The following is a 1120295-nucleotide window of genomic DNA, read 5'->3' on the forward strand; positions in this document are numbered from 1 at the left end:
GATGCCATGTCCCTGAATGGACAAAAAAGAATACTAACATTAGAAAGTGTGGACTTTTGGACTTCACCCACTTCTTTCAGGCGAAAAGGATTTGCAATTAGTCCAATGTATCAGGCAACAAAGACAACCTGGGAATATTCTCTTTGAAGACACGTATTAGCACCCAGGTAACGTTGACTGAAATGGCTTTCAGTCACTCCTCTTGTGGTTTCTAGGTAGCACAGTAGAAATGCAGTCTGAAATGCACTCTACGTCAGCAAGCCACCAGGCAAACGCAAACACCAAAGTGGCTAAGTATTGGAGACTCTGCAAAGGTCGAGTAGCAGCGGGGGAACCAGTAGGGTTTCTGAAGCCAGACTTCTTGCTCTGCGACTGCCTGGGGCAGACACGGCTGTGCACCCAGCCAAGGCCCTCCACATGCTCTGTGCTTCTATTTTCCCATAGGCAAATGGGGATAAGAATAGCACCTATCCCGTGGGGGGTTGCTGTCGGCACTGAACGAGCTGACCAACGTAAAGCGCTGGGAATAGTGCCAGGCAAGTTGCAGGCCATCAGAAGGTGATTGACGGTGTGATGCCAGTGACAACAAAGGTGATGTGGGGGACAGGGTGCTCTTGTTATAGATTCTTACTATAGGACACAGCTGGTCCTACGGATGGAGGGGGTTGTGTGCATACGTCCTATCACATACTACAGATCAGGGGGTTCCACTGTACTTCCACTCGGGCATCCACGTGGGAAATGATTCTATAGCACAGATGTTCTGGGCCATCACCATGAAAGTGGGAGGCAGCAGAATATAGTGCTTATGAGTCAGATTGGCATGAGCTCAAATCCCAGCTATATCCGTTATTACCCATGCGGTGTGGACAAATTAGTCAACTTCACACTGTTTCCTCTCCTACAAAACAGAAATAAAAGCAGTACTGTGGGGCAGTGAAATAAAATACCCCGTGTCAGCATTTTCGTCTTTGGTGCAGAAAAAGTGTTCGGTAGAAGGTAGCCATCGTCGTGCGTCCTTCTGGCTAAGGCACTGACAGAAACATCAACCTGCTTCTGTGACTCTATCGTAGGACTTTGATTCAGAGAGTCATCAACTTTTCTGAGCTGGAAGAGGCCTCCAGAATCATTTACCCACGCTCCTTTTCCTACAGATGAGAAAATCCAAGGCGGAGGGAGAGCAAGTCCTTTCCCAAGCTTACTCATCTGGGAGAGGCAGAACTGGGGCTAGAAAGTAGTTCTCCGTATTTCCTGGTCAAGGGCTCTACTGGCAACACCCGAACTGATCCCCCGCGTGAACACAGCCCTCCTCATCCTCAGACACTGTTTTCCTCACTGCATCTCACCGTAGCAGATGCTCTCATTGTCCCCACTCTCCACCACCATTTATTGCTCAGAGATGGCTTCACTTCTGATGGGACATCTGTTGAGGTATCTCATAAACTGTGCCGCAGGGATTCCCCAAGGACGGAGCCCCAACAGCCCCTACAGGTATTCTATTCACCAATGTACCTCGTATCAACTTTCGTCTTTTCCCTGTCTCACTTCCTCATCACCTTCCCAGTGTTTCCTGGGGTTACTTTGCCAATAAACTACTTGCACCCCATGGCTCCCCTGGCGGTTGGCTTCTGGAGGAGCACAATCTAGAACATTCACAAATAGGATGACTGTTCTAAGAGGGGGAAAACGGAGAAATGAAATGATAGGAAAAAGGTAAAAAAAAAAAACGTTTGGAGAGTATACGAACACTATCCAAGTATCACAAAGACTAGAATCAGACAGGGCAAACTGGCCACTGGGAGCTACACAGACTAGAGAACCTTAAGTTCAAGTGTGCCGGCATGTCTCTGGGTCAGAGCATCAGTCAATGTCAAAGCACCGTACCCCTCACATGGACAGTCCTGCAGCACCTCACAGCACCTCTCTCCATCAGCAAGTGCCTCTACATCTGGCAACTCAAAATATCCTGTTTTCCTTCCTAAAGACTTCCCCTCCTCCCTCCGTGTATTCTTCAAATATAAATCCCTAATCTCAGGAAACTCAATCCCCTACTTATCTTCTCAACACACGAGTGGTGAGGGTTTTTCAGACCGTTTCTTTTTTTTTTTTTTTTTTGGTAATCTCTATAACCAACGTGGCGCTCAAACTTACAACCCAAGGGTCAAGAGTCAAATGAATGTTCTACCAACTGAGCCACCCAGGGGCCCCTAGACTGTTTCTTATTGGAAGTTTTAGGGCCAGGCGAGCTGGTTCAGCTCCAGGCTTCAGTGCCACTATAAAACAAGATAAGCTATTTCACCACTATGAGCTTAGGTTTTCTCACCTGTGAAATGGGGTGTTGACATTTGCCTCAAAAAAAAAAAGACGATGTCCATAAAACATGTTCTAGCATACAGATAATCCTCAACAAGCAGCAGCAATAACAAAGCTATCTCTGTGCTGTTGCTGTCATTGCTACTGTGGTGATTATCGATGGTGGAGGGCGGTGGTGTTCTTGGTGCTGGTGGGAGTGATGTTTGTGTTGCTGCTGTTGTTGCTATGTAATGACTTCACTCATCCTCAAGCCATGCCCTCTCAAGACTCTTACCTGAGTAGTTGACAGAAACAAGACTTCCTCCCCTTTCATCATGAAAGACTCATTTAGGGTCTTGTGGTTTGTTTTTGTTTTTTGTTTTTTGTGTTTTGTTTTTTTTTTTGAGCTACTGAGGGAGGAGGGAAATAGAGCCCTCTAAAAATAGAAACAGCATGCTAACAAACCTGCATGGAAGAGTCCTTGGAAACAGAACCAAGAGCCGTGGAAGACCCAAGAAAAAAGCTATTGCGACAAAGTTTAAAGCTTCCTGCAAAAATGCTGCATGGTCCTCTGCTTCTAAATTAAGTTTCGATGTAGCTTACTGAAGATCTTGAAGAAATGATGTCATTTCTCCTTAGTTGCCTTTGTGTCAGGACAAGTCAAACTCACACAGGAAATTCAACAGGGAGACGAACAGCATGATACCTGTTTCAAAATATAACGACCATGGAGTTGGAATTCCTCTATTGTGCAATGAGAGAAGGAAGTATTATTTGTAACCCTACAAAAGCCTGTCTAATAGAATGAGCATGTAATAGCAAAACAAACTAACAAATAAATAACTTCTTTCTGGGAGTAGGCTAATGCTGTAACTAACAGACCTAAAACGTATAGTAGCACAATACGACAGAGGTTTAATTCTTGCTGGTTTAACAATTCTGGGTAGGTAAATGGAGTCACAGGAGGTCCTTCCCATTCAGTCATTTGGGGATCCAGGCTTGTAGAGGCTCTAACTTCAGTACATGTTTTCCAAGGATGCCTGGGAGTTGTCTCCAGTTGATCCAGCTGGCAGGGAAAAGAGTCCCAAAGGATGTGTGCCTCCCGAGGGAGGCTCATGGGCCAGTGCTGGAGTGATGGCATGGCTTCTACCTACAAGCCCATTGACTAGAACTTGATTTCATGGTCTTACAGACCTTGAAAAGAAGAAGAAGATATGGATGTAGGTGCCTAGTCAACAGTTTTTTTCTATAGAATTCCAGATTTTGATTCAAGAGCTGTGACTTTAATACCTAGCAAGTAGCTGTGAAAAAGTAACTCAACGCCTCTGAGTCAAAATGAGACACTTGAACTGTTTTTACAACACGGATGGAGAGTCCATGAAAGTGTCCTGAATGCATTTTTCAAACCACATGGTGAGATTTCACTATGGCTTCTCGGCCCTCCCCCCCAAGTAAGATTTCAACATGGCTGCACAGGAGTGTGTCCCGGGTTGAGAATCACTGGATTTGGGCTCCCGGCACCGATGGCAGTGTGTGGCATCTTGGGCTGTGGAGGCGAAAATAATCTGGCAATAGCTGGTCCCTAAGGTTGCTTTCAGCTCGTCCGGCAATTAATACGCATGCAAACAAAAACAATGCGGCAGTTAATTTCTCCAAGACATCGGTTGCTGTAGAGGAGAGCAGAGGCTATAGTTTGTGCTTGTCCAGCTCCTTCTCTCTTCTGGTCACGGAACAGACCAGAATCTCTGGTCTGAAACCCACACTGAATACAAAGAGAACCGAGGTAGGGAGAGACATAGTTGAAATCCTGGATTCAAATGTTACCAAAGGCAGCAAATATCCAGATTACCCAGTATCGTGAGCTACTAAGTTTGTTTTTTGGGTTAACTTGTACTATCTTGAATTGGATTTCTGCATCAGCAACCAAGAATACCAATGAACACAAGTCCTTCGATTCTAAATAAACTAGGGCTTACAAAAGCATAGCTTGAACATAAAATAAATTTACTGGAAGTATCTTGGAGTAAAACACGGAAGCAAAGGAAGAACAAAACACCTGGAGAAGCTTAAAGACAGCATCACCAGGTGCTCATTCCCCTTCTTTCTGGGATCCCGTCAGAATGCTTGGGTCCAGCTGCCTTGCATCTGTAAGTACCACTATTTGAGTCTTCAAATGCCTGCAGAAAAATCTTCTGGGCCCTATTTGGGGAAGAAATCACCCCTGAACAAGCATTTCTCAACCTTGGCATTGTTGATATTCGGTATCGCTACTTCTTTGCTACAGGGGCCGGTCCTGTGCGTGGCAGCGTATTTAGGAGCATCCCAGACTCCACGCACTAAATGCCAGTAGCTCCTGCTCCAGACATAGCCCAACATCCCCTGTAGAGCAAAATCTCTCTGCCTGAGAATTACTGCCTTACAGTGACAAGCTAGGACCAGGAGCAGGTAACGAACGTGCCCTGGGAAATTCGGGGAGACCTGGGCAGCCATCCTAGTTTGTGTCTAAAAAGATTTCTCCCTTGAACTTCCAATTCTTACCCTCAGAGGCATCTGGCTGGCTCAGCGGGTAGAGCACGTAACTCTCAATCTCGGGTTTGTGACTTCAAGCCCCACGGTGGGCGCAGAGCTCACTTAAAAAACAACTTTCAAGTCTGCTTTTTCTCTTGATGAAGACTAAAACCATCTGCCCATTCTCCCCAAGCCAGAGCGTAAGTCTCACCTCAGCCTCTTCCTCTCGCCTACCTGACTTCCGTAATCCACAAACTCTACCCAGTGTCTCTCAAAATTCTCTTCTGCTTGCATACTAATTTACACAGTCTTACATCTGGCCCACATCATTTCTGGACTTTGATAACCACCTGCTCGCTGGGCTCTCCGCCATTGCTCCCCTTTGCTGTCTTCCAGTCAACAGAATGATCTCCCAAAATTGGCCCTTGTCCTGACACTTCCGTACTCAAGACACCGTGTGCTTCTGTGTCTTGAATTGGTCGGTCCAGCTTTCTAGATTGGTATATCATCTGCCATCCCTCAGATTCTTTTCCTCCATTTTATTTCCCTTCCTCTCGTTTCCTTATCCCTTGCGTTTCAGACACCCCCAAAGAATTGATATTTAAAAAGATGTGCTACACTTTTGCCGTGCCTTTATAACTACTATTGTTCTTCCTGGGGACATACTTCACTTCTCCTCCAAATAAACTTCTCTTCCTCTAATGTCTCTGGGACGCTGTCCCTGATACTCTGGGAAATTACTGGTTCCCTTATCTGCATTCTCGTAATGCGTTGTGATCCTTCTACTTTAATACCTCCTCTGCAGAGTTGGACTGAACCTGCTTATCCTTTTATTTTCCCCACAAATTCATAGCTTCTCCAAGCGGTGGTGGCATCCGCTCAACACATAATGGAGTAGCACGTAGCACATGCACAGAAAAGTTTTGCTGAATGGATTTGCCCACTGATAGTTGAGGCTGTCATTGAAAGGGCAGCATAAAACTGGCAACCATACAGCCTCCGGAATCAAAAGAGCCAGGTTCCAATATGGCCGTTCCACATGCCTGCTGTGTGATACCGGACAAGTCCCCCTGCCTGTCTCCGTCACTTTCCTCATTTTTGTACATGGGGACAGGCACACCAAGTTCTGCACAGGATTGTTATAAAGCCCATTAAATGAGAGTTTCAATCAGGTTACCTCTGTTAAGCGCTTACCCCGGTGCCTTTGCAAGCCCTGGATAAATATTAGCTGCTAGGATTCTCACCATTGTCACCGTTATTATCCATTCATACTCTGTCATTCATTCATTCGGGCCCTCTGTTGAAAAGCCGTTACTCACTGTAAGTTGGAAGAGAGCCAGAAAAAGCGACACAGATCTGAAGGGATGTGGCCTGGTGACACTACCCAATATAAGCCACGCGGGCAGTGCATTAATGAAGCTGAAAGTGAGCAGAATGTCAAACCATTCTGAGGCTCCGGACAACAGGGCACCCCTCTTGCCATGGTGGGGCAGCCCATGGAGATGGGAAATCTGGCTTTAATCCTTTACCCAGCCAACCTTGGGCAAACTGCTTCTAGGCCTCAGCGTCCTCACGTATAAGCTCAAAATGATCGCACACACCTCTCAAGGCTATGGGGAAGTATAAATGAGACCTTTTATTGTCCTATTACTTTGAGCTTTAAAGCTCCACCCAAAGGTGGGAACCAGTGTTTTCTCAAAGTTGGTTGTAACTGCTCTTCATCGGGTTTCCAGCAGAACTGGCTGGGCTGAGGCAACTCAACCACACGCAGGAGCAGACGACTCAAAGAGTCAGGCTAGAAACTTGGTCTACCACTCAAAGGCCTTAGCACACACAAGGTCACAGGCTGATGGGATCCATGTGAGTGCACACACTGAAAAGGCACCTGAGATTCCTTAAAGAGTGATATTTCAGAGCTCAGGGAGGGGACACTTAGGACTGATGGTCACAAGGTAGGTATTAGAAGAAACCCAATAGAACCCCATCATGAACCTTCTCTATATGGAAACATAGGTACTGAGGTTTTCACAGAAAACAAATATTCCGTAGTTAAGATTTTAAGTAAAGGGGCGCCTGGGTGGCTCAGTCAGTTGAGTGTCTGACTTCAGCTCAGGTCATGATCGCACAGCTTGTGAATTCAAGCCCCGCATCTGGCTCTGTGCTGACAGCTCAGAGCCTGGAGCCCGCTTCGGATTCTGTGCCTCCCTCTCTCTCTCTGCCCCTCCCCCGCTCATGCTCTGTCTCTCTCTCTCTCTCTCAAAAATAAACATTAGAAAAAAAGGATTTTATGTAAAAATACAAATAGCCCCTACTCGGTGTCAGTCACTTCATTAGGCATTCTACATACTTTATTCTTAATGCTTCCCCAAACTCGAAAGTGGTAGGTGTTATAAATGCCAATCTGTGGGTGAAATCGAAGCCCAGAGAGGTTCAGTGATTTAGCCTGAGTCACATAGCTCGTACACTAAGTAGAATAAAATTTAAACCAAGGTCTTCCTCTGAAGCTTGAACACCTTCCACTCTATGACATCCTCCCTCGTGTTCAATATATACTACCTCCTTGAAACATTAATTGCCTTAGTCGCTTTCTCCTGGGCTTGGCTAATTTAAATTTTGCAGCCAATACAACAGCTGCTTGAATGTGATTCAAAGAGCTTCAGGCCTTCTCTCAAGTTGAAGACCTCACAGGGATTATGGAGGAGGAACAAATGAAGCCTGTCTCCTAAGAAAGAGGTAATTCAGACTAAGCGAGGCTAGAATCAGGCTAGTCTGCAGGCTACTTACCCAGCCAGAGCCATGGGAGGTCAAGGTTGACAGGAAATCCCCAAAGAGAGGCCGAAGTGCTCAGCTGCACACAAAGAGGGTTGCCAAGAAATTAATTCATTAAAGAATAGGCTTCAGGGCCACGAAAAGCACATAGCGTTTGATAAGGGCAGAAAGGCAAGGGGCGCCTGGGTGGCGCAGTCGGTTAAGCGTCCGACTTCAGCCAGGTCACGATCTCGCGGTCCGTGAGTTCGAGCCCCGCGTCAGGCTCTGGGATGATGGCTCGGAGCCTGGAGCCTGTTTCAGATTCTGTGTCTCCATCTCTCTCTGCCCCTCCCCCGTTCATGCTCTGTCTCTCTCTGTCCCAAAAATAAATAAAAAACGTTGAAAAAAAAATTAAAAAAAAAAAAAAAAAAAAGAAAGGCAAGCCCACGGCCAGAAGCCTGGGATCCTCCTTCCAAAAAGGAAGTGGCATCCATGTCACTACCCCTGGTAGTGTCCAGCTGGGGGCTCGCTTTCACAAACAGCTGTCTCTGGTCGAGATCCGTTCCATGGTAACAACGGTTATTCACTCAGCATCACAAATGAGTAGACAGTGTGTGTGCCTCTGGGTGGGTGTGTGCGTGCGTGCGCATGTGCGTGGACAGAGGGGCACAGGTGGAATCAAGGAAAACCCAGAGAAATGGGCAAAGGCCAAAGTGAAAATGTCCAGTGTTAAAATACAGAAATGCCAAGACTTTGAAAAATAAAATTTCAAGGGATTACAAGGTCCCGAAAAGTCCAGAAGGGAAAATAAATGACTTTTTTTTTTTAAGCTCATTGCTTTTGCAGAAACAAAGGACACCATTTCATGTTCATAAAAAAGAGCCAGGAATTCATGCTGTCTTTAAATTAGGATAATCATTTCAAGTCTTCCTCTGCTTTTACCAATTTGGTGCCTAAGGAGACTGGTAATTTTGTCTGGGAGGGAAATGCTGCAGGGAACTGGAGGTTAAGCAAACAATTAATCCAATATTGACAATGGGGTTTGCTGTCAGACTGACAGGTCGTGTGTAATCTAGATTCCGACTGCCTAGCATTTCCACCTAACTTGGGTCAGCCATTTTCACACTAGGAGGAGAAGTCAGAAAGGTACAAGCAACCAGCATTTGTCAAGGGGTCAGAGGACCTGGGTTTTTAACTGACCTAGAATTCCTACATATAGGGGGATTACAACAGGGCTTGGGAAGAGTATGGAAATTGGAAGGGGAAAGCTGAGAAAATTGTCTTAGAGCTCTGTTTGCATAAAAAGCACAAAGCTGTCCTTGGACGGTATGCATGTGTGCAGTGACTTAAAGGGACTGATGGACACATGAGCACCTTTGCTCCTCACCAGCCACCCATGACAGTGGACAGGTTGGCTAACTTCTCCAAACCTTGGAAATCTATCCACATTTATTGAAGAACTACTATGTGCCAGGCATTGTCCTAGACACTGAAGACCCAGTGGCGAAACAGACAATGCTTACATTCAAGTGGGGATGAGACACACGCACACACACACACACACACTCAAAACAACAGGTAGTGTTCAGCTGGATAAAGAGTGATGGGGGAAGGAGAAGGAAAACACCGTTTTGGAAGGAGTGCATCCAAAAAGTTTTCTTCAAGGAGGAAACAATTGAGTATTGAATAGGACAGGGTTTCTCTTCCTTGGCACCGCTGACATTGGGGGCCAGGTAACCTCACGTCATGGGGCTGTCCTGTGCATGCAGGGTGTTTAGCAACGTCCCTGACTTCTACCCACTGGGTGCCAGTAGCCACCTCCTCCACTGTGACAACCAAATATGTCTCTGGACATTTGCTAAATGTCATCTGTGGGGCAAAATTGCCCCCAGGTGAGAATACCAGAGCAGAGTAAGGGGACAGCAATGAGGTTGTTCACGGGCAGAGTGTCTTCCAGGCCAAAGGAAAAGCAAGCTCAAAGGCACCAAAAACGTGGGCTGAGCCAGTGGTGTGGAAAGTAGAAAGTCCAGAGGGCTAGATGGCTGAAGGTTGAAGGTGAAGTGAGAGAAATGGTGAGGGGCTGCATCATGCAGGGTCTTAGAGATGGCGTTAACGGTTTGGCATGGGAGTAGCAAGAGAGACCATTGAAAGGATCTGCCTTGATTTAAATCTTGGAAAGATCAGTCTGGCTTCTGTGGAGAGGACTGATCCTAGAGGGTAGAATGGAAGCAATGGAACCACACAGAGATGCTCAGGCAACTAGGAGTGATGCTGATGCTGGAGACCAGGATGATGGCAATAGGGATAGGAAGAAGTTGTCAGATATGGGTTATATTTCAATTGAAGAGCTCCAGAATTTGATGTGTTGGATGGGAGACATAAGGGGGACAGAAACCAAAGAAGTGCTTAGTTTGGGGTGTAAACAACCGAGTGTGGCTACCGCCATTATACTGGGCTGGGGAGGACTGGGCAGAACAGGTTCGGGGGAAGGAATCAATAGGGCCAACTTCGACATGTTGACTTTGACATGCTTCTCCAGCATTCAAGTTGGGGGGTTGCACAATCCTTGGCATATGGAAAGAGTTCGATCCATGGGGCAAAAAGAAGAGGGGAAAAGAAGATGCACTTGGGCAATCACAGCATAGAATTATTTACAAAGGCGTAGGAACCGCTCCTTTAGATAATGTATTTCCCTCACACATCTCCATTAGGACAAGTTGGGGAAGAAAATTTTATCCATGTCATCTACCCACACCTTTTTGTTCCCGACATTTTCCTCCTAAAATGGGAGAGTTAAGAGGAGAGATTACTGGAGTATCTGGGATCCATCACTTGTGAGAAGCTGGGCTGATCTTCATAGCTCTCCCTGTATTTATTTATTAGACAGTAAATCAGTGGCAGGGTTCACTGGAATCAATCTCTTGACAATATTTTTCTCTATCATTTCTTATATTCAAAATAAAAAAAAAAATCTGCACTCCAGAGAGAAGGATCACAGATTCTGAGATGTTGACTACAGAGAGAAGTGGTTTTCAAGGAGTATAAGGAAGATGCTTATGTTTAGAACAAGCTGGGCTCCCTGTTGTTGAGAAGAGAGCTTGCTCTTGGTCATTAATTAAATAAACCCCTGCTGTTTCCCTCTGTGAAGCGTGTGTCCCTCTGCAAAGCACCTCCATCCAAGTGGGTGGCTGCTCTTTGGAGCATATACCGCTGCACCTTCAGGGTTTTGCCTCTTATTTGAAATTTTGTTCCCTGCCTTTGCGGTCTTAGTGCATACGGCCCAGTTCTTCCAGTTATGAGCACATGGAACCTTAGTATTAGATTCTCTGGAGCAGGGGCTGGCAAACTTTTTCCTTAAAGGGACTCATGGTATATATTTTGGACTTCGCGGGCCATACAGTCTCTGTTGAAATTATACAACCCCACCACCGTGGAACAAAAGCAACCCCAGATAACATGTAAACAAATGAGTATGACTGCGTCCCCCGCCCCCCTCAAATTTTATTGACAGAGACTGGCCATGCGTGGGATTTGGCCCCATAGGCTTCAGTCTGTCAAGCTCTGCTCTGCAGAATTCATCTTTCTCAGATGCCACCAAGTCGTCTGCAGAGTGACATTTATGTATAGACTATAGCCCATATTAAGGCAATCGTTTAGAAGAGAGCCTCCAAATCTGTTGAAAATTTATAGTAACACATAGACAGAACTGTAATATCTTTTCGTTTCAAGTTTTAGATCAGAGGCTTAAGCGTTTGTAATTCCAAACAAGAAACATTTAGGAGCATATCAGCCGTATCTATTACTACGATGAGACTGTAGAACAAATCTCCCCAAAACTTTGGTGGCATAGGGGCACCTGGAGGGCTCAGTCGGTTAAGTCTGACTCTTGGTTTCAGCTCAGGGCATGATCTCACGGTTCGTGGATTCGAGCCCTGCTTGGGATTGTCTCTCTCCCCTCTCTCCCTCTCTCTCTGTCTATCCCTCTCCTACTCACATGCTCTCTCTCTCTCAAAATAAATCAATAAGCTTGAAAAAAACTTTACTAGCTTAAAATAACAACCATGCATCATTTCTCCAAAGGCTATGGATCACCTGGATGGTGCTGCTCATTGGGCCTGGTTTGCTGATGTAGCCGGGGTTACCTAGGTGTCTGCGGTCAGCTGGCAGGTTGGCTGGGGCTGGCTGGTCTCCCATTGTCTTGATGAGGACGACATGGTTCTGCTCCATGCGGTGTCTCATCCTTCAGAACACCAGCCAGGGCGGGTTCTCTTGGCATGGCTGGCGTCCAAAAGTCAGAAAGACCAATTATGCAAGAAAACAAGCGATGCATGCAAAGCCTCTTGAACCTGAGGCTCTTAACTGTTGTGCCATCATGTCCACTGCATTCTTTTGGCTGAGGCAAGCCGCTGAGCTGGCCCAGAATCATACTGAAATGGAACTATAAGCTTTCAGACCAAAAGGGATGAATAGATGAATACAGTGAGCCTGTCCGCCACCGTGGCCACTCCAATACCATGTTACTACTGGCCCACTTTCTCAGGACTGGAACACCTCATGGTGTGAGGCAGGGGAAGAGTAGGAGAAACCGGTTGATTGATTCTGATTCTTTGAAAACCTGTGTTCCAATATATCAGCTTTTCATTTTTTGTTTTTGCCTAAAGATATTTTTTCCATTTTTTTTTTAAGTTATCTGTAAGCCCAACCGGGGACTCGAACTCACCACCCTGAGATCAAGACTCACATGCTCCACTGGCTGAGTCGGCCAGGCCTCCCTGATGTATCAAATTTTTGGAAGAGCCGAAGGATGGCATTGCTTCTTTCCTCTATTCAACCATGCTTATGAGAAGTAATTTCTAATTTCAAGGGTGATCGCCATAGGATGCACTTTTTTCCCAAAGTTAAGATTTAACCAGAGACAAGAAGTCTTAAGAAATAAAATGGCATCGGGGCCCCTGAGTGGCTCAGTGGGTTCAGCGGCCGACTTCAGCTCAGGTCATGATCTCGCGGCTCGTGAGTTCGAGCCCCGCGTCGGGCTCTGTGCTGACAGCTCGGAGCCTGGAGCCTGTTTCGGATTCTGTGTCTCACTCTGTGTCTGCCCCTAACCCACTCACATTCTGTCTCTGTCTCTCTCAAAAGTAAATAAACATTAAAAAAGAAATTAAGAAAAGAAAGAAAATGGCATCAAAATACACCATTTGGAGAGCCAAATAAAAGAGGAAAAGAAACCAAAAAAACAAAAAAGCTGTCAGGAAACAGAAACACAAAGCATCGTATTCCTCATGGTCATCCAGACAGTCCCTCTATGGATATAGGATGACTTTTACTTGGCCACCTGAGCGATCTAGACAAGAATCTTCCACCTAGGAAGTACATCAAAGGTGTTTCACATTTGTTAGCAAGCTCCATGGAAACTGTTTTCATTCTAACTCCTTGGTTGCAAGTAACGGAAACCAACTTGGGCTAAGGCAATGCAAACAGCAGCCCAGCATCACAGGTTTGCAGGGCGTCTCTTAGAACCCAGGGACAGCTGAGCTTCAGAAGGGGACTAGAAAACAGCCAGGAACCAAGAGAGTTTTCTCTGTCTTTCATCTCTGCCTACTTTGTTACTCTCTCTCCCCAGACTAGCATTTTCTGTTACTTAGCTCTCGTGGTAGGAAATATGGAGTGGAAAATGGCTGTCCCAATATTGCTGTGTTTTAGTTTTCTTAATTCAGACTGAACTAGAATGTGCAAGTCCTAAGCCCACATTCCTAAGAGAGTGGATTTCGTTGGTACAACATGAGTCAGAGGGTCACTGTGGTCCAGTCATCTGTGACCGGGGTTAGAGACTATATGGATCTCAGAGGCCTTAATTTGGTGGGTAAAGGGGGCACTTAAGAGGTTGCAGGGAGTTGCACAGGTGCACCCCAAAATACTTATGATGGAAATTCTTTCCAGGGGCACTTGGCTGACTCAGTCAGTAGAGCATCCAACTCTTGGTATCAGGGTCATGAGTTTGAGCCCCACGTTGGGCATAGGGATTGTTTAACAACAACAACAAAAAATTTTCCCAGCTTTCAATGAGTTTTTTGTTATCTCTGAGAGAGAGGACACAAGTGAGCGAGGGGCAAAGAGAGAGAGGGAGGGAGGGAGGAAAGGAAGGAGAGAGAGAGGGCAAGAGAGAGAGACAGAAAGAGAGAAGCGGGGCTCACCTCATATAGGGCTCAAGCTCACCTGGTGAGGGATTCGAACTCAGGAACTGTGAGATCATGCCCTGAGCTGAAGTTAGAAGCTTAACTGACATGAGCCACCGAAGTGCCCTCAATGAGTTTCAGTATGAAAGAGAAAACAGGTTCATCTTGTGATATCTTAAAAAGGCATTCATGCAAACTCTCTTGATTCTGTGCAGTCCTTCAATTTTTATGTTCTCTTACTCATCAGGCACTAATGGCTGTTAGCGATCTAACACACGGAGGAAAGATTATACTAAGAGTTCCCTACCATCTTAGTTGGGCAATCCCCAGCAGCAGACCCTGAGTCAAGGATTCCAAGACAAATAGCTTATTTGGGAGGTGATCTCAGGAAAAGCCAATACAGGAGTGAGAAGACAAGATGGAGACAGGAAAGAACCAATGAATAGTGACTTAACGAGCAAATTACCACTATAAGCCACTGACGCTTAATCCTACTGGGAACTCAAGAAACAGCGTAGGTCATTCGCCAAAGCTTGTGAAGCATTGGTGGAAGGTCCCCAGGGCTGGGAACCTTTAACTTCCTGGCATTGCCACTCTGTTGCTCATAGTCAGAACTGGCTCCACGGGCCAAAGAAAATCACAGGCACCAAAGGTCAGGCTCTGGTCATTGGCAGTCCAGCGGCCATGCCCTGAAGCAGGTGCCTGCCATAACCAGCAAGGGAAGTGGGTGCGAGAAAGTCTTTGGCAATGAGTAGCCCCCGGATGCTTTCACAGCGAAGAGTGACATGAGCAGATCTGTGTTTTATAAGGTCATTTTGGAAATCACGGAAATGAGATGATCAAAGAAAGAGTATAGAGGTAAAGGGGTCAGGTTACAAAGTGAACACAATCCTGAAGGCAGAGGAGGATGAGGGCAGACCTAAGTCAGAAGCATCAGTATAGAAGTGAGAAGGAAAGGTTTGAGAAGCATTTCAGGGTGGCAGAGCAGAGTCCCAAAAGCCGTGACCGGATGGGCGGCTGAATGAGAAAGAACCGGTCAAAGAAGGTTCTGGGGATGCAGCCAGAGAGGCAATTCAAAGAGAGATCACTTTCTCTTCCATACAACTGCCAGAAAGAATGCAAGAGCCCTGATTATGTTTGAATTTCAGATAAACAACGAATCATCTGGGGGATAAGTATGTCCCGTGTAATACTTGGAACCTGTTCCTACTAACACATTATTCATCGTTTATCTGAAATACACACGTAACAGAGACTTCTGTATTTCTACTTGCTAAATTTGATGACCCTGCTCTTTGCACCTGCCTCGTTGAAGGTGTCCACGGGACAGAGGGTGCAGGTGGAGACATACATCTCATCTTGAGGGAAGACATGGCAGCTAGAAGTGGACGCCTGAGAATCACCTAGAGAGGATGATTCACATCTCTACTTCTCACACTTGGCTGCATTTTGAAATCACCCAGAGGGCTTTAAAAAAAATTAAACAACCACTGATGATCAGAGATTCTGATCTAATTAGTCTATGGTGCAATCTGGGCTCTGGGATGTTTTAAAGCTCCCCAGGTGATTCCGATATGCAGCAAAGTTGAGGAACCACTGATCTAAGCCATGGAAATAGATGAAATCACCTCAGTAGAAAAGAATGTGGAAGATGGTGCCCTGGGGAGCCTTCAGTGTCTAACAGTTACACAGGGACAAGGAGACAACAAAGGGGGGTTGGAGAGCACCGTGGGGAGGGAAGAAGGAAACACCACCCAAGGCAAAGGTAGATAACAAAGGAGAGAGTGGTCAGCTGTGTTCAGGGCCCCAGAAAGGGCAGAGCTGAAAAGCAGGATAGGGACGCTAGACTTGTCTATTAGGACAGATGGCCTTTGTGGGCTCAGGGTCAATGTCAAAGCCAAATCGCAGAGGCTAACGAGTGTGTGAGAGGTCACCAAGGTGAATTCACCAAAAGACTTGGTATTTGTAGGCAAACCGTTATCTCTTGTCTCTTTAAAAAAATTTTTTTTTAGAGAAAATGTGTGAGAGTGGAGGGGAGGGACAGAGGGACAGAGAGAGAATCTTTTTTTTTTAAGTTTTATTTATTTTGAGAGAGAGAGAGAGAGAATATGCAGGAAAGGGGCAGAAAGAGAGGGAGAGAAAGAAACCCAAGCAGTCTCTGCTCTGTCAGCACAGACCCTGATGTGGAGCTTGAACTCATGAACTGTGAGATCGTGACCTGAGCTGAAATCAAGAGTCAGATGGTTAACCGACTGAGCCACCCAGGTGCTCTGAGAGAGAAAGAGAGAGAGAGAGAGAGAGACAGAGAGAGACAGAGAGAGAGGGAATGAGAATCTTAAGCCGATCCCACTCTCAGCATGGGGCCTGACGCAGGGCTCGGTCCCATGACCCTGGGATCATGACATGAGTGAAAACCAAGAGTCCAACGCTCAACCGACTGAACCACCCACGCATCCCTCTTTTCTGTTTATCCAGAGAACAGAGACCGATGCTGCCTTTCCTTCTAGTCTCCCAGGAGGACAAAAGCTGATGGAAAAAAAAATGCAGGGAAATTTCTTTCAACTTGAGGTTCTAGAAAGAATACAACGTTGACTTTGAAACAATCGGTCCTAGCATCATTGTTTCCCAGCTCTGTGTCCACAGTAGAGAGACCAGCCTCTGTGAGCCTCAGTTATGGCATCTGTAAATTGGGGATAATCACACCTGTATCTCAATAGGTGTTGTGACCATTAGCTGGGGTATGAAGGCTCCAGGAGAGTTCCTGGCCCATTTTGGCTTTGGTATTTTTCCACACTACAAAGGTCATGCAAATACAAGATGAAGGTGACAAGGACAGTTGTTACAAGGGGAAAAGGAAGCCAACTCCGAAGGGGTTAAAAGACAGAGTCTACACAGAACAAGCAGATTACCTAACATAGGTTGTGGTTTACCTGGGTGATGTTTAGTAGCGTCTGGTAAGCACACTCTCCTCCTGGCCCAGGGCGGGGGCTGGTGTAGGGAGGAGACGGGAACACACAGAATGGATGACTATGAATGAGGAAACAAACCATCTCTAATTTACTTATTGGTGTTTCAGAGTAATACCTCCAAGGCTTCCATCACTACCTAGGAATTTTAATTTCCCTTGGGGATGTTTCTCTCCTCCTCTTAACCACGAAAAGAGAATCTGAAAATAGCCATCACAAATGAGCTTTGCCTCCTCCCACTGTGGACCACCACCGCTTGTTCCAACATTCTTCCTCCTAGTGCACTAACCGCCGGGGCGAGTGAGAAGGCAGGCAGGATCAAAGCCACCAGTAATGGCTAAAAAGTGCCTAATTTGCCTACTTGTAAAAGTTAGAACTCAAAGCAGTTTTTTTTTTAAGGTCTAAAGCACCTTACAGAAGTTAACTAATTAGTTCTCATCATGCCTTTCGAAGCATGTATTATTATTTAACTCAAGGTGAAGCTTCGGTGGGGGGCTGACATTTAAATCAGGGCCACTTGATAATGAGAAGTAATCCAACTGAATCTGCAACGAACCTCAGGTTGGCTGTCGATGTCCTAAACCATCCTCCAAGAATCCTGAGTGTTACACATAAGGAATTTAACAGTCTGCTTCAATAGTCATCTGCAAACAATCAAAGGAAATTGTTTACCAATATAGCCACCATTTCAAAGAAACACTCAAATCAGCAATTTTGGAGGAGTGTAGGCTTACCTAAGAATTATATCTTCTGCAAAACAAAGATGTCAATCCTCTGAAATTATTTCCCCAGCTGCAAGACCCCAGAGAATTTTACCATTTGGCTTACAGCAGCTTTTCCCAAGCTTGGCGCTATTGATGCTTTGGGCTAGATATTTTTTCAATGTGTTTTTTTTTTAAATGAATGAAATTTTCAAAAAAATGTTTATTTATTTTTGAGAGAGAGAGAGAGAGAGAGAGAGAGAGAGAGAGAGAGAGAGAGAGATAGCGTGAACGGGGTAGGGATAGAGAGAGAGGGAGATACAGAATCGAAAGCAGGCTCCAGGCTCTGAGCTGTCAGCACAGAGCCCCCACACGGGGCTTGAACTCCCGAACTGCGAGATCATGACCTGAGCTGAGGTCGGCCGCCCAACCAAACGAGCCACCCAGGCGCCCCTAAATTAATTAACTTTTTAAAAGTAAACTCTACACCCAACATGGGGCTTGAATGCCCAACCCCAAGATCAAGAGTTAATTGCTCTACTGACTGAGCCAGCCAGGAAACCCTGGGGTGGGTGCTTCTTTGCTGTGGGCTCCGTCTTGTGCATTGTAGAATGTTCAGCAGCATCCCTGGCCTCCACCCACTAGATGCCAGCAGTACCCCACCCCTCCCCCTCCTCCAGCTGTGACAATCAAAATGTCTCCAGACATTGGTAACTGTGCCCTGGGGGGCGGGGGGTTCAAAATCGCCCCTGGGTGAGAACCAGTGGCTTAGAAAAGAGGTCAAAGTATTTCCATCCAGTGTGGCACACAACCAGAAGGCATTTGTAGGTTCACCCGGAAAAATACTTTGATCTAAATGGACAAAGAACTCCAGATTTTCCCCCAGTGTAAGGGGACTTGGGTGTACATGTGCACAGAGGGTTCCTACATGATGCACAAAATGGTTGTGTTTTGGTAACTGGATGCAAAGCCCCCTGGAGAACTCTGGGGGGTGACTGCAAACTGAGTTGGGGGTGTCTACCTGAGCCTGGAGCATTTTTGGTTCCCCAGGTTTCTCGCTGGCAAAGTCAAGTTTCAGGGAAGTCTCGCCGCCCACACAGGACATTTCTGGCCTTGCCTGCCTCCTCCAACTTTGCACCCTCAAATGCCAGATTCTCCCACTTTCTTAGCGGAGAAAGAAGAAGCTGAAAACTCCGTGGGTGAGTGAGAATGAGTAATTGGATATCAGCCGTGTAGAAACCAATCTCTCACTTCCCTACCCTTCCCCATCTCCATGCCCTCTCTCCTGCCTTCCCACACACCCCAGAGGCAAAGGAAATCTTGGTCTCTTTTAGACCAAGGGGACAAAATCATGCTGTAGTTACACGTAAAATATAAAGGAATTTATCCTATGGCAGGTAAAGAGATTAAATAAAGTGTAGTACATCCACATTAGACGTTATGGAACGAATTGTGTGCCCCACAGTTCATATGTTGAAGCCCTAACCCCATGGGACTGTTTTCAGAGTTAGGGCCATTAGGGAGGTAAGGTTGAGTGAGGTCATAAAAATGGAACCCTCGACCAGTAGGGCCGCTGTCCTTGTAAGAAGAGGAAGAGACACCATGAGGATGCACGTGCCAGGGGAAGACCACGTGAGGACACCGTGAGAAGGCGGTTGTCTGCAAGTCAGGAAGAGAGCTCTCCCCGGATGCCTATCCTGACACCTGGATCCTGGTCTTCCAGCCTCCACAACGATGGGAAAATAAATTGCTGGGGTTTAGGCCCAAGGTCTGTGGTATGCCTGTTATGGCGACCCGCGCAAACTAAGATACAATAGAATACTTTTCAGTAGTTAAAAAAAAGTCACAAGAATTCTCACTAATCTGTCAATAAGATCTATAAGATGTATTATGTATTAAGTGAGACAAAACAACGGTGTCAAACGATATGTACATTATCAGGCACTTGTGATTCTAGAACCCCACAGACAAAACCAATTTATATACATGTGCTTTCGGGCATTTGCACACATATGGTGATGCGTCGGGAAGAAGAAGCCCGTGACAGTGGCTAGCTCTGAGAGAAGACTAGGATTGGGAAGGGGTGTGGTCAGCAGGGACTTGCATCTTATACTGTTTGGATCTTTTTTTTTTTTTTTTTTTTTTTTTTCAACATTTATTTATTTTTGGGACAGAGAGAGACAGAGCATGAACGGGGGAGGGGCAGAGAGAGAGGGAGACACAGAATCGGAAACAGGCTCCAGGCTCTGAGCCATCAGCCCAGAGCCTGACGCGGGGCTCGAACTCACGGACTGCGAGATCGTGACCTGGCTGAAGTCGGACGCCCAACCGACTGCGCCACCCAGGCGCCCCTGTTTGGATCTTTTAAACAAAACTAATGTAGTATGTATTACTTGTATCACGAAACAAATTAAAAACTTAAGAGCTTTTGTCTCATCTGCTTTTCTAGTCTTTTCAAAGTCTGAGTCATATTCTCAGTGATGCCCAGTTCCAGGCCCTTCTGAAAGGAGCATAAAATGGTACAGAGTATGGAATTCTTCCTGGATTACCTTCTATAAATGTCCCAGACCATTTCCGAACATTTGAATGAATATAACCTTCCATGATGTCATGGGGGAGGGGCACCAAGGAACACCATCTTCCTCAAAATCCAAATTAAAGTTCACTCACAGGAAGGACAACAAAGACATTTTCATTCCCGAGGTATGCACCTTTGGGATTTCTCATTCAATTCATTTCGATGGAATGCACAAAGAGAGAGGAAACAAATGCTTAATAAAAATGAAGACTGAAACAGAAACAATCCAGACAAAATACACCAAAGAAATAAAAATAAACCCCCATGAAAGAGATTGCTAAAATAAAACTGAAATTGGTTGAGGGGAAAAGACAGTAGAAGCCAGACTGGTGATTTCACAGGGTTCATGACACTGCTCAATAATTTTGTCCATCTATCTACAGGAAATGTGTCCCTGTGTTACAAGTTTCCAATAACACCTGCCCATTAACTGAAAGTGACTGACAGCAGAAGTATTCCCAGCCTAAGTACGCTTTCTAAAACCCAAATGCTGGCTCTTGAAGGAAGAATAAATAGAGTATCTGCTCCTTTGTGAAAATGAGACCAATATGCGATCTCTCCCTTTTTGTATCTGTGGTTATTCTAGTGGGTTTAAGGACTGTAGAAATGTGGAATGTGGGCCATTTTCAATGCTTTTTATTGCGGGGAATAATTTAGCAATGGGGGAGATGTCCCTTGGTCCCCTGTAAATTGTGCCTTTGGTCTCCCTTTTCTCTCTCCTTGGGAATAGGCAGGGGTCTTGGTCTCTAAGGCTCACAGACACCATCCAGGTCTTGCTTCTAGCTCTTCCCCCCTTGCTTTCCTAGATCGTTAGTCCAGTTGGGTCTCAGTCCTGCTTCTGGAATAAGCTACCGTCCCTTCACCAAGAGGCCTTTGCCCAGTCCGGGAGAGCCTTTCACTCCCTGGCCTCCTGTGCACCATTCAGACCAGTCCCCTTCTTTACATACACTCATGGGCACCACCTCCACCTCCACAGCTTTTACGACAATTTAACGTAATTATTTGACGTCTCTCCTGCGATGTCTAAACTTCAGGAAGTTAGGGGCTTTGTTACACTTGCTTGATGCTGTGTGCCCAGCACCTTGTCTGGAAAACAGTCCTCGGTACACATGTGTTAACAGACTGCTTTGAACTAAATTACATTTTCAGGAGATAATGGAAGGAGTCCATCAAGTCAACTGAGTTATAACCTCCAAGCATAAGGTGAGAATCTGCCTCATAACATTCCTTCTAGAAGAAGTGGTTAAAGGGAGGACTATTTAATTGATGGGTTGGAGGGACAGATGACATTTTTACTGGCCTTGACACATTCCACAGCCAATGACAGAAGGATATTACCTAGTTCTAGATTTCAAGACTGTTTCAAATGTGTCGTTGAGTGTCCCTCTGGTTCCAAGTGAGGGCTAGTCATATCGATGGTGGGACCTGTACCACTGGCCTGGGTCACTGTTAGAGTCTCTTATGTTAATACCAGAGCTTCAAGGTAAGTTGCAATAATTCCTAATAGTATTTTCCCAAGAATGCTGTTCCCCTTAAATTTTAAGGTATGTATATTGTTTGGGTCATAGAAATGTCAGATTTCACTTATTTGGTAATGCCCCAATTACTTTTCAGTCCCAAAGTACTTGTGTGTGTGTGTGTGTGTGTGTGTGTGTGTATGTGTGTATTGGTGGGGGGGGCAGTGCATCATAAATACTTGGGAAGAATTTGTTAGAAAGCAATCGTTTATCCTCCTGAGGGCTGATCACTAGTTATCCAGTATTCTCTCTCTTTCTTGTTAGATTTTCACGTATCACATGTCCCATTTAATAAGAGCATGAAACTCATTCTGAGATGAATTTAAGTGAAAGGACCCTGCCTATATCTTAGTTTGCAGGATGATGCTCTGATCTCATTGAGAATGTAGAAGTATCTCAATTATCTTTATTAATGGACATGTTTAATGGTGATAGTAATATTAAATAGAATTCACAGTCAATACACATATGTCCATTGTCTAGATGTCTGGCTAATAACTGCCTGAAATTTGAAAAGCTTCTTAGTTTCCTTTGGGAAAATATTCTCTAGCCATCCTTCCTTCCAGCTGCTGTTATAAAAGGCAATTAAAAAAAGGCAACCAGTGGACATTACAAAGAAGACAGAAGCAAAGCAGACCCATTCAATCCCACACAGTCTGTGGGTCAAAGCAGATAAGGAATGTAATGGGTGACTGTTGGGAACACCTGAGAACTTCAAATAGCCAGGCCATACCTCAGACTGGGGGTGGGCCCAGGCATCAGCAGGTTTAAAGCTCCCCGATGACTTCTCTGCGCAGTCAAGGCTGTCCAAGCTGGCTTGGTGGCTACACTGTGCGGGGTGACTCTCATCTGGTGAGACGGAGGTCTGCAGCCTGCAAGCATTTTGCAAAAGCAGCTGTTCCCAATGAAAGCATGCGGAGTCTCGATAATACGATAATATGAGCGTCACCGGAAATAAAAAAGAACTAGGAGTCACAATGTATTCCTTCAAAAGCATTTAAACGGAACCACTCAAGGGTACCAAGTTTTTCATATAAGGTTGTTCACTGTGGCCAATTTTTTTTTTGTAATCCATAGAGACTAGGTAAACAGATGGCAGTCAACTTCAGAGCATGAAACTACCAAGGGAAAGCAGAATACTTCTATTTTCTGAGCACCTACTATGTGCACCTACTATAAATAGGGTCCTGTTCCAGGAAGTTGGAATTCATCAGAGTTCAGAACATATACCCTTGTCCTCATGAAGCTTACATTCAAGACAAGGCCAGCTATGTACATTTGTGAGACCCGGTCAAACTGAAGATGTGGCTCTCCTTGTTCAAAAATTACTACAAATTTAAGATGGGGACGACAGAGCATTAAACCAAACATGGAGCCTTCCTAAGTGCAGGGCCCTATAGGTGCCGTGATCACAAAGCCAGCCCAGACGCCAGAGGCAGGAAACGGGTGATAAACCAGAGACAGTAAGTAAGTACATAAATGATACAGGGTGTCAGAAGCGGAAGTGCTGTGGAGGAGAAAAGGGTAGAAGAGAAATTCAGTTGCCATTTTCAACAGGTGGTCAGCCATGAATATTTGGGGAAAGAGCTTTCCAGGCAGAGGCTTGTGAACCAGTTAGAGCAAAGGCCCTAAGAAGCTTGGGAGGTGTGCCTGGAGCATGGCTGGAAGGGAACTGGTGAGGAAGGGTCAGAGAGAAAGAAGCTGGAGCTCAGAGGCCTAGTAGCCTGTTGTCAGGACTTTGACCTTTTACTTGACGTTTTCGAAGAATCACTCTGGCTGCTGTGTGGAAAAGAGGCTGCAGGTTGGCAAGGGTAAAGGGAGGGGGGAAAGTCAGAAGTCTATCGGAATAATCCAGGAGGAAAGGGAAAGAGGATGGATAGAGAAATAGAATAAATGAGGTATTTGAGATGTTGTATGTAAATATATATGTATATACATATTCTACATGTTTAGACACACACATATAACATGGAGAACTGTCTACAATATAAAAGATAAAGGTACAGTGCCTAAAATTGTGTGTACCTTTTTTTTTTTTGGCATGGTCCATTTTTTATAAAAAATTTTTATAAAAATAAAACCCCAAACGGCATATACCTACATACATTTATATATGAATAGAAAAAGATCATAAATGTCATGAAACAAGCTGTTAGTAACGGTTTCTTCTCTGAACTGGGATTGACAGATGGTAAGGAATGACGTCGTCTTTTATTTTATACTCTCCTGACATGCTTGAATATTTAATAAAGTGTGAATTCATTTTGTAAATTAAAAAATAAAACTACCGCTTTTCAAAGTAGGCTATTATAGGAATGGTTCCGTTTTCCACACTCAAACACAGGGAATGTCTGACAAAGACTGGGTAATACTTGGTGGACTCCATAGCTTGAGAAAAATGTGGCTAATCTCAAAAAAAAAAAAAAAAGAAAGAAAGAAGGAAGGAAGGAAGGAAGGAAGGAAAAGAGGAAAGAAGGAAGGAAGGAAGGAAGGAAAGAAGGAAGGAAGGAAGGAAGGAAAGAAGGAAGGAAAGAAGGAAGGAAGGAAAGAAGGAAGGAAGGAAGGAAGGAAGGAAGGAAGGAAGGAAGGAAGGAAAAGAAAAAAATGAAAATAAGATTACAAGGTTTGAAACCAGGGTCTGAAGAAAAAAAAAATGGTGGTGAGGTGGGAATTTATAAATTCAGAACACCGGGTAGAATAGTAATGATTGGCTTTGACAGGAGAAATCAGGTACAGGGTGTTCTGCAGGTATTTACAAAGGTATAGACAAGAGGAGGTAGAAGGATTTAGGCTGGAAAGAAAATGTATTCTTGTAATAGGATGATAAACATGGGCCTGGGGACTTTTCAGTTCTGAGAAATCCTGCTTTATCTAGAATGGTTTTTCAGGCTCGGAGTCCCTTCCTGGACTGTGCTAGAGCTCCCACCCTCCTCAGGCCACTGTCCCTACTGCTCAAGGTCATCGTCCTAAAGCTCAAACCTGAGCTGGGTCACTCGCCTCCACCCTGCACACCCCCCCCCCCAACAGTACACACAGCGCCCCAGGGGCTCCGTTACTCTTCAACAGACCCTTGTTTCTCTTAAGTCTAAAATTCAGAACAAGGCCGCCTGGCCTTCATGGTGCAGCTCCTTCCATCTGGGACCACACTCCCTCCCTTGCCTCAGGCTGCCCTTCTCTCCTTCTTTCCCCAGTTACCTCCTTCTCTTCCTTCTGGAATTCTAGGCTTTCTCAATTTGTCTACATCCCCTATTAATGACTCTCATGTATCCTGGGCTTCTGCTTGATGTGTGGTTCATTTGGATGTGTTTGTTTGCTTTTCCCACCCGGCTATGAATTCCTGGGACCAGGAAGGAGGGATTTCCAGCCCTGCCATGCAATGGCACAGAGTTAACTATTATGTGTTCCAAGAATGAAAAGAGTAATAAGCCTTGCCTATTACACAGGTAAGAATTAGCAACCTTTCTGAGCTATTTTCTCTTCAAGGCTATGATCCATTGAGATCAGACTTTATTCCCTGAGATATAAATATACTTAAAAGGACAGTGCTTGTAGGTGGATAGAGTTCCAGGCTGTGCAGATCAAGTCCTTATTTCCTCAAGAGATGTGACAATGGAGACTTTCCAGTTAGGTAGAACAGTGATAGAGTAGACGGCAGTTGTCACATGTGACACTTGAGTATTTACTGTTCATAACACCTTGCTTCAATGCATGTGCTTTCAAAAGGATCTTGTGTTTTGGACCCAGCATTCCTCTAACACTCAGGTTAGAGAAGAAAAACCACCCTACTCCAGCTCCTAATGAAGAACACCACGCATCAATATATTGTTGAGTTGTACTCGTCAAAAAAATGTTCACAAAAGCCCTGTTCCTGAGAAAACACCCCAAATAATTGCATTGGAAAGGCCTGAGTTTTGTCACTTCCTTTCTTAGGAGCTTGTAATGATGCAGATTTCAAAAGCAGGAGAATCTTACCGTGCCGAACACCCACAATGCTGATGATGTTGCCTGATTATAAGACAAATCACCTTGAGGAACTTCCTTTGACGATTAATGCAGACCATCAAAGGTGGTCTTGGATTGGCCATCAGCAGGAAAAGTCCAGCTGTATTATCCAGCTCTAATTGAGTCCCAGCACATTCTTTTTAGTGTGACTATTTATGGCAGGCAAGGAACTTGTGGGATGTAAGGGCTTTACAAATAGCTTCAATGATCAGGTAAGCCAGGGCCCACTTATAGGTGCCATCTTTAACAAAAGAGATACGAGGGAAGTGAACAGTGTCCGTAATTACCATGCTGGTGACAAAATAAAGCAAAATACAGCAAAAGAGATGGACTGTAGGAAGGCCTATTATTAAACACAATACCTTTCTGAATGCCCAGGAACCTAGGTTCTATATGAAAGCCCTAACATCTAAGGCATACCAAAGGAACAATGTGTATGTGTGAAGGAAATTGGAAGGTCATTGGAAATGACACGATCAGTGAGGACACACGTCAAAGCTTTTCATCTGATAGGACTAGTTAGGCTCACGTCTAACTCCGCTTTATATCTCTAGCTCTAAAAGGTATGCTTTGAGATTATTTTCATCTTAATCTTCATAGCACAGCATTTCGGTTTTAGATTTTATGCTTCACAGTTATGCTTGTGAAGTAGCATGGGCCACACTCTTCATCACCTTTGGAATTAAAACAGAAGGACTTCTTCCTCATTTTAATAAAGTGAGAATAGATTTCTTCATTGGAAAATAAACCAGGACAATGGAAAGAGAACAGCCACTACCAGGCCGAAATCCTCCTCCTCCAAAAAAGAAAAAAAAAAGTTTTTTAAAATGTTTGTTTTTGAAAGAGAGAGACAGAGTGAGAGTGTGAGCAGGGAAGGGGCAGAGAGAGACAGAGAGACAGAGAGACAGAGAGAGAATCCGAAGCAGGCTCCAAACTCTGAGCTGTCAGCACAGAGCCGGACATGGGGCTCAAATCCACGAGCAGTGAGATCATGACCTGAGCCGAAGTCAGACCCTTAACTGTCTGAGTCACCCAGTGGCTCCCCCGCAAAGTTTCTTTAGGATCATCTACTGAAGATCGTTCTGATGGCCAGAGGTGTGCTAAACACTTTGCATTTCATTCTTACCAACTCTGAGATATGCCTGTTTGAAGAGGAAAGTGAGGCTTAAGAAGGGGTTAAGGAACTTGTTCAAGATCACCGTTAGGAAGTGAGAAGCACATGGCTTAGCAGGTCTTGCCTTTTACCGGGGTTTCGAGATATACTGTGCTGTTCAAGCTTCAGGTACATTCGAATTAGCTGGGGGTCTTGTTAAAGGCACAGCCCGACTCAGGAGGTCTAGGGTGGGCCTGAGATTCTGCATTTTTAATACACAGTCCAGTGATGATGAGGCAGGTGGTCCACGGACCACACTTTGAGTAGCAAGGCACTGGACTACTGCTGCAAAGGCATAATTCCTTCCCTTTCAAAAGAACGACATGCATTGGGTCATTGCACTGAGTTGGAGCCAGACACCCTCATTTGATTACTTGACCGTGATACACTTGAGACAACGCAGAGACAAGAAAGATTTCAATCCAGAAGCAATAGTGGTTATGGAATGCATACATTTCCATGTATTTTTACAGTAAAAATGCATTAAAAAATCTTTCACAAAAGAAACTTAAAAAATACAAGTAGGGTGTTGAGTTCTCCCCCACCCCCCCAACCAACATTCTTTCAGGCATCAACTGTGTAACGGGTGGGTGGGGGATTCTTCAATGGTTTGATTTAATCATACAAAATACTCATCCATCATCTCTCATCAAGACATTTACATGAAGTGGGGGATTAGGGAAAGTAGGCTCACAAGAATCCGTCTCCAATCTAAGGTTACAGTAGTTCAGAGAAAACTAGATCTTTCTGCTTAATGCATAGTCCCTGTACAGTACAGTATTCCCAAAGCAAATCTGATGTGTGGCAGTCAGAGGAAACTGTCACATCAAGTCTTCACGGACTGGTGAAGACTAAGCCCAGGTGGGTAGCACACAGATTTTAAAATGTCAAATATCACCTCTGACGACAAGAAAGACATTAAGTTGTTAATTTCATGACGTACTCCCCCAAATCCACCTTGATTTCATTTATTTAAAACTCTGGACCACAAGCGAGAGCATCGATCATTTAACATCACAGATTTTGCTAGAAACAGCGAGAAAATTCCTGGCAGTGGAGCCTTAGGAATAAAATCCCCATGTGGGCTCCTAGGAACCTGATGAAAAAGAATGCCATTATTCAGTCGTGTTCTCCCTCGGCCTCCCTACCACAGCTCAATGCTTGCTTCGCGTGGAAAACTGATAATAAAGATCGCGGTCACAGACCCTTTTCCTCCTTTGCAGCTACAGAATGTACACGGTCTCTGTTCCAGGAAAGGAACTAGTTTTGTACATGTCCACACAGCTATAGGGACTCATTCTATGTTATGTATAAACCCATAAGTCAAATAAAGCTATGAACAATGTGATATTTATATATGCATAGTGTTTTATAAAAAGATTGGCCCACATACTGCTTTTCATCAATACAGAAAGAGCATTAAGTCCATAGCACACGGCAAGAAATGAGTGAAGAACAGAACAGAGAATGCAAACAGAGCTTAATAATTCACAAGCAGGCTCCCCATGGAGGAAATGATGGTATCCAAACCGACTAAAGCTTTAGAGAATTACTTATATTGTCTCCCATTTTAAAACAGCTTTACATACCTGATTTAGATTACATTAAAATATATCCCAATGAATCAATTTGTTCCATATTCAGAAATATAAACACGTATCACATTCCTCACAGCTAAATTTTTTGTCATAAATTCTCTTTTATACAAGAAAAAAAGGCAACAGTTGTTTTTTTTTTTTTTTAAACAGGCTCTATTAATTACAATTTTTAACTCTGTACACACAAGGACTGACTGGTTTTCTCCATTTTTTTTTCCTTTTTCATTGTTTCCTTAAACAGTACCATGAGAACAACAGTGATTGACTTGCAAAGTTGTGTGTCTGTATGGGAAATGCGAAACAGTACTACAGAAATACACAATGCATCCTAAGCAGCGGTTTGCTGTAGTGGTCCAACAGGTACAAGCAAACGTTTTGGCTCAGCTAGGCAGTAATCCATTTCAACCACATCCTGGGGCTATGAGCCGACCCAACCGCACCTCCTGCGGGATTGCAAAAGAATGGGTCATTCTAAAAAGAAAAAAATTGTTATGCTTTGTTCTGCTGTCCAAAGACTCAAAGGACAGGGTCATGAGGGCAGAGGTTTGCCAACTCGATCTAGAGCCACTGGGACTGTGTCTTGCTTTCCCTTTCAGTCATCCTGGAGACTTTTATTAGGGTTTCAAAGGGAAATGGGCATTTCTAAGAAGAAGCACCCCGAACCCTCACTTTAAATATCAACAGAGAGGTAACTTCCACCAGCGCTCATTCCCTTGCCCCCAGTTGGGCTTACGCTACACAGGGGGGAACACACTTTCTGTATGGAGGATTCTCATGGTTCCCTCCCACTGGGCACATGGCTCCCCATTCGATCCACTATTTGGCCTCAAATCAGACAAGACAACACAGGTGTTCACTGTCGGTTCCTTCCGGTAGTTGAGCAAAGCTGTGGTGGTGCTGCCTTAATGAGATCTTATCGGATATTGGTGATACTAATGAACCTGATCATCTATCCGTGCTTGGGCTATGTCTGGGCAACGGCGGCCAACCTTCTCCTCTCTGTGCCTTTCTATGGCCAGGGAGAGTACAAACTGTTTTCTGAACCAACTATGACTCGAGAAGGCAACATTTCTTTGTGCTGTGTAGTTTAGCTATAAATATCCTTCATTTGCAGTAGTAGTCTCTTCATACAGTTTAATTTTAGGATCATTGACAATCCTAATCTGTCCCAAAGAGTCCTCAGCTTCTACAAATATAACTTTTGCCTTTTTGCTCTTTTTTTCAAGAAAAACTCCTAAACTACAGGATAGCACTACATCACTACCTAACAATCTACATCAAATTAATTAAACTTAATCAATTATTTCCCTTAGAGAAAATGATCAACAGTCCTATTTAACCAGGAGAGAAAAAGACTGCCCCCCATAAGGGAACGATTCTTGACAATTCTACAGGTCACGTAGAAACAAAATTTATATCCCTTCGGGGCAGCATTTGGCAAATAATTTCCAAAAAAAGTATGCATTTAAAAATACTTTCTTTAATATTATACATCAGGCACAACACTTTTCATATATATATATATTTTTTCTTTTTTCTTATAAGATTTCAAACGCATAAAATGTTTGTTGCTATTATAGGATCATCGGGGGTCAGACGCTTCCTCAAGGTAAGAAACTAAATTATTTCACGTTTGTGACCTTCCTCTTAGAACCTTTGACACGGTAAAGGTTGGAATGTGCCTCGGAGTCTCAGATACTGAGGTCGGTGCTACATTCTTTGTAAGGTCGCCTTCTCTGCTCGGGGGCGTGTCTGGAGCTTCTGCCCGCGTCCTGTTTCAGACTGGGCTCTTCCCTCTCTCGGTGGCCGACCCTGTCCTCCCTGCCCCTCTTCTCCAGGGAGCGCTCGCGCCTGCGCTCGGTGGACTTGGCCCTGCGCTCCGGCGAGCTCCCTCTCCTCCGCTCCGGGGACCGCGTGTGATCCAAGAGTCTTTCGAGGGAGCGCCTCCGACGGCTGGGCGAGCCGTCCCTCCTGCGGGTGGGCGAGCGCTCGCGCCTCCGCTCCGGAGACACGTCTCGTCTCTTCTCGTGCTTCTCCCTCCTCTCCAGAGTGGTGTCCGCGCTGCGGGTGCCTTCTCTGCGCTTCTCCGGGGACCTCCTCTTGGGGCCATTGGGCACCGGCCGCTCCGGGGGTGCCTCTCTGCGTCCCTCCGCTGCCCGGTCTTTGGGTCGGCAAGCCCCGCTGTCGGGTTTTCTAGAAGTTCCGTTCCATGTGTGATGCTCAGTGGGGTGTCTGATATACTCTCTGCTGCCTTTTGGGTCTCTCACGTGTGCCCGCTTTTCCCCATGCGGTGATGATTTGTGAAGATCGGGTGGGTAACTGGACTCCAATGACGGATGTGGTCGGCGGTCGGGGGGCGCGGCCCTCACTTCCGGAACACCTTGTGCCCCGGCGGCGGCGGGGCCGAGGCGGTCGCTGCTGGGGTCTGCCGGGAAAATACAGGACAGCCACAGTTTGGTACGGCAGGGCCTTCAGCCCCTGTCCCCACTCCCACGCCTGAGCTCTCATTAGTCACAACAAACAAATAGCTAGCTGTTAAAGCAGGCAGGGCCAAAGCCAACTGACTCTCGGTGAAGAATGACTGCAACCACGAGGGTTACGCACTTAGTTCTTGTGGCTTTCGGCCTCTGGCTACTGTTGGCTGTGCTCAGGGCAGAGATCGTTAAGGAGCTCACAGCCGTCAGTGGGGACTCCAGTCTTGCAAGGCACAACCCAAACAGGGTAATCCAAAAGTACCAGAACATCCCACCCTAACTATCTCTTGCTCTGCCTTCCCCACCCACTAACCCTTGCCCCCTGCCCACCCTTCTTGCCCCCCTCCCAGCCCCCACAAAACATTCTTTTCTATAAAGAATACTTATTTTATCTTGCTTAAAGATACTCTAGGTTATTGACCTGGAAGGGCATGAGGGAATTTTGGGGAGTCTATATTTTGATCAGGGTCATTAAATGGGTGTATAGAGAGGTTAAAAAAAAAAAAAAAAGCCTGTGCGGTACGCTCAAGCTCTATGCGTTGTACTGCATGCAAAGTATACTATTTTAAAACACTTCTCTTAAAAAAGAAAAAATCCAGGGTGTCGGGCAAAGGGGATTATAGAGGCAACGCAGCCGGATGTTGATGACTGGGACAGGTGACGGGTAATGTGAGGGTCCATTAAACATTCTACCTTTGTGAATTGTATTCAATACTTTTCTCTAATTTTGGGTTATGTTTAAGAAATTATTTTTAAAATGTGGGGTTTCCTGACAAATGAAAGGGAGTGGAATAGAGGTTGACATTAGAGGGGGTGCAGATGAAATCTTTTAGAGGTACTTTCCTTAGTATTAGACTACACAAGGCAGCCATAATTGCATCCGGGGGGCTGTGGAGTCACTGGACTGCTCCTTACAACATCAAGGCATCTATAGTTTAAAGCACAACAGCCCATGGGGGCTCCTATTTATTATTAAACAATTTGAAATGACACAGCAGATGTTTTAGGTTGCATCCGGAAATTATGAAAGCTCTTTTCAAAGCAGGGATGCTCTGTTGCAACTAACACGGTAACACACATCGTAGGATTCCAGGCAAGACCCTGGAAACACCAGAAACAACGTGCTGCCGTGTGGAGGGCAAGCCAGGGTGATGCAGGGATTGCGGGACCTCTTTTTAAGGATTTCGTGAGGCAACAAGGTCGACACGAAACAGTCTGTTTCATGAAAGATGTCCCAAAACCTAGGGTGGGTTTTGGTAGTAACAGGAATATAGCCTACAGCAGGGTTTGTAAATTTTCTGTAAAGGCTTTGCCGGCTGCATAGTTTGCCGTAACTACTTAAGTGCAACTCCGGTGTAAAAGCAGCGGTAGCCAACACATAAAAGAAATGGGCGTGGCTAGGAGCCCATAAAACTTTACTTAGAAAAACAGGCTCTGGACAGGATTTGGACTCTGGGCCGTAGTTTCCCAGGAGCTAACTGAGTGAGTAGAAAATGTCGTCCCTCTGTCTAACAAAGCCTTGCTGACCTAGGGGAGGGCCCTGTGATACGAGGCTTGTTCTTTCTGTTAGAATTAACACAAACAGGAGCTTATGGAAACATTTTAAGATTTGGGTATGGGTAGGTGCTCTATGCTCACTCTCATAAATCTAACCTTGGGCTTTCTTACACCTACTTTTAAGGTAAGGGAGAGCAAGACTTCAATAGGGGTCAGCGGTGTACTTACAATTCAAAGAACGCAGGGTGCTCAGAATGAATTGCCAAACATATCAAAATAGAGCTAAGCAGAAGCAATGAGGAAATTAGGCCACAGCACAGAAACACCTAGTATTGATTGAGCTACAAACCGTAGTTTGATTATGGCCCATAAGGTAGAAGCAAGCCTCCCCGAGCTTTTCATTTCTCATACATGCAGCGATATTAGGAGGTATCATCGCTGTAGAAGGGAGGGCCCAGCACCAAGAACAGTCAGACAGAAAGAGAAAGAGAGAAAGAGAAAAAGTTGAACATTTAGATTCCCTATAACACAGAGGAAAGAAAAAAAATCTGCATTTGTTAACATGGGGCAAAGAGAGTTTATTTGTCCAGTCAGACAGTCTAAGGCAACACTCAAATAAGGCTGCAGAGACCGCAATCGAACAGTGACATTTTTCAGACAGCCATATAAGGTGACTCAAGAACCCAGACAATGGATGCATCCTTTTTTCTTTTTCTTTTTTTTTTTTTTTCAAACAACTGGAACAATGACAAGCTGGCATAGAGGAGTGCATTAACAATAAACAACAGAAGACCAGAGGTCCCTCCCTCCCCCCACCCGAAGACCGCGGCAGTTAAATTAAGTACAAAAAACTCATTACAAAAATAGCCTCACAGAGAAGCAGGTTCCAATCAAGTCAGAAAAATATTGGAACTTAACATATTATAACCCATTTGTGACTCTAATCAATAGAGAGATTTAGTCCAAATGACGCATGAGACATTACAGCAGCACAACTCTGGCATGTTCAACCCTTCTTGGAAAAATGAGTATTTAAAGGATCTTTATTTTTAGCCCAAAGAACATTTGTTAGTGTTGGATTTTCATCCTCAGTGCAACAGACATAGGTTTTGAGAAGGTACACAGGTTATTGACGATGATTCTCAAATGAAATATCACATCCAACAGAAGCATAGGGAAGACAGAAAGGGAGACAATGTTACACAGTTTCAGTGGCATCGATACACCTATGGTCAGAGGTTTAGCACAGTGCACAGCTGTGACGTCTTCATGTTGTCAAAATACCTCCCCTGTGGTTGGCCTTGTCTAAAGGGGCCTCATCGGATTTCCTCCCTCCTCCCACCTTGGGCCCCTTGTAGTCTACACCTGTATGAGTGTCCAACACCTGGGAAGACTGTCCTTCAAAGGAGTTCTCCTTTTCTTTGAGCTGCCTCTGAATTAAGGATCTGATCAAGTCCAAAATGCAACTGGGAATTGTGCAGAATGACTTTCAGAAAAGAGGGTGATAACAGATCAATCCCTAATAAAGGGGACCAACGTATATGGGGACCATTCAATCACAGTTTCTATAGAAACTTTTGTAGACCTTTGGTTGGGAAGAGAAGCCCTACATCTAGGGCATAGATTTTTTTTTTTTTTTTATTTTAAACAAGACTCTCAAATAAATAGGACATAATTATTATAAAATACAGCATTTTGCCATCAGAACACTAAGCTAGGTAAAGATCATTGCTGTTTACTCAAATCATGTCTACACATATGACAAAGGAACTCTATGTATAACCTGGCTTTCCCCATAGGAAAGGTATAGTAACATGTTTCCCTCATGATGAGCACTGGGAATCTATTTCATCCTTTTTCATCTAAAAACATATGGCTAATATATCAACAGTTTCGTTTGTTTTAGAGTAGTGGGCTCAGGTGGTCTGATTGGGGGTAGGGACCAGCAAGGGGGGGGGGGATGCGGAAGTGTCGTATACAGAGCATAAAGGAGGTGAGCAAGGCCCCCAAATCATCTCAAAATTTCACACCTCTTCAGTAAAAACATCAAGAAACCAAAAAATAAAACAAACAAAAAAAAAGAGAGAGACAGAGAGAGAGAGAATTGTGCCTCAACATATCACTCAGGAAACCTGCTTTCCTGCTTCTGAAAAGGAGTATAGTCATTTTTGTGCTAACAATTGGATCTGAGAAACAGTTTGGCACAGTTCAAACAAACATTCCTTCACTCTTGGTGGGACTAGACAGAATGTTCTCTCTGATTATCAGAAAGGGGCTATAAAGATCTTGTCTTAGGCCACGTCCCAGTCCACGTAAGCAAGCAAGAGGATGAAATGTGTAGAGATTTCAGAACAAGCGAGGCAAATAATCACATGGTGCGAAAGGCTGGTAAGACACTGGTGAACAGGGGGAAACAAAAAGACTTTCCTGCTGTAGTTCTGGAGACAAATTCATGGAGTCATGCCAGGGAAGGAAGGGATGTTTTCATAGTTTGACCCACCATATTCTGGTACGGAGCCGTCTCCCCGCTTCAGAAACAGACGCACCCTGCGGCCACCATTCTTAATCAGTTCTATAGCCCGAGAATGCTTCATGTTTTTGGTGGTCTCGCCATTGATCTCTAAGATTTCGTCACCGATCTGCCAAAGAGAGGACAAAATGAGAAGATCGCAAAGGGCTTCACCGGCCGCTGAGGTGCTCTAAGATATAAAGTTCTTCCATTTACTGATTTACTAAGTATTTATGGAGTCTAGTCCAGAAAATCTTCTGTTGCATAGTCCAGCAGTGAAAGAAACAAAAGCCTTTGCCCTCATGGAGATGAAATTCTAATGGGAGAAAGACAATTAACAAGAAAATTAGAGAAAAATGTGTAGGTTAGAAAGTGCAAGTGTTAAGAGAAAAAAATAAAACAGTACGGAAAATGTTAATTAACATTTTTTTTTAACTTTTATTTTTGAGAGAGAGAGAGAGAGAGAGAGTGCGAGCAAGGGAGGGAGGGCAGAGAGAGAGAGAGGGAGACAAAGAATCTGAAGCAGGCTCCAGGCTCCAGGCTCCAAGCTGTCTGCACAGAGCCCGACACGGGGCTCGAACTCACAGTCTGTGAGATCATGACCTGAGCCGAAGTTGGATGCCCAACCAAGTGAGCCACACAGGCACCCCTCCTTCCTTTTGAATGTGGGCTGGAATTAGTCACTTGCTCCTAACAAAAAGAATATGGCAAATGTGATGTGATATCCGTTCAAAGATAAGGTTACAAAATACTTTTGGCTTCTGTCTTATGTGCCCCCCTTTTTTTTGTCCTCTCACTTGTTCACTCTGACGCATGTGCTGAGCTACCCTACAGAGTCTGTGATAAGGACATGAAGGAGAGGTAGGGCCAACAGCCCAAGGGACACTGAATCCTGCCAGCTGAGCTGTGAGTGAGCTTAGAAGTAACTGCTGCCCGCAGAGAACTTTCTGATGAGAACACAACCATGCCTATACAATGATGCTGCATTTACGATGTGTCAGCTACTATTCTAGGCACCGGAGATAAAGGAGAGAACAAGACAGGCAAGATCCCTGCTCTCAAGGAGCTTATCTTCCAGAAGGCAGAAGAGGAAAAGCACTGGCTTTGGAGATTAAGGTCTTGAATTTGAGTCCTATCACTTGTTAGCTACCAGATCTTGTTCAAATCCTTTAACTTCCTGGAACTCAATTTTTCATCTGTAGAAGGGGATGTTAACAACACATTCCTACCAAGCTGTGAGGACGAAGCTGGCCACTACTGTAAATGTGTCTTGAGAACTATACAGCATTACACAAAATGCCATGGTAAGATTTCACTCCATCAGAAACTTTTTTGACGTAGGCTAACACATGGAAAAGCATAACCAATGTGTGTGAAACTTAAAAGGAAAATAGAGTTTATAGATTTCTTTGTATATGTACAAATTGTACATGTATATGCATTAAAAAAGAATACACAAGAAACTGGTAATATAGTCTGACTTTGGAAACTGTATTTTTACTATGCACTATTTTTCACTAATTTTTTATACCCATATGCATGGTCTACTTTCTCAATTAAAAAAAAAAAAAACGCTCAAAGGGGCACCTCAGTGGCTCAGTCGGTTAAGCGTCTGATTCTTGATTTCAGCTCAGGTCATGATATCACAGTTGGGGGGTTTGAGCCCCGTGTTGGGCTCCACGATGACAGAGCAGAGCCTGCTTGAGATTCTCATTCTGTCTCTCAAGAATAAATAAATATTTAAAAAATGTTCATTAAAATTCAATCTGTAGAAATTTAACAAGCAAGAGACTATGCCTCATATACAAATATCAAGTTCCCTACCTTTGGTCACTTTTTTCCCTCTTTCTGCTCTGGACCAGCTTCGTGCACTTTTTTCCTTTCCTGACCTGACCGTCTTGATTCCTCTTCATTTGTAGCAAACTGCTCCCTATGCATACGCTTCAATCTACGTGACCTATCCATTTTTTTTAAGCCATCTAATCCCCGCCCCCCCAGAAAAGTGACACATGCATACACAGTAACAGATACCAGATTCCTAAAAAGAAGAGAGTGATCTTTTGGCATGTGTAGATTTAAAATTTGCAACTCTGACTACTGCAGAGAGACTGTGAATGTTCCCGCTTGGAGATGTGGGGCCTTTCCTGAGGCAGAGTCGACCTGCTCCTGAGGCTAAAGTAAGACCCGGTGACTAGCAGGACACTGAATGGAGCTCACCACCCAGAACCTACAAGACTAGAGGGACTTCCTGCTCTCTATGCATCCTGGTAAATCCTAGGATTTGCTGTGAAATGACGCGCTTACCATATGAGATTAAGTAGAAGAACTACGGACACAGGACTGATTTTTACTTCAGTAAGTTTGCATGTAATTCCAATTCTTCATTCATCCCTGAACAATCAGAAGGGCTCACCTAACTTTAGCAGTTACCATCAACTATGCTTTAGGGAGAAATACACCCTAGGCGGGAGTCATGCATTTTAGAGTGTTCTGAAAGCAGTATGAAATGTAGTTCTCAGGAACAAGAAGGTTCTAGCCACATCATGTCAAAAAGCCACTGGAGAGGACTTATTTTTCCAGACTCCTCTTCCTACTTACCCTCATCTTTCCACACCTTTCTGCTGGACCATCCTCTGCTAAGCGCAGAACATAGAGGTCCATGTTATATTCTCGGCCCCCTCGAAGACTAAAGCCAAATCCCTTGGCTCCTCTCTCTAGTTCCACAGTGTAAAAATCTTGCTCCTATTTAAAAAATGAAATGCAGTCATTCAGGGGAGAACGCATACCCACACATATTTCTTCTTCACATCGCTTCCCAAATATGCTCCGAAATGGTGATCTGACACAAAGGCACCGTCTCTATCCCTCTTTTGGTGATTCTCAGCTGTTTATTAACATTCATTCATCTGACATATTCGCAGATGCAGAATCTGAAGACATTTCATGAGTGTGCCTGCCGACCGCACACCAACAGACGTGTGTTAAAATTTAATCAGTGAGGCCACGCATCGTTATTTGTGGCGGGAAAACTCATTACGTGGTGCCATTCTGCACAGGCCTCCCTGCCACGTGCCTGGAAAACAGCAGCGGTGTCTATGACCAGGATGCCAAGAGCGACCGCCTCCCATCTGAGGAGTGGTTCCCACCCAGGATGAGGAGGAGCTCGAGTGAGTTAGTGAATCCATAAACGGATTACTCCCAAGTTTCCTTCACCTGCATATTAGCGCATTCTCTCCTACCACCCTGCCAGACAGGTAGCTAGCTCTCCGGGTCTCACCTGAAATTCCCACGTCTGGGAAACACCTTAACAAAAAAAGACATCTCTTGGCATAAATACAGGCATGAATACCCCGAGTAGCGATTAGCACTTTTGCTCTTTCTCTGATGGCCAGTCCTTGAGATAAGTGCGGTTCTTTCTTTCTTTCTTTATTTTTCCCACCTAGAAGAGGATATCTAGGAATGTTTTGCAAAGGTAGTAACAGAAAATGTCATTTCCTAGCCAGCTAAATGTGAGCTCATATTTGGTACATCCTCTCACAAAAGGTTATTTATTTTAATTGGGGGTACCTTATAAAAGATAGCTCGTAAAAAATAGCTTCAGAAAGTTGGAAGGAAATGTACTAAGCAAACAGAAAAAAAGAAGAATGGCCCTCACCTGTGTTGCCTGGGGTGCTTTGAACTCAAACTGAGATTCCGGCTTTGGTTTGGTGGTATTCCTGCCAAAGCGAGAGAGAGAAGCGTAAAAGCAAAGCAAACCATGAAACTGAAGGGAAGAAAACAAAGTCAAGGATGAGTATCATCAGATCAGGAGTTAGTTGTTTCCCCTTAAAACTAACAAAAGCAACCAAAGTTATGTCTGACCTGGTCTCCTGGGCCCCTTGCTGAGAAGGGGCGTGTGTGGTGGTGATGGTGGCAATCTTCTCTGCGTTGGTCAACAAAGTGGCATTTGAGGACTCTGCAGGGAGAGGGAGAGAGAGCGCAGCAGAATGAGGGCCCCAGAGGAGAGATCATCAAAGCAGGAGGTATGCAGAAGTCCCACATCTGAGTGACACGCCTGGTTTCCCTATCACTGTTTGAAACCGTCCTGACTGGAATTTCTAAGCAAGAGTTCACAGAACCATTCTAAGATATTCTACGATGTGAGAGCCACGTATGTCCCCATTACCCTCCACCCAACCGACATCCCCGCAAATGAACGGAGAAGTGTGCCCCCGAAATGCTTCCCTAAAATTGTAACCGAGGGAAGTGTCTCTCCCTCCCTGACACTTAAAAATGGCAGCCCCTTCAAAACACGGCACCACACTGGCATTACTGCCCCAGGATTGGACGGACTAATAACAAACGTCTCTATTACTGTTTCCTGCAATTTATCAGCAATATTGAGCAGAGTCCGCTTGATTTCCTCATGTGAATATTACAATCAGAAGTGTGCTAACATCTTGATAACTACACACACACACACACATCTACCTTCCTCCCCAGTGCTTTTAATGAAGCACAACTGAAAATGTAGACTTCTACACAGATCTCGTCTAGAATCACTGATGAAAAATTAATTTTAAAACCTGCATTACTTAGAGGCAGAGTTTGTAAATAGAAGTTGTATAAATCATGAAGCCACCCTAATGGAATGAATATAATTATATTCTTAGGTAAATTGACTTTCTTCTCCGCTAACCACATTCATAAGCAACTTCATTAATCTCTAGAAGTCTGGAGATCCAGAATTTGAAAACACTCAAGAGCATGCCCTACAGACTGCACACCAACATGCATGTATTAAAATTTAATCACTTATATAGTAATGGTTATATATTTTTTTACTAATTATTTCTCCATTACGATCAAAGCAGATAGCAAGCAGTTATGAGCAAGCTGCACTTTAGTACTTAATTTTAGGTTGACTATTTGGAACTTGGCATCAATCTTCTCATCAAGAAAATACTACATGTGGTGGTTAGGTTCTAAGATTAGGCTATGAATGCCTATTTAATTAATAGCGGGCAATATAGCCTACAAGTTTCTAGGAGTCCTACAGCTCATAGTAGGCATCTTAATGCTTTCAGAATACATATACCTGCCCATAATGTGTAACAAAGTTTCTATGGGAAAATGTGTTAAGTATTCCCACCTGGGACACCTGGACGATATCTCTCCACTGCAGTCCACTGCAGTGACAATACCTCCCAGAAATCCCAATGACATGTGGTCTGTCCTCCATTTTAATTTCCTAAGGATATTACGCACTTGGGTCTGGCTTCCTATTATTTTATTTCATTGCACACAGTTGTTAAAGTCACGGGCTTGAGATCCAGTCCCCCTTTCCCCACTCATTAGCCATATGTCTTATTTTACTCCTCTGAAAGAAGGGGATGATGACATAATTCCCTTCCCTTTGATAAAAATATTTGAAAAGCTTAGTATAGTACCTGACATATAGTAAGCACTCAATACATTAACTGGACTTATGGCCCTAGCTACCACTCCTAGTTTTTATTTTATGACCGTGGGAACTTAAGTTAAACTCTAAAACGAGGAAGTTGAATTATGATTTTAAGTTTGTATTTCAGCCACAGAGCCTGTGGTTCTCACAGTTGAGGCACAAGATTACTAAGAAAATATAACAGATCAAGTAAATTGTAATGTAATCCAATTCATGTTTTAGGCCAAGTTTCCCATAGTCTGTTTTCACCACTGTTTCTACAGATTCTGAGGGAAAGGAACCTGGGGTCAATTAAGGGTCAGAAATAGTGGCTGAAACAGAGGGAAAAAGTTTTGTGTGTCTGTGCTTTGATTTTCCTCTGAGCAGCCTCAGGTTCTTTACTATGCCAATACGCCTGGCAACCCCGAGCTGGGGAGGTGGTGTTTCTCAGGCTTAATGGGAGGCAGCTTAGCAGAATGGTTAGGAGGTCAGATTCCAGACTCTGACTATCTGGCCGTGTGTACCCCCAGCTCGGCAATTTACTGGCTGGTACTCACGCCAAGTCACTTCAACTTCCTTCGCCTCAGTTTTCTCTTCTGTACACGCATTATATCAGAAGTATCTCAGAAAATCCGTGCAAAGATTAAGGAGAAGACAGTGTTTGGGATAGGGCCTGGCACATGAAAACCATACAAAAGATGATCACCAGATTTTTTATCGGGAACATGGATTTCTGGGATCACAATATTAAAAGCATATTATTGGTACATTTTTATGACTGCAGTTAACGAGCACAACCAAGGTGATTAATCTATGTGATATGCCATCAAGTACACGCACTGTCAGAACAATGGACTAAGAGACTGCACTGCCTGTCAATACGATTCCCCAGAAGTTTCATCAACCCATGTATTGGTCCTTTAAAAAAATTCATATTGCTCACTGTAATTAATTTTATGGAGACTCTCTGGGAAATCACAAGATTGTTCGGGCCATGGGGAAATCATAATCAGGATACCAAAAAGAACGTTTCGTTGTAATTAAAGTGATTGTAATTACTGAATTGTGCAGGAGTTTCCCTTTTGAGTCCTTGTGTGTTTGTGGTACCCAGGGTTTTTCTAGGCAGGTGGGATCCCATTCTGAAACAGTGTTCTCTCTCTCTCTTTTTTTCCTGCTGCCTTCATGATTTGGATTGAAGATTAACTTTAAGCATTAAAAAAATTAACATTTATATGCAAATGCTTTTTTGAGCTAGCTGAATTTCCTCCAACTGCTGTCTTTCTTAAATCTATGAACCGCCACCATTTCTTCATCATTTATGATGCGCCAAAGACTGTGCTAAGTCCATTTCCACTTGTACTACCCCATTTAATTCTTACAACTCAATGAAATAGGTTCAGTTATTACCCCACTTTACAGATGGAGACACTGAGGCTTAGGCAAGGTAGGTAACACGTCCAAAGTCCTCTGGAGAGTCTCACTTTCACGTGTAACAGAATTATGTGTTGGTGTCAGGGAAATCATATTTAATTGGCAAGTGCCTTCATTTTATTGCATAAGCACCACCAACTGTCACAAAACTATACAATATACAAAATGCCCTGCTTTGATTCTACATTTTATGGGCCATCTTCTGAGCACTAAAATAATTTTTAACATGCTCTGGATTTACAGGATGCATTTTGAGTATCAAGAGTTATACTCGGGGGACGTCTGGGTGGCTCAGTCGGTCAAGCGTCCGTCTTCAGCCCAGGTCATGACCTCACTGTTTGTGAGTTCAAACCCCACATTGGGTCCTCTTCTGTCAGCAAAGAGCTCACTTAGGATCCTCTTATCTCCCTCTTTCTCTGCTCCTTCGCCGTTCACATTCTGTCCCTCTCTCAAAAATAATAAACTAAAAAAAATAGTTATACTCGTTTTATTAAACTTTTAACTCTTCACCTAGAATTAAACCAAGACTTTGCGTTGAAATTCTCTCTAGCTTTTTAAATTACAGAGTTGAGGCCCATTATCCCAAATCTATAGCTCCATCCCAAAGCAATACGTGCGCCATATAATGAGGGCCTGATAAAAGAGCATGTGCCAGCACAGTATTATGAAGGGGTGTCAATGTATTTGACTTCTAAAACTCAAAGACAGATGGACAGATTGGCTATTTTTATGACAAATTCCGGCAAGTATCCTACATCCTTTATCAAGCAGTGTCTACACCTACTTCAGCTCTCCCGGAGGAATGAAAATGGGTATTACTACACTTTCCATAGCAATCATGTCTCAAGCAAAGCATATCCTAGCTCTCAAGGCACTGTCACGGTGTTGTGCTCAATCAGGGCACTAACTTCTGACAGGATCTTCTATCTTGGGTTTCAGTATATCTCTATGGCGAGTGATTACAATTCCAGCCTAGTCCCCATGTTAATACCTTTAGCCTCCGTTACAGAATCCACATTACAAAGTCAAACAGATCAACAAAGGATAGAATCGTTCCCTTAAAATATTTCATAAATATTTTAATGCACAAAAACAGATGTAATAAATACCGAAAGGAAGGATTTGAAAATTTGAATCCCATAAATATTTGAAGTTCGGGGAGACCTAAAAAATGTGTATGGTTGAAACCTGTTCCTTTTGCCCTATTGTCTTGCTAGCTATCATATCCACAGAGCCCTCTATTAAGATATTTATACTATTCCATGCCTTTGCCAAGGAAATAGAAATGTCTGGGCTGCCACACTTTACTTCCAATATCAACAAATACTTTGAATCAGAGGGATCTGAAGTACAAACCTAAGACCTTAATATAAGTAATATATTTTTAAGCTTCTAAATATTCATTACCTTGAACTTGATTCAAACTGATGGCTCTGCGTTAGTCTGACTCAGCCAGGGTCTGCCCCGATTAAAGTCTCATTCCCCCCAGATTTCACAGAGTATTTCTATAGAAGGCAAGTGGTAGGAAGCATGTGTGGTTTGACTTGTCAAATTTAAGTTCAGATTCAGTATGTTCAGCTATTCTCTGGGCCTTTCTGCGCTGTCCTTACATATTTACTATCGCTTCCCGTATTTCATAGGAGAAGAAATTCTGCCCCCACTGCACCTCCCACGCTGGTCCCAAAGATAGTAAAAGCAGAGATGGTGAGGACCCCCCAATCTAGGCCTGTCCAAGATCTGTGAAGGCAGGCCTTCTAGGAACATGATAAACTAAATAAAGGAGAGTCATGTTTCTGAGCTTTTGTTGAAGGGAGCCGGTGGGGGAAGGGAGAGGACAGAGAAACATGAGAAGCAGAGTGAGGGAAAGTACAGACTGACATAAGTGAGTTGGAGAAAGTACTAGGTGAACGATGACAAGAGAAAACAATCAGGCAGCAGGAGGGAGGGAGAGAAGTGGATTCTGAGTGGGTTCCAAGCACTGTCTAAAAGACATCTTCCCATCTTCTTAAAGTGCCTCCTAGGGTTTCTGACAATAGCACTCTGGAGAAGACGGGTTTCTAAGAACTTCAGTCTCCTCCTGAGGACCATAGCACAAACTGTCTTTGGGCTATTTGATGAATTAAGCATTAGTGTGAAAGGTGTGAAGGAGAAGAAGTCCCTAACACACCAATCCCTTTTACCTTACAGTCTAGCACATCCAACACACCTTCCCAGACAGGAAGTGGATCTGCCATGTGTTTCTTTCCCATTATCAAGCCACAAGGTCACTGTGTCTCCCGGGTGTTGGCAAACTTCTCCTGGATTTGCATCTCCTGGATGTTGGATTGCTCTGACATCTCTCCAGAAACCCAACTCCCCTGCTTCAATTTTAATTTGTAAGATGGCCATTTTTGGCTCCATTAAAAAGATGAACATCACAAATCTATCCTCTGTTAGACCTGATTTCCTTTACCTGGTCTCTGAAATTTACAAAGTAATGGACGAAGGGTTTTATTATCATGGCACTGAATTCCTGCAATATTTTGGGATGAAATCACACCCTGGGCAGCACAAATCAGTCCTCAAGTACACTGTATGAGTTTTAATGTTTACTTTCTCCCTACCAAGAGAGTGTGGGATGTGTCTCTCTGAATTTTGTATTAAGTACTGAAGTTTAAAAAATGTCTTTTTATTGGCAATTGCTACTGGATAATTCATCTTGAACTATATTTTTTTGTGTTCAAGTTTTCCGAAACTATTCTCCACTGCATTAAGTCAACACCTAGTATGTGCACAGTAGGATAAAGTGCTTCTGCATATTTATATCTTTCCTGACTTCAAACTCTTTTTCTAGGCCCTTCCTTCAAGGAGTACTTTCCTTCCTTCCTTCCTTCCTTTTTTGGACATTATCATTCCCACACTAAGACTGACCAGTATAGACATAGCAAGTCAAGGCCTGTGTCCTGTTTTTTTAAATTAGTTTTCTGAAATCTCTGTAGGGCATGTACATCAATATATCTAAATTTATATACTACATTTGGCTCTCTCACTAAATTTTTCTGGCTTCCTTCATTCTTTCCATTAGAAACCTATGTTCTATTAACTTGTGATCACATTCCTAAACTGTAATTGCCTTCCAGAGTGGTGAACTGGCAGAATGGACTCCTGACCACACGGTAAATTACTAACCATGCATCTGAGGCCGGGTAAAGGAGATGAGCAATCAAGAAGCTATTTTTTCCTCCACATTTGAGTTGGGTATTTTTGGTTCAGAGGAAATTCTCTGCTCTTAGAACCAACAATTTTCAAATATTTATTGTTTGGTTTGGGATTTATTTTTTTCTCAAAGGCACAATTTACACCACTTGAATTTTAAACTAAAAAGGATCACCTTCTAACAATTACAAAATACTCCTTTGGGGGGCACGTGGCTGGCTCAGTTGGCAGAGCATGCAACTCTGAGTCCCACACTGGGTGCAGAGATTACTTAAAAATAAAATCTTAAAAAAGATTCATTTGGTGAATTACTTCCAATAAAATCTCTGATTTTCTTATTTTACAGATCAGTGACAGGGATTTTTATCACTCTATCTCCATAAACCACATTCTCCTCTTGAGAAACACTGACTTTAGAATATAGATTTTATTTTATAACACATGTATAGTAACAACACCACCACCACCAAAAGACATTGAAACACCGGAGACAAGTATCACTCTCCTCCCAAAAGCAAAGTCTGCTGAGAATGAAGTCAATATTCAGGACTAAATTCCCTGAAGAATCTATACATAGTGACATCAGTGTATCAACTTCATTTTTATTAAGAATAATGAATATTGATATTTCCTGCTATACAGCTTTATTTTGTAGGGGGCTGTCCTATATACTGTAGGATGTTTAGAAGCATTCCTGGTCTTTCCCCACTAAATGACCTTAGCACCCACTCCAGACAGTGTGCCCAATGTCCCCTGGGGGGCAGAATCACCAGTGGTGTAAAATAAACCAGATTTGAATTAATAACCAAACAAACTAACAAATAAGAACAGGCCTACTTTAATGCAGATATAACCTATCAAAAATAGAGGTTTTATTCCTTTTTCATCCACATGTAAAAATTAGAGACAAATCAAGTAGGCACAAACCCTAAGAATCTCTCATTTAAGAAAACACTTCTGGGGCACCTGGATGGCTTAGTCGGTTAAGGGTCCAACTCTTGATTTTGGCTCAGATTATGATCTCACAGCCATGGGATCAACCCCTGTGTTGGGCTTGGTGCTGAGTGTGGATCGTGCTTGGGATTCTCTCCCTCCCTCTCTCTCTGCCCCTCCTCCCTTGAGCACTCGCATGCACATGCTTTCTCTCTCAAAATAAAATAAACATTAAAAAATATTAAAAAAAAAACCTTTTATATGTTCGCTTATCCTGAGAGAAAAGAATAGTATTGGCTCTGAAGTGTCATTATGTAGGTTTTATGTCACTGTATCATAGTTAAATTTACATTTTTAAAAATTTTATTCACTTGTTAATTTAATTTTACATAGGCTTCATACCCAACGTGGGGCTTGAACTCACCACCCTGAGATCAAGAGTCACATGCTCTACCAACTGAGCCAGCCAGGCACCCCTCACACAGTTACATTTTAGTGATTTTTTAAAACTCTTTATTCATTTCCAGATAGAACATCAGGGGATCTTTACCACTGTATTCAAACTACTCTATCATTTTAAGGACAAGGGTACCAAAACCAAAATAAAATGGGGAAAGTTGAGATTTTCTGCAATGTTTATACTTGTAGCAAGGCAGGGCCCCAGCAAAAGAGGATTAAGTAAAGGGAGTGGGGGGGGGGGCGGGTAAGGTTTAGTAACAATGGCTCATGATGGGTATGTTCAGTTAGGGATGGATAAGGCTGCTTCGAAATCGACACTCTTCAATTACGTGAATACTAAGGAGAGAAAGAAAGAGACAGAGAGAAAAGAAGAGGTACAGAAAGAACTAGAGAGAGAAAGAGAGACACAATAGGTATACTTTACCATCCCCGGGAATGATGCGGAGGGTAACTGTGTTTCCTGCTTCCTTGATTAGGTTGACAATGTCTGAATGGGACTTGTTGGTGATGGAACATCCATTCACTGCCAGGATCCGGTCTCCCACTTTCAGCTTGCCACATCGGTCAGCGGGACTCCCCTCAATAATCCGACCTATTTTGTGAGGCATAGCCACACATGCATTGCCTGCTTTGATATCGAGTTTTTATTTTTTTTTTAAGTTATGTGGGAATATAGTGAAGGGAGGAGAAAAAGGGTTGAAAAGGGAAAGAGAAGGTTAAGTGTTAATTAATTAAAGCATTAAGCAAATGTTATTAAAGGAGAGCTCTGTGCCGATGGTCAAAACATTGGCAGTACTCAGTGCATCTGTGGAAGGAGCTGCCGCCCCGGAGTGATGGCTCCTAGCTCCTTGCCCCATTCCAAATGAGGGGGAACCCCCAGCTTCCCTCCTCCTTCAATCGGTTACAAAATTTGTGATAGTTAGCAACTTCAAAGACTCTCGAGCGCCCCAAAATAACTCGCCATTGGCTTATTTTGGGTCTGCAAATGTGAGACCCAGAGCTGGGATGGATGCTTTACACACTGTGTGTTCGTGTCACTTCACTTTTGCCAGCTATTAAGCTTCTGCCAATGTTTTGTTCTTCCTCCATTTAGAAAAAATAATCCCTAGGTGTCTGGGGAGGCCTAAGAGTCAGCTACCACCAGAAATTCCATCTGAAAACACCTAATGGACAAACACTTAGTCCTTCTGCCTTCTATCCGGAATGATGAAAGCTTTAGAAAAAAGGCATAATGACAAGAGATGAGCCAACAAAAACACCCAACCTTTTATGACCTTTGCTCAATCAGCCTGTCGCGTGCGCTTTCAGGGGAAGGGCCCGAAAGGCTCATTAGTGCTGAAATCCTCCACCTTCCTCACAAAAATCCCCTCAAAGGACAGTGAAACCCTGGTACCTACTCAGGCTAAGGACAGTGATCCGAAGCTGGATTCAGATCCTTCCTCAACCCTTTCCTTTGCTCATTTCCTTTCTCATTATTACTTATTGCACATCTACAACATGAAAACCAGGAAAAGTGCATTCGAAGAGGAAGGTTTCTAGTGCACTGTGAGGCACCCCAGGTCATAACCACGTGCACTGCTAACTTCTAGCGAGGGGTGGGAAACTGACTTTGAGGCCTGGCACAGGGTCTCCAGCTAAATGCATAGTTCCCTATTTCGAGAATTCGTCTTTCTGAGGACCGTGAAGCAAGCTATGCAGCTGCGTCACCTTTTGGAAAGGACGATAAAATGGGCACGGAAGACACTGAAATGGGCTAGGCTCTTCTGTCATAATTTGGACCTTGGGGATACCATGTGGGGGGAAACGCATCCCAATTTGTTTGAATTTCAGCATATCTGCCTGCGTCTGTATCACGGCACGTAAGGTCAAGGCCACAGAGCTTTTAATAGGGAAGCAAATGGTCTTTTGGAATCCAACAGGCAGGTATGGAGAGGCTCCGTACTCAAATTCAAGGTCCTCATTAAGTTTAGTGCATCTCCACAAACAACTCGCAGGAGAAAGGTATCAAACAACAGGTAGGAGGACAGCTCTGTAGAGTGGGAAACAGGAGTCTCATGCAAGGTATTAGGGAAAGTTGGACTTGTTTATTGTCAGAGCCAGAGGGAAACAATTAAAGACCAAATTGTGAGAAGACATTCAATATTCATTAAATAACACATAACCTCCCACCTGACACATCTATTTCGATGGAGAAAAGTAAAACCAAGAATTCTAAAATCCTGAGAAGATCAAGGGGTGCATGGGGAGGATCAAACAATGGGATTTCTTACCCCTCTCTGCCTTGTTCGAGTATTTTTTAAATTACACAGAAAAGCCCCCCAGATTAATTTCCAAACAAAGCCCCCAAAAACCTTGCCTTGGTGTCCGGTCACCCCTTCGTGACATGCTGCGATAACTTTATTAACGTAGCTCACAGAAGCACTGTTAGTAACGGGCGTTTGTTACTGCAGCCACACATGCATAGACCTGACTGACTCACGGACTCCTAATGAACAGACTTTAGGGAAATGGCTTTTGCAGGAAGCAACGTACAAAGGCTAAATGAAGATAAAGCGAGTGCTACTGGATCCGAAAGCTGAAGGGACAGAGCACCTGGCCTGATCTCGGCCAGCAGTGACCTGGGTCACTGGTCATCGGACTCTTGGGGACAATTCCTTTGCAGATAGAGCAGAGTCCATTTCAAAGCCCACACAGCCCTGCCCCATCTCTCATCCTATTCCTTATTAATGAACAAATGTGCCTGGGAGATAAACACATGACTCTTTATCTAATGAAGATGATGGATCATTTCTGGAGTACATTTTTATCATCCATTCTAATAGGAAATAGATTCATAGGTTACTAGGTTCCTGGACTTATGTGGGTCCTGTCTTTGCTAGTACACCCATCAGTTAACCTTCTCAGAGGGTGACAAGTGCATTTCTCCATACTCTGCTGAAACCCCCAATATCCGGATGAGACAGGTAAATCGGCCCTGCTAGAATTCAAGGGCAGTGAAGACAAATGGCTCTGAACTCAGATCTTAACCAGATCCTTAACCAGACAGGTTAAAAAATATTTAACATTTAAAAATTTCAGATGGGGAAAGAGTAGAGAAAGGACACAGGTAAGGTGGAACGGGCACTGCGTGTAATTATGTTTACTCCTTATACCTGTATTGCTCCCTAGGCATTTCTGTACAACCATAAGCTTAGGCTAAAAACCCTTACGTCTGCTGAGGCTTCTGCTGTTAATGATCTCCTACTCAGGACCTCACAAAAGGCTTTCTTTGACAAAGACTGCCCACTCTACACTGTCGAGGTAGCTCTCCAAGTTTCAGGCAAATATCATCTATGCTTCAAGTTGTTTGTGCGCATGTGGACACGCATTCTGCATGCCGCTGAAAGGTTAAAAAACAAAACAAAACAAAAAAACCCCAAAAGTCCCACCTTCAGGAGGGGAAAAGCTACAAAACACTCTCCACCCCCAATTAAGACTTCAATTACCTGAAGCGAAAAGCATGAAGGCGCTTCTGTTAATGAGACTTTGGCCATCTTTCACTTGCAACGCAACGCACTCGCCGGCATCCCGGGAAGGTCCGGGGTGGCGGACGGGGACACTCACCGAAAGTCGTGCCGGCCTCGGGCCTGCTCACCGAGGACACGATGACGAAGCCGAAGCCCTCGTTCTCGCCGCGCCGGATCTCCACGTCGTAGGGCTGCACGGCCGCGCTCACCACGCCGCTGCCGCCGCCGCCGCCGCTGCCGATGCCGCTGGTGCTGCCGCTGCCCGAGCTCACCGTGTTCAGGGAGTTCTGGCTGCCCTGCGGGGTGCGCTTCTCCTCCGTCAGGGACGCCGGCTGGTTGCTGCTGTGGTGGGAGGAGGCCGGCGAGGGCACCTCGTTCTCGGCTTTGGGGGCTGCGCGACAGAGAGGCCCGGCTCAGCCTCGGGCTGCTGCGCCTGCCCGCCGGCCGGCCCGCAGGGCAGCGCCGCGGCCCGGAAGGAGGCCGCGGCCCGGCAGGCTCCTGACGCCGGGCTGCTGCAGCGGTGTACACGGCTCTTGCACGGTATCCACCGCCACGTGAAAACACCCCAGGGGACGCCCAGCTCGTGTCACTGACAGCACCTTGCCTATCAGTACCCACTCTCAGGCTCAATTTGGCTGCAAGAGGGGCCCACTCGGAGCTACTGCCGGGGGCACCAATCACAGGAACACGAACACCGGTGCAGGGGTGGCCTGCACCAGGGACGACAGCCACCTTCGCTTCGGAGACCTTGGTGCACGTTCACCTTGTCACTGCCCTCAAAAGTCACATTTCTGCTCCGCCTTCCAAGCAGCTTTGCTTTTTATTTTTCCATCAGGCAGGACCCTGTACCTTGGCCTTGCCATTAAGGTTGCCATATTGTGGGATTCTTGACAACACCTGTCAGAGGTATACTTAGTCTCTCTCCCTGGTTTCCAACTGTCATTGTCTACTCTGATCACACTCCTGGGTACATTAGCCTCCGTTAGGATTCCAGTTTTACTGCTTTATCGGGTGACAGGGTAAAGCACACCTAAATAAGTCACAGTAATAGGTAGGAGCCACTTAGGTTTGATGCTCCCAACAAAATGTGTGTTGGAGTTTTGGGTAAGGCATTTATTTTCGAAGCTTCTCCCTTCATAGATTTCTTTTTATTGTGGGAAAATATCCGTAACGTAAAATTTATCATCTTAACCAGTTTTAAGTATAAAGCTCAGGGGCACGAAGCATTAAGTACAGTCACAATGTTGTGCAACCGTCACCACTATCCGGCTACAGAAACTTTTCATTTGCCACAATTAAAACTCTGTACCCATTAAACGCTAATTAGCCATTTTTCCCTCCACCAACCGCTGGCAATGACCCTGCGACTTTCTGTCTCTATGAATTTGACTACCCTGTGAATTTGAATATAAGTGAATTCATACGATGTTTGTGACTGGCTTATTGTACTTAGTCTCATGTCTCTTAAGAGATTTAACATGGCTTTGACCCAAAGCTAAAAAGCCCAAATATTTAATATTTAAAAACAAATCTGACACAAACAAAAATCACATTGCTTCTATTACTTTTATTTGGGTCAGTGAAGTCACAAAGTTTTCATCGCCATCTCCAAAGCCATTTTTAACGGACAGCCTCTGGCTGCATGGAATACCATTTTAAGAAATCCTCCGAGGCCACAGATGAGCTCTTGGAGCATAATCCGTGACTGATTAACACTGTTTTCCCTGGTTTCACCAAGGTAGGACTCTCACACTGGAATCTGATATCTTAATTCTATAATTAATGACATGCCATTTAAATGAGCTATACAAAAAATTTTTAACAAGGTGCCAGTTAATTTTATTTGGCAAGTATTTGTTTCATTCATATTAAAGCTATGAAGAAATGATAGGATTTCATGTCCTACGTCTTCAGTAATTCAAGTGATAGAAGGCCTAATCTGCTTTTTTCTGCATTCCGTCTTCACTATTTCAAGGGGGGGGCTGTAGACACACCCAGGGGAACTACCACCAAGTGTGCTGTCAAGAGGCTGGTGAGTGAATGGAAGGAGACAGACAATGAGCTGTCTCAAAATGGCAGATTCTGATACAGAGGTAAACCATGATTCACAAGAATGGCAAGGAAGGAATGCCAAAATCGGAAGGCAGTTGGAAGAAGGAGGGAATTACTGAGGGTTTCACAGAGAAGGTTTTATTTGAGCTGGGCCAGAAAGGGTTTGTATGTTTGGACAACTCACGTACAGTACCTGAAAGCCTGCAGGCAGGAGGAAGGGGTCAAAGATGGCCTAGCACTGGCCACCTCTACACCTTTCTGATGGAGAAAACAGATCTTGCCTGATTACATATGCAGGCAACAACAGAGTAAAGGATCATTCACTTTTTATGAGCTTATCTGGCAGCACAGAACTAATTTTTGTTCTTTCAATTTGAGGCTACAACTCTCCTGACTTTTAGAATGACCTCTTTTGTTGAGAATTAACATTAAATGAAGAAGGTGACTAACTTCTGGTCGGCAAGGGGGATGAGCAGAGGTAGTGTATATCTGACTAGTCTTCTTCTAGAAGCTTTTGCTGAACATGCACGAATGGCACATTAAAGTACTTTTGAGTGACAGAAGTTCTGCTGGGTTTGAGAGAAGCAGACCATCTGGAAATTCTGAGCTTAATCACATTTGCAAAGATTTGCTAAAATAGATGCTCGAGGAGGCAGACACAGGAAGGAAGCCTTTTCTGTGCATCAAGTGACAATGCGCTGTCTAAAGGGATGAATGAAAAACATACCTGTAAACACCACTTTGCGCCGCACAGTGAGATTGACGTGGCCTTGCTTGGCAGCTTGTTGCATAAGCTGGACCACAAGCTGGTGTGATTTTCCAATGACCGGTGTCCCATCCACACAGATTAATTCATCCCCAGACCTCAGGCGGCCGTCTGTATCAGCAGCACCCAGTGGTACGATGTGACCAATATAAATCTGTTGAATAAGTGGATGACGGGTGAAACATTAACCTTTTGATTTACTATTATACTGATGGCCTTCACATTGTTGAGAACAATTCAATGTGTTCATTCAGGGCTGCATCCTTGCCATAACCGTTTATTGAGCACCCAGTGGGTACCAGGCATTGTGAAGGTGCTATAACAATTCTTAAACAGTGGAAAAGTAACTTACTTCTTTTTAAAGTTTATTTATATACTTATTTTTAGTAATCTCCATACCCAACATGGGGGTCCAACTCACAAGAGTCAAGAGTCGCATGCTCTTCTGACTCAGCCATCCAGGTGTCCCAAGAGTAACTATTTCTTGTTTGGTTCCTTCCATTTACCTGTGGTCTGGTGATGACTCACTCTTTGTCCTCTTTGCAGAAATAAATCACTTTACCCTGTCATTTCCAAAATCTTTTCTCCTTTTCTGTTTACCTAAGAACCCTCCTTCTAGAAACTCTGGAAATTATAATAGTAATACTACTTTTCTTTAAAGGTCCAGCACTATGCCTAGCAATAGGGAATGCTCAGTAAATACTGTCCAATGAAGAAATGAATCCAGCAAAGCCTGGTTTGATGTCCCATCGCTGTACTTTTTTAGCACCCACATGCAGAGAAGCCTTTATATTTGGGGTCTGGTTGTATTTACCATTCATTAAACCTTAGCTAAAATATTTGTGTTTCCTTGCCTTCTGTAGACAATAATGCTTGTGACTACCTTTACCTAGTACTTAAAGTTTACAAAGAATTTTGACAAAAGACTGATTAAGAATATGGACCCTGAAGTCAGACCCATTCCAGTCCCTCCACTTACTAATGCTATGATCTTGGGCAACTGAATTAACCCTTCTTTGTCTTTATTTGATAATTTGAAAAATGGGGATAAATTCATGAGTTTGATGGAGAAATGAGAGAATGTATATTAAAAGCCATTAGCACAGGCCCTGGCACATAGTATGTACTCAATAAGTGACAGCTATTATTATTATTATTATTATTATTATTATTATTATTATTAATTATTATCATGAAGAAGTTAACAATATTTATCTTTAGTTCTCTTTTCTCCTTTCAAAATAGTCCTGTGATAGGATACTAAATTTATTTTAAAGACGAGGGACCTGAGGATCAAGAAGGTTAAATGTCTCCTGACCTTTGTTCAGGGTTATTTTTATTAGTTTTTATTAGTTGATGCCTATTATTTTGCTTTTTGTTTTCACTTTCCTTCATGGGGAGCTCCAGATGCTGCTGCTGCCACTTGTTATCATCACAAATACAAACTTTTAAGTAGGGAACTAGTCTCTTTGAATCCAGTGGATGAGCCATACTGTCAGAGATAAGGCAGATCTGTGCTGCACGCAGCTGGGCTCAAATCTTGGTGATCTGCCACGGCTGCCGGTTGGCTCTGGTATCTTAGAAGACAGCACTGGGGGGAAGAGGTAGACAAGAGACTCACAGGTTCTCCTGGTTCATTTCCACCCAGAATCCTAAATCCAAATCCAGTCTCTTTTCTCCAGAGAAAGATGTCCTGTTCCTGGTAATCTGGAACTGGAGAGAAGAAAGAAAGAAGAGGTAGGTTATTTCTATGATAAAAGGAATCCTGCTCTAAAGGTGAACATAGAGGACCAATCCTGATGGTGCTTGAGCAGATGACAGCTTTCCGACACAAGAGTAGGAAGCAAAATAATCCGGATGGATGAAATAATGGAGGACACTGGGCAGAAATCAGTAGGGGGACAGGTCACTGGGCCCTACGTTTTTTCAAAGGACTAATCACTGTTTGATAATTCCTAATCAAGCCCAAGCCATTATCCTGGACTAAGCCAGAAGTCAGTGTTGACCACTGCCCTTGGTATTGTTGTCAGAAAAATTAAGTAAATTAAAATCAGTATGTGTGGGACCACAAAGTGGGTGCCCGTGTCTGAGACGAGAGCTCATGCCAAGTCAGTGACCATTGAAACCGAAGCTCGCTCTGAGAATTTAGAAGTCCTAGTAAGTCATCTGATGTCATATCAAGTAGAGGATGAAAGAAAGCAGCTTGAGTCAAAGAGTTTTCACTTAAAAAAAAAAAATCACTTCTTTCTCCCTTTATCAAGATCTGCAATCCAATCATCTGATTTGTTAGGTCATTTTTGCCAAAAGTTACTCTTGAACGTCCTAATATGTCCAGTTTTGCAAAGTTTGCTATGATTTCAGTAGTACTACCCAAAAGTAGCTGGCCTTTGATATTCTCAACATGAATGATGACTACAAAAGTGTTCCGTATCAATTTTCATGTTTTCTCCACTAGAATGACTGCTTTACTCCAGAATTTGCCTATAATATTTTAAAATTATAAGTATTAACTTATTATCCAATAACTTGATATTTTACTCTTAAAACTCATTAATGGTCCAAGCTTTAAAATAGAAAATCTCATTTATTAAAAGAAAAATAACTTCTGTAAGACAATACCCACTGTATGTGAAAGTGTTCTATACACCACTGTGTTACTTAACGAACGTAATAAAAAATTATTTCTATTTAATTCTTTGTTAGTATTTTAATGTATACAAGTGTATTTTGTGATCTTTAAATGACATATCTTTTATTTAAAGAAAAAAAATGGTTTGGTGGCAGTGAATCCTAAAGGAAACTTTCAAATACTGTTCTACATACTTTCTGGCTTGTTTAAGAAGTAGGGTTTTGGGTTGAAGGAGTGCATAGGCCTGAGGGTTTAATTCTCATCTTCAGTTTTGTACAGTGGGGAGGGGAGAATTCAAGTTGGCAAGAGATGTCCCTTTTTAGTGACTCACCCAATCGCTTCGAACGTACAGTCAATGAATACGCCGAGAGAGAAGAAACTAAATGGACAGGTAAGTACCAGTCAGAGAAGTTTGAATCCGATATTTTTGCCTGAGCTCTCTTAATACGATGGGCTTTCGTTGGTGCTTTATGCCCAATGCTTTTTTATTGTAATTGTGGAGGCTAAGCTACAAGCCTCCATGGAATATGCAGTTAAGCTACATCATAGGACTCCCATAAACACAATTTGAGAATGATATTTTCTTGAGCACGCTAAGGTAACAGTATTTTCTTTCTGTTCGAGTAGCTGCCGAAAGGGTATTTGTTCTAATAGCCTCATTGAAACAACAAATTAAATCAGGTTGGGTCTCCGTCTTGGGTTCACTCAAGCAGGAGGATTATTTCCAAAATAGACCATGGGTGCTTTGCAGCCAGCACAGGGTTGCTGGCAGAGTCTGCCTTAAGTCGGCTGAGCCCTTTGTCAACAAGGGAAGGATCTCTGCAGAGACTTCAGCCTACGCCCATTTTTCTCAGCATCACTGAACACAAGAACACTTGCCCCTCCTCCACTAGCACCAAATGTAGCAAGTTTCTGCCTTCATTGACTCATTTAGGTTTGTTACTATGGTATGGGTGGTTGTGGCCAAAAGACTTAGGCTTATCATACAGTTTAGTCCATAGGAAAAAAAGCATTTGTGTCTCTCTGAGAATCAGTGGTAAAATGGCAAATTTGTTGCAAGAGCTTCCTGTTGAAAAGGAAGATGCCCAAAGACACCAAAGACATTGAAGATGCCAGTGATGAGCTAGGAAAACACAGACACCAACAGGATACATCAACACAGACATGTTACAGAGAAAGTCTTCTGGCACTTTGACTTTGGCATTTTGACCATTACACTCTCCCATCAACCACACTCCACGTAACCAAATAGCTGACTTTGGTGATAAATCAGTCATGAACTGTGTTACAGAATTACAGAATTTCTCTTTTGTGTTCTCGGCTGCCACTTCTGCCCAGGGGCATTGAGGTTTCTAATCCCTGCCCCAAAATGGTTTGCTCTCCTCTTTATTTCAGGCAGATTTTAGAAGAATTAAGTTTTTAGGAGGCAGCAGGGAGGAATTATCTTTCTGATATTGATATCACCCCTCCCTTTTTTTTTTTTTTTTTTTTGAGTAAGGCTGAATCAAAAAAGAACTAAGAAAACTTTGTCCGGTTTTTCTCCTTTTTAAGCCCTTGCACGGGGGACAATGTCAGCAGTTACCTCCTTTGGTGATGCCAGCGACAACTCAATAAAGCAGTCAAAAGACTTCCTTTGATAATTACAAAGAATGGAGTCACTAGGTTTGCAGAGAAACCTCCTGGTGTCTCCATTACTACAGACACACATTTCCAGACTTGGATAAAATGTGCCCATCACTTTTTATTTCATCTTGTCTTTGGTCTGTGCTTGGTCAACAAGAGTGCCATAACACTTCTATTCATGGCAGTTCTCTTTCTTCCCTCCCTTCTCTGAGTTTTCCCCCAGCCCCCGAGACCAATGGCAACATCAAACAGTATGAATAATAATGGAGAAATAAAAGTTTTCAGTGGATCCTTACTCTGACATTCTCCAAAACTCGTGGAACTGATCTCTCTTTCTCTTTCACCCTTGCTCAATCCCGATGCAGGCGAAGGTGACATAGCTGGAATATTAATTTCACAATTTTGCAAAGCTTAATGTATGTGCTTTCTCTTAGTTCATTTTAATTTAGTTGTGATTGATAAGGAACGTGCAGTTAAGCTTTCACAGTAAAGGTCATGGCTGCTATGGATTTTAAAAGACTAGAATTTGATTCTGTGGGTTTTTTCTTCTTTTTTTTTCATGGTGCTTTTCTTGTCAAAAGCTGGTATTTACAGTCGTTCCATGGAGAATTTCACAGAAATAGCATTACCATCCCCGACTGTTCACATTTAATTATACCTTAAAGTACACATTCTCGTATGACTTTGTTTTAATCGTGTCATGAACTTCAGGTTTGTCTAAACCCTGATTTCCTTTTGAAAAAAAAATTAATTTACTTTTGTTACTGCCATGCCACAGCATTTATTTTGAAAAGTATCAGATTCCCAATGGAATTCATTCTTGTAGTAATACCTGTTCAGATGAATTCTAGGCAGTTCAACCAGAGTAGCCTTTTATTTACAGTCAAAAATCATCAGATCTGGCCAAGATCGGAACAAAACACAAATAAGAGCTGTCATAACAGCTCTTAAAATCTGGAAGTACAACCAAGCTCCTTAAACTCACTACAGTAAAGGATCCCTGTGACCAATTCCAACCTGCGAGCATGTTTCTACTGAATAGGACAGGTTTACAACATTGGTACAACAGCTCTGACTTTTTTCTTTCCAAACTATTTTATGAACAGAGACTTGCAAGCTTTAGACTTCCTTTCCTACACACCAGATACTAGCTTGTCTTCCTGAACATTCGCTAGTAACATTGTATCAGTATCATTTTTTAAAACCATGTGAGCAATTGACATGTTACTAGAGAAAATACAAAGCAGGCCACGTGGCTTTTAAAGGACTTCCATACTTGACTTTGTTTTTAATTAAACATTTAAGCCCTTCAAAGGGATTTATTAACACATCCGCAACTCAGATTGATTCATTTTTGACACTGGTGTTTTGACAGATGGCCCTATCAGGAATACACTGCTTTGTACAGCATTTAGACCACGTGAAGGAATCTGATCAGAGACTGTGTAAATCTTCACCCTGTCCTTCAGAATAAAATGAAACAGAAGAAAAATTTATCTTCCAAATAAAAAGGATAACATGGGTCCAATGAAAGTGTTATTCCTGACTTCAAGTTCCCGGTTTTTCTTGGAGAATTTTGTTCATTTTAATATGTTTTGGGGGGAGGGGCAGGGAATCACATCTAACAAGGCTACATGCTGTATTTTTTTTTTTTCCTCTGAAAGACAAGATAAAAAACAATCTACGGTAATGGGAGAAATGGATCTGGGATAAAGCAAAACACTGATTAAAAGACAAGATTGATGTAGGTTCATTTGCAGGTACTGTGAAAAGAAGAAAATCTGTGACAGACACTGAATAATTATCATGGGGGGTGGGGAGTCTCATCATTACTCTCATCGAGTGGTGAGGAAGAAATCCATGTGTATCTTAACATCAATTAAGTTGTTACGATCACTCAATTATGGAGCCTCCAATCACCCAAAAAGAAATTGATTCTCATTTATACTGCTAGATCCTAGTCCTTAGATGTTATAGAAAGCAGAGACAAAACTGGCACCATTCCAAATATTTCGGTCTGACAGCCGCCTGAATAATTTCGATGCTTAAGTAAGCTAGCTGGCTGTGTGGTAAGAGTACATATTTTACTTTTTTTTTTTTTTCCTGGTAAAAACTTTCTGGGAAATTTGATGAGACACTAAATTCTTAAGAAATGTTGCTTCCCCCAAGGTGAACACGGAATTTGATCTGGTGTCTCCTATTAAATGGGTACATTAGTCGTCTGTCAATCTGCCATGCCCCAGCAGCACTGCAGAACACGACTTCTTTCATCACCAAAAGATTCGTCCATGAGAAATTCAGTCATAAATGTCTACTGTATGGAGGAAAGCAGGTGCGTGGTCAATAAAGCAATATCTCAACATCAGCCGAAGGTGGGCCATTGATTGGAGGAGCCACATGGTTAGAGGGAAGTGTGAAGAGAATGTGAAACTATTCCTCTTTGGAAAACATTTGTTCGATGAAATCACTACAACGAGTGAGAAGACAGAGCGAGGACAGACCCCGGGTTCATACGTACCAACTAATGCTTACAAGGGATGTTCCAAATGGAACTTCATTTCCTCTGGCCTGGCCTCAGGATCTGGATACTCTAGGGGGTCTTTCTAGACCAGGGACTAAATAAATTCCTTCTCAGATTATCTGGCTTTTGTCAGCATGCGGAACCCTTAGCCAAAACGGCTTATTTCGTATCCCACACTATTGTAAGAACGCAATGCTATTTCTCCCTTGACGAAGGAAAGACTAGAGTGACCCTGAAGGACTTCCAAAATTTGGTAATCGTCAAGACTCCAGACTTGCCTTGTGTCCCCTAACTGCTGAATTTCACCCAGGAGTGTGGCCAACTATCCTTCTCAGATGGGGATGCTGGCCTCCCCCGCCCTGTTTTGTTTGGGTCACAGAGGAATCACTCCAGCCAGCAGAGGAAAGGCTTCAGAGCCAAGTCTGAGTGGGTGGGCAAGAGGCTGGAGCCTTGGGGGCTTTGCCCGAGAAGCAACCACAGGTGTGGCTATCAACAAAACTTGTCTGGGGCTGGAGGGGGTTGGGGGGGAGGGGTGTCAGTCACAAAGAGGATGGACAGAATGAGTCTCTCCTCTCCTCCAATTTTAATCAGACCCTTCCCCAGACTATGCCTCCTCTCTCATTAAACATTCGCGCCCACCCCACAGCCCGATGGGAAAACGCTCCTGTTGACTCCTTCCGGGCTGCTGCATCCTGACCAGTCATCCTCACGAGAAAATGTCACTAAGAGCAACTTCCAAAACAGGGGGTCAGTCTGTATCCTCTAAGATTAGGGCGCCTTAGGGGCTTTCACTGATAATGGCAGGATCAATGATTATTATGTTTCGTGAACAGTGTTTGGAATCATTTCATAATGAAAAGAAATAAAACACAAAGGCACTATTAAGGGCATTAAGAGCCAAAAAGTGACGATGGATGCCGTCACCAGTTCACATTTATCGAAAAGGTGAAGCCAAAGGAACACGCTTGACCACAGTATAAATAATTAAAGCACAAACCACTCACTGTGGGTTTTTTTCCCCTTCCTTTTTTAAGGGGAATGTTTAAAAAGGCTGGTAATGATAAAAAAAAAAAAAAAATTACCAGTATTCTTAAAAACTAGGAGACCGCTAAGAGAGCATTTAATTTCTTCTCATTACTCCTGCAATCCAAACCAATCGTATTTACGTTCTATGGTACATCAGAGCTGTTTCTTAAGAACAAGGCCACGGTCTCTACACGGGCAAGAGTTAAGGAGGCAGCAGCTCTCACCTGCCACTTCTTCTAAGTGAAGGGAAAAATAAATCCATTTTTATCCAAGCCCTTTATTTGACCACCATCCATATCAAGCCCTCCCCAAACTACACACATAATGGATCCTCCATGAACACCCAGCAGATTCTATCACTACTCCGAGAAGCTTTCGCCTCTCACCTTGATTTACCTCTACTCTGTGTACACACTGAAAATCTATTTTCAAGAAGCCTCAGGAGACGATTGAAGCCTTGGGGAGGGGGCTCGGGAAGACAGGGGCCAGGGTGCTACTCACGTCGGTTTTCATACATGCTCCTGGACTGGGCCCAGATTTTAAAAGGATCTGGTTTTTTCTGCCCAGAGCTGTCGGTTTGATCTGGAGTTGGGGCCTCTGCAGGTGGGTACTCGGGGAGCACCTGTGTGCTGTGGCTTGGGGAGGCCGTGTGCAGGCTCCGGTGGCTGGAAACACTGTGCTGAGAACTATTCTGGCTGTCTTTTCTTTCCAGTGGTTGCTGAAAGCAAGCGAGTGAGAGAAGCAAGAAGAGAATTGTTATTGGCTCTCTGAGTGGGTGTTTCCATCAGCTTGTTTTTGTTCAGCACGTCTGCGCACACATATGTAAATACGTCAACAACATTTGGGTTTCCATCTTTCTCCAGCTAGTGCTGCATGCAGATAAATCCCCAGGTGATTGGCAGACAGAGAGAGGGGCGGGCCAGATGGGAAGACATAATCACAAACCATATTGCTCTCTGGGCTGGAGCAGAAAACAAATCCAATTTCCATCATAGGTTCCCAGCTAAGACCCTGGGTGCATGTTTTACAAGATGTATCAGTTTAGCGTCCTCATTTTTGTGGCTGCTGTTTTAGAAGGTCCCAGGGCAAGCCGTGAAGTGGGGAGACCTCAGGATATTGTGGTAACTATCTAGGTGAGGGAGGATGATGGCTTGGACCAGGGTAATGTGGCAGAGATGGGGACGAGTAGGTTGTATGAAAGGTGTGAGAGAAGGGAATCAAGGACGGCTTCAAAGTTGAGGGTCTGATCCAACTGCAAGACTCAAGTAGCCTCTTAATGATATGGCGGCGATAAGGGGGAAGATTATTTGGGTCTGTGCAGTTAGAAGTAAGAGTTCGGTTCTGGGCTTGTAAATTTGAGCTATGAGACGTCCATCTGGACGTGTCCTATAAGCAACTGGATCCATGACTCTGAAATTCAGGGGAGAGATACGAGATGTATCACTTCAACATCAGCAATTTTTGGACAAAACCTGTGACACAAAATACCATGAGGGATTTAAATGTAAGGCTATAACAGCCAGAGTAAATACAATCAGGGCTAAAAATGTTCCTGGGGACTTCCCATTTTGCATCTTTCAATAATAAAATGCCCCACTTTTACCTTTTGCCATTAGTTCTTCAACACTGTAAGGAAGAGATCAGACCTTTTAAAAAATCATGCCTTGCATTATATGTGCACTGGTACTTATAAGCATATAAGTAGTTATCATATGAAGAGCTTCCATAATTCTTAGCTACTCAATTTTGTAGGAGTCACCTTTCACCTCTTCACCTCCTGACACTGCTGTTGCTTAAAAAACCAAGATCAGACTTTCTACATGGGTTGACCTCAGGAGGTCAGCCTTGTTAGATCTGCAGCCTGTCCAAAGTCCAAGCAGCATTCAAAAGGAAAGAGTTTCATTAAATTTCAATACAATAAGCAGGTTTCTGTGCTTTAAAACCTGCTCAGCAAAAGACCCTTCCCATTTTATGAAATGCTCTTTGTTTGGATGGTGATTGAATAGAGAGCAAAACCTAGTGGGAAGAAAAATACCTGGCAGGAAATGAAATCACTTCAGTTCTTATTTCCTTGAATAAAAGATGGTGGTAAGCCCCGGTGTTCAGTTTCCCCCATTCAAAATACAAATTCTGGAATCCTGCCTCTCACTTAATAGGTGCTATGTCCCTATACTTATCTGCTTAAAAGCACCGTAAAGGGGCAGAGGACAGGAAGGGGTATCTCTGTCCTCTCTTATGGGACCTGTATAGCTTGTGCTAGTTAATTGGTTTCCTAAGATCTTTTGACCCAGAGCATTTCAGTTCCCTAAAGTCCCATGTAGCATCACCATCTTCCCCTTGGTCTTACAATCAACCCTATCAAAACCTTCCTCCCTCTCTCCTCAGGTATCTGTCACCTTTCATTCCCCATCTTCATGGAAATGTTCAAGTTCCCTTTCATCTCAGTCTCAGGTCCCTTTACGCCCTCCCCTTTGAGTCTTCGCTTCGATATCGGTATCTGAAGAAAGTCCCAGAAAGGCAGAAACTTCATCTACCCTTGACTATTACAGATTACAGGTCTCAATATGGATTTTGGCAAGGATTCAAAGGTGAGGAGATGGGCATGTATTTGATGAAGGCAAGACAGAGCACTTAAAATTATATCTGGTGTGCCTGCGGGAGAAATTTGAGGCCCACATTCTACACTAGCAAAGAGGTCTTGGTAAATAAAACCCTGAGAGGCTCAGTTCACTCAGACTCCGGGGGACAACGTACATACTCTGGTGAAGGCGACAGGAAAGCACATTGAGATCTGGGCAGGGACAACTATCGCCGTCCCCCCATATGGACACTGTTCCCTTGTGAGGATGAAGTGTTCGGCTCAGACCTACATGGATCCGCATTCCAGAGATGTGGAATAAAACCTGGTTTTCCGGCTTCTAACAGTCCTTCCCGACAGCACCTCCGGCTCCTGGGGCCAGCTATCTGATTTCTGCCCTCCAAGAACCTCAGTGGCTGCCTTCTTGCCTCCCTGGGGAGACGTGCTTGAAGACTTCAAGTCAGAAAATGTTAACGGCCAACACACCCTTTCACATTTATTTATTTTTGAGAGAGACAGAGAGCCAGAGCGCAAGCGGGGGAGGGGCAGAGGGAGAAGGAGACGGGAATCAGGCAGGCTCCAGGCTCTGAGCTGTCAGCACAGAGCCTGACGCGGGACTTGAACCCGCAGACCACAAGAATGTGACCCGAGCCGAAGTTGGATGCTTAACCGACTGAGCCACCCAGAGGCCCCATCTGCTTTTTATAAGGTATAGATAATGCTTGTTATAATCAAGACAAAATTTAAAGCTATTTTCATCTGGAAGTAAACCTTGATAAGGAGAATTAATGCAGCTGTGACTTTTTATATTTTGGTAGTGTTTTATTTTTGTTCTCAGGAAAGGAGGAAAAGAGTATTTTAAATATAAAAGGAAGTAATTCCACAGATTAAGGACCTCTGGAGTTCACCCTAAGAACCGCATCCCCTCGTTCAAATGCCCACCGTCTCTGGGTTCCTCAAATAGTAGCAAATGCCAGAATGTGGGACTGGTCTATTGACACTAAATTCATTTCACAGTTAACGTCAGTCTCTGATCCCCGAATCTTCAGGATCCTTTGGGTCAAGACGACGCTTCACAAAGCCTCACTGGGACCTAAAGTGAGCTGCCCTGCAGGGTTACCTGAGGGAAAGGTCACAGTCTTCTTTCCCAGGGTTACTTTGTAGTCCCTGGAACCCCAATGTAACCTCTGCCACTCACCCCCTCCTTCTGAACTGGAGAAAAATTTCTTTCTGGCAACCTTGCCCCACTGACAGAATCTGCTAACGGGCTGGCCTTTTCTCCGGCAGAGAACGCACATGTGTTTTTACACACATGCCCACAAGTGCATGTGCACAGGTTGTGTCTGCCGTCTTGTGGCTTCCTGAGACCCTCAGATGGATGTAACAAATCTCTGACACGGAGGACCTGGAAATCTCAGGTTTGACTGAAGAACGGCTTTGCCATTACCACGGTGTGCAAACAAAGTCTACCAGAAATGGCTTGGGCCATTTTTCAAATTTTAACACCCTTTCTCACCTCCCAACAAATGTCTGACTCTGGTCCAATTTAATACAAAATAACAGAATGTGGAATGAGTTTGTAAAACTGTCTCTGGGGGTGCCTGGGTGGCTCAGTCAGTTGGGCATCCTACTTCGGCTCAGGTCATGATCTCGTGGTCCATGGGTTCGAGCCCCGCGTCGGTCTCTGTGCTGACAGCTCAGAGCCTGGAGTCTGTTTCGGATTCTGTGTCTCCCTCTCTCTCTGACCCTCCCCCGTTCATGCTCTGTCTCTCTCCAACTCAAAAATAAATAAACGTTAAAAAAAATTTTTTTAATAATAAAATTATCTCTGAAACTGCATCTCTGCATCCCTTTTAAATGCCACCTAAACCCTGTCCCTAAATTTGGCAAACAAAAGTAAATAAAGCATCATCCTGAGAACACGCTCAAAAAAAACTATGTCACCACTTAAAGCTATCACTAGATGACATATTCTAACCCACGCTAATGGGCTAATGCACAACATTCTGGAAGCTGTTTAGATTTTCCTCTGATAAGATTTAACCTCGCCTTATGTTTCTTTTCAAGTTCAATTATGCAAACCACTTGATTTGAAGATATATTCTGTATTCAATATCTTGGTAGTCTAAGTTTTTTGAAGCTATATGCTCTGGGTGTATGTGCTAGAGTTCAAAATATGCCTTCTTCCCTTCTGTGGGCATGCTAATTAGCTTTCGTGCTGCCTTTTATCTGATCAGAGCCCAGAACCGTCCAGGAGAAAAGTCATGTTTATGTATCTCTCAAATTAAAGTCAACTTGTACCTCTACAGCCACCCGGAATTACCTCTCAGCAAAGACCTGGGGCATGAGAACAAATTCACTTCTGAACTAGCTATAGCACAGGATCAGATTTGCATCTGGTGGGACTGTCTTTCTCCTCATTTTTCTAGGTGAGAAACTGGCCCCAAGAGATCTATCTGTAGCTCAAGAGACATTTCAAGTCTGTTCTTCAATGCATACCAGCACCACGTGATGACCTAGCACACAAATGCCAGAACGTCCAGACCAAGCCCTTGTACGTAGCTGCCCACAATGCATATTGACATGCATTACAGTTCACTCATCCAATAAGTACACACAGGACACTTGCTGTGAGCCAGATTCTCAGGCATAAATGTGTAAAGGGAGATAGTACCTAAACTCTTAGCATTGATGCTCGTATCTAGGGGTGTGTGTGTGTGTGTGTGTGTGTGTGTGTGTGTGTGTGTTGATGGACATTAATCACGTAAACCTAACAGTTTGATACCAACATACTGCAATGTCCTGTGGGTAGGTGGTAGGGAGAGACTTCTGGAAAAACAGCCCATTAATGGGAACAGTATGTGCTAAGTCTTCAAAGCAAAAACGAGCTTGGGCTGTCTGAAGAAGAGAGAGAACGTAGTGGGACACAGCAAGGGAGTGGGATGGCCTCAGATATGCTTGGAGACCAGATACTGCAAGGACTCTGAGGGGTGCTTTAAAGAGTTTGGGTTTCATTCTTAGTTCAGAGGAGAAGAAATCTAATCAGGAATTTAAAGCAGGGATGTGCCAGGACCCAAATGACTTATAGAGAGTTTGGTCTGGCTACTGAGGGGGTGACTAGGTTGGTGTGGACAGGAGTAAAAGCAGAGAGGAGAGGCTATCGTGTATTCTATGTGAGAGATCCAAGGTGGTTTACACCACAGAATAGCAGTAATGAAGGGGAGGGGGAAAAAGTGAAGTCAAAGACATTTTGGTGCCAGATCCAATAGGCGTTGCTGAATGGAGGGCAGGGAAGAGGAAAAGGAGGGGAGGACATCTTGGAACCACGGATATTCACCTCCCAGGTCTCCAGCTTGAGCAACTAGTTGGAAAGATGTACCACATACTGGGATGGGTATTTCCAAAGCCAGCTCTTGTCACTGCTCTGATTATTTGGGAAGGAAGATTTTTATCTTTAAATCTCCTATCAGTTGACTAGGAAGAAAGAAATGGGCTCAATTTTCAAAGCTCCACAAAAGTCCTTGGCCACACCCTACCCACACACACTTGTGTCATAAGGCCTTTTAAAATAAAATTGTACCAACCTCCCTAGAACAGATGATTTCCTAACTATTGACAGGCCAGGGCAATCGGGAAGATGCAATGGTTTTTATAAATGGAAATAGGAAAAAAAAATCAACTCATCAGTATTTCACAAAATGATTTCAAAACGAAGGTGCTTATAAAGTGAGCTGAAAATATTTGCTCAGAAGAGTAAATGAATACAGACAGCACTTAGGAGCTTAAATGATGAAAAGAATTCATGTGGCTTAAAGATGACAAATCGATCCATTTTAAAGCAAAATTATTTACAGTTCACTTATCTGCCAAGACTGAAGGCCACTGCAGTGATTTACATGGACAACAGGAAAAACTCCAAGTGCTGATGAGATATTAGGCCAATGTCGTTAAAGGTTGTGCAAAAATCAGAGACTCAAATACAAGCCAAAGCAGAGAGAGGATGGTCTTTCTCTTTGTCTCTTTCTTTTATCATTTACGAGTCTAAGTCAAATAATCTCTTCCAAAAAGGCAGATGAGAGGAGTTAATGGAGAAGAAAAGGAAAGTATTGATCGGATATGAAAATGAATTTTGGTTCACATGGAATGTTTGAAAGATACAAAAGCAAAGTCTATCTTCTAGGCTCCGAGGGGTCGAGGGAGTGCATCGCTGAGAGAAGGTGAGGGACAAGGAGACTTACATGAGCAACCCTAATCCTTCTTCCTTCTACTACTCACTGCTTTGTGGCTCTGGGGAGTTAAGACAACCAGGAGAGTTTGAAAACCAGGCAGGATACATAAAACTGGGTGATTCTGGCTGGGGTCACTCACTGGGTATATTACCTGAGATCTCTCTCTCTCTCTCACATCTCTTAACAACTGGTCGTCAGCAATATCCCTAGGGTCTCTTCCAAGGGAAAGGAGCAGAGGACAATGGACCAGAAACCTGTCACTACTGCTTCCTTTCAGCTTGCTGCATTTGCTGCAGTTTGTTGAAGAGACTTCCTTGGTCTCTCTGACATTTTGTGTTCCCTGTATGAAAACTTGATGCGAAGTTTTTTAGTAACTGGGGAAGTTTTGTCTTCTTTATGAATATGGTATGCTTTCTTTGATCTGACAATAACAGCTACGTAAATAAGGCTTCCCGTATTGCTCAGGCTGCTGGGGAACTCAGAAAAATTCCACAGCTCAATCACAGCATCTCAGCCCTGGGTCCTTGCTGGGGCTTTGTAAGGACTATTTAACTTAGGAGGTTGTAATTAAGAGCTGAGTGATTTTCATTATGTGTGTACTTGGTTCTAGATTATCTTTCTGCTTTTTTTTTAACTTGGGAAGGTTTCTGCCTTTATGAACCATGAGGAGGATTCATGCAGATCTGCCTGTTTATGTGACTATTGTTTCTCTCTCCCTAGTTGCCTGAGGGCAGGAGTGTTTTCTGGTTTAGATCCTGTTGTATGCTGGCACTGGGTCTGGCATACAGAAGAACCTCAATAAACACAGGCTGAGGTAACAAATGCATACAATTTTTGGTGATTTGTGACAATGAATCTTTGATACTAATTGCTAAATAAATGGATAGATGGACGGATAGTTGGGGGATGAGCGCATAACAGATAAACGCATGGACAGATGCATGGATGGGTTACACGGACAGATGGACAGATGAAGGAAGGGAGAAAGGGAAGTCACAGCTGGGAAACGAACTAGTGAGAAAACAAAAGTGAATACTGACTTAAAATTCAGGGTTTGATGTGGTATTTAGAGTTTTAAATTAATTTTTTTAAGTTTACCTATTTATTTTTTTAGTAATCTGTACACCCAATGTGGGGCTCGAACTCACGATGCCGAGATCAAGAGTCATGAGCTCTACGTACCGACTGAGCCAGCGAGGCACCCCTAGAGTTTTAAATTCTTACAAAATCCTTGAGCATGATTCAGAACAAGAGTCTCAGTTAAGTAGGTTTCCAGTCAGGATGATTAAATTGGGTCTCAGAATCAGTTCTCCAGTGAGGTCTAAAACCTGACAGCAAATATGTCTTATTTTTTTCTCTGCCATGTGGCAAAAAAATTCCTGATGTTATGGTATTAACATCCAGGTATTAAATGAATAACAATTTATTAAGGCACTGCCATTGTTCCCAGTGTACAGAACCCATAAGCTTAACATTTAAACTAAATCTAGTAGGTGAAACTGCTTATTAAGAGTAAGCTAGAGACACTGCCCAGGAGGGAAAACAAGATCAAAAAGTCCTTTTGTTCTAATAAAAACCCAACTAATTAATTATTGAAAACTTTAAAAAAAAAAAAGGTATGAGGGCAAAAGGAAGCTGTCAGTCACATGAGCGAGCCAACAATGTCAGAACACTCTAGAACAGAGAAAAAACATGGTCCCGGGTTAAGACCGTATATTCACAGAGCTAATGGTACATCTCAGCATGTTATAACCTGGCACAATCCGCGTGCATTCATTACTTATCTTGCACAACTGACCCTGTCTGCTATTATGTGCCTGGCTTTCTGGAACCATGACATCCAGCTTCCCCATGGACTCCCTTCGACCCCACCAGAAAAATCCCATCATCATCTGTCTCTCTGGCAGGACATCATCAAAATTCTAACTGGGGAAGGGAAACAGCTCTCAACCCACCTGTACAGAGCTCCCACGGATCACAGATGTTAGCAATGCTCTACTGGCAATGGCAGACCTTGGCTGATTGTTCCCAAATTTTGTACAGCAGCTGCCAGAGTGTGCCAGCAATGCTGTGAAAACCATCATCCCTGTCCTGGCACAGAAATCAGGTAAGGACAAGCCCCAGGCCAGGGGCTTGTTCTTTTCTAACCCGGCAACACACCAGGCTCTTAGCTTGTGGTAATTAAGAGCCAGCAGACTGTGGGCAAAGCAGTTAAGAACGCTTTTTTCCTAGGAATGCAGTCGGAGTAATTGGCTTGCTGCTTGCTAATGACACGGCTTCTACAAAAATAAACTGTCATAGGGAATTCTCTTAACTGACTTGGTGAAAACAGGCTCTATACCTGTTTGATATCCTTTGAGTTCGGCAGTGAATTCCAAAACACTTTGGGGAAGAAACGATGCAAATGAAATCCACAACATCCTTTTGCAAAGTAAGTTTAAATGGGATGCAAAACCAAAAAGAACACCTTACTCCTTGATGTCATGCTCCCTGGGCAGACCTGCTATATCTCCCCCCAGTATGCTCCTCGTTAAGACTCCATTCCATGTGGGGTGTGCAAATTAATTCCGTGCATCACGGAAAACGCTTGCGGGTGGGGGAGAAAAAAGGATGGCTAACTCAAGCTCATGAGACACATCTTTCGGATTTACTTCTATTTTTCTGAAGGCTGAATAGGTTTCTGACTATGACCTGGGGATCAGGACACACATGTGCCATGTGCATGCACGTGCACACACACACACATGCGCACGCGCGCTCCTGAGCATTGGCATCTCTGTGGTTCCGATGTGCACACCTACCAGCGCTTTTCAGCTTCAACATTAACACAGACTGACAAGGGAGGCAGCCCGAAGTCACATGTTGTAGACACCACAGCACCGTGCCACTGGAAGCACATCAATTATTGCAGGCTTTTCTCTTCGGACAACTTAGGAGTGGAGCTTAAGAATGCAAGAAGCTTCTTTGCTCATCTCCTTAATAAACTTCTGCCTCTCGCCGCCAGGCTTGGAGACAGGTGGAAAGAATTCCACTGCAGCCCCGTACGCTGCAAAGTTTTAAAGGCTCTCCTTTCCCGGATGGCAGAAAGCCGTAAATCTTCCCTCCCCCGAATACTCTAAGCCACATGGAAGTACCCCTCTTTACCCAAATGTTAATGAATCGGGAAGCTTCCTTCTCCTGGATCAATTTCATAGGCATCCTAGGTCCAGATTTTGAGTTTTTAAGTAGCATTTTAATTTGTTGTCAGTGCCCTGGGAACAGAAGCTGACACCACCAAGCACAACACCATAGCCTCTAAGCTATTAGCTAACATGTCAACTAGGTAATGCATCTTCAGGGAAACCAGATTAGAAAGGACAGCAAAACATTGATTTTTTTTTTTTTTTAAAGAATCCTATACCTGCAGCATAATGCTGCTAAAGCTAGCAAAACAACAAAGGACATTTCGACAGCAAGGAAATGTCTTATTCTCAATGCTGGGGCAGCGAACAGGGTTGCATGTGAGCGTGGATATATATACAGGGCAAAGCAATTCTTCAAACCTGCAGGCTTTTTAATTTTGTAAATAATTCATCAGCCAATGCATAAGAAAGCTCAAGGAGAGAATCTGCCCATGTGAACGGATAGAAACACCAGTTAAGAGCAACCTTACCCAGAAAGCAGGTGGAGCTCTCCCCCACCCCCCTCCCAAAGGAAACAATAGCATTTGTATCAAGTTAAAACACCTACGAAAGTCATCCATTTGAATGCGAGTCGTGATGCATTTATAGAGAAGATTCCAAACATGCATTCTTTAACCTGGCTCCTGCAGCCTGCCCACAAATCACTAGACAGTTAAAGACAAACCCAAACACCTTCTATACCAAACAGACCCTCAGAACTTAATCAAATGAGCCGGAGCTACCGTCTCCCCCATCTACTCTAAAACACATTACGTGAAGTCAAACTAGACGGCGTCCCTTCCCACCACCAGCCCCCACCCCCCGGCAAACAAGAATCAAGTAACTGACAAGTCCTTACCGACTTTGGGCTCTTCTTGGGAACTGGCAACCCTGGAAAAAATGCAACAAGGAGGGAAGAGGGGAAAAAAATCATTAGCATATAAATGTTACCTTTTCCTTAAAGAACAATCCCCAGGTGTTTCATGGCAACCTAGCCATCTGCAGAGTTATGTCAGATTTCTCCCCAGCATCGGAGTTACCAGGCTGTTCATATCGAATCAAAGCAGAGGGAGGAGGAGAGCGAGAGGCAGGAGATCTATCTGCATTAGCTATGCTGGCTTGTACTGCAGCAGCCTGGAGGCTGGGAAAAGAAATTCACAGACCTCAGCGGCCTGGGAAATTGAACACTTGGACAGAATCTCAAATGCTCTTCTGGATTAAGAGAGACTTAACTTACAATTAAGTCCAGGATATTTCCTTTCCCCACGATCCACTTGTCAATTGAAGCGGACCAATCAGGACAGAGGAAGGGGTATATATTTAGTTGCAGAGGAGTACATGGTTAAAATTAAATTTTTCTTTCTTTTTTTTTTTTTTTTTTTTTGGGTCGTTTCTTTCCTTTTCTCCCTCCCTCCCCCGTCCCCCACCGCCTTTCAGGAGAGGAAATGCCTTCTTTATTTGGATGAGCTGAACACCAAAACAAAGACGGATGTTCTTTTGCCAGCAGAGAACACAAATTTAACTTGCTGTAGGACCCCCTCCAGACCATGGGCACACCTCTCCATGCATGTCAGTCAACCAAGCACACTCCTATTTAGCTTGTTGGAAAGGACACTAGCTGGGGCCAGACCCTCAAGAGGAAAGCAGATTGTTGGGGGAGTGAATGAGAAAATTTCATGGAGCTGAGAGAAGATGATAATGGATAAAGAAAAAAGGCAGAAGAGAAAAAGGTATTCACTGATCCTAGCTGGCTCTTCCAGAACCCCGTCTTTCATGGAAGGGTGAGAGCTGGAAGAGGCTGGTGATTGCTGCACACTTCTAGAAAAGTCAGCAGCGATTAGGGGCAGACATATGGGAAACCTGCCAACAGGAGAGTGAAGCAAAGGAGGGCTAGAATGAAAAATAAAAGCATAGAACGGTGTTTCAAAGGTAATCATTTCTGCAAGCTGTCCTCTCATTTTTTATCTATTTTTTATTTTTGGTTTGAGCAAGGGTTAGAATGCAAAATGCAGATTCCATCTGTACTGGGCACAAAAGACTTCTGATCTGATGATTTTGCACTGGAAACTTCAACCTTTTTTAGAAAATGATCCCCGTGTAGTGTGATGATTTCAATGCTTTGGGAAGTGACTTGTCAAACCATGAGCTGTGCTAAGTTCAGCACAAGTAACACGAGGCAACAGAAGTGGATGAGTAGGAGGAAGCCAGCAGAGGAGCACTGCTCATGTGCCCACTGCAAGTGAGGCATGGCTTCTCATGGATTACTTGTCCCCAAAGGCATTGGGGACACTTCTGGCAAGGCTCATCACGTCATCACCAAAACGAGGTCATCACGGCCCGGCCGAGTGGCTCTCAGACTTCCAAGTACATAAGGAGAACGTACAGACTTTTACAAATGCAGAACCCTGGGCCCCACCCCCAAGGGCCGGGGAATCTGCAGTGTAAACAAATCTTCCAGGAGATTCCGATGCAGGCGGTCTGAGGACCACATTTAAGGAGACTGGGAGATGGTGGAAAGAGGAGGACTCTTTCAGGTCCAGCGAGATCGCACAGGCAGACCTTCGTGAAGTTGGCTTTAGAGCTGTCCATGCTTCAGCGTCTCAGTTTACGAAATGGAGATAGTAAGGTTCACTTCACAGGATGATGATACTTACATAGACAAAACATTTTAAAGCCTCACACCTGGCGTAGAGGAGGCCTCTCAAATGTCAACCCCTTCACCGGCCTTTGAGAATTTACACTGTTCAGGAAGGACGTGCTTATGGTTATCTTTCTCCCCCTAGGAAAGGTCATCTGCCTAACCTGTTAAAGTCTAAAAAATATTGCAGGGGAACTAATTTACCTGTAGATGAGAATAACTGTGCTGGGTAATCTGGTTGGGTCACTATTCTTTAAAAAATTATGAAGTTCTTTTATTTGTTCATTAATGTGATTCCCTTAAGGAATTTTATTCAGTTATATTAGTGTTGGTCATTGCACACACTTCAAAAGTATATAATATTGCATCTTTGCACTCAGATTTTTTTCCCTAATTCCGACTGACCTTCTTCTTCGTTAACTGCAAGATGCAACATTTCACTGTAGTTAGCTTTCACCAGACTTGTCTTCACACAAGATCCCGGTGACTCTCTATAAAAATGTGTCAAGAATCTCCAACGAGGTAGGAGGAGTCAGGGAAAGTGGCTTTGATCCGTACTCTGCTAATCATTTATAAAACCGACCATCTTAAATTCCTGGTCTCTGAAGAGTTCGTGTATAAAATAAAGGGTACTTTTCCTTCCCTATCATACAGAAACACACGCTCAAAGTGCAGGTGTATACAAGGATGCTCACTGCAGCAGGGGTGGCATAAAAGAAACCTGGAAAGGACCGGAGGTTTTAAAGAAACTGTGGAACAGCACACCTATAAGGCAGTCTGCAGAGGTTAAAAGCAGTGAGCTTTTTCTCTGAGTAGCATGGATGGGCTCCAAAACACAATGCTGAATGCAAGCAGCATGCTGCAGAACGGCGGGTACAGGAGGAGGCCGGTGTCAAATATACCCAAACAAAGGCACGGTGTCCACATTCCACAACTGTCCACACAAGACTCATCACTGGGGTATTTCTGGCGGGCAAGGAGGGGCTGGGATCGGAGGGGCTAGGTGAGGCCAACCTAGCCTTCATCTAGAATTCTTCATCAAGAACCTTCATCAAGAATACCATATTCATAATTTTGCTGAGGCAATAAAATATTTATTTAAACATGAACATTAATTAATTAATGGCCCTTCCATTAAGTGTACAAAACCAACCAGTCTGAAGCAAACTGGGGTAATAGTTATAGTCCTGTTTCCTCTGAGGAAGCCCTCCGTGCAACATCCCAAAGTATCCCAGCTCAACTGACCCTACAAGTTGTATTTTACAACAAAGAAGAAAAACTATTAATTTAGAGAGGAATTTGTTCCTCTTTGCTACCTTGTTTTTCAAAAGCTACACCTTTCACAGGAGCCAAAGTTGGCCTTAAATTAGTATTCAGAAAGTCAAAAATCGAGAGACTCACTTGAGTGCTTTTTAAAAAAGAAATCATGGATTTGCTTTAAGTCCACATAGTCATTAAATCTTAAAATCTAATGAATATGAATGCGGGAACAAAGCTCCTGATTACAATTTATAATATATTTTAGCCAAAACTACTCAGATGGTTTGAAAACAGCTGGGAGACCTCATCAGAAAATACTCAAAAAAGGTCACCCTTTGGCAGAATTTTCCAAGACCTAGAAAGCACACGATGTGGTTCTTATCAAGTGAGAGCTGAGTGCAGGCCATCCCACACTGGATGGGCGACAGAAAGCAGCATGATCCCACGCTTCACAGCCACGGTGGTTTTCCCAGGAGAAATCGCACTTTGTGTTCCCAGGGGCAATCGTGTCACCTACTACATGTGAGGTATGGGAAGAAACAGCACCTGTCTTAATGGGCTCACTTGCTCCTTTCAGGGAAGAGAAGGGAGATTTTGAGAAGAGGCAGAAGGAAGAGTCTACCAATGGCACCATCTGCTCGTAGAGCCGGGAAGGTGGCAAATGCTATTTCAAAGGGGTCCCAGAAAACTTTTACGGGGAAGCGTACATTCAAAGTGTGAGTCTAAGTGTGATTTATACAAGTGAGAAAAGTGGGACCTGAATTTCCAAAGTTCCCTATGAAAAAGGAAATGTCCTTTTGGAGAAACCAAATGGCAAATTCTCTGTTAGTGACTGGAATCTGACCAAATAACATGAAGAGAACGCTTTCCTTTTAAATACCAAGACCATAAAGCCACGCTACTGAACACGTTCGCATACAACTAAATGGCAAATGTTATTCTTGGTGAAATTTTATAATGGTTGTATGCAAAAATTGATAGCAAAAAGTAAAAACATAACAGAATACATATGCATTTGGAAACAAAGACTAGAAGGTTACATGCCAAAACTGTGTGTTCTTTGGCTCACGGTTTTATTACCTATTTTAGGATCTTCTACAAGCAAAGCTTTACTTATTTATGAACACACACGTACACACAGATGAATACCACAATAAACAAAAGCCTATAGTGCCTTTTTAAGTAAGATGAATATACCAAATTTCAGAACATTTTACTGCACTCTTCAATCTCAAGAGCCATCATTCACCTCTAGAGCCTTCAAGAACTGCTTACTTTCCCCCAAATTAATATATACGTACACAGTTTCTTTAGGCACCCTGTTGAGATTAAGACTTGTGTTTATCCTGTGGACTAAATGGACGTAGGGAAGATGTCGATAGCTCAGCTACTCTTCCACGGGAAGCCAAACATTAGTCATTCACTGCCCTTTCGGCACCGAGATGATCAAGCCTGAATTGTGGCAAAGAAATCAGACTTTCTTGGACCTAACTTCCTCCAGGCTAAAGGAAGTGACAATGTGAACCAACCTCACCGACTGAAAGAACAAAGAAAAAATCACGCAAAAGGCTTTGAAAGTGTGAATTGGAAAGTCACTGTCATAAGCAAAGGGGATCTACAAGTGATAAAAATGTACTATACCATTAATTTACATTATTTTTATTGTGATAGTCAATCCAGTGTGTACTTGGTCTCTAGATGTGAGCGTTTTAATGGAAACATTTTGGTTTCCTCCTTTGCATTCTAGCACATACTAATGTGCTAGAACATGTCCTAGAACACAGGGGACTCTTTAAAGTTTTGCATCGCAAAATGGGTGACTGAAAACAGCACTGGTGTTGAATCAGGTAACGAATGCAATGTTCAAGGAGCAGGGGGACTGTTACATAAAGTGAAAAAGAGAGAGAGAAAGAGAGCGGGAGAGAGACTGATTGATTGATTGAGGCAATCAGGTGGTTAGTTCATGGAGACCACTGAAAGCCACGGAAAAGACGACTGTGAGAATTTGGTCTGGGTTACTCTTATATTCCAAAAACAGAATATACTACTCCTGAGCACATTTTCATCTCAGACCCCACTATCTTTTTTATTCTAAAACACATCAGTTGGGGTGCCTGGGTGGCTTAGTTGGTTAAGCATCCAACTTCAGGTTACGGTCTCACAGTTTGTGAGTTTGAGCCCCGCGTTGGGCTTTGTGCTGACAACCCAGAACCTGGAGCCTGCTTCGGATTTTTAGTCTCCCTCTCTCTCTGCCCGTCACCTGCTTACTCTCTCTCTCTCTCTCAAAAATAAAGAAAACATTAAAAAAAATTAAAAGACATCAACATGTATTCCTAAATGCCAAACTTGAAAATTATAGCGGACTTTACCCCCAATAAACTCATCATTAAGAGTGTGCATTAAGGAAATAATCAGAGAGGCTCACAAAGATTTACATGTATCTAAAAGGATGTTCAACACAGTATTATTTAAAGAAGATAAAAATTGGAAATGACTCCTAAGAACAGGGGACTGAGCAAACACATTGTTTTATCAACAAGATTATGAATCCATTAAAAATGGGTCCAGTGAAGAACATTTAGTGATGTGGAAAAGTAGTAATGATACAAGATGTTAAAAGCAGGATAAAACTGTACACAGAATATAAACTCATTGTAAAAATAGGTATATGCACGTATCACACACACATCACACATCCAAAGACTACAAGAACATGTATTAAAATACTGTTTCTGAATTCTAGAATTAGTAAGTTATTCATATTGCTTTGAGTCTTTCCCAAGTTTTCCAGATTTTACACACAACGACAAGTATAAACAGAGAAGCGTTTTTCAGTGAGTTTGGACAATGATATGTGTTTATTCACTTTAGTGCACCGCTAGGTTAAAAATTACCTGGAGTTTCTTCTAGCTCTCTATTGGCTCAAGGACTACCATTTCTACTCAAGTGGCTGTGTTACAAATTACTGGGCCATGGCCTTGACTGAAAATAGGATAAAAAAGCTGTTAGAGCCTCTCTGAAGCAAAGCTGCACAGAAGCAAATAATTTTGCTTATCATTTCCAGTAGTCTCTGAAATCTTGACCTTGATAAGCCAATCTATTGGCTTGATAAGCCAATTCTACTGTAACCTTGATAACCTTGATAAGCCAATTCTACTGGGTTCTTTGAACCCCAGGTTAAGTCACCTTGTCCAAGCACATGTCTATGGTGTTAGATGCAACTCCTGGAGTGAGGATGACTTCTGCTAAGTTTGTGCCTCTAATAAGGACAGTGTATATAAAATACTTTATCTGCAAATAGAAAGGATAATGAGAAGGAAGGATCAAGCAGAAAGAGAAAAGTTTCAGTGCATGTTTCTTCTTCTTTCTCGGGAAGAGCTAAAGGGCACATGGAAAAATTTTTTCAGGAGAGAAACTGCATTAAAGGACTTTGCAGAGCACTGATATTTATCAGCAAAATTGCTGCTACATGAAAGAACAAAGAACCTGGTAGGGTAATGCTTTTACTGGGGAGGGGGGAAGGCAGTATGAGGATGGATCAAAACACTCAGAGTTGCATGAAGTACCAAGATGGAGGCGTGCAGGAAGGAAAGAGTGAGAAAATCTGTGATTTCCTCAGCGAGGCAGAATTGATCATTACTTCACAGCAAATCACAGACTTTAAATAACTAACATTAATGGCTAGTAACCCATGTTTAGAGAGCCATCTGCATCATCTTGACCAACTAGTTTTTTTGTTTGGTTGGTTTGCTTAATACAAAACGCATAAACCAGGGGGCACCTGGGTGGCTCAGTCAGTTAAGCATCTGACTCTTGATTTCGGCTCAGGTCACGATCTCATGGTTTATGATATCAAGCCCCACATTGGGCTCTGCGCTGACAGCGTGGAGCCTGCTTGGGATTCTCTCTCTCCTTGTCTCTTCTCTCCTTCTGCCACCCATCCCCCTGCTTATGCTCTCTCTCAAAACAAATAGACATTAAAAAAAAAAAAAAAGGTATAAACCAGGATTACATTTAAACTGCACTCACCCTACAGATAAAATGCTGAGGGAAGAAAACTGCAAAAGGTAGGTACACTCAGCTTAACTTTTTCCACTGGAGGTAGGAAAGAAATTCACTCCCTCATTTAACCAAACTGTGCTAAGGGCCTGCTTTGGCCAAGAGCTGGCATGAATTAAAGCAACGAATAAGATCTTTTACAAGGTCCTGTTTTCATAGGGCTCACGTTACTTGGGGGAAGGGAGAATATACATAACCTAGCAAATAATTTCAGAGGGATAGTTTCGGTGATGAAAAAGAAGCAGGATGATGGAAGAGGCTGTGTCTGGGATGCAAAGCCAGTTTATCCCAGGTGGTCGAGCACGCCTTTCCTGTAGAGCCAATACCTGAGCTTGGAAGGAACCGTCCATGTGACTGTTCACTCATGCAAGATTTACTGAGCTCTGCCATATGCCTACCGAAGCATTACGGGAGAGATAGAGGTAAATCAGACATGGCTCTGACCTGGACGAGTTCATAGTCTGTCTTAAAAAAAAAAAAAAAAAAAAAAAAAAAGACACACACACACACACACACACACACACATAATAGACAAAATTGAGTGTGGTCAGTGCTAAGGGCCATGATGGAAAGAAGCACTATTGCTCTTGGGAGTACGAGAGAAGAAAGCTAATCTGATATGAAGAAGAAGGCGGAGGGGAGGAGCTGAACACTGAAGGAGGCTGGTATTTAATTGTGGGGTCAGGAGTTTGGAAGCAACATGTAATGACTGATGCTTGACTGAAAAATAACAAGCTTTTTAAAGGTTTGTGATTTTTATTTTATTATTATTAGTTCTTAATGTTTATTTATTTTTGAGAGAGAGAGACAGAGCATGAGTGGCGAAGGGGCAGAGAGAGAGGGAGACAGAGAATCCAAGGGAGGCTCCAGGCTCTGAGCTCTCAGCATAGAGCCCAACGTGGGGCTTGAACACGCAAACCACGAGATCATGACCTTAGCTGAAGTCGGACGCTTAACCGACAGCCACTCAGGTGCCCCTAAAAGGTTTTTTTTGTTTGTTTGTTTAAAGCAAAATCAGCGTGCCAATATAAACTCAAGGCCGAGTTTGAACTAGAGTACATTTTCACTGAAGGACCTTACAAGTGCTATATATCTCAAAATTGAATCCATAAAACAAAATTAAAAAAGGGTTGCAGTTTAGACACGTTTGCTTTTTCTCCCCCTTCCTCCAATCAAATCCTATGACCAACCCTGCGGTGTAATGTTTCAATGCAAATATGATACTGGCTGCCAAGAACGAGAGCGTCAGCCCCAGTGTCTCCAAAAAGAGGAAGACATTCTTTCCTTTGGGGACCTAATAATGGTCATTACAAAATATTACGGACATCATAATTTAAAGAGATGACTGGGTCTCAGATCTCTGGAATAAGGAGCTCCCAATGCGTGTCAGTTGGCATTTGGTAAGAAGAACATGGTTGCCCGGCTTTATAGTGACAGAGAAGTCGGCTTCAATTACACAGTACATACAGCCTAATAAATATGCCCCACAGAGAAATAAATGGCTTGCAAGTCTGGTGGCTGCTAATAGTTTACAGAGCCTTTCACCTCAAAGTCATAAGCCTTGAACTGGCGCAGGTGAGGAGAGGCCCAAAGTCATTAATACTTGGAGCCGCTCAAAAGGACTGTCACCGTGCAATTCCTGAGAGATGAATGGTCCCTTCAGAATGGTCAATGGACTAACTAGTGCTACTGTGGTTGACCCCCCAAAACACGTGGAATACACCATAAAGGGTCAACAACTTGGCCTCTCGTTTGTCCATTTTTGTAAAAAAAGAAGTCTTCTAACTTCAGAGCTGAGAGTAAAATTAACTAAAAGAGCTGAGAGCTTGCCTTTTGACATACACTTATTCTTCTCAACTGCTGAGTTCAGTACTAACATCATCCCTATTTTACAGATGAGAAAACCGGGACATTGATGATTAAGTAACACGGCCATGGTCACACACTCAGGTGAGCAGCTGAAGGCAGACTTGGTCTAATGCCAAGACTGCTTTTGAACACTGACCTATACGGTCTCATTCGAAGGTGCTTAATCCATTCTGGATCACAGCTCACTACGAAGGGGTGTTTACCCATAAAAAAATGCATTCATAAAAATTTTTGCCTACAGCTTCATGGACATCATCCTGTTGGTCAACAGGTCAAGGTATCTTGAACCCATAATCATGATGTGGATTGAGGAAGAGTTCCCTTTGTAGAGATAGCATGGGAGTCTAGGCATAGCCAATCAGGTTCTCTGATATTTTACCCCAAGTCACAGTACCTAAATCATGGGCCATTCAGGGCTACACATACTAAAAATATAACAAGACTGGTCTCTGAGTTGCGGGCAATGAAGCAACGCTTTAGAGCTAACAGCTTGGCTGACACCCAAGTCCTATAAAGTACAGTTTCCAAAGTGGGTAGGAGCTCTTCCTAGCTTGCAAATGTATCCTGACACCACCTAATAACGTAATTAAAAAAAAAAATAGGTGCAGGAAAAGGAGTGAGTTATGGCATATTCTTTCTAGAAGGGGAAAGAAAAACAACTGTCAACTGAAAAAGACCACTAATTGGTCATGATGTACCATGAGGCCCATCTTTCTTCTCCAGAGAATATTTCAATCAAGATCTACTCTTTAAGGGTGGAATTACACCACTTCCTCAAATGATTCCAAGAGAGCTCTCTAACGCTATGTTGGTTAGAAACATTTGTAATTCAGGTATTTAGGCATAGGGTCTTGTCTTAGTCTATAAATGCTTCTAACTCTGAGGAAGACTCCCTACCTGTCATGCTGAGAACTTGGCTTTCCTAACACCTGTTATTTCTTTGATATTTTTTTAAACTTTATTTTTTTGAGAGACAGTGTGTGAATGGGGAAGGGAAAGAGAGAGAGGGAGACCCAGAATCTGAAGCAGGCTCCAGGCTCTGAGCGGTGAGCACACAGCTCGAACTCACGAACCATGAGATCATGACCTGAGCCAAAATCAGACGCTTAACCGACTGAGCCACCCAGGTGCCCCCCGCTAACATCTGTATTTCAAGTGTGAACGGGCTTTTGTGGAAATTCTTAAGGGTTGGCCCTGTCCCCCAACCTCTTATTCCCCATGCCTGTCGAGGTCTCCCTGCAAGAAGAGACCCCTACTTATAGCCTGGAAGCTCCAAAGCAGTTCCCCTAACACTGAAAGTTTGACTTTTAGCTGCTTATAATGTGTAAGGGGGGGATGAAAGAAAGAATAGTTCAAAATAGCTCATTGAAAGAAAAAACCAATAAGGATTCCTTTTCTGGGTTGGAAAAACAGGATACTGTGTGGGCCCTTATTTTAAGGCCACTGGCCCTGAAAGGAAACCTATCACTGTAATTGGTGCTGAGAAGCTTCTGGGTTAAAAAAAATACATGCCAGGATCCTTTTCTTCAGGGTTACTGACTTTTAGGGTGACTTCTATCCTGGTTGCTTTATTTTTAGCAATGTAAAGTTAGGCACAGGACCAAGAAAGAGATCCAGGAGAGCATCCTGCATTGTTTTAACCTTACAGGACACTAAACCCCTGAAATTTAAGGCCCTTTTTGAGGTTCTTTGTCTTTCCTACAACACAGGTCTCCAAAATATATCCTGAACCCATCCGTCAGTCCATCTCCACAACCACCAGCTTTTCTAGCCTAGATGACTGTAAGAACCTAAGAATCAGTCTCTGCTTTATTCTTCATTCCTTTTAATCCATTATCCACACAGAGGCCAGAAACATCTTTCTACAGCATAAATCAGATTATATGGTCTGCAGACTACATGTTTCTATGGCTTCCCAACACAGTTTCAACGAGGTACAAGCTCTTTTCCGTGTCCCACAAAGCCTTCCTTCGTCTGACCCTGCCTGCCTCTGCGATTTCATCTCCTACTACCCTTACTCCTACCCATGCTCCAGCCAGAAAGGCACTCTCCACTTCCAGACTAATTCCTTTTACTCTGCTGGGCCTTTGCACTGGCTGTTCCCTCCACCTGGAACATTATGCCCGTAGACCTACATGTGTGGCTTCTCATCACTTGGGGCTCTCCTCAAATGTTGCTACTTTTGAGAAGCCACCCAGGGATCCTGGCCATCAGCAGATCCGAAGGTGACCCTTCTTAGGACACTTTTTCACGCAGTCCTGTTTCTTTTGTTTCCAGAGACCCTGTGATTCTCTAAGCTCATACTATTTGTTTACCTCTTTATTGTTTCCATTGTTGATTGTTATCATTTACTGGCTTATTCTCTCCCTTTCAGGGACCTGGTCTCTCTGATCCTAGCGCTACTCTCCAGCCCTAAAGCAGTATCTGGCCCCCAGTTCAGCAACTGCCTTTTGAATGCATGTGTGAATGTGTAGCACTTATGAAATGCATTTGTATCTTGAGGGCTGCAGGAAGGGCCGGGGAGGCAGAGGGGTGGGGCAGCGTGGTCTTTTGATCATCATCATCGCTGCTGTGACTGCTTAACAGCTCTTGATCCTTGGGCTGTTTCTTGATTTATTCGTGTGCTGCCGACTCAGCTCAGCTCAGCTCAGCTCCAGGCTGCCTCCCTCCGCGCGGAGAGCAAGGTTCTGTCTGCTGTGCCACCTTGTGTTCTAAATTCCCATCACAACGGATGGCTCGGGTCTCAGATTTAACGAAGACTCACAAAGAAACCCCAAACCCCGCAGCTCTCGGCTCCAGCAAATGGATGTGTTCTCAGGGACTCTTCCAGAGTCGAAGTAATTCTTAAGTGAAGGATACCCTTCACACCTTTCCTTAGAAAAGCAACTTTTATGCCGACACTGAGTTCAAAGATTCCCAATGACTTAGCCTTCGTCACAAAAGGCAAACAAACACTGATGAAAAAGAATATTTCAGGTCTTTTCCAGCTTAAATGTATGAATCTCTTGAGCGGTTTTAACAGTCTTACTGGTGTGACAATCGCTTTTCAGTCACGAGGTACTTTTGCAAAATTGGAGGCAAATTTTCCCATTTGCTCTGTAAGGGTGTCTTTTCATTTGGTCATTTCAATTAACTTTATCATCGAACTGCTTAATTGTGACTGAAGCCACCCGGCACCGTATCAAACTTTATTTCAATCTCTTAAATTTAGGAAACCATATTAGCTTTAGAAAACACAGGTCCTAGTTAACAACGGCAAGGTGATCCGACTTGGGAGTCCTGCAGCACTACATTATTCAAAGCGTCTGGAAGTCAGACCTAAAGAGCCATTTACTGAAGGGTCAGGTTCTTCCAAAGAGCAGAGGACATGTGAGGAGCAGCCCCATTCATCTCCCATGGAGATATTAGATGTCTTTAAAATCCTCTTGCTGAAACAATATCTGAATTGGACTCCGTGATTATGTGAACTACGAAGAAGAAAAGCTGTTTGCTTGACTTTGTCATTTTCTAAGGACTTGCTGCCCCATATAGCTAGTGGATGCGGCGGAAACTGAGGCGTTCTTCAACTCTTAGATTTCAGTGAGTCAAAAGTCATTTCGCCAACTGCATTGGCTTCAAGACAGAAGCATACCCCACACACCCCCACCGCCCAACACGCACACGGTCCCACTCAGGAGGAATCTCAGTTAGAAATAATTTTTATAGGTCAAGTACATTTAAGATGCAGGGAAAATTCAAGAATTGCAAGGCTATTTAATGAAATATTTTATCTGGGAACGAGAGTATCCCAGGGCACTTCCTTGAAGGAGTACTTTGCATTTATGGCAGGGAAGGGTAAGAGAAATTCATACTGGAAATGAAACACATGCTCACCCAGCAAGTATTTTCAGAGAGGAAGACGCTTAACAGATTTCTCACTGTGGAGGATCAAATACCAGGATTCTTTGCTTCCTCTCCTGTCTGATTTTGGCTGGTTCCTGCTGCTTTTTTCTCGGTAAACGAGGTTCTAATCAGGCTTAGAGTCAAGTCAGATGAACAACTTAATGCAAGCAAACACAATGGAAATGGAATTTTTAAAGCGGTCCTGGAGCTTCTGAGAGTGCTTTCTACATACAAGAAACCAGCCATGGATATTGTGGGGTGCCGTGTGCACGGCTCACCCAAGTTTTCTCTTGCTGTTGGAGTTAACATTCTCAGAACAAAAGAATTCATTAAAGAGTCTGACTGATAAAGGTCGTTTTGTGAGAGGTAACCTATAGGAGAGTGGTGAACCTATCGCTGGCCTTGAACCCAAAGTTAGCCTTTCCCTAAAGTAAGAGGCCGCAAAAGTCATGGTCAGAGAAGGGGAACGTTCCCACTGCCTTTCCTCTGGTTTGGATTCTGGAACCACCCCCCCCACCCCCCCGCCCACGCATTACTTCAGAGCCTCCTCCCTCCTTTCCTGTCTTCCCAAACTTCTGAAGGCCTCCTTCTCTGCATCAGTGATGCCTAGATTTGAGATTTCAAGAACCACCGAATTTTCATATAGCAGATTTGAACAAATGACCACAATGTGCCCATTCCTCATTTTGCAAACTAAGATCGTTAACAAGGGGGACAAGGAACGATAAACTACCATTTAGCAGGTAGTTTCAGCAGGTAGTTTAGCAAGTGTATTTCAGCAGGAAGAAACCCAGGAAGGATATGATCTCTAAAGGGGAGATCTTAGAAAAACTTCGTTGACTATTACTGTTCTGTCCTGATTCCACTGTTTCTGTCTCGTCTCACCGTTTACTGAGAACCATGTCATCACAGATCGGAAGGAACATAGCCCCGGCTACTTTTTCCTTTGAGGCTCCTCTGTTTTGCCTTCCTTTACCTTTTCTCAGTCCCAGAAAATTAGGCCACAAATGCTGAGAAGCAGGACCACCTGAGCATATCTCCTCTACCTCCTTTCTCGTAGGTCCTGTCTAATGTGAAGGACAAGCAAACCCTCCATCAGGACAGGGCCACACTGCAAATACCAGAAGCCCTCCTCTTCTTCCATCCTCACTACAGTACTGAGGAGGGTTCAGCTGCACCCATATTTTGGATGACAATGCAGAGGCCCAGGGACAGTGCCCATGGCTGGCCTGGGATACACTGCTAGCTGGTGGCAGAGAGGAGGACAGAAGGCCACTGTGACAACTGGCCAAGCTGCCACTTCCTTTGCTGAGTAGAAGCAATGATGGAGAGGAAATGGGGAATTCTCGTGTTGAAATTCTTTCCATCTAAGTTCAACCACAAGTAATCCATAAACTGACTTCACCTGCACTTGGGAAAAAAAAAAATAGAGCAGAGCATTTCCAATAGCAAAAGCAAGATGGGTGCCCAAAACAGTACTTTCCCCCCAAAAAGTTGATGCTGCTCCTCAAGGGACACGGACCAATTCTGAAGACACTGCTGGAAGTTACCATGGGGGAGGAGGAAAAGGTGCTTCTGGCATCCGAGTGGGTACAGACTCAGGATGCTGCCAAGATGCCTATGATGTACAGGAAAGAATGATCCACTCCATGATGTCAACAGTGCACAGCTGGAGAAATTCTGTGATTGTAAAACTATTTCTTCCTTCTTCAACAGCCAAGTCTAAGTGGAAGTTGCTCAGCAGGGGGGAAACCTACAAAGAATCCCATTAATCAATGGGCAGTTCTGTGATTTTTTAATGCAATCATTCCCCACTTGGGTACGTGGTGTCTATAGCAAAAGTAATCACAGAGAACATTTTTAAAATTAGAAACAACATTCATATCTATCTAAGGGAGCACTGACCTAATTCCAATTATCTCCAAATGATTAAAAAAAAAACCTGATTAGTGTTTATGCAATGATGCAAAAGCTTTTTAAAACATAGCTTTTTAGATGAAGGCGGCATGCCAGAGCCCTTGAACATAACCAACTGCCAAAAAAAAAAAAAACCAAAAAAAAAACACCTCAGGTTGCCGAATGAGGTGAGGTGGTAGCCGACACAAGGGACAGAGACGGATTCCCTCGATGAGGCAGTCTTACAACTGGTGGGTGATGGGGCTATTGTAACTGCTACTCTACGGCACAGTGCCAAAGGATCTTTCGAATACCGGTGCCTCAAGTGTTAAAATCGTAAAGACGGTATTTTAGAATTCTTCATGGCAAAGGTAATATAAGAAATGAGATTTCCAGAAAAAGAATTAACCGTGAGAAAATGGGGAGGTTGTGATGAACCACTTTTATTTTAAATGTGTACTTGCACGTCATTAATCTGTAATGAGACATTAGCACACTGCTGAAGTCCCCTGGACGAGCGAGAATGAGGAGCATATACTGCATATGGCGAGAAACAAAAAACGTTGAGAACATTAGAGACACAATAAGAACAGGAGTATACGGGGCGCCTGGGTGGCTCAGTCGGCTAAGCGTCCGACTTCAGTCAGGTCATGATCTCCCAGTTCATGGGTTCAAGCCCCGCACTGGGTTCTGTGCTCAGAGCCCGGAGCCTGCTTCGGATTCTGGGTCTCCCTCTCTCTCTCTGCACCCACCCCCCCAACCTTGCTCATGCTCTTTCTCAAAAATAAAAATTAAAAAAAAAAAAAAAAAGAACAGAAGTATGAAATAAACCCAGGTAACACCTTGGCACAAACAAAGGCATGTTCCAAGTTGCCAGTGGAAACACAATATTCCTAAGGACCCAATGCTATTTTCTTTTTTTTTTTTTTTTTTATTTTATTTATTTTATTTTTTTAAATTTTTTTTTTTCAACGTTTTTTATTTATTTTTGGGACAGAGAGAGACAGAGCATGAACGGGGGAGGGGCAGAGAGAGAGGGAGACACAGAATCGGAAACAGGCTCCAGGCTCCGAGCCATCAGCCCAGAGCCTGACGCGGGGCTCGAACTCACGGACCGCGAGATCGTGACCTGGCTGAAGTCGGACGCTCAACCGACTGCGCCACCCAGGCGCCCCCCCAATGCTATTTTCATAGACATTACATTAAGATTCTACTGAGATGTCTGAACCAAACAGGATTATGTTCACAAACAGGGGACGTGATTAATATCGGAGCAGGAATACAAACGGGGGAAATACCAGGCAAAGGATATGTTGGGGTATGTTTTCAAAACTGCAGGTGGCAATGCAAAGACAGATTCAATAAAAACCATGTCAACTACTTAACTCCAGATGGTGGTAAAGAATGTGTGATTTAATTTGAGGGAAATGAAGGAAGGTGAAGAAAATATTACACAGAGTAAACTCTCTGCCTCAGATAACAGTTTTGGAAATGTTCAGAACTGAAAAATGCTTAGCGCAGAGGCTAGGAAGACACCTCTTGCAATAAAGAGAAACTCGATGCAGTAAGGTCGCAAAGCTATTATCCGAGGAGGGAGAAGCTATAATAACATCTCTCACAGCTGAGACTTTTCATATGGGAGAGACTGTCCCAAGGAGATGGTAACTCATAAGTTAATTTTCACATGGAACCAAAGTCAGATAGTAGGAGAATTAACGCCAAAGGTAAAAATGTCTGAAGATACCTTATTTCTTTTGTTGGAACAAAAAGTATAAATAAAAAGGAAAGAAAGGTAACCGGTTCCTAGAATTTCGAGATGGTGATGAAAAAGGAAATTCCTAGGAAATTTCCTAGGAAATGTGTCCACAGCAAGTCTGTGCACCTCCAAGCGTGCCCTTCCACACGTTGTGTTTGGGTCTCAAACTCGGCTGCCTGTGGGGCAACGGGCAGGCTCGGGCAAGAGTGTGCCAGGCCAGATGGAAGGCGAGGGGAAACTGGGAGGACTCTGGCAAGCTGGAATTGGTGGTACCAACTAAATGCATTCAGAGTTTTAAAAATTTTAAGAGACTACTGAAAAATACATGAGTGGGTCAGGCCGAATACTGCCCGTGGACTCCCAGTCTGCAACTCCAAACGCTTTTCATACCTCCAAGCTCTAGTCTGATAGTTCTCATACAGGGCAAATTTGCCCCCAAGGGGTCATTTGCCAACATCTAGAGACATATCTTGTTGTCACAATTTGGGGGGTGGGGTGGGGTGTGGAGGCAGGTATGTGATTGGCACCTTACTGGGTGGAGACCAGAGATGTCACACATCCTGCAAGGCCCAGGATGGACCCTGGCAACGACAATTATCTGGCCCAAAATGTTAAAAATGCTGAGGTAGAGACAGTGCTCTAGACTCAGGTCATGCAAAAAGGCTCTGTTGTCACCCCTCCTCCTGCCTGGGTCACCTGTTACCCACATCTGTGACAGATTCAGACTACATATCACTGCTGGTAAAATTCAAGCGTGAGTCTTGTCTCCGTACTTATGTTGCGAGGTCCCTGTGTTCTCTCTCCTTATCTTAGAGCTGTACACAAAGGATGTGCTCAATTCTTGCTTAAGAGCAGGAATGATTCAGCTCGGAAGCAGCTTGTCACAATATGATTAGAACTATGAAATTCCATAGAAAAGAAAAGCAGCCGCACACAGCTCACACTCCGTGGCACACTCATGGATATGACAAATGGCTCATAAACGGATCTCTTCTGCCCTGACTCTGCCCCTACTGAACCGCAGATCCCAGAAAACTGCCTATGCTTCTGCTCACTTGGATGTCACATGGGTACTTCACGCTTAATATGACTGAGAAGGAGCCCTGGATTCCAGAGTTCAAGGCCTACCCACTCTTACTTCAGAAGCCAAATCCTAGCAAATGGCCCCTCCATCTATCCAAGTACTGAGGCCAAAACGCAGGGGACATTTTTTGGCTCCTCCCCTTTCCCCGCCTTCTTCAGGAGAGGTCGGGAGATGATAGCCTAGTGGACCAAATACTGTTTTCTTGGAACACACACAATCCATTTGCTTACATGTCATCTGCTACAAAAGGACAGAATAGAGTGGCAGGACCGTATGGGCCATGAAGCTACAATATTTACCATATGGCCCTTTACAGAAGAAGTCTGCGGAACTCTATGCCGCGGCTCCCCATCAAGTCCTGTTGTTGCTCCTGAACCCTCCTAAATCCTCTGCTCCCTCTGTCACCACTGGTGTCATACTCTGGTCCAAGCTGCCAATACCCTTATCAAACCAGTGCACTGGCCCTGAGAGGTCTCCCTCTCCCCACCTGTGCTTCTAGAATACTTTCTTTACACGTATGCAAAGGGACTGTCAAAAACCTTCCGTGAGATCTCGTCCCTTCCCTGCTTCATTGACACTGGTCCTCACACTGAAAATGAAATTTGAACTCCTCGTCCCGGTCTGCAGTCCAAAGGCCATCCCCACGCCCCTCGTTCACCTTCCATCAGCCACCCTGGCCTCCGTTCTACTTTTTTTTAAAAACTTTTTAACATTTATTCATTTTTGAGAGACAGAGACAAAGCACGAGCAGGGGAGAGGCAGAGAGAGGGAGACACAGAATCCGAAGCAGGCTCCAGGCTCTGAGCTATCAGCACAGAGCCCAACATGGGGCTTGAACTCATGAACTGTGAGATCACGACCCAAGCAAAAGTCGGATGCCTAACCAACTGAGCCACCCAGGCACCCTGGCCTCCGTTCTACTTTTATATTTTTCTCATCTCTTGCTATGTCACCTCGAATATGAATGTGACCTAATGTTCTATAAAGAAGTCTCAACTAAAATCCTTGATAACTTTAAACCATGGCAATAAACCAAAATAGCAACTTAAAACTGCTTTAGTAATAAAGACCAGAAGGCTCCTTGCTAGCAAATGCGAATGTCCTCCTGTTTTGCACTGTGGAAGCGCTAGGAAGTTTGCTAATTTTAACATGAACAACGTTTAACAGCTAGGAAGATATGAGGCAGCATGCTGGATCTGACAAGAGGACTCGGCTTCCAAAACTATGAGAAAAAACTAAGCAAGGTAGGTAAGGGGGGACCATCAATTACTTTGAGTTACCGAATCAACTACGCAAAGGAGATGTCAACGCCTTCCCTTTTATTTATTTGTTTATAGATTTTTTTAAGTTTACTTATTTATTTTGAGAGAGACAGAGACAGCTCAAGTGGGGAAGTGGCAGAGAGAGAGGGAAAGGGAGAACCCCAGGAGGCTCTGAACTATCAACGCTGAGGGGCTCCAACCCATGAACCCTGAGATCATGACCTGAGCCAAAACCAAGAGTTGGACACTTAGCTGACTGAGCCACCCAGGCGCCCCAACATCTTCCCTTTTTAAACAGTTCTGCAAACTCTTAAGTTGCTGATAGCTATGTGGCAGGTTATATATTTTTTTTTAACATAGAGTAAGAGTGTCAGGTGAATTTTCCTGTGTTTTACAGTTTCTTCCCCTTTTTGGATTAAGGATACTTTGCATAATAAAATAATTTAAATTAAACTCCTTCGACAATGTCAGGCCAGTATTCAAAGAGGAGACACTTGTTGGCTAGGTGGAGGCTCTGTAATTCCTATTAAATCTTGATGAGGCTGTCTCATTGGGACAGAGCAGACAGCCCCAGGTGCTAATACTTGTTCTCTGAATCCCAATTCCTGATGATTCCTTAACATCCAGCTAACGCATGCAAAGAGCTTAGACAGGTACCTACCCATGGGAAGGATTTAATAAATACGACCTGTTATTATCGGTACAAAAGATATCCATCCCCCATGAAGTTTCCTTCAATTCCATAGTTTTTCCTTCCATTCACAGGGTAACAATAAGACAAGGGGTAAAATAAAGCCTATCGAACATCCCCTTTGGAGGGCAAAATAATCAAAGCCTCTAGAGTGTCACCATTACACGTTTTGTGAGGATAAAAATGGGAAGATAAAAATGTTCGGTAACTACACATGTGGCTGAGCTCTTGAAATGTGGCCACCTGGACTGAAGAACTGAATGTGACACTGTATTTACTTTTAATTAAACAGCCACATGTGGCTAGTAACTACAGAACTGGATGCTGAAGAATACGCCTAACTGGACCCCTATGATTCAGTGACATGGTTTTCCAGTATCTTGGCCTAGGGACATGCCCATCAATGCATTTCCTTGTGATCTAGAGCAACCTGTGACAGAGAGCTTTGTAGGCAAACAGACCTTGGTTGGGCCTCAGGCCCGGTCGCCTTTTTGCTGTGTGGTTTTGAGCTGGTCAATTTCCCACTGCCTGTCGTCTTACCTGTAATAATACAGTGTTCAAGGCAACAAAAAGAAATAAAAGGCATCCAAATCAGTAATGAAGTAAAACTTTCACTATTTGCTGATAACATTATGCTATCTATACAAAATCCAAAAGACTCCATGTAAAAACAGCTAGAACTGACAAATGAATTCAGTAAAGTTATAGGATACAAAACCAATCAACAAAAATCTGTTGCATTTCTATGCACTAATAATGAGGCGGCAGAAAGAGAAATTAATAATGTCATTTACAATAGCACCAAAAATAGTAAGATTCCCAGGAATAAACCTAACAAAGAGGCGAAAGACTCGAACTCTGAAAACTTATAAAACAATGACGAAAGAAATCAAAGATGACACAAAGACATGGAAAGATATTCCATGTTCATGGATTAGGAGAACAAATAGTGTGAAAATATCTATACTATCCAGAGCAATTTACACGTTTATTGTAATCCCTATCAAAATACCGACAGCATTTTTCACAAAACTAGAACAATTCTAAAACTTGTATGGAACCACAGAAGACCCCAAATAGTCAAAGCAATACTGAAGAAGATAAGTAAGGCTGGAGGCATCACAATTCTGGAATTCAAGCCAAACTGCAAAGTTACAGTGATTAAGACAGTATGGCACTGGCACAAAAACAGACATATAAATCAAAGGAACAGAATAGAAAACCTAGAAATGAACCTACCACCATGTGGTCAAGTAATCTTTGACAAAGCAGGAAGGAATATCCAGTGGGGAAAAGACAGTCTCTTCAACAAATTGTGTTGGGAAGACTGGACAGCATCATGCAAAAGAATGAAACTAGACCACTTTCTCACACCATACACAAAAATAAATTGAAAGTAGATGAAAGACCTAAGTGTGAGACCTGCAACCATAAAAAAATCCTATATAAGAGCATAGGCAGTAACTTCTTTGACATCAGCCATAGCAAGTTTTTTTCTAGACATGTCTCCTGAGGCAACGGAATCAAAAACAAAAACTACTGGGACTACATCAAAATAAAAAGCTTCTGTACAGCAAAGGAAATAATCAAAAAACTAAAAGGCAAGCTAGAGAATGGAAAAGATATCTGCAAATGACGTATGTGATAAAGGGTTAGTATCCAAAATCCATAAAGAACTTATAAACTCGACACTCAAGAAACAAATAATCAAATTAAAAATGGGCAGAAGACATGAACAGGCATTTCACCAAAGAAGACGTACAGATGGCTAACATACACGTGAAAAGATCTTTAACATCATTCATCATCAAGGAAATGCAAATTAAAACTACAAAGAGATATCATCTCACACCTGTCAGAATGGCTAAAATCAACAACACAAAAAAAAACAACAAGTGTTGACAAAGATGTGGAAAAAAAGGAACCCTCTTACACCATTGGTAGGAAAGCAAACTGGCGCAGCCACCATCAAACACAGTATGGAGGTTCCTCAAAAAGGTAAAAATTGATCTACCTTTTAATACAACAATCACACTACTGAGTATTTACCCAAAGAATATAAAAACATTAATTCAAAGAAATATAGAGACCCATATGTTTATAGCAGCAATATTTACAATAGGCAAGATATGGAAGTACCCAAGGGTCCACTGATTGATGAATGGATAAAGAAGTGATACAAACACACACACACACACACACACACACACACGCACACGAATATTATTCAGTCAGAAAAAAGAATGAAATCTTGCCATTTGCAATGATGTGGATGGAACTAAAGAGTATAATGCTAAATGAGACAATAGAGTCAGAGAAAGACAAATACCATATGATTTCACTCACAGGTAGAATTTAAGATGAACAAAGGGAAAAAGAAAGAAAAGAAAGACAAATTAAGAAACAAACACTTAATTAGAGAGAACACACTGATGTTTGATGGGGGCACAGGTGAAATGGGTGATGGGAATTATTATACATCTAAAACTAATATAACAATATATATTAACTGGAATTAAAATAAAAAACTTTAAAGATTCTTATAAAATTATGCGGTGCCTGTGTGGCTTAGTCATTAAGTGTCTGACCTGAGCTCAGGTCATGATCTTGTGGTTTGTGAGTTCGAGCCTCCCATCGGGACCTGTGCTGACAGCTTAGAGCCTGGAGCCTGCTTCGGATTCTGTGTTTCCTTTTCTCTCTGCCCCTCCCCTGCTTGTACTCTGTCTCTCTCTCTCTCAAAAATAAATAAACATTAAAAGTTTTTTTAAAAATTCTTATAAAATTAAAAAAATACAGTGCTTACCTCAGAGAGTTCTCTTGAGGATTAGTGTTTACAAAACCAAAGGGCCTGATGCTAATTCACACTTTTCACTTAACATATATCACTTTCTGAACACCCACAATGTGCCAGGCATGATCTCAGCTGGCAGGGACGAAGTAGTGACCAAGTCCAAGTCCCTGCTCTCATGGAGGTCATAAGTAAGTGTGAGTTCCGTGAGCGAGCAGCACTGAGCAGAAAAGTGGTGCTGGAGGTGTGCTGTAATTTTCCATGGGGAGGTCAGAGTAGGCTTCTTGGAGGAAAGAACCTCAGAGCAGAAGCCTGAAGGACGTGAGGGAGAGAGCCCTGTGGCTCCCTTGGAGAAGAAACAGTCAGACAGAGGGATGGGTAAGGGCTACAGCTTTGGCACAGGACCTTGGAGCTGAACCTGGATGATGAGAAGTCATTTGGACAAGAGGAGTGACGTGATTCAGTTGACTTTACATTTCTCTAGTAGGAGCATAGGCCGTAGGAAGCCCTGGGATGGGCTGCAAGGCCACTGCAAGGCCAGGTGCCGTATGATGGATGGCAGAGGCCAGGGAAGAAGCAGGAGGTAGATGGAGCTGGGCATCCTGGGAGGGATGAGAATGACCGAATTTGCTGATGTGAACACACAGAACTCCAGCACTATTAGGATATCACTCTGCAACCAACCCAAATTCCTCTTTTGGAGGTCCTGCAGCTCAATGTGAGAGATTCTGGCAGTCAAACACTGAAGCGGTGCAATTTGCAATTCATACTCAGGCCCAGGACCAGAGGGCAAAGAGAAGAGAGACACCTGATCACCCGGGTTTAACTCTGGTGCACAGCTCACTGCGGTTCTAATTATGCTGGTTGTGCATCGCTTCAGAAGGAAAAAAAAAACACACACAATGTTGATGATGTGCTTAGATGATGAGATTAGATAATACTTTTCCTATATGGATCAATGATTTAATGAACTAAATATCATCTGTAAATTTTGATGAAAATTAAGTGGCATCAATTTGCCCATGGACTTCAGACCTTATTCATTACTTTATACATAAGATATTCCCCTCAATACTTATGGTATTGAAGTTACGCATCTATAAACCAAGATGCTGCTTAGCCTAGTGGTTAAGAGCCCAGTCTTTAGGACCAAAACTTCCAGGTTTAAATCCTGGCTTTGCCATTAACCAGCTGTGTGATTCTTGGTAAATCCCTGTCCTGAGCCTCAGCATCTTCTCTTAAATGGAGCCAAGATTTTACTTAACTCATGGAGCTCTTTTAAATTATGCTATATAAAATGTTTAGAGCCAACTATGCCTGGCACACGTTGGAAGTATTTACTGTTTTATTACAAGTCATTTAAGCAAGGAGGAGTCTTATACATACTTTTCCAACCAAACCAGAAATTTCCCCTTTGCTTTACAGGAAGCAAATTTAGCTGTGGAGTTTCAACACCGAAAACAAAAGTAATTTTTTCATTTTTTTTCCTAGTGTAGGCGCTAACAATCCCTGTCTTCATTTCCCAGAGAACCCTAACTCAGAATCACAATGCAAAGTGATGGCAGTTCCAGGGTAGTCACAGCAATGGGGTGCACGAGGTTTTATTCACGGGTGTATCTATGAACTGCCTGTACCATGGTAACAGGTCGGGTGCACGTAAGTGCTCAATCAGTGAGAGCAGGAACATGATCAGTACCATAACCACCACCATTTCCATAGCCAATTTCTGGCTGTTAGGGTCTCTTTATCATGCTTCTAAAGGTATGAGGTGCGATTATGAGGCTGTAGGAGACGGACCTTCGGGAAGACCAAACAATCTGTTGCTTATAGACTTTAGAAGAAGAATATCATTCAGAAATGAAAGTATCTGTGGGGCACCTGGGTGGCTCAGTCGGTGAAGTGTCTGATTCTTGGTTTCGGCTCAGGTCATGATCTCAGGGTTTGTGAGTTCAGCCCCATGTCGGGCTCCATGCTAACAGTATGGAGCCTGCTTGGGATATTCTCTTTCTCTCTGTCTGACCCTCTCCTGCTCATGATCTCTCTCTCTCAAAATAAATAAACTTTATTAAAACAACAAAAAAAGAAATGAAAGTAACTGTTTAGTGTTATAACCTGATTTTCCTCCAAGTTAAATGTCAGAGAATTAAAACTGGGTCCAGGGGCACCTGGGTGGCTCAGTCGGTTGAGCATCTGACTTCACCTCAGGTCGTGATATCATAGTTTCTGAGTTCAAGCCCCGCATCAAGCTCACTGCTTTCAGAACAGAGCTTCTGCTTCAGATCCTCTGTCCCATTCTCTCTGCCCCTCCCCTGCTTACACTCTCCCCCAAATAAATAAATATTAAAAAAAAAAAACCTGGAAAGGTCCATGGTTGCAGTTCTGGTTGTACATGAGAATTGCCTGTGGAACTTCTACAAAAATACAAGATGCCTAGAGGTCATGCACTGTGATTAATATACTGTATGTCTGGGTAGGGCCTTTTTTTTTTTTTTTAGTGTTTGTTTGCTTATTTATTTAAGAGAGAGAGAGAGAGAGAGAGAGTGCAGGTGAGGGGCAGAGGGAGAGGAGGACAGAGGATCCGAAGTGAGTTCTGCGTGGACAACAGACAACCCGATGTGGGGCTCGAACTCCTGAACCATGAGATCAGGACCTGAGCCAAAGTCAGATGCTTAAACCACTCAGCCACCCAGGTGCCCCCACACCCTGTTTAAAAAAAAAAACAAAAAAACAGCACTACCCAGTTGCTTCTGATACTAGGTAATATCAGTAAAGCACCACTGATTTACTGTGATTACTTGTGTGCCAGCAAGCAATGAGCACACATGGTATCTTATTTTATCTTTATCAAGCACATGCACATGCAAAATAAGTCTCATTATTCCCATTTTCTCAGGTGATTTGTGTAAGGTCACAAAGCATATAGAGGTGGGAGCTAGGCTTTAAACCTGCATCATCTGGCTGTAGAATCTTGGGATCTTTCCTCTATGTATGTAACAAACAGCTTGTGAAAAGCAAGAATATAGGAATTACCAGTTAGGCATTCATGATTCAAAATCAGCCTCCTTTGGAAGACCAGGCTCCCCCAGGTAGAAGTAAATGCCCTGAGGCTATGAGCAGGAACCTCTCGGTAACTCTTGAAGATAATTTCAGAACCTGCTGCTAAAGCAACAACTGCCTAGCAAAAATTCCCAGACTCTGGCCAAAGCTGTTCTTGGTAAGAGAACAGCCTCTGATTAGCTTTTAGCTGAGCAAGGAGGTGTCCGTGCTGTGGCCGACATCCCTTTCTGTGACTGGAGGAACACTTCTGGGTTAGCTGAAATTCAGCTACGGAAGATCACCGAACCAGCCAGCTGGCCTAAAAAAGGTGACTCCCTCACAATGGGGTCTTTCTTTGACTTACTTGATTCTGACTGCTATGGGTCTTGGGGACCATGATTGTGAAATACATTCCAGACATTGCTAATTATACTGTCTATAATAATCATAATGGTTTCCCTGGTGAATTATATTCTCTCAAAAGCTTTAAATGCACGTTTGCAGCTGCTCACCAGCAAGCCCATGATCCCCCAAGAACAGAAGGTCAGAAGACAAACAAAGAGAATGACCAACTTAAAAAATGTGAACCTGGGGGCACCTGGTGGCTCAGTTGGTTAAGCGTCCAACTCTTGATTTTGGCTCAGGTCATGATCTCACACTTCTGGAGATGGATCCCCGCGTTAAGCTCTGCAGGGACAGTGTGGAGCCTGGTTGGGATTCTCTCCCTCCCTCTCGCTGCCCCTTCCCTGCACCCACCTCTCAAAAAAAAAAAAAAAAACATTTTTTTAAAGTTGTGAATCTGGAGTTGTGAGCTGTGAATACCACACAGAGATTTAGCAAAAAGATGTCATGACCTGTGAGTACCATCACAGAAGATTAACAAAATCTGAGAACTCTAGAGCAGCAGCTAGGAGTGGTGGTAATTCCTTAAAACTTTAGTCGCGTCTCTCAGGCTGAGAGTCTGATCAAAAGTGGGGAATTGTTAAAAAATGACACAATAGGTCCCAAATTGAGTCACTTATGCTGAGCCCTGGATCACCAAACTGAGACTTAATATTTACTTACAGTTTCAGCCTCTCCCAGGAATAAAATCTTACACCATACCATTTGGAATTACCTGGTTAGCATTGGTGAGGTCACCGGCCTGGTAGAGGCTGGCCTTCCCCTAAGGGAAGGTGATCCTACCACAACCATCTGCTTTGTGCTAGTTTAACACCGCATCCTACTCTTTTCTGCATGTAAAAGCCTTCTATCCTGTAGAGCTTCCCAGAGCTCCTTTCTTTTGCTCGATGGGGTGCTCTCAGGAATCACTGCAAAAAGCCAGTTACAATCTTTAAAATTTACTCAGTTGAATTTTGGCTTTTAACACATCAAGGACATCATTTTGTGCATTAAGGTAGTAGGCCAAAAAGCATCACTCGGAAGAGGACTGGTTCAAAACATCCATTTTGTTGAACTGAGCGCTGAGTCTCAGGGCAGGAGTGGTAACATGGTCAGAGGTGTAGAGAAGTAAGAGGGCAGGTGGAAGCAGAGAGGGGCTCCTGGCGCCCAGGTCAGCTGTCCTTTCGATACACACTTTCTCTCAAAAGCAAGACACACATTCTCCACTTTCATAAAGTATTGCCAAATCTCGTGAAACAGAGTATTCCGACTCAAACCAATATTACATCTTAAAGAATGTCCCACTTGCTAACCGGTGTGAATTAGCCAAGTATACAAAATACGCAAAGGTGCACAGGTAGCCATGTTACATACAATACCCTTTTTTTAAAAAAGCAAAAAAAAAAAAAAAAAAGAAAAGAAAGAAAAGAAAAAAAAGAAAAGAAAAGAAAAAAGAAAAAAGAAAAGAAACCAAAAACCAACTTTTACAAGACAAATGATCTCTTGTAAATTAAAAAACCCACTAAGGGCACCTAGGTGGCTCAGATGGTTAAGCCTCCAACTCTTGGTTTCAGTTCAGGTCATGATCTCATGGTTCATGAGTTCGAGCCCCACCAGTGAGCTCTGTGCTGACAGCATGGAGCCTGCTTGGGATTCTCTCTCTTTCCCCTTCTCTCCTGTCCCCTGTGCACATGCACACACACACACACTCTCTAAATAAATAAATAAATAAATAAATAAATAAACTTAAAAAAAAAAAAAAAAACCCACTACTTTTTTTCAAAGTAGGCTCCACTCCCAACATGGGGCTGGAACTCAGGACCCTGAGATCGAGTCAGATCCTCTACCAACTGAGCCAACCAGGTGCCCCAAAACCCACGATATTCTTAAAAAAAAAAAACAAACCAGCAATCTCCTTCTAGCATAATTTTCCACACACCTAAAAAAAGTCTCTAGATTCACACTGGTGTCAGGCAACAGGCTATCTGAATGCAAATACTACATAAAGGTAAGATAAGTAAAGAGCATTCTCCTGACTGCACAGCAGAGGGCGAAGGAGGAAGGTAAGTGCCTCAGGAAGATGGGGAGCCAGGCCTAGGAAGAAGGCTGTGCCCATGAAGAGTGTGACTGATGGACCAGGAGACAAGGACCTATTTACAGAGAAGATACTTGTAAACAAATCGGTAAGGGTCCCAGCTGCCAGGGGATGTGGATGAACACCCCAGCAATTCCACGCCAGATCCAGGAAACTGTCCAGTCCCAGAAATCCACAAATGATATTCCAACCTCTGCTTGATTTCCAGCTTAGGGTGGAGGAGGGAAGACAAAAAAAATACCAAAATCAAAAGGTACCCGATCTTGACAAGAAGAGACCTCAAAAATGAGCTCAGGAGATTAAGAATGAAAACAAATACAAATGTAGCTACTTCTGTCCCAAAGTAGAAAAGGCCAGTTGTTTAAAGCACAGAAAGCCTCATCCTCAAGATTTCAATTCCTAAGACTCACAAGAATCATGAGTTTATCAATCTGCTTTACTAGGAGTTTGGCAGAAATGAGACTCATTAGAAAGAATCCGTGAAGTGGCCATTAACTTTCTCATTTAACCTAGAAGCTGCCTTTGTGGCTTCACCAAACCTTCTCGTTGACACCCTCACCATACAGGAGTGATGACTAAAATGTTGGCCTCTGTTCAAATAACTAACGTATGGCAAAAACAAATATATTTATATGCTTTCTAGAAAGATTAATAGTAGCTAGTGCTAGCCTGCCAAATGCAGATGTACAAACTTTCTATCCAAAACATAAATCAAACACAAGGCATATGGTGTATTTTAAAGACTGCTGATGTGAGACTGATTTTAAATTACTCAGATTCCGGAATAAACTATGGAGATGTTCACTAATGTGGCAATATATTCTGGATCTTTCCACATTAATTTAAGTTTATATGATGTAATGGCATTAACAAAAAGAAGGTCTTAGAAATGAAGAAGAGAAAATGCAAGCATATGTGAAATCCAGGGGTAGGTTTCTATCATCAGTTGTTTGCTAGTTTGGGCATATTCATTACAGTATGGTTCCGGTGAATGTAGTAAGTTAGAGGGTGTAATGAGGCACTATTTTTTGGTTTCCTTCAAGTGAATCTGATAAAAAAGAAAAACTGAACACACTGAAAAATGACATGAAGGAGCAAATAAATTAGGCAGCAGAGCAGGGTGGTTTGTGGCCATCAAATGAGCAGTGGCTAAGTCAAAAATGGCCCAGATGGACCAAGAACTATTTAAGTTTTCAAGCTGCTGGCCACAAAAATCAGCAATTATGGAAAAACCCATGTTATTCGGAGTTAAGCAGGGCAGAGTGTTGAAATGGAAACCCCAGATTTGAGGTGAACCCCTCAGTCATAGTAGAGCATGGCACCTGCCTACCTTTCAGGGACATGGTACAAGTGAGATGAGAGGCAGGGGCCAATATTAAAAGTGCTTTGTAAATTGCCAGCTTATCCACAAGTGTCAGGTATCATCATCAACACCATCACCACCACCACCAACAACAACCATCAACCATCACCACCATCACCACCAATATCAACACCACCACTATCATGATCATTCTTAATCTCAAGTCACTTTCTCCTACATCTCGGTCACTGTTAAAAAAACTGATCTGTGCAGTCAAGTGATCAAGGTACAAGAAGAGACTTCAAAAGGATGTTGCTGAAGATAACTGGTTAAAAGTTCAATCTGCACAATGGCTATTGTAGCTGTTTAAGACATGTTAGCTGAGCATTTCAGTTCACACAGACAATTGCTCTCAATTTTGGATTTCTGTCCAGTGACCCCAGTCATTCTGACCACAGAACGTACAACGTCATGAGATGAGAACACAGTCGCCGTGACACAAAGGAGTTCCTCTGCTTCAATGGAACCAAAAGGAAATAAATGTCTAGCTCTTGATCTCTTTTCAGACAATCAAAATATGCTGTCCATGAAACAGATCATGTTGGCAAAGACTGAAGGAACAACCATTCTCAGTCCCACTGTGTGAAGTGATCAATCCACACTAGTCACATACGCATACCCAGGGACAATACATTTCATTTCATCCATGTAAAAAATACTTCTCAGTGCGAGTTCCTGAGAGTTCTGGTGGGGCAGGATTAAGGGGTGCAGGCAGGGAAGAGGAAATCTAGGTCTCAAGATTTAGAGTACCCCACTTCTCTGAGATCCTACCACTTCATGAAGATGTGGGTATATTGAGGTATGTTTTTCATTATGATCCTGGAGCTATTGTTCCTGTCAAATGTAAGTAATCACATACCCATTCACTCATTCAATATTTTTTTCATTTATGAAAGCATACAACTGTCAACATGCAGACATGGGCCCTACTCTATGGGTCTTATATTCTAGTGAAAAAGAGAGCAACAAAGAAAAATTAAATACATACACAAAACAATGACTTGTGTCATAATAATAATGATGTAATAAAGGCTAGGAAGAAATGGGACGCTGCAGTGAAGATTACAAGGAACTGAGAAGCTACTTTAAAAAAGTAACCTGAGAAACATTCGTCTAGGAGGAGACTTGAGTGAGACTGAGTTAGCCAAGTGAATAGCTGGGGCAAGAGCTTTCCAAGCAGTGGGAACAGGAAGTGCAAAGGCCCTGAGACAGCAAAGGCTTGTACTACTAGAGCCTCTTCCGAAAAGAAGCCAGGTGGCTAGACTATAGTGACAAGGGGAGAGGAGTATGAAATGAGGTTGTAACAGTGAGCGAGAGCCACGTTTTGCATGCAGGCTGTGCAGGCCAGGTTCAGGACACTTGAAGGATAGAGATTCTAAAATATTAATGTTTTTTTAAAAGCACAATGCAAGTTACATTTAAAACTATCATTTTGGCTACACAGGTATAACATAATATATAAACACAACCTTTATTCTATAGAGGCTACCATTTGGAAAAAACAGAAGGCAATTTGAATATGTTTCCAAACGGGTAAATAAAAATGATCTTAAAGACTAGACATTTAAAAAGCCCCCAAAGCCACCTGGAGACTAGTAAGTGAAACAATGGATTCTGGGTTAAGAGAAAAAAAAAAAATCATAGAACAAAAGAAACCTACATACCTCCTCGTTGCACCAACAGTGTGACTTCACTTCCCTTTGGACATTCAATCAGCATATCCACAACTTGATTATGGGTCAGAGCCTGCACGTTCTTCTTATTAACTTCCACTATAAGATCCCCTTCTTTCAGGCCGCGGCACCTTGGACTGTCCACGATCTGTTTCACTCTTTGGCCACCGCCACCAGGACTGTCCGCGATAGTAAAACCAAAGCCCATTGGGCCTTTGACTATATGAACAGTTATGAGCTCTGGCTGAGTGGCTATGGAGGAAGCCAAAGAGACAGTGTCATTGGGGTAACCATGGGAACCGTTTGAAGCCACATCAGCAGGGCTGCTTGGCCTGGCATCCTTCATGCCATTGACTTTGCCTGTTTTACTGCTGTGACTAGCCGGCGAATCATAGGTCTCTTGCCCATTCACAATAATTGGTTCTTTATCCAAAATGGCTACCGAAGTCACTAAACTTGTATTGGGGTCATCTGGGTCAAAAGGCAACGGGTAACCTCGGCAGAGTTCAAGGTCCACGCTGGCACCAATGGGAATGGACTGGAAGATTTTCACAACTTGCGCATGTGTGTGTCCCAAAACACAGGTGTCATTCACGCTGACAATGACATCTCCTGCAAAAGGTAAGAGTTTGGGGGTTAAAAAGAAAGTAGCCAAAACAAGTTTTATCAACATTATACTATGAAATTCTACCAAAAAGGAAGCTGAACGGAAACTGGATTTGGGGGTGGTATCATAGGGCACAAAGGGAAATGCTTCTATTACTTATTGTAACTGCTAACAAGGCATTCTTTCAGCATCCCCTGTCTGCCCTGCTAATGAGAATATAATGATCATTGAAAGAACAGTGGGATTTCTTCTAAAAAAAATTCTCATTGCAGAAATCCAAGTTTAGACTTCTTCTATTCATACAGATCTAAATTTTTAGTAAATTACCACCTTACTGTATTTAATAGCACCCTAACAGTACCCCAAAGTTAAAATGGCTTCAAAGGTTTGCATCTATACCAGGGAATGCATTTATGTAGTGAGGAATCTTGCTTACTTACAGTGTTTTAAAAAAAACATTTACTGGGGCCACTTGGGTGGCTCAGTCAGTTAAGCATCTCTTGGTTTCAGTTCAGGTCATGATCTCATGGTCCATGGGATCAAGCCCTGTATCAGGCTCTGTGCTCACAGTGCCAGAGCTTGCTTGGGATTCCCTCTCCCTCTCCATGGCCCTCCCCAGCTCGTGGGCTCTCTCTCTCTCTCTCTCTCTCTCTCAAAATAAACAAATAAACTTAAAAAATACAAAAATAAAAAACATTTATAAAGTCACGAAATCATGATGTCGTTGGCCCCAGTTCAGGTGCCAGGTGGCAGTCACACCACACAGGGAATGCTAGGGCCCTGTGGTGCCTCTACCTGTTTCCATCTTGCCATCCAATGCCGCAGGACCATCCAGGACCAAGCTCTTGATCTGCAGAAACTCGTCAGGTTCATCACCTCCAACAACTGTGAAGCCAAAGCCACGACTGCTTTTCCGCAGCTTCGTGTGAATAAACTTGCCTTTCAACTCAGAAGGGTTTCGTGTAAAAAAGGGTTTGCCTGGATGAAAATAAGAAAAGTATAAGGAACGTCACTATGCATGAAAAGGTGAATTAAATAAGAAACGACACAACTTATGGATGGCTCTCCAAGCTCCTGTGCCTGAGGGGTCTTAGGAAATTCCTCTCTTGACTGCAGTAATAAGGTGGTGTTCCCAGGCCCCTCTGTTTAAGAAGGGGGATATGGTACCTACAGTATGTCAGCATGAAGTTCTCAAAGAAAATACAAGAGAAAAATGAGCATCATCTGAAACACTTCTTGGTTTCAGTTCATGTAGTTTCACGGCAATTGAGCTGCCATGAGGTCCTTCACAGAAGATAAAATGGGTCTGTGTTTTGTGTTCTCTGTGTTGTTACGGTTTCTAATTTGCAATACAACTTCCAACGTGTTGCCTCAGGCTTGGCTTCTACTTGTGAAACCAATTCAGCGAAAACTTTAGTTTCTAATCAAACAGAAAACACATTCTGAAAATATATAGAGGATGCCAGGAAACATACGGTCCCAAAGAATAATGATAAAAATGTAATTTGCTACTTTCAAAATTAGAAGCGTCATAACTTCACCTTGAATTGAGTTTCAAATGTGTCATTTTTCCTGTATGTTTTTGTCTTTTAACAATTTGTAAAATAGCCTGGACATGCCCCCTAATAAAATTTATTGTTTAAAAAAGTTTAGGACGTGTGGCTTAGAAGATTTTCTTAAAATACAAAACATCTAAACGAAATAGTTACTAACAAAAGCCAAACTGCTCCAAATTCAGTTGTCCTGTTTAACATCAATTAATAGGGGCACTTATTTCAGCTCAGGTCACAATCTCACATTTAACGGGATCAAGCCCCATGCTGGGCTCTGCACTGACAGTGTGGAGCCTGCTTGGGATTCTCTCTCTCCCTCTCTCTCTGCCTCTCCCCCATGACCTCTCTCAAAATAAATACATAAATTACAAAAAAACTGAAATAAAATAAATCAACAGCTATATAGCTAAAGAACTACCAAACATGCTCCCTATGGTTTTCTTGTTTTCTTGATAATATTCACAATAACAGTTTGTACACAAACCAAAAATTTTAAAGTCAGTATTGTTAGGAATTTCTCCACAATTGAGAAACTTCCCAGAATTTCTCTAGTTATCCCAAACAGTGGACAGCATTTCAGGTTTAGACTTTTTAAACTCTCCTGATTAAGGGCTCCTAATAGAGCTCAGTAGAGCGTGCGACTCTTGATGTCGGGGTTGTAAGTTCGTGCCCCACGTTAGGTGTAGAGATTACTTAAAAACAAAATCTTACAAACAAAAAAAACCCTCTCCTAATTATAATTCATATCCCCTTCTCTCCTGCTTGCCACAGCTTCCTCATCTTCTATCCAAAGTGTTATCAAACCAAAAACAAAACACCCAGGAGAAGTCTCCATAGACCCCTACACCCAAGTGTGGCACCCAGAAAGGAAGTTATTTTTGGTTAGCTATAGCTAAAAGGCCTTTTTCAAAAAGTCTCTGGGCACACGTACAATTTTTAATTGCATATTTCAAAAGTTCCCGGCTCTTAAAAAGGACTCTTTTAAATTACTAGAGTCATCGTCCTGCTCATGAAGCTCCCCCTTTGCAAAGCTGGTTGGAAGCTTCATCAACTACAGACTCGTCACGGCGGCTAACGAAAGGCAAGGCTGACGCATTCGCCATGCACAGTCGTCCGCCACGGCATCAGAAAGGTGGTTTCAAGTGCACTCGGGCTTGTGGGGAGACAGCTGCCACGGCAATTATCAGATGGAAAACCGAGGCCAGGGGTGTGTGCGAATAGCCTACATCCTTAAGGCAGAGGCAGCTAGGGAGTTGGGATGGCGTGAAGGGACACACATTTCGGTTATGCAGAGACAGCAGTGGCCGTCACCTTCTCAGTGAGGCTCTGTCTGGTCATCTTCTTAAAAACTGTAACACCTCCTCCACCATTGCCAATCCCCCTTTCCTGCTTGTTTTCTGTCCCTAGTATTTATCACCATCCAACAAAGTATGCGTCTTAGATATGTATAGGTTTGGTGATTTGTCTGATTCTCGCCCACCCCTTCACTTCATGTGCTCCAAAAGTTTGTGCTAAATAAACGAATCACTGAACAACAGCACAAAGAAATGAGATTCAACGTGTCTTTGAGAAGGTGGGAAGACGTGGTTGGGTGTTTAAGCTTCTCACCCTCATTATAGGCAAAGTTAGAAAATGTGAAAATGTGCCTGGCAGTTTAACTGAATGAATTTTTTAAAAAGCCATTAGCATATTTTGAACTTAGAATGTTTTCAACTTAATGGAGACAGGAACAGAGCTTTGAAATTACACCGATGACTTCCTTTTTTTAGCGCTTAACTAGGGAAGATCACAGGGCTTCACATTCATGGACATTTGATTATGTTTTATGAATGGTTGGGTCATGAGCTAACGTAGCTTTGGAAAAGAAGCACTTTCTACCCACAAGCAGTGGGACTGGAGCTCTCTGCTGCAGCCCTGTGGTAAATGTAATTTTCCAAGAGATCCTAGTCTGCTGACTTATACAGCTGCACGATCTTGTTATGTATGAGAATCACCTGGGTAGCTCTTTTTTTTTTTTTAAAGGTACTCATTTTAGAGTTGCCTGAGTGGCTCAGTTGGTTAAGCTCCCAACTCTTGATCTTGGCTCAGGTCGTGACCTCATAGTTTGTGAGTTCAAGCCCCATGTTGGGGTTTTCTGCGCTGACAGCATGGAGCCTGCTTGGGATTCTGTCTCTCCCTCTCTCTGTCCTTTCCCTGCTTATGTTCTCTCTCTCTCTCTCTCAAAATAAATACATAAATTAAAAATAAATAAATAAATAAATAAATAAATAAATAAATAAAGGTACTCCTGTCTAGGGCTTATGCTAGACCTATTTAATCAGGATCTTTGGAGTCTTGTCCCCAAATTCTGCTCTTCAATAGCCCTAAGGAGTTTGCTTTTCTGACAGGTTGGCACAATTTTTTAGCATGTGTCTGAACACCCTAGGCCAGTGATGTCCAATAGCAATTTCTATGACAAGACAATGCTTTATATCTGCACTGTCCAATATGGCAGTCACTAATCACACATAGCTCTTGAGCCCTTGATATGCAGCTAGGGGAACTGAGGGACTAAATTTTTATTTTATTTACTTAAAAAAATTTTTTTAACGTTTATTCACTTCTGAGAGACAGAGAGAGACAGAGCATTAGTGGGGGACGGGCAGAGAGAAAGGGAGACACAGAATGTGAAGCAGGCTAAAGGCTCTGAGCTGTCAGCACAGAGCCTGACACGGGGCTCAAACCCACGAATCATGAGTTCATCACCTGAGCCGAAGTCATGCACCCAAATGACTGAGCCACCTGGCACCTCTTTATTGTTTTTTAATTGTAATCAATTTAAATGTCAACACGTAGCCATTGGCATCTGTATTGGTTGGCCACATTTAGACTACACAGTGGTGTCCCTGCACATACAGACAAGAAACAAATGAACAAAAAGGTTTTAGCCAGAAATTTAACTGTTCCTAATGACACTTAGGATTCAAATCGGGTGCTCTAGTACTTTCTGGCTGTGTGGCGTGGGCCAAGTCACCAATGCTCTCTCTGCCTAAGTGTTACAGGTGCAAATGGAGGTAATGACAGTACCAACCTCCTTATTCATGATAGCCGTAAGGAAAAACCATAGCAGACAGAAGATATGTAGGGAGGTACCCGGTAAATAAAAACAGCCCACTAAAGGTGAGTTGTAATTTTGAAAGCGGTGGTGGTGGGGTGGGTGCAGTGGAGGGATGGCTGCAGAAATCTCTCTCGAAGCCTCAACTGGAATTGGAGAATTTTCCTAAGAGCAACTCTCTTCAACGTTATCATCTGCTGGAATTAGAAGTGTACCCTTGATCAGAGGAAAGTTTCGTTGGGCAGTGAACTTAGCAAAGCAACACCAATACCAGTCTAACCAAGGTAGCTACACATTCTTCCTGAGAGTCCTAGCAGGATGCTAGAACAGGACACTTAACCAGCAGGCAGGGAAATAAGGCCACATGAGGTTGCAGAAGGAATTTTCTATTTAAAAAATACAGAGGAAGCCACAATCGCATTGATATTAATGTTATTATCTGCTATGTTCTATCTTTATTAAAACCATTAGGACCATAAAAATGTACACCCACGCCAGGAGAAATTATTTTACATAAACTGGTATTATTACCAATCTCATGATGCTATCAGCTTTCCAGGGAAGCAACTTCTTTCTCATGAAAATTATAATGGAGGAACGAAAATCAGAGAAAAGAGTTTTTCTACTTGTCTTTTTAAATCTAACGCAACGATACCTCTTTAAAAATGTACAGAGAACGAAGACAAACCTTAGTCTTTTTAATGGGTCTGTACCACAAACATTCCCCAACTCTATCAAATATAGTGCCTGTTCTATTTTTCTTATTTAAAGAAATTTAAAAAACAAAAACAAACAAAAAACCCAATTCTTCTCTATCATTTAAGAGCAATCAGGCCTCAAAGGAGTAAGATTCTGGAGATACCAATTTTTAAAAATGAACGTCTCTAGGGGCTCCTACTATCTGTGAGCATAAATAAGTGAGACCCAACGAAACATTGTAAAATATGTGTAAATGCCAAACTACAGCAAGAATAGGAGATTCACATTTAGTATATAATAATATCAAATGGTTTCACATTTACAAGAAAATCTTAGTCAAAAGCAAATATGTTGACGAGGATCTTGGAATATCCTCAAGCTGACTCTTCAAGTTATCTTACTAAATACCAATAATAAATTTCTGTAGTCTCGAAATCAGTGATTTACAACCCTGGGATTTCTCCCCAGGGGCATCTGGCAATGACTGGGGCATTTTTAGTTGTCACAAGAGGGTAGAGACCATGGACGCCCCTAAACTTGGCCCAATGCACAGGACAGGCCCCACGCACAACAAAGAATTATTTGGCCCTAAGCGTCAAAGGTGCTGAGGCTGAGAAACCCTAATGGCAAGTGGTCATTATTTTCAGAGCACTGCAATTAGCTGAGCAAATTTACACACACACAAAGTTCTAGTTTTCTTGGCAAGTTTGATTAACAGTGTGTTTAGAATTTCTAACATCACCGTTTTCACCATCAAAGGAATGAATTGGCAATTGTGAGATTCTACTTTTTAAACTTCCTTTAAAAAATTAAATTTTTGATCTCAATGCTTCATCATCATAAAGACGCTTTACCCTGAAGTGGAGCTTCCCTGGCTGGCTCCGGATTGCTCGGGGGGTGATTTGGAGTAACAGGAGGCACAAGAGATGGGTGATGTTCCGTCCATTCTGTGAGGAAAAGAAAGAGTACATTGTGTTTCCTTCAAATGGGAGTCACATTAACATTCTCTTAAAAGAAGATTCACCTTCTTAAGCATCCAACTATCCAAACTAATGAAACTAGACACAGAGAGCTTAGATGGAAAACAAACTGGTATTGGACCCCACTCTTTGTTAAGGATAAGATTTTCTCTCTCTCTCTCTCTCTCTCTCTCTCTCTCTCTCTGTGTGTGTGTGTGTGTGTGTGTCCCTCTCCCATCAGAGTTTTGAGGAAAGCTCATATCATATTGTGATATGAACAATAAAAACTTCAGTTCTCTGTGACCGGAGGGTCCAAAGTGAGACCAAGCAAAAAATATCAGGAAAGATATACAATCAACTGACGCCACCAGCCCGATGAGGGAAAACCGTCTCTAACACACTTGAGACATGAGCTGAGCTGCTGAGGTCTGGTCGTCTTGGATGACAATAAAGGTGATTTCAGCAGTTTGCTGAAGTGCTATCCCCTCCCATCTCCCAAACCCGAACGGGACTCATCACCAACATGCCTGCGTCCTGACTGTAGTCCTCCTCACCTTGGAGGCCCAGAAACAACGCACTGTGAGTGACCCTTGAGATTTACACAGTCACCTTCCAGCTAATATATTCAACCATATACCCCAGCCTTCAAACAGCACTTTCTTGCACTACAAAGTTTCACCAGTTGAGAAAAATATTTAAAAACATTTTTTTTTTAACTAGAAAAGAGATGAAGGTAGAAAGGAGAACTTTTTGATAGGTGCATACACACGAACACACAGACACACACACACACACACATACACACACACACACACACTCTATCTAAAATACAGTGTAGTGGGGCCTGGATGGCTAGCTTGTAGAGCATGAGACTCTTGATCTCGGAATCACAAGTTATAGGCCCATGTTGGACGTAGAGCTTACTTAAAAAAACAAAAACAGAAACAAAAGACAGTAAAATACAATCTATGGCAGTGTTTGGCCACCTGTGGCTTATAAGCCAAAGGGACCCTACTGTCCATTTTGATACAACTTTCAAGCCAAGGATGGTTTTTCCATCTTTACATGTTGAAAAAATTAAAATGAGAAATACTTTGTAACACATGAAAATTACATCAAGTTCAAATATCCATCTTCATACATGACGTTTTATTGGAACACAGTCACATCTATTCATTTACACATTGTGTACGGGTCTTTTCATACTTCAAGGGCTGAGATGAACAGTTGTGATAGAGACCGGATGAATGGCAAAGGCTAAAATGTCCTCTGGCCATTCACAGAAAAATCTGCCAACTTTCCCCCTATGACCTATATTTACTATGTTCAATATTATAATAAAAGTGTCATATTTGATCTTCATATATTTGATATTTGCATATTACATTGAGAGGGTATTGAGCAGTCATTTCATTTTATTTTTTTAAGTTTATTTATTGCAAGAGAGCCAGAGAGGGCACAAATGGGGGAGAAGCAGAGAGAAAGGGAGAATCCCAAGCATACTCCTCACTGCCAGCACAGAGCCCGACGTGGGGCTCAAACTCACAAAAGTGTGAGGTCATGACCTGAGATGAAACCAAGAGTTGAACACTTAACCAACTGAGCCACCCAGGTGCCCCTGAGTATATCATTTTAAAAGGGTGCAATGAAAAACTAAAAAACCCTACAAATAACTAGATGGCTATTAATGAACAGATGTTATTAATAAAAAGTTGAACGAAGTAAATTCATAAAATTGAAAATTTTGCAGCCCTTAAAAATTACAGGGCAAATCTTTATTAACCAGCTTTGAAATATGTGCAAGAAATACATTTAAATGAGATCATCAGGTCCCAAAACTAATACATATACATATATATGCATCTATATAACTTATATATATATACATATAAGTTATACACACACACACACACACACACACACACACACACCTATAAGTTACAATCCGATTTTTATTAAAATATGCATCTATGTACAGGGGCACCTGGGTGGCTCAGTCAGTTAAGCATCCGACTCTTGGTTTCAGCTCAGGTCATGATCTCATGGCTTTGTGGGTACAAGCCCTACAATGGGCTCTGTGCTGGCATCACAGAGCCTGCTTGGGATTCTCTCTCTCTCTCTCTCTCTCTCTCTCTCTCTCTCTCTCTCCCTCTCCCTCTCCCTCTCCCTCTCCCTCTCCCTCTCCCTCTCTAGCTGTCATTCCCCGACTCGTGCTGTCTTAGGCTCTCTCAAAACAAACAAACTTAAAATTTCAGCACAGTGTCTATCATTGAGAATGAGACAGGAGCAAGCAGGGGAGAATTTAATATTCTCCATTCTTGAACTGTCCATATTTTTATAAAGTTCATGAATTAACTTATAGTTTTGGAAAAGCATTAAAAATTACCAGCTTTTTCTGATTCTTACATGTCATGTGCCTAAAATTAGATAGTAACTCCTCCTAAGGGCTCAAAGCAGTATGAATTTAGACACCAGCTGGTATGTAAACATGCTGGGGCAACAGCAAATTCTCCAGTACGATGACAGCTTCTTTCTAAATTAAAGTGGAGATCGGGGGGCCGTGGGCTAGGGCCCCCACTCGAGCTGTCTGGGTTCCGGGTGGAAGAGAAGCACTGTCATCTCCCCCCCGCCCCCGCAGGACACCAAGTCCACGGCACGGCAGAAGGACAGGAACATCAAGGCCAGTTCTGACCACACGGGGGTGTCAGCGCCCAGGCTTTGCCCCAAGCTCCTCTGCCCAACACATCAAGGGAAAGCCAACCTTCTGGCTGCGGCTGTGGCTGTGGCTGCGGCTGCGGCTGCTCCAGCTGCTTCTTCCGTTTGGCTTCTAGAACCGGGTTCTCATATTGTGTCTTCCTGTTGATGTGGCTGGAGCAGGAGGCAGACAATATTTGGTTAGAAAACAGTTCATCCCACAAGCAAAATGCCAGTCTGCCAAGTCCCTTGCTTAGCACTGAGCAAAGCAGGTGGTCTCAGATGCTGCCCAGCACATGTCAAAACGGGCAATGAGGAAGAGGAAAAAGAAACGAATGCTTTCCATACAGTGACTGCCTATAGAGGCTACCAGCTTTTCCCGCATTTTATTTTAAAATCTTCAATAAATGATAAGAGGCAGGTCCTACTGATATTCACATTGAATGGAGAGGGAAAGTAAATTTCTGAGCAATTACTAACTCACCTAACAGAACGTGGCTAGTAAACAGTAAAGAGGCAAGGAAGCTCAGGTCTGTCTGCTTTCAAATCGCAGGATTTGAACCACTGACTCTTCCAAATGTCCAAGGAAGCACCTGACTCGGGGAGGTGCTTCAATTCAAGGAAAAGTGGATTGTGGAATTATTAAAAATGAGATTAAAGTACAGACAGGACGCAGTCTATAACATGCAATGCCAGAACTGCTTGTGGCTTCCTATGACAGTTCAGAGAAGCCTCAGCACTCAAAGTTAAAAGAAGGGCTCTCCCAACATCTGCCAACTATTTTCATCAGTGGACATGGAGTCAGGATTAAAAGTATGAGCCTCAGGCAAAAAAAACTCCAAATGCAGCTAACCTAAGCAAATGTGATGCGTTCAAAGTGACAAAGACCTAGATACGCCAGACGGTTCCAAAACTAATAAGGCCATGGAACAAAAATACATACATACATGTACATGCATGGGTTTTTTTTGCCATGGCCTTAGTGTATATACACATATTTTACACAAACATACATACACACAAGCATACATACACTTAGTGTTTTGTTTTTGTTTTGTTTTGTTTTATCGAAAATCATACTTGATTAGAAGTTTGGGAACGGACCTATTATGTAATTACAGTATTCAGAACTCAAAATATTTCTTAAAGGCGGGCTGGTCAAACAGGGTGGATAGACTAACCACCCTTAGATGATCCGCAGGGCACACAGAGGAGCTTTATTTTGTGAGGGTCAGAGAAACAACAATGCCCTTCTAATGGCCCAAATCACCAAATCCTTTGTTACATAGAGTTGGCCATGTGAGGACTGGCCAATGACACTTGCTATATTGAACTCATACTTTTTTATGATAAGATGCGGAGCATTTTACAATCTGACAATTTGTATCATATACTCTTATCACCAGGCCATTATACAGATGAATTTTCATTGCCAGGAGCATGAGAGACAGAAAGCTTGCCAGCTGTCTTTAGGGCACCAGGCGGGATTACGACGATGGAATATTTCTATGTCATTTGTTTCTCTCGAAGCCTCTTTTATCAGTGATTTCTCCACTTTCTCAGGAAATGATACATAGCACATGTGCTACAATGTTTCATCTCTTGGGTTTCTTTTCTTTCAGGATTATCCTAACAAGACGGAGTATGTGCCCAATGCCAGAACAAGATATATACCACACAGGACATGAGGAGGGTTTGAGAGTCTTAAAGATGGAAAATAGGAGCTATGTCTATGGTCCTCAGGCAGAGGAGAGGCAAAGAAGCATACAAGGTCTTACAGCTTGGGCCAGTTCTCAATTATCTTCTCAATTCTGGTGACATTTCATACATTACTAAGACATGTCTAACCCTTCTGGAAAGTCTGCATGAATAAATAAGTAATTACTGAAAAGTTCAGGCCTGAGCAGGGCAAAAAGTAGGCAAACATGTTCTCCTCCAGAAGATAACCCCTACTCACCTGCTCCAGTGAGTCTTAGCTTTTCTCATTCATTCATTCATTCATTCACTCAACTAATACTTATCAAGAAGGGGGCATATGCCAGGCCTGTGTTGGGTCCCGGTAAAATACTGGTAAACAAAAGGAATTGATCCTGTCCTTTTAGCATTTACTGTCTTCAGATTCACTGAATATTTTCTCATTCATTAAAATATGCATACATATTTTCATTACAAATTATGTTGTTGTTGCTAACAGTTTGTACCTTATAATGATGGCCAACTCTGTTCAGCATAAACGTACATAATTATTATAGAGGAGTACAAACCAAAATACGGGTTAACAGCCACTTACTCTACATAGTAGATACCATAGACAGGGTCTTCAATCTTTTCCCAACCAGCAGGTAGTTCTGAAAAATAAAAGAAGATTTAGAGCAAGAAGACCATATTCTTGAAGAACGCAAGGATTCTTAACAACTAAGTGAGGGGGAAAAGAGAGAGACTCTTAAAAGTGCCTTAAATCCAGTTAAAACTGTGCATTCTAACAACAACAAAAAGCAAGCATTATATGTACCTATCAGTGTATTTTTCTACATGAGGAACAATTCTTTACCGATATTTTGCACAAGCTACTACAAGTTAATAAAATGTAGTCCCAGATGCTTTTGTTCTAAATCAACTATTAAATTAGATTTTAATGGAGATATGGTTAAAATTTGCCTTGAATGCCTAGTTTGTATCTTAAATATTTATAATTTTCCCATTTTATTTCCAGACTACCTTACCACACAAACAAAAATGGATGAAAATTAACGTTTCTTTTCATTTTCAATATAATAGAGCTGCTTTTGCTCTCCCTGGAATAAAATAAAATTTGCATCTTATTTCCTCCTTGTTCCTAATTAAAATGCTACTGAGTAAGTAAAAATGCCCACGTGGAGTTGGGCTTTCTAATTGCCTGCATCTATCATTCAACTGCTGCGTTCAGACAGGCCTACCTTTCGCCTACGAAAGCAGAAACACAGGTCCTGCCCTCTGAGAACACACTACTTGAGGGAGAAGATTTTATTCCTTTATTGTGGTGCTGTAAAATGGCCCTGGCAGATTTACGTGCCTTTCTGAAAACTCAACTGTGCTCTACTGGACTTCTCTCCGTAAGGTTTCATATCAAAAGCTGGAACTTTATTAGCTTCCTAGTAGTGAGTTCTGCCACAACAAGAATCTACTGTGAAAAAGCCCCATTGCACCAGATAATTAGACTTGGTGAAAGAAGTAACCAGGTTGTGTTTTGTGTCATTAAACAATTCTTTCAAGCAGAGCAGCAATTACTCAACTTCATTTCAAAGCCACTCTCACACACACACACACAGTTAAGGCAAGCTTGGGTAACACCACGCTCCAACGTGAATCATTATTCCTGGAAGTCAGCTATGAAGACCAACTTGAATGGAATATTACAAACGCTTGGAACGTCACCTATTTGGAAACACTAAATTCTTTTTCTTTTTTTAATTCGAGGAATCACGTGGTCACCACTCTTCTCAAAGAAGGATTCTTTCATCCAGGCATAGGGCTGACATGTGCCATCAACAGTCCTGCGCTGAAACAGTCACGCGCGTGCACCCGAACACACACGCTAATTACTCAAAGTTTATGTTTTGCTAAGATCTGGCTGCATATCAAGAGACATTAATTTCATGGGTTTTGCTCCACATGTTATCTATTTGCAAACAAAGAGACAGGTTTTCCCCCTTTTTCTTCTCAAAAATTTTTTTTAAACGCTTAGCAGGTTTTGAAGAAGTCGTTGAATTCCAGGAGACACAAGCTACTAAAATGCAAGACAGGTCCAATTTGCAGATGTTGATGCAACTTGGCATTTTTATACGCCCAGTCTTACGAACTGATGCAAATCAAATGCCTGGGAAATGGTTTCCCCTTACAAAGCTGGAAATTACCATTTAAATGAAAATGAACGAGGAAAATCTTTCCAAGGAGTTGAGAAATCGAAGATTTAAAAAAATGCAGATTGGGGCACAGCCTCATGTTTGCTCTGGAATGGGGGCAGAGGAGGGGGTAAGTGTGAAATTTGATGTTTCACTGAACCAAATCCTTTTCGGAATTTGCACCCTTGAATATTCGGCCTGATTATCTTCAGATAAAATGGGAAATACTAAGAATTTAACTCGTTGGTACACTTATCAGGATGAGCACTGCGTAATGTATAGAATTACTGAATCACTATAATGTACATTGGAACTAACAGTATGCTGTATGTTAACTCATTCAGTTATTAATTTGTCATACATGTGGAGAGTGTCCACTTCTGCTCGAGGGTGTGGTAGGCACCAGGGACACATATGTAATTATAAGTGCACAATTATGCAGATAATTCAAACACCATACTGTTCGTGCTCTGATAGAGGTCTAAAGAGGGTACGAAAAAAAAAAAGCCACCTCTGACCTTTGTCCTGTTGTCAACAACTTATACTCTAGAGGTGAGAAATGTGGCAGATCAAGTGATATTCCTGGACATTTGTAAATTTAAACACATCTCCTGGAACAGATTAGCAAATTCCAGAAATTTTCTAGTTTTCTAAGCTAAAAGCTCATTTTCAGTTGAAAAGATAGATTTCTCACTTCCAATGTGGTAATTAACTTAATAATAGGAATTAGTTTCCTAATGCTTAAAATAGAAATGGGTCATCGATTTAAAAAAGGAAGATGTTTGTCCTCAAATTTGTCTTTTGTTTCTAAAAAACTAAGAATGGCAGAAAATGCCAAAGCCCCCAAAATAATGACATTCCATTTTTTTTTTTTACTAAACACTCTGATGTTGCCTGAAGAGTCAGCCCCTATGTCTCAAAACTGTTGGACATCAAACCAGAATATACAACCTGTCACAGGTACTTTAAGCAGCTAAGACCCTTTGGGCTTGCCCAGGTGGGGGGCTGAACCTTATCTCTACCCCTTCATAGATCTGGCACTGGGCTAGTTACTTAATGTCTTAGAACCACATCTTTCACTGGGATTTACTTCAAGGTCAACTACGGATTAAACAAGGATGCCTAAAAACCATTTCACACAGCACCTGGCACGTAGGCTCAACAAATGGCAATGTTCTAGGAAAGCAGAAAAGGAACAGAACAGATTTATACAGCCTGCTTGTTTCCTAGCCCTGCCTTGAAAAATCTCATACAGTATTAATTGTCACCACAGAAGCAAATAGGAAGCAGCCAAACATTCTAAGTTCTTTTCAAGAGATTCGTCAACACACAGATTGAAAAGTCGTGCTCAGAGTCACAGACAGATTTCAAAACTGTGACCTAGCCTGGGTGGGGAAGGAACCTCATTTCTTTGTCTCTACCTCTCCTAGTTGGTTTCAGCACATAAATACCCTAAAATTCCAAAAGGAGGTTCTGCAAGTACTTTTCAATTCTGGGAAGTTGTCTGCAGAGGCTGTGATAAATTCTGCAGACCAGAAGTGCATAATGTAGCTACTGACCCAGCTCACCCAACAGAGATCAGAAATGACAACTCTATAATCACGTGATCTGTGTTCCACACCCAAGCCAACCGTCCCCTACCTCACAGAGGCAGATCACAGAGAGGGTTTCCTTGCCTTGAACATGTGGAATCCCAATGTTCACTGAAAACCTGATAGATGCTACTATTTGAAATTAGGACCCTCTTGTTAAGAAAATGGGCAGTGAGCTTGTCAACAGAATATGGAATGAATGCAAGAGAAAAGTGTGTGTGTGTGTGTGTGTGTGTGTGTGTACACGTACACCCACTAACACTACTCTTTACACAGTGGATATGTGCAGGCAAAAATCCAGAGTCCTATCTCCACCTAGAAAGACATATTTGGGTCATTTCTACAGTATATACATTCCTCCCCTGACCTGTACTAAAGGTAAAAAAAAAAAATGCCATAGGAGGATTAGAAAGTCCAACAGGTGACAATTAGTTAATAAATAATGAAACTAGTAAACCTAACAATATGTGCTGATCACAGGGACAGATATTAAGACCTTATCATTAGGTTTCCTACAAACACCATGGGAGCTCCTCCTTCAGCCTCTCTTTACAGAAAAGGAAAGCAAAGCTAAGAGAAGGTGAGTAGAGTAGCTTGCCCAAGGCCACACAGCCAGTAAACAGGGGAGCTTGGATAAGAAGCCAGGCAGTCTGATCTGCCCCCACAGACTGTCCCACCATGTTACCAAACCATCTCCCCAAATAATGCCTATGACCATGAGAGATGATACTATGCAGGCATTAACACTTATGTTTTCAATCTTCAACAGCATAGGCAAGTTCCCACAATATTATAGTTACAAGGGAAAAAGTATAGAAACTTCTTTCCTAAAAGTGTCAATATTCGAACTTCCATGGAAGCAGAAAAGATCGTGCCCCCGTGCGCAATTCTGTTATCTCCACCTGGCACCCATGAACAGCAGGGGTCACTCACACATATCAATCACCAGCAAGAGTGATTTAAAGTGGCTCAGCAAATGATTAAGGCACTCATTCTGTGTCTCCAAAACCTAGTTCGGTCTTCTTCAATTACTTTCATATTACCGATCAATTTTTTCTGATAAAGTAAGTTTTAAATTGTTCTATCACACAGGATGAGCCTCCAGCCCTTCCTACCACAGTCACAACAAGGACAACTTATTAAACGTCTTGAAAGATAAGTTCCATTCAGTAGTTATCGACCAATGCTGGCATGTCCATCAGTTACAACAGCAACGTTCCAAACAGGAAGAAAAACAGAGCTAAATTCCATTGGATTACAACTCCAGTCAACCACAATTGATTATTATATAACAAACACAAACAAAATCAAATGAAAACAATAATCTGCTGTTATTAAGTATTTACATTTTCAGTTCCTAAGGCAATCTCAAAAATCTCAGGCTGATGCAGCAATCTAAGGAGAGTTCTGTTCATACTGATGTTAATCATCTATCTAAAAAATATACGATGGCCAATGTTCAATAAACCAAGGCTTTTATGTGCACTTTAGCTGAAACGTGTGCTTTCCACCCTATCCTTCAGTAGATGCATCAGACAGAAGGCAAACTAACTTTAATATTGTTCAAAGCTGAACATAAAACAGCATGGGATATAATTCAATATATTCCAACAGCAAAGATAAAAAAGTTTGGCATTATCTGCTAATGTAAATTATTTCTAGACTGCAAGAGCTAGACAAGTCAAGACTTGGTTTATACACTGATATACACACTCTAAGCTTATATGTCACATATAAGCTCAGCATCTGGTTTTCCAGCCATTCACTCCAGTAACAAAGCCAACAAGTGGCTGGTGACTTACTAACACAAGACTAAGACTATTATTAACTATTTGGTTAATGATGAGAATTACTGTATTGCTATTACTCCTACAAAGTCCCTTCATTAGTTGGTGGGTTTTTATTTTAGTTTTGCTTTGCTTTTTTTGTGTGACCCCTGTAGATAACCGCCCACAGCAAACAATGAAGGAAACGAGGCTGCTGTAGGGTTATAGGAGAGTTCAAGGGACACGGCAAGCATCTATCCCTTAGTCTTTTCCTAATCCTCAAGTTGCAAGACTTCCTAGGACCAATGTGCTGACTCTCATTCCAGTCTCAATTCACTCAGACTTTCTCTTTGTAGACACAACTTATTACAACTCTGCGTGATGCCTGCGAGTCAGACTCGAGGGTTGTAAGATTGACCTTTCACGGGCAAGCTGGAATGAAAATCATAATTGAAGAAGGGCAGACTAAGGAAACGGAAGGATTAAGCAATTCACTGGAGACAAAACCATGCAGGGTAGGTCATGCAGCTGGGAGGGTTTACCTAGTTCACTGTCCAGCTCCTCGGTGTGGACCCCTTCTTCTCCAAAGGAGTAACAGGAATGAGACAGAAAAGAGAGAAAGAAAAATTCAGACACCAACACCAAGAAAGAAAACTTCCCTCAGAAAAACAGCAGCAAACATGTCACTTGGTTTTGTCCTTACCTGCATTGTGGCCTATTTCACTGGCTCAGCTAGTAAACCGGAGACTTCAGTGTAAATCACAAAATGGTAAGAGCTGATATTGGTAACATAATTATATGGCTCATTTCCTTGCATGTCGAAACAGGGTTTGATTGGTTGTAAAAGATGACAAATACCTTTGCGGTTTCAATGTTCTTAAGTGGGAAGTCACTTATTACACACCTCATTTCGGGCAAACAAAGCTGTTACCCCTTCCAATATTAGTCCTTCTAATCCTGCAGTAATGCTCTCATCACTGAGGCAATTATATTCACAGTTAAAGCACTACTGAGCTTAGAGGTAATAATGCTGCCTGAAAAGTGGAAGGTGGGGTCAATTTGAGAATGCAGGGAGTTAGAGATGAGTTATGTCAGGATGCTGCACATGACGAAAGTGGGCTTGAAGGCCGCCCTGAAATGAGGATGGGAAAGCACTGTTTACTTGGTATGACATTTCGAAGTCAAACAGCCCAGAAATACTGCACTGACAATGGTCACAGTAAGTCAGGAAGCAAAACCGGTCAGGATCTTCTCCATTCTTGACCCCCTCCTGCTACGAGTAAAACACTGCGCTGTAACCGAGAAGAGAGCAGGGGACAGCACACAACAAACCATTTTGTGCAGAAAGTCTCTCCAGCTACAGAACAGGTGGCTGTCCCCTCCACTGTATGCTCCACCAACACAGGGAGGAAGACTTATTTTCACCACTGTGAAATGCTCAGTGCCCAGTACAGTGTTTTGCTACATGGTAGGTACTAAATACTTCTAAATGGATGGACAGATGGACGGACGGATGGATGCATGGATGACTCAATTGCTGACTTTAGTTCCCAACATGGTACTATATACGTTGTGAACTCTTGATTTAAAAGTGATTCTGCTGTCAACATTAAGTTTTGATGCTAGCATCCAATTCATTTCTCCAGTGAGTATTTAATGAGAGACCTACCATGGGCCAGTCATTGGGCAAAGTGACAAATCATACATTCTTTTGGAGAAGGAGACAAATCCCAACCTTCCATAAGTAAAACTTCCATATCTAAAACCTGTGATAATGTGTCTAAAGTAACACACATCACAGAATGACCCAATCATATCTGGGGGCAAGGTCACAGACAGAGTCCCTGACCTGTAACCTGAAGGATATGCCCGATGGAACAAAAAGACTTAAAGTGAAGAATGACTGAAATTTAAGCTCTATGACAGCAGGGCATTTTGATGGTTGTGTCCATTGATACATCTGAAGTTCCTAGGACACAATGGACATATAGGAGGCATTCAGTATCTGTCTGTAAAATGTAAGAGTATTCTAAGAAAGTGCTAGTGGGCATGAAGGGCAGAGTGGACAGGAGCAAGGGTGAGAAAAGCCAGAGGCCAAAGCACTTAGAACTTAGAAACCAGCTGTGGGGAGGGCTGAATATTGCGCGGACAGACAGCCACTGAACAGGGCTCGAGAAGGTGGTCACGGATAACACAATCACACTGACGTTTTAAAAGAGTGCTCTGGGTCTAGTGTAAGGAGAGTAGGCAAGAGTATGTGTGACCTGGACCAGGATGCCACAGGCAACAAAGAAAATCGTGCATGGATTCCAGAGATACCTGAGAGGCAAAGCAAATTCAGAGGGTAGATGGGTTGAAATCAAGGTCAAGTAGTAGGTCAAGGGGGACTCACAGGTATACATGAATTTTACCCTCAACCGAGATAGGGAACACTTACAGAGGACCAGATTTTGGGGGGCAGAGATCCTTAGTTGGGTTTTATTCAGACTGCATTTGAAATCTCTTTCAGACAAAAAGCATTATCAACCAAGCATTTTTAAATATTGGCCTGGAGCTCAAAGGCAAGGTAGAAGGCTTCTAATTGAACTAGATATACAGAAACAACAAATGGAGTTATATACTAAAGATCAAAGTCCCAAGCCAGTTTCTTACTTTTTTGGAGTCAGAAAACAGAGTATATGAAAAATTTTACAATAACTATGAAGCGATATTATTACAGACCATGTGCATATGGCCTCCAGAGAACAGAAATTGAATACAGGAACAATACTGTGAGCAAAAACACTATTCTTCTTGGTGTCACGACATAAACAACAACACAAGGCAGATTTGTGTTAAGTGGCAACAGCAAATGAAGGTGTGGGGACTGATAAATGTCAGAGTGGTAACATCTGGTTATATATTCACACTGTGTATACAGACATACATATAATTTCTACTGGAAAAAGCATATATGAACCCTAAGTTGAAAGGATAAATGGATAACCTAATGGTATTTGGTATGAATACATACTTGTTCCAAAGGTAATAACATTAACACCAATGACAAGAATTCTAAGAATTAAAAATAACAGTTGACCATTCAATAGCACAGGGGTTGCGGGTACTGACTCTCCACAGTGAAAAAGTCTGTATATAACTTGTGAATTCCCCAAAACTTAACTACAAATAGTCTACTGTTGACTGAAAACTTTACCAATAATATAGTTGATAAGCATTTATTTTGTGTAAGTATTTTATACTGTATTCTTACAATAGTACTTAATCTTTTCTTAATGTTTTTGGTATTTCAAGGCTATACATCATCTGCAAGGTGTTCAAATTGTCCGAGATCTCTAAAAATTTTTCTAGTATATTGAAAAAATCTGCATAAAAGTGGACCACTGCAGTTCAATCCTGTGTTGTTCAAGACTGAACTGCAATAGATTTGGTAACAAAATCATTCAGTAATTCTACTCAACAGTTTTACTCCATTAAGTTTCTCCTGGTAAAAGCTATTGGAGTCTTCTATCATCTATAAAATTATAATAACAGGCATTTTTATATGTTCCCAGTATAATTATAATGGAGACCGCACTGAAGAGCCTATGGTAAAAGAAGTCCAAAATGCCTTCAAAATCATCCAGCATCAAATAAAGATTAAATTTTGTTCTCCGAAATTTTATGGTTGAATGTATTTTATGTTCTGATGTTTGAATATTGGTCACTTTCGTATTACACATTAAACATAATACTTGGATAATCAGGACAGTTCGTTATCCCTTAAGCATGTAAAATAATGAGGCTGACTACACGTGTTCCATTCCTTTCAGCCACCAAAATCAGGGAAGCATCTCACTCAGGTCTCCTTAGTCAGAAGGATTTGTATTTCCACTTGGAGTCACTCCCATAAATATGAACACACAATGTTATGCTCATTTCATGGTATCTGCAATCCATGTAGAACAGAAAGATCTAGAAGTACAAGGTTTTTGGCAGCATTATAGTTCACTGGCTTACATTTGCAGGCAAACCTCAAGTTTATGTAATTCTGCCCCATAGGACAAATTAATAAAGTTTCACTATCTTTCAGGAAAATATGTATTCCATAATTATACTACTAATTCAAATGCCAGAAATGAATAATGAGCAGCTAAACAAACCATTTCCCTTTTAATTCGTCCATGTCAAAAAGTAATTTTGGTACAACTTGGGACAGACTTCAGAGTACTGAAAAGGAAACATTTGTTCTAATTTTTTTCATTTTGGAAAAATAATTAGAAATCCCAAAGCCGTGAAATAAACGTTTTAAAATAGTAACTCTCTTAGCCAATTGATTCTTTTTCAAGATTAACAGGCAGAGTAGAGCTAAGGGTAACACCTCGGGCTCTTTCTTGGAAGAATCTACTTTTTAGATAATCAGGATATATTCTAAGTTACACAGAGATTCTCAAGAAGTCACGATCCGCTTTTCCTATGCCAAGTTATGCAATATGTAGAATTCAAGAAAATTTTTTGATTTTTTTTTCCTCTAAGACTTTCCTAATATAGGATTAGGACCCCATAGATGAGTAACCAGAGCACCTTTGGTTTCTATATTCCTAGAGATTTTCTAGAGTTTTCTCCAAGGTCCTGAAGCCAGAGGTTATATTTTCATTGAAATAGTTTGTGTTAAAGTTCTGTTTAAAATGGAGATACTAGTATACATCTGCCTTCATGTGTAAACAAACTGTTCTTTTAAAACAATTCTGATTGCCCTCCAATTCTGATTGCCCTACAGTTTATTTACTAGAAATGAGATGACTTTTTAAAAACTCATTTGTTAAATCCTGGTTGACCTTGCTGTAACTCCTTAAAATTTGCACAGCCTCAAGCACACGTGAACCAAGACCTTGCTAGCCCCTTACCATCATCTTCACACTCTTCCAGAGGCTTCTGCTGCTTGTTCAGGCACCGAGGGTCTAACCAAGATGTTGTTTTCGTGTTATGGCTGAAATCCAGAAACAAAAACAAGAAATGCATTTGAAAAGAGAGAGAGAGAAAAAGCAAAAAGCTCAATGACAACAGAATTACATGTTCTTGAACATTTTCCGTCAACCAGAGCAAAGCTACTTCCCAAAAACAAACTCATCCCAGAAGAGAGCCCGAGTTTGGAATTACAAAAAGCTTGGGAAATGTCCATTGATGGATGAATGGGTAAAGAAGATGTGGTATATACATACAATGCAGTATTACTCGGCAATCAAAAAGAATGAAATCTTGCCATTCACAACTGCCTGGATGGAATTAGAGGGTATTATGCTAAGCAAAATTACTCAGTGAGAGAAAGATATCATAGGACTTCACTCGTATGAGGACTTTAAGATACAAAACAGATGAACATAGGAGAAGAGAAGCAAAAATAATATAGAAACAGGGAGGGGGACAAAACATAAGAGACTCTTAAATACAGAGAACAAACTGAGGGTTGCTGGAGGGACTCCGGGTGGGAGCGGGGATGGGCTAAATGGGTCAGGGGCATTAAGGAATCTACTCCTGAAATCATTGTTGCGCTATATGCTAACTAAAATGGATGTAAATTAAAAAAAAGAAAAGGCTTGGGAAAAGCCTTCAGTAGGCTTTTTACTTATTTAAGGTATAATCATTCTGTTATGGAAAGCTTAAAATGTGATGTCAGTTTTATTTTTGAAAAATGGGTTCCAAATGATACCCCTTGTCTATGCTGTCTCCCCTTATCTAGACTGATTTTAGTCTTCACCTTTACAGAAGAGCAAACTCCAATTTGCTTTCAATTTGTCTGTGACTTAAACCTTGGATGCTGGAATTCACAAAGAAGGCTGCTATTTCACTCATTACATTACATAAGAACTCCCCCTGACAGCACGAAACTACCTCAATTCACACAATTGGCTCAAAGCTGCTAATACCTATCATTAATCGCAGCATCCTGAATTATGTTGCACACAATAGTGAAGACAACCCAAAATTACCTATCATAAACAAAATCTGGGCCAAAAAACCCCCCACAAAAGCTTGGAGAAGCTAAATGTGTCTGCCTCCCGGAGGGCATCGTCTGACTCCAGGGGAAGTGTTTCAAGAGACACTGAGTGAGGCCTTGAACGTCTGAAGGTGTGCGGGACCAGTGCAAGAGATAGATATTGGCCTTCAACCACGTTAAAAGTGGCACGAGAATGTCTGGAGGAAGTGCCCCGAAGCAGCTCAGGACCCTGGGATGAGGTTCTGCGTGAGCTCCCAGGCCAGTCTATGCAAGCTAAATGGGAGAGGCAAAGAACTACAAGGCCGGTAGTTCAAACTGCAAATCAGAAATGAAAAAAAAGAAATTTTTTTTTTTAAATTTAGGTAGTAACCTAAATTGTTTTTGGAAGTCTGAAGTTTGGGTTGTAAATGCTGAAAAACACTGCCATAGGCATTTTAAATGATTCAAATCTTATTAACTGCTGCAAAAACTTAAGGCTTAAGTGAAAAACAGAATGCGCAAATGTATATACAAATCATCTCAACTGTATTAAAAAGGAAAAAAAAAGAAAGTTAATATAATATAGTAACAACTACTGCCACTAATATGATTGATCTGCTTACAATGACCAGAATCTATTCTTTTTACCTATTCGTTACAATTTATTTCATCGTTATGATAACCTCATGAGGGAAGTATTGACGCATTTTACAGATGAGAAAACTGAGGACAGAAAAATGAGGACATTTGTACAAAGATACTCTGTGGGTACCGAGAAACACTGGCAATCAAACCCAGGGAGTCCAACACTACAACTCATGGTCTGTACTGTTCCTAAACCAGTAATATAGCAATAATGGTCACTGCGGCGATGGAAGATTATGTACAATTTTTTAAAAGCAATTCTGTATTATGAGATAATTATAGATTAACCTGTAGTTATCAGAAAGAACAAAGAGGGATCCTACATGCCCTTTACCCAGATTCCCCCAATGGTAACATCTTATAAAACTATAGTACAATGTCACTATGGAAAACCGACTGATATCCACAAGTCAAGACACAAAACAATTCCAACATCACAAGGATCTCTCATGTTACTCTTTTCTTTTAAAAATGTTTATTTACTTGAGAGAGAGAGACAGAGAGAGAGAGAGAGAGCAAGCATGAGCCGGGGAGGGGCAGAGAGAGAGGGAGACAGAGAATCCCAAGCAGGCTCTGAGCTGCCAGTGCTGAGCCCGACGTGAAGCTCGATCCCATGAACTGAACCATGAGATCATGACCTGAACTGAAATCACAAGTCAGATGCTTAATGGACTCAGCCACCCAGGCACCCCTCTCATGTTACTCTTTTATAGCCATATCTGGTTCCCTTCTAATCTCTGCCCCTAAAACCCTTTTTAAGTCCTTGGCAACTGCTAATCTCATGTTGTCCACATGTATAGTGCTGTCATTGCAAAAATGCTCTAAAAATGGAATCAGACAGTATGTAATCTTTGAGGATTGCTATTTTTCATTTATTCTCATCAAGGTTGTTGTATATATCAATAATAACTTATTTTTAATGCTGAGTAGTATTCCATGGCATGAATGTACCAGAGTTTAATCACTGAAGGACATCTAGGTTATTTCCAGTTGTTGGTTATTTAGGAGAAATCTACTATAAACATACATGTCCAGGTTTTTCTGTAAATATATGTGTTCACTTCTTTGGCCAAATGTGCAAGTGCTGAGTCATATGTATGTGTGTGTGTGTGTGTATATATATATATATAATGGAATATTACTCAGCCATCAAAGGGAATGAAATCTTGCCATATGCAACGCCGTGGATGGAACTAGAGGGTATTATGCTAAGCGAAATAAGTCAGTTAGAGAAAGTCAAATACCGTATGATTTCACTTCTATGTGGAATTTAAGAAACAAAACAGATAAGGGAAGGGGGGAAAAAAAAGAGAGGGCAGCCATAAAAGACTTCTAACTATAGAGAACAAACTGAGGGTTGCTGGAGGGGAGGTCGGCAGGTCATGTGCTAAATGGGTGATGAGCATTAAGGAGGGCACTTGTTGTGATGAGTACTGGGTGTTATACTAAGTGATGAATCATTAACTCTACTCCTAAAACCAGTATTACACTACATGGGAACTAACTAGAATTTAAATACTTATAAAAATAAAATAAAAACTTATTGACGATTTTAAAAAAAGAAACCACCCAACGGCTTTCTAGAACACCATACAATTTTACATGGCCACCAGCAATGATCTAGTTTCTCTGCATCTGTGCCATCATTTACCGTTCTTACTATTTTTTATTTTAGCCATCCTAACAGGTATGTAATGATATTTTTCTGCGTTTAATTTGCATCTCCCTCATGGCTAATGATGGTGAACATTTTTTCACGTGCTTCTTTGCCATCTGTATATCCTTTCAGTGAAACGTCTGCAGCTCCTTTTCTCACTGATCTTTTTTTTTTTTTAATGTTACTATTGAGTTTGGAGAGATCTTTATATACTCTAGATAACAGTCCATTTTCAGATATGGGGTTTGCAAACGTTTTCTCCCACTCTGTAGTTTGCTTTTTAAAACATCCTCTTATTCGGGTCTTTAGTGAAGCAAATGTTTTTTTTTATTTTGATGATGCTGTATTTATCAGTAATTCCTTTTAGGGTTCAATGTTTTTGATGTCAAGTCTTAAAAACTCCTTGTCTGGACCTAGAACTCAAAAAAATTTTTTTTTCCTGAAAACTTTTATTGCCTTGTGTTTTACACTTAAGTCTGTGATGAGCTACTGTGAATTAATTTCTTTGTATAAATTATGAGGCTGAGGTTGAGCCTAATTTATTTACCTCTGGCTAAACATTCGCTCCAATAGCACTTCTTTGAAAAGGCTATCTTCTTCCCTGCAGTGAATGGCTTTGGCATCTTTGTTGAAAATCACTTAGACATACTTGTGGGTCTGTTTCTGGGTTTCATTGATCCACGTGCCCATTTCGTCGCCAACACCACACAGCCTCCGTTCCTGCAGCTATATAATACGTCTTGATAATGGACAAACTGATTAAGTTTATTCTTCTCTTTTAAAACTATTCCAGCTATTTTGGCTCCTTTGCCTTTCTATATAAACTTTGTTTATTCATGTCTAGTGTTGTATTTTTATTTTTGAGAGGGGGGCAGGTGCAGAGAGAAAGGGGGACACAGAGGATCAGAAGGAGGCTCTGTGCTGACAGCAGAGAGCCCGATGTTGGGCTCCAACTCAGAACCGCGAGATCATGACCTGGGCCAAAGTCGGACACTTGACCAACTGAGCCACCCAGGTGCCTCCCTATATAAATTTTAAAAATAAACTTGTCTATACTAACAAAAGCCTTCAATGAGATTTTGACAGAATTTTTGCTAAACGTGCATAACCATTTTGGGAAAGCAGACATCTTTACTATATAATTGAGTCTTTCAATCTATGGAAGACATCTCTCCATTTAGACTTTCTTTGATTTCTTTCAACAACATGTTGTAGTCTGCAGTATATAACATCCTAGACATATCTTGTTAGATTTATGCTTAAGTGGAGTGGTGAGAGCTAATATCCTTGCTTGTTCCCAATCATGCAGGGGAAGTATTTTTTTTTTTTGTCTTTTACCACTAAGTGTCATGTTAGCTGTAGGTTTTCTGTAGATATTCTTTATCAAGCCAAGAAAATTCCCCTTGTTCTTGTTTTTCTGAGAACTTTTATCATGAATGAGTGCTGAATTTTGTCAAAGACTTTGCATTGATAAATATGATGTTGGGTTTTTTCTTTAGTATCTTAATATGGTAGATTGTATTTATGAATTTTCCAAATATTGAACCAGTCTTATATCCTTGGGATAATTCCCACTTGATCATGGTATAAAATTCTTTCTCTGTTATAGAGTATTATTTGCTGATATTTTGGTACAGATTTTTATGTCTATAATCATGAGCTCTTGCTCTGTAGTTTTCTTTTTTTCTTAGACTCTCCTTGTTTGTTTTTGGTAACAACGTAACAACAGTCTCATAAACATAATTGGTAAGTGTTCCTCTACTTCTGTTTTCACGAAGAGACTGTATAGAAATTTAATTCTTGGAGTGGTTCTCCAGTGAAACCATCTGGGCCTGGAGATTTCTTTTTCATGAGTTTTTAAACGACAAATTCATTTTCCTTAGTCATTATAGAGCTATTTAAATTATCTATTTCATACAGACGAGTTGTGGTAGTTCGTGCTTCTCATGAAATTGGTCCATTTTATCTAAGTTGTCAACTTTAGTGTGTAGGTTTGTTGGCAACATTCTCTGATTACCTTTTAATGTCTTCAGGGTCTGCGGTGATTCCCTGTTTGATTCCTAATGCTGGTAATTTGTGTCTTCTCTAATCTTTTTCTTTGTCACTTTTACTTGGCTATTGTTCACTGAACAGCAGACCTTCAACTTCAATTTGAATATAACAGATTTACTTATATTTTTATTTATTTTATAGCTTAATTGGCCACTTTGTGGTTGTTTTTTTTTTGTCTTAGGTTGTTTTGTTTTTTTTTTTTTAAGTGGGATATAAACCATGGTAAATCTTTTTTTTTTTTTTTTTTTAAAGATTTTTTTAACGTTTATTTATTTTTGAGACAGAGAGAGACAGAGCGTGAACAGTGGGGAGGGGCAGAGAGAGAGGGAGACACAGAATCTGAAACAGGCTCCAGGCTCTGAGCTGTCAGCACAGAGCCTGACGCGGGGCTCGAACTCACAGACTGTGAGATCATGACCTGAGCCGAAGTCGGACGCTTAACCGACTGAGCCACCCAGGCGCCCCTAAACCATGGTAAATCTTAACAGAGAATCTTAATAATAGAGCCAAAGTGTAGCATTTTAAAAACTGACTATTATTGTGGCACACAGATGGCTCATTTGGTTAAGTGTCTCACTCTTCATTTTGACTCAGGTCATGATCTCATGATTCATGACATCAAGCTCCGTGTCAGGCTCTGTGCTGATCGCGTTAAATAAACATTAAAAAACAAATTTAGTGGGGCACCTGAGCAGCTCAGTTAGTTAAGCGTCTGATTTTGGCTCAGGTCAGGACCTCACGGTTTGTGAGTTCGAGACCCACGTCAGACTCTGTGCTGACAGCTCAGAGCCTGGAGACTACTTTGTATTCTGTGTCTCACTCTTTCTTTGCCCCTCCTCCATTCACAGTCTGTCTCTCTCTCTCTCTCAAAAATAAAAACACATTAAAAAAATTTTTAAAACAAATTTTAAAAAGTTGACCATTATTGGAGAAAAAATGCTATTACCTGAGATTCTTAGAATAATTTCAATTGTTTGTATATTTTTCCATTTTTAGTAAACCACTTATTAAATGCTTAATTTTAAAAACATTTTTTTTAAAAGTTGATTTATTATTGAGAGACAAAGAGAGACAGAGTATGAGCAGGGGAGGAGCAGAGAGAGTAGGAGACACAGAATCCAAGCAGGCTCCAGGCTCTGAGCTGTCAGCACAGAGCCCAACACGGGGCTTGAACCCACAAAGTGCGAGATCATGACCTGAGCCAAAGTTGGACGCTTAACTGACTGAGCCACCCAGGCTCCCCTTAAATGTTTAACTTTTAGTAATATCTTATATATACATATACATATATATGTATATATGTATATGCATATGTATACACACATAGATATATATAAGTTTTATAATTTTGAAAGATTTTTCACATCTGTATAGTGTAATCCACCCTTTATTCACAGAAGCTAAGCTGTAAGCTCTCCAGTGGATGACTGAAACTGTAGATTTATAGTACCAAATCCTAAATATACTATGTCTTCTCCTATACATGCATACCTATGATGAGGTTTAATTTATTAAATTAGGCACAGTAAGAAATTAACAATAGCTAATTAAAAAGAACAATTATAACAATATCTTATAAGAAAATTTACGTGAATGTGGCCTCTCTCTCTCAAAGTACATTATTGTACTGTACTCACCCTTCTTCTTGTGGTGACGTGAGATGATAAAATGCCTATGTGATGAGATGAAATGAGGAGAGTGACATAAGCACTGTGACGTAGCATGAGGCCACTAGTGACCTTCTGACAATGTGTCAGGAGGATCATCTGTTTCCAGAACACAGTTGACCATGAGTGGCTAAAACTGTGCCACGTGAGACTGCAGGGTAGGGACTGGGGGAGGGAGACTACCATATTCTCAAATTTCAATCCATGTAATTGCACCGTGTTAAAAAAAAAAAAAAATCAACTTAGAATGGATCATACACCTAAATGGAAAATGTAAGCAATAAAACTTCTAAAACAAAGATGGCAGACAAGGACAGCTTTATAACTTTGATTTAGGCAAAAACTTCTCCGCCAGCACACTAAAAGCACAGCCCAGGAAAGAAAAACATTGATAAATCAGACTTCCTCAAAATTAAGAACTTGGGGCTCTTCAAAAGACACAGTCAAGACAATGAAAAGTCAGACTTGGAAAAAATGTTCACAAACCACAAAGATGTTAAAGGAATTGTATTCAGAATGTATGAAGAACTCTTAAAATGCAACTGAAAAAAAAAAAAAAACAAAACAAAACAACAAAAAACCCTAAAGCCCTTGCAACCCAATTAAAAAAAAGTAACCAAAGAATTTACTGAATGGCTCCATATGTTCTTTATATATTACGCCCTAATTTATATATACACCAGAATATGGTTGTTTCACTCTTGAGGGAAATTATTAACTTAAGCTTCTTCAAGATCCTCAGACTCAATGATTGGAAGGCTGTGCTGATTGCTTTTTGGCACAAAGCCTGTGAAACTATATGAAAAAATACCATCAGTGCAAAATCAGTCCTTTCAGATGTTAATTTACAACCGTAGCCACTAGGGGGCGAGAAGGAAGAGTGACGACATAAAGGGACAGCTTCAGAGAGGACGAAGGGTATACTTTACTCTATAAAATAGACTTCTCCATTTTCGGTGTACGCCATCTCCCAGTTCTCGGGTAGAGGACCTAAATTATCCTCTGCACAAAGAGGTAGGTATTGAGGGAACTTCTGAGAAGCGTCCGTGATGGGAGCAGCGACGATGCTACTATTCACAGGCGGTAACGCTGTTTCTTGGAGAGTGTGCTCTTCCTGGGCACCAGAATCGGCTGTCAAATTGCAGAGAGAGGAGGAGAGAGAGACAGAGAGAGAAAAATTGATCAATCATACCTCAAAACAAGGTGTTCACTACTGTCTGCATCTATATTCTTAAAAGCCCTCGCTCTTTCCCAACTGCTGGCCATCAACTCTATTGTTTTATTTCGACGGAAGTTCTCTTAATAGAAAACATCAAAATGACAGACCACATTTATCGCACTTAAAAAGAAAGAAGAGAAAGACAGGCTCAAATAACATGCTCAAAACCTTGGAAATGCCAAAGAAGAAACAAATTCAGAACTAAAACCCTAACGTCTCTTATACCAATAGGGGCATCAAAACACAGACTGAGCCACACTCTCACTCCTAGGTGTCATTTGGTTTCATGACTCAGAGGGCCTTGGACAGCAAGAAGAAAACACAGATAGGGTGGCATCATTCTCCATTTTTGTAACAATTATTTAGAACATTTTTGGTAGACAGTGGCAAAGATCAAAAACCGGCACATCAAGCTGGCAAGTATATAAAACTTTAGAGCATAGACACAGCTATCCCAGTGAGTCAGATTCTAGCTTCTTTTGGAAAAGTAAGCGAATGTTCTTGCAAAAAACAAGACAGTTACCCCCAGAACAGTATCATGTGGGTGGACTAATTTGACTTGGGTTTTAAAAGAAGACTCGAAGTACATGAATCTCCTTGCGTTCTTATTAACTGGAAACATCAAGAGATGATGTCATCAACGTATCTACAAATGGCGCTGCTGACATTCTGGCTGAATTTTTATGAGGATGTTAAACGTCAGTCTCCACGGGGCTTTAAAACATAAGAATCAGGAGTTGTGGTTATTTTCCACCTCCCACAGTAATTCTCCTGTAGACACTTACGATTTCTGAAAGCAGACTGAGGAATAATGAAAGGCCGTTTTCAAATCTTTCTCTCATGACTCGCTCCCAATGATGCACAAGAGAATGAAGCTAACTCAGAAGTTGGATGGAGGGCACATGGAGCCTATTAAACAACCACTTCCACCAAAAATCTGCCACCACTGAGGAGGATGCCTGTGGTCTTTCCCTGCAATTCTTTCTCTTGAACCAGCTCTCAGACTTCCCTTTGGAAATCCAACCCATCAAAGTTCTTGTGGTCCAGGTGGGGACTGACTTAAACCCACACCTAGCTCATGTGGTATGCCCAAGTCACAGGGCTATCACTCTTGCCTTTCTTATTGGGTCAGGTGCCTGATCCAAAGCAAATGAATGTCAGGCATACAAGCGTTTGCTGGAATTATCTTCTTGATGCTGAAATTATTAAGCTGACAGATTCTCATGCTGTAGGTGCTTGTGGCCATCTTGACACAGGTTGGCAAGACCTGACTTAGAATTAAGTCTACAAAGCGGACAGCAGAAATGAAAGAGAAAGCTGCCTAATGTTTCTGCCTGAGCCACTGATTCCATGTACTCCTGGCCTCTTCAGTTGCTTGATCCTCTAAATTCTTGCTTAAGCCAATTTGAGTTGGTTTCACAATTTGTATCCATGAGTGCAGGTTAATAAAAGAACTAGAATTTTTAAGGAGAAAAAAGGAAATGAAGCCAACAGGGAAGAAACAATTTGAAATTACAAATTGACAGAAAATAAATTCGAAACTTGGCAAGATTTAAAAGAGTCGCCCTTAAGTCTCTAGGAGCCAACGTATATTCATTTTTGGTATTTTATGTTTTTATTTTCGAGAGAGAGAGACAGAATGCGAGCAGGGGAGGAGTAGAGAGAGAGGGAGACGGAATCCGAAGCAACTCCAGGCTCCGAGCTGTCAGCACAGAGCCCAACGCGGGGCTCGAACTCACAGACCGCAAGATCATGACCTGAGCCGAAGTCGGACTCCCAACCGACTGAGCCACCCAGGCGCCCCTTTTCTGGTATTTTTAGAATGTACACTTCCTCCATGGATGTGTACATAGCAATCACCCGGAAAGATGGTGAAAATGCAGATTCTGACTCCTTACTATAGAGAATAGACTTGGGGGATCGTTCCAAAATGTGCATTTTTAAACCACCCAGTGATGGAGATTCAGATACAAGAATCATACTTGGAGGACAGAGATAAAGAGCTCTCAAAAGACTCACTAGAAATTTCACCTTCTGGGAGGGGTTCTGTCTTGCTGCTGATGGGCCAGAGTCCAAACTCCTATGTCTGCAGTGCCAGCTGAGGCACAAATAATGTCTAGATGGAGCATTGCGGAGGGTGCAGCCTTTCTGATGGGGGCAAGGAATTCTGTGTGCCATATCACCGTCCTGAGGAAGAGTGGACTCAGTATTTCCAGATTTGTTTTTAATGTTTATTTATTTTTGAGAGAGAGACAGAGACAGAGACAGATCATGAGTAGTGGAGGGGCAGAGAGAGAGGGAGACATAGAATCTGAAACAGGCTCCAGGCTCTGAGCTGTCAGCACAGAGCCCGACACGGGGCTTGAACTCACGAGATCCTGACCAGAGCAGAAGTCAGATGAGCTACCCAGGTGGCCCCTCCAGATCTGTTTTTTAAAGAGAAGGTGGGAATCTGTATTTTTATGCAAAACGTTCCCAATACTTCAATCACAATTCCTTTAAAAAAAAATAGTGAAGCAATATGGCACAAGCAAAAAAAAAAAAAAAAAACAAAAAACAAAACAAAACAAAAACAAAAACAGAAAGAGAAGAGAACAAATACTGATTACAAGCACTGACTTAGAAGCCAGACTGCCTAACTTTGAATCCTGGCCTCACCTTTTACTAATTTGGGCAACACACTTAACCTCTGAAAGCCCTGGTTTCCTCATCTATAAAATGGGGATAATGGTACCAACCTCACTGGGTTGTGGGGAGGAATGCATGAATTTAGTAAAGCAGCCGGTGCAGTGTGTAGGATACAGCTAACAGTATTTGTTAGCTGCTATCATCCTCAGTTTCTTCATCAAAGTTATTATGATTAACCTTTGTCTTCAGGTCAGCTTGGGCCCTCAGGATGGATGTGACATCAGACCACAGTCCAGATCACAGAGTTTGCCCGTTTCTAGCTGTGTGACTTCAGAACAGACGGACTGCCTTTCTGAGCAACTGATTCCTCAACTGTAAGGTGAAAACAAAACGCACATGCCAGAAGAACTGAAGGACTGAGGACACGTAAAATGCCTGCCAAAGGGCCTGGCACTCAGCGTGGGCCTGACGGGTCCTCTGGGACTGGGACCAGCTTCTAGAAAGGCAAATGTCCAAAGTCAGTGATCATCTTTTAACATGGTATTTAAGGGCTAGAGAAGTCCTAGGACAATGGATGACATTCAATAATTTTATGTAAGAATTTTAATCAACCCATTTTAATAGAAGCTGGATGTAACAAAAAAAAGGGGGCAGTGGCAACAGGCTGGACATAAACATTAAAGGATTCGGTTAAACTCTCAATGTAATTTATGTAAAAAGCAAAGTCCTGCCAGCGTTCCAAAACCTTGACTATGGGAAGGGAATGTTAGCTCACTGGCAAAATATCTAAGCAACTATAATTTCCTAAAGAAAAATTAAAATTCCTCTAGCAACTAGACCTTATTGTAAAGTATCCAAATATTTTTCATTTTGTATATTGTACACGTCTTCTTTAAACACATGCTTGATTGAGGTATGACTGACTTACAAAAAGCCATCGATATTTTTTATTAAAAATATTTCAGCTTCACCGAGGTACAGTGACAAAATTGTAAGATATTTAAAGTGCACATGATGATGACTTCATACTGTCAAAGGATTCCTCCCATCTAATTGATGAACAAAAACAAAGCTACAGATGTTTAATGTGAGCAACTTGACGTGTTTGGCTTTCTGTGTCTTCTTTCCAGTTCAACAGAACCTCAAACAATCTCATTCTTTTAAAGAAAATGCAAAGTCCAAAAATGAGAGGCTGGAAAAAAGTACAGACTTAAAAATTAATAGTCCTAATCATGGCTTTGACCTTGACATGTGCTCTGATTTCAGAACATCTTTCAATGGATTCACCGAACATTTAGGAGCATTGCTGTCACTCTCTTATGAAAGGTTGCCAATGGATCCCAACGGGATAGGTAGAAGGGACTGTTGGAACACAGACCGGATGGGCAACGAGGAAGCCCGGTTCTCCCACTGTCTAGAGTGAGGGAACATGCACTTTTCCTTGGTGATCTCATCTGCAAAATGGGGGAGGTAATACCTATGTTGCTTATCTCTAAAGATTTCCAGGTGGTTCATAGGATACATGTGAAAAGGACTCGTAAACCATAAATAACATCAATAACTTTTTCATTCGTAGTAAATAGGAAGCTTCCAAGCATTTAACATACACATACACATACTTGGGGGCTTTTGAGGGTAACTTTGAGAATATAAACTCATGTCAAAAATACACTTCCGGAGCCTATATTGCATTATGTACTTTGAGATTATGTGCATCCTTGACTGGGTACATAACTAATAAACCTGATTGAAAACACAAATAGCACACTGGATGAGCATGTAGGCTCTGGAGTCAGCTTGAAATGACAGCTCTGACACTCACTGGTTTTGTGAACTTGGACAAGCTATTAGACCTCTCTAGCATATGGGTAAAGAGCTTAGCAAAATGCCTGCCACATAGCAATGGAGAAACATTAGCTCTTAGAGTAATATTATCTCTTGACAGTCCAAAGCAATGCTTTATCATTGCCTACTAATGGAAAAGAAGCATCAGCAACCTCATGTTCAATAACAGGGGGGCTGGTGGGAGAAAAAAAAGGCTACAAAACACAATTAAATATCTTGATGTCTCTTACAGGAGGTTAATGGATAAACTAGCTACTTTTTAGTTGTGGTGGCTTGTTACATATTTTCCAAGCTGTACGAAACAAAGTACTTATACAAATGCGCTTTTTAAAATTTTTTATTTGTATAAATGTGTGTGCTTGGCTCATAACTCTACCTTCATGAAGCACACATAGCATTCATTTTCAAGGGCTCCTTCAGGTCCATAGTTTGGGCACAGTGTACTGTGGGGAGTATCTGGGGTGACTGTTCACTGCTCAGCTCCTGCCTCAGTCACAGACGGTGGCAGGGATTGTGGCCACCTCCCCAGGATGCTTCTGACCATGTATTTCCTGCCTTTGCCTGCAGACATTCCCAATATCACTTAGGCATGCTATTTAGACATCTTGTGCCTCTTTCCAAAGCCACAGAGCAGAAATCTGCTAAGATAATAACAACAGCATGTGAATTAAAAATATCCTGGTCAATATTTTTAATAGCTCCATAGTGTTTCCGTATTTGGATATGACACTCATTCCTTTATCACAACTCTCGCAACCCAGAGCCAAGACCTCATTATGTTACTGTCACTCTGTGCTCCAAGTGGCTGGTGGATTGCTACTTAAAGTGGTTCAGAGAGCAAAATGCTTTGACATAGCTAGTTTGATACACATATCATAGACACAGAGATACACACAGTGTCAATTATTTGAAAGAATTTATATGAGTTAGGGTATGACAGGCTGTCAGCTGTCATAGTTACAGCTCGGTAAGTGAGGAGGCATTTACTCAACACACTGAGGATACCCATCACATGTACATCTGAACATCACTTCTCTATGCATCCTACCAGCTTTCTGGGGGTTAGGACAGGAAGCTGCAGAAGACGTTCAAGTGTCACTTGGCTTTTGTGTGTGTGCGTGTGCGCGCACGGAATGAATGATCAGACTGAATACAGCAATGATGACCTGGGCCCAAAAGTTTTTCTTCGATGCCAGGATTTCAAGCGAAGATTGAATGGAGTCAGAATTTCTGAGGCATGTTTTCTAAGAGACAAAGGTTCCTAGTAGTTAGACATAGGAAGTGTATTAAAACCAACTGTCAACAATTCCTACTTTGTTCTTGCTTTATACCAAGAAATTACTTAATAAATAGAGGAGAGACAAGGACACTCATGTCTCCTGGGGACCGTCTTCCACCTGGCAGGAGTGTTTCACTGCATATCACTCCCCAGGTCTTCTTTCTGTGCCTGGAAATATGTTTTGGGTTACGTCATGATGTGCTATCCTTATTTGTTGAAAGATCAAGACATTATAATGTTAGCTACTTTTAAAAAGAAATATTTTAACTTTTTTTCAAAACTGGCTTTCATATCAGCAAGGACTACTAAATATGAATCAGATATTTCTACGTGAACGAAATGAACTGATTTAAATAAATGCCTATGTAATAAAAGATGGCAAATTTCTCCTAGCTGGAACAATAGTAGGTCAGCCCCTGGCCTAATCCATTCTAATTGGAAAATGAAAATTTTTGTGGACTCAAAATCTTAGAGCTAGAAGGGGGAACTTAGATATGATTTAACCTTAACCATTTTACAGATGAGGAAAGTTAGAAATTACGTTCATAGACAACTACTGAGAACCAAGAAACCAGGATAACAAATTAGGTCTCTTCTTTATCTAATGCTTCTTGCAGAAGGATTGGGTTACTGGTGTGACAATAAAGCCATCAAAAATTGTTTTAATTGTCATCTTGAAGAATTTCAGGCTTCTGAGCTTAATGAGAAAACGTCATGGGAATGCAAGCGGGTGCAGCCATTCTAGAAAACAGTATGGAGGTTCCTCAAAAAACTAAAAATAGAACTACCCTACGACCCAGCAATGGCACTACTAGGTATGTATCCAAGGGATACAGGTGTGCTGTTTCAAAGGGACACACGCACCCCCATGTTTACAGCAGCACTATCAACAATAGCCAAAGTATGGAAAGAGCCCAAATGTCCATCGATGGGTGAATGGATAAAGAAGATGTGGTGTATATATACAATGGAGTATTACTCGGCAATCAAAAAGAATGAAATCTTGCCATTTGCACCTACATGGATGGAACTGGAGGGTACTACGCTAAGTGAAATTAGTCAGAGAAAGACAAAATTCATATGACTTCACTCATATGAGGACTTTAAAAGACAAGACAGATGAACATAAGGGAAGGGAAACAAAAATAATATAAAAACAGGGAGGGGGACAAAGCAGAAGAGACTCACAAATATGGAGAACAAACAGAGGGTTACTGGAGGGGTTGTGGGTGGGGGATGGGCTAAATGGGTAAGGGGCACTAAGGAATCTATTCCTGGGAAATCACTGTTGCACTATATGCTAACTAATTTGGATGTAAATTAAAAAAAAATAAAAAATAAAACAAATCAATAAAAAAAAAGAAAACGTCAAAGAGGCCTATATAGGCTGTAGAAAGCATTGAACAAACACATTTTCTTAAATATTCTATTAGATTTGCTAACACGAGAAGGAAAATAGGGAGCTTAACTAATTTCCCCATTATTGGGAAGGAGTCTACTCAAGTAAGGACTGTAGTGTGATGATGTCAAGAAAGGTCACCAAGAGAGAGAAACACCTCATATGCTGCAGATAGATAACTGCTCCATAGCTATACTCTAAAATATCGAAGAAATTACTTTTTAAGTACAGAAAGAACAGAAGAAACAAGGTGTTCTTCAAAGTCACAATATTATAAACGGGAGTGACTCACGTCTTGTGCAGGTGCTCCATCCTGAATTACTGTATAAAGTCAAACCTCCATAAAGTGAAAAACATTTGTGATCCATTCTTGGTCACTACACTAACCCAAGAAATAAACACCATAGCCTCTGTGAATGGTGCTCCCAGGAAGTGGGTGCTACCCAACCAGTCTAGTCTTACCTAGAGGCCTTGTCCTTGAAGATCCCCTCATAAAATACAACGTATCTAAGCTTGGGGGTACGTAGCCTTGAATGTACATATAAATGTACAACGCAATGAGTAATATATGTTATATAATATAGAATGCATATGCAAGACAGAAATGAGTATTTATTAGCTTTCCATGTTTCTCCATTTGGGGGCGGACAGAAAAATTGGCATAAGCTAACTGAATACATTATAGAGTTCCACTGGAATCTGTACTTGCAAAGTATGAGAGAAAAGGTTGCTATTAGCCTTCTATCAGCATCAATGAATATTAAACCGGTAAACAAATTATCTTATTTGTCTTTATAAGCAATCAGTCGTAATTATGGAATAGTGTCATGGCCAAGAAATAAATGAACAAAATACAAATATTCTTAAGACCTATCGTTTTGAAGAGAAGGAAATAATGCTGAATATTCTAGATTCCCTTCTACAGACATTTCATTCTAGCCCCTTTAAGATATTTGGGTGATGTTAACATGGTCTTGCAAAGAAGCATGAAAAATAGACCAAGGAAAAGTCACCTCTTCTCCACACCTTGCATGATCAGAGACAGAATTTTGTCAGCCCTTCTGAATTCTTCCTGAGAACAGACACCTTCTCATCACTGTCTACAAACGCCTCCCACCGCCTCTTCCCCCGAGTCCATCGAGGGGGAAGGTCATCTGGTCTTTACCTGTAAAGCTACTGTTCATTTCAGGAACGTCATCCTCCTCCTCATTCTCCGTGTGGACTATGCCAGCATTTTGCATATCATTGTAGGACTTGGTTCGCTTTGGGGTCGACTGCTTGGAGCCAGACTGAAGGCTTTGCAAGGCATCCGTCGTGATCACTTTCCCACTGACTGGCTGGCTAGGAGGTTTGGGTGTCCCATAATAGTTTCCTAGGTGATGGAGAGACACATTTGCATGTTTTAGAAAGAATACTTTGTTTTTTTCAAGACTTCACATCCAAATCTCTCAGCACATTAAAAAAAACATTTTTTTTTTTTTTTAAATAGAAAGCCAGAACAAACTGTATTTCATTTCTGGAATAGGTTACGAAAGAAGTCGTTCCTCCCCAGCTAGACATGGTTGGTGATTTCAGAAGCCAGGAGGAAAGCTGCATTGTTTAGTTGCAAAGTAGCTACTACTAGGGCTAAAAACAAAGGCGGCTGTACTGAATAGCAGAACTTCATCCTCAGTGCATTTGAAATTCAGTTGGTCACCTTTTTACATACATGCACCAGCATTATGCTGAATCCAATTTAGACCTAGCCTCACAGAAAATAAAAAATTCATTATTGCCAGCACCCTTACAGGCCTACAAAGTCAAGGTCACTTTCCCTTAATAAGGAGACTCCTTAAGAGGGAACCAGGGCATTATTTAAAAAGGAGGACAGTGAATACCACGTGGCACCTCTTTAACTGAATGGCAGACTTGACTCTCAGGGTCATGTGGGGTGGGAGTGAACCCTTGCCAAGTTCTAAGAGAAAACTGTGTCAATGAAGGCACGATGGCCACTCTTAGTAACTGTCCATTTCACGTTTAGCCACTTTTCCCCAATGTTTGGCTCAGTGATTTTGAGCAGTATCTGGATGGATTTTTACATTTTTTAATTTTAATACGTGTGTATATTTTTAATGTGGACTAAAAAAAAAGTCTAGCTCCTAAGTTATAGTAGTAATATAAAGGTGACTTTTAAAATTAAGCGAAAAAGCAATACTTTTTAAAACTGACTTTAGGGGCGCCTGGGTGGCTCAGTCGGTTAAGTGGCCGACTTCAGCTCAGGTCATGATCTCTCGGTCTGTGAGTTCGAGCCCCGCGTCTGGCTCTGCTGACAGCTCAGAGCCTGGAGCCTGTTTCAGATTCTGTGTCTCCCTCTCTCCCTGACCCTCCACTGTTCATGCTCTGTCTCTCTCTGTCTCAAAAATAAATAAATGTTTAAAAAAAAAATAAATAAAACTGACTTTAATTTTAAAAAGGCAGCTAGCTATAGGGGTGCCTGGGTGGCTCAGCTGGTTAAGCATCTCACACTTAGTTTCAGCTCAGGTCATGATTTCACGGTTTGTGGGTTCAAGCCCCACATCAGGCTCTGCACTAACAATGTGGAGCCTGCTTTGGATTCTTTCTCTCTCCCTCTCTCAAAATACATAAACTCAAAAAAAAAAAAAAAAAAGATAGCTATATCTAATAAAAATTAATTAACCGAATAAATAATAGTAGTGGCAATGATTCCTTTTGAAAACTTAAATTAAAAATAAGTTATTTTAAAGAATATTTCAAACAAGTAATAGATATTATGTTCAGATGTAGACAAAATCATAAAGGTGATTCACGAATAGCCGAAGTTTGAAAAATGCAGCTTCTAATCAATAATACGCAGTGACTACATGATAAAAAAAAAAAAAAGGTTAGCATTAGAATGCCACTAATCCATTCACCGTCTCACGTCTTTTACAGGAAGGCCAGGAAGATAAATTATACTGAATCTTTCAATAAATCCTAGGCAATGTTTGTAATTCCATGCTTCATAAAGTAGAATTTATAAATAATAACAAACCCTGTATACACTGTTTCTTCCCAAGGATTCAGCCCGCTGCCTAACTTCCATACATAATTACATAAAATACACATTTTACTACAAATGCACAAAAGCAAAAGGAGACAGTAACATGCTCTTCTGCACGAGACACACAGATGGTCAAGAAGTGGCTTCCATTGAGCCTTATTTTATAATTAAAATTCCTTGTTTATTAATATTATTTCTTTAAAGTCCTTTTTGAACCACGACACTTACGAATATACACACCCACTTTCTTTGACAGTGGTGTAAGACTGGGTGTCAGCGGGGAACTCTCAACACACAAGTTAAAAGGTGCAGGAGACTAGTGGGCATCTCTCTGGTATCCTTCCAGAGAGAAACCTAAAAAGCACATTCTGGAGGCTTGTACTCAACTGAATCATTATAGTTCTTTCACAGAAGATGATAGTATCAATTTCTTCAAAAAAACTTGTCAGGTGTCCAAGTTAAAGGTACAGAAACTGAATATAACCGCTAACACGTGGGCAAGGGTGAAGCACACGTATGAACCAAGGCCTCTTCTGCATTTCTACAGAGGTTACATCTAAGGACCTCCCACCCTTTTGCTGAAGTTGAAAGGAGACCACAGTGCTGACTTTTTCACAATCTGAAGCCTATTAATGAGGCAGGTAAGTAAAACAGCTCACGATTTAAAAGATTGTCTTCACAGGGAACAAAAAATAGAGACAAAGGTCTGCTGAATTTAATTCTAATTCCTTCTGATCACTATTACACTAAGCATCATGTTCATGTTTGAGTTAGAAGTTAAAGACCAAAGTCTATATAAGACTCTTCCACTCAAAGATGTGACCAAGGGATGGGTCCCTTTATTCATAATTTTATAATTATAATTTTACAAACATGATCATTCATTTCCAGTGTCATGAAACCAAATCAACATTCAGGAAGCTGTTGTCATTAAAAAAAATCAATGAAAACTTAGACATTTTCAATTAATGACAAAAATAAATGTTGGGAAAAGAAAAGTTCTACCTAAATTTGACAAATAGGTGTGGATTTTCCCAAGTTTTCAAGTGCAGAGTCTTTCTTAAATTAAGTGAATAGCAGATTTCAAAGCAACGATAAACTCCCCAAATAATCCATTTATTCACAGTTGTTTCCTGTTTCTGAAAATTAATACTGGACACAAAAAAAGTACCTATTATTATGCTGAACCACATGCAGTTACCGTCATAGAAGACAAAGTGTCTCGGGTCAGTCATCTCATTCAGGTTAATCTGAGGTATAGGCGTGAAAAGTATGCGGCCCACCAAAGTGGTAAAGAGACAGTTTTGCCTTCAAATCCTTGCTTCACCACTGACTCTGTGATCCTAGGCGTTTAGCCATTAAAAAACAAAAACAAAAACAAAAAAAAACCCTCATCGTCCCCTTCTGTAAAATTAGGGTTCTAAAAATACCTCGTTTGTATCTAGAGCACCTGAGTTGAGGATAAAATAAGATGGTCCATTAAAAGTCTTTAACTCACATGAAAGTCTGCTACTACACTGACACTCAAACACTACTTAAGTGTTGATAGTTTGTTTCTAATCATTAAAATGAGCTCATTCCTGGGGAGCCTGGGTGGCTCAGTTGGTTGGGCATCCGACTTTGGCTCAGGTCATGATCTCATGGTTTGTGGGTTCGAACCCCGTGTGGGGCTCTGTGCTGACAGTTCGGAGCCTGGAGCCTGCTTTGGATTCTGTCTCCTTCTCTCTCTGCCCCCCCCCCCCCCCGCCCCCCGCCGTGTGCTCTGTTTCTCTGTCTCTCAAAAATAAATAAATGTAAAAACAAAATTTTTTGTTAAAAAATGAGCTCATTCCACCATGTTGGAAGGGTTAATGAGACAGTGTATCTGGAGTGCTTGGGACATAACTGGGTACTATTCCTTTACTCAGGCAAAATGTGCCAGAGACCAAACAACCTTGGCAAGTTTTTTACACTCAGTTTAATACTTCCTCTCTAAGACATAAATGACAGCCCCAGGCCTAGCGACCTCACAGGATGATCGTGAAGGTCAAATTATTTAACTTGCTGGAAGGTACCCTATAAACTATAAGGGGTCATAAATGGGAGATGGTGTAATTAGTCAGATCTCTCCAGCATTTATTTTCCTTGTTGACTACGAACTTTAGAAAAAAGCTTGTATTTAGTGGTTTTCTAATTACATAAGGTTCGACTTTCCTTCACAGATATGTTTTTTCCCATAGATTAAAAAAATAATTTGAATCAGTCACTAACATAAAAATGGAATCTTTCTTTTTCTTTTTTTTAAGATTTTGTCATTTTTAAGAAATTCCTACACCCAACGTGGGGCTTGAACTTACAACCCTGAGATTAAGAGTCACACACTTGACTGACTGAGCCAGCCAGGTGTTGCAAAAAATGGAATGTTTCTGATTCAAATCTGGATATACTGAGAAGTGCTGCTTGGCAAATATAAACTCTGGTTCCTTGGATTCCATCTCTTCCAGGTAATGTTGATGACAAGTACGTGACCAAAGCCAAGTCACCTGGAGTACACTTGTTGCATTAAGGATTTTTGGAGAGAAGTTGTTCTACCCTTGTGTGTCCCTGCTCTTGCTGGACAAATATCTTGGCCCCAGTCAAGGCTGATGCCATGCGAAGGTATGGTCGCACAAAGTAGCCTGGACTCAGGAGGGAAGGAAGAAAACCTAAAACTTCAAAACAGCCTTGGGGCACTTGGGTGGCTCAGTCGGTTAAGCATCTGACTCTGGGGTTCGCGATCTCACAGTTCATGGGTTCAAGGCCTGCATCAGGCTCTGCTGTGAAGTCTGCTTGGGATTCTGTCCCTCTCTCCCTCTCAAAAGAAATAAATAGAAATTAAAAAAAAAAAAAAAAAAAAAAACAGCCTCAATAACTCAGATGGGTGTTAGTGATCCCTGGATGAATGTGGTTTCAGTCCCTGGACTTCTGGTGGGTGGGGTTATGCCGTAATCCACGTGCCTTTACCACAGAAGGACAGGCAAGGCAGGTGGGGCACTTGCCATTGGCTAGTCACCACCGGCTCCACTGCCTCCACCCACCCTCTTCATTCTCCAAATCTAGCTGCCTAGTCCCTGGGCACTTCCCCTACAACTCTCCCCTTCTGGCAAACTCCCTGCCTTATCAAGTTGCCATGGCGGTCATCGTCAGGCCCAACCTAGCCATGTTAGAAGCACCAACTTACAGAGAGTATGCACAAGAGACTCGCTGTGAGGGATACATGGATCACTTAACGGTATTAAATAAAAATCATCTCGAGAATTATAAATGATTAAAAAATTAATTTGGGTTATTACTTGGCACACTTCACAGTTTCCAGGAGACAGGAGCCTGACTCTCCTGCAGTCTCCACGTTAGCCAACACCAACATGTGCTTCCTGAGGTGGCCAGGCTCCCTCCCGAGTGGGAACGCATGTGTCTCTGCTGCTATTTTCGGAACTGGCTTTACAATAAACTTAACAGAGACGGTGACTGGGGAGGGAGGAGAGGGCAAGGGAAGACAGGAGAGGAAGCCACTGCTGGCCTTAATTAACAGACACACTCTTTGGCCATGACCACGTCAAAGAAAAATATTTTCTGACATGCATTTAAAAATTCATGGGAACTGCAAATCAATTTTTAGAGCTGGATAAAATATTTAAAGAGGACCGTAACCCTGAGTTTTAAGCCAGAATGAATCAAGTCTATACAGCCTCTCGCTTTGTACGAATTTAGTATTCATTCATTCATTTCCTGACTGGGAACCTGTTGCTTTGTTTGTTTGTTTTTGGCCAGGCACTGTGGTAGACACTAGAAATAAGATGTAAAAACGGAACTAAAACATGATCTTCACAAATGTTCTGTATGGTACACATCAGTTTCCTTAAACACCGTGCAAACAACAAAACTCTATTGCGTGGAGATTCTTTCTGATTGAATGGATCAGGGTGGGGCCCGAGATTCTAAATTTCTAACAAGTACTCAGGGGACATCGAACCTCCCTTTGCATAGAGAGCAGAGGTAACCAGATCAGAGAATAGCATTCCTCTTCAGTAGATGAGGAGTGCAGAGGCCAAGAGTAGCAGAAATGCTTGCCTTAGAGTCACTGGCTGGTCCAGGGTAAATAGCATTTAAGTTCTTTGTCCCCCAGTTTAAAATTCCATATGGGGGTGGGGTGGGGGCAGGAAGACACTTGTCCGTCCTTTTCCTACAGGACATGCTTTTGAACATAAGCAGAACGGGATAGTAGTGACTACCAATGGCTGGGAATCTATAGTACACATTTTCAGGGGGCAATATCACACCCATGGGGACAAAACGGGCTTAATTCTTTGGGGTACAGCAGGGTAAAAAGCCTTACTCTTTTATGTATAAAGCAGAGATGTACAAATAGCACATAAGGCCACAGACATTCAGCGTATCTGTTTTTGTCTGGCCTCAAGGTCATGCCATTACCACCCACTTGTCCTCAGAGACTGTATCTCTGACCCCACCAACTAGGTCAAAGCTACCCTTAAGTGTCCTCAGGGAACCATGTACCTGTCCTTCCCAATCGCCTTGGTTGTAATTATCAGATGTTTTAATTAATCAATACCTGTGTTTTTTTTTTAATTTGTATTTATTTATGAGAGACAAAGAGTGAGCAAGGGAGGTGAAGAGAGAGAGGGGGACAGAGGATCTGAAGCAGGCTCTGCACTGTCAGCATGGAGCCCAATGCAGGGCTCGAACTCATGAACCCTGAGATCATGATCTGAGCAGAAATCAAGAGTTGGACGCCTAAGTGACTGTGGCACCATGGTGTCCCCGCTATAATCTTTTTTTATTATTATTTAAAACTATTTTTAACGTTTATTTGTTTTTGAGAGTGAGAGAGACAGAGCGTGAGTGGGACAGGAGGAATGAGAGAGAGGGAGACAGAGAATCCGAAGCAGGCTCCGGGCTCCGAGCTGTCAGCACAGAGCCCGATGCAGGGCTCGAACCCATGAGCAGCGAGATCATGACCCGAGCTGAAGTCGGATGCCCCACTGACTGAGCCCCCCACCCCGGGTGCCCCTCACTCTGTGTCCTTACCTCTACACCACAAGTGCCACGAGACAGGTACCACATCTATTTTCATGCACCAATGCATCGCCAGGCCGAATGCAGTACCAGGCACATACGGTCATCAGGAATTCTTTGAGAATGAGTAAATCAACAAGTAAAGACAGCACACTCGAATTCCAGCCCGGGACGGGCCTCCATCCGTCTGTTGTGGATCTGGTTTTTAATAGCATGACTCACGGCAGTTTCTTCCTGGCCCATCAGATACACCTCAGTGACCTCAGATCCCCACCGCTGCACCTTCCACTTGCTTGCTCAGCACGGGATGGTATCATTCATAAAACGCCCATCACTTTCTTTTTACTCTTCCCTTTCCTACCCGCTCCACCCTACAAAACTAGGATTTGCACGCACCGAACGATAAGCCAATGTCTTATAATTAGATGTTTGTTCTTGCCACTGTCATTTGGCTTTGACTGTTAAGACCAGAGAGGGTAATCTAATAGCTTTGTGACCCTGAGCAACGTAAGGGACCTCTCTCTTTCCAGCCTCAGTTCTCATGGTAGAAAGATAACAACAGTTCTAACAGGTTTTTTTTGTGAAGATCAAATTAGGTAATGTGTACCAAGTACTCACCATTGTGCCTGGAACAATGTTAGCATGTAATGAACCCTAGCAGTCTTAAATTGCACCCAATGTTGTGAGCTGATAGAAGCCCTAAAGTGTAGAAGAGGGTAGACTGTTACCAAAACGTATATTTAAAGAACACTAACCAAAATTTACCTTTATTGTGCACCTATCTTGTCACCACCCATACATTTACTTACTCTCATCTTTATTAATAATCCTATGGGAAAAAAAATGCCATCAATATTCCCATTTTCAGTTGAAGATGAGATTCACACAGTGTGTAACTGATGAGTGGCATTTACACACACATTTGTCTGTCCCCAGCGTCTATGCTCCCAACTCCAGGAATCTCTGGGGATCTCTAAGCAGGGAATTCAGCAAAACCACCCTGGCACGAGCCTCTTCATCTCCACATGCAGAGGAGCAGCCAATTGCAGCACAGATTCCCTTTGGTTACTTTCATTATCAACAGAGAACATTCCACGCTGGAGTCTGCCAACAGAGCTTATCCTAACAGACGGCTTCCAAGGCCTGCCAAAGAACAGGACTCCAGACGGTCTCGTTCTCCTCAATGACAAACAAGAACTCTGTTCACCCCTGCTTTATCTCTGTGTCCCCAAAAAGTAAACCCTTGGCAGCTGCTTTTTTGTAGACCTTCTAGGAAGCAAAACAATCACATGACTGAATGCTGACATCCCTCTTCCTAATTAACATGCAGAAATATGCAACCCACAACTCCAATTTGAAATGTCACTCTGGCACTGCACCTCCATGCTGAGGGAGAACCTTTGCAAGGCTCAAAGTGTATAATCAGCCTCTTCTACCCAGAGGCATTTGTAAAACAGGCATGTTTGGAACCACCCCACTGAATAGTTCATCCCTTGTAAACTCTCTCCTAGAGAAGTCCCAAGGGCTCGCCGAGGCAGCAACCTGTCTTGCTGAGTGAAAATGTCAACAAGAAAAAATAACAAGAAAGAAAAGCCAGGCAAAGGGAGATGGTACAGCTGATTTATTTCCAGCACCATATCACATACATTACTTCGGTGCTACAATTAGGAAGATGAGCCAGAGAGGAGAGACACATTTATTCCTGTGTTCTTTGTCTTGATGTCGCATCTATCTCATGACAGAATAAGGAGTTGGCTCAAATTGCAAAGCAGAGATCAATTCATGAGCTCCACTAAGAACTTCTGTGCTTTGTGAGGGACAATGGTTAGGTTCCTTATAGAGGCAGGAGAGGCCTCCACTCTGTTGGTGTAAACACTATTCTCAGCATCAGAGCTGGTGGGACATGGAAAGTTTCATCATGCGGCCCCTAGCCCCATCACCAAACCTGGCCTTTTCCAAAGTTTCTTATCTCGGCAGACGTACCAGCATCTATCCAGTCATACAAGGCAGCAACCAGGGGTCATGCCAGGAGGACTATTGTCACCTGCACCTTCTGCCTCCTTCTTATGATAACTGATGCACTACCAAGGCCAGCTTTTTAATCACATAAAACTCAAGATTCAGTCAACTCATCATTACCACCACTACCGACACCAACACAGTCCAAACCTAACTCCAACTAGGGTTGCCAGATGAAATGCAAGACTGGATGTTCTATATTTTCATTGGTTAAGTCTAGCAACCTAACTCCAGCTCAACCCTTAGAACTTACTTCAATTATTACTTCTACGGGCGCAACTTTTCCCAACTCCATAGAGATCAAATCTCCCCAACCTATAGCCTTCTTTATTGACCCTAGAACACTCACAACCGTAGATTTCTTCCCTTGATTATATAAATAATGTGCCTTGTGCACTCTGAGACCTATGAGGACAATGATCATATCTGGTTTTGTTCAGCATTTTATTTTTAACGAGTAAACAACTGAATAAACAAACTAGCAGTACAGTCTACAAAAGAGGGATCTATTTCCAGGGAGCCGACATAGGAAATACTGGCATCCCAGTCCTGCCTGTGACATGACTTGGGGGATAGGCTTTGTCCAGGCTTTGTCCCAATGCCCTGTAGTGTCTTAGACCGGTCTCTCTCTAGATCTCAGTTCTATCTTCTGAAGAAATGACTCTACTGCATTTCCAGCTTTAAAATCCTACAACCCTGCAACTCCAAGTCCCAAAGAAATACTGGACATCAAGGACTGTGCTGACAGTTACCAGGCCCTGAGGTCTTAGTGCTTCACTCTACTTGTCTGCCATTTCACACGTCACTGAATATATCCACAAAAGAAGATCACCACTGCTCTGTAGTAACATCCTCTTTGGGAGGATTCAAAATTATCCTTTTTTAAAGGGAGCTTAACTTTGAAACACGTGCTTAGCTCTCTGAAGTCAGCTGAATGAGGGGCGCCTGGGTGGCTCAGTAGGTGAGCATCTGACTTGGGCTCAAGTCATGATCTCATAGTTTGTGAATTCAAGCCCCACGTCGAGCTCTGGGCTGAGAGCTCAGAACCTGGAGCCTGCTTCGGATTCTGTATCTCCCTCTCTCTCTGCCCCTCCCCTGCTCAATCTTGGTCTCTCAAAAGTGAATAAATGTTAAAAAACAGATATAACAACAACAAAAAATAAATAAAATGAAATCAGCTGAATGAGAAGGGAAGGGTCTTCTGGAATAGGTCCTCGTCCTTCCCTGAAGAAGCTTTCGTTCTAGAGCTGTACTACACAGCATGGCAGACACCAGATACACGTGACCACTTACTTGAAACTAAACTCAATTTAAAATTCACTTTTTCAGTCACAATAACCACATGCAGTTAGTGGCGGCCATGTTGGACAGCTGAGAATACTGAACATTTCCATCACTGAAGGAATATTTGTTGGATTGCATTGGTTCTAAAGGAAGCAGGAGATGGTTCCTTGCCCCTCCTTCTCCAGGACCAACTTTCTGACATTCTCTCGGTTCATCCTACTTGCTCTCTCTGGATTCAGGCCTTGAAGCCGGGGCTAATTCCCAAACTGAAACAACGTCCCCGAGTCTCTCACTTGAACCCATGAGGTCCCCTGGCCAACTGCCACTTCCTCAAGGGGGTCTACTCTGATATGAAATTAGATGCAGTGCCCCTGCTGTATGTTTCTGGAGAAGCCTAGAGTTCCCTTCTCAGAACATGCACCACTTCTCTCGAAATTGTTTAATTTGCCTCTTAAGACTAAGGGGCAGAGTATGGACCCTGGAGCCAGGCCGCCTGGGTTTGGATCCCAGCTCTATTCCTGGCTGACCATGTGAACTTAGAAAAGATAACTGGCCTCTCTGGGTCTCATACTCCTCTTCTGGAAAATGGGGAATGAAAATGGGTGCCTACCTCTTATGATTGGTGGGTAATGAAGTGAGTTGGTGGCATATAACCCACTTACGAGTACTCAGCACACAGTACCTGCTGGACAAGTACTGGCAAAAACAAATCACTAAAAAGCATAAGCATCTTCCAAGGCACAGCTGCTGTGGTTTTCCATCCTGCATATCACACTTGATGCCATGGAACAACATCTGATGCAAAGCAAATGCTCAATAAATACTTGGTGAAGTGCACTGTGCATGCCTAGAAGGACTTGCTTCAAAATTGCGTGGCCAGAAACTTACTGTAGAGTTACGCTCAGAACAGTGTATTGAGATACTTGTTCAGGAGAGCTCATGGCAACCATGCTTCCAAACCATAATGGGGAGTGGGGGTAACATCCTAAATGTCCACCTGCAGGGGACTGGTCAGCATACACTGGGATACTGTGTAGCATTTTAAAAGAAGGAGGCAGAAGTCTATCGGGCAATGTAGAAAGATTCCCAAGAACTGTGGACTGGGAAGGGCAAGAAGAGAGAAATAAACAAGGGTACTACCTACAAGCTCTTTGTGTCTACCTTTTCTAAATCTCTACACTAAATTCTTTAACAGTGGATCTCCATGGGGAAGAAGAGAAGCAACTTGGACTGGAGTATGTTTATGTTCTTCACTATATGAAGTATTCCATCATGTATATGTATTACTTTTACTTAAAATGATCAAAGTGTGTTGCCCTGAAGAGTGTTCTATGGGGGCACCTGGCTGGGTCAGTTGTAGGAGCATGCAACTCTTTGTCTCAGGGTCCTGAGTCTGAGCCCCATATTGGGTGTAGAGATCACTTAAAAAAACAAATAAGCTTTCTTAAAAAAGGAGTATTTTGTGTTGTTATACTAGACTTTTCTCTCTGGAACCAGGACACGCCAAGAGGAAAACCATCTGAGAAGACAAAAAGACGGTGAATACCTGGGAAGTAAATAAAGATGTTTTACTGGCAAATGCGCTGGTTTACTGACTAGCAGAAGGGGGAGGGAATCCACCAGGGTGGCAATTTCGGACCAGTCGTGTGTGTAAATATAAGAGCTAACGCTGATTGAGAGCTTACATGTGTCAGACACTGTGCTCAGCCCTTTCCAATTATTGTCTCATTTAATCCTACCTATGAGGAAGCACTATTATTATCCTCATTTTACCGAAGGGAAAATGGAGACACGGAGCATTAAGCAACTTGCCGGAGGGCACACAGCTCCACAGCAGAGGGGCTGAGATTCAATCTCAGGCGGGGCTGCAGCCCAGCCCGAGCGCTTATTAGCGACCAATAGACAGCTGCCATCGGGCTGGTCCAAGGGAGGTAAAGACAGAGGAAGTTCTCCAAAGATCCGGCCAGCTCTATGCCTTTGACAGTATTTGGCATTTAATAAAAATTCCACTTTGCTTCTAGCTTATAAGAGTCAACATAATACACTTCAGTTGGTTCCAAAAAAGTATGAGCTGTCTCATATGGTAGGAAAATTATACAGCTAAAAGGTCAAAGGCTGACACACACCGAACAGTCAAAAGGCTGAAAAATGGAAAGGATTAATGCTGGGCATAAGAAATTTCAACTCCAAAACAACAGAGCAACCAACATTCACAGAAAGATGGTTTTATATGAGATGATCAGACGCTCTCTGAAAAATGCTTCCCTATTGCTACCCAGCATGAAGTTAGGTTAAGGTATGGATGAGTTATTTCTACGATTTTTTAGTTATAGCCAGGCTATTCTTTTCTTAGGGTTTTCAGGAAAGAGAGTGTGAGATCTGAAAGTCAAACTGAGCTGGGTTTGGTTCCGGGCTCCAGTATTCTAACATCAGCTCTGAACCTTGAAAATGTTCCTAACTGCTACTTGGTCTTAGCATTCCCATCTAAATATTCGGTGATAACAGCTACTCTGTCAAAGTGATAAAAATGAAATGAGAAAACCAACGGACTCCACCTGTATATCACCTGTAATATAAACAACTCAATAAAAAGAGGTTAGCTTCCTTGTTTCCCAGACAGGTGGTTGTCTATGCCACATGCTTTTCTTTTTCAACCCAACACATACTCTTTGGGATTGCATGATTCCCACCCTTAACCTTTCCAAAAATGCAAATGGGTATTTTTTAGATGAGGGGATTCAAGCTCCCCAGACGGGCATAATAACCGATTTCAAATAAGGACAATTCACTTTCTGCTAATGAAAGGGGATTCACACTTGTTCTGGTCTGGGCCACTGGAATTTTCAACTACATTCACATTTGCAAGACAACCTTGAAGAGGCTCCTGGTACATCCACTTAGTACCGCCCCCCTCTTCCCTCACCTCACTCCTAGGCCTTAGTGAATCACCCTTTCTCAGATTCCCTTCCAGTCTCCTAACCACCAATCATATCCCAACACTTCCAGGAAACTAAGACAATTGATAGTTACCAATACTCAAGGGAAATATTTCTGAATTCACAATCAGGAATTGATTAACATCTAAACACAGCCTAATGTATATTCACACTTTGGAAATGGGCAGTAGGTACAGAGATAATGCTCTGCCCTTCCCCCCTCCAAAGAATATCAAACCATAATCAGCATATATAAGATCCGTGACCCGTACTTAATTGTTACCCACTGACTGGAACAGGGGTTATTATTACATCAAAGCTACAATATCCCTAATAAAATAACAGTCTTTGTACCCTTTGTTTTTAAGTCTACTCTTGAAAACGCCCCTGTGATCACCTAACAAATCCAAATTTTAAAATGACTAAGACCTACCATAATAATTTGACCAAGTTAATATAATCTGACCTAGTTAATAGTATCATATTATGCTCTTCAGTCTCAAATAGTTACACTCAAAAGAACAATCAAGCTACAATAATGTTTCCAGAAAACATACATTGAATTTTTTCCCCACATTTGGCTTTGACCTTGCTACGCCATTTGTGGAATCTCATCCTATAGACATATTTGCACTTGTGTGAAATGATTTATATCCATGTTATTTAATGCAAGTAGTGTTTTGAAACATTAAAAGTATTTATCCATAGGGAACTAGTTAAATAAATCATGGCCATGCTGATACAATGAGATTATACAGCCATTTAAAATATATAACGAATGCTTTCTTACTGCATTGCAAAAACTGATCAGACATCCTATTAAATAAAAGACCAAGGTACCAAACAGCATGTATTGCACACTACCTTTTTGTGTAAAATAGGGGAGACATAAAAACACATGCACAAAACACATTTGTTTATATACACACATGCACATGTATCCTTGTATTTACATAAAGAAGTTTCAGAAGGGTGATCAAAAACTAATGGCATTGCATGTAATATTGAGAAAGAAGAATGTAAAATTAGGCAAATAAAGATAGGTTTAGGAGAGAGATTACTTATTTAATACTTTGAAATATTTTGTTTCATGAACCATATACATGTATTATCTATTCAAAAAATGCATTAAAAATCAATTAGCGGTAAAACATGACATTCCATTTTCAAGTTTAAAACAGTACCTATAAGGTCACATTTTGTGACTGACCATGACTCTTTGCCCTCTTCTTTTTAAAAAAAAAATGTTTTAAAAATATTTTTACTTATTTTTGAGAGACAGAGCGTGAGCAGGGGAGGGGCAGAGAGTGAGACACGGAATCCGAAGCAGGCTCCAGGCTCTGAGCTGTCAGCACAGAGCATGAAATGGGGCTTGAACCCACAAACTGTGAGATCACGACCTGAGCCAAAGTCAGATGCTTAACCGCCTGAGCCACCCAGGCACCCTTCTAATACCATGCATACTTATACTGAAAAACAAGGCGTGTGCATGCACGCACACAGATACACACATTTAAATTAATAAATTAATAAATTAATAAAGGAGAAAACTCTTGGAGAAGAAAAGTCCCCAAAACTATTTTTGAAGAGCTCCACAAAGCCTTATTCCATACACCTTATTTCATCAATCACATTAAGGTGAGCTGCAATCTCCTGTAGCTGATGAGACTCCTCTATTCACAAAACACTTATGCCTGAATGGCCCCGATCCTCCAAAGCGCCCAGGACAGAGGTATCCTCACCACTGTTGCGTAGACATGCTCACCTTCATAGGTGCCGACTTCCAGAAGGGTCCCACTCTGCTCGAGGTCCAAGAACTCCTTCACAGTCAGAAAGTTATAGTCCACGCCAGGCACTTCTCCTTCTCTCGGAGACCGGGTTGTGCCTGCATAAATGCAAGGGACACCATCAGTCAACGCAAACAGGAAGCTCCCCATTTAGGTGTAATTAACATAACCTGTTCCCTAGGCTGGAGGACCTGGTCAAGGACTTGGTCAAGGCACCTTCGTTCTAACAGCACAGCATCCCCACTTCCACCCTCTCGTGCTGGCGACCTTCAGGCGGGAGAAAGAGCAAACCAAGCACAGCTGGGTAGCCTGGGGTGAGTTTTATCATTTCTTAAAATGCGCTGAATGAAAAAGGCAGACTGGATTTTACACGGACAATATTCACAACCAGCAGCTTTTAGGACTCCAGTAAATACTAAAAAGTTATCCACCTTAAGCTCAGAGCCTAAGGGGTTTATGTGTTTACCACAGGCCTCACAATTCTTGTGTTCCGAGGTACATCCAGCAAGTTCCAATGTAATAAGCCGTTTGAAGAAAATGACACCCACTGCATCAACATATCACTAGAGAAACGCAATTACCCAAGATCGGTGGATGGAGATCTCCCAGGGTTTAAAATGCTGCTGCTCTCTGTGTAATTAATATGTTTGACGAAAAGAGGCCACCCCTAAGTTCTGACTGGAAAGAAGGGACACTGAATTTACCAGGAAATCTCCTTTTGAATTAATATGGTCATTCGCTCAGTGACTAATAAACATAGCAATTCTTCTAATGAGTCATACGGGGCCTCTGGAGTATTTAAGTCACCCAGCTCAGGTGCTAGGCTCCAGACCTATCATTTTAGCCTAATCTCAACAAAAAGTGTGGAAGGAATGAGGAAGGAATGTGGTTTACATACAAACCAAAGAAGAAAACCAACCAAGAAGCCATTACATAGTGTGTACTAGGAACTAATGTTAAATATTAGGAAAGACCAAAAGAGAGCCAAACACATGATTTCTGCTCTTACATTCAAGTTAGGTGAAGCATCTACATAACTTATTTAGCAAGGCACCATTAGCTGTGATGCTTTAAGGTCAATGTTTCCTACATAATGAGCAGGGATTCTTCTTGATTCCTAGGAACTTAGTAGGCAAGGATTTCCCCCAATCCTGGAAACTTTAAAACAATTAAATAACCAACTGTTTGTACCTTGTGGCTCTAATGTTCTATGATCACTTGCCTAGGTGAATGATCATGTCCATACACCTACGGTGGCTATCCAGAATCCTTTCAAGTCAAAAACGAAACAAAAAACAAAACAAAAAAACCCCCACACACCTCAACACTTGCTGCGTATTTAACTCGGGGTAAGTACATTTTAAATGAGCCTGATTTTTCCAATATCTGAAATCTGAATGTTTTAAAGAGTTGCACAGTGTCCACAGTATGGTTGTATTGCACACGTTTGCTCATCAGGTCCCACATACTAAAGCTTTCTGGTAAAGAAGCCTTCTTGTGTCCAGAAGTCTACTCTTGATTTTTTTTTACTGTTATTTTTTTGAAGGAGAGAGAGAGACAGAGTGTGAGTGGGGGGGCGGGGGGCGGCAGAGAGAGAGGGAGATACAGAATATGAAGCAGACTCCAGGCTCTGATCTGTCAGCACACAGCCTGACGTGGGACTCGAACTCTAGACTTTGAGATCATGACCTGAGCCGAAGTCGGACGCTTAACCAACTGAGCCATCCAGGGGCCCCCAGAAGTCTACACTTGTACCATCTCCTAATTTCCCATTTCTGGCTCACCTGGCAGGTGATACAAGTCCCTTTAGGTAGACTACAAGCTTTAAATTGCAATCTCCAATATCAGGCACAGAGCAGGTACTCCAGAACCATAAAGAATACCATATACTGTTGATGAGTTGGTGTCTGCGGTGGGAATGATAAGTTCAAGGCTTGCCACTCCTTCCAACAACCTGTGGTCCTGGGCATGTTCCTTAGCTTCTGTTATTACTTAGTTTCCTCATCTGTGAACTAGGGATAACAGTGGTACCTATGCTATAGGTTTGTTGTGTGCACTGAATGAAGTAAACCTTTCAGAAGGCTTAGCTCAATAATTGTCAGCACATATTATAGTTTATAGCATTGTCAGAATGAAATGAGTTGACAGAATGCTATAGTTCAAATATTTACAGAGGTCCCAATTAAAGCAAGCACCAGTTCAGGCACTGAGGAAACACTGGTGAATAAGACAAAGCCCCTGACCTAATGGAATTTACATTTTACTATGAAAGAAGAAAAAATGCATATGTGAATATAGCATATAATTACAGGTGGAAACAATTCGTCCATAGGAAACATAGATGAACGTGTCTCAGAGCAATGTAAGGTAAAGGATTTTTTTTTTTTGATAAAGGATTTACAAGTATCTTGGAAGAGGAGTACCTGGGTGGTTCAGATGGTTAAGTGGCTGACTTCGGCTCAGGTCATGATCTTGTGGTTCATGAGTTCAGGCCCCGCCTCAGGGCTCTGTGCTGACAGCTCAGAGCCTGGAGCCTGCTTCAGATTCTGTGTCTCCCTCTCTCTCTCCCCATCCCTCGCTCAAGCTATCTCTCTCTCTCTCTCCCCAAAAAGAATAAACATTAAGAAAAAAATTTTTTAAAGTATCTTGAAGAAGGAAGCAGGGTAGGGGGCGGGGAAGTTATTTTAGGTGGGGATTAGGAAAAAGCAGGCTAAGGAGCGGCCACCTAAAATGAGAGCCATGACAAAGTGATGGGAAAGTAGGGGACTGGTGGGGAGGCCAAGAACTTGGATGCAGGAATAGGCTCTGTATGTTGGGGGAAGGGCAGAGTAATTGTGACAGAATAATGGAAAGGAGGTTAGAAATAAAAGCAAGGGGACACCTTAGGGACGCCACAGCAGACACTTCATATTTTATCCTAAGGAAGATGGGAAGCCCCTGGAAGGTTTTCAGCAGGGTGGTGCTCTGATTCATTTTAAGAAGATCATGAAGCTTGACAGAGAACAGGCTTTGGGCAGAGGAGTAGGAGGAGGTGGGCAAGAACAGAAGCAATGAAACCAGTGAGGGGGCTATTACAGGGTCCACGTGAGAGAAAATCAGGGCATGGACAAGAATCGCAGGGTGGGGAGTAGTGCAAAGCAATCAGATTTCTATCATCCGTGGTGAATATTACAAATAGCTGTGATACAGTCCACAGGATAGACAGGTTAAACTCACCAAGCCACACTAGATCTGTATTTCGAAGACAGAACTTGTTGATGGAGTGGAGGGAGTGTGTAAGAAAAAGAGAAGGATAAAGACTGACATCCCATTCTTTGACCTGGGCAAAATAGGCAAATGGCCTGGTGCCCTTTACAGAGATTAAGAAGACAGGGGAGGCAGTGGTTCCTAGGGGAAAAAACATTAAGAGTTCACTTGTGGGCAGGTCAAGTTTGAGATGCTGATTACACACGTAGATGCGGAGGGCTGTGGACAGCTGACCAGGTAAGTCTGGAGATCAGAGTGGGGACGGGGACACAAAATCGGGAGTGATCAGCAAACCACTGGCATTTGAAGGTAAGAGACAGAGATCATCCAGGGAGAGTGTGTGGCGTGTGTAGAAAAGGAAGGCAAGAGGTTTGGGTTGAACACTAAAACCTTGGAATTTTTAGAAACTGAGAAAGACCCTCAAAGAAAACTAAGACGTAGCGGTCAGCAAGGCAGGAAGAAGCAAATGTTGTCTTGGAGCCAGGTGACAAAAGCTGTTTATCCGGCTGCTCAGAAGACACAGTCTCCACCATATTGGGAAACCCCAGTGTGGGGCAAGAACAGAAACTCTCTGAAACTTGCCATGAAGGGGTCTGTCCTAAATGTGTTCTGTATGGCAACTTTCTACTCAGGCACCGTACCATAAATCCATTAACCTAATCTATCCCCCAACCCCACCCCCCCCCCCAAAAAAAGATGAGGATAAATAAAACTAAATGAAAGATCTGTTGGGTTTTTGCGGTCTTCCAAAACCAGACAACGATGGGTTTTCCCCTCTCCTTCAGTAGCCGCCTTCTCTTTGCCATTGACCAGTTTGCCAGATTTCCTTTCAAAGCAACAGTCACCCCTGGGTCTTAATTTCCTGAAAGGATTCAAAATTACAGAAGAACTTCAAAAATGCTACATTTTAGAGGAATAATGAAACCAGTAGATACTCGTCTCCCGTGTAAATAAATATGTTTGGTGGCCTTTGAGCTGCAGGAGAAGGAGGTGGGGGGCGGGTTAGTCTCCACCCACGGAACCTTCAGGGTTTATTACCCAGACAAAACCTTTCTACTCGGCAGGCTAGCAGGAGGTTTACTCCCAGTTATCCTCCGAGTAACCCGCCCTGGGTCTGGGCCAACATGACCAGGCTCCATTCAGTGACGATAGGGAGAAAAGGGCAGGGGAGGGGACCCCGCCTCCCCTTTTCTTCTAGCAGAATGACAGGCTGCCGGCTGGACACACGCCTGGCAGATGGCATTTCAAAGGGTTTTCAGGAGCCATCTGGGGTGGGTACAATTATTACAAACCACACTTCTAACAAAGCCAGAAGGGTTACTTCCTGGCAGATGAGAAGTAAAACAAATTCTATCATGTTCCTCAGGGACAGCGTATTAAAAAAAAAAAAAAATAATCACCAGGCTGACAAAGTGGGGTTTTCCACATCCTACAACACTGCCTTCTGCTTGTCTAGCCAGAAATCGGGCCAGTGTCTTACAGTTATTAGATTTAAGCAAATAAGCACAGTGTTCACCTCCTTGCCTGCAAAAAAACAAACAAACAAAACAGGAGTGAGACAGAAGATCAAACCGTAGAGTAGGAAAGGATAGCATCCATTAACTGGATGCTTACTTAAGGTCACAGGCAATGTTAAGCACTCCGTCAATACTCCTGGATTTGTTACAAGAAAGGTAAAAGGAAAGAGTGTTATTATACTCATTTTATTGATGAGGAAGCTGAGACAGAAAGGAAAGTTAACTGCCCAAGGTCATGTAACAAGGAAGCCAGGAAGAGGTATGGTCTCTTAGGAAAACAAATCTCTTTAGATATTTGTGGCAGCAGGGTTTGTAGCAAAAACAAAACAAAAAGAACGAAGCAAAAGCAGTCCTCCAAAATGAAAACCCGAGTGCCCATAAATATGGGAATGATTGCATGGAATACGGTAGATTCACCCTCAGGAAAATGTTTTCACTATGTAAACAACAGTGAGATCTACGCACAGTCACCAGAAGGAAGGAATGTCTATGATGTTCAGCTGAGTGACACAAACAAGTTACAGAATACTATGTAAACTATCACTGACTTTTAGTGAAGCCCTATGGATGCTGCATGTTTTTTGAGTTAAGAAATCATTAAGTGGGCAGAATAATCCTAAATCCTTAGCAGAGGTAACCTCAGGAATGTGGGTTCAGAAACCAACAGAGACAACATGATTATTCCTTTAAATACCTCTCATACTCTGAATTGTACGAATGGGTATGTAGCTGTTCCGGCATTTTATAAATTGAATGATTATTTCAGGAATCTTGAAAAACAACTTGATTCTTGGGTACCCTACTCAACTATCTTCCATAGTCACTTAGTCCTTGCAAAACTGTGCAACAGAATACAGGCTCCAAGTGAATCAAACAAACAGTTATGTTCCAAGGTTTCCCGTGGCACAGAAAGCCGGCATCCATGTCAACAACACTTACCTTTAGTTAATGAATAAAAATACACTACATATAAAGTTGAGAAGATGGTGCTGCTCATTTTCTGCCTGATTTTATTTTATTTTTTATTTAAAAAATTTTTAATTAAAAAAATTTTTTTTCTCTTAAGGTTTATTTATTTTTGAGACAGAGAGAGAGAGACAGAGCATGAACTGGGGAGGGTCAGGCAGAGAGGGAGACACAGAATCTGAAACAGGCTCCAGGCTCTGAGCTGTCAGCACAGAGCCCGACGCGGGGCTCGAACTCACAAACGGCGAGATCATGACCTGAGCCGAAGCCGGACGCTCAACCGACCGAGCCACCCAGGTGCCCCTGCCTGATTTTATTTTTTAAACTCAATCCATTAGTCACTTAAAGAGAGCCTTTTTTAAGTGTTAAAATGCTTACAAAATTTCACTGGGTAGTCAATGCCATCAAACTTTCCCACCACCTGATCATAACTGAACAACTGAATTTGAGCTATGCCCTGCTGAATGTCTCAGTATGAATTAGCAATGCCCCCAAAAGTCCACCTTTTAAAGCCTGAGTGGCTGCTTGCTTCTTACACACATTTTATGGTTCATAAACTTTTGGTATACTTGGCTTGAGTGACCCTTCCTGAGGAAATCACAAAGTGACCTTCCTTATCAAACTCCACAAACCGTGGCTATAGAAAGGAAGATGGATCCAGTGCTCATTAGATCTCTCCTTTGAATCTGAACATTCTCGTGAAACATCCAATCGAGGAAGCAAACGAAATCTTAGGGATGGCACGCACCATGCTGTTTCCTCCTGCCTCATATTCCCAGCATCATCAGGGTTTCAGGTGAGCTGTCACTCAGTACCTGTCCAAAAGGTCTCAAGGCCAGAATGCTAATAGAAGAATCATTACCCTACTAAGACTGAATTGTTAATAGTCAGTGATTTCACCTGCTGTTAAATTAATCTGGGTCCTGCTTATCAAAATCCAACAATGAGACTTCAAAAAATTATAGTCCCTTCAACTACCTTCGACGTTAAGGCAAGATCATTTCGTACAATAAAGCAATTACTCGCATTGCTTGAAATTCGTTGGCTACCTAGGACAGCCTCATGCTGTTCATTTCTTTTCGCTAATGGAGATGAAGCACAGTTGAATGAACTGTTCCTACAAATTCATTCAGTCACCTACCACTCACACAATTTTTGCCATATTACAGGACAGGCAGTAAGATTTACTCAATATTTGCCCTTCAAATCAAACTACTTTTTGAAAAATGGAACTATACTCATGTAAAAAAGAAATGCTTAACTGTTACATACCTATTAGGTTTTTCTTTTTTTTAAGTTTATTTATTTATCTTTGAGAGAGAAAGAGCAGGGGAGGGGCAGAGAGAAAGGGAGAGGGAGGATCCCAAGAGAGCTCCATGCTGTCAGGCCAGAGCCCAACAGAGGGCTTGATCTCTCTCACAAGCTGTGAGATCATGACCCCAGCTGAAATCACGAGTCAGATGATAACCAACAGAGCCACCCAGGCGCCCCCTGACTAAAATAGTTTTAAAAACCTTACAATACCAAAAGCTGGCAAAAGTATGAAGCAACTGAAACTCTCATACATCGTTGGGAAGGCTGCAAAATGGCACAGCCAGTGGGAAAAGAGTTTTGTCATTTTGATAGGACACTAAACATAAATTCACCATGTGACCCAACAGTCACACTCCTAGGGATTTATCCTAGAGAAATGAAAACTTCTGTCCACACAAAAACTGATATGCAAAGGTTTACAGTGGCCTTATGCAGAATCATTCCAAACTAAATGAAAACAAACTTAATGCTCTTCAACTGGTGAAAGGACAGACTGTACTCAGTCCCTGCAGACTGTAGACAGGTAAAGCATGGATGAACCTCAAATACATCGTGCCAAGTGAAAGAAAAGCCAGATTCAAAAGGCTGCCTCCTGTGTGCTCCCATTTATTTGATTCTCTCTAAAAGGCAAGGCTGCAGGATGGATAAGGAGTCATCAGTGGCTGGCAAACGTGCAGATAGAGTTGACCACAAAGCAAGAGCACAGGGGGCGGGGGAGAGAACTGTTCTGTACCCCGACTGTACTTTCTCCGTGTTTCTCAGCACCTACAGAACTATATGTATATATACATATACATATATATACCATGAAGGGTGATTTGACTACTTATAATTTATTTTATAAAAAGAACACATTTAGCATTACCTCAAGTGAAGAATGGGTTTCATTCTGCCATAAACAATAAGTGACTAAAAATAAATACAGCAAAAACAAAGCCATTCCATTTTACTAGAGCCTCATGCTCTGAGCCTGAGGTCTGCGTCCTCTTATTACAAGGGGGAGATTGACAAACATCAGAAAGCTGTTAGAGACCCATTAGCACCAATTTGAGACTTTCTACTTCACAGAACTATGACGATTGTTCAAAAATTCAAAGAAAAGCGGCTGCTCAATGTTCGAGTAGCAGCAAGAAGCCGAAAACAAGTTTTAGGCACCAAATAGATGCCTAACTCATCTCCCATCATCTTACAATCATTGAGAACCACTGTGACCAGGCCTCCAACCCCTGAGGAAACACTGGGAGAGGTTAGAGGCTTGAGGGCCCAAGTCTGTGTCCACCACCTTACCCTCTAAAGAATTTAGATTGCTGAACTTTGCCGGCCTTCCTTTCCTCACATATAGGTAAGGATGGGAATGATAGAAATAAATACAAATTGTAAACAATAAAAATTTTTACATGGAAGTAAAACAAATGGCTGTACTCAGGGCTCTGGGTGACCCTCGGATGACACAATGCCTGTGTGGACCTATCTCATCACAGCGTCTAGCTGCAGGAAGCATCCGAAACAAAGCAAGGAGTTGACTTCCGCAGACGTTGATTTGGGTCCCAGGATGTGAATTTCAACAACAGGCTTGCAGATCTCATGGAGAACAATCTCTGTGCTTACGATTTAGATACAATAAAATCATTTTGTGTCAGTGCAAAATATCTTCAAATTCAAACCCACATCATTCTTTGGATGCCGACCCTCCGTTAATGCAGCCTGCTTTACTGTGTGTAGGAGCTTGTAGGCCTATTAGCTATTTCAGTCCTTGGTTTCAAATTAAAAATGGAGTGAACACAGGTTCTACAAACTAAGCAGTCTTTATGGTTTCACCCTGTACAGAAAGTTCCTGCCTCCCTGGCTCTGATTTATAAATGACCTTCTTCCTTTTCTCACCAGCCCAGAAATACAAATCTCATTGCATTTGCCATTGCAAACATTCTTCTATGAGGAGACGCCTTTTTCTTAGGGAGACAGGCCAATCACAAGAAGAATGTAATTTTTTTTTTTTTTTTGCTTTTTAAAAAATATTTATTTTTGAGAGAGAGAGAGACAGACAGACAGACAGAATCTGAAGCAGGCTCCAGGCTGTGAGCTGTTGGCATGAGCCCGAAGCAGAGCTCAAACTCACGAACCGCAAGATCATGACCTGAGCCACAGTTGGACACTCAACCGACGGAGTCACCCAGGTGCCCCGCAAGAAGTATGTAAATCTCTTCATGCCCCAGAAAGATTTAGAAACGACATAGCCACAAATGCAGACCAGAGCCATAAAGATTTGAAACACAAACAATTTTTCTCTGGTGCCTTAAAGGTGGCAACAGGCACCCAACTGTGGAGCCATCAGAATGTGTACTGTATGTTATCTTCCTGGATTTTTAAATAAAACCACTCTCTTTTACCAAAGCTTTTGTATCGCCAACACTGCTGCTTAACATGAAGTATCCAACAGAAGTCCAACAGATCTTTTCTCATAAGAGAACATACATATGTTTAAAACAAGTCCACCTGGTCTCATCCTTGCATCCTTTCAAATCTCTATCCTTTGGGAAAGGGGGAGAGGGAGCATGAAGCTAGGCCACATAGATACGACCACTGAAAGTCAAGAAAGACTCTTGATTAGGGAATAAAAAATAAAAACATTAACAGTTACTATTTATTGAGCACTTACTATGTGCCAGGGTTGCTAGGTATGTGCTCCACAGATGCCAGAACCCGGAGGCTCGTCAGGGAGCAGAGGGTGTTAGAACGGCCCCTCCAGCCAACACATGATGGCATCTCTATCATTCTCCTTACAACCATATCTAAAGTGTTGTGCACTCTGTCAGGTGATGGGAGTGAGCAAGACCCCGAGAAAGCTTAAAGCCTGTGAGGAAAGAATAATAGGCGAGAGGACGGAGAAACCAGAGAAGGCTCCGGGTTCTCTGATCACAGGGACCTCACAGAAAAACCAGAGGTGAGAGAAAAGTGTGCTAAAGAGCAGGAAAAAGTTGCAGTGTGACAAGAGGAGAGAGATGTACAAGGTAGTCATGGAGCCTTGGGAAGGGCTGCAAGTATTCTGTGGCTCTTATTTGGTGTGTGAGCGTGTGTGTGTGTGTATTGGATGGAGGGAGAGATGGGAAAACATACAGGGAAGGAGGGGGTAAAGACTCAAGATACTGGTGGTCTCAGACGTGAGAGCTCAGTGGACTCGGAACGGTCATAGGAATGAATGGGTCTCAAACTGCCAGTTAGCATCAGTGAGCAACACCACACACACACACACACACACACACACACATATGCTGTGCTATGTTTTCAGCGGAACTAAGTTGTTTTCAGAGAGCCTAGAATCTGATTGGGCCTGGGTCCAATCCAAATAGATGCCTCCTTATAAAAAACTAAAAGGGACTCGACTGATATCGTCCCTAGAGAACACCACAAAATGAGAACCAAAGAAGGGCAACCTACTCCTAGGAGGACAGGGATCAAAGTTTTTAAGCTGTTGACCTGTTATTTAATGTTCTACAAATCTCCACTCCCTCCTTCATTTCAAAGGAAGCCTTATTGAGGAAGGAAGGTCTCACGTGGTATGATGGTTGTTTCTCTGTGTCAACCTGACTAGGTTAGAAAATGCCTGGTTACTTCGTAAAACGTCATTTCTGGCTGTGTTTGTGGGAGTTATTTCCTGAAGAGCTTCGCAGGAAGACGACTACCCTGGCCAAGTGTAGGTGGGTATCAGCCAATCTACTGGGAGTCTGAATAGAACAAGAAGGCAGATGAAGGGCAAATTTACTCTCTGCTTGTGCCGAGACATCCTTCTTCTCCTGCCCTCAGACTATGCGGCAGTGGAGGTTCTCATTTTGGGGCCTTCAGAGTCAGACAAAGACTTATACTTTTGGCTACTCTGGTTCTCAGAACTTGGGACTCAGGCTCAATCACACCACAGATTTTCCTGGTTCTCAATATGCAAAGGCCAGAGTGTAGGATTTTTAAGTGTCTACAACTGCCTGCATGAGCCAATTTGTACCGTAAAGATCATTCTCCCCCTCCCACTCTCTCTCTACACATACTGTCTTCCTCCCCCCCACCCCCTAACCCATTCTCCTTCTCTGGAGAACCTTACTACACGGGTCACCACAAATGGATCCTGTGGGAAGCACCACTTTAACTAATTGGACATTCCCTCCGTCTAAACCTTCCAACCATCTTAACAAAGGTCACAAGTAACACCCTCATCTTTCAAATCCTGACCATGACAAAGAATACTCAGTAATCATGTCTCGAATGGAATATTGCCAAGCTGCTCAACAGCAAGTTTATCAAGACAAATGTTGTCAAGCCATCAACAACTCACATGATGGTTACCACAAGATCTTTTCGAGTTCCGTCTTGCATAGAGGAACAACACGTGATAGAGGCACAGGAATCTCATTAAAGAATCACACCTAAGACACTGGGAATAAATAAACGCTTGGCATTTGTCCCGCTGTGCTGATGATTTTAAAAGTGGCCTAGATACCAGAGATGGGGAGCATCTGATCTGGTTTTTGTGATCTTACTTCTAGCTCGACTCTCTACAACTGTGACTGGGGCTGAAGAGAAACAGGTTTTCAGTACCTCATCCGAGGGAGCCACCAAGAGGAAGACAGTTCAACAGGAACTGTTCCAATTGTGCATACATCCTTTTCCTGAAGGCCAGGTGCCCTTTGTTATTAGAAGTTTGAACATGTCCCCTTTCAAGGAGATGCACACAATTCCAAGGAGGAATGTGGACCTTGCAGACTGCTGAGGGCATCCATCACATTATGAATCAGAGAGAGGATATATATATATTTGCCTACGGAAGCCTTTGGCAAGCGACTAGCTCCTGACAATGAATAAAGGCAGCGATTTTTTCAAAAGGAAGGAACTCGTACAAGAAGAATCAGGTTCTAGTTCCAGCTTGGGCACTAAAATTAATTATGTCACTGACCTTAGAAAATCCCTTTTTATGCAGTCAATGTCCTTACCTGTAAAACAGGAAGGGTAACCATTGCCAGACTATATATCACAGAATCCTTGTAACAAATCAATTCCTATGCAAGGATACAAAATCCTTAGCAAATTTAAGGCATTTAAAAATTATGCTCAGGGAGGGGTGCCTGGGTGGCTCACTCAGTTAAGTGTTTAAGCGTCTGACTTTGGCTCAGGTCATGATTTCACGGTTCATGTGTTCAAGCACTGCGTCAGGCTCTCTGCCGTCAGGGCAGAACCTGCTTTGGGTCCTCTGTCTCCCTCTCTGCCCTTCCCCCATCACATGCGCACACACACTCTCTCTCTCTCAAAAATAAATAAACATTAGAAAAAAATTATGTTCAGGGCACCTGGGTGATTCAGTCAGTTAAACGTCCAACTCTTGATTTCGGCTCAGGTTCATGAATTCAGCATTCATGGGATCAAGCCCCGCCTTGGGCTTTATACTGACAGCACAGAGCCTATGTGGGATTCTCTCTCTCTCTCCCCTTCTCTCTGCCCTTGCCCCAGTTGTGCATGTACATGTCCTCTCTCTCTCAAAAATCACACAGCTGGCAGTGCTGCGGCAGAGGCAAGATTTGAACGCAGGACCTCACAGCCACAGAACAGCAACAGCTCCTGGATGTAAAGAAACACTGGGGTGGAGGAACGGACTGGTGGGGAGGGAGCAGGTGACCCTTCACAGCTCTCTGCCTGAGGGTGAGTAAATCATCACCTGTCCTCAATACAGAAAGGTCAGGGGGCTGATGAAGTGGAGCAGCAGGGGAGAATGCTTCCCCCTCACGACTTTTTTGATCCCACACCCAAGCTCTTAAGAACTATGTCTTACTACTCTTAGCCAGATTAATGAGGTAAATTGGGCCGGAGGTGGGGCCCTTGTGCGGCTGAGTCGGTTAAACTTCTGCCTTCAGCTCAGGTCAGGATCCCATGGCCAGTGAGTTCGAGCCCGCGAGTCAGGCTCTGTGCTGACAGCTTAGAGCCTGGAGCCTGCTTCACATTCTGTGTCCTCCCCCTCTCTCTCTGCCCCTCCCCTGCTCACACGCTGTCTCGTTCTGTCTCTCAAAAATAAATAAATGTGAGGGGCGCCTGGGTGGCGCAGTCGGTTAAGCGTCCGACTTCAGCCAGGTCACGATCTCACGGTCCGTGAGTTCGAGCCCCGCGTCAGGCTCTGGGCTGATGGCTCAGAGCCTGGAGCCTGTTTCCGATTCTGTGTCTCCCTCTCTCTGTCCCTCCCCCGTTCATGCTCTGTCTCTCTCTGTCCCAAAAATAAATAAACGTTGAAAAAAAAATTAAAAAAAAAAAATAATAAAAATAAATAAATAAATAAATGTGAAAAAAAAATTAGGCCACAAGCCAGTGAACAGGAAGGTCAGGTAGTAACTTGAAACTAAATATTAACCACTCTTCCTCTTTTACGTGAGGAAGGGAACGCTGGCACTCTAACCTCATGGAAACCCTGCATTCATTAAAAACAGTAAAGTGAGGGGCATCTGGGTGGCTCAGTTAAGTGCCTGACTTCGGCTCAGGTCACGATCTGGAGGTTCACGAGTGCGATCCCCGCGTCAGGCTCTGTGCTGGCAGCTCAGAGCCTGGAGCCTGCTTCAGATTCTGTGTCTCCCTCCCTCTCTCTCCCCTCCCCCACTTGTGCTCTGTCTCTCTCAAAAGTAATAAACATAAAAAAAAAGCAAAGTGAAAATTCTCAAGCTCTCATTGATTCATTTCAAACATTCAGCAATCGGGAAATAAAGGGTAAGAATCTCTACCCTAGATGCATGCTTATCAAAAATCAACTTTTGAGGGGCGCCTGGGTGGCTCAGTCGGTTAAGCGTCCGACTTAGGCTCAGGTCATGATCTCGCGGTCTGTGGGTTCGAGCCCCGCATCGGGCTCTGTGCTGACAGCTCAGAGCCTGGAGCCTGTTTCAGATTCTGTGTCTCCCTCTTTCTCTGACCCTCCCCTGTTCATGCTCTCTCTCTGTCTCAAAAATAAATAAATGTTAAAAAAAAAATCAACTTTTGAGGATTAACCTGAGGCATTTTTGTTCAAAATGGAATTCCAGAAGTCACTAAATCCATATCCTAGCACTAAAGGCTGTTTACGATAAAAGGGGACGATGTCAGATAGACCTTCTCCATTATGACAGGCAATACTTTTTACGTTCTCTGAATTAATGACAGCAATTGTCTGAGTAAGAAGAAATGAATGAATTCTAATGATCTCCACCAGATAATTTCAAAAGGAAATCTGAAAATGATTATTTTGGTGAAAAGCTACAATGAATTAAGAATATCAAGTTTCCAGAAATTAGGTGACTTTGTAAGTCTGATGCTGAATGTTTCGAATATGTGGAAGTTTCCTTTCTTTAGCTTAAAAAAGAAAAAAAATCAAGAGTGACTGCTAATGGGCAGTGGTTTCTTTTGGAGGTAATGACAATATTCTAAAATCAGACAGTGACAATGGTTGCAGTTTTAGGAATACGATAAAAATGCTGAATTGTGCATTTTAAAGGGGTAGATTTTATGGAAACTGCACTGTGTATCAATAAAGCTGCTAATATTACCCGAAAGAGATGCAGAGATAAATAAAAAGTAGTCTCTGTCTTCAAGGATATTACAATTTAGTACAGGAGTTGTTATTTTTCCAGGAACAAGATGTGCAAGGTATAATTCATTCTGTAACAATGTAACAGCTGCTTCCATGAGGCCTCCCAATATATGAACAAAGAGAAGGATGAGATCAGAAAATTACTTTATATCACTTTCCTAAAAACTGTGGGCCTCTAGACTCCCTGAATGACAAGAGAAAAACGTTGTTATAAAATCTGAAATCAGACTTGGAGAGTTCTAATTCCAGCTCTAATATTTACAAACTGTGCAACTATAGCCAAGTTAAATGTTTTAGGCCTTGTTTTCCTCATCTCTAGAATGGGAGTAATAACAACACCTGCCCCATAAGGTTGTGCAAGAATTGTATAAGATGACACACATAGAATGCTTAGCCTGGTCATAATAGGAATTCAACAAACAATGGCCATCACGAGAGAAGCATCATTACCGTCGATGCCATAACACACTCTAATTTTATTTTATTTTTTTAAAATTTGTTTTAACCTTTATTGATTTTTAAGACAGAGAGAGAGAGCATGAATGGGGGAGGTTCAGAGAGAGATGGAGACACAGAATCCGAAACAGGCTCCAGGCTCTGAGCTGTCAGCACAGAGCCCGACGTGGGGCTCGGACTCATGGACTGTGAGATCATGACCTGAGCTGAAGTCGGACGCCCAACCGACTGAGCCACCCAGGCGCCCCAACACACTCTAATTTTAAAGGGAAACAGCTGTGAAAGAAAGAAAAGAAACTAGCTATTGATCATTTATGACACTGCTAACATGGAACTTACGTTTTCTGTACCTATGAGTAATGCCTAATTCAGTTCCCCCCAGACAGGCATTTTCCCCCCTATCTTCACAAAACTTGCTGTCCTTAATCATCATCTTTCAAATCCTCTCCCATGAATGTACATAATACCTTCCAAACACAACTCACTGGATTATCTTGTGGTAAGAAATCACAAAATCAACACATTTGTAAATACCATCATGTAAGTTAATATTTGTCATTAAGCATCCGCATCTATCTATAAGAAAATGCCTGTTTACTGGAAGACGATGAAATTGGAGGACCTCAATCTCCCTAATTCCATGTTATCATGCTATTCTTTCTATGGTTAACTCCTTCTAATTGAAAGGATGTAATATTTGCTTATGAGACAAATACTATACGGCTGGATATAAAGAGAGAAATCAACTTATCCTGAATACCAAAATAGAGTGATTATAAGAACAATTCAAGATGGATACAGGGGAAAAAAGGAGTTTGTACTGATTTAATAACTACGTCGGTTCTCAGCTGACATAGGCATAAGAGCTCTTAAGCCTTCCCAAGTTGTCAGCTACAGAGTCATTGCCACGTACATTGTATTTTGGCTTCCATCAAGTATACATACTGGTACGTCCAAACAAAGGGAATATTGTGTCACGTAGACGAGGACATGCTAAAAGAATAAGTAGGAGTTAGGGGCGCCTGGGTGGCTCAGTCGGTTGAGCGTCCGACTTCAGCTCAGGTCACGATCTCGCGGTCCGTGAGTTCGAGCCCCACGTCGGGCTCTGGGCTGATGGCTCAGAGCCTGGAGCCTGCTTCCGATTCTGTGTCTCCCTCTCTCTCTGCCCCTCCCCCGTTCATGCTCTGTCTCTCTCTGTCTCAAAAATAAATAAAACGTTAAAAAAAAATTAAAAAAAAAAAAAAAAGAATAAGTAGGAGTTAGTTACCACATTAAGCCCACACCAAAGATATTCTACTGTCATAGTTATGTTTTTCCTTACCAAAACACACAAGTGTTTCCTTTACAGTGTAAAGGAAAACAGAGTGGGTACAGTACGATTTCTAAGATCATATTTCAGCATAGTATTAAAGGGTTATGGAGTGGAAAACATAAACATTGAATATTCCTATTTTTTTAAGTTTACGTATTTATTTTGAGAAAAAGAGAAAAAGAGAAAAAGAGAGAGAGAGAGAGAGAGAGAGAGAGAGAGAGAGAGAACACAAGCTGGTGAGGAGCGGAGAGAGGGAGAGAGAGAATCCCAATCCCAAGTAGGCTCCTGGCTATCAGCGCAGAGCCTGATGCAGGGCTTGAACTCACAAACTGTGAGACCATCATGACCTGAGCCGAAATCCACAGATGGATGCTTAACTGACCAAGCAACCTAGGCGCCACATTTTTTTTCAATTTAAAAAAGAAATTTTTTTTTAACATTTATTTATTATTGAGAGACAGAGAGAGACAGAGTATGAGGAGGGGAGGAGCTGAGAGACAGGGAGACACAGAATGTGAAGCAGGCTCCAGGCTCGGAGCTGTCAGCACAGAGCCTGACGCAGGGCTCGAACACACAAACTGTGAGACCATGACCTGAGCCGAAGTCAGACGCTCAACCGACTGAGCCACCTAGGTGCCCCTCTTTCTTGTTTCTAACATGTGCTCCCCCCACCCCCAGCCCTTTGTTTAATACAAACATTTACCTTGTAAAGGCTTTATTGGCATCCCCGCCCCACACCAGCTTGGGACCATCCATTACTTTAACGCTTGCCAATTATCTCCATAAATATAAGTCACAGTCCAAAAAAATATGGATGATCTCGACCCAGCTGATTAACTGTTATTGCCCTCATTTCGATTAGTTCACTTCTCAATGAGCAATTATATTCTCACATCATGGTGGACCTCTCTCACCACAAACCTGGCTCATTTTATGTTACAGACTACACCTTCTAGAGAGGTGAGTCATATAAATTATTCGTCACTCTCTTAAACCAAATTTGGTAGCTTTTAGAGGTGAAATTAAAGACAATTATTAACACTTCTAAACATTGTTTGGAAAATGCAGACAGTGATGAATAGATGTCTGTGCTGATGTGATCTACTGAAAATCTTGTCCTTTAGCCATACTGACCTTTAAGACAATTATTTCATTAGAATACTTTGTGGTATATCAGTGGTATCATTAGAAAATTAGTGGTCAGTTTTTAAAAAGTAAAATCAAATAGAAATCTTCGTTACTATAAGTTACTTGGAATAATTATCACATAAAGCAATAAATTGTTCTATGCTTTCTAATAGAAATTGGCTCTTTTCAAACATCCTTACTTCAGAGATGTCCAGTGCCTGAGTGGGCTGCCTTCTGAGATGGCTGTAGCATTTGAAGCCTACAGGACTCTCCTTAACCCAGAATGCAAATCATGCCCTTGTCAGCTATACAACAGAACCCACTGTGAATCGATAAAATCAAATCAAGGATCAAATCAGTGACTTGAGAGACCAAAATTTTTAAACCAATTCGTTAAAAGTTAGTAACATCTTGGCTGTGACACAGGAAAGATGTCTTCTTAGAAAAGCAAAACATGAAATTGTTTTACTCGTTTGTGTTTTATTTTACACATATTAATTAACTGTCATATCACACAATGCTTACTGGTCCTCACCCTCGGGTTTCATCTAATTCGTCATCCCTGTCAACAGCGCCTGCTGATCAAGGGCAAAGAGAGGGTAGAGGCAATCTTTATTTCCTTGATCTGGCAGCAGGGTATGACTGCCATTAGCTTCCTGTCAGCAGGGGAGACCTGGTGATGTGATGGATGATCCCAGAGATCTTACAAGGAGTTTTCAGCAGACGCCTGCCTTTTACCCTATTTACCCAGAAATTACTTTCTCATCTTGCGGGAGACTCACGTTTTTTCCCAGAGGGAACAACAAGTCTTTAATAAATCCAGAAGCTACCGCCACGGCCTTGGTTTCCCAAAACAAAACCAAAAAAAATTTTTTTTAATGGTATTAATTGAGCCAGCTGGGAAATACAGAAAGCTGCTTCCACCCTCAACGTGTAATCCATGTTATATCTGAAAAGAGTAATGAAAAGATTAAAGCTGTTCATTTCAAAAGAGACTTGACAGAATTTTGTACAAGAAAAGTTTTGTTTTCTGTAGGTAAAACAGGAAATGACACCCTTCAGAGGAACGGGTACTGTTCTAAACCTTGCAGTGAATACCAACTAAGGGCCATTGATGGTGTTTACACCAAAATAAATGGAAATGGAAGACAGAAGATTTAAGAAAATAGGGCCTGATCAAATTCTGAGAAGTGGCTAACTTTAAAATGAACAACCGTCAAGGCCTTATTTCTCTCTTCAGATATAATTGAGTACCTGCTGTAAAAACTTTAGAACCCAGAAAAGAGCACAAAGAAGACAAATATCCCCACCATCCAGATAGGAACACTATCAACAGTGAAGGACCCCAAGTCCCCAGTCACCACACCAGACCCAGGGATGCAGTCCTGGAATCTCGAGGGAAATTCATAGCCGTCACAGCTGTCCTTCACCACTTACAGGCTCCATTACAATCTCCACTCAACAGCCATGGGCCGGGACTTTACCAGGAAAAGGCACTGCTATTTTTCCACAACCATATTTGCGGACCTGACACTCACATGCTTCAGGTCATGCAAATCCTGAAAACGAGTGATGATACATCCCAAAGCTTATTGGAGAGAGTAGTACTGATGGATGCAAAATTCAAACATCTTTACACAGAGTCAAAGTATTGGAACTATAAAAATTCTAAAATTTATCAAAAGAGAAGGAAAAGAAGGAGAAGCAGCAGAACCAGTAATAGTATGTGTATTAATAATACAGGCCTAGGGGCACCCGGGTGGCTCAGTCGGTTGAGCATCTGACTTCAGCCAAGGTTATGATCTCGCGCTTCGTGAGTTCAAGCCCCACGTCAAGCTCTGCACTGACAGCTCAGAGCCTGCTTCAAATTCTGTGTCTCCCTCTCTCTCTGCCCCTCTCCCACTCACACTCTCTGTCTCAAAAATAAACACTAATAATAATGATAATAACAATAATAATAATAATACAGATCTACAACTATCACTACCACAACCAAATATTTATTCAGCACTTAATTATGTCAGGCACTGCCCAAATACTTTACATTCCTTGGCCCCTCAAATCTCATCATAATCATGAGCATAGTATTAATATTCCCAGTTCTCAAAAGAAGAAACAGGGTTGAAAAGGACATATTACTTGCCTAAGAGCATCACACAGTTAAAAAGTGGGCTTTAACTCTCTTAATTCTAGACTTAAACCCTTGGATTTCCTGACTCTGGAGCCTAATCTCTAAAGTTTGATGTCTTCACGTCTCACCACGCATCTCCTTGTTCTTAGAAAACTCCAGGCAAGATCTTGCCTCCGGGCCTTTGCATTTGCTACACATAACTCATCTCTAGGCGTACCACACTTTTGCCCTAGGTGGCCACTCTTTCACAAGATACCCTCATGGCTGCTCCCAAACCTCCTTCAAGCATTTGCTCAAATGACACTGCTCTAAAGAGGCATCTGGGTGGCTCAGTTGGTTAAGTGCCCGGCTTTGGCTCAGGTCATGATCTCGGGGTACGTGGGTTCGAGCTGTGCGTCGGGCTCTGTGCTGACAGCTCCGAGCCTGGAGCCTGCTTCAGATTCTGTGACTCCTTCTCTCTCTGACCCTCCCCAACTCGCACTCTGTGTGTGTGTGTGTGTGTGTGTGTGTGTGTGTGTGTGTGTGTGCCTCTCTCTCAAAATAGTAAACATTTAAGAAATTTTTAAAAATGACACTGCCTTGAACTATATATCACCCCCAAATCCATATGGTGAAACCCTAATCCCCACTGATGGTATTTTCAGGTGGGAACTCTAGGAAGTAATAAGGTTTAATGACTGTGGAGCCTTCATGATATTACTGCCTTTATAAGACACCAGCAAGAACGCTCACACAGCCCCCTCTCAAATTCTCCCTCCCACCCTCTCTCCCTTAGGTTTTCCCTGTCTCTCACATCCCCCTGCCCCAAATTTCAACGCAAAGCTCACTCTGTGACCAAAGCCTTCCCTGGCTCTAAAGGAGATTCTCTCTTGGGGTGCCTGGGTGGCTCAGTCAGTTGAGCGTTTGACTTTGGCTTGGGTCATGATCTCATAGTTCGGGACTTCGAGTCCCCCATCAGGTTCTGTGCTGTCAGCATAGAGACTGCTTCAGATCTTCTGACCACCCCCCCTCTCTCTGCCCCTCCCCAGCTTGTGTGTGGGCTCTCTCTCAGAAACAAATAAACATTAAAAAAAATAAGGTAGATTCTAATTCTCCTTCATAGACCACTGCCTATTTCCTTCATGGCACTTTCCACCATCTGCAATGACTTATATTATCTGTACACTGATTTGTTGTCTTTCTCTTTGACCACAGCATTAACGCCCTAAGGACTAGGGTTACATCTGTGCCACTATATCCTCAGTGCCTAGCACAGACTGGACATACAGTAGCAGTTATTTGTTGAAAGAAAGGTACAGTGGGGCTCAGGTAACACCACATGACAGGAAGTCCTTTGAATGTCTCTGAAAAAGGAAAGGGAGAGGAGCTGGGCATCAGTGATTGCAGTGAAATCCTGTACCCTGGAGGTCCTCAATGTGACTTGGGAGTCCCCAACAGTTGTCTGTTAAACCAGATTTAATCTCATAGCATTATGAAGTATTAAGTTATATTTATAAATTAAAATACTTCGTAAGCATGGATACAAAACTCATGAAAACTTAAACCTGGGTTGAAATCAGGTTCCTCTGTGTATTCAACAGATACTTACTAGACACCTACTAAGTGCCGAGTGGTGTTCAAGGTACTGGGATATGGCCAAAACACAAACCAGTCTCTGTCCCCTTGGAGTTTATACTCCAATGGGTGGAGATACACAATACATAAGCTGATAAATACGAAGTATGTCACTCAGTGTAAGGGCGAAAAAGTAAGAATGGCAGGAGATCCCGGCTGGTGGAGGTAAAGTCGGCATTTTTTATGATCAGGGAATATCTCGCTGAGAAGGGAAAATATGTGCAGAGGTCTAAAGGAAGGGAGGGCAGGGGCGATACAGAAAACCTGGAAGAGTATTCTAGACACCCAGCACAGAACACTAAATGCAAACGCCCTGAGGCAGGAATCCACTAGGTTCCTGAATTACAGTATGGAGCAGAGAGAGTCAAACATGAGATCGGAGAGATGATGAAGACGTGGTAACACAGGCAGATGTAGGTCACCCTCAGGACTTCAGCTCTTACTCCGAATAAGACGGGATACCATGGGAGGGTTTTCACCAGAGGAGTGCCATGAGATTTTACAGACTATGACTCTTTAAAAAATGTGTATTTATCTGAGACAGAGGGAGAGTGTGCATGCATGAGCGGGGAGAGGGGCAGAGAGAGGGGGAGACAGAGAATCTCCAGCAGCTTCTGTGATATCAGCGCAGAGCCCGAGGTGGGGCTTGATTCCACCTCATGAGATGATGACCTGAACTGATATCAAGGGTCGGATGCTTATCTGACAGCCACCCTGGGTGCCCCTTACAGACTTTGATTTTAAAGAGATCACTCTGTCTACTGAGTGAAGAATAAACTCCATGATGCACTGGAAGAGAAAGAGGAACAATGGTTAAGAGGCTATTATAGTAACTGAGGTAATAGATCGTCATGGGGTGAAAAAGCCACTAATCCCTCCCATTCAAACATGAAATCCAATTCTCCCCTTGAATGTGAATCTGCTTAGCCACTTGCTTGGCCAAGAGAATACAGAGGAAGTAATGCTATACTTTGCCCAAGGCTACTCAGAAGAATTCTTGCAGGTTCTGATTTGGTTTCTTAGAATATAGGGTCTTAGAATACTACAGCCATGCTAGCAGAAAGCCGCAGAGTCCCATGTGAAGAGGGACTGGAGTCCCCAGCCAAAATCCCAGCTGTTCAACATCACATTCTAGCATTCCAAGACTCTGACTACCCCTGAGAACAGTAACAAGGAGGATTCTACCAAGTCTCTGTGACCAGACCAAACATTCCCACAGGAGGCAATTCCTGACAGGCAACTGTGCTTGAATACAGACTTAACCACATGGTTACAATGGTTTCTTGGTCTACTCTAAAGTGGAACAGACACAGGCCACCCCACTGAAGCCGAGCCTAGCTGCCGATTCATGAACAAAATACATGCCTTTTTTGTTTTTAAGTCACTATGTTTTGGAGTGGTCTGTGACATAGCACATCGATACCCAAAACAGAATCCATGGGGGCTTGGGCCAGCCATAATGGAATAGGTAAGTTCCTAAGCATTTATTTGGGAGACATTATAATAATATGGTTAAGAACCTGAGCTTGGGAATCAGAAAGACTTGTATTTGAACTCAGCTATGCCACTTGCCAGGGGCCCCTGGGCAAATCACTTGATTTTTTCTGAACCTCAATCCTCTAATCTATAAATGAGATTAATAACAGGGTCTAATTCCTTGAAATATTGTTAGGTTACACTGAGATAATATATGTAAAATAACTGGCTAGTACTTGCCACATAACAAGTACTCTTTAAAAAGAAAAAAGTAAGCTAGCAAAAGGATTGATTTGTCACCTTTTTAAAAATGGCAGTATACCAGTGAACATTCTGAAAATGGAAACTTCTGTGGCATGACTCCCTGATTTCCATTACATTACGAGCACAGATGCAAAGAGAATTAGTCCCAGGAGAATAAACAACAACAGTTGAACACCCATCTTCTAAGAATGAACAGTGTTTATGAAGACGTCATAGGATTATCTGCCAAGTTGCCTTTCAGGGGCCCCTCGTGCCTGGTGAAGCATGGCAGTAACAGAAGGACCTTACTAAATAGGACAGGCTTTCGGCATAAGACCTTTCCCAAATTTTAAGACCATCACATCTATTTGGGCAAAAATTTCAGCCAACTCAATGTATAACAAACCATTATGACGCCAATTTATGAGAATCTGTAAATTCGTTAAAGAAAGAGTATGATTTTAACATTCCATCCAAAATCTTGCTGCTGATAATTAGTGCAAACTCTGGGATAAAACCTTAGACAGGAGATGTAAGGTCTACCACAGAGTGGAAGAGACTTTAAACATAGGGATCACTTTACCACTTTATTAATCTGGGCTTGATAACAGATCGCTATGTGAGATACTCACATCCCATTTCCATTTTATTATAGAGATTACACTGAATGGAGAGCTGATTTTAACGGTAAAAGTCTTTCTGTGGCATTGAGCCAGAAACAATAAAATTCTGACCTAACAACTATAGCACAACAGAGAAACCTACTGCCATATATCTCTATATTAAATAAGCAGCCTGCAAGATACATCACTGGATGGACACTGGAAAGGAATGTTGCTTAAAAAGTATCAATAGCCCACGCTTTAGGAGTAAGTACAACAGATGTTTAGAATTAGTTTAATAAATATTTAAATATGTATGCCGACATGCCATCAGTTTGTGAAATATAGGCTTCGGAAAATATTGACTTGAGGCCTGTATTACTTACTGAGTAAATACAAAGTACAATGAATATTCATGAACACTGAAAATTCACTGTTTTAATGTAAATATGCATACCTGAGTCCCTGAGTGATTAGCTTCCTATTTGGTGGTTGCTGAATTATGATAAATGTTATACCCCTTACCATATGTTAATGAGTAATTTAAGGCACAAGAGCTTTTATGAAGAGTCAAGTTCTCATTTCAAACTGCAAAATGTGGAAATGCATTAGAAAGTCATTACAGCCAAACAGTCATAAACATCATTTTTATCAAGCAGCCACCATTTATCTGCAGAAGCATAAACCAAAGGGTTTTTTTTTCTTTAAATGGTAATGGCTATTAATCTTATTGCTTATTTCAATCAGATTGAATGTCTCTGGGATGTGTTACTCTATCATTTCCATTGCTTTTTTTTTTATAGCGACATAAACTTATGGCAACAATGGGTACAGACAGGTAGCAATAAAGAGGCATTCTATCACAAAGGAAGAGAAGGTCCAGAGCCTGATGCCCCTTTCACTGTCAAATGGTCTTTATCAAGAACAATGCCTTCTCCCCCAGCATGGTCTCCAAATGCTAATACAACAGCAAAAAAGAAATCTAAGCCAAATAAGCTTGGAAGTCACTAGGTTTAACCCAATTAAAAACAGTTCTTTACCGCAAGACTCCTTTAAAGTCTTCAATATGCTCATATTCATTGTGAGTTCCCCAAAAATGATAAACTATGCTGTGTTTACCGAACTCTTTCCTCATTGGGCATTTCACAGGACTAGTGTTCCTCGACGAACCGTTTGAAAAACACTAACACAGACTGGTGAAGTTTGAGTACCACTTTCCTTAAGCCCACAGGCAGCTTACTCATGGTTTTAGGGGAACTCAGTATCAAGAAAAGATCCCTGATCTTTTTTCCTCCTCCACATAAAACCAAGTTTAGGATGAAATCTCCAAGTGACTTACGAGATAGGGTACAGCTTCTGGACCCCGGAAACAAGAACAGCATCTAGATACATCAATCACCTGTTTGAAGTCCTCCAATGGCTTCCCAAAGTCTACAAGACAATATCCAATTTTTGTAGAGCTCTTGGTGGTTTTTCCATGATCTACTCCTGCTTTTCTCCCTGGTCTTATCTGTCACCAATCAGGATCTCAGTTTTGGTATTCCTAGTTCCCCGAAACCTCCTCCCAATAAATGCTCTGAAGGCAGGGACCTCTTGGCTAATATAGAGGAATGTGGCACCTACCATGACTGTCTATACTTGGAGACCTTACACCTGTTATTCCTCTACCAGAAAACACACATGCCACCAATTCCTGCTAGACTCCCATATGTTCTCTTGGCTGTAGGCTCAGCTGAGACATCACTTCTGGGAAACCTTGCCTGATACACAGAGGCTGGGCTGGGTATCATTATTATGGGTTCTCAGAGCATCCACTCCTTCCCCGCAACACAGGACTTAGCAGTCTCCTGTGAAATGTCCTGTCGACTTGCTTCCTCAACCAGCACATTTGTTCCCTGAGGACTAACTACAGGGTCTGGGCACACTTATCATGTCTAGTAAAGAATCTTTTATACCACAATCAATCAATCAAGTATATGGAGTCACTGAGAATGTATGACAGTCCACAACTGTTACAAACAAATTGCTGATCAACAAATACACGTGCACCACTCTATTTCAAGAGTGAAAAGTTGTACTCCAGACGCTAGGGATGTTTAATGAGACAATGCTTTGGTTTACACCACTGTGGACAACCAAGAGAGTTTAAGGATAATCATGATAAACACCACTGAACAAGGGCAATTGCGGAGGGAAAAGAAAAGAACACAGGAAGACAAAGAGTGCTGCTGTTTCTCCATTTAGATGAACTTGGGGTCTGAGTGAGGAGTTGAGGAGCTGCTCTCCCACTGGCCTTTGCTCCACGTGTATCACAAAGTGAGCATCTTACCCCATGGAGTGTTAAGACACTGCACACATTTAAGAGGATTTCATGGGAAACCTTGATCTTAAGCAACTGTGTTTTGCTTTATGTGCTTGAAAATGGATGCGTGTGAAACTTAGGACTCAAGCGCATGAGGATGCTAAGAAAGAATTCTCTCAGAGCTGGCAAGACCTGGAAATAGTGGCTAACGCTAAAATGCAAACACAAATGAGCCACAGGGGCTAAAATATTCCTTCCGTAATCATATGTCATTCATGATAACAAGCCTAAGTATTTCCAGGGTGAATGTCTGAGGAGACCCCACCACCGAAGAACTGATGATATATATTCTCTTACTTCCAATACCAACAGAAGTTCGAACTTAAAGATCCTGTAAAAAACAGCCCTCAAGTTACTACAGTGGCTGTTAAAAAGCAAATACTCGGGACATCAAGGTGGCTCAGTCAGTTTAGCATCCGACTTGATTTTGGCTCAGGTCATGATCTCATGGTTCGTGGGATTGAGCCCTGTCAATCCTGCCTGTCAATTGAGCCCTGTCAGGCTCTGCACTGGCAGGGTGGGGCCTGCGTGGGATTCTCTCTCTCCCCCCCACCCCACCCCTTCTCAGCTTACACACACTCTTGCTCTTCCTCTCTCACAAAATAAATAAAATTTTTTTAAAAAGCAAATACTCAGTGGAACCCTGAGAAAGGAAGGAAACGAGAAAGGAAAGAAGGGAGAAGAAAGGAAAAAGGGAAGGGGGGAAAAAAAGAAAAGGAAAAGAGATTGAGAGAGAAAGAAGAAAGGAAAGTTGATTTCGGCCTTTGGGATAGTTCTGTTATTCCAGAGCAACCTGTGCAACTAAAATTGTAACCTATACTCTCGAACTGTAAAACTTGATATACAAATGGAAACCAATAACACTGCTGGATAGAAAATATCTGACAGATTCTATGTGGAAACACTGGAGTCTCTTACAGATTCCCTAAGAAGAAAACCAAGGTGCCACAGGTAAGGCAGATGGGCTCATTTTCTAATCGGCACTTCATAAAATTGTTCGGAAAATTCTAAGATGACAAACAGCAAGCTTCTTGGGCAAAGGGTGTGGCATTTCACAGGACTTAACGAACATTATCCTCTGGCTCCGTTATTTTGTTTCTGCTTATAGAAAAGTGATAGGCATGTAGCTGTATTTTGTCAAGTTTCCAGAGTAAACACTGAGGTGCTTCAGAGCATCGTTCATTCCACAGCTGGCCTGGCTAGAATGGAATGCTGTCAGGTCAAACAGGGTCATAGGAAAAGTGAGCAAATGCTGGGCGCTCCACAAATCCTGCTCTCCCAGCCTGGAGTCCCAGGAGGGTGAGAGCTAGAGAACAAAGTCAAAGTGGACAAGCCTTACTGTAGAACCTGGGTGAGCCCAACAGCAGCTCATGGGAAGTGGATGTTTGGGAAGTCAGGCCATGCAGAATTCCTTGCGGCCACCGTCATCCGAACCCTTGCAGCAACATGGGGCTCTCTCTGGAGAGGTCGGAGCTCATCCACAAGCTTTTGGCTGTGGTCTAGAAAAATGTAAGAGGAAAACTGGCAAAGCTCCCAGCCCAGCCCATCAATAATCTACAAACTGTGCCCTTCAGATCAAGCACTCAAGACCACAGGTCAGGAAGGTACAGCCTCACATATGTCTTCCAGAAACAATTACTTTAAAAAAGAGGCTCATTTGTGCTGTTTGCGAGAAACGGTTCTCCTCTCCCCCCGGCCTCACGTCTCTCAGCCGTAATTTTAAACACGTACTTGGAGCTGTATCTCTAGAATCAAATTTAAACATTCCCAGCTCCCTACAAGGAATCCATGGTCCCTTTCCAGCTCATGACCACCAATCAGCAAGTTCCCCTGATGCGGCCATCCCTCTGCCCTGACGTCAAAGCTGCCTCATTTGTGAACACCTTCCCGGGAAAATTCCAACATGTGCAGAATGGAACATCTTCCTCAAATCGGCAGCTCCAATCACTGTCCTCACAAACTCTATCTAAACTCTCAGTAGGGCTTTCCCCTACTGTTTCCTTAGAGTATTTAGGACCAACAATAGTCCCTGCCGTACTAAAGTAATCTGCAGAGAAACAACGGGCTATGTTGTAAAAATTTGTAGAACCAAGCGAAATTTATGAGACTCAAAGATTTCATTTCTACTAAAGGATCAGCAGTAATCTGATAAACATAAAAATACTAAGTTTAGAATACTGAGTCTTTGAGTCCATTAAAATAGCTAGTAAGGAGATGAATAAAACATCTTAACTTGCAACTTTCGTGACTGTTTAAAATAAGCCTATGTATGGGGTGCCTGAGTGGCTCAGCCTTAGGTTAAATGCGTGACTCTCAGGTCATGATCTCGTGGCTTCATGAGTCTGAGACCCACGTCCGCCTCGGCACAATGACTGCGCAGATAATGCTTGGGATTCTCCCTCTCTCTCTGCCCCTCCCCGACTTGAACTCTCTCTCTAAAAGTAAAGAAATAAACTTAAAAAAAAACAAAATAAGCCTATGTGTTCCACTGTATTACCTTTTGAGATTAGCATCATGGAGGATTCCAATCACAGGTACAAAGAACCTCTGATGTATAAAAAATGTATGCAACAGCTAAAGGAGATCAAAACAATCACCTTGTCACTAAAAGGGCAGAACGTGCCTACTTCTTCACACCCTCAGGTTCAATGCTCAGAATCCAGTTCCTCATTATACAAATATTCCCTGGGCACCTACTATGTTCAAACACCACGCCCAGGGTAAAGGATGAAAACACAGTCCTATCCTCTGCATGCTCACTCCCCTGGGCACCTAGGAGGGGGGCGGGGCAGGGGGGAGGAGAGGCCCATTTTTTAAAAACCTGTGTAGAATAAAGGCTTCCTAATCTTCGCAAAAACAACAAAGACTCTTTTATTGCATACAGTTTTCCAAAAAACTAAACTTCCCTTCTCTATTTTCTTCATAATTTATATTATCCTAATTAATTACACCTTCAAGTTAGTAATATCTACTGTGCTTTTCCACTCCAGTGACCGAATGGGAGATGTGACTGCTTCTTTTCTTTTTTTTTTTCCCTTGCCCTTCCTGATGTTCAGTTCCCCGTGAAGGTGTTGTTGACATCATTGCCGTATTTTGCCAAAATAGCTGCTCAAATTAAAGGAACTTGGGAAGTTATTGCCTGTAAAACAAATGGGGCATCACTGAAATGGCTACTACTTGCTTATATATCATCTGAAACTCAACAAAGCCAGGGAGATGGGTCCCAGGAGAATACCCCGAACAAAAGCTCCAGGTCTTCCTGGCAACGTACGTCATGCAGCAATTATGCTACCAAGCTGTCCAGAATTCTTTATCTGCATGCAAATGAGTTCGTCTGTGGTACAGCTGCTATGATGAGAGTATTAAAACAAGAATCTGATAATGGAACTATCCTCTTCATGGAAATGCAGTTCAATTACTCTAATAACACACTTCGTGTACCTGCAATCGCTCACCACCCGAAGAGCCTAATTGAGACCTAATCTGGGACCCTGCACCAACCCACCTCCACAGTGCTTTAAATAAATACGAGAGGAGCCGTGAGGGGACTACCTTGTATGGACCCAACACTTTCAGGGCTGAGAGAGGACCGCTCACTCAACTGACAATATGGGTAATTGGGTGATTAAATCTTCCCACAATGCTCTAAAGGTTAAAAAATTAAACGGCCATCAAAGCCACAGCTCTTGGCTCCTAGCTTTGCCATCGATCATGAACAGTAAGTCCTGGGACTTTCAAAGGCTACCAGCGGGCAGCAGTGCAAAAGGAAAAAAGAGTATGAAGCCCTTGATTCCAGGCCTAAAACACATGCCAGAAAGCCAAGAATGTAGGCTTGAAACCATTTAGGATGGTCATTATATTTCAGGAAGACTAGTATTCATGCACGTTCTCTTCTTCCTCTGGTGATTTTCTAGATTTCACAAAGAGCCATCCAAAATCACTGCTCTGACGCTGAAGCCACAGAGAAAAAGGAACCACTCCTTGGTCCCGCCATTAGCAACCTTTCAGGGAAGGCTAGTCCCAGCCAGCGGTCCCTCCCTGGCTTGCTGAGCTTGGGTTGTTGCCATAGAGACACTGAGCAGTGTAATGCAATGCGAGGTGTTTGCAATGTTGTTTTCAAAGTTAATTGTATTTCAAATAGATTCTAAGTATAAACGAAAATTTTATCAAAACTGGGGACGAGTGATCTTCACATAAGACAATTTTCGTAGGCTGCCTTTTTTGGTTGATGGAAAGGATGCATGGACTTTAGGGGGACCAGAAGTTATTTCAAAATTGCTCGTTACTGCCTCCTTGCTCCGCTTCTACCATTTACAACAAGGAAAAACCGAAACACCTTAAGAACGTGCGTTTTTCAAAACGCAGATGGCTAATTTCACCTCACTTTTACTCCGTGTCAGTGGACACAGATTCATCTAGCTGCACAAAATTCATTTAACTCTTCAAAATGCTTAATTCAAAGCGGTGCAATTGGCATCGCACCCTGGGTGGATTTTCCATAGCTGAAGCCCTGCCTCGACCAGACGCAGGACAAACACTGTGGTGGGGCAAGGGCCTGGGGGTCCACACGAGTGGACAAGGAGAATGGGTACCTGTCCCCATGGAGAGGAAAATCCAAGGAACCTAGCTCTCAGAGACAGTGCACTTCTCTGAGGCACTGGATGGGTCACACAACCAATTTCTGAATCTGCAACATGGAGAAAACGCCCCTCATGACAAAGGGCTGTTGCCATTACTGAAATCTGGTAATGAGTTCAGCACTTCACCCAGGGCCTAGAAGACAGCAAATGCTCAGGAAATGTCAACTCACAGTTCCTTTCCCACTTTCCAAGGTATAAATGTACCACTGTGCCAATACGTTACTCTGAGCTACTCAAAACATTGTCATTCCTTAATGTCTAATTAGAATGCATCGTTTTCTTTTAAAAAATCGTGGAATTTCTGCTCCCGTTTTACTACTCTGTTTTTAAATGTTTATTTTTGAGAGGGAGAGTGAGCAGGGGAGGGGCAGAGAGAGAGGTTGAGAGAGAGAGGAAGACAGAGGATACGAAATACGAAACAGGCTCTGTGCTGAGAGCAGAGGGCCCAATGCAGGGCTTGAACTCACGAACCATAAGATCATGACCGAAGTTGGACACTTAACAGAAAGAGTCACCCAGGCACCCCTGCTCCCATTTTAAAAGTAAAAGTTTTTAAATACGTGTATGTGTGTGTGCACATATTTCATAGAGCCATATTTTATAGTGGCAAAATAGAGATAACATAGAATTTTATAGAGCCATATTTTATAGTGGCAAAATAGAGATAACATAGAATTGACCATCTGAACCATTTTAAACTGTGCAATTCAGGGGTGTTTAGTATATTCACAATGTTACAACCATCACCCCCACCTAGTTTCAAAACATTTCCATCACCCTAAACAAACCCCATATCCATTAAGCATTCGCTCCCTTTCCCCCATCCCCCTAGCTATTGGCAACTGATGGGTCTGCCTTTTCTGGATATTTCATATAAAAAGAACCATACAAAATGCAGCCCTTCATGTCTGGCTTCTTTCACTTAGCACGGTGTTTTTAAGGTTCATTCATGTAGGTATCAGTACTTCATTCTTTCTCATATCAAACAATATTCCAATTATGAGGGTATACCATTTTGTCTATCCATTTGTCAGGTGATGGACACCTGGGCTGTTTCCACCTTGAGGCGGTTGTTAGTAGTATGCTGCCATAACATTCACGTACTAATTTTTTTGAGCATTGTTTTCAATTATTTTGAGTATATATATATCTATGTATATATATAGATATATATACATAGATATATATAGATATATATACACACATATCTCTGAGAGTGGAACGGGTTTTGAGTATTTGAACACAGGTACACATGTATACATTACAGATACATAAAACACATATACACATATAATATACATGTAATACACAGATATGTTCCATAGATAGCTACACTAAAGACACACAGCAGCTAATTTCTGTAGAAAGCCATTAGTATACCTGTTTGGTTGAGATCTTTCCTGTTCCTTTCTCCATCATTAGCCTATCTTAACCCCTCCTACCTTCACATTTGTAGTCTCTTAAACGACTTTACGTCCTCTCCATAGCCCACCCACTTATTATTACCCATATATCCATGAGAGTGCCTAGCTCCTATTAGGTGTTGGTTAAGTGTTTGCTGAATAAATGAGTGAATGAAGCCATACCTTGCATGTAGCGAAGATACAGTGAGTACCTGAGGAAACGTCTGTTCCACAATCCTATCCAAGGTTAAAACAAAGAAGGGCATACTTCGCGCTCAGAGTGAACCTTAAATGTTCAGGGTGCTACCTATTCAGAGTGAATATATGCCACCAGTGTCGTTCACGGTGTTGAATTAGGCAAGAGGTAGGAATGAACATGATTTTGTTCTTCATCTCTTCGTCACTAAACTCTTCCACAATGATATAGTACAGTAGTTAAAAATCTAAGTGTGGAGGGGCGCCTCGGTGGCTCAGTCGGCTCAGCTTCCAACTCTTGATTTTGGCTTAAGTCATGATCTCACGGCTTGTGAAACTGAGCCCCACGTTGGGCTCTGGGCTGACAGCGGGAAGCCTGCTTGGGATTCTCTCTCTGCCCTTCCCCTGCTCACACTCACTCTCTCTCAAAATAAACATTAAAAAAGTTTTTAAAAATGTACAGGTTTGGAGACAGACAGCCCAGTGTAGGAATCTCTGCCAGTGATGTCTCTATGAGCAGTTCTCACATGCTTCTATGTGTCTCTCTAAAAAACAAGCAATAATCCCTATGGCTTCAAGTTGCTAAGAGAACTGGATGACATAATCCTTGTACAGTACTTATGGTGCCTGGCACTTTAAAGGAATTGTCATTTAAGACAGTGCAATCAAGGGTCTCTCTTACCATTAATTAAGTGGGTTCCAAATAGGAACTAAATAATCTCTTCTTACACTAAACTCTCTGAGCATACCCAAGTTTCTGGGAAAACCAACCCCACGTGCTCCAATCCAGACCCACGGCTTTACATGTACATACTGATGAACCTCAAATTTATGGTTAGAATTGCAGTCTGAGCGACACACATGCCTACTGTCCAACTGCCTACGTGAAACCTCCAGTTAGATCTCTCAGAGACAGCTTGGAATTAATATTGCACCTGCTTAAGATATTATCAGTGGGAGAAGGGGATACAGGAGCTCTGTTTACGATGTTGGCAACTTTAGGTGAGCCTTAAACTATTTCGTAATTTGAAGTGACCAGTCATAGCTCTAAAGTCAACACGGCTCAAAATGAACTGCACATTCACACTCCAGCCCTAATTCACGTAACCATCTGTGCCAATGAACCGCAACGTACCCAGACGCTCAGGTGCAGGTGAAGCACTCTTGCATCCCCCTCCAGGGGTAGAGAGCAGCACCAGGAGCATATGCCCTTGGGCCAGAGTACCAACTTTAGATCATGGCTCCTCCAGTTTCCACTCCGCTGACCTTGGGCAAGTCACTTGACCTTCCCATATTTCAGCTTCCTTATCTGGCATAGGATTACGGTGAGGGTCAAACGGGTCAGTCAATGCACTGTGCATCAAGCGGTGCACTGAACATTACAAGCCTCCAGTAAATCATGAGCTGTCATTATTTTCCCTTTGCCTTACACCCACACCTGACATGTATCCTAAACCTGACCTCCTCTTGCTCCCTCCACTGCCAACAACTCTAATATAACTCGCCACCATCAATTCCCATAAATCTGCACATCTTCCTATAACTTGTCTGTTCACACTCTTGCCTTTGACAGTTCATTTTCCATCGTAGTCGGAGTGAATTCTCTAAAACCTAAATCAAGTAATTTTCTCTTCTCCTCCAATGGTTTCCATTCAGAGCTGCAATCGTTTCTCATTGAGAGCAAAGTTTAAAAGACAAAATCCTCACAATGACCTAAAATGTCCTATATGATCTCATTCCTGCTTTCTTCTCTGACCTCATCTGCCTCTAATCTCTCTCTATTAGCTGCCAGCCACAGTGGCTTTGAACATGTCAGAGCTTTTGCACTTGCTGTTTGTGGCAGGGACTGCTCTTGACCCCTAATATCAATTCTTCTTTAGTGATAGAACTCCCAATTTCCCAAGACTATGTGATGTCCTAACACAGAGACCACATTTCCAGCCCGCCTTGGGAGGGAGATGTAGCTGGGGGACTATGTTCTAGCTAACAGAATCTAAGCCGAAATATCACAGGCAAAATTCAGGAAAAGACCTGAAAATGAGAAAGCCTATCTCTCTTAAGCGGTTCCTTGGTCAGACTGGCGGCAAAGCAAATATGGCGGCTCAGGCTTAGAGAGCCATTTTGAAGCACGAGGTTGGAAAAGCAACAAAAAAGAAGGAGCCAAAAGCTGTTGAGGGCAAAGCAAAAACATAGAAGCAATCTGGGTCCAGGTTGATCATCAAGCTGCATTATCAGCTCTAGGTTACTAATTTCTATATGGCTAATGTGAGAGGAAAACAGATAATACACTCCTACCTTGTTTAAGCTACTTTAATGAATTCTCTTCCCATTTTTGGCAGACTGATTTTCCCCACAGATGACACGACTGTCTCTTTCTCATCAGTCCAGTGCCCCCTCAAATGGCACCAGCCTAGGAAGTCTTCCCTCACCACCCTGATTCAACAGGACCCTTCTCTCTCTCCCAGTGCCTTCCACCACACTGTTCTTTGCTTTCTTCTTTGTAGCGCCTGATAGCACAAGGATTTGTTTACTTCCTTAATGTCCATCTCCTTCCACCAATGGTAAGTTTTTGGCGGGGGAGGGGGGGTTCCCTCTTTACACCCCAGCATTTAGAACAGCTCCTGGCCCCAAAAGGAATGAAGTATCTTTTCAATGACTGACTTATGAGTGTGTGAATGACTTGGTTTTGCATTTCTTCCAAATACTGTGATTTTCTTTCTCATCTCAAATTAGCGAATTCAGTTGCACATTTATCAAGCACCTACTGGCTGGAGACACTATGGGAGACATTGGAGAAACGAAAATGAACGAGGCACTGTCACTGCCCCCAGGGGCTTCACATTGTGACAATAATTCCTTAGCATACCATTAAATATTCAAGAAATAAATAGGAAGTTGAGGGCAACTTCTGCTCTGTGTATATTTAGAAGCTTAGATTTTATCCATTATTTTCATTTTTTGGATACAGTTTTGAAACACACTGCAGTCATTACTTTAGTGTTTCGGCTGTCACAAAATATGCACATCTTGCAAAAGGGCTTCAAAATGTCACTAATAAACACCCGGTTATTGACAGTTCTGTCAATTGTACCATCCTCCCTTCAAAACCACTTTCTAGCATTCAGATACTTTGACGGAAGTCTGAAAACAATAACAGGTAGGATTCTACCAAGTTCTCGTAGCAAGACCAAATATTCCCAGAGGAGGCCACTCCTGACAGATCTCTTCCATCAAAACATTTTCTGTGCCCTTGAATACGACTTTCCCACGTGGTTAAGATGGTTTCTGGGTCTAATTCTATTTAAGGTGGAAGCCTTGAAGATTAAAACTGCAAAGTGCTGTGAGTCCACCCCAAATATTACATTTATCCAATCCAAAACTCTGCACTGCTATCCAAGATCTCATGCAAAAGCGTGTTGCCATTTATGGGAATTCCAGACTTGGAATGTTTTATAAAAAGCATGGTCACAAATAGGCCTGTTTGTCGATTATTACGTGGAATATAGTTTAAAAGCACAATTTACTATCAGGTGACGTTTTAGAGTTCACAGGCACTACTGTTAAGAGCATGGGATTTGGAAAGAGAAAAGTCCAGAGTACGAGACTGGCCCAGGCCACGTGACCTGGGCAGGTAAGCGACCATTCCGAGCCTAAGTTCCCTGAGAGCTGATGTGACAAGTAAATGACATCAGGAAGGAGATCACGATGCCGGGCATAAATGCCAGTGAAAACAAGGACAATGATGGCAAGAGTGAGCCGGGATTTGAACACACACCTTGGCTACCTCCCAAACTCAATCTCATTTCACGATTTCTTGCTCAGTTTTCTCATTCTTGGTCACCAACTTGAGCATCTACGGGACGCTTCAGCTGTGATTTTTAAGGCATACAAGCTGCAGAGTCTCTGGGGGGTGAGCTTGTTCAACCCCATCACCCTGGCAGGTAATTGGTGCAGCAGAAAGAACAGAGACTGAATGGAGGGGAAGTGCCAACTCCCTACGTGGGGGACAAGGCACCATATGGCCCTGCAATTAGGGAGGAAGAAGACTGCCAAGGGCAAAAATAACCCTGGCAAAATCCAACGTGGCTGGTAGGAGATGTCAGCCCAGGTCAGTTCCTTCTCGGTGTTATTCTTGTTCCCCAAGAGGTTTTACTGTCATTCCTTACCAGGAATTTGAAAAGGATTTCAAAGATGAAAAGGAAGTCTGATGATCGTGGATATTTCTAAGGCCAGGTCATTAAAACAATTTTGCCCTTTCCTAAAAGCCTGATGCATGAACACTGTTCAAAAGGAAGACCTGATTCCAGAGAAGATCATTGTTCACTTTGAGGAAGCTTAACAACTCCCTCTCCTCGCCTGAGAAGGAAGGCAGGTGAACTAGATGAGATGCAGTGTCTCTTGTGGCTCTGAAATAAGCTCCTGAGTGCAGTCTGTGTGCTGTAGGCAGCAACAGGGAGAGCAGGAAGGAAGCTATACGGAGTCATGCTACCACTACCTATCCTGAAGCTGATATCCAAAGGAAAAAGGCACACAACACTGCAACACCAGAAGGATGTATTAACACCTCAACTGTATTTCTATCATACGCAGGTATGCTTCACACCAGGAAAACAATGAACACGGCAATCTCTTCAATCCAGAAGGTAAGCCAAATGTTGGGTGTCTTTCTCTTTCAATGGAGTGAAACAATCAATGACGTTCAAATACCATCATTCATTCAGCCGAATGCGATTTCATACACTTGCCTGCAAGGGATGATTCAAAGAAAAACGGCTGAGGCCTGTATTTGGCAAAGTGCAAATTAATATTTCTTAAAATAGAGATCAGTTAGGTAGTCTCTATCTTCATTATGACACCTCGGTATTTTTTTCTTGACAGCTTGTAGTCAAAATCGCCCTTGATTGCTGCTTCTCTGGTTAAACAGCAGCTGAGGAAGCTGGCTTGGATTCAAGGACCATGTTGAATTTTTAAAAAATACATAACGAGCACTGGAATCACACCCACGTGGTGAGATGCTCACACCAAGAGGGGCACGTGGAAACTGGAAACCAATGAAGACAGCCGATTCAGGCCCCAGCTCCTCCTAAGTCCAAGATCTCACACAACTGTGATGGATGAACGGACTGTATTCTTTCCAGGTTTTTCCATATATATTGTTGATCTGGTGGTGATACATCCTCCTTTCTTTGTTAGATATCATTATTTTTGTTCTCCTCTTATCTCCCCTACCAAGTTCTAAGCCCCGTGAAGCCAGGATTCATCTTTGTATAGTAACTGTGGGCACATTGTAGGTTTTTAGTTTCTAGTGCTTTCTCCATAAGATGTTCTCAGGAACCTTGTATACTACAGAAGTGGGAAAGAGTCTTATGCTATTAAAATATTTTTTAAGGGGCGCCTGGGTGGTGCAATCGGTTAAGCATCTGACCCTTGATTTTGGTTCAGATCATGATCTCACAGGTCATGAGATGGAGCACCATGTTGGGATTCTCTCTTCCCTCTCTCTCTGCCCCTCCCCCATACTCGCTCTCTCTCAAAATAAATAAACTTAAAACAAACTAACAAACAAATAAAAGCCCTGAAAATACTACTACAACTTATCCTTCCTAGGAGTATTTACAAAACTGCTGATGAGCCTACTGGCCAGCCCCCTTAACCACAGTTATGAATGTAAAATGAAAGTGTTACTCCTTTTAATAGCGTAGGGTGGAATTTATTTTTTTTAAATTTTTTTTTAATGTTTATTTATTTTTGAGACAGAGAGAGACAGAGCATGAACAGGGGAGGGGCAGAGAGAGAGGGAGACACAGAATCGGAAACAGGCTCCAGGCTCTGAGCCATCAGCCCAGAGCCTGACACGGGGCTCGAACTCAGGGACCGTGAGATTGTGACCTGAGCTGAAGTCGGACGCTTAACCGACTGAGCCACCAAGGCGCCCCCGGGTGGAATTTATACTGGAAATATGCTGTTTTGGTTGGTCTAGTCTCCATTCCTCATTTTGTGGCAACATGGGTCAGCCTGTGACCCTGACCTAGCTCATTAGCATGGTCTGGTTACTCTCTAGCCAAAGTGTTCCGGGATGGTCATATGCCCTAGGTTCATCCAAACTGGACTCCATCTCAGGACTGTGGTTATTACCATTAAGGAAAAAAAGATCAGGAGCGCCTGGGTGGCTCGGTTGGTTAAGCGTCTGACTTTGGCTCAGGTCACGATCTCACGGTTCATGAGTCTGGGACCCACATCAGGCTCTGTGCTGACAGCTCAGAGCCTGGAGCCTGCTTCAGACTCTCTGTCTCCTTCTCTCTCTGTGCCCCTCCCCCCACTTGTACTCTGTCTCTCAAAAATAAACAAACATTAAAAAAATTTTTTTGAGAAAAGGAAGGAAAAAAAGATCACTTTTCATGGAGGTTGCTGACCTGCGATGATGGGGGTCTACAGCTGCTAGGAAGAATCCCATGCCCACCAGAGTTGAGCAAGCGGATAAAACCAACAGTGTAGAGGGCAGAGAAGAGATGCAGGGACAGATTCACAACAACCTTTGGGTACCTGGATCCAGCCATGCCGGGCGATCTTTGGACTTCTTCATGTGATAAACCAGTAAATTCTCTTTTCTGTTGGAGGCAGTTTTGAGTTCAGACTCTGACTATGGTAATGGAAAGAGCTCTAAGTCAAACACGGTGTTACTGCAAATCAGCACAAGTTTGCCACACTCAGACCCTTCACAGTATATGCCAACCTTTCTCTAACCTCATCTGCCATCATCTCCTATTCGTTCCATGATATCCGAGATGCACTCCACTATATACTGTCTACGAATAGACCATGTGCATTTATGTCACCATGCCTTTGCTCATATTACGTGTGCCTAGGAGATCCTGCCTCCTTTCTCTGCCTGGCAAACTCCTATCGATACTGCAAGGCCCATTTCCTTGCGGTAGCCATTCCAAACACTCACAGGCAGAAACAACCTCACCCTTCACAGTGTTCCCCCTGCACTTCCCCCATGATTTACGGTATTTCATGACACTTGCCACATTAGATTACTATTATTAGTTCATTTCTTTCCCCCTTGCTCCAAAGTCCTTACTCAAGAACTGTAACTTATCTGCCTTTCTAACTTTATCTGCCTCCTCCTCATAGCTTAACATTCAATTACGGGAAAGAGAAAGGAATAAAAGAGGTATAGAGAAGAGAGATGTTTTCTGAACCAAAGTTTCCAGGACCTGAATGTACCTTGTTAATAAAAGCAAAAATCAAGAGGACACTATCGGATTTAAGTATTTCCAAAATAACCTTCCAACATTTCACCTTGCATCGGAGCATCACTCTATTATTAAGTGAATGCAAAAGAAACAATCCCTGTTAAACTAACACTCAAATTAGGATTCCACGTGCTCCCCAAAACTCTTGAAAAGTAAACATTTCAAGAAAGAATGAAGTTACTTCTCTTTCAAATGCGATCACAACTCTTCTCTCCCTCTGCCATCTTCCCTTAACCTACAGGTTGGAACTGTAGTTCCAAGGATGAAATCAGAAGTCAGAATTATGGAAATCAAGAAAGCGACAGCCTCAAGACCTCCACATTCTCAGTATAGCCAACAGACTGCCTCAGCTAAGAATACTGCTTTAACTAGGACAGACTCAATGTGAAATTCCTTGGCCAGACTCAAAGTACCCGCCACACTTTCAGTGTAGCGGTAAAACACCCCTATCTTTTTGTCTCTCTCCACTAAAAATATTTGTCTAGTGTGTTATGTTTTCTGAAAGAAACACACACATCCAGCAATCCTCTGAAGGCATACTCAGTACACACAAGTTAGGCTGGGTTTAACTGTGATACCACCATAGCTCTTAGAAATCCGGAAAATAAAGTATTAGAGCTATCAAAAGAAGCACGTAATTGAGCTGAAAAATTAACAACAGCCTCCTGGTAATTCCTTTCAATTGGTAAGATCCGCTAGATGCTGCATGATCATCTAAGGCCCGTAAAGCAAGATTCATGGCGGAACCAGATGGATGTGAAGGGCAGTAGTCAGACCCAGAGCAGCCACTTTCTCTCCATTTGCTCCTCGATATTTTTCTTTTACGAAACAAGACACACATACTAACTACCGTCAGACAGAAAACTTTCTTCCCACAATATTGCCAGGGGGGGCAGCTGAAATGGATACCCCCATTCTCTAGGGAACAAGAACACCACCAACAAAAAGACGCCTGTGTCCTTTTAACCTGTATCCACATTTGTGATCCTGGGCCAAAGCATATGTGCTCAATAGCGGGGGTGTCAGGAAACATATGTTAAATAACTCACTACAGCACCACTCAGATCAAAAGCAGAGCAAACCTTTCCATGCTATTCCTAGACACAAAGGGAGCTGGCTTCCTTTGCACTTTGGCGACTGTGTGCAACTAGTTAGCATGTGAAGAGAGCACCCCCTCCCCACCCCATGCCTGCACCCACTTTCTGGAAACAAAAGCAGTCTGTCATCAATATAAATAGTTGACATACCAATGGTTTCTAATTAACCTTTCACCAGTAGTTTTGATCACAAGTGCCTTTACCTTCTTAACCTAAGGAACCTAAGGAAGGCCTAACTCTAGACTTCTTAGTCTTGGCCAGTGATGGGTGCCGAGGGGCTTTAGACAAAGTCTGGAGTTGGGGATCAGCTCTGCTACTGAGGATCTGTGTGAACTTAGTCCAGTAACTTAACCTCTCTCACCTCCCATACGCTTACTTCCACAGCAAAGGCGTAACAGCTCTCTCCCAGGAGCGGTGGGAATATTAGGGTAAGTAACACATGGAAAATGCCTGTCACCAAGACAGGCTCAAAGGAAGCATCTCAAACCACACATAGTGACAACAGGTAGTTAGATGTTCAGGAACATCGACGCTATGATGAATGTACTGGATCAACAATCACAACCAATAAACAGGAGAGAGACTTCTCCCTAATGTTATTTGCCTCCCTGAACCATTCTATCCAAAATAACCACAAACCCCTTTACTCTCTGTCTCCTCACCCTGCTTTAGTATTTCCCATCAAAGCAGGTATCATTCTCTGGCATCTTACTTATTTTTCCTCATACCCACAATCCATAATGTAAGGCTGGTGCAGGTCACTGCTACATGCCCAGTGCCCATAAGAGTCCCTGGCAAAAGGGATGCCCTCGAGAACTATTTGCAGGATGACAGGATGAAAATAAGTAAAAACAAAAACAAAAACTAATAAGGGTTGTACATTTTTTATATTTGTTTTGGGGAGAGAGCTGTATTTGATTTAAAGCAGGTTTTAAACGGGCAAGTTGCTTTAAGTCTGAAACAGGATTATCATCTACTTAGGCAATGCATATTTACAGGACGGCACATTTTACAAAGCTGCCTGTTAGGGGCTGAGGAAAAGGTCAAGACTCTGCCCATGCTGAGGAAGAGGCTTTAGAAGAATGGGGGGCATCAATGCACGGTAATTGCTGCTTCACTGGGGACTTCCCCTCTCCCTTCTCCCACATGGGGACAGCAAAAGTGGCCACGCTGGTGAAATGTAACCAGCAGGCCGCCATGAAAGGGAAGGAGGAAAGATGTTCAGGGCAAAGCAGCGTGGGGTGGACATCAGGGCTCCCTACCGGGCGGCAGGCATGCCCTGGTGCCCAACTGTTACCAAATCTCCGCATTAGTACCAACAGTGTTTCGGAGAAATAATTAGGCCAAACATATAAAGAACTTTTTTAAAGTATGTACTCTTCTAGGGAAAACTAAAGAAATAAGCAGAAGTCTGAACACACATTAAAACATGAATGAAGATGTTTATCAAAGCTCCCTAAAAAAGGAAAAACTGATACTTTTACACAGGATGATTCACAAGCAATTTTCTACTCTCATATAACAAGGTATTATGTAACAGTAAAAATATGTATTTGCGGAAAATCAGATTTATATATCGACATGTTCATGATGATATGGTAAATGAAAAAAAGCAGGATACAAAACTAAACAAGATTGCCCCAATTATCTTTGACGTGCGTGTGTCTGTATGAGAGAGAGAATGTATGTAGGCACACGGAAAGAAGGCTACAGAAGTGGATGTACATATAGATATATAAAGAAAATATAGAATGCTCACAGTGATGATTTCTGGACTACTGAATTAATAACAGCATCCAGTCCAGAAGGAAGCCCCGCTTTCTTGAACCCTCCCTCAAATCACCTGAGGTCACCTGACACGTGCCCAACTCCTGTAACAGCTCCTTGCAATACCCTCTTACTGAGCCACTCCAGAGTTCCCCATGGCATACCTTCTCCCGTTTTATTCTTTTATTCTTCATACCTTTTTGTACTTTTCAGATTCTCTATAATGAGTAATATCTATTTAGAAATTTTTGTGATGTTTATTTTGAGAGAGAGAGAGAGAGAGAGAGAGAGAGAGAGAGAGAGAGAGAGACAAGGAGAGATAGGGTATCAGCAGGGAAGGGACAGAGAGAGAGGGAGACACAGAATCCGAAGTAGGCTCCAGGCTCTGAGCTGTGAGCACAGAGCCCAATGCGAGACTCGAACCCATGAACTGTGAGATAATGACCTGAGCAGAAGTCAGACACTTAACCAACTGAGCCACCCAGGCACCCCAAGTAATGTTTTTTTTAAAGACAAAATGCTGCATATGCTTTAAAATATTACTCAAAGACTGCTGAAACATTCTTCTGTTTGTAAGCAACTAAATATAAAATGCTTCAGAAACCACCAGGAACATACTTGTAATTGAACGAGCTGGTGTATTAATCATCACAACGGGAGAAGGTACGCCATGGGGAACTCTGGAGTGGCTCAGTAAGAGGGTATTGTAAAGAGCTGTTACAGGAGTTGGGCATCTGTCAGGTGACTTAGGGTGATTTAAGGGAGGGTTCAAGACAGCAGGGCTTCCTTCTGGACTGGATGCTCCTAGGAAGTGGTTGTAGTTCTATGCTTGCATATCTTAATAATTCTTTTTAAGGACTTTTTTAACACTTATTATTTTTGAGAGAGAGAGAGGGAGGCAGAGTGTGAGCAGGAGAGGGGCAGAGAGAGACACACACAGAGACAGAACCTGAACCAGGTTCCAGGCTCTGCGCTGTCAGCACAGAGCACAGCGCAAGGCTTGAACCCACAAACTGTGAGATCATGACCTGAGCCGAAGTCGGACGCTTAACCCACTGAGCCACCCAGGCATCCCTGCAGATCCTAATAATTCTTAATTCGAACGCAGGAGGTACAAGGCAATGCTACAACTATAATGGAAGGAATAAAGCGACACCAGTCACTCATGTAAGGAGGGGAGGGTACTGGGTCATTACTGTGGTCTGGACAATGTTCATGCTTTTGTCTGCACTGAGACATGATTACAAGTGGTCTTGTCCTGATCCATCACCAAGGCCAAACTGATAGCAGCAGGCCGGCTCCAGAATGTCAAGCAATATATATGGTGTGAGAAATACCAAGGAAAAAAAGTGTGATTAGTGTTATCTCTGATAACAATCATAATGCAAACGTGATGAGGTTATTTTGGGAGTTATGTAGCACATGTAAGTGTGACTTCAAAGTTACAAACTGCCACACACATGTGAACATGTGGTGAACGTCTTCACTAGCTCTGTCTTCTATATCAATCTCTTCCAGGACCTAAGAGTCGGTGTGTCCTTTTGGAGGGCTGCAGCAGGAACTCGTGCATTAATTTCAATTCCCAAAGATGGTCAAGAATGATGGAAAATGAGACCCAGATCTTAGAAATGGACACACACTAAAAATTCTAGACACAAAATTTAAATCCATAGTTCTTACAAACTCTAACTCTATCACTCTTTAAAAATCCACTAAAAAAAAAAAAAGTGTAACACCTACCCCCAGAATATAGTTAACTTGCAAGAAACTTACAACTTAAAGGAAAACGTGGGCAAAGTTAAAGTGGCATAAAGTGGTTAACTAACTTTCAGCGGTTCGGCCAAAATAAACAAACACAAACAAACAAAAGACAAAGCAAATACCATGTACTATTAACATTTGGGGTATATATGATATTAAAAAGGTAACATGTTCAAAATGAAGCAACAGAGAATTCCTGGCAGCTTCTTCCTGTATTCTCATATACCGTCTTGCACTTTGGAGACCACCTCCCTAATGGACCTACCTACACAGGAGGTCAGAATTCTGGAAGGGCAGGTAAAATGCTTCTCAGAGATTAGGAAGTATGCATCTCAAAGCAAAAACTGCTTACTTTGAGATATGCCCTTATTGCTACAAAGTTATACATTCTTGGATGACTCATACTCTAGCCATCCATTCATTTCAAAATACCTATGGAGTTCCTGAGAGGGACCATACTCTGTAGGAGGCGTGGGAGGTCCGTGAAGCCTGCTCCAATGGACAAGAATAGGGTCTTCCTAAAGAGCAATCTCACAGGCAGGTCCATGCACCACTTATCACCCACCAATTGCACCTCTTGACATCTCCTCCCCTCCGAAACAAATCTATGCTCATCACCCTACCAAAGCGTTGCAGGCATTTTAATTTAACACGACAAATTCAACAGCCTGTAATAAAGGGTGATGGGGAGGCTAAATATCATAAAAATCCAATCCAATTTCAGGGGAATCAGGTTTTCTAAAACTTTTTGCTTTTATTTTATTTTATTATTTTTTTTAATGTTTATTTATTTTTGAGACAGAGAGAGACAGAGCATGAACCGGGGGAGGGTCAGAGAAAGAAGGAGACACAGAATCTGAAGCAGGCCCCAGGCTCTGAGCTGTCAGCACAGAGCCCGACGCGGGGCTTGAACTCACGGACCGTGAGATCATGACCTGAGCCAAAGTCGGACACTTAACTGACTGAGCCACCCAGGCGCCCCTAAACCTTTTTGCTTTTAATTAGTATATGCACATAATGGGTTATGGTACAAAAAAAATCAACCAACCAACCAACCAACCGCAAACCCCCTCCTACCCCCCACGCTACAATTCCTCTCCAAGATAGCTGCTGTCTTCTACACACATGCACATACACATACTCATTTAAAAACATGCATGGCAATGAATTATAGATACTGTTCAATACATTTGTCTTACTAAACAATATTCACTCGTTCGTGCAATTATTTGAGCAACTAATATGTAGCAAGGACTGTTCTAGGAAGTGCTAAAGAGATGATTAAAACAAAGCTCTGGGGCACCAGAGTGGCTAAGTTAAAGGTCCCACTCTTGATTCTGGCTTAGAGATCATGATCTCAGGGTTCGTGGGTTCGAGTCCCACAGTGGACTCTGCACTGAGAGCACAGACCCTGCTTGGAATTCTCTCTCCCTCTCTCTTTGCCCCTCCCTGGCTTGCGTTCTCTCTCTCTAAATAAATAAATTAATTTTTAAAAAGTTCTTGCCTTCTTGGAGTTGATATCTCCATGCATATCAGCATATAAACACCCTCTTATTATTTCAGGAACCGTACTTCCACCCTATTGTAAATATATGCTACAATTTCTTTAACTGGCCATTTAGGTAGTTTTCCAGTTAACACATTCTTTTTTTTACAAACATTGGTCTTACAGAATCCTTTTCATTTGTAAACCAGTATTTTGGCCCAACTCTAAACAGCTGTTTGAAACATGTTAATTCCACGTCAACACTGTATTTTGAAAAATGTTTCATCCAATGATTTCTTTCCACTTACCAACATCTATAAAACCACACTGGAGAAGATATTCATTTTGTACTTGTTTAACTAAGTTAAGACTCCAGCCGATTGTTCATAACAGTTTAGCAAAATATGCTACAGCTCTCGAGAGCCTATGAAGAAAGTAAATGTCACAGTCAATTCATTTTATTCCTGTTGCAACTGTTAGGGGTAGTGCTAATTCTTCCAGCTGGTTTTCAGACAGCTTTAAAATTAAATTTGAAGTTTCCCTAGCCCTTAAAAGTCAGAGTGATTGCTCTGCCAAGAGAAACAGAAATCTTACTGAACAAACAAGAATCCACTGAATTCTTATTTCAAATGTAGATGGTATGTGCTGTGTGTGTGTGTGTGTGTGCGTGGGGGGAGTCACATAAGCACCCACATACACACATGAACATGACTGCAGGTGTATAAGCAAATTCTTGAAGCTAATATTCGTCGACCTATGATGCACTGCAGTCCAAGGAATTATGCTGAACCATACTAATACAGATAATACAAAATAAAAAGGACCTAATACAGAAGCCTATATCGAATTACAAAGAACTAACCTCCAGAGCAACACTTGGTGAACACTAATGTGTGCCAGGCTGTGTGCTATTTTAAGTACATCTTCTCATTTGGTTGCAGAACCCAGTTAACAGATGTGAAAACTGAGGCTTGTAGAGGTTCAAGTATTTTGTCAACTTCATGCAACCCCGCAGGGCTAAAGTTGAACAAGAATGCAGGCAGCCTCCGTTTTAACATCTGTGACTGGCCGTGACACTGTGCTCTCACAACTCCAAAATACATCTACTAAGAGCTGTTTACAAATTATGCGCTAGGCATTTTATCTTCATTACTATGCAACATACCATATAGGATTTATACAGGCTAACTCACAGCTGTACATGCTGGATCCAAGATTCGACCTAAATCTGACTCCACAGTTAGTGGTGTTTTGTTTTGTTTTGTTCTGTTTTGTTTGTTTTAATCTACCGCATGGTGCTCCAGAATGATGTCATGGAGAAGTTTTACTGCCCACCTTCTGCCAAGAGGTGGTGTTAAGAGCGGCTCTAGAGGGAGACTGCTGAGAATCACACCCCAGCATAGCGTTGGGGTTGCTGTGGACACTGGACAAGTTCATCTCCCCATGCTTCAGTTTATTTGTTAAATGGGGACTCTTGGTGGCTGTACCTACTGAAGAACACACTCTATGGGAGCCGCGAATAGGCAATCTGGTCATGCTTAGGCACCCTTACAGCTCACTGCTATCCTCATTCTATAATAGGGCTGTCTTCACCTAACATTCTATTCCTTTGACAAGACCAACTCAGGGCAGAGCCTCAGGGTGAAACACACCACAAAGTGTAGAAAAAGCCAACTGTGGAGCTTCATTATCAGGAAAAAATTAAGGACAACGCTCAACGGAGGAGTAAGTGCAGTAACCGAGGAATTTCCAAACTCTTATTCAAGAGCTTCTCAGGCAAAGTCTCAAACAACCCCCCAACCCAGACTGCAACCCGCAGGGCCCAGTGATGTAGGTCCGCTGGGGCCTGTCGTAAGACACTGCTCATGGCAGAAAGGCATGACTGCCAAGAGTTGCACTTCCTGTGAGCGGGCAGGGAAGCCATGAAAACTAGAGCACCGGGTATTTGGGAGGCATCCCAGGTGAAATGGAGCCTTCCTGGCCTCCAAGCAACCTTTTGCTCAGAGATGAGGAACCCCAGTAGGGGAGGGGCGGCGAGGGCTGACAGACTGCGAGCCCAGGAGATGTGGGGTGCCCTACCATCCTGTTCTCTGGGTTGGGGACCTCCACAGGCTGGAGGGTGGTGGGAGAAAGACGGCTCTCCAATGGGCCTCTACACAAAAGGGCCTCCTCCTTTTCCGTCCTTCTCCACGTTCTCCAGCTGAGCCCAGTTTTACACAAACAACACTGTTCAAGCAGCTCAAAGCCCAGGCTACGGCAGGGCAGGGGGTGGCGGGGGGGAGCCAACAGTTCATTAAGTGGCAGCAGGCCAGTGGAGTGGGGACGGCGGGAATGGAGGCAGCGAGGGGGAAGGGACCCTGGCTCCGAAGCCCCTGGAGGCTAAGCGCGGCATCCTCCCGCGGACCCCCGCCCTCCAGCGGCGCGAGCCAGGTGGAGCCCGGCCGCCGGGTCGGCCGCCACCTGCCCCCGCGCGCCGGCCGACACGGTCCCCGCGCGCCGGCCTCGAAGCCCAGCCGTGCGGGCCGAGATGCTGGCCCGGAAAACATGGCTGGCTGGAGCATCCGCGGGCGCGCGGCGCGGGAGCCCTTCCGGGGGGCCGCGGCCGGCGCCCGCAGGGAGAGGTCGGAGGTGGGGAACTTGAACGCTAGGGCCGGCGGCAAGTGCAGCGCGTTCCAGCCGCTCCCCGGCGCGGCTCCTCCCTCCCTCTCCTTCCCTCTCCTCCTTTTTCTCCGTCGTCCCCGCTTCCCCCTTCCCCACCGCCGCCCTGCCTCCTTCCTTCCTCCCTGACCCCCGCCCCTCCCCTGCTGCCGCTGTCACTTCCAAGCCCAAGGACGAAACCCGCCCGCCTGCCGGCCGGCGCGCGGTTACCTGCGGGCCCCGAGCGGCCCCGAGGTCCGCCTCGGTCACTGGCGGCGCCCAGGCGCGCGCTCGGCCGCCGCCCGCCTCATCCCCGCGCGCGTCTGAGCCGCCCGGCGGCAGCTGCTCCTTTTATGGGGCCGGCAGCGGAGGCGCTGCTCAGCGTCCCCAGCCCGCTCCCTGGGGCGGCGGCGGCGTCAGCGCGCGCTATTCACTCTCGGGGGCCGCGGCTGGGTCCGCCGGGGCTTAGGCGGGGTGGGGGGGGGGGGGGGTGATAAACGCGGCTTTCAGGGCACCCAGCGCGGGGGAGGTGGGGGGGAGGGGTCACGTGGTCCAGGCCCAGGGTAGCCAGGGCAATAGGGACCCACCAGGAGTTGCTGCAACCTTGGCAAAGGATGGGGGGGACGCAGGTCCGAGAGGGGCGTCGGATTTACATTAAAATCTATAGCAGGAGTAAAGCGGCACCTTCCATCATCATGCCCATCACCATCAGAATTCTATTACTCACCGTAAGTTATTAAATAGCGCCTGCCACTCTACTAAGTGATTATTAGGCGCCAAAATATACTCTACAGGTGTACATCCTTTCAAAAGCGCTGTGCCGGTATTCAGTCCACGATCTCCACTTGCATTAAGACAAATCCAGTCACATCCGCACTCCTCTGGAAACCTATGTGAGCGCCAATCCATGGAATAAAAGCTAACCACCTTGGCTTAGCCTTCAAGGCGCCTTCAAAAATCTATCCTGACCCTACCCTCCAGCCCCAAAGCCGATGCATGGCACCCTCACGCAACCCTAGAAAAGGGTAACTCTGTGTCTTGCCTTTGAAAGATAAGAAAGACCCAGCTCAGACACGTTAAGCAACAGCGACAATCACTCAGCTAAGAAGTGCCTGGGGCAATGTCCCAAGTCAGTCCAAGGTCAAAGTCCTAGATCTTGGTCTCCCCATACTGCCTTTTGTAAACTTTTAAAGCCAAGAGGGCACGCTTTTTGAATTTTAGAAGTTATTTCACCTTTTATCTGGCAAGGATGAAACCTAAAAAAAATTGGGACTCCCTTGTCCAAAAAGAAAAAAAAAAAAAAATCCTGTAGCGCCTCCTTTGAATCTGTCACCTCAGGCCAGCACTTGCTTTTAGTTCATATAGAATTTTATTTCTAATTTCAGGTGGATCATGGCAATAATGAGTGAGTGGGGCATTCATGAAAAGTAATCAATTGTACTACATTGGGATTGGCCCCCAGCAGGCTCACATCACTGCCTGGGACAGCAAATCATCCTCCAGAGAAGAAGCCAAAAAGCAATTATATGATACACTTTACATAATATCAAAAGGATTTTTCTATATGAATCATAGAAGCAGGGGACAATAAAATCCACAACGTAGGTCTGAAGCAGACCTCAAGGGTGTGGAAATGCATTAACCAAATGAGCAAGTAACATCACATTTACATGAGTGTCTTTTTCCCCCCTCTTTTCAAAGCAGCCACGGGGCGGGGTGGGGAGTATTTGACATGAGCGCTTCCCCAAAGCTAAACTGGTACAATTTCCTTATGCGGAGCTCATCTGAGGACTAGATAAGCCTGATTCTGATAAGATGCTGAAAAGGAATGTCTAAATTAGTAACTCCAAAAAGGTGGGAGTGGCGGGGGTGGCTGAAATACTCCTGTTGAAGTGAAAGTGATTTTCAATTCTGAATAATTATATTAGGTCATTCAGTGTGTGGAATGGAATGTCTGTAGTACACAGTGTTTCTGCTGAGAGAGTTCTCAAAGGCTGAGTGTTAGAAGGCAGAAAGTCTGTCACGAAGAGCCATGAAGCACCCAGCTCTCCATGAAGAAGGCTGGAGTAGTGCTTGCACAGGTAATAGGGCTTGGAGTGTGTGTGTGTGTGTGTGTGTGTGTGTGTGTGTGTGTGTCCCTATTTCCCAACATTACCATTTAACTATGCCAAGTTTTATAAGCTTCAAAGGGGATGGGAAAAGAAGAATTAAAAGCAAAGGGAAACAAACAAAAAAAACCCCACTTTATACGACTCTAAAAAATGTGATTTACAGAAAGAAATATTTGAACCCACATCCAAAAGAAGCTTGCCTCTAACATGGGGGTGGAAAAGTGGCTTATCCTTTGAAGCAGCCAGCAAAATTCCTAACCATGCTCCGATTCTGAGCTACATACACAACTTCTCATTTCCTGTGCACCCGTGGTGGATTTTCTTAGAAGCCCTCTCAATGCTGCCAGTAAATGCCACTGGGAACAAGAAAATGAGGACATGGTTGGTGATGTCACCATTCTTTTGTCTATCTCCACTCGTATATATGAAAATGGGCTTCTTTCGGGCCAATCTAGCCTTTCTTGGGCCCTGATCCTCTGAATTGCTTACTTTGGGAAGGTCCTGTGAAAACCAAAGTTTGCATTTGCCTGTAGAGGTAGTTTGGCAAATCTTAACTAATTCTGTAGCCACTCTTAAACTTTCAACATATCTCAACCAGATGTACCTGTTAGGGATTGGTAAGGATTAGGAGATGAATTAAGAGATTTTGTGTAATATGCTGACCAATTCCTGTTCACACATGGCAAATGTGAAATTTCTTAGGGACAGGAAACTACATCTTTGTACAACTTGGGGTTTTTGCTTATCCACACGGTACAGTAATACATCTCAGGTAGGTTTAGCCCCCACCTCAGACATAAAACAGCAGTTCTTGTTCCTCTATTGGAAAAGAAAAGAAAAAAGAGGCACCTACATTATCTTTCACTCAATTGCATTATCACCATTACATCTCAAACAATAATACTAGCTGGTTTTTTTTCCCCCATGCCCCTCAAAATGCATGGAAAAAATAAGTCTGATTTAATCTATCAGCTATGCCTCCTATAACAATATTAAGTCATACGTTTGGGGTTTGAGTTGCTAGAGGCTATTCCTACATCAAACTCAACTGGCCACCCAGAACTCATTTTCTCTGTGGTAGGTATGAGCCTTGTCCTACGTTGTATGTGGTCGGTGTTTTTCTTTTCTTTTTTTTTTTTTTTTTAAGTGCAAACATCATGGCTCTAACATCAAACAGAATTAATTCATTTGGGCTTTGAAATCTTTTTCTTAAAATATAACATCCTTTTCTCTTTTATTCATTCAACACATACTTTTAGAGTGCTCCCTATGTGTTGTGTTCAGTATTCTGGGCCCTGGAGATGCAAAGGTAAACAGACAAAAGGCCCTGTGTTCATGTGATTATATACCCATACCTGACTAGGATCCTAACGTTCAGTATTACAAATGTGTTCAGAGCTGATCCACAATTATTAACCCTAATAATGGGATATCAAATCAAGACATTCCAATGAATGAATAAGCCTAGAAAAGTTCTCCTTGGTTTTAGGATAGGCTATGTATTTTTTTCTATTGACTTTCTAATTGATTTTTAATATAAGGCTACACAGTGACAGGGATGTTCACTGGATCTGGGACTTTGGAATTTACCCATCTTGGGTGCATATCCCTAGTCCTCGCTGTGACTTTGGGCAAGTTACTCAATCCCACTAATTTCGTGGTTAACTCATTTGTATTCTTTAATGGGGACAATAAGATAGGGGAAATAAATTAAATGAGATAATATAGGAAAATCATTTGGCCTAGATCAGTGTTTCTCAACTTTTTTTCATTGTTACTCCCACCAATGAGCTTTTTTTTTTTTAGATTTTTTCTCCCTCAATCAACTCCCTCTTCCATTAAAATTTAAATACCACTGGTATGCTGTATGTCTGTTTATGTATAAAGTAGGGGTATGCCTGCAATACCTATAAAGAGTTAAGATCCACCCTCCGCCAAGAAGCACTGTTTGCCCCTTTGGGATGATATCCCTTCCCATTGAACAAGCATGGTCTAGAGTCTGACATGTAGTTCTGGTTAAATATTAGCAAATAGAAAAGCTGAAGTAAGCAAATTAAAATAAATATAAGACCCTATGTCTCCAAACTAGAGAAGGACGTATAGTCCGATAAAAGGACGCCATGGGGCACATCAAGTCTGATACCCAGGAAGCTGAAGACCGAGCATATGGAGGCTGGGGTTGGACCCAAAACAAGAAGACCATCTTGCTAATGGGAAAAAGGCAAGACCCAAAGCAGCAGGGCAGCTGACAAGGAATGATGACAACTCTTAGCAGTCAGCTATGGCTATTCATCACTTGCACATGCAAAGAACCAGGACCACACCCAAGTGCTTCAGGACTGACGTGTTTGCACACAGGTCTCCTTGCGTGAAAACTCTTCACTTCTGCTCCTCCAGGGGTCACCACTCCACCAAGCCCACCAAAAGTTGCTTTTCTTTCACGACGTCTTTAGGAGCCGTCAGTCATCAGACAAACCTAAAGTGAAGGACCTTCTACAAAAAACTGACCACAGTTCTTCAAAAGTGTCAAGTTCATAAAAGATAGGGAAACTTAGGAACCATCCCAAACTGGAGATGACATGACATGACATGGCAACTGAGTACAACATGGGATCCTACATTGGATCCTGCAACACAGAAAGGCATCAGTGGCGAAAAGATGGTGAAATCCAAATAGCCCTGAGTTTACTTAGTAGTGTGCCAGTATTCATTTCTTGGTTGGATCATTGTACCATGATTACGTAAGATGGCATATCATTAGTGGAAACTGGATGGGTGATGTATGGAAACATTCCCCATCCTATTTTTTGCAACTCTTCTCCAAGTCTAAATTATTTCCAAACAAAAAGTTAAAAAAAATAAATAAGTGGTGATGTGCTCATTTATTTTTGCAACAAGTGTGTCCTGAGGGCCTGCCCCCTGGTTGGCTCTTCCAATGGCTTGGTTATTAGCAATGAACTAAACAAGATAAAAGCCCCCAGCACCACAGATAACATTATGCTCTAGGTATTTCTATCCTCCTCAGAATACCTATGGGCCTTATCTTGTCTACTATTGACGTGGCATTCATGTCTCCCTGGTGGGAGTGCAAACTGTTCAGGGGCAGGGTATAGCTCCTATCCTTTGCCTTTCACCCAAGGGACTAGATACAGAATGAGAGGTCTTACGTCTTTGCCTGGCTTATAAACCATGCCTACAGGGCTGGCTACGCAGTAGATCTTTGACAGGTGAGAGTAGGTGCCATTTTAAAAAATATGGCAGCCCTCGCACAGAACCTAGAACAAAGGAGGTGTTCAGTTAACATATTTATTGTCTGGAATATAAGAGTGATCAGCTGTTGGTCCCCTTAGACTCTCAACTGCTTTATGGAATGTAGTGCTTAATTCTTTGACAAGTAAGAGTATATGTGTGTTTGTATGTGTGTTAAAGAGATTGTGTGGGAGTCTGTTAATGAATTAGTTTCTGAGGTAGTGGGAAGGAGGAATAGAGATCTGAACCAATACATCCTCACGCTTCAAAAACTAATTAAGCTGGGATTTAAAAGATTTCAACAACTTGCTCTAGAAGACAAGAATGATAATCAAAAGAGGAACCCCAAGAATTTCCTGTCATGTTTTGCCAGACTTTAGCTATTCACACGTAAATTAAAACAAAAAACAAACCCTGTCGTATGGTTCTAAAAATGCAGCATGCTTTTGGGAGTCTGAGTGGAAATGTATTTTTCTTGGCAAAGACCTCCCTGCTCGTCCCGGTACCTGAACCACCTGACACACTTCCTGACTGCATGCAATGATATCTCTAGGTTCAAGGTCATTTCTGTCATGCATTCTATACACCTGGTCCTCTTCCAGGGATCACTCTATTAGTGAATGTCACCTCCCTCCATCCCATTCTAGAAGCCAGAACCTCAGCAATCATCTTGAATAGCTCCTTCAATACATCTCTAAATTCTGACAAATCTCCCTCCTAAATATATTTCATGTCCATCCACTATGAACTATACTGCCAATGTTCTCATTCACCACGATCTTTAGCCTGGACAACTATAATAGCTTCTGAACTGGCTTCCCTACCTATAATCCATTCTGCTCACAGCAGGCGGAGAGATCTTCAAAGGAGGAAAAAAAAAAAAAAGGAAATCTGATTATGTCTTTCACCAGCTTACGTCTCCAAAGAACAAAATCCTTACTTTGACCTAAAAGGACATGTACGATCTGGTCCCTGCCAACCTCTTCAGCACCATCTCTTAGCAAATGATTCCCAGCTCTTTCTGCTCTATCCAAGCTGGCCATCATTCACGGTTTCAAAACATACCATGCTCTGATTACCCAGGAAAGGCTCACTACCAGATCACCTGCACTCTACCTACTTATTCATCCTTGTATTTCAGCTTGAGCAGCACCTTCTCAGAAAAGCGTGCCAACAATTCCCAGACTCCGCAAACTGGGTAACCTCCGAGAGAACGCTTAATATCTATTTTCTGGTTTTGAGACTCTTAAGTATTTACCCGCAGTACACCCACACACTCTGTGTGCGGCCACCAGAATGTAGGAGACGTGATGGAATGTGTCACTTTCAAGGTTTGGTTATAAGACACTATCACTCCATCTTGGCTGTGTATATACTGTCTTCCTTTTCTACTCTTAGCTCCGGGGGAAGTCAGCTCTTATGTCGCAAACAGCCCAGAACTGAAGCCTCCTGCCCAGAGCCATGTAAGTGATCTTCAAAGAACATCCTTCAGCCCCAGTCAAGTTTTCAGATGACCGCAGCCCCACCCCATAGCTTGGCTGCATCCTCATGAGAATTCTTGAGCCACGACCACCCAGTCATACCATTCCTGGCTTCCTGACCCTCTGAAAGTGTGTGAGATTACACAACTTTGTTGTTTTAAATCGCTAAGTTTTGGGGGTGATTTTGAGGGTAATTTCTTACACAGTAGGTAATGAGACACTTGGCTAGATTCTGCTGTCATACCCTCTTACAGAGCCTTATCCCTCCCCTTCCTTGTGCATATTCCATTTGGTAATGATATATTTACTGAAGTAAATCGATTAATATCGGTCTTTTTCAGTATCGTCTCTCCATCTCACTACAGCATTTCTGGAACTTTACACCAGGCAAAAGCGGGCCATCAAAACATGAGGTAATTTTCTTGTCATCGTCCGACGTCTAGAAGGCTTTCCTTCAATAACATAATCACCTTGCTAAGTTACCTTTTGGTAGGGAGTCACCACACACAATGTGAGCCCTAAAATTAGCCAGTAACTAATGTGAGCTCTCCATGTAGACAAGTCCCCCAGCCATAACCTCATCCACCATTAACGTCATTCTACAGCATACCTTCAATGGGGCACACCTGGTGCCAAACTGCTGTTCACCCAAGAGACTATTAGTAACAATAAAACAGCATCTGATCCAGATCTGGCCAGACCGCAGTGTCTCTTCTGTCACTGTCTTGTGGATCCATGGAAGTCCAGGGCACTAAAACGCTTTCTCACCCTTGAAGGATAACTATCACCGTTCCCCATGTTGGGTACAATGTCTTCCTAAACACTAGACGTAGATGCTATCAAAGCCCTACCGGGGGACTAAGGGCCCCTGTACCTAAAAGTTTTTATTTTTATTTGGTTGATTTTCATTCCACTCAGATGACAACCATTTTGCTGGCCTCTCCTCTTTAACATTCAGACTACTGGTCACAAGTGGAATCATTCGGTAAGTAAAATACAGCCAGTCATAACGCAAAGATATAAGACAGACCGAATTAACACACACAGTTCACCCAAAGCTGGTGATTGATTGTATTTTCTCCTTCCACCATTCCCTCTCAGCCAGTTCCCCAAATTCAGGTCTTGTGGTTAGAGAAAGACCACATTTCACTTCAAGAAACACAAAGGTTTAGCCAGTGCTTCCACAGGGTTGACTGCAAAGGCAACGGTTGTTCAGTCTTGCTTCAATATACATTTTCAACGGGGGTGCTTGCTTTAGACAAAATCAAATTTAGCATCCCATCCTGCTAATATCCAGATAGGCTTTCCAGTGGAGGAGCCTAGGAATATGCATTTTAACCAGTAATTCCTGAAGAGGACTGTGTTACCGGGTTTGCATGTGACCTAAAATCCCTTCCACTGTAATGAGCTACGATCTCCCAAATGCACACATTTGCTCTAATACAAGGGACAGAAAACTGACAACAGTGAAATTTTGGAAGCAAAGAACAGTGGGAACTTCAGTCCCAAGTCCTACTTACGCTCCTCAAAGAACTGAAAGGAACAGACGATACACATACCACACACCAGATAGCTCAAATGCTTTTCATAATAGATGAGGGTTAAAAGAAAATTCATATAACAATAAAAATAACAGTACTCTTTTTGGAGTTTACTTTCCTTAGTGAACTCACAAATAAGGAACCAACTTTAATATCTCCTTGAGAATATCTCCTTCAGAAGGTGAGCATTTGAGGCAATTACCAGGAAGGGTTTTTTTTTTTTTAATGTTTATTTATTTTTGAAAGAGAGAGAGCATGAGTCGGGGAGGTGCAGAGAGAGACGGACAGAGGATCCAAAGTGGGCTCCACACCGACAGCAGAGAGCCCAATGTGGGGCTCAAACTCACAGACCATGAGATCATGACCTGAGCTGAAGTGGGACATTTAACCAACTGAGCCACCCAGGAGCCCCTCCAGGAATATTTTTTACGTCACTTATCATTATAAAAAATTGTATTCCTTGGGGCGTCTGGGTGGCTCAGTCAGTTGAGCGCCAAACTTTGGCTCAAGTCATGATCCAGCAGTCTGTGAGTTCAAGCCCCACCTCAGGCTCTGTGCTGACAGTTCAGAGACTGGAGCCTGCTTCGGATTCTGTGTCTCCCTCTCTCTCCACCCCTCCCCTGCTTGTGCTCTGTCTCTGTCTCTCTCAAAATAATAAATAAACATTTAAAAAAAACCCTCTACTATTCCAAAGTAGAGGATTGCATATTCTTTTTTTCAAATGTTTATTTACTTTGGGAGAGAGGGGGAGAGAAGGGGAGGCGGAGCAGAGCAGAGAGGGAGGGAGACAGAGAGAATCCTAAGCAGGCTCTGCCCTGTCAGCTCTGAGCCCCACACGGGGCTCAATCTCAGGGACAGTAAGATCATGACCTGAGCCAAAATAGTGGGGACACTTAACCAACTGAGCCCCCCAGGCGCCCCAGGAGTACATATTCTTTACACATTTCTTTGCCACTATTTCTTGTATCATCAAGGGTCATGATGAAGAAGTGTTTTTGATGCCAACTTCCAGCCTACTTTAAACAAACCTACCTGAAAATTCGAGGGACATTTCTATGTGACTGTCTGATTCTCTAGTACATTCACTTTTCAAAATACCAATTATCTACAGGAAAATATTCACCTACATGTCACTTCAATTTACTTTTAATTTTTTTCCCTTTTGTCTCTGTTGGAATATATTTATCTCTAATATTCCTATGGTTCTTGCTTAGTATATGTCTGGTGCTGTGATTTAATTCATTATTTCTTTTAACCTGCCCCAAAACCCCACGAAAGAGAGATATTGCTTTTCCCTTTTTATAGATCAGAAAATGGAGGCTCAGAGAGTTTACGACTCTTGTATAAGTTCACAGGGCTCATGGGTGATGAACCAAGATTTAAATCAAATCTGAATGTTCCAGCAATCCAATTCCTGGGTATATACCCAAAGGAAATGAAATCATTATCTCAAAAAGATATCTGCACTCCTATGTTCCCTGCAGTTTTATTCACAATAGCCAGGATATGGAAACAACTCAAGTGCCCAAGATAGATGAGTTGACAAAGAAAATGTGGCACGTGTGTATACAGTTATATAGCAGGATTTCCTTCTTTTTATGGCTGAATAATATTCCCTAATAGGATCCTCCACTTTCCATATGTGACAACACAGATGACCCTGGAGAACATGATGCTACATGAAATAAGCCAGATACAGAAAGACAAATGTTGTGTGATCTCCTCCATATGACAGAATCTAAAAGAGTCACCCACATAGAACCAGAGAGCAGGACAGGGCTGAGTGATGGGAGACGTTGATCAAAGGGTACAAACTTCCGTAATAAAATGAATAAGTTCTGGGGAATCTAATGTACAGCATGGCAACTATAATTAACAATACTGTATTGTATACTTGAAATTTGCTTAAAGAGCAGCTGTTTTAGAATATTCTCCCCACACAACAAAAGTCACTGTGTGAGGTCATGAATGTATTAATTAAATTGATTGGGGCAGTCATTTCTCAATGTATATTCAAGCGTCACCTTGTATACCTTAAATCTATACGATTTTTATTTGTCAGTTACACCTCAGCGAAGCTGAAGAAAAAAGAAGACAAATATGACTTCAAAGCCCATTTTTTTTGGACAAAATACACATACATATATAACATTAAAAATAGGGCTTTGTGATGAAAACATAAAGAATTCCCTGTAACACATAACAATATTGATGGTTTTTGAAAGAGAGCATGTGTGCACACGGGTGCAAGCATGGGAGGGGCAGAGGGAGAGACAGAGGGAGAGAATCGTAAGCAGGCTCCACGTCCAATGTGGACTCCGACATGGGGCTCGATCCAGCGGCCCTGAGATCATGACCTAAGCCAAAATCAAGAGTTGGATGCTTAACTGACTGAGCCACCCAGGCGCCCCTCAAGGTTGATTTTCAGTTATTTAAAAATGGTTGTTTATTTTTGAGATGGGGGAGGGGAGAGAGGGAGGGAGGGAGGGATTCCCACCACGTGCACAAGTGGGTGAGGGGCAGAAGGAGAGGGAGGGAAAGAATATCAAGTAGGCTCCAGGCTGTCATCAGCTCAGAGCCCAATGTGGGGCTTGATCCCATGACCCTGGGATCATGACGTGAGCCAAAATCAAGAGTTGGACACTCAACTGACTGAGCCACCTAAGGTGATTTTCTATTACTTCAGAGAGAGTGACACATCACTGCCACTAAATCAGTCTCTCTTTAATTACAAGTTCGTTCACAAGGATGGTGCAATAAAAAATATACTCCTATCACTTATTCCATCCTTTAATAAGGAGAGACTACAACTGCTAGACCAAGTTCTAAAGACCATTTTGGATTCTAAAGGAGCCAGCAACCTGCAATTAATTTAATGGGATTAAAGGAAATGTGAACTGTGTCCTACGCCTACGTTGCCAGACCCAGAAAGATGGACCCCTGTAACAAACACTACCACGAAGATAAAGTCAAAGCCACCAAATGAAACCTATCTCGTACAAAGCCACATGATGAGGGACAGTTTCCTATTATGGTGCCCCCTAAAGACCTGGAGAGGCATGTAGCAATCTCCAAGTGCTTGGGAAGTCTGGGATGAAGACTGCTTTGGTGCTTAATCCAGATAGAAACTGTTTAAGTCACTGATTTAAATGTCAAAGTGTGTGAGGTGACCCAGTGAGAGAAATTTTTTCCATCAGGACAAATGAAGCCCACGTTTTGGAAATGCTCAAGTCAGTACATCCTTCCTGTAGTAATTCTTACTGACACAGCACATCACGGACGGCAGATACGTAGAGAAAATATAAAAACAAGCTGTTGAGGGCACTTCAGTGTTAGACCTGTGCTTTCCCTATTTCTCTAATGGACTCTGGTATCTGAGGGTTTTATCAAGACTTTATACCTCCAGGTAGAAAAAGCTTTTATAAATCTTCAAATGCTATTAAGAAAACTTAGAAAGTATAACAATGATTTTCTTTTTCTATCAACAACTCACCCCTATTTGGCAGAGCTTTGAGTTACAGAGATCATTTCATTAAAGTACTTTGAGAGCTTTCTTCCCAACCTCCGTATCTGTATTCAACTCTCTTATCTTCAACACCAGGGCACTCAGATTAGCTATGGCTGGGGCAAATGAAAAGGGACCCCAGCCAGGCCAAAGTGGAGGACACTAGCAAAGGTTTGAGACTTAAGGGAGAATCTATAAACTCAAAAATTTAAAAAGTTCGACTTTATATATTTTTACAAAGAAAAAAAAAAAAAAACACCATGCAGAAAAATCCAGACTCAAAAAGCAACATTCAAGGGTGTGCTTAGCTTAGCTTGAGGCCAAAGGAAGGTCGAGTGTTTAGGACTGGTTCTGAAGGATTCATCAACCCCGTAAAATCAGAGGCAAACTGTGGGAATATTCCCTCCTGGGCACTGTTGGTTGGAGAGGGTTGATGGATTTCATCCTACTAGAAAAGACATCTGACATTCCCCAACGAAATAAGAATGAAGTTCTGGTTTCCTCTAGAAAAGACTCAGAACCTTAGGATGTTCAAGCTGACAGGGCCTTTATATGTAATTTATGTCAAGAGTCTCATTTTATACATGAGGAAACTGAGACACACAGATGTGATGTTTACTACCTTCATTTAAAGAAGCTAACCTGAGGGGCACCTGGGTGGCTCAGTGGGTTGAGCATCCAACTCTTAATTTTGTCTCGGGTCATGATCTCATTGATCATGAGATCGAGTCCCCTGTCAGGCTCTGTGCTGAGAGCACGGAACCTGCTTGGGATTCTCTCTGTCCCTCTCCCTCTGCCCCTCACCCACTCATGCACGCACATGCTGGCTCTCTCTCTCTCCTTCTTAATCTGTCTCTAAATAAACTTCAAACAAAAAGAAGCTAACATGAATTTTTCACTTTCTAAATCAAGCCACTGCTTTATGAAATTTTATTAATACATTTAGACAGATTCCCTTGGCCAAACCACAGCTGAACAGACATATCTACCTCAGCTCTAACAAGCAATCACATGCACTTAACGTATTTCTGTTATTCAACATTATTAACATTCAATTTTTTTTGCGTTTATGTTATTAACATATTTCTTAGAAAATCAAATCGTAAAACATACCATGTTAATAAAATGTGGAAAACTGAGCACTTTAGAATGATAAAAAAATGATACTGCCAAAAAGTAAGGCCTTGATTTATATAGCCCTTGAAAGAACAGAAATCAGTGAACTTCCTTTTGTAATAGTTACTAGGTAACAAAGAGCCTGTGGAACATCTCATACATTAAAAAACCCTCTTTCCAACGCATCTGAAACCAGCATATGATGAGTTAATCAAGAGTTGCCCAAAAGAAGAAATCATGCAAAATTATTCATACATCCTTGAAATATCTTAACACACACAGTGTTCATTTTTTCATCTATCTTTTAAAGTTGATTGAGAAGCTTTTTTTAAAACCTATGTTTCCGGTTTAGGATCCTATAGGATCCTTCTTGCTATAAACTATACTTATAATTTAGAATCTATGATTTTCAATTCAGGTTCATTTGAAATGGAGTGATAATGTAAAGATACTTGCAAAGCAATTTGAATGCTTGAGATTTTTTTATGACTTCTCTTTAAATTTTATGGTCCTTACCTACACCTAATTTCACAGCACTTTTTAAGCAGCCAAACTTGATCAAGTCTTTCTAAAGGATTCAGGTAAGTTCTCAAGGTAATAGCAACGCTCTTTTTCCACACTTACATTTCATTGGGTTAAGTAATGTTTAATTAAATTATATTGTCATAGTGATAACAGAATAGGCAGAAGCAGGTTTGGAAACAAACAACAGACTGTTGGAACGTATGCGTCTCATAGTGGTAAGTGAAACGCGCAAATACACAGCAGGTTTCAAGGCGGCACCCACTGATTCTTGCCTCCAGGTAAGCTCCTGGGTAGTTCCCTCCCACATGGAAGACAGCTGACGTGATAGCACAGCAATGATTTCTGAGGTTAGGTGAAAAAAGACACCCCAGCTTCCAACTTGTTCTCTCCTTGGTTTCTTAGTCATGGGAAGCCAGTGCCATGTCATGAGTTCACTCAAGCAACCCTATGGAAGGGTCCACGTGGCCTCGTGCCAACAACCAGCATGAAATAACCAGGCATATGAGTGAGCCACCTGGGAAGTGGCTCGTCCAGCCCCAGGCAAGCCTTTAGAAGCCTATAGAAGCCTACAGCAACCTAGGCTGACATCTCTCCTGCAATCTCAAGGGAAACCCTGGCCCAGAACCACCTAACTAAGGCCACTCCCAGATTCCTGATCTGCAGAAACTGTATGAGGTAACACATGCTTATGAGTTTGGGATAGGTTGTCCCACATTCAAATACAGCAGCCTACTAGCCAATGTGGGCAGTCAGCAGGCCGAGGGTACCCCTCAGAATGAACAAGTTGGTTAAGTGGAGGTTCCTTCATAGAGGTTATCTGGATTTCTGCACTACTGGAGGCTCCAAATATCCCTTTATATGTGAGGCTCCTGTCTCCATGCCTAATTCCCCAGTTAGGTACTAAACCAAAGATGAGTAACAAATTGAGAATGAGTTCATGGCACCGGCAAGCAATAGGGTTGGGTTGAAGATGAATAAGCTCCATATACAAATGGAAAGTGGGAAGAAAAAAGGACATGGGAAAAACCAAACATACCCTTGTACATGCGGCCTTCGTGAGGGCAAACCAGTGCCTAGAGCCAGACATCCCACCTCAACACCTGCTGTGGATTCCAGCCAAGAACCTCAGTCCCGGGGCGCCTGGGTGGCTCAGGTGGCTGGGCAGCCGATTTTTTATTTCAACTCAGGTCATGATCTCCTGGTTCGCGAGAATGAGCCCCATGTCAGGCTCTGTGCTGACGGCATGCGTGGGTGCACGCGTGTGCTCTCTCTCTCTCTCTCTCTCTCTCTCAAAATAAATGAATAAACTTAAAAAAAAAAAAGAACCCCAGTTCCATCTGCTTTCCTGTTTTCTTGTACTGTATCACACCTTCAAAGATCTACATCAAGGAGTGATCAGGCTTAGGAATTGTCAGGCTCAAAACAGTGGGTCTCAGAAGCCCACATCAAATCTGTTTCAGAATCGAACAAAACTGGGGGCAGAAGAGACATGGAAAAAATGATCTAGAAAGTACCTACCTTGCAAAATACTCAATCCAGTCCACCTTCAAATGTTAAAAAAAAAAAATCAATTAGCAGAAACCAGTGACATTCTATTTAAATCCCATGGTCAAGACTTAGCTAAATAAATCCATTTTGTGAAATATAACAAGTAGGCTAATGTATTTTGTGAGCATGTTATTAAGGTGAAGCAGGCTTTTAAGACCTCAAAACTCATACAAGGGCAAGGCTGAGTTCTGTCTGGCAATAACAAAAACATAAGCCATGGTTCTTATGTGTCCCGAACATACTTGATTTCTTACCTAAATAAGCAATTTCTTACCATATACAGGCAATATCCTCCTATGTAAAATACCTTATTTTACAAATAAGTAAACAGGTCACAAAGATTACACAAAATTGCATAGCCAGTCTGCCTTGGGGGCATCCTTTTTTTCCTACTATACACTAAGAAGGGGCAGCTGATGCATGGATGCTTCTCTCTGCCTTTTTTCTCTTTGGCATTGGTCAAAGCAGGGGATTTCAAGCTGTTCATTCTATGGGATGGTTAGGTTCCCTCTATCTGTCCACCAACTTCACTGGTTATGGGGAGGGTAGAGAGGCTGCAGGGAGAATGGACGAGGGAAATCAGAGCTAACCTCCAGCTCTAAAGTAGGAGCCGGATTTTGGTAAAAACACAGATTATATACCCTTCAGTCCCTCACCCTCCAAGACCGAGATCACTAGGACAACAAAGAAGGTAATATCAGGAATGCAAAACTCAAACCCACCTCCTACAAGCTGTGTGATCTTGGGTAAGTCAAATAAGACCAACATCACCAGACTGTCACAAATATTAAGTGAGAAGGTCTAGAAGGTAGTTGCAAACAACAAGCGCCCATTACCCAAAAGGTACTGATCACTAATACTTGGTGCTTACGTGCCTAAGTTTACAATCATTCCAACTTGGGTTTGAACACAGCCTCAGCCACTTACTAGCTGGGTGAAATCTTGGGTGTGCCACACTTTCCTAAGACTCAATGGTGCCAACTCACTGAGCTGTCACGAGGAGCTGTTATGGATTCAATGCAAATATTGCTAACTAAAGGTTGCTGAATGCTTACTTGTATCAGACCACTATGCCAAGCCTTGATATTCATATTATCATGGTGATAAGCCTTCCTAGTCCTTACCTTCTCACCTACTAAGGTAGGTACTAGTGCATGGCACTCGAGAAGTACTTAAATGCAGCTTCCAGGAACAGTACATATAAGCAAGCAGTCCTGCAACCAGAGGCAGGGCTCCTGGGGAACAAGACCCTGGCCCCAATGGCCAAGTGGACGACCCAACCTCCTGCATTTACCCTCTGCCATTCCTTCCCTCCTATCAAAGCTACCCTCCTGACTAGGCTATTGAAAACCAACTGAAATGGAATTCAGGGCTGGCAAGTGACCTCGTGAAGCCTGGGCCAGCTTCCTTGCCTGTAGACAAGACTACAAAAATAGATAACAAATCTTTTCAGGGGACAAAAAAAAAAAAAAAAAGGCAGAACAAATCTATTTTAAAGACTCTTTCCTTCCTCTTACAATCACAATGTGCTTTATAAGTGCCCTGATTTTGGTATTTCCACCGCCATCGTCTGCCCCTGCATCTGGCTGCCTTCCATATCTAATTCTGATTTTTCTTATTCGCTGAATAGATCTAGCCAAGGCGAAGAGACAATTAGATGGCATAAGAATGAAATGAGACTTTTAAAAAAAGATTCCTTATGAATAACTCCCTGCAAAAATCTTGAAATAACTGTGGACGAGAAGTGTCATCCTATTTACAAAACTAACAACGTGAAGACTGCCCCCAACTCAAAAAAAAAAAAAAAAAGAAAAGAAAAAAATTGTGGGTCATGTAATGGCTATCCTGGAATCCCCTGGGAAATTCAAAAATAGGCACAGTCTCAGTCTCATGTTCAATAACAACCTAAAGATTTATCTATTTAGCATTTGGATGACTTAACAGTATTCTAACCTGAAGCCGGGGTCTTGAGCAAAGGGACTACTTGCCAAAAATGCTCTTACATCACATCACTAATGTTTTCTGGGCATTCAATGCCTATGAAAGTAAGTTTGCCGATCCCTCACTGCCACCCCCCTCATCCACGGCAGAAGCACATGTGTCTCCAAAGGTTCCAGACCATGTGGGACAACAACTTAAAGACAGAGATGAGCCAGCAGGCTACATATGCAGAATACTGGTTCCCCAGAAAACATAAAAACAACGGAGTCATGGCCAGCTCAACTGCCAAGATACTATGGAGACTGTATTCTTCCCAAACCTGGATGTTTATCCACAGGCACCCACAACAACCCACATGCACACGTACACATATGCATGTACATACACACACTTGTGTGCACAAGTAATTCAGTAAAGACTTAAGCACAGCTCCAGTAACAAATGAGTAAGAAATAAATGTGCATAATTTAAGATACTTTTTCCCTTTCTTCTCATTACCACATGCTGTGGCCTATAACAGATGCACGTTAACTCTAACAGAAAATAAATATTTTTATCAAAAGCCTATCATATTCTTTGCTGTTAATCCATAATATGCGGCCAAATCTAGCATGCAGTGTCAATTAGAAACTATTTCACAAAGCTTTAAGAATAGCTTAAAAAAGAAAATCATGTAGTGGCCATTTGCATTGATGGTTGTTAGGTTAAAGTGTCTAGGTTGATTTAACATCTCAGATCTTCACCTTGTTCAGCTTGACAACGTGGTTCAGTTTGGACACCACCATTCTCATTAAGAAACATTTATGGAACAGACTATATGCCCGTAAGTGGGGCATCCAGAAGTTAAGTGAAAACCTATCATACAACAGATTCAGAGGGAGCCCTTAGCAATTATGTGGCTGTTACAGTAACTGGGAGAGAGAAATGTCACGACATTTTAAGTAGAATAAAAGGATAAAACGCAATTTTGGTGAATATAGGTATGCAAGTTACATATCTACAGATATCATCCATATACTCACAGAAAAAAAGACAGAAAGGACATCAACATCAGATCATTAACAGAGACTGAGTGGGGGTCTCAAGGTGATTTCCGCTCCTCCCCATGTAGCATATCTGTATTTTTCCCCACAATTAACACAAATGATCTCTGGGGTAGTTACATTAACTGCAAATGGGAGCAAAGGCAAAAAGTACACACTTCATATCCTGAGAAACTGGGGAAAACGGTTTCCAAAGTTACTTAAGGCTTTAGCTAATTTGGCATGTTAACTTGGAGGTCAGTTTTCCCAAGTCAATCACTGGGTAGATCTTTGCTTGCGGAGCATACGCTTGTGCTCAAGAGTTTAGGCATTTGGCAAAAAGTAACCCAGGGTACGATACAGACAGTTCTCATTAGCAGCGCTTCGCCAAAAGCATGTGAAATGGACAGGGTTTCTGAGATGTCAAAAGAAGTCCCGGATGCTTACAATTTTTGAGGCATCTAGGTATAAAACGTCCAGGAATAGTTACAAAAATCGCAGTTTATCTTCAGATATATTCATTAAAACTTTGTAAAGATACCTATGTGGTTCTATGTCACCCTTCATTTGTAGATAATACCAAAGGTCTAAATTTAAGGCCTTTTTTTTGCCCCACAACCACCCCAATGCTGTGGAAATGTGTCACAGATTGACCTGCCCCTCTCAACAAGAAAATCCCTCTACAGGACAGCTACTAAAATTTTAAAAAATTTTAAAAACCTTTAAAATGTCCTACTCCTAAAAGCATTAGGTGGAAAGCCCTGTAACTGTCCTGTACCATTTCAACAAATCTAGCTGACTAATTAAAGAAGAAAAGAAGGACGAGAAGGAGGCAAGAAGTAAGCACTCTTCATACACTGCTGTAATATATCCCACTGGCATGGTATATTTACATTTAATTTAGAACAGGACTCTAGCAAATCTCTTTAGCAACTGAATGTTTCCTTCAAAGGCACGCCAGCCAGGATATAAATCCAGGTATCAACAGCCACATCAACACCAACAGAGAGACGTTTAAAAGCGCCATCCTAAGGGAACCTATTTACCTGGGAAAGGGGACACTGGAGGGGCAATTAATGTGAAAGACTGTTGAAGGGTCACACATCCACCGGAAGGCTGACTGCAGAAATACTTTACACACCGGGGACAAGAACAGACAGTGTATCTGTGGCTAGTGAAGCAGGAACTGTTCCCCCATCTGTAGCCCATCCCTTCCCTGGTTCACATCCCAAGCTCTGTCGCAATAAAAATAATATAATTTTTGACTGGGAAAACATACATTTTCCCCCTTTTTTTCCCCTTTTTGGTTGTTCACAGGAGCTGAGGGAGGCCTTGTTACAGTCATTCAAGCAATCCATGTGATGCCCTGTTATGGTGTGCCAGGTAAACACTTTACTGTAATCAAATCAGGGCACGGAATGGAGCCTTCTTTGTGAACCACAGAGTCAGGGAGCCACTGCAGAGGAGCAGAGAGCTCTGACTTGATTACACCCGCGCTCCACTCAGGTTGGCTGGCTGGCCATTAGATTTCATTTCTACAGCAGCGTACTGGGTAAAAAGGAATGCACAACTCAGGTCTGAAACGTGTTCTTACATTCTACACCTGTTTGGTTCCCTCTCTGGACAAAGCTCTGTGCTATACGTTGGATCTCCGGAGAGGAGGATCGCTGCCAAGTTGGCTTTAAGAATTGAACCACATTAGTATGAAATACAAATGCAAGGTGTCTTGAAAAGTTTCTGATAATGCTCCATAGATTTCACTTATGTGAAATGACAGAATTAGCCAAGCCTTTAAGTAGAAAGAGGCCTGTCCCATTAGTGTGATTTCCAGGGTTACTTCATCCTCTGCACTTGAAGGTTTCTATGACTTAGAGCAACGAGTCAATAATAATGTCGGTGTGTAATTTTATTAACCATATAGTGGATAATCCATATATTATCCATATAGTCCAATGACACAAAATGGCAGCCCGTGTGCTAAATCCAGCCAGCGGAGAAATTTTTTGTCCAGCTCACACGCTGCTTTCAATTCTTTTCAAAAAAATTAGTTGCCAAGCAACCCAAGTATCCATCAATGGATGAATGGATAAACAAAATGTTAAATATACATACAACGGAACATTACTTAGCCTTAAAAAGGAGGCAGATTGTGACACGTGCTATATGTTTGAACCCTGACAACATTACAAAAAGATGAATATTGCATGATTCTATGTACCTGAGGCACTTAAAGTACTCCAAGTCATAGGGATACAAAGGAGAATTAGTGGTTGCCGGTGGCTGGGGCGGCAACGGGGGAATGGGAAGAGAGGTGATTGTTTAATGGGGTGGAGAGCTTTGGTTTTGCAAGGTGAAAAGAGTTCTGGAGATTGGCTGTACAACCATGTGGATGTACTTCACAATACTGTACAATTAGTGCCAACGTGATGTGATCCAACTGTATACTTAAAAATGATTGAGATGGTGGGGGGCAGCACCTGGGAGGCTTAGCCGGTTAAGTGCCTGACTCTTGATATATCGGCTCAGATTATGATCTCACAGTTCGTGAGTTTGAGCCCCACAGAGGGCTCTTGGCTCAAGACACAGAGCCTGCTTGGGATTCTGTCTCTCCTTCCTTCTCTCAGCCCTTCACCTGCTTGCATGAACTTTCTCTCTCTCTCTCTCTCTCTCTCTCTCTCTGTCCCTCTCAATCAATCAATCAATCAATCAATCAATGGCTTTAAAAAATGATTAAGATGGCAAATTCTGTGTTCCATGGGTTTTAGGACAATTGAAAATAAGTAACTACCGTGATGTAAAAATTGGGATAATTCACGGAAAACCAATCCAGAATTCCAGCTTATCATAAAAAATGGAGAAGAGCTGGTAACACGTGGCCTGCCCTGCTGCCTAGAGCATGGACGGCTAGAACAGAGCAGTGATAGTCCCGTTCTGGGCTCCAGCTCTCCCAAGGCTCTGCCATCCCTGTCGTCAATCTGGAAAGAACGTTTCGTTTATTTATGTCCAAAGTTCCCAATGGGGGTGGGTAGAGTATTCATGGTATGAATTATGACTTTTAGTCCCAGTCCTAGCCAGAGCACCTTATCAACAGCCAGGAGGGCTGGGTGTGCCCAGAGAAGGACACTGCGTCTTATCACAACCAGTATATTAGGGTTGCCTGATTTTTGAATATACGAAGCCTAAAACTAGATGGATGGAAGTAAGACAGCCACAATGTGCAATAGCTAAGCCCAGTATATTGGGACTCACTAGCGATGAAAAACCATCAGCTGTCACAGCTCAAAGACATTCGATCTCACTGCAGGGGTGAATGCAACCCTACACTCTCCCAACACTGGAACGGCCAATCTGTGAATAGACGTTCCGGACCTAGGGCTGTCCAGAGCCCTCATATCAGAGTGAACTCACAGAGAAGGCCTTGGTAGCCACAGGCAACATGAAGATACTTCTCCTTCTCCGTGGTGACTAATGGGCCATTGCAGACACACACCTAGAGATAATGTCCCCGAGCCTGCTATCCAACCCCCCCCCCCCAACATTATGCTTTAGTTTAGGTAGATTCATTTTACGTTGCAGCAACTTTTGTTGTGCTGAATAATTCTATAATAGTTGAGGTCACATGAAAAGATGACTTCTGGGCAGTTTCCGTATTATTTAAAGTCTAATCGTGGAGACTGAAGGTAAGGTGTCTTAGACACTTTACATTTGACATAAGGGTGATGCCTAACTTCCACCCCAGCCAGGAAGCCTGTAGAAAATGTGTGGATATGATTTTCAATGTCACATAATGAGGGCTGGATGCTACCAGAATTTAATGTGCAAAGGCAGAGATGTTAAATGATCTCTGATACTTGAGATGATGTCCCACAATGGACCCATCTGACTCAAATGGCCAATAAGGTCCTCAATTTAAAGAAAAAACACACTGACTTATGTGAGCTACCTGGCACCTGCAGGCCACTCAGCATGTGACCCAGGACACCGAACTTGTGCACTGATGTCCCGATACCAGAGCTGGAGTCCCAAGGCCTGGCTGCAAAGATTACCACCTTGTATTCACGTGCAAGCCTCTTTTCTGAATCTCCGTTTCCACATCTGTAAAATGAGGCCGGTAACCCCTGCCCACTTTTAAAATTTCTGGAGATTCATATAAAACATGGATACCAATGAGTTTTTTTTTTTTTTTAGCTATGAAGCAAAGGACACATTTAAAGCGTTACTTAAAAAAAACTGTGAAAATAACGCAAGTGAGATTTTGTATATGATGAGAATATTATTCAGCCTTTAAAAGTTAGGAAATGCTGACATATGCTGCAAAAAAATAAAACTTGAAAGCATCTTGCTAAGGGAAATAAGCCAAATTCAAGGGACAAATATAGAATTCCCCTTACGTGAGGTACCTTGCATAGTCAAAATCACAGAGACAGAAAGAAAATATGTGGTTACCTGCACCCGAAGTGAAGGAAACAGGGAATTGCCATCTACTAAATGTAACAGTACCCGTTTGGGAAGATGAGAAGGTTATGGCGATAGTGGTTGCACAACAGCGTGAGTGCACTTCATGCAACTAAATTGTACACTTAAAAATGGCGAAAAAGATAAATTTTGTTACGTATATTTTACCAACATAAAAAACAACCTTCCTCCCTTATAAAAATGAATATGTGACTGTGGAAATCAGAAAACACAGATAAGCAGGGTCGCCTGGGTGGTTCAGTCAGCTAAGCGTCCAACTTTCAGCTCAGGTCACGATCTCGCAGTTCACAAGTTCGAGCCCCGTGTCGGGCTCTGTGCTGACCGCTCAGAGCCTGGAGCCTGTTTCAGATTCTGTGTCTCCCTCTCTCTTTGCCCCTCCCCCACTCATGCTCTGTCACTCTCTCTCTCAAAAATAAATAAGCATTTTAAAAAATGTGAAAAAACACAAAATACAGATAAGTAAAAGAAAACATAAACCCTTCCATAATACAGAAATAACCGCACTCATTGTTGGTTTCTATCTTCCCAGGATATTTTCTTTTAAGATTAAAAATGTTCAAGGCAACATTATCCGGCGAATGTTGACTCACGCTATTTTTAGAAAACACTCAGATGGGATAAGGCAAGGAAGAACTGGCAGCAGCAGAAGGAAGGTGAAAAGTAGTAATCGGTTTTAGTCTCCCTCAACACCTAGGGGAGCACTTTTCATTTCTGTAATTCTTAAGGAATACAAGTTTTAGCAGATCAGATTAAAAATATAATGATGAAAGAAAAAATACAAACTGGTTAGAAATTTTAAATTGCATTAAAACGTAAAGAATACCAAACATCAGAAAAATATACTTTATCTGTAAGACCCATAAACGGATCAAACACCATAGAATGGTTACAAATAACATTATGTGAAGTCCGAGATGTACTTCAAAATAATCCCGTGGCAGGGAGTTGACTGGAATGGATGTACGGACGAGACATGATGGGCCAAGTGTTGATAGTGTTAAAACTGGCTGATGGGAGGGGCGCCTGGGTGGCTCAGTCGGTTAAGCGTCCGACTTCGGCTCAGGTCATGATCTCGAGGTTTGAGGGTTCGAGGCTCACGTCGGGCTCTGTGCTGACAGCTCAGAGCCTGGAGCCTGCTTCGGATTCTGTGTCTCCCTCTCTCTCTGACCCTCCCCCACTTGTGCTCTGTTTCTCTCTATCAAAAATAAATAACCGTAAAAATAAAAAAATTTAAAAAAAACTCAGCTGTTGGGTATATCAGAATTTATTACATCATTCTTTCTACTTCTGTAGGGGGAACAAACAGATCAACTTAAAAACAGAAAACAGCGGGGTGCCTGGCTGGCTCAGTCAGAAAAGCATGCAACTCTTGATCTCAGGGTTGTGAGTCTGAGCCCCACGTTGGGTGTAGAGTTTACTTAAAAATAAAATCTTTGGGGAGAAAGTAAAAAACACTATAAGCAAAGAAAAGAGACTAAGCACCTATTTTTCCCATTACCCAACTCCATTTCTAGCTGTCTAGTTGTTCTGGGTTTCTTTTAAGCTCTATGGTTCAAAAGAACTACTTAAAAACGCAAGCAAACCCAACTGTCAACTACTGAATAACAAGTTCAATTTTGCCAACGATGTCTGTAGAAAAGTGGATTTAAGTGTCCTTAAAACGCAGATGCGTTTATTAATTTTGTTACCTCAAAGAGAACAGACAGAAAGGTCATCTCTTTTTCCAGAGAACTATAAACCAGTTTGCCTTTTATTGTTTTGCATTAAAATTTTAAACATGAAATAAGTTCTGACAAATGAAAAAACCCGAATGCACCTGCCCACATCAGGGATTAATTGCTTGGAAAATTCCGTTTTAAAAATCACCATGGTTGTAACTAAGGAGCATTTCTTCCCCTTTATTCAACTGTACGCAAATTATTTAATATAATTTTCTACCAAGGCAATATAAGTATACAATAGGAACTTTCCCTCAAATTTGTATTTTGGAAAATGTAGGAGAAAATAAGAGTTCTTTAAATGGTTCTGAATATCATGAGTGAATATAATAAAGTCCTATCATTCCAAGAAAAGTATATAGTGCTACTTATAAAAGCATCCAGATGATCTTCACTTGAATCTCTAGCTAAAATTTCAAAAGACATGGGGCGCCAGGCTGGCTCAGTAGGTGGAACATGTGACTCTTGATCTTGGGGTTGTGAGTTCAAGCCCCATGTCGGGTATAGAGATTACTTAAAAATAAAATCTTCAGGAGCACCTGAGTGGTTCAGTCGGTGAAGCATCTGACTTTAGCTCAGGTCATGATCTTATGGTTTGTGAGTTCAAGCCCTGCATTGGGCTCTGCACTGACAGCATGGAGCCTGCTTCAGATTCTGTCTCCCTCCTTCTCTGCCCCTTCCATTTTTCACAAGACTTCATTAAACAGACTTTCTACTTAATACGCTCATTAGATGTTAAACTACCTACTGGTTACTAGGATATACCATGGATTTGTCAAGAAAAAACCAAAACCAACCAACTTCTTTACGTTATTCTTAGGGCTTTTTATTACAGATCATAGGTCAAAAAATATAGTAGGGACCCTGGGTGGTTCAGTCAGTTAAGCGTCTGACGTCGACTCAGGTCATGATCTCACAGTTCCTGAGTTCGAGCCCCACATCAGGCTCTCTGCTGTCAAAAATAAATAAACGTTAAAAAAAATTTTTTTTAAATAGCAAACGGCACCTGGATTTCAAAAAGTATTTGGTAGGATTTTCCCAAGATACCCTTGAAAAAAGAGGGCCCGTGGGTGACTGAATAACGATACCCAAAGGGTAATAACTGATGAATCGACTGTAAGAAATGTCATGTATCTCCATATTTGGCTCTGTTCCATTCAGTGATGTTTGCATTGCTTAAATGAAAACACAAATGGCGTGCTGATCAAAAACAGCTCTAAGACAGTGCTGATAATTTGATGCATAAAATGAAGATTTAGAATCATTTTGTTATTTGGACAGTTATGCCCAACCTCACAAGAAAAGATTAAAAAAATAAAAGACCTATTCTTTGGGTAGGTAAGAAGAAAAACACAAAAACAGCACATATGCACAAATGGGGGTAAAACATTTCAAAGAAAGAGACAGGAAGGAATGATCCTTTAACAGAGAATTAATGTGAAAAACATGGAACAAATTAATCTTATTTAGTTTTCATTACCAATAATGAGGCAGATCCAACTGGTTTATAACACCGAACACTTATTAGATGCCAGGCACCATTCTCAACATTTTACAAGTAATAACTTGTCAGTGCAGTTCTACAAAGAGGGCACCATCATTATCTCATTTTGGTGGATATGAAACTTAAGGCTCAAAGTGGTTCAAGGATGGTCCACGTGACACTTTAAGTGAGCACAGCGAGATTTGCATCCCAGGTTAAGAGAACAGGTAATACTGTGCTCGCTTCGGCAGCACATATACTAAGAGAACAGGTAATACAAACATAGCTCACGTGTTAGAGGGACCAAAAGAGAGCCAGTGTAGCTAGTGCGCTGGATGGCACAAAACAAAGAGTAGCTAGACAACCAGCTGGGGAGTTTTTGCTGACCACTCCGGAGGAAGAATGGAACACTACGAGGACTTGAACACCCATCCTTCAAAGTGCCTAAGCAGAGTCAAGAGATCACCTGCCAAAGATCAAGACAAGACTTAGGCATTGAGTGTCAAGTAAATCAGACACTTCAAGTTTCTTTGGTCCTAGAAATAGTATCAGTAGAAGGAGTGGTAGCAGATTACCATTTATTGAAAATGTTCTATATGCTAGTTTCTGTATGTTATCCTTTATCCTTATGACAATATGTCCAGTAGGTCTAATCATGTCCATTTTATTTTATTTTTTTATTATTATTTTTTTTAACGTTTATTTATCTTTGAGACAGAGAGAGACAGAGCATGAACAGGGGAGGGGCAGAGAGAGAGGGAGACACAGAATCTGAAACAGGCTCCAGGCTCTGAGCTGCCAGCACAGAGCCCGACGCGGGGCTCGAACTCACAGACTGTGAGATCATGACCCGAGCCGAAGTTGGACGCTCAACCGACCAAGCCACCCAGGCGCCCCTAATCATGTCCATTTTAAACACAGACAAGTTAAAAGCCCATAGTAAGTCAGTAACAGGACCAAGATTCAAAGTCAGATTTGTCTAATAACAAAAAACTATACCCACTCCACTACTTTCCTTCCCAATGGGGCAACCAGACCATAGGAACATTTGATTGGTTCAATAGGTTTTAGGAAGTCTCAAACTCTGGCCAAAAAAACAGATTGTTTCATTCCAACTTACACAGTTCCTAGAGGTATAGCCTACCCAAGAATTTCAGTGTAGGCTTACACATTTTTTACACAGTTAAAAAAAAAAAGCAAACATGTTGTACATATATGAAGGCAAAGTTAACCATTCTATCGCTATTTTCCAAGCCATGCCTAAAGTAACCAATGTAAAGACTCCAGTGTTTATATTCAATCCTTTCATACAAAACTAGATAAATGTATGATATGCACATATATAAAGGGTGTATTTCTTTTAATCAAAATACAATCATACTGTACCTATTATAGAATATCTCATATGAACATTGATATGAAAATCCTAAATAAAATATTAATAAATCAAATCAAACAACAAAAAGTATAATAAATCATGACTAAGTGGGGTTTATCCTTACAATTCAAGATTTGTCTAACATCAGAAAATAAAAATAACTTGCCATAGTTAATAAACTTAAAATCTATGCAATCAGCTCAACAGACACAGAGAAAGCATTTGAGAACCTCCAATATCGATTCCTTGGCTAACTGTGAATAAGAAGGAACTTCTTCAACCTGATAAAGGGAATCTCTGAGAAATCTACAACTAACATCATACTTAATGGTGAAGGAACATTCAAGACAAGAAAAGGTGCCCTCCTCATGTCCACTCAACATTTTAACTAGACACACTGGCCACGCTGGTCATGGAGCCTGCTTGGATACGCTCTCTCTCTCTTTCCCTCTGCCCCTCTACCCCACTTGTGCTCTCTGTCTAAAAATACAATAAAATAAAAATGACAATGATTATTTTAAAGAGATAAAAGATAATTGAGAATTTTGTTAGAGAGCTGGAAAGTGTAACAATTCAAATAAAAGCTCTACAAAGTTTTCATATGTGATTTTAATAGCATATCATATTTTAGTTATATAGTAGATAAGACACAGCTGAAAAAGGATAAAGGATCATGATGCAAATTCAATAAGCCTTATAAACTCCGTGCAGAATAACCAAGAAGAAAATCACCCTAAGAAAACTCACACCTCAGCCAGAGGAGGGGAACAAGAAACATTGCATTTAAAGGAATAACTCTTCAACTGGCAACTGAGTTCTCAATAGGAAAATAAATTGGAAGATAATAGAATAACATATTTAAAATGCAGAAAAATATCTGGCAACCCAAACATCTATACTCAGTGAAAATATCCTTCAGGAATAAAATGTATTCTCAGACAAAAACAGACATAATTCATCATCAGTAGAACAGCAGTATGGATATACTAAAGATTATTCTCCAAGTAGATGGAAAATTATTCTAGGTACATATGTATACAGGTATTCTAGGTGTTCTAAAAGGTATACAGACTGGAAAAGAATAATGTAAAACTAGTTTCTTTCTCAGATGGCATGATTATTTATATCAGGAAATGACTGCAACAGTTTTTGTCAATTAGGCTTTACTGGAACAGTTACACCCGTTCACTTATGTGTTGCCTACGGCTGTTTTTCCCTACCATAGGGAAAAGTTGAGAAGTTGCCAAAAAACGATATGACTCAGAAGCCTAAAATATGTATTATCTGGCATTTTAAGAAAAATCTTGTTGACTCCTGATCTATGTAGAAAGTCTAATAAACTCTACAATAAAACTATGAGAACTAACAGGCAAGTTTAGAGACATTGCAGAGTACAAGAATACGCAAAATCAACTATATTTCTATATACTGGCAATTTATAACCAAAGTTAAATTTTACAATACTATTTAAAAAATTTTTTTTAATTTTTATTGTTGAGAGAAAGAGAGCAAGGGAGAGGCAGACAGAGAAGGAGAAAGAGAATCCCAAGCAGGCCCCGCACTGTCAGCACAGAGCCCAACATGGGGCTCAAACCCATGAAGTATGAAATCATGACCTGAGCCAAAACCAAAAGTCGGACGCTCAAAGGACTGAGCCACCAGGTGCCCCTAAAATACCATTTAATAGCACCAAAAAATAGGAAATACTCAGGGACGCATCTAACTAGAAGATGTGAATGACCTGTATAAAAACTATAAACATTTGCTGTGAGGAATTTAGAAAGATTCGTGGTCAATACTTGTTCACAGTCAATACTTTATGGATATCAATTGTTTCCAAATTAATCTATATCTATGTATTCAATGCAGTCACACTTGCGATCTCACCAGACTTTTTTGTGCAAATGGACTAAGTCTCTCACCAAAAAAGCAACAATTACTAATGACCTATTAAACAATACTTTTTACGTATCCTAACACTCGTATCTGGAGATTGAACTCAGGGCACTAGGATAATCAACACGGCAACACCAAGATCATGATCTATCGAAATTCCATATAGACATTACTAATCCATTGCTGTATTCTTCCTCTCTGAGTGTGGATAAAGGCATCCCAGTTCTAGCAGCCTGGCTAGTAGGAAAAGTCAACACTCTTCGCCATTTTGGAGGTCTACTGGATGCTGCTGATTGAGGCAGGTAGATACTTTTCTATCTTCCTCTTTTTGCCTGGCTTGCTCTGTGCCATTTTACTGCTTTGCCAAAATCATGGAAAATGTGTTTTGTCTTGTTGCCCACCCTTAGTCTTGCCCTTAAATATGCCCTGGGATGTAAGCTCTGCACATACTGGGATGTCGTCTCATCTGTGCGTCGCTGTAACCCTGCACCTAGAAATCTGCCAAGCACACAGTAAGTGTTCAATAAACAGCTATTAAATGAAAATGTAAACAGCCTTTCACAGAACATGGAACACAAAAAGGAGTTCAATTCATGCACATAGTTAATATAAGAACTGAGCTTCTTTTTTTTACTTTAATGTTTATTTATTTTTGAGAGAGACAGAGACAGAATGCGAGTAGGTTGGGGCAGAGAGACAGGGAGGCACAGAATCTGAAGCAGGCTCCAGGCTCTGAGCGGTCAGTGCGGAGCCTGACGCGGGGCTCGAACTCACAAGCTGTGAGATCCTGACCTGAGCCGAAGTCGGATGCTCAACGGACTGAGCCGCCCAGGTGCCCCAAGAACTGAGCTTCTCGAAGGCAATCACCCTGAGTGCTCTTTGGTCTCCTGGAATCATATTTTACTTAGGGTTTCCGGAGTTAGAAATTAAAGGAAATATCAAAACCAGAGCCGAATTATGCATGAAACAAATAAGGCACAATCCTGGGGTGCCAATTTTAAGGAAGTGCCAAAAAACCTCAGTAATCAAGAGAAATAGTATTTTCACATAATATTTTTATAAGTCAAAAATAATGCCCCCCCAAAAAAAAATCCATGAAGAATAAAACACCAGTTTTAAATAAAAACAAGATCAGTTAACGGTGCCATACTAAGCCATATTAAAGCTTGAGGCAAAAAATAAAAAAAAAAAAATAGTAACACCAATCCTATCTTTATTTAAAATAATTTTGATTTTTGGGGTGCCTGGGAGGTGTAGTTAGTTAAGCACCTGACTCTTGATTTCACCTCAGGTCATGATCTCAAAGTTCCTGAGATCAAGCCCCATGCTGGGTTCTGCACTGACAGGGCAGAGCCTGCTTGGGATTCTCTCTCTCTCCCCCCCTGCCCTGCTTCTTTCTGCCCCTTCCTTCTCTCCCTCCGTCCCTCCCTCTCTCCCTCTCAAAATAAATTAAAAAAAAATTTTTTTTTTAAGTCTTCAATGGGGCACCTGGGTGGCTCAGTCAGTTAAGCGTCCAACTTCAGCTCAGGTCATGATCTCACAGTTTGCGGGTTTGAGCCCCACGTCGGGCTCTGCGCTAACAGCTCAGAGCCTGGAGCCTGCTTCGGATTCTGTGTCTCCCTCTCTCTCTGCCCCTTTCCCACTCATGTTCTGTCTCTCTCTCAAAAATAAAAAAACATTAAAAGAGTGGGAAAAAAAGTTCTTCAAAAGCTAAATAAATCTTTAAAAGATAAATAAAATAATTTGGTATTTAGAAGATATAATATTATTTCTCTTGATTACTGAATTTTTTAACATCTCCTTAAAATCTGTGCCCCAAGTGAGTACCTCACTTGCTTCACCTAATCCCAGCCCTGCATGACACTTAAACCTGCCCTTGAACAATCTCGTGGACTGTCTACAAAATATAACATTGTCCCCTCAATAACTTTAACTCCGTCTGTTTGTCGGAACAGCTCCCTGTTTCTCCAGGTGAACCATGGATGAAGAAGTCATGGGAGCCACACGGCATAATGAGTCTTCAAGCAGCCGTCACTCAGCTCAGGGAGGTGCTGAGGCTGTGGGAGGGCTCCCGGGAACTGAGAAGGGTGCAACTACATGTCCCATGTCACCCTGACTTCAGGCACAGCCTCCAAGTACAATGGACCTAACTGCATCTCAGCTAACCTTAGCTCTCGTTCGTGTTCTTCTCTCCCTCTCCCTGGCTCTCTCTCTTACACACACATCTGACTAGTGCAATTTGAACGCATGAATGTGACTCTTACGGAAACACCTGCCCCATGGCTGTCCCCAGCATGCCTGCCTGTTGCCTAACGGACTCTCCTCAGGAGCCTCTGCTCCCACAGATCAGGAGCGATTTCCTCTAGCCGCCAAGACAAAGGCGACTCTGGCAGCCAGGCTATGTATTCCTTTTGCTTTCCCTAAGTACCCATACCATGTTGCTTTCCACAAATTCACAGTTTTATCCTGAGATGAAATCGCACTGTTTCTGCCAGGAATCGCACGCAGAAACATGCTTCTGTTTTGTTTCTGGACATACTGTATTTGATAAAATTAGAAGGAAGTCACCATATCAACATTTTCACACAAGAAGAAAGGAGGGAAAAAAAAAAAAGAGGAAAGTAAAATTCAACCAGCTATGAGATCCAGTACAGATAAGAGACAAAAAGAAGTTTCTGGCAGGGTCCGAATCTTGAGGTGCAAAATACCCTCTCCTATTCTTCTTTGTTCCCACTTGTGGCGTCTAGCCAGTCACCAACTAATAGGAGAGCTGGATGCCAATTCCATTAAACACATTTAAGCCTAAAAGGAGAAACAGTCATGGGGGGAAATGAAATCTCCCTGGGCCAACTCTCTCAGTGAGAACAGATATTCCCTGCAAGCTCTCTGAAATCAGCTCTATTTTTTGGGTCACCGATACGAAATAAGGATTTGGCACCTGGCCTCTCATGGCAGAAGGGAGGATGGGTAATTATGTGCAGGAAAATATCCACGAGGTGAAGGTACGTGAAATTCAAATCAGGCAGCATTTAACCCCACCGAAGTCTGCGTCAATTCTGGAGTCAGAGGGGTTTACGTTCTACCAGTACATCCCAGGTACTTTCCAGATGAGGTAAAAGAGGCCTGGCAAAACCAGGTGACTTGTCGTAGGTCATAGTGACAGCAGGTGTGACCCTTCACCAAAGCTTCTGCCAAGGAACCATGATGTTTTCTGCTGCCCTCTGCTAGGACAATTTAAACCCAAGGCTGGCACATGTTTGGGCCTTATGCGATCCCTCCCCATGGTAGGATATACTACAAGAAATGGCACATTACACAAATGACTTCTGATATACAGCAAGGAATCCACGGTCACAGAGGCCCACTCCTCGGAGTCTGTAACAGGGAGAAATGTGGATGGAGAGGGATTCGTGAAAACCTCACTCAGGACTAGGGCCGAAAAGAGCCAATGAAACTAGACAAGTTCACTTGCATTCTTTCTTCATTAATTAATGTATCCTTTTTTCTAATTATAACTCGATAATGATCTCACAAGGCTATTAGCTCCTTGAAGCTATAAAGCCTTTTTCTGTCTTGTTCACTAGTCTATTCCCAGTTCGGGTCCAAACCTAACACTGAATAAACGTTTCCTGAATAAATGAAACAAACAAACAAAAAAAACAAAACAAAGAAGAAAAATATATCTGTTCATTTAGGAAATTCCCAAAACACGGTAAAATGATTTCAATGAAGCAGAACTCTCCCATCACTTCACAATACAGAGACAGTGGCTGTTACATTTTGGGATATTCCGTTCAGAATATATTCCATACGTATACATACAAGTTTTCAATCTAATTTGAGATTTGGACTATATATGGAATTCCGTATCCTAGTTTTTTGCCAACTAACATCATATCTTGTTAATTTTAGCCTCCTTCCCTTCCGTTCTCTCTTCTCCAACTCAAGTGCATTGGCAGCTAAAGACAGCAGAAGTGAGTAAAATAATACACAGTGACCCAAGTCAAACACCAAAAGTGCTTCCTGGAATTTAACAATTTTGGTGGAATAAAAAGAGTCCTTCTAAACCAGTTCATCCTTACTCTTAATATAGGTCATTTGTTTAAATTAACAAATGAAGCAAACAGCAGCGCCATTATAGGAATAATGAACTTTGTGGTATTCTCTGCACAGAGAGGCTATTTATCCTTCTACTAAAGAATGCATAAAGAAATGAACTGAACAACAATAAGAAAGATGCGGCAGACAACAATCTTGGGTATCAGATTACTCAAGTACCTCTGAATCCTAAAGGCTGACAAGAGGTTCCTGAAAGAATCATAGATTTGTTTCCAATTGCTTTCAAGATGTGCACGCTGGTTTCTAAACATTCACCCTCCCCCATCGGTATCTCTGCTTGGATAGCTAGTAATCAGTGAGCCCCAGAATGTCCAAATTTGAACTGTAATCCCTTTGAAACTTGCAACCTGCCTCATCTTGGTAAATGAGGACTCCAGCTTTCCTTGTGGCTCAGAGCAAAATTCATGATGTCATCCTTTTCTCTTCTCTTTCTCTCATGCCTCCTATGAAACCTCAGCCTTCAGAAGAGACCCAGAATCTGACCATTTCCTGCATACCCTGGGCAAGCTTCCGTCACTGCTCACCTTGATAGCTGCATGAGTCTTCCTGCCAACTAGTCTTCTGCATCCAAGCTTACCTCCCTGTACTCTAACATCCACAAAGCATCCAGAATTGTCCTTTGAAATGTTAAGTCAACAAAGGGGCAGTATGAGGGTGCTTGTGGGAATGACTGACTCTGTATCTTGACTGTGATCATGGTTAGGAGACTATGTGCCTTTGTTAAAGCTCAGAGAACTGTCTGCCAATAAGGGAGGTTTTTAAGGGAGATTGTTACTATGTGTTTAAAAAGTTCAACGAAAAATACAAGTCAGACCACAGAAGTTCTCTGCCCTAAACCCTGTATTATAAAACCCTGTATTATAAATCTGATTCCCTAATACCTCTTTGACTTAATCTTCTGATATTAGTGTTTCTTCCTCTTTATACACTTTAGTCCAGCCACACGGCCACCCCTCGCTGCTGCTGAAACAAGTTAGACATGCTCCGGCTTTTGTGACTTTGCACTGGCTGGTCCCTTAACCTGGAACGTATTCCCCTCAATCATCTCACCCCACATATTTGCAATATTTCTAGTATCTCTTACCTGGCTTTACTTGTCCTTCTCCTTTCTTAGTGCTTATCAATTTCAGACATACCGTATCACCAACTTGTATTTCACAGCCATTGTCTAACTCACCAAGACCACCCCCAGATGGAATCTAAGCTCCCTGAGAACAGCAATCTTTCCTCTGTTCACCAATATATCCCCAACACTTAGAAAAAGGGCCTAGAACACAGAAGGTATTTAAAAAACATCTCTTGAGTGAATGACACACAATCGATGCCTACCATGTGTGAGGCTTTGCACTAGCCCCTAGGTAACAGGACCATGTAACGGGACAGTTACTCTGTTAAATAAATAGATTGGGCTACAAAATCCCAAGTTTCCCTGTGGCTCGCAAATTCCTTCCAGATCAATGTTTTAAACTACATCATACAGGTTCTAAGAGGATGTAAACACCCCAAAGGCAGGGATTTTAGACTGTTTTCTTGCTTGTATCCTTGGCCATGGAACGGTGCGTGGCTCATAATAAGCACTCAATATCTGGGGAATGAAGAAGCTGTCTGTGGACAAGAAATGCAGGTTTTGTTTATTCTGAGTTTCTGATTGCACCCAGCACATAGAAGGAACACGAGGCACAGTGTTCAGCCTGCTCTCCTAATGGTCGGGTCAAAAAGAAAAAAATCATAGTTGACAGCATTACACATAGCCCTCCCCCCCTCAATATTCTTGGGAAGATTAGCAAAATGGATGATTTTAAACATACCACAGAAGCACACAAGTTCAGGTGGCAGGCTTTTAGAATTCCTATTAGGTGCATCGCATCAGAGAGAGACTCACCAATGTTGACATACATGAGGGTTCTGGGCATGAAAATGAGGTCAAATAGGACTCCTGTGGAAAGCAAGCTTCTCCAGAAAAATTGCTGGGCTTTGCCTTGCTTTGTGACCTTGTTCCCCCATTTCTCCACCGTGAACTTCCCACCAAGGCCACCGCGATCCCAATTATCCAGGGGAGACACTTTAGCCATCACTTACCCCAGGCCCTTCTGATCTTCCCCCAACTCTCCCAGGCTTTGTTGCAGGAATGAGAATTTTCCAAACACGGATACACCCCTTTAGCAAGTGACCCCTGCCGTGAGATAAGACTTTAGCTTCTACAACCTTTGGCAGCACCAATAAAGACATAATGTGAACCACATATGTAATTTTAAATCACGTAGGTTGACGTTGGAAAAAGCAAACAGAAATGAGAAATTAATTTTGTAAGGTATTGACTCTAACTGAACGTATCAGATTACTGTAATTTCAACATGCAATCAATAAAGTTATTTAATAAGATACCTTACCTTCTTTTTTTGGTACTAAGCCTTCAAAATATGGTGTCTATTTACATCAACAGCATATCTTCATTCAGACTGGCCACATTAGACATGCTCTCTAGTAGCCACTGGTGGCTGTAGCTACCATACGGGACAGGGAAAATCCCAAACTTAAGCCCCGTTTCTTTCAGGATGCTATCACTGCTCTCAGACCAATACCACTTAAAGATCTTGTAACTGATTTTAAAAGGCCTTCTAATCTATCATGGCATCACTTTCATTATTCTCGGTTTCCAAACATGATTCTTGCAAGGCAGTTCAATGAGGCAATGCCATAGTGCGAATGGGCTGCGAAGTATGATAGAGCTAGCCTGCCTCTGTTATATGGAAATAATACATGCATGACCTCTCACAAGAGCCCATTTTTGTTGAATTCTACTGACTTCCTTAAGTGTTACAGCGCTGTTCCTTATTGATGATAGGGCAAGCGTGTGTGCTGACTGCAATGTTTTTTTGAAACAGCTATGCCGACAACAACTACAAAAAAATTACAAACTGAACAGAAACAGAAAGGAGGCTGGAAGCAGGAGAAAGTTGAAGTGCATTTACCTTCTTATTATAAGTGCACCCCATAGACCAGCTCTTAGTGTTCTAATAGGTACAACCAAGATGATGCTTAAGAACAGGACTCTGTAAGGACTCAAAGGAATGTTCTAACGGAGTTTTTAATGAAGAGGAACTAAAAACACATTCAGGTGAGGTGGTAATTCACCAGGCGAGAGAGTTGCTTTGAAAATCCGTACCAAGAAGAGCTTTGTCATTTTCTCCTTGAAGGTGAAATTATTGCTTCTACTAGCCTCTCCAAGGTGAAATGGATTATCACAATATGAAAGGTGGTTCACTGTGGAGAACTTTCCATAGCGACAGTGGTGCAAAGTTCGTAGCTAGATGGAACATGAAATAATTAACACATCACAGAGCAGCTAGACTCTGACATCCTGAACACCTATTTCCATTTCTCCTGGCCTCAAAAAGCTACTTTTGCAAAAGAAAGCAAACTGGTTTCAAGTTAACTTTCTCCCTTTCCGTGGAAAGTTGGTTTTAAGTATTGCTCAGCCTACAGAAAGAGAGGTTCTGACCCAGTTCTAACGGCTGACTCAGCAGAGACCAGCTATTATGGTTTGGAAGAGTGGTTTCAGGAAACCATACCTGAAATTGATGAGGTTCTGAAAGCACCCTGCCGAAGTCAGCGATTTCTTCAAATTGGGGTCAGGCCATAGGAACCCAAAGGCTCCATCTCTAGGCCCTCTTTCTTGGAGAAGGGAAGACCAGCCTGTAACATATCCACTATCCTAAAAACAGCCAAGAAATAATTGGCAGCAACCTCCAGAAGAATGGAGTTTGTTTGGCAGAGCTGGGAAGCCAATGATTTACTTTGCAATTACTAGCAGATATCACACTCGAGTGGAAGAGAAACCTAAAAATGAATCATGATTCACAGCCCTTTTGGCCTTTGAAAAAGAACATAGAAAGGCAGAAAGAAGAAGCCAAGCACACGGCATCCCAAATCCTTCTGCCCTCAGGGCTCCCTAAACATAAATTTGAAGTGTGTAGATAAAAAGGTATCAATAACTATGGCACGAAAATAAATGGAAAATATAACTAAGGTACAGCTCAACAAATACTCCTAGATTCAGGGCAGTGCATCACAAACTGTATCTGCAATATTCTTGGCAGGTCAACCATAAACAGCACGCATGCTTTCTTCCATGCATTTATTCATGCAACCAGTTCATTCAAGCCTTTCATGCACTGGATACGATGCTAGACACTCATGCTAAAATGGTAAATTAATGTGAGAAGGACATGCCTACATAAATTCACCTGAGTCAGTAGTGCTGACAATATTTGCAATAAGAGTGATCATTCAGTGAATGCCTACTATGTATTGGGTTCTATGCAAGGCACTCATTTTTCCGAGCAACCATCAACAATTAGGTGTTAAGACCATGTTACAGACGACGTTAAGCCAGTCTCAAGAGGTCAAATGACTTGCCAAGATCGTCCAGTCAGTCAATGACAAGAGCCAAGATGTCCCAGCCATAAGCTAGATGTTTAAAATAAGATGTTTATAAATAATGTTTGAAAATATCATCTTGGGATATTTTTTTAAAATCAGGCAATCCAATGGTGAGCACCAACGAGTGACAGTTTGTACATTTCATTAAGATTTGTGATTAACAAAGAAAATCTCCTGTTTGAAAAACAGAGGGAGGACAGTTCACCAAAGACCACCTACAGATGACAAAATAGCACACGAAAAAGTGTTCAACATTTTAATCATTTGGAAAATAAACTAAAATCACATGAAATATTACTGCACTATTAGAAAGTCTAGAGTCTAAAAAATTCTTTTTTATTTTGACAATACCAAATACCAGTGAAAATGCGGAGCGGCTGTAACTCTTACACAATGTCAAGGGAGGACACAAAATGGTACAGCTTTTGGGAAAGAGTTTGATAGTTTCTTATAAAGTTAAACACAGTCTTCACATAACCCAGAGATCTCCCCTCTCAGGTATTTACTCAAGCAAAATGGAAATCTGTGTTTACCCAAAACCTCTCCAGTACATATCTAATTCTTTCCCTGGAGCTCTCTAAGCCTATTGTCTTCCTTTCCTTAGAAGCTGCTTTAGTAACTTTATTCATAATCCCCCCAAGTTGGAAACAATTCAACTGCCCTACAACTAATGACTGAGTAAATATACTGTGGTACATTCATACCATGGAATACTATGCAGCAATACAAAGGAACAAACTAATGATACAAGCAACGACCTAGGTGAATCTGAAATCCATTTCATTTAGTGAAAGAAGCTAAATCCAAAGGATTCATACTGCATGATTCCATTTAGACGACATTTGGAAAAAAGTCAGAATTATTAGGAAGAGAAAAGAGATGTGATTGCCTGAGGGTTTTGAAAGGGGCTGAAAACAAAGTGGCTATAGGAAAGAATTTGGCAGCGGGGACAGAACCAGGCTCGAACAAAGTGGTGGGTTACATGATTGTATGTATTTGTTAAAATTCAGAGGGATGTATAGCAAAAAGGGTGAATTTTATGGTAAGTTCAAAATGTGAATAATATTCACCTCAAAAAAGTTGTGATTCTAACACGTGAAATGAAATACCTCTCACAGATACATTAAAATACTTAGAATTCATCTAGATTAAAGCCATCTCAATCTACAAGAAGTTTTCTTAATGACAACATGTGGGAACATACATATTTTCAAACTGGCAAGTAACAGACTTTTTTTTTTTTTTTAACACCTTCTCTCGGGTTGGCAAGCAGAATATTTCACTCCAACACCTTCAGTCTGCATGCTGGAAAATTGTGCAGAGAAGCTACTGGGAGGGAGGATACAGGTTTCTCCTCAGCCTGTAATAAGTCACAAAGTCCACTGTAGCTAATGTGTGTCTTTACAGAGGACAAACTTTCGAGAAGCTGTAATTTTCCAAAGGCTTGCTGGTTTCCCATTAAGGAAGACATACCGTAAGAATAACCTGGTCAATTGCCCTGGGTGTTTCCATCCTAATCTACTGCTGGGTAAGTGCTTTACTCTCAAAAAATCATGGTTGTAAGTCCTCAGACATCCTTTGTCATTTCTCAAGAAGATATCCTGGAGCCCCAAACCTCGCTGTACCTTACTGCTTTTTTACTGTCAATGGAATGTTCATCAGGCTCTGATTTCACTTCTTTGCGTGCCATGTATAACACAAAGTAACCAAACAGAAGCACTCGATCAGTGAGCAATTTTACCAAGCGTCTAGCAAGCCAGAGAGAAGCTCACCTTGGCGGTGTAAGTCTGGATCCCAATTCTCCCGCACACAGTTGGTTTTACTCCTGGGGCTCATTCTCTTGTTTGCCTTAATGCTCCTTTTGTGAACAGCCCCCAGACTCTTCCTCATCTGCCTACCAAAGACTTGCTAAAAACCCCTATTACAAGCAATTCAAAGCATGAAATGAAAATTGATGCTTTCAACTCCTGTAACTATGAAAATGGAGAGCTGCCAAAGACTCTGTGTTCCTTCATTTTCCCTGTCAGTTTTCACGAATACAGATAGCAGTTATGAGAAAAAGAATGTGGACCGTGGCAAAGCATTCCTCCCTAAATCTGACCCCATTAAGGCAGAGCTTTTGCAGTAAAGGACAACTCTGGTAAGGTTACATTAATGATGAAAAGAAAAAAACTTCAGAACCGAGGCTCAAAGTGAAGATGACAAGCAGCTCCCTGCATTTAAAAGTGCATTAGGATCAGGGGCGCCTGGGTGGCTCAGTCGGTTGAGCGTCCGACTTCAGCTCAGGTCATGGTCTCACCATTGGTGAGTTCGAGCCCCATGTCGGGCTCGGTGCTGACCACCTGGCACCTGCTTGGGATTCTGTGTCTCCATCTCTCTCTGCCCCTCCCCCTGCCCTCTTTCAAAAATGAACGTATGTTAAAAAAAAATTTTTTAAGTGCACTAGAACAATGAATTACTATGCGCTTGAATGGGAATCACAACACATTTTTCAACCAGGACAACACAGATGAAAGCCTCTCCACTCTACTGGTGAGACGGGCAGTTCAAGTTCTATCTCCGTGCAGTTTAGACATCCGTAAAATAAGAGAATTGAGCAGGACTAAAATCCTAGAGTTGTCCTGCAATAGTATGCACCACTAATGCAGTACTTTCTAATAAATGCACCACTTTCTAATGCAGGAATTTGAAAGGCACAGAGGGCAGCTCCTTGTCTGTCTCGCTCTATCAAAATGTAAGTTCCATGAGGGCCATCACTGGTACCTAACAGAGTGCCTGGCATATACAACGTGCTCAGTAAATGTCTGGGGAGTGATGGAGTGAATGACATTAGAGGCAGGATGAGTTTGCTTTGCTCTATCATGTGACTATCAGGTTCTGTAACTAAGAAAACAGTATTTATACACCCAATTTGTGATTTCACTGTGGACTCGGCAGGCACACGAAAACGGCTGAGACACTGGACTTATCTGTGAACTTATGTTCTAAAGAAATAAATGTTGGGGCGCCTGGGTGGTTCAGTCGGTGGAACGTCTGACTCGGTTTCAGCTCAGGCCATGATCTCACAGTTCATGAGGGGGCACCCTGCTTCGGGCTCCGTGCTGACAGTGTGGAGCCTGCTTGGGAGTCTCTCTCTCTCTCTCTCTCTCTCTCTCTCTCTCTCTCTCTCCCTCTCCCTCTCCCTCTCCCTGCCCCTCCCCTGCTTGGTCTTACTCTCTCAATGTAAATAAATAAACTAAAAAAAAAAAAAGTTTAAAAAAACGTTTTTAAAACACAAACGTTTACTTGAGCAAAGAACCATGTGTGTAGTGAAGAGTTTCCACAGACACTATACAAGGAAGGGTTCAGAGCAGGGATAGGTCACGGTGCCCAGCTTGCAGTCTGCAGGGAGCGTTTCTTTGAAGTACGTGCACACGAAGCCAAACCTAGACTGGTCCAGAAAGATTAAAAATAGCGGAGATGGGCACCCATTTCCGGAACAGGATAGTAGATGGGGCAGAGGGTCAGGGGCTTCCGGGCTTGTACGGACTAACAAAGATAACTATGAAAACAGGTCCAAACTTGCCGCGTTGAACACACATTCAAGCCTCTCCAGGCTCATTTATCCTGCACTGTCCCGGACGTCTTCACTGACACATCCCTTATGACCTTCCAGTCTACCCGGTCACTCTTCGTAGGACCCCACACGCCACCGTGGACTCCAGCCTCTCCTTCCCATCTCTTGTTCCATCACTCATGAAGTAATCTGTCCTGAATACCCCTTGTGGTCCCTCCCGTCCTCCTTTGCCTTAACTTAGTCTTTTCCTTTCACCATAGCTTCCCTCTTGGCCCCCCTGCATTAATTTCAACCCCGAAATCAAGGGTTAACAAACTTCTTCGGTAAAGGGACAGACAGTAAATAGTTTAGGCTTTGGAAGCCATACAGCCTCCGTCTCAGCTACCCAACACTGCCATTGTTGCAGAAAAGCAGCTGTGATCAATACGTAAACAAATGAGTGTGCTGCAATAACACTTTTTTAACAAAAACAGCCAGAGTGGCCTGGGGACCAGGGTTTAATGACCGCTGCCTTAGATTGCTACCTGAGTGCTTTTCAAAAAATACAAAATGTTATTATCCTGCCTAAACTCTTCCAAAACCCGGTGCCCTCAAGACAAGGTCCAGGCCACGTGGCAGGACAGGCAGGGGCCTCTGTGTCTCTCCCCCTCGCTGTCCCTTACAACTCTTCCCTGACCTAAATTCTAGACAAAGTCAGACCCGTGTCTCTGTTCCCCACGCTTTACGTATTTTTTTAGTCCACGAGACATTGGGCTGTCACTGGCCATCTGTGTTTCCCATTGCTACCAACTACAATGGACCCTCTGTTGAGAGTAGAGGCTGTGTTGTGCATCCCCTGGACCTAGCAAAGCATGATATAGAGTATATAGCTGGCCCATAGCAACTATTTGATTATTAGTAAAAAAGAGAAAAGAAATTCCAATTCGGTGCTCATCTTTGTATAACTTTAAAGAAACTGGAATCCACTCCTCTAAGTACCTCGGTTATGCCAATGATTTTAATGCAACACCTGCTATTAAAAGGTGTCCAAATGTCAGAAGGAATTGTTCTTTCTCAGGATGATATAATTCAAAATTTCCCCTTTTAAAGGAGATGTACTTTAAAAGTGCTACTTAGCTGTCTCCCCATTAGTCTTTAATTAGCTGTGTGAACAATGCCAATATGTTATATCCTCCTGCAGAGAGCTACGTCCTCAAGCAATTAGTCTGTCTTACCAAATATGACCTGCATCACCACTGTAGCCACAATGGCCAAAACTTCACACAACAGACAAAATTCCTTATGTCTTCCAGAAGGTGGACATACTTCCAGAGGACATACGAGCTTCAAGTGAAGGTAGGAAAAGTCTATCATCTATCCAAGTGGAACAACTTTCAAAGACTATTTTCGGTTTTTGCAAGGATGAAAGGAAGGAGATACTCTTGTACACGTAGATGGGAATGTAAATTATGCGATTTTTTTCGGTAGGGTAATGCAAAGTATTTTTGAATCCTAAAATGCACATGCTTTTAAAACTCAGTGATGTCACCTTCAGAAGTTTAACTCATGGAAAGATTCACAACTGGACACCCAGTTGTGCAAGGATGCTCCTTCAACATTGTCCCTAGCATTCCCAAACTGGGAAAGAATGACCCAATTCATGCTACAGCCACGTTCTCTGTGAACTTCACAATCTATGCCCACTGCCCTCCTGACAGCCCATTTCCGTGTCTGAGAGACAACTCCGACCAAATCAAGAATGAAACTCCAGATCTTAAACCATAAGAGGTCACAGCCCCAGCTTCCCTCATCCAGCAAAAGGCAGCTCCGTCCTTCCACTTGTTCAGGTTTTAAAAAACCTTGGGAGTCATTCTCAACTCCTTTGTTTCTCACAACCCTCATCGAATCCATCAGGCAATTCTGCTGGGCAAACTTTCACAATATAACCAAGCACACCTGGTCCAGCCACCATCAATTTGCACCAAGATTTCTAATACCAGCCCCATAACTGTGCTCTCTGCGTCTACCCCTCCATTTGTCCTTAACACATTACCTAAAGTGAGACTTTTCAAATGTTGAGGCATGGTATCATCCCAATCAAAGCCCTGCAAAGACTCCCGTTTCGCTATGAATAAAATGGCTAAAATGGTCTAAAATGTTTGCTGCGATCTGTCTGCACCCCTTTAGGTTCTTACACTCTCCCTTACTCTCTTCCAGAGTTCTAGCCGTTGCTCTCTAGATTTCAGCCACTCTGGCATCCATGCTATTCCCCAGACCAACCAGGTACCACTTCTGCCACAGGGCCTTTGCAAAGGTCCTTTGTAATAACGCCATAGGGTAATTGTGCTTTACTCAGATACACACTCATTCAAGTTTCTGCTTAAATGCTACTTTCGCAGGGAGAGCTACTCAGATAAACCCATTTAACATTGCAACATACCCCCTATCTCCCCAGTCTTGACTGCATTTCTCTGCTTGGCTCCCCTCCACACTGTCCACCATCTTCTAATATACAAAATAATACGATTATTTAGAATACCTACCATTTACGGTCTCCCTGACTAGAACATAAACCCCATGAGGGATCTTTACCTGTTCGGGTCAATACTACCCCAAGCACCTGGAACAGTTCCTAGCATATAAAGTTTGCTAAATAAATATTTGCTCAATGAATAAATAGGTCCTGGGTTTTGTGAGAACAAAACGAGCAAGCCTTAGCAAACAGCCACCTAATCAATAGGTTCTAGTTATTATCACAAAAAAATGAAGTAGGTTTACACATACTGAAGTGGAAAACTGCCAACTGTCTTATAGGCAAGAACTAAGCTGGACTACTTACTATATAAAGACAGCCGGACTGTGTGCGTGTATATATTAACGTAGAAAGGTGTGGAGGAAACCAAATCAAATCTATACAGAATACTTCCAAGGGACTGAGGGGTGAGCAAGGGCTGGTGTGTAAACCTCCACTGTATCATCTGTGCAGGACTTTTATACAAGCCATCAAGCAAACTTCAATTTTGCCCACCACAGTAATTTTTATGAACAAATATCTCGCGGATGATAGGTTTCATTTAAAATTTTTTTAAGATTATTTATTTATCTTGAGAGAGAGAGCACGAGAAGGGGAGGGGCAGAGAGAGGAAGAGAGAGGGAGAATCCCAAGCAGGCTGCGCACTCTCAGCACAGAGTCCAACACAGGCCTCGATCTCAGAATCCGCGAGTTCGTGACCTGAGCCGAAATCGAGAGTTGGGCGCTTCACCGACTGAGCCACCCGGGCGCCCCTGAAAGGTTTCATTTTAACTCATCATTTCAACCTGATTCCTTAATTGCTGATCTTACTAGGACTCACTTAGCGTGGATGTGAATACAATCTCCATGGAGGGTAAGGTGTGTTTGCACTGTTCGCTGAGTAGCCCTAATGCACAAAAAGTTCCTGGCACATAGTAGGCACTCAAAATATTTAAGCTACACTAACTGGAGGTCACCTCCAGGTAAAAATATAAGTAGTGAATCAGATGGTCCAAAAAGCTACAAAAAGAAATAGCAAAGGCCTCCATAAACAGGAGTACTAAAGCTTTATTAAAAGGAGTACAACATTTTAGACGTGTTTACTTCCATTTAGGTCTCTATCTACAATCATTATGTATTTCTAAAGCAGCTCTCTTTGGCACTGCTCCACAATTAATTAGAAAATTATGGCACTTACTGTCTTATAGGCAAGTTATTTCATATAACTGCTGTCAAATTTGTAGATTCCCACTGATCTAATCTTCATTGCAGCAAAAAATACATACCCAGCGCAACACTTCAGACCCACGACCCTCTGGAGGGGGAAAGGTAGTGGAGAGAGGAGATTCTTTAATCAGGAGATCGGCGTCAACTTTTAAGATCAATTAAACTGCGAGTAAAAATCTAAATGCTTGTTTATGTCCCTTAGAACTACAGGATACACTATCTGGTTTCTGAAAAGAAACATGGGTTACTAAATACAAGGGAAAACTGTGTCCCTTCTTCTCATTTTTAAAGTAATTTTCCAGGGAGTCGTACTTGCTCTATTTTAATAATGGCCACTTCACTGTAGTGAAATAGCTCGATTTTTTTTTTTAAGAGTGATGGTCAAAGTTTATGAGGCATCCATGCATTTAAGTATGTACTGAACACATATTCTGTGCTAATAAGCACTGTCCTTGGAACCAGGATACAAAAAGAGAAACAGCAAAAACCCTCACAAACAAAAGAATGAAGCTTCACGACAAGCAGTTAAACGTGCTATGCTTTTTCTTTTTCGGCTGCCCTTTCAGGTCAGATAACCTCAAATGTCAAAACTTTAAAAATCTTTTCATCTAAGAATGTTTAGCCCAGTGACTCATTTTCAAGCCCAAGACCCCCGCTTTGCTCTAATGCTTAAGATCCTCTCAAACATCTTAGCAAAAGTTAGGTAATATTTTCCCCAATTCTGCTTCTTCACTTGCGTCCAACAACCTATTGAAACTTAAAGTGAGAGAAAACTCATTGGAAGAAGGAATAAAAATCAGCAAAGACAGTTCAAGGACGGTATCAGGAGAAAACAAAACACAAAGGTATCTGGATAGCATTCAGTCATCAACTCAGTAGACTCAGGGGAGTGAATGGATCCAGGGCCATTGTTTTGTTGTTGTTGTTGTTGTTGCTGTTTGTTTTGCTTTTTAAGTGAGATCTATGCCCAAAGTGAGATCAAGAGTCCAGGCTCCACAGACCGAACCAGCCAGGAGCCCCAGTTTTTGGTGCCACTGTCACCAACAGGGAAGTGTATGCCAAATAGATTTACCAATGCAAAATGGCACATCACTGGATTCAAAGGCACCATTTGGACATAATTTTCCTGGCCGTGGGCATCCTATATTAATCATGGAGATGTGCCAGAGGCCAACAATGGCAGAAACTTGTCAACAGCTGGTAAGCAAGGGAAAGCCAGCAAGATCTTTGTACTTACTGTCTGTAACACTTTAAAAGCCTAAAAGTCATCCAGAGCAGGCCTGCTCACAGACACGACCATCAGCAGAGTTACTGGATTAATGGTTGGCATTGCTGCCTTTTCTTCCCACTAGATTTCTCAAAATTGCTATGACAGTTTTTCTGGTGCCAGAGGGTGTCAGTATGACTGCAAGGGATGTGCTTACATTCAAATATTTGGGGTCTGATTATCAACATAAGACATCTAAAAAAAAAGAAAAGAAAAAACAAACATGCTCGGAAAATGGTGCTTACCAAACTCTCTGGATTATACCTGAGAATACAGTGGCAAAGAAAAAAAAATTTGGAGAGGGGAGCCTGGCTGGCTCAGTCGTAGGGTGTGTGACTCTTTGATCTTGGGGTGCTGAGTTCAAGCCCCATGTAGGTGGAGAGATTACTTAAAATTAAAAAATATATATATTTGTACTGTTTTGAAGTTGGGGGGAGTCTTTTGATTTAGCTTTTACTAATACCATCATTTCTGTTTTTATTTTTAACTCTACAAATCTTCTTCCCTTTAGTTATAGGTATCTCCCACATCCTTTGTCCTACAGCAACTTTAATGAGTCAACATTAGCAAAACACATAAGTCTATTTATTTATTGGGATCATGAAATAAGCGATCTCAGTTGGCATCACACCGTCTGCTTTATCTGCACGGAGTTGGGTCAAACAGAAATTACAATGCAAGTATCAATTAATGGCTATGGTTGGCTCCTTTGTGAATATGGAGATCTCATTCTCTCCTCTTTTTCCTCTCCTCTACCCACATCCATATGCCAAGAGTAAGTAGAAAACAGAGAAGAGAAAAGGAGTGTCTCATCAGAAGCCTCTAGTAGATGTGTCTTAATAATATCAGCTATAGTCATTGGTTTCACAGTGCCTTTAGCGCATGGTTATAGTTTCTGCTCTTACACGTAAGAACGTCAAAGACCTACAGCCGTCTCAAAACAGTCCTAGGTATCAGAAAAAATACAGTGGTTCAAAGAGGTTCTGTCTGTTAACGACACTGTTGCCTGCAAGTTTTTTGAGAACCTACGTTAGATGGGTTGGTAGCTCCCACAGACACACCATGGACCACATCACATATTGCCTCTTCTGGCCAGTTAACTTAAGAGGCAGTGAGGCTCTGGTCTCCCCTGGGGCAGGTCCTATAATAAACACAACTGCCCATGCTTTTGCTCATCAAGGACCGGCAGGTAAGCCTCAAGTCTAAACGTAATAATAGACCCATCCGAGAGCCATAATTAAGTGGCAAGAACAACAGATGGATCCCACATCTATTTATTATAAGCACAGCAAAATCCAAACACCAAAATTGGAACATTTTTTTCAAATGCTGCCACAGAAGTACAAATTGAAATATGCAGCCTTAAAAAGAAACTACATAGGAATGCAAATGAGTAACCTTCAGTATTTAACTAGGTGGGGTGGGGTAGGGTGGGTGTTGGGGATTAGAGAGGGGTGTCCTCAGCAGGAATCCTTTCTTCCTGGCCCAGCCCCTTTTCCTAAAACCAAAAGAGGAAAGGCTCGGGGAGTCAAGAGCCAAGTCAGTCGGCTTCTGTTTGCTCAGTTGAGAAATGGAAGAATCAAGTCCCTGTTGATGCCATTAATCTGCTAAAGCTTTCAACGGCACTAAAATTCATTGGCAAGTGATGAGCAGCGTCTTGTTGACGAGATACAGTGCAAGTTAAATCACAAAAAGAACCTAAGAGCATATCCAATCAATACTTGAGGGCTTCCAAAGTTACCATAAAACACCAATTTCAGAAGGAAATAGCCTTACAGATGACAAAAGACAAGCTCTTCTCAGCTAAGAAATGCATTTATTTCCCCAGAACCAGGAAGACAGTATGTTATTCTGTGGGTTACCAAGTACATATACATGGGTTTAGGTACACTGTATACAAACACACACTTCAATACTTGTAATACAAAGAAGTCATAATGACCTCATGCAAAAGCTTCCTGTTTTATCTGAGCCCCCAATGAACATGTCTGAACCTTTTGAAAGCACTGAATACTTGTTCAAGAGAAGTAGTAAAGCCAACAGAAAACAACAAAACCCAGCAAGGGTTATAGTAGTCTCCTGAATGATTCTCGACGGACAGAGCCCTGAGCGGGGTAAACTCCAGGAAAGAGAAAGGGGCACTACATACCTAAACCTCATAAATATGCTGCAAATACCCTGGGATAATTTGGCTTAGGCACAGGTCCACCCCCTTTGTGTGTGAGACAAAGTCTATGTGCCAACACCATGGACACACAGCTGCCCTGCATCCAGAAACCCAGGTCAGTCAGATTCAGGACTTGAGAAGGGAGGGACAGGCTTCCTGCCCCTTTAAAAATCCCCAGCCTTCCTGGCTTGGCCCATTCACTGACAAGAACCAGAGAGTGAGACTAGCCTTTCTGCTCCCAAGCACTCACAGCACGCCTGACTCTAGATTCCACCTTCTATTTTCTGGATGCCCACACACATGCATATCTTACCTAGATAAGACAGTGCTCTGATACACACATGTTAATTTCCAGGAAGCAAACTTAAAAAGCCTTCTGCAGGTACATTCTTTCTTTTAAAAATGGGGGAAAGGGGAGGGGGAGAATCGCAGCTCTTTCCTTCTTTATTTTCCCCGTGAGCTTGCCAAACCCTCCAAAGTGCAAAGGCATGTGCCCACCGCGCTGGGGAGAAGCAGCTCGCTGTCTCCCCCCGCCTTCCTCCGCCAGGGCGCCGGAACAATGCAGCAACATACATTTACCAACACCTGCTGGAGCCTATTAATATGCACGGGGACGTATTGATTTTTCCCCCTCCCTTCCCCTGCCCTGCACACTGAGCAGGCTTTCATCTCCTCCTTTACCATCCATCAGGAACTCATTTCGCCAGTCCCCTCCCCCTCTCTCCCCCAGTCCCCATTCAGCCGAGCCCCTCGCTCCGAAAGCCCAGGCTGACGAGCACACTTTGGAATGCACTTCATTAAAATTTAGCTGCCCGATTCCAACCTGCAATGCGGAGGAGGCAATACAAAGCGCGCGCCACACTTCCTCCAGCATCCCCTTCAAAAGCCCCATTGTTCGCCAGGCATCTGCTCCAGAGCCCGGCCTCTCCCTACCCACTGACCCCTGATTTTTTTTTTTTTTTTTCTCTCCCCTCCTCCTCCCACCCTGCCCGGCCAAACGGGCCTGCCCGGTGAATTAAAACGCCGCCGCAGCCATCTGGCCCTCCCAAGCTGGCCGGGTTTCTCCCCGCCCCTCCTCCCTGGTCCACACACCACACACGGCATCTTCACCTCCATGGATGTTCCCACAACCCAAGCGCAAACCTCGGGCGGCGGGGCGCCTCTGCCGCCGCCTGCCTGTCCCCAGGCTTCCTCCAGCAGCCGGGCGTTCGAATCCAGAGGTGGGCAGAGGGCGGCGGGGGGGCGGCGAGGGGGCGATCATGGACCACTTGTACTTGCCTGCAAACCCCCAGCCCAATCGCCAAGATTAATCCTTCCCTTTGTGAGCCAGAAAGAGGCTCCCGCCACGCTGGTCCTCGGCTCTGCAGCGGCTGGAAAGAGAGGCGGGGGTGGGGGGTGTGTGGGATCCAAACCCCTTCCTAGGCGAGCTGGGGGCGCCTCGGCCACCTGACCACAGAGCGATTTTGCGAGGGAAGAAGGAGCTGGCGGCAGGAGCAGCTGACGGTGCGAGCAGAGACGATGCCCAAGCTTGCGCCTTTTATATTACTGGCGACATTTCTAACACATGACAACAATTTCCATCTGTATTTAAGCCGGGAGTGTGAAAAAAGAGCATTACATCACAGAGCCCTGGTTCCTAGAGGCTGCCGGATAACTAGGCCAGGAGGATTAGGGCCGCACCTGCGGAGCGGGCGGGAGCAGAGGCGGGCACTGCCTGTCCTACCGGGCACGTCAGGTCCGTCAGGTCCCCACAGCCCGCGAGGTCCTGGGGGGAGCCCCCGGCCAAGGAAAGGCGGGAAATAGGGCTGATCTGCGCGCGAGTAGCAGGAGGCTTCGTGGATGGGTGGGTGAAGGCGGGGCGGGGGAAGGTGGTGACTCTCTTGGTTAGGGCTGCAACCCTGCCTTCCCAGGAGTAAAGGGCAGAAGACTTCCATGTGCCTTCTGCGGGGAGGGGGACCCGTTTCTGCCCTTCTGCCTCCTCCCTAAGGGTGGAGGAGATTTCAAAGACAATAATTCTCATGTTTAAAATCATCCTTTTCCTTGGAAGGACAGGCTGAGAATATTAACTTGAAGAATCCACTTTCAAGAACAGACGCTTCAAGAATTAAGGGTAGAGTCTGGTACCCAATCAAGCTATTTCCTTGCGGCTCATCTCTGTGTCATTCAAACGCACTCTTCAAAGGACTCTGTAAGAGCCCCATGGCATTATCTCCGCTGTTTCTGATAACGCATCCCTCCTCCCTGCTCTACCACCCTCCTTAGTGAGAAAACTTTTGAGAGACCTTTGGCTTTGGAGAGGTAAACTCTATTCTGGAATGGTCAGTTCTTGGCAACTGCTGAACCCACTCCTTGTCCTAAGGATTTCTGCGCACTGTCGAAGGAATGAGTGGGACCACTGCCTGCCTTTCCCTAGCCAACGTGTTACAGAATCCCGTGCTACCATCCTCTAAGAATTCATTATTGCTGTCTGGGCAGCAGGAGACAGAGGGGCTGCAGCATGCACGGAGGTGAAGAATGACAAGAAAATAGGAAAAGGGAGTTGAAGGAAGGAAGCAAGGGTCATTTCTCTTCCTGAGCAGGTATGGAGAAGGGTCATGCGGAACTTAGCTTGCAAATGGGTGGAGGACCAAATTTCAGGGGACGGCAAGGCAGTCTTAAGGAAAGAGGAGGAAACATGATAAAGCAGCAAAGTCATTCAAATAACAAGGCAAAATGGATCTTTCCCTCAAATCCTTATCAGCCAGATTTCACAGCAGATGAGAAAACAAAATTTGTTCCTTCACAAACACGACTCTGTCAACAGTCATTGTGTGCAAGGATGTCTGACTGTTCTTTGAACAATCCCGGCCGTAGAAGGACAGGATTTCCAGTGTTCCTTGTCCTTCTGGTCACTCACGATGGTCCAAAGACTCAACTGTGAAGTCAGACTCACGGAGTTTGAACACTACCTTCCCACTTCTCTGGTGTGTGACTATGGGTAAGTTACTTGTCGAATCTGTGCCGGATTCTCCATGTGTAAAAAGACGGAACGAAACGACCTACTTGTTGTGAGGTTAATACACACCAAGTGCCCAGCACAGTTCACCATACATAAAAGGTGCCCACTAAAGGTCACCTATTGCTACTACCGTTGTTATTATACTTGGTCTCCGTGTGAAGTGTCTCCATGAAATGAAAGCCCCCATCCTCTACTTCAGGGAGGACCTGCAAAATGGAACAGCACCCAGGGCTTTAATAAGCAGAATGCAGATTCAAGTACCTGGACATCACTTGACCGGGCAGGAAGGTGACTGAGATGCCTCGGAAGAAAAACGGATTTGTTGGCCTCATTCTTGTTTCACATCTACTTTTATGAAGGTAAAAAGGCCTGGAGAGCTAGCTGTGAAATATTAACTTACGTTTTTTGTTTGAGAGAAACAATAAACTTTAGAGAATAGTTTCTTTACCAACCATGAACATAATACATGTGAACATTCCATCATTTCCCCTCTCAGTCATCATCCAAAAAGAGCAGGGGAAAAGAAAAGCAGATCCTACAGAAAACTTTCAAAAGCCTGTAGCCACAACCTAATGTGAAAGATGGAATTTGTATTTTATTAGTTTTCCACAGGAAAATGATTTTACAGCACAAATTAAACCACTCTTTTACAAGGAAGCTGCACCCAGACTGCACCAAAGGGAACAGAAATACAAAAGGCATTCTCTTTATGAAAGAAAGAAGAGAACTTTTATTCAATAAGTATTCAAGGATGTAGCTTTCCAATCTTCAATAGGGGGAGAAAAATAGCCCTCATTTGGTTTGGAAATATCCCTTACAATAACAAATAATTTTCAATCAGAGCTCCAAAGAGCAGGTTTCTCTATGTATAAATGAGGTAAAAGAAGATTCCATGAAAATCTACTTGGTTTTTTTTTTTTATCTGACTACACACTTGATCTAAAAAAACGGAAGCCCTCTGAGCTTGTGTGGTCTCTAGCATAAGCCAGGAGAGATGTTTAACTGCATTTCTTCTGAATTCTCTTTTGTCACACACACACAAATGAAAACCGGTAGTTCCTGGCTAGCCTTCCGTCATGGGTGCCTGACTTCTCAACTTTCAGGGCAAGCTACTCACAGTGTCTGGAGGGCAGTTTCGAGTGGCAGTGAGGTACAGACACTTCTTTACTAGCACTTTTTAACAAGCAACTGTGAGAAAAGGGCCAAGAATTCCCTTCGCTGAACAAATGATTAGGAATCAGATCAATCAGTCATGAAAATGTGACCATTGAGGAGGCCGTGGAAGGTAGTGGTTAGGAGAATGGGATCTGGGGCCAGACTAGCAGGGTTCAAACCCCACCTCTGGCTTTCTGGTGATGGGAGTCATTGGGTAATGGATTCTCCTTTGCAATACCTCCACTTTCTCACTGTAAAATGGGAATAGAGAGTTCCTGCCTTAGGGGATTGTGATGAAGGCTATGTGAATAGATAGGAGGCAAAGCACAGAGGAAAGTGCTCAGTAAGTGCTGGATGTTGCTGTCACATCAACTACTTCTAACACTTAGGTGTGGATTTGCTCGAAAAGCCTGCTCTGCCTGTATCTTTGCACAAATATCTATTGAGCACATTCCAAGTATAGAGCCCTGTTGGATGTAATAAAGAGGCATAACAATACATCTACAGGGTTGGAAAAGAAAGGATTTTATAGTTACTTTTTAATAGAAATGTCCTTTGGATAAAATTATATTGAACGGGCATAATAGGCCACACTCATCGAGTAAAATGCAATAAAAATTGGAAATTAACAGGAAAAAGAATGCAAAAATTAGCAATAATAATAATAAAATAAAAACCTGTGGGATGTATCCAAATTCCTACACAGAAGAAAATTACAGCCTTCGATGCATTTATCAGGGAATAAGAGAGACAGAAAATAAGTGAATTATGCTTTCTACTCATGGAGCTGGAGGAAAAGAAATGAAGTAAGATCAAACCAAAAAAAAAAAAAAAAAAAAGGAAGAAAATTCAACAAACAGTGCTGGGACAATTATCCACATAAAAAACAAATTAGGTTGGACACCTATGTGATACCATGCACAAAAATTAACTCCAAATCGATCACAGACCAAAACTTAACATCTAAAACCATGACATTCTTTGAAGAAAACACAGAAGTGACCATGGGCTACACAGTAACATGAAAGCACAAGCAACAGAAGAACAGATAAATATAAAGAGAAACCCTACAACTCACAATTAAAAACACAAATAACCCGATTAAAAATGGGCAAAAGATTTGAACAGACATGTCTCCAAAGACAGGTGGACAATAAGCATTTGAGAAGAACTATACCACCATTACTCATTCATGAGATCCCAATCGAAACCAAAAAAACATAAATATTCACTAGGACAGCTATTGTTAAAAAGCCAAGTATTGGTGTGGACTCAGAGATTCTACTGCTAGGTCCACAGCCAAGAGAACTGAAAAGATACGTCTGCACAAAACCTTGTATGTGGATATGCCCTCAGGCACTACTCATAATAGGCAAAAGGTGGAAACAACCCAAATGTCCATTAACTAACAAATGAACCAACAAATGTGATGTAGTCACACAATGGAATACTATTTGGCAATAAAAAGGAAGGAAGCATTGATAGCTTCTACAATATAAACGTACCTTGAAAGCATGATGCTAAGTTAAAGAAGCCAGACACAAAATGCTACATACTGCAGTATTCTACTGACGTGAAATGACCAGGACGGGCAAATTTATAGACAGAAAGTAAACTACTGGCTGCCTAGAGCTATGGGAGTTGATGCAAAATGAGGCATGACTCTTCAAAAGCACAGAATTTTTTTTGGAGTGAGGATGACATTCTAAAATTAGGTTGTGGACGGGGCGCCTGGGTGGCTTGGTCGGTTAAGCGTCCGACTTCGGCTCAGGTCATGATCTCATGGTCCGTGAGTTCGAGCCCCGCGTCGGGCTCTGTGCTGACAGCTCGGAGCCTGGATCCTGTTTCAGATTCTGTGTCTCCCTCTCTCTGACCCTCCCCCGTTCATGCTCTGTCTCTCTCTGTCTCAAAAATAAATAAACGTTAAAAAAAAAATTAAAAAAAAAATAAATAAAATAAAATTAGGTTGTGGTGACAGTGGTACAACCTTGTGAATATACTAAAAAACTGTGAACTGTTAAAAATGGGGTAATAGCATGTGAATTATATTTCCATAAAGTTGTTTTAAAAATGTAGAAGGAGGGAATAATGAAATTAAGGTAGAACTATAGATAGGTACCTGTAGGCAATAAAGAAAAAAAAAATCAAGAGAAAAGACTCCTTCAATGTAAGGACTAATAAAATTGAAAAGCCTTTGGCAAATATGACCAGGTAGAGGGGAAATCACAGATAATCAACTTTAGAACAAAAAAATGAGGCATTACAAATATACAAGAGAATTATTTTCATGCATAAGAGAATAGCATGTACAGCTTTATACCAGTTAATTTAAAAATCCAGAAAGACTGGATCATTTTCTAGGGTCATAAATTAATGAAACGACCTGAAGAAGTAGTACAAATCCTGAATAGAGCATTGATTATAACTAAAATGAATTGAAGTTAAAGGATCATCTCCTCCCTCCTTTTCCAAGTTCCTATAAAGAACAAAAAACATGTCCCAGGCTGGGATATTTTATGGACAGATTTTACCAAGTCTTCAAGAAGAGTATGGCACCCTCTATGTTATTAATCTAAACATATATTCTCCCTCTACTACATATTATCGATTTTCTATGGGCTCATACCTATTTATGAAGGAGTAGAAAAAGATCTCAGAGGAATATTTTTAAATGATGCTCTATGGTTACCTTCTTCCCTAGAAGAAGAGCATGAGGGTGGGATGGTCAAAGAGGACACCGAAATTCATTGTGATGCTTTTATTTTAAGAAAGGATTTCTATGTGGGAATGCAAGCTGGTGCATCCACTCTGGAAAACAGTATGGAGGTTGCTCAAAAAACTAAAAATAGAACTACCCTATGACCCAGCAATTGCACTACTAGGCATTTATCCACGGGACACAGGTGTGCTGTTTCGAGGGGACACATGCACCCCCATGTTTACTGCAGCACTGTCAACAATAGCCAAAGTATGGAAAGAGCCCAAATGGCCATCGATGGATGAATGGATGAAGAAGATGTGGTATACATATACAATGGAGTATTACTCGGCAATCAAAAAGAACGAAATCTTGCCATTTGCAACTACGTGGATGGAACTGGAGGGTATTATGCTAAGTGAAATTAGTCAGAGAAAGACAAAAATTGTATGACTTCACTCATATGAGGACTTTATGAGACAAAACAGATGAACATAAGGGTAGGGGAACAAAAATAATATAAACACAGGAAGGGGGACAAAGCAGAAGAGACTCATAAATATGGAGAACAAACTGAGGGTTACTGGCGGGGTAGTGGGAGGGGGGATGGGCTAAATGGGTAAGGGGCACTAAGGAATCTCCTCCTGAAATCACTGCTTCACTATCTGCTAACTAATTTGGATATAAATTTTAAAAAATAAAAAATAAAATTAAAAAAAAAAAGGATTTATATGTACTGCTTACCTTAAGAGAAACATTAATTTGACAGTTACTTGGAATGAAAAACGTTGGGCTATGCACTGGAGACTTGTATTACGTTTTCTGTCTGGTTCACTGAAGCATGGAGGGTGGGTAAGGGGGAGACAGCACTACCAGCTCACAGCAGCTTATTCTAAGTCGTAGGCTAAACCCTTACGGAGCTCTAGTCTCCTGAATGCTGGATGTGCAAGCCTAAATGCAAAGTTAAAGCAGAAGTAACAAATAGAAATAGCTTTGTAGAAGACTTACAATAGCAAAACTTCTTAGTTCTAAGATATTATTAATTATAAGGTATGTCTTTGAATTAACAGCTTTTCTAGAAAAAAGAAAACTACCATGTTAAATACGTGCATCTATGTTCAACAACATCCAAATGCAGGTAAATATTTAGATTCGTATTTGTACCTAAGGATCAAGAAATAAAGGTATTGTATGACCAAGGGGGACGGTGACAAAAATGAAAAACACTCTTGGGGCGCCTGGGTGGCTCAGTCGGTTAAGTGTCCAACTTCAGCTCGGGTTATGATCTTGCCGTCTGTGAGGTTGAGCCCTGAATAGGGGTCTGTGCTGACCATGCAGAGCCTGCTTGGGATTCTCTCTTCTCCCTCTGCCCCTCTCCTGTTCATGTACTCTCTCTCTCAAAATAAATAAACATTTAAAAAAATCCAAAAAAAAAAAAAACAGGGGCTCCTGGGTGGCTCAGTTGGTTAAGCATCAGACTTCAGCTCAGGTCATGATCTTGCAGTTCATTGGTCTGAGACCCGTGTCGGGACTGTGCTGACAGTTCAGAGCCTGGAGCCTGCTTCCGATTCTGTGTCTCCCTCCCTCTCTGCTTCTCCCATCTCTCAAAAATGAATAAATGTTTAAAAAAAAAAATGAAAACCACTCTTCAAATGATAATATTTTAAGGTGCATTGTTTAGACCCTGCAGCAATGTTCTCCCTGAAGAATGATGTTTAGTAACACTGATGCTAGTTTATAAAGATTATTTAAGAAATAAAAAATATATTTTGATTATTAAAGAAAATATTTTTGGTTAGGAAGGAAAACAAAAGTGCCTCAATATATCTGATGCTTTTTAAATTAACCAAGGGGCCTGAATATAAGATCAACACGTAACAGAAGAGTGAAATTGAAGTTCCTACTGTTGATTTTTTTCGCGGCTTATGGAATATGATGACTTTGATGTGTCAAAGACAAATGGTAAATGACTTCTCTTTGTGTATGTGAATACCCATAGATAGGTATTTTCCTCATAATAACCTGTGACTTCCACCATGAAAACAAAAACAAAAAACCAAGAAACCAACCAGCCCGCGATGCTATTTTCCAGCTGGATTTTAATTTGAATTGCCATGACAATATGAGGAAGTCTCCCCTTTATGAAGAAACAACTCCACTCGCAGTTTTCTAGCTTTTGTAATCAGCTGGGGAGCCAAAAAGCAAATGGGGAATAAACAGAATTCTTCTGAGTATAAAATTTCAACAAGAAATGGAAATAGAGCACATATGGAACATTCTTACAGGGTCACTATGCTAGCATTACTTCTCTTCAAGGTGTGAAAGACCAACCATCTTCTTGGAGTGTACCCAAATGAGCTTTTTAACAGGTTTTCCAGGAGAATGAAAAAAAGAAGAAAAAAGGCAAGCTTCCACCAGTTAAGCCTGAAAATGGCTCATGCAATGCAAATACTCAATCTGAGATGGCTAATGAGAGAAGAATGGTCTGCAATGGTGCCATCAGAGATGAAAGTTCCAGGAACTTCAAACTTTTATTGCACAAGAGATGGCGTCAAAGTGGACTCTTCAAATCTGTATGAGTCGATCTCTCTACAAATAACCTGTTTTACAAGACCGCATCCCTCTCTTTAAAACCGTGCAACCTACATTGACCCTACAGTATTATCTTCTTGTCTTTGACTTTCACTGGCTTGAGGACACAAATTAGGACTCCCAACAGGATATTTACCGTGTGTGTGTTAGAACCCTTCACTCCACTCATAGATACCAGCAAAATAAGCTGCCAAGTAAATCTGTCACGACGAATAAATAAAAGGAGGCATGAAATACAGATTGGATCCTTGCCAGGGAATGTGATGTGAAAGGCAATGGTGCTTCTTGGGGGCCACGTACTACCATAAGGAGTGCTTCTCTTCTTGCAGGTGTATAAAGACTCGGTGATGGATAGCCCCAAAACTGGCAATAAAAAAAACAACAACAAAAAAACCTTGCATACCGACTCTACCTTTTCTAGGGTGCCTGTCCCATCTTCAGAGCATGCTGAAGGGCTTTCAGCAGATCACAGTTCATGAGGAGGAAAGCCCAAAGAAGTCTACACTTACCAGTTGAATGTGCCCATCAGCGAGCCTGATGTTTGTAAATTACAAACTGTCCAACACAGCCTGGATGGTGGGTTATCCAGCAGACATATCTGAACTGTAACTGCTCTAATAAATACCAAGCATTTTGGTGGCAGAATTGCAAAGACCAAACTGCAACAAAGTCCATTTTTACCTACAACACAGCGATAAGCTTTAGCAAGTCCTACGGCCTGGCAGGGTGGTTACACCGAACAGAACCCTTTCTCCTCCTCTGCATCAGGCTATTCTGCTCACTACATAGCTGTCAAGGAAAGAGACGCAGAGTGTGCATCTCTACTTATCAGACACACAGATGAGCACCTACTATGTGCGGGGCCTCCCTTGGCATTGCTTGTGTATTACATCACGTACTCTCACCACGGTTCCATGGGGATGGTATCACTATTCCGATTTTATAAATCAAGAAACCCCAGGGAAGTGACTTATCCGAGATCATAAAGCCACAGAATGCAAGGGGTAGGAGTCAAGCCCAGTTCCGCCCATACTCCAAGCCTGTGTTTATACGGTGGCCAAAACACTGTGCCTCTCAGTGCCCTGAAAGCTGAAGAAGGCTGCTTCTCCCAACAGTTCCCTTGAAACACAGGTTCTGGACAATGCCATTATAGGTGCTTAGGGAAAGTTTTAGTAACTGCCTATGCTGCTGTGATTTATTCTCCATTCCAATTTCCGTGTATTTCAGAGATCTATCCAATCACGGTAATGTAACATGGCTTGGGATGTCCAGCTCATCCTCAACATTCAGGAATCTAGTGTCCAAGTGGACATTCTACCCGGGCTCTCCCAGAGCAGAGGATTCGTCGCCCCTCTCCGACTTCCCCCTTCCTGCTACGGGTCACTCTACTCCCTGAAACTGCTCCTGCCTCTGTCCCTGAAGCAAGGTTGTCACTGGGGCTGGCGATGTGTCTCTGAACAGAAATGGTATATTTAGTGTCCTCGTCAGCACTGCCATCTGCCAACACTAGCACTACAACCACGATGCATTCCAGCATCCTCCATAGGTGAAGTGCTTACACAAGACCAAGACTGTGTTAGGCTTCACAACAACCTTTCAAGGGAAGTTCGAGATCTCTACTTTGCGAATGAGGAAAACAAGTCTCTGAGACGCTAAAGAACAAAAGAGGAAGAAGAAAGAAAACACATGTTCCCCACTGCCATGCAGGGCGGGTAGATTTCTTTCATTGGGTCCTATCTCTACACCGTATCTTATTCTCTCCTTGTCAGAAACTCCCTTCTGGTTCTCATTGGTCCTAGATGCAAAGACAAACTTCTTACGAGAAGAGGTATGACCTCTAGTGTTCCTCTGTAAGAGATCAGTCACTTTGGCCTGTTGTGTGTTATGCACAAGGCCACTGTCTTTCCTTTTGTACTACAAGTATAAAAAAGAGAGGAGGACAAAGGGAAAGAGAAGGAAGAAAAAATATTATATTATACCTTAATAGGCTCTTCATGTGATAATGAGAACTGATCCCCAAACACACACACCCAGTTCGGATATTAGTCACTCATGCCTTCTTTATGCTTGGAAACATGCTTAGTGATTAACACACTCTTGCTCTTGTCATGCTCAGCACAACCTATAAAGCAGGCATTACTTGTTCCATCCTATACACGAAGCTCAGAAAGGTTAGGCGACCTGTGCAAGCACAGCTAATAAGCAGCAGAGTCAGAATTTAAAACCCAGCTCTTTCTACAAAGCAGCAAGAAAGAGACAAACAACCCAATTAAAAAGAAAAATGGGGAAAGACTTGAGTAGGAACTTCATAAAAGAGGATATCCAAACAGGCAACAAGCATTTGAAAAGGTGCTCAATAGCATTTTCTATCAAGAAAATGCAAATCAGAATCAGGAGATACTGATGCACAGCCACCACGATGACGAAACGTCGGGGAGACTAACATTAGCAAACGTTGGCTTGGCGAGGACGAGGAACAATTGGAACTCTCGCACATGTGGTATGCAAACTGATACAAACACTTTGGAAACTATTTGGCAATATCTGTCTCAGCTCAACGTATGCCTCCAACTGCATCCAGCAATCCTACACCTAGGTGGGAACTGAGTACATATGTCCACTTGTATAAGAATGTTCCCAGCAGCAGCTGAAAACTGGAGACGATTCAAAACAACAGAAGAATGGATACACAGATCACAGAACATTCCCACAATGCAAAGCTACAGAGCAATAAAAAATAAATAAATAAATAAATAAATAAATAATAAAAATGCTGCAACATGCAGACAATATGGATGAATTACGGAAGTAATGTTAGCAAAAAGAGTAAGAACGAAAGAATACATAGTGTATGATTCCATTGACATGATATTTAAAAACAGGTGAAATGAATCTAAGGCAATCAGTCAGAATCACAGTCACCTCTGGGAGGAAGGACAAGTATTCAACGGGAGCCCTCAGGAAGCAGCCTGGTAGGATGGTCAGTGTGCTCTGTATATTGTTTGGGGTAACAATTAATTGGATGCATGTATGTATGTACATGTGCGTGCACATGTGTATTTCTGTAAATAAACATCAAGCCACGCACTTAAGGTTTATATAACATTATATGTATTTTATACCTTGTGTAAAAATTTTTTTAATGTTTATTTTTGAGAGAGACAGAGCACGAGTCAGGGAGGGGCACAGAGAGGGAGGCACAGAATCTGAGGCAGGCTCTAGGCTCCCAGCTGTCAGCACAGAGACCCATGTATGGCTTCAACCATGGACTGCAAGATCATCACCTGAGCCGAAGTGGGATGCTTAACCAAGAGCCATACAGGCGCCCCCCCCCCTTATTTTTAAATTTTTTTATAGAGAAGGTCTCTGTTAGAACCCAAATATGTCTGCCTCCAGTAACGGTCAAAACTGTGATGCTATGATACTGGGGTCTGGATGGATCTGTTTGTGGAGGAAGGAAAGAAAAGAGAGAAGGGAGGGCAATGGTTTTCACCTACTCAATGTTCCTTACAGACGCCATATTTTTTAGTTGTATCTAACAGTTTGTTTCTCAATTTGTAAATGATCCACATTCACAGTGACCTTGGAAGGTAAGAAATCCCTCCACAGGGCTTCAAACTGCAGTGGGTTTCCATGGGGGTGCCTAAATCTGCCACGATGAAGGAGGCTCACTACCTATCCACAGGTGGCCCATGGGGGACTAGACTGGGCAGCAAACATGAAATTCAATTGAACCTACATTAGCCACAAACTTCTATCCACTGGGAGGAAAACATGTAGATTCCCAGAATCAGCTATATTCACCCAGGCAAACACCATAATGTAGGCTGAATTTCACTCCACCTGGTCATTTTAGATGATGTCTCATTTTTAGGTCATGTTATACATTTAAAGAATATTGTATCTAAAACTCAGACAATTCTTTCTTCAAAATTCCACTGACGACAAAAATGTGGTTTGTTTTTTTTCCCAAATCACTAGTTAAGTGAAGTTGAGACTGTGAAAAACCATTTAGAGATGAAAACAAGAAATGTGCGTCCCTCAACACAATTGATGGTGCAAATTAAGAAGACAGAAATTGTAACTACAAACAATCCTGTAAGAACTATTTGTAAAGATCTTGTGAGATGGGAAATGAGAAAAATGTCAACTTCATTTAAGTATAACAACTACACAATTTCTAGCATAACCAAATTTTATCTCACTATTCTTTTTCCTTTAATTTTTTTTAAATGTTTATTTATTTTAAAGAGAGAGACAGAGCACGAGCAGGGGAGGGACAGACAGAGAGGGAGACACACAATCCCAATCAGGCTCCAGGCTCTGAGCTGTCAGCACAGAGCCCGATGCGGGACTTGAACCCACGAACCACGAGATCATGACCCGAGCCGAAGCTGGACACTTAACCGACTGAGCCACCCAGGCACCACTTATCTCAGTTTTCAAAGCAAAACACTTAAGACAACAGCATGGCTCCACTTCTAGGAGACAGCTCATGAGAGTAGAGAAGACTCAAATAGAAATATAGCAACCTCAGAAGAAATGGTCCAAAGAATAACCAGTTTTCCTTCAAATGACTGAAGTAGAGGAGAAATACGAGAAAGCCGTGCCCTGATAAAACTGGGGTCCCGGTAGGAACTTAGATAGTCCTTGAATAACTGTCATGTACTCTGCTTAGATTTCTTCTATTAACAAGCAATGGAAGCTGTATCTGAAATAGCCAAGCCTTCATCCAAAGGAGTTATCCCACAGCATTTCATACCTGTTAAACTTGCCAAGGAACTGAAGAGGCCAAATCCTCTGACCTAAGTCTCCACAAAGGGCCTCAAATCTAGACTTTTGTTCTCTTCAAATAAAGTTATATCTGTGGTCATAAAGCTATACTGAAAAGGATAAGAGATATTTAAACTTGGGATCTATTATCAAATTATACTGCCTTTAGTGTAACTCGAGTTAACGTTTTATACATCTTGCAATTTCATACATATTGAATAGTACAATTATACCACATACCTATGTGTATATTAAAAAGCATTAATTAAATGCACATATTAAAGCCATGTCCTGGGGTGCCTGGGTGGCTCAGTTGGTTAAGCGTCCAACTTCGGTTCATGTCGTGATCCCACAGTTAGTGAGTTTGAGCATCAGGTAGGGCTCTGCAATGACAGCTCAGAATCTAGAGTCTGCTTTGGATTCTGTGTCTCCCTCTCTCTGCCCCTCCCCTGCTTGTGCTCTCTTTCTCTCTTTCTTTCTCTCTCTCTCTCTCTCTCTCTCTCTCCCCCTCTCTCTCAAAAATAAATATTTTTTAAAAGCCATATCCTAACTCTTAAAAAAAAATTTATTTATTTATTTTTGAGAGAGAGAAAGCACGGGTGGAGGAGGCAGAGAGAAGAGGGAGAGAGAATCCAAAGCAGACTCTGCACTGTCAGAGCAGAGCCCAAAGTGGGCCTTGAACCCACCAACCACAAGAACATGACCTGAGTCAAAGTCAGATGCTCAACTGATGAGATACCCTGACGCCCTCCTACATCCTAACTTTTGCTGCAGGACTGGTTTTTTGTTGCTGTTGTTATCGTTGTTTTTAAATATTTTAGGAGACTCAAAAATATGAGTCGTCTCTAAATCCTTAAGAGGCCCTAAGGAGCAAGTAATGTCCACAAGACCACATTATTTGGGGACTACGCCTGGGAGATTAGAAAGGTTAATGTGTCCAGTACGTCTCTAAAAAACCGATTCCTTTTTAAATGAGGAGTAAATCCTGTGGATGTTAAGTACAATCACTTGCCCACAGTCACATGGGTGGATGTTTCCCAAATGTCCCCGGGAAAGTAGATGCTCTGCTTTTTCTTCTGCCTCTTCTTTGGGATTTGTTTCACTTTCTCGTCACACTGATTCATTGGTCTCAAGACTGCACTTGCGTCCATCCTTGTAAGTCCTATCATTCTGAGCTTACCCTATCGAGAAATTTACCTTAGGTGGGGCACCTGGGTGGCTCAGTCAGTTGGGCATCTGATTCTTGATTTGGGCTCAAGTCATGATCTCACGGTTTACTGAGTTCAAGCCCCATGTCTAGTGAGGTCTGTGCACACACCACGGACCTGCTTGGGATTATCTCTCTCTCTCCTTCTTCTCTGCCTCTCTCTCTCCCTCTCAAAAATAAATAAACACTAAAAAAAGGAAATCTACCTTGTTTGATTACAACTGCCTCTTGTTTGTCCTCCCCACTATGCTATAAACTCTCTAAGAGTAGGAAACATAACCAGTTTACCCCTAAATGCTGGCACCTAACAATGTGACCAGCTCATAATGGCATTCAATGACATGTTTGCTGAATAGACAGATAAATGGAATAAATGGAGGTCGCTGGATGAGTAGATGGATCAAGTGATTGATGAAAGGGAAAATGAAAGAAATAATAGTTACTACCTAACAAGATCCAATTCTAATATTGTCTCCACCCCTTTAATTAGCTGCATTCGGAACGAAGAGATGGTATAACTGGATTGGATTAGGCTTCTGGCATTAAACTCTCCAGGGGATGGGCACCTGTGTGACTCAGTCCATACAGCACGCAACTCTTGATCTTGGGGTTGCGAGTTTGAGCCCCATGTTAGGCACAGAGATTACTTACAAATAGAATCTTAAATAAACAAGCGAGCAAACAAATAAATAAGTAAAGTATCCCACGGATATTATCCAAACTGGACTAAGGTACCACTTCGCCCTATTTGGCAAGTATGGCTGAGACATGCACCTCCCAGATGAAAGGCAAATTTGATCTACCTTTCAGGCTTTAGGTCTAGCTGTACTCCTAGTACTCAGCCAGTGAAATCATGAAACCATGAAATCAGGGTGCTGCCTACCGCTAAGAACCCCATGAACACAGACCAGAAACTGAACAGTGACCCCCTAGAGTTGCATACCATGGCGCTTTGATGGGATCTAGAACTAGGAAGTAATAATCTTGCAAGGAATAACAAGGAAAGGAATATGTTTACTCTGGATTCTTTCTCCTCCTTTTTTTTTTTTAAATTTTTTTTTTTTTCAACGTTTTTTATTTATTTTTGGGACAGAGAGAGACAGAGCATGAACGGGGGAGGGGCAGAGAGAGAGGGAGACACAGAATCGGAAACAGGCTCCAGGCTCCGAGCCATCAGCCCAGAGCCTGACGCGGGGCTCGAACTCACGGACCGCGAGATCGTGACCCGGCTGAAGTCGGACGCTTAACCGACTGCGCCACCCAGGCGCCCCTCTCCTCCTTTTTAAAAAATGTTCTGTAGAGCTATAAATAATAGGCAATATGAGCCACTGGTTAGGAGTGAAACTTCTGGAAAAACACAGACAGCTCTACCGCTTATTAGTTGTGACACCTGAGCACGTTATTTAATTTTGAGGAAAGAATAACACCTAGCACAAGGCAAGTACTCAATCCATATTCATAATACAAATTTTATTATGCTTTTATACTGATCTAGAATCCCATCAGCAGATACTTAGAATCCAATGAAAATAATTTTCCTAGCTAGTTTTCTAAATATATTCAGTATGTGTAAATATACATGTACATCTACATGTACACACACATAGTCTGAGCAAAGAAAATGTAGTGGTTACTAGTGGGAGCTCTAGTATCCATTTGGATAGCCTGGGTTCCAGTCTCTTCACAAATGGAAGGCAAGACACTTAACCTTACTAAGCCTCAGCTTTCTCATCTATCCACGAGAATAATAGTAATACTTCCTTCCTAGGATTTCCACATGGATTAAATGAGGAACTATAATAAAAGCAAGTAGCATATACTTGGTATTTCACAAGAGTTAGATTTTTCTTTTTAAAAAAAATTTTTTTTAACGTTTATTTATTTTTGAGACAGAGAGAGACAGAGCATGAATGGGGAGGAGCAGAGAGAGAGGGAGACACAGAATCGGAAGCAGGCTCCAGGCTCTGGGCCATCAGCCCAGAGCCCGACACGGGGCTCGAACTCACAGACTGTGAGATCGTGACCTGAGCTGAAGTCGGACACTCAACCGACTGAGCCACCCAGGCGCCCCATAGATTTTTCTTTTAATATATGCACAATGTCTTCCAGGTTAGTCTCTCTACACTCTAATACACAAGATCTAACAATGTACTAACAAAATCTCAACTCTAGGGTAAAAATACTGACATTTATAAGGGGGAAAACCCAAACACATTAACACTCACATATAATAATCAGTACCCTTTTCCCAAAACTATATTGGTCACTTTTTTACTGTTGTTGTTGTTGTTGTTGTTGTTGTTGTTGTTGTTTTGGCATGGGTATAATAAAATACTTTATTTAGAAATTATCTCAAATGTAAAGAAAGTTGCAAGAGTGGTACAAACAACACTGTATACGCTTTATGAAGACTCAAGTATTATTAATATTTTAACCTACTGGCCTGTCATCTGTTCTTTATTTCCCCCTCTCCCCACACATAGTATATTTTTAACCATTTTCAATGTTTTGTAGCCATTCAAGATCAAGGGGCATTTGCCACGGCCTTTTACCCCTAAACACACCATAGTGTACTGCCTAAAAATATGAATGTGTAAATGATTAATTTTAAACCAAGAGGAGAATATGTCATCGAGCAGGTAATAAGTCTAGTTCATTCATACTGTGGTTGAAATAATATAAGTGACATTTCCTTGCTTAAGTTTAAGGTCATTGGGGTGCCTGGGTGGCTCAGTCAGTTAAGCATCCGACTTTTGATTTCGGCTCAGGTCATGATCTCAGGGCTCGTGGGATCGAGCCCTACGGCCGGGCTCTTCACTGACAGCCCAGAGCCTGCTTGGGATTCTCTATCTCTCTCAGTGCTCCTCCCCCACTTGTCCACCAACACCCCCCAAAACAAATAAATGAAAACATTTAATTTAAAAAAGTAAGTTTAAGGTCATTATCTGAGGTAGCTCATTTCATATGAACTTTAGGTAAGCCCATCAGAGCATCACCAGTTAAGTATCCTTACTTAGACCTTGGCATAAATGCACATAATCCATTACAGAAGCAAGAAAATATATTTGTAGATAGTTTTAGGGAACACATTTGATACAAGGAGGTTTCTTTAAAAATATGTTGTACTTCATTCTCTTGACTCAGGATTCTTGGGAAGCCAAAATTTGATAAAAACCTTCCCTTAAAATAATAGATGGTAAAGATAATGTGAAAACCTCCCTGTCCCTACATAAATTGCTGTGGAAATTGCTTTATAATTGCAACACATCTTGATGAAGAATCTCAGCCAGAATTATAAAGCAATTAAATAAATTAACATGTCTGCCAAATGGATATATGTTAGTATCCGACACCCAGCCAAGGACTAATCCATATGGTATTAAGAGAAGACTCATTTTCAAATTCAGTAGGTTAATTTAAAGCATGGTCTTTGAGGTGATGCACCCAAAGAAATAAACCAAGAGCTTGGACTCTTGGGAGCAAAGGATTCTGGGTTCCATCATTATTAAATAGTGCATAACACACCTGAGTCACTTAGCTAAGTTCTCCCCCTCTCAAGTGCCATACTCACAATACAGAGATGATAATACCATACTTCTAAGGGCTTGCAAAGGGTTAAAAGAGACAACACTTGTAAATCATTGAGCACAGTGCCTGGTACATAAAGTAAGCCCTTGATTAATGATGGAGGTTATTATGAAGCAATGAGGCTGATCTAACATGTTTTGATAAGAAGATTATCAATTATATCAACTCTAATTAAACTTAAATCTAAACTCCTATGACTTTCCTTTTTTTTTTTTTAACACCCCTGAGCACCTCACAATAAAGAACACAAGCCAAACCATGTTTATATGAGGCTATTAACAGACACTTATAAATCAAGTCCGGCGTGAGGAGCTTTTAAGTTTGTAGTTTTTCTTTCCTTTTTTCCTCCAAAATGACTCCATCCATTCAGCAAATATACAATGGCAATTAGGGTTAACAACATCTAATAAGAAATACAAAGAACAAGAACACTGGGGAATTAGCTGATGCTGGGAATATACAGAGAATGTGCTGTTTCAAGCACGCCTATTATTGGTTAAACCATCCAATTATTAATCTTCACTATGTTTTTGCCTAGCATCCAGTGCTGGGTTGTTTCTCGACAAATGTTAGAAAAGCTTTTGTCTTTTTTATAGATTTTATTTTTAAGTTACCTCTACACCCAACGTGGGTCCCGAACCTAGAACCCCCCTGGATCAAGAGTTGCCTGCTCTCCCAACTGAGCCAGCCAGGTGCACCTGGAAAATCATTTTTTAAAACCTACCTTGTCCTCCTTCTAGGGGGATCACATAAATTATCAAACTCATTTAAAAAGATAATCATAAAAATAAGGCTCAGAGCCTGAGAGGAACCTGCAAAGAGACAAGGGAGAATACTGGACTGGACAAGTCATGTTAGAAATGAGAAGGAGAGGGGTATGGAAGAAAGAAGACTGTCTGAAGTAGGGGACCTCTGGAAGACCCATGAAGTGCCATACTCACCAAGCACTGGGTACTTAGGTACTTCTCATAAACATCTGGAAAGGTAGTGAGAAAATGGCACTCCAGAAAGCCTGGGTAACCTGGCCAGGTGAACGCAAGGAAGTCCCGGAGTCTGCCAGGGTCTCCGGTGCTCCAGAGCCCCACACACCTGAACGTGAAGGCCCCGAGAAGAGCGGCTATCCGATGCACCCATGTCCTTCTCATGAACCCCCTGATGGGGTAACTCTCTTCTCCCGTGGCAAGAAGGGATGCCACACGAGTGGCTTCAGGGCTCCTGGAGGGGCACTCCAGAAAGAAGCAATGGGGTTGGGTTTTGCATGGTCACAAACATGCCGTATGGTATGCTCATGGCATTGATCAGGCGGGTGTGATCAGAGGAACAGAGAACCTCCCCACTTCCCTCACACACCTTCCACACCCCACCAGACCTTTGTGTCTATGAACATTTATTTATAGTTATCCGAGCCCAGACTCTAACTTCGAATTCCATCTAAACAAAAGTATTTTTTTCCGAATCCTGTTATTTTTTTAATTTGGCACAGTATTCCTTGCCTAGACTACAGCACTACTTTGTGAAACACAAATCCTATCTCAGCTTGCACTTGGTGGAATAGGGAACTGTATATGAGACGTGATACAGCAAGCAGAGGGGAAAATTCCCTTGATGCAATCTTGTGTTTAAAGTGTTTTCTGCACATAAAACAGTGTGTTAAGCACTATAAAAAGTACAAAAACATATCAAAAGCAGAAGAATGCATCCCTACCCATGAATCTGCTTTGCTGCCAGACATCCCATCATATAACCTATTTCGAGCAGCACCACATTTATTTATTTATTTTTTTAAGTAGGCTTTACGCCCAGCATGGAGCCCTATGCAGGGCTCGAACTCACAACCGTGATCAAGAGCTGAGCTGAGATCAAGACTCAGATGCTTAACTGACTAAGCCACCTAGGTACCCCTCTAGGAACACCACATTAAAGTCACCTGTTTAAGGATACATACTGTGGAGAATGGAGAACCGTATGGCACAATATAAACCATTCACTTCTTCCTTCTAATTCTTGGCTTCTTTGAGGACAACCCAATAGTTAATCAATGTAGAACAAATAAGGTTGGTTTTTTTTAAGTTTTATTAAACGCAGTTGATTTTTTTTTTTTGAAAGAGAGAGAGAGAAAGCATGAGCAGCGGAAGGCAGAGAGAGACTCTTAAGCAGGCTCCATGCCCAATGTGGGGCCCGACGTGGGGTTTCATCTCACCACTGTGAGTTCTTGACCTGAGCAGAAATCAAGAGTCAGATGCTCAACCGACTGAGCCACTCAGGAGCCCCAGTTTTTTAACGTAAGCTCTATACCCAACGTGGGGCTTGAACGCATGACCCTGAGACCAAGAGTCATACACTTCACCAACTGAGCCAGCCAGGAGTCCTGAACAAATGAGTTTTGATGAAGAAGGAAGGAAAGGTCAGGTGTAGGCAGTAAGGGGGTGGTCCTTGAGTAGGGGAAGTCCCCAGACTGCAGACCAGCTGGGGACACATGGGAAAAATATAGTACCAATGGGTAAACAGCAAGGGGAGGGAAAAAGTGGAAAACTCCTGGAGAAGATGTGAGGGCAGACACTAGTCTTACTACAGGCAACAAATCTTTGCAAATGAATAGAAAAGAGGGAGGCCTTATCAGATCCATAACATTCTGTGTGTCCTCAGTGAGGCCAGGGTGAGAGACCACACACACCCAAGCATCTTGGCAGGGAACCTTGCACACAGCAGGAATCCACAAACTGGAGCGCTTCTGTGAGCGACACTAGCCACTTTTCTGCAAGAGGCCAGGCTCTGTAAAGGCTGCAACAATCCTTTTCCATTTGAGACGGCACTTACTTTGGTTACAGGAGAAGGGCAATAACCACAGTGAGAAAGTTTCCAGGGACTCTTATCGGATCAGTCCTGGGGATGCTTCCAGAACTGTCTGGCTCATGAATTATGACTTGAAGCATTCCACTTGTGTCAAACACAACCTGAAAACAGAGGTGAACAGTCCAAGAGAGAAGCCACTGTCCAACACCCAGATCTCTGTCCTGGCCCCTTCCTGATAAATTGGTCTAGTTTGCGTCATCAGCGTAAAGCACAGAATGGGCTGAGTCCAGGCAAGCAGTACTGGAGATGGCTGTGTTTAAGAGAAACTCAGAGGTTCAAACAATACCAAAGGTGATTTGCGTCCATGATGTCACAGCCCAATTCGAGGTAACAACGACACCGTCTGTTAGCAGATGCTAAGGGGCCTATTTGAATATGGCACCTCTGCAAAGAAAAACCAGGGCCACCTATGTTTATCTCGTGAACGTTAAAATGTCTTGTAGATCAAACACTTTTAATCCCTTTGTAAACCCCTTTAAGTCACTGATCAATGCCTCTTACAGCAGATACAATGGTTTCAGTATCAGTGAGAGCTTGGATCAACAAAGCGTTGAGGTACAGAACAAAACGGACTTATCCTTTCCTCTTTGAGATGACCTTTGCTTGAAAAGAAAGATGAGTTCTTCAGCGTGGAGCTCAGAAAAGGGAGACAGAATGGGAGAGGTGGTGTTCAGCATTCCAGAGAACCCATCCGACCGGGTGAGTTGTATCTCGTTTTGACAGCAGTGGTATAGTAACTGACAAGCACTGTCAGGTAACACATTTATCTGCACAGGAAAGGCGGCCATTCCAAAGCACAAATCTCAGATGTTGTCACATCAGCGAGGACCAGAAGCCATAATGCAGAAGGCTATCGATGCAGGAGGCACACTGTTATCTAGACTGTAATTAGGGGGAGCAGAGGATGGGCACTCCAGTTCCAGGCACACAAGGGCCCTGACTTTTTCCTCTGGGTCTGGATTACTGGCCGAGTAATCATCAGAGTCCTTACCAGCCATCTAGGGGCTCCAGCCTCTGAGCTGCCTTTTACCTTCTGAAAGTGTGATGGCAAAGCTTTTCCGCTGTGTCTCCAAAACGTCTAGCAACCGAGACAAAAAAATAAGATGCGAGAAACAAAAAGCAAGTTCATCCATTTCTTCATTGGTTCGTTCACTCAACAAATATCCATTCTCTGGTCCAGGCACTGAGTTAGGTGTGGGCTGGTCGGTGAGGAAGACACAGTCCCTGACTTCCGAACAGTCAGATTCTCATAGGACAGACAGACACTCAGCGGGCAATGCACGCAGGCACGGGAGCTGGAAGGGGCGGGGGGGGGGGGGGGGGGGCCAGAGAGGGTAGCTCTGGCAGCAGGGAAGAGGGCAAAAGGCCCAAACTGTGGAGGTCTTTGTGGCATGTAGGTTAAAGTTTAAAAGAAGATGGTGTGCTGGTCAGATGGAAAGGTACGGAAAGAGGAAAAAAGAGTAGGCACCCAGTTACAGGAAGGCAGCAGTTGTATCCGGGGAATGGATGAAGTCTGTGTGACTGGGAGGGGGGACTGAGCACGTAAGAGAATTTGAAGGGCAGGGGACAAGAGTATCATTCAGGTGGTTCTAAGGAATGGAGAAGTAAGCAACCCAGATGATGTTTATAGGGATTTCAAATTCATTTCAAGGTGGTTTTTCACAGGTATACTAAAGAAGAGATTCAATGAAAAAGAAGATAGACCGAGGTATCCCAAGAGAATCGCGTAAGGATTTCTTAAAAGCTGAATCACCATTAAAGAATTATTAAAATTCTATCGCACATATCAGCAAGTTACTTGAAAATCAGAGATAAGATACTTATTTTTAAGGTACTGTGCCTTGCATAGCTCCTACTCCCATAGACCCCATGATTTTAAACAGCTAAATCTATAAAATTCAGCAATGAGGGGCACCTCGGTGGCTCAGTCTGTTGAGTGTTCCAACTCTAGCTCAGGTCAAGATCTTCCGCGGTTTTTGAGTTCGAGCCCTGCGTCAGCCTTTCTGTTGTCAGCACAGGGCCCACCTACTATCCTCTGTACCCCTTGCTCTGTGCCCCTCCCCCACTCATGCTCTCCCTCTCAAAAATGAATACACAGTTAAATAAAATAGGGCTACCTGGATGGCTCAGTCACTTAGGCGTCTGACTCTTGGTTTCAGCTCAGGTCATGAGTTCAAGCCCCGCGTTGGGGTCTCTGCTGTAAGCACAGGGCCTGCTTCAGATCCTCTGTCCCTCTCTCTCTCGGCCACTCCCTTATGCTTGCTCTCTCCCTCTCTCTCTTAAAAAATAAACATTAAAACAACTAATACAAAAATAAAATAAGTAAAACAATAAAGTTCAGCAATGAGAAGCTTCCTCTCTGCTTCTTTCACTTTCCATGGTCCCTGTTATACTGCCTTAATCACACTTCTATTAATGATGCCGGGCACAGAAATTAGACTGGTTTAACTCTGACTATGCTACCTGTGACCCGTGTGACCCTAAACAAGCTATTAATTTCTCTGAGCCTCTGTTTCCTCTAACAGACCCAACTCTTAGGGACACCGGGGGCATTACCAAATGATTGAACAATACCAAATGCTTGAACAATTGAATTTAGGCAGTGCTTGAAGGAAGTATTTCTCTTTCCATTTTACTAAAGAGTCAATGAGACGCAGAGAGGTTACATGACTTACACCAGGCCACACAGCTATAGAAAAGCCCTCAGACTTCACACCAGGGCTTCTGACTCACTCTGTAATCTAGTCCTCTTTGCTGACATAATTCTGGTTGTTGTGAAGGTTTTTTGGTGGCAATTGTCAATGGTAAACATAATTAGACTTCAACTCGGATGACTTTTTTTCATACTGTGGAAGTAATCAAAGTTTTTGAATAAAGACAAAATAAGAGGGGAGTGGAGTAAAATAAGGACTGTGGCAAAAAAAAATAGCATTGGAGGAACACTTGAAATGAGTGGACTGTATGGTGCGTGAATTATACCTCAATAAAGCTGTTAAAAATAAGAAACACTAAAACAGCACGGGATGGGGGCGCCTGGGTGGCTCAGTCGGTTAAGCGGCCGACTTCAGCTCAGGTCATGATCTCACAGTCCGTGAGTTCGAGCCCCGCGTCAGGCTCTGTGCTGACAGCTCGGAGCCTGGAGCCTGTTTCAGATTCTGTGTCTCCCTCTCTCTCTGACCCTCCCCCGTTCATGCTCTGTCTCAAAAATAAATAAACGTTTAAAAAAAAAAAAAACAGCACGGGATGAGCAATGAGTTATGTGGCATTTAGAAGTGGTACGATTTTGAGGAAGTTACACTGGTTGCTCTGTTTCCTTACCTGTAAAATAGGGATGCTATTACCTGCACTGTCTTTGCCAAGGAATTAGGAGAAAATGGAATCTTAAGTGGTAAAACCCATTGTGGTGACATGATGACACTAAAAAGAACCTGAGAATGAAGGGGCTTTATTTATTGATTTCTAGTGACACGTGGACCTCCTAACGTGTGTAAGACGAGACGTCTACCCCAACTCGCAAGCACCTGTTCATGAGGTCATCACTTCTCAAAATGGTGAAGTCACTAAAATAGCAGCAGCAGGAAGTTCTGGAAAATGCAGATTACGAGAGCTTGTCTCCTCATGGGACAGTTACAACATCATCAGGAGGTTGTGATCTCCAAAGGAAGGGCTTCCTACTCCGTTGGCACGACAGGTTTGGTAGAGAGTTCTGCTTTACCAGTCACATGGGCCAAGGAATCAAAATAAACAAAAACGTGGCTTGAGTTCTCCAAGCCTGTAACCGAATCCCTGGTGACCTGTGGTCTACTCATGTTCAAAGGTACACATGCTGTGCCAGACTCAGAAACAGACCTCTTCTGAACTTCCTTCCCATTTTATGAAGGAAATGTAAAATGAAACGCTATTTGTTTTCTCTTTCAGGAGAAAGACCATTTCTTCCTTCCCAGTTCCCGATTTGTGGGTTTCATAGAAATGAAACATTAGTACCAAGGGCTTTATGCGAGCAAGACAAAACAGGATTTTTCACTGTTTTTAAAAGGCTGAGGTCATTTTTGCCCCAATTCCTATGTAGTGGTGAGCTTAAAATCAAGCCATTTAGCTCACAGTCAGGTCCTATAAATCAGGGGAAAAAATAAATGGGAAAGCAAGCCAAAACGTAACCATAGTAACACCACAGATGCGTCAAGAAATGGTGTGTTCATTTGCTTCATTCCCCATTTCTTAAATTGGAATCTAAGTAAGGGAAAAATTACACAGAGAACAATCATGATTCTGCAATTACTGAATTCTGCAAAACGGCATTCAACCTGCTGTCCTAGAATTTCAGAGGCAGCTATGACACAGCTACAGAAATAGCCCCGGGTGGGGAGAGTCGAAAAGACCCCAATTGGACACTTAGCAGTGACTTGATCTCCCCACGCCTCTGTTTCCTCATCTGTAAGCTGAGAATTAAAAATCCCAACCTCCAGGGGCCCCTGGCTGGGTCAGTTGGTTAAGCACCGGACTTCGGCTCAGGTCATGATCTCGCGGTCCGTGAGTTCGAGCCCCGCGTCGGGCTCTGTGCTGACAGCTCAGGACCTGGAGCCTGCTTCAGATTCTGTGTCTCCCTCTCTCTGCCTCCCTCTCCCGCTCATGCTCTGTCTCTCTCTCTTAAAAAAAAATAAACATTACAAAATTAAAAAAAAAAATCCCAACCTCCAAGAGTTATTTGAGGGTTAATACTAGTTACCATATCAAAGTCAGGACTTTGGACTGGTGGACTCAAGAGACCAGAAGTTCTGATCACCTTTAGCCTTGTTTGTTTTTAATTTTTTTAATGTTTATTTATTTTTGAGAGAGAGAGAGACAGAGACAGAGACAGAGAGAGACAGAGTATGAGGAGGCAAGGGGCAGAGAGAGAGGGGGAGACTCAGAATCTGCAGCAGACTCCAGGCTCTGAGCTGTGAGCACAAAGCCAGACGTGGGGCTTGAACTCACGAACCATGAGACCATAACCTGAACCAAAGTCGGGCACTCAACCGATGGAGCCACCCAGGTCCCCCCGACCCCTGCCTTTAGCCTTGTTTTTATTGGCTTACCTTAGTGCCTTGGTTTCTTGAGCCATAAAACAATTTATGATCCCTTTATAACCCATACAATTAACATTAGAAATTATTATTAATCCAAGTGTAAAAAATTGTTGGTAGGATACAAGATTATAGCATTCCATTCCAACGCTGAAAGACTAAAAGAACGGAGGCCCAGATACTCACATTAACACATTATCACAACAGTTTCTCTGTCAAGGCAACTCTGCTACTCAGCAGAAAGAGACAACCTTGGGGCACTGACCCAAGTTCCTTGCACTCAACCTCTTTTCCCTGCGGAGCCTTGGTTTTATTAATAAGTAAAATGAGGAGCAGGGAGGGCTGTTCTAGAACCTGATCTTTAAAGGTCCCAGTGTAGACTTATAACCTATGTCCCTGCGGGTCTATGGTGCCTCACGTTAGTTCTGTTTACCATTTTGCAGTGGTATCGGGAAACATTAGCACTCTGGCACGACTTGCAAACTGCTATTTTTTTTTTCTTAAAGAAAACCATTATAGCAAACAAATCACAGCAGTAAGCTGGGTACCCTCAATTTCAAATTATTCCTCATTTTTTTGCTGGTTAAAACATAATATTTCCTTTCTATTTTTTAATGTTTATTTATTTTAGAGACAGAGAGACAGAGCACAAGCGGGGGAGGGACAGAGAGAACCGGAGACAGAAACTGAAGCAGGCTCCAGGCTCTGAGCTGCCAGCACAGAGCCTGACATGGGGCTCGAACTCACAAACCATGAGATCACGATCTGAGCCGAAGTTGGATGCTCAACTGACTGAGCCGCCTAAGTGCCCCTAAAAAATGGTATTTAAAAAAAAAAAAACAAAAAACAAAATTTCAAGCTTTGAAGGACTTGGCAATAACAGAAGGGAAAAACTCCAAGTACTAAAGCCAAAATCATTCTTTCTTCTCAATTTTAAATAAAATCATGCAATTCTAAGTGTCCCCAGGATTGCCACCTCATGATTAGCTATATAGGAATGCAGGTGGGTAGTACACGGTAATACTTCACTACAACTCAGGTGCCCAAGCATCTGCCCCATGGACTGACTTCCTCCCTCCCTCTCTCCTTCTTCTCCTGCCTTTTCTTCCTTCCTTCCCTCAAAACAAAACCTCGCTTTCATAGTCCCTATGCTCTCTGTCTTGCTTTCTCAGATTTGGTCTAATCTAATGGGTTGGGGGGACTGGAGTTTTTAATTGGTGGAAGCCATTCCTTCAAATGCAATTATGCGTGAAATCGAGATCAATGAATCTGGTCATGTTGGGGAAGCAGAGAGAGTCCACTGAGGCATTCTCTCTGCTGAGGGGCCACGAGGGCTCCCTGATCTCCACAGAGATCAATCTGAAGGCCTCTGGCCTGGTCCACCACAGTAATAACAATGATGATTAGCATTCATGGAGGCTTACGCCATGCCAGGACTTTGCAAAACCCTTCATCCCAGGTACTCCTCATTACAGTCTTATGGAATTCGTATGACTCAGATGTCGTTTCCACTGATGTGAAAACAGGCCCCTACAAAGGATAACTAATTTACTTGACATATAAGCAAGAAAGCAGGAGGGCAAGAACCTGAAGGCCAAGGAATTCACCTTGTGCTGTGCTGTATGTCGCAGGGTCACTTAGGATGCCCTGGACTTAGGGAGTCACTAAGTGAGCAAGCCACCCAGTGTTCCAGAACCAACTGGTGAACTCTTCTGTCTCCACTAGCTTTCCACACACACATACACCCAGCAGTCAGATGCCCCAAAAGGGCTACTTACAAGGCACAGCATGGCGGTAAAGGTTATCCCTTATGGTCTGCTGGAGCTCATGATCAGGAGAGCCTTTCTGGAAGCGCTGATTGAGAAAATGTCGCAGGTCCTTGTTCAGTTTTCCTCCTGTGAGAAATATATAAAATAGACAAAACACATCAACCATGGGGCTTCCCAGAGATGAAGCAGGTTGACAGCTGGGTGCAGAAATGCCACCAGAAGCCATTCTACCCAGCCACTCTCGGTCATTAGGAGGACCTACTTCAGGATTCCCTCTGCAGGAGAAAAGCAAGCAAGAATGCAATAAACATAAAACAGCATTGAAAGAGCATTAATTTGGGGGGATCATTTCACACAATACTAGAAGGCTCAAATAACAAAGAATTTAAACTAGGCTATTACATTTAAAATATGTGCCAGAGACCCTTGAAGACACTATTAAAGAGATGGCAAATGGCTGAGAACTTAAAGAGAACAATGGAGCAACAGCTGACAAATTATACAATGTTCTTTGACCACGGCTCCAACTGGTAGAAATTGACCCTATGAATATACTTGCAAAAGTCTGCAACATCTCCAGTATTGCTTATTGCAGTATTTTTATAATAGCAAAAAAAATGAAAGTAAAAGCAGAAGATCTGAAAAAAACCACCAGGGATCAACTAAGTAAAGCATAGTTGATTCATATGGTAACTACTCCAAGAAAGTTATATCTGCTTAGTGTTAGTGTCAAAGGAAAATATGTGGAGTGGTGCATACTGTCTGACCCCTTTTGTGTAAAAAGGAACAAAGAAAAGGAGGCACTCTATATTGACGTGAGCCATCATCACAAAGTTTTTAACAACAGTTTCCTTTAGGTAGAAGGACATGAGCTTGGGAAGTAAGGGAGAAGATGTCTTCATTGTATAGACAGATATACAGATGTCACTCGTTAGTCTATAGACAGAGATATACAGACCTTATTATCCTGCATTGATTGTACAAACACTAGACACAGAGTGCTTTTTCACTATTGTTGTATAAGCAATAGCTACGTGAGTGAGCCTGTGTATTTCTTTGTAATTCTCTACATTAACAAAATAAAACAATAGCTAAATTACGGCTATAAAAATATGTCATAGAAACAAAAAAGGTAACCAAATGTTCTTTTTAAATTATAGACACAAATTATACTCTACAGGACCAACAGAAGGCTTGTAGATCAAGTTAGCTAATATTTATGCTTAATGGAGAAAGACTAGTTCAGTGACAGCTAAAAATAACCAGGCTAAAATCGTCTTTCCATTTTTAGACAAGATAAAAATTAGGTAAGAACATTTCCAGCCTTAGAGAAACAAAATAGCAATGCAGTATCTATGTGAACTACAAAATTCATGTCTTCAGATGGTAACTTCCCCATGGTCAAAAATGTGTATCATGAGGATGACATAGATAGTTAAGATGATGTTACGTCCTACCTAGACAGGAAACGACTGATCTTTATTTTAGTATCATGGTCAACAGATCCCTTATTACAGATGATTGTTTTATAGACTAACAAAACCTAATTTGAACTATTTTATTTGAGATGTATTATACCTAAGGTTTCAAGTGGCCAAAATCAAAATAGATATATTCGAGTCAATCCTGGGTCATTTAATAAATATTCAATAACTCATCAAATATTTGCTGAATAAAAAGGACACACATCCACCTATCCACTCCCCATCCCGCCCCCCAAAATGGTCATAAGGTTTGAACAATTTACAGAGGAATATATATGACTAGCCATCTAACCACATGAAAAGATATTTAATATCATTATCAGGAAAAGGCAAATCAAAACCACAGTGAAATTCCACTACATACCTACGAGAATGGGAAAATTTATTTTTTTAATTTTTTAATTTTTTTTAATGTTTACTTTTGAGACAGACAGACAGAGATAGAGTAGGAGCAGGGGAGGGGCAGAGACAGAGGGAGACACAATATCTGAAGCAGCCTCCAGAATCTGAGCTGTCAGCACAGAGCCTGACATGGGGCTCGAACCAAGGAACCATGACCTGAGCCAAAGTCAGGTCTCAAGTGACTAAGCTACCCAGGCGCCCACAGAATGGCAAAAATTTAAAAGTCAGTATCAAGTGTTATCAAGACTGGAGAAGAGGAACTTGTGGTCACTGTCGGTGGGCACAGAAAATGGTTCATTCTCTTGGGAAAAGAATCTTATAAAGCTAAACCTTCACTAACCGACCGACCCAGCACTTTCACTCGCATTTATGCAAGAGAAATGAAAACAAGCACACTCCCCCACACATACGACTTCCGGATGAATCTCCACAACAACTTTCATCACTATGTAATAGTCCGAAACTGGAAACAACCAAAATATCCATCAACAGGGGAAAGGATAAGCAAGCTGCCCTCTATTCAAATAGGGTGCTATACAACAGTTAACGGGAAGAGACCACTAACACGTAGAGTACCATTCACACACCGAAAACACATAATGCTGAGCAAAGGCAGCTAGACACAAAAGGCAATATTGTATACGATTCCACTTACATATAAAGTCTTAGAATAATCTAAACTTTAGTGACAAAAAGCAGTTGAGTGGTTACCTGGGGCTGAGGGTAGGCAGAGGCTGACTGCAAAGGGGGACAAGGGAGTAAGATCTATGTAGTGTCCCATGTCAGTTTCTTGGCTTTGCAATTGTACTATACTTATGTAACCAGTTCTCCTTGGGGGGAACCTGGATGCAGGGTACAGGGGATCTCTGTAGTACTGTTTACAATTTCCTGAGAGTCTAGAATGACATTAAGACAAAAAGATTTTTAAAATTTTTTGTAAGTTTATTCATTTATTTTGAGAGATAGAGAGTGTGTGAATTGGGGAGGGAAGCCAGAGAGGGAGAGAGAATCCCAAGAAGCCTCAGCACTGTCAGCACAGAACCCAACATGGGGCTCGAACTCACAAACCATGAGATCATGACCTGAGCACAAATCAGGAGTCGGACACTTAACCGACAGAGCCACCCAGGTGCCCCAAGATGAAAAGTTTTTGAAGGGGGGAGCACAAGGAAGTGTTTGAAGTAGATGCCAGTACAGAAAATCTTGATCGTGGCAGTGATAATATGGGTTTATATATTTATCGAAACTTAAGGAACTCTGTGTGTGTGTGTGTGTGTGTGTGTGTGTGTGTGTGTGTGTGTGTGTATGCTGGATACAATTTATAGTATGTATGTGACACTATTACAAAATTGATTTCAAAAGTTTAAAAAATAAACATGATTACCCAATGACTATGTGATAGGCTATTCTAAATGCTTAATTCTCAATTTCGCAGCAGAGAGATGAAGTGAAAGGAAAACACATTAAATCTTGATAGTTAAGACAGAAAGGCTTGGGTTTAAATCCCGGCTCCACTGTTTACTAGCTGGTGAACCCAAGCACACTGTTTCACCTCTGAACTTTATCTGTGAAACAGAGCTCTGATAAAACAGAAGCCCTGTCATGAAATTGGTATAAGGATTAAATGAGATGCCAACACTGCTTGGCAAAGAGAAGGTGCCATGATAATGTAGAGTGGACAATCACTGAGGCAAGGGAGGGGGAAGAGCTGAGACCTGTTCAAAGATGGGCTGTTACTCTTTTTCAAAATGCCCATAAGCATAAAGCCCATTCCATTACTTAGAAATAGCTATGAACAAAATACAGGCACAGGGAAATTCAGACTAAAGGATATTTCTAGAGTTTCTGGAAGGGAATAAAACTCTACTGGTGCTAAAATTGTCCGGCCATATGTAAATGGGTTAGTATTTAGTGCATACTTAATACATTGTTGGTGCTGTCTGGAGTTTAAATGAAACCAACTGGTAAATCACTGATATTTAGGAGTCACATCGGCCAACTCTATCTCTAGGTAGAAGGTAGTCTGGAGTTCGACCAAAAGGATACCAATGTTTACCAGCCAAATCTGCGTTGTTTAAGAGTTTATATTTTATATTTATATTCTCTATAGGAGACCACAGTTGCAGGCGGTAGAAAGACACTGAGCCATGAGTAGAAAAGATATTATGGGATCCAAATTACTGCTTGAGTCAAAAGCAAAGTCCTAAAGAAGATTCGGGATACAGTATCTGTTTCTCCTATACAGAACCCAGGTACACACACCTTATGGATCATATGCAGGTTACCTATCAAGATAAAACATGGGCTTATAGATGGGAAGGCATTCATTCTTAAGCCACAGACACTCTTGGTCTACACTTGAGATTTACATTAAAACTAGCCAAGCTAGCTAAAGTTTGCGATCATCGAACTAAAACTCCGCTTTACTGCAGATGTGCAAAAGGGCAGGGTTAACTATGCTGCCGGTTAACATTTACTCTGTGTTCCGTGACATTTGTAAGCGAAAAGCCTCAACCTTCCCATTATATTAAGAATACTGTACTTTTTGGCATCTAATCTCAAATTAATTGCCAATTATTCAGGGGATATGTCTATAAATCTTCTCCTAATTGTCAAGGCAGTGAGCCAATGAAATAATAAATTGCTAGAGAGAGAGAGACAGAGAGAGTCAGAGCATCTTCACTTTCTTTGAAATTCAAGATTTGTTTTGCAAGTGGAAAAGAGAACAGAGGCCAGAAATACAGGCAACTTTTTCCAAGAAAAGGATTCAGAGCTGATTTTAAGACAATTGTATAATTTCAGTGACAAAAATGAAGCTTACTCTCTGTCCTGTATTTGCCATTACTTTATATTTCATACCAATGTATCTGAAATCGTGTATCTTTTAAATTTAAAACAATGTATCTCTGCTTTTTTTAAATTCACACTGGTTTAGAGAAATTTAACCATGTCAATTCACGTAACTTTTGCTAATTACTTTAAATGTTGTGTAATATTCCATTTAAAAAATATACAATGTATTTGTCCTTCATAAAAAATTAGGCTATTTCCAGTGTTGTTGCCAATGCAACAATGCAATAATAAATGTCACTGTAATATTTTTCTTTTCAAATATGTGTATGTGCAGGAAAAAACATAGTATATACAGGGTTCAGTACTACCAATAGTTCCAGGCATCACTAGGTGTCTTGGAACATCTCCCCCACAGATAAGGGGGTGACTACATTTCTGGTGACTTGTACATTCTATCATATATACATATATGTAGTGATATATATAAATTACATACATATATATGACACATACAATATATACATATATGTGTGTGTGTATATGTATATGATAGAATATATATCTCATATATATATTTTTTGTCTTTTATGCTTCCTCTTCGGTAACTTGCCTGTTCATATTCCTTGTGCATTTTCCTAATAGGCTGTCTTGTTATTTTTGATAAGATGTTCTTTATATACTCTGCATATGATTCCTTTATCAGTTACTTAAGTCACAAATTTTGCTTGTTACTATTTAAACATGAAATGATTCCTTAACATCATTGTGTAGTTCCTCCAAACGTTTCCTCTACATGCTACACAGTTTTCTGCCATCTCAACTAGAAGCATCATTTTCAAAGTGATGGATTATGAGGGGACTCTGCTTGGTCTGAACTCTATCTCCTAAAGTATAGATCCTAAGGGAGAACACTAGTCAATAGAAATAATCTTGACGGCCCAGAAACTAGGTTTCCAGAGATATTACTTTTGAGTCTTCTCAATTCATCCATTTCTAACCAAGGAGACAAAACATAACTCTCTCTGTGTCGTATAAGCTCCAGAACATAGAAGGTCAAAGAATAGTGTTTCCTTACAACTAGAATTTAGACTTTAATATACTTCAAATTTTCAATGCTAAGGAAAACGTGCATAAGGATACTAAACTAATCACACTTCCAAGTGATTTACCATTAGCACACAATTTCTTCACGGAATGATTGTAGTTGTAGGAAAGATGTATTTATTAAGGCAACACAAATGGTTTGGAGTGCAGGGAGCTATTACAGCGAAAAAAAATCTGTGTCAGTTCAGCAGTTTACATTTGTAAAGGATAGGGTTTTTTTTTTTAAGTGCAAAATTATAAATCGAAATACAAATTAGCTAGTTTTATCGTCGCTAAAACTTACAACCTGAAATACAATTAGCGAGTTTTGTCTTTAAAAGATTTTGCCATTTGTTTCCTACTAACACATTTTTCCTGACATTTTTCTGACTGTAAAAGTCCCAAAAAATAGTGGGGAGTTAGGATTTACTACTAATTGGATGGACCGACTGAACGGATGGCTGCACAACAGTGTGAAGGTACTCAACGCCACTGAACTGTACCCTGAAAATACTTAACATGATCTTCTGTGATACATATTTTACCACAATAAAAAGGTAACCTATATGAATTCCAAGATTTGAAAAATACACAAAAGTACAACAATGAAGGTTAAAGATCAACTGTAACCTCATGTGAATCACCATTAACGTGTTGGTACTGAATGCCCCGTGTACGCCTACCTACGCATACAGACAGATACCCTTACTGTACCCTCACACACATGGGGGATTCATTCACTCATTCAACCAGATATTTATTAAGTCCCGACAGCCAGGCAATCGGTGGGCCCTGGGGACACATCACGACAACACAGAACTCCTGAACAGGAACTAACACACAAGTTTTAGCAAACATGAACCGGGCTGGCCTCTGAGCAGAGGTCATTGTTAAGATGAGAAAGCAAACGAGACAAGAACCAAGTTAACTCTGCCAAGTGTGGGGAAGACAGCATTCTAGACAGAGAATGCCGCATGTGCAAATGAACGGAAATAGAAAGGAGGCTGGCGTGTTAGAGAAAAAGCGTGGAGCTCGGACAGGGGCAGCACATGCAGAGGTGGAACAGAGAAGCTGGGGCGGATCATGCTGTGCCTTGCAGGCCAAGGTAAGGAGTTTGCATTTTACTCTAAGCTCCATAGGAATGCAGTGAAGGGAGGGCAGTCAGGGACAAAAGGAAGGCCTCATCTCCGTGTTGAGATTCCTCCCGCAGCTGTGCGGTGGGTCAAGAGTAGAGGGAGGTGGGGGCGCCTGGGTGGCTCAGTCGGTTGAGCGCCAGACTTCGGCTCAGGTCATGATCTCACGGTTCATGAGTTTGAGCCCAGCGTCGGGCTCTGTGCAGACAGCTCAGAGCCCGGAGCCTGCTTCAGATTCTGTGTCTCCCTCTCTCTCTGCCCCTCCCCTGCTCATGCTCTCTCTCTGTCTCAAAAATAAATAAAACATTAAAAAAAATTTTTTTTTTTAAAAAGAGTAGAGGGAGGTGACAGCGTGCGGCCAGTGTGGCTGATCACACAAGACCGGAAGTGGCCTGGAATAAGGAAACGGATGAAAAGAAGAAGGGCAGGAGCGCAGAGAGAAGATGTAACTTAAAGCTAGAAGCAACAGGGTGTGCCCGCGTGATGGAGGAAGATGCCAAATGCAAGACAGGAGTCAAAAGTGATTCCCACGTCTGGGCTTAAGTGCTGATGCCCACAGGGGAGGAGAACACAGGAGTTCCATTAGATACCTATTAAATAGGGGATAGGGAGGATCATGCCCGGCATGAGGATTTACATCCACATGATCTAACAAATAATTCATACGCATTTCCAATACTCTAGCAGTGCTCGAAAATTTAGTTTTAATAGCACATATATGTCATGTCTCATTCCATCACAACCTATTTAACTATTACCCATCAGTAAGCATATGAATGAGTTCTACTGTGATTATCCTCCTTGGATAAAACCTAGCTGTATTTCTTTTTTTTTTTTTTTTTTAAGTTTATTTGTTTATTCTGAGAGAGAGAAATAGAAAAAGAAAGAGCAAGAAGAGGAGGGGCAGAGAGTGGGGTAGAGAATCCCAGGCAGGCTCCATGCTGTGAGTGCAGAGCCCCACTAGGAGCTTGATCCCATGAACCATGAAATCATGACCTGAGCCAACATCAAGAGTTGGATGCTTAAGTGACTGAGCCACACAGGTGCCTCAAACCTAACTGTATTTCTGATTATCTTCTCACAATCCTTGGAGTGGAAATAGTGGGACAAAAAGCATAAAATGATACAAATTCTCTCCCAAAAGACTGTATCAGCTTCCCTTTATTCACCTTGATTCTAAATGCCTCCAAAGTAGCTATGTGGATGCATCATCATATTATCAGTTTCATGTTATCAGACATTTAGATGTCTTTCCTCTGAAAAAAATGATCCAGGTCATAGGGGTACCTGGATGGCTCAGTGGGTTAAGCCTCCAATTCTTGGTTTCAGCTCAGGTCATGATCTCATGGTTTTGGGGGTTCGAGCCCTGTGCGAGGCTCTGTGCTGACATCACGGAGCCTGCTTGGGATTCTTTCTTTTTCTCTCTCTCTCTGTCTTTCTCTCTCTATCTGCCCCTCCCCCACTCATGCTGTGACTCTCTCAACATAAACAAAAAATTATTTTTAAATGATCATAAACAATGTTGCAATGAAAACTCTTGAGTATGTATGTTTGCTAAAATCCTCTAGAAGTGGAATTACTAGAACAATGAGCACAATTGTTAAAGATTCTTCATACATACTGACAAACTGCTTTCCAGAAAGGTTTCCACTCAACTCTAGAAGAAGTACAATATCACTAATCTAATTACAGTGCCAAAATGAGGATTGTTTTTCCCTTTTTAAGTATGCTTTTTTTTTTTTTTTTTAAAGTAATCTCTATGCCCTCCATGGGGCTGGAACTCATGACCCTGAGATCAAGAGCTGCATGCCCGGCCCGGCATCCCTAAGTACGCGTTTTTAAAAGTTTTCCATCAATAATTCAAACAGATGCCAACACTATATTATACAAGCAACGCGGACAGTTAAAATACATTTCTCTTCAATTTGAGAAACTGTTGGTTGCAACGAGAAAATTTTTGTGGAGAACGGCCTGTGGCGAAATAATGGGTGAATTCCATTATCATTATGTATTTAAGTAAAATGAAGAAACAAACAAAACCCTTTGCTTTTAAACACACAGAGATTGAGAACACTCAGTATGCCAGTTCTGACAGATTTGCTTCCAAGCCTGCCTCCCCCAGATGGCATGTAAGCATTGGTCACAATCAGGGGTCAGCAAAATTTTTCTACAGAGTGCCAAGGGTCAGGCAGTACACATTCTCCGCCTTTGGGAGCCCATCCGGACCCTGTCCAACTACTAAAGTTTGCCTTTATAGTACAAAAGCAGCCACAGATATGTAACCAAGGTTTTTTCCCAATAAAACTTTATTTACAAAAAAGGGCAGCAGACTTAGTCCACTGACCAGAGCCTGCTAAGTCGTCACTGTAGATGCTGGCTCCGAATCTCCAGGTGAGCAATTCTCCTTTGAGCGTTCTTAGGGTACAGGGTATTCAGCGTCTCCAAGGCTAGTCTTAGCAGCATTACCCAGAAACCTGCTGAGTTGCAAATTACCAGGCTTCACCCAAAACTTACTGCATTAGAAACTCTGCCGGTCCAGTTCAGCAGTCTATGTTTTAACAGACCGTCCAGGTGGTTCTAAGACACGCTGATATTTGTGACCAATGATCACTATGCCAAAGCAAAGTCCTCCTCACAAAATGTGGGGAGCTAGGCTCAGAAAACAAACCCATTTCCTTATCTGTCACCAGTGGTCCCCATCTCTCTGCACACCTCAAGAGGTGCCAGTCCTCCTGGGCTAATAATAACACCTTATAATAACAAGCACAGTGCAAATGACACCAGGCAGGTGGGGCATCATCAGACATGCAGAGATTGAATCCATTCCCCTAAGTGGCACAAAGACAGTTGTTCTTTCAGTCACGTTTCTGTAGAACTTAAAAAAAAAAGTGGGGTGCCTGGGTGGCTCAGTCGGTTGGGCGACCGACTTCGGCTCAGGTCATGATCTCGTGGTCCGTGAGTTCGAGCCCCGCATCGGGCTCTGTGCTGACAGCTCAGAGCCTGGAGCCTGTTTCAGATTCTGTGTCTCCCTCTCTCTCTGACCTTCCCCCATTCATGCTCTGTCTTTCTCTGTCTCTAAAATGAATAAACGTTAAAAAAAAAATTTAAAAAAAAAGAAAAGAAAAGAAAAGAAAAAAAGAGACTGCGGGAAAGATTTATGTCTGCTGATGAAGCTCTAGAAACTACTATTTACATGTAACTCCCCACATGGACGAGCACAAAACATTTTGCTAGCACTTCAGGACATCCACATTATTATTATTTCCTGCCTGTCTCCTCTCTTCTTTTTCTCCTGGTGAATCTTTTCATACCAAATTTCATCCCACAGCGAGAAGAAACCTGAATTAAGCATGGAAAGAAAGGCACGGTTTAAATTCCATCATCTCTATTTTTCCATTATTCCCAGCCTTTTGTGCTTCTTGTATTTATTTCAGTTAAACTGGTATAGTCAAATAACATCTGTTCAGAAAAAAAAAAAAAAAATGAAATATTTACAAAAGGGAAAGGCAAAAGACAATGTTGCTCTGTAGGCAAAGTAACGTATGTGATGTGAGTTTATGACCGGCAATAATCAACAACATGGCTGAAGTCAGAGGTCTCTACACTCAGGTCCTTGAGTGCAATCTGTAGACATGTGTGTGCCCTTCAAGAAGACACTAAATTCTTAAGAAGACACTGCACTGGGATCTAACGGACCTCTGCTCGGTGACCTGCTGGACTGGAGTGATGCCAGTGAGCATTTACTGAGCACTTTTAACAGGCAGGCACAGTGCTGAGTCCTAACTTTGCAATCCTCACCTCACATCAGTGAGGTTGGTTCTATTTCCAGTCCCATTTTACAGAACAAAAAAACTGAGGTTAACGGGCTGCCCCATCACCCAGGTAATTAGGCAAAAAGGAAATATATGTAAATCTAGACAGATGAAATCAGAATGCAAGATGTTAACAGCTGATCAGTTAGAGTCAATCATGGCATATACCACGCTGTGGATTCACTATGTTATGCGGTTTATGGGTTTGATATTTTCCAAAACAAGAAAGAGTAAAAGAAAAGAATGGTTTTTCTGAAGCAGTTACATTCACCATGCCACTAGAAAACATTTTATGTGAATCTCAACATAAAAACTGAAGACTGACTTCCCTCTAAACAGTCATAGTACAGTTGCCCCAATACCCTCTCGATGTTCAACATAGTCTACAAGAAAGTGACATGTCAACAGCGATGACTTCCAAAGAACATTCAGCCAAGGAGCCCAAGGGAAGTTCCTTCCCACAAACCAGCACCTGTCCCCTTGGCTTTCAGGACACTGTTGATAAGGAAGGTATTTTAAATGCTTCTATGCAAATGCAAACGGAGATCCCATAGGCATCTCACAGCCCAGAACTTCCATAGTAATTAACACAGCTGTTCTCCGACCCCTGCGAGCCTTACCCCAGTTCAGTTTCAGCCAGGAATGGATAAAATGGGTCACAAACTATATTCTAATATAGTCTGATATCATTCACACAGTAGGTTGGGGCCAGAGATCCAGGGGCTCTGACCTATATAGTGAGAAATCTCACTATACAGGGTTACAATTGAACATGCCACACCAGCTTCTGCTGGATCATAGAACAGAGGCCACGAGCAACATCCCATCATTTCATGGGCCTGAAAAAGCTGAGACCCTTGCCCACAAGCAAAGCATCTCCGTGAGTATTCTTTGCACAGTACCTCTCTTTAAAAGATTTTTCAAAGCTGGGGACCAAAGACAGAATCACAAGTATATGGTCCAAGCAGGTGAGAATGGAAAAGAAAACATCTCAGGCACGAGGAGGATTCTAGAGTAGATGTAGGCAAAATTTATCTGTAAGGTCCCATAGTACATACTTTATCCTTTACAGGATGAAAGGCCTAGGCTCCAACCACTCTGCTTTTTTTTTTTTTTTTTAAAGAAGAAAACCAACACTAGACAATAAGTAAATGAGTGCATAGCTGTGTTCTAAATAAAAACTTCATTACAAAAACAAGCAGCAGGCTAGATTGGGCCCATAAGCTGGAGCTGGCCACTCCCTGTTGAAGAGGGTTACGTCTCTCTCAGAAAACGTTTATGTTACACTTTCTGAAAACTGCCAGAGGTGTGGGGGTTCATGCATCGGGATGTGTGCAAGTAGCACCTGGTGTGTAAACCATTCCCTTAGAAAAGGAGTAGGAAGGTGAGGTGTGGGTCCACACTGATGGGCTTTGACAACAATATTCAACAGGTGAGAAATATCCATTCCCACATCCTCTATAAAGTAGAAAAATTTTACGTATTTAAAGACCTGGATATCTTTCAGAGAAATTTATCAAATGACTCCTGAAATAAACTGTTACTGGCATCAATCTCCAGTTTACACAAATATACAGAATAGAAAAATGCATACGTCATAAACACAGATTTCCCTTTGATGATTACAAATTTTGTGCTTTATCATAAATTACTTTTCTGAACATTATCTCATTCAGTCCTTGTAAAACCCAGTGAGAAAGGTGGTATCATTCCCACTTTAAACCACATGAAGAAAGACTCTCGGTGCAGGATTAGAACCACATGTTCTAGTTCCAAAGTCTTGGCTTTCCTGTCTCCACCGTTGGACTTCGAACAAGGTGTTCATCCACATCTAAAGAGTGAAACTTAGAACTACGGACTGACATTCTTCAAAACTGTCAAGCTCATGGAAAAACAAGGGAAGATTAAGAACCTGATACAGATTAGAGGAGTCTAAAACGTGGCAACTAAATGTAACGTATCCTGCATGGATTTAGGGACATGAAGGATGCTAGTGGGGGAAAAAAACCCTAGTGAAATCTGAGTTAAGACTGGGGTTAGTTAAGAGGGCCTCCTGGGTGGGACAGTCGGTTAAGCATCCAACTCGTGATCTCACCTCAGATCACGATCTCACTTTTGTGAGTTCGAGCCCCGCACTAGGCTTTGCACTCAAGGCACAGAGCCTGCTTGGGATTCTGTCTCTCCTTCTCTCTGCCTCTCCTCCATTTGTGCATGCTCTCTCTCTCTCCTCAAATAAACAAACTTTAAAAAAAAAATTTTTAAAAGACTGGAGTTAATAGTAATGTACTATCTTAACTTATTTTTGACAAATGAACAACCATTATACAAGATGTTAGTATTAGGGGAAATTCCATGAGATTCGGGAACTTCTGTACTGTCTGCACATTTTGCATCTAAAATATTTCAAAATAGAATTCATTTGTTAAAAATGGATACAGTGTACCTATTATGTGCATGTGGCTGTGTGCAGGGCTCTTGGCCATTTTATATGTTGCAAATCCACCAAGGTAAGAATTCTTACAGAGATTTCCCTCTCTGGGTTAACCACAGCTCTCACTTCCAGAATGTGGTATGTAGTGTAGCTGTTAAAAAATATTTGGGGGCACCTGGGTGGCTCAGTCGGTTAACTGTCCAACTCTTGGTTTTGGTTCAGGCCATGATCTCAGTTTCATGAGTTCGAGCCCTGTGTCAGGCTCTGTGCTGGCAGCACGGCCCCTTGCTTGAGATTCTCTGTCTCCCTCTCTCTGCCTCTCTCCCACTCATGCTGTCTCTGTCTTCCTCGGGATAAAGAGATAAACTTTACAAAATTTATTTTAATATTAGAATTGAGTTCTAGTTCATGGGCTGGTCATCAGACATTTTCAGTCTCCATAATTCCATAAACGATTATCACTTTCACACTTGACTATTTTCATTCCATCTCACTGTAGTCTTTAGGCTGTTATTGAAAAGTGATTATAAATAATGGGGCTATAAAAAGCCATTCAATAATTAGGACACTAACTGGCCACATGCCCACCTCAACAATGGAAGGTGATTTATGTTAGGCAACCCCATCACATCTGCCAGCCTCTGACGGGGCTCTCGGGTTGCACATTAAAACTGCTCTGAACAGCCATTTTTTCTTGATTAGGAAAGAGACCAATAAGCCAGTTTTAGAGCTTTTTCAATTTTATTTGCAAGGAAAGAAAAACAATAAACCATTTTTTGCCTTGCTATTTCACATATCCAGAGAACAGGGGGGGAAAGCACAGGACATAAACTAGATCAGGTCCAAGTCTTGGCCACTGTCATAGAATGGGAAAGACCTAAATGAAATCTAAAGACAAAAGACATAACCAACCACACCTCATCCACTCAACGCCTAAGACTTCAATATAGCACACAAGCTTAAAACTATTTAATATTCATCAAATGGTTCTCAACAGGACTACCACTGGCATCTTGGGCAAGACAAGGTGTTGTTGACGGTATATACCTCCCCGGACATCAGCCTCCCTGTTCTCGGCAGCTCCCAGATGACCACCTGAAGGTCTCCCCAGTCACTGAACCACCGGGGTAGGACAGTCCTACCACAGGGAGATAGCTAAATGAGTATCAGTCAGGGAAAAGTTGTTGCTTAACTGATGAATCTTTTTTCACTGAGATCCAAGAGCATATTAGAAAAGAATATTGCAAAAGCGCCCCTGGTGGGGAGGGTTCCAAACTGCTAAGATTCTATGCTCTACATGCACAGGCTTACAGGAACTTCCATGTCTTCTAGAATAGGGCTGCTGATCGAGAGGCGGCAGAGCTCAGTTCTGAAATCAAACGTTTGAGCTAATCATCACGCGGGGTCTGCAGAGGTCTTCTCTGACAAATGTCTCCGTAGGGGGTCCTCCATCAATGTCTCTCCCACTGCTTTATTGGGTCCATAGGCATTATCATTCTTTGAAATGATTTTTTTTTTCCTTTTTCTTTCTTAGCTGTCGCCTCCCTCAGCATGAGTCTCCTATGAGAGCTGAGCCCGTCTCAGCGTAGAGTAGGGGTTGTGATACAACTAGCACCTTTGGGGACGCAGTGATGAACTCAATTATGAGACGAGGGGTCACCCAGGGGCTCAGCTGGTTAAGCATGTGACTCTTGATTTCGGCTCAGGTTGTGATCTCACAGCTCATGGGGCTGAACCCCGCGTCAGGCTCCATGGTGACAGTGCGGGGTCCACCCGGAATTCTCTTTCCCTCTCTCCCTGCCCCTCCCCTGCTCGCATGCTCACTCTCTCTTTCTCAAAAATAAATATGCATTAAAAACAGATGAAGGATAACATGAATGAAAATAACGTAAGCAGTAGCTAAACCAGAAGCAGGCAGGCAGATGCTGCCATCCTGACTTTGCCGTTAGTGACCTCTTCGTTCTTGGGCAAATCCCTTAATCATCCAGGGTCTCAGTTTCCTCATCAAGAAAGTGGGGATGATGACAGTACCTACCCAAACAGGGCTGTCATGAGGAACACACAAGTAGATGCAACATAATGCTCAGTAAACGTTAGCCACCCTCTCCCTCAGCATCTGACTCGAAGGAAATATATTTCCAAAACACCTTGCATGGAATTGTGTTTGTTCTCGAGGAGAGCAATTTTTTTTAGGATTCATAATTACGACTACATGCATACAACAAACAAGTGAAACAAGCCAGCCTTCCCATATTTGCTAGACTGCAAACTAATTAAAACCTGTGTGTTATCCCCAGATTGCCTGCACGCTCCCACTTCTGTACAGATCACACTGTATGGCCAGAGGTGTGTGGGGAAAGAGCGAGGAATTCGAGGTTGGTTTGAATGGCAGCCGTGCACAGTACCAGACGTCAGGGAATCCAGTGTTCATTTTTTTTTTATTTTGCCATTTATTTATATGCTTTTCACCTATACAGCAGCACACTGTTTATTCATTACTTTAAGGTGGATTACTGTGATAACTAACGATGTTAATCATCATGTCAGATGTTAATGGCACATCTATTCATTTGTGAAGTTTCTGTTCAACTTGTTTGCCAATTTTTTTTTAAACTAGGTTTGTCTTCTTGACATTGACTTGTAAGACTTCTTGATACATCCTGGATACCAGTCTTTTGTCATGAAAACATGTTGCGAATATCTTCTCCCGGTCTGTGACATATCCATTCACTTTCTTGATGACGTCTTTTAATGAATGGAAGTTTTGATTGTTGATGGAGTCTAATATATCAATTTTTCTGCAGTTTCTCCACTGTGTTATTCATTTGTTACAGATGAGTCAGAAAACTGCATAACGAAGTAGAAGAACCCTGGGCAAGGGTCAGGAGATCTGGATTTGAGACCTAAATCTGTGTGCTATTTGTGTTCGGCAAAGTCATTTGTGAGAGTTAATTTTCTCTGTCAACTGGGTCTCGGGGTGCCCAAGTATTTGATCAAATAGTATTCTGCATGTTTCTGTGCAAACGCTTTTGGATGAGATTAACATTTAAATTGATACAGTGGATAAAGCAGACTGCTCTCCCCTGTGTGGGTGGCCCTCACCTAATCAGTAAAAGGCCTGAATAAAACAAAAAGGCTGATCCTTCCATAAGTAAATGGGAATTTCTCCTGCCTGAGCCTAGGAGGTAGAACATCAGCTCTTTCTTGCTTGACTCTAATGGAAACACTGACTTTTCCCGGGTCTGAAGCTGTCTAGCCTCTGGACTATAGCCAAACACCATCAGCTCCCTTGGTTGTCAGTCCTTCGGACTGTGACTAAAACTGTACCATCAGCCCTCCTGGGTCTCTAGCTTGCCAACGGCAGGCCTTGGAACTTGCCAGCCACCATAACTGCATAAGCCAATTTCCTAGAATAAATTAATCCCTCTTTACACGCACACATACACACCCCCCGTTGGCTCTGTTTCTCTGATGGACCCTGATTATACACCATCTACTTCTTCTAGCTCCAAAAGGGCACATAGCATTCTGACAGATGCTTTGTGACTGTTGCTAAAGTCTCTAACCAATTGCCCTAGTTCACATATCCATAAATGCAGAGGCTGGATTCCCCAAAACCAAAGATCTTTCCCATTCTAAAAATCTGATACTTATCTTAGCCTCACCTTCCTAATCAGGCAACATCTTCTCCCTTGGGGGGTCTTCCTCCAAAATTGATTTGGCTGAGCCTCCCAGAAACAGGGACCTAACACCCTCCTGGCTAATCAAGTCAGCAGTAATTCTCACAGGCCCCTGCGACATACAAACCTATTCTGGCTTCTTTGTCTCCACTGTGTGGACGCACGGCTACGAGAGTTGAAACAGTTCAAAGTTGACTGCACAATAGGGGTTTTCGCAGCTGACTTCTATCAGTGTCACAGAGATGCTCACGCCACTTCTAAAATAAACATTTTAAAAACTGTAACAGAGATGCCAAATGTGCCAATAAACCCAATTACTGACTGCCACGACCAGGCAAGCCAATTCTTGAGCTCCACAGCAACCAAAACACGGCAGAGGATGCAACATTTGTTCGAGGAACAAAGTGAAACCTATCAAACACCTCGGGCTTTGGGAACCTGTGACACCCTCTTTTTCATGGCTTGATTTCAGACCAGTCCGTAGGAAAGGGAAATTTAGAAATTAAAGTGACTTTAATTTTGCAATGCCTTTTAGAAAACTAACCTACACCCTAGAGAGATGCCAAGCCAAAACGGAGAATTCCTGCCTTTTAATGACCCTATATTAAAATTAGGTAATGGTGACCGGGCAGCTACAGGGAGAGCCTGAAGGAATTCAGTTTACTGGGCTTCCCTCACAAGGCTTTAACAGCAAAAACGAACAGCTGTGCTCTCCTTGGGTCACTGAATGTTCTTTAATATCAAGCAACCAGCCAGAATTCAGGATTACTCATAATTTAAGTGGTAGCTGGACATTTCCTCAAAAGGAAGGGCCTGAACCTTGGTGAATGTCAGAATCATCTGGCGGCACATCTAAAATCATCCTGGGGCCTCGGCCCGCACATCAGACAAGTTAAATAAGCGTCTATGGGAAGGGCTAGGCATTGCTGTTTGTTTTTTGTCTCCCCTAGCGATCCCAATGTGTAGCCAGGGTGCTAAGCCTAACCCACTTCTCTGATCCTGAATTCTCAGTGGACTCACTAATTGCAGAACATCTCTAGGCATCATCTTGTGTTTATAGAGCATCCTAGAGGATCTCCTAAGATGAAGTGCCTTGAGCTTCAAAGTAGAAATGGAAGACTGTGAACCAGCAGCAGGGTGGGATGGGCGGGAGGGAAGAACATCAAGGCGGAAAGGAGGTTAAAAAAAAAAAGCCCTAACACCCTCTTAAAGTCACAGCCCTGGGAATTTAAATTGGGTTTCTGCCTGCTCTGACTGGGCAAGCAAACTCAAATTAGCTGGGTAGAAGATTCATCTCAAAGGATCAGGGGACTCTGGGCGACCTGTACTTTGATGTCTCTCTCACTGCAGCTCAGCACATTTCTTGCTTTCACACCAATTCTTGAGAGAAGTCCTAAGTGACTTATGCTTAGTCTGAAGGACATACATCAAATAGAAATGGTGGGCTAGGGGCTAGGGGCATGAAGGTTTCCGCCTGGCTGTAAGGGAGGACAAAGAACAAGGTGAGAAAGGGCGGAGTCACAGCACAAATGCAGGGCTTTCCCACACTGAAATAAAAACACTGATGTTTTCACAGTGCCACAGGCTGACTCCTGAGGTGGAATAGAACGCCACATTTAGAAAGAGCTAGAGAAGATGAAAGAACAAACAGAAGGCTCCCCCAAATTAAACACTACGCGGATGTGACTGTCGTGAATCGAGTAATTCTTCTGTTGATGGCTTCCACACTGACACTGAACCATGTGCTTGTTCCCTTAAAAGCTTTCTTCAAGCACCAGCACCAAGGGTTGCTTTCAGCCACTCCCACATCCTGATCAAGCTTTTCCGTGCTCCCAGGAACAATTTGATTTCATTTAACGAGGTATTATTCCGCCACTGGTCAAAGATATAGGAGGTACTACGATCATGCCTTCTCTCCAAAAGACTCCTAGGGAATAAGTGAAAAGGCTTCAGAAATGTTCCACCACCAAACTAAAAATATTTAAGGTGGCAGAAAACCTTGCCTTCATTCAGATACCAGAATATTCCATAAAGTGTTTCTATAGAGGCTTAACTGAACATCTACCCCATCCATCCACCACCTTGACATGTAGGTTTTATTTATAAATACTGAAATCACACTGTTATCTTAAAAGTTCCAGCAAAATCAAATTACGAAAGTAAAGCAGTTACACTTTCCTTCCTTTTTCTTGGTAAAAGACGACTAGCTTAACATGTGCTTTTCTCCCCATAATTAGAAAGATTCTGGAAAGAGAAGAATATAGTCAAACAGGCTTGAGCAAAAAGTGGCTTAAAAAGAAGTCATATATAAGAAGTCAATAATGAATAAAAGCTCCATCGCTCATTTGATAGGTATTACCTGCCTGGAAATTAAAACCCACTTTGTGCTATCTCTAGAGAAGACCTTCTGTTCCAAAATGAGGGTCTAATGTTTAAATTGTGCAAGCCAAATCAGCTTGAAAAAACAGAAGGCACAGCTAAGCTTTAGCAGAACAATCCCTGAGATAATATGCCAAGGAATACGTTTGACAAAACAGAAGCAGAAAAATATTTTCAAAATCCGTTCTTGGCTTAAATATAGCACTTGGCACCTCAAGCAAACACAGAGAACAACTGATTTGGTGGTGCCATGTGACATTCTGAACTACAGCAGTCCAGATGGTAGGGCAGGTTATTCATTTCTCAGCTCCTTACCCTCTTTGCCCATCCATTAGTTACTTCACAGTTCGGGGTCCCCTGGAAGGGCTGGAAAGAAAGGAACTGGGTAAAGGCATATAACCAGTTTTCTTAGTAATTACTCTCTCCTTTAAAACCATCCTGATGGCAAACATCTTATGCCAACTCAACAGCTCTCATTATTAAATGTTCTGGATCACAGAGCTAAGTTGGTGTCTCACCTGTTGTCTATAAAAAGTAAAGGGGTAACACTTTTTCTTCTGGAAAGTTGGGGCAGATGTATGTTTCCCTATTCCTCCCACTAAGTACAACAACAGACCTTGGATGTCATCTATTAAAAAAAAAAAAAAAAAAAGAAGTCTCTGAAATGTAAACACAGGAAGGCAGACCAGCTAGGAACCTCAGGACAGACCTCAGCAAGGTCATGAGTTCCATGGGTTTTCTTTATGCCTCACATATCCCAGAATTGTAGCTGAAGAAGCCAACAACCAGTAAGTGATAATAGGTACAAACAGAAAAAGTCTTGAAGAACCAGGAAAGAGGTAGACTAGCAAGACAGAAAACTTTTAGACAATAACTGCCAAACCCCAGCCAAACACAAAAGGAAAACAAAACAACAAAAAACCATGGTCTCACTAACACCCAGTCCAGAAACAACCAAGTTGAAAGCCTAGATGTCTACCTTCTCTAGTCTACAGTGGTATACCCCAATCTTCCCTCCCTATGTCAGGATGATACCAGATAACAATGAGTAGGGAAATGAATTTTCAATCCCATGGGGCTACAATAAACCCTTTCTCCTTCCTACTATTTCCCTCCTACATGTGTGGGGAGCCTATGGGAAGCCACAACTCCTGTCCCACACAGCAGGAATAAAAAGCCACTCCCCAAATGTCAATGGAAGAAGAGCGAAGACCCTCGACTTCTCCACAGCACTGGCAGTCACAAGGTGTCACCCCTACTTCCTCTGCCAAAGCAGTGTCAAACCAAACTATGTGAAAGCTAAAGTTTAAATACAATTCTGATTCTGATAACAAAATATCCCAAATGTCCAGATTTTAGCTGAAAATCACTCATCATGATGAGAACCCAAAAAAATCTCAGTAAGAATGAAAAAGATAATAAATAGACACCAGCACTGAGATGAAAGAGATTTCAGAATTATCTGACAAAGATTTAAAGGCACTCATTATCAAAATCATTCAAAAAGCAATCATAAACATACTTGAGACAAATGAAAAACCATAAAGTCTCAACAAAACAATAAAAGATATAAAGGTAAAACAACTAAAAATTTTAGAGGTATAAATTACCATCAATGAATAGGATCATGAAGAGTGGACAGAGGAAAGAATCAATCAACTTGAAGGTAAAACATTAAAAATTATGCAACCTGAGGAAGAGAGAAAATGACTAGAAAAAGAGAAACAGGGCCTTGGGGACTTGTGAGACTCGAACAAGAAATATAACATGTGTGTCACTGGAGTCCTAAAGGAAAGGAGAAAGAGGGCAGGGATAAAAACTTAAGAAATAATGAATTAAAACCTCCCCACCATAACAAAGCATAGATTCAAGAAGGTAAGCGAACCTAACACAGAATAAAGTCTGAAAAATCCACTCCAAAACACATCATTCATAATGAAATTTCTGAAAACTAAAAGAAAAGCAAAATATTAAAAAGAAGTTAATAAAATAACACTTTACCTACAGGATTAAAATAATTAGAACGATGTGGGTTTTTCATCAGAAACTATGGAGACCAGAAAGAGGTACAACATTTTTCAAGGGGTGAGGAAAAAAATAACTCAGAATTCTGTATCAGGTAAAATATGCTTCAGAAATGAAGTAGAGGAGCACCCGAGTGGCTCAGTCAGTTACGCGTCCAACTTTTGATTTCAGTTCATGTCATGATCTTACAGTTCGTGAGACTGAGCCCTGTGTTGAGCTGTGCATTGAAAGTGGAGAGCCTGTTTGGGATTCTCTCCCTCTCTCTCTGCACCACCCTCACTCACAAGTACGTGCATGCTCTCTAAATAAACAAACAAACAAACAAAGAACAAACTTTAAGAAAAAAAGAAACAAAGTAGATATCAAGACATTCTCAGATAAAGGAAAAGACTCACCCTAAAAAGATAGCTATAGAAGTTTCTAAACAGAAAAAAAGTTATAAATGGAGAAATTTTAGAATAAGAGTAAAGGAGAAAAGACAATGGAAAGTGCAAAACTATAGATAAATAAAACATTTTCCTAGTCCCCTCGAATTTTCTAACAAAATATATAACACTGATGTTGGTCTGAGTGTACATAGAGGAAACATTTAAGACAACAATATTTAAAAGAATGTAAACAGAGGTAAAGTGTCAACAATTCACTCACTTGAATGGTAAAATGACGAGAATAGTGGATTATGATGAGTTATTTTATATTTACTTATATATAATATAAAATAACCTAGTTAAAGGGGTCATACATACATACATATATATAAAGCAACCAAAGCCTATAAAAAGAGATACACTCAAAAACATTAGAGATAAACTATAATAAAATGCTAAAAAATGTTCAAATGACTCTCAGGAAGGCAAGGAAAAGAAAACAAGTAAGAAACAGACCAAACAAAATTGTTTAAAGTCAGACTTAAGCTCTAAAATGTTAGCAATTATATTAAATGTAAATGGTCCACATACATCAATTAAAAGACAGAGATTAGCAGAGTAGATTAACAAACATAACCTGCCTTTTTCTGTCCATAAGGAACTCACTTCAAATATAGTAGTATAGGCATGTAAAAAGGATGTTAACGGATGGAAAAAAAGGGTTTCATGCAAACATTAATCAAAAGAAAGCAGGGATGATATATTAATATCAGATAAAGTAGAATTCAGAGCAAAGTGAGTTAACACAGAGAGAAACATGTTGTGATAAAAGGGTCAAAACACCAAACAATCTTAAATGTATACATACTAAACAAGAGTTGTAGGATACATAAAGCAAAAGTTGATAGAACAAGGGGCGCCTGGGTGGCTTAGTCAATTAAGCATCTTGATTTCGGCTCAGGTCATGATTTCACACTTTGTGAGTTCAAGCCCCGCATCAGGCTCTGTGCTGACAGTACAAAGCCTGCTTGGGATTCTCTGTCTCCCTGTCTCTCCTTCCTCTCTCTCCCTCTCTCTCTCAAAATAAATAAATAAACTTTTGAAAAAAAATTGATAGAACCAAAAGGACAAAGAACCAAAGCACAATTATAGTCAGAGACTTCAACATTTCTCTCTCAACAATTGATAGAATTAGACAGCACAATGCGGAAAAATGTACCTTCAGAAATGTCCACAGAACATATAACATGATAGGCCATACTGTGGATGATAAAACAGACATCAACGCATAAAAAAATTTTTTTTTAATATTTATTATTTATTTTGAGAGACAGGGTGTGAGTAGAGGAGGGTGCAGAGAGAGAAGGAGACACAGAATCCAAAGCAGTCTCATTTTAAATGACTGAAATCATACAGAGTGTATTCTCTAACCACAATGGAATCAAACTTGAAATCAATAAAAGAAAGATTGAGGAAAATCTCTAAACACTGGAAACTACTAACACATTTCTTAACAAAAAACAAATAACCCACCCATGGGTCAAAGAGAATATCTCAAGGGAAATAAAATACATTAAACAATATAAATAAAAATCCAATATATCAAAATTTGTGGGACACAGCTAAAGCAGTGCTGAAATGAAAATTCATAGCATGAAAGGATTATATTAGAAAAAAGCTTCAAATCAAAATCTGTTATTACCTCAAGAATCTACAAAAAGAAAAGCAAAAATAAGTCCAAGAGAAGGAAAAGATAAAGAACAGAAATCAATGAAATTAAAAACAGAAAAAAAAAAAAAAAACAATGAAACAAAAAGGCACTTCTTTGAAAAGATCAAGCAACCGGCACATCTCTAGCAAGATTCATCCCCACCACATACAAAAAATGGCACAAACTGCCAGTAATAAGAAATAAACAGAGGATACTTTTAATGACCTTTCATACATCTAGAGGATACAAGAATATTATAAACAAATTTACAGAAGTATAAATGGCAACTTAGATTACATGGACAAATATCTTGAAAAACGAAAACTACCACAATTCACCCAATATGAAATACATAATTTGGATAATCCTAGAACCATTAAGGAAATTGAATTTTCAAATTAAAAACCCCCAATGGAAATCTCCTAGCCCACATTATTCTGCTGGAGAATCCTATCAAATGTTCAAAGAATTAATATAAATTCTACAGTCTCTTCCAGAATAGAAAAGAAACATTTCCTAATTTATTTTATGAAGCTAGTATTATCCTGGTACGAAAACACAACAAAGGCAATGTACTGACAAAGAAAGACCAATGTCTCTCATGAACAAAACAAAATACTGGTTCAGAGGGTCTCATTTGAAGAGCACCCAAAGCAGCTCAATCACATTCTGGAGGTAAGGCTACTTGGGTAGCCAGGATAGTCAATCTCCCTTTATGACCAAATCTATGGGTCCTCACTTGCTCTAGGACACAGATCTGGAAGTGAGTGCCCAGTGTCCAAGTGAGTACTCAGGGCCCTGGTTGTCATGGTGATTAGATGTGTTGCCTGGACTCTGCAGCCTATATACTTACTTGCACATTAAGCCTATTTTTTTAGCCACAAAGAATAAGCAATCCCAGACAATGAAATCAATTGACTGCTCATCAGTAATTCAACTTTTTAAAAAATATAATTTATTGTCAAATTGGCTATCATAGTGTACAATGTACTCTTGGTTTTGGGGGTAGATTCCTGTGACTCATCGCTTACATACAACACCCAGTGCTCATCCCAACAAGTGCCCTCTTCAATGCCCATCACCCATTTCCCCCTCTACCCCACACCCCATCAACTCTGTTTGTTCTCTGTATTTAAGAGTGTCTTATGGTTTGCCTCCCTTCCTCTCAATTTGTATCTGGGTTTTTTTCCCCTTCCTTTCCTCCATGGTCTTCTACTAAGTTTCTCAAGTTCCACATATGGGTGAAAACATATGATATCTGTCTTTCTCTGACTTGCATAATACCCTCCAGTTCCATCTACATTGCTGCAAATGGCAGGATTTCATTCTTTCTCATTGCCAAGTAGTATTCCATTGTATCTATAAACCACATCTTCTTTTATCCATTAATCAGTTGATGGACATTTAGGCTCTTTCCATAATTTGGCTATTGTTGAAAAAGCTGCTATAAACATTGGGGTACATGTGTCCCTATAAATCAGCACTCCTGTATCCTTTGGATAAATTCCTAATAGTGTTATTGCTGGGTCGTAGGGTAGTTCTAGTTTTAATTTTTTGAGGAACCTCCACACTGTTTTCCAGAGTGGCTGCACCAGTTTGCATTCCCACCAACAGTGCAAGAAGGTTCCTGTTTCTCCACATCCTCGCCAGCATCTGTCGTTTCCTGAGTTGTTAATTTTAGCCACTCTGACCAGTGTGAGGTGGTATCTCAGTGTGATTTTGATTTCTATTTCCCTGATGAGGAGTGATGTTGAGCATCGTCTCATGTGTCTGTTGGCCACCTGGATGTCTTCTTTGGAAAACTATCTATTCATGTCTTCTTCCCATTTCTTCACTGGATTATTTGTTTTTTGGGTGTTGAGTTTGGAGTGATTCAACTTTTAAATTATTTGCTTCTTTTTCTCTCTGTAGGCAGACATCCCAGGCATGCCACCCTTGTAAATGGCACCAAGAAAACACTACCAGATTTTCAAGAATCCAAGAGACAATCTTTTTCACATATGTGAAAGCAACAAAATGATTCACTCAATCCCCAAGTTAATTTTTCAGAAGATTTGTACTAAAAGCCAATGCCCACCCCCCCCCCAAAACGATGGCATTTTAGATGTGTTTCCAGTTTATCTTTAGAGAATTTATTACTCCAGTTCGAACGTGTTCTGGGAATATTTATATATAAACATCTAAAAACCCATCTTCTTTAACTACTACAGCAGTAGTGAGGGAAAACAAACACTTTAATTAAAGAGATAATGCTAAGTTGGCTGAACAATATCTAATTCCAAACTTCAACAATTATTTATATACATGCCATCCAAAGTGAAAACTAAGTGAGTCTTATTATTGGTTCTATATTAGTCAACTCATGCTATGAAGTCATCATAGAAATATTCTAAACTTCTAATTATCAAAGGCTAGATAAATATTTAAACTCTTCTGAGAAAAACTGTGTTACCTCTAAATATGAATCACTTGCCACTATTTAAAGATTTCAAAAAGAAAGTGGGATCCATGGTCATTCAAAGGGAGTACTACAGGAGAGAGGTAATACCATAACACTGGGAAAAAGTAAAATTTTACTTTAATTCAGGGCTCTCAACCTTACTTATCAAGATTGATGTATGGAGCCAGATACCTTATCTGTTGGGGGGAGGGGGCTTTGCTGTGCACTGTAGGTTGTTTAGCTGAATCCCTAATCTCTATCCACTAGAAGCCAGATGTCAATACTCCTTTCATACGAGTTGTGAAAACTAAAAACATCTCCAGACATTGTCACACATCACCTGGGGAATAAAGTGTCCTCAGCTGAGAAACCCTTTGGCTTTAACTTAACCAATCAGGAGCCGAGTTGAGTCCTGACAGTGGCTGAACTCTCCTTTCGGCTCTGTGGCTTACCAGCCCAAGACAATGACTGTCACCATTCTGCTTCTTGTGACTCCATTTTAGGAATCATCGCCGCATTAGTATATTCCAAACAAGGCCATGCATGAAGAGCCCTCAGCTTTAGAGGGAGTGAAATAATAGTGGCAACTGGTCACTAGCGTTTTAGAGACTGAAGGCATAACTGTGAAGCCTGAAGCCAATGACCAGAATTACTAGGAAGCAGAACTAAGCATAACTATGCCCACAAATGCGGCAAGCAGACTGTAGCCTGGGCCTGAGTTACCATAAAAAATATGAGCCCCTATTGATCTAAATTGCTGGAGTTGAGGAAATGGGTGTACAATTCTACCGGGGGAGCTAACTGATCCAGCAAGCATCCAAAAGTCGCCAGGGTTTTCAATGTACCTCCATGGGGGTCAACAACCCTAGATGTCATTATTTTATTTTATTCATTTCTTTTCCCAATGGAAATCTGCATTAAAGTCACAAGTTGGAGACGAACACAGAGCACCTTCTTGTACCTCAAAGTCATCTTTGACCTTCTCCGTCTTCCACACCCCCCCCCCCCATCACACGAATCAATTCCACTTCCTGCATGTGTCTCTGAAACAGGCCTGCTTTTCCCCACCACACCTCTCCTTGCTGGACTATTGCAAAAGCCTTCTAGCCAGCCACCTAGCTTCTAGTTTTGGCCTCTTCCATGGGACATGAAGCAATCATTCAAAACCACAAGTCTAATTGCCCTTCTCTAGCTTGTATTCCTTCATGGGTTTCCTAATGTGTTCAAATGAAATCCAAACACTTTCAAGTCTCAAGTGTTATCTGGACCATGATCTAACATTAGGTGAGGGAAAAGGGAGGGACGCATAAAAAGACATCGTGTGCAATGGAAACATACCTGATACAGGGTTTAGTACTAAAACAGTTTAAGGGGCCCAAACCATTGATACTCCAAATTGTATCTAAAAATCCCTCTAAAGGGCCAGGACTTTGCAAGTCCAAAGGTCAAGTATCAACCTCTCTAGTTTCTCTTTGAATTTCTATGTGCCTTTCCACTCTTTCAAACAGTGAGAGGGAGCTAGGCCAAGGCTAGTTTAAATCTGGCAGGAGTAGGGGTGCCTGGGTGGCTCAATTTGTTAAGCTTCCAACTTGGGCTCGGGTCATGATCTCATGGTTCCTCAGTTCTGACAGTTCAGAGCCTGGAGCTTGCTTCAGACTCTGTGTCTCCCTTTCTTTCTGCCCTCCCCTACTCATGCTCTCTCAAAACTAAATAAACATTAAAAAGAATTTTAAAAATAGAAAATAAAAATTAAATTTGGCAGGAGTAGAGACTGGGGAAGTTACTTTATTTACAGCGTGACTCCAGTATGTAAAACATAACTCCAGCTAGGTTCAAAATATACATACACATACGCATTATATTTCCATGGGGGTGGCAGAGGTGGGGAGGGGTTGCTACCCATAATTATAGGCAAGGCAGATGAACTAGAAAGAAATATAGCCACATGTTAACAGGAATATGTCTGCATGGCGAGATTAGAAATGATTACTTTGGTTCTCAATACTTTCCTGTGGTTTCTGCTACCAATAATGGAAGAAGAAAGATAAATAAAAACTCTAAAAAGGTGCTTCCTTAAAAAATTATATATATATCTCCCTAGATATAGAACAGATGGCAAAGGTAGTATTAAATTGTTTTAGAATGGAAAGATTTATTTATCACTTGCCCTTATTCCTCTAAAGCTACAGATCTTTGTGCACAGATAACAGAGCACAGAATAGAAACTGTTGTCATTTGGTCCTTTCACAAGTTATCGCCCCAAAACAATCATCTCTAAGGTTTGTAACACAAAACTGAGGGCACAGAAATTTCCAGTAAAATCCCTAAATGGTTGCAGTAGAATGTTAGCATATGTAGTAAAGGCATAGAGAGCTCTGTCGAGTATTGACCCATCTTGAATGTAAACAAAGGGAGAAGAACAATTCTGAAGCATGGCCAGCATATAATATTCAGTGAAAAGATTTCCCTGCCACTTTCAAATCAAAGATGCCATGAATATTAAAAGCTTCAAATTCACAGCTTCATTCAACACACGCTATTGAATTCATTTTGGTGTACTAGTAAAACATGAGTCGTGACTGTCTATTTCATGCACTGAAGAATGTCTTTTTCATTACAGGCACGGTGGGATACCAAATTGTCAAATTTTATCTACTCTTACCTCTACTTACCCAAAAGCCACAGTACGAATCTTGGTCAGGGCATGAGATAAACATCTATGTGGGGAACGTGGACCACTCTGTCTCCTGCCTTTTGCATTTCTATTCCCAAATTGCTGAGCGTTGGACCTCAAGTATAAGGATAAAAGCTACACTGACTTCAATGCACGGTAAAAGCAAGTCCAGATGCAATCATCACAGTGGCCTTTGTAAGCACCCCCCCATTACCCACAATGCATTTCCACCAGTGTGAAGGTAAATTGGTGGGGGGGAGGGGGCAGGCGGTCTCAGTCAATGCCCTGGCACTCTAGCAGGGTGACTGGGAGGAGAGAGGGGAAGACAGTATCTCACCACCTGCAGTCCCAGACAGCACGAGAAGACACTTCACTGAGAACCCAGAAAGGCTTAAAAAACACAAAAACCAACGCACTGGTTAAAAGGACACAAAATCTACATTCAGCCACATGAAGTGTGATACAGATTATTCCATACACTATCAACTGTGACTTCTCAAACAGAACCGGGTCAAATCCAGAAAAACAGGTAAGGAAACAGAGCTTTTCTGTTCCTCCTTCCACTGAGGGCACAATGGAATTCACGCACATTTATTAATTCAAAGAGTTTTTCCACTTTGCTCACTCGGACATGTGGAGGAGAAGTCTGACTTGTCGTCATCCATCACACGATGACCATAATGTATTATGGGACTGTGCTAAGCGTTGGCACACATTATTTACTTCAATCCTCACCACTCCTTGAAACGAGAACTATCATTATCTCTGGCCTAGCAATGAGAAAACGATGCAAGACAAGTTGAAAAATTTGTCCAAGTTCACACAGCTTAGTGGGAGGCAGATATGGGACTGGAACACAGGCAGCTGAATCCCAGGGTCTGGCTCTTCGGCATTCTCTGAGAAAAGCCCTCTCATTTAACGGAGAAATAATCTTCCTACTTTGTATTTTTGTTTTTGATTTTGTTTCTGAGTTTCTTCTCAAAGCTTGGTTCTACCTTGAGTTCAACCCAGAACGCTCTTGTGTCAAAGACATGAAAGCTGTCTAGGTCTAACGGTGTGGGTCTCCTCTCAAACCATTCCAGATTGTTCTATACATTACGTTGTGCTCACCACAGTAAGTGTAGTCCCTTGTTTTCTTTCCAGATTTCAGTTCTGTAATAAAAACACAATCCTCTCATGTCATCAAGAATGCATCAGGGAAAGAGAAATGAAGTTTCAGGAGTACTAAATTAAAAAAAAAAAGTCAATATCAGCAAGGAAACTCCAGGCCATATATTGACAACATTTCTTAATCAAAAATTAGGAAACTGCATCCATCTCAAAGCCCACTGGCCTTGATGCATTTATGGTCCCTTACACCTGCATGTGATACTGAAAGGACAAGGGTCTGTCCTGTCTGTGTCTTCCAATTGGCCTCCCAGAGGCTTCATATGGGAATTTAGGTGAAATCCTGGTGTCAGTATGAAAAGTGTATCTCAGATCCAAAGGAATCAATTCTATATGCCAAGCCATCATTACATACAGAACAACACACATCTTTTCAGCATGCAGCTAAAATAGAGATTTTCCAGAGAAACCAAAGTTCAGCCAGGCTGTTGAACAGGGTAGATTTCACTGCACTGTCATTCCCCAATTGCTGTGGATTCCATTTAGTGTTCCCTTTAACAAAGTTGTTGATTTGGGGAATAAATGCAACTCACCCTTTACATAATTAGTTGCATGCAGCTTTCCACATTGCCAGCTTGTGGATACACACAACTGAGGGCATTTTCCCTCACTGTTCTTAATCCGAAGGCATCGTTTCTACGTGTTCTCTCTGGGAGGCAGTATCCACACAGGCTCTAGCGTGTGAATCCAGCTGCATACTTACGGTACACCTTGGCCAAGATACTTAGCCTGTCTCTGCCTTTGTTTCCTTCTTTTAAAATTGGTGATACCAACAGTATTTATCTCCTAGGGATGCTGTGGGGTTTGAAGGCAGGGATGCTTATCAAGTTCGTAGCCCAATACTCAGCCGGTATTCCATAAATACAACCTATTGGTATCATTATCCTTGGCTCCACGGTCATCATACTTCTTATTGTGCCTCGTGTTTGGTACTTCCAGACGCATACTGTGTCTGGAGTAATAAACATAATACATATTCTTTCACTTATTCCCATCTTCTGTTAGATAGCCCCTCTTCATTTTCTCCCCCTAGAAGAAGAAGTTGGTACTAGAAGGTTCCAGTGTCTTTTGACCTTTGGTGGTGACCTTAACTCTATTAGCCTCTTTTAGATTTCATAACATTTTATATGCATAAGATTTGGGACTGGAAATTGCTTAAAAGATGTACATTGTTCTGTATTTGATGATGGTTTGGCCTCAGGCTGAATTTTTAAAAGATTTTTACCTGCTCTCTCCTCTAATACCGCCTATATGCACCAAGATTCCACGTTGCTAGAAACCAAATCAAAGCCCTAAATAAATGAATTCTGTGGGGCAACTCTTCTCAAATATTAATGTGCCTCTTAGTCGCCTAAGGATTTGGTGAAAATGCTGATTCTAGTTCCCTAAGACTGGCTACAATTCTGCATTTCTAACAAGCTCCCAAGTGATGCCAATGGTAGTGGTCCATGGACTACACTTTAAGTAGAAAAGTTACAGGACACAAGTCCTCTAACAGTGTCTCTGTCTGTTCTTTAAAAATCCAACTTGGATTTATTTTTAATCAGCTCACAAGCTACTTTGTGCCTGCCTACTTCAGAGGAAAAGTTTCTGTCCAAAGCCAAAACCAAATAAAATACCTACAAAGCATAAAAATGTGCTGGGTCTGAATCTGAGGGTTTTCTTGTCCCGTGCTTTGATAGAACTCCATCAGGATGAAGATAAAATAAATACTAGGAATCAACCAGAACTTACAATCACACCTTCTTTAAGGATTAATGATAGCTGCTCCCTTTCTATGTGTTTCATGCCAGCCTTTTGTATTCACCTAATCCCAATAACCACAGGTAGGTCCTATTTTTATCCCTATTTTGTGGAACAGGAAAAGGAGGCTCAGCCAGATTCAATAACTTGCCCAACGTTACCCAGATAAGAATTACAGAGTCCGCCGGACTCCCAAGGCCATGCTTATGACCACAATGCTATGATGTACAATTAATTATCCCAGAGCCTTCCATTCAGCTTCTGGAGAAAAATGACACAGAACCACTCCCTGTGTCATAGAGATGCCAGCCCCAAGTTCCACATTCCTCATCCCCAAACCTACAAATGAGTAGATGGTGAAGGAAGCCGGTTCCCAGAGTCTGGCTGCTCTCTCTCCGCATGCGGGATGCCGCCTGAGGTGAAAAGCCTGCCACAACAGTACTGAAAAGACACAAATTATAAGCTGGCCACGCAGAAATCGCTCAGCTCTCCAACGTAACTGGTACTTACAAAATGATTCCTCTATGCCATGTTGTGGGGTAAACACAAGGATGACAAGGCATAGTTTCAACCTCCAAGGGGAATCAGTATTTTTGGTGACGTAAGACGTCATTGATTTTATTCATTCATTCCACAAATAGTCACTAAGTGACCGCCCCATGATACCCACTCTGTAGAATACTAATGCCATGAAGGGGAAGATGTGGAATAAGGGCTTTGCTCGCTCTGAGTTCACAGTCAGGCAGTGGGAACAGACATTAAATGTACAATTACACAAATATTCAAAACTGTGATGGGTATAACACAAGTCAAGTACAAGATACTTGGGGAGACTTGGCTTAGTCTAGGCGCACAGGAGAGTCCCTAGAAAACTTAGACAAGGTTAGGATAAATACTCAAACACCCATATTTACTAACCTTTTGGGGAGGGGTTGGCTATACAAAGTGACTGTCCCCTGACAGTTCGGATCTCAACACATTCACTGGGAACAAAGACCATTATTGTCTTTTGGAAAAGTTTCTAGATCTCATTAGGGGAAAATGGGCCAGATTTCTACTCTTATCCTATGATTACTTCAAGTCATGCTTAAACTCACAGAAAGCTGGAGTGTCAGAAAGTTTTCTGACATCTGTCTTCTAATGATCCTTTTCACTTTCAGATTAAACAAATTTTGCTATAATGAAACAAGATGAACAGGGAACATCATCTCCGTGGGAGGCCACAATGTCTCGTCTTCCATAATAAGCTATTACCACACGGTGGAATCATCCATACGATGCCAAAGGACCAATTATTACTAGAATTTAATTCTGGGAATAAGATTGGGAGGGAGAAAAGCACCAAGTTCAAACAAAAATACACTCATCAAACTGGCACCTCGTAGGCACTTCAAACAGAACACTAAACTACACCCCAGGATTCCAGCATGAATACTCATTTTCTGAAGTAAATTAGGCACCCTTCAGGACACAGAATCATCTTTCCTGACAGTATTTTAGAGCTCTAGAAAGTAAAAAAAAAAAAAAAACAAAAAACAAAAAACAAATTGAAAAGCCCAAATGCATGCCCTCATGCACATTTGCTCACAGGATGGTTTGCAACCAGATTGATTGTGGGTATATATCTCCCCCCAGGGGGTAAATCCCGCCTTCCCCAACCCCAGTCTGGAATCTAGAATGAGTGGGAAAGCAAAGCAAATGTCAAACAACACCTCCATTATCATATGTAAATTACAGAATAAGTGATTTCCTGTCAACGAAATGAATTCTGTATGTTGTTGTAGAAGTGGCATCTTATTAAACACACAAGTCGTTTTCATTTTTAAGCAAGGACAAATTCCATGGAAAACAGCCATTTAAAATGACATCATGGTTTTTTTCCAGGAAAAAGCTTGAAAATTAACGTCCTAAAGTATGTGGCACAACACAAACCACAACAAGACATCAAAAACCAATAGGCCCTGTTCCATGAGGTTTACAACTGGTCCCAGGACAAGGCATTTGAGGTGAAGGGCACCCGGGCTGAAGGGCTCAGTCGGATGGGCGTCCGACTCTTGGTTTCAGCTCAGGTCGTGATCTTGCAGATTCGTGAGTTCGAGCCCCGCAACAGGTCTGTGCAGGTAGTGCAGAGCCTGCTTGGGATTCTCTCTCCCTTGCTCTCTGCCCCTCCCCCACTTGCGGTGTCTCTGTCTCTCTCAAAATAAATAAACCTTAAAAAAATCTTTTTCAAAAAAAAAAAAAAACCAGAAGGCATTTGAGTTGGAATCCCTCCCCTGCTCGCTCTCATCTGGGAGATTTTAGGCAAGCTGATTCTCATCCGTGGGCCTCAGTTTCCTCATCTGAAAATGGGGAATCACAGGTTCACTGTGACACGAAGTGTATGAAGTTTATAGGCTGGCACTTGGCACCAGTAATTGTTAACCTGTTATCACTATTCCAACAATCATCGTGGTATTTCTTTATCGCTGTCACCAAGAAAGCAGGCCGCTGACAAGCTGAAAAAACAGAAACCACCAAGAACTCTACAATCAAAGTCAGGATACAATCTCAATCAGAACAAACCAAAAGGTGAATTAAACGAGAGAGAGAGGAAAAAAAAAAAAAAATCAATCCACTCCCTCTCTACCAATCCATGAAGAAGCCAAATTGTATACATCTGACATGAAAATGGGCAGCCCGGCCTGGTTTTGCATGAAAAAGTACTCATCTAAATTAAGGATCAACAAACACTTTCTGTAAAAGGCCGGGCTGTAATTATTTCAGGCTTTGCAGACCATACGGACTCTGTAGCAACTACTCAATTCAGGGGTTCAGCATGAAAGCAGTCACGGGCAATGTGAAGATGAACAGGTGTGGATGTATTCCAGTAAAATTTTACTTAAACAGGTAGTGTACCAATTCCTGATCTAAGCAGGAGTTTGAGAAGTCAGTATGGTAAGTTGTTTTTTGTTTTTTTTTAAGTAAACTCCATGCCCAACGTGAGGCTCAAACTCACAACCCCAAAATCAAGAGTCACATCCTCTACCAACTGAGCCAGCCAGGCGCCCCGATGGTAGGTATGTTTTGTTTGCTGTTTTTTCTAGCAGTTGCTTCTGTCCACTTCCTGAAATTCCCTGTCAGCTGAGGGCAGAGGATGTACAGCAGAGCAGTGACGTGGGGTGCAGGGCAGAGTTCCTGAAGAACCTGTTCCAAGGGGCACCTACCTGTGCCAAGCACGTATCTAAGATGTTGTGTTTCTTTAAAAAAGAACCAAAGGGGACAGAATGAGATGGAGACAGAGGTACGAATATGAATTTAAGTTAGCACCACGTCAACATCTGTGAAATCCAGAAGTGAGAGTCTTAGCGCCCGTTATCTGTGCTTCTCAAAATACTGGTCGTGAAGGACAAGGGTCTTCAATTTCCACAGGGCTACACACGGACACTTTCATAGAGACAACAGAAAGACCGCAGCATCGGGCATTTGCTACCAAAATGTCTCAACTCTTACTCCCACTTTCTCTACTGGCCTCCTTCCGGACTCCTAACAGTTTGGAGACTGGCACCAGTCCTTAGACCCTACTTTGAACACTGTGTGTACGATTTTCTGGCAATTTCTTTCTCCTTATGTCTGAAATATAGCAAAACCGAAATTTTCGAAACACAATCAGAAGGGAAGAGATAAAGACGAAGTCTGAAGATGTTGAGAACACGAAGCCCATGTGCTGACATGCCAAGCAAAAGGCTGGACACGTGTGGAGATTCTTTCGCTCAGGAGGTATCTACTGTGGGCCGAGCAGGTAGCTATTCCTCTGCCAGGGCTCAGGTGAATAAGCCAGGGTGCTGGTCCTTAGGGAGCTTTCAGTTCAGTGCAGGGTTTTTCACTCTGGCACGGCTGCCATTTTGATCTGGACAGTTCTTTGTCACAGGCGGTCATCCTGTTCTATGCTGGGTAGTACATTCAGCAGCATTCCTGGCTTCTGTCCACTTGACCCAAGAGCCTCCCCAGTTGTGCAAACCAAAACAGCCCTCCTGACATTGCCAGATGCCCCTTGAGGAGCAAAATCCCTTCCACTGTGAACCACTGGCCCAAAGTGATGCATGAGAATTACAGTGAACAAGAACTATAATACGCCAAGGGCTGCAGAAAGGGGTTTACACCAAAAGTGTTAAACCCTCATAGAAAAATAATGTCCCTGACAAAACATAAATTCCAACTAAGTGATACTGATGATTGATAGGAAAATGGTAAACCGCAATCATCCTTCTCCATGACATTGCAACGGTTCCCATCAGAACTGTCCCATCAGAACTGACCAAATCGTGTCCTATGGGATGTCAGTTCACAATAGCTCTGCCAAGGAATTATTACATTTTGCAAGGCATGGAAGAGAAAAGAGAGATCCAGAAAAATTAAGCCATTTGGATAAAGTAGCCCTAGTAGACACTTGTCCTCAGGATCAGTGTCTCCAAGCCTCATATCATTACCACTACCAAGAACATAAAAGGTAACATTTACTGAGTACGGAAATTATTATTCTAAGATGGTTATGCCATTTAATGCCTATTACAGTCCTATGAGGTAATACCTAATATTGCCACATTTTACAGATACAAAAAATTGAGACAAAGAGATAGTAAATAACTTGTCCAAGGTCACGCTATTCTTAACGGGAAGAGGGATTTCAATTTGACCACACCACAGTGGTTCCCCAATCTAGTTTTCACATGTGAAAATACAGCCGATCCCAATTATTCATGGAGTAAGCATTTGTGAACTCACCCCCCCCAAATGTACTTGTAACCCCCAAATCAACACTTCTCACACTTCTGCTGTCATTTGCAGACATGCATAGATTGATGAGATATTGTGGGCACCCAACATGCATGTTACCAACTGGGATCAAATACGGTGATATCAGCTCTGCTCTTGCTTCCCTCTCGAGGTATATAGGCAATGTCCTTTTCACGATCTATTTAATGACATGTTTTCACATTTTTGTGTTTGGGGGTGATTTTTCTATTTTATTTTTTTAAATTTATTTGATTTAGAGAAAGAGAGAGCACACACAAGCAAGGGAGGGGGCAGAGAGAGAGACAGAGAGAGACAGAGAGAGAGGGAGACAGAGAATCTTAAGCAGGCTCCAAGCTCAGTGCAGAGCCCAACACGGGGCTTGACCCCACAACCCGGGCATCCTGACCTGACCCAAAATCAAGAGTCTGACACTCAACTGACTGAGTTACTCAGGCGCCCCAAGTGATGTCTCTATTTTAAATGGCTATCAAGTGCTAACGTGTTATCATTCTTCAGTGCAAGAAGGCTGTGTTTCAGGGTGCCTGGGTGGCTCAGTCAACTGACGGTCCAACTCTTGATCCAGCTCAGGTCATGATCTCAGGAAATGTGGGATCAAACCCCGTATCAGGTTTGTGCAAAGCCTGCTTGGGATTCTCTCTGCTTCTTCCCCACTTGTGCACTCAATCTCTCTCTCTCCCTCTCAAATAAATAAAACAAAAAAAAAAGGAAGAAAGAAAGAAAAAGAAAGGAAGGAAGGAAGGAAGGAAGGAAGGAAGGAAGGAAGGAAGAAAAAGAAGGTTGTGTTTCCCTTTCAGAGAAAACACATGAAAGAGAAGCTTCATTCAGGCATGCTATTGGCTGGGCATCTGGGTGGCTCAGTCAGTTGAGTGACCAACTCATGATTTTGGTTCAGATCATGATCTCACGGTTCCTGAGGCTGAGCCCTTCATCAGGCCTGGTGTTGACTATATAGAGCCTGTGTGGGATTCTCTCTCCTTTCTCTCTGCCTCTTTCCCTGCTCTCTCTCTCAAAAATAACTAACTAAACATTTAAACAAAAATGTAAAAAAAAAAAAAAAAAAGTGCTATTGGCCAACACATCCATGTAAATAAACCAACAGGAAGGTACATCCAGAAACAGGAAAGGGAAATTCATCCAGCTGTACATGTGGCCATTCCATAAAGTGCTAAAAGTCACACCTCAAATTTGATTGGTATGGCATGGAGAGGGGCCCACGGTCACACAGGGCACAATTGATTTGGCTTATATTTTTGCTTACAGACAACAATTTTCCTAAGCCACTAGGAAGAAAATTTCTCAAGCACCTTTCATATGGTGATTCAAAAAGTAACCTCAGGGGTGCAGGGGTGGCTCAATCGGTTAAGCGTCCAGCTCTTGATCTCAGCTCAGGTCTTGATCTCAGGGTGGTGAGTTCAAGCCCCCACTGGGCTCCACGCTGGGCATAGAGCCTACTTAAAAAAAAAAAAAAAGTAACCTTACCAAATCCTAGCCAGAAGTCTACCTGCTGAGGCACAAGCCATTCTATACTAACTATAGTGACAGTGACTCGTGTGGTCAATACAGAGCAGAAGTTTGTCACCGACACTCTGTCACTGTCGGCCAATTTTAATTTCCCACCTCCTTAAAACTTGCCATCAGTGTATGTGTGTTAACCACAGACTACTCCATCAGTAACCGGAGCGATGTTTTAACATTAAGTAACTGGAACAATTTTTAGCATTGAAAGATAATCAGAGAGATTCACATGACTACGAATGGTGAGTTGGAAATGGAATCTCTTAAGAGAACACCTGACTCCAGCTTGGATCTTAGGGTCATCCCCAAATGTCCAACAATGTGTATCTCCAACAGAGAAGTCCCCAGGGGCTGCTCTGCTGAATACGAGTCACATAAAATGCTTAAAAAAAAAAGATTTCTATGGCAGGTGAGTCTGGATAATGCTGGATAAAACCCTGTAGACACTCAATCACCTAGTACTGTAATAAAAGCTCTGAAAAGCCCTGAAGGGAAGAAAGGAATGAAACACGTCTAAAATACATTTCAGGGAAAGTTCCCTGACTGAGTTGGCGGTGGGTTTCTTTCAAACACCTCTAAGTGCCGGGGAACAACGTTAAGAAATGGTGTTTGAATATCGTGAGGGCAGAGGCCACAGAGAAAGATATAACCATTCACCACTAATGGCCCCTTCAGTGCGCTGACGCATCCTCTGGTTTCTTCACTGTGAGGGTGCTTCACCGACCAATCACCACACAGCTCTGGCTCCCTCAGAAATTCCAGAACTGCACCTTGTGCTGCATGTCTATAATGAAGGGCCACCACTAGGAGGAGATGTGCTCTGGCTTCACCAAGTGTTTGTGCCTGACAGTATCCATCCCCAACTGGACAAGAGCTTTTGACAAACACCTACGGTGATCCCTCGGAGAGAGACACGCATGAGAAAAGAATGTTCTCACACAATAAAAATAGTTGTGTCCTGTTTGCTCACAGTGAACGAAATGGCTTCCTTCTCCCTGCTAGAAGAAGGGAGGAGGGGTGCCTGAACGGCTCCGTCGGTTAAGCGTCCGACTTCGGCTCAGGTCATGATCTCACGGATCGTGGGTTCGAGCCCCATGTCGAGCTCTGTGCTGACAGCTCAGAGCCTGGAGCCTGCTTCGGATTCTGTGTCTCCCTCTCTCTCTGCTCCTCCCCCACTTGCACTCTGTCTCTTTCTGTCTCTCAAAAATGAATAAATGTCAAAAAAAAATATTTAAAGAAGAATGGGGAGAAAAGTCTTCAAATTGTGACATTCTCCTTTTCAAAAGGCCTTTATCTCAATTATTTGATGATATTGGCAGGGCAGGGGGGGGGGGGTTGCTCCCGGAAGAAGGGAGCACGGGGCTAGGCTTTGAGTGCCAATTCAAAAGTGGACAAGTGAGACCGGGGTACATGTGTATATATGATGGGTGGGCTAAAAGGAGGTGCAGGCCTTGATGGAGTTTGAACAGAATGAACAAACGCAAGACGGACAAGAGTGTGATCCATCAGAATTCCATGGTGGCTGATTCCTGTGAGAAAAGCAGCCAGAAGATAAAACTCAATTATACTTTCTGAGGCCAACGGAAACATTATCAAGTGAGGAATGTGACGTGTGCTTGGTGCCTGCTGGGGAAGGAAGGGCTGCGTGTGGGGGAGAAAAGAGAGAGCCAGGAGGAAGGAGAGTCTTTTCAGATCTAACTTCGGACTCTTGTGGAAAATTTAAATTGATGACAGCGGTTTTTAAAGTTTTCTTTAATTATTTGGAGGGAGGGAGAGAGAGAGAGAGAGAGAGAGAGAGAGAGAGAGATGCATGCACACGATGGGCAGAGAGACGGGGTGGACAGAAGATCCGAAGTGGGCTCTGTGCTAACAGCAGAGACCCCAGTGTGGGGCTTGGACTCACAAGCTGCAAAATCGTGACCCGAGCCGAAGTTGGACGCTCAACCCACTGGAGCCACCAGGCGCCCCAATAACAGAGCGTTTAAGCCAATAATAGTATAATGTTGAAGTGCAGAACGTGAACTCTGAACCCAGCGTGCCTGGATCCCCATTGCAATTCTGCCATTCACCCAGCTGTGTGACCTGGGGCTCGTTGCTTAAATCCTCTGTGCCTCAGTTTACACGTGTGCAAAATGGGGATGTCGGTAGTACCTCTACGTCAAAAAGGCGGACGTGAAGTTTAAATGAGCACTTAAAGCACTCGTTACAGCACCTGGCACACCAAGTGCTATGAAACAGCTGTGTGCCAGAGCTGGCTCCTAATGGCTCCTGAGAGCCGAATCCTTCCCAATTCCATAGTCATTGCTATCTGCCAATGCTCACCAAAGCCTGAGTCAGTTGTTAAATGTTTACCAACGCGCGCGCGCGCGCACACACACACACACACACACACACACACACACACACACAGAGGTATATACATGTGCATACACGGGCACACATACAAACAAATGTGTTTGTCATCATTATTATCATTACTACGACTTCTTAAAATGTGATTCAAGCAGAGACTGAATCTTTTAAGTCAACTCTATGCCCAACGTGGGGCTCAAACTCACAACTCCGAGATCAAGAGCTGCCTGCCCGCCTAACTGAGCCAGCTGGGCTCTGCAAAAGAGACTGAATCTTTTTAATTCCCAGCTTTGAAACAGATTACGCAAAAATTTTGAGGTTGCTCCAAATTGTAACCAACAGCAAATGTTCAGGGAGACACAGCGACAATGGGCCACAGATGCCATCATCAGGGGCTATGGAAAAAGCATAGCAAAGGGCTTTGCCCCCTCGGGGATGTACAACCTGGCTAGGATTTTTTGCAACAATGTTAGCAGACGTAAGCCTCAAACTCACTCCCTCTCGCCTGCCCCATTACCGCTTTTTCACCTCCCACAGGATTAAAGGAAGAGCAAGCAGGAGTCTGCCGCCAAGCAGCTGGCGAGCCCTGCTTTCCTTGGGATCCTCGTCAACACCACTGGAGCTTGTCTGATTTTACTCCCTGCCCCTGGGAGTCTCCACCATCTCTAAAGCTCATGAGGACAAATACGGCCACTGCCCTGGAACTGTGCGTACTCCTCATCTCTCTTACTGGATACATACAAAAAACCCCAGCCTCACCCACATTTGCATTTTTCAATTTAATAAAAATCAACAAGCCCCGAGAATGTGTCCAAGTGCTTTTTGTAACTTTCGACCTTTGGAAGCTATTCATCCACTGCCTTTAGCTATGCCTTCTGAGGTGTAAAAGTCAACAACTGTAATGAGAATTAATTGTAACACCTAATGTTTACTGAGAATTGACCATCGGCCATGCATTCTTCTAAGTACTTTCCGTTACACCTCACAACCCTGTGACCTATCCTGTTGACATCCCCATTTTCCAGATGAGAAGACTGAGCTTTGAGAGGTTATGCAACTTGCCTAAGTCAGAGAGCTGGGGAGAACTAAAAATTGATCTGGAGTTGGAGAGATTCCAGAGCTGTAAATTCGCTGCTTCTCCCCGCTGTTGGCTGGGTAAATCCTTGCTATGGAATGCTGTGCATTACAGATGTTGACCGGCATCTCTGGTCTCTACCGACTAGATATCAGGAGCAATTCCCATTTGTAACAATTAAACGTCTTCAGCAGGAAGCAAACTCAGTCTGAACAAAATCAACCGTGACGGAGAGCCACTTCTGTAAAAATTAAGAGAAACAGAGCCCAGGAATTCCTAAATCTGGCTACATATGGGAAATGCCTAGGGGGATACATTTAAAAATGAGATTAAAAATGCAGATGCCAGGCCCTACCACTGATTCAGGAAATCACAATTTTGAGGGCCCAGCAGGATAGTCAGGAAAAACTCTTAGGAGAGACATCTGACATTAATGAGTCACATCATCTTGGGAAGTTACCTGCCTGTTCTGTGCCTCAAATCCCGTATCTATAAATTGAATGCATAAACCTAGACTGAAGGTAAGACCTTTCCACAGCTAACAACCCGTTCTGTGAAAACACCTGATACCCTTTGCTTTGCTCCTTGAGAAGTTTCTACCACTCCACAGTGTACACAGTGGGTCAAATCCCTAAAAGGAAAAGCGTATACAACTCTAATCTTTATATAACTATGAGACAATCTGGCCAAGAACCGATTCTTGGACAGAAATATAATCTCTTCATTGGAGACACAAAACCAGTGCAGAATCATTGCTAGAAAAAGGCTGAGGGAGTAAAAATGTAATCTAAAATTTGAAATGCATCTCCCCATTATGCAACATGTTTGCTGCATCCATGAGGGGAAAAAAACAAACGAAAAAACCAACCAAACCAGGATCACCACAATGTGTATTCCCTAGAAATCTGACTTGAAGTGACACTAAAATGTGGTTATGCTTTTAGATTCATGAACTGTGCTCATGTTATTTATGTAATGAAATGCAAAAGAGGGGTACCTGGCTGGCTCAGTCAGGAGAGCATGCAACTCTTGATCTTGGGGTCATGAGTTCGAGCCCCATGTTGGGTATAGAGATTACTTAAATAAAAATAAAACTTAAAAAGAAAAGAAAATGCAAAAGAAAAGAGTGGGAATTATCTACACCCTAAATGTGCAGACTTAAGCCTGAAAATCTAAGATCCTGCTCCCAATTGGACAAAATTCATTCCATGACAAGTAAGTACTCCGCATCTTTGAAATACCTGTATATGCTAGTGTTAAGCCCAAAATGAGAAAATTGCTGATGGCCCAAACCAGTAGCTTAAAAGAAGACATTTTCCTTTCCTTCTACCAATTTGTGAATAATCTGCAGGTTACGTCAGTTCGGGTCACTTCTATTTTATATGCCTGTTTGTAAAAATGAAATGAAAATGGTTACATTTGAAAGTGTCTGGAGTTGTTAAAGCAAAAATGAGAATAGCTATTCTTCAAGAAGGAAAGAGGGGAAAAAAATCCCTGCAAGAATGAAGAGAAAGGTATTGGAGAGGGTAGAAAGGAAGGGGGAAACTTCCTGGATTAGAAGACCATGATATAGCCTTCTGCCCAGAAATTGCACATTATCAATTAAGACATGATCAGATAAAGCTAAATCAATTTACTAGAAACTGATCATATGTATACCTACTAGGACATTCTATCAAGGGCAGGGCTACTCAGTATTAAAGTGTTAAATTATTCCAACTTTCTGGGTGAGTGTAGAATTATAGAAGAAGGGAATCTGTTGATCTTAAGTGAGATGCCACTAGGCCATGATCAAGAATGAAAAATTCCTTTCTTCTCTCCCAGCTTCTCATGTGGTATGTTAGATATGTTCTGAGAAGGGGAGTGTTCCCAGGGCACCTGCCTGGCTCAGTTGATTAAGTGGCTGACTTTTGCTCAGATCATGATCTTGAGCTGCGTTGAGTTCAAGCCCTGTGTTGGGCTCTGTGCTGACAGCTCAGAGCCTGGAGCTTGCTTTGGATTCTGTGTTTCCCTCTCTCTCTCTCTCTGTCCCTCCCCCGCTCACACTCTGTGTGTCTCTCTCTTTCAAAAATAAATAAACATCAAAAAAAAAGAATACTCGTTCCCAAGTCCAACAGGACATCACCTAAATGACTTCTACCGCCATCTGTCGGTGATAGGCGGGATTGCACTTTTACTCAGGCTTGTAGGCTGCTTAGTTCACATTGGATCAAAGTCCCTTATTTCAAGTTTCACACGTTGCAGAGCATCTTTATACTATCCTGAATGGTGTACTACAGAAATTCTTAAATATTTCTACTGATATTTTTACCCCTTATGTGACCAATGAATTAATTCCCTGAAATGATCTGGAGGTAAAGCCTAAAAAATCATTGCCTCAAATTTCCTGATGTCTCATATTTTATCTTGAAATTTCATGTGAGTTTTGTGCCATACACTGGAATAATCCATGTCTGGTTCTATGTGAAGATATTTAAGAATATTTACAGTTTGAGTGGCTAGGTTTGACCACCAAATATTGAGGTTAAATTGACGACTCATTAGAGGGTTATCATATGTATTAGCCTCTGGTTTCAGGTAATCCTGGATACTTAAAACCTCTGGAAATACTCTTGCCCCAGTTTGAGAAGAGTAAGCATGAACTGTCACAGTCTGCTGTGCGCCTACAGTGAGGCTCGTGTTCCTTATGTGTAATGGAAGGACCATGGACAGGATCTCTCTAAGGATACTTCCAGCTCTTGTACCCTCTGCAACAATGGCCATCAGACGTGCAGACACAAGGTTTACTTCTCTCTCTTTACTAGTGAGTCCTAGGTGCACACTGTTATAAAATGAGCGGCAGAAAAATGTAATAATTCTATTCTTTTACAGAATATAAAATTATTAAATACCGTAAATACGAATTCCCTATTTCATATACATTCCTAAAAGCTTTTATATTCAAGTTGGCAAAATAACCCCCCCCCATTCTTCTCATTAGCAAAATGGAAAAAAACCTTACACGTGGGGTCACCTCATATTTAAGCACACACTGTAACTCAGTAAGGATAGACTTAGAGCTCAAGGGTGGGGACGAAGTTGACGCTGACGACTCAAGCAATGACCACGGTAAAGAGGCCTCAAAGAAAGAACTCTAAAAACTCGACAATAAAAAAAACAATCCGACGAAAAATGGGCCAAGGACCTTAACAGACACATCAGCAAAAAAAGACGCAGAGATGGCAAAAAAGCATATGAAAAGGTGCTCCCCATCGTGTGTTGTCATGGAAATGCAACCTAACACAAGGAGACAGCACTACGCTCCTGTGAGAATCGTCTCCTGTGAGAATCGTCAAAATCAAAACCACCAACAATATCAAACGCTGGCCAGGAGGTGGACCAGGAGGAACTCTTGCAGGTTTCTTACAAAACTAAACATACTGTTACAATACTATCCAGCAAGCACACTCCTTGGTATTTACCCAAAGGAGTTGAAAAATTATGTCCACATGAAACCCTGCGCACAGATGTTTACGGTGGCCTTATTTATAACCGCCAAGTCATGGAAGCAACCAAGAAGCCCTTCAGTAGGTAAATGGACAAACAGACTGTGGTACATCCAAACAATGGAGTGTTATTCAGTGCGAAACAGGAATGAGCTATCAAGCCATGAGGAAACAGCGAGGAACCTTAAATGCATAGGATGAAGTGGAAGAAATCAATCTGAAAAGTACATCCTGTATGATTCCAATGATACGACTTTCTGGAAAAGGCAAAACTCCAGAGACAGAAGGATCAGTGGTTGCCAGGGGTTGGAGAAGGGGGCGGAATATGAACAGGCAGAGCACACAGCATTTTCAGGGCCGTGAAAACATTCTAAATACCACTACAATGATGCATACAGGCCATTACACATTTGTCCAAACCCACAGAATGTATAACATCAAGTGTGAACCCTAATGTAAACTATGAACTCCAGGTGATAATGATGTATCCATATTGGTTCATCAACTGTAAAAATTCCCCGCTCTGGTGGGAACAGTGATGAGAGGGGAAGCTATGCATGTGTGGGGGCAGGGAGTACAGAGTAACTGTGTCTGCCTGTCCATTTTGCCGTGAACCTGAAACTGATCTAAAAAAGAAACTCTTCAAAATGTGTGTGTGTGTGTGTGTGTGCACAAATATATATAAATAAAAGATGTTAAGTAGCTCAGATTTCCACACTTGGTGACCTGTGAATTTTTCAGACTCTGACAACCCCAACAAGATAATGTACCAGCACAGAGAAGACAATCACAGCTTGACTGGCACGAGGGCTTCAGTTAAGATTCTTGCAAACGCTGAAGGATGCAAGTCTTCAAATGTATTTTCTTTTTTTTTTAATAATTTTTTAAGTTTATTTATTTATTATTGAGAGAGAGAGAGAGAGAGAGAGCATAAGCTGGGGAGAGTCAGAGAGCGAGAGCGAGAGTGAGATACAGAATCCGAAGCAGGATCCAGGCTCCAAGCTGTCAGCGCGGAGCCTGATACGGGGCTCAAACCCACCAACCTTGAGGTCATGACCAGAGCCGAAGTCAGACGCTTAACCGACTGAGCCACCCAGGCACCCCCAGCTTCCCCAGTTTCTATAGCAGCTATTTCCAGACAAGCTTCAACACAGCCTTTCCCCTAGAGTTAACACACACACACACACACACACACACACACACACACACACACTCACACACAATTCCAGTGTGCATTTCACTTGTTCAGTACTCCTCCCCTCCCACCCCAGCCCTGTTCCAGGAGTTCTCCAGTTTGAAGGCTGCCCACCACACACCTTGCTGTATAATTCAGAATCTGGTACACTTCCCAGTCAGATCAGTAGTCTAAATTTGTACTGCAGCAAAAGCTTCAAGCGATTAATCAGTTGCAAATCAAATATTAAAAATGAGGATTAATCTCATCACTGCAGCCTTTCAGATGCATTTAGTGTTAATAAATAAATTTCAAACTTCCTGCAGACCCTGTAAAATGCATTCCCAATTTGCTTTTTGCTCCTGGTTCCTAATAAGGAGGAGGAGGAGAGCTCGATTGATATTCTAAGGCTGCACTACCCAAGTATTCAAGCTGCAGGCTCTGCTGTAACTTATAAAAGAATCAAGATTAGAGGGAGTGAAACATTCTGACCCGATGCTCTCTGATCTCTCTAACGAATCTTCAACCACACCGTCAGCTTCAATCACATCGTGTGGGCACTGAGATTCATGAGGCCAAATAAAAATAAAATTACGATATTCAGGGACATGTGCGATGGAAGGGTAAATGAAAAATGCCATATGTTTGGAGTTTGTGGTATAATTTAAAACAGCAACACATGGGCCTTAAAACCGGAACCCCCGTGGCCTCCAAACTTCAAGGATAATGGAAGATGCTTGGTTAGAATAAATCAATTCAGAAAACTGCCGTCATCGGTTTCAAAGTAACTTCTGCCAAAGCATGAATGGCAGTTTAAAAACAGGGGCCAGAAAGATACTACTTGAAAGTTTATTAATAGCACATTATAGCACACATATTAGTTACATACTGTATGTCTGAACCTAATAATAGGATATTGTACATCAATTATACTTCAATGTTTAAAAGTTACAAATTACGGAATACATAAAAATATTCAGAGATACACTCAAGTGAATGAACACACACAAAATTGCAGCACAGTGAATTCAATGCTATATTACAAACAAAACAAACGAAAATCAAGCCCATCACGGATCAAGTAATACTTGGGGCGCCTGGGTGGCTCAGTCGGTTAAGTGGCCGACTTCGGCTCAGGTCATGATCTCGCGGTCCATGAGTTCGAGCCCCGCGTCGGGCTCTGTGCTGATGGCTCGGAGCCTGGAGCCTGCTTCTGTTTCCGTGTCTCCCTCTCGCTGCCCCTCCCCCATTCGTGCTCTGTCTCTCTCTGCCTTTCAAAAATGAATAAATGTTAAAAAAAAATTAAAAAAAAAAGTAGTACTTATTCCAAAAAGTGAAGAAAAGTGCACTAAAAAGATCCACCGAGGTCTGAAAAACACACACTCCTGACACACTTCCAGTACATCACGAGGACATTTATGGCATTATATTTAATACTGAATTTTGGAAACAACACCAATATACATCTACATGAGAGCAGTTACAAAACGAGGACATATCTAAACAGTGAAATTCTATAGGACTGTTAGAAAAAATGACAGTTGGGGCACCTGGGTGGCTCAGTCGGTTGAGCGTCCGACTTCGCTCGGGTCACGATCTCACGGTCCGTGAGTTCGAGCCCCGCATCAGGCTCTGTGCTGACAGCTCAGAGCCTGGAGCCTGCTTCAGATTCTGTGTCTCCCTCTCTCTGACCCTCCCTGCTCGTGCTCTCTCTCTCAAAAAAAAAAAAAAAAAAAAAAAAAAAAAAAAAAAAAAAAAAACCTTAAAAAAATTTTTTTAAAAGAAAAAACAAGACTTACACACTCACAATAATGAGAAGAAAATGGACCCTAAAGGACAGGATGGAAACTAGAGTCACATTTTTATAAAATCCATGACATGTACATGTATATGTGTCTATATTTAAAGTAAGAAGCATGAAAAGACATACAATGAACAATTACTAGTTGCTAGTTCTGGGAAAGAAAGTGAGGCAAAGGCTTCCTCAGGTCATGATCTCACAAAATGTGAAATCAAGTTCTTAACAGACGGAGCCACCCAGGTGCCCTAATGCTCCTTTCCATGAAGGCTTTGGGGAACAAAATGGCAGAGTTCCTGGATAATCCAGTCCATTGCAATACAACTTCATCAGTGAACATGCCTTTCTTCTACTCCCTTCTCCTCATTGTCAGCTCAGGGCTCAATCCTTCTATACTTTCCTCAGGAGCGATAGAAAACAGATGGTCACATCATCCTTTGAATTTGTCAATGAACCACACAAAACAGCATTTTTCTGGAGGGACGATATTGTGTTTGACAATACAAAACGACATATCCCAGTCTGCTCTTCACATGCAAACTTACCAGACTTCATTACTAATGAGCTATTCAAAGGGGTTCTACCAGATGTACTTAATTTAATAAAAACAAGTATTAGTTCAGTGTCTCCCATGCACTTGGTATTTTATTATGAGCTGTGGAGGGCCCCTTAGAAATATAAAATTTCATGGGGGGGAGGGAGAATATGGTAACAAGGAGATAAACATTTCAGGGTACTTCAAAAGAAACTAGAGAAGTGCACTCACTTACTATTATTATTATTATTTATTATTGAACCATGAACAAGATCTTTAGAGCTGAGACTTAGATAAACAGGGTGAGGAGAGAGAAACTTCATGACTTTAAAAAAAATTAACTATTTTGTTTTGCCTTCATTTTTAAAACTATTTTGATATTTCCTATCAGCCAACAAGGTGCAAGGAGCTTTGGAAAGGAGAGCCCGGAAGGTGGGGCCAGGGCAAACAGCAAGGCGGACATAGGAAGACTGAGAAGAAGCTTCTAGAGTCACTGAGGCATCTTGTGGGGATAGCTGGGTTGGGGGCAGTGGTCCAGAGGTATCAAGGAAGACCCGGTATGATGACAGACTAGCAAGGTTTGGGCCTCAACAACAAAAGGGGATGTTTCCGCAATGGGCAAGAACAGGGAAGGAAAATGTTAGATTGGAGAAGGATGCTTAAGGTCATGTAGAAAAAACCATGTCAGGACACGGTCACAGGAAGGCAGTTTAAAAAGTCAAACTTGGGGGTGCCTGGCTGGCTCTGAGCCAGTAGAGCATGTGACTCTCGACCTTGGAGTCACGAGTTCAAGCCCCATGTTAGGCGTAGAGCTTACTTGAAAAAAAAAAACAAACAACAGTCAAATGGGAACCAGATATATCACTGAGGAGAGGGTATCACCATTTTGTGTTGTCCCTTCCCTTCCTACACCTCACGGCTTTCTGCAGTTAGTGTCAAAGCGTGGGGACCACCTCTCCACTTCCTCTTCCTCTTTCAGATCTCCTATGCTTTGTACCCACATCAAAAGGTACAACCCTTCAAATGCCAAGTGACCCAACTCTGCCTAATCCAAATCTTCAAAGGCATGAACCAAAGAATAAAACATGAGGGAACATGTCATATTAGGACAAAAAGTCAATACTCTATTATGCATTTCATTCCTATTAAGAAACCTTAGATACTCACACAGCATTTTAAGTACCCACTTTGTGGACCAAGAAATTAAATCAAACTCTTCCTTGGTACCAAAATAAAAGTGAGTGTTACATGAGATTAGGTAATATAATGGGATTAAGGAAAACATACAGAAGTCCTTCGGTCCTAAGTAGAGAGAACAGATAATCGACACATCCTCGTGTCCACTCTATAAGGACTCTGGGAAGCCCAGTCACATCTGGTTCTGCTGTCACTCACCCAGGTCTTGCCTTGCTAATGGAGGATGCTTCGTACCATCTTGTTTTTTCCTTCTTTTGCTCATCAGTGCTGTTTTGTTTGCCAGATTTTCATTGTGGTACCAGTGAACTAGAAGACTATCAACTGGGGTAATATCTCTTTTCTACCCTGAAAGTCAACAGGCTTCTGAAAATCCACACTTATTCTGTGATTTCTGAGAATCGCTTCACCTTGTCTTTTACTTCTAAGATAGTAACTTTCGATCCTCACTGATAGCCAAATGAATAATTAAGAGCCATCCAATCTCCCAATGCGAATGATGGCCTATTTGGTGATAGAACTCTTTTTTATCGCCATGTTTCACTTGCTCAGGTTTTCCTCCTTGATCACGTTGTTTAATTTCTCATCAGCTAAGCATATCTGTGGACGGAAAAAGAGATTTTTCCCTACAGTGTGGCATTTCTACAGTGAAGGTTTTCCATTTACCTGCCAACATCCTTTACCTCAAAAACATGAATATGGTAGACTCAGATGTCTCAAATATTCTACATTTGCCTTGTGCATTTTGACACATATGAGCCAGGTCTTGAAATCTAACGTGTGGCGGTGACTTCATCTGAGGACCATCCCTGTACAGGCATCCATGGGGATAAGAACTGCAGATGATGTCTCCCTGGAGATAAATCTTTGATAAATCTTACAATTTCCTTAGGAGCATTCCACAGCCTAACGAAAGGCTGCCCTGGACCAATTTTTTAAAACTCATCAAAAAGAAGAGAGAAAAAATCAAAAGCATAGGACCAGAGGGAGCTTCCTTCAGATGGCTCTGCATGGTACCTACGTGTACAGGTGACTCACGGCCCACAGCTGGGTCATGTCTCTATTTCTGGCCAGTAGTTCTCAAACCCCATTGACTACTCACAAGGGTGGGAAGAATGTCACAGTAAACTTGGTCATCAAGTGCTGAGGTTTGCAAATTCTTTTCAATTTTTCCTATAAAGTAGAATGAATTGGGGGCATTTTTATTAAAAAGGTATGCTCAGCTCTGCATTTTGAGAGGTCTTCTTAAGTGAGAAATGCGTGACTTTATAACTAAATTGTCCAATGTTCCAGAGTCCTTAGTTATGCTGGAATCCATAGTAACAAACACTTCCTAATGAAAATTTTAATTCATTTTCATTTTCATTCAATTTGATTTTCTTCTAAAATGAAATTTTTTGAGATACACAAATTGCTGGTGTCATTACTTACATGCTTAAAAAGTACTATTAAAATTTTAACCCACCTTCCCTGTACCTTCCAGAAAGAAGAGTACTGTAATGGTTGGACAGGGTGAACAGCATGTGGTCTCCAACCCAGGTGGTGTTTCATTCTCCTTGTCTGAGTCCATGGGGCTGTGGAATCTTTCCTATCTCCCTAGTTGCCACAAGGTTCTTGGGCAATAGCAGCTTTAAGGCTGTTATAGGACAAGGGCAGGCACAGACGACTGAGATATTCTGGCCTTCTTTCTTCTCCTGATAAAGTGGGATGAAAGGCCGACAAAGTCTACTTCCCATCCTGATCTGAAAGCTTTTTCCCCTCTAAATATGGGTAAGAGAGGTGGAACGGAATCCTACAGAAAAAGGTCTTACATCTTAACTTTTTTCTTTGTATGCTTTCTATTCCCTCATGAAATGAGGTAGAATAGTTCTGCAAGTATCTCTCCTAGATTCCCATGTCCTACCCCAAAATCCCCTTGGTGACACAGACCAGTGGACAGCAGCCCCGAGTAGCACTCCCTCAACCATTAACGCAAAGCCTTGTGCTGTCACTCTTTCCTTCTTTTGGATGGTCTCTGAGTGTGCTGAGACTACAGTTGCCATATAATTTAGCATCCAAATACGTAAACTCTTAAGGGTCCAAGAGGGTATTTTAATAATTTTACTGAGACAACCAAGGATATATACTAGAACTGTCCCAGGCAAACCAGGAAATTATGGTATGAGTTTTCTCATAATAGGAAGACTAGATATTCAAGTTTGAACTTTGGGAAGGATAAAGGATTAGTTTTGGCCTACATTGGTTTTTTAAGCAATTGTGGCTCACCCAAAGGGCTCAAGAAAGGTGTTCTCCATACGTGTGTAGGTCCAGATGTGCTTAATCAAAATCTGTAGTGCAGCTTGGGGACAAAGCATCTCTGTTCCTGTACTTTGATTCATCATTCTGCCTAAGTGTCTCAGGAACTTTGAGAACAGAATTTAGGTACTCCTTAGCTAAAACAACATGAGAGGCACTTAAAAGCACCCATTCCATTATTTATGATACTGAAAATAATTCTAAATCACTGTCTCTGAATTTATTCCTTCTCTGTTCCAAAAGCTTTGGGAATACTTAAGCCCACAATCTAGAAACATCTGTCCCAAACAAGCTATTCCCTCAGAGGCCCTGAAAAGTAACAAAGGACCTATATGACTCTGAAAAATAAAAACATTGTTTTATCCTGCCATTATTCCTGAATGTGAGTTACAGAGTTTTCACCGTACATGAACAACCCAAACATTTTTAAGAAAAAGACTCTTCATATGTTTATATACCCAACTGCAACAGACATTACAGTTTATACTATCATTCTGCTGTCACATTGTTTGGAAACATTTTCCAAAGAAGCTAACTCCAAAAAACTTTCTGTTTAAACAAACACTGGCAGACCCTGTGCACTTATATTAATGCTCAAGTTCACTGAGACTCCAACGTAAAGCCATCTTGCTCTTGAACTGAACACTGGTAGATGGCCAGTGAGTAATTCCTATCCTTTCTCCCCATTCACAATCCAATAGATAAACCTGAACAAACGGAAAAGAATTTAAAAATTAGATGCCCATGTGAGTACATAACGTAAAAGCAGAACACATCCGTGGCAAGATGTAAGTCTGGCAGGTTTAGGTGGGCATAAATACAATTATTCATATCCACAATTTTAATTTTTAGGGAACTGAGAGGGAATAAAAAAAGAAGTATCAAATCCCTTGGGCAAGGGAAAATGTTTCCTCAGTAAATGTTAAAAAGAAAATCAGAGGCCCCATTAAAATGGCGTCACCTAGGCTGAGTCCACACATCGGGGCTTGATGCCTAATCTAATTGTACTCTCAACCTCCCCTCAGAATGTAGTCTCAACAGTTCAGTCAGCAATTTTCAGATCAGCACCGATGAATCTGCCCCATGGGCCCTCTGAATCCCCCAAGGAAGATGAACTCATCTATACGATAAGGCCTCTTGCTCCTTCCCCTAAGGGAAAGCCACCTTGCCTGGACCAATCTTTTCTTTTTTTGCTAATAACTCTCTTGCCCCACCCTCTTTCCTATAAAAATCTTCCACTTTGTACAACTCCTCAGAGCTCTCCCTTACTTGCTAGCTGGGATGTTGCCCAGTTCATGAATCATTCAACAAAGCCAATCAGATCTTCAAATTTACTCAAATTGTGTTTTTTAAGAGTAAAACCGGGGACACCTGGGTGGTTCAGTGGGTTAGGCATCAGACTCCAGTGCAGGTTATGATCTCAAGGTTCGTGGGTTCGAGCCCTGTGTCAGGCTCTGGATTGACAGCTGGGAGCCTGGAGCCTGCTTCAGATTTTGTATCTCCCTCTCTCTCCAGCCCTCCCCTGCTCACATGCGCTCTCCCTCTCTCTCTCTCTCTCTCTCTGTGTGTCAAAAAATAAACATTAAAAAATATTTTTTAAGAGTAAAACAAAGTATTTTCAGGGGGAACACTTGGAAAATGAGTCCAGGATTGAAAATGAATATCAGGGACAGCCATGCAAAACTAGAAAAGACCCAACCACAGCAAGCAGTCTGGCCCTAGACTGGCAAAAACACCGCGGACAAAGAAGAATAAAATGGGAGGGATTACTCTACCCAGTATTAAGGTTTACTACATAGTTACAATAATCAAGACAGAGGGACAGACACATAAATCAATGGGACAAAATATAGAAAGCAGAAACAGACCTCACGAATATGCCTGATTTTTGACAAAGGTGCAAAAAGTACTCCATGCAGGAAGGACAGTCTTTTCGTCAAATGGTGCTAGAACAAGTGGACATTCATAGGCAAAAAAAAAAAAAACAAAACAAAAAAAGAATATCGACCTAAACATCATACCTCTTACAAACATCTATCCGCAACAGATCATGAACTTAAACATAAAATGTAAAACTATAAAACTTTTGGGGGGAACAAAGAAACAGGAAAAATCTTTAGGATCTAGGGCTAGCAGATCAGCGTCACCATGTCTGACACCCAAGGCATGAATACACAGAAGGAAAACTTGATTATCTGAACCTTATCCAAAAAATTTCTACTCCATGAAAGTGCATGTAGAGAAAGTGTCAAAGACAAGCTACAGACTGGAAGCACATAGTTGCAAATCACATTATGTGACCCAGGACTAGTACCTAGAACATAAGAACTCTTGAACCTCAAGATGACAAAAAATCAGGAAATGGGTAGACACCTGACTAGCGAGGATGTGCAGACAGTAAGCACATGAAAAGAAGCTCGACATTATTATTATGTAGGCACGTATTATTTTGTATCAACATTCTTGCATTCAGAACAAGCAAATTTAAACTACAGTGAGATCACTTCACACCTATCAGAACGGATAAAATGAAAATAGTGACAACACCATATGCTGGTGAGGATGTGATAAAACTGGATTACACTCACATATTTCTGGTGAGAATGTAAAATGGTACAGTCACTCTAAAAAACAGTTTGTCAATTTCTTATAAAACTGAACATTTGACCAGCAATTACACTTGTGTAAATTGATCCCAGGAAAAAAAAAGGGGGGGGGGGGAATTTTTACTCACAAAAGGGAAAAAAAAAAAAAACCCAAAACACCCAAAACCTGTTCCAGAATGTTCACAGCAGCTTTTTTTTTTTTTTTAAGTTTGTTTATTTATTTATTTTAAGAGAGGAGGGGAAGGGGCAGACAGAGAGGGAGACAGAGAATCCCAAGCAGGCTCTGTTTTATCAGAATGGAGACTGACACAGGGCTCAGACCCATGAACCATGAGATCATGACCTGAGCCAAAGCCAAGAGCCAGAAGTTCAACCCACTGAGCCACCCAGGCGCCCCAACAGCAGCTTTATCTGTAATAGCCAAAAACTGAATTCAGCCAAGATGTCCTTCAACCGGTGAGTGGTTAAGCAAACTGGGGTGTGCATGTGTGTGATGACATCCACTACTCAGCAATGACAAAGGGGCACCCCAATGATACTGTCGACAACGTGGATAAATCTCCAGAGTCAATCCCAATAGGTGCACATGTATTATTACCCCATCAACATAACTTTCTGAAATGACAAAACTTTAGAAGTTGAGAACAGACTGCCAGGGAGGCAGGAAGGAGGTGAGTGTGGCCGGAAAAGGGCAGCCACAGTGATACTTTGTGAGGCAGACACGCAAACTTACGGAGGTGACGAAACTGCACAGAACAAATGCATACACCCACACAAACGAGTACCAGTAAAAGTGGAGTCGTCTGAATGAGACTGGTAAACAGCATCAAGGTCAATATCCTGGGTGCAATACTATATGATAGTTTTGCAAAATGTTACCAAGGGAGGAAACTAGGAAAAGTGTAGAAAAGATCTTGCTGTACTGTTTTGTGAAACTGAGTGTGAATATACATTAACTAGAAATTTTCTATTAATAAAAAATATGTGCTTTTTTATTAAAAAAAATAAACTGATGCTTAATGAAGCATCATTAAGATGCATACTTTATAATAGTAAGTGAAAACACTACCACAAAGCTAGAGGAACTATTCTGGTTTTTGTTAAAAATTTAAACATGAGCTTATTTCTACACTAAAAAAAAAAGTTTAGAAGGAAATACTTGTTGGGGCATCTGGGTGGCTCAACCAGTTGAGGGTTGGATGCTTGATTTCGGCTCAGGTCATGATCTCACGGTCATGAGATTGAGACCTGCATCAGGCTCGGCACAGAGCCTGCTTGGGATTTCTCTCTCTCTCTCTCTCTCTCTCTCTCTCTCTCTCTCTCTCTTCCCCTTTCCTGCTTGTGTTCTCTCTCTCTCTCTCTCAAAATAAATAGATGAACTAAAAAAAAAAAAAGGAAAGAAATACTTGTTAGTGGCTGTCATTTCCAAGTGTTGGTTTTATGCATCCTGTTGTGTACTTTTTAATTTTTTCTCAAAATTTTAATGTATTTTCCAAACAGTATATAACAAACATAGTTTTTATGCTCCAGTAGTATTAAAAAATACTTGATGTTCAACGGGGAAAAAAAAAATCATCCAGATCATGTATATTTCTTACCAAGCACAATATCAGAAGAACGCAGCTTCTCTGAGGGTTAAAATATTTTCCATTAAGCTATTTTAGGTGGTAATGTTGAATTTAGAAATGGTAATCCCTTGAAACGGAAATATGTCCTGTGATACAATTAATGAAACACATTGTACATATTCGTATTTTCACTCAGCTAATCCCATCTTTTCTGTTTTAGAAATAAGACTTTCAGTAGAACTCTAAGATGTGACTGCAGATCAATTATGGAGTCCTGAATAACAGTGCCCGGGCGCCTGGGTGGCTCAGTCGGTTAAGCATCTGACTGTTGGTTTCGGCTCAGATCATGATCTCACCGGTTGGGTTCGTAAGCCTGAGCTCTGTATCCGGCTCTGTGCTGTGACTGCAGATTGGGATTCTTTCTGCCCTGCCCGCCCCCCGCCCCCCCTCTCCCCGCATGTTCTCTCTGTCTCAAAATAAATAAATAAACTTCAAATCACATTCTCTAAAAGAGGTAAATAAAAATAACAGCTCTCAACTTTCTGTTGTCAGGAGAATGCCAACTGGCTGACACTGGAAATCCAGGACCACTGGGGGAGGTAACGACAGCTGGTAAAACAATTCAGCCTGTGGTTATAGCGTTAAAAAGAAACAAGGGACCCAGCGGAGTGTCGTGTGCAAAGCCTCGCGTCAGCCATCCAAGACTTCATACCCAACCTATCCACAGTTTCAACCTCTCCCAGGAATGTGGCCTTGAACTAGTCAACCTGGACTTACCTAGCCAGCACAGTGAGGTAATCCTTGATAGGACCCCATCTTTCCCCCAGAGGTGGGTTACCTAAGCCTGAAACAATCCACTCTTTGCTAATAAACTTTTTCCACCCCTTCTCTGCCTTTAAAAACCTTCCCTTTCCTGGGACTCGTGGGAGCTCCTTTCTATGGTACATGGGATGCTGCCTGATTCATGAATCACAGAATAAAGCCAACTTGATCTTTAAATTTATTCAGTTGGATTTTTGTGGGTTTTTTTTAACACTAGGAAGTTAGACTCATGTATTTTTTTCCCCCCAAAATTATCTCCATTTGCTTCAGATTCTTCCCAGGCCTGCATTTAACACCCTCTCGCAACACAGTGCAAAACAAATCTGTCAGCTGCAAATATGGCCATAGCAACTTTTTCCCCAATTACTAGGGCAACAAAGTGAACAGCAGAGAAAACACCTCCAAAAAGACTGTACCGCAATGCTGTCATGTGCTGTGCGATCACTGAGACTCTCTTATTTCCTTCGAGCACTGACTTGTGGGACAGCTTGCCTAAATAAACCGTGGACGGGCCGTATCACACCTATGAACCTCCCCGTGACCTACTCCCATGGGTTGGTCTCCGGGTTCAGAAGTTTCCAACAGATGATACCTCCTCCTGTGGGGCACCCTGGATATCTGTGGCGGTGTTTTCTGAACACAGAATGGAAGCTACCACAGCAACTGAAAGGCAAAACTGGGGTTTGATGGGCAGGGTGTCTCCAAGCTTTGTGTTACGGCAAACTGCCCCAGCAGTTGGCAACTGGATTGCCAAGAATCCAAGCCTCGAACCTTGCTTCAGTTCGCATAAATGCAAAGCATGCTTTCTTGTGACGCGTTTATAGTTTTAACACGCGCTGCACACAAAATTGCGCAGAATGAAGAGAAATTGCTGCTTTGTTTTGTTGGGAACTTTACTAAGGACTGTTTGCCGTTTCAGGAAACAGCATCACCAACAGCGATGATGCTTCCCGTTTTCAACAGCCCCTTCAATGCATCGGTAGCAGTGGGTTTTATGGCGGAAGCCCTCAGGGGGATTCTGAGTGGAAGGGCAAGCAGCTGCTATTTCGGTAGGTCCACTAGAGCCTTGCGATTCAAAGTGAGGTCTGAGACCAGTGGTCCTGGCCTCACGTGGGCGTTGGCTAGAAATGCAGAATCTCAGGTCTCTGACCAGAGCTGCTGGATCAGAATCTGCATTTTAACAAGACTCATAAGAGAAGCACTGTTCTCGTGACCTTGAGCCAAAGCACTTATTTCAATAAGCCTCATTTGCTATACATGCTTTCCTTTGATTTTTATTTTCTATAGTTAGGTCACTATAGGATTTAAAGAATTGGCTATATTCAAGGATGTATTATCCATTTAACTTCATTTTAAGATAACAAAGGGAACACTAAAAATATTTATTGTAAAACAGGGAGTCACTGAGTTGAGAAGTATTGAGGAAGAGATCAGTTACACACTGCCAGCTGTTTGTAGTCGGGTTTTTCTACATTAACCCTAACCCTAGAAAAATAGTTGAAATGCAGCTCACTACAAAAGAAACCAATGTGAATTTTCCTCGACTGATTTGTGTGCCCCCAACTGTCCTTGTTGAGGCCATGTGATATCATGTCACTAAAATGTGGCATCGAGTGCAATCTGCCACTCACAAATGTAAACATTTGGAAACACATAATGGCTCTGAGACTCAGACACCAGCGTCTTTAAGGGAAACACCTACTCTATAAACTCTTCCCTGGAACAGTCTTATCACGTGAAAAAGGAGTCCACACCTCGGGCTCTCAGAGGAAAATATGTCTACAGGATACTGTCCAAGGGACCTGGGTTCCACGTTCCCAACTGCCCAACTGTCCCACCAGCAACTCCAATGAACATTTTATTTTCAATTCACACTAAGTTATCTTCTCCTAAACCGAATTTTCCCTTTTGCTCTGTTACCTCGGGGAATGACCACTTGTTTACTCCATCAGCACCTAGTTACATAATGAACTGAATCAGCTGCAGCTTCACTAACTAGAAGCTCAATTAACTGAAATCGTTTTCATTCTACTTACAGGAAAAGAGGTTTTCACAAGCCACCAAGCTAAAGGTAGGCAAACGGGATACCCATTATTTTTACAAGCCGGGCATACATTTCTGCTTCTTGGAGTCACAGCACTTCCGTTTTCTCCTGCGGATGCATACCACCTTCTCTGGCTCAGTTCGTGTGGTTTCCATTGAGTTGACCCTAACTCTTGGCATAGGAAAAGCACACTGTCTAGCTTTGCCTACCACAGGACTAAGAGGGGGTGGGATGAAGGGAGTCATAGGATTCAAGCCAAAGAGATTTAAATGTGGAACTTTGGTGGAAGAATGGCAAAGACCAGTTCAATTTCCACTGCTCATGCCGAGCAGACCTACTGGAGTCCATATGCTCACGCAGGGAAAGATCTTCCTTGAAAATCAAATGACTGGGGAGGAAAGAGAATCCAGCTGACAAGAGTGGGGCTGAATCCTGATGACACGTTCTTAGTAAATCCGTCTCCCGACACTTTCACACTCTTTTTTACCAAAGGCCGTTGGAGTTGGTTTTCTGACATTTGCAACATAAAATGCAGATGTTTTGTTTTCTTTTAATTGCTGAGTTTAAATAGATAGACAGACAGACTTCCAGCCAGATCTATAAAACTCTAATCACTATAATGGTCTATGTTAAAAACGGATCTTTGTAAGGACTGTAAAATCCCAAGATCTAATACTGTGATCTTCTGTATGGTAAGAGATGAAATTCTGAGAACCATACCCCCTTACCAAACCAGCAACATGTGTGAACTAACTTTAGACTGTCTGGAGAGACCACTCTCAGAGAGTGTTTCTCAAGACAGAGAGTATTTCTCAAGGTAGGGTCCCCTCCCTATTAAAAAAAAAAAACAAAAACAAAAAAAACCACTCAAGGCAACCTAGTTATACCCATCTCTACAACATCCCTCACGACCTTTCCGAACAGAACAAAATTCAGTTTGCAGCTAATTACTCCAGAGTCGAAATTTAAATCTTCTGCACTTGTGATTGAATCACATGACTGTAACGCTTCTTGAGCTGAATCCAGTAGCCAGATATAGGCGGAGAAAAAAATTTTTTTAATGTGAGCTGGCATTCCTAGATTAGATACACCAACTGAGAAGCAGCAAACAACAGAGCTCAAAGGGTAAGCTCAGTGTCAGCAGGTTCGATACGATTGCCTGGTTTTTAAATGTTTCAACAGTCAACAAAGCATGATAGCATTCATTATACTTATATGCATATTAATTCATTTAATAGATATTTATTGATGGCCTACCCTGAGCTACATGCTATGTGAGGTGATGGGGACAGAGTGGTGAGCAAAATCAGACTCACCCTTTCTCTCAGGTCCCTGGCTGAATTGTGCCCCCACCCCTACCCCTGCAAATTCCTATGTTGGAGTTCTAAACCCCAGTATGTCAGAATGTGACTGTATTTGGAGATAGGGTCTTTAAAGAAGTAATTAAATTAAAATGGGGTCATAATACTGAGCCCTATTCCAATATGCCTGGTATCCCTGTAAGAAGAGAAAATTAGAACACAGACATTCACAGAGACAAGACCATATGGAGACAGAGACAGAAAACAGCCAGGAATGAAGCCTCAGAAGGAACCAACCCTGCTCATACCTTGATCTTGGACTTCTAGCCTCCAGAATTGTATAAGAAGATAAATTTCTGTTGGTTAAGCCACCTCATCTGTGATACTTTGTTAGGACAGCCCTAACAAACTAATACATTTAGAAAGTTTAAACTCTATTTGAAGATCCAGACCTTGATCAACTAACTATACAAATAAACCCAGACCTGTAGCTCTGACTTGGTGCAGTGTGACCTAACAAAAGGGGCTATAACGGAGGAGAGTGACCTGGTAGAGAAGACCTAAAAGGTCTTCCTTCCCTGGAAAAGTGACACCTGAACTGAGATGGGAAGGAGAGGAGTTCACCAAGTGAGAAGGGATGGGACATACATTTTAGGCAAAAGAACCAGGATGTGCAAAGGCCCTGTGGAGAATATGGGGGACCAAAGGGACCAGTGTGTCTGGGGAGCAGAAATCAAAGAGGTGCAGGAGACATGTGGCTGACAGACAGTAAGAGGCCAAGTTACACTGTTCAAGATAAGGAAGGAGTTATTATTACAATCATATTCCAAGGCTCTGAGATCTGGATGGAAAAAATTACATTCTGATTTTCACTAACCTTTAATGAAAACTCAACATTTCCATCTATCATGAATCTTAGCAACAAATCTTGACAGTATTATAGCAGTACCTGCAACTTTCTTACCAATAGAAATTAGAAGTATTTTCCTATCATGTTGGGGTTTTTGCAGACACCTTGAAATTTATCTATGTTCATTATTGCTTTGAAATCATAAAGTTATAATGCCTTCTTAATGCATTTAAAGAAATTCATATATCACTTCTATGATCCATGTAGCACATACATTAAAAACATTTTGCTAACTGTATTTAAACAAGTGTTTTCTTTGCTGTGTTACTTTATGCAGTTAAAAATAGTATTCTGAGAAGGTTTTACCAGACTGTCAGAAAAGGTCCAGGCACAAAAGTTTAGGATCTCTTAAGATGCCTGGTATGTTTGTTTGTTTGCTTGTTTGTTTGTTTGTTTTAAAGTTTATTTAGTTTGAGAGAGAGAAACAGAAAGTGTGTGCACACCCACACACAAGTGGGGAGGGGCAGAAAGAGTGGGAGAGAGAGAATCCCAAGCAGCCTCTACATTGTCAGCATGGAGCCCAATGCAGGGCTCAATCCCACAAACTGTGAGATCATGACCTGAGCCAAAATCAGGAATCCAACACTCAAATGAATGAGCCACCCAGGTATCCCAATCCAGTTTTGTTTTCATTTGAAGAAGAATTACTAGCATGTCATTTGGGTAAGTTTTTAATGCCTCTAAGCCTTGGTTCTCTCATCACTGAAATGAGGATTGATGATATTCTCTATCCAATATAGGGGATCAAATGAGTTAACACGCACAAAATGCTTAGAATGGTGCTGGGACTTAGTCACGCTTAATAAATGGTAGATACTATTTTATTACTGATGAGAATGCATTGTGGTGTTTTAAGCAGAGGAGCAACATGGTGGTCAAGTTTATACTGAAAGATCATTCTGGCTCTAAAACAGAGAACGTCTGCAAGGGGTCAGAGTGGTGACCAAAAGAGGGGACTGCCATGGCAGTGCCACATATGAGGAATATTTCCTAATCTAATGTGAAACTTTTTAGTAGAGGAAACCACATTTTAAATCAGATCCTAAGTAGAAGCTAGGTAAACCAGATAGAAGCAGAGCCACTCTGAATGAAGCGAGGTGTAGAGGCCCCAAGTACCAGCAGCTCAGCGTTTCTCTTTCCCCTCCGGTCCATTTGGACACACTTACAAGAAACTCCTGCATCTACGGAGACCCTAATTTGAAAACTGTTCAGTTATCTTCTCATAGGACAATTCAGTGATTCTGTGCTGCCCAAACCATTAAATAACACCAGGTTCTTACACACTGTAGGATCATGCATTTCTCAGTTTGCTTGCATGTTAAGTTTCAGTGCATGTATTCTAAAGTCTGTGTTCGGTGCTCTGTACATGCCAACCACTGTTCTAGGCACCAGGAACACAGCTGCACTTACAGCATTAAGTGAAAATTTGAGGGTGTGGACAGGAGACAGAAAATAAACAACATAAAATAACAGAAATGTACTTAGAGATGATCATGATATAGATGATTAATATCTATTCAGTGATGATCATGATATAGATTAACATCTATATGGCCAGAACCTTGTAACTGATGACAAGCGTATCTCACATCTTGGCATCACAGCCTAAGGTTGAGAACATTCTTTTTTGTTGTTGTTGTTAACATTTATTCATTTTTGAGAGTGAGAGAGACAGAGCATGAGCAGGCAAGGGGCAGAGAGAGAGGGAGACACAGAATCCAAAGCAGGCTCCAGGCTCTGAGCTGTCAGCACAGGGCCTGATGCGGGGCTTGAACTCACGAACCACGAGATCATGACCTGAGCTGAAGTCGGACACCCAACCGACTGAGCCACCCAGGCGCCCCAGGTTGATAACATTCTAAACCAGCTCCCGGAGTTTCTTGCACCTAAAGATCTTCATTTTTATCATAACCTTCACTGCTTTTTATTTCATCCAAGTACATCGCTATTTGCCTATCCCATCTTTATTTTCAATGCCCTCTGTCAGTAGGCATGCCTGTTGTCTCTATTTTCTCTCTTCTCCTAATGTTTTTTTGTGTGCTTGTTATTCTTTGAATAACATTCCCCTTGCTCTTCAACTTCCTAATGAAGCAACCAGCTCAGCACTTCTGGTTGAGGAGTCATGGCAAATAGCTCCATCTTCAATCCAGCTGTTTGGAAAAGCATCAGATGGGTCAGCATCCTCATATCCTGATCCCTGACCTATAGGATGAAATTTTTATTTAAATACTAGGTACAAGGGGATCAAGTGGAAAAGATAGTAAGCTCTACAAAGGTAAAGGCTGTATCTGTTTTGTTCACCATTTGGAGCCCAGACTTCAAACGGGCATTTGGTTAAAGGGAGAGAGGGAAGGAAGGTGGGAAGGAGGGAGAGATAAAGGGTGCTTGGATAGGTGGACAGATTAAGGGAAATTAGGTAGATGGAAAGAAGGATGGGTAGAGTGATAGACGATGGATGCAAGGAAGGAAAGGAAAGGAAAGGAAAGGAAAGGAAAGGAAAGGAAAGGAAAGGAAAGAGGGAAGAAGGAAGGAAGGAAAGGTTGATAGATGGGTGGTTAGATGAACTGGTGGGACAGATGGAAGTATGGAAAGAATGGAGACTGGGGTGAGGGGAGGAACACTATGAAGAAAACTAGATACTGAGGGAAAAGTAGAACACACAGAAAATGAAGTATATTATTTGAGAGAAAACAATAAAAGTCTACGGTGGTCTTGATTTCATCAACATAGTTTATATAATCCACATAACTTATGAGATGAGTATCATCATCATGTTCATTATGGAGATAATAGGGGCTGAGACTCTAAAACGTTGAGACTTGCCTAAGATCAGGCAAGCTTGAAACACAGAGCTGAGATACAGACCTTTGACCACTGGGTTCCAAGGCACCTGGAACATGAGTAACAGCATACAAAAATTGGCCGTGTTTTCAAGAAAGCCAAGTAACATTCTGAAGACAAAGAAAATTTGAAGAAGGGTGGGGGGATGCCCATAATCATAATTTCTGAACGATTTACTGAGTTATTTCAAATGCTGACTCCCCTACCATCAAAGGGGAATCAACGTGAGTCCTTCTGGAGAGCCCAAAGAAGACGTAATCCAAAAAGACCAACCGATATCATGCTTTGACAGGATGTCCATACTCTAAGCATTTAGAGGAGGGGAAAATGGGTTAAACGTTTTTTGACAGAATTTTTTTATCAGTAGAAAAACAATAGAGACATAAATTCGTCCCGTGAAATGGAGCCAGATAACAAAGCAAACAGAAAACAAGAGGCATTAAGAATCTGATCTCCTACACTCTGAAAGATATTCAAACTATGTTTTTATTTATTTTTTAATTAAACAGTAGCAGCCGCAGTCATTCCCTTGATATAAACACTTCAAGTGTGTCCAGCACTGCCCTAAGTGGCATGTTCTTGAGCAGGCCACCTTTCCATGTCATGGTTTCTCAACAGGCAGGAAAAGAGGAAAGCAGTATCTACCTCACCAGCTATCCTGAGAATTAACTGAAAGGATGTGCAGCCAGCGCTTCAGAAAATGCCTGGCAGGTAGTAAGTGCCTCAAGTGTGAACTGTTCTCATCACCACTACCCTGGCTTCATCCTCCAAGCAAAAGGTCGGTTCGATCAACTCCACTTTACAGACACGTAAGCCAAAGCTCGCTGAGCCATCCTCAGGGATTGCAGAGCGAAAAGGACTCACTGTCAAGTCCCTTGGTCAACACAGATGCTGACAACATTGACAGGTGCCTCTGGCTGAGCCTTCTATTCTTGCCCGCCCACACTGGGAAACTCTGCCATTGCAAACACAGCCGCCCGGACTTGTCACCCTAACTCCAGCTCCTGCGACTACCCTCAGCTGCACAAGGCCCCTCTAATGGGCAATAAAAGAAATGGAGGCAAAGGCAGAGATCTATTATTTACAATCAAAGACTTCCATGACAAAATACTGCAATTACGACTCACCACTGTGGCCGGATGGCTCTCTCAAACAGATAAAATAATTGTTTTCCTTTATGTTTTATTTTTCCTACTGAGCGATTTTTTTTCTTTGGGTGTATTTTAGCAACTACCGTATCAGGGTTCCAAATGAGAAGTTTCTCTTGTATGTAACTTTGCCTGCTCTCAAAGAGTAAGTTAGATGGGCATTTATTACAAAACTTATTCAGTAAGTTAGATGGGCATTACAAAAACAAATAATTTTGGAGGGAAGGAGGAAAGTTCCCAAACTAATAAGGTTATTAACATATAAAATGCCACGTGAAATCCATTCTCATGTATTCCTCTAGGTAATCCCCTTCAACAAAGGTAACTGGTGAAATGAAAAGGGATGGATAGGCAATAGTTGGCTTAGACAAAGGAAGACAAGGTAGAGTGAGTGCAGGAGAAGAGAAGTATTTAGGATGGCAGAGTGTTAAGAGAAAGCCCAGAACGAATTCTGGCATCACGCCCATCAAGCAATGCAGAGACTTGCCAACCTTGTCACAGGGAGAGCACTGCAGAGCTCACAGTTTACACGGGCTGCAAAGACACAGGTGACAAGACAGGAAATGTGTCCTCGACACACTCCCTGCAGTCCGTCTTCCCATAGAGACCCTGTACCTGCTGTTCCTCTGCTTGGAATGCTCTGCCCCTGTCAGTGAAAAGGCCAACCCCTCATTTTTCAGGTCTCAATCACATCATTTTTCTTCACAGTCCATATGATCCGAAACTATCAAGTTCACTTACTTGTGGACCTTTTACTCTTTGCCTCACACTGCACAATGTATACTGCGGGTGAGTGAATGAATCGGGAGCAAATGCCCAGACCTCTTACAAGGACAGATAAGGCACTGGAAGCCAGATGACATATGAACTGTTGGGATGGACAGAAAGAGATTGCATTTCATGTGCAGCATCCAAGAGCTCAGTTCTGGCTGCACGCTGTGTTGGGAAGTCATCCCAGTCAATATTCAGATCACTGGGAAAGGGCTCTGCAATCGATTTGTGATGTCTGCCACGAGTGTGGCAACAGATAGATATGCATGTTTTACTCACCCTTGACTCATCGTCTATTACCTAGGATGCTTTCCCTGTTTCCACTCTATTCAGACAGCCAGAACGTTCCTATTTCTAAAGGCAAGCCGAGTCCCATCACTGCACTTCTCAAAACCCTATAGTGACACCCCTTCTCAATCAAATGGCCTTTCATCATCCACCTCCTCTTTTACCGAATGGGTTCCAACTGTGCTGGTCTCCTTGCTGTTCGTCAAATACAGCAAGGACTCTCCAGCCTCCCTGGGATGGAAGTATTTTCCTCCAACAGAAGTATCCCCCTCATCCTCCAATATCCTTGAGCACAGATCCCTTACTTCCTGCAGGTTCAACTTTCACTTTATCCAGCCTTGCTCCCTTGCTCACCCTATGTAAAATAGCCCTCCCTATCACTGTCTGTAATTTCTTCCAACTTTATTCTTCTTAATAACATTTTTTTTAATGTTTATTTATTTAAAGAGAAAACATGAGCAGTATAGGGGCAGAGAGAGAATCTCAAGCAAGCTCCACGCTGTCAGCGCAGGGATGGACTCAGGGCTTGATCTCCTAAAGCATGAGATCATGACTTGAGCTGAAATCAAGAGTCAGACACTTAACTGACTGAGCCACCCAGGTGCCCCTTCGTAACATTTTCTACTTGTCATGTACAATGGACCCTTGAACACCATGAGAATTAGAAGCACTGACCTACCTATGCAGTCAAAAATCCATGTATTAACCTGGACTGCCCCAAAACTTTACTAACTGCCTACTGTTTACCAGGAGCCTTACCAATAACAGTCGATTAACACATATATGGAGTATGTAGCATATATTGTATTCTTACCATAAAGCAAGCTAGAGAAAAGAAAATGTTATTAAAGATTCATAAGGAAGAGAAAATACATTCACAATATTGTACTATACTTAGTGAAAAACATCCAGGTATAAGTGGACCCACGCAGCTCAAACATGTGTTGTTCGAGGACCAGCTTTATTTATTTATTGTCCATTCCCTCCCTCCACGCCTTACCATGTCCCATCTTATACCTAAACCCTGTCAAGGAACATGGATATCTTGTCCCCTCAAGGTCCTTCTAGCTGAGCTAAGAATCAAATTGACATGAGACAGATTAAAAGGAGAAAATCAGATTTAACAGTGTACCTATGAGAATCCGCACAGACACGGAAGTTCTAAAAACAGTAAAGCAAAATGAGTTATACATGTCATTCTGAACTAAGGACAGGGGTGCTGGGGTCTGGAACTTCAAAGGGAATGAATGCAATTTACAGATGAAAACGGGTAAACGTTTCATAAACACATGTCGACCGGGCCATTCAGAAACGGGACAAAGAAAGGACTTTGATTAATCAGGCCTTGCTAGGTTCCTCCCTGTCCCCCATACCTAGTTTATAGCATAATATCGTTATCTATGATGATAGCTCTTTTCCTGAAGCAGGTTCTCTATCCAAAATGTTTTTCGGTAGTTGATGGAGGAAGTAAAAAGATTTTCCTGGATCTGCTGGGCTGAGGACTTTTTAGCTCAAAATCATCTTCAGGCTAAAGCAGTCCATCTTGGGGTCGCCTGTTTTGGGTCCCTACAATCCCATAAGGGAAGGAATTTCATCCTCTGTATTTATGGAGCATCCGCTTGGAGCAATGCTCACTACGTAAGGAGTTTCCAATAAAGAAAGTGTTGAATGAATGACTCAATGAATTTCCAGGAGTAATTTAAATGAGGCTTATTTTCATCTCCAGAAAAACTTAACCACCCATTAAAACATGTCTATATGTGACTCCTATCCCGCTACCCTCCTGCCAGGTAACATAAACCCAATTCCCCAATTTGAAACAACTGTGGTAAAAAGCCAATTAGAAATACACAACTGAATTCTCAGCAAAAAAGCAATATATCTCACCATGAAACACACGTAATAAAGAAGACAGAAGAAAAGCTTTCCTGCATAGCCCTTCATAAATTTTCCCTAAAGCAGTGGTTCTCATAGTGCAGTCCACGGACTCAGCATCAAAACCCCAAAGGCACTTGCTGGAAATGCAAATCCTTGGGCCCTACTCTAGAACCTCCCCAATCAAAAACTTTGAAGGTGGGGACCCACACATATGTGCTTTTATGAGCCCTCCAAAGGACTGATGTTCATTTGATTTTGAGAACTACTCTCCTGAATGAAGACATGCAGTTTTATTTTTTCATTATTTTAAGTTTATTTATTTATTTTGAGAGAGAGACAGAGACAGACAGACAGAGAATATCCCAAGCAGGCTTCATGCTGGCAGCGCTAAGCCCAATGCAGGGCTCGATCTCATCAACTGTCAGATCATGACCTGAGCCAATACCAAGAGTCGGATGCTCAACCAACTGAACCACCCAGGCTCCCTGAAGACATACAATTTTAGAAAATTATTCTGACCAGGCACAATTTTACTCTTTTGGCTTAGAAATGAAAAACACAGTTCTTTGTGGTTAGTGAGAAAGCCCTTAAATAATAAACAGCAAATCTTACCCTATCATCGTAATAAATTGTCATTTTGGCTAGCAGTGGTACACTAATGAATCTAACATTTTAAATATATATTTTTTTAAATCAAGCTTTGTATTTCAGGGCTATGCTGGACTACTTACAAATAAAACTGAACAACCACATCTAATTTCATCCTAATGTAATTGTTTCAGGAACATTTCTGATAATCAGCAGGAATCCGCAAATTAAAAAATGACAGTAAAATGTCCTGGAAGAAAGCCTCAAAGGACAGAAAATGTGAATGCGTAATAGCTCTGCATCCAGAAATTTCACAAAATGTCTTTACCTGAAGCTGTTTCTTTAATTGCTTCTAATGAAGTCAATGCATGTGTTAATTAACTATTAAGTGCAAACGTGAGAACTTTTAAGAGGCATCACAGCTCTTCAGAGCCACCACAGCGCTCAATCATTCCCCAAGTCTAGAGAAGACAGAGGGCTGGGGTCCCCAAATCACTAAGGCAACAAACAGCTCCTTCTTAATGCACCCAGGCACTCATTACCCAGTTTTGGAGACAAAAACTATGTTCACAATACTCCATCTCTAGGATGGTTGATATAAACAAGGTAGCAATATTAATTGCTAGTCTTGGGCTAAGTGTTACAGACACATTGTTTTAGGCTCACCAAAAGCCCTAGGAAGTTTACATCCATCCCTAGTTACAAGAAACTGAGGTCCCGACACACAAAGTAACTTACCTAAAATTGCACAGTTGGTAAGAATAAAGCCTGAACTGAATCCACGTAGCTCTCAAATGCAAGACTTAGTTTTTTTTCCCTATCGCACACAGAAGGCTCCCTTGAGCCTCTAAGACCTCAAATAAAGGCACTTTTACTATAAGACTGGGAAAGATATGCCTAGGAAGGGCTTGAACACAAACTTCCTTTACCAAGAAATGGTCTCTGGTGGACCCAGATTTTTCCCGTTTTCCTTCACCGATGTTCTGAATCACAGCTGTAACTTTCTAACAAAAAGATCTATGAATCACAGACAGTCCCTATGAGCAAAAGAATTCCAAAAGCGGGGGGGGGGGGGGGGGGATATTCAGAAATGCCTGCACTGGTAGCCATGATAAAATTTTAATTTGAATATTTTCTAAGACCAGATTTCAGCTTATCAAGCACTATGCAAATCATATGCAGAGTCCCCACACTGCCTGCATATGTTCCCCAGGCCTGTCATTTTTCTCCCCCTCTCCCTGGGATGTGGCCCTTGGGAAATCCAAGTAGAAACAACGGAGCTGTGATTGCCCTCTTGGCTCAGTGCTGTGGATGGAACATTTACTGTAGTGGGGATGACACATTTGAAGGAAGTTTCTGGTCAGTATTCGGTACATATGTTCAACAAGCGAGCCCCCTGGTCTCTTACGATGGCAGCATTAAATCCGGACATCAAGAAGAATTTGTATACAAATATTTTTTAAGTGTCAGTTTAAAAGACCTCAGCCCAGTTCAAGGCAGACCCTTGCCACCTTGCTTCTTTGAAAACACACACACACACACACACACACACACACACACACACACACACACACAAAGACAAACCCCCTCTTGGATGCACTCATTAGACCAGAAAGGGACTTCACAGTTGAACTCAGCGCCTTTTAAATGAGGACTATAATGGAATCCAAGGAAAGCATAATGCCACTGTACTGTCTGGGTCATTGCTGTAATTTGTCACAGAGCAATTTGCACCCCTACCCAGGAGACATCTCACCCATGATACTCCTCATACTTCTTAGAATTACCAAGGCCTCTCCTCGTATTCTGTAATTGGGGTTGGTCCTCCAACATCTATCCTTTTTGCATTCTTCCAGATTTAGCTTCAAAGTTGCCTCCTTGGAGAAGCCTTCCCTAGCTAAAGATCACCCAATTATTTGCTTGCAGAGTACTTCAACCATGTATCATTATTTTATTTATCTTCTCTATCCATCTCTTCCAGAATCTCAACTCCTTAAAAGCAGGGACCTTGTCTGTGACGTCACTGAGGATATCTCTGAAGCCTTGGTCTTTAATGCATGCACACCAAATCAATGAATAAATAAGGACCTCCGTTTTTCTATTTCCATTCCTAAAAGCTTGGGCTCCACATATGGTGGAGAAACTTTCTTCCTTAGAGCCCTGAACTGCAGGGCTTGGCCATTTTTGACAATGATGGAAGGCATATGCCTTCCTAAAATACTTCCAAGCAGAATCTGGAGCACAGACCCTGAGAGGAGAGCCCTAGGAGAGGCAACCTACCCTCCAAGTTCAGGAGCTCCACACCACTCTTGCCAGCCTGCCTCATCCAAGCCTCAGGACAGGATGTGCTTCTCCCTACAGTTTGGGGCAGAGGGAGGCTAGTGTTCAATCTTTGCTGCGGTACATGCTCTATGACTAAGAAACCAGAAAATGAGCAAATCTGACAGCTGCACCAGTGGTAAGTGAGCTTAATTCGAGCAAGACCAGGAGGGCATTCACTGAACCCAGGAGTGGGTATAAGTGAGGACCCATGACTGGTAAGTCGATTATCCAAATGCCAACAAGACTGCCCTGGACAACATTTCTCACTCATTAGAATAAAGACCCAATAAAAACTTGTCTAAGACAATTTAAATACACTCCAGATGCCCTTTCTTATTTCATTAGATGCAATGCCCTTAGGCGATTCTATCCAAACCCAAGGCCTCAATTAATATCTCCCTATTGATGAGTTTTCCAGGCTGGACTTCTTTCCTGGGCTCCCTTCCACCATACAGCCAAATGCCCCTTGAACACTGCTACTCGGATATCTTGCAGGCCTCTCAAACTCAAAACGAGCAAAACTTGCCTAAGGTCATACTGATAGAAAGTGACAAGTTGATTTCAGGTTTCAATGACACCAAAGAATATACACAGTCTTTCTCTCTCAATGATGGGGATGCCTGTAGGAGGGTGGAAGGGAGGGTGTGACTATACTCATTCGCTTGGGTAAATGGACCTCAGGAAAATGAGTTCTAGAGCAGACATGGTAGTCAAGACTGTCAATAAAATGCTACCCAACCTCCCATTGACCTGGGAGTTATTAATTCACTGTTAGCTGGGGACTTCTTATAGCTGGGGACTTCTTAGACAATGAGAAGCTTAAAGGTGTTTCAGAATATTCAATTAACTAGAATTCAGTGATATTTTGGGGAAGGTGGTACATTTTGAACAGCCCTCTATTACTCGCTTTGCTTTGTAAGAGTCTCCATTGATGAAGGATCACAGAAGGTGAGGAGGGGTAGAAGGAGGAAGGGGGTCACCAATCCACTGCTTTCTTTGAATCATCCTCATGGGCAAATACCACTTCTCAAGCAACACTGCACAAGTCCTGCTGGCTGTGGGTTCTGCCTCATTTCCTTTATGTTCTAGTTCACTAACACAAATAGGCTTAGTTAGCCCCAACCCTAAAAAGAGCTCTGTTGTCCTTAAGAGACACAGTTTGCTTGCAAGCTTTAACTTTTTCCCATTTCTTAATTACAGTTGTTAGCAAACAAGTGCCAGCCCCGGGTGTCAACTCAGCCCCCCTTAGCCAGGGACGTCCATCCATCACTCTCAGTGGGAGTCTCCAACCAGACGGACCGTCCTAGACTACCTCATTTCCACATGCTTCCTCAGGATGTTTTGGACCTCACCACTTGTCAAGTTTCCCCTGCCCTTGATCTTCTCTGGTTCTAATTATCTTTGTCCAGACAGATTACTTTGAATTGGATATTTTTTCCTTATTGAACTTGGCACCAAGAATGTGCACATTTGACAAAAGAGTCAATGGGGTTTATGTGGTTTTTCAATTTAGGAATGCCATTATAGGTCATTTTCTTGTTTTCAGCAGTCATTTTAATCCGTTCTTGGAAATTCCTGTGCATTGCAATGCATTACTATGTAGAGGTCCATTTTTTAATGTTTATTTATTTTTGAGAGAGAGACAGAGCATGAGTGGAGGAGGGGCAGAGAGAGAGAGGGAAACACAGAATCCGAAGCAGGCTCCAGACTCTGAGCTGTCAGCACAGAGCCCGACACGGGGCTTAAACCCACGAACCGTGAGATCACGTCCTGATGCTTAACCAACTGAGCTACCCAGGTGCCCCTGTTAAGGTCCATTTTTTAATGGTGCAAGTGGCATGAGTGTTAACACTTTGTAGAAATGAGGCAATATGATGAGCTAAGTATTTCTCCTTCATGTGAGTCATGCTCTAGATCCCATGTCATTCCCCTTCTCCACACGTGCAACGTGGGCTCTCTCTCCTATTTACCTGCCTTTCCCAATCCTCCCTCTTTTCCTTCTAGACTCAAAACACGGCCTTCTAATGTTGCACAAACTCTGTAGTGGCTTTCCCAAGTCCCCAGTCAATTAAAAATGGCTCTGTCTGGCTGAACTTTTGGAGACCTTTGCTGAGGTTAAGGATCAGTCACAATCCATCTCCTATTACTTGCACACAAATACTGGGTAGGACACTGGTGCAGAGAATTTCAGGGGATTTTATAAAAACTCTCATTCTGATGGTGTTAAGTCAAGCTACGTCCTTATCAAGGCCTATGTGCAGTAACAGAAGATGATTTCTAGGCTTACATTAGGATAAGGCATTATTTTAAGTAATTTGGTTGGGTTTTTTTTTGTTGTTTTGTTTTTACAGTCTGTTAACTAAACTTTTTTTTTTCCCCTGTGAAGTTTCACATGGTGGCCAGCATTCGGTGGCATGCCAAGGCCAGCTAGGAGGTGCCTCTGGAATTTATCCACATTCTAACTGAAGAGAGAGGGGTCTTGGTAAACTCCTAAAAGGAGCAATGCTAATGACACCTAATCCCTTAAAGAGCAATTGTGTGGATACACGGAACTGGACTAAAATGATGAACTTCGTGTTATGTGATTTTTAGCTCAGTTTAAAAAAAAACACAACTGTACAATGTACAAAGTCAGTCCAAACAAGGTCTGGTGATGACGCTTCTTCATTCACGTGGGGATCAGCATAGGCCTGTCACAATCTTCACAGAACCTTCAACTCATGGCTTGGAATAATGCTCCCAAACTAAATCATAATAGATCTGAAGCATCCTCACACTCCCTGGGTGATTACATCTTTTTTAAACAAAAGAATGACATTTAAAATGTTTATTTATTTACTTACTTATCTATTTAATTATCTATCTATCTATCTATCTATCTATCTATCTATCTATTTATTTAGAGCATGCAAGAGCAGTAGAGAGAGACTGGGAGAATCTCAAGCGGGCTGTATGCAGGATCCTGGGATCCTGCGACCCCGGGATCATGACCTGAGCCACCCAGATGCCCCTAGATGATTAAATCTTAACTCGTCCCATTCTAAATATCACTTGGATGTGGAAAGCGGATTTCAAAATCAAATGACTGCCAAGCTTTGAGCTCACTAATGTAGAATGAACCTTCAGTTTCTTGTTCAGACAGGGCTAACATACAGATTTGGGACGATGTGTCCTCTCAATACAAGATGTAATGGGAAGTTAGCACTGATGTTCTTACTGATGAACAAAGGAAAATTCTTTTGGTGGAGAAATTATTTCCTTATTGCAGTGTATTTCTATGGATGAACTGTTGTTTTAGCATAAAACCTTATCCTGAATCCTTGAGTTCACAAATTCTTCTCTAAAAATACAAAATCCTGGGTACCTGGGTGGCTTAGTCAGTTGAGCATCCAACTCCTGATTTTGGCTCAGGTCATGATCTCACGGTTCTGGGTTTGAGCCCCACATTGGGCTCCACGCTGATAGTGAGGGCCTGCTTGTGATTGTCTCTCTCTCTCTCTCTCTCTCTCTCTCTCTTTCTCTCTCTCTCTTTCTGCTTCTTCCCTACTCACACGCACACACACACTCTCTCTGCCTCCTTCCCTCTCAAAATCAATAAACATTTTAAAAAGAAAGAAAAAAAACACACAAAAAATAAAAATACAAATTCTAAATGTGTTTGTAACAACATACCTTTCAGTATTTTCTATTTAATCATTAAAGAAGTCCGAAGTGAGTTCTCCAATCAATTTTTTTCCAATAGATATACTGAAAATATGAGCACTTTTGCTACGTTCTGTTGAGCAAACCATTAGTAGATGGTACACAGGCAAGCTTGCATTCCACCTTGCTTTGCAGATAGGATTTAAAACAATATAATCTTTATCAAATTGATGGCTCTGTCTGAAAGAACCAAAATTCATGTTATTGTTTTTAATGCTGTGAAACAGCCAGCCATGGCACCTGTTGACACGAATGAGCAAAATACGAGCAGCATTTTTTAAAACTTCACCGGACTATATAGCAACGATTCCAGACGGAACAAGGAGCCAGAGCAAAGCCTCTGTCGTCCATGTGATTATCCAGGCTCCATTCACTGATTAAAAACTTGGGTACTGAGTACCTCCTAGGTGCCATGCCTAGTGCTACAAATGGAGAAATTGTCAAGTATGAGACAAGGTCCCCTTTGCCATGAGCTGGGAAAGAGACATTCCAGTAGCATCTGCCAATGGAAGCTCGGGGTTTTAGGAAGAAACCTGGTATAGTCTTGCATGGAGTGAAAGATGAGGAGGATCCCGGCAGGGGGGGAGAAGGGAGAGATTCTGGAAGGGGGAAATGGAAAGGCGAAGATCCCAAGACAAAGTAGATCAGACAGCACCATTGCCTTTCTGTTGATTACAGTATAACGGCTGAGTGGGTGGAGAGTGGCATTGGATGGAAATGAAAAAGCAGGAAGGGGCCAAGTATCATGGGGATGGTGACCAGGACAATGAGTTTCTGCATTTTCTTTTCATTTAAAAAGGAAGACACTGAAGGCTCTCATTCAGGATGCTCCATTTGCTCTAAACCCAATCCTATAACTCCTTCTTCATGAGGCATAAACAAAAAATTTCCATACCAAAACCACCTGTGGATTTCATCCATCATTTCAAGTGAACCACTGTCTCAGCATGGCAGCAGGCTAAACTAAAGACTTGGCAAAGGATTTGAGAGGGTGACAGCTCATTGATCAAACATGAAATGTGTTTGCTGTAGTTTCTATAGATGGTGTAGGGATGTCTATCCCCAAAGTATGACCAAACCTGAGACATAGGAAACTTTTCTTCACTGCTGACTGGCAAGGCTCCTAAGGCATAACTTTCAAACTGAACCTTCCATTTCACACTTCCAAACTAAATATGTCATTACTCGTATGCTTCGGGGTTGATGCTGTGCCACAGGGAAGCACTCTGTAAATAATCAAAATATGCAATCGAGATGGCAAGGCATCCCTGGAGAACAGAGACTTATTAAAGCCACAAAGATAAAAGATATTTCACTAGCCATGGATTTCAGATTTCCCTCTCAACTTTCCTTCTCAGTAAAGTATCTAAAGCTACATCAGTAGCTGAACTAGAGATCAAGTCAATAAAATATTGACAATTAGAAGGCCTGTAAAAACCCAAAGTGTGGCCATGCCAATCCAACCTGAGGCTTGGGACTGTGTGAAAAATACATAGAAACCAACAGGTACAAAGATTTAAGCATCATTTCACAAAGCATCAATAGACACATATAAACAACTATTTCATCATCAAAGAGTATGGAACTAGACATGTTTTACATATGGCCTATTTACCAAAATGTCAACCCTATAAACGTAATCCACTTTCTATACATTGGAAAATAGTCTTTAGAGCCAGTCTGGCAAAACCAATACTGCTCCCATGACTAAACTTTCTCCAACCTGAGGTTCAAGATTGTTCTAACCATTGACAGACGAGACCCATCCTGGCTTTACTTCCCTTAAAAAAAAAAATCAATCCCATGTAAATATGGAAATTAAAAACAAAACAGATGAAGATAGTGAGAGTCAGAAGAGGAGGGTCACACCTGGCCACTTGCAGGTCAAAGTGAGGAATCTGGGCAGAGCCCTACCATTCCTGTGGAAAGAGATAATGTGTTCAGGGGAATAGCCATGATTGCTCACTGACAGAGGAAAGAATCCTCTCAGACATGGAGTGAAAGGAAACTGGCTAAGAAATGCCAGTTTCTCATTAATCCAGAAAGACTTTATCTTCTTAAAAATAAATTTGTGTAAAAGTATTCAATCAATTATTTCCTCTCATTAGGACTTAAGTAAACAGTGAGGATGGCAAGAGGGTTATTGGTAGAGTGGAGAAAAGGGGGGAAAAAAAGAAGGAAGATAAACTGAGAGAAGAGGAAGGGAGGGAAAAAGAGGAGAAGGATGGGAGTAGGGAAGAAGGAAGAGAAAAAACAAGAGAAAAGAGAGAAAGAGAAGAGAAAACAAAGAAGAGAAAAGCCATTCCTTCTGGCAGCTTCCAAAGAGACCCTGCCATTCATCTCAATTAACCTTCTGGTATTTTCTCTTCTTCCCCACCAAACGCCAAAGTATCTGAAGAATATGAGGGGTAAGGAAGGAGGCTAGTAAGTCCCGCACAACAGGGGAGAATGATTTCGAACCTGCTCACCCTGTCAAAGCTCCACAAGATCTGTGGCCTTAGAGAGGAAAATCTTTACTTTCATCAGAGTTAACAAATTGTTTTAATTTAACTAGACCCCAGCAGATGAAAGACAGACGCACACACCTCAGCTTTGGCACAGAAATTAAGTTTAAAACCAGTCTTTTAAATAAAGATGAATACATATATATGTGTGTATATATATATATATATATATATATATATATATATATACACACACACACACACACACACACACACACACACGCACATATATTATACATAAAACATCTCTGTCCTTCTTGTGTGAAAGAAATGTGTTCTGCATTCACATCACTATCTCTCAGTTTTTTCCAAGTATGAAAAGCGATGAGAGAAAGAATATGCAGCCTGACACATTTCTTAAACCAATCTCTGAGGCAGAGGCAGTTAGTGACATGCCAAAAATGAAAACCTTCTATCTCTTTGTTTCCAGTCCAGTGCTTAGCACACTGGATTAGAGTCCTCACAAGTTTTAAGAAAACCCATCCTTGAAGCTATGTCTTTTGCCAAGTCTCTGTCTTTAAAAGGGAGTGGATTCATCCACCTCTATTCCTACTTCTGAGGGTTCTTTCCATCTTGAAGAGCTCCTGAAAAAAAACAGAATGGAGGACAAAATATTTAACCCTATTTTAGAAACGCCATGGATGAGTTTTGGGAAAATGAAGATACAGAATTACCAAGGAAAAACCACACTCTCACCACACTTCTTTGCCAATATCAGCTGTTAGCAAGACCGGATGCATAGAATACCTTCCTTTCAGTAACCTGATGCCCAACTTGCCACTTCAATCAGGATGTAAGAGCGGTGCTCATTTTAGGTGTTGCATGTAACAGGTTAAGAATTCACCAGATGGTTTTTGACAAGCAATATGAAAAGAATATGAATAGCTCTACTTACAGCATTAGTTTCCCTATGAATTGAAACACTAATTGTAACTGGTATAAATCAAGACACGCTTGATACACTCTTCTCTAGAAGCTATGAGGAATAACTGTGTCCCAAACCAGTGACCTCATGATCAAAGCTATTCCAAAACGCCTGCTTGATGAGAAAATAGTAAACTGTTCCACAGAAAAGCCTAGGTGTTGCCTTTTGCAAGTTCTCCTTTGCAAATCACGGTGTCATTAAAGGAAGTATGGTAACGGGTCATTCCCCAAGCCTTCATAAGCCCTGGTTTTAGAATACTACAGGCAGGAGACATGGAAGGCATAACTGAAAAGATAAGGGCTTAAAGCAGGTAAGTTTAGAAGATCCTTTACTTTGAGCATCATTTCCCCCTTACATTACCGAAGCACCTGGTAGTTTCCCAACCGTCTGAACACTACTGCCCTCTTCTGAAGCCCCCTCACCCTATGAGGCAGACAGTGCAGATAGATACAATGGCTCTCGTTTCACATAAGAAGCATCCGGTTTTTAGAGAACCTAGCTTACCCAAGGTCACATAGTGAATCAAGTATAGAAGCAAAACTCGAACCAATGTCTTCTAATTTCCAATCATGCAGTTCTTTCAACCACACACTTCCTGACTAATGGCTCCATCATGATTATGTTCTTCCTGGATGCCCACAGACACAGACCTTCCTGGAGCCCTATCTCCCCACCATCTCTCTAATTGTTGATTGTTCTCTTTGCTCACTCTCCTTACTCTACCCCCTACACATGGTGTGATGGTTAGTTTTATGCATCAACTTGACAGATGCTCAGATAGCTGGGAAAACATTATTTCTGGGTGTGTCAACAAGGGTGTTTCCACCAAAAAAATTAGTATTTAATTCAGTAGACTGAGTAAAAGATGTGCCCTCACCAATGTGAGTTGGCATCATCTAGTCTGTTGAGGCCCTAAATAGAAGAAAAAAGGCAGAGGAAGGACAAATTCCTTTTCTCTCTTCCAAAACTGGGATGTCCATCTTCTCTTGTGTTCAGGCCTCCTCTACACTCCTGGTTCTTGAGCCTTAGGAGTCCAGGACTTACACCTATGAGTCCCCTAGTTCTGAGCCCTCTGGACTCGAACTGCATTATACCACCAGCTTCCAGGCTTTCCAACTTGCAGACAACAGATCACGGGAGTTCTCAGCTTTCATAGCCACGTGAGACAATTCCTGTAACAAATGTCCATTTTCATGACCTCCATGCAGATGACGTTCAAATGAATGACTCCAACCTATATCCCGAACTCCAGCACCACATTCATTCAACGGATATTCACCAAATGCCAACTACGTTCTTGCCACAGTATTAGGTTTAGGGATGATACCAGAAATCAGAGAAGACGAGAACCTGCCTTCATGGAACTTGCAGTCATGCAGGGGAGAAACCATTACTATAAGTTCTGTCAGGTCATACTCACGGGACAGAACAGATTCTCTCTGAGCATGTGGCCAGGATCAATCTAAACATGACTTCCAGAGGAAATGAGGTGAGAAGCTAAGCTTCTGTGAATTTACTTTACTTTGAAGGTTTGACTTTGAGACCATGTAAACATTTTATTTAAACGTAAAACAAAGTTGAATTAAAAGGCAACCCCTAAAACTAGAGACTATCCCAAGTAAATTAAAACTTGGTAACGAGTTTATATCTATAGCAAGATTATTTCTACAGACAAAAAGATCACGTTAAATATTCCTATCCTTCGTATGAGCTTGTGTTCCTCCAAAATTTTTATGTTGAAGTCCTAACCCCCAGAACCTCAGAATGTGACTGTATTGGGAGAAAGGACCTTTGAAGAGGTAACTAAGGTAAGGGCACCTGGGTGGCTCATTTGGTTAAGCATCCGAATCTTGATTTTGGCTCAGGTCATTATCTCACAGTGGATAACTGTGGATTCTCTCTCTGTGTTCCCTCTCAAAAATAAATAAGGGGCACCTGGGGGGCTCAGTCAGTTAAGCGTCTGACTTCGGCTCAGGTCATGACCTCACAGTTCATGGATTCAAGCCCCACGTCAGGCTCTGTGCTGACAGCTTGGAGACTGGCACCTGCTTCAGATTCTGTGTCTCCCTCTCTCTCTGTTCCTCCCCTGCTCATGCTCTGTCTCTCTCTCAAAAATAAATAAACATTAAAAAAATTTTTAATAAAATAATGATAACACATTTTTTTTAAAAAAGGAAGTAACTAAAGTAAAATGGGATCGTATGGGTGGCCCATAATCCAACATGACCTATGTCCTTATAAAAAGAAAGGATTAGGATACAAAAATGTATGCACAGAGAACAGCCCAGGTGAGGACACGGTGACAAAGCAGTCATCTACAAGCCAAGGAGAGGTCTCAAAAGAAACCAAATCTGCCAATACCTTGATCTTGGGATGACTAGCCTCCAAAACTGTGAGAAAATAAATCTGTGTTGGTTAAGCCACCCAGTCTGTTGTATTTTGTTATGGCAGCCAGAGCAAACTAACACAATCCCCATATTTAGACTCTCAGATCATGTCTCCCTCATGGCCCTTGTCATACTGCAGTTTACATTTAACACTGTGATTGTAGACTGAAATCTACCGCCTGGGCCATAAGCTCCCTGAGGACAGAAAGAGGGGAGAACTGGCAGTTGTGGTGGTTTGAAATCACAACCTAAAAATTCAACCGCACTCCTTCCTCTGAAAGGTAGGGTCCAAGTCCCCTCCCCTTTAGTATGGGCTTTTGGACAACACGACCACCAGAATACAGCAGAAGCTATGCTGTGCAGGTGTTCAGGTTGAGTGCTTAAGAGACTTCTGGTTCCTGTTTCCTGGATACCCACTCTTGGACCCTAGACACCATGCTGTGAGGAAACCAGGCCATGTGAAGAGGCATGAGCATGTGTTCTGACTGACAGTCCCAGCTGAGGGTCCAGCTCACTACCAGCATCGAGAGCCAGCCCTGTGAGTTAGGGATCCAGCAGGACAGATTCAGTGACAGCTACGATCGGAACTGCAACGACATGAGAGCCCACTAGCCTGAGGAGCCCCTGAATAGGATAATAATAAAATTATCATTTTAAAACATGAAGTTTTGGGATGGCTTGTTATGTGGCCATAGATAACGCAAACATCACTCTATAGATGTGCCCAATGAAATTCTTTCTGGGATATTTCCAAAATGTTGTCCAGAGTGCTTTAGGATGTCTCTGGGACCCTTTGCAGGTAAGCATCATTCTACCTATATTCTCGTACTGGTAAACTCTCCACCTAAACCTGCATTCAGCCAAATCAGAGGCAAATAACCCTACTGACTCTTGACCCCTAATCTGGGCAGACTGCTCAAAAATGCAAGAATGACAGAAGCTTCACAGACAAAAACATCTGGTCAGGACCCATTCCTTCTGCTCATGAGCAAGTTTCTGTCCACTGTCACTGGCTACAGACCCTATTGTATGTGGTCACAAGGATTTGGATAATGTTGTGATGCAACATCACCCTGTCTTCTGCTTCCTCTCCCTGTCACCTCAACCCTATCAAAGATGCAACCATCACCATGGAAACCAGCCTGGGAAGAAACTCCAATATTCGTGGTCAAACCCTCTATATATGTTGTCACCCACGGGGAGCTCTGGAGGGAGAGGCTTGTATTTAAGTAAGCATGTTTATTTCTGATTCTGAGAGACACCCATTGCTTTCTCCCATTGTTCTCTCCCTATTGGGCTGCAAGAAGAAAGAAAGAAAGAAAGAAAGAAAGAAAGAAAGAAAGAAAGAAAGAAAGAAAGAAAGAAAGAAAGAAAGAAAGAAAGAAAGAAAGAAAGGAAGGAAGGAAGGAAGGAAGGAAGGAAGGAAGGAAGAAAGAAAGAAAGAAAAGAAAGAGAGAGAGAAAGAAAATTAAGTTTTCATTTCTAACTGACTTCCAAAATAATACTGAGGACCTACCTTGTGGGAACTACTGAAACAAGCCAGAGAGAATCCTAAGTCCCAAGGATTTTTGAGCATTGGGCCAATTCCACCACCGATGAAGAAGAATGGTAACTAATCATAGTTAAATACAAGGCTTCAGAGCCATACAGACCTGGCTTCAAGCCCTGATCCCATACTCAGCAGCTGAGCAACTCCATTCACTCATTTATATATTCACTCAACAAATATTTTGTGTACCAATTTGGTCATGGATCCTTTGCTAAATACTGAGAAACCTTTAAGGGCAACACACACAGACCCAGCATATTTACCTCATGCCTACCATATACCACTAGGCACTAATCTACCTGCTGGGAAAACAGAGGTGAACCAAATCAAGTCCTTGCCTTTAAGGAGCTTTCATTCTGGTGGCGGAGATAGAGAAAAAAAAAATGTAATAGAATGACATATTGCTTTAAGAGCCAGGATAGAGACACATAGGAGTTGAAACAGAAAAAAAAAGTCTCAATAAAAGAGAGAGAGAGAGACAGAGAGAGGCAAACCAAGAAGCAGACTCTTAATAATAGGGAACTGATGGTTACCAGAGGGGAGACGGGTGGGGTGATGGGTTAAATAGGTGATTGGGATTAAGGGATGCACTTGTTGTGATGAGCACCATGTGATGTATGGAAGTGTTAAATCACTATACTGTACACCTGAAACTAATATTATGCTGTATGTTAACCAACTGGAATTTAAATAAAAACTTTTTTAAGAAGAGCAAGAAAAAAAAAAATAGCGTCTTACTTTAGGGTAGTGGTCCGAGCAAGCAATGTTGTTTAAATTCTTTAAGTCTTAAGTTCCCTATCTGCAAACAGGTGTATTACCACACTGGCTATTTGCCAGTTCACCCATGTAAAGCATGGGTATCATGCTTGGCACGCACGGATGTTCAGTGGCTGGCAGCTAGCATTATTATTAATATCGTTTATGAAAGTATACTGGGTGATTCTTGGGAGTCGCAATCCACCATGGGCCCTGAGCCCTGCTTGTCCCTATAAAGAATGCTAAGCCCTGACTGCTCTTTCCCCCAACCATCACTCGGGGTGGTGTCTGGAGTAAGCAATCTTGAGGGACAAGATCATGTCTCCCTCCAGGGCAAAGAGAAGGTTTGCCATAAAACAGATGGATTTCCCAAGCTCACGGTTCCTTGACTTCGATGGAAACCCCATATACACAGTATTCATGTAGCCCCCTTGAAACTGACCCATTGGGATTTGGGGGGCTTAGAGAACTGACACAAACATAATGCTTATGCTGTTTGCTGTGCTGTGAGTGATAAAGTCCTTTATCCCCCACCCAAGAATCACAAGGTTTTTGCCAGCATGCACAAAATGGTAATAAGCAAACGTCTTAGCTTGTAAGAAGGGTAATATCCCAAATCCTGACAGTATCCCTCAAGAATCACCAGTGACCTTTAACTTAGTTTAATATTCATAAGTCAATTCTTCAGTCACTTAATCCTTGACATTAGTTTCTGTCAAGGACAGTTCTTAGGTACCATCGTTAAACACCCACAAATACACAACACACAACACAACACAACACCGATCTAAACTATCCCAAGTTCCTGTATACCACTACCAATGAGCCTGGCAGTTTCTTGTGTTCCTCATCACTGGAAAACTGTTATAGGTATTTGTTCTCCCAGAAAGCAAGAGTTGGGGCAACAAACAAAGCTTTAGAATCAGCACATGGGATGGTGACAAAATGGAAGATGAAAAATAGAAACAGAGAAAGAGCCAAACAATTATAAAAGCAAAGAAGGCGGGCAATTTGCACGTATTGCATACTCTACAGATACGTTCTCAAAATGTAGACCTATAGGAAGAAAAATGATCTCCTGTAAGTCTTAATCAGCAACGCTGTGCAAAACGGCATTTTGTCAAGGGCTTATCACTTTTATCAGATGGTAAAAATCGTGTATAACAATCTTCTGTATCCCAAGAAAAAGTAAAAAATGCATAGGTAGCAGTTAAAATTTCTGCAGGGTCATAAAGGTTTTCTTGGTCCCCTTATAGCATTTTCTTCCTTCTCTCCAGGCCAAATTTTTTGAGAGCCAAGATAAGTTGAATTTGTTAAGTCTTGTTATATATGGCAAAAGCTCAGGATTTGAAATGCATTTTTAATTAAGCACACTGCTGGGAGTTTGGAAATTCCAACTGAACCAGCATTTGTCTATTTCCTATTAACTGCAAAAAAGCAACATGGCCTTCCTTCCTCATTACTGCTTACTCTAGGAGTCACGTGCACATTCCAGGGAATGAAACAGCAGGTACAAAGACATGCATACACATACAAACCACAGTTTCAGGCACACATCTTGTTTGTTTAAAGCGAGAAATCACTTGGGGAAAGGAGGCAGATTTATCACTTTGCCCAGGCACTAGCCATGCTGTGGAATTATTTCACGTCAAAGATAATTGCATCAATGAAATATTTATGTGCGCTCGTTATAGGAAAACACACTGTTTTGTAACCAAGATATTGCGCTGCTTAAGTAAAAAAGCAGGAAGAGTTTAGGCTGGAGAATTCATTGTGGTCTGGATTTCTCCATTTAGGAATCTAAAGCCAGGACCGTTCCCATATCAGCCGAGATGTCCTTCAGGGAGCCAGAGGTGCCGGAAGCGGTTTGTTAGGATGTTCACAAGTTCTGGGTTACAAGTTAAAGGTATGTGAGACTGAGATCTCTCTCTTCTCTAAGGCCTTTGAAAACAGAACAAAATGAAAAATGGAGTCCAAGAGAGAATTTTCTAAACGAAACCACTCAAGGCTCCTCTGGGTTGTTTGGAATTAAAAGCATCCCCTGGTCCTCATCTTTGGGGCTGATATCAGACACCAATTTCCCAGGAGTGACGCACTACATCAGGGGCAGGACCAGCCTGCCAACATGGCAAAGTCTCTTAGGACACAGAAGCCATCACAGGCACCACCAGATCTGCTACGGGCCAGTGGATTGTAATCCCAAAGAGATTTGTGTAATCTCCCATTTAGAAGATCCGCAGACTCCAGAAAACACACGGCTAAGAACATAATATATTGTATCTTGAGAAACTGCTCTGAGAGGGGAAATAAAAAATAACACATTGTTCGCCGCCTAGGATTGATTTATCAGTCACTTACCTAGATGTGCAAGGCATGCACACACACACACACACACACACACACACACACAAGGGAAGGGAGAGCACAGCAATTAGGCCAACACAGACAGACTATCTCATTTCACAGAGTGGTAGGAACAGTGGGGAGCTGCAATGGCTTCCTTGCTACCTGACTCCCAAATTCCCAGCTCTTTAAAGTCACTTAATTGCTTATCTTTGCAGGAAATGTTTACTTCTCTTCTGCACTCTCTTTCCCAGAGCCCTGCTTAACAATTCATGTGGTAGAGTTTCTAGTAACTCTTCTTCATGGGATCCAAGACAAACGCAAAGGATAAACCCGCATGCAGTGAGTCCACATGGATGGCCCGCCGTGTATCAGGCTTTGTGTTAGGGGATGGGAGTTTAAAGAAAAACATGATTCTGTTAACCACAACATGATTCAGAAAGAGGTTGTGGCATACTGGATCTCAAACATTTTACTCACAATTCTTGGTTGCAATAACTGAAAGTCAAGTCACACTAGTTCAAACAAAACAGAAACTGATCAGTGCATGGGGCAGGGAGACTAACGGTCCCCCCAAAGATGTCCGTGTCCTACTCTCCAAACTTGTGAATATGTCACCTCAGATGGCAAAAGGGACTTTACAGATGTGGTTAAGTGAAGGAACTTGAGATGGAGAGGCTATTCTGGATTATCTTGAGGGGCCAATCTAATCCTGTGATTTTTTTTTTTTTTTTTTGAGTATACACATACTCCAAGCACACACAATATTATATTCGTTTCAGGTATACAACAGTGATTGAACTTCTCTGTATGCTATGCTGTGCTCAATACAAGCGTAGCTATCATCTATCACGATACAACACTATTACGGTATCACTGACCATATTTCCTATGCTGTGCTCTTTATTCTGATGACTTATTCATTCCCTAAATTGAAGCCTGTATTTCCCTCTCCCCTTTACCCATGTTGTCCATCCCCACACTTCCCTCCCCTCTGGCAACCCACTTTGTGCTCTGTAATTAAATATCTGATTCTTTCTAAGTTCTTTTCTTCCCGCTCTTTTTTTTTTTAATTTTAATTTTTACTATTTTTTAAATGTTTATTTTTGAGAAACAGAGAAAATGCACATGCACAGGAGAGGGACAGAGGGGGGACAGAGGATCCGAGGCTCAAGTGACTGAGCCACCAACGCGCCCCCCCTTTTTAAAAAATTTTTAAATGTTTATTAATTTTGAGAGACAGAAGGCAAGCACGCACACAAGTAGGGTAGGGGTAGAGAGTGAGGGAGACAGAGAGTCTCAAGGAGGCTCCATGCTGTCATCACAGAGCCCAATGTGGGGCTCAATCTCATCAACTGTGAGATCAGGACCTGAGTGGTAATCAAGAGTTGGAGGCTTAGCCAAGTGAGCCACCAAGGCACCCCGCCCCTACAGATGTCATTCTGCTGTTTGTTTATTCATTTGTTTGTTGTTTTAAGATTCCACATTCAAGAAATCATATGGTATTTGTCAGTCTAATTTCACTTAGCCTTATACCCTCTAAGCCCACTCATGTTGTCACAAATGGCAAAATCGTGTTCTTTTTATGGCTAAGTCACATACCATTACGCACACACACACATTCCCTACATCTTCTTTATCCATTCATCTATTGATGGACACTTGGGTTCCTTCCATATCTTGGCGACTATAAATCATGTTGCAGTTATACGTATATACCTTTTTGAACTAATGTTCTCATTTTCTTTGGGTAAATACCCTGCAGTGGAATTACTGGGTCATGTGGTATTACTATCTTTAATTTTTTAAGAAACTTTCACACTGTTTCCACAGTGGCTGCACCAATTTACCTTCCCACCAACAGTGCTCAAGGGTTCCTTTTTCTCCAAAACTTGTTATTTCTTGTCTTTTTTTATTTTAACTATTCCGAGAGGTGTGAGGTGGTATCTCATTGAGGTTTTGATTTATATTTCCCTGATGATTAGTGAGGTTGAGCATTTTTTTCATGTGTCTCTGCGCTATGTGTATGTCTTCTTTGAGAAAATGTCTATTTGGATGCTCTGCCCTTTTTTAAATCAAATTGTTTGGTTTGGGGGATGTTGAACTATATAAGTTAAGATATTTTGGATATTAACTCCTTAGTGGATGTATCATTTGCAAATATCTTCTCCCATTCAGTAGGTTGCCTTTTTGTCTTCTTGATGGTTTCCTTTCCTGTGCAAGAGGTTTTTTTTTTTTTTTTTTTAATGTAGTCCAATAGTTTAATTCTGCTTTTATTTCCCTTGACCTAGGAGACATAACTAGAAAAATGTTTCTACAACTAATGTCAGAGAAATTATAGCCTATGTTCTCTTCTAGGCTTTTTATGGTTTCAAAGTTTCATTTCAGCCCTTAATCCATTTTGAATTTATTTTTATGTATGGTGTTGAAAAGTGGTCCACTTTCATTCTTTTACTTGTAGTTGTCCAGGTTTCCCAACACCAGTTGTTAAAGACATAATCTTTACCCCATTGCATTTTTTGCCTCCTTTGTCATAGATTGATCAGCCAAAGAAGCAGGGATTTATTTCTGGGCTCTCTATTCTGTTCCATTTCATCTATGTGTCTATTTTTGTGTCAATACTGTACTGTTTTTATTATTATAGTTCTGTAGTATACCTTGAAATCTAGAATTGTGGCACCTCTAGCTTTGTTCTTTTTCAAGATAGCCTTGGCTCTGTAGGGTCTTTTGTGGTTCCATACGAATTTTAGAACTGCAAAAATGCTGTTGGTATATTGATAGGGGTTGTACTGAATCTTAAGATTGCTTTGGGTACTATGGACATTTTAACCATGTTAATTCTCCCAATCCATGAGCATGCAGTATCTTTCCATTTGTTTGTGGCATCTTCAACTTCTTTCATCAATGCTTTATAGTTTTCAGAGTACATGTCTTTCACTTCCTTAATTAAGTTTATTCCCAGGTATTTTATTCTTTTTGGTGCAGTTGTAAGTGGGTGTTGTTTTCTTAATTTTTCCATCTGTTGATTCATTATTAGTATAAAAATGCTATCAATTTCTGAGTATTTATTTTGTATCCTGCAACTTTACTGAATTCATTTATTATTTCTAATGGTTGTATGATGGAGTCTTCCTGGTTTTCTATGTCATCTGCAAATAGCGACAGTTTAATTTCTACCTTACCAATATGGATGTCTCTTACTTCCTTTTCTTGTCTGATTGCTCTGGCTACGAATTCCAGTACTATGTTGAATAAAAGTTGGAGCATGGACATCCTCATCTTGTTTGTGATCTTGAGGGAAAGCTCTCAATTCTTCACCACTGAGGCTGATGTTAGGCTGGGACTTTTTCACATCAAAGGGAAGATGCCTTTAGTAGGTGGAGGCATGTTCCCTCTAAACCTACTTTGTTGAGAGTTCTTCTCATGAATCACGTTGAATTTTGCCAAATGCTTGTTCTGCACCTATTGAGATAGTCATATGAATTTTATCCTTCATTTTATTGACGTGATGTATCACAGTGATTGATTGGCAACCACTGAACCATCCTTGCATCTGGGGAATAAATCCCACTTGACCATGGTGAATGGTCCTTTTGATGTACTGTTGCTTGAGGTACTCACATGAATCCTTAAAAAAGGAAATCTTTTCCTTTCATGAAGACATGACAACAGAAGCAGAGTCATACGGATAGCAGCGGAAGAAAACCAATAGAGCACAAATAAATAAAAAGTCAAAGAGCTGACTTCAGATCCAGTGAGACCTAGTTGCTAACCGCTAGTTCTCAGCTGGAAAAAGTGTTTTCCCTCAGAGGACATTGGTAATGCCTGGAAACCTGTCTGGTTATCCCAACTGGGGGGATGGGGATGTGCATCCACTAAGTAGGGGCTGCTAAACATTGTACGACACATAAGATAGTCCCCTACAACAAAGAATTAGTCAGCCTAGGGGTGCCTAGGTGGCTTATTCGATGAAGCAGCCGACTCCTGATTTCAGCTCAGGTCATGATCTCATGGTTCATGAGTTTGAGCCCCGCTTACAGTGCAGAGCCTGCTTCACATCTTCTAGCTCCTTCTCTCTGCCCCTCCTCCACTCATGCTCGTTCTATCAAAAAAAATTTTTTTTAATTTTTAAAAAATTAGTGTTCAGCCCAAAATGTTAATAGTGCTCTGACTTGAACACCTTTTTTCTTTATATCTTGGCTTGGCTTGGCTTTATTCTCAGGTAAGATTTCCCCACATAGTGGCAACACGGCTACGATACCTTGAAGCCTACAACTTTCAACCTCAGAAATCCCTTAATTCTGAACGGCCCAGCTAGGGTCACTCCCTGATTCCTATACTAATTAGAGAATTACCAGCAGCCTGTGGCTGGATCCATAAGCAAGTTTCCTAATATGATGAAAAAAGGATTGTTTTGTGAGAAGCTGATGCAATTCTCTTCACTATACATGTTTTCAGAGCCCACCTTTAATCGGTCATATCAACAGGCAGAAAGAAGAAAAGAAAAATGACCTCAGTGCTCCAATCCAAGCCCTGAAACACTGAGTCTTTGCTTTATCTTTTCAAATCTACTTCCCCTAACACCCTTTCTCTGCAAAGCAGAGGCGGTTCACTTTAGTTAAGCACTAGTAATGTGCCGTGCCTTCAAATTTCTTCACATTTTCAAAACTGTGATATAAACAAAGTGGCCTATGATCAAGGATGATGTAAGTTTCTAAGCACATACTGAAGTTGAATTACTACAGGCTTCACATACGAACATGATAGATGATTCTAAGAATTAAAATAATACTAAGAAGGACAACATAAAAAATGAGATGAATAAAATCCTCTTTTTTTCAAATCAATCTCCCAGAACCCATATATTTGTCATGTTTGTGTTCAAGTTTCCCAAGTCAGGTATTATCAGGCATCATTTACAGATTTGCACTCTTCTTAAAAAGTGGGACACAGTATTTTTCCTTCCTTTGTTTGTTTCTCCTCCTTTCCTTCTTTCTTCTAAAAACCAGTGAGAGATAGTGTAATTCCTTCTCCTTGCCCTTTCTCTGCTCTTCACCCCACCCTACACACTGCCATTCAGAATATCCACCAAGTAGCACAAGACCCTACAAAGGAAAGGCCATAGAGCATATGCACTAAATTGCTAGATACTAAAAATGATTTTTCAAAAATCATTTGAAAAATAACTTTTAAACCAGAATATTATATATCCATAAGAAAAACACCAGAAGACACACATAAATACAAAGAAATCCAAATAAAGATAATCAGTATAAACAAAGATTATGTTTATATGTTAAACATAGAAGTATATACGTTAAATAGATTAGTTCTGTGCATCCATACATGTATGCATAAACATATATAAAATATATTCAATACATACATATACATATATATGGACTAATTCTATTTTCATAAAACAGATGATACACTACACATTTCATGAACACACTAAATTTTTTAAAGTTTATTTATTTTGAGAGACAGACAGAGAGAGAGAGAGGGAGGGAGAGAGAGAGAGGGAGAATCCCAAGCTCAGTGCAGAGCCCGAAACAGGGCTCAAACTCACAAACCACAAGATCATGACCTGAACTGAAATCAAGAGCCTGGACACTTAACCAACTGAGCTACCCACATGTCCCACACATTAAATATTTTTAATAAACAATAGAATATTATGTGCTGTTTGTAACTTGCTTCTCACAACTTACACTATACATCATGAACACTGTTCTACACCTATTAATATTCTTCTGTGACATCACTGTTAATATACAATATTTTATTAAAGATGTACCATAACTTACCTACTCAATCCCTTATTCTTAAATATTTAGGTTTTTGCTAATTTCATAACTGCAGTATCAAATATTATTTTTTATTTTTTTAAGCTTTTATTTTTAAGCAACCTCTTTACCCAGTGTGGGGCTTGAACTCAAGACCCTGAGATTAAAAATCTCATGTTCCACAGACTGAGCCAGCAAGGGGCCCCTATAGTGTCAAATTTTAAAATGCTACTATTCAGATGGACAAAACTAAATGACAGCTTCCTAACTTTCTATCGTTTACTTAGCCTACCTTAAGAGTTCTCCTCCCCACCTGTGGCTGAGTAGTATTAATGTGCTGGTAACAGTATTGCAATTTTTTCAATCTAAATATAGTATTTGGAGAGGGCATCTGGGTGGCTCAGTCAGTTAACCGTCTGTCTCTTGATTTCGGCTCAGGTCAATCTCATGGTTCCTGAAATCGAGCCCTGCGTCGGGATCCACGCTGATAGCATGGAGCCTGCTTGGGATTCTCTCTCCCGCGCTCTGTGCCCCTCCCCTGCTTGCATGTACATGTGCACTCCCTCTCAAAATAAATAAACATGGGAAATTTATTTCCTTTAATGTTTATTTATTTTTGAAAGAGGGGCAAAGCATGAGCAGGGGAGAGGCAGAGAGAGAGGGAGACACAGAATCCGAAGCAGGCTCCAGGCTCTGTCTGAGCTGTCAGCACAGAGCCCGACGTGGGGCTCGAACCCACAAAGTGTGAGATCATGACCTGAGCTGAAGTCCAAGGCTTAACCGACTGAGCCCCCCAGGCACCCCGGGAAAAACAATGTTTTTTAATAAATAAATGTAGTCCTTGGGTAAAGCCAGCAGAAAGTGAACTCCATGAAGGCAGGGATTTTCGTCCGTTTTACTTAGCGCTGTATCCCCAGGATGTAGAGAAGTACCTGGAACATGTAAGTGCCCAATCAATACGTCTTCGATGAAGGAATCCATCTCCCTCAAGAGGATGTAAGCTCCGCCCCTCCCTTTTCCTCCCATCCCTGCTACTCCCCGAGATGACAGACAGATGTGCGGGAGGCTTACGCCACCATGTGGCCCTGGGGAGTGAGGTCCTGCCCAGGTCACAGGCCCCTTGCTGCGAAGTACCCTATCCACCAGGTTACTCAGCGTTCCAGGGGCCCTGGACACCGACGCCGGCCCTGGGTGACTGTGCTCTGCTCTCTAGGCTCAGACTGAGCTCTGCATCCCCTCTTCTCAAGTCCTTCCTGCCTGAACTCTTTCAAATCCTGACGTACAATCTGGGCCTCGGTCCTATCCTCCAACCAACCCCTCTCTTGGCCTATTTGGCCCGAAGCTCCCTGGATGTACCTCACGCGAGGGCACCCCCAAAGCATGTTGGCTGGTTCTCTCCTCATGACCTTATTCATCCTCCCCAGGAACATGTCACAGCTTCTCTTTCACACTTTTACGTGAGTAGGAGCCCAGGAAGCTCAGAATTGATAAAATCTCTGGGCCCTTCTCTCTGCCTGAGCCCAGAGTAGTGCTTTTCTTATTATGACACTGCCAACCTGCCTTGCAAGGGGCAGCCCTGTATTGGATTGTGGCGCAAAAAACCCTGCTGCTTTGAGCTAAGACGGCCACCAGCACCCGAAATACACAAGCATTGGAATCCTGACTCAGAGAAAGGATAACACACAAAGACACAATGACCGCCCTCCCCCCATCTTCCTTCTTCTTTCCCACACTCCACTAGGCCTGAAGGGCTGGGCTCATCTCCCTCCACCTCCTCTGTGGCAGGGATTGACCTTCCCAATAATTTATCATCCAAACCAGAATGCATGTGAGAGTGAATCATTAGGCCAGGACAATAGACACAGACTCGACATGTCCCAGGCAAGCTGATAAGTGTGGTCACCCTAGTTACATTAAACCCAACACTCAAGCCCAACGGACCTAGTTCTTGATATGCTAATGGAGGCTTAAGGGATTTAGAAAATCTTATTTGGTAGACAAAAAGTTGAACACTGATTTTTTTCCTGCCTTCCTGCTTCAAGAATCCTAATCTTCCGAGGCAAAGGGTTGCCCCTGGGTGACGACGGGAAAGGTGGACACAGAGGCACAAATATAAAAGAGAAAAGCATATTAATGAACCCAAAATGATTCACCGTCTTATTTATGCTCTTCTAAACAATGTAGCAAGGAACATCCATGGACACTTGCTCAGTGAATGCCTTATGTTTTTTGGGTTGTTTTTTGTTGTTGCATTTAAAGGAAGTGGGCTTACAAAAGACTTGAAAATTACTTAAGAGGCTTGAGGTAAAATGAAGCCCATCCTGGAAGAACCCTAAGCAACTTGTAATTTCCTACTGGCCACAGGGTTTCTCAAATCTGGGCTTTTGCTCATGCTGTTTCTTTTTCCTCAAATGTCCTCCTATCAACTCAGTCAGCCTTTAAAGCTCTTGCCTTCCCCTGTGAAGCCTTTGTTGATGGCCCTCCCCTGGGCACTCTCAGTCAGGTGCTCCCTCTATAGGACTCTCCCGTGTGAATGCATAATGAAAGTCCTTTCCACAGATTGAGAACTAAGTCAACCAGTGTGTGCAATGATCTTGAGAAGTAAGTAGAGTACCCCGTTTTGCAGATTATGAAATTGAATTTAGTAAGCTGTGGCACATGTATTCTAACCCCAGTGTACTCATCGGTGTCCACCCTACCTGGTCTTTTCTGTTGTCCTCGTCTGTTTGTTATTTTTAAGGGTTAAATGACCTATTGAATATGACGGCTCTTGCAAACAATTGTGGAGCTGGATGAACTCAACAAACTACTTTGGACCCATCTTCCTTCTACCTGGCTGCTAAACTCTTTGATAATAAAGACTAGATTTTATCTAAATTGCAAAAGGTTAGCATGACATGAAAAGTCTCAAGAAATTCTCACTAAATGTTGGCAGAAGTTTCACATGAGCAAACACATCAGCCCTCCATATGGTCACATTTCTGGAAAGGAACAGGAACATCACCACGTGAGTTTCCAAGCCACTTCTGTTTCTAGATTTGGATACTGGTTGTGGGGTGGAGGGTGGGGGTGGGTTGACATGTGAATGGTATCCTTGACTTTATAGATGTAGGAAGCAGGTATCCGCTGTCTTAAAGGAAGCTTGTAAAGGAGAGTTGGAAACCCAAAGATCGCTAAGCAGCCATAATGATAGAACATCCCTGATGACACGATGTTGTCTGGAATGTGGTCACTGGTCAGAAGACAACGTGAGGTTGGACCAAGGGAGAAACCACTTAAGAGTCTACACTAGTGACCACTCCTCAGCAAAACCCAGATGAACTGAGAGGAGGGACAATTCAGGACACAGTCTGGTTAGTAGTGAACTGCCTCGCAGCACCACAAATACAACAAAAAGTGAAACTGTGTGGGTGTGGGTGGGTATGTGTGAGGAAAGAAGCTACATCACCAAAAGCTTTGATACTGGACCTCTCGTGCACAATGGCCAGCATCTGATGTGCCCCCACCCCAAGGTGACTTCAAAAGAAAGCTCAGAATATCCAGAGGGCAGAAACAACAGGGGCCATATGCTGGCACATCCGGCCGTCCTCAAAGTTCCAGGACCCCTTTACACTCTTCAAAATTAATCTCCCAAGCCATTTTCTCTGCTCACAGTGTTTGTCATGAAGGGGACGGGATTCTGCAGGTGCTACACTTGTAACGTATCTGTAACTTCAGTCATCAGAAGTAATAAATCCTGGGATCTGTATCTCTTCAACACATAGCCACTCTTTAAGCTGTGCTTTCTCATTAATGTTGGGGAGCTACCAGTAACAACAGAATGACAAAATTAGTAATTCTGACATGTGAAATGCACATCATAATCACAGTTTTGGTAAGGAACTTACACTAACGTGAGAGTAATGAAATCTTAATCACAGAGGAGGGCCTCATTAGAGCCTCGTCGATTTCCTCTTCACTGTGAGGCACCGTGAATTTCAGCGAACTTTGTGTGGAAAATTAGCATGTTTTCAGATTAGAAAATGTGAGAATTTGCTAGATGTATCTGTGAACATATACACTGTAAAAACCCCATCGTTTGCAGGCACACCATCATTTCAAACACAGCACTTTGATACTCCAAGTGAAGCAATGACAATTAGAAGCCCTCACGGACAGGTTTGACTAGCCTGAATGCTGTGTATCTTTAAAAAGACAATATGTGTATGAGAGCTTTCTTCCGCCCCAATCAGGCTTTATAAAAGCACATGTGTTTGTACATAAACTCGCACTGTCCTGTCAAAACTATGATGTAGTGGAGGACAGGGAGGCTGAGAGAAGTGGTTACCATGGCAACAAAAGATCGCCACCCCACTGGAGACGTCTGAGTGATTCCATCTCCTCTCTCAGGTTCTTGCCAGAATGACTTGCTCAAGTTATCCATCAGCCATCCAGAGCAGAGTCCTTCAGGCACAGGATTCCAGTTGTTCTGAATCATCCGAGGATGGCCATAACTGCCAAGTCTTTGTGTAACAGCTTTTGCTACATACCTGGCTCAGAAGATCAGTCAGGATGGTCCACTAGAATGTAAGCTACCAGAGAAGAGGGGCTTTTTCCCTATTTTGTTCTTTGCCGAATCTCTATTATCTAGGATAATGCCTGGCACACACTGGATGCTCAATAAACATCTGTTAAATAAGTGAATGGTTGCTATAAAACACATAGTACTTATGAAACACAGCTCAAATCTCCATACTTTATTTTTTTTAAGGACTCACTTTATTTTATTTTACTTAATTTATTTTTTGAGGTAAGCTCTATGCCCAGTGTGGGGCTTGAACTCAAGACCTCAAGACCAACAATCACATGCTCTACCCACTAAGCCAGCCAGGTGCCCCTCCATACTTTGAGGTCACGATGCTGAGGACCTGGGTCAGAAAAACTCAACACTTTCAATCTGCTTTGAGTAACTCCAAATAAGATCCCTATGCAACGGAGTTTGATTCTTTACCCCTTCTGGTTATCATTAGGTCATTCAACTGAGTCCGGACAGTGCAATGGTTAAGAGGGTGGACTCTGAAAACAAATGCCTGGGTTTGCATCCTGACTCGACCACGGCGTGAATTTAAAGGAACCACTTAACCTCTGTGTGCTCCCGTGTCGCCATCTGAAAAGTTGAGTAAAAGCACCCACCTCAAACGTTAGCTGCTGTAATTGAGGGCATCCTATAGATAAAAGGGTGAACAGAACCAAGTTCTTATTACTGCACCGCCCACGTGACATTATGTATCTTGTTACACGTCCAAGTTTTCCCAACAGAAAAGCTGGTATACGTCTTCCTAGAGTTAGGAAGTGGATTCAGAAACCCTACCAAGTCTTTGCGGCTCACACCATAATAAATAGATTTACACTTTCATCAGCTTTTCGGAAACTAAGGCTGGAAAGCAACCACGTGGCTAGATTATGATCCTCTCTGGCACACCCCAGAAAAGAAGAAACACGAAAGACTTCAGCGAGACCAACCTACAGGGGCTTAAAGCCAGGAATTCGTGAATCTCCTCTTTCATGCTCTGCCCAGATCCCAGAATGAGGAGCAGCATGCTCCATTCCAGCCAACTGAAAAAATGGAAGCAGTACAGCCTCAGCCAATGATCACAGACAAAAAGATCTGGAAGTGTGGGTCCCAAGGCTCTCCAAGCTGGATGCTCTGATGTTAGAAAAGTCTGTGCACCACGGGAAAAAAAAACAAAAAAACAAAAAACCCTCAACCTTTCAGAATACTTGACTCCAGGTAATTTAATTGGCAATAAAAATAAAGGAAAGAAAAGGAAAAGAGAAACTATGATTCAAAGGGTTAATAGTCTCATTGCTTTTCAAATGTTTTCTGAAGCCATTTTAGCAGGGGAAAAGTGATTTACAGGAACAAATTCTTGGCAAAGAAAGTATAGTAGAGGAACATAAAGTTATGCAAAAACTTGTTGAGATTAAATGAATTACTGCTGCATATGAATCAGTCTCTTTTAAAGAAGCCACACAGTGTAACACAGAGGCTCGTGGCTGATTAGATTTGCACTTCCATCATATTTAAACTGTGCCACCTGGAGAATAAAATAATTCAATGCTTTTTATATAAAACACCCTGGCTTAATATTTCACAATGAGAAACCTTGCTTTTGAACTAAATTACACCAAAATGGGAGTCTAGGAAAATAGAATACTGAGTGTCTGCGGTGCTTAACCACTCAATCTGGAAAAAACGCTGAGTCTCTGACCCTGGTTAACTGTTGCAATGTAAATCTTCCTATAGTTGGGAAGTGGATTAAGAAACTCTACCCATCTTTGATTTCATACCACAAAGCAGGCAGATACTGCCATGTTTTCTTGCCAGAGCACCAAGTTTCTGCCACATTCAAAAAGCCCAGAAATCTCTGAATAATCTCTTTTCTGTTCTCAGATGCTATCTTGAAAATAGAGAGAAGTCTTTTATATACAATGATCTGAAAGGACGCCATAATTCTCTACACCCTCATCCATAAATGGGCCATAAAGCACAGCTTCTCAACCAGGGTTCCTAGCTAGACTGATGCCCTTGGCTCTCAGGGCCTTGGCAACTGTTACCCAGGACGGTCTCACCCTATGGACATCCTGCGAGGGCTCTAAATTCCCTCCAAAGGACCATGCAAATATCAGCAGGGTCTGCTTCGGTCATGACTTGGAAAAGGTGGGAGACACGTGGAGAGGACAGAGCTCTACACAGTGTTAAGAGGAGTTGGTAAGAAAGCACAACACATGGGGGCGGAGGACAGTGTGTGGCCTGTAAGTATAGTCAATAACAAGAGAAATAAGAGATTTCTCCACAGAAGAACCTTAAAAATGATTTCATATGCTAGTGGAATATGACAATGCTATATTTCAACTTATTTGATAGCACACTCATTTTAATGGTGTTTCATCAGGATTGAGAATGTGCACAACAGGGGCACCTGGGTGGCTCAGTCGGTTAAGCATCTGACTTTGGCTCAGGTCATGATCTCACAGTTCATGGAATCGGGCCCCACGTCAGGCTGTGTGCTGACAGTTCAGACCCTGGATCCGGCTTCGAATTCTGTGCCTCCCTCTCTCACTGCCCCTCCCTCATTGCACTCTGTCTGCCTATTGCTCGCTCTCTCTCTCAAAAATAAATAAACATTTTTTAATTAAAAAAAATAGGTGCTTCAGGATAAAAAGGACTGAATGTCATCTAGGAAAAGAGAATAATAATATATTTGGATGACCTAAATTAATTCTGTCATTTGTCCTTTTTTTTTTAAATTAAAAAAAAAAATTTTAACTGACTGAGCCACCCACGTGCCCCTGAACTTTTTTATTTAAAAAGAAAGAGTGCACGCAAGTGGGGGCAAGGGGCAGAGGGAGGGAGAAAGGGGGAGGAGGGGAAAGAGAGAGAGAGAGAGAGAGAGAGAGAGAGAGAGAGAGAGAGAACAAACCCCAAGCAGGCTCCACACTCCGTTGTACTCAGCACAGAGTGCAATGCAGGGCTGGATCCCACACCCATGAGATCACAAACTGAGCCAAAACCAAGAGTCAGACACTCAACCAACTGAGCTACCCAGGCGTCCCCTACCATTTGACTTCTAAAATTTTCCAGCTGGATTTCTACACTGTTTGTGTATTGCCTTTTGTTTCATTTTATTCAAGGAGTATTTATGGGTGCCTACCACGTGCTCTAGGCTCTGAGGAATCTAGTTCCCCTCATAGAGACAGACAAGACAGATGAACAAGGGAGACAACATCAAACTTCCATCTTCTTAAAGGGAGACAGACAAAAGCAATATCGATAGAAAAAATAAATTCAGAAATGAAATTCTGTTACGTTGTTACGTGTAGTATGTCAACCTGGGTAATGTGACAGAGAAAGAATGGGCATAGCTACTCTCAGGAGGTGTCAAAGGAGCCGAGTCAGGGACAATGAGAAGAAGTCCGCCAAGCAAAGACCTGGGAAAAGAGATTTCCTTAGCAGGCAAATGGCAGGTGCAGATGCTTCGAGACAGCGCTGAGTTGGGGTGGGGTGGGGGGGGGCATGCACACGACAAAGAACAACAGCAGCTATGGTGCCATTTGAGGGAGAAACAGTGGAGAGAGAGGAGTCTGCAGACCCAGGAGGGAACAGATCCTGGGGACCACTGAGCCCCTGGTAAGGAATACAGGTGTTCGTCCAAAGGAAGCTACTAGGCAGCTTTTAGCAGGAAAATGCCATGGCGTGGTTTCTGCTGTTAAAAAGGGGTGCTGCTGGGTGGACAACATTGAAGACTAAAGAAAAGACCAAAGAGATGGAGTGGAGTAACTCACACCGAAACTTGGTAGTTACCTCCTCAAACCTCAGGGCCCAAAATTCGAAATGCTGAAGGAATGAGTCAAACCTGACCTGACGTTCACCCAGCGAAGCAAGGAACAGATGTTCTGTTGCACAGATACATGCTTACCTTTCAAACAGAACCCTCCAAGGAATTACAGTCATCCCAAAGAACTGATGCAAAGAAAAAACTCATTTGCTTCAATATTATTTTGTTGAAGGAACCACTATTCTGAATGACCTTCTTTGGATCTCACTCACAGAGGAGCTATCGCTAACCCTGCTCTATTTAAACACAGCAACAGGACAGCAAGGCCCAAATTCCTTGAGCAAACCTGTGTTCGCCCTCCCTGGAATTCGTCTCTGAGGCTTCCATCACCAGCGAAAGGGAACTCTACCTCCTGACCTTTTCGACTGCTCTGGGAATCCAGCCATAACCACCGTCTCCTGGGAGAATCTCGGAAGCGGCAAATGGGACTAGATTTTAAAACGAGCGGTTAGCAACAAAAGACAGCAACACTAAAATCACCATGTAATGCAATCCTGCGAGCTGTGATCTCCAGTCATACAGTAGTACAGTATGACTTAATTAAATAAGAAATGCTGGATTATTTTCTTTCTGTTGCCAAACACGTTGGGGCCTTGTGTTCAATTAAAAATTAAAACTTGGCCACATATACCAAGAGTCTAATTACATTTCTCAACATCTGTCTTTCATTCAAGGCCAAAAGGCAATAATATTTACAGAAGAGCAGATTGAGACAAAATACACTGCTGCCTTTTCAACTGGATGAATTGATGAACATCTCCATTACATCATTAGCCTTTTACGTGGTATATCAGCTAGTAATGCTTTTGGATGCAAGTAAGAGAATCCTGGAGTAACCGTGGTTTAATTACTGGTTTATTTTGCTCAAAGAAGTCTGGAGGGAGGTGGTCCCTGGGGCTCATACAGCCATTCGACAATGCTGTCAAAGACACAGCTCTCCCGTTCTCAGCTCCACCATGCTCAACAGGTTTTCAAAACTGTCACCCCACTGGCCACAGCAACTTCTTACTCAACACGTCTCCAGAGGCAAGGGAAACCATAGCAAAAATGAACAACTGGGACCTCATCAAAATGAAAAGCTTCTGCACAGCAAAAGAAACAATCAGCAAAACTAAAAGGCAACCGACGGAATGGGAGAAAATATTTGCAAATGACATGTCAGATAAAGGGTTAGTATGCAAAATCTATAAAGAACTTATCAAACTCAACACCCAAATAACAAATCATCCAGTGAAGAAATGGGCAAAAACATGAACAGACACTTTTCCAAAGAAGACATCCAGATGGCCAACCGACACATGAAAAGATGCTTCACATCACTCATCATCAGGGAAATACAAATCAAAACCACAATGAGGTACCACCTCACATCTGTCAGAATGGCTAACATTAACATTTCAGGCAACAATAGATGTTGGCGAGGATGCAGAGAAAGAGGACAGACCTCTTTTGCACTGCTGGTGGGAATGCAAACTGGGGCAGCCACTCTGGAAAACAGTATGGAGGTTCCTCAAAACATTAAAAATAGAACTACCCTATGACCCAGCAATTGCACTACTAGGTATTTATCCATGGGATACAGGTGTGCTGTTTCGAAGGGGCACATGCATGCCAATGTTTATAGCAGCACCATAAACAATAGCCAAAGTATGGAAAGAGCCTAAATGTCCATTGATGGATGAATGGATAAAGAACATGTGGTATATACATACAATGGAGTATTACTCGGCGATCAAAAAGAATGAAACCTTGCCATTTGCAACCACGTGGATAGAACTAGAGGGTATTACACTAAGCGAAATTAGTCAGTCAGAAAAAGACACGTATCATATGACTTCACTCATATGAGGAATTTAAGATACAAAGCAGATGAACATAAGGGAAGGGAAGCAAAAATAATATAAAGACAGGGAGGGGGAAAAATGTAAGAGACTCTTAAATATGGAGAACAAACAGAGGATTACTAGAGGGCTTGTAGGAGGAGCGATGAGCTAAATGGGTAACAGGCATTAAGGAATCTGCTCCTGAAATCACTGTTGCACTACATGCTAACTAACTTGAGTGTAAATTAAAAAAATAAAATTAAAATTAAAAAAAAAAAAAAAACTATCACCCCATTGTTATAAGATGCCTGCTGTATTTCCAGGCAACAAATCCCAACAAAAGCAGGAAGCAAGGAGAGGCAAAAGGATTTACCTTCATGGGTGTCTTGTCATTTTTATTCAGAAAGGGAATCTCTCCCACTTTCAATAATGCTTCATTGGCCGGAGTTGGATTACATGCACAACTCTAGACTCTAGAGTTGGATTACATGCACAACTCTAGACTGCTGAAGCAGAAAGGGCTGATGGGACCGGCTGAGACCAAGCACGATTCATAAAGCATGACTCTGGACAGGCCTGCTTTGCCCAAGGTTAAGTAACTGTATGGAGTAAACGCAAAATCAGGGTTCTGTTCATAAGAACAAGGGAGAACAGCTACTGGAAGGCAAGGATAGTTGCGTATCACACCAATGTTTTGCGGAATAGAAGTATCTATGAATGAACAAGCAAAGAAAAAGAAAAGTAATAGCATATCTTCTGTTTCCTCTAAAGTCTGAATATTGTGGGAAGCTGAAGTGTTGTCAGAGCTTTAGGAAAGAGTGGTGATTATCTAACTATCCTCCTTGGATTGCCTGGTATTTTTTTTTTTTAGTTTATTTATAATTTTGAAAGAGAGACAAGAGAGAAGGAATCCCAAGCAGGCTCCACGCTGCCAGTGCAGAGTCCAATGCCAGGCTTGATCTCACAAACCATGAGATCATGACCTGAGCTGAAATCAAGAGTCAGCCGCCCGATCGACTGAGCCCCCCAGGTGCCCCTGGTCTTTGTTTCTAACAAGAAAGGTGGTCATCTCCATATCAAGCTTTACCATATCCACCAAAAGGAAGCAGGATAAATTAAGTCACCTCTGGAAATATTTTACAGCTCCAAAATTCAGGGATTAGATAACTCAAAAAGTAACCAGAGTGAAACAGGGTATTTCATCCAGTTTCCCTGGAAGGTGATTTACATGTTCATTTTAAATGTATAACACATACCCCAATGATATAATGAGTGGTATATAAAGAAAAGGTAAAACTTACAAATATTCTCAGGAAAGAAACTTGTCCTCAGAGTGTCACTTCTTCAAAGAAAATAGGAGGATATCTGTTTGCCGAGTCAGACACACATACAAGTGATTTCCATGTTATAGCTAAAAACACCATCACAGAGCCAACCTTAACATTTGGCTGCAGTCTAGCATATATTTCTTTATATAGCAGCATATAAAGAAATTTACATTATCACACATAAATTAGCAATTTTTAGTGCTTTAAATGGTAAATGGAACTTCGTAAAGCTTAGCCAATAAGCAAACTGTGCATATTTATACCCAGGAACCAAGGACTGACACTAAGATGAACGCTAAATGTTGACAATGGCAAAATTGTTACGTAAGGTGTAATCTCCACTCTTGCTAAGTGTACAAACACATTGCAGAATGAGTGGATTTTAGAAAGTGCCACATGTAATATCGTCGGCAGGGATTATTTGGGTTTCCAATATAATATTAAGATGATAATAAAATGTCACAATTCAACAATTCTATTGCACGTCTTGTGAAAAATCTTTCCCCCTTAAATTACATGGCTTCCTGGCAGGAAATAACCATGCAAATCAATTAAACAAATCAGTTCTCAGCCAAAAGAAGAGGTCCCAAAGCTATGAGAAACAACAGAATCTAGAGAGGAGAAGCCCCTTCCTCTCTTTTCAGGATTTCTATGTTAGGATTACAGACCCGTGGGTTTGGTAGCCAACAAAACATACATGCAAGCCCTATCTGGCTACTATGCTTTAAAAGACACAAAAATTGCAAATACTTTGTACACACACACTTTTTACTTGATGGATTCCTACGGGGACTAATAAACAATGCTCAGCTGAGAATACAACTTTCATCTCTAAAGAACTCCCTATACTCAAAGGATATGCCATGAGAGAAATCAGGGAGAAGAAAAGGTTAAAATTTTTTTCCAAACCAGTATCCCTGTCCCAGACACTTAACATCAAGCTTCTCTCTATTGCCCTCTAAAGGATCTCAATCTTAACAGCAGGAAAAGAAAAATTCCGGCTACTAAACTTCCATATCATCGCACACTTCCTCACTTATTTCTGATGACTTAGATAACAAGGATGTGAAATTGATTTAAAATGAAAAGTTTCAGGGCACCTGGGTGGTTCATATGGCTAAGCCTCCAACTCTTGATTTCGGCTCTGGTCATGATCCCAGGGTGGTGGGATGGGCTGCACCAAGAGGGCCCCACCCCCTCCACACTCAGCAAGGAGCCAACTTAAGATTCTCTCTTTCTCCCTCTTCCCCTTTCCCCTGCTCATGCACCCTCTTTCTCTAAAAAATTAAAAAAATAGTAATAAAATAAAATGAGGATTTCTGGCATGGAACATTCAGAACTCTTTAAACACTTAGGTTTCGGGGTGCCTGGGTGGCTCAGCCGGTTGAGCGTCTGACTTCGGCTCAGGTCATGATCTCGTGGCTCGTGAGTTCGAGCCCCACATCGGGTTCTGTGCTGACAGCTCAGAGCCTGGAGTCTGCTTCGGATTCTGTGTCCCTCTCTCGCTGTGCCCCTCCCTCACTCATGCTCTGTCTCTCTCTCTCAAGAATAAATAAAACATTTTTTTAAAAATGAAAAAAAAAGACTTAGGTTTCTACATGGCCTTTCCTATTGTCAGGAAACCATGCAAAAATCTTGCCACAAACTACACATCGCAATTAAGCATACTTAACCCATTACCTATCCCCCCAGCTCTGGTCTACTTTCTAGAGTTTACATGTCCATTGACTGAAGGTGTTAAAAGATATGCTCTCTAAAAAGTGTCTTCAAGTTAAAAAAAAAAAAAACGACAACTCAATGATTTTCAAATTCACTGATTAGAAACTCAAATGAGAAGAAACAAGGTAGGTATAAAGCTTTAGTGGAGTGTGGCAAACTGGAGATCTCACGCCCATTAAAGGAGTGAGGATCTACTAAGTTCTTGGTGATTATATGGGACCAAGGTTGCAAGCAAAATTAAATGATTTCTTTTTAAAAAAGGAAAAGCCCTAAAATAATTTTAGGTAAAATCTCCCTATTTCAGATGTTTAAATTACTTCAAAACACTTTACTGGGAAAAGGCAATCACGACAATAGATTTGGATTTAACACAACACAGCAGACATCTCTGCTATGAGATCATCCGTCAATGGCAACTGCAAACCAAGGGTGGGGGAAAAAACAGAGAAGGAAAATTCATCCATCTCTCCTACAATGAGATTCATCCTATCAAAAAACCATCTGGTTAATAGGGACAGATGCAGCAGATGTGGTAATTTGAAGTCTGCTTAAATCTTTAGCCAGTCCCTTCCTTGGTTGTTTCATCTTAATTTTGAAACAAAGTGGCTTTATATGGCATATTAAAGTATAAATAAATCACTCCAAAAGTCTGGGCCATTTCTTCCCCTGCTGGCTCAGTCCGAACACTCAGGAGACCATTAGACGGACACTCCCAAGGAGGAAATGGAGACAATGCAACAGCCTTCACGATTGCAGGAAACCATGTCGCTACTGCTGTTACGCATCCTCTCCCAGGAAAGAGCCACACAGGTCTAGTTAAACACAGAAGTTCCAGCCTTAATTTCTAATGCTACTTTTCCCCATCGTGGGTCTAACTTAAATTCTTTAAAATCTCTTCCTATTGGCATCATGGCCTTTCTTCCTTATATCCATTTACCTTTTTCAAAAATAAGAACATGTTCTCAGTCCATTTTCTTCATAGCTGACAGACCAAAGGATGTAGAATAGATTCAGTAAATGAGGATGAGCTGGCAAGATGCCAACTCGTTTTCATTCGTAGGTTAAATACATTGTCTTATCTATATAACCTTTGCTATCATTAGTCAAATCTCTATTTCAGCAGCATTAAAAACTCCTTAGTGACTATTCCCAACTCAAATATATGACCTTTGGAAATTCTTGAAGGAAGCAAAGTTCCTAAGATTTAATAAAGGGACCCAATCCCTTTGAATATCTTTATGCATTTATTAGAGACTCCCAGGGGCTAAACTGAGTATCATATCTGGATTTACAGCTCTGGAAAAGAGAGAGACCGAGAGAGCAAGAGAGTGATAGAGAACAAATCCTGAAATCATCCTACTTATTGTTGCAATTCACATGAGAGATCATCTCTATGTATCAAAGAATGTAAGTGCCTGTGCATATAATTTACTTGAAAATCTGCCCAAATCTTTATTGATTATTTAATAATAAATTATTCTGGAAGGAGAAAGAAAGTTAAATTTAAAGACCCACGGATGTCATTTAACCTCCAAAGATTTCCTCAGATCCCTGTGGCATTGTGTTATATTCCTACCATTTAATATTTTTCCCCTGAAAATGAATGAATGACAGCCATGCAGACTGCTTTGTTTAAAATTTTCTATTGATTGCTGTCTGCAAGTGTTCTAATAATAGCCAAACAGAAGGAGAATTTATGTATTGTTTTGGTCCCTCATTTTAAAAGTGGATAAAACCCATTAAAGAAATTTTTTTTAAGGACAGGAGGTCCATAGGAAATATAAATATTGGAAGTGGTGCCTAAGGTTATGTAAGACCATGGGAAGCAGCACAAAGGCCCAGAAGAAGTACAAGGTCAGTGGGGTTCCATGAACTTGCTATACTGTGTGCACATTATGAATGAGAGTCATCAGTAATGTTGCCAAAAGGTCAAGGGCAAGCTGAAGACTCAACTGATGTTCAGACAGCACACAATGTGGTTTCCACAGCTCTTGTTAAGGATCATTCCAACCCAGGGAAACTCCCTGAGCTGGTATAAAAACACAACCCCTAAGCCCCAGAGGAGCAAATCAATGGTGATTATTATCAACAGCCTCCTAACCCACCCACCCCCGCAAAAAGCAACAGGTGATGACCACAGAAGCTCCACAATTAAAGATCTTGCTAATTCTCACTTCAACAAAAGAAACTAGACATTTTAACACAAATAGTTCCACAATGATAATTGCCAACATCCATTCAATGTTTAGAATGTGTGAGGCATTGTGTCAAGCACTTTACAGGGATGATGCCCTCAGGATGTCTTTGCGGAGGCTGCTGCTCTTAACCCCATAGTCAGATTTCACAAAGCCCATAGACATAAGATGGACCAAGCAAGGTCAAACCACCGTGAATACCCCAGCTACAAGCAAACCCCACATTTTTACCTCCAACGTCATTACTCTTACCTAAGATTCTCCATCAATTAAAACTCCGAGATAATGAATTCTCAAGAATCACACGGACATATTTTAAAGTGAATTCAGAGAGGAAACGATTGGTCATCCACCCTTCATTGTCTGTTACTATCTTTCGACTCTAATATGGTTTTACACGGGTCTTACCACAAGAGGACTTCATTTCTATCCTTCAATCTCAAACTCTTAAGAAAAAAATCCCGGAAACAGCAGTAGCCTCATCTATCTGGGATTTGCTGGGTGATTTTTAACCCAAAGAGCTCCAGGTGACAAGAACAGAGGTCCAATTTAATAGAATACTGTCAATTTCAAAGACAACTTGACTCACCACACAGTATAAACACCTGTGTTCCCACCTCACCAGAACTGATTGTTAAATACTCTTTACTTCAGGTCTTTTAAGATGGATGGATGGATGGATGGATGGATGGATGGATGGATGGATGGACAGATCATCCCAATATTAATCATAAAAGCAACTTCTTCAGGTAAAGGACAAGTGAGTCCTTGGAACTATTTCATTTAGTCACCAAACATGACTTGAATTATACTGCAGCAACATGCTAGCCACTGGGGAGCCAACAGGCTATAGGCCAAGTGTATAACACTGCTTTGACTGCATTAATTGCCCCAGTAGAGGTAAGCAGAGTGTTGTGGGAGCAGAGCCAGGGGGAGCTACAGCCCCGTCCTAAAGACACATCAAGGAACTATGAGATTTAATGCCCGGGCTAAGGGCTTCAGCCACTCCTCACTCACAACCAACTTCAGCTACATGCTGCCAGCCCTTCCAACACTTCCGAAAGGCAGGAAGGGAAGATCCTAGATGAGTAGGTAGCTGGAGTCACATCACAAAGGCTTAGATAAGTCATAAAAATTAGAACCAATGAGAGGTTTCAAACAAGGAAGTGAGGTCATCAGATTCCACTGCATCAATATCACTCTAGCTCCCTTGGCAAAGAGGTTAAAAGAGGGTGAAGGTAGAAATCTGAACTGTCACTTAACCAGTAACTGAAAAAACATACCTCCACACATGTACCCTTAGCCCATGAAACCAGCCTCACTGGGCCTCCTGAATTTAGATTCTGCATTCCCTCACAATTTTCTAACTTAAAAAGAAAAACTCGATGTAAGCAATAATGTCTTCAAAAGCTCTCCAGTTTTCTTTCTTCTTTGTGCCAGCGTACAATAACCTTCTCACTATAATACTCAAGTGTTCGAACCAAACATTTACCCTGGAACTAGCACTCACCCTACCGACATCCTCCAGAAGACGTGAAATGGTTTTATGTGTTCATTTATCCAAAACCTGATAGGAGTTTACACTCCGCACACACAAGGATTCCCACCAGCAAATGCACACAACCACACACACACACACAACCACACACACACACACACACAGAACACCAGCAACCCAGATTCCTATTTCTGCCAGGAAGCAACATGGATCAGATTCCAGGAAGGGTGCCTCTTAGGCTTTTATGACGACGGACTGATAATGACTATAATGACTGATAATGACACTAATAATATTTTCTGAGTGCCAGACATTGTGCAGAGTATATTAGATGCATTATCCTAATACTCAGTTTGGTCCTTGCACGAATCCTAGCAAAGTAAGTACGATTATGATCCCCATGGTACAGGCACAGAGAGCGGTGCTTGGAGGGGTTAATGTGCTTGCCAAAGGTCACACACCCAGTAAATTAAAATGCTGAGATACGAACCTGGAGAGACGGACTCCAACCCCTGTCTTTCTAAACACCACACCAGCTGCATCAAGTGCAAGAACGAAAAAGGCTGTCCTTCAAAGGTGTCTCTCATTATGTATCACTAACAAAACAGTAACAACAGCAGGCGTTACTTACGGAGCACTTAGGATCCATCAGTTATTACACCAAATATTTTACATCATCACAAGTAATTTTAAGAGAGGATTCTCAGAACCCCTGTGCCCATGTTTCAAGACAATGCATTTTTTCCCTGTTACAAAAATCCAATACACTCCAGAATATGCTTCTCAGTCAATAAATCTTTTTTTTTTCTCCTATACAGCAAGTAGGTGCTTTGGAACCTGTCCCATCAAGGTGTGGTTTACAGCTGCACTAGAATTTGTCAAGCCAATATTGGCAAGTTCTATGATCTCTGAGCCTCTCTGTCGTCATCCATGAAATGCAGATTCCCAGAACTCTTCAGAAGATTGTGTAAGATGCTGTGTGTGAGTGAATGTGTGCATGCATCGCCCAGGACCTGGCCTTACAGGTCCACAACAGCTAACCGTTATCTTATTCAAGACAAGCCTACAACCAAACTGTACCAGGTGTTCTCACCCTTTTAATGAATCCATTCTGTACAAAATGTCCTAAGACCCATCACCTGATGTCCTATGGATTCTGCTGAGCTGATAAACTTATCTGTCTCCGCATCTACCAAAACCTATAGCATTTGCCCTCCAATGAAAATACAGAAAACAGGCTTGAGTAGCTGCTGTTAATTGGTGAAACCTGCTGATTGACAATATGTCTGGAAGATGTTTGCAAATACACTGTGAAACATCTGCCCACATAAGAGACTCAAAATAGATAGGAAAATTAGCTTTTACAGAAAGGGGGTAGGGGCTCCTGGATGGCTCAGTCAGTTGGGCGGCCAACTTCAGCTCAGGTCATGATCTCAAGGCTTGTGAGTTCAAGCCCCACATTGGGCTCCGTGCTGACAGCTCAGAGCCTGGAGCCTGCTTGGGATCCTGTGTCTCCCTCTCTCTCTGCCCTTCCCCTGCCCATGGTCTGTTTCTTTCTGTCTCTCAAAAGTGAATAAACGTTAAAGAAAGGGGGTAAATGGGAGGTATGATAAAAGAGGCCCTATTTTATCCATCACTGAAAAAAAATCTATATCCTTTCTATATACAAAGGTTATCTGTACATATTCTTGGCTGCTCCATATATACAGGCATACAAGCATGATTTACACCATCCCATTACTAAGGCTCCAATTTTTTTCAGATCATGTGTTAAAACAAAAAAAAATATGTCTTTGTTCCTGTGGTGAAAATATTCATATCCTAGCACAAAGTTCTATCTTTGCAAAATCCATTCATTTATACAACTGCAAATCAAATTTCTACTATGTGCATGGTATACAAGGAGCAGCCTGTCCAGAAGATTCCTAGAGTTTGTCCATCCAGGTCTTCATTTTCTATCAACCCCCTTCTAAGTCAAGCAAGAAAAATGTTTCTGAAGCAGTCCTAGTCTCTGCCAGTATTCATAAAGTCTAAAAAACATTTCCACTAGTCTCATTTGTTACAATAAGGTTTTCTGAATCTAGGATGCATTTAGTATATGTACTTTTTTTTATGTTTTATTCTCAAATCTTGAGTAGGATACATTTTAATATAAGAAAAGAAAGCCTGGGAGAATTAAATTCACACATAAGAAAGATACATATTCACCAAGACACCATTATTGTGAGTGGTTTTTGTCCTACTACTTCTTAAAAAATAAGACCTTACGCTCCCTCATTAGAATTCTGTTAAGGGGATGCACTTGGGTTTGGTTGATTTTTTTTTTTACCAACTCTTTCAAATTGTTCATTATCCAGTTGATCCTTGAACAACACAGGTTCGAACTGAGCAGGTCCACTTATACACAAATTTTTTTCTAGAGTACAATACTAGACATGTATTTCTCTTTCTTAGGATCTTCTAATAACATTTTCTTTTCTCTAACTTACTTTAAGAATATAGTATATAATACACGTAACATACAAAAAAGTGTTAATCAACCATTTATGCTATCTGTAACCTTTATGTCATCTGGTCAACAGCAGTAGGTAAGTTCGGGGGAATCAGAAGTTAGACTCAGATTTTTGACTGGAGGTGGAGGGGAGGGTCTGACCTCTAGTACACACATTGTGCAAGGGTCAACTGGAATGCAAATCAGTTTTTAGGAGAGGTCAAAAACATCTTGAGAATCCAATGACACAGAGATGAGCGAAGACGGACTATGAAAAGGCTTAATGGTATTTCGTGCATGGCCAGGTTACATTCGGACTGTTTCAGGAATCAAAACTGAATGCGCTATATCAGAGAATGTTGGGATTCAAGGAATGGTATGGAACCACAGATCATAAAGCCCAGTGTTTCCCAAAACACACCTTCCAGAACTACCTTGCGCAGGTCAGGTGATATGATTCCATTGCCCAAGCCCCATGACTGGCTTCCCCTCCCCCCGAGGGCCCAGAAGAGTGACTGGTACATAGTGGGTGCTCAAGAACTACCTGCTGCATGAATGAGATGGAGAGGTCAGTGTAGACAGGAGCAGGCTGAGAAAGATCATGACCATGAAGGTTCTTGGTCTTTAATGAATGTACCTGATTAGAAAGCAATCTTAAAGTAGCTGATGGTACTGATGCAAAGGTTCCAATGGTATGGGAAAAGAACGTAAGAAAGGAGGTTGATTAAAAACTCTAAGACACAGGGGCACCTGGGTGGCTCACTTGGTTAAGCATCCGACTCCTGATTTCGGCTCAGGTCATGATCTCACAGTTTGTGGGTTCAAGCTCCACATTGGGCTCTGCGCTGGCAGTGCAGAGCCTGCTTGGGATCCCCTCTCTCCCTCTCTCTCTGCCCCTCCCCTGTTCTTGCATGTGTTCTCCCTCTCAAAAGTCAACTTTAAAAAAATTTTTAAAGAACTGTAAGATGTAGAATTTATTATACTGTATCATCTTAACTTCATAATCAGAAAGACTATCAAGAACTATGCTAAAACATTTTTTTTAAGTAAGGGAAATGTGCCCAGATATTAAGGGTGAAATCTCCAGGGGTGCCCAGCTGGCTTAGTTGGAAGAGCATGGGGTTCTTAACCTTGTGAGTTTGAGCACCATGTTGGATGTAGAGATTACTAAAAAAGAAAGAAAGAAAGAAAGAAAGAAAGAAAGAAAGAAAGAAAGAAAGAAAGAAAGAAAGAAAGGAAGGAAGAAAGAAAGAAAAATTTAGAAAATAAAATGAAATCTCTGAAGAGTAGGATTATGGCTGATTTCTATATTTTTTTAATTGTGGAGATATGTGTATATATATAGATACACACATATATACACATACATACATACATACACCATTTTAGACATGTTTATGTGTGTAATTGGGAGGTACTTAAGTTGTACAACCATCATCAATACCTGTTTCCAAAACTCTTTCAATTACATCTCAAACTGAGCGGGGGAGGGGGGAATTTATCATCACGTCAAACAGAGATTCTGTAATTATTCAGCAAGAGTTCCACTCTTGCTCCCTCCTCCAAACCCTGGTGACCTCTACACTACCTTCTGCATCTATAAATGTGTACGTTTTAGAGATTTCATATAAACGGAATGTCATATTGGTCCCTTTGTATCTGGCTTATTTCAAATAGCATCATATTTTCAAGGTTCATTAACAATTGATTTTTAAAATATATTCCTGTATATCTGATTTTTTTCACAGTGGAAATGTTCTATATAGGAAATCAGTAGCAGTTTTAAATAACGAGAGAGGGGTGCATTTGGTGGCTCAGTCGGTTAAGCATCCAGCTCTTGATTTCAGCTCAGGTTATGAGCTCAAGGGTCATGAGATTGAGCCCACTTGGGAATTCTCTCTCTCTCTCTCTCTCTCTCTCTCTCTCTCCTCTCTCTCTCTCCCCCCCTCCCGTACTTGCTTGCACGCTTGTTCTCTCTCTCAAAATAAATTTTTAAAAAACTTAAAAAAATAAAAATAAGTCGATAATGAAGGAGATAAACTAAAGCAGTCCCACTTGGGAAGGCTTCCCGTTTCTAACAGGGTCGACAAAGGTGCAGAGGGCAGAAGGTACATGGCGCAGTCTTCACAGGGACGGTGCTAATGATCCCCGGTCGGTAAGTCTGACTGCCCCCGTGCAATCGGCCTAACGGAGAATACGTATAAAACCCAGAGTATCTTGCACAAGATACTCTTGGCACGAGATACATCTTACCACAAGATCCGCTCCACTGACAAAGGCACAGAGCATATTACTTACAATTGAAGCCCTAATACTGCAGGCAAGCATATTTTGCGTGATTTGTCAGGTTACAAATGAACACAAGAAGACAGCATCTGTCAAGTTCCTTAGGAAACCAGGCAGAACCAAATGTAATTCCTTACCTGAAAAACATAAACATGTAACACATATTAAAATTCAACTGGCATAATTTTATATCTTTCTTAGTACTTTAAGCCACATGTTTAATCAATTATTCATTCTTCTCATGGCAGACTGACAACAGCAAGTGGATAGTGAATTCTTGATTCAATGCACATTTTTTCCCTGATTCAAGGCTGTTTTGATGTAAACATTCCCATTGCAGACGTATTTTTGGTATTGCTCTGAACGCAAATATATGAAATCGCCGTATCAAACGTAACCCAGAGTTGACAGCGATTATCAGCAGCGCAATTAGGCATTTCCAGGACACAATGATCACATCGTCGAATGGACCCTCAACTCCCACTTGCAACCCCATCCAGCCCCCGCATCCGTGTATTTGTTAGCTGAATATGCATCCATTCAGTCAGCACAACATCTACTGAACGCAAACTATGTCTGTTTGATGGGACGCATAGAAAAGCGCGATTCCGGGCATCAAAACCCATACAGCCTGCTGTAGAAATAAACTACATCCAAGGCTCTTCTCTCCTCACTAGTCAATTCCTGGAAAATAATTCCATCAGTTGCTACCTCTGCTTAGTCAATCGTTGATTCAGGAAGTGTGTTCAGAACACTTGTGCAAGAATATGCGATACAACAGAGAACAGACCCCACTCCCACCCTCCGGGAGGGTGAAAGAATGAGCAGGTGTTGGAAAACCTAAAGAATGAGCAGGTGTTGGAAATGTTGCCTACGTATATGGAAATGATTTTCAAAGTGTGGCCAGGGAACTCCCCTGAGGTTCCTGAGACCCATTCAGAGAATCCACAGGCTCAAACCGTTTCCCAAAAACACCAGCGCCAAAGTGCCTTTCCATCTGCATTTTCTTCCCAGTGTACAGGGGTATTTTCCAGAGACTATGTGACCAGTGGCACCACAACAGACCGAGGGCAGAAACAATTAGGAAACTCCAGCTGTCGACGAGACCGGCAAAAATGTGAAGGAATGCCACTGGTAGAAAAATTTCTCAGTTTTAATTTCTAGAAAGGTTAATATCCGAGAAACAAGAGCCCTCCTGTGTCCTCAAATCTAAGTGTCATGGAGTAAACTTAGAACTTTAAATAATACGTTAATGGTAGTTTATCAGTTGTACATACTAACACAAGAAAACTGTGGAAGGAGGGGAAGCCTGTGTGCTCTCTGTGCATTTTTCCTCTAAACTTAAAACTTCTCTAAAAACTAAAGTGCACTAGAAAAACTATTAAAAAAAAAAAAAGAGGCCTGGGGTCAAAAAGGTTGAGAACTACTGACTTAGAGAAAAGCGTAACAGAAGCTAGTGAGGGAGGTGGGCAGAGAAACCGGTGAACACAGTGCAGGTAAGCAAGGTGAGACAGGTGACAGTAACTGAACAAAGGTGGAGCTCTAAAGAAACCTGTCACCAAGATAAGGCTCGCAGCATTGCTGCCAGAAGCAGAACTCTCTTCTCTCCTATAATGACAGCCAGAGGGACACAGAAGCCATAAAAGTCTCAGAGACGAGCAAGCTACAACTAAGGGCTGCATGCACCTTAGCAGCCGAATTTAGACATGAAGGGCTTTTCAGGTTTGCTCTTAACAAGATGAAGATTTTGCTGTGGTTCTCACATATACCAGGTAACTAGAAGTTACCTCGAAAAAGTGTCCTCGAAGAATCACTGAGAGGAGTGGCACCGAGTCAGTCCACGTCCACTAAAGCCACTTTCTCCTGCGGCAAAGGAAGGGAACTACAGTTACGGGTGCAGAGACATTTGATTCTCAAGTTCAAGTCTTCTGGAGATGATTAATGAAAGGCCCAGATCAGGGTATGAGCCTTTGGAACTTCTGGTTCTCTTCTGGGTTAAGGTTTGTTTGTTTCTTTTTTGTTTGTTTTTTAAGTTAGTTTGTTTATTGAGAGAGAGAGAGAGAGAGAGAGAGAAAGCGAGCAAGCAGGGAGAGTCAGAGAGAGAGAGGGAGAGAGAGAAGATCCCAAGCAGGCTTCACACTGTCAGCGAGGAGGGGGCTCAAAACCACAAACTGCAAGATCATGACCTGAGCTGAAATCAAGTCAGAGGCTTAACCGATGGAGCCACCCAGGTGCCCCTAGGTTAAGGCTTTTAAAAACTAAGCAGTAACTGCCACCGAGTGCAGGATGCAAGGGAAATGTAATTATGTATCATTTCAGACACAGGATGATACTTATTTATAGCTGCTGCTTCCCACTGGTTCACAGCACAGGCGGAGCTAGGTTCAGCGGTCCATTTATTCTTACAGTTGATATTTTATTAAACAGCTCCTGCATCCCAGACCTGACAACAAGGGCTTGGCGATCAAGTGGGAGGAACCAATGCAAAAAAAGGCCACAATAATAGAGTTTTATATATGTTATGAGAGAGATGAAGAAGGACATGAGGAAAACGTCTTTGGCAGGGGGGGTGGGGGGGGTGGGGGAGGATGTTGTCAAAACTGAGGCCTGGCTGACAAATATTGTTTGGGCAAATTAGGATTAGAGGACAGAATGCACAACACTGTAGAGACGGGGGACCACAGGTGCCAAAGAGCAGAAGAAACACAGGAACCCAAAGCAGCCCTGGGAAGGGGACGAAACTGGAGGCAGGAGAGTGGTCAGGGGTGACGATGGCAGTCCAGACAGCATCCCCAACCAGGCCAGCAGCAGAGTGAGAGGAGACAGGTTCACAGATACTTTGGAACTGCACCTTTGGGGCTCTGGGGATAAGTGGATACATGGAATGGAAGAGAAGAACTCAGCATGAACAACCCGTGTTGCACGTGGAAGAACTGAAGGGCTTCTAAGACCTCGTCACCTAAGAGGGGAAAGTGCTCAGTGCAGCCAGCAAACCCTCATGGTGGTGATTAAATAAAAGAATATTCCGTGCCTGTAAGTGTCTGATAAATACAACTCATGATAGCTGAACTTGATTCTGTTCTACCTAAAACATGACCAAAATCAGCTGTCAAACTGTGCTGTCGGCCAATCACCTATTACGTGAGTGAGGGTGACAGGAACCAGGAAGAGCTATTTACTGAACCAAACGCTGGCCCAAGGAGAGGCCTGAAGTTCTCTTCTGCCATCTTTGATTTTGAAATACAAGTTTTGCTTACACAAAACTTTGTCCTCAGGCAAAGTTCAGGTGATACAGACAGAGCATACTCTTTCTATCTGGTCCATAACCTTGGGGCAGGGAGAGCTTTTAAAGTCAAGGCAGTGATGCAGTGGGAGACGGGGTGAGGGAGACTGTAGCAAAAAATGAGGAAAATCCAGCCTCCTGGAGGCCAAGGCTCCGGTAGGGCAGGAAGAACAAGAAGGGGTCCAGTGGTTGCTGACAGAGTGGGACATATGACACAGATTCCAATCATAAGGCTGAAGCTTGTAGACAAACACCAAATGATGAGGCAAGCTGCAAAATGATGACTCAGGACAGGAAATCAACATCCTGTAATTCTGCAATGCCAGTGGAGGCAGGAACAGAAATCTGAAGAACCTACAAAGAGTTCAGAAGGGAGGTACACATGTAACAAAGAGGCTGGGAAAACAGGCTTTACTTTTCTTTCTTTTTTTGTGTGATGTAGATTTCACTTTTAAGTAATCTCTAAAGCCAGCCTGGTTGGGCTCGAACTCACAACCTCAAGATCAAGAGTTGCATGCTCCACCAGCCTGGCACCCTGGAAAATAGGCTTTTCAAAAAATGGATTTGTGGCTACTGAGGTGAGAAAGAGATCTTTACTATTGCCTCTCAGGTAGAGATGCATCTATCTCCCTCCCGCACAAAATCAGACATTAACAATCAATTAACAATCAATCGGGCGTCTGGGTGGCTCAGGCGGTTAAGTGTCTGACTTCGGCCCAGGTCACGATCTCATGGTTCATGAGTTGGAGCCCCGTGTCTTGCTCTGTGCTGACAGCTCAGAGCCTGGAGCCTGCTTTGGATTCTGTGTCTCCCTCTCTATCTCTGTCCCTCCCCTCCTCATGCCATGTCTCTCTGTCTCTCAAAAATAATTAAACATTAAAAAAAATTAAAAATCAATTAACAAACTAGATGAATGGCACAATGAGTCAGAGAGTTTATAAAAGACCTCACAGATTGGGTCCTTTAAATTGTGATTTATTTAACAATTGCTGGTTTATACACATCCTAGAAACCTGTGCAACGCAGCCAGTGACTTTCAGACTCCGAATTAGTTCAAAATTTGCTATGCAGGTCAGAATTTCTCCAAATATGGTCAGTGGACAGCCTCTGACTCTCTCGCTTGAGGTGTTTGTGAGAAGTGCAAATATTAAGGCCCAAATTCAGATCCAGCCCATTAGAATCTTTGGGTCACAGGAATGTGGATTTTTCACAAGCCTCCCCAAGGTATTTTACATATAACGAAATTTTTAAGCCACGGAGAGGGGTGCAGGGAAGCAAGGAGACCTAGAAAGAAGGACTCTTACATACTCAACTGTTCTCATTCAATACGAGAAATAAAATGCAGGAAAACTTGGAATTTTTGTAAGCTACAGAGCACTGAAATGAGTTTCCAAGGATCCTATAAAAATCTCTGAAACCTCCCTTACATAAGATGCAGTGGGCTTGTTATTTAATCTCCACGAGCCTCAGTTTCTGCATTCTTAAAACAGGCACAGAGAAAGTGCCTCAAGAGTATAAGGTTTAATTATTTTATTACAACAGCCGATTCCAATGGTGTAAAATAGTCCTGCATTCACAAGAGGGGAAGCGCATCCATTACCTTTCTGCCCTTAATTTTGCCCAAACTGGCTCAGAGACTGGAGTCAAAGCCAGGATCCCTCCAGTGGCGGCACCACAAGACGAAACAAACTGTCCTGCCCCCTGCTGGGCAATGACTATTCACACAGGGAGACAAGAGAGGTTTGTAGCATCAGGGCGGGCTGGAGCATGTGCACTGTGTGGCAGGGTCAGGCTCCAAAGAGCAAACATTGTCTCTCTTTGTCTAGTTTGCTATCTCTTTTCAATCTAAGATTATGAGGTCGCACTGACCTCCAGAGAAAAGGGCAGTGTTCTGCACAGCTCTGATAAGCTCCCTCCCAAAAACTCATTCTAGAGCCTAGCAGTGCTTCTCACAAAGACAAGACCATGATCGTGTCATTGAATAGTGGCCGTATGGAAGAAACATAGATGACAGTTTCCAAATGTCACTGAAGATGGTCTTCGCAAGTATCACCGAGTCAAATGTGGACAGTGTGTGTGCAAGGAAGTGTGCGTGAATTTATATGTGCAGGCACATATCAGACAGTTTCCTCCCAAACTGAAATACATTCAAATTCTGTTAAGCTCAGGCAACCCTTTTATAGTTTACAAGAAGACATATAATACTTAGACTCAAAAGACTCGATCACTTACCAGTTTTTTTTTTAATTTCCTTCTTTGTTCAGTCTTTGACAAATACTTTACAAATTCTTTTATACAATATATTTTTTTAATGATTTATCTTTAAAGACACTTAAAGGTAATTTTTTTAATTTTATTTTCAGAGAGAGCACATGCAAGTCGGGGGAGGGGCAGAGAGGAGAGAGAGCATTCCAAGCAGGCTCCACGCGGCCAACACAGAAAGAACCCCACGTGGAGCTCGATCCCAAGAATCACGAGATCACAACCCTAGCTGAAAGCCAGTCGGACACTTAACCGACTGACTGAGCCACCCAGGCACCCCAAAGATAATCTTTAAGACCTGGATTCAAAACTCAGGTTTTGCCATTTACTTTCATAAGTTGTTAGGCAAGTGGCTTAGCCTCTTCAATTAAATTTTCTCCTCTAAGATGGAAGCTGCCTACTTAGGTTTCTTGTGAAGAATAAATGAAATAATGTAGAGAAAAATGCTTTACAAATGGCAATCACATAAATATAACTTGAAGTCAAAATTAATCAAATAATCAATCCAAAACAGTTGCTCTCCACAAAATGTTAGAAATGATCTTGCAAGTTACAAGTGCAACGCTAGAGGAAGATTCTTAAGCATAGAGAAGCACACTCCTGTAGGGATGATATCCCGCAGGCATCGATTTTTGGTTGGGAACAAGGCCTGGATGTATTCCTGTGTGTTGACAAAGCCGCTCTCCTTCAGCCAACTTCAGGTAGGCTCCTTGAGCCCACTTTTGGACTAGGCCTCCATCTTGGGTCCTGTCTTATCTTTGGTGGGTCTAGCGCCCTTTTGGCAGAGAATTCCTAACTCATCCCACCACCCTTGATATCTGATCACCTTGACCTGCCTTCAACCAGAATCCTATTAAGTTGGTTCAGCAAGAATCCCCCTACGCTTGATGTTCCCTATTAGTAATTTTCCATCCACTGACCCTGCTCACTCTGCTCATTGGCTATCTAAATCTCCACTTGCCCTTCCCATATTAGAGATGAGCCCCACTGTAATAAACTCTTATTCCAATAGTCCTGAATAAAGTCTTTCTCAAGCTTTTAACAAGTATCAGCATATTTTTTGTTTCTTTAACAGTGCATAAAAAGGGAAATAAGGAGAGAAAACATCAGCTTATGCCACAGGGCAGTGACAAGACGCAAGAACAGTAGGAAAAGCCACTATATCCTGAACGGAAATGAGTGCCCAAGACCTACAGGGGAGCATCTTCAAGCACGCGCACACACACACACACACACACACGCACGCACGCACACACACCACTCATTCAGTGGAGTCATGAGGTCTAAAGTGTCCAGGCTCATTGGCCAAGATACACCGCCGTCATCAGCCAGGGGAGAAACCAAGGGAAAACACTAACATGAAGCATTCTTACGGGATTATGTCACTAAGTCCTCATCTAAGAACTCGGTGTTATGTTAAACAAGGAAGCCAGAGGTGGCTGTAAAGCCTTAACCTAGGTAAGCTACCTAAAACCTACATCTGGGGGCGCCTGGGTGGCTCAGTCGGTTAAGTGTCTGACTTCAGCTCAGGTCATGATCTCACAGTCTGTGGGTTCAAGCCCCATGTCAGGCTCTGTGCTGGCAGCTCAGAGCCTGGATCCTGCTTCGGATTCGGTGTCTCCCTCTCCCTGTGCCTCTCCCCTGCTCATGCTCTGTCTCTCTCTGTCTCAAAAATAAATAAAAACATTTTTAAAAAATTTTAAAAATAAATAAATAAAACCTACGTCTGCAATGCCTCAAAGTTCAGAAATTGAAACTAAAGGACAACTGACCACAAAGAGCCCACCAGCCTTTCCTAAGTAAGACAAGTGCTTACGTTACAGCCAATCAAACAATTGCCTTGTCTTCCTCCTGCTTCTTGTTTATAAAAGTCTCTCTGTAGCTCCCGTTGGTAGAGTGCTCCTAAGCACTTCCAGATTGGCTATGCCCGAATCAAACTGACTTTTGCTCAGATAAACTCTTAAAATTTTTAACATTTGCTCCAATTTATCTTTTAACAGAGGTATGATCATTATCCCCCTTTTATTTGTGAAATAATTAATAATTAGGAAAGTAATTTGTACCAAGTTCTAGAGTTCAAAAGTTGGCAGAGCCTGGAATTGAACCCAGGCAGGTTGATTTCCAAGCCCATTCTTGTCAGTACTACACAAAAATGACCTCCTGGGAGTAATATCCAGGAGAAAGGAAGAAAAGGAAATCTGCAATTCCAGGAAAAGCAGGGGGGCCCAGCACCAGAGAACGATCCCAGCCCAACAGCAAGAGTATGAGAACTGACCACCTGAACGCAGGCAATGTTTTAAAAATATTCTCATGTTTTTATTTGTGTGTGTGTGTGTGTGTGTGTGTGTGTGAAAGAGAGAGAGAGAGCGAGCAGGGGAGAGGCAGAGAGACAGGGAGACACAGAATCTAAAGCAGGTTCCAGACTCTGAGCCATGAGTACAGGGCTTGAAGCAGGGCTCAAACTCACAGACTGTGAGATCACGACCTGAGCCAAAGTCGGCCGCTTAACCAACTGAGCCACCCAGGTGCCCAGCGTCAATTTTTGAATAGACACTGAATGTCTAATAGAACGAATTAGTTCGCACTTCACCTTAGTTATAATCACAAATCCTTCTCATTGTTCTTTGAATATTTTCCCAGAAGAATCTTTTTCTCCTCCCCACCCCACTGACTGTTCAGTCTATCACGTAATGTCTACTGCTATAATAAGAGCAACTTTTTACCAATTATTCTAAGGCCTCAAAGCAAAATTCACATTTCCGACATATCACTGAGAGACAGACTCCTGATCACCGCCACAAAGCCTAAGCCAAGCAAATATGCCAGGATCTAATGTAAAAACAATGACACATGAAAAATTAATTCTTATCCCCATTCAAGTGACGGTTGCAGGAGGGGAAAAAAATAAAGAGCTAATTAGCGACCAAATGAAAAAAATTAAGTATTTGAAACATCTCTCAAAGACTTATTAATATTCAGGGTAGACAAAAACATATTCACCCCATTTTATGTTCACTCACTAGTTCTCGTCCTCAGGGTTTTACCCTCATCATCATTTTTCAAGAGAAAGTTATTTCACAGGCTCCCAAAGCAAGCACTTTGTTAGCTGTACTTCATGATGTACTTGTTGATAATGTTGAGTCTACCTTTCTATCAGGGCCATTGTGAAAGGCAGTGCGTTAAGGAAAACAGTTTTGTGTAAACCAGTTTCTCCCCCTCAAAGGCAGCGTTAATTCCAGGCAGGTGAAAAATCCAAAGTGTTGAAGAAGCCCCACTGGGCTTCAAATTCTTTTTTCTCAGTGTTTGAAACCAAATTTGCCTAGTTACAGATAAACACCTGGCAAATTACAAGTCAACCAATTTGGATGGTATCTTGGAAGCTCAACCTGACTGCTGTTTTGCATGCTTAGAAGAGAGTACTTTCCATGTAAAGAGGGGGGAAAAGAGACCGCTTCAACACCTATCACGCCCCCAAGACACAATGCATTCACATTATCTCAATTTTTTCACCCACTTCCCCTCCCCTCACCCCCACACCGGCCAACCACCAATTTGTACTATGTTTCTAGGAGTTCGGCGTTTGTGAGATTCCACAGAGAAGTATGATCATTTCTATCTGTCTTTCTCTGTCTGACGTATTTCACATAGCATAATGCCCTCAAACTCCACCCATGCTGTCACAGATGGCAGGATTTCCTTGTTTTTATGGCTGAATAGTATTTCAGGGTATATACACACCACATTTTGTTACCCATTCATCATAAGTGTCCATGAACACTTAGGTTGCCTCCATGTCTTGGCTTTGGAAATAATGATGCAATGAACATGGGGGTGCAGATATCTTTTTGAGACAGTGGTTTCTTTCTCTCTGGATAAATACCGAGAAGTGAGATTGGTGGATAATACAGTAGTTTTTAGTTGGTGTGTGTGTGTGTGTGTGTGTGTGTGTGTTTAAAGAATCCCCACACTATTTTCCACAGTGGCTTCACCAATCTACACATTAACTCAACGAATGTTATAACAATTCACCCAAGGAGGTCATTATCCCATTTCCACAATTAAAGAAAAAAAGCTTTGAAAAGTAATTTGGCTGGGTTCACGGTCATTTCTGCCCAGGTCCAGCCCCATTCTTTTCCCTGTATCTGTGATCTCTGATACTGGCCTATTTGCACAAGCATGTGGCAGTTTATTCTAAATAAAAATCACCATTTTGTGTAGTCATAGAGACAGAGAAAGAGTATGGGTGGTATGAGAATGAATTCCTTCCAGATAGTCTGTGCTGGGATCCAGCACGAGGTGGTAGGTATTTACATACAGGCATATAAAATGAATGTCTTCTAAGAAAATGTAAACGAGGCCAAAGGATACAAGTATATATATTTATGGCCTACAGGAATGTTAATGTAATGCTTTACTATTTTCTCATGTGAATAATGAAATTAACTTCCCACAATCAAGTAACTCTAAAAAAAATTAAGGCAACAGCTATTCTATATAGTTACCATAATTATTAAAATAAAATCTCATTAATCTTCTGCCAACTTATTTCAGATAGCACGAATTCGAGAAAACTGTTACCCCAGAGGCAACTTCATGCATTATTATGCTATTATACAAGTAATGAATAATCTGAACCTGGATAATTCAAAATCTGTCATTTGTGATCTCTTAATTTTTTTTTAATTTTAGAGAGCGAGTGCAGAAATGGGGAAGAAAGGCAGAGGGGGAGAGAGGAAATCCCAAGCAGGCTCCACATTCAGCACAGACACCGATGCAGAGCTCAATCCCATGACCCTGAGATCATGACCTGAGCCGAAATCAAGAGTCGGACGCTCACTGGACTGAGCACCTTGATCTCTTACATTTTAAATTCGTATAGTGTTACCACTATCACTTTTCCACTTGTGAATAAGCTCTCCCCTTAAATCTTTAAAATACTTTCAACTTTCACAATAAAAGATGCCTAAGATATTCTAAATCTGGGAACATCTACACAATATTCATGCAGGGAAAACATGAACATGGGAGGGGGAGGTGGGGCTCAAGGACTTCTTCCTCTGTCTGTTCCAGCTGAGTTTCCTCTCCACCCCCACTTGCTGAAAAGGAAAATGACAATCTGTAGTTTTCCACTGTCGGATCCTGGAGGGAAAACAGTTAGAATGGAGGCTGCATTCCACTGGGGGAACATGACCCGTTGGGAAGAAATCACACACAGGTTTGTGTGGCACAGCTTAGGAACTGAAAGCAAGGTACGTGATGGTGTGAATGACAGCAAAGTCCTCAAGTGTTGAGGAGTAGGTAGAAGCCAGAAAGTTCAGTAAGAGCATCATGGAGGTAGCAATTTTGGATTACCAGTAATATCTCATAAAAACATAAGTAGAGGTCAAAATTCCTGCTATGGGGGACTCCTAGCTGGCTCAGGCGATAGGGCATACAGCTCTTGATCTCAGGGTTGTAGGTCTGAGCCCCACGTTGGGTGTAGAGATTCTTTAAAAATAAAATCTTTAAGGGGCACCTGGCTGGCTCAGTTGGTTGAGTGTCCTTCTCTTGGTTTTGGTTCAGGTCAACGATCATACGGTTGGTGAGTTCAAGCCCAGCATCGGGCTCTGCATGGACAGTGTAAAGGCTGCTTGGGATTCTCTCTCTCTCCCTCTCTCTCTGCCCCTCCCCTGCTCATTCTCCGTCTCTCTTTCATATTCTCAAAATTAAATGAAGAAACAATAAATAAACAAACAAACAAATAAATAAATAAAAGCTTTAAAAAACACAACACTTGTTGGGACTATGCTTCTTTAAATACAATACTACCAGAGGACTGGACAGCAAGAGCATGGCCTTATGAACATTTCATGTCTGTCCCGGCCTCCGGCACCTGCTGTCAAGCCTTTCATAAATATCTGTATTCATCTTGAGATATGTCCTTTGCCCACTGTACATACTCTGAGGTGAATTATGGTGGCATAGTCTCTCTCTGTAAACTACATTTATGAAAAATTATGGTCATATTCCCAAATGACACAGTCTGAGGTCACTGGGAGATATTCTCATCTTCACGACAGAGTACTCAGAGAACAGAGGTATAATGAAAGCTATGCAGAGTCTCCATTCTCGTCCTCACTAAAAATAATGTACACAAACACACCATCATACAAATAGGATACATAACTCTACTACCAACCTTGATGAAAAATAGAATTTCTTTTATCATAAGGAACTTACATCTGAATCTGTACACAGAAGGCCAAATTTAAAGGCATTTCAGTTCAGGGACCTCCGTGTGGCTCAGTTGGTTGAGTGCCTGACTCCTGATTTCGGCTCAGGTCATGATCTCATGGTCGGGAAATGGAGCCCTGCCTTGGGCTCCATGCTATTAGCACAGAACCTGCTTGGGATTCTCTCTCTCTCTCCCTCTCTGCCTCTCCCCCACTAGTGCTTATGGGCGCTCTCTCTCTCTCAAAAGAAAATTAAAAAGATATACTTCAGACTCTCATAATGTATCATACCTTTGATACACCTCGTTGAATGCAAAGTTTTATATAATCATTTAAAACCCCTTTTCAAATTATGTAGCTTTCCACGTATTTTTTAACAGTAACTTGGAGAAAAAACGTATTTGATGATCTATGTCTCTTTTAATCTCCACCGAATCTGGCCTCACAACAAGCACTTAAATCAGAACAATTCTGAAGGACCGAAGGTGGGGGTGAGGGAAAGAGGAGATTAAAGAAAAGAGATTTTATGAAACATAAAAAAAGAGAGAGAGAGAGAGACTCCACTCTGGCTATATAATCATTGGAATTTTTTTAATGTAGTGTAAATTAAATTTCTATAAATAGAACCATACCCTCCTAGTGACTTAAACCATCTTATCATTATGCAGGGACAACTAACTACTTCCATATTTGGTTTCTCTGCCACCGGATCCATAAAAAGGAACTCTAGAATGAATTATTTCCAAAATCATTGAGTAGGGGCGGGGGGAATACTCATTTCTACTTCCTCTGGTTTAGAAACTATGATTTTCATCTTTGAAACAGAAAGCAAAACCCACTTGAATTTTAACTAAATGAATCACCTAATTTCTTTTGAAAAACAGCGGTAGACATTATGTTCCAGGGAGATACTTCAGAGCATTTCTTCTCTTGCCAGAAACTCTCAGGAGGAGCTGGCCTGAGAGGCCTGTTTTGCGATGTCTCGGCACCTTACAAACCCAGAGCTGGGAGGCACCTAAAATCCTAGAGCCTGATCAAGTGGGTTCTGACCAAAAGAAAGGGACACTTAATGACCTTAAGAGTATATTACGCTCTAGGAGATCAATCTCCCCATTCTGGGTGAGTCTCTTACAAAGGGCTAGAAAGGACCACCAGAATGGAAGCTGAACCACTCACATTTCTTGTTAAGAAAACAATGTGGAGCACGAAGGGGAGGGGACAGAAAAAGACTTACAAAGTTCAGAGAAGGGGGAGAAAGAAAGCGTTTTTATCCTTTCCAGAGATGTTATTGGTTTTCTTCAAAACTTTCCAACTAGGAGACAGCCAATCCGTCATACTTTCACTTTTTTTTTTCTGACCATGTAAAGCTCATTCCCAAGAAAGGCACTCTTGAAATGGCTACACACACACACACACACACACACACACACACACACACACACACACCCCTTCTGTCTACAGTGAGCCAGATTTTGCAAACTGCCCACATGGGCCCATGATCACATTTTATCCACCCTGCAGTCTATTTATTTTTAAATGAATTAGTCACTAACATATAATCCCAGAACAATGCTTCTCAACTGGTTGGTATGGCTCCCCAGGGGACATTTGGCCATGCCTGGAGACATTTTTTGCTGTCACAACTTGGGGGATGCTGCTGGCATCTAATGGGTAGTGGCCAAGGATATTGCTAAACATCCTACAATGCACGAACCTACTGTGACAAGAAGTCCCTGACCTAAAATGTCCACAGTGTCAAGGCTGAGAAACTCTCTACTGGAGAAATCAATGACCGCATTTGTGATGCCTTTACGCGCTGAGAGCCACGTTTCTCAAAAGGGTATACTTTCTGACTCAAAATTCATCAATGACTCTAACATACCCCAACAAGAAGTCTGAAAAAGGAGGCAAAGTTTTACTTATTTCCCGCATTTAAAGACTAAAACACTCAGTGAACACATATGCATGTGAATGTTAGCAGCATTCACATTTTAAATCTAACATGCACAAGTTTCCTTACACATTCCCCCGTCCCTTACCCACAGAAATGTTAGCACAGCCCCACAAAGGAGAAGTGCTGTGCCCACTATGAAGAAAAGGAAACTGAGCATGATGGAAGCGAAGACATTTATTTGTCTGGATTTTTCCTGGGCACATGCATGAGAGCAGAGTTCAATCGCATCTGTGACCTTGGCATTTTTTTCTCCTACTACAATGATACCTCCTTCCAGGATAGTTGTGTAAATATGGAACTGAGCTGCTAAGTTGGTAACCATCCTCGTCAATGCCAAACATTCACAGATGTTACTTAACCAGTTTCCTTACCTAAAAACTGGGGATATGTTGTGAGGAATAAATGAGATAAGGCTCCTTAGGTCCACACTTAGCACCAAAGGAGCCCCCAGGAACAAGCAGGTGCTGTGGGTGTTCTTGTTAGTGAAACCCCAGGCCAATGTGTGTAATTACAGTGAGATGGTATTTGCACAGGCAACCAAAACGTTGGGAGAGGACAGCGAACACAAGAAATATTTATTACAAAACGCTATCCAAGCAAGCAGGGGAATGCAAGGAGGGGAAACACACTGCTTTCAAGTTACAGTGGGCACAAGGTCAAACCAAAGTCTTTGGCATTCATCGGTATCTCCTCTGCCTTTAAAGACACAAAGTCATGGGGCAAAGTTATGGCGAATGTATGTGTGCAGATCTCTGTTCTAGTACAATTGAGTTCAAAACTCCTCATTTAAAGGGAAAGTAAGTAGGTGACAGAGGCTCAAAATGGAGCTCGTTTTTGTGAGTGATGTGGCACTGAAATCAAAACTCAGGTCCCAGGGGCACCTGAGCACCTGGGTGGCTCAGTTGGTTGAGCATCTGACTTTGGCTCAGGTCATGATCTCATAGTTCGTGAGTGTGATCCCCACATCAGGCTCAATGCTTTCAACGCAGAGCCCTCTTTGGATCCTCTGTCCCCCTTTCTCTCTGGTTCTCTCCCGCTCACTCTCTCTCTCAAAAATAAAACATTAAAAAAATAAAAAATAATAAAATAAAAAAGGTCCTAGAAACAGCATGGATTCAAATCTTGCCTCTTCCAATGAGTAGCTCTGGCCAGGAGAACATTACTTAACATTGCTAACCTTCCACGTCCGTGGCAAAACTGAAGATCACAAGAGTACTTCCCTTCATAGAACTGTTTTGGAATTCAAGTGATATAATGCATGTCAAACTCTTAACAGAGGATCCAGCATACTACACATGTAGAATAAATGTTAATCAGCACGGTTATTGTTCCTGTTGTTATCAGTATCGGCAGCAGCATCCCTGATGCCCAGCTCTACACCTTGCTCAGAGAAGTCTCACAATAAACGTCTGATTAATAACTGCTAACATTTAATAACTGTTTACTCTTTGCCAGACAATGTTCTATCAGGTAGTTACTATTATCATCCGCTTTAAAGAAGGAAAAAATTGGGACACCAGAGAGGTTAAGAAACTTGCCCAAGGTCACACAGCTAGCAAGGAGCAGAGCTGCGATCTGAGCCCAGAAAGTGAGCCTCAGAGCTTACATCCTCAGCTACCAAACAAAACGCGTTTCTAATAGTGGAAGAGTAAAAGCAAGTGAGGTTGAGAGATTGCTTGTAATCAGGGATCCCAGGCGCTGAAAGAGACAGATATTTAAGAACGAAAGGGCAGAGTGTTTCCATAAAACATGTGCAACTCGAAACCTTCAACTCATATGGATTCTCACTGGGCAAGTCCAAATTCCAGAGGAAAAAGATGCTATGTTTGCGGAGGGGAGACAGCTTTCAGACATCATAACTTCACAGCCATACAATTTCACCAACTGATCACAAACTAAATTCGGAGAAATAATTATCTGATGCAAAACCTTAACAGGAGACTCCTAGACAGCTAGAGGAGGCAAATGGAGTCACATTAAGAACAATGTCAGACATTTTTACAAAGAATAAATCGCATTTGCAATAGACCCAGGAGTCATCTTGTCGTGAGGACTCTACAGAAGTACAGCAAAATATCCAATCCCAACCTTGTTAAGCCATTTCCTAGAGTGATTACATGAGGTTTCATTTCTAGCCACTCAAAACGCTTTTATGTTGGTCTCTTTTCTAGTGGCAAAGGCAGAGAGGTTAAGAGGAGAGAAGCCATTTTGTTTTAAACAAGCCACAAAGCGAATACACAAGGCCACAAAAGAAGTCTTTCTTCTCTCAGCCAGCCTGCTCCTCATTAAGCAGGCAAGAACGAGCCCGGAATGCACAATTTCGTGGTAATCACGGAAAACAGATGCCCACGATGGCTGCAGGTAAAACTGATTGTTTTCGCCTCTCAGAACCACTTGGTGGGAATGTGATCTGTCTCAACTCAACTTGTTCCTCCAAGGGCTGCTGGTCCTCCAAGGGTTTGTGAAAAGAAGTCCGGGGTGGGGGAACTGTACTACAAGAAACAAAAAATGGTCGTGATGTGATAAAGAGCTGCATTTTCCATCTTGTTTCTAAAGGGGCCTAGACAGACACAACATGAAGGCTGTTTAACCCTTCAGGGTCCACACCAAAATGGAGCAGACTGGGATATGAGCCCAGGAGGTTTCGGGAGGTCACCAGGGCAGCGGTGGGAAACGTCCCCGTTTTCTTTACATAAACTGTCCTTTATCCACTGCTCCTAACACCCCAGAATGTTTGCACGTCAACAGGTAAAAACCACTTCAACTACCCAGTTCCTTTCAGGCAGGCAGTCCGTGAACAATCACAGTTCCCCTCTATCCCTCTCCAACAAGACCCACGACTGCGTCCTGAGAGGGGTTGTCCACTGGCAGCTCCCTGACCTTCTATTTCTCTCTTCTCCAAATCAGAAATGCTGTACAGGGGGTGCAGACCTCTGAAGAAGGAAAAGAGACACATACAGCAGAGCTGACTCGGGGGCACCTAGTCTTTCCCCCAAAACTAGCCCCTCTTAGGAATCTCATCACGGCACAGGAGATGGAAGAGAGCAAGGTACAGAGAGAGGGAGGAGGAAAAAAACACAGGAAGCAAAAATGCACAGCTCTCAGAAGGACGCCATTATTTTACTTTGCAATAGTCCTAAGAAAAGGGTGAATCACTCGTTGCACCTTTATTCCATCAGTGGAGACCATGAGCAGGGCTCTGGGGAAGCAAGGATGTTATCAGTCACTCTTGCCTCAATTTAGAAAAAGAAATACAGCAGCATTCTCTGTAGGGTATTAATGTATGTATCACTCTACCATCTCCAAAATGTGGTCTAAATGGAGGCATAAATGTACATACAAAGAGATTCACTGCAGCACAATTTGGAAGGGAAAAACGGGAACACCATCGATCTCCCAAAGTAGGCGTGGTGCAATAAATGATGCAAGAGCCACACAATGGAATATACGCAGTCATTAGGAAGGAAAATGCGGAGCTAAGTGAGGTGACAGTGACAGTATCTGTACAGTGCTCACTACTCATCAGGCACTTGTTATATATTATTAGCTCATTTGATCCTCACAAACTCAGAAAATTGCGGGGGCAGAGAAACAAAGTTACCTGCCCAAACACAGAGCTACTAAGTGCAAAAGCTGGCTGGGAGTCCCATCCAGGCCTGTCTGGCTTCCAGTCTATGCTCCTAAGCATTAGTCTATATTAATGGTAACAAAACAGCACAGTCTCCAGTGTTAAGGTTAAGGTTAAGCCCCTGACTTCGGCTCAGGTCACAATCTCATGGTTTGTGAGTTCAAGCCCCCCTGTCAGCTCACTGCTGTCAGCACAGAGCCTGCTTCAGACCATCTCCCTCCCTCTCTTTGCCCTCCCCCACTCATGCTCGTTCTCTTTCTCAAAAATAGTAAACAGACATTTAAAAACCAATTGAATAAAATAAAATACATATTTTTTAAGGAAAAAAAAAACCCCTCCTGATTATTAACAGTGGTTATAGTTGGGTACTGAGATCTTCTCTTCCTTTTTATAATGAACATGAACTAGCAGAATTTCCAGTTCCCGCCCCTTAAAAAGGATGTAGATGTCAAAACAGTACTGAATTTTCAAAAGATTCTCAGGTAAACATTTAATGCAAGCCAGTATGACATTCCTTATTATTATGATTCATTCTCCTTCTGCTCCTCCCCATCTCCCCTGCTCCCTCCCTCACTCATCACAAAGGAAAGGAAAATTTGAATGTCTAAGGTTTGACATTACAGTGGTTGCTGATGTTCTATTTTACTACATTTGCTGTTTCCAAAACAACAAACCTCTTAAAAGAAGAAGGGAAATGTCAGTTTTACTTAATGTGGTTTTTCACCTTTTATTCTAAATCAAAATTCAATTTGCCCTAAAGTTTTGAAGAAAGCCTGACAACTGAGGTGTTTTGGAAAGATCACCTAACTCGAGGAAAAATTCATCAAAGCCCATCATTTTGCAGACAGCAGACATCTACCATAAATCAGCTTCCTTTAAGGAAGGAAGGAAGGAAGGAAGGAAGGAAGGAAGGAAGGAAGGAAGGAAGAAAAAAAGAAAGAAAGAAAGAAAGAAAGAAAGAAAGAAAGAAAGAAAGAAAGAAAGAAAGAAAGAAATTCATCCTCTTTAGGATATGGTAAGAAAAATGTGTCATTTAACATGACTTTTGAAAGGAATTTTGGAAACTAATTTGTTTCTGGTATAAGCATACGTGTGCACACACAGATTCAGTATATGCCTAGGCCTGCTGATTTCTTCCTGACAGTTAAAAACAGCACCTCTTGCTTTGTCCATTTTCACATCTTTTTTATGTGGCTCACAAAGTGACACAGCAAGTGACTCTGTACCATTTCCCTAGAGTTTCACCACGGAGCCAAGAATATACAGAGAAATGAACACTTATTTTTCAAAGGCATTATAGGGACTAAATTAAGTCAACCAAACAGTAAAGATGGTTTTCATAAAAGGGTTACGACTGTAAGCACGAAATGCCCACGTTCCATCATGGCGGTCAACAGACAGCCCTCAACTTGGTGTCCTTAGTCCTATATATTTAGCAACTAACAAGAGACTTATCTCTGTTACCTTCAAAAATTATTATATATGAGATCAACACCAGTAGAGTGAATATCTTTGGCAAATACAACGGATCCCATTTATAGTTCTGGTGTTAGAGAATGGACTGATACCAAGGGGCAACGCTACCCAACCGGTAACAGGAATGCACATTAGGGGGCTTGATTTTTATTTGACACAGTGCTGTATCTCAACAATTGCTGGTGGTGGTAAAAGTATAAACCTAAAATATCTGAGTACTCATTAAGCACGAGTCTCATTAATGCTTTTAACAAACTTAGAGACTGTGTATTACTAACTCTATTTTATATAACAAGGAAAATATTGAGGTCACTTAGGTAATCTACCCGAAGTTGGAAGAGTCAGAATTCAAGGCCAAGGCAGCCTAACATCAAGTCCATCAGGTTATTGTCCCTTTCCTCCATCTTGGAGTTGCCTTGAAAAGCTGTCTGGAAAAGTTTTGAGGTGGTTTTTAGAAATACTCAACCGGAGGCTGGATAGCCTTGTGAAGAGAATCTAATTACTACCTGGGGAATGCCAGTGATTCGTTCCCTGTGAAATCAATTCATGTTTTCCGTCTGCAAGTCAATGGATAATCTTCTACATGGGTGGACTTATTCAGATTTTCTGTCCCTCTCAATCTCGTTTCTAAGCAAAGCAATGATTCTTCTTATACAACATTCACGTTTCTGCAGAACGTGCCTAAATGGTTAGTATGTACATGACCCGGGTCATATAACCAAAATATGTGTGGCCCTTAAGTAAACAGTTTAATGTGACCATCTCAACCCTCAGTCCCATCTGTGGCTTTATTCTTGCTACTTATTAAGTTGAGATGAATAGGGAGGGCTGAACTATGCCTAACATTTTCCTGCTTGTTTAATTAACAGCTATGGATATTTGCATTTGCCCTCCTAACATATTTAGTACTAATTAAACCTCACAGATTTAGCACAGCTTTTTCTACAAGGCAGAGCACAAGTTAACAAATTAATCTTCGGAAAACTTCCTTCGGGTAATGGGGGGGTACCTGCTCCAACGCATAAGCAGAGACTTGAATAAGCTTTGGTTGCATTCAACATAGTAGATTATCTACAAGAAGGGAAGAGGAGTCCTCTCTGCTGGGCAATAGTTGAAATATATCCAACCCACCACAATCCATCTTGGGTGCCCCATGTTAAGAGGCACACAAACTGAATTGTGTCCAGAGGAGATGTGGATGAAAGAGATTTGAAATCATGTTGAAAGGGAGTCTATGATTGCCTCAAGCAGCACACACACACACACACACACACACACACACACACACGCTAAAACAATATTCCTTAAATTAGCTCAAAATATGAGTTTTTAAAAATTTTTTTAATGTTCATTTATTTTTGACAGAGAGAGAGAGAGAGAGAGAGAGAGAGAGAGAGAGAGAAACAGTGTGAGCAGGGAAGGGGCAGAGAGAGAGGGAGACACAGAATCTGAAGTAGGCTCCAGGCTCTGAGCTGTCAGACAGAGCCCGCTGCGGGGCCTGAACTCATGAACCACAAGATCATGAGCTGAGCCAAAGTCAGATGCTTAGCCGACTGAGACACCCGGGTGCCCCTAACTCAAAATATGAGTTTAAAGGGATACACCAAAAGGAAAAGACATGGCAGGAGTAGGTCTTAAGAGTCAAATAGTTGGAACTGATATGTTACAAGTATTTTCCTCTTTGAGTTAAAAAAAATATTCACATTCTAATGAATATGTTTAGGGAACAGGTGCTAATGTTTTTTTACGTGGCCTAGACAGCTATGATCTAATCCCAGTTACACCAAGGTTGGCAACTACCCATCACCAGCCAGACCTTCGTGATAGAAGAAAAGAACATACTAGAGATCTCTCGGTAAAATGGAAAGTGTGGGGAATGTGGCCTGCTGATGTAAAAGAATCCATCACAGCCACTATACTGATGGAGAGACAGAAAGCACACCAGCCTGGGGGAAAAGATGCCTAGGTTCTAGTCCTAACCCAGTTAGGAACAGACCACCATCTTGGCTAAGTCGTATCTTCCTCTTTGAGTTTTGGTCCTCTCTCCTCTCATCCATGACTGTTTGCCCTAGATTATCTAGCAAGGTGGGCAGAATCATGGTATGCAAATTCAAACATTTTTTTAGAATGCCTGGGTGGCTCCGTGGGTTAAGCACCTGACTCTTGGTTTCGACTCGGGTCATGATCTCACAGTTGGTGAGACTGAGCCCTGAGTCAGGCTCCACGTTGACAGTGCAGGGCTTGCTTGGGATTCTCTCCTCCCCTCTCTCTCTGCCCCTCGATCACATGGGTCCACACATGCTTTATCTCTCCCTCTCAAAATAAATAAATAAACTTAAAATTTTAAACACAAATATTTTGTTTAGCTAGCATGAACACCAGATCCCCACAGCTGCAACCCCTCCATTGTATCAAATAATCACCTATTCACACACTTAACATTCCTGCCTGACCCTCGTGTGATCCCAAAGTTGTAGAATATTTCTTCTAGATCCAAAAATAATCACGCTTTCTCTTTCTGAGTCACCTACCATTTTGGTTTTTTTTAATACTTTTCTCAAACCACTTTCAAAACTCTCATTATCCTGACCTGGAGAATATTTTTATAGCATTACAAAGCCATCCACTTCCTCCAAGGAGGAGGACACCCCTAAATGAAACTTTGACGACAGATTTAGGCAATTGTCCTCTTCCCGCTGGAAATCCTTTAAACAAACTGCAGAAAAAAATTACTCAAGGACACCGGTTCCACGGTACCACACTCAAGAACTGGTTAAACAAAGGTCACTTAACTCAATAATCAAGTTTTCCAATCTTTTTTTTTCTTTAATAAAGCATACACACACACACACACACACACACACACACAGCTATTGAAAAAAACTACTGAAATCAAACAGCATAAAGTTAGAATACTTTCGGAAAAACTAATCACTCCTGCAGGGCTCACATAATAAAGCCAGCTGTGGGGTAGAATGACTTTACTCATATCTATTCACTAAATGACAAAGATGAAATGCAGCAAAGGAGGCCCATTTTTTCCAGTTTAAGGTAGAGCACACAGGAGTGTGGGTTTGAACCTTCCTAGAGTTTAATTTTTAACATCTCCGCTTTAGATAACTCTACAGTGGCATTACTTGAAAGAAATCATTATCTTTTGGAAAATGTGAGAAACATGTTTTAAAAAGATAAAAATTGTACCATACAGAGAATAATACTGTCCCCTTTCAACTTTGGGGACAAGGCGAATTTTCCATCACCATCTCACTGTAGCCTATTGGGAGTACGAAAAGGAAGATCTATCCAAATTCAGTGCTAAGAACTCCTTGAAACTTAAAACTAGCACACAACATCTTGGTGACTTAAATCGATACATTTCAAGGTTTAGAGCCAACAACTCCTTAACAAGAAGCAGTGCCTTGAAAATAAATTTGCAAATCATGAACTCAAAATTGGCTTTATCGTTTAAGAAGAGAAATAGGAAAAACACTCTTTAAAAGTTGTCAATCTGGGTCACCTAGCTGGCTGAGCAGGTAAAACATGTGACCCTTGATCTGCTTGTGATTTCGAGCCCCACAGTGGGTGTAGGGTTTCCTTAAAAATAACAGCTTTTTAGAGGTGCCTGGGTGGCTCAGTCGGTTAAGCATCCGACTTCGGCTCAGGTCATGATCTTGCCACACCCGAGTTCAAGCCCCTCACTGGGCTCTGTGCTGACAGGTCAGAGCCTGGAGCCTGCTTTGGATTCTGTGTCTCCCTCTCTCTCTGCCCCTCCCCTATTCACACTTTCTCTCTCAAAAACAAATAAACGTTTAAATAAATAAATAAAATCTTTATTTAAAAAAAAAAAAGGTTGTCAATCTCTTTTTCTGATGACAAAAGGTCAAATGAGTAGTTATGTGTACCTAATCCTAAATATGTGTGTATATAGATGACTTTGTTTTCTTGCAGTCTGCTTACAAAAATGGACTCACGCTGGAGATGCCCTTGATCTTGCTGCTGAAAGTGCATCAGCATCACTGGGAGTTTATTAAAAATACACAATCTCGGGGCGCCTGGGCGGCTCAGTCGGTTAGGCATCTGACTTTCGCTCAGGTCCTGATCTCACAGTTCAGGAGTTCAAGCCCCATGTCGGGATCTGTGTTGACAGTTCAGAGCCTGGAGCCTGCTTCAGATTCTGTGTCTCTCTCTCTCTCTCTGATCCTCCCCCGCTCGCTCATTCATTCATTCATTCATTCATTCTCTCTCTCAAAAAGAAATAAACATTAAAAACTTAAAAAATATATATACAATCTCAGCCACCACCAACCCCTCCCCCCCCCCCCGCCCCCAAACCCTAGAGGAACAAGCAGCATTTTAAAAAGGACATTGTGAGAGGATTTATATGCAATTGAAAGTCGAAGAAGCCCTACGCTATAAAATGGTTACACTATTCTCTATTCTTCTTTGATCAGAAGATACAGATCGAGAAGCTGGTAACTCACATCTCTGGACACCAAAAAAACAAAACAAAACAAAACAAAACACCACCTAAGTGCCTGGTTTTAAGTGTAGTTAAAGTTGGGGTACCTGGCTGGCACAGTCGGTTAAGCCTCAGCTCAGGTCATGATCTCGTGGTTTTGTGAGTTCAAGCCCCACATCAGGCTCTACACTGACAGCATGGAACCTGCTTGGGGTTCTCTTGGGGCTCCCCCTCTCCTCCTCTCTCCCTGCTCCTCCCCCATTCGTGATCTCTCAGTCTCTCTCAAAATAAATAAACTTTAAAAAATAAATAAAAATAAATGTGTCAAGTTTCTATATAGCATTGTCTTAAAAAATAGCATGCTACGCTTTTTTTGGAGTATAGCCACAGATGACAACCTGTCTTGTTTATCTCTAAATTGTGGTGAAAACAAAAGCACAGTTAAAAACTGAGTGCCAAACCACGGTAAGCACTTATTCCATGTCATCATCCATCTCATTTAACCTTGGTGCAATAAACTCCATATCCCTGTTTGACCTGTGAGCAAACGGAAGCAGAGGGAGGTGAAAAGCCCCCTTCCAGAAGAGTAAGGGATGCTGAGGAAAAGCCTTGCATGTTGCATTCCTTGTCCAAGAAAGCAGCCTGAACATCTCCAATGAGATGGCCTCTTCCCGTCACAAACTCTAATGAAAGTCACCGTATCCAACAGGGACCTTGGGCGAAGATGTTCACGTCCAAAATTTGCCCTCATAGTCTCAATCTGCAGATTTATGCACCACCTAGGAGACTGCTACCTTGGGCCCTTGACACTATTTATAGCTTTTGTGTATCCTATTATTGATGATGCAGGAAGGTGGATGGAAGCCAAAGAAAATACATCACTGGGCAAACTGCTCCCTCTCCTTTCCATGGGTTTGTTCTAACGTCCTGCCTGCAGAAACACAAGCCCACGGACAAGACCTCGGAAGCCATTCAACTCTTCCAGGGGTACCATACCCACTGCCAGTTCTCAAGAAGAGTACCTCCAAGAAATGAGAATCAGTTTCCCAATCCTTATATGGAATGTGCTCAAACACCGGCAGAGCAGGTAAAATGCTAACATGCATCTCTGTCCTTTCCATCACCATGGGACACCACTCGGTAAACTGAATCTCCCATCCATCTGGCCAGGTACAAAAAAGAAACCGCTGAGAGAGAGCCTCCTGGTCAGCCCTTGCTCTGATCATGTCCAGTAGCCCTGGACAGGTCAGCCCACGTGCCTCAGGTAAGAGTTCACTCAGGTAAGAGATACAGACTCCTCAACTGCTTGTCAAAGTGCGATACACTTCTCGCGGAGGGTTCGGGAAAGGGGTATGAGAGAGGCTTGTAATAGGTAACGGGCATCAGAAGAACATCGCTGGTTTGTACAGAGGTTTGTTTTCATTTTTTAATGAACTGTTTACTTCTTAAGAAAGTTAATTTAAAGGCTATTATTAAGGGGTGCCGGGGCGGCTCAGTCGGTTAAGCATCCGACTTCGGCGCATGATCTCACCATTCCTGAGTTCAAGCCCCGCGCTGGGCTCTGTGCTGACAGCTCAGAGCCTGGAGCCTGCTTCGGATCCTGCGTCTCCCTCTCTCTCTGCACGTCCCCCACTCGCACCCTGTCTCTCACTCTCTCTCTCAAAAATAAATATTAAAAAAAATTTTTTTTTTAATTTTTTTTTTAATGTTTTTATTTTTGAGACAGAGAGAGACAGAGCATGAACGGGGGAGGGTCAGAGAGAGAGGGAGACACAGAATCTGAAGCAGGCTCCAGGCTCTGAGCTGTCAGCACAGAGCCCGATGCGGGGCTCGAACCCACAGAGCGTGAGATCATGACCTGAGCCGAAGTCGGACGCTTAACCGACTGAGCCACCCAGGTGCCCTAAAAAAAAATTTTTTTTAATGACTATTATTAACCACATACCAGTTCATGATAGGTGAATATGGGAAAAGAAATGCTAAAGGTGCTTTTCAAACTTTTCAGGTGGCAGAGCCCATAGAGATGACCATGTATTCAAAGAACAGGAAGAAATATTGAGAAATTCTATTTCATCATAAACACAAGGAAAATTTTATTTAGTGTACTATTTAGTGTAACATCACAACGATCAGATTCCATATCTGCAATTAGAAAAAAAACTGGGTATCAAAAGAAGACAGAACCAGCCTTCTTCAAATGTGTTAATGATTTGCGATTAGCTTATAACGTTTCATTTGCTGCTAACATTCAAGAGGAAGTAAGTGAGAGTAAACCCCAAAATATTAAGGCACTTTGATAAAAGGGAAAGTTGAACGGATCAAATTTTTATTCAGTAAGACCGTCACTATTTTACTCTACTTCAGCCTAAGTCACGGGTCTCCAGGGCTGCTGGGGGCACGCAAGAGAACCAGGAACCAGATGGCATCTGAAATCCATTTTATGATTCCGTATCAAATAAGATCTTAATTTACGGTTGTGAACATTTTAAAAGAATCTAACTCACTAGGCCTGACTCCTTCCCTGCAGGGGTCAATTTCTTTCCTCATCAAAATAGGTTTTATGATTCTATCCTCGAAGGTCTACCCATTCGCATTGACAGACTGTGGGGAAAGCTCATTCCCTCTTAGTTTCTTCCGCCCAGACTCCATGGGACTCTGGTAGGGCTGTCCATCTCGGGATGTTGCTATTGCTGCCACGGAACTGAACACGGGACCCAGGGTGACTAGTCAACCGTGATCTGAGCATGACACCTAACTAAGCCAACTGAGGTCTACTCAGTAAGAGAGAAAGGTGCTGGCAGGGAGGGATACCTCCTTCCTTGTGATCATCAGGTGTGAGAATGAAGTAAGCCAGGAGCTGTCACAGGAGAACACGCTCCTGGGGTAGAAACAAACACACAAGCACACAGAAGCAGAGAAAAGAACCCTGATGAGTCCTGAACCACACCTCACAAACAAGGCAGCTGGCAAACCTCAGAGTAACTAGGGGTGGCATTTGGAAATCAGTCTGTTTGGGACAAGACAGGTTTTCTAGGGCCTGATTTTATGACCCACTTCCTGTTTAATGGACAGGATGGTGAGGATTCCCTGCCTTCAAATATAACTGAAAGGATGTACAGAAAGCAGTAAACAACATGAGAATTTAGGAAGAAAAAGGTGGGACGGTGGGAAGTACAAGATGATGAGGCCTGCAGAACTGGGTTAAGATCCAAAGTGCCTCATACCAGCCACTGCCTCCTAACTTAAAAAAAAAAAAAAAAAAATGGTATTGGATCCTTTAGGACCTCTTATGTTAAAAGGGCAAAGTCTACCTGCCTGGCAGGGCGGTTGTAAGAAATAAATGAAATCATATGTATAAAGTGTTCAGAAAAGCATCTGGCACAGAGTAGTTCCCCATAAATGTTAGCTATTATTACTTTACCCCCATAAAATGTAAAGTTAAGGGAAAAATATGAACTCCCAAGCTCTCACCGACCCTGAATCACTGTGACCAAGGAACAATATATTAAAACAATAACCAAAACCTCCAAAAGATTAATCACCTCAAGGGGTGGAGGGAGGAACACTGGCAGATAAACTCAGAATATCCTGGCACCAGGTTCAGCAACATCATTCTGATTGTGTAAAGTCAACCACTGGCTTGGAAAGTTCCACGAGCTACGGTGCTGGTACAAAATCCTTGGAATTCTAACTTACAAACACCTTTGAATTTGCTCTATGATCTAGAGGTTCACTGCTTTGTGGAGAATATGGTGAATTCAGAAGGAAAATATAACCGTATTCTAATTTGCCATACTCAGGTCTCAGATTGCCTTCACGAGGCTGCTTGTGCCTTAATTACACTTAAGCCATTAGTTTTAACGACAGTTTTATAATTAGATACAAAGATTAGAATTTTTATATTCCTTTCAATAGAATTACTTGTGGTTGCTGAACAAGTTATAAATTAGAATAGTTTCTTCCAAAGAACAGAGAGGAGGAAGAAATCACAAGAAGAGAGAAAATTCCAAAGGATAAATAGCTTCTATGCAGAAATTACACACTACAGAAGCCGATAATGTAACCAGCCCAATAATTAAGTGGCAAATGGACGTTTGTTTTCACAGCCTCAGATTCTCCAGCTAATAAACAAAAGTAAAAAATCTGTATATAATAACATTTTTTTCTAATGTTAGGTGAAACTTTTCATTGTTACGAGTTTCTATTTACAACACAGAATTCCGGTCTAACTAAAATTCTGGTTTTGAAAAAACAGGAGTTCTGAGCAGGGTGAAATGGTGGTAATCATCTTTGACATTGCTTTCAAAGGCACAGAAGAGATTTATCTCAGTATCAATGTTGCGTGTATTACCACCCTATCACTTTTTTCACCCATGAATTTATTGAGAATGTGTTTAAAATGAGCACAGTCTTTGTCCCTCAACGCTTCTGGGATAACTGGTTTCTGAAGTGTGAATTTGTCCTACATTTAAAATTTTCATGGGGCAGAGCTCCTTCTTATTTGGAATACCCAGGGTTTGTTTTTTTTTTTTAATGTTTATTTATTTATTTATTTATTTTAACGTTTATTTATTTTTGAGACAGAGAGAGACAGAGCATGAACAGGGGAGGGTCACAGAGAGAGGGAGACACAGAATCTGAAACAGGCTCCAGGCTCTGAGCTGTCAGCACAGAGCCCGACGCGGGGCTCGAACTCACGGACCGCGAGATCATGACCTGAGCAGAAGTCGGACGCTCAACCGACTGAGCCACCCAGGCGCCCCTGGAATACCCAGGTTTTGATGGAACATGATTCCTAACTGGCACTCACCTAACTTCCTCACAACCCTCCTGGAACATGTTCCTACAGACTCAGAGTCCATTGAGCTGTTCTTCAGACTCTATGGATGTACACCCATTCCTTACCTCGACATGCCATCCACAAACACTACATGAAACAGCACGTGCAAGGTATCTTCCTCCTTCGGTCATGAACAGCTACACGGAACATAAGCAACACTGGGGATGTTATGTAAGAGACGGTCAAGAAATTCAACCCAAGGGCCAACTGGGTCCCAACAAGGGTCCCAATACATGCCACTCAATGTGGGCAGCAGGGAGCCAATATCAAGAAGTCAGCCTTTGGAACCAGATAGGCCAGGGTTTGATTTCCGTCTGTGACACCGATTCGCTACATGAAACAATTACTTAGCCTTTCCAAGCTTCTGTTTCCCCATCGATAAAGTTTGGATAATAATATCACCAATATCACAAGATAGTGGTGAAAACATAATGAAACAGTTCTATGAAGTTAAGAGCGCCTAGCATATAGTAAGAGCCAACTAGTAGCTATAATGTTATTACCATTACCATTCTTACTATCATCCAAAAGAGCCACATTAATATAACACATAGATTTATTCACCTTAAATGCATTTTTTTCCATTTTCTGAAATCCTGTGATATAATGAAATTTCTCCTTGTTCCCCCCCCACCCATCCTACAAAAATACTGCTGTCCACTTTGGTGAACAGTGATGAACATTACCATAGGTAACTTCTTATTTAAAAAAAAGAAAAAGAAAAAAACACTGTAAGCAAATGGCTACACACGGAAAACATCCACAAGAATCTACACTAGAGTTTTAACTGTGGTTATAAGGAGTGGTAAGACTATGGATCTTTTAACAGTATGTTCTAATTGTTGTTTAGTGAACGTATGTTACCTCGGAAAAAAAGAAATTAAACAAACTTTGTTGCCGGAAAAGAAATAAAACCGAAATCACCAATTTACAGCGTGTCCAAAATCTAGGGTTACACGAATGCTTTTTGGTTTGCTCACCCTTACAACCAACCACATTTTGCAATTTTTACCAATTCCTTGAAATACAAGCACTCAGTGGCCTGTCTTCTCCACAGGTGGTGCAGAAAGAACCAAAGAAATCAATACAGCATTCCTTACTATTTGCTGCAGGAAACTCTACTGGCAGTAGACAGCTGAGGTTTTCACGGCTTCTGAATGTTTGACCTTCCATTAATTAAATCCTACTCTCAATTTTTTTTTTAAAGCCACACAAACATCAATGTCAACAAAAGTGATAAAGTGGAAAAAGGGAAGATGTATTTCCAGACGTTTTTTTCAAGGTCCCTGAGTCCCAGAAAACACAATTTTTAAAATGGTAATACTTAGGGGCACCTGGGTGGCTCACGTGGTTAAGCGTCCGACTTTGGCTCAGGTCATGATCTCATGGTTCATGGGTTCAAGCCCCGCATCGAGCTCTGCGCTGACAGTTCAGAGCCTGGAGCCTGCTTGGGATTCTGTGTCTCCCCCTCTCTCTGACCCTCGCCCACTCACACCCTGTCTCTCTCTCTCAAAAATAAACACTTAAAAAAAAAATTTTTTTTAATTGTAATACTATTTAAACACACACACACATACAAGATCTCTTTGTCAAACCTACTAAATTATAAACCGGACGTCAGTTTTGTAAAGACTTAATTTTAAATTATAATAGAACACATCTGGGGTGATTTTTGACTCTCCACAAATATTTGGTTTTGTTGGCAGCTGCAGGCAGTCTCTGGGCAGACACACCACTGTAATAATTAATGCCAGCTTGCAAGCATCATAATGAAAAAAAATTCATGACAGCAACAACAACAACAGCAAAAATAACTACCCCTCCCCCAAAATGTAACCAGGGATTTAATGTAAAACATGAATCCACCGGGCCTTCGCCTAGACCAGCTGAACGACATGTGTGTGATTCATGAACAAAGAATCATTCAAACTCCTCCTTTAGACCTCTTCTGTGTTTCAGCTACTTTTATGCCCATTAGGGGCTGTTTCATTCATACCCTGCTTATATCCGTGCCTACCAGTGCTCCTGACTTCCACCACTGGTTCTAACAAGACCTTTATCTTCTCCTTGCTTTTAATTTCCTGAAGGTGCCCAAAGGACATACTGAGCCTAGCATAGTGCCTGGAACACAGCAGATGTTCAGCAAAAGGCTACGTCTGGGTAGACAGGGTGGATGGCAATGAGTGTGAATGGAGCCAGAGTACAGAAGCAAAAAAGCAAATGTCAGAAACTAAGACTTCTCAGATGCTAAAATTACTTCATTTACAACAGCAAATATTCTCCTTTGTTTGCTTTTTTGTCCCCAGCATTACTGAGATACAATTGACACCCAGCACTGTGTAAGATTGAGGTTTATCGTGTAACGGTCTGCCTTACATAGATCAGAAAATGATGGCTGCAATAGGCTTAGTTAGCACCCATCATCTCATATACACACAACCAAGAGAAAAAGAAAAAAACTTCTTTTCCTTGTGATGATAACTCTCAGGATTTACTCTCTTAACTTTCATATACATGCTACATCAATGTTAACTACAGTCATCATGTAGTACATTCCATCCCTAGTAGTTTGTATGCTGTGACCACCATCATCAACCCCCTTCCCTCCACCCACCAACTCTGGTAACCACAAATCTGATCTTTTTCTACAAGTGGCTTTTCTTTTTTTTAAGATTACATATATAAGTAAGATCATTTAGTATTTCTCTTATCCGACTTATTTCACTTAGCATAATATACTCTCGGTCCATCCATGTTGTTGTAAATGGCAAGAATGCTTTCTTTTTAAGAGCTGAGTAATATTCAGCCTGTGTGTGTGTGTGTGTGTGTGTGTGTGTGTGTGTGCGCGCACGCGTGCGTGTGTGTGTGTGTGTATCACATCTTTATCCATTCATTCATTGATGGACACTTGAGTTGTTTCCATTATTATAAACAATGCTGCCATGAACACGGGGTTGCAGATACATTTTCGAGTTAGTATTTTCATTTCCTTTGACTATACTCCCAGAATATACTAGATCATATGGTAGTTGTATTTTCAAGTTTCTGAGGATCTCTATATTATTTTAGAAGCTAGCAAACAGATAGCTCTATAACCTTAGGAAAATTCCTTCCCCTCGACGGTTCATTTCCTCATCTGTAAATTGCAGAAAGTTATAGCACGTGCCTTAGGGCAGGGGGTGTCCTGAGGGTTAAATTGTTACTGCTTGTATTTAGCAGAGTAAATGAAACAGAATAAACGCTACAAGTCAAAGTAAGAGAGTAAGTAAAAGCAAATAAGTATTATTACTATTTTATTAAAACAAAGGGATCGCACTTAACAAATACCAAGTGTACTTAAAAATACGTTAGTCTTGGGGAGCCTGGGTGGCTGAGTCGGTTAAGCATCCGACTTCGGCTCAGGTCATGATCTCATGGTTTGTGAGTTTGAGCCCTGCGTTGGGCTCTGTGCTGACAGCTCAGGGCCTGGAGTCTGCTTCAGATTCTGTGTCTCCCCTCCTCTCTGCCCTTCCCCTGCTCATGCTTTCTCTGTCTCTCAAAAATAAATAAACATTTAAAAAAATTTTAAAAATACATGTTAGTCTTGGGGTGCCTGAGTGGCTCAGTCAGTTAAGCGTCTGACTCTTAATTTCAGCTCAGGTCATGATCTCCCAGTTTGTGGGTTTGAGCCCCGCATCAGGCTCTGTGCTGACAGCTCAGAGCCTGGAGCCTGCTTCAGATTCTGTGTCTCCCTCTCTCTCTCTGCCCCTTTTCCACTCACGATCTCTCTCTCTCTCTCTCTCTCTCTCTTTCAAAAATGAAGATTTTTTAAAAAAGAAAAATTAATTTAAGAAGAAAAGCTTTTGAAAAGTGTGAAAGGGAATAAAAGAAAGGCAACATTTGTTGAATATTCAGTATATTTCACACCTCATTTAGAGCCCTTTACATATACATTCTAATTTCGTCCCCACTATATACCAAGGTTAATACCGTCACTTTACCTGCACAGGTGAGGAAACACAGCAGTTAAACTCCCTGCCGAAACACACAAGTTACAGAGCCAGAATTCAAACCCTCATCTGCCAGACCTTGTGCTTATCTCTCTAAACTGTGCTGAACAGATAAAGACAAAAACGAATAAAGCCAGTCAAAATTTATCTTAATTTTAGCAATTTTTATTTTTTTAATTAAAAAAAAACGTTTTATTTTATTTTTTTGAGAGAAAGAGAGAGACAGACAGAACATGAGCAAGGCAGGGGCAGAGAGGGAGACACAGAATCCGAAGCAGGCTCCAGGCTCTGAGCTGTCAGCACAGAGCCTGACGCAGGGCTCAAAATCATGAACTGTGAGATCATGACCTGAGCTGAAGTCGGACACCCAACCAACTGAGCCACCCAGGCGCCCCCCATTTTTAGCAATGTTTAAAAAGACAACTCTCAGCTCAGCTCAGGCAGCTTTAAGAAAAGTCCCCCCAAGATTCCAGTATATCCAAAAGGTTCTCTGTTGGTGGTATTTATGCCCCTAGGGAATAGTGCCAATGTCCAGAGACATCAATGGTTGTCACAACTAGGGAGCTGCTACTGTGTCTAAGGGTAGAGGCCAGGGATGCAGTTAAATATCCTACAAAGCCAAGAAGACCCCTCCACAAAAACAGATTAGCCAGTCCAAAACATCTAAAGTGCCAAGGTTTAAAAAATAAAACAAACAAAAAAAAAAAACCTGTATTTACCCATGAAATGAAAATCTTCCCAAGTTTCCTTGGGAACTTTACTGTACTCGGTCACATCCTAGAATTCCACAGGAATAACCACTTGGCGTGCTCATTTTTTCTCCACTGTGACATGTATGCCTCCATGTGCCTCACTGCCTCTATGACCCTTCCATCACAGCCTGGCCTCAGCCAATACCCATGTCGGTGGCCCTCTTCTCCATGGAGGTGTCAACACATGGACCGATGCCGGTTTCCAGCTGACAAAGAAGCTCCCCTCAGCTTCTGGAAGGGGTCGGCCCAAGGTAAGTAGGGTCCAGACGGGGCTCTTGGAGATGTCATACAGCATCACCACACTTGACATCTTCCCTGATGTAACTAACACATCTTCAACCCAGCAATGTGCTCTCTTTTGCCTGTGTTTTCTGACACAAGGAACGAGGAAACCATTTAAAATTAAACTCTGGAAAGGTGAAGCTGACTGTGCTTTCTAAGAACAGGGACTGGACAGTCACTTGATATGTTTATCCCCTAATGTGATACCCTCTGCCCCTTCTCAAAAGTATTCAACTTAAATGTATGTATCTACTTGGATGAATGGTTCTCCTATGGGAAGTGAAGCCTTTTCTTAAAGTCGTGGTGTAGCAAATTTTACTCCCACCATGGAGGAAAAGGTCCTGATTCCTTAAGATCTCCAAAAAAGAGCTATCTCCTTTGGAAACGACAAGTATGTTGTTAAGCCAAGGCAGTAGCAACTATAACCTTTTTCTTACTAGCTAGATCTGTTACTGATTACCTGTGAAGGTGTCTTGGACTGTCAAGCAAACGACAGCAGTTAAGGAGAGAAAAAAAATGACAAGGATGACACATTTCACAAATCTGAAAAGGGGGAGATGGTGTTTGAGACCAAGCTGCCATCATAATGTGTCAGGAGAAGAGGCAGAAAGAAAGACAGGCGGTTTGCTCAATGATATCATCACCAAATATGCAAAAGCAGGAGGGCAATAATATTTCCCCTCCAAACATAATGATGTATCTATTTTAAATCAATACTTATATCAGGGGTGTCTGTGTGGCTCAGTCAGTTAAGCATCCAACTCTTGATTTCAGCTTAGGTCATGATCTCACAGTTTGTGAGTTTGAGCCCCGTGTCAGGTTCTGTGCACTGAGAGTGTGGACCCTGCTTGGCATTCTTTCTCTCCCTGTCTCTGCCCTTCCCCTGCTTGTGCTCTCAAAAACAAATGAATAAAACTTTTAAAAAAATAAATAAATCGGTACTTAAGTCTCAAATTACAAACTTGACCTAAAGACTTGCAAAAGTGAAGATTTAAAGTAAACATCCCATAACCACAATACTAAGGAGATTGAAAGGGTGAACAACCAGATCTGAACCTACCGAAGAGCCTTGGAGGGCTAATTTGTGCATTTATTCACGGAAACTTTTAATACTCATACTCAAGAGGACACATGGTCAGAAATTGTTAACAGCTGAATTACAGTTTCCTCTTTGAGGGAAGAATCCGGTTTTTGTGTTTTCTTTTTAAGATTCTAACATTTAAAATAGGTTGTTAAGTTGATCAATTGGATGAATAAACCTACTGCATATTTTAAGAACATGTGTGGGTTTATTTGTAAGAACCTTAAAAAAATTCAGGAAGGATGGAAACCAAACTATTAACGGGGGTTCACAGAAGGGGGCTGATGAGAGAGGAAAAGAATCTAGCCCACCTGGGGCAGAAGGAGGGCTTAGCACTCACTGCTTGTACTTTTTAAAAGCTGTGACCATGGATAATTTGTAGTTTTCTTAGTATTTTTCAGTTTTTAGGTTTCAGTGCTTCCATATTTTATTCTCTTAAAGTTTAGAAGGAAAGGGGTACCTGGGGGAGGGGGGGCTCAGTTGGTTAAGCATCTGACTCTTGATTTCGGCTGGGGTGCCAGGCACTGGGGATAAGGACTTCATTTAATCATCTGGGCATTTAAGGGTTTCATGTTCCTGACTGCCTTATCTACCCTGATCAGGGAATAGACTAGTGTGTGGGTTGTTTTTTTAACTGAATAGTTTGTTTCACAGAAGTAAGTTCATTAAGAGAATTATTATATAAATTATATAGCAATGGCAGCTTTTCAAAGACCTAGGATATAATGAAACTGACTTGACATTAAACTTGTATTATAGATAATGCAGTTGCATCTCGTGACTGAGAGGCTGTTACAGAATCCTAACAGCTCCGGGGGGCCAATGTTGGCAATATTCGTAATGAGAGCAACTAATACCAAAGGGACTTGCTAATGCCGCTAACTCAATTCTGATTAATCCCTTTCACCCTGCCCCTCCCTCCAAGGCTACAAAAACACAGTTTAGCTGGCTCTCCTAAAGATACAGGGTCAGGGGGAGGCGAACCATCTGGCTGAAGAGCCCCCTCAATGCAAACATAAGACTGTTCTGTAAAAAGCGACACATGCAAAAAGAGCATTCTCCTAGGCAGACTGGTAGGTTTCACTGTCCCAGAGAGTTTGGGATGGGATGTAGCTCTCATCAGGTCATCACATGTTCCAAGTCTAGAACCCACGGCTATCCAAGGGAGATACCCTACAGTCATAGTCGGCAGAAATTCTACTTAGGAAATATAGTAGGCAAAACAATGGCCCTGAAAGATGTCTACATCCTAGTCCCCAGAACTCTATGAAAACGTTACATGGCAAGGGAGAATGAAGGTTGCTAATTACAGACACATTAAAATAATGAGGTTGGGGCACCTGGGTGGCTCAGTCGGTTGAGCATCCGACTTCAGCTCAGGTCATGATCTCACAGTCTGTGAGTTCAAGCCCCACGTCAGGCTCTGTGCTGACAGCTCAGAGCCTGGAGCCTGCTTCAAATTCTGTGTCTCCCTCTCTCTCTGCCCCTCCCCTGCTCATGCTCTGTCTCTCTCTGTCTCAAAAATAAATAAAAACATTAAAAAAAAATTTTTTTAAATAGTGAAGTTATCCTGAGCTATCCATGTGGGCCAAATCTATACCACAAGGGACCTTAAAACTTCAAGAGGGAAACACACAAGAAGAAGCAGAGGGAGGTGTGACTATGGAAGAAAGGCAGATAGACAGATAGACAGAAGATAGACAGAAGGAGCCTCTAGAAGCTGGAAGCATCAAGGAAGCGAGTTTTCCTACAAAACCTCCAGAAAAGAACACAGCACAGCCAACAACTTGATGTTAGTCCAGTGAGATCCAGCAGACTTCTAACCCACAGAAGTGTAATAAACAAGAAATTTGTATGTGTTAAGACAGTTCATGGGAATTTTCTACAGCAGTTAAAAAGAAGATGGATCCAGGGAGGAACTACTGAGTATTTTTGTAAACCTCTTGGAACAAGGAAGAATAGAAACTAATTAAAAAATAATTATATGGATTTTTTTAAATCACTACTTAGATGAAAGGTTCATTTTCACTGATACATGACAGGTAAACTGGACTACATCAAAATTTAAAACTTTTGTGCTATACAGGATACTATAAAGAAAATGAAAAGACAAACCACAGAAAGGGGTAGATATTTGCAAATCATGTATCTGATGAGGATCTATTAATTGGAATACATACTGAAAAAAAAACAAAAACCTCTTACAGTTCAACAATAGAAAGTCTGCCCAATTAAAATCAGGTGAAGAATTTTAATAGGTATTTCTTCAGCATCCAACTCTTGATTTCAGCTCAGGTCCTGACCTCATGGTTTGTGGGATGGAACACTGCGTCAAGGTCTGCACGAAGGACACGGAGCCTGCTTTGGATTGCTCCCTCTCCCTCGCTCTCTCTCGTGCTTGTGCATGTATGCGTGCGCGCACACACTCTCTCTCTCTCTCTCTCCCTCTCTCACAATAAATAAATAAACTTTTAAAAATTAAAAAACAAAGATATTTCTTCAAAGAAGATAGACAAGAGGTCAATAAGCACATAAGAAGATGTTCAACATCATTACCCTTTAGGGAAATGTGAATCAAAACCACCTCACACCCACTAGAACAGCTTAAATAAAATAGCACAATAACACATTTGGGTAGGGATGTGGAGAAATGGGAACCTTCCTGAAAAATTGTCTGACAATGCTTCAAAAAGCTAATCAAAAAATTACCATAACATTGCCAAAAATTACCAAAAACTACCAGCAATTCCACTCCTAAATATTTACACAAGGGAAATAAAAACATGTGCAAACAGAAAGTTATACACAAATGTTCATAGCAGCCTTATTCCTAACAGTGAGAAAGTATTAATAACTCAAACGTCCATCAACAGATGAATGGATAAATAAAATGTAGCATAACGATACAATGGGACATTATTTAGAAATGGAGAGAAATGAAGTATGGATAATGTTAAAAACGTGATGAACCTGAAATCAAGAAAAGTGACAGCAGCCAGTCACAAAAGACCCCATGTTTTAAGATTCCATTTATACGAAATGTCCCAAATAGGCAAATTGTTACAGACAGAAAGTAGATGAGTGGTTTCCTAGGACGTGGGGTCACAGGGAAGGAGGGAGCAGGGAATGACTACTGTTGAGTATAGATACCTTTTGGAAGGGACAAAAAGTTTCTAAAATTAAACCGTGGTTCACAGATTGTACAACACTGCGAATCTATCAAAAACAGTGTATTCTACATGGTACATGGAGGAATGGTATGGCATTTAACTGTATTTCCATAAAGCTGCTTCCAATGTGATTGAACTTTTACATTCCAGATGTATTCATGGATGAGTACACAGTTTTTATATAAGGCAGCATGTAGTGGAGAAATAATTGTGAAACAACCATGGTTAACCGCAAGAGGGCGCCATGTTCATAGCAACAGAACCAGAAGACTATTATCTGGGTAGTATTTCATCAGTCTGATTTCATGCCTCTCTTTTTCTGGGGAAGGGGGCGGGGTGTTAGGTTTTGTCTACTACATTTAAGCCAACAATGTGACCAAAATTGATGACAGGTTGAGAAAATCATGACAAACACGGATAAAAAGTAAATGTTTACCCTTCAGGAATAGAGGAGCCGTGGATGACACTGCATTGCACTCACCCTTTCCCTTCTTGTCACACAATGGATTCTACACAGTTATTTAGTTAGCATAAAATTCATCCAGATAAGAGAAATCATTACAAGAAACAAAACGTGTTATAAATACTTAGTCTCTAGTTCTTTGCTCTCCAGGTCCAGCCCCTGGAACACAGCCTAGTATAAATGGCACTCAATAAATATTTATTAAATGAATCAGAACATGAAAAAAATGAGTGAAATCCACATTCCTTAAATTTCAGGGAAAAAATGTTTATCTACTCTGCTTTGGAAACAGGATCAAAATATTTCCCCTGATCCATACCACAAATGAATAAAACATTACAGTCATGTCACTGAATAAATATCTCCCCAACAAGTTCATAGAGACATTCTGTGGTGTTAAGTATCATTCCTTTGGCCAAGCGATCCTTTAATACTGATGGACACACCCCTCTCAATGCATTATCTTTGGTCTTCCTATTTAAAGATCTTCAATCAAGGCACCTCTGAATAAACCACAGGCACAGAACATTTCATTAGAAGAAACCACATTCCTCTCCAACCAGGTCACATGTCAACTGATCTGACATCGGAATAGTGTCTGTAACTGTAATAACACTAGCTGTATTTCCTCCCCAGAAGCCACATCCAGTTGCAAACATTCTATTGCACTCTTAGTCACAAGAAGAATTATGCATGATTTGTAGACAGATTTTGCATTTGGGATTAAGAAATGAGTCAAGGATGAGCCACTGCACACACGGGCCATAATCATCTTTAAGGCACCTTGAGCTGATCAGGCACTGGAGCATTTTCATAGCAACACACTCTACAAGAAACCAGATCACCAAGTGATAAGCTCAACTTGAAAAGTCCTCCTCTGCCATTTTTTTAGCGAACAGCCTACTGTCAAAACAAAGATGTTATGCTTAGCCAGTTCTAGGCGGCCCAGAAACTTTAAATAGAATGCCAAAACACGTTGTACTTGAGCGACAAGGGAACTAACTCTCACACATCATTCATTTATATACCTAAAAAGTATTCCACGTAACTAACTAGGGACTGTATTAGGTGCATGGAGATACGACAGCAAACAGGGCACATCCCCTGCCTTCTAGGAGCTCGCGTCCTGGTAGACCAGATGGACAGATTCAAATGGGCACTAGCAATAAAGACTGTCAGAATTAAGTACGTGGCGCGATGAGAACACAGAGGCTGAACACCTAATTTAACCTTGGGTGGTAAGCAGTAGCTATAAATGGATATGATAATATAGCTGCAACTTATGAGTAGGAGCTAGCCAATGAAGTAGGTGAAAAACAGTACCCTGGGCAGAAGGAAATGCCTGTGCCAAAGGTCTGGAAGAAGGAGAGCTGAGCAAGTTGAAGTAATCAGAGAGTTCACTATGGCTGAAACACAGTATGGCACAGAGACTGACAGGAGTTAAGGAGGTATAAGGGCAGGCCAATCATGAAAAATGTTCATTTAGGCTAACTCGTTAGCGAACCATCCCTGCAATGGCCTGCAAGTCTGGAAGCTGCTTCTTTCCTCCCCGCTACACCTTCTAGACTCTCTGAAACATCCTAGAGGTCAAACCAGAAACCGTAAAAAGTAATTAACACACATCATCACTCAACTGTGCCTAAGTAAGTTCAAGGAAACGAATGGGAGACATTCTCCAGAAGTTCATATGAACAGGACTCACAACTCACATGTATGGTAAAAGCAGATCGAAGTTTTACAAAGAGTTTTCAGAGGCTAGGTGTTTGCACCCCAATCTTAAATAATATTATAAACAAATAACATTACTGAGGTTTAAAAAGAAGAATGGACTAGCCAGGGCTATGAACTCTGTAACAAGCCTTGGACTCCAACCCTGGACTCTCTTACTGGTTGTTTATTTGCTACGGGAACACCTCCTTCTCCCTGGAAACAAACTGCCAGAATGTACATAAGTTATGACCGCTCTTCCCTATGCATCCCAGATGATTCATTTCTAAGCTATTTTAGGGAGTTGCTACCTGAATTCACTCCTTGTAGGCCCTATGGCCAGCTACATGCAGAGGACTATGGGCCACTAAGACAGAGTTCCAAGTCTGGCTTGCATTCAAGACCCTCTGTTGTAATGAAATCAATTCTACAGGAGCTTTTGCTAAATGAGTTCTACTTTGCATTTTTCTTCGTATTGCCCCTCTCACCAAACTGAAGCATCTCCGAAAGTAAATCAATATTTAGAGAAATGGGGCATCCTCCAAGGGAAATAACATTAGTCTCAGATGTCTTCTACAATGATGGGGGGGGGGGGCGGTGCTCAGTGAGAGTAAAAGGAACATTTTTAAAGGTTATTTTATTCCCCAAGAATGAAACTGACCAAAAATTTTAAAAAATAAACACAATAAAACAAGGACCAAACCACTTCCTGTCGGTGGGCAAGGAAGAAAAGCAGAATGGCGGGCGGACCAGGGAAGCTGTGCCAGTCCCATGGCATAATCTTCCCTCTGCCGCATTCTGGAAGGATGCTTCATCCTCCTCAATCCTGAGCTCCTGCAGACTAACCAAAGCCCTGGGAAGTCAGACTGCAGTCAAGCAAGTGGCACCAGATGCTACAAATACCCTCCTATAATCCATAGTCACAAGTCATAGGACGTTTTACTTATGAGCTGAAAGACCTCTCAGTTCCACAAAATACTCAATATTTAATCCTTCAACCGGTCCTGACAGGCTGAATTAAGTGATTCCCGCTTTACCTCTGAGACATTTGAAAATCGGAAAAGACAGGTTGACTTTTTAAAATCAACTAGCCAGGGAGCACCTGAATGGCTCAGTCCGTTAAGGGTCTGACTTCAGCTCAGGTCATGTTCTCACAGTTCATGGGTTCAAGCCCCACGTCAGGCTCTGGGCTGACAGCTCAAAGCCTGGAGCCTGCTTCGGATTCCGAGTGTCCTTCTCTCTCGGCCCCTTGCCAGCTTGCTCTCTCTCTCTCTCTCTCTCTCTCTCTCAAAAATAAATAAACAAAAAAAAACCATTTTTTAAATAAAATCAACTAGCCAGTCTGAAGAAAATTCAGATATCAAACCCAAGTCTCTGAGTCCTACCTTATGGAGTCACTTCTGTCATTGTTCATAGAAGGTACCTCCACACTTCAATCTCACAGGCCACTATAGAAAACCCATTTCATATAAGATTCCAGAAAGTACCTTCTGGGCCCATTAAACATTAAATGACTAAATAGAAATACCTCAGGAGGTTGGTTTTGCCAAGGTTCTACTCTCTCAGGGTCCCACTACTGTATAGATCCAAAATTGGTGAGGACTCAGTAAGACTTATGAAGTACTTTCCAAAGGGGGGTGAAAAAAAATCCCAAATCTTGCTTTGAAAAAGTCCTTGAATAATATACAGCCTCAATAATGTCATCAAATTTTCCTGTCTTTATTCTGTTTTCCACAAAAAGGCAGCATCTCGCACACAAAGGAAAATCTTTTTTTATGTATATATTTATTTTTGAGACAGGGAGAGACAGCATGAACAGGGGAGGGTCAGAGAGAGAGGGAGACACAGAATCTGAAACAGGCTCCAGGCTCTGAGCTGTCAGCACACAGCCCGACGCGGGGCTCGAACTCACGGACCACGAGATCATGACCTGAGCCGAAGTCGGACGCTTAACCGACTGAGCCACCCAGGCGCCCCCAAAGGAAAATCTTTAAGTCCTCAAGATGATGTTCTTTCCCAGACCACACTGAGCACGAAACATTATTATTATAAGCATAATCATATGCAGTCATTATTAATAAAATAAACATACTGCATACCTTTCATTTCAGAACTTGTAGCATCAAGATAAACAACAAGATTACTCTTTTTAAAAAGCAAATAAGTATTTAGGAAGCAAACTAGTTCTAACTTTCCTAAGAGCCAAAGCAAATTTATACTTACCCCAATGTCACCAAACACTTTTTTTTAACGTTTTATTTGTTTTGAGAGAGAGAGAGCACAAGTGAGGGAGCAGCAGAGAGAATGGGGGACAGAGGATCTGAAGCAAGCTCTGCACTGAAGCAGTGAGCCTGATGGGGGACTTGAACTCACAAACTGTGAGATCATGACCCGAGCAGAAGTCAGCTGCTCACCCAACTGAGCTACCCAGGTGCCCCTACAAACCCAACACTTAGAAATCAAGACCCCAAGGCACCTTGGGTGGCTCAGTTGGTTAAGCATCTGACTCTCGATTTTGGCTCAGATCATGATCTCACGGTCATGCGATCAAACTCTCCATTAGGCTCCACATTGAGTATGCAGCCTACTTGGGATTCTCTCTCGCTCCCTTTTTCTCTCTCTGCCCCAATCCCCCCCTCCCCCCCACCACCAAAATAAATCTTCAGGACTTAAAAATCAAGATGCCTTATCATGATGAGCACTGAATAATGTACAGAATTGTTAAATCACTATACTGTACAACTGAAGCTAATAGGACTGTGTATGTTAATAGGACACTGCATGTTATAATGCAATTAAATTAAAAACTTAAAAAAAATAAAAATTGAGGGGCGCCTGGGTGGCGCAGTCGGTTAAGCGTCCGACTTCAGCCAGGTCACGATCTCGCGGTCCGTGAGTTCGAGCCCTGCGTCGGGCTCTGGGCTGATGGCTCGGAGCCTGGAGCCTGTTTCGGATTCTGTGTCTCCCTCTCTCTCTGCCCCTCCCCCGTTCATGCTCTGTCTCTCTCTGTCCCAAAAATAAATAAAAAACGTTGAAAAAAAAATTTAAAAAAAATAAAAATAAAAATTGAGATGCAATATTCAAAAATAAGAACAACTACAAGGCTACTAGACCACAATAAGGAAAAAGAAAAACAGAACAGGTCTTGTTTGACCTTTTGATCTTATTGCCTTCTTAATTACAACAGTTCAAATAACTGGGGAGGAATCAAGGACAAGGACAAGGAAGCCGATTGAGGCCTCCTTGCAAAATATTTGCCCAGCACTGCTCTTCCTAAATCACTCTTTTATTAACCCAGGCTCAGAAAGTTTCTAATCCAACCCCTTTGAAGTCTAATAATGGTCCTTCTTTTGACTAAAAGCCAAAATGGGTAGCCATTCTAATGGTTAAGCATAGGAACATCAGACAAAACCATAGCCTATTTTTCCCAGAACACACAGAGTTGGATCCCGGTAGACTCGTCTTATTAAATGGACTGCAGGATAAAAAATGTTGAGCCTAAGCTAATACAGGAGGAAAATGGTAGCCTGGACTGAAAGAATCAAGATACTTCAACCTAAAAACCTCGGCCTCCTTGGGGAACACTGAAGAGTCTTTCAATTGTATGGTGGTTAAGAGGTGTAGGAAAACAACGTTCGAATCCACATGCTAACATACAATCCTCTTGCAAAGGCATGCCTCAAGTGTTGGCCATTCATTCCTCTACTACTGTCAACTTCTCCTCACACCAAGCCCCTGAAGACTGACCCCGTCTCCATGTGAGAAACACAGGCTCTCCCCGACCAAAGCTGAATGACCTAAGCTGGACCCTCAGATGCTCCCCCACTATTAACAATTGAGACACAAATTCTAGGTATTTGGTTATGGCCCTGCTGCTGAAATGTCCCATAAAGCCAGCCTGCAACGGCCACTCTTCCATGTATGTCATAATAGAGAAGGCTGGTTTGCAAGAGTTAGAAAAATAAAGTAGATGCAAAAAGAAAACCCTGGCTATGCCTCATCAGTTTGATTATTCATTATACACAGAAGCTGAAGTGATTATTTGCTGGTAATTTTTGAACTTCAGGGAAAAAAAATGTAAACCCTCCGTCTCTGACATACACACCAAGCCTAATTAGTGCAGACAATACAAGCCATCACCCAGCTTCAATGGCCTCTCAAGTTTTCAAAAGAGTGGAAATAGATAAAGACTGTAGCACAGAGGACACTAAGAAAAAATCCCCCAGAAAAGCCTTAACGGGGACGAGGTGCCTTGAGAGAATCTAGGATTAACAGCATTATTCTAGAAAAGCTTTTTAATTACTCTGATATATGCCTGGCAATTGCTGCTTCTGATTCAACAGATTTAAAATAAAGACAAAGAAAACAGAACCCCAGTTTCGGTAAATATTAATATTTTCACTGATATTTTTAACATTTTAAACAGTGAAACATCTGGTTTCACATTTTAACCAAAAGAGAGACAGGGAAAAATAACAAGTGTCTCCTGGAACTTATTCAGTATGTTGGGAAATTGTGCAGCGCATCCTTGGATGGGAAGAACCCATAATAGTTTGTGGACACTATACGTACCTCCTCAGCTACAGCTCTCGAAAGGGATAAAACATGACTGAATTTGGGAAACCCATCTTCAATTCCTTGCTTCATAAACAGGGCCACAGAAGCTTTGAACAATGACCTCTCCTGCCCTTCTACCTCACAGGAAACATAAGTCATGAGAACCCACAGGCCCCACATCATTCTGAAACATACATCAAAGAGGCTACTCTGAAGTTCCGAAGAAAGACTTCAGCGATAGGACTCCTATCAAGATGGGCGTATAGCCCTGCAGTTCTTGCCCTCTATCAAGGCTTCAGGAGAATGCCTCGGGTTTCTATAAACTCTACAGATAGATGCTGATTGCACTCAAAATGAATATTCCCAGGATCTAACCTCATTGCGAACTGAGGTTTCCTTTAAAACAATTTCCAATAATGCTAGAGCCACATTAAAAGGGCGGTTCATAAGTCAGTGGACTATAGTTTTCAATGGATATTAACACCCATACTTACATTTGGTTTAAAAGTATATTCTTTTGGCCAGTGTTTCAAGAATCTTTGAAAATGCAATAGCGTATTACACATTTTCCCCCAGGTTAAGAATAGTATCCAATGCTTTACGTTTAAACGTTCTTCACTTGAAAAGCTGTCTGGTAGTTAAAAAAAAAAGTAACCATATTATCTGGACACACAATTAACATACTGTTCAAAGGTAATTTTATAATCACCTTTCTCAATTTTTTGACATTCTGAACAAAGATTCGTGATTGTTAATTCCAGGTCTAACCCTTACTTAACTGAGTGATCTTAGATGTGTTACTTGATCTTTCAATGCTTCTGTTTCCTCATCTGTAAATAGAGATGCTAATAATATCTGTCCCAAATAGGGTTGTAGGGAAAAACAGATGACTTCATACATGTAGAGCATGGAGAATCATGCCCAGCACACTGTAAGCCCTTAGTAAGTGCCAATCACCATCATCCCTTTTTTCATCATTCGTTATCACTCTTCACATTGAAAGGTACCGTAGCGGTTCAGTGTCAGAGTAGGTAAAAATTGGGGGGTAAAGTGTTATGTATCAAATGTAATCAACCCTTCACTACCCCTCTTTTATTAAAAACTGAAGAGCATCCTTTGGTAATTTTGTATGTCTTTTCCCTAGAAGGAGATAGAGGGAAATCTTATAAAAGACCATACCTGGGTGTCAACGAGTCCAAATCAAACTTATCACAGTCTTCTCCTTATCATTCAGCGGGCAGAATGATATGATTCAATGAGACAAACCAGAACAGTCTCAAAACATGTAAAATGCATCCAGTGTGATAGGTACTCCCATAATGGGAAGTGTTTTTTAATTACCGAGAAAAAAGGCCATACAGGAAACCGGGAAAATTATCATCACTGGGAAGGAGCAATAATAAAAACCTTAAAATAAAAAAATAGTAAAAGGGCTCCTGAGTGGCCCAGTCAGTTAAGCATCCGATTCTGGGATTTCAGCTCAGGTCATGATCTCACAGTTCATGGGTTCAAGCTCTGCATCAGACTCTACACTGGTAAGCGTGAACCCTGCTTGGGACATTCTCTCTCTCTCACTCTCACTCTCGCACTCCCACTCCCACTCACTCTCTGCCCTCTCCCCCATTTGTGCTATCTCCCTCCCTCCCTCTCCCTTCCCCCCCAAAAGTAAATAAACATTAATAAATAAACACAATTTTTTTAAAAAATAAAAATATATCCACTTCTATGGTTTCCAAGTATTTGATGTTCTTAGATTCTACCAGGAACTCCTTGGCATTTTATTCTTGTATTTACTCCCTTTGTGTTAGAACAGATCTATTTGTTACAAAGTTCTTTGTCTTTTCCAGGATGCAAGAGGGTTGGATAAATTAGGCAATCCCAGGCACATTTCTCTAGAAGTTCTTACTTAGTTCTTCTCATTAGTTACCCTACGTTTATTTACAAACTTCCAAGTAACACTGGTTTATACTTTAGATGTTTATGAAAATGAGAGATAAAGAACAACTCTGAGGAAAATCTCTTCTAGGCTAACACTATGGGTCTGGAGTTTCCAGTAGAATATTCTGTTTTGAAATGGCAAGAAACAACCACAGAAAGTCAAGGGTAATTTTTGATTTCAAAAACAGTGGCATTTAGAATCCAGTTATACAGGGGCGCCTGGGTGGCTCAGTCGGTTGAGCGTCCGACTTCAGCTCAGGTCACGATCTCACGGTTCGTGAGTTCGAGCCCCGCGTCAGGCTCTGGGCTGATGGCTCAGAGCCTGGAGCCTGCTTCCGATTCTGTGTCTCCCTCTCTCTTTGCCCCTCCCCCATTCATGCTCTGTCTCTCTCTGTCTCAAAAATAAATAAACATTAAAAAAAAAAATTTAGAATCCAGTTACACAAAACACTGATGCAGTCAAAGGCAATGGCTGGAATATTCCCAGGTCTAATAAGTGGACATTCAAAGGACTGGTTAAAAACAAGAACAACAAATATCTCAAGCTTTAAACTGATAAAAGCGGCTAGGTCTTGAGATCAGATACAAAGTCATAACGTTCTAGAACAATGCCAGGATGGGCGCACCTGGTGACTCAGTCCATTAAGGTCCAACTCGTGATTTCGGCTCAGGTCATGATCTCACGGTTAGTGAAATCAAGCCCCACATCAGTCTCTATGCTGACAACGCAGAGGCAGCTTGGGATTCTCTCTCTCTCTCTGTCTCTCTGTCTCAAAAGTAAATAAATAAATTTTTAAAAAAAAGAAAAGAAAAATGCCAGCATGCTTAAATCTTAGAATCCATCAAGATGACTACCAAATTTGGGTGAAACAATCTTTTCACTTAGATCACTGAGGTGATGTAGTATCTTAGGCAAACTTGGCTGGAGAAAGCTTGACATTATCAAAGTCTGAGGAAGATCTCTACACATCTGGGCATCCGTCTTCCTAGTAGCCCACCTCACTTTCAAACAACTCTCCCACTCACCACTCATCCTTGCTTCAGTCTAATGACACATATAGGTTGTAATTTATTTTTTTAACCATTTATTTATTTTTGAAAGACAGAGCGTGAGCATGGAAGGGTCAGGGGGGGAGGGAGACAAAGAATCCCAAGCAGGTTCCAAGCTCTGAGCTGTCAACACAGAGCCCAATGTGGGGCTCAAACTCACGAACCATGAGATCATGACGTGAGCCTAAGTCAGATGCTTAACCAACTGAGCCTCCCAGGCACCCCATACAGAGATAAGTTTTAAAGTGCACTGGAACCTAATATGATAGTTGTTATATTAAAAAAAAAATAAGAAAGGAAATACATACAAACCAAAACTGTCAAGAAATTCACTAAAAGAGTTCCTATTTTATTAACTCCCAAAGCATCTCTTCTCCTTCTCTCTCTTCCTCCCTCTCACGGGAGGTCTGAACAAAATGGTTACTCATGATATGGAATTTCTAAATACTGTTTGGTTGAGGGAGGGAGGAAAGAGAAGGAGATGGAGGCAATTTTTCATTTGTCTTTGGGGCTTTAACTTTTGACCTTATGAATGCATTCATGAATTACTCATATAACTAAAAATAATGGCAAAAGAGTGAAGCATGTGTGTAAGAGATGTCTAGAAAAATCTAAAAGTGTGTTGCAATTACTTCAAGACCCCCTAAGAATACAAGGTACTACCCAACCCCACACTGCACACTGGGATGAGGAACCAGTGGCTCTATCCAACTGTTGAGAACAATGAGAATTAATAAAATGATGTCAAAGCGCAGGCAAAGACCATCTTTCTCTCGTCCATCCCTATAACCTCCATCAAGCACACAATACCTGGCTTTTAACCAACACTCAAATGAGTAATTATTCAAAGGCTGACTGAAAGGCCATTTTTTCTTCTGTGGTGACTCCAACATGGTCTCCAAGACTCCTTTTAAAAGGATCACCGTGTGCGCGCGCGCGCGTGTGTGTGTGTGTGTGTTTCACTGAGCTCTAACTTACCCATAGTGAAGAACACAAACTTCAACTCTACACCAGGATGTTGTCTGCTGATGGTACACCCATGTAACCATCAAGCAGATGAAGGTAGAGACGTTTCCAGTACCCCAAAAGACTCCTTCGCTGGGGCCTCCTTTTACCCTTTCCACAACATCTTCACCTACTTTTGGTTTTGTTTCTTTGTTTTTCTACCATGTGCAAAATGAAAGAGATTCTGAATAAGACACTGGCAAGGAAGCTCATACTTTTTAATTGCAGAAACCAAAAATCTTTAATAAAGAGATATAGACTAAAAATAGTACCAAGAACCTAGCACTATTCTATAAGGAGATGAAAATTTAACACTGGGCTAAAATTACACAGGTGACATTTATTGTAAAGGGTATTGTAGATATGAAAATGTATTACATTTTCTAAATGAAATTTTCTCAATGAAATTACAGTTTCTAAATGAAATATCTTTATTCTCAATAGTCACTGTTTAAATAATTATTATTTACATGTTTACTTACTACAAATAAAAGATTCACTCAAGAAATAGTCACATGTGACACACTGTGCCCCTCACAAGTCTCATAACTGTTCCCTGTGAGAAACTTTGTTCCATCCATAATTTGAGAATGTCAGGAGGCAACATAATTTGTTAAAAAAATTTTGTAAAGGACAAAATGCCTCAGACCATCTCTTACACAGGAAACGTGAGAGCTTCCAAAAAAACTTTTTTTAACTAAGCCCCACAGAGGCTACTTACACCTTAAAGGTAGTAATAATGATAAATTAACAAGAATCTAGCACAAACTATTTGGGGCATCTCTAAAATCCACTCTGTATCTCTCCCTGTGACAAGTCCAAGAACCGTCACGTCCCATTCATAACAGTCAAGAACTTTGAAAAAAAACATTTGTCTTATCAATGTAGAAGCCCAGAGAAGTATCACACCATTAGCTTCTCAACACAGCCTGGCACGGACTCTGCCCGGCACAGCACACAAGTTAGAAAAAAAGAAAGTTCCAAAGAATCCATCATTTTGCACAACAGAGAATTTTTCAGATGGCTTAGTAAAAGGGACACGTTAATGCCAGAACATCAAAACCGAGGAAAGATTTCCAGAAGACATCACTGACTGGTGTGGACAATTTATTTTTATCAGGGTTTCTCAACCTTGACACCATTAATACTTGGAACCAGCTACCTCTTTGTTTGGGAGCGGCTGCCCCGTGCATTGCAGGATATGGAATGGCATCCCTGATCTCTGCCCACGACATGCCAGTACCATGCCCCCTATGTAGTCACAACCAAAGGAATAACTAACTCCAGATGTTGCCAAAGCCTCTTGGGAGGTAAAATAACCTCTGGGTGAGAACCACTGATTTATAACAAGGACACCCAAGAGAAGCGCCTCGGTTAACCATCCGACTTTTGTTCCCAGCTCAGGTCATGATCTCACCATTCATGAGTTAGAGGTCTGCATTGGGCTCTGCACTGATAGTGCGGAGCTTGCTTGGAGTTCTCTCTCCCTCTCTTTCTGACCCTATACCACTCGCGTGCTCTCTCAAAATAAATAAACTTTAAAAGAAATGACACTGATGACGACGATGGTGATGATAGTGGTGGTGGTGGTGGTAATAATGACAGCAATAATAATAATAATAACAATAAGACAAAACAACCTCCACCTAGTCAGCATTCTACATCACCTGTTGCACTGAGAACTTTATATATGTTTCATCCTATAAAGCAACCGAGAGATAAGTACCATATAATTTTCCACAATTAACAGATAACAACAGAAATGAGGTTCAGAAAAGTAAACTGTCCTCTTAAAGGTCACACAGTTAGGAAGAGGATGAACCAAGGACTAACGAAGCCTAACTTTTAAATTTATAATTTTATTGGGGCACCCGGGTGGCTCAGTGGGTTAAGCGTCCGACTTCAGCTCAGGTCATGATCTCACGGTCCGTGAGTTCGAGCCCCGCGTCGAGCTCTGTGCTGAGGCTCAGAGCCTGTGCTCAGAGCCTGGAGCCTGCTTCAGATTCTGTGTCTCTGACCCTCCCCCGTTCATGCTCTGTCTCAAAAATAAATAAACATTAAAAAAATTTAAATTTATAATTTTATCACTAGCATACTCTCTATTGCCAGCTCAATGAGAGTGCTCTTTGAACAAAGCACCAGGTTACTCCCAACAGGTAAATATGGAACATGGTACCCAAAGGATCTAACAGACCATATCTAGTGTCAGGGCAAGCAGGCCACCAATGGACAGGGAACTCTCAGGTGACTTCTTTTAAAAACATATGCATCACCTATGAGCTCAACATTCCTCGGAGCAACCTTTCAAGACAGGTATCAATATTCCCATGCTACAGGTAAGAAAACTGAGTAGCAAGAGACTGAGTAAATTATCCCAACTCACCTAGCTGGCTTCCCGGACGGAGCGAAGATTTAAAATAAGATCGGTCTCACAGCTGAAACTCAAGGGCTTGGAACACAGTGATTTTATGTGTTGAGCAACAATAATAAAGAACGAACATGCCAACACACTATTAGCAGTAACTGACAAGGGGGAAAAGTCTCTTGGGTCCCATTGCATAGGGAGGCTTTCATAAGACCAACTGAACCCTAGCCTCAGGCTCCAATCGCCTCACAGGCTGGGAACTCTACCGGTTTTCTGTCACTCTGGACCTACCTAGAGGATCTTGGCTCTTGGCTTTTTAGATCACATTTTAAGTAGATCCAGATTTTTTTCTTTCTTTTTTTTTCTTTTTTTTTTTTTTGGTTAAGTGAATTCTCCCTTCACAAAAATATTAAGTTCACAGCTGAAGCTCAGCTGGGAATGTGAGGTATACGAACAATGTGTCTCATGGAAAATCCAAAGGGGAAAGGAAAGAAACAAAAGGAGATTTATGGTGGGAAAATGAGAGCAATACCCAGAGTGGGAATAATCTTAAAGTACAGATATTTAATCTGAGAGAAATATTTGGATACTGGGAATTCCAAAGGAGAACTGAGCCCATGATTATGGTCTAGAAGGACCCATGGGCTATTATTAGGAAGTGCATTTACATTGAAATACAATGCTACATACACACATACGCACACCAGAGCGGTGTAAAAATACTATTTGTGGTCTTCCAAAGCACTCTCATCACAGACAGCAATGATCTGCTCTAATAGCTGGGATAATTGACCACGCTGGGACCCTGAGCTTGTTTCCGGACACTTCAGCAGCTCCAATGCGGAAGATAAATTTAAATTTAAGGCCATTAGGACACAGTAACAAGTGTCACGGTTTCCAAGGGGAGGTTAAGTAAGTAGGTGAGAGAATTTTGTACAAACGTTTACCAGGATCACAGAAATACAGTTCTCCAACGGCATACATTTTATGTTCCCTTGCAATATGAAAATAATAGAGCTCATGCCACTGAGACAACTGAGGGCAATAAAGGCGGCAGAGAGAGACATCGGTGGACATTGAGGAGACATCACTAAATTAAAGAACGATTTAAACCCAGGGGTCTTTCAGAAACACTGTGCGCTGGGCTGTTCACCTTGTTCTACCCAGTCCCATCGCCCTGCAGAAACCCTGAAAGGGTTCCCAATCCAGAAGCCCTTTTACTTACGATGGAAAATCCAACTCAAGCTAAGGAAGGGACACTCTCATTTTCTTACCTAGTCGTACACCCAAGCCCTGGGGCCTGGAAGCCAAGGAATAGGCCAGAAGAGGAGAAGAGGGGTCACCTGGGTGGCTCAGTCAGGTAGCATCCGACTTTGGCTCGGGTCATGATCTCATGGCTCGTGAGTTCAAGCCCCACGTCAGGGTCCACGCTGTCAGCATGAAGCCCACTTCAGATCCTCTGTCTCCCACTCTCGGCCCCTCCCCCGCTCTCACGAGCATGTGCTCATGCCCGCTCTATCAAAACGAAACATTTAAAAAAATTATATAAAAAAAATAAAACAATAGAAAAGGAGGAGAGGATTGGTTGCCCCGAGGAAAAATGGTACCCAGTGACCACAAAAATGGAGAACGGACGTGTCGCAGGCAAGAACAGATACACCGTGCATTCAGGTCGGTCTTGTGCACATTTAACGGTGAACACTGCCCGGTTCCTCCTTCTTCCGTCGGGCTTCACAACCCGCCCAGGGTCCTTTCTTCTGTACAGCCCTACTGCACACCCACTTTTTGAAGTTCCCCTGCAGCCAACACACATCACTCTCTATTTTCTCATTTTCCTTCATTTCAGGATCTCCTCTTTTCCAAAGCATCTCATGATCTCATCCAGGGCCGAAACATGAGCCAGGATACAAATTCATTCATCAAAAGGTGCTACCAGCATTATCCTTGCCAGTGATGTCACGTTAGGTACAATCATTATAACCTGAAGGCATGCGTGCCGCTAGTAAAGCTTCAGACTTTGTGGCACTTTGGGGGAGACCAAGAGGACCTTTCCTCCTCACGCCTTGAAATCGTCCTAGGGAGAGACAGAATGCCTCTGAGGACTCCCTCTTCTATCTAATCTCTAGCCCATACACCTAAAAGGCCAATTGGTGTGCCAGTGACGCCTCTGCTTGGAAAAGTAATACTTCCAAAAGGTTATTTCAAGACAGACTGTTAAATGAAACATGAGTAAGTCCATTAGAGTGTTCATTAGGAACACAAGTCAGAAACTGCTCCAGACAAGAAACTAGCAACGACAACAACAAATGGAAAATGAACTCCAACTCGGCTCCCCGGAGAGAATCGAATGAAGTGACGGGTATTTTCCTTCTCTAATTTCCGAGGACCCAGCAAAGGTTGCATCTCTCTCAGTGATATTAAAGAGCTGGTCTTGGGGGAAGACGAAGGCAGCCCTGTGCTGGAGTTCTGACATTCCTCCATCAGCCAAAGAGGGGACACCCCAATCTCCACATACGGAAAGGAGTAGATCTCTCCACTTCGACAAACTACAGGCGATACAAGTTCAAACCCTGCTACTTACACGACACGTAAACATACACCCACAAGTTCAATAACATACAAATATGTGTTTGGTCAAACTGCAAAAGAACTCACAAAGAAAGCTGCCACTGCAAAGGTATATTGGCCTTCTGAGTAATTTCACTAAACATTTGTTCACGTTATTTGCTTATGGCATACGGATTTACTTTTTTTTTTTTTAATGTTTATTTATTTTTGAGACAGAGTGAGACAGAGCATGAACAGGGGAGGGGCAGAGAGAGAGGGAGACACAGAATCGGAAGCAGGCTCCAGGCTCTGAGCCATCAGCCCAGAGCCCGACGCGGGGCTTGAACTCACGGACTGCAAGATCGTGACCTGAGCTGAAGTCGGACACTTAACCGACTGAGCCACCCAGGCACCCCCATACGGATTTACTTTTAATGTTAGCCATGACATGTGTCTTCCAGTTTCAGTGGTATCCCCTGTGCAGTGACTTCCTCAACCCGCACCTCTAAATGTGGTGACCAGACACCCCATGTGCCCAGATGCTTTAGATGAAAACCTCTGGAATCCAGAATTCCTGCTGACACACCTCAGCCAAACTGGGATGGTCAGAAATTTCCCCTGTGTGGCTTCCTCCCTCCAGAAAAATACAGATGCTGCCTCTGCTGTGACCCCACAGACCCCTGGACCTCTCATTCCCAGATGCATCCGCTTGTTGCCACAACTGTTTTATATTCCAAAATAGAGTATTGATGCACTCGGGAAAAAATAAAAACTCACCATCTACAGGGCTGTCATGACACAGCCTCACTTGCACCACAATCTGCCTCGCTCATCGTAACCCGGCAACGCGACACTGCCTTCCCCTCTACCTGGAAAGGTCTTTACCCGGTTCTTGCCATTCTTCTCGTCTCAGCTTCAAGGGTTACCTTGTCAGAGAAGATTTTTTTCATGGCCTGGAAAGAGAGCTATGGAAAATAGCCCTATTCCCTCCAAAGTTCCAATGACTGTCAACTCCAACAACCCATTTATGTCCTTTGTGGCACCTATATGCTTTTTAATTGTGTCTGCTTTGTTATCTGTGTACGAATTTGGTCTCTCACTCTTCTTCTTCCATGAAACTGTATGTTTCAGGATGGAACCAGGCAATACCCTCATCACCTTGCAAATACCTGGCAGAGAGTAAGCAATTGTTTGGGTAATTAATCTACTGGGGTTTGTTTTGCCTTTTTGGTTTTTTAGTTAATTTATTTATTTTGAGAGAGAGACAGCATGCATGCGTGCACAGGAAAGGAGCAGAGAGGGAGGGAGAGAGAGAGAGAAGGAGGGTGAGAGGGTGAGAGAGAGAGAGAGAGAGAGAGAGAGAGAGAATCCAAAGCAGGTTCCACTCTATCAGTGCAGAGCCTAACAAAGGGCTCGATCCCATGCACTATGAGATCATGACCTGAGCTGACATCAGCAGTCAGACTCTCAACCGAGCCACCCAGATGCCCCTAATCTATTGATTTTAAACAAAAGATTGATGAATAATTTAATGAAGAGCTACATATAGTCTCAGTCAGCTGTAGCTGTCATAACAAAATACCATAGACTGGGTGACTTCATCAACAGGAATTTCTCAGGGTTCTAAAGGTTGGGAAGTTCAAAATCAAGGTATCAACTAATTCATTTCCTAGTGAGAGCTCTCTTTCTAGCTTTCAGATGGCCATCTTTTCACTGGGTCCTTACATGATAAAGAGAGACAGAAAGCTTTGGTCTCTCTTTCTCTTCTTATGAACACACTAATCCCACTAAAGGGACTCCATACTCATGATCTCATCTAAACCAAATTACATCCCAAAGGCCCCACCTCCAAATACCATCACATCAGGGATTAGGGCTCCAACACATGAATTAGGAGGGGGCAGAAACACGCAGTCCATAACACATAGAGACAAAGGAAAGAAAGCTTTTCTTCTCAATGGAGAACTGATTTTTAGCTACTGGAAACTAACTGTAGAAAATATGTATGCATATGGGAAGGCAAAACACTACCACACATTTTTTCATTACTTATCTCCATGTAATTTCACAAAATAATCATAACTCATAATATTTGTTGAGCATTTATTGTTATGGGAACATTTTTCTTGGTCTTATTCAGCCGCTACTGACATGACCAAATGATTAAATCTACATTTGCTAACATTTTCTGGTTAGAGTCTAGGAGATTAATGTCTAAATCCTCGGTTGCTTTTTTCTTATTACATCGGACATCTTTTGGATTGTCTGCCAAGCCCAGAAGCCAACCCTCTTCTTGGGAAGCTTCCTGCCAGATCTCCATGGGGGGGCCCTAGGCAGCCATGATTAGGCTGGGAGTCTAAGCTCCACTCATTGGCCAAGAGCAGTCATGTGACCCAAGCTTGGCAAAGCAGAATGTCTTTCCAGGGAATGTGGAATTGTGACTGAGAGTCAGCTAGCCAGTCTCCGTGGGTGGCTGTACAAGGAGCAAGGGGTTATTCATGTTTTCTTCCATGAAAGAAAGCTGCTCTGCAAAGAAAGAGAATGCTGCAAAAACAAGAAAGCAGAAACACGAGGGAAAAATAAAGTGCTGATAGCTTTCCAGGTCCATTCCCAAGTACCAGCTCATTCCGGACCCTGAGAGCAAGAGATCCCTGTATCCTCAAGACTCCCTCTTTTTCTTCTTCTGCTTCAGTCAGCTTCACTGCTAGCTAGTTCATGTATTGTCAAATAATGTTTTAATTTCCTGAGAACATCAAAATCTTTTGTGTACTTACATACACACGTGTGTGTGCAGGCACATACTCAGCTATAAACACCAAACTATTTCTCCCACAGAAACTCTGGGAGAGGGGAGGTCATCTCATGATCTCTGAATTAATCCAGCCTGAAACTGATCTGTGTATCTCTATGACTCAAAGCCAAGCTATCTCAAGAGCTTTCAGGAAACATATTTTTCTAGACAAATGATAATTTTTTTTAAGCGGAGGGGAAAAATAATAATGTGCCTCAAGCTGGTCATTCTTATCGCATTTCTGACTCAACATAAGTGCAATGAAAAAGTTGGCACAAAGTGGGTGTTCCGGAAATGATCACTGCTGCTAAGTTGCTATTCATATCACCTGCTCCTAACCCAGTAGTCTCAGTGGGGCTGGCAAGGTGGGGGCACACAGTGCTGTGACTCTAAAAACACCTTCTCTGAGCAAAGATTGATTAAAACTACAGGATAACTATACGAATTGGCAAAGAAACTCGGCACTCTGTGCTCCAAAGGAATTCTAGATGACATAAAATTAATGACATAAAATGACTGGCTAAAAAATGAACAAATCAGGAGACTATAGATGCTGGAGAGGATGTGGAGAAACGGGAACCCTCTTGCACTGTTGGTGGGAATGCAAATTGGTACAGCCTCTCTGGAAAGCAGTGTGGAGGTTCCTCAGAAAATTAAAAATAGACCTACCCTATGACCCAGCAATAGCACTGCTAGGAATTTATCCAAGGGATACAGGAGTACTGATGCATAGGGGCACTTGTACCCCAATGTTTATAGCAGCACTCTCAACAATAGCCAAATTATGGAAAGAGCCTAAATGTCCATCAACTGATGAATGGATAAAGAAATTGTGGTTTATATACACAATGGAATACTACATGGCAATGAGAAAGAATGAAATATGGCCTTTTGTAGCAACGTGGATGGAACTGGAGAGTGTGATGCTAAGTGAAATAAGCCATACAGAGAAAGACAGATACCATATGGTTTCACTCTTATGTGGATCTTGGGAAACTTAACAGAAACCCATGGGGGAGGGGAAGGAAAAAAAAAAGAGGTTAGAGTGGGAGAGAGCCAAAGCATAAGAGACTGTTAAAAACTGAGAACAAACTGAGGGTTGATGGGGGGTGGGAGGGAGGGGAGGGTGGGTGATGGGTATTGAGGAGGGCACCTTTTGGGATGAGCACTGGGTGTTGTATGGAAACCAATTTGACAATAAATTTAATATATTAAAAAAAAATGACTGGCTAATACTGATTTACATTTCTTAAAAGAAAACTATGTAAATTCATACCTATTAAAGAGAAGCAATACAAAAAATACATAGTCACATTGGCATTCGAAACAATGAAAGCATCTTCACTCTTTGGCAAAAATCCAGAAGGAGCAAGACATCAGCACGGCATTTGTGCACGTGTCGGGATCACTTTCCAAGCTGCCTCCTCTGTATCTTACTAAGTCTCATACCCCCATTCCTTCCAGCTCCTTCATGGATCTAGCATGGGCTGGGTGGAAACTTCTAACAGCTGATGGTCCTTTTATTGGTCACTAGCCACCTGCTCCAAGAAATCTTAGAGCAAAGCATGACTATCCTCAAACAAAAGCAGAAGGAAGGCAATGTGGGGGAACAAAGGGAAACAGTAAAGTGGTAAGATTTTGCGATCACCTTCACTAACAATCAAACAAACCAAACGGTAACAATGAGATCCTATTTGAGGTCTATCGGGTGGGCAGTTATTCAGGAAAAATAAATACTACATAGTGATGGTAGAGATGTAGAAAAAGAACCAACCCATACTTAACTGGTAAGAGGGTACCTTGTTCCAGCCATTCTGGAAGGAGTCTTGGCAATTCTTTCACATACACATCGTCTCTGACCCAGCAAACCCACTACTAGAAATTTACCCTACAGAAAAAATCAGGAAGATGCAGAGTGCACAGGGCACACAGGTGTTTGGAACAATGAAGACCAAAAACTGGTCTTACAATAGAGAAAAAAATGTCATCAATCCAAAGGTCCCATGCTAGTGGAGTGGTTCCCTGAAATTCAGCATATATATTTAAGTCCAGGGTTCTTCAAACTTCATTCTGAAAAGCTACAGGAGTGGCCAACATGTCTAAAGTTCCCCTGCAGAAGCAACCAGGGAATTTCAGTGGGTGGGTTTCTTCCCAGTTCATCCCAAACATTACCTGCATTACCATCCTCCTAAAACTATGTGTCATAAAATGATTCTACTGCTTAAGAAATAAAAAAAAAAATGGTTGGATAATAAGGACTATTATGCAACTGTTATAAATCAGGTTATATAAAAATAGATACAAACTAAAAAGGATAATTAGCTCCCAAGTATCTAGTACGTTCCAGTGAAGGTTGGGTCTTTAATACCCACTAATTAAAGGCACAGATTGTCCTGCCATACACCAGGGCTCTCGTCCCTAATAAATTCTTAATAACGGTGTAACCTTTTAATTACATCTGCATGAGGCAGTAATGATAAAATCTCATTCTTCAGATGGTGATGAAATTTAACGGAGGATGCATGCAAAAGTGTTTTGCCTCCTTGTCCAGTACACAATACTCCATAATGGAAGCCCTTTTGATATACACCTGCCTAAGCCGAGAAGTTCACATTCAGCCAGTATTTGATACTTCTCATTCACGTAGTACTTGAAACCATCATCACAACAAACCTCCTAGAAGGCACCCATAAAACCAAGTCTTTTAGATGATCAAAAATTACTGCTCTCACGCAAAGGACTCCAGTCTTTGAAAGGTACACCTTTGAAATGTACATTTTTGTGGGTTGTTTCGTTTTTGTTTTTTTGGGGTTTTTTGTTTTGTTTTTTTTTTGGGGCAGCTGAGGAAGTAAGTACTTCATTTCTTAAGCGACTGCGAAACCTTGCAAACAACCCCAACAGGACACTCACCTCTCCCACAACCACACGGCTACTCAGAGAACACTCAGAGCATCACACAGTGTTACCAAAAGCTTTTATGGAGAAGGGGATGGCTGTCGTGTTTTTATGTCTTTGAGAAATGGTGCTAATTCCGATCTCATTTCTGCAGTGATTTGATTTGATCATTTTAAAACACAGACATAAAATGGCTCATTTATATAACCAGTTGCTAAGAGCCTTGGCATTTTAATAGGTGGCTTATGAAAACATACCTTTCAAAAGAAAATACTAGTGTCTACAGAGAGGAAAAGGATGGATGAGGCTCATAAAGTTTAACTGCATTTTAGTTTTGATGTGGGAAAACTGCAAGATCATCCACTTGGGAAACTCAACCTATAGATCCACTGACATACTGCGAAGTCCTACCAAATACAGTCCCCAGCCACCTGCTGCCGGGAGAGCCCATCATCTCAAGGGTTCCAGGAGCCAGCAGCAAACAGCAAACTTGGTATCTGCCCCTCACTCACAACCTCCCCTTCCAGTCTCGCGGTGGTCTCCGTGACTCAAGGAACTGGACGGAGTCTCCCTCCTCAAAGTCTGATAAGACTGGGCTCGGTGGTCTCAGAATGAGGTGGTCTGGACACCATGGCTAACCACTGGCTGCTGATTGCTCTAAAAAAGAGAGTTACCACCAGCTCTGTCCTTTTCTCAAGACACAACACCTGCTAAACCACTCAAATTCAATCCTACTTAAGCCATTTGTGTGTATTTCCCCAAATTTTGCCAGAAAATGATATGCTTTTTTAAAAGCCTCAAATTATTTGTGTTTTGCATATCAGATGTTGACATACTTTACATCAGAATTTAATTTAATTTAAGAAATGCTTTGCCGTAAATTATAATTAGCTAACTGCACGTGCGAATGCCTCCATGGTTTGCAATGATTTATTAAGTTCTGAATGGCACATGCAAAAAGGAAACATCATCTGTGGTTCCACATTTACCTTTTCTTTAATGTTTATTTTTGAGAGAGAGAGAGACAGAGCACAAGCAAGGGAGGAGCAGAGAGAGAGGAAGACACAGAATCCGAAGCAGGTTCCAGGCTCCAAACTGTCAGCACAGGACCCGACGCGGGGCTCCAATTCATGAACTGTGATCACGACCTGAGCCAAAGTCGGACAACTAACCAGCTGAGCCACTCAGGCACCCCTGCATTTACCTTTCCCATGCCATAGTAGTAAAGCCCGGGCATAGTACCAATTAAAAAGAAAACAAAAGCTTTGTTGGCGAAATTAACTGTCTGCAGATAAAAAGCAAAACACTTACTGATAGACTTCTCACTAACCCAATACTATATTTGAACTTCTCCTACTTTCCAAAATGAAGCCAGGTTAACAACTGAGTAGCTAATAGAAAAGAGAACAAGTGATCAACGACACTGAAAATGTGTCAAATGTGCTCAGTTGTGAGGACACAACTCTTCTGGACCATTCCTATTCTACTCTGGATGATCTAAGTAACAACTATTGCTCTGGCCTTAGTAAATACCATTTTTATGACAGTAATGAAAAGGAACAGTCTGACCGTGTTTTTAAGCTAATGACATAGCAAATGTAATAGGACAAGACACAATGGTCTAATAAAAAAGAAAAGCAAATCCTGAAAGAAATTTGGACTATGATAATGGCCTCAAATAATCATTTTCAATGCAAGACACCATGTTATCTCCTAATTGTTCCTTTCTAGTTATATAGTAAAAGCCAAAAGATGTAACACATTAACTGCAAAGAATAACTAAGTGAAATTAGGAGACTCCGTCTGTCTCTCTCTCTTTTCTTTTTTAAGTAGAATTTAAAAGACTTACAGTCTTTTATTTTTTTTAACACAAGATTCTATATTATTCAAACACTGCCTTCGTCTTGAAAATGTTGGTTAATTAATCCTCCATGGGTTATCTTACACTTTTTTCTATGAAAGCACTCACTGCGCCTTTTTAAAATTTTTTTAATGTTTGTTTATTTTTTGAGAGAGGGAGAGACAGAGTATGAGGAAGGGGCAGAGAGACAAGAAGGAGACACAGAATCCGAAGCAGGCTCCAGACTCTGAGCTGTCAGCACAGAGCCCAACACAGGGCTCCAACTCACGAACTGTGAGATTGAGACCTGAGCCAAAGTAAGATACTTAACCAGCTAAGTCACCCAGGCAACCCTCATTGCACTCTTCTGCATTTAGTTTGTACATCTATCTCCACGCTTTTGTTTTTTTTTTAATGTTTATTTACTTTTTAGAGAGAGAAGGGGGGAGGAGCAGAGAGACAGGGGAACAGAGGATCCAAAGCAGGCTCTGGGCTGACAGCAGGCAACCCAATATGGGGCTCCAACCTGGGAACAGCGAAATCATGACCCCAGCGAGCTGAAGTCGGATGCTTAACCTACTGAGCCACCCAGGCGCCCCTATCTCCACATTTCATTCAACAAGTATTGACTGAGATTCTATTGCTGGGCACCATACCAGACGGTGGAGATCTGACAACGAACATGGTTAAGTTTAGTGGTCTGATGGAACAATACACAGACTCAGAGCTGAAAAAGTGCCAGTAAGTTCTATAAAGGGTAGTCAGTACAGGGTGCTGTCAGAACATAGAGAAGGAGGATCCAGTCCAGATGTGGGAATGAGGGAAGGCCTTCCAGAAGATAGGACTCAAAGAGTGAATCCGTGTTGGCCAACAGAAGCAGCAGCAAAGGAGGGGTAAGGAAAGTTAAGTGCATCGTTGCTCCAAGAAATGACATGTGCAACAGCTCAGTGGTAGGCAGAGCACTGCATGAAGGAGAAGCCCATCTTTAGTAAACTCACAGGGAAGGGAACGCGTTCAAGATGAGGTCAGAGAATGAGCTGGAGGTAACCACCGAAGGGCTTGGTACCTCTTGTTAAGGAGTTTCAACTTTGATCCTGACAGCATTGCAGACCCAGGTCTCACTGTTATAGAACAAGTGTTCTGGCAGCTGTGAGGAGAGGAGATTGGAGTTTGAAGGAAGCCCCTAGCAGATGGCTTCCCAGAATGCGGTGTAGGGACTCAATGTAAGATCAATAACGCTGACTCAACTTAATTCACACTGAAAAACATGCCCACAGCTGTTGAGATTTCTCCACATCTTCTTGCTGTTTACAGCCAATCTGCGATCACTTCCTGTCCCAGTTACATCAGTGGTGTTACCCTCCACGTCGAGGAGCCCATGTATGGAAGGAAAGTAATGGGATACAGATCTCTTCTGTTTAAGTGAAGGAGAGTAACTTGCACTCTAATTTAGAAACACCTTCATCAGGGAGCCTTACCCTTTGGGGGTCAAGAGTCTGTACAGTCATGACTCCCTCAAATCACAGAATCTTGAATGTAACTTCTGAAGCTCACTCACAGGCCCCCAAATACCTTTAGATCAGACGGGATTCCTTGGGTTCCAAGAAACAGGAAATCTAAGTCACACGAACTCAAGTTGCCCACCCTCCAGGACTCTATTATCTTACAGACATAACATGCTTAACATGTTACCGAATAACATAGTACAGCTTGAATCAAGAGGTACGGTCTGAATCATTAAGACCGTCTCTCTTTCATCTCTGCGAGCTTCATTCTTAGGATCCATGCGATAGTAACATGAGGCCAACGACACGGCCAGCTGAAGAGTGAAGGAAAGGCGATGGTATTCTTTTTCCTACTGCACCAATGCTTATAGTATTAGCTCTAATGATTTCTGAGTAGATCACATGCCCATCTTTGAATCAATCGCCATAGCCAAGGAGACGTGATTCTCTCTTTGGTCAATCTTATGCCACATGCCTACTCCAGGAACTGGGGGTCAAAGTGGCAGAGGAAAGGGGGGGGGGCTGTGATAGTGGTGTTGACTCGAAGAAAATCTAAAAGGTTCCCTGCTGAAAGATAGGGAAGTAGGTGCTGGTTACAAACTCTTGATCTCCTGAATTTAAGTAGACTAATCTTTTGCATTAGAATCAAAGAATCACTGTATCTCAGAACTCAAGCAAACAAACACAGTGATCTAAACCAATAATTCTCAACGTGTGGACGCGGAGCCCTGGGGGATCCTGAGACCTTCTCTGGATGTGCCAGAACTGGGTCATTCTCCTGCACTGTTCAGGTACTGAGGGTCCCTGTACTTTAGCGACAGTGTAGATGTTTACATGACTGGTGCCCTGCCCAAGGCTGTGAGCTCCACGCAGGCAACACCCACACTGGTACCACTCCCCACAGTAAGCCCCACATCTGGCATACTTCCTGGAAGTCAACAAGTGTTTCTTGAACGAGAAACTGAATAAATAACAACACAACTAGAACACCTGAATACTTTCTTGGATCTTTACCCACAAATGCTCTTTCTTAACGAGAGAACCACTAAAAAAATTCTCAATCCCACATTCTCAGCGAAGATGTTATATAGTAAGAGGCGTGATTCTTATCCACATGGAGCACAAACAGATATAACAATGAATAAAAATTATTCACAACCTACAGTAAATGCCAAACCAAAACAAGCAACATAACCACACTACAATCTGTCATGATTTACTTGGGAAAAGGCTTTCTCAGTGCCCCTGTGAGTTAACATATTCAGATTGGGGCACAGTTTAAAACAAATACCCAAGAACCATCAGAGGACAAAGTTAGATGCTACATAACAGTGAGGAAACTCAGCCCCTATTAAGGCATGTTGCAAGGGGAAAATGGCTTATGTAAATTAATAAACGCTGAGAAAATATTCTTTTGTAGAATTACTTTTTTGTATTTAAAAGCAACCGTCTCCACCTGACCAAATCACAATCATCATTCACGTAAAGAAGAAAGACACCAACTGTCCATGGGCGCCTACCAACTGAACAGAAATACAGAAAGCAGAGGAACATGTAAAACTATAAATTGACACCACAAGAATGGGATCAGCTAATCCACACTGGGAAACCATAGAACAATTCAGGTTTTTTTCAAAAATAAATTGCAGAGGGACACCTGGGTGGCTCAGTCGGTTGAGCGTCTGACTTCGGCTCAGGTCATGATCTCACAGTTAGTGGGTTCGAGCCCTGCATCAGGCTCTGTGCTGACTGCTTGCTCAGAGCCTGGAGTCTGCTTCAGATTCTGTGTCTCCTCTCTCTGCTCCTCCCCCGCTCACGCTTTGTCTCACTCTGTTTCTCAAAAATAAATAACTGTAAAAAAAAAATTTTTTTTAATAAAAACAAAATAAATAAATTGCAGAGAGGGGCGCCTGGGTGGCTCAGTCAGTTAAGCATCCGACTTTGGCTCAGGTCATGATCTCACAATTCACGGGTATGAGCCCCGTGTGGGGCTCTGTGCTGACAGCTCAGAGCCTGGAGCCTGCTTTGGATTCCGTGTCTCCCCCTTTCTCTGTTCTTCCCCCGCTCGCACTCTCTCTCTCTCTCTGTCCCTCAAAAATAAATAAATGTTAAAAAATGTCCTGCAACAAAAATAAATACATGAATTAATTAATTGCAGAGAGAGACAGAGAGATAAAGAGCATGGGAGAAGAAACAGTGGGGGGATGGGTAGGGAGTGAAGCTAGAGAAGAAACTTAACAGATAAAAAGAAATATACCAGATGGGACATCTGGCTGGCTCAGTTGGTAGAACAAGGGACTCTTGATCTTGGCATCATGAGTTCAAGCCCCATTTTGGGCATGGAGACTATTTAAAGCAAAAATGAATCAACCACTCAAAATATCTCAATACATGAACCTTAATTTGATCCTTATTCAAAGAGAAAAAACTATTTTATGGCATTTGATCATTAGTAACGTGAACACTGAGTGGATATTTGATGACTAAGGTGTTAGAATTAATTGTTTTAACTTAAAATTTTCAAATGACTTTTTTTAAAAAATGTTTATTTTTGACAGAGAGAGAGACAGGGCATGAGCAGGGGAGGGGAAGAGAGAAAAGGAGACACTGAATCGGAAGCAGGCTCCAGGCTCTGAGCTGTCAGCACAGAGCCTGACACGGGGCTCAAACTCACGGACCGCGAGATCATGACCTGAGCCAAAGTCAGACGCTCAACCGACTGAGCCACCCAGGCACCCCTAAATGACTTTTTAAAAATCCCTCTCACAGCACATACTGAAATACATGCGAAGCGATACAACATCTATGAATTGCTTCAAAATAAAATAGGAAGGAGGAAAGGACCGAGGGTGGATGGCGGCACGCTGGGGTGCCTTCTATCATGCTGTCTGCTCCTTCTGTATTCTATCTCATTCTCTGGAGACAAGAGGGAAAACAGATTTCACAAAAGCAAGGGGCTTCGCCACCTTGTCTCCTATGCCCAGTCCCTGGCGCAGTTGCTGAAAAACAAGCAGCTCAATCAGTGAAGGAAAAGTGCATTGGAGAAGGAAAAAAATAAGAAGGGCTCCATAAATATTTGTTGAAGGAAGGAGAGGACATTCCCACTAGTCCACACTGTCCATTTAGTTCCTATTTCTCATTTCACAAGGCCAAAGGTAGTGGCCGCATGTGGAGTGCCATCTAAAGCTAACTAGAACCTTCCTTCCCCAGGCTGCTTCTGCAGACACACACATCACATACGTGGCTGTGGTCAACAGTGGCTTCTAATTCTCCTCCTCACTGTCACTACTGTTACACGTCGAGGTGACATCTCCTGCAGGACTGACAGCTCAGTATGCACATAAGTGCCATTTTTATGGGAATGCAGTGAAAGTGATGGGGGAGAGAAAAAAAAAAACAAAAACCTTACCCAAAGTAACCTATTTATTTTTAAAACAGCGAATACTTACTGAGCCTGTACTATGTGCCAGAACTGATCTAAGTACTGAGAGCTTCACGCACTCACATTTTTTTTAACGTTTATTTATTTTTGAGAGAAAGAGCATCCGAGTGGGGAAGATGCAGAGGATCCGAAGTGGGCTCTGTGCTGACAGCAGAGGGCCCAACGTGGGGCTCGAACTCACGAGCCGCGAGATCATGACCTGAGCCGAAGTCAGACACTTAACTGACAGAGCCCCCAGGAGCCCCCTGCACTGATATTTTTAAGAACGGACACATGCCTAGCACTCCCCTTCTCCAATTGCACCACATGAGAGAGACAGCGGGGCATAGTGAGCTCTAGAAGTTAAGAAACCGGGTGTGAATCCTGGGGTTTTACCGCTTACCAGATAGTGGGATATTTCAACTCTCTTCACCTCAGTGCCATCACAGATAAACTGGAGAACAGTGAAAAACCTACTTCCCAGAGTTGCTGTCAGAATCAAACAAAGTGCTTACCACAATGCCCAGGAAAAAACCGTCATTCAAATTACTGATTATGGCACCAATGTTTTTCTCTAGGAAAATTATAAGTTCTAATTTGTTTTAAGTGAAAGAGGATTAGAGGATATTTGGGTCACCGGGTCACGATGTCTACCCACTACCCTTGCAAATGTAGAAGCTGACGTAATTTGGGGAATATACCTGTCCTGCCTTTCCCAAGTCCTTGTGGGATCTTGGAGGAGACAAGTAACTACCTGCCAGAGCTGCAGATGTGCAAACAGTGGTACTTGTTTGCCCATCACATCTGGAAACCTTTCCAACTCCTTGGTGGCCAAGAACTCTTGACAAGTTCCAAAGCAGTCTGGCTTATCTGTGCCCCTGCTGCACAAGGGAAATGAGTCCCGCTGGCTGGATGGAAGAAAACAAGGGGCCCCGCAGGTCTAGAGGCCCTAGGTAAGTTCTCGAACTTCACACCGTTAAAAAAACATATGACGGGTGATGGAGACCTTAAGAAAGCTGCACGTAAAAGCCAAATGGGTTGCTGAAAGGGTTTTGCGTAAGGCTCATCATCTCCAAAAATAAATCAGTCCTTTGCTCTGAGCTGACCCATCCTCTTTCCACCATTAATGGATTCGTGAACAAAGAAACGGACACAGGACACAAGAGCGCTCCATTTCCTCCTGAAAGTGGCCACCTAAATACCTTTCACATCTAATGCAGCATTTAGGGCTTGCGTTGTTATTCAGGAAGGCAGTAATGCTAGAAGCCATGGTTTTTCTCTTGCCTATCAATAATTTAAACTCTTAGTAAGTTATGGGCAAGATCTGCTTGCTGAAAACTGCCATGTTTCTCTCCTTCTAGATATCTTTTGCTCCTAGACACCAACAAATCTGTGGGAATATTCACAAATATTTTAGGCTTAAATGGATACTAAGTATTTACAGATGCCCCGAGCGAGCAGCAAGATCGGCACTCCCTGTGCCCAAGCCACCACACATACACACACAAACAGCCGAAGACAAAGAGGAGACCGTACTGTCTTCAAAAAGCACTAAGATGCATGAACCGCTTTTAAAGAGCATCCTGGTTTAAGATCTTTTTTTTTAAAAAACATTTTGGCAGTTTTATTTTTTGTTGTTTTTTTTTTTAATGTTTGTATTTATTTTTGAGACAAAGAGAGACAGAGCATGAGCAGGGGAGGAGCAGAGAGAGGGGGAGACACAGAATCTGAAGTGCTCCAGGCTCTGAGCTGTCAGCACAGAGCCCGACACGGGGCTTGAACCCACGGAGCGTGAGATCATGACCTGAGCTGAAGTTGGGACGCTCAACCGACTGAGCCACCCAGGTGCCCCTGGTTTAAGATCTTTTAAAAGATAATCTTTGAAATCTCTAAGCCTAAGGTTAGTTTTGGGAAGACTAAGAGAAGCAATGAATAGAAAAGAGCTTACAGCTTGTCAATTAAACATTTTGGCCAATGGCATGTTCTTTTTTTTTAAGTTTTCTTGACATTTATTTATTTTTTAAGAGACTGAGAGACACAGAGCATGAGCAGGGGATGGGGCAGAGAGAGACACAGAATCTGAAGCAGGCTCCAGGCTCCGAGCTGTCAGCACAGAGCCCAACGCGGGGCTCAAACCCATGAACCGTGAGATCATGACTTGAACCGAAGTGGGACAACTGAGCCACCGGGGCATCCCACGTTCTTTTTTTATCCCCAAACTAAGGGAGGCTCTTACCATGTTTAGAATCTGTTTAGCATTTAAATAAACAACAAAAAAGGTACCTTTAAAGTCAATTGTTCAAAACTTTAACCTTAGCAGAGATGGGCTAGAGCTGGCTAGTAGTGGCTCACAAGGGCATCTCTTCCCAAATCCTTGCTCAGTGACCTCAGTTTGGTAGCTGGGGTTCGCCATGGTGGTTATAATGACACCACAGGAATCAGGAAGCGCTACAAATCTGGCTATTTTTTCCCCAGAGTCAGCTGTTAAAATGACACTTATCAGCACACTGCTGAAGCTAAATGTCCATCCAAAAGGGAATGGTTAAATGAATTACTGCACAATTGTACGATGGCCGTCCTAAAAACCGTGGAAGGTACAGAACTATATGGTTATTAAAGAGTAAGGATTTCCACGGTACCTTAAGTTTAAATTGTATACAATTTAAATGCTATGTACATATATACAAACACATGTATTTTTATATGTATCATGCCACTTCCAAAAGATATATATATGTACATTTACACGCACACGTAAAGGAAAAATTCTGGAAATATATACATCAAACATTATCAATGGATGGTAAGATTGTGAGTAAGTTCTAGCTTCTTAATCTCACTCTTCTGAATTTTCCAACATTTTTAGAATAAAAAACTATGATTTCATAATGGACAGAGGATCGCAATAAAACTTAAAAAGAAATTAATAAAAAGAAATAATATTATATACTAATGTAAGCATATGCATTTCAAAGCTAGCATTATGAGCTACTTTAAAGTGACAATGATTAGGGTAAGAAGTAAAATGGAGTATTATTTTTAACACAGACTGCAATGAATTAGATACTACAGTTCTGTGTAAATTCTCAGAAGTTGTTTTGCCTAAATGAGCCTTGGTCTGCTTCTGGGCTAATTAAGTATGGCCATCCATCCAGTTTGATAAAACTTTGAAAAATAAATTAATATATAATTGAGAAGACTGTATTTCTTAGTGACCTTTCAGATCATGACACACACTGGTCTGCATCACTCAACACTTGGTACATTTTGTGCCTAATGCAGAAGACCAGACCAACCTGACATTTATCCGCATGGATTTTTTTTTTTTTAATTCTCTAATTATACTAAGGGCATTGTATTGAGACATCAACACTTTTGCCATGAGGAAGCTCTAACAATGTCACATCCTCCACAATTCGTGTGCAGTAGGTTTTGAAGATAGAACACGGGACCAACTTCCCATTTCAAATTGTGAGGTCTTTCCCCATGCCTTTCCAACATGTTGTCAACAATAACATCAGTGAGAGCAATAACAAAGTCTTTAAAAGGGAGTAAGAGGAAATGAATCCATTGTATCAGCACTGCCCTAGGCAACATTCTTTAATTTCTCTGTACATTACCTGACTTGCTCTAATGTTACATGAATCTGTGCCACCACTCTCTGTGCCTTACATCATAACAAGGCTTCTCTTCCTTCTCAAGGAGATTCGCCATCTCCCGTGGGGGTTCCCCTGCACTATTCTGGGGGACTACCTGATTAAAAGGCTTTAAAAGAAGGTTTTGCTTAATCAAGTTCTTCAGATTTGCCTTGTTTTTCAGGACTATGATAGTTCTGAAGAGTACAGAACAGGTATTTTGTAAAAAGACCCTCACTTTGGGTTTGTCTGATGTTTTTCTCATGATTTTATTAAGATTTTTACTAAGTTTTTCAAAATACCGAAGGGTGAGACGCCCTTCTGATCACATCATATTAGGAGTATGTGATGTCAACTTAATACTGGCGATGGTGACCTTGAATCAGTTAGTTAAGGTCATATATGCCAGAGTTATCCACTATGAAATTGCTGTTTTCCATTCCCCATCTTTGGAAGGGAGTCACCAACTCCACGTTGTTCTTCAGAGGAAGCAAATTAAGCTCCCCCTTGCAAACGTGAAAGTATCAATATATAGTATTTGGAATTCAGGAAGAAGATTGGACTCTTCTTCCCCATTTTCTTATCTATTCCATCATTTATTATTATCACTGTGAACTCACAGATACTCATTGTCTTCTGTGAGCCTTAATCCAAAACTATTACTTATTTGGTTGCTATTTCTATTTTCAGTCTACACTGAAATATGGGAAATTAAGATTTAGGATTTTCTCAGGCATTCAAAGTGCAACGGGGCGACTGGGTGGCTCAGGCGGTTGGGCGTCCGACTTTAGCTCAGGTCATGATCTCACAATCCGTGAGTTCGAGCCCCACGTCGGGCTCTGTGCTGACAGCTCAGAGCCTGGAGCCTGCTTCGGATTCTGTGTCTCCCTCTCTCTCTGCTCCTCCCCTGCTCATGCTCTGTCTCTCTCTGTCTCAAAAATAAATAAAAACATTTAAAAAGGGGGGGGGGGAATGTGCCAGCCACTATGTTAAATAGAAATAGTTCATTTATGTTAAATTTATATTTGCCCAGCTTCGATGGTTGCCCCATGGCTGTAGGACTCTAAAATTTGCTATCCAGATGTATGCATTTCCAGGGTCACCACACTGCATAGCCCTAGGGGCTGGTAATCACAAAACAGTATTTTTAAAAAACGAAGGATTTCTTTCATCCAGTCCCAAGAAACCTGGTGCTGATTATAAACCTCACTATTCACCACTAACTATGGGGTAGCTCTTGTTTTTTTTTACCATTCCTGTATTCCATTCCTCTCCCTGATACAAGGGCAAGACAGCAGTATTCATGACCAAGAGCCTAAGAGATTTATTGGTTAGTGCTGGGTGCTTAGGTGGCTCAGATAGTTGAGCAACCGACTTCAGCTCAGGTCATGATCTCAGGGTTCATGGGTTCAAGCTCCACATTAGTTCACTGCTGTCAGGGCAGAGTCTACTATGGGTCCTCTGTCCTCCTCTCTCTGCCCCTTCTCCAACTGTGTGCACATCTACACGTGTGCTCTCTCTCAAAATACATAAACATTAGAAAGCTGGTGCTAAATTGGGAGATAAGACAGAAAGTGGGGAAGACAATGGAAGAAGAAGACAACCACTTCCATTTACTGATCACTTGACCACATGTCAGGCACAGTGCAAAGAATATTCATTTCTTAGGTCTCTCAAAGATCCAAAGTCCCTCTAGGAGGCACTATTAGCCAATGGCGTTTACTCAACAAAATGAGATAATGCGCAAGTCACACATAGCTAGTCTAGCTAGCTACAGACTCAGATCACCCTGTTCCAAAGCCCTTTCTCTTATGCACTAGACTCTTCAGCTTCCAAGCAGCTCCAGATCTCAACCTTAAAATGCCTTTGACCTAGGATGGCGGAGTCCAGAGGGTTCCACACAGGCTTGTCAGTTGCAGCTTCACCTTCAAGCCCTATTCATGGGCACTCCCCATGCCACATGCTACATTTCTAATTCCCAAGCTATGTGCTCTTGGCATGCAGGAGGTTATGTAAGATTGCTGACATAATTCTTAAAGGGAGGGTAAGTTTTCTGCTGTCTCATTTCAGTACCCAGAAGTACAGTTATATGCTTACACTGATGCCAATGTATAAGTTATTTTATCACCAAATCCTTCTGATTGCCTGCAGTACCATTAAAAAAAGAGAGTCGCATACAAAAATAAACAGCATCTCTTCATCTACCGTGACAATGGTGATCCAAAAAATGCCCTGAGCATTTCCTTCCAGATAAACCAATAACACCACCCACTTATACAAAATGCACGTTCAACTAGAGTTGGCTTTGTAATATGTCAATTTACATAGCTTCATTGTGCAGTGACAAGAGCCCATCTGCTTTCTTGGCGCCAAAGAAGAGATGGGCTGCAAGTCAGCGTTAGGGAGACCTGAGCCTGGAAGGTTTCTATGTGCATGTTAACCTGGCAAGTTCTTCACCACCCCTACCTCTCACTGTTAACTCAGGACATTTTAACAGATTTCTTCAACAGAAATCTGTTTATTCATCAAGTTCCATCACAAACGGAGGGAACAGCAAGCAACCAGCATCACCGTCTAACTCTGGAGCCCAACCTCCGCAAGAACGGAAAGACCAATCTCACAACAGAATTTTTCACCATTAAATCTTAACAGAAACGCTTCTCTGCAGCTCAGCCCAGCTTACGCATTGTAGTTGTTCTTTGGGATAGTACACTCTCAAATCCTTGGCTAAATCTCTTTACATGGCTCTCCTTGAAAGAGTAAGTATAAAATGGGGTCCTAGAAGAAACAAGGTAAGTACCACCTATGTGGCTGTCTGGTTAATGATTAATGCTGTACTCTCCAAACTCCAAGCACAGGAATCAGCATATTAACGTGGTTTTCAACTTTAAAATCAAACAGTGGATGGGCACCTGGGTGGCTCAGTCAGTTAAGCCTCCCACTTCCGCTCAGGTCATGATCCCACAGTTTTTGAGTTCAAGCCCCACGTCAGGCTCTGGGCTGACAGCTCAGAGCCTGGTGTCTGCTTCGGATTCTGTGTCTCCCTCTCTCTCTGCTCCTGCCCTGCTCATGCTCTGTCTCTCTCGGTCTCAAAAATAAATAAGACATCAAAAAAATTTTAAATAAAATAAACATTAAAAAAAAATTTTAACTAAACAAACAAACAAACAAACAAAGATGGAAAATGATGGCCACTAGCTAAGGAATGTGTGGCTTCTACAAGCTGAGAACAGCTCTCAGTTGACAGCCAGTGAGGAAAAGGGTATCCCACTGTTAGAATCACAACAAACTGAATTTTGCCAGCAACCCAAATGAGCAAGGAAACAGATCTTCCCCTTGAGGTTCCAGAAAGGAACAAAGCCCTGCCAGTGCCTTGATTTTCACCCCATAAGACCTGTGTCAGACTTGTGACCTTCAGAAACAAAATACATTTGTGTTGTTTTAATGCATTTTTTAATGTTTATTTATTTTTGAGACAGAGAGAGACAGAGCATGAACGGGGGAAGAGCACAGAGAGAGAGGGAGACACAGAATCTGAAGCAGGCTCCAGGCTCTGAGCTGTCAGCACAGAGCCCGACGCGGGGCTCGAACTCACGGACCGTGAGATCGTGACCTGAGCCGAAGTCGGATGCTTAACCGACTGAGCCACCCAGGCGCCCACATTTGTGTTGTTTTAAGACACTAAGTTTGTGATAATTTGTTACTATTTAGGCTCAGGCAAAATGCACCCCATTTCTGAACGTCTTCTTAGGCTCTCAGTCTTTAAAATCAAAAGGAACCAGTTACACAGTATACATTGTTTACAAATGTTGTTGCAGGACCACATTTGCAAAACCGAAGACAGCTGGTGGTATTGGGCAAAGTCTCCAAGACATTATTACCAAAGGTATTAAATCATTCCAGTCTATTCTAAAAGGCAAAGATAATTAATTTTGATCAGTGATTCCAAGTTTTTTTCAAGTATAAGGAGCTTTTAAAATGGCAAAAAAAAAAAAAAAAAAAAAATTACAATGACCCCTACATGAACACTTGTGCTTTCAGTAAGTGTGGAATGATAAAATATATAATCCCCAAATCTACTCTAGATTCACCAATGCTTGTAAATGAATTGGCATCTTATTAATCACAATAGCATCTACATACAGGTGAAAACCTGTATTCCAGACAAAAATGAGACAATTATATATGCAAATAAAGCCTGATACATATATGGATTCAAACATCCTTCTGGATCCTGATCACCGGCACTGGCCAAACCCATAATGTGAAAACCAGTGTCATAATATGGAAACCGTTAAGGTCTTGGCACATACCAGGTCAGAGAGTACTTCTGTTTGGGACATCAGTTTTTCTACTTTCTATCTTAAGGATGAGTGTGAACATATTTTTAATATCTTAAAGATTTTTAATCCTCCTAATATTTTAGGGATTTTTTAATAACCACAGTCCACCAAAGGTTACTTATGTACTGCTAAAACCACACTTAGAAAAATATTGTAAAAGAATGACTATCATAAAAAGAGGTGCTTCCCCAAAAGAACCCAGGGTAGCTACAGTTACCATAGTTTTTTTTTTTCTTTTTTAAAAATTTTTTATTACATTTCTTTATTTTTTGAGAGGCAGAGAAAGACAGAGCGCGAGTGGGGGAAGCGCAGAGAGAGTGGGAGACATAGAATCCCAAGTAGGCTCTAGGCTCTCACTCTGAGTTTTTAGCACAGATCCCGATGCGGGACTCAAACTCATGAACCGTGAGATCATGACCTGAGCCGAAGTCGGACACTCAACTGACTGAGCCACCCAGGCGCCCCTACCATGGTTTAGATTATCACCAACCCATGATATGTCAACCATGAGTTCCGTGGAAGTTTACAAGGAAATTACAAAATAAGTTTTAGAAAATAAATGAATTCGGGGCACCTGCATGGCTCAGTTGGTTAAGTGTCCAACTCTTGATTTCAACTCTGGGCATGATCTCACGGTTCATGGGATCAAGCCCCATGTGGGGCACCATAATGACAGCACAGAGCGTACTTGGGATTCTCTCTCCCCCTCTCTCTCTGCCCCTCCACTGCTCATGCTCGCTCACTCTCTCTCTCAAAATAAATGAATCAACATTTTAAAAAAATAGTAAGTAAATGGATTGAATAATTCTTCTACCTGTTAAACCATGGAAAACCAATACTTAGACAATATGCTGCCCATCACATTTTCTCTCAGTAGATGTGACTTCCCCCAGATTCCCAGACTAGGCTGTATATCAGACTCCTTACCAGTTCAGGCTTCTGAAAGCACTGACAAATGATTCAAGGATGACCTACACTGGCAATCAATTTCCAATATGGTTTACGGTTAACAGTATTACACTATGCAACCCATTGAAAATAATCATATGTCCATGTAACTAAACACTGGAACACTTACCAAAAGCTTATCGAGGCTGCAATAATCTTACTTCAATATTAGGGGTAAGTAAAATAAAGACATGACAATATCTCCATCGTTTATCACGAATCCTACTTGTCGACATCTGATGATGACAAACAAAAGGCTTATATTATTAAACTGAAGCAAATAAGCATGTAAAACTGGAGAGAGGGGTGTCATTTGAATGTTTTAGAAAAGTTATGCAGTATCTTTAAAAACTAAACATTAGCCTGGCATTTAGACTCGGCCAGTAATCAGCTGTTTGCCTTTAGGTAAGTAACTGGACCACTGCAAGCTGAAGTGATTCCTCCACTCATTTGTGAAATGAGGGCACTGGTCTGCATTTAACTCTACAAATTCTAAATTCATAAATGCTGTGTGGACTAACATCGTCCCTAACCATGACCTTTGGTTCCTTACTCGTAACACTGAGCTAGAAGTCAACCCACTGCTTTGAACCAGGCTCCTGATTTAATGAACAACCTCAAGTGTGGTCCCCAGCAACCCTCAGCTTTTCCTTTCCTGACAGCTTCCTATTCTAAATTTGAGGAAAAATAAAATCACTTGGGGAGAGATTTCTACATAACGCAAGTAGCATTACTGTTTACAAAAACTAAAATAAGCACAAACTAAAATTCAAAACTAGTGAGTTGATTTCCTTTAGAGCTTTATAGTGTGTGGAGGAAAGAAATATCAAGATAAAGCATCTCATTGTAACCAAGTACACTGTTGAACTTGACATTCTTCTTCCAAAGTACACAAAATAGAACACTTAATCCATAAAATAGATTTGAAGAATGGCTTCTGACCTTTGACAGTTGGCATGGAACCACAATAAAGAATGCCAAGTTTCTGAACAGAAAAAAAAAAAAAAGCAAAGAACTAAATGACTCCTGGTCTTCAGACCCAGGCAGGAAAGCCAAAACAAAACAAAACAAAACAAAATTCCACAACGATTTTTGGCAAGCGAGAATTTGAAAAGCACCTACTGGTGAAAACCTACTCACATGAATGGGAGTATCAGAAAATATGCCACATTGAAGTATAAAAAAAGAAAGAAAGAAAGAAAGAAAGAAAGAAAGAAAGAAAGAAAGAAAGAGAGAGAGAGAGAGAGAGAGAAAGAAAGAAAGAAAGAAAGAAAGAAAGAAAGAAAGAAAGAAAGAAAGAAAGAAAGAAAGAAAGAAAAGAAAGAGAAAAAGAAAGAGGGAGGGAGGGAGGGAGGAAGGAAGGAAGGAAGGAAAGAAGGAAGGAACGCAGGAAGGAAGGAAGGAAGGAAGGAAGGAAGGAAGGAAGGAAGGAAGGAAGGGTGGCAGGTATTCAAAGTCTTGACTGCTGATATGAAATAGAAAAAGGTAAATTTGAAACTTACCCCCACATACGTGAGACACAAGGTTACAGTGACTAGAAACAGCCAGAATTCTAATGTGGGTATTTTATCCACTCCTAAACTTACTGCATGGTGAGTAATAATTGTGGAGGCCTCGCTTTTAATATGGTGTCAATACTCCCTTGTGAGACTTCATTCTGTCATTTATCAATAGGTCTTTAACCTTTGGCTGTCATCACTCCCAAGGGCCTTTTGGTCTCTGATGTTCCCAACCATCCTTCTTTGCGAGAGCACCTCTTTCTTGTCTGTCCAGACAAGATGCCAGAATTGATGTCTCCCAAGCCAGCGCCTGCAAAAGCAGCTGATTCGATAGCATCCTTGTGCCTTATAATTTGGTTAAGCCCCTTAAAAATTAGGCCAGTGTGGGGCACCTGGGGCTCAGTCAGTTAAACATCTGACTCTTGATTTTGGCTCAGGTCATGATCTCATGGTTCCAGAGTTCGAGCCCCATGTCGGGCTCTGTGCTGATGGTGCAGAGGCCACTTGGGATCCTCTGTACCCACCCGCCCACCCCACCCCCGCCCCTTCTACGCTGTCTCTCAAAAATAAATTAATTACAATTTAAAAATAAATAGAAATAAAAATTAGGCCAAGGGAGGAGCTCAGAAAGAATCTTCAAAACAATAGTGAAAGACTTTCAGTGTGCTGTTAGCACATACAATAAAACTAGACACACTGAAAGTTAAGACTCATGAACTGGGAAATCACCAAAATAAAAAGCTTACAGGCGATTCTTCATAACTGAACTGCTGGCAACTCTCTGAGTGGTGTTCCACGCTCAACACCTTTGCAGGTAGCCTCTGCCAGATTCCTCCGCCATTATCAGGTGAAGAGCCGCCCATTCTTCGTGACTCCCGGGTGACGCTCCTTTCTCTCTGCCACAAAAGCACCCAGCCCACAACTTTTGTTCCAGCAATTATTATGTGTTTTGTAGTTGTTCCTTTTTCCAGCCATCTCTCTCAGAAGACCTGCTCATTTCTCTACCTCCTGAGCCTCATCCCACCCCAGGTACACAACAGATGCTTACTAGTCACTATCAATCAAGCAAGGCATCTGCCTTACATGTAGCCATCAGGGTCTCTCTATCCACTTTGGTGAAAATGGCACCCCACCATGGACACTGTTGAGTATGTAAGTCTGATTCTTTCTATGCCCTGTGGAGGAGGCTTAAACCCTCCTCACTGCTTTTACCCAGTATATGACTGAGTCAAGGAAACAGCTTACATACGCATTATTATCGTTGTTAATGTTAAAATCCTCTCAACAATGCTACAGCAGTGTCATTATCATGTCCATTCTTATGGAGGAGGTAATTAGGGCCTGGGTGGGCTGGGGTTCTAACATCTCCCAACAAGAAAATCAGCACCAGAGCAAGGACTGGATCCCAGGTCTACCCAACTGCCAACACTCCTGCTTTCCGACCTGTCCAAGTTACCCAAGTGTATGCACATCTCCAATGGAAAACAGAAAGACCAAACAATTTGAGGAAGGCTGTTCACCTAATGCGCCCATGTATGTTCAAACGTCTACTTAAGAGCACAGCCACTACTGGTGACCATTTACCTGTTTGCAAGGTTTCCTAGGCTATATAAAGAATATTCATTCTTGAATTCTGGACTTAAGCGCGATTTTTTTACTTCATTAGTTCAATGATCTTTAGGGACCTACAAGCCTTTCTCCACAGGTTAAGTCAGGTTTCTGAAAGGCTCTGAGCACGTCCAACCTATTTCAATCCAAGGTCCCACAAGCGCTCCCCCACTTGAGTGAACAAATACATGAAACCAAAGGTTAGCTAAACAGAGAAAGGCTAGTTCTCTCTGTGTCACTGCCATGCAAGAAAGAGCCTGTTTACTAACTTGCACAAGCTCCCTGGTGGCTGTGTGCAGCAATGAGAATATCCTTGTATAACTAGTACATGTGGCTAATTAGGTGACATGACAAATTCTTTTTATTATTATTATTTAATTATTTGGAGGGTTTGGGGAAGAGAGAGAGAGAGGAAAGGGGGGGAGGGGGGAGGGGGAAGGGGAGCCGGAGGCGGAGGATCCTAAGCAGCTTCTGTGCAATTAGCACAGAGGCCAACACGTGGCTCTATCCCACCAACCATGAGATCAAGACCTGAGTCAAAATCAAGAGCCGGACATTTAAGCAACTGAGCCACCCAGGCTCCCCTCCCCAAAACAAATTCTTAGTTAGCACCTAATGTCCTAAGGGTTGGGGGTACCATGGTGAACTCAATATATATCATTCCTGCTTTCCTGGAACTAATATTCTTGTGTGTAACACTGACTGATGATTCAACAAACAAAAGCAACTTTAGATAGTAAGCGCTTAGAAGAGAATAATCGTGTGAAGACAGGAAGATGGAAACAAAAGGGGACTATGTGGAGGTTACTTTAGATAGGTAATTACAGAAGTTGTTGCGATGCTGTTGAATTTAGAGGTCAGAAGGAATAAACCAGGAAAAAATCTGATGGAAGACCATTCGAGACAGGAACCACAAATAGTCTGAATGGACTTAATACATTTAAGCAACAATCTAGGAAGACCAAGTGAATGGAGTAATCTTTCTCTTAACGACCTATGTTTTGATTCCACCGTGGCTGAAGAACACACTCTGTATGAATCAAATCTTTCAATTCAGTGAGGCTTGTTTTATGGGTCAGGATATGGGCATCTGTGGTATATGATCTATGGGCACTTGAAAAGAAGGGGCATTCCACTTTTGTTGGGTAGAATATTCTATAAATGTCAACTAGATCATGATGGTTGATGGTCTTGCTGAATTCTTTCCTATCTTTGCTGCTCTGCTCTCTAGTTGTTCTCTCAACTGTTGAGACAGGGGTGTTGAGCTTCAACTTCAGGTCTGTCTATTCCTCCTATCCTCACTACCAGTTTGTTCCATACAGTATGCAGCTCTGCTGTGTGGTTCATAGACATCTAGAACTGTCGATTTGGTGGAATGACCCTTTCATCATTATAAAATGTGTCACACACACACACACACACACACACACACACACACACACACACACCAGTTATTTATTTGTTCTTAAGTCTACTGGTCTACTGGATCGGATATTAATATAGCCACTTTTGCTTTCTTTTGGTTAATTTTTCCATGATATACCTTGGTCCACCCTTTCACATTGAACCTGCCTACAACATGTGATTTAAAGTGAGTTTCTTGAAGGCAGCAAATAGTTGGGTCACGTTTTCAGTCCACTATGCCAGACTTTAAACTGGTGAACTTAGACCGTCGGCATTTAATGAAATTATTGATATGTTACCGTTCAAGTCTAGCATTTTATTTTTGTGTCTTCTGTTTGTTCCATTTCCTATTCTACCTTTTCTTTTTCTTGTCTTCCTGTGGTTTACTTGAACACTATTTAAAAATTCCATTTTAATTTGTCTCTATTACTTTGGGGTATATGTCTTTGGTACATTTATTTTATTTTTTTCCAGGGACTCATGTGCTAACTACTATATAAAGACATCAAGGAAACAAGAGGCTACAGTTGTATCATAAAAATATTTAAAATTTCATTGGTTCTGATGTGTCTGGCAGGAAAAGAAAACAGTGTCAGAAGGGACTCTGAATAGCAATGACAAATGTACCGGCAAGTTATCATTACATCAAGCAACTGGAGAAAAGACTCACTTTCAGCCCAAAGTCAATGCATTATCTAATTCCATGAATCTGCACTTCCTGAGTTTCTGATTCTTACCACTTTAACAAAAAGAACTCATAAGGATGATAAAGGTCATTCATGGTAAGCCAGTATTTGAAAATAGATGACTGTGTATAAGAAATCAGTAACTCTGTCTGGTGTATTTACTGTCACTACCAAACAATATTTGCGTTAATATTACATTTTTTGTAGTGAAATCTAAGAAACCTGAACTATTTAAATGTAAATAAGAACGTTCTTATTTTACACTAAGTATTTATAGGCCATAATCTGGCAGATTTAATGACTTTTAATTTTAGCACCCACTGCACCATATATAGACTCTCCTGCCCTATGCTTGAAATCAGAATGCAGCCCTTCTATTCAACCACACTGTTTCTCCATTACAGATGACATGAGGCTTCTTGTTTTCCTGCTCTTATTAGAAGACTGGATTCTCATCTAGATGAGAGTACAACTGAAGGCCACGTCACTGCAAACAATCTGGGTGCTGCCCGGACAATCTGAGGACCCAGTAGCAGAACACTCTAATTTGCTAGCTTTTTCCATGTTACCCACATTCCCTCAGACACATATGGCTGTGGTTTACTAGCTCAACATTGCCTTAAGCAAGTGGCACCAACCAGAAAAAAGGTGAGCCATACCTGGTCCCAAGTAAGAGGCAAAAGGCACCATATATGACATCACAAAGTCAAGGAACGACAATCTCTTCATTGGATATTCTGAAAACTCTGCTCCATTAATAAATGAGAGATTAAATCAGGGCAGTAAACAGCTCCATGCACTGATAAACTGAATGGTAACCAAGTCATCTAATTCTATAGGCACAGGGTAATGTTCCTGTAGATTTTCTAGTTTCGTAAAAGATCTCTTAAACGCAGAGGTTGACGACCACTGGCTTAGCGTCAGGGATAGAAGAAAAGGACAAAGATAAGGAAGTTCAAGTTGAAGATGGAATCAGGCAGGTTTCCTTGTGAAGCACTAAGATATTTTAGGTCCACGGAGGTAAGTGGGATACGAGAGCCAACTCCGGCTAGAAATAATCCCAGGCAAAAGGTAGTTTCCAAGGCAGATGTGTGCCTCCCTAGCCCGGCCGCCTCCATCCTGAGCCCTGTCTGTAGTCTCTGCAGCAGCTGGCTGAACAGCCCCTCGGGTCAACACCAGCTGTAGCTACCATGCGTGCTAAGGGAAGATAGGGCACAATAATGAAACAGAAAGGAAGGTAAAATACAACAACCTCCCAGAGGTAGGACAGGGCTCCTGGATGTCTCCCAGCCACGTTCTCCAATGCCCGCACACCTGCAAAGTCAGCCCACCATTGTATCTATCTCTCCAGCTCACCGCAAGAGAATACCACAACTAGGGTATGCCTCCGTCCTTTGCTTATATAAAATATGCAGCCGCGGCAACCAGCTGTTCATCCAGGCTCCAGCCAAGCTCCTGCTGCTTGGTAACAGTGAGCATTTTACCTCTGATATAAAAACCACACAGGGATGTAAAGCACAAAGGAACTCTGATTTGTCGTTTTCTTTCCCTTATGCCATACCTTCTTGTTCTTTAGATTCACAGGAATGGTTTTTGTCAACATTCTCCTCTTTGTTGATCTTCTATGCTTACCTATTATGTCCAGGCTGACAGTATAATCTGTTTCTGTAAAAAAAAAAACAACACCCCCCCCCCCAAATCTCACGCTTTCTTAGGGTTTCCCAAACTCAGACCACTGACCTTTCTGGGCTGGATAATTCTTTATTGTGGTGGGTGTGCTGTGCACTATAGTATGTTTAGCCTCTGTGGTATTCCCCTCCACTACCGCCAGTTTTAGCGATCAAAATACAGATTTTGTAAGTTTCTCCAGACTTTACAAAATACACGCTCCCCCCAAAGGGGGGGCGGGTAGGGGAAGTGGTTCACATTTGGGGAGCAAATGGCCCATATTACAACTGGCCTGAAATGAGCCAACTCAAAGAGCCTGAGGGACATAAGAGGTTCATCTCAAAAACAGGCTCATTATCAAGTTTGAGAATATAGACACACAAAAAAGCCAGTCCCAGTAATGAAATATTTCAATAGCTAAACAGTGTGAGCATTTTTATCATTCCACCTTTCCATTTCCTGTTCCAAACCTCCCCCCATAGTAGGGTTTCACCTCAATCAAATTTTTATTGCCATTTCTCTAACATCAAAACAGATGTCACAGCACTGAGTTACAGAGCTATTTTCTTTAGAGCAGGAAGCAGTTGATTTTTCCCTCCTGGGTGTCTTAAGAGATAGCAAATAAACAATACCACCTTTTTGTAACACCACAGTTTATACTCCAGTAAGGGAGGAAATATAAAAGGTTATTTAACCAAATAAACAAATTCACACCTGTTCTCTCTCTCTCTCTCCCTCTCTCTCTCTCTCTCTCTCTCTCTCTCTCTCTCTCTGTTTCTCTAGAATTTTATGAAGGTGTAGTTTTAACATAATATTGTTTCCTGCTGAAAGAAATATTTGAACTACAGAAAACTGCCTCTCTGTAATTCCTTCCCTCCTTCCTTTCTTCTTGCGAGCGTGAGAGCCCACAGGGATCCGGGAGGCAAAATCATGGTGACCGACTGTTCCTGATTTACTTTCTTATGTGCCTAACTCTTCTCTGCTTACTCTTCTATTATGAAATATATTCACAGTGAGAGGTGCCAGCTTTTTTGTGAAACTGTCCTGTCTCCTCACCATAAGTGAAAATCGAAACAGGTCTTCTCTATCAAGAAAACCCTATCCACCCCTCTTTACACTTCTGTGGTAAGTAGCCTTACCCTCTAGTGATGGCCCTCAGTGATCATCACCTCCTCCTGGGGCTCCTGTCCTTGAATAATCCTCTCCCTAGGAATGTGGGACAAATGTAGTAAGTCATTTCTAACTAAAAGAAATGGGAAGAAGTGACATCATTTCCAAGATCAGGTTATAAAATGACTATGTCTTCTGTCATAGGTTCTCTCTCTCACCTTCTCCACAATCTTTCGCTCGGGGAGAAGCGAGGTGCCATATTGTGCAGCCACTGTGCAGAAAGGTCTCTGTGGTGAGGGACCAAGGCTTGCCAACCATGAGAGGGATCTTGGAAGAGGACCACCCCCCCCATCCCAGTCAAGCCTCAGATGACACTGCTGCCCCGGCTGACACTCTGACTACAACCTCATCAGAAAACTTGAGCCCAAGTTCCCAAAGTAAGCCATGCTCAGACTACTGACCCAGAGGAATAGAAATACGAAATGTTTACTGCTGTAAGCTGAAAAAGTTAGGAATAATTTGTTACACAGCAGTAGATAGCTAATATACCTTCCTAGCTGGAGACATCTATAGCCATGATAAGAGTTAGTAAATGGTCATTTAACTAACTCATGTCCAAAGAGCCTCTGAATCCAGAGGACCTCTCTACTCCAGAGGCTCCTCATTAGGCTCCTGGTGAGAGGAAATAAGCCATCACCATGACTTCAGCTGTGTGGAAAGTTTTTTCATGTTGAAGCAACCAAACTGCAGCGGAAGTAAGAGACAGTGAAGTTTGGATTTGGGGTCAGTTTTCAACAGTCATCTCAGAAAAGCTCTGAGAAAAGAGATTTTCAGGGTAAAAAATGTTTGGGGAACACAAGCTATACCCTTTTCTTGGAGAACCCTAAGGTTTCTTAGCCTACTAAAAGCTCTGAGAAATCCGACAACAAAACTCTGCATAAAATCAATTTCTTATGAAGATCCTACTGAAGTAACATTCTGAATGGCATTCTTTGTAGGACAGGGGTCCAGAGAGCAGTTCTCAAAGTGTAGCTTGAAAAGGAAGTGAAAATCCAATTGACACCAGTCTTGCGTCTTATTTTATAGTGTATTTCCCAATGCAAAACAGATCTTATTCTAAAAGCATGAAAATGAGGGGCACCTGGGTGGCTCAGTTGGTTGAGCTTCAGACTCTTGATTTCAGCTCAGGTCATGACGTCATGGTTCCGTGAGATCAAGCCCTGCCTCAGGCTTGGGGTCCTCTCTCTCCCTCTCTCTCTCTCTCTGTTCCTACCCCACTGGTGCACACATTCACACTCACTCTCTCTCTCTCAAAATAACTAAATAAACTTAAAAAAAAAATAAAATAAAAGCACAAAAATCAAATTTCTAATAAAGTGATACTGATAATCATTTACCAGTCTTCCTCTAAAGGACAGGCCAGGGCACCAAGAGCCCATGACCATTTCAGATTTAAAGGTTAGGGAGACCTCAGCATTCTCTATGCGGCCATGTATAAATCTGCTCAACCTCTTTTTTTTTTTTTTTTCCTGCCAAGCAGAACTGGGGAGAATATACAGTGTAGTATTCAAGATGATGAGTCCCAGAGTAACTCTGAACTTGATTTTCGGCTCATTACTTACAACACATGTCAATTAACCTTGCTAAGTTTCACCATCTTTATCTGTAACACAGGGCTAAAAATACCTAGCTCATTGGATGACAGGAGAGAATTTAGGTTTAGTTTTGGCACAATTTCTGGCACAGAGTAGGCACTCAATAAATGCCACCTACTGCTACTGTGATCATCGTGCAATGCATCAGATCTTAAAATAACCACGGTGAGCTTCTAACAGACTGCCAACACTTCAACACGTTTCAACCACATCAGTCACAACTGCACAGATTTCACGGCCTTGTTATGCCTTTGCGCTGCCAGGCTAAAGAACCGTCCACTCTCAAGGGACGGCTCTTAGCTCTTCACCCACACCTGTTCCAACCACATCTGTCTCAACCGTCTCGGGTTCCAAACTGCAGATGGTGTCATCACCACCACCTCAATTTCAGAAGTGTCCCCATCTCTTGCCAAAGGTAAGCGCTGCTATTTTGTTTCCAATACAATTCAAGACGCCCCTCAAGATTCTACCACTGGCCCAATCAATGGTTTAAGAGACACATTAACCTGCAAAACCCATCAGCTCCTTGGGTCCTTACCTAGTCCAAAGATGAAAAGTAGGGGCGCCTGGGTGGCTCAGTTGGTTAAGCGGCCGACTTCAGCTCAGGTCACGATCTTGCGGTCTGTGAGTTCGAGGCCCGTGTCGGGCTCTGGGCTGATGGCTCAGAGCCTGGAGCCTGCTTCCGATTCTGTGTCTCCCTCTCTCTCTGCCCCTCCCCCATTCATGCTCTGTCTCTCTCTGTCTCAAAAATAAATAAAACGTTAAAAAAAAATTAAAAAAAAAAAAAAAAAACAAAGATGAAAAGTAGACAGACGGCCAGGCTCATAAAAAGGCTTCAATCTTCTTTTCATAAAATTTGGGAAGGAGAGCTACAGGCCCGTAGTAACACGGCCACATGCAGCACTTTGATATGGTCGGTTCAGAACCCAAAGGAACTGACTTGGTGCCCGGGCAGGGACACAGAGCAAGGGACTGGGCGACCAGGCAGCCACAAATGCAGCATCCGCCAGCCCAATCCTAACTCGCACAGAACACAGCGGTTATGCAAAAGTGCTAATTTTTCAAGATGCTCCCTAGAATCTCTAAAGTTGACTACAGACTGCTTGAAAACTAGTGTCATTCCAGGATACAAGCCCTGATGTCATGTAGTCTCACGGGAATAATAGCTGAAAAGGGAAATGTCACCCCAGACTCTCTCTTACCTTGTAACTCCAGAGCAACATTGAGGCACGGGATGCACCTGGGCCTTTGAGTGACCTTAACAAGGTGCTTAACCTCTCCAGGCAACATTTCCTCGTTTGCAAAATGGGATCGTGGTCTGGATCTTCTAGGTTGTTAAGAGTTAAATGATGCTTTGCCCATTTAAGGGCACAGCAGGGCAGTGAACCTGCGCTGGGTCCTTCAGCTCCCTCCGAGGCCTTCTGTTAATCCTAAGCAGCAAGTGGGGGTGCCTGGGTGGCTCAGTTAAGCGTCTGACTTCGGCTCAGATCATGATCTCACAGTTCGAGTGGGTTCGAGTCCCACATTGGGCTCTGTGCTGACAGCTCAGGGCCTGGACCCTGCTTTGGATTCTGTGACTCCCTCTCTCTTTACTCCTCCCCCGCTCACGCTCTGTCTCTCTCTCTCTCTCTCTCTCTCTCTCTCTCTCAAAAATAAATAAATACGAAAAAAAAATTTTTTTTAAATAATCAAGAAAAAAATCCTAAGCAGCAACTGGCTCAAAGGACCAACACTCATGGTCACCAGTGTGTTTTGAGCATTTAGTCTGTAAGAAAGGTGTTGCGTGTTTTTAGCCTCAAAACAACCCCAACGTGGGTTCTGTTATTATCCCCACGACAGATGGGTAACTGTAGGCCTGAGAGACTAAGCAAGACAGCCAGGAAATGCTGGTGCTGGGATTCAAATCCAGGCCGTCTGACGGCGGGGGGGGGGGGGGGGGGGGGGGGCCTCAGGCTCCTAGCCATTATACCACACTGCCTCCCTGAGGAAGCATTTATGCATATTTGTGAAAGGATGGATGGGTTGACAACACAATTATCTTGCCTTTTTCCACCCTCTGGGACTTTTTTTTCCTTCCGAATCAAAAGGAAAAACACTGATGTGTTCTCCCCCACAGATTCCAAGAAGAGTGGCATCTTGCTAAAAAAGCAAGCTCATGTGTTTTATACTGATTTTAAGGACAATTATTTCCTGAACCACATTTTTGCTTCCCTGAGGGTAGGTACTTACACACTTCCACATAATGACATCACCGTGCAAGGAGCAACAGCTCTTCGCTACAGGCACTTTTTTTCTTTGTAAATACAAAAATCCGATAGGCCGAAAATGTGTAGCCTGACAAATCACAAATCACAGTCTTCTACATGAGGATTTGAAGCTCAAGAATTTCAATGTACTTAATAACATTAAATCTGAGGCAGATGGCTGAATGCTTTAAGAAATCCCAAACTGTTAGGGGTATCCGGATGGAAATTCCGTAAGCTGGTTTGTATTGCTTTTCTCTAGATCAGAAAATGGCTGGCACCACCTTGGTGGTTCTTTTTTCCTCATAACTCCCCATGAACCATAAAACTAAGATCTGGATGATATTCTTACTGTCCAAGCCATCCACGTACAAAAGCAGACAATCCTGGGCACCTGGGTGGCTCAGTCAGATAAGGTTCCAACTTCAGCGCAGGTCATGATCTCACAGTTTCTGAGTTCAAGCCCCACAGCCTGCTTCTTCGGATTCTGTGTGGTATGTTTGTGTCTCTCTCATGATCCTCCCCTGTTTGTTTGTGCTCTTTCTCTCTCAAAAATAAATAAAATAAACATTTTTTTTAAAGCAAGCAAGCTTTAATTTATATCTTATTCATATAATTCTCATTAAATGCTGAACAAATTTAGTTTTTCTCCATATGGAGATATGCTCATCTCTAGAGCTTTCTCTTAATTATAGAACTTATAACAAAACATATGAGTTCCAAATCCCAAGACTCACTCCCAGCCCACATGAGCACCCCTGACCTTACACAGCATAGGGAACTACTCATACCATCACTCATTCGTGTGTATTGTTAATAACCTAATTGTGCTTTGATGACGTAACTCCAATACATCCTGGGGCTCTTCACCATTTTACAGGTGAGGACACTGAGGCTCAGACTAAATTAGGAACTTGTCCCAGAACTAGCAAGTAACAGAGGTGAGATTTCTTTTCTTTTCTTTCTTTTCTTCTCTTTCTTTTTTAATTTTTGAGAGAGCGCAGGTCGGGGAGAGGCAGAGACAGAGAGGGACAGAGGATCTGAAATGGGTTCTGTGCTGACAGCAGCAAGCCCGATGAGGGGCTCAAACTCTGCTCTGGAATCGAACCATGAGATTGTTGGACACTCAACTGACTGAGCCACCCAGGCACCCCAGAGGTGGGATTTCGTGTAAAATATCAGTTTTACCTGTTCTCATAGTCCTCACTGCTCTGCTCTCATTTGTTTTGTCGTGACAAGATGATGCTTAGTCCTAACATATCTGCGATGAAAATGGAAAAGTTCCACTTTGAAACCTTATTAACTAATGGCAGTTATGCTGAAACTTCCTGTTGCTGGAAATCGGAGTCAAGAGGCAGTTGTACTAGACACAGAACAAAAAGCTCAAACAATTGCTAATTAGTTTCAAAGTTCAGTTGACCTTGGGTAGCTCTGAAACACTAAACTCCTTTTTCCAAAAGAAACTTTTACAGAGATAACCAGAGGCTAAGAACTACCCCAAAGATGGGAAGAGCATTTGTCAAACTTAAAGCCAGGATCAAGAAGAAACAAGTCAGAAGAAATCCACTTGTCCAACCTTGTGTCTCTAGGCTCCCAGGAAGCATGTATCATGATGGTGCAAACAACAAATCCTGAATGAAATTTCAGGTATAGAAAATCAAATGGGAACCATTTGGGAGAGTTAAAAAGGTGAGCAAAATGAAGCCAAGTGATCTGGAATATTCCATGCCCCAGGTTGGCTCCGGAAAATTTTAATAAGATGCTCGGATGGTATCCTGTGGACTGGGAATCCACACCAATGCTGAAGTACATTCACTCCTAGCCCCGCGACTCAGCTCTTGATAATTCAACATCGACAAAACGGTTGACAATCTTAATTAGAATGAATTCAAAGTAACTTGAGGCACAGTTTGGACACAGAACCTCACTGGATTTTGGGTAGACTTACCCAACTTATATTGCATCCACTTTGCTTCGTGTGTATGTGTTTTCCTTCTAGAGGGAGAGTTTTCATTGAGGGGAAGAAAATAACCTTATAATTCATTAAGAGATGAAAACCTGTAGTGAGGAGAGAAGGAGCAGTGTAGTGAGCAACAGTGTGAGCTTAGTAGTTAAAAACCTGGACCGCTCGACACAGGTCGTCCTGAGTCTGAGCCCAGCCACCCGCAGGGGGACCGCTCCTGGTCAAGGTACTTAACTCTTCTGAGCTTCTCACACTTCTCCTCTTCAAATGTAACAGACTTCCTGCTTTGGTAGCCCTCAGAGTGAGCACTTCACCAAATATTTCTAGCCCTCTGTAACCGGGGAACATGGGAAAGTCACACCTCTCCCGGCCTCTTCCTTCTGGAATGGATGGGAGCATACGATTAGCTCTGGCCCATGAGCTGTGCAAGACGTGAGGTGTATCATGCCCAGTCCAACACTTTACTACAGACCAGACCATCGAGAACCTTCTTGTCCCTTTTGGACAGCAACCAGTGATGCTGGGAGTGTGGCCTCTTTGCGGATCTGAATGACTGTGATGGGCAGGCCACTTCCCCACACACTGATGCATTTGAGGCGCAAGAATCCTGAGCCAAAAACAAACCTCTTTTCTTTTTTAACAATACTGGTATTTGGGAATTGATTATGTCTCTTACTTCAGACAATAAGGACTAACTGGCTACTTCATAAACAGGTTGCAAGAAGTAAATGAAATACTGCTGTTAAGATGCCCTAAGTATAGGGCACCTGCGTGGCTCAGTTAAGCCTCTGACTGTGGCTCAGGTCATGATTTCATGAGTTTGAGCCCCACATCAGGCTCTGTGCTGCCAGCACAGAGCCCGCGTCAAAAATCCTCTGTCTACCTCTCTCTCTGTCCCTCCCCTGTTCTCTCTCACTCTCTCTCAAAAATAAACATTAAAAAAAAAAAAAAAAAAAAAAAAAGATGCCCCTAAGTATTCAGTGAATGATTTTTTTTGGAAGAAACAAGCATTTCTCCCAGACAGGTACAAAATGATGAAATGGTACTCCAGGGTACTCTGGAGATAGATTATTTTCTTCACATCTAATAAGGAAGGAACTTAACTGAACTAAAATATAAATCAATAAAAAATCTTTTCCTTTCTTCCTAGCTTCCACTGAAGATTTGAGGTTGGTGCTTAGGAACCTCAAGAAATTCAACGCCAAAGAAACCAGCTCTCCTTTTCCAGGTTCAGCTTCACACTAGAAAATTTCTCTGCAATGCAGATACATAGGTTACTTTATAGTAAGGTACAAAGCGTGAATATAAAGCAATTTATCAATTATGCACTACTATGGTTCAGAGTCACATAGTTTTCTTCTACATAACTGATACCAGAAGTGAAATAAAATATCACCAGCCAAATCCATTTCGATACCCTGTTTCTTTATAAAAAATAATGCTAATTTAAAGAGAACTACTTGGAGGGTGTCTGTGTGGCTCAGTCGGTTAAGCGTCCAACTTCAGCTAAGGTCATGCTCTCAGGATTTGTGGATTCAAGCCCCGAGTCAGGCTCTGTGCGGACAGCTCAGAGCCTGGAGCCTGCTTCTGATTCTGTGTCTCCCTCTCTCTCTGCCCCTCCCCCGCTCACACTCAGTCTCTCTCCCTCTCTAAAATAAACATTAAAAAATTTTTTTAAGAGAACTACTCGGGAAACGTTCTAAGAATTGAACCAGTGTGTTTGTGTTGTGGTCTACGTTTTGGTAAATTCCCAGTATATAATATAGGATGACTAACCAGTCCCATCTTGCCTGACATTTTCCCAGTTTTAGCACCTAAAGTCCTGCACACCCAGGAAAGCACTCAGTCCCAGGTCACCTAGGGCAGTCTAAGACTGCCGTAGTTCTAAGAATGCTCCATAGCCCCAGGAGCACTCTCGATCCAGGACAAACCAGGGTGGTTGGTCACCCTACTGCAAAGACATCCTTCAAGTGTCAAATAAGCAAGACACCTCTTCCTGGAGTGTTAAAATATGGGTAGGGACTTTACATCATTGAAAAGAGTCTGATATTAAAACAAAGATAGGTAATACAGTACTATATAAACTGTGGATGAACATTCAGGAAAATATTCAAGCAATTCAAGTATTGTTGAGCTTTTTGTTCTCCTTTTACAGAAGTACACAGGTGCAAAGGATTGATAAGCAAGTGGGGAAGAAAAGCCACTGACCTAAAAACACCTAGGGGGCAAAGTTCACTTCCCACTCTACCCCCCCTAAATTGCTACAAGCTTAGACTAGTCATTGAACTCCTCTGGGCCTCACTCACATTTTCTTTATTTTATAACAGTCCCTACCAGGGGCACCTGGGTGGCTCAGTCGGTTAAGCTTGTGACTCTTGGTTTCAGCTCAGGTCATAATCTCACGGTTTTGTGAGTTCAAGCCCCACACTAGGCTCTGCCCTGGCAGCACAGAGCCTGCTTGGGATTCTCTGTTTCTCTCTCTACCTCTCCCCAACTAATCCTGTATCTGTCTCTTTCAAAATAAATACATAAACAAAAACATTTTTTTTTTAATTTTAAACACTCCCCACTAAAAGGCAGGGACTTTGCTTTGTTCACTACCATGCACACTGTACCCAGAACCACACCTGGCACAGAGACATGCTCACTCCACACTGTTTTACTAAAGGAATAAATCTCTAAGCATGTGAGCACCAGAGAAACTGTCAAAGATCACACAAGTGAAAGTGTTGGCAAATTAATAAGGGCAAAGCTCTTTTTAAAATATTTTCTTTTATTTTTTTTTAACGTTTATTTTTGAGACAGAGAGAGACAGAGCATGAACGGGGGAGGGGCAGAGAGAGAGGGGTGAGTTCAAGCCCCACATCGGGCTCTGTGCTGACAGCTCAGAGCCTGGAGCCTGCTTCGGATTCTGTGTCACCCTCTCTCTCTGCCCCTCCCCTGCTCATGCTCTGTCTCTCTATGTCTCAAAAATAAATAAAAACATTAAAAATAATTTTTTAATTAAAAATGTAAAATTCTACCAAATAAGTAAAACAAAAAACAAAAAACAAAAAATACTAGACAAGCATGTATACACACATATCCATTACCATAAAAAATGTTAGAAGATATGTCTGACATCCATATTTTAAGTAACTGGCAAAGTATTAGAAAGTATCTGTGGTTACTACTCTGACACCCACAGTACCCTTTGTGGGTTCATAATTCAAAATTTAAAAAGAAGTCTTGTGTGACTTATGACAATCACTAGATAGTCCAACTCAACCCAGATGTAGCCAAAAGATCAGTGGAAACTGTAAATACTGCCTTGCTTATGTGATATGAATAGTTCTACAGGTGCATGTTTAATGCATGGGTAAGTGAGTTCCCAGCAGGGTCAAGATCTTCCCTGGCTCTTCAGTGCATACTCTGTGCTGATAAAATTTTTAACACAAGTTCCATCCCTCAAATGCCGCTGTATCAAAAGTCAGAAACACACACCACACTCTTCTCCACTGCTCGGAAGTTCTGATAGATCAAACACTTACTCATTTCTCTGCTCTACCCATCAACATAATATTACAGACACCTACGGTGAACTTCTGGATCAATAATGAACCTTAAGATGTTTCCAAAAAGGGCAACTGGATGACAAGGAAACAAAAGCAGTCTCTATCCACACAAGACCATGTTTTATTCACTCATTTTAAAAAGCTTTACCTGATACATTTTGTAGCTAACACGAAAAGTGGCTAACTTTCTGGGAGAAAATCGTCTTCTGGACCAAGAACCCTCAGAAACAGACAACAACATAGGTTGGTCGTGTGAAAATTCTAACCTTTTATCAAAAATAGTTTTGGGGGATGCCTGGGTGGCTGGATCGGTTGGGTGTCTATGACTCAGGTCATGATTTCACGGTTTGTGGGTTTGAGCCCCACATCGGGCTCTCTGATATCAGCGCAGAGCCCGCTTCAGATCCTCTGTCCCCCTCTCTCTCTCTGCCACTCTCAAAAATAAATAAACTTAAAAAAAACTTTTTTAATAATAATTTTTAAAGCAGACAGAAACAAACATAAAGAAATGCAACATACCTTCCCTTTTTCACTTTAGGGTTTGGCCATCCCAGTAACTTGAACAGTACTTTGTACATACAAAACATCCGATCCTTGCATGAATGAATGAATGAATGGTTGAGTGAATGAGTGAATGATGTGCATCCATCTGTCTTCTCTCAAAACGTCAGGAATTCCAATGGCAACAGTTTCACGATCGCCTTGCCCGTGTATTTTATACAAAGAGCCCACCAGATAAAGAAAAGTGGTTTCTAAGGTCTGAGTTACAAGAAACATCCTTTCTGCAAAATGGGTAACTTTCAAATATAGTCACAAAAACACCCAGAGCTGGTCTTACAAAAACCACTCCAGGAAGCCTCGTTTAGAAGGAAGGGCACACAAAATGTCCTACCAGTAGAGCTCAGCCATGTGGGTTTTACAAAGGAGACACACACTGGCTGTAGTGCCTGCCAGCTCCGTGGGCTGCTAGGTCCCCAGGCTCATCTGGTCCCACCATAACCCACAGTTACCACACACCTCCCATGGTGACAAGCCGTGACAGATTAAGTCACACCACTGAAAACGGAAATACCTACTAAGGGTCCCCAAGTGAGGGAGAAGTATGGCACCTTGGAGATGTGAACAGCATCCTCTGATCAGGGGCTGGAGATAGAAATGTCTGCTGGGACCAGGAAAGTAACCTAATTAAACACACCTGCTGGGCATTATACTAGGGGGGACAGCACTCACTGCAGCTGGAGAGGGTATGCCAGACCTCAAGGATAAAAATTAACAGTTAGGTTCTTGGCTAATAAAGGCGGCAGCCTAATTTCACTGTGGGGCAATGTGTCCAGGTGAAAGCCACATGTCTTAGCCTCCCTCACAGTGTGGGGTAGCCAGGGAGGTACCCGTAGAGCTCGTGCAGGTAACTTCCAGAAAAGCTTCTTACAAGAGGAAAGACAGCTGTCATTTGATCTTAACCCCTTCTATCCTTCTCACTTCTTCCGGCCTTGAACTTGGTCTAGGAGACTTACTCAAGGGGAGGACAAGAGCCTGACCTAGGGATGGCAGAACAGAGAACAAAAATTGTGACGCTGCAATGGGCTTTAGATGTGCTGGACTATCTTCTCCCAGACTGGTCATTTCCTGGGAGAAAACCAATGTTGCTTAGGTTACTATCTTATAGTCTCTGCATTGTCATCCCAATGCAGTATCTAAATGATACAGAGCCCTAAGTGTTTCTAAGATCAATCAGAATGCTGACATAAATGAAAGCAATGAGGGCACAGTCAGAGGGAAGACCTAGGGGCACCGGGGTGGCCCAGTCAGTGAAGCGTCCGACTTTAGCTCAGGTCATGATCTCATGGCTCCTGAGTTTGAGTCCCGCGTCAGGCTCTGTGCTGACAGCTCAGAGACTGGAGCCTGCTCCGGATTCTGTGTCTCCTTCTCTCTCTGCCCCTCCCCCGCTCACGCTCTGCCTCTCTCTCTCAAAAATAAACAAACATTAAAAACAAATAAATAAAATTTTAAAAAAAGAAATGGGAGACCTAGTGGCTTTGGAATCATAGGTACAGATGTGACTGCTGGCTATGCCATCTTCTAGGGAACTGGCTCACCTTGGGCAAGGTTCTTAACAGTCCTCGGCTGTGCCACAGAGGCTCCAGGCTCTAGGAAAACACAACTCCCTGGAGGAACACAAGGATCACACTCAACTGTTTACCTGAAGCACTCGGCACCCTAGCCAGCAGACAGGATGTGCTCGGGAAAAGGAGTATTAGGAGGAGGAACCCATTTGAGTCCCAAGATGGAAAACAGCTTTGTAAAATGTCTGGTTTGAGACCTGCAGGTACAAGATCAACAGCACTAAAGACGTGGAAGGAAACTTAATTAAATAAGTGACGCCAGAAGGGGGCAGATGGCACTCGGTAACTTTTAAAAACCAAGTCTGGATAGTCATTACCCCCGGTGTAGGTGAGGAAAAGGGCACGCTAAACCTAGCAGATGGGCAGTGACACCCCTTCCTCCATTTACTCAAGTACATCCAGTCACTCATTCTTGCCCTTGTTCATGCAAGCCACAGTCCCTGGGAGCTTCTCACGGGTGAGGCACCCCTGGTTCACCAGTGAAGACCTGACAGTGAGCACATGCACGCGTGCACATACCCCTTTGTTCTTCCACAGCTTCCTGTCTGGAGCGCTGTCCAACAATTCTCTGTGATAAGGAAAATATTTTACATCTGCACTGTCCTAGAATGCAGCCACAGTTACAGAGCACTGGAAACATGGCTCTAGCAACAGAAGGCTATTGTTGTTGGGTTTTTTTTTTTAATTCTATTTTGTTTTCATTAGTTTATATTTCACATTAAGTAGCCGTATGTGGCTAACGGCTACCACAGAGGATAGTGCAGGTGCAGGCATGTCTGAGATGCAGCCCTCACGGTGGGAAGAAGAACAAGCAAAGAAAATGTTAGACTCCAGAGGGACGGACTGCAGGACTTAGCTCAACAGCACCCCCGCACGCTCATAATTCTGTGTGCCAATTAAACAGGTCACGTGTTCACCTTTTCCGTTCCTACCTTCCCCCCACCCGACTCTGTGACATGCCTTCTCAGGTGTCAGAAGTTAAAAACGAATGGCAGATGGCGATGAACGCTTGACGTCCTTCATTCAGGTGTCCATCAGAGCACTGAGTCAATGAACTGAGTTACCCAAACCAATTTCGTCCAAACTGCGTGCTTCCTTCCCACACATCCCTGCACAGAGAATTACACGGTCACCTTCACATCAGGTGACACAATGTGGCAGCACTGAAGAAAACAAGGAATCTAAGAGAACACACCAGGCTTTGCTCCTCTCCATTCTGACCTATTTCAGGGGAGTACGGATGCCATGTCCTAAGCCTTCATGTCAATAGTACTTTTTTAAGAGGTCATATTGTCCCCAGTATGTGACACCTGGGGCACAGAAGTTGGGAGCCCATAGTCTCCCTCCCCCTCCCTTCCGCAAAGCTGGAATGGCTCGCATTGTAGTCAGCGGCAGGAAGGAAAAGTACCTTCTTTTTCCATGGGAGTTTTGGGGCCATCTCAAGCCCACAAGACATCTATCTAATGGAGGAGAACTCAAATCACCCCTGAGGCCACACTTCCTGTTCTCTCAACTGAGTGACACATTAGAAAGTGTCAACCAGCCACCAGAAAGTCAGCAATCACATGTAAACCAGTATAACCCAAATGCCCTGTTCTCTAGGCAGGAATCAGCCAGACCAAACAGAGGCAATGGGGCTTAGCGGGGGCTCATGGCCACTGCACGCACACAAATACACCTGGCAGAAAGGCAGCCTTATTTCTCAATGGGAGCTGGCCTTTGTTCACAGGGTCAGTTTGTAAAGTCATGGTCAGCAGCATTCGGAATAGAAAACAGAGCTAGTCTTTCTGAGCAGTTTCCTGCAAGGAGGAAACACTAACACTCACAAAATCTAAGGCTGTTTTAGATTTGGGGCACCTGGCTGGCTCAGTCGGTAAAGCATGCAACTCTTACCTCCAGGTCGTGAGTTCAAGCCCCCCTTGGACACAGAGCTTACATTGAAAAAAAACATTTTTTTAAGGCTGTTTTAGATTTTATGAACCATCAAAACACAAAAAACAAAGCCACATACTCTATGGTTTGGGATATGTCCTATTTGTCACATTTTAACAACTTAAAAATGAATGAAATTGTGTAATTATCACCGTATGTTTGTTGGCAAATCAATACCCTTTCCAGCTATGTCCAATTTACACCTGTTAATCCTTGCATTGCTCTGCACACAGCAGATATCACCATCCCCAGCCCATACCAGAGAAAAACAAGAACCGAGGGCCATGGCCAGGCCTGCAGTTCAGAGCCCAGTGGCTCTTCCCCACCAGGGATATTTGCTACATCACAATAAGGGAGTTGGTCAGCAAGACTGTGGTTTTTGGCTCTACAGTCAGTTTATCTCCCAGAAAAGAATCTGAAGCGGAACAGGATTGAACATCCCCAAATAAGCCTCTGGTGTAGGATTACCCTGACCTGATTATTTTCAAGAAACAAAGAAGTTCTGAAAACCGAGCAGAAGCAACCCTTTTGTAAGAGACGTTTACATTTATAAGAAAATCTATTTGTAGACGTGTCTCCCTCTCTGGCCAGGAAGGGGGGAAGGACTAAATCACCAAAGACTTCTCAATAAAGAAGGTGTGGACTTCAATCTGCATAACACCCTTACCCTTGTTTACTGAGCTCTTCCTGGTACCTCCCACAACTGGCTTCCGCTTCCCCCAACCTCATGCTTTTGTCTCCAGGTGAAGAAGGTATTCAAGGTGGTAGCTTGCATTTTGGGGGGTTAGTGTTCCTGGGTATCTCCCTTGTAAACAAAACACATACATGTTATTGTTTGTTTTCTCGTGTTAGTCTGCCTTTTATTATAGGAGATTTCGGCTAGGAACCTCGAAGGGTAAAGGGAAAGTTATTTTTCCTCCCCTACAAACCTAAACAGGTATAAATCTGAGATGCTCCCGTTCGTGAAATCCTGAACATTGCTCTACACTAGGAAGCTAGTTAGGTGGTGCTGTAGTCTGCCACCCACAGAGATGGGGTGGATTCAGAGCCTCCAGCTTCAACCTATGTTCTATTCTTTTCAGGGGGGACACAGAAAACATCCCTTAGGCATTTAAAAGGAAAAAAGAAGGGAAGGCGGGAGGGAACAAATTGGCCTCACTACGCATTTCAGGGATTAATAACGATTCACACGGGGTGCCTGGCTCCCTCAAGTCCACAGAGTGCAGGACTCTTGATCTCAGGGTCGTGAGTGTCAGCCCCACACTGGGTGTAAAAAAAAAAAAAATTTAAAAATTCATGAAACCCTAGTGTTTTCAATAGTACTGATTCTAAAATGGTCATAACAAGCACGATATTTTAATAATGGCTTAGGCATAAATGTGATCCTCACCACAGAACAGAAATTCATGACCGACAGAAGCTTCGAGACAACTTCAGAAAGAACTCACTGCTCCGTGTTGCTCCATAATACGAAGTGATGTTGTAATTTACAGAGCTCAACAGCATGATTAGGAAAAAGTGCCGTGCCTCACAAGTACGACACAAGCCAGCTGTTACAGAGACAATACATCGGTGGGTCTCTGAGGCATTCAACTAATTTTTAAACCTGTACATTTGTGAGAATGCTTGGCTGGGTAATGCTATTAAAAATTGTGAAAAGACGAGAACCAGGATTTACAAAGTTCTAATAAGAGAAAACTAAACCATTGCTTCTTCCCAGCAGGAACTGAAAATTCCTTTACTTTCAATTCAATTGTACTCATTATTTCTTCTTGGGATGTAATTGTACCAATCTCTGTCCTCTGGGAAGAGGAAAGGGGGAGGAGAACAGCACCGTGACCCTGAACCTCTGCTTTTTAAAACCACCAAGGGCCTGCTCTTCTTATCTCTGCAAGAAACTCCGCATCTGTGATAACGTGGCATGAGACAACACTGCAATTTTCAAGAATTATTTTATGCAAATAGATCGCCTCCGTCTGCATATAAATTAAGAGTAATAAATCCTATTTTCTCATTGACTTATATTACGATTTCAGAGTTCATTCATCTTCACTTCTGACTGAGCTGACACCAAATTTCTCTGCATCCCCCATGAATACAACTGGAGCCTTCCAAACTTACAGAGCAAGAAATTCTTATCATGGGCAAGAAGGGATCAATTACAGGCTGGATGCTGGCTATGTGCCAAGTGTTGTGCTCTGTGCTTTAAATACGGCACTTCAGTTAGTCCTTATGATAAGGGAGTGTGGGGCAAGGTGAGGGCAAAACACTGACTGGCACTGCCCCCGCCCCCCCTGGTAGAATATGTGTGATATTCCTCGGACACTCCTGCCTACCCAAGAACAAAGGAAGGGGGTTTAAGTGCTTGCCGAGGTAATGTGGGAAACTACGGCAAATGAAAAACTGAATTCCTTTACTGCCTACAGCCCATTGACAAGTCCCTGACACCAGCAGAGTGACCTCCCTCTAGGAGCTCAGCTGCCTGGATGACACTTTGCTAGGGGCCAAAGAGAACCTTAACATTATCCCAACCTTGAGGATCCTGTAAGTCTACTTCCTTTATCTCAACTGCCTCAAGATATATGCTGGCAATCATACTCCAAGCTTATTACCCCCCATATATATATCTGAAAGGTCTCATGACTGAGGTTTTATCGAATGATAATAAATGGTATTCCCCTAGCAACAGCTAGCCCCTCAAGGCCCTGGAAACCTTGCTTCCAAAATTCCATAGAGACTTACTCTATCCCTGACCTCCTCCCAACCTGAGGGTATATAATAATGAGTTATCAGTCAAGACTCCAGTGCAGCTCTTCCTGTCCATGGGTCCTGTCGCCATGCTTTAATACAATCACCTTTTTGCACCAAAGACCTCTTCCAGAATTTTTTTTTTCTTAGCCGTCGGCTCTGGACCGCCCCACCATCACCCCAAAACCTCATCACTTATACCAGAATCCAAAACCTCATCACTTATACCAGAATCCTAGACCAGATACGGATGGAGCCACCTTTACAGACGGAGACCAACAGGGGATTGGTGGGGGGAGCAAGCAGAGCAGGGCAGTGTGAGTGCTGGTGTATCTGGCTTTGCAGTCCACAAGCTTCTTCTCCCTCCACACTAACTCAAACGAGGGGGAGGCCACAGGGATCTCCGGATCCATTTTCAACAGGCGCTGTGAGTATTCTCCATGGTAATGGCAGCCTCAGCCAGGTGCCACAGGGATGGTCCCTCTAGGATCGAGTCACCAGCATGCCCTCCCTAAAGGCACCTACTGTACTACTGAAGGGAAATCCTCTGGGGCGAAAAGCAGGATGGGCTGACGGTGAAGATTGTTCCCTCTTCTTCCATTTCCATCAGCCTCTGGGAAGAGAGACCATCCTTTTCTAGGTTTACACTGGGTTTGACAGGACATATACATTCTCAGGGCCATTCCAAACAATCATTATTTTTCCTTCATTTCTCATTTCTTATAAAGTAACACAACAATTTCAAGTAAGTGGGACACAGGTTGTCCTTTTAATGAAGGTCCTTTATTTTAGCGGCATTTCGGAGGATGTGAGAGGGTCACAGTATGTATGCCCTGTGACCATGGGGCAAGGGTCACCCTCACTTTAAGAGTGACAGAAAGCACACTCTCCTCACTGCAGTTTTTCAGCTACAGAGAAAGACAGGACCAGGCTTTGCTTTCTCGCTGCTGCTTCTTGTTTGCAAAGATTTCTTCAACGAGCCACATTCCTTATCAAAGATCACAAAGTAGAAACATGGAGACTGAACACATCCCTTGTAAATATATCATTTGCCAACACAATGTTTTTTAGTATTTTTTTTATTTTTTTAACTTTTATTCATTTTTGAGAGAAGAGAGAGACAGAGCATGAGCAAGGGAGGGGCATACAGAAAGAGGGAGACACAGAATCCGAAGCAGTCTCCAGGCTCTGAGCTGTCAGCATAGATCCCAACACGGGGCTTGAACTCACGAACCGTGCGATCATGACCTGAGCTGAAGTTGGATGCTTAACCAACTAAGCCACCCAGGCGCCCCTCTGACCATACCCACCTGAAATGTGCATCTAACTTTCCTTTAACGACCAATATAGAACAACCAATAAAAACCCTTATAAAGCATTTTTCACGATGTTAACATGCATATGCAGTCCATGTGCTAAAAGAGGGTCAGGCACCGGGAGATGGTCGATCTGGAGCAAAGGGTAAAGTCTGTTGCACAAACATCACATATTTCCACAAAGAGTATGCCTCGCAAGAGGCATAGGCATAGGGGTTAAGAGCTCACGTGCTGGGTGTGAATCCTGGTTCTTCCTGTCCTCGGCAAGTTACATCTGGGCTCAGGTTTTCCTCCTATAAAATGGGGCAACAGCGGCACCTATCTGCTAGGGCTGATGCTTATGAAGGTAACAGGTTCTGCCACAGAGGGAGTACCCAGTGATAGCCTGAATTGCTAATTCCTTCAATTGGAGCCCTATTCCTTTCCTGTCTCTGAACTTCCCCATCTCTAGATCATTCTTTTTTTTTTTTTCTAGATCATTCTTAATAGCATCACCACCACAGCAAACTTGTCACAAATAGCAACATGGCAGGGTCAGCTATTCAGTTCTTCTGCATCCCATGTACCACACCTAGACCCCATTCCCCAGGTCCCTGTGCAGCTTGGTGGGGTCAGGAAACCAAATTGTAGCCAAAGGATATGTGCACAGAGTGACATGAGGCTATTTCTAGACTTGACATAGAAAAAACTTCATGATATTCCCAAGTTCTTTGCTCCTCCACCAGCTTGTTACAGATGTGCCAAGGGATACGGCAGCCCCACGGTGAAGATCGCAGAGCAAAAAAATTGGAGGGGCCTGGGACCCTGAATCACCACTTGAAGGAGCGTCGCCTGGCAATCAGAAACATCCCTTCTAGATATTATGTAAAGAAATGAATTGCTGTTATGTGGAGTCAGAGACGTTCTGGAACTGATCTGTTACGGCAGCTAGCATTACCCTGACATAATCAAATCTGGTAAGATTACTCTCTCCCCATTACCTACGGAACGAAAACGGACTTTACCAGCATGGCAGGAAGGTCTCCCCAGTCCAACCCCAAACTACTGTCCCAAGCCCACTTCCCACGAAGAAGCCACTAATGTGCCTAGTACTTAAGTACCAGACATCACCAGATGGCCTCCATCCTTGAAATCCTTACTTTTAGAGGCCCTTCTATCAGAAGAGCCCAAATCCTTAATATGTGACAAAATTTTGATTAGCCTTCAAGGATCACTTCATTCACCACTCCTCTGAGAAACTCATGTGTGCCTGGTCACCATGTCCTCTGGCTCCCAGAATAAATAGAACAGACTAGATTCACTCCTTTAGTATAGGAGTACTACTTATTATGTAGTAAATTGCCTCTGTATTTTCACACCTTGTGTGTGCTTCTGGAAGGTAGAGGCTAAGAACTCTTCAACTTCACGTTCTCAAGCCTTAACACACTAGCTGGCATAAGGAAGGACTGGGTAAATGTTATATGAGTAAATACGTAAATGCAAAAAAGAACAGGGGCATATTCCAGGCACCATTACGTAATATCTATTTGGCCTCAGTAGCCCAAAAGTGAGGCTACTTCCTCAGTGCAGTTCCTTGGCAGGTCAGTGACATCTGTCTAGAGCCCAGTCTAAAGTCTGTAGATTTAGACACTGAATTCCAGGGAGCCAGATGAGAATGTTGGTAAATTGAGGCAAATCTACTCCACTGCTAGACCGAGAGCTCAAAGCCTCTAATCCAACCATCAAAATGGATGAAATGGATAAAAAATCGGCAATAACCTAAATGCCCCCATTTGCCTCAATAAAACTAGAAACAAATTAAATAACCCTCAAAATAATTTGTTACGTAATGACATATCCATAAGCGGAATTTTACTCAACTATAAAAACTGATAGAGACCCACTTTTCCCATCCCAATTCATCCTCTACATCTTGGTCCTCAGAATACCACTGTGGTGACAGTTCCTTGGGCATCGAGACCCCTCTGCCATACACCTACCAAATAACTTTCCTTCCGCATTCCTTCACATGCCCACGTATGATTATTTGATTATAGTCTGTCTCTCCCACAAATATTAAGTGAATGACAGTGGAAAAAATGTCTGTTTTTCAATTTTTAAATAGGATAGCAAATGAATGGATGAAAGAATAAATGAATGAACATTCAACAAATACTGACAGGAAAAAATAATGTACTTGTGGATGAAAAAAATTGATTACATGTTGCTTGTTCGGCATAATCCTATTTTGTGAGGGAAAAATGCTATACCCAACTGCCAGCATGCACAAACATACACACACACACACACACACACAGGAACCTCTGGAAGGTTCTTCGCCAAAATGTCAACGGTGGATTTTTCTAGCAAAGATAAAAACATCTGCGTGAGGTAATGCTCACCCCATTCAGAAGAATCCAGGCTCTTCCTCCTCCTTGGTCCAGTTCAAGGTAGTATCCCCTTGAGAGAGGGTTGAAATGGACAACTTCCGTGAGCAGGTGGAGGAGAGGCCCGGCTTTCTGCCTTGCTCTCCAATTAGGAAACCAGCAGCTGTTATGGGAAAGTGTAGACTGGCCATTCCAGCCATCGGTCAATGCAGTGAGATGGCAGAGCCCAGGATGGGAGCCGAGTGGCCAGACCAGCCACATCTGGCAGTGGGCAGCGAGCTGCATATCAGAATGGAGAAAAACAGGTCTTTTATTCTAGTTTCCCAGCCTGAGCCGGTTCACCATGGAGAGGAGGAGACGAAGAATGAATGGAGCAAAAGTGCTCTGTGTCCTTACCCTTCCTCTTTCCTCCAGGCTGTTTGCGGGGGAACCAGGTGGCTTTCCATGGCGATTTACTGGAAACAGTGGACTAATGTGAAAGTCCCATCTACCCGCTCTGTCACTGTTCAAATTCAAACTACAGCCTCCAAATGGAGATTTTGCCAAAGCTACAAAAATTAGAACAATCGAGATTTTTATTTGCAAGGCTGGCATGGACAAAGGAATATATGCACATGTTCATCATTATCACAATGATATATATAAACCCTTCCCTTCGATACTCTAGGTAAGTACACCTATTATTCTGCCATATACACATGTACACAAACACATACTGCATATTTTATATACAGTAAAGTTTATAAAAAATCAAAAATAGGAGAAATTAAGCCAGCATAGGCTTATATTCTTTGCTGTTTGATGGAACCACTTTCTCCTAGAAATCTATCAAATAAATCATTTAGGATGTGTGTCTATATGAAAATCTGGAAATATCCTAAACTATCACTAAAAAATGCTATACCAAAAAGGGGAGTACTTTGAGAACTTTTAAGACCACAGATGCAGCTGCTCATGTAGAAAGATGTTAGTGATACAATATTAAGAGAAAAACAAGTCTTGAAACACTATATATATTATTTGATTCATCTTTTAAAACACATACACTTTATATATATATATGTGTGTGTGTGTGTGTGTATATATATACATATATATATATATATACATATATATATATATGTATATATATAGGAGAATGAATATATTAAAATACAGAATAGAGAAATATATGAACATCAAATGAAGGTATAATACAAACGGAAAATAATAATCATGGCTGGGAGGGGTTACTGATGTGGCTGTCTTGTTTTTTTTTCTTTTATTTTCTATTGTTTTCTTTAAAAATGAGATGAACAATTTTTTTAATTTTAAAAAAGGTTGGAACCAATAAAGAAAACTCTAAAGGAAAAAGGAAGAGACATTGAGAAGAGCCAGCTGAGAAACTAGGTCCCATCAGAATAACCTGCATAAGCTGGGGTGCCTCGGTGGCTCAGTAGGTTAAGCATTCAGCTTCAGCTCAGGCCATGATCTCATGGTCCATGGGATCAAGCCCCTTGTCAGGCTCTGGGCTGACAGCTCAGAGCCTGGAACCTGCTTTGGAATCTGTGTCTCCCTCTCTGCCCCTGCCCCACTCACGCTCTGCCTCTCTCCCTCTCTCCCCATTGCTTTCTTTCTCCCTCTCTCTTTCTCTCTCTCTCAAAAACAAATAAACATTAAAAAGGGAGGGGAGGTGCCTAGGTGGCTCAGTCAGTTAAGCAGCTGACTTTGACTCAGGTCATGAACTCATGGTTCGTGGGTTCGAGCCCCATGTTGGGCTCTGTACTGACAGCTTAAAGCCTGGAGCCTGCTTCAGATTCTGTGTATGTCTCTCTCTCTGTCCCTCCCCTGCTCATGCTCTGTTTCACTGTCTCTCAAAAATAAATGAATATTAAAAAAAGAAAAAAAAAATTAAAAAAAAAGGAAGAATCTGTAAGCTGGGTTAGGGACCCAAAGAACTTGAACAGACACTGGGTATCATTTATATGGATACAGAGTCAAGACAATGTTTGCACCCCGGGTATCACCCGCCCACTAAACCTTCCCACAGGGCTCCTCCCCATCTCTCCCCTCCCTCCAGGTATCCAAACTTTACTGCTAAGGTTGGCTGTTTTCTAAGGCTGGGGTGCTGCCATGTTCATCAAAGAAACTAAAAAATCACTTAACTCAGGGCTGCTCACCAAGCAGAGAAGAGGCCAGGTAGTTAGCACAAGAGACAAGAGGGGGAGACTGTGGAGCAGTTCATGGTGGGGACTAGGGTCAATCACCAGGATGAGCAGCCACTCAACTACTCCTGACTGTCACCAGGCAGGACGCAAGACCAGCTGTGTCCACCCATCTTCAGATCTTTTTAAGGAGAAACTGAAAACTCAGAGGTAGGTCTGGGAAATCTCCTGATATTTTCAGTAACCATTACTAAATGGGTTCACCTTTGAGTGAGTTGCTGCTGCTGCTTCTTTTTTTTTTTTTTCTAGGTAGGTTCCACACCCAACGTGGAGCTTGAACTCAGGACCCTGAGATCAAAAGTCTCATGCTCTACCACCAGATGCCCATTAGGTGAATTACTTAACCCTGCGGCTTAGTTTCCCTATCTATACATTGGAGATAACAACAATATCTGCTTCACAGGGCTGTTGTGATATTTAAATGATTTAATCCATACAAAGTACTTTGAAAGTTACCTAGCCCAAGGTGAGCCCTGAGTGTTTATCATCATCCAACCACCACCTCCCACAGGCCACTCTGAACAACCATGCCTGATGGTTCAGCGCTCTGAGGACAGGGCCAGGGCCTCCGCTAGCTGTGTTCTCCTGACCACAGGCATGACAGCAGACACCCTAGCGGGCACCCTGCAAGCAGCAGTGTTTTCTGGATGCATGAATCAATCATGGAATAATTCCCAAGCAGTTAGGATACATGAAGCACCTCTTGCATCACCAGCTCAGACAAACCTTATCTCGAAGAGCATGACTGGGCTGCCTCGTAAGCAGCCTCCTGGTAAGGCTGCCCCTCACACTGGCCTCTAGAACCTCTACCTTTTACTTGTACTTTTAGAATTCCGCTTTGGTTGGAGACTAGGGATATGGGAGGTGTAGGGATGATGGAAACAGATGGCAGTCCCAGGGGGGACTCCTTGTAACTGCTGATCTATCAGGAGTCTAGAAGCCACTCCCCCCTGCCCTGTCATTTGTTTACGCGTCTCCCTGCTGAGAAAAATCTTTTGGTCCATATGCTGTTCTGGAAAGTTGGCGCCATGTCAGAAGGAAGAAGTGAGAAATGTCGGTGGCTCTCTACCATGGGCATCTCGCCTGCCCCAGGCTTGGGAGCCTTTGTGAGACCAAATGTTACCTCAGCCATCTTGCCTGTGAGTCCTGCCTTGAGGGAAAACATCAAATCACTCTGCAGACAAGGACAAAGAATAACAATTGTTATTGTAACAACGTGTGGCACACCCCACACTCCACACTGTCAACAATCCTTACCAACCTGACAAGAACCCTTTCAGCTAGGTATTAATATTCCCACTCTACAGAGGAAGTAAGCAAATCTCAAAGAAGTGAAGGAACACGCCAAACATCTAATGGTAGAACTCAGATTCAAAAGGGAATTTGACCTGAAAGACAAGGTCCTTAATCATTTGGTCATTTCACTTTCCCAGAGAGATTCTCAGGGCTGGGGGAAACATCTCAGTATTTCCATGTGTCAGTCCCAAGGCCTCCCACCAACCATGCACTTATCATCTATCTCTGGGACAGTGCTTACAGACATCCAATCTTTCCTCCTCTGAATGCCATTGGAAATCTGTTGGCACTATTCCCTTGAGCAGTCATTCATTTGTAGTTTTGACTACAAGTCATTCATCTTGTAATCAAAAACTACAAGCCTGGGTGGCTCAGTCAGTCGAGAGTCCAACTTCAGCTCAAGTTGTAATCTCACAGTTCTTGAGTTCGAGCCCTGCATCGGGCTCACTGCCCCTCACCCGCTCACCCTCTCTCTCAAAAATAAATAAAACATTAAAAAAAAAAAAAAAAAGCAAAAACTACAAGCCATCAGGGAGCCTGGGTGACAAGATGAACCATTCCAGCATCACCCAGCTTGACAAAGCCTTGTTAAATGAGTTCTTAAACCCTTTTAGCTAGATTATAGGACAGAATGGTCTTCTTTAATATTTTGCATGTTTTATCGAATCCTTGAGCCCTGTCTGTGAGCCCACCCTGACTACTCTGTTTAATATTATCATCTGCTAAACCTCAGACATTTTCAATGCCCTACTCTTTTTCCAGAACCCTTATCAACTAATATACTTCATAATTTACTAATTGATGGCTTATCATGTGCCTTACCCTACCTGCTCATCCGTGCTAGACTATACCACTCAAAGGCAAGACTCTGTCTGTTTTTTTAACCAGTATATTCCCAGCGCCTGCAAGACAGCCTGGCACAGGAGGCACTCAATAAATACTTGCAACCGTGCTAGACTCAAACGACGCTTCTTGCCGCTGGGTTCCTAAAATTCTAGGGCTCTCGTGCTGCCTACTGGAAAGCAAGGACAAGAGACACATGTGGAGCATGTGGCATAAGGCCTGGCACAGGGTGTACATTCACTACCTCCTCCCTATTCTTTACCCAGAACATGAAATCTGTGTTGTATTCTGTATCTGGCTTCCCAGATTGAGCCGCTGATGACTTACCCTTACCACGGACCAAGCAACGTCTGAGGTTGGAAAAGGCATTCTTCATTAAATGCAATTCCTCTTTTAGAAAGAGCTGTCTATTCTACCAAGGATGCTGAGCATTTATTTCATCTGTAGACAGAAGCTTGTAATGTTGACAAATATCTGTAATGATCAGTAAACAAATACGGGAAGGGGAGGGACTGGATATACACATTTTTTAATTCCCAAGACCCAAGGTCAATTCAATACTGGAATAGCAGGCATGGGCCTCCAGTGATCCTTCAGGTTCAATGTAAGTGAATGAGGAGAACTGTCCAAGTGACAGAGAAAAGCTCTGCAGCAATGAAGTGCAGGCATATTCCTTTCATGGGGCTTTGCAGATACTGCGCTTTTCCAGAATGAAAGTTTGCAGCAACCTGCATGGAGCAAGCCTATCAGCGCCATTTTGCCAACAATCACTTGCTCATTCATGTCCCTTGTGTCATATTCCGGTAATCCTTGTAATATTTCAAGCTGTTTCATTATTATTATATTTGCTATGGTGATCAGCTATCAGTGATATCACTGACTGAAAACTCAGATGGTTAGCATTTCTTACCAATAAAGTATATTTTTCATTAAGGTATATGTATGGCTTCTTAGACATAATGCTAATGCACACTTAATAAACTATAATATAGTATCCACCTAAGTTTTATATGCACTGGGAACCAAAAAACATTCATTTGACTTCCTCTATTGTGATACTCACTTCACTGCAGTGATCTGAAACCGGACACAGGATATATCTAATATATGCCTGTATTCACATTCTGATCTCCCCACAAGACCTTGATTTCCCAGAGGATAAGGGCAGTGTCTCAGGGAATCTTTAAATCCCCTGGCCCCAGGACGATGATGGGCCAAAACAACACTCATTGAGATGGGGGCGGGGGATAGAAACAGGGAGGGAACCAGAAAGGGAGAAAGTAAGGATGTCTAGGTAGGACAGGTGGGAAAGAGGGTGGAAAGGAGACAGGAAGGAAGAGAAGAAGAAAGGAAGGGAGAAGAGAACAGGATTGTGCACATAGGAAGACGACTGTTTTAGTAAAAAAAACAATTTTTTTAAAGAAATGAAAACAAACATGATCTTCATGCTTTTTTTATGCCTGCCCATAGGTGTCAAGAGATAATCAACCTGGTAACACTGGGGTGGGACTCACAAGGTTTAAGACTGGAGAGGAGAATGCCAAAAGTTTTTCTTCATGCACTTCTGCCATGCCTGACTTGCTCTGCTATAGGGACTGAGTGACACGGCAGAGCTGTCCCCCTGAGACCACAGCACTGAGAGAAAAGAACATGGCAACTGCAGAGGAGAAAAGGGACAGAGTAATTAGGGGATCCTGGGTACTTCCCAGGAGGCAAGTACTAGATCTCAGGGGGAGAGCAGTCAGCAGCCAGACCAGAACAGCCCAAAACATGGCAGATGGAGTGAGATGCAGAAAAAGGAACAAGAAAGGCACTTTCACCTTGGACCAAACTCAGGGATCAGACATCAGAAAGAGCAGCACAAAGGACTGCAGGCAGAAGTCGGGAATCTGGGCTCCTCAGCACCATCTCGATGTAAAGTTTTCTAGTGAATGCTGGAAAAGAAACTCAAAGCCTTGCCCAGGAGATGAGGCTAAATATGGAAAGCAATTTGCCACCTTTCCTTTCTCCTTCGCCCCATATAGTCAGGGACCCTTCTTGGACTATTCTAGAAAATCCTGGAAGAATCACTCTTGCCTTTTGTGATCCCGCCAATATCCACAGTAGTTCCCACATATTCATGTCTATAAGCAAGGACGCTGTTTATGTCAGGTCGGCCTCCCAGAGTCTCTGCAATCAGAATTCTTAACTCTACCAACTTACAAGCTGGGGACCTGGGGGAAGTGACTGGTCTTCTCAGACCTCCAGCTTCCTAACTGGGAAAATTGCGAAAGTAATAGTACAGAGCTCACAGGGTTACTGAAGACATTAAATTAGCTAATTCCAGTAGCACAGTGATTAGCACACAGGAAGCTCTTGGTAACTTTTAGGCCATGCTTCATATACTATTCACAATCACCCTGTGCTACAAGTGCTTATTATTAGTTCCATTTTACAGATGAGAAAAATGTGCCTCAGGGTGAAGTAAGATTCCCAAAGCTAAACAGCTAGTAAATGGCAGTCAGAGTTTGAATCCAGATTGAAAACTCACGTTCCCAACTCATAATTATACTCTCTCCTGCTCATCCACTTCCTTCACTAACATGCCTTAACATATTCTACCCACCCATCTATTCTTTTACGCCTCTATCAATTCCTCTTCCTCTCTCCTGTTTCTGACCTACACACACATCCATTTTTTTTTTATTGAACACATACTCTGAGCCAAAGAGCTCAGAGAAACATGTAAAAAGATGATGATCAAAAATCAGATCCCATTTCGCTGTTTTCTAAAGCCAAATGCATGCCTACCATCCAACCCAGTTCTTTCACACCTATGTAAATACACACAAGAAATGAGTGTTTCTGTCTACCAAAACACCCCAACAAGAATAAATACAGAATTTCCGTTAAAAATAACCCCAACTACAAATGACCCAGATGCTCCTGAAAAGAAGAATGAATAAATTGATTATTGTATATTCATATAATGCAATATTACACAAGCAATAATAAATGACTGAGACAACAGCAAAATAGATATATCTCACAAATAACTATGTTGACCAAGTTAAACCAGGCAGAGAAGTGTACATACTAGAGCTTTTATTTGAAATTCAAGAGCAGGCAAAAAATGTATGGTTAAAGAAGCCAGCACAACAGTGACTTCTTCAGAAAGACAGTACTGAGTAGGAGGAGGCACAAGGGAACTTGTAAGAGTGCTTCTAGATCTTGATCTGGGTGATGGCTACTCAAGAGTATTTAGGTTTAAAGGTCACAAAGGTCACAAAGCTGTATTTAATATTAGTGCGCTTCAGGCATTTTATGTATTCTAAGATTCAATTGAAAAAAAGAACAAAAGGTAATAAAAATATCTAAATTCATTTCACTGCAGAGGTCTCCTGGGTTTGGGGCAGTAGCCAAGATGGCGGGCTTTGGCGCTATCCAAGGAAAAGTGCTGACTTGCCTCTGAGCTGAGACCTGAGACAACCCTGTTTGCAGAAATGGGACTAGTGTACATCAGGGCACATCCAGTGGGGTCACAGCCAAGTGCATCTGCCGCTGCTCTCTGCATCTCTTGGCCCCAAAGCAAGCTTTCAGGACTGCAGAGAGGTCTGCAGCAAAAGCTAAAGCACAGCTCATCCACAGCTGGCCTGTTTGTGCTTATTCTACATCATGCACTTTTCGTAGCCCTCAAATTTAATTCCTACTTCCTATTTCCTGGCACAGTCAATGGGTTTTATTAGGTATATTATGATCCTCTGGTTCTGTGTGTTCCCCTTATCTGACCTGGAATGCATTCTTTCAAGATGTTGGTTCCCCTTGGGGCGCCTGGGAGGCTCAGTCGGTTAAGCGGCCGACTTCGGCTCAGGTCATGATCTCGCGGTCCGTGAGTTCGAGCCCCGCATCGGGCTCTGTGCTGACAGCTCAGAGCCTGGAGCCTGTTTCAGATTCTGTGTCTCCCTCTCTCTGACCCTCCCCCATTAATGCTTTGTCTCTCTCTGTCTCAAAAATAAATAAACGTTAAAAAAAAAAAATTAAAAAAAAAAAACAACAAAAAAAAAGATGTTGGTTCCCCTTGGCCACAAAAGTTTCAGACAAAGGGGGTTGTTGGAACCCATTCATTTTTTTATCAGGCACAGTATTACATAAGTCACGCACATTCTGTAGGAGATAAGGAAAGCGTGACAGTCCACTGCTGGGACAAATTCATATCTACATGAAGTTGGAACCTTTCCAGACACTATATATGAAAGTTCACTCAAAACATACCATAGATGTAAATGTAAGACTTAAAACTCTAAGTCTTGGGGTGCCTGGCTGGCTCAGTCAGAAGAGCATGTGCCTCTTTGTTGAGCATGAAACCTGCTTGGGTTTATTTCTCTCCCTCTCTGCCCCTCCACTGCTCTAAGATAAAAAAATCAACTTAAAAAAAAATAAAAGAAGAGAAGAGGCACCTGGGTGGCTCACTCAGGTAAGTGTCAGACTCTTGATTTCGGCTTAGGTCATAAAATGATCATGAGACCATCACACAGTTAAAATATGCCCCACAGAATTGGAGAAGGTAATTGCAAATAAAAAAAATCAAGAAGGGGCTTGTGTCCATAACACATAAAGAACTGACTCAACAGCAGAAATAACACAATTTAAAAATGACGGGGGCGGGGGGGGGCGCCTGGATGGCTCAGTCGGTTAAGCATCCAACCCTTGGTTTTGGCTCAGGGTCACAATCTCGCAGTTTCAGGAGTATGAGCCACACGTCAGGCAGCATGAAGCCTGCTTGGGATTCTCTCCCCCACCCCAACCCCACCCCACCCGCTCTCTCTGCTTCCCCCCCAACCACACTTTCTTTGTCTCTCTCAAAATAAATAAACTTTAAAATAAAACAAAAAATAAATAAACATGGGGAAAGGATCTGCATAGATATTTCTCCAAAGATACACAAATGGCCAATAAGCACAGGAGAAGATGCTTAAGATCATTAACCTGCAGGGAAATACCAACCAAAACCATGGTGAGATACGAATTCATACACTTGACATTGGTGGATTTTACACAGTTGAAATAATAATACGTGTCGGTGGTGATGTGAAGAAATTGGATCGTTCATACATTGCTGGTGAGAATGTAAAATAGTGCAGCTGCTTTGGAAAATGGTCTGACAATTCCTCAAAAAGTTAAAAAAAGTTTCCATATAAGTCAGCAAGTCCACTCCAAGGTATATTCTCCCCACCAAAAAAACGAAAACATATGTCCCCACAAAAACTTGTACGTAAGTATTCATCGCTAACGCACTCATAATGATCCTAAAGTGGAAACAACCCAATGTCCACCACCTGATGAATGTATAAAGCAAATGTGTATCTCTACTATGGAATATTAGTTAGCCATCAAAAGGAATGCAGTATTCATACATACTGTAACACGGATGAATCTCCTAACATTATGCCAAGTAAAAGAAGCTATTCACAAAGAAGCTCATACTGTAGGTCCCAATGATATGAAATCTCTGGAACAAGCAAATCTACACAGACAGAAATATGATCTGTAGCTGCTTAGGGCTGGTGGTTAGGGAAGTAATCATCAACAGGTACAGGCTGTCTTTGTGAGGTGATGAAAATGTTAAGTTAGATTTTACTGATGGTTATACAGTTCTGTGAATACATTAGAACTAATGAAATATAAATTTTAAGTGAGTAAATGGTATATTTATTTGAATTATATCTCCATAAAGCTGTTGTGTGTGTGTGTGTGTGTGTGTGTGTGTGTGTGTGTGTGTGTATTTTAAAGAAAGAAATTGGGAAAGGGGAGAAGAAATGACTATGATGTTAAATAATAAAAAACAAAACAAAGAACCCTATGGGCTCCTGAGGCTGTATCACCAAAAGACTATGATTTCAGTTAATTATGCAAGGACCCAGAGCTGGCTCTCCCTCTCCTTCCTATGTTCTTTTTTTTCTTGTCTTTTTTTTTTATTTGTTTTGACAGAGAGATAGAAAGTAGTGAAGGGGCAGAGAGAGGGAGAAAGAGAATGGCAAGCAGGCTCCCCACCGGCAGTGTAGAGCCCAATACGGGGCTGGAACTCATGAACCATGAGATCATGGCCCGAACCAAAATCAAGAATCTGACAGTTGACGGACTGAGCCACCCAGGCATCCTTATCCCAATCTGTTCAGACTGGCCCTGTGACCTTGGGAAAGGCACATCTCCTCTGTGTCTCACTGTGAAATGAAGGATTATGTCTCACTTCTCCAGCTCTACTACTTCCTGATTCTTAAAAATGCATTACAGGGGGCACCTGGGTGGCTCAGTCGGCTGAGCGGCTGGCTTCGGCTCAGGTCATGATCTCATGGTCCGTGAGTTCGAGCCCCGCGTTGGGCTCTGTGCTGACAGCTCAGAGCCTGGAGCCTGTTTCAGATTCTGTGTCTCCCTCTCTCTGACCCTCCCCCATTCATGCTCTGTCTCTCTCTGTCTGAAAAATAAATAAACGTTAAAAAAAATTTTTAAAAAATGCATTACAGATTCGTGATCATAATATAACATGATGAGGAAGAGGAAAAAAGATAAAGAGTAACAGTAACTAAAATTCACTGAAATCTTTCTTCATGCCACTGTCTTACAGTATTAGCCTATTCAATTCTCCCACTAACCCCTTGAGATACATAACACTATGCCCACTCCACAGATGAAGTGTGTTAGGGAAGGGATAAAACATTTTCCCTTGCAAGGATATTATGAAGGGAAATTCCAGAATGTCAACTGTGGAATGGACACAGAAAGAACCCGGTCCAGCTTAGAGCAGGATGGAAAACAACCTGAGAGAGGACTGTGTTTAAAAAAGGAATTGATGGGGGCTCCTGGGTGGCTCAGTAGGTTGAGCATCTGACTTCAGCTCAGGTCATGATCTCGTAGTTTGTGAGTTCGAGCCCCTCTGTGCTGACAGCTCGGAGCCTGGAACCTGCTTTGGATTCTGTGTCTCCCTCTCTCTCTCTGCCCCCCTGCTTGTGCTCTCTCTCAAAAATAAATACATAAACTTTAATTAAAAAAAAAAAAGGAACGGATGGATTCTTTGATTGGTTTGGGTGTGGTGGGAGCATTTTTCAGTTCTGCTGAAAGTTTGGGGACACTTTGGAGTTGGGCACACAAAAAATTAAGCAGTGGAAAAAGGAAAGCCTAATATCATTAATGTCATAAAAAGCAATACAATTATAGTATACTATGTGGCTCAGCTGTGAATGTTTATCCAAAAATGCTGATATGCAGATCTTAAGAGGGCAGAGGAAGGAAAATGAGTTTTAGGTGGAATAAGAATATTAAATCCTCACCTTCCTTACTAGGGAAAATAATAGGTAATGATAGATAATGTCCACATTTCAAACTACAAGAAATAGAAACACAAACATGATTTCTAACTCTGGAGAGAAGTGTGAGAAGAAACAGCTTATAGGGTTAAATACAGTCCCCCTCTAAGGGGTCCTATCAAAAGGTGGGAAGGGTGATGCTGGGAACTCATATGTTTTTTTATAAATCAAAGTACTTTTTGAGCTTCTTAAAATGATCTGCATGTATTACTTTGACTCTTTAATAAAAATAAAGTTAAACCCAAACAAAATATCTTATCCAAGATTGAGCTGGGAATCAAACATTGGTCAAAGTCCAAACTCCAAGCCATGATCGACACACTTTGTGATCTCACCTATGGGACATCTGCCCCCACGGAATCTATATAAAATGCTCTTGGAGAGGTCTTTGAAAACACCTTTATATATATATTAAGTCATCTTTGACACAGTCACTGATATGAATTAATTTATTCCGCAAAAGAAATGGAACCCTTCACAGTTCAACAGCTCCTACCAACACTTAACTGAGATGAGTAACACTAGAAATTAAATCAGAGACACAAACACTGGCAGCGTCCCTCTAAATATGAGCAGCTCTCAACAGCCTGCAGATATTTTAATGTGTTTTTCTCAACGTCTACCTATGGGGACAGGTTCCCCAGAGACCAACCCAGCTTGCATCTAGCTGCAGAGAGCATGCCTCTTCCTTGGAGAAAGTGCCTTAGCTCCCAGGCATGGAATCAGTAAGGTCGAGAAATACTTTCCCACCAAAAGAGTCACCTGGATTTCTCAGTTAACTAATGTTCAGAAGCTTTATTGTCATCAAAAACAACCTGATAACTTCTAAGAATATCACAGCCCCTAACAAAGTAAGTCCATGGAACATCACAAAACTGCTCTGGCTCTGGATGAAATCTTTACCTAACAGAACCTTCAGGCTTCATGTCAATAGTTTGGATGCAAGAATGTAGGTCCATTCTTCAGTTGCTCAAATAAAGAAAACAATAAATTATCATTCTTTCTGGTTCTCAAATAAGGGTTTATTATACCCCAAGATTAAAAGGAAGGAATAAAAGTAAAGGACAAATCAGACCAGAGACAAAATGGATAGGTTTCCTCCCATGATTGCACATTACTTTTGTGACATTTTAAATATTGCACTTTGCTTCAAGGCTGTCATCCTGTTTCCAAATAGCTCAGAGCCATGCCCCTCATCACAGCCCGAAGAATGCCTGCATTGATTTAATGACCATCTCTGACCAGAACCTGCCTCCAATGTATCTATGTAACAGGTGGGCAGTGGAGGGAGAAGCAAGGGGTAGGAACTGTTTTTCCTACTGGTTAGGTCCCTCCTCCAACGTTCATCATTCACCCTATCTGGGTAGCTTTCACCTGCCCCCCACTGGAGGTTGGCATGATCAAGGTCTATACAGATCTCGCTTTAGAATGACTTCCAGGCCATCAAACCACCTTAATAAAACTAAACAAAAAAAAAAACAAAAAACAAAAAACAAAACAAAACAAAAAAAACACCTCCTCAGTAAACAAAAGTATCCCCACCAGGCAGACCCACAGCCTAACTGGGGGTGAGTCAGCTCACCAATGCACTGGAGATTTGGCTGAAACCTTGCTGAAAATTTCTCAACTTGCTGATGTTAAGCCAGAAATCAAGAAGGAAGCAGAGAAAGAATAGAAGCAATTTAAGTTCACTGGGAGTCCCAGACTTGACAGCTACACTCCCAAAAAGCAATCATTCTGCATTTGCTTTAAGGACTAGGGACTAGCAGAACCACCTCCAAATGCAGCAGACAGAATTTTGAGAGAGGAATCAAGATGCTGTGAAAACAGAAGTCACAACCACCTCCGTGAGGGAAGAAGCAGGTCTCCTTAGTGAGTAAAACCCAGCTTGTGATCATGTTATCGGAGTGTGAATAAATATTACAAGACACTAAGGGACATCGTACTCAAAGCTTCACATGTTCTAATAACCGTGGGCAACTAGACTGCCTATTGTCCCCATCCCAGTTCCTCTCCATGCCAGCTGTGTGTCTACAGGCAAAGTGCTTAACCTCTCTGTGCTCAGAGTCATCTGTGAATTGGAAATAATCATTGGGAATGTAAGCTGGTGCAGCCACTCTGAAAAACAGTATGGAGATTCCTCAAAAAAACTAAAAAAAGAACTACCCTATGACCCAGCAATTGCACTACTAGGCGTTTATCCACAGGATACAGGTGTGCTGTTTCGAAGGGACACATGCATCCCCATGTTTATAGCAGCACTATCAACAATAGCCAAAGTATGGAAAGAGCCCAAATGTTCATTGATGGATGAATGGATAAAGAACATGTGGTATATACATACAATGGAGTATTACTCGGCAATCAAAAAGAATGAAATCTTGCCATTTGCAAGTACATGGATGGAAGTGAAGGGTATTATGCTAAGTGAAATTAGTCAGAGAAAGACAAAAATCATATGACTTCACTCATATGAGGACTTTAAGAGACAAGACAGATGAACATAAGGGAAGGGAAACAAAAATAATATAAAAACAGGGAGGGTGACAAAGCAGAAGGGACTCAAATATGGAGTACAAACAGAGGGTTACTGGAGGGGGTGTGGGTGGGGGGATGGGCTAAATGGGTAAGGGGCACTAAGGAATCTACTCCTGAAATCATTGTTGCACTATATGCTAACTAATTTGGATGTAAAGTTAAAAAAATAAAACTAAAAAAAGGAAATAATCATGACTCCTACAACTCAAAGGGGAGTTAAAATCTTGGAAGAAGATAATTTACATAAAATGCCTAGCACCGGCACATACAAAAGTCAACATCATTTTATGGTTGTTATTATTACTATTATTCCCATTTTACAGATGATGAAACCAGCCTTTGAAGACATCACAAATCTGTGTGAAGTTACATAGCTAACAAGTAACAGAACTGGGTCTGATGGACTCCAGACCTCTTATTACAGTCTCTCCTCTCCCTTCAACTTTCCCCCTGATCATTCCTAAGGATCTCTCCAATGTGAGATCAGCCACTGGCCTGTCTGGGCAATAAAAAAATCTTGTAAAAAAAAAAAATTAAAATTCCCTTAAAAACCCAGATTGTAGGGGCGCCTGGGCGGCTCAGTCGGTTAAGCGTCCGACTTCAGCTCAGGTCACGATCTCACGGTCCGTGAGTTCGAGCCCCGTGTCGGGCTCTGGGCTGATGGCTCGGAGCCCGGAGCCTGTTTCCGATTCTGTGTCTCCCTCTCTCTCTGCCCCTCCCCGTTCATGCTCTGTCTCTCTCTGTCTCAAAAATAAAATAAACGTAAAAAAAAAAACAACCCAGATTGTAGTAATTATTGTAGTAGAAATGGTTGTTTTTATTGCTACTGTTATCACCCTAGTAGTAAGTAGTCAGTGCCCTATGGTGTCCATTGTGGGCTAAGGTATGTATACATTCAACTTCACCCCTCCCCTCTTAGGAGAGCCTCCCCTTGGCACAATTCAGTGAAAACATCAGAGACTGGGAAGTGGTAACACGGAAAGAGAGCTATGTGTTGGCAAGGCAATCATGAAAAAGAAATATTGTTGAATGGTCCCAAAACAAGGGTCTTTAAAACAGATGGGGTGGAAGGACCAGCACATCAAATGCCCGTGTCATAAAAGCAAGTATCACACACCCCACTTTTGAGAAGCTGATGAATGGTTGACAACCACAGATCACAGAGAGACGGTCCTTTGCTAACCCATCACAGCCATAAAGGTAGGGAAGAAACGGCCGTGATTTTTCTCTAATGGAGTGCAAAGCCACTGCACTGAGGGTAAAATTCAAAGGAAGAGTTGGAACCTCCCAAACTTAAAAGAAAAAAAAAAAGTTTAAGACAGTACTCATGTCCAGGGACACATCTTAACAAAGCCACATCACTTTCATCTTCTACATTTTTATATAAGAAGTAAAATGACTCTGGGTCTGATTTTAGCTCTTCTTCTGTATCCTAATCCCTAAAAGATCTGAGACTGAGTCTTGTTCACGGCTATACACTCAGTATGTACAACAATGCCTGGCACATAATAGGTAGATAATAAATATTTGCTGAATGCATAAATCATTTATCTAAATCTCTTAACGGGCAAACATTAAGGACTCAGTAAATAAATGGTGCCTGATTATCATTATTCCTATTTTTCCTCTACATAAAGATCAATCTATTTCTTTGGATTCCCACAATTTGCAAACCTTAAATGCAAAGTTCACAGTCAGTAAGTACTTCATGAATAAACAAAAAAAGTACCTGCCACTATATCACAAACAGATGCCTGCCATCATAAATGAGGACTTAAATCACACTAAAATCAGACACGCACACAAACCCTGCAATTTACTGTTGTATATATTGAACATTTCCTTCCTAGAGCAGACAAAGGAAGCCACATAGTAGAAAAGGTAAATAACCAGTGACCTTTTTTTTTTTTAACAACCTAAAAGCTCATCACTGTTATTCCTCTTTTCCACCTGAAGAGCAAACTCCTTGAGGGCCAAAACTGGAGAAGAGATAAACCCAAGACTGCTACTTCTAGTTGGCCAGAAAAACAGATGAATGCTAAGGGGGAGATTTTAATGTTAAAGTGTATTACTTCTTTTGAGGGGATGGCTAAAAATATTTTAACAAAAAGGAAATGTTTCTCCCATACCAATTTTTCTGTTATTTACTCACCCCTGCTCCTATCTTCACTAAAAGAAATTCATAGGATTTTATAACTCTAAGCAATATCAGAATCACCGAATGACCAAACTTCTCATTTTACCAGCGGAGAAAAAGCAGAGGTGTGGCTATTTCATGAGAAAACAAAATTACACCCAGGACATCGACTGTTCTCAGAACATAACATAATTAACACAGACTGTCTTTAGATCTGCAAAGGCCACTAATACCCTTTGCAAATCCAATTTGCATTTTTGCCTCAATTTCTGCCTTACCCTTTTTTCATATCCCAGCTTCCACTTTCCCCGTAACTTGACATCTCTCTTAGGAATTCATGTACAAGAAGGTCTTTCAACAGGTGCAGATCAAGAGGCCCAGGGTTCTCAAATCCACATGTAGGAAGTGGTAAAGACCAAAGCTTTTACAAATGTGGTTGCTTGCCATCAGTATTCCCCCAAATCAAGTGGGCCCAACCCAACCTGACAAAGTCCCAGCCTCTGTGACTGGAGTGATCCAACCAGAGCTCAAATGATCCACCACGTACTCTGTGACAGGAGCACACCGTTCACTGATTTCTTCTTTTAAAGTAGGCTTCACGCCCAGTGTGGGACTTGAACTCATGGCCCTGAGATCAAGAATCGCATCCTCTACCAACTGAGACAGCCAGGAGAGGAGCCCCTTCCCTATTAAACTAAAGCCAGAAAGACCCTACACCGTGCCCCCAGTCAACAGGCTACAGAGAAGACAATGACATCTCCTGTGGTTCCCAGAGAGAAAGGTAAGGACACAAAAGCACACTGCTCATGTGAGCGAGTGATCAAGGTCAAAGTGACATCTACAGAATTTGAGAATTTGAGAATTTTAGGGAGGAAAGAGTCACTCAAGGTCACGTGCAACACTTTTCTGTGACATATCAACTAAAGTCCAGAGCAGTGAGCAAGGTCCCACAGATGCGCAGGAGCAAACTCAGATCACCCAGTTTGCAATCCTGTAATGTTCCTACCACCCTGACTGGAGAGATGACATATGAGTGTTCCAAGGCTACCTGAACACAACTGTAATTTGCCTTGTCTTGGCACATTCCCTGCCACACTAAACCAGTTTGTCTTTCAAGGCCAAATTAAATGTCACCTCCTCAGTGAGGTCTACCTCATCTTCCTCCTGCCCAGATGAGATCAATCACTCCTTATTCTATGTCAAGGACTCAGCCATTTCCTTGACCTGAAAATACCCTCAGGTCACTCAATCCTGTAATAAATTTTATCATTCACCACTTTTCTCTTCCTCTGAACTGGAAGCTCCCTGAGGGCTAGGTTCATCTTCCTACTCTCTCATTCTCTCCCTTTCACTCAAAGCCTCCCACACCTAGCACACTGGTGTGTGGTCATTAAAATATTAATTTACCCAACAAAGATTTAGTAAGCTCCTACTTCAGGAACTTGCCCCCAGGCACTCTTCACTCTTAAAAAGGGAAAGTCATATTAAAGAATTAATTATTCAAATGCCAATGGGTGGTATAGAATCATCAGGTGGAAAATGTATGGTATTTATGTAGGTAGGAAGCAAAAAGTAAGGGAAACCCCCCTCCTAAGAGGTTCTCCATGTGGACATGAACTTTTTGGGAACATTTCAAATGTTGTGTACCTGCACTAGAATGTATTCAATCCAAAGATTTTGATGACCGAGACTCCACCAACAAGAAAAGTACGTCTGAGGCAGCCCAGTCAACAGCAAAGATTAAAAGTCAACCTTTGACCTTTTGGTGACCAAAACAGGGAGGGAGACACTGGAGTGAGATTTTGGAGGAAATTTCTAAAGAACATGATCGAAGTCAAATGACCAAGGATCAGAGTAGTGACTACGCATTCCCCAAGGAAGAGTCTGACACTAAGATCGCAACTATGGCTATGACTCAGGCAGGAAGGTTCAGGCAGATGTGAGCCAGGAAAGGTACAGCAGCAGCAAAGAACAGCAGGTTCCTCTCAAACCTTAAGTCAAGATTACAAATACCAAGCACACCCAAGTATCTAGTAGTTGTGGAAGAAACCAATTTTTCGTTTCCTTCAACCTTCTTTTTTTCACCACTACCCTCCACATACAACAGTCTGATACTGCCTGGCAGATGTGTCCATTCCTCCCAAATACCATTCCCAACAGTCCCCCAGGAAGCAACACACATAAATTTGAAATCGCTTTCTTGTCTTAAAGGACAAGATGATCTCAGCGTGGAAACTGCACAGAAGGATTTGGGGAGGTTGGGTTTTAATTCCAGTTTTGTTGTTAATTTACCAGGTGGCCTTTGGCAAGCCGATAAACAACCTTCTGTCTTCACTTCTCTATCTATAAAACGATTATCCAGAATGTTCCTGTTTTTTTTAAAGACACTGGAATGTTATGAGATCTGCCAGGATGTACCACTGATGCTGCTTGAAAATAATTCAGTAATAATAGTCAATTTAAAAAATTATTTAAAAGTACTTAAAAGTTGTTTGTGCTGTTAATGGAGAAGAAGTTATTCCACGAGATCATGTCTTTTTTTTTTTCCTAAGTAGTTGGAAATCTCTGCGAAAGCATTTACATTAATTGGAAAAATAACGGGGCGCCTGGGTGGCGCAGTCGGTTAAGCGTCCGACTTCAGCCAGGTCACGATCTCGCGGTCCGTGAGTTCGAGCCCCGCGTCAGGCTCTGGGCTGATGGCTCGGAGCCTGGAGCCTGTTTCCGATTCTGTGTCTCCCTCTCTCTCTGCCCCTCCCCCGTTCATGCTCTGTCTCTCTCTGTCCCAAAAATAAATAAAAAACGTTGAAAAAAAAAATTTAAAAAAAAAAAAATTGGAAAAATAACACATGCATGCAACAAGCCAACCAAAAACTAAAAACTCAAAAAAAGACACACTACTAGCCCAACGATCACGACCTCATGCTTCAGAACTTCAGAGTCCAGGAGTAACAAGAGAAGCAGAGAGCTCTGTCTTGGAAATGGCAGGTCGCACTGGGGATCTGTTCTCTACTACCTTACCCGCTAACCAGTTTGACTTTGGGCCTTAACCTTTGAAGACACATCTTCCCCATGGAGAAAATGGAGCCTAACAGTGCCACAGCTGACAGTGGTTGCAGACAATTTCATGATACGGTAACAAAATTTACCACAGTACATGGTACATCCCAGATGGTCAACAAGTGGTAATTGACATAACCTTACAGATGAAAGCAAGCTGGCTACTTTGAGAACCTATGACTACTGATTGAACACCGACCATATGCATAGATCTCATTATGCCATTATGCCATTATGCCAGGAACAGGACTCAAGATGAAGAATAAGATTCAAAACCCTCACTGAATTCTTTCAATAGCCACATGAGTACCAGTTATTATTTCTAATTTCATAGATGAAAAAATTACTGAGAGGGTCAGTTACCTGAAGGAACATCTGGTCAACTCAGGTAGTCAAGGTCCAGAGCCTGTGCTCTTAACCACTATGGTATGATGCCCCTCCGTAGAAAAAGGGAGTCACTCTGTATTCTTGAGCGTGGGAATACTATAATCAAAGTAACTCCTTGGGAAAATTATTCGGATCCTATTAACAAAACTACTTGAAAGGGGAGACTAAAATCAGACAAACTAGGTAAACCCAATAGAGAAATCCAGAGGAAAGGGAAGGTAACAGCAAAGAAAATAAACATGAGTAGTATCAACTTTTCCTTAGACTCAACAGATTCAGACACATAATATAAAACATCTGGGGAAATCCAAGACTAGCTATTTTCTGGGAAAGCTGGGTCCTCTGACCAACCTGTAATCTAGAGTGTTCTATTATCAGGCTTCCTCCAAGAACTAAGGAGAAGTGGGGAAAGGAGACAAGGAATAAAGCTGTTCCTCTTGGTCAATGGCTGTGAAAGGCCATTTTACAGTATGAACATGAGCTTGTCTCTAATGTGTACTGAAAAATTCAGAAGCACCTAAATTCTAATCCAGGTGGTCTGGTTGTAACCCCAGGAAGTTAGGACCAGCATATAAGTAGCCCATTTCACATGTGTCGTAAACTCATTAAATGACTGTATTTAGCCTTAAGTCTATGTATGCAAGAGAACACTTTCTCAAACTTATGGCAGAGGACCTCACCTCCTGGTGTCTGAATTTATCTGAGTACTTTTTCTAGTAAGTGACCTAGGTGACAGAGGAAACTCAAAATTCTTGCCCTCACCTAAGTAGACAGTGGTCAAAAAGTCATGAGGACCTATGGAAACCAAGCAAAACAAAGTACCATAGGTTAGCAGCACCCAGCCAAGCACTGTCAAGAGAAGATCCTGTTTCACTCATGGATCATACAACTAACTCACCAACTCATCTTCTGTTTGAGAAAATCCTGACTGCCTACGCTGGCTTGCCAACAAAAAATGAACACATTAAAATGCTACAACAGGCATTCTATGCTGATGGTTGAGGGTTTGTTTTTTAATAAATCCATAGATGATCATTCTAATTTGTGTGTCATTCTCTGTGAGGTGAATTAATGTGAGTTTGATCCTGGTCCTTGGAGAAAATACCCTTGGGCACAAGCTTCTCTTGAACCACCACGAACATTTCAGATAGGCTTTTTGTTAGCAACAGAAACCAACTCGAGCTAACTTAAAACAGAAAAAGATGTTATTATGTGCCCACAAATAAAAGAAAAAGCTGAAGAAACAGCCTTAGAAAGGATGGGAACCAAAATAACCCTAAAGATCAATGCACGACGGACACCTAGGTGGCTCGAATGAGCATCAGACTTCAGCTCAGGTCATGATTTTGTGGTTCATGAGCTCGAGCCCCTCAGTGGGCTGGTTGCTATCAGCACAGAGCCTGCTTCAGATCCTCTGTCTCCCTCTCTCTGTCCCTCCCCTGTTCACGCTCTCTCTCAAAAATAAATAAAAACAAAACAGAAACAAAAACAAAAAGATCAAGGTACCAGGAGCTAGTCGTTTTTTCTTGCGTGTTGGTGAATAGTTTTGACAATACTCAGTTCCATATTCAACGTCAGGAAGAGTGTGTCTGATTGGCTTAAATTTCATGTTCTTTTGCTAGACACAGAACCCGGGTTGACCATCCCATTAAGACTGAATGATACTGAGGCACCTTGCTGGCTCAGTCAGTGGAGCATCCAACTCCTGCTCAGAATATGATTTCACGGTTTATGAGTTCGAGCGTCACATAGGGCCCCCTGCTGTCAGCACAGAACCCGTTTGGGTCCTCTGTCTGCCTCTCTCTCTGTCTCTCCCCTGCTAGTGCAGCCTGTCTCTCTCCCTCTCCCTCCCTCTCCCTCCCTCTCTCTCTCTCTCAAAAATAAATAAAACATTTTTTACAGGTGATGTTATAAAAAAGTCTAAAAATTTTTAAAAACATTGAAAGATTTTAAACTGTGTACGTTCATTATATATTTTGGGTATTAACTCCTTCGTGGATGTAAGCTTTACAAATATCTTCTCCCCCTCAGTAGGGTTGCCTTTTTGATTTGTTGATGATTTCCTTCACCACACAAAAGCTTTCCAGTTTGATGTAGTCCCATTTGTTTAGCTCATTGCAATATTATTTATAATAGCCAAGATATGGAAGCAGCCGAAGTCCAACAATAGATGAATGGATAAAGAAGATATGGAATATATATGCAATGGAGTATTACTCAGCCATAAAAAGGAATGAAATCTTGCCATTTGTGACAATGTGGATGGACCCAGATGGTGTTATGTTTTGTGAAATATGTCAGAGAACGACAAATGCCATATGATTTCACTTACATGTGGAATCTAAAAATGAACAAACAAAACTCATAAATACAGAGAACATAGGGGAGGGGTTTGGGTTGAGCAAAAATGGTAGACGATGGAGAGATACAGACTTACAGCTTTAAAATAAATAAGTTATTGGGGCACCTGGGTGGCTCAGTCGGTTGAGCATCCGACTTCGGCTCAGGTCATGATCTCGCAGTTTGTGAGTTCAGGCCCCACGTTGGGCTCTGTGCTGACAGCTCAGAGCCTGGAGCCTGCTTTGGATTCTGTGTCTCCTTCTCTCTCTGCCCCTCCCCCACCTGTGCTCTCTCTCTCTCTCTCTCTCTCTCTCTCTCTGCCTATCAAAAATAAATAAATGTAAAAAAGTTTTTTTGAAAAAATAAAATAAGTTATAGAGATATAATGTACAGGACAGGAAATAAAAAAATAAAATAAGTTATAGAGATATAATGTACAGGACAGGAAATATAGCCAAAAATATTGTAATAATTTTGTGTGGTGACAGATGGTAACTAGACTTTTATGGGGATCATTTTGAAATGTAGAAATATATCAAATCACTATGATATATACCTGATACTAATAGAGTATTGTGAAACAATTATATGTCAATTTAAAAAGAAAGACTGAGGGGCGCCTGGGTGGCTCAGTCAGTTGAGCGTCCGACTTCGGCTCAGGTCATGATCTCATGGTCCGTGAGTTCCAGCCCCGCATCGGGCTCTGCGCTGACAGCTCAGAGCCTGGAGCCTGTTTCAGATTCTGTGTCTCCCTCTCTCTGACCCTCCCCCGTTCATGCTCTGTCTCTCCCTGTCTCAAAAATAAATAAAACGTTAAAAAAAAAAAATTAAAAAAAAAAAAAGACTGAGAGATTTTCCCCAATTGGGGAAAAAAAAAACTGGGGATGGGGTAAAGAAGGGAGGGAAAAAAAGTGAGAGAAAAAACAAGAAAAGAAAAATGTGCACTGAGCCACTCCAGGCAGAAAACATACAAGTGCATCTCACAAGCAATCTGCTTGTCCACAACAGCAAATTACAGAACTGTTTCTCTTCCCAATTTGACATTCCAGTTGCTGGAAGCCGAGCTACCCAGCCTGAGTGGCAAAGCCTGGGCTGTGGACGGATTGGTGACCGTAAGGCGGCCACCCGACAGTGAAGCTTCTTGGACTCCCGCTTTTAGGTAATTTGGCCTTAAAAGTACCTGGGGTATTGTCTGTTGGGGAATTGCCCTGAGCAGGCCCCCTGGTAAAGGAACCATTAGGGAAGGAAATAAGGTTCCGCAAGAAATTGCTCGGCCTTACATTTAGCCCTTGCCATTCCCCACGGAGACTCGTCTACTTGCAGGAAGGACAGCCTCATGCATTTGCCAGCAAAGGCGGCTAACGAAGGAGAGACATATGGATCCGAAAGCCCCACTCCGGTAACTAAGGAGTGTATCTGTGGACACAGGTCACTCTGACCCCTAGGCCCACCTGGCCCCCCGGAGGCATTCCAGATGATGATTGAACCTAGTCGGTTAAAGTACAGAATGGTTCATTGGTTCCTAGGTGCATTGTCTCTCTGAGAATGTATAAGGCGTGGCTTTCTAAGGCCCTCTTGGCCCCCTTCCTGGCACCTCGGACCCAGGCGAACACTTTTGTTCTTCAAAACCACGAATGGTTCAGGGAAACAACTAAGAGGTCGTGTCCCTGTAACTGTTCCACTTGAGGTGTTGAGAGATAAATGACCTTTCGTGAAAACAACAAAGCAAATACTTTATAAATTATAGATAAACATAGATACATAATAAAAACAATAAAAGAAATTCATCAATAAGCAAAGGGCAGGAGGGAATGTTATGAGAAAACAATCATGTTATTCCTTATTGAGTGACGATACAAAGGAACAATTTTAGAATTGGGTAATGTTGGAAAAACATAGATGACGTACGTTACAAGGAAATCACTAGCAAATATAATGCCACGCTTGCTACAACAAATCGGCCAGTTCAACACACTGCTGTTGTCTGTGTCCATTTTTATTTTTGTTTTGTTTTATTTTCACTTTTTCGCCGACGCCGTTCATCCTTCGGGAACCCCTGGACCTGCTGGAGCTGGCCTCCGGCACCCAGGCATCTAGTGGCTCGAGCTCCACTAAAAAGGTTGAAGTCCAGGTCTAGAAGTGGACACTCATGAGAAGAGCATGGTTAAAACGCAGCTATTAAAAATGAGCTGATTAGACGGCTGGCTGGCTCATTCTGAAGAGCCAAGGACTCCTGATCTCAGGGTCGTGAGTTCGAGCCCCCCATGGGGTGTAGAGATTACTTAAACAAATAAAACTGTTTTTTTTTTTTTAATGAGTCCAAAAGTCCACAAAAGCCATTAAAAAAAAAAAAAAAAAAGATTTCAAGTATTTCATGACATCATCTTTATTGTACTTGGATTTTGTGTTGCCTAAACAAGTAGTAGATGGTGTTTCCAAAAACCTACTCCTGCAGAAGATGCACTAGCAACCTCCCGCCTAAAAGAGGTAAAATCCAGGAATTGTGAAACAGGGCCTTCAGGAATGCAGAGTATCGCTTTTACCAGTGGGTTGGGTCATAGCAAGGAGGAACTTAACACTTGCCAGACGAGTAATTCTTGGCAACAATTATAACAAAGACTTAAATTTGGAATTCCACGGAAGCTGGCAATTTGCTCTAAGATTCTATTGCTGAAAGACCACCCCATTTAAGCAGAGTGTGTCAATTACTGAACTACTAGTATTCACACTTTTCAAAAGATCTTCTTTGAGAGTTGTTGCTTTAACCACTAGCACCGGAATATCCAGTTGTGAGACAAATGATACATTCCAGGACTCCTCTAACCCTCTCCCTGTCTCCCACCCTCAGACAGAAGCGGAAAGGACGCCCACAACAATAACAAAGGTTTATGTTGGGTTGTGTGTATACATGAATTGCCCACGGGCATCTGGTAAAATGTGACTCCCCAAATAAACCAGTGGGGCCAGTACATTCCCGTTCAGCAGGAAGAAATAAGCTTTTCAGTCTTAATTCCCCAGTCTGCGGAAAGAAAGAAGAAAAGAATTCTTTCAGAATTGTTTCCTAATCTGGAAAAGAGTGAGAGAAAAGAGAGAGAAAGGGGGAGAGAGAGAGAGAGGGAGAGGGAGAGATTCTAGTAGAAAAGATAGGGAAAAGAACAAGAATGAAAACAGGAGGATAAACAAAGAAAAGACACCAACCAAACATTACATTAAAGCGATCTAGGGGAGCCTGGGTGGCTCAGTGGATTAAGCATCCGACTTTGGCTCAGGTCATGATCTCACGGTCCGTGGGTTCAAGCCCCGCATCAGCCTCTGTGCTGACAGCTCAGAGCCTGGAGCCTGCTTCAGATTCTGTGTCTCCTTCTCTCTGCCCCTCCCCTGCTCGTGCTCTCTCTTTCTCTCTCAAAAATAAATAAACTTTAAAAAAAAGATTAAAGGGATCTAAAGGTGATGGTCAACTAACACCCTGAAGTCACAATATGAGAGAAAGGAATACATGCCCAAGTAAAGCCCACCATCCACCTCTCCCCACCGCCAGGCCATCTGCTGCCTATCCCTAGATATAACAGGGAGCTAATGAAAGAACATAGACTATGAGGTATGTAAGTGCAAACTCATTACCAATATGAACAAGTAAGTTGTACCACTTGGAGTGGAAGAATAAAGAGAGAATCTGTCTATACTACCACATAGTAACACACAAAATGGGTGAACAGTAAAAAGTACTTCCTTCAAATACGAAAGGACATAGCTCCAAAGTTTGGGATAAAAATTTTTTTACTATAGATCTTGTTTATTTTAGAGAGAGACCAAGCGAGCACTCCCGCGGGGGAAAGTGGGAGACGGAGATAAAGAATCTTAAGCAGGCTCCATGCACAGTGTGGAGCCCAACATGGGGCTCAATCCTATGACCCTGGGATCATGACCTGAGCCAAAATCAAAGAGTCGGACACTTGGACTGAGCCACCCAGGTGCCCCAAGGGATAAAATCTAAAAACAGAAAAACTGAAGACCATTTGAATCAATCTCCTGACTGATGAAATACTGAACTATCAAGCAAGTAATCTTGCTATTCAACTAACAAATACTTAAGTAAAAGATAAAACTCCATTGGGGGGCAGAATATAAGGAAATTTGTATTAACATGCAGTGTAACAAAAACCTTAAAAAAGTATGAATCCCTTCGCCGAGCAATTCTGCATGCATCAGTACTGTCTCAGGAAATAGTCAAAGAGGTAATGTTATATACACACAAAGATACTTATTATAGTATTCTTTGTAAAAGCAGAAGTTCAGACACAACCTAAATATTCAACAACAGATCTTATTAACTTATGTATTTCACAGGTATTGGAAACATCATTCTGTAACAAATATAGATCATGTGGGAAGCAAATTCAGGCTATGAAATAGTTTAAATCTATGGGACAAACGTTCACACAACTACAGGTGGTAAATGTAGATGTGTGCATGATTTTAAATGAATATGTATGTGCATTCATATATAATACTATTTAAAAATCAAATGTATGGTAATATAGTTTGTTTAGATTTTCTAACTATAAATTAATGCAAAAATAATAAGGATAATGTGGTATACTTACATAAAGGTTAGAACTGTAATGGGCCCACCTTTCATTAGACTGAGAAATGAACTATTATACTCCAAATATCCCTATATTATGAAGTTCCATTACCTAAGAAAATCTTGCTTCACCCCTATTCTGCAGCTAATATTCATATGCAAAGATCCCATTATTAGCGAAATCACGTCACGTTTTTTGTGGGGTTTTTTTGCCAAACTACATAAATCAATAAAAACAAGGAAAATATTTAAATAGAAAACTATTCCAACTTGAATTTGGTACATCAATGGGATTTTCACTTCATCTCAAACAAGCGTTTATGTCTCAAGCTTCCTTTTAAGCAAAATGATAGTCATACTCTTCAGCAAAGCCTCAAGTGCCTTCTAAAATACATTCTCCCCTAGCTCCAAATTCTCAACTGAGCATCTGGTGGCCCTGATTAAAGCACTGCATCTGGTTATGGCCATATGAACAAGGTCTGGCGAATGAGATGTGAGCAGAAGTGAAGTGTGTAATTTCCAAGACGTGTGTGTGAAGAGACCTGCCCTTCCCTCGTCCCTTCCCCACTAACAGGAATGCCAAGAAAAATAGCATAATGGCCAAGCAATAAATAGGGTGGAACCCAAGTTCCCATTCCCACAGAACCACATTAGCCCTGGACTATTCTAGGGCCGGATCGCTATATAAGACAGAAATGAACTTGTATGATAGTGATGCCACTGTGATTTGGTGGCATCCAATTATATTTTGGATGATACACAGAAAACTCGAACACAGTGGAACCAGTCAGTTATTTAATGTTTCCAACCTGATCTTCTGCATCCCTTCCTCCAAAAACATTTCAGAATGGGAAATATGCCACTTGTCACTTCTTAATCATTTGAGAAAACAGAGTAACTAGTTAATGTCAAAGGCTTCTGTGTAAACACATAAAATACTAGGTGTAATTACGACAAAATATTGATTAAGTACAGTCTAAGTTGGATGAAAGATTTTCAGACAAGAATAAAATAAGCATATCTGCCATCTAGACTAACAACAACAACAACAAAAACCTCCAAAGATCGTATGCATATTTTATTTATGTAGAAAAAATGGAAAAAAAAACATGTCCAATTGGTTATCTCTGGAGAATCAGAATTTTAGGTTAAGGACAGAGGAAGATAACAGATAAAATGCAGTTTTCTTCTTTATATACCTATGATTTATTAAAAGGTTTTGCAAAAAAAAAAAACATGTATTACTTTAATAACATAAAAAATTATAAAAATAAAGCATATATTAGAACTCTGTAGGTTACATCAGAAAAAAAAAGGCAGAGGCAGGGCCAGGGGGAGGCAATGAAATCACCATCTACAAATAAAACTGCAGCCTTCTGAATTCAATGAAATAAATGCATAAACTTTTAACTTCTCCTACATGTAAAAAACTACAGCACACCATGAAACTTAAATCAATTTCTTTAACTTCCTTGCCTTTAAAGGATCACACAATTTCTCCGAGAAAGAGTAAACAGAAAAAGAAAGAAAATTTAAGAAAAATTTGAAAGATAGAAAAATAAACATTCTATGTCTGGTTAAGATATTTAAAAACTCCTAACCACGGGCTACCACTGGCATCGAAGACACAACATTTTCCAACTGGATGTTAAGTGAGTTCATTCTTGAGCTTCAATCTAATGTCTGAAGGCTATCGAGACCTCCAAAGGACGTGGTGGTGGGTAGCCTGTTACGAAACTCAGGCAATGATACATTATTCACTGCCAAGTACCTACTCCTACCTAAGAAAAGCATAGCTACACTACACTGAATACAAGATAATGCACATCGCACATTAACATCACATACACTGAACATTAGCATGTATTATTAGAGCCTGTATAATACAGTACCAACAACTGACTATACCATTCAGGCCACCAGTAGTTCAATATAACATATTGTATCTATGCCATCAGACTAGCACTTGTTAAGATCAGCAACACCCAATTTTTATAAAAGGTGCCCAGTTAATTAGAGAAGTCACATTCTCATTACTGTGAAAACAAGTCCCACTACCCAGGCTCAAGGTAAAAGGACAGCCACCTGACTGTATGTGAAAGAGTCAACTTTCAGTTTTCTTAGGAAAAAGTGCTCCTAATCTTTAAGGGACTTACAGTCTAAGGAGCTATATTAAGCATCTAGAAGCCATCTCCACAATTTTACAAAAGCCCCAGGTATTCAAATAGAGGGGGAAGAAAGGAAAAACAGTGTTCTTCATCTCCAGAGCTCGAACTAAGGGAAGTGTTGAGCAAACAGCGGGAACTAAGCAAATGTCTAAGGCAGGCAATGAAAGTATTCAACAGACCCACCATCACCCTTAAGGTCCAAAAGAACCCCTACATGGCTAAGTTGAGAAGAAAAAAAATGGGATGTATACTGTAAGTTACCACGAACAGAAGTTAAGAAAATAAAGTTTTTCAAGTAGCAATGGGAAAACGAACTGTCTAAAATCAACAAAATCAGTTTTAGAACCCACAAACCAGAAAACTGATTCAAAACAGTCTTCAACCCATACACACACATGCAGATAATAAAGTTTAAAATGCTAAAATAATATTCTTGATGATTTAAAAACCTCAAAAATTGGGGCGCCTGGGTGGCTCAGTCGGTTGGGCGGCCGACTTCAGCTCAGGTCACGATCTCGCGGTCCGTGAGTTCGAGCCTCGCGTCGGGCTCTGGGCTGATGGCTCAGAGCCTGGAGCCTGCTTCCGATTCTGTGTTTCCCTCTCTCTCTGCCCCTCCCCCGTTCATGCTCTGTCTCTCTCTGTCTCAAAAATAAATAAAACATTAAAAAAAAATTTTTAAATAAAAAATAAATAAATAAATAAATAAAAACCTCAAAAATTAAATACTAGTTATAAAGAACTAAAAGCCTTTAATCACCCCATTCTAAAAGAAACATGAAAGCATCAAGATTGTCCAAAGTGCTTGAGATATGCTAATCCAACGCTTCCATAAACTGTGGGTCACCAAATCTGATAGAAAAGAGTTATTCCAAGGGGTGTGACATTCTATTTGCACACCAAGAATTATTCGTATACTAAATAAATAGTGTAGTTAAAATGTAAGTATTATATATAGATATACACATTTACATACACAGACTCACATGTAACATAGAAAAGGCATTACTAGATTCATAGTAGTTTTCCAAAACTAACAGATCAGGAAAATACAGGTAGTATTAGCTAATACTGAGTGTCTAAAGTTTTTTTGAAATACAAACTCTAAAAGACTGGGAACCACCACCCTTATCAACTGACCTAGATAATACAAGGCCTGATAGAAGGAGGCAGCGATTAAATTAGCACTAGGTCAGAGTAAGATGGCAGAATTAACTAAGCAATGACAACAATCATCTAATACCTATCAGAAAATGTGTGAAAAGAGAAGAGAAAGACCCATCCATTCAAAAAGGCAAAAACTCTCTTCGTTGCTAGTGTTTTTAGAGGTCCAGTTGGGGCTGGGGGTTTGGATCAGCACAGACCCTCCACTTCTGGCCTTGGCAATATACTCAATACTTTCAGTCCAGGGTCATAATTCTCTGTCTCCTTGGCTATTCAGCTACCCAATGAGCTGTCGTGATAACTACTTTTGCACACCACTAGTGACTTTCAACAAATTCTAAACTTATGCCAAACAACTTTCAAACACACGTGATACAGAGGGTTGCACCACGGGCCAAGAAAAACCACCGACGGACTCTCCATTTTGTTAATGCTTGCCCCGGAATTGACGGAATAGGCAAACGCTATCTCCCATACAACAAAGGTATGTAGTACACAAAAGTCACTCCACAGCAAATACTGGAATACCATTTGTCTGAATTTCATCTTGCATATGAAGGTAGTATTAAAATGAACTCATAGTCCCTTCGGGCGCCTGGGCGGCTCAGTCGGTCAAGCATCCAACTTCGGCTCGGGTCACAATCTCGCAGTTCATGAGTGCGAGCCCCACATAGGACACTCTGCTCACAGCGCAGAGCCTGGAGCCGGCTTCGGATTCTCTGTCTCTCCTTCTCTCTGCTCCTCCCCAGCCTGCGCTCTGTCTCTCTCTCTCAGAAATAAAGACACATTAAAAAAAAAATTTTTTTAATTATACTGAATTTACAATCCTTGCGTGCATACCAAAACAAAGTCAGAAACGGCTAAACGGAACACTGAATGCCCAAAAAAGTCAGGCTTGAACTGCAACACTGTTATGAATAATCTAACAAAGGGGTGAGCCAAGTATCAGTAACAAAATTACCAGTGAGTTAGGATTTAAAATATGAAACTGAGAAATCTATCTTTAGGGATGAAAGAGGAACAAGCTATCCATGCTAGCATCCATGTAAAATAAGGGGACAACTACAATTGCTGGAAATAAGAAAACAATAAAGATTTGTGCCACAGAGTCGTCCACACACATTTTTGAAAACCTGTATTTTCAACAATGGAGGGCAGTTTGAGTAACATACGAAATAATCCAGAGAATAAAGTCCTACATCACTATGAAAAACTATATTGTAGGAGATTGTATATTGACAAGAAAGGAGGTGATAAATTACAAAATAAAAAAAAGCAAGCTGGGTAACAGTACCTGAGGAATAAACCCATTTTTGCTTAAAAGTAAGTAACAGTATGTTTATGGGTACTCGTTACATATAGTTTAAAACACACTGAAAAGAAATAGACTGCCACACCAGCGTTTCTCAAAGTCAACTCCAGGGAGTACTAGGTTCCCTGGCACTTTAATAAAGGCTAAAGTGGACAAGAGAGACAGGACTTCAAGTTCCCCGGTCAGATGCTAGCTAATGCATATTTAGGCTATCTAGAACACATGCAGCTTTTTTCCGAAACTGTTTACCAACGGAATTCTTCTGAGGAACATCTTGATAGGATAATAATAAAGAGTATGCTTTCTTAAATGCTGAAACAATGTGTTCACACTGATCCTTACTGGGTAGTAACATATGAGATAACTATAGTTTTGTCAATCAGCTTGGATCACTTTTATAATAAGAAAAATAAGACATATTATTTTTTACTGACTACAAAAACTTCTGAATCATCCTACATAACAGACTGATTAATGTCTAACTTGCAATAAAACTTTATGAGAAGAAAGAACAAAAATGTGTGAAGAGTTAATAAACTCACATTGGCATGAAAGAATCTTTTATTACCCACTTTTCCTAGTGAAACACTGTCAATAAAACAATACCATTCTGAATAATTCAAACCATCCCATTTGCATTTCTTAACTCAGTGGAACAGTATGAGAAATACCTCCCTGAATGTCAAACAACAAGCTGAGAAAAAGAAGAACCAGAAAAATGGTAACCTCAAGATGAAAACACCCATGTGACGAATAGATTCCGAAATATGTAAGTGAAGGAAAAGAAGGCAAAGTCAGAGGTGGAGATTAGCTTTTAGTTAACATTCCTTAAATCCATCCATCTATGATGTGTCATATGGGATTAAGTATGAGGGAAGCCATGTCTACTCTGATAGGGCTCATGGGCTTAGGCCAGGGGGGTGGGAGAAGAGGAAGCAGAGACACTTTAATAAAGGTATGAGTAGTGCATAATGAAGCACAAAACAGGCCCCTAACCTGGGGGGAGGGGATGCAGGAGGATGTGGAACAAGGTGCCGGGTAAGGCTTCCTAGAGGAGGTACCAGCTGACCTGACGCCACAGGCACGAGCAGGATGTATGTCCACGAGGGGTATGTACGAGGATGTTCATAGGTGTATATGGATGTTCACTGCAGTGTTCCTTACACAGTTTTCTAGTCTTCAACAGGTTATAATCCCAATACCCATCTCGTGCTGTTCATGGAAAAATAAAAAAATAAAAGTTGGCAATGTTGGCAATGTTAGGTCAGTCCCCAGCTCCCAATGACATTTAAAACTCACTATATGCCCTCTGATACACACAAACATGGACACACACACACACACACACACACACACACACACACACACTCCCATACCAGAAGTACAGCCTGTGCCTCTCGACTTCAACAAAATGACATCTGAATAAGACCCAACACAGATCCAGGGACCAATATTTGAGAACCAACTTCCCAAAAGACCAAAGCACTTGCTGGAACATTCCAACCTTAACACTATTTCCAAACCAAACCCTAGTTGACTGAGCCAGCCAGGCACCCCGGCATTTAAATTTTTTAAACAGTGATTTGTTCTTTAAAAAGTAAGGCAAACAATTTTCATGACAAAAAATAATTTATTGAGTTCCTGCTCTAAGCCTGGCAATATGACAGGCCCTAGCATCCACCATCAGCCAAGCACTGAACTAGGCCTTAGGGAAGTACAATCAATAGCATCATTAAAACAAATTTTAAAACGATATAAAGATGAAGTAAAATAAACATAAGACAAGCCGAGACCACCAGAGCATTGAAAACCAGTAAATTAAAATGTTAAGTAAAGAGACAGGAAGTACTCATTGCTTCCTACAGACATATACGTGTATATACAATATATTTAACATCAGAGTTACTTTTTCCCAGTATGTAGCAGAAGACATGACGCACAACGAACAACATAACCAATGATGACAAAGGCAATCAAACTTCAAAGTATTCAGCAACCATGTGCACAGTCCTAGGAGGCTGAGACTTTGATATAAACCCATGTTGTTCCAGTTTGAATTTGTAACCAGTAACCAGTTATAACAAGATTATGACAGACAACAAGATACACACACACACACACACTATTCTAAACAGACTCTTTATATAGAAAACTCATTATAGTTACTCATTATATAAAAAACACTGTCTTTAATTAGAGTCACTAACATAGTTATTCTCAATCTAATTATCATGTAACATATAACAGGAAGATTTGCAGCCACAGCCAGATGGGCAGCCAGTGGGTAAACTCCCTCCGGATTCAGTGACCCTAACTACAAAGCTATTTTTCTTTAATTATCTTACAGGAAAAAAAGTCTCGATCCATGGTGCTCTCAAACCTCAAAAGGCTTGGGTAGTTGAGAAGAAACTCATTAACTTGGTTATTACAGCCCATACTCCAGAAAAGCAAGGAAAAAGCATACCTTTTTAATGAAAAATAACAAGAATAAAATAATAGCAGTAAGAGATTTTAGTTCACTGGTTTATCAACATTTGTACACATTCTCTAGTTTCTTTTTCAAGAGGTGGTCAAGGACTACAGACATCATTTACAGAACATAACTTAAAAGAACATACCTAAAACATTACAATAAATATAATGACTGTACCAGCTAACTTTTTTTATAAGTCTTAACTAATGGGGTTTACATGTCTCTTTTCTTGTTGTCTCCCAGGAAGAATAATTATAAGACATACCTGGGGTACTTAATAATCACAGGATCCCCTGGGGCAACTGGGTGGCTCAGTTTGTTGAGCGTCCAAGTCTTCATTTTGGCTCGGATCATGACCCCAGTGTCACGGGATCGGGCCCTGCATCGGGGTCAGCACTGAGCGTTGAGCCTGCTTAAAACTCTCTGTCTCTCAACAAAGTAGGAAAGAGTATCCAACGGAAAAAAGACAGTCTCTTTAGCATATGGTGCTGGGAGAACTGGATGGCAACATGCATAAGAATGAAACTGGACCTTTCTTATACCATAGACAAAAATAAACTCAAAATGGATGAAAGACCTAAATGTTACACAGGAAACCATCAAAATCCTACAGGAGAACACAAGCAGCTATCTCTTTGACCTCGAATGCAGCAACTTCTTACTCAACACGTCTCCGAAGGCAAGGGAATTAAAAGCAAAAATGAACTATTGGGACCTCATCAAGATAAAAAGCTTCTGCGCTACAAAGGAAGCAATCAACAAAACTAAAAGGAAACTGATGGAATGGGACATGATATTTGCAAATGACATATCAGATAAACGATTAGGCATCAAAAATCTATAAAGAGCTTACCAAACTCAACACCCGAAAAACAAACAATCCAGTGAAGAAATGGGCAAAAGACATGAATAGACACTTCTCCAAAGAAGACATCCAGATGGCCAACAGACACATGAAAACATGCTCAACATCGCTTATCAGGGAAATACAAATCAAAGCCACAATGAGATAACACCACACACCTGTCAGAATGGCTAACATTAACTACTCAGGCAACAACAGATGTTGATGAGGATGAAGAGAAAGAGGATCTCTTTTGCACTGCTGGTGGGAAAGCACACTGGTGCAGCAGCCACCCTGGAAAATAGTATGGAGGTTCCTCAAAAAATTAAAAATACAATCACCCTGCAACCCAGCAATTATACTACAAGGAATTTATCCCAAAGGATACAGAATACCGATTCAAAGGGGCACATGCACCCTAATGTTTATACAGCACTATCAACAATAGCCAAATTATGGAAAGAGCCCAAATGTCCATCAACAGATGAATGGATAAAGAAGATGGGGTATATATACACAATGGCATACTACTTGGCAATGAAAAAGAATGAAATCCTGACATTTACAATGACATGAATGCAACTGGAGGGCACTATGCTAAGTGAAATAAATCAGAAAAAGACAGATATCATATGATTTCACTCATTATGTGGAATTGGAGAAACTTCACAAATGACCACCATAAGGCAAGGGAAGGAAAAAATAAGATACAGAGAGAGAGAAGCAAGCCGTAAGACTCTTAAATACAAAGAACAAACTGAAGGTTGATAAGGGTGAGGGATTCAGGCCAGGAGGGGGGTGGTGAGTAGGAAAAATGGGTGAAGGGGATTGAGGAGGACACTTGTTGGGATGAGCACTGGCTGTTGTATTTAAGTGATGAATGACGGGAATCTACTCCTAAAGACAAGAGCACCCTGTATACACTGCATGTTAGTGAATTTGACAAAAAAAAAAAAATTCTCTCTCTCTCCCTTTTGCCCCCACCTCCACTCCCCCCCCACCCCATAAAAGAAAATCACAGAATCCCTGGAAATTCTGATTCTGTCACTCTGGAATGGGGCCCAGTATTTTAATAAATACATTAGGGTGACTCTTTTGATCAGGCAAGTTTGGGAAATAATGGGTTATCCCAGGAAATCCTAAGGACCGGAGGAAGAAGGAACCACCCACTGACAAGTGAAGAAACCAAGGCTTAGAGAGGTCACAAAGCTACTTAAGGGTCAGAGGCAGAAACAAACACCACTGTGTGAGCTCAGACCAGTCCCTTGCAGCCTGGAAGTAAAACTGCCTTAGCCAAGTTCCTCCTTCCTCCCTCTGCAAAGAGAAGGATACTAACAAAACCCATTTCAGGGACAGGAAGGAGTTAGTAACATGCCATTCGTTTCTTAATGTCAGCCTTAGAGTACCCTAAGTAGAAGACACTGGTAAACACCTATAGTGCAGCTCCTGGTACATAATATGAATAAAGTAAGACTTCCTTCCTACCTCCCATTCTTCAACCCTTCTCCCATTGAGGTCTTATATTGGAGCATTTGTGCCTCCTTCTATCAAATGAAGCCAAAGTTTCCTGGACATATACAATATTAGTAAAATATATAAAATAAATGTCTGGCAGTTAATAGATAACAGATTTACTTAAATTTTTTCTTTTGTTTTATTCATTTCATGAAAATTACATTCACACTTTGATATCCAAAAATCCTACCAGTTTCTTGCCTAGAGAAATACACTTCAAAATTTATTTCATTTATTCATTTAAAAAGCCTAATATAACTAACATAAATCTCTCCATACAGTCTTAATTTCCAACTATAGAGGTTAACAGAAAACGATGATAACTAACATTTACTGGGTATCTCACAAGTATTAAATCACTATTTCTCATAACAAGTCTAGAGGGAGGTGAGTTTGGTCGCATTTGGAGTTAAGGAAATGGGAGGAGAATGGGAATAACACTGCAATTTCTGCCACAATCCCTAATACAGATGAATAAAAGATTTCTAACAGTGAAAAACTGGAAATTTACAGAGGTGATGAGAACTGCCCAAGGTCAATTAATAAACAATGATACAAAGATGTTAAACAGGCCCAGGTGGCTCCAAATCATGTATGATTTCCATGACACCATACCAGTAAAGCATGCCATTGACACTGTGCTGTACTTTGGTGAAAATTGAGACCCATTTTTTTATGTTTGTTTGTTTGTTTATTATTTTTTATTTTTTTATTTTTTTTAATTTTTTTTTTTAACATTTATTTATTTTTGAGACAGAAAGAGACAGAGCATGAACGGGGGAGGGGCAGAGAGAGAGGGAGACACAGAATCGGAAGCAGGCTCCAGGCTCTGGGCCATCAGCCCAGAGCCTGACGCGGGGCTCGAACTCACGGACCGCAAGATCGTGACCCAAGCCGAAGTCGGACGCTCAACCGACTGAGCCATCCAGGCGCCCCTGTTTATTATTTTTTAGTAATCTCTACACCCAACATGAAATTCGAGCTTAGGACACTGAGACCAAGATCGCATGTTCTTCCAACTGAGCCAGCCAGGTGACCCCATGTATTTTTTTTAAGAAATAGAGGGGCGCCTGGGTGGTTCAGTCAGTTAAGTGTCTGAGCTTAAGACACTGAGACCAAGATTGCATGTTCTTCCAACTGAGCCAGCCAAGTGACCCCATGTATTTTTTTTTTTTTAAGAAATAAAGAGGGGTGCCTAGGTGGTTCAGTCAGTTAAGCATCTGACTCTTGATTTTGGCTCAGGTCATGATGTCTCATGATCTCAAGGTTCATGAGATTGAGCCCCAAGTGGGGCTCTGTGCTGATAGCTGGGAGCCTGCTTGGGATTCTCTCTCTGCCTTTCCCCACCCTATCTCTCTCAAAAATAAATAAATTAACATTTTAAAAAAGAAAGAAAAGTAAATCATCCCATGAAAATTAGGGCAAAAAAGTATGTAAATAGAATTATCAGATTTTGAAAAGGTAACAATCTTGACTGGAAATCATATTATAAAGTATTTTCAGCCTTACCAACGATGTTGAATGCCAGCATTTGCTCTCTGTTTTTAAACTGAGGATTAATGTAAGAGGGGAAAGAAAAAAACAAAAACAAGAGTATTCTGCAAAAACATTCCTTGAAAAGAATAGGAACCACCTAGGATCAGTGGTACAAACCAATCTAATGAGGCCAAAATAAGACATACCCAAGCAACACAAAGAACCCAGTGAGCCACAAACTCCATCTGATGTCAAGTCTAAAAGGAGAGTTCTGTCATCACCATCAGTGGCCTTGAATGTGCCAATCCCAGCTATGAGTGTCTCATCTGGCATGAGACGTTTCACAACACATCTTTATTTGCAGGCTGAGGCTGCTTGCATCATCCAGATTTACTGCCGTATGAAAACCTGCAATGCGAATGTTTACTGTTGTCATGGAACCTTCACATGAGGTCAAAATAACACACACCCATCATTGTGACATTTCCAAATAGGAATGAACAGTAACACGCATCAGAAATGGTGATACTTAATAATGTTATTAATTGGAACAAATCAAGACAGCTCTTTTTCAGATACATGTATCATCATGGGAGGCTTAGCAGTATCTTACAAAACCTGGCAATAAATCCATGAGCCCTTCATTTCACGAGGAGGTGAAGTAAAATACCAGGCATAAGCGTGACCAGTATAAGTGGGCATTGCCAGCACCAGCTCCAGATGGGTTCCTAGCTGGTACAATAGATAGAATGCCTTATTTTAAAGTTCAGCACCTTTTTGTCAATCCCTTTTTTCTTCACCCAATGCTGTGACCGAGACATTAAAGAACACAACATGTTGGAGTGCCTGGCTGGCTCGGTCGGTAGAGCACACAACTCTTGATCTCGGAGTCATGAGTTTGAGCCCCGAGCCCCAAACCCCAAGCCCCAGGTTAGGGGTAGAGTTTACTTTTAAAGGGGGGAGTTTACTTTTCAAAGGGGAAGGCAGGGGGCTGACTCAATCAGGGCAGCACGGGACTCTTGATCTCTGGGTCATGAGTTCAAGCCCCGTGTTGGGCGAAGAGCTTACTTTAAAAACAAAACAAAACAAAAAAAAAGAAAAAAACCATGTGATATACACAAAGCATTTTGCTGGTCTAGGTTTGTGTAAATGGCATCTTGAGGGTTCAGAATCAAACTGCCACCTCAGAGTCAGAGGCCAGAATTCTAAAAATTAGTATCATTCATTCCAGAAGGCAAGGCACAGCAGTCACTTCTTCTGTCTACCCACAGTAATCAAATGTTCTTTCCAAAACCCTACAAGGAATCTTGATGTGATTAATGACCATCTATCCTGCAGCTTTTTATATCAAAAGGAATAACTTGAGCTAAATTAATTACGGTTTGCAGCGCCAACAAGTACATGGTTAATGGCTAAAATCAAAGTCATCTAGATGGTGAAGCCTCACCCAAAATTAAGCCAAATTACCCTCCATATTAATATTGAGAACCAATGCCTATCTATGCCATCAATACATTTACTTCTAAACATTTTTATCCTTGGTAAGGATTTCTCAATAATCAAACTGTAATTGGCATTGAGCCCAAAAAAATATACAACCATAGCAATTAATATCTCCCTGGACACCAATTAATTATTCAGCATTGCCTAGCTGCCTTAGAAGCCCAGAGATGCCTGGTTGGTCTGCAAGGGAAACACTTACTTAGCACTCCTCCTGTGTGGAGAGGCACTATGACTCATTACCACTGCACACTTACAACACTCAGAAGGGATACTCAAAGAGGATCAGATCAGTTACACCCAGGAGCCCAGCTGAGGAAGACTCAGACAGATGACATATCTACCAGCTGTGTTATTTTTTTTTCCCTAAAGGCAATGGCCAAAGGCCCAAATCAGGCGCAACAGAAGTGGGTAGGAAAGAAAACGGAGTCACGGTCAAAACTGAAACCACCAGAATGTTAAATAATAATCATAATAATAACAGCAGCAGCTGTAGTCACAACAGTAAAAGCACAACCATGCCCAGAGCTGATGGGAAGTTCTCAACAGAGGAAAATTTGGTTAAATGTGACTTAAAACAAGAAAAACCCTGGATTCAGCAATTTCAAATCTGGGAAGCACTTCTAGGAAAATCATTAATCATGTGGGCAAAGAGTTAGCTATAAGGATGTTCATCACAGAGTTGTTGTTTGAAACGTGAAAAACTGGGAACACCCAAGATAACCACAAATAAGGAAATAGTTACATAAATAATGTCCTATAACGAAATACTAAGCAAACCTTTAAAATGACAGTATAAAATCAAGTGGGGTTTTTGTTTTCAAGACAAGGCAACATGCATGATTTATTAGGAAGTGAAAATTCTAGGAGCGAAGTGTATACACTTCAATATAAATTTTAACTTTACGCACACATATATATCTAGAATAACATATCCCAAAAGAATAAGACTGGTTACATTTGATTGGTGGGATTGCAGGCAATTTGAGAGGGTCTGTTCATTCTAAGATTTCTGTGATAAACATGTATTCTTCTTGCATTAGAAAATTAATGAAGAGCACTGAAGTATTTCCCCAACATTCTACCACACTGTAAAGGCATGCTGTTTTCAGAAAAGACAAATATTTGCTCCTTAAATTAACTTTTAGCCTAAATCCAAATAGTTAACTCAAGATGTCGCCATAAATAGTTCTTTCTCTCTGTAGAATACTTAAGAATAAATGCTTGAGGTAAGATGGGTGCCTTTTTCAGAAACAGAAAGTATACTGACTGTGTGAAATCCACACCAAGGGGATCCAGCTCCACAAAAATAGCCATGAGAGGTAGGAAGTCCATAATTAGGGAGTCCCATTTTTCTCTCTCTAATTCCTACTGGTAACATGTACCTTTATGGTCAGTCATCTGAAGAAATCAGGCTTACCATGAAATGAAAACAGATCACAGACGGGCGCCTGGGTGGCTCAGTCGGTTGAGCGTCCGACTTCAGCTCAGGTCACGATCTCACGGTTTGTGGGTTCGAGCCCCGCATCGGGCTCTATGCTGACGGCTCGGAGCTTGGAGCCTACTTCTGATTCTATGTCTCCCTCTCTCTCTGCCCCATCCCCACTCATGCTCTGTCTCTCTCTGTCTTAAAGATAAATAAAACATTAAAAAAAAAATCTTAAAAAAAAAAAAAAAGAAAACAGATCACAGCAACATAGACGAATGTCAACCTCAGGAAAAAACAAGATCCTTTCAGGAGCGCCAATGGATAGTGGAAATAGCACCCACGTCCAAACTACAATCCCTTTTGACAGGACTGGGTTAAAAACCCCTTACAGACAACAATACTAGAGGAATAACATGAAGAGGGCTGGAAACAGAAGGAACAATTACAAGCTGTCCTCATTTTTTGTGCTGGAAAATTAATTTATAGCAAGGACCTTGGCATCAATGTTAATTCAGCATACATACACCAAAGACCCCATAGAGATTTTTAATACGATTTCTAATAGACTTCAGCTAACATGCTTACATTTTGAATTAGACTTGAAAAGGGGGATTAAAGTTAAAAATGGATTAGGAATGCAAATTAAAACAAACCCTCCCAGATGCATTAATTTTTCCAGATACCATAGAAGTCTTCGTCAAGTCCAAAATGAAAGTATAAAAATGGCCTTATATCCATGGAAATCCACATCATGTTTTCCAAAGCAAAAAGCCAAGGAATGTTTATCACATATCTTGGGAGTTGATCACTTGTACACCTAGATCAAAAAGAATAATTAAAGTTTCAAGAAGAATTTCAGATCAGCTTCCATGCACATTATCATGTGCCCCATGATTACAATCACCTGGTCCAAAAGTATACTAGGCTTTCCATCTTACAGGGAAATTTTGCTCTGCACCCCTTTGGGACAAGTGATGGGCAGTTTATACCCAGTCATTATGCCTTGGATATTACTGCAAAGACGCTTGCCGTTTCTTACTCTAATCTTTCCTATGTCAGGTTTCTTTGAACTCATTAACTCTTTAAATCACACCCAACAGACATGAAAGGCATAAATCAAACATCACTAACCGACTTTCAAACTAACTTCTCACTTTAATAAACACAATGGGTGAGTGTGAGATAAAAAAAGGGGGGGGGCTATAATTGGGAAGAGGTAATGAAAGTGTGGATGAAAATGGGGCATGTATTAGTTGTCTCCTATTGGACTGGAAATAGGACTTAGCATACGGTAGGCACTCAAATATTCACTACAAGTATACTGGACACAAATGCTTTGCCATATTTGGCTGTCCAATACCATGCATATAAATATTCACCACATTTTGACTCAGTTCTGGTTCTGATGGAGCCATAGTTGTGATGCGGGCAGGGCTGGGGGGGGGGGGGGGACAATTAATAAGAAGTTCAATAAACAAGCATAAAATCCAACTGTGGAGAACACCACTGGGTTGCCTGGCAAATACCGCAACCCCTCCGCTTATCTAGACATTGTCTCACTCCCATCAATTGATTAAAAAAGACACACCTCCAGCCACCATATCTGCATGGGACTCCATTGCAGTGGCCACAGTTTACTGGTCCAGACCCTTAGGAACCAATCACAGTCCTTCTCCCTGCAATTTACAACAAGGACTAAGAGATTCCAGCCTCTGCCTGGCTGAGCCTGGGAGAGGAAGAAATATATGCTGACCGTTGTAGATAGCCAGTCTCTGCTCGGGAAGGTAGATCAGTCTAATTGAAGAGAAGAACAGAAAAATGAAGCAAGAGCATATTAAGGGGTAAAGGAGACACCTACAGAGAAACCTGATGAAGTTCCAAGTCATGAGTCCCAGGGTGTTTCTGAGGCTTGACAAAATACCTTACCTTGGGTACCTCTCAGGTACCCTTATACCCTTAGATAGACACCTTTCCTTTCTTTCTTTCTTTCTTTCTTTCTTTCTTCCTTTTTTTTATTTTTATTTATTTTTTTTTTTTTTGGTTCATGAGCATTGTACTACTTGCAACTCAAGAGTCGTACACAAAAGACTCTCTAACAAAAACAATCAGCAAGACAAGAAAGAAAAAGTTGAGGCCACAGACAGAGTAGCGCAAGTGAGCCAGGGCGGCCCTCGCACAGATGAAGAACCCACAGCACAGGGCCAGATCGGAGATGTGGGAACGGAGAGAAAGTGCATGAATTACACTTCTGTTCAGCCTCTGTGGAATGGGGAGAGAAACACAGTGACTAAATTAGCTAGAGATATCAGCGTTGTTTCCACAGTGTTTTAGTATCTGTGCATACCACATTCTTTTCCTTTCTTGTACAGGCTTGTTTGAAACTCTGGCAAAATGCTGCACAGGGGAAGCAACTGAAAGTTGGCTGAGATCAAGTTCTGGGATTTCAATTAAAAACATTCTCTCGCTGCTTGTCACCGCTGTGGAAAATAAAGAGCTGCAAAGGCAAGAGGTTTTTTCCTATTGAAAAATATTTCTGTTAAGCTTCAGAATGGTGCAAATCGTTTATCGACATACACAAATAACTTCTGTTCGAGCTATACCAGGGCTCTGGTCCAATCCCTAGTTTCTGGGAAAACAGCAAATTTTGTATAGACTAATTCTACTGTTCTCATTTCCTAAGCGACCTCCACGAATTTGCATTTATATCTCCAAGAATGCCTAAAAATTCCCACCAATGCCTGCTATCCCACAGAGTTCCAATAATTATCACTTCTACTAGTACATGCTCATTCGGCTTCAGAAGATACCCACCAGGTCTCAAAATTCATGATTATTAAAAAACACCACCTTCACCGTACAAAAAGAACTGCCAAGACTATTCTCCCCAAAAGGACAACACACGTCTTCATTTTGCCCCATGATACTAAAACACTAAAGAATACGACAATAAAATCTCTTTGTGAGAGTTCTCCGATATGAATTAATGATGACTCTTAATATCACACGACAGAGAGTAAGTATCTGGATTCACTTCTGCTTGTTGAACAATTTTACAGGTTGGTACATTAGTACTGTACAAACAGAAGGCAGGCACACAAGCAAAGTTGAAGCAGAAAGAACTCTCCCCCATCTCTGAGCCCTGTCTTCGTAGAGACTCTGGAACACCACTGCTACCTCCAGTCTCCAGCAAGGAGAGAAGCCCTAGGCTGCCCCCGTCTAAATGGAAGCCCAGCTTCAAAGAGTGGATAAAAGGAAGAGAGTCAAGATGGCTCCTTTACAATGAAATTCCAAGCAACACAAGGAGAGAGCAGCCCACAGAGGCTTCAGAGAGCAGGGAGAGTTCTGGCCCCCTATATATGTGCAAGTTAACTCCCAAGTGGAGGCATTCACTCTTGCAGGAAGCACCCACGTTCCTGCTGAAGTCACAAGCAGAAAGGCTGAGTTTTAGCTGTGAAGAAACACAGCTCGAGCTCTCTTACCTGTACCAGCCTGCGGCTCCCTCCCCCTTATTCCAATTTGGGAGAGATAGCCAGGGTTCCTCCAGCAACTCTGCAAATGGGGCGGGGCTGCCCGAGTTTCTGCTGGCACCTGAGAGCAGGAAACTGCGCATGCTCCCCACCAGAGAGAAGCGCTGGGCTACAGAGTAAGACCAGACCAGCAGCAATGACCTTCCAACATTGCTATTAACCTCAGGAAGCAGGAGAGAAAATTAAAATTGCCCCAAGGAGCTTCAACAACAGAATCAGAAATTAAAGATCAAAGGAAGAGAACAAAAGGGCCGTGGTTGTTACTAAATGGCTGGAACAAGGCCACAGGGCCAAGTGGGTTTAAAAAAAAAAAAAGGCAATTAAGTTTATCCACATTTAGCAAGGGGTCCTTAGCTTGAAGTCTTAAGATGGTGCAGAGGCAGTGAACGAGAGCTCAGCGATGGGACGTGGGTTTGCACATCAACTATGCCATTTCCTAGTTGGGTGTGACCATGGGCAAGTCATTTCTCCTCTCTAGGGAGCAGTTTCCTCATCTACGTACCAGGGATCAGAGTAGTGCCCCTACTATAGGGCGGAGTAAGCACTAACTTCCTAGAACACAGCAAGCACGTATGAAATGTCATCATCAAGACAGTCTACACAAGCAAATCTACACCCTTTCCCCAGAGGTCAGTTTCCTTAAGAGAGAGGAAAGAAGGTCTTTCCTGCAAAGTTTTTGTTTTTATTTCTTGCCAGTTGGTTTGCTTTAATCAAAGTTGCTAAGTGCTTTTTATAGATGGCCCAATTTTCAATTTGCCTAAAATCAAGCAAAGAAAAAACCATTTTCAATTCCTTGAAACCATGTAAATTTCCTGAACTAGAAAGGAGCACTGAACACGTAGTCTTTGGGGAAGTCATTACAACTTTCTGATTCAAGTCTTACCTTTCCAACTAATCCCAGACAGTACAGCAACACCGCCACACTGATGGCTGACAGTGCTGCAAAATATGCAGCCGGCACAAAAGAGAGCTGACACGGGCCAGAGTGGCCGGCACTGACCGACTCTGCTTTATTTTCTATTTTGCCTGCTTGACCCAAAATCAGATTCTCGGGACTAGAAGGGGGGATAAGGCCATCCAATCTCAAGTCCCTTCTCACCTGCCACATCTCCCAAGGGTTATGCAGCCTCTGAAACGTCAACGTGGGTGATGGGGAGCTCACTGCCTGCTTAAAACCCCACAACGGCTGGCCTCCGTACCAAACCCAAACCCCTTAGCATGGCCTTCTGGACCCTGTGGCCTGGCCCCAGATGGGTCTCCCAAACCACTTCCTACCACTCTCCGGGGGGCCCACTCCCATCCGACCCTCCAAGTCCTCTCCACTTCTAGGAGTTCATTTCCACCATTCCTCAAGCCCAGAATGTCCTTTCTCTGTGATTCCCATCTCTAGCTCCTTCTCAGTCTCCCAGGCTTAGACCACCTGCCCATTCAGTTCACAGCCTGTTTTACAGCCGGTCACCCCACCCTTACTAGACCAGAAGCTCAGTGAGGACAGGGCCATGTGCTGGACCCCACGTAGAGAAAACACCTGGCTGAAAAAGCACCTGCCTTTCTAGAGAAAGCAGTAAGGTGGTGACCACCTCCTCTACCGACAGCATTTTGAGACCAAACTTGAGCAGATAAAAGGAGACTCAACGGCCTCATCTTGGATGCTTCTCAACTTCCTTGGAAATCAAGTATTCACAAACATCTCAACAAAATGTCAGGTACTCCACACGGGGGATTCCCAACCTTAACCACTCATTACTATAAGCAGAGGAACTCTAAAAAATACTTTTAAAAAAAAGAAAACACTGATGCCCGGGTCATATACCCACAATTCTGACGTAACAGCCGTGCGGTAGGATCCCTGACATGGGCATCTCTTTTAAAAACTCCTCCAGGTCAGGGGTGCCTGGGTGGCTCAGTCGGTTAAGCATCCAACTTCGGCTCAGGTCATGATCTCACGGTCTGTGAGTTCGAGCCCTGCCTCAGGCTCTGTGCTGACAGCTCAGAGCCTGGAGCCTGCTCCGAATTCTGTGTCTCCCTCTCTCTCTGCCCCTGCCCTGCTCACACACTCTCTGTCTCTCAAAAATAAATAAATGTTAAAAAAAAAAAAAAAAAAAAACTTCTCCAGGTCAGTTTCTTGTGCAACCAGGGTTGAAAACCACTTCGTTGGAGCACTGCTCCTCAGACTCTTCGCCGGGAAGCACCAGTTGTTTCCAAAAGTTTGATACTTCCAAAAGTATCAAAATACAATAAAAATAAATTACCAGAAAAATATAAAGAGAAAATGCATACGAGACCCGCGCCTCAAATTTCGTTTCGTTATTAAACTCAACAGATGCACTGTGAAATTATTATTCACTTTCTAAACGCTGACTCTCAATTTCTGTATTTATACCGACATGCACTGGTAACAAAAACAGTTTGCACCCCAGCGTGGGTCTGCAGAGGACGTTTAGGGTAGCGATGCCCGGAGGGTACACACAAAGGACAAAATGTAGTCTAAGAACTTAGTTGAGGATTGCACAGCACTGAAATTATACTACACAGCAGTAAACAATTACATATCCAAACAAGGGAGAGCCATAAAGGTCAGGGCAAAGCTCCCATCAGACAGATTTCTGGGCTGCTTCCGGGCACAAGGAAAGGAGTCCCCTCGGTGTTGACAGAATGCTGCAATAGTGGACTTTCTGGGATGTATTACACACAATTAAAACATCCCCCTTTTAAAACTATAACCTTGCTTTTGGCCACTTGTTTGTTTTTTTTTTTAATTTTCTATGTGTGTTTTACATACTACCTGATCATGTAAAGATATGTCGTTCTTCTCTTTGAAGACATACCGTTATGATGGGGGCACATGTTGAAAATGAGAGCATCTAACAATAAACAGAATATATTACTAGGAGGAAGACTCAACTAGGAAGGGGAGATTCCTTCCTACAAGTAATTCAAGGAGGGGCGAGACCCAGGTGGGTCAGAAGAGCTAACGAACACTTCAGATGGAAAGAGGCCTAAGGGTGGAACTTAAGGGGCTTGAGGGTCAGACAGGGAGACTGGGGCAAGGAAGGATTTCAGCACGAAGATGGTCAGGTGTAGCATAAGGTCCATTCCCGTCCTCCTCGGGGTCAATGCTTCCACAAAATTCTCAAGGGAAATACCAAAGACAAAGAACAAGCTTCAATAGGTTCTAAGCCACAGTCCACAGTCTTTCTAGTAAGTTTTTAAAAAGAACTTGATAGGAGCGCCTGGGTGGCTCAGTTGGTAGAGTGACTCTTGATTTCAGTGCAGGTCATGATCCCAGCATTGTGGGATTGAGCCCCGCATCAGGCTCCACTCGGAGTGTGGCACCTGCTTGACAGTCTCTCTCCCTCCCTCCCTCTCTCTCTCTCTCTCTCTCTCTCTCCACCACACACCCTCTCTCCAAAATATATACTTTTAAAAAGTTACCAACAACTTGATAATGCACTTCTGTACCTGAAGCATGGTGAAAAAAGATGACGTTTCCTTACTGCCTCTAGCACTGATGCACAAACTCAGAATAATCTTGCCTCGTTTACTTTCACAACCACACACACACACACACACACACACACACACACACACACACACACTAAAAGCCACTTCTCTTGGTGAAAAGTTAAGGATTTTTTAAAAAGAAATCCCTCAATTACAAAAATATAAATAGTGCTCCTCTACTGCCTAATGAGAGTCCTTAATTAGATTTTTAAAGTTGCTAAGAATGTAACTTCTTAGCTCCCTCTAGTTGCAAATATGACACGATATGTAATATTATTAACAATAAACACTCTAGATAGGTTATTCTCATTGATCCTCCAGATAAGGCTAGTGGGTGGGTATCACCATTTTGTGACAGACTGAGGCCTAATGAGGTGACATGTCTTGTCCAAAGTCCTACAGGTTGTCAGTGACAAAACCAAGGCCCAAACTCACATCTCTGGTGCCAAGCCCTTTGCAGCTCACCACTTGCAAAGTGCTTTCACTCCTGCTGCCTTTCTAGATTCTGTAAGAGCTCAGCCAGACAAGCTTTGGCTAGCAAAATCTACGCAAATTTGAAAGCAAAGAGGACACATGAAAAGCACAAGCATCTATTATTTTAAAATCTAGAATACTCTGCTCTTTGGAAGGGGCCAGTCAAAAGTTTTGACATTTTTCAGGTTGGAGGCTTCAGCATACCTGGTATTTCACATTGCCCAGCCCTGGAGCCTCATTGAGAATCACCATTAATCCTTCTGGGTATTAATTAATTAATTAATTAATCCTTCTGGGTCACTTTAATGTCTTTTGAGCCTCTTTAAAGCTATTCCTTATCCACCCCAATTACCTTCCTCAAACCTCCATGGCCTTTTCAAACTTGTTCCTGCCTCAGGGCCTTGACACTTGCCATTTTTTCCGTAGGGAATACTCGTTCTCCAACATACTTACGCCCGCTTGACCCTGTATTTGGGTCTCAACTCAAAGACCACCTCCTCCAAGAGGACTGTCACATATTATTACCCCATCTCTCTCTATGGCCTCCTGGTTTCCCATTCTTGCTAGCACTCTTCACTACCTGAGATCCTGATTCACTGGAGATGCAAACTCTACATGAGCACAGCTCAAAAAAGAGAAAAACAAAGTTAACACAGCAAAAATAAACCAGTTGCCACACATATCATAAACAAACACACCCTGAGAGAAAATGCCGTGTAAATACATTCAAAATAACAAGACTAAATATTGACTGTTTTGCTAGTTCACATATAGCACACGGTAACACTCAAACATGATATACACAGAAAATGTCCAGCAAACAAGAAAACATCAACCTCTTCTTCCTGCTATTTAACACTCCTCCCTCCGCCAACACTGTCCACAATGATCCTTCATGTTTCTACGATGAACAATTTTTTTAACTGTGGCTACGAATTATCACCTGTACTCCTCCCTCTCGGAATCAGTTAGTTTATAAAAATGACCTAAGGAAAAACTGATAGCTAAGCTGTCCAACAGAAAATATATTAGGACTCCCTGGCCAACTTCCCCCTCTGGAAAGCTGGGATCAGTCTTTGCAACAGATCCGTCTGGGCCACTCTCCAGGGGCCTTGCCACGGCAGGATCCTCTTGGTCATTAACCATAAAAACAATCACAAGTCCTTCATTTCCCTCTGCAACCCAGTGCGGCTGGAACTCGGAAGTCGGCTCATTCCCAGCATGTTATGCTGATGCGGAACACTTTTTTAATAAAAGTGGTAAGTTTGTGAGCTAAAAATATAGAGGATGACTTCCAGCTATGATAAAATAGCCCATTTTCTGGGCCTTTTATAATGCCAACCACAAGCACAACTGGGAATCAAGTTAAAGTGTTACTATTTCCAAGGAGAGTGTATCAATTCTTATTACGGGTGCCTCTCCCCCTGAGCATACTTTCAAATTGTATTCACATGTGTAAAATCTCTCTTCCTGCACCAACCCCATCATTGAAGGGCTGGTGTCAGAATTATTTCCAACAGCCCACCTCTTGTCAGGGTAGCTGCTGTCAGCTTTATTTCAGAGATTTGGGGATCCCAAGCAAGATAAGCAAACCCATAGGGTCTCTACATAATGCTGGCTCTTAACCATGTCTGTGTTTGGGTACAATGGCACTGAGTAACTCAATATAAAACGATACTGTTGGGGCGCCTGGGTGGCTCAGTCGGTTAAGCGTCCGACTTCGGCTCAGGTCATGATCTCACCGCTCTTGAGTTCAAGCCCCGTGTCAGGCTCTGTGCTGACAGGTCAGAGCCTGGAGCCTGTTTCAAATTCTTTGTCTCCATCTGTCTCTGCCCCTCCCCGCTCACACTCTGTCTCTCTCATAAACAAACAAATAAATAAATATTTAGAATATCTTGCCGTAAAAACAAGAAATAACCCTCAACCTCCATCAAAGTCCTACAACTGCTTCCCAGTACCCTTAGGACATAATCGCAAGCTATTCTCCCCAATTTAACTTCCCAACATCCTCCTGACACATAGGTCTTGATCTAGCCAAATCTCTGCTTATCATCTATCCAACACTATGGATGTGCTGATAAGTTTATGGTCTAAAAATATAGAGGATGGATTTCTACATCCAGGTTCCTCATACATGGTGGACTTCTGCCCCCCAGCGTCTATTTCCCCTGTTCCTGGAAGAAGCAATCCAATTGCGTTGAAGAAAAGTATTCATTCTCCACTGGCTATGATTTATTGGTACCACCAGTCAAGGCACTCTGTGTGAGCATTTTATTCAAAATGGGTCATTTGTTTGTTGAGGGTTTTTGTTTTTGTTTCTTAAGTAATCTCTACACCCAACGTAGAGATTGAACTCACAACCCTGAGATCAAGAGCTGCCTGTTCTACCAACTAAACCAGCCAGGCACCCCAAAACTGGGCCATCTGGACATCTGAATCAAGATTCAGTGATTCAAGAAGATTCAAGAAGAACAAGACTGAAAATGGGAGATTCCTCCTCCATGGGGCACCCCACATAGATGGTTCATCAGTACCCTCCATCCAACAGTCCTCGGGCTGTCCATGGTCCTCCTCCCTGACCCCGTTTTTCAGGTGTCCCTCAGATTCTATAAGCTACTCCGCATCTCTATCCATCGTTTTTCATAAATGTACTTTCTACTTAAGGTGGATTCAGGGTAGATTTTCTGCTTGTACCCTGGTAGCAAAAGCACTCAGTGATTATTTTCAAGCCCCTCAAAACCATCCCTCCCAACACTACGATGCTGTCTTCTCAATATTTTCTAAGTCCTTTCATATACTCTGATTTTTCAGGTACTATCCTTCTCTAAATAAAATACAAAAGCATAATGTTATAGCCCCACTGCTTGTGATTTTCCAGCATCAAATGTGCCACCTGAAAGGTGATACAGTTTGTTATCTACCATTACTAAGTGCTCACTATGTGTATGGCGCTGTGCTAAGTGGCTTCCCATCCATCACTGCATTTAGTCCCCACAAAATACAGCAGTTCCCCTTATCTGTGGCTTCACTTCCCACAGTTTCGGTTGCCTGTAGTCAACCAAGGTCCAAAAGTAGATGATTCTCCTCCCCCTGATGAATCGTGACAAGTTCAATAGGAGTTTCCTGCTACATCACAATGCCTACACCATTAATCTCACTTCATCAAATCATTTTATCTTCTCACATTGTCACATGAAGGGTAAGTACAGTACAGATAAGTTGAAAGAGCGGGGGGGGGGGGGGGGGGGGGGCGGGGAGGTGGGCACCTGGGTGGCTCAGTCGGTTGAACTCCCGACTTCGGTTCAGTTCATGATCTCGCAGTTAGTGGGTTGGATCCCCACGTCAGGCTCTGTGCTCACAGCTCAGAGCCTGGAGCCTGCTTCAGATTCTGTGTCTGCCTCTCTCTCTGCCCCTCCCCTGCTTGTGCTCTGTATCTCTCTCTCTCTCAAAAATAAACATAAAAAAAAAAAAGAGAGAGAGACCACATCATACAACTTTTATTACAGTATATAATCATAATTGCTCTATTTTATTATTACTTATTGTTGTTAATCTCTTATGGGGCCTAATTTATAAATTAAACTTTATCATAGTTACATATGTATAGTAAAAACATAGGGCTTGGTACCATCCATGGTTCCAGACATCCACCTGGGGTCCTGGAATGCATTCCCTGCCTATAAGGGGGAATACTGGATGGTGTTATCCCGTTTCACAGATAAACACACTAAGATTAAAAGAGATTAACTTGCCAAGAGGTGTACATATGCACCTATTAAATCACCAAACTTGGATTTAAATCCAAGTGCACCCACAAAAACCTAAATTCCCAACCACTGATGAAGATAATACTTGGGGGGTGGGGTGCCACAGAGTGGTTACAGATGGGTATGAAAATAATTACATCTTGGAAACTTTCGTTAACTGGCTACTGAACCCAACCCGTACCTTCTCGTGGGTTTGTGCATCAAATTCTGCCCTTTTAAACACCCATGAACCCAGTCTTGAAAACTATTTAGAGTTGAATGGAACAATCCATTACTTCAGTGACACAGAATAAACACAACCTCGTCCTCTGAGAAAAGATTTCTGCTGCCTAAATCATAGGCAACAAGTCCTCAAACTCTGGGGTTGTTTTAAGCTATTAAAGGACTTACTCCTTAATAAAACAGGGAAGTACTTTTTTTTTTTTTTATTTAGCTCACAAGATCATTAGGAGAGCCAGAAAAGAGCATTTGTGTGGGAAAGGGTTACCACCGTGACAGGAGAGTAACAAATATGCCCAGGGGAGGCAGAGCGGGCCCATCTGGGTCTAAAGTTAGACACGTCTGTCCAACCAGGTATTAATTTTAGCATCAGCTACAAGTCACCAAATAGAAAGAAACATGGTGCCTGTAATCTTTAAGCGACCCACCAGACATCATGAAGAATGACTATTTTCAAAGCAACCCACCAGACATGAAGAATGATGTCAACTTTCACTTCTTCTGCTCATTTTAAACACTACCAAGCCATGAAATTCAATTCTCCATTAACCATTGTTTCATATCTGACAAACTTGCATTTCACAAAATAGAGCCCTTTCCGCGGAACTGGGATCACCTGCCCCCCAACACAAATCATCAAAAACAAGTTTCCACACTTCCATGCAATTTCTACAGCCTAGCAAATTCAGAGTGGGTTCGGTAGATAGCTAAAGGGTTTTGGAGGATCCACAGGCGGTGTACAGAAATGGCAGGTTTGAGAGGGTGCTCTGAAGTCAACTAAGTTTGGGAAACGCTGTGTGAGGCGACACAAAATATATTCCTTGAATACGGTACTGCTCAGAACGTTTAACAGGTTGTGTGTTTCAGAGCTCTACACATGGGTATTAGAACACAAAGCATTTCCCAAGCTTATTTGTACAGAGTACCCTGTAGGCAAGTGTTCCATGGGAAACACACTGAAAATGTGGACGAAGCCATAAAGAGACAGAAACACAGGTCCTAGGAATTCCTTCAGAACATCGTGTACTTTGAGAAAGCAATGCACACCAATAGTTGCACGTGGGAATTACACTGTGGACCCAATGCCTCAGGTTCTCTGCATTCTAGACAAGGAGTCCTAAGACTCTTGAACGTTCTTGATAATCCAGAGGATACTCACCAGGGAACAGAATGTTATTTGTCTAAAGCTGGAGGATCAAGTACGGAAGGAGGAAGGAGAGCAGGGAAGAAGCGAAGAACAGGGAAAGAATCACTGGCGTCTCCATTTTCTTTTTTTTTTTTTTTTTTTAATTTTTTTTAACGTTTATTTATTTTTGAGACAGAGAGAGACAGAGCATGAACAGGGGACGGGCAGAGAGAGAGGGAGACACAGAACCGGAAGCAGGCTCCAGGCTCTGAGCCATCAGCCCAGAGCCCGACTGGGGGCTCGAACTCACGGACCGCGATATCGCGAGATCGTGACCTGAGCCGAAGTCGGACGCCTAACCGACTGAGCCACCCAGGCCAGGCGCCCCTGGCGTCTCCGTTTTCAATTAATGCTGAGGAACAACTAACTTGCTTTCATTTTTTTTTTCTTCAATAGATTTCACCTTATGATATGAAACCACCTCAGGGTATATTCTTAAACTCAAACAAACATCAGTCTTCAAAAGATGCACCCTATGACTCTATCCACAGGTCAGCAGACAGAATTCTACCAACAAAGGCCCTTTTGTGAAAAACGTTAAAAGCGAACTGGTAATCAAGTCAACTCATTGTTTTATATTGAGCAATGGAAATACCAACAATGTTTACTTCAGGGCAGAAATCGATTTATTAAGGCTAACTAATCTGAACCTAAAAGAACATAACCTAACTGGAATATTTCCTGGTTTAATGGTTTCTGGAAGCACAAATTCAAACGCCACCACGGGCCGTGCAGATAACTTGAACGAGTGAAGCATGCAGGGCCTAAGAAACTAGGGAATTGTGGGGACTAGGGGGAAATCTGAGGGTACGACCAAACCTCCAGGCATTCGTGATCAGTTCAATTACGACACGGTGCTGACTTCCCCTCTCCCCTCCCCCCAGCAAAACAAAACAAAACAAAACAAAACAAAACAAACAGGTGCAGTCCAAATTCAGCTCCCAGGCTGCCAGTTTGAGACCTCTGGGAAAGCTACCATCCGTAAGAAGATCTGAACCTAGTCCTCTACAAATGCCTGATGAGCACATTAAATTTATAAATCACCAAGTTGAGAATAATGTCAACCCAGATGCATCAAATAAATGTGCTTACAGTGGATGAATATTCGCAGGTGTATGTACAAATGTAATACGCTTCCAACACAGTACAACTGAGGTGAACATCTTCCAGTAAGTAACCTGTTGGGTAAAGTTGGGAAAAATATGCCACCTCTCTGGGCCTCAGTTTCCCTCATCTATAAAAGGAAGATGGGAATACCAGCCCCTTTGAGTAGTAGTAAAGCTTCTACAGAAATACATTCATAACACTCTTAGCATAGAGTAGATGCTCGATTAAATGGTAGTTAACTGTTATTACAGTGCATATTTTGGTTACGATCGTAAGCGGTATTTTGAACGATTTCACAAAGTGAATTTTTGTAACAGTCAATAGGTAAATGATGCTGATCAAGCCTTGGAAGACACTCCTAATTGTGTAACCAATCTCAGCCACTTTCCAGAAGCCAGAAAAAGATCGTGGTGCCATCTCATGATGACACACAGGCACACAAAATTTTACAAATACTGGTATCATTCAAATTTGAACGACAGCTTGTACACATTTAGCATTAATTCTGTTCAATATTTTTAAACACTCAAAAGAGCAAATCCAAACACCCAGGATGCTGACAGCTGCCTGCCAAACACCTTGCACACGGTCGTTTGCTCTCCATAATTCACACCCATTAATGTTACTATTTTCACCTTCTCTTCCAGCAGATGATCTTCATACTTGCCCTTTTTTAGGCAGTGAATGCTCTCCCCCACAAAAAAAACTTAAAATTCCAACTTGGTGGTTCACTTTTTTTTTTTTTTTAATCCCTGAAGAAATTGGACCGGGAAGGGGGAAAATGATGAAGTAATAACATGCAGGTGCTTCCTACCTAATTAAAAGAGAAGTTTACAGCTGCACTGGTAGTGAATCATCCCTGTGGGTTATCCACGTGTATCCTTCAAGTGGCACGTAACTCCATCAAGAGCCATATTCCATATGCTTTCCTGAAAACTGCCTGCGTTTAGCTTGGTAAAATGATGACTGTCAGGTAACTAATGGTATTTTCTGTTTCCTGGCTTTTCCTCCCTATGGACATCCCAGTCCATTTGTGTTTCCTTAATTCTAAAAATAATTAAGCAACCTTGAAGCAAGAGGCTCAAAGCTTAGTAAATCAAGCTTGAATTTATACTGAATCAAAGCATACTGTCACTAGAAAAAAAAAAAAAGCTACAGACAAAACTGTGTCCAATGTTACCATTTGTGTCCTCTGTGTACATATATCTATTTCACAGACACACACACAGATACACACACACACACACACACACACACACACACACACACACACACACACACACACCCCTGTCAGCCTCTAGGAAAGGACACAGATGGAGGTAAAGGGAAGGCAGCCCTTCATTGTCTACCCTTTTTATCTTTGGAAAATTATGCACCTGATGAGTACATTAATGGTCCTAAAATTTATCTCTGGCTTTTTAAATTTATCTGGACTGCAAGGTGTTTTCTTATATTTCAAATTATTAATGTCCCAAGTGTTTAAGTTAATCTGCTTTTATTTCTTAAGCTTCAGGGATATTTCTTTTTTTTTTTTTTAATGTTTATTTATTCTTGACAGAGAGAGCTGGGCTGGGCTGTCAGCACAGAGCCTGATGCGGGGCTCAGGACCTGAGTCGAAGTCGGACGCTTAACCGACTGAGCCACCCAAGTGCCCCATGTTTTGTTTTTTTATATATAAACTGAAAAAAAAAAAAATCTACAACAGACCATTAAGTCTAAGGACGAGTTACCCAGGGCTAGAGGTTCTGCTTTTTTCTCTAAACTTCTGTAATACTACTGCTTTTCAAATTAAAAAATAAAAAGCTACAAAGACAAACAACACGGAGATAGTACCGCTTATTAGTAAGAATGGTCAAAATCCAGAACACTGACAACACCAAAAGCCCGCAAGGATGGGGAACAAAGGGAGCTCTCACTCCTTCTGGCAGGAAAGGAAAACATACAACCACCTTGGAAGACAGTTGACAAGTTCCGTACAAAATTAAACATAGTCTTACCATACAACCACACTCCCTGGTATTTCCCAAAAGAGTTGAAAAACTTAACAACCACACAAAAACCTGCACACGGATGTTTAGAGTGCTTTACTCACAACTGCAAAAACTTAGAAATGACCAAGATGTCCTTCAGTAGGAAAATGGATTAACTGGGGCACATTCAGACAAGGGAGTATTATTCAGCACCAAAAAGGAATGAGCTATCAGGCCATGAAAAACCATGGAGGAACCTTAAATGCACAGGACTAAATAAAAGAAGCCAATCTGAAAAGACTACATACTATATCATTCCAACTTTGAAACATTCTGGAAAAGGAGAAACTATGAAGAAAGTAAAAAGATCTGTGGTTGCCAGGGGCTGGGGAGTGGGAGGGATGAATAGGAAGAACAAGGAATGTTTAGGTTAGTGAAAATACTCTGCATGATACTGTAATGATGGATTCGTGTCACACATGCATCCAAACCCATAGAATGTACAATATCAAGAGTGACCCCTAACATAAACCATAGACTCTGGGTGATAATGACGTGTCAATGTAGGCTCATCAATTGTAACCAGTGCCCCACCCTGGTGGGGGTATTAATAAGTGAGGAGGCTGTGTATGCACTGGGGCCAAGGGCTATGGAAGAAAACTCTATACTTTACTCACTGTTTTGCTGTGAACCTAAAACTGCTTTAAAAAAAAATCTACTTCAAAAAAAAAAGCTACACAGAAAAATGTCAGAATGAGACCAAATTATTTTTATGGTGACAAAGAGAATGGCTACATACAGAGGCAGGGTCAGAATCATTTCAAATAAATGCCCACCCTTAAGGGCACTTATTAAGGGTTTTTATTAAATGACCATAAGGGCACTTATAATTTTTAAAAGAACTTAAATAATTGTATCTAGTTAACTTTCTGTGCTTTTATTTCGGCACATTACTTTTTTTTTTTTAATGTTTATTAATTTTGAGAGGCAGAGACCAAGCATGAGTAGGGAGGCCAGAGGGAGAGGGAGAGAGAGAGAAGGAGAGAATCCCAAGCTGAGAGCATTGAGCCCAACGCAAGGCTCGATCCCATGAACAGTGAGATCATGACCTGAGCAGAAATCAAGAGTCAGAGGCTTAACGGACCAAGTTACCCAGGCGCCCCATGTGCACTCTTTATCTTTGTTTATCTTGATTAAAAATTTGGAACGGAGTAGCACCTGGCTGGCTCAGTTGGTGGAGCACATGACTTGTGACCTTGGAGTTGTGAGTTCAAACCCCAGGCTGGGGGCACAGATTACTTAAAAATAAAATCTTTTAAAAAAAAATCTGGGGTTGAAAATGTTCACCTGCACCCTGCACTCTTTTCAGGATCTATAGAAAAATCTAGCTCCACAACATTCTTCAAATGATCTCTTTTAGTAGCAAATGAGTTGTTTTCACCCTATGGCTTAGGGGCTAAACACATCAGCTTAAAATTAATGTTAGCTTAGGGGTGCCTGTGTGGCTCAACTAATTAAGTGCCTGACTCTTTGTTTCAGCTCAGGTCACCATCTCATGGTTTCGTGGGTTCGAGCCCTGCATCGGGCTCTGTGCTGACAGCATGGAGCCTGCTTGGGATTCTTTCTGGCTCCCTCTCTCTCTGCCCCTCCCCTGTTCATGCTGTCTCTGTCTCTCTCAAAAATAAATAAACTTTAAAACAAATTTAATGTTAGCTTAAAATCAGAATGTTTAAAATATTATTCTTCTTTTCAAATTGTCCCACTGACAAACAAATGCAAGATAAGGAGAATACTTACAAAAAGTGTCTAAGAGTTAAACCGTATCCCAGAGAGAACTATTTTTATTAAAGGAGGGTAATGATCTTCATTTTCTTTTAAAAAAAAATAAATAAATAAAACAACCAAAACAGAATGAAAACTAGCTACAGGTATAAAATTTGAGTCCCTTGTTATTCTGGCAGACAACAGTAGGGTGCCTACTGGGGCACACGCTACACCCGAAATCAGGGAATATGGTAAACAGTGATTTAAGGAGACTATCAGCTTTCATGACCACTGCTCAACAGAATGTTGTCAACTCTTCCTTGGGAGAAGAGTGAATTAACGTCACTGAATCTGAGATTTTCTTTTCCACTCAGGAGACAAAGTGCTGACTTCTCAATCTGAAATTATGTATGTAAGAAAAACTTGGGGCGCCTGGGTGGCTCAGTCGGTTGAGCATCCGACTTCGGCTCAGGTCATGATCTCACGGCTCGTGAGTTTGAGCCCCGCGTCGGGCTCTGTGCTGACAGCTCGGAGCCTGGAGTCTTCATATTCTGGGTCTCCCTCTCTCTCTCTCTCTCTGCCCTCTCCCGCTCATGTTGTCTCTCTCTGTCTCTCAAAAATAAATAAAATAAACATTAAAAAAAAATTTTTTAAAGAAAAGAAAAACTTGATTTTCCATTTCTTAACCCTCAGAATGCTTACACAAGAGAAGGCATCCAGGAGGTAACCTGGATATATTCTCATTCATACTCTCTCTTCCCTCGCATCTCAGTCTCCTTCTTTTAGACTCAGTTCCCCAACCCTCTGTGTCATTATGCCAAATTAGAAAATGGCCTTCATCTTCCATCTGAGGCTTCCTTAACAATGACCACCAAGTACTACTCCTTTTCCTCACACACACACACTCTTAGCCTCTCCCTGATATCCAGCTACTACTTTGTATATCAAAACTCCACTTTTTATGCAAATATCCCAGACCTTCCATCACCTTGCCCATTGAACTTTTTTCAATCATAGCCTATTGGTCATCAACTTAAAAATCCTGGAGGCTCAACAATGAACGAGATCTAAGGTCCAACCTCTCATCCAACATGAGTCAACTCACAGCTTCTGCTTAGAACAGCCAACCCTGGGCTTAGAGAGAACACAGATGTCAATGGATGGAACACCTTTCTAGGTGGCCACAGCTAATTTTAGGGACTGGCACAAGTCACCAGTTACTCCCATAGTTCTGCTCACATCTCTCAGAGCCACAGAGAACAAAGGGAACTTCATTTCCACACATGAGCACTCCACCCATTTAAAGTGTTGGTCTCCACATCCATCCTGCTGTTTTATTCCAACTAAATCCCCCAGACTGTACCTTCTTCTCTGAGACCTCTGTGACTGTCATTAAAGAGACAATGGTATTCAAGAAAAGTGGCTTTTATTTTTTTTTTTTTTTCAACGTTTATTTATTTTTGGGACAGAGAGAGACAGAGCATGAACGGGGGAGGGACAGAGAGAAAGGGAGACACATAATCGGAAAGAGGCTCCAGGCTCTGAGCCATCAGCCCAGAGCCTGACGCGGGGCTCGAACTCACGGACCGTGAGATCGTGACCTGGCTGAAGTCGGACGCTTAACCGACTGCGCCACCCAGGCGCCCCGAAAAGTGGCTTTTAAATTACCTTCCTTTTGGTTTTAAGTAGTGTGGAACAAAACATATTGGATCTTCAATCAAATTCTGTCACATACAAACACTGTATGAATTTCTAATCCTAAACCATGTCTTTTTAAGGCTACAACACATGGTTAAGATAGGGTAAAACCTGATCTCTCCTCTTCTACAATCAATCACCTCAAGGTATTCCGTATTTATAAACTTCATTCTTTCCTGGGACTTAAAAAGTATTTTTTTTAAATAAGTACAGTATAATTAAATTTAGCCCATTTTGTCCCTTCTCCAAGAGATTCTTAACATTAATTCAGTTCTACATTTCCAAAGAAAATGAAAATTAACTAAATTGAATTATCCCTCATGATTATTTATACATGGGTTTTAATTTATATTACACCATTTACATTTGCTAAGTGCAAAATGGGACTAGGCTGCAATTTTATACTTATAATCTACTCCACTGCCAAACTAAGTTCAGCTCAAATTATAATTGCATAGAAAATGCAAACATATGATTTTGACTTTTATTACCATTTCATCCCACTACAGAAATTTAACATGGTTTTGCCAAGTTGGAAGAACCCTACCACATAGTATTTGTTCAAGCCAATGTACAACCAAAGAAATAATAATAATCTGATTTGAAAAGAATTTTTTGAATTCATTCTGTTTTAGCATCCTCTTACATGTTTCTTGAGAACTTTACCACTATATTGGGGTAATCACCAGCTAGTACAAAAGCTCTTACCTCTCCTATAATCCATTCCTTCTCAAGGAGTGACCACCCTACCCAAAGAAGAATCAATCAAAATGATTGCTCATTGGCTGCAGATTACTAATAAAAATTAAAGAAGTACAGGGGCGCCTGGGTGGCTCAGGGGGTTAAGCATCCGACTTTGGCTCAGGTCATGATCTCGCGGTTCACAAATGTGAGCCCCGCATTGGGCTCTCTGCTGACAGCTCAGAGCCTGGAGCCTGCTTCAGATTCTGTGTCTCCCACTCTCTCTCTGCCCCTCCCCAGGCCACACTTTGTCCTTCTCTCTCAAAAATAAAATAAACATTTTTAAAAAATTTTTTGAAAATCAAAGAAATACCAAAAAAAATAAAGCACCAAAGAAAATCTGAATTGATTTGGAATATCAGTAAAAAGAAATTTAGAAAATATCCTTAGGTCCAGGTTAGGTATGAAGGAAAGAAATTATTATAATAATGAGGGTATTAAATGCTTTTACCATGTGCAGGCTCTGTTTTATGTGGTTTATCTGTACCAACTCATTTAATCCTGAAAACCTCCTCCTTACAGAGAATGAGACTCTACGAGATGACATGACATGAACAAGGTCACACAAAAAACAGTGGAGCATAGACCTAACTCACAGACTGGCAGTCGAAAAGAGTTGAACTCTGGTGTGTCCCCATTCCCCCAAAATTCACATCTACCTGAGCCTCAGGTGACCTTATTTAGAGATACAATATTTGCAAGTACTATTATTCATTGTTTTAATTTTTAGATTTATTTTTGAGAGAGAGACAGAGCATGAGAAAGGGAGGGCAGAGAGGGAGGGAGACACAGAATCCGAAGCAGGCTGCAGGCTCTGAGCTGGCAGCCCAGAGTCCGACGTGGGGCTCGAACTCTCGGACCGTGAGATCCTGACCTGAGCCGAAGTCGACACTTAACTGACTGAGCCACCAAGAAGTCAGGGGAAACTCAGATATACAGAGTGAAGACAACCATATGAAGAGGGAGGCAGAAAGTGGATGGTATGGGTACAAACCAAGGAACGCCAAGGAATGCCAGCAACCACAAGTGAGGAAGAGGGTTCCTCCCCAGAGCCTGCAAAGGAAGCAGGGCTCCGCAGACAGATCTGAGACTTCTAGCTTCTGGCATTCTGAGACAATACACGCCTCTTGTTTTAAGCCTCCCACTTTGTGGTACTTTGTTATGGTAGCCCTTGGAAACCAATACAGCTGGGAAGAGAATGTGACGATTCAATATAGCATCGCATCCCAAAGAAATTCTGTGAACAGAGAGACAGTAATGGGAACCAGCATGTCAGAAGACCATGAGGTTAGTATCAAATAACAACTGCTGGTGTATTCCTCGCCCCTCCCAACAGTCATTGGAAGCCTCAGCTTGCAGCTATGTCTCTGGTGAGCTCTGCACATAACGGGAAAACATAACATTTTTTCTTGATAGCACGAACATCTGGTTATCTGAACATAAGAGATTCACAACAGAAGAGATCTGCAAAATATCGCCTCCCTAAGGGCTGAGAATTGCTTATACAAAACTTGATTATTCCACACGAACCTCTATGTTTGATTCTAAGATCCCAGGGTGATGTACCCTAGGCAAAAGATTTCTAACTCTTCCATGTAAGATCTAAGCTTGCTTTTCCTTCCATTTGTAGTCATCCACATACCCATGCATGCCAATCGTCAAGTCTGCATTCAATAAACATCACGACCAACAAACATGATAAAGAGCCTACTAGGTAATTTGGCATTATGTTCATTCTTAGAAATACTGTAGTAAATATGGCAAATGGAGGCCCATCCCTTAGGGAGTTTATCCTTTAGCAAGAATGGGAAACATTCCATAAGTCATCTTAAGTGTGATGACAACTACCAAGAAGACATGAAGGATGTTACAGGGAATAGGAGATGAGGCTGGTCAGTCATGTGCAGCTGTACAGGTTGTGCACTACCCAAGGGTACCTGTCCAAGGAATATGCAAGAGCTAAAAATACAGCCTTCTCCATTCGTATAGCCTAACCAGAAGACTGTTGTTATCTTATTAGCACAAAAAGGCCATCTGAACTAGCGTTGCCCTGAAGCTATAAAGGACAAGGGCCAGACCTTGGAGGCAGTATTAGTGAATTTGTATTTTATATTAAGGGTAATGGGAAATAATTGTAGAATTTTTCAAGTAGTAGAATCAGCTGTCTAGGGAAGCAGAGGCAGTAATTTACCCAACATGATTTCATCACTTGTGTAATACAGAAATAATTCAAAGAAATGTATAAATAATTGAAGCTAAGACCATCTGTAAAAATGCCATTTTGGCTCCTTCCCAACTGATGTGCATTTAAGACCTTGATGAAAAATGCAGCTCTTTTCATTCTTTTCCCTTGAGGAGGATTTCACTGGTTTATTAATCAGATGCTCTTTCACTGGACTAAAGCAGGATCCCAGGCCCTATTCGAGACCATCTTCCCATTCCGCACACCAAGTTCCTGCCTTCAAGAGAAGCTAGTACAATGCTCACGTGAAGAAGGATCTGTCTACAGAAAGGGGCTCTGTTCTCCCCATCCAGGACACTGTGGAGTTGGAAAATTAAGCCTGTCACTTTAAGAGATACGCGTCCCGCTTCAAGAATTTCTGGTATCAAATCAAGCAAGAATATCACGGGGAGGCAAATCTATACAACACGGGGATTCTCCGAGAAGCCATCGTTTCCCGAACAGAAACCAGAGCGAGGCCATCCTACATCCAAATGACCCACAAGGGTCCGTTTGCTCAGAGCACAGAACAGGCTTCCTCCAACCCGACCCACGCAAGGCGCAGCTCAAAACCGGTCTCCGGTCAGATGAGTTTATGAAACTCCACAAACTACACTCCAAGCTTCGATTTCCTTCCATATCAAATGAGAATGAACAGAAGAGAATGGGGGCCAACGCGAGGATTTATAAGTTAGTACATGTAAAGCCCGCAGAACCATGCCAGGCACAGAGTAAGAGCTACAGCAAAGTTTCCTGTTAGTATTATTTTCATTCTTAGAGCATCATAATAGATTTCCGTACATAAGACCCACTAAGACAGGCAGGTAGATAAATCTGCTGAGCTCTATGTATTAGATCTTTCCCAAATTTGTCTGGCCACTGGCTTTATCTTCCCATAAAGCATTTTCTATCACTAGGAGAACCCAAGTCCTACAGGGTTCGCCAGGGGACATCGTGCTCTGAGCCATGTGTCTCTGCCTTGTTTACTTTCAACCGCTTATCCAGTAATCCAGAAGGAGACTTTATTTACATTTTAACCATGAGATGGCAGAAGAAGGAAAGGCAGAGCTATGTGGAAGCTACCTCTAAATTTCTGGTTCCTCAACTACTGAATTGTCCCTGATACTTCCTTTGGAATTTAATTCCAAAGTTAATAAAAGGCCTCGGCCCAGGTGGTGTTTTCGTGTGTTGTTTATACATAAGAAATTGGCCGAAAGGTCAAGTGAGATGACAATAAAGGGCACGTTGCCCGGACTCAGGGCCAAAAAGCCCACCTTGACCAGACAAGGACAATTATAAACAGCACAGGCAGTGAAAACAGAACGTCTCAATGCAGAGCTGGGAGAAAAACAGCAGGAACTTTGTTCATAAAATTACCACAGTACGGCTTAGTCCTTTTTCTGGTGACATAACCCAGAACATTAAGAAACACTCCTTTCCCAACTAGAGCATGTTGGTGAGGCTGATTGGAATGAAGAAACTCGGCATCTTAAAAAAATACAAACTCACACCCGTAGCGTCATAACTATCCTTCATGCATTAACTCATTAATCTTTACTGTTACCCTTTGAGGGCAATGTTTGTTTTTGTTTTTGTTCTTTTTCAAGTAATCTCTACACCCAACACGGGGCTCAAACTCACAACCTGGAGATTCAGAGTCGCATGCTCTACAGTCTGAGCCAGCCAGGCGCCCCGAGGTAAATACTCTCACACCTGTTTTTTCGATGAGAACACCGAGGCACCATGCATGGAGTACCTCACCCAGGATCACACACAGAGGGATTCAAATCAAGAGTGTGGCTCCAGAGGCCACGCTCTTAATTCACCAACATGACTATGATGAGGTATTTATATGTTTTAAAATGATTTTATGACCTGGGTTCTTAAAAGGATTTAGGTCTACTTCTGATGCTGCAAAATTATTTAGATAAATATTAGCCAAACTTCAGACACTAAAGAGCTACCTAATGTGTCATACTTGAAAACCACCTGCTGTTTATTTCATAGTTCTTTAAAAGAACGTATCTTTGAAAAAAAAAATTTTAATGTTTATTTATTTTTGAGATAGAGAGAGAGAATGAGCAGGGGAGGGGCAGAGAGAGAGGTAGACACAGAATCCCAAGCAGGCTCCAGACTCTGAGCTGCCAGCACAGAGCCTGATGCGGGGCTCAAACTCACGAACTTTGAAATCAAGACTGGAGCCAAAGTCAGATGCTTCACTGACTGAGCCACCCAGGCGCCCCTAAATGAACACATTTTTTAACATGAATAGATTCACTGTGAAAGTGAATTTTGTTTCATTATTTTAAGAGGAAAAGCAGTATCATCTACTCTCAGTAAAACGGAGCGCTAAAGATAAATATAATGTCGGGGCACCTGGATAGCTCAGTCAGTGAGGAGTCTGACTGCAGCTCAGGTGATGATCTTGCAGTTCTTGAGTTCGAGCCCCACATCAAGACTCCGTGCTGATAGTGTGGAGACTGGAGCCTGCTTCAGATTCTCTCTCTCTCTCTCTCTCTCTCTCTCTCTCTCTCTCTCTCTTAAAAATAAAGAAAGATTTTTAAAAAAGGTAAATATAATGTCAATAAAAGAATGTTACCAATTTCCAGCTAAACAATGTCATGTGCAGAGGGTCCAAGACTTAAGTTCTCTCTTTCTCTTTTCTGAAAAGATAGATCAGCATCTGCTAAAAGACAGTAAAGACTCACTGGCACCAAAGTGAGCCTGCCCCTCAACATAATCACACCCGCTGAGAGGGAACTGCAAGGGGGAGTGACCATCTTACCTGGATGTTCAAGGCCAGTTCCTGCTGATCCCTTCTTGCATCATGGGTGTTCCCAATCTTTGGGAAACACTGCTTCAAAAAGCATTACGAATGAGAGGTGTCACAAATACAGATTTATCTGCCAATAAATCAGGTTGCCCCTGTTAAGTTTTCTACATAATGAAAAACCACAGAGATAAAGGTTAAATACTGCTTCTAGATTCAATCAATCAATGGTAAAATGATATGCAGAGGGAAACCTGGCTTGGCTGGCAGGTGTTCCTCTGGAAAGTGACTTGTGGTTTAGGCATGACCACAAGATCAGCCCTAGCCAAGAATGTGACATGGGTCCAAGAAGAGGGAAGGGCCCTAGGCTCCAATGCTGACTTATGAGGGACCAAATCAAGAGAAGAAAGGGAGCCCTGTCTACACCATGAGCCTGCAAGACCACACCTGGTGCTCAGGAAACATGACTACATAACACAGCACGTCCGTTCCACAGTAGGCAATGGTGGGAAGTCTGAAAATTAAGCCATTTGAGGAACACCCTCAAATTATTACCCTATCTGAAACTGTAACCAAGTCCCTCCAGTACACATAACACCCTCTCTTCTGTTCTACCTTTTATTCATAGCCTTTTCACCTCCTAACATGCAACATTCATTGCTTTTACATGAATTCATCGTCTATCTCTATAAGAATGAAGACATTTTGCTTTTTTTTTTTTTAATTTAGAAGGATGTTCCTTTTTTAATTTTATTTATTTATTTTGAGGAAGGGAGAGAGAGTATGCGAGTAAGCAGAGGAGGCACGGGGGTGAGAGAATCCCAAGCAGGCTCCGGATGTGTGGCCCGAACCCACGAACCGGCGAGATAGCGACCGGAGCCGAAATCAAGAGTCGGACACTCAACCAACTGGGCCACCCAGGCGCCCCGATGTTTGACTACTTTGATCACTGATGCAGCCCAGCTGCATAGAACAGCGCCTAACACGTGACAGATGCTAAGTAAGCTGAACGAATTACTGAATTATTTCAAAAGAACGGTGGATGCTCACAGCCAGAAAGGAAAAAGCTTAGATGATGTGCAACACACTTTTTAACCATTCGAGTAATTATTTGTATCTTACAAGTGATGGCAAGTGGAAAGAAAGACACAGGTTTGAATCTCAGACCCGCCACTTCTAAGCAGCTATGCTCTGAGCACGTGGACGCCCTCAGTGTTCAAAGAGATGCCTAAAGAGACTGAGAACCCAGTCATTTCAGAAAAGACATTATATTAAAAGGGGCGAGTAACAACACTTATTTCCCAGGATTACTGTAGTGCTGAAGTAAGATAATGTGTACAAAAGAGCTGTTAAAACTCCTGATGTCAATGAACCATTAGCCATCCTCATTTATGGTAATTATATTATCAGTCTTGACACTGTACTGCGTATGGAACTCAGAGATGGCAGGAGCCACCGGTAGGAAGGAACGCCAAAGAGCCACCTGTGTGCGACATCTCCCAAATCTGTGGTCAGTGCGTTACACCAGTCACTTATCACTGGCCTTGGCGGGAGTATTTACACACGGGAAACTGGCAAGCTACAAATTAAGGTTCCCTGCCCAGAGCACATTAACCATTAACCAGCGAAACTCGGATGACACTTGAGAACAAAATTAGGGGCCACAGCACGACAAGGCCAAACTTACAGGTGAGACAGCTCTTCGCAATGGAACCAAAACATGTTTAAAGAGAAACCGAGCAACATTATCGGTCCGGAGCCCATGACATGTCATCAATGCACTTTTTTTCCTCACTGGACTCAACTACTGTGGGAGCAGGAATCTGAACTACCCACATCTCCCATCTCCCAAACAGCCATGGTAGCAAGCATGCTTCGTATGTGACTGTACTGAATTGTTCTCCTCCACCTCAAGACTCTTAAACTCTGTAACACATGCCAAACTACATTAGGCCTAATTTCCTAATTCTCATCTCAAGAGAATATGGGTCAATGCCTTATTTCAAATAGGAAAGGTGTAGTTTCTCTTTCTAAAATCTACCTTTCAGGGGCGCCTGGGTGGCTCGGTCGGTTAAGCGTCCGACTTCAGCTCAGGTCACGATCTCACAGTCCGTGAGTTCGAGCCCGGCGTCGGGCTCTGTGCTGACAACTCAGAGCCTGGAGCCTGTTTCGGATTCTGTTTCTCCCTCTCTCTCTCCCCTCCCCTGTTCATGCTCTGTCTCTCTCTGTCTCAAAAATAAATAAACATTAAAAAAAATTTTTTTTTTTAAAATCTACGTTTCAGATAAAAATGCAACAATGGGAGCTATAACATAAGGGAAACCATGCTTTGCAGTGTGTTTGTATCATTCCAGCCTCCAGGCAAAACAATGAAATCATTTTGTTCTTCAAAGGGATCCTCAAGATGACTGAAACAGCTCTAATTAATGATGTAATTAGCATGAGTTTTTGGAGATACCAAGATAACGGGTGGGTGGGACACGGGTTATCATTGATGCCTTTCAAGGTATTCAAGGAAAAAAAGGCTCTGACAGTGAACCTGTTTGTAGGGCATCATCCTCCAGACTATCAATATTTTGTTCATCCTTTCTCCTCAATCTAACCAACAATTTGTTTCATACAGAATCCTCTCCCAAACTGACAAAAACCCAGCCATCACACAGACAAACATGGATGGAATCATAATATTTATATCAAGAATTCAAGGTAATCCACAGAGGGTACTGCATAATTCCACGTCTAGTAACTGAGGCCCTTCCATGCTGCAAAAGCCATGAAGGTGAAAAACTAAAACAAATCCCCACAAACAACGTAGCACAAACCACAAACCACAAACCACAAACCAGGGGGGCCCTCAGGGCAAACCACCTCAGGATAAGAATGCAGGGTGAGAAGTTGAACACACCAAAAGGCTGCAGAAGGGGAAGACAGCTAGGTCAGAAATCCTGGGTTCTCGTCTGTTCTTGACATACTAATTAATAGCTCGTAACTTTGGGCAGGCAATGAGACAAGTTGTAGTTTCTTTCATTCAACAAAAGGGAAATACACTTCCCTCGTGTATTTCACACCTATCCTAGAAGAGTAAATCACTTAAAATATGACAATGTAAGTTCTCTAAAACAAACGCTGAATAACAAAAGCGTATACAGTACTTGTATCTAAAACAAACATCAGGCTCTTCCAACTGTATTTTGGTCATCACTGTTAGTCACTGTGAAGTCATGCGGACTCCAATTATTTATCAGAGACCGCTTGTGTTCTCGTGTTCTCTTCTTTTCAAGTTATATTACAGGGTCAAAGCCAGGTTCTGCATTTTTCCCCAGGGCATACAAAAATCTGCCATTAAGTGTGGATTTGAACCGAGTTCTGCCTATGACACAGTGAAAATCCCTACCTACATTTTTTTTTTTTAATTTTAATGTTTATTTATTTTTGAGAGAGAGAGAGAGAGAGACAAGAGCCTGAGCAGGGGAGGGGCAGAGAGAGGGAAACACAGAATCCAAAACAGGCTCCAGGCTCCGAGCTGCTCGAACTCAAGAGCTGTGAGATCATGATCTGAGCCAAAGTCGGACGCTTAACTAACTGAGCCACCCAGGTGCCCCCCAATTTTTTTTTCATTTGAGAGTGAGAGAGGGTGCACGCACATGCTTTCACACACATACACACTTTGGCATTTGCATGCATCCACATGTGAGCAAGCAGGAGGGGCAGAGAAAGAGGGAGAGAGAGAATGTCTCTCTCTCAAATGGAGAGAATCTCTTCATGTACAGCACAGGGCCCGACTGAGGGCTCAGTCCAAGGATGGAGAGATCAGGACCCGAGCTGAAGTCAAGAGCACCACGTTCAACCAACTGAACCACCCAGGCGTCCTCCCTACTTACTTACATCTTTTTACAACTGACTTTTTATTGCACTTTAACTTAAGTATGTACGTATATTCATAGAAAAGCCTTATGACAGTAATTAAACTATATTTTAAAACAGCCCATTCTCGGGGCATCTGTGTAGCTCAATAGGTTAAGCTTCCAACTCTTGATTTCAGCTCAGGTCATGATCTCACAGTTTGTGAGTTTGGGCCTGGCAATGGCTGTGTGCTGACAGCTTGGCATCTGCTTGGGATGTTCCCTCCCACTCTCCCTCCCTCCTCCACTTGTGCTTGCTCTTTCTCTCTCTCAAAATAAATAAACTTTCAAAAACAGAAAAAGTAGGGGCGCCTGGGTGGCTCAGTTGGTTAAGCGGCCAACTTCAGCTCAGGTCATGATCTCGCGGTCCGTGAGTTCGAGCCCCACGTCGGGCTCTGTGCTGACAGCTCAGAGCCTGGAGCCTGTTTCAGATTCTGTGTCTCCCTCTCTCTCTGACCTTCCCCCATTCATGCTCTGTCTCTCTCTGTCTCAAAAATGAATAAACATTAAAAAAAAAAATTAAAAAAAAAAAAACAGAAAAAGAAAATACCCCATTCTCATTGGAAGACCATCACATGTAAAAATACTTCATTAACACTTGAAGTGGCCAAATATTCCAGAAAATAAACCAGAGATAAATCAAGAGATTGAGAAGCCAAGCGTTTTGGAATAAAAAGAAACCTCATTAAAGTTATCTTTTTGTTGACACAAACGCTTATAAACTTCTCAAAAGATTTCACTAAACTTTTTGTAGCAAAGAATGCCTCAAACTTGCACTTTTTAATCTGATTGGTACATCTTTTTTTTTTTTTTTTTTTTTTTTTGCTCATATTCTCTGCCTTTTTTCTTAAAACAATGCAAAAGTCCCGTTGGATACCTGTGGATTATGCTCTATTCAAATTACTTCATTATATTGTTCAAGGAGGAAGTATTTCAGACATCCTGACCCTAAGTATGTGTCAAATAAGGACGTCAGAATTGCCACTTGTATTCAGCCCAAATCCCAATACAGTGCTGGAGTTTACACTGACCAGAAGAAGGACATTTATTTACTCCCTCGGTCTTTCAAATGCATATTTACAGGTGATGACTTGGAATAGCCATGAACAATGACTCTCTTTATAGATGCCATAAAAATACTGTCCGGGCCAAGGGCAGGCTGCCCGCCCCAAGATGGGCCCCTTTGGCATGAAGATTATTTTGAGTTAAAAAGCAATCAAAACCCAGCAGATTCAGGAAAAGCTCTTTACCTCCTCCTCCAACTGCCTAAGAAGAATTTAGATAGAGAATCTTCTCCAGGAATTGAGCTATCACCATAGATAACTACAGTTTACTATGAACCAGGTATGGTAGACAGGGAGACCTGTCTGATCAAAGTTCTCTAGGTCCCATTGTTCCTGAGTGACTCAGCAAACATTTATTTACCAAACATTTACTTGTTTTCATCTTCCGGTGAATTGCTTGCATTCCTTCCCTTTCACGTCCCAGACCACTACCCCTTTCTCCTTATGTCAGGATGGCATTTATACCTCACTGTGCCTTTGGAAACCTTTGGAGTTTCCAAGTCTGTGCAGGTTCCCCATACACACACACACACACACACACACACACACACACACACTATTAAACTTTATTTTCTCCTGTTCAACTGTCTCATGTCAATTTGATTCTTAGTCCAGCTACAAGGACCTCAAGGGGACAAAATATTCTTGCCCTCTGACAGTACATTACCAATATAGCGAGTCATTTTCACTTCCAGGATATGTAATAAGGTACTGTTTTACTCTAAAATACTAAAGCTCTTTTAAAAAAAATAAAAATAAAAATAAAATGAAATAAAATACTAAAGCTCTTGATAGTAAAACTGATAACCCAGGATCTGAGCGGGAATAAGGGAGAGCAGGAAAATTATATTCATGGTTTTATCATCAAATGCTGCTTTGAGAATTTGCTGTTTCATAAAGTTTCAATAATACATTATGTTTTCTAAAACTGGTTCTCTTCTGTGGTAACAGAAGTCTTTAAACTATTTGGAATGTGCTCCTGGTAGCCCTATAGTCCCCCTGACCGCCACCCAATGGCAATGGCTGATTGGCTCAGGAATGGACATCTGAGTGAAGCTCTACCAATCAAATTCTCTCTTTGGGAGAAACTACAACACAGAGCCTCTGTGTGACTAAAACTGTGCGTGATCTATTAGGGAGCTGCAAGGCTTCCAAATTCTACCTTGTCAGGTGTAAATCAGAGAAAGATTATCTGGAGATAAAGACACTCAGAGCAAAGAAGAGATCACGTGCCAGTCCTCACAACCTTCTATTCCATTTGGAGACCCTTCCTGAGGTCCTATTCCCTCCCTATCCCGAGGTTCCAGGAGACATTCCTTTTTCTATAGAATAAATTCTCCTTCCTGCTATGCTACCTGTTACTTGCAACCAAGTAACCCGATCCAAAATTAATTTTACATAAGCACTGGATTATATTATTCTATGCCAGACATCATTTCCTTAACATTTCTTTTTAAGTTTATTATTTTTGAGAGAGAGAGAGAGAGAGAGCAGGAAAGGAGCAGAGAAGAGAGGGAAAGAGAGAGAATCTCAAACAGGCCCCGCACTGTCAGCTTGGAGCCCTGCGCGGGGCTCCAACTCTCCAACCATGGGATCATGACCCGAGCTGGAAATCAAGAGTCGGAGGCTTAACCGAGTCACCCCAGCACCCCTTAACATTTCTAGCTTTTCAAAGTTTTAACCTTATGAGATATGAATGACACAAAAGATGATACAATTCCATCTGCCTCTAAGTAGCACCTCACCAAAAAGTCCACTAAAAACTGGACATTCAGAAAAGGTTATCGTCACACGTCTTTCAATACTAGTTATATTGTGTAAATATGTATGGCCAGGAGGGTGTCTTCCCGGGCTAAACTCAGTCAATGTAGTTGCAGACAAAGGTCATGTTCATTCCTTGGAGTCCAAAGAGAATGCAAAATGGCTTATAGATTTCTAAGACGCTTCCTCCTGTGGTTGTTGGCAAGAGACCTACGTTCCCCACCATATGGACCATTCCAGAAGGCTGCTCGCATATCCCAGTATGGCAGCTGGCTTACCCCAAAGCAAGTAATCAGGGGAAAAAAAAAAAAAAAAAAAAAGCAATGCAGAAGCTCCAAGGTCTTTTAGGACCTACCTCTGGTAGTGACTCACCGTCACTTAGACAAAATGTACTGGCTCAAATGTCTGTCCTACTTGCTGTGAGAGGGCACTATTACAAGGGTTTGAATACAAGGAGGTGATAATGGTTGAAGTAGGAAGGGTGTCCTGGAGGCGGGCTACAGTAACAGGCTAGATCAGAATATACACTCATTGAAGCTCTTAAATTAACAGCAAATATTGTGCTTGGAATAAAAGAAGAAAGAAGGAAGACGTCTTGGATGAGCCAATGTTTATTAGTTATTTATGTTGGTGAAGAAAATCAATGGGGTATAAAACATGCTCCTATTCCTCCCAAGAGCTGAGTCTAGCCAAGAAGCTAAGACATGCACATGGAATAATTAGAAAGCAATTAGGGTGACAATCTGATTCTAAATGCAATTCAGGTTCAGAAAAAGAAGAAGTAATATGGTGGATGAGTTAGGAGAATGTCTTTCTCCACTCTTTACAAGCAAAGGCTTAGCTTAAGTTAGCATCTTAATCAACTATTTTATATACTACAGGTAGGACTTCTTCCAAACATTCACTTGATGTTAAATGATTTACTGGGTCTTCTGTCTCAGTAAGCCTAAGAAAAAGGTTTGCAACCTAATTGTACAACCAAGTGTCTCTTTTTGGGGGCTACTGTCTTATTAATGTTGGACTGTTGGACTGATAGGAAAGATTTTTTTTAAAAGGAAGTCAGGCGGCATTCCAGAGGAGAACACCAAACTCATCTTGTGAGCAAACACCAAAAAGGAGACTCACCAAATTGATCTGCGTTCTGCAAGTATTTATTGAACCTTGGCTATTAAAGGGTAGTTACTGTGCTGGGTACTAGACACACAGTGAGAACAAGACAGTTACCAGTCCTGCTGCCTATAGTTTTTCAGTGTATCAGAAAGGGGCGGGGGGGGGGGGAATAATTCCAATAGAGGAATGATGAATGCTCCCATGACAAGGAAAGCAAAGAGAACTATTAGATCACAGAGGAGAAATGGTATTTCCTGAAATCTGGAATACGGGCAAAGAAGGACACCTGGATTAAAAGACACTGGAGACGGGGGCCTGGGTAGCTCAGTCAGTTGAGCCTCCGATTCTTGATTTTGGCTCAAGTCATGATTCCAGGATCATAGGATTGAGCCCCGCGTCAGGCTCCACACTGCAAGGGGAACCTGCTCTCACTCCCTCTGCCCCTCCCCCACATGCACACAGGGTGTCTCAGAATAAATGTTAAAAATAAATAAACAAACATACTTAAAAGGCAAAGATGGAAACAGAGAGAAGAGCTCAGAAGTGACTAGCAAGAAACAGATTCGAACTGGCACATGCACCCCAATGTTTATTGCAGCACCATCAACAACAGCCAAAGTATGAAAAGAGCCCAAATGTCCATCAAATGATGAATGGATAAAGAAGATTGTGTGTGTGTATGTGTGTGTGTGCACGCGTGTATAAAATGGAATATTACTCGGCAAGCAAAAAGAATGAAATCTTGCCACTTGCAAATGGATGGAACTAGAGTGTATTATGCTCAGTGAAATAAGCCAGAGAAAGACAAATATCCTATCATCTCATTCATATGTGGAATTTAAGAAACAGATGAATATGGGGGAAGGGAAGAAAAATAAGATAAAAACAAAGATGAAGGCAAACCATGAAAGACACTTAAATACAGAGAAAAACAGGACTGGTAGGAGGGAAATGGGTGGGAGGATGGGTTAAATGGCTGATGGGCATTAAGTAAGAAGGGTACTTGTAATGAGCACTGGATGTTGTACGTAAGTGATGAATCACTAAATTCTATTCCTGAAATCATTATTACACTTTATGTTAACTAACTTTAATTTTTTTTTAATTTAAATGTTTGTTTATTTGTGGGGAGAGGGGGCAGGGAGAGAGGGAGACAGAGGATCTGAACCGGATCTACACTGCCAGCGGAGAGCCCAATGTGGGGCTCGAACTCATAAACCATGAGATCATGACCTGAGCCGAAGTTGGAAGCTTAACCGCCTGAACCACCCAGGCGCCCCACTAACTTGGATTCAAATTAAAAAAAAAAAAAAAAGCTCACTAAAAAGAGAAAGACACTTTTAAAAACTGCTATTAAAAAAAAAAAAATAGGGGCGCCTGGGTGGCTCAGTAGGTTAAGCGTCCGACTTCAGCTCAGGTCACAATCTCACGGTCCATGAGTTCGAGCCCCGCGTCGCCTCTGGGCTGATGGCTCAGAGCCTGGAGCCTGCTTCTGATTCTGTGTCTCCCTCTCTCTCTGACCCTCCCCCGTTCATGCTCTGTCTCTCTCTGTCTCAAAAATAAATAAAAACGTTAAAAAAAATAAAAAAAAAAAAAAACAACAACATCAAAAAAAAGGAGTGGCAAGAAAACAGACAAAAAGTCTCACCGCACCAATGCACTGATTCGTCAATGCAGCAAAGAACTTATATTTTCCTTGCAAGCCAAAAATAAAGAAAATCCAGCAAAACTTGAGTCACACTACTTTTTTTTTAAAAAAGGGGTCTCTACCTAATTTTCTCTAGAGAGTGTCTTTCATCCTGATGATGAGCAAGTTTATACAGCTTTCCAAAACTCAAAGCCTATACCAGCGTGGCTTTAGGAGCAAGAGAATCTCATCAGGAAAGTAAACTAGCAAAGGAGAGGAAGACCCGTATTCTGGAATCTAAATTCCAATAGCCAGTTATTACTGTTCGAGATATCCAAGAGCTACCAAAAGAATGGCAAGCCAGACAAATACCCTGAAAATGCTTCCAACCAATTTGCAGACCCCAGCCTGCCCCTCCTTGTCACATCTCCCTCGTCCTTTTCCCTCAAAGTTCCAAGACTCGCTGCCTTTATCTGTTTTTCAATGGCAGGGCACAGTGTTCAGCTAAGGAAATCCCCTCTTTCCCCAGCTGGCTCACCAGGAAATTGTTTGGAAGTCAGCTTTTTCCTGGAGGTAGCCACTGCCCACAGGGAGAGACAGAGAGAGTCTCTGCAGCTGAGAGCACTCCCCTGGCCGCCCAATTCACGCCAATTCACGTGGAATTCATGTGGTCTGACCACATGGCCACAGGCAGCCTTTGTAGCGACGGGCACCTGCATACATTGTGCGCTGGCGATGTGGCTTGCTTTGGACAAACACAAGCCACAGCTCGCTATCCCTCACCTGCTAAACAGTATTTTAGGCCACACTTTTTGATTTATTATTTACTTCTAAACATAACTTCTGACAAATGGGAGGACTACTGCAAAGGGTGGTATTTTATTCAAAGAAGGGGGAAGAGGGGCACCCGGGTGACTCAGTCAGTTAAGCGTTCAACTGCAGCCCAGGTCATGATCTCACGTTTCATGAGTTCAAGTCCCACCTTGGGCTTAGCGCTGACAGTACAGAGGCTACTTGGGATTCTCTCTCTGCCCTTCCTCTGTTCAACAGTTCTCCCTCTCTCTCCCTCTTAAAATAAACAAACTAATAAAAAAAAAAAAAAAAAAAGGAAGGAAGAAGAGGCAGATAATTAAACTACATCAAAATTAAATAATATTTTTACCTAAAGGACATTCTTCTGATTACTTTAGCCCCAAGAGTTATATATGGGTACAGTCAGGCTATCAGGCAATTCAGTGAAACACAAAATATTGCAATTCTTCTATGTTTTTATTTAATTTTATTTAACATATTCAATGTTTTGGTTGTTTCATTTTGTTTTTTATAAAAAGAGTTGTCAGAAGCTAAAGAATATGAACAAAATAATATTCTTCTAAGAATGAAATATTTAACCACACACACTGACCTTAAGAAGTATATCCCATAATAATAAAAAGAAGTATATTCTATACTAAATGTCAGTATCATCATCCTTCCTCTCAAGTTCAAATGCATACAAGGAAAACCAACTTCAGGCTATGGAGAATTTTTTCAATTATGCAAGTTACAAATAAAACTGGAGTTACCATGAGAAATAAAGAACTTGATCAGTGGAAATGAACCATTTATTTCAATTTAGCTTAGTTAACCTAACAGTGACTCAGAGGGGAAATTCTGAAACATGCTTCTTTAACAAAGGCTCTGTTCTCAATGACTCAGGTACTAACTACACAGAGGCTGGGAAGAGACAGGATGATCGGGGTCCGAATGTCCCCTTCGGTCTTTTGATGACACTGTTCAAATGACAATCTCTCTGCTTGTCACATTCAGTGAGACTTTTTCCTTTTCTGAATTCAGACAGGACAATTCAGAGCCCAGAAAGAAAGAAATGCACATCACAAGCATGTATCCCTTTAAGTGCAGATAGCTACTAATGAACGTAGGTGCCCATCCTAATGATCTAGGGCCTGAAGATGTATTTGTTCCTTGATGTTAACAGTGACATAGATTTATTTATGGTTTTCCTGAGACTCGTTAAACATTTCCTGAAATGAGACCACGTCACTGAAATCATTTTACCATGGTAGGAAGGGAGGGCGGGCATGGGCAGGGGGGCAGGGGGCGGAACCAGTCTTCAAAGGCAAGAACAAGGTTTTGCCTGTTGTCTTCGTAGCAGAGGGCAGAGCATGTTTTTCACTGAGGATGCAATCATGTAGGTAAACAGCAAGAACTCTCTTCTGATGTTATATCCTGTCCTGTTCGACTCATTAATTTAAGAGACCCTAAGCCACTAGAGTAAACATTAGCATTAGTAACTCTTTTGTGATTGCCCTTCAAATCATTTCATGATGGCTACGTAGCTAAAGAGGAAAACATAAACCAGTCTGCTAATACTTTAAACTAACACAGATCCCACATCCAGGGGCATACTCAGATCATCAATGACATACACTCTTTTGAACCTGTAGACCACAGCAGGACAAGAAGAGTCTTTTTCTTTATTTCCTCTTTTTTAATGGTGTTTTGTAAGTCAAGTCCTGCAGATTTCCGTATGTCTATTATTACGGGCAGGAGGAACAATCTAATAGCAAAATGTACGTTCTTTATTATTAAAAAACACACAGACTGCATTTACTGCCAAGATCCTTATTTCATACTCTTTCATGTTTATACTGCTGGGGGAAAGGTATCAATAACCAAACAGATCACCAATGCTAATTCTGGACAAACTACAAATTGCTGAATGTAGACAGCTTCAAACGATCTTGAATTAACCCACAGACAGACTGGTAACAAAAAAGTACCCCAAGAAAACATTGTCAAATGGTCATAAAGATGGTTCACTTTCTAACTTCATAGAAAATATTTCAATGATGAATGTTAAATTATGACCCCATCTGAATTATTCAGTAGGGGAGACACGAGCTACATAAAATACCATCTCCTACATCCCCATCGCTCAAACCAGTGTCCGATCTTCCCTGAAATGTGTCCTCTGCACCTAACCCCCTACAAGAAATAAAAAGGGTGATTGATTCGGGGAGTAAAAAGACTTAAGCAGTCATGATATCAAGCGGTTTGGGGATGATGAGGATTTGTAAACAAAACTGGCATGCCTCATATTCCTTGAACATTAGTAAGCACATTGTGGCCACTTGATAAATGGTCGTCCATAGTATTCGTAAGTTTCTGGATCATTTTACAGTCTCTAGAGAGAAAGGAAGAGTAAGATGAGAAAGAAGTGACTAAAAGGAAAAGATCAAAGGAGAATCTTCAAGTATCAGGGTGGACGAGGCACCAAGTGTCTGCTGTGTATCCCAACCCTGTGTCCCTGAGCAACAAACCTTCCACATCACTGGCAAACTGATGCCAGGACACAGGAGAGGCAGCCAGCAGCGACAGGATGTCTTAAAACACCAGAGTACACTCGAGAAGGTCTCCAAACTTCTCTTTATCCCAAGCAAACAGAGCTCACAAAGAAAGCAACCCTAGGGGTACCTGGGTGGCTCAGTTGGTTGAGCGGCCGACTTTGGCTCAGGTCATGATCTCATGGTCCGTGAGTTCGAGCCCCGCGTCGGGCACTGTGCTGAAAGCTCAGAGCCTGGAGCCTGTTTCAGATGCTGTGTCTCCCTCTCTCTGACCCTCCCCCGTTCATGCTCTGTCTCTCTCTGTCTCAAAAATAAATAAACGTTAAAAAAAAAAATCTAAAAAAAAAAAAAAAAAAGAAAGCAACCCTAGGAACGGCTACTCAAAGAATTTACTATTTATGCCATGCTTCAACAAGCAATTAAAGAAGTCCACAATTACAGTGCTTCTGAGATTGTTTCCACATCTTCAAATCAGTGACATTTTGCATTTTACTGGGTGTCATGAATAAACACAACAATACACGCAAACCACATATCACGCTGCCCGACCCAGACACAACCTGAGACACAGTAACCATGATTTAGCCCCCCCCCATCCCCCGGCCACTTACTCCAAATTTAATGATCAGAAAAAACTGAAGTACCACAATTTTTCTGGCAACCAACACCATCTTCTGCCTCTTCTGTCCACCACAAAACACGAAACATTTGCAGCTGGTCACAAGAAGAGATCCAAGAGAAATAATTTTAACGGAATCAAGGCACAAAGAATTGGGGTGCTTACTGCCCTTAGCTCAACCAAGATGGCTCACCAACAGAAAACTGCACCCGATCACTCCCATGCAGAGTTTTTCGACCTTGGCATGGTTTACATTTGTGGCACGGTAATTCTTGGCAGGGGGCAAGTGTGCTGTATATTGTAGGATGTTTAAGCAGCATCCCTGGCCCCTCTCCTCTAGAGGGTGAACGGCACCCTCCCAGTTGTGACAACCAAAAATGTGCCCAGACATTGCCAGATGTCCCCTGGGGACAACACTGACCCCAGTGAGAACCACTGCTCACGCTAATACCACCGAAATGAGAACCATAGCTCTTAAGTCAAACCCTTGGCTGTGGCTTCTCTCAGAAGTGAATAAAATAAACCTCTTCAGAAGTAAAAAGTACTTCCCTATGGCTTGGAGGAATTAAAAGGAGACCATTAACTTTCCTAGAAAATGCCACTTTACAGGGGAGCGGAAAGAAATTTTTCCTTCTGTCCCTCTTGGTTCTTGGCTGGGGCTCTGTAACAAAAGATAAACAAGAGAAACACAGTCAAACTTACTTATTACAAGTTTTGCATGACCCAGAAGTCTTCATAAGGAAATAAGACCCAAGAAGCAGTTAAGCCTGAGCATTTCTTAAGCTAGGTTTGAGGAAGAGAGGAAAGTTGTGGGCAAACATGACAGGATATGAGCTAAGGGTGGTAAACTTGGCAAAACCTGTTCAGGTGAATTCCTCCTAATGTCCCTCAGTCTTAGAAGATAAGGGTCCTCCTTTCTTCCAGGTGTAAGAGGGCCGTAAGTCACATGAAGGTCTTATCAACTGGGTTGGGGGAAGGTCACAAAGTCCCGCCTACACCTGCCATTTTTCAAACTCCTTAAAGGTGTGATATTTTGGGGTAATGTGTCCTGAACGCCATCGCCTTCCTCACCTGTGGCTGGGAGCATGACCACTCAGCATGTCTCAATGTACACAGCCCAGTTCATAACAGGTGTTACTTCTAGGGGCACCTGGGTGGCTCCATCGGTTAAACGTCCGACTTCAACTCAGGTCATGATCTCACAGTTCATGAGTTTGAGCCCCGTGTCAGGCTCTGTGCTCACAGCTTGGAGCCTGGAGCCTGCTTCGGATTCTGTGTCTCCCTCTCTCTCTCTGCCCCTCCCCCACTCACATATTCTCTCTCTGTCTCTTTTTCTCTCTCTCAAAAGTATATCAACATTAAAACATTCTTCCCTTGTAAAAGATTAGTATCACATGGCTTGAGGAATCACAGCTAATTTTTATATTTCTCAAAAGAACGGGGGAAAAAGGTCCCAGGGAGAAACATTACCTAGCCCTCGTGCCATACTCAAGGGAAGTAGCTAGGAATCAGTGGTCATCACCAGTAAGTAGTTTTGCAATTTCTTAGTAATACTTAATGAAATGTGACCTGGAATGATTCTTCCCTTAAAAAGGAATGTACTAGGTAAGCAAGCAACACAGCAGAGATTGAAAGTACTATATAAATGCTAATAGCTTCCAAAAGTCTTTTTATTTTTTGACTTAGTCACCCATTTATTCAGTCACCCATTAAATATCTATTGACCATCTACTTCATGCCAGACACTGCACTAAGAGTCCAGAAATATTTGGGGGGGGGGGGGGGGGAGATGGCATTTTCTCCCGTTTTATTAAAATATCATTGACAGGGATGCCTGGGTGGCTCAGTCAGTTAAGCATCCAACTTTGACTCAGGTCATGATCTCACAGTCTGTGAGTTTGAGCCCCACATCCAGCTCTATGCTAACAGCTCAGAGCCTGGAGCCTGCTTCAGATTCTGTGTCTCCCTCTCTCTCTACCCCTCCCCCCCTCATGCTCTGTCTCTCTCTCTCAAAAAAAAAAATAATAATAATAAACATTAGAAAAAAATTTTTAAATATCATTGACATAAAATTGTATTAGTTTAAGATGTACAACATAATGATTTCATGTATGTACATATCGTGAAATGATCACTACAATAAGTTAACATCCAATGCCATAGTTACAAATTTTTAAATAAAGTATTACAAATAAAAAGCAATTTTTTTAATGTGTATTTATTTATTTTTGAGGGAGAGAGATAGAAAGTGAGCAGGACAGGGGCAGAGAGAGAGCGGGAGACAGAGAATCCCAAGAAGGCTCCATGCTGTCCGTGCAGAGCACAATACAGGCCTTGAGCTCACAAACCACGAGATCATGACCTGAGCGGAAGCTTAAGGGACTGAGCCACCCAGGCACCCCTGGAGAAGCCTACTTTAAAATGCAGATTCTCAGGGCGCCTGGGTGGCTCAGACGGTTGAGCGTCCGACTTCGGCTCGGGTCATGATCTCACGGTCCGAGAGTTTGAGCCCCGCGTCGGGCTCTGTGCTGACAGCTCAGAGCCTGGAGACTGTTTCGGATTCTGTGTCTCCCCTGCTCTCTGCCCCTCCCCAACTTGTGCTCTGACTCTCTCTGCCTCTCAAAAATAAAATAAATGTAAAAAAAAAATTTTTTTAAGGCAGATTCTCCTGCCTGTCTCCTAGACATTTTGATTCTGAAGGCTTAGGGGGTGCCTGAGAGCTTGCATTTGTAATGACCGAACACCCAAGAGAGGTCTGTGAGTCTATGGACCGCGCGTTCATTCAGTGAAAATTTACTGGCTACCTACTACATGCCAAGTCCTGCACTAGGTGCTGAATCAGAGCAGTAAAGAAAGCCACACTTGAGAAACAACCATTGGAGTGGTAGTAATTTTTTGGTAATTCTTTAAATTTAAAATACTATTTCTCAAATGGATTTGAAAAAACAGTTCAACAGCCAAAACCTCCCCATCTAATTTATTTTTTACATGAGACAGCTCTGGCCTGTGGGTCAGCCTACAGCATGGACAGTGGAAGGGAGTGGTATTAGGCAGCCACACAAGGCTAACAGCCACCTGGGGAGGGCTCTGCAAATGAGGCCCCAGCATTTCCTGCCATTCCTGTAGGCCCATCCCAGGGGGTTAAGGGTGACGACTGGAAAGCAGAAATGGTGCTAGGAGGGAACCAAAGAATATGTCACCTCATTTCATAAGCAACACAAATTCAGGAACTTTCATAACTTGCAAGTCCTTCTCTGCCTCCTTCTGGATTTCGACGTCTGACCTCTGAACTCTGTGTCAGGTAAAATGCGCTCTCTGCGTTTTCTGCATTTTATCATTTATTTCCTCATTTCAAATATTTAAACTTCAGTACACCCTGTTTTGGTCTTTTTCCCACCACCCCCCCTTCCACCCCACACTGGGTACAAATTTCAGCAAGTTTCTCCAGGTTATAGGAAGGCAGAGCCAAGGGTGGAATGAAATTCAGCATGGGTGGGGACAGCCACCAATGGGGGCAAGCCAATCCTATTTGTCTTGGCAAGGCATTCAGTAAGCTGTTGGTTATGTCATTTGCCCACAAGTGGGCAGGCCTTGCTGTTCTACGGTCATCCATTTCCCAAAAATGCTATCCTGACCACATACACACACACACACACACACACACACACACACACACACACAGCAGGGCACTGCACACCCCAGCCAGCTCTGGCTGCAGAATAAGCAGGGCCATGTACAAAGCAATGAAAAACAGAAAAGATACAATCCATATAGGAAAAAAAAAACATGTAAGAACTTTAAATATTAAAACATTTGTTTACCTACAGACTAAGAAAGTACAATAAAAAGTGGATAGCCAGGGAATTTTATCTAGCAAATGAGTTTATACGACACACTTGTGAAGTTAAATCTAAAAGGACAAAACCATGAGAGCTAAGCAGTACCCAAAATTCCACTGCTGAAGTGTTTCATCTCAGGTATTCTATATGAATTAATTTCAATTTACAGCTAAATGTCAAGGAAAATAGGTTTGTTTTCTATATTGTGTTACTGTTTGGTGCCCTAAGGGCTTTTGGCCCTCAGTAACTTATAAATAAATAACATTTTATCCCGATTGTTATGTAAAATAATTCCCCCTGTTTATGCTTCCTGCATTCCCTAAAGAAACCTGCATCCTAATGTTGCAAGAGAATTAGATCTAGGAGCCCTAGCAAACAGTTCCTGAAAGGAGACCAACAAAATGCTTAGATAACAGGCCTATGTCCTTTTATATTTCTCATTTCCTTTGTACTAACTCTGGGATTCAAATCTGTAAAACCCCAAACAGAACACACCAAGGCATAAATATCCCCTACAATAATTAAGAATTCAGAAAAATCATCAGCCTAAGAAGGGGACTGGGGAGATCAACAACAGCATTTCTCTTAATTCTGGCAAAAAATAACTTGTGAGGATTAAAACCCCATGTTTCTATCTTAAAATGAAATGACTACACTAAGATAGTTATCATGAAATCACGATGCTCAAATTACACTAATTATAAATTGCACATTTCTGATTAACTGCTGAAGCTTTCAAGTGAAAGCTTTAATCAGCAATACCCTTTTAAAAATACTTCCCAATGTGTGCCCTTAACAATGTTGAACTTGATCTGAGCCCTGTGCTCTAGGGAAAGAACCCTGTTCAAGACATGCCCCCTCCTTTTTGTGACCCTTTTTGGGCTCAGAGAAAGGACTCCATGCAAAGGACCACTCTGGCCTGGAATATTCTAGAATAAGACTCACTCACCTCCCATTTTCCTCAATGAATCCCTTGTTTTATAAAACCCGGTTTTCTCTCTCTACTTTAAGACTTTCCTCATTATGCAAGTTCTTCTTATTTCAAGTCTGAATAAAATGCCAGATGCATTGGCTCTTTCATTTTAACACAGTCCAACCTGCTCAAGTGGAGTTCACAGAAACGCTGAGATGAGATTCAAAGTCATCTGGTCAGCCTCCCTAAACTCCAGTTTGTGTTAGACCCAACAGCCTGAAAATTCTTGCCAGGTTTAGTAGGGCAAACTCAAAAACACCAAAATCCACATTTAAATTTTAGAAAACTTTCCTGTAAACGATAAGGGCACGATTCAAAGCGGCTCAGTTTATTCAGTGTGTTTGTATTTACATGGATTTGTAATGTATTCAGTGTATTTGTAAAGCAAATCACTGTGTCACCTCGAAGACATCAATCTTCAACCCACACATTTAAAGAGCCATAGATGGCAAGAACTAACATTAAGGCAATGGTTTAAATTACTTAAAACGTAAACGGCTTGAAATTGTGCTTTAACCCTTCGCTATCTGTTTTGACTTTAGCATCAGAGACTCTCTTAGTAGTCACTGAGAAAACGTATCCTACACAGGATGAGGATAACACTACAGCTACAGAGTCCATGATCCTGTGGCTCCAAGCAAAATGACTGCACTGAACCATTCAGATTCCTCCAACTGCCCACGAACAACCTAAGAAGAGGACAAGGGCTGAATGGAGCACAGAAAGAAGGATATGCAAGGAAGCAACTGTCACTCCTTCCAGGGGGTTCTCACCAGACCCATCATTCGGTACTCTTCACAGCCTTCATCACTTCCTGTGGACACTTCCACTGCAGCCATGATGACAATGTGGCTGTAAATGTTTATGCACTACAATTTATTCACTACACTCATTAAAAGGCAAGTGTGCACGGGTCATATCAGATACATTTTCCATGGCTGCATACTAAACCCAAGCAGACTTGGTGCCCGTTGTGTTGCTTGCTGTATTTTAGCAGAGTGCTTGACCCATAGGAAACACCCACTAAACGTTTGCTGAATGAATCAATAAATGCCAACTGCTATTTCTGTTGTTGTGGCTATGACTTGGCAGGAAAGTGCTACATGTCTGTTAGGTATAGACTTTTAAAAAACAAAACAGAATCCACTGACAAATGTCCTTTCTGTCCCAATCACCCTTGAGATCTGTCCACGTTTATGGCTTCATTTTACCAAGACTATAACTCCTCAAGAGCAGGAAATGTGCCTTTTACGCTCCTGCAGAAGGATGAGTACAGTGTAATATTCAACATCAGGCCCAGGGGTCAGGTTTCTAAGACCCAAAACAGTTTAACCTTCTATCCCAAGTGTCAAACACATGAGTCCCTCATTTGGAGAATTCACTTACTGACAGTATCTTATGGCCCTTCCATATCTACCTAAGCCCCAAAGTATTTCAGCATTGCTCTAGAAAACAGGAAACTGAATTGGGCCTGGTCACTGCATTGGTTCACGATTTTTGTCAGAACTTATCAATTTCTAGCAAAAGAAATGAAAAGGCCACATCCAGTATCAAAAACTAGACACATGGGCACCTGGGTGGCTCAGGCAGGTTAAGCATCCGACACTTGGTTTCGGCTCAGGTCATGATCTCACGGTTCATGGGTTCGAGCCCCACTTCTCTCTCTCTCTTCCCCCCCTCTCCCCTTCTCATGCTGTCTCACTCAAAATAAATAAATAAATAAATTTAGACACACAAGTTAGGATATGAAAGTACAGTGAGACCGCCCAAGTAGATAGCTCAGTGTGGGCTGAAACGACCTAGTTTAACTGCAGAGATCCACTCCTGGAAGGGAAAAGACTTTTCTAACAACTGTAGCCAGCAGCGGAAAACATCCAGCCTCGCTGAACTCGGTGGTAAGGGCTACACAAGGGTACGCACCTTCTCCGAGGTCCCCAAAGACTAAAATAGGGTTGCACCTGGCCTAGCAGGGGACAACAGCCTGAGAAGACACCAGGTGGATCCAGGAAGTCGGGGCTAGGATAAAAGATTAAATCAATCGAGCCTTGCAAGACACACGGAGGGGGGAAAAAATACAAACAGCTATGAAAATTCAGATGTAAATTAAATTCCATTGTTATGCCAAAGAATTGCTCGAGGGGGGGAAAATTAGAATCTTTCCTCTCCAAGAATTTGTAAATCCCTCCTCAATGGGCTGGAATGGAAATTACCACATTCCACCCCGAGGGACTTGCAGGTCACCATTTAAATGGAAATGCCTCCTTGAAGTCACACACAGCCCCAGCCAGGGCTCAGTGTTCTGGGTTGTCACTACCTCAGTGATGGTCTATACAGGGACAAGCAGAGGGCTGAGGGGAACCCCAAGGAAAGAGGGTCTCAACCAGGATCTTATTCACTCAATACAGTAACAGAAGAGCATGTGCTACCTTCAAGAAACTTCCCCCAGTGCCCTGCCCACGTGTCTCATTCCAAAGGTTCTGTGTCCACACGGACTGGAGCTGGGCTGTCGGACAAGGTGGTGGCAGTGTGACTGAGAACGGAATTTGACATTTTGTCTCTCCTTCACCGACTTAGATGTAAATGGCATTGTAGTTCGTGCAAAGAGTATCACTGCATTTGGGCCTGCATCTACTTTGCAATAAATTCTGTTAAATGTATATACAGACCAAGTGTTTCCAATGAGACTATAGCATCCAAAGCGAGAAGCTACTCTAAGGGCAAAATACACACCTAATTTCAAAGACGTGGTATGAAGAAAAAACTGTAAAATCTCTCCTTAGTAACTCGATATTGACTACCTGTTAAAATAATATTTTGAATCAATTTCATAAAATAGATTAAAATTAGTTCAGTTAGTTGTAATTGAATTAACAAATTAATTTTTATTTATTAAAATAGTAAGATGGTATTTTTTAAAAAATTTTTTATGTTTATTTTTGAAAGAGAGAGACAGAGTAAGATCAGGGTAGGGGCAGAGAGAGACGGAGACATAGAATCCGAAGCAAGCTCCAAGCTCCAAGCTATCAGCACAGAGCCTGACACGGGGTTCAAACCCACGAATCTTTCTTAAGATCATGACCTGAGCCAAAGTCAGATGTCCAACCAACGGAGCCACCCAGGTGCCCCTAAGATGGTGTTATTGATACGCATTAAGCCTGTCCCATTTTATTCCTTTCATAGTTAAAAATTTTTAATCACGTGTGGTTCACATTACATTTATACTCAACAGCTCTGGAGATTCAAATCAGTTTATACATTCAGATATATATATATATAAATATTTTTTTAAGTTTTTATTAATTTGAGAGACAGAGACAGTGCAAGGGGAGAGGGGCCGAGAAAGAGGAAGACAGAGAGATAATGAATCCCAAGCAGACTCAGCACTGCCAGCACAGAGCCCGACATGGGGCTCGAACTCACAAACTGTGAGATGATGACCCGAGCAGAAATCAAGAAGCAGATGCTTAACCCACTGAGCCACCAGGGGCCCCTACACATTCAGCTCTAAAACTCCTTCTTCATCTTTTTTGTGCCTGGCCTCCTCTGGCCGACAGATGCAATCTACAAGCCCTTCTCAGAATGATGGAATGTTGCTTACAAACAAGTAAAATAAAATGTGTAAAGGGTATGGCGAAAACCAATTATACTGAAATATATGTAACACAATAATTTAAAAACACGTTTATAATCATGATTGTTTTTCTTAGTTAAGGCACTGAATACCAAATAAAGAGTGGTGAGTCTAAAAACTACTGTAATTTCTCAGTAATGATACACATAAATAAAACCGTAATGACAAAACACATCTGGGATTCCTACTGATGACAAAGTCATGGGTGTTGTGACGCTGCCGTGTGTTGTTACCCACGTTGATAACTGAAGGAAATGCTCACTTCTGTTAGCAGCGAGGGGAAAAATGTAGACGTCATTTTTAGTTCACCCAAAGGTACACACCCCGTGATCTCTATCCAGAGACTCCAGGTTAAGAACACTGTTTTAACACCTCGTAAATTCCAGAGTCTGTTTGCCAAAGATGACCCCCATCCTTAGGATGTCGGTTCACCTTGGCTCATTCCTGTTAATTTGAAGCTCATGACTCACAATTCCTGTTTTGACGACAACCAAACCAATATTATAAGGAAGCGCCTGCACTGGTTTTTTCCTGATACTTTTGCTCTCCAAAGGGAACAGGAAAAGCATTAAAGGAATATATAAAGGGGGTGGGGGTGGGGCGGGAATCTTAACTATGCACCAAGAAAATCAATTCTTTAGGTTTAATGATTAATTTCTGTGTGTCACAATGTTCAGCAACCAGAAGAACCACATAAATGTCAGGGGCACTTCAGACAAATGTACTTCCCATCTCCCAGCCTGTTTTCATTTAGAGACACTTCTAAAACACTGTGTCCTAAGCACTGTTTGAAAGACTACAAATATTAACTCCTTAGTCCGTAAGACAAGCCTGTGAGTTGAGTGCTATTAGTATTATAACCTTTCTATAGGCAAGAAAACTGAGCCTCGGGGAGAGGTTAAGTAACTCGCCCAAGGTCACACAGCTGGGTTTCCAACAGAGACTGCCTATACTGTTTTCAAGGACAAAGCAATGGAACCTCAAGACTCTAGTCATTACAAGTGAGCGAAGATTATCGCCTTACCACCTGCACTCCCTGCTTCTAAATCGCTCCCTGAAACACTAATGCCAGAGGATGTAAGGAAGACCATTTTGTATCTTCTGGCCTATTCACAAGCAGTTTTCAAAATTAAACCCAACGGTGTTTTTTGTGAGATAAAATAAAGGTCTTCAGTATCTTGGGGAAGCAAATGCTACCAGGCTGGGCATTTTTTTCTACTCTTATCTAAAGTTATGTTCCGGGAGGATCTAGGCCTAGCGATAAGCCAAGTTTCGACTTCACCACACCGGCTGAAGAGTGATTCCGCCCATACTGGAGCCCTCACCGCGACAGAAGGCCACAGAAACCTAGGCTCCTCAGGGTCCAGTCACTGTTGCCAGAGCTGAGTAAACTCCCTGCTGTGTCAGGAGCTGGGCAGCGAAACCAGCCCTACAGGTGTATCCAGGGAGGCGGGTTTACACTGCCGCATTCTTTCCTTCCCTGAACAAACGAAGGATTGTCTCCACGCTGTGCTAGGCTCACAGGGCCAGATAAGCCTCCCTCACACAATCATCTCCACACAGAAACTTGTCAACTAGCTGCCGCTCTGGAACACCGAAAATAAAATGGCTCTGAAAGCCAACCAGTTAAAGAAAGAGGCAGCTAACATTACAGTAACGTTTTATCTGGAAAAACAATGCTTGTTTGGTGAAACTTCGCTACAGTAAGAATCGCTAGGGCAGATACCATCGATAAATATTTGTGGCTACAGAAACCTACTGCTACCTTATGAAAAGGTCTCTTGGACTAATTTGGAAAGCTTCATCTTGGCTGTGTGAACCACCATCCCCTTTTTGAAATGATAGAGTCCCAGTGGTCGCTATAATATGAAATAAAATGACTTCATTTCCTCCAGAGAAATATTTTTACCTCAACCCCCATACTCTGGCGCTCAAATACACAGGACTCCAATATCAGGGGGCAAAAAGTCAGGCCTAATAGGCCTGGATCGTTCTCAGATTAACAACCTTGGGGGAATAATCCTATAAGAAAATATTTTCAAGATCTGGGGTAGTAACATTTTTGGGCCAGCTGAAATTTGTTAGAGTTTGCACTTTTGTTTCTAAAAACTTCTGAAGTCATTTGTTTCCCACAGTTTTTCTCAGAAGCTACTTTGTGGGAAAGAAAGCCAGTTCCTAGGCAGGAAGCCAGCTCAAACCGGGTTGCTCTGAAAGAAAGCCAGCCCCCGCCAAGGCCGGGCTGAAGGGCCAGTTCTCGAAGAGGTGGTTAACTTTTTACCTAAGTGGAGCCATGGGTATGGACAGGGGGAAATGATTATGACACAACCTATCCTGCGACAAGCAGGACACACGCAGAGAGTGGGTTGCAGGATCCCAGTTCTGTTGCTTCAAATCACATAGGGCAAGTTATATACCAAACTGGGAAATGGTTATTAGTTATCCACAGAGAGAAGAAGGAGGGGCAGGATAACTCTTTGGAGGAACAGTGGGAAAATGGCAATGCTGTGACTTAAGGACACACATTCTGGAACTCAAGAGTCTCCCATCCAAACCCCAGCTCTGCCACTTATTACCGGGGTCATCTACATTAGCGAAGTTACTCAGACACTCTCTGCCTCAGTTTCCTCATCTGTAAATTATAGCGCACGGCCCACAGGCTGCTGCTGTAAGGACTAAAGATGGGCATGTGCCAAGCATAATTAAAAGGTAAGCGTAATTCTCACGTTTTATTTCATGACATTTGTCACTATTGACGTAACTCTCTCGTAATCGATGGTAGGATTCCTGTCTCCATGGTGAGATGAAAGAATGGAGTCCTGGAGAAATTAAGAAACTTGCCCCAAACTGTACAACTAAAAAGAAATCATGGAGGCGGCTGGCTGGCTCAGTTGGTGGAGTGTGTGACTCTTGATCTCAGGGTCATGAGTTCGAGCCCCATGCTGGACAGAGAGATTACTTTAAAAAATAATAATAATATATGTTTTTTAATGTTTGTTTATTTTTGAGAGACAGAGAGCAGAGAGAGAAGGGAACAGAGGATCCCAAAGCAGGCTCTGTGCTGACAGCAGGGAGCCCAATGTGGGACTTGAACCCACAAACCGTGAGATCATGACCTGAGCCAAAGTGAGATGCTTAACCGATTAGCCACCCTGGTGGCCCAAAATAAAAATATTTTAAAATAAGTAGATAAAAAGGAAAAAAAATAAGAAGAAACCACGTTGAGGGATGCATACCTGTCTGTGAACTCAGAGCTCAGCCACATTAACCTGCCCTCTCTGGTCTGTCTCTTCTTTCCTTATGGTCTCTTTCAAAAGAAAAGAGGCAGGGAAAATAAAGAAAACATGTATGCGCTTCTTTAAATGAATGGATGTAACCTTGACTAATGACCAATAAAATTTAAGTCAAACTCCAGGAAGCCGTGAGCTGAGGGCCTCTTCCTCTCCTAAGCTCCTGGCCTGGCTTATCCCCCAGTTCTAGAGTCATCTGGCCAGGCCAGAGCACATGAGGCAGAGCCAGCCATGCTCAGAGCGAAGATGCCACTGAAGCCACCTGAAATGAAGCTCCACAGTCTTTAGGGGTCTGTCCCAAGGCTCAGGAGAGGCGGCATGAGAAACATGGGTGCCCAAGGGGAGGAAATGCAAACAGCCCCCGTCACTCTCCTCCATTTCTTCCTCCTTGAAACACCTCCCAATTTCCCTCAAAAGAAACACTGGTGTGGTTCTTCATTTTCTGCACATCGCTTTTTCATTTTGGGGACTGCTACGGTGCTCCTTCAAATATCAGAATGACAACAGCTGGTCTTTTAAAATGCCACCCTCAGTCACCCTGCGTGGCAGAAAAGGAAACATCTCTGGCTGCCTTCACAGTGTTTACCATTGCTAGAGTGTTTTGTTTGTTTTCGGTGGAGGATGCAGGGAGCTGACAAAGGAAAACCAAAACTCCTCTGTGTCAAAACACAAGCTGAGGATGATTTCCTTCTCCACTGCCCTCATGTCAACTGCTCACAAATCCAGAGCATCCCTGGGCTGGCAGAGTGTTTATGGTCCTGCTGACCCATCCTTCAAAACAACACCCAGAGCCACCTGACCATCAAACCAACAAGGTAGTTCCAGAAAGGATATACTGGGTTTTGACGTCTAGCGCTCCGAGTGAAATAACTTTGTTTCCCCTAAAAAAAGATAAACTAAAATAAAATAAATATAGGTGTGTTCCAAAGCAATGTAGCCAGCCACTTCTTCCTATGACTCACAGCGACCTCATAACTTCTTTCTTTATGGTCACGATGGGCCGGGAACTATGTGCTTTTTGGTGAACTGACTCACGTACTGTTTATAGCAGTTCTGTGAGGAATTCAAACTCATTCCCATTTTGCAGATGAGGGGACTGAGACTCACAGAAGTTGAATAACTGTGTAAGTTCACAGACTTTGCCACTGGCTTTGGGACCTTGGTCTGTCAGGATCTGGAGGCCGAGATCTAAGAGGACAGCCCCACATTCTGTTGAGGCTTCACGCAGTCACCCAATAGCCCTTCATTCACACGGTTTAAGCTAAACTCATGTAGCGTTTCAAAAAAACACCCAGACACCATAATGATCAACTTAAAACCTTTAAAGTAGGCATATTGTAAATGGCTGAAATTAAAAGATTGCCAATATCAAGCGCTGCTGAGAACGTTAAGCAACAGAAATTTATATACTAGAGCAAGCACCTTGAAATGCTACTTGGCATTATCAAGTGGAACCACATAAATACATACTCTATGACCCAAACCTGCATTTCCACTCTGGCTACACCCCAAAGAAATCCAAGGACATTCCATGTGTACCAAAAGACATGTATGGCCATAATGAGAGTAATACTATTAATAATAATCACAAACTAAAATCAACACAACTGTCATCAAAAGAGGAACACACGAGGGGGGCACCTGGGTGGCTCAGTCGCTTAAGCATCTCACTCTTGATTTCGGCTCAGGTCATGATCTCACAGTTCGTAGGCTCAAGCCCCATGGTGGGTATGTGCTGACAGTGCTGAGCCTGCTTAAGATTCTCTCTCTCTCTCTCTCTCTCTCTCTCTCTCTCTCTCTCTCTCTGCCCCTCCTGCACATGAGCTCTCTTTTCACTCTCTGAAAATAAATAAACTTAAAAAAGAAAAGTAGAACACATGGGTACATGTTCTTCATGCTATAATGCTATACAAAAAATGCAAATGAATGAACTACCACTATATGCACAACGAATGAAGCTCAAGCATAACTTGGAGGAGAAGAGGCCAGATGCAAAGAATAAATGCTGAACAAACCCATTTATACAAAGTCCCCAAACAAGCAAAACTCATCAGTGGGGACAAAGGTCAGGATACTGAAGTTCCCTTTGGGGAGGAGAGAGTGAGCCTAAAAAGGGGCACCTCGGTTGCCAACATGTTCTAGATCCAAACTGGGCTGTTGTTACTGAAATGGGTTGACTTTTTGTTATCTCATTTATTGTACACTTCTAATTTACTTAATTCTTTCAGATTAGCTCCCTCTCCCTTCCCTCCAAAACACAAAAAAATTCATAAAACCCTGAAATCTAAACCAGGTTTTTAGGACATGCACAAAAACAAACAAATAAACAAACAGGTACAATAGAAGACATTCTAAACAGAACTCAATATTCTTACCCATGCAGGAACAACACCGCAGGGAAATCACCTCAGCAATATTTTAAACTATGTTTATATTCAATGAAGAAGTGCTCATTGTGGCATCACAGAGATACATGTGCACCCCATTTCAAGAAGAGGCATAGATGTATACTGCTTAGGGTTTGACAGTAGAACACTCTTGTGGCAACGATGAGGTCATTCAGTATTTTGGCACAAACTACTCTGAGCAGGGCAAAAACTGAGTATTCTCTGCAGTGGCTACTAAGGGACACAAGGGCTACCCTCATCTCAAACGTCTTCCTCAGTGTGGGTAGACTGCCTTCTGACAATCCTGCAGAAGACAACAGGGCTCTACATAATACGACGCTTATATGTGAGGTAAAAAGCCAAGGCCCACGGCCCTACCGAGCAAAAATACCCATTTTTCTCTCTTGGCCAGCATACAAAGAATGCTGGTGCTTCTCACATCTGCCAAAGCACAGATAAGTTTCAAACTCTCCAGAAGCCTCTGAGGGTACAGGAGCTACTGAGACACACAACCAGATCCTTCTTTTGGGTTAATTCTTAAAAAATATTTCAGACTCACGTCCAGCGCACAACTTCTAAGCTTCCCCTGACATCTACTGCCCCTGTGTTGGGTCCCTGCATCTTCTGCCCTTAGAATGCTATTTCTTGGGACACTTGGGTGGCTCAGCCAGTTAGGTGTCCAACTCATGGTTTCAGGCCAGGCCATGATCTCACAGCTTGTAGGTTTGAGCCGTGCATCGAGCTCTGTGATGACAGCGCAGAGCTGCTTAAAATTCTCTCTCTCTCCCGCTCCCTCTGCCCTTCCCCTGCACACATTTCTCTCCCTCTCTCTCTCTCAAAAATACATTATAAATCAACTTAAAAAATATACAATGCTATTTCTTTTCCGCTAACAGTTTACTCAAACTGTCATTATACCCTTTATCTGCACAATTATTTCATCACCACAAAGAATATAATTTTCTGCCCATCTTCAATTCCCCAGGGCAAACTACAACATCTGTGCATAGTAGATGCTTAATAAAGTCTTAATAGACCAATGTATAAATACCAATAACAACATAGGGAAATATCTTTGTGTTCTTCTCAAACCATCAACCTCAACCTGGTATGTTTTAGGACTGATCTAAATTCACCCCTGATGAGTTTTTAGACAGGCAAGCTAGTTTTTCTTTTAGCCCGGACTCCCCATGTGGAAAAGCTCCCAGAGAGGCCTGCCTAGATACAGACAAAGTGATGTCTACACAATTCTGCTTCAGCCTTCTGCTGGGAAAACCTCCAGCTTTTTCACTGAACTTCATCTAACCAAGCCATAGCTCGCATTTCCCAGATTCCTCATGAGGGTTCTGATATCTTTGGAGAGGAGAGCTGGGGGGTAGGGTGGGCAGACATCTGTCTTTCCAGTGGTTTCTAACAAACCGGTAAGTACAAACAATTCTACGAAGATGAGGATGTCGTTGGTCCCTGTGGTCACCAAGCACAAAGGAGGTCTGCCCTATGGAATGACTCCAAAGGAACGAAAAAGTACCTAACCATGATTCGATTACAATATTTTACCCTGAAATCACAGAGGAGAAAATCACCCAGGTCTGAAGCCAGAATTATGGGTCTCCATGGTCCACACAAATATACACAAGATTGCCCTTGAGGAGAAAGGTGCAGAGATGGGTTTTTGGTAGCTTTGCCCATTTCCATTCTCCCATTTCTCAATACAATTTCGCCACCTTGGTTTCCATTTCATTTTCCATCCTTCCTCCTATGTGGCTGCAAGGCAAAATATTCTGAGAAGTTTAAATCTGCCAGTTACATGCATTCCTTCCTTGTCTATGAATAACCCACTGCTTTTACTGACTTTCCCTACCTTGTCTCTAAGCTATAAGCTCTGGGCAGGCAGGGATTCATCGGTGTTTTCCATGCTAAAGGAAGCACAGAGCATAGGCCAGTCTGACATTGCACACACACAAGTAATGATAGGCTAAATGGATGAATAGGTGAATCAGGTTCCTCTTACGCTTTGAAATAAATGAAACCCCAGAATAACCTTTTGAAACTCCATGACACCATGCTTTGAGACAAGGAGGGGTGGGGATATCTCTGTTTCTCTCTGGTACATTCCTGCATCAGGCTATTTCCACTTGCTGAGATGAATCAGAACTAGGACAAACGAACAGGAAACTGGTCTCTGTACAGTCAAAAAAAAATATTCCACACAAACCTATAGAAATAAAAGTCATCTTGAGCTTGGTACTGCTTACCCAGCGCATATCTACCCTTTCCTCTTTGAATTCATTCAGGTATTCATCCCACCCCATCCATTCTACTATTGTTAATTTTACCTCAAGTTCCTTAAGCAACAGTGAACATGCATAAGTGAACTGTCAGCACTGAGTGGATGACTTGGATCTTGAAGATTCCTTCTGTCAATTAACAAAATATATATATGTAAGACAAAAAAAGCCCTGTGAAAATAATTTGTGCATCCTACACGTCTGGCTAACACGGCAGAAATACCTCCGTATACAAGCGATCCCAGCTATCTTGGGAAATAGTATCAAGATGGAACCAACCCTTTTGTAGATACCAACGAGATAAGGAAGGACTCGTGTACAGACAGTGTCTCAAAAGGCACTCTGGAGAACAGGTATCCTCATTTCCAATACAGCGAGGAACGAAACCGATAGTACAGAACTATATCCATTCGTGTCATTTTACGTTGTTTCAAAAAACACGCTTTCCTATAAAGACAGACTCCATTCCTCCTGCTCCAGACCTTCCTGTCAGGCTTCCCTTAATAAAGTTTCTGCCTGATAAACACCATGAATGTTCTATTGTGCTGAGAAGAAAGAAGCTTACATCAAATTACTGGGTTGGAGCTAAAAGCTTGGGAACCACCTGAGCCATCAGCTGAATTATTTGGAAAAGATTATTTTTCCAACTGGGACGGTTTCCATGATTTGCCTTGGCATGATACTCATCAAGAGGTTGTTTTTCTTCTACTAACTTTCTCCTATCAGTAGTTTCAGGATAAGAAGTAAGCATTTTTAGCTTGTTTGTTCTCAGGGACAGTGAACTCTTATCAGTCAAGTATCTTCAAGTTCTTCCAGGAGCTTTACACACACACACACACACACACGAGCGCGCGCGCACACACACACACACACACACACACACACACCCCAAATATACTTTCCAGCTCAGTCGTTGAGGAAGATGAGCTCTGTTACATCAAAATGTCGATTAAAAAGTCATACCACAATGAGCAGAGAAATCGGGTTTCATCTCATGAGCAGGCTTAAAAAACAGTTTTAAAAGACTATTATGGTTATTTTTTGAAAATACTATGTATAAAACAATGAAGTAGTTTGTTCTGAGAGTTAAATAATGACAATCCAATGTATGCCCAATGAATGGGCATTTCCTAACTTTTCCAAATTATTATCTTGTGAGAAGAGCCTGCACCAAGCCTTCTTGCATGTACGACTTTATTTAAATCTCACAACCATCCTAAAAGAGAGAGGGGAAATATTCCATAAAGGCAGAGAGCTCTGCCTGCTTTTTTCATCTGTTTATCTCAAGATCGGGCACAGCACCAGGCATACGGTAAGTATTTAGGAAAATCTCTTGACAAAGGTCAACATTTTTTTATATATTAGACAAACGTAGCCCATAAAACTTAAGCACTTGGTCCGAGACCACAGGCTGGTAAAGTGGCTAAGCCAGGCTTCCGATAAAAGGCAGTGAGATTCCTGAATGTTGACACATAAGCACTCCTTGAGTCTGGTCCTTCTTTTTTTTTTTTAATTTTTTTTTTTTTAACATTTATTTATCTTTGAGACAGAGAGAAACAGAGCATGAACGGGGGAGGCTCAGAGAGAGAGGGAGACACAGAATCCGAAACAGGCTCCAGGCTCTGAGCCATCAGCACAGAGCCCGACGCGGGGCTCGAACTCATGGACCGCGAGATCATGACCTGAGCTGAAGTCGGACGCTTAACCAACTGAGCCACCCAGGCGCCCCGAGTCTGGTCCTTCTAAGAGAAGGACCTTATCACATCACATCTCTGCAAGGCAGCCATGACACACCATCCTGCAGACTGAGAAACAAACACCATCTTCACCCATTAAGCCAATAACCACCCTGCCCGTGTGGGTGGGCTTTCACTACAGGGTTATCTCTGCCCTCAGTCATTACCTTAGGGTCACAAATCCACAGGGAAACCTCAAAACCATCAGGACTTGGGAGAAGACACACCACTGACTTGCTGATACCTCAGCCCCTGGTGAGGGAAGTCACTTCCATACTGTTATCAGAATCAGATGTTAGAAGCAGGAACAAAGGAAAGGAAAAGGGAAGAGAGGAGAAGCTCATCTTGACATGCCCAAAGGGCCTCATATCCCTGCGTCAGGGAGTGAATCAAAGAGAACTCTTCAGAGGAGCAGGAACCACTGGCTCCTTTCTTACCAAGAGATACAAGGAAAGAGAGTTGCTTTTTAGACTTCTACACATCTCTCGGTCTCCCCCACCCCACTCAATCATTTGCTCCCATCCATTCTCAGGGCTCCATGAATTGCCAACTACTTACCAGTGTGTATGTAACTGGCTCTCCTTCCAAGGTAAGGATCTTGCCCTTACCTTCCCTCCTTTCCAAACTTGAAGCTATGTAGTACTAACTCAGCTCAGAGTTTTTTGAGCAAATACACACCTGTATCTCCCTAAACAGAACCCCTTAGAATCATGCAGATCCTCAGGCTTATCCTGGAGGCACTCCCTAAGAATGCCCCTTTTTGACGTTCCTGACTTCTGAAGGCACCCCCACAAAGTCTAAAAGATATACAGTACCATTTCTTGAATGTAAAAAAAAAAAAAAAAAAGCAAAGACTTTCAATGAGAAGTTGGAAACATGTGCATTTGACTCACCTCTTCGGGGTACTGATGATACATACCAAGGACAGTTTCAAGAAAGCAAACATGTTTGGCCAAAGCCCCAAGGTATAATTAGCCTTGCTCTAAAACCTTGCAAAGAGGCCAGAACCTACCGCATCCATTTTTCTTAGCCGAGAAACAGATGCAGGGTGTAAATGACTTTTCAAGCCTCTTCAACACAGAAGCAACTACCTGAAAACGTTCCCTCTGCCCAGACCATCCACTGTCAGTAGAAACTTGACAGACAGCCCCGAGGATCCTTTAGTGTTTTAAAAAAGGCTCAATTATTTCCATCGCATGTGACTTTTGCCACATCTGAGAACCATTCGTTCTACAATTCCATTTTAGCTTAAAAAAAAAAAAAAAAAAAAAAAGGCAGGGGTGCCTGATTGGCTCAGTCAGTTAAGCGTCTGACTTCTGCTGAGGTCATGATCTCGTGGTCTGAGTTCGAGCCCCAAGTCGGTCTCTGTGCTGACACCTCAGAGCCTGGAACCTGCTTCGGATTCTGTCTGTCTGTCTGTCTCTCTCTCTCTCTCTCTCTCTGGCCCTCCCCCACTCATGTGCTGTTGCTCTCTTTCAAAAATAAACATTAAAAAAAATTAAACAGCAGTTTTTCTGTATGTAATCAAATGTCTTTTCAATGGAAACTTTATATCACCTCTGTAAATAGACGTATAGAATCAGCTGACAGAAGAATAAGGTAACTCCAAAAGCAAATACAATAAAGCAAAATGATGTCATTAAAAACTACCGCCTCTCAATTGGAAAGGCAAATTAGCAAATGTGCAGGGCAGTTAAAGACACATAGGCACCCCGGAATTCATGCAAAAGGGGAAAGGACTGAATCCGAGTTGAGGCAGGAGCTCCAGGGAGAAAAGAAAAGCTGAGGGATTTATTTCAACCTCTTATTTGATTTCTGAGGTATGTGTATAACATAGCTCACCGAGGACTATTTCTCAGAGACACAGATGCTATCACGGCCACAACTTCCAAGCGAAAGTGACCAACTGGGACAAGGCTTCTCCTCAAAACACCCAGGCCTGTGAGAAAGTCGGTAGTCATGTTGATTTCCACAAACGATTCTGGACAGCAGACTAGGACAAATTTCTAGCATCGGAGATGTTTAAGAGTTGACATATGACAGCAATGCCAGAAAACCCCAAGGTGATTCCCGTGCACTGAGGTCAGCCAGAACTCCAGACAGCAAGAGGACCCGGAATTGGCAACGCCTATGTCAAGGAAAGTATTTTAACAAGATATAAAAAAAAAAATAGAGTGTTCTTTCTTCTGCAAGACTGACCTTCAACAGCTCAAGGTCACACCAAAGGGATAAAAGGCTGGGTGCTGACACCTGTTTCCCAGAGTTCCGATGAAGGTTTTCTGCCAACCACAGAAATCTCTACCACCTGACACAACCCTGGAATTTCTCCGTCTTGTGGTTAAAAGAGAAAGGGCAAGGCAGGAGGTTATGACCACCGAGCTAGGAGAGACCTGTGATGAAGTCCCACTGTTGGCACACACGCGGCCTCAGTTTACTCTTCGGCAAATGGAGATAATCTGCTTAGGTTGTTTTGAGTATTAAATGAGGCAATATACATCAACTGGCACATACCAGACACACAGTTGCTTCTCCCTAAAATCCATGCAATCTGTTACTTTTAAAAGGATTTTTAAAGATCCGTGACATTGAAACGGATTTGGCACTTTATGGCAGGTAGTAAGGGCTTAATATGCTGTAGCCTCTGTCCTAAATGCTGTACATGTACGGATTCAATTAATCTCAACAAAACTTCGTGAAGTCAGCCCTACTATATTATTTCCATCTCATGGTGGAGTACACTGAGGCACAGAGAGGTTTAGTAGCTTGCCCAAGGTCTGTCTCAGGGTTAGTAAAAAGCAAGGCCAGGATTGCAACCCAAGCAGTCGGCCCTGTAGCTCCCACTCCTAAAAAAACCTTTCTGCGATGCCTCTCAAGTACTAGACAGGAATCACTAAAAGAGCCCCAAATGATGAACAGAGGGGCAGCTACACAAGAAATCAAGTAGAGTAAAATGTTTATGGCAGAACCTATCAGCGGGCATACGGGTGTTCACGATAAAATTCTTTCAACTGTGCTGTGGGTTTAACATTATTATAAAGTGTTGGGAAGAGAGAGCAAGGAAGGGCTCAGAAGATCATTTCCTGCTCAAAAATAGAAGAGCACGAGACAGGGTTTGCCAGCAATGTCATGGCGAAAGCTTTTTCTTTAAGCATCCCAGTTAAACTCCACAGAACACGGAATCAAGTTACAGGTTACCCCAATTGGGGTCAAAGGCTGGGAAAGTTACAGGAGCACATGGGATGGAAACCTGGGTCCCCTGCCAGTTTAGCTAGAGAAACCATCTCCCGATTGAAAGCGTTAATGGAAATGCCAGACTGAAGCAGTCATCTGGAAACCATCGCTTGACATGCAAACAGATACCACTTCTTCTGAAATGGCAAGAATGCAGGGGTCCAACCTTGCCTATCTTTAAGTGCTGGCAAGCACCCAAGACAAGTGAACAGATATTGAGGACCAGCTCTTAAAAGCCTCCCAGGGAATGAAGGGAGGAAAAAGGATGAGGAAGGGGAATTCACAAGGATGAGGCCGGGCCACCACCTAAAGGAGGACCAAACCCATACCCGGGAGGAAATTCTCAGTGCTCACACAGGGGAAAGGTTTGTGTCTTTCAAGAATGCTACCGCAATATGTATTCTACATACTTCCCTCAATGTAAACCCTTCATCTGAAGGGGTCCCAACTGCTAGTCTGGGTCTGGGGGCAGGAAGGGAAGTTGGAGAGAGAACTGGGAAGGAAATAAAGGGATAAAATTTTAGGGATGTCCATACGCAGCTGGTCAAAGTAGAAAATGGCACATCTTTTCAGAAGGGCAATTTGGCAATATAGAACAAAAACGTAAAAGGTGTCTACCTTCTGAACCAGAAAACTATCAGGATTTTATTTTATAAATACAATTATAGGCACATAAAGATCAAGGTACAAGGATATCTTACTCACTGCAGCATGATTTGTAAAAACAAAAGGCTGGAAAAAACCTTAATGTTCATCAGCAGGGGACCAGTTAAATAAATTATGTATGGAACACTGACAAGAAGGCAAGCTCCAAGTCGCTGAGAATCATGAAGCCAATCTCAGCACTAATATAAAAAGAACTCCAAAATAGGGTTGCGGCTATTAGTTGTAAATCATAAGGAGCAGAAACTGACACACACATATCATCAAAAAATACACGCAGTAAGTGTGTATATGTACATAAATATACAATATACAAATATACAATATAACACATGTACACATTCTGTTCTATGTATTTTCTTGTACATATTTTTTTAAAGGAGGGAGGACAATGGAAGAGGAAAAGGAATATGCTTATAGACTATAAACAATTTCTAGAATAAGAAGCCATGCAACCATGGTTGCAGCTGGGAGAACGGGAGAAGTCACGGCATCAGAGGCTTTTCACTCTATCCCCTTTCTACTGTTTGATTTTTTTTTTTACTCATCTCTATTCCTTTTTCACTTCAAATAAAAATAAATAAATATGGATATCCTTGTTTGAAGAAAAACGTTTTCTTTCTTTTTTTTATGAGATGTCTAGAAAGAATTTCAAGAGCTTTCTTCTTTTTTTTAATGTTTATTTAGTTTTGAGAGAGAGAGAATCCCATGTAATTCATACAGTTTCCAACTGATTAAAATTCACTCTTCTTTAAGAGTGACAGCACATAAATTTAGGGCTATCCGCCCATACCGGTGATGTAGTACAGAGAGCCCTCACATGCTGCCTCTGCATGCTGTGGTAAGATTTTGAAAAGGCATTTTACTGAAGCCCTTTGGTTTCCACTAAAACCACGTAGGACTAAGATCATCACCAGCCAAGAGGCCACCAGTAAAACATGATGAGGCCCCAAGGCTCGTGTGTTTGATTCACAGGGAATGTAATGGTTTATTTGGATTTCAGTCCTAACATCTCAGTGAGCTTGCTGCCAGGACATGACTCACATGTGTCAGACATGTCATAGGACTGCCTTGAATGTAATAGCCACTTGACACAGCACATAACTAAAAGAAGGAATTGCTAAATACCTTGTTGTACTAGGAATATTTAGCAAAAGGCTAATCCCAATTCAAAATATTTCAAGCGAAAGAGTAAAGTTTTCCAATACTGAAGTCCTTCTTAAAACCCACGGGAAGCAAAGAGGCAGGTCTCCGGGACAAGGGAACTGGAGACTGGAAGCCCACCAGGAATCTCTCCATCTCTGTACCTTATTTTCTCTCATCTGTCCACTGGCTTCTTCTGAATACTGGAGGCCACAGCTCTCCATTCCCAGCCCTTATCTATCATCACTTTACCAGGAGCAGGAAGAATCTCAAGCTTCAAATAATTAGCATTTGGGACCATACGGGTCTTTATTTGGGGTCAGAAGGACGATGCTGTGCAATGCAGAGTGTTTAGTAGCACACGTGGCCTCTACCCAGTCGACAAGATGCCAGTAACACCTCCCTGCAAGCTGTGACAATCAGAACTACCTCCAGGCACTGCCAAATGCCTCCTGGAGGGTCAAATTGTCAATGACCTAGAAAAACGCAGTCACTTGTTCGATTTACCCTCCCTAGGTGTTGAGAAATACCTCTCATTGGCTGGCTTGTTCAAACCTGGTCAAATTAACTATGGCAAGCTTGCACTCGCAAGGTGACCCCTTCATAGTCTTGCGGTTTAAGAGGATTTTCCAGAAAGGGTTTTCACTGAATCACGGCTACATGGCTTTCCCTATACTAAGTCAGCACTAATACAATAGCCACCAGCCACACGTCACTATTCATCACCTGAAATACAGCCACTGCAATTGAGGAACTGCATTTTTAATTTTTATTTCACTTTAATTAAGTTCTGTTTCAATAGCCACATGTAACCATTGGCTACAAATAGGACAGCACAATTCTAAGTACGGAGTGACTTCAGGGTCCTTTACAACAGCTGCTGGCACACAGTAGATGCTTAACAAGTATTTGTTAAATTAATGAATAAATAAATGGACAAGGTTAGACCCAGGAGCAGGGATGGAAAAGATTATTCAACAAAGTCAGATTGTCCCAGCCAATAGGGAAGGTGAAAATTCAGCAATGAACAATCAGGACATAGAAATAACCCACGTATCCATCAATGGATGAACAGATAAATGAAATGTAGTATATACATATAACGGAATATATATATAAACCTTAAAATGAAAGCAATTGACCCATGCTACAACAAGGATGAATCCTGAAGACATGCTAAGTGAAATTAACCAGTTACAAGAGGATAACTATTGTACCATTCTACTCAAAGAGGTACCTAGGAGAGTCAAGTTCATAGACACACAGATTACAATGGCAGTTACCAGGGGCGGCTCGGGGAGGGGGAATAGGGAGTTAGTGTTTAGTGAGTACAGAGTTTCAGTTTAGAAAGCTGAAAAAGTTCTGGGGATGGACAATGGTGATGGTTGCACCACCATGAGCATGTAGTTAGTGTCAAAGAAGGAGCTGTACATCTAGAAATGGTAGAAATGGCATTTTTTACATTATGTAGATGGGATGGGATGGGATGGGATGGGATGGGATGGGATGGGATGGGATGGGATGAGGAGGGATGGGAAGGGGAGGGATGGGAAGGGGAGGGGTGGGAAGGGGAGGGATGGGAAGGGGAGGGAAGACGAGGAGAGAGGAGAGAAGAGAGAAGAGAAGGAAAGAAAACAGAGGGAGGAAGGAAGAGGGAAGGAAGGGAAGAACCAGGAAACCTTCATACAGTATGGTAGACCAAACCATTGCTCCTGATCCATGTTGTCTCTGTTTTAAAATTATATGCCCATGCTCTTTGTCATGGAACTCTGCAGTTTTTTCCAATATAGACAGAGTACACTTGCCTGCACCATTAATGTCAGTTTTTGCCATGCAATCTGCTTTGGCCAATAGAATGTTACCAGGCATAACACGACACAAGCAGAGTCTTCTGCAGTGTGGCTTGGCCTCTTACGCTCTGGTGATTCACTATGAGAAGAGTATGTCAGAGGAGCCGCTACTCAGAGAAGAAAGAGGAAATAGAACAAACTCAACCTCAACCCCACTCTAACCTCATACTCTGGAGTCAAGACCAAACAACCCACAGCCGACATAAAGCCACCCAACAAACTTGTGACTGAGGGAAGGACATCCTTGTAGGCCGTGAGTTTTTGGGGGCAATTTGTTACACAGCATATTGATAACAAGAGCTACCAGACACAATGAGTTCCAATGGCCATGGCTTTGCCACCAAAAGAATCATCAAAATATAATGAATATCTGCCACAAAAGTGCTTCAAGATCAGTTGCATTCTAGAATTACAGATATCAGTTCTGTTAAATATAATGCCCTCAACTGTGAACTGTTATGAATCATTATTCAGAAGGCCCACTAGGCCTCAGAGCCTTGAAGAAGGTGGAGTCCAATGTAGAATTGTGCTTCATTCCTTAAAGGCCTGTCTGTGGCTTATGTTTTTAAATGATGTAGAACCTGAGGAATACAGATCTTAGCACTTCTCCTAACTCATCATCATTTCAGGAGACCATCTCATTTCAAAAGGATCCAACTTGAAATGTTCCCTGAGGCACGTGGGGCCTCACTCGGCATTCTCCTTCTAAAATTTCTTTCGGTAGTCCCGGGCAGTCATTCTGAGCTAGCAGCCAACAAAGTCACTATCTGACACCCTTTACCCAGGGAGAAAATAAAACGTGTATCCAAGTTAAGCACATGTTTTTATGCAATTCAAAGAAACCAAACCATGAACAATCAGACCACTCGCCGAAGCCCTGTCATCATCCACAAAGATTCATGAACGAGAGTCTCAGGCATACAGTCTCTTCCATAAGACACAAATGCCTTCGTGCATCCTCCTGGAAGGAAACCATCCCAGCTTCTTGCCGGATATGTTTCCTTGGGCTTTGAGCAGCTGTATGCCCTACTCTAGCTTCCTTTCATCCCTATACCAAATGACCAAATGACCAAGGACAAGGAATGGTTTCTTAGCCAGCTATGCTCCCAGCTCAATCAAGTTTTCTCTAGGCACATTCAATTATCGTGCTACACCCAGCAAGAAGGAGAAGGAAATCCAAGGGCAAATGGGAAAAGACTCTACCCAGGAGATGAGCGGGGTAAGAGCCAGGAAAAGGCTGATTCTAGAGGAAGAAAGGGAAGGTATTTGAGACTTTCTAAGGCTCATGTGCTCTACCCATGCAGTTAAATCACTCCCTAATTCTGCCACATCACACGGCAAAGCAGTTCCTGTCCCTCATTTGGGAAACTGACAGGGACATAAGGTAGCAGATACAAAGAGCATACACACCAGCAGCAGAGAAAGAAGTATTAAGAGCGATCAGTAAAAGATTTATGACACAGTGCCATTGGTTTAAATTCAAATTGTTAACTACTGCAAGAAGAAGCAGGGAATATAAATACCTTAGAAAGATAGTCATCAAAAGCTGAAATCTTGTTGGCAATTTTAAACATTTTCTGACGCACTAACATTCCACTAGCCTATGTATAGGTCACATGCACTTGATATACACATTTGTTGCTTCTTCTATTTCACTTGTAAATGAATTAGTAAAGTAGGTATTCCTTTTAACTCAGTTTCTATTATGTAACTTCCCGGGCAGTCAGCACCATGTGACCTTCACTTGGCTAGAACCATTTTGTTCCCTAAATTTTATTTGAAGTTTCTGTTCAGCCTGAAATCTCTTGTTGTCCTGTTAAAATCATTATGACCTCCTCTGAAAGGTTAGGATTGGTTGAGACAGGCTGCAGCTGATGACAGTGATAATGAAGAGGAAGGAAAAACAAAAGGAAGAAAAGTGACCCTACACTCAACTATTGACAATCAGCATTTATTAAGTATGTGAATACAGCTTCCTGAAGAAAGAAGGTAAGAGGGCTTTTCCTCTACCTGGAGAAACCTTAGCCCACTCCTCTCTGCTCCTCCTCCTAAGAGTGATGGCAATTTAATGAGATAAAGTCAACCCAGTATTTCAGCACCTTTATACAGGCAGTGCCAGAAAGTTCTTTTGGGTTGTGCAGGATGTGATAAGATACCCCATTTAAAGTTCTGACTCAAAGTAAATAAGAAAGCAAATAAATATAGATGGATACACAGACAGTTCTGACTGTTGCAGTCCCCATATTTTGATGCAAATTTGGCCAATGACACAGAGCAAACATTACAACTGGGTGTATCCTGGAAAAACTATCAACTCCTGAAACATGTAGCAAGGTATTTTCTATCAGCACACAAACATAGATATATTTATGTATGGCAGAGAACGATCTTAAGATAAGGCTTTGAAACTCACCTGCAACTCTTATTGACTTTTGGATTTTGTGCTAATTAACTGTTCTAAACCTTAGTTTCATCACCAATAAAGTAGGGATAATAATTATAATTCCTTGTGAAGATTAACAGAAGAAATACATAAATTGCTTATTACGGAAGCTGCATAGAGAAGGTACTCTATCAATATTAATATTTACTATTATGTATTGATTTGGCTCAAATCAGTTTTTCTTTCTCAGATTGCTTAGAGACAAAAAATACATCTTGCATTAAGCTCACCTAAAAATCCATTTTCATAATGTATACCACATGTGATTTCAATTATTATGCATTGTTCTCTGCTCTGAATTAGCCATAAAGAACACTAAAAAAGGAGAGATACAGAAAAATAAAAACTTTATATGTTTATTTACTTTTAAAATTCAAATTTAATCCTAGGAAAGTGGCAAGGCAGCATTCAACTACAGTTTTGCTAGAGAAAAGTAGGTATTTTGCTCCTTGAAAACATGGATTAAAGGGGTGCCTGGCTGGCTCGGTTGGTTAAGCATCCCACTTCAGCTCAGGCCATGATCTCACGGTTTGTGAGTTCAAGCCTCGAGTGGGGCTCTGTGCTGACAGCTCAGAGCCTGGAGCCTGCTTCGGATTCTGTGTCTCTCTCCCTCTCTCTCTCTCTCTCTCTCTCTCTGTCCCTCCCCCACTCACACTCTGTCTCTCTCACCTTCAAAAATAAAAACATGGCATTCACTTTAGCATCCTCATAACCAGCACAGTGCTTAAGACAGAGTAGGTCCTCAAACATTTGTTGAAAGCATTTAGAGTAAGATGGATGGATGGATGGATGGATGGATGGATGGATGGATGGAGTAGGTAGATAGGTCCTTGGGTGGGTGGACACATGGATGGATGGATGGATGGTACATAAGCTACCCAATTTAATGTTATCAATTTGTATTAGTTACCTACTATTATATAACTAATTGCCCCAAACTTGTTGACTTCAAACAACACTTATTACCTCACGGTTAGTGACCCACTAACTATGGGTTAGTTAGCTAGATGACTGCAGTCAAGCACAGCATGACTAGGTCTGTAGGATATTCTTCCAAGCCCACACACATGGCTACTGGTAGGAGACTTCAGTTTCTTACCACATGGGCCTCTCCATAGGTCTACTCACAAGTGGATTTCCCCAGAATGAGGGATCCACGAGAGAGGGAAAGATAAAGAATGCCCAGGATAGAAGGCAAACTTTTATAACATCATCTTGGAAGTGACATACCATCACCTCTACTATGCTATTGGCCACAAAGATGAACCCTGACAGTGTGGAAGAAGACAACTGTATAGATGCCGGGAATCACTGGGAATCATTCATTCATGGAGACTGTAAACTTTGAAATCACCAAATCTTCCCAGGCCTAAAGCCATGCTCAGACAGTGACAAATTAACACAGCATCATAGGCAGTGATTTTTGCATAGTTGCAAAACCTTCTACAAATCATTTGTGTTATGTTGCTAAGGTAAAAATGGATGTATCTATAAACAAGAAAAGGTAACTATGAGAAATGTCAAAGTTGATTCTCTTCTTGATCCAAAAATGATTGAAATGCTCCTGCCTAACTTTCAATTCACGGCACTCATGATTTTCATTCTAAAAATTCAGTACTTGAGGGGCGCCTGGGTGGCGCAGTCGGTTGGGCGTCCGACTTCAGCCAGGTCACGATCTTGCAGTCCGTGAGTTCGAGCCCCGCGTCAGGCTCTGGGCTGATGGCTCAGAGCCTGGAGCCTGTTTCCGATTCTGTGTCTCCCTCTCTCTCTGCCCCTCCCCCGTTCATGCTCTGTCTCTTTCTGTCCCAAAATAAATAAATGTTGAAAAAAAAAAAAAAAATTCAGTACTTGACTCAGCAAACACATCAGTGCCCAAAAGGCAAATTTCCAAAATCACATCTCCGTCTGTAGCAGAGGCTGGTGGTAAACGAAAAAGGAGTGCAGACCACAAAATGGCCTCTTGTCTCCAGCCCTCATATAAACACATTACATTTCACACACAGCATCAAATAGAATCAAACACTTCCCTAGCATGCCTTATTACCCAAGTCTGAATTGGAAGATGGTTTTTTACATCACCAAGAGCTTTGCATTGATTTCTCTGTATTTCTGCATCTGTCATCAAATGTCACTCAGACCTGAATTAAAACTAAGTCATAACTGACAGATGTTGACGCTCCTTAGTCTGAGCATTTCCGTGACTCAATCTAGCCCCTGGATACCCTTAGTTGGTACCCTTGTTTTAAATGTTTCCGGTAGATAGTGGCATAGTGGATAGTGGCCAGCATATACTAATACAAAGAACTTCAAATCGTATTTTTAAGCTGGAACTAAGGAGAAACAAATGCCAGTGATGGAGAGGATCTCTATCCTGAGGAGCAGTCTGTATTCATGGCTGCTTCCGATCCTGGTGCCTTCAACATTGATTGCCCTTGGCAAGCACTTTATCATAGCTCTACTCCCATTGCTATGAAGCCAGAAGCATCTGGTAAACTCAACAGTGTCTCTCTGTGTGGGCTGTCACCCCTAGCTGCCCCTCCCTGGCCAGCCCATATGGGACACTAGGTGATATTCTAAGAGCTGTCCAGTCATAAGATACTCACAATTAAATCATCGCCAACACCTTCAAATGATGCAATTTATTGTACAAGACTTTTTAAAGAGTCGGGGCAGGGAGGAGGGGTGTTAAAATGCAGGTCGTGCAAAATTTATATAGAAGACCTTTCTCATCAGTGAGTTTATTGCTGGTAAAAAAAAATTTTTTTTTTGATCGCATTCTAGAGTTAATTATTCTTGCCTTTGACTTTGCTACTTTTTTGAACCAAACTCAATTACATACAAAAATGGATCAAAACATACTTAGCTTAGAGGATACGTAAACCATGAAGATGCATTACAAGTTGTGCAGCGAGATCCTAAATTAGTAGAAGCTCTATTCCCTGCCCTAATTCAAATCATGCACTTTGCACTTGCTTTGTTCGAAAGAAACCAAGGCAGGAGGCATCCTCAAACACCACCTTCATTCTCAGTGGTATCTCTCACAGGTATTTTGAAACAGAAATCCTTTGACTATTTCAAGGTAACAAGAAAGGAAAACCACTCCAGGAGGCAACCTTTCAAATTCTCTAATTCCAGGAAACCAATATATCAATTAAAGCACTTAACCATGGGCCTCATAGTGATGTTCAATCCCTATTTATCAGTGATGGTGGCATTATAGGGTTTCCTTCCATTTAATTTGTGCATCTCAGCAGGGGAAGAGATAGACCAGAGGTTCTTCATAGAGTCTAACCCTGTGGCCCCCCAAATGCCACCCCCACAAATGGCATACTTAGAAGGCTGTCAATATTAGTTCCAGGGTCACAGTCACCCTCAATGTGCGGGCACTCCACGTGACTTCATCCTGAAGGCACACTCAGGTAGAGGGGTTCCAGAGTAGCTTTTTCAAAAACCAGACCATGTCACTGTTCAGTTGAAGTCCCACTATCCTTACTATAAAATCCAAGTTCACCTCCAAGGTCTACAAAACCCTACTCAATCTGGCTGCTGCCTTGTGTTCAAGCCATTGTCCCTGAGTGTGCCACTGGAGCCACCATGGTCTCCTAGCTCTTCCTCAAACTCACTAGAGGTCTTTTCCCCTCAGGGGCTTTGTTGGCTCTCTCTGCCCCCAGAGATCATCATGAGGTAGACTCCTAGGAATCCAGGTCCCATCTCAAAGATCACATTCCCCAGGAGGCCTTCCTGACCAGCCTATCTGATATTGCATCCCATTATCCCCTGTTGCACATCTGGTTATTTTTGTCTGCATTCATTAACATGCCTATCACCAGACATACGGGTGCACATCAGAGTATAAGGTCTACAGTAATAGTTCACAAAAGCTAGGGTTTACAGTGTATATTAGACTTACTAGGGGCCAAGTATACATCTAAGTATCTTGCTTCTCACAATAACCCAACTTGACAGGTAACAGTTATCCTCAGCGTGCAAATGAATGAAGCACAAAGAGGTTCAGTTATCCACCCAAGACACAGAACTACTCAATGGTAAAACTAGGATTCAAACCTCTAAGTGTGTGGCTCTAGAATCCATGCTCTTAATCATCACATCCTGCTGCCTTCCCATCAGATCAGGGACCCTCTGTGTTCCAGCCAGTGCTCAATCTCCCAGAGCCTAGAATGCTTAAAAGAGAGGGCTGCAACAGGAGGGAAGCTCACTCATCCACAACCCCAGGTCGCCTGCCTTCTCTACTCACCCCCAAATCCTTCCAACTTAGGGATCCCACCCTCCACCCCACCAGTGTACTCAACTTCTTCAAGTGTAATGTGAAATCCAACACCACAGGTGACTCACTCTACATTCCTTCATTCGCACTGCAATGGTTTTAAGGATCCAGAAAACATCTCCTTCTTCATTCACAGAACCCAAATATCCACTTGACTCACTCAATCCCCACCCCCCCCACCTTTTTTAATTCCAGAAAAAGAACTCAAGTTAGAGAGAACATCCAGTTTTTTGCCACAGCAACACCCAGAGATCTCAAGATCTGTGGAACAGTAAAAATTGAACAGTAAGCCTAATCCAATTTTCTAAACTAATCTTTCCAACAAGGCAAACCTCAGCCTACAAGCCCTTCCTGCTACTCCAGCTTCTATTCAGGCCACAGTATTTCTATCTCTAAGAGATCACATTCCTAGGTCTGGGAAGTATGTTGCTTAATCAAAGCACCATCCAACAAAAACCTTTCCAGCGGTCAGATTCACTTTCCTTCAGGAGCAATTGGCTGAAATCTCCCTGGGACATGTGGTTTCAGCTATTTTTACTCTTCAGGGTAGCGCTATTTTTCCTCAAAGCAAAGTAGCCCAGCAACCCAAAGGAAACCTGATTAACTTCTGTGAGGATGTGCTGGTACAAGTCATGGCTTTCTTCACCTCAGGGAACTGTAATGGCACACCTCTGTTTCACTACAGCCTTAAAACACCCAAGTGAGGGCTCTTCTGGAATATTCTTTCTCTTTCCCTATTCCTCGTTTTGTTGTGTTTTCAGAGAGCAAGTCAACATTAGGAAATGGGAACCATAACCTCACCTGTCTAAATAGCTACATTGATAAATTTGATATCGGGTCCAAAGGAGTTCTTAATAAGTGAATACCTTACGTGTTACTAGGACACTTACTCCACAGCCTGGAGCTGCATAGCTCAGACGGTTCTAGCACCAGGCCATAAGACCAAGGATGCACAATTAGTCTCCTTACAGACTGTGAGCTCAGCAATATTCCAGCATTCAGCTGCACCCTTGGCCCCAGAGAGTCATTCTGAAAGTATGTGTTGGTGACTCAAGAGGAACCGGTCAGCACAAACTGATGGCCGTTCCTGAAAAAGCCACCAAGCCCGTGGCCCTGGGTGACCTGAGTGACAGCCAGGACTAGGAACAGCGTGATAGGACTGAGCTGGGGCCGTATACGTGCGGGGTTGGCTCCTGAGCTGATGAAAAAGTGGGTATTTTGAAAAAATATTGAGGTCATTGGTGCCCCTTAAATTTTGCACCCAAGGCAAGTGCCTACTCCCTGCCCTGAAATCCCTTCTCTGGGGAATAATTGCTTACATCTTAAGCTTCCTGTGCCAATTGACTTACTCATCTCTGCTGTGTCATTCAATTTAATCCTCATAACAACCTTATGAGAGAAGTAGTGCTCTGGTCTCCATTTTACTCAGGATACTAAAGCACAAGACACCTTGCCAAACTTGCCCAAGGTGCACACCAGTAAGAGCAGAGAGACCAAGGACTTCACCCCCCAAAGCGGATAAAATTAGCATAGATTGTAAACATACTTATAGAACCTATTTCTTCAGTTGAACCTAAGGATCTCTGTAAGTATTAACTCTTCCACTAAGATAACACAATCACTTTTTTTTATTTTTTTTATTATTTTTTAATTTTTTTTTAACGTTTATTTATTTTTGAGACAGAGAGAGACAGAGCATGAACGGGGGAGGGTCAGAGAGAGAGGGAGACACAGAATCTGAAACAGGCTCCAGGCTCTGAGCAGTCAGCACAGAGCCCGACGTGGGGCTCGAACTCACATACCACGAGATCGTGACCTGAGCCGAAGTCGGACGCTTAACTGACTGAGCCACCCAGGCGCCCCTGCAATCACTTTTTTTTAAATTTTAGGTAGCCACGGTGGAATCTGTAGCTGTACTGGTGCTCCTTGACAGGTCAGCTTAAAAGCTCTTCCTGGATGGCACCGCCTACCTTCACGTAAAAGAAAGGGCAGCCAACGAATACAACATAATTCTCCAAGCATCCACCCAAAAACAGCTTAAAAGAAGAAATAGCTTTTTGGACTCTCATAGTTAAACATAAGTAACGTAACGCTTATCCTTAAAAGCGTATTTTAACAAGCTTCTAAGGTTCCAAATGAAGTTTCAAATGTGATTAATGAGCCCCAGGAGAAAACAATCTCAGTTCCCCAATCTGAGCCAGAACCAAACTTGTTGCAATCCCGGTAAAGCACACATACAGCCTAGAAAAAGAAATCAAGTGCAGTAAAGGTGAAAGGACCAGGGATGTGTGCACTTGCACCTGGGGAACATCAAAGCAAGTGCTAATTTTAGGAATGGCTGGCCTGTTCCAATCCTTTTACCTTAATTACATACTTCTGCTAAGTATGGCCCTGATTCAGATGCAAGTGACAACTTCAGGTGCACGCCCCCCAACTCATCTATGGATAAAAATAGTGTAAGTTGTAAATGTATTTATAGAATCTATTTCTTCAGCTGAACCTAAGGATCTCTGCAAATATTAACTCTTCTACTAAGATAAGGCAATCATTTGTTTTTAAGTTAATTAAATATGGGTAGAATCTGGAACACATCAATAGAAAAAAAAAAAAAAACAATGTCCTGTAAGATGAATAGTATACAGGTTTCAGTTCATGTGCCAATTCCAATACATTAAGAATAACTTTGGGGTGCCTGGGTGGCTCAGTTGGTTAAGCGTCCGACTTCGGCTCAGGTCATAATTTCGCAGTTCATGAGTTTGAGCCCTGCATCAGGCTCTGTGCTGATAGCTCAGAGCCTGGAGCCTGCTTTGGATTCCGTGTCTCCCTCTCTTCTGCTCTTCCCCCTCTTGTGTTCTCTTTCTCTCTCTCTCTCTCTCTCAGAAATAAATAAAAATAATTTTTAAAAAATTTTTAAAAAAGAGTAACTTTGCAAATAGGGGCGCCTGAGTGGCTCAGTCAGTTAAGCATCTGACTATTGATTTTGGCTCAGGTCATCATCTCACAGTTCATGGGATCAAGCCCCACACTGGGCTCCATGCTAGGCATGGAACCTACTTGGGATTCATATATTCTCTCTCTCTCTCTCTCTCTCTCTCTCTCTCTCTCTCTCTTTCTCTGTCAAAATAAATAAATAAACTTTTTAAAAAGGCATTCAACGGGGTGCCTGTGTGGGTTAGTCAGTTAAGCATCTGACTTCAGCTCAGGTTATGATCTCACAGTTCGGGGGTTAGAGCCCCACATCGAGCTCTGTGCTGAAAGCTCAAAGCCTGTAGCCTGCTTCCGATTCTGTGTCTCCCTCTTTCTGACCCTCCCCCACTCATGCTGTCTCTCAAAAATAAATATACATTAAAAAAAATTTTTAAGGCATTCAATGAGTATTTGATAAATAAAAGGATGATAAAATTAATAAGAAAACAATAATGACAATGTATGGAGCACACCCTGGGTGCCAGGTGCTACTCAAAGCACTTTTTTTTTTTTTTTAACATTTATTTATTTTTGAGACAGAGAGAGACAGAGCATGAATGGGGGAGGGTCAGAGAGAGGGAGATACAGAATCTGAAGCAGGCTCCAGGCTCTGAGCTGTCAGCACAGAGCCTGACGCGGGGCTCGAACTCACGGACCATGAGATCGTGACCTGAGCCGAAGTCGGACACTTAACCGACCGAGCCACCCAGGTGCCCCTCAAAGCACTTTTATGTATTATCTTATTTAACCCTCCCACCAACTTACAAATGGTACCTATGGCACTTACCTTCTGGGGCTAGAGAACCATCACGACTCCCCTTTTACCAACCCGGAAAACCAAGACAGATAGAGGTTACATGATCTGGCAAAGTTACCTATGTAGGAAATGCTCCCAACTAAGGTTTCATCCACTCTAGGAGTGGGAGCGAGGATATGCGTACAGGCATAAGTGAAGAAGATAGTCCAGGGGAAGAGGAGAAGGAGGGACAGAGAAAGGATCCATTTAAAACACTGGTCGCCAAACCCTTCAATTTGATTTAACACACATTTAATCTAAAAAGAAAAGATATTTACAGAAAAGCATTCAAATCTGGAATCACGCTGTCTCAATCTTGTGGTCCGTTCAAATTCTTTTAATCCCAATGATGTGAGCCGATTTTAAAAGACAGAAAATTCAGAACAGCAACGCTCACCAGTGGTTTTGAAGGCATTTCACAGAGACCTCAGAGAGCCGCACTTGCCCTCAACATTATTTGGAGACCAGGACTCTGTGTAATTTTCACAACTTCAAAGGGGAGTACAAGTAAACATCATTCATAAATCAGTAACTACTGAAGCAGAAAGCAAGATGGGGGAAATAAGTCCACATAATAAAGAAAAGAGGAGCAAATACTTATGCCAGAAAGCAAATGAGGTTTTCTTTAGGATTTAACCCGGATTTATTTGCCTTTCCTAAGAGACATGCATGAAAATAATAACCAAGTTCCTTGCTGTTAAAATTTTTTTTTAGTTCTTCTGAGATCAAACTTGAACTCTCAGGCCTATCATGAGGACTTCTGAGAGCTTTCAGTCCTGGGGCCTCTGAGGCACAGAGGACTGCAGATGGAGATTTCCGACATTGGCTCTTACTGAGCTTAGATATACAGTAAATATGATCTAATGATTGGATTGAAATTACTGTGCAATCATTACAACTTTACACATGAGCCCCATTACCAGACCACACATCCTCCAGGACACTGATAATATTTTTTTGGAAACCATAATTATGTAACAATGGTGGTCACTCTATACAGCATATTACATACACATTAAAGGCACTAATTGATTAGGCATAAATATTTAAAATATACCATCATTTTTATAGCCATGTTTTGGCATTTCTTCCCTTTATGAATGAACCATGGAAGCTGCCCAAGTGTCTCTTAGCTTCTGCGCGGGACTAGGCATGGAGCATCTCATTGGTGGGAAGCAGAAAGGTTAACGCAACAGGGAAGTTCTCTTTGAAGACCCACTATGCGTATAAAGAGCTAGTAAAAGACAAGGAGCCAGAAGCTCACCCACGCTTAGCCCTCGACAAAAGTAGATGGTGAGAATTTGACCCCAGGCCTATCCAAAGCTGAAGTGGTCATGGAAACCCTCTCCCTAAGTCAAGGCCTTTGCCCAAATCCTCTAGAGAAAGGGCCAAATGTCCAGGGGACGGGGCCAAGAGATGCAGGCACTTGTCTTCAGATTAAATCCACCTCAAGCCAAAACTATATTACAGGAAAAACATCCTTGTATTGGCATATTTTAATTTCATAATTAAGGTCGCCACTCATCCAAGGACAGGCAGGGCCACACTGCAGTGGTGTTTGAAGACCTGGGGCTCTGAAGACAGACAGCGGCCCCCACTTATGGGTCCAGGGGCAAGGGTTAAGTTATTTGTTAAACACATATAGACCCTCTTTGGAGTAACATACTACATACCATACCTCATGTAATATTTGCAAGTATGTAAAGAGGCTTTCATGATACCGATTTGACAGATGATCAAAACAAAGCTCAAAGAGGCTAAGTAGTTTGTCAAAGGTCAGTCAGAAAATTAGAGATGCCAGTATTAGAAGAGGAAGTTAGAGTAAGTCTAAGATCATCCTCTGAATGGCCCTAATTTTACCAACCCCCAAAAGGTAAACTGTGGGCTTTAAGGTTCACCCACCTGCTGGAGCAACGATGTCCACTAACACTTTCAGGGATGACGGAAATGTTCCATGGCCAAGCTATCCAATATGGTAGCCAGCAGCCACACGTGGCTACTGAGCTCTTTTTCTTTTTTTAACATTTTTTTATTACTGAGCCACAGAGAAAGAGAAAGAGCATGAGCATGGGAGGAGCAGAGAGAGGGGGAGACAGAGAATCAGAAGCAGGCTCCAGGCTCTGAGCAAGCTGTCAGCACAGAGCCCGAAGCAGGGCTCAAACTCACAAACCGCGAGATCATAACCTGAGCCAAAGTCGCATGCTTAACTGACTGAGCCACCCAGGTGCCCCCTGAGCTCTTCAAATGTGGCTACCGTGACTATGGAAGTTAATTTGTATTTTTATTTTATTCTAATTCATTTCATTGTAATTATTACATTTAAATAGCATAAGCACGGGGCAGGGTAAGCTCTAGAGACCATGGATGGTCCATAGCGGGTCTGGCACTAATAAATGAGCACTCAGTGGCACCTAGGTCGGAGCTTTTTCCACATGATCAAACATGAGGAGTCCTGTGGACTAACTAGTTTTCTGACCCACAACCCATCATTTAACCAGTCTGAACCTCAGCTACAAATTAGCAACTCTGTGCTAATTCACAAAGTTTTCCACATGTTACCCTACTAATCTTCATTTACCCATGTCTTCCATTATTATAATCCAGGAAAATGTGGCTCAGAGAGGCTAAGTCATTTGCCCATGTGACACAGCTAATAAGTGGAGCCAGGATTCTCAACCCTCACCTTCTGACTCCGTTCTTTAAAGCTGGACCTTCACTTGCCAGCACCATTTACTTGTGTCAAAGAAAGAAAATTCCTTTCCCGTTTACCTCACAGTGTTAGAAGGATAAAATGAGATCATGGATCTGAAAATGCAGTGAAGATATAAGACAGGTGTAACTTATTATCTGCATTGTTTCACGTTTGAAAACCAAAACCAAAAACCTCTCAACTTTTCAGCTTATTAGTGGGGACTTAGGACATTCCGGTCAAACAAGAAACCTAAGTCAGTAATGGAAACATTCAGGAAACTCTCCAAATCACTCAAATCTACACTTGTCCTCAAATTCAAGGTATTTACTTACATCTAGGAGATCCCTTTTTTCAGCCCAGAGTTCCCAGAAGCCAGAATGGCCAGCTATTTTTGAGTTGAAGTTTCTATCAGGCGTAATTGTGTTCTTGCCAATGTAGCTGATGACTGCAGTAACAGAGAAATCCAGAGAGCACCCCTAAATCCAGTGGGAGATGGGGAGGGTGGAAGTCTCTCTTCAGCCACCTAACTCCATCTGAACCACCACCATCTACCACAAAGCAAGATTTCTACCAATAATGTGGAAATGTACAACTTCCAAGGACTCCACCCATAAATGAGGGCAAATCCAGAGCAAACCCACTCTGGACAAAATAAAACAAACACACTGAGACACAGCAAAAAGGAGTCTAACCTCTAGACACAATAATCGAACCAGCTTGTGTTTTGTGATTTAGCTTTAATTAGCAACAATTGTTCAGTTCAAGCATTAAGATGAGCCCAGCTGTCCCATTCTGAGAATTATGAGCAGTCCAAGACTGAAAATATGGAATAGATTCTATAATTGTAATTACCAAGAAGTCATTTTTTAATCGCCTCCAGTAATGTGAAAATACATTTTCCTCAAATTCTTCCTACCCTACTATTCATCTCCCCCTACAACTTACTAATTGATAATAGTTATATGAATGCTACTCTTAAGAAAGTTGATAGGGGATTTGAAAAACACATTTTCTAGTGGGATTCTCACATAACTCTGGGATATATGCATGGCAGGGATTAGTCTCTCCACTTGACAGCTGACTTAACTGAGTCTCAGAAAAACGTCATCAATTGCTTACAATCTCCAACTGAACAGGCAACAGAATAGAACCTAGAACCTGAACTCACCTTCATTCCAAAGCTGTATCACAAAACTATAAATTTAGAGTGTTCATTATGCTGGGACCTGGGTGGCTCAGCCGGTTGTATCCGACTTCGGCTCAGGTCATGATCTCACAGTTCACAAGATCGAGGCTCATGTCAGGCTCTAGGCTGACGGCATGGAGCCTGCTTGGGATTCTCTCTCCCCATCTCTCTCTCTCTGCCCCTCCTCCACTAGCCTGCTCTCTTTCTCTCAAAATAAATAAACAAACATTTAAAAATAAATAAAATAAAATATTCCTTATGCTGACACTATTCAGAGCATCGTAATTATTTCTGTATAACCGATAAGTCCCAAAAATGGCATTTTTAAGAGGATTAATGCAGAAATAATGTAAAGCATTGGTTAAAACAAGTAGAAACTAAAGATAGCAAAATTTTTTTACTATATTCTAGGCTCCGTGTTTTCCAGTTTGGACTACACATTAGACATACCTGAAAAACTTTTCAGAAAAACTCTCTGTACCTGTACTTCCATCCCTAAACATTTTGGCTTAATTGGTGAATCTTGGAACACTGCTTGTTTAAAATGATCTTCCTACATGAATCTAATGTAATGTTTCAACTAAGAACCACTACTATAGGTCAAAGGTATTAGCAATACACAGGCAAGGAATGGTATGTGAAATGACACTATGATGACATACACAATGTTTTTAAGTTAACAGTTGTATGTTCATTTTTAAAAATTTAATGTTTCTTTATTTTTGAGGGGGTAGTAGGGGCAGAGAAAGAGGGAGACACAGAATCTGAAGCAGGTTCCAGGCTCCGAGCTGTCTGCACACAGCCCAACACGGGGCTTGAACCCATGCACCATGAGATCATGACCTGAGCCAAAGTCAGATGCTCAACCAACAAAGCCACCCAGGCACCCCCCAGTTGCATGTTCATTTAAAGGAGTATTTGGAAAAACTTAGCCGTCATATAAACTTGATGATTTTACATATTTTTATTAAAGCATTTGATTGAAAAAAAAACATATAAATAAAACACAGTACAGGTGGTAGACATATAGGAAGATATTATAAAGGTAGTTCTAGAATAACCAAAGTCTAAGTGTCTGATGATGAAAGCTGCGGGGGGGGGGGGGGGGGGAGGGGCGTGGTTCTTGACAGGGGAGTGGGGAGGAAGGGGTAGACACAGGACGAAGAACTGGCAGGTGATCTAAGGCAGGAAGAAGACAAGTGTTAACAGGAGTCAACCATGACAAAGTGTAAGAGAATCAAGTCAAGTTCTCTATCTTGCTCCAAGCACCATAAACACCTGACAGGTGTTGAGTAAACATTCCACCATGGTCAGAAACGGAAAAAGGTCAAGACAAGGAAGTTATGAATGGAAGACTAACATTTAAATCAAGAGCTCCAACTTCTTCCCTTAGAAAGTTCTACAAGTTCCTCAAGGAGGGTAGCACTTACCATGGCTGCCTGCCAATAAATAGCCCCGCGGTAAGGGAAACGATCCTTAAGCCAGGGCTTCGAAAACCATAGGAACGTAGCTGTCAGGCCATTCTCCAGCACAAGCTTCAAATTTTATTCTTCAAATTCAGTTCCTGCCATGGCCCTATGTTCTTTGGGCCAGTCTGCTTCCTAACCAATTAACATGAACTCAATATAAACCTGAAGCCCAAGTGTGGCACTGCACTACTTGCTCTAAAAAGAGAATTCCAACCATAAAAACCTATTTATCTTGGGGCGCCTGGGTGGCTCAGTCGGTTGAGCGTCCGACTTCAGCTCAGGTCATGATCTCACTGGCTGTGAGTTCGAGCCCCACTTCGGGCTCTGTGTTGATGGCTTGGTGCCTGGAGCCTGCTTCAGATTCCGTGTCTCCCTCTCTCTATGCCCCTTCCCCGCTCATGCTCTGTCTCTGTCTCTCAAAAATGAATAAACGTTGGGGCGCCTGGGTGGCTCAGTCGGTTAAGCATCCGACTTCAGCTCAGGTCACGATCTCGCGGTCTGTGAGTTCGAGCCCCGCGTCGGGCTCTGGGCTGATGGCTCAGAGCCTGGAGCCTGCTTCCGATTCTGTGTCTCCCTCTCTCTCTCTGCCCCTCCCCCGTTCATGCTCTGTTTCTCTCTGTCTCAAAAATAAATAAACGTTAAAAAAAAAATGAATAAACGTTAAAAAAAACCATATTTATCTTCAGTCATATTTGCCAAGGTGAGAAAGAAGAATTTAGATGGTATACAGAAACAGAAATAAATAATAGTGAGTCACATTTTGAGAAAATGATTTCCTTTCTTATTCTCTTTCAACCCTTCAGATTCTGGATCTCAGTACCAAACTATTGGGGGGTTTTTTCCCTAACGGCAGTTCATTGCACTGTTAATGAAGAGACAACAGAACTCAGGTTCAGAAGCTTATATTTACTATTTATGGCAAACAGTTCAGGTTTCCATTTATTGTGATATGAAGTTTGCTCTTAAAATACACTTAATTTTCTAAAAGTGAAATCATTACTGGAGAATAGGTCAGTAGTACAGTAATAACACATGTGTATGGCAAAAAGCATGAAGACAGTTTTCAAGCGACGGCATGTCTGAGGACCTTCTGCCTTAGATGCTGTGTGTCAGGGTTCTTCTTCAATGGTACTATAAGAAGTGTTTATAGCGTCCATGTATTTACCAAATGTAGGTGTCAGAAATGCAGAACTAGACAGCACTTTTTCTTGTCCCCAGGAAAATAAAGAGGTAACCTGGATGAGCTAATCCTAGCCGATGGCCTCCTGGCCTGCTTGTGATGCAATGAAATTCAAAAGTTTACCAACCATGACTGCATTTAAGACCTCGTCCTGAGGGACCCAACATGAGTCTTGGAGTAGACTCTTTCTTGCTCAGATTCTTCCCTAAATGGTAGTTTGGTATCAGTTTGAAAAACAGATCCCAATGCCATGAGAAAACACAGTGCAGGATGAAGGCATTACAAGGCTTTAGATGCCAGAGAATGTGGAGTTTGATCATGGGCAAGTTAATTAACCTCACAAAACCTCCGATGCCTCAAAAAGTTCTAAGAGGAGTAAATGGAGTAATGTGCAGAAGGCGCCTTGTATTCTAACTGATGGTAAATAGGCACTTCATAATGTCAGCTCTCATTCCCTCTCTTGAAGAGCACAACCAGTGACACAGTTAAGGACACAGTACCTCACCAATATCGTGACAAAGACATTCATTCCATTAATAACTTAGGACAAGCATTTGCTCTCCTTCCCTGGGTCCTGAGTACTATCCTTCATCCTCTGTAATCAAGTAACATGGGTTGAGTCCAGTTTGTACTGAAGAAAACCTGAGCAGAAACAGTGAATACCTTTGTGAGTGATCCAAGTTCATCGTACAACAGTAGTTGTGTCTTCCTGTCCAAAAAAGGTCCTTTCCCTACCAGGCTCCCGGCTTTGCCTTCCCTTTAAGATAGGGACCATCTAACCAAAACTTTCCAATTACCCCCCCCCCCAAGTACAGGATTAATGAGCCCAGACACCACCTGGGGATCCTGTTAAAAATGCAGATTCTCATCTAATAGGTCTGGGAAAGGAACTGAGACTCTGTACTTAATAAGCTCTCAGGAGATGCCGAAGCTGCTGTTTGGTCCATGGACCACATTTCAAGTGGCAAAACCCTAAACAACTCCAACACCTTCCGGACCCAGCGAGGAGAACGAGGGAAGGAAGGGCATAGACTGTATCCGGGTTTCACAAATTCCATTCTCTCTCCAAGAGTCTGGCCATCATTTCAGCTTTAGTTCCCGATGTTCTAGGCAGGGAATGAAATGTCTAACAGAACGCCTCATTTAAGAGGGAACCACAGCGGCAGGCCTTACAGATTTGGTTATAATGACACATGACTAATTCGCTTACTTCGCCTGATTTTACCGGCAACTCCTCTGATGTCAGTTTCCCCACTGACGCTTCAAACTGTCAGTTCTGCCATTAATCTGCAAGGTGCGGCCCTTCCTGGGCAGAACAAGAACCCACGTAGCTGGAGGCTAGTGACTAGCTGTAGGAATCCACAGGCAGTGAGGGGAACCCGCAAGCCCTTACTGAACACCTAAAGACCAAGAGTACCTTACACCCAAATAGACTTCACACTTCATCATTCAACAAATGTTTGCGAGGCAGTATCTGCCAAGCACTGTTCTAGATTCCATGGACTGAACCCAAAAACTTGTGCACCACGGCAGCCTTTACACTCTTGAGAGACATCATTTCTTTTTCATCGAATGGAATGAAATTTGATGGCAACAAGACTGTGACTTAAGCAGTTGAAATATTATCTCATCAGATCCTGTGCAACATCATCTTAGATAATTGTCACACTCCATGAGGTAAACGTGTGTAGTTAAGAGATCTCTCTCTCTCTCTCTCTCTCTCTCTCTCACACACACACACACACACACACACACCTCCTCTGGTAGTTAAGTAAACTTCTCCCAAGTAACACAACTAGTAAATGCCAATACTTTGGAAATGGAACAAAATCCTACCTGATTGCAAGATCCACGCTCTTTTTAAATTTTATTTACTTATTTATTTTTGAGAGACAGAGCACAGGTGGGGGAGGAGCTGAGAGAGAAGGAGACACAGAATCCGAAGCAGGCTCCAGGCTCTGAGCTGTCAGCACAGAGCCTGACACAGGGCTCGAATCCATCAACAGTGAAACCATGACTGTTAGCCGAAGTCAGACACTCAACCGACTGAGCCACCCAGGCACTCCACAAAATCCACGCTCTTAATCTTTAGCCTGTGTTCCTTCCTCATAAGAGAAAAGCAACTCCCTGCCTGCCCTCAAGTTTATCATCTCTTAAAAAAGAGAAAACAATCCACAGCTGGGAGGCAGTTAAACAAACATAAAAGGGTAAACACTCCCAACACAAAACGCTCTACAACTCAGCATGCGGTGAAGCTCACTGCCCATTCCAAATTTTTCACTTGGAAAAATGTACGAAGTATCCTTCTTCCAACCCATAGACTAAGCTCCTTGACATTGACCATCCCAGTGATGGACTCACAGTTGGCGCTAAGTATCTCCCGAATGCATTGGTTTCAATTACCTCTTTCATTCCAAGCTACCCAAAGCTTAGTGGCTTAGGAGAAACAAAAGGGGCACCTGGGTGGCTCAGTGGGCTAAGCGTCCAACTTCAGCTCAGGCCATGATCTCAGGGTTCCCAAGTTCAAGCTCCGCACTGGGGTCTGCGCTATCAGCTTAGGATCCTCTGTCTCCCTCTCTCTGCCTTTCTCTCCCTCTCTTTCTCTCTCAAAAATAAACATTAAAATGTTTAAAAAAGAAACAACAACGATTTCATTACTTCTCACCAGTCTGTCAACTCAGAATTGAGACAGCAAACAGCAGGATCACGGCTGTGTTATCTGCTGAGCAACCAAAATGCCTCCTACGCTCACCTGTCTGGGGCCCAGCTTACATGGCAGAAACCCCTGAGGCTGGGTCGACATGCTTGCAAAGGGTTAAGTACTCGGGTGGTAAATGTGAGGGCCCAAGAGTCCCTAGACGAGAAGCTCCTTCACCAACGTATAAGCGTCTTGAGGGCAAGAAGATCTTCTCGTTCCTCAGTGACTCTCTCCCCCCCCACTCAAGCTCACACACTGCAGTCCCCAGACAAACACGGAAGGAACCGTGACCCTCTGATGAGTCACTTAGCTTGGACGTCTCTCTGGTGCAGACAGACAACAAGAAACACATTTCCATAAAGGCAATGAGATAAGCAGCGACATAAATAACAAATGCAATACCGTCTCGGGATGGATTTGCTACCGGACAGGCGGTGCCTGTCCAGAGGGGTTCGGCCACAGCCAATAATTACGCCAAGTCGTTAGGAAGTAAGTGGCTCGTGTTGTCCCAACACAGGGGAGCCCAGAAATAATAAAAGACAGATTTGGCCCCGCTGCAAGCTCAAGTTAATTAGAAATTGAAAATGTTTTTTAAACAGTCCCGCCGATAGAAGCAAGAGGACACATGCTTTCTTTGCACCCGTTTTCCCTGTAGAGATTCACAGCTCCCTTAAAGGTTTATTCCAGGTAGGGGTCAGATCCAAAACGAGTCACCGGGCTCCAAACAATGAATTCAAATCCTACTCCAGCTATAGTCAGGGGAGGAAGGGAAATGAAGGAACCAGCAAGCACATTCCTAAAACGGCCAATTTAACAACCTCCCATAATCTCTTCCAGCTGAGAGCGCACGGCTCTGCTGACCTTTATTCCCACTTGTAATTATTCAGGTGCGGTTGTTTCCATAGTACTCAATGTCTATCTAAATGCACGCTCTCGGAATCCTGGGAAGAGGTTCTTTCCGACAAAAGTTTGTGCATCGGTTCCAAAGGCTCTCTTTCCGCTTTCTTAAAAAATAAAAAACAAAAATAAAACAGCCCAAATAAAGAATCTGGGTCCCAGAGCATGCAAGTATGGATGGGAATCTAGGACCCACCACTCATCAGCTAGGTAACTTGGGAAACTATTGCACTCTCTGAGCCTCAGTTTCTTTACCTATAATATAGGAACAATAATACCAGCCATCTGGCATTTTTGTATTTTTTAAGAATTAAAAAGAAAAATGATATCATGTCAGCCAAGCACTTTGCCCTGGACGTCACACCTCATCAGCTCTCAATAATTGATGGCTACTATTATAGCTTGTCTTTTTATACCGTACCTAACCCTAAATTAACAGTGAGACACTTGATTTTTTTTAAGTCCCATAATTCCACCCCATTCAAGTCTAACTGAATTTAAAATATACACCAAAAACTAAAAAAGAGATACAGACACAGCTGCCAAATGGCAAGTAAAAAGCCGTAATTTTCCATCATTGGAATATATTTAGTGATAACTATAAATGAAAAACTAAGAAAAAAAAAATCCCAAATTCACATCACCCTCCCAGTCTGACAGTCTGAAAACCAAAAACGAAGTTCAACTTCCTGTAGCTTTGCTCCTTCCCACTCCCGCCTGTCATCAGAGTTGGGTGGAAAGTCCAACATTTCCTGTTCTGAGCCAGGAACTCTCTGCCAGGTAAAGAGACACTCCGGCTCATGCTGGACAGCTGGGACAGTCATAGCGCTGGGAACTCAGACAGCTTCCTACCATTCCTTCTCCGTTTTTCCGATGATATCAGCGCCCTGAACTGGGAGAGGGCCCCAGCGAGACAGGGTAAGAGGTTCAACCACCAAATGATTAGCACGCGTGCGTCTCAGGCAACTCCTGTTTTGCTACGCACAGGATCAAATGGCATCTTCTCCAAAACACACCTTGTTTAGGTGTTCTGCTCCCAATTTCTCGCACCTGAAAAGGAACTACCCCGCTGAGTCCATTTGGTTAGTGGAAGCGGAAATTTAATTGCGATAGATACGGTCCTTTAGATTTTCTTCTGCAGGTTATATTGCCACCAGCACTTTCCACTCCTTACAATAGTTTCTGATCTAAGGAGTACTTAGAAGCGTGTATTTGTAAGCACCTCTGCGTTGATGGACACGGTCTGCCAGCAGACTTCCTCACTTACACTCGCCAGCATATGTGAAACTTCATTCAAGATCCAAACCACTAAAACCTCCACCAACTTATCCACAGACCAAAGTTCAGATGTGCCAAGATTTGCAAAACTATATCAATGTCATACTAGCAAGAAAAGAGTATCAGCCCTAAAGAACTCAGTAAAAATGACCAAATATAATACATATGCCACATTTCAAAGGGTCATGTTCTACCACATCACCCTGCCCGCTATCTGAAATTAGCGTATCCAGCTCTCTGTGTTTACAATCTTTCCCTCTACCGCACTCCCAAAACAAGAATGTAAGACCCATGAGAGCCAGGGCTTCATCAATCTTGTTCACTATAGTAAACTCTAGTTTCACAAGGCATAGCAAAGAGTAGTGTGGTGAATTCGATTATTTTTTGGCAAATATTATCTCCCTTCTTCTCCTCCAACCTACGTGGGAGGAAGGTGCATCATTAACGTGCTTTGGGTATGTGCTGAAATGAGAGCGTCGCGTCAGTTCCAAAACCAGGCTCGTCTACACCTGTTCCTGCTTGCCCCCCTAGGAACTTTGATTTTTGCCATAAAGGAACCTGCCCCCAGATCACCCTGCCCCTTTCAGCCTGGGCCCCAGCAAGAGACATATAGAACAGAGCTCCCCCGCCAATCTACAGACCTGAGAGTGTGAGAATAAATACCTCACGTTGAAAGCCGAAGTTTTAGGTGATTTGTTATGCAGCATTCTTGGGCCAAGAGATGACTGATACAGCAAGGCTATCGATATATTTTTGTTAAATCATCAAATGAAAAAGTTTCACTATACTTGGTGCTTCCAAAAATCCATGAATTGTGACAGTTCTGCAAGACATCAGGTTTGAAGCCTGGTTTTTCCTTCAAACTATACTCCTTTATATAATAAAAGAGTACATTTTCAGATACTGGGGCTTAAGAGACCAAGACTGATGTGTTAGGCCATCCTTATTTAAGTAGAGTCAAAAGATAATGAAGTTTCCATTTGTAGATTGTACTCTGAAACCACCGATGGGATTTTTTTTACCCTCTCCTGTCCAGAGATGGTGGTGAAAAGCTTCAAGCTCATAAGACACCAATTTTTATAGGGCAGTATTCCTTTCATCTAGCGCAAAAAGCCTTGAAGCTCATAAAATCGAGGCTATGCACTTTTAAGGCATATAGCTTCATCGGATTACTACTGATGTATTTCCACTACTTTCAACGTTTAATGTAAGTAGTTTTACAATTCACTTAAATATTGTATTTACAATTACTTCATTTCTTAACAGAGAAAAGAATCACATCTAGATGAGGGTAAAACCATGTTACATTTTGTAAGTATCTTTTCATTCTGACCCTTTACCACTCAAGGCAATGGCTATAAAAAATCCCTTTTTAATGAAATTACAATTTTAAAGGGGTAGAGAATAGAAAGACAAGAGATAGGACCAATAAAATCTGAAACCAATATGTTTCCCATCTATGGTATTGATATGCTTAATCTGTATGTGCCAAGCATATGAAATGACAAAATTTCATATGTGCAGATGGTTATAATCTATCAATGCCTTCCCCCCCCCTCCAAGTGCGAAAAAAATATGGGAGAAGTACCTAACAGAGTATCCAGGCCTTATGGTGAATATATGGTGAAATATTCAGTGAAAAAAACAAGTCTATTTTTAACATATTTTAATGACCTAAAATTCAGATAAATTCAAAGCACATCCCAAGCCCCTTTGGGAAGTCCACCATTGTTTCTAGGTCAGAAAGCTCAAATCACTTTTTGATACATGGTAGTTAATAGTTGGTTTACTCCCTTCTGTATGATCAACTTTCTAATTTGCTTATTTAAGCGATGATAGGATATACCAGTGGTCCACAATCCTTTTGCTGTCAAAACCTACATGCATCATGTTTCACAAATACAGCCCAATTATAAGAAGTCTTTGCTCCCCTACTGCACATATGAACTAATGAGTAACTTATCTGCCCCCAAAATAGCCAGTATAACCAACAGAGTTGAGATAATTCCATCTAAAAGCAAAGAAACTTTGACATTTTAGTTACCCTGGGTAACCATATCTTTAGAAAATGTACTCTTGTCCAGTAGGTTTTGTTCTCTTATAATAATAAAAAAAAACTTGAGATTCTCTCCTCAAAGGCCTTTTAAGGACTTCAAAGGGACTTAAGATACCAGGTTGGGATCCAATGTTGAGTTTTAATCCTTATTTCCTCTTCTCTTTCTTCCAATCCCAATTAAATTTCCTTATTGAAGCAAAAGTAGGTTTAGAGAAAAAACAGTAAGACTGAGGCAAAAATACTCCCAGTACACATATTGCGATGCTTCTAACCTAGTTATTCACCAAGAGTCAATAATGGCACAGGATGGGCCTTGTGGGGATGTAACCTAAGACCATCTAAAAGCACGAGACAAGGGGCGTCGAGGCGGGGGTGGGGGTGGGGTGGGAGGGGGTGCTCAGTCACCTGAGCATCAGACTTCGACTCAGGTTATGATCTCATGCCTCATGGGTTTGAGCCCCGTGTTGGGCTCTGCACGGAGAGCTAGGAGCCTGCTTCGGATTCTCTGTCTCCCTCTCTCTCTGCCCTTCCCTGGCTTGTGCTCCCTCTCAAAAAAAAAAAAATAAATAAACATAAAAAGAAAACTGTTTTAAAGCACCAGACAAGATGAAAGGTGTTCCAAACTAGAGTATCTCAATAATGATGCAGGTGGGCTGAGAACATGTCTTAACCCTCATGCCTCCTCTGGAGAAGCAGGACTTCACCAAGGAACCGAGCCCAAAGCAGGCCCTTAATGAAGGTTTACTCCCTGTCAGCAGCAGGGCAATGTCCTGCATCATAGGCTACATCTTCTACAGCAGGTTTTTATAAAAAGACAGCAACTATTGGGGCGCCTGGGTGGCTCAGTCAGTTAAGCAGCTGACTCTTGATTTCAGCTCAGGTCATGATCTCACGGTTGATGAGTTTGAGCCCTGCGTTGGGCTCTGTGCTGATAGCATGAAGCCTGCTTGCAGTTCTCTCTCCCCTTCTATCTCTCTGCCCTCTTCTGCTCTCTCTTTCCCTCTCTCTCAAAATAAATAAATAAACTAATTAAAAAAAATTTTTAAGACAGCAACTATTTATCCTCTCAGCTTACCAACCTTAAGAAGAATCCAATGTACGCTAAGCCCTATCTAAAATACTTCACACCCGTTATTTAATTCAACCATCCCAAAGATCCAGTGAGCAAGAAAGAAACTAAGTGCCCAAGAGTTGCAGTCAGCACATAGTGAAACATTATAAAGATGCCTTGTCCTGATGCCACAGATGGTAGAAGGAAGAAGACAGGATCATTTTCTTCAAGGTCCTATCATACAGAGGACACAGAAAAGTTTTGAGACAATAAATGAATGTTGTAAGGCCTGAAAATCAAGTCCAGCACGTCCAGAGGAGGTCCCTAGGCTGGCATTGGAGGTAGAGGTTCCCAAGGCTCAGTATTTGAGCTCAGCCTTGAAGGACAATTAAGGGGTTGGTTTGATTGGGATGTGGGGCAAGGGTGGATAAAGACCTTCCAGGAAGAAAGAAATCACCTCAATGGGGCTTTCAAAAAGCAAATTTTGAAATAAACTTTGAATATTCAAAAAAGATACATAACACCTAAATATTGTTGTGATTGTTACGTGCCAGACATTGTCTTAAGTGCTTGACAGGTACAATCTGTTTTAATCCCCACAATGGAAGGACATAGATCCTCTAATTTTTCCTACTTTACAGAGTCTCAGAATAACATGGCAAGTCAGCAATTAGACCTCATTTTTTATAGAATATAGAAACTTACATAATCAGGACTCTTAAAGATTGCTCCTACCTGCCCCTCAGAATTTACTTCCCATCCAGTTCATAAAAATGCATCTGCCTAATCAAAAACAGTCTGGAGAAAAATGGAAAATTCTGGACATCTGTGCCAATTTTAATAAAATAATTGCTTGCCCACAGGCCAAACTGTGGAAGCCCTTAGAGAAAGCTGGACATTGAAAGCTTTCATGTACAAAAGGCTGCCTGTCTGATGACTGTCAAGGTCTGAATCCTCCCCTGGCCTCTGAACTCGTTCCCAAAAGAAAGCTCAGGTTTGATCAACCGTCTCCTGCCTCAAGTCTTACAGGCCCCACTGTGTCAGAGCCTCCGAAGCCACTGCTGCTCTGCTTTGTAGAGCGTGTCTCCTAAACAAAAACAAATGGCTGGCACAGAAGTCTCTTGCCAGGGAAGGGACTCACATTAGTTCTCCTCAGACAAACCATGAACTTCAATACGTAGCTGAGAAATAAAGCATTCTTAATTAGCATTTTTGGAGACGGGCAAATCTGCAGAAGAGAACAAATATGTCTGGATGAGGAAGTAAGAACTCAGGAAGTTCTATGTCTCTAATAAAGAATTCCCTAAGCTACCCATTTTCAACACTTGACATTTTGTTTCCTCTTAATGCGAGCTTACAGGAGACAACACTATATCTCCAATTTTTTTTTTTTTTTTGTAAGGACACAGGTTGTAGGCAAGAATAAGAGCCTGTGCTGAAGACATTCTGGAGGAAGGAAGATGTGTGTCTTCTCCTAAGTAGGTCAGTGCTACTGACAACTCACCTGTCCCATGTGGACTACTTTTCAAAAGTAGTGTTTCTCATTCACCACACTTCAAAGTCAGCCTCTCATATTTTCAGGTACAGCAGGCATGGGAAGGCACACTTGCCAAGGAAGGTAAATTACATCTAATGACTGACACTAACAGGAGAATTAGTACAGGGCTGGAATTAACAGGAAACACACACACAGACGGTACTTACTGGATCTATATTCGTGTATCAGGCAAAACGTCCCCTTGAGCTCCTTTGAGCTCTCCACCATAAACACATGGCAGAAGACTGGGTAACTCTGACATGTGCAAAACCATAAAGACGAACAAGACAGTCGGTGGCAAACTGTAAAGCCCTTTTCCCCTTGAACAGCAGCATCACACAAGGGCCAGAAGGACTAATCTGAACTCTTCCCGTCCTCCCTTTCTCTCTTTTCTCACTAGCCATTCACACTGTGCATAAAGACAAGGACAGAAGCGGCAAGGGCAATCAGCCCCAGTGTAATGGAAAGTGTAGACTTGCCTGTCCATTCCTAAGGATGAAAGGGGAGAGACAGGAAAGAAAACTACTACATTAGTAAAGGGGGGAAATCAACAGTCATATTTGTTACTCTTGCTTACAGACAGACACAATTTTCTATACGTGTTTATTCATTCAGGTACTAGGAAAGGAAGGTATTCATTTCCATACATCTCCTGTGAATGTAAAGAGGCTTCATTGGCCCAAAGCCCAGCTAAGGCCACTCCCACCTGAAAGAGAATCTTAGCTCTAAGGCATCTTAGCTATGCGACCTCCGGTAAGTCACTTATCTGGATGCATGGGTTTCCTTCTGTCACAGAAAAGTAACAGGTGAGGTGAGCACTTAGGTCCCTTGTAGCCCCAAGACTATTTACCAGAAAATGGTCTTCTACCAAATATTTGTCAAATCTGAGTTAGAAAAATTGTTTTCATTGGCACCTGGTGGGCTCAGTCAGTTGAGCATCTGACTCTTGGTTTCAGCTCAGGTCATGATCTCACGGTTTTGTGAGTTCGAGCCCCACATCGGGCTCTGTGCTGACAGTACAGAGCCTGCTTGGGATTCTCTAGCTCCCTCTCTCTCTGCTCCTTCCCCACTTGCACTGTCTCTCTCTCTCTCTCTCTCTCTCTCTCTCTCTCAAAAAAAAAAAAAAAAAAAACTTTTAAAAAAAGAAAGAAAACCTGTTTTCATAGGAAGATACAAAGGAAGATAGTAACTCAAATCCAGGAACACAACACGTCCTATGGGATGTCAGGAAACCAAATGCTTTCAAGTTACAAGTTAGGGAGAAGACACGACTGTTTTTAAGGCTAACCTGGCAACTGCCTGGAGCAAATTCTCACTTTTTTGTTTGTTTCTAATAATAGAACCGTATCAAGAGAAGGTGAGTGCATCACATTCCTCTACCTCAACCTTCTGTGAAATCTGATCGGGCTTTTTAATTGGGAGGCAAGCTAAAACAATTTATAAGGCAATGCTTTATGCTCCCAAAAAAATAAATGTAGGGGAAGAAAAAAATCCCACCCACAGACCATTTGAAGGGAATGCCTTTTTCCAGGCTCCTCTCTCTGGTTACTAATGCTCCTGAACTTTGAAGTATAAAACAACCATTTTATTATGCCCACAGATTCTGAGGTGCAGGAATTCGGATGTGACACAGTAGGACTGGCTGGGCTCTGCAATGTCTGGGGCCTCAGCTGGAGGTGACCGGCCGGCTGGGGCTGGATATCTGGAGGCATCTTCACTCACACGTCTGGAGGCTGGCCCTGGCTTTTAGCAGGAACACCTACACAAGGCCTCTCCTGTAGTCTCTCTGCATAGGCTAGTTTGGGGTTCCTCACAGTATGCTGGCTGGGTTCCAAGAGCAAGCATCCCAAGAGAGCAAGGCAGAGGCACATTTTTATGGTTTTGCCTCAAAAGTCACACAGTGTGGCTTCTGGCATGCTCTGTTGGTTGAGAGAGTCACAAGGGTCTACCCAGGTTCAAGAGGAGGGGATACAGACACATCTTCCCCACCCTGTGGAGAAGACAGTCAGGGTCATATAAAATGAGTATATGGGGTGGGAGAGAGATTTGCAGCCATCTGTGGACAGTACAATCTGCCAGGCTGACAGAAAAAATCCCACAAACAAGGTAAGTGCAAAAAGCTGGGCCGCAGGCATCTTTGACCATTTGCAGCTTAACTTTTTTTTTTTAATGTTTATTTATTTATTTATTTTGAGAGACAGAGAGAGAGAGAGAGAGAGCAAGCGAGCAGGGGAGGGGCAGAAAGAGACAGAATCCCAAGCAGGCTCCACGCTGTTAGCACAGAACCCCACGCAGGACTCAAACCTACGAACCGTGAGCTCATGACCTGAGCTGAAATCAAGAGTCAGACGCTCAACCAACTGAGCCACCCAAGCACCCCGACCATTGGAGATTTTAAAGCAAACACTTTGATAGTCAAAGGAGCATAGCCAAGAGCTAGAGGAATGGGATTTTAGCCACAGAAGCCCCCCAAGCTGCCTTTAAAGCCAGGGCTACAAACACTTGTCCGGATAACAATTAGAAGGTTCCTCAAAGCATATTATATACCTTTGCTGTCTCATTACAGCTTGGTCCCTTCTGTACCCCATTGGCATTTGATTTAAATGTTCAAAAGTATTTAAACATCTGCTGAATCATAATTCCAAAGTTCAGATGACATTGAGATGAAATCCATGAAACTATGAATTCACCATGTTAAACAGGTTTTTTTTATTTTTAATGGAATGCAAAGAGCAGCTGTTTATAAAGCAGCCACATATGCAAAGCCGTGGGATGGGTTTAATTCAGAGCCGATGTGACCTATGGATCTTTGGACATGTTGCAAGGGAGACCTCAGCCTTCCCTAATGAAGCATCTCAGAGCAGTCCTGTTCCCTGGGACAGCACAGGAGGGGGGCAGAGGAGATGACTGGCAGTGAATATCACATACCTTCACTTTCAGTATCTTTTACTTCCCATTCTTAAACCTGCAAACCATACTCCCGCCTCTTCTTCTGTTTTCAGGACGTAAGAGGCCCACCTTCTGGGTTTTTAGTTCCATCACTCGCTGGGACCGCCGCTGCTATCAGGTATTAAGCTAATAACATTCTTATTCTGTAACAGTCCGGCCTCAGCTGTTCAGTAATCACTACTCACAGCCTCTCTTCTCTCCTCACCTGCTAAGAAAATCTTTGGCATTTCTCCACTCAATGCTAAGCCCATTGTGCTAACCCCTCAAGTGCTAAGCCCATCCCTAAATCTTCTACCCCATCCCCTTATGTCTTACTAGGCATAGTGAGACAACCTGTGTCCATGAGCGGAAGGAAGGACAGCAGAGGAGACAAGAAAATATTAACTAAAAGATAAACAAGAGGGCAAGAGGAAGGTTAGTGTGATGTCAGGGAGAGATCTGGTAAAGAACAAGAAGCATGCGATGACGACATCTTCAAGGCGTCTCCCAGGTACCTAGAACTAGATTCCAGATAAAAAAAGGCAAGAATGTAAGTGTGGCAGAAGAGAATCCCCTGACTTCCTCTAAATGTTCCTCAAGAGACAAAAGATGGGAATCAATTCTACTGTTGGCTCCTGGACTCCTTTTCCTCGAATGAGCTCCAAGACTCCATCACTTAGGATACCTGGATTTCCTTGGGTTCCATGCAGGTGAGAAAAATGAGGCTCAGAGAGGTCAGTAACTGGTAAAGCAACAAGTCAATTCTGCCTGTCACTAAAGCTTGTGACTGGCCACTACATCACGCTGCCAGGTACACAGAAATCTGTAGATGCATTTAGTCCCTTATCATCAATTGCTCGTGAGGACTGACCAGTGCCTGAGAAATCACAATGTGACAGAGCACGTCACCAACACAGTCCAACTCTGAGGGGGAGGAGGAAAGCAGGAGCAATTCAAGTGTAGAAATGTGCAGGGGTAAGAACAACAGTGCAAATCCTGAGGAGAAATTCTGGGGTTTTTTTAAAGTTTAGTTATTAATTTTGACAGAGAGAGAGAGAGAGAGAGAGAGAGAATCCCCGTGCGCACAGGGGAGGAGCAGAGAGAGAGAGAATCCCAAGCAGGCTCCACGCTGTCAGTCCAGAACCCTGAGATCATGACCTGAGTTGAAATGAAGAGTCGGACACTTAACTGAGTCACCAGGCACGCCCTGAGGAGAAAGTCATAACTGCACCCAAAGAAGCTGTTGTCAGGAAGGTCTGCTGGTGCTGTGTTTCAAAGAGACCATTTCGGGACCATTTAGCAAGGGTGGTGGGATGCTGATATGGATGAGCTCCACACAAAAGAGAAAGTAAACTGCAGAAGGAAAGACTGGAAGGAAAAGAGTGAAGGACCAAATGCGACAAGCCACGGTGTGGCGGGAAGTGCTGTGTCTGCTGCCCTTTCCTCAGGAGCAGAGAATAAAAGATACAAAATGGCGGTGGGAGGCCGGTCAAGGCAGCCATACTTGTTCTCTGGCCCCTGAGACTCTGACTATTCAGAGTGCGGTCCCAGCATCAGCACCATCCAGGAGCTTGTTCAGGACGCCCGGCCAGGCCTTCCCAAAGCAGAATCTGCATCCCCAGCCAGCTCACGGGTCCCTTCAAGCCATGGATTGGATTTGCGTGCTGGTCTTTTCACTGCCTGGTGAACCCAGACGACTCTGCCTCGTCTTCATCTCTTCCTTCAGTTTGTCTCCAAAATGTGAGCACCCACTATGTGCAGGCACCGTCCCAGCAAGCACTAGGGATACAGGGGGGAACAGCGATCCTGCTGGCCCTCACGGGGCTTACACTTGAGCACTGAGGAGACAGACAAGATCCATATCAGCACAAATACACATGAAAGTATCACCATGTGATGACTGAGGCAAAAGGGAAACTTCTGGTCTTAAGAGAGCATAAAACAAGGGAGTCAGACAAAGTGATGACAGAATTGAGTCTGCAGGATGAGGAGACATCCTATTAGCAGACAAGTTATGAAGGGAAAGGAATAGTATCCAGGCAGAGAGGAAAGGTATATACAAAGGCCCTGTGGCAACAAAGAGCCCCACACATTCAAGGACATAGGGAATGGCATGTGCAAAACGGGACTGGCAAGGGAGGCAGTGGTCAGGCTATGCAGGCTCTTGCAGTTCCATGAAGGATTTGATTCTAAGAACAGAGGGAAGCCCCTTGACAGGTTTTAAGCCAGTCATATAAGGTTAGGGGAAAAAATGGGGAGAGGGGATGGGAAGAGAAGTGGATAGATCCAGGGATTTTACTAAGGAAGCAAGAATCAGACCCCAGACAACCATGTTTATACAATGCAACTTACCTCACTTGTGACCCTAGACTACCTCTTGCCTCTCACCAAACCACAAGACAAACTGAGTCCCTCTTTTACCAAAGAAATAGGCAATAAGTACCCCCAAAATAAAGCAAAAGAACATAGGCACACAGCTAGAGAATAAGCATGGATGACTGCCCAAGGATATTGACAGCATTGAGCCATACTTAAGAGTCTTAGAAGTTGTGGGGGGAGGGTGCCTAGGTAGCTCAGTTGGTTGAGCATCCAACTTCAGCTCAGGTCATGATCTCACGTTCATGAATTCAAGCCCCACATCGGGCTAACTGCTGGAAGCAAGGAGTCTGCTTCAGGTCCTCCCTCCGTCCCTTCCCTGCTTATACGCTATCTCTCAAAAATAAATAAAATATTTTTTTACAAAAGACTGTTAGGGGCGCCTGGGTGGCTCAGTCGATCAAGCGTCTGACTTCGGCTTAGGTCACGATCTCACAGTTTGTGGGTTCAAGCCCCGCGTCGGGGTCTGTGCTGACAGCTCGGAGCTCGGAGCCTGCTTTGGATTCTGTGTCTCCCTCTCTCTCTGGCCCTCCCCCTCTCACGCTCTCCCTCTGCCTCTCAAAAAGTAAACAAACGTTTAAAACATTTTATTAACATTGAGGAGGGCACCTGTTGGGATGAGCACTGGGTGTCATATGGAAACCAATGTGACAATAAATTTCATATTAAAAAAAAAATGTTCTTTAAAAAAAAAAAAAAAGGCTGTTAGAAGTTAGGAATATCTGATTTCAGACCTGGTTCTACCAGTACCTAGACAAGGTAACCCCTCTGAGTCTTCTACTCAAAGAGCATAATGATGCCTACATCACAAGGATACTGATTGGATTAAACAAAGCAAAGTCTGCAAAGCCCCAAGTGTGGCACTGAATGCATAGGTGTTCAATGAAAGATATATTCTTTGTATACACCACTGTGGTTCTCCACCTGCCCTTATGTGCACATTAACTCTTAAAGCTAAAGGAAGGGTTTCTTTGATTTAAAAAAATAATAGTAATAATAATAATAATCATTGACATGTAGCAATTGCTTAAGATACAATACTAAGTCCTCATTTCACATTTAGTATTTCTTTAGGTCATCACAATAACTCCATGGAGTGGGTGCTGCTACCAACCCCATTTTACAATAAGGTGCAGAGAGGATACACAGCTTATCAGGCATTAAGGGTGAGTCCAGGTTCGAGGCAGGCCTCACGACTCCTCAGGGCTCCCAACTGGGAATAACCCCACGTGCAATTCGCAAAGGGCTCTGCCACTCACTGTGAAGCTGCTTTGAAGCATGGGACTCCTAGCATGGTACTTACGGATGCTCAGCAAAGCCCGTAGCACTCACATTCTTGCCAAGTAAAAGCGTGCGTGAAGGAAGCCGTCCCCTAAAAGAATCTGGCCCTCGGAGTCAGGTGAATGGTAAGAAAGGCTGAAACAGGTGTACTTCCTAGGAGTTACACCTTTCTGGTAAAGAGAGGCTTCCATCGGGCTTGGCTGGACTCCAATGTCCTTAGTAGAACAACTACCTGAAAATCCCTAAGGACCAAACTTTGCCGTAAAATGTAACTTCCTCTTCGGAATTTCCTGTTTGGGATATTTGGAGGAATTGCATAATCCCTGCTTTATTTCAACCGTGAAGTGAGCTGCCTTTATTTTCCAATTTTTGCACACCACAGTCACTACCAGCTTGGTATTTACAAAGCACCTTTGCCCTCAGGATTTCCAGGCAGTGATAAAAGCACAGAGGAAATATTTTATGGCTGGTCCTATTCTAGTGCTGCAGGGGGTGTGCAGAATGCCAGCCAGCTGTAAGCAAAGGTCCAGGGCTTGAAAGCTTTCTCAGGGGAAGCCAAGTGTTACCTGTGGTATTTAAATGGTAAGGGGCCTGTTGAGTCAAATGCTTCCCTGGGGAATTGGAGAGACACCAATTTGCTCAAATTCACCCCTGACTGGGAACATAATAGAGGGCTAGAGTTCAGGCTTCTGTTCTGGCTGATGATTCATTTAGGACAAATGATTCTACCTTTCCTTTCAACCCCCTGTGACAAAAGGTATGCTGGAGAAAGCCAATTCAGCAGACTTCAAGGGTGTCCCCACACTGCAGCAGACGTAAAGCCACATGGAAAATGAAAGGGACTGCCAAAGGTATTCTTCTCTGTGGCAACTAACACTAACTGTCATATAGGTTTGGGAACTCGTCAAACCTGAGTTCAAATCCAAACACATCCACTTTCCAGATGTGTGCCGTTGGTCCCAACTGAGACATCATGACCCGAGCCGAAGTTGGAGGCTCAACGACTGAGCCACCCAGGCACCCCGCCCCCCTGCAGTTCTTGTCTTGACTACAGAGAGCCACCTTCCCCAAAGTCACATCCCCTTTCCAGAAGAGCTGCTCCCAAAGGCTACTTGACATGGGGGTGGTAGGTAGAGAGAAGAGCCTAAACCTCTTCCTCTGATTCAGGACAATGCTATGGATTGTCTCCACCAAGAGTTTCCTGTGGGTCAGCTGGGGTGTTCAATGAGAACGACTCACAACCTAACTTCTCTTCCGGCCCATCCCGACAGAGAGGTGGACCCCAAGGCCATTCCCTAACACAAGTCCTATGTGGTAATTTCCATCCAACTAGAAGGACAGACGGCGAGCTATGACCAGTTCACAGTACTATGCTATTTGATTTGTCATCTTGACAAGGTTAAGTGAAATGCGTATCTGAAAAAAGACTTTTCTAAAGGTAACGTTTCGAAAAGGCTGATATGATAACCAACAGGCAAGCAACGTTTTCTTTTGCCTTCATCCTAACTCCTCCTGTATCACACGAACTGGTCTACATCAGATTTGGTTCCCCATCAGGGGCGCCTGAGTGGCTCAGTCGGTTGAGTGTCCAACTTTGGCTCCGGTCATGATCTCGCCGTCTGTGAGTTTGAGCCCCCGCCTCAGGCTCTGTGACGACAGCTCAGAGCCTGGAGCCTGTTTCAGATTCTGTGTCTCCCTCTCTCTCTGCCCCTTCCCCATTAATGCTCTGTCTCTCTCTGTCAAAAATAAATAAACATTAAAAAAATTTTTTTGGAAAAAAAAAAAAGTTCCCCATCGCCAGCCTTGCCTGGAAACACAAAGCAGAGATCCTGAGGTCCAGCGATAGGCAGATAATTACAAAAAGCAGAGGTGTAAATGGATAAGAGATAACAGTCATGGTGGGACCTTGTTAACTCACTTTAAGGGGATTTCCCAAGAAATCCATTAACCCCATTAACTGGCTGAGCAATGGACTTGTACAGTCTTTAAGGAGAAATGCATGGCATAAAAGCCAAATGTCCCCGAATAATTTCACGGAACACTCTAAGTAGCATTTTGTAAAAACCTCTTACTCTAACTCGGAATGGAGTCATACAGAATCCGTGAATAAGCACCTTCATGGTCTGAGCACATCCCCGATTGAGCAGGCAAAGAGGAACAGAGGATGCATGAGAGTAACCAACTAAGAAAGGTCTTCTAGTTCAACATTTTCCAAGTTTTCACCATTTTGACTAGAGGTATTGTTAACTAGTATGATTTTCTACTACTTCTTCCCGGTTCCCCAAGTAATAAACAAAAATGGCAGGCAAAGAAAGTGCCACCTGGAAGGGTATACAATCTGCCACGGGTAAGAACCTCTACCTTTGCTTGCTACTTCTTAACTTTTGATCGGTTGGGAATCTATCGATGTTCTTCAACTCGGGTGTAGTGCACTCATTCTCAACCTGGATCTATTCTGCCCCCAAGGGATTTTAGCAATGTCTAAAAGACATTCTTTGGTTATTACAATAGGGGGCCGGGGGCTTACGATCATGTAATGAGGAGAGAGGCCAAGGACGAGGCTAAACATCTTAACAACGCCCACCACAGCACCCAATGGCAAAGAATTATCCAGCGCTCTCCCATGGAGCGGCGTGTGCAGGAACATTGCAAAACAAAGGTTGGAATCCCACTTTGAATCCCGAGTACCTTGGTCAGGTACGTAACTTACTACCTTTTCTCAGCGTTGGTTTCCAGCTGTCTAAAATGGGCTGATAATATTCTTTAAGAGCTTAGGTAACGAGTAAATGAGATGACAGTTTTGAAATGACCTAGCACAGTGCCTGGCACATCAAAGGTAACTGTGATGTCTGGTAAATGTGAATCATGGCTATTTTTCAACTGTAGTTATTTCCCACCCACCCCCATTTCCTTTAGGATTTTACTGGGAAGCAAAGAAAAGAGGAGTCCGGCCAACTCGAAAGCCCACCCTAGGTCAATAGTTTACATGTAGTTCCTTTAATAATTGTGACTTCTATTGTGTCTAAATTTATGTTTGAGGAACCTGGGGGTGGGGAAGGCCACACTTTTTACATTTTTTTTAAAGGTGTGTTGTTTTTCCAAAGGAGAATTTCAATTCATGGCCTAGGAGCCAAATGAAAGAAGGAAACGCGAAAATCCCCCCTAGGTCTTTGAAACACTTGGTAGTGGCATATGGTAAAAAGCACTGTTCTCAGACAATGAATATCTTCACTGAGTTAACTGAAGACCTATGTAAGTAAACCAAAGCAAACGCTCAGGTATCTGACAAAAAGAAAAACAGATAACGTCTTCCTTAGTTAAGGACCACGTTTGGTGGCTCAGCTGTAAACCACCAGCTAATGTATTAGGGCCATAATCCTGCATTTACCTTGTAAAAATAATACCAGCCTGCTGTAAACTATGCCAAGTCACCTGTGTAACAGCCGGCTTCTCATTGCTCTTCCAAATCCTCAGAGGAAGGGTAGGGTAACCCTATAATTCATGGCGCACGCCAGGATACTGAAGATTGAAAGGCGGCACCACTGAATAATTACACAAGGACAACAGGTGCAAACCAGGTATTTGTCAAGCACACTGGGACGTATGACCACCACTCAGGTACCTAGCCAGGGGCAACAGTTCCATGTGGTGCCAGACATTTTTATTTATTTATTTTTTTTTTTTTTTAACATTTATTTATTTTTGAGACAGAGAGAGAGCATGAACAGGGGAGGGTCAGAGAAAGAGGAAGACACAGAATCTGAAACAGGCTCCAGGCTCTGAGCTGTCAGCACAGAGCCCGACGCGGGGCTCGAACCCAGGAACCGCGAGATCATGACCTGAGCCGAAGTCAGACGCTTAACCGACTGAGCCACCCAGGTGCCCATAGACATTTTTATTTTTAAGGCTCACACCGACACACCCACCTAGGTGGGCTGTAAACAAGTTATACAAATGGGGTGACCCTACAGATGTTGTCCTATCTCTTGCATTTTTTATTTAATAGATTATGATATGTTTACGTGTCAAGGCACAGACAGCCACTTCATTTTTTTCTTTTCTTTTTTTTTTAAGTTTATTCATTTAAGCAATCTCTACACCAAGCGTGGGGTTCAAACTCCCGACCTGGAGATCAAGAGCCACATGCTCTACTGACTGAGCCAGACGGGCGCCCCCATTTTTTCCAGTCAACTACAGAATACACCACTTTAGGGTGGTGCCATAATTTCTCAATCACCCACAACACTTAAAAGTGAATGTCAGATTTCTGTCATTATGAGCAGCGTCAAAGAAGGCATATAACTTTTATGGGTTTGAGTATTTCCAGAGAATGGGCTTCTAGTGGTGGGAATGCTAGGTCAAATGTTGCCTTTTTTTTTTTTTTTTAATTTATTTATTTACTTTTGAGAGAGAGAGAGAGAAAGAGAGAGAGAGAGAACTCGAGCATGAGTGGGAGAGGGGCAGTCAGAGAGGGAGAGAGAGAGAATATCAGCAAGCTCTGCATTATCAGGCACTGTCAGGACAGAGCCCGATGTGGGGATCGAACTCAAGAACCGTGAGATCGTGACCTGAGCCAGAATCAAGAGTCGGACACTTCACTGACTGAGCCACCCACGTGCCCCCAAATGTTGCCATATTTGATGGGTTCTTCCCAAACACTCTCCGCAAAGGCTTAATCGAGTCACATCAAGACCAACAGTTAATGAGCACTTTTGAATTCCTGCCAAGTCTGATAAAGGGAGGATGCTAGCTCATTCCATTCCTGCCTTCCATGTTCTCCTAACTCCAGACAGTCTGGGCCGTGGGCGTACTTGGAATTTTCCTGCTTTAGGCCTTTGCTCCTGCTGTTCCCTCCACTTACAATAACATTCCACGCCATCGCTATAAATATCCTACTAATGACAAATACAACCTCCTCCACAGGCCTGTCCCAAGCCTGACTGGCTACAAACTGTCTTCACATCATCTCTTTCTCCTGGGGATGCCCACAACACTGTTTATTCCCCTTGCTGCACACCCACCCCGTAATCTGAATCAGAGTCCACAGTCACCCCTAAATCATGAGGACAAATCATGAGGACTCAGACACAAGTGGTTACAGGCATGCACAGACACAAAGTCACACAGACAAAACTGCCCCAATTTCCAGGCCTCAGTTTCCTTAACTGTAAAACGGAGATTTAAAAATAGTACCTACCCCAGGGGGGTCTGGGGGGCTCAGTCAGTTAAGCGACTGACTTCAGCTGAGGTCATGACCTTGCAATTGGTGAACTCAACACCCACATCAGGCAGTCTGCTGTCAGCATAGGGCCCACTTTGGATCCTCTGTTCCCCCCCCCACCCCGCATCTTTCTCTCTGCTCCTCCCCTCTCTGAAAAACAAATACACATTAAAAACATAGAAATAAAATAGTACCTCCCCCACGTACCTCCATTTTTATAATATTTTTTATAATATTAGGCCAGAGGGGATAGGAGATTCAGACCAACAGCCCTTAACCCGCTCCAGAATCTGTGCCCTTTGGCTGTACCCCACACTGATCAAATATCATGTTAACTAGAGAAGTAGTTACAGACTCCCAAGATCTCCCAGTCTCACGTACAAATTCTTTCATAAAATATAAATGCCTTGATAGCTGTGGGCCTGGATTTTCAAAGGGGAAAAACTGCCACTTAGTACAATCACTACCAGGGTATCCCTATCCTTGACTCATCCAGCCCCCCCCCCGCCCCAGATGTCTCCTCCAATAAAATTAACCCTTTACTTTAAAAATTAAAAGCGCACTGAGGCGCCTGTGTGATTCAGTCAGTTAAGCATCTGACTCTTGATTTCAGCTCAGGTCATGATCTCATGGTTCGTGAGCTAAAACCCCACGTCGGGCTCTGTGCTGACAGTGTGGAGCCTGCTTGGGATTCTCTCTGTCCCTCTCTCTGCCCCTCCTCCTTTTTCTCTCTCTCTCTCAAAATAAAAAAAATAAAAAAAATTTAAAAAAACAATAAAATGCGTAGAGAGGGCAGAAACAGATAAAAGAGTCTAACTGAGGAGGAATGCCACGTCTCCAAGGCAAGGCCCAGTGAAGGCTTCTTCTAGTCCCATGGATCCTGGACCTGACCCACACGGAAACCTTCAGATCCAAGGACATATTCATACAGTCCTACTGCAGTGTGCTGCCCCAAATAGGAAACATGACCAGGCAACGTGGCAGTTTGGGAAATAATTCACAAGTGGGCCTTGTACCCAAGCACCGGGTCAGGAACTGCGTACCTCACGGGGGATTACCTCGAGTCCCCGGCCCACAGGGCCACTGCTGGTACCCAAGGAGCAGAAAGACCACGTCTTCGCGACAGCCTGCGTGGGCTGGGTGGACAGACAACTACTAAATGTTCACTGAATTCTAGGAGTTTGCCTTCATGTGTATAAATACAGCAGTCTACTCTTTCTACTCAGATGAAGATACTGAGGCACAAGCATTATAAAGTAGCAGAGTCCTGGATCGCCTGAAAGAAGAAATAAAGTGAGACAGCCAGGAAGTACCAGGTTTTCCCACAGAGCCACACTGATTTGTTGCATCATTCGCTGGGGTTCCCCTCACTGGCCCGGTCAGGCGACCACAGTCTTTCTTGATTTGGAAAAACGTAAATGGAAAGACATAATGTATGTGTACTAACTGATAAATGGGGAGAGCTGTGCTCAATCAAAATCAGCTCAGGATGGAGCATCAAAGACCTAGACGTAAAGCACTGGCTCAGGGGCGCCTGGGTGGCTCAGTCGGTTGAGCATCCGCTTCGGCTCAGGTCATGATCTCACAGTTCGTGAGTTCGAGCCCCGCATCCGGCCGGCTCTGTGCTGACAGCACAGAGCCTAGAACCCATTTTGAATTCTGTGTCTCCCTCTCTCTCTCTCTACCCCTTCCCTGCTAGTGCTCTTTCTCTCTCTCTCTCTCTCTCTCTCTCAAATAAACATTAAAAAAATTTTTTTATAAAGCACTGACTCAGCTGACCTTAAACCCTGCAAAGCTTCCCTCTCCTCATTAATAAATGCACCTCCCAGAGCTGATAAGAGCATCCATCATTCCTGGACCTGAGGACATGGTATATATCCTGGCACTGCCATTAAAAGCAGTGGCAGAGAACATCTCAACTTCTCTGAACCTCAGTTTCTTCTTCTGTAAAATGGGAATGATTATAATTCCCTACCTACGTTTCCTAGAGTTGGTTGAGGAGTAAATGACTTAACATACAGCACTTACAGCAAAGCACACAATAAGGGCTTTTATGGACTGAGATAAAAGTATACAAAAAAATTTTTTTTAAGTTTTATTTTATTATGAGAGAGTGTGTGTGTGCGCGAGTGGGTGAGGGCAGAGAGGGGGAGAGAGGGTGAGGGCAGAGAGAGAGGGGGAGGGGGAGAGGGAGAGGGAGAGAGAGAGAGAGAGAGAATGAGAGAATGAATGAATGAATGAATGAATGAATGAATGAATCCTAGGCAGGCTCTGTGCTGTTAAGCACATACCCCAACACGGGGCTCGACCCCACAAACCACAAGATCATGACCTGAGCCAAAAACAAGAGTCCGATGCTTAACCAACGGGGCCACCCAGCTGCCCCCACCAAAATTTCTATAAGCAATTAAGTGTCTAGGGGCTCTACTTTGATACCATTCACAGCTGGAATAATCAACCGAAAAGAAAACTTAACCAAACGAGACAGTTACCCCGGCATGAAGTTTATTGGAAAATGCCCATATGCATTTGCTCTCCTTCTATCTTTATACCAATCATTCCACAATTCTAAAGATCCAGGAATCATTTCATTGCTCGGTAATAGTTTGTAGCTTCCTACAGGGTGGTGACTAACTTCTACTTCCAGCAAGAAATTTAAGGGAAATGACATGAAGACATAAAGATAGTATAGAATGTGTTTCCATCAAAGCTGCTCTACATAATTTGGTCCAACAAATTCAGCTCCATAACATCTAACAGGAGGTGGCAGTGCCAAGAAAGAAGATTAAAACCCAGAGTGTTAAACAGAAGTGTTTTGAGTCAATTACGCAGTCAATTCGGCGCCTCCACGAACCTAAAATCAAAAGTTATCAGATTCAAAAGAGGAAAACTGACAAACTTAATGTAATAATAACTACCGTTTATTCAACGCTGCCTTTGCTCCATGCTTATGCTGGGAGCTTCACCGCAACGTTGCCCACGATCTTTGCAACAACCACACGAGATGTGTGTGCTTACGATCACTAAGTCACAGAGGTGAAATCGTGTACCCAAGGTCACCTGGCAAGTAAGCAGAGAGACTGGATTTGAACTGGCCCTTCTGAAACGCAAAGCCTGTGAGCCTGTAGCATATGGCCTCCAACCCAGAAAGGCGGAAGGCTGGCCAGAGCAGAGCTTGATGGGGGGATTGAAGCCCACCAGATGACCAACACGCATACCCTTTGCAAACTGCTCTAAGTGCCACAGAGGTGAGGAGGAGACACTGTGGCAACGATCCCCCTGGGCAATCTAGTGCCCATCTTCAGAGCTCGAGGAGACACTGGGCAGGTGGCAGTCTTGAAAGCCCTGGGAAGTGTCAAGCTAAGCTATGAGAAAAGAAGAATGCAGAGGGAGGAGGGCAAAGACACCAAGAAAACCTCACTGCACCTGCTTCTGAGGGCAGTAGGAAGACAAAAGCCCAATAGAAAAGGGTGGAAACCACCTCGAAGCGTTCGCGGACAGAAGAAAGGATCAACGTGGCCTAGCCACACAGTGGGATATTATGCAGCTTTTAAGAGGAAGGAGGTTCTGGCACACACACTACAACATGGACGAAGCTTGAGGTCTCAGTGTTGAGTGAAATAAGCCTGCCACAAAAGGACAAATACTAAATGGTTCCACCCACACGGGGCCGGATTTATCAAGACAGAAAGCAGAATGGCGGCTGCCAGGGGCTGGGAGAGAGTGGCGTGGGCAGGTACTATTCAATGGGAACAAAGCTCCAGTTGGAGAGGGCGAAGAAGTTCCGGACACGGATGGTGACTGCGCAACATGGTGAGTATCTGACGCCACTGAACACACACTTAAAGGCTAAAATGTTAACTTTTATGTTATGTATTTTACCGCAATTCTTCAAAAGGTGACTAGAACCTTGCCAGGTCCCCGGTGCGAGTCGTATCACCCCAAACCATGTGTGAGGAGCACGTTATGTTCGTCAGTGCTGGAAGGTACAGACGCTTAGGTCTGGAGGACACAGAAGGACAGACAGAGGAACTCTGAGCTGCAATAGGCCAGGCCTGCCGCAAGCCCCCTCCCCCAGGGCACAAAGACTGGGGCCTGCCAGAGTGCCAGGAGGAGCACCCAGCTTCCAGCCTTCCCCAGACTATGCTCCAGAAGGTTCCATACTGCAAATTCACACAATGGTGCATGCAGTCTGAAGGGGATCCCATCACAGGCTACAAGACACAACCCCAGCACCCTAGTGAAGGCCTGGAACATTTCCAAGCCGGAGGAAGCCCATCGCTGTCGCTTCATCAGCCGGGTGACTCGGCACCAGCAACAGCTTCTCAAGCATCGGTATCCTCACCCAAAAAATGGTTAGATGGTACACACACTTCAGAGCTCTGGCTGAAGATTAAAGATCAGGCACAGGTGGCCTTCAGAGCAAAGAGTGGCAAGCACTATTCTGCTGTTGTTGGCATCGTGGGTTTTAGTCTTCTTCCCCTGGTTTCCACTCCCATACTTGAAGCCCCACAGGCAGAGCACATGAACAGGTGAGGAGGTGAGGGCTCAAGCATCAGTGATGGGCTTAGGGATCGCAGACCTCAGCCACTCAGCACACAGCATGAGGCATTCCTCTGGGTCTCTCTGTGCTCGGCTATAAATAAGCAGGCACGCCACCCCCTTTTGCCACAGTCACCCATCTGCGAACGACACAAGTCGTCCTGAGGTCAGAGCCAGCACAACAAAGAGAGCAGCCCTGAAGGGATCAAGGCTGTCCCCTAACAGCTCTCCAGGCCTTGCTGGGATGGTGTTTCCCCAGGAGAGGCACATTTTCTAATTTGAACAGAGTCACCAGACGGGGTATGGGCAACTCTGAAGCAAATGAGGGAAACATGACCCACGTGCCCTGGGAAAAGGGTCTGATGCTGATCAAACCCTTCCTGAAGCACCTTCCTTCCTCTGCAACTGTTAGTTACACGCATCGGCTAATCCCCTTTGTTGTTAAAGCCCCTTGAGTTACTTTTTATTACTTGTACCCAAATGCAATAAGGTGATAAAACGGTTTCTGTCACCCCGAGGTAACCCAAAGTCTCCCTCTCTGGATAAAATACTCAGCCTGAAATGATTGATTCCACCATCCAACACGTAAGGTGCTGGAGACAGAGCAGTCCACGGAAAAAGCATCATCCCAGCTCAAGGAACATAGCTGTTCCACATAAAGTACTTTGGGAGAATCAGCACGTCTCCATACACTGAGGTTCTTTAAGAGAAATGTGATCAGTAAACACATGGACAAAAATGGTCAAAAAGCACTTAAAAAACTACTTATCCCGAACTTCCACATTTAACAAGCATCCACCCAAAGTGACACTCCAGCCTCTTCCTCTAGGAGCAGCTGGTTGTGACACCAAAGAACGATGAGTGTCCTCAGCATTTGTAATGGCACTGTCTCCCGTGCTGTTCAGTCTGGTAGACACTAGCCACATGAGGCTGCTGAGAGGTAGATTTAAATTAATTATAGCACGCGTAGGGGCGCCTGGCTGGCTCAGTCGGTTAAGCGTCCGACTTCGGTTCCGGCCGTGATCTCACGGTTCATGGGTTCGAGCCCTGCCTCAGGCTGAGGCTCTGGGCTGACAGCTTGGAGCCTAGAGCCTGCTTTGGATTTTGTGTCTCCCTTTCTCTCTGCTCCTCCCCTACTCATTCTCTCATTCTCTCTCTCCCCCCCCCCAAAAAAATAAACATTAAAAAACTTTTTTAATAAATAAAATTTAAAAATGAAACAGCAAGTACAGTGCTGCGGAAGAGGTCTCTCTAAATTATCAGGCTAATGCGGGATTCCCAAAGCAAGAAAACGACCTTTCCCCAATACATACACACACACCCAGGGTTTGCCCCTAGAAGAACTTTGAGTTCAAATAACTCCATTAGGCCTCGTATTCTTGACTCCCTTCCCCAACCAAAGCGCATTCGAATGCAGAATGGGGTCTGTGACCGTCATTTATTAGGTAACTGGAATTGAAAAGCCTGGCGTTTTATAAAGAGCCAGGAGCCTCAGACTTTGGACTTCCCACAACCAGCCAGAACTTTCTTAAACACTGTGGACTCACAGGGCCCACCCCCCAGAACTCTGACTGCATAGGTCTGGACTGAGGCCTAGTAATCCCCACATTGAATAAGCACCCTGGGTGATTCGAAATCAGTTGGCAGTTCTGTGGACCATTCTTCAGAGTTGGGGCATCCAAACTCCACTAGGCAGGAAGACATGACTCCGAACCACTCAGGAAGTCAACCCCAGATGCTCAAAGCCTGAAAACTTTCCCAGGTAATTCTGATGCATCTTCTATTCACCCAAACCCAATTTGTGGGCCGCTGTTTCCAAAGCTGATCATTTTCTCCAAGCAGCTCTGCCCGCAAGCTGTTAGCAGCCATGAGGTGAATATAAGTGCCTGGTAACAGGTGCACAGGGCTATAAACTCCACCCCCACCCCCCACAGGCTTTTCTGGATCCCTCTGTTCCTCAGGAATTCAGGCAACAGGGTGACTCACCAGATTTTATTAAACCCCCACGATAGTCTCCTTCCACCAAAAAAGACTCCAATAGTAAAAAACAACTATCATTCCCATTAATGCCTTCTTCCCACAATCATCTTCCTTAGAGATAATTATTTCACAAAGAATATCTTGAGCTTATGTTATTTTTTTTTAAGTAACCTCTACCCGCAACGTGGGGCTCGAACTCACGACCCAAGACAGAGTTGCATGCTCTACCGAATGAGCCGGCCAGGCGCCCCTTGAGCTTACATTTTTTGGTAAAATGTATCAGAAACTCATTCACATTGCTTAAGAAAGCTAGGCTTTTCTTCCTTAGGGCAGTATTCTCCCACACTTCAGAGAGACAGAAATAGGCAATACCTATATGAATATTTCCTTTGCTGGGCATCCGATCTCTCTGACTATTCTCTTATAAATAACGATATAAACATAGATAACACATCGATGTTGAGATAACACTCTGTACTTTTCATATACACTGTGGAGGTGCCTAACTATGTCTGTGCACTATGGTCTCATTCAGCATGGCTAGAGACTCTTCTTCCCTTTATCAAAGACCAAAGCTCAGGAATTGTATCAAGGATCACCTGGCCTAAAACACCATGGAATATAAGCTTTTCCAGCTACATCTTAATCTTGAGCTTTTAAAAAAATTTTTTTAATGTTTATTTATTATTTTGAAAGAGAGAGAGAGAAAGAGCACAAGCAGGGGAGAGGCACACAGAGAGGGAGACACAGAATCCGAAGCAGGCTCCAGGCTCAGAGCTGTCAGCACAGAGCCCGACACAGGGCTCGAACTCACGAGCTGTGAGATCATGACCTGAGCTGAAGCACACACTTAACCAGCTGAGCGACCCAGGCGGCCCTAATTTGAGCATTTTAAAGTAGAAAGGAATCCAAATTTCATGCCAACTTGGGGGAATTCTGGGTACCCCAAAAGCTGTTATCATAACCAAGGAATTGGATCAGGGCACATAGCAGCCTCAAGACGAAAACTCTCCTTACTTCTTTTTTTTTTTTTTTTAAGTTTATTTATTTAGTTTGGAGGCGGGGAGGGGCAGAGGGAGGGAGAGAGAGAATCCCAAGCAGGCTCTGTTCTATCAGCACAGCCCGACTCAAGACTTGAGCCATGCAATCATGACCTGAGCCGAAATCAAGAGTCAGACAGACACGTGGGGGGCCTGGTTGGCTCGGTCGGTTAAGTGTCTGCCTTCAGCTCAGGTCGTGATCCCATGGTTCATGGGTTTCAGCCCGGAAATGGGGTGTGTGCTGACAGCTCAGAGCCTGGAGCCTGCTTCCGATTCTGTGTCTCCCTCTCTCTGCCCTCCCCCACTCAACTCTGTCTCAAAAATAAACATTTTTTAAAAATTAAAAAAAAAAAAAAAAAAAGGAGACACTCAACTGGCTAAGCCACCCAGCCCTTCTCCTTAGTTCTGTCTCACCTCTCAAGCCCTGGATTACACAGACAATCTCCTACCTAAGATTTGAATTCCTACACAGTCTATTAGAATGTTCTTATTCTGAATCGGGTATGAAGAGAGGGAAGGGGATGAGGGAAGGAGAGAAAAGAAACAATACTCCAAGTCGAAACCTAGCAAAATGTGAATTCCATGTTGGGCTTTGGCTGCCCGCTTCAGTTTTCGTTTCATAGAGGTCTTTTCTTCCTTGGCTCCTTGACAGAAAAACCGCATTGACTAAACTTGCAATCTGAATTACCTAAGTCCCTTTCCCCATCCTCACACAGCAAGCCTGATGTGACATGAATTATGCAATGCAGGACAATCCACTGCGCCGGCAGAAAAGCAACTGAAAGGCTGCCTTCATTTTCAAAACCCAAAATTCTACCATATAGCCCTGGCCCTGCAGAACAGATGCCCGCTGGTCTTACAGCCTAATCATGTTCTGAAAGCATCTACCCTTGGGGTAAAGGTCAGGGTCGTGATTTCTCTGCAGAATGTCCAAGAGAGGTGTGTCATTGGGGACGATCCTGCTATCTTTAAAACCTATGCGGTACACATAAAATTCATTTATTTCTTTTTATTTGTAAGGCCACACATATCACAGTAAAATCCCCTCAGAGCAGAGAGCGTATCCCATTCCCAGTATACATCCATATAAATGTCATCGTCGAGATGCCATTTTGCACCCCGTTAAAGGCATGGTAGACCAGGACTCTAAGACAAAATATGCCACCAGTTATGATCAGCTGTCAAAATATACTCTCTCCCCAGCTCGTCACAACTAGAACAGGGGAGCTGTCCCCAGCTGGGCCTCCAATAAACATAAGCAGACTAGAGTGACAAACTGGACCACTTCTGGAACTTAGTACTCACTTCAACACACATTTATTGACCCTCACTGTGATTTGGTCACTATCTGGGTCCCTGAAAATACAGACAGGAACAAGAAATGAGATGATGGCTCTTCAAGTGAAAGAGACACAAATACATAACCAAGGGGCTGCAAACTTGTCACCAGGACCAAATATGGCTCCCAGATGTGTTTTGTTTGCTTCATCCATGCTTTTGGACCAACGCTTTTAAATTGTCAAAGTTCTTTTTTTAACAATTCAAGCTTTTAGATTTTCTTGAAAATGAAAAATCTGGCAACGCTGGGCCAACAATGCCACATTGTCAGCAACAGGCCGAAGCTAAGTAGTAACTGCTCCCTCGGAACCAAGCGTGTCCTTCCAGTTTACCCCAGGTCCCCACCAGCCCCTAATGCCCTTTGAAATACCTACTCAGCATTTGCATCTGTGATGACTAGTATTAAATAGAAAAAAAATCTAGAACTAGGCAGTATGTGTCATAACTGAGGTAAGTGAGGAAATACAGGACTCTCACATACAGGCACCAAGGATAGAAGTTGATATGCTGTCTGAAGAGCAACAATGGTGGGTATTAAGTCATAAGAAGATAGGGGCACCAGGTGGGTGCAGTAAGTGTACCACTTCCACTCAGGTCAAGATCTCACAGTCTGTGGGTTCAAGCCCCACGTCGGGCTCCGTGCTGACAGCCCAGAGCCTGGAATCTGCATCGGATTCCTGTGTCTCCCTCTGTCTCTGCCCCTCCCCTGTGTATGCTCACTCTCTCTCTCTCTCTCTCTCTCTCTCTCTCAAAAATAAACATTTAAAAAAGAGTTTAAAAGTAATAAGATAAAATTCATGTGAGCCAAGAGTTCTAAACATCTGTACCAGAAAAAATCTGAAGTCCACATTTTTTACATTTTTTTAATGTAAATATAACGATATTCACCAATGTGCTGTGTAAAATACAAAGAGAAAACTACCTAAATTTCAATGTTCATCCTCCAAGCATGGTTTAATATAGCACAGCCTGAAATGGTTCTACAGCCACTGAAATGACAAAATACATATACGTGTAGTATATAGAAAAAACATCTATGATATTTAGGCACCAAAAAAAAAATTCATAAAACAGCATGTGTTGTATTATCCAATTTTCATAAGAAAAAGAACCTCTCAAAAAAAAATACCAGAAAAAAGTGTGTGTGTGTGTGTGTGTGTGTGTGTAAAAATAGAGTATTAACACATATTTCTGAGTGTAATTACAGACAATGTAGATATATTTTCCTTTCATATTCACATCTTTCTGTATTGTACACACTGTTTAAGTGAGGAAAAAAATAAATTTCACAGAGAAAAGAAACATAAGCTGTGGAAGCACACACCAACTATGAACAGTGATTGACAGTCATACTAGGTCACAATAATATTTGAGTATTTATAAGATTAGAAACCAAAACCTGGATGCCTATGCTTGAGTTGAGAAAAAATCCACACGCTCTAACACCAAGTAAAGTTCTTTTTTAACAACCTGATCCGGAGTTTTGAATTCTTAACCAAGCCACACAGACTTAAACAGGCTGATAGTTGGAGGAGGAAAGGAGCCTGCGCTCCCTATCAGATGTAAATTCTAACGCTCAGCCAAGAATCCAGGTGGTAAAATCCTGACTCTATTTAAATCAAGCCAAAGCGATGCCTTCCGTGGCCACATTACATAAGCCACAGGCTCCATCACTGCACACATCTGGTCAGAATCAAGGCCCTCTAAGACCTTCAACACAATTAATTCAATATTTTCTCTACAGTTCAAAATGCTACAACAACTGGCAGGGAACCATCTTAAATCATCATGGAAAAGTCAGACATATGGCTAAGTATATTTAATATGCCTTAAAAATAAGCCACGGATTTTCTAGCCAACAAGATCTCAGGCAAGAATCTTTATTTATTTAAAAGTTATGCCCACTCGTTACCCTCAAAAGAATGCAACTGAACAGATATTTCACCCACCTACAGAGGGCAGAGATTACAAACAGACAGAAAACAGGGATGCTGCCTTCAGGAATTCAAGAAACACACAATCCAGCATGGCAGACCGACAGGCAAATCTGCAATTACAAGACACTATGGTCTTGAAATCAACATGTATGTGGAGGGAGAAAAAGAGAGCTCAGAGGAGGAAGGAATCAGCAGTGTTGGTGAGGGAGAACAGGCAGGCAAGTAAGTAGAGGAACTTGACTATATGGAGCGGCACACTCGGTGTCCCGGCCCACAAACACTTTGGGAATCCATTTTCATTTCTAGGACTATCCTCGGTGGGGTCAACAGACGCGCTGTAACACCCTCAGGTGGTAAGGGCACAACCCGAAAGAGGCGCATCCACAATGACCCCCACAGTAGAAGGACACAGGGGCTCCTGGCTACGAAGTCAACACATTCCTAGTGTGTAAACCCAGGATGAGAATTTTGGAAACGGGTAGATCTGAGCTTGAATCTTATCTGTGTCAGTGGCTGGGTTGGGGGGGGGGGGGGGCGGGGAGGATAAGTTACTTGACCTCTCCAGCTCATTTCCTCAAGGCTAAAATGAGAATGACATCATCTCCCTCAGCAAAACCCTTACCTGGGTCTCAGCAACCTATCAGAAGGTCAATAAATTAATAGTTATGATTAGTTTACTGCTCACAATTCAGATTCCCAGTCTCAACCCTGAAGTCATACATTAGAGCAGCGTTTCTCAACTTCAGCCTTATGGCCATTTGGGGCTGGATAATTCTCTCCTGGGGAGAGTGGGAGGAGGGCTGAATTGCACACTGTGGGATGCTCAGCAGGCTCCCTGGCCTCTCCTCCCTAACTGCCAGCAGCAATCCCACATCTCGAGTTATAACAACCAAGTATGTTTCCAGGCATTGCCAAATGTCCCCTGAGAAGCAAAACCACCCCCAGTTTTAAACCACTGCTTTAGAGGAACTCACTGAAGGGTGTCCATTTCTCAACTGAAAAGCATCATGGTTGCTATTTTGTAGATAATTCTGGTAAACACTGCCTGTATGCCAAGCAGAGGACTAAGTGTTCTGCGTACGTCTACCCATTTAATCCTCAAAAACAGCCGATAAGGCAGCTATTATTCTCATTTTCGACTGGGAGTACTGAGGTTCTGGGAGGTTAACATGCCCATGGTTGCTCAGCTGGGAAGTGGCAGAACCTGGATTTGAACCCAACCAGTCTGACTCTAAACCCTTATAACCCCAAGTCCCACTGCTGCCCTCGCATTCCTGATTTGAGAACCCAGATACAGTGCCAGGAAGATCAGAGGACCTCAGTGTCAACTTCTCAAAGACCATTCTCCCTGGGACCCCCAGGAAATAGAGAAAGGACTTCTTCCTCTATACCTATACGCAACCAGGGACCTAATGACAGTAATTAAATCAGCTTGTCACTGGCGAGGTCCAGGGTTTCCTTCTTACTTGTCTGAACTAATCCAACCACAGCCCTTTCCAAAAAGTGGCATCTGAATCATGCAGAAAAAATAAGGGTTTTTTTTTTCTAGACTTTAAAAAGCTCTCCAGGAAACTATACCACAACTATCTCTCAAGAGATTCTTTCTTCTGTCTGGACTGTTTTCAAAGGAGGAATATTCAAACAGTAACAGAAGCCAACATTTACAGAGCACACACTATGTGCCAGGGCCTATGCCATGTGGATTCCTTAAACCTCCTCATTTTATTCTTCTATCAACTCTAGGAAGTAGGTATCATTATGGTCCCCATTTTCAGATGGGAAAATCCTGGCGCAAAGAGATGAAACACCTTGCCCTGATTCACCTAGCTAGTAAATTTAATAATCTGGCTTCTAATCCAGGCCAGCTTAAATCCAAAATCTGCACAGCTACAATACGTCAATAAATTGATATGCCTGGGTTTTATTACAAGCAGCATTGGTGTCCTGTTACCACTGTATCTAGCAGTAATTCTGAAACGTGGCTTATAACCAGGGCATAATTGCCTTTTAGTTGTACCCTCATGCCACCGTCCATAAAGAGGGCTTCAAGTCTTGTCTCACGATAGGCTGAAAGATTGGCCTTATTGTGGAAAACATAACTGTGCCCCATTAAAGAGCACACAAAGGCCTCCGACGGCAATAATGGTAGGGCTGACAACTTAGCATAGAGAAAATAATTCTCCCATGTACTTCTTTCTCTTGACAATGGAGGTGGTAACACATAGCTAACCGTGCCGGGAAGAATCTCTCACAGTCCATTTGAGGATGAGAGAGTTTGCAAAGTTCCCAGACATACTCAATATGGTGCTGCCAGAAACCCTTGACATGAACCAACTGAAAATGGTCATCAATGCCATCTTCAAGAATGTTCCTGGTGGCACCTGGGTGGCTTAGTTAAGTATCCAACTCTTGATTTCAACCCAGGTCATGATCTCACAGCTCAGGAGATAGAGCCTCTCATTGGGCACTGTGCTGACAGCATGGAGCCTGCTTGGGATTCTCTCTCTCCCTCTCTCTCTGCCCGTCCCCTGCTTGTGCACATGCACTCTCTCTCTCAAAAAATAAGTAGATAGATGATAGATAGGTAGATACATAGAGAGACAGATAGATAAAAATTTTTAAAAAAGAATCCTGGATCAATCATCTAAGCTCTACTTGGCCACATCCGCAGCCTGCAAATGACAAACCTTGATCAAGGTTGATGTGACCCATCACGAGTTACCCACATGGTCAGAGACTATCAAATATGGGAATTTTCAGAGGCAACCGAGCTCAGGAGAGATTGATTCTAGTTCTCAATTTGCCAGTGGATGCTCAACAAATACTTGAGCACCTACTATGTACCAGGCACTATTTTCGGTACTAGGAATATAGCAGTGAACAAATCGAGAACATCCCTGCCCTTTGAGAACTTCTATTCTAGGAGAGACAAAATCAGGATTTTACTTATCTTGAAATGATCTATGTAAAATGGAGTGGAATAAAGCAGAAAAAGGTTATGGGGAGTGACAAGTAGGTGGAGTTAAGGCTTTCAATAATGTGGGCAAAGGAGGTGTCACTGAGAAGGTGATATGTGGTAAAAACTTGAAATGCATGAGGGAGCAAGCCTTCTAGATGTCGAGGTGGGGACTAGGAGGCCATGGATGGGGAGAGACAAGAAATGTCATAGGCCAGATCACGGGGGACCTTGTGAGTCACTGTAAGGACGTCGGTTTTCACTCTGAGATAAGGATGACAGAAATGATTATAAGTAATGGATTACTCCGTTCTTCAATTACTTAGCCATAAAAAGAGAAGATGATTATTTAATCATAAAATGTTCAAATTCCATCTCCTAATGTTGCTACATGCCTTCAGAAAGGTTAGCATCCAGAACACGATGGACTCAACACAGGACACTTGATGATAAAGCAGACATCAATATGATAGGCGTGTCCTTGATATCACGGGGGTTTGTTTGTGGAAACACCAAAACAAATTCACAAGAAATACGATATCAATGCAGACATCCATAGGGGTGCAGTATAGCAAAGCTCCAGTGTTTACGAGGGATTTTTCAAGGTTATTGATCTCACACAGAAGCTGCATAAAGATAGGCGAAAATGCCATAACCCACTTTTTTAGGATGTGAATGTCAGCCCTTAACCAATTTGACAGCCTTTATTCTCAGTGTATACAAAAATCAGTATATCTTGTTACACATATATACAAACTCAAGGAAGGGACCACTAACATCAGAGACCGGTGTTTTGCATTAAATAACCATCGTTTATAAAGCAACATCCTTCATGTAAACCCTTGTGGTAAGGAGATGTCAGAATGTTTTCTCTTATAAACCACTTAATTCCCCTTGGTGGATATCATCAATTCTGCCATCTGAAACCAGCTGGGTAATGAATGCCAACAAATGCAGTGAGCCAACTGTATGCCATTGCCTCATAAGGTCAAGTTAATCTATTTTTAAATAAAATAGCCATTGGCAAAGGATGGCCACTGGAAACAATGGACAAGTTGGGTCGCCTGTCCTTGCATTATTTTTTCATAAAAGCTGTGGAATGTTCCACAGTGTAACCTAAAAATATCCTTCAGAGAGTGGTCTTTTAGCACGGAGAATAAAAAGATTGATTTTGAAAGTTTAAGTTAAAAAAAAAAGACATATAAACACAAAGCACAATTTAAGAGCAAGAGAGGACAAAAATCAGACTGTTTTCTGCAGCAATGATCTGATTTGCTGTTGGCTGGAAAAATTGTACACAGGGACAATGCAATAGGAAAACAGAGGTAAGGTGTCATTCTTATGGATGCTGACACACAGCAGATCCCACATCAACAAAAAACTGAAAAGCCCCCCATCATCCTGTCTGCTCAGTATCTGAAATTTCGCTTCTGAAACTCCAGTGAAAGTCAATAGGCAGGAACACTTCAGGGTAATTCATTAAACTTGTGGGTCAATACAAATTATGAGACACAGGGAATCAGCTGATTGGAAGATCTGGTAATGGGGAAAAAAAAACATATCAGGGTCTTAAATCAGAAGAAATAAAAGATGAATAGAGAATAAAATGGGAAAGATGTAGACGGCCTAGTCTACATACAAGACCACCTAGTCTGGCCATACAAATAACAAGCAACAAAGGAAAATCCATTCATGCGTCCAACAAATTTTAGTGAGCACCTAGGATTTGCCCAGGTACTATCTTAGGCCCTGAGAAACAGCAGGGTGAACAAGTGAGGCAACCGTGTTTTACATTCTAGGGGGAGGCAAGGCAGACAATCAAGAAGACACAAGGGGAGCCTGGCTGGCTCAGCTGGTAATATCTGTGACTCTTGATCTCGGGATGAGGAGCTCAACCAACCGCCTGCTGGGCACAGAGATCATTTTAACATAAATAAAAATGTTAACAAAAGAAGAAACAGAAGATAATGCGAACCTGTGACAAGGCCATGAAGTCACAAAACAGGATGAGGGGACGGCATGAGACTCCAGAGCCATCTTATACAGGGTCAGTGATGTGCTAGGACCAGCTCACACCGGCCCTGGAGAACCAATTACATGCATCTCTTCCGAACTCAAGCCACAGATCTGGGGCTTGTCTCCACGGCAGCCGGTTATTAAACATTTAGCAGCACACGACCTGACACAAAGGAAAAGAATCAATCTTGTGACCATCTGGGGGGAAGAGAAAGCAAACCCAGGGACCCTGGAGCAGAATTCACGGGACACCAAGACAGGCGGGCCACTGTCTCAAAATGAGAATCATTTCGTTACAGAGCTGTTGTAGTATATCCCAATTGGTCAAAATAAACACACAACATCAAAACAAAACACAAAAAGGCACAAAGAACTATTTTCAATCGCATGTGGTCATAATTCCCTCATGACAGTGAGGGAAAGGGGCCGGTGGCGGTGGTGTGGTTTTTAAGTTGTGTCTTATTTATTGTCTCCATTCTGTCTAAATTGTGGACAGTTTCGGCTTCTGGGTAATTTGCAAAGCCACAAACTTCACCTACGAAAATATGTAAGCATGACCTATAATGTGACCAGTTTGGGAAACTACAATCACACCATTTTCAACTTTTGGAGTCTGGGTTATTCATGGGATTGCAGCATTTTATGAGTGCAAAGGACATCCACGGCGCACCCGTTTATTTTGGGCACAAAAGAAATGAAGAGGAGCACCTGGGTGGCTCCGTCTGTTAAGCATCTGACTCTTGGTTTCAGCCCAGGTCATGATCTCATGGTTTGTGAGTTCGAGCCCCACATCGGGCTCCGCACTCACAGGGCTCCACAATGACAGTGCAGAGCCTGCTTGGGATTCTTTCTCTCTCCCTCTCTTTCTGCTCCTCTCTCTCTCAAAATAAATAGACTTACAAAAAAAAAAAAAAAAAAAAAGGAAAAGAAAAAATGAAGACACTTACACCCAAAGAGGGTGATTTGCTAGAGAGGGTAGCACAAGCTGGCAGAGCCTGTTCTGGGAGCCCAGGACACCTGTGTCCTGCACCATATGCTCAGGGTTAGTCTGTACCTTAGGGCAGTGAGTCTGAAAAGTGAGCTTCAGAATCACCTGAGGGCTTGTTAACAACTGCCCCATTGGCCCCGCCTCCTGAGGCTCAGAATCAGTAGGAAATTAGCACATCTAACCAGTTCCCAAGTGATGCCAGGCCACTGGTCTGGAGGCCCTACTGGCCCACCGATGGAGCAGTTAGAAGCATGGGCTTTTGGAATCCAACACGGTTGAGTTCCAGCTCTACTTCGGCTACTTGTATGACCCTCGGAAAGGCTACCCAAACTCTGGACCTCAGTTTCTGACATCTGATTCCAGTTGTGAGGAATAAAAGACAAAATGTCCACAGAGTACTAGCTTAGCCAAGGACCAGGCACATTCTAAAGCAAGCGCTTAGCTTGTATCCGATAGCAAAGTATCCTTAATCACCTTATTTTCTTTTTCCACATACACTAGAATTCAAAAGACAGGGACGATTAAAGACTGGCAAAAATGTGGAGCGACTGGAATATTTCTGGCATCTCAATTCATAATAGCCAAAAGGGATCAATAGCCCAAATGTTTACTGACAAGCAAAAATATTTTAAAAACTGGTATGTACAGGAACTCCTGGGTGGCTCAGTGAGTTAAGTGTCCGACTCTTCATTTCAGCTCAGGTCATGATTTCACACTTTGTGGGTTCAAGCCCCGTGTCAGGCTCCCACACTGAAAGTGCAGAGCCTGCTTGAGATTATACATATATACATATATATATATATATATATATATATATATATATACACACACACATATATATGTATATGTATATATATACATATGTGTGTGTATGTATGTGTGTGTGTGTGTATATATATATATATATATATATATATATATATATGTGTGTGTGTGTGTGTGTGTGTATGAAAAAAAAACCTGGTATATACACATACCTACAATGGAATACTACTCAACAATAAAAAAGAACAATGAGGGGCACTGGACTGGCTCAGTCAGTAGAACATTTAACTCTTGATCTAGGGTTGTGAGTTCGAGCCCCACATTAGGTGGAGAGATTACTTAAAATCTTTAAAAAGAGGAAGAAGGAGGAGGAAGGGGAGGAGGAGGAGGAGGAGGAAAAGAAGAATGATACACACAATATGAAATCTCCAAAATATTTTGTTCAGCAAAAAAAAAAAAAAAAGCCCAACACCAAAGAGTGTGTAGAGCTTTATTTCACTGATAGGAACTTCAATAATAATAATAAAAAAAAACTTATCCATGGTAAAAGAAATAGGACAGCCTTTGCTTCTGGAGGAAGTGTGGAGGAAGTGTGGAGGAAGTGTGGGGAATGGACTGGAAAGTGGCAGGAGGGAAATTTGTGAGGTAATGGGAATATTCTAGATATTGATTTGAGTGAACATAAAATAAACATATACATTTGTCAAAACTCACCAAACTACATAGTGAAGATCTGTGCATTTCACCACAGATGAACATAATATATACTTACAAAGCATAACAAGTATATACATGCTATATTATAGATACAAAATAACACATTGTATATAACATAGACAGGTATCCATACATTTTTTTAAGCACCTTGTAACAAAAGACTGTCTCCTCCATCTAAAATGAACCAAGTCCAAACTGGTAGACCCATGGAGCTTGGTTCCTTCACAATTCAGTCCTGCTTCATATAATACCATTTGCTACAGACTATTTTAGTCTGTGCATCTTTCCAGGGAGCTGCCATGAAATAGAAACAGAATTTTCTCCCACAGGAAGACCGTGACATTTCCATACAGATGGCACCCAAAGTGCCCTGTGTCCCTGGGAGTGGCTAGCTCAGGGTGCGGAAAAAAGTAACATTTTCCTTTACCACATACCAAGGATGAGCCTACCTAATATGATTCAAACACAGTAATGAAGACATAGTAAGAGCAATTCTGTCGCAGAATTTAAATCATATTCTCGCCATGAAGGGGAACAGAAGATTAGTGAAATGCTCTCCAGTGCCATGTTTCTGTAATGAAGATGTTGAAAGAACTGTACCCATGTAATTATTACATAAAATAGCTTTCACACTGCAATGGATTCCATCCACATCTTAATGCTATCTTGAGTAGAACAAGTAGATTTACACACACACACACACACACACACACACACACACATACACACACACACACACACACACACACACCTGCTATGAACAGTACTGTGCAGCACATAGAATGGTTCTAGATGAAGGCAAATAACATTTGGTGACAGTACAGTTTCCTTTCAATCCAGAGGTGTCTGATTTCAAACACACTTGATTATCTGACCAATCCTTCCTTAGTTCCATGGTGAGACAGCCTGGCATTATGTCTCTTGATCTTTGATGACTGGTGGACAGAGGGTCAGCCACATGCATTATCTTGCACATTAAACACAAGCCCCCACATAGGACCCACTAGGCAGAAAATAGATGGGTACGTACCCCTGCCTTTCCTCCAACCCTTTCTCCAAAATGCTGACACCTGTAGCTGCTCCCACCAACTGCTTTGACACAGTGTTTTCTCTATAGTTCTATGAAGTCCTAACAATCCAGGTACAGGCATTAAGTTCATAATCCAGGTTCCTAGCGCTAAAAGCTAGACTGAGAAATAACTGGTCAAAGTGAATTCAACATAATATATCTTCTTTATTGGGCACTTACTATGTGCCAGGCACTGCTCTGCACACTTTCCACTTATCATCTTATGTAATACCCAAACAAACGCCAGTTTACAGATGAGGACACACTCTCAGGGGAAGGAGGTGTTAGACCTCAAGCAAAGCCTGGGGAGATGCACAATGAATAAGGCACAGTCTCTCTCCAGTAAGCTTGCCACCTAGTATGGAAATGAGGAGGGGCCTAACTCATAGATCAGAGTAAGTAAAAAACTACAAAGTACACATTTAGGGGAGTCCAAAGGAAGAAGGGTTTGTTCAGCTTGGCAGGATGCTGGAGGGCTTCTTGGAGGAGGTGTCCAAGTGGAAGATGAGGACATAAATGGAGGGAGCTTTCTATAAATGTCAGTCCATCGCTCCCCAAACTACCAAAAGGCCTGACAATTCCTTCTGTCCCCCTCCTCTGTTTCATCTGGAACGGGCCTGCTTCCAAGGATCTGCTCAGCTCAGCCCAGCCCAGCCTTCCTTTCCTTTAACACATTCCTCCAGCTGCCACGTGCCCTTCCAGGCCCGCAGCACATATGGGAACTTTTCACCACGCTCAACTTTGCCACCTCCTCTGGTGCTTTCATGCGGGAGAACCTATGTCATGGCACTCGGTGGTGCAAGGGATGCTTTAAGGGAATCAAGTCCTTCTCTGTTGGACTGATGCAAGGATAACCCCTTGCCAGCACTAAACTCAGGCAGGAGGGATTCCCCACCACCAGCAACCATCAAAAAAGCTGGCTTCTGAGAGAGGCATCTGCCTTCATTCCCTCCCCAGAAAACAAGCCCCCCAGTCCAGGAGGGTCATATCCACCCCCCCCCCCGCCCCCACCTCTTTCTCCTAGAGCTTAAGGCTTGCATTGACTGAAACCCTCACTTCTGGTATCTGTGTGACCTTGGGCAAATAACTCATGCAATATCGGTCCCAGTTTCCTTATCTGTAACATGGGGTTTATAAAAAAAACCCGATCACAGAATTGTCAGTCAGAGCAAAATAGCCCAAGGAAAGCATTCAACACAGAGCCTGGCACGTAGTAAGCTAACAGTGAATAGTAGCCACCATTATCATCATCAACAATGATGATGGTGGTGGCGGAGAAGGCAGCATAAACTTGGGCTAGATTCGCGCAGACAGAAATACTCCTTCTTTCCCTTCCCCCCACCCCCACCCCCCACGCCTGGGGCTGGGCCACACGGTGGAGACACATGCGTCATCCAGCTCTGGGGTGAATGCAGGATCTTCAGGAGGCGGGCATAGGAACCGCAGGGCGGTCACGCCCCAGCCCACCTGGAGGGATGCCCTGGGGAAGATTTCCCGACGGAGGAGGTCAGTAACCACAGACCCCTCTTCTCGTTCATACCCATTCTCCGGGTCTGGCAACAGATAAGTAGCAAAAGAACGCAGCGGCAGCGCCTGCTGCATCACTCCTCCGAGAAGCCTGGAGACCGTCCACTTTGCCCCTGACTCGGTTTCCCAAGCCTCCTCGCGCAGACAAGCCGCGCTGTACTCGGTGGCTGAGATAACAGGTTGGCAAACCGGGCCTGGGAAAAGTCTCTCCGCTGCCCGGAGGAAACCCAGCCCCCTCTTTCCAACGCAGGTGGGCAAACAATCCACAACCTCTCAACAACTTTGCTCATTTCACCACGACAGGGCGCACGACCCCAACTTCCCCTCTAAGCTGCGCTCGGAGGAGGAACGCGGGAAATCGAGATGCGGCGGGGGGCTCTCCGCAGGCCGCTCCCCGTTTTGCGGGCGCCTCCGGGAGGCGCGTCCCGTCTTACCTTGTCTGACGGCTTTGAAGGTGACGGCCTCCTTGCAGCTGTCGATGACTCCCAGCACGTCATAGCGGGGCAAGCCGGACACCCGGATCCCCTGCACCTCCAGAAGCAGCTCCCCCTCGCCCAGCCAAGGGCCCTCGCCGCCGCCGGGAAGCCCCGCCGCCTCGGCCGCGGCCACCGCTCCGACATACGGAAACTCCCCGTTCTCCGCGCCCCCCAGCACCGTCACCCCCAGCTCGCCCTGGGGTCCCCGTCTCACGGTGCATTCGTGAACCTTGCTAGTCCAGTGGTTCTTCTTCTGGATCACTCTCGACATGATGGGCTGTTACACCCCTCCTCCCCCCACAAAAAAATAATAAATGAGAGACAGGTGCCCCCCACAGCACAAGCCCCCAGGCACCCCCGCTGGTTCATGGGAGGGACATCTCCCCCCAAATAACGCAACGGGAGGGAGAAACTTGGCAGCCTCGCTCCCCTGCACACACTCGCTCACTCAAGCCATCATAAAACAAACTTTCTGGTCTTCCCCGCGAGCCCTGCACAGGCGCCCGCGAGCTTTGTTTGCATTCCGGTGCTTCTCGGTCCACGTTCCGGCGCCCGACCGTTCTCTCCGGGACCAGAGTCCACTCTGCGCCGCTCGGGTTATTTTTTTTCCTTCCTTCCTTCCTTTCTTGCCTCTTAGAAACGCGGTGTCTTCTCTTTTCCTCCCGCCTGGCTCGCCTTCCCTCGCTGGCGGGCTGTTCCTGAGGGTGAGGGAAGCCCTTCCAGACAGTTGCTGGGAGCCCTGGAGACGCGGTAGCCGAGCGGGGGTTGGGGGGGGGACAGGAGGGAAGTGCCTGCGGCCCCTTTAAGCAGATACAAAGGCTCGGCTTGTTTTGTTACAGTTCATTCTATTCCGCGCCGCCGAGCGCAGCGGCCGGCGAGAGGAGACGCGCGCGCATGCGCCCCGCGGCCGCCTGCCGGCCGGCCCGCCCCACCTCTCCTTCCCGAAGGGAGAGATTCCAGTGTGCTTCCCGTTGGGTCCTAAAACCGATCTTGCAGACGGCAACTCACCGCCCTCCAAGCACCCTTCTTATTCCTCCTTTCCTTGCCTTGCCCTAGAGTCAGCCAATCACTTGGGGCTAGGGGGACGCGCACGTGTTTTACTCCGACTGTTTGCAACTTTTCAAGTACGGGCAACCTGGCTTTGGCATTTTAAACCCATTTCAAACAGGTGGGGGTTGGGGAGGCTCACACACTCACCCTCGCGCTCACACTCACGCACACACGCACGCACTCACGCCTGCCTAAGCCTCCTCGCCGCTCTCGGCCAGTGGCTGGCCACGCTGTCGGTCACCCAGCCGAGCTCGTCCACCCCCGCCCCTACACCCCACCCCACACACCGCCCCGAGGCAGTTCAGTACCCCAGAGCCCGACGAGACCCGGAGTCGCGCGTCTGCTCCCTGCCTGCCTGCGCCCGCCGGTTCGGGTCCAGGAGCTGGGATTGCCAGTGTCTCTGCGGCCCTGGGTCCCCTGGCCGCCCACCTGGGATCCCTGTGAACTTTAGGATCCCCTTAAACTTTGGAGCCAACTTTTTAAGCCACGGGGAAAACTATAGGCAAGGGAATGGAGCCAACTGGCTGGAGGGGCTTCAGGTCTTCAACCTAAAAGGGGTCTAGCTTTTTAACTGCCTTTTCAGCAAAGACTTCTGGAGCCAGTCATCGGTTCCAGGCTCAGGTTCCTGGCTGAGCCGAGAATCCTTCGGACCCGCCCTGGGGCCAGGAGATTAGGATCACCCCCCGGATCTGCGATCTGCACCCGCGCCCAGACGCCTGCGGGGGCGGGGGCTGCACAGCCGTCTCTCGGAATTCACAACCCGGGGATCGGTGCCGCCCTGGGGTGGGGACAGAGCGAGTGCCTTGCCTCCGCTAGGTTTCGGAATGATCTCGGAGGCTGCAGACAGAATACCCTGCACCGGGAACGCTGCCCTCCCCAAATATCCCCCACCCCCCACGGAGAGTCTCCCAAGCCATCTCTTTTCCTCGCTGATTTATGACATACATGTTCGTCTTTGGTCACAGAAGAGATACCAAGTGTTAAACAAGGGAGAGGAATAGATGGGACTCAGAAAGGCTGGGATGCCGCAGTGGTTGGGGTTGAGAACCAGCCTATGGTGTTTAGATCCCCACCCATCCAATCTCTGTGTGACTTTGAGCAAGCTCCCTGACCCCTCAGAGCCGTCCTTGCTCCCCTGTCACGTAAGTATAACAATAACTTACAAGGTTCTTGGGAGTATTACATGAGAGAACACTTGTTAAGTGCCTAGCTTGTAAACTGAATACTTGTAAAGAGGCTTATAATAAAAACTTATATTAGTAGTAGTTGTATTTGGAAAAACAATTAGGAAATCATTTGGGGTCTCCAGTTAGATGTTGATGATAATTCCTTATCTTTCCTCTAAAGCTTAAGATATATGGGCACACAGTTAAATATTTTTGAAGTAGTTTGTAGGGTGCTATTCTAAGCTAATAAAAATAAGAGAAGAATGTTGATGCTTCTTTCCTGAGACATCCAGAACTGAAAATCCCATTGCCTAGCATTTGTGAAAGAGGGAAGCAGCCAATTTTTCTTGGCTCTTCTTGGTGAGGGAAACTTCATCTCCAGCCTCTTTTCAAAGAAGCAATCCGTTTGTCTTAAACTTAAGGGGATCAAAATGAGTGGGAGCTTCAAAACTTTATTCCCAAGCCCAAACACAGATCCATCCAATCAGACTCTCAGAGGATGAGCTGTGTCCTCTGAACTTGTAAGGTTAAGTGGTGTTGGTATACAACACTGAGGGCCACAGGTCCAGCGCCTTGATTTCCTGAGCATTTTTTACAGCACAGAACCTTTTGGAGAACAAACCTAAGGTCCACATCTTCCTCTAGAGTGTAAGCTCCAGGAGGACAGGGAACTTCGGCAGTTTGGTTTACTGATCTGTCCCAGAACAATGCCTTGTAGTTCCCACTGCCTTCAGTTCCCAGAACAATGCCCTGTACCTAATTAATGCTCAAGTATTTGTTGAATGAATCTCCCCACAAAAATGCACATTTTTGCATACCACCGGAAAGTGGAGTCACAGATGCCCCTACAAATCACTAGTAAGCCGGACCTTGTGTGTTTCCCCGGTTCCCCTCTCCATCTTCTAGTAGTCTGCTTGCTTGCCAAGAATTTCCCCACCTGCCTAGTTCCCTGCCACCCCATGCAACTCTCACTGGCATCTGGAGCAGTCTACAGGAAGGGTGAGACCAAGTGTCCTGCAGGTCCTGTCCCTGCAGTGGTACCATCTTCCCTCTTCAGGATTCCAGGTGTCCCTGCAGTTGAGAAGGAAAAGGACTGGAAATTTGGCACAATTCAGATTTCAGATGTGGGATACCCCCAGGAAAAGAAGGGATACCTGAGGCTACAGAGGGCAGAATGGAGAGAGGTAAGAGAGAGACACATTATAATTCCAGCAGCATAAATGAAATAATTGAAACCTCCAAAGCAGCTAAAACCACCAGTTTCCAGGTACTAAGTTTCTGATGTTCCCAAGCTTTATGTGCCTCCTCTGACCCTGTCTACTCTGTTACACCCAGTCCAGTTCCTGTGTCCCTGTGCGGAAGTAAATTCGGGGCAGAAATCATATCTATCCTATCCAAACTTTTGAGCCCTCGGCACCTAAATCCATGCCTTGCTTGGATTGTGTACCATACCTACTTGCTGAATGAGTACATGAATGCATGGATAAAGTGTGACATTAAACTGGGGTACCTGACTGGCTCAGTCAGTAGAGCATGTGACTCTTGATCTCAGGGTTGTGAGGTCAAGCCCCACACTGGTGTAGAGATTACTAAAAAAAAAAAAAAAAAAAATTTGAGACATTAAACTGTATGTGATTTCTAAAACAAAACCCATTTAGGGCGCCTGGGTGGCTCAGTCGGTTAAGCGGCCGACTTCGGCTCAGGTCACGATCTCGCAGTCCGTGAGTTCGAGCCCCGCGTCGGGCTCTGTGTTGACAGCTCGGAGCCTGGAGCCTGTTTCAGATTTTGTATCTCCCTCTCTCTGTGCCCCTCCCCTGTTCATGCTCTGTCTCTCTCTTTCTCAAAAATAAATAAGCGTTAAAAAAAAAAAAAATTTAGATTTGGTGGCTAGAATTAAGGTACTTACAGATCGTTTTCTTGAAAGAACTCAAAGTTATCTCATCTTGAGGTAGATTTTTTTTGGATAGATGTAAAGTGAGAGCCTAGTGTTTTGGCTTCTTTTGTTTATGCTATGGACTTTGACTTTGGCAATACATTCCAATGGAGAAAATAAGACCACAAAATATCTAACTTTGAGACTTACTAAATGTGCCAGGATCATTATGTGCATTACTTTATTTAATCATCATAACAATGGTGTGAGGCAGGTATGACTTCGATTTTACAAGAGTGAGCTCAATTTCACAATTGAGGAACATGACCTTGATTTTACATGAATGACCTTGATTTTCAAGTGAGGAACGTGAAGCAAGTAAAGAAACTTGCTCCCAAGCATGGCAGTGACAAAGCTAGGATATGAACCCAGAGGCGTGACCCAAAGCCCATGCTCAGAACCACGGCACTGTGAGAATGTAGGATGTGGTCATCTGCCATTTAGCCTATTCGGATAATAGCATTTTGGGGGTTCCTCAATCTGTCACAACGTGTGTGCATGCTACTAATTAAGTCACCCTGCTCTCTCTTCCCTTTAATCTGATGGAATATGGTGTTCCACTTTGGAATCCAATCTCCTGTCCCCCCCATCCATTGACTCAACTTGAATACCGTACTGGAATGTACAGAGGAGTAATTTGCAAGCATTTCTAAATTGTTTGGAGATCTGTGGGCTGTGGTATAGGTGATGTGCCAAACACACTTTTACTGTTACTGCATAAGCGTTTCAACAATGAACTGTGAGGGGCGCCTGGGTGGCTCAGTCGGTTAAGTGGCCGACTTCAGCTCGGGTCATGATCTCGCGGTCCGTGAGTTCGAGCCCCGCGTCGGGCTCTGTGCGGACAGCTCAGAGCCTGGAGCCTGTTTCAGATTCTGTGTCTCCCTCTCTCTGACCCTCCCCCGTTCATGCTCTGTCTCTCTCTGTCTCAAAAATAAATAAACGTTAAAAAACAATGAACTGTGAATAAACACGGTAGAGTCGGATGAGAAGTAAACTGTAACACAATAAACTACCCAAATTAAGGTCTTATTGTCATATAACCAATTCCACTACAGGGAAGAGAACAAAAAAATCCCACAAATATAAAATGTGCATTTCTTTTCTCTCTCCCAAATACATTTCTTCCCAAAGTTTCCCGGTTGTGATTACAGAAATGTATCACTGCAATCTAAAGTGGCATTTCACTTCATTTTTCTGAAAACGTGAGGAGAGAAAATGAGTTGGTCAGCTGTGCGGCAGAGGAAGACATATAAATTGATTGTCTTTTAATTCCTGGAGAATGCCTTCGAAGCACATAAATTATAGGTATCAGGATAAATACTCTGTATTTAATAAGGTAACTGACTCCATACAGGTGATTTGGAGCAGAAGACCAGCAGAGGAGATTGAAGCCTTTAGTTGAGAAAGAAGGAAAATGTCCACGAGGGCCATTCTCCTAGTCATCCGTGGGAGGCACTTTTATGATTTACTTGATAACTTGTTCTTTCTTAAACAGGGAGGCAGATGGGTGGTTTTCTCTAACCACAGTATCCCTCCCTTCAGTACTTCTAGATAGGCAAGTATAAATAAAAAGTTAATTCTTAGGGTGTCTTTCAAAACATCACAAGTGAGCTATTCTTTTAATACCCAGAAGAGTAACTCCAGGAAAAGGGTTTAATCCTGGATAATGTTGTGGTTCACTTCCATGTGAAAAATAAATATTGATAACTGCAGGATTTGAAACTTGATTTTGGGTTTGAGGAACCAAGAGAAACCCAAGAACTTATCATGGGAATCTCTCCTAAAATTTGGCGAATGGTTCAGCTATATAAAACACTAAATATCATCCTGGATAATTCCATTGGAAATACACCTGATGATATTGTTAATTTCCTTGAGAATAGGATATTTGCATTCTTTGATAACATTTTATCTCTTTTCCATTTCCCATCAACTCTGAAAATACAGTCATTTGAATATGGTAGATGCTTAAACAATACAGGATTTTATTATTGAAGTTGTTCATGCTCTGTATTACTTCTTTGTTTTATTTTTTTAATGTTTATTTATTTATTTATTTTTAATTTTTTTTTAACGTTTATTTATTTTTGAGACAGAGAGAGACAGAGCATGAACGGGGGAGGGTCAGAGAGAGGGAGACACAGAATCTGAAACAGGCTCCAGGCTCTGAGCTGTCAGCACAGAGCCCGACGCGGGGCTTGAACTCACGGACCGCAAGATCATGACCTGAGCCGAAGTCGGCCGCGTAACCAACTGAGCCACCCGGGCACCCCAATGTTTATTTATTTTTGAGAGAGAGAGAGAGAGAGACAGAGCGTGCAGAGAGAGAAGGAGACACAGAATCTAAAGCAGGCTCCAGGCTCTGAGCTGTCAGCACAGAGACCGTCTCACGACTCGAACTCACAAACCAAAAGATCATGACCTGAGCAGAAGCTGGACGCTTAACCGACTGAGCCACCCAGGTGCCCCTCCTTCTTTCTTTTAGATCATTAACAATTTACTGCACTGAAACAGAACTGAATGAGAGAAGAGGAAAATACACTTTGAAGCCAAGGGTGGGATGCCCAAATTTTTAAAAATACCCTAGTAATACTCATTTTGGCAGAATAATTTTAAAAAATAGATAATAAAAAGACAGCATTAAATTATTTAAAATTCTATTACCAAGAGATAACTTTTTACATTTGAGTGTATGTTCTCCTGGACTTTGGCCAATACAAACACACACACGAACACACACATATAGAGTCTACCCTCTTAAGTTCTTTCTGTGTCCATTTGGGAGTTATAGTTAATTTATGGAAGAAAATAATACTTTTAGTGCTTTTTCACTTGCTAACATTCTATCAATTTCCTATTTGTAAACATAAACCTATATTTATTTATTACTTTCAGTTGCTCAACAATATTTTATTTCTTTTTAAAAAAAAATTTTTTTTAAACGTTTATTTATTTTTGAGACAGAGAGAGACACAGCATGAGCAGGGGAGGGGCAGAGAGAGAGGGAGACACAGAATCGAAAGCAGGCTCCAGGCTCCGAGCCATCAGCCCAGAGCCCGACGCGGGGCTCGAACTCTCGGACCGCGAGATCATGACCTGAGCCGAAGTTGGACGCCTAACCGACTGAGCCACCCAGACTCCCCAACAATATTTTATTTCTTCAACAATGTTGAATCTTTCAATGTTCCAAGAGGTATCTAACCAATGCCCTGTTAGTGATCTTTTAAGATTCTGAATGGGGCTAAACTAATCATTTGTATTAGGATGTTTTGGTTGCCAGTGACAGAAACCCAGCTGAACTAGCTTAAGCAAAACAGTAAATGGGGATACCTGGGTCGCTCAGTTGGTTGAGTGTCTGACTCTTGATTTCACCTCAGGTCATGACCTTGGGTTTTGTGAGATCAAGCCCTGCATCGGGCTCTGTGCTGACAGCAAGGAGTCTGCCTGGGATTCTCTCTCTCTCTCTCTCTCTCTCTCAATCTCTCTCTCTCTCCCCTGTTCATGTTCTCTCTCTCTCTCTCAAAATAAATTTTAAAACTTAAAAAAAAAAGGAAATGGATTAGCCCATATAACTGGAAAGGCAGAGGTGAAGCGAATTTTCAGCACAGCTAGATGAAGAGGCTCAAAGCAAGGCTCTTGGATTTCTCCTTCTCTGTCTCTTGGCTTTGCTTCCCCCTGTTGCCCTCGTCCTCTCCTACGACACACAGATTGGCCTTCTCCAGACAGCCAGGAAGCAGCTTACACCATCCAGGTTTAGCAATCCCAGAAGAAAGGAGATTTTTACTAACACATGGAAATAGCAACCCAAGAAATTTCAGTCTTTATGAAAGCTTTCAGTTTCAATTGTTCAGAGTAGAGGTAGAGTCTGCCTACCTTTCAGCGGCTTTGACAATAAACACAAGTGAGTCACAAACACCATTAGCTACCTGATGAAGACTGACAAAGTGCATGTGAACTTGGGACTAAAGAAACCCCATGAAGGTGGATTCCTCTGCAGGCTCTTATCACGATCCCCTTTTCTACGGTGACCTCAGAGTTCCAAGAATTCAAATAGTTGTAGGAATTTGATTCCAACCAAAGCTGCAATGGTTGGCACACATTTGGGTAGTTTGAAGATATCCTGATGCTGGCAACAGTGCAGGGTTGAACCCTTTACAAAGGAAGTCAGTCAGATGTTAGACTTGTTTAATACAGATGGGTTGTTAAACTACCTAACATCAATTTCAAATGTTTTGAAATGAGTTTTTCTGGGGCAAAGCTGAAAAAGAGAATTAAATACTCCAAGATGGCCATGACAGTCGGTAATTTGTTTCCATTCGTTCATTCATTCAACAAATGTTGATTAAATCCTTATTTCATCAATCCTTCTAGGCACTGATGGTACAGAACTAAGTGACACACTGTTGTTGTTGTTGTTGTTTTTTCCTGGATGAACCTTGCCACCTAACTGGATAGTGGAACAAGAAAACAGACCAGAGGCACCCTCTGGCTCAGTAGGTAGATCGAGTACCTCTTGACCTCAGGGGTTGTGAGTTTAAGCCCCATGTCGGGTATAGAGTTTACTTAAAAAAAAAGAAAAAAGGAAGGAAGGAAGGAAGGAAGGAAGGAAGGAAGGAAGGAAAAAATTAAAAAAAAAAAAAACCACACAGACCAGTTCAATAGTGTTTGGTGAATTGAGTGACAGGGAGCCCAGGGTGGTCCCGAAGGACATGTTAGAAGAGGGGATTGTAATTTGTAAACCTGGCTTCAGAAATTAAAGGTGCCGTTGTTAGGAGAACTTGCCTCCTCCCCTTTAATTTATTTTAATGGTATTTTAAGAACTGAGAGACAAAGTCCAGTTTTATGATCACATTATGGTACTTGAAGACGTGTTTTATGGAGCCATTCATAGAGTTCTCAGATGGTTTCAGTCGCCCACAATGCGAATATATAGTTCCATAAAGCACAACTCTGTCTTGCCACAAAGCTGATCCAGCAAATGCTAGGTGGGGTTTTAGAAGATGACTCAGGATAATGAAGCAATCTGGAATCTGAACAACCTTGCTCCTTGAACTGTGCCATCTTTGGAAAATTGTTCCCCAGAAAATCTTGTAGCCAGATGAATGAGGACCCAAAAAATGTATTATTCGCTTTCCAAATTTAGCACATTCCTAGAATTTTAAACTCATTTTTATGGACTGTTGCCCAGGTGAGGGGAGCCTTAGCCAAACCCAGAGTGGTTATAAGCAACACTCTCCCCCCCCCGCCCCCTCCAAAGGGAGTCAGTGCCCAAATTTGGAGTCCGTGTATCCAGAACATTCTTGGCTCTAACTGGCTGAGAAATTCAGCGTGCCTGAGTTTGGTACCCCAAGGATTTTACATGCAGCAGGGAACTGCTGAATTAAGCTAAGTGTTGGAAGACACTGCAGTTTTAATTATTAAGTTAGCCCTCTGCTTTAGTGAATGCACAAGCTGGCATATGCTTGGGAATGTTTCTCCTTCCAAACTCACAGCATCTGCATTTTTCAGATGTTTGACCTTGATCTTGTGACCTTTCCTCCAGAATCCTGAGAGTTCTGGGAACACTCACAGCTGAGTGATGGGAGCAGAAACTAGACAGATAGAAATTCTTTTTTTTTTCTTTTTTTTTTCTTTTCACTTACATCCTCCATTATCCTGTTCCACAGTAGACCCAACTTCCCCTTCTGTTATTAATTTTATTTTAACACATCATCTTGATCTGACTTTATTTTTTAATTGACACCACTGAAGCCCAAAACTATTAAAGCTATATGATCCACTTGCTAAGGCAAGTTGGCATTTATTTCCTAAAGCTGCTTTCCAGATAGCTGAGAACTTTCTCTAGGCTAGTGTTTCCAAACTTTTTTCAATGCTGTTCAGAATAATAAATGCATTTTGTTTCACTACCCAACACATGTACACATATATATGAGACAAAGTCTCATGAAAATATATTTATCCTTTCTGCATAGAATGCACTATGTCAGGGAATATGGCCCACAGCCAAATCTACTCCTTAACCTTTCCGTGTGCAACCAATGAGCTAAAAAAGGTTTTATATTTTTAAATGATTGAGGGGCGCCCGGGTGGTTCAGTTGGTTAAGCGTCTGACTCTTGGTTTCAGCTCAGGTCACGATCTCACATTTCATGGGATCAAGCCCCATGTTGGGCTCGTCAGCCCAGAGCCTGGTTTGGGATTCTTTCTCTCTCCCTCTCTCTGTCCCTCCCCTCACTGGCACTGTCTCTCTCAAAATAAATAAACATTTAAAATAATGATTGAAAAACACATCAAAAGGAGAGTAACATTTATATTGAGACATATTTACAAAACGTTGTGTATGCCTCTAAATGTTTGCATTTATTATCTCATTAAATCTTTACACTATTTGTCTTTCCCTTAATCAAATTCATGACCATAACAGAAGTGGTTAACATAATAGAAATTGGGTAACCATTCTTGAGTGTGCTGGGCATTTTGGTAAATACTTTAGATGATACATTTATTTAATCCTCTCTACTCGATGAGGCAGGAAGCATTAGTATTCCCACTTTACAGGTGAAAAAACAGAGGCTTAACAAGGTTAGGTAACTTGCACAGGAACACACACCTAGGAAGTGTCAGTTGGGATTTGATCTTAGGCTTCTCTGCTTCCAGATCTGTGATTTTTGCTGCCATTGGTGTTTGCAGCTTCTTGACCACAACTGGACACATAGCATGGGCCAGTGCATATTTGCAAAATGAATGAATACATGCATGAATGAAGGAAGGATACAGAGTACAATGATGGTCTCTTATGAGTTTGACCAACTATGGGAACACAGACAAATTAGGTGATTGCTTTGTGCTTTCAAAAGCAAGCAAAGTAAATGTCTCATTTATTGAGTGCCCAAAACTGCATGTAAGTGCCTTCAATACTTTTTCTCATTTGACCCTCATAAGGATGCAATGAGGCAGATGCTATCCCTATTTTACAGAAGAAGAGACTGAGGTTCAGAGAGGTTAAGTACCTTGCCTAGGATGACACAACTGATATACATACCTGGTGTGAATAACATCATATATTTTTAAGTGTATTTATTTACTCAGAGAGAGAGAGGACACGAACACGGTAGGGGCAGAGAGAGAAGGAGAGGGAGAATCCCAATCACGCTCCACACTGTCAGCCCAGAGCCTATCGCAGGGCTCCATCTCACGAACCGTGAGATCATGACCGAAGCCAAAATCGAGAGTCAGATGCTTAACCAAGTGAGTCACCCAGGCACCCCACTAACATCATATGTTTAATCACTATGCCATGTACCTCCATTTATTAACTTCTTTTTTTTTAAAAAAATCTATTTATTGGAGTACCTGGGTCACTCAGTCAGTTAAACCTCCAACTCTTGATTTTAGCTCAGGTCATGATGTCCAGTTATAAGATTGAGCTCCACTTCAAGCTGTACCCTGGGCATGAAGCCTGCTTGGGATTCTCTCTCTCCCTCTCTGCCCCTGCCTTGCTCCTGCACATACACTCTCTCTCTCTCTTTCAAAATAAATAAACAAACATTTAAAAAAAAACCAATTTCTCTATGAAGAAGTTCAAAACCTAAGGTGGAAGATGTAGATGAAGTCTAGAAGTGTCTTGCAGTATATTTGGTATGAAGACTATTATTAACATGTTGTTGTCTAACCTTTGCCAATTTTCCGCAAATCTAAAACTATTCTAAATATTTTAATGTTTATTTATTTTTGAGAGAGACAGAGCACGAGCAGGGGAGGTGCCGAAAGAGAGGGAGACACAGAATCTGAAGCAGGCTCCAAGCTGTCAGCACAGAGCCCAACGCAAGGCTTGAACTCATGAACCGTGAGATCATGACCTGAGCTGATGTCAGATGCTCAGCCTACTGAGCCACCCAAGCACCCCTAAAACTAGTCTAAAATTAACAGTTTATTTAAAAAGACACTGAAGCACATGAGCAATGTTTAATTGGCCATTAGGCAAATGCAAACCAAAACCACAATAAGGAGCTACTCTACACCCACTAGGATGGGTATGATATTTTTTGTAACGGAAACTAACAAAAGGTGAAGATGCGCAGAAATTGAAGTACTTACGCATTGCTGGTCGGACTATAAATGGTGTAGACACTGTGCAAAACAGGTTAACGGTCCCTCCATAAGTTAAACACAGAATGATATATGACCCAACAATCCCACTCCTGGGTTTGTGTACATAACCCAAAAGAACTGAAAATGAGTATAAACAAAAACTTGTACGTGAATATTCATAGCAACACTCACAATAGCCAAAGGTCAAAACAACTCAAATGTCCATCTACTGAAGGATGCAGAACATAATATGGATATCCATACAATGGAATATTATTCAGCTATAAAAAGAAACAAAGTACTGGTCCACGCCACGCCATGGAAGAAACTTGAAAACATGGTGTCAGATGAGAGAAGCCGAAGACAAAAGACCACATATTGTATGATTCCGTGTACATGAAGTGTCCAGAAGAGGCAAACCCATAGACAGAGGATATGAATTAGTGGTTATCAGGAGGCGAGGAGGTGAGGGGAGCGGGAGGAGAAGGGCTGTGTAGTGGTTATGGGATTTCCTTTGGGGGTGCTGAAAATGGTCTAGAGCTAAATAGTGGGGATAGTTGTACAACATTGTGAATGTACTAAATGCCACTGAATTATATACTTTAGAAATATTAAAATGGTGGGGGCGCCTGGGTGGCTCAGTTGGTTGAACACCCAACTTCAGCTTGGGTCGTGGTGTCACAGTTTCTGGGTTCAAGCTTCATGTTTGGCTCTGTGCTGACAGCTTAGGGCCCACTTCAGATTCTGTGTCTCCCTCTCTCTCGGCCCCTCCCCCACTCACTTACTTATGGTGAAATGATTTTTATAGGAGTTGTCACTTAGCCTTAGATTGATGTTGATGACTAACATATACTTCCTTCACTTTTTCCTTTGTATTGGAACTGAGGGTTGCCCAAGTACCTAGTGATCATTATATTAAACGCAAAATGATTTGGTTTGGGAAGGTAACAATCATATTTTTATATCCATATGCGGCTTTCTACATTCTAGGATAAATGTCCTGTGAACAGGTCTTTAAAGTAGTTTCCAAAGGAGAATTAGCAATCCTCTATAACTATTATGTGGGATTATGTTGAAATTAGGCTAAATTGCTATTACTAAAATTTCTAGGATGGTCCCAACCTATTATTAAGTAAGAATAACCATGTAATCTAGGAGTTGATAGAAAAGACTTTATTAAGAAAAAAGATGTCTGCTTCTCCTTTCCTTCCCTTTTAAGGATAACTAAGCTGTCACTATGAATATCAAGACTGCTATTTCTTCTTATATTTGCATATGGCGTCCTCCCAGGTAATTTATGGAGCAAATCCTGACAAAGCTCCTGAAGTAAGCATATAACTCCTCTACTGTCATTAGTAACAGAAAGGCCAAAACATTTAACGAGGCAGAGGGAATTCATCTCTCAGACGGTTCAAACACAAGACTCTCTGCCTTTATACCATACCTAATTCTTCCACGCACACAACTCAGCCTTCCTAAGTAAGACAGTGACACTTCCAGGGGTGCCTGGGTGGCTCAGTCGGTTAAAGCGTCCGACTTCGGCTCAGGTCATGATCTTGCGGTTCGTGAGTTCAAGCCCCGCGTCGGGCTCTGTGCTGACAGCTCAGAGCCTGGAGCCTGTTTCAGATTCTGTGTCTCCCTCTCTCTCTGACCCTCCCCCGTTCATGTTCTGTCTCTCTCTGTCTCAAAAATAAATAAACGTTAAAAAAAAAATTAAAAAAAAAAAAAAGACAGTGACACTTCCAGAACCCTGCCCTCTAGCCTCTGCTCCTTTTCCTCTCTGGCTCTCCAGGGAGTTGAGGAATGCTGGGAAATAGCCGCGGGGCTTGGCTTTCGGTTGGTCAACCCTGGTGTTCATCTCTCTACGGGACATTTTTGATTTCCATTCTTGGCGCGAAACTACAGCACAACAAAACTTGCCAGCTGACTCAACACTGGTCCAAGGTTGGTACAGGAGGAGGGAGTCAGATGGATATCTGAGGAGGGAAGGATTCAACAAATTTCCCAGCCCCGTTCGTACACTCTAGTCTTACCAAAAACAGCAAGCAAGTTTGACTGCCCTATTGGATTAAAACAATCAAAATGGCTGAAAACCCCTTATTATTTGACTCCTCCAGCTAGGTTAAATGCCCTGTATTTGTTTTAGTGGCGCGTATACTTCTTCATTCAGGCATTAACTCATTCCAAAATATTTACAGAGTGCCTACTATGTACCAACAGCTTGCTAATCACTGGGTACTGATTCAGCCTTACATTTCAATAAATATATTTAATGAGCACTTAATACATGTCAGGGATTTGTGCTACTGAGGAAAAAGTAGGCAAGGAAGTAGATAAAGGCTCCATTCTTATGGAGCTTACATTTTAGTGGGGCAATACAAAAATGAGAATATAGAGTCTTTGAATAGCCTAGGTGCTAGGCACTGGGGGCAAAGGCAGTCGTCAGGCTCAGATTTGGGATTGCTGTTAGGTACAATGAGGTCAGGGAGACCTCTTGGCTAAGTTCATATTTGAGCAGAAAACTGACGGAAGCGAGAGAGCAGACTAAGTGGCTGTCCTGGAGACAGCGTTCCAGGCAGAGGGGACAGCAGGGGAAAAGGCCGCAAGGTGGGAGTGTGCTTGGTGTGACTGGGAAATACAAAGGCGAAAACAGTACAGAGTGTTTTTACCCTCATGGAATATAGCGTTCCATGGTTATGGAGACAGCAATCAACTACCTCCCAGATGGATGTCTAAATCCGAAGGGCCTATATGCCAAGAGGGAAACACAGATGGGGCTGGAAGATCCTATAAAGACACCTGATCAAATCTGAGGGAAGGATTCTTGTGGGGACTGTCCTTTAAACTGAAATCCACATGGGGTGCCTGGGCGGCTCAGTTGGTTGAGCCTCCAACTTCGGCTCAGGTCGCCATCTCGCGGTCCGTGAGTTTGAGCCCTGCGTCAGGCTCTGTGTTGACAGCTCGGAGCCTGGAGCCTGCTGTGGATTCTATGTCTCCCTCTCTCTCTGCTTCTCCCTTATTCGCGCTCTGTCTCTGTCTCTCTCAAAAATGAATAAACATAAAAAAAATTAAAAAAAAAAACTGAAATCCACATAAGAAGGAGAGGGTAGCTTGGTGAAGAGGAATAAGACTATGGGGCATTAGGGGGATATTTCCTGTACAGGGAGCAGAGTGTGTTCAAAGGGGTGGAAGGGAACAGGGCTTATTCTGAGAAACAAAACAAAACAAAAAATCCAGGCATCTGCCTTGCAGAGAATGAAGAGGAAAGAATCCCTGATAAGCTGGAAGATCTGAGCAGGGGACAAATCAACCAGGGTCTCTACAGTCTGTAATCACTCAACTGTTGAAGTAAATACACTTACTGTCTGCCTTCTCTGTGGAGCAAGTTCCAGGGGGCTAGGACCCTGTCTTGTTCACTCCCGCGTCCCCAGCTCCCCTGGGGCCCTAGGTTGCGGCCGCAGCAGGGGCACAGTTTGTCCTTACCGACTGGCTGGCCGGCTGCCTGGCTGGCCGACATCTCCAGCCATCTAACAACCATCTGAAAGCCTCAATAGTGAAACTGCTGCTTATGTTTTGTGCACAGTTGGCTCAGCCAGATTCGGGGTTTAGAAAAAACCAAACAGACTCGGCAGCATTCAAAGCTGTGATTTCTGTTTCAAAATCATGGATAAAAGCTGACCAGGACAGTGGAGAACTCCTCCCCCTGAGAAGTGGAATCCAAGTGCCGCTTTTCTGCCTTAGCCATACTGAGATGGGCAGGGCTCTCAGCTCAAACTGGCCATCATGCCCTTCTGGGGACGTATGCTTACTTGCACAGCATTACAGAGTAGAGCCGTCAGATATGAAGGCAGTCTTATTTTTTTATTTCGGGAAGGTGCGTGGTATTACTTAAGACCCCCGGAGCCCACCCAGCAGACTGACTGCCAGGGCGTCTTCACTTGGGGGGGGGGGGGGGGAGGCGGGGAGAATAAAAACTCTGGGACAAAGTGCAGAGATTTAGCCAGTCTTCATGGTGTAAGCCTGCAGATTAACCTTTCGGAGACCCTTCCTCATACTTGCGTCCTCAGCCTCCACTTCCCTTTCTCCCCCTTCCCAGCAGCCCTCATGTTCCATTTGGGGAGAGCTGTGGTTCAGGGGAAGTGAACGCCACCCTCCCCAGTGCGGGGGGATAGCCCCACTCGGTTCACCTGGCCGCAGTCGCAGGTGCAGGGCCTTGCACATGGAATGCTGGGAAAGACGCTCCCTTCCTCCTAGGCTGTGCGCTGGTGTTGCAGATACAGAGACCGGAACAGCGATGGCCATTTTGGCCACCAAAAGGTCACAGCACCCTGGGGCCAGCCCCAATGCAGAGGAGGCCGGAGTTGAGGAAAGAGCAGTGGAGCCCCCCCAAACACTGTGGCTCTCAGAATCAAATCTTACCTGAATGCTACCCTGTTTCTGGACTCTTCCATTAAGTAAGTCTGTACGTGCCATTTCTTGTTTCAACTGAGACTTCTGTAACCGGTGGCGGCACCGCCGGAGATAATAAGGGTGATGAAAATCCAGAAACAATTTTCTGTCCTCTAAATGTACAGCTGTATGTCGCAAATCAGAAGGTGGTGGAACTTCTACAAGACCCATCTTCTCTTAATTTTTTTAAGTGAAATCTTCCAAAAGTTAATGCCTTAAATATGTGTAATTCTGAATAAGTAAAAATGCACGTGTCTTCTTAAAAATGCCAACAGTATGAAGGGTATACAGGAAAGGAAGTCTCCATCCCCTCTTCTCAGCTCCCCTCCCCAAAGGCAACATTTTATTTTATTTTATTTTATTTTATTTTATTTTATTAACTGTATTTTGAGACAGAGAGAGCATGGGGGGGGGGGGGGGTCGGTGCGGGAAGCCGGAGGTTGGGGGGAAATCCCAAGCAAGCTCCACATTGTGTTAGCAGAGAGCCCAAGGCAGAATTCGATCCCTTGCACCTTGGGATCGGGACCTGAGCCGAAATCAAGAGTCTGACCCTCGGCGGTGTGTCTGACTTCGGCTCAAGTCATGATCTTGCAGTTTGCGAGTTTCAGCCCTGCGTGGGGCTCTCTACTGTCAGCACAGAACTCGCTATGAGTCCTCTGTCCTCCTCTCTCTCTGGCCCTCCCCCCCAAATAAATAAACATTAAAAAAAAAAAAAAAAGTCCGACCCCCATTGACTGAACCACCCAGGCGCCCCAAGGCAGCATTTTAACTACACACTTTAACTTATTGTGTATACTTCCTTAGATATTCTGTACATAGACCTCCCTTTTTGTGTACAAAATGCTGTTGCGTGCTGTCAGCCTCTTGCTCAGAAATATATCTCAGAGTTTGTTCCATATCAGGAAAATATTTCAGCTGCTTCTTAAATATGGCAACATGGCTAGGATTTTTTTTTTTTTTTCATTTCATTGCTACCTGCAAACAGGGGGAGTAATTAGGTTTGTTTAGTCAGTGTCGTAAAGCGACAGCAACAAACCTTCACAGTCTTCTGAGGAAAACCATTTACAATTATTAAACAGCTCCCAACTATTCCATTTTTTTTGGTTCTCTAATTTATTTAACCAAGCTCCTACAGAGTGTTATTTAGGCTGTGACCTTTAGCTGTCTTACACAAAGCTGCAACAAATTTTGCTATGTATGCTCCTTTGTTTGAAAGCGGTGTAAAATGTTCTCAACGACAGGCTATATAAATCTAGGCTGTTGAACCAAAAGTTTTAAATTTGGGACCCTGAGCAAAAGAATTCAAAATCTGGTTGTTGTGGGCTGTGGGCTTTTTTCCCCTCTTTCTTTCTTTTATTTTTGGCATTTAACCCTTCTCTCCCCCCCCCCCCCCCCCCCCCAATAGATGAGCTCCTCTTTCTCATTCATTGGCTCATCCGTTCGTTTATTCAACAAATACTTATTAAGCACTCGCTATTTGCCCGGGAATATTTTGGGTCCTCACCTCAAAGCCCTAACATAACATGTTCATTTGAGAAGAAGGTGGAAGGAGCAATGAATATACAATCCTCTGTGGTTATTGAGACATAATAATATCTAAGGGATTTGGGTCGTTAACAGCTTCACACTTACTTCAGTACAAACCAACTCATTCTTGGACCTGCATCAGAAGGCGTCATTTCTGTGCTAGATTATTCAGTATTTCTAAGAAAAAAGGCAAGGAAGCAGCAGTGCCTTTCTAAACAGAGCCTTCCACGTGATCCGTCCTTGCAAAAAAACAGCTCCAGGCCATTCATTAAGCTTGAATGCCCTTGAGGCTTCTCTGTAGCTCTAGCTCTCTGGCCAAGGCTGATTGGATCAGGGGAAAGCACAGGACCTAAGGGCAGCCACTTTATAGGTTGGCTGGTGGCCCTTGAGTCGGCCCGGCTCTAGAGCTTTGTCCAATAGGAATGGTGGTAACAACATTGCACCAATCAGATTCTCTCTTTGAGTTGAGCTACGGAGAAAACAGAATAAATGTTTAGCTAAGGAAGCAAAACCCCGAAGAGAGTAGTGGCCGATCAGGTAACTGTTGAGGTCCTGTAGTCAAGGTTTTCAAACCCAGTGGTTGCCCAAAACTAACCAGAGCAGGTGTCTGCCTTAATTCTAAAAAAAAAAAAAAAAGTCCGACCCCCATTGACTGAACCACCCAGGCGCCCCAAGGCAGCATTTTCTCACACTTGAGCAGGTCAGCCTTGAGTCCGGACTATTCCATTAAGTAAGCCCGTGTGTTCTGTTTATTGTTTCAATGGAAACTTGTGGCTGGTAGCCAAATCATCCAGTGTGGTAAGGTTGATGGAAATCCAGAAACAATTTTCTGTCCTCACCTGGAGGGCCTGTTAAAACACAGATGATAGTTCCACCACCGAAATTTCTCATTCAGTGGATCTAGGAGTTGATGCCGAGAATTTACATTTCCACCAAATTCCTGATTGGTGCTATGCTGGTGATCCAAGGACCACACTCTGAGAACCACTGTTCCATAGAAAAACTTGCATCCGTTTAAGTCTCTGTAAAGTATATGGGTCCTGTTCTTACCGCTAGGCCAGAGCATTCCATGGTCTGGATTTCTGTTATATCATTGTCCCACAGAGCTGAAATTCCTGATTGCCTTATTTTTTTTGCAGGTCCTTAAAACATCTCCACATTATCTGAGCTAATATGAGTGAATCCTTACCACGATATGAGCCGAACACCTAGAATATAGTAACAGTTATCATTTATTGAGTCCTAACTCTGTACACGTAGAAATCATTCCATACATGATAACTAAATGTTCTCTCAGGAATCACAATGAGTCCTATGAATATTTTGTCTCCAAATTCATTATTGCACTGTTATTTATTTTGTACTTTTCTTTTTAAAAATGTTTAATTTCCTCTTGATTCTTACCATCAAGTACATAAGAAGCAATTTTGTCTCACCATTTGCAATTTTCTCTACACGTGCAATGTTCCATTCCATCATATCCTCAGAAAATATTAAAACTCGGAGAAAATAAGAAGCAATGATAACAAAATGACACTGAATTCTTCAAAATGAATTCAAAATGAGACCTAGATACACTGTTTCTGACAATAAGTATGTTATTAAAATGTCTTACCTATGAGGAAATCTTAGATCACATTTATTACAAACAGTAGGAGGAAGATTTATCAGAAGTTAGTTGATATCAGGCCTCATCCTTATGATCCCAGGTATCATCATTTACTTTCTGTGTATGTTTTTTGTCAAACGAAAGGGGAATATTTAGGGGCACTGGGATGGCTCAGTTGGTTAGGCATCTGACTCTTGGTTTTGGCTCAGGTCATGATCTCACAGCTTTGTGGGTTCGAGCCCCACATTGGGCTCTGTGCTGAGAGTATGGAGCCTGCTGGGGATTCTCTCTCTCCCTCTCTCTCTGCCCCTCCTCCACTTATGCTGTCTCTGTCTCTCTCAAATAAATGAAGTAAAAAAAAATTTAAAAAATGAAAGGAAATACTTATTTTATGATTATTTCTTGTATTTTTCCCTCCCCTGGACTTGGAACTTCATGAGATCAGCAAGAAGGTCCATTTGTCTGTCAGGTTTTTTTCTCAGTGCCTCAAACACATGACAGGTATACAATAAATATTGGTAGATGTTATGGACTCAGTGTTTGTGTTCTCTCAAAATCCTAACTCCCAATGTCATGGAATTCAGAGGTGAAAACTTTGGGAGGTAATTAGGTCATGGGGTAGAGCCCCCATGAGTGGAATCAGTGTCCTTATAAGAGGCCAGATTTCTCCCATGCCTACTTTTTACCATGTGAAGATACCGTGAGAAGAGAGCAGTCTACAACCTAGAAGGGGGCACTCACCAGAACCCAACCATGCTGGCACTCTGATCTTGGATGCCCAGCTTCCAAGACTCTGAGAAATAAATTTCTGTTGTTTACAAGCCACCCGGTTATGGTACTTTGTTTCAGCAGCCCAAGCAAGACTAAGACTAGAATTGAATTCATCCAGCCATATATCTATTATGAAAATGTACTAAGGCAGGAATAGCAAAGTAGTAAAATAATGACATGAAAATAATTAAACTAAATTAATAAATTGAAAATTAGAGGCTCCTGGGTGGCTCAGCCGGTTAAGCGTCCAACTTTAGCTCAGGTCATGATCTCACAGTTTGTGAGTTCAAGCTCTGTGTCAGGCTCTGTGCTGACAGCTCAGAGCCTGGAGCCTGCTTTGGATTCTGTGTCCCCCTCTCTGCCCCCTCCCCCACCCCCACCCCTCAAAATAAATATTAAAAAAATTTTTTTAAGAAAATTAAAAAGATCATTTAGTAATGATTGGATTTAGTAATCCAATGAAAACAAAGGAGAAGCAACATGGCGAGGAATTTCTTTATTCATTCTGTTGATAGGAATACTACCTGTGGTCAAGGGCAAATTATTTGGTTTGTTTAATCAGTTGAAGTAAGGCAGCCACCTTCACAGACTTCTGGGGAAACAATACATTTAAAATGATTGTGTTCTACATCCTATAAAAGAAATCTAAGAGAGCCCATAATAAAAATGACAGTCTGATACACCAAAATGGCTCCTTTCATCTAAAGACCTTGAGGTATTTTGCAAATGATAATTATCTCTTACATCATCCCCTCTGAGGTAAGAATTATTTTCCCCATTTATAACTGAGCCTACATAAAATTATTTCTCCCAGACGCCCAAGTCATGACGGCTCTTTGAATCCTTTACCTCCTGAGATATGTGTAAGTTAGCCCATAAATCACATTGTTAAAGAAAACTTTAAATCAGGGCAAAGCTAATGTTTGCACTATCAAGAGACTAAGCTCATTAGGGATTTTAGATTTCAAGTAAAAATTCCCAGTGCTGAGTGGAAATGGGAATGGACTGGCAGAATTTCAAGGCAAAAATCGTTTTAGTTCTTCATATTTTAATGACATTTTCAATATTTGGATGGCCTAAGAGATGAATGGACTTCAAAACACATTCTGAAATTGTGGGTGACCTGGAGCCAACATAAAGAATATCTGACCAAGTATACATTCTCAAAGGAATGATAATAAAATCCTAGACTGGGAGAATGTGCCATTTTCTTGCCCAAGTCCAGAGATATTCACCATGGCGGATCAAACTTTTAATATCTGGTCACAACAGGACATCATTCTTAATGATACCCAGCTGCCGAGAGTATGTGCTTGGAATTTTCATCCTTACCTTTGTGCTGTGACAGACCCTATGATTTAGATTTGTAAAATTTTAAATTTTATTTGCAAAGAAATACAACTGTCAAGAAGTCTTAAGGATATACAAAAAAACTTCACACATCCCTTCCCTAGATTCACCAATTGTTCATGTTTTGACCATTTATTTGGTCATTTTCATTTCTATAATTTTCTCCCTCACCATTTGCAAGTAAGTTGCATTCATCATGTTCTCTTACCCTTAAATTCTTCAGTATGTGTTTTCTAAGAACAAGGACATTTTCTTACATAACCCACTACAGCTATGTACTTCATGTAATTAAATATTGATCAATACTTTTATTTAATCCACTGTCTATATTCCAATTTTTGTTGACTGGTCCAATATACGAATCTTTATTGCATTTTTTTTCCTCCAGTGCAGTATTCAGACCAAAACTGTATATTACATTTTGTTATTATGTCTCGTTTAATTTTGATCAGTTCTTTGGCCTTTCTTATCTTTCGTGACAATGACATTTTTGAAGAACACAGGTCCATTTTTTATTAATGTTTATTTATCTTTCAGAAATAGAGTGTGAACTGGGGCGGGGCAGAGAGAGAGGGAGACACAGAATCTGAAGCAGGCTCCACGCTCTGAGCTGTCAGCACAGAGCCAGATTCAGGGCTCGAACCCACAAACGGCGAGATCATGACCTGAGCTGAAGTCGGATGCTTAACCGACTGAGCCACCAAGGCGCCCCAACACAGGTCCATTTTAAAATATATTACATAGAAAAAAATTTTTGAGCAATGTAGCTTTTGCAGTTCTTACTACTATTTTCTTTGTTCATTCATTCTTTGTTCATTTCTTTGTTCATATAAGATACTGAAAACTCATTAACTTAAATTCTGCTAAATTGAAATTTGTGACGTTGTTGAAATGTTCTCTATCATCTCAATGCACTAAGCAAATTTTTAAAAACTAGATAGTTGTAAGGGTGCCCATTTACCTTACTTAAGGAAATCAATAGTACCTTGCTTAGGCACTATTTATATACAATGGATGGGTTCATTGCAAATAGCTGCATACTATTTATTTAGTTATTTAGTTAAATGTAGGGGACTGTGTTTCTGTTTACTTGTTGTTATCCCCGCACAACCACGTTTCAGCTGCAGACAAGATGACTGATGCTCATGGAGAAGGAATTAGCCCCCAGTCACACAGCTATTAAGTGGCACAGCAGGGATTTGAATCTGTCTCTAAGTTTCACCTTGACTAGGCTACCGTGTGCCAGACCGGTTTGCATGGTATGCGTCCTTACAGTGCCGAATTTCTGGTAGGCAAAATAAACGTAGTCAGACCCAAGCAAATCAACTTCTCTAAAAAAAAAATCTTTAAGGATTAAAAAAATGCTATTTCAAGGAAATCAGCAATGCAGTATTTGTGGGGAAAGTAGAACTTTGGACTTCTTTTCACTTGCCTTTTAAGGTTGTTTTTATTTTGAAATACTAGATGGGGTGTGGGATGGAGCCTTCATAATCTTTCCTAACCTCGAAGCCTCTTAAAATTCTAAATCCAGCCCTGAGTCCTTTAAAGGTAAGAAAACATCATTTCATTTAAGAGTATTCTTTTTATTATTTTAAACTTTTTAAAAGTTTGTTTATTTATTTTGAGAGAGAAAGCACAATTGGGGAAGGGCAGAAAGAGAGTGAGCGAGAGAGAATCCCCAGCAGGATCTGTACTGTCAGGGCAGAGCCAGATGCGGGGCTCAAACCCACGAACAGTGAGATCCTGACCTGTGCCGAAGTCAGACACTCAACTGACTAATTCACCTAGGCACCCCACTTTTTATTATTTTAGAGAAAACTTCCCTCACGCTGAGTTAATGAACTTTTCCTGCAAAATACAGTTGTGAGAGAATTTGCTTTAGAATCACCCAACTCAGAGCACATACTGAATGTATGTACATTCCTAAGATAAAAGGAATTGCCTAATAGAAAATACACACGTTTCTGTTATGAGAAAGTTACAATGGCGATTGTAGGGTAGCATCCCTTTCTGATGTGTCATTGTTTTTCTTTCGTCAGCTAAGGATTAAATTCTTTCTTCATATCCTGATAAAGTGCCCATCTGAACACTTAATAGCCCACTCTACTTACAGTTGATTTTCATTAAATACTTTTTTTGTATTTATTTATTTATTTTTTGTTGTTTTGTTTATTTATTTTTGAGACAGAGAGAGACAGAGCATGAACAGGGGAGGGGCAGAGAGAGAGGGAAACACAGAATCTGAAACAGGCTCCAGGCTCTGAGCTGTCAGCACAGAGCCCGACGCGGGGCTCGAACTCACGGGCCGTGAGATCATGACCTGAACCGAAGTCGGATGCTTAACCAACCAAGCCACCCAGGCGCCCCTCATTAAATACTTTTTATGTTTTGTTTTATATTGGGGTCCATAGAGGGATGATAATTTTGGGAAGGGTCTGTTAAGAGTATGAAAGGAATTGTATTAACTTGCTTAAAGGAAGAATCATGAAATTGTCCAGCCACTCATGTTTTATTTATTTTTTTAATCTTTAAAAAATGTTTATTTATTTTTGAGAGAGAGAGAGAAACAGAGCATGAGTGGGGGAGTGTCAGAGAGAGAGGGAGACACAGAATCCGAAGCAAGCTCCAGGCTCTGTGCTGTCACCACAGAGCCCGATGCGGGGCTTGAACTCATGGACTGGGATATCATGACCTGAGCTGAAGTCAGACGCTTAAGTGACTGAGCCACCCAGGCACCAAGCCACTCGTATTTTAAATATTCCTTTCACATGTGTGATTTAAGTGTTCATAAGTACAATTGGTTTCATTTAAGTTACATGCATTTTCACCCAATTGTCCTGGACTCAAAACTTATGGGAAAGGAAAGAAAAGAAGACGTCAAACTCCTTTTGCGCTTTATATAAACGGATGAGTGTGGTGTAACAAACGTGCGTGTTTGCAATAACTGGCACGAAGTTGTGCTAAGTGGCTGCCTGGTGGACGGGGCAAGTGGTATGAGTAAGTACAGCTAATAAGTACTTCACTGTTGCTATTTGTGGGCACAGAGGGAAGCAATTCACTTTCACTTAATCCTCACCTGAAACCTCCCAGGCAGTGACTATTATCAGGTTTTTAAAAAAATATTTTATTTACTCTTTTTGAGTAAAGTCTTTGCCCAGTATGGGGCGTAAATGTACGACCCTGAGATCAGGAGTCACATGCTCTACTGAGCGAGCCAGCCAGGCGTCCCTACTACGATCGGTTTTATAGATGAAGACAGTGAGCCTCAGAAAGGCTGAGAATGATTGAAAGCTCCACAGCTAACGATCCCCTTCAATGTGACTCTAGAGGCCGCACTTGGCTGTGGACAGATCTCACTGGCAGTTGTCAGCAGGGGGAAGTGGAAGGGCATAGAATGGATTCAGCAAACTAGAGAAGGAATGGTCCAGGTAAGAGGTAATGGTAGTTGGTGCTAGACTTTTTTTTTTTTAGTTTTTTTGAACATTTATTTATTTTTGAGAGAGATTGAGAGCATGAGTGGGGAAGGGGCAGAGAGAGGGGTGATACAGAACATCTGAAGCGGGCTCCATGCTGGCAACAGGGAGTCCGATGCAGGACTCAAACTCACGAACTATGAGATCATGACCTGAGCTGAAGTCGGATGCTTAATGGAACTAGAATTTTTAAGTTTCTTTTTTCTTTTTCTTAATCCATTTTTCCCACCCTCCACCCCTTACCTCTCACAACCACCATTTTGTTCTTTGTATTTATGAGCCTGGTGTGTGTGTGTGTGTGTGTGTGTGTGTGTGTGTGTGTGTGTGTGTGTGTGTGTTTTAGACTCCATATATAAAAGAGATAATATGGTATTTGTCTTTCTCTGCCAGACTTATTTCACTTCCCATAATGCCCTCGAGGTCCATGCATGTCATTGCAAATGTCAAGGCTTCATTCTTCTTTATGGATGCATAATATTCCATTGTATAAATATACCATGTCTTCTCCATTCATCCTACAATGGACACTTAGGATGTTTCTATATCTTGGCACTGCAACAAGATAGGAATGTTTTATATCATAATTCTGCAATGAGCAGGGGGATGCATATTTTTTTTAGTGTTTTTGATTTCTTCAGATTAATACCCAGAAGTGAAATTGCTGGATCATATGGTAGTTCTATTTTTAATTTTGAGGGGAACCTCCATACTGGTTTCCAGAGTGGCTGCAAAAGTTTTTTGCATTCCCACCAACAGTGAGCAGGGGTTGCCTTTTTTCCACATCCTCACCAACACTTGTTATTTCTTGCCTATTTGATACTAGCCATTATTTTTAATTTTTTTAATGTTTATTTATTTTTGAGAGAGACACAGAGTGTGAGCAGCGGAGGGCCAGAGAGAGAGAGGGCGACACAGAATCCGAAACAGGCTCCAGGTTACCAGCTGTCAGCATAGAGCCTGATGCAGGGCTCGGACTCAAGGATCACAAGACCATGTTTTGTTCTTTTTTCAAGATTGCTTCGGCTATTTGGGGTCTTTTGTGGCTCCATAGGAATTTTAGGATTATTTGTTCTATTTCTTTGACAAATGCCATTGGATTTTTGATAGGGATTACAATGAATCTGGAGATTGCTTTGGGCAGTACGGAGATTTTAGCAATATTCTTTGAACCTATGAGCACAGAATATATTTTTATTAATTTGTGTCTTCTTAAATTTCTTTCATGAATATCTTATAGTTTTCAATATATAGATTTTTACCTCCTTTGTTAAATGTATTCCTATTCCTATTCATGATGCAATTTTAAATGGGATTGTTTTCTTCTCTTTCTGATAGTTCATTATTAGGGTATAGAAACACAACTGATTTTGCATATTGGTTTTGTATCCTGCAACTTTACTGAATTCATTTATTAGTTCTAACAGGTTTTTTTTTTTTTAATGGAATCTTTACAGTTTTCTATACATAGTGATGTCATCTGCAAATAGTGATGGTTTTACTTTTTTCTTTCCAATTTGGATGCTTTTTATTTCTTTTTCTTGCCCAATTGCTCTGGCTAAGACTCCCAACACTAACTTGAATAAAAGTGAGAGTAGGCATTGTTGTCTTTTTCTGGCCCTTAGAGGAAAAGCTTTCATTTTGTTCACCATTGAGTTTGATGTTAGATGTGGGTTTGTCACTCATATGAGGCCTTTATTATGTTGAATTATGTTCCTTCTGTATGCACTTTGTGGAAGGTTTTTATCATAAATGGATGTTAGGGACTAGAATTTTGAGGGTGAAAATAGAAGAAAGTGGATGGAGATGGTCAGGTCTTAGTGGATTTGTTAGGTACATGCAGGAGAGGGTAGTATTGAAAATAAACCCTGAATTTTTCCCTGGCATGGTGTGAAATATATATTTGGCCTTTTCCCCTGTTTCTGGCTCAGAGCTTCTAAAACTTTCAGTGTTTCCTACGTGATGAGAACAAACAAAGGTGTCTTGTTATATTTAAGAGATGATTTTTGGACCCACCTAAGGATGAGGTCTAGTTGCTAGGGGAGCCAACCATGTGACTAGAGAGTTGGAACTTTCAGTCCCATCCCCTGACCTCTAGGGATGCAAGAGGCTGAATCCATTGCCAATGGCCAGTGATTTTAGTCGATCATGACTATCATGACACCCCAAAAGGATGGTGTTCAGAAAGCTTCTGGATTAGTGAACACATGGGAGGTGCTGAGAAAGTGGTGTGCCTAGAGAAGGCCTGGAAACTCCCCATGCTTTCCCCAGGCCTTGCCCTGTGCATATCTTCCATCTGGCTGTTCCTGAGTTATATCCTGTTAAAATAAGCCTGTATTCTCATAAGTAAAATGTTTCTCTGGGTTCTGTGGCCATCTCTAGCAAATTAATCTAATTCAAGGAAGAGATCATGGGAATCTCTGACTTAGGCCAGTTGGTCCATAGTACAGGTAACAACCTGGACTTTGGCATCCTGAACTGGTGGGCATCATTAGAACCTCCATTCTGGCCAGTAAGAAGCACAGGTTTGTGGCTGGCATCTGAAGTGGAGGAGAGGTGGGCAGTCCTGGGGGACTGAACCCTTAACTTGTGGAACCGATGCTATCTCCTGATAGATACTGTCAGAATTGAGTTGCAGTTTTTAAAAAAATTTGTTTAATGTTTATTTTTTGAGAGAGAGAGACAGAGCATGAGCAGGGAAGGGGAGAGAGAGGCGGAGACACAGAATCTGAAGCAGGCTCCAGGCTCTGAGCTGTCCGCACGGAGCCTGACACAGGGCTCAAACCCACGAAAGACAAGATCATGAGCTGAGTGGAAGCCGGAAGCTCAACTGACTGAGCCACCCAGGTGCCCCAGAATTGGGTTGAATTTTAAGGCACCCAGCTGGTGTCCAGGAAATGCTTGGTAGTATGGGGGACCCTCCTCTCTAAACACACACCCATACATTGGAATTGGTCCAGGAACTCAAAGACACATGGCGATTATAGGTGGTCTAGGAGCAACTCTGGAGGAAAAGATCCATCAAACCCTAGTCATCTGACTTCTTGTCAGAGGAAAGCCAGTCAGAATTAGTGGAAGGTCAGAATGATGAAATATTTTAAAGGAAACAGATTCAGTGTTTTCAGGAAGTAGAACCAGGCTTTAGAATTTTTCCCTTGTCCGCCGCCAGCACTTGTTTAATAAATAGATAGAAATAGTTTGTGATTCACAAATTGGTTGGGCTGCAAATGGTGCTGCTCAAGTGTTTGAAGGTGATTAAAAGCAGTTTGTTTTTCTAAGTACTTTAAATATTCCCTCTGGAAATCTTGTTAAACTCTTCATTTGCTTTCCAAACTCTTTCTGTTTAAAAAGAGGAAAACACAAACTTCTGTTGAGCCTCTGTCCCAATTAATGATGCTTTACTCAATTAGGAAATATTGACCTGCTGCATTAGCCTGTGTCTTCCTCTGTGGTCAATAGAGGCACTTTACGCCAAGCGCTTAAGCCTTAGCTGGCTGGTGTTAGAGATTATTTTAACGACTGCTTCAGTTAGTATTTTGCATTCTGCCAAACTGACCGATAAGGGCTGGGGTGGGGATAAGGTGCAGGGTCTCCTAGCATGCCTTGCCTGGGAACCAAATGCCAGATCATGGAACTAGGTAGTGGTGGAATGCTTTTTCTCTAATCTCTGTTCAATACCTACGCATGCCAGGCTTCCACGTACACCGTCTTCTTTAGTCCTCACAACTACCAGACATGGAATATTTTATTCTGTCCATTTCACAAATGACAGAACCAAAACTTTACATCCAACAGCCTGCAGCCATATATCCATATATCCATATCCTGGGATATCCATATGTCCCAGGAGTAGCTACCCAAACAACTCATTCTTTTCCCCACCTGCTCCTTTTATTGGTATCGATAGGGGGCACCTGGGTGGCTCAGTCGGTTGAGCAACCGACTTCCGCTCAGGTCAGGATCTCAGGGCCAGGGCTTTGGAGCCCTGCCTGGGGTGCTGTGCTGACAGCTCAGAGCTAGAGCCTGCTTCAGATTCCTGTCTACCTCTTTCTCTGCCCCTCCCTGACTCATGCTGTCTCTCTCCCTCTCAAAAATAAATAAACATTAAAAAAAATTGTAATTGGTATCAATCCTATCCATCTATGATTAGAAATCTAGACTCATCTTGGGGTGCCTGGGTGGCTCAGTCGGTTAAGCATCCAACTTCAGCTCAAGGTCATGATCTCATGGTTTCTGGGCTTGAGCCCCGTGTTGGGCTCTGTGCTGACGGCTCAGAGCCTGGAACCTGCTTGGGATTCTGTATCTCCCTCTCTCTCTGCCCGTCCCCTGCTCATGCTCTGTCTCTGTCTCTCAAAAATAAATAAACTTAAAACAATTTTTTTTTGCTGTATTTATTTATTTATTTATTTATTTATTTATTTATTGTTAACATTTATTTTTGAGAGAGAGAGACAGACAGACAGAGAATACAAAGCAGGCTCCTGGCTGAGTTGTCAGCACAGAGCCAGATGCAGGGCTCAAACTCATGAACTGTGAGATCATGACCTGAGCCAAAGTTGGAGCACTTAACCAACTAGCCAACCAGGCGCCCCTAAAAAAATTTTTTTAAAGAAATTTGGACTCATCTTGATTACTCCTTCTCTCTCCCTTTTTTTTAATTTTACCTTGTATATCCTGTCACTTACCAAATCCTAATGGTTTCACATCTACATATTTCTGTATTCGTTTTTTTTTTTTTTTTTTAATTTTTTTTTAACGTTTATTTATTTTTGAGACAGAGAGAGACAGAGCATGAACGGGGGAGGGTCAGAGAGAGGGAGACACAGAATCTGAAACAGGCTCCAGGCTCTGAGCTGTCAGCACAGAGCCCGACGCGGGGCTCGAACTCACGGACCGCGAGATCGTGACCTGAGCCGAAGTCGGCCGCTCAACCGACTGAGCCACCCAGGCGCCCCAAGTATTCGTTTTTTTAATAAGATTTTTTTATTATTTTTAAGTAGTCTCTATACCCCAAGAGGGGCTCAAACTTACAACCCCTCAATCAAGAGTCACATGCTCTACTGGCTGAGCCAGCCAGGCACCTCTGTATTGGTTTCTTACCTGCTGTAGCAGATAACAACAAATAAAAAAATTAGTGGCTTAAAACAACACAAAAGTATTCTCTTATAATTCTGGAGATCAGAAATCTGAAATGAGGCGTCTAGGTCTAAAATCAAGGTGCCAGGGTGCTGGCTCATTTGGTGGAGCATGTGACTCTTGATCTCGGGGTTGAGTTCAAGTCTCACGTTGGGTGTAGAGATTACTTAAAAATAAAATCTTTTAAACAAAATTAAAAAAAAAAAATCAAGTTGCCAGTGGTTGCTTCAGGAGGTTCTAGGATGGAATCCATTCCCTGTCTTGTCTAGTTTCAGGAAGACCCTGTATTACTTGGCTTATGGCTGCTTCCTCCAAGGCCATTACCTTTTCCCCTCCTACATCCATAGTCATGTTGTCTTCCTCCCTGTTCTGAAGTTAAATCTCCTTCCCCTTCCCTAGTGAAGGTATACTGTGATTACATTTAGGACACACCCAGATAAACCAAGTTCATCTCCCACCCCCCCCCCCTCCCCCCCCCCCCCCCCCACCCCGTCAACATCCTTAATCACACCTGCAGAGTCCTTTCGACCACCTTGGGTAACACTCAAAGGTTCAGGGATTAGAGCATGCAAATTTTAGGAGGCTTTCAGTCCATCACACCCTCCTACCTCATCTGTGTCCTCATCTCTTACCACCGAGCTGATCTTTTCACCTTTAGTTTAACCCATCCCCCTTCCCTGCCACCCAGGACTTAGTGCACTGGTTCTCAAAAGCGGGTAATCTGAGTCTCAGGAAAGTTGTTAAACATAGAGATGCCTGGGCTTTATCCTTGGAGATTCTGATTCAGATAGATTCAGGACAAATAGTGGATCTGTATTTTATAAATGCACTACTGTAGTGACTTAAATAAGTCAATGAGCAAAGATGGATATTTTGATGACAGCTCCAAATTTTCTAAGCTGGGGGAACTCAGGGTAGGAGTTGGTTTGGGGCAGTGAGGCCCTGAGGCAATTCCCTGAGCATGTGTTTGCACAATAAGCTGATGCTTTTCATTGACTCCCAATCACACATCAATGAAAATAGCAAAATTCCTGACTGTCCAGGATCTGGCCCACGTCACTGGGCAAGATACTAGAGAGATGAAAGAATAGGCCCTGAATTCATGTTCTAGTTGGTTAGAAAACGCACAGGCAACCTCTTGAGACTGTGACAAAGAATTCAATACAAATTCACTTGTCCCCTGAAGTCTTAAGAACTTAAGGAGAGCAAGTGACTTGTTTAAGGTCATGCTAATAAATGGCAGTTCAGACTGGAATCTATGTGTGTCTGAGACTAAATCCAAGTAGTTGGAATTGTGATGAGGCTTTCTAAAGTAAATGTCAAGACAAGGTATCGCAAGGACATTTTATTAAATCTCAGGCTGAGAAAAGCCTGCTATTATTATTTTTTATTATAAAATTTAATAATTTTTATTAAATCTACTAAGTTGTATAATTAGCACCAAAATGCAATCTAGAACATTCTCGTCACCCCACTAAGATCTCCCATTCCCATTTACCGTTAATTTCCATTTCTGCCCTCAGCCATGGACAACCACTAGTCTACCTTCTGTCTTTATAGGTTTGCTTTTTTCTGGAAATTTCACATCAATGGAATCACACAATATATGATCTTTTGTGTTGGCTTTCTTTTAGCATAATGTTTCTTTAGCTTTATCCACGGTGCAGCATTCATCAGTACTTCTTGCCTTTTTACAGCTGAATAATATTCCACTATAGGTCTATACTACATTGTGTTTATCCACTTACCAGTTGATAAATCTTTGGCTGTTTTCTGCTTTTTTGCTCTTATGAATAATGTTGGTATGAACATTCATGTACAAGGTTTTGTGTAGACATATGTTTTCATTTGCCTTGGTCACATGCCTGGAAATGTAATTGCTCCGTTGTATGGTAAGTTTATTTAATTTTGCTTACGCTTAATTTTCAAGAAACTATGGCCTGACGTTTAAGCCAAGATCAGATGGCTAAAAAAAGAAAGAGCCAACGGAGAGGGAAGGGACAGTGTTATAGGCAGTGGGAAAAGCACTAATTTCTTTGTTCCATGTGTGGTACCTATAAGGTAACAATTATTGTTTTTTGTATCTTAAACCCAAGGGGGAAACCGTCAGTTTCTTGAAGGTAATAAATGTGCCTGCATCATAGCAAAGTTGCCTTTCCTCAGTTTTTTTTTTTTTTTTTTAAGATTTTAGACATTTATTTTAAGTACAATCTGGTACAGTCTGCCTCCGCCCCCCGCACCAATGTGGGGCTCGAACTCGCAACCCCAAGATCAAGAGTCACATGCTCTATCAACCAAGACAGCCAGGCGCCCTAATCCTTTCTTAGTTTGAATTGAACTATAGAAAACTCTCTCCCTCCCTCCCTCCCTCCCTCTCTCTCTCCCTCCCTCTCTCCCTCCCTCCCTCTCTCCCTCCCTCCCTCCCTCCCCCTCCCTCTCTCCCTCCCTCTCTCCCTCCCTCCCTCTCTCCCTCCCTCTCTCCCTCCCTCTCTCCCTCCCTCTCTCCCTCCCTCTCTCCCTCCCTCTCCTAATCCTTTCTTAGTTTGAATTGAACTATAGAAAACTCTCTCCCTCCCTCCCTCCCTCTCTCTCTCCCTCCCTCTCTCTCTCCCTCCCTCTCTCCCTCCCTCCCTCCCTCCCTCCCTCTCTCCCTCCCTCTCTCTCTCCCTCTGTCTCTGTCTCTGTCTCTTTCTCTCTCACTTTCTCCCTCTGTCTCTGTCTCTGTCTCTGTCTCTGTCTCTCTCTCTCTCTCTTACACACACATGCAACAAACAAAGAAAACATCCTAACTAAAAACAAAACAAAGCAAGCAAAAACGCAAAAAGCCAAACTCTGGCTCTGATAATCTGGTAATATGAGAAGGGCATATGCCAAAACAATGTATTTTTGCTATTCCTTACCTTCTGTCCTTTTCGATGTTTCAGCTAGTTAATCTCTTCACATGCACAGCAGTAATATTTGCAAAGCCTGAAAGTCACAGCTCTGTTTGCACTGCTTCCCAGAAGACAAATGGTGTTCGGCAAGATGCGGGAAAATAATCATACCTGAGCCATGTTTCTCCAATATTCTTTCTTCCTTTTTTGTCAGATTTAGTCAAAGTTGTTTTTGAGTGAGTGTGTGTTTTCCCGGGCTGTGTGCTCTTCGGTGCAAGACAGAGCCAGTATTCATGACTCCAGCAGTTCGGCCAGTCAGAACACAGGACACATCGGTTAATCCAAGGTGACCTGCTGGTTTCAACTTTGTTTGCAAAGGCAGCTGCAGGAACCAGGGAGGCAATTATGACATTACAAAAAAGTTGGAGAGATGATTTCTAAAATGCCCAAAGAGAGTTTTTACTTCTTAGGCTTATGACCAGAAGTTCATGGCACATTAAGTTTTCCATTTGAAAGCTAAGAAAATCCCTTGCCACAGCTTCTAACTTCTAAAAGCGATCAGAGGGAGAAAATGTCAGGATTTCTCCTGATGAAAGTATTCTCCAAGTGTGATAGAACACCAGCTTTCTCTCTGTACCTTAAGTCTGAGTAGGAGGTGGGGCACCTGGATGGCTCAGTCGGTTGAGCGTCCGACTTCGGCTCAGGTCATGATCTCATGGTCCGTGAGTTCGAGCCCACGTCAGGCTCTGTGCTGACAGCTCAGAGCCTGGAGCCTGCTTTGGGTTCTGTGTCTCCCTCTCTGTCTGACCCTCTCCTGCTCTTGCTCTGTCTCATTCTCTTTCTCAAAAATAAACATTAAAAAAAAATTTTTTTAAAAGAGAGATTGAGTAGGAAATAGGGATTGGTGGTACATCTGGACAGAGGTCGTAAGTGGCCATTTTTCCCCTTGTCTACTCAACATTCTTGCCCCTAACTTTTGGAAATGACCCCTATATTTTCCTTTGTGAAATAATGTCATTCTGAGGTTCATGTAGTTTGGTTGATCTGACACCATCTATCTCTCTTTTCCAGGGGGGTAGGCACATGATCCAAACTTGCCCAGTGGAGCAGTGCTTACCCCTGGTCACAGTGATTGGCTCAGGAATGGGCATGTGACCCAAGCAGGGATAATGAGAAGCCTGGTACTTTTGCTGAAACGATCAGGAAAGAGGTGACCTCTTTCCTCTGGGTTGTTAGGCTAGGAGAATTTGGGTCTACAGGTGCTGCTGAATTAATCTCTTCTCTGGCTGCAAAGAGGGTTCCTGTCTATAACAGAAGAGAATGAAGTCAACAGAGAGGAAAGTTGAACCCAGAAATGGAGGAAGACAAGTTATCATAGCATCGTCTCAGCACCCAGAGCTGGCTACCCTGAAACCTATACGGACCCCAGCTGAATCCACTCACTTGAACCATTAGTTTCTTTTGTGTGTCTCTGGGTGGAAGGAGGATTTTGCTGCATGTGATCAAAAGAATTGTTCTGATTGATTTAGGGGCCACCCAAGGCTGTGTTTTTAGTACTGGAGGAAAACGGATTTTTCTCCCTTTAACCCAACTCTGAATCAACATAGAAATTTGAAAATTGTCTCAGCACATGAAGATGGTTTGGGCATATATTGCTTTATCTTTATACAAGGTGCCATGCATGAAAATCTCAGCAAGTTAAGACTGGAAGAAACCTGGAATGTTTGTGACCTAAAGGAGGTGAAGTGACCATCCCAGGGCCATATGTTGTAGTACAGTTGGAGTGCCATGGTGTCTGAGTCTTCCAGTCTCTTTCGTTACCTTTTAGTGAAATGAATTTCAAAATATAAGATTTTACACATAAGTGGATGTAATAATATCAGTTTACTGGGTAAGGGTCAGCTATTTAAAAAAAATTTTTTTTAATGTTTATTCAGTTTTGAGAGAGAGAGAGAGAGAGCACTAGAAGGAGAGTGGCAGGGAGAGAGGGAGACACAGAATCTGAAGCAGGCTCCAGGCTCTGAGCTGTCAGCGCAGAGCCCGACGTGGGACTCGAACTCACGAACAGTGAGATCATGACCTGAGCTGAAGTCGTCGCCTGACTGAGCCACCCAGGCTCCCCCTTAGATTTCTTTTATGAGCCCATTTACATGTGAAAGTGTGTGTGTGTGTGTGTGTGTGTGTGTGTGTGTGTGTGTGTGTGTATTTTTTCATAACGGGAGAGGGTCACCTGGCATCCCTTCTGGATGGCATAGATTCTAATGACGGTTCTGAGCCTGAGTTACAAATACATTTTTCCTGTTTGTCTTCCACATCACTGAGCTACCAGTAACAAGAGCATGCTTTCGGAATTCTTTGGGGGATGAAAGTGCTGCATAAAATCAAGTCTGGTCTGTTTATGGATGTAATTCCCTGTGCCCAGAGATCAGGACGAGCACTGCAGTCGGAATTACACTGCATCTGATTCTCATTAACTGCCCGTGATTTCCCCCCTGGATCTGGCCGCCCTGCCCTCTCTGAATGACTGCGCACATGGCTGGCTTCTGCAGATTGCTCGGCCCCGGTCATCTGCAATCGAGTCTGCTGCTCTGTTACAACCCACACTGCAATTTGAGTGGACCCATATCAGGAGTCTCATAGACATAAAAATTCAGTCTAATGATTAAAGAAACTCCCTGAGCTGAATGCTGCTGACTTTACAGAATTTATGACCAAAGACTGTGGAGAAGGGGTAGATTTGATTCCTTAGGCTTAAAGAAAGAAAACTGGGCAATAAATGTTTATTACCAAAACTTGGCCAGCAAGCGAAGCCCATGTCAATCCCTTTTTAGCACTAGAAGAGTGCAGTGCCCATCTCCTTCACCTAATAAATACTGATGTAGTGCCTCCTGTGTGCCAGGCATGTATGTCCTCCACGCTTAACAGTTGTTAACTCATGAAACTTTGTTACAACTGTGGATCAGGGCAAGCTAAGTTATGCTGCAGTAATAAACAGCTCTCAGATCTCAGCATTTACAACTGCAGCTGTTTATTTCTCCCTCACACTTAGGTCTTCCTTGGGTGGGTGTGTGTCTGTCCAGAGGTCTCTGCTCCCCGTAGTCCACTCTCAGGAGCCGTGACCACACCTCGAAAATAGCAGGCCACTGCGGCAGGGGAACGGAGGTCAGCAAACTAGGCGCAACTCATCCGTTTTTGTTTTGTAATTTGTAAAATGTCCCCAGTCGTCTCAATTTTATCATTAGGCACCAGTTCTTAAAGACTTCTACTTGGAAGCGGTACATTCCTTCTGCTCACTTTTCGGTGGCTACATCAAGGGTAGGCCTCACCTAGCTTGAGGACAAAGAAGTGTTATCATGTTATCCTTTCACGTTTCTGGAAGGAAGAGAAGCAGACTTAGTTCTTGAACAACAACAACAAAATGGCTACTGCAGGCCACCGGGTTGGCTCAGTTGGTGAAGCGTGCGATTCTTGATCTCAGGACTGTGAGTTCAAGCCCCATGTTGGTCATGGAGCCTACTTAAAAAGTAAATAAATAGGGGCACCGGGGTGGCTCAGTCACTTAAGCGTTCAACTCTTGACTTGAGTTCAACTCATGATCTCACAGTTCATGAGTTCAGGTCCCACATCGGGCTCTCTGCTGTCAGCGTGGAGTCAGCCTTGGATCTTCTGTCTCCCCGTCTTTCTGCCCCACCCCTGCTCGCTCTCTCTCCTCGCTCTCTCTCTCTCCCCCCCCCCCGCCTCTCAAAAATAAATAAGCATTTAAAAAAAGTCAATAGGTAAAAATTGAAAAATAAATACTTGTTTAAAATGACAGTTGCAACTGTCCTCTGAAGAATGTGTGTTTACAATTCCTATTTTATGGGTGAGAAAACCAAAACACAGAGAGGTTACATAAATTGCCCTATGTCACAAAACTAGTCAATGGAGTAGGGATGCCATGTTTAGCAAAGAAAAATACAGGATGCTCAGTTAAATTTGAATTTCAGACATACACATAGTTTTTAGAATAAATATATAGGATACGCAGATTTGGAACATATTTTTGCTCAAAATGTATTTGTGATGCATCTGAAATTTAAATGTAACTAGGTGTCCTGTGTTTTATCTGGCCACCCTAAAATGGAGCAGTCAGGATTTGAACCCAACTCCTCTGGCTCCAGAGAGGAGTATTCTATTCATGCCAATCTCCTGCTTCTGTGACTTTCTGCTGTTACTCTGCCAGTGTTCATTCTTTCCCCTTAGCCATATGAATAAGGCTGACAATAAATTCGAAGACTTCTCTAACAAAGAAATAACAGCATTCTAGAAATGTTATTTCTCTGGTAGTTTTGTCTAGAGTCCTAGGAACAGAGGGGGTGGGGGTGGCGAATAAAGGTGGGCAGAGACAGAAGAGGGAGGTGCAGGAGAATAAGAGGGAATGAGAATCTGCTGCAAAAATGAATCTGAGGCACCTGGCTGGGTCAGTCACTTAAACATCTGGCTTCAGCTCAGGTCATGATCTTGCAGTTCATGGGTTCGAGCCCCACAGCGGGCTCTGAGTGGACAGCTCAGAGCCTGGAGCCCCCTTTGGATTCTGTCTCCCTCTCTGTCTCTCCCCCATTTGCTCTCTCTCTTTCTCTCTCTCTCTCTAAAAAGAAATAAACATCAAGAAAAGAAAAATCTGTCCACTTTCAGACATATCTAGTGATCTGCCCCCTGATGTTCTTAGCTAATGGAAGGGGAAATGTGGGCAGATAATCAAAATAACGGCCAATCCCCAAAAGTTTCCTGGGTGACTTTGAAATGTGGCATATTGCCTTTTTAATTATGAAGCACTTAGGCTGATAATGAAATTAGTTTGCATTTTCCAACCACAATAATTAAGGATACAGGCTTGAGGAGTTGGATTCCCACCAGTGGTAGCGGGCTTATGGTGGTGCGTGTGGGTGGGTGTGGGTTTGAGAGGGGAGTATAAGCCAGCCTAAAACTCCAAACTTTTCAGACCCTTCCCACAAGATGGATAGTTGGTATGCAAATCATTAAGCGTGGATTATAGCAATAGCCAACACGTGATTGGCTTTTAATAAATGCTTACTAATTGCCTGGCATATAATTAAAATTATATGTCTGTTGAATCAGTAAACGATTGAGTCCCTATAAAATAAATGCCTTTGCTTGCCTTATTTTAGAAATGAGGAACTCAAAGTTTAGAGGAGCTCAATGACCATCGATTAAAGTCAGGCCACTTTGTGAAGAGCTTTTGGGCTAGGCGAGAGCTTTGACTTTACAGATAGTTTTGCAAAGCTCCACATTACTACTCCCTTTGATATCATCTGGTCTTCTAAGGCCTTGTGGCAAGCAGCTGAACTTGGTGACTCATCACTCCTATTAGGAGTAATGACAAACAAACAATTAGGAAGTGTTGATGAGTTTGCCTTAGCCCTTGGATTTAAAAAAAAAAAAAAAAAAAAAAAGCCAAGTGCAGAAGATTAGCATTTCCTGGCTGGTAAATGGTCTGAGTTTCCCTCTCTTAATCCCCTGCAAAAGGAAACAAAATCTTTCCCTAGGCAAGGTTTTAAACCAAGGATTTCTTGTGGTTTGATGATCTCACCAACTGAACTACCTTTCTTTAAATCTTGTCTCGGGAAGACGCAACCTGAGTGTTCCTTGTTCTAAGAAAAGCTGCTGGTATGCAAGAACATCATAGTGCTTTGTTTAAATCTTGCTACCTTGCTTGCTGCTCAAAGAAGCTACCTGCTCAGGGAGGCCTATCCCGCTAATCTCAGTTCTGAGCAATGGACAGACCCCTCCGTATCCTCTGATTCTGTGCCTTGGTGTAGGAGCCAGGGAAAAGGAAAGTAAAATTCAAGTCTGAGAAATTGGTTCTTGATGGGGAAACTACTCAATATCGATGTGTATCCTGGGCTATTTACCACAATTGGGCTGGGCACTAGGGGAATATCAATAAGCTGGAACACATGTACCTTAAAGACTTCACTAGAGGGAGCGTCTGGGTGACTCGGTTGGGCATCCAGCTTCGGCTCAGGTCATGACCTTGCGATCATGGCTTTACGCCCCGCATCAGGCTCTGTGCTAACAACTCAGAGCCTGGAGCCTGCTTCAGATTCTGTGTCTGCCTCTCTCTCTCTGCCCTTCTCCTGCTTGCACTCTCTGTCTCAAAAATAAATAAAAACATTAAAAATTAAAAAAAAAAAACACTTCACTAGTGTAAACAGGAAATAACACTCAACATTAATTTCTATGGAGAATACTGACTTGAATTTTATCATTACTGTGTTCCAGGCCCTGTCCTATGTTCTTTATCATGACTGTATTTTACCCTCCAAACAGTCTGATGGAATATTCTAACGCTGCTAGTGGGTATACAGCTTGGTAAAGCCACTTTGGAAAGCTCTCTGGCAGTAATCTCCCAAGCTGCACACGTGTAAACCCTATGACCCAACGATTGTGCTTCTCAGTGTGTACCCAACACAAGTGTGTACATGTGCTTACCTAGAATGTTCACAGTGGCCCTGTTAATAATAGTCCCGAGGTAGGAACTGCCCAAATGCCCATCAACTTCTCAATGAGTAAATTAATTGTGCTGTATTCACACCTGACACCGTGCAAACGAACCATCTGCAACTACATGCAGAAGAAGGAGTGTATTTTACAAACAAAGTTGAGCCAAAGAAGGCAGACACAAGAGACATACTGTGTGATTCTATTTTTATAAAGTTCAAAATTAGGGAAAACTCCTCTGATGGACGTCAGACAGTGGTTTCCTGCAGAGGAGGGTATGGTGGGCAGAATCCTGAGGTAGCCACATCATTTCTGCCAGTGGTGTCTCTCCCTCGTATGATTGCTGCCCCCTGAATACAAGTGGAGCCTGTGACTGGATGGAATATTACTCCTGTAATTAGGAGCTCTGATCACTTAGATTGTGCTGGATGTGCCTGACCTAATCAGATGAGCTCTTGAAAGAGCATTTAGAGGTCAAGAGACAGAAGTGAGAGAGCCCAAGCTATGGCTGGGCTAGAAGGACGCAGTAGTGTGAACTGCCCATGGAAGCCATGTGGCCAGAACTATGGGGAGCCTATAGGAGCTGAGAGTGGGGTCTGGCCGACAAGTAGCAAAAACTGGGGACCTCAGTTACACGGCCATAAGGAACTGAATGAGCTTAAGCCTCGGATGAGACCTGAGTCTTAGCTGACACCTTGATGGCCACCTTGTGAGATCTGAGCAGAGAATCTAGCCGAGCTATGCTCAGACTCCTGACCTATGGAAGCCGAGACAATAAATCTGTATTGTTTTAATCCACTAAGTTTGTTTGAGGCATACAGATGGTAGGTGATGAGGGAAACAAAGGCAAGAGAAATGTAATGTAAATTAAATATCCTTACAGCTTGCAGCCCACTGCTAGACGCCTGAAACATACAGAACGTGACCTTGTTCAAGGAACTCATGGCTGCCTTACTTCCTTCATTTTTTATTTTATTAAAGACTTAAAGTAACTTTATCTTAACAGCAGCTAGCCCCTCAAGGTCCTGCAAGCCTTGCTTTCAAATTCCTTAGAGACTATGCTATCCCTAACCCCCCACTAACTTACAAGTATGTAATCAGTCACTCCTTACGACCCCAGTGCAGCTCTCTCTGCCCACAGGTCCTGTCCCTGTGCTTTAATAAAATCACCCTTTGCACCAAAGATGTCTCAAGAATTCTTTCTTAGCCTTTTGCTCAAGAACCCCATCAGTAGGGACTACAAGGAAACTACTGAGACACCTGATCTAGGTGATGCTATATTTATATCTTTATATCTATATCTATATCTATATATTATCTATCTATCTATCTATCTATCTATAGAGAGAGGAAGCAGGAGGGGAGGACAGAGAGGGACACAGAGAATCCCAAGCAGGCACCATGCTGTCAGCGCAGAACCTGATGCAAGGCTCAATCCCATGAACCATGAGATCATGACCAGAGCCCAAGAGTCAGACACCTAACCAACTGAGCCACCCAAACATCCCAGCGATGCTATATTTTTAATTTGTAAAGATTCACTGTCCTTTACACTTAGGATATATGCACTTTTTCTCTTTTTAAAAAAAATTTTTTTTTAATGTTTATTTATTTTTGAGAAGAGAGAGACAGAGCATTAGTGGGGGAAGAGAGAGAAAGAGGGAGATACAGAATCTGAAACAGGCTCCAGGCTCTGAGCTGTCAGCACAGAGCCCGACGCAGGGCTCAAACTCACAGACCATGAGATCGTGACCTGAGCTGAAGTCGGATGCTTAACCGACTGAGCAACCCAGGTGCCCCTGCGCTTTTTCTCTTGTATAGGATGCTTGATACAAAATTATCAACCCAGTATTATGAAGTATTCACAAGATTATAATACAGTCTTATGAAGTAAGTTGTATATTATGATTTCTACTTTACGGGTGAGGAAATGGAAGCCCAGAGACACACATATCCAGGCCTACCTGATTACTCTGTGCTACGATGTCTACACTGCAGCCTGTCCTTCTCGTTGATGAGCAGGCAATGAAAATATCCCCTTGCTGGCACTGCCACAAAAGGGGGGTGGGGAGAGGAGAAGTAATTCTTTAGAATCAGTCACACCTTTGAGATGTGTCATGTTGATTATTCAGAGAAGCTTGATGATAATTCCAGTCACTGATCTCTGACAAGTGTGTGCTTTTAAGGCCATCTCACTGCCAGTCCTTCTTCCAGGGACGAGCAAAAGTCGGAACTATTGGAGATTCTGACTCTTGACCTCTTCTGTCAACCGTGGAGAATGAAAGACATAAGGACGAGAGATAAGGATTCACTCAAGGTGTGCTTGTTCAGAAAAAGGCATCTTTTTTTAATAGTATTTTATTTGATTTTTTATTTTATTTTCTAAGTAGGCTCCATGCCCAATGTGGGGCTTGAACTCATGACCCTGAGATCAAGAATCATATGCTCTATTGACTTAGCTAACCAGGCACCCCAAAAAGGCATCCCTTAGAGCAGTGGTTTCTTGAAACAAAACCCCCAACAACAACAGTCTTTTAAAGATTACTGATAGAATACACAATCATTGTAAGAGAATGAAACAACTTTCGAAATTAAAAACCTGTAAATTAAACACTCTCTTCCTAAAAATAATCACTGTTAACTTTCTGCCATGTCTTTCCTTTGCTTTTTGTTTTTTGTTGCTGCTGTTAAATGATTTAAGGATCTGTCTGAACTAAAAAAGTAAGTGGAAAGTTACCCCAAAACAGAATTGGCTACCCTATTATTATGCAGAAAGATGGCACACGGGTATCTGAAACCACGCTGTCCAATACAGTTAGTCACAAGCCATATTGAAATGTGCTATGTAAAATATACAGAGGATTTCAAAGAGAAAAAAAAGAGAATGTAAATATCACAGCGGTATTATATTGATTATATGTTAAAATTAGAATCTTTTGGATATATTGGGTTAAGTAAAATGTATTTTTACTAGAATAATTTTTCCCTTATTTTGTTTGAGTACAGTAAAACTCTAGAATAAAATTTTATCTTTGGTTCATATTCTATTCCTTTGGATAGGCTAATCTAGCACATTATAGCTTCTCACAAATTTACCTATAAAGGAAAAGACTGCAGATTTACTCCCATGGCATCATTATTTGTTTCCTTTTATTTTTTTAAGTTTATTTATTTGTAAGTAATCTCTATACCCAACTTGGAGCCCAAACTTATGACCCCGAGATCAAGAGTCACATGCCAGCCAAGGTGCCCCCATTTGTTTCCTAATAATCTTTTTTTTTCTGATTATAAAGGCACCATAATACAGTTTTTAAGAGAATCAAATATACAGAATATGCATATATACAGAATAATATAGTTTTTAAGAGAGATATACAGAAAAGAATTAGTCTGAATCATCATTTTTGTTAACATTGTATCTTATACCCTTACAAACCGTATTTAGTCTGTTCTGTAAACATTTTTTCACTTACTCTATGATGGACTTCTTTACATAATAATATATAGGTAAATATTTCGGTCTATGAATGTACCACAAGATTAATGTTCAATACGATACATTTTTCATGGGGAAAAATTTAGCATCATCTACTAGAACTCTAATAGTACTTTTATTATTAACACATAGCAGTTTTAGGGTGTTAACTATTTTTATTTAAATTTTTTAAAAGTTTATTATTTTGACAGAGAGAGAGAAAGAATAAGTGAGCAGGGGAGGGGCAGAGAGAGAGAGGGAGAGAAAGAGTCCCAAGCAGGCTCCGCACAGTCAGTGTAGAGCCCAATACAGGACTCAGTTTCACAAACCACAAGATCATGACCTGAGCTGAGATCAAAAGTCAGACACTTAGCCCACTGAGCCACCCAGGTGTCCCTGTTTGAATCTCTTTAAAGGATCCCATTCTGAAGAAGAGTGTGGGCGAGTGGCAGTATGGGCTGTACCACCATTAACAGGTCGTGGGGTGTGTGTGGGGGGAGGGGGGAATCACATAAGCTGTGGGTGGACCAAGGAAATAGGACACTGTCACAAGTCCCTAGTTTTGGGGCAGGAAAGGAGGAAGGGAGTCTCTAAAGAACATGAAAGAGCCCCATAATAGAAGGAGCCAGTGTTTGGGATTTTATGTCACCAGTTGTATAAGACCATATTGTTCCCTTCCCTAAGTTCTTCTCTCTGTCCCTGACCCAGCCCTATGGGGTTCAGAAGTAGCCCAAAGGAGTGACAATTGGAGGCAGCACAGAGAAACAAGAAATCATTCTGCTGTCCCACCTGGAGTGAGGTCTGAGCTGCTGGTGAGAAAAGTTTGAACTGGATGAGAAACTGAAGTTTTGATATTAAAACTACATTGGACATTTAATACCTAAAAATGAGATTGTTCATACCTGAAGATTCCTAAACAAGCCATGGAATCTGCCCTAGGTAATGCCTTGAAGTAGGGGAGAAAGAAAAAAAAAGATGGAGAAAACGGGAAGATAGCAGTGGGAGAAATGGATTTGCTTCCTTCTGTATCTTACCAAATCCAATTTATTTCCTTAGATGGTTTTCCCCCTAAATCTTCACTCCTGTATGAACTGTGTCTCAGTTTTTAACAACTCGAGATAACCTGATTGACACAAGGGTCATATGTGACTTGTTAGTAGGGGCTCCGGTGAAGATTCTCCACCGGAACCAGATGGTTCTCTTTTGACTAAACAGAGGACTGATCCACGGATCAGCAGCATTAATGCCACCTGGGAGCAGTTAGAAATGCAGAAATGCAGGCTCCATCTCAGACACAGGTAATAGGAATCTGTCTTTAACAAGATCCCCAGGTGATTCATATGCACATTTACAGTTTGAGAAGCATTGATTAGAGAGCTCAGTATGTTTTGGATTATCTGCTAGACAGGGAATTGCTCATTTTGATCTCGGGGTTGTGGGATAATGAGTTAGAAGGAGCTTAGAATTATGAGACCGGGCCATAGCTCCTTTACCCTGGGCAAATCATTTCTAGCACTCTCCTTCTGCTTTCTCATAGTTGTTTGATCAGATGTATTGTAAGGTCCCATCTGGCTCTGACAGTCTGTAATTCCGGAATTTTCAGCTGAAGCCAAAGAAAAAAAATAAAACCCTGTTGAAATGTAATAAACGTTGTAATATGTTGATTAAAGAGCCACTGCTGCCTTTCCATGTTGTTGTGTAACAGTGATGGAGGGTATCGTCCATGCATCTGAGCTTGTCACACGGTCCTTTGTGCTAGCCCACACGAAAAGTAATTTCCTGTTTAATAACAATTATCCCTTCTTCACTGAAGAGGAAGCATATTTGATGGGAAAAGAAGATTCTTGCTAAAACAAAATGATATTTAGAGTGGCAGGCTGCCAGGAGCTTCTGAATCATTTGTATTGGAATGATTAGTAAATTCTTTATTTGAAAAACAGAGCTAATTAGGATCATTTTGGTGTGTACGGGTTTCTTTTGAAGAAAAGAAGAACGACTCTGGTGAGAAACAGAACAGAACCACATATGCACGCACACACACACACACACAAAACAAGCTCGTACTTGACTTTCTGAGCACAAGTCACGTGGGTGTAGATAGAGGTCAGTCCTGGGGTTCAGGACTTAGGAATGTGTTTGAGGTCCATAGTCCCTTCACTGTGGGACCACGGCAATCTCCTTCCCCTTCTGTGATTCAGTCCTGTTATCTGAAAAGTGACTGGATGGAACTATTCTATCCCACACGTTCATTGCTGCTCCTTAATAGAAGTTGCCTAGAACTTTGGGCTGAAAAGTACAGCAAGACCTCAAGCAAGCTCAGTGGGAAAGAGTTGGTCAATTGGTAATGTCTGCTATGGGTGAGGGATCAGGCAGAGGCTGAGTAAGTTCCCTTTGTCTGCAAATTCCTTAGCTAGTGGCTCTCTGAGGATATTGACAATTTTAAATATTTCCTCCTGAAAACATTTCTAAAAAGATCTTATTATAAGAAAACCAAAGAGAAATCGAATGATTACTAGGTTTGCTATTGCTGTTTTGGAGTCTTTTAAGAGCTCAGAGTGTATGTGTGTGTTTTTGGTCTTGACAACAACATGCGGGTCAACCTCTGAGGAAAAGAAAAGTAGGGCTGGATTTAAAAGACATTCAGTGTGAGATATGTGATAGGTTGGAAGTGATTTATGAAATGAGTCCTCTGTTTTGTTAGAATATGGATTGTTGTTTCATACAGGGTCCTTTATATGAAACAGATGCCCAATCTATAAATCAGGCACCCTGGAGTAGGGAGATGGCATTTTTGTATAAATTATTGTGGATCCAGGAAGTAAAAAGTGTGGATGAACAAATTTTTATTGGTTTCTTGGCATACAAGTCATTTTATCAGTCATCTGTCTGGGGTGATCAACCCCCACCCCCATTCTGCCTAGGGAGTTGGTGAAGGAAAGGGTTCAAAGTTCTGGGGAGAAACGTGTTCTTTGACCTAACAGGTTTGACATGTTGGGGTAGCTAACTGCCTCTTTCCCAGCCTGTTGAGCGAACTTTGGTGTTGTATTTGGCTTTCAGTTTCAAATGTAAATCCCCCAAAGGAAGCTGGATCAAAGTATTCCATGGAGTTCAGAGAAGAAATACATTTATAGTTCTCTTCCCTGCCTCCCCCCCTTTTTTAGGTCACTGAGCTCTTATTTCAGTGGTCTTTCTGTTTCCTATTCTTACAATGAAAATTTCATTGTTTTCCTGTCATCCCTTGGTTCTTGAATAGTTTTTGGCAGAGTCAGCTAATGATCATTCTTTCCATACTTGAAAGCAGCAAGCTCATTCATTTATTGATGGGCTCAGTTAAAAATCATGCATTTAGCTCCCTGTCTGAGGTATGATACACAGCCACGTAGGTTACAGTGCTGCCTAAGACGTGTCCTGTCCTCAAGGTTCACAACCCAGCATGGGGCCATAAATATATTCAAGATGACAGAGAATCCAAGTATGGGTTCTAACCGATTTTGGAAGTGCTTATTCGTTTTAAAAGATGTTAGTTACTTTCTTTATTCTGAGTGTATTATTTGAATTGGTCATTGGTTCACATGGCTCAAAAATAAAAATAAAATTTAAAAAAGTCTTGTTCTAATTCCTAACCCCACCTACCCACTCTCGCACCTTAACCCTTCTATGTGTAATTTATTGTTAATTTCTTATATCACCCATTGTTGTTTACTTTCAGGCAAATATAAGCAACAATAAATATAATCTTATTTCCCCCATTCTTACAGAGAAATTGGGATACTATACAGATGATTTTGCATTCTAACTTTTTCACTTAAGAGATTCCCTGAGGTTTTTCCACAGCGCATGGAGAACGCCATTCTCTTTTTCACAGCTGTGTAATATTGTGTGGAAGTGCCATGGTTTATTTATCCGTTCCTCTCAAGATGGACACTTGGGTATTTCCAGCCTCTTGCTCATGCATGCGCACAGCGCTGCAATCAATAATGGAGTTTATCTGTCACTTTACTTCACGCTGGCTTAAGTGTAGCTGTAAAAATAATTCTCAGGAGTGAAATTGCTGAGTAAAAAAGTAAATGCATTTATAATTTTGATAGGGATTGCCAACGAGCTCCCCAAAGGGTTGTACCATTTTGTGCTCTTGCCAGCAATGTAGGAGAGTGCCTAATTCCACTATTTATTACAGAGCATGTTGTAAAATTTTTGAATTGGACCTTTGCCAACTTGATAGGTGAAAAATGATATCCTTGTGCAGTTTTGACTTGCATTTTTCTTACTACAAGTGAGGTCAAACTTCTTTTCATATGGGTAAGAGCCATTTATATTTATTTTTCTGTGACCTATCTGTTAATGTTTCTTGTTCACATTTCTATTGCACTATTGATATTTTTCCCCACAATTTCTGGGTGGAAACTTTATTTCTCTTCATGAACATGTATTCTAACGATCTGAGCTAAGTCTTCTTTATAGACACACTTATTTAATCCTTACAGCAAGCCTGAGAGTTGGGTATTGCCACCTCATTTTCAAAATGAGGAAACTGAGGTTCAGAATTGCTAAGTAACTGACTGCAGGCCATATAGCCAGTAAGAAGCAAAATGATGTTGAGATCCAAGTTTGTCTTACTGCTCAAGTCTTTCCTCTTTATTACACAGTATTACTATTTTTCTTAGGCAGAGACCAGTCAGTCAATTTAAACGGACTTTCATTTCCCAGGAACACAAGATGACAGAGGAGGGCTTTGCTGAGATCATCCTGGGTGGGATGTGAAAGCCCAGCTGGGATTAGATACATGCCCTGTATCAATCCCCCCAGTGAATAATCCGCAGGGAGATTGATTGTACACCACCCTCCCCGCCTTCCCACAAAGCCTTCCCATGATGCGTCTGAAGCCAAGAGGAACCAGGAAAAAGTGGCTGAAATTACCCAGGAAAAGGATTGCACTGAGTTAGACATCAAAGAGTATGTGTGGCCACTGTGACCCACGAACGCAAAACAAACTTTACCAAGAATGGCTTTCCGTTAGGAATCCAGAAAAAAAAAATTTTTAATGTTTATTTATTTATTTTTGAGAGAGAGAGGGAGAGAAAGTGAGCACGAGTGGGGGAGGGCCAGAGAGAGAGAGGCTTCAGGGAATCTTGGGTTATAGGCTGTGTCTGAAGCCCCTTGCCTAGTTCTTTCTCAAACAGCTGGGCCAGCGCCGGGAGCTCAGGACTTCTCAAGAAGGACAATTCCCTTCCCACCTGCCCTCTCTGTTTAAAGTTGCTGGGACTGTGGACGAACAATAGAGCTGGCCCGAAGAGAAAAAAAAAAAAAAAAAGATAAAACTGTGGTTCATTTATGGCATTTGACAAATCTGCAAGATTCACGGAAAGCGCATTACCAAATGATTAAAACCCTGGGCTCTCCCCTCGGAGAATATGTGTGTGAGGACATCACATTACTCGTTGAATAATGTAATCACTGCTGTTTCCTGCCAGTTCAAGAATATAGCCAAGATGCTCTTTTTCACTCTATTTACCAATTGCATTCTAAAAGCCATCTTCCTCACGGCAAGTTTCCCCATTTTCGTTCACTTTAGTTTATTGTGACTTGATAGAACATGAATCCAGTGAATTTAAACTTAATTAAAGCTACAGTCATGTTTTTAAGCCAAGTAGCAGGCACGCACGAGGGGAGGGCGGGCACTAACATGGCTCAGGAGGTGCCTCCTGGTACATAGACTGCTCATTCGTGCACAGCAGGGGGTCCAAGTGGCTTTGTTTGTGCTAAGCATTTTTTTTTCTTCTATTTTAAATTTGAGTATACTTGGCACACAATGTTATGTTCGTTTCAGGTGTAAAACGTAGCGATTCAACAAGTTTGTACATTATGTGGTTTTGCTGAGTATTTGATTCAAGTTTTCATTAGGATACACAGGTCTAGCATTTGCCTTGAATGTGTATGGTCACAAGTAGAAAAAAAATCCTGGAAATGGATTTTTTGTGTGTTCTTACCGATGTTTTCAAGCCAGGTAATCACTGGCTTTACTGTCATAGGAGAGCTGGTACCATGTAACTAGGAGATCTGTGAGTGGTAGCTACACCATAGAGCAGAGTTTGGCCAACTTTTCCATAGAGAACCAGATAGTAAGTACTTAAGGCATTTTTTTTTTAATTTTTTTTTTAACGTTTATTTATTTTTGAGACAGAGAGAGACAGAGCATGAACGGGGGAGGGGCAGAGAGAGAGGGAGACACAGAATTGGAAGCAGGCTCCAGGCTCTGAGCCACCAGCCCAGAGCCCGACGCGGGGCTCGAACTCACAGACCACGAGATCATGACCTGAGCTGAAGTCGGCCGCTTAACCGACTAAGCCACCCAGGCGCCCCATTAAGGCATTTTTTTTAAGTTTTTAGAATTTTATTTTATTTAAAAAAATTTTGTTTTTAGCATTTATTTATTGTTGAGAGACAGAGCGCAAGTGGGGGAGGGGCAGAGAGGGAAGGAGACACAGAATCCGAAGCAGGCTCCAGGCTCTGAGCTGTCAGCACAGAGCCCAACCTGGTGCCCGAACCCATGAACCGTGAGATCATGACGTGAGCCGAAGTCGGACACTTAACCGACTGAGCCACCCAGGTGCCCCTAGGATTTTATTTTAGAGAGAGAGACAGCATGAGGAGGTAAGAGGGGCAGACGGAGAAAGAGAGAATCTCAAGCAGGCTCCGTGCTCAGGGTGGACACCTATGCAGGGCTTGATCCCACAACCCTAGGATCATGACCTGAACTGAAATCAAGAGTCAAACGCTCAAGTGACTAAGCCACCCAAGGTGCCCAAATACTTAAGGCTACTCACCTTTGCCATTGAAGTACAGAAGCAGCCATGGTAACACATAAATGAAAGGAGTGGCTGTGTGCCAATAAAACTTTATTAAAAAAGAAAAGCAGACAGCGGGCAGGACTTGGCCCTGGAGCCATACCTAAGTTTGCCATAGAGCAAAGCATTAGTGCTTTCTTCCCTAACTAGGGAATCCCACTCTGGGCAGTGCTTTCAGGTTATAAAAATGTGTAAATATGATTGCCTCCAGCCCCCAAAACAGAAATAGATGCTACCAAGAGGACCATGGAGGTGGATCTTCTACCAATTCTTTATTTTCATCATTCTTCTTGTTCTTGTCTCTATTTATTCATAAACCATTTATTTAACAGGGCTTCCTGTCATATGTGCCTCTGTCTTTTCTGTTTCCTTTCCCTACTTTCCCACTGACCTTAAAGACAGTTTGAGGAAGGGGTTGGGGATTTGGGCTAGTGGCTTGCTCATAGCTGGGTTTAAATCTTGGCTATCATGTTTTTGAGCAGGTACTTGACTACTCGGTTTGTTTGCTTGTCTTTTGAATGAAAGTTGAAGTAGATAATCCATAAAGTTACTGTAATGTTTATAAATGAGTATAAAGGAAGCTTCACAAATTAGAACACAATAAGTACTTTTAAAAAATATTTATAGGGGCGCCTGGGTGGCTCAGTCAGTCAAGTATCCCATTTTGGCTCAGGTCATGATCTCACGGTTCGTGGGTTTGAGCCCTGTGACGGGCTCTGTGCTGACAGCTCAGAGCCTGGAGCATCCTTCGGATTCTGTGTGTCTCTCTCTGCCCCTCCCCAGTCGCACTCTGTCTGTCTGTCTGTCTCTCTCTCTCAAAAACAAACATTTTAAAAAATTAAATAAAAAATATATAAAATACACACATTTTTACAAGTTCGTCGTCTCTGCCATTTTGTCTGTAGTCTCTATTTGTTCTCTCTTTCATGAATCAAATCCTGAATTCCTCCAGACTTCCATGTTAATAAGGCTGAAAGCAGAAATGTTGTCAGAAGAGAGTAAGTAATGGTGTTGGTTACTAGGAAAATTGGCTAGGGGCGCCTGGGTGGCTCGGTCGGTTGAGCGTCCGACTTCGGCTGGGGTCATGATCTCGCGGTCCGTGAGTTCGAGCCCCGCGTCGGGCTCTGGGCTGATGGCTCAGAGCCTGGAGCCTGCTTCCGATTCTGTGTCTCCCTCTCTCTCTGCCCCTCCCCCGTTCATGCTCTGTCTCTTTCTGTCTCAAAAAAAAAAAAAAAAAAAAAAAGTTAAAAAAAATTGGCTATCAGCAACACAAAAACACAAAATAACAGTGGCTTATGCGGGACCAGCTGGTGCCGAGTGGCCCCTAGGATCCAGGCCCCTTCCAGCTTGTGCCCCTGGCTTCTGTGCTATTATCCAATGTGGCTACTCTGGCCCTGTCAGGAGTTCAGCAGTCAGAAAGGTCAGGGCAGAAAGGGCAAGGAGCAGGAGGCTTTGCAGAATCAATCGCGGCTTCCTCAGGTCCTCCGGATCACATAAACCTCCTTTCCTTTCTCCATTAACTCTAAACATCTTGTGTCTTTGTGTTATGGTTGTTTATTGTCTGTTTCCTCCCAGTAGAATATAAACCTCAGGAGTTTGGGGACTTAGTTTTATTTGCCACTGTTTCCCCCACACCTGATACAATGGTTGGCACGTTGTAGATGTACATCGAATATCTTTAGAATGAATTCCAGAGTAAAATGGTTTCATTTGGACCCGCCGAAAGGATTAATCTTTGTATCCCTCAGAGTGCTTTGTGCGTAGCAGGTCCTCCACAGAAATACCTGGAGTGAACACTTGAACATTAAATAGAATATCAGTCAGCTTGGATTCGTGCCAGACAATAATAAGCATTCACTATGGTTGCATGCTGAAGAATATGCAAAATGTTTTTCAGGCTTTACCTCATTTACCTCCTTAAAACCCAAGGTATTAGGTGGTGGTATGATGGTGGTAGTCGTCTCATTTTAATGATAAGGAAACCAGATTTCAAGGAAGTTAAATAAGTTGCCCAAGGTCATGTCACTGAAAATGACAGAGCCAGGACCCGACCCTGGTGTATCAGATTTGAAGGTTTGTAGCCTTAAGCACCGGATCCTAATGGTCACAGAGGAGTGAGCTAACTCCGTGTATATTTTGAGATGATCTCAGGCTTCCGGGACTAATTGGAATAAGACAAGTCTGAGGTGCCGTAGACCCATCTCTAATACGTGTGGCAGAGAGATACAAAAAAAGCACTTCACGAAGGAATTAATTAGTCATTGTCCGTTGACTTGACCATGAGTCTGTCTGAACTTGTTCTATTATTTTATTATGATTAGTGAAAGGCATTCAACTTAAATTCAAGGGAAAGTTAATGAAGTCCAAAAGTTAGCAAAAGGAGAAAAACAAATCAACAGATAAAAAGCTCAACTCGAAGGATCTCTTCCAAACCTCTGAAGTCACATTTCTTCATGAACAGTTAAGAGGCCAGACTTTTCTTTAATTAGGCTTTTTTTTTTAAATTTGATTGAATACAGCTAAAAATCGTGACCACCTACAGGCTTTAACAGCTATAACTACAAAATGACTTAGAATTCATTTTTTTAAAACTACAAGTCCAAATCGTCCTATTTGAGGCGGTCCTAGGCTCAGTAGTAGACACACATGGCTTTGAAATGCTGGCATTGCAGTTTCTACCTGGTTTTCCAGTTTGGGCTGGTTGTGAGGAAGGCTGTGTTGGTCCTTCTCTTGCATGTGCATGCACACATCTCTCTTGGAATTCCCAGGAGTAAAACTCTGAGGTCACAGGAGAAGTTTTGCCTATCAGAGTCTCCAAGTGTTTGTACCAATTTAGACTCCTACCAGTCATGTATGAGACTGCCAGTCGTTCCACAGCCCGACAGCATTTGATCCTGTCTGTCTTTTAAGCTGCCTTACAAGTAACGAAAGGAAAAAAGAAAAACCTGGCATGACACAAGTTCTTCTTCTTGAGTGTCAGGAGCTACTTCCAAAGGAAGGGAAAGGCAAAGGAAAAGGAAAAAAAAAGAAAACGAATAGGAAGAATAAAGAAAGGAAGAAGGAAAGAAGGAAAAGAAAGAAAGAAGGAAAAAAGCAGTTCCATTTTCCAACATACCTAACAACTTATTCATAGCGGTGATGAATGATTCAGTTGGATAGAAAAATCTAAAAAAGCAATTACTAGTCTAGATTCAGTGTAGCTGACAGTTGCCTACTCAAAAGCCATGTTCCGGGGCGCCTGGGTGGCTCAGTCAGTTAAGTGTCCAACTCTTTTTTTTTATGTTTACTTCGAGAGAGAGAGAAAGAGCGCACGTGTGTGCACATGAGCAGGGGAGGGGCAGAGGGAGGGAGAAAGAGAATCCCAAGCAGGCTCTGTGCTGTCAGCTGGGGCTCCATCCCATGACGCTGTAATCATGACCTGAGGGGAAATCAAGAGTTGGACACTTAACCCACTGAGCCACCCAGGCGCCCCAAGAGTTCAGCTCTTGATTTCAGCTCAGGACATGATCTCAAGGGCTCATGAGATCAAGCACCACGTGGGGCTCTGCACTAACTGCATGGAGTTGGGATTCTCTCTCCCTCCCTCTCTCTCTCTCTGCCAACCCCTCCCCACCCCGCTCACATGCTCTCTCTTGCTTTCTCTCCCTAAATAAATAAATGAACATGTTCTCTCTTCCTCCACACCAACAGGGCTTCAGTTTTGCTCAGCACCCATCCTTCAGGGAAGGTGAACCTATTTCCAGCTCAAGAGGGAATTCTGATTGATCAGTCTAAGCTAATCACGGTTTCTCTATTCCTCTCATCGAGTAATTAGCTAAAGACTGGACATGTGAGCCGGGTCTAGCCAATGAGACATTGGCAAAAGGACAGCTCTTAGGGAAGGTTTTCTTACTGTCAAGGAGATTCCAGAAGAAATGGTCCCTTTTTGCTTTTGGATGTGGTATATCTGGATGGGTATGGAACTGTACCAGCTAGCTCCCTGACTGCCAGGCTGAAGATGAAGCATCCACACGAAAGAATTACAGAAAATGGAGATGGAGCCTGTATTCTGGAACCTGCTCTAAGTTTATGTAAAGCCATAAATTCATTTATTGTTGGGGCGCCTGGGTGGCTCAGTCGGTTGAGCGTCCGACCTCAGCTCAGGTCGTGATCTCATGGTCCATGGGTTTGAGCCCCGCATCAGGCTCTGTGCTGACAGCTCAGGGCCTCGAGCCTGCTTCCGATTCTGTGTCTCCCTCTCTCTCTGCCCCTCCCCCGTTCATGCTCTGTCTCTCTCTGTCTCAAAAATAAATAAATGTTAAAAAAAAAATTAAAGAAAAAAAATTTTTTTAAATAAAAAGTTCACATCTTGGGGCGCCTGGGTGGCTCAGTCGGTTAAGTGTCTGACTTCGGCTCAGGTCATGATCTCATGGCTTGTGAGTTTGAGGTCCACGTTGGACTCTGTGCTGACAGCTCAGAGTCTGGAGCCTGTTTCGGATTCTGTGTGTGTCTCTCTCTGCCCCTCCTCCCCTTTCTCTCAAAAAGAAATAAACATTAAAAAATTAAAAAAAAAATCCTTGCTTTAAAAAAATAAAAATAAAAAGTTCACATCTTGGGGAGCCTGGGGGCTCAGCTGGTTGAGAGTCTGACGCTTCATCTTGGCTCAGGTCATGATCTCACAGTCGTGAGATCAAGCCCCACATCAGACTGTGCATTGGGCATGGAGCCTGCTTAAGATTCTCTCTGTCTCTATCTGCACCCCCCCCTCTCTCTCTCTAACATAAAATAAAAATAAAAAGCTTACATCTTTCAGGGACTCCTTTCTCATGTTAAGAAATACAAATCTTTTTTCATCACTTCAAGTGACTACCTAGTATTGTATCACAAATATACACCAGGATTTGCAAAGCCACATTGCTAACCATCGGGTATTTGGGGGTTTTGTAATATCACATTAACACAAACAATCCTGCCATAAACAGCACTTTATGGTAAGCCTGACTAACCATTTAGTAATGTCCTCAAGGTAAATTCCTAGAAGTACAATTGCTGATCAAAGGGAGATGTCTGGATTTTTTCCCTTCTCATAACATGTTCACAATCCTTCTAATCTTTACTTCCAGACACATTGTCCTTAGGTTTAGGTATTTTGCCGGAGGACTTTGGGTTGATCCTGCCTCAGCAGGGCAAGACCTTAGCCATTTGCCTTGTAGTGCTCTGTCTTTCATGTTAAAGGGCTTGAACAGAAAAGGCCATGGCAAAGCCAGGCACAGGCTATTACATCCCTAAGGGTTAATTTACTCATTTTTCCTAGGGGAAGTGAGTGGAAGCCTGAGAGCTTCTTAAGCCTTTTTGTCTTTCTCTATACCCTGATAATCTGAGCATGCTTTTTATCTTTGTCATATCTTTATTTGAGAATAAAGGAAACCAGCGCTCGCTGCTCCAAAGATCGATGCCTGCGTTTGGATGTCATCTGTCAATCATCTTAGAACATAAAAGATGGTCACCCTGCAAGGGGAAAACCTGGCTCCAAGTTTTGGCTGTGATGCCCGGCCATGGAAGCATTTAATTTCAGATGTAAATGCCTTCCTAAGTCTGAGGAGCACCTTCACAGTTCAGCCAGGACATTTAGTATAATTCAAGGCAAGAGGGCTTACCAGAACATACCTGGCAAACTAAATGCAGATAATACCTGTTTATTATTGGTCTCAGCTTAAGTTCTTTAGAAAGTAAAGCTTGAGGCAAAGATGGGAGCACCTAATGCATTTTAACTTTATGTAGAAGTTTATTCCTCTCTCCCTTGAAAACTCAGTGATAGATGGTTCTATACTGACATGGTAGGTCATTGATTTGTAGCCTCCAAAATTACCCCAATCATTGCTACTTCCCACCCAGTGTGGGGGGAGGGAGGAAGGATGATGGGAAACAGAGAGAGGAAGAGGGGAGGAAGGGAAGTGTGTTTTAAGTCAGTTGTTTTAAGGGCAAGTATGGTGTTTCGGGTATATACCACTTCCGCTCACATTCCATTGGGAAAAACAGATGGCCACACCCAGCTCCAAGGGTTTGGTCTTTAGCTGTACACCCATGTGTAAGGCACTGAAACTCTGATTTGGGAGGTTCAAACCCAGGGAGGTGATGGTGAGGGAAAAGGAAGCCAGGCAAAGAAAGATGGGAAATCACGTAATGCTTTATCTTCTGTGCCCGTCAGAAAGAGACATGTGGACTGCACACCAGGCTTGTTTGCTTTGTACGCGGTACTTTTCTGCTAGGATTGCAAGGAAGAAGTGTCCCTAGAAGTAGCCCATGGACGAGGGAAAGGAAGGGAAATTTATCTTTCCCGCTCCCTCCCAGCTCCTGTTCCCATTGGTGAAAGCTTACCCTGCCAGGGCCGAGGGTGGCATACTTCTCTTCTCTTTATGTTATATAATCCAACCCTTTGGCAGCTGCACAAGAAGCAGATCCCCTGCCCCAGAAGTAGAAGGCTGACCCCATGGGAGTGAGGCGCTGACCAGAGAGGAAGTCTCGGTCAGGAGAATCTGACAGCGTTTACAAGATCTGTGTCCCAACACATTACTTACTGGGATTTTGAGTGGAAGGTAATAGGGGCTTTGTTGAAAATTCAGCTCTAACTGAACTCTCTTGAAGTTCTGAGCCTGTTGGTTAGTACCTTACAAAATGAGCTCATTGGTCAGAGACTGGTAGGGAGAAGGGAGTTTCTCTTCATCTTTGACCAAGAATTCTAATATAACGATTTTTTTAAAATATTTATTTATTTTTGAGAGACAGAGTGAGACAAAGTGAGACTGGGGGAGGGGCAGAGAGAGAGGGAGACACAGGATTGGAAACAGGCTCCAGGCTCCGAGCTGTCAGCACAGAGCCTGACGCGGGGCTCGAACCCACAAACCGTGAGATCATGACCTGAGCCAAAGTCGGACGCTCAACCGACTGAGCCACCCAGGCGCCCCTATAATGATGTTTTTCACAGGCATCTCAGAAACCTGATGGAGGATTTCCTCTCGCTGCTTCCCCCCACCCCAGGGATATTGATTAGAACACTGTGAGAGTTTTTCCCTCCTTTTCCTCTCCTTTCCTTCCTTCCTTCCCTCGCTCCTCCCTTCCCTCCTCTTTCCTTCTTTCCTTCCTTTCTTCTTTCCTTCCCCCTTCCTTCCTCCCTTCCCCCCTTCCGGCCTTCCTTCCTTCCTTCCTTCCTTCTTTCCTTCCAGAAGGGAGATTTATTATGATTATCTTTGTTTTGTTAAGAAGTTTAAATTCCATCCTGGCTTTTCTCCTGGAAAAAAAAAACAAAAAAACAAAAACAGTAAAACTCAAATGGCATGAAACATGAACAATTAGCCAGCCAAATTAGTATATACTTTAGGTTGTCTTTGAGCTTGACATGTTTGTTTACTGTGAATCTGTGAATTTAGAAATACAACCTAATCGAAACATAATTGAAAGAACCCCTTCTCCAGTAAGAAACAGGCTCGGTGGATTTGGAAACACCTAACTCTGTTTTTAGAGGATCTTTAAAACCAGGAGTCTGATCCTATTGGCACAAATGCTCTTTAACAGACATAGTGCTTACGTTCACTTCCTCTAGAATCAGAAGATTTATAATTAAGTATCTTGGTGACCTCGGACATACTTAGAATTCTTAGACTCTTAGTTTCATTTTCTGTACAATGGGGATCATCTAGTATCCTAACAGTGTCTATTCGAATACTACTATCTACCTCACAGGGATATCATCATAACCAAATGAGATAAAACCTGTCAAGCTCCTGGCACATAATGTGCTCTCAATAAGTGGCAGAAGCTGTCACGTCATCACTGGCATCATCATCATCATCATCATCATCATCATCATCATTGTATTGTATGATGATGCTCCATTTGTTGACAAATTGTCCTATATTGATGACATATAAGGGTTTTTAAAATTTTTTTTTATTAAAAAAAATTTTTTTTAACGTTTATTTATTTTTGAGACAGAGAGAGACAGAGCATGAACGGGGGAGGGGCAGAGAGAGAGGGAGACACAGAATCGGAAGCAGGCTCCAGGCTCTGAGCCATCAGCCCAGAGCCCGACGCGGGGCTTGAACTCACGGACCGCGAGATCGTGACCTAAGTTGAAGTCGGACGCTTAACCGACTGAGCCACCCAGGCGCCCCAACATATAAGGGTTTTTAGTGACCCTCCATTTCAGTAAAGGGTTAATGACAGTCGTTATAAGGCATGAAGCCAAGTAAGGGTGGTGCTTGAGTGTCTCTCCTTCAATTATTGGTTTGTTACAGATCATACAGCCATCGTGTTAAACTTCCTTTTAAAGTCGTTTTAACTCTCACATTAAAGGGCAAGTGTATCTACCTCATTTATCTCCCATTGTCTTCATAGGAAGCCTTACAAATAGTGCTTGGGATAGTTGAAAACCCTGTGGAGAGTCCCCATCTCACATGCACATGGAAAGGTTTTCCTTGTCGATGGAAGCTCTTTAAATTTTTTTTTTAATTTTTAAAAATAATCTCTACCCCCATCGTGGGGCTTGAGCTCATGACCCCGAGGTCAAGAGTCACATGCTGCACCCACTAAGCCAGCCAGGTGGCCCTTGATGGAAGGTTTCTGATGCTCTGGTTCTAAAGGATCACATGTATCATTCAAATTCCATCCTTTGTCTTACTGAAAAAAACAAAACAAAGAACTCCTACCTCACGTTAGCAGAGTTTGTTAGGGTAATAATCCTGTGGACTTTCTAATCGCTAGCAAGCGCCGTTAATCAATTTGTTTACACTTGGCTTCCTGTGATTTGGCACTTATAAAGTCTATTCATTGGTTTCTAACAGAAACCAAGAGCCTATCCCAAAAATTCAGCAGCTGTGGAACTAAGAACATTAGGGTTCTCCCTTCATATTTTAGAGCATATATCAGCACAGTGGCTCTGCAACCCCTCCACTCCACGATAGATGTCTTACCGATGGAGTGTATGTCCCATAAAGCAAAGTGTCATATTTTCTTGACTCAGCAATTCTTAGCTGCAAAGAAAATACTTCATCTGGTCAATGCCAACCTCCAAATGAGAAGGAAGAAAAGAAAGAGCATTAGGAAGATTCATCCATAAACTCTCTCTTATCATCTCTTCAATAAGCCTTTGGATCTGGCCTTTCTGGCTCTCAACCCTCAAAGAAAACAAAAGTGAAACCAGAGTGAGTCCTTGAAAAGGATCCTGGGGAAGATGAGGTCAGAGAAGGAGGCAGCTACGCACAAATGAACATGCTTTTGCTTCTCTTGGCTCATGCAGTTCCTTCCCCCCCCTTCCAGTCCATCCACGATGATCTTATGATTCCTCCAATATGCAAGTTCTTCCAAGATTCTAGAAGGTCAGAGCAGAAAGAAGTGTTAAGATAGAGTCAAGTGGGGTTTTTGGGGTTTTTTTTTGCTTTTTTGTCTTGGCTTTCTGGAGTCCCGGGGTTTTCTTGGAGGCCCCCTTGGAATTTCACGGTGGTAGAGGACAATAGCGAGGAAAGCGAGGCTGAATTGACAGGAATCAAGACCCTCCTCCTCTAAATTAGTCAGATCATCTCCATCTTGTGCTTTCCATATTATTTCAGAAGCTAGTTATCTGTTGCTCCGTAGTCATCCCATTTCTTCCTTCCTGCATCCTGATTTTGTGTGCAGTGGCAACGGGCCCCACTCCAAGCTGTGGCCTATGATCAAAGTCATTCACGACAACCCTGTCCCTCAATTTCCCAGTCTTGTTGGCAGTTGTGGCTTGGCATATGACCCACTGTTGTCCCATGACACATGAGAAGTCGCTGACGCTCAAAGTTTTGTGAAACTTTGATTCCCTTATTAAAAACACGCTTACGTGGCTGGTACTGACCTTCCCTTTCTTCCTCCCTTCGATGCCGGTGTCATGTCAGTAACCTTGCGACCATGAGCATGATGGGAATGTCTGAAATCACAGAAACATTGGATCAGACCTCGAGGAGCCACTGAACCAAATCTAGCAACCATCTAGCTCCAGAATTCTTGCCACATATGGAAAGGAAACTACTATTACTTAAACTATTTCAATTGGGTTTTTGTCACTTGCATCCCAAAAAAAAGCATTCTTAGCAGATACATACATATTATGCTTCTAGATAAGATTTTGTTTAGATCGAGGATTTTGAGGCTAAGAAGAATTTGTGAGGGGCACCTGAGTGGCTCAGTCAGTTAAGTATCCGACTCTTGATATTGGCTCAGGTCATCAGCTCACAGTTTGTGAGGTTGAGCCCTGTTTGGGGCTCTGGACCAAGGGCGTGGATCCTGCTCGGGATGCTGTCCGTCTCTCTCTCTCTGCCCCTCCCTCACTTGTGTGCACACAAGTACACACATGGACTCTCTCTCAAAATCAATAAATAAGCATAAAAAAACAAAAATAAATAAATAAAAATAAAAAGAATTTGTGATATCATGATCTTGTCCCATCATCTCATTTTCAAGAAAATAAAAAGGTTTTAAAAAATACTTATTTATTTTGAGAGAGAGGGAGAGCATGCGTATGTGCAAATGGGGGAGGGGCAGAGAGAGCGGGAGAGACAGAATCCCAAGCAGGCTCCGTGCTGTCAGCACAGAGTCTGACGTGGGGCTTGATCTGCCAAACCCTGAGATCATGACCTGACCTGAAATCCAGGGATACGTCGCTGACGGAGACACCCAGGTGCCCGAAAATAGAAGCAGTTGTAATTGTCTATTGCTGTATAAATAACTACCTCAAAACACAGTGGCTTAAAACAACAGCCTTTTTGTTATCTCTTCCAATTCTGTGAGTGGCCTGGGCTCAGACGGGCAGGACTTCTGTCCCCTGTGGTCTCCCCTGGTGCTGCAGGGATCTGCAGGCTCAACAGGTTCTCTTGCCTAATGCCTGGCAGGAACAGCTGGAAGGCTGGGCTGGGCTGGCATACTTGGCCTTTCTCTCTCTCTCTCTCTCTCTCTCTCTCTTTCTGTCTCTCTCTCCATCTCTGTCTCTCCCCACCGCCCTGTCTCTCTGATTGTCTGTCTGTCTCTCTGTAATTTCAGAGCCTCTCCTTGTCCATATGTCCTTTCCACGCAGCCTCTCTATTTGGTCTCCTTAGCCAGGTAGTTGACTTCTTGTCTTACACGGCACCTCAGAGCTGTCCAACGCACCCAAGCAGAAGCCCCCAGGCTCTCCTCAGGCAGAGAGTCACGTTGGTGACATTCCACGGGTTAGAGTGAGTCACAGCGCCGTTGAGATTCAAGAGTGGAGGACCGCATGAGGGTGTGAATACCAGGAGGTGTGCCTCATGGGTGGCAATCTTCGCAGATTAGCTGCTTCAGAAACCCACACCCGGACTGTGAAAGCTGGTTGTCTAAGTTGCTAGAGCCGTAACTGTTTAATTCAGATCACTGCAGCGAAGAGAGATCCACGTGGGATGGGGTTGAGGGGTGGAGATAGGGAAAGAAGGTACTTACCCCTGTCCCAGGATTTTTCACTCTCAGCACCCTTGACATTTGGGGCCAGATGATTCTTTGTCGTGGGGGCTGTTCTTTGTATTATAGGATGTTTAGCAGCGTCCCTGGCCTCTACCCACTAAACACTGCTCGCACCCCCCACCCCGAGTTGTGACAATCAAGAATGTGTCCAGACATTGCCAAATGTCCCTGGAGACAAAAGAGCCCTAGCTGAGAACAATGGCCCTAACCTTCTTTAGAGGTTCTGTTACTTCCCAGAAATCCAGCTGGGCTGGACAGCCTGCTCTTACATGTGGGCCAGCAGAGCACATTTGCATTCTTAAATTCTTCCAGTGGGAAATATCTCTACGTAGTAGAAAAAGATAGGATAATCAATTTCACACTCTGGGCCACTTATTCTATGTAGAGTCTTTACTTTGGATAAAGGCTTTTTAATTTCTGCTCTAAGTTCACCAAAGAGTGCTTTAAAGATTGTGCCCCCAAGTGAAGTCTGAACTGGTACCCTCCTTCACTGCCATTGCACAGTACTAAGCAATTCCCTTGCTGTTTTTTTTTTTCTTTTGCTTTTTCCAAGAGTTGTCCATAAAGAGGTAGATTTTAAAGCCATGGGACAAGGTGAGATCAGCTGGAGAAATAGGTAAATGAAAAAAGAAGAAAAGACGGTCGTCTAGGCCAGTCCCTTCACCATTTAGAGGAAGACAGAAAAGGAAGAAATGTTACTCACGCGCGCACACACACACACACACACACACACACACACACAAATGTACAACTGGGGCCGGGGCGCTTGGCTGGCTCAGTCAATAAAGGCATGTAACTCTTGATCTCGAGTTCAAGTCCCATACTGGGCATAAAGATTACTTAAAAAAATAAATAAATGCAATTAAAACCACACACACACAAATATACAACTAGGGACCACCCTTATAGCTCAAACCCTAAGAAATTATTCAAATTTGGCAATCCTAAACTATTTACCCTGCCGTGCCCTGCTTTCCCTGCAGAAAGCACTGTAAAAGCTCTGGCCAAGATTTTCCCCCATCTTCCTGTCTCCTTCCCCTGACCAAAACCTGGTGTTCCTCACATGGCCCTGTGTGGCCTGTCACACTTCCTGCTTCTAGGATCTCTGAGCATACTAAACCTTGTTTTTCTGAGCTTTTCGTGTGTCTCTTCTGGCGGCCACCCCTGACTGCCCATCACATAAAAGAACACAGATCATGGATACATTCTGATGGTACAGCCAACAGGATTTCCTGGTGGATAGGGTATGGAAAGTGAGACAAAGAGAGAAGGCGAGGATGAATCTAGGGTTTTTGGCGAGAGCGATTGAACAGAGGGAGTTGACACTTGGTGGGCTACAGGAGACTGCCTATGGAACAAGCCGTGCAGGCGTGGAAGAACACGAGTGAAGTGTAGCCATGTTAATGTCAACATTTCCCCTAGATGTCCCCAAATTGAGTAAGTGGTTGAATAAGTAGACAAAAGTCTGGGCTGGAGAGAGGATTTGGGAGTGATCGGTGTATGGACGATGTTTAAGGACATGGAACTGAAGTAATTGCCGGGGGAGGGAGGGGTGCCTGGCTGACTCAGTCAGTAGAACGTGCAACTCTTGATCTCAGGGTAATGAGTTCAGGTCCCATGTTGGGTGTATGGCTTACTTAAAAAAAAATAATAATAATAATAATTACCAGGACAGAGAGCATTTAGCGGAGAGCAGAGGACCAAGGACTGAGCCCTGGAACCACCAAACTTGAAAGCAAAAAGCTGGTCTAATGGTTTTTTAAGATTCATTTGCATTGCCAGTTCTGTGATCCTCAGGGGGTAATAAGTTTCCCAGTCTTTCCCCAAACCTGCAAATTCAGTGGATTTCCTTTTAATTATTCATCATTTGAATCAAATTGTTACTGTTCCACTTCCCGTTTGCATAGCAAACTTCACTGAAACACCATGCCATAAAATACCAACATTTTATGATATCTCCTGATTTGTGGGTACAGAGTGTGGGCTGGGCTGTGTGATTCTTCAGACCCATTTGGAATAACTGGAAGTTTAGCAGTGGTATTCAGCTGCTGGATGTACGAATACAGTTGCCTCTTGAGCAACATGGGGGTTAGGAGTTAGTTAAAAATCCATGTATAAATTTTTGTCTCCCCTGAAACTTACCCATTAATTGCTTGCTGTTGACCAGAATCCTTACTGATACAGAAACAGTCGATTAACACATATTTTGTTTTTTACATGTATTATATACACTGTATTGTTACGATAAAGTAAGGCAGAGAAAAGAACATGTTAAGGAAATCGTAAGGAAAACACACTTATATTACTGCAGTGTATTTATTGAAAATAACCCATGTGTAGGTGGACCCGTGTAATGCAAGCCCGGGTTGTTCTAGGGTTAACTGTATATTCAGTGAGGAGAGATGTGAACTGAATCTTGCAGCCAAGGGTCTAAGAGCAGGTGGGAGAAGTTACACTGTGTTGCACAGGAGGAGAGGGTTGGGTATTCCTGGGGAGCAGCCTTCAGCCTTCTCAGCCCCCCAGGCTATTGCAGAAGTTGAGGGGAAGAGACGAGGAGTTTGGTAAATTGCAGAGTAAATAAGAAGCGACAACTTTACTAGTGTACAGAGAAAACAGAATCCCATTAGAGCGTGAGCTTTCCTCTAGCTCATGGCTCTCATTTCATCTAAGACTTGAGCCTTGACCTCATGAGTGACGGATCTTTGTGCTGGAAGCTGCTGTTCTACACACGTCTCCGGGAATGCTTTCCAGACTTCTCCAGGCACAAATGCTCGTGTCGTCGGCTGTGTTCTTGCCGTGGTTTGCACCCGCGGGAGGTCCTCACCATCTGAGGAAAACTGGCACTGGATAAAGGCCGGGAACAAGGAGCAACCTCGGTGCATAGGGTGGATGTGTGTTTGGAGCAAGAAATGACCTTGGCAGAAAATGAAAACATTATAAAATCATAAAAAGAAATCATTTCTTATTCAAGAGAATGTTACTATTGCAACTACACGCAAGAGGCAAGGAATGAACCAAGTGTTTATTGTTTGGTTTGGCATAAAGCTTAATAAATAAATAAAACTTTATATTAAACAGCATGAGAAGGAATCGTCTTTTACTCAGGCATCACTTCTTTGGCCTAATGAAAAAAGATCCGGGGTGCTTGGGTGGCTTAGTCAGTTGGGCATCCAACTCTTGTTTTTGGCTCAGGTCATGAGCTCATGGTTCATGGGGTTAAACCCTGCATTGGGCTCTGTGCTGAATGTGGAGCCTGCTTGAGATTCTCTCTCTCTCTCTCTCTCTCTCTCTCTCCCTCTTCTCTGCCCCTCCTCCACTCATGCTCATGTTCTCTCTCTCTCTCTGTCAAAATAAATAAATAAACTTTTTAAAAAAGATCTGGTTTTTTCATTTATATATACATACCTGTTGTGTGTATGTATGTATAATGTTCTGAAGCTTCAGCATGTAAAATATTCTTCCAGTATTTAAAACTCTTTTAAGTTTATTTATTTTGAGAGAGAGAGAGAGCACACGCACACAAGTGGGGAAGGGACAGAATGAGAGAGAGAGAGAGAGAGAGAGAGAGAGAACCCCAAGCAGGATGTACGGAGCCCTGTGCAGGGCTTGAACTCACGAACTATGAGATCATGACCTGAGGTGAAGCCAGACACTTAACCGAATGAGCCAACCAGGTGCCCTAGTATTTAAAACTTTTTTAAATGTTTATTTATTTATTTTGAGAGAGACAGCATGAGTGGGGGAAAGAGCAGAGAGAGAAGGTGAGAGAGAATCCCAAACTGACAGCATGGAGCCCAAAGCAGGGCTCAATCCCCAACCCTGGGATCAAGACCTCTGCTGAAATCAAGAGTCAGACACTCAACTGACTGAGCTATCCAGGCGCCCCAGTATTTGAAATTTTTTGATCTATAATATCCTTACAGAAAAGTGCACAACTAAGAAGTGTGCTGTTCAGTAAATCATCATTTTCATAAATTGCTCACACCCAGGTGCTCAGCACCTAGCCCCAGAAACAGAACATTGTCGACACCTGGATGTTCTTCTCTTGCCCAGACCCAGTTATTATCCATCCCTTCCCCAAGTCGTAACTCTCCTGACTTCTAACAGCATAGATGGGTTTTGCTTATTCTTGAACTTCCTATAAAGAGAATTATATTTTGATTGTGGCTTCTTTTTCTCCATGATGTGTCAGTGAGATTTATATATGTTGTTGCTTGTGCTGGCTTATTCATTTTCATTGCTATGTACTCCATGGTATGTGCCTGCCAAAATGTATCCATTCTACTATTGATGGGTATTTGGGAAGTTTCCAGTTTGAGGCTCTTAGGGATAGGGTTACTATGCACGTTCTATTCTTTTTTTTTTTTTTTTTAAGTAGGCTTCATGGTCAGTGTGGAGCCCAACACAGGGCTTGAACTCACAACCCTGAGATCGAGACCTGAGCTGAGATCAAGAGTCGGACCCTACCCACCTGAGCCACCCAGACACTCCTTTATTCTTTTTTTTTAAACTATTAACATTGTGTGTTTGTTTTTTTTTTAATGTTCATCTTTGAGAGAGAGAGAGGCAGACAGAGAGAGAGGGAGACAGAGGATCCAAAGTGGGCTCTGTGCTGACAGCAATGAGCCCGATGTGGGGCTCGAACTCACAAACCGTGAGATCATGACCTAAGCTGAAGTCAGATACTCAACGGACTGGGTCAACCAGGTGCCTCTCAACTATGAACATTCTAGCACATGAGTGTTGGTGCACACGTGTATTCCTTTCTGTTAGGTCATGAGTTGTTCTCACCTGTGAATCTGTTAACTTGGTCATACCTGTTCAACATTGTTGTTTCCAGAACATTTTGCACTTTGTTGGAGTTATACGTGTGGGATTTAAGTGACATTTGATATACTTTATGAAAGAGTACACAATGATTCAGCATTAAACTGAAAAGTCATTATATCCACACTTTTTGTGGATGCAGAAACAGAGTAGCAGGGTGCAAATGATATTACTGAAACAGATATTCGTCGAGGGAGGAACACATCAATTCTTCTAAACGTTTGTGGAAGGAACCTCAGAAGACGAGGCATCCTCAAGGAAATGAAGCTGCCAATTATTCTTGACTTCACACTGTTTCTCAGATATGCACAAAAGTACTTCTGATCACAACATCAAGCCATGCAGCTGAAGGAGGGAGAAATGGCCAAATGCCTTGAAACAGACTAAAGAGATTTCAGAAAAGCGAGACAGTGATATGTCTTATTCATGTGTCATGCAGGACTGTCATTAAGGCCTAGTGTCCTACTTCAATTGCATTTTTTAAGATTTTTCCTTGGAGGGAGATAAATAACAACGGATTACTAACACTAGAGTCTTCCATTTGATGAAATATGGTAATTAGAATGATAATATTACAGCTGTAATTTATTGGTCCAAGCATTGCACTCAGCAATTTGCAAACATTCTTTCATTTAATTTGGTCTTCAAGGCAGCTCTACCCGGGAGGTAATATTTTTAGCCCTGGAGAAATGAGGCACCTTGTGCAAAGCTACATTAGCAGTAAGCAGGGGGAGCTGGGACTCAGACCCAGGTGTGGGTAACTTCCTGAGTGCTGAGTCTGCCCAGTGCTGGGCGCTGTGAGGTTTTCCAGCTCTCTACTAGGATAAATTCATTCGAGGTGAACAGGGACAAGAAGATAATTTTGGCACTGTGTCTAGGCAGTGTTCTTCGCTCCAGCTTTAACAAAAGCTACTGTTCCGATGCAAGCTCTCATCATCTATTACCTGCATCCGTTGGAAGAATTTCCTGAGTCTTCCTGCTTCAACATTATCCCCCTACAATCTGTTCTCAACACAGCAGCTGGAGCGAGCATTCAAAACGTAAGTCAGAGCGCGTCACTCCACCGCAAACCCTCCCCTCCGTTGGCGGCACACCTCACTTGGGGTGAGAGATGAAATCTCCAGCATCCCACGGGCTTTGTGCTCCGTGACCTCATGTCACTCTGTGACTTCCTGCCTTCCCACTCCCCTCCCCCTCTCTCCCGCCCTCAGCTACAGCAGTGCTGGCCTCCTGACACGCCCCTCTCAGTTCGTGTCCCCCTCCCCCCCCAGGAATAGACTTGGAGAAGAGGATTTTGAATGTCAATCATTTGTCTGGAAAGTGAAGGAAATACCCCTGGGTCATTGGGAAGGGAAACAGGAAGGGGGAGGCTCCTAATAAGGGTGTGCTACCACGCCAGCTACCACTCTGGGCCCCTGATATCAATTCTGGGAGCCAAACTCGGGGAGCCAGTGGACAACGTGCACCTCGGCGTTCGCCCTCCAGAGAGGCCTGGGGCCTGGGGTGTTTATACACCAGCAACTCCTGTCTCCACTCAGCGTTAATCTTAACACTACCAGCCAGCTGTATGCGTGGGCAGAGCAGGCTTCAGTGCCCAGAGAAAACCCTCTGGCAAAAAAGATGTGGATGCTGGTAATTGACATCTGACGTCAGGCTGGCACTGAGATGGTAAAGCCCGAGGCGCACGTCCGTGTCCACTCCAGGCCCGTGCATTTGCCGGTTCCGCTGCCTGGGACTCGACTCCCTCCGATATTCGCGTGTGACTCCTTTAGGTCTATGCTCAGATGACGCCTCAGGGAGGCCTTTTCTGATCACCTTCTTTATTATTTTTATTTTGTTTTAAGTTTTTAAAAAGATGTTTATTTATTTTTGAGAGAGAGAGCGCGAGAGGGCGTGCAGGGGAGGGGCAGAGAGAGAGAGGGAGACAGAGAACCTGAATGAGGCTCTACACTGACAGCAGACAGTCGATGCGGGGCTTGAACTCACAAACCATGAAATGGTGAGCTGAGTCGAAGTCGGATACTTAACTGACTGAGCCACCCAGGAGCCCCTCTGATCACCTTCTTTAAATTGCTCCCAACTTCTAACATGGATACCTATCTTGTTTATTGCCTTTCTTCCCTGACCAAATAGAAGCACCAGGAGGGCAGGGATTTGGTGCTGTTTGTTGCTTTATCCCCAATTCCCAGCATGATGTCTAGCACATAGTAGGAGCTCAAGAAATACTGAGTGAATACATGAAGGGTCATTTTATTTTATTTGCTTTTTAAAATTTATTTATTTTTAAATCTACATCCAAGTTAGTTAGCATATAGTGCAACAATGATTTCAGGAGTAGATTCCTTAATGCTCCTTACCCATTTAGCCCATCCCCCCCCCCCACAACTCCTCCAGCAACCCTCTGTTTATTCTCCATATTTAAGAGTCTCTTATGTTTTGTCCCTCTCCCAGTTTTTATATTATTTTTGCTTCATGAAGGGTCATTTAAAAAAAAAGTCTCGGGGCGCCTGGGTGGCTCAGTCGGTTAAGCGTCCGACTTCGGCTCAGGTCATGATCTCACGGTCCGTGAGTTCGAGCCCCGCGTTGGGCTCTGTGCTGACAGCTCAGAGCCTGGAGCCCGTTTCAGATTCTGTGCCTCCCTCTCTCTCTGACCCTCCCCCATTCATGCTCTGTCTCTCTCTGTCTCAAAAATAAATAAACGTTAAAAAAATTAAAAAAAAAAAAAAAGTCTCTATCTTCTGTGTCTGTTTGTCAATTGACTTAACAATCCTCAGGGTTGAAAAATACGATTAATTGGCATCTACAAAGGCAAAGATAGTCGTGTTAGGACCTGATGCGAATGGCTTTAAATGGCCCACCTTCTCTTTCTTTCATAAAGCTTGAATGTCTACCATGTGCCAGGCACTGTTCAAAGTATACTGGGAGCACTATTGTATATCACTAGGAATGACTTTTGGCAGGAAGTGACCGAAACATCAAACGCGATGGCTTACACCAAGTAAGGGTTTTATTTTTCTCACATAATTAGAAGTCTAGACATAGGCAGTGCATTGCTCATACAGTGGCTCCAAGAGGCCATCAGGGACCCTGTCTGCTTCTACCTTTGTGGTCCCAAGCTTGCTGCTCCCTCTCAAGCAGTGTCTGCATTCCAGGCAGGAAGGGGGGAATGACAAAAGGAAAAATGTGTGTTCCACCAGGACTCCTCAGCCGATGACCATGCTTTGCTGAAAAGCTCCACTCAGCAATTCCTGTCTCTATGTCCCCACGGTGTCTTGGCTGCCTAGCAGCAAGGGAGCTAAGAAATGTAACGGTTTTTGTTTATTTGTTTTCTTGGGTGTGCCTCTTGCTTCCGTAAAACAAAATTAGGAAGAAGGGCACAATGAAATGCATCCCTTGAGTAAGCAACGCGGGATACCTGCCGCCCTGAGACTCAAAAGGACTGTGCTCTGGGAGTGTCACTGTTGTCCGTGCAAACAGAAAGCAAATGCACACCCACTCACTACGCGCACATCCCCACTTGCAAAAAATGACAAATAGCCAAGAGTGCTGTGCAAAATAGCAAAAGAAGGGGAGGAGTTAGGGGCACCTGGGTGGTTCAGTCGGTTAAGCTCCCACTTTGGCTCATGTCACCATCTCACGGTTTCATGGGTTTGAGCCCCGCGTGGGGCTCTGTGCTGACAACTCGGAGCCCGGAGCCTGCTTTGGATTCTGTGTCTCCCTCTCTCTCTGCTCCTCCCCCACTCATGCTCGGTCTCTGTCTCTCAAAAAAAAAAAAAAAAAAAAAAAAAGTTAAAAAAAAAGAAGAGGACGAGTTAGTGATGCAGATTCTGTATTATACCTAGAAGTCAGGGAAGCAACTCTCCTGAGAAGCTAAACTCTGAATGACAAAACAGAAGCAATCTTGCCAAGATCAATTGCAATTTTACTGATCCTTTGTTGGTTATAATTTAATCCAGGACAAGAAAGCAGGATCGTCATGTCTGCCCAGTTCTATAACATCCAGTTTTCAAGATGTGGGATAAATCTTATTTTTCCTAAACATTCTCTCCAAGCTGTGATGAGGCCTTTTCTTCTTCTGAGACTTCTGGGTTTTGTGGGGTTTTTTTTGTTTTTTTTGTTGTTGTTGTTTTTTTCCCCTTCTGTCCTCTCCTCTCCCTCACACATGGCAAAAGTTGCCATGGTTCCTTGGCTTTAAGGGTAAATGGTCATGCGATGGAGCGGTGGGAGGGAGTTTTGGTTTCTTTTTTTTAAGCCTGGCAAAGCCGAATGGCAGAAAAAAAATTTTTCAGCAAAATAAGCCAGATGTGGGCAATTTATAAGAGGGGAAATAATTCTAGAGAAATTCTCTCCAACCCATAAGCCAGTCTGGTGAATGTCGGTGTTATTAAAGAAGATGCATTTTTTAAATGTGTTTTTTAAATTAATTAATTAATTAATTTATTTATTTTGAGAAAGAGAGAGAGAGAGAGAGAAAACACTAGCAGGGGAGGGGCAGAGAGAGAGAGGGAGACACAGATTCCGAAGCAGGCTCCAGGCTCTGAGCACAGAGCCTGACGAGGGGCTTGAACTCACCAGTCGGCTGCTTAACCAACTGAGCCACCCAGGCACCCCAAAGAAGATGCATTTTGAGAGTTCCATGCTTTGTCTTTAAGAAGCCAACTGTGGTGTTGGGCCAAACTCTGTACATTACATTCTACTTCTCACACAGCCTTAGAAGTGTTCCCGTGTGCTCCCATGTTGTAAGTCGGTTATTAAGTACAAATGTGATTTTTTACATCTAGGAGGTTTGCTTGTCTCAGTAAGGGATTCAGATGTCATTGGATTTGTTTTTTCTTGAGACTCTGCTGGTACATGGTCTCTTGCTGCCAGTTTTTTCCCCCCAGTACCTTTATGCTAAAATTATCTACTTTATCTACTATGTGCTACAGAGGAAAGACATTGATACAAGTTGACAACTACAGGCTCCAAAAAACCCTGGCTAGACTCATACAGCAGCTGTATTCAAGTCCACTTTCAAGAAAATCAAGGGAGGAGGTTGGGAGAATGTCAGTGAACATTGTGGATACAACCTGGATATAACGTACTATCTTACGTTCCACTTACAAGTAATTTTTCATGTTCCAGGTAGAAATGGTTAAAACATCTTCTGGCACATGTCATTTTTAGGTTGTGTTGTTTTATGGTTTTCCTCCTTTTGTTTTAAAGATAGAGTACTCAGGGGCGCCTGGGTGGCTCAGTCGGTTAAGCGTCTGACTTCGGTCATGATCTCACGGTCTGTGAGTTCGAGCCCCTCATTGGGCTCTGCGCTGACAGCTCAGCTGGAGCCTGTTTCAGATTCTGTGTCTTCCTCTCTCTTTGACCCTCCCCCGTGCATGGTCTGTCTCTTTCTGTCTCAAAAATAAATAAATGTTAAAAAAAATAAAAAAAAAAAAAAAAAAAGAGAGTACTCTAAGGATGCCTGGGTGGCTTAGTCAGATGCTGTACCACTGAGCTATACCCCCATAAGCAACTGACTTTGGGCCAGGTCATGATCTTACAATTCTTGAGTTGGAGCCCGACACTGACTATCTTCATTACACATACATTTTTTGGTAATGATCTTCTCTATGTAGGGAGTCCCTGCTGCCTACACTGTTGCCCTTGCAACTGCTGTTAAAAAAAAAAAAAAACCTATGTTCTTAATTTTTGAATTCTATCACTTGTTTCCGTAATAATTCCACTTATGGAATAAGCATCTAAGATGAAAGATTTTGATAACCAAAATTGTATTAAAATGTTACTCGAAGAGTTTAAATTAACTGGTACATCAATATAAAGGACTCATTTGCAATGATCAGCAGCCATGTTGTTAAATTTTTTTTTAATGTTTATTTATTTTTGAGAGAGACAGAGCATGAGCGGGGCAAAGGCAGAGAGAGAGGGCCACAGAATCCGAAGCAGGCTCCAGGTTCTGAGCTGTCCCCAGAGCCCGAAGCTGGGCTCGGAATCACGAACCGTGAGGCCATGACCTGAGCCCAAGTCAGACACTTAACAGACGGAGCCATCCAGGTGTCAGCAGCCATATTCTTAAAACAGTTAATAAGAAATTGTCATCGGGGTGCCTGGGTAGCTCAGTCAGTTAAGCATCAGACTTTGGCTCAAGTCACCATCTCGCAGTTTCTTGAGTCCAAGCCCCACATTGGGCTCTGTGCGTTGACAGTGCAGGTAGAGCCTACTTGGGATTCTCTCTCTCTCTCTCTCTCTCTCTCTCTCTCTCTCTCTCTCTGCCCTTCCCCCACTCGCACTCTGTGTCTCTCAAAAATAAATAAATAATTTAAAAAAAAAAAAAGAAATGACATTAATATGTTGACTAAAAATAAGAAAGATACAGAAACATGTAGTTCCTGGATGATTCCAACTTTGTTAAATTGCATTAAAAAAAACTGTAAAGCACTGTATCTAAAAGTTAACTGCTATATGGTGGGCATTTGAATAATTTTTACTTTCTCATTTTGCATTTTACCATATAGTTTGAATAATTTTTAGAATCAACCTGTCAAATCAATCTTAAAAGGAATACAAAATTATTTTTCAGTTAGAACGCAAGGCACAAGGGAGAAAGAACATCAGCTTAGGAACAGAATCGATGTGGGTTCCAATCCAACTGACCGTTTATTACATATGCAGCCTAAACCTCTCTAAGGTCCAGTGTCTTTCATCTGTAAGTGAAAGAGACAGAGAGGGATGAGTGGTTCTCCAAAGACATGCCACTTTCAAAATATAGCTGAAGCGTTGTTAGGGGCACCTGGCTGTCTCAGTACAGCATGCAACTCTTGATCTCAGGGTTGTGGGTTCAAGCCCCATGTTGGGTGTAGAGATTACTTAAAAATAAAATTTTTTTTTTTTTTTAAAGAAATGATGGTAATTGGAATCACCATAGACAATGGGGGAATCTGTGAGAAAGCAGATGATGAGATGAGAGGCATAGAGATGGTCAAAGTGAAGCCTTGCTGACATACGTGTTCCCCAAACAGCCATCAACACAGGCTCATCAGCCCTGTTTCCAGAAGCTTCTAGAGCCTCAGTACCCTCTTTCTCTAAGTTGGGAGTGAAAATGCGTGCCAAAGATGGATCAGGAGAAGATGCCAGTAAAATATTATACACTGCAGGTATTCACATAAAATAGTTACACTCTCGTGTTGGCCTCTGTCCCTCAGAATTGGAAGGAAAGAAGGAATCCGGACATTAAATGGACTGTCTGTGCTGAGATTGCAGCTTTAGACATTTAGAAGTCTATTTCAGCAGACTTCCCTCCAGCTGGAAAACAAAACAGGGATAGCTGGCTTGACTTTGTCTCTTTATCTCTTTCCATTTAAACACAGATATCCTGTTGTGATAACCTTTGACACTTTATTACATGGCTATGGTAAATAACAACTGCCCCGTTTTGTAATGTCATTCTGGTTAACCAGTGCCATTAATTACTGAACATAAAAGTTGAAGTTTTTGTGAATAGAAGGAAATGTCGTTGGGATTCCTTTGCTTTGTTCACTAAATTTATTTGAGGGTTTGGGTGGTTTAAATAGCGAAGAGACAAACACTCAGTTGTTGAGCTGTCGCTGAGAACTGCCCCTCTACTGACAATAAGAACCAACTAATTTGGGGGCAGCAGGGAAACGTCAAAAGACTTACGACCTTCTCTGTTCCGTCTTTGCCGTGAATGAGATGATTACTGGAACGCTGGTGATAATTTGTTTTATTTTTTTTATTTTTGTTTACTTATTTTTTAAAGTTTATTTACCTATTTTGAGAGAGAGTGAGAGGGGGAGGGGCAGAAAGAAAGGCAGAGAGAAAATCCCAAGCAGGCTCTGCTCTATCTTTGTGGAGCCCGATGCAGGGCTCGAGTTCATAAACCGTGAAATCATGACCTGAGCCAAAATCAAGAGTCAGATGCTTAACCGACTGAGTCACCCAGGAGCCCCTAAAAGATTTCTTTTTGGGGGCACCTGTGTGGCTCAGTGGATTAAATGGCTGACTCTTGATTTCAGCTCAGGTCATGAACTCACAGTCATGAGATCAAGCCCCACATCAGGCTCTGTGCTAAGCATGCAGCCTGCTTAAAATTCTCTCTCTCTCTCTCTCTCTCTCTCTCTCCTCTGCCCCTCCCCTGCTCGCACACTCTCTCTCTCAAAAAAAAAATTTCTTCTTCACGTTGCAGTTGTTACTGATGTTGCAAAGTAATGATTTGTTATCCAAAAAACAAAAACAAAAACAAAAAAAAAATATTCCCATAGTCTTGAGATTCATGGTTGCAAAATTAGATTTATATCATCTTTGACCTCGGTCTTGTCTTCTAACTGCTAGGTTTCCCTGTTCTACTTTGGCTGGAGTATTCTTCTTGTTTTGAATCACGTAATCATATTTCTGAAAGCCCTGATTGGTGTCATGTAAGGTATTCATTAAATTGCATACATAGGTCCTCCTTCCCTTTGAGTCCTGGTGCAGACCTTCTGATTACGTGCAGAGGACCTCAGTGAGGTGCTGGTGTGTCTTTAACATATCTCTCATACTGGCTGCTCTGCTTTTTATAACAAAGAGAGAGCTTCGGAGCCTTCCCAGCAAAGTCAGCAAATAAGTTTTGTTTTTACTGTGCTTATTTAATGCTTACTTTTTATTTATGGATAATAATTCCAACTTGCATTTACATTAGTTGTATAAAGCTTCTTTTAAGATAAATTTCAGGGGCGCCTGGGTGGCTTGGTCGGTTAAGTGCCCGACTTCGGCTCAGGTCATGATCTCACAGTCCGTGAGTTCGAGCCCCGCATCGGGCTCTGTGCTGACAGCCCAGAGCCTGGAGCCTGTTTCAGATTCTGTGTCTCCCTCTCTCTCTGCCCCTCCCCTGTTCATGCTCTGTCTCTCTCTGTCTCAAAAATAAATAAATGTTAAAAAAAAAAAAAATTTAAAAAAAAAGATAAATTTCAGTTGGGATTCCTGGCTGGCTTAGTTGGAAGGGTATGCAACTCTTGATCTTGGGGTCATGAGTTCGAGCCCCATGTTGGGTATAGAGATTACAAAAAAAAAATAATAATAATAAACTTAAAAGAAAGATAAATTTCAGTTCAAGATATGTTGATATAAAGAAAAGATTAAATAACTCACATAACAGTTATGAGCTAGCAGATGGCAAAAATTATGACTCTTGTTGATGACTCAAATTTGGGAAGGAGGAGAATCTTTGGAAGTGAAAATCCAGGGCAATTCCAGTCAGCTATGTAATAGTTAAGTGGCCCGGGGTCACTTACCTATGGGAACTTTCCTGTCAAACTCAAGAGAATACTGTCTGTCTCAGGGTCATATGAACAATACAAGTCATTGGACACACAATAAGGACATAGGATGGTATAAGTGACTATAAGCTTCCTGAGGTCATGGAATAATAGTTAGCCAAATAGCTCTCTTCTCTTACAGCTTCTCACATAGTCCTTCGCACATAGGATTCAATAAGAACTCACTTTCTTCTTTCCTTCTGGGGTGCTACTTAGTGTGGTCACATGAACATTTCCCATGGGATTATAAAGAAGAGAGTATTCTACACAAGCACAGAAAGTATACATAAGCATTTACACCCTTTTATTTTTCACTGTGACTATAAAGCTGTATATATTCAATTATATACTGCATACAGCATATTACATTTGAAATATAGAAACATATGATAAAGCATAAAACATGGCGGTCGGTAGGTCAGGTGACTCTTGGTCTTGGGGGGGTGGGTTCAAGACCCATGTTGGGTGTACAGCTTACTTAAAAAAAAATGGCAAGAAACAAAATCATCCCTCACATCCCACATCCCCAGGCACACACATCGCGCCTCAAATTCAACCATTGTTAATTTTAACAGCTTCTATTTTTTCCTATGATTAAAAAAAAAAAAAAAAAAAGCTCTGGGGCACCTGGCTGGCTAAGTCACTAGAGCATGCAATCCCATTTGCAGGGATACAATTTACTTAAAAAAAAAAAAAACAAAAAACAGGGCGCCTGGGTGGCTCAGTCGGTCAAGCGTCCAACTTCGGCTCAGGTCATGATCTCGCGGTTTGTGAATTCAAGCCCCGAGTTAGGCTCTGTGCTGACAGCTCAGAGCCTGAAGCCTGCTTAGGGTTCTGTGTCTCCCTCTCTTTGCACCTCCCCCGCTTGTGTTCTGTGTCTCTCTGTGTCTCAAAAATAAATAAATGTAAAAAAAAAATGTCAAAAAACAAAACAAAACAGAAAACTCGGGGGTGGCCCCTTGGTGGCTTAGTCTGTTAAGCGTCTGAATCTTGGTTTCGGCTCAGGTCATGATCTCATGGTTCCTGAGAATGAGTCCCACGTCCGGCTCTGCACTGACAGCAAGGAGCCTGGTTGGGATTCTCTCTCTCTCTCCTTTTCTCTCTGCTCCTCCCCACTCACTCACTCCCTCTCTCAAATAAACTTCAGAAAAAATAAAGTCTGGAAAATAAGCTTTATATACCCCAGATACGACTACATGTGCAGTTGTGTGACTTGGTGTTTTCACTTACCATTAGTTCTTAAGCATTCAAAATTCTTTAATTCAGCATGGTTTTTAACGTTTGACCCACTTTGGGGCATGCCTCATCCCTCATGGAATCTGCCAACAAGAATGTCAACCTGTAAACTCTTCAGTAAAATGTTTCCAAATGACCAGACAATTTGGGTAGGAGGAGCAGGGCTGTTCAGGGGCAGATAGGAAAAGAGAAGCAGATGAAGGGAGGTGGGTAGGGAAAGAGGCAATGGGGACAGTCACCTTCACACACCGGATTGGGAGGTCCTGAACACGGAGGATGGTTCTCTTGGTAGATCCTGGAACCCACCCATTAATCTCGAACTCCCTCTGCTGGCTTTGCCGAAAACACATCCACGGTGTGATTAACGTGGACAGTGGCTACAGAGGAGCCGAGCCCATTGACATCACCTGGGACGGACAGAAGAGACGCAGCACCCTTTCTGCAATTTTTATAAGATCAAAGTTTACATCAACATTGCCAGATTGATTGGTTGGTCATGCTTACTCAGTTGAAACAAATCAGGCTTCCCCGCCCCTGTCGCGTTGTTTTTCTTGCTCCAGGAGAATGAAATTCTAAAGGTCTCAGCTGTTCTTTTCAAGATCCTTCTTACTCTCCTTCCAGGTCTCTCTGGTGATCTCCTTGGCTGTTTCCCTGAACTGTATCTTGCAGTGGCTTTCTCTCCTTGCTCACAGTCTGTGCCTTGCTGGTGCCGTTCATGAATGAAAGCGTAATGGTAAAACCCTGCCTTTGCCTTGCAGAGCAGTGCTCTGTTAGCGCCTCTGATTATGCAGGCTCTTACTTCTTCATTTGTGCTTAATTCAAAGCTGTAAAAAGCTTTTCAAAATAGGTATGCCTCTGCTTGACGGTTGTGATAAAACAATGCCTCCAATAAAGAGAAAGCAAGACACATTGGCAATTTCCTCTTCCATAATTTATAGTGATTTAGCTCTCCCCCCCATCAGGAGGTAAGAATTTCTTTGGGAACAGTTTTCTTTTAATAGCACCATCTGAGGCAGCAAACATTTCTCGTGCAGTCATTAGAGCTCCTAGCCTACAAAACAGTGACTGAAGATTGAATTAGGATTTAGAGAGAGGCTGCCTGCATCATATAAATAAACAATGAGGGCCCCCGCCTTTTTATTACGGAACTTAAATAAGCAGTACAGACCGTCAGCTACAGCACGGCACACGCATAACCTCTTTAAAAGAGCACGTTGCAGGGTCAGAGGCATTAATGTACTCGCAGTGCCGTTCATTTACTCTACTTGAGATACTTCTTTTACACTAAGCATCAGAGCCGTGGGTCAGGCAAATTATTGGAGGCGGTAATTCAGATGAACGAGAAGATAAGAAAATTGCTGAATGATGAGAGGACAAATAATAAATTGGCTTAAGGATTTATGGCCCCACGTGTAACCTAGTGAATGTTATTTGCCACCGATCCTTCTCACTGAGGTCCAAGTGGCAAGCCATGCATAAATAAATAAACTCAGATTCATTTAGGTACACACAAAAAGTAGTTTATCCTCTTATTAGTTCATGTGATTGGTAAGTTCAGAGCTTCAGGTATAGCTGGTTCAAGATGCTCATGTAGAACTGTCAGGTCCTCTCTCTTCCATGTTGGCTTCATATACAGCATGCTTGCCCTGCTGGTGTTCACCGATGCTCTCTGTCTTCAGATGAGTACTTTCAGGTCCATTGGAAAAGTACTCTTTGTCCTAATCATTCTGGCAAGAGATCAGGGATTACATCTCTGTGACCAGTTTTGAGGGTGTATGTTCTCTGAACTAATTGTTTTGTCCACAGGGATGGAATGTGTTGATTGAGTCATGGGCTCATCCTGTGAGCCATGAGTGTGTGTTGGGGTTGGGGGGAGGTGGGGGGCTTGTGGATAGCACCACCAAAGCAACTAGATCAGGAGAGGAGATGAGCAGCCCCCCAAAGGGAAATGTACATGCCCATAGTAGAAGATGGTGGGATGGATGCCAAGTAGGCAAAAATGAGGTGTCTAATCCTTCAACCAATACCATTTAGAAAAGAGTATTCACTAGAATCTTCAAATGAACTCATAATTAACACACAAAAGACCCTACAGTAGGCACTGAAAGTGTCTTTATGTCTATTAATTCTCCTGAGGTTCTAGTTCCAATTACATATTAGCAGGCTGAACTAACAAGTGTTATTCGTAACTAAAAACAAACTAACTGGCATCTTTTTTAGGCTACCACTCAATGTTTGTCAACTTTTATGTTGCCTGTTTTCTCAAACGACAGAATAAAGTCTTACTGTACCGCGTCCCTCAGACTGTTGAACTGAACGGAATGTACTGCAGCCCTTCTAAGAACCATGGTGCTGAAAGGGTCAAGTGTATATAAAAGGCATGGTTGAACTAACAGGTTCCAGACTGCTAAGCCCCTGCCACTACTTTAGAAATACTTCTTTCTTTTAACTTGTATTTGGAACCATTTACTTGTGGTTACTCTGGTGGTGCCACAATCTCTCTGGAATTTCTTACTAGATAACAGACTACAGTACTAAAAGGAACTATTGTTCTACTTCAATATGAAAGCAGGACACACACACACACACACACACAAATGAGTACATGTAAAACCACTCAAATCTGATGGAGTTAGATGGATTATTTTCAATGTCAGTTTCCTGGTTGTGATGCTATCCTCTAGCTTTGCAAGATGGTACCATTGGGGGAAACTGGGGAGAAAGGAACACGGGATCTCTCTGTATACTTTTTTACACAGCACATGCATCTACAACTATCTCAAAAATGTTTTTTTTTAATAAAAATAGCATGAGACCAACAAACGAAAACAATGCCCAAAGAAGTAGTCATAGGGTTAGCATTATGATGATAATAATGTCCTGCATCACCTTGTCGGAAGCAAACGTTTCAAATGTTTTTCCAAATAACGGTGTAAATGTGTTCTTATCTTCATACAGACTCAAAGCTTTGAACTGAAATTGTTGAAGCCCCAGACTAGGTTAAGAATACTCTGGGCTTAGTCATGGAAAGAGTTCTGAAACAAGTTTTGTAGTTTTGTAACTTTCTTTTTCAGTCTTCTTTTTTTAAATTGAGGTAAAATTTATACAACATAAAATTAATCATTTTTAAACACATAATGAGCCATTTTATTTTATTTTTCAAAGTTTTATTTATTTAAGTAATCTCTACATCCAACATGGGACTCGAACTCATAACCCCAAGATCAAGAGTCACTTGTTCCCCCGACTGAGCCAGCTAGGCGCTCCATAATTAACCATTTTAGAGTGAACGATTCAGCAGCATTTAATATATTCCCACTGTTGTGCAACCACCATCGCTATCCAGTTCCAAGCAGCAGTAGCACCCCTAAATAAAATTCCATATACATTAAGCAGCCTTTTCTTCCTCTTTTGCCCCTCCCAGCCTGTGGCAGCCACCAGTTTGATTCCTATCTTTAGGAATTTTGCCTGTGCTGGTTATTTCATAAAAGCAGAATTATATAACATGTCACCTTTTGTGTCTGACTTATTTAACGTAATATTTTAACTAAGGCAAATGTTCATCTGTGTTGTAGCATGTATCAGTACTTCATTCCTTTTCATGGCTGAATAATATTCCATTGTATGGACCTACCACATTTTGTTTGTCCCCTCATCAGTTGATGGACATTCATGTTGTTTCCACCTTCAGGTTATGGTAAATAGTGCCACTATGAGACTTGTGTACAAGTGTTTGTTTGAGCACCTATTTTCAATTCTCTTGGTTATATACCTGGGAATAAAACAGCTGGGTCATATGATAATCGCATGGTTAACTTTTTAACACATATTTATTGGGCACCTGTGATATTCCCTACAGTGCTGGTAACACAATATGGAAGCAAAAAGAGAAGATCCCTGTTCTCCTAGGGCGTATACTCTATTAGCAAAGAAACAGTGGGGAAAAAAAAAAAGCATTTTGTACCTAAGATGCAAAATGAAAATGCAAGTCTCCGGGGTAAGATAAAAACCATTAAAAATTTCATGATGGCAACAGGAGAGCATTAAACCCCGTGAAGCATGCTTCCAAGTGTGGAGCTGTGAGAGACTACACATGTTACTCACTCTGAAACCAACCTTAACAATAAGCATATAAATATGGTAACTTGCCAAGCACCCACAAATACACAAAGTGGGGCAACATGCCAGAGAGCAACTGGAAATGCATGACGTACTTCGGACAGGCGGTTGAGAAGGTCATGTTCAAACTCAGACCTGGATGATACAAGAGAAACAGCGATATCAAGATCTATGGGGAGGGTATCCAAGTAGCGTGGACAGTTTGAGCAAAGCCTCTGAGACGTGAATGCACTTGGTGTGGTTGAGAAACCAAGACAGTGAAACCAGGCTAGGGTGGCGGGAGCCTAGTTATCCATTCTAACGTTCTAACAGAAGGCACCAAGTTTTTACACCGCTAATCAGTATGAATTCTGGTGTGTTCTTTGGAATGAAGCTGGTAAAACTGTCTCGGTAACTTCAGGCTCTGGACTCATGGTTCTCAACGAGCAGGACATGGCACGCTGGGGTTCCCCAGGTACTTCTCAGGTGGGCCCCAGATATGCCTAACGTGTACAATTTATTCTGCTTCGATGGAGAACATACCCGTGGGAACAGTGTAGTAGAAATAGGAATATGAAGAGTATCTGTAGCAATGCTGAGCTGCAGGATGGCCGGATGTGGTGTGTGTGGAGGGCAGTTCGATGCTAACAAATGATAAGAAGCATACCATCATGTCAACACAGTGCCAAAGGCTGTCTTCTGGGATCTGCGGAGAATGTGGGTTTCTGAGAGCAAAGTCCCGGAAGTAAAGGGGGCTGACGTGAGGCCAGGAGGATAGAAGGATTTTTATGCACACTCTCATGGATACCACCAGAGAGTGTTCAACTGGAGTGGACTCTGCACTGTCCTCACTGTTAACTGTTCCAGCATCTTTTCATCACTTTAAGAAAGTCTTCAAGAGCTCTAATATTCTGCAAGTTCTGGCAACCGGAAAAACTGTGGACGACCCTGCTCCAGCCAGCGTTCACAAAGACTGTGGAGATTCGAGAGTCAGACGTCTGGCTGACCTTGCAGTTCTGTTGGCAGCCGGGAAAGGCCAACGCCAAGAAGGAGGGTTTACAACATGCCAACACTTGTCTGGAGCCATGAGGTGAGTGACAGGGATGATGCAGTCCGGAAGGAATCCCTTAGGAATTACTATAAAGTCAACGATTTAGAAAACTGAATTAATGAGCATGGAGACAACTGTCTCTTAGCAAGGGAGAAAAATCTATATTTTCCGTGTCTTCCCTAAGCAGTATTAGAAACTATGAGAGATGGGCAATCAATTTCGTCTTAAAGAAGAAGGTGAAGATACCAGATCATGGAAATCGTTGAGTGTGAATTTGAATGCTCCAGAAGGTTTGTATGAGTAAATGTTTCCCACTAATGTGGTCATATTCCTTTTAAAGGACATTATCTTAGTCATTTGGGACGGCTGTAATGAACTGCCACAGATGGGGCAGCTTAAATGACGAATATTTATTTCTCACAGTTCTGGAGTTCTCCAGTGTGAGATCAGGGTACCAGCATGGTTGGTTCTGGTGCGGACCCTTTTCCAGGCTGCAGACAGCCAGCTTCTCATTGTACCCTCACATGGCAAAGAGACAGCAAGAGAGATCTCAGGGGTCCCTTTTATAAGGGCGTGAATCCCATTCCCCAGGGCTCCACCCTCTTGAACTAATTACCTCTCAAAGCCCCCCACCTAATACCATCATGTTGAGGGTTAGGATTTCAACATATGCATCTTGGGGGTCGCAAACATCCATTCCACTGCAGCCCGTGTCGGGTTCTGATGTGGCCTTCCTCTTCATTGCATTTGAGGAACTACCAGTTGGTGAGGACATTTGTGAGTGGTATCAGCCATGCCTGGGGGCCAGCTATAGGACAGATTTTGGCAGGGTACAGAGGCCCAAATCCTTCCTGTTTAATAGGCATTGCCGAATCAGCATTCCATTCAGATCGTGCAGTATGTAACTTTTTTGTTTTTAAAATTACTCATCATCATGGGGTGCCTGGGTGGCTCAGTTGGTTAAGTGTTCAACTCTTGATTTTGGCTCGTGATCTCACTGTTTGTGGGTTCGAGCCCCACACCGGGCTCTGTGCTGACAGCATGGAGCCTGCTTTGAATTCTCTTTCTCCCACTCTCTCTCTGCCTTTCTCCCACTCTCTCTCTCTGCCCTTCCCCTGCTCTCTCTCTCTTAAAATGAAATAAAATGAAATAAAAATAAAATAAAATAAAATAAATACTCATCGTTACTGAAAAATTTTTTTATTATTTCAAAGTGAAATACCTAGGGAGAATGTTATACTCTATTTAAAGCTAAATATAACAACTACAGATGGAAATAGAAATTAGAAAATGTCCCATTTCCTTTCAATTCTTCCTTTTTTCTCTCTAATATGATAGCATGAGAAATTCACAGAAAGCTAGTCAAGTCAAAAAATATTCCCCACATTGAATTTTCCCGGCCTGAGTAAAATTTGAAAGTTCAGGCACTTCTTTATGAGAGAGAACTCTCAAAATACAGTTGTTTTGAAAAAAGGTGAAATTATAATCATCACCATAAAATTCTACAGCCATTAAGTTAATTTTTAAATGATTGAAGTTGAATCTGAAAACATTACCTTCCTAATTACCTGTTTTAACAGGAAAGGAAGCTATTTTACACTCTTTTTTTTTGCTTTTGAGATTTTTTTCATTTAAACATCTAACCATCCCTGCACTTCTGTTAAAAAAAAATCTGTATTTAACATGCAAAGAATAAAATATGAAAGGGTGTATCCCAAAATGTAAGTAATTGTCACATCTAGGGGTAAGATTAGGTATAAATTTTCTTTTCTTTTTTATATTTTCATATTCTGCAATGACATATATTTGTATAATAATATGGGAGGGGTGAGAGAGGACAAATGAAGGCAAACTATGAGAGTCTTGGCTGTAAACAGATGGCATGCCCAAGAGTTGAATCAAGTTGAGTCACTTTGTGGAGAGGAGTTGGGCAGGGTTACTGAACCAACAGGGCCTGGGAAGCACCCACACACTAGCACAGTGGGAAGCTGTTAGCAGTCTTACAAAAGGCCAAAGGGATGTGAACATGATTCCGGAGCCTGGAGAGAGCTTGAGACTCACAGGACTTTGGCAAGGCAGACTGTAGGGGAGACAGTTACTTTAATCTTGCTTTCTTCCCCCACTCAGTCTGAGCCCAGTGGAGCCCAGGTGAGGCACTCCTAAGAGAAGGGTCTCAAGACTCAGAGCAGCTCTCAGAGCAGAGGATAATGGGTGTGCTGCAGCAAAGGGGGGAAGCGGCTGTAGCTCCTGGAGGTTTCCATCATGGTGGAAAAAAAGTTATTTTTCTTTTTAGCCATTATTTTCTTCTCCTTGGCTCTTCATGGAATGGAAATAAATTTTGTGTGTCTCTGTCAGAGGCCATGATGGAGCCATGAATCAAGGGCACCTGTTTCCCTTGCTGTGTGGTGGACATGTGACCCCGGGCAGGCCATTAGGCATGCTTCCTGTCCCTGGACGTGGGGATAAGTGGGCCCACGGTTGGGGCTGCTCAGATTCCTTTTCCAAAGACTGGTGTGAACACGGGGAGACAGAAGATCTTTCTCCTTCTCAAATCAAAAACTCCAGAGGTGCCTGGGTGGCTCAGTCAGTTAAGTGTCCGACTTCAGCTCAGGTCATGATATCATGGTTCGTGAGTTCGAACCTTGCATCAGGTTCTGTGATGACAGCTTGGAGCCTAGAGCCTGCTTTGGATTCTCTGTCTCCCTCTCTGTCTGTCCCTCCCTCACTCATTCTCTGTCTTTCTCTCTCTCTTGGAAATAAATAAATATTACACACACACACACACACAAAAGTACCTGAACCCCTGCAGCACCTGAAGCTAGGAACCCCCCGGACAGCTCAGTTTTATGTTTAGCTTTTCTTTTCAGCTTATTTTACTTTGAGGTGTATTTCCCACACTTGAAACTCAAACATAGCCTGAAAAATAGTCTCCAATGACGAAGATGGGGGGGGGGAATAACAGCTCCTGTTCATTGTGTTCTTGGCTATATTTTCATTTATTCCTATAATGACTCTTTGAGGAAAATATTATCATTGCCATTTTCTGCTTAAACAGAGGTACAGGGAGGTTGAGTAACTTGCTAACAACACTCAGGGACTAAATTGTCATTCAAATCCTAGTTGGTTTAACCGCAAAACCCATGTTTGTTTGTTTGTTTGTTTAAGATTTATTTTTTTAAGTAATTTCTCTACCCAACACAGGGCTCGAACTCACAAACCTGAGATCACGAGTCTCATGCTGTATGGATTGAGCCAGCCAGGCATCCTGCAAAATCCATGTTCTTAATGAAACAACTATGTAATTTATCAGCTGTGTCAGGGCATTTTTATAGTGACACTAGAATAATCAACAGAAAACGAGGACTGTCCCAGGCAAACCGGGGCACCTACTTCCTTACCTTTCTACCATGACTCTTCTGATCCCTGCTGGACCGCTGAGGAAACTGACATGTAGACTGGTTAAGTAATTTATCCAAGGTCACATACTAGCACGTGTTAGAGCTCTGGGGTGGGGAGGAGAAGGATTAGGGAAGGTGACAATCAGCCACAACTGTGACTAGGCTGTGACCCCTCTCCCCCACCATGAGGCTTTCCAAGGTCCATAGCCACCTCATTCACACATCAGTACAAAGGCACAGGAGACCAAAGTTCAGCCTTTGACCAAGGCTTGTCTCCAAGTCTCTAAAGCAGAGGAACTTGAAGTACGAAGGTGAATTTGTTAAAAAAAGTAGGTACTGAGTTGCTTGAACACCAAAGGTATGAACTTTAAAAAATATATGATATGGCACCTAGAAGAGTAACAATTAACAGGATAAATTTGAGACTGTCTCAGAAACTTTGAGATAGTAGTAAATAAGGACATCTCCTTTTCTCCATCACTCACAACACCACCTGGATTGTTCAGTAGTTATTTAATATTTAACAGACCCCTTGTTTTATTTATTTATTTATTTATTTATTTATTTATTTATTTATCTATCTATCTATCTATCTATTTATTTATTTATTTTAAAAGTTCATTTCTTTATTTATTTTAAGTAATCTCTACACCCAACATGGGGTTCGAACTCAAGACCCCAAGGTCAAGAGTCTCATAGTCTTCTGGCTGAGCCAGCCTGGCGTCCCCAGACCCTTTGTTTTAAATTGCGATAGCTGGTGGCGGGAACCAGCAGCTCACACTGTCTCCCTTTTGGAATCCCTTTTGGGTGTGTGTGTATGTTTGTGTGTGTGTGTGTGTGTGTGTGTGTGTGTGTGAGAGAGAGAGAGACGTGTGTGCACGTGCATGCGTGTGGACCAGGTGGGGGAAACCTGGCATGTGTTTTGCACTGTACTTATAGGGTCACCTCTCTCACAAATCCCTTGGAAGCTGTTTTTATTATCCCATTTTACCTGAGCTGGGCCATTCATCCAACAGGTATTTATTACTCCCTTCTCTGGGCCAGGGTATCCGGTAGAGTGCTGAGTGTGGAGTCCTGATGACAGCGTGGTCACTGCCATTGTGGCACGCAAAGCCAAGAAGATGTGGAAACTGGTTTAATCCAAGTCAGCCGACCCATTGCTCCATTCTGCCTATCAGCCCCACTTAATAAGTGTGGTTTGAACATGCTACACTGTGGTGGCCTACTCTGCTGGGCTATGAGGAAAGAGAAAAAAGATGAGCAAAAGGTGTTGGGAGAAGATTGTAGATCATTCTCAACCAATGAGCTGTGCCATGCTGGAAAGTGCTATATTGAAGAAGTGTCAGTGACCATCTGCAGAGCAAGGAAACCACCAACAGAGTCAAAAAGTATTCTATGGAATGGGAAAAAGTATTGCAAACTGTATATCCATTGAGAGTTTAATCTCTAAAATATACAGGGAACTCCTACAACTCAATGGCAAAAAAAAATAACAACTAATAACCTGATTAAATGCATAAAGGTCTTGAAAAGACCTTTCTCCAAAGAGGACAAAGGGCCGAGAACTGTATGAAAAATGCTCAGCCTTACTATTTATTAGCAACATGCTAATCAAGACCGCAGTAAGATACTACCTCACGCTTGTCAAGATGGCTGGTATCAGAAAAGACAACAAGGGGAAGTGAAGATGTGGAAACATTGGAACCTTTGTGTATTGTTAATGGAAAATGGTGTGGAGGTTCCTCAAAAGATTAAAAATAAAGCTGCCCTGTGATCCAGCAGTCCCGCTTCTGGGTACGTATCCAAAAGAATTGCAGTCAGGATGTGGAAGAGATATTAGTGTTCCCATGTTCATTGCGGGATTATTCACTATAGCCAAGTTGTGACAACAATCTGAATGTCCACTGACAGATGAACGAATAAAGAAACTGTGGTAGATGTACACAATGGAATACTAAACAACCTTACACAAGAACTAAATCCTGCAACATGCAACAATGTGGATGGAGCTTGAGGACATTACTGTAGTGAAATAAGCCAGTCACAGGAAGACAAATACTACACGATTCTGCTTATATGAGGTATCTAAAATAGTCAGATTCAAATCAAATAAAGAGTGGAATAGAGGTTGCCAGGAGCTAGAGGGAGAGGGAAAAGGGGAGGTACTAATCAAGGGGCATAAAGTGTCAGTTAAAGAAGATGAATAAGCTCTAGAGATCTGTATAATATCGTCAACATACAGTCAACGATAACAAATTGTACACTAAAAAAATTTATTCACTAAGATAAAACACAATTTAAAATAAAGTAAAATGCATTAGTGGCTTTCTGTTACTTGAGGATTGAGGGGGAAAACTCCCCAACATGGGTTTTAAACTGTTATATGGCCTGGCCATTGGCCACCTCTCCATGCTCACTATGAACCTCTCTGTTCCCAGCAGCTCTCTTTCCTGGGATTTCTATCCTCTGGCAGCTCATTGAGTTCACCCTGCTTCTTCCCACATGGACTGGCTTATGCATTGTCCTTTGCTTTTGCTTTGGGTATTCGCTTTACCCGTCCTTCCTTCTCAACTCACTCTTCAGATGTCTTTAGGGCATCCTTGCCACATCCCATGATCAGATCAAATCTCCCCCATGTACCTCTCCAGAGTAGTACTTACATAACTGGCACCTTATCATCTTTTGTATGATTAGGTAATATCTGTGTTCTCAAATAGATGAGTTGCTTAAGGGCAGAGACTGCCTCCTCTCTCTTCTTTGCTCACTTTTTAATATTTTTGTTAAATTTCTAGACATGGTGCTAAATAATATTTGTTGATTGGATAAAAGGATGAATGAATCAATGAAGTTGAGGTGTTGGGTAGTATAAAACAGGGCATCTAACCTACTCTGAGAAGCCCAGTAACCTTGCTTGTTTTTTGCTTTTCATTGTCTCTCTATCACCTTGCCCATTGCTTTGGAGATCAGTTATCTAAGCCAGTGATTTATTTATTTATTTATTTATTTATCATTATTTTATTTTATTTTATTTTTTATTTTATTTTATTTTATTTTGAGAGAGAGAGATTGAGAGCATGAATGGCTGGGGGAGGATCAAAGAGAGAAGGAGAGAGTTCCAAGCAGGCTCCACCCTTAGCATAGAGCCTGATGTGGGGCTCGATCCCACGAACCGTGAGATCATGACCTGAGCTGAAAACAAGAGTTGGACACTTAACCGACTAAGCCATCCAAGCACCCTGCTTAAGAATCTTTTTCTTGGATTGTCTCTTTTTTTTTTCCTTTGCTCATTTGTTTGGTTTCTTAAATTCTACACATGAGTGAAATCCTGTGGTATTTGTCTTTCTCTGACTGATTTGTTTCACTTAGCATAATATACTCTAACTCCATCATGTCGTTTCACATGGCAAGATTTCATTCTTTTTCGTGGCTGAATAATATTCCAGTGTGTGTGTGTGTGTGTGTGTGTGTGTGTGTGTGTGTGTGTACTACATCTTTTTTCTTAAGTTTATTTATTTTGAGAGAGACAGAGACAGTGAAAGTGGGGAAGGGCAGAGAGAGAGAGAGAGAAAGAGAGAGAGAGAGGGAATCCCAAGCAGGTCCCGTGCTGCCAGTGCAGAGCTCCATGCAGGGCTTGAATTCACGAACTGTGAGATCATGACCTGAGCCGAAACCAGGAGTCGGATGCTTAACTGACTGAGCCAACCAGGCGACCCTATACCACATCTTCTTTATCCATTCTTCATTTGTTGGACACTCGGGCAGCTTCCATATCTTTGCTATTGTAAATAATGCTGCAATAAACATAGGAGTGCATGTATCCCCTTGAATTAGTGTTTTTGTATCCCTTGGGTAAACACCCGGTAGTCTACCTGAAATATTGATTCATCCGGTTTGGAGTGGGGCCTAGTCATCTTAACAATTATTTTGATAAAGTTGATTTGAATGCAGGTGTTTCACAGACCATGCTTTGAGAAACACAGTTACAGAATGCACACTTAATGTTGTGCTCTCAGCCGGGAGCCCGGGCTGAGTGTAGAAACAGCCTCATGAAAGGTGATGTCTATGACCTGTGAGTAATGTGAGGTAAGAAGGGAGGAAAATGAGACCCTCACGGTGGGGTGGGGGGACAGTTTAGTTGAGTCCTTGAATGTAATTGTGATGAGCCTTGTTGGAGTTTCAGTGCGTATCGTCATCTCCCTGTGGTGCCTAAACACGCAGCTGGGTTCCCAGACCCTGAGAGGTTTGGGGAAGGGACTGCCTCATAAACTTGAGCCTAGGGGGCCCCCCCGGGGCTCTATCGGGTCTGGAACTGCAAGCAGACCCGCTAAGATCCCCACTGTAGCAGCTTCAGCAGAGAGAGCTGACTTCTCTCTTTGCCTCTTCTCTTTGCTGCTTGCATTGTTTTGGCAGAGTTTATCCTAAAAATAGTACCACTGAGCCCCGCCCGGAGGCCTTGTGCCCTGAGTATCTGCAGGGCTATACAGCGTGTTTGGTTCTTGCACACTTGCCGTCTCACAGAAGAGGCAACATTTTGTAGGAGGGCAAAAAGGAAAAACACAGAGTTTTGGGGACAGAAGACAGCAGTTAATAATCTGCCTCTGCCTCTGACTAGTCTCACTGACTTTAAGTCACTTAACCCTTTTGGGGCTCAGTTGTAGAGACTTGCCTGTAAGACAGGCATCTTCTAAGACGAATCTCATGGAAGCAGCCTGAGGGTCCAATCAGATAGAATATGTGTCACTTTTTGCTAAAGGACAATATGAGGGTTCTTCCTTCTGAGTGGACCGTGGTCCCCTTAATATCAACGATGACTTAGGTGTCTGCATAACCCAGCGCCATTCCTGATATATACCAGGCAGGGTCTGATGCCAAGTTGAGCTCACTTTTCCTCTCCTTGTCTTAATTCTATTAATTGCTGTCTCCTTGCCAGAATCCCACAAGGGCAGGGGCGGTGTCTACTTTTTGCACACCTGTTTGCCTCTGTCTTCTAGCCCAGTACCTGGCTCAATAAATACTTGTCGAGTAAGTGAGTAAATGAATAAATGGAAAATGAATTTATGTCAACGGAGGGTTTGAGGATGCCTCCTATATGCTAGGACTTTGCAGTCGGGAATGGTTTGTGTGCAAGAAATAGAAACCCAGCCAAACTAATTGTGAACTGAAAGAAATAACCAAGGCTGTAACTGAGGAAGTACAGCCAGGTCTCCAGGGACTAGGTGAGCACTGAAAAGTCAGCACATTTGGATCAGCCAGTCCACCTGCCCGGACTCTGTCTCTTTCTCTCTCTACTGCCATCCTCTCTCATCTCCTCACTTCCTCTCTGCGGGTAGTTTTATCCTCTTTGCTGCATACCGGCTCCTTCTGCTTTGATCAGACTTGAGACCAGAACACTCCAGCCTCTCATTGTAAGCACCAACTCTTATTAAAAAGAGTCTCTGAGTGCCAAACCCAAATTTCCAAGAAAGAAATGATGAGTGTCTTAGTTAGGGACGGAGTCTACTCCAGTTGCGGTCAGCTACAATATCATGAGGTGGTGTCAGAGAGAGAGACCTTCCAGCTCGTCCCGCATTGTGCAGGGGCCTCAGAAGCAGGTGCTGATGGGGGGGGGGGATGGACAGGTTCCCCCAGAAGGGGAGAATGGAGACTGAGAGATTATCACCGGTAGAGGCCTGTCGAGTACAGAGGCACTGTGCCGAGTGCTGGGGTGAACACTGTTTACTTATTCCAGAACTATTCACTGGATGCCTATTTTTTTGTGCCAGGCACTGTTCCAGGTGCTGAGGATACAGCAGTGACAAGAAGGACAAGAACCATGCCCTCCTGGAAGCCTCGTTCTACATACAAAAATTCTACGTCCCAGCAAACAAGAACATGAGCAAGAGAACTTCAGATAGTGGTAAGTGCGCAGAGACATTGGCAATTCGATACACGGTGATGGGTCAAATGGCGGGAAAGTTATTTTCAATTGCCATTTAGAGTGTCCTATTCTGTCATACTGGCCAAAAATACCAAAAATAGTGCCCAGATCTAGTTGTTCTGTTTATAAAGGAGGAAGTGAAATAGAGTTCAGGATGTTCTTTGCAGTTCTCTCTCTGCTTGTCATGTTGTGGGGGACGAATGGGGACACAGCATCTAGCTTGGGCTGGATTAGGGACAGCCAGGCCCTGGAGTCACCCTCTCTAACCCTCTTTTGGAACTTACTAATGCAGCCCTGAGAGGCTCAGGACATGCCACATTCCAAGAGCCACCTGCCTCTGCTTGATTTGGGGGCTTGCCCAAAACAGGCTTCAGGGGGAGTACAGGGAATGTAGTGGGAGAGCAAGGTCACCTCATTACCTCAATGTCAAGCCTCTTGGACTTTCCCCAATAGTCTTCCACAGAAAGGATACAGCAAAAGGTAGGGCTGTTCTCTAGCCAGTTTTAGAAATAACAACAAGCTGAGGCTTATTGAACACTTAGCATATGCTAGACATGTTCTAAAAGCTCTATGGGTGTTCATTTACTGAATTTCTACAGTGATCCTGTGAGGTAGGTACTGCTAGGATCCCTATATTCCAGGTGAGGACATCAAGGCCAGAAAGTTTATAGAGCTTGCTTCAAGTCACGTGGTAGAACTAGACTTCAAATCGTGGCATTCTGGCTTCCCAAATTCATGGTTTTTATGAACAATGCGTGGTCCTAGCCAACTCAGATCCTTGTCTCTGGCTTCTCTCAAAGTAAGTATTAAATCAACTAAGTGACTACGTCATGCTCACTATTTTCATCAAATTTTCTAAATAAGAGCCACATGCATATCCAAGATCTTCCAAAGCTCCTATTCAAATGTAGAATAGGAGAGCGAAAAATCTGGGATTTTAGGTCAAACGTAGAATGATTTGTGTAGGCGTATTTTCTTTTGTTTTGTTTTTGCAACCTTTCCATCAAACCATTATCGTTTGATACCCAGTGAGGGGGTAAGTACTGTTTTATGCTTATCTTCATTTAGAGACAAGATTGGTCCCACAGATGGCTTCACAAATGTGGAGAGCAGGAAAGTATTAAGATACTCAGATGAAAAGAAGCTCCACGGAATTGTTTCAGGCATCAGCAAGCAGGTGGGGGAAGTATGTGGGGGCAGGCCAGCTTTTTGAAGCTTTTAACTGCAGTCCTCAGTAAGGATAGTGGAATGCATCAGCTCAGCCCAGGTCCGATTTTGCTAGAAGGAATTGGGGAGCTGGTGACTCTTTTTTCCGATTCCTCAGCTTTAAAAAATCTTTTCAAATTGAGATGTCACGCACATACTATAAAATGAACGTTTCAGAGCATAGAATATTCACAACGTTTTACCAACCATCACCACTCTCTAATTCCAGAACATTCTCTTCACTCCAAAAAGATACCTATACCTAATTAGTCACTCCCTATTCCCCCTTCCCTTAATCCCTGGTGACTACCAATCTACTTTCTGGCTCTATGAATTTACCTATTCTGGACATTTCAAGTGAATGGAATCAGACAATACGTGTCTTTGTGCTTCTCTCCCTGAACACAGTATGTTTATGGTTCATCCATGTTGTAGCATGTTTCTGTATGTACTTCATTGCTTTTTATAGGTTAATAAAATTCTGTCGTATAGCTATACCCTATTTTATGTATCCATTCATCATTTGATGGGCATTTGGGTTGCTTTTATTACTTGAGTATTATGAATAATGCTGCTATCAACATGACTGTACTAGCTTTTGTGTGGATTTTTAATTATTTTTATTATTATTTTAATTTAGTTATTTAATTCTCTCAAGTACATACCTAGGATGGAATTGCTGGGTCATGTGGTAACTCCGTGTTTAATATTTTGAGGAAATGCCAAATTCTTTCCCAAAGTGGCTGTACCATTTTACATTTACAGTAGTGTGTGAGGGTTCCAGTTTCCCCACAACCTCACCAACACTTGTGGCCATCCCTCTTTTTGGTTATAGTCTGGAGATTCTTGTAGATATTTGGTTCATAAGTGGTTCTATTAGGTGACTTTGTTTTCTTGTTTTTTGTTTTTTTAATTTTTATTTATTTATTTATTTATTTATTTATTTATTGAGAGAGGGAAAGAGACAGTGGGGAAGGGGAGAGGGAGAGAGAGTCTTAAGCAGGCTCAACATCCAGCCTGGAGCCCAAAACAAGGCTCGATCTCACGACCAGGAGATCATGACCTGGGCCAAAATCAAGAGTCAGGGGCTTAATCAGCTGAGCCACCCAGGCAGCCCTAGGTGGCTTTGGTTTTAGTGGCTGAAGGAAAGTGAGGATTTATTTATGTATTTGTGTGTGGAGAGGCAGGGGAAAATGGGGAGACATGGACAATAGAGAGTTTTGTCACCCAACCTTGTCTAGTGAATTTATCTTGAGACTCAGGGAAGAGAGGAGACAACTCAGAGCCCAAGAAGTTCCTAAAAGAGCTGCGAGGACTCTGTACACCAGCAGGATACTTTGGGACCCAGGGACCAGGTTCATGAGTGTAGGGACTTTTCCCCATTGACTGATGCTGGAATGTGGGACAGCACAGGGGCGGGGGTGCTGAGGGACACGAGCCCATTGTTGGCACAGTGGCCAATGTTCACTAAGGGCACTGGGGAGGAAGCAGGGTCTGAAAGCCATCCTCACACAGCTGATGGCAGTGGCTTCCATGAGGAGGCCAGGGTACGAAAACATACCGTGACATGGTGAGTCAAGTCCTGCCTTAGAAGGTCAGGGTCAACATGACCTGGGAGTGAAACTGAGCCACAGGCTGGCAAACTTGGGTACCATGTACCTACTGCCCTGCCTCAGAGGCCCTATGCAAACCCACACCTTTTTACTTTTTTGCCTTCTAGGGAATTCTAGGCCTGACAGGTATCAGTAGCTTTGACCCTAACAAAGAAAGGGAAGACAGAAACATCCATGACCTTTTAAATCCTCATTTTTCTGCCCAGCCTGGTGTTTCTCATTACCATTTTACAGACTGGAAGGAAATAGATTTTGTGCCATGTAAATTATTTTGAGTTTATGGTCTCTGGCTGGAAAGCCAGGGTTGATTCCTCAGAGGATGTTTTATGCCAGCCCATTAGCGTGAGCTTCTTATTGACGAACCAATAAAGCATGACCTGCCTGAGCCTGGTAATGGAATCTCCCAACTCATAATTAATATTCAGGTAAAGTGCCACCACATTAATCCACTTTCCCTCCCATGGTAATTGGTGTTTAATTTCTATTTTATTAACCAGGATTGGTAAATCTTGGAAAGTTCTGGTTCCAGGCATTTACTGTAAGAGGCTTCTATGTTCTTCACAGATACTTTCTGGTACACACAGAAGCCTGTAATGCCTTAACTTGTGGTGTACATTAAACTTTAAGAAGCCCTTCTACGATCTCACTTGGGCCCCATGCCAACTCTGGACGGTAGAGTGAGGTAGAGATCACAAAGCCCCATTTTAATGCATGAAGAAACTGAGGTTCGAGAATGGTCCTAAATGGCAAAAAAAGAATCTTGATTCTCTCAGCTCTATACAAGTCCTGTGCTGCATTTATAAAGTTTTAATAATGAAACTTATAAGCTGGTTTTATTGACTTGATTTATCAAATCAGTTCTGTCTTCCATTTCTCTGGGTATAATACTTCAGAAGCTAATGCTTGGAGCTAAAACGCTGTCAGGATGACTGATGTATTCAGTTAAAATAAAATAAAGTTCTGCCCCAGCAAAACAATTTTAAAAATCAGATACAAATGTTTAAGGAGATGCGTTTATTTCCCAAAACACTTGGCCTCTCCTCCCCTCCAATGCCGTACAATGGATTCTCCTACATGCACAATAATCTGTGACAAACTTGAATTGGCATATTGGGTTAATAAACTATTATGAAAATCAATAGTAATTAAAGGGAACACTTAGCTGACAAAGTTGAGAAAACTGAATGTATTTGTGAGCTCTTAATTTTCTTTTCCCCTTTAACTGTTCCCTCTGGCTGTCATGGCTTTCAGTAGTTTGCTATCCAAATACCAAAAAAACTGAGCTAGCCTGGGTATTACTGGGTAATTTCAATTACTAAAAGCACGAATTGGTATTCCACTGGAAAAAAAATTTTTTTTTAATTTATTTTTGAGAGAGACAGAGTGCAAGCAGGGGAGGGGCAAAGAGAGCGGCAGAATCTGAAGCAGGATCCTGGCTCTGAGCTGTCAGCACAGAGCCTGACGCGGGGCTCAAATGCACGCGCCGTGAGATCATGACCTGAGCTGAAATCGGATGCTGAGCCGACTGAGCCATCCAGGCACCCCTGGTATTCCACTTTTTATTTATTTATTTTTTTTTAAATTTTTTTTTTCAACGTTTTTTATTTATTTTTGGGACAGAGAGAGACAGAGCATGAACGGGGGAGGGGCAGAGAGAGAGGGAGACACAGAATCGGAAACAGGCTCCAGGCTCCGAGCCATCAGCCCAGAGCCTGACGCGGGGCTCGAACTCACGGACCGCGAGATCGTGACCTGGCTGAAGTCGGACGCTTAACCGACTGCGCCACCCAGGCGCCCCGGTATTCCACTTTTTAAAAAAACTTCTCTAATCTCGGACTTACGTCTTTAAACTCTGTCAGTGTGCACTATGATTGATGGTTACATGGAAAATGGTGACGAGCTGCTTTCCTATGGAATTAGTATAAATGGATTGAGCTTGTAGGAGGTACCAACTTTAGTTACTTGACAGTTTCCTAATTGTGGATTCCTAATTACTCAAAGAATCTTTCTTATCTCTTCCCATCCTGACACCTGTGGGGAGTGTGATACAGAAATCGTGAGACACAGAACCAAGATACGTAATGGAAAACCCGCCAGAAAATTTCCTTTCACTACTAACAGTTCTAGGACTATGACATCATAGGTCCAGTGAGGTGTAGATACTTTGATTAGAAGTTAGGGAATTTAGGTAAACCACCAAGAAAAACGCAGCTCTAAATCCGTGCCTGGTCTTCAGTGAGCATTTTCATTTGCCTAAATCATCTGGAAAACTGACAGGATATTTTTTCATTCATTTCCATCCACCTATGGAAAACATACTCCATGTCTCCTATATGCATCTGGGCAATCAGGTCGGTCTTGATGATGCAGAGACACGTGATCCCTGACCTCAAGACCTTCAGTCATCTATCTACTCCTCAAGACATTTCATCAACCAACGGAAACCCAGCCACCTTAAAAGGACGACGGAACATAGAGGCTGTAGCAGCTGAGCTCTACCCACCTGCGAGTGCGGCAAGTAGGAGGAAGCTAATTGCAGTGAGTGGCAAGGAGGACATGGTGATTAGAGGAGCTTAACAAGAGCCGTCATCCTAATTCCCTGGTGGTGGAGAAGGACACGAGCATCAGTGAGATCAAAGACGCTTGCCAGCAGTTTCTAACTGGGATGACAACATGGCCTCATGTTCATCCACCAGTACCTCCCAGAGATGGTGTGGTAACGTGCTGGACACCTGCCAGTGCATCATTCCAGCTGTTCTGGGCATCCTTTCCGAGGGGCACCCCCATGACACCGCCGAGGACTCCATGCTCTGCAGGGCCAGGGGCATGTTCACGGCCAAAGACCTGTGTGAGGGCCCTGCCCACAGCCACGCAGCCTCTCCTCAGGCTTACCATCAGCCCTTCTCTAAGTTTTGAGCCTCTGGTTTCCACTTCCCTGCCCCTTCCCCCTCCATCGAGAGGTGCCACCAGGTTGCTGGGGCCCTGCCATTCAAGTCAAGGCTGGTTAGGGAACAGGAAGCCTGAGTGTCTTGTCTCCAGTACCTCTTTCCTGTGCTGTTACACAAGGTCATTGTTGATGTTGAATTAAAGTAAAGTTCTTGTTTCTCTCCCCTCGCACACAAAAAAGGTGGGGAGCTAGAATGTAAAAAGGAGATAAGTCCATATGATAAGTGTTTTTTTCAAATGTCGATTTATTTTTTGACAGAGGGACAGAGTATGAGCGTGGGAGGGGCAGGGAGAGAGGGAGACACAAAATCTGCAGCAGGCTCCAGGCTCTGAGCTGTCAGCACAGAGCCTGATGCGGGGCTCGAACTCACAAACTGTGAGATCATGACCTGAGCCGAAGTTAGACACACTTAACCGACTGAGCCACCCAGGCGCCCCTTGAATTATCCATTTCAAAGCCCTGTCTCCAAACACATTCTGAGGTACTGGGGGTTAGGGCTTCTACGTACGGATCTGAAAGGGGACACAATTTAGCCCACAACACAAGGGAAGTGAATTTCAAACTGGGACTTGAAGAAAAAGTAGGATTTAGTCAAGTCAGGAGCTGGGGAAGAGGGAGAATTTTCTGCGCCAAAGGTGCTCATGCCTCAGGTCTTGGAAGTCAGAGGAAGTCACGTATGCAGCACACGGCAGGCACTGTGGGATGGCCCCAGCCTAGACGGAACATGCAAAGCACCATGATCGGAGGCTGAGGATGAGGAGGGCTGGATTGTCGTGGTCCCTGCCATCCAAGTTATGGCTGGGACAAGGGGGCTCTTGGAAGAACTTTAAGCAAGAGATTGAGGATCGGATGTGCATTAACCCAATACCTAAAGGCCCCTGATGGGCGCATGAACACATAGCACGAGCCCTCCGTAAGCCGGCAGTAGACTGTTCACCCGTCACAGAGAGACGGGAGTTGTGGAGGTCATGAGGATAACCATCCTTGAGGATCCTGGTGCAGTTAAGGAAGCTCTTTCTTGTAGATGACCTTTTGTGATCCCGCCAACTCCAAGCTGGGAAAACGAGGGCTCAGAGAGGCGAAGGGCGCTGCCTGAGGAAGGTCACAAAGCTTAGCACGGGGCGAGTCTGGATCGGAGCACCAGCCTTTCACGTCTTTGCTGCAGCCCTTTTGAGGAAATCAGCGTCCTTTCTGAGTGATGAACGGCATTCTTTAGCCTCTCTTCCAAGAAAAGCCCTGCAGCACATAGTTCTTTGTGGTCTACTCGACATCCTTGTTAAAACGTTCACTCTTCTAAGGAGGGAAAAAAGCTGTCATTTGAGAGGCATTTACTGCCATAATTACAGCCACCGTTTGGTGAAGTTGAGCGAGAAAACCCCAGTGACTTAAAAGGCAAACCACCATATGCCACAATCTGTCAGGGGCCAGCATTTGACAGAAAACAGTTTGATGGAAACTTTTCTGTTGTATTTTCAAAAGAGACAGGCACGGTACAGAGAACCACCCTGATACATTCATACAGTTTTCTCAGTATTGGGTTGTGGGTTTCCAACCTTTATGTGCCCTCTTCTCATCCCACCCTATCCTTTATCAAACTCTTTGCCCCAAAGGGCTACAGCCTCCCTGAGCTCTCTGGGTACCACTAGCAAGATCACATTTCTTTCTTTTCTTCATTGTCATCTGGCTCTCTGTGGTCCCCAGGAATGTTTTGCCTAAGACACAGTCAAAGAAACTTTTCTCATTATGCTCCGATAACTTCTCCATACCAAAAAGGACCAGAAGAGGAGGGTGGTCATGTTTATCCCTGACAGCTTCAGACCCAGCTGAGATTTCTAGAGTGGCCACCTCCCTCCTCTTCCTTTGTCCTTGGGATCCCATGTAGCCTTCTCAGGGTCTCACCGTCCTCAAGGCCTCTCTGCCTTGACTACAGTTTGACTGGGCCCCATGATGAACCTGAAGTTTTGCATAATAAGTAATCTGTACTAGAAATTAATATCCTAAGAATCAGGATATAAGAATTAGACTAGTGGTTCTCAACCCAGAAGTGATTTTTGTCCCTCAGGGAACATTTGAAAATGTTTGGGAACATTTTTGTTTATCGCAACGTGGAGGAAGGTGTGTAAGCAACATCTAGTGGGTGAAGGCAAGGGATGCTGCTGAACATCCTCCTACAACGCACAGGACAGGCCCCCTAAGACAAGAAGTTATCTGGCCCCAAATGTCAGTAGTGCTGGAGTAGAGAAACTATGACCTAGACAACCACCAATACTTAAGGCTTTATTCTATGGCAGATCTGAGAGTAGAAATAGGGATTCTGTGAGAATCATAGATTTTTGACCCCCCAAAACTCAGTCTAGAGGGGCACCTGGGTGGCTCAGTCAGTTAAGCAGCTGACTTCAGCTCAGGTCATGATCTCACGGCTCATGGGTTCAAGCCCCGTGTTGGGCCTCTGTGCTGACAGCTCACAGCCTGGAGCCTGCTTCGGATTCTGTGTCTCCCTCTCTCTCTGCTTCTCCCTGCTCACTCTCTCTCTCTCTCTCTCTCTCTCTCTCTCTCTCTCAAAAATTAACATTAAAAAAAACCTCAGTCTAGAAGGGGGGTATATATAATTTAGAATGTTCTCAGTTACAAGTGACAAAATTCCCAAAGAAGGCCTTAAAGATAGTTGCACGTTTCTCATGTAACAAAACTCTGGGAGTAGACTGTTTTGGGATTAGTCAAGTGAAGAGTTCAACAATGTCAGGTGTCTGGGTCAGCTTCTCCAGAACGCTTTTGGCTTACCCCTCATGGTGGCAAAATGGCTGTCACACAGCCATTCTCACCAGATAGCCCTCAAGGTAGGATGGATGAAAGCTGTAAGGGATCTCCTCCCACGTATCCATTCTTATGAGGGAGAAAAATTCTTTCCAGAAGCCCCCCAATGCCCAGTAGCTTTTTTCTTGTATCCTTCATGTCAAAACTGGGATACCTGCCTGATTTAAACTCTGCAGAGAAAGTTGGGAATGGGGTTACCATGGGTAACTTAGACCAAGGCTTAGCATACATTTTTGGTAAAGCACCATGTAGCAAGTATTTTAGGCTTTGTGTACAATATGATCTATGTTGTACATTCTTCTTTTAATTTTTATAACCTTTAAAAATGTTAAAACTATTCTGAGCTCAGGGTTGCACAAAACAGGCCATGGACCACAGTTTGCTGATGCCTAGAAAAAGTGTCTTCCAATACCTGCACAAAATCAGGATTCTATTAGCAAGGAGAACGGGGATAATGGCTGTTGGTAGGCAAATAACTGTATCTGCATAGTGTTGGTAGGCAAATAACTGTAACAGCATAGTGCGAATAAAACGTAATTTCCTTAAATGTTTATTTTTTGAGAGAGAGAGAGTATGAGAGCAGGGGAGGGGAAGAGAAAGAGGGAGACACAGAATCTGAAGCAGGCTCCAGGATCTGAGCTGTCAGTACAGAGCCAGATGCGGGGCTTGAACCCACGAATCATGAGATCGTGACCTGAGCCAAAGTTGGATGCTTAATTGACTGAGCCACCCAGGCGCCCCTAAAATGTAATTAGAATACAGTGGTTCAAGTGCTGTGAGAATGCACACAAGAGGCTGTGGGAGCCAGCCTCAAAGATGGCCCTCAATGGTCCATGCCTCCTGGTATTCACACTCTTGTGTCAGCTTAGTTTGCTGGGCTGATGCAAGTGATAGTGTATGACTTTAGAGGCTAAGTCATAAAAGACATTGTCATTTCTACCTTAGTCTCTTGGAGTGGCCATTCCGGTGGAAGTCAGCTGCTACATTTTAAGATACTCGACTGTTGAGAGGCCCACATAGTGAGCTGAGGCTTTCCACCCACCACCAGCACCAGCTCGCCTGCCATGTGATGAACCACCTTGCCAACGGTCCTGGCCCCAAACAATCCTCCAGTCGACTGAAGCTTGGGCTGATACCTTTACTGCAACCGCATGAGAGAGGCTGAGCCAGAACTTCTCAGCTCATTTCCTTCTGAATTCCCAACTCACAGGAACTGTTAAACAGTACATATTGGTTTTAGGTCCCTTAGTTTGGGGCTGATTTATTATGCAGATGCGGACAACAAATACACAGGCATCTAAGAGGGGTGGCCATGCCTTGGCCTTAAGACTCTTAGAATGGAATTTTCGAATATCAGTGACACAGTAAGGTGTGTGAGGGAGGGCAGAGGAGGGAAGGATGCACCAGACGAGGATTTAGGAAACCTGGGACCTCTGGTTCATTTGGGAACTTGGGGCAAATTGATTCACTTCTTTGGACAGCATAAGCAAATCCTGGGGAGGAAAGGGTAAATGCCAGACATATGAGAGAACGATCAAAAGTTTTTGATGCAAGGCTCACTTCTGTTTTCTCTGAGGTAGTAAATAACATATCTTTTCCCCCATCCATCTTGAAAATAAAAATACAGGAAAACCCACTGCAGCAGGAGAGAGTGGGCAGGATTGCAAGTGTCCGACATCACGAAAAGAGACTCTGCGGGGAGTAGTGGTTCAGAACCAAGGACAGTAGCCTACATACCTCTACTGCTTCCCCCCACAGAACACTTAGGGCTTGCTATGCATTTTATGGCATCCATTCTTTGATATATAAAATTAGAAGAGTTGAATCATATGCTATTTAAAACTCAGCTCTAATCTGTAAATTCATGATTCCAGGTTATGTGCACTGCTTTCAAATCCCTGTCAAATCCTCTGCTCAGTTGCTGCCAATGCAGAAGGTCAGTCTTGTCTCTCAGATGGACATAGCATTAAAGGTGATATATTGAACTCACATCAATTTACCGAGGAAATGAGGACAAGCAAAGGGTGTTAATTTATTTCTCTTTATTCAGCTCACATTTACTGCTATTTGCTATCATTTGCCAAGCCCTGCAGGGGATAAAGGAGGGAAGTCACAGATTCTTTCTTCAAGAAGTCTGCAGTCTAGAGGGGAAATGACAAGGACTCAAATAACTCTCCTTTCTGCATTTCTCCTTCCTCCTTTATATATACACTGTGCTCATCTCCTTAAATAAGACTGACTCTCAGAGAACGATCTTATAACATTTTTGCTTTCATGTGGGTTTAACTCACTGTGTTACTGTGCACTTTAAACCTCATCTATCTCATGGAATGGAAGATTTAATCTTCTGGTAAAGAAATTTGAGGCCATCATTGGCAGACTTTTTTAATTTGGTCAAATCCACGGTTAAAATTCCTTAATCTGCAAAATGGAGCTAACAATATTGACACTGACTATTTGCATCTTTTGTCAGCTTAGCACTCCTCTTCATTCCACTGCTGAGATAGGAGCCCCAACCCTGATTCCATGTGGCTGTGGCTGGGCTTTCAATCAAAACCACTGGCTGGCCACTGGAGTAGCCTTAGCTCCATTCTTCATAGAGATTGGTTCAAGGGATGGGTACATGGCCTAAGCAGGGCCACTAAAAATCTCTACACATGGTCTGATTTCTGCTTCATCTGGAATTGCAACCTACAAGGATGATGTAAGCTTTAGCTGTTTGTACGAAGCCATCTACAATAAGAGAAGATGCTGCTGACATGTTGGAAAAATGAAGCCAAGATACAGAGAGGGAAGGGGCAAGAGAGAATGAAAGAGACTAATGAGAGAGGTAGAGAGAGGTTGTTTGGTCTCTGGACCTAGACAGGCCTGAACGTAGCACATTTTACGTAAGCCAATGCATTCTCTTTCATGCTTACGCGTATTTAAGATATGTGTCTTTCATTTCTAGCCTACAAGAATCCTAACATGCTAATTATCAGCGTTATTATGAGGATCAAGTAAAATGTTTGAAAGGCCTTTGTCAAACACAAAATATAAAAACCGCAGTAACGTTCTCTGGAGCTAACCCTTTAATCTCGCCATATGTTTCCAAATGCATAATAGATACTATTCCATTCAGTTCCGTCCTGCAGCCTTGATGCAGTGATGATGGGGCAGATCTTCAATTCTTCTTCCTTTGATATCAAGCTAATGTGTTTCATTTATTAAATTTCTCCATGAACTAAATAATAACCTGAAAAGATCTCTGTGTTCTTTCAATACAGGTTAAAAATGCAGAGCTACTCAAAGTTAAGTGCAACCAGCTTTTGGCATTACTTTATAACAAGAACCTTCAGGGACTCACTGCTCCCTTGATGTTTTGCTTAAATTGCAGTGAAATGGCTGCTGCTCTGGGTGATAGAATTCTCCACCATCCACTGCCCTTGATTTCGTCTGTGCTAAGAGGAATCCATCACAGTGACATTCCTGAAATTCTGAGGCAGGGCAAATACTTCGGCAGATGTTTTCTCCAGTTAAGTTCCTATTTATCTCTGTCTCTCTCTCTCTCTCTCTCTCTCTCTCTCTCTCTCTCCTGTGGGGGGCACAATCTCTTTAGAAAAACCTTAACCTTGGGACACCTGGGTGGTTTAGCCAGTTAACCATCTGACCTCGGCTCAGGTCATGATCTTATGGTTCATGAGTTCAAACCCCATGTCAGATTCTGTGCTGACAGCTCAGAGCCTGGAGCCTGCTTCAGATTCTGTGTGTGTGTGTCTCTCTCTCTCTGCCCCTCCCCTGCTCACGCTCTGCCTCTCAAAAATAAATAAACATTAAAAAAAATTAAAAAGAAGAAAAGAAAAACCTTCATCTTTCTAAAGTACTTGTAGGAAGTCCTTTTGGAGCTTTGACTTATAGTCAGAACTGTAATTACTTTTATTTTTGCTCCCAAACTGGAATGATCTCTGCTGGACACATGGGACTTGGCCTTTTCTCCCAAAGTAGGTAGGTACATATTTGGAAATCATTCAGACATGTTGAATATTCGAGGGTTGAAATAAAAGTAGGCATTGAAGTGGGGTCTCAGAGGTTGACGGGCCTGAGCTTCCCCCCAAATAGGGGTGGTTTTGAGCCCCCCAGAAGCCATCTAGCTCAGCAATTCCTAAAACTTGATCTGTAGCCCATAGGTCTTCCTGATATGGTATTTAATAATTGAAAAAAAAAGTGCTGGTTTTCTAGATTTTCATGATTACACACAGAGTCTCTTCCTAAAAACCTCCTAGTTACTAAGTAATTATTGATGCTTATTCACATTTGACACCCAGAATCTAGACTTAGTGCACTGTCACAGTTACTGAGTCCTCAAATTCAGTGTTAACTATGTGCCAGCTACCCCCGTCCTGTCTCTATTCCTCCTTATTCCAGTAAGACCAACTTCATGACCTACTTTGGGCCTTTGCACTTTTATTTCCTCTGCCTTGGAATGCAGCTTCTTAATTTTCCACACAGTTGGCTCTGTGTGGGCACTCAGGTATCAGCCCCAATGACTCCTCAGGGATATCTTCCCTGCTCACCTGATTAAAATAGCCACCCACCAGTCGCTCCTGGTCACCTTATCCTATTTCGTTTCATACCTTGCCTTTTATGTTCATTGTCAGTCTCATCCCTCGAATCTCCCTGAGAACAAGGGCCTTGTTCTTCTTGTTCACATCTATATCACCAGCTTCTAGAAACGATGCCCAAATGCATGGTGGACACTCCATAAGTATTTGCTGGATGAAAAAATGTGGTTTCCACGCAAGTTTACATAGTAGCAAGCAGATATTCGATTCCTTCTGGACCACTGGGAGGTGGTACAGGAGGATTATGGTGTTTTTTTGCCGCACTAAAAAAATGACAGCAGACTATTTATTTATTTATTTATAATCTCTACACCCAAGGTGGGGCTTGAATTCACAACCCCAAGATCATGCTCCACTGACTAAGGCCAGCCAGGCACCCCGACTGCAGGCTTTTTAAAAGGTTTGGAGCCACTGATCAAGAAGGGTTCTTCACCTGGAATTCAGAAATGGGGTCTAGTGCCTATGAACCCTCTGAAATTTTATACACATTTTTCTGGGAAGAAAGGCAATAATGTTCTTCATGTTCCCAGTGGGATGGGCAGCACTGGCCAAAGCTGACTTGTCGCCAATCTAGACAGGGTCCAACGCGATTCTGCTGCACCAAAGCACATACCTGTGTGAAGAGCATTTCTGCCTCTCCAGCTCAGACATTCTGTGTTCAGCCTCCAAGCAACTTGCAGATTGATTACTTTTATTGACCTTTATGAGCTTTAAAACTTTTTAAAATTTTTTAATGTTTATTTATTTTTGATTGGGACAGGAGGGGCAGAGAGAGAGGGAGACACAGAATCCAAAGCAGGTTCCAGGTTCTGAGCTGTCAGCACAGAGCCCGATGCGGGGCCCGAACCCACAAACCATGAGATCATGACCTGAGCTGAAGTTGGATGCTTAACTGAGCCACCTACGTGCCCCTAAAACAATTTTGAGTTTATGTATTTAGAGAGAGACAGAGACAGCAGAGCGGGGGAGGGGCAGAGAGAGAGGGAGGAGAGAGAGAATCCCAAGCAGGCTCTGTGTTGCCAGGTCAAGCCCAAGTCAGAGGGTGGAGTGAGGGGGGCTGGAACTCAGGAAACCACGATATCATGACCTGAGCTAAAACGAAGAATCAGATGCTTAACGGACTGAACCACTCAGGTGCCCCTGCCTTTATGGGCTTTTTAAAATTGATCGTATATGAAAGAAATACTTAAAACTACTGAAGTTCAAGGGGTACCTGGGTGACTCAGTCGGTCAAGTGTCCCACTCTTGATTTCGGCTGGGATCATGATTCCACGGTTCATGAGTCTAGCCCTCCACTGGGCTCTGAACTGACTCCACTGAACCTGCTTGGGATTCTCTATCTCCCTCTCTGACTCTCTTTCTCTCTTTCTCAAAATAAATAAATGAACTTTAAAAAAAATTTAAAAATACTACTGAAGTTCCTAAGAACTTGGTGAACAGATGTGCAAAACTAAGCAGAAAATATGTTTTGAAAACTCTGATAATTTCTTTGTTGCCCCCAACTCTCTGTGCTTTTATACCATAGGTATAAGTGAAGCACTTCAACATAGTTTGCTTCTGTCAATCTTGTGAATGTCTAGGATTTCAGGCTCTGGAGTCAGATGTACTTCTGTTCCAATGCGGACTCAACCACTCTGTGTCATCATGCACAGGTTACACTTTGGTTTCCACATCACAAAATGGCGCATCAGCCTTGTAGAATTGGGATGGGGGTATTATATGTCTAGCATCTTTCTAGCTACTTTATATACATTAGTTCAGCAAGATAAGATAAGAAATCCTCCTAAGAATTGGTAAAGTAGGTCATTTAAAAATCATTGCCACTTTATAGACTGGGAGACTGAGGCACAGAGGAGGTAAGGAACTTGACCAAAGACACACAGCTATTAAACGTCCCATACACATACGATCCCACAGTGCCTGACACATAGTGCGCATATCATAGCGTCTCTGGAGTTGCTGGGATGACTAAATGGGAAGAGGAATGTCTTACATGGAGCCCAGCACAAAGCAAGGATGTAATCGATGTTACTGTTTCCTTGAAAGCCGTCCTCCTTGTTGGAATCACTGGCAGCAGAAGTACCCCACATGTAGCCCAGTCCCTGAAGACATTGTGAATATTTGCTTTTGTGGACCGCAGCGTATGGGCAAACCCAGCGTGAGCTGCGAAGTGTCTGTAGAACACTTCTCTGTCCTTGGTGACAAGTGACACCTGTAACCCAGAGCGTGATGTGCAGTATTCAAGGCAGCAGCTGCAGAGTCCTCACATCTGGTTGTGCGCACGGTTTTTCTATTATGGTCTGGCTGCTTGTTTCAGTCAGGTTCTCTGGAAAGCCCTGCAATCACTTGGTTTATGTAATATTCTTGGAATAACCTTTGCGCCAACTTCTTTTTGTCAACCGTGTTCTATTACTTATCACTCAGGATGCTTGAGATTTTCATTGCATTTGTTCGTCAAACATTTTTTTTAATTTTTTTAACGTTTATTTATTTTTGAGACAGAGAGAGACAGAGCATGAATGGGGGAGGGGCAGAAAGAGAGGGAGACACAGAATCGGAAGCAGGCTCCAGGCTCTGAGCCATCAGCCCAGAGGGCGACGCGGGGCTCGAACTCCCGGCCGCGAGATCATGACCTGAGCTAAAGTCGGACGCTTAACCGACTGAGCCACCCAGGCGCCCCTGTTCATCAAACATTTATAGAGCTGCTACTATCTGAGAGGCACTGGGTACAGCGAGAGGCACATAGAAACTTTCCTGCTCTCAAGGAGCTTCTGTGAAAATAGCCTTACTCCTCCTTTCCTTCCTTTCTGCAAGTGGTCATTCTGCTGGTAAAATAGCCCAGCCTCCTTTAATATTTCCTAGGTAACAAGTTTTAGTTCTATCACCATCCTGGTCCCCATCCCTCATGCTCTGTAAGCTGACAGAGTATTTGTGAGGAATCTTTCATAGCAAGTGCCAGAAACTCAATCAAATTGGATTCAGGAAAAAAAAAAAATACACACACACACACACACACACACATTGGTTCAGGAAACTGAAAATTCCAGGGTGAATTAACTTCAGGCTGGTCAGTGACTCTGTACTGATATTGTCTGTGTTTTGGAGGCTAGAAGTTCTGGATGAAGGTGTGGGCAGGGTTGGGTTGTTGCCCTCTGAGACGGTGAGAGAGAATGTGTTCCATGCCCCTCTCCTAGCTTCTGGTGGTTTGCTGGCCATCTTTGGCATTGCTTGAAATGAACCTGCTTAAGATATGAAGTAGCAGAGAACAGACAGTATGCCCCCATTCAGTATTCCACAAAATGAGACTTATTTAATTCTTGCATGATAGAAGGTTCCTGGCTGATGAACGGCTCTCCTCAGAAAACAGGGTCTCCTTAGTCTCCTCATTAGAAATAAGCAATGGTTCCCGAAGATGCACCTAAGTTACGGAGCCCAGAGCGCTCACGCCTCCCCACTTTAGCATTTATATCCACATTTCCATTTTGAACCAAACTTTCTGGAAACTCACTCACTCATGTGACAAGGCTCTCACAAGAAAAGACACTGTGCCTTGAGTGCTTATTAATATTCATCATTATTTCTAAATGAAGACCAAAATGAGATGATGTTGTCAGGCTTATAAAAATGCATTATGAAAAGTCACCAAATATTGCTATGCAGAGGACGCCGCCTAAAGCTTTAAAGATATACTCAGTACTGGGGTGCCAGCGTGGCTCAGTTGGTAAAGTGTCCGACTCTTGATTTCAGCTCAGATCATGATCTCACCCATCTGCGCTGACAGCAAGGAACCTGATGAGAATTCTCTCTCCCCTCTCTCTGCCCCTCCCCCCACTTGTGCACTCTCTTGCTGAAAATAAATAAACATTAAAAAAAAAAGATAGAGTCAGTACATTCTGGTCTACCTAGAATCACACTTTAGTTAATCCAGAAAGTGGGTAGAATTGCATGTGGGTTAATTTTATTTTATTTTTATTTTTTTTAATATTTATTTATTTTTGAGAGAGAGAGAGAGAGAGAGAGAGAGAAACTGTGAGTGAGGGAGGGGTAGAGAGAGAGGGAGACACAGAGTCCGAAGCAGGCTCCAGGCTCCATGCCGTCAGCAGAGAGCCCGACGCGAGGCTCAAACCCACGAACTGTGATATCATGACTTGAGCCGTAGTCGGACCCTTAACCGACTGAGCCACCCAGGTGCCCTGAATTGTTTTTAATCTTGAAACACATACCCTATCATGCTGCAAAAGGAGTGTTTCGTTGTATATTTAGTCTGCAGTAGAAGAGTAAGTTATGCCTCTAAGTAACTGTTTTGAAATCCGTCTATGTATACATACAGTGCAGAGTTCTTTAAGAAAAAAACTGGAGCAAATATTCTGGCATCTTCCATGGAAACTGAGAGAAGTGTTGAGATGTTATATAAGCATAAGGACTAGGGATGATGGACGCTGTTACAGCCAGAAGGGGAAAAACAGAGGGAGTTTGTGGATGGTGGCGTCCTTTACAAGTGACAGTCCTGGTTTCCTACACTATGCCGCTGTAATATAAATTCAGAGGACGTCTTGGAGCCTAGTAAATCAAAAATACATTTGAACCTTATTGATTAAATAAAAAAATCAAATCAGTCTTCTCCTGAAACCTATTTGCAGTTACAGGATATTACCTGAATTTTGAGGCCATTGAGGGAAAAAATGCCAACTAAAAACATGGTGTTAGAATTTAGAAAGTATTACACTTTTGTATTTACTTGACTCACCTTTTCAAAGTCTAACGTCACATTAACCTAACCAACAAAGTAAGTGTTATCACTGGGAGGACAGGAATCAAAGGATACCTGACACTGTCCTTTTTCTTAAGGACCCCTCATAATTTTGGAGGATCTGACGAGCATTTCATTTTTGGTTGCCTTAATTGGGGAGGAGTAAAAGGTGATGAGATGGGCTGAAAGGGAAGATGGTAGGAGATCTATCCCCCTTATCCATGAAGTATGAGAGGGAAGAAGTGTCTGGTCTCTTTTTATACCAGACACTCGACCCTCTTATTCTTATGATTAATGACCCGAGATTTCTTTCTAGCCCTATAATTTTGTCATTCCAAGAATAAAGTCTCTCTTTAGCTATCAAGGCAATTAAGGTAAGCATCACACTCAGGCAAAAGTGAGATTATGGCCAGAGTGATCCAGATACTTATCATAATCCTCTGCTTCCTTTTGTCATTGGCAGCCTGGTATGTTTAATCGAAAGAAAGGCCCTCGGGTGCCTGGGGGGCTCAGCCATGGAGCGTCTGACTCTTGGTTTCAGCTCAGGTCGGGATCTCACATTTTGTGAGTTTGAGTCCTACATCAGGCTCTGTGCTGATGGTGCCAAATCTGCTTGGGATTGTCTCTCTCTCTCCCTCTCGAAATAATAAATAAATGAGAAGGAAGGAAGGAAGGAAGGAAGGAAGAAAGGAAAGAAAGAAAGAAAGAAAGAAAGAAAGAAAGAAAGAAAGAAAGAGCGAGCAAAGCCAAGCCAGGCCCTCTTGAGTGAGCAAATGGATGGTTAGTTGGGCTCACTGAGAACTGCAGATACCCTGGGTCCCACAGCAAATGTTAGCTGATTATGGTCTCTGCCCCGCAGAATTTGCAAAGTGCTGATGTAGCTGGACTGAACACAGTAGAGAGTCTTGGAGGTTTGGGCAATCTTAATGATAATGGAAAGTAACAAGAAGGTTCTGAAGAAAGAAGTTATTCCAAAAGCCCCTGGAATACATTGCCTTTGCATGTAAGGAGAAACATAGTGGGTGCCTGGCAAAATTGTGAAGACACAGAAAATTCTGTCCAGCCACAATTTACAACTTTCTTAGTTTCACCCTCTCTCCTTTTGAGCTACTCTCTTCCTTTGCAAGCATCTCTTCTTCCCTCCAACTCACCTTGAATCCCTACTCTTGCCTTTTGCCCTATGAGGAACCTATACTATGGCCCCTTCTTTCTCAGATGTGTCCATCCTCTCTCCTAGGACTGCCCAGGGGACATGAATGAGTAGGGTCACCTGGAGAACTGGAAGGTGTCTAAAAGCCCCTCAGATTATGGACTCATCCCTTGAAGAGTAATGCTAAGGAAAGCTGGAATTTTAGGCACAAGGTGAGGTCCACAGTTCCCAGTCATTTACTAAGTATCTACTGTGTGCTAGAGTTTCACAGATAGCTGTGGCCCATTCTTTTTCACTGTAGTCTGGTACAGGCCAGTGAGGAAACTGTGGTTGACTTTGTCACACTACAGGGCAGCATTTTCTCATTCTAAGCATGGGGAGGAAAGTGGTGAAGACGGGTGGTGTAGACAGTTGATGTTTCGGGTTGCCTTTAGGCTATAGGACGTGGGTGACTTCAGTGATGGTGACTGCTCCTTTGGAATTTTCTGACGGAGACAACTCTTGAGGACTGGCAAACCTGCCTTTCCTGTCATTTGCTGAATTTGAGGAAGCAGGCCAAGCCCATTCTGTGTAGTCAGATTGGATTCATTTGTAAGAAAGAAAGAGGCCTGCCAATAGCTCTTGTGTAGCCAATACGGCCCCAGCTGGAGGCCAACAGGTCCGTGTGAGCTCAGATCCACCCCAGCTGGCCACGTCCCACTCAAGTGTGCACTGTGGACCCTTCTTTTCTGCTTCGGATCCTTTCCTGATGCCCTCATGGCCCGCGGATGGTATAGCCCAAAATTGTGGGTGAGACTAATGCCCTGGGGGCCATCTCCATCCAATGGGGCGGTGGAGCTTATAGATGAATCTCCCAGCCTGCCTTCCTTTTAGGCAGACAGTTCTGGGCAGCATTTCATGTGCTTTTCAAGACATCCTGGTGGAACAGAGCCCCTGTTGCTTCCTCCCCACCAACGGCAGTTTCTCTAATGCACAGTTATGCTGGCTTTCCGACCCCCACACTTCGTTACTCTTTGCTTCCTGGTTTTCTCCCAAGAGATTAATTACACTCAAGTCCTTGTCTTAGGGGTTCCCCAAGAAAGAAATCAGGGGAGTGGCATTTTCTAATAATATTCTGTGCAGTGTTGGGACTGTAGATAGCCCTCAAATACTTGAACGTAATTAGAGTTATGATATGTCTTATCCTGCTAATTAAAGTCAAAAATGTAAATTTTTAAAGAAGCAATAAATATTTTTTAAATGCCAGCAAGTAACACAGGAGGAAAGCCTTCAATAAAGCATGATGAGATGAAAAATTAAGTTGAAGAATGATTCATTAAGATTCTTACATAACTGTTTAAAGTCATACAAAGTAACATCTTATGTAATTGATGGCTACTTATATTTGTGGCTGAAGGACACATTCCAATCTGTGGTGGTAGGAAGTTAACCAGAGAATGGGGCTTCCAAGGAGTATACAGAGGATTTCAACTCTGTTACTTTTGTCATATGTTTTATTTTTTTATTTACTTATTTTTGAAGATTTTTTTAAAAGTAATCTCTACACCCAATGTAGGGCTCGAAATCACAACCCCGAGATCAAGAGTCACATGCTCATCCGACCAAGCAGGCCAGGCGCCCCTGTCATATATTTTAAAGAAAATAGTTGAAGAGAAGTTTACAAAATGTTAACATTTGTTCACTTGGGTTGGAAAGTACACAAGCATTTGTTATATTTTCCTCTACCACACATTTAAAATTTTTCCCCAATTCAAAAGTTAAGGCAGTTTTGAGTTTTCTAATGAAATTCAGTGAATTCAAACCCTTGGAAAAGAACAAAGATGACCCGTACAAACTCGATCCCAAACCATAACAGGTATTGCCAATTTGAAATATATTCCTCCAGATGTTTTTTTTTTTCCTAAGTTAATATCATTGACTTAAAATGCAACTTTTAGTCTTGTTGTCCTCAGAAGCTCAGACCTTCTATTGCTGACTATGGTGACCAGGGAGAAAGCATTGATAACAGAGGAATTTTAAAAATTTATTAATTTCTTTCCCAAAAAATGTGAGATTAGCCCTGTGAGATTAAATGTCACAGCCCTATGGGATGTGACATTTCACGGTCACACAGAGAAGGTTCCCAGTGTAAAGAATGTTTGTTTTTGCCTCACATGGCTGAATACCCAATCCAGAATTTTTATCAGGAATAAATCAAGTTCCACCCTATTTCTATCTTTCCTCTGCCACCCATCTATAAAAACAATTCCATACAAGCTTTATTCTGTCTTCCAGAAGAACTTCCGGTTCCTGGGCTGTTTTTTTTTGTTGTTGTTGTTGTTGTTGTTTTTGTCTTTTTATGATTACAAATAGCCTCCACTAAATTTGCAAACCAAACCTACAGAATCTTGTGCATGGCTGCCACTTGGTATTATTTAGTATTATTTTTATTAATACATGTGTTGGGAGACAAGAGAACATTTTGATAAATACTCATGAAATGTGCCAGATCGATGCATATTTAGACCATCTATTTGCACAAAGCAATAATGTGAACATATGGCTCACAAGTTCTGACGCCTGATACTGTTAGAGAGATTGATGCTGGTAATTTATCATGTACTGTTAGAAGCAGAGGGATGAATTGTAAAACCCTTTAATGGCTTCTGGCATCCAGGCCGCAAACCTTTCTGGCCTTTCCGTCTGTGCCCTCAGACTCATCAGTATCTCTGTGTAGGAGGATTCAGGGATGAAGTCAGTATGAAACTTTTCCTCTAAGTTTTCAGGAACAGACCAAGGACTCGGTTAGGAACAGACCTGAACACAAAACACCAGAGGAATCAAACCACAATTCATTTTCCTCTGAGGCTTTTTAAGGAGACTTACGCCTTTGCGTGCTGCAAATCTTTCTCTTTGTTTCTCCTCTCCCCAGACCCTGACCAGGGAACCAGGAATAATAGTTTCTAATGCCTGAGTGGAGATGGTGGGGAGCACCCGGCAAGGGTAGGGAAGTGATTTGAAAACTCTTGACTCTTTCAGACCCTCCAGGGCCAGAAACTATAAATAGGAATGCTTGGCAAGAGGGGAAGAAGGGACAGAACTTTCACTTCTTCAGAATGCTCTCGAGCAGGAGGGAGAGAGTGGGAACGTTTTAAATATTTTGTACAAAACCCACCGCATTCCTTTACGGGAGAGCTGCTTGGCCTTATGGGAGAGTAATCGTCTGAGCAGGATTCAGAGCAGAGAAATTTTGCTGCAGTGGCTGCTGTTGACCTGATGGGATTTTTAAAAACCCTTCTTTGAGGGAGAAAAAGTAAACAACTTTTTTTATTTTGGGGAGTATTTGTCAATGACATGCGTGTTGGTGACTGAATTATGCCCCTCCCCCAGTTCATATATTGATACTCTATTCCCCGCACCCCCACCTCCGCCCAGCAATGTGAGATAGGGCTTTAAAGGAGGTGAATTAGTGTTAAAAGAGCTCCTAAGGGTGAGGCCCTTATAAGAAGAGGAAGAGACAGCAGAGATGGCGCTCTCTTACCTCAAGCACAGGGAAAAGGCCATGTGCAGACACAGCAAGAAGGCAGCGGGAAGAGAGGCCGCCCCAGACACTAACCCTACCAGGACCTTAATCTGGGACTTCTATCCTCAGAACTGTGAGAAAAGACATTTCTGCTATTTAAGCCATCCAGTCTGTGGTTTTCAGTCATGGCAGACAATGTTGCTTAACACGGAGGCAGATTTCGTTTCGTTTCCAGCTATGAAAGTCACTGGATACATATCAAGGTCTGAGCGGGAGCAGAGTGGTTAAGAGAATTGGCTGTTGGGGGGCTCGGGTGGCTCAGAGGGTGAAGAGTCTGACGTTTGATCTCAGTTCAGGTCATGATCTCAGGGTCGTGAGTTCAAGCTCCGTGTTGAGCCCTGCACTGGGCGTGAAGCCTACTTAAATTAAGAGAGAGAGAGAAAGAGGAGAGAGGAGAGAGAGAGAATTGGCTGTTGTACTCCAGCAGGCCTTGTTCAAATCCCATTACTAGGTGTGTGACCTCTAGCAAATGACTGGCCCTCAGTAGGTTTCTTCACGTGTAGAAGAGGAATAATATCTTCTACTGCAAGATTGTCGTGAGGTTAAGTCCTTCCATGCACGTAGAGCGTGCCATAGCGGCTGGCAGCCAGCACTCTGCAGAATGCTAGCCCTCACCCTGGTGCTGGGGGCCTCACTTGTGCATAGTATGTTCCACTTGCAAAGTACTTACGTCACCATCATTACATTTGATTTTTACAGCAATCTTAGGAGATTCGTTGGTAAGGAAACATTACACCCACTTGAGGGAAGAGGAAACCCAAATTCAGAGAGGCCAAGAAACTTGCCCAAGCTCAAGTTCCTAATAAATCTAATAAGTCAAGGAGAGCTAGCCTTCAAATGAAGGTCCCCTGACTCTCCATTCAGTGCTTTCCTCACTCAATTTCCTGTCTCTCTCAACTCCTCCCTTCCCCCAGTTCCCTTTCTTCTTATCTTCTTTTCCCTTTACCAAACACTCATCAAGTTTCTAGCATGTTTAGGCATTTCCCCTTCTTCCCCAGGATTCCTGTGTTGCTTTCCTCTTTATTCATTTCGACCTGGATGCTATGTGTGTGTGTCCCTGCATGGCTGTGTGCGGGAGTGCGCCTGCGTGCCCACACTCCTGCGTCCTGGGCTGTCATTCTCACTGGGGATGACCCTCTGCCTTGTGTCTCTTCTCCTTACCTGCCAGTTTTTTCAGCTCAAAGAAGTCAGCACTCAGCCTTCAAGGACATATTATAAATAGAGCCTTAACAGCCAACTCTCCTTCCTTATCTGAAAACTGACACCAAGCACAGGCAACCAGGACAAAAAGAAAGGCAACAGGGTCAGTGGTGGAGCAGATAATCAATATCTTTAAGTGATATGAGAGCAGAGATTCCCACAGGGGAGGTGGGGAGAGACCTGAAAATGACAGCCTGAGAAAGCCTGCTGGGCTCTCCCAGGGAGGGGGCGGGGGCAGGCATTGTTTCCAACAGCAGACTCCATGTTACATTTTTTTTTAATTAAAAAATCTAATTGGTTTTATTCAGTGATTCATGAATTGGGCGGCATCCCATCTAACAAACAGAAGGGTGCTCCCCATATTACAATTCTTATATTTGGCGGGGGAGGGGGGGACCCAAAATCTCTTATTCTCACAGTACAAATGACTGAAATTGCAACTCTGCAGAATCTTGACCTCTGGAGCTGTGTAGAGTTGTAGCAGGTCCCAATGGGACAGGAGGTGGGCTCTGAATTCTGAGGTGAGATCATTACCCTGCAGTTTTGGCCATTTGAGACATGAATTCTAAAAGCAGAGAAATGCTTTAATGCAGAGTCTTCAGAAGAGAAGTAGGGCCAGGCAGTTGGAAGGAGTCAGTGCCCAAAAGGTTCCCATAGAGTTTAAAAAGACCATCAAATCCAACCCTTCTGTTTTACAGACAGACAAGGCAGCTGAGGCACAGAGAGAAGTCACTGGCATGAGGGCTAATAGTGCCATACCCAGCACTTGCTTTGCCTTGAAGGTGGGGGGATATAACGAAAGATCAGGCACTCTCCGAGAAATCATCTTCTAATTCTAATAGAGAATTAAAACTTGCCTTTAGGAGGCTGGGACCAACCCCAGGGTGCTGGCTCAACAGGCTTGAAGGAAGAGACAGGGAAGGCTACAAGGAACACAAAAGCAGATTCCTCCTGCTGTTCTTTGTGGCTTCTATGTGGTTCCTCAAGTAGGTCCTTCCAAAGACCTGAAGTAGTGGGTTAGACAGGAAGGGATGTGGGGAATCCCAAAGCAGCTGTTGGCTTCCGTGCAAATAAAACAACCCCCCTCTAGGGAATAGAGTTTTTATCGATCCTACACAATAAAACACACCAACAGTGATGGTAACTTTCATTCTCACACTTCTGTCATCTCTGACCCACACCCTGACCTTTAGCCTGAAGCTGAACCTCATCCTTTCTTTGTCCCTGACCCTAAACCTGCCTCTGATCTTTACCGTGTCTCTGAGCCTGACACACTGACCCTCATCGAAAACATGACCCTGATTATGAGCCTCACATTGAATGAGATCCTCAACCTGACTTTGACTCTGGTTTTCACTCTGACAGAACATGACCCGGTCCTTCACCCTGTCCTGACACTACCTTGCGTCTTAGCCTGATGCTTGCCCAGACTTTGGCCCTAACTGACATTGACATGGACTGACTCTCATCTTTACCCTCACATTAAAATCGTCCTCTATACTGACTCTGATACTGAGGCTAAGCCTAATCTTGATCCCACAAATGACCTGACCCCCAACTTTCTCCCTGACCCTCACCATATTCCTGCACCTGACTACAGCCCTCACACTGACACTGATCCTTAACCTGGTGATGATTCTAAATATTTCCTCATATTCCCTCTGAATCTGATCCTAATCTTCACTCTGATGCTCACAAAGACTCAGATTCTGAACCTGACCCTCACCAAGATCCTAACCCTAACCTTGATACTCCCAGATACTCAACCAAACTCTTTTCATGACTGAACTCTGACCCTTAACTTGAATGTCACATTGACTCTTATCATAACTCCAAGTCTGACCCTGAACCTGATTCTGAATAAGCTCCTGACCTTAAACCCAGCTCTCACCCTGACCCTACTTTCATCTTGACCTTCATCCTCACCCTGTCTCTGAACCTTACTTTGAACCTGACACTGATCTAACCTTGATCATAGCCTTCATTTTGACCGTGACTCTTACCTACACCCTATTAAGACTCTTATCTTGATTCAAATCCTTATACTCACTCTAACTCTGACACTGACCTTCCTTTTCGCTTTGACCCTGATTTTGACCCATACCCTGAGCATGATCCTTACTCTACATTTCACAGTGATCTTGAACTTGACCCTGAATCTTACCCTCACTTTGACCCTAATATTGATCCTAACTCTGACCATCACCCTAATCTTTAGTCCAAAAAATTCACCCTGAATCTCTCTCTAACCTTTGACCCTATTTATTTATTATTTTATTTATTTATTTATTTATTTATTTATTTATTTATTTATTTATTTATTTAAATTTACATCCAAGTTACTTAGCATATAGTGCAACAATGATTTCAGGAGTAGATTCCTTAATGCCCCTTACTCATTTAGCCCATCCCCCCTCCCACCACCCCTGCAATAACCCTCTGTTTGTTCTCCATGTTTAAGAGTCTCTTATGTTTTGTCCCCCTCCCTGTTTTTATATTATTTTTGCTTCCCTTCCCTTATGTTCATCTACTTTGTATCTTAAATTCTCCATATGAGTGAAGTCGTATGATTTTTGTCTTTCTCTGACTAATTTTGCTTAGCAAATACTCTCTAGTTCCATCCACGTAGTTGCAAATGGCAAGATTTCATTCTTTTTCATTGCCAAGTAACACTCTATTGTATATATAGACCACATCTTCTTTACAGCATTCATCTGTCGATGGACATTTGGGCTCTTTCCATACTTTGGCTATCGTTGATAGTGCTGCTATAAACACTGGGGTGCATGTGCCCCCTTCAAAACAGCATATCTGTATCCCTTGGATAAATACCTAGTAGTGCAATTGCTATGACCCTAATTATAACAATGGCAATGTCACTGACCCTCATTCTTTCATATAACTTGACTCTGACCATAACCCTCACACTCATACACATTCTGAACCTGACCTTTACCGTGGTCCTTACCTCCTATTCTTGGTACCCTGACTGGTCACCTTTATACTTTTATGAACTTATACTAAACATTATCCTTACCCTGATCTTAATCCTAAGTCTTACAATTACCTTGTCCCAAAAGCTTACCTGACAATGACCCTCAACCTGACCATCACCGTGAACCTCATCTCAAACTCTCCATGATCATCTCCCCAAACTGACTCTGATGTCACCCTAACACTGGTTTTGACTTTCTCACCCCTGACCTTTACTTGAACTTGATTCTCACCTGGCTTCTACCTTTAACATGACCCCAATTATCACCCTACATTGAAAGCCCTGAACCAATAATCCTGAAGCAGACCCTGACCAAGACACCACTCTCACACTGACTCAGATCCTGAACTTGACCCTAAGCCTTACCTTATTCTAAACTTTACCCTGATTTTCACTATGTTTTCAATCTGACAGTGATTATGACCATCAAACTCGCCCTTACTCTGACCAGTTACTTCTGTAATTTGCCCTTAGCCCTTACTCTGACTTAACCCTTAACCCTGACCCTCTCCCTGAATTCTTATTCTCACCATGTTTATATCCTTGTCCTTTACCCACACATGTACACAGAACCTTCCCTTCATTAAACAGACACTAAATCTCTACTTGACCCTGACCTTCCCTCATTCTGATCTGACCCTGACTCTGACCCTAATATTGACATTTACCTTGTTCTAGACCCTCATTCTAAGCATGCACTTGACTTTGGCCCTCACTTTAGAGTGAATCTCATCCATACAATCACCTGACTCTGACCCTAACACCTTGCCTGACATTGATTCCAACCTCACTTTTATCTTTTTTTTTCAATCTCACTTTAATCCTTAATTAAACCTCACTCTAATTCTGAAGATTAACCTGACCATGATTGTCACCCCGACACTGATCATTATCCTGACCCTCAGATAATGCTAACCAACCCTGATTGACTTTGACCCTGAAATTGACTCTTACCTTGACTGTCACCTTGATTATGTTAACCTGTCCCTGAGACTTATCCTGCCCATGACCCTTACATTGACCCTCACCCTAAATGTGACTGTCATCTTGACACTGACTGGACTTTAGCTGAACCTGACTGTGAACATCACCATGATCCAACTCTCACCTTCACCCTGAACCTATCCCTCACCATATGCCTGATGCTGTGGCCCTAACAATGACCCAGGCCCTTATGCTGTCTCTGACCCTCACTATTACCATGACTTTGACCTTGACCTAGAACTTTACTTTCATGACTGAATTTGAGCCTGAAACTCATATGACCCCAACTTTCAGTATTAGCCTGATCCTATCCCTCACCATAATCTTGATGGTGACTCTCACCTGCACCCTTAAACCTTATTCTGATCCTCACCGTGTCCCTGATCCTGCATTTGACCTTGATTTTCACTGGGAACTTGAACCTCAGTCTCAACATGACCATCACCCTTATTCTGATTTTGATGCTCACCTTGACACGAAATCTGATTCTTACTCCTACCTTGACACTTCCCAGATAGTGACCTTCACTTCTGCCCTGTCCCTGAGGTTGACCATGACCATTAATACCATGACACTCTGACTCTGACTTCTACTTTGATCCATACCTTGACCCAGACTGTCATCTTGTTCTTGACCCTATGAAGCTGACATGATGCTGACCCTCACCATGGCTGTCTTTAACTGTGACTATGACTCTGCATCAGACTTTGAATCTGACCCTCACTCTGATCCTTATGCTCATTATTTACCTTCTTCACAACACTTACCCTCAGTGTGACATTAACTTTGATGTTACCCTGACACTGTATCTGACTTCCTTATTCCTCAAATATTACATTGTCCTCAGTGATCAACCTGACCCTGAGTCTGTTCATCATTCTGAAACTAACCAACACCCTGACTTTGACCCTTACATTACTCTCACCCTGAGAGTGAATCTGATTAGAATCCTCACCCTGACCGAGATCCTCATGCCATCATTCCCCTAAACAATGACTATTACCCTGAGCCTCATCTTTACTTTCACCTTGACCCTGATCCTAACTTTCACCAGGACCCGGAACTTCTTTCAGATGTTTATCCTCACTCTTGATATGACCCATACATGGAATCTCACCCTGACTCTGACAGTGACCTTGATCCTCAACCTGACCCTCACCCTGACCATCGCCTTGACACTGATCCTTAAATCTACACTCACCGTCACTTGGCCCTATATCAGACCTTCTCTTCTCCCTCATCCTAACACTAATCCCTTCCCTGACCATGACCCTCAAGTTGGTCCCAACATACAATCTGACCCAGATCTTTTTTTAAGATTTTATTTTTAAGTAATTTCTACACCCAACTTGGAGCTCAAATCCACAACCCCAAGATCAAAAGTCGTATGCTCCACTAACTGAGCCAGACAGGTGCCCCTCACTCTGACCCAGATCTTGATCCTAACACTGATCCTGACCCCACCATGATCCTAGAACTCACTGTCATCGTGACCCTGACCTTCAATCTCACCCTATGACTATCTCTCTGACCTTCAGTATGATTCTGACTCTCATAATGGTTCTTATCATGGTTCTGACATTAAAAATGACCTAAGCATTACCACATTGAGTTTGAACATGAAATTTTGTACATTTACATGCTAGTTTCAATTAGATTTCTTACAACTAGTGTATTGCTATACTTTTGAAATCTATGTATAATTCTGAACTTGTTTATACTTGTACAGCATGTTTTTAAACATGCTGTGTTGACTGGTCTTCATATGGTCTACCTCAAAGTAAGAAAGTGTCTGAGAACATGTGGTTCTCATTGATCTGCCTCATTGATCTGCCTCAGATAAAGCATGGGTTAATTTTAGCCATCAATAAAAAGTTTCTGGAGAGACTAATGTCTGATTTCTTCTTTACCATTAGTCTGTTCATGCAAATATGATTTTCAGTGATATTTGCTTTAACTCACAATTAGAAGTTACTGTGTGAAGAATAACGTGTAAATCTGGCCTCCTTTTCACATATATGGCTTGAGTTCCTCTTGTTCTAACTCACAGGAAGAAAATGCAGTGAATGTGCAGATTAATGCAGATAAATGTGAGTGTCTGAGGTTTCTCGGGTCGTGCCATACACACATCTCTGTGTAGGCAAACAGAAGTGGAACTGAAAAAAATGTGTGTTAGAGCAAAGAGGCTTCATCTCAAGATATTTCTCTCAAAATAAAGTCCTTACTGCTTCTTAGAGTACATGGAGATGAACACAGGCATGGATGAATGTGTGCCTTTCATCTCCAAGGCACATCCTTACTGTGAGGTTACAGCAAGCAAGGAAGAGTCCAGAAGTGGTAGTGAAAAGAATCTGTACTGATATAGACAACCTCAGTGTCAGACTTTCCTCTCAAAAATAAACCCTTATTGCATCTCGGAGTAAAGCAAGATAAACACAAGAACAGAAAACACATTTCAAAACACATTATTCTTAAAAAGAGAAAAATAGATAAAAACATAGTTTTAATTGACTGTTTGTTCTTAAAATATCTGTGGATTGGCAAAATATGCCAATGACTTTGGGTAGTAATACATATGAAGTTGTATTTGCCTTCTCAAAGCTTTATTATTTATTTAAATAATCTTTACACCCAATGTGGGGCTTGAACTCACAACTCCAAGATCAAGAGTTAAACACTCTGCCGACTAAGCCAGCCCTTCAAAGCTTTTGATTAATGTGAAATAAATGCTCATAAAAATTACCTGGTGGTTTTTAACTTTTTGTACTCTAGGTGTCTCTTGTGTCTAGAGAAAAAAAAAATGGTTAAAAAAAGTGTTTGCTGTATGTGGTTGATTATTCTGGGTACAAACACTACAGAGAGATACAGGTCTAAGTACAGGATTTGATTTTCTGTTTCTTTTTAACAGTTATGCAGTTCACCCACATAATAAATTTCAGATGATATACTGCTTTATTTATGAGACTGACAACTGTATTTTAAAGCTATAGTTTAAGGGGCACCTGGCTGGCTCAGTCCATGGGCATGCAACTCTTGATCTTGGGGTTGTGGGTTTGAGCCCCATGTTGGGTGTGGAGGTTGCTTAAAAATAAAATCTTAAAAAAAATAAAGCTATAGTTTAAATTATCTATATGTCTTATATCTATATATGTCTTTTTTTAGGTAAGCTCTTTACCCACTGTGGGGCTTAAACTCACAACCTCAAGGTCAAGCATTGCATGCTCTACTGACTGAACCAGCCAAGTACCCCACATATCTATATATGTCTGGAGGCAGACAATTTGTTACATAAGTAATGTACCAAAAGAGTAAAATTAGGATTTGAGGCTTTTGTGTAAAATGACTTATTTTATGCCCAGATCAGAAGTTCCTTTTTGTCACCAGCTATTAATTATTGGTTAATATTAATGCTCATGCTTTTTGCATACTCTTTAATCATTTTCTTAGTGATTCAGATACTCTTAATCAAATTTTATTTATTAAAAAGAATTTTTTTTAATATTTATTATTTCTGAGAGACAGAGACAGAGCACGAGGGGCGGAGGGGCAGAGAGAGAGAGGGAGATACAAAATCTGAAGCAGGCTCCAGGCTCCTGAGCTGTCAACACAGAGCCCAGGGCAGGGCTCAAACCCACAAACCATGAGATCATGACCTGAGCTGACGTCTGACACTTAACTGATTGAGCGACCCAGGCATCCCTAATTTTATGTTTTTAAAGTTGAAAATGTTATCACATAGTTAAGTTCACCCTTTGGACATAGACAAATTCCAGAAATTAAGTCACTTCAGGTGACTAGCATAAATCCCCTTACCAGGGGTTGCCAGGTTACAAAAAATAAAAGTGCAAATATTTATACTGATTGAAAATGTGCTTTTGAGGTAGTCCACAAATTCAGAAATCCGATATAAATTGGGCATTAAAGAACTTTAAGAAAATTTGCTATGACCTAAGAAAATAGCTATAATAAAAATAAAAGGTCAAAGCTAAAGACCAATATTCTCACAGTAATTCTTTGTCTGACCACTACATTAAATAGCGTTAACCCAGATAGATACCTTATAAACAAATGGACAAGACAAGTCTTGGAGAAATTCAAAGAGGCTGTTACTAACCGTCAGAAAGAAGTCTCCAACTCAGTTTCAGGTACTCATTGCATCTCAGGGTGGCTGATTATACCAAGACACTTGAAAATGGAGTTTAACAAAAATTCTTCATGATGTTACTCCTAAAACAAAGGTAAATCAGCAACAAAATTCAACTAACACTGGTGGCCTCGTTTTAGGGGTAGATGCCAAAGATGTTTCCAAAGCAAGTCTTACCTGGCAACTGCACAGTCCTGATAAAACAGTCAAGGTGTGTCATGGACAGGAACCAAGGGCCCTATGGTCTTATGAACACCTCCACATGGACTTCATACAAATACTTTTTGCAGTGTATTAGAAGGGTGTAGGGGATGGCTTGGTTTTGCTTTCTCACCTGGCAAATTCTCACTCACAGGGGAGGGGCAGAGAGAGAGGGAGACACAGATTCCGAAGCAGGCTCCAGGCTCTGAGTGGTCAGCACAAAGCCCGACGCCGGGCTCAAACTCACAAACCGTGAGATCATGACCTAAGCCGAAGTCTGACGCTTAACCGACTGAGCCACCCAGGTGCCCCGATTAAGTACTTTTTACGTAGAAACTTCACTGTCCCTGTTATCTCCAAGGTCTCAAGAATTATAGAGAGAACAGAATTTTAAAGTAAAATCAACAAAGCTCTCAGAAATCCTCAAAATCCCACCACCCCAACTCCCATGAGCTTTCCAATCTGTGAGATCAACCCCTTCCGGGACCCACACATTTTCTCCTTATTCTGCAGGGGCGAAACTTCCTCAAAGGGTCAAGTGGTTGGGCCCATTCCTCTCTTGGGTGGAAGGGAGCAAGCAGCAACAGATCTCTGCTTGCTTCTTTCCCACTTCCTGTACCTGTGGCCCAGTGACAGATTGCAAGTTTTACACCATCCAACGTCCTTTTGCAGTTTAATTTTTGTGGGCCTCCACGCATGCTCGCTGGCAGGAAGTACCACTGTTGGCAAAGTTTGCAGAGAGGAGCCGCAGCCCCTGCACGCTCCTCAGAACCCCGGGCGTCAGCACTCACTGTTGCTAGGGAACGCGCACGGCAATCCCCTTGACCCTGCCAATTACTGACCTTTGGGGAGCCTGGCTGACTATCAAGCATGCTCCGACTACTCCGGGTGCTTTGGCTGCCAGATTGCTGTTCTGGAAGAGGGAGAGCTAGGGAGAGCCGTCAGCACCCGCCAGGAACGCCTGCTGCGGCGGCCGGGGCGGGGGGGGGGGGAGCACAGGGGTTAGTGGGGAGGTCTGTTGCATACCCCTCTTTCCTCAAAAGTAAGAACGACACAGGAGGCAGTGGCGGGACTCACATAAACATCGGATTCCACTTGCTCCTTCAAGAAGGTGCGCTTGCGCTGGGCAGGCCCCTAGGCACGCGCTGAAACCAAGGGCGGCGGGGCCCGGAGTGCCGGCTCGGAGTCTCCACCTGCTGGTGATGTGGTCCGTATTTCAGGGTGAACTGATGTCTCTGATGGCATTTTACAATAGGAACAAATAAGACTAAGTCAGGGCTATCCCAGGGAGTCGTAAAAGAATAGTTAAAAGGTATGTAAAAAGCATGATAATTCGGTGACAAAAGGAACTTCTATTGATCTGGGCATAAAATAACTCAGTAATTTTTACATGAAAAACCTAAATCCTAATTTATTCTTTTGGCACATTATTTATGTAACAAATTTTAGGAGATGATCTATTGATATGCATTTGTTTGTATGAATTTAGGAATTCATTCATATACAAACATAAATAGGTGATAATTTAGTTTCTGATTTTGACTTTAAAATACATTTATCCTGAAATCTCTATCAAAATAACACCAACATTCTTCACGGAACTGGAACAGACAATCCTCAAATTTCTATGGAACCAGAAAAGACCCCGAATAGCCAAAGCAATCTTGAAAAAGAAAACCAAAGCTGGGGACATCACAATCCCGGAACTCAAGATGTATTACAAAGCTGTAATCATCAAGACAGAATGGTACTGGCACAAAAACAGACACTCAGATCAATGGAACAGAATAGAAAACCCAGAAATGGACCCACAAACGTATGGCCAACTAATCTTTGACAAAGTAGGAAAGAATATTCAATGGACTAAAGACAGTCTCTTCAGCAAATGGTGCTGGGAAAACTGGACAGCAACATGCAGAAAAATGAACCTGGACCACTTTCCTATACCATGCACAAAAATAAACTCAAAAAAGGGGCGCCTGGATGGCTTAGTCGGTTGAGTGTCCGACTTCCGCTCAGGTCACGATCTCACGGTCTGTGAGTTCGAGCCCCGCGTCGGGCTCTGGGCTGACAGCTCAGAGCCTGGAGCCTGCTTCGGATTCTGTGTCTCCCTCTCTCTCTGCCCCTCCCCCGTTCATGCTCTGTCTCTCTCTGTCTCAAAAATAAATAAATGTTAAAAAAAAATTAAAAAAAAAACCTCAAAATGGATGAAAGACCTGCACGTAAGACAGGAAGCCATCAAAATCCTAGAGGAGAAAGCAGGCAAAAAAACCTCTTTGACCTCAATCGCAGCAACTTCTTATTCAAAGTGTCTCCAGAGGCAAGGGAAACAAAAGCAAAAATGAACTATTGGGACCTCATCAAAAGAAAAAGCTTCTGCACAGTGAAGGAAACAATCAGCAAAACTAAAAGGCAACCGACAGAATGGGACAAGATATTTGCAAAAGACATATCAGATAATGGGTTAGTATCCAAAATCTGTGAAGAACTTATCAAATTCAGCACCCAGAAACAAATAATCCAGTGAAGAAATGGGCAAAAGACAGGAATAGACACTTCTCCAAAGAAGACATCCAGAGGGCCAACTGACACATGAAAAGATGCTCAACATCACTCATCATCAGGGAAATACAAATCAAAACCACAATGGGATACCACCTCACACCTGTCAGAATGGCTAACATGAACAACTCAGGCAACAACAGATGGTGAGGATGTGGAGAAAGAGGACGGCCCTCTTTTGCATTGCTGGTGGGAATGCAAAGTGGTGCAGCCACTCTGGAGAACAGTATGGAGGTTCCTCAACAAATTAAAGATAGAACTACCCAACGACCCAGCAATTGCACTACTAGGTATTTATCCAAGGGATACAGGTGTGCTGTTTCAGAGAGGCACATGCACCCCCATGTTCATAGCAGTGCTATCTACAATAGCCAAAGTATGGAAAAAGCCCAAATGTCTATCGATGGATGAATGGATAAAGAAGAAGATGTGGTGTGTATACACACACACACACACACACACACACACACACATACACACTGGAGTATTACTTGGCAATCAAAAAGAATGAAATCTTGCCATGTGCAACTACATGGATGGAACTAGAGGGTATTATGCTAAGTGAAATTAGTCAGAGAAAGACAAATATCACATGACTTCACTCATATGAGGAATTTAAGATACAAAACAGATGAACATAAGGGAAGCGAAAATAATGTAAAAACAGGAAGGAGGACAAAATATAAAAGACTCTTAAATGCAGAGAACAAACATAGGGTTGCTGGAGGGGTTGTGGGAGTGGGGGATGGGCTAAATGGGTAAGGGGCATTAAGGAAGCTACTCCTGAAATCATTATTGCACTATATGCTAACTAACTTGGATGTAAATTAAAAAATAAATTGATTTATTAATTTAAAAAACACAATTATCCTCAGGTGCCTGGGTGGCTCACTCAGTTGGGCTTCCGTCTTCGGCTCAGGTCATGATCTCACAGTTGGTGAGTTTTAGCCCCGCATCGGGCTCTGTGCTGGGAGCCTGGAGCCAGCTTCAAATTTTGTGTCTCCTCTCTCTGCCCCTTCCCCGCTCAGGCTCTCTCTCTCTCTCTCTCAATAATAAATAAACATTAAAAAAATTAAAATACAATAATCCTATACATAGGCCTGTGTATCTTTGCAATCCTTATAGCTACTATGAATAACATTTATATTAATTAGGACCTTTAATTAATCAACCCTCCTTTTGTTCCCCCTATAGACATAAAAGCCACCCAGAGAAGAGAAATTTTAAAACCATCCAATGTTTTATTACTTTAAAGTTTTGAAAAGGTAAAAACAAGGTATTCTAAGCCTGGCCAAGCTGACTCCACAGGTTCTGTGCCCATGTGTGCGTTTGACTTGTCAGTGTCTTTGAGCCAGACTCTGGGAACATACCTGTGATTGAATACATTGGGCTTGTGACTGGTTGCATTGGGGGAGAATGCACCCACGGGGAACCAAAGCGTGTCACATCAAGAGGGTGTTAGAAAGTACTTATTATAAAATTTGGTCTTTAACTGGGTAATTTTAAGAAGGCCTAAGGAAATGAGTGTTTGCTCTAGACTGAGTGTTGTTAGAAAGTGAGGCCAATTCTGTGATGGAGTACTTTGTGTATACACCAACACATACCTAATAATTTAAAGTTTTGGGGGCATCTGGGTGACTCAGTCAGTTGAGCATCCGACTCTTCCTTTTGACTCGGGTCATGATCTCAGGATCTTGGGATCGAACCCTGTGTTGGGCCCCACGCTCAGCGTGGAGCCTGCTTAAGATTCTCTTTCCCTCTGTCCCTCTCCCCTGCTCACACGCTCTCCCTCTCTTTCTCTAAAATTAATAAAATAAATGGTTTTTAAGTATAAAGCTTTAAAGTATAGTTTGTCAGTATATTAAATAAAACAATATATATCATTTTAAATTTACAATGTGAACACACTCCAGCAACTTTCTAAAATAAAGAAGCAGAAAATCAAGGAGAAGCTCTCCCTAATTTTTGTACCCACTATAATCAACTGTCTGTGTTAATTATCTTTAATTGAAGAAATCATTCTTTCTTTTTCTGTAGACATAAGTGACACCTAGAGGACAGAAAGCTAAAAACCATCCAGGTAATTTTTTTTATGAGCACTATCTCATATTAATTAAACGTTTTGAGGAGGTAAGTACAAACATATATGTAGTGTCATCCAGAGACATTTGCAGATTTTAATTCACTGATATTTTAAGAAAGAAGGGGGTCAATTAAAATTACAGTTGATAAACAGCGTTTTATGTCCTCTTTTTTTCTGCAAGCAAGAATGTGCCTTTGAAATGAACGTGTTTTGCTGTCTTTAGGCTTATTTCAGTTTAAGGAGCAATAAAGACTTTCTTACGAAAGGGATGTCAGAGGCTGAGCCAGTTTGGACGAATGTGAATTGTTTGCAATGCTACTTCTTGTTTGTGTAAACTGAGACATACGCATGATTTCTGTGAGGAGAAAAACCCCCAAACTCACAAACACACTTCCTCTCAAGTTCTCTGTCTTCCTAGGAGTTTCAACAAGGTGAGGGTAAGCTACTCTGTATATATGAAAACGAGCTCATAGTTACACGTTTTTCTTACTCATTGCCAATTAAAGCCAAAACAGTTGAAAAATTGTATGTATGTGTTACAGACAAGAAGTAAAGAAGAAGCCAAGCTCAGAACTGAACATTCGAACCTCAAAATCAAGAGTTGCATGCTCTACTGACTGAGACAGCCAGTCACCCCTAAAGAGAATTCTTTTTTTCTTAATGTTTATTTTTGAGAGAAAGAGAGAGAAAGAACACGAGTGGGAAAGGGAAAGAGAGAAAGGGAGAGACAGAATCCAAAGCCGGCTCCAGGCTCTGAGCTGTCAACACAGAGCCTGAAATGGGGACCAAACCCATGAACCGTGAGATCATGACCTGAGCCAAAGTTGGATGCTTAACTGACTGAGCCACCCAGGTAGTTAAAATTAACTGTTAGTGTTGAACCTATGCTTTACCTGAGGTAAATCAATGGGAACCACATGTTTGTCTCAACTGTACTTTCTTACTTTGAGGTGGACTGCATGAACACAAATCAGTGCAGCATATTTAAAAACATACAGTACAAGTGTAAGTTCAGAAGTATTCACAGTTCTCAACAGTACTTTCCTATCATGAGTTACTAAAGAATCTAGATGGAACTAGAGTATAAGGGTATGAGATTTCATATTCAGACTCATCTTCGTGATGGCGAGTCTCATGTCAGAGCCAGAGGTCAGGGTCAGTATCAGGGTCAGTGTTAGGCTGTGGTCAGGGTCAGGATATTGATCCAGTGTTCCGTGACGATAGGGAGTGTCAAACTGGATAGGGTAGGGTTCAAGTCAGGGTGAGGATATTGGTGAAGGTAAGAGCCAAGCTTTGTGTCAGGGAGAAAGTAATGGATAGGTGGAGGATGATCATCAAGGGTCGGTGTCATGTTGAACATGAGCTTCATGGTCACAGTAAGGGTCAGAATCAGGGTAAAAGTGTGTGTCAGGATCAAAATAAGGGTCACAGTCAGTGAAGGGTATATTGTCAGAGTGAGGGTCAAGGGATAGTCAGGTACAATGTCAGAGTTAGTATTAGAGTGAAGGTTATGTCAGAGGCAGGGTAAGGGTGTGTATACTATTATGGCAGGTGTCCAAGTGATAGAGTCACATTAAGAATCAAGGTTATTCTTAGTGTCATTGTAAGAGTTGGGGTCAGAGTGAGGGCCAAGTGAGGGCCAAATTATGGGTAAAGATGACTTTGGTTTCAGAAACAAGGGGAGTATTAAGATCAAGGTGAAAATATGGAGTCAATGGTTAGGAGAGTCAAGGTGAGAGTCCCAGTCATTTTCAGTATCAAGGTGAGTATTAAGATCAAGGTGAAAATGTAGAGTCAATGTTTAGGAGAGAGTCAAGGTGAGAGTCACAGTCCTTTTCAGTATCAATGTGAGATAAGGGTCAAGGTATAATCAGAGTCAGGGTCAGAGTCAAGGTAAGGTGAGGGTCAGATGCAGAGTGAGCATCAAAATCAGGGCCAAGATCTGGTGTTGGTTAGGGTCAGGGTCAGGTTGAATATCAGTCAAGTAAAGTCCAAGGGATGAAGAGGTCAGAGACAGTGTCAGGGCAGTGTCAGGATCAGAGTCAGATTGAGCCTGAGGTATTGGAGAGGGTAAAGGTGAGGGTCAGGGTGAGGGTCTGATGCAGGGTCATGGTCACGGTGAAGGTCAGATCATGAAAAGGGGAAGGGTTACGTTGAGAGTCAGTGTCAAGTTAGTTCAGGATGAGTGTCAAAGTTAGGGTGACGATCGGGTTCAGATGACAGTCAAAGTAAGAATCACAATCAGGAAGAGGTTCAATGAGGGTCAGATTGAAGGGAGAATGAAGGTAAGGGTCAGTGCCAAAATGTGCCATTGTAAAAACAAGAGTGTTAGCATCAGGGTAAGGGTGAGGGTCAGTTTCAGCTTCAGGATTAGCAACTGGGCAAAAGTGAGGGTCATGATTAAGATGAAGTTCAAGGAAAAGGACTAGAATAAGTAAAGGATCAAGTTGAGTTTGAGGTTCAGGGTCAAATGCAGAGTCAGGGACTAATAAGGGTAAGAATGAAGTTGAGGGTGTATGCGGTGGTCAGTGTCAGGAAAATGGAAAGGAATAGAATCAACGTGAGAGTGAGGGTCAAGTGAGTTTTAAGGCCAAGTGTCAGGCCAGAATGAACGCGATAGTAAAGTTCTAGGTTAGGATCAAGATCATGTGAGGTAATTGAGGTAATTGTGAGGAGCACTGGGAAGGTCTGGTACACAGCGCGTATCAGATTCAGATTCAGAGTAAAGGTTAGTGTGAGGGTAGGCATCAGGGACACAGTGAGGAATAAGGTCAGGATAAAGGTGAGGATGTTATGGTTAGGCCTTGGTGAATTTCAGGGTCAGGTTTAGTATAATGGTCACCATCAAGTTGAGTTATTGTAAGAGTCAGGGTCATTGTGAGTCATTGTAAGGGGCAGTATAAAGGGGTCAGGATTAGGATAAGTCTCAGGGTTAGCTTCAGGGTCAGATCAATACCAGGTGCAGTATCAGGGAGGATCAGGGTTAGGGTTACTTTCAGGTTAAGGAGAATAGCTGAAATCATTGTCAGAATGAGCAATATAATCAAGGTCAACGTGAGGGTAGGTTTCAGACTTGGACGAGGGCCAAAGTCAGATGTAGGGTGAAGGTAAGTGTCTGAGTTAGGGAAAGGAAGGCCAGAGTCAGGGTGAGTGTCAATGCATTTCATTATTCAGAGATAAGGTCAGTGTGAGGTTGAAGATCAGGGTCAGTGTCAAGTACAGGATGGGGTTATTGTGAGATAAGGGGGGGATTCTGCATTAGTGTTTCTGTGAGGGTAAGGGTTAAGGTTATAGAAATGGTGAGTTTGAGACTGAAATTCAGGGAGATCAGAGTCAGATTCATGATGAAGGTCAGGTCTAAGCATGAGGGTCAGAATAAGGGTCAAGGTCAGGTGATGGACATGGATAGGGTTACGTTCAGATAGAGGGTGATCGTCAGTGTCAGGATAAGGGTGAGTATATATTTCAGGAAAAGAGCTTGAGAGTCATGGTCAGTATGTGGTTGAGCGTCAAGGTCAGAGCTAATGTTACAGTGCAAGTCAGAGTGAGAGTTAGGGTCAAGTAAGGTTTAGAGTCAAGTTTAGGATCAGGGTCAACATCAGGGTGTTTTCAGCATAGGGTGATAATCAAAGTTAGGGCATGGTCAGGGTCAGGCTAATCTTCACACTGAACCCAACACTCAGTCTGACCTTTACCATGTCTATGAATATGATTCTCACCTGATTGTGACTCTCATCCTTATCAAGGCACTGCAAATTCACACTGACTCTCAAATTCACATTTACTCTTACCTTGACCATGAACTTTTAGACTCCCCTTTAATCTCACTCTCACCCTGATATGACCCTCATCCTGAAACTAATCCTGACGTGACTTTTACCCTGACCTTGCCTTAACCCTCATCCTGACCCCACATCTGAAGTTTAACTTCAACCTGACCCTTAACCTGACTTTGACCTTCACCAGACACTATCACCCTCACCTACACTCTGACACTTATCCTGACCCGACCTTGAATCTGACGCTCACTCTCACACTTTCTCTGACTTGTTACTCTACACCTCACCCTCTCTCTAACCCTTACCTTCACTCCATGATGATCATCATGCTGACTCTCACCATGACCCTGACCCTTATCCTGATCCCCAGCTAACGGATACATTCACACTGACTGTAAACCTGACTCCAACATTCAAATGACCACGACACTAAGTGCGCGTTAGACCTTCATCCTCACGTTCACACAATACAGAGCCTGAATGTTATTCTTCCCCTACCTTGACCCTGACTCTGATCCTGACACTCTGGCTGTCCCTAATGCTCACATTTATCTTGACTCTGATTCTTCCTCTCACACTGACCAGTTTCATGAAATAGGTCTAGAACTTCACCTGACCTTACTTTCACCCTGATACTGACCTTGACACTCAACTTTATCCTTATCATGGTCCTTACCCTGAACATGTCCTCACTCCGATCTTCACCTTAGCTATGACATTGACCCTGAATCTCACTAGGTCCTAATCCTCACTTCGTTCCTCACAATTGTCCTGCCTATGATCTTTATACTTACCCTGGCATTCGTGCGGACCTTTGTGCAGACTCTGGCTTTGAACCTGATGCCTAACTTGACCCTGCCCCTACTCTCAAACTGACTCTGACCCTCACTATCATTCTGATCCTGGCCTGAATCAGGTTCTGAAACTGACCTTACCTTATCTGTGACCCTCTTATTCACCCTTTAAAAGACCCCACCCTTCAAAATGCCTCTGTCATCCTGACACTCTCTGATCTCCCCACCCATGAGAAGTTACCCTGAAATTGACCTTTAACCTAATCCCAGTACTGGCCCTGATTTAATCCCTGGTTGACATCCTAAACTTGGCTTTGAAGTGTTCTTAACCTTTATACTTCTTTGTCTTTGACCCTGTCCTGAAACTTACCCTGCACAAAGCTTCATCCTAATCTTCACCTAGTCTTTACCCTCAAACAGTGCTGACCCGCACCAGGATCCTCACCCTTTCCCTTAATCTGATCTCTCACCATAAACCTTACCCTGAATCTGATTCTGAAATTCACCCTGACCCTCATCTGAATGTAACCCTGATCTTCACCTCAGGCTGAATCTCCTTGACTTTCACCCTGAACCAGACCTTTACCCCAACCCTGATTCTTATCCTCACCCTAAACCTGGCCTGTACCCAGCAGCCACCCTGCTCTGATTTTGATTTACACTGTAGACTACCCTTACATTGATCCTGATCCTGAACTTGACACTGAAACTTACCCAAATCGAACCTTCCCCCTCACCTTCGGCATGACCCTGACTCTTACCTTGCAACCTGACCATCAGCCTGACCACCAACCTAACCCTTTCCTTGAAATGTACACCCACACTTACTCTGATACTGACCATCATTTCTCTCGGATTCTGACTCTGTCCATCACACTTACCGTGACACTCAAGCTGAATTTGACCTTGACCTTCTGAACTTCATCCCCATCCTTACCCTCTACTCTCACCATGTTTAAAACCTTTATCTTTTTTTTTTTTTTTACAAACTTGATCTTTACCCACACATCTACACTGACCCAGAACTGGCCCCCATCTCAAAATGACTATTCATTGGACACTTAACCCTGAACTTCAACCTCATACTCACCTTATCTGTCACCAGGAACCTGATATTGACCCTCACTCTCCCCATGGCTCTCATCCTTCACCCAGACCATTGCCTTCACCCTGTACTCAACTCTGACATTCACCATTATCTGAATTTCATTCTCATGTGAGAATGACTCTCCCCCTGATGTTCATCTCAGTACTGATTCCAACCCTTACCTGTATCCTTTAAAAAATTTTTTTTAAATGTTTATTTATTTTTGAGAGAGACAGAGTGTGAATGGGGGAGGGGCAGAGAGAAAGGGAGACACCGAATATGAAGCAGGCTCCAGGCTCTGAGCTGTCAGCATGGAGCCTGCTTTGGATTCTCTCTCTCCTCCCTCTATCTCTGCCCCTCTCTTGCTCTCTCTGTCAAAATAAATAAATAAACTTAAAAAAAAAAAAGAACTTAGTTTCTGGGTCACAGTTTGCAGCTATGAACCTAAATGCTATGACCATTGCAATGGATCTTTTAGGATTCTATTTATTACACTCTGCAAACACACTTCCATAGAGAATGATAATACACACATCAGTCATGCCTAACAAGACCAAGGAGATCAATGATCAGTGTACTTTCATAACCTTTTCCAAGGGAAAAAACAAATCAACCTATGCTTATGTTTTTAGGAGCTATTTTTATCAAAGTTAATTGGCTTTATAGGTTACAGAACTATGTATCTTATAAAATACAGCCAGAGATTACTTTTAGAGGTGGCACAAACCTTTGAGAGTTCCTATTGGATAAAGTTTCCATTGAGAACTTTCCAGTAAGAAAATGTCAGTGAACATAGTGTGGGAGAAAATATCTTAAGACTACAGAATACTTCTGGGATGTCTGGGTGGCTCAGCTGGTTAAGCATCAGCCTTCTGGGCTCAAGTCATGATCTCATGGTTCATGGGTTCAAGTCCTGCATCGGGCTTTCTGCTGTCAGGACAGAGCTCACTTTGGATCCTCTGTCTTCCTCTCTCTCTCTGCCCCTCCCCTTCTCTCTCTCTCTCTCTCTCTCAAAAATAAACATTAAAAAATTTTATATAAAAAAAAACACTACAGAATACTTCCTATGTGCCGGACATAGCCCAGGGTGCTATGACCACAAAGGGGTTAGTCTAGTATAATCATTAATTTAAAAAGACTCTGATATTACTACTTTGTAGCCAATAACCTGGCAGTTCACTGGAGCAGCCAATGGTCCAGGCAGAAGAATGACAACTGAATATTTTTCTGACTACACTCCTCTTTCTTACCAGAAGAAAATTAGAGAAGTAAAGCAAAAGTCCAGATATTAGGGAGAAAAGGGAAAAATGGCCACGGCTTACTTTAAAAAATAGAGCACTTTCTTGATCAAACAGAATCTTTTTCCAACTTGCCAAGCAGTTCGTTGTTTTTAATCCTTCACTATAAACCCAGTACCTCCATGTTGCAGATGAAGAACTGATCTTGTCATGTCACTTCTAACTTGGTTTGTAAGCCGCATCATCAACATCATGATGACTATTTCTTAGATAACCACAGACACCATATCCCTGAATGGACAAGGCAGATGGCTATACTATTAAACAATCAAAACTTAAGAAACACAGTCCATATTTTACGCCGCAGGGGAGTAAAAGTAACTGCTCTAAAGCTATTAGCTTCCTATAAAAGCTGATTTAAGGAAGAAAAAAAATTATTGGCCAAGTTTACTTCAGTAAAGGTACTGGAGTGTCCCAAACCTGTGGCGCCCTGAGAATGACCCCAGAACCATCTTCAGCAGTTAGGACTCCTACGCTCCTTCCTCCTAAAGTTCTAATTTCAGCCCATGGGATTGTACATATCACCGGGCTTCAGAAAAACCATTATCTTGAGAAGAGAAAAGGCACAAACGAAAGACAGAATTCTGCTAAATTAGCTGGCTTTCCTATTTAAATAATTTTATTGGTGAGTATTTGAGTGGCAATCCTGAAACTTCTACATCGTTCAGTTTCTAACAGTTTGTTGCCCATAAAAAAACACAAGACATTAGTGTGATATTTTGCTTTGTTCAAGACCAAGGTTAAATTGACAATTAAAAATATATATATAATGGGGCACTTGGGTGGTTCAATCGGCTCAACAACCAACTCATGATCTTGGCTCAGGTCATGACCTCATGGTGTGCGAGTTCTAGCCCCGCGCTGGCAGCACACAGCCTTCTTGGATTTCTCTCTCCCTCCCCTTCTGCCCCTATCCAACTCGTGCATACAGTCTCTCTGTCACAAAATAAATAAATAAAGTTTTAAAAAATTAAAAAAGTAATATCTATATTAAATTGTATTTAGCTAACGTAACAGTGGATGTTTCCTTAAATGGTTTAGTTTTATAAAATTTTTATAGTGCAACTCATAAAGATACAATATGTCAACTCAACTGTGATTTCTGATTCTTAACTAACTTTAAAAGCTTAATTAATAAAGAAGTAATTTGATAATATTTAAGATTTAATTAATTTTTAAATGCATGTAATTTCTAAAGGAGAAATGCAAAAGCTGCTAACTAGATAGAATTTTAATTTCCCTTTACTTCTTAAAATGTCACTAGATTAATAAAATATGAAAATGCTTTTAGATGATAATACATATAATTGGTTTTGCCTTTTAAAAATTTTTAAATAGTAGGAGATAAGTGCTCATACAAAGTTACCAGGATTTTTAAAATTCAGTGTATTTAAACTAAAGAAAACAACGGGTGCCTAGGTGGCTTAGTTGGTTAAGTGTCTGACTTTGGCTCAGGTCATGATCTCATGGTTTGTAGGTTTGAGTCCCACGTCAGGCTCTGTGCTGACAGCTTGGAGCCTGGAGCCTGCCTTGGATTCTCTATCTCCCTCTCTCTGCCCCTTCCCTTCCACCCACCCCCCAATCTCTCTCTCTCTCTCTCTCAAAAATAAAATAAACATTAAAAAAAAGAAAGAAAACAAAAACAATCCATCTATTTCTTCCATCACCCCAATCCCCCACCTCTGGCAACAACTGACTTATTCTCTATATCCATGAGATTATGTATTTATTTCTATTTTTATATATATTAATATTCCATATATAAGAAAGGTCATACTGTATTTGTCTTTCTTTGTTTGACTTATTTCACTTAGCATAATGCCCTCAAGGTCCATCGTTATTGTCACAAATGGCAAGATTTCATTTTTTATGGCTAAATAATATTCCATTATGTGTATATGTGTATATGTGTGTGTGTATATATATATATATATATATATATATATATATATACTATAAATTATTTATCCATTCATCCATCAGTGGACATTTATGTTGCTCAGATATCTTGGCTATTATAAATAATGCTGCCATGAATATGGGAGTGCATATATCTTTTTCTTCCTCCCTCCTCCTGTGGGTGCATATATCTTTTCATATTAGTGTTTTATTTTCTTCAGATAAGTACCCAGAAGCAGAATTCCTTGATCATAGGGTGGTTCTATTTTGAATTTTTTTGAGGAAACTCCATACTGTTTTCCATAGTGGGTGCACCAATTTATATTCCCACCAACAATGTATGAGGGTACCCTTTTCTCCATATCCTCACCAACACTTATTTTTAGTCCTTTTTATTTTTAACATGTTTTAAATGTTTATTTATTTTTTAAGGAGAGAGAGGCAGAGAGTGATTGGGGGAAGAGCAGAGAGAGGGAGACACAGAATCCGAAGCAGGCTCCAGGCTCTGAGCTGTCAGCACAGAGCTTGATGTGGGACTCGAACTCACAAACCGTGAGATCATGACCAGAGCCAAAGTCGGACGTTCAACCAACTGAGCCACCCAGGCGCCCCACAGCTTTAGTCTTTTTGATACTAGCCATTCTGATAGGTGTGAGGTGATACCTCATTTGGTTTTGAAATCCATTTTTGCTGATGATTAATGATGTAGAGCATCTTTTCACATACCTGTTGTATATCTGTAGTCTTCTTCTTTTTTAATGTTTTATTTATTTTAGAGAGAGCGCAAGTAGAGGAGGGGCAGAGCGAGGGAGACAGAGGATCTGAAGTGGGCTCTGAGCTGAGAGCAGAGATCCTGATGGGGGGGCTCAAACTCATGAACTGTAAGATCATGACCTGAGCCAATGTTGGATGTTCACCCAACTGAGCCACCCAGGCGCCCCATGGGTAGTCCCTTTAAAAAAAAGTTTGTTCAGATCTTCTGCCCATTGTTTAACCAGGTTTTTTTTTTTTCTATTGAGTTATATGAGGTCTTTATATATTTTGGATACCAGTCCCTTATCACATATTTTGATTCAGTAGATTGTTTTTCCATTTTGTTGATGGTTTTCTTTGCTATGAAGAAGCCTTTTAATTTGAGGTAGTTCTACTTACTTATTTTTGCTTTTGGTATCAGATTTTTAAAAATCATTGCCAAGACCTATGTCAAGGAGCTTACCACCTGTGTTTTCTTCTAGGAGTTTCATGGTTTCAGGACTTCCATTTAAGTCTTTAATCCATTTTGAGTTAATTTTGGGGTATGGTGTAAAGTAGGGGTCCAGTTTCTTTCTTTCTTTTTTTTTTTTTGCATGTGGCTGTCCAGTTTTCCCAACACTATTTGTTGCAGAGGCTGTCCTTCTTTCCTCATTGTATATTCTTGATTCCCTTGTTGTAAATTAACTGACCCATGTAAGCATGGATTTATTTCTGGGCCCTCTATTCTGTTCCATTGATCTACATGTTTTGATGCCAATCTCACATTGTTTTCGTTACTATAGCTTTGTAATTTAGTTTGAAATCAGGGACCAGGACAGGTTTTAACTTTCTGTCTTCTGGGTGTTTCTTAGATCTAGAGAAAAGAAAATGTCAGTTACTTTAAAGATGGCATTGTTTTGTGTGTGGTGGTGTTGATACAAGTAGTTTACTACTTTGAGAGCATTTGGTGCAACAGTTCCACAGTGGATCAATTACACTCAAGGGTGGGCTTGGTTTGCTAATAGAGTGAGCTCGGGCCCTGGTGGTTCACAGCACTACTCTGAGTTCATCTATATATGTTTCCGTACCCCTCGTTGTACCAGGAGCATTACAATGGCAGAGAATGAAACCCAATCATACGTGTATCCCCATATGTAATTTAGAACCTAGCACAAAATAATCATGCAGCATGTTGGAAAGAAGAGGAGAAAAGAACACTCTACCTGGTTTATTTCCCTTGTTCCCCTCTCTCCAAATTTTTATCAAAAATGAGATAATTTGGGGCACCTGGGTGGCTCAGTTCATTGAACGTCCGACTTTGGCTCAGGTCATGAGCTCATGGGTTCATGAGTTTGAGCCCTGTATCAGGCTCACCACTGTCAACACAGAGCCACATGTCTCTACCTCTCCCCAATTCTCACTCTCTCTCTGAAAAAAAAAAAAAAAAAAAAGTTGACCTAATGATGCAATGCTAGAATTCCTGGCCTTACAGCTGGAAGCTTACATGAAAATATCAAGAAGAGTTATTTGATGGAGCTTGCGGCCAAAAATACCCATACTGCTTATTCCTGAAGGTTCATCTTTTTGGATTTCCAGAGTTTTCTGTTTTTACGAGAACTTACTAAAATGCCGATAGCCCAGGACGAGCTAGGATATTGTCTGTTGTGTTCACCATCGTACCATGTCATCAAAGACATTGCTTTTCATTTTATATTCCTGGTCAGACCAGTGCTTAGAATGCAGTAGGAGTTCAGGATAGTTGCGTTGAAGAAATGACTTTCTGGTACCAGCTCTGGTCTCTGCTGGCTGTTGCTTTAAAGGGCCTGATGGTGTTTCAGCACTAGATTAGCAGTGTCCGCCTGCACAGTCAGGCAAAGTCAGGGCTTTTGTAACATTTTCTTCCTACCTTAGCTGTCAGCTAACACTTTAGACAGTTGGCAGCAAAGAGGAAGACTATGGTACTAGAAGGTGGGAATGTGTATTGACTAGCAGGACTAAAAGGGCTCTGAGATGGAAACGAGAATCCTGGAGAACAGATTCTGCAGCTTCTATATTGGCTGACTACCTTGGTGGAAAGGGAGAATTTCAAGCTTTTCTTATTTGCCAGTTTTTTGTTTGTTTGTTTTAGTTCTCCCACAAATTAGAAGGGTAGGTTGTACAATGCAAATAGTGTTTTAACATTTTAGTAATTGAATGAAGGCAGTGATGCACAACCACAAGGTCTTCACATTTATTTACTGAGATTGTGCATGCCCTGTGTTAATTTCACACTTTTTGCAAATATATTCCTCCTTGCATTAGAGAGAGACAGAAAATGCCTTGTTGAGGCTCAGAGATAAAGGAGTGATGTTAAGGAACAAAGAAACGGATTTATAATTCCCTGTCCTAAGAGCCTCATATCTTTCTCTGGTTAGGAAGCAGGTGCTGTCATAATTTTTCTAAAGCCAGATTATCTCAACGCTTTGTGTCCAAAATCAGAATGGGGATATTTGCAGGGTTTTTTTTTTTTTTTTTAATTAAGAGCTTGAAGAGAATTTGAGGGGTAGAGGAGACCTTGTATGGCATAAACACAAAGGTTCTTATACTTCTCCTCACTCAAAGTTACAATACGAATGTTATCACTGCTGTCTAAAACCCCACGAATTTGCATCTGGAATGGGGTATGCTTTGTTGCATTCGTGAAGGGCAGTTTCTTGTCACATTGCCACACGTGCCGTCTGAGGTACGAGAACTCAGTGCTTCACTTGTTCTTCCTTCCCACCTTCCTGATCAATGGAGGCAGCCCACGGCCTCATGCAAGAATCATTCGTTCATTCACTCAACAAATATTTAGCCTTGGGTCAGCACTCAAGTTACAAAATCAGCTAATGGCATTTGTTTCTAAAAGCATCTGTCTCAGTCTGGGTTTCTTGTAAAATAGACCCTGACCCAGAGACTTGGGTTCAGGTAGTTTTTTGGGAGAGACACTTCCTGGAAACACAAAGAAGAGGAAAAAGTGAGACAGGAAAGGACAAAAAGTTACAAGGTTGACATAAAATAGCTGTAAGCAGTGGGGCCGAATTCTCCTGGGGAACCTCCGGGAAACATCAGAGCAAAGGCTGGGGCATTTCTTTATCCATTTATCTTGATCGTGCCTGCAAATCTCCTGTGGTGCCAAAGAGAAGACTCAGGGAGAGGATAAGAGACTGTGATTCCCGAGTTGGTGTATTGTCAGGGACTGACGAACTTAGAGGAGCCAAGGACATATGGGGCAGTGCATCAGTAGCACTGACTACCGAATCCTTGCCTTCTCTACTAGGTTCATTTTGGAACTAACAAACTTAAGACTGCGGTATAGGTCAGTGCCACCATATGTGGTTGTGTAGGATATGCACTGTACAACTCCAGGGGTTGTCATTCATATAGAATGCAGCGTAACTTTTGTCCCCCAGAGCTGGGCAATGAGAAAACTCTGTAAGACATTCACATGTATTACAGTGTAATTGGTATCCCTTGGAACCTGTAGTGCACAATCTGGAAAGCCGTGCACGCGGTTTCTCTTATAAGAACATCTTCCTGTGAAGGGTAGATATTATTTTTGAGATCGAAAAAATTAGTATAGGGGCGCCTGGGTGGCTCAGTCGGTTGAGCGTCCGACTTCAGCTCAGGTCACGATCTCGTGTCCGTGAGTTCGAGCCCCGCGTCGGGCCCTGGGCTGATGGCTCAGAGCCTGGAGCCTGCTTCCGATTCTGTGTCTCCCTCTCTCTCTCTGCCCCTCCCCCGTTCATGCTCTGTCTCTCTCTGTCCCAAAAATAAATAAAAAAACGTTAAAAAAAAATTAAAAAAAAATAAATGTTAAAAAAAATAAAAAAAATTAGTATAAAGCATTTCTGTTTTTTGTTTATTTGTTTTTTTGTTTTAAGCATTTCTGAATAAAATAGACTTCAGTTAACATATTTGCAGCAGCCCAGCAGTAGTTACAGGTTCTAAATGGCATTTAGGCTCCAGAGACCCCGTAGGCTTTAAATTAACACCGTTTACCTAGTTGTTTAGGTGGACGGATATAGGACCACATGCAGAGCAGCTGTGCCTCATTGGGAAGGCCAACTGCTACTCAGATTCCCAGCTCTGTGACCTTCCTCACCTACACAGGACAGGTACAGCTGCCACACGTACAAGATATGAGTGTGTCCCCTTAGCACAGAGGGGCTGCAGCCTCTCTCAGTTTCCCACCACTCCCTGAGACCACGCTAGTCTAGTTCAAGGCTCTTCCATTCGCAGTGTGGTCCCCACAGTTAGAGGTTTTACTGTAAACGAGGCAGATATAACCTTCCCTATTGTCTCTTAATTTGTCGTTTGTAATGAGACAGTTCTATCGGAAAATAGTCTCTGAATTTGTTTTAAAGGCACATCTGGGTTCAGCCCAGGGCCTGATGTTGACATTTCACTCAATATACTCTCCATGATTCTTTGATGAATGAGAACACAGTGCATACACAACAATTCCTCTCATCTCTAAATTCTTGCCCAAAGCAAGTGGCATATGTTGTGAATTTCCATGTAAATAAATCCATAGTTAAGACCAAGTTGTAAAAAAAATTACAAACAAGTCTCATTGTTAATTATAGAGTATTCGAAAAGAAGATAAACACACAATATGGATTTTAGAAATATATTTCTCAACTTAATCTTAAATCTTGATCACAAATCCTGTCCCAATTTTCTTGTCCACCTAAGCTGTCTTTTGGGCTGTTTTTTTTTTAATTTTAAAAAGGTGTATTTATTTATTTTGAGAGAGACAGAGACAGCATGAGTGGGTGAGAGGCAGAAGACAGAGAGAGAGAGAATCCCAAGCAGGCTCTGGGATGCCAGTGCAGAGCCCTACACCCCCGAAACATGAGGTCATGACCTGAGCCGAAACCAAGAGTCAGATGCTTAACCTACTGAGCCACCCAGGCGCCCCTAGAGGACTATTTTAGAAGTTGAGGAGGAACAGAGGCAGAAAAGAAGGGCACAATAGGTCACCTACTACTGCCATTGATCAGTTGTTCCACGACAGAAGTAGTTCTACCTGGTTTTCATGAACTAAAAATTCATTCTTTGTAGGCGTGAAGTAGGCGTACTATGGGTGTTTGGTTAAGCACAGGATTCTCTGAGCACTTACTGAGGATAACTTACATATCGCATGGGAAAAGACTATAATTGAAACACTATGGAAACATTACTTCTAAGGGATTAGTTAATGGTATTCTTACATTTTTGAGAGTTATTTTAAATCATTCTTTCCCCAGGGGCGCCTGGGTGGCTCAGCTGGTTGAGCATCCAACTTCAGCTCAGGTCATGATTTCGTGGTTCGTGCATTCATGCCCCGAGTCGGGCTCTGTGCTGACATCTCAGAGCCTAGAACCTGCTTCAGATTCTGTGTCTCCCTCTCTCTCTGCCCCACCCCCACTCATGCTCTGTCTGCCTCTCTCTCAGAATAAATAAACATTAAAAAAATTGTTTTAAATCACTCTTTCCCCAGACTTACTATGACAAAAACCTAGGTTTTTCTTTGATCTTCTCATTTCTGCAGGCAACATATGATGTCATGGATGACCATCATGTCTTTTAAAGTTTTTTTTTTAATGTTTATTTTATTTATTTTGAGGGGGGTGGGAAATGAGTAGAGGAGGGGCAGAAAGAGGGAGCTTGAACTCAACAAATGGAGATCATGACCTGAGCAAAAATCAAGAGTCGGGCACTTAACCAACTAAGCCACTGAGGCATCCTGACCGTCACGGCTTTTAAAAGAGAGATGCTCGTCTGCTGTTGTGAAATGGCCAATCTATTGTCCACAATGACACTACAGAACTAGTGTCTCGTCCCCCTGATTGGATTCACCTGTGTTTTTGAGTGAACTCGTTTCTTGAAAGGAAATCATGGCAGGCCATTGGTAGTGAACTCTGGGAGAATCAGGGATCAGGGAAATCAGGATAAAGATTGCTCCATGGGTTCTACATGTTCTCTTCTTGCCAGGAACACATACTCCAAATTGACATCCTTCATTTTCCTACTATCTTCCATGAAGAATAGTTCTCGGGGGCAGGGTAAGAGGAGAAGGGGATCCTGAAGATTTCAATAGCGTTACTAATCCTCTAATATTGGTCTCCAGGACCGTTTGGTGCCCACTGCCCCTTCTTAATGCACATTAGCCTTGTTACAGTACTGAAGATGCACTTGGGTCAGACATTTCCTTAATTCCCTTCCCTCATTTCTCTCTCCTTTCTTCCCTTCACTCCAACGTTTGAGCTCAACTTTGTATCTGGCACTGAGTACACAGTTGTGAACTTGATAAACATTGTCCTCATGTTAATGGATTTTATAATCTCGTGTGGGAGAAAGGTGTTAAGGGAGCACACAAATATAGGATTACAAGTTATGACAAGTGCTGGGGAAAATGTATGACACTCTGGGAGAAAACTGGTGGGAGCTGGGTGACGTGAAGAGAAGACAGCCTCTAAGGAAACCTCATTAACTGAGCCCTCATGGAAGGTCACGTAAGAAGGAGAAATGTAGGCATGGGGGTTAGGCATGTGCGAAGGCCCTGAGACTGAAGATACGAACAGGATCAACTCATCTGAGGCGCCCAAAGCCCTCAGTGTTGCTAAAGCTTCATTAGCAAAGAAAATGGACTGGCAGGCCATGAAGTTGAAGCACTAGCTAGAGGCCAGATCATATAGGCTAAAGGGAAAAATAGAAAATGCCTGCTGAGAAATACAACTTGGAAGAGGAAAAAAGTAAACATTAACAAAGGATGTGGGACTGCATTTGAGCGACACATTACTCTGCAGGTAGTACTGTGTTCTTTTGTAATTATTTAGGGGAACTGTGGCTGTTTTGCAATGTTAGCAGCATTGAACTTGAGAAATGAATGACAAAGGTATAAGCTCCCTTTTTTCAAGATCCTTTGAACTCTAAGCAGGTTCACCTGAGAAAGATCAAAAAGATTGCTGTTTGGCCTGTAGCATTAAGCCTAGAATGTTCCTTTAGGACACATGCTGCTAGCTCCAAAGAATAAAAGGTTGTGCCCTTTTGAACACAGGACTGTTGTCTGTTTGGCAGAAGGTAACAAAGAAAAAGACCACGGTGCCACAGAGCTGTTTGGAAAGCTTGCAATGAGGAAGGTATAAAATGGTAAACTGAGTCGAGATAGGTATGTGAGGAGAGAGTTGGTGAATGGAAATTTGAAACCATAAATATTCTTTAAAACTTTTTTAATGTTTATTTGTTCTTGAGAGAGAGAGAGAGAGAGAGAGAGCGAGTGGGGGAGGGGCAGAGAGAGAGGGAGCCACAGAATTCAAAGCAGGCTCCAGGCTCTGAGCTGTCAACACAGAGCCCCGACAGGGGGCTCAAACTCACAAATTGTGATTTCATGACCTGAGTGGAAGTCGGACACTTAACCTACTGACCCACCCAGGTGCCCCAATAGTATTCTTTAAAAATTTCCCAGTGAATGCTCAGGGGCTCTGTGTTGTGTAATGGAGTGATCCCCTCATGGCTGTGAAAGGAACAGCTTTGAATCCAAATGACAGCCCTGCCTTAGTTTAAAGCTAGGTTCTCTTTTCTGCTTATTATGGATCTTTGATAAAAAATACAATTGCTGAGAAGTCTGTTTTGCTTGCTGTTTGCTATGAGCATTGTGAGACCTTTCCTGATTGTAACCTGCTGTAGAATGGGCTGTAAAACTTCCTAAATGTAGTCTGATATGTAATGGAATGAGTGATTGTATACAAACTAACCGGCATTTCTCGCTTCTGTAAACCTGCTTGCTTAGCACATTCCTCACCTACCCCCTTCCCCCTTTCTTCCTCCTGCCACAAGTAAAAAAAAAACCTCCCCTGTGCTATTTGTCTCTGTCTATAAAAACGCTATACCAACCCTATTCGTGGCCTCTTGTGTCACCGGTGACGAGTGCGCAGAGGACCAGGTTCGAACCTGCAATAAACGACCCTTGCCGCTTGGCTTTGACTTACGACTCTGGTGGTCTTTTGTGGGAGGTTTTGGAACTTCAGGCATTACATTTGGAGGTTCCACCGAGATCTCCCCCGAGCCCACCAGACTTCTGGTCAACGGGTCGTATTTGATTCCGATCGGTAAGTAAGCCGGCTCTAACGTTCTTCCTTTTCTCTCTGATCTGTGTTTCTTCTCTGGAGAACCGGTTCTGTCTGGAAGCTGGTGTGACCCTGGCGGACGCGCTATAGGGCACCCAGCCGGGGTCAGTTGGAGACGTCCACTGACATCTGGGGGCCTTCTTGGCCCATCTGGGGGCCTTCTTGGCCCATCTGGGGACCTTCTTGGCCCATCTGGGGGCCTTCTTGGCCCATCTGGGGACCTTCTTGGTCCATCAGGGGACCTTCCTGGTCCATCGGGGGGCCTTTTTGGCCCATCAGGATTCTTTTCTGTGGGCTGCTTATGCCCAACGCGCCTGCGAACTAAATACTTTCATTTTCTCTATGAACTTCCAGAGTGCTAAGAAATATCTCTAGGCGTCTAAAAGAAAAAAAAAAACCATCTAGGCATGCCAATTGTTACCCGTATTTTGATGTGATGTGTGTCTGTGTGTCTGTCTGTTAAATCGACTGGAATGATTGTTGGGAGTCAGGGGCATGCGCCTGACTTACCCTATGTGTAGTCCCACGGCATAAGCTACGGGATTCGAGTGGGCTCTAACCCGATTTCCGCGGTGATCCTCATACGGCTTAAGGCGGTCAAAATTTATTTTGATCCAAGCAGGGGGTTTATACCTGCCCGCCCATGCTAAGAGGCACCTAAGTTCCCGCGAGGGACGCGGACGGGCGAGTACGCGAGTGCTTCTATGTCAGTCTAAATGTATTGTCACCCCTGGGCCCTTGTAATAACCGCCGTCCAAGCCATAACCCTTTCTGTTGGGCTGGCCGAGATGGCCCCAGAAAGTTGAAACCACTGTCAGAGATTCTTGTTGGCTCTTGTTTTTCTTTCGTGCGTCGGATGTTTTATTGGAATTAAGTGTTTTTTCGGCTGATCAGAATTAATTATTCCATCCTTTGTTCCTCTTTCCTCCTTCCTCAGCTGCCTGCGGCTTTCCCTCCCGCCCCTCCCCCCGGGGCCCAGCCAGGCTGCCAGGGGTCTCACCCTCGGAGGTCGCCTGTGCGAACTCCATCGCTGATTTCAGCCGCTTCAGGGCCCCCTCCGTGCCGCCCCCTTCTCTTCTCCTCTTCCTCAGAATCATAACATGGGCCAAACGCAGAGCACCCCTCTCTCCCTCCTTCTCGCCAACTTCAGGGACGTAAAAGCTAGAGGACACAACTTAAGCCTAGACATTCGCAAAAGGAAGTTGATCACCTATTGCCGCTCTGCATGGCCCACCTTTGGGGTCAATTGGCCTACAGAGGGAACCTTCTGCCTCCCTGTGGTCCTTAAAGTAAAATAAAAAATTTTCCTACCAGGGAAAGAAGGTCACTCGGATCAGATTCCCTATATTCTGGTGTGGCAAGATTTAGTAGAAAACCCACCTCCTTGGATGGCCACTTCCTTAATAGCAGAGTCATGCCAAATCCTAGCGGCTAAACCTATCAACCCTCCCAAGCCGCCAACTCCATCTGCACCCCCTGTTCTCCCCGACAACCAAGATTTACTTTCCCTTGACCCTCCCCCTTACCAGGTTCCTCCTCTTATTCCGCAAGCTGCCCCTATCCCTGCTGCGCCGGCAGAGCTGCCCCTATCCCTGCTGCGCCGGCAGAGCCTCCCGTAGCCCAGCCCATAGGAGAACTAGAGAATAGGGAGGCTCAACCGGCGCCCAAGCCTAGTGGGGGCAAAGTCCAAGGGCTGCCGGACATACCCGTAGGCGGGCCCCACATGAGCCAGGACTCCGCCTTCCTGACTCCACCGTAGCTTTACCCTTACGGGAAAAAGGGCCTCCCGATGAGACGGGGAACCCCCGACTTCAATACTGGCCCTTCTCTACCAGTGACCTATATAACTGGAAAACCCAGAATGCCCGATTTTCTGACAACCTAAAGATTTAATAAGTCTCTTAGACAGCGTTATGTTTACCCACCAACCCACCTGGGATGATTGTCAGCAGCTCCTCCGAATCCTGTTCACCACTGAGGAGCGAGAAAGAATTCAATTGGAAGCAAGAAAGCTGGTTCCTGGAGATGACGGCCAACCCACTGCTAACCTTGATCTCATTAATGCAGCTTTTCCCTTGACCCGACCCCCACAGGATGGCTGGGACTACAACACGGCAGAAGGTAGGGGACGGCTACGCATTTATCGCCAGACTCTAGTGGCGGGTCTCCGGGCTGCTGCACGCAAGCCCACTAATTTGGCAAAAGTGTATTCAGTGATACAAGGTAAGACAGAGAGCCCTGCCGCTTATTTAGAAAGATTAATGGAAACCTTCAGACAGTATACCCCCATGAACCCCGAGGCCCCCGAAAATCAAGCTGCTGTTGTAATGGCCTTTGTAAATCAGGCAGCCACTGATATTAAAAAGAAACTCCAGAAACTAGAGGACCTGGAGGGAAAACAGATTCAGGACTTACTCTGCATTGCCCAGCGCGTCCTTAATAATAGAGAGACTCCAGAGGACAGGCAACTTAAAGCCACCGAGAAAATGACCAAAGTCCTGGCCGCTGTTGTCCAAAAGCCCCTGGATAAACAAAAGCCCCTAGATAAAGACCAATGTGCCTATTGCAAAGAAAAAGGCCACTGGGCCCGAGAATGCCCTAGAAAGAAAAGCATGGATGAAAACCGGGGGTTGGCTAAACATCGCCCAGCTCTATTCATAGAACTGAAACCGGGGGCAGATCCAGTTCGGGTCCGACAATACCCAATGTCAATGGAGGCCAGAAATGGCATCACGCCACATATCCGTTGCCCCCTAGACTTAGGCATCTTGCGTCCCTGCCATTCAGCCTGGAACACCCCCCTGCTGCCTGTACGAAAACCTAACAGTGCGGACTATCGTCCGGTACAAGATCTGAGAGAAGTTAACCGCCGAGTCATGGACATACACCCAACAGTACCCAACCCCTATACCCTCCTAAGTGCCCTCAGCCCAGAAAGACAATGGTATACTGTCCTTGATTTAAAAGATGCTTTTTTCGGGGCGCCTGGGTGGCTCAGTCGGCTAAGCGTCTGACTTCGGCTCAGGTCATGATCTCGCGGTCTGTGAGTTCGAGCCCCGCGTCGGGCTCTGTGCTGACAGCTCAGAGCCTGGAGCCTGTTTCAGATTCTGTGTCTCCCTCTCTCTCTGACCCTCCCCCATTCATGCTCTCTCTCTGTCTCAAAAGTAAATAAACGTTAAAAAAAAAAAAAATTGAAAAAAAAAAAAGATGCTTTTTTCAGCCTGCCTCTGGCCCCCAAAAGTCAAGAGCTCTTCGCCTTCGAGTGGTCCAATCCTGAGAGAGGCATAAATGGGCAACTCACCTGGACCCGGCTCCCCCAAGGATTTAAAACCTCACCCACCTTGTTCGATGAGGCACTTCATGAGGATCTGGGTGAGTACCAGAATCAAAACCCCAAAGTGACTCTCTTGCAGTACGTTGACGATCTTTTAATCGCCGCTGAGACTGCCGAAGCTTGCTTGCAAGGCACCAAAAATCTCCTCCGGACGCTTGGTGCCCTGGGGTACCGGGCTTCAGCAAAGGAAGCCCAAATTTGCAGATCCGAGGTAACCTACTTGGGGTAAAGAAGACCTAAACTGGATCCAAAAATTACCTTTAACTCACTGCCTTAACGGATGGTGGAGAGCAGCAGACTGTAGCATAATCAACCCAGAAGAAATGGGAAATAAAGTCTTATCCAAGATGCACCGAGCCACTCATATGGGCACAAGAAAAATGCAAGACTTAATAAGACATGCTAGGATCACCATTAAAGATTCCAGGACAAAAATTGAGCAGATAGTTACTAGCTGTAAAGCTTGTCAATTAACTAACACCACCAACCACGGGAAAAACCCTGGCTCCAGAACCCGCGGAACCAGGCCGGGAGCCTATTGGGAAGTAGACTTCACCGAGGTAAAGCCTAAAAAATATAAATATAAATATTTGTTAGTGTTTATAAATACCTTTTCAGGATGGATAGAGGCCTTCCCCACCAAGCATGAGACTGCGCAGGTAGTAGCAAAGAAAATGTTAGAAGACATCATGCCCAGGTACGGATTCCCTACCCTAATAGGATCAGACAACGGACCAGCATTCATTTCAAAGGTAATACAAGGGATAGCACAGTTTATTGGGGCTGATTGGAAACTATATTGTGCATATAGACCCCAAAGCTCAGGACAGGTAGAAAGAATAAATAGAACTCTAAAAGAGACCTTAACTAAATTGACCATAGAGACTGGCGCTAATTGGGTAGTCTTACTCCCCTATGTTCTGTTCAGGGTGCGGAACTCCCCTTACAAACTGGGATTAACCCCCTTTAAAATCATGTATGGAGTGCCCCCCCCCCCTATAATTCCCAACCTACAGTCTAATGTGTTAACTGAATTTGATGATCATAAACTTCTTATTTCCCTGAGGGAACTCCAGCACACCTACCAGGAAGTTTGGCCCAGATTGAGAGCCATTTATGAAAACGGGCCCCCTCCTGAGCCGCATCACTACCGACCCGGAGATTGGGTATACGTGCAGGGAACACAAGCAAGAGACCCTCCAACCACGGTGGAAGGGACCCTATATTGTGATCCTAACCACACCCACTGCTCTCAAAGTCGATAGGATTGCTACCTGGATCCATTACACCCACGCCCGACCAGCTGATCCCTTTGCGGTTTGAGAAGACTTCGTGCCGGAAGCCAACACCGCCTGGACGGTTGACCAGAGTAAGACCCATCCTTTAAAATTGACTCTGCGTCGAAAACCTGACCCCGAAAACCAGCTGAGACCAAAGGCCTGGGTGTCCCATACCAAGACTGTTGCAGCAGCTCTGGACCCACAATAATCGGAGGAACACTCATTAGCGTGCTCCTGTTCACCTCCTACGGACTCATAAGTATTGCAGGCAACCCCCACATACCCTATACTTTAACTTGGGAGGTTTCTAATTTAAAAACCCAGAAAGTCTATAATACTATCCTGCTCTCCGCTTTACTCGGGCCTCTGGCCATTCTACTTCTCGCTCTCACGTTAGGCCTCTGCATCATAAACAAAATTATTAATTTTATCCAAGACAGGTTCAATGCTGTACAATTAATGGTCTTACGAACTCAGTACCAACCGCTCGAGACATTACAAATAAAAAACTGAAGATCCAAGATTGGCTCTTTAGGCACAAGGAAAAGGGGGGAATGAAAGGAACAGCTTTGAATCCAAATGACAGCCCTGCCTTAGTTTAAAGCTAGGTTCTCTTTTCTGCTTATTATGGATCTTTGATAAAAAATACAATTGCTGAGAAGTCTGTTTTGCTTGCTGTTTGCTATGAGCATTGTGAGACCTTTCCTGATTGTAACCTGCTGTAGAATGGGCTGTAAAACTTCCTAAATGTAGTCTGATATGTAATGGAATGAGTGATTGTATACAAACTAACCGGCATTTCTCGCTTCTGTAAACCTGCTTGCTTAGCACATTCCTCACCTACCCCCTTCCCCCTTTCTTCCTCCTGCCACAAGTAAAAAAAAAAACCTCCCCTGTGCTATTTGTCTCTGTCTATAAAAACGCTATACCAACCCTATTCGTGGCCTCTTGTGTCACCGGTGACGAGTGCGCAGAGGACCAGGTTCGAACCTGCAATAAACGACCCTTGCCGCTTGGCTTTGACTTACGACTCTGGTGGTCTTTTGTGGGAGGTTTTGGAACTTCAGGCATTACAGCTGTCTCCCTGTCTCCTTCTTTCTAGCAACTCTGACCTATGAGGCAAAATGGCATTGAAGGGATAGGGGGAACTTTGGTGATTGGTTGATTAAAAAATGTGGCGCCTCAGGTTTTTTTTTTGTGAGACTGAGATGCATTTCACCTTTGAAATGGAATATATTAAAGACATTCTCTCTCCTATGAAGAAAAGGTGTCTTGCTTATGGTGGTTATATATACATAACATAAAAATGACCCTTTTAACCATTTTAAGTGAATACTTCACTGGCAGTAAGTGCATCCACACAGTTGTGCAACCATCACTGCCATCCATCTCTAGAACTTTTTCATCTTCCCCAACTGAAATTATGTACTCATTAAACACTAACTAACCATCTCCCTCTGCCCCCTCCTGGCTCTTGGCAACCAACATTCTACTTTCTGTCTATCAATTTGACTATTCTAGGCACCTCCTGTAAGCAGAAGAATATAGTATTTGTCCTTTTGTAACTGGCTTATTTCATTTAACATAACATCTTCAAGGCCATCCATGCTGTGCCATGTGTCAGAATTTCCTTCCTTTTTTATTTTTTAATTTTTTTTAACGTTTATTTATTTTTGAGACAGAGAGACACAGAGCATGAACGGGGGAGGGTCAGAGAGAGGGAGACACAGAATCCGAAACAGGCTCCAGGCTCTGAGCTGTCAGCACAGAGCCCGACGCGGGGCTTGAACTCACGGACCGCGAGATCATGACCCGAGCCGAAGTCGGCCGCCTAACCGACTGAGCCACCCAGATGCCCCAGAATTTCCTTACTTTTTAAGGCTAAATAAAATATCATTGTATGTTTACACCACATATTGTTTATCCACAATTGTCGACATTTGGGTTGGAGAAAAAGTGTCTTAATATCAACATGATTTTTTTTCTTACATTATCTCACTTTTCTTCTTTTCCTTTCTCTGACCTTTCCCTTGCCTTCTCTTGCCTTCCCTTCCCTTCCTTTTTCCTTTCCTTTCCTCCCTGTCTCTCTCCTTGGCTAGAAGCAAGAGAGAATGTGACTAAAGGTTATTATCATCGGGAATCTCAAGGACTAGTACAATGACTTCCTTTTTTATTTTATTTTTTAAGCTTATTTATTTATTTTGAGAAACAGAGAGCAGGGGAGGGGCAGAGAAAGGGAGAGAGAGAGAATTCCAAGCAGGCTCCATGCTGTCAGCCCAGAGCCCAATGTGGGGCTCAATCTCATGAACCATGAGACCATGACCTCAGCTGAAATCAAGAGACAGATGCTTAACTGACTGAGTCACCTTTTTTAAAAAAATTATTATTATAGTAGACTTTTTTTTAGACGAGTTTAGGTTCATAGGAAAATTGAGCAAAAAGTACAGAGTTCCCATATATTCCCCATACCTCTCCCCAGCCCATCCACATCCCCACTGGAGTGGTAAAATTGTTAAAATTGATGAACCTTCACTGAAACATTACGATCATCCCAAATCCATGGTCTATATAGGGTCAATTCCTCTTGTCATTGTATATTCTCTGGGTTTGAAAAAATGTATTATGATTTGCATCCATCATTACATTATCATACTAATTTATTTCACGGCCCTAAAAATCCTCTGCACTCAGTCCATTCATTCCTCCCTCTTCCTAACCTCTGGTAACCACCGATCTTTTACTGCTCCATAGTTTTGCCTTTTGTAGAATGTCATATAGTAATTGGAATCATATAGTATGTAGCCTTCTTGGATTGACTTCACTCACTTAATAGTCATTTAAGGTTGCTGCATGTCTTTTCATGGCTTAACTCATTTATTTTTACTGCTGAATAGCATTCCATTGTCCGGATAGACCACAGGTTATTTATCCGTTCACCTACTAAAGGACATCTTGGTTTTTCCAAGTTTTGGCACTTGTGAACAAAGCTGATGTAAACATTCATGTGCAGGTTTTTGTGTGAACACAAGTTTTCAACTAATTTCAGTAAATACGAAGCAGTGCAATTACCAGATCAAATGTTAAGACTATGTTTAGCTTTGTAAGAGACGGCCAAACTGTTTTCTGAGGTGGCCATGAATTCCTTTTGGGTTTTGTTGTTTTTCTTTAAGAAACCAGGAGTCCAGGCTCAATTATAATACCTACATCACAGGTGACAGCTTGGATTAAGTGGGAAAGTAAGTGGGGAAACGGCCAGTCATCTCATAGGGCCTGATATAAAGTGATTGCAATTTCTTTTACTCATGCAGAGCTGTCCAGGTGAACTGGACAGGGGGTTATGGAGTCAGCAGGAGGTTTATATGACTGGTTCAGCCATTCATTAGCCAAGATATAATTTTGAAGATGTTTTGCAGAGATAAAGGAGAGGAAGGGAGAGGAGGGGTGTTTTTGAAGGTAATGGTTTGCTTCAAAGATAAATGAGAAATTAAGAGGCAGGCTTCTTAAACTAGCATATTGTAAGAATCATGGAGGGGCGCCTGGGTGGCTCAGTTGGTTGGGAGGCCGACTTCGGCTCAGGTCATGATCTCACGGTCTGTGAGTTCGAGCCCCGCATCGGGCTCTGTGCTGACAGCTCAGAGCCTGGAGCCTGTTTCGGATTCTGTGTCTCCGTCTCCCTGACCCTCCCCCGTTCATGCTCTGTCTCTTTCTGTCTCAAAAATAAATAAACGTTAAAAAAAAATTAAAAAAAAAAAAAAGAATCATGGAAACTTGATAAAAAAAATAAAATTAGTAGGGTAAGATATTTATATGAGAAAAAGGGGATTATGGACACCCAGTAGGTGTTTATTTAGCACTTGCTGATTGAATTGATTTGAGGAATAATAAAGTTGTGCTTATTATGTGGTTTAATGGTGACATTTCTCTTTAAGTTTCCTATAATGGGAAGATCATGAACCCCATTTATGTTTTCCCATTATCCTCTACTGTAAAGAAAAAACAGCTCAATTTGCCCTTGAATATAACAATAGTGAGTGACTGAGAAAAATCATTTGCTGTCCCCATCTGTGTCACAAGGGTGACCTGTAACTATTTGTTGCCACTTCAACAGAGGGGAGTGATTACACCAAGGGCACTTCTGTATTATATTTCAGTGTGACAGGCTTGCCAAACTGATGGGCAGTAAATGCACAAGGCATAAGGTTTGAAGATAATTTCCACGTCTGATAGGGTGGAGCTCTTTGTCAGAGAATGCAAAAATTAGCTGAACAAATTTCATCCTGATTATTTTTGTACATATCTTGGAAACCTAGCTATAGCTTCCCGTTGGGTCAAATATGGAACAAAATCCAATTATGGCAGATAATTTATTCACTCTTTCTAAAGTCTAGACAGGTTTATATCAACTTGCTCATGGAAAAAGGTAAAGAAATTAAGCAATGTCAAGTGAGGGGCTGTCACAGTTAGAGATAGGTTAGCAACAAGAGATTCAAATGATGATAGTAGTCACAGCAGTAGTAATTATTCATTAGACATGAACAGTAATGCAAAGAGAAAACAGAAAGATCATTTTTAATGTACCCAAAGATAATCAACGATCATGCAGATTTTTTCATGTGCATTTGCAAATTATATTTTGCCTCTAAGATTGCCGCCAATGATTCCTCCTGCCTCTGTTCATTTCCTTGTGGAATCCCCTCCCCCTGAGTGTGGGCTGGTAAAGTTTACGGGATGTCAACTCAGAGGTCAGATGACCAAGTTTGCAGCTTCTAGCCTGGGTGTTCTCTTTCAGTCTTGCTTGCTTGCTCCCTCTGATGAGAGCCAGGGGCCATGTTGCAAGCTCCTGTATGGAAACACAAATGTGGCAAGGAACTGAGGAAGGCATCCAGCCGGTAGACAGTGAAGACTTGAGCCCTTCAATCCCATATCCTGCAGGGAACTGGCTCCTGCCAACACCCACGTGAGTGAGTTTGGAAGTGGATCCTCCCCCACTTGAGCCATCGGATGGAATTGCAGCCCTGGTGGCAGAATGACAGCAGTCTCATGAGAGACTTTGAGCCAGCCTATGTGTAGCTGGGTAATATTCAGATATTGGACCCAAAGAAATTCTGAGACCGTAAATGTTTGTTGTTTTAAGCTGCCAAGGGTTGGGGTAGTTTGTTATGTAGCAACAGATAATTAATACATGTAAGTTTACAAAAATTGGATTGGGGCACCTAGGTGGCTCAGTTGATTAAACATCTGATTCTTGCTTTTGGCTCAGGTCATGATCTCATGGTTTGAGAGTTTGAGCCCCACATTAGGCTCTCTGCTGCCAACACAGAGTCTGCTTCGGATCCTCTGCCACCCCCTCCTCTGCTCCTCTCCCACATATGTGTGTGCGAGTGTGTACACATGTTCTCTCTCTCTCCTTGTCTCTCTCTCAAAAATAAGCAGGAAAAAAATTGGATCACATTGTCTTTCATCAGCCAGAGTTTTATCAGCAAAAAGAGGGCACCCAATTGGGATTTTTGAGCAGAACTGTGCACCATGTTAAGAATATCAGTTAGGTATGAAAGAAGCAGCCAGGGCTTATAACATTATGAAAAATCCATTATCATCCATAGACCTGAAGAAGGAAGGGAAGGAAACTGTGTTAGAAGAGGCCAAAAAAAGGGGAGCCACAGAGGGAAAGTTGTCTTACAGGAGATTTGTTCAGGGACATACCACCTGTCAGAGTTGGGTCAAGGCAGGGAGCAAGCAGAGAAGAAATACCCTGGCATCGTTCTTTTGCCATCCTCAGATTGCCCATGACTGTTACTGGCCAAACCCAGCTGGAAACCAGAGGGCAGTCCCTAGGGGTCAGCGCCCTAGGACAGAAAACAAGGCAGAGAAGGCAGAGAATAGATTTGCTGAGGCATAAAGAGAAAAACCAGCATATGCCCATGCTCTTGTGCAATTATTTTTATGTTTATCATCTTTCTGTATCATTAACGATTCGTCTCCATTATGGTTTTATTTATTTAAATTTTTTTTCTTTTTAATGTTTATTTATTTTTGAGAGAGAGAGACAGAGCACAAGCAGGGGAGGAGCACAGAGAGAGGGAGACACAGAATCCGAAGCAGGCTCCAGGCTCTGAGCTGTCAGCACAGAGCCTGATATGGGGCTTGAACTCACAAACTATGAGATCATGACCCGAGCTGAAGTCAGACGCCCAACCCACTGAGCCACCCTGGAGCCCCTACGTCGTGCTTTTAAATAGCTACACATGAGACCTATTACAAATTATCTCAGCCACATACGGATGAACATTTTTAGATGTATAAAAAAATTCTCCTTTTGCTATGGTAAGCAGCGAAGTGAATATCCTTATAGTTCTATTTCTATGGATTAAAAAAAAATTTCCTTCGAGCACAATGCAAGAAGTAGAAATAATTAAGGACAAAGAACATTTTTAAAAGGATTTTGATACATTTTGCCATATTACTCACCAGAAAATCTACTATACTCTCCCTCTGGGAAAAAATCTTTGCCTATTTGATAAGATTTTAAAAATAGGCTTTACGGGGCAGTCTGGTTGTTTTAGTAGGTAGAACATGTGACTCTTGATATCAGGGTTTTAAGTTCAAGCCCCACGTTTGGTGTAAAGATTACTTAAAAAAAAATCTTGGGGCACCTGGGTGGCTCAGTTGACTAAACTTCGAATTCTTGATTTTGGCTCAGGTTATGATCTCATGGTTCATGGGATCAAGCTCTGAGTCAGGCTCTGCGCTGATGGCATGGAGCCTGCTTGGGAGTCTCTCTCTCCCTCTCTCTCTCTCCTCCTCCCCTGCTTGTGCTCTCTCTCTCTCTCTCAAAATAAATAAATAAACATTAAAAGAATAAAATAAATCTTTACCTGAAAAATGCTTTATTGTTTTTTAATTTTCATTTTGGTAATACTAGTAAATTTAAAATACTCTCCTCATGTTCATTAGCTACTTGTATTTCTTCCTTTATGAACTTTGCCCATTTTTTCCATTTGTATTAGTCTTTCTCTTATTGATTTATAGGAGGTATTTAATGTTAAGGATTCATTGTTGTCATATATACTGTAAATATTTTCCTTAGTATAAAAAAAAGTCACGCATAGAACCTGTTTCTTTACCTAAATAATATTAAATATTAAATATTTAATTTAATAGTATTAAAATGTTTACCTTTTAAAACCTATTTCAATAGTTTAATTATGTCAAGTAAAAGTTTTAAGCCAGTTGGAACAGTATTTGGAGGTAAAGCATGAAACAAGGATGAAAAATTATTTTCTTCTAAATGTGTGCTTGACTGTCCCCACACTGTTTATTGAGAGGACCATCTTTTTTTTTTTTTCTCACTGATTTGAAATGGAAAGACAAAGCCACATGGCAAGTATACTTTTTTTTTTTCAATATATGAAATTTATTGTCAAATCGGTTTCCATACAACACCCAGTAGTATACTCTTGATTCTACTACTTAAAGGAAAACAGGCTTTTAAAATGAGCCTTTTTGCATTTTTCATTGGACTTCCTTTCCATTACATGTATTTGCTATCCTTTACAGATGGGTTAAAATACCTCCATGGATACTTTTACTGAACGTGATTCTATGACCTCATTTTTTTTTTAATTTTTTTTTTAACGTTTATTTATTTTTGAGACAGAGAGACAGAGCATGAACGGGGGAGGGTCAGAGAGAGGGAGACACAGAATCTGAAACAGGCTCCAGGCTCTGAGCTGTGAGCACAGAGCCCGACGCGGGGCTCGAACTCACGGACCGCGAGATCATGACCTGCGCCGAAGTCGGCCGCTTAACCGACTGAGCCACCCAGGCGCCCCTGACCTCATTTTTTAATAAAGATCTGCAACAGTGGCCTGGAGATTGGGCCTAGTGCTGCCTGAACATTATGTCCTTCGTCTCCCAAGTTAGGCCTAATGTGTTTTTTGAGGTATGTTTTTTGACTTACTGTAAATTCTTATAAACGCTATTGAGATTTGAGAACTTGTTTAAAAGTAAACTTGGCTTATGGTGGTAGATTTAATTAAAGAAGACAGTGTTACCATGTAATTTCTCATGTTTAATGCAAATCAGCGCTTACCTAATTTCCGGTGTCTCTTCACATTGAAGATTCGAGGACATATCATACCTGCAGTGTGGTGACAATGATGATGCATTGAAATACTCCATTTAAAAGGTATGTTCAAGGGGTGACAGATATTTCTTTCTTTTTTTTTTTTTTAATTTTATTTTTAGAGAGAGAGCACCCATGTGCTTGCATGTGAGCAGGTAGGGGCAGAAGGAGAGGGAGAATAATTTCAAGCAGGCTCCATGCCCAGTGCAGGGCCCATGACCCTGGGATCATGACCTAAGATAAAATCAAGGGTCAGATGTTCTATCAACTGAGCTACCTGGGCACTCTGGTGACATATTTTTCTGCTAGCATTTTATGAAAAGGAGGTCCCGGGTCATGTTGTAAGATCCGTGTCTCCAAGAGGGCTTCTAGTGGCATCATGAAATACTTGGCGAAGCTTTCACCTTTGTACAAAAGGAGAGAATGTCACATTTCTTCTTGATTCTAGAAGGCATCCAATGAATTGTATTACCTTCCAAGTTACCGGAAAATGGCATCAACATAATTTCTTCCTACATAGTTGAAGACAGTCATCACAGTGAAGAGGAAAAGAGTTTCTCCTTAATTTTAGAACCAAAGAAGTACTGTCTCAAAATTAAAATCAACAGTCTGGGTTAAATTCTTTCTTAGGGGAAGAGTTGCATCTAAGACTTCCAAAATCATTAGTAACTGGAAAGAACATCTGTTTTCTCTCAGGGAGGTATGATAGTGTGTATCACAAAGTACATGTGCACCTCAATAATTTATCAATCTCTCATTCATAACATTCAGACTCTATAACATTAATGGGAAAATACTGAATAAATTTCATATCTTCTACAAGTCAGGCAGTGGACTCAGTCCTTTCCATGAATATATTATTAAAAAATCTCCATCCAGGTAGACAAATATGTTATTTTAGTCAATGTTATTGAGGTATAACCTACATACAGTAAAACCCATCCATTTAACTCATGTAATTAAAAACAATAAATTGTGCAATTCAATGCATTTTTGTAAATGTATTGCATATATAGAACATATACCCAAGCAGTGGCCACCACAATAATGATACAGAATATCTCTATCACCAAAAAGTACTCTTTGGTGTCTCCTTTGGAACCCGTTCCTTGCCTCCACTCCAGGGCCTTGAAACCTCTAGTCTGTTTTGTTGCTATAATTTTATCTCTTCTGGAATTTCATATAAGTGTGATGGACACATGTTTTCATTTCTCTTGTGTAAATACCTAAGAGGCACATTGGAAAGCTAGGGGGTGGGGGACAAAAAGCATTTGGGGAGGTAGAAAATTATAGGTGGAAATTAAAAAAAAAAATGGGAAGAGAGAGAAAGGATCTCCTCAGGACCTCAGACTGGCCTCACAGAAGCCACCCTTTCCTGGAGTCATGCAACAGGTCCTGGGTGGGCTACTGCTGCCGTGTAGGTCAGGGACCATCAACCTTCTCGGGCTGTTCGCAGGCATCTGCTGCCATCGGAGATTACAATGAACACATCAGTCTGGATGTTAACTGTTCTAAGGAGGTAGCCACTGCCATCCATGGGGCCATCATCCTGGCCATGTTTTCTGTTGTCCCCGTGTGGCGAGGCCCTGGGGGAACAAGACTGGCAAGCCCCACACTGTCCCATGCAAGGTGACCGGCCGCTGTGGCTCTGTGCTAGTTCCCCTCATCCTCATCCCCAGAGGCCCTGGCATTATCTCAGCCCCTATGCCCAAGAAGCTGATGCTGATGGCTGGCATTGAAGACTGCTACACCTCAGCCAGGAGCTGCATTGCCACTCTGGGCAACTTCACCACGGTCACTTTTGGTGCCATTCCCAAGACCTACATCTATCTCCCTCCCACCTCTGGAAAGAGACTGAGTTCACCAAGTCTCTCTATCAGGAATCCACCGACCGTCTTGTAAAGATCCACACCACGGTCTCCAGGCAGGGGTACGGCCACCACCTAGTTTTATACAAGAAAAATGAAGTGAATTAGAGCTTGTGGGGAAAAAAAAATGCAACAAAAACATATACAAAACAATAAGAGGGGCATTGGTTTCTGTAGTGGTCGTACCATATTACATTCCTAGCATGTATGAGGTGCTCTTCATTCTTGCCACAATACTTGGCCTTTGGGGGCTTTCTGATTGTTGTCACTGTAGTGAGTAGGTCCCTGGATCTCAGTAGAATCTTCACTTGCATATCTCTGATGCGGTATTCAGTTTCCATCGTGACACTCCATGATTCTCACCTGCTGGTATTCATTCATGTCTCTGTTTAGTACAATCCCATAAAAAGTAGGGATGGCCTGTGGTAACAAATAGCTATTGCAGGGGCGCCTGGGTGGCTCAGTCGGTTAAGTGTCTGACTTCAGCTCAGGTCGTGATCTTGCAGTTTGTGAGTTCGAGCCCTGCTTTGTTCTCTGTGCTGACAGCTTGAGCCTGGAGCCTGCTTTGGTTTCTGTGTCTCCCACTCTCTGCCTCTCTCTCTCTCAAAAATAAATAAACATTAAAAAACACACACACACACAAATAGGCTATTGCAGGTATGACCACTGAGTGACTTCTCTGATCATGGAAAACATTTTAGTTTCTTTGTTGTTCTCCCTTAGATCACTCACTCTGGGGAAAACCAGCTGCCATATTCTCACGACACTCAAGCAACCCTATGGAGAAGTTTCTGTCACAAGGAACTGGGCCACTTGCCAAGAGCTGGCACTAATTTGCCAGTCATGGGAGTGAGCCATTTTGTAAGTGGATCCTCCAGTTCCAGTCAAAGCTTCAGCTATATCCCTAGCTGATGACTTGACTGCAGACCTATGAGGGACACCCTGAGACCAAACCCCTCAGCTGAGGCATTCTTGGATACCTGTCCTACAGAAATTGTGTTGAGAGGCCTAAGAAAATTAAAACTTAAAAGCTTAAGTTACGGGAAACTGAAACCTAACCAAGCTTAACCAGCTTGTTCCGCTTCTGTACAATTGCTTGGCGCGCCCATGTATTCCTGATCAATCATAGTTGCCTGGCACAACCGTATATTCTTGATCAACCATTGTTACTTGGCATATCCGTGTATTTCTGATCAATCATTATTGCTTGGCACATCCGTGTATTCCTGATTTCCCCATGACTTGTTTGTACCTGTCTATAAAAGGGGTGTAAAAACCTCTCTCAGGACCTCTCGGCGTCACCGCAACGAGGGCGCAGAGGTCCAGGTTCGAACCTGTAATAAATGACCCTTGCTGCTTAGCTTTGACTCTGGACTCTGGTGGTTCGTTTTTGGGGGTCTCTTAGACTCTGGGCGTTTCAGTGTGAGGTAATAAAGGTTTACTGTTCTAAGTTTTGGGATAGTTTGTTACTCACCAACAGACAACCAGTACAGATTTTGGTACCTAAAAAAATTTTTTTTAAATGTTTATTTATTATTAAGACACAGAGAGAGACAGAACATGAGCATGGGAGGGGCAGAGAGAGGAGGAGACACAGAATCCGAAGCAGGCTCCAGGCTCTGAGCTGCCAGCACAGAGCCTGACACGGGAATCGCACTCGTGAACCTCCAGATCATGACCTGAGCCGAAGTCAGAAGCTTAACTGACTGAGCCACCCAGGTGCCCCTTTAAAAAAAAAATTTTTTTTTAAATTTTTTTTTAACATTTTATTTATTTTTGAGACAGAGAGAGACAGAGCATGAACAGGGGAGGGGCAGAGAGAGAGGGAGACACAGAATCGGAAGCAGGCTCCAGGCTCTGAGCCATCAGCCCAGAGCCCGACACGGGGCTCGAACTCACGGACCGCGAGATCTTGGCCTGAGCTGAAGTCGGACATTTAACTGACTGAGCCACCCAGGCGCCCCTTTAAAAAAAATTTTTTTTAAACTTTTTTTTTAACATTTTATTTATTTTTGAGACAGAGAGAGACAGAGCATGAACAGGGGAGGGGCAGAGAGAGAGGGAGACACAGAATCGGAAGCAGGCTCCAGGCTCTGAGCCATCAGCCCAGAGCCCGACGCGGGGCTCGAACTCACGGACCGCGAGATCTTGGCCTGAGCTGAAGTCGGACGTTTAACCGACTGAGCCACCCAGGCGCCCCCCCAATTTTTTTTTTTAATGAGGTTTTGGTACTTAAAGATGGGTTGCTGCTGTAACAAACATTCAAACTCTAGGAGTGGCTTTGTCACCAGGCAGTAGATTAAAAAATGGAAGGACTTTGAGGAAAGCATTAGTGGAAACCTACTGATCAAACCTTGATGGTCTTGGAGGAGTCTGCCAGCAAGGGCTTATGGGTAAATGTGATTGGCATAATTCTAAGATGGTTCTAAACATTCCTGCCCTGTTAATTCATACGTTTTGTACAATCACATCCCTTGAGTGTGATTAGAACCTGCTAGCATGATGAAATATAACTTCCATGATTATGTTGCAAAAAATGATTTTGCATATGTAATTAAGGTCCCTAATCATTTGAATTAATCAAAAGAGAGATTATGGAGGGCAGGGCTGGGTAGGGCTGACCTCATCGTATAAGCCCTTAAAAGAGACAAACAACAGCATAAGAGGTCCTCCTGCTGGCCCCCGGGTGAGGACGGGGCGGGGGGTAGTGAACCAGCATATTTTGAGATGGCCTATGGATTGTGACATGTGGCAATCAGGAGAGGACCAATGTTCTGCAGGCAGCATAGGGAAAGGTATTGGTAGAGGGAACAACACGGGCAAGATGGGAGAGCTTGAAAGTGTATAGTCTGTGAGTAGTCTAGCCAGTGGGAAGAGTGACAGAAGACACCATCTGGGAGGTGAGTACCATGATAAGGAGCTGGACTATTTCACATGCGCAGCAAAAGAGAGTAATTTGAATCAGGAAAGTGATGTAACCATCATCTTTAGAGAATACTTCCCGTGCACCAAGAACTAAGTTGAAAACGTGCATGCATTACCTCACTGAATCTGTAATAGTACCAAAAGAAATTACTCTCAGTATCCCAAGTTCACAAGGGAGGAAACTCCATCTTGGAGAAGTTATGCGCAAACCTAGCAGGCAAAGCTTGGAATTTGAAACCTTAAAGGTATGCTGGCTAATTATTTCTAGATCACACATCTAGATGAGAATAAAGAATGGTATGAACGTCGATTAAAGAAAGGCAGACAAGGAGCCTGGTAAGGCTACTGCAAAGGTTTTGAGGGAAGATGGGCACTAAGAAAAAATTCAAGCCTGGCTCTGCTATGTTCCCTGTAGCTTTTGGTTGGGACTTCTGGATGTGCGCACTCGTACCACAGCGAACAGGATGAGCAATTCTGCAAATAGATAATTTAAAAAGTAAATACTATTAGACGCAGTAACTGTAAGAGGTGGAGGATGCTAATTTTTACCTGGAGTAAGGAACCTTTTAAAGCCTTTTTCTATATGTTTACTAATCGTCTGATGTTGAGTCTGTTTTATAGAAACTCAGACAAAATTGGTTCAACCTGAGCTAAGAGAAAAATTAAAAAGAACTGGAAACTAAAAGCCTCGTCCCTTAAACTAGTCCCACCCCTTCATTGCCCCGCCTTCCACCAAGCCGCGCCTCTTTGGGGCTAACACTAGCTTTCCCCAGCCTTCACCCGGTGGCTCTCAGTTCCAGGATCCCGCCCAGCTTCATTTGCTCGCGAGAGTTTCTTCATCTAGCCGAATCACAAGGCTGCTGCAGGAAACGGAAGCAGAGAAGAGTCGCGAGACTTGGCTAGACCGCATGCCTCCCCAGACCCCTCCCCTCCCTCCCGGCGCACCTTCTAGCCCAGCTTTCTTGGTTGCACGTGTAGTTGTTTTGGCTCAATCTCACGTGGCCGCGGAAGTGCCGGCGCTACAAGTCCGCCCCCAAGATGGCGGCACCCAATGAATGGGGTCGCGATCCGCTTCTGCTCAGTCTCGAAGTATAGCCTTTGCGGTGGTCTGCGGGGCCATGGAGGGGCCTGGGTTCATGGCTTCGCTGGTGGTGAGTGCTGGACGGTAGGGTGGGGCGCTCGGGGTGCCAGAGTCGCGCAGTGGAGTTCGTAGTAGTTTCTGTCCCCTGGCACTTCCGGTTTCGCGCGTTGAACTGTCTTCAGGTCAGTGGTCACTTGGCAGGTCCCGGAGGGAACGCGGGTTTCCTGGGTCACCGCCGGGCCTCGTGTCAAGGCTGTGCCTTTCCTACCTGGAAAACAGAAGGACACGGGGGTGGGGTGCTTGACAGTTTTCCTCAAAATGGAAAGAAAAAAAAAGTTGCAATTATATAGTGTGACCACATTCTGGAAAACTTGGGAATTAAGTATATGTAACAACAACTCCCTCCCCCCCCCCCCCCCCGCCAAAAAAAAAATACCCACAACGAAACAAAGACGCTTGCATCGCTCAGATTCTTCCTGTCCAGGACTATGTTTTTTATTTAGCTGTATTTGTTTTCACTCTCGTAAAATGACCTGTTCATTCAATATATAATTTGTTTATTTAAAGTGTTCTTGTAGGCTTTGGGTATATTGATAAGTGTAAATAATTACGGAGCCAATAGGATAGTAGTGTGTAGAAACCTACCAGAATTAACAGGTTTGAACATCAAAAACAACCCAAGAACCAAAACGTCTGTAATATTTTGAAGTCTCTGTTACGGCAGGTCTAGTAGGGATACCGGATACAGCAGTGAACAAGATAGATTGGCTGCTTGTGTGTGTTTTCATTGTGGAAGAGTAGGAAGAAACAGTAAAAAACAAACAAAAAACACAACATTTGAAAAAGCTTCCACTGGGGTAATGGAGGCTCAGTAGAATTTCATTTAATTGTTTGTTGTTGCAGGTGTTAGGGATAATATGGTGAACAAGACAGACCTCAAGTGGGTCAGGTGGTGGAGACAGAATAGTAAAATGACTGTTAGGAAAAACAGCAATGATCTGAGGGCTGGTTTCATAGTGTTACGGAGGATGTGCAAGGGAGTGCCTTAACCTCACTTGTGGGATCATGTTTTATTTATTTATTTTAACGTTTATTTATTTTTGAGACAGAGAGAGACAGAGCATGAATGGGGGAGGGGCAGAGAGAGAGGGAGACACAGAATCGGAAGTAGGCTCCAGGCTCTGAGCCATCAGCACAGAGCCCGACACGGGGCTCGAACTCACGGACTGCGAGATCGTGACCTGAACTGAAGTCGGACGCTTAACTGACTGAGCCACCCAGGTGCCCCTGTGGGATCATGTTTTAAATCTAGGTCTATTGAGACTTGTGTAAACTAGGTTTTAAGGATACAAAGAAATACGCCATTTTGAGGTTTTCCTCTCTAGTGAGACAGAAGTAGTAGCTTTGACAATTAAAATTCCTTTGCCGGGAACTGGGGTAAGCTCTTTACATACATTAATTTTTCAAGTTCTGACAATCAGTTAAGTCTTTTTTATTTACTTATTTTTATTTTTATTATTTTTAATGTTTATTTATTTATTTATTTATTTTTTAATTTTTTTTTTCAACGTTTTTTTATTTATTTTTGGGACAGAGAGAGACAGAGCATGAACGGGGGAGGGGCAGAGAGAGAAGGAGACACAGAATCGGAAAGAGGCTCCAGGTTCCGAGCTGTCAGCCCAGAGCCTGATGCGGGGCTCGAACTCACTGACCGCGAGATCGTGACCTGGCTGAAGTCGGACGCTTAACCGACTGCGCCACCCAGGCGCCCCAATGTTTATTTATTTTTGAGATAGAGACAGAGCATGAATGGGGGAGGGTCAGAGAGAGAGGAAGACACAGAATCCGAAGCAGGCTCCAGGCTCTGAGCTGTCAGCACAGAGCCCGACGCGGGGCTTGAACTCACGGACCATGAGATCATGACCTGAGCCGAAGTCGGACGCTCAACCGACTGAGCCACCCAGGCGCCCCTATTTATTTTTATTTTTAAAAATTATTTTTAATTTTATTTTTTTAAATTTACACCCAAATTAGTTAGCATAGAGTGCAACAATGATTTCAGGAGTAGATTCCTTAGTGCCCCTTACCCATTTAGCCCATCCCCCTCCCACACCCCCTCCAGTAACCCTCAGTTCTCCATATTTATGAGAGAACTCATAAATTTATTTATTTTCTCTTATGTTTTGTCCCCCTCCCTGTTTTTATATTATTTTTGTTTCCCTTCCCTTATGTTCATCTGTTTTGTCTCTTAAAGTCCTCATATGAGTGAAATCATATGATATTTGTCTTTCTCTGAGTGACTAATTTCAGTTAGCATAATACTCTCCAGTTCCATCCACTTAGTTGCAAATGGCAAGGTTTCATTCTTTTTGATTGCCAAGTAATACTCCATTGTCTATATATACCACATCTTCTTTATCCATTCATCCATTGATGGACATGTGGGCTCTTTCCGTACTTTGGCTATTGTTGGTAACACTGCTGTAAACATTGGGGTGCACGTGTCCCTTCGAAACAGCACACCTGTATCCCTTGGATAATACCTAGTAGTGCAATTGCTGGGTCGTAGGGTAGTTCTATTTTTAGCTTTTTGAGGACCCTCCATACTGTTTTCCAGAGTGCCTGCACCAGGTTGCATTCCCATGACAATCAGTTAAGTCTCATCTTAGTTTTCCAAATGAGGAACTGAGGTATAGAGAGTTTAGGTAACTTCTCCAGAGTCACACAACTGATATCTGTTTCATGTGTGTAAGTGTCAGAGCTCAGATTGCAACCAGGCAGCGTAACATGGAATTTCATGCTCATAAACACTCCTTGATACTCTCCCTGAAGTCAGCAGCAGTAGCTAGCCATTGCTAAAAACAGGTGAGTGCCAGAGTTAAATGAATGGTAGTTTTAAAATTTATTAAAATAGGATACAAAGGCCAAAAGATACTTTTCTTTTCACTGCAGTTACAGAAGGCATAATTAGGATCAATAAGTAGAAGTTTCGAGGAAGTTAGATTTCATTCCAGCTAAAGAGGAATGATTTTATTTGTTAAACACACACAGTTTATCGGCCATGTGTTCTGTCCACCAGGCACTCGATAGCCCTTGGAGGTATGGTGGTCAACCAACCAAACTCCTAAGTACCGTTTAAAAAATGAACTGAGGTGGACTGGAGATAGAACAATATTGGAGAACCTTCTTGAGATTCTTGGAATGACCAAGAAAGCCCCCGAGGAGGTAACATCAAGCTAAGACATGAAAGGTAGGAAAGGGAAAGACATTTCCAGGAGCAGAGGAGAAAATTGAAAGGGAGCGGTGTGAACGAAAACCCTCAGGTGGAAGGAATTGAGGATGGTAAAGTGGTGGCTAAGGCCTAGTGGGTAAGGGTAGTGTGGCAGGGGGTCGTGTATCAGAGGTGAGTCTTTGTGGGCCATGGAAAGGAATTTTGATTTTTCTTTTCTTTTTTTAAATGTTTATTTATTTATTTTGAGAGAAAGAGCACGAGCATGAGAGAGGCAGAAAGAGAGGGAGAGAGAGGATCCCATGCTGGCTCTGAGTCATGGGCTGGGAGTCCACTGTGGGGCTCAAACTCTGGAACCAGGAGCTCAAATCAAGAGTCAGATGCTTAACTGTCTGAGCCACCCAGGTGCCCCAGGACTTTGGATTTCATTTGAAGCATAATGGAAGTCATTAGAAAGTTCTATTATCAAAGTAGTTCAGCAATGGAATGGCCTCCCCCCACCCCCACTCAGGTTGGGAGTATCTTTGAGGTAGGCTGGGTGCTCCTGGGGGAGTTGTGTTTTGCTTGTCGCTGTGCTGCCAGGGCCTGGCATTTAGTAGGTACTCAGTCTTACTTACTGAAAGAATGAATGAGAGATAGGTCTAAATGATTGCCAGTCTTGAAACTCAGATTCTAAGTATTGAATGAGAGAATGTTAGATATGTAGTACAGAGCCTGACATGTAGCAGTCCTTTAAATACTTGCTTCCTAAAGCTTCACGAGGAGGATTGAAGGGTCGTAGAGTAGAAGGGAAGAGCCCCTGGGATGTTAGTGTTCATTTGGAGCAGAGTAGGCTGTTGAGAAGGAAAAAAACCTCAGAGTACAGTGACCGATTCATACTTTTAGGAAAACAGTTGGAACCAAGTATTAGCAACCTAAAGATGTTCATAACATTTAATTCAGTGAAGACAATAGAAAGCCGCTTAAACATGACACAAGAGAGAAGTGGTTAAATGGTAATAGATGCATTTCATGAGCGATTCATGGGCCATTAACAACAGTTAATGTGAAGAGTGTGCGCTATAACATGGAAAATACTTGTAAAAGAAAAAAAATACAAGACTGCACGTAGATATATCTGCTCATGCCTGATTAAAACTATAAAAATATCTGTTCATGAAAAAAGGACTATTGAAATTTCCCAAGATAATACAAAATAATTTTGATAATAGCATTACTTTTTCTCTAGGTTTTTTTTTAAGATACAAAAAGTACTTTTTTTTTTTTTTAAATAAATACCGCACCCTGTATTACGTCTCTTTTCCTGCCTGCCTCTTCTCTCCCCTTCAGTACTTAACGATTTCACGGTCCTTGTAGTTCATGAATTCATGTGGCTTGTTACTTGAATGAGACACCCAAAACATCCTGCTGTAGTTACTGTGAACCGGTCCCCGGTTCAGGGAAAAGAAGCTTGGCAAGTGTGGGCACTGTGCAGTGTGAAGTAAAGGCGGTCCTTTGGGTGGTTGCCTGGGTTATCAAAGTAGCCTTGAGAACTGATGAGAAAAGGTATGATTATTTAACGACCTCTAAAAACTCTTGTCAGTGTTAAATGACAGACTCTTGCTGTTGATGTAAATGTGTAAGGAAATGAAAAAAATAGTAAGGCTGATATTTAACTGTGATTTACAACGTGAGAGACAGAGTTTCTTTGTGAAAGTGTGTCAGAAGGAATTTGAACAGTGCCTATCTTCTTTCTTTTAAATTTTTTTTAACGTTTATTTATCTTTGAGAGAGACAGAGTGTGAGTGGGGGGAGGAGACACAGAATCTGAAGCAGGCTCCAGGCTCTGGGCTGTCAGCACAGACAGAGCCGGATACGGGGCTCCAACTGGGAACGGCGAGACTGTGACCTAGGCGGAAGTTGGAGACTTAATGGACTGAACCCCGCAGGTGCCCCAAACAGTGCTTATCTTCTAGTCACATAACTTACATAGAACTAGCATCTTTGTTATGCCTCGGCAAAGTGTCACACAGCTTCGGGTCAACTTCCAACGTTTTATCCTGTGCTTTCCTTGTTAGAAAGTATGTCAGAATTCTTTGATGGGAAGACTTTTGCTGGCATCCTTTCCTCTGGGACACTTCATCCTTTTGGTGATAGCCGCTTTCCTCACTTAGGTTGGTAAGTTGGCCTTTGCTCATTGCCTCTCTGCATATCTAGATTTCAGTGTTCCCACTTTTCAGTTATTTGCTGCAGTTTGATCTTTGTTGGCCAGCTCCCTCTATTGATTTTCTACTTTTGGAAAATGTCACTCTGTTTACTGTAATGTGAACCATGGTGTTGGATGTCTTGTGTTACTTGTACTTGGAATTCATGCCTCCTCTTCCTTTGTAAGGCACAGGCTGTTTGCCTGACTGTTCTTTTATTTTTAAATTGTTTTCTTAGGTGGTTCTGAAAAAGTTCTTTCATAATACTGGTGTCTTCTCCCTGGGTCTGACCTTTGGCTGAGAACCACTGGCAGAATGTGACTTGAGGGGAATGACAGGGGTTGTGTTGCTATGGCTTCTTCGGTGGGTGAGCAAACAGAGTGAAAAGAGGATGAAGTACTGGACATACTTTGAAGGGAAGTTTTCCATGTTCTTTGCCATGTATTTTTCTTTCCTCGAAGATTGCCTCCTAGTTTTCAATCTGGTATAAAGGGATGTTAGTATCTTATGATGAAGTATTATCTCCAGATCTATAAGGAGTTGGGAATGATGCTTCCACATTCTCTAGGTTGCTTCGTGTGACTTTGTTTCTTTTGGCATTTTAAGTCAGAGTGAGCAGATCGTTTTTGCTTGTTTTGATGTTGAGCTGTACCCTGGACACAAGTGTATTCTGAATTTTGATCAGTCACTGGAGCCTGCAAGGTCCCCTCAGAGACCCTCGGTCATCTAGGACCACAGTTGAGAACCAGTGTTAGTGGATGCCTTTTTTCTGTGTCTCACGTACTGGGAGATGGGACCACTTTTCCTTTCTCGTTTTTCTTTAGGCATAAGAAGGGGTTGGAGGAATGTTTTAGTATTTGATAATTACAAAAGACTTGTTAATGTGATGTTTTGTTACCACTTCTGAAAGAAATGCTACCTGTTGAAATAAAAATTTAGTAGTGAAAATTTATATGATACAGAATTTGAGTAGCACTGATGAAATGTCAAATAGAGAAAAGGAAAAAACTGCACCCAGGCCTTTTTCACCTCCACAAATCAGGCATCTTTTACCTGTTCAACCAGACATATATGTTAGCCTTTACTCTGGTAGTGGATAAGAGTGCTTCAAACATAAGGCCCCTGCCCTCGTGCTTTATAGTCCAGTAGGAGACAGATGTTAAAAAGAAAATGAAACAAAAATTAGCCATGCAGTAGCAAATAGTGATGAAAAGTAGCCATTTACTGAGCACTTTAACATGTGCCTGTGCACATTTTTCACAGCGAGTCTTATAGTTACAGTTTTGTATTTTTTTTAAGTTAATTTATTTTGAGGGAGAGAGCGAGTGAGCAGGGAAGGGGCAGAGAGAGAGGGAGAGAGAATCTAAGCAGGCTCCCTATTGCCACCATGGAGCCTGATGTGGGCTCAAACTCACTAACCGTGAGATCATGACCTGAGCCAAAAAATGAGAGTTGGACCCTTAACTGAGCCACCCAGGTGCCCTTTGTATTCTGCTTCTAAAAAATTAACCCGTAAATTCAAATCTAACGGTTATAAAGAAATTTGAACATATGTATTTCTCAAGTTTTTTAGTTGATGCTGAAATGTTCCTGCCGTGCATCACATGATTTGGCTTTGTGTGGAGTGTGTCCATAGGTGATTCTTGTCCAGGAGGCAGAATTTGAGGAGAAATTTAAATTCATTATTACTAATAAAAGACTTGAATTTATGTATTTTATATATGAATTTATTAAATTTAATATATGAATGTAATCTTCAATCTTTATCACCTAATCTTTTCATGGCCTTTAATAGTCATGTCAGAAATACTGCATCCAGGAAACTTTGAAGGATATTTATAGTAACATACTAAAAATAATAATTTTTTTTATTGATAAGTGTTAAAGGCTGGCATTTTGCAGTTTTTTACTGGCGTTTCCAGCTTTTTATTATATACAAGCATGTAACAGGCTCACGTAATTGTATTTAATTCTCATTTAATCTCCCTTTTCCTCGGCTGCAGTGACTTCTTACTTGACATGTCTCTGAAGGCAAGGAAAATAAAAGCAAAAATGAACTATTGGGACCTCATTAAGATAAAAAGCTTCTGCACAGCAAAGGGAGCACTCAGTAAAACCAAAAGGTAACCAACGGAATGGGAGAAGATATTTGCAAATGACATGTCAGATATAGGGTTAGTATCCAAAATCTGTGAAGAATTTACCAAACTCAACACCCGAGAAACAAATAATCCAGTGAAGAAATGGGCAGAAGACATGAATAGACACTTTCCCAAAGAAGACATCCAGATGGCTAACAGACAGATGAAAAAATGCTCCACATTGCTCATCATCAGGGAAATACAAATCAAAACCATGTTGAGATATCACTTCACAGTGGTCAGAGTGGCTAAAATTAGCAACTCAGGAAACAACTTCTATTGGAGATGATGTGGAGAAAGGGGAACACTCTTGCACTGTTGGTGGGAATGCACACTGCTGCAGCCGCTCTGGAAAACAATGTGGACGTTTCTCAAAAATTAAAAATAGAATTACCCTATGACCTAGCGATAGAACAACTAGGAATTTATCCCAAGGAAACAGGAGTGCTGATTTGTAGGGGCGCATGTACCCCAATGTTTATAGCAGCACTATTGACAATAGCCAAACTATGGAGAGACACCAAATGTCCATCACCTAATGAATGGATAAAGAAGATGTGGTCTGTATATACAATGAAATACTACTTGGCAATGAAAAAACAATGAAATCTTGCCATGTACAACAATGTGGATGGAACTGGAGAGTATTATGCTAAGTGAAATAAGTGAGTCAGAAAAAGACATATATTTTCATTCATGTGGAATTTGAGAAACTTAGCAGAAGACCATAGGGAAAGGGAAGGAAAGATAAGATAAAAACAGAGGGAGAGAAAGCATAAGAGACAAAAATACTGAGAAAAAATGAGAGAACCAATGGGGTTGATGGGGGTGTGGGGAAAATGAGTGATGGGCATTGAGGAGGGCACTTGTTGGGATGAGGACTGGCTGTTGTATGTAAATGATGAATCACAGGAATCTACCCCGAAGCCAAGACTACACTGTGCATACGTTAGCTAACTTGACAATAAACTGTTAAAAAATATAATCTCAATTTTGAAAAACTCCGTGAAGTAAGGTACTATTATTTTCCCCATTTCATGTATGAAGAAATAGAAGCTTAGAGAGGGTTAAATAGCTTTCCTAAGGAGACCCAGTTGAGATTGAAGCCAGGTCTGTCTGATGTCAAAGCTGTGTTCTTAGGCGATAGTTAATCTGAAAGAATTTCTGGAGAAATCGAAGGGTACTCAAGAACATTACTGTGTTCTTGAGAATAGCCTCACTAAACAAAACAACCTACGTGGCCTTTTCCTTTGGGAAGTGATGATCAGCAGAATTTCTGGAGAAGTCACCCTAAATAGATCACAAAGCTATCTGTTTAAATGGAATGCTAAGAAGTAAAGTAGCAGACAGATGGCCCTGGCTTTCAGCTATCACAAGTCCTCTGGCAAACCGCAATTGGGACAAAGAGTGACTTACTCTTTTTATTCCGAACATTTAATCTTTTTATAAAGTGTTTTCTCATCATCTCCCATATCCATTTGATTCAGACCAGCAAACTAGTGCTGAAGCCCTGCTACATATGAGGCTCCGGGTTAGATACTTAGGAGAGCAAAGGTGACTGACCTGGCTTCTGTTCTGAAGGATCATAATGTCAGGTCAGATGTAATGATTACTTAGTACTGAAAGTGAAATCTAAATGGGGTTATGTCGGGGAGTCAAGGAAGTAGCATTTAATTCTCACCGGGAGCTTGGGAAGGACTTTAGGAAGCTCATGGCATTTGGTCACAGCCTTAACAGTGGATAGGATTTTGGCAGGTGTGTGTGTGTGTGTGTGTGTGTGTGTGTGTGTGTGTGTGTGTGTGTGTGTGTGTGTGTGTGTGTGTATGGTGGCAGGAGAGTAGGTAGCCTTCTGTAAACGGGAGACAGAGGGCAAAGAGAGGACATTCCACACTGAAAACTAAAGCAGGAGGGCAGAAGTGAGAAGTTGTAGGTCATGTTCGGGAAACAGGTTCCTGAGACTCACTGACTATAAGAGTATGTAAAATGAAGCTGGGTAGGTATGAACATGGGTCAGGGTTCTTAGTTACCTCTTACTAAGTGCCAACTCAATACCACATGTAATCAGTGAATTAGGATTTTTTTTTTTTTTTTTTTGGTGGAGCAGTATTATTTGAAATCTTTACTTTTATAAGTTTATAATGCTCATTATAAAACTGGAACAATACAAAAATTAGCAAGATGGTAAAAATACTACTCATTCCCAATCTCTTGCGACAGAGGTAATAACTTGGAGGAATTCAGTGTGTATGCTTCCAAAGTTCAAGTTAGGCATATGTATAGATCCATACACATTTCTTTGTAAGGTGAGATTATATGGCATATATGCTTCTATAGCTTATTTAATTAATTTACGAATATAACATATTTCTGTGCCAGTGAGTTCAGATTGACTTCTTTCTTTTAAAGGCTGTGTAGCAGTCTGTTACTCAGATAGAATTTATTTAACAAGATCCCAAGGATGGACCTTTAGACTATTGCCAGTTTTTTACTGTTATAAATAATTGCTGTAGTAAACCATCTTGTATATTTATGCACTTATTTCTGTGGAAGAAATGTTTGGAAATAAAATCACAGGTCAAGGGCTTTATAAATGAAAATTTTCATTTTGCCAAATTGTCCTTCACAAGATTGTAATAATTTGTTTCCCCTAATAGTGCCCATAATCATTCTTCATATTTTTAACCTTTTTAATTTATGGGGAAATTGTTTTGATTTGTTTTATTTGATCATTAATGATAGGGAAGCACACATTCATAATTTGGTTGGCTGTTTATATTTTTCTTTTGGATATTGCATGGTCCTTTGTTTTGTAGTTTGTTTTTATTTTTTATTTTTTTGTAGTTTGTTTTTAATTCAATGTACCTTTTTAAGGTTGATTTGTAGTACCTTCTAACATATGGGTAGTAACTTTTTATTAGGGCCATTGATTCATTCATTCTTCAGATGGTTATTGAGTGCCTCATGTGCTGGTGCTGGGAACTTACTGGTAAACGGAACAGGTCTGAACCTTACAGTCTGGTGGGATCAACAGACATCACATCAAAGGTCAGATGCTCAACTATAGAACTAAAACTGTGATCAGCATGTGCAAACAAGAGGGTCTAAACCTAGACTGGGAGATTGGGGAGCATGTGTACACAGTCCTAGACATGAGGAGGGTCAGGTGACATGGAGGAAAAGAGAATCAGATGACATGGAGGAAAAGAGAGAGCAAGGGGGCAGGAAGGTGCCAAGCAATGGGCAGCAGTGGGCAGTGGTGGTAGAGCCAAGGGGGAGTTGGGGACCAGAACTTCCAGAGTTGTAGGCTGTGTGGTGATTTCGTTCTTCATCCTAAGGGCTCTTGGAAAGGTTGGGAGACTTACAGGCTGGAGAGTGGCAAGATGAGATTGAAATTTGCATTTCACAGAGATGCTGCTGCCATGAGTGTAGATAGCCCAGGAGCTCAGCAGGGAGGAGGAGTGGTGGGGAAGAGAACTGGTATCCCAGGAGGGTGAAGTCAGCAGTGGCTCCTTTGTTGTGGAGAAACCTGAGGAGGGGTGTTCTCTAGGAGAGCCATGTACATGGTGTGACTGGTTCCTCCTAGCTGTGGTATAGTCCTGCGGCCAGTGATGATTCTGCTTAGTTAAATTAGATAGGTGGTTTGGTTTTGTCCCGTAGTTGAGCAGCAGTGACATTTTTCTGGTATTGTGCCGGCCTCCGTTTGAGAAATAAAGGTTTTATAGCACGTGATCTTGAATTTTTTTCAACTCTCAGTGTAATTTCCGAGCGCTCATTAGATACTTCTTCTCTACAGCCTGTCACACTTTATTAAGTTAGAGGCCTATTTTATGTTAAGTTCTCAATACATTGGTATGTTGTAGTGAGGCTTACTAGTTATATGGGTTGTGTTCTGTATATTTGGATTTTGTCAGGTTCTTTTTTCTTTCAGTGTTTTTATTTATTTGATAGAGTGTGCACACATGAGCGTAAGCAGGGGAGGGGCAGAGAGAATCCCACGCAGGCTCTGCTCTGTCAGCACTAAGCCCAACACAGGGTTTGATGCCATGAACTGTGACATCATGACTGAGCCACACAGGTGCCCCGAATTTTGTCTAGTTCTTAACTTGAGGTTTTCAGTGTCAGCTACCACAGATCTTGAAACTAATCGTTTGCCTGATAACCTTTTTGATAAATGGTCATAAATAAAACAATTTCTCTGACTAAAGAATGAAAGAATTTAATAGAGTTCTTTATATTCAACTGATATTGGCATGGGCATTTTGTACATAATTTTTTTTTTTTTTTAGTTTTTTTTATTTTTGAGAGAGACAGAGACAGTGTGAGTGGAGGAGGGGTAGAGAGAAAGAATCATAAACAGGCTCTTTGCTATCAGCACAGAGCCTGATAGGAGGCTTGAACTTGTGAAACCGTGAGATCATGACCTGAGCTGAAACCAAGAGTTGGATGCCTAACCGGCTGATTCACCCAGGCACCCCTTGTACATAATTATGTACAAAACAGTATTAATGTAAAATTATAAGCACTCCCTAAAGTTTTTATTTAAATTTTAAATCTGTTGCTGTGTGGCTAAATACATAGGTATTTTTATTCTTTTTTTCTATTCTCTGTTAGCTGTTTTGTGTTTTTTCAGTCTCATGAATTTAAATGACATTTGACTTATAGAAGTTTGAAATCTCCAGAAGCAATTAGTAACTTTTGATTCGTGTTTTACTAGCTAAACAGATTGAATCTGGTTATTTTATTCTCTGAAGATAAGAATTCTGATGAAAGAAGCATTAGAGAATCAATGCATGCAAAGTAGCCAAATAGATTAAAAGACTAATTAACTTACTGATTAAAACTTAGCAGTAGATGGCAAGCATCTCTCCGAACCCTCTCCTAGGATTAAAGAGAAAATCAGAATGAAGTAGAGAATGTTTTTAAAGAATCTAGTCTGAGCAGACATTCCCACCAGGATTTTCGTTTTCCTTGTGTTTTAAGAAAATGAAGAGCATGCAAAATATTTTATTTATGTACTGAATCTTAAAAAACCCTTTAAAAATAATTGAGAAGAATGTTGGAAGAGATTGGCTCCTTTTTTTACTGGCCTACATTACTTATGAACATACTCCTATGACTTAGAAAAGGCCACCTTTATTTCCAGAAAGAAAGCCCAGCTTTTTGTCATTCTTTTACTGCCTCTTGTGGTTTTCTTCTGGCACATCTGTGTAATGTTTTAGTGACCTCATTTTAGGTCATTTGCAGAGTAGACCTTCATGGTCTACGAGGTTCAGTCATGTTTCTCAGGCTGATCATATAGTACAGTATTAATGTTTATGGTAATGTGCTTACCTATTTCTCTTAAAATAATTTTTAATAATTTACCTATGCTAGTTAATGACTGGATTTCTCATGAGAGTAATTTCATTTTTGCAGTGAACTCTTTATTGGTTTTATGGTGAGTGGTAAGTAGAGCAGACAGTGTTTATTATGTACTGAGCTTTGTACCATCTGAGCATTTCGTATACCCAAAGGATGGAAAAACTCATCATTTTGAATTTTGCCTGTGTGTTTGAATAATACTGATTTTTCTTTTTCTGAATCTTAGTTTTTAATGTATAGTTTTTTTAAAAGTATATTTCTACCTTCTGATAGGTAATATATCCACGTGGTTCAAAATCTGGAGGATAAGAAAAGTTAATGATTTGTTTTAAACATTACTATGTAGCAACCGTATTGAAAGTCTTTTTTTTCCTCGTAATTCTTCTGTCTGCCCTTGGGAAACAGGTTTCGATTCACATTTTTAAAAAATGTTTGTTTATTTTGAGACAAAGAGTGTGAGTGGGGCAGGGACGGGGGGGGGGGGGGAGAGAGAATCCTAAGCAGGCTCTGTACGGTCAGTGCATAGCTCGACGTGGGGCTCGACCCCATGACCCTGGGATCAGGACCTGAGCCAAAATCAAGCATCGGACGCTTCACCAACTGAGACACCCAGATGCCCCTGATTCACATTTTTAAATGATGCCCTGAGACTTTGTGTATTGACCTTTGACTCTGTACTTGAGTTGATATTTTTACCTAAAATTGTTTTCCTGAATTTCTTTTTGCTTTGACTAAGTTGTAACCAATTTAAAAAAAAAAAAAAAATTCTACATCTACTCCACTGTAATCATTACGTGAAAACTTAGTTTTTAAAGTGCACCTTTCTAAAGCAACATGATGTCTCTTGGGAGATGACTAGTTGGGACCTGGTTTTAATATTCTCTAGGAATTTAGCTCCCCCTGCCCTGCTTTTATTTACTTAATTAAAAAATTATCAAGGAATTTTTAAATATAAAGGAGAGAGAATACTACAGGAATCCTTAGATGTATGAATCTTAAAATAACAGATCTAGATTCCCAAGGACCATTACCTATTTATTTATTAGACAGCAAGAGCGAGTGAGCAGGGTAGAGGGGCAGACAGGGAGAGAAAAAGAAAAGCAGGCTCTCCACGCTTAGTGCATAACCCGATGCAGGGCTTGATCCCATCCTGAGCCTAAATCAAGAGTCCAATGCTCAACCGACTGAGCCACCCAGGCACCTCCCCATTACCTATTTTAAAATGACAGTCTCCCCCAAAAAGTCTTACTTCGGTTTTACTACTCATTTATTAAAAAGGCAAAAATATAAATTTGGTCTGATATGGAAAGATCAGCAAGATAAATTAAGTGATAAAAGTAAGGTGTGGTGCACTGCATTTTGTATATACCTTTTTCAAAAAAAAGGAAAATACATATTTGTGTTTGCTTGTATATACCTAAAGTAACTTCAGAAGGATCCAATAAGCAAACAGCAGAAGTGGGTATCTGAGTTATTAGACAAGGGAAGGAGGCTTTGGACTCTTAACCTTTCTGAGATTGTTTGCTTGTTTACTTTTTGAACCGTGTGAAAGTATTAAAAATGAATTTAAATTTGATTTTAAGAATAAAAAATTATTGAAAAATTACAAGTTAAGAATATAGCACAATAATCATTATTTCCCCAGGAAAATTTATAAATTCAGGTAGAAGGTCTTTTGTTTGACTATACCAAATAAATTGTGGATCAATAGGTATGAAAAATGTGCTTTAAAGATTACCTTTTTCTTATCCCTACCCCCCAAATGGCAGGGTAACCTTTGATTGTAACCTTATTTTCCTTTCTCTCTCTCTCTCTTTTTTTTTAAAGGCTGGTGGGATAGCAGGTGTCTCTGTTGACTTGATATTATACCCTCTGGATACCATTAAAACCAGGCTGCAGAGTCCACAAGGATTTAATAAGGCTGGTGGTTTTCGTGGAATATATGCTGGCGTTCCCTCTGCTGCTATTGGATCTTTTCCTAATGGTAAAATTTATGTTGATATTCTTGTCCGTGCTAGAAAGCCAACATAATGAAGTTTATTTTCCGGATGGTATGTGGTGTCACCCCGTGTAGAATCGCTCATGTGTTGTAGCTTATCTTCTGAATTTGTTTTCTATTCATTAACCCATTGCTTTTGAATCGCTAGTGTGAGATCCTGTTCCACTCTACTTGTAATAGAAGTACAATGGTTTTTAAATGGTTTTTCCTGTTAAAATCCCCAGTTAGAAGCTTGAAAATGTTACTCTAATATTGGTTGTCATACCGTAGAGTAGTGGTTCTCAACCTTGCCTGCGTATTGGAATCTCTTGGGAAGCTTTAAAAAATACTGATGCCTATGTCACCCCGGTAAATTTAATTGGTCTGGGTTTTGCCTGGGTATCAGGAGGTTTAGTAGCTTCCTAGGTGATTCGAATGTGAAGCTGAGTTTAATAACTACTGCCTTGGAGATTCTTTTGGAGCAGGTGAACCTAAGAGGCCTTAAACCTTTTCTGTCTTAACTAAATTCCGCTTGTATGATGCAACCATTTCCCACTAACCTTCTCCTAGATACTCCCCTTCAAATGTCTTTGCTTTTGTTGTAGCTTTGGAGTCACATTATGTGATTTATGGCCTTATTTTGTAATCAATATAATCTGTTTTATTTAATCCACTTGTTAGTATACTTACTATTTTAATTGTTGACTGATGGTTTCAGTGGTACTCAAGCAAACCAAGCAAACAAAACCTTCCCCCATGCCCCAATCCCCGGTTATAGAACCTCAGCTCTAGGAGATTCCTAACCTCTGGAGTCTGGTTTCTTTTTTCTCAGGATAATTCATGAGCAATTCTTTCCTGGTAACCTGGCATTTACATGTCCATCTGTGTTCATCTGGAGCACAGTATTCACATAGAGATTGGTAGTGCAGAGAGAAATTACTGTTTTGGTCCTTTGGTTTCTTCCCCCAGCAGCCCGTAGAACAGCCAACTGTTTTTGAGGTTATCCTTGAATTTTATTTGTCTTACTACTTTTAGTAATTGACTGTTGCAAGTCATTAGCACCCACTCCCTGCCAAGTCCAGTTCTATATGTGGAAGAGAGACAGTGGTTCCTAAATTTGACCACAGTACAATCACCCAATCACCTGAAGACATTAAAAAAGTACGGACGCTGGTGTCTCACTTCCAGAGATGTGATTTCATTGGGCTCAGTTGTGGCCTTGGCAGTGATGCTTAAAGTCTGTTTTTATAGTATTCATTGTTCTAAAGTTTTTTTTTTTCTCATACATATTGCACCGAGGAATTAGTATTGGTAGTATTACCAGTAGTCCAAGGAGTCCATGGTGTTTTAGACTCATGGGACTTATTTTAAATTCTTGCCAGCAGGACTTTAGCTACATGTGGTTTTGAACTTTTGCACGTGTGAGAAAATGTTTTTCTTGCCGTACTTTTTTTGTTTTTTCACCATCTACTGAACAGCAGTGGATGAGTGATGCTGGGTAGATAGTGCCTGTGTTTCAGAAATGGCCTTTTTGTTCTTCTGGGAGTTTTTGGTGACTTGAAGTTTTCTATCTGGCATCTTTTTTTTTTTTTTTTTTTCCTTGTACTATTTAAGTTAAGGTTATAGTTCAGGTTGTAATCTGAGTACCATACACCGATGTAATAGTCAGTGTTTGTAGACTTTTCTGAGAACATACAGTGGTCCTCCTTATCCGTGGTTTTGCTTTCAGTGGTTCATTTACCTGTAGTGAACCGTGCTCCAGAAGTAGATGATCCTCCTCCTGATGCATCATCAGAAGGTCATTAGTAGTGTAATGCTATGTCACAGTGTGTACGCCATTCATCTTACTTGATCTCATCGTGTAGGCATTTTTATCATGTTACATTATCACAAGAAGAGAGGTGAGTACAATATAGGTATTTTTTTAAAAGTTTATTTATTTTAAGAGGGAGCACACGCAGGCGAGGGACAGAGAGCGAGAATCCCAAGCAGGCTCCATGCCGCGAGCCAGTGCCCAAAGTGGGGCTCAAACCCACAAACCGCGAGATCATGACCTGAGCCAAAATCAAGAGTCAGCCACTCAACCGACTGAGCCACCCAAATGCCCCCAGTATAGGTATTTTTGAGAGAGAGCCCACATTCACATAACTTTTATTACAGTGTATTGTTATAGTTGTTCTATTTTATTGTTCTATTGTCTATTGTATTATTATTGTGTATTATTGTTATCGCTTACCGTGCCTAATTAATGAGTTACACCTTAGCACAGATAGGTATGTACAGGAAAAAAATGTATATAGGGTCTGGTACTATCCATCATTTCAGGCACACACTGGGGGGCTTGGAAGAAATTCCCTGTGGATAAGGGAGGACTGTAATATTCTGCAGGGGTCAGGAGTTGGGGATGAAAAGAACTGAGGGTTGAAAGAAGAGGCAGAAGACCCCTCTTCAGGATCTTTACTCTTATTTAGAGGGGAACTTAGGGGACATGCCTGGGTGGCTCAGTTGGTTAAGCGTCCAACTCTTGATTTTGGCTCCGGCCATGATCTCATGGTTCATGAGTTGGAGCTTTGAGTTGGGCTCTGTGCTGGGCCTGGAGCCTCCTTCTGCCCCTCTCCCCTTTGTTCGTTCTCATTTTCTCTCTCTCTCTCTCTTTCAAAAAAAAAAAAAAAAATTAAAAGGGAACACAAAACCATAGGTTTTTGTTTTTAAATTTTTTTTTTTAACGTTTATTTATTTTTGAGACAGAGAGAGACAGAGCATGAACAGGGGAGGAGCAGAGAGAGAGGGAGACACAGAATCCGAAACAGGCTCCAGGATCTGAGCTGTCAGCACAGAGCCCGACGCGGGGCTCGAACTCACCGACCAAGAGATCATTACCTGAGCCGAAGTCAGACGCTTAACTGACCAAGCCACCCAGGCACCCTGGTTTTTGTTTTTAAAGAGCTAGCAGACTCTGTAGGTATTAGCCCAACCCCTGTTCTTTGTTGTAACTTGTCCATAGCCTCACTTGGACCTTGTGACATCATTTGCAATTAGTGGGGCTTTCTTGGGTGTCACACAGGAGAGTTTTGGGATTTACATTTCTTTTTTGGATTTACATTTCTTTTTTTTAATTTTTTAACATTTATTTATTATTGAGAGACAGAACACAGAGCGTTAGCAGGGGAGGGATAGAGAGAGGGGAGACACAAAATCTGAAGCAGGCTCCAGGCTGTGAGCTGTCAGCACAGAGCCTGACGTGGGGCTCGAACTCATGAACTGTGAGATCATGACCTGAGCCGAAGTCGGTCACCCAACCAACTGAGCCACCCAGGTGGCCCTTGGATTTACATTTCTAAAGAATTTTGTCTATCACAAAAGTAGCGATACAGTCTGACTAGGTTGAGGTGGTTAACCAGGTAAACTTAGAAACTTGTGGCACTTTGTCCTTTGCCTGGAGGTGAAAGGAGAAGGGGGGTGGAGGGTGAAATGTGTAGCAGGTGCAACTTACAGCTGAATGCGGTTGCAGATATTCTAGCTGTACGTGTAGTGTGCTAAAGTAGGAAAAGCCTTATTGAGAACCGCTGTGGGAATAGGGACCTAGGTTAATTATATAGAACTGTTTGCATTGGGACAGTGTGCCTCCTCATTTGGCCTCGTGTTTATTTGTTAGCAGCCTGAGGAGAGTTTAAAAGCCTGTTGATTTTAACTGTGGAGAACTGGTTTTCATTATCAAGCTCTTTTTTTGAGTGTTTTAGACTTGAATGTGATTGTGTTCAGATGTCCTTCAGAAGATGAATTTGTCATTCATTTATCTTTCAGGCCTTATCTTCTATGGAAGTGATAGACATCTTTTGATTAACAGTACATGGCAGGTTTTAAAGCCCTCTTATATAGCTAAGATTAGTTCCTGGTGATAGGTAGCTTTTTTGAGATTTTGATTTGCAGTTGGAATTAAATAGTTGATTGTTTCCTTGATGTAAAGGTGAGTTGATGTAGTAAAAGGTAGCCATGGTTATTTTGAGTGAACAGAAATAAAACTTACCAAATAGATGTTTTATTTAATGTGTATGTTTCCAATCTTAGCCTGTCTATAAATCAATGTAGCTCATTATTTTATTACTATACGTAAAGATACTTTGGATCACAGAAATTCGTATCTCATTCTAGAAAGCTTACTAAAAAATGTCAAGGGGCGCCTGGGTGGCTCAGTCGGTTGAGCGTCCGACTTCAGCTCAGGTCACGATCTCGCAGTCGTGAGTTCGAGCCCCGCGTCGGGCTCTGGGCTGATGGCTCAGAGCCTGGAGCCTACTTCCGATTCTGTGTCTCCCTCTCTCTCTCTGCCCCTCCCCCGTTCATGCTCTGTCTCTCTCTGTCCCAAAAATAAATAAACGTAAAAAAAAAAAATTTTTTTTAAAAATGTCAAGTGACTTGATACAAAATGGTGAATGCTGGGTTAGCTGTCAGGCTCCCTCAGGGCTGGGATCATGTCTTGTACATTTTCATAAGTCCGGGATTGGCTTTATAACATGGGCTCAGTAGATTCTGTAAGAGTGGGGCAGGAAGGAAGAATACATGTTAAATTATTATCTTTATTTGTTACCTCATAATTTAATAATTAGAGTTTAATTTTTTTTGAGAAACTTATTTCTTAACAGTTTGAATATATATTTAAACTTTGTGAAAGACTGGCTTGTTTTAAATTTCAGCTGCTGCTTTTTTTATCACCTATGAATATGTGAAATGGTTTTTACATACTGATTCATCTTCATATTTGATGCCCGTGAAGCATATGTTGGCTGCCTCTGCTGGAGAAGTGGTAAGTAACAAGTTATGCATATAAAATACTTAAGGAATGCAAACCGTGCTTATATCTTTGATACCGATAATACTTCATTTCATTTTTAAAAGACAGTTCATTTTTAAGTTATGAAAGTCATAAACTCCAATAAATGTAAATGGATTAAACATGATAGTTAAAACATAGAGTCTAGGTCAGAGGAAAGAAAAATCCAGTGATGTGCTGTTTTCTTTTTCTTCTTTTTTTTTTTTTTAATTTTTTTTTTTAACGTTTATTTATTTTTGAGACAGAGAGAGACAGAGCATGAACAGGGGAGGGGCAGAGAGAGAGGGAGACACAGAATCTGAAACAGGCTCCAGGCTCTGAGCTGCCAGCACAGAGCCTGATGTGGGGCTCGAGCTCACAGACCGTGAGATCATGACCTGAGCCGAAGTTGGACGCTTAACCGACCAAGCCACCCAGGCACCCCTGGTGATGTGCTGTTTTCAAAAGACATGCCTAAAATATAATTGCACAAAGAATAAAATTAAAGAGATGGAAGAAGATATCCGTGGAAATTGTGGTGGCTTTGTGTTGTGTCAACATAAATGAGCTGGAACTCCATTTCTTAGAACTCCCTTTCCAGGGTGGGTCCAGGTTAGGCTGGCTACGAGAGAAACTTGTACAACAATCATAAGGTGGATGTGAAGCAACAATTGTGTTGGTGCTCAGAAGGTTGGTGTTAGAGTCAGGCACTGTTGCAGTTTATGAACCTCCTCTCTGGTCTCCAGCCTCTCCAGTTCCTACTGGATCTTCTCTGTCAGCTTCTCTAGATTCTGAGTCAGATGTGTTGTCTCTGCGGTGAAGGATGCCAGCTTATACTGCAGGTAACCTGTATCATGAAGGTTGATGAGAAACCAGTGTGGCGGTTTATCCTTGCTCTTCCCCATTTCACACCATTTCATCCACCCCATTGCCTGCTCTCTGATTTCTTTCCTAACGCTGGATGCGGAGCAACAATTCTATGTAACCTGCTTAATCAACTCCCATAAATACTGTTCACACCTTTAATAACTCTTTATTCTTTTTTTTTTTTAAGTTTATTTATTTTGAGAGAGTGAGAGTGCAAGCTGGGGAGGGGCAGAGAGAGAGGGAAAGAGAGAATCTGAAGCAAGTTTTGTGCTATTGGCACAGAGCCCATCGTGGGGCTTGATCCCACTAACTGTGAGATCATGACCTGACCCAAAATCAAGAGTTGAATACTTAACTGACTAAGCCACCTAGACACCCCAATAACTCTTCATTTTTATCATTTATAGTGGTTCTACTTCTCTGATCAACTCTGATACAGAAATACAAACTGAAAAAGAGCTGATAGAATAATGTCAATATCAGGCAAAAAAGACTGAAAGTAAAAAAACAAAGAGACCGTTGTACAGTGATACAGTGAACAATTATCTTGGGAGATGTAATAAACCTGGACCTGGCGTAAGTAATACGGTCTCAAAATAAAGCAGAGATGGGCAGAATTATAAGGAGAAATGAATAGAACCGTAATCTTTAAAAATTTAGTTTAACTTTTTTCTTTTCATAAGTGTACTCTCTAATCCCCATCACCTCTTTCACTCATTCCCCCTACCCACCAGACATATAATCTTTGTTGGAGATACTAACTTCTATTTGTAAAAGTCTTAAGACTAGGCAGACATAAACGTTTATTGAGACCATAGAAGATTTAAAAATGAAAATGGCAAGGTTGGGCTAATGGATATATATTGAGCTCTGCAACCGAGACTTAAAGATTATTCAGGTCTTTTTTTTTTTTTTTAATTTTTTTAATGTTTTTTATTTCTGAGAGAGAGGGAGAGAGACAGAGCATGAGCAGAGAAGGGGCAGAGAGATAGGGAGGCACAGAATCCGAAGCAGGCTTCAGGCTCTGAGCTGTCAGTACAGAGCCTGATGTGGGGCTCTAACCCATGAACTGTGAGATCATGACCTGAGCTGAAATCAGATGCCCAACCTATTGAGCCACCCAGGCACCCCTATTAAGGTTTTTTTTTTAAGCATACTTGAAACGCTAATAAAAATGTATGACCCAGTAGTACAACAATGCAAATTTCAACGAGTAGTAAAGAGGCAATGTCATACAGATCATTTGGTATCTGATGGAGTAAAATTGGAAAGCAGTGACAAGATAGGCATGTGTTTTAAACAATTATTTGTCTCTTGTAAATAATTCATTACCAAAGTGAAATCATGATGTAGGTGATAAACTATTTGTAATTAAAAAAGAATACAGATATTTTTTCCACCCATACTAACACAGAGAAAGTTACAATACCAATAAAAGTTCCCCACTACCCTCACCCACTCAGCTTTCTTCCAGCCCCTCCTACTCAGTACTAACAGACATCCTGTAATAAAATATTTTCGTGTATCCATCCAGAAGTTGTCTGTTCTTTACTGTTGTTATTTTCAAATTACATGGTCTGGTGTTTATGTAGTCTTACTAAACCCAGAACTTTGTTATGGGCAGGGCACATTAACAAGAACGGACGACAAAGTGAAGAGAAGGGTCTTAGTATATAAGCCTGTTATCATTTCATCCATTTATATGATTTTTCTGTTTAGAAAAGTAGTGGTATATGTTTACATGAGGAAATTTGAAAAGTGAATCAGGCTTCATAAGATTTACATTAAATATGTGATACATTGTGATTTTGTATTCTATGCAGTATTTTTTTTTTTTTTTAGAAAAGTTGGATGAGAATCTATAAACTATTTTTGAATCTAATTTTTTACTTGAAAATACAGTGAATGGGGAAAGCAGAGATCATGATAGAAAAGTAAAAGTACAGATTAACTTTAAGAAGACAATTAAAAATAACAGATTTATTGTAATGTAATTCACAACCTATATAACTCATTTGGAGGTATAATCAAAGGTTTTTTTTTTTTAGTATGTTCAGAGTTGTGCAACCATCACCATGGGCAATTTTAGGACATTGTCATCTCTTCAGAAAGAAAGATCATACCTGTTAGCAGTTACTCCTCATTCCCTCAACCTTCCCACCACAAATCTACTTTTTATCTTTATAGATTTTCCTATGCTGGACATTTCGTATAAATGGAAGCCTCAACATGTGGTCATTTATGACTGGCTTCTTTGGCTTAGCATGATATTTTCAAGGTTTTATCCATGTTGTAGCATTGTCAGGGCTTCATTCCTTTAATTGCCAAGTAATATTCCATGTGGCTTGAATATTTGCATTATTTTATGGACATTTAGGTTGTTTGCACTTTGGGGCTGTTACGCTAATGTTCCTTTCATGAACATTTTTGTGCAAGTCTTTTTGTTGATGTATGTATTCATTTCTCTTGGATGTACACGTAGGAGTGGAATTATTGGTCAAAGTGGCTGTGCAATTTTACATTCCCAGTAGCAGTGCATAAGGGTTATAGTTTCTGCACATTATTACCATGACTTGATATCTGTCTTATAAATTATAGTCCACAAATAGATGTTTGATGGCATCTTACTGTGATTTTGATTTATATTTCTCTGATAACTAATGATTTTGAGCATCTTTTCATGTACTTAGGAGTTATTTGCTTATCTTCTTTGGAGACATATCTATTCAGATCCTTTGTTCTTTAATTGGGTTGTCTTGTTACTGAGTTGTGGAAATTCTTTATATATTCTAGATACAAGTCCATTATGAGGCCTATGATTTGTAAAATTTTTTTACCATATTGTGCTTTGTCTTTCCACTTTCTTAGTAACTTGCCATTTTCTTCACTTTGAAGCATAAATTTAAAATTTTTTATTTTACGTGTTTTATTTTACTTAATGCTTATGGTTTGGTGTTACATCTTTGAAACCATTGCCTGATTTGAGATCATGAAGATTTATACCTGTGCTTTCTTTCCAGAATTTTAGTTTTAACTCTTACTTTTAGGTCTTTGATCCATTTTGAGTAATTTTGTATCTGCTGTGAGGTAGTCAAACTTCAGAATTTTGCATGTGGATATCCAGTTGACCCAGCCCCATTTGGGTCCATTAAAGGGCTTTGGCACCCTTGTCAAAACATAATAGATTGTAAATGTGAGGGTTTGTTTGTAGATTCTCAGTTCTGTTCTGTTGATCTCTGCATCTGTTCTTGTGCTGGTATCACACAGACTTGATTAAGTGTAGCTTTGTGGTAAGTTTTGAAATCAGTAACTACAAGTCCTCCAACTTAGTTCTTCTCTGTCAAGATTGTTTTGCCTATTCTGCGTCTCTTGCATTTTCACATGAAGTTTAGAATCAGCTGCTCAACTTCTGGAAAAAAGGCAACTTAGATTTTGATAGGTATTGTGCCGACTCTGCAAATCAGTTTGGAGACAGACTGTTGCTATCTTAAAAATATTAAACTTTGTGATCTATAAATATGTGATGTCTTTCCATTTATTTAGGTCTTATTTTCTTTCAACAGTGTCTTATAGTTTCAGAGTATAAGTTTTGCACCTGTCTCGGTAATTTATTCTTTTTAAAAAAAAATTTTTTTGTTTTATTTATTTTGGAGGGAGGGAGGGAGAGAGAGAGAGAGAGAGAGAACGAGAGAGAGAGAGAACAAGTGGGGGAGGAGCAGAGAGAGAGGGAGACACAAAATCTGAAGCAGGCTCCAGGCTCTGAGCTATCAGCACAGAGCCTGACATGGGGCTCGAACTTGTGAACCACAAGATTGTGACCTGAGCCGGAGTTGGATGCTTAACTGACTGAGCCACCCAGGCGCCCCGTTTTTTTAAGTAATTTATTCTTTTTGATGTTATTCTAAATGGAAATTTTTAAAAATTTCATTTTCAGTTAGTTCATTGCTAATTATAGAAATACATTCATTTTCATATATTGATCTTCTATTGTGCAACTTTATGGAACTCAATCAGTTCTAAAGTGGTTTAGTGGATCCCTTAGGATTTTCTGTACATAAAATCTGTACACTCTATTTGTATGTGCAAATAGAGGTTGTTCTATGTCTTTCTTTTCTATTTCATTTTCTTGCCTTAATTGACCTGGCTTGAAGCTTTAGTACAGTGTAGAATAGGAGTGACAAGAGTGGACATCCTTATCTTTTTTCTGAACTCAGGAAGAAAGTTAGTGTGCCACTATTAACTATGACGTTAACTGTAAGGTTTTCATAAATGTTCTTGATCAAGTTGAAGAAGTTGCCTTCTATTCCTAGTTTGTTGGATGAAGGTTTTTTAATTTTTGAAGGGCTAAATTTTGTCCGTGATTCTGTTCATCCATTGAGATAATCGTAAGGTTTTTGTTTTTTATTTTGCTGATATGGTGTATTACATTAACTGGTTTTCAGACATTTTCAGATCACTCTTGCATTACTGGGATAAACCTCATTTGATCATGGTATATAATACTTTTTATTTAGTGCTAGGTTTGTTTACTAGTATTTTGTTGAGGACTCTGTTCATAAGAGATACAAGTCTGTAGTTAACTTTTTTTGTGCCTTTCTGGTTTTGGTATCAAGATAAAACTGGTCTCATAGAACGAGTTGGGAAGTATTAGGACAATTTAAAAGAAAGTTATTTGTAAGGGAATGTAGTCAAAATAATTACATCATTTTAGTTGATGAAAACATACCAGATTATATCTGGGAAATCCAAGAGAAAAGGAATTATGGGGGAGATAGTCTATTTTATAGAAAAGCAAGTGTCACTCTGTGTGATAATTTGAATTGTTGAGGTTATGATATTTGATAGGGACAAAGATGATCTTTGGTCTTCTTTGGTATTTTTGCATCTTAAAAATTTATTTTGTATATCTGGGATATATGAAACTATACTTTTCCATTTCTATAAAATGAATTTCTTTAAAAAAATTTTATTTTAGTATAGTTAACATACAGTGTCATATTAGTTTCAGGTGTACAGTATAGTGATTCAACAATTGTATATATTACTCTGTGCTCATCATCCATGTCACCTATGCCACCCCCACCCCCACCCAGCTGCCCTCTGGTAACTGTCCATTTGTACTCTGTAGTTAGGAGTCTGTTTTTTGGTTTGTCTCTCTGTGGTTTTTGTTTGTTTGCTTATTTTTTTTTTTTAATTTTGTTCATGTCTGTTGTTTCTTAAATTCTACATGTGAATAAAATCGTATGGTATTTGTCTTTCTCTGACTGGCTTAATTCACTTAGCATTACAGTCTTTAGGTCCATCCAGGTTGTTGCAAATGGCAAGATCTGACATCACTGAATTTCTTGATGTGAGAAATCTGTTGTATGGTTCCTTGAAGAGAATGTTGAAATTAGCCTAAGAAACACTAAATTCACTAAAGTTGATTTTATAAAACTTGCTTTGATATTGTTTTAAAAATGATTTTGCAGGACCCAAGTCCCAAGTTAACTCTGGAATTTTTTAAAAGAAAAATTGCCTTCATGATTTACCGAAGTTAGAAAAATGATGAGACTAGCAGTGTATTATTTTCTCAGTAGGAAGCAACACAAAGTAGTAACTCCTTTATGAGCTGCAGACCCCTTTAGGGCTCTAATGAAACCTCTGAACGTCTCTCCAGGAAATGAACATGAGGACATTTTGCATAGAATTTCTGGGCATTTTTGTTCCCTCTGCTTTTACCCAAAGTAAGAATTCCGGTGCTTGAATTGTACTGGAAAATTAGTTTAAACTGCAATTTAAAACCAATTACAAAAAAAATTTAAGCTGTTACCCAAGGTTCAGATTGTTTTTTGTGATTATATTCTGGCTTTAGAACCTCTTTACATGCAGTAATTTTTGAGTATATATACTAAAGAATAACAAGTTGTGTGTGAGAGTTTTATTGTCTCAGGTTGTGAGAGTTTGTTCTTACGACAGCCCTTGCCTCACATTATTTTAGAATTGTGTATTGCTTTAACCTTAAATATTCTCATAAACTCAGTATTTGGTTTATATTTTATATTTTATAGTATGTTGTTGAGAACAAGCAGCAAAAAGAACTTGGCCACACAGGGATCTCTTGCCTGAAAGCTAATTTGCCATGTCGAAGGACAGGTTTTCTTCAATTTAAGAATTTTCTGTCTCTTAAACTTAGCAGGAATATGTAAAGTAATACGTAATTAGGGCAAATGATAGTTGCTAGATTAATCATGTTAATGGCATATCTTTTCATGTCTAAAAAATACTTCATATTTTAATACACTCTGTAACTGACATTTAAAAAATATTGGAGCCTTTGTTGTTGTATTCCATGTGAACTCTTGCACGTGGGAGGTGCAAGAGTTAGGAATGTTAGTTAGGAGACAAGTGTCCATAACACAGGAGATAAACAATTCTGGGACAGTCATACCTTTATTGTGTCTCTTAGGATTTCCATGGTCCCATAAGTGTCAGGTGTCTTTTTATATTTCTTGTGATGCTTGGAGAACTTTGGAAGGAGAATTGATCAGTAGTGGGTATAGAGATTGACCTCACAGGTGAAACATAGCTTGATGCTGACCTCTGATTGATTTTAAATTTGGTTACAGTTTCATATGTTGAAGAGATTTTTAGGGTTTGTAGAAATGCTGGTTTTGACACTCCAGATATCTTGGCACTTTCTTTTCTTTTCTTTTCTTTTCTTTTCTTTTCTTTTCTTTCTTTTTTTTAAAGTTTGCGTACATATTTTTATTGCAAACATTGATGAAAGAGTGAACATCACAAGATTTTTAAGCATAAAAATTAATATGTAGGAAAATGGACCAACTTCAAGGAGACAAAGCAATAATGTTAAATTTGTTACAGTTATGGAAATCTTGTTCATGTATTTTTTTTTAAATTTTTTTTAGCTAGGACTTTTTTATTTTATTTTTAATTAATTTCTAAATTTATATCCAAGTTAGCATATAGTGCAACACTGATTTCAGGGGTAGGTTCCTTAATGCCTCTTACCCATTTAGCACATCACCCCTCCCACAACCCTCCAGTAACCCTCTGTTCCCCATATTTAATAGTCTCTTATGTGTTGTCCCTCTCCCTGTTTTTATATTATTTTTGCTTCCCTTCCCTTATGTTCATCTGTTTTGTGTCTTAAATTCCTCATATGAGTGAAGTCATATGGTACTCGTCTTTCTCTGACTAATTTCACTTAGCATAATACCCTCTAGTTTTGTCCACATAGTTGCACATGGTAAGATTTCATTCTTTTTGATTGCTGAGTAGTATTCCATTGTACCCATCTTTATCCATTCATCTGTCGATGGACATTTGGGCTCTTTCCACACTTTGGCTTTTATCGATACCACTGCTATAAACATTGGGGTGCATGTGCCCCTTTGAAACAGCACATCTGTATCCCTTTGATAAATACTTAGTAGTACAATTGTAGGGTAGTTCTATCTTTAATTTGTTGAGGAACCTCCATACTGTTCTCCAGAGTGGCTGCACCACTTTGCATTCCCACCAGCAATGCAAAAGAGGGCCGTCCTCTTTCTCCACATCCTCACCATCTGTTGTTGCCTGAGTTGTTCATGTTAGCCATTCTGACAGGTGTGAGATGGTATCCCGTTGTGGTTTTGATTTGTATTTCCCTGATGATGAGTGATGTTGAGCATCTTTTCATGTGTCAGTTGGCCCTCTGGATGTCTTCTTTGGAGAAGTGTCTATTCCTGTCTTTTGCCCATTTCTTCACTGGATTATTTTGTTTTGGGTGTTGAGTTTGATAAGTTCTTTATTGATTTTGGATACTAACCCATTATCTGATATGTCTTTTGCAAATATCTTGTCCCAGTCTGTCGGTTGCCTTTTAGTTTTGCTGATTGTTTCCTTTTTGATTTTGATGAGGTCCCAATAGTTCATTTTTGCTTTTGTTTCCCTTGCCTCTGGAGACATGTTGAATAAGAAGTTGCTGTGACTGAGGTCAAAGAGGTTTTTTGCCTGCTTTCTCCTTTAGGATTTTGATGCCTTCCTGTCTTACGTGTAGGTCTTCCATCTATTTTGAGTTTCTTTTGTGTATGGTAAAAGAAAGTGGTCTAGGTTCATTTTTCTGCATGTCACTGTCCAATTTTCCCAGCACCATTTGCTGAAGAGACTGTCTTTAGTCCATTGAATATTCTTTCCTGCTTTGTCAAAGATTAGTTGGCCATGTGTTTGTGGGTCCATTTCTGGGTTTTCTATTCTGTTCCATTGATCTGAGTGTCTGTTTTTGTGCCAGTACCATTCTGTCTTGATGATTACAGCTTTGTAATACATCTTGAAGTCCGGGATTGTGATGCCTACAGCTTTGGTTTTCTTTTTCAGGATTGCTTTGGCTATTCGGGGTCTTTTCTGGTTCCATAGAAATTTGAGGATTGTTTGTTCCCAGCTCTGTGAAGAATGCTGGTGTTATTTTGATAGAGATTGCTATCTTGGCACTTTATTAAACCAGCTTTCCAAAGCCATTCAGTATCCATTTTCTCAATAAATGCCTGAGAAATGTATATACCGCCTTTTTATTTTAGTAACTTATATCATTTTCATAGAGCATAAACTTTTGGTTTCAGATTCATACAGCTGTGGTTTCCAAAAGTGACAGAAAGACAGGGGTGAATGTAGGAGAAGCAAATTTTCATTGGTAAGTTAAAAAGGAAAACAAAAACATTTATAGCTGTCATTGGTCAGAAAGGAATAGAGATCTAGAGAAAATAAGAAATAGTTTGGTGATTTTCTGTAACGTTTATTTTGATAGAAGATTGTTAGGTTGCAGACAGATTCCTTAGAAACAATAACGTATTTTGTTGGTATCCAGTGTGTCCACAATTACTTTATCGTAGGAACTATAAGTGTATGAAAGAGACAGAAGCATGCTGCCATAATAACCGTTCCCTGCAGCTGCACCTTGATTAAAACTTAATGACGAATCAATAGAACCATAATTACCACCTTCTACCTTATGTTTGTAATTTGGAATACAGTAAAATCGATCAAATAAGATTTAATATGTAACAACAGTTAGAGTCTTGTTTGTGCCACTTTTATTAGGAAGGTGGCTGTACCAAATCTCTAAATCCCTACCTCAATTATTTTACCGCTCAGCTTTCATCAGACACAGAAGAAGTCCTGTGAGAAGTAGAATCTGTAATTAGATCAGAAGGGTTGGGCAGGTTTACTTTAATACAACAGATGCTGTAACATTACAGTAATAGTGGTTTGTTTTTAGTGTTTAAGATTTAACTTTTCCTGGGTCTTAATTCTACTTTTGGCTTAGATTCATGTTGTTTTCAGAAACGAAAGATCCTTGAAATTTCTTTGTAGCCTAAGGCAGCCACTCTGAATTTAATGTATGCATGGGTGACGTGTGGATGTCCTTATACACGTAGGTGCTGGTTGATTATCCTTTTGGTCCCATTCTAATTTGGAATTGAGAAAGCTAGGAAATAAATTTTATCATATTTTGTAGTTGCTTTTCTGAGAACCTCTAACAGTAATTCTCCAGGCGTAGTCCAAAGAGCACCTAGACTCCGTTGCCCGGGCAGCTGGTTATAGATGAAGATTTTTGGACATGGCACCAGGAGCCCTGCTTTTTAAACACAATTCCTGGGTGGTTCTGGTGCTCACTGATATTTAAACACCACTGATTTAGAGTTATCAAAATTTTAAGGGGCACCTTGGCGGCTCAGTCAGTTGAGTGTCTGACTTCAGCTCAGGGCATGATCTTGAGGTTGGTGAGTTTGAGCCCTGTGTCAGACTCGCTGCTGTCAGTCTGTCGGCACAGAGCTCACTTGAGATCCTCTGTCCCCTTCTGTCTGTCGTTCCCCTGCTTGCACTTTCTGAAAAATAAATATTAAAAAAATGTAAATGTCTATCCCACTACTCAATTTTTATACTGTATTGGTTCAGCAGTCCCATCCTTACGAATATGTCAGTGGGTGCTGAACACGAGGAGTGCCACATGCTGACCAGAAGTGCCATCCCTTTCGTCTGCCTCAGAATTGCAAATTTGCAGACCCACTGAGGGATCTCGTTTAGTCACAACTGACTGGTTCCAAGGGTGGCAGCTTACTTGGACATGTTGATTCAGATTTGGAAGATAGAGTGAGGTTTGCAGCTACATCTGACATTTTCTTCAAGGCCTGTGCCATCCCAGACCCTTGAAAACGAAGACAGTTTATGCTTTTGTGTAGCTCATCTACCACACCTTTGTTGTGCTGTCGTCCATTCGGGGCTTATGGGTTAGCAGCATATGGATTAGGCGAGTTGTTAGTACATCCTCTTTCTTCGGCTTCCCCACTGAATTGGCCCCTTGGAGGATTCACAGGCCTTGAAGCAGTCTAGCGTCTGTCAGGAGCAAAGCACAGCGCGCGTGTTGGTCACCATTGTGTTTTCCCTGGGGGAGATTTAAGCCATTTTTGATGGTGTTGTGAGTAGCTTTTAAAATGTCTGTATAGGGGCGCCTGGCAGGCTCACTTGGTAGAGCTTGCGACTCTTGATCTTGGGGTTGTGAGTTCGAACCACTTCGCAGGTAGGGATTACTTGGAAAAAATCTATTTAGTGTTTTTCGTGGTCTTTACTGGCCTTCTTCTTCTTTTACAGAAGAACCACTGAACAAGATGATAAGATAATAGAAGGAGGTTGACAACTTTAGAAATGTGTTTTATCTTTTGAAATAATCCTAATAGATTTTGAAATACCCATAAATTCTTGGAGAGTCACTTTGGTTTGTAGTTGTAGTATTATTTTGCCAGACCTGTGTGCGGTTATGTGACCGAGCCATGGAGACAGGGTGAGCAGGAAGGAAGATGACCGCGCCCGAAGTGAAGTGTGGTTATTAACTCAGGCAGCAGCTCCATGAGGCTGCGGACAGAGCTGGTTGTGTCTATAAAGGTGGAGGCGGCACGCATGTACAGGTGTTGCTTGGAGATTTGTTGGACAATTAGAAGCTGAAACTGGACTGTCACATGCTTCGCTACTCTCAAACAAGGGCACATCATGGGGATGTGCTCAGGCAGCCTTTTACCCTATTCTGTTTATTAGGTAGTGTTTCTGGGAACCTATTCTTTTTCCTTTTTTTGAGTGTTTGTTTTTGAGAGAGAGTGAGCGTGAGTGCCTGCGCTCACGGATGAGTGGAGGAGGGGCAGAGAGAGAGAGAGAGAGAGAGAGAGAGAATCCCAAGCAGGCTGTGTGTGTGGAGCCTGATGTGGGGCTCGAGCCCACAAACTGTGAGGTCATGACTGGAGCCTAAATCAAGAGTCAGATGCTGAACCAACTGAGCCACCCAGGTGCCCCTAAAAATTTTACATTTTTAAGTAATCTCTATGCCCAGTGTGGGGTTCACACTCAGGACCCCACGATCAGGAGTCACATGTTCTACCAACTGAGCCAGTCAGGTATCCCTGGGAACCTTTTTTCACTTTAGGGCCTTAAGTACATGAGGAACAGACTTTTTTTCTTTTTTCTTTTTTTCGTTTAAGAGAGAGAGAGAGAGGCATGCACAAGCAGGGGGAGGGGCAGAAGGAGAGAGAATCCCAAGCAGGCTCCACAGTGAGTAGAGCCCTGATCCAGGGGCTCCATCCCGTGACTCTGGGATCATGACCTGAGCCAAAAGCAAAGAGTCAGGTGCTCGACCCACTGAGCCACCCAGGCACCCCAAGGAACCCAGACTTTTTAATAGCTTCCCAAGAATCCTAAAGTATAAGAATTACACAAAAAATTATCTCAAGAATGTAGAAATAACTTGCTTTCCACCGTCATCCTTTAAACCCTGTCCTTTTCATGTCCATTCCTCAATTGGACATCTTTGATTCCTGGTACGTAGGCTGCTTTCCTTCAGCTCCTCCATTTACCCCGCAGGTGCAGATTTAGATGGAAAGTCCTTACTAGGTTCTAGGCATTGGGGATAAAACGACAAGATGATACACTGCCTTGGAAAGTCTTGCCATCTAAGGTGGAGATGGATGTTTAAGGTGTAGGTACACTGAAGGGTTACAGGTATTTTAAGTAAAGGGAGTACAAGGTACACTGAGAGCCTGATAAGAAAAGGAATGGTTTTGTCTCGATGGTGTTGATTCAGGAAAGGCCTGATAGAACAGCTAACCCTTGAGCCACATTTTAGGGTATGATTGTTAGGTGGGAGGGTGCCAGCACGGGTATTGAGTTTGTGGAAAGTCTTTATTAGACATTTTCAAGTTCTAGATGGAGCATAGGCATGACTGGGCCATCATGAAATGAAGCAGGGCAGGGGGTGCTGGAGGGCCTTGCCTGCTGGGGGAAGGACTTTGGCTGTTATCTTTTGAACGGCTGTGTAGGAGGGTACCAGTGGTAGGGATTTTAGGAACCTGCCCTCGTAGCTGTGTGGGTTGTGGTGTTTGAACGGAACACAGGAGACTACTCCAGAACCCCCCAGAGAGAGAGAGATGAACAGAGCCTCAACTAAGGCAGAGGCATGGGGTTCAGAGGGAGAAGGTGAATTTGAGTGATAAGAGAATTGGCATAAGGATGGTAATTCTTTCATTTTTTAAAAAAGTTTATTCATTTTAAGAGAGAGACAGCATGAGTTGGGGAGGGACAGAGAGACGGGGAGAGAGAGAATCCCAAGCAGGCTCTCTGCTGCTAGCACAGAGCCAGATGCAGGACTTGAACTGACAAAACTGTGAAATCGTAACCTGAGTCAAAACCATGAATTGGACACTTAACCGACTGAGTCACCCAGGCACCCCAAGATGGTCGTTCTTTCAAAAGCACTTCCAACAGCATTCCTCCAATGCATATTGCTTCATGGATACCTTTGTTAGTATGGGGTGGGGGTGGGGGTGAGGGGGTGCATAAGCTTAAACTGTGCAGTGGAGTCTTCTGAGCTAAGTCAGCAAGCACGTCCTGTTTCACAGTTGTCCCAGCCATCTGAGCCTGAGCGAATGTGCAGAAGGGCCAGGGAGACCCTCTGGGCTTGGCACGACCGATGTCTGCTGATGACCCCACTTTGAGTACAAGCATGGATGTGCAGAGAGGTTTTTCAGGGAGGCTTTTTGTAAAGGACCAGGTTGCCCCACCACCCCTCCAATTTCTTGGTGATTTCCTCCTTTAACACATTTCAGATTATTTTCTGTTTTATGGATTTGCTTGTCTCTCCCTAGTGTAGAATGCAGCATTAATTCAGACCGTATTGATTCTTGATCTAGGACAGTGCATTTCATTGACTATCTTGTTTACTTACTGGACAAGAGGGAAGGGAAGCTCTGTGTTGGCTTTTTATTTAAGAGCACTATCAGGTTCTGGAACACAGTTAAGTTCAATTTTATAGAAACAGTGAACAAGATTTTCATGTAAGATGATGAAGTTGAAATCATTTCAAGCCACAGGAATATTTGGTCAGTTAGTGCCACTACATTTTAAATGGAAAAGCCAAACACTTGTCTCCAAGGACCAAACTACTGAAGGTCAGATTAGCCACTTCTCTGTAAGTCTGCACTTTGTCAGTGATAAACCTTTACTTTCTCACATGCTCTTTGGTTAAGATTAGGGTTCGTACTAGCATAATGAATTAAATCCCACTGTCATAGAATTGCTCTAATTTGTAATTGTATACTTTTCAATATTTGAATGCCTATTCTCTAACACTGTGATTGATGCTAAAAAACATATAGTAACACATTTTTATCCCTGTCCTTGAGGAGTGTATGAGTAATAAATTGGATAAATTTATTAAGTAGCTGGAGAATATATTGACTGCCTCTGTAAGGAGACAGTATAAGGGTCATACCTGTCCAGTAACATAGATCAGGCTTGGAACTCTGACTTGTTGCGCACCCTGTTTGCTATGTGTGTCTGTAGGCCATATACCTAACTTCACTGAGCTGCTATTTTCCTCATCTTGAAAAGCAGGGTTAATGCTACCCAACTCACAGTTCTTGTAAGAATTAAGTAGGGGCGCCTGGATGGCTTAGTCAGTTAAACGTCCAACTTCAGCTCAGGTCACGATCTCGCGCTCCGTGAGTTCGAGCCCCGCGTCGGGCTCTTTGCTGACAGCTCAGAGCCTGGAGCCTGCTTCGGACTCTGTGTCTCCCTCTCTCTCTGCCCCTCTCCTGCTCATGCTCTGTCTCTCTCTGTCTCAAAAATAAATAAAAACATTAAAAAAATTTTTTAAAAAGAATTAAGTAGTACATCACTTAAAAAGTGCTCAGCCTAGCATCTGATCTGTAAAGTCCAATTTTCCAGTGCATGTCACACAAAGTGCTTTATGTAGCACATTTTCAGAATTACATATTTTTTGGAGAAAATCATTTCAGAAGAAGACATTGAAATTGACAGAGTTTCAGTGACTTGTTCAAGGTTCCACAGCTGCTGTGGACAGTTAAAATACATTGGAGAATGAATAGTTAAGACGAACATTTCTCTGTGTAGTTTTTACTTTTGATGTAATATTTTAAACATGGCAGAAGTGGTGCAAAAGTGGAGATGAGAGGTGTATTACTTGGGTAATATTATGAACTCTGATTGCTGTGGGTTTCTTAAAATAAGAAAAGGTTGGAGTTCTAAAATATGCTGTTGGTTACAATGGTAGGCAGAATAATGGCCCTTTAAAGATTTCCTAGTCCCTAAAACCTGTGACTATGTCACCTAACATGGCAAAAGGGGCTTTGCAGATAAGGTAAAGTTAAGGATCTCGAGGACAAGATTTTCTGGGATTATCTAGGTGAGCCCAAGGTCCTCATAAGTGGAACGCAGGAGTGTCAGAGGTTTTGTGATGCTGTGCTCCGTCTTGAAGAGAGAAGAAGGGACCACAAACCACAGAATGCAGTGGGCTATAAAAACAAGGAAATAGATGCTTCTTTAGAAACTCCAGAAGGAATACCAACTGGCTGACAATTTGATTTTAACTCAGTAAGACTTAGTTTGGAATTCTGACCTCCAGAATTCTGAGAGATTAATTTGTGTTATTTTAAGCCACTGAGTATGTGGTACTTTGTTTGAGCAGCCATAAGAAACTGGTACAGTTACCTTGACATTACAGTCTCCTCCACTTTCAGATTTTCTATGAGTTAGTATGTATGCATCTGTCCACAGGGCTTTGTCACCTCCTGGGAAATCATGGCTCCTTTCTGTTACAGAAAGGAACAAAAGTGAAAAAGCCATTTACAGCTTACGTCTTATGTAACATTCTGTGAACAGCCTTTAGAAACAAAGCCTACACAATGATATAATTTTTGTTGAGAGGACTGTTAAGTTTCTGTTGGAGTCTGGATTATCAAGAACAGGAATTTTGTCAGGCAGGAGAAGACTAATATCTACAAAAATTAAATATTTTCTTCTAATGACTTTTGGCTGTTTATGTAGGTGGAAGGAGTCTAATAAGTAAGAAAGGTATGACGAACTTGTGTCCCCATATCAGTGGATAAAATGTAAATCCCAAGGATGATAAATTAGGAGTTAGAAATCGCTGCTAGGATGGTTTTATCAATAGCTGTGATTCCATTTGTAACCAGAAGATGGCAGAATTGACACACAGATGAACTTACAGTTAAAAGGTTTTTGGTTTTAAACGATGGTTCAGAAAGATATGTTAGATTTGGAAACCTGTGTTCCAGAAAGAATTTTGAGAATTACACAAAGAACGTGAAGTAAAATACAAGTAAGTAACTTGCACGTTGCAGAATTTTTCAGAGTGTCATAAGGTTTTTCTCTCTCTTACTGATTTGCCACACTGGAGTTTACTCTGCAAAGTCCAAAGCAGCCCTTGCTCTGAATATGATTAAACTTTGGCTGTATTCAGTTTATTTAGGTTTCTGTTGAACTGACAAAGATTTACCTGTCTAAACATGAAGAATCAGCCGAACTAAACTTTGAAACTTTAAGTTCATTAGATGCGTGTTGATATATCTTTGATGGGAAATAATTCTGGAGACAGTAATCGAAAGATGTGGGTTTCATCCTAACTTCCTAAGCCAGGTAGTGCTCTGACCTTCAGTAGCTTCTGTCTCAGGCTGGTATGTATTTAACGTGCTGACAATTGGCTTCTAATATCAGAGGCACATTTATGGGTCATTGATGAAGTTTCCTTTAGAAAAATGAAAATCAGGTAAATGATTGTGAGCTGTGTTAAAACAATTGGGGAAATGATGTAATGTTAATGGAAGGTACTTTCGGTGGTGCCCAGTGGCCTCAAAGAGCATTTCAAGAGTGACAGGCCAGAGGTGAGGCCATAACAGGCTGGCAGCGAGGTGTGGAGGTGTGGGACGTGGCCGTGGCAGTGAAAGAACCAGAGGTTCCTCTTCTCTGCCTTCACTCATTTTACCAAATGGGAGGTTGAAGTTGACAGTAGTTTTTTCCCTTTTACACACTTAGTCTTAGAACTTGTAGTGTTTGTGTCTTGGTGTTTAATAAATACTAAAAGGAGACATTTCAGTTTCCATTACAAAAATAAATTTAAAAAAACATATCAGGGTAAGTTGTTTTTTTTAATGTTAAAGAAGAATCTTGGTAGCAGCTTTATTATTATTATCAATTTTTAATCTAAACTTTATCTTATTTTTGGCATGTTTAATTCTAATGAAGCCAGTGTTGTATTTTAATGTGGCTTAAAGATGGGGACGTATATTATCTTTATGTTTTATTTTTATTAGTTTTATTTTTTGGTAGACCCTCAACATATAAGACGCTCTTGGATATAATGAAAATGCCACCATTTCTGTGTCATGGATTCATACTGAACCCCAGATTTATGAGGAAGGAATTCTCTAGAGAACGGATTTACCAAGAGATCACGGATGACATTATCTTGATCTCCTTTCATGGAATCACAATACTATAACGTGTTTTTGTTCTTGTGCAGTGAAATACTCTGTTGTAGCTCAGATTCAAATCTAAGAAAGATCAGAGTTAATAGAAAACCAAATCGAAGGCATTGGAGTTACTGGAGGAAATAGAGGCGTTCCTTTGTGGCCTCTGTCTCATGCCAAAATTGCCACGCCACGGAAGTCAAGAAGCCTTGCTGGGCGCTTTGTACCTCTTCCGTTAGTGAGATTGTTTTTCATCTAAGGACCTTTTCAAAGTTTTTGTTTTGCTTCTGTATTTTTAAGAAATAAAAACATAATGTAAGAACATGAAGGGTTATGAAGCATGAAGTTCCATAAATATTTATGCCAAGTCGCAAAAGTAGACCATTCCTATTTTCTTGACATATTGAGGTCATATTTCACTCTTGACCTCTTGAATTGAAAAATACAAGGAGTTAGTGAACCTTTTTCTTTCCTTTCTCTTTCCTTATTTATTTATTTTCATTTCTTTAATGAGTTTTAGAGGCTGGGGGCTATCCTTTTAGGTTCATGTAAGTTTCAGCGGACCTTGTTTTCTGTCCTGGCTTATAAGTATGGATTTAAAAGTTTGCACACTTATGAAGAGTAACACGATTTATACCCAATTTTAGGCCTTAGTGATAATCAGGTGTTTAATCTGTTTTGTGTGTGTGTCCTTATCTGTAAAAATTGGTACTTGTCAAGGTTAATAATAAGTAGGGTTGCATTGAAAAGCACATTAAAAAAATTTGTTTTTAATGTTTATTTTTGAGAGAGACAGAGCGTGAGCAGGGGAGGGCAGAGAGAGGGAGACACAGAATCCGAAGCAGGCTCCAGGCTCTGAGCCGTCAGCACAGAGCCCGACGCAGGACTTGAACTCATGGACCACGAGATCATGACCTGAGCTGAAGTCGGATGCCTAACCGACTGAGCCATCCAGGTGCCCCAAAAAAGCACATTTTAAATTGGCCCTTTCATTTTATTTTCTCCCTCAATTAAAATCTTTGGTCCATAACATATTTGTGCTCTTTAATATTATGTTAATGAAACTTACCAAGTGACGATACCTGTTCATGATAGAGAATTTAGACATGCGGGTAGGCAGAAAAGGAGAAACATTACTTGTAATCCCACTTTGTTTTTTCAAGTCTTTAATATAGGTAATCTAATGTTAAGTACAAAGAAAAAAATAGCTTAAAAATTCTGGAGTATTGGTTGTTGACCTGTCAGATGTGATTACGGTCTGTTTAGGACCTGTGTCAACGTGAATGCTGGAGCAGGACCCAAGAGTACCTGGAGTTTCTCCTCCGTTGTTGCATGGGGTGTGGTGATAGGGTCTAGGGTGCTGGGGTTGGGAGCTAGTTGAGGCTGGGGTGGGGAGTGGGACAGATGACTAGGTGTAGCCAGCTGCTGATCAGTCTTGCTTCTGTTGATGTATGCATTATTTACAGTAGAGCAAAAGCCCTTTTGGTTCATTCTTTCAGCCTGTTTGAAATGACTGGCATGTGAACACTAGGTGATGCTGTTCTAGGTGCTGGGGGTTCAGAATAAGTCAGTGTGTTTCTTGCCATTGAGGGACTTCTAGACAGATGGGTCTGGAACAAGATGGCAGGAGGTGTGAGGATATCTATAAGCACAAGGGAGATAAGTTTCTGGGCTGACAAAACAATGCATGTCCATTAAGGGTCTGAGGCTTTTAGGTTGAAAAAATGCCTTGGGACATGTTGCAGTGACCCTTTATGTTATTCCTTTTTGACTGTATTTTTTTGATTATGAGAATAATTTCAATTTTCATACCAGTTACTTCTTTTTTAAGATGTAATTAATTAAATTATATATTTTAGGTTGCCTGTCTGATTCGTGTTCCTTCGGAAGTGGTTAAGCAGAGGGCACAGGTGTCTTCCTCTTCAAGAACATTTCAGATTTTCTCTAACGTCTTATATCAAGAGGTGAGATATGTTTTTAAACTTTCTTTATTGAGAAAGATGTTATTAAAAAAATTTTGTTTTAATGTTTCTTTTTGACAGAGACAGAGACAGAGTGTGAGCAGGGGAGGAGCAGAGAGAGGGAGACACAGAATCTGAAGCTGTCTTCAGGCTCAGAGCTGTCAGCACAGAGCCTGACACGGGGCTCGAACTCAAGAACCGCGAGATCGTGACCTGAGCTGAAGTTGGATGCCAACTGACTGAGCCACCCAGGTGCCCCGAGAGAGATTTTATAATAGCTAATATGAACACTGTGGTTCTCATCCCAGGGGCCTTAGAAGAGACCATGAAGATAAATTTAATGCTCAGTCACAGCAGCTTTTTATGCTAAGATCATTTTTGCTTTTTTATTTGTTTTCAAATTTTAATTTTAATATTTTTTCTCCAAATTTCTAAACAACACGTACTGAGTGCCCCCACTGTGTACATGTCCTACATTGTCATTGTCCTGTAGTAGTTTCAGAATCAGACATGGAATAAATCATAAAAATGTGAAGTGAATAAAGATACCATGTTAAAATGTTACCATAGAATTTGGGGACCCATGGAAGAGGAGTACAGTAATGGGCATAGTGACCAGCATCATTATGTTTATATTAAAATTAATTCCGGGGGCACCTGGGTGGCTCAGTCAGTTAAGTGTTCACCTTTGGCTCAGGTCATGATCTTATGGTTCATGAATTCGAGCCCCACATTGGGCTGTTCACCTGCTTCGGATCCTGTCTCTCTCTGTTCCTCCCCCAACCACATGCTCTCTCTCTCAAAAAGAAATAAACGTTAAAAAACATTAATTTCTTTTTTACTTGTTAATGTTCCACTGTGGATCAGAGGTCATTCTTGCTGGCCAAGTCACTGGGGACCATCAAGCTGCTTTTCTTTGTATTTTTTTGCAGAAGCCCCCTCCTCCCGTGTTTTAAAAACAGTATTCAGTCACATGGAAATTTCAATGGGTCTAGGTTTTAGAAAAGTTACTCTTAATAGTTTTTTTGTCACTTAGGTGAGGAAATAACTGAGTATTTGATCAGAGGATCATGAGATCAATCCAGTAAAGAGACCCTATTGTGAATCATGTGGACAGTTGAATAAATCAAGGCTTGTCCAGAGATATTTATCACCTTGGAGGATTATTAATGAATTTCTGATATCTTCTGTTTGAAACTATGAAATATAATTCTGTTTTTATAGGAAAGGATGATTGGCGTTTTGTGTGCATTTGAATTTGGAAATACATACTGAAATCATCTCAAGTATTGTTTTCAGGAGCAGAAATTTTGAAAGCGACTGAAGTAGTCAGTTTGATTATTTTAGACATGTTCCCATTTTAAAGAGAGCTGACCCGAGCTTTATATATTTTAGGCCAGTTTATAACCTTTAACCTCTTATAGAGTGTGGTCATTGTGCAAGCTTTAAAACTCAGACTTCAGCAACTCTGCCTTACTCAGAGTATCATTCAGATCTCTGTGCTATTCGAACTTACTGAGCTCTCGGCCTTTTGTTTGTTTCAGGGCATCCGAGGATTGTATCGAGGCTACACAAGCACAGTTTTAAGAGAGGTAACTCACTTAATTCCCAGTACTGAAGTGCAAAAGAATGATGTGCTTTGTTCAGCAAATTCACTCAGAGAAACTGGTTGAAAAAATTAAAAAGGGATACTTTGATCGCCTTTGAAACACCGTTTAGTCTTATCCTGGTTCTTACAGCTAACGAATGGGCCAAATAGGTTCGCTAAAAGAGCAATCCCACTGGTCAGAATGGCACCCACCCTTTGGCTTCATTGGTGCTAGGTTGGTTAAATGTTCCTTTTGGCTGAAATCGTAAGAAGCAACCACTGAGGTTAAGATACCAAGTTAATTACCAGAAGACACAGAGTTAATGAGAAATTGGTAATGAAAGCAACGTGCTAAGAGACAAGTGTCTAAAAGTCTGTATCATGCGGTGTGCTGTTGTCTTCCCGATCGCAAGGTACGGTGAGCCCCGGACCGCTGGCCCTGCGGGTGGCTGGCCGTGCAGTGTGCCCCCAGGCAGCCGCTTTGCCTTCTGAGACTTCTGACTCGAAAATTCTGGGATTCAGTATTTTTCTTCTTCTTTTGGTTGAAAAAGCAAAGTGATTTCAGTATATTGCTTGTAGGAAGTATGTTTCTAATTTTTGCCTCACATAGAGGACAATGTTTTGAAGTTCAAAGGGTGATTTACATAAGATTTAAGACCAGTCTTTGGTTTGGGACGTAATCATAATTTTCTTTCTTCCTTTTTTTTTTCTTTTTAAGAGTTTAATTCCTAGGATTTTTTTCAGCTGTATTGAGATATTGTCGACAGGTACAATTGTAAGGTATTTAAAGTGTACGTTGTGATGATTTGGTCTATATATCCCTTGTGAAAGGGGTTGGGACATAATTTTCTATTAAAGAAAACAGGAGAATCTGCATGCATACCTGTGCTCTCTATCCTTTTTTTCTATCTGAAGTTCCTTGGTCAGTAACATGTTTGCATTTACAAAAATGTTTTTAATTTAAATAAATGTTGTCATTAATTAACAAAACTTTGAAATGATTTGAAATCTCTAATTTTATTTCCAGGTAGTTTTTGATTACGTTTTGTTTTTACTATAGATTACAATCTTCTTTATGAAATACAAGCCCTGTCACATGTTTTATAAAGCTTTGATTTCTGCAAGATAACAACCTTAATGTAGTGTGGTGTAGTTGATGTAGATCTTTGAAAAAACTTCTTTTGAAGGAAAACTGAATGTTGTAAAGTGAGTTTGTTTGTGTGATGATGACTTCTGTCTTTCAAAAATATCACCCACGCTGTCTCTTGGTTCTTACTTATTTTCTGACTCACTAAACATGTGTGATTTAGTCAGCTTTCACCTGGGTGCAGCAAACCCGGGGCCGGCGGGGAGGGGTGGGGCAGTGAACCTCCTTTATTTTTCTGAGAGATGCTGAATAAATGAATATATTTACATGCCTGACAATACTGGTTTTGCATACAAACAGATAGAGAAAACACATGGTTACACCTGCTTTCTATTCTTGTAAAAATTTGTTTTGACATATGTCACACTAGTAATTAATTTCTGGGCTGCAGTTTTTGCACATCATGTGACCCTACTGAGATGACTTTGTTTACTGAAAATGGCAGTGCTTTGTTGGAAATTTAATTGGGGTCTTCTGCATTATGCGTTTTCATAAAAGATCCTTCAGATCTGATTTTAGTTGAAATATTGCTTTTGTACAGATTCTCTGAGAGAACGAGAGAAGAATTACTGCTGAATGAAACAGCTTCTTTTCAAAATGAGAAAAATAAGTAGTGATATGTCTGCTTTAAACAAAATTTTTGCATTATAAATAGTTTCAAGTTCTTACATTATTCTGACACCAATATCGAATCTTTTTGCCAAGAGCTTGTTTGATTATTTCAGTAAGAAAATACATTGAAGCCTTAGTGAGAATCACCGGGAAACTTAGATGTTTATTCTGTGTACAATTTTTTCTTTAAAACAAGTTTTATCTCCCTGGCCCATTAGAACAAGATTGGAGTTTGAATCCATGCAGTATAGGAGATTATGTGTGTTCTTTAGATTTGGTGAATGCCATCCCGTGTTTTCCGCTGCGTTTGATGTTTGTGGAGATTGTGTCTTATCCCTTATGTTCTCTGCAATTATTTTAGTTGCCCTCAACTTTAGACTGAGTGTAAGCAGGGTCAACAGATTATACTGTATGCCTCACCCCTTCCGTATTCATTTTTCTTTTGCTCTGGACCAAACATTGTGGTGCAGTGCTGTTATTGTAAGATGGAAATGGGGAGCGAGTTCACAGCTGCCCTCACAGGCAGGCCAATTTCCCAGCATCCATTGTCCTGAAAGTTCTGTGGAGAGCAGCCTCATTATCTTCTACGTAGGTTAGAAGGACTTCTAAAGAGGACGAAAGCTGAGAAAGGCACTTTGTTGCAAAAGAGGTAGGAATAAGTTAAGCTCAGCAAATAGGCTTTATCCACAGATTCTTCTTCACAGTCATTTTAAGAGTGCCTCCTGTGTGTTGGGCCCCACGTGAAACGTTTCTGCACGGATTCTCAAGGATTCGGGTTCTCACAGGAAAACAGGCGGGAGTAGGCATTTCACAGTGCTGTAACGATGTGTAGGTACTAGATGCGGCTGAGATGGTAGGGGAAGCAGTGCTTGGGTGGTGCTCGATTAGCATTTGTTGCATTAAAAAACATGAAATGTTGACTTAATTCTCGAAGGAGTGGTAGTTAGAAATAACCAAGGAGACAGGAGTTGTAACATCAGGAGCAAAGGCACAAGGCTGTAAAAGCACGCATGTACCTCACTTATTAGCTCAGCAGAATTGGAATTTTCATGCGTAGAGAAGAGGCAAGAGTGATTTCCCTCCATGGCAGGCCAAGTGGGGATGCTGCAGGCAGGTGTTCAGCCAAGTGGAGTGTTTGCCCGGAGGAGACGTTGAACCTCTCCCCCTGGCTGGGTGCTTGCCAGGAGACTGGGGGACAGCACATGGGAGAAGGCCTTTGAAGAGCCAGGCATGCGTTCCCTGGTATTTGGAGGATAAATGACTGGCATCTGACTCTTCTCTGCATAAATCTGATGGCAAGATGGTGGTTGGCTCTGCCTCAGTGGAAGGACGTTGCCATTGTGGTCAGGGATAACTCCGGCTTCTTTTTGGTTGATGAGAGATGTGAGATGGGTGAGGTTGATGTCTCCCTGTCTCCACAGCTCTGCCACCAGTTCGCCAAAAGCAGCCCTCCCACCAAATTCTGTCACGCATGCTGTCAAAGTCAAGCAGGGCAGACAAGTCCCTCAGCCTGTCTGTAAGTTCATCGAAGCCTTGCATCTCTCCTTTTAGGGCCCCACATCCTCACTGATTGAAAAGTTCACTCGCAGGTAGGCATGGCAGCCTTTCAAACTTAGTTCCCCTTATTGTCTGTTTTAGACCATAGAGACCCCCCCCCCCCCCATGTAGTGGCTGCAGGTGAGACCTTTTAGGAATCAAGCCTTAGGGATGTCCTTCAGCTCTGTTGTCTGTCCCCTCAGTTCCTGTGCCCCTGCAACTCCTTAGGTTGTATAACGCTCTTGTGTGTTTTTCCAGAGATACCCTGTCTTAGGTGTTTGGCCTCTTGTTTGTTTCTTCAGCCCCAGTTTTTTTTATCTCTTCATAAAGATCTTCCTTTCATTTTTATGATGGCATAGTACTCCATGGTAGACACGACCCGTTCGTTATTTAACCAGTTCCTTGTTGGTGGACATTACAAACGTGCTGCAGTGGATATTACTGCTCTTAGGTCCTTTTGTACATGGTTGAGGATGTTTGTAGGGTTAATAACAAAAGTGAGATTGCTTGGCTAAAGGAGTATGGCATTTATCATTTTGATTTTTTTTCATGTTTCTTTTTGAGGGAGAGTGGGGGAAGGGCAGAGAGAGAGGGAGACAGAATCCGAAGCAGGCTCCAGGCTCTCAGCTGTCAGCACAGAGCCCCAGGCGGGGCTCGAACCCATGAATCGCGAGATCATGACCTTAGCTGAAGTCGCTTACCGGATTGAGCCCCCAGGCGCCCTAGCATTTGTAATTTGGTACATACGGCCAAAGTGCCCTTCGTGGAAATACCAGTCGACCCCTGTGCCAGCATTGCAGGCCTTTTCCTCTGCCTCACCGACTTTACCAGCCGTCTGAGAGGTGATCTCACTGTCGTTTTCATTCTGACACTGGGCATAAGAACATACATCTCAGAACTCTTTGATTCCCTTTACTGTGAACTGTGCTGTGTTAAACTTTGTGCTGTGTTAAAGTTCTTGTGAGAATGGCATGGGGAGATCGTGTGAAGGGCTGAGCCCGCCATGTGGGATGTGTTTAGTATGCTCAGAACTGCAAGGGTTTTTGACAGGAAATAACACCTAAGTGTGAATCGCAACTCTGCCCCGGACCAGCTGTCTGCTCTTGGCAAGTTACTTAACCTCTCTGAGCCCACATTGGGCCATCTGTGCTAGGAACTTTGCATAGACCGTTGTCCTTGAAATCTCACGGCAGTCTTAGGAGAGAAGAATTAGAGCAGTGTGGTCTGCCAGGGGACTCAGAAATGAAGAAGCCTCCCTCTAGGTTGTTGGGGTCCTTGAACTGCCGTGCAACCTTGATCGGTCTGTGTTTAAGCATCTGAATGCCATTTCATGATGATGAGTAACGATTGTGTTTGAATTACAGGCCAGCTGTTGGTATTGCTTGTAAAGTGTCTCAGCTACAATTGGAGGGTGTGTTATCTGAATGTCTTGTAGAGAGGAATTTTGTATTGGTTTAACATACTGCCACCTGCAACTGATTTTGTATTCACTGGCTACTTCTGTAGGAGAAACCACATACTGGTGGTAAAGATGTCAGAGTTGCCCCAATAATTGGTGGTTGAGTTGGTCAAAAATCGTAATGTAAATATGTTAGAAAAATTTTTTGATGATTCTCTTTTGGGTCCCATTGATAGTTTACTGGAATTTATTTCCCAAGTAAGATTACCCATTTAGAGGAAGGCTTTTCTTACTGAGATTGCGACCCTTGAATGTTTTTCTTTGAAAGATATTTTAGAGCAACTGTAGCTAGAACCTCTCTTACTTATTTGCCATCTCTCTGCCTGTGTACTATTTCCTGCATTTGTGAGAGTAGAAAGAGAAAAAACTGTGCTGATGAGAAAGGATTTTTTTCTCCTGGTCTATGTTTCTATGAAATGGTTTTCTTTGATTTGCTTCTTTCTCTTTTGGTTTGTCCTTACCTTTCATTTCTATTCAGCTACATGTAATGATGCTGACTAAAGAGTCAGACACCATATGATTTGCCTTCAAAACAGCTCTTGGATTTTTCCCTCTCCATAGCATGTGCAGACTCTAGCATAATGCCTTCCACAGAGTTAGCACTCACAAAATATTTATCGTTTTTTTTTATTCCTTTAAGTCTGATTAATTTTTGTTCAGATGCTGGTAGGCACAGCATCCCCTTCAGAATGGTGAGGGAGCTCGAGTGGGACTGGGAATTAGGCCGGGGGGTGGCTCAGCCTTGGGCTCCACTCCACTCCAAGACTTCTGCGTTTTAGACAGCTGATGAAGCACCAAGGAGTATATGATTTTCTAAGATTTCATTCTTCTTAAACCTTGAAAAGATAGTTTCTGTAAGCCTGGTTTCATCAGAAAAGTGCTAATTGCTGTAATAATTCCCTTATTTTCCCCCTCCTAGTAATTCCACTGAAAAGGAAAAAGGTGATTATAAACCTTTCCAAACTTTTAATGTGAAACTATTTCTCACTTAAACTCCCAATGCAAACATATTGAACCCTGTTTTAATCCTCCATAATTCATTTTATTAACTGTGACCAAATAGAACATCTGTTAAAATTCCATAATGTTAGCTTCATGGGAAAAGAAAAAAAAATGTGTTTGCTTTTGGAATTTTTCCATTGTTTTATTGTCCAGGCTTTCAGTAAATGTGTAACGGGACATTCTTATTAATGGGAGTATTAAACAAATGAAAATGAACTATCCCCTTTAATCACAGAGGTTTATAAAATGAGTCACTTAATTGCATTTGCATTATGATAACTTCATACTGTAGAGATGTTCTATGAAAAATGAGTGATAGTTCATCCTTTAATTGGAGAACCTAAAATTATTACTCCTCAAATACAGATTTTAGCCTGCAGTTTTTCATCATCTCTTAAATAAACAAGCGTTTTTAGAAAGAACGATTTAGTAAAATTATCTTCATATAGAAAAATTACTTTAGCCCTCCAGTGCACATTTCCTCATGTTTTGTTTACAAGAAACCAGCTGCTATTTACTTTTCTCATTCTCTGGACACATTTCATTTGCTCTCTGCAGTTTTGAAAATGCTGCCTATTTCCATTGTCGCATGGTGGCCAGGCTATCCTGAAGGGACACCAGTTCCTGTGCACAGAGTTTACTGGCATGTAAGTGCAGTGTCCTGACTCTGCCATGCACACACACCGGAAAGCTGCTGGTTGAAGGTGGAAAAGGTCTCTTAATTCTTCATTTCAGTTAACATCAGAAACCGTCAGGTTGAAGTACCTTTCTCTTTGTTGTTTGTGCTCTTCATCCCATGCGAAGTATTGTCTTCCTTCATCTTTGTGTGTCAGTGTAGACTGCGTTTAGGCGGCACATAACAGAAAATCTGACTATATCGGCTGTAGCAGATAAGGGTTACTCACCGCCCCCCACCCCCACCCAGTAACAAGAAACCTATAGTCAGTCTGAGGCTGGTGTACTAGTTAAATGAAAGCATACAGGATCTAGGCACTTTAATTCTACTTGGTTAACCTTAATACTCTGCATGATTTACTCATGGTCACAAAATGGCTTCACCATTTTAGGCCTCACAGCCCCCTTCTAAGCATGACGAATGGGGAAGGGCCAGAGGCAGTACAAGCCTGTCACTCTGTGTACAGAAAACAGAGCTTTTTTGGGCCAGGTATCTTAGTGCCTTCTTGAGTTGAATGGGGAGTGGGGAGTTGAGTATGTAGCTTTTCAGTGCAGGAGGTGAAGCCAGGCAAAGAGGGGGTTGGATCTGATGTTACTGAGTTGTCCTACAGTGTCTGCCGTGTTCTGTCTCTTCATGTTTTTCTAGCTCAAGTTCCATTTCTGCAGAAAGGAAACCCCATTTCATCCATCTCTCACTTCATCCCATACTTGGGTACTTGGGATGTTAAGAGCATCCAGAGCACTTATCTGGACCACAGTTTTGGACATTTAGTTCTACTCTGTAAATGGGGATGTCTGTTCTTAATCTTTCTTTGTTACCTTTGGTTTTTTGGGCACCAGTTGGGAAGCCTTTCTTTAAAAATCATTTGGCAGTCTCTTTTAATTCTGAATTGTAATTATTCTGAAAACAAGAGTTGACTTCGAAGTTACTTATTTTTTATACAGTTTTGATTTGAAAGTTAAGATCTCAGAATACCCCTGTTGGTACATTCATACGTAGACAACTTTCCTTAAAAATATATATAAATCACAATTGAAATACTAGCTAATGCTTGCTAAGTACTCAACGCTGTTCCATTTGCAGTACTAAGTTTTTTATGTGCAGTGTTTCATATAATCTTCCCAGTAACCTGAAACACCCCTGCTTTATAGAAACTGAGCTTTTGTAAGGTTGTGGTTCACTCAAGAGTCTTTGATCCAGTAGGGGAGAGAACTGAGGACTTCAGAACCCATGATCTTAACCTTGTGGTCAGCTGTATATTTTGCATTTTATAGGCAGATGTATTTTTCTAGGAAGGAAAATAAAGATTTCAAATTAATAGTACATTCTTTGATTCATACACCTTTAAGTAGGCTCTAGTGCTAGGAGTTTGGGGAAAATATGTTCTCAGCAACTGACTTTAAAAGAACAGTTAGAGGACTTAAGCCTAGAGCATTTGCTTTGGTAGGGATGTTCGTGAGGGTTGGTGGTTTGCAAGTCTGGATTATACATATAATCCCGTATGTCCGTGTGACTTGCTCTTACCTAGCAGGTGTTAGTTGTCATGTCCCTTCTCTGAGGGGCCTACTGTGACCACTCTACCTAAAATACACCTACCCCAGCCCCGAGCACTCAGTTGTTACCCTAGTTTGCACCATTATCTGAAATAATCTTCTTGTTTATAAATTTATTACCTGCCACCCTCCCCCAACAAAAATATATGCACTGTGAGGGCAAGTGCCTATTGGTTGTTTTGTTCCCTCTGTTAACTCTGTACCTAGAAGAGGGCTTGACAGGTAGCAGACTCAGAAAATGTTTAATGGACAAATCAGTGACTTCATCGTACTTGGTTCTTAGACCAGTTTTAAAGTACTTAGATATTTGTAATCTCCAGCAGGTGCTTAGGCTAAGACGCATTTGGCAAGAATGATGGAATCCTCACTTAATTCCCAGGGAGGGTAGTGGTTTTGTGCCATAGAAACTTTATGCACTGAAAATGAGGTTTTCTCCTTGTCTTTTACCATATTTCCTGGTATTCCTGTGCCTTCCACAAATAGCCTTTATTTTAATTTTGTCATTTCTAGTTAAGGGCTCTTCCTATGAATCTGTCATGTATTTAAAACACTTTTCGAAATGACATAAGAAAACAGTAAATGACTTATTCATGAAGAAAATCCTTCCATTAGTTACAGGCAAATGATATATCCTGAACACAAGGGGTCAAAAATTACTCTTGAGATTCTGAGTACTGTACAATATCTTACTGCCGGAACAAACATTATCTTGTAAGGAGTATTAAGAAACTATTAATATAGTTTAATATAGAATTATTAGTATTAATATTAGTTATTAGTAATTATTATTAGTATTATAATTAATAATAATTATTGTGAATATAGAATTAATATAGAAACCCAGGTTTAAAGAAAATCTGGAATTTTTACGTGTAATTCAAGTATTGTGGTTGAAGGACATCGTTTAAAGAACCTCTTGAAAATGGGCATTGGGCTACCTGGTTGTCTCTTATCTTGGGATCATATAATGGTACTAGTGACAGTTTGAATTTTGATCATTCACATGTATTTTTCTAAGCTTCAGATAAAACTGTAAGATGTTAACCTTGTATTATAGATCATCAGGCTGAGGCTTGGGAAAAGTAAGCAGCACGAGTAGTATGTGGCAGGACTAGAAGAAGCTCAGGCTGGGCCTGTGTGATCCAAAGCCTGTGTTTGTTACACTTTGCTTCCTGCTCGTGTCTTGCAGTGGAATTCACTGTTCATTCTTCTTGGAATTTTTCAGTAAATCAGATCAAATCTGTTGACTTGAAGCAGAGCACAATTTCTGAGGATTAGCATTCCAAAAGGTAGAATTGGGACCGTACGTACAGGCAGAACACAACCAGGTGCTTTTAAATTAGACATTAATTTGATTTCAACATCCTCTGTCTAGCCTCTGTTAAGATGGCTTGAAAATGTTTTGACTGACTTTGGACTTTGTCCTCTTTTCTTCTCTGGGCTTCAACATGTGTTCGGAGAAACAACACAATAGTAGGAAAAAGTTGAGTGTTTTTGGCATTGAAATGTTTTTGTATTTAGCTAAGTAATTAACAGATATTATATTGACTAGTAGAGAAGCAGAAAGAGGTGAGAGAGAATCTGGCTGTTACTTTTCTTTTGTGAAAATACTCTGCTTTTTAAATTGTTTGTCGATACAGAAGTCTTGTCATAGAATAACCCACTAGAGGGCGCACAATGCCTGTGTTTTAAATATTGGTGGCAGTAACTTAGTCACATGAACCTGGGAGCTCTTGAGGTGATTGCTTTGATACCTTTGAAATGATTCAAATCAAGAAATGAAAATACAAGCATAATAAGTACTGTTTTCCAATCCGTGATTCATAAATAAATACATTTGTTTTATCTTTTGATCTACGTATGCACAGATTTTACTTGGGTTCTAATTTTTAAAATTTCTATCATGGAAACATTTAAAGATACATAAAAATAAGTTAGTAAAATGAATCTCTTTGAGCCCATCACTCAGCTTCAACAGTTATCAACTCTTGGCCAATATTGTTTGATCTGTACTCAGACTGACACCCCTTGCTTAAATTATTTTGAAGTGAATGTTACACATTATCTTACTTGATCCCAAAATACCTCATTGTGCATCTCAAAAAAAAAAAAAAAAAAAGTACGGGTAGACTGGTAGGTACATTTAACTTAGCAAAAATTAAAGTCTGTCTCAAAGTGTTTCTCCCAAGGTATCTACCAGCTGCCAAGGAAAAAATAATAACTTTACAGTTGGAAAAACTGGCAGATGCTACCTTATTCAAGTGACCAAGGTTCACATCACCAGTAATAAGATGTGTTGACACCCTGCACCCCCCAATGTGATGCACCAAGAAGAACACAATATCACTTTTTTGGTCTTCTTGCCAAAAAATGCATCATCTCAGTCTGATCATGAGAAAACACCAGACAAACTGAAATTGAGAGACTTTGTACACAATTATCAAGATCACGAAACAGAAAGAAAGGTGAAAGAACTGTCACATCCAGCAGGAGACTGAGGAGACCCGACAAGCAAGTGCAATGTGAAATGGTGAACTGGATGCTGGAGGAGAAAGGGCATTAGGGAGAAGAACCGGTGAAATTCAAGGAAGGTGTGTAGGTTACCTACTCGTGTTGCTGCTAATACTTAGTAGCTGGTTTTGACGATGAGTCTCGTTATTGAAGTTGTTAACATGAGGGAAAGCTGGGTGTAGCAGGTATATAACAGGTGTACCATATTAGTAACGTTTATGAAAGTCTGTAAATTATTTAAAAAATAGAAAGCTGAAAAACCAAGAATGCTAGAAGCCTTTGGATGAAATACTTTATTTTTAAATGACCATCTAAAATAATGATAAGTTAAACTTAAAACTCATTACTTTATTTTTAATTTTATCGAAGTAAAGCTTCATGGATCTGTCGACATGTCATATGGTATAGAACATATGATGAGAAGCAACAGTGTCCTGTGTTCTTTCTCCATTCCATTCTCACTCTCTGGAGATAATGTCTTCTAACTGTTCCTGCATTTAGTTCATCTTATTACATCCATGTTTCTGGATAATATATTTTAACATCTGTTTCTTAATTTGTCAACCTTAGATACAATCTGCTGAAGCTTTGGAATGAAATAAGTGGTTTAGCTCACTTTATGCTCCTCCCAAGCATACCTCACCCTAGCATTCCAGTTACATAAATCTTATTCCTTTGGTTATTTTGGAAATTTTAAGTCATGTATTTGTGTCTTGGTTTTTTATCCTACAAACTTGCATCTTGTAACTTTCTCTTTATGAGTTGAGGCTGTTACTTCTTTTTGCCACCTTACACTCTTTGACTTTCAAATCTCACTGTCTGGAATGACTCTCAGGTGCACGTCACTCCAGTTTGTCAAGTTGCCTGTCACTTTCACCCTGTCCATCATCCACAGTCACTTCTTCCATGTCTTTCTCTGGATTGATTTTAAAAGTTGAGAACTGTGAACTAGTGTTTGTATTGAGTCTTCACAAATGATAAGCCGGACAAGTAGTGTGCTAGGGTTTTACAGTTGACCTTCAGATGTACGTGGGTGTTAAGAGTGCTGTTGCACTGTGCAATGGAAAACGTGCATTTTGTCTCCCCTCCAAGTTCAACTAGTAGCCTGTAGTTGACCAGGAGCCTTATTGATGACATAAACAGCCGATTAACGCATATATTTTATGTCTTTTATACACTATATTTTTATGATAAAGTAAGCTAGAGAAAAGAAAATGTTATTAAGAAAATTTTAAGAGTGAGCAGATACATTTAAAGTACCATATTGAAAAAAAAATCTGCATGTAAGTGGGACCAATGATGCACTTAAAAATTTTTTTTAAATGTTTATTTATGAGACACACAGAGAAACAGAACATGAGTGGGGGAGGGACAGAGAGAGAGGGAAACACAGAATCCGAAACAGGCTCCAGGCTCCAGGCTCCGAGCTGTCAGCACAGAGCCCGACGCAGGGCTCGAACTCACGAGCCATGAGATCGCGACCTGAGCCGAAGTCGGAAGCCTAACCGACTGACCCACCCAGGCGCCCCCCCCAATGACGCACTTTAGACCTGTGTTCCAGGGTCAGCTGCATTTCCTTTTGTATGCGCCCTGTGTCACCCTGAAAGAGGGGTTTCAAGTAGACTTTCTTCTTGCATTCCATTAGTTGCTAAAGTTGATCTCATATTTTAATTTGCTGAACATTTGAGGCATGAACTTTGTTATTTTTCTTCTTCAAGTTTCTAATTGCTCTTTGGGGGGGGGTGCATTATTTACCTTTTTTCATATATTTGAGCGTGACAACCTCAGAACCTTTTTGTTTTTTTGTACTGACTTTGTTTTTCCCTTGGCAATCTTGGAATCTTCCATCATTCTGTTCTCATCTGGTGTGGTCACTCGCTGTGTCTGGACGTTGCACTGCCTTCTTTGGGTTGGATTTGCTGCTTCCTGGAGGTCTTAGAGCATAGTGGTTTGGGGCTTGGGCTTTGCAGCCAGACTGCATGGATTCTGTTCTTCTGTTTTTATCACAGCTCTGCCTTTGACACGGTTACATCTCTGATGCCATACTGTCCTCATCTAGTGAAAATGTTTTTAGGCACAATAAATTAAGGATATAGCTCATTTATTTAAGGCTTTTTTTGTATCCTGATTTTTTTTTTTTGTCATGTGACAGTCTGTCTCTAGTGCATAATGAAATTTTATAAAGGTTCTTACTAACAGCATTTGATGATAATTGTTCATAAGGATTCTAAGACCTCGAGTGTTTCCTTGATTTTTTAGGTAAGCAAGAATTATATCAATGAATTATGATTCTTAGAGAAGCGTTTTGATCTTATCAGTTTAGTGTGTCTCCTAATTGTATTTGAGAAATAAATGATTACATTTGTGTGCAGGAGTCTTTTAAATTGATAACCAAGTTTTCTGATAAAGCTCCCTTTGACCTTGGTCCACATGTTATGAGTCTTCTCTGTTGTTTATCCATGAATTATTCCCCACCTCTCTTTGGGAGAATAGAGTGATGACCAAGTTAAAAATCACTTGGGAATGAAGTTTATTGTTCTTTAGAGGGTAAACTAAGTATATCTTTGGCCTGGTAGAAGATATCAATAATGCCTGTGATTCGAGGAGACTGGTATGTCTTCTGTTGAGCAAACAAGATCTTAGGAAAGTTACACTCTGTGCCATTTATCTGTTGGTTTACACAATTGTTTACAAAAGTTCTTTTCTTCATCCTTAAAGAAATTTAATACGAATTTGAAAAAAAATTGTATGTTATGTACATAACACATCTCAACCATTAAGTTTTGAGCTAGTTTTGATCAAGTAAAAACATCGAAGGGCCTGGCATATATATAGTAACCTCTTGGTATGTGGTAAGTTGCACTATCTTGTAAACCATTTTATGAAATAACAGATATTTTCCTATTTAAAACCACTGAGAAAATGACAGTGGTGTAAGTAACTTGATTTCTATAAAACAATATAGTTCATAGAGGGCAGAGTTGGACTCTGAATTCTTTGAGCTCTTATGTTCTTTTCATAACAATGTACATACATTTTTTGCTTTCTGGGGGCTATGAGTGAGTAGGTTTTAAAGTGAATAGTAGCACCTTCTTTTTCTTCTTTGCCTCCCACTTTTTCCTTTGAAAAACTAATTTTACAGAAAAGATAAAATATATATTATTTTCCCAAGATTCAGTGATGAACATTTTGCCTTGTCTGCTTTATCCTTCTTTTTCTCTATTTTTTCCTGAAACATTTTAACTAGGTAGCAGATATTTGATACTTAATATTAAATATTTATATGTCTTCTCTAATAATGGAGTCATGCTTCTCGTAATTACCATAACTTACCATACCCAAGACATTTAACATTAATATGTTAGTTATTATCTAATTTGTTACCTAATGTATGGTCATTTTTGTAATGTTCGCTATTGTCCCAATAATAAAAGCTTTATAACTTTTTTTCCTCTCTCCAGTATCCTAGAAAGAATCACACACTGATTTGGTTGTTAGGTTTCCCCAACCTTTCCCCCCCTGCCGCCTGACGTTGATGTTCTTGTATTTGCTTAAAAACAGTCCCATAATTTGCATTGTCTTATTTCCTCGTGATGAGACTCTGGTTGAAGATGTGTACGTATGTACATGGATACTACATGGGTGACATTGGGTACTTCATCTTGCATTACACGAAAAGACATAGAATGTCCCCCTGTTGGCAAAGCCTAAGTTTAGTCATTTGATGAAGTTGGTGTTTTCTATATTTCTTTACTCAATTCTCTCTCTCTCTCTCTTTTTTTTTAATGTTTATTTCTTTTTGAGAGAGAGACAGAGCATGAATGAGGGGGGGGGGGGGTTGGGCAGAGAGGGAGAGGAGGACACACAAACCGAAGCAGGCTCCAGGCTCTGAGCTGTCAGCACAAAGCCAGATGCGGGGTTCGAACTCAAGGAGCTGTGAGATCATGACCCAAGCTGAAGTTGAACGCTTAACCAACTGAGCCACCCAGGAGCCCCATCAGTTCTCTTTTGTTACTAAGAAGTAATCTCTGGGGTGATATTTTGAGACTATGTGATTATCCTGTTGCCCAGTAATCTTTTACCCAATAGTTGGAACATCTGTAGATGCTTCTTGCCTGAAGCATTCATTACATTGGTGATTGCAAAATGATGATTTTCCTAATACTGTCATTTTTCTCTGAACTTGTTAACTGGCCGTCTTCTGTAATGAAGCTTTCCTCTTCTACTCTATTACCTCCCACTCCAGCTCCATCACCTGTTTAAAATAGCCATACGGACTCATGGAGTCATTTTTTTTTTGGTTTTGTTTTTTTTAAACAGTTTGATTGAGATGTCACGTGTATCATTTAAGTCACTCATTTAAAGTGAAACAAACCATCATTACAGTCGTGGGTTCTTTCTTATTCAATAACTAGAAGCCATTAGCATTATTCTTCCTGATGCTCAAACTGTCTCAAATTTGGCCACGGGGAGCCTCTTTAAGCCTACTGCTCTATTTGCAGGACATTTTCCCCATTAATCTTGAAGAACTTCCTTATTGTTTTAACAGGGTATCCTGGTCCTGTAATCAGCCCCTCTCCAAGGAGCCCTTGATTGTTTTTGGTAGGGAGTGATATTTAGAAACGGAGATGTTGACTTGAGGTGTATCACTGCCTCTAGGCTCATTGATTGTACTGAAAGTTTTTTTTTTTTAATGAAATATGTTTTTATTAATGTTTATTTAGAGAGAGGGGGGTGAGAGAGCGTGAGGGAGGGGCAGAGAAAGAGGGAGAGAGAGAATTCCAAGCTGGCAGTACAGAGCCCCATGTGGGGCTCATTCTCATGAACTGTGAGATCATGACCTGAGCCTAAATCAAGAGCTGGACTCTTAACTGACCGAGCCACCCAGACTCTCTGAAATACATTGTTTTTATACTTCATTCCCACTGCCTTATATTTATTTCAGGCAAGAACAACAAATAGTTACTGTTTATTTTATTTTTAAAATTACCATATGGTTAAAATTGACTTTTTTTGGTGTACAGAGCTATGAATTTGAAAACATTTGTCCATTTGTATAACCACCAGCACAATCAGGGTGCAGAACATTTCCATAATCCCTAAAAGTTCCTTATCTTATTCCTTTTTGGTGGTTCTGTCCATGTCCCTGCTTGTGACTGCTGTCAATGACCTCTTTTCCATCACTGTAGTTTTTTCTTGGTGAGAATGTTATTTAAATGGAATCATACAATATACAACATTTGAGACTAGTTTCTGTCACTCAGCATGATGGGTTTGAGGTTCAACCCAGTCATCGCATGTATCCATCGTTTGTTCATTTTAATTATTTGATTGTTTGGCTCTACCACAGTTTTTCCATTGACCCATCCAAGGACGCTTGAATTGTTTCCAGTTTGGAGTCATTATGAAAAGAAGTATTGCGAGTATTCTTGTGTAGGTTTTTGTTTGTACATAAGTTTCCTTTCTGTAGGGCAGATGGGAATGCAATGTATGGTATTTTTTGGGGTAACTTTATAAGAAACTGCCCAACTCTTTTCTCTAGTGGCTGTATAATTTTGCATTCCCACTAGTCATACATGCTCTGCATCACCTGCACTTGTTCCGGGCAGGATTTGAGCCATTCCATTAGGTGTGCAATGGTTATCTCATATGATGGTTTTAATTTTCCTTTCCCTACTGGGTAGTCATGACAAACATCTTTTCATGTGCATATTTGCTGTCCTTACGTATTTTTTCTTTAAGTTTATTCATTCTGAAAGAGGTGGTTATCTCATATGATGGTTTTAATTTTCCTTTCCCTACTGGGTAGTCATGACAAACATCTTTTCATGTGCATACGTATTTTTTCTTTAAGTTTATTCATTCTGAAAGAGGTGGTGATGGCTTGAATAAGGGAGGGGCAGAGAGAGGGGGGTACAGAGGATCCAAACAAAGTGGACCCTGCTGCCAGTGCAGAGCTCAGTGCGGGGCTCAGACTCAGGAACCGTGAGATCATGGCCTGAGCTGAAACCAAGAGTGGGACGCTTAACTGCCTGAGGCACCCAGGCACCCCTGTCCTTGTGTATTCTTTGGTGAAGTACCTTTTCAGGTGTTTTGCCCATTTTTTAAATTGGGTTGTTTCTTAATGTAGTGTTTGAAAGTACTTTATGTTTGGGATGCTTGTCGTTTGTCACTTAGGTTATTTGTAGCTTGAATTTTCCTTCCCTGAGCAGTATTATTCATAAAATAAAAGCTTTACGTTTTGGCAAAGTCCAATTTATTAACTTTTCTTTCATGAATTGTACTTTGGATGTCAGGTCTGGGAACTTTCCCCAAACTCCAAGTCATGAAGGTTTCTCCTTGTGTTTTCTTTTACAAGTTTTGTAGTTTTATATTTGACATTGACATCTATGATCCATTTTGAGGCGATTTTTAAGGGGTGAGGTTTAGGGCAGTGTTTGTTATTCTGCATATGGATGTCCTGTTCCGGCAGCACGTGTGGAAAATATTATCCTTTTCTCCACTGAATGCTTTTGCACCTTTGTGTAAAATCCATTGGCCATATTTGTGTGGGTCTGTATGTGGGACAAATTTGTATTGGTTCCTTGCGATGTGTCAGCAAACTCTTTGGTTTTCTTTCCCTACTCAGGGATTTGTGTTCATATTTTTGACCATCAGTCTTAAAAGGTGGTGTTTTGATTTCTCTTTGTTTCTTTCTTTAACTGAGAGGAAGAGCTAAGAAAACCCCCCAAAACTACATGCCTTGCTTTCCACTCTGTTTTTTTTTCTTCCTAAAACATCTCTTAAGAAAAAAGAACTGTTCAGAAGGACTAAGAACATTCTCAAGCGTAGGAGTCTTTTACCTTTTTCTTCCGTTTTTCTAAGAACGACCTACTTTCTGTGGAATTACTCTACCTTTAATATGTACGCGTCAGTGGAATGGAAGTTTCTTTAACTTTGACTCAGCGTGAAGTTCATGTCACTTCCTTTTATAGTTTGGGTCACTTGTTTTTGTTTTTGTTTTTTTTTTTTTTGTTAATTGCTGTTACATTGCCAGGTAGTATAAATAATCATGACATTTATGACTTGAAGAAGGCAGAGGTGTTGTGTATTTATTTTATCCAAGCATGAAGCATCTTTCTTTGAGAGTTGTCCTCTTGGGGCACCTGGGTGGCTCAGTCGATTAACTGTCCGACTCTTGATTTCAGCTTGGGTCATGATCTCTAGTCCCGTATTGGGCTCTGCTCTGACAGCCCGGGGCCTGCTTGGGATTCTTTCTCTCCCTGTCTCTCTGCCCCTCCCCTGCTCATGAGTAGTGCTCTTGTGCATGCTCTCTCTCTCTCTCTCTCAAATATTAAAAAAAAGAGAGAGAGTTGCTCTTTTCACAATGTCCTGCAAAATGCAAGACCTCAAATGACTTACTAAGATCATTCTGCTCATTTGAAGATAAAACCTAGAATTGGATTATGTGACTCTTAATCTAGCAGTGCCTTCCTGGAATGGCAGGTCTGCAAACTTCAGAGTTAATGTGAAACTTTTTTTTTTTTTTTTTAATGTTTATTTTGAGAGAGAAAGAGAAAGAAAGAGAGTAAGCATGGGGAGGTACAGAGAAAGAGAGAGGGAGAGAGAATCCCAAGCAGGCTCTACACTGTCAGCGAGGAGCCTGATGCAAGGCTCGAACTCACGAACTGTGAGATCATGATGAGCCAAAATCAAGAGTCTGATGCTTAACTGACTACGCCACCTCAAACTCCCCTAATGTGAAACTTTTAGTGCAAAAGACATCATGTAAATTTTCTTTGTACCCTTTAGCTCAAAAGAAGTTCATTGTGTTGTGAGAAAAATACTGTGACTGAGGTGGTGACCCAGTGTTTTTTAGCTCACCTGAAAACATTTATAGAGTGAGTGTGAGGTACAGAGCTATGGAGTTAGCAGTGTGTGGATAAGACAGAGGAGATCAAAGATTCTGCCCTCAGAGAACTCCGGTTATTATACAAGGGCATGTATATGTATTTGTGAAGCAGTTCATCAGTAGTTGAAAATTACTGAAACTGCTTAAGTACTAACAAGTGCAGAAATAAATGAATAGTCAGGGAGTGGATCCCTCTCTCTGGATGAGTTCAGTTTTGGATAATCCTTTTATAAAACTTAGGAAAAGGAAGAGGAGAGTAATGGAATTGATAGGTCAGTATGGGGAAGCATTTTAATAAAAAGTGTGCTAACTGCCTTGTAAAGAATACTTTTTTATCTTTTACCCAAGTGGTACAAAAACAGTGAGTTTGGACTTGTAATCACATGTGGTGAACCCTGTTTGGGGTTGGGATCTTTGTTCATTTTCCCCCTCCCCCCTTTTTTTTCCTTCATGCCTAACTCTTGCTTAAGTTAGAAGGCAAAAAATAAAAGTGCAAGCCAAGGTGGAATTTACACGAAAGGCTCTGTGTACTGTTCTCATGTAAATTCCAGGAATGGATCTTCTTGGTGCATCAACATTGTTGAATAGAAGAATTAAAAAATATCAATCCGGTGGTAGACCAAAAAAAAAAAAAAAAAGAAAAGAAAACAACCATGGAGGTATTAGCTAATTAACAGTCTCCATTTAATACTTAGCACCCTATTTACTATGGCTTTTTCATTGATTATCCGAAGTAAATGTTAGGAAAATGGGTAGCAAATTGTGGTAGCAAATGTCTCCACGAGGCTCAAGTGTGTGAATAGTAAAGACATATGCTTTGCTCTTGGCTGTTAGGTGTGGGATTTCACTTGAAAGATCTTGAATAAATCTCTCATTGTGGTTAAAAAAATAGAACGCTAATCTTTTATCAGGAATACTTCACTATGATTCCTTATGTGGAAGTAAAGTTAGATGTATGCTGAATCTCTTAAAACATGACTGGATACAGAAAAAAATGTGGAATTCATTTCATGCAAATCAAAACCCAAAAATCATTTACAGCCCATTTGATAGCTTAGAATTAAATAAGTGTCACTCATATTTGGGACTTTTTGAGGCATTATTCAACTTTATGTGACTTTATTAGCTTGGACTAGGCTTTGCATTTTCCCAAATCTGCTTGTTGTGCGTTTTTTTTTTTAAACTAGTTTTAATATTCTGGTTCTTAAAGAATTGGAGGCATCAAAGTTGGCAAGCATTAAGCATGCTAATTAGTTCAACATACTGACCAATTTTTCTGAATTATTAGTTCAAAGAAGCATGTGGACAGGGATGAAATTAGATTTGGGCATTTTTCACTCTAGTTGTTTTAGGATACTCAGGGTTGCTTTGATCTGTAAATAACAGATGCTTTTTCACGCATGGTTCAGGATACATCAAACATGTCTGAAACTTTGTCTCAGATTTAAGACTCATCGTTCTTATCCTGAATTGGATATACATACTTGTAAGTGTACGGCAACTTTAGAAAAGCTTTTTTTCACTTTGTGTTTGATAGTTAAAGCTAAAATATTTTATTTTTCATAATACGTATGCACAGGCTTTACTGTTTTTTATAAACTGGCGTAAGTAGTAATAAGACAATGCATTAAACTTACGTTGTTGCTAACATAGATTCCCTTACTCAGATGTCACTTTTAGGAGTAAAAGCTTGACAGTTATGAAAGCATAAAAAGTATGTATATGTGTGTGTGCATACACAATAAAGTGTGTGCTTACGGTAAAGTATATTGCTTATTTGTGTATATATGTATATACACATAATGAGATATGCTGAGTTATCTTCGGTAAATATAAGCATGTTTGCTTTATTTTTGTTAGCTAAATAATTCTGTTTAACCTTAATAACTAACCACTAGAATTGAGAGCAAGCCTAATAGTCTGCGCAAAACATCGTTTTTAACTTAGGTTTCATAACTTACTCCTTCTTTTTTGGCTTTTATATGAGAAAATTTTAATACCATTGGGGACAATTTTTGAGAGGTATAATGGCATTCACTGAATGGAGGATAGGATGAGAAATGTGAAAGACTGAGATGGTGAGACTTGAGAGAGCCTGGTGTCCCCGTTTCCCACAGTCCCTGACCGGAGGGCTGGCTCACAGGCCCTGCTGTTGCCCAGTGTAAGACGCAGGGGCGCGAGGTGACCGGTCCAGGGAGTGCCCTCCACTGTGTAAGCCTCTTGTTTAGAAAAGGTATTAGAAATAGTAAATGATAATGTCTTGTATTAATCAGATAGTATTAAATACATTGTTTTGTTTAGTAGAGTCATTTTTGTTTTCCTTTTTGGTCATTAAACAGCATAAAGTTTTGCAAGACATTTTATTTGTGGCTTTTGCCAAAATCATACCGTAACAGCTTCTTTACTGTATCAAGCATTAGGATCCCCAGGTTCTGGTTGCAGTTGTGCCACTTACCATCTTGTGCCTTTTGAAGTTGTGTAACCTCCCTGGGCTTTGGTTTTCTCATTTTTAAAATGGTTGGGAAAGTTGTAGGCCAAGTCTGGGCCACAGCCTGTTTTTGTAATAACGTTTCATTGGCACACAGCCATTCTAGTTCATGTATGTCGCATCTGCGGCTGCTTTCACACTATAATGGCAGGGTTGAGTATTCTGACAGAGTTTGTATGGTCCACAAAGCCTAAGGTATTAATTATCTGGCTCTTCACAGGATCTTGAACTGGATCATCTGTAATCTGTCTGGCTTACATTTTCTTTATGCCAACTTCTTTTTGATCCTAAGGACTAACAGTCTTGTCTTTTTTTTTTTTTTTTTTAATTTTTTAAATGTTTGTTTATCTTTGAGAGAGAGAGAGAGAGAGCGCGCGCACAAGTGGGAGAGGGGCGGAGAGACAGGGAGACACAGAATCCGAAGCACCTTCAGGCTCTGAACTGTCAGCACAGAGCTCGACGTGGGGCTCGAACCCATTAACCACGAAACCATGACCTGAGCCCAAATCAGATGCCCAACCGACTGAGCCACCCAGCTGCCCCTGAAAGTCTTTTCTATTAAAGATACAGTATACTATATACCATTTTCCAGTATGTTTTTCCCCTTCACCCACTTAGCTAATTCTCAAGGTAGAAAATACTGGCTGTATCCTTGGTTCTCAGAGTAGGGGTTCCTGTCCTGGCAGCAGCAACAACATTACCTGGGAGATGTTTAGAAATGCAAATTCTAGGGGTGCCTGGGAAGCTCAGTCGGTTGAGTGTCTTTGGCTCACTGTTCAGTTGAGTCAGCTTCAGCTCAGATCATGATCTCACGGTTTGTGAGTTCCAGCCCTGCATCAGGCTCTCTGATGTCAGCATGGAGCCTGCTTTGGATCTTTGTCCCCCTCTCTCTCTGCCCCTTCCCTCCTCTCCCTCTCTTTCAAAAATAAAAATAAAAATAAAAAATGAAATACAAATTCTAAGAACTGAATTTCAGGCGTTTGGGCCTCCAGGTGATTCGGATGCCCACTGAGGTGTGAGAACACTGGACTGGGTGATATCAACTTGGCTTAAAAGATTTTCTTGATCTATTTTGAAGTGAAGAAAAACTTAAATTCTGTAGCTGATTGGTAAGTCAGGAGAAGAATGAAATGTTGGATATTACTACAGAAACCAATGGCTAATATTTATTTTCCTCCAGTAAAACCTTTTGTCATAAATTGTGTAGAAATTTTTAATATAATGAAAAATTTATTAAAGATAGGTCATAATAGGTCACGTTCAGCATGACTTTTTGACATGTTAAACAATGTCATTGATTTCTTTATGGGATTTTCTCTTTTAGGTGGGGGATTGAGGTATTTTAAAAGTAATGTTTTGAAATAAACAGTTTGCAGAATAAAAGAAACCCATCAACAGTTGTTTTGTTTGTAAGTTAACACTTCAAGAAAAGCGTATCTAGGGGGTATAGTAGCCTGTCTGCTCTGGCTGCCTTTCTTACTCATTTTAAGTGAGATCAGTGTTAAATTGACTTTTTCCTCATTGAGAAAAAGCACTAAAAATGAGCACCAATCAGATACTCATCTACGTTAGGAAAGATCACAAACATAGTGCTTTGTATTAAATCTCAAAGAGAGGAGTAGCAAAATTGCACATGTCAAGAAAGCATTACAGGATGACGCTGTTATTTGGAGAATGGCTTTCATCTTTGAGATATCTCACACCTGCTTCATTTGGCACAGAATGTTCCATCTCATGAAAAACAGCCTTTTTCCTCCCCCCGCCCCCAATCCCAAAGTACTTAGATAAAACATGGTAAAAGACGCAACTTTTAATGTAAAAACTCACTTAAAGGTCCTATCTAAAATTTCAGGGAATATAGCTGAACTTCCTCTAAACTAACTTCATTTTGTTGAAAAGAGACCTGTGGTCTTCTGTGTGTGTGTGTGTGTGTGTGTGTGTGTGTGTGTGTATGTGTGTGTATGCACATGTGCAACATACAGACATGCATGCTATATATATTTATACACTTATAGACAATTTATTTGATATGTGTGTAATTACATATAAACACATTTGTTATGTATATATATTTAAAACCATGCATACAACAGATTTCACATATATAATCCTTTAATACTATTTTTTAACTTCTAAAATCTCTCAACCCTTGGACACTGATACACTTATATAGGCTGAATTTACTGTGCTGGTTACTTTTACTTTTCTCCTTTTTAAGTGCACCAACAGAAGGGGTGTGTGTGTGTGTGTGTGTGTGTGTGTGTGTGTGTGTGTGTGTGTACACGTACGTACATACTCAGCCATCCTTTATTAATAGAGTAAAATATCTCCAAATTGTAAAATGGTAAATTCTGTGAAGTCTTCTTTTCTTCACATAAAGATTTGGTTTGTTAGGTTACAGGTGTTTTTTGTTTTTGTTCTTTTATTAAAATTGTCCTTGTTTGAATGTCTTATAACTCCTTGAGCGCCTTTCTCTTGCTAGCAGTTTTTGATGAGGGGAATATTTATTTGCCTCAGTTTTTCAAGGGGTGGAATCAGACTTCTTTTTCACGTTTTATAGATGACACATTTGGCTGTCCCTGGGCAAAATCTAGTTAAAAAATAATAGCATTTAATATTTAATAAACTACCAGGCTTTTCGAACCATCTGGAACTTTATTTTCTTTGCATGCAGCATCTGAGTTTCAGCTGTTAGCATTTCTCCTTTGCTCTGGGAAGGGTCAATTGCTTTTAAAGTCTTTGATGCTTGCTGTGTCAGCCCTTTTCATATTTTCAAAATGCCCGTGTAAAAGGGCTTTTCATCCATTCATGCTGATAATTCTTTTGAACTTGAAGTTTCAACCAAACTAATCAAATTTAATTATAGCTCAAATCCTGTTACAGTGAACTCCACTAGACTCCTAGCTTAGGTTAAATTTTTTTGTTTGTTTGTTACACTGTAGTTGGCCATTACCAGCATCACTTGGAATGGGCTGTTGACTGTAGTTTGGGCCACCTTTTGTAAAGCCGAGAATTTTGTTCTGTTGACATTGGTGATAGGATTTGAGCTTTATTATTTTCTAAAGGAAATAGTGAATTAGTCTCAAGAAAAATTTCTCTTGCTTTGTGTGTATTTCCGGTGATCTCTTCTTGTTGGTCTTTAACAGTTCAAACAATTGTAATCTAAAAACTACTTTCTTAAAGATTCTGCCGTTTTGTTGTTGCTGATGCTTGTTTTTTGTTTGTTTCAAATATCCATGACTGAGGATTTAATTATATCCTCCTGGGAGTTATCCTCCCGCCCCCCCACCCCCAACCATGATTTCTACATATTTGCCTGGTGTTCCCCAGAGATTGTTTTTTTTTATTTCTTTTTGTTTCATTAGAAAAGTTTGAACAGTATTATTTACTAGAGAGCAAGTAGGAAATATGAGTGAGTGAAGACTCGTATGAGTGAGACTGAAGTATATATTCAAGGGAGGTAGACTAGTAATGATTTCTTTAGTGCCTTCTTCACAATGATTGCTAACACATGCCTATTGTATTTTAGCATCTTGTTAAATTCACTTGTTACTTTGTATTTACACACTGCTGAATGTGCAGAGTTCTTTTTCTCTACAGTTTACATTTTTATTTTTAAATTAGATTTTATTTGGATTTCCAAGCAGATTTGGGAGTAATGACATTGAAGATCCTTTAAGTCCCTTTTCATCTCGAAATAAAATCTATACATTTTTATAATGTTGGACCAGTTTGTGATCTGTAAGAGTAAAATGACAGAACTCACTCTTGCAAGCTTTTGATTCCGAAATGGGAAATTGGGTTCATCAAGAAGAGCAAATTGTAGAATTCCTCCTGTTAAAGATGAAAATGGAATTTTCTTTTTTAAAATTCATCTCAGAAATACCAGTTTCCCAGACTTTGTTATCACAAGTGCTAGTGTTTTGTAATGAAGTGAAATGTGAAGTTAATTTGCATCCTAACTGCTTTGAAGTATAATTTTGCTTCCTAAGTTGTTACGGATTTCCGATACTTAAATTTACAGGAATTTTAGTAATGATGCTGTCATTTGTGGCATCTGTGCAGTTGGCCGTGTGTAGGACAAGTTCACTGCATGAATCTTTGGTGGGTTTTAGAGTTGTCTGCCATAGTTCTCAGTCTGGTCAGAGAGCGTGGCCACTTCTTGCACACCTTTTGATTTGAGTGCCGGAGAGTGGGACGTGTACATGTGTTTGTCCGTATTCTTAAGTAAACGGAAGCCCACACTGTCATTAGGAAAGTACAGCTTCCAACTAACAAGGACTCAGTCTTGCTAGACCTACGTAATCTCTAGAGAGTAGGGGTTTAACATTTTCATTTTTAGAAAAAGTGCTTCTCCTTCTGTACGTGTTTAGACAGTACACTGCGCATTGTTTTGGCCTTATCTAAGTGTTGCCATTAAGAACTTAGATTGATGAAATCTATTTATCTACAGGTACAGATGGTGACAGATAGTGTTTAGTGCCTACAGACATAAACACGGGAATCCTGATAGAGGAGATGGGTGAGAGCATGGCCTCTGCAGGTCGCCTGTCTGGGTTCAGCTCTCAGCTCCAGTGCCTACTACTTCTGTGTCCTTCGGCACGTTATTTAATCTCACCTCATTTTCTCCATCTGCCAAGATGAGGGTAATAATAATACCTCCTCATTGATTGTTGAGATTACGTGTTTGTACCTTTAAGGTGCCTAGGAGAGTGTCTGAAATACACCCTATAGAGTTGTTGTGATGTTTTTGTTACTGCTGTCCTCGTGATGTTGTCATCATTATTAGGGCCGTCCTGAAACTTATGGGCCTCTTCCCAGCTCGTTATCATTGAGCTTCATCCTGAGTGTGGCTAGTAGTCCTATGTGATGTACTGAGTATACCCTGGATTTGACCTTTTTGGAGCCTCTTCAGTTGCCCTCATTATAATTTCTAGACCATAAATTTCAAAGAGGTGGTCCAAAATGTTGGAGCCATGAAGTTTTTTTTTTAAACTATAAGCCAACATCTTAAAATTGGTTTTAAACACAATTCTAGATATCCAACTTTTCTTGGAAAAATCAGAATATCTGGCAGCATCTAGTCTACATACCTACACGGTGGCAGCACTTGGCTTGAGCTCAGTAGCAGCCGCGTCCTTAGACAGAAGCTGTGCCCCCAGGTCACCAGAACCTTTGCCCCTCCCTGGTATCTCTGACACTTTTCCTCACTGCAGCCATTTGTATCATTTGCTTTGGCTCCGTAATATTTATTTGCTGCTGGTAGTATAGACACACTCAGTTTCCCTGACCCTTCACTGGTATAGGTTGCCAAATTTTGATCAGTGCGTAAAACATGAATTTGTTAAAATCAGGTGTACGCGATAGTATTTTGATTTTGTTTGTCAGATGGAAGGAACGTTGTGCTGTGCAGGTGGGTCTGTGCTTGAACAGGGTACAACTTGCTGAAAAAAAGAGATGAGAAATACAGCATGTGTTTAAGCTCAAGCCAAAGAAAAAGTGACTGAGGGCCAAGCCACAGAAAATTGGGATATGGAAGAATTTTGCCCTGAGTGTGTAAGGGGGCACAGTTGATATAAGTCACAGTGCCACGGGGTCAACAGGAGTAAAAGGAACAACTGTGATGCCTTAAAGCATAAAGCAGGTCTTCTCAGCCTGTGCACAGTTGACATTTTGAGCCTCATAAATTATTTGCTGCAGGGGCTGTTCTGTGCAGTACAGGAGGTTTAGCAGCATCCCTGGCCTCCACCCACTAGATACCAGAAGCACCTCCACTCATCCCCTAGTAGTGACAACCATATGTCCCCTGGGGGCAGAATTGTTTGTGTTTGAGAACCACTGCTTTAAAGATACAGGAGACATTATTATAACCCAGTAGTTATTTTTCTCTGGTTACCTTTGACATCTCTGGTGCTGCTTTTAGTCTTTGAGTCTTCCAGTATCTGCTTTAAAATCTTTCTAAAGCATGCAGTGTTTATTTTGCAGGCATTGAAATGTAATAGAGAGAGGAGATAATTCTTGGTCTCTCTACCCTCTACAGTCAGGCCCATGACTAATCTTTAACAGGAGGCCACCTGATAGACTTCTGAGGGAATACCTTTGTGTGTTGAAGATTGGGGCTCTCGCCCTTCTCCCCTGCTCAGGAGCTCAGTGAGCCTGGGGAAGTCCATGCCCTCGCTTTATGTAGCTAGTCTGTAAATGAGGTGTATCAGATAGTGATCAAGATGCCTTCTGGATAAAATTTAGACTGCAAGTCAGAAAAAACTATAAGATTTCTGACACCTGAAGTGTATATGTGTGTATGTATATATTTTAGCTATTCCCTCATCTGAGGTCAGACATTAATAGTCAAGATCATTGAGCCAGAATATCCCCCAGTTTTGACTCTGTTAAAATAAAGGACTTCAGTAAGCGGTCATGTCCCATCAAAATGACTTGGGGGAACATTGGAGGTGCTTTAGAGGCCTGTGTTGGTTTTCTATAGCTGTAATAAATCAGCTCAAACTTAGTGGCTTAAAACAACACACACTTAACCATTCCTTAGAGCATCCTGGCAGTGTGGCTGGGTTCTCTGCTTAGGATCTCACAGAGCAGCAGTCAAGGTGTCAGCTAGGGCTGTGATCTCATCTGACGCCGTGGGGCGTCTCCCAAGCTCACATGGCCATTGGCAGATTTCTTTCCTCCTGGCTCTCTTGATACATTAGGATCAGGAAGTTGATCATGACATGTATTAGGATTTTTTAGAGTTAAAAAGACCTGGTAGACTCACCAACATTTTACTCCATAATGTTAAACTTGAGAGGTTTTGTCACTTAAAAGTGTATCTTGTTTTTGTTTTTAAATTTTTAAAAAATGTTTATTTTTGACAGAGAGAGAGAGTGTGTGAGCAGAGGACGCACAGAGAGAGAGGAGAGAGCAGAGGACAGGCAGAGAGAGAGGGAGACACGGAATGTGAAGCAGGCTCCAGGCCCTGAGCTGTCGGCACAGAGCCGAGCGTGAGACTCGAACTCAGGAACTGCAAGATCATGACCTGAGTTGAAGTTGGACACCTAACTGGCTGAGCCACCCAGGCAACCCTATAAAGTACATCTTGTTTTTGTTAACAGTGGTGTCAGTTGTTAGAATCCTGGAATTTTTTATTAAGCAACTAACAATATTCTGGGGCGTAAATTTTACACTTGCAGCTGTCAAAAGCCAAAGCTATTCCCAAATGATCTTTATCCCCTTCCCCCAGAATAATAATTCACAAGCTTGTTAAGTTTGTTGGGTTCTCATGAATGTGAGAAGTTTGGAGAAGCAGTGTCTAGATAGGGGGGATGGAGTTCTTTTCCATTATTAACTGTATTGCTGTAATTTACAGACAGAGGAGAACATAGCTTTTTTCTCAGGTAGATCTGAGTATTTTTCTCCTCGGATGGTTCTCTGAGAGTAACGTGACTGAATAATTTAGCCAGTGGTATAACAACAGGGAGTCCTGGTTAGGATTTTAAGATGATGTTAACAGACACCAAGTTTATAGCTTAAGGTTAGGATATTTAGATTCATAAATTCGAGTGATCCTCACCATTCCCCACCCGTTGTGATGCACACTCTACGTACTTATAAACTTTCACACAATACAGATATATTACCTTACGCCAAAGGCTGTGAATATAGGAAGGCAGAGTCACAGCCATGCTCAAGGAGCTCACAGAATATCATTTAACAGAAGTTGTAGAATCAAAGTTAGTGAAGTAGGAGCGTGTATTAAGTATACAGCTTATTAGAAATTTCCTATATAGCAGAAGCCATATTACATCAATTTGCATCTAATGAAATTATTTATCTTTTTTTTTTTTTTTAAGTACCAAAAGTAGTGAAAGAAGCAAGTGAGGGATGCCAGAAGCAAGTGAGACTATATACAACTGCAAATTTGTCTTCTGGCTAAGCAAGTAAAAATTACGGTCACAGATAACATTCTGATACATAATGCATCCTGCTGCATATTTATCAAAACACTTTATGTGTTTTCACTTAGGCAGTTCATTTTTCATAGGATTTTGGGAAAACGAGATCAGATAATTTTTTTAAAATGTTTTTTGATTTATTAGAGAGAGAGAGAGGGAGAGGTAGAGAGAATGAATGGGGGAGGGGCAGAGAGAGGGAAACACAGAATCCAAAGCAGGCTCCAGGCTCTGAGCTGTCAGCACAGAGCATGACAGGCATCTTGAACTCACGAACCGTGAGATCATGACCTGAGCCAAAGTCAGACAGTTAACCGACTGAGCCACCCAAGGCTCAGTCCCTGAAATTAGGTAATTTTTATATGAAACGAGAGTCAACGGCATTCTTGTACCTTCCTGGCCTCTGATTTGTGAGCTAGTTCTTAGTAACTGTTACTGTCTTTCGCAGCTTACTTGACTAAATTTCATTAAAACTGGTGTCTGGTTTTCCATAAGTAAGTTTTCTTAGCATGTAAGTACTGTAGACAAAATGAAGCCAGTAATGGCATGTCTTTATAACTTAAGTGCTCAGCTAAACTGAAATCAAAGTACTGATGCCAGCAATTTAGTTTCCATTGGGTTTTTAGGACAATACTTGACCTTTGAACTTTTTTTTGGTAGTAAAAAGTATATATAACAAACTTGGCCATTGTAACCATTTTTAAGTGTACAATTCAGTAGCATAAATTACTTTCATAGTGTTATGCAACTGTTACTCCTATTTCCAAAACTTTGTCATCATCCCAAACATGAACTCTATGACCATTAAGCAATAACTCATTCCCTCCCCCAATCTTTAAATTTTTTTTAATGTTTATTTACTTTTGACAGAGCATGAGTGGGGGAGTGGTAGAGACAGAGGGAGACACAGAATCTGAACAGGCTCCAGGCTCCGAGCTGTCAGCACAGAGCCCAGCCGTGAGGCTTGAACTCACGGACAGGGAGATCATGACCTGAGCTGAAGTCAGATGCTCAACCAACTGAGCCACTTAGGTGCCCCCCACCCACCCCTAATCTTTAGTAAGCTCCAGTCTACTTTTTGTGTCTATGTATTTGCCTATCTTAGATATCTCACATAAGTGCATTATAAAATATTTGTCTTATGTGTTTGATTTATTTCACTTAACACAGTGTTTTCAAGCTTTATTCAGATGTGGTTTGTATATCAAAACTTTAAAAAAAAATTTTTTTTTAACGTTTATTCATTTTTGAGAGACAGAGACAAAGTGTGAGTGGGGAAGGGGCAGAGAGAGAGGGAAACACAGAATCCGAAGCAGGCTCCAGGCTCCGAGCTGTCAGCACAGACCTCAACGCAGGGCTCAAACTCACAAACCGCAAGATCGTGACCTGAGCTGAAGTCGGACGCTCAACCAACTGAGCCGTCCAAGCGCCCCTCAAAACTTCTTTTTGAGGCTGAATAATATTCCATTTTATGGATTAGCATATTTTGTTCATCTCTTTCCCTGTTAATGAACATGTAGGTTGCTTCCATCTTTTGGCTGGTGCGAACAATGCTGCCGTGTCTTAGTCCATTAGGGCTGTCGTAACAAATATCACAGACCGGTGGCTCGTCAGCAGCAGAAATGTATTGCTCGCAGCTCTGGAGGCTGGAAATCCAAGAGCAGAGTACCAGCCTGGTCAGGTGAGAGCTTCCTTCTGGGTAGCACACTTCTTATCCTCACCTGGAAGAAGGGGTAGGGAGTACTGTGGACTGACTCTTACAAGAGCACTAATCCCATTCATGAGGGCCCCATTCTCACTACCTCATCACCTTCCATAGGCCCCACCTTCTAACACCATCACGTTGGGCATTAGGATTCCAACATAGGAATCTTGAGGGAACACAAACATGTAAATGGAACATGCAGTGAACATTGGTGTACAAGTTTCTGAGTCCCTGCTTTCTCTTCTTTTGGGTTTATACCTAAGAGTGGAATTATTGGGTGATGTTAGTAATTCTGTTTAGCTTTTTGAGCAACTGCCAGCTTTCCACAATGGGTGCATCATTTTATATTCTCAACATATGAGGGCTTCTATTTCTCTGCAACACTTACTATTTTCCATTTTTGATTGTACGCATCCTGGTAAGTATGAAGTGGCTTAAGCCACTTGAGTGTTTTGAAGTAAATTTATGATAATTTATTTATGACAGTTTGAAACTTTGTTTAAAAATACCTTGAGGGGCGCCTGGGTGGCTCAGTCGGTTGAGCGTAGACTTCAGCTCAGGTCATGATCTTGTGGCTTGTGAGTTTGAGCCCTATGTCGGGCTCTGTGCTGACAGCTCAGAGCCTGGAGCCTGCTTCGGATCCTGTGTCTTCCTCTCTCTCTGCCCCTCCCCCACTCATGCTCTGTCTCTCTCTCTCTCTCAAAAATAAACATTAAAAAAAAATACCCTAAATTTAAATATTTTAAAGAAATTGTATTCTAAAATATTTTACATAATCAAAAAATTTGTTAGATCTCATTTTTATTCCAGTTGTCAAGATCTTTAAAGTGTTGTTAGCCTAACTAAAAAGGAAAAGCAAAGGAAACTAATGAAATGTAAACATTCTTTGTGGAGAAAAAGGAATTTATTACACATTAATGCAAACTGTATTCCAACCACAGGGAACTAATTGGGAATCGGTAAACAGACCAGGTACATCTGCTTATACCAGTGGTTCTCAAAGTGTGGTCCACTGACAATCAGCATCTCTTGGGAATTGGATATAAATATAAATTCTCAGGCCTTGCCTAAATCAGAAACCTGGCAATAGGGTTCAGAGTATGTGCTTTACAAGGCCTGCAGATGATTATGATGCATGCTACCTTCTGTCACTCCCCCTGTCCTTTATAGCATGTAAAGAGTCTGTGCATCTCCTGGGAAGACTTTCCTTCTCAACCCAGCCACTGCTGGCTCTGGGTTTCCAGAGTGCTCTGCTGTGAATTCTCATAGTTTGTGGGGTATCCCTTCCAGTTTGGGAAGCCCTTTACTGTAAGGATTTGTATCTCTTTGACTTGTTTACCTATTATAATTCCTAGCAAATTGTTGAGGCTCTTTAAAGCTTTCTTCATTTGAATTGTGTGCCCAACAGAGGTCTGTAGAGATTACCGGGAATATTTGACTTAGGGGGTAGTGGAAAGCATGACAAAATATGGATTTAAGTTTTTTTAAATTATTCCTTGTGGGGTTTTATTATACTTCCTTGTTGCTTAGCTTTCTTAGATTCCTTTACCTCATTGCCTTTTGCCTTATTTAAAAAAAGTTTTTTGAATGTTTATTTACTTTTGGGACAGAACAAGTGGGAGAGAGGCAGAGAGAGAGGGAGACAGAAAATCTGAAGAAGTCTCTGAGCTGTCAGCACAAAGCCTTGACGCGAGGTTCCAACGCATGAATTGTGAGATCATGACCTGAGCCGAAGTTGGACGCTCAACCAACTTTGCCTTATTTTAGCAGTGGTATGCTGTTTAGAGTTCAGAATTATCAGGAAGAACTTGCGTTAAAATACACGTGGCTGTATGAAATGAATTTTGAAAGGAGTTATATGAGGAAGCGGATCCTGAGATGATTGTGTTTTATTTTTTTTTAATTTTTATTTTAGAGCATGAGTGGTGGAGAGAGGCAGAGGCGGGGTTAGAGAGAATCCCAGGCAGGCTGTGCACTGACACGGGGTTCGATCCCACGACCCTGGGATCATGACCTGAGCTGAAATAAAAAATCAGACGCTTAACTGACTGAGCCACCCAGGCACCCCTGTTTTTGTCTTTAGTATACGGCAAAGTGTCTTTTAAGGAAGTTCTTTTTATTAGTATGATTTTACTAGTTCGATAACATGCTTTAGATTTTTTGTTTGTTTGTTTTTTAAAGGACATTTTTACCCGGCAGAATTTGAATACACGACTAGGTGAAGACATCATTCAAATTTCTGGCACGCATTCTCTCATTAAATACTGGGATCTGTGTTTTCGGCTTTCTGGGTTAAAAATGATTAACTTGGACAGTGGCTTCAGCCTCGCTTTCACTACAGCTGCAGTAGAGTTTCCTTATTAAGACAAACCTGTTTTCACTCATGGATGGGCTTTTTAGCTTAGGCTTCACAAAGCCTCCTAACTGATCTTGCGTTGAAGTTGAGTGTCTTGCCTTTAACAGACTTGTAGGGCTCTGTTTGTTTCCCACAATTTTCTGCATGTTTGTCTCAAATGAACCATAAAATGGTTCAGTGCCAACATGTGGTTTTAATAACAAAAAAGCACGGGCAAATGAATGTTGCATTAGAATTGGAAGTTTTATATGTATACCATGACTTTAACTTCTAAGTCAGTTTACAGCCCAGTTCTTAGTGTGAAGTAATTTATCAGTTAGTATTTGAAATTTTTCATCCCATGCATCAATTATTTGGACTGTCGATGATAGAAAATTACACATTTTTTAGTAAGAAATTTTCTGCAAGTTTTTCATAGTATATTTCTAGTCAAGTTTTATGGTTACATGGGATGGGAATAAATTTCCTCCTGAGCTCTTTTTTACCTTCTTGATTTTTAATTATTGTGGTTTATATTGCATAAAAATGACCATTTCAGATACAATTTCATGTTATAAAACGCACTTCTTTACAAAAGTTCCTTTTGATAAATGAAGCTTTCTAAGTAGCCTTTTACACTAGTAGCTGCTTTAAGCATTAGGATCAGGTGTGAGTGGAGGTTCCTTCTTTCTCCCCCCTCTGGTGGAACAGCATGAAGTAGAGTCCGTGTAAGTGTGTCTGTTCCTTTAGATGGGCCATGAGCTGGGAGTGAGGGGCACAGAAGGGTGGTAGGACAAAGAGAATTAACACAAGCACACGGAATTGAGTCTCTTGCCTTTAACAAGTTTTTGGCATATCTACAACTAATTTTCCAATCTGCTTTACTGTAATGAAAATGATATTCTGATCTAAAAATAAATAATGCATTACATTTAAAAAGATGTTTTCAGTTTTTAAAGTTCATTTATAGCTCAGTTTTGTTTCTTTTGCTTTACATTTTGTATCTTTTTTTGGTAAATTCTGGGACTAATACTTTATTTTTATCTAATGATTCAGTCTCTTCAAAGCAGTTGTTCCTTTCAGATCGCTTTTATAGAGCCACCATTTGCCTATAATATGTCCATTTATAAGCACACAGTTGAGTATGTTTTGACATACTCCTATAACCTTGTAACCTATCATCCCAAGTAAGGTAGAGATAAGGAGCAGGTGGCAGCAAATTTTTTGTGTAAAGCGTTAGATAATAAATATCTTAGACTTTGTGGGCCATAAAATCTGTGTTGCAACTACTCAACTCTGCCTATGCGTAAAAGCAGTCAGAGACAACACATAATTAATGGGCACGGCTGTGTTCCAGTAAAACTTGATTTACCAAAAGAGGCAGCCAGCCTGCACATTGTAGTTAGCCCGTCCCTGATGTAGAACGCTTTCCTCACCCCAGAAAAGTGCCTTTGTGTCCTTTTCAGTCAAATCTCCATCCTCAGCCTCAGCCCTGTGCAACTGCTGCTAATCAGCTCCCCAGCACTTTAGAGCCAGTGTATGTTTTAAAGATCTTAAAATAAATGAAACCATGCAGTATGGACTCTGGCATCTAGCTTCCTTTGCTTCGCAGAATGTTTTTGAACTTCATCCATGTTGCAGCACGTATCAGGGTTCGTTCTTTTTTGTTGTTGTGTGGTATTCAGTTGTGTAAATACATCATGATGAGTTTATCTGTTCTCCTATAGATCGACATGTGGTTTGTCAGTTTGGGACTATTAAAAAATGATCACCTGGAGCATTCTTATGCATGTCTTTGTGTGGGTATTTGTTTTAACTGATTTTGGGCAGATACCTGCAAGTGGAATAGACGGGCCATATGATACGTATTTTAACTTTTAAAGAAACTGCCAAATCGTTTTCCAGAGGGCTTGTACCATATTACATTTCTCCCATCTCTGACTGAGAGTCACATTTGCTCCGTCTCCTTGCCAACACTTGGTACTGTCAGTCGTCTTACTTTTTTACTCACCTGTTCCAATATGCATTCTTCTTGTTTCCTTACCTTACGTACTGGCTAGACCTTGGAATAAAATGTTAGATAGAAGTGGCAGCCGTGGACCCCCTTGCTGTTTTCCCAGTCTCAGGCAGGGGGAAGCATGCTGTCTTTTGCCAGTGAGTAGGGTGTCGGCTCTACGCTGTTTATAGCTGCTCTGCCCCAGGTTGGAAAAGTTGCCTCCTATTGCTAGTTTGTTTTTGTTTTTTGTTTTATAACTGGCGTTTAATTTTTCAAAAGCGTTTCCTGAATCCCTTGAGATGATCATGACTTTTCTTCTTTATTCTATTAAAGTAGCAAATTATATTGATTTTAGAATGGTAAAACAACCTTGTATTCCTGGAAGAGAGCTCACTTGTGTTGCATGATTATCATTTTTATGTATTTCTGGATTCACCTTACTAATACTTTGTTAAGGATTCCTTCATGAGGAATATTGATCTGTAGATTTGTCTTGAAATATCTTTGGTTTTGGTGTCAAGGTAATTCAAGCCTCTTAAAATGTGTTAGGAAATACTCTCTTTTACTTTCTAAAAGTGTGGATGTAACATTGGTATTCCCCCTTATTGTTTGGTAGAATTGAACAGTGAAACCATCTGGGCCTACTAGGTTTTCTTTGTGAGAAGGCTTTTAATAAATGTACTATGTTGGACAGATACAGAGCTGTTAAGGTATTCTATTTTGTGTCAGCTTTATTTTTGTGCCAGCTTTTCAAGGAATTTGTCCATTTCATCTAAGTTTGTCTTGTCCTTTTACTGTGATGTCACCTCCTTCATTCCCAGTATTGGTAATTTGTGTCTTCTTTCTTCTTGGTCAGTATAACTGGAGATTTGTAAATTTATTGATCCTATTCAAAGAGCCATTAAAAATTTTTTTTTAAGTTTATTTATTTTGAGAGAGCGAGCAAGCAGGGGAGGGGCAGAGAGAGAGAATCCCAAGCAGGCTCCTATTAGCGGGAAGCCCGATGTGGGGCTTGAACCCACGAACCGTGAGATCATGACCTGAGCTGAAACCAAGAGTTGGACACTCAACCAACTGAGCCACCTAGGCACCCTCAAAGAAATCAATTTTTTAAAATTGATTTTATTCAATTTTGTTATTTCTGTGTCCTTGCTTTCTGCTTTTATTTTTATTATTTCTTTTCTCCTATTACTTTGGTTTATTTTGCTGTTCTCTTTCCAGTTTTATAAGTTAGAAGCTTAGGTATTTTTTTTTCCTCATGTAAGCATTTAAATTTATAAATTTTCCTCTAAGTGCCAGATTAGCTGAATCTCCCAAATTAGGATATGTTGTGTTTTCATTTCCATTTATAGCATAATGTTTTCTTTCTTTTTAAAAAATTAAAAGTGTAGTTGATGACATCCAGTGTTAAATTAATTTCAGGGGTACAACAGTGATTCAACAATTCTATACCTTATACTATGCTTACGGTGATAAGTGTAGTTACTGTTAGCATACAGCATATAGAGTCATTACAGTATTATTGATTACCTTTCCTTTTTGCTGTACTGTCCATCCCAGTGACTTACGGGGAAGTTTGTACCTCTTAATCCCTTTCACGTATTTCTGTACCCCCCCCGCCCCCCACCCTCTGGCATCCATCAGTTTGCTCTCTGTTTTTATGAGTCTCTTTCTGTGTTTATTTCACAATATTTTCTGAATAGAAGTGACAGTATTTTCCTCGGGATGTATAGTGCCACAAGGAGATAATATATAAAATAACAGTACTTTTTCTTGAGCCCATCGTAGAGCTGAGATTGCAAGGCACCCAAGGAAACTGAATTACGGAGGGTCACAAGCCCTTGTCTCCAAGAAGAGACAGGGCACACAACTGTTTTCACCTTTGGTAGATGGGAAGAGGTATAGCCAAAGAGGGTGTAACAAGGACATACCTGAAATACTAACATCCTTTGGAAGGCTCAGTGTGGTCTGTTGTGAGAGCTTAAAATTCCTTCAAGTCTCAAGGACCAGGAGCATCTGCACCCATTCAGCTCATTTCTTACGTTACTCTTGCAAGAAGGATTTTGGGGGTGGGGTCGAAGACCTGACAGAGTCCCCTTGTGGCGTAGAATCCCAGGATGGAGCAGGAGTACCCAGAAAAGCCTGTCTGTGCTTTGGGACCCTACGTGAGTACGAGGTGTTGATCAGGAGAACAGGCCCAAAACTCACCTGTATTCCAGGCCAAGGTTGGCTGTGGCTAGTGGAGGAAAGATAGAAATCCTTCCTCGGTTTGCTAATTATACCAGGAAGATGCCATCTGCCACTAGGAGAGTGCTAGAAAATAAAGCAGAAGTATTGTATTTCTGCACCTTGTTTTGAGGAAGTGACTGAATGCATGCAGAATAGCTGGTGGGCTTCTGGCTGACTGATGGGGGGCCTCGTTGCAGGACATGTCTCCCTGGCGCACTTACTCAGCTTGAGATTACTGCTGGTGTTTGTTTTGAGAATTTCTGGTCGACATCCTTTGTTAATTTTATGTTTGAGATGTACTTAATCTTCTGTGTACTCGGATGTACTTAGATGTACTTAAGTTGTGAAGTACAGGGGTGCCTGGGTGGCTCAGTCGGTTAAGCGTCCGAATTTAGCTCAGGTCATGATCTCACAGTCCATGAGTTCGAGCCCCGCGTCGGGCTCTGTGCTGACAGCTCAGAGCCTGGTGGCTGCTTCATTTTCTGTGTCTCCCTCTCTCTGACCCTCCCCCATTCATGTTCTGTCTCTCTCTGTCTCAAAAAAAAAAAAAAAAATCAAAAAAAAATTGTGAGGTACATATTTGGAATACCAATCTTTGGTCACGTACATTGTAAATATATGCCCAGCTATGTCGGTTGTCTTTTATTTTTCTCCAAGGCTTTTATCTTTTGTGTTCCATATGGAAATTTTATATTATTATGTAGACAAACACTTTGTATCCCCTTCCATCATTATTTCTTCCTTTGCTTTTAGGAAAAGGCCTGTATTGGTTTATTTTCCCAAGGCATAATTTATATATTTTCAAGTGGATAGGTCTTCAGTGTATAGCTCAGTGTGTTGTGCATAGTATGTGTCTCCATAACCACCACCCAGGTGAAGATAAAAAACTTATTCCTCACCCAGAAGCTCTTGGGCCCTTCCCATTTCGTGTTTACATCCTTTCTCCCCTAGAGTTAACCACTGTTGCGACTTTACTCATTAAAGATGTTTTATCTGTTCCTGGCCTTCGTGTGAATAGAATCACATGCTGTGTGTTTTGTGTCAGCCTTCCTTTGTTGAGATTCAGGCATGTTCTATGTATAATAATTTTTATTTTTATTTTTATTTTTTACAGTATATACCACCATTTGTATGCCACTTGTTCTGTTGATAGATACTTGGGTTGTCAGCAGATTTTGGTATCATGAATAGAGCTGTCACAAACACTTTAGAACGTGACTCTTGTGAGTTTAGGTACCCATTTCTCTTGGGTATATACATAGGGGGAGAACTGCTGTGTCATAGGGTAAAATATAGATTTAGCTTCATAGATGCTGCCAAACTCTTAGCCAAAGTGGTTCAACCATTTTGCAACTCCCAGAAAAGTAATTTAGCCATTATTCTTCTCTTGTTGGAAAGATTCTTTTTATTTTACACGTTTCTAGTGAAAATTGTATTTTTAGTTCCTCTTCAAACTGTAACATGCACTGTGAGAAATACTGTTTATATAATTGAGTGACAAAAAACAGCTCTGTGAAACATGACAATAGGTCAGGCCTAGGACCCCTAGCATATCTAAGTATTCTTAAAAAACCATTGTTTAGGAAAAGCACTTACTCCTTTTCAAAGTCAATACATACCTTGAACAACATTGTATTAGCTCACGTAAATTCTTTAGGTGGGATAGACGGTGTTTGGCAAAATTTTGTTGTGGATTTATTTAAGTGTCCTGGTGTAGAGGAGACTTTTTGTGAATGTTATTTAATTGATTATATTTAAATGAAAACAAACAAAAATGGTTTATTCTTTCTTTAAGGATGTAGGAGAGTCTGTTGTCCCTAAGTTCCTCTTTGGCTTGGAAATCTGGAAATCTCATTCTTAATGTATTTGAGACCCTCAAGGCTGTTTGAGTTTTCTACTGACCTCCTGTAAAAAGAAAGCTCTTCCTATGCTCACATCATGTGTACTTGGCTTGATAAGTGAAATGGTATGATTAGAAAATCTGTGTCACAGGGAAAGAGGTTTGGCTGTTGTCACTTACAGAATGGTTGAAGTCCTTAGAAAACATTCAGATATCACATGGAGCCTAGGATTCTCCAAAGATGGGACCACTGTCTCTAGTACTTACTCACTTGGGATTGTTATCATGCTGGTTCAGACTCCGTAAACAAGTTAGCCCCACCAGGGGTCTCCTTCCCCAGGCCTCCATTTTGCTCATTGGTTTCTGTGCATTTGTCCCTATATTCACAAAGACATTCTGTGTGGGAATTTTTCATGTTCCCCTTTCTCACTCTTGGACATGCTGGCACTGCCTCCTTACCAAGTGAGGTGGCAAGAATAGCAAGAAGGAGCAAACTCTGTTCCTGCTTCACAGTGCCTGCACATCCATTGGCCCATAACACAGATGCTGTAGCTGCCCCTGGTTCCTTACCATGAATCCAAACTTTGCTTGTTCTCTTCTGTTTGTTTGTTTGTTTGTTTGTTTTTTAATGTTTATTTTTGAGAGAGAGAGAGAGAGCACCTTGTTCAGGTGAAAGGTAATGGTAGTTTGGACTAGGGTTGCAATGGAGGGAGATAGGCAGGTTGGGGAGATATTTAGGAGAGCAAATTGACAGGATAGGATTGGCTCCTAGCTTGTGAATGCAGTGATGGTGCCAAGTACAACCCATGGGTCCCTAACACAATCACCTGGATATACAGTGTCCATGTTCACCAAGATAGGGAACTCGGGAGGATGGGCTTTGAAGGTTGAAACACTAGATCACGAGAGTTACTGAGTTTAAGTGAGTTGCCTGTGTGATAGTCAAGTGGAGATGCTGAGAGGGTAGCTGAACATATGGATCAGGAGCTAGAGGACCTATCTGGGCCAGCGAGAGAAATTTCAGATGGGTTTTTGAAGAAAACATGTGTTTGTTGACCAACAACTTTGTGAGTCCCATAAGTGTTATTGGAATGTCCAGTATTACAGAAATTAGCAAATGCCACAGCTTATTTTAACAAAATCTTTTTTCCTTAAAAAAATATCTTAAAGACAGCAGCAATGAGGTAAAGAAGTGAGATTAAAAAACCTTGAAATAAGGTTGGCCGTAGAACCACCTGTAGGGAAGCTACCATTCGTTGAATACCCACTGGCAGCCAAATGTGATATCCAGCTCTTCTATCTCTCATCTTCCCAGTTAGTGCTTCTCTTTGATGGCTTCAATATTGAGGTCGAGAGACACTGAGTGACTTGCTCAAGGTCATGTGGCAGATCTGGATTCAAACAAGACTGTTTGACTTCATAGCTTTTTCTCTTTACACTAACCTTGTTGCAACCCAGAACACAATTAAAATAATCTTCAATCTTAAACTCATTTTTTGAAGCATCTCTGGTCCCACTGATAGGTGGAATGCCTTCTATTTGCATAGCACCCTCTTGACTTCCCTGTTTGTCTCTTGTAGTAGAGCTCTCTCAGCCATCCAAACTTAATATCTTGGAACCTTAGGGTGCTAAAACTAATATGGGCAGGGACTTGAGAGATCTTAGAATCTAATAGGCTTGCTTTATAGGTCAGGAAACATAGACCTCTGGGTCACAGATCCTGTTAATGGGAAAGGCAGACTATAGCACAGACATCACATTCTGGGTTCCCTCTTCACTAGCAGACCCTGCTGTTCTCTTTGACTTCTGTCAGCACTCACATTCAATTGCCAAAGCTTTATCATCTGTTCTTCTTCAACATTGCTCTTCCTTGCTTCTATCTCTTAATTTCTACTCCTTCTAGCCTGGTTTAGTCCCCCATGCCCTGTTTACTTCCACCCTGTCACAGGAACCTCCTAACTGGTCTTTGTCTCAAGCACCACTGTGTTTATGTCCCTCTTTTTTGGGTTTATTTTTCTCTTAGTTGGGAATGAATTTTTACATTGATTGACATGTTATATAGCTGTGCATTTATTACACTATCACTGATTTTTAAAAATTATTTACACTGAAAAGATCATTTGAAATAGGGTTCCACTGAATATTTTCCTCATTAAAAAAATAATACAGGGGCACCTGGGTGGCTCAGTTGGTTGAGTGTCCTACTCTTGATTTCGGCTCAGGTCACGATCTCACAGTTGCTGGGATTGAGACCCATGCAGGCTCCTCACTGACTGATGACAGCACTGAGCCTGCTTGGGATTCTTTCTTCTGTCTGTCTGCATCCCTCACCCTGTGCTCATGCATGTGCCTTCTCTCTCTCTGTCTTTCAAAATAAACATTCAAAACAAAACAAATTCTTGGTTAGTTTTGCATGTTCAGCCCAGCTTTGTAGCTTATACAAGTAAAAAATGGATATTTCATCCTGTCTGTATCACAGCAATATGTCTTAAAGGGTTTTGAATTTTTGGCAATTGACAGTATTATTCTCACATAAATAATTATGACTTTGGTATATATGTATATGGTATATACATACGGGTATATATACACACACCAGCTAATATGTATATCTCTTGTCCCTACCTGTCCCCTTTCCCTCTTTCTGTAAACTTTTTTCAGTGTTACTTGTTTGTGAATTCTCATATTTTTTGGATCAAAGTTGAACGGAGTAACTAAACCCTACAGTGCTAATGGCCCAGTTCCTTTTTTACCTAGTACAGAGGTAATTGCAGATGTGCAGGCCAAACCAGTTCTCCTCTTTGTTATTAAACTAGTAGCTGAAAGAGGCTGGTTATCCTTCCTCTGATTCAGATTATGACTCTTCTTATCAATGGGTACCACAGAACTGGTCCCCCGAGAAGAACCTTCTTGAAATAAGGACTTGCTTCTGCAGCTGTGTCTGGGGGCGGGTATCCACAGAACTTCAGTATCTATCCATCTTCCTGTTTTTTTCAGCCCTGGAATTTGAGAAGGATCAGCTTGTAAGAAGGAAAGTCAGCTGGCCCCCACCTGTATGCTTTGTGCCTTTTCTTGCCACTTCCAGCTAGGCTCTAATTCAGTTCAACTGCCTTAGTGGTCAGGCCCTGTGATATTCGTGGGATGTGGAGCCTGTCACTTATATTCAGGAGAGTAACATCTGGTATAGTTAGCTCTTTCTTTTTTTTAAATAAATAAAAATGTGTGTGTGTGTGTGTGTGTGTGTATACAGATTATATATATATACAGATTATATATATAAATATATATACATATATATACAGATTATATGTATACACACACACACACACACACACACACACACACACACACACACACACATACAGATTGAGAGACAGAGAAGCATCAGGGAGGGGGCGAAGAGAAAGGGAGAGACAGAATCTCAAGCAGGTTCCACACAGTCATCACAGAGCCTGACATGGGGCTTGAACCCACGAACCATGTTCTTAACCTGAACCGAAACCAAGAGTCGGAGGCTCAAGCAGCTGAGCCACCCAGGCACCCCTAGTATAGTTAGTTCTTAAAACATTTTTAAGACCGGTAGATTGTCGGCTCCTTGAGGCTAAAGACCTTTTATTGATCATCCTTGTATTCCCAGGGTCTCTATTCGTTCTGGATGCTTAATGGGCCTTCAGTCGAGACTGAATTAAACTAAGACATATGATTTCACTGTTTCTTTTAATTATGCTGATCTTTCTTAGTATTGTGATGATTTGGTATTCTTTCCACACAATTAATAGAATAGAATGAAAAGTCCTATTGAGATGTAAATTCAAAAAATGGATTACATCATTAAAAAAGTATGTCTTTTTGGTTGGACCTCAATGCCTTTTCCTCTGAAATTTTATTTGATATGAAAAACTGCTTCTGTGAGGCACTTCTTGTGTGAATCAGTGTTGGGCCCTCATGGTCAAACTTGGTGCGTGTGGTCTAAGGCATTACCTGCCCCAGAGTAGGAGTTCAGCTGTGGCTTATGTATTTCTGAAGAGCTCCCATATTTTCAGATGTTTGGTTGTTGTCCTGTTACCGTTAACAATGGCATTCTTAAAACTTTGCCATCTGACCCACGTCTGTCTCCTGTTTAACAATCCTTCATTCTTCTAGACCTCCTAAAGTCATCTACTGTATTATAAAAGTTTTACTTGAAAGAAAGTTTGGTGTTCAAGAAATAGCTTTAAGTGTATTTTATTAAGAGTATTACACATTCTCTAATCAGTAAAAATTGTGTGTCAGTAAAACACACACAATTATGTTTTCTTTAGGTTTCTCCTTTCGAGGTATTCTTTTGTAATTGTTTGCATTTATATTTGTATCCTTAATTTTCCTTTTGTCTAAATGGCACCATTTTAAAATGTTTTAAGAAAACATTATCATTTCCTTATTAGATTATGAGAAAAGACTATCTTTAAGGAAAAATTACCCTGTAAGCAGGTGATTTACAGTAGTACTTTTGGCTAATTTCTGTTGAAATCCAGAATATATGCTGGTTATTTTTGAGTTGAATTAGAATTAGTTACATATATAACCATATGATATAAGTTTGTAATGTAAAGTGCTTCAAACGGTGCCTGGCACATAGTGAGAGCACTAAGAGTTTGCCTTTATTATTCTTCATTTTAAAGATGGAAAAGGAGTGAAATGCCTTTTTTTGATTTTGCATTGAAAATCCATATTGTCATAGTTCATTCTGATAAATTTATATGCAAGTTGTCAAAGATTTTCTGTCTTCAAATTTAATTTGTATTTAATTTGTTTTTACACATTTCCTCCTTTGGAGTTTTTCTATAGTGGTGTTTTGTTTTTTTTTTTAAGTTTATTTTATTTTGAAGGAGAGAGTGTGAACATAGGAGGGACAGATAGAGAGGGGGAGAATCCCAAGCAGGCTGCACGCTGCCAGCTCGGAGTCTGACATGGGACTGGAACTAATGGAACCATGAGATCATGACCTGAGCCCACATCCAGAGTCAGATGCTCATCTGACTGAGTCACGCAGGTGCCCCAGTTTTTCTGTAGTTTTTAAAAATACGTATCATATTTAAGAACCTCTTCATTTTTAAAAAATTCTGCATGCTTCTGTTAACCAAACCATTTAGAAAGCATTCAAATTCTGTGAATCTCAGTGGTAGTGACAGCAAAGCAAAGGATTGTTTTCCGTAGGAACAAGCCATATTGTATGTTGTTCTAATAAGGCAGAACTTTGCAGTAAATTTGCTTTAAAAAAAAAAATCTCCCTGTTTTTTCCATTTACCCCTACTCCTAAGGATGAATGTAAATGTTAGGCAAAATTGAAGTGAGTTTCCATTAAGGCTTTTGAAGGAATTTTTCATTTTAAAAATTGGATATTTATTACGTTTTGAAATATAAGTGAAATGGAAGAAGAAAACCACTAAAAGACAGTCAGTTTTAATATTTTGTGGCAGATTGTTCATCTTTTTTCTCCACTTTAATATTGATTTAGATGGTGATAAGTCAGCTCCTAGAATTAATAGCTTCTAGAATAAGACATTTTATTCTTCTGTTTCATATGTTTTTTTTTGAGATGTACTAACTTATTTAAGAAATACTTAATAAGAACCCGTTATATGCCAAATGATCTAGGAGCTTTGATTCATTCAGACAGTGTACCCCACCCCAGCCCACCCGTCTCCCAGTCTTCTCCACTCCAGACTTGAGGAGTTTCCAGTAGGTTGGCCTGAAAGACAGGATGTGGTTTGTTAGGGAAGAAGGAATAGTCCAATTTTCTGAGAGTTTTTGTGAGAATGTTTGTATCTCAGTCAATATTTTAAATTTACTGTATTATAATCTAGAGTTTCAGTATATGGAACATATTAAGGGGAAAAGTCTCCTTTAATATGCTTTTATTGTTTCAGTTTTTGTACTTATAGATAATTCAGTGGTATTTTACTATTCTGTAACTTTATTGTCATAAGGGTTTTCATTTTGAGCACTATTAGAAGCAGCTTTTACATGTTTAACTGTTAGTCATTTTTTTCACTCATTTTGTAGCTGTGTAGGTTCAACATATGTCCCTATTTTATATAGGAAACTACTTGATAAAAATGTTATCATAATTACAATATGAAATAGAATTATCAAATAATATACTTCTCATTTAGGGATGTTTTCCACAGGGGGCAATAAAATGATGACTCCTAGGCTTATAGCTTTTAGCATATGTTTGAGGGGCTTCATCTTTATTATTTGAGAAGAGAAAATGTAGATTTTCCCCCCCTCTGGTTATGATTGTGCTCCAGAAAGCAAATAAAATTGTAACAACCTTTATATCTTCATAATCTTCAACCTTTCTCTTTTTATGCAAGGATATTTTTCAAAGTATAATTTGTATACCATTATGATTCCTCATTTTAAGTATACAAAGCAATGATTTTTAGTGTAATTACAGAGTTGTAATTTATAAAACAATCTAATTCTTGTCACTCCCAAATTAGGTGCATTTATGGTGCTCTCCTGGGATAATTTTTTCTTTTTTCTTTTTAAAAAATGTTTGTTTATTTTTGAGAGAGAGAGAGTGTGTGTGTGTGTACGAGCTGGGGAGGGCGTAGAGAGAGAGAGAGAGAGAGAGAGAGGGAGACACAGAATCTGAAGCAGGCTCCAGGCTCTGAGCTGTCAGCACAGAACCTGATGTGGAGCCGTGAGATCATGACCTGAGCTGAAGTCAGACGTTTAACCAAGTGACCCACCCAGGTGCCCCAATTTGATTTATTTACTTATTAAAAAAAAAAAACAAAAAACAACCCGTATTTTAAAAGAAAGTAGGTATAGAGGCGGCATACCTCAAGATCATAAAGGCATATATGAAAGACCCGTAGCTAATGTCATCCTCAGTGGGGAAAAAGTGAGAACTTCACCCTTAAGGTCAGGAACCATGACAGGGATATCCCACTCTCATCACTGTTATTTCTTCCAAAGTGTTGGAATTCCTAGCCTCAGCAGTCAGACAGCATAAAGAAATAAAAGGCATCCAAATCAGCAAGGAAGAAGTCGAACTTTGACTCTTCTCAGATGACATGATACTGTATGTGGTAAACCCAAAAGACTCCACCAAAAAACTGCTAGAACTGATACATGAATTAGGTAAAGTCGCAGGATATAAAATCAACGTGTTTAGTTGCATTTCTACACACAAGTGTTTGGTGTGTAGAAATGAAGCAGCAGAAGGAGAAACCAAGGAATAGATCCCATTTACAATTGCACCAAAACCCATAAGATACCTAGGCATACACCTAACCAAAGAGGTAAAAGATCTGTATGCTGAAAACTATAGAAAGCTTATGAGAGAAATTGAAGAAGACCCAAAGAAATGGAAAAACATTCCATGCTCTTGGATTGGAAGAACAAATACTGTTAAAATGCAAATCTACATACCCAAAGCAATGTACATATTCAGTGCAATCCCTATCAAAATAACACCAGCCTTCTTCACAGAGCTAGAACAAGTAATTCTAAAATTTGTATAGAACCAGAAAAGACCTCAAATAGCCAAAGTAATATTGACAAAGAAAAGCGAAGCTGGAGGTATTACATTTCCAGATTTCAAGTGATAATTTACAAAGCTGTAATCATCAAGACAGTATGGTGCTGACATAAAAACAGACCCATAGATCATTCGAACAGAATAGAGAACCCAGAAATGGACTCACCAACGTATGGCCCACTAATCTTGCACAAAGCAGAGAAGAATATCCAATGGAAAAAAGTCTCTTCAGCAAATGGTGTTGGGAAAACTGGACAGTGACACGCAGAAGAATGAACCTGGACCACTTTCTTACACCATACACAAAAATAAACGCAAAATGGATGAAGACCTAAATGTAAGACAGGAAACCATGAAAATCTTAGAGGAGAAAACAGGCAACAGCCTTTTTGACTTTGGCCGTAGTAAGGTCTTACTCGGTACGTCTCTGGAGGTAAGGGAAACAAAAGCAAAAATGAACTATTGGGATCTCATCAAGATAAATAGCTTCTGCACAGCGAAGGAAGCTGTCCACAAAACTAAAAGGCAACTGATGGAATGGGAGAAGATACTTGCAAATGACATATTGGATAAAAGGTTAGTATCCAAAATCTAAAAAGAACTTATCAAACTGAACACCCAAAAAACAAATAATCCATTGAAGAAATGGGCAAAAGACATGAACCCTTTTTGAAAGAAGAAATCCAAATGGCTAACTGACACATGAAAAGATGCTCAACATCACTCATCATCAGGGAAATACAAATCATAACCACAGTGGGATACCATCTCACACCAGCTTCAGTAGCTAAAATTCACTCAGGAAACAACAGATGTTGGCAAGGATGTGGAGAAGGGGGAACACTTTTGCAATGCTGGTGGGAATGCAAGTTGGTGCAACCACTCTGGAAAACAGTATGAAAGTTCTTCAAGAAATTAAAAATAGAGCTACCCTACAACCCGGCGATTGCACTACTAGGAAATTATCCAAAGGATCTAAAAATGCTGATTTGAAGGTACGTATGCATCTCGATGTTTATAGCAGCGCTATCAACAACAGCCAAATTATGCAAAGAGCCCAAATGTCCATTGACTGATGAATGGATAAAGAAGATGTGTGTGTGTGTGCGCGTGTATGTATGTGTGTATATACACAGAAAGCATGAAATCTTGCCATTTGCAACAACATGGGTGGAACTAGAGTGTATCAGGCTAAGCAAATTCAGTCAGTCAGAGAAAGATAAATATCATATAATTTCACTCATGGGAAATTTAAGAAACAACAGGTGAACATAGGGGAAGGGAAGGAAAAATAAGATAAAAACAGAGGGAAGCAAACCATAAGAGACTTTTAAATACAAGAACAAACTGAGGGCTGCTGGAGGGGTGTTGGGTAGGTGGACGGGCTAAATAGGTGATGGGTATTAAGGAGGGCACTTGTTGGGATGAGCACTGGCTGTTATATGTAAAGGATGAATCACTAAGTTCTACTTCTGAAACCATTAAAAAAAACACAAACTACAAATTCTCCCCCCCTCCAAAAAAGGTGTCCATTTAGCACATAGTTTAATGGCTAAATATGTAAGTTCTTGTTTAACATATTCTAAATTATTAAAAATTTATGTTATTTCTATACTATGAATATTTCAATTAATATTGTAATTTATTTTTTTATGTTTAGTTTTGAGAGAGAGAGAGAGCGAGAGCAAGCAAGCAGGGGTGGGGCAGAGAGAGAGAGGGAGAGAGACAATCCCAAGCAGGCTCTGCACTATCAGCACAGAGCCTGATGTGGGGCTCAAACTCACAAACCATGAGATCATGACCTGAGCTGAAACCAGTAGTTGGAGGTCTTAATCAACTGAGCCACCCAGGGGCCCCTTAATTAATTTTAATTTAAAATTTAATTTAATTTAAATTAATTAAATTATTTTAATTTTTAACTATTTAAATTGTTAATTAAATTATTTTAATTAATATTTTAATCTTGTAGCTAATCCTCCTTGTTAAGAAATTTCAAGTATATTTTCAGAGTATCTTTTTAAAGTATAAAAATCTGGAGCAAAGGTATACATATTTTTTCAGCTTTTCAAACATACCACCCAACTTCTAGTTTGGGTTTCATTTTTTTCTTCTTTTAAATTATAAGCAAAGGAAAAAAAAAACACTAAATATTTATGTACAATTTATATTATATATTGTAATAATTTCATATAAATTCTCTTGTTAAACTTGTAAAATATCTTTAAAAACTTATTTGAGTGCTTCTTTGTTTTTTAATAAACTTTATTTTTTAGAACTGTTTTCAATTTAGAGTATTATAATACAAGATAATACAGAGTTACCATATTCTCTATACCCTATTCCCCCATTATTAATATCTTACTTAGTATGATACATCTGTTACAATTAAGGAGCCAATATTGATACATTGTAATAAACCAAAGTCTTTAGTTTACTCAGATTTCCTTGGTTTTAATGTCTTTTTTCTTTTCTGGGATCCCATCTAGGATATCACATACTTGGTTATCATGTGTCCCTAGGCTTTTCTAGATTGACTGTTTCCCAGACTTTGTTTTTGATGACCTTGACAGGTTGGGAGTTCCGGTCATCACCTCTGGTTGTAGAATGTTTTTTTGTTGGAATGTATCTGGTGTCTATCTCATGAATAGACTGATGTTAGGGTTCATACTATCAATACTAGTTATCACTATTAATATCGGTCTTGGTCACCTGGCTGAGGTAGTGCTTGTCAGGTGTCTATACTGTAGAGTTACTCTTTCCCCCTTTCCATACTCTCCTATTTGCAGGGAAATCACTGTGTGCAGCCCACATTTAAGGAGTGAACAGGTGTGCTTTATCTTATCTGCATGAATTATTTGGAATTCTTTTGTAGAGCTTTGTCACTTCTCCCTAATTTAATCGTTCATTCAATCATTAAATTAGTGTGATTTATGGATATTTATTTTATACTTTGGATTATCATTCAGTACTACTTTATTTCGTTGCTTGATTTGTTCCATTTGGGTCATTGGATATCTTTCAGTTGGCTCTTGTGTCCCTTGGACATAACCCCCATCAATGTGAATGTTGGTTTTGTTTCTGTTTGTTTGATTTTGAGTGTTGCCTTAATTATTGGCTGTACAAGAGGCTCCAGGCTCATCTTCTAAATTGCCTGCCCTCTTTCTAGAATCAGCCCTTTGTAAGAAGCACAGGTTCTCCTTCCCTCTGCTTTTTTGCCCCTCTCATTCTGTATGAGGACATTTTGAATGTACATCATGTGCTTGCCACTGGTGGTAGGCACTGTGGCTCTAGGGTGACAGAGGATAAATTCCATACTGTTTTTCCTGACATCTCAGACTTTCTAAAACTCTGTCCTGGTGTATCTTTCTAGCTTTCTCTTTTCTTTTTAAATTCTATAATGTTTCTTTTTTTCACATATTCATATAAATAAATAACAGTGCCTAAGAATGATTATGTTCTCCCTGCTCTGTGTTGTGTTAAAAAAATTTTTTTTGGTTTTGCCTTTTTCTCCGCTTCCCCTCCCCCTTTTTACCCTCCATAACGCGTATTAATAACAATAAATATTGTGTTTGCATATCATTTTGCTGTTGATTTCACAGTATGATAATCATATCCAAATAATTTTCATTTTATGCTTTGTAAAACATGGCTGATTTGATACATAGTTTTCTGCATTTTGTTTTTCTGTCTTAGTACCTATAGAGGTCTCTTCATGTCACCTGTTACAGTTCTGATTCATTTGTATAAATGACTCATCTATGGTAGATGTTGTTTTAATGTACCCAATGATTTCCATATTAATGACACCCATATACTTTGTCTCTAGGCATCAGCCATTATAAATTCCTTAGAGTGGGTTTTCTGTATCTAAAGATAATGTTTGTAAGATAGAGGTTTCTAGATTATAACATTCTTTCTTTTTTACATAGAAAGAGAGAGAAAGAGAGAAACTATAACTTAATTTCTTTCAGGCACACACAAGCAGGGGAGAGGGGCCGAGGGAGAGAGAGACAAGGAGAGAATCTTAAGCAGACTCCATGCTTAGCATGGAGCCCAATGTGGGGCTCGATCCCATGACCCTGGGATCATGATCTGAGCCAAAATCAAGAGTCAGAAGCTCAACCAACTGAGCCACCCAGGCACCTCTGTTACATGTTTAAACTTGTGGTTTCTTTTCCCTTTTCTTAATTTTGCTGGTTTAAGTTATTTTCGTTTTTGTTTTTGTTTTTGTTTTAACTTTTGTTACTTTGGAGTTTTTACTGTGCCTTTCCATTCCATTAATGATTACCATGTCTTTCCCTGTCTTCATTTCTCTGTATATTTGAGTATCCATACACCTTTCCCCTCTATGTGCCAGGTGTAGAGTTTGAGCATCTGTTTTTCTCCCAGTACTTGTTAGGACCATTGCTCTAGCTTCTGGCATTGCAAGTGAGAAGTCTGGTAGCCCTCTGAGCTTTCCCCTCTGTAAGGAATATGTTCTTTCCACCTGCAAGCTTGTAAATTTTTTTCTTACAGAATTGAGGCGTTTACTAGGTTATGCCTAGGTCTGTGTCTAGAATAAAGTAAGCTCTGTTTGTCTACAGATTGAAGTCCTTTTTTGGCCCAAGTAAATTCTCTTCTGTTATGTGTTTTGTTATTGCCTCACTACTATCTGTTAATCTTTCTTCTGCTGGAACTGCTGTTCATCTCATTAGTTCTGTCCTCCAAGTCTCTTATCTCTTCTATCGTGATTTCTCTTTTGCTGCTTTGAGCCATTTTTTCCATTTGATCTTTCAGACCACAAATTTGGACCTTTGCCATGATCCATTCCTTCCTTCCTTTTAATCTGCTGTATGGTTTATTTGGAAAATTGTGTTTTTAGATGCAGGAAGACTTCTCTCTGCTGTAGTTAAATCTCACTAAGTTCGTTTATTATTTTTCTGATCCATAAGGGCCTCTTACTCTTCAGATAGCTCTCTTCACTTGTGGCTTTGCTTCCTTTGCCCTGACTGGTAACTGTCTTTCTAGATGCTCAACCTTGTTATGTGTTGTCATATTTTCCTTGTCAGCTCATAAGGGTCCAGTTCCCACCTTGGCCTCAAATGATTTAGGGAGACCTGCCCCCCTCCCCAAGGGTCTTCAGACCTCCACAGTCCATGCTTTTTCTAGAATCCTTAGTTTACAGTCATTGTTTCAGAGTTCCAAGAGGCTAGTCTCTGAGCACTTGTCCAGCTCCTAGAAAAAAATTAGAAGTATACATCCCAGTCTCCTGTTCTGAAGTCCAAAGGGCCTAAGCCTTCAATGCCATTTACTATTCCACAGACATCAGGCCTGTTTATCTGTTGGAGCAGATGGATTGAAAATAGTAGTAGGGGTCACGTGAGGGAGGTGGAGGTGTTAGGCTCATGTCATCATCTTCCTGGAATCTTCTTTGGCCCTGGACATTTCATTTTATCTTTCTCCTAAAGGTTGTGGATGTATGCTTTGGCCTAGACTTAACCAACGGTGAGGAGAAAAGTATCGGGCACAGAAGTTGGAAGATCTGTGGGAAAATTATATTATAATTCTCCTTTCTTCGCTTCTTTCCTTATAATAGGATCAGTTATACTTCCCTGCCTGTGGTTAAGTGATTCGCACTGTCTCCCTGTCCTGTAGTCAGGCTTGGTACTATGATTTGTTTTGGTCTGTGGAAGGTATGTGGAAGCCAGAGTGTTCTCTCTAGTTCTGGGAAGAGCCCTAAGAGGTGTAGCAGCTTACTCTCAGTTTCTACCTTTTCCCTGGAGAATGGTATGTCTCACACACGGTCTGTTGCTTCTGATTGGGCCTTGGAATCAGAGAACACCTGGAACAAAAGCCACTGCCTCAAGCCAGCCATGGCCAGCCTATAGCTGACCTGCAGTGTGAATGGGAAGAACAAGTTTGTTGATGCCACTAAGATTTGAGGGTTGTTTTGGTCATGCATCAAAGCTAACTGATAAAATCTGGCTTAATTTCTTGTTCCTCCTTTTATTAGATAATATTTATTTTTACACATAATTAAAAAAAAAAAATCTGTATCAGATCCTAAAGTTTATTTCCTGTCTCTCCAGCTATTCTCTTATTGGCTCACATGCATATAGTAGTTTCATGGTTGTGGTCAAACGCTAGCTGTGGAGAGTGTTCACAATTAAATAATAGGACCCAACCCATGTACATGTAGCACAACTGAGGATAAAGAAACCAGAAAACTGCGGGCGCTGTCTCGTGGCAGTTGATTACACTCATTTATCTAATGCCCTAAACTCCACACAGGGTTACTCTTCTGAAAGCATGGCTTCTCTTTGATGGTACAAAGTAGGTGGTTTATGGTTCTTGCCATCTGGGTTTTAAAGCTGTTTTCTGTTAGAAGTAAATAAGAGTCCATTGGAGATATATTTATAACGTGGCTGTCCAAAGCTTTTATTTCCTGGGATGTGGAGACGGTATGTGCATTTTCATCTGACTTTTGACTTAACTAACAAATGAAATGAATGGGATATGTTTTTGTATTTTATCGCCTTTGCATATGATTGATATTTCCCCCCTTATTAATCAGCTCTCAGAACATCGTTCTAAGAAATATTTGTAAATCACTAGTTCATAAATGGAAAGAGCATTCAATGAGCTGTGAGCCAAAAGACCTGGATTCTCCTCTAATTCTGCCACCCGCCCTAGTACCTGCCTTCCCTTCCTCCGTTCCTTCGCTTTGCCTCATTCACTCGCGTGATCGTTAGTGAGCCCTCTGTGCTGCCAAGCCCTGGGGTGCAGTGAGGAGTAAGCCAGACCCCTCTCCCTTTGTGCCCTTAGCAAGCCGCTGCTCTTTGTCTTTGGCTCCTCAGCCCCTTCTTCTTTCTTCTGACCGTGCTGTGAACTGGTCAGCGCCACTCTGCTGCTCAGCCTCCTTGTCATTTTATGTTCGTGGGGCATCTTCGCTTATGCTTCTAGTCCCACTGCATCATTCCACTGAGGCTGGGGTGGGGGAGCGGTCCTGAGAGAGGAAGGTAGGGGAGTGGGGGAGGTGGTCAGGGGGCAAGTGCAACCCCTATCCAGACCTATTTTTATTTTTTTTATGATTCTTTTCAAGTTGTAATTCTGCATTAATGCCCAAAGAATGTAGCTATACAGATGATTTGGATATTTGGTGAGATTATTGCTCCCGGCTGGTCTTATAAATTTTATTTATTTTATTTGTATTCCTTAGAGTTTGGGAGACCATTAATTAGAACATCTTTATTACCAAAAAACGGATTGCTTCAGAAATGGGGAGAACCTGGGTAAATAAGCGTGTGCCTCCGTGAACAAGGACATTTGGTAGAATAATAAGAAAAATAATCTACTTTCTCTTGTAGGACTTCTTGAGGGGTTGGTTACTCCTTTTTTCCTCCCCCTCTCTTACACTTGCTGAGGAAAGTGCTAAGCGTGCTGGCTGAACGGGCTGAATGTAATCCTAGGTGAGAAAGCCGAGTGACTCTACGTGCAAACGCCCGCTCTCGTTCGCACACAAAAATCTGAAGAACAACCTGGTTATGTTTTGTAAGGGATTCCCGTTGCTTGAGATTCCAACTGAAAACATCTGTTTCCTGACCCTGTGCCAGAGTTCTAACATCTTGACAGGAATTCTGGTTGTGAAATTTCTCAAGCACCTCCCTCAGCTATATACATACTCTGGCTGTTTTCTTAGAAGGCTTAAGTCAACACAACCTAACATATTGGAAACGACTCTGTGAAGAACTGAAAATGAACTTCTTCGTTTGCTTCTTACACAGCGGAAGAAAAGCTCAGGTTTTGTTAACAAGTATCACACTCGTTGCTGAGTGGCTATTGTAGGAATTTTGGGGTGATCCACAGTTCATTAAAGAAGCCAATGAAAATAAATGAATCAGTATGTGTGTGTGTGTGCGTGCGCGCGCACGCATATGTGTGTGTCTTTATATAAAGATAGATTTTTTTAAACTTTATTACACAAAATGCAAACTTTTAAAAGTATTTCCAACTTTATTTTTTAAGAATCCCAACTGACAAAAATCGTTCATCATTTTAGGTAGGGCACAACTTCTATCTACTTGGGACCTCACAGTTACATTCTGCTCAGTCATACATACATTGGTTATCCTCGATACCATAATTCCCCCATGTAAGTACTGTGTGCAGAGCCCTGGAAGCAGGATTAAATCTTAATGCAAGTGTTGAACATTTGCTAGGAGTTAGTGTTGAATGGTGTGCTAGAATCAGTTACTTGCGGCGTAAAAGCCGGTGTGATTTTGTGTTTTTTTTTTTTCATTTTGAATGATTTGGTAAATTGAACTTGATACCTAAAAGATGATTTCTTTGCATTTTGATAGACCTGAATATTTTTTTAATGTAATTTATTGTCAAGTTGGCTAACATACAGTGTATACAGTGTGCTCTTGGCTTTGGGGGTAGATTCCCATGATTCATTGCTTACATATCACATCCAGTGCTCATCCCAACAGGTGCCCTCCTCACTGCCCATCACCTATCCCCCCCCCACCCCATCAACCCTCTGTTTGTTCTCTGTATTTAAGAGTCTCTTATTGGGGTGCCTGGGTGGCTCAGTCGGTTGAGCGTCCGACTTCGGCTCAGGTCATGATCTCACAATTCATGGGTTCGAGCCCCGCGTCTGGCTCTGTGCTGACAGCTCAGAGCCCGGAGCCTGCTTCCGATTCTGTGTCTCCCTCTCTCTCTGCCCATCCCCCATTCACACTCTGTCTCTCTCTCCTTCAAAAATAAATAAACATTAAAAAAAAGTCTCTTATGGTTTGCTTCCCTCCTTCTGTGTTTATAACTATTTTTCCCCCTTCCCTTCCCCCATGGTCTTCTGTTAAGTTTCTCAAGTTCCACGTATGAGTGAAAACTTACAGTATCTGTCTTTCTCTCTGACTGCCTTATTTCACTTAGCATAATACCCTCCACTTCCATCCACGTTGCTTTAAATGGCAGGATTTCATTCTTTCTCATTGCCAAGCAGTATTCCATTGTATATATAAACCACATCTTTATCCATTCATCAGTTAATGGACATTTGGGCTCTTTCCATAAGTTGACTATTGTTGAAAGCAGTGGTATAAACATTGGGGTACGTGTGCCCCTAAGAGGCAGAGGGAATCTCAAGCAGATTCTGCACTCTCAGCAAGGGAGCCCAACATGACAAACCCACGAACCATGAGATGATGACTTGGGGCGAAAGCCAAGAGTTGGATGCTTAGCCGACTGAGCCACCCACACGCCCCTATGCAGTATTTGTCTTTTTGTTACTGGCTTATTTTACTGGTTATAATGTCCCCAGGGTTCATCCATTCTGTAGTATTTGTCAGAATTTCCTTCTTCTTGAGGCTCATATTCCATTGTGTGCGTGTGTACACATACCATATTTTGTTTATTTATTGATGGACAGGTGGACACTTAGGTTGCTTCCACCTTTGGGTTGTGGTGGAACCACATAGGCTGCTTTGAACATAAATGTTCAAATACCTCTCTGAGACCTTGCTTTCAGTCCTTTTGGGTGTATACCCAGAAATGGAATTGCTGGATCATATGAAATTCTATTTTGCCCTATTGTTTTCCAAATGGCTGTCATTGTACATTCCTACCAACAGTGTGCAAAGGGCTCAGTTTCTCCATATCCTTGCCCATACTTGTTCCTTTCTTTTCTTTTTTTCTTTGATGGTAGTTTCCTAATGGGTGTGAGGTGATATTTCACTGTGGTTTTGATTTGCATTTCTGTAATGATTAGTACTGTTGAACATCTTTTCACACGATTTTGGGCTGTTTGTAAAACTTTTCAAGAGAAATGTCTATTGAAATCTTTGCCCATTTAGAAATTAGGTTTTTGTTGTTGTTGAGCTGTAGGAGTTTTTTAACTCCTCAATCTTAACCTTATATTCTGAATCGTAATCTCTTATCAAATACCTGATATACAGATCTTTTTTTGTCATTCTGTAGGTTGCCTTTTAATCTAGTGATTGTGTACTCTGATGTACAAAAGTTTTAAATTCTGGTGTAGTCCCATTTGTCTAGTTTTACTTTTGTTGCCTGTGCTTTTAGTGTCCTATCCCAGAAAGCATTGCCAAATACACTGTCACGAAAGTTCTCCCCTATGTTTTCCTTAACGAGTTTTATAGTTTTATGTCTTGCATTTGGATGTTTGATCCATTTTGAGTTAATTTTTTATATGGTGTAATGTAAGGGTCCAACTTTATTCTTTTGCATGTGTATATCTAGTTTTCTTAGCACTATGTTTTAAAGATAATTTGTTTTTAATGTTTGTTTTTGAGAGAGAGAGAGACAGACAGACAGTGTGGGCAGGGCATGGCGGAGAGAGGGAGACACAAAATCCGAAGCAGGCTCCAGCCTCTGAGCTCTCAGCACAGAGCCCCATACAGGGCTCAGACTCACCAAGTGTGAGATCATGACCTGAGCTGAAGTCGGACGCTTAACTGACTGAGCCACCCAGGTGCCCCAGCACTATTTGTTGAAGAGAACACCCTCCCACTGTCCTGGGACCCTTGTCAAAGACCATTTGATTATGTATATGCTAGGGGTCATTTCTTGGCTCTCTGTTCCATTGATTTGTATGTCTTGATGCCACTGCCACATCGTTTTGCTTACTGTGGCTTTGTACTATGAAATCATGAAATATGAGACTTTAACTTCCTTCTTTTTTAAAGACAATGACTTTTGGCTACTTGGAGTCTCTTGACAATTCATATGAATTTTAGGATGAATTTTATTGATGCTACAGATGTCATTGGGATTTTTCTTAGTAGCACCTTTTGATAAGCAAAAGTTTTAAAATTTGATGTAATCTGATTTTTCAGTTTTGAGAAATTTTGTGATTATTGCTTCTTATGTTCTAAGAAATCTCCTCTTACTTCCAGGTCGCCAAGATATTCTGGTCTGTTTTCTTTTAAAAGCTTTATAGGTTTAGCTTTTATTTTTAAGTCATTGGTTCATCCTGCATTGATTTGTGTATATGGTTATGAGGTTGGGGGTCACGTTTCATTTTTATGCATATAGATATCTAGCTGTTCCAGAATTATTTATTGAAAATACTGTTTTTGAACTGTTTTCTGTTGTTTGGTCTGTGCTTAAGCCTGTTGTCCTGATGATTATCCTGATTACTGTGTCTTTATAGTACTTCTTGAAATCAAATTGTGTTGGTCTCCTAGCATTTGGTGTGATTTTTCAATATTATTTTAGCTATTCTTGGTCTTTGGCATTGTCATGTAACTTTTAGAATCAGCTTGTCTGTTGTTTTTTTTTTAAAGAAAACCTGCTGGGATTATATTTGGGATTTCATTGAAATTATAGATTATTTGACAGATGATAGATATTTTAGCAATATTGAGTCCCCTAGTCCATTGACAATGTATTCTGTATTTTTTTATTTTTCTTTAATTTCTCATAAAAATATTTGGTCACCTAAATACATAGGTCCTACAAGTCTTCTGTTAACTTTTTTCCCTAGCTGAATTTTAATTCACCTTTAAACAGATTATTTTTTTTAACATTTGTTTTTCACTAATTTGCTGCTAGCATTTAGGGATTTTGTTGCTTTATTTTCTTTCTTCTTCTTCTTCTTCTTTTTTTTTTTTTTTTGTATATTGATTCCTTAAGATTCTTCAGAATTTTCAGCATGCCTAATCATGTCATTTTGATAGTGACAGCTTCCTTCCAATTTTTCTGCTTTTTTTCTTTTTCTTGCCAGTTATACTGACTAGAACCTCCAGTGTAGTGTTGAACAGAAGTGAGAACAGACATCTTTGCTGTGTTCATAATCTTAAGAGGAAAGCATTCAGTCTTTCACCACAAAGAACGGTGTTTGTGTGTGTGTGTGTGTGTGTGTGTGTGTGTGTGTGTGTGTGTGTGTGTATACATATATATGTGTATATATACACGTGTATATATACATATATATACATGTGTATATATACACGTGTATACATGTGTGTGTATATATACGTGTGTGTGTGTGTGTATATATATATATATATATATATATATATATATATATATATATGTATATGTATAGGAGGATTCTGTAGAAAGCAGAGAAAGAACACATAATCACTACCTTCAGTGCCAAAATTCACTAAGGATATGCTGTGCCTAGCACATGGAGTTAATGATTGGTGATATCCTCAAAGCTCCTGGCTGAGTTCTAAAAGATTTACTTAAGAATCAAACTGCTCACATGCATCTCCTTTTCTTTATTAGATTTTGATGCCCTTTTGTCTTTGTGCTTTTTTGGAAAGATGTTTTAGGACTTATAGGATCTCTTATAAACCTCAGGAATAATTCACTTAAAATTTTTCCTAATTTTAGGTTAATTTCCTTTATTAGGTAGATGTTCTATTCTCTATATACTGTGCACATGAGTGGATAATGGCTGTTCAGTTGAAAAATCAATGTGTGTTTACTGTTAGAATTCATTGCTGTCAAATGCTAGCTAGCACTAGACCAGCTTTAAATGGCTCTCACTTTTTTTGTTTAATTTAAAAATTTGGAACAGGGGCGCCTGGGTGGCTCAGTCGGTTAAGCGTCCGTCTTCAACTCAGGTCACGATCTCGTGGTCCGTGAGTTCGAGTCCCGCGTCGGGCTCTGGGCTGATGGCTCAGAGCCTGGAGCCTGCTTCCGATTCTGTGTCTCCCTCTCTCTCTGCCCCTCCCCCGTTCATGCTCTGCCTCTGTCTCAAAAATAAATAAACGTTAAAAAAAAATTTTTTTTTAAAAATTAAAAAAATAAATAAATAAAAATTTGGAACAATAGTTACTTTGAGGCACAAGGTTTCTTCAGCTTGATTTGTCCTTTGTTACCCTTAGGGTGAATGGTAAAAGGCACAGCCTATTTAAGAGGAGAATGGCTTCGTTAGCACTGCAACACTGAAGTGGAAAACCCTAAATCAATCATAAAAATTTGGACGTTGTCACACAGCCAAAAGGAGAATCTCTTTGGGTCACTTGGAGGGTCCCTTGAAAATCGGAATGGGCCAGTTCTTGGACCCATTGTGATATCCATAGCAGGCCTACCAATCCCATGCTGTATGAATCCTTCTAATTTGAGATCTTAGCAAAAAGTTTAATTTTTTTGTTTGTTTTATTGCTAGAGAATTTGGGGTTATTTCTGCCAAGGTACAATAGCTTTCACAGCTTTTAAAACATACTTTCTTATTCTTATGGTTCCTAGATCATTCATAATAGTAGTGTATTCATTGGAGCTTATAATCAAGTCTTATTTTTAAGAAAGTGTTATGCTGATACGACTTTTCCACGGAAAAATAGAATTTGGGTGGTAAGTAATACCTTAGATATCATTATCTTTGTATCACCTTGGTTTGTTATAAATCACTTCATTACTTTTTAAGGACCATAAGATGAGGGACACTTGTTTTAAGATCACAAGGCTCAAAGCATTGCTTGGCTTCAGTGATGATTCTAGTCCACTGCTTAATCAGAGGTGAAGCGTGTTCGTAATGTAATTTTGTACATTCTCTATTTCATTAGCAATAGCCAACACTTCCCCTGCTCACCACACCTATATTTGATTTTGTCTACTTCACCTGGAATCCTCACATGCTCTCTTGTATAGAATTATTACTGTGTTTGTTACTGAGTGGAGTCCATGTCAAATTTTAGCAGGTTTCTCTCTCTCTGCATCTGCCTCTTTGATGGGAGCTGAGTTTACTGCCGCTCACTTATTAGTGCCCTGGGTCATAACAGCCTTATTCAAACAAAACATCTTAAATGGAGGCATTAAAAAGGTCACAACAGTGAGGCATTTTGTAACTTTCAGAGCAATAAAATGAGTATGTTGTGTTTTGGAATATAAGACCTCTGAGTGCAGCTATTCATTTTCTACATCTATAAAACGTTTCGGAATAACAGCTTACATCTGTTTGGGGTTTAAAATTCCACGTTTTGAAGAAACATCACTGTTATGTAACTCCAAACCAGATTCGGGGAGGGAGTGAGCTCTTTGACTGGCCCGTGTTCTCGGGCAGCCTGGAGAAGTGTTTGTTTTAGCCGTGGAGCACTGTTTGCTGGCGGCCCTCCTTCCGCATGCATGCAGCACATTTTCATTGTTGTTTGTTCCTCTCGTAAACGACCGAAAGCATTCGATAGGATCTTGACTTGAAGAATATTTGAAAAATTTTTACACATCAGGAGTTGATCTTACAAGGGATATTTCACTACCAGAAACCAGAAATAAATTTAATTATTTAAGCGTTTACAGCACATTTAATCACCTTAGGCTGTCAGTTAATCTTGTTTTAGAGAGTAAATTGAGGTTTACTGTCGGCTCACGTTTTAAGGTAAATACCCAGTGGAATAGTTTGGCCATTCCAACTGTATGACTTTTACATTACGTCTTTAAATTTGAAGGAACAATTTAATGAATAACATTTAATAGAGGAAAATGGGCAAAATGTACATCAACAGGATTCAAAATCTATTATTATTTTTTTAAGTACCAAAAAAGTGCCAGTAACGTACAATGAAGTTTTACAGGTTATTTTAATCAAGAAGTAAAGAATGCTACCATGGACCATTACAATAAGTTGTAAGGCCTTTTTTTCTTCTTATTAATGTGAAATATTTACATTCTTATTAAAATGTGAAATATTTACATTAGGGAGGGGAGAGTACAAAGAAGAAAATTAAAGTCATTATCATCCTAGTACCTGTTACAGCCCTCTTGTGTGTTTTATTACACACTATAAATTTTTTTGAAATTTAGAAAAGCTTTTAGAAAACTAATATGTAGTCGGTTTGGGTGGGGGGGGGGGCTTGATAGTTAATTGAAAATACAGCACTTTAGTTTCAGAATGGACGTTTTGTCAGGTGCTTTCACATTTTGGTGACAACAAAAACTAAACTAAATGTCACCCCTGTTGTGGAGTTTTGACATCCAGGGTGGGGTGCTGCTTACTCTGAAGACAGCCAACTTCTCTGAGATTCTACTCTGTCAGCCTAAACTAGACTGTTGCTGTCATTTTTTTTTCTTACTGCCATTTCCTGCCTGAGCAGAAGATAGATCTTTTTTTCTGTGTCCATTCTGAAACTCAGGGCCATCATTTACTCCAGCAGAGTAAAGGCAGATGATACTAGACTTGTAATTTGTGATTAAATGGAAATACTTTAGAAGTAACTTAATGCCCTCGATTCGTGTGAAGGTAACTGTCCGTTAATGCCTTCAGAATCGTGGTCTCTACCACACACACCCTTCACGGACTCACACACCCATATGCATATTGACACTGTCCAAAGTCCACGTTTTACTCTCCCCTTTCAAGTGAGTACAGAAAACGGTACTGGGGCCATGCCTTTTTGGCCAGTGATGGGATGTCATCAAGACTAGTGGGTGGTGTTCACTGGAATTGAGGTATTTTTGTCTTAGGAAATAGGGAGGTGTGGTTCTGTTTTCCAATTTTAGAAAATGTCATTGAAAGCAAACAGGTTGTGCTGTGGGTGAATTTATGTGCAGTAAATGCACTGAGAGGTGTTTCAGGCAGAGTAGCAGACGGGGCTGTGGAGTCAGATTGTCTTGGCTTCTTAGGGTGTCTTCAGTCAAGTTATCCAGCATCCCCGAACATCCTCTTCACCTGTAACATGGGGAGAGAAATAATACCTACCTGTCTCACAGGGTTGTTGTGATGTGTGAAATAAAGCTTAGGAAGTGCTTATTAGCACAGTGCCTAATACATGAGAAGTGCTTGGTCATTCTAGCGCGTATTGCTGTCCACATGACTGCAAACTCACTGTGAGTGCGCTGGTTGTCTCCAGTGTCACGCTTGGCTACTGCAGATGACTCCTCTCCCTGCCTCCCGTGGGGACTGGCCGGCCCTCAGGCCCAGTTGTGCTCTTGGGCCCCTGCACTGCTGACATGCTGTGCTTCCCACCGCCACACTGGCCTGTTCCTCCTTCCCTGTTTCTCCACTTCCTCCTGTAAGTGGCTCTGTGGCCTCCTCTCTGGTTTCCTGCCTGCTCTTTCCCTCCACCTGCCTCCCCTCTCTACCCCTTCGTACTCTCCTGCTCCTCCTCCCCTTCCCTCTCCCTCTCTTCCTTTCTTCTCCTCTCCCTCTGGGCCTCTCCTTCTCTCCCTTTTCACCTCTCTTCTCCTCTCCTCTTCTTTTCTTCCCTTCCCTTCCCTTCCTTTTCTCTCCCATCCTGCTCTGCCCCCCGCCCTGTCTCCTCCTCCCCCAGTCTTGCTCCCTCTCCCTGTTTGTCTGTTTTTTTAAGTTTTTAAATGTTTTTATTTAATTTTGACAGAGTGAGAGAGGCGGTGGGGGGGAGGGGTAGAGAGAGAGGGAATCTGAAGCAGGCTCCAGGCTCCCAACTGTCAGCCTAGAGCCCAGCGTGGGGCTTGAACTCATGAACTGTGAGATCGTGACCTGATCGGACACTCAACTGACTGAGCCACCCAGGAGCACCTCCCTGTTTCTATATTAAACCCCAACATTTGGCCTGCTAAGGAGTAGACAGCTCTGGTTCTTCAGAAAAATGTCAAGTCTTTAAAGTCCTTATTGCTTGTGATAGGAAATATTTGTTTTGTCAGTTCAGTAGCCAGATCTCTGTACTGTGTTTCTCTTTCTGTTTCAAAAGGGTTTCACACCATCATTTTATGTCCCTTGGGTTCAAAAAGTTAGTAGAACTCTACAGGCAGTTACAGCTTAACTCTTTTTCTGAAAACTGTATATACTGCACCTATAAATTTAATGTTAGTTTTGTTATACACATAAAGTTAAAATGAACTAAGGCTTATAAACAATAATTATAGGTTCATATAGTAGGGCTAGGCAAACTCTGATCTTTCCCGCCTAATTTATTTGATTTTTTTTTTTTTTCTCTTCAGATTCCTTTCTCATTGGTCCAGTTTCCCTTGTGGGAGTCCTTAAAAGTAAGTTTTCCAATCTTCATATAAAATTTCTGCCTGATTCACATCCATGCCCCCCATTTTCAGTGTGGAATGGTAGAATAGAATATTGACTGGCAGTTTAAAAACTCAAAATTGTTGATAGTTGAAAATACTTTTTGTGTGTGATTTATATGCCAGTGCAGCCTTTTAAACTTGTTCTCTCTGATACTGGAAAATCAGCACAGCAGGCATGACTGAAATGCATGGATGTTAAGAAAAAACTTGGCTTTACTTCCTTCTCTACTGCAACCCTTTTTCTACCTGGTGGAATTCTGTTTCATTCCGTGTATGCGTGCATGTGTGTAGAGGCCAAGGAATAACAAGGTGGGTAAATGGACAGAAATAAAGGTCCCAAGTATTTGCAGGCCGGGAGCAGCAGAGGCCTGGATTCTGACGGTCCCTTCCATCTCTGCCGTTCACCCCAGCCAGCTGGGGACCCCGAGGGAGAACAGAGTGTGGTGAGTTGTGAGTCAGCCTCAGGGAAGGTCACTCATGTGTTTAAAGACAGATAGTTAGGTGAATTTTTAAAAGCCTGTGTTTAAAACAGGCAAAAATGTTAATGAGGTTTTTTTTCCCCCCATCTTCTGGGGCGATGATTTTGAAAATTGTGTGTCATGATATGGATTGTGTGGCTATTTGACAGCATTTTAAGGACTCTAATGCGAAAGGAAATATTAGAGAACATCTCGTGGTAAGCATAAGTCTTATTTCGTACAGCCTCAGTGTTGCTTGCACACGCACACACACCTCTCTCTCGGGTTGCGACGGAAAATGTGCATAATGGTCAAAAGAATTTGAAAGCCCTTGTTCAACTGAAAATGGCTTATAGCAGACCAAACTGTAAAATGGCAAACTCTCTAGGTGGGCATTTGATAATACAAAGGGTAAAATCATTACTCTCATAATTGTATGGAATTAGTAATCGAAGCATGCTCATACAAAATGTGTTTTGAAAAGTAAAAAATAGATATATTTGAACTCGGAGGTTGTATGCTAAGGATAATAAGATGAGGTAAAACGTGACTCGTAAAAAAGACAATCTGGAATATTAAATATTGAGAAATATTTCTTAGGAGTGATCTGCTTTTAAATAGCACAGCTTCGTTTATATCTATGTACTTTGTATAATCGTTTCTTGGGTCTTTTGTTGTCATTTTTGTTTTTACCGTTTTCTTCGTGGTGCGTGCTGAGAATGGGTTCCTGGGCAGTGTTTCTGGGCATGACGTAACAGCTGTCCAATGAGAAGGCCACATTCCATGAGCATAAGAGCTCTCCTCTTCTGTTTCTGACGGAAGAGCAGTGGAGCCGACAGCTGTCCAGGAAACAAGACTCACTTTATTAGTGCCTCAATAAGCAGCATTCACACAGCACACTCACACCCGTACAGCCCTGTCTTTGCATAGGAATGTTTTGAGGCCCAAAGAGGGAAAAAGCATGAGGTTTATTTCTTCTCAGTATTAAGGACATTTGTAGTATTCTAGCTAGTTAAGAAATGTCTAGAATTTTTCAGAGTAATCACAGATAATAAAGTTACACCTTAACAGTTGTCTTTGAACAAATGTTAAAATGCTATCTTTTTCTTTTTTCTTTTAAAGTTTGGTTTATTGAGTAATTTTGATACCGGAAAATTCACCCTTTGTGAATGTACATTTTTATGCATTTTGACAAATGGCTTGTGACTACCACCGTAACCCAAATCCAGAATATTTGTAGTTTTCCCTTTTCCAGAATATTTTATAAATACAGTCGTACCATGTAGCCTTTTGTGCCTTATTTCACTGAATATGCTTTTGAGGCTCGTTCATATTTTTGCCTGTACCAGAAGTTACTTCCTTTGCGTCACTGAGTCATATCCCGTTGTATGGAGGTCTGCAGTAGGGTTTGTTTACCTGTGCACTGGGTGATACACATTTCAGTTTCCAGGTTTGTGATTACGAGTAAAGCTGCTATGAGTTTGCATGCAGGTACTTGTATGGGGACATACGTTTTTGTTTCTCTTGGGTAGGTCCCTAGGAGTGAGGTCATAGGGAAAATACAAGTTTAATTTGGTAAGACACTGTCCGAGGTGGAGGTTGCCCCATTTTGCAGCATTGTGCATGAGAGTCCCGGTTGCTCTGCACCTGTGTCACTTCTTGTTAAATCATTAGATTAAAAACATGTTTTTTTAGCTATTCTCATAGTATGTTGGTATCTCCTTGTGGTTTTAATTTGCAGTTCTCTCATGGCTAGACAATGTAGAATATCTTTTTCCATAACAATATTTTTTTGTTTAAATGTCCAAATGTGAACTCACAGTGCTTCGTAGGAGACCGTTTTGGCCACTTCTTTTATTTTTGTAAATAAGCTTTTTACAATTTTGTAAATAAATTTAAAATTTTTTAATTTTGTAAATAAATTTTATTTTGTCAAAGCAAATCCATTCACATTTGCTTTTGTACCCATAGAGAGATTCAAATACGTGCAAGAGCTTTTCTATTATGTTTATGTGAGAATACTAAGGAAAATTCTTCCCCACAAGGACTTGAGCAGATCTCGTATGTGTTGTGCTGCAAGGGCGGGGCGGTGGGGGAGCGGTCTGGAAACAGAGTGGCCACTGTCATCTGAAGCCTCTTCTGCCCGCAGTTAAAGGTACCACCTTTTTCTCGAATCACTTCCTCCTGCTGCCTTCATTTCTCTTGAGCATACTGCTCGTCTCCTGACCCGTCGGTCTCAAACCCTGGGTTATAATTTCATGGTCTCTTTCTCTGTCTGTAGCACATCACTCAGCAGGTCTGGGTGGACTCTGACTTTGTGGACCCTGTGGCCTCCTTCTTATCAGATTCTTATTAACTTAAAAGACGCAGTCGTGACACTTTCTCTACTCTCTTATCCATTCTACACATTGAATTTATGTGATCTTCATTCAACATCTCTTTGAAGTTCTCAGCGGTTTGTAACTTTCTGAAACTCTAAAACCTAAAGTTGGCACTCATGTATGTCCGTTCTGTGTCTTCACGGTTTTTTCCAGCTCCCTTCTCCCTGTACTTCGTTGTTCAAAATCCTTTCCCTCCAGCCAGAATAGACTCCTTCCTGCTTCTGTTTTTTGGCTGCTTTCTGAAATATGCTTCCACATCTCCAGACACTGTGCATCTTCCAAGACCAGTTGAGTTTTGTTGTTTTTTCCCCTCCTTGAAGTCTTCCAACCCAGGCCTTGAAGATTTATCCAAACTTACCTCACGTTTGTGTGCATTCCTTACTGGTATTTAATCACACACTGTCCTGTGTTTAAAACAACAGAGAACTGAGCTTTAGAGTACTGGAGCAAGGCCTCAGTCCCTTGCATTTACAAATGGGTGACAGATGGTGTGAGGGTACATGTATTGTCTGTGCACTCTGAGCTGGACGCTGGCCCATTTCACAGCAATGCAAAAATGAATAAGAGGGTTAATGCCTTTGAGGAGCTTGGGGTCGATCGGAGAAGCACAACACCCCCACATAACGTTCAGCTGATGTGTCTCTAATTGTACACTCTGCAAGGAGATGTGGGGGCCAGTCCTCCTGACTCCCCCAGGGATGTCACTATGCTGCCTCATTTCTTCTGTTTTCCCTTTCTTGTTGTACATAAAATAAAATTTTTGCAATTTTGTAAATAAATAAATTTTGTTTATGTTTGCAAGAAAGAAGCCTGACACCGTAAAGAAGAGAAAAAGTAAAAGAGGTAGATTATCATGTCCAGAATTCCCAAGAAGAAAATTTTCCTTTAAGATTTATGTTGTGTTTGGAACTTTCTGGCAACCCAACCAGAAGAGAAACGTGATAGATGATGTGGTTGTTATTACCTGACAAAGACCCATCCCTTATTATTTCACCTTGTCCCTTGGCTTTGACTGCTGTCCTTACAGCTCTGTCATGGACCACCTCCTCTCAGGTACGGCCTCTTGTGACCAGCTTCCTAGTTGACGTCCTCACTCAAGATGTCTCAGGCGAACCAGTTCATATATTTGGGGGCTCTTGTATTCGGCGCATAGACATTTATGATTGTTAGCTCTTCCTGATGGATAGACCCTGTGATTATTATATAATGCCCTTCTTCATCTCTTGTTACAGCCTTTAAAGTCCAGTTTGTCTGATATAAGTATGGCTACTCCAGCTTTCTTTTGACTTCCAGTGGCATGATAAATAGTTCTCCATCCCCTCACTCTCAATCTGAAGGTGTCCTCAGGTCTAAAATGAGTCTCTTGTAGATAGCAAATAGATGGGTCTTGTTTTTTTATCCATTCTGATACCCTGTGTCTTTTGGTTGGCACATTTAGTCCATTTACATTCAGTGTTATTATAGGAAGATACGGGTTTAGAGTCATTGTGATGTCTGTAGGTTTCATGCTTGTATCGATGTCTCTGGTATTTTGTCTCACAGGATCCCCCTTAGGGTCTCTTGCAGGGCTGGTTTAGTGGTGACGAATTCCTTCAGTTTTTGTTTGTTTGGGAAGACCTTTATCTCTCCTTCTATTCTGAATGACAGGCTTGCTGGATAAAGGATTCTCGGCTGCATATTTTTTCTGTGCATCACATTGAAGATCTCCTGCCATTCTTTTCTGGCCTGCCAAGTTTCAGTAGAGAGATCGGTCACGAGTCTTATAGGTCTCCCTTTATATGTTAGAGCATGTTTATCCCTAGCTGCTTTCAGAATTTTCTCTTTATCCTTGTATTTTGCCAGTTTCACTATGATATGTCATGCAGAAGATCGATTCAAGTTACGTCTGAAGGGAGTTCTCTGTGCCTCTTGGATTTCAGTGCCTTTTTCCTTCCCCAGATCCAGGAAGTTCTCAGCTATTATTTCTTCAAGTACACCTTCAGCACCTTTCCCTCTCTCTTCCTCCTCTGGAATACCAATTATGTATATATTATTTCTCTTTAGTGCATCACTTAGTTCTCTAATTTTCCCCTCATACTCCTGGATTTTTTTTATCTCTCTTTCTCAGCTTCTTCTTTTTCCATAATTTTATCTTCTAGTTCACCTATTCTCTCCTCTGCCTCTTCAATCCGAGCCGTAGTTGTCTCCATTTTATTTTGCAGTTCATTGATAGTATTTTTTAGCTCCTCCTGGCTGTTCCTTAGTCCCTTGATATCTGTAGCAAGAGATTCTCTGCTGTCATTTATACTGTTTTCAAGCCCAGAGATTAATTTTATGACTATTATTCTAAATTCACTTTCTGTTATATTGTTTAAATCATTTTTGATCAGTTCGTTAGCTGTTGTTATTTCCTGGACGTTTTTCTGAGGGGACTTCTTCCGTTTCGTCATTTTGGCTAGTCCCTGGAGTGGTGCGGGACTGCGGGGCACTTCCCCTGTGCTGTCTTGAATAACTTGCGTTGGTGGGCGGGGCCGCAGTCAGACCTGATGTCTGCCCCCAGCCCACCGCCAGGGCCACAGTCAGACTGGTGTGTGCCTTCTCTTCCCCTCTCCTAGGAGCGGGATTCACTGTGGGTGGTGTGGCCCTTCTGGGCTACTTGCACACTGCCAGGCTTGTGGTGCTGGGGATCTGGCGTATTAGCTGGGTGGATCGGCAAAGTGCACAGGGGTGGGAGGGACAGGCTCAGCTCGCTTTTCCTTCGGAGATCCGCTTCGGAGGGGCCCCGTGGCACCGGGAGGGAGTCAGACCCGCCAGGGGGATGGATCCGCAGAGGCACAGCGTTGGGTGTTTGCTCGGAGCGAGCAAGTTCCCTGGCAGAAACTGGTTCCCTTTGGGATTTTGGCTGGGGGATGGGCGAGGGAGATGGCGCTGGCGAGCGCCTTTGTTCCCCGCCAGGCTGAGCTCTGCCGTCCGGGGCTCAACAGCTCTCCCTCCCAGCCCTCCCGTTCTCCGAGCAGAGCTGTTAGCTTATAACCTTCCAGATGTCAAGTCCCTCTTGCTGTCGGAACACACTCTGTCAGGCCCCTCCGCTTTTGCCAGCCAGACTCGGGGGCTCTGCTTGGCCGGCGGGCCGCCCCTCTGCTCTGGCTCCCTCCCGCCAGGCCATGGAGCGCGCACCGCCTCTCTGCCCTTCCTACCCTCTTCCGTGGGCCTCTCCTCTGCGCTTGGCTCCGGAGACTCCGTTCTGCTAGTCTTCTGGCGGTTTTATGGGTTATTTAGGCAGGTGTAGGTGGAATCTAAGTGATCAGCAGGACGCGCGGTGAGCCCAGCGTCCTCTTACGCCGCCATCTTCCCAGGATCCTCTCAGGCGAACCAGTTCAGAACAGAACTTTTGGCTTTCATTCTGCTTGTCTCTAGCCAGTCTTCCTGTGTTGACCCCCTCTCAGTAAATGGCACAAGTATCTGCTGTTAGCTAAAGTAGAAAGCTGGGAGTTACTCCATAGTTCTCCGTTCCTCCCATCCCGATAACCCAGCCCGTCAACAAGTCCACTGCTCTCATTGAGGCCTCGGACTTGCCTTTTGTCTCATTTGGCACTTTGGCTCCTCAGAAGGTCCCCCGAGTCCATTCTTGCTTCTCTAAAATATGTTCTTTTCACAGCAGCCAGGGTGATCTTTTAAAGAAATCAATCAAGTCATACCACTGTCCCTTAAACCCATCGGTGGCATCTCTTTGAAAGAAGAATAAGATCTAGAGTTTAAGCTATGGCTGACACTGTTCCTGTGTCCTCTGGCCCCCTCCTGTGTCACCCACCTCCTGCCACCCACCCACTAACCACACTGCAGCCACAGTTTCTCCACTTACTGCTGGCCTTCCTTCGGTTCTTTGTGGGCTGCTCAACTGGGGTGTTGCTTAACCCAGGACCCTTACGTTTGTTGTGCCCTCTGCCATAAACGCTCTTCTAACATCGTTACTGAGCACTACTCAGTAGTAGTGAGTCTGCTGCATGTCAGGAACTTCTCGGCTTGGGGATAGCATGGTAAAGAGGACAGATGACAGTCCCTTTCCTCACTGAGCTTCCATTCTAGGTCTTTCCCTAGGCTTTTCTCCTGGCCACCTCCTTCTCCTTCCCCAGGCCTTAGGCCATATGTCACCAGAGAGAGGACTTCCCTTTCCACCCCTCTTTGGAGGAAGACCTTCTCATCTTCCCTCCGCAGGAACCATAGCCCCTGTTTATTCCCTTCCTAGCACTTTAATAAAATTTGTTCAGTTAGGACCTTGTATCACCTGAATACTTAAAAAACATATCTGTTGTGTGTTGAGCAGATACTATGTGCCAGGCACTGGGCTAATAAGTAAGCACTACACGTTCATTAGCATCTGATTCACATCACCCACAACCTGGGGTGGGAGGCCTTGTCGTCTGCATTAAGACAAGGAAAGGGGCTCAGAGAGGTTGTCTTCATCTGTAATCCAAGTCTCAGTTTCCTGTCCAGCACCCTTTTACTGTGTTAACATTGTTAATGTTAGTAACTGTAGTAACACCATAATACCCAACATTTCTCTAAGTTACAATGCACCAGGAGCCATGATAACCACTTTCCACGGATTATCTCCTATTCAAATTGCATTGATTCCTTAACTTGATAGTATAAAGATTAAAAACACTGGCTGGCATATTTCTTAGACCAGCTCTCCCGAGCATCTGTGGTTCTCCTGTCCTTGGGCAGGGATTCAACAGTGTTCGCTTCAGGAGTCAGCCCTGTGACCGGCCAAGGGTGAGCACAGGTAGTTTATGGTAATGAGAAAAGCCAGACCACATTTTTCTGTGTGTTTGTGTTTAATTTCTTGTAGTTCTTCGCTTATTGGAGGAAGGAATTTTGTCTTCTGATTGTTTATGTATATGTTTATGTTGTTAATAGTTCTTTTACACAGCAGGTGTCTGTAACGATTTACTAATTGAAGTTTGGCATTCTTCTTCAAATTCAGTGCAGACTTGGATAATATATATTAACTGTTTCATTTATAATGAGTTTCTTTTAGAAGTATGTCCACCACTATAGCATACGGGTTTACTCTTACTGAGCTTTAGGTCAACAATAAGCATATTTTGGAAGGATATGATAAAATTCCTTGTAAGAATGTCACATTTTTTGTATTAACTGAATATTTAACAGAAGTAGCAGTGTAGTTTAGAGGATTATTTAAGAATGTGGTCTGGTCTAAACAGGCTTCTAGCCACAGGTGTTACAAAGTTGCAAAGCACTAACTAGAAGAAATGCAAGCTTTAAGTTCAGATGCAACTGTTGAAGTAAAATGAAAATAAAATAATTTTGGTTATGTAAGACTGTGACACCATGCTGATGATTTTGTAAGCTGAAATCTTAGCTTTGTATTAGAAATCAGGTCAGGGGATTATTCTTTGAGTTATAGTACAATGTATAAAGTCGTCACTTAGATTTTTGATGTATACTTTAAGTGTTTTTAGAAGTTAGTACTTTAGAAAAACCTGGTTTTATTCAAGTGGAAGAGTAAATAACTTGTTTATTCTTGATTCTTATTTTGATAACACTTAAAATGTTTATCACCATATTCCAACCCACGACAAAATTCTACACCTCTTAACAATCTGAGTAATGGTTTAGGGGAGCCTGGGTGGCTCATTCGGTTAAGTGTCCAACTTTGGCTGAGGTCATGATCTCGCAGTTCGTGAGTTTGAGCCCCATGTCAGGTTCTGTGCTGACAGCTCAGAGCCTGGAGCCTGCTTCAGCTTCTGTGTTTCCCTCTCTCTGTGCCCCTACCCTGCTCGGGCTCTGTCTCTGTCTCTGTCTCTGTCTCTCTCTCTCTCTCAAAAATAAACATTTAAAAAATTTAAAAAAATAATAGTAGTTTAGAAGATGCTCAGTGCTCATTGTCCTCATGTACATACTTTCATTTCTAGTGTCGTAATGGACATGTTTGGTCAAAACATAGATTGCTAATAAAGGCATGCTAAAGATTGAGAAGGGAAGGATAACAGATTTTGCTCTGTTTTACGTGTGTGTGTGTGTGTGTGTGTGTGTGTGTGTGTGTGTGTGTGATTTTTGCTACAAGCTTAGGGTAAGCTTGTACCCTAAATTAAATATATCAGTGTGGAAGAAAACACCTGAAAATAAGACCAAAGTATTTGTTGTATGTCCAGACCACCAGTTGAGTCAGAATGTAAGCAGCTGATAAGGATTTTAGCAAAATCGCAGAATGAAGCAGGCATCTTTGAACAATTCAAAAACTACAAGAACATCTGAATTCTTAATTTGCATCCTGGAAGATAAGAGACACTTTGTGCAAAAAAAAAAAAAAAAAAAAAAAAATCTTAGTGCCCTTTCATTCAATTTATAAAGTAATAGGTGACATTTTGTTGTTTCTAGGGCCACTCAGGTAGAGGGAGAGAGAGAGAGATCCCGTAATATGGGAGTTAGGAAAATAAAAACTTCCTCTTACTTTTAGGTGGGATTCCATTTGTAAGCAAAATGTTTTGTAAGTTGTTGTTTTGTGTGGTTTGGCCAAGGCAGAGAGTGAAAAAAAGATGTCCAGGAACACTAAGTAGGATGGAGGACTGGCCTCTTTAGCAGGGGCCTTGAGACGGTAGCTGGCAAGGTCGTGGCTTCTGGAGCTCTGACTTCCTCCCCCAGCCCTCCTGTGACCTGGGCACCCAGCTGCCCGTCCATGGTAGCTACAGCGAGAGGCCACAGTGATGACGACACCACGCAGTTCCGTTCCTGAAGGTCAGATTTAAGCCTGCCTCATCAGTGCGACATCTTAGAGGGTAGGGGGTTAGGGTCCTTGGTCAAAAACAGTAAAAACCACGGCAGGATTCTTCCTTTGTCTTCTTTCTTTTTTACATTTATCTCCTCCCTGGGCAAGTTAGTGACTGTAAGGAGATAAAGAGAATCAGTCCCTTAGAAGATGACTGTGTTGAGTCACGTTGCTTTTTTGCTGAGACAAAGTGTGAGAAAAGAGGTGAGTTGACCATGCTTTAGTTTCATCAGATTATCAAACATAGTACTTTAAAAATGCCTAGGGGCATGCATCCGGCTTCTGTTCAGGTCCTGATCTTGCAGTTTTGTGAGCCCGAGCCCCACATGGAGCTTTGTGCTGACAGCTTGGAGCCTGGAGCCTGCTTCAGATTCTGTGTCTCCCTCTCTCTCTCTACCTGCCCTCTCTCCCTGCTCATGATCTGTCTCTGTCTCTCATAAATAAACATTAAAAAAAAATTTTTTTTAAATGCCTATAATGATTCCAGTTTCTTGGGAGTTTATATACCTTGCCAGTAGTTGACTTCAGAGGACCCATGTCTAGGTTCACATGAAGCCTCCTTCGAAAAATGAGAAAAAAGGAGGGAGGTTTGTTTTTGTTTTTTAAATTTGCACTCTGGTTATTTGCCAGCATTTTTGGTGCTTGTTTAGTCTGTCTGGCTTCAGTACGCACTGGGATGGCGTTGCTGCTGCTCCGGTGTCTCTCTTCGGCTGCCGTGCCCCGTTGATCAGAGCCCTGCGTCCAGCTGACCCTAAACAGAACCTTTGACCCACATAACAGCTCGCCGGAAAGCCTTGTCCACCTCCGTCACTTGCGAGTCCTGGAGGTGGAAACTGTTGGCCATTCCCGGTCTTTGTGGTTCTCTGCTGGGCCGAGAATGAAAACTTGGGATTGTGATGTTTGGCCAGTTCTTGTCTTCCCCTGCTCTTTACACAGAGGTGAAGTTATCAAACACTAGGTTGTCGCTCTTCATCTAGGGAGCAGGCATTTGCCAGCCTTCTGTAAGGAACAGGGCAGGGCCTGTGGGGAAGGCAGTGAGGTCTCTCTCCTAGAGAGTTAGGGGTGAGATGAGACTGCTCATGAAGGTCAGTGAAAACAGTGACTCCTTACTGTGTATATTTTTCTGGTGCTGTTGAGGAAGGAGGCTTGCCAGTATATTTGTTTCCAGCTACATGGGGCTTAGCAGTGCAGTCCCTCCGTTCTTTCATTTCACCCATAAAAATCTTTCAAAAATATTGTTCCTTAAATATAGTAAGCCAGGTGTGCGTTTGCAGGCAGAATTATTAAAAATAATCATACCTGTTTTTGTTGACTCCCAGTCAATATCATGAGCATGAGTTACCGTAATTTGTTTTATTTTAACTGTTACTCAGTGATATGTCTAGATATTGTTAACAGAACAGGACCCCTTTTCCCTACCCAAAACTGACAAGACATCCAGAGCCAGAAAACTCCGAGAGCACCCAATCAGAAGAAATGCCTCTCTAGTAAAACTTAGCCACATTTGCCCCAAATTAATACTTTTTAACTATAAAACCTCGATATTAATAAGCAACTCAGCATTTGAGCCCATCTTGATTTTGCTCAAGAATAATAAATGAGTTATTTATTACCTTTAATTACCACCACAGTCATTCATTAAAGACTTTGTTACAAATTCTTTGTATCTTCACCACCTTAACTTGTCTAGAAGTCAAGTATCTCAGTATCCCAACGAACCAAATACAGTTTCACCAAAAACAAGTTTACATACCAGCCCACACAAAGTTGGTGCTTTGACACATCTGTGAATGGTTTCCATGCAGCCGCCATTATAACTATAATTAGCCTGTGTATTATAAATGATTCCTAATCATCAGTTAGGTACATCCACCTTCAGTTAGGAAAACTACTGTAGCCATTTGATGATGTTGCCAGAGCCATGGTATGGCAGAAGTGAGAGCTTGACTGTGGTCTCGATTGTATTTAGTAATTTTTTCGGTTTAAAACTTTGCTTTGGAGATCTCTTTTGAAGACATGTTGGTATATGACTACTTACAGAGAGATGATTCATTTAATTGGATAATAACAGGGGTGCCTGGGTGGCTCAGTCGGTTGAGCATCTGACTTCGGCTCAGGTCATGATCTCCCAGTTTGTGGGTTTGAGCCCCGTGTGGGGCTCTGTGCTGAAAGCTCAGAGCCTGGAGCCTGCTTCGGATTCTGTGTCTCCTTCTCTCTCTCTGCCCCTCCCCCGCTTATGCTCTGTCTCTCAAAAATAAATAAATGTTAAAAAAATTTTAATTGGATGATAACATTTTGAGCAGCTGTTGCTTTGTTTTTTAAAGTGTATGTTCCACAGTGGCCCTATCAGCTACAGTCTGGAGAGCGTTAGCACATCGCATCTCTCCTGTCTCCACAACATTCTGGTGGTGGACTCACAACACTAAGGCCTGCACAGAGGATTGTCTTTTGTTTCGTCTAAATAAATTGTCACCTGAGGGTATTAATGTGGACTCAAGGAGATGATCCGGTACGCGTGCCTATCCTTGTACCCCCAAAAGCATTGGTCAAGTTTCATAAGCCTGCAGTGCTGGAAGCTGCGTAACTACTTTTGAGCATGACAGCTGAGGTCCCAAACTGTGAGTTTTCCTGCACTAAAGCCAGAACACTTTTTTTCGATTTGTTACTCATTTATAGGACAATAGTGTACATTCGGGCGGGTCTTTTGAAGTGAAAAACAAAGCCTTCTCTTCATGCTTCATACTATTATGCTCTAATAGAAAACACTTGACCCAGGCTTGCCCTCCTAGCCGTTTCATAGCACTGAACTTGGTGTTTGCTTTCTATCCTTTGAATGAATACTCAGGCTAGTAGCTGTTACTTGGGGTTAGTGGCGGGGGGGTGGGGGGGTGGGGAATGCTTGGGAAAGCCAAATTGCGTCCTGCCGCTCTTCCTCTCATAGGCCTTGAGCCGTGAGTGAAGAATTGCTTGGGAAAGTAAGACGACCTACTTGTTTTCTTGTGCTACCAATAGGTATTCAGGATTCCTCGTGATATCCTAATGGATGATAGAAATAATGTTAATTTTAAAAAAGCTCATGTTAGGGGCGCCTGGGTGGCTCAGTCGCTTATGCCCCCGACTTCAGCTTAGGTCATGATCTCACAGTTCATGAGTTCGAGCCCCACATCAGGCTCTGTGGTGACAGCTCAGAGCCTGGATCCTGCTTCGGATTCTGTCTCCCTCTCTCTCTGCTCCTCCCCTGCTCGTGCTCACTCTCTCTCTCTCTCTTTCTCTCTCTCTCTCCTTCAAAAATAAAAAAAAATAATAAAAAATAAAAAAGCTCATGTTAAAAATTGCATATCTTTATAAACAGTATGAATGATGAAATTCGAAGTCTGTATGTGAGTAGTATTGTACCTACTTTAATCTCCTGTATTTCGTTGTACTATAGTCATTTAAGACGTCAACATTAGGGGAAGCTGTGGGAACCATATTATTTTTGCAACTTTTCTGTAAGGGTAAAATTACTTCGAAGTGAAGTATCTAAGCTCTTGGAAATATTTTGTAATCAAGCTATGTTATGGAAACTTAATAAAAGTTATAGACACTAAGCTGTGAACCAGACCCCAGGCAGCTGTGAGGATAATAGTGAGCAAAGGAGATGTTTTGCTCTTATGTAGAATCTTGTAGTTCTGCCATGAACATGCCTACCTGTTGTCACTTACCTTCCTAATCAGGAAACAACCATGTAAGCAACATGAGGAGTAATTTCTGCCTGTCTCATTACTTCCACTTGAAATTTCTCACTGACCTGAAATGGTAACAAATAAGCATGGGTTCATCTGAAAATTTCAGTTTTTATTTGAAAAAGAAACAGGACATTGAATTGGGATAAATAAGCCAATATTAGGTAAAGGATGCCATCTGCTTTTTTAGTTTTACTTATTTTTGTACGCATCCTCTATCATAGGAGTTGAGATTCCCAATACTATGGTTTTTCACATTTGGGCTCACTTTCTGCCCTCATCCCTACACTCCCTAGTCATTTATCTGCCTGCACAGTAACCATTAGACCTCCATGGAGGTGGAAGTACTTACTTAGGTTGAAAAATTATGGCAATTTAAAATGTTTTGGTGTTCAGATAGGTCCTTAAAAAAATCCTCCATTACAAACCCACATTATTTGAACAACTTGTACAGACATCACAATATTTTAATAACTTACATATTGTAATGTAGTTGTATTAGAAGGTGAGTTGTGTATGGTAGTGAGGAATCTTACAATGATGCATATATATTATCTTGTCTACAAGACACATGGCTTTGCGGGGAGCCACCAACCAGCTTCAGCTCTCTTGCTTACTGTCTCTCTGACCTTTGGCCAATTCCTTACATTCATTTAGCACCGCCCCCATACCTGTGTTTGCAGATCATAACATTTTCTAAAACTAAATAAGAAATATAAAATCTTTAGCATAGCTCCTGGAACATGCTAGGTGCTCAGCAAGTGGCAACTACTCTTGTCACCAGTAATCATTCCTACTGTTGCCTGCACTGTGTTTTTATTCCATTTTCCAGTCTACTCAAATTATCGAGAAGTCACTAGCAATAATATTTACGTTTCCACTGACTAACCTTTCCTGTCTTCCCAGCCAGTTTTTTGTGGATCTCAACCTTGTCGTCCCTGCACATTGATGAACAAATTCGTCATTTCACAGTACTTGGGTAATTCATATGCAGTACTTTCTACCAGTCAGGTTTTTGTTGTTACTAGTGGTGGTGGTGCTTGGGAATTTTAAAGTAGTTCCCAAGTGAAACATTTGTACATAATTAGCTTGGTCTCAGTATTTTCCAAAGTTTTGTTGTTGTTGTTGTTGTTGTTGTTTTTTCTTTTGAGACAATTCCTCATGAAAAAAAAATGCACTCCTCTTATGTAAAGCAAGTTGTTTTGGGCAGTGACAGAGTTTGTTCATTCGCTTGGGTATTTGAATAGCATTCCGGAAAAAATTATGGCCTGTATGTGGAAGTAAGGTGTCTTACAAATACCCTTCTGTTGTCCAGACAGCTCTAACTTGCAGGTTCAAGGCCTCTTCTTTCTATTCTGTACCAGAATGTCTCACCCATTCCAGTTCTGCTGTGGTCTGTTTAAACGTTGGCTAGTTACTTAACTTCTCTGAGCCTCAACTTGCTTGTCTCTAAAATGAGGATAAAAAGGCACATCCCTCAGAAGAGTTGGAGGTAACGAGAGTTCATGTATGTAAAGTTCTCAGTGTGTGGAGCGTAAACAAGTTCCATGCAAGTGTTTGTAATTGTTCTTTCTGTCCTGTTCTGTGTCTGCCACTGAAACTTCTCACTGGATTCTAAACCCTCTGGTTCTAGAGATTTTTTTTTTTTTTTTCAAATACAAAATGATTTCTTTATATGTTCTTAGACTAAATTATGCTGGCCAGGTGATAATGGAAAGTTATGCTTATCTGTGGAGATTCTATTTTTAAATTGTGTCTTCAGCCATCTGAGTCTATTTTGGGCAAGTGCCCCCCTTCACCCCCCCACTGCCCCAACACAATTTTTTTCCTCCTAGATTAGAGCAGGCACTTCTGTGAAGCCTTCTCCATCACCTGCCTTCTCTCTCTTAGGACCCTTTTCTGCCCCCACTGTGCCCCTGTCAAATATTAGACCTAGGGACTGCTCTTCTGTTTTCCTTTGAAAAAAGTGCCTGATAGCCAGTTGCTACTCCGTAAATGTTGAATTTATGAATTACATAACATTTTTGGTTTTTTTCCTTCTTCTGTATGACCTGTAATTCACATCTTATTATTTGTCCTTTATTATTGGTTATAAAGTCAGCATTATTAGTGTATTTTCGGTTTGTTTTGAGTAAACTTCTGCTCTTTGGAGCTCTTGAAGATACCAGTAGATTAATTGAGGATGACCTTCAGTCATCACCAAAGTCCAGTTTATGTTTAATTTTCCTGTTCTAAAAAGTCAGCAAATTAAGTTATGGTGTTAAAACTGGCTTTTGCCTGATAAAATGCTCATTCTTCCACCTCTAAAGTAAAAAGATAATAGGGGTGCCTGGCTGGCTCAGTCGGTTAAGCGTCTGACTTCAGCTCAGGTCATGATCTCGCAGTTCGTGAGGTCGAGCCCTGTGTCGGGCTGTGTGCTGACAGCTCAGAGCCTGGAGCCTGCTTTAGATTCTGTTGTCTCTCTCTCTCTCTCTCTCTCTGCCCCTCCCCTGCTCACGGTCTGTCTCTGTCTCAAAAATAAGTAAACATTAAAAATTAAAAAAAAAAAGATAATGTTCTTTTTTGGTTTCTTCTGGTGCCACCAGTGCTTGTATGAATTATGGAGAAAATAATGCTTTCCACAGAAGCACAGAGATGCTCGCAAACATTAAAGCATTTAGTAGAAAAGTACCAAGTACTGCACTCAGTGGCAAGGCTATCTTCAGAAAGCTACGTGTGATAAAATATCTTTTAGCTTCTCTGTTCCCATGAGAAGTTTACAAAAATCTATTTGGCAGCTGTGCCCTTAGGCTAGTGAATTTAATAAATACACTTTTTAAGTAGTCATTCTCATTAAGCAGAAGGAAATGTTGGGAGCCCTCTAATACCACACGTTGTTATATATTTAATTAAGTAATTTGCATACTTAAGCATGTGACTTAAGAAAAGTTGTTACCTGATTTCAGACTATATTACAAAGCTATAGTAATTAAAACAACAAGATATTGGCATAAAACCTGTGTGTGTGTGTGTGTGTGTGTAATTTATGACAAAGAAGGCAAGAATATACAATGGGGCAAGGACAGTGTCTTCAATAAATGGTGCTGGGAAAACTGGTTAGCCACATGCACAAGAATGAAACTGGACCACTTTCTTAAATCATACCCAAAAATGAACTCAAAATGGATTAAGGACTTGAACATAAGGCCTGAAACCATAAGACTCCTAGAAGAAAATGTAAGCTCCTTTGACATGGATCTTGGCAATGGTTTTTTTGAATCTGACCCCAAAAGCAAAAGCAATAAAGGCAAATGTAAACAAGCGGGATTACATCAAACTAAAAAGATTCTGCAAGCAGAGGACATAGGCAACCTACTGAATAGGAGAAATTATTTGCAAATCATATCTGTTAAGGGGCTAGTATCAAAATACATAAATAATTCATAAAGCTCAACAGCAAACAAACCATTTGATTTAAAAATGGGTGAAAGATCTGAATAGACATTTTTCCAAAGAAGACATACATGACCAACAGGTACATGAAAAGGTGTTCAGCATCACTAATACTAATCTTCATGGAAATGAAAGAACCACAATGAGATATCACCTTACACCTGTCAGAGTGGCTGTCATCAAAAAGATAAGAAATAACAAGTGTTGGCAAGGATGTGGAAAAAAGGGAGCCCTTGTGCACTGATGCTGGGAACGTAAATTGGTGCAGCTCCTGTAGAAAACTGTATGGAGATGTCTCAAAAAATTAAAAATAGAACTGCCATGTCATCCAGCAATCCCACTTCTGGGTACTTACGTTAAGGAAGTAAAAACACCAACTTGAAAAGATATCTACATCCCTGTGTTCAGTGCAGCATTGTTTATTACAGTAAAGATAGGAAACACTCTAAGCATCCATTGACAGATGAATGGATAAAGAAATTAGGATATACATACACACAATGGAGTATCATTCAGCCATCAAAAAGTATGAAATCTTGCCATTTGTGACAGCATGTATGGACCTTCAGGGAAGTATGCTAAGTGAAATAAATATGAGAAAGACAAATACTGCATGATCTCTCTCTCTCTCTTTTTAATGTTTATTTTTGAGAGAGAGAGAGAGTGAGAGACAGAGTGTGTGAGCAGGGGAGGGGCAGAGAGAGAGGGAGAGACAGAATCTGAAGCAGGCTCCAGGCTCTGAGCTGTCCACAGAGACCCCAATGTGGGGCTTGAATTCACAAACTGCGAGATCATGACCTCAGCCAAAGTCAGATGCATAAGTGACTGAGCCACCCAGGCATCCTTGGATGTATGATCTCTTTCATGTGGAGTCTAAAAAACATATATATATTCATAGGTACGGTGAACAGCTGGATGGTTGGTAGGGGTGGGGGATTACTGAATGAAAGGGATCCAGAGCATAAAAGAAAAAGAGCATAAATCACACATAAAAATTGTTGAAATTGACCAAATAGGGCCATATATGTCTTTATTTATTTATATGGCATCTTCCCCATTTCTGTAGCAGCCTTCTCAATATTCTAGATATAACATCACTGGGGAAATATTGAGAGTAGGAAATTAGTACCAACTTTGGTGTTTTTCTTTCAATTGTGATATATTTGATTGTCTCTAAAAATGTCATGCCACCATCACTTGGTCATTTATATTTTTCTAGTTATTTTAATAAATATATTCAAGAAATCTTTTTTCTAATATTTGTCATCATTACTGAATTGCATACCAGTAGGTTAGAGGTCCTACCCAGTGCATTAAGGCAAGAAAAAGAAATAGAAGGCAGTAATCCATATTGGAAAGAAGAAGTGAAATTATGTTTATTCACAGATGATACAATAATGGATGTAGAAAATTTGAGGAAATCTACAGAGAAGCTATTAGAACGGATAAATTTAGCAAGGTGGCAGTACTACATAAAATCAATTATATTTCTCCATATTAGCAGCAATCAGAAGCTGAAGTTCCTAAGGCAGTACCATTTACAAGAGTGTCAAAATATGAAATACTTACGGATACTTGGGGATAAACCTCAAAATACAAGTCCAAAACATATATACTGAAAATTATAAAAACACTTTTGAGAGAAAATAATGGAGACGTAAGTAAATGGAGAGATATGCCATAAATATTTATGGGTCAGAAACTCACTTTTACCAATACCTCCATTCTCCAAAATGATCTGTATATTTAATGCAATTCAGGTCCAAATCTCGGCAGACTGTTTTGTAGAAATTGATAAGCTGATTCTCAAATTCATATGGAAATGTAAAGAACCTGGAATAATAAGAACAATTTTGAAAAAGAACAATACTGGAAAGTATTCCATGGTCTCAAGATTTACTGAACACCTGTAGTAGTAAAGGTAGTATCCAGTTGGTGTTAAAATAGATCTATTTTAGATAGATTGGAGCAGAATACAGTCTAGAAGTAGACTCACACATAAATGGACAACAGATTTTTGAAAAAAGTGGGAAATTAGTTAATTGGAGAAAGGATGGTCTTCTTGCTGGAACAATTAAATACTCATAGGTTAAAAACATAACAAAGGAACCTGAATCCTTACCTTGCAGCATACATAAAAACTAACTCAAAATGAATGGTAGATCTAAAAGTAAAACCTAAAGACCAAACATTTCTAGGAGAAACATAGGTGAAGTATCTTTGTGGCCTGAGTTAGACAAAGATTTCTTGTATGTGTCACCAAAGCGTGATCTAGGTCTAGGAGAAAATATTTGCAAATGACTTTTATCTGGAATGTATAAAGAACTCTCAAAACTCAGTAATTAAAAAACCCAGACAATTCACTGAAAATGTGCAAAACATTTGAACAGACACTTCACTAAAGGAGATTGAGGGGTGGCATAAATGTACATGAATAGAAGCTCAACATCATTAGTCATTGGGAAAATATGAATTAAGACTACAGGGACATACTACTACACATCTATTAGAATGGTTAAAATTCTAAAGTACCAGTAATACTGTGGGTAAGGATGTGGAGAAATTGGAACTGGTCAGAATGTAAAAAGGTACAAGCAACTTGGAAAGTGATTTTGTAGTTTCCTAACATGTTACACATATTCTTAGAATGAGATCCAGCTATTGTACCCCTAGGTATTTCCCCAAGAGAAATGAAGGCATGTGTCTGTATAGAGCCATACAGATAAATGTATGGCTTTTATTTTAGCCATCATAATGGCTTTATTTATAATAGCTAACAGTTGCAAAAATCCCAAGTGTGCTTCAGTAAGCAGAAACCTATTGTAGCTATATAATGCAATATTATTTAGGAGTTAAACAGGAACGAAGTATTGATATACACAATAACATGGATGAATCTGACAAAAATTCTGAAGATAAGAATCCAGGTTAAAAAAAAAATGAATGTCCAATTACCTTTACATAAAATTCTAGAAAAAGCAAACTAATCTAGAACGACATCACATTGTGTATGGCGAGGAAAGTCAGGAAAGAGGAATGGCAGAGAAAGCTTTTGGGGGTGATGGACATATTCACTATCTAATTATGGCAGTGTGTGTGTGCGCGCATGTGCGTGTCAGAGAAAGAAAACAAGTTGCATACTGTAAATACGTGTAGCTTGTTGGATACCTACTTAAAACTCAGTAAAGTAAAACAAAAGCAAAAAGAAAGAACAGAATGCAGGCTGTGCTGTTAGAAAGCCTAAGTAAAAGGCGGGTAGTAAGTAACAGGGCCCAACTGTTAAGGTTGTTGTGAGGAGTATTAACACATGTCCAGAGACGAGACCAGTGCCTGATTCGTCCGATGTGTGTTCTCCATCCGATGTGACTGCATCTTGTCTCTACTGGATCATCAGCTCTTGGTGAGCAAGGCACCATGTCTCCGCCATCATTTTGCCTAGTTTGAAACTTGGAATGAGGGTTTATTTGTATAATCTTCAATTTATTTCATGAAAAGTGCAAAAAATGTTTTGACGAATTTAAAATCCCTGCATAAGTAACAGAATTCACATCCTTCAGACATGGGCAATATGGATAAAGACTGAGAAAAAAACCCGGAGGAATATGGCAGACAGACACTGCTGTGGACTCATTTGTGAATTATGTTATTTATATGTTTAGAATCAGAGGGGAAATAACTTAAAATGTTACCTTGTCTTAGAGATCTATCTTTATTTTTATTTGTACTCGTATACACAAATGTGTGTAGATCATGCACATTTCCTGAAAATTGTTTCCTTTGAGCACTCGAGTGTAGCTGTCACCCTTTTTCTTTGACTTTTTTTTTTTTTTTTTTTAGAATGCAGTTAAGTCCTTGGGAAAATCGCTTATGTCATCAGTAAGGAATGTCACCAAAATAGCTTCTCACTTAAGTTCCCATCCCCAGAGCTAACCCACGGGAGGGTCCGATAAATTCAAATATTTAATAACTTGTCTTTTTCTTTCTCCTTAAACACAGGCCCTCTGGTCCTGGAGGCAGGATCACGTGGTGGATTGTTGGCAGTCAGCAGTCTGTGGAGCTTTTGCAGGTGCAAGGGATTATATTATACTGGGAAAGACCAAAGGGGGGAGAAAAATGTGAAAATATTAACTATGCAAAAACAACATTCTTTAGAAATTCCAGATTGTTTAGATGAAGAGAGTTCCACTAGTTGTTTGAGAAAAGAGAGTGACTTCGGGGGGGGGGGGGAACAAACCCTGCTAAAAAGGTGTCTGCTTGAAAGACAACCAATTTGTTTTTGACAAATTTTTCTTTCTCTTTTTATCTTTATTAAAGCCTTCACTCAGGCCCTTGGATTATCTCAAAGATGATTTATAAAGTCCTCTCTGGGAGGAGACTTGCCATGGGTGCAGGGCTAAGTGTGCAGCTGTCTGCCTTGAGCAGTGCTTTGGGGGTTTCAGTGATTCCTGCAGAAGGCAATGATTCACGGTTCGTGTGACATGTTTGACAGCACCACAGATTAACTAGTGTCAGGAGGGCCGAGGCTGCTCAGCAAACTTACCGAAGGCTCAACTGCTCTGTGGAGAAAATACGGAGATCTAAACATCTGGCCATTTTCCAGGCATTAAACCAAGAGCAAAGTGACAGTGTGCAATAATAGTGTGTTATCCATCACTAAGTCATGTGAATTTTCCAGTGAGGCTGTAATGAGGACTCGGGTGCTTTACAAAATTCAAGAAGTGATAGGCTTAGCAGTCTAAGAAGTGCATCTTGCTGTTGCACGTAAAGGTGAATTAGAATTACAGTTGAAATAAAGCAAAGTGGAGATGCGCCAGAAAACATAAACTGCTAGTTTTGATGTGTAGCCAGTAAAGAGATAAGTAGTTTTAGGATGTCAGCTTTATTAGGAAATAATTCTTTTGCCATTTGTTTAATGGTTGTTGGATTGGGTTTTGGTTGTGGTGATTAGGAAAACAGAAAGCATGTATTTCATAGGATTCTTTATTAATAATTGGACCCATTTGGCGTGTAGAATTGATAATCAAAAATAAGAATCTTACCTCTAGACATGAAACCGCCTCAAATGGATTATGATGGGTAATTGTTTCCACATGACCCTTCGTCATTAGCTGTGTTAAATGACTAGGTGGTCTTGATTCACTTTCTGGAGGTCAAGAGTCTTTACTCCCCAGTCCTTAAGTGAAATGTGTGGGGTTTTTTTTGACTGCCTCCAGGGGACAAAGTAAGCATTATGGAACTTTGGTCATCCTGGATAAGGAAGGGCACTTCTTAAATTTAGCACTTCCATAAAACCTCCACGTGTTAAAGTAAGAAGGGTATATTCTCCGGTCCCATTTCTGAAGTAGCTCATTCAAAGATTTGCTTACAAATGCACTGTTTCTAGTAAGGAAATTTACATTCACTACAATGCCTTTTTCCAAATAATGCTTTGTAATGAGTGCTAAGCAGTTAGATTAGTCAGAAGCGGGGAGGGCAGAACTAGTTATCAGCCATCCGCTGTGCGGTAGGATCCTTTCGGCCGGGCCCTTTCAGTCTGGGGGCTCCCCAGCGGAGTGTGGCCCAGCAGTCCTGTGCTCCAGTGACTGATGGACGCTTCAGTGTGAAGCAGGGAAGGGACTTGGCCAGAGCAACATACCTGGTGTGGGCCAGCTTGCTTGACTTAAGAGAATTGTCAGGTCTCAGCTCTGCCCCCAGTTCCCTTCCTGTTACAGACGCGCCCCTCCCGGCCTTAGCGGGGGATTATGGCAGGGCTAGGTGAGATCACGTGGGTATTAGTACTCGTGATCTATGACACCGAGCTGATTGATGAGAGGTATTATTTCTACTGCAGTAGAAACACCCAATACCCAGAAAATGAAAAGCTGTCATCACATCGATTCCTATTCACCACTGCATTGAGAGAATAATATGTTGATAGAGTTTCTATACATAATTATCTCTAATAGCATGTGGATTTAAAAACCCCTCCAATTCAGTTGCCTTATTTCTTCTGCTGAGGTTCTGTAAGTGAAGGAGTTTGTCAGGTTCTGCAAAAATCCACCGAGGGTAGATCCACGTGCATTTCTTCCCAGAAGGTAAAATGAGTGTATTTTTGTTTATATCTCTTTTGTTTTGAAATTTCAGTTGGTGTGCTGTGACAGATACAGTTACTATTTTAAAAACTTTGTGAAAGATAAACATCATTTAAAAAGTACCGTAACTTGTGAAGAAGCGATCCCCCGTGGGAGTCTGTTGTGACACGGTGCATTGCACACCACAGAGAAATGAATTAACGCCTGGTCGCCCGGGGCCGCCCCTTGCAGGCCTGCGCGCTCAGACTCCCCAGCCTCAAGCGGCCACAAAGGCAGTGATGTGAGACTTGCCCGTAAGTCAGAAATTAGATTACTCCTCCTTGGGCACGTTTCTGGTTTTAAACTGGTTAAATCATCACGGATGAACCACTCTGGCCCATGTTTGGCGCTCTTCTGTGCCCGTGCTTGTTGTATAAACTACTTGGCACAAATATCCAAAAATGTCCCTTGAGATTGGAGGTGTTGATGGCTTGTCATGCCAGAAATTCCCTTGGTTTGTGGTCAGGGGTTAAACGAGGGGAAAAAAAAGGACTTTGCCAACTTCCTCCCTTCAAGTTAACTTCTAAACATACAGCCATAATTCAGTCTAACTAATTATGACATTTGCTACTCTAGTGATACGTGCTTTGGTACTCTAGTGTTCTTTGGTCAGTTTCTCATAATTAACATCTACTTAAATTTTCGAAGAGAGAAGGAGTGAGACTGAAAGACAGGGTCGGAGGGAAGGAAAGAGAGAGCTTCCCATGGCTTGAAATCCCAGAATAGGGTGAAGGATTTGTCTGGGTAAGACATGGGAAGGCATGATGCCAGCTTTAAACAGAAACACCCTTCTGTTGTTGTCGAAGCCCTCCGTGTCTGGCCACTTGTTTGGAGAGCATATGCAAAGGAGGTGCGTGGATGTGCTGTTCTTGCTGTGAGCCTCATCAGGAGATGGGAGGCCAGCCGGGAAGGGACGGCGCATGGCGGCCCCGCGCAGTCCTGTCCCCACCACCGCTTTCACAGCTTGTTGTGAGGAAGGTGGCCCCTTTGTCCAGAGTGCTAAAGAATCTGCAGTTGTTCAAGGACACACGACATGTCATTTCACTGTAAACGTCCCGTTTCCCCCGAACCTGGTGCCTGAAAGCAGTTAGCCCGACATCCTGTAAAAGTCTAACTCTAGTGGAGCCCGTAGAAAATGGTTTCATGCGTGATGTGCTGCACCAAGTAATTATTTCCTGTCTAATATGTTAGCATGTTCCTTGTATTTATTACCAGCAGTTTATAGTTCCCTTAAGTAAAATGTAGAAAATAACTACATTTTAACTAAAAGCATAGGTCCCCAGTGCCCTCCCTGTTGTGACCCGTCATCCCATTACGCGATCTTCACAGGGCCTTCTTTGCAGCCTCATAAGAAATATTGTGAGGGCTGTGTATCACAGCAGTCGTTGACATCTGAAGACATTAAAATTGGTTTCTTAATAATTTGCATAAAATACATCTACCATCATGGCTGTAAAATTAGGACCCATTCAAGCATATTGGTTTTTGTCTTTGACTTCTCTTCGTATTACCTTATCAAGCAGCAGTCTCTGAGAGTATGTCACCAAGCACCCAAAGTCGGGGGGCAGGGACCTTCTCACAGCCAAGACGAGCTTGACGCAGAGTACCTGCATTTACTAGAAGGCAAGGAGTTTTCAGCGTAAGTGACTCAGGGGAGCTTGAGTCGTCAGACGGGCGAGGTCCTTGCCAACTTTTAGGTCTTTGAAGTTGGTTTAGGAAACTTTGTGAACATTTTCAAATAGGATAATGGTGTATGCACTTCAGAGTTTTAACACTCGGATGCGATTTAGTGTCTTACCACACATGAGACTGATTACATAGTGAAAGAGCCCTACTTGTGGAGCTGAGATGCATGTGACTTTGAGTGCCAGCTCCATACTACTGTGTGGCCCTGAGCAAGCTGTCTGTAAAATGGGACAGTAAGACCCATGCAAATAAACAGAATAATTAGTGGCCATACCTGGTACAGGCCCAGCATGCCAGGTACAGAGTAAGCACAAATACTGGCTCCGAGCTTCCCCTCCCTCCTCTCTTGCAGAGGACGGGTTGGAATCTTGGGTTTATAAGACCCTTGTCCAGGGTACCCAGCAAGCGTTTGTGAGTGTCTGCTGTGTGTGGGGGGGCTAGAGACATGAAGGAAAATCACAGATTATCTCTTCCCATGCGGAAAAGACCCAGTTCCTAGCCAGTTCCTTTGAGCTCTGGTGTGCACCAGGCACTGTCCCAGACACTTCGCACAGACCCATGTAGTCCTAGATCCTGCTGCTGTCTGTGTCTTAGAGACGAGCAAACCGAGGCCACCAGCGCACCCAGTGGCTGTGAGCCCACATTCTGGAGTCAGTAAAGTTCAGGTCTTAGCTCTCCACTAAGTAAAACCTTCTGTGAGTTCTAGAACCTCTCTGAGCTTCAGTTTCCCCACCCATAGCGGGAGGTCGCAGTGACAGAAGTACCTGTCTCCTACGGTGCTTGACCTAGAGAGTAAGTGCGGTCCCTAAGGCCAGTCCGCTAGTAGAGTAGGGATTTAGTTTAAGGCTTGGTCTTTCTGACTCTGAAAGAGTCTTTCAGACTGGGCCCTGCTAACTCTTGCAGCCAGAGAGGGAAACAAAGTCGATTTGGGGTGGGGGGTTTGGACAGTACAGTTCGCCTGAAGTTTAATAAAGTACTACCTAAATTTCAGGCAGCTTTTCAATCTGGAAAAAAGTGTTTCACCTGTTTGTAACACAGAAGTGGCTACAGCAAAAGGGGACTCTAATATTCATGTAATTGGTAATATTCAGTCCTCAGATATGTGTCCTTTGTGGATAATCAAATACGGAACGTAAAAGCACAAATGGATACATCTTTCAAAAAGTCATTGTCCTAATACATGCTACCAAAGGAAGGAGGTTCCGTGGGGTCCTTTTCCAGCAACATGTTTAGAAAGATATTTGGCAGAGATCAAATGACCTTCACAATTGTCCCCATGCCACAAAATTCAGAGGGGGAGGTGCTATTTCTGGAGCATCCTTCATGCATGTGCTCTGTTTGCCTAGCTCACGCAAGCTGAATCTTTAGAAAACCCTTTTGTGTTTATTACTTCTGTCTCCTTAGGGCCTCTTCAGGTTTAAAATACATCTTTGTATTTCTCTTAATAAAATATCGACATCATATACTGTGGTTTCTGTTAAAAAAAAAATCCTCCAATTCCCCTGTCCACAGGTATGGATATTAAAATAATCAGTTTGACAGTCGTGGTATTCCGTGGAAGAGAAGGTGGGAAGGAAGCCGTGGGAGGATTGCCTGTTGAATCAGCACCGACTGACAGGATGCAGAAAGGGCTAGAAATGTCGTTACTCTACTTGGCCCATTATCTGAAGCCTGGAGACACAGAAAGCTTTACTCTTATAACTCAGAGGAATTTAGCCATTAATACTTAGAGTCCCTACAGCAATCTGCATACCTCTGTTTGCCCATTTTGTCTGAGACCAGAAAAGATAGAGGCGTTTCGGAGTCCCATTAAACAAGAGTGTTCCGTAGAAGGTGGGGGCCCTGTGAGAAGCGCAGCGAGCGGCGAGCCTCTCATACTGACGGCGGGTGTGTGAACACAGGCACACAACCGTGTGCACACGTAGGTCTGCTGCTGCACCCACGAGCAAGGTGAATTACGGGGCCTTGTTTTTGTTTTTATCCCTGAGCGTGTAGAGCGTTCTCCTGTCACCTCTCTTACGTGTGGTTCAGCGTCACTGCAAAAGCAGTGGAGCGTGTGCAGTTTGCACGCGTCCATCCTCTTCTGGAATCAGTCAGGTGGACACAGTGACAAGGAAGTGATTTGGGCAGAGCTTCGAGGGATTAGAAAGTACAAGTTCTGCCATCCACGTAACACAGTTAACAATACCTCCTTTGCGTGCCGGGTATTTTTATACGCACAGGTGGATTTGCAGCTGTGGTCACCACGCCTCTGGATGTGGCAAAAACAAGGATCATGTTGGCAAAGGTGAGTGGAAAATGTAACGTAGACACAGCAGATGTTTGTGTGTATCAGCACCAGGGCTCACGTGTATATAAGTGGCCAAGAGCAGGGTAACGCTGATCTAGAACAGCAGCCTTACGCTGCCCTGCCGAGGCACGAATGACTGACGTTGACGGCACAGTGTCCGTAGTCGTCACTATGACCGGTGTCGCCACAGCTTTTGACCTTTAGGAAAACATTCTCACTGATGTTCTGTGAGAAGCATCAGAGCTGGGCCTCTGCCTGGTAATACTGCTTTCCAGTGACCTCTGTTTTTATGGGCGACAGACCTGAGGCTCCCAGAGTTGACTGGCTTCACGCCAATGCCGCAGGTAAGCTAGAGGCTCTGAACTCAGATGATGCTTGGCCTTAACCGTCTGAATCAGGACAGTTGTCAGAATTGTTTGAAAAGTTTTCATTGAAAAGAAACATTGTTAGAAAGAGTCTGGACCGAGGTTCATGGAATGCCATGCACATAACCTATCTGGGGCCAAACAATAGAAAAGAAAGAGGCACACATACCCTTAGGGCAAAGTGCAGCCATAAGGGCAGAAATCTAATATGGAGGTTGACAAGGCCAAACCTGAGTATCGGTCCTGTTTTAAATTGAACTTGCTAGTACTCTTCGTTAAATGTGGTCGTTAGCTGCTCCGATAAGTTCATAATTGGGCCACTTATACTGATACTCCCCTCTCTTCTCAGATCAGTTACTGTTGCTTTCTGTCTTTTTCCTGTCAAACAGTTGTTGGTGAGTTATCTAGATGAGGCCTGGCTCCAACCTAGAAATGCAGCTTCCTGTCAGTCAGTGCCTACCTGTGGGCTTGAATGGAGGGGCTTCTGGTCTGGTGAGGTCCTGGGGTCCTGACTGCAAAGAAGCTCCCCAGTCTACTTCAAACTGTCCTAGAAGACACTGGTTGGGGGCCAAGCATCTGAGGACATCATTTGGGGGATTTCATACGATAATGGCCTGTTGTCCTGTCGTGCAGGTTGGTTCCAGCACCGCTAGTGGGAATGTGCTCTCTGCCCTGCACGGGGTCTGGCGGACACAGGGGCTGGCGGGGTAAGTGCAAGATGGAATGTTCGACTGCCTTCCTGCGTCTCTTCCCAGCTCTTCCTCCTTTTAGCCTGAGCAGGAACAGCTTTGCGTCCTTCTGCCCGTCCTGGTTGGGTCTCTGTTCACATTGCACAAAACCCGTTTGATGGTGCCTGAGTGAGATGACAGTGCGCCCTTGAGTCGATGCGGCATCTAGCAAGTGATTGGCGGCCTTGGCTTTCTTGATACTGGAGCGCCTCGGCAGGCTCGGCCCCCTCTCGGTTCTGGGCTGCAGCTCTGAGCAGACGGGCTCAGTTAGGTGATGCAGGAATGCACGTGAGCCAGCGTAACATTTAGAAGAAAGCAGTTGGGGTTGGGGCTACTTTTAGCTGCCGTCAGTCACAAATTACTTTCAGTGCCCCAGTGTGTGGCTCGTCACTTGCAACCCTCTCTCTTTTCCCCTCAGCGCCTCACCCTGCAAGCATCACGTGCTAAGATGCTTCCCTTGCAAAGCTTGCTTTCACCTTGCTTTTGCAGTCTGTAAACATGTCTAAACGTTGGGATCCGTACAGTCTGTGAAATTACCATGTTCTCTTTGGAATGACCTACGAGGGGTTTTCCTGAGAGAGCACAGCTTGCGGCCGCCTCTTGCAGGGCCAGGAGTGAGCCTGTTGACAGGGTGTGGCCGGTGGGGACAGCCCATCTGTGGCAGCGCCACCTCCTCATCGTAGTGCCAGTGCCGTGTGGGTGACTCGATTGGATCGCCATGTTATGTGCATTTGACAGGCTTTTCTTTCGGCTAGTTGATAGTTGGGGAACGTGGGGCACATAGGTCAGGCCCCAGGTAAGGTTTTTGCAGAACGGCCCCCATTCTCTTCAAAATTTGCAACCGTTAGTTGCAAAAGTAGGTCCTGTTGGGTGGTTTTTTGTATGCGGCGGCCCTGAGGGACCGATGCTGGTTGCCTGACAGACTTCCGGGTTCTGAGAGGAGGACTGGGTTTACCAGAAAGGAACGCTTGAGTGCGACCAAGGGCATGGCAGAGCGGTGGCTTGTGCGCCACAGGCCGGCCGTTTACAGCTAACGTGGCGTGAGGAGGGGAGAACGCGATTGCTCGCGGCGCAGACACGCCGGTCCCGACACACATCTCACGCGGGCACCCAAGTGGCGTGGGAGGAGAAAGCTCTGGAGCAGCCTTTCAGTTAGCGGGTGAAAGATTCTCAGGGTTCCAGGTAGTTGTGGGCCACACAGAGATGGTGCTCGCAATGGCTCTGTTGAATCTAAAGTCACGGTACTCAATTTCACTGCCCCGCTTTGTTTCCCGTGTGGCTCACACTGGATTCTGTGGCAACCGCTGGTCACACCTCTGCTCTGTGGAGTTGGTATCGAGCTGCAGGTGCGTCCGCCTTTCTTGAGAAAGCGGTGACATGTGGGTGTGGTGTGGTTGGCAAAACCCTGGCCACTGGGAGCCTGAGAGGCAGGAGCTCCCTTGAGCAGATGACTGAAACGAATCCCTCCCTGTCCCAGTGCTGGTGTCTACTTGCTGTCATGTGACCCGGCAGCGCCAGAATTCCGGCAGAGGATGAGTGTCGCGAGCCTTCCTTTCCGGGGCCCTGGAAAGGTAATTGGGAATTTTGCTTACTTCTTAAGCCTTGGGCTCTCATTAGCATACACACTGTGGTCCTTGGCAGCCCGTTTCAAGCAGCCACGCTCGTCATTTAAGAAGTGATAGTTTTATTAGCTTCCTAGTAAGACGATAAAAGGCAACGAATAATTAGACAAAAGATTTTGGCTGAAAGCAAACAAAGCAAATCCCTGCCCACGTGGGTGGCTGCCCTCCCAGCGGCCCTGGGCGTCCTCAGCCCCGACAGGGTCTCGGCCTGCCTCTTCTGTCCGGCTCCGACACAGCCCTGCGGGCCCATCCTGCTGCCTCTGAACACACCTGCTGCGTTCCTGAGTGTTCTGGATCCTGGCAGGTAGCTTCCCTGGCGGCCGTGAGGCCCTGCTGGCCTCTCAGGGTGAAGTGGGGGTGCTTTTTGATCTCTGTGTCGGTTCACACAGGGGAAGGCTGTGTTCTGGCACAGACTTGGAATATAGGCTCTAGGGCAAACTGGTTTCTCCAAAATAAAAACACCACATGCTCATTCAGTCCAACAGCCGGAAAGCAGACGGGACGCCCGTTTGTGCCACATCGTTCATTCGTACTCGTCCTGTTAAGCAGCCGGCTTTTTGTGTTTCCTGACTGTGCCCTATATGTCTTAACCGCTGCTGCCCCGTGTGCACCCCCTCCGAGCCCCGTGCTCTGCCCAGTACGTTTGTTACCTCGTTTGATCTGTGGTCCCCAGAACACAGCCGCACTCCACTCAAGTCTCTGCCTCCTCGTCTGGTTGGGGCGCTCACTGTACAAATTACTCGGCTTTAAGGCTATAATTATGTTAATGGATTCAATTGTCATCTGGTGAGACCATAAACTGCTTCCATCTGCCTCTTGCCAGAAGCAGCTGAGTTCATTAGCAGCAAAAGCTGCACCAAGACACGGGTTTCAGAAGTCAGATCGTGAGGGAGGATATCGTGGCCTAAGTGGTCTCATATCTCAGCTTCTGCTGACCTCCCTCCCGGCACCCTTCTCTTTGTAGGCGGGGCGCCAGGAGTAATCCCTGTTTGGGGCCACAAGGTCCCAGTGGCCTCCGTGTGGTAATGGAGGAGTTTTGTCTTCACCTACCACCTTCTGCAAGAACGATCTGCATCATGCTGAGGCAGACAACTTTTTTCCTTGTATGGTTTTCATGGTTACTTCTAGAGAAGAGGTTCTCATTTCATCTGTGGGATTTTACTTCATGATTTAAATCCTTACTCAGCTAACAAAAGTAAGGGCCCCCTAATGCTCAGTCCCATTTTCCTCAGAAGTGCTAAGCACGCCATTCAGAGGGCAGGCCAGCTGACCTCTCCCAGCAGGTGTGCAGAAACCAGGCGGTGGGGGCTTTGTCTCCTGTCCACCGTCTTGGCCAGTCACCATTGTCCACCATTGCGGACATTTTTTCCTGTTTAAAAGGTTATGTCCTTTTCACATAGCCTGACCTGTATGTTTGGGCCCTGACCTGGGCCTGAGCCAAAGTCTTCTCACTAGAAGTCCACTAGTTCTGATTTTTTCTGCTTACAAAAGTAAATGCTTTTGGTAAGAAGACTGTCATTCGAGAAAGATAGGGGTTGTCTCCTCTACTCCTGCCCTCCGGAGAGAGTTTAGGGCCCATCCCTGCCGCAGAATCAGATGACACACACAGCTTTGGGACTTTTGTCAGAACCTGTTGGATTTTCGGTCGTGGATCCCGGGGCCTACCTCATTTTTACTGGCTGCGTAGTGTCCCCCCCGTGTGGACATGGCACCAGAATTTGTGTAACCAGCGGGGGTCTGCAGTTTCTCTGGTACCAGCAATGCCAAGATGCACACCTCTGAACAGTTACCTGGGCACAGCTACAGGATGGCTCTTAAAGAGTGAACTCCAGTTTGCACCCCCAGTAACATTCTTTGACTTGGCCTTTCTTTGTTCCAAAGTCGTGCCATCGACTGGCCTCGTGTGCGTGGGGACAGAACCTGGGGGACGTGCACTCTGCCTAGCCCGTTCACCTTTCTTGTCCTTCCTCAAGAGGAAAAGACAAATAGGGACTCCATGGAGATTGGCCTCCCTGTTTTGGTGTCACATCCGTGGGCCTCTAAGGACCAAATGCAACTGAGTCACTGGGAGGGGGGCGGGCAGAGTTGTGGGGAAGATCTCCAACACCCGAGCCCGCCTTCCATCGCTGTGGCTGGCCGTGCCCACCCGAGGAGTCAGGCCTTTGACTCCTTTACAAAAGTCTGTTCCTCCATCTCTCAAAGAGCCAGTCTGGAAGTTTTCCGCAGGACTGCTGTGGGGACAGAGTTCTTGTTTCTTGGCTAATTACTGGACCTAATTGCGAGGCTCCCAAATAAGCTGTTTGGTACTGAGCCACGTTAGCCAGCAAACAGCTGGGCCCAGACTTCAACAAGTCTACTTGGGAATGTAATTTAGTGCCATTCTGAAAGGAAAAAGCACACGTTTTAAGTGCTGTGTGGGGTTTAATGATCATGGTGTGTTGAGTTGAGCAAGCTGTGGGTGTTGGAATTTAACCTTTCTAACACACACCAATTTAAAAAAAAATCTTTCCTGCTTTTTCCCTTCCCTAGATTATTTGCAGGTGTCTTCCCTCGAACGGCAGCCATCAGTCTGGGAGGCTTCATCTTTCTTGGTGCTTATGACCAAACCCGCAGCTTGTTATTGGAACTTGGCAGAGGGAGCCCCTGAATCCAGGACGGCCCCACATGCACCTCTGTCCAGAAAGGGGGCTGCTGTGCGCACGGGCTCCCTTCCGGTGAGCAGCTGCTCGCCCATCTGAACCGCCTGCACTGCGCCCCTGTGTGTGAGGATAGGACCTTGAGGATGTCTTGCCTGCTCCAGGCTGGCTGGAACGCCGACTGCCGCCTGTCTGCCAGAGCGCCAAGAGGACCGTGTCCACAGCGGTACTTGCGACCATTTTCTCAGAACCCGTTAATAAATAAGTTTGGTGATGCCGAGTCCAGGCTGCTCAGAGCCGTCATTTGATCTGTATCTGATCTTGCATTTCCTGCCACCTGCCAGTGGACGCAGCGGAAGGCAGAGAGGGTTCTCCTTCCGAAAGGATGGCTAGACCGGGAACAGGAAGGAGACTCACGAGAAGTGCACGTGGGTGGGTTTCTCTCTATTGTGAGAGCTTAGGGCTTTGTTTAAAAAGCATGAACTGCAGGTGCATAGCCGGCATTCTATTAGGCAACTGGGCTGCTGCTCTTAATTACCCTCAGATTTCCCCCGAAAACACACAGTTGTATTATTTTACAGAGAAGGATCCACCGGCCGGCGTGGTGTGTGTGAAAGCAAGCCGGTAGTTGCAGCTCCAGGGACGAGGTGGGCCCGGTGCATCCGAGGAGGGTGCTGAGCCCCCCCCCCCCCGCTCCTCGTGAGACCCCCCCCCCCCCCCCCCGGGGCCTGGGCTGGCTGGGGAACAGAGCAGGGTTTCTTCGTTCCTAATCGGGAAGGTTTATTGTCTGCAGTTAGAAGGGGAGGTCACCATTTCAGAGCTTGACTAATAAGCTCCAGGTGTTAGAAAAATTCAGAGAGAAATCTCAGGAATCTAGTGGTGGTGTATCCTCCCTGGGGCTAACGTATAGGATTTTGCTTCGCATAAAAAAATTTCCCCCTTTCTGGGGAAAAAAAAAAAGATAATTAAAGGCAGAATAAGTGCATTTGGTTTGTGAGTTTCTGGAATGGAACATACTGCTTACAATGTCACTAGACAAATGACCCCAGCCACCCAATGAACGTTTATAAATGAACCTTTATTAAAGACACTGCAACACCGTTTGTTAGACACTTCAATATTTTACATGTTTTTCAATGTACACTGTACCAAAATTTCTATAAATAAATAACTTTGTACATAAAAGTAATACTTCCTCTTTCACATTGCCTCTCAGAAGCAGCAAATTCACATATTTTGTGGAAGTAACATGAATCAGTTGACGGTTGAGAACACAATTCTAAATGTGCTTACCTTTTGCAACAGTGATGACATCAGACAGTGAAATTTAACAACCCTTTTGTCAATCTCTCCCTTCAGCTTTTTCGCTAAAGGAACTTGCTTTCCGAGATCTTAAGGACCTTGTTTCAATGTCAGTTTTCCTGAACTACACATTGGCACTCACAAGATGGTTAGCTTCGGGTCTCAAAAGTGCAAGTATACCCAGGTGCGGGGCCTAACCTCGTACAGTCCCAGCCCGGGTCGGCTATGGGAGGGAAGGGTGTGGACAGACATGCCCCGGATCCTCAGTAGAGAGAAGCTAGCCCTGAAAGTAAGGACTCGATCCTTTTCCTCCCCCGCGGTCAACACAGTATTAAGGATATTGGCAGAACTAAAACAGCACTATTGAAAAAATCCACAGGTACCAACACCAGCAGCCTCTAGCTTATTAAAAAGCCTCAAATGACAATCGAGTGATACAACCACCACATTTGCTTTTCTCACGGAAGGAAGAAAGGCAGTGCTCAGTTGTTTGGAACAAACGCTTGTGGTGGGTTCACCCCCCCCTTCTGCTTGGCAAGGAACTTACAAGAAAAAAGCACATATGGCAAAGGTACGTGACGCAGGCGTCTTGGGACTCTGCAGGGGGGGTGAGCTCCAACAGCCTCCACACAGGAGCAATACTGACAGGAAGTTCATTCCCACGCAGATGACGGCTGTGGCGGGAAAGCAGGCTAGGGGGTCTGTCCTGTGAAGTGCAATACGAATCCAAGGACTTTCCATCCTTCCCACCCACCAGAAACTCCTGGGAGCAAATGTGGTTTTTAGCTTCTAGAAATTCCATCCATGCATTAAGGCACCAGAACCATCCCCCCTCCCCAAATTAAACAGCAACCTGATAGGAAAAATAATATTGTCAAAATTGTATGATTTCTTTGTTAACCATGCACTAAAGATTAAAATAGCCTCTGCAAAAGATATATAATATATATGAAATCTCTGAAAACTCTTATGTACAATGGTATCAAATACTTTTCTGTTTTGTACACAACAGCCTCTGGCAGTTCTGTGCTGTGGCTGCAAGTCCTTTAAACTACGGATACTCCACATGGAAGTTTAAAACCTATGTACACATCAGTGACGCTTGAACCCAAGCTTCCTCACAGCCTCTCCTACCTCTTTCCTGTAGAGACGGACACAAGAGCTGAGGTAGACAAAGCCTAGATTTTCGGTGCAAAGAGCAGGGGCACGCCCCGTTTCCCGGGTGGCTGTCCTGTCAGTGGTGGGTACTCGGGACTGGAGTCACATGCTTTGGGGAGGTGTCCATTGTAAAGAAGCAAGTGCTGGCCTTCGCCGGGGATGTCGTGACAGCCCGAGGAGGCTTCTGTGAGCTCAGGACTGCCTGGAGTTAATGTCAAGGGAGGCTGGAGGTCCACGGAGTCTGACTCACACAACCTTGCTAAAGTCCAAGAAGAGGCCCCTGTGAGAAAGGAGAGGACACGTCGGAGCCTCCAGTCTGGCTGCTGCCCTGCCCCCACCCACCTGCCGGGAACTCCCTGGAAGACACTGAACATCTACCTTTTCCATCCAGAGGTGCTGTGGGCTTTTTCTTCAAGGAGGCTGGCATTCTGTCATGGTTACTGGGGTAGAGGGACCCCCTGCAGTCGGCGCGGGACCCGTCAACAGTCCCACCGGTCAGATGGTGCAGAGAATGTTCTCGGTCACTCTGACTGGGCTCCGGGCTGCTTAGTGTACCTGCCTGTGTATGGTCTCTGGGCACAGGCTGAGGACGGGATGCCTGTTCCTTGCAACTGCTGTCCGGGTCAGTGGTGTAGTCACCGCACACAACCGGGCCGCTGTGCTCTGCAGGGCCAAGCCAGAGCCGGGTTAGAGCCATGGCCACAGAAGTGTGTGTCCCCACACAGGAGAGGGAGCTGAAGTCCCCTGCTGTGAGGCTGCAGCCCTGCATAGACCAACGCTGTGGAAGTCCCCTCTCTCCCAATTATGGTCACAGAAAAAGGACTGGGCAAACAGGAAGCCATTAACGAAGAGTGGGGTCCTCCACGTTTCAACATTTCAGATTAATTTCTGTATCAGAGCGAGTGGCCCTACTGTTCTGCTCAGAGAAAGAAACCCCATGGAATGACATACCATGTAGGGGCAGGAGGCACCTTGATCAGAAATACCCTGGTGAAAAGGTTCTTCAATTTGGGCCATGCCCTTTACTTAAATTGCTCGTAAATCTGGAAACTTCAAGCCCAGGATCACCATACCACAGATTGATGTAAGACACCTCCTACTCTAGAATTATGAGAGCCAGACCACAGCTTCCTGTTTACACACTGAATACCAAATTCTAAGACCATTAATTCCTCTTTCCCTTTCATTTAATGAACAAGTCAACCCAAATTTTAAGAACCAAAGACTATTCCGGATAAAAGCATCTCTTACCCATCTTCTGTGGGCCAGGTCTCCGCTGGGCTTTCTCAGTCACGGCCCAGGGCTCCTTGTTATAACCAGCACAGGGCTTGGGCTGCCTGCACGTCATGCCATGAGTGTCCACCTCTGAAAAGAGGCTTGTGTCTCTTGGACACACACCTGTAGTAGATTCCCACAGTTAGAAATGCCGGACTTACCTTTTCACAGTCAGCTTTAGGAGAACAATGGGCAAGGCTACCAGAATAGTCCTTCTTACAATGTTGTTGACAGAGGTAGGTGCCTGGGCAGACCAGCAAGAAACATTTTGTAACAGGCTTCCCAGCAGTCAGGCCTTCCAGTGTGCAGAGCCATGGTGGTGAGCAATTCTAAGAATAAACTTGTCCCCAACAGTCTCCCCTGTGGAGGAGGCTCGCCTGGCAGAGCATTCTAGTAGCAGGGACCAGACTACAGTGCAGGCCTGGGCCCTTCCCCTATGGGTTGGTTTCAGGCCCTGTAATGTCCTGTTGGACCTCTTCTTTCAATCCTACCCTATTCCGACTAGGAGATCCTGAGCCCCTTCTAAAGCAACCTCCTGCGGTCTGGACTTTTAAAACCCTGCAAAACTTGCACAGGGAAGAGCCAACAAAGATTTAACAGAAGGCTGGAGTCTGCCAGCCTTCTAGGTCAGCTGTGCTCAACCTAAGGCCACACACCTGCCCCGGGAAGGGGCCAGAGGCCACCTCCAGCTCCTGAGGACAAGATCACATCAGGCTCGGAGTCCTTACCGTTGCTCTCGATGTGCCCGTTGGCCTGATGGCCACCCTCAGTCCTGATCACAGTTTCCTGTCGGTCAGAAAGAGTCCCCTGAGAAGACAGGTAGCTTGGAACATCTGGTGGCACAATGGTTTCATCTGCGAGGAGACAGGACAGTCAGATACTAGGTGTCCCAATCCTTCGTGGTGATAAGGAATGAAACGCTTGTTCAGTATCAAGCCCAGACACAGCACGGCCACCAGCAGCCGCCCAGGCTGTGCAGAGAGACTGTCTGCAGGGCCCAGCTTAGCCTTCCTTTCCACCTGGGTGTAAAAACAGTGTGGCAATCGGAGGCCTGAGGCCACCAGAGAGAGCAATGATGCCAAGAGAACCACAACACCATCAGGTCACTGCAGCAACAAGCCACCACATGGCCACCATGCAATGGGGCGCCTCTGGACCCGGCCTCCTCCACAGCGATCCCTGCTTTTCTCCTGCCCTGAAAATAAACTCAGTCAGCAGTGGCTAACCTGTGTTGGTGACACTGTATTCCTCACTCTTCTTCCTGGTCTGGTAGATGATGCACACCCAGACCAGGGACGTCAGGACAATACTGCACACCACAGCGATGGTGAAGATGCCCACGGTGGTCCCATCCTTCCTGCAGCCAGGAGTGGGCAAGATGCTCAGCTGGCTGTGGGCGCGCTCCGTGCCCAGTGCATTGGACATCTCGCAGGTGTACTGGCCCGCGTCCTCCACCACCACGTTCTGAACCACCAGCAGCTGGTTGCCGGGGGTGAAGTGGTGGCGTTCGGTGAGGCTCAGAGGGCGGTTCCCCTTGAACCAGGTGATGCGGGGCGCAGGGCTCCCGGTCGCCTTGCACTGGAGAGCCACCGTTTCTCCCATGGACACCACACGGTCTTCCAGAGGCACCACCAAGGACGGGGTTTCTGCAGGAAGTTAGAGGAAGCCTTCCGGTTATTCTACGGGCCTGCCTTGTCTTCTGGGCAAAGAACAGTCCAGCATGTCAATGAAATGCCCTATGAGATCGTTATCAGACTGGCAAGCTTTTCAGAAGACCTACCAGAGTAACTAAATCTTTCCCATTGTGGGGGGTGGCTCCCACAAGGAGGGGAAGTAACCTTGAGCCACAGGAGCCCCTACTGTCCCCCACCTGCCCTGTGCCACACTTCTGCTTCTAAAGCAGGCCACACCCAGCCAGCGTAAGGACAGTTCTAGAATGTTCCATACCAAAGCCCTCTACTCTAATTCACTGTGGATCTTAAACAAAAAAACAGAAAAAAAACAAAACCACTTGAAGAGAATATTAGAAAGCAACTCAAAATTTGAAACCAACAGAACCAGCACACCACACTCCGCTCCACACTGCAGGCTCCACCCTCGGAGAACCTGGCCTCTAGGTGTCTGGCACTTGAGGCCCCTCTTCCACACCCACACCCACGTGCACTTATGTACTCAGCGTGTGAGCGGTCGGACCTAAGACTGTCAGAGTGGCATTGGCTGAAACGGTGCCGGCCGAGTTCTGGGCGGTGCAGCTATAAACCCCCATGTCATCTATTTTCACGTCCGTGATGAAAAACACGTCGTCATCGGGCATGACGTGCATGCGTCGTTCGCGAGCAGCAGGGAAATCGGTGCCTCCGTCCTTCTGCCAAGCGATCTGGGGGTTGGGGTGGCCGGTGGCGGCACACTCAAGGCGGGCCATCGTGCCCGTCCGGATGGCGATGTCGTGGGGTATTTTGGTGAATGATGGCAACACTGCAAAATACATATGTACGGTCAGGCTCGCGTCATGGGAAAGCCGGATGCAAAGGCCAGGACGACCCTCTGCCAAGAAGACCTCCTGCTCTGTGTTTGCATGTCCCCTGGGCACCCTTCGTGCCAATGTCTGCTTCGAACCACTCGCACCATCTTTGAGCAGCAGGCTTCCCCAAACTGCCCGCCTCTCCCTTCCCTTGGGCCGCCCTTGTTCACCTGAGCCTGGCTGTCGTCCCCTCAAATGAAGACTTCATGAAGCGTTTTGCCTTTTGTTTCTCACATGGCTGTCGATGCGGGGACACTCGGTAAATACTAGGTTCTGACACATGACTGCCTTAATTAAGCACCAGAACAGAGCCTGGGAAATACAAATGATCTGCTCCAGCAAGACACGATTACGGCAGGGAGAGTGACATGCCCTCACCCTGGGCAGAGCGACAGGACGGCATGTCCCTCCCAAAGACACCTGTGGTGGAGACTTGGTGTTGGGGCCACAGTACTGCACCCACGTGAGCTCAAGTATACACCAGCTTATTTCGGCCAAGACTTCCCTGACATGGGGAAACATCCAGCCACATGCCAGGCATCGCTGCCGTTCCCATCGAGGTTACTTTGGTGGAAAAGTCTAACAGTTCACTGAGTTTTTGATAAAGAAGACTCCTTCAGAATAAGCCAAGACAACAGGCCACAGTGGGTAAAGAATGTGTTTTCCTGTGGTCTGTGAGGGCTTAAAGACAGTGGTTCCAGCACTTTTTAACTGGAGGCTTAATAATCAGGAAAAGCTTACCAGGTTACTTTGGGGGGGCGGTGCCTAACTACTCTAGCTATTAACTTCTCTTCTTCTGCCCTAAACTCACTGCAACAATAGCCCTGAAATAAGCCCTGAAAAAAGCCAGCTTGATAGGCTCTAAAGCTGGTTACAGAGTAAAAACTCCTCATCAGACACCCCAGGGCCATCCTATCGGGCTGGCAGTCCACAGGCTCCGTGGCCATCTACTCAGAGGGCAGGAGCTTCCCCACAATCGGCATACGCTTGGAACCTGGACACCAAACATCATGGGTGGTAGAGAACAAATGTATAAAAATGCAAGGATGGGGCCCTTCGTGTCACTTAGCAACCGGATAAAAAAGTCACCAAAACAGACAATTCACTGAGAATAACTTCAATCTATAAAACATGCTCTGGGGCCGACTGGACAGTAATATCCCAGTGAAGCTTAGGCGTCTCCCATCTGCATCCTTCCTGTGTGGATGTGCAGGACTCTTACACCGGGGCAAAGAGCACTTCCTCACCATTCACAACGAGCCTGGCCTTGTGCGAGTAGGTGGAGCCGAAGTGGTTGGTGATGACACACTGATAGCGGCCCTCGTGCCCGAAAGTGACACGGCGCAGGTGCAGGATGGTGGTGTACTCCATCACCACCCCATCCTGCGCGCGCACGTGGGCAAAGTTCTCCATGTCGGCATTGGCCAGGACCTCGTTGTCCTTCTTCCAGGCGAAGGTCATCGGGGAGCTGCTGCTGCTGGCTGCCGAGCACGTGAAGCGGATGTCCTTGCCGACCACGGCCATGGTGGGCTCTGGCTGGGTGATGATCTGTGGCTTTGGTAGGTCGTCTGGGGAGAGAAGAACCAAATTTAAGGCTCTCAGGACACACGGGGGCCTCATCTTTCAGTGTCCCTGCACAGCCTCCCACACTGTAAAGGCCAGGAAAATCCATGGATATCTGGCTTTATCCAGTTCTAAACCCATGAGCAGTGATCACCTCTGTGACCACATTCCTTGATTACAACGCGTCTGCTGTTACTCATGTACCAAAAGCATCGATTTTAGGAGTTTCCACGAGAATACTACACTTGGCTTCACTTGCTTACCTTAACACAAAACACACTAACAGACAGGAACCACCCGCCATGACTGCACAGACCTTACCATAAACTTTACTCCAAAGGAATGGGGGAGAAAGCACTTCCAGAATGTGAGAAGAGCTCTTCCAAAACTGCACTTCTTTAACGTAGGGAGAACACTAGCAAAAATGGTTGTAATCAACAGTTTCAGAATTCTGGAAAATAACCAAAGGCTGTAACAGCCCATGAAGGACGGACTCAAGAACACGTCTCAATCTCAGGAAGAAAAGTGAGCTTTGTGGCATTCTAACTTAAGTCCCATCCCTCTCTCCCCTAGCCTTAAAACCCAACAGCGTAGCAACCACTGAGAGGGGCAAAGTAGGTTTGGAGCCCCCGCCACCCCCCGCCCAAAAGCCCCATCCTCTGGGCTGGCATGATCGGATCTGATGTAGTTTGCTGAGCAGGGAAGCCCTCCCCCTGGGCTTCCATTTGATGAAAATAGTCAGCAGGCACCGACGAAGCACTTTGAGTTGGAGCCAACAAGACACTGGCCGAAAAACTAAAAAGGAAAAGCAGTGCGTGAAATGTTGATGGTGGGCTTTGAAAAGGTCTACCGTGTTCCTGAGGACGTAAAAGGCCACATGCATGTGCAGCACCGTATGCTTGCCCAAGAAAGGCCTGAGAGGATCCTAATTTCTTACCTGTGATTAGGGATCAGCACAAACAGGAATTGGTGGCACACCCCCCGGCACACAACATGGATGCTGGACAAAGGATGGGAGACTTTCTGAAGTGATCTAAGGACTGTCTGTCCAGGTAGTAGCTAACCAGGGCTACTGGTTACTGGCGGCATCCAACAGACTTTAAAGTATTTGTCCAGAAATTGTAGTAACACAGAGAACAACAACAAACCAAGGGGAAGACAGAGAGGGAATCTGATGCCCAGAGTTGCCACATTATTTTAAAGACTCAGTTTCCAACAAAAAACTATAAAACTAGATAAACAGGAAAAAAAGCAGTCAGTGGAAACTGAAGGAAGTGCAGATCTTGGACTTTTAAAGACCTTAAAGTGGCTTTATAAATATGTTCAAAGAATGAAAGGAAATCATGTCGAAAAAAGTTAAAGGACAGTATGTGAATACTTTCCCACCAAAGAACACCAATAAACAACTAGAAATTATAGAAGTAAACAAAATGTAAATTTTGGAGGTTAAAAGTATAACTGAAATGAAAAATTCACTCGAGGGGCTCAGTAGCCCGTGAGCAGGCAGAATTGGTGAAATTGAGACCATCCAATCTAAGAAACAAACAAACAAACAAAAAAATGAAGGATAATGGACATTCACAGAGACCAGTGGGACAGCGTCAAGTGTAACAACATAAAAATAATGGGAATCTAAGAAGGAGAAGAAACAAAAACAAGGCATTTCTAGAAATAATAGCCCCAGACTTTCCAAACTTGATAAATAGGCATCTACACATCCAAGAAGCTCAAAGAACCCAAATAAACTCAAAGCCCTCACCTGGAAGCTTCAGTCATACTTTCAGAAGTCAAAGACAAATGAATCTTGAAAGAAACACAAGAACTGCAACTCATCACACAGAAGGAATCCTCAATGACATGACAGCTGATTTCTCATCAGAAACCATGGAAGGCAGTAGGAAGGCATACTCAAAGTCCTGAAACAGACTGTCAACTAAGAATTATGTATCCAGCAAAACTAACCTTCTCAAGTGAGGGAGAAATTAAATCACTCTCAGATTTACAGACAAATCACCCACTGGAAATCACTGCTACCAGACCTGTCCTACAAGAAATACTAAAGGGAATCCTTCAGGCTGAAATGAAAAGACACAACAGTAACTGAAATCCACACAAAGAAATAAAACACACCATTAAAAGTAAACACACAGGTCAGTATGCAAGGACAGTCTAAGTGTATTTTGGTAACATTCTTCTCTTCCTGATTTAGAAGGCAACTACAAAGAGCAATAATCAAAAAGTGTTGATCAGGCTTATAATGCATAAAGATGTAATTTATATGAAAACAGTAACACAAAGGAGGAGTTCCACAAATGGAGCTTAGTAGGAGCAAAATTTTGCATACTACTAAAGTTATTAATCTGAACTAGATTGTTTTAAGGTGTTAATTATAATCCCCACAGGAACCATTAAAAAAAAAAATCAAAAAAGGCAGGGATTACCAAAATGGATAAAAACCCATGACCGAGCCATTCACTATCTCTAAGAGACACACTTTAGATTCAAAGTCACATATATCAAGAGAGCTACAGTGTCCACACTGATGTCAGATAAAATAGACCTTAAGGCAGAAATGGTGGGGTGCCTGGGTGGCTTAGTCGGTTAAGCGGCCGACTTCGGCTCAGGTCATGATCTTGCGGTCCGTGGGTTTGAGCCCCGCGTTGGGCTCTGTGCTGACGGCTCAGAGCCTGGAGCCTGTTTCAGATTCTGTGTCTCCCTCTTTCTCTGACCCTCCCCTGTTCATGCGCGCTCTCTCTCTCTCTGTCTCAAAAATAAATAAATGTTAAAAAAAAAAAAAAAGACAGAAATGGTTACTAGAGACAAAGTAACTTTTTATAATGTAAAACAATCCATCAGGAAGACATAAACATCATAAACATATATGAACCTAACAGAGCTCCACAAAACATGAAGCAAAAACAAAACTGAAGAAATGGACAGTGCAACAATAAGTTTGTAGAATTCAATACTCCGTGTTCAATGATGGTTAGAACCACTAGGCAGATGATCAACAAAAAAGTACAAGACTTGAATAACACTATAAGCCAAATAGACCTAGCAGACATCTATAGAATTTTCCACCCCCACAAGAGCAGAATAAACATTAATTTCAAGCACACCTGGAATATCCTCGAACAGAGACCATATGTTATGCTGAAAAACAAATTTCAGTACATGAAAAAAGAGAAATCCTACCCAGTGTCTTCAATGACAGTGGAATGAAGCCAGAAATCACTATCAAAAGCAACACTGGGAGTCTAATTTGTGAAAATTAAACAACTTCTGTAAGTCAAAGAAGAACTCATAAAGGAAATTAGAAAATACTTTGAAATGAGTGAAAATGAAAACATAGATACAAAAACTTAAATGTTGCAGCTACAACAGTGCTTATAGGAGAGATGGAGAGCTGTCTACATTAAGGAAGACCTCAAATTAATAACCGCACCTTCCTCATTAAGAAATCGGAAAAACAAGCTATCCCCAAACCAAGCAGAAGAAATAATTATAGAGCAGAAATAAGAGAAAAAAGGGGGGAAAAATCAATGAAAAGTTAGTTCTTTGAAAATACTAATGAAATTGAAAAATCTGTAGACTAGCAGAATGGGGAGGTGGGGAGAAGACACCAAATACTAAAATTAGGAACAAAACTTACCAACTAACCTCACAGCAGCAAACGGGAATACTATGAATAATTTGTATGGCAACAAATCAGATAAGCTGATAGATGCACAAATTCTAAAAAAGAAAAATTACCAACACTGACTCAAGAAGAAACAAAATCTGAATAGACGTTAACAAGTAAAGAAATAGGATAATTTTGGTGTGCCTGGCTGGCTCAGTTGGTTAAGCATCCGACTTTGGCTCAGGTCATTATCTCATGGTTTGTGATTTCAAGTCCTGCATCGGGCTCTATGCTGACAGCTCAGAGCCTGGAGCCTGCTTCGGATTCTGTGTCTCCCTCTCTCTCTCTTTCTCTCTCTCTGCCCTCCCCTGTTTGCACTCTGTCTCTCTTTCTCTCTCTCAAAAATAAACATTAAAAAAAAATTTTTTTTAATAATTTAAAAACTTCCCACAAACAAAAAGCCAGACCAAATGGCTACACTGACAAATTTTTCCCCAAATTTAAAGAATAATTATCACTAATCCTTCAGAAATTCTTGCAAAAAATAGATGAGTGAACATCTCACTGCACTGTATGAGTCAAATATTCCCAGACAACAAAATCAGAAACCCAACTATACACCCGAGTACAGATGCAAAAATCTTCTACCAATATACCGGCAAAGCAAATCCCACAACATATAAAAAGGATTATACACCACGACCAAGTTGGATTTATCCCAGGAATGCAAGGTTGGTTTAACACCCAAAAATCAATGTACCGTATCAATGAAGGTGGGGGGGGGGGCACATTATCCTTCAATAGATGCAGAAAAAAGCATTTGACAAAATTCAACACCCTATCGTAAAAGAAATACACAACAAGTTAGAAATAGAAGGGGAATTCCTCAACCAGGTAAAGGTCATCTACGGAAAACTTACAACTAATACCATATCCAACAGTGAAGGACTGAATGCTTTTGCCCAAATCAGGAAAGACAAGGAAGTCTGCCCTCACCACTTCTAGCCAACACTGGAGGCTCTACCCAGGGCAATTAGGCAAGAAAAAAAGAAAAAACAAAGAAGCTATCGAGACTGGAAAGGACGAAGTACAAGTGTCTTTTTGCAAATAACATAACGATCAAATATAAAAATCCTAAGCAATTCAGTGAAAAACTACTAAAATTAAATGATTTCAATACAGATGCAGGATGCATTCATTCACTGTTACTGGGAATAGGCAGTGGTGCGGCTACTGATGAAGACAGTCTGGCAAGTGTTCAAAAAGTTGAACAGTTCCTGTATGACCCACAATGACATTCCTAAGAACCATGCAAGAGAATTCACAAACACTTATATATGAACGTTCACAGAATTATTTAGAATTACCAAGAAATCCAAACAACCGAAATGTCCATCACCTAATGAACAGCTAAATACGTGTATATCCATACAATGTCATATTGCATTAAAAAAAATAATGAATACCTAGTAACACATTCTGCTAGGTTAAAAAAAACCGAGTCACAAAAGACCATTATTATAGGATTCCATTTATATGAAGGTCCTCAGGGACAGGGGACAGTGCAGTGACTGCTGTGAACATGGAGTTTGTTTTACGGATGATGAAAATGTTCTAAAATTAGGTGGTAGTGAGGGTCACGCAGCTTCCCAATACTCTAAACACTACTGACTGGTACACCTGAAACAGGTGCATGTTACAGTAAGTAAATGATACAACCTTCATCACAGTCCCTGAAAGTAATTTAATCTCCCTAAAAAGAAACTCCCTACCTTTCAGCTATCATCCTTTCTCCCTCCACTCTAAGCCACCAGTAGTCACTCACCCTCCTACCACCCCTGGAGTGGCCCTTAGATGGGATCCTATTCTGGACATTACATTCATTCATTCTGGACATGTCATATGGATGGAATCATACAGTGTATGGTCCTGTGTGACGGGCTTCTTTCACTTCAAATGTTTCAAGGTTCATCTGTTGTGCGAACAATTGGTGTTTATGGCCTGATGATATCCCAGCGCCTGGCTCTACCACGTTTTATTTATCCACTCCAGGAGTGGTGAGCATTTGGGTTATTTCCACTCTTTGGCTGTTACGAGTAATGCTGCCACGAGCATTTGTGGCCAGGTTTTATGTAGATCTATTTTTGTTTCTCCCCAGCATATAGCTGGGAGTGGGTCACGGCTTAACTATGTTTAATTGTCTGAGAAATTTTCCAACTTTTCCAAAGGGGCTGCACCACGGTGCACTCCCACCAGCACTGTAGGAGGGTTCACACTCCACCCTCCTCACCGACACTTGTTGTTGCCTGACTTTTTGATTCTAGCAATGCTGGTGGGTGCGACCGGTTCTATTTTCCTTTTATAAAAAAGGAGGTGGAGACTCCCACACAGCTTAAAACTTCGATCTCCTGCCAAGTGTTTTCCTGATGCCCATTCTTACGTGACGACGGGTTTGGCATCCTGCGCTGCCATGTGGAGGTGGGCTAACGAGTGTGAACTGCCGAGGGACGTGCCAGGGCCACCGGCCGGAGGCTGGGCACAGCAGGTCACATCTGCTCATCCAAAGGGCAAGATTACGCCCTGTGACAGGAAAAGGGAGGAAGGTGCAGGAAGCCCCACTTCAGGGCAGCTAGTTAACAAATTAACGGTCAGGGCCCAGGTACGTGATGAACAATGGACGGCACAGTCATCATGTGCTACTTGGAACACGAGGCGTGCACAGCCCGACATTGTGCACGGACGTTCCCAGAAGACTGACCACTAAGAAAACACCGGATGCTTTTAAGGCTTCTCGCTGGACCGGATCGGCACAAAGGAGGGCGAGCCTGCTGGCAGAGGTGGTGGTGGGTGGATGATGGAAGGGGGCACTTGTATCCTGACGTCAGCAGGCACATTGGCTCTTGCCGTGCCCAAGGAGGAGGCTGGAGAAGTGGACCACAGGGTTGCCCGCACTGCTCCGGGAGCTCCTGGTTAGGATCATCAGCCACACCCAGGGCACAGGGGCAGACCGGGGAGGACAGAAGGCAGGAGGCACTCACAGGAGTTCCGGTCACGCCCGGGAAGCCCACCCTTGCTCCTGCTTAAAGCAGAGACCGGAAACCCTCCAAGATCCGTCTCATTCTCTGACCACGTCTTACTGACCACGAGGCTGCGCATTTCCACGTGAGTGTGGCGTATGGCACACAGCGTGTGCACAGCCTCCAGTCGTTCAGCATCTTCTGTACCGTTTGCAACCAAACCCGGATCGCGACCACCCCCGGTCCAAAAGATGGCAAGACCCACGCTCCAACAGTCAGAAGGAGAAGAGAGCTCATAGCTACAAGTGCAGATTTCAGTGGTTTGGAGAAACAGCGAGAGTGCAAGTCAACAACAAGGAATTATTTTTACGACACTAACTGTTCTCCTGAGACTTGTTCTTCCTGTATTTAACCTTCCATTCTTGGGGCTGGAAAAAAACACACATTAAAACCCCAGCCTCAGACACGGAGTAAATTCACAGCTAAACCCAGGCACCAGAGCCGTCTTGAGATGACACAACTTTCGTCCAGTAACCGGTTCTTCTGATTTGTAACCGAACCAAGTCCTGCTCCCTTCTCATTAAATGCATGCACTCCAGGAACCACATAATGAGGCGACTCCACAGTAAGTACCACGTGTGGTTTCAGCGGGAAAGAACTTGCATCCAGCAGCTGAGTGGGAACCAAGGACTGGGGTTGACTCTGATCACAAAAATCACTCCCATAATGAGGACTTCCTCCTGGCCTCCCCGCCCTTCAGGAAAGAAAATCACAGGGACGGCCTTACCACACACGAAACTCTCCGGCGGCACAGAAAAAATGCTCTGGCCCTTCAGGGATTCCGGGTGGGCACAGGTGGCTGTCACGAAGGGCTGCAGCATCCGGCCCAGTAACCACGGGGGCAGCCACTTCAGCTGGCAGTCGCACAGGAAGCTATCACTGCTGATGTGGCTGAAAGGGAAACAAAAGGGACACGTGAGGTGTGACCTCCAGAAAGGGATATTCCCTCGGCACACAGACTCCTCCTCCAGTCACCGCTGATCGGCTTCTGTCCTCAACACCAGCCATCTGGGAAGGGAAGAGATTTTTCTCCGTTCCTCTTCAGTGACCCAGAGCAGCACATATAATCTACTTGGAGATTTTGATAAAACGATGCTCTGGCTCAGAAGGCTGGGGGTGGAACCCAAGATGCGGCACTTCTGACAAGCTCCCGGGTGATGTGGACACCGCCAGCCTCAACAACCCCACGGCATACCAACAGCCCGCAGTTCACACGCGTCCCAAGACGGGCACACACTGCTCCTGTGTGACCCTGGGGGCACCATCTGACCTCCTCCAGACTCTGTCCACCCGACAGAGCTGAGGAGCACTGTGCCCTCTGTGCTTTTTCCCACCCTCCTGATAAGCTATGTGGAGCTTCCAGATTCATCTGCAACTCAGCTCTCGACTCTCAGGTCCTGAGGAGGGCTGTTTTTCTATATTGCTGTTAGTTTTCATTTGGCCAAGCTCCATGTTTTCTTACGTCCAGACGTAAGCCCTGCCAACGCGGCCCCCTCTTGTTTGTGGATCTCTACAGCACCGCTCAGGAGGCCGGCAGAATTCGGCTCCGCTCCCTAAATAGTGCTTGTTAGTTAATTGCCACTGCCCAGGGAGCATGAGAATGCAACACTGGTTTTGTGAGGCTCCAACCAAAACAGAGAATATTTTCTTTTTCATTTCTCAGCAACTGAGGATCAGCTTTTTAAACAGAAATCGGAATCACCATCTCGGCGGACATTCCTTCCTGAGGAGTCACTCGAAGATAAGTCAACCGAAGAGTCTAGCTGCCCTGTTCCTGGAAGAGACCTCAAGGCTGTGAGCTAACAGAGGTCAGTGCATGGCAAGGGTGAAGGCACGCGGGCTCCCCGGTCATGAACCGCCTCTGGTACAAGGTACAAAGTACACGGTGACAGAAGGGGTGCTGAAGTGTACTTAGATATTCCACAAGGGACACCCGGGTAGCTCAGCTGGTTAAGTGTTTGACTTCGGCTCAGGTCATGATCTCACGGTCCGTGAGTTCGAGCCCCGCGTCGGGCTCTGTGCTGACAGCTCAGAGCCTGGCGCCTGCTTCTGATTCTGTGTCTCCCTCTCTCTCTGCCCCTCCCCTACTCACACTCTGTCTCTCTCTCAAAAAAAATACGTTAAAAAAAAAAAAAATTCCACAAGCATCGCATGGGCCAGGATCCTAGCAATAGCCTCCACCACCCACCATTTCCCTCAGAAATCTGCTCTTCCTTCCTGTTCCTCATGGTTACCAGATTAGCCATCTTATTAAAATTACTTTTGGAAAGTGCTTTTTTAAAGACTGAAATAATTGATCTCAAAGCCATGCTAACTGGGATGTCTGCCCACATCAGACCTTTAAAGGTCAGCATTTGGCTTCTACCCTTAATTTTTTAATTTTTGTATTTTTATTTGACAGGCAGGTAGCTGCGTGCTTAGAGCTATCTCCCGGAGGCCTGTCGTACTGTGGAGTTACCCAGGTAGCATGAGGGCTCCGCCAGCTGAGCCTGAGAAGTGGCCGGTTCCGGCCCAGTACCTGGGGGGCTACTCCGGGTCGGCTGTGGTGGCGGGTGGACCGGCTGCCGCCAGGTACCACACACTGAGCTTCAGTGACAGAGGGACAGGAATTCTGTCAGAAGCGCTGTCACGAGCTCCCCATCAAGCCAGTGTTGGGCGCGACTGCCCCTTTCTGGGTCGGCAGCAGGAAAGCCTGAGTAGACTCTAGAGGAAGACGCTGGGCTATCGCTGTGAGGCTTCAGGCACTTGTGTGGAGGATGGTCACAGGAGCAAACTAAGGAAGGCCAAGTTGACAGTGATCCTTGGTCACAGATGTGTGTGGGAAGGGTTACTCCTTACACCACGAGTGTAGGCCTGGCTGGGTTGAAGATGTCCTACCTCTCCCACAACGAGGCCCACCTGACACAGAGGAGACCAGACCTCAGAAAGAGGTACTCAGGGTGTAGAGATAGCTTTCCTGAAGAGCGAGTCAGGACCAACAAGACAGTGAGGACACTGACCCCCTGACCTCCCTCCACATGCACACATGGCTTTAAGGACAAAGGTGAGGTTGAAAGGCTGGACCAGAAATTGCCAGCAACCCCGGGGCTTTGCAGATTTCCGCTACTCTTCCTGCTGGTCAGCTGCTCAGGGGTGCGGCTCTCCACGACTCCCGCCTCCGGCCGTCCCATCACTCTGCTGGCTTACGGTGCATTTTCATGATTCCAACTCAAAGTGTGTTTCTAATCATCGCTTGTGGAAATTTACCCAGAGCATGACTAAGTGCACGGTACAACCTGCCTTGATCAGACGGAGGAAGAAAATGACCAAGTGGAATTAACCGTTTCTCCCAGCAGAGGACTGGGCCCAGGGCCAGCCACGGCTGGGTACGTGTAGCGAGCGACAGGAAACCCAGGCAGGGGCCAAGGCTGAGCCTCCAGAACCACGCCGAAGCAGATTTTGGGGGTGGGGTGTGGTGGAGGGTCCCAGTTGCCTAGAAGGGTCCAGTCCTTCCCAACTAGGAAAGTATCTCAGAAAACCTCAATTGTTAAGGAGAAGCAGTCTTCTCTCCCTGTCCTTCCCTCTTTCTCTTATACCCTCTTCCCATCTAATGAGATTACTTCCAACATTATATTTGAAAAGTTGCAAACACAGAGAAGTTGAAAGAAATGCACAGTGAACACTTAACCATTCTAAGACCGTGACCCTTTGGAGAAAGCAGTTCTACTCAACAGGCCTGAATCTCACAGCTAAGTAAATGCCATGAGGCAGGTGCCTAAAAGACCTCCTCTCTCCTCACCCAGAGGAATATCACCAGGGGCCTGCTTTGCTTTTAAAGTATGGGGACTGCGCCTCCCTACTCTCCCACTTCTCCCAAAGGCCACCAAGAGTGGCCTCAGGAATGAGGATGAGTTCAGGATGCACAGATGGCCGTCCTCTGTCGTCTACCCTCCATCAGCACTTCTGAGAACCAAAAGCCACATCTTTCAGGGACTAGTATTACAGCTAGACTTTGCAGCAGCAGAATCAGATTAATGCACAGGAAGAAGAAAGGAAGCTTGGGTGTTGCTACCTGCACACCCTGACGAGCTCCTCTGCCAGAGACTAGGGCACAGGCGAGCTCTTCCAACCCCGTGACCCGGGGGCCCATGGTGAACATCTATGGTGGCGGCACCACCACCTATGAACCGCTGTGGGGGCCTCGGAACAGATGTGGGCTGGGAGCCACATCACTAGTCCACAGTCACCTGTGACCACCCCCCAGATATCTCTGCCTCACTCACAGGCCACCAAACCCAGCAAAGAAGCCACTCTCAGTATAGGTCCTCCATTTTAGGCAGACCTAAATGATGAAAACTTGCCCTGACATCATTTCAGGGATGATCGCCCATTTTCTAGAAGAAAGTTCATGTCACATCACCTAGAGCAGCAGTCAGTAAGCTACAGCCTGCCCTGCCAGCCTGTTTTTTAATAAATAAGAACTGATTGGCACACAGCCGTGCCCACCTATTTAAGAAATAGGTCGTGCCCGACCCTTTAAGAAAAGGTGTGCTGAGGGGCGCCTGGGTGGCTCAGTCGGTTGAGCGGCCGACTTCGGCTCGGGTCATGATCTCGCGGTCTGTGAGTTCAAGCCCCGCGTCGGGCTCTGTGCCGACAGCTCGGAGCCTGGGGCCTGTTTCAGATTCTGTGTCTCCTTCTCTCTGACCCTCTCCCGTTCATGCTCTGTCTCTCTCTGTCTCAAAAATAAATAAACGTTAAAAAAAAAAAAAGAAGAAACGGTGTGCTGACCCTGATCCAGAATAAGCCCCCAGGGGGCATTGCTTTTCTAAAAGACAGCTTACACACAAATGCTAACAGCCCCATCTGTTACATATATTGACACATCATAGAATCAAGGCGTTTCTGACTCCAAATTCTCTAGTCCTATTAACCAGGACCCTGGAACCCCGGGTACTTACAGCTCTTTGAGATTCTTCATCTTCACAAAGGCATCAGACTGGACAGATCTGACTGCATTCTCTCCGAGGTTCCTGCAAAAGAACACTCTTCACGTACGGACACACACTCTGGGCGCCCTTCAGGTCAGCCACCTGTTTGAGCCAAGAGGCTCAGGTGGCTTCCGGGAGAGTCCCGGTTTCCCCAGTGTGCTGGCCGTACCACCCAGACCCCGTGTCCCAAGTCCACTTAAGTGGCTGTCACCTCCCAGACACTGGCACAAGCACACGGAACAACCTTGGAACCAAGCCAGCCTGAAGGGCAGCAGCAAAGCTAACGGTGAGGCCGGCTCAGCAAGTCAACAAGCAAAGCTTTATCAAGAGAATTCAGGTCCACCTTGATTCCAAGGCCAAAGAGACTAAGAATCAAGCACTAGAGGCATCTGCCCTCGATGGTGACCACACAAATGTGTCCGGGCTGGCATCACCCTCGTCCTCCTGGGCTCTCAGAGACAACCAGGCCAGAACACCTCCCGGCTGAGCCCAGCGTGTGCTCGGCCCCGTGAAGCCGCGAGCCTGCGCCAGGAACGCGCGCCCTCACAGAGGTGAAGGGGAGGCCGGGGCCTGTGGAGGAGCCAGCGCCAGGGGGAGACAGGGTTAGGGGATGGGGGAGGGTATCCATCCAGTCGGCAGCCGCATTCGTTAGGAACTCACCGACCGGCCATGTGTTCTCTAACTGTTCCTGGCATAGGCAAAATAAAGGCCAAAGTTGAAGCTGACTTATAACGAGAAGGAAGCAGCTGGCGTTTCCAAATAGGCTGTTTCTCAGTTTACAAAGATGTGATTAAATTGCTAGCAGACTTCCCCGGCAGCCGCATTTGGCAGGCCTGTGGGTCAGGGAAGGTCTGGTGAGATACTCACAGGTGCTCCAGGCCCTCCAGCCCCGAGAAGGCTCTCTTAGCCACGGACTTGATCTTGTTTCCAAACAGAGTTCTGCCATTTCCAAACATCATCCAGAGACAGGGAAAAAACAAAACGCAGAACCGGATGGGAAGAGACAAGGGAGGAACGGGAGAAAGAGAACACATAGTTAGGCCAGTGCCATATGATAAGTCTGTCCAGTGAGGGGCAGGTGGAAATCTGACCTACGTGGAGACTACGGGTCCGAAGTATGCAGGCCTTGCCCTTCTGAAATGAAATGCTTTGATCTTTATGAGAATTTAACGTGATGACAGGATGCACCATCTCGCCTGAAAAGGCTCCTTGCGATGTTTGTGGAAATCCCCTCGTCCAGCCCGGGCTGTGCCCAAGGACCCAAGGGCCTCGTGAGAAGGAGGGGACTCATCACTGTTCCCATGAGAGGAAGCAGAGTCATGGAACGTAATGAAAACTGGAACTAAAATCCGCCACCCTCTTCTGAAAAGTGGGGGTGAAGGTTCCCCGAGCAGGCAAGAAGAGGGCAGGAAAACCGGCCCCCATCAAGACGGCTCCCCAGTGACTTGCACTGAGACATACCCGAACGGCCAGGACGTGGCCACAGGGAGCTGCACCCCCGCCTCTGAGAAGGCCACTCGGGGTGTGTAGGGCATGCCCTGGTGCTGTGGCCTCTTAGCAAGAGCCCAGATCTTAAATGATGCCCATGGGCCCAAGGTTCTTTCAATCGCAGACGCGTCCTAAAAGGTCAACCTCCGAGGTTATCTAATACCCAGACCCGTGCACCGCCTACCCATGAGAAAGGGCTCCTACTTCCCGGCACTTGCAATCACAACTTCATCGGCAACTCCTAAGAGTTTTCTCAGAAACCAAATTCTCGTCCCCTGCAGTGCACATGGAAGAAATGAAGGCTTCCTCCACTGGGCTACATAAGCCAAAGGAGAGTCTGTTTGGGGGATGAGGGGTTGGGGGGGGGGGCACCCAGAATGCCTGGACACTGGGAACGAAAAGCATCCGTGTTCCAGTTTTCCCTCCTCAGACAACGGCCGACCGGGGCACTCCCTCTACCTCCTGTAGGTGCGGGCAGCTGTGAGCCCCTGAAAGTCATGCTGACAGACACGTGGGCTCTTCAACGTGACGTCTAGCCAGACTACCTAAAGGGCTAGTCAGGAACGGGGAATGCTGGGAGCCAACTCCTGCCACATCTCACCGGCTCTGGGAGGGGGCTTCGTAAGAGGGCACTGCAGACAGCCTCTGGAGAGCAGCAGTCTCGTCTGGGATCCCACCTAGACCCGTGTTAAGATGGGGTCCCCCGAGGGAAAACATCAAGTACCAGCCCCTCCCTGAAAAGGGCCAGGAAAGCAACAGGAGCCTCGAAGAAAACCAAAGATGGCAGGGCGGCCCAGGCGGCACCCCCCTCCCCCCCCCCCCACCGCATAGGGCTCCCGGCACCACCTACACAAACCCCAGGATGCCGCCTTCAGGAAGATGGGGGTCACGTGCAGACAGACCAGGCCAGTGCCACATACCACGGGAGGTGCTCCCCGCCCCGCCCCACTGCCCTCCAGGGCACCGAAAGCCTGAGGGGAACCTGCAGGGCAACCACAGGAGCTCCCGGGTACCCCCACTTGATCAGGAACAGACCCCTCCTCTCGGAGCCTGCAGCCTTCGGACAAAGCCAGCACCTCCTGCCTCGGGGAAGATGGAACGGTCCAAGACCCCTCTGACTGCTCCTTCTCTCGGAGGCAATCTGCGTATTTCCACTCTCTCTCCATCTGAAGCTTTGATCCTCAAACACACAGCCCAAACACGCAGAAGTCCGGCGGCCACACTAACTCTCTTCCCCTAACCACACAACTAGCCCAGCAAACACCAGCACACGGCACCAAACCCAAGTATCTGCAAGAGCCTGCCAACTTCTCACTTACTCAGATCCCCCAGGCCGGGTCACTGTGCTCCAGGCCCTAGTAAAATGTATTAACTGTTTAGTGAAATCTCCCGTAAACCAGATCCAGGAAAAAGCTGTGCTTTATTTCATGCATTACGTATTACTCACACTGACCTCTTTTACAATGAGGGCAGACTGTTATTTCTAATGGTAACAATAGCAATAAAACAAATTCTCAATTACGTAGGGGCTAATCATCCTGCTGCGGGATTAAAATAGCCCCTTACTTTCTCTAGGCGGACATCTGGGGGCTGGGGCTTAAGCTGGCAGACTGGGACAGTTTCAATAAAGGCAGCCATGCGCAGAACGGATGGCCAGGACCGCGGGCCGGGTGGTGCTCATTCTGTCCACACGGCAGCGGGCAGCTGAGACTCCACTGTCCCAGATCAGGGGCTCCCAGAGAAGGGACCGCAGGGCTGATGTGCCTCACACCCCTGCCTCGGCGCGGACAGTGACCCTGGAAGTCAGCCGTCCACTCCTTCGTGCATCTCTAGTGCTCCCCAAGGCCTTTCAGCTCTTGCTAACACCGCCCGGCAGACGCCAGGGGAGGCCTGGTCCAGCTCACGTTCACCTCCCCACCTCTCCTCCACCTGAGACACTGAACAGCACTCCGTGAGCCCTGCCACTGCTCTGTGAACACACGGGGGAGGGCGATCTTGCCCAGGCTGGGGGGCAGCACCCACCCAGGCCCACCTCACGGGAGAGGCTTGGCCTCGTGGTCCAATTCCAGGTTTCCTCTAACACTTCCCTTCGCGCACGTCACGGCCCCACCCCGAAGAAAGCCATGGAAAGAGCTGGAACCACGGGGCAGGCACTCACATCACCCCTCGTACACACGTGATTAACTGCTCCTCTTTCTGCTAATCTGTGTTCCAGAAAGCCTCCCTCCCTTCCTCACATACTAGGACGCTGTGCACACTTCCCAGGAGGTCTTCCACCAACATGATGACGGGGCCCCCAGTGGGAGGTGAGCATACTGACCACAGGTGAGCAGGTAACACTTGCCCTGCCAGGAAGCTCCGGTTTGAAGAGCTGTCCACATGGCCGTGTTCAGCAGGCGGAAACATTACGGGCAGGACAGCACCCACCACAGCTGCCCAGGGAAGCCTTTTAAGGCTCTGCTGCTCCCGTGTTCCCTTCTCGGCAAAGATTTTAATTTAGATCTGGCCTCTTCCGTGACAGGAAGGACCCTGGGTCCTCGAATGGGTGAAGGCAAGACTTTCTCCCTTCCCATTCTCAGGTCCCTGAAGACCTGACCCCAAGGGCTTCAAAGGCGGGCCCCACCAGGTCCAAGGGACCCAGCACTGACCACAGCCCCCACCGCGTGAATGAGTCCACGTGACGTGACCGCTCTCGAGAGGCAGCCCTTCCCTGTGCTCACACGCTGCCCTTTTCTAATGGATCCCGACCCGCTTGCCACTGGCTGCTCAGTAAGGCAGGGAGGTGTGAGGGCCACATTTCCCAGCCACGGCCACACAAGAGAGCGTCCGGGCAGCGCGTGGGGGAGGTGGGCGGGGAGGAGAGCCAAGCACACCGGTCCCTTCCTTCGCTCTGCCGTTAACCCGTTTACTCAAACACCTTCCATACACCCGGGGGAGTGGTTTTTACCCAAGCTACGCGCCACGATCACGGCAAAGCGTGGGCTTTCCTTTCCTCCCCTTTCCCGGGGAGGACACCGCACACCACAGGCAGGTGGGGGAGCATCGCGACCCCCATGGGTGCCTGCTTCGTCACCCAGGGGTGCTGGCACTACTTCACCTCTGTCCTCTGCCCCTTCCCCAGCCCCACGGGCTGAACGGGAACCTGAGTCATGGGCATCACAGCATTTGTTTTTCCATCCGGGAAGAGGATTCTTTTTTTCTCTTGCGATGTAACCACAGTACCGTTCCGCCTAAACGACTATACATATTTAATCAGATTAAGCAACTACTATCTCCATTCCCCCAACTATGTGTGTCCTCCCTTTATTTTGAAACCCTGCCAGCCCCACAATTTTGGTCAGTGAGGCTGGGGGGGGGGGGGGGGGAGGAGAGCTGGAGGTATCGTATTTCAACAAGGTCCCTGGAGTCTCAGGACCGGGTTGGTGCGGAACCCGCGCTGCCTTCCGGGAGCCTGTGTCAAACAGCACAGAGCAAGGGAGGGCCCCGCGGACTTAGGATCTCAGGCAGAGCTGCTGACCCTGGTCCAGCAGGTAAAAGGACGCGAGAACACAGGGGAAGAGGCGGCAGCATCAGGCTGGACTCTGCAGAACCAGGAGTCCCGCACAGGCACCCCTGCCCCTGCAGGGCAGAGCCTCTGGAGACACGTCCACCCCCGCCCCCGCCCCCTGTGCACACACTCACACCCTGGCCAGGCAGGCCCCGGAGAGCAAGGCCTCCGCCCCAGGGGCACAGCTGCTGTCCCGTCCCAGCGCGCTTGCCGGGCAAACTGACTAGGAGGCGGGGAGGAGAGAGCGTTTTTTTTAGGGAAGAGAAAGGAAGACAGAGACATGCTGGAGAAGAGCGAGAATCCCGAGACAGCCAAGAGAGCTAATCTTACTCAGAACTCGAGTATAAATGGTGTGAAAAACCACACTTTTAAAACCACCTCTACAGAAAGACATCCACCCCACCCCCGACAGGCTGTCCCAGGACCTTCCACCCCCGCGGCTGCTTTCAGAGTATCTGCTTGACACTTGTACTGTGCTCAGCTCGCAGTCACTCGAGCAGGCCTGGGGAGGTTGAGTGGTGACTGCCTCTTTCTGTCTGCCCCCGGACACTCCCTCGGACTCCCCTGCCCCCGTCCCAGAGGCTCCTGCAGTGGCCCACTCAGGGAGAACAGGTGTGGGCTCCAGAGCCAGACCGGCCGGTCCCGACCCTCCACAGTGTGTGGTCTTGGGCAAAAGGCCCTGCACCCGCGTTTCCTCAACTACAAAAAAGGTTGCATAACAGAGCCTAACTCACGAGGTTGTTGGTTGTCAGATACAACACATGTACACACATGCCTTGCACAGTAACTGACAACTCCAGGAGCCCTAAAAAAAAATAAAAACATCAGAAACCGGGAAATAAAAACGAGTCATTACATTACCCTGTCGTAAATGACTGTTTTCTGTGTGACGTTATGACTGTACAACTGAAGTACTGACCAAAGACTCAAAGCCGTCAATGGCACTTGGCTTTAGACATCTCACACAATTTCTAGGAATCGAGTAACAGGGCGAGACTCCTTTTGTGCAAAGCAGGACAAAAAACTCAGCCGTTTCCCGGTCAGTCACAAATTCAGCGGGACAGAAAATCCAACAGGCCTCTGAACACCGGATCTTCGGCCCCAAAGGAACCAACGCCCAGGGCAGTGATGAGACCACTGGCCACAGAGAAGCTGGGATGTCTTGGCTCTATATTCAGACTTTGCTTCCCAAACAAAAGGAAGATAAATGGGAGCCAGCCCTTCTCCAGCTGGGCCCACAAAAGAGGCGGCACGGGGGAGCCTGAGAAGCACTGTGCACCCCCTCCACAGAAGAGCCAATGCCGAGATACTCACAGCTTGCTGAGACTTTCAAGCCCGGTAAAGGCCCCACTCGTGTCCTCTATTGTGCCCGAAATCTCGTTATGGTCCAGATCCCTAGGGAGGAGACAGAGAGAAGGCTCACCATCCAGCCTGAGTTCCTCGACCCTCTTTAACAATAGATACCCGCTCTGTCACCCGATGCCCAGCTGTAATGTACGGCCAACACGAGTGTGGCCACTGGGCCACAGGAACCCCGTTCTGCACGCCTTGCGGTGTAGCCTGGCCTTCTTGGCCTTCCCGCAAAGCCAAGGCACGCCTCAAACTCACAGCCACCCCAGCTCCGTGGGCTGCTCCCCAGTTGGGTAGGGCTGGGCCTGGGTAAGGACAGGGTGCGGACAGCACATGGGAAACCCCCCAAGAGCAGGCATCTGACCACGGGCACTGGGAATGAGCCCGAGAGGTCTTTTGAGGCTCCTGTCTGCTCTCACACCAGCCAGAATCCCTTTCCTAGGCTTGACTGAGAAACTGCCGAAGGCACATGGAGGAAAGAGCGAAGAAGAGGCCCCCACACAGGGTCCTCCCTGGGGCCACTCCATGCTGGCAAGTGGGTTCGGAGGCCCGAGTCACCCCTCCTCACAGGGCCTGCACAGGCGTGGACTTGGAGCCAGGGACGACATCTGGGCGCTGAGTCAGACTTGTGACCCACTTGCCAGGGTTGGCGGATGAGGCCAACTTTTCAGCCCAGTCTCCTCCAACAATGCAGATCACAAGGCAGATGACTCAGCTCCCTCCCCCCCCCCCCCCCCCCCCCCCCCCCCCGGCTTCCAGGGCAGAGGACAGCGCCAGGCGATGCTCCCACCTGGCGACCAAGCCCCCCTCTCTGCCCCCACCAGCAGCCCCTCCAACATCCCCCCCACGGTTTCTTGGCTCCTACCCCTTCCTCCGCCAAACCCTGGCTGAGGCAGGCCAGGAAGAGAAAGGGACACTGCTCTTGGCCCCGTGGGAGCCTTCACAAGGAATGAGCACTGCCAGGAGGGAGGGAGGCCCCCGGCTGAGAGGCACAGTGCTCCTTCTGACCTTGATCTTACAGCAGAAGGCTCGGAGCCCTGAGATTCTGCTGCTGGAAGGGACCTCTCCTTTCAGCGGGTCTCTCCTTATTATCTTCACACTGAAAGCCGGGACCCAGGGCTGCCGCTCTGTGTGCCTGTCTCCCAGCTCCTCACCCTGGCTGCCAAAGCTTTTCTCTTCTTTCTGGCTCAATCTGAATGTCCCCCGGCCTTGTTATTCAGGCCGTGCAAGCGCGAAGGCTGGCTGACCTCGGCTTCAATAGCCTGGCATCCGGGCTGTTTTACACTCCCCAACAACGGCCCAGCACTGAAGCCCGCTCTGCCCTCCCCGCCAGGTGCAAGTGCACAGGGCCTCCTGTCACACTGGAACAGGCCCTCCGGGCAGCGGGGCACGCTGGGAAGGCAGCTTCAGATCTACTACGACTGTCTGTGGAAAGCCATACACCCCTCTCTGGGGGCCTGGAATTTCTCCAGAGCCAACAAAAGACAAATCTTAACTCCCAGGAAAACATCCTGAAGCAACTTCTGGCAACCCCACCTAATAAGGAATTTGAAAGAAAATGACATGAGTGCCTCTATTTTTTCAATGGCCCTACTGAAGTTCAAGGGAAGACAGAGGAGGCCTTAGATACCTCTCTTGAAATTGGGCCTCCTGGACACGGGTTGTGAAAGCACATGGGGAAGATTCGAGACTAGACAGACGGACCACACGGCTGCTCCCAACAAGGGGATCCCGGCATCCCAGCAAGGGCACGGCAGAATTACCGCTTGGTAACGGCAGGGTTTTGAGTCGTCGCCTCTATCGGCACCACCCTCGGGGGGACCGAGAGACGTTTCTCTGCCCCACTAGTTCTTTGCTGGACCCTCTGCACAAATCTGACTGCACAGCAACGAGAAGGGAACTCGGCAAGGTGGCATGTTTGCTCTATCCCGCCTTCCCAGCAGGGAACCCCTTCGTTCTGTCGACCCCACGATGAACGACGTACAAGACACGCAGGTTTTTGAGTCCCTTGAAGGCGCCTTCTGCGATGTGGCTGATGGAGTTGTGGCTGAGGCGCAGGATGCTCAAGCTACTCAGGTCTGCCAGGCTCTCCTCGTCCAGCCGGGTGAGATTATTGAAGGACAAAACCCTGGGGAAGGGAGGGGGAAGCAAACGTCACCAACGCGGCACAGGCTCATGCGAGGCCCAAGGGCCAGAGTGGTCGTGCAGCCAGAAACCCAGCAGGGCCCCACACCCACACAGTTAGGCTCCTGGAATACTCGTGCCAGCCACGGAGACCGGACAGCAGATCAGGCTGTGAGGACGACGCAAGGTCATACAACACCAGAACCCTAGGGTTCCAATCTCTCATGCTGGGGTCCGTGCGGGGGTTCCTGACTCAGGCCATCAAAGACCACTCACGACAGTGGCCCGAGACCCTGGACGGGGAGCCCTGGAGGTTCTGACGGTGAGCAAGGGAGCCCAGCGAGAGTCCCGACATCGGCCAGCAGAGGGCGCCACCAGCCGCTGCGTGGAACTAGCCTTCCTCCCACAACAGTGCGCCCGACCTGGGCGGCAGTCTCCGGTCCCCTTGCCCCCATCCAGGCCAGCCTATAAGCGTGACATCCTGTAAGCAGGACAGGGAACATATCCCCCCAATCACACACCCCCCCAATCACACATCTGCCCCGAGCATCAGAATCAGACCTTCCTCCCAGCACGCCCTCATGCACCTTGACACCACACGGCCCTGGGTTGTTACTTAGTAGTCCTCCACCGTTGAAAAATGGGAAGTTTGGGTTGGGACAGGAAGAAGCCAAATAAACTCGGAGAAGATTTATGAGTTTTTAAAGGCAGCAGGAAGTAACATTCTTTCCCTCCGAGAAGTCAGTCCTGGTGTCTACCAGTCACAAAGACCTGGCAAGTGATCAAAATTACATCCTCACCTGCAATTAAAGCATTTAGCTTAAAGGAAGGACCAGAAACGCTGGAAAGCAATCCTAAATCTGGCTCCGAGGTTACCAGACGTCGGGAAAACTGACAGGCTTGGTCAAGGCATTTCCATGACCTCTCTGCCCCTTGTGAAGGGGAAAGACCGCTCCACATGGGCCACCTGCCAGAGAGGGGTACTGGAACACTCCCTCACCGGCTGCCTCAAAACCTGGGGTGCACACAGCCTCCTCACTTAGCCACTGGCCTGGCTCAGGCCCGGGCAGCGACCAGCTGAGATCAGTCCTGGGAACTGGTGGGGGTGGGGGAGGTAGGGGGGCAGTGGGAGGGCGGGCGCATGGCCTGAGGCAGGAGACGGTCAGAAGCCATTCATTCAATACCACTTGAGAAGAGCAACCCGCACTGCCCTGAATGTCTGGAAGCTAAATCTCAAGGGTTAACGCTAAGGCACACACTCACAAAATCCAAGGAGGGTACGTTCGAGGAAAGAGACGGGACTATGGGTTTTTGCATGAGATAATCACGGGTTCAGTGAAATACAAACTCCAGGTCAGTGTGCAGTGGGTGTGGGGAGGAGGAAGGGGGAGAAGAGGGAAAGACAGACAAAAGCACCACCTGCAAAACTCAACACTGAGCTTAAAGCACCCCCTTGCTGGCTGGGTGAAGTCAAGACAGACACAAGACACAAGCTTGGCACTTTTAACAGCCGTTCATTTCCGTGGGTGACTCTTTGCCTACAGTCAAGCCTAGAAAAAAAGAAAATCCACCCAGATCCTCTTAAAAAAGAAGCCCACAACCACAGTGGAGTAAACTGAACTGAGAAACCTGGAGCGCGTTAAAGGGAAAGAGCCAACATGGTGAGGATCGACTTTTTCCCTCTAAGACCTCTGTCTTCTGCACATGTTGAGAAACAGGGGGCACCGCACGATCCAGCGGGGGGCCGGCGGTGCCACTGTCGCGGTCAATGACCCAGTGACGCGGCACAAGGCCCGGGCTCCGAGCGCCCGCGCCGGCCGGGCCCCTGGAGGCCGCCGTGCCTCAGGCCCGGGGTCGCCGTGCACAGAGCCGAGGCGGGACACTTACAACTCCTGCAGCCTCTGGCAGAAGCTCCAGCCGTCACGGCTGATGCGGGCGATGGAGTTGCCGCTCAGGTGGAGCTGCTGCAGGGCCGACAGGCCGTAGAGCGAGCCGCTGTTCACCTCCACCAGGCTGTTGGACTCCAGGTGCCTGCAATGACAGGGCACAGGGGTGAGGGCGGCCCCCTCTGCCTCAGACACGGGCGCGGGAGACGACGGGCAAACCCGACGGGGGGCCGCCAGCGTCCCGGAGGACTCGGGGTTCAGAGGGCAAGGGGACCCTGTTAGCCGACTCCAAGGGACCCAGGTGCACACGCGGGCACACCGCGCCCGGCAGCAGCCGAGCCCATTCAAGGAAGAGAAGAAGACAGAATGGTGGGGGGGGAGGGACCTCTTATCCCCATCTGACAGGTAACGTGACGCTGAGGCAGGGAGGAGTGAGGTATGACTTCCAAGATTCAGTCCCCAGCTCAGTGGGCAGCGAGGGGCCAGAATTTGAACCCAGGTCTGGTGCCCAGAGACACCTTCGCTCTGGGCTCAGGCTACTTGGATCGATATCCTAGTTTTGCCACTTTGCTGGCTGAATGAGGCGGGAACATCTATAATACGAAGAGACCCGAGGTGGCAACTTCACAGGGCTGATACGAGAAGCACACAGGAGAACGTGCGTCACAATTTCAGCACAGGGCCCAGCACTTAGGCCCCACCGGGTCGGTCAGGTGAGGACATTCTTACGCTGCTTCTCAACCCTTGCACACCCTAGCCCAGGACGACCGTCCTGGACTGGCCTCTTGCATAAAAGGTACTAATTCCAATGTTGCCCCACGTTCAGTATCACAAGGTCTTGGGCAACCGGGTTCCGCCCTGTCTATCTCACTTTCTGCCACTGCCCAAAAGGTGAGCTCGTTTATAAATAACCTCTTGGGCAACTCATCCCCCCGCACGGGATGAATCTGCTCAAACTAAAAACCAAATGGGACGTGCTAACTCCATTTTCTTCTGAGCCTTCTCTTTGAACGTCGGCATACCCAGTACGTAAACACCTGGGATTCCAGGTTCAAAACGACAGTTGTAAGCACGTCAAGGGCAAGTGTTTCTGAACAGATACAGAGCTGAGGCCAATCAAAGGACCGGGAAGAAGGGGACCAGCAAGACGGCACCTGCTAATGCGAATGCCCCCACCCCACAAAGTGTGTGGGTCTGGGGGTGGGCGGGAAGAGGCGCTCATCAGAGACGCTTCGGATAAACGAGCAGGGTGCAGAGCCGATGAAACCGGATGTGGGGTTTTTGTTCTCTGTCTCAGCTGCAAAGATAACAAAGGATGTGAACACAGTGATGTAACTGGTAAGACTGGAAAGGAGGGGGCAGGGGGTGGGGTCCTGAGCAAATTACATCGCTGACCACAACCCAAGAAATCTCCCGTTGACAAACGTAGACACAGTGGGATACGTCCTGGAACGTGGAAATAACCACGAACAAAACTCCACACAGAAAAACCAACAAGGAGGGGTGCCCCTGGCTGGCTCAGTCGGTGGAGTGTCCCACTCTTAATCTCACAGTTCTAAGTTCAAGCCCCATGTTGTCTGCAGAGATTAGTTAAACATAAAATAATGAAAAAAAGAGAAAAGAAAAACCAACCGGGAAAGGACTGTAAGTGACCGCCCCTTGGGAGCAGAACTGGGGGGAAGAGGACAGGGGAAGGGGACCCCCGGCTGCTTTTTTACCCTCATTTTACTCAGTTATGAGTGTATGTTACTTCCCGTTGAAAATAAACTAATTTAAATGTTTAAAAATGGAAGATCAGAGCCGCCTTTCCTGCCCTTCTCCATATGTCTTCCTGCCGTGGTTTTACGTGACTCGGCGCACAAGCGAGCTCTGGGGCCGCGCGCATCTGTCTGGAGAGTGCGCTCCCTGGATAAAAGCGGAACATCTGCGCCGAGCGACTTGATTAGCTCACGAAACATAAATAAATCTCCCAGGATGAACTATACATTTTAGGCCCACCTGCATCTCAAGACAGACTGTCAAATCCCCAACAGGGAGACAGGGAACTTCCTGCAGCATGGGGGAGAGGGGAGGGTGTGGGGTGGGGGCCCACTCTGCACCCCGCTGCTCACTGAGGATGCGGGGGGGGCGGGGGGGGTGGTGGTGGAGCCCAGCAAAACGGCTCCCTCTCCCACCTTCACCAAGCTGCTTCTCTGACCAAACCCTGGGAGAAGACGACACTCAGCTGGGGCAGAGTCCCCGAAGACAGGGAGCCGTGCCCGGCCAGAGGCCACACGGCGGGGGCCCGGGGCCGGCTGAAGTCCGACATGACCCCTCTGGGCAGGGGGCCGAAGGAACACACACAGGCCCACGGCGCCCGGAACCCGGCGTCGCGCTTACAGCACGTGTATCCTGGACAGGCCCCAGAAGGCCCCGTCCGTGAGCTTGCTGATGTTGTTTCGCTGCAGCTTCAGCACCTCCAAACTCTCGAGCCCCTGGAACGTCAGGCCCTCGATGAGCCGGATCCGGTTCCTGTTGAGGTCCCTGAGGAGATGAAGACCGCGGGTTCAGAGGGCTCGTGGCATGCACCCTGCCGACGCCTCCCACCGTTCCCACGCAGGCCCAGAAGCCCAGCCGGGAGAATCGCGGCGAGGATGGCCCAGCGGGGCCGCGACGTGTCTTACGGACACTCCTGCCCGCCACGCAGGCGCAGGCGCTGACGCTGACTGGGCCACAGCTGGTGGAGGAAGGAGCGCGCGGGGCTCCCCAGTCGCTGGCCCCACCGCGCCCCCACGTGAGCAAATGCTCCACTTCCTCCCCAACTCTCCATGGCTCTGTAGTGAGGAGGTGGGTGGGTGTGACTCAGGATGTGAGCGTCTGAGGTGAGGTGTCTCTCAGCTCAGCAACAGAAATCCGTACCGGACGCCTCACCCCGGGAAAAACCGATCCACTGGGTGCCAAGTGGCAAGGACGCTTCCCACTGAAGGCACGAACGGGGTCCCCACTGATGGAGAGAAGGCAGTGCCCTTGGGCGAGGAGGGGGCTGACGCACCAGTGAAGCCGACACATTCGGCTTCCGACGCCAGCGTGATAAAAACCTCAGTTGCCCAAAAGATTTCAGGAATCTGGGTGGGCTGGATCCATTAGTAACACTGGGGGAAGGGGAGGGGAGAACACAGAGCTAACCAGAAAGCCCTTGGTTTTCCCCAAATACTTCTGCAGTGTCTCATGACTCTGTCCCCCACACAACCTCCCGAGCATCAAGAGACCTTCTCCAGAGCTGAAGAGAGCAGAGTCAGAGCCTGGATCTAATGAGGGGGGGTGGGGTGTGTGTGTGTGTGTGTGTGTGTGTGTGTGTGTGTACACGCGTGCACAACACAGGCAGTGAGAGCTCTGGGGGGTGGGGGGCACACCGTCTTGCTACCAAATCTGGCCCCGAACAATCGGTGCGTTCTGTTTAAACCCAGTCTCCAATATCAGCTTCTTTTCCTGAAACGTTCTCTTCTAATACAAAGAGAATACAGGAAAACGAAAAACCAGGGAACAAACGGTCCACCAGGCTCTGGAAAATAGGTTTTCTTGAATCCAACCCTGTGCCATCTTAGGAGAGCATTCGGCCTCAGATATCAAAGAACTAAACAAATAAATGCTTTCTTCAAAAAAAAAAAAAAATCATAGTAGATGGAGACGGTCCATCTCGGTCTACACTAACTTCCTCTGAGACTGCTCAAAAAGTGTGGGACACCATAACGTCCACAGTACAGATTTTTTAATTTGAGAGAGAGCGCACGTGTGCAAGCGAGGAAGAGGGACAGGAGGGGAGAGAGAGTGAATCCCAAGTAGACCCCACAGTCAGTGTGAAACCCAATGCGGGGCTCGATCCCAAGACCGTGAGATCATGACCTGATCTGAAGTCAGGAGTCAGACACTCAACCGACTGAGCCACCATGGTACAGATTTTATGGGTACTTTAAAAAAAACCAACACAAAAAACCCCAAGATAAATAACCCAAGCCACACAGCCTAAGCATTAGCCAGGATCAGCTCACCAGCAGGACTCCTCATTTCATTTTGCAAAGTGCCAGTGAGGACAAGCATGTATATCCTCAGTGGATCTTTTTCTCAGCAACCTGAGGCAGCCCACAGGCACCAGACCCGGCTTCTAATTTGCTTTTATTAGGTGTCGCCACAAGGCCATTAATGACGGCGTATGTAAAGCCTGACGGGGAGTGAGGAAGGGGTCGCATTTGGAATGAGGTCCGTGGGGAACGCTGGCCTCCACAGAGTTTGGCTAACCTTAATTAAAGTGCAGGTTTCTATACTCACAGTTGCGTCAGCCTGGGTAACTTGAATGCTTTCACAGGAAGCTGGGTGATCCTGTTTTTGCTCAAGCGAAGCATTACCAGCGACCGGGACAGGCCATCAAATGCTCCCGACTCTAGGCTGCCAATGCGATTGCTTGCCAGGTTGCTGGAAGGACAGAGGACAGAAAATGAAATGGTCAGAAGGGGGCTTCCCTCACCCCGTTACAGACACCGGAGTTGCCTGGGTTGGGGAGAAGCCAAAGCAACACCCAGAGGGGTGGGTTTCCAGGGACACATCGGTCACCTAAACTCCCGGATGGGGGAGCCAGGAGACTTGGGTGTCAGCACCCTCCACTTCAGGCCCTGGTGGAAGTGTCATTTCAGCCCCCCAGCGCGCTGTGCTTGTGGCCAGGGCCTTCCGCTGGAGGGCCGGGGGGTCGACGTCAGTCACCTCCACCCCAGCACCCTCGCACCCCAGCCTGGCCGAGCACCGGCCGTCTCCAGAGCTACCTGCAGGAGTCCCTCAACACCCCCCAACCAAGAGTTAGGGTTCAAGGTTGGTGAGAAAAGCCCTAGGAATCAGAATGTCAACTTCCAGGTGAAGGGCAGAATGGATTTACTAATTTAGACAAAGAGTCTTAAATGTTAAAGTGGGTCTCACCACACAACTTGATATGTATAGAGATACATTTATACGTTTATATACACATGCACGCACACACACTTACAAATGTGTCTAAACTGATTCATTTTAATCGTTTCAAACGGTATCCAGAGAAACACTAGTGAAGGAGACCTGCACAGGATCCCTTCAATTCTGTAATGGGACGTCCACTTAGCGGATTATGTATCTAAAGGGCACCTCCCCTCACACCGCACTACAATATACTAGGTTGCATCCGGGCTTTCCATGGTGCATAAATTCTATCAATAAAAAAAAAAAAAAGAGAAAAAAAACAAAAAGGGAAGGAATGATACACTATTCCTATCAGAAGTCACTGCCATTGGGGCACCAGGGTGGCTCAGTCGGTTAAGCATCTGACTTCGGCTCAGGTCACGATCTCGCGGTTTGTGAGTTCGAGCCCCGCATCGGGCTCTGTGCTGACAGCGCAGAGCCTGGAGCCTGCTTCAGATTCTGTGTGTGTCTCTCTCTCTGCCCCTCCCCCGCTCATGCTCTGTCTCTCTCTCTCTCTGTCAAAAATAAATAAAAATTTAAAAAAAAAAATTTTTTTTAAAGTTACTGTTACTACCTCTCCTTCCGCCTTCCCTGGACAAATGCTGCTCTTTGTAGCGCAAGGAAAAAGACCAGAGAGAGTCTGCTCCACCAGAGAAGGGAAGAGAAGCAGGCATTTCTTGCCTCTCCACCCGGCCGTGGCCCAGGCCACGGCACAAGAGGATTCTGTGCAAATGGGGCTGGACTGTGTGTTCTTAACACTCCCCATTACAGAAGAACAGTCTGTGGGATGAAGATACACACCGGCCAGTAGCTACCAAAATAGTCCCTCCTGCTTTCGTGCAGACGGAGGTCAATGTGATTCAGTTGAGCATTTGCTGGTTCCTTCGTCCCAAGCGAGGGAATGCCAGGCGGTGGCTGGACACTTTCGCAAAGCCCTGAGTGGGGGCTGAGCACGGTCACACGGGCTTAACAGAGGCCAGGGCCCCCCCGTTTCCAAATCTGGTGCCTTGATGCAGCCTTAGAAAGAAATCACGCCCCCTCCTGGGGGTCTTGGAAAATCCCTGTGCCAAGCCCTGGCCTCCCTGAGCTTAGGGATCATAACGACCCCTAAACCAGCCTCATGGACGATCTCCAAAACGACTCAGGATCAGTAAAAGAACACCGGAAATGAAAACTCGTGTCATTTGAAGACCTCTCCGGAGCCCGGGTTTTTCGTTTCTTCTCCGAAGCACCATCTCCGAGCAGCAAGCTCAACAGGCTTTCACGGTTTTTCCTCCCTTCTACCATCCACTGGGTGTGAGAAGGGCTAGGATGATGGGAGGACGAGACACAGACCAGCAAAGAGGACAGGGCCGGGGAAGCCGCAGAAGGGAGTCAGGGCCTGCTCGAAGAGACTTCACGCCAGGCTTCAGGGGTCAGTGCCGCAGAGGCCAGCACCCACTGCTTCAGCCTCGGCAGGGAGGTCTCCCCGCAGTGCTGTTTTCTAAATGCCCCCGAACCTTCTCCCCAAGCAGCCCGGGGAAGGACAAAGAACACAGGCCCTCTATCAAGACAGACCTGTGTCTGAGGGCCAGACCCTCCCCTCAGCTGGTGGGTGTGAGAGGCCCCTTGCCAAGCTCTCCCTGGGCCCACCTCCACCCCTGCCGTCAGAGAAACGCCGCTCCTTAGGAAATGCTCTACACCTGTGCCCACAGGAGATAAGGAACCCGGGCGCCCTGCCGAGGGAAGCCAGAGGGGTGCGCCCACGCCCGGAGTCTCAGGCAGGCCGCGGGCGGGGGGGAGAAGGACACGCGCACCCCCGCGTGCACGCGGGTGCTGACGGCGGGGCACGGGCACTTACAGCTCCCTGATGTGCAGCCCCTGCGGAAAGCAGGCGCTCCGGATCTCCGTGATGTTGTTCGAGCTCAGGTCCAGCACTTCCAAGGAAAGGTAAGCCTTCAGCTGACTCCCCTCCACACTGCGAATCTTATTGTGCTGCCTAAAACACACAAACGGACAAGGGGACCTGAGCGTGTCTTTCTGCAAGGGAACCATTATTCCCTCTACCCACCCACCCCCCCCGCCCCGCCTCTTTTCACACGTCTTCCTCCCTGTTTTGCTCATTCAGAAAATTATAAGAGTGGTGTCGCATTTTCTTAGCGTTTATTTATTTTTGAGACAGAGAGGAAGAGCATGAGCAGGAAAGGGGGAGAGAGGGAGATCCAGAATCTAAAGCAGGCTCCGAGTTCTGAGCTGTCAGCACAGAGCCCGATGTGGGTCTTGAACCCACAAACCACGAGATCATGGCCTGAGCCAGAGTCGGATGCTTAACCGACGGAGCCACCCAGGTGGTGCACCTGCCCTCCTTTAAAAAAAAAATTTTTTTTTTTAAATGGTGGTAGCATTCTTAAAATGAGCTCTCCCATTCTTCTTGCTGTGACGTTATCACCTGCTGGCTGGCTGCTACGGTACTGAATTCTCTGTCGATGACAAGTCTGTCCACCCAAACTCAAAGCCTAGGTTCTCCCCAAGGAGAAGCCCGCAGGAGTAATGTGGAAGGCCGCCATGCAAAGAACAGCGAGACCGCAACTCAGAACTGACCAGGGTGCTTTCCCATAAGGAATGTGCCCGGTGGAACCAGCCAGCTCCTGGTGTGGTTCTCACTTAGCATCTTCAGAACCCAGCCCAGCCCCATCACTTAGGAGGCTGCAGGCTCCAGAGCACTGAGTTCAGGCCTCATCTAATTTAACCCATCGCCATGCACCACACGTTTTGCCAGGTGTGAAGACAGGCACGAGGGATTTTTTCTTTTTTTTTAATGACACGATTCTCACAACCTAAGGGCAACAGGAACTGGGCGCTCAGTCTAGCCAGAATTGAATCCTCTGATCTTTCCGACTCGACCCCCTTGACAGTTTTGTTTCTCGGTTTCCTCGTATGCAAGATGGGGCCACCACCCCTTATTTCAGGCATACGGGAGACCCACTAAAGCAGACGTTAACCCAAGTGTTTGGAGTGTTTAACCCCTGCCCAAGGAAGGCAGTCTACCACCGTGACTTACTTGCACGTGTCGTCCTCCTGAAAAACCCACGGTCTAACCAACCGGCCAGTACCGGTTAATCAAGAGAAAGACAAGAAACACGGACAACGGCTGCAGGACACAGGTGGCCCCCACCGTGGATTTGGCTCCGTGGGGCAGATTCAAACCCCAGCAGCCCTCGTCCCAATATTCAGATACTTCAGAATCTGCTGGGGTTGTGCTGGTTCCAGGCCCTCACTCGGGCCAGTTTCTGAGTGAACAGCGTCAGGGGCCCCGGCCAATCAAAGCATTCTTGAACACAACACGAGTAAGCCAGGCGTCGCGTACCCAGTGGCATCTCTTTTAAACACACGCTTGGCCAAATCGGTTCCAGCAGGCATAAACGAGGCTCTCTCTCCCAGAAGCCCTGGGGCTTCTTGTCCGCTCCTTTGTGTTTTCACAACTCTCCCAGGCCCTGAACCCAACACCCATTTACAGGGGCACAACTCCAGACACGGGGAAGTCTCCCCAGAATGAAAGGCCGCTTTTCCCTTCGTGTCCCCTCCCCACCCCCCAGAAGCTATTTCCTTTGAGTTCTTTACAATGTGTCTAATAGAGATGGTCTCTTCAGTTTTCTGACTCCAAAAGAAAAAGAAAAAAAAGAAAAGAAAACCTTTATTATGTTAAGTATGGGAAAGAAAGAACAAGAAATAAAGGCAGCAGAGCTGAGCCTCGTCCAGAAACTGTGAATGCAGGACCAAGGAGCCAGGAAGAGACGATGTGAAAGCAGGCAAGGAGCCCCAGTGCGGCCCCGAAGTGGGGCAGAAAGGGACCGTGCACACAGCAAGGGCCCACGGGACAGCTGCGAGCCCCCCGACATTTCTCTCACTGCTCCTTGTCTCTCAGTCTCTGCCTTTCATCTTACACCTGTCTTTGTCTTTCTTGCCAGTCTGTTTATTTAGCGACTCCAGCATGTTCTGTGGGGCACCAGCCCCACTCTGGAGGAAGGCTACTGTAATGAGGATGGGGCTCTTTCACACGCTGTAGAGAGCTCCCCAGTTGGCCCAAGGGGCAGCCATGCGGACGAGACACAACAGAGCGTGGGAGTGAGGGTGTCGGAGGCAAGGTGGACGAAATGTGCCAGGAGCCGTGCTGAATTCTGCCAGACCAGCATGGGGGGTCCAGCTCTGGGGGCAGGACCGGACACTGGGGACAGACAGAGCACACCAGGCGAGGGCCCCCAGGCCACCCTGGGGAGCAGGGACTCCACATGCCCATGGTCGAGGAGAGACGGGGCAGCAACACAGACACAGACGCAAGAGAAGAGGACGAGAGGGGCTCACGGGAGCTGGAGATGACAGCTGGAGGCTGCATCAGTGATACTAAATATTCTGGTTTGCAAATATTAAAATATCCTGGTTAGGCTGGTGGCTATGCCTTCCATCCTCGTCCACATACGGACCACTCCCAACCCAGTAACCACAGAGATCCTTTAAGGCATCCCAAGAAATGGGGGGGAAAACATTTGAAAATCATATATCTGACAAGGGATTAGTATCGAGAATATAGAAAGAACTCCTACAATTCAACAACCAAAAACCCCAACAACCTGATTAAAAAATGGGCGAAGGACTTGAACAGATATTTCTCCGAAGATGGACGAGTGCATGGCCACTGAGCACAGGAAAAGACGCTCAATAGCACTAATCACTAGGGCAACGCAATGAGAAACCACCTCACACCCATACGATGGCTACAAGCATGTAGGGAAAGAGGAACCACAACAAAGTGCTGAAGAAAATGCCAGGGTGGAACCTCAAAACATTAAAGAACTATTACATGATCTAGCAGTGTTACTTCTGGCTATATATCCCAAAGGACTGAAAGCACATCTCAAAGACACATGCAGGGGCTCCTGGGGGGCTCAGTCGGTGAGGCGACCGACTTCAGCTCAGGTCACGATCTCGTGGTTTGTGGGTTCGAGCCCTGCGTCGGGCTCTGTGCTGACAGCTCAGAGCCTGGAGCCTGCTTCCGATTCTGTCTCTCTCTCTCTCTCTCTCTCTCTCTCTCTCTCTGCCCCTCCCCCATGCTCATGTGTTCTCTCTCTCAAAAGTAAACAGACATTTAAAAAAATTGAAAAAAATGAAAGACTTACACACACAGCCATGTTCAGAGCAACATTACACACAATACCCAGAAGGGGAAGCAGCCCAAATGTGCCTGGAGGGATGAGTGGATGAACACAGGGCCCCATACATGGACCACGGACTACTCTTCAGCCTTGAAAGGGGAATTCTGACCTGAGCTACAACATGGATGAATCCGGAGGGCATTGTCACGTGAAACCAAAAAAAGCCGATCACAGAAAGACAAATGCTGTTTGGTTCCACATCTGTGAGTTTCTTGGCGGAGTCAGATTCACTGAAGCAGAAAGTAGAATAGTTCTTGCCCGGGCGGGAGGAGGCAGGAAAGGGGAGGTGTTCGATGGGTACAGAGGGTTAGTTTTGTAAGAGGGAAAAAGCCCTGGAAATTAGTTGCACACAATGAGCGTACTTCGCATTACTGAGCTTAAAAAAGGATCCCGATGGTAAATATTATCACGATATAAAAACCAAACCGAAAAACAAAGTCAGTTTACAAGAATCCACTGCCTACAACTCAAAAGATGGCTCTTGCATCTCATTTAGGACTAAGTCCTCACAACGGTCTCCAAAGCCCACGTGACTGCCACATAGCGCCCTGTTGTCTCTGCACTGTTCCTCACACACTGCCCCACATGGACCCTCTCCCACGCAGGCACACACCTGTCTCAGGACCTTTGCACTTGCCCTTCTCTCTGCATAGAATGCTCCTCCCCGCCCCCCGAGACCCATAGATGGTATCCCCTTAACCCTTTCCCATCTTATTCAAATGTCCTTGGCCATGTTCTCTAAACCCATAGGCTCCTTCACCCCATCTCTCTCTCACAAACACACACACACTTTCCACTACGCTTCCTACGGTATTTTTCCCAAAAGCTCTAATTATCACCTAATATATCCAGCAAAATGCTTATTTCCAGTTTAACATCTTCCCTCCCACCAGGATGTGGCTCAAAGAAGGCAGAGCTATCAGTCGGTTTTGTCCACCAATGTGTCTCCAACCACTGGAATGGCGTGAGGCACATAACAGGTGCTCAATAAATATGTGGTGGAAAAAAAATGAATACGGGTTAAATTTCTGAATCCCACAGATCTGGGGCTCGCCAGCATTTCAACAGAAGAAAAGCCTGCAAGCAGATGAGTTCAGTTAGGGAACATGAAGGAAAGAAAGGGTGTCAACTGGCCTGTGGCAGCACAGCCCAGACAACACAAGAGACTTGGCCCGCAGCAGCTCCAGGGGTCCTCAGGGCTTAAACACCCCTGTTCCCAGCTGCCAAGGATGCACTGCCTCTCCCTGCTGGACTAGGCTCTCTGCTCCACACTCTTTTTTGTTTTTAATTTTTACTTACTCATTTTGAGAGAGAGAGAGAGAGAGAGAGAGAGAGACAGAGACAGAGAGAGAGACAGAGAGAGAGGGAGACACAGAATCCAAAGCAGGCTCCAGGCTCTGAGCTGTCAGCACAGAGCCCAATGCGGGGCTCAAACTCACAAACCGTGAGATCATGACCTGAGCCGAAACCAAAGGCTGGATGCTCAACTGACTGAGTCACCCAGGCGCCCCTCTCTGCTCCACACTCTAGCCCAGAGCCCTGATCACATCCTTCCTGAACTCCGTGTACTCTGCAAAACTGACCACACAGTTCTGCGCTCCTGTGGACTCTGCCTCCCCTCCTTCTCAAAACAAGAATCCCAGCGGGTGAGAGGTCTCCGTGGACCGTGGCAACTCCACCCACGGCCAGGAGTTCTTCCTGGGCTGGGACTTGGCACAGCACAGAACATGCCGCGAGCACTGCCCTGCCTGAGTTCAAACCCCAGTTACACAACTTCCAGGCGTGAACTTCAAGAGGAGCCTCATCTATAAAGCAACGTGTGAAGTTCCTATGCCCCATGGGTGATGTGACCTGACACATAGCAGTTGCTCAATAAAACCAGTTCTTGTTTTTATTAGTCATATTTGTATCCTCAGAGCCAGGCTCAGGACCTAGTTAGCAGGAGGTGCTCTGGCAAGAGAATGAATAAAATGAATGAATGACTGGATCCTGTCTACTCCTCTGCCCTTTCGGTGCGAGGAGGCAGGCCTGACTCCTCTCTCAGCAGTGAAGCGTTGACTCAGAGCTCTGCCTCTTAGCTGTGTGCATGAAACAAGCGTGCTCCGGCTGGAGAGCATCACACCCAGCCACAGGGAGACCGGGCCGTCTTGGGGAGCTGTGCCTCAAAGTAAATCCCAGACGAAAGCTTCTGCAGGACTCCATGGCTAGAACCCCGATGGTTCCCCAACCAGCTGCATCACACCCCCTCCTCGCTCCTGCAGCCAAAGCATAGCTTATGTGCACACCCCTGACCCCAGCCCACCAAACTCTACCCTGCCCGCCCCCTATCCCGGGGGAAGTTGGCCTGTCCAAGCCACCCCCCTCCACGCACCCATCCATAAAGGCTCGAGCCGACAGCCAGTATTCAGGGGAAGCCCTCCTACCTCCTTGAGCATAGACAGTTGGGAAAATGTGGTTGCTGCCCTGATCCCATCAGATGGTCTACTTTCAAGCAACTGTCCATGCTTTTTAATGCCACGTGCAAACACGGAAGCGGTCACCAGGTGACTCCTTTACCTAACTGCCCAGTTCCCAAGTAAGTCCACACTCATCTAATTTCTGGGTCCCTGTTCAAGTTCCTTTTAGCAAGAGCTGGCCAATACCTCAACACCTATAGGCAGCAGGCCCTGGGCGAAAGCCTCAGGGAAATCACACAGCGATCTAAAGACAAAGGTACCGTTATTTTCTGTGCATTACAGTGGAAGAAACTGAGGCTTAGAGATCCTGCTGCGATTCTCCTGAGGTCTCACACAGCTGAGAGACAAGGAGAACCAGAACGCAAACTCAGGGGAGCAGGACCCTCCGGCACGCCATCTGAGAGGCTCCCCCAGCAGAATTTTAAGAACCTCATCCTGGATTCGATCCATAAACCTTCAGCAAAGCTTGGCTGGATCTGAATGCTAGCCGGCTACTTCCTGGTCACCTCAGACTGCTCTGGGTAATTAACTGGCCGCGGCGAGGCCCAGCTTTTGTACCAGCTTCCCGGAGTCCTGCGTGAGCAGCAAATCTGCAGAGGGCTTTGTGCGGGGGCCCCATCTCCGCGCACAACGCAGAGGAAGGGAAAGCGCTTACGCAGGACATTCTGCTGCGTAAGAAAGAAGAGTATAGTTGCTTTGAGACCATGTCTTTAGGGACCTGTATGTGCGAATGGCTACCTTTATTCTTAGGGAATGGAGAGCTGGGGAGGGATGCCCAGCCTGTCTCTGCCACTAAACCAAATTAGGGCGGTTCTGAGGTTGTGCGGCCGGCGAAGGGTGAAGGGCCCAACATTCGCCTCCACCCTGTGGCGGTTTACCCCTCAGGCTGCCCTCTGGGGCGAGGAGAACTTAATACAGCAGAAGTCTATTAAACCAACACCTGTTAAAGGCTTCAAAATAAAATCGGTCTTCAAAGGCAGAGAGCAGGCAAGATAAGCCCTCTCCACTTGGCTACGTTTTCAGAGCTGATGTTAAATTGGATGGTAAAACAGACAGAGGCATTTGAAACCAACATTTAAAACTTTTTATCATAAGTGACTGCTCCACTATGGTTCTGTGAAAGCCTGGTTTATAAGGTATTCCCCTTGGTGGTGGAAAAGATCTCGTGTCACTAACAACAGCCACAAGAAAGGGCAATGAGATCAAAGGAGGCAGGGTCAAGGTGGGGCAAATGGGTTGCAGCTGGTTCCTGAAGTTATGCACCTATTGTCTACACCGCGGGTCAACAAACGTCTTCTAGAATAGACCTGATGGTAAATATTTTAGGCTTGTGCATCATGTATGCTCTGTCACAAGTGCTCAACTCTGTTGCTAGAGTGTAATATGACAATGGGTAAATGGATGAGTGTGACTGTTCCAGGAAAACTTTATTTACAAAAATAAGCTGAGGGCCACATGTGGCCCACTACCTATAGTTTACTGTCCCCTGGTAGACACTATAGCAACTACTGTCCGTCGGTGTGGGGAGTCCCCCAGATTCCATTTCCAGCTCCGAGGCAGCTTAGCAACTGGTTTTGGTAAATCGCTGTCGGCATCTGGTTTAACTGCCTACAAAATGGCAGTAAATGCCTCCCTACAGGGAAGAACCCTCCTATTGTTCCTCCAGGGCTCATGTCAGACATCACTAATTAGAATCTTTCCCACTGATGTCTTTTCTACCTCTTTAGGAAGTTGAGTGGGACCTAAGTCTTCATCATTATTATATTCCTCCAAAGACAACCCGGGATCCTGCCTGGAGCCAGTGGAGACAGATAGGTGCAAAGGGTGATCTGAGAGAGAACAGCGATCCTCAGTTTATCCTTACTCTCTTTAATTCTTCCAATTAGGCAGACACATTGAAGCTGGCCAATGCGAAGTCCTCACATTTAAGCAGGCACACCCTTCTGCTCTTCCAGAGAATGATGGTGACTCCCAGAAATCCACACTGACAACTCCCAGAGTATGAATTCTCACTGGTGACAACACATCTTCCGTGTTATCTCAGTCATCAAACTCTCCGTACGTCTTACTTAACAGAATCAGCAAAATTCAAATTCCAGATCTCTCTCCGTTTGAACTTCTGGCTAAGAAACAGTTTCACACAATCTAGCCCCGAAATGGGGGGGCAGAGTCCCGCACCTGCCAGCACTGCCCCCACCCCGCACTTGCCACCAGGATCCCGGCTGGATGCTCCCACTCCACACCCTGCAGGCTCTGAGCACGAGAAGCACCCTGCACCCGGCCCACCCCGTGGTGCCACAGAACTCGTGCTCTGGCTCTGCACCACCATACCTACGGCCCCCGCACAGGCACATACGCTCGGTGACGCTGGGGTGGGGGGGCTGCCATAGTATTTTACAGCCCATACATGGAACCCACAGAAGACGAGACAGTTAGTGACCTCATCACCGATTTAGTGTAAAACCCAGCACGGGCCAGAGAGGCCCTGATGCCTGCCTGTGGGGGTTGGCCGCACTATGGCAAGCACCAGAAGATGCTAACCATTTCAGGAACGTGGATGAAGATGGTAATTTCTCCTTTGTTGAAAACTACAGCACCACCCAACAGACCATATGGCCCAGTGGTGGCAGCTGTCCTATTTGTTTGTAAACGTTTTTATGGCAACCGCACGGGCATGCGGAGAAGTGCGTAAATTCCCAGCGCAGAGCTTGATGCGTTTTTACCAGGGCGTTCATCCGTGTGCCAACCACTCACATCGAGATACAGAATGTGTGCGGCCTCCTTCCTGTCACTCTCCTAGTGGCCATTCTTCGCAGAGGGAACAGCTCTGTTCTACCACCGGGGACTAATTTTGCCTACTTTGGGGCTTTATACGCATGGAATCATTCCAGATATGTTCTTCAGTGTCCAGCCTTCACTCAACATTATGTTCATGGGATCCGTCCTTGCCTTAGTAGGAAATTCCTTTTCGTCACTGTGTGATATGTCTATAGAGAGAGTACACAGCGATTTATATTTTCTTCCACCGTTGGTGGGCACTGAGTGATTTCCAGGGTGGGCTACTGCAAAAGTCCCAGCTGTGAACACACGTCTTTTGCATGTATCTTTGGTGCACACTGGCATGCGTTTCTGGCAAGCATCAATGTCCAGGAGTGGCACTGTGGTGCAGTCACAGGGCATGCAAACGTTGTTCCCCCTTATCAAACACCGGCAGTTTTCTTTTCTTTACCCCCCCCCACCCCCCCCCCCCCCCCGCTTTTCGGTAGTTTTCTTTTAAACCAAATCCTCCAGAGTTGAAATGTGTCCGAAAAGTCATTTCATCCAAATGCCCTGTTGCATGCTGCTTCATTCAGCCACACTGTCAGATGGCAACCACCCTCACGTGCCCCCCTGCCTGCACCTGTCCCCCACAAAAAGCCTCAAGAATACAGCCTGGGGCCACAGAGCAGGGCCAAGCCCGATCGAATCTTGTTCAGGTGTCAGAATGATTTTAAGTGGGCACCTAATGAGCACCAAAAAAGCAAAGAAGAGAAAATAATTCTGAGTCCCAAGTTGGCAAGAAGTAATGTTATGCGAAGTACTGGGAAGAACACCACAAGCCACTTGAAATAAGAAGGTAAGGAGGTTCCAAAAAGAACAAGTGAGTGCAGAAGAGGTTTCCTAGGCCAGTGGGGAGAAGTTTCTCCTCTCCGAATGACGGTCCAAAGCATCGCCCTCTCACCAGCCTGCTTTACATTCACCTTAAGAATGAAAACCAAACCATCTGCATAATAAATCTACTGCATAAACTGACCATTTGCTCTAAGAAACGAGCGACGCCTAAGAAACGGCCCAGCCTAGGGTGTTTGCTGGACAGGAAATGAGAGTCAGAATAAGCAGGTTTCTTTCTCTCTCTCTCTCTTCTCACTACCCCCGCCGCCGCTGCTGGTGAATCATCAGTTCCCTGGGGAATTCTGGCAGATTCTCAGCCTGGCTGGAGATGACGTTCCCGATCTGTTTATTCAGGTGGAGATCGGATAAAAAACAAGAGTGGCCCAGTGGCGGGATAAACAGCCTCCGCCAGGCGGGGTCAACCCTTCCGAAGGCAGGACTGGGCTGTGTCAACCATCCTCCTGACCCCTTCACTTCCTTTAGGGTCACTGTCCCCTTAGGGTCTTCAACGAACTGTTTTAACTCCTCGCAAAGGGAACCTGATGTCCCATCCCCATGGGAGTGGGTGGCCCCAGGCACTTCGATGCAGGAGACCCCACTTGGTCCCCCCACCCTGACACACATCAAGCTGGAAGTCTAAGATCTGGAAGGAGGTAAGTTAGGCACGGCCAAGAGTCAGCAACCACAGTCCTGTAGAGTCTAGAGTGACCCACTCCATAAATGACTATAAGTCGTGAGGATCCCCATCCCAACTACTTCTGCCTTCCATTTTTACATGTGCAAACAAACACAAGAAAACCTCCTAAGGAAATGGACATGGTTGAGCGAATGGAGCTAATCAAAAAAGGCTATCTTGGAATTTATGATTCCAATATAGGATATTCTGGAAAAGGCAAAACTATGGGGCCAATAAAAAGATCAGGACTTGCCACAGGTTATGGAGAGAGAAGGATGGAGAGGTGGAAACACAGGGGATTTTCAGAGCAGTGAAACTACTCTGAATAAACGTGTAAATGGTAAACACAGGCCGTGAAACATTTACGGAAGCCCACAGAACGTAGAACAGCAGGCCCTAATGTCAACCAGAGGTTTACTTCATCATGGATCAATACTGGCCCATCCATTCTAACAAATTTACCACACTAAGGCAGAATGTTAACAGCAGAAACCAGAGGAGGAGGTATATAGGAAGTCTCCATACTCTCGATTCAATTTTTCTATAAACCTAAAAGTGCTCTAAGAGTCTATTAATTATAAACAGATTAAAACAAAGCTTCCTAAGGTATTAAGTAGTCCCATGGTCAACACATCATTAGAAAGGAATTAGAATTTTTAGCCCAACTTCTTTAGTGCTATATCCTTTGCACCCAGTCCCATGCTTGGAACATAAATGGTGCTCAATAAATATTTATTGAATAATAAAATGAATTACAGCTTTAGTTCAGTCTCCTACATTCACCATCACAGACCTGAACAAAAAAAAACGTTATTAGGTAAAAAACACTGAGGCAAGACCAACTATCCAATTAAGAAAATTTTTTGAAGAAATTAAAGGTGTAACCTGGAATTACCTTTATTAGATAGAAAAGCCGTCATATTTAAAAAGAAAATGCCTAATAAAATGGACTTTGGGGTTAACTGCACTTCCCCCAGTTTAACCCCAAGCACAGACATTCGCTGATTAGGCAGGGCTGGTAAAGGGGGAACAGCTCTATTGATGGTGCAGCGGCCAACGGTCCATCCGTCTGTCCATCCTTCCCGCATCCGGCAGCGGCGAGGAGCAACTCTACCCACATTCCCCATCGTCCCTGGGCCACAGGGGGAAGGGTGATGAGGAACTCAAGTAGGGGTTCTTTCCAGGTCGAGGCCAACATGGCTGCTCAATTCTTTCAGCTTTCTTCTCACCTAAACCAACCCACACGTCCCTTGATTTCTTCTCCTTTTCCCCCTTGCCTTGGCAGCCTGTCGCCCTGCACATGGCTGGTGTTCCTCTCCGGCACCCTGGAACCTCACGGAGGAGGCGCCCTGCCTGCACGTGCACAGAGCGTCAGGCTGTGGGTCCCTGTTCCGTGGAAGCACACACCCTGGCACAGCAGGGAGCACTGTGGGGGCCTCAGGAACGTTCTAGGCTCACCTGAGTTACTCTCATCACCACTGTCAAGGCCCATGTGTCTGGGCCTGTGTGCACTTGGCTCTGTCCCTCAAGGGCAGTAGGGAGGGAAACCAGTGCCCCTCACAAGGGGCTCCTGGCACAGACTGTTCCAGAAAGGAGGGGCTGGCCAAGAAAGGTGGGCAAGGCGGAGAGGTGGTGGCAGTGAGGAGCACGTGGTCAGAGAACCCCCTAAGGCCAGGCTCGGATCCCAGAAACTTTCGCCAAGGGGAGTCCCCCTAGCTCCTCGTGGACGATGTAAAGAAGCCACATGGGGTGGATCTCCTCAAACTGAGGTCTCAACACCAAGAGGGTGGGGTGGAAACATCGCCCAGTCCCTGCCCTGTGACAGGGTACAGCTGCTACACCACACAGAGCAAGCACCTCTCCCCACACTCAGTGCCGGGGAGCAGCAGAGAAGGGGGTGTGGGCACAGGGGTCACCTGAAAATCTACAACCAGCAACAGCCTTTGTCTTCGGCTACAGCGGTTTCTGTCCCTGGGAGTCCTCACCAACCAGGACTTGAACACAGGTTCGTTTTGAGGAAAGACATACAGACCTTAGCACCTGCTTTTGCAAACTGACAGAAACCCAGAGAGGACTTCGGCTTCAACGCAAAGAGGAGTGCTTTTTTTTTTGCTTTACACCATTTTGGCTTACAAAACGTTTCACAGGAACACTCTTCTTCCAGACAGCAGGGGAAACCTGTGAACCCCACCGTCCTCACAATTTCCAAACAAAACTTAATGTTCTCGTGGCTGCCCTCCCACATCAGCCCTGGACACTCAGGATTCTGCCCATACCGTAATCTAGAGCAAAAGGCAGGGTGCACTGGGAAGTGATTCCCATGACCGCCACTCTCCCAAAGAAGCCGGCAGAAAAAGGATGGGAAATACCCTAGAACGTTTCTCTTGGACATAGCAGGATGACCACAGAATTTTTCCCATCCTCTCTTTTCCATATTATTTTCATGTGCTTTTTATGTAAGTAAGTTAAACTGCTGTTTGACAAAGCTGTTAACACAACCTTAGACACCGGACTCTGGGACTTGATCCTTAAGTGTAGAAACGCTGGGCCTGCCTGGCTGTCCGAGGCAGAGGGCCTTCAGGGGTGAACACGCCGAGAGGCCGGCCTCAGCAGAAGAGGCCTTCCTTCCCTGCGGGCCAGCAGGGCGGGGGCCCCACCCGTTCATCTCCAGGCCGGGATGGTGCTGGGTTCCAGAGTCTCCTCTCGGACCCCGTGAATCCTGACAGTCTCGGGGCACAGAGCCTGCTCCAGGTGGTAAAAACTTCAAAGGGCCTTTGTAGTTGAAGCCTGGAATGGTGCCCTGGGGCCCCTGCAGCCTCCCGGAAACGGTTCCAACGCTCGACTGGGCTGCCGTTCACCCACCAAGAAGGCACACCACACTTCTTTGTGCAAACGGAGCAGTAGCAGGGGCCATAACAGCAGGAAGAGGGGTCTCAAATGTAACAGCGTGTGAGAGCTTACCAGGAGCAGGCTCGGGCCAGCTCATTTAATCCTCACGACAAACCGAAGAATGGATACTGCTACGGTCCCCATTTCACAGACGGGGACGCTGAGGCACGGGAACGCGGCAGGAAGCAGCACGGCTAGGACGGGAGCCCAGTCGTGAGTCCTTGTCCCGCACTCCTCCTCCGTATGTGGTACTGCCTCATAATGGAAGCAGGTGGAAGAGGGCTTCCCTGGACAGTCCCCCGGGCCACTCACCTCCTCTCGGCACACTACAACCCCACGTCTGTGATTCCATCAGAGGCAGACCCAACTCTGCGCGCTCAGAGGCGGCTCGCGCCCCTGCCCCTCCACAGGCACACATCAGCACATGGCTGCTGCCGGGCCTAGCCGGCCCTCTCCTACTTATACTCAAGAAGACTGGAGTGGTCCCTAAATGGGTGAGCCGAGCTCTTGATAGTATGACAGGACAACACTGGGCCTTCTCCAAGAAGCAGAAACTTGTTCACCCCCTGCTCTCTACCAGGCCACAGAAGGCACCTGTTAAACCAGGTTCAGAGACGTCAGGCCCTGGGTCTGGGGCCACCCGGCTCACCAGCAGGCAAGCGCGGGTCTCCTCTGACTCCAGGCTGTGCGGCTGTCTCAAGAGGAGAAGCACACAAGTTTTATCAACCAGCCTGAGGTTAAGAGGACAGAAGACGGGTGTGTGAGTGCTAGGGTGGTCCTGCAATCCCTGGGAGGGTGGGGGGCACAGAAGGAGCCTCCCGGGCGCTTCCTTCCCATGCCAGCTTCCCGGTGGCTCGGGGGTTCCAGAAGAGGAGGAAGTGGCTTCTGCACTTGGCTGCACTTTCCAAGACAAGTCCCTCTCCCCTCTGGGAGTGATACCACTGATGTGCCTTTAAAAATAAAGCCAGGCCCGCTTCCTGCCGCATCTGGAAGCCTTTTGATCTCCCAGTCATATGATTTAGGGTATGTGTTAACCACGCAATTCCCCAGACCTTCAGCGTAGGATCCGACCGTACTTGGGGAGGGTTCAGGACGGGTACGCGTGCGATTAGAGTTGGCCTTTGTAGGTTAGTCCTCATCGACCCTGAAGATGGTGAGCCCCGCTACAGCATCAACGCGGCCCCCTCTCCGGTGGTCCTGCTCTGTGCCTACAACCACTCCATCCCCTCGTCTTGCCTGTTACAGCTTCCTGCAGGAGTCTGCACTTGCTCTTTCTTGAAACCACAGGCTTCCAGTTTCTTCTTTGCTTCAGGTCGTTTTTTTGTTTTGTTTTTTTAATTTATCATCACAGACCCAAATGTGAGATGTAAACTACAAACTTTTAGAGAAAACACAGCAGAAAATCTTTGGGATCTAAAGCTAGGTAGGGGTGCCTGGGTGGTTCAATTGGTTAAGCATTTGACTCTTGATCAGCTCAGGTTGTGATCTCGAGGTTCGTGGGATCGAGCCCCGTGCTGGGCTCCTCGCTGTGAGTGAGGATTCTCTCTCTCTCTCTCTCTCTCTCTCTCTCTGCCCCCACTCCACTCACGCGGTCTCTCTCTCAAATAAATAAAAGTTAAAAAAAAAAAAAAAAGCGACACCACCAAATGCTGGCCATGATGCAGAGAACCCAATCATTCGTTCCTCACTGATGGGAATTTAAGATGGTACATTCGTGCTGGAGAAGTGTGGTGGTTTCTTAAAGAGCTACACATACAAATATCACACAATGCAGCAATTAGGCTCTACAGCATGGGTCCCAGGAAAGTGAAAATTTACATGCACTCAAAACCTGTACATGAATGCTCACACGGGCTTTATTCTGAACAGCCCAAATGTGGACACACCCCAGATGTCCCTCGACAGGTGAATGGGTTAACGAAGTGCGGTGCATCCGTATCATGGGGTACTATTCTGTGATAACAGAAGTCACCTATTGATACATGCGACAACCTAGATGGATCTCCAGAGAACTGTGCTTCCAGACAAAAAGTCAGTCCCAAAAGGGTACAGGCTGTATGAACCCACTCGTATCCCATTCTTTAAATGAGAGTCATATACAGAGAACAAATTAGACACTGCCAAGGGCGTGGGGGCAGAAGGGAAATGGGGAAGCTTCCAAAGGCAAAATGAGGGATCATTCTGGGGATGGAGGTGTTCTGTATCTTGACTGTATCAAGGTCAATATCCTAGTTATAAAAAGCTTTCTACAATGTTACCACTGGGGTTAACTGGGTTAGCATATAAGAGGATCTTTCTACACTATTTTTTTGTTACAACTGCATTTGAATCTGTAATTATCTCAAAAGTAAAAGGTTTAAAACACCAAAGAAACATGTCACGATCTGCCTTGTGGAATCAGATAGAGGCCTCGGCAGAATTCACGGTGGAATCAGACAGCCAATCTGCTACCTCACTGGGTAGCTATTCCTACAAACCAGCAGAAACTTACTTCCTATGACTCCATTCAGAAAGCCTAATAGTGCTGGGCACTGAGGGATTTCTGAAATATTTCATATGGGTAAGCATGAAATGTTTAATTATTTCCCACTGTTCAGGAAAGGACAAGGGAGCCTGGTCTCCTGGTAAGAAGGGAGATGTTGACAAAGCCTGTTAGAAGACTGCACACAGCCCTCGGGGGGGGGGGGGGGGGGGCGCATCAGGAATGACCACCCGGTCCTGTGCCCTCTACTTCAGCCGAGGCCCCGGCACTGCCTGGCCGGGCAGGAGGGCTCGCTAGGTGGCCACACCTTGACCCGGGTCAGACTTGGACGGCCACACCGGAGATTCCCAAAGCACCATTCCTGAAACACTAGCTTTGGAGGGGTCCCATCAAACGGCTGTGGAATGTCTGCACACATCCGCCCTGTGGGTCCTTGCTGACCCCCCGAAGCAGGCCAGCCACAGGAAGGTACTGATGAGGACTCCGATAAAGATACCTTTTGTTCTGCTTGATTCTGCAGTTTGTAAATTTACGTGGTGCCACTCATCCCACACAACGCAGGCTCGCTGAAGGTGGGAAACACCAAGCTCCATCCCCTCATTAGTAAAGGCTCTGACACATCCCGCAGCCAAGAAAACCGCTTATCTGTAACTCTGGGTTTTCTCAAGTTTCTTAGACAAGTAGTCAGGACGGGCTGGACGCATGCACGGACCGGCTGTGATTCTCCAGCTTCACTCTGGAGAAAGTCTTTCCCCAAACCATCTGGTGGCCCCTCACGGGTGAGCAGATGCCCGCAGGCCAGGGTAAGGGCAATTTCTTCCCTAAAAAGCAGCCAGGTAAAGATTCAAACCTACAGCAAGGCCCACAGGGCCCACACTCCTCCCTCGAAGCCACACGGCCTGCCACGCAGTTTCCACTACATCCTTCTCTCCCGTAATCCTCGGCCCAGCCTGCCAACACATCGGGGAAAAGCTAGTCGTATCTCTGGGCTGGAAAGAGCCATGCCTGCTGGAGGTCCCAACAGACCATTTCTGTTATCACTTGTCCCGAGGTGGTCCCGTCATCTCGATGACAAAGGTCTGGAACCACCCAGTATCTGCCCCGTGTTCCACGATCGTTTACTTTTCTACTGACCGATTTAGTGCTTTCATTTTTCGAACATGCCTACTATGTGCAGCTGCCGTAAAAAATAAAAACAAAAAAAGGCATATTTGACGGCAACTCCGCCGTCCTCCTTACCCCACCCCTCATGCCCCAAACACGCACGGTGGAGTCGAGGAGAAAAACACAGATGTGACAGGTGCGTTGACAGATGGGGACTCGAGGGTGTGGGGGAGCAGGCTGGGAGGAGAACAGCCATATCGGACCACGGAGACACCACGAACGAGACACAGAATCCAAGACACGGCTTTCCCCACGTGCAGTTTCGTGCAAAGATCAGGGCAGGAAGTGGTGACAGGGAGAAAGAAACGGAATCGGGACAAACGTGCAAGAGCTGAGACCTGATCTCGCAGGTAAAGGGGAAGCCACAAAGGGATCCTTCGCTCTTTTCCTCAACAAATACAGACTGCAGGGCAACCACAAAGCAGGCAGTTCCCTGGGTGGTAAGCGTGGAACGTGGACTGAGGCTGGGCCTCCCTGGGTGTCTCGTGGGGAGGGAACAGCTGAGTCCGAGCACCTTTGGGACTGAGGCCAGGAGGAGCCCCTGGAGAGACGGGGCAGACCACAAAAACTGGCTACGGTGCTACCCCCTGCGTCATTTAACCAGACTTCTCAACACCGTGCCCGGCGGGCCCACCGGACAGATCTCGGCACCATCCGAGCCTCTACGAGGACCCCAGGGTCCCACAGCCAGGTCCCACAGGCTGACAGGAGAGGACGCAGCCACGTGCCTTCTGGACACTGCTCAAACGTGGCTGATACAGCACCAGCTCCTTTCCATACTGATGAGGGAAGAGCAGCTCAAGGAAGGCGCAGTGACTTGTGGAAGACCTTGCAGCAGGGTCTCTGGGCAGAGTCAGGGCTGGAAGCCAAGAGGCTGGACACTGGTGTCTCTCTGAAGGGTACCGGTGCTGACAAGGGGGAGGCCATGTGCACCAGGAGAAAGGATGCTTCCTCCCCACCCCTCGGAGTCAAGCACCTCTCACTGCAGGATGTCTTGCATTTTGGGGTCCAGAGGTAGGATGTGCTCTGACGGGTGATGTCCAGACGAGAGAGGCAGGTGGGGTCCTCGCCAGCCTGCGTTCTCTTCCCGGAGATGACCCAGGAAGCCACCAGGGCAGGGAGAGGAGGCACCTTGGTCTCACTCAGGAAACCGATCTGATTACATCCACACTACACTGTACTCTGCTTTCTGAATCCATCTGCTTGGACGGTTTACTGAGTCTCTCAGAAGCTGGGGATCTTCTTCAGGGATCGGGGTACAGCGAAGACAGGCACTGGACTCTTACGTGGAACCGCACAATGGCTGGAGAACTGTTAACACACAGTGGAGAATGAGGGAGGGGGCAGGGCCAGCCTGGTCTGTGAGGAGCCCTCGGGGGCTAAAGGGGGGGATCACGCCACTGCCTGCGAGGGCAGGAGGAGCGGGGGCTCCTGGGACGGCCGGTCCTCACTCTGACTCCCAGAACCCAATAAAAATTACGAGGCAGGAAAACTTCACTATGTGTGCCGATAACCACTGTTTTTCTCCTTATAAAAAAGAACACGCTGGATTTGGAACAACCACCACATTCTAAGAAGTCTCAGGCAATCTTTTCCCATCATTTCCAAAATTCTAGTTACTCTTTCCAACCTACGGAAGGGCCTGATTCCAAACCCAGCCCTCACAAACCCCCATCACATACATCACGTGATCATCAAAAATCAACGTTAGCGCTAGACTCCTGCTGTATCCCAGCAAGTATTTAAAAAAAAAAAAAAAAAAAGAACGGTCTTACTTTTGGAATTATGAAGAACAAGGTTTTTGAAAAGACCGAAGTAAGTTTTGCCTGTCATTTTACCATGAAGAGGGTTTTCCCCCCATCGTCAGGAAGGTTCTTCTCTGACTTACAGGTGGAATCCACCTGAGAGATGGTATAGTAAACCAGCTTTCAGGGCGAAGAAATGACCTGGATTAGGCGGGGACCCACACTCAAGCTCCGTGATCACCAAATGAGGTAGGCGTGTCCAACACACCCCAAGGCCCGCCCCTGCGCACCCCAAAGGCAAGGCAGTTTCCTGGTAAGTGGATCACTTCACAGTGTCTTCCAAATAAATCAGTAGTAACAAGCTCAGACGGGGCCCCCAGGATCCTAAGTGCTAATCTGAAGGTCAGCCTTACCACTTACTTCCCCTCCACCTGGAACAGAAAAAGAAAAAGGAGAGGACAGGAAGGTGGGGGAACCTGGCTACTCTCAGTGACAGGTATGAGAGGGAAGCAGAGAGGGGAAGACAATACCTTTCACTTGCGATTACCCAGCTTGGGCTCATCAAAACTTGGGCAGCGCATCGAAATGACCTCTAGAGAGCTTTAAGAAACCACCAGTGCCTGTGCCCAGGGTCCCTTCCTCCACAGCCCCCCAGTCCAACGTTTTGATTTACACCGTCTGGGATGGAGCCTGGGCATCTAGGGTTTTTGTCTGTTTGTTTTTGGTTTTCAAGCTCCCCCGGTCATTCTACTGTTCAGCCAAGGATGACAGCCACTGCTTAGGGGTTTGCTTAGTGTTTCCGGGCTTGCTGCACCCAGCCCAGATAAAGAAACAGCCAACAAGAGGAAGAAAACCAATGCTACCGATTCACCACTGAGCTCTTGTAATAGGAATTCGCCTATGAGAAAGCTAAGGACCACCCCCCCCCCCCACAAATATGGGGATGATCTATAAACTTCAACTAGGTCGCAAGAGAGGGAGCCATAATGGGTGTCTGCAAGTGAGGTCCCTTTTTTAGGGATGCAAACAGCCTCTGCGCCAGTCTGGCACCAACCCCCTCGGAACACAGCAGCAAGATCGGGCCAGCTCCATCTACACCGGAGGGAGCTCAGTAGAGAGGGTCCGTCTAAAATAGTATCTAGCAGGGGGCGCCTCGGCGGCTCAGTCGGTTAAGCCTCCAACTTCAGCCCAGGCCACGATCTCTCAGTGCGCGAGTGTGAGCCCCGGTTCGGGCTCTGTGCTGACAGCTCGGAGCCTGGAGCCTGCTTCCGATTCTGTGTCCATACCCCCTCTCTCTGTCCCTCTCGGAAATAAATAAACGTTAAAAATTTAAAATAGTATCCAGCACGTGGTATTCAGTGAATCCTCACAGCCTGCTGTATCGGAAACTACCTCTGTCTGGGGAAGTAAACTGAGGCCCAGAGAACACAGCAAAGGCGAGGATGAAGACAGGCTTAAGCGGAGATCCTTTTGAGCCAGAGGCTTCTTTAACCACCATGCAGAGCAGCCCCTCCCCATAACGCCCTATGATGCAGTCATTGATGGAAGCTGATAACACCCATCTGCACCTACCTTTTGCTTCAGTTACTTGGGGGAGGGAGCCTTGGACTCTACAAGCTTATCTGACAGCAGCCCAGCCATGTCCTTCCCCAACAATAAAATGTCTCTTAGCCCCCAAAGAGACTCTCCACCCACACAGCTGGGCAGAGACCAGTGGCCTCGAGGAAGGACACCTCATGCATGCCATAGAGCTGCCTGCTACCGGCCTTCACACACGCTGTCCGAGCTCCTGGTTGAAGGAGTTGAGGAGAAAGCACCACAGATTGGCACCTTTATCTCAGCTGTTTGGGCTTGAAAGGCATCCAGGAAGTGAGGAAACGGTGCGGGAATTTGCCTGGAAGCTGTGTGTTCGAGGCAGGTGGCCGCTGTCCGACAGGCTGCTGGAACATGTGCGCTATCCATCCGCGGAGACCTGACAACAGACTTGTTTTCCTTCTCGGCGCCCCTAAAACATGGGCAACCGTAATCGGCTCAGAATAACTAACCTGCGGGTGTGATCAGGTGGTGAGGGGAGGGGCAGCCTGTTGTTCGGGACAGGAGAAGGACTTCCTGTGACTCCACATCCGCTAATGAAAATCACCGAAGGGCTGCTGAGAGTCCGATCACCTGACAGCAATGTAGCAGAGGACGGCACTCGGCTTTAAGAGATGCCTCCGCCCTGGGTCGAGCATCTCATCTGCACTGCTGAGCAGCCTGGCTGCAGTCCCCAGGCCTCTCCCTCCTGACACAATTTGATAGGTCGACACGTGACATTACAACATCCTACCAGGCTCCCAGACCACATACTTCCATGTACACGGGGAGTGCAAAACCCAAAGGTGGACAGAAGAGAACTCAAGATCCACCTGTGCCACTTACTGTGTGACCTCAGGCAACTTTCTTGCCCTCTCTGTGCCTCAGGTGCCTCATCGGTAAAATGTGCTTAGAACAGACCCTATGCCGTCTCCAGGGACTGCAGAGGCAATATAATGGGAGGACGCCTGTGAAGGCACCTGGAGCAGGGCCCTCCGTCAGGGAACCACACAGACTGAGTTTCATCTCGGAAGGTGGAACCCTAAGAGATGGCTGATGTTTTTTGATCACTTCCGAATGGCAAAGAAACGGCGATTTTGTATGACTCCATGTAATGAGTAAAAACTCTTCTACCTTGAAGAACCCCTGCCTTTGGATAAGCAGGGTGAATCTAATATTCCCTCCATAACGCCCAACAATGACAGACCTTATGAAAGGAAGGCCCAGCATAAACGCAAACACATTTCTTCCACTTGGGCTATAAAAGCTGAAAATGGCTCCCAGGTGTGAGCAGACACAATAGGCCCTGCCTTCTCTGCAAGGTCACCATGCAGGTCAAAGTCAAGCCAGCCATTTTCGGATTAACTGCACACGCTCATGAGGCTTCCCCAGCGGTAAGTGGATTACAGAAGCCACCTGCAGGAAGTGGGCGAGAGGGAGGAGGAGGAGGAGGAAATGGTCCCAGTTGGAAACAGACTGTTGATACGGCCAGCTCCTTTCACACGGGAGAGAGGGGGACTCTCGTGCAACCCGGGAAAGCGGCTCGCCTCCAGGCTGGGGCTCACGGAGCCCTGGAGGGCGTTCAGCACCCACCGCAGCGAGGACAGGCACTTCCCTGCAAGAGCCTGCACACCTCCCCAGCTTCCCTGTGCTCCCTGGATCTCACGCCCTACCGAGAGCTTACTGGTCATGAGAGAAAATGAGAAAGGAGAGGGGAGCCAAACACACAATAAAAGCCAGCTCTGAACAACAGAACCTACGCTACTGAGTTCCCAAAAAAGAAGTGACCTCCATGGCCACACTCCTATTTCACCGGCCTCCCCTTCCTCGGCTCCCCAGACCCACAGCTGGTGTTCGCTTCACTTTCTCAGCAAATGACTTGCAGATGACCGCTCATCTGGCTGACTCACTACCCCCACTCACAAAGAAATCAAAAAAAAAAAAAGGGAAGAAAAGACAGAAGGAAAATGACAAGTCATGACTGTGTGTAATTTGGCAGGCGTGCGGGGAGCGGGGGGGGGGGGGGGGGGGGGGGGGGGGGGGGGAGCCAGAGCTCCTTTCCCAGAGAAAGGCTCCCTTGGACTGGGGGCAAGAGGCAGCCTGCACGACAGAACCCCTGGGAAGTTTCCGGGACAGAGGGCTGCTCTCCCTTGTAAAGTGCGTGTTTAATTTTCTATCCGGAGGCTCACTGGTGGTATCCAGCCGGTGCAGGGTCTGCGTTTCTATGAACCGAGGGGTCCTGCTCTGCCTTCCAACAGAAGCGTGCTGGCCCTTCGCAGCAGCCTGCCTGCTGACAAAGGCAAACACGGGAATGGGGCGGACTGGCCTTAAAATGGAACTAGCCATGTCCCGTTCGTCCTCCCCCAAGCACCCGACACATTGGGCATCGGTCCAGCTTGCCAGGTGCTCCATCTGACGTCTGTAACTTACACTCTCTTGTGGGGGGAGAGAAAGGAGATCCACGTAAGGAGGAGCCTCAGCTAAAATGTCTGGGAAACTTCCCCCTCTTACACCAACCGTGTCTGTGTCAGCGGGGGAAAAGCCCTCCTTACGGGCCTCCCCAGCCCTCGCTTGCATTGTGGCTGTGCCCCCAGCTTTCTCTGCAGCTGGCCTGCGGGTTCCTCGAGGGCAGAAGCCCCAGCCTGGGAGACATGTGTGGTCACACTGGGCTTCACCTCACGGGAGCCCCTGCCGCACTGCACGTGAGCCCCTGGTCTCTCTCCATCCTGAACCCCCCCTAAGCCTCCTCCCCGGTCATGTCTTTTGCTCGGTGATGAGCAGGATGACGGCCTGGCCATAGCAGAAGGCAGGGAAACCAGGAGGTGAGTAACCGGGGAGGGGGGTGGGGTGTGGGGCAGCTGTGGGCCCTGGGTTTTGATCCCCCCCTTAGGGCAGGGGACGACTGCCCACCTCTCGGACCCTCCCTCTCACTTCCACCTAGAACAAAGCAGTGCACCATTCCTGACTTAGGCGGGGGCCAAGATTCATCTGGAAGCAGTGCCTGAATCGGCAGGAAGGTCAGTGCTAAGAGCACCTGCCGGCAACGGCTCTTCCTGCCCAGGGCGGCGGGGTGCTACGCTGAGCCGAGCCGTTCGTACCCGCACGCAGAGGCAGGAACAGGTCTCCCACCAGGCTGTTCACTCAGCACTGCGTGCCTCTGTGGTAACTGGGGAAGGTTGGCTGGGAGACCACAGCCATCACCAATACACAGCAAATTAAGTGACAGACTTCTAACAGCCAGAGCCCTTCTGCCCCTGCTCATTCATTGTCCACTGCCCCCAGCACCGTCGTCAGAAGTAAATGCCTAACCAGGATTTTGAGCCCCACTGTTCCAAACAAATGCCTTTGCCACACCTGCAACATGAGGAAGTTGTCTAAGTAGCCTACTGCCCTCCAAAAGTTAAGCAGCTTTGTAACGACTCCACACGTGAGTCTTGGAGGGCTGCTCCGTCCGCCCCATCCCTGTGTGAGCCCAAGCCTTCTAGGTGATTCTGACAGGTGGCTCAGTTTGAGAATCACACAGGTGATGGGGAAACCACCATCTCCCAGGGGAATGGCTGTGATGTTTCATCCAGAGCAAAGATTCGGTTCACACCAACAATCTCGGAGCAAACAAGGCAGAAAGTGAGCATGTCTCTGAAGACACAGGAGAGGAAGCACAGCCCCCTTTTTATACATAATGTCTTTTCTGACTAGGGCTATAGCTTCCCTTTAGTGTCTGGGAAATGAACAGGCTGCAGACTGCTCAAGAAACAAGGACAGTCACTTAAACTCAACTTGGGACTTTTTTTTTTTGAGAGACAGAATGAGAGAGAGTGAGCACTCACATGTGATAGAACATGAACGGGGCGGGGCAGAGAGAGCGAGAGAGAGAATCCCCCGCAGGCTCTGCACTATCAACACAGAGCCCAACAGGGGGCTCAGTCTCACGAACCGTGAGATCATGACCTGAGCCCAAATCAAGCGTCGAATGCTCAACCGACTGAGCCACCCAGATGCCCCATCGACTTGGTACTCTTACACACAACTTTGCTCAGTTCTTGCCGAAAGTGTCTCAGTCACTGTGAACTCCACACTCCTGATGAGAATGCATGAAAAGACGCCAATGACCCAGACAGGGTATCCTTTTACACCAAAACCAAAACCGACTGGCCTTCCTTCACCAGCCCGGCTGAAGGGTATTCTCAGGTGGAGGGCGGCTCCAGGCTCTGAGCTGTCAGCACAGAGCCCGACGAGGGGCCTGAACTCATGAACCATGAGATCATGACCTGAGCCGAAGTCGGATGCTCAACCGATGGAACCACCCAGGTGCCCAAGGGTTTCCGTTTTTTTTTTTAATAAATTTTTTTAATGTTTATTTATTTTTGAGAGAGAGACAGAGCATGAGCAGGGGAGGGGAGGAGAGAGAGGGAGACACAGAATCCGAAGCAGGCTCCAGGCTCCGAGCTGCCAGCACAGAGCCCGACGCGGGGCTCAAACCCACGAACCGTGGTGAGATCATGACCTGAGCTGAAGTCAGACACTTAATCAACTGAGCCACCCACGCACCCCAAGAGAAAGTTTTAAAGGCAGCTAATTGAAGAGAAAGACAAGAGGCCTCATCCCAACTCACTAGATGGAGGCTCTCTCTCTCTCTCTCACACACACACACACACACACACACACACACTTCTAGGAGCCCCAGCCAGCTACGTATTATGCAGCGTAATGTCACTTGTACTGTACCCCTGATCACTAAAAACCTGGCTCAAATCTCCAAGAGGACCCTCACTTCTGAAGCTGAGTTCTGATTCCCTTTCTCCATGGCTTCTGAGCCCTCTGAGAGAGTAATTCCTCCCCTCCGCCCTGAGCGACCATGGCCTCCGAATCCTCATCACTGCCTCCCCAGGGAGGTCTGCTCTTTAATTACACTTTAATGTGAATTGATCTTTGCTTTAATGAGCCTGTAAAGAAGATTGATCTGGGGCCTCTTTTTTTCTAGAGGTTTACCAGGCAGGCACGTGGAGAGTTAAGTACTAGTATTGATTTTACTTCCCCAGAAGAATCAGCAGAGAAGAGCCAGCCCTCCATCCTTCACGGCCTCGGGCTCACTCAGCTCCACCCAGGGCTCCTACCACTTAACTGGCTCTGAGTGGGGTCACAGATAGGACACCAGGTTTCATTTGTGCCAGGTTCTATTCTCCGTAAGTTACAATAAAGAAATGTTAAATACACCATCCCTGTTATTTAATCAATTCTTCTTTAGCTAAGAAGAGGTCGCAACAAAATGTGTAACTGTGGAGATTTACACCCACCTCCGGTATTTTTATTTATTCACATTCTGAGTCTTCCAGATACACCTGCTAACATGAGAGAAAAATACTTTTCTCAAAAACAAGTTAGTTTTCAGATTAGTGACTGCCATCTAAGGAGATGGGGGAAATCACTGCCTAAAGGGCATGAGGTTTGTTTTCAAGGTAATGAGAATGTTCTGGAATTAGAAATTGGTTGGGGTGCCGGTTAAGTGTCCGACTTCGGCTCAGGTCATGAATTCGCGGTTCCTAGGTTCAAGCCCCATGTAGGGCTCTGCTGAGAGCTCAGAGCCTGGAGCCTGCTTCAGATTCTGTGTCTCCCTCTCTCTCTGCTCCTCCCCTGCTCTCTCTCTCTCTCAAAATAAGCATTAAAAATTAAAAAAAAAAAAAAAAAGAAACTGGTGATAGCTAACACTGAGAATGTACTAAAAAGCCGCTCTAAAGTGCTTAAAGCAGCGGGTTTTACATTATGATAATTTTATCTCAATAAAAAAATTGTTTTCACAAAAAATTTTTTCAAGACTAGAAGTAAAAGGTGTTTTGATGTGTTTTCAAATACAACAGAAACCTAAGGGATTTTAAAAGTACTATTACAGGGTCGCCTGGGTGGCTCAGTCGGTTGAGCCTGTGACTTTGGCTCAGGTCATGATCTCACGGTTCGTGAGTTCGAGCCCCACGTCATTGAGCTCTGTGCAGACAGCTCAGAGCCTGAAGCCTGCTTTGGATTTTGCGTCTCCCTCTCTTTCTGCCCCTTGCCCGTTTACACATTCTCTCTTGATAATAAATAAACATTAAAAAAAAAAAAAAAGTACTATTACAGAGTCCCAAGCAATTGTGTGCAACTAATCTCCACCTAGCTCTCCGGTCTGACCTAGGCCAAAGGTGGAGGAAAATGAATGAAAACACATGGTTAAGGGACAAGGTCTAAAATATACATCAACTGGGGGACACTTGGCTGGCTCAGTAGGCAGAGGATGCGACTCTCGGTCTCAGGGTTGTGAGTTCGAGCCCCATGTGAGCTCGAGCCCCATGTTGGGGAGCGAGATTAGTTAAAAAAGCAAACAAAAAACAACACACACACACACACACACACACACACACACACACACACACACTCCAACTGGAAAAGAAGTCACCTGGACAAAGCCCAGGGCTGAATGGGAAACATGTTACAGCTGACACGCATGAGACAAAGAGCTGCCCTGCTTTAAAGCTAATGTCGATTTCACAGCAAGCTTTTTACTCCCAGGACTGAAAAAAGTCCAACTGCTTCGACTGTAACCAATCTTCTCAATGATACAAGTGCAGTAACACCACAGGAAAAGCGGAAATTTTTCTTCACCAGAAATGTCACTTATGCATCAGACAAAATTACTGTTGCCGTGGGAATCGTAACATGAGTTTCCTGGACCTCAAATTAAAAAAAAAAAAATCCAAAAAACAGACACATAAAAATCTACCAGCAGATTTTGCCCCCGTTTAACAAAACTCTTGTTTCTTTTTCTGAGAACTGTTTTATCAAATTAGCTCCCTCACTCCCCAACCCAATCCTATTAACAGCTTTTCTTGAGTTTCATGCTTTTTTGTTATTAAGAACAAATGGCTTTGGCATTACCCTCAACGCAACACAAATAAATCTGCTCTCTGACAAATACTTTAATTGAATTAGATTCCTTTAATCAGAAAGTATTAACCAATTGAAATTATACTCAGAGACTTCAGTTCCCAAAACTCCGCAAAAGTTTGTTTTGAGGCTCCGATAGTAAAGCCAGATGAAAACAAACCTTTTCCCGTGACGCCCTCCCAACCGTGACCCCTGGGAAGGAGGCCCCGAAGTCGGGGGCCGCCAAGCACCGTCGTGTGAGCGAGGAGCCGGGTTGCGGGCGTGGACGCGAGACACTGGAAACCAAGCATGGAGATGATGAGCTCGTTTGCAGAGGCAAACAAAATCTGGAGGCAAAAGTAATCACAGGCATTGGAGCTGCAAACCCCAAACCCAGACTTGTGTGGAAAGCCAGAGGGCTGCACGAGTGGTTATAGGATGCCAGTCCTGGTCGTTTCTCTTGTGGCGTTACTGCCCCCACTCCCAGTTTCCAGGTCACAGATGGACTACGGAAGCTGCAAGGGGTCCTTGTACCATCTGTCTCAGCCCCTTCATTCAACACACGAACAGAAGCGACCTGTCCCAGGTCACAAAATCAGCCGGAGCTCGGCATATGCCTGGTCCGTCCTTTCCCTGATGCACCTACCTATGAGCATGTCCCAAGAAAGCTGTGCTGGCTTCTCTACCTCGGGTGGCCTCAGCCATCTGGTCCCTTCGCACATTTTTATTATTTTTCAGATCCTCTGCCTGCCCACAAAGGGAAGGCAAGATGGAAATAAGAATGTGGGGACCGGGGATATTAAACGAGAAACTTACTGACTTCCGTGACCTGCGACATTTTCACACACTATGTCAGGGGCTTCCCAGACAGGACAGCATTGAATCCTCGTGAGGTCCCTCTCTGATGGCATCTGGGCCCCAACGTTGGGGCACAGAAGGTACCTACTACGTGTTTGCTGAACGTATGACACTTTTTAATTCAGTGTTTCTAAAGAGCCACAGACACACCAGCAAAACAGGCTCTTCAAGGCCTGACAGACTGGAATTATCATGTGAACAGAGGTGCTAAGGGCTTCACGGGCCAGGTGCTCGCTGCTTACTTTCTCCCCTGTCCTTTGCTTGGTCCCCTTGACAAACAGCAAGGCATGAAGGACGGAAGCAAAACTATCTACGCAGATGGCATGCTGTGAACCTAGCTTTGCAGGCACTAAACCCAGGGAACACAGGCCCCCCTCCTCCCCCCCAGAGAAAAGGAAGATAAAGACCCTTCAGTTTCTGTAGTTCCAGAGAAATCACTGACCAAGTCAGATGGAGACCAGCTTCAGGCCAAAGAAGCGGCTGCCAATACTAACCGGCATTTTCCAAACTCCATTGAAACCAGGAGGGAGTCTTTATTTTTTTCCCCTGCTTTACAAAGTTTAACGCTGTCTAATTGGAATAGCAGGAACGAGGCCAACCGGCCCCACTGGCTCCAGGCACTTGGGCCAAGGAACAGAAATGTATTTTTAGTCAGCAGAGCAAAGCGTGATTCAAAGTGCACCAGGCCCTCGGGGCACGCTGGGGGCCCTGCCCGTCTCTGGCACAGGGAGGCACAGAGTCACCTGCCACACGCCGGCACCCAGCGCACGGGGGCAGATGAAGGAAAAGAGCACAAGCTCGGGCATCGGTGTCCAGTCTCAGTCCCACCTCTCGACTGTGCAACTTACAGGAACTCAGGGAGCCTTGGTCTCCTGTTGGTGACAGGAAGATGTTCTGTGTCCCTGGTTTCCTCACCAAGCGAAGAGCAAGGGGCCTGAAGGCAGTGTGTCTCACACTTGGATGAGTGTGCAAAGGGCCAGGATTCCAGCAGGGCAGGGCTAGGATGGGGCGTGAGATTCTGCATTTCTAACGAGCTCAGTGCCGACAGCACATTGCTGGCCCAGGAACCACACTTTAAGTAGCAAGAAGTTAAAAGCACCGTCTAGTGCTTTGCTCTATGAATATACAAGCGAGCATCACATCCTTAATTCGCCTCAGGTATGGGTAACTTAGGGAATTTAGCCCACAGGTAAACACTTTCCAGATGCTGGACACACAGGCAAATGGGTCCAAAGACAGAGTTAGACCCTTGCCTGTCCGTCTTGGGCCAGAAGGCCACAATCTTCTTTCTATCACGTCACAGAAATGAGAACTGACTCACACATCCTGTGGCCCTACAGGTAAGATCATGCCAATGCCCAAGGGGCTAGGTGACAAGTAGCCACAAGCCAGAAGCAGCAGCCCCCATCCGTCTAACACCTGCTATGTTTGTGCATGACGCCTGAGTCGTGTATACTACACTGCACTTCTCCCCAACCTCTGGCTCACTTTCCCCATGTGTACAATGGGTTAAGGAAATTTTCTGCCAACGAGGAACATGAGGTCTGGAGGGAGAGAACGGTTGGTCAGGACATGGAGCTGGGGCCACAATTCTAACCCCTTGCTCTCTCAACCCTGCAAGGCCTTGAATAGGGGTAAGCCCAAGACCACATCTCGTAAGGACAGAGCACCTCCTGATCACAGGGCCTGCTGCGAGCAGAAACCTGACACCTGTGAGCTCCAAAAGCCATCATAAGGATGATGTCTTCCCAAGTCCCTCTGCTCCGCCTGTCAAGCCTTGGTGTCGAGAAAAGGTACTTGCAGATGAGCGAACGAGTTGTATATAATACCAGCAAAATCAAAACCAAAGGAAAATAGGGCTGGAACAGAAAAAGGAAATTCAGTGTGAAGACAGCAGTGCTCCGCTGAGGAAGCTGCCCACAGAATCTGGCGGAAAAATTGCTGGACTCACAATGGTTCATCTGGAAAGACCCCTGGTCAGGCGTCAAGCAAGCAAGCACCTGTAGCGGAGGGCTAGAGTGGGCGTACCTCCCGGGCAAAGGCTCCTAGTGGCTCACACAGTAACACGCCCCCACAGCATCCCTCCTTTCTCTTCCATTCCAGTCCCTTTACAGCCTTTCTCTTTTCCAGTGTGTTGTCTAACGCTTGACCACGTCGACTACTCCCGTACTTCCAAGCTGATTTCAGACGCCTGGGGGGATTCTCTTTTTGAAAGCGGTACAAGTGAACTGGGTCACGTTCCCAGATTTTGTGCCACAAACAGAAGCTCACTGTCTTGTAATTCACATGGCTTCCTTTAATCATAGTTCGTTCACTCTAAGTTACAGTTTAACCACTAGGACCAAGAAATTTCCTAATTCTATGTACCTCTGGCCATGGATAAGACCAATTTCCCACCCCCGTCCCCACATTTGGTGAGGTTTTAGTTCCGCAAACCCCACAAGAGCATGCAAGGCATTTGTCACGAGCATTAGGGCTATGTGAAGAAAGGCTGTTCTCCACCAGTGAGCACGGGGACCCAAGTGTTCCTGCCACCAAACGTCAGCAAGAGAACACCACGGCCTCATGAGCCCAGGGTTCCCCGTGTGGCACCACTTACAGAAAGAGAGAGACGACGTGGGATGAAGCAGCACCCAGGGACGGTATGGCTGTCAGCTCGTTGTTATTGAGGTACCTGTGAAAACAATAAGAAATTCATCATTTAAATTAGCCGGAAATTTCCTACTGCAAAGTAAACAAAAAAACCAGTGCTGAGTTGCCTACTGTGAGACGATATTACAATGTTCGATACAAGATAAAGAATTTTAAAAGGACTTTTGAAAGGTAGAGAAGTCCCGTGAGGTCACAAAACCCAACTACGTGTCACAGCCACGGTTTAGCGATAAACACTCAGGGGAAGTTACCTGTCTTCCAGATTCTCGTCTAGCTCAGAAATCGGCACTAGCAAACAAGGATCCAGGACAAGAGCACAGAGACCGTCGACGAGAATGCTCCTTGTGGGCTCAGTCAGCAAAGGCCTTGGAGAGAAAGACCATCCCTCCCTGGTTGTTTTTACGTGTCTGTGACATGGAGCTCTGCGAATTTCAGCTCTGCCCTCAGCCAAGGGCAGACACCTCGCACCCAGAGCTGCCTCCTCACCCATGGTTGGAGTTCCCAGGAGCCTGGGACACGCGGGCCAGTTATCCCAGTGCCTCGGCTGTGCAATAAATAACAAGGAAGCTGGACTCGTGCAGTCTCATCTACTTGTGATTCCAGCCTCCCTGAACTCTGATGAAGCCTCCAAGCACGTTTTCCAGGAATGCATACATATAGACACACACTGCTTCACGAAGACGTTTTGAAAATCCTCCACAGACCAGATGTGCTCTCCAAGACCCTTTCTGGCTCCAACAGTGTAAATCTGTGTTTCCAGAGTTCTTACCTCTTAATGAACGGGAAAGCCCGCAAACCCAAAACACAGTTCGCTGGGTCTGCCCACCCCCCCCCCCCCAGAGGCTTTGCAATCCAGCCTCCTTACGTGGACATGTATTTCCAAATCTGGGAAGACCCAAAATCAGACTTGCAAAGTGAGCCCAAAAATCCTTAAAGAAGCCAGAGCACAGTGATCCAGCTTTCTGCCGGGGTGACAGGCTGGAAAGAAACTGTATCTGAGATGCAGAATCAAACGGGTAAGGCTGAGTTATCTTCTATTTTGTTTAAGGGTGTGTCTTACATGGACCATCTTGTTACCGTTTGAAGACAAGGCCACTGAAACGGCAGCTGCACTCATACAAGTATACAGCTAGCCTTTGCTTGAATAGAATAGTCTGGTTTTCTGCCATCTTATATAGATATGAATGGGAAGGGGGAAAAAAAAAAAGGAAAAGGCCTTGAATCATCCCATTTGCTTTCTGCAGTGCCAGAGCCGGTCAGAGATGAGGCTTGGCAATTACTGGGCCGTGGGACACAGAATGTCTGTTTCAATAGCTTCATGACTGAAGCATCTGGCAGAGAGAAAGCAGATCCGTATCATGTGGCAAATCCCTTCTTCACTTAAAGGGCCCTTGTCTGTGTATTGAAGTAGACAATTAATTACTTTAACAGCCTCTTATCTGACTGCCCCCGGAATCAGATGGTTTCTGCTTCACCTCTTTGCTCCTCCAATGATGCAGCGATCCATTTCCTAGCTTGATGCAGGGATGATGAACACTCTCCATCGCTTTTAATCTCTCCTGATACCTTTTCACGGTATCGTCCACACACTTATTACTAGAGGAGACCCTCAGATCTTCACAGAGCAAGAAAAACTAAGGTCAGGGCCTGCTGCCAATAAGGTAGCGTGCCTAAGACCTCTTCAGTGCCTAGAGATCTGTTCTACAACCCAGGTGATGGGGCATAATAATACTAATGTTGGTAGCAGCTAACCCACAGAGGGGCTCTTATGTGCTAGGCATGGCTGTAAGAGCTCTTCAGTGTATTAACTCATCTTTAGACCCTGAGGGGGTAAGTCCATGCACATTCCTGTCGCACCAAAGGGGAAATGGAAATGCTGAAATGTCGAATAATTTGACGGTCATCTGCATTAAGTGGAGGGGCCCAGGAAGTGTAGCCGTCAAGTTTAGGTCCTTAACCACTCACTACCCTTTATTTCTTTATAATTACAATAGCAACTCCCCATGCATGATGCAACTTCATTACAACTCTGACTTAGGTACCAGGTTCCACGACTGATCCCTCCCCTACAGCTACATGCTGTAAGTCAGGTTCCGGTTGCCATCACGAGGCTAAGGCCACACAAATAGACAGGGGCGCAGAGATAGAGCTGAACCCAGGAATGACTACAAATCAGAGGAGAGCAACGAGTGGAAACGCCGACAGGACACGAGGCTCCTAAGCCCTCAGGTGACATGTGGTTGTGCTTCACTCTGCTGGAACAAACAGCAGGGACCTCTCTGCAGGAGAACGTGTGCTCAATGAGATCCGTCTAGGCCAGCCCCACTGCACACATGACAGACTGCTCCGCCCAATTTCACAGAAATCAATAAATGAGGAAAAGAGGCAGCATTGACTCAACTGCTGAAAGTGGAGTGCACAGGGACAGGGGACCAGTGCTACAGATAAAGGGGGCCCTGCAGATCTAGAGTGGAGGCTCCGAGCGAACGGATTTAGGCAGAGATCATGGGCTGTCTCTCAACAGGGCCGTGCCATTTACACAGCGGACAGTTGGAGCCCCAAGGAGAGGAATGGCATGGCACGTGTGCCCCTCCATCAGTCCTAAGAACCGCGAGCTGGATGGAAGCCCATCGGCGTCACCGGTGCTGGCTTTCTCTCTGTGCGCTCACGCCCTGTAGGTATGATGACAGTACCCTCAGAAGGCAGCACTCACTCTGAGACAGGACCGACTTGCCAGACGGAAATAGAGACTGGTCAAAAATAGCACGGCCAGAGCTTGGACGGAAAGTTTAGCACAGTCTCCACGAATAAGCAAACTGGAGGAATTTAGGACAGGGCTTGATGAAGTCTTCTGAGTATGTAGGGTTGTGCAGTTCGCTACCCTGCATACTCCCCCCACATTTGCTCCCAGCCAAGGCCCTAAAAATCCTCAAAAGTCTGGCTTCTTGAACTGCCTTTTCCTGATGATCCAGGGACCAAGAAGTCCCTCACTCAGGTGCTTTTGGACCACGAATCATGGCCCAAGCCTGGAGCTGGAACAGGTGTAAAGAAGGTAAATGGGGCTACAAGGACTGCCTGACCCTGGGCAGAACCTGGAGGTGGGCCTTTGCCACCTCAGCCATCGTAAGGTCCGCAGAGGCCTTCTGGGCTCTTACTGAAATTTCCAGTTACTGGGCTTGCTGAAAGATGCAAAACGTTAAAGAGGGCATTCACTTCACAGTACTTTAATTATTATTATTAATTCATTCAAATGAGGCTTCAACAAACAATGAAAAACAAAGCCAAGAGGTGACTGTGGATTACAGTGCTTTTTGGCCTTTGTGTATTGCTGTATTATTTATTGAATTGCTAATATACGCACACAGAGAAAGTTTCAAACTGTTTCAAAAAAAATATCCAGTAAAAAATGAAGCTTCCTTGCAATTCAGTCCCCTGGTCTGCCTCCAAGAGGAAGCGCCCGCCGCTAGCTCCTAAAGACCGTGCACGTGTTTTTCTTTTACATAGATACGCGTGAACTATACGGACTGGTCTGCACGACCCTTTTCCTGAGTCATGTATCTTGCAGACCTCCATCATTCTTTGCCACCTGCTGAGAACTCCTCTGTTGGCATCAATGAACTATCATTTATTTAGCCAATCCACTATTGGCTGTTTCCAAACACAAAGAGAGCTGCAATTAATAACAAAGTTGGGCAGGAGGCTGAAATTTCAGTTAGCCTTGCTTCTTCAAAGGGAAGAAGTCCTCCCTAGCAGGTAGGAGTATAGACTTTGGAGGCAGACCACTTCATCAATAACTATTATCAGGGCTTTTAGCTACTTGAGAATTAGGTACACTAAATTATGACTCCGGCAAGACTTTATGATGTAGAGTTTCTATCTCAGGTGGCCAGATGTATTTTTTTTTTTTTTTTTTTGTATAGTGATTGAGGATATAATCACCGTAAGTTAACAATTATAAGCAATACGGGTGAACTCTATGCACCGGGCTCTCTGCTGAATGGTTACAAGCACTATCTCACTGAATAACATGTCAATCCTTTAAGGAAGGTACTAAATGATCACCCTACCTTAAAAGATGAAACTGAGGCACAGTTACAGAGCAGCCAAGTGTGGATAATTAGGAGGGAATTTTACAGCTAAGATTTTCTTTTTTAATACTTATGCATTTATCTGGAGAGGGAGGGAGCATGTGTGTGCACTCCAGTGGGAAGGGGAAGAGAGAGAGAGAGAGACAGAGCGAGGGAGAGAGAATCCCAGGCAAGTTCTACACTGTCCCCGCAGAGCCCGACACGGGACTCGAACTCATGAACCCCTAGCCAAAATCAAGAGAGTCGGACCCTTAACCGACTGAGTCACCCAGGCGCCCCTACAGCTCAGATTTTCAAATCGGACAGCCCTGGGTTTATTCAACCTCAGTCCTACCCTTTAGCAACTGAATGGCCTCCAGCATGCTCCTTAACCTAACTGTGCCTTAGTTTCCTCTTCGAAAAAATGTAAACAGCACAAGTATCAACTTCATAGGGTTGTGGCAGGACCTGGCTGAAATAATTAAACCTAGCGGCTTCGGCCAGAGCCAGAAATAGAGTGAATGCTTAACAGGTGGTGGTAATTCACAGCCAAGTAGCTGCGCCTCAAAAAGCTAGCCCTCGTTATTTCCCTCCTCCCTCCCACACACTGAGGGGTGACACATCAGAGGGTGAGCCCTAAGAACCCAAAGGCAGGGCACACTCAGGCTCCCTGGCCACCCTGAGGAACACTTCAGGTCGACGGCCCTGGAAAGCACGCAGCAGCGCCCACAGGGAGCACTGGCGGGCCAGGCGGCGGTCACGTGACCCGCATGCAGTTCTTAAAGAGGACGGTATAAATAGCCCCTCTTATTAATAGAGAAGCCTGGCCGTCCAGGCCCCCTGGCTGGAGGCCCTCCGGGTGGGTTTTCCTCAGAGCTGTGGGCAGTGAAGGCTGTGTGGCTTGGCAGCAGCTGCTCGAGTGTCCCTGCGGCCTCTAGGGGCCTCCAACAGGCTTGCTTTCTCGCTCCAAGCGGCCAGCGATGGACTGTGGTTCCGGGCCTCCAAAATAAAACCACTGCTAAACCACCGCCTGCTTGCTTGGCCAGCCTGTGGTTCCCCTCTTGCTGAGGTTTCCAGACTCAGAGGGCTGTGCAGGGGTTAGGAGAGCTGACAGCTCCCGGGAAAGCCTCGAACCCAGTTAGTTTAGAAGCAATTTGTAGGCCAACTAGAGCTTTCTGCTTTACTTCCAAGTCGTCTCCCACCTCCCCACCCCTCCCCTCCTCACAGCCCCTTGACTGTCTGCTTCCAGGATGGATTAGAACTCCCTCCGGCAAACGCCTGGATCTTTATCAGCGACAAGTTCCACTGCTCTGGGCTCCAGGGAACCCGCCTACTAGTCCATCCCAGTGTGACACGAGGGACAGCAGGTGGTCACGGTGGTAGAAGGCTCAACCAACTGGCCCTTCAGGGTTTGGTTCTTAATAATGCACCAAGCTTGGGGGTTGTGTGGCTCCCAAAGTAGCAGAAGGGAAACGACACAGTACCTCCCCATGTGCGATGCCTTGGACCTCACTTCCAATGAACAACTACAGTACTATCGATAACGTGCCCACATACGTCCATGCTGCAGAAAGGGAAAAGCAGCAATGAGCTGCTTGGTAACTTGTCGAGGGACGCAGAACGGTGAGGGGCACAGCCAGAACTCAAACCCAGGTCTGTCTGCTACTAAAATGTGTGTCTTTCCCACTAGGTCACATGGTATCCGAGAGATGCGGTCTGTCTTTGCGACTACACGCAGGAAGGTAGTGTTGCCACACAAGGCACGGGACAGGCGTCCGCCTGGGGGAGCGCAGGCCCTGCTTACCACTTGCTGTGCAATTCCAGCCAAGCCCCCACACTTCGGTTCCTTCAACTGAAGTCCTGCAAGGGTGGCAGTGACAGCAAGGAGCGGAGCAGCGCTTAGGCCGATGGCTAGCAAAGGTCTACCCTCACGAGCGCATTCGCGGGACGGAGGAGGACAGTCACACAGATGACAAACAGCACAGGACGCGGGTAGGAGCCTCACGCTGCTCACAAATGGTGACAGCCATTCTGAGGAGGGAGAAAAGTACAGCCGGAGGGAGAAGAGGCTGGACAAGGAGGACAGTGCACGGGGGACAAGGGGTCCGGAGGAGTAAGAGGAAACAGTCTGGACCTAGAAAGAGAAGACTGGCAAAGAAAGAGTGATACCAGGAGATAAACACTGGATTTTCGGTCTTTCAAATCTTCAGGTGAAGGCTGCAGGTTAAGCGAGGCGTGCGGGAAGTTAGGGCAGCACGCTCCAGCGTTCCACTTAAGCGCAGGTCTGGGGCTCAAACGGACTGGAGTTCAACTCTCAGCTTCACCACCCTTCCAACACTGTGCAGGTTTATTTAGCCTCTCTGAGCTTCTGTTTCCTCCTCTGTTAAGTGGAGGAAGTCACTGTGAAGAAAGTAATTTGTGTCACAGAGGTGGAACAGGGACTGCGTGAGGTAGCACTCACCCAGGGGTTCGGCTCGGGCGCTGCTACGATGGCTGGACTGTTGCCAGGCAAGAAAATTATTTTAAGACTCATAACCAGCACCCCCAGTGAAGGAAACAGGTGGAAGTCCGATGCTCTCAGTTCCAGATCTGGGTGGGGTGTAAGTTCCAAAAAGCACCAAGCAGAAGGGAACGAAAAGCCAGAGGTCAAGGGATCCAAAGCAAAAGCGGAAAGCCCACATGGGGAAGGAAGAAATGTAACAAGAGAGCTGGAGAGAGAACAACATGGAAAATGTTCGCCGGAGCATCCGGCACAAGTCCAGTTGATGGCGGTCAATGATGGTTCCAACTATAACCCAATACAGCCCTCCAGGACCCAAGCCCTGGTCACAGCCCCTCCTGTCATGCATGCCAGGCACGGTCTCTGGTCCTGTTCCTTCCTGGAGCCCTGAATTTATATTTCCTCTAGCCTGCATCATTCACATCAGTTCAGGTGTGACCCTCCTGACCACCGGCGCTCCGTTACCACACCTCCATAATTTTAAAAGAAAAGAGCCTCCTATGACCCTGTCCTATTCCCCCCTTAACACTTACCACCAGTACATCTTACTATTTCCTTGTCCAGCGTTATGTCTTCCCCCACCTTAACATAAGCTCTGTGAGAGGAGAGATTTGTCAGTAGGGCTGGGACTGGGTCAAGTGGGGCAGGACACACAGCGGGGCATGCCCAAAACCTCAGTGGCCAGGATCAAAGATATTTTAACGCGGTGTTCTTAAAACATCAAAATGAATGCAAAACAAAATCCACGACAAACAAAATATCAAGGTTTTCACATCAAGACAGGGTCATATCTTCGACAGTGCTGTGTCAATTCGTGCTAGAGACTGGAGCCAAAGGAAAGATCAGGAATGCTGATCCTGACTTTACGTAAACCGTGTGTTTTATTCACCAAAGATTTTGTCTTGCCGTTGTGTTGAAATTTTTATTTATTTGCTTATTTTCTTTGAATGTCTCTTTTTGAGAGCGCGTGTGTGTCAGTGGGGGAGGGGGAGGGAGAGGGAGAGAGAGAATCCCAAGCAGGCTCTGTGTCGTCGGCACAGAGCCCAACTCCAGGCCTGAACTCTCGCACTGTGAGATCATGACCTGAGCTGGAATCAAGAGTGGGACGCTTAACTGACCACGTATTGGTATTTTAAACACTGTATTAAAACATTCTTCATATCGGATGCGGAGTTTGTGGCATCCCCTTAACCGTGAGCACCTGACATCAACACCTCACTTGCCTCACCCCAGTCGTAGCCCCCATCTGTCTGCCCTACTCGTTCCTGTATCCCCAGCGCCCAGAGAAGTGCCTGGCACACAGGAAGTACTCAAGTCAATGTTAAATGAAAGCTTAAATGATGCCAAGAGAAATACCCCAATTTCAATTTTGTCCAATTCTAAAAGAAAATCTCTACGCTTTGAGACTTAACACACAGAGTCGAATATCCTAACCACGAACGGTAAAGACAGCCTAGGTCCAGAAAAGGCACTGGCACCTTGATGGACTGGGTTAATCACGCTGGGTGACCGTGATGGGCTCAAGTGTGTCTCCTTAAAATCCCTATTTTGAAGTCCTAGCCCTCAACACCTCAGAATGTGACTATATTGGGAGACGGAGCCTTTAAAGAACTTGCTAAGGTAAAATGAGGTCATATGGATGGGCCCTGACCCAATACGATTGTGTGTCCTTTTAAGAAGAGGACATTTGGACACACAAAAGAGGCACCAGGGACACACCCATATGAAGGAAATGCCACCAGGGAAGGCGGCGAGGAGGAGGCCATCACAAGCCCAGGAAAGAGCCTCGCAGGAAACCAACCTGCCAGGATCTTGGTCTTGGTCCTCCGGCCTCCACAACTGGGAGAAAATAAGTTTCTGTTGCTTACATAACAATAGTCTGTTGTATTTAATTATGGTAAATTAGTGCAGTGACCTACCTCAGACTTCTTTGCTCCCTCCAATGGCTGTTGACCTTATAGGAAAATTAAGGTCCTGGACAGAGTATTCCCAAGGGCTCCTTCCAACTATGACGTTCTTTTACTTTGGAAGTTTAAACATTTTTTTAAAGAGACATAGAAGTCATAAACACAATTTGGACAATGTGGACACGGGGGTTGGGGGTAGCTGCACCAGCTAATGAAATTAAATTTCCTCTAGATAAATCACCCAGCAATGAAATCAAAGAATAATAAACAAGGGCTTTTATCACTCACACATAATGACCAAAGTGTGTAAAGCACTTATCTAATAAGATCTACTGAAAATACCTGACAATAAAAGCACTGGGTGAATAATTTACGGACTATCCATGTGTAGTAGTTTTACATAAAAATTAAAATGAGACAGTTTTAATATTTTAACGTACATGATGAAGTAGTCACAAAATAAGTCTTTACATATTGTGCTAGTTTCTAAATTTTCTGCACTAGTTATGCATGACTTATGTAGAAGTTTCTCAAAAGTCCCCGTGGAACTGAAATTCCTGATAACACTGACATCTACGTTACAAGCAGAATTCTTTAGCCAAGAAGAAGGAAAGAGTGATGGCTGATTTAAAGGGCACTGCACGGAGGCCGGGGGCTGAGAGCTACAAAGGCAGTAGCAATGCCTGGCTCTGTTTGGAGATGGGAGGGGAAGAGCGAGCCTCTGTTGTCCACTCTTCTCTACCTGTTTCCTGGGATGCAGAAGGGGTGGGCTGGCCCGTATGCACCTGCTGAGCGGGCTGCTCTACCTCCCTGGCAAATGCAGGGAAGTACCACTGAGGTATGCCAACACAGCTGGTCCACAAGGTTTCCCACAAGGGAGGGGACCCTCCTAGACACCCACCATGCTCCGCGATTGCTCATGGATTGTAGCACACCCATTGCCGACTGCCTAGGAAGAGAGAGAGGCTGCAGCCAAGGAGCTCAGTAAGCCGTACAATCTGTCACCAACAGCCGGTACGCAAACGTTCTTTCCAACAAGGTTAGACCGCTGATCCCAGGAAGTGAGCAACGTGGCAACAGGAGAGGGTTTCCCAAGGAGCTCTGAGTCCCCCACGCCCAACCGCAGGTTTAAAAGAAAATACTCACACTTCCTGTAGATTCGGCAAGTCCTCAAAGCCCGCAGGATCAATCTCAGAAAGTCTGTTGTAACTCAGGTTTCTGGTCAAGGAAGAGCATTAAAAAAAAAAGAAAGAAAGAAAGAAAGTTAAATCAGCATGCAGCATTGTACCCCAAATTCAGCAATCTTTCTACTCCGCGCCCACAGGCCCTCTCCCTTAGAATTGCTCCTATCCCGTACAGGACTGTTAAGTCACCTTATCAGTAGTGACACTGACAGACCTTGCTTCTCCTCACTTGCAACCATCAACAAGTCACTGTGAAAATCTCAATCAATGAGGCTGGCTAAACCCAAATGGATTTCAATCTGTATCATTTCACCATTTGGCAACTTTTTTGATTTTTGATTTTTTGATTTTTTTGAATGACTTGGACATTTGCCCTTTTTAAATTTTTTTTGATCACCTTACCTCTTAATCTTTTTTTTTTAAGTTTATTTATTTATTTATTTTGAGAGAGAGAACAAGTGGGGGGGGGGGGTAGAGAGAGTAGAGGACAGAGGATCCAGAGTGGGCTCTGTGCTGAGAGCAGAAAGCCCAATGTGGGGCTCAAACTCACCAACTGTGAGATCATGACCTGAGCTGAAGCCAGATGCTTAACCAACTGAGCTACCCCAGCACCCCTCCACCAGGAAACTTTTTTTTTTTAAAGTTTATTTATTTGTTTTGAGAGAGAGAAACAGAGAGACAGAAGGGGAGAAACAGAGAGATGGCGGGGGGGGGGGGGGGGGAATCCCACATAGGCTCCACGCCATCAAAACAAAGCCCAATGCAGGGCTGGAACTCACAAACTGCAAGATCATCACCTGAGCCAAAACCGAGAGTCTGACGCTTAACCAACTGATCCACCTAGGCGCCCCTCTGTTTGGCAACTTTTAAAGAAATTCTAAAGTAAGCCAGACCTCCACCTACATTAGAGTGTGCCGATCCTAAAGTCCAAGGCTGGATCAGAGCCAAGGCTATTCTAAATGGCATTTTAAAAATTAGTATTTTACTCAAGCATCAAATATCAAGCAATAGTAAAGAAAAAAAAAGAGGGGTCAGGAACTGACCCTTTACTGTCTACAATCAGTGGCTCTCAACCAGGGATGACATTTGGCAATATCTGGAGACATTTTTAGTTGTCACAACTACAGGAAAAAGGGGGGCGGGAGGCTTGCTACACACATCCAGTGCGTGGAAACCAAGGATGCTGCTCAACATCCTACGATGGGCAGGGCAGCCCCTGACAACAATTATCCAGCTCTAAGTGTTCATGGTAATTATTCACGGGTTGAAAAACCTCTGCTCTAAGCAAGAACTTGCAACTAAAAATTGTTAAGATGCATACTCCAAGTTGAAGGACCTGTTTTGAAAGTGGACACCTTTCAAGTCCCTAATCATAAGACTATCCATGAACACACGGCATGCCTATCATCAATGAGTAAATACTGCGAGGGACAGTCACACAGGAGATTCATGGCCAGTTTGAACAAAAGGCAGTGAAAACCTCGCACGCGAGCAGCTTTCTGGAGAAGATGGCATCTGCCACGATCATTCAGGAAGTGCATCTCTCCGCTCTCACCCCCCAGCTCTACCCTGAGAGGTGCACGGAGCAAGCTGACCTGTGTTGGCTCAGCAGAGCTCTCGGGTCAGCCCTCAGCCCACACCAGCCTGATCTTTCAGAAGCAGAGATCCACAGAGACGTGGTCCAAATGGGAACTTGGTGCACGTTACGCCTGCTCCCTGCCACCGAAATACGCCCAGTCCCACGTATGCCAAGCAGGTCAACGTTTTTCATCTCAGCTATTAATTCCACTGGCATCACTGCCAATTAACAGTACTGAGCATCATGAGTTTCCGGTCGATCATCTACACGGCACGTAAGTGGCAACTGGCTTTTAAACTCACTCCCTCCAGAGACATTCCAATCAATGCTAACCTAGAGCTGATGGCCATTTCTCTGACAACTCAAGACATTCATCTAAATAAGAATCAGACGACACTTGAAATTAATGGTACATCTGTGTTCAGGGCACAGCCTGAATTAAAAGCAATTTGTCCAGAGATTATGTTACTATAAAAACTGAAGGTGGTAATTTTTTAAACCACATATTGAAGTCAAGCGTGAGCTTGTCTGTGCTTGGGGGTATTTATGATCGGGTTCACAGAAATCAACAGGTTAGACTTGAAAGAGAAAATCCACAAATGGAGAGCAAACCCCTCCCCCCCATCAGAGGGGGACAGACTGAAATTTTATTCTATTTTGAGCACATTATCATCAACAAAGGGGGTGTGGAAATACTTTTTCTGGGTTTGGAGATAACGTGAGTTTACAATGTCTACAACGTTTGTGTATCATCTGAGCTGGAGGAGACATCAAGGGAAGACTCAGAAATCACAAAGGCCGGAGGCCTGGAAGGCAAGTAAGTCACAAGGCCGGCCACCCTGCCAGGTGTGCAAAGAAGCTTGACACAACAGTGCCGGCTTGCCCATCAACGGGGGGCGTTTGCTCCTGTCTCCAGACACGAGGGCAATGCAGACCAGTCTTCTGCATTTCCAAGAGAAGCTTAAATTCTGACTTGTTAGGTGAAATCTTTTTAATTCTTACAAAACAGAAAAAAGAAACTAACTCGGGATGGGCCAAACATAACGTACCTGCAGGCCATATCTGGACTAATGACCACAGTTGTTAACCTCACATCTGGGCCATTGACTCTTCAGGCAATTAGGTCCAAAAGGAATGTCTTGCTTCTGGCTTATATACATGGCCAGGGGGGAAACCAGTCTCAGGCAATCAACTGGGAAACTATCTGGAATGAAATTACTTCCCTTATGTCCACATTCTTCACCAACTTGGTATTAGAAGAAAACCACTTTTATAATGTTTATTTTGAGACAGAGAGAGAGAGCGTGTGCGCAAGGGGCAGAGAGAGAAGGAGAGGTAGAGAGGGAGAGAATCCCACGCAGGCACCACACTGTCAGCGCAGAGCCCGATGTGGGGTTCTACCTCACAAACCGTGAGATCGTAACCCAAGCCGAAATCAAGGGTCAGACGCTTAACTGACTGAGACACCCAGGAGCCCCGGAATGAAACCATTTTTAAAGCATGACACCGCTTGGTCCATCATTCTTCTAAAGAGCAGACAACACTTATTTAAACTTCAATAATGTGTAAATTCTGCTTTTTAGACAAGGCTACTTGCAAAAGGGTCTTCTGTAAGCTAGCCTTATGAAGAAGCTGAATGGTGTCGGGACCTCGTGTTGAGATTCTGGTAAACAGCAGGGAAGATGAAGACGCCTATAAGTGGAAATTTAAGCTCTCACTTGGGTCAGCCTGGATGAGGCCAGTCTCTTGACTTTCAGTGAACTAGAAAAGCCATGTTATCAACAAGTGAGAGTCAGCAGACTGGTCCTCAAGGGGAATTCTCTCAGAGGGCCTCTGAGCAGTTACAGAGAGAAGACGGGTTGAAGCTCAGGTCCCCTGGAACGGCTTCCCCTTTTGGACCCAGAGCTGCCTAGCTTTGAGGTCTGAGAAGTGACCGGTCCTGAAACCTGCGACACGCTGTTGATCTTCACCTGCTTTACCAGGAGATGGGCAAAGTGTTTACTGGAGCCTCCTTGACCAGCATCATCTGCAACAAAATCTTCAGAGACATTTTCTGGTTTGCTCGTCTCAGCCAGACACACTCTCAGCATGTTTTGTTTTGTTTTGTTTTGACTGTGGTAAAATACACAAAATGTTACCACCTTAACCACTTTTAAGTGTGCAGCTCAGGGGCATGAAGTGCAGTCACACTGTTGTAGAACCATCACCTGCATCCGTCTCCAGAAGCTTGTCATCTCCAACTGCAACTCAGCACCTCGTAAACAACGGACTCCCCATGCTCCCCTCCCCCCGACGCTGGCACCTCCTTTCTACTTTCTGTCTCTCTGAATCGGACAACTCTGGATACATGTAAGTGGAACTCTACAGTATTTGTCCTTTTGTGTCTGGCTTACTTCACTTAGCATAAGGTCCTGAAGGTTTGGTTGTAGCATGTCAGAATTTCCTTCCTTTTTAGGGCTGAATATTATTCTATTTTGTGTGTGTCTACAGACACATAGCCTGTATTTTGTTTATCCGTTCAACAGCTAATGGACATCTGAGTTGTTTCAGATGGGCTACTTGGGCTATTATCAAGAATGCTGCTATCAGCACTGGGTTGGTTTTTTTCCCCCCCCTCCCACTATAATTTTTTATTGAGACATCACCGACATGTACCATTACATTAGTTTCAGGTACACAACATAATGATTTGATATCTCAGCATAATATTTAAATAGAGTTTTTTTAACCCTTTGACTGCTATGTTCATTAACATCACTCATTTCTCAACAATTGAAGAAATGCACTTTTCAGCCCAAGGATTGTGCAGAGAAGGGTCTGAATTCTCATCTCGGGTCAGAAGAACAATCAAAGGGTTAATGGCGGGGGGGGGGGGGGGGAATCTTTCATGAGGTCTTTCTTTCAGGTGGCAGCTGACAGGCACACAAATCTAAAGCATCTCACTTATTTCTTCAAACACGATCGCCCCTTACCAGGCCCGGCATGTGAATGTGTCTTCAGTTGAAGGTTTCAGATTCTCCTGTCAAAACAATTCATCTGTCAGCAGGACAGATGCTGTCAAAAGCATTTCTGCACCTTTCAGTAGCAAAGAGGACTGGAAAGAAACCTCAGGGAATTTAGTTACTGCCAATTGCAGCTTTCACTAAACATTTTGTCAGCCATTGTCATAACAGAAATGTTCCCCGTTCTGGTACAAAGGGTGCGCGGATCTACCAACAATTGAGCCGAGCCGTAGATATTCTTCAGCTAATCCGCTGAAAGATGACCGTCCGGCCCACCGTCTGGAGAACACACAAGAGGCACCTCTGCAAAGAACAGCTCAAGTTGTAGCCCGGTTTTATCTGGGTCTGAGAAGCAAACTGTTTTAACAGTGCCCGGCCACAATCTGCTTGAGGAACATTTCTCCTGACAAAGGACCCCCACCCCCCGACCCCACTGATTTAGAAGCACTGAGTCTTTAAACAGCTGAGCCATCCCCACCATTATGGAAACCTGTGCAGTCCACTTCGGGAGCCACTAGCCACGCGGCTACTGACATTTACACTGAAAGTGATCAAGAGTACACAAAATGAAGAGTTCAGTTCCTCAGTGTGCAACCTGTACTCCAAGTGTGCAACCACCACGTGTGGCTACTGGCTACTGAAAGGCACAACGCAGACAGAGGGCATTTCCTTCATGGCTGAGATTTCTGTTAAACTGTGCTGCACTGAAATCATGGCAGGAATTAATACATATTTAAAGTGAACTGGCACTGACAGAAGAAACTTGGATTTCAAAAATAAATTTGAATTTCCCAATAATTCAAGAGCTGGGGTGGGGCGGGGAAGGGGGCGGTATGCCTGGGTGGTTCAGTCAGTTAAGCGTCTGACTCTTGATCTCAGCTCAGGTCTTAATCCTGATCAAGGTCATGAGTTCAAGTCTCGTGTTGGGCTTTGCATGGGGTTCCGCGTTGGGCACAAAGCCTACGTTAAAAAAAAAATTGCAGTGGGGGGATGGACACGGATGTTAGCAGACACCTTTTGGGCACACCAAAAGGGATGGTTCTTAACCATCCCAACAGAGGACAGGGCCTTTGAAAATTCAATTCACGAGGAAGACACTCTTAATAAAAATGCCCCCTAGGGGCGCCTGGGTGGCTCAGTCGGTTAAGCGTCCGACTTCAGCTCAGGTCATGATCTTGTGGTCTGTGAGTTCAAGCCCCGCGTCGGGCTCTGTGCTGATGGCTCGGAGCCTGGAGCCTGTTTCAGATTCTGTGTCTCCCTCTCTCTCTGCCCCTCCCCCGTTCATGCTCTGTTTCTCTCTGTCTCAAAAATAAATAAAACATTAAAAAAAAAATTTTTTTTAAATGCCCCCTGAGTGTAATTCTATAGGCTTAATCAGTATTTACATAATCTGGCCAGCATCTTCCTGGATTACAACCAGAACCACGTATTACAAACGTGGCAAACCCTATTCAAAGCTGGAGAACAATAATTCATTGACTTGTTGGAAGTTGAGTGATTAAAAGTTCCGTGTGCTTGTGAAGGAGCCATGGTGAGACCTGAGCCCAACGACATTGCTAGCAGCTCATGGTCAAATACAGGCGCTGCTCACGGGCCACTGACTACACACACACACACACACAACCTCCAGCTCGGAAGGGCAGCACAGCCAGCGCACGGCTGTATTCTTCAACATTAAGGCAAGTCGTAACTCACAGTAGAAGGAACTGGTCCTAAATCTGGGACAAGCACTCCCTGGGGAGTGAGGTTTTCCTGTTCAGTTTGGTTGTCAGGCCAGCCTATTTGCCATTACTCAACCCCGTCTGGCCTCCTGAACGTCGCGGTACTTTGCGTATTTTGAGCCTTCAGATGTTTGCTAAACCAAATAACACAGCCTGGAAGACAAGTGTGAAGCGATCCAATGAGCCATCTAAGGGCGCACCGCGGGGGCGCCCAGGACTCGCCTGGAAACCCCTTGTTTGTCCGGAAACCTGGGCCCCAGTGGTACATCTCTGCTCACCTCAAAAGCTGCACTGCTTGCTACCTATTAGTCACCTGGGGCGCCTGGGTGGCTCATTCAGTTAAGCGGCCAACTCTGGATTTCAGTTCGGGTCATGATCTCCTGGCCCGTGGGTTCGAGCCCCATGTCGGGCTCCTTCCTGACAGCGCGTAGCCTGCTTGTGATTCTCGCCCTCCCTCCCTCTGCCCTTCCCCCACTGGTGCTCACACTCTCTTTCAAAATAAAAAAAAAAATAATAATAAGAGAGAGAGTCTCCTACTTAGAACTCCCTGGGAAAGACTGATGGGTCCTTTCAAATTTCAAGGGGTGTGAGTGAGGAAGAACATACAACTTGCGAAAGTTACTTAATCCCTTAAGCTTTTAAGGCCATGTCTGCTGCATTTTTACCTTCTGAGAAATTCCGTGTGGTACACATCAAGTTCCAATGAGATCACATTATGTTCCCTAGACCCACGTTATAAGGTTTTATGAGACTAAGTGATTTCTTTTTCAATCTGCAATGTTGAATGCTCATTCTATCTTCTTTTCTGTTATGATGCTTCCAAAAGCCACAACTGAATAGGCTGATTATATGCATTAAAGGCTTATACTGAGAATAATAATTAAAATTGCATCTCAAATTGGAATTTTTTCCTCTGGCATCCTCACCCAAGAATTCTCTCTCTTCAGTACGCTCAAGTAGCCCCATAGTCCCTAAACTGAGGCCTGGAAAAAGAAACACATTCTGCACACAATCAAATGCACTATCATTCAGCTATCAACTGACTACATATGCTCATTTTGTTTTTTTGGGTTTTTTTTTTTTTAATGTTTATGTTTAAGAGAGACAGACAGAGCATGAGTGGGGGAGGGGCAGAGAGAGAGGGAGACACAGGATTGGAAGCAGGCTCCAGGCTCTGAGCTGTCAGCACAGAGCCCGACGTGGGGCTTGAACTCATGAACCATGAGATCATGACCTGAGCTGAAGCCAGACATTTAACCAACTGAGCCACCCAGGTGCCCGGACATATGCTCGTTTTGTAAGCTTTTGGTCAAGAATGAATCAGTAATGAATCACTTCAATTTCTGAAAATGTTACACTGATAATTCTCTATGCACATGAGGCTTGCACGCAACTGAAAAGAAGAGATAATACACTCTAGCCACATAAGGACCCCGCAATGAGTGACCGCTTTTACTCCTTAAAATCAGCAACAGAAACCAGTGTGAACCTCTGAATTCTAATGCTTAAGACATTACCTGAGAGAAGTCACCTGTGCCTGCTTCTGTTATCCCACAGGACTTATGTGACCTTCTCTATCTTAAAGGTCCATACATCTTACCCGTGGATAATTCGAATACAGGTCTAAGTCTTGGTCCTGTAGCACCCAACAGATGTCAAGTTCAACAAGTATTCACTGAATGTCTGTGTAGAATGTATACTGCACTGTGCTAAGTTCTGATACCAATTGGGATAAGATCTAGTTCGTGACCTTATGGAATTTACAGCCGAGTGGTCAGATAAGACTGTGAACCGAATAATTACGGCCAAAGGCTCTAATATGACAAGCATCTTGGGAATGATGCCAGTTGGTGGCTCTTGGGCCAAGGCAGATGTGCAGGGAAATTTGTTGGTTTCTGACTGAAGGGTATTTGGAGAAAAAGTTTCATCAAAAAAATTAAAATGGCAGTTTCTCTTGAAAATAATTGCTGGGCCAGCATGCCTGACAGCTATCAGCTACATTTATTTTGCAGGTACTCCAAATGACCGCAGACCTCACTGCTCTTATTGTCTCACCCAAGACCTCGTGACTCATTGACACTATCTGCCTGTTCCTGGGGGAGTACCGTCGTCTTCGGTACGGATACCACCGAGTCCAGATGGTGCTCAAAGCAGGGAAGGTTAGCTGTGAGGAGGAAGGTTAATCAGGAAATGCAAGGCCTTAGCAAACCCTGGAAAAAGACTAGAAAAGGAGCATGGTTTTTGAGGAAGAATACTGGGAAATAAGGCCCGCAAAGTAAAATAAGCTGTGGTGAGTATGAAACTAGATGAACAAAAGGCCAAAAAGTCAGAACCTCCTAGAAAGGAGAAGGGCAAAACGTGAACAGTTTCGGGGCAAAGTAGAGAAAAGGAGCCCATGTCGTCAGATCACAACCCACCGGTTATGTCAAGGGTTACATAAACCTAAACAAAGCTCAGAGCCAGGCCCCTCGTGACCATTAATCTACAGGGCCATTTAAAGTTGATTTCCAGAGTAGTTGCTCACCTACTCAAAAGTTTTGATCAAAAGAATCAAGAGCCCCACCTCCCCTGAAAGTAATCAGCATTAGCTTTTTTTTTTTTTTTAATTTTTTTTTTTTAACATTTATTTATTTTTGAGACAGAGAGAGACAGAGCATGAACGGGGGAGGGGCAGAGAGAGAGGGAGACACAGAATCGGAAACAGGCTCCAGGCTCTGAGCCATCAGCCCAGAGCCTGACGCAGGGCTCGAACTCACAGACCGCGAGATTGTGACCTGAGCCAAAGTCGGATGCTTAACCGACTGAGCCACCCAGGCGCCCCATCATTAGCTTTCTATAGCATCCCTTAAAGCAGCAGATCTGAGGATCTATTTTTCCTACCCAAATCTTGGTTTGGCTGAAGAGACAAAATAATTGAGTGTATTCCGTCTCCTGCTTGGTTGTGGCGGTGGTCCTGGAGGGGAAGCCCACAAACAGCCCGTAAAGCTCTCTTGGTACATTTGGTGTGTGCATCATTAATCCCTAAAGATTAATTAATTTAATTAAGAGGAGGTACTCTGGCCTCACCAGCTCTGCAGTTGGTGGGTATTTCACAAACAAAGGGAATTTGAGCAGGAAATAGCTGCTGGCCACAGGCTGACCCTCCCACAAACCCGTCACGTAGGCAACGCCACCCATGACCACCCCAGCAGGGAAGAGGTGGCCACAGCCACCATTTGGTTTTGCTATTACAGAAGTGGCTGTGCAGAGACTTGGAAATGGGGAGGCGAGGAGAGAGGTCGAGAGTCTGGTCACCTACTTTATATTTTATCGTCTCTGAAAAGGGGTCACAAATTTGCCCTCTCAGAGAGTCCTTCAGCTCTATAGGACTTTCCACACTCATCGCGCCCACGATAGGACCGGTGCACCCTTGCCTCATCAATCTCTTGTCCAACGTGGCCCTCATGTCCTGAGGCACCAGGCGGTCCAGTGCGAGCAGTAGGCTCATCAATCAGGAACTAGAGGAGAAGGAAATGAAGCAAGAGCCGTAGTCACCTCTGGCACCACACTTAGGGGCCTGAGCTCACGCAGTGAAAGGACGGAGGGGGACTCTCCTCAATGAAAACCTTGCTCTACTGAAGCAGGAAACAGAGACTTCTGCTTCTGTACAGTTAAAACAAGTCCGTCAAAGGGACAGGAAGTGAGGGACACATGAATCTAGGGGATAAATATGGACTCCTTGCTTCACCAAGCGCTCTGTGAAGTCGACCAGTGCCCTCTGGTCATGGATTACGGTTTTCCTTTCCTAACACCTCCACCTGAAGCCCTTGGCTCTGACACACATCTGCAGGAAGATTAGCTTCCTGTAGAACCACCACTGCAAAATGGAAGGTGTTTACTAAAAGCACGATGCGGCTTCAAAATTCATGAACTTTGGTTTCACGTACGAAAGATGCAAACTAGCCATGTCCTATAAACCCTCCTTCGATTGAATGCGTCACGCAACAGAATTGTGTAAACGTTGGCCCAACCACCAACTCTAAGTGACACTGTGATCGATTTCCTTTCCCAACACACTGAAATGATTCTCCACTTAACACTGAGTGATTTCACACACTTCGTGCCCTCACTCAAGGGCTCTGGGAGAGGAAAATAACTGTTTTAACACAGCCCCATAAAATAGCACTCTTGGTCACAAGAACAGGGTGGTCAAATTCCAAGCCTGTCTTTCTGGCAGAAGGTACGGCCGAGGATTTCACCAGGATAAAGGGATCAGGAAATTCTATACCAGTGACTCTGGATTCTTCAGAAATGAAACCTCTAATACTCCAATAACATATTACTTCCCGAGCACTACAGACACACATTAAAATATTCAAAACAAACAAAAAAACTCCTTCCCTCCATCTGAGTCATTACACGCCCTTCTCAACCATCTTGTTTAGTAGGAGTTTCCCAAAACCAGGAAAGCGTCGAGGCATTTGGTGGCTTTCTGAACCCCCATTTCTGACGACGCACTCTCTAACATGAAGCCAGTCAATGAAAATAATAGTACACAAACCTCATGTTACAGAAGCACATGCCAAAAATAAAAAATAAAACTGCAGTAACTCTCACCTCTGGACATGTAATGACCGGGGTTTGTTGTTGTTAACGAGAGTACAGCTGATCACGGAACAACATGGATTTGAACTGTGTCGATCCACTTATAGATTTCCCCTTCCTTATGATTTTCTTCATAACATTTTCTTTTCTCTAGTTGACTTTATGGTAAAAATAGGGTACATGATATACACATAACACAAAATATGTGTTCATCAACTGTTTATGTGATCGGTAAGGGTTCTGGTCAACAGTCAGATATTAGTAGTTAAGTTTTGGGGGAGTCAAAAATTATACACAGATTTTCAACTGTGCGGTCATGGTGGGGGAGGTGGTACCCCTTACCCCCTCCTCCACTGTTCAAGGGTCAACCGTATTTAGAAGGGTGATTTTAGGCAAATATACTTTGGGGTTACAAAAGAGCAATATATAGTAAGTTGCCTAACTGTCTCCCTTAAAGCAGAGGAAAAAGGAAATGAAAGCTTTCTGTTTTAAGCAAATACATCTGTCCAAACAACAGCTTACCTTACTGTTATCAGCATCTCTTTCCTCCCCTGCCCACACACACAGAAAACTTAAGGGACAAATGACATAAGCGAGTGTAACTACCTTCCCAGGCTGAGCTACTCATAAGGAAAATCCTTCTGGGAAGCAAGACATTCCCAAGGGTATGCACTGGAGTCCTCAATCAGCTTCCCCTGGGATGGACGTGCATGTTTCATTTTTCCAACTGAAATCACACCCATTACTCACTAACGTCTGACATCTCTTCAGGCCCGTGTGAAGCCAGAGCATCCAAAATCTATAAACCAAATAAGAAATCTAGGGGTACTTGTACTTATCATGACACTCAACATTATCAACAGGTTAAGTGCAAAGTTCCTTCAAATATTACCAATGCAATATCCTCTAAGCTTTCAACATCATCTTCTAGATTTCAAATATTCAAAAGTTACCTTCTGGGTTTATCTTCCCTTCCTTTCCCAGCTACCTCAAAACTTAAAAATGAAGATCCCTCAGATACAGAGAACAGATCCCTGGTATTAAGTCAGCCAAAGTCAAAAACTCAATTTACCCACAACTTTTCAAGAATACATCCCGTTGTATTACAGGGAGGCATGAGAGTGTCTCTAGCTAAGTATCTTAAAGAAAATGCAGTTTTAATAGGTCAGCCTCGTGAGTAACAGTTAAGTCGCTGACTTTATTAGCTAGCTTATCAACTTGGGCTCTCATTCTGTCAATTTTTCCGTTGGGCTTTTTAAAGTTTATGTGTGTCATGAAATGCCTGGCCGAAGCCAAAAGACAAAGTTTTTCTTTCGACGATACAAAGATGTCATGAAACGCAGTAAACTTAAAAGCCCATCTACACGGTTTTCCTGGGGCTGCGAAAATTTCTCTGGCCCTGGTTGCTGAATGGCTGAGAAGACACAAGGTCAAAGTGCAACAACCACACAGTATTGCAACATGCATTATCTTACACAGACTGCTTTCTGCTAATAAAATACGGCACTTCCTTTTCACTGAAATTACAAGCACAAAGAATCAGATGCATGGGACTTCCATCCTTGAACATATGAAAGTGTTACTATGGCAAACGGCAAGCTGTCTGTGAAAATGACGGAGTCATAATATACTTCCATTTCTGCTGCTTTTTAAAAATCATTCACCAAGGCCTCTAAAAAGATGCCTCCCCTCTTCCACATGGGCCAGTTACATTCAGTGAGGCCCAGTGCATCATCACACGCAGAGGCCCTCATGTAGGTGCCCTTCTCCCCTCCTCCCTGTCCCAGGCCAGTCTGCAATTCCAGGTCACTGACTCCCAAAGGTGTGTCTTAAAGGGTGGGTCCTAACGGTAAATTCCGCTTGCTAAGCTATACATTAACCAAATAACAAATACTGGCACCTATGGGATGGGAGTCTGTTTTTCAAGTAAATCACCACCAAAGTTGATGAAAGCCCTACCGGTAACCAACCGTAAGGGACTCCCTTTGGAGCCCCAGGTTCAGGCTGGGGAAACCTCAGTAATACCAGGTGCGGATATTCCGTGTGGATACTCTGTATCCTCTCCGCGTGCTAGGGAGAAGTAAGAGCCATTCAGGTCCCACCTCAGCAGGACATCAAGGCCCACAGGCCCCACCAAACCCAGACAGCAGCCACCTAAGGCAGCTGCCCTATGACCAGCTGGGACATCTTTGAGTTACAATGCTGGTTATCCAATGAACCCACAGGCAGCCCCCACCCCTGCTTCCACAATCACTCCTTTTTAAAGATGATCTAATCAAAGCAGACTTGGTTACAAGTATCTGTTCAGCTTCCCTTAGTCAAATAACTACAGCTCCGCCTCCTTCTAATAAGCTCACTACCTTTTCTCGAGGGGAGAGGGGGAATCTCAGAGGAGGGGTTGAGGCTCCCTGCATAGGGCACACTAACAAAACTGGCATCGCTCTGCCTCTTCGGTTAGAGGGCAGTCTGGTTCCTCGCCACGAGATACAGGAGATCAAATAAAGGATGGCTGGAGGTGTGGCACAGTCGGCTCCGTAAGGCACGGAGCTTCGATGGCCAACCTGTCTTCCAGCTAAGACTCCTCCAGACGACTCCCTTCTCCTCACTCCCCCCTGCCCCGGCCCCCTGCACCCCTTCTAAAAGACCCTCCGGGCCCAGGTCTGCCCCACATGGCCACACAAGCATGACTCTGCAAAACTGCGCTGGCAACTTACTTTGCCTGCCGTGCACTCGATGGGGATCGATAAACCAGAGCGGGTTTGGATTCGCTTAGATTTAAGCTTGCACAAGCACAAAGAGAAAACCACCCACTCTCAAACCCAGAGAGCTACTGCAGAAAGCACCTGCACAAACCTGTCAGGGTGGTTTATAAGGTCACAAGCGCCTCAGAAAAGATCTTTTATTCCTAGGGCCATGAGACCAATGGTCGGCCTGCCACACTGCTGGTGTCAATATTTATCTAAGGCCTAGGTATTCATGATGGTATAAACCAGGCACTTTTTCAACTTATTCATTCACGTAATTTACCACTACAAAGCCCCAAAACAGAGATGCATTTACAGCTTGAATTTCTTTTCTTCCATTTCCATACAAGGAGGCTGGCTGTGGGGGCCCATGGTCTATGTCAGCAGAATCCCGGCAGTTTAAGAGTAAGTATTCTCAATGTATTTGAGAACTGCCCGTATCAAATGTCATTGCACCTGAGGACAATAAAGAGAGGGAAAAGGGAAACAAAGCGCCAGCTCTCTCCCCTCCCTTGGCATGCATGTTTTCTGCACTGCAAATGAGCAAAGCCTAGGCCTTGAAGTAACCAAACCCCTAGAACCACACCCAGGCATTTCTAAGTGTGACTTACATTGCAGGCTTAATCCAGCAACCAATATCCAAAGGTATGTAATGCTCAAAGGAAGACATGTGCTATTTATTCAACAGCCCTGTCTGGCCAGTTCCAATCTCCCTCCTCTTCAATCCTTTATGGGCTCTTCTTCCCTTCACCTGCAAATAAAGGTCTATATACAATGCCCCTTGCTAGGTAAAAGTCAGAAGGGATAACTAGTTTTACTAATGTGACCTTCAGAACTCTGAAAACAGCTGTGCATTGTAGAAACGAGGTTCACACATGGATTCCTCCAATCTCTCCCCCATCGAATCTCCTCTCTGCCATGGATGCTAATTGAAGCTCCCTCCATCAGCTATGCTGGCTTCTTCCAAGGAGACGCACTGCTGTGCTCCCACGGCAGGAGCGACGGGGGGGTGGCAACTCCAGGTTTTCATGCCAAGGAAACTGAGGCACGGGACAAAGATGGCTCTCTCTCCAGAGAAAAATTAAAGAACCTGAAAGCTCTCTTGCAAAGCAGCTGGGAAGTGACAGACTTCTGAAGCCAGCTACCTGTGATGCACTAAATCTACTTTTCTGATACAATATACACAATTCTTCCCAAGTAGACAGGTATCCCTACCAACCCCCTCACCAGGACTCTGTATACTCCATGTAGCCCAATAAAGATGATCATACTGATAGCTGCCAACAGGTTGCAAATCACTTCAGTTCCTTCCTGAGCAAAATTACGATGGCAAGTGATGAGCTGTGATATATGATCCACGTGTGGCCTGTGAGGGGCCAACATTCCTACCTCTGCTTTAAATACGCCTGTGGAGTGAAAGCAGGCAAGCACTGAGCCCAAAATGGTAGCAGCTGAGGGTGTGGTCAGTTTTATTTTTTTCTTACATAAAAATATACACGACACTTAAGCAGCCAGTATTTCCTCACATACACTTAAGTTAATAATTCACAAACCAACTGACATTCATCAAGGATCAGAAAATTTAAAGGTGGTTTGTGCAAACACTCATGTTCCTGCTCTCACTTAACAGCTGGTTTATTCAACTGATGGCTTCTGTTGCCCTTAGGGGCAGGTAGTACCTCAAAATGTTATTTGTGAAGGCAGTTATACACTACCCAGGTCACTTAGCTTCTGAGTTTCACAGTATCTAAACTCCAGTAATCATTTTCCCCTCAGAGGGAACAGGTAGACAGTGATAGGAAGGCAAAGAGAGAGGACAAAGTTATCCCACTTTGCTGGTAACACTTTATTGTAATCATGCTCCCTCATTTCTAATCTGGTCCCTCCTAATGGACAATCCCCAAAGATGCCAAAACAATGCTGGAGCAGTAGGTATGGATGGAATACCGCTCATCTTAGAGGAAGGCTCTAGATCTCAGACCAGACATCCTTTTCTACATAAGGCATGCCTCTCTGCCTCAGCTGCCCTCTAAAACCGAGGGCCTGATTCCCTCTGCCCTCAGACCTTATGCTCCCCACCTCTCTCCTCTCTTTCTGTGTGTGTGTGTGTGTGTGTGTGTGTGTGTGTGTGTGTGTGTGTGAGAAAGTATCAGTTTATTCTTACAGGCATGAAAATTACCAAGTGAGATTGATATTACAAAGAGAGAAACAAATTTAGGCACAATTTTTTCCCTCTTTTTGGAAAACACATTTCTAAACATAATTTAACAGTTTGAGAAGTCATGAAATAATGCATTTTATTTATTTGGGTAATAATGAGACATTCTTATAGCCATACTCTTGATTTTTTTACTTCATATGATACTGAGAATTTTTTTTAATTCTAATTTTTTTAATTATTTTTTTAATTTACATCCAAATTAGCATATAGCACAACAATGATTTCAGGGAGAATTTTTTTTTTTTTTTTTTACTAGTTGACACAAAATCCTCTCTTTTTTGATCTCACTTGGTTTCACTCTCTCTAAAATCCTGCCTATGTGTGTTGAGAATAGGGGCAGGGAGAAGGAACCTAAGGAGCCTTTGCCAACCACTATTTGAGTGTCTCCATCCTGGTGCAGGATAGAAGGATTCTCAGTTGTTGGTTATGTTAGTTTTTCAACCACAGGAAGTTCAACCTTGGAGGTGTGAGTGGCAAAGCTGTGAACCCTCTACAAACACACGACCCACAGGGCAGTCTATGAATCCACGATAGCTGCACAGCCATATGCACACCCATGAACCTTGTAAACGAGGTTACACATTAACTACCACACATCTCAAGGAAGATCCTATCACCTCCACCATCTCCACACCTGTGATATCTCACCTTTAAAAGGGCTTTCTGGAAATTGCTACCACGAAGTTTAAAATAAATGCATACAGGTCCATTTTCTAATTTTTGTTTTTAAGAAACGGCTCCTTTCAGCAGGTACAGATGATCCCTCAAAGGCATCAAGTGAACCCCCAGGAGGCAGAAAGTAACACCACACGCAAAAGATGTGTAGGACGGCCAACCAGTGGTTATTTCTACAAGTGTGTGTAGACAGATGTTTCAGGGACACAGAGGAACAGTGCCTGGGATAATTCACACAGCAGAAAAGCCAGTGGTCACTCACACTTGGTCTGGAAATTAACGAACACACACATGCTTATTAAGCACCGGCTGTATGCCAGGAATGGCTCTGGGTTCTAAGACCATGCTGCAGAAGCTGGCCTCTACCCACAAAATGTTCACAGTCAGGAGGGGAAGACAGACGCTGAGGAGGTAACCAGAGATGTACTCTCAAGACTATCCCAGAATAAGATAGCAGCCACTCTTGCCTGCGTGTTCTAGGAAAGCCCTCTGAGGAAATGTTTAACCTCAGACCGGAAGAGAAAGATGAGTCAGGGAGGATGAGACCACAGGCAAAGGCTTCCAGGGAGGAAAAGGCTCAGCTGGGGAAGGGACTACCTCGTCCTATCTGGGGCAGAGCTCAGAAAGCCCTGGGTACCGAGTGACCAGAGCTGGGCAGGAGGAAAGGGTTCTGGGGCTTGGAGTCAAAGGGACGTGTAGCTGAGCCTCAGAGAGCCCACAGTCCAGGCTAATGGCTCTCACACTAAGACTCCAAAGCCAAGTCCCCTTCAGTATTAAAATGCAGAGTCCCAGGCCTCATGCCACAAATTCAGACTCTAAGGTCAATGGAGGAGTTAGAAAATGCCTATTGGCTAACTAGAGGACTAACAGGGGACCACCATATAATCCCTATTTCACTTGTTGAGAGATGGCCCACAGGCCTGTCTACCTACACTGGTGGATCGCCGAAGGTGGGGCTGTATGTTCACAAGCTGTACCTGTAGGCCTTCTCTCAGGGTCCCTTCAACCACCTGGAATCCCCACCTCTACCTATGTACTCGGCTCATCTAGAATGGGACTCAAGAGTAGGAAATTCCAAACAAAAACACAGAGAATCCTATCCTCTACATCCAAGCCTAAGGCTCTAAACGCTTACAGAGATTCAGCACTCGCCCCTGAATAACTCAATGAGCCCCTCTCCCTCTCATTTCTTGTTGTAAAGGAAACCGTTGCAAGGCCTCAGCTTCCTTTCCCATTAAAAGCCACCAGGGCCAGCGTTTTCAATTAGCTGTGTCAGCCCACCGGCCGAAGCCATCCAAGTTCAATTTGTCTTCCCTCCCCCAGCTTCCGGTTGCCACCAAGCACTTCACACCTCCCTATTGTAAAACCGTCCAGAGCAATTACCCTGCCTGCCTTTGGACAGCCTCAGTACTGCATTTCTGCCTAATTTATAGCTGCAAAGCTCTGTCAGCAAAGGCAGGCTTGCCCTGGAGCAGAGGAAATGCAGAGAAAATAGTCAGACCTGGCTATAAATGTATATGCACACCAAGTTTCCTGAGGTTACAGGTGGGCAAATCCCCCCATTCTCCTGGTAGAGAACACTGTGTAATGAGCTCCCACACAGACCCTTGAATCTGGATTCGTGGCAAGAATAATCACTGCTCTGTTCTCTAACATTTCCTCCTCTGCCTGGGATTACAAACTGGTAGGGGGGCGGGGAGGGGGGGCGGTGGTAAGTAAACCAAATAAGCCTGGTAAGTACTGCCCATTCTATTTCTACCTGAAGATCTGGTCTTAAAAAAAAAAAAAAATACCCAAAACCTTCAAAATGAAGTTTTTCTCTCCCTAAGTAAAACAGACGAAAGCATGTCTACCTGGGGAAAACCCCAAACCATTCAAAACTGTCCAACCTATCTCTTTTTTTTAATGACTCAGGTAAAAACTGGGCAAAGAATTGACATTCCTCCAAAGAAGATCTAAAAATGGCCAATAAGCACATGAAAAAATGCTCTGCCTCCGCAGTCATTAGGAAGATACAAACCCAAACCACAAGGAGATACCACTCCATCCCACTAGGATGGTTACCATTGAAAAGAACAGACAGTAACAGCTACTGGTGACACTGGGGACAGAGAGGAAACTTCATATGCCTGCTGGAAGACAGTCTAACCGCTCCTCAAAAAGCTGAACACATTTACCCTATGACCCAGCACATCCACCTTAGGCATATGCATACCCCAAGACAAAGGAAAGCAGACATGTGCAGAAAATTTTGCACACCAATGTCACAGCAGCATTACACAGAAGAGCCAAAAGTGGAAACAACCCGAAGTTCACTAACTCATCAACAGACACACAAAATGTGGTATATCCATCCAATGGAATATTAGGCAGCCATAGAAAGGAAAAGCACTGATACATGCTACAACATGCAAGGGCTGTGAAAATATTTTGCTAAGTAAAAGAAGCCAGACCCAAAAGGCTGGTATTATATGATAGGATTTACATGAAATATCCAGAATAGGCAAATCCATAGAAATAGGAAGTCGATGTGGCCAAGGGAGGGGAGGGAGAAAGCAGGGAGGGGCAGCTAGTGGGTCCGGGATTTAATTCTAGGGTGATGAACATGTTCTGGAATTAGTGACGATGGCTGTACAACTCTGTGAATATATTGAAAACCCTGGATTTCTTTAAAAGGATGATTTTTTTTTATGGAATTTGAATTATATCCCAATAAAGCTCTTGTTTTTTTTAAGGGAAAAAAAAACCCGCTGCCTTACCAGGCTCTCAAAATTCTAAACTGAAAATGCCAACTATCTACTTCTGTACCACAAACACACAAGAATACTTTTCCAAACGCTAGTAAACAAATGGAGAGCAGGCAAAATACCCAGATTCTGAGTGGTAAAGTCATGACCCCACCTTCCAAAGTCCCTCTTCCCAGTCAGTCTTTCCTGTGTCCTACACTCAGTGCCACAGCTCTGCTCGTGAAGACATCCATCGCAAGTGGAAAACCTCAGCTGGAGCATACCTTCCCACAGAAAACAAATTCTCGGGGTTTCGAAAGTGCATTTTTCTCTTCTTTTGAGTAATTATTTGACGAGGCTGTGGAAAGCAGGGTTCCCAATGCCAGCGATTCAAAAATTAGGAACACGCCAGAACGCAGAAGAAATGTCACCACAGCGGGGAGAAAATAAATTAGTCAGATTAAGATGAAGATCTAATTGATTAAGATCTACGTCCAGGCAGATTTTAGAATCAATGTGCTATTTCTGGAAGGCTAGAGACTATACATTTCCATTTTACAGGTTTTTTTTACGTTTATTTATTTTTGAGAGACAGAGACAGGGTGCAAGCCGGGGAGGGGCAGAGAGAGAGAGAGGGAGACACAGAATCCGAAACAGGCTCCAGGCTCTGAGCTGTCAGCACGGAGCCTAACGAGAGACTCGAACCCAGAAAACTGTGAGATCATGACCTGAGCTGAAGTCAGACGCTTAACTGACTGAGCCACATTTCCATTTTAGATTAAAATTCGTTTAAGTTCACTGAAAGCAGATATAAATGCCCAACGCCTCCCACGCTCCACCCCTGCACAGGTATGCTGGTCGTTCTTGGCCAAGAGCGTGTGCCCTAGCCCTCCAAATGCTGTCCTCGCCAGCAAAGAGGCAGTTAACTGGGAAGTCTGAAAGTCTAATGGGGCCTGGATGCTAACCAACATCAAAGAGATTCCAGTTGCTCCCCTTGTGCAATAAACTTCTTTCACCCAACATCATTCACACTTCGAAAGTGCAAAGTTCACTCTGATATTGGTGGCTTTCTCACTTTGTAGCTTTTTTGGCAAGTGCCCCTTGGCCTGGTTGTTCATTAATATATAATCAGAACATTAAAAGCATTGTTTCACCTTCTAGGGAGTCTGTGGCCAATTTAATAAAGCTGACATTGTGCCCAGCACAGGGGAACCACCTTGCAAGTGGCAGAGAATTCAAAGATGCACAGACTGGAAGATATATACATGTATATCACACACACACACACACACACACACACACACACACACACACACGGTTATTTCACAAGATGTTTTTGGTATTCCCACATGGCAAAGGGATAAGATTAAAATGTTTATCTTACCACAGAGATTGACCTGGCACTTCTTTCCTTTCAGTCCTTTCAACACCAACTTGCTTCTTACCTTTAAACCCCTCCCAGGAAGTAGTGATAGCTGTGGCAACAAAGACCAGTGAGTGAGAAGCATAGGGTCACACGCCCATCAGACAGGCTGTGAGAACACTGGTTAGCGCGCTTTTACTTTTCAGATCCGACACTCGCAATGACAACTCACTTTCAAGACCGTGTTTACTTTGCTGAAAGCCACATTCTAAACACGGCCTCGTCTGTAGAGGGGAGGCAGCTTACAGTCCAACCTTGTTTATGCTCCAAGGAGGTTTGACAGAAAAACCACATCAATTTGTTTTAAAATAATTTCCATTTGCTGGAAGCTGTTCCTGAAGGGTTCTCCGCCACGCTAATCTGCTCTGATTCCTACCAGCTGTAGGTACCAGGCACGCCAGCCACAGACAGGGCGGCTTGGGCACAGCCAGGCAGGCTGGCTGTGCGGGGGCTAGGGCAGTCCAGGGCTGCTTCTGGGCATCAGCAGAGCCACGCAAAGTTCCCCTCGACAACACATAATCGACTTTGGCTTAAGAAGAACACAAAGACATTTCCTAGTTCAGAGTCAAAAATCTGTGACGTGCCCACACAGAGCACGGTTTTCTATGCAGTGACACTTGGGAGAAAGAGGCTTTTCAGACTCTCAGAATCACATCACCTCTAGTTATCAGGGCTATGTATCTGCGTTCAAGCCCAAAGTTTACAGCCGGGGGCATGAAGATAATTTATTTGGCTAACTAAGCATCAGAAAAAGAAGGAAGTTAAAAAAGGAAACGTCTATGAGTAACACATATAAAGATCTTCACCTGCATTATCCAAAGAAATATGCATTAAAATAATCCAATGCAATTGCCATTTATTAAACTGGTATATGGTTACAGAAAAACAAAAAGGAACATCTAACGTTCATGAGGGTGTGGGGAAAATTTCCTATGTAAATTGGTGGCCTCTCGGAAGTAGCAGCACCAAAAATCTTAAGAAGTTGTGTATCCAGAGCAATCTGAATTTAATAACTCAGCCTAAGGAAACATGAATGTATAAACATATATTTATAAGGATGTTTACTTCAGTTTAGGAAAAAACTTAGATGCCCAATATCAGAGAAGGTTGAATTATGACTTAAACTGTAGTTTTTAAATTTTTATTTATTTATTTTGAGAAAGGGAGAGTGTGCAAGAGAAGGGCAGAGAGGGAGAAAGGGAGAAACAGAATCCCAAGCAGGCTCCATGCTGTCAGTGCAAAGCCTGGGGCAGGGCTCAATCTCACTAACAGTGAGATCATGACCTGGGCTGATATCAAGAGTCAGATGCTTAACCAATGGAGCCCCCAGGCGCCCCTTAAACTCTATTTTTAAAAATGTTTTAAGTTGGAGAAAATATGGTATCGAGTAAAAAAAAAAAAAAAAAAAAAAAAAAAGCAGAGTTACAAATGTATAGTGGCCTGAATTTTGTATTAAAAAACAGGACTCACAGTAGGTATTCAACCACAGACATCATATTCATACACCACAGTAATAATATTTAGCACTGGATAATGAGATCAATTATTCTTTTTTTTATTTTGTAGTTTCCTCTTTATTCAATTAACATGACTACCATGTGTCACCAGAAAATTAAAAGTAATTAAACTATATGCACAGTAACTAGACTACAGGTCAACAGCACAAAACCCCATTAACATGAAATCATGGTCCTTGACATATCACAACTTACTGGGTATAAAAGGGCCTTCCTGCAGATGCACAGCCTAAGATCTCGATACCACCAGGATAAAATTTGAGGCAGAGCTCACCGGGCTGAACAGAGCTCTCCCAACTACCTCTTGTTGCCATCTCTAGGACACTGGCCACACCTGAGATCCAAGCAGAAAGAGGCCAGATTTAGAAATCTATCTGTCCCAAGTCTCCTGCCATGGAAGTTTCTATAAACCTAAGTTGCTAGTTTGGACTGAACCACTGAGGACAAGGTAACCTGCCTTTAGTGTTCTTACAACTTGCTCCGGTCAAGGAGAGCAGCCTTTTCCTCTGCCAGCAGAGACGGAGAAAAACGACGTTGGCCTGACCATCCTTTTTGTGAAAGTAGAGGCCTTAGGAAAGTAAAGAAGAGCCAAGCAACCCAGACCAGCTTCCTGGCCAGGGCTCAGCATAAACTGAGCAGAATAACCACAAGGGGAAAGGTGTCTAGACAGCCTCAGTCTAGGTAAGAAACAACTCTTCCCTGCAGGGTCAACCCTCAATAAAACAGACTCCGAACACCAGCTCCAGCAACAGAGCAGATGAGAGTTGGGAAACGCACTGTGGGCTCCCTCACCAAACACAACATGAAGGAGAGCAGCCGGGTCCGGCCCAGCTGCCAAGGAGAGCCACCGGAGATCCACGAGGGACCCTATGTGGGAGACAGGTCACACACAGTGCTTACAACGAACAAGAGTTTCAGTAACAACACTTGGATATGGGATTTAAGAGCCACCTTCCCACAACAGAGGGACAAACAACACGGTCAGCTCTTAATGTGGCTGGGAAATTGCCTATCATCTTGCAAATCCAACTATTTGTTTCTTATTCCTTTCCATTCTTCTAAGTCTCTCAACACTAATATTTGGTGGGAAACAGAGGAAACTATCAAACAGACAAGGTACGTTTAGAAAATGTACAGACAGATGAGCCCCCGGGAGGCCTAAATTATCCTAAGTACTTAGAAAATGTCTTTCCATTGAATTAATAGGACCACACAGAATGAACACCAATGGCTCTATCTACATCGACATCGATAGAATGTGGGCCAGATTCTTGATGTACAATGGTATGGTTAGACACAAAACCAATCCCTGCTTTCAGGGAGCTTACAGACGAATGCGGGAGTCAGAGAGCGGTCGACTCATCACTTCCGCAATGAGCACTGCAGAGTTCTCAAGGCAGACTTCTAACCCAGCAGGGAAGGTTGGGAATGGTTTCCAAGAGAAGGGATGGCTAAGGGGTGATGAGTAGGAGGGAAGAATATTTCTCCAGGCAGAGGGAAGAGGATGTGAGGGACGTGACACAGGCAGTATTATAAGGGCATGGAAAAAGTCCCACGTGGTGGCCGGGGCACAGGGATCCACGGAGGAAGAAACAATGAACGTTGGAGATGTGGGTGGACAGCCAAAGCTTTAGGCGGTAGGAGTCTGTGACTCTGCAGAGACCCTGTAGCTGGCGGGGGTTTGGGGCGTGGTTGGCAAAACAGGTAGGAGAAAAACCTCCCCCATGCTCCCTAAAATCCGTATGCCTCAATGAAACAATAGAGAAGAAAAGCTGAATATAAAATTTATCATACAGAACCACTGAGGAATTCTCCCTTTCTTCCTTCCAGCTCTCTGCTGGGTCTTTTTTTTTTTTTTTTTAAGGTGAAGGGTGGGGGCCAGTGGACCACTGGTGGCTACCACACTCTCCCAGGACCACATATGTATCTCCCAGGGCTGCAGGACTCAAGGCATGCCAAGGATTTCAGGCAGAGTATAAACTCCAACGGCAGGCTAAACTGTTTATATGTTCTTGAGTTAAAAATACACCACTCAGGTCAGCGTTAACACCAGGGCCTTATCACCAAGGCTGTTTGTAAGCTGGTTACACAAGGCCAGCCTGTGACTCGCCCGACTTTTACATGTGCCTCAGTCTACAAATTGTCTCACGATACATCAGTGAGATTATCATAAAGCCACCAAATATACATGCATTTGAGAAAAACACTTTCCAAACCCAAGGATACTTTACTGTTTATAAATAGTTTACTTTTTTGATCCCCGAGCATATAATATTCGCAGTTGCTCCAGAAACCAAAGAAACACGGAACGGGAACACAAACCACAACCTAACAGAAACAATAAACAACAGATGGTGAGACATATGTGCCTGCTACCACCCCCTTCACCAAAGGGGCACACCAAAAATGGATTCTGACACACAAGTCTGCCAATGAAGAAGCACGCTCTTCAAGATCACTGTCAAGACACCATTTAGGCAGCACTGGCCGGAACTGGGCTAGTGCTTTAGGCCCCAAGCGTTGCAGGACCGATCCCTGGCCTCAAAGAATTCACAGAAAGGGAAGCAAGGACAAACACAAGAAAACCAACAGTACCAGTTCTTACCGTATTCTTTCGAAACACCAGCACGCAGAGGCAGGTTTGAGTTCTAGCTTTGGCAATCGCTAGACCCTGGGCTAGTCACCCAGCCCCTCCCGGCCTCGTGTACCATGCAGAGGGGAACGCATTTCACAGACCTGACATGATAATTACGTTACAGGACACGATTCCTGCTGCAAAAATGTGAACTGTAATTACTGCAGTGGCTGTGACAGCGACAGCTCACCTTTCTTAAGCTGTTGCCATGTGTCAGACTCTCCTCTGAAAGTTATACGTCATGTCAATTTCGCCCTCATAGCAAGGTTAGCGCTACAATTACCCTCATTTAACACAAGAGGAAGTCGAGTCAGAGGGAAGCTAATTGTCCAAGATCACCCAGGCAGCTTGGACTCCAGAGCCACCCCTCTGACCACTGTGTCCCCTAACAACATGGCTGCTTCATCCCCACTACAACCACGCGTGTGGAACAAATGGGGGCTTTGTAGACAAAGAGGACGCGTCGTTGTCTTCCCCAGCAGACCCTGGAACGCTGCACTGTTCTGGGCTTTTTGCTGCTGAACGTGGCTTGAGCTTACTTGCAGTGTTCAAGACAAATGCATCAATAAATTCAGACTCAAGTCCCATTTGCCTTAACTAATGATTCTAATTAGCTGATGTTTACACAATTTTTTTTTAAATCTCATGTGTCTCAAAACAAAGAGGAGGGGTCCCCATAAATAAGCGTGGCTGTCATGTTGCTTTCCATACATGGGCATGTCTATTTTAGGTATCACAAGCTCATGTCCAGCGATTCTGCCAATTTCACCTCAATGCTCTTTTTTTTTTTTTAAACTCTGACTAGAATTTTCCAACTACACTGTAACTTTAAGCTTTTGTGTTTCTTCTGCATTTAAAAAGAATGCCATTTCCCAATATATAACTCCCAGATGTAGAATTCACAGATGATTCATCTCGCAGAACAAGTGTTCGGAGACATCAGCTCCAAATAGAGGAAAAACTTGGAATTCCCTTCTCCCTCAAAATAAGAACTCGCCTGGATCTACTCGGCTCAACAAAGTTTGTTTTCAATTATATTTCCAAATTCTTTTAACAATAACTGCATGGCGTCTGGCACCAACACATCTGATGCTTTGAAGTGGTTCTCAAGCAGAAAGGAGAAAATAAGGGGAAAGGAAGGGAGGACCATCCATAATTTTTGTTCTAGGTCAACATTTTCTCCAAAAGTTCACCCTGCCACAGAAAATCAGACAAACCAGGGGCGCCTGGGTGGCTCAGTCAGTGAAGCGTCCGACTCTTGATTTCAGCTCAGGTCATGATCTCAGGGTTCCTGAGAATGAGTCCCACGTCCGGCTCTGCACTGACACTGTGGAGCCTGCCTGAGATTCTCTCTCTCCCTCTCTCTCTGCCCCTCCTCCACTCACACGCTCTCTCTCAAAATAAACAGTTTTTAAAAATTCAGACAAAACCCAAGCTATGACTTTTCACAGAAGGTCTGCAAGGAGCACTCGCCTCTGAAACTATCCCTTTACACGTCAGCTAATGCTGGATAGGAAAACAGATCCTCAACACAAAGAAAATGGCCTTTGACTCCTTGCATCTAACATCTAAAAACACTTCTGTTAAGTCCTCCACACAGGTCAATCAGGAGGAATCACACTTTGGAGGTAAACATCAGAAGCCCTTTACGAAACAATGATAACACGGGATCCTTTTTGCCCAGAAAAGATGCACCAAGCCCCAAGAAGGAAAGTCACATGTCAATTAACAAATAATTACCAGGAGCCCCTTGGTACATGAAACTCAACAATCCCCGAGGCTTTCAAATCTAGCTGGAGGAAGAAGACAGCGACGTGTGAAAACTTACTAACCTGAGAGACTCTGAGAATCCTGAGAGAGGACTAGATACATAAATAATGAGTGAATGAGGTCAAGTGAAAAACAGAGAATGTCTGACATTAACAAAAGAGGCTCAGAAGGATGGGAAGATTATTTGGTCTATTTTGATCTCAGAAAGCACATGAAAAAAGGCCATTTTTAAGTCTTAAAAGGGGAATGCTTTAAAAAAAATTCTAGTTCTTTGGATTATTTCCTTTAGTCCTAAAGTAGTCCCCTAATTCCTGTTAAACTTCCTGTCAAGAAGTTCCAAACCACTAATTGTGCCTCCCAACTTCACTGCATTTTAGCTGTATCCCCAAACAAGGTTCCACATTCCAAGGATTTGTTCTAAAGAAAAAAAGAGAAAAAAATCCAAAGGTTCCGTCTCATGACAATTTACATGACAAAGAATGAGTGGAAGGAAGAGAAAAGCCCAAGACGGTTCACTGAAAGCAGTAATAAACTCCATGTGGAAGAAAGGGAGATGGTCACAACACAGAAGATAAAAACTTCTAGATTCTGCACGATACATAAAGTCTTTTAAGGAGTCCAATGGTGACAGGATCACAATTTCCCAGAACAGCATCTGACCAAGAGGAAACTAATGACACAGGCAGATGGGTGCCTTTGGTATTAACCCAACCAAAAAAAAGAGTGAGAGACAGACTTTGCAATTGGGGAAACCAAGCCACGGGACTCTAGATATTAGGCCATTGGGTTTCTACCCTGAAAGATACACACAAACCATCTCTCTTGGTAAGAGTTAAAAGCTGCTCTGATACCCACCATGTTCCCACCACGACGAACCGGCTCAGAAAAGACAGACAAGGTGGTGTTTCACTGCCTTTCCTTTGGTGATTACTACTTAAATCTGTCACAGAAGGCCCATCTAGAAATTTAAGGCAGTACCCTCACTTATAACTTCACTCATCCCAAGTATGCACGGCAGGCCTGCTTGAGCTGCTGTGGCCCCCAAGAAAAGCAGAGATAAGCAACTCTTCGGAAAACCGTACCATTAATTTCTGTGCCTTTTTTGATCTAAACCTTAAAAAGCTCAATCAAAGATGTAAAATAGGTCTGCATTAGCTTCCATAGTTTTCTTGGGGTTTTGCAAAGGGAAAAAAGAGGCAATGGTCAAAGAAAGAAATACCGTGGAATATTTGCTCTGCTTCGATAAAACTTAAAGGCTTACTCATTGAAGTGTCTCCAGGCACACAGCCTTCGCTGCCCTGTGTATGCATCTGAGGATTCCACTCAGAATCCCCAAACATGCCAAGATTACTTGTAAGTAAGTACATTATAGACACACATCCATTTTCTAATTCTTGCCATCTGATGAACAGTAAGCTTATTTATTCCCTCTTTGCTTCAATTAGGATGGAATCATAAACCTGAAAATAAGGAGTCATAGAAGTCGTACATCCCTTTATAGGAAGGAAATTAATTATTTAGCCCAAGGTCACACTGTGAATCAGGGGCAGGGCTGGAACAAAACCCCAAGGTCTCCTGATACGCAGCCATGGGCTATTTTTCAGCCTACTACATTTCTGCCTTCAGAGTTTAAGAAAATTAATGTTTCCTTTCAGTTCAATAGTTTTTATTCCTCTTTGGTAAGGAACCCCTTTATGAAGCTTCATGAAATGTAGCCTTTCTGTCCAGAAAGATGTACTGAATTCCAAGATTTCACATATACTGAATTTCCCTCCCCCTCCCCCCAGCAAATAATATTTGAGGTCAGCCAGTCTTATTTTAGGACAGTCTGGAATTCAATATAATTTAATCGTTTCTAAGTACGGTTTCAAAGGAACTTGTGAAAGCACCCAAAAATGTCCACAGAAGAGTTCCAGATTTTTCTCCTGGGCAAAGCACAGCCCTCGGTGAGGTCAAATGCCCATGGCCGGCAGTCCTACACAGACACCATCTCTGAGGAAATGTTCGGAGGAATTTGGGATGAGGCAGGCTTTCACAGCTACAGAACATTTCAGTTTGCTTTCTGGACCTCCTGTCCTCCCAAGGCAGAAGGCAACCCCATCCCCTCCAAGCTGCAGCTTCTGCATCATCAACCAACTTCCTGGAAGCAATGAGTTCTTCTGGCTGTTTATAAGTTTTGCAAGCACTGGGAGCCCGTGTGCCAGAAACTCACACCAGCCCAGGTGGAGAGAAGAAATCACTGAGCAGCCCCCAAATTAAAAGTAAAATGCAAACTAAAACCTAGGCAAGATGCATGGTCATGGACCAAGGTACCGCACTGCTAAAATCGGATGAAAGAATGTAATTATTCCAATTTGCAAAACAGAAATTAAATGCATAGTCGAAATTTCTCAATTGTCAGTTTTCCACCACCCATAGATTTTTCTTAAACCCTTTGGCATGTGCTTCCACTTTTCTAGAATTCGCTGTAAGATGGTATCTAATCAAATATCATATAAATTTAATTAAGCCTAATATATCCATGAGTTTAACCGGACCACACTGGACAGCTTTAAAAACCACGGACCACTCCATAACCGAAATTGAATTCAATTTTCACAAATATGGAAATAATTCCATAAGCCATGATAAGCGAACAGAACTTGGGGAACAACATAACTCCCATTCAGATTCCTAAGTAAGTGACGCTCAGCGTTAAAACCTGAAAGGATCTCCCAAATAAAAACGGCGGCGAAGGCTAAGGAGAAATTAAACTATGGACTTAAACAAAACAAAACAAAACAAAACCATTCTGCAGCTACTTGAAGAAAAGCATTTTCAAGTCTGTGTGAAGTTGAAATCAAGCACAGAGGGTTCCAGGAACCGAGTTCTTTGCTTTTGGAGGATTTTCTTATAGGGTGCCTCTAACTCTATTTAAAGCAGCCTCAAGTAGCCACAGCTGGAGGGTCAGGCCTTGCAAAGTAAACAACAGTTAACTCAATTCTGACTCAAGACTTAACTACAACCAACAGTTAATTACCCCTCTGTTAACCAACAATATCTGAAATATCACTTTTTAAATTACACTTTTGAAATCATGTTTGTTCACTAATGGCTTCCAATCAGCAATTAATAGCACAGTTGAAACATCCCAATAAAGAGCTACCAGGGGAGTGAGCAGAGTTCACCAGAATTGCACACCTCCGGCAAAGGACGCTAGAACAAAAGAACTTTCTAAGCACCTCCCACAAGAAGGAAAAAAAAAAAAAAACCCACCTCTATTCCAAGAACATATAAATGCAGAGCACACACAGTATGTGCTCAATAAACATTCTGTAAATATAGCTTAACCACAATTCCTTTCAGAAGAACACTTAAGTGATTTCTTTCAAATATTGTTCAAATTCACATTTCGTAAAACCGCCCTAAAATAAGAGGCAAGTTATTTGAATGACAGATTATAAATTGGTAGAAGGAGCAAAGGACAGGTAGTGGGTGGGGTAGGGGGGAGCACTTGCCTCCATTATCTCCACCTCATTTCTCAACATCTAGATAATTCTGCTTGCTGGACAGACCCTCCCTCATTTCTTCCTAATAATGAGACCTTGAGGACACAAAACAAAACAAAACCCTGCAGATCTTAGATTAGAGATCTATGCACCACAAAAGTTGAAAGAAAAATCAATGCAAAGTGCTTAAAAAGAGACAGACCATGCTTTCTTTAAACTCTCTGAATGCCACCTTTTGCCAAAACAAACTGAACAAGCAGTGATTGGAACCTGCATCCTGGTTCATAAGGAAACCAAGATGTATTAGGACTTGCAGAGATGAACGGATTGGTTGTTCACACAATGGGCTTTACCGGTTATGCTAGATTAAATAGTAATAAAGACGCCAACAATCGCAGCCGTTCATGTGGGCAAGGCTGTGAATTGTGGCCATTCACTGGGGAAGGGACGCAGGTACAGGTGCAGAAGGATCAACAGCAAATGTCTTTTCAGATAGCATCCTTGCCAGATTCCTCAAATGACCCTGTGCTCACCACCCATGTCCCCGTACAATACAACTGCAGACAAACCCAAACACATGAAAAATGTCAGAGTTCTCCAGCTCTCTGCATACCACCCAACAATCACCTCCCCTCACCCCTCCTCCACCCTCAAACGTTTCCAAAGAGAAATGGGTACAGCGCAGGATTCAGCTGGCCCCAAAATCTGTAACCTAACCCCTGCCTGGAGGAGTGCACCTGCATTTTTCCGAGCCATTGACTAAGAGGCGCGACCTGCGTCTCAGTAGGGCTCAGTTTCAATGAAACCAGGGAAATAATAGGATAAAATTATTAGTTTAAGGGCCTCTCAGTTCTCTGTCTCCTTCGCACACCCACCTCCCAAAGGATAATGCTAAACTGACAGAAGTATTTGCACAACTGGAATACATTTATGAACCACCTCAATAATTTTTGCTAATTGCATAATTTGTTAATTTGCTGCAACTGTTCACAGCTTCCCGCCAGGTTGCTCCGCGATTCCCAAGGGCACGTGAAGTTTTACTTGTTTCACTTTCTGCAAATCACCAAAAACTTCATGAAAGAAGGCCAAGTGGGATGTGAGCCCCGCCACCTGCCCACTCCAAAACAAGCCCTTCAGATAGGAAAAGGGAACCTTTCCTAGGAAGCCTCTGTCACCAGGAAATCTGACGTGGAGGGCCTGGCCATGAGAAGATGCAAAATTTGAGTTACTACCAGGGCTTTAACCTTCGAGCTGTGCCCCGCAATCACCAGCGAGTTGACAGACTCACACTGACGAAGTGGGCTAAACCCAAGTGTTATCTGTCTTCATAGTACCTGCACATAGAATATTAGGATCCCCTTTGTAGAAACAAGGAGATTTGCCCCAAATCACATGTTAGCTCTGGGGTGGTGGACCCAGGGATGGCCCCTACAAATAATTTCAATCTTAACACCATTCCCTAGAGAAGGGTATGTGCTGGGTGTGATCACCAGGGATGAAGGCATCCACATATCTAACGGAGTGAAAGAGAAGAAAGCTTCACCCTCACCCAATCTCTTCCCCACCAATAACCCACCCCAAGACCCAGGGTCCAGCTGAGTGGGGAACACTCATTTTGAGGACAAAGAGAACAACTAAAGGCAGGACACAGACAGCATGAGCATGAAACCCAGGGAAATGGAGCAACCGCTTTTTTTTTTTTTAATGTTTATTTATTTACTTTTTAGAGAGAGCAGTATCAGGGGAGGGGCAGAGAGAGACGGAGACCCAGAATCTGAGCAGGCTCCAGGCTCTGAGCTGTCAGCACAGAGCCTGACCCAGGGCTCAAACCCAGGAACTGTGAGATCATGACCTGAGCCAAAGTCTAGCGCTTAACCGACTGAGCACCCCCCCAACCCAGGCGCCCCTAGGGGAACAGCTTTTTAAGAAACCGAGTAACTTTTGTAAGCAGTTAGGCTTATGGCTTGTGTCTCAGAAGACTACGCATAACATACTTGGATAAGAACCACGTATTAAAAATTAGATTATATAATATAGAAATACATAAGGCAAAAACCCTTTGGATAAGAAAAATTCATAAGCATACCCCCCTCCAAAAACAAACAAAAACTAGGATACAAATTGGCAACTTCCAATTATACCATACACAAATCACATTCTTTTTTTTTTTTTTTTGACAATCCTGATTTATCTATTCATTTCGCTTCATGACAACAATGGTCACGTATAAAGTTTTTCAGTAGCAACTTTCTTAGCCACAGTCACGGAATTGGCCAATTAACTGGTGAGTCTGTACTATTAAACCCTACAGATAGATAGATAGATAGATAGATCGATAGATAGATAGATATAGATAGACAGTGCAGGTTCCAAGAGGGTAAATGGTTGTGAAAATTTTAACCTCTGGTCTTTAAAGTCCTACTTCTTTGCATGGGGAGATACAAACAGATCTGAGCTTCTTGTTCATTCTCACACTTCAACTTGATACAAAAGCAGAAGACAATCACATCACTGACACACAACATGAACTGAAACCATGAGGTAGATGGACTAGACCCCATAGACTCAATGTCATGCTTAAGTTATTAAAACAAAAAACAAACCACCAAACACTACTAACAGTCCCTGAATTTCCCACAGGCCAAGGAACATTGGGGATTTTTAGATATTTCCCCTCCTCTCCCTGGGAATTTTTCTTCCCCCCCCTCCTCCCTCCTGTCTCAAGACAATGCCTTCAGCCTTTGAAACTGCATCCATTGTAAACAGCTCTGAATATTAACACAGCCCAGAGTCCTGTTGGCTTTTAAAAGACCCCCAGGGTTTCAAATTGCAGTTGCTGAAAAGGGGGAAGGTCCCCAAAGAACAAATGTCACCAAGCTCATTCAAAAGGAGTTGAAAATTAGGCTTGCTCATGAAACTTACAGTTCTTCAACCCATGGGGTAAGTCAGAAGAATCCTTTTGAGTTTTAAACAAATGAGAAAAAAAGAAAAGACAAGACTCTGGTACAACCAACATCCATTATTACTTATAGACTTTGAATTCAATGAATCCCTTTTCCAGACTTCTCTCTCCTTTGGATGTCACTTTTAAAATAACCATAGGCTATGTTAAACAACTTCCCTGTCCTTGGCTCATAGGCCTTCAGGGCTTTAGCAGGTGCACAGAACTGGGCCAGGTGCATTGTTAAGTGACAAAAAAAAAAAAAAACCCTAGTGGCTCTCTCGCATTCCTGTCCGCCCTGAAAGGGAGGATGCTGAAAAGCCCTTGCACCAAGGAGACACTTCTACAGAATGGGGGAGAGGCCCTTTCATTGTGAGCACGGTGTCTCAGGGAGAAAAGGTCAGCCAGAGGCCATCCCAATGTGCTCAGGGAAGGCTGCGTGGGGAACCCAGGCAAAGAAATGAACACTGCAGGGAGAGAAACCCTTAACTGAACGATCGGAGCTAGAGGACCGGGGCATCAGGACATCCAGGAGGAACCAGCTCTTATTACATTGCATTGAATCGTCTTCTTTTGGAGATGATGAATTATTCCTGACAACACATTCCAAAGCCCAAACCCTGTGAAATCTAGCGACCAAATGTGATTATGGAAAGAGAGGAGCACATCTCTTTTTAAAATAGTCCCTGGGAAAGAGGCCACGAACAGTTCTGACATATCCTAAAGGCAAGGGGCAACTGCGTGCCAACACAGTTCACTTCTATGAGGACGTGGGAGTCTCTGTACGCTTTGTAATTTAACAGTATTCAAAAATTACATTTGATGCTTATAATTTCACATCAGAGGGACTTAAATAGTGTGCCTTTCTCTCAAGGCACCCAATTTTATTTGCCAGATTTCCTTACTCAAAACAGGTATTGGAGATCTAGTAACAGACAAGTGCTTCACCACGGAGGGGAAGAGAGGCCAGGCCAGGCTTCTGACACTTGTTGCAAAGACAAGGACCCTGAGCCCAAACTAATTATTCCTCAAACTCTGAGAGCACTTGCACCTTTCAGATGTTCTGCCATTAACCTGTGTTTCTGAGGTTCCCTATTCCAAACAACCGCTGCCCATCTTCATAAATCACAAGATGGCGAAGGTCTGCTGAGTTCTTCAGTTTTACATAGAGCCACAAAAAGGAAAACGGGCAGAAGGGAAGACCTCAGGGCAACCCTGACAATAATCAACTTCTCAAAACACACACACTCATGCACACACACATACGCGAATCTTAGCTGAGGTTCTGGAACAATTTGGTCATCGTTACTTTAAATCTAATTTGCATAAACAGGATGGGAAGTATTTTCCAAATCCTTAATTCACAACACTCTGCACACCTGGCCCTTCCAGCACAGCTGTAAAATTTGAAAGACAAAGGCCCTCTTTGCTTCACAACTACAATGGCAACCTGGGCTGGTGCTTATTTTCTAATGCAATCCTGAGCACCACTTTGGAGCCAAAACCCACAAGGTTAGATTTAAGCCCCTGGCTTGGTCCTGCACTGGCATAAGGAGACCTAACACAAAGAGACCCAAATCAATACACTCATCTTAACGTGGCTCAGGAGAACCACACTCGGAGTCCTTGAGTGAAAGTCCTTACTTTAATTTTTTTTTTTTTTTACGTTTATTTATTTTTGGGACAGAGAGAGACAGAGCATGAACGGGGGAGGGGCAGAGAGAGAGGGAGACACAGAACCGGAAGCAGGCTCCAGGATCTGAGCCATCAGCCCAGAGCCCGACGCGGGGCTCGAACTCACGGACCGCGAGATCGTGACCTGAGCTGAAGTCGGACGCTCAACGGACTGAGCCACCCAGGTGCCCCCCTTACTTTAAAAAGCCCTGTCTTGTCTTCCCTCCACAAAAAAGACCACTGAAAACCCGGATTTGTTCCTCCAGGGCCTGCCCTCCTTCCTATCCCAATGCCATGAGCCACCATGCAGCCCCCAGAACAGTTAAACCAGCAACCTACTGTGCTCAACCTCATGGCACAGGTAAGAGTCTAAGGTAAGTTGTATTTAATACTGCTTAAACAGCTTCTGAAGCCCTGCTCTCAAAAATAATTTCAAAGAAAGCAAACATCTAAGTTCTAAGAAGTCCAACTTCTTCTAAAGTTCTGGGAAGTGGGAATAAGGCTTGGCAGTGCTTGGTGCTATTTATGAATGTGCTGGTCGGGCTATGCCAATCTCACCTACGTCATGGGATGGCAGACTCAGTTATGGCTCAACTACTACAACCATAAGTTATTGTGCTGAATAAGTTATCCTGAGGCCCCAGGAATGAATGTATTTTCCCTTCTACCAGTGCCACTCCATTTTTTCTATTCAAACTGCATTTACGTTCACTAGGAAGAAATTTTACTTTCCCTACGCTAAGCCTAGGAGCAACTCCAAAATTAGATGCACTGTTTACAAAAGCAAAAAACAAAACAACAAAAACTTCCATAAAACCACAGGTCCCCTTCTATCTCAAACCCACAGCCTGAAATTGTTTGAACTAGCTGCAGTAAATCTAGTTCATGGGGTTATAAATGAGCTCAAAGCAATTTTCTAGACACAATGGATTAAGGGTATAAACTTGGTGAAACTACAAGATATTTTATTTTATTATATACAGAGACTTTCTCTCCTAAAGTCTTGCTGAATCACAGCCAGGAATATAAACCATGTAACTATCCTGATAGAAAACTCAGAATAAGACTAATGATTTAAATGGAGAAATCTGGTCTAGAAAACACACACACACACACACACACACACACACACACATACACACACACACACACACATACACACACACACACTACAACACACTTCATTTTTCTATAACCAGAAAAATGACTTTACAAATATTTTCCAAAAGATACCCATTTTGTAGTGAACATGGTATTAACACATACTAATCAGAAATCACTATTCACATCTCAAAATCTAATCAGTTAACACCATAATCAGTATAATCACATCGACTGAAGCTCAAAATACCCACTTAGGTATTTACTGGTCATCAAATGTGTGAGTAAAAGAGACAAGACTGCAATTTAAAAGGTATTTATGTCATGTGAAACGTCACTCCCAAGCAACAGGAAGCCAAAAAAATGGCCAGTAGTTTTGCTCCAAAAATTAAAGGACAAGGCAAAGTGGATCTTGTGACCACAGGAAAGTGCCAATAACAGGACACCCTATGCTGTCTGCAAAGTCACTACTTCTGAGCTAAGTGCCTTCCCCACAATGCCATGAACATATGGCATTGGTAGTCATTCTTCCAACAGGTGAACACTCAAGAAGTTATTCTGATTCTGCCCACGTGATTTTATTTGAAAAACTATCCTAAGAAAACATAAAGGAAAAACCACAATACCTCAGACTGCCCCAAGTAAATGAAATACTACCTACTGGCAAGGCTGGGCTCTATCTATCTCCTACTACTTAACAGCCACTGCCTCTATTAAACCCCCCACTACGACCACTGGTCTTCACTAAGTCACTGAATCACATAGAAAAAGCAGAAAATTGCAGGGGAAAAGCTAACCATAACAAAAGTCCAGCCTCAGAACTCTGAAGAACTTGATCCTTAGGCAATATGTAGCATGATGTGAGTTAAAGATCTGCACCCCGTTTTCAGAGGCACCGGCTCTTCACGTGTGAAAGGAACCAACTTTTCTTCTTTCCCCTTCACAGCAGCCAGATACCCAAACCACTTTTTCTTAGCTCAGGCCACAGGTGTTGGTTAAAAGTTATGTCATCAGTTGTCCCTTCTTCAAACACTGAATGTCCTGTCTGAGGACACTCCTGTGCCCCTCTACATTCTAGGAAAGACGTCCAATTATCCAACTAAAAAGCAGATGACTCAAGCTAGGCCTTTTCTGGAAGATATTCATAGTTCTGCATAGATGCTAATTACCTATAACTCGATAGGATTTGACTCAGGACCATATTCTTAAAAGTAGAAAAAAGGCTATTATACTCTACCATATTTAGTGAAGTCTAATGCAGCTTTTTCCTGCCAACTCTCCTGTAAGAAGGGTCCCACTAAGTCCTGATAGGCCAAAACCGTGACAGCACAGAAAAGAATGTCTTTCAGGTGAAACAAACAGCTTAAATCAAGCAAGTCCCCGGCACCCTCTCCTGAAGTAACACAACTCCAAAACTAATTTGCACCCTTTACAGGGGAGAAATGCTCAAGTGTGGGCTCCACCCTACTGGACCATCAAGCCCAAAAGGAAGGGTCTGGAAACACAGCTCCCTAATGCCCATCAGGTGGAAAGAGACCAGCACCCTCAGCAATCACAGATCCAGGAACTCTCCAAGTCCCCTAACTCAGGGCTGTTCCGGGGAAGGCAACCTTCCACCGTGGCCACAGCCAAGTCAGGCCACGGGGTCCTGGGGGAGGAGAAGGCTGCTACACGCGCACTCTCGCTAATAAATAATGTAAATGGAAGACTGGAGCCAAGAGTCACCTTCATTCATTACCCACTGGAAGGCCAAGGAGCTCAGACACCAAAGAGTTGGGTTACAGGAGAGGAAAAAAAGAAACACACACCCGCAGACCCCAGACAGACTTCCTCACACTCTCGCCTCCAGATGTTTCCCACTCCACCCACACACATACGCACAAACACCCTCGCCTCCACACTCTTCACTCACACTCCCTCACCTTCAGACTCTACCTCCCAGATCGCCCTCAGGCCCCGGGGCGCAATCACCTCCACACCCTAAAACCTATGCTCGCTCACCTCCAGACCCCACGAGGAACAGCCTGTTCTCCCATGGAGCCGCATCACCCACGTTCTCACCTCCACACCCCAAAACCTATGCTCACTCACCTCCAAACGCCACGAGGCACACTCTTTTCTCCCCAGGACCCTCACCACCCACGTTCTCACTTCCACACCCCCATTAGGCACACTCTTCCCCTCCGGACCCCCATGTACGATCTCACCACCGCGACACACACACAGGCACGCCCCTCAATCCGCACGCCCTTCCCGGGTAAGCACCCCAGCCTCCCCGTCCCCAAGTGACAGCGACCCGGGGCTCAGGGGAAGGGCGGCACTTACAGGCTCCGCGTCCAGGCGGGCAGGTCCGGAGGCAGCGCTGCTAGCCCGCGCCCGCCGCAGTCCAGCGAGTCCCCCGCGCAAGTGCAGGCGGCGGCGCAGGGCGGTCGCGGGCCGGCCGCAGCCGTCGCCGGCCCCAGCCGAAGCAGCAGCAGCAGCAGCAGCCACAGGAGAGGACAGGGCGAGCGGCGCGGGGCCCCGAAAGCTCCCCGGACCGGCCGCGCCATCTTGTCTGGAACGCGCGGCGAACTCGGGGCGCGGGGGCTGCGAGGTCCCGGACGACCGCAGGCACCGGCTGGTCCGCGGGGGCTCCGCTCGACACTAGGCTCCGCGCCGGGGCATGGCCGCCCGCACAAGTTTCCCCCGCTGCCGCGGCTCCGGCGCTCAGCGGGCCCCCGGTGCCCGGACCGCTCCGCAGCGCCCGGCTGGGGCCGCGAGCCCCGCGCCCATCCGGGCCGACCCGGCTGTGCTCGCTGCGAAGCCCACGGATCCGGGCAAGAGCTGCTCGGCCGGCTCTCCTCGTCCTCCCGCCGCGCTGCTGGCCGGATCTTGAGCCCCCGCGCACGCCAACTGCCGCCGCCGCCGGCCGAGGGCAGTGCGGCTGCCTCTGCTGCACAGAAAGCGCTCAGCCTCGCAGCCTGAGCTGTGCGCCCGAATGCATCTTCCTCTCGGCTCGGAGCGCCCGGCAGCCGACTCCGGGCTGGACGGCACGGTCACCCCCGCACTGCTTCGAGGGCCCCGTGCGCCTGGCTGTCCCAACGCCTTAGGCAGAGCGCGCGCGCGCAGTTCCGGGCTGTGCGCGGCTCCTCAGCGAGGCGAGAGCCCAGCCGACCTCGCGGCGGAACAATCAGTCGCTTGCCTCTCGCCTCCCCGCGGCCCAGCCCCGACGGGTCCCCGAGGCTCCACCCCCGGCCGCTCGCCCTCACACACCCCCTGGGCTCCGCGCCCCGCGGCCTTCTGCGGGCCCACGTTGGATGCTTTGCAACAGCGCCCCGCCACGCCCCCTGCCTGCTGCTCATTGGCTGCCGGAGACCAGGACGACCAGCCCGGAGAGCCATTGGTGCGCTCACCATGATCCCGCCCCTCCGACCACCCCGCCCCACTCTCTTTTCCCACCCAAGGTGTGAAGGGCGGGGGACTGGGAGGAGAAAGGGTGAGGCGTCCTCCGAGTCTTAAAGGGGACTTGCAGTCTGGTAGTGGGAAAGCGGGATGCCGACTGGAGAGAGGAGGAAAGACATGCCCTCTGGGGCTAGAGGAGGAGAGAAAGTTGATAAAGAGGGCAACGCCTCCACTTTGCAGTAGTCTGACCAAAAAGTTTCTTCTCTTCTTCCCTGGCTGTAAATAGGGCCAAGGATATAGAGCAAATCTACACTCATTTTCCAGGTGCCCTCTAGGAGCATAGACACAGATTTAAAACTCCGCAAATTTCCTACCTATTGAGGCATCTTTAGTTATTTCATTAGGGGTAGCCGCCTTCCTCATCTCACAACTTGAAGCTCCTTTCTGTTCCTGACTTGTTCTTGACCTCTTACACCCAGCAAGATGTCCTGGATTACCAAAATGAATGTGTGCTGCAGAAACCAAGTCTCAAAGGTGCACACACTTCCACCCCCAACCCCACCCTGGTTAAAGGGTACTTCTGAAAATGATCCAGCCTTCGAAAAAGGGGTTGCTTTGTTTGCTCCTTTGTTTAAATCAGGTCCTTTTAAGCCAGTTTTCAAGTACTCCTAGGAGACAGTGAGAAAAATAGTAGTTGTTACAAATCTTCTAACTTTAGCCCTTACAAGTCCGAACATAGTAGCCATGTGTTACGACAGCGCATCCAAAACGTAAGAGCGGGCGGGTGCGCGCGCGCGCGCGCGCGCACACACACACACACACACACACACACACACACACACTGAGAAAGGGAAAAGATTAGCCCGGTAATATATAGCTGCCCCTCTGGGCGTTTTGGTTTGCTGGTGTCTCATGTCCCTTGCCAAATGTATGCAAGTTTCTAACTTAACTGCACACATTGTCAGGAAAATTAAGCAAGTCAAGTCTGTTGAAAAACATTTGCTCTAGCAAATGAAATCTGACTTGTGTTTTATGGAACCAGAGGAGAGGAGACATTTCTCAGGGAAAAAAAGCAAAAACAGTTTTAAAGTGTTTTGTTCCAAGTTTGATGTATTCTAAGGGGGTTGTTTGAATTGAGATGTTAAACTTTTTCCTCAACCAGAAGAGCTTTTCTTTAAGTGAAATTGGGTTTGGGCTTGGTTGTCTGATGGTTACTGGTTTCCTTCTTACTCCCTCCTCCCCCCCTTTTTTCTCCTCTCCCTTCATTTGATTAAGTATGCTATCAGATAATGGTGCCTCACTTCTCTCTCTCTCTCTCTCTCTCTCTCTCTCTTTTTGCATGATCTCAGCAATGATGCCCAAAGCAATGTGTGTAAATCAATTCAAATATGATTCCCAAGAAACATTATCAGAAAAATGCTGCACCTGACCCTTCTACCCAGGGCTTTCACCAGCTTTTATATTTCATTTGTAATTCACATAAACACACACCTTCCATTTGGACAAGAAGAAATGTATCTCTTTGTTATAATGCTTTAGTAATAGTAATAAGCCAAGGAATGGAATTTGAAGGACCCCCAAATATAAGAGGTCCTGTATGTCAATGTTTCTTAAACTTTTCAAGACCAAGGAACACAAAACAGTAATTTAATGCAGAATACCCACGAACATTTCCTTCAAGAAAACCGTCAGATCCTCCTAGCCTGACCCCCACCTCAAAACGAAACAATATACACAGCAAAAAGAAATTGAACTCTTTGAACCTCTTGAGCTGCTGACTTAGACTTATCTTTCAGGTCTGTTCCATTAGAAGTACTGTAAAATGGATATTTCTTATCAGATGTTTTCCAAATGCTTGTGGGTGTACCTGTGCCATGCTGTTTTGGGACACCAAAATTCTGAAGGCTGGGTTTGAGAATCTACAAGGGAAAGGTGTGCCCACAAATCTAAAGCATCCCCTGTGGTCTAGTTACCATGCAGCCAGAGAGAAGGATTCCAACACCAGGGAACACTTGGGGGGACTGGGCGCCTGAGCCTTGGCAATTCCTCTCGTCTACAGCAGAGCATGAAGTCATGTCTGCTCCCCATACCATGTATGGAAGTTTGCCCACATACTAGCAACCTGCTTGTGATTGAAAGGAGAGTGTGGGCTTGGAGAGCAGCGATGTCGGGCTCAGGAGAGAATTCATCTGCGGCCGCAACCTAGGATCGGGAGACCTGAATGGCAACAACAATGGCAAATTTCTAAGGGAGTCCATGTCCCTGCTCCTCAAAGAGCAAGTCTTGGCACACTCAGCACGGAGCAACGGTTGATTTGGGTACTCTGGGTCCTCATTTTCCTCCACTGCCCTTTTCACAAGTTTAATAATTATTTATTCCTTGAAGGGGACATCCAGGCTTTTCGGTGTTCTAGTTCATTTTAATTCACCGAAGAGCAAACTCCAAGCATAAATCCCCCATGAGAATCACAGCAGGCCTCTTTTTTTTTTTTAATTGTTTTTTATTATTTATTTTTGGGAGACAGAGAGAGCATAAGGAGGGGAGGGGCAGAGAGAGAGGGAGACACAGAATCCAAAGCAAGCTTCAGGCTGCCACCTGTCAGCACAGAGTCTGACACGGGGCTCGAACCCACAAAGCACGGGATCATGACCTGGGCCAAAGTCGGATACTTAACTGACTGAGCCACCCAGGCGCCCTGCAGGTCTCTCTTGAATACAGAAGCCCTAGTAATGGATCATTTTCAACCCATTGAAAAAGAGGAACCCAGAATCTAAATAGCCTAAAATCACCAAGTGGGGAGAGAAGCAAATGATAAAATCAAAACAAAGCAGGTTAATCATGGGAATTTCTTTTTAAACACAAATTCCGTAGGACCGAATCATGGCAGTTTGTTACAGTTCTAGGTGGTGATAATTGGCAGTTTTATGGAACGCTGAGATTCAGAAGTGCTGTCTCACTGTTAGAAGAGGCTTTATATCATGTTCAGTACCTCAGAAGAGCACAGGGCAGCAGTCAGAAGACATGGCCTCTAGCCAGGCCTCATTACCATGAAGCCTTTCCTTAAACCTCGGTTTTTTCAAATGGAGAACAAGGATAATGGTACTTCTGACCTGAGTGCTAAGACAGTTAAGGAAGGGTCTGCTTTGAAAGAGGACACAAGGGCCTGTATAAACTGCTTAGGGCTACCTACATCCAAGGCTGATCTTCAAGGTTATTGAATTTTTACACTGGAGAAATTGAGATTCCATATACATATCATAGATGGAAATTTTTAGTAGGTGTTTTCAGCATAGAGCGTTCTCCCCCCCCCCCCAGGAATGCCACAAAGGGTTAATAATTACCTTTAAAACCCCTGAAGACTTGCTGGGTGATGACAGCCCAGCTCTGAGCCTGTTTTGTATCTCTCTCCCAAGGAAGAGAAAGCTGTATACTCATTAACTCCTTCCTCGCAATAATCTTGTCAAGGAGGTAGATCAGCCAGAGAAGGTAAGAGAAGAAGCTAGTGGGTTCTGGGATGGAATATGAGAAGAGTCAATCTCGAGATTCCTCTGTCCCCCATTCCAACATTTTTCTTTGGCAGAGGTGGGAAGAGGTTATGTTCTGTTGAGCAACCTCTGGCTATTGGAATACTGGTTCATGCCCAAATGGTGCCAAGCTTTCATTATAAAAAGAATGCTCAACTTGGGGCACCTGGATGGCTCAGTCGGCTGAGCGTCTGATTCTTGGTTTCAGCTCAGGTCATGATCTCACGGTGCATGGGATCGAGCCCCACATGGGGCTCTGAACTGACAATGTGGAGCCTGCTTGGGATTCTGTCTCTCCCTCTGTCTCTCTGCCCATCCCCAACTCACACCCGCTCACTCCCTTTCAAAATAAATAAACTAAAAAAAGGAAAAAAGAAAGAATGCTCAACTCCCTGCCCTCTTCTACAGAGCAGCAGCAACCAGGGACCCAAAGCAGCAGTCTACCGTCTACCAGAAACAAACCTTCACCCACATCCTTGCCTTGTGGATTTGTGATTTTAACCGGTTTGCTGAATGGATAAGGAAAAATTTTATGAAAGCTATCAGCATTTCAAAATCCTGAGAGTCTGGGGGCGCCTGGGTGGCTCAGTCGGTTAAGCGGCCAACTTCGGCTCAGGTCATGATCTCGCAGTCCGTGAGTTCGAGCCCCGCATCGGGCTCTGTGCTGACAGCCCAGAGCCTGGAGCCTGTTTCAGATTCTGTGTCTCCCTCTCTCTGACCCTCCCCCATTCATGCTCTGTCTCTCTCTGTCTCAAAAATAAAATAAATGTTAAAAAAAAAAAATTTTAAGAAACAAAATCCTGAGAGTCTGGAATGAGGGTCGATATAAGAAGCAGCCTCTTAGGGGCACCTGGGTGGCTCAGTTGGTGAACCGTCTAACTCTTGGTTTCGGGTCTGGTCATGATCTCACAGTTTGTGAGATTGAGCCCCACGCTGGGCTCCAGGCTGATGGTGTGGAGCCTGCTTGGGAGTCTCTCTCTCTCTCTCTCTCTCTCTCTCTCTCTCTCTGTCTCTCTCTCTCCACCCCTCCACTCCCCAAAATAAATAAATAAACATGTTTTTAAAAAGCAGCCTCTTAGCTTCAATGATGAAGAGATGTGCTAATTCCATCATCAACAGGGACGACACCCCTCACCCTCCATTGGCTGCCTTTCCAAATGTCACTTGGAACAGCACGTGAAAGGGGAGGGGGATGGAAAATCACAGTTTATACCTTACTGCCAACACCTTAGAAGCAACACTATGATGTATATAAAGAACAGCACATTTATCATAACTTATAATAATAATCTCTGTGAAGTCATGTACGTTATATTTTTCCAAGTAATTCATGTCATAACAACAGCTATCACTTACTGAGCACTTATTATGTGTCTGTCACTTGGCTGAGTGTTTTACATACTTTTTTCATTGAGGTTGATGTCGAGAAAAACGCCGAAGGCCACCCAAGCTAATACGTGACAAGCCCGAGATTCTAAGCCAGCACTGTGGACACCAAAGATCCACTATGATATTTGAGCCTCATAAATTTTGAATATGACAGTTGTTATTGCTCCCACCTCATAGATGAGAAGGCTGAGGTTAAGTGATAGCGTCAAGGTCACACAGGATCAAGAATCAATAGAACCTGAAATCAAAGTTCCATCTCAACCATCACCACACATGCTTTATAGTCAATACACATCTTAAGAGATGCATCATGATGCTTACTTCTCAAGGATTTTGTGGACATAATTGCTTTCCTCTTCCATACTTGCTAATGGCTTTCCAGATTTTCCTCTACGATCAAAAAGCTAAAAATTTTAGGATAAATATATTGGCCTTCACCACCACAAACACAGCAAACACAACACGTCAACTCATAATGACGATACCGCGACCCTGGTCAATCCAATTACCCGAGCCACACCCTAGTTAGGGGTTGGGTCAGGACCCCCAAGCCTGTGCTAGAAGTCACCCAGCCACTCTCTTCTCACTTTTCTATTTGAATTATTTTGTGTGTTTATTTCTCCTTCTAGACTGCCCACTCATTACGTTCAGAGCCTGAGGCTCAGCCCTGTCTTGCTAGTCCCGTTGTCTAGCACAATTTCAGGCACAGGGTAGACAGAGAGGCAACACTTGCTGCCTGAGCCCCACCTGGTCTGCAAGGAAGAACACTTACCAAGCACCCCCTCTCCACATCTTAAGCAAGCTTGTCGTCCAAATGCATGCACCAACGGCAACAACATCACCTAAAGCTCGTCAGAAATGTGAATCTCAGGTCGCATCCCAGACCCACAGGATCCGGATCTGCCTTTTACAGGCCCCCGGAAGATCCATTTGCCCACTTAAAATTAAGAAGCACAGGAAAAATTTTATGAAAGCTATCAGCATTTCAAAATCCTGAGAGTCTGGAATGAGGGTCGATATAAGAAGCAGCCTCTTAGGGGCACCTGGGTGGCTTCATGGTGCCTATCTCATAGAATCCTATGTACCCCAAATGCACATCTCCTGTGACTGTCTCCCCAAACACTTCCTGCCACAAAGATAGACTCTTTGCACTTTATGTGTTTTGAAAAATTTTTTAAAGTATTTATTTTTGAGAGAGAGAGAGAGAATAAGCCAGGGAGGGGCAGAGAGAGAGAGAGAGAGAGAGAGACCTAGAAGCTAAAGCAGGCTCCAGGCTCTGAGCTGTCAGCACAGATCCCAACACAGGGCTGGAACTCACAGACTGCAGGATCATGACTGGAGCCGAAGTCAGACGCTTAAGTGACCAAGCCGCCCAGGCACCCCTGCACTTTATGTATTTTTATGTGCACTTGTGCATGCTTACATTTTCCACATTTTCACAGAGCCCTTAATAAAATCATTTCAAAAACATAAGCAAGCATGTGGTTGGCATTACTGCCCCTTCACTGAGAGCATTCGAAACATCCGCTGCCCATGACACGTTGGTAAAGTCCTCTCGTGCCGTTCAACTCGCTTGTTCTTTGAGATGCATTCAGACTAATTAGAAGCATTTGAGAATTTTATGGACTGTTATTTTTGTTTCCAAAAGGAGAGTTGGGGTTTTGACACTTTTCAAATTTATCGTGAACGTATAGACTGACACATATTATGTGCTTTTCACCGTCATTTGTATCCATGAGCTACATTCTTCACGTAAGCATTTAAATATCCTTATTTCCCTGGGGGAGTTCTGACACTCCTCTTGAACTTAGATGGTATAAATCAAAGAAACATCTTTGTCTTGTCACTAGCGACTCCCACCCTCACCACCCCCACTTAAAATCCACTATCCTTTCTTATTTGAAGTGCACTAGGATGTAGAGAAGATATGAGTGTAGACTGATGACCTCCAGAGATGGCCACCGACAACTTCTCCCATCAAGAGGTGGAATACATTCACCTCTCTCCTTGAATCTAGGAGGGCTTGTGACTTGTTTGACCAATAGAATGCGGTAGAAGGGACACCTCCGGTTCTGAGCCCAACAGCTTCCATTCCTGCCCTCTTCCTACCCTAAGCTGCCATGTAAAGAAATCCAGGTTCCCTACTAAAACATAAAGGCCCTGGAGGATAAGAGGCCATGAGGAGAGGCTGTGAGAGAAAACAAAACCAGGCAGATGAGCCAACAGCCAGCACCATAACCCCAACACCAGAGGGAAGCCATTTTGGACCTGTCAGCCCAGGGTAGCCTCCAGCTAAATGCAACCAGGTGGGCATACCACAGAGCAGACACAAGCCATCCCTACTGAGCCTTGCCCAAACACCAGACCCCCAAAATGGAGACCAATAAAAATGGACCTTGTTTTAAGCCACAACATTTGGGGATAACTTGTTCTGCAGCCATAGAAAACTGAGGCAACAAGTGTGGCTGAGCAGACATGCAGTAAAATATGAGTAGATTCTTTTTTTTTTTTAATTTTTTTTAATGTTTTATTTATTTTTGGGACAGAGAGAGACAGAGTGTGAGCAGGGGAGGGGCAGAGAGAGAGGGAGACACAGAATCCAAAAGCAGGCAGGCTCCACACTCTGAGCTGTCAGCACAGAGCCCGACGCAGGGCTCGAACTCACAAACTGCGGGATCATGACCTGAGCCGAAGTCAGATGCTTAACCAACTGAGCCACCCAGGTGCCCCAAACATGAGTAGATTCTTTAAGGGAATGGAGTCTAATCACATAAACCTGTCATTAGGAGTGTCAAAAAAAAAATTAGCGTTATCAGTTGACCTTCCTGACACTTTTGTCAGGATCCTTGATGGAATGCAACAGGCCAGGCAGCCCATGCAGTTGAACAAAGCTTCATGGATAATAAATGTTCTGGTTCTTCAGCAACCTGCAGAGTGAGCTCCCTTCCTTTCCTCCCCTCCTAGAAACAGGTATGACAGAAACACAGGGCATCCACTTATTAAAAAGGTAGGTTCTCCCATGTATATAGCTAGCAGCAAAGTGAAATAACTGCTTGAAAGGATGAAATAATTGAAGTCCTATTATATTTTTCCTAAAACTATCAGGTAGGGTTTAAAGGGTTTACCCTATTTTTCACAAGAGACACAGGGATGAATCTCAAGAAATGGAATCCCAGCCATAAAACAGACATTGAGATACGGATGCGGGGGCGGGGGGGGGGGGCGGGGGTGCAGGGGGAGGAGAGTGTGTTGGTAGAGGGTGAGGGTGGTAAGGGTTGTATCTCTTGGACACAGACTAGCTCACCTACCCAACAGCTCTGTGCTTGCCTTTAAGGTCTGCAAAGCATAGCTTCCTGCTTCCCTATATATTATCTTGCACACTATCACAGCTCTCACTTGTCAAGAGCCTTCACTGTGCATGGCATGGGGTGGGACAGGGCAAGTGCAGGGGCACAAAGTAAGTTAGCTGAGTCCCTGCCATCAAGGAGTTTACAATCTTATGATTCTGTTGACTGCCAGATCCCCAACATCTAGAACAGCACCTGACCCATAGGAGGTGTTGAACAAATACTGTTGAATGAATAAACGAGTGAATGAATGATGCTTTTCGGCACATGAACCTCATTTTCCCATAAAGCAGGTCACAGGAAGAAGTCATAGAATCACAGATGAGTAGCAGACAAAGGGACTTTGTGGTCATGTAGAGTAGTGGGTCAGGACCACCCCAAACCTGCTGGATCAGAAACTCCAGGGTGGGGTCCGGCATTCCACGTTCTATAAGAGGGGGCTTTCGTGCATGATAAAGCTTGGGAACCACCCACTTCGTCTATACTCTTCATTTTACAGATCCAGAGGGAGGGATAAGATGGCTTCAAAGGAACAAAGCTAGTTAGTAGCTGGAAGTTGAACGAACCTGACCACAAACTGAGGGGCTTTCCCAGGTCACAAGACTTCCAGCGCTAATACAGAGTAAGTTCTGGGCAAACCAGGACAAGTTGGTCACCTTAATTAGAACCCTAGTTACCAAATTCACATCTAGAATCCTTTGTCTGCCATAGAGCGAACCTATGTAAGAACTATGTGCCAGGGAATGACTTGGGTTCTTTAAATGCATCGACTCACTTAATGCTCTCAATAGCCCTATGAGGTAGGAACTATTATTATCTTCATTTTTAAAAACAGAACACTGAGGCACAGAAAGTTTGCACAGTCCACCTTATCCATGAGAGACACCTTCCAAGACCCCCCAGTGGATGTCGGAAACACTACCAAGCCCTCTACCTACTCTGTTTTTTCCTATGTATACATACCTATGATAAGTTTTAATTTATAATTTAGGCACAGTAAGAGATTAACAACAATAACCACTAATAAAAGAGAAAAAATATAACAATGTACCATAACAAAAGTTATGTGAATGCGGTCTCTCCCTCTCTCTCTCTCTCTCTCTCTCAAACTATTTTGTGGCGTTCACCCAACTTCCTGTGATGATGTGAGATGAAAATGCCCATGTGATGAGACGGGGATAAATGGCATACGCACTGTGATGTAGCATTAGGCTACCATTGACCTTCTGATGACACATCAGAAGGAGGATCATCTGCGTCCACACCAAGGTTGACTGCGGGGTCAGGTGGTGGTGGGGGGGAGATTACTCAAACCCCAAAAACCAAAACCCCCAAAACTGTGGATAAAGGGACACCACTATAACTTGCCTAAGGTCACTGAGCCAGGAAATTAGACTTCAGTACCCGAGCTCTCAACCATCACTCTTACAGACCTTCTATTTATTATAGTAGGTATATACATATCTACTTTTTTTTATTACACTTTTGATAGCTTGCAGTTATTTCCACAATTTGTCAGTCTGTTCTGTACCTCGCTCTCTCTAACAGTAGAAACAGAGCCTGAGGGAAAGGACCACCACCGTACCAGGCACAGCTCCCGCTATGGAGGGGGCTGGGGGCAGATGTGTTGAATGAATGTTGTGAGCATCCAAGCACCCCCTGAATGACTGGTTGACGTCAGTTTTCAAAAGAAAGGGAATCTAGTATTAACCACATACCTGCCGTGTTTCAGCCACCACCCAGGTCAAAAAGGGCGCCAAACTTGGCTTTCAGGCGGGATTTATTTGCCCCGGTGTGTTAGTTTTCAAAATTTGAATTTGACCTACCTTTAGGAGTAAGCATCTGCTGACTGTCTTAATTTACAATTTCTGCCTGTCTACCTTGGCAGGCATTTGTTTTCGACTATGATCCTAGGCTTTCTCTAACATGAATTCATTTATTCTTTACAACAAATCTATGCAGTAGGTATTCCCATCTACACTTTTTATAAATGAAAAATCCTGAGACTTTGGAGTATCGGTAACACGGCCAAGCTTATAAGCTCATAAGTGGCAGAATAGGATTCAGTGCAGGTTAACTCTTCCCTATCTCCAGCCCTCCATCCCACTGCCCCCTTAGCCACTGGGTTTCTCTAGGCATCATGAGAACAAGAAGGCCAGCTTGTCTCAGGTACAGGGTCTGTTTGACAAGGGTGAGACTTCCACCAAAGGAGTCCTACGTTCAATATAGTCAATCCAAATGAATTCTGGAGGTCTTCTAGATGGTTCTTTCCCACAGCTCAGACCCCTCTCTCCTCCAGGAGAACATCGTGCTCTGGGAGCTACGTGGAAGGAACAGTCAACTGTAGCAAGTACTTTTGGAAGGTCAGGGTGAGAAGTGCAACCTCAGCATTGGATTTTGCAAAAAACATTTCATTTTTGACCTTGATGAGAGCACTTTCTGGGGAATGTAGGTAACAAAACGCATGATTAGAGCTTTCAAGAGAGAGCCAAAAATAAATATTGGGCCCAATGAGGACAGAGAGCCCTTTTGAGGAGCTGAGCTTTAAAGGGGAACAGAGAAATGAACGGTAGCCCGAGAGGGAAGCCGCGTCAGAGAATTTGTTTCATTTTGTTTACTTTGAGATGGGAGAAATAACATGATATGTGTAATGATGGAGATGTTGTTATATGAAATGGAAGAACCAGTAATGCACTAAGGGAAGGGGAGAAATGTAAGAGCAATATTCTTGAATAGGCAAGAGAGAATGGAGTCTAGGGCACAGGTGGCGAAGTTGATCTCAGGGAGAGGCAAAGAACCTTAAAGCTGGAGGGCAGGGAAGGCAGAGTGCACGGCAAAGAAGCAGGTGACTACAGTGGGTGGGGAGTTTTGGATGTTCTCTTCTAATCGCTTCCTCTCCTGAGGGACAAAGGAGGCAAGATCATTGAGAGAGAAAATAAGGGTGAAGAAATTGGCGGTTTCATGAGCTATGAGAAGGTATGAATCATCATCTATGACAGTGGGAGTGAGGGAAAAGGAGTAAGATTACCAGGGGGCATAAATATCCATAGGGGGCCAGAGGGCATGAGTTAAAGTGAAACCAATGAGCTGGGTTGTATGTTTCTCTTCAGGCAAGGGCTTGTGCTCAGGTGCAGGTAATCAAACTGGACATAACCAGGACTGAAGTTTTGCCCCAAGAGCATGATGAAGCAACGAAGGAGAAAGAGGACTTGACGATACATGCTAGGGAGTCAGGCCAGCACAAGGCCAGAGAGCAAGAAAGGGGCGAGAGGCCGTGAAAAGGTAGGGGCAGCAACGGAATAGATCCCACGGGAGTTGGAAGTGATTGCAGGCAGATTGCTACATGAAGTGAGCTGGGAGGCTGGATGGGGCCAGGGTTGCCCTGCTTGACAAAGGCAAGGTTGCAGGTTGACCATGGCCAGGTAGCTAAGAAAGTGGGCAGGAGGGAGGCCTGGCGTTTCCTAGTCACTGACTATTGAATGAAAGCGAAATCACTGAAGATAATCAGACTCAAGACCTGATATGATGGAAAGATCACTTATGCAAATGGTTTTGAAAAGTACTAAGAATTATGATGGGAAGGTTATTGACAGAGTGGCCATGAGCCAGCAGCTAAAAGTTTCACGGATCTGTTGATGACTGCCACAAGGAGGGTGCAGTGGATGGGAAAATCAAAAATCATGGACTTCAGGCTTGCAGGAGTTTGAGGAGGGAGAAAGGAGAAGAGTCTAGAAGTGGCAGTAAGGAATCAGGAAAAAATCTCCTGGCTCAGTAATGTAAGAGGTATGAGAGAAGAGAAACAACAAGAGCCATCAACCATTAACTTTCCCTGGAATTAATATAAACAGATATTTGGCTAGACAGTCATTAATACCACCGGTCAACAAACTTTCTCGACAAAGGGCCACATAGCAAATATTTTCAGTTTTGTGGGCCATAGAGTCATTGTTGCAACTACTCTACTCTGCCCCCCAGAGCTCAAAAGTAGCTGAAGATAATATGTAAATGAACAGGTGTAACTGCATTCCAAAATATTTTTAATTTACAAAAACAGGGTGGGGCGCCTGGGTGGCTCAGTCGGTGAAGCATCCGACTTCGGCTCTTGCAGTTTGTGAGTTTGAGACCCACGTCAGGCTCTGTGCTGACTGCTCAGAGCCTGGAGCCTGCTTCGGATTCCGTGTCTCCCCTTCTCTCTGCCCCTCCCATGCTCATGCTCTGTCTCTCTCTGGCTCTCAATAATCAGATTGTGTCTGCAGGTAAAAATCTGCTAACCCCTGATAAATGTTGCTGAATAAAACACAACTAGAAAAAGGTCTAACGAACAAAAACAAGACCTATTTATCTCAGAACCAAAGGCTTCAAAGGATGTGAATTTAGGATATTGGTTCCAAGTAGAACAGCCAGGTATCGTTGTGAAGGTTGTACACTGGACGAAGTCAAGGGGCACTATTCACATAGACTTCAATGTCACTGACTGCCCTAAAGTGCTGCAGGCCATACTCTTTTTGGCCACATATGATAATTTTAGTTGCAAGAATAGTAACTGCAAAGATTTTACTACAATGAAATAGTTGAGGGAATAGCCCAGCTTGAGAGTATATCCTACTATTTCTAGAAGAGCAATAATTACTTTTTAAAAACTTTATTTATTTTTGAGAGAGAGAGCAGAGGAGGGGCAGAGATGGTCAGGGGGACAGAGAATCCGAAGTAGGGTCCACCCTGACAGCAGAGAGCCTGATGCGGGGCTTGAACTCACAAACGGTGAGATCACGACCTGAGCTGAAGTCACACTGAGCCACCCAGGCCCTTAGAAGAACAGTAATTACTTTTATTGGGCATTTGCTATACATCATTCACAATACAGGGGAATATATAAATACTACCTCATATAAACCTCCTAGTGACCCTGAAGGTATATATTTTCCCCATTTTACTTTGAGGTTCAGAAAGGCTAAGTAATTTGCCCAAAGCACCCAGCTAGTAAATATCTGAACTTAGGTTTGTCTGGCTTCCAAGTCTGTATTCTTTCTATTCCCCTCTCCTTTCTGACTGGTTACAAGGTTCTTTAATGATGACCTGGTAAAACACGTATTAAGAAAATTTCTTCTGGAGACCTAATTAAAAATAATTACATACCTTAAAAGACACTAAAAATACAGCAGGCATGCCAACGAGGAAGACAGTTGTTATTTTATCAATGTCTTTATGGATTTGGATTCTGTTCAGAAAAGCTCACTCAAAAAGTAATTGCTGGCAGCATGCAAAATCCATCAACCCGTAATTAACATATGACAATTATTCTAATTGCCTCAAACAACATTTCTGTTTTTAATTGTAGAGCAATTTGCCGATCGCATCATTAATTGGCAATTCATATTTTAAACATGTAAAAGACAAGGAGTCTTTATTTCCTCGGAGGCAACTGGATATGCATTAATTGAATTTTTAAAATACATTTTCTTCTCTTCTCTGACCGCAGGACCCCCTTCAGATGGTCCTGATTGCAGTTTCTTCTGGCCAAAGTGTGTTTTCTCTGGGTAACTTAATCTTACTTTAGTACTTTAATACATTTTCCTAGCAGTTCACTTCGACCAGATCCTCGTTTCTCTCTAGACACCCTGAGCAAGGCTCCCATTGACTTCAAAGGGAAAATGGTGCAGGGAAAACTAGGAATCTGGTTCCTTGGTTCAAAAACCCTCCACACACTATAAAAACTCATTGGTGTCTTCCTGTGTGTTAAGGGCCAATTAATATACGTGAGTGAAGCCTTTGTATGAAACCACCCTGGCAACTCATGAACTTGCTTAGAAAGCCCGGCAGCTAATGGAAAACAAAGTTTAGTGGACCCATTCCCCTACAGACCACCCCCCCCCCCACATTTGCTCACAGGGAGGGAGGAAGAATTGCCTCAACAGGCAAAAGGGCAGGAAAGACAGCTTCTGACTCATTCTCTCTCTCCATTCCTTCGCTAGGCATGGATAGCCCACCTTGGGCCAAACCAGGCGACAAGTATCAAAAATTAAAAAAGAATTCTTTAGCAGCACCTGGGTGGCTCAGTCAATTAAGCGTCTGACTCTGGTTCAGGTCACGATCTCACGGTTTGTGAGTTCAAACCCCGTGTCAGGCTCTGTGCTGACAGCTTGGAGCCTGGAGCCTGCTTCGGATTCTGTGTCTCCCTCTCTCTCTGCCCCTCCCCCACTCATGCTCTGTCTCTCTCTGTCCCTCAAAAATAAATAAATGTTAAAAAAAATGTTTTTAAAGAATTCTTCACTCAGGCATCACCCCCCCTCCCCCCCAACGACCTTTAAGGATCACTTTCCTCTGGAATGTTTGGGAAAGAGGTGGTATGCCTTACCTCTGTAGCTAAGGCAGCCTGACACATCCCCGTGTTGCAGAATCTTCCCTCTGGGCCACTGACTGTCACCTGCTTCTCTGCGTCGGCTTTAGTGGAGGAGAACAGGAGGAGGAGTGACACATCTTCCCCTTGTCCCTTATTTCCCAGACAGAACGCATAACTACCACCAGCACGTCATAAAGCTGTACTAGGCTTTGAGAATTTTTTTTTTAATTTTTTTTTAATGTTTATTTATTTTTGAGACAGAGAGAGACAGAGCATGAATGGGGGAGGGGCAGAGAGAGAGGGAGACACAGAATCGGAAGCAGGCTCCAGGCTCTGAGCCATCAGCCCAGAGCCCCACACGGGGCTCGAACTCACGGACTGCGAGATCGTGACCTGAGCTGAAGTCGGACGCTTAACCGACTGAGCCACCCAGGCGCCCCTAGGCTTTGAGAACTTAGCGAACACCTGCCACTCTCTGCTGCAAACTGGAAGCCAAAAACTTAATAACGTCAAACTCTTCACAACTGTCTATATGGCTGTTCCCCATAGACCAAGGGGGTCAGCACAGAAAGTTAACACCATGATAGGGGTTTCTGGCCTGGCTTTGTTTTTCAGACTTCTGGGCACCCTGTTCCCAAGACTTCTTTCTCCAAACATACCCCTTTGGTCTTGCCTTGCACAGTAGAGCTCAACTCTGACTACATATTCCCTGGGCAGCCCCCCGCCCCGCAGCCCCCAGACCGATTACATCAGACCCTTTGGATATGGAGCCTGAGCATGGGTATATACTTCTTCTCTCCCCAGGTGATTTTAATGGGTAGCTAAGGTTGAGATTCGCTGCCCTGGGACACAGATCCTGTCCCCACACCAGGCCACAGGGTGGGGTGGGAGTGGGGGTACAGGTCCCAAGGCTTGAATTAGTCAGTCTAGACCAGAGTTTGCAAATTGGAGGCCCACCCACAGGCTGGATCCAGCCAGAGGATTTGTTTTGTTTGGCCCATATGGGGTTTAAAATTTTTTTTTGAATTACTTGCCAATGTTTATTAATGGGAATATATTGCATAAAAATCTGGATATCTGGCTTCTTTTCGAAGAGAAGGAATTTCTGGCCATTCTCAGACTACATTCCTGTGTGACCACAATTGGCTGGAGGGGTGGGGGTGGGGGAGCAGCTAGTCCCATAGGTGCAGCACCGGCTCCCTGATTGACCACAGTCCACACCACTCTCTATTGCCTCGCACCAGTCCCACCTCCCTCATTTACCCTCCTGGCCCCCGTCCCTGATGAAAGAGGGGAAAATAGGAAGCCTGCCTCCCTTTGTAGTGTCTCCCCAGGAAGTGCAGTACAAGGACACTAACTGTCATCCACGGGACAAGAATGGAAATAAACACACAACAGACTGCTGGATTCACAGAACTTTCTATGCACAACTTAACCCGCACAGGCTCCTGCCTGCAATGGGAGAGCACTTAACATGATTCACACAGAGTGGGGTTGGTGTGAGGTCTACCCCACCCCCATCCTTACCTCCACCTCCACTCGTTTGTTCACGCTCAGGCTTGGGCTTGCATAGGAAAAAAAAAAAAAAAATCCCGCCCCCAAAACTCTCTACGCATTCAACGATACATAGTTACTGTTTATCAGTGCCTTAGGCCAGGTCACGTTGCCAGGCCAGATGGCCGCACACCTGTCTTCCTGGGGCAGTATTTCTCAACGTGGGGTTCACACTCCTGTGCCCCACCCTAGACTGACTAAATCTGGTTCTCTCAGGGCGGGGCCGGCTCGTCACATTCACCAAGTGGCACTTCTGCTCAGTAATGATAGCAGCGGCCGCTAATCCGAGCGTTTACCATCATCTCATTTAATTTAAAACTTCACAGAAATCCTTAAGTTAGGTAGTAGTAGCTACAAGAGGAATTGGCAGCCCGGGAGAAGTCAATTCGCTTGTTCAAGTTCACACAGCCAGTAAGCAGCAGAGCTGGGATTCGGATCACCTGTTGTAGCTGGTAAACCACTGCTCCGAGCCAAAGGGAGGCAAGAGGAAGGTTTAGGAGTTCCCGGGTCACACCGGTCAAGGAGGGTGGGGCTGAATGCTGTCCATTGTAACTATACAACTTTGGCTTTGCTCTCAGTTAGTGGAAGCTGTTTGGCGTAGTGACTAGACAAAAGCATACTGCCTATGTCACAGGTTGCATAGGATTAGATGACAAAAACGCCCTGTGCCCCCCGAACCTGGCCTCTGCGAGTCTATCAGGCATTCCAGCCTCCCTGCTGTCCACCAGGTCTCTGTCCCGGGACTTAGCACGTGTGCTTCCCTCTGTCTGAATGATCCTCTCCTATCAGGGCTCAGCAAACTTCCTCCTAACCAGATGGCTTTGGGGGCCACGCGGTCTCTGTTACAACTACTCGACTCTGTGACTGTAAACAAATGGTCTTGGCTTTGTCCCAACAAACCTTGACAGACCCTGAAATTTGAATTTTATATCATTTTTTACGTGTCACAAGATATTTTCTACCTTAGATTTGTTTTCCGCCACTGAAATATGTAAAAAGTAATCTTGGCTTGCGGGGCGCGCCAAAAACTGGGGTCGGCTGGCGTCTGGGGACGGGCCATCGTCTGCCACCCTCTGCCTTCGGTCTCCTCATGGGGACTGCTTTCTAGCGCCCCAGGCGCAACTCAACTCTTGGCTTCTCAGAGAGGATTTTCCAGATGCCTGTAGCTGAAGTTGCTTCCACCCTCCTTCTATTCATTTCTCTCCCATCGACTTTTAAAATTACGTGGTCACACTTCTTGCTATTCTAAGATTTTTGTGTTCATATGTTAGCTTACGTGTGTCTTATGGGCTTTCCTCTGTGAAGTTCCAAGTTCCGTGCGAGCAGAGAGCTTCTCTGTGTGCTTTGCTGTTTCCTCTGTGTCTAAACAGCAACTGGCACATCGTAGGGTCAATACTTGGATAAACGAACAGACAAAACTCTCCGGTGGTACATCTCACATTTCCTTAGATTAGCGTCTTGCAAACTTTCCATTATATCAGCTCAGGGGCGACAGAGATAAAAATATTATCCTGCCACAGCCCATAGGAGTTTTGAGTCATAGAAAACAAAAACAAAAACAAGCCAACAATAACCTGATTTCTCTTGTCTAGAACAGAATACTGGTTTCCGAAACAGCCAGGACTTGAATGGGATATGAATTAGGAGGGCTACAAGCGAATAATGCACATAGTTCTAGGAGTTAGGCATGCTTATTATTCAGAGAGCAAAAATACCATCTTGGGCTAAACGAAGGGTTTCTACAGTTCCTTACGTAAAGCTTAAGCAACGAGGGCTCTTTATTTTCTCTTACGTACACAAATAAGACATCGAAGCAGCTCTTAAATGCTGTACCTTGTCAGGGTGTGAAGAAAACAGACTCCTTACGGACCGACACTGGCACAGACAACAGAGAACAAAAAGGGGCTGTTTAAACTTTTGGGAGCACTGGCCTCCGGCTCTGGGGTAACAAGAGAAGGTTCTCCTAAGGCCCTCAGGGTCAGACAAACAGCGCGGATGGGGCAAACACGGATGCTCATCTACTTGAGGGAAGCCTTCCTTGAGCCACACTGTAGAAAGAAGGTCTTCCATTTCCACTGAGGACCTACGTAAGGGGCTTCTGTCCCCGCCCCGGTTGCAGACTGAAGTTTCCATGAGAGCAGATTTCCGCCTCTCGGGGTGTGGAGCCCTAGAAACCCTACAGGCCTGGTGGAGTCCCTGAATGATCTCCAAATCCAGGTGCTGTCAGTCCCATGGGGACCTCACCACACCGATGGCCCAGGCTGGAGGGAGTTTTGTCAGGAGAAAAGACGGCCACAATTCTCAGAGGCCTGAAGCCTGAGGCAGATGCTGCGTCCTCTGCGCGTCTAAGTCGGATGACAAAGCCCCAGAGGGTCCTGTGGGGCATCAGGGCAAAAAGCAGCAAGGTCTAAAATGCCAGATTCCACAGTTAAGACCTGCTGCCTCTCTGACAGCGAGCCCTGCTTTCCTCAAAGCATGAACTATGTTTCACTCACCCCATTACTTATCGGTCATTAAAATGACCCGAGGATCCCTTTTTTTTTGTCCCTCAGGGCCTGGAGCTTTCATTGAGCTTCTCGTGAACATGTACTCCACACAAGGCATTGGGCGGCTGGGTGAGGGGACTGGGTGGGACTGGAATATAAAGATGACCACGGGGGTGGGAGTTACCATGTCGGAGGTCCCTGTATGGGCTGGACACTGTACTCAGATATTTTGATACTTAGAATTGGGAAGTTTGTTTATTTGCTTATTTATTTATTTATTTATTCAAAGTTTATTTTGAGAGAGAGCGTGCACAAGTGACTGCATCTGTGTGAGTGGGGGAGGGGCAGAGAGAGCGAGAAGAGAGAGAATCCCAAGCAGGCTCTAGGCTGTCAGTGCACAGCCAGAGGAAAAGGGGCTCAAACTCATTAACTGCAAGATCACGGCCTGAGCTGAAACCAAGAGTTGGGTGCTTAGCCAACTAAGCCACCCGGGCACCCCAAGAGTTAGGGATTTTAAAACTTAAGCCACCAGGTGCCTGGATGGCTCAGTTGGTTAAGCATGCGACTTTAGCTCAGGTCATGATTTCACAGCTTGTGGGTTCAAGCCCCCTGTCAGACTTTGTGCTGACAGCTCAGAGCCTGGAGCCTGTTTCAGATTCTGTCTCTCCCTCTCTCTCTGCCCCTGCCTTGCTCACTCTCTCTCTCTCTCTCTCTCTCAAAAATAAATAAACATTATAAAAAGTTTTTTTAAATAATAAAATAAATAAATAAATAAAACTTAAGTTTCCTCATGCCTGGAAAAAAAAATCAACTAAGCTACACTGACTGGCTATTGGAAGCTATCACTCACTGAGTACATAGTATGTGTCTTAGCTCATTTGATTCTCATAGGCCACCAGTGAAGTAGATTCTCTTTTTGCCCCATTTTATAGATGAGGCAACCAAGGATCAGAGTAGTTAAAGAAACATGCAAGTTCACACAGCTGACATATGGCTAAGCAGGGGATCAAATGGGGATCTATCTGAAGTCCAAATATCTGACAACTAAGCCTCTTCTGATAGTGCCTTCCTGGGTTGGCCTAAACCTTAGGTAAGGATGACAGTCTTTACTCGCTGTGATTAGAAGGGCCATCCATGAAGCATCTTCTCTAACTCCATCTGGCAGTCTTACGTCTGAGAGCTGCAATTTTACCATTAGAGATTCATTCCTTTGGGGGGAAAATCTAGATCTCTTACTAAATTGCAAAGATTCTCTCAGAGGAGTAACACATTATGGCTTTATCCTTTATGAACTGCTCAGTGTCATACTGAAAAGGGGAGGCAAAGAAAGGGTGGTCCAGGAGGTACCAGAAATGTCCACTGTCCACTGAAACCTTTTAACAAGAGTTTGATACTATTTTTGTAGTTTGTTAGTTTGATACTAACAAGAGTTTGATACTATTTTTGTAGTTTGTTAGTTTGATACTAACAAGAGTTTGATACTATTTTTGTAGTTTGTTAGTTTGATACTACCAAGAGTTTGATACTATTAGCTCTGGTTTGTGCATGAAAAGAAAAAAGCGCTGAGCAATTAGGCATTTGGCATGCTTTTCTTCAAGCCCATGCTTTCTTATTCTTCACATTGCCTTCTCATAAATTTCTCTTTATAAAATGGATGGCCTTATTATTATGATTATTACTATTATTAAATTTTTAAAAAATTTTTCTGCAAAACCTTTCCAACACTCTTCTTAGAAAAAAAAGGAAGGTGGTGGTTTTTCATGATACAAGTTGGAAGGGAAGCTGCTAAATTCATTTTGGCGGGAAAATTGTATGTTTAAGATTTAAGAAATTTTAATAATTTTATATTTTTTAATTATTTTTTATTAAAATTTTTTTTAATGTTTATTTATTTTTGAGACAGAGAGAGACAGAGCATGAACGGGGGAGGGTCAGAGAGAGGGAGACACAGAATCTGAAAAAGGCTCCAGGCTCTGAGCTGTCAGCACAGAGCCCGACGCAGGGCTTGAACTCACTGACCGCGAGATCATGACCTGAGCCGAAGTTGGCCGCTTAACCGACTGAGCCACCCAGGTGCCCCTATTTTTTATTTCAGAGAAGGGGGGGGAGAGGGGCAGATGGAGAGAGAGAAAGAATCTTAAGCAGGCTACACAGCGAAGAGCCCAACGCAGGGGCTCAATCCCACAACCCTGGCATCACAACCTGAGCTGAAGTCAAGAGTTGGACGCTCAAATGACTGAGCCACCCAGATGCCCCAAATTTTTAAGTAATCTCTACACTCACATCGGGACTCGAACTTACAACCTCAAGGTCAAGACTTGCATATCCTATGGACTTGCACACCCTATGGACTGAGTTAGACAGGTGCCCCGAAAATTGTATACTTAGACAAAAGGTTTTTAATTTCTAAAACTGATCCTACCTAATCTCAGAGCAGAGAGCTGATGAAAACAATTTTATGGCAAGCACATCAACTATTTGGCTATTACAGATTTAAATTCTGATTGAATCAGCAAAACAAACTATTAAGCAGCATTGAAAATCGATGTGAAATGGCTTTCTATGTGACTTACCCACTCATGAGCTGGAGTTGGACGGAAAGCAGGTGCTTCATTGGAATCCGATTAGAAAGATTGGTTCATACAACCCTGAAATGATTACCCATAATTCAAGTCATAAATACTATACCTCACACCCACGGTCTGCCCTCCAAAGAACATGGTCATCTATTTCATATATACATTTTCAAAATCCTTTAGGTGGCCTTATAAAAAAAAAGAATGGTAGTTCCCCACCCCCATCTTTGTTCACTCCATAGAATGTAGAATTAGGTGTAGTTATATTCAGCAAGAACCTGCTGAACGCATTTATTCATGAATACAGCGAAATTTACTGCATTCCTGTTATGGGCAAAGCACTGTGCCAGGCACCATGGCAGCTACTAAATGAATCACACTCTAGTCTTAGAGAAAAGAACTGGCACGTATCAAAGTCCCTAGAAAATGATTTGTGCTGTTTGAAAGAGGCTGTCAAATTCTTTGATACTCTTCCCCTAGGATAGTGGAGGTTCACTTCTCCTTCCTCTGAATTTGATGTGTGGTGGCTTTGGGCGATGAAGTAGGGCAAAGTGATGCTATGCCAGGTCCGGGCCTGCCTTTGCAGGGACTGGAAGCTTCCATTTTGGTCTACTGCAGCCCTGAGCTGCCTCGTAAACATCCCAAATACCTGAGGTCACCATGCTGTGAGGAAGTCCAAGCTAAGCATGTGGAAAAGCTCCGTGGAGACAGTGAGCAAGAGAAACAGCCAAGTCAACTCAGCCACGTTCCAGAAATCATGGAACGAAGATCCGCCACACCTGCTACGCTCTGACCAAGCTTCTGACCCAGAGAATCATGAAATATAATAACAATAGATAGTAGATTCAAGCCACAAAGTTTCAGCATAGTTTGTCGGGTAGCGATGGGAACTAGAACCTGCTTAGTGTCAATAAAAAGGGGGACACGACAGCCATGAGGCATCAGAAGGGAATTTTATTTCTAGCCTTAACGATGGTGGGAAGAAACAGGGAAGGCTTCCAGGAAGTGGTGACATTTGAGTTGAGTCTGGAAAACTTCAGGATCAGGAAATTCAGAGATGAGGATTCGAATAAGGACAGTCGAGGCAGAGAAAATAGTGCAGGTAAAGGCACAGAGGTAAGAGACTGATGCATGTGGGAGAAGACAGAAGGGTCCGTTTTGGCAGAAGAAAATGGGCTGCAGGAGCAATGTGTCGTGAGATGAACAAAAGAGAGGCTTGAACGCTGGAGTGAGGAGTTTGATTCAGTTAAGCGCACAAGGAAGAGACATCCACTATTTTGAACAGAGAAGGGAAGTTCACTTTGTGCCTTGGGGGATATTAATCCCGCGGGAACGAGAAGGGGAGTTAACAGAAGGCGCAAGCCGGTTATGAAAGTCCAGCAATTGGACATCTGGAGATTCACCCTGATTTCTCTTCTGGGTAGGAGTGGGCTCCGAGAAGGACTGGCCTGGCTGGCGGTAAAATGGCCCCCAGAAATATCCAGGTCCTAATCCCTGGGATCTGTGAATATGTTAGCTTATGTGGCAAAGGGGACTTTGCAGATGTGATTAATGGGAAGGACTCTGAGATGGAAAGGTCATTTAGTATTATCCAGATGGGCCCAATTTAATCACAGGCCTGCTTAAAATTAAAAAATGGAGATCGTTTCCCAGGTGTGGTCATTTCCCAGGAGAGGGATGTGAACACGGAGGAAGAAGGGTCAGGGAGATGGATGTGGCCAGGACTTGAGCTGCCGTTGCTTTGAAGACAGAGGAAAGGGTCTAGAAGCCAAGGAATGCAGCCAACCCGAGAGGCTGGGCAGGGCCCTCGGTTTCAGGCAGCAAAAAAATCTGGAACCTTGGTCCTACACCTGCAAAGAACTCTATTCTGCCAACAACCTAGAAAAAGCAAACAATTGAATCCTCCCCCAGAACCTCTAGAAAGGAACACAGCCCCGCCAATGCCTTGAGCCTAGCCTGATGAGACCTGTGTCAGACTTCTGACCCTCAGAACGGTAGGATAACAAACGTGTGCTGTTTAAGCTGCTACATGTGTGGCAAGTAAAAAAAAAAAAGAAAATTAGGGGCGCCTGGGTGGCTCAGTCGGTTAAGCGTCCGACTTCGGCTCAGGTCATGATCTCACAGTTCGTGAGTTCAAGCCCTGCATTGGGCTCTGTGCTGACAACACAGAGCCTGGAGCCCACTTTGAGTTCTGTGTCTCTCCCTCTCTCTCTGCCCCTCCCCTGCCCCTGCTCACACACACACACTCTCTCTCTCTCTCAAAAATACATAAACATTAAAAACTTTAATTAATGTTTATGTATTTTTGAGAGAGAGACAGACACAGAGTGCAAGTGGGGGAGGGGCAGACAGAGAGGGAGACACAGAATCTGAAGTAGGTTCCAGGCTCTGAGCTGTCAGCACAGAATCTGACATGGGGCTTAAACTCACGAACCGTGAGATCATGACCTGAGCTGAAGTCCTTCACTTAACCACTTGACCAACCCGGGCGCCCCTGTGTGGCAATCTGTTACAGCAGTAATAGAAAATGAGTACAGAGCTCAAATAGCGAATGATATGTGTTTTGAACACCACTGCACGGTGTCGTCAGGAAAACAGTGAGTTTTTGTTTCAGAATGGTCTCTACCCACCTGGAGAACCTGATCAAGTCCCCTGAGCCTCCAGAGCTTTAGTTTCCTCATCTGTTTAATAAGGGGATTGAATACGAGTGGTGCCTCCAAACACTGTATTTTCCATCATGACATGCTTGATGGAGCATGTTCCCATGTGCGAAGCATCAGTGGGTATCATCTAGGTTTGGGGAAATTTCTGCTGTTCTCCTGATAGCATTCTTTCCTCTCCCCGTCAAGAAGTCAACTCAGGATGTAAGTGATGTTCTGACAAGGATCACTTTCCACGTATTCCAATTTATTGAGCTTAGATGCAAGGCTTGAAAATTTAGGTATTTATGTTCTAATTTTATAAAAGCCACAGAATTTTATTATTATAAAGCCTGATGAGAAATATATCACACATTATAAATGTCAGCAGTGAATTATTGCTGTTAGTGCCACAATGCTAACTATAGTGGGGATGCTGATTTAGATGGTGGCCATGTTCTTCCCAGCACTGAAATTAAATCATTTTAGGAATTGAAGACCGGCCTGAATTCGTTGACGGTGAACCACTTGCAGCTAAGAAGGTGGAAAGAAGGTGAAGGGGGAAAAATGTTTTTTAAATGTTAAAAAAAGAAATCTCTCCCCCATTCCGTGGCCTACACCATTGGACCAAACCACCAGAACCAAATCTTCATGTGGTAATATGTTATTATACTTGTAATTATTTAATTAGGAAGTAACACACAAAACTCCATCCATCCTAACTTTGTGCAGGGAGCAAGCGTCCAGGGTCACCTAGTAATTGTTAATGACCTTCCTATCGAATAAAAGCAAAAAAAAAAAAAAAAAAAAAGGTCAACAAGGAAACCGATCGATATTGATAACAGCCCCGCTTGAGTCATCTATTTGATGACCCAAGAGCGGTTTTGCGTTAAATAGCTGTGCCAGGAAAATAGTTCTATATCTGCACATTTCAATATCTTCAAGGCAGTACGATTTGAGTTAGGCATCCTGGCACAAAGCATGTGAATTTCTAGGAAATGAGACAGTGTGTTGTTGAGAGAGAAATCCTTACATAGGGGCAATGGAGCAGCATTGGCTAAGGCCGTGGGTTCTGGGATCACACATCCCTGGGCATACGTTCCAGCTCTGTCACTTACTATGGGTCTGACACCAGGCCAGGTACTTACCCTCTCCCAACTTTAGTAACCTCTTCTGTAAAACGGTGGCCCATAGTGCCTTCTTCCCATTCCCCCGGTTTAGGCCGATACCTGGTGGGGAGTAAGGACCCGATGTCAGCTCTGGTAGTGTTAATAAAACCACAGACACCTTGAGGAAAAACCTACCAAGTGGACCAGAGTGTTTCTTGCCATGCATCATTTTAATCAAATTCCGTGCTTACTTTGTAAGCTAATAGTGCATTTCTACACAAAATTTCAAACCTGCATCTAGGCTTTGAATTATCTTTTTGGAATTCTGTATAGTTTGACTTTCATGTCATTTCCTTCTTTCAATTCCGATCTTTGGAATTTTTTAATTGAATCAGACTTTTTGAGGACAGGTTTAGACTAGGCCCTCCTGGCCCAGAGTTCAAAGCAAGGGATGTGTTCGTCATTGGGATTCTCAGGTGTCCAGAGTAGAAAGGAAGACCTTCCCTCCCAGTCTGCAGTGACCTGAGAGGTACACAATGAAGAATACAGATATACAGCAGGGGAAATGCTTTTGTTTTCAGGCTCATGATATTGGTAGTTTTAAACAGATAATTGGGCCAGGAGATCATAGAATAACACGAGGGGTCACTGGTCAAATGACTCAAAGTAGTTGCCTCCCTTTCTGTTAGCACCTGCACACAGAACCGGGAATGCACAGGGATGGGTACTAACTCTTGCTTTGCCACAAATAGGTATATGACCAAGTCATTTGCCCTTCCTGGGCCTCAAATGTCTCCTCTGTCAAATGAAGAAGGCAAAGCTAGATCAGTGCTTCCCACTCTAGCAGGCACAAAACACCGGTACTATGTGACAGAGTTTGGGTAATTTTGTTATGTACGTACTTTAAGATTTGCTTGGAAAATCTACTAAGCCTATCAGACCCATGATTTCATGGATGCTATTGCTTAAAACAAGGCTAAAAATGTGTAAGTTTACAAAGAAGAAGAAAAATGTATGTTATATCAGGCACTGGTCTGATTTCCTAAGATGTGTATCCCAGCTGATGAGATTGACTGAAGTGATGAGATTGACTGAAGTGAAGTCATGTTATTTTCTATGTTCTGTTTTGCTTTGACATTTAGGGGCCTTGCAGAACCAGGTGGGAACTGCCTCTCCCCAGGTTAGCTAATTCCTAGAAAGAGCAAACAACTTGCCAGAATGCACACCTTTGATATGCAAACCAACTCATTCTGAGTCCAAAACCCCCATTCACTTCCTTTTATCAGTCTTCTGCAGTCAGGGACACTATTCCCCTGTCCTATATCACCCGAGGGCATCGTACCAGACAACAAGGGACCACCTTGTAGTCAAGAGGCCCCTGAAATTAGTCACACTATCCAATACTAAACCTGATCAGCTTGTCCACCCTGACTTGCCCATTCCTTCCCAAGAAAACAACAATAAGGCTCTGGTCCATGCTTTTCCCTCACTCTCTGCCTCCCGCCCACCCTGGGGCTTCCCCAGATAGCCTTGTATGGTGTGGCATGTCTCTTTCTTTCTTTCTTTCTTTCTTTCTTTCTTTCTTTCTTTCTTTCTTCTTTCACTGTTTTATTTTTGAGAGTGTGTAAGTGGGGGAGGGGCAGAGAGAAGAGGACAGAGGATCCAAAGCAGGCTCCACGCTGACAGCAGAGAGAGACTGACACAGGGCTCGAACTCACAAACCGTGAGATCATGACCTGAGCCAAAGTCGGATGCTCAACCAACTGAGCTACCCAGGGGCCCCAAACTGTCTTTTCAAGGACAGTCATCTCTGATCTGTTGGCCTCACCATATTAGAATACAAACAAAATCCCAGCACACTCTAAAATGTGGTGGAAGAACACCTTTGGTCTACTCTTAACTAGTTTTGAAGAACTTTTAGTTCATCATCCTGTGGGCTGGCTCCTCCTCTGCCTGAAAAATTGTCCTGTTACAGAAAGTAGATTGCAGAGGATGGGAGAAGGAAGGAATGGGCATGAAGGCTACTGGGTACTGGGATTCTTTTGGGGGGTGACTGAATATCGTGGTACGAGATAGTAGTGTTGTTTGCACCACTTTGTAAATATACAGTGAAACCCTGGTTTGCGAGTAACATGTTCTGAGAACGTTCCACAAGGTAAGCAACCGTCTCTAATCCATTTTAACCTCACATACAAGCGACGCCTTGCAATACGAGTAGTACGTGCCACCGAATGTCACACGATCACAACTGAGCCAATAGTTCTTGAAATGCGCTTTGATATCCAAGTGCTTTGGATTACAAGCATGTTGCTGCAATGAATTATGCTCACAAATCAAGGCTTTACTGCACTAAGAAACTGTACACCTTTAAAGGGTTAATTTGTGGTATGTGAACTACAGCTCAATTTTTTTTTTTTTTTTTAGCTCTACTTCGTTTCTTTTCAAGTATAAATTAACATACAGTCTTATATTGATTTCAGGTGTACAACACACGGATTTGACAATTCTAGGCATCAGGGCTGACCATGATAAGTGTGGTCACCGACTGTCAGCATACAATGTTACTTCCGTATTCTGGACTATATTCCCAATGCTGTACTTTCCATTTCTGTGGCTGACTTGTTTTATAACTGGCAGTTCGTACCTCTTAGTCCCTTTTATCTATTTTGCCCACCACCAACCCTCTGGCAACCACCAGTTCTCTGTATTAAGAGTCTGGCGTCTTGTTTCGTTTTGTTTAATTACAGCTCAGTTTTTAAAAATTGCCCTCTTGACCACATTTCCTCTCCAGCCTAATGCGTCTGTGTCCTGCGAGATTCAGTTTCGATGGGGAGTCACCTCCAAAGCTGTCACATGCCTTGCCTTTAGTTACTACAGCTCGTCCTGCTGTGTTTTCATTACCAGTCTATACGGGGGAGCGGGGGAGCGGGTTAAGAAAAAGAAACACGTGGGGAGACCCTGCTTGTCGAACTCACTGTGTAACACTCCCTCCTGCTCTCCTCCTCCCCACTCTGGATCTGAGAAATTCTCGGCAAATCCTAGTTTAATTTCAGCAAAATGCAATCCCAAATGTGTGATTTTCTGGTGTGACTTTTCCCACACTTTTCTCTGGGCCTTCTAAATTAAACAAACACACACACACACACACACACACACACACACGAGAGAGAGAGACAGAGAGAGAGAGAGAGAGAGAGAGAGAAGGGACTCTTTGTTTTCCTGTTGGGGGCACTGCTTTTTAAAGATTCAGGGACAGATGAGCCTGGCAGTGAAGCGGGCTCCAAGTCCTATCTTTTCTTTTAATTTATACTGGAAAAGATGACGCTTTGTTGTTAAAGGGCCTGTGACTTTGGAAAACAGCCCCAATCCACAAGTATCCATCTGAAAGGCCACACTTCCCATTTAAACACTTGAGGCAGATGCTGACTCTTGAAAAGATGAACTGAGAGTTTTGATCGCTGGTTTCATCAGCCTGTTAATTCGTTCCTGAGGAGAGGAACACCAACCTATCTCTACTTATCTGTCCATATCTTGTCTATGCTAATTGTTTGTTATCTTCTTCTTTGAAAGGGTACAGCAAACCCCCTCACGACAGAAATCCTGATTAAGTGTAATGGTGCCCCGAAGATAAGACAAGACTCTCCCTAAACTCCCTTTACTGAGGTAAAAAAGAGAGAGAGACAGAGAGAGAGACAGAGAGCACCAAACCACGATCTCCTCGAAGAGCAGGCTCGTTTAGCAGCCTGGCGGGTGGGTAGAGTCCAAGGAGGTGAAGGAGACCTCCAGGGTGTTCACTCTTTCCCCCCAAGGTAGGAAGATTCTAGTGCTTCCCAAACTGTAAAGTGCACACAAATCACCCGACACCTTGGTAAAATGCAGATTCCAGTACGGCAGCTCTGGATAGAGCCTGAGATTCTGCATTTCTTTTCTTTTCAAGTTTATTTATTCATTTTGAGAGAGAGAGAGAGAGCGAGCGAGCACGCAAGCATGTGAGCCAGTGGGGGAGGGGCAGAGAGAGAGAAAGAGAGAGAGAGAGAGAGAGAATCCCAGGCAGGCTCTGCACTGTCAGGACAGAGCCAAATGTGGCGCTCGATCTCCCGAACTTCAAGATCATGACAGAACTGAAACCAAGATTCGGATGCTTAACCGACCAAGCTGCTCAGGTGTCCCAGAAATTCTGCATTTTTATTTTATTTTATTTTATTTTATTTTATTTTATTTTATTTTATTTTATTTTATTTTATTTTTTTCAATATATGAAGTTTATTGTCAAATTGGTTTCCATACAACACCCAGTGCTCATCCCAAAAGGTGCCTTCCTCAAGACCCATCACCCACCCTCCCCTCCCTCCCACCCCTGATCAACCCTCAGTTTGTTGTCAGGTTTTAAGAGTCTCTTATGCTTTGGTTCTCTTCCACTCTAACCTCTTTTTTTTTTTTTTTTTCCCCTTATGTGGATCCTGAGAAACTTAAGAGATTCTGCATTTCTAACAAGCTTCCAGGTGACCTTGATGTTGCTGGTCCAGAGGCCACACTGAGAACTAAGGAGAATCTCTGATTTCCTAAGTATTGTTAAAACCTAGATTCAAAACAAGTTTCTGAAAGATGACTTTCTGGGGTTCTTTCTTGCTGGTCCTAGATAAATATTGACAACAGCAATAGTAATCACCAAAAAAACAATCTGACATTCACGGAGTGCTTAGTGGGTGCAAGCAAGCCTCGTCTGACTGTTACCATCTTGTGAGAAGGCTGTCTGTGGCTTAAAGAAAAGAAAGAATTTGTTCGGGTTCTCACTGCTCCTAAGTTACACAGCACTAACTCAAACACTGGCTCTTCAGGTGGGCTCTTATATATGACTGTCTCTCATTTTCCAATGTCTTATTGCGGGTTCAGCAGGGTTGAGCATGTAAAGTTTGACCTTTGCTTTCAAAAGGAGTATTTTCCTGGTGCGACAGAACTAAGCCAATAGTGCAAAGCTACCCATGAAATCAGATGGGAGGTGCAGGCAGACAATGAGTGATATGTAGGCAAAAACTCACCCGATAATGACCTGCCGGCTTAGTCTGCACTGATAACAAAATGTTTTCCCCTGTGACTATTTTTTTTATCTTGCAAAGCAGATGCTTAGATTAGGAGAGTGTTGCCACCATACTATAGGTTTATCCAAAATTGGTGAAGAGGTAAGAAAAAAATGTACCTAGTATATATTTTTAAGTCAAAATTATGTTGTTTTCCTTGAGCACAAATCAAAATGCTTGGATGGGACACTGAAAGAACAGTTGCTAAAAGAACTAGTAGTTTGAACTTCATCAAAAATTAAAAATTTCTACACTTCCGATGGCACAGATGAGCCACAAACCGAAAGAAAATATTTGTAAATCATCTCTCTGGTAAAGGACTCGTATCCTTACAAGTCAATAATAACCCAATTAAATAATGTCCAATACATCTGAATAGACATCTTACCAAAGTAGACCTATGATAACCAATAAGTATATGAAAGGTGTCAATACCATGAAGCATAGGGAAATGCAAGTTAAAACCACAGTGAGATACACATTCACACTCATTAGAGTGGCTGTAATAAAAAAATATAATATGATAAGTATTGACAAGAGTTTGGAGAAACTCTGACACATTGCTGGTGTGAATGTAAAATGCATCAATTACTTTGGAAAAACAGTTTCAGTCATGCAAAGGATTTTGTTTCCTTGTAATTTCCTTATACATTGAAATGCCATTTTGGTGGTAAATTTCACACGCTGTGTCCTTTTTATTTTTTTTCTTTAACAGAGTTCTCTATAGGCCTCGTTTTGTTTTGTTTTGTTGTTTTTAACACTTTTTAAAAAAATGTTAATTTATTTTTGAGAGAGAGAGCACGAGCAGGGGAGGGGCAGAGAGAGAGGAAGACCCAGAATCTGAAGCAGGCTCCAGGCTCTGAGCTGTCAGCACAGTGGGGCTCGAACTTGCAGACTGGGAGATCATGACCTGAGCCAAAGTTGGACACTTACATGACTGAGCCACCCAGGCACCTCTGTTGCTGTTGTTTAAAAAAATTTTTTTTAATGTTTATTAAGTTTTGAAGGAGAGAGAGACAGAGTGTGAGTGGGGGTGGGGGCAGAGAGAGAGGGAGACACAGAATCTGAAGCAGACTCCAGGCTTTGAGCTGTCAGCACAGAGCTCGCGGGGCTTGAACCCACAAACTGCAAGATCATGACCTGAGTCGAAGTTGGATGCTCAATGGACTGAGCCACCCAGGTGCCCCTTGCTGTTGTTGTTTTTAAATGTTTATTTACTTGCGAGAGTGAGCACACGTTCACATGCACTAGTGGGGGACTGGCAGAGAGAGAACGAGAGAGAGAATCCCAAGTAGGCTCCTCTCTGTCAGCCCAGAGCCGCATACAGGGCTCGTACTCCCCAGCCGTGAGATCACGGCCTGAGCCGAAATCAAGGGTCAGACGTTTGCCCAACTGAGCCACCCAGGTGCCCTAGTGTCTTTTGATGTAAAGAATCTTTTTAATCCAAAATATTTAAAATTCTCGAGTTTATAATAGCCAAATTATGGAAACAGCCCAAGTGTCCAACAACTGATGAATGGATACAGAAGATGTGGTATCTATATACAATGGGATATTACTCAGCCATAAAAAAGAATGAAATCTTGCCGTTTGTAATAACATGAATGGATCTAGAGAGTATAATGTGAAATAAGTCAGCCAGAGAAAGATAAATACCATATGATTTCACTCATATGTGGAATTTAAGAAACAAAACAAACAAAGAAACAAAGAGACAAACCAAAAAACATTCTCTTAACTATAGAGAACAAACTGATGGTTACCAGAAGGATTGGGGGTTGGGAGGATGGGTAAAACAGGTGATGGGCATTAAGGAGTGCACTTGTCGTGATGAGCACCAGGTGAAGTGTTGAATCACTATCTCGTGCACCTGAAACTAATATGACACTATGTTAACTATACTGGAATTAAAGTTTAAAAACATATTTTAGGGGCGCCTAGGTGGCTCAGTCGGTGGAGCTTCCGACTTCGGCTCAGGTCATGATCTTGCGGTCCGTGAGTTCGAGCCCCATGTCGGGCTCTGTGCTGACTGCTCAGAGCCTGGAGCCTGTTTCGGATTCTGTGTCTCTCTCTCTCTCTGACCCTCCCCATTCATGCTCTGTCTCTCTCTGTCTCAAAAATAAATAAACGTTAAAAAAAATTAAAAAAAACCCATATTTTAAGTCCTTTAAAAAGTGAAATAACTAAACTTAGATCTTTTTTGTTGTTGCACCTTCTGTTAACCTTATTTATCACAAGCATCGGTTCCTACCCCCAAACTATGAGTAGTTGATTTTAAAAATCAGCTTTTAAAGTTTGTTTTAACCTGTTGATAATTGTTCATTTTAATTTGCACTTTGTCTTTTAAATTTAACAGATTTTTAAAAAATTTTAGAATAGAAGCCGTTTGTAAATATTTCAATATTTCATAGTTACTTTGATATCCTTTTGTAGTAAGATGTGTGCATATTTGTATGTGCTTGTGTTTATTAATTTCCCTTCTCTGTCTTCATTCTTTCCTATGTCATTTTTATATAGGATGTGTTGTGCTGGTTAACTTTGCAATTGAGTGCAGACATTTCATAATAAGATCCAGAAGGACCGGAGGAATAGCCCTCAGCACAAATGAAGAGACTTTCTCTGCTTGCCTCTGGGAAGGGGGTGAATATGCTTGTGGCCGTATGGAATCTGGTTGCATGATGTTAGCTGGAAATCGTTTTTTAAAAATGTAAGTACAAGAAGGGGTGCTGGACAGTGAAAAAAGTGAGATGTAGTAGAGCCTTACTTGTTCGGCGGCTCCTCCCTTTCTGATGGGGGAATGGCCGATGGCACGTGCTCTACCTCCTGCAACAGAGTCAGAGAGAGATGAAAGATTGTCCTGCTCTCCTCCCTCTGGACGCCAGAATGATAGCAGGTGAGCCCAGAGCAGCCAATGGGCTTTGAATCGTGGTCGAATATCACAAGAAGAGTCTTCGTGTTCATTCACGGCAGTCTGTTCCTGTCTTAGGGCTGGGGTGCTAACGCTGCTCCCTCTGCCTCCATTGTTCTGTTCCCAGCCCTCTCCGACCTCCTCCTTGACTTTCAGGTCTCTGGTCAGAGGTCACGTCCCTAAAATAACTACTCCATCTGCCTTCTCTGACTCCATTTTTCTCTATGGCATGCATCACTACCTAGAATTATTGTTTATTTTTTCCCACTAAAATGTATTCTCCATGAGGATATAAACATTCTGACTTGGGGCAGAATGGCTCAGTTGGTTAAGTGGCTCAGTTGGTTAAATGTCTGACTCTTGCTTTAGGCTCAGATCATATCTCATGGTTCATGGGTCCGAACCCTATGTTGGGATCTGTGCTGACAGTGTGGAGCCTGATTGGGATTCTCTCTCTCTCTGTGCCTCCCCTGCTTGCTCTCTCTCTCTCTCAAAATAAATAAATAAACTTAAACAAAACAAAACATTCCATCTTGTTCCCCACTTTATCCGCAGGGTGCAGAATAGTACACAGCACAAATGAGTGCCCAGTACCCTTTTGTTAAGTAAATACATAGGAAAACTAGCCTGGTGCATTTGAATGAAACTGGTTAAGCTGCAATGAATTAGTAACAGTTTTCTTGGGGTGATTTGAATCTTGAGTGAGTGACACGAAGGTGAGCGTATGATTGGAGTTCACTCTCCAGCAGTGACATGATTCCTGTGTTAACTTATGAAGTTAAGTTAGGGAGTTGTTATAAAGCATGAACATTTAGTTGTACAGAGTCTAACTTAAAATGGCATCTGCCTGGAGGCTCTACGACATTATCTGACAACTTCCCCTTAGACGCATATAAAAACTAAAAAAAAAAAAGACACCAGCCCTGATAGACGATCAGGTGCAGAATATCAGAGGAATTCTCACCAACTATAAATTAAATGGCGCGCAGTATTGGGAAATCAACTCACGGTTCTCTCATGAAACAGTACCACCTGCTTCCTCAAAAGAAAGGAAGAAACACTTTGTTCGTAATTAATTGACAGAGCAGTTAAGAGAGCAAAAATAAAACATATACCTACAAGGAACTGCAGAGAAAAGTTTAGCAATTAAAGGGTGAGTAAAATTTTTCTGGCAAATGTAAACAGAAAGGCTCAAAGATGGCAAAATTATTTTCTGACAATTTAAAATCTGAGACAATGGGGCACCCCGGTGGCTCAGTCTGTTGAGCCTCTGACTTCAGCTCAGGTCATGATCTCACAGTTCTGAGTTGGAGCCCCGCAACAGGCTAGTGCTGTCAGCACAGAGCCTGCTTTTCTGTCCCCCTCTCTCTCTGCCCCTTCCCTGCTCGCGCTCTCTCTCTGAAAAATAAGAAGACTCAATAGGTATTTTGTATACAGAAAATATACCCTCCTCTTGGATATCCATTAATGTTTAAAAAAATTGACCAGGTGTTTGCACACTGAGAAAATAACTTCCCCAAATAAAAATACATAAAGTATCTTGAACATAGTGCGATAAAATTAGAGATAAATAATAAATGTATGTTATAAATCTTAGCAGTAAATAAAAATACTTTCCCCCAGGGGCGCCTGGGTGGCTCCGTCAGTTGAGTGTCCGACTTTGGCTCAGGTCATGATTTCACGGTTGGTGAGTTCGAGCCCCGAGTCGGCCTCTGGGCTGACAGCTCAGAGCCTGGAGCCTGCTTCGGACTCTGTGACCCCCCTCCCCTCTACCCCTCCCCCACTTGTGCTCTGTCTCTCAAAAATAAATAAATGTAAAAAAAAATTAAAAAAAAAATACTTTCCCCCAAAATATTGAGGTAAAGAAGAAACAAAAAGCACATATTTACTGACAATTTAGAAATTAATGAGAAGAGAATATCTTCAGAAAACCAGGAAACCCAAACCATTAGCAAAATTATTGGCTTAAATATGTTCATCATGAAATAAGAAAGAATAAAAGTAAATGAAGTGAACCAAGTGTTTATAAAAAGGGGGAAAAAATAAGGTGAATGTTTGCCACAAAAACTTATCAAAATGGCGAAACATCCATATTGAAAACAGAAGAAAAAATAAATAATACAGCAAAAATTAGTGGATTTGGCCAAGAAGAGCCATACAATTGACAAATAATTCTACGGGCTTAAAAAAAAAAAAACACAAAATAGACAAATCTTGGGAAATTTTTACCTAGGACAAAAAGAAGAGAAAATACAACAAATAAAATTTCAAATGAAAACAGAGCAAAGAAAACGAGATGCCCTTTCTTTTAAGGTGTTGGCAGATTTCAAAGATATGAATGTTTTTCTGAGAGAATATCCAATCACCAAATAATCATGAAAAAACAGAACCATTTGTCAGAAAATTATCTCTAATATAACTCTGGAGGCCAAACAAATGAGGTTCTCAAACTTTCAAGAAATAGATAATTCCTATGTTTAATGCATAAAATTTTCCAGAGTAAGATAGCCACGACTGCCATAATATAATACTACAGACCGAGTGGCTTAAACAATGGAAATTTGTTTTCTGACAGTTGTGAGGGCTGGGAGTCCAAGGTCAAGGTGGTGGCCGTGCTGGTTTCTCTTGAGGCCTCTGTCCTTGGCTTACAGAAGGCCCCCTTCTTACTGTGTCCTCCCCTGGCCCTTTCTACGTGCCAGACTCCTGGTGTCTCTCTTCTTACAAAGACACTAGTCCTATCTGATTAGGGCCACAACCTTAGGACCTCATTTGACCTTCCTCACCGCCCTAAAGGCCCGGTCTCCAAATACAGTCCCATGGGGGTGAGAGTTTCCATGTACGAATTTTGGGGAAACCCAAGCCAGTCCATAACAGATGTAATTACAGATAAAAAGAGAAATCTGAAATTTATAGTTCTGTCTTAGAGAGGACATGTATGAACAGTTATGTCACCAGTAGTAACAATGAATATTCTTTAACACTTCGCAGTCCATAAAACTTGCTCATTTATATTATGTCTCGGATCACTCCAGTGCCATCTCATCACTGAGGGCTTCTCTGAATAGCACCTCCCTCGATCCTGTGCTATTAGGTCCGTGTAATAGGGCCATTGCTCTGTAACTCACTTCCTGGATTGATTTTTCTTTTGAACACTTAGCATCATCCACTGTATTTATTTGTGTTGTTAGTTACTGCCTGTCGCTTCCATTAGAAAAGGCTTCCTGAGGGCAGACTGCATCTGTATTGTGCCCTACTGTACCTCCACACCTAGAACATAGGCGCATAGTAGGTGATCAAAACATTGTTACAGGAAAGAGTAAGTTGTCATGTCACCCCTCAAATAACCATGTGGTTATGTAGGTGGTGCAGGAGCTGTTAACAGATGAGGGACCAGACATTCACATGAGCGTAGGTGAGGGGTTCTGATTTCCTGTCCTGTATACTCTTCCCGTCATCGGACAGGACAGTCTTCACGACTCACATTCTTGTCTGAGATGATTATATAAACGTGTTTTCTTTGGGGAGAAAAGCGTCATTGAGATAGAATTCACATGCCATATAATTCATCCATTTAAAGTATACAATTCACAGGTGCCTGGGTGGCTCAGTCGTTTAAGCGTCCGACTTCGGCTCAGGTCATGGTATCAGTTTGCGGGCCCGAGCCCCACGTCGGGCTCTGTGCTGACAGCTAAGAGCCTGGAGCCTGTTTCAGATTCTGTGTCTCCCTCTCTCTCTGCCCCTTCCCCACTTGCACTCTGTCTGTCTGTCTCTCTCTCAAAAATACACATTAAAGGGGCGCCTGGGTGGCTCAGTCGGTTGAGCGGCCGACTTCGGCTCAGGTCACGATCTCGCGGTCCGTGAGTTCGAGCCCCACGTCGGGCTCTGTGCTGACAGCTCAGAGCCTGGAGCCTGTTTCGGATTCTGTGTCTCCCTCTCTCTGACCCTCCCCAATTCATGCTCTGTCTCTCTCTGTCTCAAAAATAAATAAATGTAAAAAAAAAAAAATACACATTAAAAAACATTTAAAGTATACAATTTAATGGGTTTTAATACACCCACAGAATTGTGCAAGCGTCACCACAACCAATTTCAGCACATTTTTTTTATCCTGAAAATAAATACCCTTTTAGGTGGCACACTTCAATTCCTCCATCAACCAGCTCTAGGCAACCGCTAATGACGAGTTGCCTTCCCCCTGAACTCATCTCCCTCCCTCTGCTCTGGCCACACTGCCCCTCCACTGTCCCTCCAACTTGCTCCCTTCTTCCTGTGATCCTCTCCCCACCTGCTCTAGTCCCGGCTGACTCCTAGTTGTCATCATATCTCAGCTTCCTCTGGGTCTTCGGAGTGTCTTCTAGAAACTGAAAAGTGCACAGCCACCCTGCCCGAGCTTAAATCAAAGCTCTGTTAACCTGACAACCGTGTGACTTTAGGAGAGCCTCCTTCTCTGTTTCAGTTTGTTTTTCTGTACAAGGGGACAATAATGGTGCCTCCGAGGATTAAATGAGCTATTATGTGAAAACCACTTAGCACGCTGTCTGGCATATAGTCAGCATCATGTTCATATCATCACCATTACAATCTCCACTACCACCGTTGTTATTATTAACCATTTGGCAACAGGTTATCAGGGAACTTGCAAGTAAAGTGTATCACTATTGATCCAACAATTCACTTTAAGAAATGTATTCTAGAGGCACCCGGGTGTCTCCGTCGGTTAAGCACCTAACTCTTGGTTGCAGCTCAGGTCATGATCTCACAGTTTGTAGGATCCAGCTTCACGCTGGGCTCGGTGCTGACAGCTTGGAGCCTACTTGGGATTCTCTCTCTCCCTCTCTCTCTGCCTCTCCCCCCATTGCATGCGCACACTTTCTCTTTCTCTCTTTCCCTCTCTCCCAAAATAAGTAAATAAACTAAAAACAAGGCAACCTAAGCAAACAACTGGACAAGGACATAAGGATTTGTGGGCATCACGGGATTAAAAATATTTTTTAAAAAGAGGAGTGGAAATTTTGAAACAGAGTGCATGTTGGTGAAAAAGCAATGGAATAATACACAGCCTTATTAAGACTTACCTACACCAGGAATTCTCAACCTTTTCTTGTTCTATGGACCTCCCAGCCTGGAGAAACCTAATGGATACATTCCTACAATAATGTTTTTAACTGTATAAAAGAATACACAGGATTGCAAAGAAAACATTTATGTGAAAATAAAGCTATCGGATATTTAAAAACCTGTAATATATTAATAAATAGGATTCTTTGTATAGAGACAAATAAGATCTAGTAGGTCTAAGAGTTATAATTTTGAACTGCTGGTGAACAAAAGTACACCAAGATATATGTGACAAGCTTGGGACAGATTTGCAGGTACAGCTAACATGACTGTGATTTCTTGCCTGTATCAATAATTGGAAGAAATGTTAAATTTCAGTTGGAGTCTGTGAAAATAAAGATATAATCTTTTTCCACACCCAAATCCACAAACCCTCAGGTTTAAAAGCCATGATCTAGCTTATGGGTCCCCGGATGGTTTCTATAAAGGTCCAGATAATAAATATTACAGGTGCATCGGCCATACTTTCTTGGTCACAAGTACAGTTGAAGAATGTGGGGTATAGGGGTGCTGACCCTCCTGCTGTCAAAAATCTGCATATAACTTTAAAAAAACTTTATTATTTTTTTAAATTTTTAAAAAAATGTTTATTTTTGAGACAGAGAGGCAGAGTGTAAACAGGGGAGGGTCAGAGAGAGGGAGACACAGAATCCGAAGCAGGCTCCAGGCTCTGAGCTGCCAGCACAGAGCCCGATACAGGGCTTGAACTCACACACAGTGGGATCATGACCTGAGCCAAAGTTGGATGCTTAACTGACTGAGCCACCCAGGTGCCCCTAAAAGACTTCATTTTTAAGTATTCTCTACACCCAACATGGGGCTCGAACTTACGACCCTGAGGTCAAGAGTAGCATGCTCTACTGACTGAGCCAGTCATGTACCCCCTGCCTGTAACTTTGGACTCCCCAGAAACTTAACTAGTAATAGTCTACTGTTGACTTGAAGCCTTACTGATAACAGTCGCTTAACACACATTTTGTATGCTATTTGTATCCTATACTATGTTCTTAAAATATAGAAAGCTAGAGAAAAGGAAATGTCATTAAGAAAATCATAAGGAGGAAAAATACATTCAGAGTGTTGTACTGTCTAAAAAAAAATTCACATATAAGTGGACTGCACAGTTCAAACCCTCGTTGTTCAAGGGTCAACTGCGCTCAATATTGCCCTCGTAGTGAGAAAGCAATATGGAAACAAATAGGTGTGGTTGTGTACCGATGAAACTTTATTTCCTCGAACAGGTCGAGGGCCTGCTTTTGGCTTCTGGAACACGGTTTGCTGTCCCCAATCTGGAGTACTATTTTCTGACACAGAAGAATGTTCCTAAACTGCTAAGTGAAAGAAAATCAATAATTTTTATTTGATACATAATTATGCACTGTCCCGTTGGTGAAAAAAGTATATCTCTATGTATGTCTTTGTGCATAGGTATGCAGGGAGGTATGCATCTAAATACACAAGTCTGGGGGAGCCTGGGTGGCTCAGTCGGTTAAGCGTCCGACTTCAGCTCAGGTCATGATCTCGCGGTCCGTGAGTTCGAGCCCCGCATCGGGCTCTGTGCTGACAGCTCAGAGCCTGGAGCCTGCTTCGGATTCTGTGTGTCCCTCTCTCTCTGACCCTCCCCCGTTCATGCTCTGTCTCTCTGTCTCAAAAATAAACATTAAAAAAATAAAAATAAAAACATTAAAAAAATAAAATAAAACATTATCCTCTCTCTCTGACCCTCCCCTCTCTCCCTCTCTCTCTGACCCTCCCCTGTTCATGCTCTGTCTCTCTCTGTCTCAAAAATAAATAAACATTAAAAAAAAAATTTAAAAAAAAATAAATACACAAGTCTGAACAACCAACAAAACTGTTAAGAGTGATTTCTGGGTGATGGGAATACGAACAATATTTTTTTTCCTTTATACCTTTTCTATAGTCTCTCATTCCCCCCCCATCAGTATGTATTCATTTTATAATGAGAAAAATAAGAATTAAAAAAGGATTAATTTCAGTGGGCTTTAAAAGCCCAAACTCACAAGGAACAGAAGTTTCCCTTTGGATCCTCTTCATCACTTCTAAGTCCTTAAAGAGAATGAACTCACTGGCATCCTTTCACTGTCACAAAACAAATGCCAATACTGACAATGTCTTATGCGGTTCAGAACATTATCCTGAGTGGGCTCCTGGGTGGCTCAGTCAGTTGGGTGTCCGACTTTGGCTCAGGTCATGATCTCACCGTCCGTGAGTTCGAGCCCCTCACTGGACCCTCTGCTGACAGCTCAGAGCCTGGAGCCTGCTTCCGATTCTGTGTCTCCTTCTCTCTCTGCCCCTCCCCCCAGTAGCACTCTGTCTCTCTCTTTCAAAAATAAAATAAAAACATGGGGCGCCTGGGTGGCTCAGTCGGTTAAGCGTCCGACTTCGTCTCAGGTCATGATCTCATGGTCTGTGAGTTCGAGCCCCAGCGTCGGGCTCTGTGCTGACAGCTCAGAGCCTGGAGCCTGCTTCGGATTCTGTGTGTCCCTCTCTCTCTGACCCTCCCCCGTTCATGCTCTCTCTCTGTCTCAAAAATAAACATTAAAAAAATAAAAATAAAAACATTAAAAAAATAAAATAAAACATTATCCTGAGAAGGGGATCCATTAGTTTTCTACAGACTTCCAGAGGGGTCCACGGAACAAGACAAAGTTAGTCTGTCTCCTGTAGGGTCTACACCAAGGATCCTGTTGCAACCCTCTTGGAGTTAAATGGCCCAAGTTTAATGTCTTCACTGCAGCCCTCAAAGGATTACAATCAAAGTCCACACAGACGCCAGCTCAGGACTTGAAACTGGTAGGTCCTCTGTAAATGTAAAGCCACCCTCCTTCCCATCTGGTGGTCAATGGGACCTCCACTGGGCTGCGAAGATGGAGATCTTGCCGAATGCTACCTCAGAACCCCGGGGGCCCCTCACTCTCCCCTCCAGCACGCTAACCATCAACATCTCTGTGATTTCTTGCGGTCTCCGGTGTCACTCCTGTGCTATTCATCCTAAAGAGGAAGAATACACCTCAAGTAACAGTGGACAGAATTTCCTTCAGCCCTCTCAAACCTAGGGAGCCAGTGAGCTTTAATGGGACCGCAGCCTCAGCAAGGTGGAGGCCTTGGCCCCAGGCAACGCGGCCACAGCCAGCAGGGTAAGGAGCCTCATTTCCCACGATGCCTCTGGGGCTCACTCTTGTCCAATCCCACCTCAACCCCCTCGGCCTATTTCTGACTCCTTGGCTTTGCTCCAGCTCAGCCCTGGCTCAGAAAGCAGTCCCTCCCCCTTTTCTCAGTCATCCACCAAGGATCGGAGATCTCACGTCCTCAGGAGAAACATGTCTACGACCAGTTCATTCCATACAACCTTTTCCCTCTGCTGATGCCTTAAAAATTTTTTTCTGAGCTTTATTAGAAGCATCTTAAAATTTTTACTTTTAATGTTTATTCATTTTTAAGAGAGAGAGAGAGAGAGAGAGAGAGAAAGCCAGCAGGGGAGGGGCAGAGAGAGAGGGACACACAGAATCCGAAGCAGGCTCCAGGCTCTGAGCTGTCAGCACAGAGCTCGACGCGGGGCTCGAACCCACGAACCGTGAGATCGTGACCTGAGCCGAAGTCAGACGCTTAACCGACTGAGCCACCCGGGTGCCCCTATCATAAGCATCTTATTATACATATCTTGATTTATTCGTTACCACTTAACATAAAAAAGCAGACACACAATGTTTTAAAGACTACTTGAAACGGTCCCTGGGGTAGGAAACAGAAGGCTACCACTTACTAGTGACGCAATTTTGTTAAATCCCTCTTGGAGCCTCAAGTTGCTCAGTTCCCACTGCCCAAATGGGCATGTTTGTTGTAATTTTCCATAGCAGTTTGGGAAGCCCAATGCCTAAAGGAGTCAGGCAGCTAATGTAAAGGAGGGGAGGAGGCCAGAATGAGGCAGTAGGGGTTGGTGGGGACTACTGTGCTTGGGACAGGTTCCGTCTAAATGGACAGGCGTTGCTCAGCGGTGTCCAATTATGGCTATGCAGGAATGAGGACCCAGTACTGCTGGAGTTTAATTTTCAAAAAAGTTTTTTATGATGTTTATTTTTGAGAGAGAGACAGAATGCAAGTAGGGGAGGGGCAGAGAGAGAGAGGGAGACACAAATTCCGACTAGGGGTTCAAACCCACGAACCAGGGGATCGTGACCTGAGCTGAAGTCAGATGCTTAACCAACTGAGCCACCCAGGAGACCCTGGGATTTAATTTTCAAAGAGAAATCAGAAATAAAGACTCTTTGGGGCATCTGGGCCGCTCAATCAGTTAAGCACGAGACTCCTGATTTCAGCTCAAGTAATGAGCTCACAGTTCATGAGATTGAGCCCCCAGTCAGCTCTGTACTGACAATGATCAAACTTGTTTGGGATTCTCTCTCTCCATCTCTCACTCTGCCCCTCCCCCATTTGTGTGTGTGTGTGTGTGTGTGTGTGTGTGTGTGTGTGTGTGCACGCATGCACACAAACACACACACTCTCTCTCTCTCTCTCAAAATAAATAAACATTAAAAAAAAGAAACTGGGGCACCTAGTTGCTCAGTCAATTAAGTGTCCAATTTCGGCTCAGGTCATGGTCTCACGGTCTGTGAGTTCGAGACCCACATCGGACTCTGTGCTGACAGCTTACAGCCTGGAGCCTGGAGCCTGCTTCAGATTCTGTATCTTCCTCTCTCTCTGACCCTCTCTGGCTCACACTCTGCCTCTCTCTCTCTCTCTCTCATATAAACAAACACTAAAAAAAAAGAAATAAAGACCTTTTTATGATATTTCTTGAGTTTTGAAACATTGCATTTGCCAAATACAACCCAGAGTCTTTCTTATAGAAAGCCAATTTACAACTCTGTGCTATGTTTGTGTACGTTGTGTTAAACTAGAACAGACATCTGGATTGGGTCCCTCAGTTATTTTCGCTTCAGTGTTTTCTTCACTATGTGCTCTGTGAGTCTAAGGTGTTGTTTTCTCACCTCTCCTCAATAACATTGTAATGTTCTTGTGGGCAGTTCACATCTCCTGTACCGAAGTATCATTCAAACCGGGTTAATCATCTCGGTAAATAGTACTCGCTTGTTAGTTCTTCATATGGCTCTCTCTCTCTCTCTCTCTTTTTTTTTTTTTTTTTTGTGGTGAATATTTCTTTCTTTTTCTTTTTTCTTTTTTTTAATATGAAATTTATTGTCAAATTGGTTTCCGTACAACACCCATTAAATTTCAGCATGAGTCAGCAACTGCCCGAGCTGCTTGTTAAAAATGCTGATTTGCCTTATCAATTCTTTCCAAGGTATATGCCCAGGAGAAATGTGTACATATATCCATCAAAAGACATGTACAAGAATGTCCATAGCAGCTCAATTCATAATAGCTGGTGACAGACGTCTATCCAATTGTCCATCAGTGTCAGAATAAATACAAAATAATCATTCACAATAAAAATCTATACAGCAATGAAAATGAATTAACTGCACCGCGTGCAAGAACGTGGATGGATCTCACAAATGTAATGTTGACCAAAGGAAGCTGGACACCTAAGAATATGCGGAGTGTGTTTCCATTTACATGAATACAGAAATTGGCAGAACCCAATGTATGGGGTATAAGGATAATATCAGGATGACTGTTGGAGAGGCAGGGACAAAAGGGGACACCAGGCACTTCTGGGGTGCTGGCAGTATTTCTGGTTGCATGGACATGTGAAAATTCACTGAGCTGAACATCATTTATGCTTTTCTGTACATTACCACCTCATTGAAAACCTAACATGCTAATTCCAAGGCTGCACCCCACACTGACAGATGGGAGTCCCCAGGCATGACTAGAGCGGATCATTACACGACTTCCCTTTCGAGAAATACATTCAATTGGAAGAGCACAGATTTATTCCTCCAAGGGGCTTCTGCAGGCACTCTTGGCTAACCCAACCAGCATGTGCATTTCCCAGCTTCTCTTGTGTATTTCTACATTTTACTGGATGCAAAAAGCGACATAAAATTAAGAGGCGTTATGGGTACGTTCAAAGGCACTTGAGGGCATAGAGAGAGACAGCTCTGATAATGTGCCAGCTTATAAAATAAGGCTAAATAAAATTAAAAGTTTATAGGGTGACTAAGAAACCATATCCCCGGGGAAAAAGTCAAGCGTTCACCGCCGCTGAAATCCAGCCGAATCCTGGCTTCCCTGGGGAAGGAGATTGGGTGGAGGCCAAGAGGCTCTGGGGCTTTCCTGGAAGGAAAAAAGGGGAGGTTCTCTGACTGAGGTAGGGACAGGGAAGGACCAGCATTGTAGACATTTTGGGAGCTGCACTCTCGAGCTTTGTTTTTGCCAGTGTGGGAATGCT

At 43.0% G+C, this 1120295-nt stretch overlaps 3 protein-coding genes, 1 long non-coding RNA gene and 1 other non-coding gene across 27 annotated transcripts; 1 reads left to right on the forward strand and 4 right to left on the reverse strand.

Annotated features, from left to right (window-relative positions):
- Positions 1 to 27072: 27072 nt before the first annotated feature.
- MAGI1 (membrane associated guanylate kinase, WW and PDZ domain containing 1) lies at positions 27073 to 659043 on the reverse strand. 18 transcript variants are annotated; one of them, XM_019469799.2, is made up of 25 exons: positions 658677 to 659043; positions 280450 to 280566; positions 155269 to 155388; positions 140338 to 140544; positions 131732 to 131933; positions 123712 to 123794; positions 119368 to 119403; positions 113877 to 113934; positions 111654 to 111760; positions 108788 to 108880; positions 103383 to 103565; positions 101972 to 102592; positions 71107 to 71138; positions 60781 to 60997; positions 57029 to 57112; positions 54102 to 54193; positions 52442 to 52634; positions 49760 to 50053; positions 46581 to 46781; positions 38578 to 38671; positions 38372 to 38432; positions 37315 to 37458; positions 34708 to 34846; positions 32557 to 32645; positions 30488 to 30661 (listed from the first exon to the last, which is right to left on the reverse strand). In XM_019469799.2, exons 1-25 carry the CDS (start codon positions 658987 to 658989, stop codon positions 30602 to 30604), a joined length of 3840 nt encoding a protein of 1279 aa, XP_019325344.2. In that variant the 5' UTR covers positions 658990 to 659043; the 3' UTR covers positions 30488 to 30601. The 18 variants fall into 18 exon arrangements, with proteins under 18 accessions (XP_019325332.2, XP_019325329.2, XP_019325331.2 ...); XM_019469795.2 differs by having other exon boundaries at positions 46581 to 46784; XM_019469796.2 differs by having other exon boundaries at positions 119368 to 119406.
- On the reverse strand, positions 46097 to 46169 carry TRNAK-CUU (transfer RNA lysine (anticodon CUU)). Its single transcript has one exon. It is a non-coding gene; the product is annotated as a tRNA-Lys (tRNA).
- A 63720-nt stretch (positions 659044 to 722763) lies between the features above and the next one.
- Positions 722764 to 736686, reverse strand: LOC109279140 (uncharacterized). Its single transcript, XR_002086031.2, has 4 exons — positions 736052 to 736686; positions 735797 to 735885; positions 732418 to 732557; positions 722764 to 723348 (listed from the first exon to the last, which is right to left on the reverse strand). It is a non-coding gene; the product is annotated as an uncharacterized LOC109279140 (long non-coding RNA).
- An 86515-nt stretch (positions 736687 to 823201) lies between these two features.
- SLC25A26 (solute carrier family 25 member 26) lies at positions 823202 to 960224 on the forward strand. Of its 6 annotated transcripts, XM_053897475.1 has the most exons (10): positions 823226 to 823482; positions 838154 to 838310; positions 842996 to 843105; positions 862646 to 862750; positions 864292 to 864339; positions 927662 to 927706; positions 948504 to 948573; positions 954526 to 954590; positions 955592 to 955665; positions 959838 to 960224. In XM_053897475.1, exons 1-10 carry the CDS (start codon positions 823387 to 823389, stop codon positions 959953 to 959955), a joined length of 888 nt encoding a protein of 295 aa, XP_053753450.1. In that variant the 5' UTR covers positions 823226 to 823386; the 3' UTR covers positions 959956 to 960224. The 6 variants fall into 6 exon arrangements, with proteins under 6 accessions (XP_053753452.1, XP_053753453.1, XP_053753454.1 ...); XM_053897474.1 differs by lacking the exon at positions 948504 to 948573 and having other exon boundaries at positions 823219 to 823482; XM_053897476.1 differs by lacking the exon at positions 927662 to 927706 and having other exon boundaries at positions 823219 to 823482.
- Positions 960225 to 961003: 779 nt separating this feature from the next.
- On the reverse strand, positions 961004 to 1075146 carry LRIG1 (leucine rich repeats and immunoglobulin like domains 1). The gene is made up of 19 exons (XM_019469769.2): positions 1074796 to 1075146; positions 1036632 to 1036703; positions 1026959 to 1027033; positions 996624 to 996761; positions 994130 to 994273; positions 992204 to 992347; positions 989826 to 989969; positions 987799 to 987942; positions 985779 to 985859; positions 980297 to 980368; positions 979400 to 979471; positions 975190 to 975353; positions 967448 to 967768; positions 965873 to 966154; positions 964906 to 965325; positions 964408 to 964533; positions 963656 to 963802; positions 962783 to 963067; positions 961004 to 962684 (listed from the first exon to the last, which is right to left on the reverse strand). Exons 1-19 carry the CDS (start codon positions 1075017 to 1075019, stop codon positions 962425 to 962427), a joined length of 3315 nt encoding a protein of 1104 aa, XP_019325314.2. The 5' UTR covers positions 1075020 to 1075146; the 3' UTR covers positions 961004 to 962424.
- Positions 1075147 to 1120295: the final 45149 nt, after the last annotated feature.

The sequence above is a fragment of the Panthera pardus genome, unplaced genomic scaffold (assembly GCF_024362965.1).
Source record: "Panthera pardus isolate Hobbes unplaced genomic scaffold, ASM2436296v1 HiC_scaffold_8, whole genome shotgun sequence".
Taxonomy (NCBI): Eukaryota; Metazoa; Chordata; class Mammalia; order Carnivora; family Felidae; genus Panthera; species Panthera pardus.

Excerpts from the sequence above, each read along its gene's own strand:
- MAGI1 (XM_019469783.2), bottom strand. The coding sequence starts at position 658,989 with ATGTCGAGAGTGATCCAGAAGAAGAACCACTGGACTAGCAAGGTTCAC. Across the intron at positions 280,567-658,676 it reads CTTCAAAGCCGTCAGACAAG|GAGGAAAACTGAACAAGGAC; the intron begins GTAAGACGGGAC and ends TATTTCTCACAG. Across the intron at positions 103,566-108,787 it reads CAGGGAAGCTCCACTTCAGG|GCAAACCCTTTTTTACACGA; the intron begins GTAAAGCGTCTT and ends ATTTTCATCCAG.
- SLC25A26 (XM_053897474.1), top strand. The coding sequence starts at position 823,387 with ATGGGGTCGCGATCCGCTTCTGCTCAGTCTCGAAGTATAGCCTTTGCG. Across the intron at positions 843,106-862,645 it reads CTGCCTCTGCTGGAGAAGTG|GTTGCCTGTCTGATTCGTGT; the intron begins GTAAGTAACAAG and ends TATATATTTTAG. Across the intron at positions 927,707-954,525 it reads CCTTGTGGGAGTCCTTAAAA|GTGGATTTGCAGCTGTGGTC; the intron begins GTAAGTTTTCCA and ends TTATACGCACAG.
- LRIG1 (XM_019469769.2), bottom strand. The coding sequence starts at position 1,075,019 with ATGGCGCGGCCGGTCCGGGGAGCTTTCGGGGCCCCGCGCCGCTCGCCC. Across the intron at positions 1,036,704-1,074,795 it reads CCCGCCTGGACGCGGAGCCT|AAACCTGAGTTACAACAGAC; the intron begins GTAAGTGCCGCC and ends TTCCTTGACCAG. Across the intron at positions 987,943-989,825 it reads TGCCAGAGGCTGCAGGAGTT|GGTTTTGTCCTTCAATAATC; the intron begins GTAAGTGTCCCG and ends TCCCTTCCCCAG.